General features: G+C 43.3%; 4 protein-coding genes, 2 long non-coding RNA genes and 1 pseudogene across 17 annotated transcripts; 4 read left to right on the forward strand and 3 right to left on the reverse strand.

Annotated features, from left to right (window-relative positions):
* The first annotated feature begins 52755 nt into the window (after window positions 1-52755).
* Shisa6 (shisa family member 6) lies at window positions 52756-332765 on the forward strand. Of its 3 annotated transcripts, none has more exons than XM_060363485.1 (7): window positions 52756-52939; window positions 53960-54963; window positions 76359-76519; window positions 184403-184498; window positions 320047-320103; window positions 324849-325001; window positions 326844-332765. In XM_060363485.1, the coding sequence occupies exons 2-7, from the start codon at window positions 54320-54322 to the stop codon at window positions 327392-327394; spliced, it is 1662 nt and encodes a 553-aa protein (XP_060219468.1). In that variant the 5' UTR covers window positions 52756-52939; window positions 53960-54319; the 3' UTR covers window positions 327395-332765. The 3 variants fall into 3 exon arrangements, with proteins under 3 accessions (XP_060219468.1, XP_021499988.1, XP_021499990.1); XM_021644313.2 differs by lacking the exon at window positions 52756-52939 and adding an exon at window positions 53622-53731; XM_021644315.2 differs by lacking the exons at window positions 52756-52939; window positions 184403-184498 and having other exon boundaries at window positions 53750-54963.
* LOC132646277 (uncharacterized) lies at window positions 178219-362811 on the reverse strand. Its single transcript, XR_009584395.1, has 3 exons — window positions 362676-362811; window positions 185777-185876; window positions 178219-179512 (listed from the first exon to the last, which is right to left on the reverse strand). It is a non-coding gene; the product is annotated as an uncharacterized LOC132646277 (long non-coding RNA).
* A 1277-nt stretch (window positions 362812-364088) lies between these two features.
* On the forward strand, window positions 364089-675480 carry Dnah9 (dynein axonemal heavy chain 9). The gene is made up of 69 exons (XM_060363494.1): window positions 364089-364561; window positions 372840-373036; window positions 376984-377142; window positions 378380-378510; window positions 386651-386862; window positions 388723-388956; window positions 399869-400036; window positions 402845-402961; window positions 405883-406033; window positions 407413-407527; window positions 410476-410544; window positions 412125-412251; window positions 412886-413141; window positions 414139-414380; window positions 418931-419066; window positions 422681-422877; window positions 422972-423396; window positions 432207-432429; window positions 433626-433792; window positions 443082-443952; window positions 447037-447167; window positions 447632-447758; window positions 451072-451224; window positions 452329-452454; window positions 454533-454772; window positions 455402-455562; window positions 464676-464832; window positions 473258-473362; window positions 482002-482159; window positions 486197-486335; window positions 488975-489262; window positions 492025-492235; window positions 496657-496784; window positions 498798-498906; window positions 500362-500509; window positions 505614-505788; window positions 510774-510947; window positions 511404-511611; window positions 523792-523957; window positions 526102-526204; window positions 526694-526933; window positions 535389-535550; window positions 539859-540055; window positions 545491-545653; window positions 549554-549677; window positions 558643-558785; window positions 559113-559274; window positions 559427-559660; window positions 565047-565307; window positions 594286-594711; window positions 600368-600487; window positions 603899-604087; window positions 607645-607880; window positions 611635-611757; window positions 613014-613218; window positions 616114-616278; window positions 622397-622537; window positions 626516-626686; window positions 627955-628077; window positions 637515-637708; window positions 640649-640797; window positions 649632-649759; window positions 653894-654121; window positions 657239-657430; window positions 658329-658520; window positions 660104-660274; window positions 667255-667437; window positions 673368-673757; window positions 675013-675480. Exons 1-69 carry the CDS (start codon window positions 364151-364153, stop codon window positions 675238-675240), a joined length of 13455 nt encoding a protein of 4484 aa, XP_060219477.1. The 5' UTR covers window positions 364089-364150; the 3' UTR covers window positions 675241-675480.
* Window positions 675481-678509: 3029 nt separating this feature from the next.
* On the reverse strand, window positions 678510-702574 carry Znf18 (zinc finger protein 18). Of its 7 annotated transcripts, XM_060363489.1 has the most exons (9): window positions 701836-701952; window positions 700817-700890; window positions 700041-700346; window positions 693537-694024; window positions 692214-692403; window positions 691767-691858; window positions 686327-686411; window positions 685470-685583; window positions 678510-679758 (listed from the first exon to the last, which is right to left on the reverse strand). In XM_060363489.1, the coding sequence occupies exons 4-9, from the start codon at window positions 693921-693923 to the stop codon at window positions 678875-678877; spliced, it is 1752 nt and encodes a 583-aa protein (XP_060219472.1). In that variant the 5' UTR covers window positions 693924-694024; window positions 700041-700346; window positions 700817-700890; window positions 701836-701952; the 3' UTR covers window positions 678510-678874. The 7 variants fall into 7 exon arrangements, with proteins under 7 accessions (XP_060219472.1, XP_060219471.1, XP_060219470.1 ...); XM_060363488.1 differs by having other exon boundaries at window positions 700041-700890; XM_060363487.1 differs by lacking the exons at window positions 700041-700346; window positions 700817-700890; window positions 701836-701952 and adding an exon at window positions 702475-702574.
* A 21088-nt stretch (window positions 702575-723662) lies between these two features.
* Map2k4 (mitogen-activated protein kinase kinase 4) lies at window positions 723663-810857 on the forward strand. Of its 4 annotated transcripts, XM_021643350.2 has the most exons (12): window positions 723663-723887; window positions 734915-734947; window positions 750898-751000; window positions 773096-773270; window positions 789010-789129; window positions 795201-795320; window positions 797561-797612; window positions 799725-799852; window positions 802374-802451; window positions 804939-805087; window positions 807311-807356; window positions 808400-810857. In XM_021643350.2, the coding sequence occupies exons 1-12, from the start codon at window positions 723779-723781 to the stop codon at window positions 808511-808513; spliced, it is 1227 nt and encodes a 408-aa protein (XP_021499025.1). In that variant the 5' UTR covers window positions 723663-723778; the 3' UTR covers window positions 808514-810857. The 4 variants fall into 4 exon arrangements, with proteins under 4 accessions (XP_021499025.1, XP_021499026.1, XP_021499027.1 ...); XM_021643351.2 differs by lacking the exon at window positions 734915-734947; XM_021643352.2 differs by lacking the exons at window positions 723663-723887; window positions 734915-734947; window positions 750898-751000 and adding exons at window positions 763620-763852; window positions 765453-765590.
* LOC110552222 (THAP domain-containing protein 5-like) lies at window positions 755666-756896 on the reverse strand (annotated as a pseudogene).
* Window positions 810858-823011: 12154 nt separating the features above from the next.
* Window positions 823012-920446, forward strand: LOC132646463 (uncharacterized). The gene is made up of 3 exons (XR_009584753.1): window positions 823012-823235; window positions 912130-912195; window positions 920357-920446. It is a non-coding gene; the product is annotated as an uncharacterized LOC132646463 (long non-coding RNA).
* Window positions 920447-1153433: the final 232987 nt, after the last annotated feature.

The following is a 1153433-nucleotide window of genomic DNA, read 5'->3' on the forward strand; positions in this document are numbered from 1 at the left end:
ATGTCAAAGAGTCAGATTTTTGTCTGGAGAAGGAAAATGTATTCAGGCTACACAACTGGCATCCACTGGGACACAGGGTTCTCAGGGCAGAGTGGGCCCCTATCGGGATGGATTCTTGTCCACTATCTTTCCTTGGTCTGTGAGTGAGTAAAATTATTTTCTGTATTGTTCTAAGATTATTAATTATTATCCCTGGACATAAACATCACTAAGTTTAAAGAAACCTGGCCCTGTTGTTTAGTTTTTTTCTTTAGAAGCATCCCTTGAGATATAGGATGTCCATGTATGATTGCCAGGTTACTAAGACTTTCCTAACATTTCCCTCCTGATTAGAGCCCACGGCCACACATTGTCAACCACAGGAACGGAGATTATCTCCTTGGGTGAAGTATAGAGGCACAGAGCATGTGTGTGCTGCTGGTCATAAGGATGGTTCTTGATGCAGAAGAGAGAAGAGGTTGAGCCAAGGAAGCTTTGTTTCTTCTCCCAAGCATGCCTGCTAGCCAGCCATTCCTATTCTTTCTCCACATGAAGGCTGGAGACATGGAGAGCTGCAGACTCTACACTCTTCATCTAATATGCTGGAGTGAGAATTCCCTCTGTTATGGTTTTCGTGTTTCCCCTTGAAACACGCTGAAATCTGGCTGGCCCTGTCTCGGTGTGGAAGGTGGAGTCTTGGCGAGGTGATTGAGTCATGAAGGGAACTGTGCCAGTCTTGGAACCCTGCATCCCTTCTCTCAGGACTGCATCAGTTGCTGCAAGCATGGGTTGTTATAAGGGAAGGCTGAGCTTGCATCTTGCCTCATCCTTGTATGTTACCTTACCCTTCTGAATTGCACCACATCAAGAGTAGCACAAGGTCCCCATCATTAGCATGGTAGAGGACGTCCCAGCCACTAGAACATGAGCTAAACAGGACTGTATTCTTTATAAATTACCTGGTCTGTCCTACTTTGTTACATCAGCAGCAACTGGAATAAGGAGATCCCTGAAGACACTCACTTCCTGGTACAAACTTAGCAGGTTATTACTTTTTCAATGTTATTAGAAAACAGAATAGATGCATTAAAATTGATTAATACCACTCTAGGTATTCTCTGGGAGACTTTGGATAGATACAAAAGGCACCACAAATTATTTTGGTTTTTGTTTGTTTATTTTTGTTTCATTCTAACAAGGTATTTACTTAAAATCATAACCATTAGCCAATGGTAAGATCAGCTTGGCAAAATACAGAGGCAGATGTTCTGTTAAAATTTACCTTCCTCTCAGTCTGTCAGGAGGTCCTAGGCAGAACACAAATTTGACCTGGAAAGAAAAGATGTAGAGACAATGAGAAGAAACAGAAAGAAGAGAAGAAGAAGGTAAAGGAAGAATTTATGGGTGAGCACTTACTGTATGTATTGATTCAGTGAACCACCCTGACCATCATGTGAATTAGGAACTATGGTTATTTTATTTTAAAAAAGAAAAGCAAGAAGGAAAGGAGGGAGGAATAAAAAGGGAAGGCAAATTTAGACAAGTAGCCTAAGATCACTTGGACTGTGTGGCACAGCTAGAATTTGAACCCAATCAGCATGGCCAGGAATGATGTAATTCCTAACTGTTAATTCTAAAGCTATGTCCTAATTCTTCTGAAACATTGTCATCATTCTCCAGGTATGAAAAACTGGTGCATGGCCCTGTGTTTATCTTAACACATGCTGCAATCATGAATTCAGTCAATATATGCTTCCAGTAAGTAATACTTGCACTTTCCTTATTGTCTTAACTGTCATCCAATGTTCTGGAGCCGTCACAGACCCTGGCAGTCACAGCTGGTGCTCCATAGTAACATGAATCATGACTATTCATGTGACAGAGAATAGACAGTTGAGTGACAGCCCTAAGATCTGGGCACACCTACCAAAAATAAAAGCCCAGAAGGGTATCTTAGTTTCTTTTCCTGGCTGCTGTGATAAAATATTCTGACAACAGCAACTTAATGGAGAAAGGATTTGTTTCAGCTCATAGTCCTTCACTGGGGGAATCAATGCACTAGAAAAATCAAAGCAGCTAGTCATGTTGTATCTGTAATAGGGGATCATAAGCAACGGATGATACAGCCCAGCTTACCTTCTCCACTGTAATAAAACCTAGGATCTCCTGCCTAGGGAATGGTCCCACCCACAGTGGGCAGGGCTTCACTCAGTTAAACTCCAATCAAGATAATACTCCCCAAGCAGGGTCAGAGGCCCATCTCCCTAGAAATAATAGGTTCCATCAAGTTGGCCACTAACACTAGCCATCTCAAAGAGTCATCTTCATTTGCTGTATTTCAATTTTCCATATGCAGAATGGATGTCTTCATCTTCTTCTCTGTGGTTCCATGGTGGTGAGATTCATTCAGAAAACAAATGTGAACCCTCACTGCTAAACTAATGAGTAGAAAAAGATCTGAACAAAACACAACTTTTACGCAAAAATATTTGAGCTGGTATTTTATAAAGATGATGGATGGGTAATGGCAAAACTCTGACCAAACTCCTGTTTATCTCTTCCTGCCAGCATTGCTCACATGAAAAAGATGAAAACAACCAGCTACAGTGCATCTGGGGCCCTCATAATGACTGATAGTCGAGTCACCGTGGAAAACAATATGGCTTTACTCTGGGTGAGTATGTGTGTATGTTATTCTACTTCTGAGCGTGTGTGTGTGTGTGTGTGTGTGTGTTTACAGATATATCAAAAAACATGTAGTAGAATGCTCATCCTAGGCCATAACTGAAAACTTCCCAAACATTCAGCAATCATGAATGGATAAATAAATACGGTACAGTCATATGTTGACATACTATACATCAAACAAGCTGTGTGTGACCACCACAGTCAAGACAACTCTCACAAGATTAATGTTGAGTTAAAGAAGTCATACAGTGTAAATACAATACTCAATATACAAGTCTACTTTTATAAGTATCCCAAACAGATAAATTTAATCATACTAGCTAATTTTATGTCAACTTAACATAAGCTATAGTCACCAGAGAGAGGGAACCTCATTTGAGAAAATGCCTCCAAAAGATCTGACTGTAAGCAAACCTGAAGGATATTTTCTTATGTAGTGATTGATGTGGGAGGGTGCAGCCCATTGTGGATAGTGTCACCCCTGGGTGGGGCTCTGGGCTCTACAAGAGGGCAGGTTGAATAAGTCATGAGGAGCAAAACCAGTAAGCAGCATTCTTCCGTGGCCTCTACATCAGATCTTGCCTCCAGTTCTAGCCCTGCTTGAGTTCCTATTCTGACTTCCTTCAGTGATAAACTATGATGTGGAAGTGTAAGCCAAATAAACCCTTTCCTCCCAAACTTGCTTGTCTTTATGCTTTATCACAGCAATTATAACCCTAACTAGGTCAGAAATTGGTATAGCAGAGTTGGATAAAGCTGTCACAAGCCTGACCATGTTTTCAGGAGGATTGTTGAAGGACATTGGAACTTTGGGCTAAAAAAGACACTGAATGTTGAGAGCGCAGGGCTATTTTAAGAGCATGGGAAGATAAGAATGTTGAAGTAGTGAAGATGATGGAGGCCTGGCTTGTGAAGTTTCAGAGGGAAGCAAAGGTTTTACCAGGACTTTTATGTGAAAATCTGGTGTCTGGTCAGCTGGAGCTAAAGGACTGGCTGAGATAGACAACATGCCAGAACCACTAAAGCAAAACCTTTGCTTTGCTGGGATAATCCATGCTAGTCAGCTGGAGCTGAGAAATTAGTGATAATTAAAAAGAGACCAGCAACACTTAGGTGAAATCTTCTGCCAAGGTTTTCTCAGAGTCAACATGTAGAAGCTATGTTCCAGAAGGAGCCAAGGTTGTATCTTGTTAGGAGCCAAACTAGGTAATGTGTAACAGTCACCCTGGTGGTACTGGTTTTGAAGACATGAAGGGGTCATGGAGAGGAGCTGAGGCTTGCCACTGTGAGAAGTCAGGAGAGGCCATTGGCAAAAGTGGAGCAAGAGTAGCAGTGGAAGCCCAAGATTGAAGGGGTCATGGAAAAAGTTGAGGCTTTGCCCCATAAGAGCCCAAGAGATACTATTGGTGAGAGTGTATCCCAGTTGCAGCAGAAGACCCCAGTGTTTGGGAGGTGGCAGCGTCATGAGACAGCTGCCAAGAACAGTATTCATGGAATGGATGGAATGGAACTGGCCTGGGACCAGAAAACAAAGTGCTTGTTTTGCAGGGTGTAGAGTCACAGATGTGAACTAAGTGAGCTATTTGGAAGAGCCCAGAACATCATGAGTGAATCACAGACATTAGACAACATTGAGCTATTCACATGGCTAAAGCTTGGTTTTGCTTTGATCTGATTGTGACTATGCCCTGGTTCTGCCCTCTTGAAGAGAAAGTGTTTAATTTATTTTTAATTTTACAGGAGCCCACAGCCAAGATGCCAAATTAAAAAATATATATATATATTAGGTTTTAATAGAGATTTCAGATTTTTACATAGCCTGCATTTTAAAAACTGTGATACTTTTAAAGTTTACAAAATGTCTTATATTGTGATATTTATATCACTATATATATAATATATATATTGATGCGATCTTGGGGATAAGCAAGAAAGAAAGAAAAGCCACTGTTAATTACTTAACAGTGATGCGTTTGTGTGTCAAACTGACAAGGGATCAATTGTGCTGGGTAGTTTTAGTCAACTTGGCGCAAGCTGTAGTCATCAAAGAGGAGGGAGCCTCAACTGAGAAAATGCCTACAAAGGATCTCGATTACAAAAGCCTGTAAGGTATTTTCTTAATTTATGATTGATGTGGGAGGGCCCAGCCCATTGTGGGTGGTATCACCCGTGGGCTGATGGTTCTGGGTTCTATAAGAAAGCAAGCTGAGCAAGCCATGCGGAGCAAGAAGCCAGTAGGCAGGACCCTCCATGGCCGCTGCATCAGCTCCTGCTTCCAGGTTCCTGCCCTGCTTGAGTTCCTGTCCTGACTTCCTTCAGTGATAAGCTATGATGTGGAAATGTAAGCCAAATAAACCCTTTTCTTTCCAATTTTTGGCCCTGTAGAAACCCAAACTAGGACAATTATTCTATGATGTTAGAAATGAAGAAAGTTGGTAAAATGTAGACCTCTTGGGTCAGGTAATACTCCGATTCTTAAGTTGAGGGCTGTTGATATTACTATATGCCATTTGTCAAAATTGTTAGGTTGGTGTTGTGCACCTTTCTGAATTCGTTTCGTGCAGTAATTAAGTCTGTGCACTTGCATGCACACACAGACACACATCCACGCATAAGACTCTGCTTCTCAGAGAAATAATTAGGCTCCCTTTAGCAGCTCCTGAGAAATCTAAGTTCCCCACAGGAATGCCTATTAAAATCGCAAGATTTTAAAAAGATGCAAACACACAGCACTCCAAGTTCAACAGTCAAATTCGTGTCTAGCACTGGAGGGGACTTGTTGTGCCTCTCAAGACTGCTGATCCAGGATGACAAATGATCTCAGCACAGTGCCTGTGAGGTGCTGCAGGCAAGTTTGCCTTTTAAAATATGTAAAAGTCCCAGAAGAATGGGGAAACACTGGAGATCAGACTCAGATCTGTGTGCGCACTGAGATCAGGCTTGACCACTGAGCTACCCCACAGCCCTCCCTCCCCCCCCGCCCCGCCCATGCCCTTTTCACATTTCTAAAACTAAAGTTATGCTACCTAGGATGACATCGCTTCCCTGAAAAAGAAGGTTAAAAAATAGGTAAGAACTTGGTGCTTAAGACATCACACACTTTGCACACAGGGCTTGTGGGAGTCTATGTGGGTCTAACCTGGAAGCTTCCTCCCTAACGACGGGCTCTTATAGTCTCAGAAGGAGCCATGCAAACTGCCAATGGAGAAAAGCAACCAAAAGTCTTATTTGTCTGCAATGCCACAAATCTCAGCAATGAACAGCACAGGGTATTCCTAAAGCTGCAATGATGACACTTATATTCTGGGGTAACCAATAGTCACCTAAAAGGACTTACGGCCCAAACAATAGGAGGGAATTCATGCTTGGCATTGTAAACTTAATCCAAATGCTTGTGGATATTAAGGCCACGGGCGCTAGAGGAGAACCTACTACACCAGGAGAATTTAGGAGTCTCTCCTAAACCAGTATAACCTGTAACTGAATTCTAAGCATTATCTTATATTCACATGTAAGTGTAGTTCAAAGCTCTCATCAAAGAAGCTTCTTTGCAGCAGACAGATCAATAGAGAAATCCAAAACCTGTCAAAATGCAGAGATCAACTAACCATGGGGTGCCCATCCCCAATTAATGCACTTACAGCACAACCTCTTAAGGTTCAGGGGATATCAAAAAGAAAAGGGTAAAAAAGATTGTAAGAGCCAGAGAATCAGGACGTCTTCTGTGATACAGTCTTCTAAAAATAACATCAAGTAAAGGGAGGGAGTGGTGGGCCTGGGAGGGGTGGGGTTATATATGACTAAGACGTGTTGTGTGAAATTCTCTGAGAATCAATAATATTGCATATATAAATAGCTACAGGCATCTCAAAGTGTGCCCTTACCTGGAAACTGAGTTCCTGTGGTTACACAGTGGCAGACAGGCCAGGGCCTCTCTCCTTCTCCCACCCTTGATCTCACTCCAACATTGAAAGCATCTCAGTCTGTGTGGCTGCTAAATTAAGAATCCAATTCATATCCAGGTTCAGGAAGATATTTTAGCCATGGCGACGGTATAGCTCTGCAGAACTTTCTTTGTGTCATTTTGTTCATTCTTAGAAACATATTTCCTGCAGCATGCCATGTTGTCCAAATCGCGATTCTTGTCTAGTTTGTTGATCATTCAAATGCTATATGGTATTGTTTTCTGTGCCATTTGTTAGGAACAGTTAAAGTATTTACATGTCTGGCACACCACCACAGGAGAAATCTATATTTTTGTTCTAATAGATATATGTATATATTTTCCCCAAATCAATATGCTAATACTTTCATTGTTAAATTGGGATGTGGGTAGAAATATTCTATTTACTTAAAACTTCTACTAAGTTTATATACATACAATATAAAATTCCCTACAAGAAAGAAAATAATACAACAAAGGCAAAAAAAGCAAGAAGCAGTCTTCCTACAAAAAAAGAGAAAATTGTAACAATAATTTATAGACTAACTGAAATATTGATAAATATAAAAAGGATTGACAGCTTTGTCATTCATGAAATAAATGCAAAATAAATTAATAAGATTCTTTGGTTGTTATTTTAACATAATATTTTATTAATTCCTTGAGAATTTTATAATTTATACACAATATATTTTGATCATATTTACTTCCCACCATTTTTTTTTGACCCAGCAATCTTGTAATTATTTACCCTAAGAAACCAAAAATCAGGATCTCAAAGTCATAGCTGTACTCTTCACTGTATTGTTTCCAATGTCTAAGATGTGAAAACAATCCAAATGCCTAACAAAAGATACATGGCAAAAAAAGAGAGAGAAATGCAAATAGATGGATATATTATTCAGCATTTTAAAGGAGGAAGGAAATAATTGAATTTGTGACAACATAGATGGCCCTTGAAGACATTCAGCTGAGTAAAATAAGTCACACAAAGAAAAGTATTGATATAATCTGCTATGAGGCGATTAAAGCAGCCTAACTGGGCTGGGGTGTAGCTCAATGGACTAGTGCTTGCCTAGCATGTGCAAAGCTCTGTGTTCACTCTCGTGTGTCTGTGTGTGTGTGTGTGTGTGTGTGTGTAGGTAAGTAAGTAGCTAGATTGACTGATTGATTGATTGACAGCTAGATATAGACAGAGAGACAATAGGTAGAAAGATATAGACAGGTAGACAGAGATAGATAGATAGATAGATAGATAGATAGATAGATAGATAGACAGAGATACAGAGATAGACAGATAAAGTTGTCACACTTATAGTATCTGATAATAAAAAAGTGGTTGCCAGTGGATAGAGGTAGGTGTTGTGATTTAATGAATTAGTATTATACAAGGTGAAAAGTTCCAGAGATCTGATGCACCTTATAGTTTTTGTCGTTACAATGCAAATATTGTGCACTTAAAAGTTTTGTTGATAATAAATCTCATAATAAATATTATTGATCTCCCAGAAGGAAAATCAAAGGGACACAGGAAACTTTTTGAAGTGATAAAATGCTTATTATGTTTATTGTGCTGATGGTATCTTATTTGTATACAGCTATCCACGATCATCAATTTCCAGGCCTTACATATATGTAATTGTTTACATGTAGATTATACACATCTAAATAAAGCTACAAAAACCTAAGAAATGAACAGATGGAAGAAAAGCATCCAGAATGATATCTCAAAAAATGTTATCTCAAAAGAGAAAATGTTCCCATGAATGATAGGAGTTAGTTCAAATGAATATTTTTAATATCCAAAATGCTAAAGACATGGAATATTACCCAAACAGGCAATTTCATACATTGTTGGTAAGAATAAGACCAGAACATCCAATTTACAAAATGACAAATTTTTCATCTTTAAGATGTCCATTTTTCTCCACACATTCATTTATAAGCTTTTGATGCTGTGGCTCCTACAGAGTGTGAAAAGTGTGAAAAGACACAGATAAAAGGATATTCCTTGCAGGTTTGCTCATACAGAAAAACGGAACAGAATGTAAACATGTATCAACCAGAAATTTAAGAATAAATAATAGTACTGCCGTATCAACTCATTCAACTCGAAAATAATGCAGGGAGAGAAAATGCATCATGTGATCTAATTCTGTAAGACAAACATTTGTCTGGACTTAAACAGTGGAACAACCTGCAGAAAACCCTTACTTGGGGACAGTGTAGTGACAGAGAATGCCACTTTCTGCTTTACATATTTTTGTTCAGTCGGAATTTTTACAATATGTTTTGAAAGCTGTTGGAATAGAGAGAGACAATAAAGTTTTAAATAATTTAGAATATGCTCCAAATGCTAGCAACGTTATGCCTCCTGATTGTTGAGAATTTCAATGATTTCAAATGTTTCCTTTTGTGCCTTTTGTACTTTAAAAATAATCTACCATGAATATCTTCTCCTTTTCAAGTCAAAAAGTAGGTGAATTTTTAAATAATTATATGCAATTTAAAATGTAGCATATGGTCAAAATCATGTGAAAAAAACATGCACAGCACAAAGCCTCAAAAGACTTACACCTGATAGCTGATGGTAATTAAATGGGTGGAAGGATTAGAGGAGAGTTTTCCTTCCTCTGCTCATTTGCAATCAACAGCTGAGTGATTTGAAGATCAATGGTTGGAATGACAGTAGATTCGTCATTATTATAATTGATGTGCTCATTAGTACCTAAGCTCTCTCCCCTGGTTTCTTTCATACTTGCTATTTTCATGCAACAATGTTAATTATGGTGATAAAGTACTTGGTTGAATGGCTAGAAGCAGAGCCAATGGTACCATGGAGACAGCCTGACAGAATAGAAAACTCTTAAGTCTATTGTGTCCTATCTCCAACCATAACCTAAGTTGATTTCTGAGCCACGTGGAGTTATTGGTGCCTTTGCTGAAAATGACCCAGGAAACCTACAGCGGCTCCCTACAAATAAGTCAGCCCACAATTCATGGCGTTTTTCTATTCTTTTATATATATTAAAATGGACCTATACTGTGAGCGAGTACTTTCTAAAACAAGACCTTAAACATCAAAGTTTATGTTCAGAAGGAAGTGGATAGAGCAAAGGTTGAGGACAGTTAGCAGACTGCAGTCCCAACACCATGAGGCTTCCTGGCTTTTGCAATCTCTCAAACCCAGAGCTCACGGCCACCGTCACTACGCTGGTGCCTACCGCCGACTTTCATCAGTGGTCCCAGCATAAACAGAAACATTTACTTCTGTCTCTCCTCACAGGACAGAGTTTTTAAAGTCTCCATGCCAAGCCATAGCATGGTGATATAAACAAGATCAAAGTCTGAAAAAAGGTACAGCAAAAACTCGACTACGCTTACTCCTAAAAGGCTGTATCGCATGTTTGTGGTTAAATTTATTTTTCTAGGTCCTTCAAATGAAGAGATACAAATTTGGGGCATGAAGTTGATATTTTGCTGTATATGTAAAAGTCCTTCTTGGTCGGAGGAGCGTTTTCTTGTAATGGATGGAGTGTTGCTTTTTATTTAAGATGTTCTCTCTTCTGCTGTAAGCATGATAATTGTATGCTGATTTCACATTCTCTGCTCACATCATCTGCTGTCTCTCTAACTGGAATTATCTCCTTTTTGTTCTTCAGTCTTTAAAAAAAAAAACCAAAACCAAAAAAAAAAAAAAAAAAAAAAAAACAAAAACAAAAACCTGCTCCGGTTTGTCCATCTGTCACTCATATGTTTTTCTTTTCCTTACAGGGTCAGTTCTCATCTTCAACTGTCTCATAGTCAACTAAAATGTTAGTTCCATTATCACATCCTCCCATCTCTACTTTCACCACGCCCCATCTATTCATTTAGAACTTCCTCGTCATAAGGATATATTTTATTAAATACCAGAAAGTAATGAGCTGCACACTTTATTGAGAAATCTGAAATAATTTTCTAATGATTTTTCTTTGATTTTGAAGTGCAGCATCCATATATAAGTTCTTATTTGTCTTTGGGGGAAGAGCAGAGTACAGAGAGTGAAGTCAGAACACATTTTAAGCACAGGTTACCTTCTTTGCAAATATTTTTTGGGCTGATTCCCATCCTTCCCATCTCAGTATTTCCCATAAATATGTGCCAGAGGAACAATCTGTGAATTGAGAATAAGAATAATGAGGAAAATAGGTATCTGTGGTCAAACCTATTTCAGAAACAGGGTCACATAACTTTGAAAAGGTGTGTTTATCGTGTCAGTACTCAGGTGCTGGGGGACTTGGAGCTTAGGGTTTCTAGGAGCTAGTTGGGCCTATCAGGCAGTAATCCCCACACTTCAGAGGCATTCTAACGGACTCACTGGTCAAACATTTCGTGGAAGACACTTTGGTGTTCCAATGTTTGTACAATCTTCATCCTCACTCATCTAAGCTTTTCTATGCCCACACAAATAAAGTGAGAGGCTTAACACAGCAAACTAGTTACAGCATATCAACTCCATAGGACTGTGAAGAAAAGCCTTACAGCATTACAGATATGAGCATAAGCCAGTACAGGTGTGTGTGCCAGACACCTAGCTGCTGCCTGTCATCCATGACAAAGAATAAGGCTCAAAGGGAAAGATAACATTCAATAACAGGTGTTCAGACATAAGAAAGGCCCCACGTCCTTCTTCATCCCATGCATATACACTCTAGAAAAAAAATACAATTGTTGAGTAGATTCTATCGCATCATGATTGCCTTGGTCGGACTTAGTTCCTAGCTTCCTGTAAAAATCAGAGAATGAGACAAGGTGGGGCTGAGGCTCACCGATTCCAACACATTTAGAAACAAGGAAAGGAAAGTCTGAGTGGTAAAGGAGATGCACATGGAATGCTCAGCAGGGCTAGATCCCCCATGCTCCCCGTGCTAAATGTTAATATCTAATAAATCCCCCTCCCAAAAGAAGTAGAATGTCTCAGTCCAGTCCTGGAGAGACGGCTCAGCAGTTAGGATAGTCGGCTGCTCTTCCAGAGGACCTGGCCTCCATTTCCAGCATTCACATGGGAGCTCACGTGTGTCTCCAATGCTAGTTCCGGGGGCTGCAGTGCCCACTTCTCGTTTCCGGAAGCAGAGACTTATGGGCAGGTACAACATCCACACACACATAAAAACAAACAACTCTTTTTAAAAAGGCTGTCTCAGTCCATCCCCTGTTGCTCGTAACACGATGCCATAGGCTAGGTAAATTGTAAAGAACAAAGGTTTGTTCCAGCACAAGTTGTATAAGCTAAAGCCTTCCTGGGGCACAGTCCTGAGGCAGGGCAGGGTTTGTAGACCAAAAAGCAGAGGCAGTACCTTTCTATAAAAGACACACTCTGGAGAAGACCTATGGACCCACTGACCTACTAATCTCTTTAAAGAGATTTATCCATTTTTGAGAGCTCAGTCCTAATTACCTGTTAAAGGGCCCTCCCCTTAAAATCTCAGGATGGGATAATCTTTGTCCAAAATGCTTTTTTTTTTTGTAGAGAACAAAGCATGTCCAAACAACAACAAAAAACCAAATACCTAAACTAGAGTACTGTATTATAAATGTTTTATCATTATAAAATAATTGCAAAATTGAAAGCTTTCTAGCCCACCCATGTGGTTGGGAAAAAAAATTAAGTATTAATTAATTCATTCACTTCCTGAGCATCTGCTGTATAACAGACACCCTATGGGGGCTCGGAGTTTAGTGGGGAATTTTGGTATTATCCCATCATCCTGACCAAGGAAACTTATATTATCAAAACATCACATAAACAAATATTACTGGGTCGATTCTAACAAACTGTGTAATTACTAGACACACGTAGACAAAGAAAGCTGACGTATAACAGCCAAACAGAACTGTGAACCCTGATCCAAACAATTAAAAAACCTGAAAAACATGATTATTTTTGTGACCATCCTTGTTTATTTTCTGTTGCTGCAATAAAATGCTGACTAAAAACAACTCAAGAAAAAGAAAGTATTTATTTGGCTTACAAGTTATAGTCCATTATCAACAGAAGCCAAAGCAGAAACTCGGGGTAAGGGCAGGAACTGAAGCAGAGGCCATGAGAAGATGTTTTACTGACTTGCTCCTCATCGCTTGCTCTACCTGCTTTTATATATAACCCAGCACTGCATGCGCAGGGATGGCACAGCCCTCAATGGATTGACCTCTCCCACATCAATTTACAATTAAGAAATACCCCACAGACATGCCAGTCTGATGGAGGCACTTCCTCAGTTGAGATTCCCTCTTCCCAGGTATGTCTAGGTTTGTGTCAAGTTGACAAAAACTATGACAGCCACCGATGAATGCCACTTGTCAGAGAAGTGGTAATAGATATAATATCAACACCTGTTATGCCTCAAAAGGGGCTCTAGGGTATTTGTAGCCCATAAGGTTGAGCCAATAAGTTTTGAACCAATTCAAAACCCCAAATGAATCTCTCACCAGCTTTAGTCATGCAGCTATTATTGTAGAAACAAACATGTTGAATTTTACCTCTGAGATAGTAGGCAGGATGTGAGGGACCTCTTTACCCCAGAGTTTGTTTAAGAGAAGCCATTGCTGAGCAGGGCACAGAGTAAAGTTCATAATGTTAATCCCAAGATCCAAGGAGAGGGACCACCGACCCCAACCTTTATGGCCAAATGAATTAAAGCAAACAAGTAAAGCGAGTTTTTTATTCATGTATATGGGCTGCCTCCCCTTAATGTGGGGTTTGAGAGGTCAGCTTCGGACATGAGGAAGACAAGGGTTTTTTTGTTTGTTGTTTTTGTTTTATAGCTCAGGGGTAGGGGGTTTCCAAATGGAGGATTTGGTGGGCAAAATAAACAGGATTACAGGAGAAGAACATGAGTATAACAAGTTAGTAATAAGGACTTCCTGAAACAAAGACATGACAGCAAGGTGGTCATAACAATATATAGTCATAGCAACCTTTTGGAACAAAGGTAGGGTTGTAAGCTAGTTATAACTTCTTCATAAAAAGACATGATTGCTATTTGCTAGGACAGGCAGCCTAGAACCATTTGTAGTTAAGGTTATAGGTGGGGCACAGCCCAATCCTTGAGGAGTTTAATCATGAATAGTAATGAACCTAGTTTGTTTTATTAGATGTTCTGTATAGTTTGTTCTATACATTTGAACTGTAAGATGGCTTTTAAGCCTAAGGTGGGGGCAGACTGGTTCATCGATGCCAAGCTGAGTGAAGGCCTTACCTTCTCTGCCATTTCTGTGCGCTTTCAGAAACACCAGGTTGTACTTCCTAGATTCTACCAGCTGTGAAACAAAGACTCAAGCACACGGTTCTGGCACCATCAGCCACCTGCTGGCAGGACCACAGCTGCACCATTAGCCCTGGTGTCCTTCACCCTGTTCGACCTGAGAACACTCCCAGGGACTTCTCTTGGACCCGGTGTGCAAGACCACAAAGCCACCCACCCTGCCATGTGGAGTCTCAGCTCTCTTTCTTTTAAAATCTCTAAGGAGAAGCTGGAGGATTGGCTCAGAGGTTAAGAACACTGGCCGTTCTTCCAAAGGTCCTGAGTTCAGTTCCCAGCACCCACATGGTGGCTCACAACCATCTGTAGTGAGATCTGAAAACTGAAGAGGATCACAAGTTTCAAGTCTGATTTACCTTAAGTAAGAGCACCACTTCCCTCCCTGTCTTCTGCTTTCTAAGCTTTTTGTTTTGTTTTGTTTTCTCAATAACTCAATTTTGAATCCTAATTCGCTTGGGTCTGAGATGCATCATGGGAAAGCTGAGGAGTAGGGAAGAGGTAATGACTTAAGGTTCCTTCCAGCTCAAGCCTCTCAGGAGTCCATCATCCTAATAGATGTACCACTGTGAAAGGACTCTCCAGAAGCTGGGACTTGAGTGGCTTTTGGTCTGTAGGGATGAATTCCAGGAGGTTCCCCAGCCTCACCCATGACCTATGCAAAACAAGGAGAGCAAATGATTAGAAAAGGGCTGGCATTGCAAGTGTACATGCCTGCCAACAATTCCCACACAGTTGGGGGGGGGGGGCTCTGCTGGAAACCGGCATTTCATTTGCAGCTTCATTTGCAGTAGAAAAGTTGCTCTGTGTAATAATGTCAGCCACTGGCAGTTGGGAATCACGGGCTCCTGAAGTGAGCCACTACCAAACAAGCAATTTTCACTTTGCAAGTCAGAATGACCCTGGGAGCTAGGTGCTGGGAGGGGGAGGGAGGTGTGGGTCTCTGCCGGGGCAGGTTTGGGCAGGGTGTCCCTAGGGCTTCTGAAGGATGATTCTGGCCTGCAGTTCTCGCCACTTGAACCTTCTTTACACCACAAACACATCGCCTTTGTGGTTTGAGGAGCTCTCGGGAGCCTACCCATCTTTCCTGGAGGCAGAAAGAGGAGGGGGGATGGCAGGCAATGAAAAATAGCAAGTGGAAGAGACAGCTGTGTAAAGCAACAAATAGAACCTCAGGTGGCCCCAGGAGTGCCGGTATCTGTCTCAGATCTGCCACAAGGCAGACAGCCATCACAGCTGTCACTGCTCTCTGGATACAGATGGTACAGGTGGGTGAGGGTAGACGAGGAAGTCTTGGTAGACTTCAATGCTTCCCTGACTTTCCATGCTTAGTTACTCTAATGTGGAGCGAGGAAGTGGGAAGGGAGAAGGTAGGCAGCGTATGAGTGAGCGTCCCATCAAGAGGAGGGGCAAGAAGGGTGGGGAAGGAAGGATGCAACAATAAGGAAAACGACCACACAGACCTGCGGAAGGTATTCCTCGCAGAGCGCTAAGTTCTCTAAAGTAATCATGATTGCCATCATTATCATAAACAACTGAAATCCTAATTAACTTCGTAAAGGGCAGCATCCTGCGGATGACTCAGAAATGCCCTTCCTCCCACCCACTTTCTGTTCCGGAACCCACGAGGATCCTTCTCCCGGGAGCACACAGCTTCTCCACAGAGACCCTTGCTTTGCTCAAGTACCGGGCTATGACTCTAGAAAGACGGTGCTGGGGTCGGGGGTGGCTCAGTGTGGAACAATTAAGATGCTATGAGGCTACCCTTCAGAGAACGTTCTGAGCATTACTCTGCCCTGAGGGCATGCGTGCTCTTAACCCTGCTCAGTCTAAGGGGCCACGCTGCTGCCTTCTTAAGACCTGAGGGCTATACATGGACTTAAACGTTTACCAGTTCGTGGGAGGCTTTCCTGTTTCTCTGCTCTCTAAGATCACTCTCCAAGGGCGCTGCTGAACTCGCCATTAGCTCACCTGACGCCTTAGGACCCCAAAGTTTTTGATGCTTTCTCTGAGCATCAAGCTGTCCTCCCTCTTTCACAGTTTCTCCGTATTGCTCACAGGAGGCCCAGAACACCCTGCGCATGCCTGGCCATCCTCAGATCCTTCTGCTTTATTTAGAATGTGCTACAAATTCTGGAATGTTGGTGCTGGGGCTATGAAACCCACTGAAGGAAAATCCTGCAAAAAAAAGTCAGTTTCCAGCCTTTGCAAGGAATTGACAAGCTTAAAACAGAAAAATTATCCAAGCCATGTAATTTCTCACTAAAGCCTGCAAGTCATTTGGGATTGCTTGTAAATAATAAATAATAATGTTGTAAGAAAATCCAAATTCAGAATAAGCTAATCCTAGTGCTTAGATGAATAAAATCGTATCAGCATGTGTCATCCTGATGCTGACTGAAAAGCAAGGTGAATGGGGATCGGAACGCAAGGAGAACAAACAAAAAAACAACAACAACAAACTAGCTGCAACTCAGAAGCCCAGATGAGAAACCTCTTTTAAGAACTGTCAACTGGGGAGTATTTCTAAAGTTGTTTCTCAGTTAGAGATGACATGTGAATGCCCCCAAGAAAGTTTATAAACCCAGAAGGGATGTACAGCATATTCACCAATTAGCACTCATTGAAAACTAGCCATTTCCTTAGCTAAACCCTGAGAACAGTTGTATTTGTAGAGGACCTAGATTTTGGCTTCTGGATTTTTGTTTTGTTTTCATTGTGTAAAACTGACCCGTCATACTTTTTAAATATAAATACAGTAATTTTTACTACCATAGTTTGTTTTTCACGCCGTAAAGAGCCCTAGCATTTGGCTTCTTGTGTTCTACATCTCTCTTCCTTCCAAAAAGATTTATTTAATGTGTGAGGGTCTTGCTTACTTGCATACTGATATGTGCATCATGTGTGTGCTTGGTGCCCACGGAAGTCAGAAGAGTACATGGGATGCCCTGGAAATGGAGTTACTGATGGTTCTGGGATAAGTGTGGGTGCTGGGAACTGAACCTGGGTCCTCTGCAAGAATAGCTATTGTGTTACTCACAGCAGGGAAAGCATTCCCTGACAGACTCTCTTTGACTACTTTGCATAGTTTGTAAACTTTGTACACTTTACAGGAAAGTGGGGAGGGGGGCTGCTGAGGAGCTCCAGCACCCATGCTGGGCAGGCTCAAGTTTTGCCTCTGGGCTCCCTCCACATCTTTCCCTAGGTACCTCCTCTTCAGCTCTTCAGCTCCTCTGGGTGCCACCCACTGTGTTCCCTGAAAGGGGTGCTGGGATCCCCAGGCTGTGCTGCTGAACTCTCTACTCCTCTGAACAGCACCTCAGGACTCCAGAGCCCTGGGACCTGAGATCATACACCTAAAGCTGAGAAGCTGAAGCCACTGAGAAAGCTGCCACACTGGAGGCCTCAGTTAGGTCTGCTGCTGAAAGGGAACTCAGGGGAAGGGAGGTGTGTCCAACTGGAGCTAGTCTGTGAGCTCCAAAGCCATCTGCCATCTTTGCCAACATTGTATAAATTAGCCATTCCTCCATGGTAGGGAATGGTCTGAGTCTGCTTAGCCAGGGACCAGAACTAGAAATCTGACCCCTTAGTTTAATAAGTTCATAGTTTAGTTAAGGAAAGTTGTTTCATTTGGTTTGGAATTTAAGTCTGTGTAAACCCCTTACAGCATGAAGTAATAGGCTCTTCCCCTACACCTCTCTAACTGTTAAACTGGAGTTCCAGCCTCTATCATCTCCAACCCCTCAGTGGGACCCCTTCCAGAGTTATGTTAATTTTAGGTGAAAAGGCTGAACAAAAACCCACCAATCCCTAAGCTTCCCCCAATCTTGAAATCCCACCAATCCTCACTCTGGAAATCTCTGCCCTAGAAAGAGCTGTCCCCTTAAAAATCCTATGGAAAGGCTATGTTTGCCCAGTTCTCTATTGTCTTCTCCTGGGAGCTGCCATGGCAGGAGAAGAAGCAGGGCTCAAGTTCCTAAGCATCTCGGCTCCTCAGAGGTTGTATTAACCCTCCCTGGGAGCTGCAACATCTCTTATATTCTAAGGGGAGCAGGGCAAGGCTTTTGAGAGGTGGGGGTTATACCAAATATTACATTACATTAATACTGTAACAGAAGGTGACATTAAACACTGTGAACTGAGGAGAACGCAGTGTTGTGACAGGGAGGCTCTGCCGCAGTTTGTGTGGTCAGTGAAAGCCCTTTGCAGGAAGTGCTTGAGTGGAGCTCAGTGTTTATCTCCTTAACAAGCACCAGGATGCCTTTCTGAACAGGCATGTGCTATCTCATACTCCTGGAGACTTGTTGGCTATCACAAGTCTAGGTTGGAGGAGACATCTCTCTGATCTCTGCCTTCCTTACTTGGCACCCTTCCTGTATGGGCATCTAGCTCCCAAATTCTCCTTTTTATATAGGGCTTCATCTTTCTTGAATACTTCAATCCAGTCCTGACCCTATATTAAAACAAACCTACATTCTGAGCTGTGGAGTTAAGACTCCTCCACATGTGAATTTCGATGAGAATGGACACAATTTAATTCTTAATTAGCTTTGGAAGATAAATGTCCAGTGATATAATAATGGCAGACTGTGAACATAGCAGCAGTAGAAATTAAACCAATTAGGCAGCCACGAAGGGAAGAGTGGTCCATGACTGGCAGGTTGGAGCATTAGGAGTATGAGGTTCGCAACCACCGTGAACATTGCATCAGCTCTACGCTGGGGCAGGGGTTGGAGGAGACCAGCTGTCACAGCCATCAGCAGTGAACTCTGCCAGTTCTGACTCCGTCTTGCTCCTAGCCTCATTTTCCTCCACACCCACCCTGGCGTGACTCCAGCCAGGTGTTTAGCTCCCTGTACAATAGTACAGTTGTTTTGCTGAGTTGTATGCTTTTAGGCTCTAGTCTCCCATACACACCCATCTTCTGAAATACCCACGAAATCATTTTCCAAACCTGAAATCTGATCCAGTTGGACCCATCCTAAAAGCTCGCAGTTATCTTGCCACTGCTGCAATGTATAGAACAGAACCTTTTCCGTATAGAACCTCCTTTTCCCGAAGGGGTATCAACCCGACTTTCAGCCATCATTCCCCAGATTAACCGAGTTCCCTCTTGGACCTGTTTTTGTTCATTACTTCACAGCTTTGACATTTTTTTTTTTCCTTCATAGACACTGTATCATTCAAAAAGTTAATTTGAATGGGAACACATCTCTTTAAACAAACAAAATTGTCATCCACCCCCACCGTCTGCTGGATACCTCCTCACTATCCCTGGCCTGGGCAGAATAAACTGTTCCCCTGTCACTCTTCCCTTAGCACTTTGCTTAGCATTTATCACTCTGGATAACATTTATTTGTTTGCATATTGGCCATTTGTCTCCGTTGGTCAACCGTGAATTCTCTAAGGCTCTAGTACAGCAGGCATTCAATAGATGTCTATCAGACCCAATTTATTAGAATACAAATAAAGGTCTGAATTATGGTCCTCACCCTCAAAGCAATCACCATCCTCAGGGCCACAGACTGGAAGAGCATGAGTGTCCATGTAGCAACCCTATGAATGTCTTTGTTACCATCAGTATGGCTTGGCATGTTTGGTACCTAGGCACAAGTCTCAACACTGTCACAGACAAGGAGGCTTATGTTCAGATTTTGTGCCTCCATTTTTTCAAGTGTAAAACAAGACATTTGATCCAGGTAAACTGTGGTTCTTTCGCTTGTTGAAAACTTGATGTTAGATTCATTTTTTGTGCTAAAGTCAGAATTCATATAACAGCACATGTCTCTCCTCTTGTTACACAGTCTTAGGTGCAGGGTTAGGGGTGCTCTTGATATCCTCATCTCTGTCTTCCCTGCTTCCCATATTAGGTCCTCAGATACTGATGTTACTTTCAGTGGATTTCATACCTGTGTGTCAGAAGGAAATGCTTAAGGGTGTAGATTCGAACAGCTTTGTATTTCACCCATGAGCTCCTGGCTTGTGGTAAATTGAAGCTGATTCTCTGAAGATCCCCCACGTAGGAAGCAGGGCTGAACTTTTCTCCCAGCCTCCTGGACTCCCTTCCATTAATTTCCTTCAGTCCTCATTAGCATGTTTCTCCTGCAGACTTGGAAGCCTGGAGAAGTTCTCGCAGCTAATTTAACACCTGCAGGTTTTGAGAGTTGGTAGAGAAAAATGCATCAATAAAATAATCACTTGCTTTCTCTCTCTCTCTCTGAGATTTTAAATGCAACCTCCTTAAAGGTTAGACTTTTGTCATGATTTCTATTTGTGTTTTCATATCAAGTTGTATGCTAATTAATGCTCTTGTCTTTTCTAATGTAAAGAAATGAAAAAAAAAACAAGTCAAAATGAACCTCCTCTCTTTATTTATTTATTTGACATATGAATGGCCATCTTTAAGAAGTAGCCTTGTGTATGAGACTTAGGCTTGGGCTTTTCTTTTACACTGATCTGCAGACTGCCTTAGAAATCACCCAGGAAGCCAAGGGCCAAAGGCAAGTAGGGCGCAGTCTATGAGCGGAACTAAGCCCTTTGATTTGGGCGCTGGGGGCCCAGGTGGAAGCTGGGAAGCTGTCCTCTTCAGTGAAGGGCATGAGTGTAGAGTGTCATCAAAAAGGGATGAACTGGAAAATCACAAGAGGCTTAAAGCGCAGGTGCTGCTCAGTGTGCAATGGGGTGTATCCCGATAAGCGGGTCCTACGCCGACCTACCTCACCTTCCAAGTACGCCAGCATGACTGTATTATCAAGTGGCGGCTTGGGAGCTGTGGCTGCTTCTGCTGCCCAGCATTGTAAGGGTTTATTCCCACACATCCATAACCTGGGAGCAGAGCAAGTTCAAATTCTGAAGCAGGCTCATAGTGTGCTTATTATGTATGCCCCATCACGAAGGTGGGGCCACCCAAACTTGAAGCCCTTCTAGACAGAGTATTTGAGGCATGGCTAAAAGGGCATGGAAGCACATTCTTCAACAAACCAAACCAGCGTTACAAAACCCAAGAGAGGCGCAGGAATGCTGGGTAAGAGTGTCTGAAGGAGGAATTTTGAGTTCCTGCTGGGAAGGGGAGATGAGTATGTACTTACTCTAAGACTGGTTACTAGGGAGACCCAAGGTTATTCTAAGTGGTACCATTAGAGCAGGGCACCATGGGATAATTCTCAGGAGGATCTGACCAAGTTGTTGTAGTGGGCTATGCATTTGACAGACAGCCCTTCCTCCGAGACTTCTAAAGCCCTTAGCACGTGACTAAAGATGCCAGACTGAGCCAGGAACTCCCCATCTGAGGAACACCCAAGAGTGAGAAGAATTTAGCTATACCCAGAGTATCATGTGGAGGGTTATGTGAGTTAGAAAAATAATGGAGGTATTAAAAATACCGTTAAAAATATTAAAAATAACGGAGATGAGCCCATGGCTTAGCCAGGTACAAACACTAATAACCAGGGACAGTTTGGAGCTACATGGACAGTAGGTCCCAAGGCAGACAAGAAGGGCATTAGTAATGGGAGCTACACTGAAGCTATTACAAGCACTTTTAGGGAGAAGGTCTAAACTAGCTAAGAGAGACCAGCCATCCTAGCTAACTAATTCAGAAGAAACTGTATGGTAAAAAGCTGAGATAGGAGATTGGATCAATGTGGCCATCCTGGGAAATACATATAAAAAGGCTCAGGAAATCCCAGGTCTATCTTCAGTGTTTAAACGCAGGTTTAAAGGAACAAGCCAGAGGCAGAGGTATGCATGATTAAGCAGTCTTGTCTAAGGTGTGGTCTGGCTGGTAATTACCCCAGTTCTGATTTTTCTGCAGGGTAGTTTTAAGAAATCTTTATTGCTTGAGGCAGGGCAGGGAGTAGAGAGAAGGGTAGTCAAGGAAGTGAACAAATGAGAACAAAGCATAAATGAGGTCATGATTTCATCCAACCCTGTAAGAAAGGAGTGAGAGAAAAAGCAGACCACCCCCAATACAAATCTATGAACCCCAAAAGCTGATTATCAGAGACAGAGAACTTAAAATGGGATATCCGATTGAACTCTTAATGCTAGCATAATTTCTGAACCACAAGTAAAGAAAAAGTTAAACAGTTTGCCCAGGTTTTAACTATAGGAATGGGAAGAAGATTCAACAGAACATGGCTGAAGACATTGATACAAAACCAAGTGGTAAGAGTTCTGAGCACTTCTTTTAGGAAGTTATGATGTCATCAGGATATAAGGAACACATGTGACCATTAGTAAGCACACACACAGGAGGCACAATCAAATTTAGTAACAATTCTCCATAGCCTAATGGTTCTTTCCCCAGCCCTACATATAAAGCCATGTTTAAACAGTATCCCCTGACTGCTTAATGTCAACCCTTTCTATCACACTGTCCTCCTATGAAAAGGCAGGGCTTCCCAGCATTCCTGGTCCTCCTGCCCACCACACTCACCCAGTACTCTGGAGGGTGGCATTAAAATTTCAGACTGAATTTCTAGGGGGAGGACACAGGGGATGACATTGTTTATATGATCCCCCCCCTTTTTTTTTTACTTTTGCAGCTTGCCCATTTGTGATATTCTTTGTGATACTTGCCCAGTTTTCTATTTCTAGTTTGAAAATTGTCTTACAAAAACACTTGCTGTGCACTGTGTGGATGGAGTTCGAGGCCAGCCTGGTCTACAGAGTGAGTTCAAGGCCACTGGTCTACATAGTGAGCTCAGGACAGCCAAGGCTACACCGAGAAACCCTGTCTAGAAAAAACAAAGAAAGAAAGAAAAAGAAAAAAAGAAAAGAAAGAAAGAAATGCTGCCTTGCAAAAACCAAACAACAATAAACAACAAAACAAACAAACAAAACCCCACTTCATATGATAGAGTCTTTGTCATACCTGATACAAGTAAATTTTGTTCTAGTTTGCTACTTTACTTCTCAGTCTTCTTTTTCTTTCTATAAACTTCTAAAAGTTTGGGTACTCATAATTCCCAAGCACATTACTTTTAAAAGCTTTCTTAGGTACCTCTACCTCTAATCTTCAACTGCCCTGACTGTGTGCTGCTCTTACTAGCCTTCTCCTGTACTTTTTCTTTGTTTCATGGGCGTACTTTGGTAAACAGATTTTTCACATACAAAAAATAAAAATACATACCTGTTGGATCCTTGTTTGTCCATGAGGGTCTTTGTTGGTCTTGTTCTTAACTTTTGTTGATAGATTGGTTGGGTATAGAATTCAGAATAATTTCTCCTTGGAAATTTGAGTATACATTTAATTTTCTGCCTAGAATCTAATACTCCTGGTCAGAGTTATTTCCTCTTTGTATCTAAAGAATAGTTGAGGACATTCATTTTATCCTGTAAGTTAAGAAATTTTTGTAGGATAGGTCTTTAGGTGTGGCATTTTCTTATTTGTTCTACTTTATTCTAGGTAGACCGTGCTAGGACTCTACTGCCATCTCCAGGGATTTATTGTTACATTTAATTTCTTCAGTCATTTATTTTATTTTATTTTTTTATTCCTCTGTTTCTTCCAGAAAGTCTCTTAGATTGTTCTTTGGTCTCTGAGATTTGGCACATGTCCCTCCCATTTCTCACTTGTACATTTTTCACTCTTCTTTTTGCTCCATGTTCTGAGATTCTTGACTTTATTTTTTATTCAACAACTTGGTTATCATCTTTATTCAGTTTGTCTCTCAGTCTGGTGAAATCTTAATTCCACAGTGACTTAAATTCAAAATTCTTTCTTACTAAACTTTTCATAGTTTAAATTTTTCTTTGATTGGTGTCTTTTCAAAAGGCATTAATCCTAATTTTTGTTATAATATTTTTTTCAAGCTAATCAGTAGAAATATGAATATTTTTAAGTGGTTCTCATCTTCTTTCTATAGATTATACTTTTAATTCTCTTCTGAAATTATTGAGTTTTCACTAATCCTTCCATTTCTTTTTCCTGGTATTTTATTTTTTATTTTTTTATGTCTTGCAATCTTTGTTAGCAAATGCAGCTTGTAATTTAATTTATAGGACACCTATAGATAGTTGATGTCCATTTTCTCAGCACTTGTCCATGTTTCTCTTAAAAAGAAAGACTAAATATCAGATTATAGTCATCAGTTATGACAGGCTGCCTCAGAAAATTTGGGGACCAGAGCCAGGAAAAGGTTGAGAATATCCATAATTGCCAGTGCCAAACTCTTTGGGGAGGGGAGCTCCTGTGACCATCACCTTCGTTATTTGTCTTGCTTTCTTCAACAGCCTTTTTAGAAGCTTCTAAGTATAGATCAGTCTATGATAACCCTTTGTTGATTTTTCTCACTGAAGGGTAGCATTTGGTGTCTCTTTCCTTGAGTCTGAAGGTTCTGTCAGCACTTGACTCAGAATATAACTGAAGCGATGCTGTCAGTTCTGGGCCTGAGTCAACGCTCTCTACCTGTCTCACAGTACACTGACTATGGAAGATCCATTTGGCATGTAAAATATCCAACTATCCATAGATCTCCATAGTGTGAGGAAGCCCAAGAAGCCACAGGGAGTTGTATAGAGAGGAAAGGTGACCAGACTACAGATTTCCTAGAATTGTGAACAACTTGCTCCCAGGCACATGAATGAGGACTCCACCAGCCTCATCTCATCTCTCTGCATCTCTCCTGTTAGAGAAAAGCATTAAGCTGAGACCAGCCAACCCACACGAAGGCAAGACTTGATAATAAATCTTGTCATATGCATTGACTTTTAAAGTGATTATTTTTCAAAGCAATAATTACTCTTTATATATTTTCCATTGCAACATAATGGCAACTTTTGTCATGAAGTCTTCTCAAACTACTTCCTCCCAGAATAAAATAGTAGCTGTCATCAACTCTATTTTTGAAGCAAGAAGCCCTTGGTAGGGTTAAAACTCAATCTTTCTATAAAAGACTTGAAGATGAATGCTAAGTCTGTTCTTTCATTCGGAAGCTTTCCTAGGCCTTCCTTTCATCTTTTCAAGGCCCTACGCTTGGCTCTGGTGCTCCGGCTATCATACATTCCATTGCCCTTCATCTTTGTCCATTCAGATATCCTCCACAAAGCCCTTAAAACATAGGAGTTATTAATGGTACCTATCCACCTCCAACGTGAGTGCATCTTTGCGTGTGTGGTGGTGGTGGTGGTGGTGTGTGTGTGTGTGTGTGTGTGTGTGAATGTGTGTGATATTTCCAGGTAAGCATGGGAAGAAATCAAAGTGGCAGTGATCAGCTCAGGCTGCCATCTTGAATCAGAATCCTATTAAATTCTAAAACAGAACACAATGATAAGAGAGATTATGTATTTTATTTATTTTTATTTTGTTTCCATCTTCATTTTAGATAGTGTTAGGAGCACTGAGCAAGGGAATACTGTCTCTAACCTACAAATATTTTATAGAAATTGTTATTTAAGAGGAATTCATCCAAAAAATGTAATGCAATGAAAATCTCTAGGAGAAAGTGCTACATTTTCTAAGAGTTCAATACTGATTCACATATACACGTGAGTAGTAGAAAAGACAGCTTCAGATAATGGGAGGAAACTATGGCATATGATTTTGCTCCAGAATAAAAGTTCTAGAGCTGAAGTCTTGATGTTCTGTGAACCTGAAGAGTTTATGTTACATATTGCAGGCACTTTGAGTGAAAGAAGAATATACCAGAATATTTGCTGTCTTTTTGCTTGAATATGTTGTGGTCAAGAGATACATGGTTGGGATGTGGAAGGAATTGGGCAATGGCTCCTGCCAGGCTCTAGACTGAGTTCAAAGGTCCCAGCTAAGAAAGGGAGGTGTCAGTAAATGACCTGATGTGACTTCTAAAAGCCATGAGACTTTCATTAGCTCTGGTTGCTTGTCACGCCTGTCAGAGTTCCCTCACAGATGGAAATAACTTTTATTTAGAGTGTAGGGGCTTAATTGGTTCTCTTTCTATTTTTAGTGCACTAATACTGTGGTCGCTAAAGTCTTGGCTAACATTTGAGGGAAGAGCATCTAGACCAAGTAGGAAAAACAATCCAGTCTAACATTGAAAAAGCAAGGGACTAGACAGCTGTGACAGGACCAGACTACGAAAGTTCCTGACAGGATCAAAGTGCTGTTCTCTCCTACAACTGATGTATTTGTGTATTTGTTGATCCCAGATGAACACTTGACCATATTAGTAATTAAGCACTTAAAAAAGACCATGGCATAGGGACTGGGAACTGTATCTTGACATTAGATCATTGACCTTTGTTTGCTTTGAGCCTGAAACATTCCATGCAGAAAGGCCAAAGGCTCTGAAACATTTAGTATTTTTAGATGGCCCTGGATCTTTATTGTTGCTTTGTTAATATTTGAATGAGCTTCTTACATGTTTTCTCTTCTAGCAGATCATCAAGTTATTCCTTCAAACTCACACATGTTCCTTCCTGGCTTTCTAGTTAGTAAGCACACCTGGCCTTGTATTGTTTTCAGGGACGTCTGAGTGGCCACGTTGGGTTGGTGCCTGACACAAACTTCCCCTGGTCCTGCCTCTCACCCTATCCATATTCTCTCCTGACTTTCTGAAGAAAAGAAAGATATGAGTCAGTGGTGGCTTAAGAAGGATCAGACACAGCCCCCTTCCCCCAGATCAATAGAGCTGAGGAGAATACCATTGTTAAAACCTTTTAAGACTCCTGTCTGGGTAGACTCACCACAATTTTCCTCCAAAATTTCTCTTAGAGCAGGCATTTTTAAACTTGAATAGATTCGTGAAATCACTTTGGGAAATCAATTAAAAAATCAGATGAGAAATTCTGATTCATGGTTCCAGAGAAAAGGCTGGAAATGGCATTTTTAATAAGGACACCCCCCCCCACACATATACACACTAGCAAATGTTGATGCAGGTGGGACACTGACTCCACACTGATAAATGATAGGCACACATTAAATAAAGTAAGCCTTGCACAGCATGGAAAGCTGGATGTGCTCACTGAGTATGACGGAGGTCTTCAGAAGGAAATGCCCTGTGTCCATTCTGTCCTAGAGGGCAGGGGCAAGGAACTTCACACCAAAAGGAAATGAATGGCAGATACGGAGAAGTTCAAATTAACTCATCATTGACAGTCGCAGGCAATCTCCACATAAGGAGAATCCAGAGAATAGGTGGGTATGCTTAAAAATAATCCTTGAGAGGCTGGTGGGATGGTACAGGTATCTGCTGCCAAGTTTAATCCCACGGACCCACGTGGTAGTACAAGAGAACTGAGTACTGCAAATTATCCTCTGACCTTCACCTCCATACCATGGCCCTGAACACATGCATGCATGTATACACACCACACACAACACATATACCACACACACACCACACACCCACACATACCATATACACACATACACATGAACATACAATAAATGTAATTAAAAATGTAAAGGAAACAACTTTTAACCCTTGGAGAAAGCCAGGCCATAGAAAGCCACCTAAGAGCCAGGAAGAGAGTTACCTCAAAAGAAAGAAGGCACTTAGTTCAGCCATCAAATGTATTGTGTTCTTAGGAGAAACATCCTAGGAAAGGAAAATGAGAGTGAATCACCTGAGATGTGTTACGCCAAGATGGTTTTAGCTTAACTTCCAAGTCTGACCAATGAGTACTGCTCCCAAAGGCAGTTTGTTAAGAAAGACTGAAAAGTCATTTCCAAGCTCAGCAGAACAGTAAACACTGATTGATTGGTTATGTCTGCCCTGGGCAAGCAGAAGGACAATCAGGTGAGTCCTTCCTTACAATCTCTGTTTATAATATTCCCTAGTTTTACCCTAGCAGGAAGAATCAATCCTTCCTCCCTCCCTCCCTCCCCTCCCCCCCCCTCTACAATTTCTAGATAAGGGAATTAGCAGGTGAACAATTGTAAGCACATTGAGATTGTGTTTACATTGCTAAAGATGGCAGCCATGCCATCAAACTCTCAAATACTTATCTGGTAGAAATCCAGGCCACCTGTCCTCATCCACTGTCCATCACCAGACTCTCCCGGACAGGCTTTCCATGCTCCTTCATTCTTTCAGGTCTATGAAGAAAGACGGGAACCGATCATTTAGCATGACCATTTGAGTCTTTAATTACTAGACATTGCCCTCTCTTACCCCAATGATCTCCTGATTTCAAAACACAAAAATGAGCTACATTTCATGAGTGGGTGGCTGGGTACACTTTCCCTCAAAGAGCAGTCTTCTTTAGAATAACTACTTGAAAAAAATAAAGTACATATAATTGAGAGGAAAACTGCTAATCAATCAAATCTCTTCATTCAAAGGAGTACCTGCCAGCACTTTGCAGGCCTAATTTGAGTTAAGACATATATGGAAATACTAAGGTATAAGTAGTTTTTAAAGAAGTATAGGTTGGATGTCTTCAATGATTAATTTTTTTTCTCTTCGGTTCTGATTCACTTTCTTCAACTGCAAAAAATATATTTTAGTTAGGGTTACTATTCCAGTGATGAAATACCATGGCCAAACAACTGGGGGGGAGGGGTTATTCAGCTTATGATTCCACATCACAGTTCATCATCAAAGGAATTCAGGACAGGAGCTCAGAGAGCTGGCCCAGAGACTAAGAAGGAGTGTTGATTGTTAGCTTGCTCCTCAAGGCTTGCTCATCGTCCTTTTTATAGAACCCAGGACCACCAGCCCAGGGATGGCCCCACCCACAATGGGCTAGGTTCTCCCACATCAATCACCAATTAAGAGAATGCCCTACAGGCTTGCCTACAGCCTGATCTTATGGGGGCATTTTCTCATCTGTGGCTCCTTCCTCTCTGATGACTCTAGCTTGTGACATAAAACTAGTCAGGGCAACATGTTTGATTGCATTCTTGTCCCTCTCTCTACATCCCTCCTCCAGATATTTTTCTTTTTCTAACAATCCTCAGTTTTTCAGGCTGTTTTGGAAATGATGATTCCACCCATTTTTAACATGCTATGCATTTTCTCTTCCTGGCTATGGTGATTGGCTCATTCAACCTTAACCAATCCAGTTATACCAACAATTTGAACTTTTGCTGGTGTCTGTCTCTTGCTGGAACTACCTAGCCCTTGAAACTTCTCCAAGGCACTTTGGAATGAAGAGTTGGACTTAGAGAAGTGACTTTTTTTTTTTATGAATTGCTAAAATTAAAAAAAAAAATTACACAAACCTACAGCCAAGACCACCTGTGGATTTTTCAGGCGAGTGAGTCAGTAATTTTCTCTATTGTTAAATCCAGTCTTAATTAGTTTCTTCCTCCTCTGTCCTTTGCAGTACAAGCTGAAGCACCTAGTTTAATATGAATTGGAAAAACCCATTTCATCAGCATTGTATTTATTTCCCATGACTCAACTTCTCCTTTCCCAGTTTTCTTTTGGCCCAGACTTTAGAAAGCAGAGGAGTGGACACCTGATAAAGACTGATGACAATCTCATTATGTTCCTGGAGACACTTGGGAGATTCATCTGTATCTTCTGAATCAGTACCATTTACATGATGCTAACAGGAAGGGAATGAGAGAGAGAGAGAGAGAGAGAGAGAGAGACTGGCAATTGTAGATGAAGATGCTTGTGTACTATGGGGAGGAATTAATTATGCAAAACAGTGAAATATGTGGAGTCAAGCATTAGTTTGTCATCCTGGAAGCTGAGCTTCCTAAATCTTAGTTTGCAATAAATTGAGTCATTTTCAAATTTATTCAGCAAATAAGCTGAACCTCTAGTAGGATCTGTGGGTTTAATCCTGCTGCCGAATCACACGCTTTCCGGGAACCTTCAGGGCCACAGTTTATCTCTCTTCTTTGAATACATCTGTTACTATTGCAACTGTCCACTTACGCCACAGCGGCCGCATAGCTGCCCAAATGATAAAAGAGGAGGATGAAATGGCACCACTGATTTTCACATGAATGAAGGGGATGCAGAGGGGAGTCCACCCAGATAACTTCATCTCTGACACTGAAAACGGATGCAGTAACCTTCCATGTAATGTAACCTTGGGAATTCCATTTGCAGTCAGAACAGAAAACATAGCTGGCCCTCTGATGACAGTTCCGGAAGGAGGCCCTTCAGAGGGCAAGTGACCTCAGAGCCTTAGATCCAATAAAGACATCTGAGAGAGGATGGATGGAGGACGCAGCAAAGCAGCTGGTTTGCCATCTGCCTTGCTCACCTCAGTGACATCATGGCCAAGGCTCAAAGACAGGCCAGGGGTTTGGCTGTGGCTTTGTAGCATCCATTGCAGCCAGAGGAACTACAGAGGCACCAACCAGGTGAGCTGGGATTGCCTCACAGAGAGAAATAAGCATTTTTTTTCTTGGACTTTTCTCAGGTTCTTTGGACATTCTTGTTTGGTAAGAAAAATAGCAGGAGATGTCCCATAAGTATATTTAGTGAAATCAGGTCATACAGGAATAACGTCAGCATTAAAAATGAAATATAAGTTAGGGGCACTTAAACACGTGCTTTGGGCTTTCTTATCAACATAGTTCTGAGGGCAGGTGTACCATAATCAAAAAGTCATCACCCAACACTGGGTGACTGCATCACTTTCTTTTTGTCCCCGTGCACTTTCCCTGGTTACCAACCAGTCCCCACACCCTGTTGCATGCAATGGCTCAAGTCGCTTTTATTCCCGAGGACACAGTGTGTTTTTTTTTTCTTAAATTTTAGTGTTTTGCTTTTTAAAAATGTCACTTTTTAATTTAATTTCTACTTGGTAGCATTGAAGATCAAAGCCAGGACCTCATGCATCCTGACATTGAGTTAGACCCTCAGGGTAGTCATTTGTTTTTCAATGTACCATTTAGGGGCAGAGCTTAACATCTAAATATCAGGATAGCATGTACGTAGAGAGAAATAATCTCTCTGACGTCTTGACTATAATCACAGAAGTTCTCTCCAAAATCACACCAAGCGTAACTACCTTTTCGACATTCCTTTAGAACTTACTATTACTGTGTAGGTGTATAGTGTGTGTGTGCACAGGAGTGCTCATTTGCGTGTTCTCTTCACCCACCTTGAGGTGGATTACAGGAAATGAACTCAAGGTAAAAGGTTGCATCTTAAGTCATCTTATCCTTTCGAATGAGCAGTCTTCTCTAAAACGAGAGCAGGAGTGCCCATGTCTTGGAAAAATTAACATATCCTCTGTGTGTGAACTGTAGTTATATTGTCAGGTTGCCATTTATCTTTGACCTTACTTTGTAGGCGAGCCCCTCATTCAGAACTTTTATTGCTAAAAATCCTCTAGCTAAATCCTCAACATTTTCTTTTAGGAAATCTGGTCCTTGTGATTCTGAATACTTTTCTCTCCATTTTCTCAAATGGCAACGACAGCATTACTAGCGGAAAGTTGGCAGCGATGCAGTCTGTGAGCACCCATCAAGGTTCATCAGCTTTCAGCAAGCCTTGCTGTGTGCCCTGAGCCCTGTGCACTGTCAGGTGTGGGTCTGTGTAGCTACTGCAGCACAAACAGCTGGTCCAATCACCACTATGTCCTCTACACTGCCTTCCAGTAACCACACCCACTTCCTTCCTGCTTTCAGCTCAGCTCAAAACCCTGGCAGCCAGGAAGTCTGTTCTCTATCGCTGTATTTTTGTTATCTAAGAACCATCCCATAGATAGAAAAGAATGTTCTGGTTTGGAAGAGTTTGGACCTCAAAGGTCCATTTGTAAATCTTGGTCCGTAGGGTAAAGGCATTAGGAGGTGCTATGGGCCTTTAAGAGTTGTGCCTAGTGGGAGGTCCTTTGGTTGTTAGAGGTGTGCCCTCAAAAAGGACCATGGGAACCTCATCCCTCTCTCTCTATTCCTCCTCTCCTTCATCTCTCTCTCTATCTCTTTCTTCTCTCACCTTCCCTCTCTTCCTTCTAGCTTGTAATGTCATCACTCACTTCACTGGGTGCTGTCCCGACAGGTTGCCCAAATTTGTATTCCAACCTCCAAACAGTGAGTTCAAGAAAGCTTTCTGTGTAGGTGAATCGCCTCGCACACTTTGCTGTAATAAGGTGAAGCTGACAAATGCACGAAAGCACGTAGGCTTTGGGGTTTGGCTTTCTTTCTCATGATGCAGATGTGCTGCTGCTAAGCTGTTTGCTATTGAAAGACTTTCTTTTTTTTCCTTCTCCTTTTGAATTTTGGGTTTTTACAAGCAAAGCATGCTCATGCTCTCATGAATAATCCTGTTCCCATTTCTCTGGGTCGCGTGTCTGAGAGTGCAGTTGCTGCATCGTATGCTCCCTGCCTGTTTACTTTTCTAATAAACTGCCAAAGTCTTTTCAAAATGCACATGTTATACCCTCACTACCAGTGCGGGAAAGATCCCGTGTCTGTACCTTCTCACAGGCATTTAGGGAGGCCACTGTTTCAGCAGTTCTGATAGGAGTGGCCCAATTTCTCATTGTGGATTGTTTTTACTTCCCGCATGACTGACACTGCTCAACACGTTTTTGTACGCTCGTGTCCACCTTTGCACTCCCGTTAGTGAGATAGTTTTGCTGTTGTTGTTGATATTGTCTCCTTCTTCTCCTGCTTCTCCTCTTTTTCCTCCTCTTCTTTTTGTTTTCTTAAAAATTATTCGGTCATAGACATATAATAATCATACAAAAATTTGTATACCTAAAGAAGCTAAACAAGCAGGAGGACCCTGGGTAAGATGCTCAATCCTCATTCAAAAAGGCAAATGTTGGTCAAAAGAGGTCAGCATGTGGACCCAGGATTCTCTTGCACTCTTCTTGCTGTCTAGAGACCCCAGTGGAGCTCTAGACCTGCCTGCTGTTCTCCTGAGCTGAGGATTGTGATCGAGGCCCAGCAGTGCTCCTTTTGTTTCTGATCTGAGATGGCTGTTGCCTTGCGTGAAAAATTCAGACTCTGCAGTCTTTTCTTCTCATGCCTGGGATCTGGGAAGACTGTGCAGCCTGTTGGAACACAGGTCTTCCCTCTCACTCCCCATGATTGTTAAGTTATTTGTTGCAGAAGCAGCCTGCCTACTTGGCAGATTCTGGAAGGTGGGCAGGCAGGCAGTGGCTTCTGCAAGCCATCTCAAGCTCCTCTCCTTGCCACCATCAGCAGTAGCTGTGTAGAAGACACATCATCAGGAGACATGGAGGCTTATTCTTCCCTGCACCCAGAGTGACAAAGAGAGATTTGATTTGAGGGCCTGGCTTCTGGTGGAGCTACCCTGCAAAGTCGGGATACCCAGTACAAAGGAAGACAGTTGTCAAAAAATGCCAGCCAGACGAAGGCCCAGGGAGTGTGGAACTCTTAGAGAAAGGGCCAAGAATGTCTATAGCTCCTTCTAGGAGGAGGGTGTGTGTAGGCTTAGTTTTTTCAAACACCTACTTTATTCAAGGTTCTTAAAGACCTCTTCTCCCCTTCTAACTCCACCTCCAACCCTAGTTAGGGGATTAGTAGGAAAAGGGGTATAGACATCTCTTAATTACTTCCTGTTGATCAGGGTCATTGGGGTTCTTTGGGAATATACCAGTCTCAGCAGTCAGGATACCCACAGTCCGGTCAAACAGCAACACAGCAAACCACAGCAGCAGCAAACAGCAAACAACATCCCAAGCAGTGGCACCACTCACCAAAAACAGTCAGGCTCTGCCCAAATGGCATGAGTCCTCTGAAGTGGCAAAGCAGCATTGAAAGTTCCCTAGAGCATTTCTCTCTGGGAAAACCAGCAAAGCAATCCAAACATAGAGAAGCCAAAATAAAAAACAAACAAATAAAAAACCAAAACCAACCAAACAAAAAAACATTGTCTCACTGCCTGGAAGCTTCTATTTATCCCTTCTCAGAGTCTTAACAAGGATCTTTTCCAACTGGCAAAAAGCATGCTCCTCAAAAGAGGTAGTTTCCAGCTGACAAACATCACGAGCCTTTTCACAGGGGTTGTTTTCCGGGGCTGTTTTCTGAGGTGTGTGTGTGTTACAGAAGACATTTTTACACCCCACACTTGGAACCAAAAACAAAACAAAACAACAACAACAACAACAACAACAACAAAAACAAATTAACATCACAGAGTGGAGTTTCCAAAGAAACCAGAAACTTCCACTTCAGGTGTGCAAGGACATATAACTCCAGGCGTATCTGTACACTGGCACCAGACTGAAACCCACCAGTCCTTTGGGCCTGCTTTGTGATAAAAGGGAAAAAGGGAAACTGCAAGAATTGGAGGCATGTAAGATTCTCTCTCTCTCTCTCTCTCTCCTTCTCTTTGCTTCCTTTCCTTTTTCTTCCCAAGAGAATAAGGCACACTCTTATTCTTAGGCCAAAACTAAGACATCCTCACTTCCAGTCTGATGACGTGACTATCCATAATCATGTGGCAACTGACAAGAATGACTCAGTCTTCACTGTCTAGAACCAGCCCATCCTTTCTTCAAAGCAAAAGTTGGGGTAGCTGAAGCAAATGCAGAATTATGGATTTGTCCAAGTAAGTTTAAAATCCAGTCCACCTTTCCGTGGTTTCTGTAACTTTTAGTCTCTCAGAGATGGGTTGCCTGTCTCCTATTAGATGGGGATTTATGAGAACCTCTGGGAAGGTCAATGGGTGCCTCAGGCTTGGGCTGCTTCTCCAGTATGTGTGATGGGTGAAAGGGTCAGTGTTGGCTCAGGACCCCCAGGACCAATTTCTCAGCACTAAGGGGATTTATTTGCCCCAGAGAGACAAAGGGCAGGGAATAAAGAGACAAATGGGACAAAGGAGAAGGGGAAGGGAACAATGGAGATGGGATGGGGAAAGGGCATTGTTCTGGAGGGGAGCAAAAGACTGCCTCTGGATTGAGAGGAGACAGGAGTGGCCCACAGGCAAATGGCAGTTTATAAAGTTAAGTGGGGAACCCCTTTTTTAGGATGAGGTGTTTAATTTTAACTGGCATGTTAATTAGGTGAGCAAAAAGCCAAAGTTTTGATTGCAGGACTTCAAAACTTTGATAGCTGGATGTTGGTAGTCACCATTAGGAAGAGGAAGTGGCCAAATAAGGCAATAGGCCCTGACGGCTAGCTTTAGGAATGTTTTTGTTTGTTTGCTTGTTTTGTTCTGTTCCGCAAGGGAGAGGGAATGAGGGAGAAGGGCAAAGCTTGTCAGAGTCCTGCTTGCCATGCTCAGGCTGGCTAGAGTCCCTTCAGTGGATATCTTTGTAGCTTGCTGTAAGGCCCTGTCACCAGGTTCATCCCTGGCATCTGATACTGATGCCTGTGGTCACACCTCTTTGGCCTCTCCTCCTCGTTCGGTCTATCTCTGCCAGCTCAGCCTCCTCTCTGTTCTGGCTGGTGTCATGCCTTTAGCATGTCTTCCTTCTGTCCCCATCACTCTCAAACCTTCCACCTCTCAGTGTCTGCTGTGTGATCACTGAATCTTTCTCCCAGCTGCTCTCAGGGGACATAGTAGTTCTCATACAACAGAGGATGCAAGAACAGCTCAGAAGAGCAAGCCTTAGAAAGGATCCAGCCAAAGCCACCACTGCTTAAATGATGATTTCTGCTGCACAATGTTGTGACTTACATTTTATAAAGGTCTATCTGTGTGTCGGTCTGTTTATCATTTATCTATCATCTATATATCATCTACCTATCACCATTGTGCTAATATACATGTAATTAAATCCTATAAAGGTAATTTAAAATGGACACCAGGCCCAAAGATTCTCCTAGCATATAAAACCAGTGAGGCCTCAGGACTGACTTGGTTTGCTAGATTTGTAAACAAGTAAAACTTAACTTGTCCTCTTAAATGTTAAAGGAGAAGAAAATACAACGCAAGTGCATCCGCTCAAAAGAAGCTAATAACCTGATTCACAACTAAGAAACTTCCACAAGCATAGGCCAAATATCGAAATCCTATAACTGCAGCCAGCTACAGGATGCCTTTTCTTTGTTTCCCTACCCAGAAAGCGCTTTTATGAAGCTTTGTCATGCATGTCCCCTAATTCACAGTTGCTTCTTACTCAGACATTCTGAAGTTTTATTGCACCTCTGTTAACCTTTTAAAGAATAGAGAGAAGGTGGACAGCACTGGCCACATGTCTAATCATCTCCCCTCTGTCCTCTCTCTCCACTTCTCTTTTCTCCACCTTCAACTGTGGTACATTCAGACGTTATAATAATGAGGCCAACCTTAACTTCTGCCTTTCTCTCCAGACTCCTGTACTTGGAGCTATCGGGGCTTGTCTATTGCCAGGCATGTGTGAACAGGGAACTGGAGAATTAGACAATAGCTCCTTTGCCATAATGCCTTTCTCTCTGTCTTTTTGTATACACAGTGCTGGATTTTGAAGGTCAAAAGTTCCTCTTCACTTCCTTTCCAAGACAGACTTTATGCATCTGCTCCCTACCGAAGTAGCCTCCTCTCTTCCCCAAGGATTAATGCTGTGGGTCTACTAGGGAGAAGGGCATGTACACAGGACAAGCAAGAAAAGCACATGAAAGCTTTTTAAAAAAAAATTCTTGCTTCTGTTTTCCAGATTAGGAAGGACTCCCTCCGGCAAACACAGATAAACATGCCCTTTCCCTAACCTGCTGAGTCCTCTGGAAATCTTTGGGACGAATACAGAAAACCTTGAAGTGGGTTACCCAGAAAAACAGCTTTTAGTCTTTTAGTGTAGAACAGGAGTTTCTGGGATGCATTGTCACAAAAGGTGCAGCAGGCTATCCACGGCAGCAAGCCCTGGTCAGAAGGAACTGCTCCTCCAAGAGAAAGGCATCTTTGGCCCCTGATCTGCTCAGCTGTGAGTCTGCCTGCTGCTTTGCTTTGGGGAGTCTCACCTGGACTAAAGACCAGACTCTTCGCTGTCCCCTGCCTGGATCTTTTCCCTCAGTTTCGCATCATCTCCCTATGGCATCCTTTGCTGGTATTTGCATCCTTGCTCATTTCTAGGTCTGGCTCCCTTGACTTGGTCCAGTCTGGATTAATTAGCGAGGACTTTTGTACACCTGGGCCAGCCCCAGGCTTTCTCTAGAGCTCTAATGATTCCATTTTAACGCAAGCCATCTTGGCTCATCCACATTCTGAGCACTGTCTGGTACGTTATCACCAACTCTAGCTGGGTGACAGGGAAATGAGGAAGGCAAAAGAACAAAGTGAGGCAGTGATTGTCAGCTGTAGTGTTTTGAATTAGACAGCCCTGAAATCAAGCATCTATTTTTTAATATACATTTTTTTTCTGGGAAGATATGCACAAAACTCTAAACTCTATTTGCTTGAGGATTTTGGAAGGAAAGTGGTCAAGATGTGTTTGAGAGAGAGTAGGGTCACACTGTACCAGTTAAAGGGAACTTCGGTTTCATCTATGATGTTTCTATTTTTAAAAGATAAGAATGCATTTGTATATTGTATATGAAATTAGGAGGTGATAAATGAGTACATATATCTAGAAACAAAAAGTAGATTTTGTTGGTGTTGTTTCTGTCTTGTTGTGACAAGGTCTTTCTTTAGTCCCTAGGCTGGTCTTGAACTCTTCATAAAGCCTATACAGACCTTGAAATCAGTAGATAGCTCAGGTTGGCCTCAAACTTGCTGAACTTGAACTTGTAATCCTTCTGCTTTTGTATTCCAGCTGTTAAAATGACAGGCACACACCACCTAGCTCTAAAAGATATTAATAAAAATAAAAGTTCATACAGCCAGGGTCTCAGGATATAAGATATCACACATCTGCCACTGTGTAGCCTGCCAACAATGCTTCTGTTTCTGGAGTGTTCTTTTCCTTCATGCATTTCCCGTGTTATCCATGGGTGCTGACAAATAACGACCGACTTGCTTAGAGATAGCAGATGATCAATCCTCCAAACAAAGAGAGGAGGTGGGGAAGGAAGTACTGAATTAAGGTACCGACAGAGGGAGATCCTGTCCTTCCGTGTCCTTTCAGGCTTGTCTGTCTGGAAATGAGCAGCAGGGGCTTGGGCATGGAACACTCATCTGCTCACCGTAATCTCCATGCTCCCTATAACCTGGCTCTGCTTGTAGTAGCAGGGAACCTTTCAGCAGAGAGTCTTCTTCAAAGGCGTCCGGAACGATGGAAAGTGGGAATCACCGTCAGTCACAGAGGAAGTGTGTTCGGTAGCAGCTGGAACTCCAGCTAGACTTCCATGCTGCAGTCCAATGTTCTGTGTAAGTGGAGTGAACCGCCCCAGAGTGTGTGCAGATTGGGGGGGCACGCCCCCTCTTTAAACTGCTGTTCTCTCCATTTGTTTCCTCAGAGGCCAACACGGTTCTTTGTTGCATTAATGTGTCTGGAAAAGTGAGAAAATGGGAGTAGCATTAATTAAAAAATAATAGGTCACTGGAAATAGCTTGAGCTCACTTCCCTTAATAGCCACTATCTGCTCTTCTTATTAATTTACTATCGGCACTTATTGGTGCAGAGAGGGGGAACTGTCAGTGTTCGTGGAAGTGGAGACATGAGAGCTGTGAAAGAAGGGGTCCTGGGTGCACCCAGCTTTGCAGCAGTATTTGAAGGTACTCCAGGGATTACTAAGAAACCTGGGAGGAAGAATTGTGAACCTAACATGACATGGAGGTTCTGGGAAGATCGTGCCAAAGACAATTAAGAGAAATAATGGTATTCTCCAACCAAAAGAATCAGGAGGGCTTTGAGAAGGGCCAGGTCCAGGGCTGGTATGAGAAACACACAAGTGGACACACGATTCTGAGGAGGAAGAAAGCACTCAAGAAGCAGTCAAGACAAGAATTTAAAAACTAAGTGGCTGTGGCCAATTGACACACAAAACATCTAATGGAGCACTCAGTGGACAAATGTGCAAGAATTTGAGGAAGAAAATTAATGATGTAATATTAAACAACTTAAAGCATAAATATCCATGGGCCTACGCTGCTGTAGATGAATGATCAAACATGTAAATAAGTAGAGAGGGAGAGACAAAGTGCGAAATCCTTCAGCTAATTTATGGAGATACATCTGCACTCATTATGTGTGAGACACGCACAAAGACTGCCAAAGAGTACAGCATGAAGGACAGAAAATGATTAACCACAGAGAGCTGTCAACAGTACTGTCTTGCTAGGACTGGTCAAGATCAGGACCATTGTTAATAGTGTGAACCCATTGTACAGATGGTATCACACTGGTAGTCTTCCTCCCCAGACCCTTTGGTCCAAGTCTATGACAAAAACTGTCAGACAAACCCAAATTGTATGATCTTTCACAAAACACCCTACTAGCACGCTTAAATCTGTTAAGATTTCTTGTCAATTTAGATGCCAGAGCAGTGGTTTTCAACCTGTAGGTCGTGACCCCAAAGGGGTCAAATGACCCTTTCACAGGGATAACATACCAGATCTCCTGCGTTATCAGATATTTATTTACCTTATAATTCATAACAGTAGCAAAATTATAATTATGAAGTAGCAACAGAATAATTTTATGGTTGGGGCCACTACAACATGAGGAACCGTAGTAAAAGGGTCACACTGTTAGGAAGGTTGACGACCAGTGCTTTGAAGGAACCTAAGCTACAGCAGCTAAATAAAGTGTGGAAGTCTGGGTGGGATTTTGAAGTGGAAAAGGGACAAAGGATGGAATCTAAGATATCAGAATAAGTCCAGACTGTAGTTGATGTGCCAGTTTTGGTTCTTCTCCCTATGAATGACAAGTATAGTGGAAAACTAGATCCAGGTTGCAAAAAAGACCCTTGACAATGGTCATCAGAGCCCAAGAATTCAGAGCCACCTCCACAGCCAACCTTTTCACTATAATGGTAGCAACAATACTTTTCAAATGCAATGCTGTCTAACACTTGTAATTTCAGGTGGTCTTTGTTAGAAGTTAAAGCAGTATTTTCAGCTATCTAATTCATTTATGCAGCCTTATTGACAAAGCAGAGTAACTGAGCAAAGCAAGCAAACTTAGGGATGGATCCATGAAGCTGATATATGCATTATTCAAACGTAAAGTCTCCAAAAATCTAAGTCTTTCATGTGCATCCTAAGAAACGGGGCTTTGTCTTTCCTTGACTTTCTGTAAGAATGACATTTTCCTTATAACTTAAATTGATGAAGTAATTTTCACTCAATTACGCATACCTTTAAGAGAATGTCCTAGTAAATTCAGTTCTTAGCAGCTGGAAGCTGTCCCTGGCGCTTTCCTCTGCGACCCCTTGTTTCCTAATCAAAATCACAGCTTCCAAATTAAGTAAGGAAGGGGTTTGTTTTCTCAAACTGACCTAATGGGTGAGCCGGTGGATCTGAAGCCTGCTTCCCAAGCCTGCCACCTCTCTGTTTGTTGTGTTAACCAATTAAAAGCTGTTACTCTCTCGGTAATAAAGCGTAGCCTGGCTCCCCTGGACTTATTGTTTAATTTGGTAGCTGGGATCGCTTGAGTCTTAGGTTCCAGCATCCTTTGGGGGACTCTCTGCTTGGGTCACAGCTGTTATCAATTGAAATAAAAATGTTGAACTATCCCTTCCTTTACTTGGAGCCTGCTGTCTGTCAGTGGGGCTGGCAACAAAGTCAACAGCACACACCAATACTTGCAGGAACCTCATACAACAGCTGTCCTCCATGGGCAGCTGTTCGCACAAGGATTGTGCTCTTGGTGATGTTGACATGCCAGAAGAGAGTGGTGTGTCCAGATAGGAACAGAGAAGCAAGGATTTATAATTGCATTTGTCCAAATATCTGGATAATTAATTTAATAAAGCACATAACTGCCACATTGCTTCCATCCCCTCTCTACTTGTACACAAAGCTAACGAGGGATCGGGTGAGATTTTAATGTCTCGAAGGACGTGTAATGCGTTTCTAAAATTGCATGTCCCTTGCTGCCAGAACTGGTTCGGTTTGACTTTTGACCCTGTCCTTGCTTTGATGGAATTGAGAGATCTGGGAGGCAAAAAAGAAGCTAACAATTTAATTGGACTTTTGAGTTTCCAAATTGATTTCACACTAAGGTTACCATTTGAATGCACAAGGCAGGGCTTGACACACAAGTCAGTATTGCTCTGTATTAGTTAAGATTTAGTTGACAGTTTTAGTCCGTATTAGTGAGGAGAACATGAGAGACTGATTGATAGCTGTGTATATCTGTAGGGGGTGGGGGAATGAAGCAGACAGGAAAGAGAGTTTAGGCTGAAAGAAGCAGTTATTAGCTTCAAGGCCCACCGGCAATGACATCCGTTTATTAGGCCACATCCTAATTCCTGCACCCGTAGACCCACCACCACCTGGGGATAGTCTTCACATACATGAGCCTGTGGGTAACAATCTATATCCAAATCATAGCAATCTCTCTGTTTACAGCAGAGAAAAGTGTCACAGAGTAGTCACCAAGCTAGTAAACAGTAGCTTTGAGAAATGCAGATCTGTTTCTATTTAAGAGTTTGCCCTGATAAGATTTCTCTTTTTTTTAATAAGAATTGTGTTTATTTCTCAGTTTCTCTCTTAACCTGGCTATTACACAAATAATTGAGACTCTATTATATTATTTTAACAAGCTTCACAGCACAAGATCTGAACAGTTATTAATTTATTCTAACCCCCTAAGCTATTTTGGCTTCCTCTCAAGGTACATCCCAGAGATACTTGAACATTGTAGTTTGCTTGCTCCAGCTCTTCTCCTGATTAAACTTCAACCTCTCCCATGGCTGAAGCCCCTATTTTCTCCTTTAACTCCTCCTCTCCTGGCTGGCAGGAAGTCCAGCTCTGTTCTCTCCCCTGCTCAGCAACTGGCTGTAAGCTGCCTTTTTGACATACCAGGGGACAACTAGGGAGCAGTGTTTACACAACATTCAGACAGCAGATTCTCAGAACAAGGATTGCAACCAGATATGTGGGATACATGAATCAGCATTTGAATTACACAATAACCTCATGCCTACATTGCTCCTCCTACGTGTGTGTGTGTGTGTGTGTGTGTGTGTTTATACATACCCTGCATAGAGCAACTTAAGGAAGAAATAATATATTTTGTGTTACAGTCTATCATGGAGGGAATGGTATGACAGCAGGAATCAGCTAGGCATGCTCAGGAAGAAGAGTCATGAATGGATGCTGCTTGTCACAATGAGTGGGTCTTTCCAATCAACACAACCCCCACAGATATATCCAAAGGCCTCTCTCCACCAGTGAGTATATACATATTATTCTTTGATGAGGGTTTGTTGACTAATGAAACAGCTCCTAAAGATGGACACTTGCATAATGCAGTCTTGCTTTTTTACCACCAGCCCTAGGTTAAGAAGTACTGTCTGAGATTCTGAGATGGGACATTGAAAACAAAGAGATGAGAATTAAGACCTTTATTGCTTCACCAAATTTTCTTTCTTAGAAATAGTACTTAGAAATAGTACTTCTTAGAAGAACTTGTATATCCTGAAATTAGCTGTCTTAGAATATCCAGGGGTGGGTGGTATGTGCAAAAAAAACAGAAACATGTGGATAAGAAAAAAAACTGAGAGGCTTTCAAGCCAAAAAAAATTGGAATAAAGAGTGTAATGACAATAATCAGTAACAGTCAACTAGGTGCTTGGGTTTATCCAGCACTGCAGCTGTACCTCCAGTATTTACAAGAAGCAAAGAATCCATGGCTTGCAAATACTATTTTCTGTGCTGAGAGTTTCCAAGGCATTTCATAGCTGGGGTCGCTGGGGTCACTGGGGTCGCTGTAACTCTACCCAGTGACAATGCCTTGCCCTGCCTGTCAGTTCTTTTGGATGTCCTTATTCCCAGCTGCTAGATGGACGTTGAATCATCTTTCCTGCTCTGAAGTCTTCCTGTCTGCTGAGTTTAATTCACTGCCCTGCCTTGACCTCCTTCTTCTGCGTAAACTGTCTGGGCTGACTGCCTGGTTCCAAATGAGTCTTCTGCTTCCTTTTCCACATGTGCGTTCACCGACTTTTGCCCACTTTAAATGGCCTGAGCACAGTGCCAGTGTTACATGTCTCAGGAGTACCATGGCCTCAGTCTCTCACTTTGATCTGTGACTTTCCTGACAGCCCTGTGGTTGTCTCTGTTGCCACACCAATATGGCCACAACCCTTGGTGTTCTTGCTAGCAGGTTGAGTCCTCCTGGTAGAGGACCTATAGGAAGTTCATCTACTGACCGCAAGACTTCTCTGTAGGTGACAGAGCTGTAGCAGGGGCTGGAGAATGAACAGGTGTGTGAAATGGGCTAGGACTTGTAAAAATAAGTTAGACAGATATATATGCAAAGTTTTTTTTAAGGTCCTCTGGTCATCTATCAATTTCCTCACTGAGCATCCTTGCACAAGATATTCCTCTTTTAATTAATATCTGGCTCTAACAAAACCTGTCTCAACACCGTGATGCTATTATGCAGTATCTTGATCAGGGCCTCCAATGTCAGACTAGACATCTGTCCACTGAAATAATTCCAGGATCCAATTAGCAATTTTGAAATCGGATGCTAGGTAACAATAACAAAATTGGTCCTTTTCAGCCGAGTGACCTCAGCTCTTTTAATGACAGTACTTGCCTATTGAGCAATTCACCCTTTCCTGGCACTGGACCAGCAGATGGTCCAGAGAACTGGTGTCTACTTCCTGACAGAGAACTGGGAATTGCTGTTGATTCATTTGGCTATATTAATGGCAAGTTTGTGCCTAGTCAATACGATTAGATCAGTGGGTGAGATGTAATTACAAGCTCATTTCCCCCCCTTTTTAAAGGACATTAAAGCACATTAAAAAAAATTATATGCACTTTTCCTACTAAAAATACTACTTTGTGTGGTATGTTTCACAGTTGTCAGAAATGGAGCTCAAGGTGAGCTGAATGACAATAGACAGAAAATGCACATTCTAGAGGTGGAACATGATTGATACGTATCGTGGGTCAAGAGAATATCTCATCTATGTAGAACGCAAGTATAACAGGGCTCTTATTTTTGTGAGGAGATATATCTTGGTATATTGATTCATTGTGGTCTTGAATAAAGTATACATAAAACCCAAAGAAAGGGCAAGTATGGCAGCGAGGCCCAGGATCCATGCAGGCACATTTGGGCTGGTGGCATGGAGTTTTTTCCAGCATTCATTTGGCACACTCTCTGTTACTGCCTTCTCAGAAAGAGCCAGTCTCAGTGTGTACCTAGGTGAACTCAATGGCATCCTTTAGTCCATGTTGTCGGTGTCCCTTGCAGGCTTACCCCTTCATCTCATAAATGTTTCAGTTTCGGACAATAAAGCTGCATAGTTACTACAGAATTCTGAAATCCATGCCTACATAAAATAATAAAGCCATGCTTGAACTATTCTGACTGTCATCTCTCACTGAGCTGTTAGGCAAATAGGATTAATTCTGTGTGCTAATTCCAGCTACAGTTAATGCCTGCTGGCTATTTGGAGCTCTGTATTGGCAGGTTTTCTGAGGCTGTAACTGGTCTCAGCAGGAAGGGGTTCTATAATTGATTGGTGATGTCTGCTGTGGGCACAGGAAGGGAGAGTTATAGTATGGTATAGAGGTGAACTGAAATATTATGTAGAAAAATCATATTCCACAGATAAATGTGTGTTAAAAACAGTTCATTGCAAACTCATGCAGGAGACAGGTAACTAAAATGGGCTGTCTTATGACCCAAAACATGTGCAGACACAAGACACCTTTACACACATCTAAATAACTTATATATAAATATATACACACATATGTGTGTCAATATGTGTGTGTATGTGTTAGAAGAAAACACATAACTTGTATTTGTTGGATGCTATAATCACACCTCACTCTTAAGATCTTTATCAATACTAACCATCAGGACTCTAAACTTTTTTTATACTGTTGAATTAAACATGAAGAAAATGACATTGGATGGTTCTAGATTGTACCAACAGCAAAGCAGCCCCTTTGGTGGGGCACTATCCCTCTACAAGCTGCTAAAACCTTGAGTGAATCAGTGACCTGTGTATTAGACTATCAGTTACGTTTCTAGGACATCTCATGAGGTGTCTGAATCTTCAAAGGTGTCATTCCTGTCCTGTAGTTGCTGACCTAATGGAGAGAGTCCATGTTCTATGGAGCTACTGCACATTCATCCAGGAGGAAAAGAAATTTCCAGAATGCTCTCAGGGAGGCGTGTTCTTCTTCCTTTGAGCCTCTGAAATGTAACAGGATGAAGGAGGGTGACTCCATGAAGGTGGTTATCAAACTGCACATCAGAAAGTAGAATTCACTTCTGTGTGTATTTCAGGGTCTACCTAGTGACTAGTACATAGCAGTGAGTGGCTAAATATTTACCTAATGACTGAATACACGATAAATAAACAATGATCCCAAAGATGAGTTAATCTTTTGTCAGACTAGCCATAATGGTAATTTGAAGCCATCCTTGCTTCCACATGTCTGATTAGACCAAAAATAATCTAGAGGATGTGAATGACTGTGTGTTTATCTGGCTCTGTGTTGACACAGCTTGAGTTATGAGCACGTACCATACAAACTTCTTGTCACTCCATTCACTGGGTGAACAAAACCAGGGCCAGACCCATTCCTGTTCCGATTCAGACTCTTCTGCATCTCGCCTGAGTGGGTGTGTGCGTCTTAGACAGGGCACGAAAAAGGACAACCATTCCCAGGTTGACCAAAGTTGCTATCTGGGTTCCAAAAAAAAGATGAGGATTTGGGAACAGACATGCATGTGGAAGGAGCACCATGTAAACAGAGCCGGCCAGCAACAGGCTTGGCCAAGGACGAAGGCCTGGAGAGAGCCTGCCATCTCTGTCCTCAGAAGCTGCCAAGCCTTGAACCATGAATAAACACGTTTCAGTTATTGAAACCTCTCGATTTGTGGAGCTCTGTTATTCAGCCTAGGTAAACAATGTAAAAGCTTGCAGAAAATGGTGTCAGATATCTGTGTGACAAGAAGTTATTCCTACACCATTTCTGTTTTGAACCTGAACCCTTGGACTTGGCTTAGCTGGTACTAACGGTGTGGTAACACACCACAACACCGAATGACTTAAAACACCTTCAATTCCTGTGATCCAAATTTTTTGGTTGGGGCTCAGCTGGTTGGTTTTCCTGGCTTTACCTTGGCTCCAGGACAGGGCTATATTCCTTTGGGAGCTTGATTGGAAAGAAAACGTTCAAGCTGTTTTCTTGAATTCTAGAATACATTTTTACGGGATCCCTTGTTAGATATTCCAGGTAAGCCAGGTTTCTTATAAGAGAGCTAGAGTTCAGACCTGCAGAAGTAGGTACTGCTGGGCCTCTTGGGTAAGGGATGGAGATGCAGAGCAGGCACAGTGCCTCTTCTACCATATTCTCTTAGGCAAAGCAAGTTATGACATCAGCTCCAGGTTCAGAAGAAAACAAATAGACTCCATTCTTTTTCATTCTTCCTTTCTCTTTTTTCTTTCTCTCTCTCTTTGATAAATGGGTTGAAATTTGTTTTCCTCTCACTCACCTTCTCAAAACCACTTTCTCCATCTATATCACCTCTAAGACAGAAAGCTTAACAGTGGCTTAGGCTACCCCATTCAAAGTCTGTAGCACACATAAGACTTAGGGTGGCTTCTGGCTCCTCCAGTCTCTACTGCTGTCAGCCACACAAAGGAATAAATGTTCATGTTGAGGTTCCCCGAATTGACCCAATGAGCTACATGTTTGGACACTGTTCCTGGAGGGCCCATGATTTCAGTTCTTCACAGACAAATGCCACCATCACACCTGGGCCTGTTCTCTGTCATGCTTGGTAGAAGAGGACATCTGCTCGCTCCTAAGCAACCTACCGTGCTGATAATTATCTGGATCCCTAAAGCTTGTCTCTCTGGAGCGTTCTTACAATGAATACCATGCTCCTGATAATTTTCAAAACTGTGGTTGGGACTGATGTGTTCCTTGGACACTGTTTCTGGTAAGCTCAACTTATTCTCTGGAACAGTTAGTCAACCACCCCTGACTTTGTTATATAAGTCTTAGTTAGGGTTTTATTGAGAAGCGACGCCATGACTACAGCAACTCTTGTAAAGAAAAACCATAGTGAGAATTTTTGGTTTCTTTAAAAACACAGAAATGTTGTGGGAATATGTTTTTGTTTTAATTCCAGGCATGGGATATGGGGTGGCTTTAAATTGTCCACAGTAGCTAACTATGATTTGTTTCGAGCTCTGGCAGGGGCATGATTTTGCCAGTGGAGGAGACTTTACATTTGGAATTCTGGGAACTCTTCAGAAGGTTTATAAATGCCAGTGCCCCAAGAGGCAGCAGCAGCAGCTGCTGTTGCTGGCTGCTGGTTGGCATATCCTGATGACGAAGATAAAATTTGCCCCAGAAAACTCAATGCCCCTAATGGACAGGAAGAAGTCTAATGATGTGAATGCCCCCTTTTCCCTCTATCCTTCTTTCTCTTCTACCTACTGTTGGGGAGTTGGAAGGGATAGGAGTGGTGTAGGGAGATAGGAAAAAGAGCCCAATAAAGTAGCCGAAAGTCCAGTTACAGAAAACATTTAATTGGGGCTGGCTTACAGTTTCAGAGGTTCAGTCCATTATCATCATGACAAGAAGCATGGAAATGTGCAGGGAGACACAGTGCTGGAGAAGGAGCTGAAAATTCTACTTCCAGATCAGCAGGCAGCACAAAGTGAACGTTACATTAGCCCTGGCTTGAGCATTTGAGACCTCAAAGCCCGCCCCCTTGTGATGTACTTCTTCCCACAAAGCCACACCTACTCCCAAAGGCCACACTTACTAACAGTGCAACTCTCTATGAACCTATGGGACCATTTTTATTCAAACCACAACAATATGCTCGCGTGGATTTTCCCAACAAGACTAAATTTACCTGTATCTGCTCCTTCTTCCAGTTGCTCCTAGTAAACTATAACGCCTCAGCCTAAATCTGCCTGAGAACCAGATCACGCTGGGCTTAGGGGCCAAGTTCACGCTTAGAGGCCACGATAAAGCTTACAGTGAGAAAATACAACAGGGACATCTTGTTGGACATAATTCCATATCCTGATGACATCAGCTGTGAAAGGGCCCTCACTATCCATGTCTCCCACACACTGACTTGGCTTGCTCCTTCTATCCTCAGCAGTAGCACTCAGAGCAGTAAACAGAATAGTGGTTATGTCTGATCACTCAAAGGAAGGCTATGTTACTTCTTCCAGCTTGAACTCAAGTTGCGAAGCTGTGAGGTTGATTGTATTAGGTAAGATCCTCTGGATTGCAAAAAGAAAGCCTAGTGAATAGACTCTAAGTAAAACAGGGGCATATTTTCTCAGGTAATAAAAGTACAGGGTGGTCAAGCTGGTTAGATGGGTAATGGTAATGGGACTTGCCACCAATCCTGATGACCTGAATTTGATTCTCAAGATCCACATGGAGATAGCTTAACTCCAGAAAGCTATCCTTTGACTTCTGCAGGCATGCCATGATGCTCTCGTTCGTACACATGCACACGCACACGCACACCCACACCCACACACACACACACCTACATAAATGCAAATTTAAAAGTACAGCTGAAGGCAGACTTCATTTGATGCTCTACCCAAGACTCAAATGGTGCTAGTGAGACCATGTTTCACTGCATCTCTTGGGTCAATCTAGTCTCAGGTCATATCCTTTCTTGGGCTTCCTGTGAGGACCCCAGTAGCCACAGGCCATTTTAGGGGAAAGTGTGAACCTCTTTCCTGCCATGTTCGTATAAATACTGTCACTCATCTCACTGGGTGAGTTTCTGTCGCAAACTCACTGTGATGGCTAGGTGACTAATGTGTTTTGCTGCAGGGCAGGACACACAGGACCCCATGCAGACCCCTTGGAAGGAGTGTGGAGGAAAGCAAGCCTCTACAGTAAAGATGGGGGACACTGTTCTTCTGAAACATCATACTGCACAAGAAGTTTCCCAAACGGACACAAGTCAGAAGTAATGGGCTTGAATGTTTTCGCATGTGCTAATGTGTGTATGCAGAATTTCACACGAATGCAAAAAAATGTCATCCCAATATGAGGACCACTCTCAACTACAAGCTTGGCGTGAGCCAACAAACTGATTTGCCCATCAGCAACATTAACAAAAGCTAACATACTCTAGTTTTCTGACTGTTATATTTAACATCAGAACTGGTGGCCTTAGGAGACAGTTACTAATTTGTCACTATGGAAGGAAGAACAAAAGCCATGCAAGTGCTAACAAGGATGACACTGAGGGAAATAAGGGACTCAGGCATATCCACTCAACAACGTGTAATTCCAAATGCCTGTGGTATGTGATCAGAACTCCTGAAGTTGATAATACAAAATTTGGTGTGCAGGCTTTTTAAAAAGTACAACACCAGTAAAAATGGGGGCAGAAACAGGATTGGGAAGATGTGAGATAGCCTCCATAAAACCTTGGGACTTTCGACAAAATAAGCTTACCAGAGTTTCTGTTTGGGGCTGCAATGGCCACACATTGGCACCTCCACTATAATCAGTCACTAGATGTGGGATTCTTGGGGAAGCTGCTATCCAGCCAGAGGAGATGACTTTTTGGAAACTGTGGGAGACCCCAGAGGACCTGACAGCTGGAGGGGAGTCTTTCAGTGTCTTTCATGGCTGTGGCACCTAGAACACAGGAACCAACAAAGTAGGTACTCTAGCTGAGAGGAGAGGACAGAATTGTTTAGAGTCTCTCCATGAGCAATGCTGTGATGAGAAATGTTTCAGGAGGAGATGCAACCCCAAGATAGTGGAAGAGGTCCTGGATGTGGGTACTGTGCCATCTCCATCTGCGTGCTTAGGCAGAGCCTACAGGGTGAGTCGAGGAACCCCACACTCGCCTGCAAGAAGGGGATGTGGGCAGAGAACACAGCTAATGCAAAGCAAACAGAGAGAAGAGTGCCCGTGTGGCTGGAGGGAGCAAGTCAAAACAGACCAAAGGGAAATGTATTTAGGACAACTGAGAACCAGATCACGCTGGGCTTAGGGGCCAAGTTCACGCTTAGAGGCCACGATAAAGCTTACAGTGAGAAAATACAACAGGGACATCTTGTTGGACATAATTCCTGTGCTATACTTGGATCCCTCCTTCCACAAAGGTGAAAGAAAACTGAAGCCCATAGGATGGATAGGTCAGTGCAAGGTTGCATAGCTAATTCAAAACCCTAGAGAAAATTATAATAAAGAATGACAAGATAGAATTCATATATTAGGAATGCTATTGACTGCACTTAAAAAAAAAACTCCACATTCAAATAGGTTTGGGGAAAAAAAGGAATTTACCTCACGTTGCTAGGAGAGCAGAGTTGAGAGGGCTCTGGGCATAAGTCCGTGGGTATCTCTATTGCTCCATCCATCATTTTCAGGGTGTCAGCCAAGATGAATTAGGATATACGAAGTTAACAGAGCTCAACCCTAGAGGCTTTTAAAAAGCAGAAGTAGCTGCGCACAGTGGCACACACCTTTCATGCTAGAGCTTGGCAGGCAGATGCAGGTGGATCTCTGTGAGTTCAAGACCAGCCTTGGTCTGCAGAGTGGGTTCCAGGACAACCACAGTTACACGGAGAAACCCTCTCTCCAGAGAAAAAAAAGAAAGAAAGAGAAGCAAAGAAAATAAGAAAAAATGAAGAAAGAAAGAAAAAAGAAAAAGTATGTAGTTTGTTTTTCATGCTGTCTCTGCTGAGGCCAGTCAAGGACCCTGGGTAAGAATACTGGTCTCATGCAGATGCTTGCTGATCACCGTGGCAGAAGAAAACAAGAACCGTAGAATGTGATGCTACCAGATGCAATTAGAGGCTGCACTTCAGATACACCACACACGGGCTGGAGAGGTTAAGAGCATTGACTGCTCTTCCCAAGGTTTTGAGTTCAATTCCCAGCAACCGCATGGTGGCTCACAACCATCTATAACAAGATCAGGGCCTTCTTCTGGCATGAATGCTGTTCCCTGGTTTGCTCCTCACATCTTGCTTAGTCTGCTTTCTCACACACACCAGAACTGTGTGCCCAAGGGTGGCACCACCCACAATGGGCTGGGCCTTCCACTTCAGTCACTAAATTAAGAAAATGCTCCTCGGGCTTGCCTTTAGGCCGACCTCATGGAAGCATTTGCTCAGTGGTGGTTCCCTCTAGATGACTGTAGCTTGAATAGAATTAACAACAACACACCAAGCAGGACACCTGCCTCTTACAGGAGGCCCACGGACTGCAATTCCACTGTGTGCCTGAAGGGCGGAGGAGAGCAGCACTGATGAGTATCACATCCAACTCCTCCCTGCCATCAGAGCAATTACTCTCAGAAGGAAGGAATTAGCACCACTTTCAATAGCAAGGAAATCCGCTAAAAACACCCCCTCCCCAAATACCTTTATATACACTGGCCAGAACTAGATCTCATAAGCGCTCTTAGCCAATCCTTGTTAGAAAGAATGAGGTTACTAAAGTTGGCTCAGACCAAACGGAGCACCCCTTTTAGAAATAAGGATTGGGGCACTCTCCCCTTAGCCTTAGGGCTTTAGAAAATTGGTGCAGGTCTGGGGCATGATAATTCTTCTCTGGAGCATTTGAATGGGGCAAAACCACAAATAAGGGATGTTTCAGTACTGTCAAGGATCTAATGTTGAAACAAAAAAGAGAAATGGGATGGAGTCAGGGGGAAGCCTGGTAGAGGGTAAGTCTCCTGGTCAACACCAAAGAGTGAACCACTGGGAGATGGAAAAACCAGAGGACAGGAAGAGACTGACTTAGAATCAGATTCAAAGGGACAGTGTTATTTTCTTCAAATATACTTTCCTCACTGCCGTGTGCGTGTGCGTGTGTGCCTGTGCATATGCATGCTCCTGTCTAGTTTCTTCCTTTGGGCTCTCTGTTCTTGCCCTGGGAAGCATCAGGAGTGCCTCTGGAAGGCACTTCTGCGTGACCACTGCTAACTGTCTTGGGCCCTGCTCCTCTGAGCCAGGGTGTCTATCACATCTACTGAAGGCATGCATCACTTCCCACGTGTCCCTTTCATAGCCCCATCACTTTGCACCTGCATTATAGCTTCCAAACTGATTCCCCTGTGTCCAGTTCAGTCACTTTCCCTTCCTCCAGCAGACCTGAGGATGCAACAAACCTATAAACCTGAAAGCATTTTCCCCTATTCAAACCCACCAATATTTCCCCAGTACTTGTCAAATACATGCAGGGCCTACAGTCCCCCCCCCCCTTATTCAAGGCCCCCCTAAGGGTTTTGTCACTCTGTGTGCCTCGTTCACCCACCCTCCCCAATTCCTTCCTTCCAGCTTTTCCGTCTCTCCTTGAAGCATCCTTACTTTCCTGTTGGTTCTTCTAACTCTTAACCATTCCTCACCATTCAGCACCCTGAGAACCGTTTTTGACCCTCGCTGCTTCCTTCCTGGGCTATGCTAGATGCCTGGACCCTACTCTCGGAATAGCTGTCCCCATCTTTGTCGTGGACATAAACATACCATGCAGAGATCATTTGACTGTCAGCTCTGTAAAGAGATTCCGTAGAGAAGGGGCTGTTGTCTGTTCCCTATCTGAGCACTGAGCAGTGTGTATGGCCGTGCTGGCACTAAAAGCGATTGTTACAACAGAACCAGTAAGACGTGAAGCCGAGGAAATAGAGGAAGGGGGAAAGGGTTGAGAAAGGGCAGCACGCGGAGAGTTGCTAGAAATCCCTCTCTTCCCATCTCTGGTAAAAATGTCCCTCTGTGTCTTGGAATCTGGGCTTCAGCCCCAATTCAACCCATTCGTTTAATGCCATTCCTTCCTGAATCACCCCCTGAGTAAGACGGAGAGGACGATTTCAGGGAAATTTCTCTGTTGCCGTCATTCTGACAGTCTGTTCCCCTATCTTCCACCGAAGTACTCAGGACACACGGCAGAAGCTCGGCGGCCTGCTGTCCATCTTCTCAGCTGCCCCGCCTCCTCCAAGGTCGCACGACAAACTAAGACTCTGACTCCCTCTTGGGGCGGCCACATAGCTTGGAAAGTCAGACTCGGGCCTCCTTTCAGCCAGCCCGGTCACAGGGAATGCCTGCCTCACTCTGGTCACAAGGGAAGGTCTCTCTCAGGATCTCCACCTAGCTCCCCCAGCACGGATGCATAGCGTTTTTCAAAAGGAATCTTGAAAGCCCAGGTAATTTTATTTTTTATTTTTAAACTCGGTCTCGATGCTGGGAAAAAAGTTGGAGAAAGAGGGAATTCGAGAAGTCACCCGGAGCTGGAGCCATCTCACTCCTGCATGAGCGACGAAGTGGAAGGGAGCCTAAGTTCAGCGCGCGCGGTGGTCCAACAGCCACTTGACCCCGGCCTCAGTGTAGGAACCTGTAGCAATGGGTTTGACCTCTTATCTTGGCTGTGAACATCACCACTAGGGAGAGGCAGAGGCTTGCACAAACCCCAACTCGCTTTCTGGCAGCGCAAACACCAGGCTGAGGTAGGGGGGAGGTGTGTGTGTTTGGGGGGGTGCTTGACCAGAGGGCTGGAAGGGCACTGTCAGAAGAAGGTTGACCCTGCCTCGGGCAGGCTCCGGGGGGCTCACTCTGGCCTCGCTCCGAGATGTGGGTGGTGTAGGGGCGAGCTTCCTCTTTGCCAGCTTAGAGCGCCGCGCCGCGCCGCTTAACCGGTGTCCGGGCTTCGGTGACGCGGAGCTTGGAGAGAGGGGGGAAGAAGCGAAGAGGAGTCCTGCCGTCCCCCAACCGGGCGCCCAGGCGTGGAAACGTGGGCGGCGGCGAGCGGCTGGCCTCCCTCCCCGCCCTCCCCGCGCGGCGCTCCCGCGTGTGCGGCTGTGTGAGTGCGTGTGTCTCCCTCTCGCCCAGCGCACACGCTCCGGCACTAGTGCAGGCGGCTCCCGGCTCCGCTCGCTCGCCCCGGCCGCTGCGCTCCCGCCTAGCCGCCGCCGGCGCCGCCGCAGTCGCAGCCGGGCATGGTGAGTGACTGAGGTGCAGCCGCCGCGCACCCCGGCCGCCCGCCCGCCGGACCCCAGCCTCGGCCGGCCGCACCGCCCCCGGGCCCGGCGGCACCCCGGGGGCTCCCCGCGCGCCCTCGGGCCCCGGTCCCAGCCGGGACGCGCTCCTCGAGGGCTGCGCACTCCCTCCCCGCCCGGCCGCCCGCCGCCCCCCTCACCCCGTGACCGCTGCCCCGTCTCGTCCCGCAGGACCTGCCCGGACGGGACCACGCCGCCGCCGCCGCCGCCGGGAGCCGCGCTTCGGGGCCGGCCTGAGCCGAGTCGCGCGGGGCCGCCGCCGCCGCGGGCGGGGGATGGGGCTGCCCGCCAGGCGCGAGGAGCCCGCAGGGGGAGCGCGGAGCCGGCGCGCAGCTTGAGAGCCCCGCGCAGCCCGCGCCCCGCCGCTCCGTGCGCTCCCGCCGCCCGCCCGGCCGCCCGCGCCTCGATGGCGCCATCTCCCCGCCGCTGAGCGACCCGCCTCGCCCGCCCGGCCCAGCGCGGCCGCCCTCGGAGCCCGGCCCGCTGCCGGGGCAGCGGCCTGCAGCCCGCGCCCTCCCGCCCAGCCCCGCCATGGCGCTGCGCCGCCTCCTGCTGCCGCCTCTGCTGCTGTCGCTGCTGCTGTCGTTCGCGTCCCTGCACCTGCCGCCCGGCGCGGACGCCGCCCGCGGCCGCGCGGCCAACCGGACCCTGAGCGCGGGAGCCGTCGGGGGTCGGCGTGCCGGGGGCGCCCTGGCCCGAGGCGGCCGCGAGCTCAACAGCACCGCCCGGGCGTCCGGCGGCCCGGAGGCGGGCAGCCGGAGGGCACAGTCCGCGGCGGCGGCGGCGGCGGCCAGCGCGGCCGTCACTTACGAGACGTGCTGGGGCTACTACGACGTGAGCGGCCAGTACGACAAGGAGTTCGAGTGCAACAACAGCGAGAGCGGCTACCTGTACTGCTGCGGCACCTGCTACTACCGCTTCTGCTGCAAGAAGCGCCACGAGAAGCTGGACCAGCGCCAGTGCACCAACTACCAAAGCCCAGTGTGGGTGCAGACGCCCAGCACCAAGGTGGTGTCGCCGGGGCCCGAGAACAAGTACGACCCGGAGAAGGACAAGACCAACTTCACCGTCTACATCACCTGCGGGGTGATCGCCTTCGTCATCGTGGCGGGTGTCTTCGCCAAGGTCTCCTATGACAAGGCCCACCGCCCCCCGCGAGAGATGAACATCCACAGGTGAGAGGCGCTGCTGGGTGCCTGCCTCGGGTCCCCAGGCCTCGCCCCCTCCTAACATAGCTCCCTGGTCCTGTCCTCTTCACCACAGCTCTTCTCTCCTCCTCCTCCGGAGGCACTTCCACTGTCGCTGCTTCCTTTACCAGCAATAAATCTGTGGCTGCTCTAGCATGCATTCCGTAGGAAGCAGCTTAGGCGAGCTTTTGGCGTTAGAGGGGATTTGCAACACAAAGTTCCAATCGGTGGAATTCACGAGGTTCAAGGATAAGACTTGCACCAATTTTCCTATCCCCAGGCTTTAGTTTTGATGGGATGTACCACGTTTAGTTTTTGTTTTTTTGGGGTGGGTTTATTTATTTATTTATTTTTAAACTGGAGTGCCACCTTAATATTAAGAGCTGAGCACTGTGGGCACCTCGCTGAGAGAATAGCAAATGGATTCGTGTGAACTGGGGTTTTCCCAGGTGTTAAGAGCTGGATGGTGTGGAAAGGTCGGCTGCCTCTGCCTGGGAGAAGGGTCCCCGGTTCAAGTTGACCAAGCACAGAGGGTAAGTCTTCCAGTGGAATGCTTATCTTCCCTGCTGAGACTGGAGGACTTCTCCCCAGGCAGACTTCTCCGAGTTAACACTTCTGATGGTGTTTAGCCCAGCTGGGCATCCCTTACTGCACACATGATAAAGAACTGTTCCCTTCCAGAATGTACAGCAGGAGCTTAGAACATGATAGTCCCAAGTTCCACCCTGATTGCCTCCCATCTCTGTCTCTGGCTCCCAGGGAAATGATTGGAAAGTCAGAGGTAAAGGGACAACGTGAGCCCAGCCTCTCCTTTAGGAGTTGCACAGGCAGAGGATGCGAAGTCAGCTGTGCTTTCAGTGTCCCCGTGAAGATGAATGGTTGGATGTGACTCCAATGAAAGCCCTGCCCCAGGAAATACTTCCATTTCTGGCACACAGAGTGGGCAGTGCCCTGGTTCCCAGGCCCAGCTCCCAGTCCACTACCTGTGAGTTGACCCACCAAGCCTCACCTCACCCATCCACCGTTTAGCTCATATGCCCACCTTTCTTATCCTCGTGAAAACCTCCTCCCTTTGCTGCTCTGAACATTAACCACCCCTGCCTTGCTGAAAAGAGGAGGGCAGGCAGAAATTTCTAGGCATGCTGAAAGAGCCGCTTCTCCCCCTCCCCCTGATGATGTGGGTGTGGAGAAAAGATGATACTCCCTGTCAGGTTTTATTGACCCAAACCCACTAAATGCAGGCATTTCACACTCAAGTACCAGGCTTGGGCTGACTCTAGAGGGAGCATCCCTTCTTAACCCTTCATTACCAGATCACGCTACCACCACCGTCCTTTAGCTACTCCCAGCATGGGCTTACTCAGCATCCCTTTGGATGTGAACTAGAATTGTGAGCAATGGTCTATGGTCTCCATGCCTGCTATGTAGAAGATGGGCGATGTGAACAAGATAAGAGCAAGACAGCACTTCCTAGGACTTTGTTTGGTCTGGCAGTGAATTCTTTCTTGGCTCAGCTTGGAAAAATAAAGAAGGGATTGCCGAGGAGCAGGTGCATTTTTGAGGCAGAGATACTATTGACCCAGGACTCAGAGGCTCCTCTCCTCTTTCCTCTTCTTGCATCATCAGACCCACCCTGGCCTCTTACCACTTTCTAGCTGAGTCTCACAAGCCTCTCCTGGGCTTTCTCCCTGCCCTGTACCCACTGCCCTGTGCAGTTTGTTCATCATCAGCTGTGTTGATGATGCCTCAGAATCTGAGAGTAAGCCCCAGTGAAAACAGACATTCCTGTGGCTCTGGAGAAGTCACTGTTCCCGATGTTCCTCTCTTCTTCCCCACAGACTCCCTCCATCCCACATGGTGGGGGGAGGGTAAATGTAGTGGCACTATCGGGACAGTTTCTAGGGTGAGAGAAGGCAAGAATGAACCACCACAGGGAAAGAGTTGAATTTCAGGCCTTAGACCATTATGCAAATATATGTGTTTCTCCCTCAAATTCACCTCCTGATTTCATGCAGTTCACAGCACCACTCCCGCAGCTGCAGCCTTGCCTGGTCGGTGCTTGGAAACCATCATTCTGGTGCTGGGTTTAAAGGGGACAGTGCCTAGCATTCATTGTATGTGCAGCAGGTTGGGGGTAGGGGATAGGAGGTCAGTGATCACTAAGGACACTCACGGTTGACCTTGAGCAGGTCAGGGAACTTCATTTCAGTTCTGGGTAACTGGCAAGATGGCATATCACCTGTACCTCTTTCTTCCAAGTGTGCCACAGTGAGTGCTCACATCAGTCTTACATGCACCTTTGAGTGAGAGTTGGAATGGGCTCATCGTCCTCTGCTCATACCTCAGAGGTCATTGCTTTCCACACCTGGGCGGGGAGTTGTGTCATCTGTGTTGTTAGAGAGGCAAGGGAAATGGGGCAGTGATGGGGGAGATTTGCATTCACCCAGTAATGAGTTTCTCCTAGGGTAAGGGGGGAGAAACAGAGAATGTTGTGGTCAGAGGTCAAGTAGGGAAACAGGATGTGCTTCGGTTCAGTGCTTTTTGGAGTTGTGCAGCTGAGATGCACTACTCCCTTCCTGAAAGGGAGAACAGAGCTGTTGCAATGCATGAGTCTCCCTGAAGACAGGTAGACCTGGTCCCTTCCTTCCTTGGGGCAAGTTGTCCTGAGTCTGAGAGCATTTCAGTGAGACAAGCCTCATTGCAAAGGAAGATTGTGGGAGTTTGAGAAGAGATGGAAGAAGGGGTTGGCCATCTGCTCTGCCTTGGTGCTCACAGGCTGGGCAGCCCTCTGCCTGCCATACACATGTGCATTCCTTACGGCCAGACGTTCTTGTGTCTCTTCCTCCCTCGAAGGGAAGAGCTGTATTTGATTTTTCTAGACGTGATTAGCCCTCCCTAGCATGATTCTGAGTGAGAAGTCAGTGTCTGGAGGGGCACTAGCCATCTCTCTGGGGATCCTGACAGACACTCCTGTAGGAATGATGTGAATGTAACCATAGCCAGCTAGCTGGGCTCTGGGGAGGAGAAAGCGAAGGTAGCTCTCGATGAGGGTGCACCTCGTTACCTGGGGCTGTTTGCCAAGAGAATGATAGACTGTGTCCTCCAGGAGTATGGGCTCTGCCCAGCATCGAGCCTCAGAGGCCAGCCCCTTTTGACATTCTATTCTGCCCTTAGCTGTCTCACATCCAAACCTATTCCTCTTCCTTACCATGAGTTGATTCATTAATGTCTCGGAGATGAGAATCGCCCTAAGGAGGAACTGTATGGCTTCTCCTTTAAAAGGCTAATTAACAGATGGGACAGGAAGGTATTAAGATGCTGTAGACACAGTTGGTGAAGTCAGAGGTGCCTGTACAGGGTTGGGAGTATGGAGGAAGGTGGGCAGGGAAGATGGGAGGATGCTCAAAGAAGCAGAGCCTGGGAACATGCATCGGAAGGGGAGGGTAACTTGGCAGAGTCCCTGCATTAACTCTCTTCTTTCTGGAGTAGGCCGGGGAAAACTTTGCATTGCCTTTTCTCCTTCTGGCAGTCAAGTATAAACCGGGAGAGCTCCCATCCAGGCCATCCCTGCCTTACCAGGGCCACTCCAGAGTTGAGGGAGGGAAGAACTCTTTCTAAGTACCAGGAGACAAGATGTCAAATCCTGTCAAAGGTTCCTTCCTTTTTTTTTTTTTTTTTTTTTTGACATGAGCTCCCCATAATGAATTGATACAGAAGTTTGGGAGGAAAGAGGAAAAACAAATCTTACCTTAGGCTGAAAAGTTCTTTACATTTTTCTTGTTTTCCTTTTCCTTTGAGTTTTTAGAAAGGGCACATAGGGAAAGCTGGGAAATTACAGAAGTATTATGAAGGATGGTTAGGGGCAGAATCCTAGGAAGGCAGAAAGAAGATAACAAAAACGGAGGAAGTGAATGATTGGACAAAATGTTGATGGCTACCACTGACCTAACAAAGCAGAACAAAGCTGCACTATAGCCCCTCCCACAGGCCTGTCTTTGTTATGGTTCTTGAGTGTATGTGGATGCACTGCATGTGAGGCCTGCTCACCTTGAGAGGGCAGGAAATGGTTCAAACTCCAAAGACCACTCCCCTTGACACACAGGCTAACAGGGTTCATGTTTGCTTTAGCAATACAACCATGCAAATGCTTTTCTAAGCAGAGCCTAGACAACCTTGACAATCCGGAGACCTTGACAACCGTCTGGGGTCATGCTGCTCTGTCTTCCTACTTCTTCCTGCACTACCGGGAAGCTCGGAAGAATGCATACCTGCCCCATCCCATCCTGCCTCAGAGTGCAGTCATTTCAAGGAGTCTGCTCCTAAGACACTAAGAGCTTTTCCATAGGTCTGCTCTCCCAAATAACTTGTAAAAGACAGAGTGTAATTCATTGTTTTCAACTGCTTTGAATGAGAGATTGCGTTGACTGGGGTGCTGATTCAGACCAATTGTGCAGAAAGCTATGGTTAAGACATTGGAAAGGTGTGCTGACTGAACGAGGTCAATTATCCCAGACAGACATGCCTACAAATGTGGAATAAAAAGATAGGGATACGCAAAAGAACTTCCTCTCTCTGGTTCCACTGGCTGGTTTCTCCGGAGCCTGGCAGGGTATTATTTAGGTCTTAATCTTCATAGTCAGGGAGAGCCTCCACCTCCTGCATGTTGGAGCTAGCTCTCTGTTCCTGGCTGTGACAGTTGGCAGCTTCTGTCTTCCCCGTAGCCAACCCTGTCCACTCAGAGTTCTAAACATCCCATGTCATAGACCCAAGTGCATCTTGCCTTACAGTTTTTGTCACGTTCTTTGGCAATATGTATTTTGTGAAGTTACAGAATTACAGTGTGACTTGATGAATGTGTAAGATGTGTCACAGTGGGGAGGGAGAGGGGGTTGTGATGGGGTAGGTGAGGGCCTAAGCTACCTTCATTGCGAATGCCCCTTCTGTGGTGATTTTGTTCCTCTTTTCTTTACTTTGAAAAACTCAAACTCATTATTTTTCCCTGAGTCACATTTATGACCTCATATTTGTGCTGCTTTTGTTGGCAGATATTATAGAGGGGAAGAAGGTGTGGGGAGCTTACCAGCAAACACTAACAGGGTCTGAGGCCCTTGGCCTTGAGCCTGTAGTAGGCTAATTGTAAAAGCAATCTGGGCAGATTGTTAACTTAATTATTTTTCTACAAGTAAAACCAAAGTCTCACGAAAAGGCAGACTAACATATTCCATTATTTTGTCATCCAGTTCAGAGTTGTGGGCTTATTCCCACAGGCAGTTTAACTCTGTAATTTTACAAACGAGGCACTTGAAATCAACAGAGCATGGGTCACAGTGACACATGTCCAGGCTGCTAGTTGAGTGAGCTTTTGCTGAAAGCCCCAGCCCCCCAGAGTCTAGTGTCAAGCTCAGCCTCATCGTCTTCATTGAAAGCAGTCTGCATTGTCTTCTGCTTGATTCTTAGTCATCAGCAAATAACTTCCAGATATTTGGAGATGTGAGTGACAGTCTTCTTTCCCTCCCTCCCTTCCCTGTGTCTAGCTCTTGAGTCTTGCCGGCCTCCGTGTTTCCATCCACCAACATGATTTCTCGAGATCGTCCCTGGTCTTTTTTGCAGTTTCTCTGCGTTCTTTTCTAAAGGGCAATAACCTGATCTAAGCATAATCCTTTAATAAGATGTGAGTAATGCAGACTGTTGAAAAAGGAAAATACAGCATATGCCAGAGGAGGGTGGACCAGGGCAAGGCAACACTGAATAACAGTGTGGGTGAAAATATGAAATTAAAAATATGGCTCTAGATGCTTCCGCTCTCACCTGGAGGTGGGGGGTGTTCCTGAGACTTAGCACATCAGTGAGGTTCTGCAGTGTGTGTGTGTGTGTGTGTGTGTGTGTGTGTGTGTCCAGAATCACCCTTAGGTGTACATAAGATCACCCTTTGAGACACAAGAACACAATTCCTGGTGAGTCTTGTTCCTTTTCTCAATCTTGGATCATCAAGAAACTATCAGCTACCAGGGCTGGAAGTTTGGGCTCATCATTATGAGATGAATCGGTAGGGCATGATGCTTGGGGGATTTGCATTTGATATGCCTGGTCCTCCCTTTGAAAGAACTGGGGTGCCTGTATTTATTGAATTCTTTTCCTCTTCTCCTTGAGAGACCGCATGCCGATTCTTCTTCCACAAATGGCTCCATAGCACTTCTCCTGGTCATACTTTGAGGCTCTATGGACAGTTGCTTTGGCTTTCGGTCACCACAGCGTATTTTCTCCTTCCCAGGGAGATCTGGTTCGTTTGAGCAGTAATAAGCCATGGATCAGGCTAATGAATGGACAAAGTGATGGGATGCCACCATCCCCTCACAAAAGGAGCTCCTAGTAGGAGCATCTCTACTGTCTCGGAAAGCAGGGCCAGGGGAGGAGAGAGCCTCTCACTAGCCTGACCGTGGGGACAGGGCTGCTCCTCACGGGGGAAGGTAAGAAACTCTTAGGCCAGTTTCATGCGACAACAGGGTGCTGGGCAAGCTGTGGGGTAGTTGGGAAAGAAGACAAAAGAAAGGAGTTGAATATGCATCAAACATTTCAGATAACTGTCCAAAAGGGTGGAAAAAAAGAATGTCCCACATTCCTGCATAAAATAGTAGACAGATCGCTCAATTTAGCTTCCTGCTTTGATACCGAGGGTAAAGGGACCCAGTTTCTTTGGGATGCATGCAGAGAGGAAGCTAGGGATCAGAGCCCCTGTTCACTGCCCTCCGCCCTCCATCACAGGGCCACCGCCTCTGCAATTCTGTATTCAGATGGGGTTACCAGTTGGGTCAGGCTGCCATAGATATTTGCAGATCCATGGAGATAAGGCTCCACAGCATTTCTGGAAGATTCTTGACAACCATTTATCATAACTACCTTCTTCCCATGCCCCCAAATTCATATTAATGGGATGGGATTGGTTGGGGCAAGAGTGGGCTGGTTGAGTCAAGGGCAAGAGGCAGAGAGCCAATATAGCCTGGGAAGTTGGGGGCAGTCATGGGTATGCTCTTGCAGAGGGGGAAATTAGGTGCCTTGGTATATGTATTAATCCTGCCCCCCCCCCCCAGTACATGTGTAGGCCACTTTCTAACACTCTTGAGGGAGTCTGTTCCACTATGAACTTGTGCAATGGGTAACAAAAGGTAGGAGTTCTTCCTGCCAGGAACTTACACTCTTCCATCATGTGTGAAACTCAGGAAAGCTGAGACCACAAGGTTTCAGCTAGTTGAGATCTCAAACAACAGTGTATGGCCTTGAAGACTTACCCTGCACCAGGAGCCCTGTTCTACATTTTCCAAGCCAATCCTTCTTGCATCTCTGTCCCTCAGCCCAGTAGAGCCTAAAGGCTTGTTTTACAGGTGAGGAAGTCTCCTCAGAGAGGCATAATGACTAGCCCATGGCCATGCCACCAGTACGTTGCCCATTTCCACCTTCCTATAGGGTCCGGAAAAGTAACTGTCTTCCACTTTCCTAACAGAGTCAGCGATACCCAAAATACTTAAGAAAGCAATCCCCCTGCCTGTGCCTGGGATGACTTGTCACCAGAAAGTATGAGAGGATCAATGATCTCTCATCTAGGGCTAGTAACATCTCCACTTAGACTTCATTTGGGGTACAGAGGTGCCCAGGACAATGAGAGGGTTTTATTTCAAGGGTGGGTGCTGTTGGCCGAGATAGTAAAAGCATACAGAGAAGTATAAGGAGCAAGACGAAACCTCAGAGTCCACTGAGGGGAAAACAAAAAGGACCCAAGCCCCTGTATGGTTTAGAAAGAAGCCCTGGGCAATTGTACATGAGTCATAGCCTCTGAGAGAGGTGAGGGTTGCTAGGGAGTGGAGGAAAGATGAGGTCCAGGGAGAGGACAGACCTCAGGGCATCCCTAGCTTTAATTACTGAGACCCACAGCTCTCTAATAGGTCCACTTATCACATTCCCGCCTGTCCCCCGCCCAGTGCTGCAAATGCAGAAGAGAGCTGCGGCCTGACTCTCTCACACCCATTACAGCTCTCCTCTCTCACGTCTGTCCTACTAGCTGTGTTAACTCAAAACTTTGCTCCTTCTCTGCCTCCTTCTTTCTCAAGTCCTCTGACATAAAGGACACAGAAAGGAAGGAATCCTAAAACACCTGAACAGCCACAGCTGGGCGTGGCCTCCAGCTGTTATGTCTGAGGCCCACCGTCTGCAGTACCACAGCAGGGGTACTGGAGCAGAGGCACTGGCTGTGGAAGATGTTTCATTCTCAGCTAGAAACCAAGCTCTGCAGAGCACTGTGGTTAGTGCTCTTGCCTCCTTGCATCTCTTTGCCCTCCTAGGATCTTCCGTGCCTAAAGACACCATTCCTGTCTCCAGGGCCCTGGGAGCTAAAGCTCCAGCCAGGCTCTGCGTGGCTAGAGCCTTGGCCCTGTGCCCTGACGTCAGCAGAAGAGTCTTTGCTTCCTGTAGCCGTCTCAAACACGCTCATTATTCCTTGCTTTTCTGGCATTTGGTCTCATGTCCTGTTCCCATTAGCTTCTGCATTAAAGTCTCATTATTCAGAACACCTGTCCTCTGGACATACTTGTTGTTCTCTTAGCCAAATGTCCTCTTCTGGGAAGCGTGGTTCCCACCCTTTTCCTTCTTTCTGCACTCCAGCTGCTCCCTGGGAAGGAAGTTGGACCCTGGGATGGGCTGTTAATTCAGTAGATCTCAGAGAGCCTTCTAGATCTCTTCCATACTCTCCTTCTCTAGGTCCTGGGGCTTTAGACCTTTGATGGGGTTTAGCAGATGGGTGGGAAGAGGGAGAGTGAGGAGCAGGGAGTTTTTGGGAAGTTTTTGTTTGTTTGTTTTTTCTAGTTCTGGAGTCGGGGTCATATTTCAGCGGGAGAGAGTGGTGACTTCAAACTGACAGCTCTTTTGGAGGATGAATGAGGCTCACATCAAGGCTCCCCCATGGAAAAGACTGTGGCATACTGCCTTCCTGCTGCGTTTCTAGTCGGCGGCTGTCTCTGACTTATTGCTGTGTGTCAAAAAACCTGCCTAAGCTTTCCTGGGAGTGACAGCTCATAGGTTTGGGTAGCCAGCACAGGCCATTTGTGCTTAGATGATCCACAGCCAGCTTCAGGCCCAGGACCCACGTCCAAGCAGGGACTGACTTTTCTCCAGATCCTGGAACATTTGCGAAGAGGAATATCAGATCTTTAAGCAAATCTGTTTCTCTTGCCACTGCCTTCCAATCTTTCCTTCTCACCATTCCTGTACACCTTTGTCTTGTCTTTCTAACCCTGCCCCACTCCATCTCTTCTTGAATTCATCCAGCTGTAACTTCATTAAACTGCATCGATTCAGATGCCACTAATTCAAAACTTATCCTAATGGGACCTGGATGAAGTTGTTTTTCTTTCTTTTCTCTGTCTGATAAAAAGCTATGATGAGCAGATTAATAGTTCAGACAAGACTCCAAAGACTGTGCAGGGTATGTACACTCTGGAGAAGGACAGGATGTCTGTGGGCAGGCCAGGTGGACAGTCAGACAATCGGTATGCTGATGATCACTCTTTCATATCTATTCAGTGAAGCAGCTTCCAAAGATCAATTTTATTTTATTATTTTTAAAGTTTATTTCCAACCCCACAATGGCTCAAGGAACAGTAAAAATGTTATCTCCTGCCTGAGTCTGGTGATGTAGGCCTATTTTCAGCTATTCTGGAAGCAGATGCAGGAAGACCACAAGTTCAGGGCCTACCTGGCACTACACTCTTCCTTACACTCATCATAGAGTAAGTTTGGACAATTTAGTGAGACCCTGTACTCAAAAATGAAAAGTCAAAGATGGCTGGGAATAGAGTATTTGCCCAGCGTGCATCAGGCCAAAGCGGAATCCTCAGTATTGTGCCCAGGCATGTGTGTGTGCACATAGTTATGTTCTGTTTGTGTTCTCTAATTCTGTTCCTGTTTCACCGATTGAGATCAGCCTCCCCCAGCTGCTATAGAGTGACTATTGCTCAACTCTTTTCAAAATGCTTTTTGACTTCCCTCTGGGATCTCTCCAATTCTCTCTCATTCCTTTTCTCATTTCATTCTCTTATGATTTTAGAGAATCCACAGATCTTTTGACTTTGAGAGGTAGTGTTATGATGTCATAGCTGCCAGATGGTCAGCTGACCCTGAGAGGAAAGGGGTCCAGAGGCCAACTTCAGACAACTGGCCTTCAGACAACTGATGGGAGACAGAGGACCTTTGTTCCCTTTGATGGACTCGCTCAGTGACCTAAGGTGCATAAATCGCCATTCCAACACCTGTTTGGAGGAGGCAGCATTGCACCTCCTATAGGAATGATCTGAAAACAATTATCAGGCAACCCTGCCTCTTGTAGAAAAAAAAGGACTTTGGCATCCTCTTCTTCATCTGCTTATATGCTATCAAGGGACAGATAACAAAGCTCTTTTCTCTTACTTTTGGAGGGTGTCATTCATCTTATCCTGCCTTGGAGCATTTTTTGAATGTCAAGATAGGAAGCTGCTTCTATCACTTTCTGTCTCCATGATTTGAGTGAGTCCTTTGGCTCCTCTGGTCTGTCAGCTGGATGTGAGATAAGGGTGAATATGCTGTAGTGATATAGGCTTCTACAGCCCCCATTCTGACCCCAGTGCACCTGGAAAGTCAGGACAACAGGTGACATCTTCAGTTAAAAGAGCAGCATCCCTGAGGGTGGAAGAACATGCACTTTTCCTTATACAGTCCTGTGTTCTTCTTGTCCATGTTGAAGGACGAAAATGTCCTCTGCAAATGGTCTCATAAGAATGCTTGGCTCTAGCATGTTTATCTTATAGATCCTCTTGGTAGGAAGGGACTCATAATGCATGTTTAGTCCCTTCCCTCTGGGAGTCATCTCTCCAACTCTTGGAGTATAAGTGCCCATTCATTGATCTGCTCTGTAGACATTCAGTCTATTCTTAGGATGCATTTTCAGTTGACATTCATGGGGAGCCCAAACTGACTCTTTACTTTCTTGAGACTGTAAGACATCTCCCCAAAGACTGCAGTCAAGGCCCCTCTATCATCTCTTTAGTGTCCATCATTTGAATCAATAGCCATGTTTGTGAGTCTTCCCGTGGGACATGGCTTCACGTTTCTCTGGTTAAACAGTCTGTCCACCTACCACACCAACTACACTTGGAGCCCAGCCATGCAAACTGAGCTTCAAGACCCAATAGGTTCTTTAGAGAAGCTAGTTGAAAAACGAAGCTCAAGGAAGCAATTTTTCTTAGTTGTAGGTCCCATTAATAGGGATGGACAGGAAGTGTCAGCCTTGTTTGGTTAAACAGGAATAGTGAAAACCATAATGAAAACTATTGAATGACTGACTAAAGAACATTTACATGAATATTATTTACTAGGGCATGAAAATGATAATAATGCTTATGCTCATCTTAAAGAAGAAAAAGATGGATAGTAGAAGCAAAAAGGGGGGAAGAAGAAAAAGACTGAATACGTCATAGAAAATGTTTGCTTAGTCAGGTTGATGCGTTTGCCCCCTGACAGAATTCATGGTTGAGTCCTCTGTCTCTCCATGGGCCTTTATCTTGACTCCTCCTTGTATGACAGGCAAAAGATGCTCTGCAATGGCTTAGTGAAAAAGAACACACACACTCTTCGCACCTGCCTCTCCAGGCCCAAGTAAAGGGTTCAAAAACACCTGGTGTGTGAGCATGTAGGCTGGGGTCATTAGACTGGGGTGGGAAATGTGATCTGTGAGTGGTTCTTTCCAAGATGATCATGGCCACAGCTAGACCACGTGATTGGAGAGTTTTGTTATATCTGCTTTGCTGAGTCAGTCCCCACAGCTTCTCTCTTCCACCTGGGCTATAGTTGTGTTTCTGTAGCCTGAGCCCATTTAAAGTTTATTTAGGCAAATATTTATTTAGTGCGTCCTAGGCACCAAACTCTGTTCTAAATGTTTCACAAATATTAGCAAATTTAATCTTCACGATGACCCTGAGAGGTAGACAATATTATTTTTGGCCTTATTACTTTGGCTTAGTGTTTTAATGATGAAACAGAGCCATGGGAATGTAAGTAGCTGGCTAATGACCATCAGCGTACGAAATGGCCAGGCTCCCAACTTAGGTTCCCTGGTTCAGAATCCCAGTATTTAGTCGTCAGGCTATGCTGTGTTTTGCTTACCTAGAGACTGAGGTCTTTTAGCAGAAGCAAAAGGCAAAACAAAACAAACAGAACATGGAAAACAACCAAAACTAGCCTAAATGCACAGTAAACGTATACCTTACATGCAGGTGCTTTCATAGACTCCTCTTTCACATGCTTGGTTGTATGGTTATACTAACATATCTTGGTAACAGCCTCCTGCCCCCCTCACTCCCCACTTTCAGTTAGCCAGTAGCAACACTTGACACACTCAAATCTGATTCATTATCAAATCACCCAAAGATTGCTGGAAAGTTTGGTCTTGATGCTTCTGCATTTCTTAGACATGGGTAAATTTGCATTATGATTCCCGAGGAGGAAGTGCATAGAGATGCTGCTGCGAGGAATGAGTGGAGCTACAGACTCCACTATCAACAGCCTCAGGACAGGCATACATCAGGCAGGAGCAGCCACTGGCCCTGCTTACTTGAAAACCAGAACAAGCAGGCCGCCCTTTTCCTTGCAGAGATGTTTACTAGCCGTGATGAATTCCAATTGTGCTGGGGACAACTCAGACCTGCAGAACAGCTCAATGCAGATGCATAGACATTGTTAACCAACAAATGAGATCCTGCATCCATTCTGCGCCTCTGTGTGAGGAGAACGGTCTTGTGCACACACAAAGCCAGCAGCTGTGTTTTTCAAGTGGACTGTGAGAGAACTGGGAATAGGGAGAAATAAATTAAGCCATTCTCCTTGGTCCGAGGTTATTAAAAATATGTTCATTTTAGTTGTCCGGACGGCAGATTTTGGAGGATAAAAACTCTCTGACTGTCCAGAAGAGAATGGCAAAGGAGAGGTCAGAGAGGATGCCAGCCTGTCCTGAAGTTCAATGCCAGTAAGATTTCAGTTATTTGGAACTCAAATAACTGGAATCTTTTACCTAGCTGGACTAGAGCATCTATACATTACTTCTAGGGAATTGTAAAAGAAGCAACTATCAGAGATATACACGGAAAAAAAACAAAACCAATTTCCATTAACTGCTTTGCACTTTTGGCAGTTCCCCTTCTTAAAATGTACACTTTATTTTCTCTGCGAGGAGGACCAAAAGTGAGGCTGCTGGCCCCTCTCATCAAGAACCCCAATTCCTAGTGGCAACAGAATAGAATTAATTATATTCAGTATACACAATGAGTCAGGGATGTCTTGAGAAAATTCTTCAAAAAACAGGAATGATCCAGTTGGTCCTCAGGACTAAGAATATTCACTGCAATAGTTTATTTGTGGACTTGTCCACTTTGGCCTTTTTCATACCTTCACAGCATCATCATCTCTTCCCTCCCCAAAGGATAATCAGCATGACTGGGGCCTGACTGTTGGACTAGCTTCGCTCTTGGCATGGAGCAACTTACTGGATTGTAGCTGATCACATTTTCTTCTTTTATGTGGCTTAAGCATTTCTGTGGCTCAGAAAACCAGGGATGTGGCTGCTACTAATGTCCAATAACCGGCTATTTCCGGGTTCCCCATAAACAGGATATTAATAGACCAAAGTCTTACAAGGTGAGATAAGGGGTCGAAGATTTGCACTTACTTCAAGGAGACCTGGATTTGACCATCTGCTTGACGAATGAAAAATGAGGCAGAAAACCCTAAAGTTTCCCTTTGTGTTCCTTTGCCACATCTGCTTTCAAATTTGGTAAATCACGAAGGCCAGGGGACCAGAACTTGGCAGAGCAGTGCTTAGTTTCCCACTCTGGCCTCATGTGGAGCAGGGATCCAATGAAGAATGGTGGCACCTGTTCAGGATTTCATCAGACTGAAAGGTTAGCTGCTGAAGTCTGTGATGTTTCAAAGCTGCTGGTGTTAATGACTCACAGTGAAAAATAGACCTGAGTGGCTGAGCTGCAGCTGAGGTCAGAGGTCCACTAAAGATTGAATAGTCTGTAAAGTTCTATTGTTCGGAGACCATGGTCGGGACACAGGAGGTAAAAACTGTGCTTGAGAGGCTAGAAGGAAGGATGGATACATTGATGGGTGAATGGGATTAATGAATGTGTGGGTGAGTGAATGGATGGATGGATGAGTGGGTGAGTGAATGCACGGGATGGTTAGGTAGATCGGAGGAACAAAGATGAATAGATAGGTGAATAGATGGGGGCATGAATGAATGCTTGGGTATGTGGATGGGAGGGTAGATGGATGGACCAGTGGATGGATGGGTAGGTGCAAAGAATGGATGCATTAGAAGATGAATGGATGGATGTAGATGAATGGATAAGTACAGTAGATATTTAAGCTAGTGAATAAGTGGTCTTGACCCAGTCATTTAGTTGCTTCTGCATGTCCACATATCACCTGACATTTGCTAAACTTGAAGGCCGTAGTGCTTAGTGTTATTAACTTAACAAGGCCTAGAGTCATCTGGGATGAGAGAATGTCAGTTGAAAAAAAAATATGCCTTCACCTGACTGGCTTGTAGGCAAGCCTGTGTGAGCATCCTCTTGACTTAGGATTATTGAGGAAGGACCTAGTCCACCCGGGATGGTGTTACCTCTGAGCAGGTGTATAAGAAAACAGGCTGAGCACACTATGGGGAGCAAGCCAATAAGTAAGCAATGTTCTTCCACGGCCTCTTGTTCAGTGCCTATCTCCACATTCTTGAACTGACTTCCCTCGTTGTTGGACTGTGATTGCAATATATAAGCTAAATAAACTGTTTCTTCCCCAAGTGGCTTTTAGGACATGGTGTTTATCACAGAAAGCAAAAAGAAAAAGAAAAAAGAAAAGGAAAGAAAAGAAAAGAAAAGACAAAAGCCCATTTGACAAAGGCCCATCTCGAGGAGAGCAGAAAAAAAAATCATTAAAGAGGAAAGTGAGATACAGATAAGCAGTTGTTTCTCTGTACCAAAAGATGCCCAGGCATGTCAGAAGCCCTGCTCTGAATTTCTGTTCCATCTTGTTTGAGTACTGATATAAGTCTGAATTTTAAATCCTTAGTAAAAATTAGGGTACTCTAGTGGTTGCAAAGGTCACAGTGCTAGAAGCAAAGGCAGGGGGCTGGGCAGGGACATACTTAGAGAGGAAGTGCTATTCAAAGGTAAGATGGCATTTCCACCATCCTGATGACTAAACTCAATGTCTGTGACTGAAGAGGCCCACGTTTCCTGGCCTGAATGATCAGAATTGGATTTGTTTCCCAATTAATTGATGCTCTCCCATGAAGCACGCACCACAGGAAACCATCAAAGAAGAGGGAACAGTGAAATCAGCAAGAAAATGGATTTTTCAGGCAAAAGAGTCCTTTGGCTTGATACATTACATAGTGCAGCCAGCATGACTGACAGGGAAGAGGGCTGGGGTGTAGGTGTTCTCCAGGTTCCTAAATTAGGTGTATTTTGTTGTCCTCACATATGGTGGGGTACCAGTGGAGCCTTGCCCTTGCTCCCTCACATGGTCAGCTCTGTGTGTCCCTCTGAGTTTCCTTTCCTCTGATCGTTTCCCGCTAGTTCCCTCTCCTGTCTCTGAATATGCTTTTTGGAATAGCTTTCTATCCACATTTCCTTGAGACCATTGACAACATTTCCCAAGGTTTTAAGCAAATAAATAAACTGGTCTTGACCCAAATCACTCATTTGCTAATTGTTTCTGCATGCCCAGAAATCACCTGGCATTTGCTAAATTAGCAGGCCCAGCTGGTGAGAGCAGGAAGCAACTCTGAATGGGTCTCTCCCTATTTCCCTTCCTCTCTCAACTGCCTTTTCTACTGGTTTCTCTCTCTCTGTGTGTCCTTTCTCCTGCTCTGGCATCTGGTCTGGGTCTCTACTTCTTCCCCTTCCTTTCCCTCCCCTCCCCCTTCCCTTCCCCTCTCCTCTGGTTTTAACTCCTATTTTCTCTCTTTCCTGACCTGTTTCTTCTTTCTTGTTTTGCCCTGACTTGGTCCCTGAGACCCTGGAACTTGCTTCCCACTCTTATAAAGCTTCAGTTATTTCTCAGTGACCAAGTTTCTTTGCTGTGGTTAGAAAGTAGCTCAGGCCTTAACCCATTTCCTCTGGCATATCCAAATTAATTAGGTGAGACCGCGATCACACATTTCAGAATTAGAATAATATTTATCAAACACCCTGGAGAGTGAAGGATGGAAGGCAAAGAGGAACCAGAGCAAAGAGGGAGGTCACTGAGCTGAGAGGATGGGCAGGACAGGGAGCTGGTAAGAGGTACCCTCAGACCCCCTCAGGTAGGGGGAGGAGAGAGATGGGAAAGGCTAGAGATTAGCAGCTTATGGCAGGCCACCATTCCCTCATGGAAATGGCATATGTTCAGGAGGCCATGTGTTGTGTACAGGGAAGTTGAGAAACACATCTTCCAGCTAACCCACCTTTCCCACTTGGCTGGGATCCCAGCTCAGCCCACTCCATTGGGCTGCAGGAGATCAGTCTGAACTAGTTTCTTGTAATCAGGTGGCCCGGACACTGGAGGCCACAGCTCAGCTGTAACCCAGAGTCATGGCTTAATTGTCAAGCTGTTAGCCAGACCTCACTTCCTCAGATCCACCGGGCCTGCAGCTTTTTAAGAAAGTGATCATTAAGCGAGTCTTCTTTAGAGATGGCCTCCAGGAGCTCCCAGCCCTGGGACATAGGCAATAAGGTTAAAAGTCTCAAGAATAGACAAAAGCATGGCTATCTTACTCTTCTCTGTCACATCCAGGCTAGCGCCAAGATGAGGGACCATGGAGGCTCCAACAGAAGGGACACTCACTTTAGGGTCCCTAGACCCTCTGTGTCCCCAGAACTTGCTGTCGTTCCGTCTTGATTGGATGTTTCTAGTTCATCAGGGCCAAGCAGATTTCCCTCAGGGCCCTCACCTCACCACTGCTGACCCTTGAGAACTCTGTCCACTGTAGGGTGTTGGATCCTGTCCCTGAGTTCCACCTACTGGGTGCCAGTAGCACCTCAGTCCTTGCTTTTCATGATAAGCAAAATGCCTCCAGATATGGCCAGTTGTCCCAAGATAGAAAGGAGGGAACAAAATCACTCCACTCGAGTCATGATAGAGGGTGAGTCCTGCCGACCAAAAGGTTTAGCCATGTGAAGCCATTCTTCCTCATGGACATCACAGAAGTGGTATGGACACTTTATATGCACCCGGAAAACAAATCAGGGAGATCTCTCCCCAATATTAGCTTTGATGAGATGAAACTTATCTAATGGAACAGGCATCCTTACATTTCCAAATGTATAAGATTGTGGTCTTTATACATTCTATCTTAATGCAGCTGCCACCGTTATTTAAACTTTGTGCATTATTACCCTCCCCAGAGGAAAGCCTGTACCTCTAGCAATCCTTTCTCCATGCTTTACTCAACTTGATGCTTTATACAAACCTAGCCTTTAGGGATGTGTCATTTTATGGGGGGTGATGTGTTTCAAGGTTCTTTCCATGCTAGGGTGTCTATCACTACTCCTTTCGTTTTTATGACCAATTAATACCCTATTGTGTGAGCACAGCACATTTGTTTATCCATTCATCAACCAACGAGCATTTGGCTTGCTCCTATTCTTTGGCTGTTATCCATAATGCCATTAACCTTCTTCATACACAAGTTCTATGCAGATCTGTTTTCGTTTCTCCCAGGAGCAGGCTGGGTCATGTATTTGCTGTGTTCTTAGCATTTTGAGGAACTGTTAGACTGTTTATCAGAGAAGCTGTGCTATGTAAATATGTTTTTGTTTTAATCGCACCTGTGGGATTTTAGTTGGGCTATAGTTTGTCTACACCTGTTAATTGTCATGTGCGTGGGGCGTGATCTTTGCCAGCTGGTAATAGCCTTCCACATGAGGCACAGAGAGGGGCGTGGTCTAGGACTCTGAGAGTATAAATGTGAGCCTGAGCAAGAGAAGGTGTGGTGCTCTGAGTGGCATTAGGTTTTGGCGTGTGGCACATAGCAGTTTGCAGAGACCAGAGACCAGAGACCAGAGACCAGAGACCAGAGACCAGAGACCAGAGACCAGAGACCAGAGACCAGAGACCAGAGACCAGAGACCAAAGAGGATGTGGTGGTTTGGAGCAGACAGATGGAAAGAAACACTTTGGGGCACAGCGCATGGAGGAGACAACTCCCTGCATCTGCGGTCCATCGAGATTGGTATAGAGCTCTATAAGGACCCCTGGACTGTAAACAGCAGGGAGAAGTAGGGGGTCTGGGCTGCCTCTCCCCAGTAACCTTTCTCTCTCCTACTTAAGGTTGGGGGGTTGGTGGAAGGGAGGTAGAGGCCTGAACACCCCAAGTAAAGTAGAGTTTTAAAAAAGACCACTTCAGGTGAATTTCCGCTACAGTGTGAAGAAGCCACATTTGTACCTTTTTGGCCCTTGGCATTAACTGCCTGGTCATGGCGGTCTACATATGTGCACATGGCTTCCACAAGGGGATTTTGATGGGCAGCTTCCCCAAGGAAACGGACACATGGAGAAATGCCTGTTTGAATCTTGCATCCATTTTAAAACTGAGGAGTGTTTTAGTGTTGAATTTTAAGATTCATTGTATATGCTGTTTGTTTGTTTTTAGATTTATTTTTATGTGCGTGAGTGTTTGGCACAAATGTGTGTGTGTGAACCTGTGTGTTCCTGGTGCCTGCAGAGGTCAGATGGGCATCGGTTGGGTCCCCTGACACTGGAGTTGTGGTTGGTCATGAGCCACCATGTGGGTGCTGGGAACCAAACTTGGGTCCTCTACAGGAGCAGCAGGTGCTCTGAACTGCGGAGCCACCTCTCCAGCCTCTTATCAGTCATGTTTTACAAGTATTTTCTCCCATTCTGTGGATTCCGTCAGCTTCTGAGAAGGCTTCCTCTGAGACAGTGATGTTTTAGTATCGCCGCTCATTCTCATGTTGTTGTTGCTTGTACTTTCAGTATCATGTGTAAGAAACCATCACCAGATTAAGAAACTGCAGTTCCTTACATTTGTGTTTTAAGAGTTTACAGTGCTTACATTAACGTTTAGGTATAGAATCCCCATTGAACTGATCTGTATGTATAGTGTGAGTTTAATATCCAACATGAAAAGCTAGTTGCTCTAGGAGAGTTGGGTTTTTAAAAATTTTTTTTCTCTACTAACGTTTGGCATTTAATTAATTATTTTTTAAAAGAAGTGTTTTTTAATTTGTGTGCATATGTGTGTGCCTGCATGAATTGATGTGATTCATGTGTGCCTGAGGAGGCCAGAAGAAGGTATTGGATCCCTTAGGAATTGGAGTTACAGGCAACTGTGATCCACCCATCCTGGGTTCTGGGAACTGAACCTGGGTCCTCTGAAAGAGCAGGGTGCCCTCCTAACTGCCAAGTGTTCGCTCCAGCCCTAATGCTTGTCTGCCTTTTTGAAAAAGAATTGACTATAAATGTAGGAGTTTGTGCTTGGGTTTTCAATTATATTCCTTTGGCCTACATATCTATCATAATTTGTAACTCGGTCTTTTTAATCACAGAAAGATAATAGGAAGGTGTCTTGAATAATTAAAAGGGTGAGGGAATGAAGATACCAAACATAGATGTGGGGGGTTGAAAAACATACATGAAAGAATTCAGTTGTAGAACCAGGAAGAATCTTACAGTTTGTTTTTCCGGTGTTTTGCTGATAGGAAAATTATTAAAAATTTAAATTATTTAATATGATTAATTTAATAGGATAATTAAATTTAAAATAATTTAAATTAATTAATTAAATTCTGTGTCAAAGACTAAAATCTGCTGAAGGTCGGTGGCTGGTCAGTGGCAGAACTGGGAGTTGGATTTTTCCTGTGACTTTCTGGGACAATGCCTTCCTTCCTGGCCCGGAAGGATGGCTCTCCAGCCCGGCCGAGGACCTGGGCTAGCCGAGTTCTTCCACAGAGCGCTTGGTTTCTGTCTTGGCTCCGCTGCCAGTTCAGCAGAGTGCACGGTGCGCGGCAAGTGTTTGCTCTTTCTCTGACAGGCAGAGAGAATAGAAAGGCAGCTAGGGAAAAGCACTTGAGAATGTGAAAATGCTATATATGTGCCACCGGATGATAAGATTGCCAACTGGATGCTCTTCAAGGGAGGTTCACTGTGTCACAGGCAGCACAGCCGAAGGGAGCAACTCACTTAGACTCATCCGTAAAGCGCGCCGTGATTGCCACTCTCCAGGAGGGTGGAGCTCTGGAGCTGGACGTGGGGATAAGGGAAGCCGTCGGCAGGGCTGCTGGAATAGGCTTTGAAGGCTGGTGCTTCAGGGACAGCCTGAGAAGACAGAAGGGTTTTTGTCCCTCTTACAGAACTGGAGGCATAAGGCTTTCCCAGGAACTGGCATGATACTGACCAGGCGTGGTCTGGTGTGGCTTGCCACATTCTTCTGCTCCCTTTGATCATCCCCAAATGTCCGTCTTTCCTAGAGCCAGTGGGTGTCTCATGACAAATGTAATGAATGGTTCCTGTTTAAAACCTGGTGGCAGAGGGACTCGCTTTAATCTGTGGGTCACCAGAGGACGGAAGTAGGCACTTTCCCACCTGTCTCTGCAGTCATTGATGCCTGCTGAGTCCCCACTTCATGTATGTTTGGAAGTTGAAGCTTGGTGTGAGTCAATCAAGCCAGCGCTCTGGTCCCCACGTCTCTGCTCTGGCAGTCCTTGTGTGTCTCTTCCTGTCCGCACCTGCCTCCTCCTCTAAACTGCGTCTACCCCCACTGTCTGCACCATCCCTGCATCCCACTGTTTATCTTTTGTTAAATCTGTGTTTCCTGTCTTGGCACCTAGGACATGCTCTTCTTTAGAACAGGCGCTTCAGGCTGTATTTCTGCTAGTCACTGGTTTCTAGTACATGCTACATGGCATGTGTTTTGGGATGGAGAGGTTGGACCCCTGATAGATAGTAAGCTCCTGTTATAGGGCCAGTGGTGTCAGCTTTTTCCTGTATAGTCATTGAGGCTCCCAGGATGCTGTAGTGGCATATATGGGTATCAGGAACACTAATATTTTGAAAGGGCTTATTGTTCATAGATGTGGAATGAATTACTATGCTCACAGCCTTTCAGGGTCGTGCCAATTTCTCTGCTATACCCCTCCCCCACCAAGACCAACACCAGATGAAACTGTCCTTTGAGTGCTCATAGCTGTGTCTCTGGCTCCTTCCATAGGTTTTCAAAACAGGGTGTCTATGGCTGTAAGCTGGCTTCTTCATGGTTGTGTGCACCTGCTCAGTGAGCTCACTGTGTACTCTCCTTTTTTTAGGGCTCTGGCTGACATCCTAAGACAACAGGGACCAATCCCCATAGCACACTGTGAAAGAGAAACCATCTCGGCCATCGATACCTCTCCCAAAGAGAACACACCGGTCCGATCAACCTCCAAAAACCACTACACCCCCGTGCGCACAGCCAAGCCGACTCCAGGTAAGTGGGCGTTACTCAGCTTGAAGTCACATTGATTCTGCTGAGAAGATCTAAAGGTGTTTCTGCTCTGGCAGGGCAGGTTGCGTAGTGCTGTGCAGTGGTGGACGTCCTGACAGGACAGGCTTGTGTAAGGGTTTGGGACTGTCTTCCTCGGAAAGTTCAGTATGAGAGAGACCAGGTCTGGGACAGACAAGGGCTGATGGCCCATCTGTGGTTTCTCTAGTGGCTGGTGTCATTTTCTAATGTGGAACAGAGCTTGCAGCAGCCATGGTGGAGTATGGTTGTCCATTTACCCATGTGGCTGGAAGGTTTGTCACTCTCCGGGATGCTAGATGTGTGAGAATAAAGACTACCCTCTGATGCAGAAAGTGCTCAGCTATTGGAACCCCTAAGAGTACTTTCTGAGGACAGGAGTGGTATCTGCGTTCTAGGGTGACCCTTTTATTTGTGAGATATAGGTTTCCCAGACATAGAATGAAGTATCCTTCTATGTAAGTGGGGAACTGGATCTGAGACACTGGATTGACACCAAATTCAAGCCCCTTATATACTTATATACAAATGGCCTGGTGTTGTCATGGCAGCTCCACAGATCCTCCCGTACACTCTAAATGATCTCCAGATTCCAGAGAATCTCTAATACAATACCAACACTATGAGACTTGCTATGCCATGGCTTTAGGGAATAATGATGAGAAAAAGTATGTACCTTTTCAGTAAGGCCCAATTTGGGGTAATAGCTTTGACTCGTGGGTGGCTAAAGCCCATTGTGTTGAATTGTGTGACTGGTTGGATCCTGCAGTCACACGTGTAAACTGCAAACGTGGAGGGCTGAATGTGCCTTTGACTTTTATATTTCATCATCATGATGACACTATGAAGAGACTGGGAAGGACTTACTTTCCTACTTTAATGGCTTAGTGAATGAAACTCAAGGAAACTCAGTAACTTGGACAAGATCATTAGAGCGTAAGAATAAGGAAACAAAACCTATAAATACCAGTAATATATTGAACTGTTGATTTAAATTATTGTTCAGAGTATTTTATAGGTATGTTATTATGTGTTTTTTGTAGCAATCTTGGAAATATTTATCTCCCACTTATGAGGAATATAAAGGTTGAGCAACATTTCTCAAGGTCACATGATTAGTAAGAGAACACCGGATTCAAAACTAAGACGAACTGGTTACAGAAGTCAGAATTAAAACAAACAAACAAACAAACGAACAGACAAACAAGCCATTCTATCCTTCCCCAGCTAGGCACAGCAGTGTAAACTATTTGAGTGGACAGCCTCCTACTGGTAAGTAAGTTGGGAATATTATAACCCTGTGAAAATTACCGATAGCTTAGTATTGACCCAACTCCCAGGCACAATTTCTGTTTGAATCTGGAATCTTCTTGAAGCCAGGTCTGAACTAAGCCTGCAATAAAGATGTACAGTCACAAGGCAGTAGTAGGTATGCCCAAACCCTAGTTGTAGCCAAGATAAAATTTATTCTGCGTATGCTTTAATTCTCTTGAATCTATCAAGTTGTTCTTGCCTTTAAGATAATAGTCTTAAATCTTTTGACCATCTGACAAAAGCTAAATGTATTCTCTGAATATATGTGTCTGTGAATACAAACACATAAACATTTAGCCAACAATTTGTGAAGGAATAAAGGATCTGTAGGACCCTCCAAATCTAGGAGTCCCTTCTTCACATGTAAAGATGAGTGAATTTGCTGGGCAAAACAAACAAACAAACAAACAAACAAACAGCAATGCCTACTCAGATGCATTTTCAGCTGGAATACCTAGATCCTTAACATGGAAGCAGTAGAGGGAATCTTGGTGGAATTGTGTGGAACAGGGTCCACCTGTCGGGCTTTGTATACATTAGAAACACCTATGAATACATTAAAAATGGTGTCCAAGAGCCACAGAGTAGGCAGAACTTCCAGAGATGAGGCTGACATTAGTGTTTAAAGCTCTCCACAAGGTGATTCTACCATGCAGCCAGAGGGAAGAGTCGCCGGTCTACGGGGATCCTGTCCTGTTTTGAGTAGAGACACTCAATGCCCAAATCCCTCAATTCGGAATCCTGTAGGAAGCCTTAAAAATTAAGGACACCTAAGCCCATTCTGAGATAGAACGACTTAATTGATGTGGACGGTGTGGTTTGAACACAGAGGAGGTGTTTAAAATTCCCCCTAATGCAAAGTTTAGAATCATTTGACTCTGGGGATCACCCACTGAACACCGTTCCTAACTCTAATGTTCTCCCCAGCTAAATAAATAAATAATAGTATTTATTTATCTGATGATTTATCATTTGAAGTCAGTATACCCCAGAACTGTGCTTGTGACTCGGGAATTCCTGGCCGCCCAGGCATCAGAAGGCCCCTGACTGTCGATTCTCACCCTTCTGTTTGGTTTTATATTTAAAGACGGATTCAATGGACTATCACCCTTGATTCACCCTTAAATATCCTTCACTGGGAAGGGAGCTTTCTCATTTCTTCTGTTTATTTTATTTTGTTATCATGTCTTATCTTATGTCTTATTTATTTAAATTCTCCTAGTGAGTTGAGAAGGAAAGGCATTTGCTTACCTGACTCAACTCTGGTTCAAGAAACTCCTCCTCCGGGTTCTCAAATTACAACTCTCTGCTTAGCGTTTTGAGAGGAGGACACCTGGGAAGCACTGGTGGAGCTGAAATGTATAAGCGGTTTCACAACAAGCTACATCTTCTGTAGCTTCTATCAAACGGAATGCTTTTCCAAATAGCTGCTGTCCTTTGCCATGCAATGTTGCAATTTGAGCAGCCGTTTAAACAGGACTTTGGGCAAATGTTCAAAGTGGAAATTTACTGCGATATTCTCACTGGTTAGATCAGCCACCCACCAATTGTAGTAAAGTGGCAGAGGTCCTGGATGGGCATTAAGCGGGCAGGCATCAGAGCGAGTGTGGAGTGTCTCTGCCATTCGATATGTTGTCCTGGGACCAGCTGCTTGGCATCCGCTGGGAGTTCATGAGCCTTGCAAGACCTGCAGTGTCCCAGGCTCTCACCTGCAGAACAAGACCCTGTATGTTGGTGGGAAAGCTTAGCAGCTTGAGTTTGAGAAACAAGGGTAAAGATGGGCTTGCTTCAAGCACTCCTGAGTACTGTGTGATTCTGCCCTGATTTCCTTGTCAGCAACCATGGTTACTAGCTCCTGCTTCCTAGGTTATTCTTGGGGTGCAAGTTAAACCAGGCTGAGCATGCAGAGAGACCCCCTGCATAGCAAATGCTCATTATCAGTCATCAGCCAACTACAGGATCGTGTGTATAGCTCCTGGCAAATGGATCGAATGCATGAGGGAACCGAGGGAGACATGATGTTCTTAGGCAGGGAGGAATCCGAGGGGCTGTGTCTGGCATGACCAGGGTTTGGGAAGTTGAAACCAAGCTCCTTTGGTTTGAGGACCCAAGTAGAGAGCCTTTGGTGACAATAAAATCCGATAATCCATGAAGCACAAGTACCACGCAGTGAGCACTTGCTATGTTCTGGCACTCTGCTCAGTACTCTGTGTAGAGCAGAATGGATCCTATGTCACAGAACCTTCTAATCGGAGTCTTTTACGGATACTGTTCTAAGAAAAAATCTTACCAGCCTCCCAGGGAGCTGCACAATAGGCATTTACTTGGGGCTTGAAAATTAGGGAGGCCTATTTGTCCCCCTCCTCTCCAATTCCTCAAATCTAACTGCCTATTAAGCCTCACTGTTCAGTTGGTGAGTCACGGACCAGCAGCCACTCTCTAATGTGAGCTGGCTTCAATTCCAAGTTGTGGTTATACCTTGGGATTGTAAGAGGTTTATGAGAATATAACGCCTGGTCCCAATTTGAAGATTCTCATTTATTTACTCTGAAGTGGAGCCTACGCATTAATATGATAGTTTTCAAGATTCTGTACACCATTCACATGATCAAAACTGAGAACCAAGTTTCTAGAGGGAGACCTACAGAACAACTTTTTTTTTTTTTTTTCCTATTTGGTGTAGAGTTCAAAGTCCAGACAAAGCCTCAGGATAGGGGTTGGCTGGTCAGAGTTAGTGGGCTGATTGGCTGGTGGGTATGGCTAGGGGTCATGGAGGATTCAGACACGGGGGAGAGAGGGCAGGTCAGTGTGCTTCTGAGAGGAGGATCATGGAGAGAAAGCGGCATAAGGAAAAACACCAGGATTAACAGGATGACCAGACAGGACAGTTCCAAGCTGTAACACACACGGTGTTGCCGGTCCCCAGATGTCATGGAGGCTTGACCCTCATACAGGGAAGCTGGGGAGACTGAGTATGTTTAGTTGGCCTGGCTTCTCAGAGATAGTTTGTCTTAAGCTTGTCTTAGGGGTATCATTCCTGGAAATAGACTGCTATCCATGGCTTTTTTTGTGTTGTTGGTTTGTTTATTTTGTTTGTTTTATTGAGATCATTTTTCATTAGCTTTGAGCTTACCCAGTTGGTGGCTAGGCTAGGAGGCCAGCAAGCCCCGCTGCCTATCCACCTCCATACTCAGGTTCTCTGTTTATTTTGTATTCCATGAGTGCTGAGATGAAACTCAGGTCCTTATATGTGCAAGGCAAGAACGTCACTGTTTTCCCCATTCTTCCAGCCCTTGTTTTATATATTCTGACCTCAAGGTATTGTCTTCCTCTGTTGCATGGCCCTGAACTTTCTAGCACCAGACATTTGGGAAGTGACATCAATGCTCAGAGAGGCCTATGATGAATTCTCCTCATCTGTTCACACCGCCTGCTCTACTGTCTCCAGAGAACCTGCCTCAGCTAAGATCACTCATGCGTGATCATTTGCTCCCAGCCCCTGTTTCTATCGGAATGTAAGTTACATTCTGTATAGGCAACGACTTTATTTCTTCATCACTTCTCTAGCCTCCTCAAACCAGGAATTGCCACCAGGAAGTCCCTAGCTGCTTGGTCCCTGATTGGTAGAAACTACATGCAAAATAATGGTGTCCTTAGCTAGCGAGCTGCAGGGAGTATGATCAGCTCCTCAAGTCTACACACTTACTGGGCGGTTCTGCGCTCTCTGTGAAGGGCTGTGAGCTCCTTGGTTTCTGTGGCTGATCTGAGGCTAGACATAGTGCTAGGCCCTGATTTCCAGAACCCATGCTTGTTTCATAGTCCTCTCCTCCTGTGTGGGCTGATAAGGCCACAGGCTGGGAGCTTTGCATCATTGGCTGGGCTCAGAAAGGCTGTTACCCAGGACCTCAAGGTATTGTCTTCCTCTGTTACATGCCCATTTTACTCACCTTCCACCAAGAAAGACTTCCTATAGAGGCGTTCCAGAGTTCCCTGTCTGGGACGGGCTTAGGGCTGACTTGTGGACTTAGAAAGATGTGCTATGCCCTTCAACTCCGAGGCAACATCTAGGTGCACTCTACCTCTTATCCAGGTGAGAGGATCTTTCTTTTTATCAGCTATCTGGAGGACCAGGGATGTTTTGCTCTGGAGTTGGCAGCCTCGGAGACATTGGGGTGGCTGAGATTGGTTACTCCCAACATGTTCCTATGCTGTAAACAAATGGAGGCCCACAGAGGTCACCTGGGTGGGAAGCAATGTCCATGTCAACATGAATCTCAATGCACAGTATATTATGATAGCTTTTGGTGTGAAGGGGATGCTACTCTAAGTGTGCTTTGGCTGCGGTGTTGGTCCCAACAGACATGGCTGGTTGGTGAGCACTAAGTGTTGAAGTTGAATTTTTTTTTTTTTTACCTCTTTTGATTTTGCAATTATTAAAGCATTCAAACACAAGTGTAACTTAAGTGATTGAGAGATGCTCACAGAACAGCTAGGGATGGTACCAGAGCATCCCTTGGAGGAGGGAGTAGCTTTCGGTAAGGAGGCCCTGAGGTGGCATTTGAGTTGACTGATAAGGTCCCAGCTGTGTCGACATCTGGATTAAGAACATTCCATGAAGAGGGAGTGGCCAGTATAAAGGACCCGAGACAGAGGCAGAGCTAGCATGAGCTGAGAACCAGCATGAGTGAGGGATGAATAAAGATGAGGGCAGTATGTGGGAACAGAGAGGTGGACTTGTGATCATGCAGGACCTTAGAGGTCAGCAAGGAGTGTGGCCTCTATTTGGTGTGAAAATTGGTCTCTGCCTGGCAGGTGCTGGGTAGCTAACCCATCTTTGTAATAAAAAGATGGCGCTGGGAAAGTGTCTTCTCTGCTCGGCTCCTTTGAGGAAGACAGTCCCGTGCAGAGGGGTAGAGTGAAACAGGAGAACCTCTGATGGAGGTTCAAGTCCCACCCAGTATGGATAGCCCAGATGGCATCAGCCTAGGCATTGGATCAGGGCCAGCAAGCCTCCTTTGCACAGTTTTGGGTGTGGGGGGTGTCCCTGGAGCTGGCTCCTATTGGATTTGCAGCTGTTCCAGGCCAAACGCTCTCAGGGACCAAAGCCCTGGAATCCTAGACACCCTCTACATCCCTCTTCTTCACTGTGTCATTTGGGTTCTAGGATCCTAAAGAGAAGTAATGGGCACCCCAATGATTTGTATTGGTTCAGTTTAGGTCTGAGCTCTTGGCTTTCTCTTACAGACTGCTCTGTGCCCCATTGTCCTGGTCTGTAAACTAAGAAAGTGGGGGAAAAAAAACCCAAAACACTATCAGTGTGTGTCCTGAGGCTTGAATGCATTACTGACTTCTAGGGTGTTCCTTGATCCTTGGCCTGGCTCAGGGTCCAGCATCCATGGGCTGTGCACAGACTCTTCAGGAAGTAAGTAGGAGACCAAAGTGCCTACCTTTGTGTCTGAAAATCCTTCAGGTCCCCAGGCACAGCAGAGGGTAGACTGTGAGACCCAGAGCTGTGCATGGTGCTGAGCAACAGGAACATCCATGCCTATGGGAGCAGCTCTGTCCTTAGACTGCAGTCAAGAAATCTCAGACCCAGATCCAGGGGTGGTGTGCTCCTCTCCTGGCCATGAGTTGTCATGGACTGTTGCAGACATTCATACTCCAACCTGGCTTGGAAGGCTGCAGGACTTTTTAAAGTACTCCCCTCCCTCACCATGGGCAGACTTATTTTAATCTTGAAAGGACCCTGGGAGCCAATTGCTACTGTGCCTAATTCATAGGAGAAGAAATGGAGGCTTGGAGATAGTAGAAGCTTTTACTTGTCTGTGATGACAAAGCCAGGAGGAGGCTGTGTTGCCCTACATAAACACAGAGCCTAGAATACAAGCTCAAAAGAGTTACAGACAGGGCTCTGGGGCCCACTCAGTGCTTATGGCCCAGGTTCTGTACTGATCCTGGTGGCCGTATGGCTTGGCCCTGGGGCTCCTAGGGGGACATATGAGAGGGGTACTATTTGCTTGCCATAGGGTAGTATTCTCAGTGAGCCCTAAAGCAGCTCCATGAAGGCCTTGAGCAGGCAGAGGATTGGCCTGAGAAGCTGTTGGTCACCGTGGAGCACTGTACAGGCGCAATGCAGAAGTGTTTCTTGTCGATACTGTCTTCCTGAGAAATGGGCTGAAGGAGCATAAAGGCACAGGGACTCCCATCCACAGGGCTCAGGATCTGTGGGTAGAAGGATCTAAGTTCAGTCTGCACAGTAATGTCTGGAACTTGCTGTCCCCAGCTGCACTTCCTTATGATCCAGGGGCTCAGGCAAAGCCCAAGTCCCCATCACCACCTTTACTGTGGTGAGCGGACAGTGGAGGGAACAGTGTTCTAGTCTGATTCTCTGTTGTGATAAACACCATGACCAAAAGCAACTTGGGAAGAAGTTTTCTTTGGCTTACAGATTATAGTCCATCATTAGGGGGAGTGACGGCAGGAACCCAAGGCAGGAGCTGAAGCAGAGGCCATGGAGAAGTGCTGCTTGCTGGCTTGCTTCCCTCTGCTTGCTTGCCCACCTTTCTTATAGAATGCAGGCCAAACCTGCCCAGAGGTGGCACCAACCACAGTAGGCTGGGCCTTCTCACATCAATCATTAGACAAAAAGCCTCACAGACATGCCCACAAGCCAAGCTGAAGGAGGCAATTCCTCTAGTTAGGTTCCATTTCCCTAAGTGTGTCAAGTAGACAAGACTAGCAGCCACCAATAGCCTCACCCAGCACAAAGTGACTTTGGAACCTTGGTGCCAGAAGCTGTGCCCTCCAGCGGCTGGCCACGCCAGCCATTGTGCCTTGCTCTCCAGGGATGTCTCCCTGCCTGGCTGCTGCATCAGCTTGACCACTTGGCCAGAAGCATCCAAGTACTAGTTCCCTGCTCTTTTCACTGAAGAGTAAGATGGTGGAGGCAGTCAGGCCTTGTCTCACTGTGTGGCTCCAGGAAGAAGGCTGTTCCCTGAGATGTCCAGCAATGACTCTGGTATCAGATGGATTCAAATATGCTCCAGTGAAGTGTGGGCAAAAGAGCATGCCTAAGCATCCCAGGAGAGGGTTAGAATTCTAGGGACCTCCATGAGTTGACTAAACCAATGGACCAACAGAATGCGGTGCAGTGGTAAGAGTTGAAAATCCAGGCAAGGAAGCAAGGTGGAGAGGGAACAGGGAGGAAACTGCTAGGGCTCTGTCGCTCCCAGTATGTATGTCTTGCTGTAACAAAATTCCAGAGACTAACTAATTTACTACGCTTCTTAAGCTTGCTCTTCTGGAGGTTGAGAGGTCCAAGAAAGCAGTGCAAATTCTTCATTGTCTTGTGGGCTCCCGTTGCTCCATCAACTCATGGCAGAAAGCTGAGAATGAGTGGCTGTGTGGGATAGAGGACAGAATCCCTGTGAAAGCTAGCCTGGCCCCACAAGTAAGTCATTCAGACATTTAGGCTCAGAAACTTCCCACTGGACACTATCTTCTGAAAAGCCATCCTGGGGAGGGAGATGCCTAAGACTTGAGCTTGGGAAACATGCTCACAGCATTCCAGGGGTCAGTGATCTTGAGAGCAGAGAGAGCTCAGCTCAGTGGCCTTTAAAGGCCTCTCACACACAGAGTAGAGGATGTTTGGCACCCAGAGGTGGCAGAGACAGCCATCTGAGTCCAGGCATGAGACACACAGTGTGTTGAGCACTTCTCAGTTCCCATAGGCACCGGAGGATGCACATCACATTTTGGTTCAGAAGCTTACATATACATTCATACCCAAACCAAAGATGTCATCAGCCATACTGGTACCCCTGCAGAGTCATAAGCAGTTAGCTCCAAGCATTCAGAAGGGGTGCTGCTGGGGTCAGGGTGGGCATCCTTACTGCCTCCATTAGGAGTAAGAGCAGCAGAGGGACTGAATGGGCAAGAGGATGCAGGAGGAATCCCTGGAGGATGTTGAACTGAGGACAAGATCCTAGAGGGGAGGGATGCTTTTGGCCCAAAGGCCCAGAAAAGGAAGCAGTGACTGATCCCTCTGGAGAGATTTTCGTTGTCATTTTCTGTCAACAGACTGCAGTGATTGAAGAATTAGGACAAAGGCCAGGAAGGAACTGGAACTCTGTGTACTTTTGCAGAAAGCTGCCTTGAGCCGGGAGTATTTTTTTCCTTCATTAAACTTGTGGGTTGTCCCATATGTAGGGGAGACACATGAGCATGTGGCTCAGGATGATGGGGGCAAGTGAGGTCGTCCTTCCAAGGACACTTAGAGGAAAAGCTTGTTATGACATGAGGGGACAGGCCTCTAGAGGAGGTGACCTAACAACTACATCCTTATCTATATATTGACAGCCAGAGCAAGAAGAGGGAGAGCCTTGAGGGACACTGATACCTTTGTTCATTCAGAAGTAATTTGGGTACCTTTCTTGGTGTTGGGTATTAGGATATGGAAAGGAACAAAAGCCCAATTCCCTGGCATTTTCTCTAGGACAAAAACTAAACTCAGAAACATATAGCCTAAAACAGTCATGACAAGTATTTTGAAGAGAAACTGGGTTGGAGGCAGTTACACGGTGATGGGAAAGGCAGGAAGGAGCCAAGTGATGGAAGCATGTGTGACTGTTGCAGAAAGTGCGCAGAGACCCATGAGGCCAGTAAAGATCAGGGAAGTCAGAGAGTTGGGGCATGGTGCATCATACCTAAGTCTTGGGGTTCTTTCTGGATTTGATGGGATTCCATTGGAAGGTTCCCAGGAGAAGAGTGTTAGTGTTTTGACAATGGACCCTAGATGGTTAGAGGTGGCAAAGAGGGGTAGGTTCCTGGAAGGTGTGTCATCTGGGTGATGGTAGAGAGATGGAGAGTTGGACTAGGCTGTCCATAGTGGGGCACTGAGAAGGACACAACTTCCTGGCTTATTTCCTTATTTTATTTTGAACAATTTTCAACCAATGGAGAATTTGTCAGAATGATACAGTGAACACCAGTATCATTTTAGCAGTTCTTAACATTCTGCTGTTTCTGTTTATCTTTTTTTTTGTAACTTTTTTATTAATTACACTTTATTCATTTTGTATCCCCCCATAAGCCCCTCCCTCCTCCCCTCCCGACCCCACCCTCCCTCCCCTTTCTGCATGCATGCCCCTCCCCAGGTCCACTGATAGGGGAGGTTCTCCTCTCCTTTCTGATCTTAGTCTATCAGTTCTCATCAAAAGTGGCTGCATTGTCCTCTTCTGTGGCCTGGTAAGGCTGCTCTGTTTATCTTCTTAGTCCTCTTCTTTATCAACATTTTTATTGCTAATATCATCATGACTTCATCATCTTCACCAGCATCATTAGCAGCAACAGCAACTGTATTTCTGTCATCATCATCATCATCATCATCATCATCATCATCACAGTCCCTATCAACATCATTGCTGCTACCACCACTGTTATCACCACAATCACCCAATCACCATCACGATCCTCGTCGCTGAACCATGTGAACGTCAGTGAACCATCCCACATCAGGACTCTTTCTTCCTGAACTGGCTTACCACGTATCCCCTCAGTTCAAGATGGTTCCATTATGTAATCGTAATACCATGACCAGATTTGTAAAACTTGCCATCCATTGCTCTCAATGGCCAATACTGAAAAAGAATTTGAGACCCATTTTATGCAAGAAATGACAGCATTTGCTGAAGGTTAGGTGAGGAACACCAGGGAAGATAGGAGATAAAGATGGCTGCAATCTTTGGACTAAATCAAGTAGTTGATGAGATTGGTCAGAACTGAGGAAGCACTGGAAGAGAAGAGCTGAGAGGTCTTACCCTAGAGACCTGCGGCCAGCTGAGGGAACAGCTGAGGAAAGATGGGCCTCTAAGTCTCCAAAAGCTACTGCCAGAGCAGCCACAGTCTCCCTCCACACACACGCACCCTGGCCTTCATGTGTAAACACAGAACTTCTTCTGTCGGGGATCTGGGTCTGACTGTATCCAAATGAATCTCTTCTGTTCATCCTGTAAAACAAACCCAGAATCATTCATTCGATTCTAAGTGCCTTCAGCGCAGGACCGTGACTAAGTTGTTCATTCTTTTCCCAAGGACTAATACAGTTTGCACAGGTCTTAGTCCTTGATATACCTTAGATAACCATTTATTGATTAAATAGAAGACAGAATAAGTTGCTCATATTTAACACATTAATTTGCTGCAGTGTGTTGATGTGTGCCTGGCAATGATGGGACACCTAAAATAATAATTGTTTATACAACAAAGAAGCCTACCGCTCTCTGCTTTAGAAGGAATCAGTCCTTCTAAAGGACTGATTAATTCACAACATAGAGGACCAGACTCCTCCTACCTGGTCACTCCAGTGTCCACACAGCTTTATATCATGGCTCAACATGGCTGCCCAAGCACATGTCATTATGTATTCCAGTCATCAAGAAGACATGAAAAACCATATGGTGCCTGTTTCCTTTCTCCTTTATCTTGGCAGTTTTAGATGAGCACTCTAGCCTTAAACAGTATTCCCATCTCTCTTCTTATTTGTTTTTAAAGTTTGAAACAGGCTTCCATAAAGTTAACCAAATTAGTCTTGAACTCACTGTGTAGCCCAGGTAGGTCAGGATTTGTAATGTTCCTGCCTCAGCCTCCTCTATAGCAGGGCTGATAGGTTTGCACCACCAGACCTTGCGGCTGCTGTGGCGGCTGCTTCTTCCTCCTCTTCTTTCTCTTCCTCTTCTTCTTCATCCTCTTCTTCCTCTTCCTTTTCTTCTTCAAGTGGGTGTGTCTTGTAGATGGAGAAACAGCTCCTGGGAGATAATTCGTGGTTTGTGTCACAAATAACCAAGAAGGGGACTCTGTGTGGTCTTTCATACAAGAAAATGTGGTTTAAAAACCCGCCAGGTATAATGAGCATTTGTGACTCTGTCTGTTTTCCATAGTCCTCACAGATGGCTGAATCCTTGAAAGGACTCTGATACTAGGACAGGCCAAGTCTCTGGCCATGGCTAGGTAAACATGACAGCCCCCAGCTATCTTGCTCCCTAACTGTAGATGGTAACATGGGTCCCACAGGTGCTCTACACGGCTGCCACAGTACCTGAGGAGACCTCTCAGGAGAATCCCTACCTCTGTATGCCTTCAGTCAGACTGCTTTTTTCATCTTTGAGTCCATCAGGAGTACCTGGCCCAGGAATCTCAGCCTCTCAGGTGCTGAATGGAGAGAAGGCAGCTTGATTAGACTCGGAAGCCTGCAGGGTGCAGTGACACCAGATATCCCAAATAAAACACATGTGGCTGTTTGAACAGATCTATCTAGAACATTGGTCCTCGACTTGTGGCTTTCAACCCCTTGGTGGGTGGGTCAAATGACCCTTTCACAGGAATCACCTACGACCATTGGAAAATACAGATGCTTACGATTCATAACAGTAGCAAAATTACAATTATGAAGTAGCAACAGAAATAAGTTTATGGCTGGGGTAGAGAGTTCACCACAACAGGAAGAATTGTATTAAAGGGTCACAGCATTAGAAAGATGGAGGAACACTGGTTTAGATGGTATATGGGTGTAGGTGTGGCTTCACCCTAGCCCATCCCTTACAGAGGGGAGAAGGAAGAGCTTCCTCCAGGGTAGAACCCACAACCTGCAGGGTGAGACCTCATTCCGGCCCTTTCCTCTTCCTTCTGATCAGGATTCAAGCTTCGGCTTTTTCTTTGAGTGTGTGTAGTTCAGGCACTTATCACAGCAGCTTAGATCCAGGATGAACTAGATAAGCCTGCACTTTTAATACACGTGCCAACCCTTTCCCTTAAGAATTAGATGAAAGGAAATGGGGCCTTAGAGGAGGCTGGTAGGGTGGTAAGGCCAAGCTCACAGCTGAGGCAGGGAGTGGATGGCACCTGCCAGTGGCTCGGGGTGGGGACCCTCTATCGAGGTATGCCAGGGCTCTGCCTTGGCATTGAAGCAGCCTCCTGTTCCTATGGGAAGAAACCAAAACAGCAGATCTCACTGCTTGGTGGCAACTGCCCCCCTAAGACAGCCATTTGAATTCTTGGCCTGAGCATTGTCCCTGTGCCTTGAGCCTTTGCCTATAGTCATGTGGGAAAGCCGCCAGTGAGAATGCCACGGCTGCTGTGTCACAGGGCAAGCGGCTATCAAAGGAGAGTCCTTGAACAGTGGGCAGAGAGGTTATTGATGCTTCAGCTGCACTGGTCCTCTCTGTGTGTGAGAACTTTTGTGCCAACTTGCTGGGAATGGGTGGTATTGGCCAATAACCCTGAAAACTGAAAACCACCTATACTTTTTGCCTCATCATTCCAGAGTCTAGATGAGCAAGGTACTGTACAGAGAGGGAGGCTCTTCTTCAATGGCTGTAGGTCAGGAAGCTGGGGAGCATCCTGGGGTGAGACTCCTGGGAAGGCAGTAATGGCATTACCTCTGTTCTCAGCCATGGGCAAAATGTAGAAAGCTTGGCTTCTTTTCAAGGTCAAGGTCAAACCATTAGTCTTCGCAGTGTCTTCAGCTTAATCAGACAGGTTCCCTCCACTCCCCTGGCTAGGCTCTGTTTCCATACTCCCTGTTTTATTTTATTTTATTTTTTCATTCACAAATCTAAGGTCACTGTGACCAAGAACTGCAAAGAGGATAGGAGGAGGGACTGTGGTGGGGGCGATGACCTGCATTCTCATTCGCTCTTTAGCCAACTCTGGCTCTCTGGGCAAGCACCTGCTTCCTTGCTCTTCCTGTGAGAGAAGTTCTCAGTGAGTTTGAGAGGGTGGAGGGGGTGGCTAGGGTTGGCCAGCCTCCTCTTACCTGCGGGCATGAGTGAGCCCGAGGGGCTTGCTGGGCCTCCTCTAAGCAGGGAAGAGAGTTTCTTTTGCATGCACACATTTACACAGGACCCTCAGCATATGTAAGGCTTCTTGGCATTTCTACTTCTGTTATTATCCCAAAAAGATTTGCTGAAGCACTTTTTAATTTACTCTCAGTTGCCTCTGAGTATTGGATTTGCAAAGAGTCAAATTTACTCCATGTAGATTAAGATTCATGGATCCAAGATCAGCTATTATATTTATTGGTTGTTCTGCAGATTCTGAAAAATATACACTGAAAGTGAACGGGACAGATGACTGGCTTCTTTACGGTCTCAGTGAAGCCACGTTTATACTTGATGCTGTAGGTGACTGTGCCTGTAGGCAAGTTCCCTGATTTCTAGCTTTAAAAACTTAGGTGTTTGTAAGTCCAGGTTGCAGAACATACCTGAACCAGTGTGCATGATGTAGGGGGTGGGCACAAATGAGAGTCACGCACCCCACAGACCAGAGTTCTAACATGTGAGTCCATTTGAGCAGCAAACATGCTGTGAGTTCATTTATTCTCCCAGGCTTTGTGGAGGGCCTTCCGCATAGCAGGCACCGGGCCAGAGTCTGAAATGGTCCAAATTGGCAGACTGAGAGGTATTGGATGTTGACAGTGACCTTGAAGGGTAGATAAGACTTAGATGTCACAGTGCTTTGGAGGGATTAGCCAAGATAGGAATGGAATGAATTAAGAAAAACCACCAGGATGGAAACCTTAGGCTTCCTATGGGCATGCATAGATCTGCCCTGTAGGAGCGTTGTGCTTAGCAGGGCGAGAGGAGAGAATGCTAGAGAAGATAATTGGAAGCTGCCAAAGCCTTTGAATGCCAGGACTCGGAGGGAATAACAGAATGGGAAGAGGTTTTACATTCCAATTTACACCTACCTTCTACAAACAGCTGACCACTCCCGTTTCTACCTGTTGATGCTAGCACATAGAACATGATAAATGACCTCATAACCTGCAAACTTGCAAACTCCTCTTACTCATTCTCTTAGCTGCTTCATAGAGTCCTTGGGATTTTGTTCACAGAAATCATGTCACCTGTGAGCAAAGCTAATTGACATCATCCTTTTGTACCCAGGGGCCTCTCATGCTTTTTCTTGCTTTATTGCACTGGCAAGGGCAGCCTATACAAGGCAGGACCAAAGCAGTGACAGCTGTGTTTCTAGTCTTAGCAGGAAACCATCTTTCATTTGTGATTGTTTCTTAGTTCCATGCTTTTCAGAGATATTTATTATCATGCTGAGGAAGTTTCCTTTTACTGCTCATTTGTGGAGGCTTTAGGACAGTAATTGATACTGGGTTAAGTCAAGGTTTTTTTTCCTTGTGTCCCCAAAAGTAATACATGGCTTTCACTTACAGTCACTTAATAGATGAATCATGTTGACTGGTTTTAAATATTAAACTGTTCTCAGATTCCTGGGTTAAGCTTTGCTTGGTCATAATGTTTTATTGGATTTATTACTAGGTTGGATTTGTTAAAATGTTAAGTGCTGTTTACAGCCGATTCTTAAGCATTGTGCCATTCTGTTTTGTTGTCATTTGTTTTCAGGGTAATTTTGACCTCATGCTGTGTGTGGAGTGTTCCTTCTTTCCTGTATTGCAGATTCCTTGTCAACTGGGCCAGTGAATCTAAGGCTGAAGATATTTAAATAGGAAGATTTTTACCTGCATATTCATTTCTTTGATAGGCATATAGCCATTGAGGTTTTCAAAACAAGTTTAAACAAGAAATCATAACTTAACAAGCATTTGAACCCTCTGGCCCTGAGCCATCCTCAGAGCTTCGCTCATACAGAGCCAGCGGCATTAGCTTGCTAAGCTGATGCAGTCAAAGTCAAACAACCAAATTACTCTTCAGAATTTTCATTTAGTAACTGAAGATAAATTTTCTGTTTCTCAGCGTTTTGAACTGCCAAGGGACCCCACAGAACGTTGACGTATGTTTGCTATCTTCTAAGACAATTTATGCTGTAGAATTCACTACATGTATGGTACTTACATACTTTTTTAAGCAATTAGCACAAGTGTAAAAGTATAAGTTCCGCATGTATCCATCCATGGAGAGAAGGCATTGTTTATGTGTAATTGCTGATCCTGATCTCAGAATCTCTTAAGTGATTTTCCCATGGTCATACAGCCAGTAGATAATAAATCCAAGACTTGAACTTGAGTCTTCAGACTCAGAATCCATTTTCTCTTTCTCCTTTTCTATCTCATCCCAGTTACACCTCAGCTACTGGGTCATCCGCTGCAGAACTTCAGGTAGTCTGAAGCCTCTTGCTGAATGAATGGCTGTCCATATTAATCCTCCTGTTCTGAATTGGGCAAATGGAGCTGGTCACATTGAAGTGGTGTCAGCTCCTACTGCAGGAAGCATGCAGCCCTGACCCTGGGCTCTGTGGGTTCAGGATGCATAGATGCTGGAAAAGTACAGCTGCTGAGCCGTGGGAGACCAGCAAAGGTGGGCATAATCAAAATGAGAGACATGCCACATTTCAGCAACACAGAGCCCCAGGGGCTGGTGAGCCTAATTTTGTCTGTGCTCTGGGGGATCTTTCTCCTTTGATTTCTATTGCTGTTATGGAGGCTTACTGGAAAACAGTCTATGGCAAAGCTGGAGTTCTGTATATTGCTGTTAGTGACATGTTCATTTCTTTGATAGCCATGCAGCTCTTGGAGTCATAAAACATTTTAAACAAGAATGCGTGACTAAAAACTGCTTGGACGTGCTGCTAAACCCTTTGACCCAGAGCACCCAGCATGTAGCTCACACAGCACCAAGGTGTCTGGATACTTATGTGGGATTGAGAGGGGAGGCGTTTCTCTCCAGTCCCTTTTAAATTCTATCACTAATACATTTTTGTGTTTTGCAGAAAACCTCTGTATTGAAGCCACAGCAACACTCATTTACATACCCTTCCCCCGTGCACAATCCCATTGCCCCATAAACACCAATTGAAATAATTTGTATTACTTGGAGTCATGTTCAACTTTAACTAACAGACAACTGACCAATTAGTGATTAGAAATAAAAGTTGATGTCCTTGCTAAGGAGTGCGTAAGGTCAGGTCATTTCTGGGGTACTTCAGCTGCTCTGCAGGGGCTTTTGAGAATTAGGCTGCTCTACTCTCTTCTTCCATCATCCTTACCGAGTTGGCCTCCTTCCTTAAGCTTGCTACTTCATGACCTCAAGATGCCTGCCCTGCCTCCAGGCTGCATTTCAGGCAACCAGAGTGAGCAAAAGGCAGTGCCTTTAACTCCTATTTAACAGGACATATTGCTATCCCAAATAATTGTTTAGTCAAAGAAAGGTGCAAGATAAATTGAATACTGCCTGGACAGTGCACACTGTTTGCCCCAACCTTGGGGTGTAATTTTGTCTCTGCCCTGAACTTGCATCAGCTCCTCTCTTTGAAAAGGGGCTTCTGGTTATATGATCACATTAACAAAACTCTACTAAAATAATCAGGATGCGCCTTGGACAATTCGCTGCTTTCTGTGACTGTCAGTGAGTTATGCTTCCTGAGCACCTTGTGTTCAACACCATCCTATTTACATTCAACCCAGATCAGGTGACCAGACTCCCATCCTGCAAGGGAGAAGTTTGGTGATGGCTTTAGCACAGGTCCTTCTTGTTGAGGCTCTGCCACATTCTCTACCTCTTCTCTCCATGGCTGATGGGTTCTTTAGAATACGTGGTCAAGAAGACCCCTCAGTATCTTGGTTTCTTAAGGGAGCATCTCCTACAGGCTGGCTGCTGTTCAGCTTGGCTCTCCATGCTGAACCGTTGATCTCGGTGGCTACTACTTTGTTAACACATGACTTTCACTCACTATTCATGAGATCCTGTGAATAGTCCGGTGCTGACTATTCATGGAATCTCTTCTTTAATTGTATCACTTGCTCAAATATACAAATGCACCTGCTAGTTGGACCTTCCTGCTAAGACTCTCAAACTAGGCCTGTCTGTCTGCTGGCTTTGATTTGCTCTGAAGAACTTCAGATGCGCTGTTAGAAGTCTGAGCTGGGATTAGACTCTCACATCCCATTTGCTGTGTCTGACAGTCGGGGACTGATTCCTCACCTTGAGACTTAGAAGTGTTGCTGTGTTGCATTCTCTTCCTTTCCTACTGCCTATTGCACACATCTTGGGGGTGGGGGGGAATCCCAACCCCTCCATTGGCTGAAGGGACTCATCCCTTCTGTGCTTGTTTCTTAAAGGGGGAGGTGAAGGGTGTCCTTTATTGGAATAAGGACAGCCTTGTAAAGTGTATATTCTAGTGATTCTCAGGATGGATTCTCAAAGACAAAATGATCAAGTTTAATACAGTAGATGCTAATGAGAGCTTAATTTGCACAGGGTGCTAATGGGACCCTGCTGAGTATGTGCAGCACCTATGCAGAATTCAGGGGTTTGTGTTCTTTGTTACTAAAAAAAAATGAAAAAGAAAAGAAAGAAAGAAAGAAAGAAAGAAAGAAAGAAAGAAAGAAAGAAAGAAAGAAAGAAAGAAAGAAAAACCCTGCCCAAGTGCTGAAGCAGGGGACTAGGAAGTGTTCTCATCACGCTTTGTAGAAGCTGCTGGCTGTTCAGTGAGTGGCATGGGAGGAAGGGCGGTCCTTATGTGTGCGTGTGTATTTCACAAGCAGGTGGAGGTGAGGCCCTTCTTGAACTGGGACACTTACCACTGAAGTAAGAATAAGGGTTGCCTGTGATAAAGGCCTCGAGTTTCTGTGGCCACCCATACCCATATGTCTCAGCTCCCATCGATCCTGTACTTCCCAGATCAGATCTTCCTGGGGGCCGGGCTTTGTGAATTCACAGATACTTCCAGAGAGGTCTGCTTGGAAAGGAGGGCATGCAGTCCTTCTCCAAGTTCCCTTAGCTCTCCACTCTGTGCCTTTGGTGTTGGCGTTCTCTGCTCTAGGCATTTCCTCATCCCAATGCCACCTGTGGAATCCCAGTCATACCCCAAGTCTTGTGAAAGCGCCCCTTTCTCAACACACATCACCCACCCCTGCCTTCTACAGCTTTGCCCAGGGCCCCAAGCTGGCTCCCACTCCTTCCGCCCTTTAGTGAAGTTGAGCATCTGGATGCTGTTGAAGCACAGCCAAGGAATATCATGTCTTGTCACTGGTAGGGAGCAGTGCTAGAAGGAAGGGGAGGAAATTTTCTTTTGGCTTAGGATTGAGTTTAACTTTCCTGCCATGGATCCACAACCAGGTCTTGAGGCAGGGTTTTGCATGGGCTGGACATTGTATTCTGACACCTACCCCTTGGGCCAGAGAGTTGACCAGAAAGTCAAAGTCTATGTACTTCCTTAGCTGAGGGACATGCCTAGGAAGCTGGCAGATGCAGCTCTCTGCATGCAGCCTGGGAAGCAGAGAGCAGGAAGAGGGACTCTTTACGGGAATGACAGAAGAGGGGAGAGAGTGTCCATGACACCTGTCCCAGGTGTTTTCAGGCTTAGGTCGCTGGTGTGAGGAAGGAAGGGTGTGTCATTAGGAAGACGATTGTGCTACGTGCTGTGGTTCTGTTGGAAATGACTGTATGGAAACTCCAACCCCAATGTGTTTTGCTACTTTAGTAATGTTTATTATTCAAGTAAGACATTTCTCCTTCAGAAAAAAAAGTGAAAATACAGTGAGAGTTTTGTTTGTTTTTCCTTTTCTACTGATAATCCCACTCAAAATTACTGGCTGATATTTGGTCCTTATTTGCACACATATCTGAATATTTAGAACGGAATTCAACCTTTGATGGTAGTTCTGAACTTGCTGTCTTTTGTTTAATGGGTTGGGGCTGTCTTTACACCTCAGGGAACGCCCAGAAAGTACTGTGATTGGCAACTGCCTTCTTTTACAGAAAATTTCAACCATCACTAAAAACACATGCAGTAAGTGTGCCGAATGAACAAACTCTTGGGTTCCATCACTCAGTGCCTCAGACTGTCAACCCAGAGCTCATCCTGGCACCCATTCATCACCCACCACAACCTGCAGCCACACACACAACACTGGGACTGGGAGTGTTTACAGCCAAGTGCTGTAGGGGCTTCACCGACCGCTCAGGATCCAAAAGAATCTGGAAAAGCCTAGTCATCATGTTGTGACCTCAGTGAGAAGCCATCAGCATACCCCTAATCTAGCTCAGCCCCCCAGTCATATGACTGGCCTGGAATTCAATATATAGCTACGGCTGACTTTGAACTCATGGCAGTCCTCCTGAATCATCCTCTTGTGTACTGGGATTAGAGTTGGGAGCTTCCACACCTATCTGAGATCTCTGTTACCCCTGGTCTTTCTCTCCCTGTTGGAGCATGATTTATTCACCTCATGCCTTGATATTGATGACAGAGAATTACACTCTGTCAGCCATGATTACCAACAATTCCACAGTAAATAACTTTCACAAAAATTTGCACATACCCCTCTAATTATGTTCTCCGAATAAGCTTAAGGTGTGTCAAGGCTGGCTCAGAGCTCTGGCAGTGTTGAGAGACTCCTAATCCAAACCCCCCAGTCTCCCTTCTACTTACACGCACCTCTGCACTTGGAAAACAATCTCAGTGCCCAGTTATTCTTGCCATTTTATTTTTATTCTTCCATGTAAACTTTAGAATCAGTTTGTCAAAATAAATTTGCAATAGGGCTGTATTTTGTTAGTGATTTTTTTTTTCCTGAGACAGGGTCTCTCTGTGTAGCCCTGGCTGTCCTGGACTCACTTTGTAGACCAGGCTGGCCTTGAACTCGAGCTGATCTGCCTGCCTCTGCCTCCCTGAGTGCTGGATTATAGCTGTGCACCAGTGTGCCCTGATTGTTAGTGCCTTTTTATGTTAGCTTGATCTTTAGAGCATTTTGTATTGTAATACCAAGAACCAATGTTTAGGTACAGACGTTTTAATGTATGTCAGTAAATACGATGTTTTAATCAAAGTTTCCTACTTTTTTGGTAAAACACTGGACCTTTTGTGTAATTTTCCATGATGGTGAAATGTGTTACTGCCTTCCCTTTCTTTAGTCTGTGCCACAAACAGCTGTTCATTGCTGAAATTAAAGCATTAGTTTGGGGTTGGTGAGATGGCTCTGTGGGTAAAGGTGCTTGTCTCTAAGCTAGACATTCTGAGTCCTACCACAGGACCCATGTGGTAGAGGGAAGAAACCAACTCATGCAGGTTGTCCTCTGACCTCCACCTGAGTGCTATGACACATGTGCTTTGTTAGTGCTTCTATTGATGCAATGAAACACCGTGGCCAAAAAGCACGTGGGGGAGGAAAGGGTTTATTTGGCTTACACTTTCATATCCTTTTCATCATTGGAGGAAGTCATGGCAGGAACTCAAGCAGGGCAGGAGCTGATGCAGAGGCCATGGAGGGGTGCTGCTTACTGGCTTGCTCCCCGTGGCTTGTTCAACCTGCTTTCTTTCCTTTTCTTTAAAACTTTTATCTCTCTCTCTCTCTTCCCTTCTCTCCCTGTCTTTATTTTTCAGCATGCTTTCATATAGAACCCAGGACTACTAGACCAGAGGTAGCACCACCCACAATGGGCTGTGCCCTTCCTCATCAATCATTAAGAAAATGCCCTACAGGCTTGCCTGCAGCTTGATCCTATGGAGGCATTTTTAAAATTGAGGATCCCTTTTCTCTGATGACCCTTGCTTGTGTCAAATTGACATAAAACTAACCAGCAGAACGCATGTATGTAAACACACACACAGGTACACAAACACACGAACAAATAAGTAAACTTTCTAAAGATTAGTTTTCAGGGTTGGGGCATAGCTCAGTTGTGGCGTGCTTGTCTCACGAGTGCAAAGCTCCAGATCTCAGCAGGAGCAGAAGCAAAAGACTTCATTTTTTTTTTTCTGTACAATTCTGTCATTATCAAACTTTCTGAAAAGACAAGACAAGTGGTGTTTTCTTGGATTTTTAAAGTCTGTAATCTATAATCCTGTTAGTTGGTACTAATGCCAGTGTAATGCTTTTTACTGTCCTTACCTGTTATTTATCTATTTATCTATTTATTTGTTTGTTTATTTATTTTGTTCAGTTGGACCAGCTAGCTTCCCAGAGAAGGCTAAGTGATGGTGAGGGCATTCGTCATCATTTGAGTGGAAATGGCTGTTTATGGCTTATTTTTTTTACCTCAAAGAGGTTGATTGTGTTTCATCTTGGCTAGCCTTTAGCAAATAGCATCAAGTAGCCAGTCCAGCATCTTCCACAAAGTAAACATGCAGACTATATCTTTATTATATTTTCATCATGATGAAAATTCATCATTTATATTTATAAATTAAAAATGAATGTTCAATTTGGTTATTGCCTTTTATGGGGGGCCCATTTAGTGACCTCTTAATATTATAAATTAATGATAAGATGCTTTATTCTTGGAATGTTTTTATTTATGTGTGTGTGTATGTATGTATGTATGTATGCATGTAAGTATGTACACATATATATATGTGTTTTTGCTTGTGTGCTACATATGTTCAAGTGCCCTCCAAGGCCGAAAGAAGAAGGTTCTGGATTCCCTGGAATTACAGGCAGTTGTAAGTCACCTAGCCTGGATACCAGGAAACCAACTTGGGTCTCTGGAAGGGCAACAAGCACTCTTAATTGCTGAGCCATCTCTCTAGCCCTCTCTTCTTGGAATGGAAAGCAAATTTGCAAAGTTTCTAATTCTTTTAAAATAATGTAGGCTGATATTTTCTAGTATTTACTCATAGTCTGTGCATCTGCCTTCATGAATTAAACTGGCATCTGTCATTATTTTCAGTGATATCTTTCTTTAGACTAGAGATCAGGTTATGCAAATTTTGCAGAGTGAATTAATGCCACCCCCATTAGCTTTCTCCTTATCTCTCTTCCTCGCCCCCTTTAATTCTGTCCTTACCTTCCCCCCTCCACTTACCTCATTTCCTTCTCTCAGCCCAATTCTTTTTTTATTAATTATACTTTATTCACTTTGTATCCCCCCCATAAGCTCCTCCCTCCTCCTTCTTCATGCATGCTCCTCCCCAAGTCCACTGATAGGAGAGGTCCTCCTCTCCTTCTTTCTGATCTTAGTCTATCAGATCACATCAGGAATGGCTGCATTGTTATCTTCTGTGGCCTGGTAAGTCTGCTCCTCCCTCAGGGGGAGGTGATCAAAGAGCAGGTCAATCAGTTCCTGTCAGAGGCAGTCCCTCTTCCCATTACTATGTAACCCACTTGGACACTAAACTGCCATGGGCTACATCTGTGCAGGGGTGGTTCTAGGTTATCTCCATGCATGGTACTTGGTTGGAGTATGAGTCTCTGGGGAGACCCCTGTGTTCAAATTTTCTGGTTCTGTTGTTCTCCTTGTGGAGTTCCTGTCCTCTCCAGATCTTACTATTTCCCGCTTCTTACATAAGATTCCATGTACACTGCCCAACAGTTGGCCATAAGTCTAAGCGTCTGCTTTGATAGTCTGCAGGGCAGAGCCTTTCAGATCAGCCCAATTCTTTTGCTCTGGGAAACATTAACTTTTAAAAGGTTTCTTTATTTTTCTTTTGTGTGTGAGTGTTTTGCCTGCATATATGTCTGTGAATCACACACATGCGTGGTGCCTGCAGATGTCAGAAGAAGGCATCTGATTGCCTGGGACTGGAGTTCCAGATGCTTGTCAGGGTGCTGGGAACTGAACCTGAGTCCTCCGAAAGAACAAGAAGTGATTTTTACTGCTGAGCCGTCTCTCCAGCTCAGGTCTGGAAGAGTTTAAAGGCTTATAGCTGTTATATTTTTTTTAGCAAGAATTTTATTCAATTTACACTCACAGATAAATGTATATTCACATGTATTTCTTGACAGTGTATTAGTTTCTTCTATGGCCATGCAACTTTTAGTTTTTTTTTTTTTTTCTTATTTTTGAATTAATTCCAGCAATTTGTGCTTTCAAAGAAAATCACCCTGATTTGCTGAGCATCTTGGCCTGGAATCCAGAGGGCATCCTACCATTTAAAACAGCTCTCTGGATCATTGGGGACACCTTCCTCTCTTGTGTCACCAAACACTCTGCCCTTCTGACTGCAGTTGCCAGAGATTTAATTAGTTGTTTCATAGGATGTATTAGAATTGAATTCTGTGTCTTTCATTTGTCTCATTGCTGCCTAATTATGAGAGAGGTTAATGCCATGAATTAGTTCAGAAACACAGCAATGATTGGATAGAAAGATTTTTGTATATGACATTTTTGTCACTCGACTGTCTTAAGTATCTGAGGTTGCTGTTTTGAGCTGTACTTCTATCCAAAAATGCCCAGGAGGAGTTTCCTTAAGATCGGTAGAGATGGCTCAATGAAGAGTGGTGACTGCCACCAACCAGAGGATCTGAGCTCAATGCCTTGGACCCGCACGGTAGAAGAAAACTGGCTCCCACAAATTGTCCTCTGACCCCCTCAGTCATGCATGGTACACGTGCGCGCGCGCACACACACACACACACACACACACGTGTACATGTATGCAAATAATTAAAATATCAGAAAGCCTTTATATTAAATGTTAAGGGGTTCATATTTTGATAGTAATGTGTGCTTTCATTTTATGTATAGCATATGAAGTATGTTATACCTAATTATGGACAATTTCACGTTTTATGTATATGCATGGAATAGTAAATGGTCCATTTTTGGTAGATATTTTATAGGAAATTGAAAGAATATTGTATATGATTAATATAAATTAAATTAAAAGGAAATAATGTTATCAGATATTTTCTCTCCTCATTTTTGGTTAATTTTATAAAAGTTGAAATAGGAACCAATGTTTTCTACTGCAATTATGTTTTTCTTTTCTGGTATGCACATAATCAATAATTATTGTGGCAAGCACCCTTAAGGATTGTGAATTTTGTGTATGCTAACATGTTTACGTGTGCTGAGATGAAGTTCCTTATGAATCTTGGGCTGGCTTCAGATTCTCTCTGTAGCCCAGGTTATCCTCTAACTTGTGATCCTTCTGTTTCGGCTTCCAGAGTCCTAGGGTTAGACAAGCCTGGCTCAATTTATAATCTTTAAAAAACATATTTGGCTTTTTATATGAGTCTGTGGGAGTTCAAATCATAATGGATATGCAAAACTTTCCCTCTCATTATCTCTTGTAGGTGTGTGTGTGTGTGTGTGTGTGCGTGCAGGTATTTTAAACATTTATGAACACACATGGGTATTATCAGTCCTGATCTTTTGCTTGTTATTATATTCCTCATGTGCTTTTGCTTATTTCTTTGTTCATGTTTCCACACTCTCCTGTTTTAGATGCAACTCTTGGCTGAAATATACAGGAACATTCACTTTTGTGTCCCTGAGGGAGATACACTTAAGGCTATAGAAGTATGACATATACGCATGTATATTTATTTGATGACTGTTGTACTTAGTTCACATATTTTATTTTTTACTTTTCATTTAAAAAAAAATCTCGCCCTACTGTTTTCCTTGAACTCTTTTGCTATTTTTGCTTCTTTTATTCTCCATTGGTTTGGAAGATGGCCAGCTTATTTTCATTCTGTTGGTAACTCCCCCTCTCCTTTCTCCCTGTCTTGTCTTTTCCAGCTTTATTTAGAATAACCTGGGGGAGGGGACAGTGCTCATTTCTTTATCTTGAAGCTGTTTGCCAAGGGACTCCTCTCAGTCCTGTACTGCAGGTGCTATGCAATGGACAGTCAGCAAACAGGGTAGCAGTCAGAGAAAGTCCTTTTGCCTGGGATGGCCTCCTTTGAGTCTATTTAAGGGGCTGCAACAAAATTCCCAGTCTAGGGGCTTAAAGAACAGAAATTTATTTCCTCTCACGTGAGAAAAGTGCCAGCAGGTGGCTTTCCCCTGCAGGTGGCTTTCCCCTGATGCTTCTCCTCAGCTCTCAGCTTAATAATGGTGTATCTGTCTATCTTTTTCACTCTTTGTCTGTCTGTCTTTCTCTCTCTTTCTTCCCCTTCACACACATGTTCTAGCAGTTCTGTTTCAGTAATACATATTAAAGTTCTTACTTAAAACAGCAATTAAAAAGATATTAAATGTAAGTTTTTCATTAAATATTTTTAAGGTCTTATTTTTATTTGGAGTTTACAGAATGATGCCATGGGTGTGTATGGATGGTGAACAGTTACTTACTGAAGCAAATGAGCAGATCTGTCATCTCATAGGTGCTCCTTGTGAAGAGTGGCTAAAAGATTCTTATCTAACAAAGTCTCAGATATCCGTTATAGTCCCCACACGGTCCTCTCCATCACTGGTGATGTGAGCCACCTTCTCTATGTGTCCCCACATGGTGCTCTCCATGACTGGCTGTGTGGTCCATTACGTTGTGTTTCCCTCCATGATCTCTCTATGGCTGTATATCTGTGTGCTAACTCTTTCTTTTTATAGGACATAAGTCAAATTGGTGTAGGGGTCATCCTAAATACATTATGTAAATAAAACAACAATTATAAATCCCAATAGCTAACAATATAATGTTTTGAGGAATATATATAACATTGTGGAATGGCTAAAGCAAGCTACTTGATATATGCATTACTTTACACACTTATTTTTGTAGCGAGGATGCTTAAAATCTACTCTTGGCAATATTCAAGTACACAGGGCATGATTAATAGCTACAGTGACCAAGTTGCACAATAGATCTCTTGACTTTATTCTTCCTGTCAAATTAAAAGTCAGTATCCTGGAACTAATGTCCCACAACCCTCCATCACTCTAGTGACCTCATTTGAACTTAGTCCCTTCTTTAAGACCTTATTTGCTGTTATGGTTATATTCTGGGGTGTTAGGGGTTGGGAATTTCACATACAACTTTTGGGGAGTCATACTGCAGCCTGTAGCAGCCTCAAGAAGTAATGTTAGGCTGAGATGTGAGTAATGTATCAATGAAGAAACCGAATAAAAAGATCAAGGGGAGGGATCAAGCAGAGAACCGTCCTTGACATGGGAGGGGACAGGATAAGCTTAAGGAGCTGTAGCTCATCCACTCGGGATCAGAGGGCACAGAGAGTGAGATCGAGGTTGGTTTTGTTTTGTTTTTAGTTATCCAGAAGCTGTGATCAATGACAATGTCCAAAAGGAAGGACTACTCCATTTACCAACTGAGCCTTTGAGTAAAGCTGTAGAGTGTGGGTCAGGGGTCACACAAGGGTTCTTTCTTTGTATGTGCTTCTAGTTGCCAACCTAACACATTAAAAATGAATAATCAGACATCTGAAAGATCACTGCTAGTTTCTTAAGCATCATTCCCAAGTAGGATGATATATCTATTTAACAGCTGGATTTTCCTACCATTAACAGCAAACCAAAGAAGATCACACATTTTTCTCTTCATGTATCAAAATCACAACCATGGGGTCTAAATGAATGGGTAGTCATTTATTCTACTAATGTTTATTGAGTGTCTACAAAGTTTTGGGCACACATGGGTTTTAGGGATACAGCTGAGGAAAAGATTCTAATATCAAACAGAGGAGAGTCAAGTAGTAAATGGTAGACATGCTTCCATTCCAGTGTGGAATTCAAGCATAAAAATTATTTTAAGCTGCTTTTTCCTTTTCCTTGTTTTTGACACACACATATATGTATAACTTGCCTGTGTGTGTATATATATATATATACATTTCATATATATATATATGTATATATATATATGATTTATTGAGATGACTAACAGGCTGTAGTCCAGCTAATCCAACAATGGCTGGCTGTGAACAGAAATTCCAAGAATCTAGTAATTGCTCAGCCCTACAAGGCTGGATGTCTCAGCTGGTCTTCTGCATAAGCTGGAATCCTGAATAAGTAGGCTCCAATGCCAGGGAAGGCATGGATGTGTTAGCAAGGCAAGGGCAAGCAGGCAAAAGCAAAAACTTCTTCTATGTTGTTATATAGATGTGCGGCAGAAGGCGAGGCCCATATTAAAGGTGTGTCTTCCTCCCCCAAGAGATCCAAGGTAAAGTCCTGTGTCTTCCATCTGTAGAATCTAGATCAAAGATGAATGTATTCCTGCCTCAGATGTAGATCAAAGGTGTGTGTCTTCCTACCTCAAAGGTCAGGACTAGAAGTGGATTTACATCACTTTAAACCAAGCAGAAAAACCTCCATTTCTGGATTGTAGTTCATTCCAGATACAGTCAAGTTGACAACCAAGGATAATTATCACAGGACATTAAATAATTCAGGCAGGAGAGAGAGAGTAGTGGCTTAGTATAGGCTATAGGTAGAGTTGTACAGAGAATGGGAGGTGCATACAATGAATTTTGAGGTGAAATAAAGTAATGGACACTGCATTCATCTCTGGACTTAATTAGTTTATGGGTTGCATGTGGGGATAGACAGAAAAAGTAATAATGGTAGATGCTAGGATGAGACTATCAATACCACTTAATGAATGCAAAGAGTAGTTAGCAGCCAATAGCCAGCAGCCAGGGACTGGAGGCTGGAAATGAACACTTCCATTTTGCCCGTGCTATATTGGAAGAATTTATAAGCACCTGGATTTATGTCTGAAGTGTTGGGGAACAGCCTGGGCTGGTGCATAAAGGGGTGTGCTCTCTGCCTCTAACGTCGTAAGGGTTGGGGTAAAGAAAGTGATGGGATAAAAGTCTCCTAGGAAGAGAATATTGAATCAGCAGAGAAGTGAACCAACTGACAACTTGAAGCTTTAGATCAGTTGAAAGCGGATTCTGGGAAAGATCCCAGGAAGCTGACCAGAACGGAGGAAGAAGGAAACCCAGGAGGCTGCAGGGCTCTAGAAGTCAAGAAGAAAGTATATATTTGGAGGAGGGGAATAACTTGTCCTATCCACAGCTGAGGAGAGGCTCAGTCAGGTTAGAACAGAAAGACACCCTCAAGAACTGTAGCATGAGAGTAATCAGAAGCCTTGGAAGAGAAGTCTCTGTGGTGCTTCGCCAGTTTGGGTGGGATAAAGAGGTGGAGCTGGGGAAGCAGAAATGTCACTGAACATACAGGTGACATTTTGGAAACTCTTCCTTTGAAAGGAAATGAAGGGTGCTGGAGGGGACATGGAATTAAGAATGCATCCTTTTGCAGTGAGATCGCAGATGTGTGTCTGCCATTGAGCTCCATCCAAAAGATAGTATGACACCAACTACAGAGAAAGAACACACTGAGGAGTGACAGCCAAGAAAAGTCAAGCCTATTAGTTTATATATGAGTTCGCTGTTGCATAAGGGAAACCTTTATTGGCCATAACTTGGATAACACAGAAAGTTAATCATTTCCTTTCCAGTAATGGGTAAATGGTTTCTAGGGTTGGGATGATGCTGCTGCTGCTACTTCTTCTGTACAAGGCTGGTCACAGACCTAGTCCCTTCATGCAGCTTGTTCCCATCCACTCCAGAATCCTTGTTCTGAGGCTCAGATCAGGCTGCCACTGAATCCACGTTCCAGGCTTCATGGTGAAAGCAAGGTACTAAAGGAGCCAGCTGTGCTCTTTAGGCTGTGACCTGGAGGTCTCAGGTGTCACTTCTTTCACACCTGGTGAGCCAGAATGTGTTCACACGGTCATGCCTAGCTGTAGGATAGAGCAGGATCTGTAGTACTTCACCCCTACTGATCCTGTGGTCTGCTGAGCATTAGGCTTCTCTCAGTATAGGAGAGCACTCATTAGTGTCAGCCCTGATCAAAGCTGAGCCTCTTCAGCAACTTCTGACACCCCGTATGGAATCCCCAGGTAGGGTAGATGGAGATTGGCCTTCAGCAAAAGAAGGGAACAGTGGAATCCTTTGTGCTGCCAGGAAGAGAGAAAATAGCTGTTGATGCTGGAGGGTTTTGATGAGAAGACAAGATAGTTCCCAGCCTGTGGCTGGCGTCTGTTTTCTGTTGCATCCTAACCTAGGCTGGCTTCTATTTTCTGTTGTCATCATATGTGTGTTGGTATTCCTGATAATTCTGAACTGAGCAGCCTAGTTGCTTACACTTAGGAGTGTTTATTCTGCACCAATATTGACTCTAAAATCTCTGTGCCCATTCATTTACAGTCATTCATAGAAGACGAGAGTGCCAAAGCTCAGAGACATCCGAGGTTTTGATGTTAACCACATGGCTGGTGAACCCCAGCTGGGGCTTGAGCTTGACTGGCTCCATCCCATGACCCTTTTCCATAACCCTTGTATCAACCACTACTTAACCTGAAGCCAGAAAAGTGAGGCTGTCCGAGAAGGATGTTTTCTACCCGACAAGGCTGGAGATTGTGGGCACAAGTTTGAGATGATACCAGTGAGTTCAGTTGCCGAGTTGTCCCGAAAAAAGTTGGAGGGTCAGCTGCTGAGTGTAGGAACAGAGAAAGCAGCAGGCAGGTTTAATCAGTGTGGCAAAAACATATATAGGTAAGGAGCTGGAGACTCTGGGAAATACTGGCCTTAGCATGATGGACTCTAGAACACAGAAGGATGTGGTGCTGGGTAGGAGGACAAGAAAGAGCCCAGGAATATCACAGTAGGTGAACTAAAGATGTGAATCCACTAGGCAGTGGTACAGTGGGGATGTTGGAATGGATGGGTTTGCAGAGTTGTACAGGTTCTAGTAATTCAAGGCACAAGATCGGAGTCTGGTGTCAGATGTCTGGGAGAAGGCCCAGGGAGAACCAAGCACTCTGGCTCCCATGAGTGAACCATGTGCCAGGTTTACTTACATCAGCTGATCAGCCAGACAGACTCATTGCTGGATTGAGGAGATGGGGAAGAAGCTTGATTCCTGACCTGTGTTCCTGGATTGTTGACTTGTATAGGAGCACTGGAAAATTAATGTCAACCAAAGGGTGTGCTTCAGTTCTGAATCACCCTTTCTGCGACTCAGAGCAGCTGAATCCTCTGGAGCTCCCAAGGCCCTTCCATAAATAAGATGGCTACTTCAGTGGCAGGAAATGAGGGATGACCAAATTTCCTCCTGGTGTCACTGTGACCTCTAACACATTATATTTTCTGTCTGGACTTTAATGTTCTCCCCTATAAAATAAAGTGATTGGATCAGTACAATCATAGCTAATATTTATTGAGAGTCATTTTGTGCCAGATGGTATTCTAGGTGATTTACATATATTATATTACATCTAATTGTCCTGATAGCTCCATTTGAGGTAGATATCATTATTTCTGTTCTTCTCGATGAAAGAACATAGACACAGAGAATAAGCAACATGCCATATTCATTTCCTATCTCTGCTGTGACAAATTACTACAGACTTAAACAGCACATATTTATTCCCAGTGATTAAAATGACACAAATTTATTCACTTATAGCTCTGAAGTCCAAAATAAGTTTCACAGGGCTAGCCTCAGAAGCTTGTCATAGCTGGTCCATTCTAGAAGTGATAGGTGAGAATTCATATTCTTTTTAAATAGTGTCTGGAGGTTGCCTGTTCTGTTTGTCTTATGGCCTCCTCCTCCATCTTCCGAGGACCTCAGTCCACTCTCTGTTGCTACCATCCACTTACCACCTTCTCAGTGACTTAGGAGTGGCTCACCAGGCTCCACTGACAGGAATTCCAAGATTCTACCACACTGCTTACAACACCTAGGATGATACCCCATCTCAACATCTTTTATTTGGTCTTGCAAGTTTTACTGCAAGATTCCTCTTTCTGTATAAGGTGACACAGTCCCAGGCTTAGACATTAGAAGACAAATATGTTTAGGATACATGATGCTGTCATTCACACATACCTGATGCTGTCATTCACACATACCTGATGCTGTCATTCACACATACCTGATGCATGAGCTTTTACATAGTCCTTGGAATTCCCATACTGTACTGACTCAGGAAGGGTACATATGTGACATGGAAACTACCACTCTTGTTCTTTCGACAGTGGAGCTGTCAAAAGAACAAGCTACCAACAAGCTACCAAGATTCCTTGTGTTCTCTCGAAGTCCAAATGAAGCTTCTGAGTGCTTCTTAGCAATATCTTTCATTGGTCCCATCAATTTATCTGAATGAGCATGCACAATCTTCCTTTTGCTCTGTTCTGACTCCTCAGATACTCATTCAGATATGGCACTCAAGACTTAGATGGGTCCAACGACCTCTTAGTGGCCTCAGTGAGTTCCATTTGGGAGAGTTGACAATGTTCTTCGTAATGTGGACACTAGGAGCTCATCAAGCATTTTATTCTGAGTCCCTGTGATGTTCATGGATCATTTCAGAGTTTAGACAGTAGGAAAAGAATGTGGGCCACCCACGGGCTGGGGGACATAGTTCTGCCTTCCTTCTCCCTCTGCTCTGGTTTCAAGAACATACTATGATTGCTGAACTCTGTATGTAGGGGAGAGGAAATTAGAGCATGCTCACATAGAACAAAAATAAGCAGCCTACAATATCAGTCAAGGGAAACACTTCAAGTGGGTTTATGTAAGACTCAAAGCCAAAGGAAGTCCTCAGTAGGGCCACCTGACATTGTATCCTCAGTTTCATCTTGACTTTTCCATTGAGTATCAGAGACCTGCTGTAAGCTTTCATCAGACCCTTTCACTCATCCAAGACCCCAGTCAATGCTCTTCTATGCAGTGGAGTATTGCTGGCTAAGGAGATGAGGGTTTTCAGCCTAGAGCTGGAGTGTTGATTTCTTGGGGTTCACAGCTCCCTCTAGGGCCATTAACCACACATTCTCCAGAGCATCAGGGTCCCCAGGTGGGTAAACATCCCATTGTAGCAATGAGGGCATGGAATTTTTACCTTTATTTGTGCTTGGTTTTCTACTTCTTTGCCCCTCCCCAAGGCTCAGCCGAGGTCTAATGAGCTGGTCTAAGTGACTGCAGCACTTTGGGTCAATATGTCCCTTAAATAATCCCTTTGCAAAGGTGCTGGACAGAGGGCTGCGTGGGGGTGGGAGACACAGGATCTACTACACCAAGCTCCTGTCCTTGAGCTGTTCTCATTACTGTTGCCTTCCCTGCCTCCTATAGCCAGAGGCAGTGTCAGGACACCATCTCACACTTGGTACATTTCCGTGGAGGTTCCTCCAAGCAGGATGAGTCCTTGAGGAAACCTAAGTGAATGTCACACAGGTAGAAAAAAAGGGGGGGAATACGTATGGCAGCTTCAAGGAAAGATTCCCTGTGTGGGAACACTACAAGCTATAAGGTTGTTATTAGCATAATCTTGGAGTTAGAGGCCCAGAGTGCAATTTTAGGCTTGTGGATGGAATTTTCTGAAAGAATTCAAATGTTTTACAGGTTCTGTTTCCTGACAGCAAAACTGTAGAGAGAGATAAAATACCACAGGATGCTATGCTAGAAGGAATCACCCAAATTCATCAAGTACAAAGACCTCATTGTGCAGATGAGAAATTTCCCCAGCATCTGACAGTCTGGAAGTGCAGGCAGACCAGTGGGAAGAATCTAGGTCCTGAGCATGCAGATATTTTCTCTATTCATTTTTTTTTTTTTTTTGTTCTACGGGACCACCTATGTATCTGGTTCTCAGTATTAAAGTGTCTAAAACAGGCAAGCAATTCCTAGCTAGGTATATTCAGGAGAGAGAGGGACAGAGAGATAGAGACAGAGAGACAAAGACAGAGACACAGAGAGAGACACACAGAGAGACAGAAAATGACCAATGAGTATGTATTGGGGGAAGTAGCTGGAGACCTTTAGCTAGCAGCCGCTAGAATATCTGGACTGGTCTAATGTTGCTGCTTCCAGCATGATTAGCTCCAATTCTGGAGAGAAGACAGAGCCTCACCCAGTAGTTTTACATGTAGGGTCATAACTCTTGACAACAGTAGTAGCAAAAGCAGCAGCAGCAGGAAGAGCAGCAGCACCAATACCCAAGGAGTATATATTTCTATAGAAACAAAATGGAAGTGGGGAAGAGTGCAGAGATTAATCCAGGTAGATTGGGGAGGTTCTGTCTGAAGTTTGAGGCTTCTTAATGGAGATAAAGTTCTGGTAGGACTTGTGACTGTCCCCTCTCACAAGCAGGTGTGGCTCTCTGTATGGCTGAGGGCCTCCTGAGAAAGAAGGTGAATGTGCCTGGGGCGGGTGATAATTCCACACTTCTGTGCATTACTGGGGTCTCCATGCCTGTGAGATTGTGTGTGGGGGTGGGTCAGTGTGTAGTTGTGTATGGGTGCCTGTGATTTGTGTGGTATGTGAACACATCTTACCACAACAAGAGGAAGTCAGAAACCTCCCCCGTCTTAAGAGTGCACAGAAGAAAGCCACCCTGAGCCTGAGCATCATCCAAGATGCAGAGGGCTGTCAGAGCTAGCCTTCTCCAGCAGAACTTCTTCTATGACCCCTCTTACCCAGGGAAGTTTTAATGCAACCCTGTTATATAGGTATACCAACTAGCTGCACAAATCAGACATTACCTGACAGTAAATCATCAATTTACTTTAAAACAATTCTTTGAAATACATATAATTTTATTTATGCAAGATGATAGCAAATGTGCATGCTAATAAGATGTGTGTGCTTGTTTGGTCTAGCACAATATAATCGGAAGATGCACTAATTTGATACACGCTGAGGAACGAGGGAGGAAAATATTAAAAGTCTTTGTTTTCTATAATTAAACTATTATGTTCCTCTAAGAGCAAAAGCTTTGTATCTACAATTAAAACACTGCAACTCACAACAGATAACGCCTGAATCTGAGCCGTCTCAGGTTGCGCTCACGGACAGTGTGTGGTGTGAGAGTGCGGGCAATGCGAAGTGTGCGCTTGAACCAAATGTGTGTCTTCAGAACCAAAGCTCCTGGCATGTCAGGTGGTATGTCAAGGGGAGGCATGGCCATAAAGAACTCCTTGGGATTCACTGTGCACTTGATTTTGAATTAATTCTGATCACTGCACATTCAGAAGCCTTTTGCTATTGCCAAATTGTTCATGACTCCCCGCATTTGCTTTTGGGACCACAACCAAAGTTTAAGACTCTCTGCACTGAGAGAAACTGGGAGGGAAGATGGGGAAGGAGGGCAATGATTAAATTATATTAAAATCTCTCTCTCTTCATATATATATGAAGTTCTGCTCAAGAGCCCCAGCCGGTCTCCTCAAATACCCGTAGCACTAATGAGAGTAGAGACAAAGCTATGTGAGCATCTCCCAGCATCTTGTACTGGAGTAGGAGTGTGGGGTGTCAGGCACTTACTAGCATAGGTGTGGGACCAGGGAAAGGCTGTCCTCCTGGGCCTGGTCCATGTAGTTGTACTCTAGGAGAGAGTGAAGTGGCTTGGGTGGTGTGGTGTTTTGAATGGGAATGCCCCCCCACCCCCATAGATTCATGTTGGAATACTTGGTCTCTAGTTGAAAAGGATTAGGCAGTGGAGCCTTGCTGTCACTGGGATGGCATTTGACTTTTCGAAAGACTTCAGCCATTTCTTTTCTGTGCTGCCTCAGCCCTCCATGAGCAGGTTGAGACGTGAGCTCTCAGCTGTCCTGCCACCACAGCTTTACTCCACTTCATGGACTCCAACACTCTGAAACCATAAGCCCAATTAAACGTTTTGTTTTTGTGAGTTGTCTTGGTCATGGTGTTTTACCACAGCACTAGAAAAGTAACTAAGACAAGGAACGCTGGGAAGGAGGCCCAAGGAAGGCCATCTTTTCAGCTACATCACATAAGGTTGGGGCCTGTTCAACACAAAGAAGCAAATAAATTAATCCCTCAGGCTCCCTACTTGTGGAGTGCAGAATGGAGATAGGAAGGTGGTATCAGAGAAGTCCCTGGATATAGGAGATAGGATCACCTACTTTTGCTAGGAGGCAGCTTCCGCAGTCCAGTCATCCCAAGCTCCGTCTTGCTGCCAGGGTCAAAACTGAGTTCATATTCCCAGGCTTCCCCGGAACCCAAGGCCTATCCTGTTTCTTCAAGTGTTTCATATTTGTCTGTTAACCAATAAAGGATGTAAAAAGGGAACTTGCCATTAACCATTAACTAAGCTAAGGCATGCAAGTCATAACTATGTTGCCTGGTGTGACTTAATTAACTAAATGCTGCTGACCCACTCCTTTGTTCGCTTATCACTCTGAGCTGGGACCAAATGTTTAGGAGGATGAGTTAACGGCCTTGAGACCAGGTGTCCAGGAGATGGTCAAGTAGGAATTCAGTCACTCTTTCCAATGGCAGGCCCATCCTTGAGTAAAGGGCCTGTTCCCAGGAAGGGTAGTTTATGATAGCAGGATGTTTACACACACTCAGGGTGAAGCAGCAGCGTTCTTTTTTTCTCTTGCCCAATGAAGGCCTTTTGGCTTTTCCTGCAATTAGGGCGAATCTGAAGACAAAGGTTGGCAGGAATCTAAGGCAAAGGGCACTCGGCAGATGTCCCACTCTATCCCATAGAGCCACTTAGCGCTCCTCAACCCCTTGTGTCAAAATATATTAGGTCAATGCAACAGTCCACCCCACTCCCCCTCGATTTGCATTCTCATCCTTTAAAACTGTTGTACAGTCTCCCTCCGAGAACTCAGTTCAGGTGCCAAACTGGCTACCTCTTTGTGCACACAGAAAATAAAGCTTGCGTTTTAAGCTCCCATCTCTGAAGTGTGTTTTCTCAGCTTCCACCCCAAACCCAACACTTTGGGGCCCCTGGGATGTTTGCATTTTTTTCTGGGTCCTGATAGTGTAACAAAACCCAACTGAGTGAGGGGGCACAGAACTGGTCAAGAGCTCCTGGAAGATGAGCAGCACCATGAAGTGATGGAGCAGGAAGACAGAAGCTTGATGAAGAGAAGGAGCCTGATCTGGTGACAAAAATCACATGACATCTGATGTCCTGAGTTGAAGTCCCACCTTTTCCTGGGAGCCTGGATCGTAGCACCTCCATTCAAGAGAAGGGCTGCTGTCCTTAGCTTGCGCTTAAGCTGGTAGATCCTGTGATGCAGCAAGGAATAATCTACTTGCCAAGATTTCATAGAGGATCAGCAGAAAGAAGCAGAGGGCACAAGGTGCCGAGGAATGGTAAGGGCAGTTTTTAACAGCGTTTTGAGCACACTGGAGAGGAAATGGTTGGTGGTAATCTAGTATCAGGAGAGGAGATGGTAAAATCTCAGAGCTGAGGCTTGGCACCAGCAGGGCTGCTACTCTGAGAAGAGTGAGGAGAGACAACCCAAAGTCATTCTAGGGACTTAGCCTTGGGTCCTGCTAAAACTGCCCATGGAGGGGTGGTTCTGAGGACACAGTGTAAGCAAGTCCCACAGCCGTGGCCGCAGGTGAGACTTCTCCCTACCCAATTGCCGGGTGACTTGTTCATGAAAGGAGACCAGAAGGAACTGGGGATTGTCTGCTAGTGGGCTTCCTCTGACCCCTATCTCTACAGACAGACTTGTTCAGATTTTTTTGTTTTAGAGTCATTTAGCAGTGATGGGCGTCAAGGTCACTTTGACCCGTAGTGTTGGGGATTTGGAGGCATATCTACATACAGCACATCTCACCCCTGGCTAAGCAAGGCATTGCCTGTAGCATATCCTCTTAGTAGTCAACATCCTTTGTGCCTCAGTGTCTTCATTTGGTAAGCAGGGCTTCCAAGATCAACCTCATTGGGAGCATATTGTTTGTATTGAATAAGCAAGAGCCTTTATAAAGCACTTAGTATAGTGCTTGTGTTTGGTAAAATTAGCTATTTCTGGATCTTTGTATAATTTTACTGGTTATGAATTCATAATCATATTTAACAGAAGCTGAGATTCAGTGTGTTTAAATAGATTTCCAAGAGCCACAAGAAACACACAGGAGGGAAAGGAGGAACAATGTTACTAGACACTAATCATAGGCTTCTGTTGAGAGCCCTGAGACGAGGAGAAAGGTCTAAAACCACGGGGCAGTGTCTAGGCCCCTTCCCAACTAACAGACACACAGGTGATTGAGTCCTTGAGGCCCCTTGTATGACTCAGTAAATGGCTCTAAGGTAGAGATCCAAGATGACATCCAGGAATGGAACCAACAAACCTTGCCTTTCCTCCCCTCCCTTAATCCTTCCCTCCCTCCTTCCCTCCTTCCCTCTGTCCTTCTCATCTCTGCCATTCTCCATACCTGTAGCATTTTGGGGGTACTCAGAGCTGCAACACCCACCTGTGCTCTAGTCCTCATGGAGTGAGAGCTTAGAGGAGGCTTTCGATCCCACAGCCTTTGGCCTGAGCACACACTGTTGCTCTTACTTCTCCCAGTTTGCTAGAGGACTGATTTCAAGGAAAGCTAGGAAATGAGAGCTTGTCTAGCCATGAGAAAGGAAAGAAGGCGCTGTTGGTGGGCACCTGCGCCTGTGGATACCAAACGATTGTGCATCACTCTCTGTGGCAGGAAACCCCACAGAAAATGACACCACACTTCCTCTATTATTCTATCAAGGCTAGAGGCCAGGATTCCTGAATCTCATGCAGTTCTTTATTTTTCATAAGGTCTGGATGGATCTCCTCATAATCCAGAGAGTCTAGTAACTAATACAAGTGTTCGTCACCCTGTCCTTCCAATCGCACCTTCTTTTTCTCATCCTATAACATGCAATGGTAAGGCAGAGACTGAAAAGCCACATGAATGGTTACAGAAAAGCAAGGGAGTAGCCTAGCACTCAGCCACTGCAAATATGGATTCTGCTGGATGAGCATCATGACTTGACAGCAAAGAAGACCCTGCTCCTGATTCCTAGGGACCATCGTCCATACCCACTATGCAACACGACCCTGCTTGTCTCCCATACCTTTCCTGTTATCCCCTTTGACCATGCTTGGGTAAGCATTAGTGGGCACACCATCATGGAAGGCAAACTTCTTTCCTCCCCTTGTTCACAATCAAACCATTGTTAAACATGACTGTTTGAAGCATTAAATAGTCCCGGACATTTTCAGACCTGGCTCAGTCTTTCTTAGGCATCAAATTCTAATGAACAGTGTAGGCTTCTGTTTCACTTCCTGGTAGCCATGCTCACAATTCCTTTTTTGATGTCATTCCCAAACTTTACTTTGTTTCTTGCTTCTATGGCTCTGCACCTGTCCCTTTTGTTTTAGTGGAGGCTATCTTTGAGGTTGTGTAAAACCTTAGTCCATAAAGCCTTCAGTCAATCTTAGGCAAAGAGATGCATGGTTTTGTTCAGCAGAAAAGACTGGCAAGCTTTTGAGGAAAGATTTGAAGAAAAACATTTCTACCCTTTGCTGTTCAAGAGACAGCAGCTGACAGCCTTTCCAACTCTGTGCTTCCCCGGAGGTGTAAAATTTTATTCTCTTTTTGTATCTGTTTGCAAAGTGCCATATGAGTAGCACTCCCTTTGGGTATCACGTAGGGGATAAGCTGCACTGAGGCAGTGATGGCAAAATGCAGGGACTCCAGGAAGATAACTGTTGCTAGCAGTTACTTAGTTTCAAATAGGCAAGTGACCTTATGCAGTGCTGTGAGTTGGACACACAGGCTCTCTCCCTATTGTATCTCTGCTTTTGTTAAGTAATTGTGTTTATCTGCAGGGCCCGGATCTAATTAGATAGAAAGCTTTTTACCTAACAGAGAAAGAAAGGTAAGAGAGAGGAGGCAATCAACTATCTCTCAGGTTCAACCTGGAAGTGGCACAGGGGACTCTTAGGTTCTGTAGGGGAGGTAATGGGCACATGTTCACACCTCAGAGAAAGCGAGGTGTGTGTGGAGAATGTCTGGCCCTTGGGCATCAGGCTGTGGCTCTGTTGCTTTGGGCATTGCTGAGCTGTTCATCATCCATGCCACGGGCAGGAAGTCTGTGTGGTCATGAAGTCTATCCTGTCTCAAGGACACAGACAAATATTCAGATTCATGATGTAACTTCACATAATGGTACATGCTGTGTAGGGAAATAGTGTTAGGGGCTTTTGAATAACCCAAACTATTGCTTAAATAAATTTAGAGAATTCTTAGAAAACCATTCATTTCACAGAATGTTTTTTATCTTAAAATGTTTAAGATAAAATAATCAAACTATTCAGCATCAGTAAGCAAATGAATTGAGAAAAGGCTGAGTCTTCTGGTGCCTTCAAATAATACAGTAGAATTTGATGTCTCAGCTGTCACTCTGACAGAGTTGGAGTAGGGCAAGGAGATGGGTACCAGGGACAACAAACCTGCATCCAAGTTAGTTGTGGACAAGCAGGAACTCCTCATCCAATCTCCACTTTTACACATGAGGAATCTGAGGCCCAGAGGGAAGAACCTTCTGTCCTAAACTTCCACCAGGCGTCTTTCCTCTTCACACTTTCCACTGGGATGATGGCTCTCCGCAGGAAGCAGATGCCTGGGTAAGTCTACAGTGAGAAATACCTATAAAAAAATCCCTCTGCATGACTGCTGATACCTGAACATACAATACCTTCCCACGATTGGTCATTCCTTCTACCCTCTGGAGTGTGAATGAATGCAGCAGGTCAGTCTGGAAATGGTACAAGAGCTGTCTTCTGCTTTCTGCATACAAAAGGACCAGGAGCATTTTCTTAGTTTCCTCTCCCGAGAGCCAGGCATCGGCGGTCTCCCCGTATAATGTACAGAGCCCTTTGTTCAAGAACGTGCCAAACACTGCAGATGCTGTACTCCACCATACTTGCTAAGCCTCTCATTGTCCCACCTGATCCAAAAGGCAATCAAGTTTGTCCAGTGTGATTTGTTCTTTAATAAAGAAACTCTGTGATCTCATAGCTGATCTTTGCCCAGGGCTCAGGCTGCAGCCAGTACTGGAGTTCTGTTTGGTTAGCATTCGCAAGGGACTCTCTCCTGGCCTGGTGGTGACGAAGCAGACAGCAGCTGTAAAGATAATACTTTGTTACATGAACTGTAGACCAGACAACCTCTCAGAGTGGACCTACAGGCATGGCAGCAAGAATATCTGTAAACATGTAGGGTATCAGTCTCATGCATCACCCAGTGCTTAATTTTCTAAGAGTCGGCATGGCTGCTGGAACTCAAGTACCTCTCCTGGACATATGGAAAATGTGTGTGTTTGTGATGGTGGAGGTGTGGCAGAACTTGCTTTCAACCTGTGGGAAGAATGAGATGCTCCCCAGGCCTAATCACAACTGCTTTCTGCATAACTTCGTTGATTGGACTTTTTCATGTGCTGGGCGTAAACCCTTCCTACCAGGACTTTTCTCCTACAGTGAGCTGCCTGCTGGGTTTTCCTTGGGGAACTCAAGAAGACCCTTGAGCAGTGATAGGGCTGACTTGGGCTCTGAGTCTCTGATACTTTGATTTTATTTCAAACATTTGATATTAGATTTCTTCCCTCTTGTGAGTGATAACTGAATTGTGTTAAGTGGCCATACTCTAAGGCATCATCAATAATTTACAGAGTGGTTTGTCAATAACTGGCTCTTCATTAAATCAAGCGTGTTGATATTCTCCACACAGGCATTTGTTCTGCCCTAGCTTCCTGTGATGACTTCCTCAGTGCATTGTACAAATGATACTTCTCTCATTGATTTCTTAATGTTCAGTGTCTCAGGAATAATCTTTTTGTTTGTTTGTTTGTATTCTTTTGATTTCTTTCCCCCATTTACAAATCTGGACTAGAAGTGTAGAGAAAAGGGATTCATTTAGAATCGGGTTGTCGTGCAGTGTGAGATGGGGAGGGCGCAATAGACAGTGTGCTTCCGTGTGCCAGGCACACCAAGTTTGTTCCAAGTGTACCTTCACTAAACCAAGGCAGATATTCAGACTCACAATGTAACTTCACATCACAACACTTCCAGGCATTGTTTTAGATATGAGACCCCAAGAGCTTACATCCAACCTGTGCTGCTGCGGTCATCTCAAAGAGAAGGATGGCAGATAACTGGGTGCAAACTCTGATGAAGGCAAAGGGATATGGGATGACCACACTTGCTCCTTAAATGCAGTGGTCCAGAACACTGAAGACAGAGAAGACAAGGCTCTAAGACTGGACTGAGGTTGGGTTGTTGGAGGAACATTAGGGAGTCTTAAGGGGCTAGGCTAGAAAGAGCATGGGTCAAGAGAAGAAAGGAGGTGATGGACCTCAGTGTGGAGTAGGGTGTTGAGTGCAGGCCAGCTCTGTGCATCATCTAGTGAGGTGGGAAGTATCAGGAGCAGAAGAAATATGTCCTGTTTATGCTGGGTAAGATCACGCCTGGCTGCTGTGTGGACAGAAAACCTCAAAGTATCTTTCTAAGAAAGTTTGCACTTATGCAAATGATGCATTTATTCATTAATTGCTCTTTTATCATTAGTCCTTGTCCCTTGATTTTCTTGAGTTTTATCTTCTATAATTCTGAGCTACAAGCTTTGTTAAAGTATTACCATGGCTTTTGTTTAATGATGAAATTATGTAAAGCTATGAATTTTCTCTTTATTACAGCTTTTGCCACTTGCCATTGTCTTTGCTTTATATTATGCTTGTGGTTGTGATTTTTAAATAGTCTGTAATTACAATTTGATTATCTCTTTAATCCCAAAGTTATTTCAGATCACACTTTTTTGGAAGCACCATCTGCTGTTGTTTTCAAAATGCACACCATTTATTTATAGATCAATTAAAAAGCAAAGCCTACTCACTTCCTTTGCATCTCCATGTCAGTCCTAGGGATAATGGGTCCAAAACAACCTCATGCAAACACATATGAAACAGTATAAGTGCAGTTATTTCTGCTAACATAATATTGTAGACATTTTCCTGATTCCTTTACTTACTCAGCAATAAGCTACTGTAGAATCATCACATACACCTCCTTTTTAAATGACTCTTTCCTTCTATGGGATACATTTACTAAATTATTTCCTTGGTAATGAGCATCTAGATTGCCTGTAGTTTTTTTTTTTATTTATATTTTTCTTCTGCAATACTTTTTGTGGACTCTCAGACCAAAATTACACATATTTTGCTTTTGTAGACATAGATATGATTTAAACTGGGTGTCAAACCAGCACCATCAGCCATCTATCCAACATTTGTCTGTTTCCATGGTGCAAATATTGGCTCCATGGGGGGGATTTCAGGCCACCAACTGCTCTAAAAAAGTCTTCAATAATTAACTACGGATCCCTGTAAACTGGTACCAATCAATTTAAACTGATTCCAGCACACCCCTGGGAAAAGCCAAATTGCCTCCAAATGATTGAACTGACATATGCCCTCAGAGTAAGTCAGGACACATCTTTCTGTTACTTTGGTAGTTCTGAATATGAAGATTTTGTCTTCCCGTATGGAGTATTAAAGTTGTCTTTCACTCTTACTTAGTTTCATTTCTTTTCATATGTTTGCTGCCACTGATACTTCTGTGAAGTGTCCTAGAATTATCCCCCGCTCCTTAATTCTTTAAACATTTTAATTTAGCACTTTATATACGCCAGACATTCCTTCAGCTGAGAAAGCTGCCAAAATGAACCATGCGAATCCTAGTCCCAGCCCTAGTAAAGCTTATATCCTAAGGAATAAAATGACCAGAAGCAAGTAATCAGACAGTTACAGTTATTTATAAGTTTGAAAGAAATTATCTGAGAACTGATCTAGAAAATATAAGGGACACTGTTTTGCATATTGTATGTGGGAGTTGGCATTTAGTCTAGAAAATATAAGGGGTGCTGTTTTGCATATTGTATCTAGGACTTTCAGGGTGTGAAGGAAAAAGAGAGAGCATGTACAGAGGCTGGAGGATTTATACAGTCTTGGTAGGCTGTCCAAACAGCGGTGTGACCTCTGCAAAGGTTCCGAAACTTCTCAGAGATCTAGAAAGACCAGTAAATCATCGTGCTCATGCAGGAGAGCTGAGCGAGATGAAGTGGGAGAGAGAATGAGGTCTGGCAGGACCTGTCAGCGTTGAGCTTTTAATCTAAGTGCCTGGTTGGCAACTGATGTTAAGTGGAGAATTGAAACGTATTAGAAATAAAAACATATGCATCTCTTCCTGTTGTGGGGCAGATAGATGATGGAGAGATGAGAGAGAAGGACCTGGGGTAATGTAGTCTGTATTGCCCTGATCCTGGCGAACAATTCCAGGGCACCCTCAGATTCTGGGATCTCCTGTAACTGACAGCGCTGAGGACCAAAATTAGCAACTATTTTTCTTTTTGGGTGTAGATGACTTCAGGGGAGAATTTATACACTTGCTGCTGAGTTACTGTGCTACTATGAATGTTACAAATATTTTCCTACCATTGGTTGTAGCAGATTTCATGATTCAAGTATGAAAATTTTAAGTCTCTTGGGCCAGTGAGGTGGCTCAAGTAGTAGTGGCATTTGCTGACAAGCCTGACAGCTTGAGTTCAATACTGGAGTTGACAGCCTGGAAGGAGAGACCCATCACCCTGGAGCTGCCCCTCTGCCCTTCACTTGTGCACTGTAGTGAGTGTACACACGTGTGTGTTCATGTGCACACACACACACACTAAATAAATAAATGTAAAAAATTAAGCAAAGTCAGATTTGTTCTTCTTTTTTCTTTATTGGTACCACGTTTCCATGTTGTAAATAGGAATCTACTCCTTTTTTGTAAATTTATACAAATGTGATTTTATTATTTTTCTTCCAATATATAGATGAGTAGATAATTAGATTTTAAAATGAATCTTAAAATTACTTTGGTCTATAAATGAAGGAGACTAAATTCATATACGTAATTTACTATGTACCTTTATATTTTTACATGGTATTTTTAAACTGGAGCTCTAAATACATTTTGGGTCTGGAAATGTAAATCTCTCATCCTCCTCTTTTATACGAATATGCATTTTCATGAATATTCATGAGCATTCATTTCTCTATATGACTTACAGAGTCAGCTTGTCAAAAAAAAAAAAAGACTCCCTTCCACTTTAAAAGTGGTTGAATGGAATCGTTGTCTTTGCTTGGGTAGTGATGACATGTCAGATGTCTTGGGTTTCCCTTTCCATTGCTGGTTTGTGCAGTTGCTCATGCTTTTATCCCCTTTAGCGAAGTTCCTGTAGTTTTTACCCAATACTTCTCATGAGTATGTCATCATTTTTCTTATTTAATAACTGGAGTTACTTTCCATTGGATTTTGCCAATACGTGAGAAAAGTATTGATTTCTGTTTGTTTTACTTATATCTGTTCACTTTATTGACTTTTCCTCATAGTTTTAATCATGTTGATAGCCTTGACTTTTATAAGTAACTGTTCCATCATCTGCAATAATGACAGATTTATGGCATCTATTTCAACATTGCTTAATATTACTTTTTAAAAAACAATATATTTATTGTGAGTTCCTTAAGAGATGGTTAGTAACAGGTACTTCTAGAAGGACCTTTTGGGAATTCATCAATATGTTAACAATTTCAGGTTATCAAAAGATGGAATTTTATGGAAAAATGGTTTTTGAAAGTTACTAAAATGGTTATCTTTTAAATATTTTTAAAATGAACTGTTTACACCTAATGTTACAATTCTGTTATCTTCTCTTTTAACAGTGAGTATTATGTAACCTGTTTCGATTTTCCAGTGTTGAACCTTGCTTTCTCCTAGAACAAATTCATCTTTGCCTTGGCGCTTTATTGTAATATTGCCCTGGGATTTGTTTGCTTGCATTTTATTTAAATTCTTGTATTGAGATTTATAAGTAAGATCACTTTGGGCCTTCCCTTTCTTCTGACAACCCTCCTAGGTTTGGCCATGAGAAACTAAACAGAGATTTCTGACACTTCCCTTTTATTTGTTAAAAAGGCATTTGATCCTTCAGACTCAAAGAATGTCACAACTCCATCCCCCTAACACTTCTTTTAATGCTGTGAAGAGGTTTAAATATCAAAGAAACCCCATATTTTCTTAAACTCTGACCAAATTCAGTCATGAAATGATCTGAGCTTTGCTGACTTTAAGGGAAATAGTTCTGTGTCTGTACTTGAACTTTGTTGCTACATTTTAATGAATTTTTATTATATGCTGTGCCAACTTAAACAGAAATTAATGTTTCAAACTTGGTGGCAAATGGTGAACCTGGTACTTTAGAAATGCCACTGGTAAGGTTTTTACTGCCCTTTCTGGTAATCCTCTGTTGCTGTTCTTTTGAGTTTCCTCATTTAACTAATTTCTTTGCCATTATTCCCTTCATTCATCCCTTCTTCTCCCTTCTTCCCACCTCAAATTTTCTCTTTAGTGTGTGTGGGGTGTGTGTCTGGTGGGGAGGGAGGAGAGAAACACATTTCTTGAATGTGACCACAAGATCATTTTTGCACTGAAAATATTTTTTCTCATCATTAAAATTAGATTCAGATTACATTCCCAATGCTGAACTTCAATATTTTGAAGTCATTGCTTTCTGACACCTATTTGTATATTTAAGTATAATACCAACCTTTCTTTATAAGCATATTTATTGTTTTGATCTGTGACAACTGAATGTGGTTTTGTTTGTTTGTTTGTTTGTTTTTTGAGGCAGAGTCTCTCTGTGCTTTCTCTGTAGCCCAGGCTGACTTTGAACTCCCACTTTTCTTATCTGGCCTCCCCAGGCAGCCAGTATTCCACTGGAACTGGCCTGTCTTCTTGACATTCTTTCTTTCTCTTGGTGTTTCTTATTTTAGTCATTTTTAAATTTAAATTAGTTTTTGAGAATTGTATACATGAGTATTGTATTTGCATCATTTCTAACCCCCTCCCTTTCAAATCCCTTCTAAGTTCCCTAACTCCTTCCCAAATTTAGGCTCTCCTTTTTATTATTATTGTTTTAAACACATATGCAGGCACACACACATACACACATGTGCACAGGCACACACAAATATGAGCACACACACACACCTATATGCATCCATATATAGGTATGTATGTACACACACAGACACACACATGTAAATACAATCTGCTGAACCAGTTAGTATTGTTCATGTATGTGGAGCTGACCAGTTGGAATTGGATAACCTATTGGGGTGCTTAAAAAACAGACTCCTTTGATGGAGAGTGAGAGCTACGCATATATGTAGGAATAGGGATGAGTGTTTAAAATGAAGCTAGAACTAACACAGGTTTAGGAAAGTGGCTGTAGTAGGCTCTCCTCCAGGATCCATGACCTCACCAGCCACAGGCAGCTGGCTAGATTTGCAGTGCCAGGCATGAATTCCTTCCTGTTGAGAGGACCTTAAATACAACTAGGTGGCTGTTGGCTAGTACCAAGATCTCAGTGCTTATGTTGCATGCATGGGGACATCTTATCACATTTGGTTGTTCTTGTGGTTCATAGGTTTTTACTGTTGGGTGGGACTTTTGCTTGCTTTTCTCCATTAGCAACTTGCATAGTGCCTTCTGGAACTACTTGAGACCTAGTTCTCAGGGAGGAGGCTTCTAGGATAGTTCCTTCAAGGCCTATGTGCAGTGTGTGTTGTCTTCAGCAGTAGGGGTTTACCCACTGCTGAAGTGGGAGGAACCGATGGAGAGGGCAATGGCCTCTGTTTATGAGATGTTTTTCTCTCGTGCTGTCTGCAATGGCTCTTTACTTGCCTGCCATGATTCTAACCTGCCATTTTTTTCCAGAGCCTGCTTACCTGTTCTCAGCCTTGTCTCCTGTGCACTTCAGCACTTCTCAGGGGTTTTCGTTTTTATGATGTGTTATTTCCTAAGAACTATATTTCTCTTTTAGTGAGAATATATCCTTATTTTCTAGGTATAACAGTCTCAGACATCTCTGAGGAACTAATTTTATTTTAAAGCTGTTTTCTGCTTCTTGAGTTAATTCTCTTCAGGGGTTCTTTAGTTGGTTCTGTCTGGTACTTCTTTTCCATACTGCTGGATTTCCTCGAAGAGCTGAAAAGTAGGAATTACCTCCTTCTGGAATGAATGCTCTCATCATCTGAATAAGGCATAATGGACCTTCCCCCTTTTACATGCTAAAGGAAAATGAATAGCATAATAGCTTTATGATTATTCAGATTATTCTGTTTCTCTATGCATGAGATGTAAGGATTATTCAAAATATATTCACTGATTCATCAAAGTGTTTAGCTGACAATAACTGAGATTATGCTACAATTGTTAGACACTGGAGACTGAACTGTGAGTGGTCTGGGGTTTTTCTGTCAATTAAGCGCGTTCTGGGGCAGAAGTAAACAGGTAGTTTATAAGGCGCAGGGCTGCAGCAATCATGGTAATTAAATTATCTAAAGTGCTAGAGAACAAACAAACAAGTGAGGTCCTGGAGGTAGTGCTCACCTGGACACGTAACCTGGCTTTGATCTCTGGCACCAAAATATTAAAGCGCGAAAGTATGAGAGAGAGGGAGAGACAGAGAGAGAGACAAAGAGAGAGAATGAATATACTTGTTTCCCCATTGCCTCTATCTATCGTACCGTGATAAAGTTAGCATTTGATCCATTCTACAGTCATGAACTTGCATTCAGACAGTGAAAGAATTAGCATGGCCTGGGTTTTTGTTACTGATCTAGACACAGTGAAGGCAGAGGTCCCAACTGGTAGCTTTGTCTCAACTTTCTTTGGGATGCCTTGTGGATTACACCCGATGCTTAACAACTGAGTGACAAGCATTCTGCTTTCAGCAGAACTGGGAGAGTAATGGACCTTAATCTCCTGGTCCTGGACTCTCTAGCGTTCTTGTGTGAGGCTGGGGCTGGTGTGGGACAGAGGAGCAATGGATCCCTCGTTGATACTGCATGAACAAATTGAGATGGATTTTCCCCACAAAATTGGAGCCCTGGAGTGATATGTTAGCTGACACTTTTGTCATCTTCTGTCATCTTTTCTCCCACGTCACAAGGTGGCTGCTATAGCACAGTGTGTCTCATTTATATGCGAAGCAGGACGGTGAAGATAAAGGCTGAGTTTGCATTTCTGTAAATGTCTTTATTTATCGAGAAAGCTAAGTTAGTCTAAGGCAATTTCTAGTCATGTTTTATATCCTGGGATTAGATAATATGGCTGCCTATATGAAGAAGGTTAGGGAAGAGAATAGCTGACATTTCCAGCTACTTTAGGGACCTCAGACAAACAAGAAAGAAAATGAGAATAACTTTTATATATGTAGCCAGTTTCAGTCAAGAATTTGAGATTTGGCATGGTGGCTCTATTTACCCCTTTCATTTTATCCTTTGACTTCGCATTTAAGGAAAAATATTTCAGTGCATCTTGTTTTCATAGATAGTAGGACAAGTTCTGGCTTGTAATTGCAGTGTTTACACAATATATTTAGTGTTGGGCCCTCCATATCTCTGAGTTTCACATCTGTGGGCTCAGGAAACCACAAATTAGAAATATTTTTAAATTATAACTTCCTTAAAAATGTACATATGTTTTTCTTGTCCCTAAGTAATGCAGAACCATGACTTTTTGAAAATATTTTAACTGTATCAGGTATTGTAAGTAATTATAAGGTGTATCTGGAGCGAGGCTATACATAGATCAGTTGCAAATACCACACTGCTTCATAGAAAAGATCTGAGCATCTGTAGACTTTAGTATCAGTGAGTCATCCAGACTGGCTCCCATAGGATACTAAAAGATGAGTGCACATATGTAGCTGATTTCAAATTCTCTGCCTTGGGGCTGGAGGTATGGCTCAGCTGTTAACAATGCTGTGAGTACTGTTCTTGCATAGGACACAGGGTGGGTTCCCAGCACCCATGACAAGTGGCTCAGAATTGCCCATAACTCCAGCTCCAGGGGATCTAATGCCCTCTTTTGGCCTTCATGGGAACTGCATTCAGATGCACACACACACATACACACACACACACACACACACATGCATGTGCCCATGTGTAGACAGTATTTTGTGTTTGGTCTGCTTCTTTCATGTTTTGTCCCTTGTTCATTCACTTTAGCCAATGACACTTTGATGGCTCTAGGAATTTCTATGTCTTTAACTTACCAATAACACTTATTACTACATATTCATATTATTTGCTTCATGTACAATGTAAGGTTCCCCATGTATATCACTCTAATTTTTGCTTATTGTTAATATAAATTTTATATTCGTGCATATTCCTCGTACCACCTATATGAGCCTTGACAAAAATTTATTTAGCCTTCCTTCCTGTTTATCCTGCTTGAGAGTTTTGATCTTTTTAAATATGTAACTACTGTTTAAAAATCATCAAATTTGTGGAATTTGGCCAATAATTTGTAAAGATACAATTATTTTTGGCATTATTCTCTCTTTTTGTTCTCCTTCATTCCAGTGATATACACCTTACAGGCTCCTGCACATTTAAAAATAGATGCTTTTCCTGTTTCTTAGATTAGATAATTGTTCCTAAGCTCACTGACCAATTCTGACATCTTTCAATTTCCTTTATCTTCAGTAATTGTTGTTTTTCACTTGCAGGATCCGCATTCAATTCTGGTTTTAGAACTTCTACTTTTTCTGTCTTTTGCTTATTAGTAACACTTTTTCCTTAGGACACTTGAAAGGGTTGTTCTTAGCTCCTCGCTTATGATCCTATCATCTACACGGTATTTCGCCCTGGTCGTGAGCTGCCTGCCCCTCCTACTGTGTCTGTTTCTTGATTGTTTGGTTTGTGTGAGCCGGGGCTTTACACTATAGAATCAAGCTGGCCTCAACCTTTTTATGTAGCCTGAGTAGGCCTCAGATTCTTTATCTTCCCACCTCAGCCTTCTGAGTTTCTGCTGCTTCTTAGTCCAGTTATTTATTATTATTATTATTATTATTATTATTATTATTATTATTATTATTATTTGTGTGCCAGACAATATTGGTGACGTTGTTGAAGGTTTGGGTGTGTAATTTTCTTTTGGATACCATCCGCTTTGTACCAGTTGTACCGTTATGTACCATTGCTACATAACGATTTGCTATGGGGTAGCTGATTCCTGGAGTCTTGTTTTTCACCTTTGTTAGTGTAGTTTCAGCTTCTGTGTGGTGCCTTGTCGATGGAGCACCTCACCCTCTCACTGAGGACACCCTAGCTCTGGCTGTCCAACCAGGGCTGCAGCCACCAGTCACTGAGAGAATTCTGGAGCCTCTGCCAAGCACAGCACCTCCAAGCAGCTGTGCTCCACCCTGCTTCATAGCCTCACTCTGATCACACACATCTTCATCTTTTTTTACCAAGTTGTATAGCGACCCTCTGTCACACATAAGAACCCTCTCTATGCTATACTTTCTCTATGTTACAAAACCAAACTCCTTTAACAATCACAGTGCTGACTGGTTTCCATTTGGGTGATAATGAGCCTTGTCTTGTGTTTTTCCTCAATAATTCAAACCCAAAATGTCATATATTCTGTCAAGTTCCACGTGTGATCGTAGCAGGAATGACACTCTACTGGTAACTCTTTCATCATGGCTGTCACCTTTGCATTCTGAGGCATTACATTGTATTATGCATTTCCCCCCTCCCTCCTTCCCTTCCTCCCTCCCTTCCTGCTTTCTTCCCTCCCTTCCTCCCTTCCTCCCTTCCTCCCTTCCTCCCTTCCTCCCTTCCTCCCTTCCTTCCTTTCCTCCTTCCTCTGGATGGGAGTTTTGACTGTATATATGAATGTGAACTATGTAAGGTCCTAGTACCCAGGGAGGCCAGACAAAGTCATTAGATCCCCTAGAGCTAGAATTATTGATGGTTCTGAAAAGTCAGGTAGATACTGGGACTTGAACCCAGGTAGTCTGGAAAACCAACCAGCATTCTTAACCACTGAGCTCTTTCTCCAGTCCTGTTTAAAAATTTCAATTGCTTGTATTTTTCTAAAATACTTTTTATGCCTTTTCATGACACTTCCATGGTTCTAGCTTAGACTTCTGGTTCTTTTCTGAAAGTTTCCATATTTCTTCTGATTTTTTTTCATTTCTTTGCCCATTTCATGCAACCTATCCTGAAGTTTCTCCAATATATTTTAAAGTTCTTTTATGTGATTTCAAAATCCAAGTAATTTCTGTATTTGCTTCTCTTGAATATATGTCACATTTTCCATTTCTTTACTTTTGTGCTCATTATTTGCCATGTTCAAAATATTGTAGAAGACATGTAGAGATTTTGGGTTGTATTTTTATGTTTGGAAGAAGGTTATGTCTTAGCAATTGCTTAGATTACTGGTGGGTTGTGTCCTTTTAGGTGCTTGAATTTGCTCTCTGATGGACAGGCCTCTTTAGGGTTTGACATTAAATATCAGGATAAATTCCTTGGTTCTGAGATGTGTTCTGTCTCTAATGCATGATCTTCTGGAGTTGTATTTAAAAGTTTAAGCTGTGTGTTGAGTTTGTCTAACCTAGGACTCAAGGTTATAACATCTCTTTTTGGTTCTTTAACTTTGCAGCTCTCGCTTTTCCCTCCTACTCTCTGGAGTCAGTAGAGCATTTGAAAGAGTCTAAGGACAGATCTTGAGGGATTCACCTTATGTGCTCCCCTCATTTCCAGACATTTCCTTTTATTTTTCAACCCTTCTAAAAGCAGCAGGCTCTGTCATGTGATTCAAGCGAATGATACGTTGGCACCTAGCTTCAATTCTAAGTGTTCCCGGCCATGCACACTGTGCAGCTCATAGAAGTTGTATGATTTGTCCTTTGAGACCTGTCATAGATATGCACATCTAATCACTGTCCTCTTCTTTCAAGAGTTTAACCCTCCCAGTTTAACCCTGCCTGCTTTTGATCATCCCTACATACTACTTTCAAGAAATTGAGCTCATATTTCTCTATGTTTGTCCAGTTGTTATAATTATCTCCATGTAGTTAGCCTGAAGGAAACTATTCTTAGGACTAAAGATACCAACATGTCATTCCTTTGTAGTAAGACTGGAATTGAAAACGTTTTATTAATTAAAGTTCAATAAGTTCTCTTTTGAAGGATACCAACCCAATATCTTAGTTCATTATGATTTTTTTTTTTAACTTATAAATGAACTGATTAAAGTGCAAAATGGCAGGTTTCTGTTTGAGTTTGTTCCTTGAGTACCTTACCTAAGGATGCACAGAGCCTGCTGGAGTCCCTGCCAGAGTCCTGGTGCTCTCCAAATGCATGTGTTGGAAAGCTAATTTCTAGTTTAAGAGTGTTGAGAGGTAGGAGGTGTTAGAATAGTGGGGGCTCCACCTTCGAAGGTGGTTTTAACTGAGTTGCTGTCATTGAGGCCTGTAGGAACAGGCTTGTTTTCCTCTGCTAAGAGCTGAGTTTCTCTCTTGGCCTCTGATTTCTACCATATGCAAACTATAGAGGCCACACCAGATGCCAGTTCTGTGGTCTTGAATTTCCCAGCCTCTATAACTGGGGCAGAATAAGTTTCTTTTCCATATGAATTTCACATTCTCAAGTCTTCTACACACAAAAAATTGCTAAGATAGGATCCTAGCAAAAATGTTGAGTTATGTCTGTTCTTTCAGAGTAAATCTGGCCTAGATGTCTATGGGATGCTTGTTTTAGAAGTTAATTTTTAGAAAATTTTCCTAGATTTTTGGGGAGACATTCCTTTTCTAATCATTTATTTGAAAAAAATTCTTGCAGTGTATTTTGATCATATTCTTCTTCTTTCCTCAACTCTTCCCAAATCCTACTATTTCCCTACTTTGTACACTTTCTCTATCTCACAAAATGAAAAAAAATAAAAAAATAAAAAAAAGGAAAATGAAGAAATTGAAAAAAGAAAACCAATAAGACAATAAATACCAAAAACAAAAATCATGCAACCACAAAAACTTGTGGAGCCTGCTTTGTGCTGGCCAACCACTCCTGGGCAGAGGGTCTGTCTTGATGAGTATTTAATGTACCCAGTGATAGTCCATTGAAGAAGAATGATTTTCTTTTTCCCATAAGTATAAATTACAAATAGCTTCTTTGTTAGGGATGGTACCTTGTGTTCACTTCTCCTTCTCCAAGCTGGGATTTAGTCTGGTTTGAACCTGTCCAGGCCATATACAATCTTTTTATCTCATTTTCTGTATAGATTCCTAAGCCTTGGGGGGAGAGTTTTGATAAAGGCATCCCACTGAGGACTGAGACTCCAAAGTCTCTCATACTCTGCACATTGTCTGGTTGTGAGTCTCTATTGTAATAACTAGGCACTGAAACAGAAAGATTCTCTGATGAGGGTTAGTATCGATCCATGGGTATAGCAATATAGCCTTGGGGTTTATTTTATTGCTATGTTCCTTTAGCAGAATCATAGCAAGTTTTCTCTTAGGGTCCATAACCTCTCTAGTTTCAAGTTTTTGCCTACTTTAGAAGTGTCCATCTAATGGAATGGGCCTTAAATCCATTTTTAAAAATGTGATTGGTTACTCTCATAACACCCATGCCACTATCACACCAGCATAGCAGGTAGATCCCTGTTGTAGGTTACAGGGCTGGTAGCAGGGTGATATGGATTATCTTTCTCCTCTGACAGTGTACAGTATTTTCTGGAACCGTGGACATTAACTAGTGAGGGTCAATCTTCAAGTTAGGCACCAGCTTGATTTATTCAAGTTTGATGACATTAATAAGTTGTATCTTCAGCAATATGGCCTTACATTTAGGTTAAAGAGTAACCCTAAAAGTCTTAGCAAAGGCCTGTGATGTTTTGGGTAGGGAGTCAGTGTTATCTCTTTGGCCAATGACTCAGCAAGGTGTAACTTCTTTCTGGTACTGAAGGTTTTATTTTGTGGCATAAGGTATTTAGATGTGACATTATCTCCGCTGTCAGTGTTGATTCCATTTAAATTTCTTTCATATATGCATATATTTTAGGAAGCTTCTACTGCAGTAGATTTCCATATGCTTTTTTTTTAAAAAAAAAAAGTGTTAGTTGTTCTCCATAGTCCCTCCTTTATCCTGACTTCCCATTCCTTTCCCCCATTCAATCCTTCTATTCTAGTTTCCCTCTTTATTTCTTTGTAACGCTATATACTCTTATTTCCAATCTTAAAAGATCACCTGCTCCCTACTGGTCCCTTACTAACTAACTAATCTATGTGATTATTTGTATTAATACACACATATCTAAAGCTTAAAAGTTAATATACACATATAAGAGAAAAGTAAAATATTTGTCTTACGGGGTCTGGGCTACCTCACTCAGGATGATCAGTTTAACTCCATCCATTTACCTGCAAATTTCATTTTTCTTGGCAGTTGAATAATATTCCATTGAAAAAAAAACTACAATTGTTTCATTAGCTAATCATTAGTTGATGGGTATCTAGGCTGTTTTTGGTTTCTTGTCATTATGAATAAAGTGGCAATGAACATGGCTGAGCAAACATTTCTGTAGGAGAATTGAGCCTTCTGAGGATAAGCATGAGAGTGGCGTAGCTGCATCTTGCATTAGGTCAATTTTTAACTTCCTTCGGGCCTGCCGCACTGATTTCCAAAGGGGCTGTACTAGTTCGCACTTCCACCAGCGGTGAAAAAGTATTTCCGGATCCCTACATTCTTGCTCGTAGTATGCACTGTCATTTGTTTTTTTTCATTCTGACTGGGGTAAGAGGAAATTTCAAAGTAGTTTTAATTTGCATTTTTCTGATGACTAAGGATATTGCACATTTTTTTTAAAAAAGAATTTCTCAGCCATTATGTTTCATCCTTTTGAAAACTTTCTGTTTAGCTCTCTACCCCATTTTTAAATTGGGTTGTTTCTGTGGCGTTCAGAGGATTTTTGTTTTTTGGGTTTGGTTTTTTTGTTTGTTTGTTTTACTTTTTAGTTCTTTATGTATTAAAGATACTAACCCTCTAACACATTATTGGTAGAAAAAAATTTTCCATTCTGTAGCTGCTACTCTACTCAAATGATTCTGTTCTTTGGTGCACAGAGAAGCTTTTCAGTTTCTTCAGGTCCTGTTTGTTAGTTGTTGGTCTTAATGCCTGAGCTGTTTGTGTCCTGTTCAGAAAGTCTTGTCCTGTGTCAATGAGTTCAAATCTCTCCCTCACTTTTTCTTCTACGTAATTCAGGGTGTCTGGTCTCATATTAAGCCACTTGATCTATTTGGAGTGGAGTTTTGTACAGGTGATGCATATTTGCATTCTTCAGCATGCAGCTAATCAGTGTGACCAGTGCACATTTGTTGATGATGCTGTTTTTACTTCAGTCTGTATTTTTGGCTTTTTTGAAAACACACCCACACCCACACACATACACACACACACACACACACACACACACACACACACATACTAGGTGTTCATAGGTGTGTGTATTTTGGTCTTCAACCTATCCTGTTGATCAATGTGTCTATTCTTATGCCAATACCATGAAGTTTTTATTACTATAGCTCTGCAGTACAACTTGAAATCTGGGCTGGTTATACCTTCAGAAATTCTTTTATTATTTATGATTGTTTTAGGTATCTTGGAATTTTTGTGTTTCTATATGAAATGCAAAATTGTATTTTTCAATTTCTTTGAAGAATTGTTGAGATTTTGATGGGGATTGTGTTGAATATGTAGATTGATTTTGGTAGAATGGCCATTTTGACAATATTTATCCTACTGACCCACATGTTTGGGAGATCTTTCCCTCTTCTGGTGTCTTCTTCAGTGTCTTAAAATTTTTATTATACAAATATTTCAAAATATTATCCCAAAATATTGTATTGTGCTTTGTGTGTGTGTGTGTGTGTGTGTAAACTCTTGTTTCTCTGATTTCTTTTTCAGTCTTTCTGTCATTTATATAGAAGAAAACTACTGATTTTTGTGTGTTAATTTTATATCTTGCTACTTTGCTGAAACAGTTTATCAGCTGTAGAACTTTTCTGGTATAGTCTTTAGGGTCCTTTTGTGAATAAAATCACATAATTTACAAATAAAAATACATTGATTGCTTTCTTCCTATTTGTATCACCTTGATGTCTTTCAGCTCTCTTATTGCTCTAGTTAAGACTTCAAGGGCTATATTGAGGAAACATGGAGAGAATAGACAAGTTGTCTGAATACTGATTTTAGTGGAAATAGTTTGAGTTTACCTTTATTTTGGATGGTGTTATTTGTGGGTTTCTGTGGACTGCCTTTATTATGTTGAGAGACATTCTTATGGTCAAGGGAGAAAGAGACAGAGGGTTAGACCAGGAGTTGGCAGCAGCAATTTGCCCATGTTACTGTTCTGTGGAAAATAGTTTCAGATCAGGTGAATCAGCTTTCTTTGCCTGATGCCCACAGGAACAAACATTGCCTAAGTCCTTATTCAAAGTCAGATAGGAACACAGAATTCCTTGATCTGTCACTGAGAACAGGGTGGATTCTTCAAAACTCACACTGTTCTAATTTTATCTGAACTTGATTAGCTTATCTTAAAATAACACCCAAACCATGGAGTAATAGAGAGATGGCTCTCATCAGACCCAGCCGCCTTTGTGTCAGAAAAGGGAGCCTGGGACAGAGACAGTGTCTTACTAAAGAGCAAGGTGCTGAGCCTGGAGGAGGTGGCACCCTGGGCATGAATGTTTTATGCTCTGATTCCAGGTCTCCTGAGCCTGAGCTTATCCCTTCCCATGTGTTCTTTTCTTTATCAATTTGCTGCCCTAATGAGAACCTAGTCCCTGACCCACTATCCCACCTTTCACTGAGCCTCATTAAAATAAAACAAGACAATTTAACTTGACTGTCATAATATAGTTTATATATCTGACAGGTAATCCATTTTCATTTGTTTTATAATTTTTCTTTTCTTTTTTTCTCTTGCCTTCTTTCTTTTTCTTCCTTTCTTTCTCTTTCCTTCCTTCTTTTTTCTTTCTTTCTTTCTTTCTTTCCTTTCTTTTTTGGACAGAGCCTTACTCTGTAGCCCACGGTGGTGGTGGCTGCACACTCACAGTATTTCTTTTGCTTAAGTTTTCTTACATAAGCGAGCAAGCACCACCGAATTGGAACTTTCCTATACCGTCACTGAACCCCTAAGTCTATATCCCAGTCCACAGACTGTCAAGTTTAGAAGGAGGGCTATTCCAAATAAGATGACAGAGGGAGTCCTGACACCTGCCTTCCCAGTGGTACAGGCACCTCTATTTCTAGGCAGTAACAACGCAAGAACACCCACAGTTCTCAATTTCTGGCCCAAACTCTCTTGGGAATCTTTCCCACCCATCTGCAGCTCTTCTCAGCTTTGCTGTGGGTTTCATCCTATCTGAGATTCATGTAAGTGTGTCAGACTGGCACCTGTAGGCTGTCAGAGATGATGCCCATACACAAGGGAAGACTTGTTCCCTGTCTGCAACACCGTTCTTTTCCCCTGTAACATAACACCTACAGGGAGAATTATCTGTGAATTTGGCATGAAAGGAAAAAGAAGCTCATATTTACTTGTCCACCTGGCAAGTCATTCTTGAGCTCCTCCTGGCAGTGGTAGGCTGTGCCAAGCAAAGCGAGTTGTTGGTCAGGGACTCTGGACTGGTAGTGATCACAGTGAATGAAATGTCCAGATTCCTGATGATGATAATATTTTTCTGTCCTGGACATCTGCCATGTCCTTGGTTGGTTGGTGGTATGTGCTAGAGGACACACCTGTGCCTCTGCTTAGGGGACAGAGCATAGTGTTTGTGCCAGCCTCTACTCTACCTTTCCATTACACATTCCCACATCTCACCTGGGATCTTTCTGTGAACATTTGATAGTTCAAGTTGGAGAACCCAGAACTAAATTCTACAGATCAGCACTCCATGACCCCTAGGCTGCCTTTGAAAGTTCAAATCACTATCTCAAGTTACTCCCAACCTCCATTATACTTGAACCACCCCTGGTTCAGAATCAAGAATAAAGAAAACCCAGAGAGGAGACAGAAGCTGCCCTAAGGGATATGACCAGTCTGTAGCACAGACAAGACAGGGTCTCCAGTCTCCTGCCTTTGCGGTCACTAGTGCCTTCTCTACCTTGGTGACTCTCCTTAGAATCTTCAGCTTACCAGCCTGTTCCTCCACCACCAAGCAAACTGACCAAACCCTGAATCCCTAGTATAATGTGTATCTCTAGCTTTTTATGCAAAGGCCAAATTCCCTGGAAATAGAAACATGCCCTCATTCTCACATGCCACCTTGGCATGCCAGCATACCCCTGATCCAGGCTAGGACCCCTCCCCACAAGGAAGATGAGAGACTTGGGGGCAAACGAAAGCCCAAATGTGGAGCAGCAAAGCTGGGCTCTGTGCTTTGGTTTCTCAGGCCGAAGGGGCAGCAGGGGACTGGCAGGTGGAACTGCAGGCTGAGCTGCAGAAACAGGACAGTGCCAATACTTTTCTAGGACTGTATCTGATAAACTGGGACATCCACAATATTTCCTAAGCAAACTAGGTTACCCTCCCCGCTGCTGCCGCTACCCGAGGGCATTGGGCAGCTGGGTGACCCAGAAATGGTCATCTTCTTGTCCATCTGGAATTCCAGCCCCCAGTTCCCTGGTACTGACAGCTCTAGGTGGAAGGAACTTGACAACATCAAATGGAATCAGGCCCATTCTTATTGCAGGAAGCTTATCCCAAACAATAAAGAGGGGGAGGCATAGTCTGGCTTAAAAAGGGGGGGGGCAGTATTAGAAAGCAAAACGGCAATAAATCTTCCCCATCTACTTTATGTTTTATAGTCCAGAGAAGGACAGTGATTGTAGAAAAGTGTGCCATGTTGAGAAAGAAAGGAGGAAAAAAAAAAAAAAAGCCTTGAAATCAAGAGACATGGATTTGGGTCACTAAACTTAGAGAAATTACTTCCTCTCTGGGCCTGACTTTCTTGGTGGGACAATGAATAGATTGTCTTCGATGGTCTCGAGGTCTCTTTTGTACTCTAGAGTTTATAAGAGTTGTCTAGTTAACTGTGCTACAAGCAGTAAGGACAGTCACAAGGAAGGACAGTCACTGTCTAAGATGCGCTGTCCCTATCTCATGCCCAAGTTCTTGCCAACCTTGTGTTTTCAATCCTACCAAGTAGTATTGAAAGTCCCAGACAAGGGCAGGAAACTCAGCTCTGCCCCACCCTCCCACCCCCTGCACCCTGCACCCCACAGAACCATGTCCTCTCCTCCCTCCAGTCCTCATGCTTGTAGTTTGTGCAAAGGGTACCGCTGCGATTTCTAAACCCCCAATGATCTAGACAAGAAAGCAGAGCCTAAGTCAGAGAATCTTATAGTTGATCACCAACAGAACTGTTTTGGGGTTGTTGTTGTTGTTGGTGGGACTAAGCACACTTATTTGAGACTAACCTTTTGATTTCCGCATCATCTGTCTGGGGCTGCAGTTTGTCTCCAGAGGGAAAAGGTGTCCAGAGTACATTTCCGCCAGTGCCCATCAGCGGTGAGGAATTTTAGGAGCTCAAATCTCTGTGGGAAATCATTGAGCAGCACCCCACCCAGCATGGAGGCTTACCCTGACCACCCATTCTTCTGCTAAGTATGCAACAGGAAGGCCTGTCTTCCAGGGGCGCCCTCTTAGTTTCCAGCATTCCTGAAGGAGCCTCCTTTTAGGTGTCTTACTCCCAGCCGCCATGTCTGCAGCAAGGAAAGACTCTGCGGAAATAATCTAGGGCAATGGTGTGTGTGTATGTGTATGTGTGAGTGTGTGTGTATGCATGTGTGTATTGTTTCAACACAAGTTCTAGATGTGTAGCTCAGGCTGGACCGGAAGTTTTGAGCTTCCAGTCTCTATCTCCTGAATGCGGGAGTTACAAAGATGCACTGCCATGCTTGGCTGGCAATAAGATTCTAAAATAGCAAATCAGATAGTATGAATGATATCTTGTCATAAAAGTTCCAACCTTCTTTCTTTTTTTTTATAATTTTTATTTCAGTTCATTTACTTTACATTCCAAGGGTGCCCCCTCTCTCCTCTCCTCACAGCTCCTCCTACACTCCTTCCTCCTTTCTCCTTCTCTTCTCCCTTTCCCCCGGAAAAGGAAAGCCCCTCTCACCCCTTATCAGTCCTCCCCAGCACATCAAGACTGAGTATATCCTTATCCCCTGAGGCCACTCAGGGCAGCCCTGCCAGGGATAAGAGATCCAATAGCAGTCAATAGAGTCCATGTTAGAAATAGCCCCCCCCCACACTTTCCAGGAGCCCCATGTGAAGACCAAGTTGCCCATTGGCTACCTATGTGTAGGGGCCTAGGTCCAGACCATGCATGCGTCTTAGTTGATGTATCAGTCTCTGTAAGCACCATGGGTCTGGGTTAGTTGTCTTTGTTGGTCTTTTTGCGAGGTTCCTGTCCCTTCAGGACCTCCCCTCCTTTCCCCAACACTTCCACAAGAAGCTCTGCCCCATGCTTAGCTTCAGGTCCCAGCACCTGTCTCAATCCTTGACCTGCTGTTGGCTGGAGCTTCCCAGAGGACAGTCTAGTTAGGCTCCTTGTCAGAGTATTAGTGTCAGAGGCTGGCGTTCAACCTTATTTCTTGTCCCCAAATGTTCACTTTATTAAAATCAATACCCACTTGTGTCTTGGCCCCAGAACTCTGTGGACATTTTAGCTCTGTGGATGGGAGTAAGAGGAGGTCTGCATCCAAAACCTCTAAGGAGGCCATGCAGCAGGGAGCTATGTCCACGTATGTGTTTTGGAGACAAATTTGTTAGCCTTGCCATTATTGTGATGGAATACTTTATATTAATAATTAAATTATTTAGGGTTACTTATTTTTATTTTATGTGTACGAGTATTTTGCGTGTATGTATGTCTGTATACCACGTGTGTGTCTACGGCCTACAGAGCTCAGAAGAGGACATTGGTTCTTCTGGAACTGGAGTTATAGATGTTATGAGCAGTCATGTGGACATGGGGGATTGAACCAGGATCTTCCACAAGGGCAGCCAGTGCTCTTAAGCATCTCAGACACAAACAGTTGAAAAGGAGGCAGAATGTTTCATCTGTGAGGAAGCAGAACATCATGACAGGTGGGGGAGGGCAAAAGCTATGCACTTCATTGTGGTCAGGGGGAGGGATAAGATGAAAGGAAGACCCTGGGTCACTTTCAAAGACACCTCCCCCCACCCCGTGACCTCCTTCCATGTAGGTGACACCTCCCAAACTTACTAGTATCTCCCCAAGTCCTACCACCACCAGCTGGTTGGTACCAAACATTCACCAAGTGAGGCTCTGGAGGACAGTCCACATGGAACTATAGACTAGAGGAAACTAAAAAACTGAATGCTTGAAACATGGCCTATAAGGCAAAGAGCAGAGTAGGAATTGCCTTCCTTTTACATCCTTTCAAGACAAGGGGACTTATCCCCACGGCATGTGCCAGGAACACACAGTGGCCAGGAACAGCCACTAACTCATGACTGTGTCATGGGTTAGTGCAATTGAAAAGAGTATGGCTCTTAGGGGTGGGTTTCTGCTCAACACTGGCCAGTCAGTGACAGACAGTCAATCAATGTTTCCATCAGGGAAATGAGTGTGGCCCAGAAATCTAGCTAGTGCTCTATCTGGATTGTTTCCTTTCTTTTATATCTACTGGAGGCAGGGCATCACTTGGAGCCCACACTAGCATCAGCCTCTGCCTCTTGCCTCTTGTATATCTACATGCAGCAGTATGTCTTGATAGGGCTCGCTCTTCAAAGAACAGAGAACATATCTCTCTCCTGTTTTGGTGAAATCTTTGTCAGTTTGGGGCACTGATCAATCTAATATTAGTCTAGTGACAGGGGAGAAAATGGTTTAACCTGCAACAAATGTTGGTTTAAAAGGATGAGGAAAGTCAAGGGAGGGATAAGAGAGGGAGAGAAGATGTTGTGTATGATCAAAGTACGTTAAACACATACGTGAAATTATCACAATGAAACCCATTATTTTGTATGATTAACATGTACATATATAAAAACGGAAAGTCTTCTGTTTCTTTTATTCATAAGCATCACATGTACATGGAATTTTAATAGGTTTGAAAATACATGTAAATCTTGCTAGGAATAAACACACTCTTTTGTTCATGTTATTCCTCTGTCAATGACTAATTATACAACCTCAGCCCGTTCTTTGAACCCTTCCTAGGTCTTGCTTTCTTCAGTTTTCAAGTAAAGATAATGAACTGTGTTAAGGATCTGATGTGGGCAACAAAGGATGGAGTTATGCATGTTGATGAGGAATGGTGTCCTGAACCTCAGCCCTGTTTCTACAGGCTTGCCCACATCTGTGAGCTTGTAGAAACATGTTTAGACAGCCTCTCTCATGTGAGGAGGTGGGAAGGACATAGCTCTCAGACCCAACTTGGAAGGATCCAGAACCCAGATACCAGCGTAGTCCCAGGCTTGACCAACATGCACATGCCTTGCTTCCTCATCTCAAGGACTGGAAACAGCACTATGGATATGTTCCAGACATTTCTTGAGAGTTTAGGAAGGAACTATATCTGAAGTGCCTACAAAGTATCTGGAATACATGAAGCATTAAGTAAATAAATTGAGTGTGTGTGTGTGTGTGTGTGTAAATGATGAAACAGGTGACAAGAATCCTTTAACAAAAAAAAAATCTCAACAAAAATCACAAATAGTAAAACAGCTGACTTTCTCTCATATTTATTTCTCTCAATTTATTTTTGGGGGAGAAACAACATACGAATGAAAAATTAGTATATAGAGAAGTGTATGGTGGACAAGGAGAAAATGCCCAGCAGTGGTCAGCAGGAATGGTAGACAGGGAGACCCTCCATGGAGCACTCTCTGAGAAGAGATGAGAGTCCTTGACCACCTTGGCCAGTGTTCCTGGCAGAGATCTCAGTGAATGTGAAGGCTTCCTTCCCCTTACTCAGTTGTGCTCCTGCTAATAATAGTGATTATAATGGTAATAATGAGAGTTTAAAACAATGCTTAATAGAGAGTGCTTGAGAGGTCTTTTTAGGACACATAACACAGGCATGCTTTCTCTCCTCCCTTAACTTACTGTACTCAGCATGTGTTTTAAAACAGAGTGGTTTGTAATCAAAGAGGGCATATAGAAAAGAGGACAGGGCTCTCCACTTTAAATGTTATCTGACTAGCAATTAGTTGCTGGTTGAGCCTCCTTCAGATATAAATCAACAGACCCGAGAAGCCCCAAAGCTGTCCGAGGACCATAGAAGACAGCCTGTGAGTCAGCCAGCTATCCAAAGCTTTGAGTATTCCACTCCTAGACTGACTCAACTGGATTTCAAAAATTACAAATTGGCATCAAATCTGTGGAGTTAATGTGTGTGATGGCATCTCTCTGCTATCTAAGTAATTATCCCTTGATAGACAACTCAGTTTCTATCTCTAGTCTCTTTAAGTGACATCTTTTTAGCCTTTTCCTGGTTCTTGTCCACTAAGTGCAGTCAGCAAGAAAGGGCAAGGGCAGAGAAATGAGTGACAGTACATGACATGCATATACATACAGTGTTTTAGCTCATAATAATGCTAGGAAGGGTCCTGGGAATAAATATGCTCATTATGACTTTTATGTGTTTTCACTGAGAGATTGAAGTGACCTGCTCAGTGGAATCAGGAGAAGAATCTTCCCATGCTCCAGCAGAGCCAGAAAGTCTGGTGTGTAGTGTTTGCCGTTGTAGGGTAGAGGAAGCCAATCCAAGTTATTTGGAAGATAATGTATCACTCATTGTACATAATGTGTTCAGGCACAGCTGTGTCAGAGCGCTCAGTGATTGAGGTGCAAAGCTGTGCAGCCATCTACACTGAGCACAGATGTATGCTCTCGGAGGCTTTAGGGGTGTAGCATCTCTACTGCCCTGCTCCTTTCCTTTCAGTTGTTTCTCTCTTGCACCATTATCTCACTACAGCCACTGGAGGGAGGTGGCCTCTGTCTGGTACCTCCCATCCTTTATCTTCCCTACTGCTCAGCAGGCCAGAGGAAAAGTAAACCATTCATTGTATTTCCAGCAAATGTTCTGGAGTTCTGACTGATCTGTCTAGGATTAGCCAAGAACTACACCAGCTTCAGGAGACTGAATAGTTCCTATTGATCAGACCACAGCTCTCCAGTTTTCACTCAGGAGCTCTGGAGAGGAGAAAACTCCCCTTTTGAACAAAATGCAATAAGCACTATCCCTGGGAAGCGGGTCTGACATAAGGCCTTAAAATTAAGCATCTGGCCAGGGGGAAAGCTTCACCCCTTTACCTGGTCTACACTAGATGCCAGTTGAGATGGGTAGGGCTGACATCTAATAATATCCAGGCAGCGGCTCACCGGCTATCCCTAGTAGCTCACTGGGAGTGTCTCCTGTGGTTCTGGCAGGAATGCTTTGGAGGTGAGGGGAACGAGTAGAGGTAGGAAGGAAGGGGAAAGATAGAAAATTAGAGAAAATCTTGAAGAAATCTCACAGCAGCCTTAGAGAAGTCAAGGTCAAAAGCAAAAAGCACGGATCACCTTCCTGCTTCTTTAAATGAGGAGATCTTCATTATAGGCAGAAATGCAGAGAGGAAAGTACCATGTCCTAAAGTAGGCATGGCAGTATAAACCTGTCATCTCAGAAGTGTGGAAAGAGGAATAGAGACTCAAGGATTGTTGTGAGTTCAAGGCCAGCCTGGACTATAGAGGAATAAGACCAGTCTCAAAAGAACTGGAAAAAGTTCCCAAGTCTGGTATAACTATTTGCATGATTAGTTATCAGCATAAATGCACAAAGATAAAACCCGAAAAACATCCCATCATTGACAATAACTGATAGCTGTTACATTTGAGGAGTGAGGTTAGGCTGCATGACAGGACAGGGATATGGTGTGTGGTCTTCATTCTGTGTCTGTGGATTTGAATACATACCCTACCTACAGAGGACAGGAAGCCAACCCTATGTAAGTCCAGTCTTGTAAGACAGCAGATTGGAATTTCTGCACAGTCCAGAGTTATGTGAAGTTAGAAGAGAGGAGATGGTTTGCTAACAGACCTACCTGGCAGTCTCTGAGATTGGGGTCAGAAGCCCTCCTGTCAAATCCCAAGTGATCCCAGCCCTTCATCTGGTCTGAACTAGCAACCCCTTGGGCGGTGGACTGGCTTTTCCACCCCAGGGCATCCGAAGGAAGCTGACCAGGTTGAGACTGTCTAGTTCCTTATTATCTGTCATTATCTGGCTGACTCTCTAATTGAACATAAGCCATTCCTTTGCAAAGCTTCTTCTCTGGAAAACTGCATGCCAAAAGACAACAGGACCAGCCTCAGCCCGCTCTTTGAGCCAGCTTGCTGTCGGCTGGGCCTTGCAAAAGAGCTTCATGTAAGTTATCTCAGGTGAATTTCACCAATGCATTTGCAAGACCAATTAAGTAGGATTTACAATGACATTTAAAGTAAGAAAGGCAGAGCCTGCTTTCTTTGTTCTTGAAAAAAGTGGGTCTATGGGCGATTTCCTCTTTGCAGCTTTCTATCTATTCCTACTTTTAATGACTATGCACTTTATTACTTTTTAAATGAAAAGAAACAATGCACGGTTAAAATAGAAAAGATGGCGTGCATTAAGCTGTGCACAGATCACAGTGCTCACGTTCACTCCATACTTGCCCCTTATCCTCTGCTCTGTGTTACACAATCCACAGGCACACACTTCTTTCACTCCAGGTTTCTGTCTCTGTCTCTCTCCGTCTCTCTGTCAGCTCACTTCCTTGTTGCCATCTCTCCCACTCAGCTGCTTGTCTCTTACAAACATCCAGTCTTTCTATCATCCCTCAACCTCTTCCTGACCCAGCTCCACACATAGGCACAAGCCTCTGTGACTTTTCCCCTTCTCTGTTTGTCTTTCATTCCCAGATACATGCACTGCCATTCCAACCTCAGTCACTTCCTCTCTCATCACAGCCCCTTGATTCTGATCCATCTTCCTAGCTTCCCTTCTACCTTCCCCTTCTGCCTCCTTCTGCTTTTCTCTTGCAAAGCACACACTCCTGCTGAGGAGTTGTGCACACTTACTACCACAGGAGTTATGGATTCAATTATCTAAACCCTGCCACCCTCCCCCATATCGCTTGAAAAGTGAGGACAAGTAAGCCTCCTAATTAAAACGTTACCCGTCTCATTGGAGCAAACAGATAGAAGCATGGGGCTGGGAAACAAAATGGAAAGGCAAGAGCCCATCTACCTTCCCTAGCTGGATGAGTCATCCTTAGGCTCTTTCTGCTTTTACACCAGCTCCCTGCCACTCTGGGCATAGCATAGACTGGGACAATTTGCTTTTTGTCTATCCCTCTGGGTAAAATGATAAATTCTTTGTCTGGACACTTAGGAATAAGCACGGACTGAATCAGGGCTTGGCTGCAATCCATGGACTCCCAAAACTTTTGAAAAACCTCCTTTGTTAGTTGTCAGCTGTAAAATAAACACATCCCTGGCACCTCCCACCTCCCATGATGCAGAGTGGACGTGGGCCATATTTGATAGAAGGACGTGGGCAGCCAGCCTACCACCCTCATTCTTGGTTGAGTTTGCATTCTTTGTTTGCTGGGACAGATGTGGCACCCTGGCTCCCCGGGAATTGGCTGGCAGTGAGCTTCTCCCAGTTTACAGGGTAGGCTAGACACACACAGGGCTGTAAATACCCCCATACTATCAGATCAGTTATCGGCTCGCTCCCAATGCCTTGGGAAAACCTTGAATAAGTTACAGGAGGGATTTGAGGGAGCTGCCCATCACATTTTGGGATGGATGCCTTTTCAATCTCTGGCTCCAAAACTCATAGGAAATTTCAGTGCCACTGTCCTTGGGTAGTAGAAGCTTCACACCAGTGGATCTGCCTGGATGAACTGATGGTAGCAAAGACCTACTCACTGTTTAGGAAAATCAGCCTGTAGATATGTTTGGGGCATGGTTTGCTTACTGGTGGATCACATTATTACCATGTAATGAATACATGGCAGAAAGTTTCCCTTGTAGGGTGTTCAAGGACAGGGACTGGCTTTGCAACATAAGGGATATTTATGCCTCAGTTTTTGCTCAGAATGTGAGCATGATTGGGTTCTTATAGACCCTACGGAGAGCAGATCTGCAAGAGCCAACAGACTGGAGAGTAAGGCACAATAAGAAAGGCATATTTGGTCTTTCTTCCTTGGCTCATGCCATAGAGATCCGAAAGCTTGTCATTTCTTGACTGACAGGAATGATGGATGTTCTACTATTTAGTCCTTATCCCTGCTCTCTGGCCCAGACTCAACTCTGTAAGAATTTCCTGGGTGGTAAGGACATTTTTTGTTCTGATGAAGTAAATGTTAGTGAGCTGCTGGAGAACTCGCGAGGTTAGTCCTCAGGAAGACTATGCCTGACTAGAAGCCTGGTGTTTTCAGCTGCTCCCTACTTCCCTCAAGGGATGTAATGGGAATCAAATTGACACTCTGTCTTTGCACTGGAGGATGCCTCTTTAAACCCTTGAACTGGGGGCTTGGAGAGCTTCAGGTTGGGAACACATGGAAGGGTTGTGGAAGGGACCCACACTCCAGCCCTCACCTCATCCAGTGCATCCCTCCATGTGGCTGTTCCTGAGTTCTGTCCTTTATAATAAACTGGCACAGTCAGTAAAAAGCATTCTTGAGTTCTGGAAGCCCTATAGAAAATCACTGAGCCTGCAGAGGGGCCCTTTGGGAACACCCATTTATAGTGAAGTCAAAATTAGAGGAGCCTGAAACTTGAAACTGGAGTCTCAAGAAGGGAGCTATCCTATGGGATTGCGCTTTTAAGCTGTGAGGTTTGCTCTAACTCCAGTCCATTAATATAAGAATTGAATTGGATTGTTAAAAATCTGGTCGGTCCCTGGAGAGTTGAAAAATGGTTAATATGAGATACACACACACACACACACACACACACACACAGATGAGAAGAGAGAGTAGATAGATAGATGACAGATGATAGATTAGGCAGATAGATGATAGATAAATAGTCAGATGATAGATAGATGATAGATAATAGATAGATAGGTAAATAGATAGAGAGATGGAATGAAGTATTTGTAAAGTGTGGATAAAAACACCAGCTTTTGGGTCTAGAAGCTCATTGTCTGTATTGGACTCACAGTGTGCTCACCCCTGATCTTGGCCCTATGGGGTCTTCTAGCGATATAAGTAACTGCAACACAGCTTATTCAACTGTGTCTGCATGCCCAGGAGAGCAATGGTTTAAGTTTAGGTTTCTTGACAAAGCCAAGGTTCTGTTCTGTCCAGAGACAGGCTGTCCCTGCTGATCTAGGAGAGGAGCATGCGTGCTGGTGCCACGGGGGCACAGGGATACCTTTCTGGAAGTTCAGCCCTCAGGTCTTCCAGCATCATTTCAGTCCCAGTGCTCTGAGCAGGTGCTGATGAAATGCTGGCCCCTCCACAGCTGTGCACGTTGTTTTGACAACGACAGTAAACAGTAAAGACAGGCGGCTCTTTACTGTCTCCTCTTAGGCTGCGGGGAAGAATGTGCCCCCAGCAATTCAGAAACAACGACAGTTTTATAACTCAGAGGCATAAATATAAATCTAGAGCTTTCTTCCCCATTGCCAAAACCTATCTACCTTTGACCTTGGAGAGTGGTTTTGGAACTGGGACCCAACAGTGTTGTCCAGCTAGAACAGATGCTATGCTGCCCATCTCCTGTTTAGATGCCCAATGCTTCCTTTCAGTACCTGCCGCATAATGTCTCTGGCCAGTGGATGCTGGTGAACAAGTGAGAGAGAGGGGAACAGAATGGACAGGCTCTTCCCTGTGCTTACATGGAGCACATGGCACTTAGAGCACTCAAGCCTGTGTGCTGTAGTGATCTCTGGGGCTGCAGGACCTTTGATATAGGAAGAGGGGGACAACACATAAAGCTCAAAGATCTTTTGACTCCCCTGTCATGGGATCTTTTGGCAAGGACTTCAATTTTCAATGAGCTTTCCTCAAAGGCAGTGGCTCTCAATGTGTGGGTCATGACCCCAAATGGGTCTCCTATCAGATATCCTGCATGATAGATATTTACATTAAGATTCATAACAGCAAAATTACAGTTATGAGGTAGAAAGGAGACAATTTAATGTTTGGGGTGGGGTCACCACCACAACATGAGCAACTGTATGAGGCTACAGCATCAGAAAGGTTGAGAACCATTGCTCTATGGAGCATGGAATCTTTCTTATATGTTACCAGGTGCCCAGGATTTTAATAAGCAGAAGAGGGAATGGGTGAGCTTGAAGTCTTTGTCTGAGGACTACATGCACTGACCAGGGGAGTGTGCATGTAACCTGCTGTCGCCCTTCCCAGTTTGTAGACTGGAGGGAGAGTTACAGTATGCTGGCTTGGAAGCTCAAATGACATAAGAAAGCGACACCTTATAAAACTGAAATGTGCTGTGAAGTATCAGGTAATCCCACAGATTATCTTTGTTTTATGGTTCTAACCATACAGACACACTTTTTCTCAAATAATCTTCCTGTGGGTATGGGGTGAAAAGGGGTGCTGGGGGCAAAATCAGGAACAGAAAGAGCCATTCTAGAAGAAGAGGAGGAAGAGAAGGCAGATGCTAACGAATTTAGTGCTTATGTCACCAGCACAGCCTGGGATGGACCCTTCCCCAGACACCTCTTTATTGGGTTTATATGTCCTTCTCTTCAGTATTTGACACCCGGGGCAACCCACATCCATTCTGAACCCACGATGCAGCTCCTCAACCTCATCTGCCTGGAGCGTGCAAAGGCCAACAAAGAAGGGTTGGGGTGAATGGAGGGAGAGCCACAATCCCCCCTCCTCCCCTCCAGCCACAAACACAGCCATCCCCTGACCATCTCTAAGGAACATCATGCAATTAAAGGGCTGACAGTTGCCATCTGTCCTGTCCTTCCCCAGTTGCCCAGGGCACAAGGATTCAGAGCTGGCACATTGTGATGCTCTACAGTGCTCATGTCACCTCCGATCTTTTTCCAGAAAGTCATTAAGCAGACCTGTGTGGGAGCTGCGTCAGTGTCTGGAAAGCCCTCCGGGGCAGGCAGCACAGAGGTGGTGGGAACACACAGCAGGAGGCCTCAAGTTCAAGGTAGCTGGAGGCAGCACTAACCGAGATGAGAGATCAGAAGTCACAGAAGGGTGAACAGAACGGGACTCAGGCCCCAATTGGGCTTGTTTTCTCTCCCTTTTGATCTAAGATGGATCCCCACACCCACCTTAGGATCCCACAACTAAAAGAGTCTAGGACATGTCTTAGTTTTCTCAAATACAGGGTCCGGGGCAAGAGCTTGGCTATAGGTAGTTTACTTCTGAATGTATCTGAGGAGCAGAAGTGAAGGAGCAAAATGTTTGACAGGATAACAGGAAAAGCCCATTAAAGGTTATGTGGTTGAAGTGTGTATTACATCAGGAATCCAGCCCCTCTTGGGACTCTCTGCTGCATACAATAAAGTACTAGCCTCAGGGTGGTGCCACTGGAGCTGCCATTAGCCACCTGTGCCCAACACCCTGGAGCATCAATTGCCTCTACGTCTGGATTGGACCTGCACTTGGGTGAGCAGTGGCAGCTGACACACTGGGTATGGGAGTCTTGCAGATTACTGAGGTTGGGCTTGGGGAAGATGGGATGGATCATTTCCATCTGTTAGCAGCCAAGGTTCCATCCAGGCACAAAGAGCATCTCTTTCCACTGAGCATCAGCTAATAGATGACCCGTCCCAGCAGAGATCTGTAGGCCCTCGGCACCAGTGTAAGAGGCAGATGCAGCAGGATGTAACTAGAATCTCAGCACTGAGGGGGCAGGGCTTGCTTGACCAGACAGTCTGACCAAATCTGCAAGGTCCAGGGTCAGTAGGTGACTTAGTCACTGTTCAGCTGCTGTGAAGAGGCACCATGACAACTCTTATAAAAGACAACTCTGGCAACTCTTACAAAAGAGCATTTAACTGGGGGCCTTGATAATATGCAAGGGGGGAGAGACAGAGACAGAGAGAGAGAGACTGGTAGAGTTTTTGAAACCTCTAAGCTCACCCCCAGCTCATACTTCCTCCAGCAAGACTACATCTCTGTGAGCCTATGGGGACACTCTTATTCAAACCATCGTATAAGATGGTTGAGACCATGTCTCAAAAAAAAAAAAAAAAAAAAAAACAAAAACAAAAAAAAACGTGGAGAGTGATACATGTAGGTACTGGATATAGACATCTGGCCTCTACACACATGTGCACAAAGGTGCACACATACCATCACACCCACATATACACACACACAGATCACTTTGGAACTCATGACTGTGTATGATTAGTATGGAATATTGCTTAAATTATTGAAAAAAGTAGTAATAACCTAAATGCGCAATGATAGAGGATTATTAAACTCCAAGGCCACTAAATTGCCCCTAGCTTATTAAAGATGGTGTTATTGATGTGTATCTGTTGGCATGAAGATATGTTTATGATATGCTAAGTGAAGAAAGCAAATTAAAAATTAGTGTGCATTTTATGGTGAAGATATTTTTACTGAAATTATTTTAATATGAGCAAAAAGTTCAGGAGCAATAAATCTTCAGAGAGTTAAGTGGGAAGGTTGAGTGTTTTACCTACCAGCACCATACGCCAGATGTCTGGTTTTAATACAAGGGCCGTGTTTCCTTTATGTGCACAGCAGTGATACGTTTTGAGAATTTCATGGAAATGGTTAGTCCCTTCCTTCCCCTTATCCCATCTTCACAACAGAGTACCATTGCAAGCAATGAGTGCTCAGGGAGAAGGGAGGTTCGGCCAAAGATTCAGCCAGTAGGACTTGAGGAAACATGAGGAAATAGCTCCATTTTGAATGTTTGATAACTGGAGAGACAGAGACAGATAGAGTTGAGATAGAGACAAAAATAGAGATAGACAGACAGGATAGATAGAGAGCAACCTAAGGATGTGGATATAGAATCCAGACTCAGAGTCTTTTGAGGGTTCAGAAAATGGAGAAAGGCATCTGCCTTGCAGCTGATATAGAAGGAAGGTAATCCAGGAAAGTCAGAGGCACTCAAAGGTTGATTCTAAAGAAGGGCTCTGGATAACCCAGGAGAAAAACAGAGGGACAAACAATTAAAAGCTAATTGCTGTTCTAATTGCAGCAACCTAATTAAGGTGTGATGACCTTGGGTACCTGAGCTTTGCCTTCCTATGAGCTTTCCCGCAACTGTTTTAAAAGTAGAGAGCTCATGCATTTTTCACATTAAGCAGCGCACAGTCTAGAAAGAACCTTGGAAGCCATGTGGTACTAAAGACATGGGGCTAGCATCACATGTCTGTCCACACAGCTACAGGCAGTTCAAGCCTCTTGCTCTAAAGTGATTGGCCAAGGAGCAACTACTAGTGGAAAAACCATCCTGGAACCTACAGGTAACAGCAATGTAAGCAAGGCGCTATCAACCTGGGCACAACGTGGGCATTGTTTGTAGACCCGAGAGTGTCTGCATAACAGACTATCCCTAAAATCAGTGAATTAAATAACACTTTATGATTTCCTGCAGGGCTGCGGGGTGGCTGGATTTCTTTTGGCATTTCAGAGCTTGCTCCTGTGGCTGATTTAGTTGGGGGCAACTGGGCCCTTAGGTCCTCTCTATCCCAGAGAGCTAGGCTTCTTTCTCTTGCAGTTTGTGACATTCAGTTGGCTAGGTTCTGATTCTTATGTGTTCCAAGAAGGACAACACTTGAGATAGAGTAGCTCCAGAAGTGGGCCCACTTTGCTTCTGAATTCTAACACTTGGCAAACAAGTTGCAGGGCCAGAATCAGGGGGACTGAAAGCAGGCTTAACTTTCTCAAGGAGTGGCTGTGTGCACACCGAGGAATGTAATGATCACAGGGAATCATCTGCAGACAAGCCTAGTCCTGGAGCTTACTATGCTGGCCTCCTCAGGATAAATTCCCTTTGAAAGAAATGATACCCTGTTATATAAGGAGCCCTCTACTGAGGCTTTGACTATGGGAGGTATTCTTAGGGCTATGAACTATTAATCATGGACACCATAGAGTGATTTCTGGAAGGAGAGACTGAGTGAACCTATGTCCAAGCCAGTCCTCCCAAGGATGGAAGAGAAACAGGGCAGGTTGGGTCTAAGAAGGAGAGGACTGTACTGGTCCCGTCTTTAGAGCTCTGCTGATCAGCTACAGTTGCAGAGGGGATGCTCAGAAGTGAGGAGCTGTCCCAAGACTTCTTTGAAGGCCCTTTGTGGATTAATAATTGGTGGGTCATGATGGCTGTCCTACTGTGCCCTCTAAAGAAGACTGCCTGAGGCAGCATTCTGGCTGAGACACAACTCCTCACAGTATTCACAAGAAGGGTGACTTCCAGAGAGCCCACAGCTCGTTGTGGCTCAGGCCAAGAATCCTACCACTAGTCCACAGTGGTAGGAATAACAAGGGCAGCCCGTACTTACTGATTTATTCTTTGAGGCAGTCCATCAAAGTAGCTGCTGCCACTGCAAAGGCATTATATGCATGAAAAAAAAAAATGGAGGCTGCTGGGGACATATAAAAATTCCCAAAGTATCTTCAGAAGGGCCCAAAGGAGAGTACTCATCCTTAAGCCCATGTCCTCTTTATGACAGGTGGCTAAAGCCTCTTGCTCCAGATTTCCCTGTGTTGTAGAATGGTAGAGGCAGTTCCAACAACACAACAGAAACCCCCGTGGGCAGAAGGCGTAGAGAAAAGTGCTTCTGAGGTCGGCTGCTATAGCCACAGCCAGTTGTCACTATAACAACCACTGTGGCAAAAAGGAAGGACAAAAGATGTAAAATAGACACCAAGGATGAACGACATACTGGTACACTGGAATGACATTCTTTTTTACTCCCTTTGCCTTCCTGTCTGGGGGCTCACAGCCAAGTATCTGGGAGATCCTTTTGCATTAGGCTAGAGCTCAAACTTGAACTTGCATCAGAACTCCCTTGAAGGCCTATTCCTACATATGTATGAAGTATCATCCCACAGTTTCACTTTTCTTAAGTCTTGGTAGATCTGGACCTATAAGATTTGGAGTTTGCCCTCATGCTGGGCTTTGATCTTGCTTTGGTCCAGTATTATCTTTCTATGCCCCATTCCTTCCTTTTGGAATGGTCATGTATATTCTGTGCTATTATACGTTGGAAATATGTAATGAATTTATTGATTTTGAGTTATAGTTAATAAATTGCAATGAATCTCAGAAGAAGATTTGTACTTTGAAACAATTAAAAGACTGAAAGACTATGGGGACATTTGAAGTTGGACTAACTGCATTTTGCATTATGATATGGCCAAGAAGTAGAATGTGATCATTTGAATGAGAATGGCCCCCGTAATGTCATATATGTGGATGATTGTTCCCCAGTTGGTGAAGCTATTTGGGAAGGATTGTAAAGTGTGGCCTTCCTTGGATGAGGTGTGCCACTACTGGTTGCTCTGAGGATTTAAAAGCCCATGCCATTTCCAGTTAGTGTCTTACCTCCCTCTCTCCCTCTCTTTCTCTCTATGCTTGTAGATTAAATATACACTCTTAGCTACTACTCCAGAGCCGTACCTGCCACCATGCTCCCCACCATGATGGCCATGGACTCTAACATCCTAAAATCATTACTCCAGAATCAACTCTTTCTTCTGTAAGTTGCCTTGATCATGGCGTCTTAGGTAGACAGGTATGGAGTCTGAAACAGAATACTAGCCACTAGTATTCTCTCAGGGTTTGACAGGATATTTGCTTGGTGACAAAATCTTCTTGTAAGATTCACTGGTCACTTGCAGACATTTGGGTTGTTTTGCCTTTTAGAGACTCATGAATAATACAGAATGCATGTTCATGGGCCCACTGAGTGAGATGGATATGGCTTGTTTTCCACATACCGGCAGTCACAGGGAAGGTGTGGGATCATCTGAAGACAGAGGTTGGAACTAGAGCTAGAGTCAGTGAGGGAAAAATGGGGCCCCACAAAGAAGAGATCTCAACATTGTCAGGAAAGGAGGATAAAAACCCAGCATGAGTGATAAAGCAGGAACAGACAGAGGAGAGGGCAGTGAGAAGGACAAGGGAAGCAGGGTATGGGGAGGCCAGTAAGTAGAGTAACTTTGAAGTCTCTCTGGCTGAAAGCAGTCCTTACTTCAGGTTTTCATGTTACATTATGCTTTACATATTTTATTAGAGAATCAGATGTATACCAGAACCCAGACTACATGTTTCACGCTTATGGCCTTACCTTAGGAGGCAGGTCTCTGTTTCCGTCTCACAGGGGAGAAATCACCAGCACAGCAACAATTAACTTGACCAAGATCAAGCCAAATGTCAGCTGCAAAGCTGGAATGCAAACCCAGTCTGACCCTAAAAAGAAAGAAGTAAGTGGGCAGCAGATGAAGACAAAGAAGCCTGAGACAGGCACATGAGGACTCAAGAACATTCCAGAACAAGGAAGTTGGTGTCAAAGGAAGGAAGCTAAGTCCAAGAGGAACCCTGACTGGGTGCCACTGGAGAGTGGTGCCTTTGCCCCAAAGCTCTTGGGATTTCCCCCACATTGTCTTCTCTACTCCACTGCCACAAAACAACATGACCTAGAAATAAAGATCCATGGGGACACAGCAGCCAAAGCTGAGAGCTGGGCTGAGAGTAAACAGGATGGGTTTTTTTCCCCACCCCGGACTGATGGAGCTAATTGGTGATCCATAACAGGATGTGAAAGTCTACTTTGTTTACAGAATATAGTGGCTCCGTGAGGCATAATGGCCCCATCAGAAATGTGTCCTCGTTGAATTAATGAGCCCCCTCTCCTCCACATGTTGATAGCGCATATGGAGACACAGCGTTTAATTGGGCCCTGTTGCTTTGAAATTTGTGATGGTCTGGTCAGGAGCTAGGCAGAAACTGATCATTGCTCTTATTTGTGGGACTGAAAAGGAATTTGTACAGTATTTGCTTATGTAAACAGATAAATGGTTCTGTCACCTCAAAAAAACAGCAGTTTGAGAGAACAGAATAACCCTGGTCACACACCTTTAAACACAGGCATCTCGATTAGAAACAACTATTTTAATTTGTTATTTGAAACAGGGTCTTATGTAGCTCCAGGTAGCCTTGAACTCCCGATCCTCCAGCTGCTGTGGCTGAGATTACATGCATGTACTGCCATGCTGGGTTCATGTTTTGACTCTTAATAAAACAGGCTTCAGTGACCTGGTGGGCAGTTATTGGTAGTTAGGGGAACTTGTTTCTCTCTGTGTTTTAAGGAATTACTTAACACAGAAATTTGGTATGTATTTTGATGAGTGTCCTCATTCTAGATCTGAGTTGGTGGGTTAAATTTTCTTCTCTTTATTCAGAGGGTCCTCAGTTGTATCTGACCAAGCTTTACTTTCTTTCTTCTTTTTTCCCCTTTTCTTTCTTTTTCAAAAGAAAAAAAAAAGCCAGTTTCTTTGGGGCCTATATTTAGCAGTCTAACTCTGTCTGTATAGTTTAACATGCAAGATCCTAAGTAGTAAAATAGATTATATATTCCATGTTTGTATCAAGAGTGTTCATTTCCAAGCCACATAATTATCTGATGAACAACTTATTCTTTACACTGATGCAAAAGAGTTGAACAAATAGAAACAAATATCAGCACTGGAATTGGGGAACTTGGCCTTCATTTTCCTTTCTGCACTCATACAGCTCTGATTTTACTAATGCAAAAGAGTATAGGTGTAACTCCTACAGACTGGAGAATCCATAAATAAGAGACCTCCAGCCAGGGTGTAACACATACTAAAGGCCCTGTGTGGCACAAAAGCCTTGGGTTTAGTTTTATGTCACATAGTCAGCTAGACACATCCATCTCTGTCTTACAAAGAAGTATAAAGCCTTGGCTAGCTGTAACATTTAAGGAGAGCTATCGGCCCATCAGTTTGCCACTCCGTCTCTCCATCATATATCATCAACGGAAGAGTGCCTGACCTGATCACCTGTTGCCATCATATTATTGTGTTACTATTGCAGCTCTCCCTCTGGGTCAGAAGGAAGCTGTCTCTCAGCCAATGACTCATGCCCATAGCCTGAACACCTCTAGACTCTGTGATTTCTGTTGGTTTTGAAGTAAATATACCAGCGTAGGATTCTTGGTGTTTTTTGTTTGTTTGGTTGGTTGGTTTGTGTGTGTGTCCCCCTGCATGCTTGGTTTACATGAAGTCCTTTGAGTAATATTTTTTTTTCTCTCCCAAACCTTACAATAGTAGTAGCCATAGCCATAGCAGTTATTTCTTGTATGGATTTTATGGCTCAACATTTGGAAGGAAAACTGTAAATGCCAGTGACTCAGCTTCTAGCCAGGCAGCCTAGGATGATGCTTATGTCTTGTGCTAAGGACAAGGGCTTTGTTTACAAAGACCTAGTGCTTTCCAAATGTCTGCAGTATCCTACCTGTCAGTCAACTTCAACTGTCTCCTCAGTCTGATAAACTGATGGAAAGGAAGGAATGGAAGTGAGTAAAATGGAAAGAGTGGGTTGGCATGTAGCTCAGTGGTAGAGTGCTCACCCAGAAAAGTAAGAGGTCCTAAGTTCAGATTAAAAATTTCAAGTCGATGGATTTGAGGCAGGCAGAAATGCAGCATGTAGAATCAATATGAGTGGCCCTGCATTAAAGCTGCCTGCACCAGGCCTACAGATATTAATGGAGAGTTGCACAACCCAGAGACCCCGAAAGCATGGTTTAAGGATTCCTCACTCATATCTAACTAACCATTGCCTTTATCATTTCTTCTGCTTTCCGATACGGTGGTGGGTGGTTTACCAGGAACCACGCAAATTAGTGTTTTATTTCCTTCCTTCTTTTTCATTGCTGGATGGAAATCTCTGTTTATCTCTGGTTACCATGTGTCCAGAAAGAAGTGCTAGGAATTGTGAGTGCTACTGAATGGCACAATGCTTGCATAGTATGCACAGGACACTGGGTTCAATCCCTAGCCCCTCTGTTTCTCTCTCTCTCTCTCTCTCTCTCTCTCTCTCTCTCTCTCTGTCTCTTGCTCTCTCTCTTTGTCTCTCTCTCAGAGAGTAAAAGGATATATAATAGAAAGAGCTCATAAAGGAACACAAAAAGATGGGTGAGACTGAAGGATGGCAACAAAAACATGGAGCTTGTGCCTTTTTTTTGACCTCAGTGGGAGTGACATGATCAGGACTTGAACCATGTGGTTCACCAATTTCTTGAAATGCCAATGTATATGGAAAACAGAAACAGAATTCCACCATCCTTCAGAAAGCTAGTAGTAGTTTGGAGAGGAGAGATGATGGCAATTGTTCTGTCAGTGGGCTGGAGATATAGCTCAGTGGTACAGTGTGCTTTTAGCATGTGTGTGATGCCTAATTCGACTCTTAGTGCCATAGAAAGGAAAAGAATTGCACTGAAGGAGAAAGTGGCTGCAGGCACCACAGTTCTGATGTCCTGACCCTCTGTACTAGGGGTGCTAACGCTTTCAGGAAGCTCAGCCCCCATGGACAGACTTTTTGCTGTTGGTGATCCGGATTTTGTGTCACTCATTCTTCCCAGCTGTAGGGACGCTCATCTAGCAGCCACATTCTTGACATCCACAACAACAAGGGATGTTAATGTTAAACTCTCAAGTTGTAAAATTCAACAAGGGACTAAAATTGTCCATCCCTCATTCCTCAGCTTGGAATACCGTTACCAAACTTAACTGGTGGTCTTCTAAGCTTTAATCTATTTGTCCTTTGAGGTTGTTGATCATGTTCCTGTTGTTGGCCTTCTCCTTCTTGATCCCCCAGCAAGAATGTCCTGAATATCCTGTCCATTTTCTCCTGATCTCCCAGCAGATCCCTCCTTCCTAAGGTTGCTTTTGTTTTGTCCAATATCTGAAATCCTATTTTCATGAAGTTTCTTTTCTTCAACATTTACCCCCTCCTTGTTCCTTTTCCCTTCTCTCTCTACCTCTCTCTTTCTCTCCTGACTCTAGGCCACCAACCTTTGACCTCTAAGATTTTTTTCCCAAATCTCCTTCTGGGGCTGGAGAGATGGCTCTGTGGATAAAAACATGGTCTGTACTTCCAGAGAACCAGGTTGGAGGATAGGGTAATTGGAAGTTGAGGGTTTTCAATTCTCAATAACCACATGGCAAGCATTTGTACATGGAATTCCAGAGGGATGTCACACCCTCTTCTGGCTTCCACAGGCACTGCACTGGTTCAAAGACATACACATAGGCAAACCAGCCATTATGTTAAATGAAAATAAATCATCTTAAAAAAAATCTGCTTCCTCACTTCTGATTTTCTACTCCCTGCAGTCTTTGGTGGACAGAATATACCTGGACCAAATGAGAATGCTGATGTAGCTGCCACCTCAAACATAGAACTCTTTCTTCCTTACTTCTTCTGTTTTCTCCTGCTTAACACCATAATTCTAGGTTCAAAATCCCACGGACCATCATGATCCCTTGTATTACATGGTCTGTCAAGAGAATGTGGTGGTGTGACCATAAGCCAAGCCTTCTTCCACTTGATAGCAATATTTTCATTCAGTGGTTTCCGGTTTCCATATGTTTGGATCTGTACTAGGGTACAGAGGCACAGAGCAGAAAAGTCACATTGTGAATCTCAGAATAAAAAAGAACTAGGGATGTGCAGGCAACTGTAATGAACTTTGATCAGAGTTGCAATGGAGATGCTTAAGAAATGACAGAAACAGCAGAATTCCATTTGTGGGAAGATTGAGTAAGACTGAATAGAGGAGGTTAGGGCTTGAGTTGGAGCTTGAATGATGAGGAGGGGGACTGGGCCTGCCAGGAAAAGTGTATAGCAATACACAGAGACATTTCAGATAACATCACATAATTTGATATTAGCAATCCAAAGTCAGGCATGTCAGGAGAAAAAGCAGGATATTTAATGTTATGTTAAGGAGCTCACCATCTACCCTTCAGTCAGCAGGAAACTATGAAGGGATTTTGAGTCAAAGAAAGACATGACCTCATTTATGTACCACAAAGATTGCTTTGATCATTCTACAGTGATTGAGTGAAGAGAATAATAGAACAAAAGCTGAAAAATAGCAGTCTAGGGAGTTGAATCGCCCTGTGAGATGGTTGACAATGGACTTACAGAAGGGACGGGGCTGAGATATAAAATAAAAGAATCAGCGAAAAATACTGAGATAAAGCTACAGTTTCTCAACAGATGAACAGACAAAGGAAACATAGTGTATATATACATTAGAATACTATTTATCTCTAAAAAACTGATGTGATCCTTTCCTCTGTGGCCACTTGGATGAGTGGATGGGTATTATTTGTGGTGAAAATGCCAATCCTGCAATGACAGATGCCATATGACCTATCTGGTTTGTGGACTCTAACAAGCTGATCTCTAAGGAACATAGAGTAGATTCATGCTTATCAAAGGCTGGAAAGGGTGGATGATGGAAAGGTTAGTCAACAGGTAGAGAATTACAGTTCAGAGGAACACTTTTGTATTCTGTTGCATATGAGTGTGACTGTAGTGTTACACTGAGCATTTCAATACAACCAGAAGAGAAGAAGGCAATGTCCTTTCAGCTCTGGGAAGACTAACAGGGATTCCCATGGTCCCAGGGAATGTTGCCACTCCTCAGTGGACGCAGAGGGCACTTTGTAAACGGGACAAAATGAGGGATGCTTTGAGGAATAGAAGAAACATAATTTTTCTGTTTCTAATTTAGATTTTAATGTTGTTCTGAAATGGGAGCCATCATCCCTGCCTTCTGGGATTTCATACAGGAAGAAGACATCTGTTTACAGAGCAGTCCTGAACGTGCTGTAGAAACTCATGTTTAAATAATGCCAGTTGAACTATGAGGAAGAGAGGCATGGGGATGGATCTCAGTAAACTCTTGCTTTTCTTTCTATTGCAGAGTCTGTGCCTCAGCCCTCCAGGCAGGGCATTGTGAACTGAATACTCTTTTGTTTTGTAGGGGCTGCTCATTTGTCAGATGTTGGCCAATCACTCTTCTATTCTAGGACATCATACACTTCCTCCCTCCTCAGCTGCAACGACCCAAAAGGCCTCCAGATGTTGACAGATGTCCTTTGTGACTGCAAAATCACTCCTAGTATAGAACCACTACCCTCTACTAATGTTTTGGAAATCCTAGTGCACAGGAAAATCACCGGGGACCCTTATCCAAGTACAGACTCTGGGACTAAGGTGCATTGCCAACAAACACCTGTGATCCTCAGGCCACTGCTCTGGAGAGCCCACTTGGAGGAGCACTGATGTCTACACCACCCAGTGTAGTGTGGGAGTGACAGGAGAGGTCAGCTGGGCCTCTTCTCTTGTTAACAAGGATGCCCACCAAGCAGGGACCCACCCACCTCCTGTCCCTTTCTCCACACTGTCAGTTGGGGGCCCGCGTAGAGCAGATGGGAGTAAGTTAATGAGGCACATTTCAGCTGTGCTGGCAATGCCTTTGCGGTCACACGGAAAGCCTCGGGCATCCAGAGACCAGAGCGGCCTGGAGGAGCTCACACATCAGCTCAGGCAGCTGTGTCTCTGTCCACTGGGTGTAGTTCAGAGGGTACAGCCGCTAATGGGACCAGATGGTTGGAGGCTTGTTTGTGAGCATGGGTTCGCACCCCCAACCATACTCACACAGTGATTTCCACATTTGTTCTCTCTCCGGAAACAGAAGGGCCATTTTTAAATGAAACAGGACTGGAAGCTTGCTTCTTCTCTGTTTGCATGCCATTGAGTTTTCAGATGTGAATATGTTCAGTCATCGAAATGGCTTCAAAAATCCTAGCGGCCAGCTTTATAAGAAGCAAGCAAGGTCATGATGGAGCATAATGGAAAAGAGAAGATGCCCTTCCGGTCCCACTTGCTGAAGTGGTACTGTCATTGTTCAGGATGCAGCAGTCCTTCCTGACGATTCATTCCATGACATCACACTTAGATCTGCAAACAGTAGGTGACACTTGTTCTGAAACCTCCCCAGAAAAGCCAGCTGAGTCCTGTATGCCAGACCTGTGCTCAGAAGCGGAGAGAAAATAGAGTTCATGGCTGGGCCCAGCTCTGCCTACCTTCAGCTCCTGGGTAACCAAAAGTTGTTTTAGCTCATCATTCTGAGTCATGTCTTCGCCAAACGGGAACTGTAAACTGTGAAACCAGGCCGGCTTCCCTTTCACGATGTGTATTTGGGCATGTTGAAAATGAAGCCTGTTTTCCCCCGACACCATGGACTTCCCAAAGTGGGGGCCGTGGGCAACTGGGCCTCATACACCAGTGGACCCTGTATATTTCTAATGATGGAAGGCTTCATGGAAGTTCTTTCACCAGCTCAGCCTTTCAGTTCCATAGGTCCCCAGGCACTGGAATTTACAGTGGCAACGGGCAGTTGTTCTTGAGCACCCTGAAGACTCTTCCTGCCTGTGTTGCTGACTGCTGTGTGGTCAGCATATGTGAAACCTTCTTTCTTGCTGCCGGCTTTACGACTTCCTTGAGGGTTCTCCCTGTAGTGTATGCATAGTTCTTGCTGTTCCACTACACATACTTTGCTCTTTATCTAGAAGAATCTCTTCATGGTTAAGGGTAAGAAAGGCAAACTAATAGAACGCACGCGTGAAGCTCGGGGTTCAGTTCCGAGTTCTGTGTGCACACACTGGTGCATATCACACTAACACATGCACAAATGACAGGTATTAGTCAAATAACTTGTAGTACTAGAGATTAGAGATTGTTAGAAACTGCTAGTACTCACCGGTGCCTTATGAAGCAGGGCATTTCATTACTAGAGTGCAATTAGAGCTTGCCCCATGGAGGGGACACAGTAACTACCCAAACATAAATAAAGCGAAAAGAAGAAAAAGAAAAAAAAGAACCTTTTTTTTTTCCTCCTACCATCCTACCATCTCCTGCTAGGAACGGCACCTGGCTGAAAATGAAGGCTGGGACCTACTATCCATAGAGACAGCTTTGTAGGGCCCAGAGCAGAGACAGGAAGCAGATAGCAGGTCTTTGGGGCTGGACAGTAAGGGACTTAGGGCCAAGAATAATAATAATGCCCCCTTTCATCTCCATCGTAATGTACATGATGACTGGCAATTGCTCCACTGCACTTAACATCAGCATTAAAATACGTATATCAAATATACCATGCTACCAGAGCCGCAACACGGCAGATACCAGAGTAGTAAACACCACACCAGCTGTTGTTAGTAGACAGGATGCACACATAGATGAATGTGTGTACATGGACTGGAGCAGAGTTTTTCTGTATGTGGAGAAATGGTCATGTAGACATAGATGAGTGACAGGACATGCTGTAGGCTTGGATGGGTGAGCAGACTAACAGCAATCTCCCGTCTTCCCTGTTAAACTTTGCTTCACACCCCAGTTGGGTCTTTGGAGCCTCAAGCCCCAGCCTAGACAATCTGAATCAGAGATAGCATGCAGCCTGGCCCTGTGACGGCAGCTGCCTGCAGCTAGTCTCCTTGCAGTTCTCCAGGCGGTGTCTCACTTGCATGAAGCCAGCTCCCAGAGCTGCCATTCAGCAGATGCAGACATCCTACACAATTACGCTCTTCCCAGTTGCAGCAAAGTAGCTTCCTCTACCCGTTTCGCTGGAACATCTTATTTAAAGTTCACACCAGAGTGATGAGAGTGTTAATGGCTTTGTCTCTCCTAAATGAACAAGAGAACTTAGAGGCCTCTTCTTGATGGCTCACTGCGGCAGACTTTGTGTCTGGCCTCTGCAGTTCCTGACACTGTGTCTAGGTGGATAGTCCTTAGTGAACTGTCAACTGTGCAACATTCCATGTTGATTCAGGACACCAGCCCCCATTCCTAGAACCCAGGTCCCATGGTGTCCCTTTCACATTGCTCAGTGAAGGCCCTGATAGGTAAGTGAAGTCTGATGTCAGTGGTTTTTCTGTCATCTAAATGCCATACGAGGACCTGCATGGTAGCCAAGGAAAGGCTCTCCTGGCTTTCCCAGGCAAAGGAAGTTGGAACAGAGAGCAAGGCCTTAAGCCTCATACCCTCGTCATTACACTTTATATGCCAAAAGATGACTACAAAAAGCCACCAGGTAGGCTACACACATTTCAGAGCCTGTGGTGGTAAGAGGGTGCCTTGGCCTGGGTGACTCTTGAATAAGCCCACACTTCATTTTGCTCAGTGATTAATTACCCTTTCCCCATCAATAATGTACCCTATTTCCAATATGGAATGATTCTCATTGTAGGAGAAATATTTATCTGCTGAGAAACATCTGTAAAACACAGAAGAGGGCAGAAAATTATTCCTATTCCATGTAGCTAGCATCTTGAAAGTAACTGCTCTACTCTCTGCCTGGTCTATCTATGTGTATCTCTTCTTGCACTCTCGAAGATGTAATCGCATTATATATTCATTGTAAACATTTTGTTTACTTTAGAGTACTTTGTAAGTCTGGAATGAAAACATTCTAGAAAAACTCCCAGCAAATGACTGTGTGGCATCCACCCTTCAAAATATAACTTAATTTATTCAGCCATTCTCTTGTTTACCAAATTGAGCTTGGTCTTGTTTTACATTATTATAAATAATGCTGTGATGACAATTACTGCACACAAATCTCTGCTAGGTCTGTAATTATTTCCCTGGGATAGAAGGGAATTCCCTTGCTATGAGTGGAATTACTGAGTCAAAGGGTGTGCATGTTTTAACACTCTAATTACTCATCAGCCTATTGCCCTAAAGAGATATACTGGATGACTTACCTTCCTTCCTGTCTACATATCAAATGGTCCCCAAGGAAGCTCATCTCTTAGATGTGTGTAGGGACTTTTTTATATATACTAAAAGATTTGCTTTTAAATGTACAATTTTGAGAAAGTACAGGTAACACAAAATTTACCATGTCAACTATCATTAGGTATACATTGTTCAACAATGTTGTCTATTCTTATTGTTTTATGACAGATCTCCAGCAATTTTTCATCTTGAAAAACTACAACTTCGTACCCATTAAACAGTGACTTCCCTTCTGCCTCCCCCAGCCCTTGGCCACTACCATTCTACTTTATGTCTTTGTACTTCAGCCTTCTCTGGCTAGCTAAGTAGAGTCAATATAGTGTGTGTCTCTTCTAGTTGTTTTTTTTTTTCAATGCAGTTTATTCAGGAACCTTGAACAATCATCGGACCCTGGGGAAAGCCAGCCCACAGCTTATATAGCCTCTGGGTAGCCAACCCCAGCGTGCCACGTGGGCAATGCAGATAGGTCCACATACATGGAAGCAAGCCAGATCCTCAGCCTTAGCCAAATGTGGAGTTGTTTGTGACAGAGAGCATTCACCATCGGGAAGGTGGAAGGCGGAAACCAGCTCCATCTTTAAGGCGCGGCATTATGCAGCTCTCTACAGTTCCCCCTTTTTGTTTTAGACGCGTCAGGCAAGAGTAGAGGTCTGATCTCTGATATTAGAAATAAATTGGGACTTTGTACTGATGTTCATTTAGGTGTCATCCACCCAAAGAGCATCAGAGCCGTCTGATACCTTTTTCTCAGAGGCGGGACCTGGGGCATCAACCCGCATGAGCTTATTTCATTTGCCACAATTTCTTCAACTTTCATCTGTGTTGTACGATGTGACAAGACTTCTGTTCTTTATAAGAAAGAATAATATTCCATTGCACATGCATATCACATTTTATTTACTCAACCATGAGTGGATACTTGGGCTATTTAGCCCTTTGGCCATGGCAACGGCCAAATGATAGGAACATGGGCTCATGATTGTGGTGACTTCTTATATAACCTCCTGAAACTATTTTTTGTAAAACTATTTTTTTGTGATCTATTATTATTTTTATTTATTCCTCCTTTGATCTCAGGTCTCTTACCAAAGATTAGGAAGATATTCATAAATATTTTCTACTGTTTCTTTTCTACCATTTTTTTTTCATGTTAACATCTCATGGCTTAACTACTGTTGTATATTATACTCTTGTATGTTGGCGAAAAAGACAGATCAGCTCAAATGTCTTCAGATAAAGGAAGCTTATCCAGTGACACAGAGGCATCATGGGGCTGAGGAACCAGCTGGAGTGATGACATGCTGGCTAAGCATTGGTCCCCTCTCTCTCTGGTCCAGATCTTTCCTCTCTGGTCCAAGGCTTTTGACTTTCATGCGATCTATATAATTTCACAGACTGTGGATTCCATATGACTTTGAAGTGTCTTAACAGGGACTCAGGAGTTATATATCATTTTACATACACAAATGCTCTAACAATCTTAGTTTCAAATCCTGAAGGAAAAATAAGATGAGGTTTAACATAACTCAAGGCTTATCTCCCTGTGTTTGATTTTTTTTGTGTCATGATCAATTAGCACTATAGTGACACCTTTGCCCTATCTTCATTTCTTAAGCTTACTAAAATCTCCTTTTCTGGCTTTTCTGTTTTGTTCCATTTATCTATTCTTGTAGCTATACTGCTCTGCTTTATAATACATGCACCCTGGTGCAAGACCTTATCATACTCTCTTCAGAATGACTTCTTTCTTTATTTTTTTCACACTAACTTAAAAACCTATTTTTTATGTGTGAGTGTTCTATGAGTGTGTCTGCTCACCATATGTATGTAGTGCCCACAGCACTCACAGAGAATGTCAGATCCCTTGGGACTGGAGTAAGAGGTGGTTGTGAGCCTCCACTCAGGTGCTAGGATTGAATTCCAGTTCTCTGGAAGCTCAGCCAGTGCTCATAACTACAGAGTCATCTCTCCAGCCTCATTCTACTGCAATTTTTGATAGAGTTCTTTTTTTTTCAACTTTTAGTTCACATATTCATTGTTTTTATAAGAATTGTTTTGAAACTAGTAAATCATTAGTTTGATGGGAAATTAAATCTTATAGGATTTCTTCCTACTTATTTTTTAATTAAAAGTCAACTTATTTTAAAGTTTTCTATTTTAAGATTATCTTACTTTATGTATGTATGCATGTATGTATGTATACTACTTGCATGCTTGGTACCCAAGGAGCAGAGAAAAGGGCTTCTGATTCCCTGGAACTGAAGTTAGGGATGGTTGTGAACCACCATGACGGTGGCAGGAATCCAACCTGGGCTCTCTGCAGGAGCAACAAGGGATCTAAACTGCTCAGCTGTCACTTCAAACACTAACATTTAGATAGATAGATAGATGGATGGATGGATGGATGGATAGATAGATAGATAGATAGATAGATAGATAGATAGATAGCATGGACTAGGAAAACTTGATCCTCTCCATCATTAAACAAAGTTGTCCAAAATCAATCTTCATTGAGCATTTTGCTCAGAAGTGAATAAAGGAATATTTGGATTAGTTTGTATCCCTGAATACAGTCTTTGCAGTGCTCAGACCTCCAACCCATAGCCTCATGCATGATAAGCACACCCTCTGCCACAGAGCTCCATCCCTAGCCTCATGGCTGTGAGATTCAAAGGGGCTTAGAGAACTGAGATAATTATGTGGGTGACTTAGGGGGAGGCATCTGGCTGCTGCAGATAAAGTGGCACTGCCATGACTCAGCCTCAGATAGACCGTGAACAAGCAAACCAAAGTTGCTAATTAATTAACTCAACACACAGCTCATGAACGTTGTGTGCAGGGTGTTGGGCTAGATGCAGGGCGGATGAAAGGGTGAGACTCCTTCTTGAACATCAGGAGTATCAGACCCAAGGAGCCAGGAAGCAGGATCCCACTGCTGCCACAAAGAAGACTACACGTGCTGCCCATATCCACAGAGGAGATCTCTCACAGCCTCTGGATTCAGGGACTTTTCTTTCTCCCTTCTGACAGGAACAGACTGTCTGCCATATGCAGCCATTCCCTGGGGGTGATCAGCAGGTGCTCCAGCCCAGGCTTTGCTGCTTTTCCACACGCTATAATCTTCCCACTTTGTACTATTGAGCTTAGGTCTTGATCTCACATCCTTCTTTCTGAGCCCACTTCTTTGGAACCTGACCTCCAATGGCCTCCTCCCTTGTGGCTTCACTAATCCTGCTTTCCTGCAACATAGAGCATCTTTATTTCTCATGACAGGCTGAAAAGCCACAGGCTTTGGAGTAAAACAAGCTTTGCTCAAATCCCCAAGACTTACCTTACTCACTGTGTGGTTTTAGACAAATGGTCTAAAGTGAGAAGGACTTTACGTTCTTATGTGCCATGTGGGGATAATTAAGACATGCAATTCGAGATGGGTTCAGAATTTCAATTAAATGAGATGTTTATATGATGCTCGCAGTCAAGTGGCACAGCCAGAGTGATTACCATTTCTTAATATGAGGTCCTTCCCTGTGGACCAGAGGTCTTCTAAACCCGGAGACTTATTACATGTTGTCTGGTTTCAGCCCGACTTTATCCTTCACTGGGAACACTCTGTAAGTATTTGAAGGAGTTCTGAGCCTTAAACTCCTTGTCACCCGTTGCACCGAGTTTCTTGGGAGAATAAATGTCTTCAAGCCAGCCTCTGAGATGAATTCTCTCTGCTTCCTAGCTTGTACTGTCCATATATTTTTGGAGTCTCTCCCTCGTTTCTCACCCACATATCATCACAGCTACTATGGCTTTATTAGAGGCAGAGGTGGTGGCTCTGCTCAGAGCCCCATCTACCTGATATTTCCCCTGCATGGAATCCCTCTGCCTCTCTCTGGCTGGCTTCACTGTGAGCTCTCCTCAAGAAGGAAGCTTGCTGAGCTGTTCATTGTCAGGGGATCCACTCTCAACAGTCACACTCTAGATCTCTGCAAAGGAAAATGGCCAGGACAGATCCTCTGAGCAGTGTTGAGGCAGTAGACTGCTTTATACTAGCCCAGTTTCCTTTGAACACTGTTTTATAATTCACTTCCTCTGTCCTGACTCTCTTCTCTCTCTCTCTCTCTCTCTCTCTCTCTCTCTCTCTCTCTCTCTCTCTCTCTTTCTTTCTCTCTCTTTCTTTCTCTCTCTCTCTCTCTGCTAATAAGGAAGTTAATACAGGCTGGTTCTAAACACCCTTGTAGCTTTCATGGCCTATGGTTTATAAGCCTAACTAAATATAGACATTTAGGGAGCTATACTAAGAATATTATAGTTTTCTTCATTTAAATTGAGCTTAAGAAAATACAGAAATATAGAAACATAATTTCTATGTAAAATATTAATCCTGAGTATTTAATAGATTGTTTACCTATCTGCCATCATTCTGACTTCTGTTACCACCAAATAGCTTTCTCTTTTTGGGCCTATTTTTCAAAAGAGCTTGACTTAGACATTGTATGAATGGGATCATACAATATGTACTCTTTTGTGTATGAATTTTCAGCTTATTGAGTCATTTATGTTGATATATCTGCTAATAGCTATGCTTTGTGAAGAACCACATTTTGCACACATGCTAAAATGTATTCAATATGTATTTGTTGAGGACTAATATTCCTGTTCTTTCATTGTTATAAATTAAGCTGTAATAAATATTCTTGCACATGACACCATTCTTGCTCTAGAACCCAATAATTTCACACCAAAAAATCTTTTATCTACAACACACAGAGCTTTGCAAAAGGTTTATCATTTATAGTCTCATGAGTAGTGTGCTTAGATTTCCATTTGCTTCATATCTACAACCTTTCATATTTATGTATGCGTAGTAGTATCTCATTGTGATTAAAAGCATTACAGAAAGGGGACAGAAAGAAGGTATAAGCCAGAGGCAGTGGCTGACTAGAAGGAAAAACCTCTGGGCATAGCTAAGCAGCTGCACCTATGAGCTTTATCCTTCACTGGGAATACTTTGTAAGTATTGTTTCGATAAGGAAATGGGGGTGGATCTAGGAAGGGCTGGAGGTGATGGACATAATTGAAACATGTTTGTTTGAAACTCTCAAAGAACTAATTTGGGAGAGAGGGTGTGCCTTAGCTTAGGTAGAGAGAACTGCAAATGCAAAAGACTTTGAAACAGATCTGAGCAGGGCATGCTGGGAGAGCAGATCTTTTGATATGCCAGCATTGTGGAAAGAGGAAGTTGGTCTAAGTGAGGGCAGCCAGCTGGACAGTGATTAGGATTTTACTGTTAGGAACATGAAGCCCTTGAGGATTTTGAGAGTCGTAACAGATCTGATGCCCCTATTAGGTGTCTTTGTGTGTTGTGTTCCATCGGGAACAGTTAGTTCAGCTGAAGTAGAAAGCTTGTTTCAACTGTTGGAGGTCAGATGAACCATCCTTGCAGCTTTGGCTGGTGAGCTTGAAGAGACTAGCTCTGAGATGAAGTTACAGGCAATCCTGAAATGGTGTTGGTGGGAGGGGGGCGTGGATAAGAGATAGACGTGATCGTGATCAAGGATTTTGGATGGATTATGAGGAAGGCTTTGGGAGAAACTGGGGACTGTCGAAATGATGCTTTTTTTTTTTTTTTTTTTTGGTCCTGCTATGAATTGTCTTGGTCCATTTTGTGTTTCTATATCAAAATGCCTACAATAGGATAATTTATAAAGAAGTTGTTTTCTCTTTGTGGTTATAGAAATTGGGAATCAAGATTGCAGGGCTGCATGTATTAAGAACCTTCAGACTGTGTCATCATGGCTGAGGGTTCCTCGTGGGGAGAGAAGGGACATCATCTTATCCTTGTTAACATCCCAAAGGTCCCACTCTATATATCAACACATGGTGTGGACTTAGAGATTAACATTTCCAATGCTGGAGTCTTTGTACTCAAAACAGAGCATCTTTCAGGAGAGTATGTTGACATCCCATTACAAGATCAGGTGAGTCTGATCTTGTAAACAGGACTTTTGTTGATGTAATTACAGTGGTTCTTAATCCATTCCCACAAAGGCTTATAAAGTGCAGAGGTGGGACAGATGGATTTACTGGCTCGACAGGGAACGGGAAGAAAGAAAGTTACTACCATGATGGCCTTTGAACAATTTCACTGTGAAAGGTGGCAGGCAAATGAGGCAGTAGTTGGGGAGGGGGCTGAGGGGTAAAGAGGAAGTTGTGTTTAAGGTTGTGAGCCTGTAGATGAGTTCTCCTGTGAATGAGCTCATTGAGGGGAAAAGTGAATGCTCCGAGGAACCCCAGGGGTGGGGGTGGGAGTCATCAGGAGGGAAGACAGATAACTCTGAGCTCAGGACTCCAGAAGATAAAAGGAGATGGATGTTAGGCTGTAACAGGAACAAGGCCAGTTCACTGACCAAAAAAAGCAGGAAAGTCAGAGAAGGGGATGAATGCAAATACTTGTAAGTCAAAAGCTCCTTCCTTCCCACTCAGACTTCTCCAGGGGCTGGGGAGCATAAGGCAAGGTCATAGGGCTGAAGGATGTAGAAAGTGCTGGAGGCCTCAAGAACCAGGTGTCCTAGTTAGCATTATTATTGATGTGATGAAGCACCATGACTAAAGGCATCTTGGTGAGGAAAGGGTTTATTTGGCTCATCTTTCCACATCGTAAAAGGAAGTCAGGACAGGAATTCAAACAGGGCTGAACCTGGAGGCAGGAGCTGATACAGTGGCCATGGTTTGGGGGAGGGGTGCTGCTTAGTAGCTTGTTCCACATGGCTTGCTCAGCCTTCTTTTTCTTATAGAACCCAGGACCTCCAGGGGTGACCCCCACCTCATCAACCACTAATTAAGGAGATGCTCTACAGGTTTACCTACATCCCAATCTTATGTAGATGTTTTTCTAAATTTTCTCAAATCAAAGAGGAGGCTTCTTCTTCTCCAGTGACTGTAGCTTGGGTCAAGTTGACATGAAACTAGTCAGCACACCAGGTCACACAGCAGAAGAAGCCTGGGAACTGTGTGTGTGTGTGGCGGGAAGCTTCAGCTCGTGTTTTTTACCCCTAGAAGATGTCAGGAAGACACAGAGTTGATGAAAAATGCAGGACTTCACAGCTCTAGGCACATCCTTCATGTAATGCATCCTTTTTGTGTATCTACTTATTAAATTCAGTCATCCAATGAGGAAGAGTCTACTGTTTTTCTCATTCTTTTGATTGTATGGCTGATAAATGAAATAGAAATTTAAGTATGAAATCACACAGCTAATAAGAAATAGAGCTGAGATTTTAATCTGGATGGTCACTGTAACACCTCCTCCAACCACCCTGGACACATAGGACCATCCCACGTGTCATATGACAGTCTTTAGCACTGGGTATCATTTTCCTTACCAGAATCACTATTAAGTTAGTATGTCTAGTTAGGGTCTTAAACACTTTATATGAGTTGATTAATTTAGTTACCACAAAGTGTGATTAAGTTGTATAACTCACCTCCTTTTACAGATGAGAACAATAGGTGGCCCGAAGCTCCATGGCTCCTTAGCCAAGCTGGTAGGGCTTGTCACTGGCATTTCTGCTGGGTGAGTGTGATGGAGTGGTGTGCAGGCCTGGGTGGTTATCAGCATAGACCATTGCCACTCAGATGGATAAGGGCAGAAAGGTGCTCTGAGTTTAATAGTCTGTAACTCAGATTAGTCTCTCTTGGGAGTTTAAGTCTAGAAAAGCTATAGTTCCTAAATCTTTATGATTTCTGCTCAGTTCTGTTTACATCAGGATAGTCTCTCATAAGTATTTCAGAACAAGTCAGGTGCCTCAAACAGAAGTGGACCAGATAAGGCCCTCTTGCATTGAACCCCAAGACTATTGTATGATCCAATTTTTCTCCAAGGAACTAGAACCTGTATGTGTCAAGATAGATGCTACACATGTAGATCATACAGTGTCAGACTGGTTGCTTCTGAGCAATGCCCTGTTCCCAGAATGGTGGTCCAGTCCACATAGTATCTCATGACCAAGGTGAAGGACTCAAGACCACATGGTACCAGGTTGTGAGACACAGCCTTGCCTTTTAGATGAGAGATGAATCAGAATTCAGCATTTTCCTAGTTCCTCTTTTCCATGCACATTTCAGTGAGTTCCTTAAACCAAAAAGGGACAGAGATATTACCAGTATGAACCATTACATTAAAACAAGAATTGTAAGGTAGAAGCAAGAGTTCCCTGGAATACTGCAGAAGCCTGAATCTAAAGGATTCAAGCTTGTGTTTCTCCCTTGAGCATTTTGAAATGCTCAGTATCCTTGAACATTCCTCCTGTGGTAGGAGGGACAATCATCTTTACTGAATAAGTGTTCTGTGCATTATACTCACTAACACATTAACCTCACTCTTCATCACAGCCTTATGAGGCAGGCGCATCCCCATTCACCAAGAGGATAACTGAGGATCAGGAGGCCGAAGTGCTTTGCCCAGAGATACTGAGCTGGTGTCACAGCCAGACTGATTTATTGGAAGCTCGTGTGTTCTTATTCTCTGTCTGGAGTTAGTTGGTACCTCAAGCTTAGCTTCCCCAAAACCATGGTAAATGACAAGAGCCCTCAGTGTGGAGAGCCAAGGCATGGATATGAGCCGCTGCCCTAAAACTCTGTGTTGCCATTCTGACTTTGATAATTATCTAACCTTCCCAAGGCTATGTTTTCATCTTCAAAACAGAGACAAACAATAAAACTTTCCTGTAGACAATCAGAGGTGCTTTCTGCCTTAGCACCATTGGCATGTGCTCTGAATTGTACAAAGTGGTGGCAGTTTCTCAGGATCCCTTCACTAAGCCCCATCAATTTGGATGTACTTGTAGGAAACACTGCAGTTTTGTAGAAGCAGGTGAAAACAGGTCTTCATCTCCCTGGGGCTAGGAAAGTGCACACCAGCAGGTGATGACGAGAGCGGCCTCTCAATTCAGTCTGTTTGTAGTAGAGCTCTGAGGTCTCTCCTAACCTCTTTGACCTTGTAAGATATTTGGAGCAGTTAAAGGAAGAGCTGTGCTCCCTGCAGCGGGCTCCTGCATCTTCCATCTCCTCTGTTGGTCCTCTTCAGGATTGCTCTTGGCCAGAGTCCTGCTTAAGACAATGAGACAGCTTTGAGAATCTGATTGGAGTCAAAGATGGGGATTTGGTTTAGCTGGGCTCCCTTCCAAGGGGATTGCAGCCAACATAACTGAAGAGAAAATAAATGGTGCACTGGGGTCCCCTGGAGTAGAAATGAGCTTTAGTGTCATTTCTTCCCCCACAGGGCAGGCTATAGACTACATAGGGACACTGGGAAAAGTGTTGGCTTGGGAAGGCAGAGGCCAGCAGTCAAATCTCCATGACTTTGGGCTGTCAACCCCCTCCCAGCATCAGTTTCCTAATCCATCAATACAGAGCCTAGAAAAGGTGACCTCAGACACACCTCTAGTTATAGTTCAGCCTCCTTCGAGTCCTCTCATTCTGCCTTCAAGGCAGGAACTAGATAATGTGTTTGGACCTTCGCACATTTCTGAAGATTGATAAGCCACCCTCCAAAGGGCCCTTTCTCTCTTTCCCTTGGCCAATAGTATGCACAAATGGTATGACTTTGAAAGTTTTAATTTCATAGCACAAATTTTTCTGTATTTTTTTCTTTTTTCTTCTCTCTATTCCTCAACACTAAAGATTGAACACAGGGCCTTGCATATGCTAGGGTGATCTATGCCTCCAATGACACAGTGCTACCATGTTGCCTGTGCTTGCTTTGAACTTGCTTTATAGCCCGAGTTGTTCTTGAACTTACAGTACTCTTGCTTCAATCTGTTGAATAATTGAGCTTGTGCTACCGCACTTAACTAGATTGTATAATACCAATGCCCAACAACACACAAAATGTATTCGTAAGAAAATATACTATCCAAGAGACACTGGTAAAATGTCCTGTTACAGAGGATGAAGTTGGCTTAGAATTTGCCCTTGACCATGCTCTTTCTTTGCCTTTTGCCACAGCTTGAGATGTCTTTGGAAAACATATTTCTGTTTTTATTTGGATTTTGTTTGAAAATATAAAAAATCTATACCAGCAAAACTGATGACTTGGAAGCATTTATCGGAACTAAAAGTATATGAGTTACTTTTTTAAAGGGTGTTCCCTTGTTGGGTGGTTACCAAGCTGGACTTTAGCACCTTGGCTCCCAGTCCCACCCTATCTGGGTTCTGTGTTCTTCTGTATTTGGTGAGATCTTCCCAGGACTGTACTGTAGGAAGAAGGGTTCCATCCTGATAAGGACGAGTCCAAGACTTTCTATGACCTTGAGGATGCCCTCCTCCTCATTGCTCTGAGCTTATAGACTTCCTCTTCTGTCTGTGAGTGTGCCCTGCCATCTATGTCCTGACATCTCTTCAGAGTCCTCACAGCCATGGATTTTCACCTTCATGGAGGTACAAGGACTGGTGTCCTGTCCTGGTTGTTCTTATCCCCCAAGGCCACATACAGCCTCGGCAGAAGGGAGACCTCAGATGGAGCTTTTTATGGTAGAGGTGCTTCTTCTTGGGTGCTGGGTTACAGAGTTAGCACAGGCTTGTGTGAGCAAGCACCGGAATTATCATAGGAAACAAATAGGGCATTTTCTGTGCTTGTTAGATTTTTAAAGCCAGCAACAGCCACAGGCAAATAGAGCAGTCCTCCTGCAGTTCACTTTGTAAGAAGTGGCTTGGAAATCACCTGGTTTGTTAGTCGGAAGGTGAGTACCTAGAAGAAGAGGTCCACCAGGGGAAAGAGTCCTCAGGATAGATGCCAAAGCTGGGGCTCTCAGTCTCTTTCTGACTGGGCCTCTTTCTCATCCAGGGTCAGCTTGGAGCTCATGCAGAGCGAGAGGCTCTCAGGAGCTCCCTGCTTAAAAAGGAGGGAAGAGTGGGCTTGATACAAGAACAGTGGCCATTTCCTGAGGGATTATTAGCATGGAGCATCCTCAGAAGCCCTTGATACACCTCCCTGTTTTAAATCCTCACCACCTTCCTGTGAGGTGAGCTTCAGTACCTGTCATTTATACAAGGAAAAGTGCTGGCCACCTGTTCATAAAATGTCTTGTGTTGGGGATTTTCATTTTTTATTGTTACAGAAAAGAGGAAAATACTGAACCTAACCCCTCTTCCTGGTTCTCAGATATTCTATAAATATTGTGAAAAGTAAGCAGAGTAGATCACATGTTTGAAAATTCAAACAATAAGTTAGTAAAAAAAAAATCGAAGTTACACATCTCTTTCCTTTCATCCCAAGCCCTCTCCCAAAGGAATGACTGTTGTAAGCAAGTTTATTACCAGAAAAACATGCTGCTTGCATAAAGCATCTCACTTGCAGTGGGCCTGCAGATATTCCCTTTGTATAGCTTTTAGTTATTGTTTATAGAAAAGGGACCATACAGAGACATTGCTTTGTGCCTCAATGTAGCGGCCTCCTCCACCTCTTCCTTCTCCTCCTCTTCCTCTTTTTTGGCATGCCATGGTAATCACTGCCAATAGCACATTCTGCTCTGCCTCCTTCTTTGCATAGTTGTTCTTCACTGGTGAAAATCCTGCAGTCGACCCTGTACTGTTCACTCTGGTTCATATCTTGGCGAAAAATTGGAAAGCAAATAAGTAGGAGAAATTCCCAGTCATAGGATGAAAAGCCAACTAGGATATTAGTCCCTTGTCATTGAGTATCATGGAATTCTTAGGTTTTATAAAACTGATTAGTTTTTTTCCAGTTGGATTGTTTTTTTATTAAATTGATTAGTTTTTTTATTAATTACACTTTATTCACTTTGTATCCCCCCATAAGCCCCTCCTTCCTCCCCCTGATCCCACCCTCCCTCCCCCTTCTTCACGCATGTCCCTCCCCAAGTCCACTGATAGGGGAGGTCCTCTTCTCCTTCCTTCTGATCTTAGTCTATCAGATCACATCAGGAGTGGTTGCATTGTCATCTTCTGTGGCCTGGTAAAGGCATATTATAAGGTATGTATCTTTAATTCCAGCACTTGGAAGGCAGAAGCTTGCAGATCTTTGCGAGTTTGAGGCCAGCCTGGTCTACATAGCAAGTTTCAAGATAACCAGGGCTATGTAGAAAGAACCGGTCTCAAAAAAACCAAAAGCAAAATCAAAACCAACTAACCAAACAAACATATTTTTATCTATATTTTCTTAATTACAAATTAAGTTTATATCCATGGCCTTTAAAATGTTTTAGCTTGCTTAGGTGGGATCAGCCAGGGGTGGGAGCAGTTGTCTGTTCCTAGTAGATGTACACTTTCTGTAGACGATGTGTCAGTGGTGATTCACCTGTGTGTAAGCCAGAGGCGGTCCTTTATTCTATGCAATGAGCCTCCACTGAGGTTTCATATGTGCTTCCTCTGTTGTCTGAGGCATATTTTTGCACAGAGGAGTTTCAACTTTTTGTGCATCTCTGACTCTGGCCTTCGGTGTCCTTCGAGCTGTCTCTCAGCTGCTCAGAGCCCTACTCTATGTGAGCTCTAAGCACATGCTCTGCATTGCAAGCAGGCTCCAGAGCTGGAGAGCTCTCACTCTGTCCCTGTGGCTGCTCTCTGGTTTATTTCATCCTCACAGTTCTCAGTCCGTTTGTCTCCCAGCTTCACCAGGGCAGCTCTAGGGTCCTTCAGCCCCATTCCTGTCCCTAAGGACAATTCTGCAAATTTAAAACCGTGAGGTGTGTTCTACCAACCTTTCCTTAGGGAATTTTAGCATTCCGAGGCTGGCTGAAAATTGGAAATACACGCCGCCATGGTTTCAGAGATCCTGTCGCTTGCCTCTGGTTGGCAGACAAGTCCCAGCAGGTGCTTATGGGCAGGTTTGAAACCTAGAGACTCTGTGTTGTCTTTGTTCTTTAAAAACCTGACGATGTATGAAATTCCTGAGGAAGAAAGAATAGTTTAACCAAAGTAAACTAATAATTCTGCCAATCACCGAACTATCTATTCATGCACTATCTGTCTCTCTGACCCTTTACTCTATTATCTATCTATCCATTTATATAGAAGATAAGAAATTGTTCAGAGGTTGTCAGGTCCAGAAGAAACACAGGACAAACGGCTGTCTGTGGTGCTTAGTAGCATACCACAGTGAGGTCTTCCAGGCGCTCTCAGCATAGCAAGCACCTGTGGCATGGTCCTTCTCATTCTTCCCAGCTCTCCTTTTTCCGGCCCCTACCCTAAGCTTCTCTACCTCATGGACTTCCATACCCCAGCTTCTCATTCCCAGATAACCCTCCTATTTTGGCCATGCACTGTCTTCTCTCTTTCTCTCTTGGTTCCCTCTCTCTTCTCCCTCTCTCGTGGTCTCTTCCTCTTACTCTCCTCTTTCTCCCTCATGACCCAATCTAGTCTGTGGCCGCATTCAGTGTACTACTTTTTCTCTCTGCTCTGGATTCTTCCTGATGTCTCTGGCTGAACCTCCCCTCATTGCTATAATAAAAGCGGTCTCCTCAACCATACCCTGGAGCAGTTATGTCCTCAGCTTATACATTGGTGTGATGTAACTTGGTAGTAGAGTACTTAGCTAGTATATGCAAGGCCCTACATTCCACTGCCAGCACTGAAAATAAAGAAACAAAACAAGCAGACAAATGAAAACACACATGAAGAACAGAACTGGCAAAAAGAGCCATTCTAGCTGGACATGCTAGTATAGCCTTCAATTCTAGCATTTGGTGGGTATGTGGGGGTGAGGCAAGATGATCATGAATTTAAGCCATCCTGGGATGTGTAGCAAGACCATATCTCAAACAACTGAACAAATAAATGGACAAAACAGAATTATTTAATGGTCAAACACATCTCCAGCTTGCCAGTATATGAAACACAGGATCAGTTCTCAGAGCCTTTCTCAACTATATTTGTGTTCTTACTGCAGAAGTAGCTGTTACCTTGAAATGTATATTTAAACATTTGCTGAATGTCTTTATATTTGTGTAACATTATGCATGCTCACGTCCTCAAACAATAGCAAACATCATATTGCATATTTCAAAGCTCCCTTCTCTATCCGGTCGCCCTGTTTTTCTCCAGGTTGCTTTGTGTGCTCAGCGTTATAGCTGAGATCATCCGTGTTGACATTTACTGTCAGTTCACATCCACTTATTCCATTTCATTTTGCACTGCTGCATGCTCACATTCGACGGCTACACCACGGTGCATGTACAGAACCCCTGTTTTAATTACAAACGACGTTGCGTTGAACTTGCTTATGTGTATGGTGTGGGGTGGTCAGCCTCCAAGTCACTGATTCTATGAGAGCCAACTGTCTGCCACTGCCACTAGTCTTTTCCAGGCAGTTTTACCAGTCATCCTTTCACCAGGATTCACGTCAGAGGTCTTGGGCATTTATATTTTTGCCAGTCTGCTGGGTGTGAAATGCTAGTTCATTATGGTTTTAATTTGCATTTTCATGATTACTTGTGAGACTGAGGACTAACTTTATGTGTTTGGGCCTGTTGGGTTTTTTCCTCTGTAAGCGGCATGTTTTTTCTCTTGTTTTCCCTATTTGGATTGTTTTCTCTTTTATTGCTTTGAGGATATTTATAGTCTCTTGGTATTAATATCAGTGTGTTTTCTAGCTTTGAGTATATAGTTTTATGATTGCTTTTGATATATCATGTTTTCAAAGTTTTTCAGTAGTTTCTTCTGTAGTTCAGAATCTGATCTGCATTTTCCTATATTCTCTTCTAACAGTTTTTAGGGTTGATGTTTTGGTTCTTGGTACTCTTTGAACTGATTTCTCTGTGTATCTTTATGTGTGCCTTTAACCATACTATTAGAGCTCTTAACTATTCTATCTATTTAACAAAAAATCTGCAGGTTTTTTGAGTAATTTTGCTATTCCTTTCCTTTCATTAGTTCCAATGAATTTTGAAGTAGTTAATGGGAACCGAAACATCTTTATTCAAAATATTAACAAATTCTTTAAAAAAAAAAGGCTCAACACTAATGTTCTGAAGACTGTGTAATATAGGTTGTGTGTATTAACATGTTTAACCTTCTCAAACCCCCAGGAAATGTGGAACATTGTTTTATGTCCCTTTGGCTTAGATGGGTTTGAAAGGAGGTGTCAGTGGAGTTCCAGGTTAGAATGTGCCTCTGTGAAGATGTTTGTTTGTCCAAAATGAGTCCTGAGACTTTTTAAAAACAAAAATTCTATGTATGTGTTTGTATGCACACCTATAGAGGCCAGAGGAGTGTGTTCGGTCCCCTCAAGCTGAAGGTGCTTGTGAGTACTGGGAGCCAAACACTGCTCTTCTGTAAATGCCGTAAACTACTGAGCCTTCTTTTCAGCCTCCCAACGTATTTAAGAGGGTAGCTTCACCTCCTATAGATTTCATATTTTATGAGGTTGGACTGAACTTTAAACAAATTTTAAGTGACATTTCATCAGGCTATATTTAGATATTGATACCTTTTAATAGATAGTTGAAGACTTGATTCTTTCTCTAGATTTAAAGACCGAAGCCTTCCATCTGCTCAGGAAAACAACAAACAATTAACTTTTAATTATTGCTTCTGAACTGTCCCTTCTGTCCCTCCTCAGGGAGTCTTATTTGAAATGGATTTCGAATCCTGGAGTGTCTGCTGTGTCCTACCAATGTTTATCTCCATGTCCTTCTCACTTAGTGTGCAGCATGCAATCCTCCTTGGACACTACGTCACCAGTTTCTCTCTCTCCAGTCCGTTGTCCAGGAATGCAGCAGGCAACCAGTTTTGATGTGGTTGTTTCTGCCTCATGTTTCACAGATGCAAAATTCTGTTGCATCTTGTAGAAATCACCACTTGGATACTTTTCCATCCCTCTCCCCTGACCCCCATTTCTTGTAGCAACTTTCCTTACGGGAAGATTTCCTTCTCTTCTAGCCTTTTCTTTTTCAGTGCCAGGAGCACAGCCCCACTCCAGGGGCACAGTCCAGGACCTCTCTGCTTTAATATCCTCATGCCTAATAACAGTTTCCCCATTGGACTACCTCTGACGTGTGGCTCCTGAAGAGATTTGAGAAGGGCACAGAATTCTGACAGGAGAAACAAATCTTAGTGTTTTGTATAGAGCTGTCAATAGTTCAGATGAAGGTACGGTGGTAGCACCTGGGGTAGAGATGCACCTCAGTGCTCTTGAACCCAGTTGCATTCAGCAGGTGGTGGCATGCCTGCTCTGAAGCCCAGAGCCACCTGGCTCCTGGCGAGGACTGTATGTTTCTCTGTCCTGTGACATGGAGACCCTTGAGCTTCTTTGCTAGCATACTTCACAGAGCTCTTGCTTGCTTCTACCTATAGCCATGATGTACATTCATGGTTGCTTCTCTGTAGTTCCAGTTTGCTTAGAGAGAGCCTGCTCTCCCTTGTCCTCTGATTCTGGTAGCTGACAGACATGGAAAGATTGATGGCAGTGTCTGTAGTATGGAGAAGAGGGTGGTTGTTTGAGTGACATCCTCTGAAATTGCTGGTATCTGCTCATATCCTTCATATCAGAGCATCAACTTCGTTCATCATTGTGAAACAGGAGAGACATCGGCTCCTCTCTTCTGATTGGCCACAGGCATGGGGCTTTTCTTTTTCATCAGCCCTCCTTTCCTTGCTTGTGCGGAGACTTCTGCATCATCCTGGACTTGTCTCTGGGTCCAGCTAAAGACTTACCTGTCACTAGTCCCAACATAGTGATCACAAGTTGTGGTCTTTGAGGCACAGTGTAGCATCATTCCCCTGGTATCTGGCTGTTGTTCCTGTTGCTGTGACCTGACAAAAACAACTTCAAAGAAGTGTTTGGTTTCACTTGGAGTCTAGAGAATTCAGTCTGTAGTAGGTAAGGCAGGACAGAGTGGCTGTGCCAGGAAGGAGGAGGGCAGTGCAGCTCTGCTGCTTTTCCCCTCTTACTGTGTCTAGTCTTTCCAGATGCTTGGCTTATGTCATGGAACCATTCACAGTGAGGGCAAGTCTTTCCTAGTTTATTCCCTCTGGACATTTCCTCACTCTCACACCAACAGGCATGCCTCACCAATCCTTAGGGTCATGCTCCATACAGTCTAGTTGATAGTGAGGATTAATCATTACACTCAAGAACTTGTTAGGAATACAATTACTAGGGCTCACCCCCCATGTAGGAGTTCTAGAGCTGGAGCACAGTGATCTTGGTGCTGTCCTGCAGAGTCAGACGTTTGCTCAAGTCTGAGGACCATAGAGCAATCCAAGGTTGAAGTGGTAAGTGCGCTTTTCGTGACAACCTCACAGGTTCATTTCCAGAAAAACTCTCTTTAGAGGTGCCTTTGAAGATCACAGAGGAGTTGGGGTGGCGATGAACACCTTTGTTTCCAGCACTTGGTAGGCTGATGTAGGAGTGTAGGGACTTTGAGGCCAAACTGGGCTCCATAATGAGGCCCTGTTTTAAGACAGACCAAAAAGGAATCAGTAGAATTGGTTTTCACAAAGCTTTTCAATTTGTTTAACTCAAAATTCGGCAAACTGAATTGACCCCAGAATCCCTTCAACCTGTGCAGTACTCCTAGTCCTGCCTCATTATTAATGCTATCAACACAGCATTTATTTTTTTCCCCCACTCAAAATTGATTTCCACGAACTTGGATGTTACGTCCTAGAATTTTCCTCCTTACATTTCCACTATTTGTCTTGGGTACAGTCTTAGAAAAGAGTCACTGCTCAGGCCACTGGCGTGAGGGCTGCAGAAAGACTGGACTTGGAAGGTACCAGACATGGGTGACATTAAAGATGCACTGCTGACCAGCTCTATGAACCTGGGTTTTTATGAGGTGTTGGCAAAGCTAGGTATCCATAGTGGAATGAGCATAGTATATATAGTCAGAAGACTAACACAAGTACAGACTTAGGTGTCTCCCAGCTTTTGCCTGTTGGCCTCAGTTTTTCCAGCAATAAAACTGGAGATAATATTAAAATAATAAAGAAAATAAATGACCTGCAACCAGTATTGATTAAAATGTTAAGAATCTAGTATATGCAAAATAATCTGTGTAAGCTATAAAATACTATAAAATGTCATCTGTTGTTATGTCAAAAGCCATGCTTGCAGAGTCTCCATCCCTCTGCCTGGCCTGCAGCGATCCAGAAACTTTAGTTCACTTTCAGACAAGCAGAGCCCTAGAGTACTAGAGTTATGCTTAGTCCCAAGAGACCTTGTTCGTCTGGCAGGTAAGAATGATTTGTAAACAGCACAAGCTCTGTTTTATGTTCCATCTTCCTTAGTATTGATTTGTTTATCAAAATTTTTATTTATAAGGAGCACAAAAATAAAGCAGCTCAAATTCTTCAGGATGCATCGTAGGTTCTGAATTAATGAGGTCCAGATTTACGAGGGCTCTGGATTATTTCTTCCTTTCTATGATGGGATAAGGGAACAACAACTGTGCTTGCTATGGAAGAGGGGATCCTGACGCGCCTTTGGTCGGTAACATGCACCTTTTCCATGCACCCCTTCTTCTCTTGGGAAAGATGGTTTCTCCAGCTGCTGGCAGCTGTCACATAGTTTGAGATTTGGGCAGAAGCCTTCAGTTCTGCACTGACAATGCCATGGAAGCTATGAATTGTTACCACAGTTTTCCAACAAGAATTCCCACTGTGGAAAGCTCAAGAGTGAATGATGTAATGTGCTTTAGAGTCAAGGGACTCAATGGCAGGATGCTCATGATTTTGTTATCTCTGACACAGGGATGATGATAGAACCGCAAACTCGCCGATTCCTGTCTCCTCTATGCTGAATCCATCTATTTAAAATGTTTCTTGCATTCTGATGCACACTAGTTTGGGAACTGGGATAAGAAGGAAAGAACTGGGGACTGACTTCACTTTGCAAAGGAAGAGTGCTGGTTCCCTAAATGTAAATAGCACCTAAGGGGACCCTAGCAAACGGTCAGTGACCTTTCCTGCTCACATAAAGCCTCTAGCTTGAGTTGTTTCCACTTGCACTGGGGCAGTAGTTCTCTGCACTGGCTGTCCACTAGAAGCCAAAGGAGCTTGTCTAAATACCCCTGCTTGACTGGTCTCTGACTGAGTCAGAATGTTTGAAGCTTGTCTGGACATCTGAACTTTACAAAGTTCCACACGATTCCCAAGTTACTCTGTGTTGCGGTCTCCAGAACATGCCCTGCAAAGAAAAACCAATTTTGTTTTCTTGGCATGGGATATATTTTTCTAGGTGTTTATTTTTATGTTTGTATTAGAGAATTGTGTGTTCACTATAGAAAAAGACCTTACAAAATTATAGTTAAAAAGAGAAATAATTGACTCTTGCCTGATAAGATACTTGCATTTTATTTCTTTATTTCTTTTTTTTTTTTTCTTTTTGACGAAAAGAAACCTTGGCTGTCTTGGACCCAATTTTGTAGACCTTGCTGGCCTCAAGATCTACCTGCCTCTGCCTCCAGAGTGCTGGGATTGTAGGTGTGCACCACCAACCCTGGCGTGTGTTTTATTTCAATCTTTTTTTTTTTTTTGCTGTTAATTTTTCTTTTTATTTATTTATTTATTATTTTATTTATTAAAATTTATTCAGTTTGTATCCCAGCTGTAGCCCCCTCCCTCCCTCTTCTCCTCCCATGCTGCTTCCATAGTCCACTGATAGGGGAGGTCCTTCTCTCCTTCCATCTGACCCTAGGCTATCAGGTTTCATCAGGACTGGCTGTATTGTCTTCCCCTGTGGCCAGCCACTGATTTCATGTCAGAGACAGTCCTTGTTCCCCTTATTAGGAAACCCACTTGGATACTGAGCTGCCATGGGCTACATCTGTGCAGGGGTTCTAGGTTATCTCCATGAATGGTCCTTGGTTGGAGTATCAGTCTCAGAAAAGACCCCTGGGCCCATATTTTTTCATCCTGTTGTTCTTCTTGTGGAGCTCCTATCCCTTCCATATCTTTCTATCTCCCACTTCTTTCATTAGATTCCCTGCACTCTGTTTAAAGTTTGGCTACGAGTCTCAGCATCGGCTTCAATACCCTTCTAGGTAGTCTTTCAGAGACCCTCTGTGGTAGGCTCCTGTCCTATTCCCTGTTTTCTCGGACTTCTAATGTCTATCCTGTTTGACTTTCTGAATGAAGATTGAGTATCTCACTCAAGATCATCCTTCTTACTTAGCTTCTTTAGGTGTACAGATTTTAGTATGTTTACCCTAAATTATATGTCTAATATTCACTTATAAGTGAGTATATACCATGTGTGTCTTTCTGCTTCTGGGATGATCTTTTGTAGTTCCCACCATTTGCCTGCAAATTTCATGATTTCCTTGTATTTAATTGCTTTGCAACATTTTATTGTGTAAATATAACACAATTTCTGTATCCATTCCTCAACTGAGGGACATCTGGGTTGTTTTTGTAGTCTGGCTATTACAAATAGAGTTGCTACAAACATGGTTGAGAAAATGCCCTTGTTGTATACTTGACCATGTTTTGGAAGTATGCCTAGGAGAGGTATAGCTGGATCTGGAGGTAGCACTATTCCTAATTGTCTAAGAAAGCACCAGATTGATTTCCAAAGCGGTTGTATAAGTTTATACTCCCAACAGCAATGGAGGAGGGTTCCTCTTTCTCCACATCTGTGTTATTTTTTTTTAAAGCACTGGCTTGAAATTTTATAATGTTACTGTATTTAAAAATCTAATTTTTTAGAAACACCTTATCTTTACTTATTATGAGTTCAATTTGTGTTGCACACTATGCCAGTATGAATGCATACTGACTTTCCTTTATGCTCGTGTATATATGGTGAGGGTGGTTCTGAGCAGAGTTAATTCTTCAGGATTTATGATGTCTGCATTTCAAGCACATCGCGGATTCCTATTTGAATGTCAGAAGTAGAATATTTACTTCTTTCTCTCTAAATTTTTTCTCTCACAGTCCTTAATCTGCCCTTGTCTTTTTCTTACCTCAGTGCATATGAAGATGTCTGTATCTTGCCAGTTAGGGGATATAGTTTTATTGCTGGAAGGCAAGAAAGGAAAACAGAAAGACGTTGCCAGTGTTTTATAGCCACCATTCCACCTGCCAGCTCCACTTTTGCTTGGTTTTCTTGACTTGGTAATCTGTGGTCCTGCAGGTTGTGCATAATTCATAGATAAACACAAGAGATAGGAACTTCCATCGGGCCCCTTCCTCTGTTTTTTGGAAGGGAGGAAAACAAAGATACAAGACAACAAAGGAAAATCACCTAGTAATTATGGATGGGAACTTGGGCATTTTGAAAGGAGGGATCCGTAGCCCTCATACTCCAATCTCTCCAAGGGAGCTACCAAAATCTATAGATCTTCTGTTTTTAAAATGTTTTTTGAAGGTTTTTTCCTTTTTATGTGTATGAGTGTTTTGCTTGTCTGTACACCACATGTGTGCACTGGCTACAGAGGCCCAGAGAGGATGTTGGACCCTCCGGAATTACAGATGTTTATGAGCTATGTCGGTGCAGATGGGTGCTTTTAACCACAGATCTTTCTTTCCAGCCTGTATCTATGCATTCTATTTGAATCTTTTACTATCTTTTTGTAATGCACTTGCTCAAAATTCTACAGCCCTGTCATTTTATTTAATCATTTTCTCTGTACTTGCTAACTTTAAGAAAGGATGGTGGGTCCTCACTTAGCTTGATTCACTGTCTGGCTTGTCGGACCTTGTGATTTACAAAAACAGTACTCAACCAGTAGCTATGATTTTACATTTGGGAGTTTGGATCTCTTCATGGGCTTCCAAGATGTGGTGTGGTCTTCTCTGGTGATACTGGGTAGTGTCCATGAACAATAGCAGGGACCCAGCAACACAGCGGAAACAGCTGACACTCCATTGTGCTGTGTTTCCAAGCTACAATGTTCAGCAAGCATTTTCATCTTCAGATGCTTCAACTTTCCATGGGTTGATGGTGCAACTCTACAGTAAGTTGAAGAACATCTATAAAGTAACATTCTGGTGTACTTAGCGATCACTCAGAAATGCCACAGTCAAACCATGTGTCTCCCTTTCTCAACTTTCAACGTAGCATTAATTTTTGTCACATAGCAACATATATATATATACACACACATACATACATATATAAGCTGTGTGTAAATAATGTGTATATATATATAGAATATATTCTGAGTAATATATGTGTGTATATATTATATTTATTATAATATATAATATTTTTTGACCTTGTGGCTTAGCTGCTGGTTTGAACATAAGCACACCATCATTGTTGGACAAGATGGAGCTGTGATTGTCTTCTGTGTTGCTGTCATGGATGCGTCAGGTAATTTTGCCCATCTTCTTGCAGGGCATTATGGGAAGGATGCTTACCGAAGTGGAGGACCAGATCTCCATAACTTCATCTCATCTGGATTTGTCACATTAGGAAGAGGACACACGAAGGGTACAGTGGAAACAATTTTTTACTAAAATACAGAGGTTGCCTAGGGAATCCCAATCTGAAATGTGAAGATGGTGTGGAGTCCTGAGGCTTCCCCAGGATCAGAAATAAGTAAGATGGTTCCATGGCAGCATGTCCTGGGCACAGAGATGACCCAGCCGGTCACATTTATGACTTTATAGGGTAACAGACCTCCAAGACACATCTGTTCCACTCTGTACATGATGGGGACACAAGTGCTAGTGGCTCCCCATGGGAAGGGACCACGGGCAGCATGGTGGGAAACCCTACCATGGATGCAGCACTTGTGTGTTTGCCTCGGGGCTGTTACTCCTTTCTCTTTCAAAAGTCCTATCTTATACCCAATGTCAATGTTCTGTACTGTGAGTGTCTAAGCCAGCGTGTATATGGACAGTTCCGGCATTCTCAGTGTGTCTCTGTAAAACTCTGTGATGTGGACACAAAGGTATAGGTCATTTAGAGCTTCAAGCTGCAAGATGAAAGCTAAGCTAGCGTTTCTGCCAAACTGCTTTACGACCTAGCCGGCAGCTTGCAGAGCGTCTGTGCAGGGGTACGGAATCCTCCACGATTCTGTCTTTTGTTTAAATAGTCCTACTAGTGTTGTAAGCATTCTGTCACTGGATTCCCAACTCCTTCGATTACCTTCCCAACACCTGTGTGCTGTTATAGACCAAATGTGAACCCTGTTGTTGGGATGTTCCATTTCTGTCTTCCTCTGAAATATGTGTCCATTTCAAGTGTGAGTGAATAAGGACTTCACATTATTTTGTTATGTTCTGTGCTCCTACTTTTTAAATTCCCTGTGATGTGTGTTTATCCTATAGATAAAAAGATAACTGTATCTGTGTATGTATTTTCTGTTGTCTATTTGTGTCTAAATAAAGTTTATTGAGGATACAGGTGGCATTTGTGGCTATTAAGAGTTGCAGAGTCAAAATGAAACCAGTTGCTACAAAATGGGGGATGGGCTACACAGTTAAACAAAAAAACAGAACTACCCTAGAGACACTTGTATCAGCTCAAACCTGGAGTTACCAGCCCCTAAATCTCCACTTAGTGGTAATTACCTATTGCCATGAAACAGAAGGCTTTAACTCGACATTTTAAAGCAAAATAAACATTTATTATCTTTCATGATTTCTGTGGGTTGGGGATTTGGGAGAGTCTCTTGTGAGTTTTCAGTCATCATGTTAGGCAGGACTGAATCATCTAAAGTATTGACTGGTGTTGCCAGATATAATTCTAAGATGTCATACTTACGTGATATCATATTGGTAGGAGGCTTCCGTCCCTCCCCATAACACTCTGTGTGTGTTCTATTTGAGTGATTTCATATGTTGGCTGGGTATACCTGGAGTGGCTGAATAAAAGAAGAAATAGACATAAGCTATATGTCTTTATGATCAGATATATTGGTTATCCACACCATGATTTTCATATCTTATAGAATATATCAGCTCTTTTTGGGACAGGATATAGCTATCCAGGACAAAAATTATCGGGGGGGGGGGGTGTCAGGACATTGAACACTATTTTGGAGGCTGGCTTTCTACTATATATACCTCATGAAGTATATGAACATACAAATATGTTTTTCAAACAGAATGCAACAACTTACTAAGACTTCTCAACCTACCCTTACTGCAATTCCTTGAAGGTGGTTCAGCTGTAACAGCAAATGGGTGAACTCTGTATTGAACAGGATTCAAATAGGAGGCAAAATGCAATGTATCCTAATGTTGTTTGGTTTGCACTGGGCAAGCAGACAAAGTCAGGTCTTGACAGTAAGCAAAAGAATGGTAGCAGAGGGAGTCCAGAGAGTACTGTGGGAGAGTATTACTCCTGCTGGGGATGGATGATGAGGTAAGAGCAAAGACCTGCACCCTAGGGTGGGAAAGCCTTGAAGTGGAAGCCTTCTTGTTCATTGGAAATGGAAAGAAAGTGTGTATGATTCTATAAAGCAGGCCACAAGAACTACGAGGCCGTAGGAGGTGTTGAGATTGCTCCAAGGTTACCTGGGAGATGGAGACATGGTGAGAAAATCAGAGCTTCTGCCCAGTAAAGATCTTTCTAGACCCCATGGGGGGGGTCACTGAGTGGAGCATTTTCTCTAAGTGACTCTTGCCAGAGAAGAGGCTGGATATGATCAGTCTTTATGTCCAACAAGATACAGCATGGTGTCTGAGGCAGGAAACAAAAGAAAAAAGCAAGCTAAGAAAGATGATGGGGTTTTCAAGCTGGAAAACCCACAGCCTTTATTCTAAGTTTGTAATCTCAGTAACAAAGGAAGCTGCAGTGTGTCTCTCTGGCAGTTTAAGTCCCATATCTGAGCAAGAGCTGTGGTAAGGCTTTGGATATTCTAGAGATCGCACAAATAACATCAATTTATCTCTGACTCGCTGGGAAGGGAATAAAGCCAGGATTTGGTTTTAAAATTAATGAAATGCATAGATTTTAGCCAACAATGATTCTGGGCAAATGGCCTAACTAGAATAAGAATGAAGAAGAATAGATGGTCAGTGAGATGAGAAGGGGATATTACAGTACAGGTGGGGCATTTGGGAAGGCATCATGGTGGGACACCCATGAATCTAGCATTTGCTGCATTTTTCAAGGGAGTAAGAAAACAGGTATAAAGTTTTCTATCTATTCATAGCTTTGGGTGATGCCCAGGACCAAGGAACTACTGTGCTTGCTATTTGGTGGCTGGAGGAAGAAGAGATGTTAAGGCTGCTTTCAGAGACCCACTTCCACACCCAGACACTAAATCAATGGAGAACACCCTATTAGGTACTCTTCTCTGTGTCTGAGCTCAATTTTGTCTCTCTGTAGCCCTTCACCAGGCCTGCCCCCTGGTTTGACCTGCATCACTCTGGGGCCGTGCTGACATCTCCCACCTGTGCATCCATCTAGTGCTGTCGTAGTTTTGTTTTCTGTAAGGACTAAAATCAGATATTCTCTTCTAGAAATAACACATATGCATACATGGGCCTCCATGGAACCATAGGCTGCCATTTACACATTAGCATTTGAGCATGAACTCTCAGATCACCAACAGATTGTAAAGGAGACTCCTGGGCCATTTGACTAAAAGAATCTAGCTTAGATACTTTCACAGTCTCAGGAGCCAGGAGAGTGAGTGGGTTGAACTGTACCAGGTATTTGAAGGCTGGACTCCAGATAAAGCACAGAGCTCAGAAGGCGTCTCAGTCTCCATGGCAACAGTGAGGCAGGATGAACAGCAAGAAGGAGAAGAGGCTCAACCAGCTTGCCTGAAAATGGCATGTGTGAAGTTAGTACCACATAGGACCATTCTCCAGTGTTGTATTCTATGAAAGAGGAGTGTACGGTCCCATGTGTATGCAAAGCGGGGGAACTCTTAGGTTCACAACCCAAAGCATGGTGACCCTACACCACTGCTTGCTGTCTGATCTGTATACACAGGGCAACTTTCTTGTATAGTACATGCTTATTCACTGCTGAGTTAACGACTGAATATGAAGAATAAGACATTGGCTTGGAGTGTCCAGATTTTTTCAAGGGTATTTCACATGACCTTAGACAATACACAGTGTTGTCCCTAAGTCCTATGGTTAGGAAAGAACATAATAACCTTATGATGATACTGTTTTATTGTAATTGATTCAAGTTCACATGATGTCTGATTGTTAAAATTGATGTATTATAATCAAGGATGGACCTGAGCTAATGGAGAATGCTGCCCTCACTCAGTGAATCCATCTCTTGACATATCTGCTTTCCAAATAAAACCAAAAGATATCAGACAAACAACACCCACCACAATACCTTTGAGAGTCTTTGCTGGATTCTTCTGTTTGCAATCTCATCCATTTTGCTTAATAGTGGCTACTCCTCAAAGCTCTACATGTGACATAAGCCTGTAGGAAACTGAAAGAATGCTGTCACTCACCTCCAACTGGCCTAGAACTCTGTCCTGAAACTAGAGTAGTGCCAACAACAGTTCAACCATGAAAATCAATATGAGGATAATATTTTCCTGCATACATTTCCTGAGCCTCCCAAAGCCCACCTGTGGGTTAATACAACCCTGTTTGTCTTCATGGCACCTACTTGGAAAAACAGGCTAACTAGCATTGAGGAAGTTAGGTTTCAAGATGGCAAATGAAATGGATGTTGTCCCTCTGGCTCAAGTCATTCCAAGAAAGGATTGGATTGAAGTAACATACTGCCTGAAATATTGTGTGACATCTAAGCTGAACTCCATCACTCACTGCCTTGATTAATGGTGCTGTTGAAACTTAATCTACATTCTGTGTCATAGGACACACATTTCCCTGGGTAATGCGTAGTTGTAGACCTGCCATCATTGGCCCATGTAGCTAACTAGGCCATGATTGTAGAATATTTTGTTGGAAATAGGAGGTTGTGCAGGGTAAAGATAAACATTAGGATGTATTGCAAAGGCTCCCTTTTCTGGGAAATGTCAATTCTGCCCTATAAATATAGGTGCCCTCCTTAAAAGCAGAAAAACATGGATACCAATAGATTCCCCCATGGTCTCTAGTAGTGGCATACTAGAGAAGGCTGGGACATCTTTGGAGTGATGAGTTCCATTCATTATTCTACAGTATCTACCATTCTAACTACTTCCTACAAGGCAGGAGGCAGGCTTACAATAGCTTGTTCTATGTTGCTGTCCTTAAAGTCTCTTTGGGGGAGATGAGAACATCAGGTTCTTATGATTTTCCTGAGGCTGATATCACAAGTCAGGCTGCCAGCCTCCTGTTCCTTGCTAGCACTATGTTAATGCTCTTTCTCCATGAAGCTTGGCTTCCAGAGTAGGTTTGTTGCCAGTATTCTGTCTGCCTAGCACTGATTTTAGTGCTGATTGGTCATCTAAGTTGGGAATCTCCTTTGTCCATAAGAAATCCAGTCTTGACATTTACCTCCATTGTGTCTGCCATGTTATAACAACCTAGCTATGGGATTATGTCAAGTCATTGGGGTCTGTGGCCAGGAGAGGATAGCCTTTCTGCAAACAGTTGTCTGGAATTCATAGGTGGCCTAAAAGTGGGACACAGAAATGATGTTCTCAGATCTCAACTATGAACCATCACCCTGTTATGCTGAAGCTTATCTTCTATGCAACAGCTTAGCATGGAGGAATAAGTAAGCTCCAGGGCTTTCTGCCTAGAATTATGGCCTCCCTCCAGGCTCAGATGTACTTCCTTCTAAATACCTCCCTTGTTAAATGATTGAAAAATTAAAAAAAAAAGACAGAAGAGTGTCAGTAGAGGAATAGATGTTTAACACTGTCTCCACTACCTCCTGTGTGGCCTGGATCTCTGGGACATCTGCCGGTAAGAGAACGTCATAAAGCCGCCCACCTCTCAGGGCTGATGTGAAGACTAAAAGAGAAACATGTGCACCAGAATATGAGGAACTCAAGTAAGGCCAGTGCTTCCTACAGTTCCCCACTCAGTGCTGTGTAGAACAGTCATGGGCATTCACCACAGCATTGCTGGAGCTGGTAAGGAATGTAGGCTCTCGGGCCACAGACACATTGCTGTAAGAAGATTGCAGATCATTCACATATACAGGAAGGTTCAAGGAACACTGATACAAAGCAAATTCCCTTTTAAGATCCCAAGTGAATTATCCTGAGGGATCTGAAGGTCACTTCCATTTCCGAAATCTGTCTGTTGTCTCAAGCACATAGGAAGCCAGTTTCCCTAGCTGGGAAGGAAGACAATTGAAAATTGAGGAATACTTGAGCAGGGAGGGATAATGTAAAGATATTCCATAGTATTATAACACCTTATCCTAGATAGGGAGTAAAATACAGCAACTGAGGCATGAGCATTTGCCTATTTCATTCACATCCATATGTAAGTTGAATAAGATAAGCAAAATTCTGTCAGCATTTGAGAAACTGGATGATGTAATTTCTAGCACTTAAACAGAAAATTCTGTGCCTTGGATCCCAAAAGAACAAGTGGGTTAAAGGAAAGAAACATTCAAGAAGTAGTGATGAGAAGCCCTCATCTAGGTAAGCACAGTGACAAATAAAGGTGGTGCTCCTGGGGTTAACAGCAGAAGGGCATACTTCAGCCCTGAAGGTCCTTCTGTGATCTGTTCTTAAACATGCAGTCTGGCCTCACAGGGCCCTGAGCTTATGAAGTATTCAGTCCTAGATCCGATGAATGTCGGTGCTTTTGCTTTTCACTGCTTCCCAGTGAATCATTTGTTCTCTTGCCCTGGGGGAGTAATTCTGGGGAAGCATAATGCTTTTCTGGTTTTTCACTAAGAGCAATTGAACGCAGATGCCTGGAATCCATTCAATGTTCACAGCCCAGAGAGCCAGCTATGCACTGACTAGGGTGGAGGGCAGATCCTTCAGAGGCCTACGTGCCTACTGATGAACACAAGGGCCCAGTGCAAGGAAAGAACAAGGAGCCAAACATGTGTGCCACTGAGCCAGGAACAGGTGAAGCTTTAGACAGGCAGGTTCCAAAGAGAAAGGCCCAAGTGGGTAGAGCTAAGGGACATGGTGTCATTGGCAACTAGAGGAGGACCGGATGATGGCAGCTGGTCAAAGGAGCAGCCTCCTCTGACCACTTTGTGAGTTGACTGGCTCTGGGGAGTCTCTGGTTTTTACTCCTCAGCCCAGGAGCTTCCTTCTCTAAAGAGGATGCATCATCCTCATCTTCAGGAGCCCTCAGTTAAGAGAGCCGTACATTTCTCAAGGGGTTGGGGAAGCCAAAGGCTGTACCTATCCAGTGCTTTTTTAGCTTCCTGGTATCCCTATGCCATTAGTAACTTGATCACTCAAGCAGAACCCTGGATCCTGCTCATGATCCTTGTCATCGTCGTCTCCTTAATGTCCAGCTCAAAGTCTGTCCCCATTCTGTCCCCTTCTCTTGCACTTGGGCACATTTGTCCCCTCTTAAGCAGCATTACAGTCTATATCTCACTTGATTCCCATCCAGGTAACTTTCAAAAGCCTCTTAAATAAGTAATAAAAAAAAAAACACACCCTCCCATATTCTACACTGTTCTATGCAACCAGAATGATCTTACTCTACCCTGATTTAATGTGACTTTACACACCTCAGCTACTTAGCCTGAAGCGCACATCTGTTGTGACTGTTTATTTTATAGACCCCTCAAAGGCTCTCTATTGGAAACTTGGAAGAGCATTCATCCATTATAAAAATACCGTGTTAAATTCTCTTAAATGTCAGTATGTGCATTCTCTCCCTCTCTTCACGTTTTCATTTGTTGGCTTGATCCAAGGGCAAAAACTCAAGGCTCTGCACCATCTAGCTTGCTGGTCAAGGTTCCTACCTGGAAAACACACTCAGGCACACATTGGGAGTCCTTTCCTGGGACCTTTATGCAAGCTGATCTGCATGTCTGTAACGGCCTTTCTGGACTGGCAGATCACTACTCAGAACTCTACTTGCTTTTTCGTTTCTTAATCTTTTTGTCCTTTGTCTTAATTCATTCTGCACTGCTAGATACAATACAGTAGTGTGAGTAACCTATGAATGATAAAGACTTATTTTACCCACATTCTGGAGGGTAGGAAGTCCAAAATTTAGAGAGGCCATTGGCAAGTACATTCTTGAACTAAAGATGCCACTATCACAATGACAATCCCCTCGTGAGGATAGAACCTCTATATGTGCACACTAGCTTTCTATCCCCAATGGCTGCCTAATAATCCATTATTTTTGGAGTCAGGGGAATGGTTCAGTGGTTTAAACCATTTGTTGCTCTTGTAGCAGACCTAGGTTTGATTCCCAGAACCCACATGGTGGCTGACAGCCATCCTTAACTCCAGTTCCAGAGTATCTAACTCTCTTCTGGCTTCTGTGAGCACCAGGCATACACACTGGGCACTTACAATACATGCATGCAGGCAAATACTCATGCATTCAAAAACCCACCCTTACCTTGTTTATATAGTTAGTAATAGGCTTTTTTATGTTGCTATTTAGAAATAATTTCCAGTTTACATGAAGCTTATAAAAATAGTTCAATGATTTCTGTATTCTTTTCCAAGTTTCCAAATTTTAACATTTGGTCACATCTGCTTTATCATTCTTTTTCTGTCTCTTTGTGTGCAAACATACATATAAACATGTACATAGATGCATTACATATGTTTTTCTAAGTGTGTATAAAATTGCTCTGCATTGTCAAAAACTGCAGTATTATGCCACTTAGCCCCAAATATTCAAGTGACGATCCCATAAAGTTAACTCTTCCCTCCATAAGTACACTGTAATTACGAAAATCAGAAAATTGACACTGATCGAAAGCCTGTACCTAACTACAGCTTTTGTTCAAAATTTTCACTAAGGGAAATTGCAACTGTTTTTCTTGACCTAAGCTCGCAAGTTATTAGGTTTATTTCTAAATATCTGGCTGTGTTTGTTGCTATTTGCAAATTGGGTTCGTGCTCTGTTCATTCTCTTAACCAATTACATTTGTGTGGATGAAAATTATTGATTCTGATCATTATATATATTCTGTCTCTTTAGTGATTTCTTTTGTTCTCGGAGATACTTTTATCACTAACATTCTAGGCAGTGGATCATAAGCACACAGAGGCAACTTCTTTACTTTGTATCTAATTAATATCACTTGTGTGCTGGAATAAGCTGTATACCACCAACAGAGTGCTGGAGAATAGCAGTGTAGAGACTAGACACCTTGCTTTGTGTCTAGTCAGTGGGAGTACCCCTGGACTGTTCCTAAGTCACTCTCCTTAGGACCGAGTTAGATAGGTAGAAAATAGTACGTAGGTAGAGAGACAGGCAAATAGGCAACCGAACATGGAGCTGCAGCTATAGAGAGAACTAACGTTAATTTTCTTTTTTATCAATTTATCAAAAATTCATCAATTTTTCATCAGTTTTCATTTGAGAGAGTGTTCCTTCACTTAAGTCCCTTTTATGGGACTTGTAAAAATATTGATCCAAAATGGGCATTGAATTCTTTTGAAAGTTTTGTCAACATCTTTGGAGATGACCATACTTTCTTCCTTAGTTTTATCAATACGGTACATACAGCAATAGGCTTTACTAACACTAATTCCATCCATGACTCTGTGTGTGTGTGTGTCACATATCATATACCATATATCGTATACCATATATCATATATGTGACTATCTATATGACTTTATACATGCACACAATATATTCAATATATTACTTTTCCTCTGAAGTTTGCTCAGTCATATGTTAGGTGAAATTCATCTTCCAACACATTATGAAGGGCTTATGGGTACATAATTTCCGATGGTCTTGTATCCTAAACTCTTGCTTGGTAGACTTGGTATGTGAAGGTGAGTTTGTCCAGTAATAAAATTTTAGGATCATACTTCTGAATTTCACAAACATTGATCCTTACTGTTGCATTGCTTTGTATCTATTTTTTTTAAGTTGGCTAACAGCTTAAGTCTTCTACTCTTTTAGGCTATTTGATCTTTTTTTTTTTTTTTCATCCTTGAAATTTTCTGTTTTGTTTTGGTTCTTGTGGTTTGGGTTGTTCTTTTCATCTTAAAGCCTGTTAGTTTTATGAAGACATTTGCATGTAATCCTTCCTAGGCCAGGCAAAGTCCCTTTTTCTGAGCACTGACCATTTTGTGAGATTCCCATTAATACAGCCTTTTAGCAGTGCACGCTCATTGGGCATAGAAAAAGAGAGACCTCTACCTACCTTTTCTGTCTCACCTCAAACAGGGGCTCATATTCCTTCCCTCAGGGAAAACTGCCTTAAATGAAAGCTCATTGACAGTCCCCCCTATATTCTCAGGCTGAAATCATTGTATCTCACTGCACAATTTTGTTGATTCACATTTGTTACCTCATCTTTGTTTCAAGTATTCCCCTTCAAAATATCCTTGGGATCTTCCATATTTGTATATTCCCTCAATATAAGCATGCAGCAACTCATTTCTAATTTAACTTAATAGCTGCTGGCCTGGAATTCCTACCTACCCTCCCTCTGTTCTCCCTTTCCCCTCAGTCCATTGCAAATACCATTTTCAGCAAGTCTGACCTCTCCTTGGAATCCTATCAGGGCATTCAGTCCATTACCTAGGCATGTCAGCAGCTCCAACTTCCAAGTCATCCTGATTATTTTCCATTGGTTCCATCCTTTCGTGGGTGCCATGCCATTTACTGCGTTCACATATTCATTCTGCATCCATAAGACCAGAAATGTTTTCTTTTCCTACATTTTAAATTACCTTTAATCCTCTAATTATTTTATTGCTCTAGACAAGCATTGGTTCTATTTTTTTCCCCTTTAAGAGGGTGTCCTACACCTGGGGCCTAGAGCAGTTTTTATACTGGTGTGCCAGTCTCTAAAGCATTTGTTGACTTATCACGTTACTTAATGGCTCGTGTGTACCCATACGCCATGTGTTTCTAGTGGGATTCTGATCACTTTGATTAAACTAGACTCAGGGCAATAGTGTAGATCAAAGAAACCAGGACTAACCTGGGGGCCTCTGTATCTAATACTTGTTTTCAAGGCCTGGCACTGGTCTTGTTTCAGTTGGGTAAATGTTTTAACTCTGTAAGTAGCTTTCAGCGTATTTAATGGAAAGTTCAGAATAAATCATCTTGGACCCAAGTTCATGTGGTGGATTTCTGTAGTCATCAAACAGCCTGTGGTGAGTTATAGCAATAGAAAGAATTGATGGGCAAACACTAGCAAAGGTCTGTTTTTTTTCCCACATACATTTTACTCTACAGTTGGATAATTCTTTGAAGCAATTTTATTCCATGTGGTGCCTCAGAAATTGAGACTAGTGGCGGCCGCAGCATCATGTACCTGCCTGGAGCAAGCAGACTTTTGTTGGCACAGTAGAGGAAGAAGAAACCTGAGCATTGCCTCTTGAACACATCCACCCTGAAATGTCATGTCACATCTACTCTCCTCAATGGCTGCAGGTCATACACCATGCAGAACACTCAGGAGGAGGTAGAATGCAGCCTTCCAAGGAACTGTAATGGTTTCAGTCTTCCAGGAGGAGAGGATCATAGTCTCTAATGGTGAGCTCAAATGCTAAGCCTGAATTTATATGTTCAGATTTATTCCTTCTTGTATACAAAATAGACTCCTTCCCTCACCCAAACACTAAATTCTCAATGTTGTGGGTAGATTTGAGAGTATCTGATCACTGAGTGATGTGTGATAGCCTCTAGATCTTGTCGACAGGGTCTCCTCTTCATACCCCTAAAAGTCTATAAATACAAAAAAATATCCACAAGGTATGCTTCCTGTGTGTGCACAAACACACATGCACACAAACTGCAGAAGAAAATAAACGGGTGCTTATTGACCAATTGTCCTTAGCAGTTTTGAAATGTTTATGATTAGACATTGTTAGTGTCTGGCAATCTTTATCAGGGGAGGGGCTTCCTTGCCAATTGGGTGCCATGGTGCCTGGCTCTACAAGTGTTCTTTGGAAAGGCTTTCTGTTTTCCATCATTTCCCCCAGTTATATGTGAAATGACTAAAATGCCATGGCTTCCTCAGCTTACCAGCTTCTCCTAGAGAGTTACAGGTCCTGGCTTGCTTGGTATCCTTAAGAGTCTGAGAGCGCCTGTTCCTTTGCTATACCAATTGTTCATGTATGAGGTTTCTTTCCTTTTTGATTCTAGTCTATTCCATGTGCTAGTAACTAAGCACAGAAGTAGCCCTCAGAACTCCTGCATCCCTTGCTCTCTAAAGCCACACCTTCTTTCCTACTTCATGGAAAATGTTCTAATCCTGTCATCTTTAGGCCCCTTTCACCAAGTCACTTTACCCAATTAAAGTGTCAGTCTTCCTAGTTGGTGTAGCTGTGGAAGAGCAGCATAGGAAAGGCTTTTTCCGTATTTCCATTTTTGTGTTGTATGTGATATCCATCTCAATGTCATTGACTAAAGCAAGCAAGCAATATATATATATATATATATATATATATATATATATGCCTACACATTGGGATAGAAAGAAGAGACAGAGACAGCTATGTCACTGAATACTATAGGGTGCTTCAAATCCAAGAGGACACTTGGGCTTCCAATCATGAGAGACAATATAGAAGGTTTCAGCAGAACAGCAAGCGATGGTGGATGGTGTTGACCAGAACGTTACAGGAGGTATGGTTTCTCCCTTCAGGCCAAGGACAAACAGACAGTTGTTATACATTCTAGAAAGATCCTGTTCCTCCATTGATTTTGATACCTGAAATAACTCTCAAAGAAGGAATATGGGGTGAGAACTAACTTCCATGAGTTTTGGATTCAATAAAGGAAAGTTCCCGAAAGAGCACTTCTTGTAATGGCTGTGTTGATACAATGAGAGGAGTCTCCAAGACCACAGGAGACAGCAGTGTTGAATGTCACACACCCACTAGTGAGGCCCACTCTTATGAGCCCAGCTCACTAGAATCCTTCAATGTTCTGTACAGCAACTGCTTCCATGGTTTCCTAAGGTTTGTTGGTTGGAAGTGCAAAAGCCAACAGATTGCATGCTGAAGTCTGAGCAGAACTTTGCAGACTCCATCACTTCACAAGGTTGGAAGCAATAAGAGCCAGTGCACCACAGAATGTGTTTGCAATCTCGCTGTTCATTGATTCCATTGTTTCTACGTTTTGAAATGGTCACATTGAGAGCACAGTAAAACTGTTGACCTTACTGTTGATAAGATGGTTTCGTGGGACAAAACTCAAAGGTTCGATGACCTATCTATGCAGGACCTGAAAACACTCCAGTTGAGTGGAACTGGCCTGATTGTCGAGCCTGGTGCATGGGTGAGGGTGGGTATGGGCATGGGTGGGAGTAGATATGGGTGGGGATCGGCATGGGTGGGAGTGGGCACTGGCTGGCTGAGACAGGTGCTCATGCTCAGCCAGTTTCTTCATTTTGATTAATTGGTTTCTCCTTTGTTTTATGGAACTTGACAGCACTGGTTGTGGTTTTTCGTGGTTGACTACCCCCAGAGTACCTAATTACAGAGGAGAATTTTAAAAGCAACAATGAAAACGTTTTCTAAATATGTTCTCAATCCACTCCCTCCCTCAGTAATTGGAGGCAGAGAAGAAGAAGAGTTGGATGGTATTCCCAGAGGCTTCCTGTCAATCAGCCCCAGAGTCCCAGGCAGGTCCCTCTGGGGCCACTCAGGAACACAGAGACTGGAAGCCACGGGGGATGGAAAGCAGGAGAGGGTGTGCCTCATACCTCCCAGGCCATATCCCTTGCACAGAGAGCATTTCCCACTGCTTTTCCACTTCTGAACACAGGGGCTAAGGTACTACCCAAGAAACACATAGGAAATTATATACTTTAATTAAAGAGGTAGCTTTTCTGCAAAAATGAAAAAGCATCTAACTTCTAGGGAGATGAAAACCAGACTCAGTAGTAATCTGGGAACCAGGTGAGGCGGAGACTGGCACTGTTGCCCTTCTGAATGAAAGGATTCATTGCAAGGGAGGTAAACTGCTTTTCTTTATTTGTTCATCTATTGCATACATTTGACTGTGCGGGAGGCCTGCATGGTCTATTAGTGAGACTCTTTGGGACAGAGAATTAAAATGTGGACAAGGGTAGGACAATGCTGGGATTCCCATCTGTGTATCCCAACACCAAACTGCCCCAGCAACCTCTTAAGGGAAGAATAGATGCTTTCTGGCTATGGCTAGTTGTCATGGCTATTTGTGTTTGGCTGTCTTCCTTATTTGTCCTCTCATCTCTCAGTAAGCCAGCCCTGGAACATTCCACCAACTGTGGGCCAGATGGGGAAGGTCAGTGAGATGGATGAATCATGGAGACTCCTGAGCTGGCTAGACATTTTTATAAGCATGGAGAGATGCCAAAAACACACCCTCTGCCTTCCTCTTCTCCGTACACGAAACACAAAGATGTTTCAACTCTTTGACTGATGGGTTTTTTTGCTAGAAGACCATATTGGAGTTGTGAGTCATTTTACAGTGCAAGGATGACTCATGTCTTAGTGCACTTTCTTTTGCTATATGATAATGCTTGAGACCAGTTAACTTATTAAGCAAAGAGGTTTATCCTAACTCACAGTTCTGAAGGCCAAGGAGTCTCTGTGGTACTAGCATCTGCTGGCATTTAGTAAGGGACTGTTTGCTAGAACCTGGCATCATAGTGGTTATCACACAGTGAAAGAGAAAGCAAGCCAGAAAGAGGAGATTGGGAGAGGGAGGTGGAGGATACCTTTAAAATAGAACCATTTTCTGGCATAACTCAATAATCCTGTGGCAATCTATGAAGGCAAAACCCACAAGGCACAGTTACCTCCCAAAAGTCCCACCTTTTAAATGTCAACCTATGATTTTGAGGTTATGATTACAATATGTGGCTATGCAGGAACACATTCAAACCCCTCACCTGCACATCAGCATCTTTCCTCTGTGACCAAGGCCTGTGCAGCCTTCCATGGGAAAAAAATTCTCTAAGTAGACCTTTCTTTAGATGAGGCAGACCCACTGCTCTCCCTCAGCCACACTTACTTTGCAATAGCAAGACAACAGCAGCGAAGTAGCCCAGAGGATCATGGGACTCCAAAGTGCCGTGATTACAAGCATGCACCACCATGCCAGTTAGGATAATGGGATATGATTACAACTGCATGTCGCTCCTCAGCACTTACAAAGCTGCGTGGTTTAAAGGCCCACCTAAGACCGCCAGGATATAGTCTGGAGTACAAAGTGGGAATCCATCCTTTTTGTGTGTTTTTGTTTTGTTTTGTTTTGGGGTGGGGGGCGGAATCTGTCTTTTAAAAGCTTCCCAGGTAATACACGGCTGTGGTCAGGACTTCTCAGTTGACCGTGCACATCTGTGTCAGCTGAAGATGTTAAAATACAGAGTCTGCGAGATGACGGCTCGGGGGTAAACTGTTTGCTAAGCAGGTGTGAGTACCCATGTTCAGGTCCCCAGCACTCAAATAAAAGTCGGGACCAGTGGCATGTGTTCCTTGTAAGCCCGGTACTGGAGTGTGGTGACAGTCCTGGAAGCTTGATGGCCACCCAGTCTACCTGAAGTGGTGAGCTCTAAGTTCTGTGAGAGACCCCACTTTCAAAAGAAGAACAGCAGAGAAGCAATTGAAGCAGACATCCTATGTTGACCTCTGACCTCTGTATGTGCCAGCTTGGGTAATGATTCCTGCACATCATATAGACAGATGCACACACACACACACACACCAGGCCAATTCTGAACCAAAGGAGACATAGCACTTCCACTCAGCTCATGGGTTTGATGCTGGCCCACAAACAAATATTACATAGAAAAGGTATCGAGTTTGAATTCTGAACTCCATCTAAAGGTTAGGTCATGTAGGGAGTCTTGAAAATTCTCTGTTGCTGGGTCACAACCCTGATCAACTCAACCAGAGTTCTGGAGTTGCCTCTCAGATGTGAGTCAGACAGAAAGCTCCCAGATGATAACACTGTGAGGCTCCCTATGGACCTGGGAGCTGTTTCCCACCAGGCTGGGTCTGGAACCCGTTGCTCAGCTCCCATCCCAACCACAGCCTGACTAGCTATTCTCCACAACATCTTTTCCAGGCAGCAGGGCACCATGTAAGTTTTCCAGGCAGCTAGGCAGTGCATCTTCTCGTCACAGAAGAGCTCGTGGAAACCTGCTTCCATAGATAACCAAAAGTGGCATCGGCGGTCTGTGCATTCACTCTCTTCCCTTTGCACAGAAAATTAATTCTCAGTCGTTGGTTATGGCATCTTGGCTTCTCTCCTCTCCCGGGGCAATCTACATAGGACGCTTATACCATTGCGTAGTCGGGAATACATAGCCACGCTCCACGCATGAGGTGAACCCCCGCTCACACTGCCTCTTCATCTTTTCTATCGTTTTACACTCTCGGTCCTTCAAGAACCCCGAGGAAGGAATGCTTTGCTTTACCGCCTCTTCCAATTTCTTCAGTGTTATCCAATATCTTTGAGCCCTTTATCCACAGCATAACTTTGTGGCCAGGCTGGCTCTAACTTGCCTTTCAGCTCATCCTCTCTCACCTTTAGACTTCTCTTCCCAGGCCAAGAGAGGAAATACAATTATAGCCACTCCTATGCATTCTGAGGGAATGTCTTCAACCATCCTTAATGCACTGTACGATGGCACTGATTGATTTTCTATTCTGCCTTTCCCACTCCTGTGAGCTCCTCTCCCTAGGAATGCCTCATCCACTCCTCAACCCGCATCATGATGCTTCCATCTGAGCTCAGCCTCTGAATACCCCAGAAGTTCAAACAATAATCACTGAAGCCACGAATGGTCCCACTGCTTTCATTCTCCTTCTCTGTGGCTTCTATTAGTATAAATTACATACAGAAAACAATCGGTTTTAGCACCAGTCCATACCTACAGAAAGATGACTGGGATTCCCAGTTCTTCTGAAAGCCTGCCAATCACACTGTGGGTAAACAGGCACTGGTGACAGATTCTAATCAAAGTCATTAGGGTAGTTCTGGAGTGATCCTGTGCCATATGTAGGTTATTATACCAGCATTCTCAGTGTTGGACATTAGCCAATTTAAATGCCATTAGCATGAGGGATTTGCATAGAACTAGAGGAAAAGTACGGCACAGTATTTGGTCATAAATAGTAATGCCTAGCACTTAACTAGCATGTTCTGCATTCAGTCTCCAAGTACTTTACATATATTGACGCATTTGCTCAACCCTGCAGCCCACAGAGGTAATCACTGTTAGTATCTGATTTTAACAGGTGAGGAATTCAAGGCTCAGAAGAGTAGCTTAGTTAAGATGACAGCTAGTGAACAGTGATGTCACTCCTGGGACCAGGGAGAACAGCCCGGGCAGAGCTGTGGTGTTTACCTCCCTGCTATCCGACAATGGAAGCTAGGCTTTTCCAAAGAAACATTGATGACATTTCTCAATAGGACTTTTAATATTCCCTGCAGCTAATGTATTAATAAAATAGTTCATGTGTTAACAAAGAACAGACCGAACTTGATCCTTGGATATGGGATGGCATTTCAGCGTTCTTCATCTTGTTATAATGGCAAACACCAAATGCTAAATATATCCACTTCCATTTCCTTTTAAATCACTCTGAAACACACACACACACACACACACACACACACACACACTCTTCCTCCTCAAGTCATAGATGGAGGGACTGTCAAGGGACAGCTTGCCTACAAAACCACAATAAAGTACTTCAGAGTGAGAATACCTTTGATTCCCTTCTGGCATTTTATTTGCCTTTGGAGACAAGACTGAAGGACTGAAATGGGCGTGTGGTTGATGGCTTCTGAATCCAAAACACATCTGCTGAGGACTTCACTCTCTGTGGCTGCTTGATGATTTTTATCCAAGTCCATCGGGAACCCGAGGCTGTCCTGTGCCCTACAGTGTGAGGTTCAAGTACTTTGCTGCCACACAGGTAGGGAGCAGGAACCTCTGCCCCACATTCGGAAATGCTTCCAAGAAATTACTCTGTCTTCAGTGAAGCGTTTACCTTGTGTATACAGTGACTTCACTGGGGACCACATATTTGAAACATTAAGACATGGAGTCAGTACTATGATGTGCCCAGTTCTTCCAAGATACAGACCACAAATCTGCAATGCGCTGTGCCTGGAACAGAAAGATACACTGTCCTTTTCCATCTCCATGGGAATAGCTGGACACAAGTGTGAACACCAAACTTCTCCACCACAGATGCTTTTATAGCAATATATTTCATATATGTGTTGAAAATTTTATATATGTATATAATGTAGAACTTTAAAAAAACTTTTTAAATGATTTCTATCCATCTTCAGTTACTACATATACCTCCAAGTCATTGTATAAAGGGTTTAGGGTAGGAAGGACAGCCTACTTGCCTATAAAATTCTATGCTGATATAAAACCTTCTTGGCAATTATCACTTGTAAGCTCTAAACTGTGGGCAGTTTTGGACTGAATTTTGCTGGCTACAGGTGCAGTATTCAATGTATTTTGGTCATATCTGCTCACCCACCATCACCCCTAGAATCTTTTTTGAAAGAAAAATTAGCAAGAAAAGGACGTATTATTTCTTACCTTTTCAGTCCACCAAAACTTATTTTAACAGACAGTGTTAGGGCTGGGGAGATGGCTCAGTGGGTAAGGACACCTACTCTGTGAGCATTAGGACATGAATCAAATCCTCAGCAGCCCCATGAAACACTGCCATGGCTGTGCAAACCTGTAACTCCAGCACTTAGATGTGGAGACAGTCCAAACGCGTGTTGTTTTGTTTTTTGTTGCTGTTGTTTTTGTTTTGTTGTTATTGGTTTCTTTTTGTTTTGTTTTTACAGCTAGCTTAGCTTCCAGTTCACTGGGGAATCCCTATCTTAGGGCAATAAGGCAAAGAGCAACACCCACCAATCCAGCACATCAATTCACAGCAGCACTGACAATATCTTCATCCCCTGAGGCCAGGCAAGGCAGTGCTACCAGTGGGAAGTGATCAAAAAGCAGGCAATAGAGTCCAGGTTAGAAAGAGCATCCCCTCTACTCGCCAGGTGCCCCATATGAAGACCAAGCCACTCATTGGCAACATATGTACAGGGGCCCTAGGTCCAGACTATGCATGCTCCTTAGTTGATGTCTCAGTCTCTCAAAGCCCCCATGGGACTGGGTTAGTTGTCTCTGTTGGTCTTCTTGTGAGGTTCCCGACCCCTCCAGATCCTTCCATCTTTCCCCGAACACTTCTACAGGGTGCCTGGAGCTCAGCCCCATGCTTGGATGCAAGTCCCAGCATCTATCTCTATCCACTGTAGACAGTAGTTAAGTTGGGCTGGAGAGATAACTCAGTGGTTAAGAGCACTGTCTGCTCTTCCAGAGGTAGGTCCTGAGTTCAATTCCCAGCAACTGCATGGTGCCTCATAACCATCTATAATGTGATCTGATGCCCTCTTCTGGAATGAAGGCACACGTGCAGATAGAGCATTCACATCCATAAAAATAAGTAAATAAATCTTTAAAAATTTAAAGAGAGATGGCTACATTTCTTTTCAAAATTTATTTTTGTATATGCATATATGTTTGCATGTATTCATGAGAGTATGTGTGCCAGCGGATTGTATATATACATGTGGTGGATGCATATATGTCTATGTGGGGAGTCACATCTTTGTGCATGGAGATCAGAGGAGGACATGGGGTGTTTTCCTTTATCATTCTCTGTCTCATTCCTATAAAACAAGATCTCTCCCTGAACCTGATACTCAGTTTTTTAAACTAGGCTAAATGCTAGCAAGCTGCAGCAGTCAGTCTCTCTGTCTCTCTGTCTCTCTGTCTCTCTCTCTCTCTCTGTCTCTCTGTCTCCCCTCAACAGCATTGGGTTACAGGAATATCTATATCAGTACCCTGTCTGTTACATGCATGCTGGGACCCAAACTCCATGTAATACATATATGGGTGTATCTATATGCACACACATGTGGAGACCAAAATAGTGCCTGGAACATCAGTGTTCTGTTCAGAATGTCTTCTCCCATTCCAATCAGTTCAAGGCTCTTCCCCCCTGTTTGTTCTGTCAGAATCAGTGTATCTGGTTTCATGTTGAGGTCTTTGATCTACTTGAACTTGAGTGTTGTGCAGGGTGATAAGGATGGAAATATTTGCATTCTTCTATATGCAGACATCCATTTTGCAAGCACTATTTGTTGAAGGTGCTGCCATTTTGCTAGTGTGTATTCTGGCTTTTTTTTTTTAAATAAAAAAATCAGATGTCCATATATATGTGGAACAATGTCTGGATCTTCAGTTCAGTTCCATGAATCAACATGTCTGTTTTTGTGTCAATAAAATGCTGTTATTTTTATTACTGTAGCTTCGTAGTACAAGTTGAAATAAGGAATGGTAAGACCTCTGGCATTTCTTTTATTGTTCAGGATTGTTTTAGCTATCCTGTTTTATTTTTTTCCATATGAAGTTGAGAATTTTCCTTTAAAAGTCTGTGAAAAAATTGTGTTGGAATTTTGGTGGAGATTGCATTGAATGTTAGATTGCTTTTATAAGATGGCCATTGTTATGATGTTAAGCCCATTGATCAATGAGCATGGGAGATATTTTCTACTGATATCATCTGCCACTTTTTTCTTCAAAGACTTGAAGTGTTTATCATAAACCTTCTTCACTTGTTTAGAGTTACACCAAGATAGTTTATGTTATTTTAGTCTATTGTTAAAGTTTTTGTTTTCCTGATTTCATTTTCACTCCATTTGTCATTTATATCTAAAAAGGCTACTGATTTTTGTGAGTTCATTTTGTATCCAGCTACTTTGCTGTGGGAGTTCCCCAGTAAAAATTTTCAGCATCATATATATATATATATATATATATGCTATCATATCATCTGCAAATAATGATACTTTGACTTTTTCCTTTCCAATTTGTATCACCTGATCTCCTTTAGTTGTCTTATTGCTTTAGCTAAGATTTCAAGTCTTATATTGCATAGCTATTGAAAGAGTGGACAACCCTGCCTTGCTCCTGATTTTAGTGGAATAGCTTTGAGTTTCTCTTTGTTTAACTTGACTGTGTAGTAAGTGCATGTATTTAAGGTGGCATTTCTCGAAGCACATCAGCAGCACATCATATCCTGGGAACTTTTGGGAAGTGCAAAGTCTCAGGCTGGATTTATGGATTCAGAGACTCTGGAGTGAGGGAGGTCATCCACCCAGTTTCTTCTTCACCCTCTAAGAATATGAAGCATGCTGAAACTTGAGATCCTGAGACTTAATTAAGATATTTGGTCAAAGCGTGTTAATCATGTTTACCACACATCTGGAGTCACATGCTAGTAGTTGGAAATGCAAGGATAAGGATGCAGAGGATTTGCCATAACAGTGTAGTGTCTTCAAATGGTGTGTTAGCTTTGTTCCCTAGAAATGTAACCTCGTACCAAGCATGAAGTTTCTGTTAAAAGGCAAGTAGCTAGATGGACACTGCTGGGAAACTGAAGCTATTGGCTCGTTACTACCCAAAGAAAACACTTCTGTGGTATACAAACTGTCATGTGCCCATCGATCAAGGTGGAGGTCTGGTGTGGCTGGAGGTGGATGATCACGCCAGGTGTTTCCTACTTGAAAGAGGTCATGTGTTCCTCTTGCTCACAGCTGCCTTATTGAAGTGCTGATATCTAAACTGTGAGAACCCTGAAAGCTAACTCAAGCAACTAACTTTAATCACCCAGGATGGGAAGACACACTGGGAGGCTGTGAAGACTGGGGCCTTGGTCAAACGTCAATGTTGCTTCTGACCGGGGCAACTGGAGAGACTTACAGAGCCTGTGGAACCCACACAGCGTGATCTTTAAAACTGGCTACAAAAATCAAAATGCAGAAAAGCTGGAGTGATCTTTTTTTTTCTAGGCATAAAAAGTTATCCTTTCAGAAATAATTAATTTGATAAAACTACTCATTAGGCCCATGCGCCGTTGTGTTATAACTTCAGTATCTGAAGACACTCAGCTCCTCTCTTTGAAGGAGGTCTATGCACATTTTAGAAGTTACATACTTAAATAGGTCAGACGGTAGCTCTCTTGCCTTTCTAATATTATTCTGGAGAGAACAGCGGTTGTAATTATCCTCTCAAAAGAGAAATTAGATGTGGGTTCACATGAATAAGAATAAAATAGAAGGTCACTGAATGTTGGAAGACCCTCAGTTCCAGGGTAATTAGGGGCTTCTATGTGGTTGTTTCTGTGAGATGATGGCTTGTGTCTGGTTGAGGAAGTGAGTGTTTGGGAGATACCTTTCCAGCCCATAAAGGTAAAGTTGCAGAATTCCAGAAATAACCCCTGGCTCATGTGCCACTATTACTTCACCCAAATGCACCATCAGTATTGTGTAACAAGTGGATACATGCATCGCGAGCTAGTTTCTTCTTCCTGATGCAAGCAAGGGTACTGAGATGAAAGGTTTCTAGAGAGCTAGAAGCGAAGTGATAAGTAACCAGACCAACTGTGACACTTGGCCCTTCTTATAAAAGTAGGGCACACCACTGAGCTGTCCTCTGATAACCATGCCAAGTCATGATACTGGGTTATGGCCAATGAACACTCACCCATCAATTCATTAGGTCAAGGATCTCCACCCATCCATTCCTCCAGGCTGAATCTGTGAATAGTTTACGAGTCCATAGTGGTCAAAGGATAGCCGCTGGGCCTTGCCGTAAAGTTTCAACCATGAATAGGTTAGAAATTCTCAGGTAAACTGAATGACAAAAATATAAGAATTGGGTCACCTAATCTGTGCTTTTACAAGTGATCTGGGCTGCTTTTAATACATGATCCTGATCTAAGAAATACCAGTCGAAGGAATGCCTTGGAAGATCTTAAAACACTGACAGTTGCCAAATTCACCCCAATGAGTCTCTCTTACTTGCTTTCTCTATAATCCCTTGCCTTCCATATCTTTTAAAACACTACTAGACTGACTATGTTGCTTTTGTTTCTGGAGTTTCCAAAATCACTTCTAATTTACTGATGGTAACATGGGCTCCCCAAGCTTGGCAGAAGAGCCTCTTCATCTTGCAAGAACATCACCTGCATCTTCTCAATGACCTTGCCAAGTATCAAAGATTGCCTCGGAGTTCTGTTCACTGTGGTACATATACCCCACAGGTGAGTTCAAATGGTCTCTAAGATTCTTAGGATGCAGTGACTTAATGAAAAGCAAGCTCCAAGACACTGCCTGGCCCTTGCATTTTGTCTAATTAATGAATTCCTACCAAGCTATGCTTCCCTTTTGGCAAGGGAACATTATTTTGCTTCAGCTTCCTTTTCCCTCAAGGATATTTGAAGAAGATAAGAAAAAGAGTATGTAGCTGCGGCTGCTGCTTATTAACAGCGAGTTGCCATGTAAGAAATGAGCTTTGAAGAACTTCAGAGCTGAGCTTAAGTATCATTTCCACTTCATCAGTTTTGAGGCCTTGGGAAAAATGATTTTAAATCTCCAAACTTTAATTTTTTTCCATCTTTAATAAGGAACAAATAAGACGACATGGGGCTGTAATGAAGGTCCCGTGACCTATGCGAGAGAGGTGTCTAGCACAATCATTACCATGATGTAGGTGTTAACATAATAGCTGGCTTCTTACTCTAGAGAATAGGCTAGTCTGGCTTCCTTGAGAATAGAGGCAGAGAAGCCACAAGATCAAGGTGGAATCTGTTCTTCAAAGACCACAGTAACTTCACAGGGTGAGATACAAAACATGATTTCCTCATTAGAATGAGCCAAGCCTTGGTTTAATCTCCCCCGTGATTTTTAACTTTTTAAAATGAAGCATGATTGATTTTAAGTAAAGTTGAGATGTCTACACACTTGCTTTTTGACATGATCTCTATTTCCTCCATAGTCATCATCCTGGGTCCTGGGTATTGTTTGTACTCCCTTAGGCACACTTCAGAAACAATCCTGAAATACCAGATAGCAGGACCGTGGCCAGTGTTCCAATATAGTGAGTAGGCAGATAATGGTTTAGTCACTTTCCAGCAAGTACAGAAAGGCTTACATCGTGGGGAGGAACCACCTGCTAGGGGCAGCATAAATGGCAGTACTGGGGAACAAGTAGAGGTTAGTCAATCCTCACATTCTTTCCAATGATGAGACAAACTGCAAGGTATGATTTACATGCACCTGGCTGTCCACATGCAAAAGCCTGAAGATAAGCATTTGGTGCATTTTTAAACAACTGAATAAAATAAGGGGGTGGGGGAAGGAATATTGAGGAGAAATGAGAAAAATGGGGAGGGATGCTGTAATTAAGAAGAGGGAGATAAATACAGAATTGAAAGTAGACAGAGTAAAATAACAATAAGGATGTCTGAAAAAGTCATAAGGAATCATTATTAAATACCTCCCTAAAATTCCTGTACTATGTATAAGCCTTTATATATGCACATACATATATAGTTTAAATGAAAATTTCTGATCTAGGTTGACAATGCTCCCCCAATAGCTATAGACTATCTAACAACGCCCCCCTCCCCATACCATGCATGGAAAGGTCTCTTTTGCATTCTTCGTCAAGGTTGTACAAGATACTCCCAAAACATTGTAGGTTATTACTATTGCCTTTGGATGCCCCACTCCCTAGAAGTGGAAAGTAAGGCCATATTGCTAAAGACAACATGCACTTCAAATACAGGGACCAGAAGTCCCTGAGCTGGAACTGACCTGAATGCCTCCTTCCTATGGACTAGCTTTCCTGGTGTCAGAAGGCTCCGTGAAAGATCCCAGAGGAGGGAAGCAGCAAACCATCCTCTCTGGCAATGATACTTATGATTCACAACAGCCACCCGCAAAGCACCATACCCCTAAGTGCAGTGGTGGCACACATACCTTGAGAGCAAGCGCCAACGCTCTAATCGGGATTAGGACTCACCTAGCATAAAGGAAATGACACCTGGCACTGGAGACTTAGCTAGCTACCCACAGATGTCACAGAGCTTAGAGGAGACCCTAACACCATCACTTTGCTAAAACAGCACAAACCTTAACAATCTGGATACATTTATCCTTATACCCACAGATAACTATAGTCCTCATTCCTCAGCAAGGAAACTGCTATTTGCAATAGATGGAGACCATTGGAGAAATCCACAACTGAACAGAATGTGCAATCCAACTGACTAATCTATAACACAACTCCTGCACCCAAGGCTGGGGAACCACTGTGGAAGTGACGACAGAAACAGTGTAGGAATCAGAAAAATGGAAATTTTATTGTCAGAATTTGTCTTTTTGAATGTCAGAGAAACTAAAACTATGAAATCTCATTAATATGACTGCCCAAGCAAGACCAGGGCAAAACAACACCAATAAAAAATACTAGCATGGAGTGAGTGAAGCTCTCCTGAGGCCTCAATCCTAGGCAAAGAGCTTCAGGCAACTAAGAAATGCTGAGAGCAGGAAAAAAGTCTTCCTCAGGGAAGAACACACCAAATGGCTATCCAAGAGCAAACACATACACAGATAAGTTAACATTACACAGTCTGAGCATATTGTATTGATATGTTTTATGTGTGTGTGTGTGTGTGTATATACAACTTACACGCATACAATCTGTGTAACAGTTAAAGAAAAAGAAGCCATGACTTTGAATGAGAGCAAGGGAGGTTTAGAGGGAGGAAGGGGAAATTAATGCCATTATAATCTAAAAAAATAAAGCATTTTATAAAGACAGAGAGCATTCTGATCACACCGCTCAGCTCATCAACCCCTTCACATGTTCCATTCTGTAACCATCCCTGCCAGCCACTCCGATCCAGAGACTTACTTCAGTAGGACCACTGAGTCACAGAACATCTCGACACGGCTACCCAGAATTTAACCCAAAAGATCCATGATGCCCTTGTAGAGTTGGTTAATGGCCAGAAAGCTCTGGCTGTGACATCATTCAGCCTCCGATGCCAAGCTTTAGGTCCCAGAAGGGAGGGCCAGAATGGAAGCAGGGCAGCGCAAGCAGATGCCTGCATTCAGTCTGTGCTTTGCCTCTCTGCTTCTGCTTAGCAGACCAACCCAAACTGGCCCTGTGGGACTGCTATTGACTTACCTGGCATGGCGGTAGGCAGGAAACACTGTCTGTACTTGGTGGACCAGGCTCAGCAGGATGAGACAGGCCCCGTGACTAGAACTTGGACCATGCTTCATGTCTTACATCCGCTACAGGCTTACCTGGACTCTTGCCCCAACAGGAGATAGCAGAGTCATGCGTGACTTCTTAGGCCCTGGCCTCAGCATCTGTGTGATGTCACTGAGCCTCATTTTGTAGATCTAGACAAGTCCCAAAGTTAGTTCAGATTCAAAAAACAAAACAAACCAAACATGGGAAAATAGACTACCCTGACACAGGAGGTGCTGAGAGTCACAGTGCATGGAGATGTGCTATCAGACCACCACGTGCTCATCAACGGCTCTGGAACTGGGAGATGGAACTTTTGGTTTTTTGCATATCCATCTTCCTGTCTTCTCTTTCTCCCTCCCTTCCTTCTTCCCCTCCTTCCATGGTGTCCTTTCCTCTTCTCCCCTCTTCTTCTATATCTCCCTACTCCCCCCTCCACCTTCTCCTTCCTTTCCTCATCCTCTTCCCTATTCTTCCTACAAGCCCCACAGGACCCTAAAATAAAGATAAACTGGAGAAGGCAGCCACGCAGGACATTGGGTGACACTCCACGCAGTAGCTACCATAATTCTCATCCCTCCCTGCTAACTTGGCTAAGGAAGTTCTTAGACCAGCCTTCTATTCTGTGAGCCCACTGCTTCTTAAGTGCAAATTAGAACTGCAGCCCTGACTTCTTTCCGTTGGCCAGTCACTGGAAGACTCTGTGTTTCCGGAAACGCTCAGAAAGGCATACCGGAGTTCCTGATGAGGCATTGAAGGCACTTAAGTGATACAGAAAATATTCTTCTTTTCTTCCTTTGCCCCTCCCTTTCATTGAAATGCCAGTCACCAGGAACACTTAAAAAGCACTCCTGGGTGGAATGGCCACTTGGCTTCCCTGGCTTTTGTGCTGCTTTCCTCAGAAGCACATCTATGACAAGGTATGACATCCACAAGTAATAATAACCCTAGTTGAGGATGTTTGCTTGAGAGCCAATGGCATGTGGGTAAATACCAGTCTGTGTGCACAAATGTGCTAGCTACCTTGGCATTTCAGTGGCTGTGTATATTCTGAGGATAAAAAGGGAACTTGTTCAGAAAATAACAGCATTTTTTAAGTGCTCTCATGCCCAGCATGATGAGCATTTTCATGTGACTTCATTTTCACATATCTAATAAAGTAAGAAACATTGACATTTTACATATAGGAAACTGACTTGCAGATAGGGAAGGTATGGACACTTGGAAAGTGTCAGGATTCACATTCACCTCTGTGATTTCAAACCCTCACTCCTGAGCATCAGAGTTCACCACATTTTGTTAAGTTGCAATCCATGTGTAAAACTAATTGTGAAAAAAACAGAAAATAATTAATGTGTCATAGACCTCAGCAAACAATCTTAACTGGGTTGCTATCCCATCTGAGAGCCAAGATAACTGAAACCCAGATTAATCTGTAGTTAATGGCCATGCTTCCCTTAATGAAGTAGATTGCATTACTCAAGCCAGATGATTATTGATAGTTTTTAAAAGTTGTAAACATGGTTTTTATTAATAAAGTTGTTCATTGCTCTGTCATTTATGTATTACTATAATAAATGGCATTAACTAGCCTGTATTTTAGGATCTTTGCTATTTCTGATCATTGTTTACATTTTTGGTTTTGGGCCACAGGACTTTGGTGTCATCTGGCAGATTAGAATTTCTCAAATTGTTCCTTAGAAGAGCTGATGATTAGTTTCTGTCATCAACCTGATTGGGTTTGAGGTGCTGAGATGATTGGTTCAGGCAGCCTCTTTGAGGTTGTTTCCAGGGAGAATTTGATCTTGAAGACTTGGACCTAATGAATGGTTTAATGCATGGACGGATGCAAATTTGAAATGGATGACTGGGGAAGATGTGTTGAAACTGTGGAAAGTGGGGCCTGGTGGGGGCAGGTGTTGGAGGGCTCCATCTTGCCCTGCCCCTGCCATCCGTTAATGTCCCACTGTGCTCCCTATTGTCCATGTTGAGAGCTGCTCCCCCATGCTCTCCCTATTGAACTGATCTGAAGAGAAGGGTAAATAAGCCATTTCTCCCCTAAGTTGTTTCTGTCAGGTCTTTGGCCAGTGAGCAGAAAACTGACTAACACAGAAGACTGGTAACCTCTGTCATATGCTGGCCTCGGTCATCTTGAACATCTGAAACAAAATGCTCTAGACTAGGAGGCTTGAACAGCAGACATTGTGTCCAGTTGTTCTGGAAGCTAGAAGTCCAACACATGGTGCCTGCAGATCCAGTGTCTGGTCAGGTTGGCTTTCAGGTTTACAGATGCTCTTTCTTGTTTGTGAGGAGATAGAGGGCATTTCTCTCAGATTCCTTGTAAATCACCAGTCACACCCTTGCTTGTGAGTTAGTTACCTCCTGAAAGCCCACCCCCAAATACCATCATGCTGGGAGTTTAGTCTTTAACTTGGGAATTTGAAGTATGAGGACATGAACTCTTTCACTCTATAACCTTATTCTTGGTTTCACACAGAAACAATCATTCTCATGGTCACAAAGTTCATAAAATACAAGCTCCAATCATGTTCAGTGTGTTTATTAAGAACAAGGCTTGCCAGAGCTTTGGAAGCATACAGTCTGTACAGTCTGTGTCCTGGATGTAGTAGTTTGCATTGTTAGCTACACTCAGTGGTGAGAGGTACGATGCTGTTCAATTGCTGTTCAGTTTGATGTCACTGTCACTGCTCAGTCTTCAGAAATGTATGGGCTTCTAATTTCCCTTCATGAATACAATCGTGTTTGATGTAAATTAAACATTACAAAATTAACTTCTTATCCTACCAAACCATGCTCCATTTTGAGTGAAAATTGCTTAAATTTTAGTGATTTTTTTTTACTTCCTGTGCTGACTTAGCTAAAAAAAATAAAAACATGACTGTGTGTTAGCTTTCCAACATCAAAGATCACTCACTATAGTCTTTGTGTAGATTATGAAAGCATAATGTATACCTAAATATACTTGAATATTACTCTATATTTATGGCACCAGGTTCAGCATGTAATAAAACTGAGATGGAGGGAATTACATTTTGGAGCATTTCCCATGTGTTAGTCATGTCTATGTCTGAATTAAGTCTTTCACAACCCTTTAAGGTAAATGTTTGTGCCTCTAATTTTCAAGTGTAAAACCTACATCCTAGAAAAAGCAAACTATTTATGTCTACACAAGTAATAAAACAGAGAAAATAGGATTTGAATCTGCAAATAATGTGACTCTAGAATTCATGCTCTACTTACTGTGAATAAATAAAGCAGAGGATGCTGAGAACGAACCAGTGGGTAACCCGCCATTTGAAAACAAATTTGATTGATAAACTAATGATAATAGCGGCATGGAGTCTAGGGCTGTAACTTGGAGCAGCGCACTTGCCAAGCATGTACAAGGCCCTGGCTTCCATTCTCAGATGATTAAACAGCAATAATGTTTATAATTATAATAACAATTTTATTGCTTTCTTGTGACAGAAAATTCTAAAATAAGGTAGAATCCATTTCTGCTAAGACAAAGAAACCAGTCAAGAGATCAGGATGTATCTGTTAGCTGGGTGCTTGCCTGGTATGTACAAAGCCTTGGGTTCAATCCCCAGCACTGCATAAAACAAACAAATGAAAGAAAACAAAAACAGTCCTGTCCCAGCATTCAGATGGTGGAGACAAGAGGATCATAAATTCAAGTTCCTCTTCAGTTATGTGGGAAGAGGGAGGGCCAGTAGGCTACAGGAAACTGAAGGAAGGAGCAGAAGTCCCTAGTACTTGAGGAGGCTGGGTTTCTCTGAGGAGGTGGAACCTCACCCTATGATTAGTCTAAGGAATGTCCTGCTCTCTCCCCAAATTCTAAGAATCCAATGTGATTTAAGAGGGAAAGGTTAAGATCAATGACTAATTTCTGCCTTGAGTATAGAAGGGAGACAGACACGAAATTCAGGCAAAGATGTCAGGCTTTCATACTGCTTCAATTACCACATGGGCCCAAGTGGGGAGACAGTGCTCCCTAGAAAAGCATCCTCGACATTTGTGCCAGTTCTGGGCTGGAGCCTAAGGCCTTGTGCATGGTAGGCATACTCTCTATAAGCATGGACTGAATTACAATCTGTTCTCTTAGGGTCATATAAGACAAACTTGCTTGCTCACAATGAATACATCCATTGGTGCTGCCTGGGTGAGCAGATAAACATTCAGATTTGTTTAATGATAATTGCTCAGCTACCCTGGGATTTTGACAAGTCACAGTTGAGATGCTGGTATAGATGTAGACTGAGTGACACTTTGGAGACACAGCCTTCTGATGACTTTGCAAGTCACTCTTCTGAATAAAGTCACTTGGACATGGTGATCAGTGTTGGAATGGAGTTACTGGGGTTAGAGAGGGCCTGGAGCTTAGGAAGTAAAGTGATCCTCATATAATTCAGGATGTAGATTCCCATTCAGATAAATCCAGCCTACTATACGGTGATAAAAGAGATCTGAGAATATCCTTTGTCTAGTTGAATGGAAAGGTGGACAGGAAGTGAGAAACATACTCAATGTCTTGTGAGCTGGCACATGTGGAGAGCAGGCCTTCATATTCTAAACCTCAAGCCCTATGACAGGCAGAAGGCCTCCACATGGACAAGCAAGAAAATCATGTCTAGGGCCAACTGCCCATAACTTTTCAACACTAGGATGACCTGAGAGCTTCTAAGTAGGCAGGCACCATCTCGCAGCTAGGGAAGACAGAATCCTATTGTCTCCTGTTTCACTGATGTGCTCGAAAGACACCATACCTAAAACAGACCATAATGATTTATTTCTTATGACGGTGATGAGATTTTTGGGCCCATACATGAAAAGATGTGACTGACTCTCCTAGCCACCTCAAATTGTAGAGTGCTATCTAAATATAAGTTTGTATCCTGTTCTAAACGTAAATCTCCACACCTGTGTTGGCATGAGCACGCCCCTGATTGAAGCTATTAATCATTTTGCTTAATGAAAGGGATGATGGGAAATGAAATACCCTCCAGTGACCCCATCCATCTACTCCTGCTGTCACACTCTGGGATACATAATACATTTATTCTTCTCACTCTTAGCTGCTTGTACAGTCCATGGAGATCAGCTCTTTCTTGCTGCATTTTACCTGCTCAGCCTTCACCACTAATTCCTCTCTGCCTCTCTCCCCACTCCCTTGCTTGCCTGGCTTTCTTCTGTATTGAGAATTGAGAGGCTGCCAAGAATGTTAAGGGATGTGATTACATCACAGAGCTCAACAAGGGCAGAGGGCAGGTGAGATGGGAACTGAGAAAAGAACATTGAGACATGTGGAGGTTGTTGAGATAATTAGAGAGTCTCCAATACCACCATTAATTCATATACTATGAGGTGTTTAAATCATGGTTGCTGTTTCAGTAGGTGCTATAACTTAAACACATCATTAGGGATTAAAGGCAGGACTGGAGACATTTCTTTTTTGCGTGGCTCTTGAAAACCCTGAGCAAAGATTTCTTGAATTCTTTTCATATGCCTCATAAATGGTTTATTTCTATACTTATACAGCATTAGAAATAAGCACCAAATCAAGCAGCATATAGGTTTAATTAAAGAAATCCTTCAGAAGAGAAGGCATAGATAATGGAATGGCACTGGTCTGGAGTTAAGATTGCTTCTACCTTCTTCCCAGTGAGCTGGAACCATAATTCCAGCATTTAGTGGTCTTCAATTGTGAGTGTGTGTTCAAGGTCATGATCTCAGTTTGAACCCAGACACCATGACATTGGTGATAGAGAATACACACGCTCTGGCTTCCATCCAGGCTGGCTGTGTCACTCTGAGACTGTCATCCATTCCTGGGTACTCATTTGTTCTCATCTGGGTAACATGGTTAATGAAGTATCCCTATCTTGGGGGTGGCTATTCAGAAGACAATGATACTATGTATGTAAAAAGCTGTCACATGCATCAATTTGTGGGGTGTTAATGGAGAAATTTTAGACCTTCTACTAGTGGGGTTTTGTGTTAAAAACTATAGAAACCCACTCTGGTGAAATATCAGAGACCCCCACAGAGGCTGAATAGTCAGATTTGGCTACAATAGAATCTACCTATCCTGTTCCTGGTTATATAGTCAAAGAAATGAAATCAGTATATCAAAGAGATAGCTGCACACTCATATTTATTGCTTCACTAATCACAGTGGTTAGGATATAAAGTCACAGATGCCTGAAACAGATGAATAAAGGAAATGTGATTCATATACACAATGAAATATTATTCAGCCTTAAAGAAGGATGGAAATAATCACTACTGCAGGTAGTGAAGGGTATGAGGGAGGTAAGGAATGGGAAGCCATATTTTATCAGTGATGGTTGAAATATTATACTGAATTCAATGAATACATTGTAAAAGCTGTGCAGGAACTCACGTGTCACATACTACTACAATTTGTGGCTGGGCATTGCTTTTGCCGCCACTATTGGCCACACTACTGACCCTCAACTCAGGATGACCAAACAACTTCTAAGTAGCCATGCTGTGTAGCATCATCCACTTTATGTTTGTGAGATCAGTCAGTTGGTTAAGATCAGGCCATCTGACTACATTCAGGTTGCCAGGACAACCAGGTTGTCGGGTATCTGACCCTCCTCTATTTAAATAGTAGGAGGCAAAAATTTTATCTTCAACCTTTCTTAGGATTCCTTCCCATATAGAGAGGGCATTTAGAGACCCCCCCCCCAGGACCAAGTGGGTTAAATGATTTTCTTGGGGGCTCCAATTTATTACTATCAAGGCTGAGTCCTGTGTCTACTCATCCCATGTCTCCAGGACCTTGTCTTCCTTTCATGTGTTCTCATGGGAGTATGGTCAGCCTTTTAAATGCAGTCTCTCCCCCATACATCAGTGTGAGTGCATTCTTCTGGCTCTCCTGCCCTGGGGCTTTACAAGGATGTATCCATGTAACTTTTCCTGGTGATAAAGCACCATGTGGAGAACATTGTTTTCACAATGAAATTTTAGAGAGCTTTAAATTTAAAATGAAGATTACTATCAGGCATATCCTGCAGATTCAGCAGAGAAGCATCGCTGGGAAAGGTAATTGGTTCAGCAAAAAGGAAAAAGGAAATAACAGCACAGAGGTGGGTTGGGGTGGGGGGGACCAGGCCCCCAGCAATGGCCACTGTTAAAGTTTATTATGCAGACTGAACAGTAGGACATATGGTTCAAGGACTTTAAGGCTATAACAGGAGTCTAGGTGCTGGCTCTCTTCAGCACTGCCTACCTCTTATGCTGTATATCATTTCTATTTACCACAGCTGCTTCACTTCTGCTTGGCACCAAGATACAATGTGACCATGAGGTAGAAGCAGAGAGGGTTGGGGGTCCTTTTCCTGGCTGTCAGCACTGGTTGAAAACTGGAAGGAACACTGGGGAGCCCTGGCCTCCTCCAACTGTTGCATGGTTAGACATAGAGGCCTGGGGAGATGCATTTGTGTTGAAAGCATGATGATATGAGTTCAGAGCCCCAGAACTCGTGGCCTGGGAGGCAAACAGGCCATAGTCTAGCCCAGATGCTGAACAACAGGTATTAGAGCTGAAGGAGGGAGTCTGCTGACAGTAACTTACTCAGTAGAAATTTTCTCTTTTTTTTTCTCCTCCTTCCCCCGTCCCTCCCCTCTTCCTCTCCTACTTCTTCCTCTTCCCCAGGCAACTATTCATCATTTACTTAAGAAAAAAAAGTTGACATTTATTTATTTTGCTACGTTAGCACCCCAGATTAATTTTTTTTTAATTGTAAAAATGTTAAATCCTCTTAACTTCAGATATAAATGCACCATATTAATGCAGAACACCTTGTCTGTCACACCCGAGTCTTCTTGTCTGTGTTTGATGCAACATCCCAGGCTGGCTTAGCATTTGCCCCTCTTAGAGGGTGTGCGAGCAATATATCTCCAGAACAGTTTCAAGTTTTCCTCAAACTTCTAAGCAAGAATATACCACTGATGATAAAAATGTCTGTCTCCCTCCTTGGAGTACCCATGCAAAACATGTCTTCCTTTCCCAAAGATGTCACTAGTGACTAAGCCACACACTAGCACCTGGAGTTACAAAGAGTAAAATGGAAGATTTCTTGGTAGTGAAATGAATTGTTAGGAACAGTATTATGATATAGTTCTATTCTGTGATACCCTCTCAGAGCCTGGTACAGCACTTGTTATTACAGGACCCACAGTTTAAGGAGCAAACATACCCCTGAGGGTTTATAGTCTAATTTTACATTTTTAGAGAGGTATAGGGAACCATGAAGTAAAAATATATCATAAAATCCATCATAAAAATTGATTCTCAGACAGCTACATTCCTAGGATGTGCAGTGGAGGCAAAATCAGAAATGTTCGAAAAAGGGAAGCCATGGGGTTTCTAAGGTAAGTGAGAGCACTGTGTCAAAGGTAGGGTAGACATATCATGTGGCAGGTAGATGTCTGTAACTTTAAGAGAAGAGTGTGAAGAATAAACAGCATATTAAGAATTCTTAAAAATATAAATAAAGGGATGTAAGGCAATAAAGATAGATTAAAACCTTATTAAACACAGAAAAGGCAACTGTGGAAAAGCACGAAATACAGCTTCTCAATATAGAAAAAAGCAGGAGGCAAAAACACGGTGAACAGATGAATTAGCAGGTTAAACATCTCTGAGAAGATAATTGCTGAGGTAGATATATATGAGGAAAGAAGATGGGAAAGCAGTAATGTCACATAAAGACTGCATTAAATTAAAAAGTATGGAATTTGTAGACTACAGGTCTCAACAGCACTCCCAGATATAAATGATTTAAAAACAAGGGAGAAACAATGCCACTTAGATAATGGTATCTCCAATGCTGATGAATCTACAGATTCAAGAAATGTGATGATTCCTGGGGGTGAGTGAAAAAAAAAATTACCTAGAATATTCAAATACTCCAAACAATCCAAAAACCTTCAATAAATATCCACACTTGCATTTTGAAGCCGAGAGAAAAGAATGAGAAGGGTGTTGCCTGGCATCTGGCTTCTCAACATGCACAGTAATGCAGGATGGTGCTGTGCTAAGGCAGTGAGGAGAGCCACCATACAGTCTTGTAGCTAGCTAAACTATCACCCAGTCTCAACAAATCCCAGGACACCACACTGTGTGAGAAAAGCAAGCTCCGAGGAGGACATGCTCAGTGCTAATGATGGAAAATCATGAAGCTCAACACCAAAGCACACACTGAATGTACAAACCAGTGGTAGGAAAGGCAGCAGTTACCACTGAGTAGAAAGGGAATCAGCTAGAAAGCACAGGAAAGGCAGTTAGTAAGGTTTCAGGTGTAACATCTATTACTATCTTTGTCTTTTTATTATAAAAGAAAAATCTGGGGAGAGGGGATGTCAAAAATATTAGCATTTGTTAAACTTGAAGGTATGTAATGCCCATAATTTTGTGTTTTAATGTTGTGTTTAATTTTGTGTCCTTGAAATACTTTAAAACAGCATAATTAAAGAAATAAATTTATACCAAATAGAAAGAATAAAAGAAAGGGTAGGGTAAGGAGGGAGGTTTCTTAGCATGGTTGGTAGTTGAGAGTGATCAAAAAGCCTAAGTATGGCTCTCCCTCTTCCTGGGCTTGTTGGCCATAGATCCTCAGGAAGAAGGGAGCAGAAACAGTGAATCAAGAATTTGGATGGCCTACAAGTAGGACAGAATGACCTCCTCTGGGAACGGGATAAACAAAGATTGTATAGTCCTCAGGAAGTGGGTAAGGGACTCCCAGGATAGGTGTATATCATTGAATAGTACTAGGAATTCCAAGAATTCTAAATGCTTTAATTTGCATTTATCATATGAATACTTAATTATCATGTGAATACCTAATTACCTTGTAGGTACTGGGAGAGAAGAGGCAGCCAGGTATGTGCCGTAGGTCATATACCAGGAATGATTAGAGGCTTCTCTGCCTAAAGACACTCTCACAAAATGAGGTCAAGCAGAGAGAAGGCCCTGCTGGGGAGAGGGAGTCCTCCATCTAGTGCTGAGCTTAGAAAGGCTATCCAGTCCTGGAGGACTGCAACCTCAAACAGCAGGCTTCTCCAACACCTAAGGGTTTTCAGCTTCATGAAAAAGCAGAGTCCATTCCAGCATGGGATGGGATGTGGTAACAAAAGATTGGATGTCCACTGTAGGCCATGTCCTTACCTTTAGTACCAGCAACTAGGTGAACATATGTAAGAACTGCCTATCGAGACTCTTAGCTTCCCAATCTTGTGATTAGTGGGACTAGGACTAATCAGAGAGACTCTCCTGTACAGCATTCTTCCATTCCCTTGAGTTTTCAGATGGCTACATATCTGGCATAGGTTTCCTTTACTTCAAGTGGCAGAAAAATCTTTCACAAAAGTCTCAATTAAGATGATGTAGTTCTCCTTTTGGCAAGATAAAATCCCCAGGGCTTGGTCCAGCTTTAAGCACCATGAGGTTTAGGTACCATTCTAAGCTCCAGGTACCTTGATCTCTGTGGTATGCATTCAGGCACGCAGGCTTTTTTCTCCATCAAGAGATAAGCCATGTGGTGGTGCTGCTCCAGCCCTTAAATCCTCTGGAGTTTTCTGCACACTAAGGAAAGCAGCTCTTTCAACCAAGTGTCAGCAAAACAGTCATTGTGTCTAATTAGCTTTGAGAGAGTCCTCAGGCCACCACCGAGCCACTCACCTTAGACAGGGCCAGGTTATACCCTGATCAGCATGAGCTTTGGCCACGCTCCCAGTGGGGAAATAAGCATGCATCAATCAGCATTCCATCACCACAACTTAAAAAGAGAAACAGTTTATTTTGGCTTACAATTTTGGAAGCTCCAATCCAAGACTGGTTAGTCCCAATCTTTTGTCATCATGTCAGGTTGAATGCCAGAGCTAAACTGTTAACATCACTGGCCACAAAGCAAATGACTGCTGGGCCCTCAGTCCTCTTCAGGGATCATATACATACTGACCTAAAGGGCTCCTTTCCGCAGACCACACTTCCCAGCAACACCATCCTGGGGTCCAGGCTTTTGATACATGAGCCTTTTGAGTACTAGACCAGAGCACAGCTTCTTAGCCATGTAGACAATGAATGTGGAAAAGCACTTTTCCCCCAGAGAAAAACCTCCTATTAGATGCCAGTGAGGAAATGAGTGGAAGGTAGAGGACAAGTGTTCATCCTACCACAAAACGACAGGAATTAAAACCCAGTAGGAGTAGCCTAAGAATTTCATCTTCATTTTGTACAGAGTGAAAGAAGTATTTGAGGCGATGGAAAGACCTTAGGATTGAGGGGCATTCTAAGCATAGAAAGGACTCAAGAAACAACACACATACATTAACTTCAATGCCAGCACAACAGAACTGGCAAAGGCCTGTTTATCTCAGAAAATGCTGTTGAAGCATCAGTCAAGTTCATTTCTAATGGGAATGAAAGGTACAGTCATGGGGAGTGTGCGCCATATTCTCTTTCCCAGTAGTGAAAATGAAGAGTATTGGGTTTAAGATGGGGTTACATAGATTTGTGGATTGTAGAGCACAAATCTTCCTGGCACCGAGGAGACCTACAGAGATGGTGCTGCGTAAAGCAAGCATCAACTGTGCCCAGGGCACCTCTGCCAGAAATAGAACATGAGGTTCTGTAAGTCATTTATCTTCACAGAACTGCAAGAGAAAATTACATTTATTTCTGAACCACTCTCAAAACACTATAAATCTAAATAAATGTTGTAATACATTTAAAATAACATAGATGTTTACATAATAGTGAGCAGTAAATATTTGCCAGATGTAGCCAGACTTTTGGCTACGTTATTGGGCTCCTTTTTCCTACCTCCCTATCCCTTCCAACCCATCAACACTAAGTAGAAGAGAAAGAAGGGATAGAGGGTAAAGAGGGCATCATTATCATTAGACTACTTCATGCTGATTAGGGGCACCAAGTTCCTTGGGGCAAATTTGATCCTCATCTTCAGGATATCTCCAACCAGCAACCAGTAATCCAGCAAGCCAGCAAACAGCAACAGCAGCAGGAGAAAACAGCACCCACCAGCAGCAGCAACAGGAGAAGTAGCAGCAGGGGAAACAACAGCCACGGAGGCTCTTGGGGCTCTGGCATTTTAATGTCCTCTCAACAGTCCCCAGAGGTACAAAAGTAAACTATGCTCAGCTGGCAAAACCATACCCCTGCTGGAGCAGGAGGCCAACAGTCACCTGATGAGGACAATCTGAAGCAGCCCCATATCCCATATGTGGGATTAAAACAAAAACATATTTCCATAACATTTCTGTGTTTTTAAAGAAACCAAAAATTCTCACTGCAGCCAGATGTGATTTCCATAGTGTTAGATAATTCTGGAAGTGTGGAGCAATGACAAAAAGGGAACAAGGGAGCATTAGGAAGCCATTCCCCTACCTTCTATCCTCTTACACTAATAAATTTGTTCTACATCTTCTACCTTACCTCATTTGCCCCAACTTCCTTTTGTCACCCCTTTCATCCCCCAAAGAGCAAAGGTCATGTGCTACTTCCTGTCAACCTTTACACAGGACGAAAAGACAAAACACAACCAACCCAGCATTACCCGTTAGTGTAGAGCGTGAATGTACACCAGGAGCCCTGATGATAACACACAGTTTTGTAAGGTTATTATCTGGCTGCCTTTTAATTGGAGACTCCCAGCAAACCCTCTTTCTCATCTCTTTCAGTTTGTTTCCTCCAACCCACAGCATTATTGCACTCTCATCCCAAGTCCACACCTTCAGCCCAGTGCTGATTTAATAAGCCATATTCTACCAGAGACCCTTGATATTCAGGGAAAAACATCCTCAAGTTAATAAACTCACCTATTTGCTTAAAAGACATTTGCTGTATGGCTTTGCCTCTTATGGGTTATATGCATGACATAAGGAACAGCACTGAGATGTATGTATGTTCCCTGTACACTGCCTGAGTCTAAGGTTAATGACGTTTAGCATCCACAAAGCCCCATTGTCAGCCAAAGGCTGTGCTGGTATTCTATGCTATGCACCAGTGTACTCATTTCACCTTCACCCACTCCCAAGTGTTATTTATTACACAACAACACACAAAAAGGTGTATGTCCAGATAACTTCCCTCAAAAGGGTGTGCCTTTATAAGTGGGACAACACCAACATCCAGAATATGTGATTTTTACCGATACACCAAACTGTCTTTCAATAAAATGAACTTCAATAAGGATGGGAAATGAGATGTGCCCAGACTCTGAAAATAGCTCAGGCAGAGGAAATTAGAGATCAAGAAAGGCACATGTGTGTTCTTGGATGACTCGCTCAGGCATGATCAGAGCAAGAATTGTCCTGACATAAAAGGACTAAGTGGATACTGTGTTATGACATTAAGATTTACTCATGAAGAAAAATAAGTTCCATCCATCTTGGTCTCTATAACTAGGACAATGCCTGGCATATAGCTGTATTTCTATCATCTATTTATTGCTGTAAATTAACCAAACAAATTAACCAAAAACTTGATGGCATAAACTGTTATTTCAGTTTCTGTGAGTTGGAAATCAGGCATAAAGTAACTGTATGCCTCTGGATCTGGGTTTCCCACAGGTCTGTGGTCACACTGTAACTGGTGCTAGCATCACTTGAAGGCTGTGAGGAAGGCTCCACTGTCCTGGTCACTACAATGGGATGCATTTCAATGTAGGCTTTAGGAAAGAGGCTTTCAGTTCCTCTATGGCTACTGTAGGCGTTGACCTCAGCCTCTTACACAGTGGGCCTCTCAAACATGGCAGCATGTTTACAGAATGGTCTAGAGGCAGGGTGAGGAAGGGACAGTAGCAGAAAAATTAAAATACCAGTGTTTTACAAATGAATTGGAAGTGATACCCCACCACTAGCTATGGCAAACAGCCAAGAGGATGAAATTTCACAATAGTGTTAATATCATGGAGTAGAAATTCTGGAAATTATTTGTGGCACTTCATTTCACAGGGTCCACAGTCTGTTCAATTGAACTTTGCCCATCAAGCTACAAATATCCCTGTGGGACTTGGAAAATAAAACCCAATGATCACATTATCTGCATTTAACCTTCAGCTTGAAAGTGACTATCATGGTAATTACTTGCAAACCAGGTGCTCACACATGTCTGTAATCTCAGTACTTGGGAAGCAGAAGCAGAAGGTTTGCTATGAGTTAGAAACAATCCCAGGATATAGTTCTAGGTCAACCTTAGCTACAGAGAAAGAACCTGACTCAATATATAAATCACCTGTTTAACTACAATAAGATGTTTAGCAGGAAAAAGGAGATCTAATGTTTATTGGGGCCCTGTTTTATTCACCCAGCCCTATTAGATGTTTCAGGAAAGCTGTGATGTCCTCATTTCCCATATGACAAAACTGAAGGTTACTTTGCTTCTCATAACATACATACCTGGGAAGCATGGCATCCAAATTGCAGCTTAGGGTTTTCTGTCTCTAAAACCACATTCTTTCTACTTATCTTGGTTATTGGTACTGTTCATCACATTTCCCCAGTCCTTCCTGCTGGCCTATGGGAAGATTCTCTCTCCTGGTCTTCTGGTGATGGGTGGGGCCTTCAAACTAACTGTGGCCCTTGTGTAGCGAACAGAAATACAGACTCTTACTCCTCAGCCTAATCATTACACTGCAAAACCTTTTTAAAGCTCTTGGCATGGCACCAACAGAACGTAAATCTCTGAGTGATGATGGAGAGCTGGCTCATCAACATACAGCAGGCATTTAGAATGAACAGGAAACTTTGTCATTGGGAATCACTAGGATTTGGGAGCTGGCAGATGTTTACTGCTCCAGGATCATCCAAACCATCCTCTTTGGGGTGCCGCTAAAGAGTAAATGAAGAAGCATTGAGCAAGGAGATATGGTGGTCACATCAATCAATATATTTCTTATGGCAAGCTGGAGTAAGTGTGTGCAGATTGGTAGACTCGTTTCTCTACACAACTTGGCAGAATAATAAGAAAAAGAGTGACAGCAGCACTCAAAGGTTACCTCCTTTACTCTGAATGCCTTTTGCCCTAGACAGCAAAGAACATGGATAGCAGAAGTTATATTCCTTCTCCTGCTTCTCGGGAACACACAGTGCAGCATGGCCTTCCAAACTGGGTTTAGTAGAGACGCATTCTCCTTCTGCCCTACTTAGCTATCACTAAGGAGCCTATATCCACTAGTAGGGCATTTGCTAAGCTGATCTTCCCTATGGGTCCAGCTCACACAAGACTTGGGTGTCAAGACTGAGCAATGTGGAGAGGATCTAGAAGATGGATTGTTGTGTCAGAGGCAGCTTCCCACATCTCCCACTGACAAGCTGGATTCTCCTAACCTTTCTCACCAGCTCTACAGTTGGTTCTTGTGGGCGTCTCCTCTGCTGTCCTCTACACCACTAAAGACATCCACTCTTTTGTCGCTCCTGGTGGATATAATTCCCTTGCTAGACATTGGCACCTTTCGCACAGGCAATAGTGGAGGGGATTATGAGGCAACATGCAATCTCCCCCATGGCTCTTTCCCTTTAGTCTAACCTTCATTTTATACTGCTATAGGGTTCCATCAAAATCACCCCAATAACTGGAATCCACTTACCAGGAATTCACATTTTACCCTGCATACTCAGGTCTTTCCATGTTCCAAAGACAGTGCCCTCCAGGAGGCGGTGGCATTATGGATACCATAACTCCTTATGTTGTTTCTTTGGTCTTAAATCCAAGATGATCTTCTGATCTATTCCTTCTTCAAACTACCGCCACCTACATTGGTACCCACTTTAAAGAAAATCCTAGACCAATGTGGTGGCACACACCTTTAATCTCAGCACTCAGATGCAGAGGCAGGCAGATCTCTGTGAGTTAAAGGACAGCCTGGTCTACATAGTGAGCTGAAGGATGGCCAGGACTGTCTCAACAAGACAAAACAAAAATCAAACAAAAAAGGAAGAAAGGAAGGAAACATAAGAGAAAATCCTACCAGAGGGGTTGATCTCACAGCAGAGCTATTTGGTCCTGTTTCCTCTCCATGTGATGGAACCTTCCTGTACCCCATGTTGCTCAGTCTAAAGATGCCCTAGAGAGTGGAGTGGAAGCTGTTGCACCACATCACAAGACAGACTAGAGGTTCCAAGTTTAAAATGAGGAGGGCTACTCTTCCTTACTCAGCCTCACCTGTGTTTCGGGCTTCCACCTACAAAAAACTTTGAAGAGCTGGTTGTGTTGCTAAATAAAGTTGAAAGCTCACTGGCTCATCCAGACACTCCCACACTCCCATTTTGCAGATGTAACAAATTGAGGTCACATGCCTTGACACTAATAGAATGGCTTTCAAGTACAATTGAAGCCTATTATAAATCATGTGCTTGCAAGAAGGAATGAACAGATCCAAACTTACACTGAAGGGTTGTAGCACCATGATACTGTAAGTTACAAGGTTGTTGGAGAGAGAATATAAAAGCTTTGTGGTATCAATGAACAAATGATTATTGAGAAGGAGCTAAAATAAAAATGTCATTCTAGCTCAGCATTTCTACTTAGGATGGATTCTTCTTCTGTTGGCCAGGAATATTGTCGTTGGGGTAGGTAGGCGTCCTCTGAGATAGTAAGAACAGAGCAGTAGACACTCAAGACATTTGACTAGTCCTAAATTCTGGTCTGCTGTACCAATGTTGGCGCTAAAGCTGAATTCCAGAACGTCATAAAAATAAAGGTTAAGGCTGAATGAGTCTCAGGGCTGGGCTCTGAATCATAAGAGTCAATGAACCTGACATACACATTACATATGGACAGCTGTGGAGAAAATTTGATCTGTTATAGAAGTTTTCCCCCTTTACACAATGGAAACCCAGCCTGCTTACCATGAATAAAGAGGAATTTACTGGGAAGGCATTCAGTAACTCACAAAACCAAGTAAGAGAGGAGCCCAAATGCTGTGTACCTGTGAGTGGTAAATAAAACACATTTGCCCCATAGAATGGAACACAATGGAACCAAAAAAAGGAAGGAAGCCTGGCCCCACCAGTTGGTGTAAAATCGGCCCTGAAACACAAGGCCGTTTCCTCCCAGTTTCCAGGAAAGGCACAGTGAGATTGCCAGTGAGGGCCAGCTGAGGGATGGAGAGCCACAGGAAGAGGAGAGCAACTGACACATGGTGTGCTGTCTTTGTGAGGGACTTGAAAATGTTCAGAAATTGATTATGGTGACAAGTGCATGGCTTTGTGAAACTCCCGAAAACCAGTTATACTTTAAATGGAAGGCTAGTATGGCATGTGAATAAGTTTCTCAACAAAGTTCTATTACATGTGGGTTATGTATACACACACACACACACACACACACATACACCATTAAATTCAGAAAGACTTTGAAAAAGAAAATAAAGCCCAGAAATAGCAGCACTGAGAACTCTGAGAGAGCCCTTCTCAAAGGGTTTTCTTCATGGATTAAGTGACCTTCCGTTTCATTTGTCTTTATTTGCTGACTCCAAGTTGCCAAGCCTGGGAAGGTCATCCTGTGGACCTTTCTTGGGCATGCTGCCCATGCTAGAGTATACCAAACAGGAAAGAAATTGTTGCCCAAAAGGAAATCAAAATGTTATTACAAAAAAGGGAGAGCCTGGGTGTTAGGGATCAAAGTCAGTGGTTAGCACCCAGCATCCATAAATTCTTCATACAAACAATTCTTTTTTTTGGGAGGGGGATTTTTTTGTCCAATCAGCTGAATCCAGGCATATATAGACTAAGCATTGTCTTCCCAGTCCTCTCACAAGTCAGCATGACTTTGATGTAACAGTGATGTGTAACACCAGTGCAAGTGGGCTAGCTTAAACTCATAGCCCTTTGGACCCTACCCCAAACAATTTTTACAAGTCCCTTCTGAGGTTAGCATTCCCTGGCCTCTGAGCATAAACAAGAGTTGTGGCTAGCTTTAAACTCATTTTCAGTGTCCTTCAGTTGTTCCTTATGTCACAACTAGTTTTTTTTCAATGTACCACAGAAACTAAAATAAAATTGATCGGTTTTTGCACTGGTGCCTCCATAACATTTTCTCTCATGTTTAAAATTTTTCAAATCCAAAAAGTAGCGCAGTCTCTACTTACCTAGTATCTTTAAATGACCTTTGAATCTGAAATGCAAATAAGTTACTCAAGGCAAAAAAAAAAAGATACTCTTTCTTCCCGGACATTTTCCACAGATCTTAGAGATAGATACACAATTAAAGGTTGTTGAAAGAGGCAACTTGTTATGGACAGTGTATTCCCAAGTTCATATGTTGAAGACCACACCTCCAGATTAAAAATACTTGGAAAAGAGCCATGAGGGTAAGACATGCATGATGACATTAGTGCCTGATAAAAAGAGATATTCAGTGTTCCCCATCTTCTCCCCTCCATCTTTCTACGCTGCCCTCCTTCTTTTCCTCCCTTCATATATATGGAGAAGAGGTCATACGTAGCAACATTGCAAGGACAACACAGTCTACGAGATGCCTCAGAATGAAACGTACCTTGTGATAACTTCATCTTGAGCTTCATGGCTCAAGTTAGAATGGTTAGAAATGGTTCTAATGGTTAGAAATAAACTGCTTGTGTTGAAACAATCCAGGCTATAGTGTTTTGTTATGATAACCTAAGCAGATTAATATAGTCACTAAACTGAAACTTTGTTCCTATGTCCACATGTTCTTCTATCAATTGCCTGAGTATCCCACTCCCTTGGAATGTCCATAGACAATTATTATAGTCACTGCACAGCAATCCTGATTATCAGGCATCATGTGCTTTTGCCTGGATTTTTCCTTGGTTGCATTTACATTGCTCTGCTTAAATACTTAATGTATGACTATACTGCCAGACTCTCAGCTCCATGATAACAGGGGCTCTGTCCTTCCTGAGTTCCTCTGACTCTTGGGAGTTTATCATAGCAGATGCTGAGAAATTGTTGTTGAAAGTATTGGTGTGTGAATGAATCCCGAAGCTAGAAATTAGTGATGAGTGACTTCTTTGATTGATTATTTAACAAAACTTCACTTTCATGCTTCTGAAGAGTGAAAATGAATGACTGTTCACATTACAGCCAACTCCTAGCAAAACCCAAAAGGCCAGGCAGGGCTGGAGGATCACTAACCTCTTGTGTGGGATACATGACTTTCTAAATAGCATCTCTCCTTGTTCCTCTGAGAGGAGAACATAAGAGAGGGACTTGGTGTAGTGACAGTATGTTGAAGAAAGTAATGATGGAGGACAGGGAGATGAGAGAGAGAGAGAGAGAGAGAGAGAGAGAGAGAGAGAAGTGATCAGAGAGAGTGTAACACTGTCAAGATCAGAGTTTACAGTTCCATTAAGCTTCAGTATCTATGAAGTTCACAGAACTGTGTACTGCAAGTGCGGAAAGTTGGGCACTGTCTACCTGTCCCAGCTCCTACTGGCTGAAGACTTCTGTTGAACTCTGAAAGAAGAAACACTGCTTGTTATTGGAAGGCATCACAAGGCAAAGAGCTATCCTCATGAGTGCATGCAAGCTGGTGGGGTGCCACCATGATGAACCTCACTGGGCATTTTTACCGTTTTATCAGTATTCTTTTGTTGTTGTTGTTGTTGTTGCAGGAATATATTTCATTTATCTTCACCTTGGCAGATAATGAAATGATGTGTCTATTCTGTGGACAACCCTACATATGGAAGGATGGGACTCTGAGTAAGATGTTCAGCAGTCCAGGATGAAGACTTCTCCACACATAGCTAGAGTATAATTTACATGTAGAGACACAGGGCATAGTTTATGTAGCAGGAGCATGGAAAGGTTACCTGAGGTGAGGGTGTATGTCCACCTGATATGCCTCACTTCTCTGGAAAGGGGAGCCAGGAAAAGAGAAGGGAAGGATTCAGAAAGCAAGCATGCAAAGTCCTGAGAGCTGATCTCACCTGGTAGGGGAGACACAGAGTTTTATACCTTTCTATCCAAGGAAATCACTCAAAGAGAAGCAAGTATGTCCACTGATGCAAAAGCATACCTGTCACTGTGTCAAAAGCATGCAGGGCACCTGGGGAATCCAGATGGAGCACCAGCAAGGCCTGACACACAGCTTCAGGGGAAGATATACCTAAGAGGGAAGGACAATTGTCTGTGAAGTACTCAGCCATGCCTGTCCCAGCCATGCTTACTAGATTGAAAGCAAGATGGTATTTGCTGGTCATCTCCTCCCAAAGAGATGAGTGAAAGTACTAGAATTTAACCAGTTGAGAATCACACCTGTCATTAATTAAAACAAATGGCTCCTTAAAAAGCTTGAGTAGACTGGCACATAGAATATCCAAGCTGATTTCTTGATCTACAACCTACAAAATTGTGTGACACTGTCACTCCAGTAGTCCAACTATCCTAAATGTCATCTCCTGCCTCATTACCTATGCCTTGTATTCCTAAATATGAGTTACATTCCAGCTCATTCCTGGGCACAGGATTAATTTATAACATACTTAAATTTTTATTTTACCATTTAATAGCTTTTTATTATGCAGGTAGGAAATTACCAGGCACTTAGTATAACGTAAGAAAGATTAGCTTTTCTTTCTACCTCCACCTTCTGCTCCACTTGAATAATCTCACACAGCCCCTGGAAACATCAGGATGCAAACCTATCACTTCCTGTCTCTTCTTGGTCTAAAGTTTGTACTTATTTTTGGGAGAGAAGCTTTAATGGTCTTCATGACAGCATTTTCTTTTAGGCCCTTTATTGAAAAGAAAAAGGAGTCATGCTCTATTACAATCTGTAACACACTGGAGTGGAGCTGGACCCCAGTTGGACTTTGGTCAAGGAAAGGGTGGGATATCCCAGTTGAGAACATCTCAGTTAAGCAGAAGACAGCTAAGGTGTTCAGTGTGCTAGCATGAAGGATTAATCCCATATTGATCTAAAACCTAATAACTGATGATCACTGATGCCTAGGTTCCCAGGAACAAAGACTGACCAAGACAGAAACCTTCCCCACAGAGGATTGCATCCTTCAGTGGCTATGAGAAAGGGCAAAAGAATGCATAAATCTAATTTGTGAGAACCAGACACAAATGTTTGTGATTTCATAGGTTACAGTAAACTCTATTCAATAACTATTGATCCATTGAGTTTTATTGGAGAGGAAAGAGAATGTAAGACTAGAAATTGCAATTTACAACAGGAAAATATTCTAGTTCTCTATTGATCCCCACTTTTAATCTTCACCCCACTTCTCTGTGCATTTCTTTAGATGTGGACTTACTCCCTGAGTGAATGAGGAAGACAGATTAGATGTCAGAGCATTTGGATCCTTTGTTAAGGTTAAATAGCTATAGCACTCGATCTAGTTATATCACCTCTCTAGATTTGGACAAGCTGTACTTTCTCTAAGCATCCTGTTGCTCATTTACATGGAGGGTAGAATTAGGGATATGGTAGGACAAGTTTCTGCAATATAACATCAGCCACCAAAATGATGGAGGGTGTTTTATTCCTCTGCCACTTTTGATCCCATTACTGGCCTGCTTCCGGTACCTAAGGTAGCTCATCACTATAGAATTTGACTTGGCCCCTGCCCCTCCAGACACTTCCAGTTTTGCTCATCCTATAGCTCTCTTGGGAGACATGAGAGGAAGTGGGGTGAGGTGGAGAAATGGGACATTAAGTGGAAGGAAGGAAGGGACAGAAAGCCCATTGAAGTGCAGTGGACAGCTGTGGAATAGGAAAAGAGGGGAATTGAAGAAGAAAAACAAAAGCTGAGTCCCTTGTTGCCATTGGTCCATAAAGTAACATCTTTGATGAACAACGGAGCCTCCCCTCTCCATAGACCAACCTCTAAGTCCATCTCAGTCTCTGTGTTGTGAGGAAGCTAGGCTGATGTTTAGGATAAAGCTACCTTCCCTGAAACAGCCAACATCACAAAACAAGTACACAAGAGCAAACAAGATTTCAAACTGTTTCAAAAGAGAAGGTTTCAAAAGGCAGTGGAGATAGAGAAATGAGAATGTTTCTATTGGAAAAAAGGACCACACATTGTAAGAACTGGGACCCTGGAGAATTATTAGGTATATGGCATAGTTGGAAGGTATGAAGCCACGTGTGTTGCCACAGGCCTGGCCAGCAGCATCCACTAGCAGTGATGCCCCACATCCTGGAGCAGGAACACAGGGAGGCTCTCAGGTTGGGTTGTCAGAGATGCAGCTTAAAAGTTTTCAGTCATTTCTGGTGTGAGCACCAATGATCAGCAGAAGAAAGACCCAAATTACCCAACGTTTTGCTGGTCCGCTGAGAAACCCCAAATGTTCTCTTCAGAGCGCATGGTGGGTAATGGGAAAGAGAGCCTACTCATAGATCTGAGATTCAAATCCAGAATGTACTCGGGCTCTCCATGCACTGCGTGGTGTTAGGTACGTTCAGCTACATTTATTTAATATAAATCTCAAATGCTGTAACTCTCACACTTTCAGTGGATGGACCATAAACTGTGAATGACTGTGTCTGATGCTGTGATGAACGACCCTGACCAGCCACTCAGGAACCACTTAGTGGAAACTTCCAAGGGAATCTTCTGTGAGCATTGAGCATCTCTGCCAACATCATGCCCTTAGATAATGAGAGAATGCTAGAGGCCTTTTAGGCCTAGCTAGTGAGTGCAGTGCCCTAAACAACTCCTTAAAGACTTGCCATGGACAAAGGCAGGAAGTAGGAAACTGAACACAGCTTCTTTCTCCTATCATCACCTTTTAGCATATAGAACCCTCTTTGTCACTGTCATTACCCTCACAGACCTGGAACCATGCTTTGAGGTGGCTCACCAACCTTTTGGCATTTAATAAATTGTATCTCATTAATGGAATACCTGTGTTATAGCTACTGAAACAGCCTCAGACTCAAGGTCACATGAATGCCAAGTGAAAACAAGGCTGCCAACAAATCATCTTAGGACCAGCATGAACATGATCCATTTGGCTCTACCCACTAATAGAGCCTCCCCAGTTTTTCTTTCTTGCATGTCCTTTTCTTCAAAATAAATAAATGCATTAAAAAACCCTACCTGTCCTTCTTGTCACTCCATCAGATCCTTGATTTTGAGAACAAGCAGAGGAGACATTGTGTTCTGAAAATTAGCCCTTTTGGTTCCAGTCCCAGGTTGGCCTTCACTAGCTTTGTGACATTAGGTATTCTTCCATAACTATACAAAAGCCACTTTACATCAGCAATGCAACCTAGATAGAAATTCCTCATGGCTGTATAAAACATGGAACCAACAATCTTTGGTTTTCTTGCCTGAAAATGATGCTAATGGTGGTCCCTGGCTTCGAGGGCAGTTATAAGGATTAAGTAAAGTAGCATGTGCATTTTGTGCGGTTCCAAAGGGTCAGTATGGTTGCCTTGCACAATCTATGAAAATAGATTCAGTGACCACAGTTTGTCTTGGGACAGCATCCTTCTACAGCAAAGCCCTAGCTACCTATGACAATGACGGGAAGGAAGCTGGGGCAGGAGGCTGCAGTGTGCACAGCGCAGCTGTGTGGTTCTTGGCTATTACTGGGCCTTCAGTCTAATGATGGCTCACCTGTCTTTCAACCTTTAGCGGAGCTACTGCTCATTAACACTTCCTAGAACCAAGAAGAAGCATGGTGCTAAATTCCTGTCCATCTTTGTACTTTTTTAGAACAAAAAGTAAGCCAAGAACTCTGTATCAGTTTAAATGGAAGGGCCAGTGACGCAGAGGTCAGCCCCTCCCTCTCTCCCACACAGTCTGGAATATTTGAATGGAAGATGCATTTGACAGTTTTGACACATGCATTTGACCCAGCCTAAGCAGCCTTGTCTCCAGGATTCTTGAAGGACACCCGTGGGATTCAAGGAGTTTCTTTTCTCTTGTTGCTGCCTGAGCCTTCAGAAAAAGGTTGCCCATCTTGGTATAAAGAAAATGGCTCAGAATCCACATATGTGGACTCTTTTTTGCTACCATTTCCTATGCCTGTGTCCTGGTTCCTACCTCAGAAACGAGCAGTTTGATTCTAAACACAGCAGCGATGCCGTAATTCCCAATATTCATGCTACGTAGTGGTGTCTACTGAATAACTTAAGGCTCTAAATATTTGTAGAATAAATGCCAAGTGCCTGAATATACACAAATATCCTATTCACTTCTCAGTCAGAACTGGGCATAGAGTCACTTTTCCTTTATGTAAAAGATTTGACACATCCTATCTTCAATGACAAGCGTGAAGTAAAGTCAAAGGAATACAAAAATCAAGATTAAGAAAGGAAGAAGAAAATTAAAGGTTTTGTCTGCATGTCACATGCTTTATGCAGATAGCCATAAGGTGGATTTGCCTGGATTATAGGGAAAAAACTTTATGAGAGGGGAGGTTTTCTGGAGAAACCCAGAGGAATGTCCACAACAGCTCAGGAAGCTCAGTGTTCTGTGAATTCTGATCCACAAAACACAAAAATAATAATTTAAAAAACATAAGCTTTCACTCCTACATCACCAAAGGAGATGCTTCTGTCTGAAAGCACAGATCTAGATAGACTTACTTTCTCTTCTCTATGCAGGCCCTCTGTCTCCTACCCCTATCCCTTCCCCACCCTCGCTCACCCCAGGTAGTATTAAATTCTAAAAGAAGTTTGTTTGACAATGTAGAACATTATATAGAAGGTAGTCATGATTTTTACAGAAAATGTAGGTATAGAAAGGTGGCTTTAATATGACTTTTTAAAGATGTCCTTGTGAACAAAGACAGACACTAAAGCACAACTCAGTGATATCCCTGTGCCTATCAGGAAAGGACACGCATGTGGCTAATTCTAACTACCATGGCTGTATTGCCAGGGTTCTTGAGGCTGAAAGCCCATGATTCCAGTGTCAACATGTGGTAGTCTAGAGAGAGCTCTATTCCATTTTGTAGACTGCCAACTTTTCCTTGTATCTTCACCTGACGAAACAAGGCATGAGTTTCAGTCCTATCCATGGCGTCTAGCACTCATGACCTAATTACCCCAAAAAAGTCCATTTTCCAGCATCATAACCTTGGGATGAGATTTCAACACATGAACCCTGATGAGGGGGAAACAAATGTTCTATCCACAGCCACATAGCACTGGAGCTCATAAAACAAAGTATTTGACCACAGTTTGCATTTTCCACACATATATCCTTGGAAACCAACTCACTGTAATTAAATATTAATGTGCTTCCACACCAAAACTGTGCTTGAGGTAATCAGATACATCAAATGCTGATTATACAATCGAGTTTTGTGTATGGTTTTTTTCCCCTAGGCAGTGAGACATCTATCCTTTATAAAATCAGATCACATTCATTGAACAATGACTGACCCCCTGCTTTGTTCCAGGCACTATGCTAAGTACTAGTGATACAAAGATGTTAGAGACTGTCCTTGGCCATAAAAAATTCACAAGCTAGGGGAAGAAAAGACATAATTAAAGAGGTCTCCAATGGTGAGCATTGCTCCTGAGGTGCTAGAGGAAGGGCTACGCAAGTAGATACACAATCTAAAGCATTTGTTTTGAAAGGGTAGCATGTGAAATGAATGAAATGTAAATAGTTGTCCAACGCCAGGAAGAGCAAGTGAGAAAGGATAATGTATGTGGAAAGAGCATGAGTCCAGTCCATACTTGCATAAGTGTGTCTCTTGATAGCAGTAGTGATCATCACATGAAGCTATATGTAAGCTCAACACACATTATACATATATGCACACGCACTGGACAAAAAAATAAAAAATAAAAAAAGAACAGCTCCAGGAACTATAGTCACAGGCCACATGATGGCCTATTGATGGACCACATACAAGAGTAGCTCCATCATGCCATAAGGAAGCCAAAGAATCTCTATGACCTAGTGGCACTGTAGTTTCCCTGATGTGTTAGCACACATTGCTGGCTTATTAGTGGCAATGCTGATTGAACAGACTGATTGTGCTACTGGTCCTATGGAAGTATAGCACACACAACTATGTGCAGTACATAGTGTGATAATAAATGGCAATGTTACTAATATATGTGCATTCCATACTAGCTACACATACTATAAAAATGGCTTACCGTAAGAGAGTAGGCAGCACCACCCAGCCACATGCATGTCTTGTTCACTGTGTCTCTTGACTGCAGTAAGAGGCCATTTTGAGTGACTGACGCACACCATCTATGTCTGTACAAATACACCCTATGGTGCACTCATACCTAGCCATTTCTTAGAACTCAAGTATCACATGACTGTACAAACAGTGGCGGCTGTTTGTCCTTGCTACCTGTGGCTAGCCTATGTCAATGTATTAGTGATAATTCCTGTGCCTTTGGCTTTTGGAGTGTAGCATCCCTAATCTACTTCCCCCAGTCTCCTGTCCAGAAAGGCTGATGGCTGCAGACAGCTCAGGAAGAACCTGCATGTCTGCCAAGGTGTGGAATGGAGGTGGTTCGCTGTTGTACCCACACAGGTATTCAGTCATTGTTCTCCTCCTCTTTGTCTCTGATCAGCCTCCAGCTTCTTCTCATCCCTTTACCACTGCATAGGTCCCAGGAACTGTTTTATCTTGCCTTTGGTTTTGTGAACTTGTACAAGTTAGGAGCCACAGATTATCTGTTCTCAAAAGGAAAGTTTTATGCTTGTGTTCATCTTCCACTAATGTGGGAGGAGCCAGTAAAATATAACTTAGAATCTTCTCTTTCTTTCAGTCTGTCTACCCTAAAGTCTGTGTATGCACATGCCTCAGGTTTGGCCCAATTGAACATCCTCACTCTATGGTCTGGCTCCTTTGTAAGTTTTCCCAGTCCCTTCTGGTCTTGTCTTCATGCCAGTCAAAAGCTATATTCATTTCTTCCAAATGAAATAGGCTTTGCCTCTCCTCAGTAACAACAAACTATCTGTGGCTATCAACAAACCCATAGGTATGTGTGGCACAACTAATATACATTTGGACACAGGAAATGCTACTGAAGTGGTATTCAGAACCATGGAAACCTGTGCCCATCTGCATTCTGAGGCTGTGAGCAAGAAGAGGTAGGGTCTGAATTACAGACAACATCCTAAGAAAGCTAGGGCTGGACTAATGTATCCAATGTGGGCCTATTGTCTGATTCCCAAAAATACTCTGGAGAAAGTGGTGCAATCTGTGGGGATAATGAGCAGTTGAATATTTTAACTTAACTGCCGCTGACCTCTGAGAAGATACCCCACAGTTTCCCGGAACGGGCTGAATCAAATCTGGGAATGCAGCCACCTCCCTCGGGTTAACACAAATCTCTTAATGCCAGATTCATTAACAGCTCACCCCACTCCAGCCTCTGTAGGTTTTCTTTCTTTCTTTCTCTCTCTCTCTTTTCTCCAGCTAAACCTTTTCATGGAAGAGGTAGGCATTTCATATTTCTCTATATATTATCTGCCTGCTGATTTAACGGATTCCCACTCTGCCCTTAATGATGGAGCTATGGGAGGGCCCGCTTAGTTAAAGTCACATAACAAGCTTTCCAGAGCTTCACCAGTTCCTCAATGAGTGTTTCCATTCTAAACCCAGAGCTCAGTGACAGACCTGTTCTGCTGCCAGCGGAAATACCTCCATGATGTGAAGATGAAGGGCTGGGAGGCCAGCACAAGGCCAACTAACCTGAACTGGACAGTGAGCAGGACAGGATGAAGGAACAGCTCCCACTGGGGAGCTCCTTCCTGGTAACATCCTTAGCTTTCTAATTCAGCCTTGAACTCTGAGGTGGGACTTGATGTTAGAGCATGAAATGGAACTACCATTGACTTATCTATGATAGGAGCAGAGGTGGAGAAGTAGAAAGAGCCTATGAGACATTTGTCAGGGAGGCCTGTGCCTAATTTACTTTTCTCACTTCTCACACTGCTGTGAGGGTGGCCTAATGGCCATGTGGACAAGATAAAGAAAGGATACCTATGACCTATGTTATTTCAAGCTAGCCCAGGAGATCTCAATCCTGAGTTTGGGTTCTAGATTATGTAAGGGTGGAAGACAGCATGTGCACATTCCTTTTTCTCTCTGATCTTGACCCCAGATGTATTTAGCTGCTTCAATTTCCTATTGCTTCTGATTCCCATATATGATGACTATAACCTGGAACCCTGAGTTAAAAAAGCCCTTTCTCCTGTAAGTTGCTTTTGTTGGGATATTTTACAGCAGCAACAGGAAACAAAACAAGGAAAATAAAGTTAACAAAGTTCCCCACAGCCTTTCCAGGGCAAGGTCTGTGATGATCAAGTAAGACAGAAAGTTGGGCTGACAATTCTTGGAGGGATCAGCTTGAAACCTCTCTAGAGATTAGGTGTGAGGTGGTGGGAGGGAGGTGGCGGGAGGGAGGTGGCAGACGGGACTTTGCATATCTCAAAGAAAAATGAGTAACCACACCAACCACCTTCAGTATCCCATTGTCAGTAAAGCTCACAAGACACAAAGAGCCATTAGGGGGACAGCTTTATTATAGAATGAGGACACCTTGAGGCAAGAGCAAGAGAAGGCTATGCACTGAAGGAGTCTGTGCACACAGGAGATAGAGGAGGTGGTGACCTTCTGTCTCTAAGGCTCATTCTTCTTTGGGGCCACCTGGACTAGCCACATTTTCTCCTACAAACTGGCCTCATGTCCTTCCACTGTGTGTGGTTCTCCAAGGCTCATTCTTCTTTGGAGCCATCAGCACTAGCCACATTCTCTCCTACAAACTGGCCTCACATCCTCCCACTGAGCATGCTTCTGCATGAGAAGCCATTGGCCATCTCTGCAGGTGGAATACTCTATTCCCCACTCTGTTGGCCCTGCCTCCCTAGACAAAAGCACTGATAATCCATTGTCAGGACAGCCTTGATGAGAAACCATAGACTCTTGAACTTCATGGTACAAGGTGGCACATGGTGTATGTACCATCTCTATGGATTGAGTTGCCCTCCAGCATATTTCTTCGATCCAGAAAGGCCTGGGTCTACCAGGGGAGGGAAGTCATAAAGATCTGGTACCTTCTAGCTACTTCAGCAGCGTAAGTGTTGCAACTCTGTCTGCATCCCTAGCCTCCACTGAAACCAGTTGCAAGCCAGCAGTCTAATCATCATTGTCCAACCATGTCAGGATCCTGCTTCACAAAGCAAACCATAGGTCCATGGTTAGAGAACCATCCCAAAGATGAGGCCTTGTCTGGTAAGATGTTTATGCTCATGGGTAGATAAGGAGCAGTGAGAAGACAGACCACTATGGAGCTGTAGTAGGACAATATGAAGCTAGCCCATGAGAGGTGCTTACTACCAGGGGGAACACATTCTTTTAAGGTGGATTGAGCACTGTGAAAACTAAGCTTCCTAGACCTTATCAAAGGCAAGGATGAGTTAATGGGTGATTGTTATAACTCAGGTCATGTGGTCTTGTTGATAGAAAAATATAAAGGTGGAGAAGTCCAGCTACTGGGAAGCTGAAGAGGATTGAAATTTCGAGGCCTCTGTAGCCTAGGACTAAGAAGGCAATTTAAGGGAGAGACTATATCTCAAAACAAAAGTAATAAGAGGCTGGAGTTAAAACTGAGTAGGAGAGTGGTTGCCTAGGATGTGAATGTTCTGTGTTCTGTTCTCAGTATGGCAAAATAAATTTTAAAAGGAAAAAAATCATTAGACCATCAGAACTATCACTGTGGAGGATGCTGCCTCTGATGCCATGACCTCTGTTTACAGAGATGGTCAAGATTCAGGAAAGACCATCAGTGTGAAGACTGTCAAAGTTTTCAGATCCTCAATGGAAGGGCCCTTGAATTCTCAAAGTGTAGTTTCTCATCGAGGGTGTTCTGTAAATTGAGTATCAGTGCTTTAGTCTAGGGAGTCAGGACCACGGGTGTGGAGAATATCCCACCTGCAGGGACAGCCAGTGGCTCCTCAGCCCAATGAATGGCCAAAAGACGTCAAGTCAGTTTGCAATAGAGAAGGTGGCTATCCAAGGTGGCTTCACAGGAAGGATGAGTCTGGAGACAGCAGCTTCATCCTGTGCATCTTCTGGGTGCACAGTTTTCTTTGTGAGGTTAGTGTGTGTGTGTGTGTGTGTGTGTGTGTGTGTGTGTGTGTGTGTGTCACTTGTATCTCCACAAGAGTATACTCATGGCTGTGTTCCTGGTATCTTAAGAAAGGCTCCCCGCTACACACACATGTGTGTACAAGTCCATCTCCTCCTCCAATCCTGTTGGTGGTGGTGGCTTGTACAGAGAATCCAGCTAGTTACTCAAAGCCAAGCTTTCTTGTCATCAATTAAAAGGAGTCTGAGCCACAGATACAAGTGGGGTTGAAAATCCCACCAACATCTCAGATCCCTGCTCATGAGCCAGAGAGTCTGGCATGGAACTATAGTTTAGTGGCATTTCATCCAGAAAATACTAGGAACGAGCCGTATGTCATGCTTTGAGATAGACAGATGCTGCCCAATAATGAAATCTTTTTTTTTTTAATGGGAGGGAAGAGTTCACAGTGTTGCGTGGCCTGACAAGGCCTAACTGGCCTTGAGCCTGTAATCTTCCAGCCTTGGCACTCTAAATGATGGAATTTCAGAGTTTGTAATCACTTCTGGCTCTCACATGCGACTTTTGAGCCCTTCAGATGTTGCTATTTTATACTGACTTGTGCTGTCAGAGTAAATATAAACAAGATTTTGAGGTGTTTGGTATAAACATTTAAAACAATTGGGGAAAATATCAATTGCACATCTCTGTATCAATCACACATTGAGATCTTAGCACTTTAGCAAAATGCAGTTAAGCATAATTAGTATTTTTAAATCAAACTTTACCTGGTTTGTAAATTCCTATAGTTTACATTTTAATGTTTATCATTGAACATGTGACTGCTGTATTTCTGTTGGGAACTGAGAGAGACACTTGACTTTCCCTTTTTACAGAAAAGATGCTTGTTGAATACCTACTAATATGCAGAGGACACACACCACCTCCTAGGGTTTACACAAGATCATTCCTGTAATCTCACAGATAACATCATCCTACAAATTATAGAATAACTGGGGAAAGAGGCAAGATGCCACAGTGCACGAGAAATTCTGAGAAGGAAGACCAGAGACAAGTGCCTCCAGTGGCCGAGTGACTGCTGATGCTTTGTCTCTGGAGAAACCCACGGAACAATGGTCCCAACCCTGGACTCATCCAGGATTAACCAGTTAAAAAGGAAATTACTACTTACAAATTAGAATCTTCCTTTTCTGCCTCTTGCTTCATAAATATGGAGTAGATGAATACATAGCCCTTCCTGTGTTGTGAGTCGGAGGAGGGCAAAGTCTGTGCCTGGTGTTTGTCTGTGGCTCTGCCCTTCAGGTAGCTCAGTAAGTACAACAGAGGTCTGAGACTGTCTCCAGAAAGAGGCAGTTCAAACCAAGCCGTGGAATCAGCATCCTTATCTTCCTCCCCTCTCCTCCCCTCATCGTCCTCTTACCTACTCCCCTTCCCTCTTTCTCACTCTGCTTCCCCTTTTCTTCCCCCCATTTTCTTCTCTTCCCCTCTCCTTGTTCCTTATCCATTCTCTTCCACACTTCCATCTGAATCCAGGTCCTTTGCATTACATGGCAGCTCTCCCCTGAATTAAGCACTTTGAAGCACCTCCATTTGCTGCCTGCAAGTCCTTCCTCTCCTTTTAGAATGACTCATCCACCACCCTCACAATTTTGGACAAAGCCCAGGGATACAAAGAGTATTCCCCAAACATGGTGATACTCTCCTAGAGACATCAGTGGTGACCAGCGACAGGTGACCAGACATCAGAGAGAGACGACAAAGGTCATTTTGCCAAGCTGACTCCTATTTTTATTAAATGTTTTACAGTTTTACTTTCAAATTTGCATATTCTGAATTTGACTGTTTTTTTTTTTTTTGAAATGTCACTGAAAAATTACCCAACAAATGAGAAGGAATGGGCTCTCAAAGCATGGCAGAGCATGAAAGCCACAAAGTCAATGTACCGAGTGAAGGAAGCCAGTCCCAATGGGCTACATTTTTATGATGCTCACGACATTTTCAAAAAAGGTCAGACTGCAGAAACCAGAGCAGATCAATGGTTACTAGTGATTAAGGGCTCGAGTTGTATAATGTGCATATTGATTTACCACTAGGGGACATTTGTGGTACAAGTTTTTCTTTGGACAAAAGTTTTAGTCTCTCCTGTATAAATACGCAGAATGGGATTTCTGGATCATAGGGTATGTTTGTGTTTAATTTTATAACCTAAATCAATAATTTCCATGAGATGATATAAACTTAATAAGCCAAACTGTTTTCCAGAATGATTGCTATTTCGTGTTTAAGGTCAAATTTAGATATCATTTTCCCAAATCTCCTACCTTCAATATATTTAAAAATCTTTTATGATTCAGTTTTCAAATGATAGCCCTAACAGCCAGTCCCCTCCTCTTATAAAACTACCATTTTCTTAAAGTAACTCATCATTATCTCTTTCTTTGGGTCCCACCAAACCTTCATCTCCCACATTTTCTCTGCTGCTTCCCCCTCTAACCATTCTCTACAAGGCAGCTACGCTGGTTCCTTCCAGAAACCCATCTGCTGAGATGACTCCTCCTTGCGGTTGACCTTCCGAACACTTGTCCATCTGGCCCATGCCACATCTTTATTTCCACATCCCTGTATACTCTCTCTTCTATAAGTTCTCAAAATGTTTGGAAGGCCTCAGGGTCCATGGACATCTGTAACTGTCTATTCTCCGGCTCCAGGCATGTCATTCCTTCATATTCTAGTTTAAAGAGTACTTTCTCAACAGTTATTCTTATCCAACATTGCAGTTTTCCAAATTGGTTATTGCTAGAAGCATTTGTCCATTCATTTACCACTTATCTCTTTCCAATGAAAAGAGGAGACCATTTGGAATAGGAGATTTATCTGCCAATCCCAAGTACCTGAAACGGTCCCTCAAGCATGGAAGTCTTAACTCTAAAATACTAATTGGATAAATGGATGGGTACAGAAAGAAAATTGTTACTAGCTGTTAAAAGCTAAAGAGAGTTCATGGACATTTTATTGGGAGAATGGTACCTACCTCACAGGTGAAGGTCAAATGAGTCAGAACATGTCAATCATCTATCCCAAGGTCTGGCACAGAGTAAATGACATAGGTGAGCTTTAAACAAATAATAATGTAAGCAGATATTATGACTACCACCTGTTGTCTCATTTATTTGGGAGACTGAGGCAGGAGGATCAACTGAGCCCATGGATTAAGGAACAGTCTAGGAAATAATAGCAAAAGCCTGTCCCAAAAATGACGACAATGATGATATCAGGTTCATGAGAAAAGAGTTTTCAATGTTCTTACGCAAAAGCACCCCTTTGGTCCTTTAAGGACATTTGCTGCATCTGTGTAGGCTAAGACACCAACACAACTGTAAGCATGGCACCCAAACAGCATTGCTCATGAGAACAGGCTCTTCTCAGTTTTCTACGAGCTAGCTGAGCAGTAATATCTCTCCCTGCACAAAAGCCTCTCTCTCCATGGTATTCTTGCAGTTTGCATTCTGCTTTAGAAGGGTACCCCGTACCACAGTGCACGGTGAGCCTGCAAGGAACGTACTGCTTACAGACTCTTCTAGGCATCAAACACCTCAAGGTAATAAACATCATTTGATCCTCTCATTCTCCCCAAATCACACCTCTGTTAAAACCTAGCCGTTGTCTTCCAGTGAGCATAAACGGTTGAGGTTTGACAACACAGTCAAATGCACAGAAAGCCCATATTGTCTAAAAACAACTACCCATCACTCATCTCCGCCTAAGTGCCTCTGCCTCTCCCAATCCCTTACTCTTGGAGATTTAAATTGACATGATCAGAAAAGCCCTTTAGTGAATCAAAACCTAGCTATTTCCTTTTATGCTGTTATTCTTTACCAAATATGTCACAAAAGTGCCACTATGTATTCAGGGAGCTTTTACTGAATGAAAGCGTTAAAACAAAAACAACAACAACAACAAAGTAACTGGCGGGGGGGGGGGGGGGTACGGCCTGAAGAAGGGAAAGAGATACATAATAGTACTGTGGACTCCTGCTGATCCACTCTAATTACTCTTCTAGATGGCCACTAACTAAACCTATAGGCTGATCCAGGTGACCAGATGAGAGGTCCCTTTTTGCACATCAGGGCTATGGCCACCCAAGACTCTCCCTTTTCCTAATTTTTTGAAGGCACCAAATGATCTTTTAGCACTGATTCCATGAACAGTGGAAAGAATCAGTAAGAGCTGTGCAGCTGGGCTGCTAAGCTGGGCAGAGTCATGAAATGCCAACCCGCATTCTGTCACTGACTTACACAGACCTTGCCCCATTTCCAGTTCCATGCACGCACATCAGTTAAGGACAAGACAGTTGTTTTCCTCACATTTTTATTCTGTAGTTGCAGGGCCTTCTCCTCCACAGAAACTGTTTTCTGAAGCTAGTGAGTACAGCAAATGGCCTTGAGGCTGTACTACACTACATGGGACCTTGAACACTTGGCCTTCTCATGTATCTTCACACACAGTGCCAAGCCAGACACAGTCCTTGACTGTCCTTAGCCTCCTTTTCAGCGTTTTATACCTATGATTTCATAAGAACTGGCTATACTGGGACAGATCCCCTAGAAACTGTGAAGTTGTACGTAAATACCAACCATAAGTGTGCATAGGATTACTGCCCTACTGTGTGCTTGCATGCTTCTCAAATTCTTGCAGTGGGCCGCTTTGCTCCTGCCAGTTGTCACTCACTCCCTTCTCTTCATCTAAACTTCTAGGTCTTTGCCTCCACCTAAGATCCCATCCACGTCTCCACAGTGGCATATGTTCCCTTGATACTGGGAGATTCTGAAAAGAAGTCAGACCCTTTTGTCAGTTCCAGCTCTCTCAAAAGCCTATCTGCAAATCTGTGCCTAATTGAATATTCATGTTGACCAGCTGAATATTCATGTTGTCCAAAAAGCTCCATAGGGCCCTGTCTGCTTTTCTCTCTACATGCAGTCTTTCTAATTCATACAGCTTTTGCTCCCTTGGAAGGGATGAGGCTCCTGTCCCTGCTCTTGCTGTACCCAACCCCACAAGTCTCTGCCACTCTCTCTGCTCTTCATTTTCTATTCCTTTGATGTTGATCCCAGCCCTCCAGTCCTCAGTCTTCCCCACTTCAGAATTATCTACACCCCCACAGACTATAGGACACAGGCAGGTGAAAATCTTCCTTTCAGAGTAGAAGCTTTCAGGAATTTCCTGGAGTTAGTGTCTACATAGGGCACTGGATTTCCTGACAGTAGATGAAATAGAAACACATGACAAGAATAACATTATCAATGAACTTTAAACATGGTCAGAACTGGAGTAAATTCTATATGTCTTATTCTTTTGCTAAGTGAGTCTCTGTCTCCTGAGTCACAGCGGCATTTCCTCAGCCTCTCTTTTATCATTGCATCTCTTTACCAGCTTGCTGTTTTAGTGTGCATTCAGGTAGATATGTCTTTAAAGATGGTTGGTAGGCAGATGGCAGTGGTTCATTTTTACCTTGACCCCACTCTCACATCCTCTGAATTTATGGTCAGGGGCTGGAAAGTTAAATATATCAAGGAGTGAGCACTGAGCATTGATCCCAATGCAGCCAAAGAAGAGCAGTTATTTCTGAGGTCACCCCATTGGGTACACTTGAGTGTGTACCTATAGTAAGGATGGGATATGTTCACGTCAGCAGCACAGTTAACGACAGGGCTAGGCAGCAGAAACTATCAGTTCTCTCAGAGGACACAGAGCCCTGGTGCAGGTAGCTCTTAAGGCCAGGATGTAGGACTTCTTTAAACTCCCAAGTTGGACCACCTCACCCCCTACCTCCTATTATAGCATATAAAACCACTTGTGTGTCCTGGTCCTTAGCTTAGAGAACTGGCCAAGGTTACAGTGTCTCCCAGGAACAAAATGGCACTGGTGCTGGGTGTTGACAGGATCTCTGTGGCTCTGCCACTGACCCTCAGTGAGTCTGGTATTCTGCTGGGCAAAGAAGCAAAACTCTGTCAGTCACTGTCATTATGTAGTTGTGAAACTATATAAGTAGTCATTGCTTTAAAAAGTGAGGTGAATACAAAACACAATTCATTTGTTTTACCCCTCTGTGATGCTTCTCCTTATGTTCCTCCTCCGAATTAATCTTGCATGCCTCTAGACCACATCCTGCATGTTATCATGTACCCCAGTTAGAATGTATCTGTGGATACCTTCACTGCATAGCAAAGAGTTATCCCATGCCTTGTTCATCAGCTGGACCAGTCCATCTCTGGGGCAGGTAGGCAGGCTGTGGTTTTTACTCATCTTACACCCATCACTCTTTGTTAACCATGCTTGGTACCCTGAAGGAGCCCAGTAGGTGGTTAACAAATGAAACAATCCCTCCTCCCCTCTGCCAAGCATCAGACTGCAGATCAATTTTATGTGCTGATCAGTATCTACAGAGAGATGTTGTTAAGTTCCACACACTCAGGGACAGCCCTCAGTCCCACAGGCTGGTGATATAAGTGGGAAACAACAAAAAAAGTATCGAGAGTTTGTATGTGGAACAAGGCCCAGCTCCTTCCCCCTATCATTTCCAAAGCTCAGGCACAGACCATATTCCAACAATGGGCTGGAGTCTTGGAAACAATTGCTTCTTGTCTCTGAAATTGCTTCTCTGTCTTCTGGGCAAGTTCCTGAAATGGCTGCAGAGTCCCAGCTGTTTAATAACCTGCCCACTGATAGGAGCGATTGCTCATCAAACTCTAGAACCGGAATGCGTTCAAGAGGGACCATCGGCAGCCGCGGCTGCAGAGGTCTCAGACAAACGGCTGCCGAGTGGATTGGCCAACATTAAGCAACAAACATGATTAAAGGCCAGACAATGGGACCTGGGAGGAAAAGATCTTCGAAGCCATCTGTTTGATTTATCATGGAGGCGAACAAATAGCAATGTGGAAGGCTGTGGAGATTTTCTACAAGAAAGAAAGCAGTGCCAAGCTCACTGAGGCCAGGATGGGAGGAGAGCGGCATGAACTGCCACACCAGGGACTTTGGACAGATGTAGGAGGGAAGAACTTTGCACTGTCTGGCAGCTTCTCAGCACCAGATCAGTCTCCCAGAATCAGCCGTGTGAAAATGACAGACTTGAGGCTGGAGAAACCCAACGGTCTTTGTACCTGGAAGCTGAGAAAGAAAGAAAAGCATGGATCTCAGAGAAGATCCAGAGCTCCTGAGAGTGCACCAGATGGTGAGGAAAGAGGACAGGCCAATGTGACCCTCAGAGGTTTGATTTGGCAAAGATAGTTTTTTTTTTTTTTTTAACAGAAAGCAATAACTACCTGTAACAATGATAACAAGTGTGCTTATAATATAATGGGATTGTTTTGTTTTGTTTTGTTTAGAATGAAGTTCTATTGTTTTTAAGTATTACCTAGTAGTTTAGATTATGAGCAGCTGCCTAATGGTTTCTGTCTTCATCCCACTAAGGGTATATTAATGAGTCTGCTCAAAACAATTGACTCAGTTAAAAATCACCCTAGTTATAATAAATATAAATGTCATTCAAACAGGAAACACTTTGTTTTGAAATATTCCTTGAGATTCATTGTAATCAGGAATGTTAAGAGAGATACATAAACAACTTGGGTGTCTTAGTTAGGGTTTCAATGCTGTGAAGAAATATTGTGATCATAGCAACTCTTACGAAGGAAAACATTTAACTAGGGTTGGCTTATAGTTTGCGAAGTTTAGTCTATTATTGTCATGGCAGGAAGCAGGGCAGCATGGCAGCATGCAGGCAGAAATGGTGCTGGAGAAGGAATTAAGAGCTCTACATTTTTATCTGCAAGAAAGAAAGAGACTGTGTACCACACTGCCCATTAGCTTTAGCACAGTGTACCTTAAAGCCTGCCCACTCAGAGACTTACCTCCTGTAACAAGGTCACACCTACTCCAAAAAGGCCACACCTTTTTATATGCCCTCCCTGTGAGGCAAGTATTCAAACCTATGAATCTGTGGAGGCCATCCCTATTCAAATCCCCACATGGAGTGAAGAAATAAGTTTATGTGCTCAGAGGTCCCTAGAAAGTGACCATGTCATGTAGGGCCACATGGAAAACAAAAGGACCAGGCAAGTAGCAATAGTGGAAAGTGAGGAAATGAAGTGCTGGGTTCTGAATTGTTTGACTTGCAAAGGGAAAACATTCCCAAACAAGTTTACTATATCTTAGAACTCCTCATCCATGGGAAGGGGCATTTCTTCCCTAGAGCAAGTCATCAAATGCCAGAGCATCAAGAAAACAAAATGGATGAGGGGTGTAGATAGCTCAGTGGCCCTGAGTTCAGTCATCAGTGCAAACAAGACAATAAATCGAGACAGTTAATGCAACTCTAAATCCCCATAAAAATATTGGTAGAGTATATTGGCCTGATGTTGGTAGAAAAGTTGATACTGGTGAACCCAGGAGAAATGCCTTAAAATAAAAAGATAAATCTATACACATGATCAGTGAAAGAGCAGCTGGCCAAGAAGGAGAAAAAACAAACAAACCAAACAACTTAGAGAAAGTTGTCCATCTAGAAGTGATAGGAATGACTGAAAGTCATCCCTACCTGGCCTCATTTTATCTTTTTTGCCCTCTGGGGCTGAAGAGCAATCTAGCCAAAGTTGATGTGTATTCCTGATCCATGGAATATGCTGTAGGCTGAATGTATGTGAGTGTTCAGTGTGCACTAAAGTAGCCATTTCTCCCCAGGCTGACCAGGAAGCGCACAGATCCTCATCTCTACTTCTTTGTCTTCCACACGTATAGTCACTGAGAACAGGACAGACACTTGTTGAGTCTACTCTCCACTGACACAAGGATACAATTTTATGTGGCTTGCCTGGGGTGATGCTATTAGCCGACTCTACCTCATGGCAATTGCTCACACCAGTGGCAGTGGTTAGACCATCCTTAATGATAACTTCTCTTTGCTTCTTGGGCTGACAGTGTCTGTCAACTGCAACACCATGTATAATTTTAAGAGGCAGCTCATTCATGTTTGTGGCACACCTGCTAGGCATCTTGATAGATGCCAGGGATATAGCAATGAGCATGAGAAACGTGGGTCATGCCCTTGTTTAGTAATGGGAGATGGAAAATACGTAAATAAAATAATTAGTTTAGAGATTGCACATTGTGCTAAGTGCAGTGACAGCAATAAACAAGGATGTGTGGAGGAGAGTAATAACGGGGCTTATTTAGGAAGATCAAGTCTGGCTTCACTTAGGGGCAGAAAACAAAGATCCAGAAGCTGAGAGGAAGCGAGCTTGTGACAAGGCACATGCAGAACAAGTACGGAGGCCCCAAGGAGGGAAGAAGATGACTTTTTCTAGGAACTGAACTCAGAGAAATGTCAAAGAATTTGGATCTATTCCAAGGGCAGTGGGAGGCTTTAATTTAGGGGCATGATATGATTCAATTAATGTTTTTAAGAGATCATTTTGGCAGCTCTGTAGAGACTGAATTTCAGGGAGGCAAGAAGAAGAGAATAGCAGGCTAGGATGTTGCTGCAGTGGAATACCCAGAGAGAATGGGGTATCCTGTACAGCACATCCATTCAAGCTATACTTTGGGAGTGAGGAAGCTGTGTGTTGAAAAAGACGGTGGAGCAAGATGGGGGATTTGAGGGAGGGGGAAGCTAACCTCCAGGCTTCTGAATTTGGATAATGGTGAGTTGGTGCCATTGTTGAAATGAAGAATAGGCAAGCACAAGAATAAATTCATATTTTTGCTATTGTCATTATAATCATCACCATTATTTGTTGTTGTTGTTGTTGTCTTTCTTGTTCTTGTGAAATAGCTGGCAGATAGAAGGGAGGAAATGTTTGGCCATGGTTTGAGGGCACAGCCCATTAAAGCAGGGAAGGGAGACTGAGCAGCTTCATGGTAGTGGGAGTCCAAGGTGGAATGTGTCACATATCAGGCAGACCAGGTGAAGGAAGTGATGAACACAAAGCAAAAGATGATATACATTTCAAGGTTGATCCTAGTGATGGACTTCCTCCATTTACATCCCATATCCTTCAGGCTGCATAGCATCCCCAAATAGCATGACCAGGGGTTTAAACATGAGACTGCAGGGGACATTTCACATAAACCATAACAGTTGCTGGTGGGGCTCACCCAACTCAGATCTCAGAAATGATGTCAGCAAGGTCACCCAACAGTCAGGCTTGCTGCATTGTGCTCGCTGCATCTGGCCATCAACATCCCCACACTTCACACTTCACTGGGGAACAGAGTTTGTTGAGTTTTTAAAATTGCATGTTATGTGCATGTGTGTGAATGCAAGCTTATGGGTGCCATGATTTGTGTGTGGTGGTCAGAAGACAACCGCAGGTATCAGTCCTTATGTTACCTTGTCCGAGACAGTCTCTTGTTGCAGGCCACTGTGTTTACAGTGCTACCTGGTCTGCAGACTTCTGGGGAGTCTCTTAGGTCCCCCTCTCATCTCATTGTAGGAATGCTGGGATTATAGACATTGGGTACTGAATTTGTGTGTGTTCTGTGGATCTGAATTCAGATCCTCGTGTTTGTATGATCTGTGCTTTACCCACTAAGCCATTAAAAGCTAGTGTCTGGTCAATTAAATGTGGTTCAGAGAACCTGAAAAATTCCCTTTACTAAATTCATGGCTGGATGGAAACATAACAGGAAGTTGAATGATTGGATCTATGGATGCATGGATAGAACAGACAGATGGAAGGATGGAAGGGTGGAAGGAGTAAACGAGAACTAACAGGTCATTTACTTACTCTAGCTTCCTTTTCTCATTTATAATGTCCACCCACACTACCATCTGCTGCTAGATCTCCTTTCCCTCTAGGTCTCTTCTTGTGCTCACTTCCTGTGCTCAGCTTCAAGGAGAATGGAGACAGGAAGAGGTCTCAGAGTCCACAGTTGGAGGTAAAACCTACTACCTCAGGCAAATACAAAAATAAAAATAAAAAAATAATTAAAAAGCCTTTGAGTAAAAAGTAATCCCCTTTTGTAAGCCTAGGTCTATTCTAATTATTGAAAAAATTAAAAAACTTACAACTTCGATTATTTTTCTATTTTTTTCCTATATTTTCAGTTGCTCTATATTGCTTGCCAAAAGATTAGATCTTAACATCTTCAACCTCCATGGATTGTCTTAGCTTGTATAATCTGCCCCAGAACCCCATTCTTTTTATTCTTAACATGTCACATTCCATCTGGCTTTCCAGTTTGCTCTGTCCTTCCTCTCTGCCTTCCTGTCCCCAGTCACACAATGCAGGTAGACCTTAGCAGAAAGGCTACCACTCCAGGAAGCTATAACAATAGTGTTTCTCTCTTAGATTATTATAATATTCATTATGTGTCTCATATTCAGCATGCATTGTTACTGTTCTCATTCACATAGCTTCTGTCCTTCATTAGATTATCACATCCTAGAGGAAAAAGGGCCAGACCACATAAGGCATTTTTAACACTCTAGTGTACTTTTCATGTAATAAGCACTTAATTAATATATATTTTAAAACACTACACTAACTTATGAGCATGACTTGTAGCCACATTTTTCATCTTGCAGTTTATCCATTAAGTGTCTGGTTGTTGAGATGTCTTCAGTGTGTAGAAGAACAGAAAGCAGGTTAAGCCTTAACACACCACTCAGTCCCTATAGTCTCCAGTAAGGCTGACACAGGCCTATGTTAAAGGGAAGTTATGGCTATGGCCCTCCATTAAAGAGACAGAGGTAGCCCTTGGGAGAGCCAGGAAGTTGGTATATTGGATGCACCTCTTAGCATCACATCAACTTTCGCTAGACTGCTCTTCATCATCTCTTAGCCTTCTGGAAGGCTCTTTCCTTGGCCAGCCGTGTGGAGATGACCTAGATGAATGACCCAGGAGATATGAAGTCTCCCTGGTCCTGGAATCATGCTCCACTCACATCCCGGCCAACTTCTACCTCATCTTACCTTTCTTGTCCTCTTCCAATGTCTGTTTCTGCTTCAGTTTTCACTGCCCCTCACAGCAGAACCTTTCCCCGCAGAGGTTTTGTGCTAGGGATGGATGTCCCTCTCTCTAGCTGAGTTTCATACTGCACCTCTTGATAATGCAGTCAGAAGAGCACAACGTTCTGCTCAGCTGACTCTGTCCCCACATGTTAACAATGTGTTCTCCCTGGCTGTCTGGCAGGTTCTAGAGGAGCTCTTGGAGTACAATGTTTGTACATGGACATATTCATTTTGTTGCTTTAAGTACAACTCTGCTGGTGGCAGAAACATTCCTTCCAACGCTTTTCCAAAGCCAGTTTGTAAGAACTTAAGCTGAGTGAGTAGACCTCATGCAGTGCAGTCATAGGCAAGGGACTACAGGGATGTATAGGGTAAATAGCCCATTCTCCTGCTTCCACAGAGCCTTTGTTCACAGGTCTTCTAGAAGTGACAGGAATGACTGAAGCTGGCGTCTAGTTTTCAACGCACATAGTTCCTGGTGTAGTGCTCAGAGTAGTACATTAGGATGAACATAAGCTCTGTGAAGGCACAGTAGAGCATTGTGAGGGTGAACTTGAGCATTGTGACATCATAGTGGAGCATTGTGACATAATGGAGCATGGTGACAGCATAGTGGAGCACTATGATGTCATAATATACATTGTGATGTCATGATCGAGCATTGTAATATCATGGTGGAGCATTGTGAAGCCATAGTGATGCACTGTGATGTCATAGTAGAGCATGTGATATTACAGTGCAATGTAATGCCATGACAAAGCATGTTGATGTCTGTGACATCATAATGCAGCATTGACAAGACAGAATTGGACATTTTGATGTCACAATAGAGTGGTGTGATGTTATACTAAAACACACTTTTTTCACAATGTAGCTGTGATGGCACATTATGATAACAAAATTGGTTGTTGTTGGGTAAAATGGAGCATTGGATGCTTAAATGGAGCATTATGGTAGCAAAATGGAGCACTGTGATTGTCACAATAGAGCATTTCATGTCACAATAGAGTTATGATGTCACAACCTGGGTGTGTTGGTGGATTGCACATTATTATGTAAATGGGACTGTGTGGTTGTGCATTCATCATACTGTGATGAAACCACTGTGATATCACAACGCCTCAGCCTTTTTATGAGTCTCCAGAATGCAGACTAAGGTAGAAGAAAAGAAGTCATATTGCACTACTTATTTGTGTTTGTCAAGTGTCTGTACCCACAACAAAACACTCAAGGGAAACAATCTGACAGGAAGAAAAGTTTGTTCTGATTCATGGCTTGTAGGTTTCAACCCACAGTCAGCTGGGTCCATAGCTGTGGGCATGAGGTAGGGGGAAATCACTGTGGCGATGGAGAATGTGTGGCAGAGGCTGCTTATACCACTACTGAAAAGGGAGAAGGGACAAAGGGAGAGGAGGATAGAGGGAGCAAGGGGGGAGTGAGAGAGAGACCCAGACAGACACAGACAGACAGAGACAGTAAGACAGAGAATGTCCTCCTTTGAAATTAAGCCCCTCCTCCAGAACCATCATGTTTCCAATCCAGTCTTTGATAAGGAAGGGCCAGCATGATCTGGTCAGCTCCTGACAACATGCACAGGGCAGCTAGTGAGAGCTGACTTCCTAGAAGGTTTTAGATCCAAATCATAGCACTATTGCTAGTCACTGAGCCCTGGTGTTCTGGGAGTGAGAACCAGAGGCTCTAAGGACATACCTCTGTGCTTTGCCAATATCCTCCCTTCTCTGACCAGCTGAGCTTTTCCAGGTTCTCTGGAAAAGATGCATTAATTTTCTAGTAAGCTGCTAACAAAAACTGTCCACTTAGGGGCTTAGAACACAAAGTAACCATGCTATAGTGCTAGAGGTCAGAAGCTCAAATTCAGGTGTCCCAGAGCTATGTACTATTTAAATAAATTTGTTCCTGTTTTCTGGAAGGAGGCTTCCTGCACTGTTTGGCTCATGACCACATTACCCTAATGTCTGCTTCTGTCTATTCAATAATGACCTTACTCTTCCCATGTCCTGAATGTCATTTCTCTGGATTCCTCTCAGAATCTGTAAATGATATAGGAAACCGTGAAAATAGAGCTTTAAGCTCACTATTTACAGTCAGTGGCTTAAGGGGAGGATTGGAAACATTTATTAATTCATACTCTGTACAGAGTTGGCTCTTGCAGGTTTGAGGATTTATTTATGTCCCAAATATTCATTAATTCAATTAATGTATAATTAGCATCTACTATGTCCAAGTACTGCTCTCAGCCTCAGGGTTTTATAATGAGTTATTTAGCTTTCAATTACTACCATAAACATAGCATGTGATCAACATACAAGGAGAAAAGTTTGTTTGGGTCCACAGTTTCAGAGGTTTGAACTCATGATCTGTGGTTCCCATTGCTTTGGGCCTGTGGTAGAGGATTTTGGCAGGAGATTATGTAGAGTAAAGCTACTTTCTTCATAACTAGGAAGCAGATGGCAAGAAGGAGAGAAGAGGGCCTCACATTCTTTTCTCTTCAAGGCATATCTCAAGAAATGCAAATACCTTCCACCAAGACAAACCTCTTAAAGATTCTGCCTTCTTCCAATGACACAAAGCTGGGCCAGTCTTTAATACATAAGCCTTTGGGAAACATTTCAGATTTCAATTATAATAAAGGCTGAACACACTCACACCAGTCCTTACATGGAAGGCAGTTCATGTTTAATATTAAGGATGAATCACCTTCAGTTTATACATCCTAAAACCACCTGTAATTTATGTTACCTTGTCTATGAAGAAGGCAGTATGTACGGACCTATCACATCAGTATGACATAGTCTATGCTGCAGACTTGCCAGTTTCTTCGGTTATTTCTTACATGGCGAAGAAAGTCATGTAGGTTAACTTGGTTCCTGCATACAAGAAGAATGGCTAGAAGCTGGTAAGACAAACAAGCCCCGCCCCCGCTCCTGCCCATTGTGATATCCAAATCTGGTGGCTTTGGGGACCTCTGAGCTTCCCGTTAGAACAGGTCTCATCAAGAGTTCAAAGGGAGACTTCCCACTCCCTCCAAACTGCCTCACCCCTCCTCGCGTGAGGATATGTGGTGGATTAAGGAGTCTCTTCATGTGGTATAAGGGGAAAGCAATCTCCCCGCCGCAGGGCTTAGTGCGGTCGAGCGGATCTAACCTAAGTGTCTGGATGCAGGTTTGCTCAGGCTAAGCCTCCACTCAGACTGTGGAGAATCAAGTGTTCACTTTTCCCTGTAGGCTTTCTGGGATGTGCAGCAAACATCCTTGTTCCTGTTAGATACAGCTCCTAAAACCTTTTAAAGCCCTCAAAATCTCCTCGATATTAGTGGTTGGTTTATTCTTTTTCCCTGGAAGCTTATAAAAGCATAAAAATGTTAATGCTGGAAGGGACCTCCGAGAACAGATGCGGTATTTAATTTATATTCTTAATTTTCCTAATTCAACAACTTCAGGGAGATGAGTTTATTCGCTCTGCTTCCCTCTCCTCCCTGATTCGTTCCATCCATTGCCCATTTGCATTGCCTTCTTCCTGTCCCCTGTTTTTTTCTGCCTCCTACTTCCCAGGTCACTGGAGTCTCCTAACTATCTTGAGCCTTTGCCCACATGGCTCCTAGAGACTCACTAGCCTGACCTAACACCAGGGCACAGCCAGAACTTCTGTCTGCCTGAGGTTTCTTAGCTGGGTCACAGATTTGGGCCATGCATAACAAGGCCAAGATTTTTAAGTGAGGACAAAAATCTGCTGAAGCCAACCTCCAAGCACAGAGCACGTGCTAGGGCTTGTGTGAAAGTGGGTTACTGTGCCTGATCCTGTTGGATGAGGGGCTTGGAGGAGGTATGGAGGCTGCTGTCCACCTGAGAACTGATCTTAGGAGAAAGAGGGCTTTGCTTCTGTGGGTTTTTTTTTTTCCTGGGTCTCAGGACAGAGCCTGGATATACTAGGCTGGTCTAAGCCTGGTTCTCATTAGAGAAATGCTAGAAGTCCATTGTTACATTTTGGAGAAAGGATGATGTGATTCTGCAAGCTGAGCAACAATTCTCACCATGAAGCTGCTACCCAAACACAGGCCATAGTCTTGCTGTGGGATACCCTGTGCCAGCCATGAAAGACCTAACTTCTCTGCATGCCCTCTCCAAAAGCAGAGCCATGTGGTTAGGCAGTCACGACATCCAGCTCCAAAACACCTTGGGTTTTCAAGTTGAGAGTGCATTTGATGTGGGGTGCCAGATAGCCTCCAGATCAGGTGCTGAGTCTGGGAATGGCTTATCTGCCCCTACTTATTCTTACTCACCTTAGCTTTTCAATCACGTTTAAGCAGGGCAGGCTGTTCCAAAAGAATCCTTCATTACTACTTTACCCTGATCTCCTGGGACCTGTGGTTTCCACTGTTTGTTTGGGACCCAGTGTCTTTCTAAGCATGCGAGGCAGTCTATGGTATAAGCTGAACTAGTTCATGGTAACAGAAAAGTAATGGCTTCATAAGATGCCTATATCCTAGTTTCCAGACTTTCTAATATGGTACCTCAAATGTCAAAGGAGATATACAACTGGAAGGTGATCATGGATTATCTGGGCAAGCCTACCTCAGTCATCCCCTGAGATGTGAGCATGAGTTAAGGAGAGAATACAGGAGATGCTATGCTGCTGCCTGTGAAAAAGGAAGAGGCCAAGAGCCAAGGATGCAGGAAAGCTCTAGACAAGCAAGGAATTAGCCCTGGAATCCCTAGGGAGAACCCAGCTTTGTGACACCTTGATTTCAGCTTGGTGAGAGTCCTGTGGGCTTCTGCCTTCCAGTATTGACAGGTAATAAGTTTGTGTTGTATTAAGATACTGGATTTATGCTAATTTGCTGTAGCTCTTGTAGAGAACAAGTTACTTCCCCCTTCACCAAGGGGAAGAAGGCAGAGTAGGAGTTGAGGTTGCTGCCATTACCCGGTCTATGTAGACCACGTAGGAAGCAGTCTCAGAGTTTCCTTATTGGACCCATCTGCCAAGCACAGGCTCTTCTTTCTTCCTCATCCTCCCCTTCTCTGTCATTCTTCAATCTTAGACTATGGTGACAGGAGGAAGCAAACTTCTTTATTCCATCTCCTGGCTGGCCTTAGCCACTATCTTTCAGCTCTGCATCCCTTCACTGTTAGTGATGGAGTTTGTTATCTCCCTCCAAGCTCCATATGCTGGACCATTCCCCTTCCAGTTAGGTTAACTGAGGTTAAGTAAGTGGCCATTAGGGTGGGGCCCACAGCCTAGGGAGTTGTGAACTTCTAAGAACAGAAAGAACCATGTGGACCTCAAGCATCCAGAATGGGAAGACACATGCTCCTCACCATTGCTTAGGGGACCCAGTCTGTGACAGTTTGCCATCTGAGCAGGCAAATGCACTCATCCTGGGACCATCAAGATTCTGACCAGACTGAAGCCTTCATTGCCCTTGGCTCTGTTCACACAGCCGGGCCAATTTGGGGCACCGCCGCCATTTTCCACTCTGAGCTTCCCTATTTCAGGAGACCGATTATGCACACTCAGTGAGAAGGAGGTCAGCAGCTTCTCGGGGGAACATTCCTTATAGTACCAGTCCCTGGAGACACATTTGGAAGAATGCTGATGCTCTTCAGCTTGTTCTGGCTGAGGATGAGCACTCCTCGGAAGGGGATCCCAAGGTCACAGAGGGCCTATCAGTCTTAATTCTCTCACTGTAGAGATGATGACACACTCCTGAGGAACAGCCAGGAGCCAGCCTTCCAGACAGTGGGCATCACACCCCCAAGCTCTACCAGCAGTCATTGCAATAAGAACAAAAGAACAAGGCCAGGAAGTTGTGCAGAAGACAGCAATTCCATGCATTAAATGCACTGGGGTCATGGTAACTCAGAGTGGCCATCTTACCTTTAAACAAAGTGTGAGGTCTTATCCCATCACTCCCTTCCAGGAGGAAGCAATGGCATTTGAGAAAACAGTAAGCTAATACCACAGCACCCTGATGTCTGCAGCTTCATGTGTAGTCTTGAAATGGGGGTAGTTACCAGTCCTTTATCTTTTTTTCCATTTCAGTAATGTGTTCACCATTCTGGGTTCCAGTTTCTCACTTATAAACTTCAGAATCACTTTATCAATATCCATTATGTAATGTGGAATTGAATTGCACCTGTAGATCAAGTTGGTAAGAGCTAGCATTTTTCATAATATTGGGCCTTCCTGCCAATGAATATAGAATATTATTCCACTTGGTTCTTGTATTTTTCCCCACCCTCTCTCCTTCTTCTCCTTATCCCTCTCCCTACTCCTCAGAAAAGGGGAGTCTCCTCCACAAACCCACCCCAGCACATCAAGGTGCATCAGGACTGAGTGAATCCTCCTCCCCTGTGGCCTGGCAAGGGAGCCCCAGCAGGGGGAAGTGATGAAAAAGCAGGTAACAGAGTCCATGTCAGAAATAGCCCCTTTTCCCCTTACCAGGGTTTCTATAGGAAGCCAGAGCTGCCCATCAGCTACATTTCTGTAAGGGTCCTAGGTCCAGTGAATGCATGGATGGTCCTTGGTTGGCTCTGTTGGTTTTCCTGTGGAGTCTGTCCTTCTGTCCCCTCTGGGTCCTTCTATCTGTCCATTCACTTTTTTCCAAGACTCCCTATGCCTCACCCAGTATTTGGCTATGAATCTTAGCACCTATTTCAATATACTGATGAGAGGAGCCTCTCAGAGGACAGCTATGCTAGGCTCATGTCTGCAAGCATAGCAGAGCATTGTTAATAGTGCCAGGGGTTGACTCTCCCACAGAGTGGGTTTCAGGTTGGACCAGGCATTGGTAGGACATTTCTCTGCTCTATCAAACTTGTACAACCACTTTGGAAATTAGTTTGGTGGTTTCTTAGAAAATTGGTAGTAGTTCTTCCTCAAGACCCAGCTGTGCCATTCCCAGGCAATCTACCATACAAAGACATTTGTTCAACTATGTTCACAGCAGCTTTATTTTTAATAGCCAGAATCTGGAAACAACCTAGACGTTCCTTAATCAAAGAGTAGATAAAGACAATGTGGCGCATTTATACAACTGAATACTACCCAGCTATTAAAAACAAGGAAATCATGAAATTTGCAGGCAAATGGATGGAACTAAAAAAGATCATCCTGAGTGAGATAACTCAGACCCCAAAAGACACACATCAGAGGATTTTAGCCATATAGTACAGGATAAACTAGACGCCAAGAAGAATTTATCTTGTTATTTAACAAGGAAGACCCAGAGGAGGATGCTTGAATCTCATTCCAAAGGTTTCTTTTATTTCACTCATCAGAGTCTGACAGAATTACTCATATAGATTTCTGTTTGAATTATTCTATTTCAGATTTGGAGTTCTGATGCAAGCATCTCATTTTTTTTTCTAATTTGAACTTCATGTGTTTAACACCATTGCATGGAAAAGGCATTATCTCATTTTGCATGTGCATGTATGTATGTGTATGTGGAGAGTCACGTGTGTATGCAAGTGGTTGTGCATAGTTACCCTGTATGTCTTCCTTAATTGTTTTCTAATTTCTTTATTGAAGCAGGGGCTTTCGATGGATCTGGTGCTCACCAATTCTGGCCAGCCTCGTGAGCTGGGGATTACCGTGGGGATTCCCCATCTTTGGCTCCCAAAGGCTGGCATTACAGGCAGGCTATCACTCCCACCCTGCATTTCCATGCACGCTGGAGATCTCAGTCCAGGCCCTCATGCTTGCATGGCACGCACCTTACCCACTAGGCCTCATGACAGACTTCCATAGATCAATCCTGTATTCTACCACCTTGTTTTGATTACTTTTTAGTTCCAGAAGTGTTTTTGTTGACTCTTTCTGCTTCTCTACAAAGATAATCATTCCGTTTGCAGACAAAGAGGTTTTTATTTCTTCCTTCCCAATCAGTATAGTCTCTGTCTAACTTCTTTGTGTTACTGTTGAGATTTCCAGTACAATGTTGGATGAAACATTCAACGTCGATGGGGGACATGTTAGTTTTGATTCTGACTTTACTGGGAAAGCAACAAGTTTTCTGGTACTGAATATTTTGGAAGCATGGGCTTTTATAAATATCATTTATTAAGTTGAAGAAGTTCCTCTTAATATGCTGAGAAGATACTTTAAAATCATGAATGGGAGTTAGAGTTTTCTCATATACTTTTTCTGAATCTATTGGTTCAGTGCATTGAAACAATGGCTATATAAATTGATTCTTGAAAAGCCCTGAGTACCTGGAATAAACCCCTTATGGTCATGGAATATAATAAGTTCTCTGTGTTATTGGATTTGAGTCAATATTTTGAGGAGTTTTGTGTATAAACAACCTTAGGCAAGATGTTTGTACTTTTTCTTTTTCTTAAAACCATTTTGATTAGCATACAATGGGTTAGGGTTTACAATGGAATTTTCAAACAAAATTTGCTTTGTTGTTTCTTTTCCCCAATGCGTCCCTTCAAACCCCTTCAGCCATGTAGCTTCCTGTCTGCTTTCCTATTACACATGTCTTTCTGTTATACGTGCAGATCTGAGCTTAGAGGGCACTCACTTAAGTTTCCAGGTTCTTGTGTCTGCAAACAATGAATTTACAGAGACCCATGGACAGTTGCATAAAGGATATAGTGCAGTAAGAAAGACAAGAATAGGAGTGGGCTAGTGAGCTGAAAAAGGCACCTGCTCTAAAGTGCTGGACCACAAGTCTCTTTATAGGTCTTTTATATAGTACCTGCATTCTCAATATAGCACAGGCCTCCTTACATGTTTGTACCTTGAAGGTTTTCTCATATATACTCTGTTACCTGTAAACCAGGGGAGAAAGGCATCTTTCATATGTTAGTCTTGATACTTGCCTCTCTGTAAGCCTACTCTCTTGCTGTATTTCCTAACTCTGCTTACTCCCCTGTTATAATTTTGTACCTACTTTCAAAGCCCATGCCCACTTTCACACTGCCTAATTTGCAGATATGAAAACATTAAAAGTCAGGATCCACGCACAAGTGTGAGAAGACATGCAATTTTTGTATTTCTAAATCTGGATCACTGTAATTTAATACTTACCAATCATTTTTCTATAAATGTCATATATTACAGCTGAGTAAAATTTCATTATGTATTTATGCCACATTTTCATTATCCAGTCTTCTGTAGATGGACAGCTAGGCTGCCTCCTGTCTGTTGTAAGTAGATTGGCAGTAAACATGAATGTTCATGTATCTCTGTGGTAGGATAGAGTCTTTTGTGTGGGTGTGCCCAGGAGTGACATCATTGGGTCATATGGTAGATCTTATTTTAAATACATGAGGAATTTCCATATTAATTTCTATAATGGCTGGACTAAATTACACTTCCACCAGCAGCGAAGCAAATAAATTATTCTTTATATACATGCTGAACATCATTTGCTGTCTATTTGGTATTTTTATTTTCCTTCATCATAGCCATTCTGATTAAGGTGGTATAGAATCACAGAGTAAGTTAGTTTAATTTGCATTTTCCTGATGGTTAAAAAATAATAAACATTAAAAAACTATTATTGGCCATTTGAGTTTCTTTTTAAATTGTGTGCATGTGTGTGTATATGTACATGTATGCAAAGGACATTGTAGGAGTTGGGATTCTTTTTCCTACCATGTGGCATGTGGGTCCCAGGGACCAAGCTCAGGTCATCAGGTGTGGTGACAAGTGCCTTCTCCTGTCGGAACATCTTACCAGCCCCATATTTCTTTTGAGAATTCTTTGTTCATTTCATTAGCTCGTTTATGTGTTAGAAGTTTGTGGGATTTTTGTTTGGTTGTTTGGTCTGGTGTTTAATCTTAGCAGTTTTATCTATGTTTTACAGATAGAAATCCCATCTCTCTCACTCTGTAGGCTGGCTGCTTATTCTTTTGATCATTTCCCTGATGCACAGAAGTTATTTTATTTCCTGTAGTTCTGCGTGTTGATTCCTGGGACTATATCCTGTGCTATTGAGAGATACTGGTAGTTTTCTTATAATATTTCCTTCAGAGTTTAATAGTATTAGTTTAATACTAAGATATGAAGTAGTCCTTCTGCCTCTATCCTCTGAAAGAGAATTGAGAGAATTGTTATAATTTCTTCCTTACATCATTGCTGTAATTCACCCCTACATTCATCTGGGCCTGGTGATCTGTCTTGGAAATTTATTCATTATTTTTTATTGATTGACAGTTTCAGACACATGTATAATGTGTTTGGATCAAATCCATGTCCCTATTACCTCCCTTTTAATTCCTCTCTCCCTCTACCCCCCTCACTCCAACTTCCTTTCTCTCCCCATGGAATTTATTAGTGCTACCAGTGTGTGAATGGGCATAGGAACACAGGTACCCCCTCAGTGTGGCATCCCCCCAAAACTTCCTCTCCCAGCAGTGAACAGATGCCAATAGCACCTCAGCTAGGGGTGGGATTTCCTAACCATTCTCCTGCTCCATACTGACATTTTGCCCAGCTTAATCTTGTGCAGGTCTTGTGTATGCAGTCACAATCACCGTGAGTTTATTTGCATAACTGCTCAGTTGTGTCTGGAAAACACCATTTTGCTATACTCATCCACTCTCCCAATCCTTCAGCTCCTTTTCTGCAATGAATTTCTGAGCCTCAAGAAGCGTGGACCATGATATAGATGTCATGTTTAGGACTAAGCACTCCTAAATCTCTTTTTCTCTGTTCTTTGACCATTTGTGAGTGTCTATGTTACCATCTACTTCAAAAGAAGCTTCCCTGATGAGGATTGAGCTTTGTACTTAGCTGTGAGTATAGCGATCAGGCTTTAGAAGTTGGTTTAGCTAGCAGAATAATAGAAATAGCTCTTCCTCTAGGGCCTGTGATTTGCCTATCCTCAGACTTTAGGCCTTGAGGTTAGTTAATGGTGCTAAATATGAGCTCTGTTTTGTGGGATCGGCCTTAAATCGAATCAAAAGGTGACTGGTTACTTTCATAATATTCATGCCACTATTTACCAGTGGGCACATCTTACCAGGCCAGTTATTACTGTAGTTCAGGATTCACATCTGCCTAAGATTAATGACTACTTCCAATTTATTTAACATAGACAAAATTATTCAGACTTGCCTATTTCTTTTTGTGAAAATCTTGGCAGATTTTGTTTTCCAAAGAGTTGATCCATTTCATCTAGAGTGTCACATATGAGGGCATAGAATTATGGATAGCGCTGCTTTTTTATGCTTCTGAGATTTTATATTAGTAGCTTGTGTTCTCTGTTTTCTTCTCATGTAGGCTGACTAGAGATAAACTCATTTTATTTATCTTCTCAAAGGATAATCTTTTGATTTTGTTGATTTCCTGTCCTCATCTGCAGTGACTTCCACCCTAATTTTAAAATCTTTTCTTCCACCTTTTTTTTTTTCTGCCTGGTTCTTGAGGTTAAAAACTGATGGTAACTTATTTTGGTCTGTCTTCATTCATAATCTGAAAGTTAAATGGTATAAAATTCTCCCTAAGAACTTCTTTTGTTGAATAACACAAATTTTAATAAGCTGTGTTTTCACTTTCAATTATTTCAAAACATCTTCTGGTTTCTTTTGAAATGTATTGTTTGGCTTTGTGTTATTTAGAAATGAGTTGTTTAGTGGATGTGTGTTTGTGGATAACCTAGTTGTCTTTTTGCTGTTGGTTTTGGATTTAATTCTACTGTTGTCTGAGTGCAGACACTGTTATTTTCATACTTAAAAATATTATTAAAGTGCATTTCATGTCCCAGAAGCTCTCTATCTTGGTGAGTGTTTCTCATGAGTTTTATGAGTGTGTGTATTTTGCTGCTGTTAGATGAAATGGTCTGTTGATACCCATTGCAACCAGTTAATTTTTAGTGTCATTTAATTCAACTGTGCCCTTGTTGATTTCTTTTGCCTTTTCTGATAGTAGATTATTAAGGTTTTCAACTATGAGAGATGATTCATTTATTTCTCCTCACAGCTCTGTCTTGATCTTTTATACTTTAGTGCTTTGTTATTGGGCACTTAACAATTTTGGGGACTGTCATGTCTTCTTTGAAAATTAGCCCCTTTGTAAGTGATCTTCCTGACCTAGGCCCTTCCTGTCTTTATGTAAACATGGGTTCCTGTTCCTGTCATATTACTTCTCCCTGAAGAACTTCCTTTAATATTCTATGTAAGGCAGTTCTGCTGGCAATGTAGTCATCTTAATTTTGTTTGTCTAAGGAAGTCTTAATTTCTCCATGACTTTTGAGGCAGAGCTTTGCAGGACACAGAATTTTTGGGATGACTTTATTATCTTAATCGCTTAAATATTTCACTCGACTTTTCTGTTAGCCATTTCTGAGAAGGTGAATATAATTTTTATCATTGTTCCTCTGAAGGTAAAGCCCTAATCAATCACTTTTCAGGAGATTTTTAAAAAATCTTTGATGTTGTGCAGAATGAAAATGTCTAGAGCTTTGGTTTCTCTATTTGTCCTATTTGGCGACCTTTGAACTTCCTGGCTATAGGATTTTATGTTTGGCATTAATTTGAAAAACTTGTTGAATGAATCAAAAATGGAATGAATGATGAAATAGAAATCTAAAGAATAGGAGTTAGCGAAGTGACATCCACCACACTTGACAGCCACCAAGAAATTGGTCCTCGGATAGAAGGCCCCTCCATCCACCTGGTTCTCAGCCCCCACTGTGGAAGGCTTTTTGCACCCAGCGTAAGACAGCACTCCACACTGTTGTCACATGACAGGAAACTCTTAGCCTTGGCAAAAAAAATATAACCTATTGATCATGGCCTCATCCTGGAACTGTGGGTATGTTTTTCTGGCTCCATGAACACCAATACAGCTGTGTTTAAAATGACATCAACTTATCATCCAAGTGGGGAACCCCACCTAGGATGGGGAAGGAGGGCCTTTGGGAAAATCTATTAATACTGCTTTGGGGGATGGTTCAGATGGAAAGAGGTGTTGGATTTCAAGGTAAGTCAGTTAAGGATATTACAAACCTGAATTATGTCAAATGATAATAGAGATTAAGGAATGTGAACAAGAGCTCTGGGAAGGAAGCTGTGTCTGTGGAGACTGATCAGATGCTGCAGGTCCAGAGGCTGCTTTTCCTACCTTGAGCTGGTTCTAGCCCTTTCAGAACAGACACTCTTTGCCTACCCCAGTATCAGAACTGACATCTTGTAACTAATAAGTGGAAGCCTTTTAGAGTCTATTAACCTAACATATGACTAGCTTCATCCAACCCAAATGCTCAGCTCGCATCTTAGGTCTATAGAAAAACTCCCCCATCTCTCCATACTCACCTCTCTGATGTATTTTAAACTTGCTTTGATCTGTGAATTTTGTTTTTCTGCATAGCTATAAAACTTCATGAAAATGCTTCCATGCTAGAACGTGGAATTTGTAATAACCTAAATCTGAGTTCATGGGCCATGATCCCTCAAAATGATTCGAGAGCAAACTATCTCTTATTCCCTTTAAGTTGAGAGATGTGGTTTTTATGTTAACAAGAATTAGAAAAAAAAAAAAGAAAATACTTAGAACTATGCATTAAACATATTAGATAGCATTTATTTAACTGAAATGGAGAAGACCATATTTTTAATAAAATGTTAGATGAAACAGGGTGGTGAGAGGACAAACTGAAGATTGCTTCAGCACATGGAGAGTTAAGGAAGGGATGAGAGGAGGCAGATAACACCACTGGAAATGACGACAAACAGCAAAGAGCCCAACCGTTCCATACCTAAAACCAACAGCGAGTGAAGTTCAGCCTGCAGATGCTCTAAATGCTTGAAGGAAGCCAGAAGAGAGACCTAGAACTTCCAGGGCAACTGCAAAATCTAGGCAAAGACTTTGAGTCCAAAAGAATTTGACCAGTATAAAGGGCAGCGTAGGATGGAGTGGAGGAAAACTTATCTGAAATGAGGAAGGCTTGAATAGGTAGGTGGAATGGGCTTCCCATGTACAAGCTATTAATCAGCTCATTATACTATTTATACTCTATGTATATTTTATAGTGTTAAAAATTAAGAATAAAAAAAATATTTCAACAAATGTCTAGGCAAAGAAATAACAAATAAAAACCTGCCAGCCAAGGAACACAAGTGGAATTTGCCACACTGATTCCCACAGCATAAAGCTATGCAAATTCCAGCTGGTGACAATACCCAATGGGAGTAGCCTTGGTCTGGGAACACACCCACCAAGCAAGAATCCATTTACTTTGCAAGATAAAACAAAGACTCTCATGGATGCACATAAATTCCAAAATGTAAATGGTCTCCCATACTAAGATATTTTATGTGGGGCAGGGGTATAGCTCAGAGGCTATTAGAAGGGGCTCTAGGTTCTACTCCCAACCCTGCAACAAATAAAATTATGTGAGAACTACACATACTCACTTTGGCCTTGAGGGTGAAACTAAAATCTACTTAAAGAAGCCTAATCACTGTCAATGCTAGTAGATAGAATGTAGGGGGGCCCTGGGTTTGATCTGAAGAAACTTTTCCTATAAAAGGAATGCAAATATGGTGATTCTTAGAACCTACAAACAAATTAATAACCACAATGTAGAGTAAGGTATCACTAAAGTGTTTGACAGGACTAAATGTGTCATTTGTGGGAAAAAAAGAAAAAAAAGATGTGAAGGTATGTAATCGCCCCTCCCCCAAGTATGTCATCAGTTACTGCTTCATGTTGACCTCAATAGTTATAAAAAGTGGGTACACTGATATTTGTATGATTTAAATATTTATTTGTAGGGCTACATACCATGTAGTAGGAGGAAAACCATATCAAACAAGTAAACCTTTATCAACCAAAGAATGATTTCATAATCGGTAATGCTCTGAAATAATACAAACAGAAAAAAAAAAAAAAAAAGCAAAAGTGAAACACAAAAGCGAAATACAGACAACAGTGACCTGCCTCCTGAATTTAATAACAGAATCTTAAATGGATCAGAAAATAAGGTTTGGCTTTACATCATCTGTGGGATTACAACTGTAGCACAGTTACTCCGGAAATGTAAAATGCCAGTTGTTAAACAGCAGTTAGCACCAGTGACACACAAGTTAAAAGAAATCAAGGGCTAGCAGGCGTCTGGTGATGGGTCACTAAGGGAGGAGCCATTGAGACACCTAGACCTCACAGACCAACCCCCTTCTCTGTGTAATGAGGTCACGAACAAATATGCAAGGCAAAAAACAGAATTGGAGGCAATGTTCACAAAAAATGGTAAAGGGAGAAATGTTTCTTGTGCAATACAGAATCCAAAAAAAAAAAAAAAATAAGATTAGACTTCCCTGAGTATTCACTGATTAAATATGTACGTCACTAACATAAAGAGAAGTGAAATCATTTTCTCTCTTAGGGGGCAGGAGACATTTACAAAGTTTGACCTTGAATTAGACTGTAAAGAAAATGTCATGAATTGAGGGGGAAAAAATCAAAGAAGCAAATGGAAACAAATAAATTACCCCATTGTGGAAGGATGTGGAAGCACAAACTGGGATAAATCCTGGGGAACTTTGAGTGCATAATTGATAAAGATAAAAGCAGAAATTAATAAATTACAGAGCAGAATTGATCAGTCCATTCCAGAATTGCGGATTAAACAAAGTGCAAATAAAACAGGCAGAAGTGTGCGTCTGCATTAATGAGCAAGAACTGGAAAAGAAGCCGAATGTACGAAAGAGGGTGAGAGACACAGACAGAAATGCAGGCGGGACTTTCCACCTCCAAAGGAAGAACAGCTGTCTGTGAAACCACCCAAGCTGGACCTCATCAAAGTGACTTTGTAAAGAAGTTTGAAAGCTTGAGTAGGGAACACTCAAGGGAGAGACTGAAAACATTTTCAGTGCTTTACCTCCAGAACAAACACTGAACAGAGATCAGCTTGCAGGCTCTTGGGAATGATGCAAACCTCACCAAAGTCAGGCATCTTAGAAGTCCGTGGGGGTGTCCAATAGAAACAAGAGGAGTTGACTTTAGATTGAGGAATCTGCCTAGCAGGCAGCATACATATGGTTGCTTCAGTGAGGCCTATTGATCACAGACACTCTTAAAAAATAATAATAATAAGGACAGGCCCTTCTCCCTTATAGCCTTCTGGAAGAACAACCAGTGGACCAAAGTCACCTGTCAGTCTCCCGTTGTTGAAAATGATGGGAGATAGTTGTAGCTGGAGAGGGGCTCAGTGGTTAACAGTGTGTGCTGTTCTGCTGAGGACCAGTGTTTGCCTTCTAGCACCATGGACCCAAAGCCCCTGACTACACTCACATGCTCACACCCACACACATACACAGGATTAAAAAAAATATATATTTTTAAGGGAAGTAGTATTTTTGTTACTGGGAGAGAAGGGAAATACTCTGCATTCCCAAGGAGGCAGAAGAAGTTAGAAGACAGCAAGCATACGGGGAAGCCAGCCCCACCACCCATTTGTAGGGTATTGAAAATGCCTTTGGCATACCTCTGGGAAGGAAGCAATGGCTGGGCCAAGAGACCAAGATGATGTGGGCTGAGCTGGGTGTGTGTTGCTGCTTGGGACATACTGGCATGCAGTTGTCCATTGTGCCAGAACCCTCCCACTGTTGTCCTGACCACAGCCAAGGTGCACAGTTCCTGAAGACACTCGGAGTCACACAGTTCCCGTAAACACTTGGCTTCCCAGTGATGCGAAGGAACAGTTGTTCAACGCTGCCCCCAGCTCTGGCCCAAGGCAGGCAGTCATGCATGGGTGAGTCTTTTCCCCTGCAAAATGAGTTCTGTATGATTATTACAATAACGACCTCTGGGAACAGGTGGATTCAAGTTGGCCCTGTTTCTAGGGGCAGACCTAGAAGGCAGGGAGTGGGGTGAGGGGGAGAAGACAGGGAAGAGAAATAGATGCTTGGCTAGCACTTCTCTTATTTTTCTGACACCCTTTTTGTAAACGAGTCTGGATTTGTGTTTTTCATTCAGGCTGGATGTGCTGAGGCATTTTCATTTTGCTGTTTTCCTCCCGCCCTACCTTCCAAGAAGACTCCATTGCTGTGTGGCACTGTTGATTTCTGTCTTGCGACCATTATGGAAATCTGGCTTCATTTCTCCTCCTAATTTATGATCTTGTTAACATGCCCGCATGCCAGATGGTCCTGTTCTTCAGGTTGGGAGATAATGAGATAAACAAAAACTGCTGTAAGAAGCAAAGAGGGAGGAGGCTTTTTCCTTGAATGGGCCTCTCTTCATTTATACAACCACACTTAGGAGGCTCAGCGCCAGGGCTCGCTGGGATTCTAAGCAGGGGAAAGGTAGCCAGAGGTACCCTGGTGACTGTCTTGAGATGAGTGATTCTTTCTCTTGATGCTCTGTGCTCTCCGTGTCATTTCTCCACCTTTGAAGACATGTTGGATCCACTTGTCAGTCTACAGCACTGTTTGCTTAGGGTGATTGTTATGCTTTCTGGTGACTACACTGTGAACTTCCTGGAGCCAAGAATAGGGCTTTTTGTTTCCCTCCCAGCCATAATGCCCAGCCCAAGGCCTAGCACAGAATGGGCAGATATTCAACCAGTAATCATGAAACTCCTTCACTGCAAGCATACTAAATACTGCATAAGAGAAGAGCAGGGACTTGGGTGAATAAATCACCATTGCTCCCCACCCATGGAGGATTCCAGGACTCTGGCACATACCAAGCCCTGAAGATGTTCAGGTGCCATGAATAAGATGGCGCGGGACTCTATGCACACCTTCCTGTAGAGCTTATCTCCATTGAGTGTCTCTGTGTATCGGAAACATCCCAACTTCTGCTGCTGGGTGTGCGGCATGCTACTTTAATCCCAGATACTTGGGAAGCTGAGGCAAGAGGATCAAGAAGCTTGGGAAACAGCAACAAATCTCAAAAAAATTCTCTCGACTAGCCATTTTGGTGATCTGTTAGACATTGTCTCTGCCAACTGTGCTACAGATCAGCAGGCATACCTCCCCTCTGCAACTGCAGTCTTGTCCTAGGGAAGCATCCTGTCTCCAGTCTCCTTCCCCCACGTCCTACCCAGGCTCTGGCAACCACCACTCCATTCTGCTTCTATGTGATCAACTTCAGCTCTTACATATGTGTGATCCCATTATCCATGTGATATTTCTTTTCTGTGTATGACTTCACATTTCCACTTCTATCCATATTCCTGCAAAGAACATTCTAAGACTTAATGGCAGTATGGATATAGAAAGACATAGATATATGTGTACATATTGTCTTCCTTGATCCACCAGTAGACCTTCTGTCCATCCTTACCTTGCCTTTGATTATTGTATTCCCATAATTTTGTCCAAATGTGGATGCTTCTTTGAAGTCCTGATTCACTCCGGTTTATTAAGTCATCCCTAGATTATGATGCAAATTCCACGTTAATGGTTGTTGAACTGTGTTGTTTCTTGAACACGCAGTAGAAACTCCTCCCAGGGTGTGATCACAGATGGGGATGCTGAGGTAGAGTGTCCTTCACCCTTTTTCCACTCAAAACCCTACTATAAGGGCTTCAGAGGAAATCCCAAGAGGTCGTGCCATCAGCTTCAGCTGCTGTCACACATCCAGGAAGGGAGAGATCCAACACTGACCAAAGAAGGGAGCATGGAAAATAAACTGTCATAGTTTGTCTGTACTGGTACACCACATCACTAATAAGGCTGGAGGTCAGGCAGCAGTGTGAACACCCTGTAGATATGCCTGCTCTGCATACAACTCTTTGCAAGATACAATCATGCCAAACATTGTGTATGGCTGCTGTGGAGCCACGATGGCAGAGGTAAAATAGCAGTAATGTAGAACCCACACAATCTAAAATATGGAATCTGTGGCCCTTTACAAAGGAGTTTGCTGACTGTACACACATATCAGGCTACTTCTGCCCAGGTGGGCCATCACCACCTCATCGGCAGCCCCAGAGAGACTGAACGAAGCCATGGGATATGGCAGTTTCTCCTCCTCCCCTGTCAGCCATGGTGGGGTTAGGGAGGCTCTCATAAAATATAAGAACCAAAGCTGGGAAGCCAAGGTGAAAGGCTGGTTTCCGTTGTTGATTTCCACCATGCACAAAAGAATCTTTCTGTGTTCATCAGCTTGCTATCACTAACAAAACACCTGAGATAATTACACCATAAATAGGAAAGACATGCTTTGGTTCAGTCTGTGGCTGAGTGAGTGTCATCTTGTAAGGTGGCTTTCAGTTTAACAGCACATTAAAGTGGGTGGCTTTGGGGAGATTAGAGTCCTACACCCCCTCTTGAGGACTCAGCCCGGTGGCCTAAGGACTTCTCAGAAGGCCTCGGCTATCTTCAGGAGTGTCACCTTCTAATAGGTGAGACCACTCTCTTCAACATGTACCCTGACACCAGCACTTCCTCATTCTTATCAAAAGGAGCCATAAGTAGCCTTCCCAGGGCATGGGTGAGGGGTGGAAGGAGGATAGGAAGGAATAACTGTGCCCTGTCTTTAGTTGAGCATCCAGAAAATCTTGCTAAAACACTGGGAGCAGGAATGGAAAGGGGCCCCCTGCCATAATCATCAGGCTCCAGCTGGAAAACACTGACAAAGCTCTGAACAGTAGGATTAGCCTCAGGCTAAGCACACCGTGCTTTGACTACCACTAGAAACAATTCAGTTTAGCAATTTGCTAACACCAGGACCCCTTGAAGATGCCCTCTCTGGTCTGCCATTCACTTTTCTTTTATAACCCAGAATAGAATTACCTTGCATTGACCCCTCCAGAAAACCTGGAGTCTGAGCCTTAGGGGTGGGACCTTTCTGGATAACCCCCTTTTTCTCAGATTGGCTTACGTGCAGGCTACAAAGAACCTGTAAGTAAGGAGTCTGACCTAGTGTTTGTTCATGTGTAAATATTATTCAGAAGAAGGGAAAAATCTGATGTTGCAAATTAGTTTGGATAGTCAGAGAAGGAGGTCTTTGGGATGACCCTGGAGTACTGTAACCATGGAACATTTCCCAGGGCCAGCACACATAGAGTAGCAGAGCACTGCTCCTTCTTGGATCTAAGGAAAGCTTGGTGCCTGAGAGTTATGAGCCTGGATGACTGGCTGTAAGAGTAACAATTCGTGTACTACCGGGAAAGGTCCTTACCGTTGACTTGTTCAGTGTGCTTTTACAGAGAGGAAAAGCTGAAGGCTAAAGAAGTGTCATGGCCCCTACTACCTACGTTGGCTCCTGATTTCTTTGCCAGTTTCTTGGCTGCTCTCCCTCCCAGACCCCTTACATCATTAGAGAAGACCAACTCAAGTGGGACTAAGTAAAATCTTACAACAGAATCTGTTATTTTTGTTTTAATCAAAAATAGCTGGGTATGTGTATTGAGGGGGTGGGTATCGGCCTTCGGGCATGGCCTGATCTTGGTAAACAGATGTCATTATCACTAATCCTTTTCTGTTCTCTGTTGGCCTCATTCTCAGAAAGGGTCCTGAACATGCTTCTGGGCTAGCGGTAGTGGCAGAAAACATGTGTGTCTTAATTTATTGTGATTTAGGGGAAGCATTAATGCTGGAGCATGTCAGCTGTGATTGGCCTCACTTGAGCTAGGTGTTCATCCCTAAACCCATTTCTACAACCTGGAGAAAGTGAAGAAACAGATGGTCCCCAAAGAAAAGCCAGAACACTATTCCCAGAATTCAGGGCAGAAAAACCTGAGCAGCCAAGAGAACAGGTGTCTGCAAGCACCTCCCTACAGCGGTGCCGGTTTTCATTTGGGAAGCTTCCACACCTGGAAGCTCCCCTTTCTGGAATTCTCTCTCCACCTGACCAAGACCTCTCCAAAATTCTGGTCTTCCCCAGCATCGCATCTCACCTGCCTTTTACCCTGAGGCACAGCCCTTCCTCCATCGCTCAAGGCAGTCCTTCTACTTAGGGAAACAGCCCCAGATCAGCTCCCAGTCTTCTGGACCAGTGCCGTTCCTGGACTCCAGTTCCTACAGAAGTCTCTTTCTGTTTGCTTGTTATTTTCACCCAGCCCAACTGACCAGTGCCTCTTTCCTTTACACACTTTTGCACAAACCTCCCAATCCAGTCCACTGGATTCCTGTCTTGCTTTTTTCATCATCACTTAAAATGAACTCTCCCTTGAGTATCTAGCCAGAGTCTTATTTGCATATAATAACAGCATAGTGATTAAACATATTTCATGTAATATTATGTGGTACTTTATAGTTTGTATCCCATTTGTTCTTCTCATTAATCCTGGGAAGTAGGCAATGACCCCATTTGCAAAATGGAAAAGGAAAAAAAAACACTCAGAAAGTTAAGTGCAGTAGACAGCCCAAGGGCAGGCACAGCAAGCATCCTAGTATACAGGACCTGAGCACACAGGCACAGAGCCTCTTAGATGCCCAACAGAGAAGCCAAGTATCCACAGTGGCTCTCGGCTAGGAGCAAATTTGCTGGCTGGAAAAAAAATATGTGAATGTTTGAAGGCATTTTTTTTTTTTACTAGTTCAACTTGAATTGGTACCAGTTTCCTGGCATGCGATGGGTTAAAGTTAGAGATACTGCTGAACAGCCTATAATGGGAAGAACATCATGCCTGTGAAGCCCCACCACACACACACGAAATTAGCAAGCCCCAAACATCAAACTCTCTACGGAGCACATAGGCTCCATGCAGTTCGCACAGCCTTTCCCACCAGCAAACCAGACAGGACAGTGAAATGGTTTCTTCATGGTCAGAGCAGTCACAGATTAATGGCACAGATGCCACCCTTTCTAGTTCACGAATACCAGGGATGCCTACTCTTTGGCCTGTGTTTCAAGTTCCTTAGCAGAGAGATGGAACCAAATTCTCCCACTGGCCTGTTGGTACTCAAAGGGTTGAGGCCAAAGTATGGTAGGTGAAGGAAGGATGTACTTGAAGTCCAAGTACACACAGTGAGTAGGGGTTGGGCAAGAGGAGGGACAAGGAGAGGGACAAGGAGAGGGGAAAGCGAGAGGGGGTAGTGGGAATGCATGGGCGCAGCAGTCTCCTGCGGTGACCCTGGATGGATGAGTATTCCAGGTCAACTGGGCAGCTGCATGAGGTCTCCCCACTACCTCTGTGAGTTTCAGGGAGTGTGATGTTAGTGTGAGTCTTATTAAACCAGGAACATCACTCACAGGTGGGCTTGGCTACATCTGCAGAGGTTCAGCACTGCCTCCACTCTCTCAACAAGAGCAGAGCAGCAGCCATGATGAATCCCAGTGGCATGGGACTGTATGGGCAATGAGGATAAATTCCTGGAGAGCCAAGAAGCCCAAGCAAAAGCATGCATACAAGCAGATTGTCTAGTCTGCAGGCCTACTACGTGCACTAAGGGTGCAAGGCGGAGAGGGGGAGTTTCCAGCCTCCTGGAACTATAGATAGGGGGAGGGAACCACTACCTAGATTCTTCTGGGGTCCCTCCCCAGTCAGCATCATTTCTGGGAATATTCTCTAAGAGGTCAGTACTTGAGCCGAGGAGCAAACCCAGCTCTGCAGCTCTATCAGAGGCTCAGAAGTAACATCTGCTGTCTACACAATGGGCCAGGCGGAGCTCATAGAAGGGATGAAGGGTGGATTTTGGCAGCAGGGGTTATAACTAGAAAGGAAAAGATTTGAGGTAAAAAGCACTACAAGGAAAATAGCCCAACAGGCATCTGTTTGATTAGGGTCAGGAACAAGGTTAAAAGGGAGGGCTCAAATGGCCCTGGGAACTTTACGTGCAGGCACTCAGTACCCACTTGAAATTACCATCAAGGTTTGTGAACTGGAGGGAACCTATGGAAGAGGCTGGACATGAAGTTTGATACCACTGGAATCTGGGGTGAGGAGTGTGATGCCCCTACCTGGCTCCTCCCCATTTTTCTTGGAGCAATGCAAGTATGCCCATTCAAAAACAGATGAGATGTATGCATGCCATATGCGCACTGGTGCCAAGGATGCAGTCTTCAAAGTCCTCAGCCCCCTGTAGCTCAGTCGAAGGTCCATGGTACCCTTAATTCTAACAGCATTTGTCCATTCAGGGAAGTCATGGTTCACACTCACTGCCCTCCGCCCACTCATTCATTCATTTATTTAGTATTGGAGGCAATTGCATACTACGGCACACACGTGGATGTTTCAGAACCATTCTCTGGAGCCTACCTGCCACTTTGTGGGGTCTTGGGATCAAAGCCAGACCTAAATGCAGTTACCTACAGCTGGTGCCTCTTCCAGGTGTCAGGTGAAGACCGAAGAAACTGAGGCAAGGGCAGCCTCCTCTGAAGCTGTGTACCTAGCAAGCATTCCCCCTGACGCCAGACCCTGGTACCCTCTCTTTGACTCAGTCTGTGTCGGGGCTCCCCGGCCCTTCCCCACCCTCTCTTCCTTTTGATCCCTTGTTGGCTCCCACTACAGTATCTTCATAAGCTTACACCTGCCTCCCCATCCTTCACCCTGCAGTTTCAGTTATTTAGCCTCCGTCAGAAAACCCCCATAGCAGCAGGGAGGAAATTCAGGAACTGATTCACTTGTAATTGGCCGCCTTCTGGCATCTCAGGACCCCTATCCCTGACTTTCTCAGCACTGAAACTCACTTAACTTTTCCATCCATGTTAAAAAAAAAAATTGCCCAGAAGCCTTGGCCAGTGACTATTGCACACTCAGTAGAGCATCCTCATTTATGTAGCAAGGCCATCTAATGACCGTTGAGGCCATATGGTTAGCCAGCCAAACATAAAATCCTACTGCCATTTTTAGGTACACACACACACACACACACACACACACACACACACACACAGACAGACACACACTCACACCACCTACCAAACCTCAAGGCTCAAAGGAGGTCCTTGTTTTTTTTTTTTTTCTTATGTGGATCCTGCAGCAGGATTTCCTGTGGGTCACCAAACAGAAGGCATCAAAAATGAAAGAAGGGGAACGAGCCTCACTGCCCTGACAGCCAGCTAAGGACTTCTCCCCCCATCTGGAGAGAGCTGACAGGCGTCTGCCTGGAGACTCTAGATCTTCGGGTACTTGTAAGATGGCTTCAATAGCAAAAGAAGGAAAGGCGGGATACACGGACTCACTTTAGTGCATGTCCCTCACTGAGTTCTGTTCTTTTTTTTCATACTTGCTCTTTTATAATACTAATTTCTCATTTGAGTTAAAAATTATCTCACTGGAGAGGTGGTGATTAAATCAGATAATTAGAAGAAATACCAATTAAGTCAGGCTCTCCGTGCAGAAGGCAGGCCTCAGTCACATGGTGTTTGAGGCGAGGGCTGAGCCGGGCGGGGTGCCTGCCTCTTCCCTGCTGTTCAGACTTGTGGTGCTAAGCCAGAAGGTCCTCTTCCCACCTGCAGCAGCCCCCGTGTCCCCACCCGTTCTTTAGTATGATGCCCTCTGTCCAGACCCTTTCTCTTGTGTGGCTGCCCCCTACAACCTAACCCGTAAGTCCCGGGTCTCTTTAGGGCATGGTAGCACACACTTGTAACCCCCACCATGGGGAAGGTGAGGCTGAAGAGGCTCTTGAGTTTGAGGTCAGCCTGGGCTAGGCTACAACAACTTGCCTTCAAAAACAAAAACAAACAAAATAAATGGTATCATCATGCCTGTAATCCCAGACTTGAGAGACAGAGATGGCTGGGGTTTAGAGGTCAGCCTGGACTACATAGTGAGTTCCAGGCTACCCGAAGCATATACCAAAACAAAACAAAACAGAACTCTCCTGTTCTGCAAAGCAAAGCTCTCCTCTTCCATGTCCTGTTTTGCCAGTAACCTACTAGCTGGGGTGCTGGTATATTAAATGAGTCTCTGTTACTTAACACCCCAACTTCCAACTCTTCCACACATGAACAGAACTTTCAGTGAACAGATAGATCATTAGGGGTCTCAGTGGGGACAAGAGCAGGTGCTGCATAAGCTAGAGACAAGCTCAGTCACCTCAGTTGAATGCGTGGTTCAGAATCACCTAGCCTGGCTGTGTCAGAATCATTTGGGAAGCGTGATCTCCAGGCTGAAGTTTGGAACCGATGGAGTCAAAGCACCTGGAGTCAAAAGCTGGCCATTACTCTCACCAAAATGTTCATTCCTCAATGAACTGAACTATTACTGTCTGAGGACCTCAAGCCTCTGGTGAAGGTGACCAGCTATTCTGAGCCTCTTAATCAGTGAGTCACTGAGAGATGAGGCTTCTAGGACAAAACAAGGCCAAAACCAACAAATAAATAGTTAAGGTAAGTGGGCAAGGTACTGACCTGCCTCTAGCTCTGAGAAGCCTACGCCCAAGAACAAATGCATTCTGGCCACAGTTGTCCCATGTGGGCATGGAGTGAAGAGCCTTGGAGTCAGGGAGGGCCCTGTGCAACTTGGGGCAGCTTGCCTTTCTACGCAGTATGTCTCATTGCTCTCTTCCTCCTTTCCTCTGCCTGAGGAGTCAGTAGACTGAGCTGTGTTAGTGGCTGCATTTTCTGGTATGGAAGCCAAATGGAAATGTGTTCTACAGAGGCCAGGCGAACTACAGACTTTCCCCATGTTGCAGAGCAGGGGAGAAGGAAAGGAGGAGATGCGGGTCCATGCCTCAGATGCTGGCTGGCTATAGTATGTACCACACTCTCTCGTGCCCACTTCCTATGGCAGTTGCCAGAATGTTGCAAAGAAATGCCCATGATATACTCTCAGAGTCCCTCTTGTGACAGCCGCACCCCATGTCCTAGGCATGCCCTTGCCTGTGTGTTTTGAAGACAGATGCTGAACATGTTTCTGATATGAGCCAGCCACCATGTCATCCCTGAGAACTAAGTGGGTGTGTCAGCCCCTATGTTCAGGGCTCACATTCTCTCCGTCCTCTTCATTTTGAGGCATCAAGGGACTGATTTATCTATGGAATGTGTAACAGTTGTGTTGTTTTGGCTGCAGGCCAGACTCTAAATCACACAGTTAGAAGCTGAGGAAAAGAGTGTCAATTATTAAGGCCATCTGTGTACGGAGGATCCCGAAGAGATTTTTCAGAGTTCCTCTTTTACCTCTGGTCCATACCCCCACTCATCCATTTGCCATCCACCCATCTGTAAGTTTATCCACTGGCTTAGCAGGAGCTACTTGCTCCCATGAAACCTGAATCCCAATCACCATAGAGATCCTGGATGATTTGGTGGGGTGGTGAGTCTTTGCTGTCTCATTTCATGCCAGCATAGTGTTCTTACTCCACAATGTCACTGTGATCAGTCACAGGGAGAGAATGAAGCAGGGAGGAGTGGGAGATGCTGCCATGTTGCTCAACGGTTAGCAGAGCAGCTAAGGAGGCTCCGGAGATGGTGTGGAGCTAGCATTAGCCGAGGCTACACCTTCCTTCAGCAGCAGCATAGAGTGGCTTCCTCAGGACATAGAGTTAACACCCAGCCAAGGAGCTACTCTTAAAAGAGAGGAGAGAATGCTGTGAGGCCAGGGCCTGCCCTGGAGCTGCATGTATCCAGCATCTAAAGTATCACTGAGTTGAGAAAGATTGCAGAGGGGCACTACTGGAAGGGTGATGGAGCTCCCTCTAACAGACTTTCCCAGCCCATCTACAGCACTTCTGTGTGTATTCCACCAACACCTGGACACAAACATTAGCTGTGCTTCACTCTCAACCATGTTCTCCCTAGATCTCTCTTCACAAGATAGTTGGTAGGCTCCAAGAATCTCTGCCTTAAGTGAAGAGCTCTTGGCCACTCAGCCACTTAGAATAGGCTACAGATATAAACACTAATGCTCATACCCACTCAGCATTGACAGCAACACCTAACTCTAAGCTGGTGGAATCTGTGGCCTCAGCAGACAGTTGGACATGCTACTCCAGGAAGAGCTGGCTAAGGGAACCTGATCAGATGCTATATGCATGCTCTCCTTCATTTCTTCAATCTGCCTCACACTATCAGAGGCTGCATTCTTTAGGCACATGGAAAACCTTTCCAACATATAGCAGGTATCCGCAGAGGCAGCTTGGAAAAGCAGCTTTGTAGAGCTCAAGAATGGTTAGAAGTTGAAGCCAGACTATGCAGCTATAACACTCCAGGGAGCTTCACATTTTAGTCTCTGTCAACAGAACCAGCTACGTGCAGTAATGCTATGTCCAGCCTGTGTGCTTCCATACAACAGCCTCCAGAAGAAAGAATCTTGAACACTGGCCAACAGTATTGGGGATGAGAACTACAAGGCACAGGAGTGAACTAACCTGCCTAATTTCTATGATAATGTCAACTGTCCATCCCCAGCCCAGGACACATTTTATAACACAAGTTTTTGTGTATGTGTGTGTATGTTCATAAGGACAGCCCTTGTGTGTATCAGAAATATAGTCATAGACAAAGTGTTCTTCACATTACAATGTAAGAGCCACTGGTCATAGACAACTGTTTAAATTTAAGTTGATTCAAATGAAATTAAGTTAAAACTTCATTTTCTGAGTCACACAACCATGTCTGGGGTAATCCATCACGTGGTTAGTGGCTGTACTGGAGCTTTCATTACCTCAGAAGGGTCTAGTGGAAGTAGCCATATTATGGAGTATGTTTAGGTTTACAGGGAAGCCAGGAGGCAAAGCGGGAAAAACTTTCAGGTGAGCTGTGTGCCAGGATTCATGGGTTCTTCCATGTACCCCAGACTTCATGAGGGCTGGCCTGCAGGTGTTTCTGTGAATCCTGCCTCAAAGAGGGAGCTGCTTTGTTAAGTGGCCAACTGATTTCACAGCTTGTAAGGGGACTTGAATTCAAGTCTGTTTGACTTCAGAGATCAGGACTTAAAGATTAAAGAACAAAGACTAAAACATTGCTATTGAGCCAAGCAAACAGATGCCATCCTCAAGATGGAAAAGACAATTAAAGGGCTCAGAGCTAATTACAAGAATTAACGAGGCTTGCTACATACTTGAAGAGAAAAGCCCAGGGGTGATGTAATCTCCTCTCTAGGAATGGAAGACTGTTAGGCTGGCAGCACCCTCCATAGGTGCTATAGGCCAAAGGGAGAGAAAGGGTGTGAAGAAGACAGCTCTGGAGTTCACAAGGTCATGTTCTGAAGTGTAGAGAAATGAGATAACCAGAGAAAAAGACACCCCCCCATCACACAAACTCTAAGGCTCCAATGCTCAGGGGCATGGAAGGGGGTGGTTTTTGTTATGATGGTAGAGTCACAGGGCACAAGGGAAGCAATGATGGATAGACATGGTGGAAACTAGGTCGTTATCTCCTTACCAGAGCTTCCTTAGGAGGTAGATAATTCCTTGGTACCATATCACGTTGTTTTTCCACTTTCTGAGGTCCTTCTCCTTGGGCCTAAGGAACCCAGAAAGAGGCTGCAGAGCTTACAGAGCATTTCTAGACTCGGTCCATCTACTCTGATGTGTGAAAATGCAGATGGTCCAACATAAAAGCATTCCCTGTCTGCCAGGCTCTTGGTTGGGGTCCTGGGGTCACATCTAACTGGGAGGCCATAACGGACCCTCAACTTCCTGGAGCCTTCTCTTAACAGGACAAAAGGAAGACTTTTTGAGGTTAGTTTGGGCACAGAGCTATGCCTTAAGGCCCTCACCCGGGATAAATGTGGTATGGGGAGGAGGGTTGGGAAGCTGGATTGCCTTCAGTCAACCATTTTAGGTTTTATTTTGTTTGTCCTTTGGAAAGTGGTGCTATTAAAACTCAGTTTCTCTGTATAGGATCTTGAAGGGTCGGTCTTACAGGCCATCTCCTAGCTAGGTATGTCATATTACAGTAAAAAAACATGATCAGAGCAACAAGGTGATTCTCCTCTGATAGTTCAGCTGGTTGGTAGCAAAGCTAGAGCTGGAACCCTGAGGCTGACAGCAGGGAGATTTTGATTGGAAGTTCTCAACCCACAGAGAGATGTCCTTTGCCTATTATCCAATGCTGGGATTCTAGTCAGACAACAAAGTAACAGCAGGTTCCTCTTTGGTCATTTCCAATGTCTGGATCTGTCAAGGATTACTGGAAGACAGAGAGAAGTATGAAATAGGGGCCTGGACAGAGCTCAGTTGAGCCACAGAGACAAAGTTTTGATCTTCCTGCTATCACTGAGATCTGGAGCACGCGGTGCCTTTGAATATCCAACTTCCCAGAGCTATCACCCAGCCTCTAGGGTTCACCCCTCTTTTCCTTATGCTCTTACCTGATTGTTCTCTTATTCTCCAAGCCTAGCCAGAGATGGTCCCCAACACCCTCTCTGAGGGTTCCTAAACCTTCTTATTCCCAGACATGTAATAATGCTTTGTGTGCTGTTGTTGAATGTTTACTGGAAATGGATATTGATAATGCTAAACTTTGATGTTTGCCAATTTTCATCTGTTCTCTGTACCCTAAGCTGTTTCATGTAGCATGTAGTAGGATGTAGCAACATCCTGTGCCTGTTGTCTGTGCTGTACATGTATCTGTATGCTCTGTCAGTGTCTCTGTACCCTTTGTATGTACAAATATGTTAATGTTGATGTGTATGCTTTCTGCCTTCTGATGTCTGTCTCTGTGTGTATTTAACCTTGTACCGATGTTCACAATGTAATAAAACAACCAAAATAACACAGCGCCTTCTGGCGATTTTTAAGCCCTTGGGAAATGATTCTCCCTTATCTGGGATGAATGCATACACTGTTACCAAAAGACAGTGGGTTGAATAAATGACTCTCCAATGACCTGGAAAGGGTGTGTAGGCTCCTTGACCCTCTACTGAATCTAGGCAGATGAGAAAGTGCTCATATATGTGAAAGAAGAGGGAAGGCTGCCTCCACAAGCTTGTCAGGTGAATCACTGCAATCTAGTGTTCTGCATGAAATCCTAGAGTGCAAGCAGAAATGAGGCAGCTAATTAGCAGTCTGTGCTTCCTGGTGTATGTAGAAGCTCCATAGAACCCACTCTTTAATAAAGTCTTAAACCACCATGCAAAATTTTGCCATGAAAACACTCTTTCATCACAGGGGGTGCCATCCTTTCTATTGTGCTTTCTCTGCTGTACATCAGAAGCCCATGTTGCCCATTTAGAGGATACCTACGATTTTGAGACAGTCCTATCCTTAAAATGAAAATATCTCAGCATTCCTGTATGTGGCCAGAGCTGTGAAGGTCAGAGGAAAAGGGGCATGTTTCTCAGGTCACGTGGTAAGTTGAGGGAGAGGAGGGGAGGTTTCAAACAGGAGAACATGTGGTTACAACCTAACCCAGGGGTATTCCAGCTTTTAGTGGTCTGGAACCCTGAGTAAGATCTTATACCTATCATGAATAACATGATGGAGAGTGGGAAGAACATATCTGCCCTCACATGCTTCATAGAGAAGAGACAGAGCCAAAGTCTTAGAAACAGTGGGGTTTAAGACTTAAAAGCTGAGTCTAGAGATGTTATGTTGCTGACCCTTCCCCAGGCCCAGACAATTGATGCGAAGTTACCGCAGCACTGTTTAAGTACCTGAGTGATCATGAAGATGTTCTGTAAATATGCCATGGACCTGGTAGGTGCCTCCTCTGGGATTCCTACAACTATACTGCCAGAAGCTTACTTCTCTGGCACCAGTGTGTTCTCAAAACAAAGCATTTTGTTCAGCACCTAGAGAGATCTAAACAGAATCTTATCTATTTGAATTGCTGGGAGAAATTTTCAGAGATTCCAGGCAACTGATTCACCCCTTTCTGCTCCAGAGTGCAATTATCTTTCCTCTAAAGAGTAAGAAGAAGAAGTATGGCTTATTTCCCACAATTCCAAATTCACACACAGATTTATTTAGAAAGGTTTTTGCCAGAAAAAAAAAAAATCTTTCTTGGACATTCTTGAATTCACGCATAGGTTGCAGCGCAGACATCTTGCTGTCTGCTAGCCTTGTAGAAGCAGAGGGTTGGAGATAGCTCCACAGATGTTAGCCCTTTGAGTTAGTATAAGAAGGCCTTAGAATGCCTGTCTAGAATCTTCCCTCCTGTAAGTCCTCCTAATCTGATCACCCTACATGTAGCCCCAAAAGAGAGGATAGACCCCTACCTTCCAAAAAGCATGCAAAACTGAAATGAAGAAGAAAGCCTCAGGCTTGTTCTTTGATATCACAAAATCACCCATGGTAAGTGCTGAAACAGCAATGTAATTTAAGAATAATGGAGAACCCAGAGGAGATGTGTCTTGCAGATAAGGTGATGGAGGAAAGCTTCCTGGAGGGAGTTGGATTGGAGAGAGACTTGGAGGGTAGCCATGTAAACTCTAGGATTTCATGACCGAGCAATGCTCAGGGGATGGTCTGAGCAAAGACTGTAGTGTGCTGAGAAGTAAGAAGATAGAAGATATTTATTAGCTTTGGATATGGTACAGCTAGAAAGGGATTTTTATTCTTAATCTGTGGTCTTGTAAATCTTAAGGTAGATTTCCATAGAAACAGAATACTGTGTGTGTGTGTGTGTGTGTGTGTGTGTGTGTGTGTGTGTGTAGAGGGAGAGAGAGCATGTCTATATAAGGCTGATATCTGTGAAGCTGATGAAAAGTTATTTTCTAAGTGATACTCAGAGGAAGCCAGTGCTTCTCAGTCCCTTTCCTGAACACGCTGACGCCTCATTTCCTTTTCTTGTCTGACCTTTCTGTGTCATCTTCCTTTGTCTGTTTCTAGCTCTCTTCATCTCCTACTCTTCTCTCTCCTTCTTCTCTTTCCTTGAATCTCATATGTAATAATTTTGGGAAGATGATATAAATTAACAGAACAGTCTCTAATACCAGGTCAGTGGCTCTAGGCACCACACAGTGGTAGGTTAGGGTTAGACAAATCCTTTGCACATGATCTCTTTTCTTCGTTGGAAGAAGAAATTGCCATTTTTGCTCATTCTAATATCGTAAGTGTTCTTATTTACAGTCAGTCATATGAGGACTTAGATGGGATTGTGTCCCACAACATCAAGGCAAGCATTAGCCAATGCTGCGAGGATGAGATCAGTGCTGAATTTAGTTGCTCTCTGCAATCACTGTCAACACTAAGAGGAACACTGACCTGGGAGAATCTGGAATGGCTAGTCAAACAGTGATCTCACACTACGCATGGTCATGATAGGATCTCTTTATAAATGAACTTTAAACTAAAACCAGTCAGGCAGAGAGCATTTTTCTTTTTTATGACCACTAGCACTCATGGTTTACAAACCAAGGTTCAGCACCTAGGATAGTGACAGCTCCCACTTGACTTGCTTGCTGTCTACTGCATAGAGGCTGGCCTACAGACTCAAGGCTGAGAATGAGGACAGCAGAGAGATGCTCAAAGCACCCAACCATGGCCAGGCCATCTAATCTAATGGTCCACAGTATGGAGCTGTAGTCTTCACTGTCAATCATCAGATGTGTGTCCCAACAGTGTATAATAAAGATTTAAGAAATGAACATGTATAAATTACCCCACAAGGTGTAGTCCTCAATTTATATTGTATTTTCTGCTCTTAATATTAACAGTTATGTAAGCTGGCTGGGCAGACAAGCTGGAGAACAGAATATTGGACTCTTCTTAAAATGTAGCACATGACTCTTGCCACCCACACCGAACCAAGGCTTTCTTGGCCTCAGTGATAATGTGAGGCAGGGATATTCCCTACAATCTGAGTCTTCTACACTGCTGTGTCTTCTCCCTGCAGCCCCTCTCATCTCTCTCCCTCTTTGAACCAGTAGGGTACCTCCCAGGCTGCTATGCTCTTACACTGAGAGCTGCCTCTTGTTTCCTTCCTAATGGGGAACACGGCCCATTCTTAGACCTTTCCACTTTCCCTTGAACAGCTACTGCTTCTCTTGCATCGCTTTTGGAGCCCCTTAGAGAAAACCCTCTCACAGGACATGACTGATGGCATTCTCTTACTTCTCCAACTTTATTACTAGAAAATAGCATTTGGAGAAAATGAGTATGGCACAGTTCTACTATCTGCTCTCTCACTGCCCCAACTTCAACAATACGATCATAATGTGTCTCTTGCCACTAGCTTCAAAATACATCTCTCCTTGAAAACAATAAGAGTCTTTCTTTCTGATCTTTAGCACCCTTCCAATTTCATAATGTCCTTGTCCTCTGGGTATTTTCTCTTAAAGCAGCTTTTCAGATTCCACTTGGTCTGTGAGTTGCAAACACCAATACACAAGCCACCCTCCTAACCCTACCCCTATACAGAATATAGACTTAACCAAGTAGGCCAACCCTACCCACTATCGTGTCACATACTTTTCTATTACTATAATCACCACTTTGGGATATATTGAGGACTGTCTCAAATTTAAGCCTTATATTAAAGGTGACTTATTCTTGTCCATCTGAAGTCTTTAATAACAACAAGAAAGCCCTACCTAGAAGCTGAGGTCTGGTTCTGATTCCTACTCTGAAATGTATTAGTTGTGTAACTCCCCCAATCCATATCTGCAGACGGATGCATAGAAGAGAGGAAGGAAAGAGGCAGATTGGAAGGTAACAGCAGAGGCCAGAGTGGAGTGGATTCTGTGAACCATGGCAAAGAAAAGAGGATTGGTACAAGGTGGGACATGGCTGCAGATTCAGTGGGGGAGACAGAGAGACTGAAGGTTTGAGAACAATCTGGGCTGCTTGGTAAGATCCCATCTCACAAACCAAACCAAAACAGAACAAAAATCACAAGATTATAGACATTGTATTTGGAGTCCAAAATGCTTTATGAGTCTGACCTTCCCCCAAATGGATCATGTTGCAACTAGCACTTGCCTGGAAATGGAAGATGAATTGTGAAGGAAAAGGAAGAATCAAGATGGGTGACTAAGTTTTTAGCCAGGACAACTAGAAGCTGACATCCCTGCTCTCTAACTCTAGGCATCTCCAATTCATGCCATACACTCCTCCTCTTCTTCCTGACCTTCCCACTGCCTTTCCCTTTCACTTAATACCTAAGAGATGGAGGGAAGATAGACAGACAGACAGCAAGGATTAGCAGGTATATCCAATTTGACGGCCAAGGTTGCATGCATCTAGAATAGCTATGAGTGTGGCCCAATTCATTTGTAAATGACAAATGTCATGTCAAAATGTTAAGAAGTTGGACCCCACTCCTTTCCTACCCCCAAGAGCCCTTCCTGCATGTTTTTTAGCAGGCTCTCCTCTAGCCAAATGTCTGGCTTCCCATGTCCTAGGCTGCTGCCTTTCTCAGCGGTCACAGCACATGCCTATAAACTACTCACTCTGAGGATTGCATACAAAGATCCCGAGTTAATCATTGTCATTTATAGAAATAACTGAAACTGGAGACAAGATTTTTTTTTACCTGAGTGGGGTAATAAAAGTGTCTTAAAATTTTGCCATTTGAGGAGCACCAGATATCTCTCAGAGGATGGAAGGAAGAGGGACCTCAAGCTCAAACACGGCTCAGCTCTCATGCCTTCACAGCCTGAGTCTCTTAGGAAATCCAAGGGAGAGTTTGACCCTCCAGTTCATGAGCTGAAGTCTTACACAAAGCTGGCTACTGCAGGTGGGAGAACTTGTTCTGCCACAGATAGGAGGCAATCCTCCACTCCATTAGGAATCTTAGCCGAGGAAATTCACTGAGTACCCAGGCTCTCATTCTTTCACACAATGGCCTTCCCCAACTAGGTGGCACTTTCCAACGTCCATGGAAGCTTTTGCAATTGTGGAAGCTAGACAAGAGACTGAGTCCAGGGTTGGAAGAAATGTTTGAGGTGGCCCTCCTTCTGGGTAGTGGTAAGCCAGCACAAGCCTGTCACATTAACCAAGGAGAGATTGTAACTTAGCTCCCACTTCTGCTGTTACTGTAACCCTCAGCTTCCTAACCTCTCTGAAACTGCCTCCTGGAGGCATTAGGATGAAAAGATTAACACACAAAACAGCAAAAACTGGAGGGAGGCTAGGCTTGGCCCAGAAAGCAGAGAGAGCTGGGTGATGTCCCACCAAGGGGGAAGAAGAAAGTTAATGAGGCCACAGCAAGAATGAGAAGGGATACTTCATTTCCTGATGGGACAGGATGTTGGTGGGCTTACTGACCACTTATGTCAAGGAGAAGAACAGCTTGAAGGTGGGATTTGTAAATGAGTGACAGGAACAGCAGATTTAGGGTGGACGACGAGAGAGGAGAAACAGAGACCAATGGCACATGGCGGAGGCGGAGCAGAAAGGCAATGCAACCAACTGCCCTGCACCCGGCTGACAACAGTGACTTCCCTTACATCCCTGTCTCCTGATGCTCTTTCAACCATGTCTCTCTGACCCCTCCCAAAAGTCTCACTGCCAGCTGTTTCTCAGTATCACAGATGGAATGCCACTGCTTCCAGGAGCCTTTTCTGATGCCCAAACCCTGTAAAGGGCCTGTAGTTCTACAAAGGTACCTAAGGGCAACCATGCCCTCATGTATATAAATGAACCTGAGATGCTGAGGAACCCAGAGTGGGTAAAGAGCTGGCCCCTCTGCTCTTCCTGCAGTGGTGAGGGGTTCCTCATGAGCTGAACAAGGATTTGGGTGGCTTATGGTATAGTAGCCTCAGCCAGAGATAAGGGTGGTCAGTGAGGAAAAACTTCCTATACACACTGCTGCCCAGGCAGGGCACACCACAAATCCTGGAATCCACCAAGGGATGAGTAAAGTTCCTTGTTCTGCCCAGTTTCTGTACCTCAGTGGGTACCTTCAGTTGGTGTGTCTTGTCTTCTGTATCTGACCTGCTAGAAAGAGCACCGACATCAGGGAGGTGAGGGTCTCTACCCAGGCTTTATAACTAAGGTTCTGGCTTAGACTTGAGTAAGTAACACCATTCTAAATGATATCCAAGTCATGGGGGGTCAGCACAGACTGATCTCAGTGCCTACCTCGACGCATCTCAACAAGCACAGCAACTCATACCATCATTGCAGAAGCACTGAGCAGTTAGGATCTGAAGGGCTAGATTCCAAATGGATGGCGTGTTCTGCAAGTGGGGACTGCCATCTCCTGCATGTGACAAGGCTTTTTTCAGCACTGTACCCCATTGTTCTCATCTGTTAATTGGGCCCAAGGAGAGCTCCTACCTGAGAAAATTGCGATTATGAAGCCAGATAGTATAAGAACAAGGCATAGATTCATATCTATGCTTGGCAAGCATCCAGTGTGTAGTCAGTACCATGTGGCTTGGTATTACTAACCCTTAACATGACTAAGTTTCAAAACTGTGTAAGCTAAGCAAAGTTACACTAATTATCATATCTGTTCTTAGTTACTTCATTAACGGCAGTCAGCCACCCCACCCCACCCCATACAACCCCTGGTTGTGGCACATTGGATCTGGTGAGGGAGATAAATGACATGCCTGTGATCTTGGGAACTGTAATCCAGAGTCACACAAGGTGGCCCAGCTTCACACGGCAGCACCAGGCATAAACACACAAGACGCAGGCTAGAGGATGGATCTGCAGGGAGTGGCAAAAAGAGCAGAAACCAAGACGTTCAGATTCTAATGCTCCTCTTCCAGTTTACTGAGTTGATTACATCACCCCTGTCACCCTTGTTTTTCTACCCTGAGTTTGATCTCAGGGTCTTTCCTGACAATTTTCAACACTTAGTGATTGCCAACGTCCCTTAGTGATTGCCAAGATCCCTTTGTTAATTTCCACACTTTTTTGATTTCTAAGAACTTTGGAAGACATTCTAAAATGGGTTCTTTAAATGAGCCTTTGATGATGGCCAGAAAAAATAGCTATAGGTGTCTTGAATCATAACAAAGCTTCCCCTTCCCGTCTTTGTCTGGAGGAATCCACACCATAGGAAACTCTATCAGCCTTCCCTTTCGGGCAAGTGAAGACAGCGTCACCTCTCATGGCTCTTTTGCTTTTGCTACCAGGACACTCTCCAAGTTTAGGTCAGAGTTATAGCATCAGGTTACACACACACATACACACACACAGGGTCAGATCTTCCTTTCATTTCCTAGAGCAAATCTTATTGTTGAGCTAATACATATAATTTTGTAGCTTTCTGTTTGGCCAAATAAAGCCTCTTTGGAAATTGTCCAAACTTAAAAACTTTAATTTTTTAATCATGACTTTTTTTTTTATTATTGCAGCTGTGTAAGTGGTAGAAAAAATCAGAACACACAAGTTAGCTGATAACTATGAAGTGTCAATAAAGGTGTCATTCAGAGATAACTATTCTTGTTTTCCTAGGAGAGCTGTCTGATTCCCTTCCTTCTGATCCTTGCCAGCCTTCACTGCTAATCAAACGGTCATGTGAAAGGGTCTGTATGTTTTCAGGATTTGAAATGAGTGCATGGGCACACGGCTTGTCCCTCAGGCTGCATGTAGCATTGCCATCCACTGGATGCCAATCGCAGATCTCCTAATAAGCTTTCCAGTCTGAGGAGGAGGTGGTGTCTGGCTGTTTGAGGCATTTCTTTGGCCACTCAGATGCATCTTTTGTTCATAAGCTTACCAAGCACATCTCATAATTTAACAAATATTTATCAGTTATCTATCACATGCCAGACTCTCCTCTGGTAGGTCTTCCTTCCTCAGTTTGCATCAACTAGACAAGGATGTGGCACTTACGAGAACACAGATGAAGATGCTTAAGCCCCCTCGTCATTAGCCTGTGTCTCATCTCTAGTTCACTGACATAAACTCCCTCCTCCAACACCATGGAGATTGCCAAACCAGGGGTTTATCAGCGGTCTGTCTGAGCCTTCTCTGCTCCAGCCTCTTTGCTAAAGGAGTACAGAAGTTTGGAGACCAGCCCCCTGAGAGAACTCAAGAGGGCTGACGACAGGAGCCCTCCGGGGTGAGATCTGAATGGCCCACCACACCTCAAAGCAAGCCTATGTCTGACATGTGCAGAAGTTCAACCTTGTCAGTGGCCCAGATTCTCTTTCACACAGGCTGACTCCCAGTAACTAAACTCACTGGATGCCTGAGTGTGCATAGCACAGAGGCAACTTCTCATTTTTGATGAGAGAGAAAAAAAAAAAAAAAACCTGACAGAAAAACAAACAAACAAACCTGACGGGCAGACTAGACAACCGCTGAGCTCTCCAGTACAATTTAACATCCAGGCAAGTTGCAAAGACAGCCAGGCGCCTTAAGAGAGCTTACAGGTAGGAGAGCAGAGCGAGGTCCTCAGATTCCCAGCTAGAAGAATTTCCTGTTAGGCTGGACTTCTTAGAGGCTGAGCTTGAGAGGGAAACTCTGGCAAGTGAGAGACTCGGTTCTGAGGAAGGGAAGGAGAGAATAAAGGGCAGAGTGTGGGGTGTAAAGCTGTCCAGGCATGGGCTTAGCTGCTGGCTTGCTTCTGCAAGGTCCTACAAAGACCCCGGGAGCACAGGTGAAGGAGCCATTCATGCTCTGTGCCAGCCACACAGATGTTGCCTTCTCCCCGCCCCTAGGGCTTCCCTAGCCGGGTGCCTCAGATTCTGACCAGGACACCTTCCTGAGGGCTGGACAAGAGGGGCACTGTGGCGTAGATCAGTGGCAGAACTCAGGCCTGCACACTATGAGTTCTTGCCTCTTGTATCCCCTGTATGGAAGGAGTAAGGGGGGAATCTGTGAGTTTAGTGAGGATGGAGAAAGGCAGAGCACTGAGGATACAGAGAAAGACAGACGGCAAAGGGGATGTGAGCAGAAGACCTGAGCTGGGGGCAAAGGGCTTGAGGAAGGAGGATACGAGAAAGCCACCATCACCGTCATATACACTTCCCTCAGTAAGAAGAGGGAATGAAAGGTAAGCCTCTTTCCCATTGATTTCCTCATGACGTAGAAACTTCTGCTCTGGCTGGAGCTAGAAACCCCCTTCCCTTCCTCATGAGCCCTGTTTAATCTTTAGGAACCTCTGTTTCAACTTCCTCCAAAACAAAGTTCCAACTCAGCAGGGGAAGCAGAGTGACAGGGATTCTCCCCAAACACAGACTGGAGGAAGAAGTTTTTTTTTTTTTTTTGCAAGTGTTATGACATCATCCTATCAATTAGCATGAAATGGCTCAGAAACCCTGTCGCCTCTGCAAGGTTGCACACTGAGCACAGGGAGTCTTTCTGGAAACCAAAGGCTGGTGTTTCCTCTGGCACTGGGCTGCCTCAGGGGTGCAGCCTCACTCTCCTGGAAGGAGCTAACAGAAGGCCAGGGTCGTGGGATGTCTGCCCTCCTGAAGCATTGTTGGCAGATGCCAAAGTGACTCCTTACAACAATACATCAGAGTCTAATTCCAGAGTGCAGACCTTCATTCGGAAAACACTAGATTTCAATTCCAGTTTTGCTGATCACCCATCAAGGGCCGCTTGACAACTCACCTCCTCCACTCACCCTCCTTCAGCCTTGCTGAGCTCATTGTCAGGGACAGAACAGAGATTAGATTTCAAATGAACATAGCAGGCCCTGATTGCAACAAGGCATGAAATAAGCAGCGGGCTAAATCCAGCAGGATGATGACTCCCTGTACCTTCAAAGACAGACAAATGAGTTAGAAAAGGGGCTGAGGAGGGCTGCTGTCCCTGGCTTCTGATGGGCTTAGCAATAATGTCCAACGGGATCATAGTGTCACATTCCTCCAAAGCCTCATACATATTGGTAACTTCCATGTGTTGACACTTGTTGCAGCCACAGCCCACCCAGCTTCAGTACCCTCTGGAATCACACCAAAACTTTGTCATGAGACTTGAAGCCTTTGGGATCGGGAAAGCAGTTGCCAGGGTCAGGAGTCGAGAAGCCAGGGAGAAGCCTGGCTGGGAGCTAGAAGAAGCAATTCTAGCTGCAGTGAGTCTGTCTGTCGCAAGATTGCTCATGTCAAGGGTGTGAAAGCAGAAGGCTGCTCCTGGTGCCACAGCCGGAAATAATGGCTTCTGTCTGTACTTTCCACTCTGTGGCACCGGCCTGGATCCCATTCTGGCCACCTTCCCTGCAGACAGCTCATTGCCTCAGTGGCTTTGGCACGGAGCTGTGTGGATGCTCAGGATTCCATGGGGAAGAGGCAGATTCCAAATCTGCCTCAGACATGCCTTTTTGCCAAAGTTCACCTGACCTTTCCTTTTCCTGGCTTGCCTTTGAAGCATTCTTCTGCAGTATGTGGGGAGATGCTCAGTTCTGCCGCAGGCCTGCATTTTCAGCCCCTGCACTGCCAGCTTTAACTAGGTCCACCCTTCATCTTTCCCTACACCTGTGTATCCCGGAAGGTCATGTACAGGTTTTTTTGTTTGTTTGTTTTTCCATTTGTTTGCTTTCTGTATTTATTTATTTAGCTAGTTATCTATTTATTTTGATATAGAATTTCACTTTGTCACCCAGGCTAATCTAAGTCTGTCACCTAGGCTAGCCTGGAACTCCTGGTCCTTCCTAGTGCTGGGATTACAGGTATGTGCCATCATGCTTGGCGCCAGTAGTCTGTTAAAGCTTTTTTTCCAGGCCTATAAAGGGTCCTTCCCGAGTAAATTTTTGCTAATTGTCCTGTCTTATTTGTGTATCAAGAAGGAAGGGCAGGGCTGGAGCTCCATGTTTGTTTTGGAGGGGTGAGCGTAGGAGCACAGACTTAAGGTCCAGGTTTCCTAGGCCCGGATGCCATGCCATGGTTCATTAACTATGTGTGTCGGCATGTGCCTGGTTTCCTCTTAAGCCTCACTTTCTTCTTTGCAGAGTGGGCATGAGGACCGTTAGGTACAGTCTAGGAGTATGCTGGGTATACAGTGATATTGACCATTACCAGTATAGATAGTGGCACTGGTGAGAAATAAATGGGCTGCCAGCCGAGTGACGTGGAAAAGAAAAACAAACCTAATGAAGAGTTTTGCTGGACTTTTCCCATGTGGGCCAAGAAACACACACACCCTGCAATTTGCACCAGCTCATTTCACTTGAAATTTATGATTACAAATCTCAAACTGGGGCTTTGACACCCTCAGGAATCCTGCCAGTGTTCTCTAACCAGTTGACTTCCCTGCTCATAAACAGCCAGTCTCAACCATGTGGCACATCCGGCTCACCTGGGAGCTTTCCTCTGTTTGTTTATTTTATATTGGCAAATGATAGTTGTGGGTGTTTTGTGCAGTACAAAGTGATGCTGAGATTTTTTTAATGTGATGTGAAATGATTAAATCAAGCTAATTAACATATCCATCACCCCGAATGCTTGATTGTTTTTGTGATGAAACTATCTGAGATTTCCTCTCCTGGTGATATCGGAATGCACGGTACTCACCCATCAACTATGTTCACTGTGCTGTGTAATCAATGTGAAAAAGAAGCAGCGTGATTGTTCCTAGCTAAGAATTTCTATGACTCCCCCTCCAGGCCTAGGCTACCCCCAGTCTACTCCTTACAGTGTGTGTCCCATGTTTTCAGAGGTCACATACAGTGAGCACAGTGTTCATCTTTCTGTCATCCTCAACCCATGAAACACATGGCTGTCAGATAGGGGAGTTTTAACAATACAATGTCTGGGCCTTACCAAGCACCAATTAAATCACAGTCAAAACAGCAGCGGCCAGGTTACTGTGTAAGTTCTGCTGTGAGAGCTAAAGAACAGCCAAATCAGAAATCACCCTGTAGCAGAACATCCCATCCCTTCTTTCCATAACCTCTCTCCTCTTCTCCCTTCTCCTCCTCTCTTCCATCACTGATGGACTTGCTTCACACCTCAGAGAAGACTGAAGCAGTTTGAAAGACTCTTCCTCTTATCCCCTGCCAAAGCTATCAAAGGACCTTGTCTCAGGCCACACCTCCCTTCTCCCTTCTGCATAGCAAGTATTTGTCTTCTGCCCAAGTGCTGCCTCTTCCATGCCTTTGTCTCTTCCTCCAGCTGTTTCGCTCTCTGCCCAGTGTCTGTCTCTTCCCCTTGCAGGCATTACTAACAGCATACAAACATGGTCTGGTTTCTCTCAACTTGGGGAACAAAAAAGAAGCCGAGACTATACATTACCCTCCAGCTCTTGCTATGAAGAGCTGCTGGGCTAAGCACCCAAAAATGACTGTGAAACTCTTCACAGTAGCCAGGGTGTGGAAGCAAATGGTGTCCATGGATGCATCAATTGGAAGAAGAAGAAGAAGAAGAAGAAGAAGAAGAAGAAGAAGAAGAAGAAGAAGAAGAAGAAGAAGAAGAAGAAGAAGAGGAAGAAAGTGTGATACAGTTTTGCAAGGGGATATGGGAGTGGGCACATCAAAATCTATAGATGCTCAAGCCCATTTTACAAAACAGCTCCATGTTTTCATAGCACCTGTGTTATCCTCTCACAGTCCTTAAATTGCCTCTAGGCCACAGATGATGCTTACAGTGTAAGCACTATGTCAGTAGTGCTGTGCCGCTCAGAGAACAATAAAAGAAGTGTGAACGTTCAGTATAGATGCAAAGATTTTTCCAAATACCTTCATCCATGGTTGGCTGAATTGTGGGTATAGGAACTATGGATACATAGGGTCATCTGTATTATTTAGTCTTCAAGATAAATGAAACTGTGACATAAACTTCAACAGGAATAAATCTTCAGGGCTTTTAGTAAGATAGGCCTGCTACAAAACAAATTTTGTGATCCTGTTTTATGTGATCTACAGTAAAAATAATAATAATAATAACAGTGAAAACTATAGGAGAGAAGAGGTCAGAGGCTTAGGACAAGGATGATCTGTGGAGTCAGGACAGACTTCCAGAGTGGGACACGCTGGAGCTGGATGGTGGGGATGTCTGGGAAGCTCCAGATGTGCAAATGCTGCTATGGAAGTGGCCACTCAGAAGCAGTGACGATGCTCACTTTATATTTAAAAATAATAGTATCCATTGTAAACAGTAGCTTCCCTACCTGAACCTCATGTTCATTTCTCTGCCCACAACTTATATGGCTTCCACTTTCCCCCATTCCACCAAACATCCAGCCAAGGTCACCTTGACACCCCTGCTTAAAACCCAGCAAACTGCTCTTTTCCCTTCCTCCCACAATCCCCTCACTGTAGCCCACAGCTGATGCTGCCAGTTTTCTTGCCCCCTCCTCCAGTTCCCATGGCTACTCGCGCGCACACACACACACACACACACACACACACATACACACACACCTACCTATCTTTAACCCTTCCTACCCTGTCTCTTCCTCTCCGTGGATTAGATACTGCTTCTTTGAGCATCTAGACCCTTTCAGGTTTCCCAGACCTCTCTGCATCTCTCACTGCGTGCTGCAAGGCCCCAACCCAGAGCAACCCATTAGCTCTCACAGTTTTAATACAATTCACACATTTATGACTCAGAAAGTTGCATCTCCAGCCCTGGCCTTTTTGTCTGAAGCTTTTCTGCCTACTTGACCACACCATTCAGGTGCTTCAAAAACATCTCACACTTAATGTGTTCCAAATACAACCCTTGACTTTACATTCCGGCCCCACACCATGCATCCAGTGTTCTCCCCTATCTCAGCAAAAGGGAAATTGTTTCTCTCACTTCCTCGGTCTCAAGTCCTCACTTTTCGTATATACCTTATGCATACAGATTACCTTCAACCTTTAATAATGCCTTGAATCCACCTCCCCGCCCTCCTTATACCTCGTCGGTCCACTAGCATCTTTCCGAAGCTGTTGCCTTGGTCTCCTTACTGGCCCAGCATCCTAAATGTTCCTTCTCCTCCTCCCAGCCTTCCGACACAGTGCTTTCCCTACACAGGCCGTTTCAGTGTTACTTCTGCCCCGAGGCTTTGCATGCGCGGGGACACACACAAGCATTTCAAGCATTTCTCCCTCAACCTATGTCCATTTTGTTCAGCTGGGTCATCATTCTCAAGACCTCTTCCTAACGTCACTTCTCCAGGAATTTATCCTTGATCGCTATGGTAGACACTACATTCTGTTATTATCCATTTCTCAAGTCTGACTGGCTGTCACTGACTTACTTTTTTGCCACTAAAGCAATTTTTCACCGGTTTGTTAACTTATTGCCTGTGTCTTCTTATAAACTCTGGACTTAGTACAAACTAGAGTCACATCTGCTTGGATCAGTAATGTATTTCTAGAAACCTTACAGTGGCTGCTTAGGACATGGTAGCCTCAATAAATCCTTGTTTGACAGATTGAGGTAATGTCACCAATGAAACACAATGCCTTTGACTTAAAGTTTGTGCTCCTATTGAGATTTTTTTTTAAATAGTCATGTTCTAGCAATTTACAATCCTGGATGTCCCACATTTTATTTAACTAATAAAAATTAATTAAAGTAAATAATATCAATATTCATTAACTCATAGATTATATTTGTCTTCTCAAAGGTTTTGAGGCTAATATTTAAGTGTTTATTTTGGACTTAAAACAAGAAGTTTTTGTGAGAATAAGAATTTGACATCATTTAAAATCATATTATCAATTTACCTTTATTTTTAGCATCTTTTGGACTTGTGATTTTAATCAACTTGACTTCAAAACTGCTTTTAGGATCACCTCCAGTTGGTAGTTAAATGTTTTTAGAGACCTTTTTATTTTTTTTTCCAGTTTCTGCCTTGAAACACCATGACCAAAAGCAGTTAGGGAGGAAAACATTTATTTAGCTTTCATTCTATATGATAGTCTATCACTGAAGGAATTAAGAACAGGAACTCAAAGGGGTAAAAATCCTGGAGTCAGGAGCTGATGTACAGGCCATGAAGAAGTGACGCTTGCTGGCTTTCCTCCCTGATTTGCTCAGCCTGCTTTCTTATAGACCCCGGGAGCAGCAGCCCAGAGATGACCCACCCACAATGGGCTCTGCCCTCCCACATCACTCACTAATTAAGAAAATGCCCTTCAAGCCTGCCTACAGCCTTTCATAATCACTGCCTACAGTATTTCATAATTGTGGTTCTGTCCTCTCAGATGACTTTAGCTTTTGTCAAGTTTACATAAAACTACCCAGCACACTGCCTTTAAATTAGCTATGAGGTGACTAACAGGTTCTCAGCTCTGCTCTTAGTTTATCGTTAGTGAGACAATCCATGTTACAGCTATATGGAAGATTTGTGTTGGGCATTTTAAAAGAAACCCTAAACTTCTGAGATCTCTCTTAATGAGATCATATATTTCAGATTATATTCTTTGCTCCCTATTCTGGTGATGAATTTTCAAGCAGGATTTCTTCATAGTGGATTGAGTGCCTTAATACTTACACGAAGACTTTCAGAAGCTCTTCTACCCTGTTGAGTTTCCCGATATGCCTTGAGATCACAGGCAGCCTCAGAGTTGCTGTCTTCAGGGCTTTTCTCCCAAAGCAACTTGTGTGCTTTGCTTGATCATAATTTTTTAAAGATTAAAAAAAAATTGCTCAAGCTCAATTTCCTGGCGAGCATCTCATCTGCAGACTTAGCTGAACACTCTGTGAGCCCTAAAAAGATCCATCGCTGTGTTTTCTAGGAACCACCAGCGAAGCCTGTTAGTGATCAAATAAGGAGAGTGTGACTGGCATATTCCTGGGCTGAGCAAGGAAGTTGCTCAAGTCTCCTACTCAAAAGAAACAAAAGAGAGAAAAGCCCACTCTGACTGCTCGATTCTCTGCCACTGCTCAAGGCTGTAGCTTCCCTTGTTTGTATTCTGAGCAATCCATTCTTCCTGGTGTCTGTGGGTGGAGTAGACTCTGAAAAGGAAATCTGACAAAACACTGAAAACTGCAGGTTGAATGAAAGTGCTGAAATATCACTGCAGAAGCAGGCAGGTGCCTTTCTCAAGAGCCAGAGAGCCGAGCATGCGTGATAGAGAAACTGATATTAGCCCAGACGTTGGGGGAGAGGTCAAGCTCACAGCTTGTGTAGTCAGGGGAATTTGGCAACAATTTTGGGTGAGTCTGGCTAACCATGGTAGCTTGTTTATGGGGGCATATGTGCCTACTTTGACAATAGCTTGTTTTGTGATCAATTTCAATGTCCTTGGGTTTACCTCCTTTGCAATCAGTTCTTTACTGGGTAGAGAAGTAAGGAGCTATAATCTTCAAGGTGTTGAAAATAATGTCTTTCCTTCCAGTTTGAGTCCCCAAACAAGGTCACACTAATGCCACCTAAAGGGAAACAAAACTGCTGAGAAAGGGACTGGGCCCTGCCTGTGATGAAGTAACAAGGCTAAACATTACAAGAGAGACTCTTGGGGCCATGTTGGGCAGAAAATAGGAATTGTGGGAAGACAAGTGGGTTCTTTTCTCCCATTGAGTGACACGGTCCAAAACTGTTCAAAAATAGTGTTCCTGAGAAGGCAGGTCAAACTCATGAATAACAAATGACCTGACATGTTTTAAGACGTGAGATGTTTCTCTGGACACTGGATGGACCCACAGATGGATTTCACTTTATTGAACTTTACCAATTTTTTATAATTTCTGAATGCCTTGAAACATCAGTTACTTCTATAATTTTGGACTTTAAAGTTAATAATAAAGGGCTGAGTGTTGTGGCTCAGTGGCAGAGCACTGGTCCAGCTCACAGAAGACCCTGGTTCAATTCCCTGCACCGTTTAATAAGGAAACAGATAAAAATAACCACCATTCAAAGAAAAGAAATTAGAGACTGTTTTTAGAATCTGACTTCCCTACCTTCGGAAACTCTAGGACAAATGGGTTCAGGATATTCTCAAGTCTAGCTAGTAGAAGACCAGCAGGGCTTAGAGGTTGGTATTTTGAATTTGATCTGGATGTTGTTCATATATCTTTCACCTTGTTTCAGAAAGGAATGAAATCAGCCTTGTGAAAGAATGACTTGCCTACAAGGGAAAGAAAGAAAGGTGGAGGTGGGGGGGGAAGCAAGAATTATGCTAAACTACACAGTCCCGGACCCACTCTCCTGTGGGCGTGAGCAGGCCATTCCAACATCCAGCCAAGAATGGCATCATGTTGGTGCAATGACAGATAACACCCTCGGAGGAAGGCAGCCGCTCATGTGGTAGTGTTAACTACTGGAGTAAGGGTCAGGTTCTTTTCTCCCAGGGCTGTCTTCCAGAGTATGCTGTGTTCTCATGAACAGGGCTATCAGACATGACTAGCGTCAAAGGCCTGTTTCACATCACAGTCTTCAACAGAGGAAGAGATAGTCCTGAAGTCAATGTCAGTAAATGTAAGTGGTATGACATGAGCCCAGGAGCTCCTTGTCCTCTACTAACTAGATTTGTACAGTGTGGATCTGAACATCAACACAAACAAACTATATTCACTTCCTCCACTTCTCCCTGGATATCATCTCTCAAGCACACTACTGACACATACACAGTGGTGATCTGGAGATCATCTTAACCCTGGCAGTGCAGACAGTCTGTGAGTAACCAGCTTCCTTCCCTCTGGAAGGAGTTCACGTCTGTTTGAGAAACGTAAGAGCCTGGCAAGTATGCTGCTCTAGCTCGATGGCAGACCTTGACCTAACAGACTGTCCACCGCTGATAACATTGTTTCCCTCCGGTTTCCCACATCCTGGAGGAAAAACCAAGAACTAACGCATCACACTCACACTCTACGAAGCAGAGGCAAAAAAAAAAAAAAAAAAAAATCTTAGCCTGCAAGGTTTAAGAGCATGTCTGGTCACATGCCCACACCTCACCAACTTTCTGGTTTGTGTTGATGCATCGCAGCTTCCTTAAGGATAAATGGTTCGTAGAATGAATAAGGAACTTGGGTGGCTATTATACAAGCTTGATGAAACTATCAAGGTAACTCCTATCAAATCCATCACAAGACAGAAGATATTTCAGGGGTGCTTATAAAACAGCAGGGATGTCTGCCGTTCATTCACCTGAGAACCTAACCTCTTGCAGATAAGCAAGATGCTGGCTTATTCATTAGAGAAAATGTCTAGGACAGGAACAGCTCTGTAATTGGAAATGGGTAAAGGGCTGTCTTTTTGGAAAGCAAGGCTCATTTTCCACCAGGTTCAGAAAGGCAGGAGTTAAGTTGAAGTGCTTGGTAAGGTCAGGTTCTCAGTGAAGCGGCCATGCAGAAAAGGCTCTCACACAGCTATAAGGCCAAGCCACTTCCATAAGGGCTGTGCTCTGCAATGCTCCCTCTGGTTTTTGGGAGACTCACCTGCATACATGTGTGTTCTGGGGATTGAACCCAGCTCCCTGGGTGTGCTAAATATACTCTCAGCTCTGAGCTACACCCTTAATCCGTGGTAGTTGCCTATACTTAGAGACAAATGAACGTCTTGGTATCACTGACCCAAGTACACCTTTTCACCAGCACATAGAAAAACCGTGCAGTGTAGTCTCCTGTCTCCATCTGCACCAGGCATCTTCCTGGAGCCACCAGCATCAGGGTGTGAGCTTCCATTAGTACCCTCTGCTCTGAACGGGACAGTTTTGTCAGGTACCATTGCCAAATCTACCAATCAGCCTGCATTATTTGTAACTACATATTTGTTATCTCACTGTAGCTTTTTTTCTTAAGACAAAGAACAGCACAATAAACTTTCAGTATTATACAAGCTCAGAGAATTACTTCCAAATTTAGGATAGATTGGTGATATGTGACTTCCCCAAATAATTTTTAGATATTTTATAGCATTTATCAAACTAGGCACTTATACCAATTGTAACAAGGGTATACATTTATGACAAACTTTATTATTGAAGTATATCCATGAGATCAGGTGAAGAACGGCTCCATGATACATCCTATAAAGCATGCTAGAGGCTTTGCACTCTATTCCCAGCACCACAAATGTAAGAGTTAATAGGAGACTAAAAGATTTAACTAAATGGAGGAAGATAGCATGTGCTTGAATGGGGGATTTTTAGTTATCTCTAAATTAATTAACAAGCATAATTCCAGAAAAAAATTCTGAATTGGTTAATATGACAACATGACATCTGAAATGAAACACATCCACAGAGTGAATGAACAAGGCGCACACCTAAAACTACAGGTGTGCATGTGTGCTCCCACACATTTAGATAGTTCAAGGCTGTGTACATTTTGACGAGTGGAGTGGTAAGTGGTGCTAGACACAGATGGAGTAGCATGGAATTGAAGGAGGACAATACAGACCCTGGATGGAAAGAATGTTTACCTAGTAACAGAGAACTGGCTTATCTTTCTGTGTGCAGTGTGAGCTCCCAGAGGACACCAGAGAGGGCCGTCAGAAGCATCTCCACTGGTGTCCCAAACTCGCAGAGATGCCTTTGGCCAGCAAGCCCTGATGATAGACAGCAGCCGCACATGCAGGCTTCAACAGACCTCACTCAGTGCTTTTTTGTGTTTAACTGTAGCTTACTTCATGCGCTGGTCCTAGCCACAATGCTCCCCTCCTCTTCTGCTACCCACATGGTCTCTCTCTGGTGCTGGTGAACAGAACTGTGATCCCAGCTCCCACCCCACCCCATAGATCTCAAGGTCAAAGTCAGCCTGGGCTACATGCTGAGACTGTATGGAAAATTGATGAATGGCCTCGGGTAAACCAAGAGTCCTCCTCATGCCTGAACAGCCTTCCCCCCTTCTCTCCTGAACAGCCTTCCCCCCCTTCTCTCCTGGACACCGAGCTGCCAGACTATGGCACCGTTCACAACCGCTCATGATTTGGTATGGAATTAAGACAGATTCATATAAAATGAAGAAAGGGCTGACTTCCAATCAGCATCAGGCTATTTCATCATAAATTCCTATCTCACAACACTGAACAAATAGATTCCATAATAAAAGCATAGAAAGGCAATGTGTGAGTTCCTGAGAACAGGGAAGGTTTCTCTGAGGAGAGCCTAACCTAGGTCCAGAGACAGTGCTCAGAAACTGCTTCCTGTGCCTAGGCATGGTTCACTGGTGCAGTGCTCACAGGCTCATGTGAGAGCCCAAGTTTCATTCCAGGACCACCAAAAAATAAAATCTTCAAAGGCAAATTATAAATTAAATGGCCAAAGAGAAAACGTTGACTATACTTACATGTATGGTATGTGTAAGGAAAAAAAAATAAAGATCATAAACCAGTGTCCTTTATATATCAAACTCTTTAAAACTCTTTGATATGGCAACAGTTATAAAAACTGCATGGTACTGGCATAGAAACAGAATGGTGGATCAATGGAACCGAACAGAGGACCCAGAAATAAACCCACACATTTATGGACACCTGATTTTTGACAAAGATGCTAAAACCATACAATGGAGAAAAGATAGCATCTTCAACAAATGGTGCTGGTCTAACTGGATGTCTACATGTAGAAAAATGAAAATAGATCCATACATATCACCCTGTACAAAACTAAAGTCCAAGTGAATCAAAGACCTCAACATAAAACCAGACACATTAAATCGGTTAGGAAAAAAAAGTGGAGACTACCCTTGAACTCATTGACACAGGAGACAACTTCCTGAACAGAACACCAACAGTGCAGGCTCTAAGAGCAACAATCAATAAATGGGACCTCATGAAACTGAAAAGCTTCTGTAAAGCAAAGGACACTGTCATCAAAACAAAACAACTGCCTACAGATTGGGAAAGAATCTTCACCAACCCTTTATCTGACAGAGGGCTGATATCCAGTATATATAAAGAACTAAAGAAGCTGAAAAGCAGCAAACCAAGTAATCCAATTAAAAAATGGGGAAAGAGCTAAACAGAGAACTCTCTGTAGAGGAATATCGAATGGCAGAGAAACACTAAAAGAAATGCTCAAACTCATTAGCCATTAGGGAAATGCAAATCAAAACGACCCTGAGATTTCACCTTACACCCATCAGAATGGCCAAGATGAAAAACTCAAGTGACAACACATGCTGGAGAGGTTGTGGAGAAAGGGGAACCCTCCTCTACTGCTGGTGGGAATGTAAACTTGTACAACCACTCTGGAAATCAATCTGGTGCTTTCTCAGACAACTAGGAATAACGCTTCCTCAAGATCCAGCCATACCACTCCTAGGCATGTATCCAAAAGAGGCTCAAGCACATAATAAGGACATTTGCTCAACCATGTTTGTAGCAGCTTTATTTGTAATAGCCAGAAGCTGGAAACAGCCCAGATGCCCCTCAACTGAAGAGTGGATGCAGAAATTGTGGTACATCTACACAATGGAATATTACCCAGCAATGAAAAATAAGGAAATCATGAAATTTGCAGGTAAATGGTGGGACCTAGAAAGGATCATCCTAAGTGAGCTTCCCAGAAGCAAAAAGACACACACAGTATATACTCACTCATATAGACATATAACATAGGATAAACCTACTAAAATCTGTGCATCTAAAGAAACTAATCAAGAGAGAGGACCCTGACTAAAACACTCAATCCCCATCCTGAAAGGCAAAGAGGATAGACATCAGAAGAAGAAGAAAACAGAAAACAACCTAGGAAACTGCCACAGAGGGCCTCTGAAAGGCTCTGCCCTGCAGACTATCAAAGCAGATGCTGAGACTTATGGCCAACTGTTGGGCAGAGTGCATGGAATCTTATGTAAGAAGTGGGAAATAGTAAGATCTGGAGAGGACAGGAACCCCACAAGGAGAGCAACAGAACCAGAAAATTTGAACACAGGAGTCTTCCCAGAGACTCATACTCCAACCAAGGACTATTCATGGAGATAACCTAGAACCCCTGCACAGATGTAGCACATGACAGTTCAGTGTCCAAGTGGATTACATAGTAATGGGAAGAGGGACTGCCTCTGACAGGAACTGATTGGCCTGCTCTTTGATCACCTCCCCCTGAGGGGGGAGCAGCCTTACCAGGCCACAGTAGATGACAATGCAGCCACTTCTGATGTGATCTGATAGATTCAGATCAGAAGGAAGGAGAAGAGGACCTCCCCTATCAGTGGACTTGGGGAAGGGCATGCGTGAAGAAGCGGGAGGGAGGGTGGGATCGGGAGGAGAGGAGGGAGGGGCCTATGGGGGGATACAAAGTGAATAAAGTGTAATTAATAAAAAAAACTCTTTGAAATGATAAAAATAAGGCAATTGTCCCAATGTGGACATGTGTGCTAGAGAAAACACTTGAGTATATTAAATATATTGAAACAGAGATCAAATATAGGTAACCCCTTTCCCTACCAAACACAGGCAACTTGGAAAGATAAATGTTCATGGTAGAGATTGGTGATGTGCAGAAAGAACTGGGTACCCACAAATATCCTTCAGGTTGGTGAGCACAACCCCTCAAAGAAAGACCCAATGCTGTTCAGAGTGTAGAGAAACTGTCATCAAATTTCCATCCAGAATAGAGAGATTTATCCATCCGAACAGCAATTCTGTTTGGAAAGTTATCTGAAACCTTTTTACCTTAGAAATGCAGAATCTGGAGATGTTTTTTCTCTAGGGAAAACAGCAATGGTCCTCCTGCAAAGTACTGTTTATAACCCATTGCAAAGGAAACACAGGAACTGCTTTAAAAAAAGCTGCTGTTGCAAGGACTATGTGTGTTCATGGAGCTAAAGGCTAAGCTGCCATTCCCAATCACAGAAGTGTACATGACCTAGCTGCAAAATAGTCTCGCTATCTTCTTATAAAGAAATAATTGGTTCAAGAGTATTCCTTTTTTATAGACAAAATGCACAATCACCATTTGTTTGCTGGCTTAACTTTATTTTCTAGATTTTCAGCAATGGCATGTGTTAATTATATAGCTTGTAAGATTAAAACTAGTAGCAAATGGAGTTGTTTTTCAGAGAGGAGAGATCCTCGGCTGTTGCCAGAAGCCACAGAGGAGCACAGATGCAGACGTGTCCACCCTGTTCCTCCTGCCTTGTTACCTTGGAAGGCATGCCTAGGGTCCATGCTCGAGAGTTCTACCAGTGTCATGGACATGTCTCTTATCAAGGCTGGCCATTTATTTAAAATGCTTTTCTTTGTGCACAGCTTTCTGTGTCCATGAAAACAAAACAAAACAAAAATCAGGAAGCAAGGTATGAATTTTTAACCAACTCGAGGATGTTTCACAGCAAAGGAGCAGAGCTCCATGATGCCGGCGGACAGTTCTCAGTCTGACAAGTGAAGGTGGAATTGGACAGCAAGTGGGGGACTGAGTAATTGCTCTTTCTTCTCACTGACAATATCAACTGATGTTTGGTATTTTATTATAGAATTCATATGGGCAAGGTTCCCAGGAGACCAATAAAGTCTTTCCAGTTGTCTTCAAAACTGATTTGACTATAATGTGGCCATGACAAGATCAAGTGCAGCACCGGCAAACAGAAATAATGCTTATGTGTTTGTGTGGGTGAAGTGGGTGTGTCTGCAGTGGGACTGTTGGGGTCCACCAGCCAAGCTGTGCGTAGCCATTTGACCTGAACAAGTGGCCATATTGAGTCCAGGTTTTTCCTCTGTGCTATGGGGAAGATATAAGTTTCTACCTTTCCGAGTTGCTTTAATGGTTCAAGCAATGTACATACACAACCTAAACCCCCATAATTTACTGTTATTGGGTCTTTTTAAATTCTTAACATTAATACTCATAAGTGATTTTATGTACAAAATCAGTGTCTTGACAATGTCAGTAAGATCTGAGAATCTGTTACCCAGAATGAGGACTATAATTAATAATGATACTAATATATTGCATGTTTCAAAATTAAAAGTATGTGCCACCACCTCCCTTTTTTTAAAAAAAGAGCACAGGCTACTCTTTTGTTTGTTTGTTTGTTTGTTTGTTTTTGTTCATTGGAGACAGGGATTCTATGTGTACTCCTGGCTGTCCTGGAACTTGATCTGTATATGTAGACTATTGCTGGCCTTCAATTCAGCAATGTACCTGTGTCTGCCTCCCAACTGCTGGGAATAAAGGCATGTTTCACCACTGCCTGGCGAGTTTCAAAATTAATGGTGAGATTCTAAATGCTCTAACTAGAGAAAATTCATAAGTATATAAAAAGAATAGCTGTCTAAAATAGCCTGATTTAATCACCTCACAATATAAACAACAAAACATCACATTGGAATGAAAAAAATTACATATAGTCATTACTTGTAATAATTGAAGTGCAACTTAAAATAAATGATGCTTGGTGAAATCCAAGCAGAAGAAATATAAAAGAGTTAAAAAGTAGGAGAAATAAGAAGTGATACCATAAGAGGACAGATAGCAAGGCAGTGGCATAGAAGAGGAAATTTGATCGGCTGCAGAGAACGTGGAAGTGAGAAGAGTTTGCAGTGATGTGTGTTAGGACTTGGCTAGCAGCACCCGGGAGGTGGGAACATCGTGTCAGAAGTAAGAGACAAGCCCTGCGCACACACAGTTAAAACATAGCGTGGAGAGTGGTAAGTGCCTCTGAGAATTCATGGAGTATAGGCAAGTTCACATTTCGGAGTGATCCTCTGCAGGTAAAGGGACTGGAGGAGACTGTGATGGAAGATGCGGTGTTTTGGCTAGCCTTGAAAAATGAAAAAAAAAAGTTACATCAGGACTGAGCAGGTCCTCTTCCCCTGTGGCCTGGCAAGGCAGTCCTGCCAAGGGGAAGTGATTTAAAAGCTAGCAAGTGAGTCTGTGTCAGATGCGGTCCCTACTTCCCTTACTAGAGGACCCACTTGAGGCCTAAGCTGCCCATCAGCTACATCTTTGTAGGAGGCCTTGGCCCAATTCATGCATGGTCCTTGGTTGCTGCTTCAGTCTCTGCAAATTCTTCTGGGCCCTGGCTAGTTGGCCTTGTTGGTCTTCTTGTGGAGCTCCTGTCACCTCCAGGTCCTTTTCTCTTTCCTTCCACTTTTCTACAAGATTCTCTACACTTCGCCCAATGTTTGGCTGTGAGTTTCATCATCTGTTTTGAGGTGCTGCTAGGTAGAGTCTCTCAGAGGACAACTCTGGTAAGCTCCTGTCTGCAAGCTTAGCAGAGTATTGTTAATAGTATCAGAGGTTGGGACTCTCTAACAGGATAGGTCTGGCTCAGGCCTGATGTAACTTGATGAGCTGGGGTAGATGGGAAAGGAAGCTCGCCTTTTCAGAGGAATAGGCAAAAGGGGAGGGGAAGGGGAAAGGAGACGGAGAGGAAAGGTGGAAATTGGAGGGGAGGGGAATTGGAGCTACAACCAGGATATAAAGTGAATAATAATAATAATAATAATAATAATAATAATAAAAAGATTGATGTGAGAGAATCCAGCTCTCTGTGGAAAATGCCATCCTGAAGAGGTGGTCCTGGGTGCCATAAGAAAACAGGTTGAGCCAGTCATGAGAGCAAGCCAATAAAGTTTCGCCAAAAAAAAAAAAAGAAGAAGAAAAAAAAGAAAAATGAAAAAAAAAAAAAAGAACTGAATGAATAATAAAAGGGGAAAAGACATCCCAGGGAGAAAAACAGTCATGGCTGAGATTTAAGGAAATTCTGAAAATGTCAGTAGAGGGATAGGTGCTAGAACTATTGTATAAAGGAAGGAAGGAAAGGGTGAGGGCAGAGGCCCTCCCAGTATGGTCACCCATTTCTCAACGGCCATGATTCATGGAAGCAGTGCTTTGTATATGGTCCCAGGAAAGGAGGAGGGAGGAGTCAGTGCTTAACTTCTGGTCTTATAGACCTAACCGCACTCCCTAGAAGCATGGCCAGATTCCGTCAGGCTGCACAGTCCAAATGCAGGAGCAGAAAGACTGCCCGAGAGCCACAGCTCCCATCCAAAGGAAGATGCAAGGATGAGGGATGGCTTCACTGCTCTTGCCGAGTCAGACAAGATGTGTACAGGTGTTTAGGGTGTACATAGTAATAATACAACTTTTTTTTTCAAGTAGCAACCTTTTTTTTTTCTTTTTGCTAATTGGAAAATCAAGACCTCTAAGAAATTCCATCCATCTCAGTAGGAGAGTCTGCATATACATATTCTGGAAGATTCTTGGTATGATTCAGAGTTTATACAACACTGGAGACTTGTATCCTTGCTTCAACCTCTTCCTTTCTGTCCTTGAGCAATTTAGTGTCATCTCTAAAATAGGAATGACCTCACAGTTTGTTACCAAGTTTCAATACCTTAACTTTTATAGATTATGAAGTATCTGAAACAACAAATAGTAACTGACATAGAAGATGAAGAGAGGAGGAGAGGTTGGGTAACTTAACTCTATGCTTAAGAGGACTGTATGCTCTTCTGGAGAGCCAGGATTTAATTACCAGCACCAAGATGGCAATGAACTATTGTCTGTAACTCCAATTTCAGCGGATTGAAGTCCTCTTCTGGCCTCTGCAGGCACTACACACATGTGGAACACAGATGTACACAGGCAGAGCACTCATACACAAGGTTCTTTAAAACACTTTTAAAAATATGATAGATGATGATGAAGATGATTGATTGATAGTTGGATGATAGATAGATGATAGATGGTTGATAGATGGATGATAGGTACATAGATGGTAGATGATTGATAGATAATAGATACATAGATGATAGATAGGTAGATGATTGATAGATGGATGATAGGCAAATAGATAATCTTTGTTAAATCACAACAAAAATTCTACTTAAGCAATGTGTGTAGTTTCTTAAGCCAGGCATGAGACTTAGAACTTCCTCCCATTGATATCATAATGTGTATAATAAGCGTGGAAATCAAGCATGGCTGTAAACACCAAGTTTTTCAATTCCTAGAGGGAAATAGCATAGTATGTCAGATATACTCCTAATATTACAGGGTGGATTTGAGTTCTGAGGTAATCCGCTTTGTGCCAGGATATTTCTGAGGCTTCCAGGGGGTTGCACATCCTTGAAATGTCAGGCAGCATTGTCCGTCCCCGTTATTGGGGGGGGGGTTATATTTTAAAGTACTGAATGATTTTGTGTTACCTAGTAAAAATGTTAGAGGCTTAAACTACAGATTTGGAGGGTGGAAAGTGAAAGGAATCTGAAATGTGCAAATGAATTCCACAGCAACTCCATTTCTGAGAGACTGCCATAGACCTTAAGCCTCCATATGGAGCCCATTGAATTGCTAGCTTGGCACAGTGACAGAGATCAAGTCTATGCCCCTCTCACAGACCCACCTCATGGCACATCTGATATTCACACCTGATCTTCTGAGACATCCCAAGGTTGTCTTTCATGAGCAAGATTTAAACAGCTCTAGTGGACAACTTGGGCCTGCCTCAGTGCCAGGAGGATTAGCTAGCTCCCTGGAGATGAACAAGGAATGCTAAATGCTCCTTTTGTGGTGATTACAATCACCATGAGCAGAACAAACAGCCTCAGCATTTCTGGAGACAGAGGAGCCCTAAGGAAGTGGATCACAGCAGGTGGGAGGCAACACTCCCAAGGAGACCTAAAGTTTGCCTTTTTAAATGAATCTGGTAGGAAAACACATTGCTTCCTCATGTGGGCATGGCAACCCATGGCAATATCATCTTCTCCAGGCAGAATCAAAACTGAAAACCCTTCCCCAATAGGGAAGCAAAGCATGCCTGTTGGGGAGGGGCTCCCAGGCTAGATCCTTAGGGTGAGAAGCCCTGCGTGAGAACCTGTCTTGTAAGGAGGGGTGGGGGTTGGACAAGGGCATCAGAATCAATGAGCTCATGATGTCACTGGCAGCCCACACGTCCTTGGAGGAATCCCACAATTTGATGCCAACCCTTACAGCAAGCCTCTCACAATATCTCAGAATACCAAGAAGAAAAATGGTTGCTGCATTAAAATAGCAATCAATCCTCAATAATCGCCAAGTGTGTGTTAGATTTAAGGAGGGAAGAGTATTGCCTGACTCCTTCATACACACCCACACCCTGACATACATAAAACATTAAAACCTATAAAAACTGGCCCAGACAAATTCCCACTTGGGTGCTTAAGGGAGAGAGTAGGTAAAAAGGAGAGGGGAACCACCTTGTTTTTCAGCCTTGAGAGTTAATTTGTTTGCTCATTATGTCATTCAAAAAAATCTGCACAGGGACCTTAAAGAGCCTGGGGCTGAGATGAGAACATAAAGTGGAAAAACAACCTCTGCTTAGGCTCTAAGGCTCTGAGAAGGGAGCAGACTGAGGAAGCTTCTACCCACTGACAGCAGATGGACCTCTGGCAGAGTGAACAGGCCACTAAGAAACAGAACTTCCATCCTCACTTCGGCAGCAAAGAAAGATGTGTAATTCATCTCATCCCTGTAAGTGTCCAATGTTTTAACAGTTGGAGAAAAGAGACTTGGATGCAGAAGTATTTAATCACCTTCAAAAGAGTGAACAAACAAGATGGTGAAATCACAGTGCAGTTCATGACCAAGCATCAAGCAGTACACAGCGGTGAGGAATCCCATTTGTTATACCTATGACTGGATTACCATTAAGAGTATCTGAGGTGCCTAACTCCAAATCATCCTCCCTCTTTCAAGCGCTGGAATTACATGCATGTTTCACCATGCTCAGCTTCAACCTCTCTCCTCTTCTACTCTTTCCTATTCCAAACATACGCGCAAACAAATACTTGGATACATATATGGATGTACTGTGTCCCATAGAGAAGCCCTCCACTTCTGTTAACAAGCAAACCTGTACCAATGCTAGGAAGTTCATGGTTAGCTCCCTTGGCTTTGGCTGCCGAAGTGAGGATGGAAGTTCTGTTTCTTAGTGGCCTGTTCACTCTGCCAGAGGTCCATCTGCTGTCAGTGGGTAGAAGCTTCCTCAGTCTGCTCCCTTCTCAGAGCCTTAGAGCCTAAGCAGAGGTTGTTTTTCCACTTTATGTTCTCATCAACGTGAAGCCCGGCCACGTTAATTTTCCTGCTATCCTGCTCTGTCCATCAGGAAGGCTGGTGGCCCAAGACTGTGCCCAGACTCAGGAGCTGACTGAAGCCAGAAGAAGAGGAAAAACTGGTGAATGATGGGGCGCAGATGGGATCAGTTGATAAGTCTAGGGAGGGACAGAATGCCAGATTTAACAGACTCATCTACACAAGAAGAGCTCCTGGCAAAATCCGGAATCTCCCAGCTTGCTTGTGCTATGCATACCAAGAATTCCGCTTTCCTACAGCCTGCACACGTGCCTACCTCAAACTGTCACCCTGGAGTTTTTTGGGGAGCACTAAAGCAGCATTTGTCAATGTTGAAAGGCCTAGGATGCTCAGTTTTTCCACCTGACTCTCCAAGTGGACACCTTGCCTACCCACTGGCTCCAGATGTGACCTTTCTGGATCATTGGAGGAGCTGCCTTATACCATGGCTTTGGGGTGACCATAATGAGTGGCCACCCTCTGAAAAGCACAGAAGAGTAACAAAGTTGGAACACTTCAACCCCACAGGACTTTCATGCACATTTATGTCCCTCAAAGATCAGAGGACACTAGCCAAACCCCTGCCACCCTAGGCACTCTATCCTCATGGACTTCACATTCACACCCTTGAATGCAGCCCATACATTGAAATTGCCCCAATATGCCCGAATGGATGTGTATGTGTTCTCTACATTTGCCATGCTCCATGGTCAAATATCAAAGACAGGGTATTTGTGAATGGGTTTCTCAAGTTTTCAACATACAGAATATTTACCCAAGAGAAGCATATAGATCCAAAGCTTATTTAATCAAGAACCACCTTCTTTAATCAAGAATCCTGGTTCTCCCAGGGTTCAGGGCATCTCATGGAACCGTAACATAAAAGGTAGGTAACAAAAGGGCCACAGCAACAGAAAACATTGCTGTTTAGAAATTCTGCTAGAGAACATGAGAACATGTAAATGGCATCCAAGCTCCCAGACTATAACAATAATGAAAATCATGACCTTGGGGAATGAGCTCCAAGACCTAACCCTGTCTCTGCATTGACTTTGTGTGTCACCTACAGTCAGCATGTGCCTCAGCTATAGTCAGGGCACAACTCTGGACCTCTTTTCTTACCTGAGAAATCAATAGCCTTTAAACCAACTTTTTGGCAGTTGAAATGTTTCTTCCAGTGAACTCAGATGCAAGTCAAAGCTCAGAAGATAAATGGCAACTAAACAGCACTGAGTGAGGAAGAGGGAGTCCGGGGACAATGAGGAAACATAATACCAGAGAAGTATCCTTTGAACAGTGGCCTGTGGGGGCCTTTTATGAAGCCTACATAGCTTGCCACCCAGAGGCTATTTTGATACCAGTGCAGAGCGGGTCTTGGTCACAGAGTCACCAGTGACTCCCCTTGGAACAGGTCCAGGGAGTCACTGACCTTGCACTTAGGGTAAGGCAGATAAGGGCCATGGAAACTATATCAGATTTAGTCAATAAGTAATGTCCTTGCTGTCAGGTAAAGGCCCTGAAACCTAATGTACCTCTGGCATATCTTCCATACTGATGGGCTCCTCAGTATTCCAACTATTCAAATGGGTCAGAAATGTAAACAGATCATATTCTACCTGCGCACATGGGCAGCGATTATACTACTATCAAAAGTTTTGAAAACATCTCAAAGTGACTCAGAGCAGAAGCACACAACCACAGCTTCTCTCTGACAGAACACCAAGGCCTGTGGTCTTCTGGAGAGCTGGAGGGGGACTGAAGTTTTCTAGAACATGGGAACAGCTACCTGTGCTTCAGTAAGAGGATTGGCAAATCTTTTCCCATAATGCAATTAAAAAAAAACAAGTGGACAAAACTGATGTAGCCATTTTATTGCTCCAGAAATTGACTGTGACAGGTAAGTCTAGCTGTGAACGAGACTGGGTGAAGATGTGCTGAAGAACTAGTAAAGCACCGATTGGAGTGGGGGGGTGATATTTCTGGAGGGACCAGCAAGTGAGAGGAAGTGAACTAAGTGAGACAGATCCCCCCTCCATGTTGGTGGTCCCTGTCCAAAAGCCTGGAGAGAACATGTAGTAAGAGAAACCTCTCCCTTATCCAAGGAGATCTCATTTCTCTGCTGCCTTGAGCATTAAAACTGCTGGGCTAGAAACAACACCTGTAACTCCCTCATGACCCTCTGCACCCCAGGCTCTCAGACTTTTGACCTTGAACTATACCGAGGACTACGGTGATTCTGAGCCAGTCATTCTGGAACAGAATCATGCTTCCAGCATTCCAGCGCCTCCAACCTGCAGACAGCTTATCTTGGGACCTCTCAGATACAATAGTTTCATGAGTCAATTCTCTCTTATATAACTTACATATAAGAATATATTGGTCTTGTCTCTCTGGAGATTTTTAAATAAAACATGCCAGCCCCCACCCCCACAAAATAAAACCCAATAATTTGAGAAACTTTTGCAAACAGCTGCAGTTGAGGCAGGAACAGCGAGTGCTTAGTGGCTCTAGTCAGTCTTGTCTTGGACTCATACTCCTCTCCTCAGTCACCACAGAAGTACTACAGTGTCAGGGAGAATGTGAGCAATGGCTTCTGTGCCACTGTAATCTAAAGGGGCTCAGTGCCTGCTGCTCTTTTTCCTCTCCTCACATAGAGAAGAACAGCTATGCAGTTACTGGCTGTCTGCTCTTCTAAAGTAATGGTGGCCACGGACCATTGAGAAGACCTGTTCTTCCTGATGCCAAAAGAACCGGGGATGCAGTGCAGTGGTAGAACATCAGCCTACTAATATGGGAGCTAAGGTTCAGTCCTCAGCATTGAACAAGACCAGCAAACAAAAAGCAAGTGCCAAAAACAGTTGGGAGCACAAGCCTGGCCAAAGCAGCTAAGGTCTCCTAGTTTGGGTGATAGAGATAAGTTTGGAATCATATTACAAAATTATAGCACTCAAAGGCAGGACACTTGCTCAAAGAGGAACCACTGTTAGTTATCAGGGGAAAACAGAAAAACAGAAAGGGGCAAGATGTGTGTGTGTGTGTGTGTGTTTGTGTGTGTACATGCTCAAGAGAAAAGCTTAAAAAAAACATGATACAGAAAGGTTACATATAACAGATTAGGCAAAGTTTGCTAGGCCAATGCAAACAAAAAGGAAGTGGGGCCAGCAATATAAATATCAAAACAAGTGAACTTACAGGGCACAGGAGGCATGAAAAGGACAGAGAGTGCTACGAAGGGGGGTTGAAGGGAATTCTTCATAAAGGAGACAGAAGCATCCTTAGTCTTTTGCTCTGCACACTGTAGCTCTGGGATGTAGAAAGCCAACCCTGTTAAGAATGCAGAGGGGAAATGGCAGGAATGCAAGAGCAGTGGGAGGCCTAACCACACCATCCTCAGCCTCTGACAGATGAAGTAGGTGAAGAATGAACTAGGGTGTAGAGGGACTGAACAATATGTTTCATGTGTCTGACTTAATAGACAGCTGTCAATGAAACAGAAATATATCTTGTCTCTAACTGCCTAGAAAGCATTCACAAGAACCAATTTTGCATTAGCCCACAAAGGAAACTCCAGTTAAGTTCAAAATGTAAAATTTGGACAGGCCCTGGTTCTCTGATCATAGTACAATAAAACTGAAAATTAATGGCAAAAGTTCAAACCAGCGACCCCAAAGCCTTTGAAATGTAACACCACTCTACTGAACAACTCTTGGGTCAGTGAGAAACCAAGGCTGCAATTATAGATCAGGTAGGGCCCAGCAACAGGAAGAACACCGCGTGCTCACACACAGGATGGTGCTAGAGGTAAGTTCACTGCCACTGCTGAAGACCTGACATCGTTAACAGGAAAGGCAGAAGACAGATTGAATGAAGACTCCTCGAAAAACAACAATAAACCAAAGACAGTAAAGAAACAGGAATAACCAAACCCCAAAGCATAAAATAATAATTTTGAAGGCTGAAAAGAAATTTACTGTCAGTGAGATGGCCCTTTCTAGATGAATGATTATATGAATAAATTGTTAATCCAAAAAAAAAAAAAAAAAAAAACTCATGCCAAACCTCTAAAAGTTAGAAAAGAGGTATGCCTTCATCAACAAAGGCTTTTGAGGAGGATTCTATAGCTTTAAGCAAACTGACTTTAAAATGTCCAACATACATTTTCTTTTCTCATTTTTGCTTTATGTGTATGAGTCTTTTGCCTGCATGTTATCTATGTGAGCCATGTATGCGCACTACCTCCAGAAGAGGACACTGCATCCTTTAGAATTGGATTAATTAGGCAGTTTGGAGCTGTCATGGGGTGCTGGGAATGGAGCTTGGCTCCTTGATACTTGGGTATCAAGTGTTCTTCAGTGCTGAACTGTCTCAGATTGATATTTTAAAAGAAATTAAAACTCTGAATTTAATGTACAGTAAGAAAACTAGAATGAATGAATGAATGAATGAAGGTATGAGGATCATATTCCCAAGTATGAGAAGACAGTGCATACAAAGGTTAGGATTTAGGGTCTAGTGCCAGCTGCCAGGCTCAGCTGCTGGCTACAGAACACCAAACAAACATCTTTCAACCTCAGTTGCCTTATCTCTAAATTTGTGATGACAGCAGTATTGACCTTCGGAAGCTGTCAATGAAATAATAAAAGCCAAACCTCTAGCACTTTGCTAACAGAAGGACTCAATACCCACAGAGACACATAAGACACACGCAGTGATATACACATAGAGACACACAAGATACACATTCACACTGTACACACACACACACACACACACACACACACACGCAAAATCAGGCATTTTTACTGTTATGCTCCTCTAGACCCTCTAAGTAGCCAATATTTCAAATGCTTGGTCAGTAACTTCAAAGTATGAAGATGCAGCCCTGTTCACCTCACTTTGTAAAATCATAACTTTAATACAAAACCATAACAGTGTGTTAGCACAGAAAATCCAAATTCTTTATGAGTGTATGTGTATACATATATAAGTTAAATATGAGCAAATGAAATCCAGAATTGTAACAAAATAAAGCAGCAGAATCAAATAGAGCATATGCCAGGAAAAGACAAATGTTTCAGCATTAGAGAAACTACCATCTACTTTGGCACATTGGGAGGCAATTGATGATGTGTTGACCCAGAAATATAGTTATTAGCCTTAGGAAATAAGACTCAGCCAAAGACTGTGCTCAAGGTTATCTGAGGTAACATTATTAAATTCTTAAGCAATCCAAATACCAAAACTGAAAGAATACTCAAATATGCTTAGCTTATACTGTGCATAAACAAATAAATTATGCCCAAGTGACATATAGAAATAAAAGACGGTTCTTCCTATCCTATAGGAAGAACGGACTTTGGTGAAATCATTAAAATGCATCAATGATTATTTCAAAATGTAAAAATATACTCATGATGTTCATGAAGCACAGAAAAATTAATACGTGCAGTGTGCAGAAGCTGTACATTTTAATATCTGTGTGTGTGTGTGTGTGTATATATACTACATACATAAGAATTACATAAGTGCACAAACAGGCAAGTATAATATTGGGCTTTTTTCCATGCTTTTGCTGATGTACAAATGTTGCAACGAGTAGTCGTCTGCCTTTATTATTTTGCACAAATGTGAAGAAGAAATCATCATCGTGTTTTGATTCTTTTAAACAGGTCAATCTGCATGAAAACTGACACAATCATTCATTGGAATGTTGTTTAAGTGTGTGTGAGAGTGAGCATGCATAGCCCTTTATGAAGCAGGGAAAAATAGGAGCAAATAGAACAAAATGTCACAGTTTTAATTTTCATTTCTACTTCATTTGAAATGCTCTTCCTTAATGCCAGCAGATTAAAAAAAATGTCAACTACTAGAAGAATTGCTTTCAGTGAGTCTTGAACAAGGAGCAAAGCTCTGCACATATCTCAAGTCAAGTCACTTAGCTGGTTGTGACTTTCTTTCAAAGATGCAGTAACGATTACAGTTAAGGTACCTGGGGAATTTCATATAGTGTGCGCCTGTGACAGGCCAATTGTATACATTCGTTCAGCTCTGCTCCCCAGTCAAGACCATTTTAAGAATTAGTCAAGAAAAGAGATGCATGTGAGAGTAAACAAACCTAGAGGACATTATGTTAAGTAAAATATGTCAACAGAGAAAGATAGATTACGACACATTCTCGCTGTGTGTGGATGCCAAAATAGTTGATCTGAATATTGAATAGTTGTTTCTAGAAGCTGGGAAGTCAGTGGGGGAGCGAGACAAGAGGGAAGCCGGTAAATTCTAGGGCTCCACATCACAGGTGGGGGTTGGTGAAAGCAGTTTGCCATGCCTATTCTGTGCTCTGTGACTAGCAAGACCAGATGACAACAAACTTTCAAACACAAAAGGATGAGACAAGCATGTTGATTTCCCCGTTTTGACCAGCGCACATTGTATATGTGTCTTTAAATAGTATACTGTGTTCCCAACTGAGTACAAAATTAAAATTACAAAAGGAACTTAGGAAAAAAACTGAGTTTAACATGGGAATGGACTGCCATTAGCTATCAGAAATGATTTCCTAAATCATTGGTGTCCAGAACCCTTTTCTCCTGTCACTGAGATTCTAAGATGGAAGATTCAAAATGTAACTAACCACCATTCTATCCACTCAATCTGGACTCTACTATTTTTCTTTTTCATCTTGCCATATTGTTTTAAAATGGGGGAGGGGGTCCTCACAGTCCTGTAATCCTAGTGCTTAGGGAGACAGAGGCAGAGGCAGGTGGATCTCTGTGAGTTCAAAGCCAGATTGGTCTACAAAGTAAGTCCGGTTAGCCAAGGTTACACAGAAAAATACTGTCTCAAAAGGGGGATTTGGTGGAGTGGGGAACAAACCACTGTTCTTTCCTTTCCCTCTCTGACAAGGGTTTTCATTGTGCTGGGCTAACCTTCCCCTCTTACCTGAGCCTCCCGAATTCTGAGATCACAGAATCCCTACACACACACACACACACACACACACACACAGTCTCTCTCTTCCCTACCCATCCCACCTCTGTCTCATCTCTCCTCCTGTCTCTCCTCACTCCTTCTCATTCTTACCTCTCCCCTCTTTATTCTCCCTTCCCTTTCTCTACCATACAAAGTGGAATTTTCTCCTATTGTTTAAATTCAGGTCTAACGCAGAATGGATTCAACTTTTGGCAGATAGTTTCTTTTTTATTTGTTTGACATCCTGTCATAGCCCCCTCCCTCCCTTCCTTTTGGTGTCACCCTCCCTCCCTGTTCTCTCCATCCCTGTTCCCTCCATCCCCCCTTCTCTACTCCTCAGAGAAGGGGAGCCCACCCCCTTACCCACCCACACCAGCATATCAAGTTGCAACAGCACTGAGTGCATCCTCTTCCCCTGTGGCCTGCTGATCTAGTCCTGCCAGGGAAAAAAAAGATCGAAAAGCAAGGAGCAGAGTCCATATCAGAGTCAGCCCTGATTCTCCTTACTAGGGCACCTATATGAGTACCTAGCTGCCCGTCGGCTACATCTGTGTAGGAGTCCTAGGTCTTGTCCATGCATGGTCCTTGGTTGGTGCTTCAATCTTCATAGCCCCCTCCTGGGGCTCTGGTTAGATGTTCTGTTGGTTTTCTTGTGGAGCTCCTGCCCCCTCTGGGTCTATCTGTCCTTCACCCAACTCTTCCACAAGGCTCCTTGTACTCTACCCAATGATTGGTTGTGGGTCTCTGCATTTGTTTCCATCAGCTGCTGTGTGGAGCCACTCAGAGGACAGCTATGCTAGGCTCCGGTCTGTAAGCATAGCAGACATTACTCCTTTCAGGGGTTGGCAGATAGTTTCTTCCTTGGCCATAACAGTCTTTCTCAGGAAGGATTAGTGTCATCCTATGAGGAATGCTAGCCTGCTGCTCAATATTCTTTGATTGGCTATTCTGCTTGCCTATGTAAAGGATCCAGTTTCAACACAGGAACCAAGCAGTCATTCAACCATTCTAGCATTGTTGTATGTTAGGATGAAAAGAATAATTGGTCTTAGAAATGACAAAAGAGAAATCTTAATTTTAAAAGTGATGACTTATGAGATTGGAGTCAGGATATTATATGGAAGAAGACTTTGTGTTTCGTTGGCTACGGGGGATGAAAGCAGAGAATTGCCAACATGACCAATGTTTGGATTCCAAGCTCACAGGTGTCAGTGTCATAGGCTGGAGCTTGAAGATTGGAGAATAAAAATGACAAAGTAATTTTGGGAAGGGGAAGGATTTCAAAGGGAATGGAAGAGTTCCCCATGAAGCTTAAGATCTAACACTCTGGCTACATATGCTAATTTGGAAGTGGTCCCTTTAGAAGAGAAGGTAAAAGTTATGAACCAGAGCCCAAGTCTTCATGAAGACACCTGGGCCCAACAAAGCCCCAGTACTTAGGAGGAAAGGGGACTAGAATGTGAGGCCAGAGGTAGGAAAGATGCTTTCAAGAAGATACACAGAGATGGAGATAATAACCCTGCAAAGATTGGAAGAGCTATGATTCATAATTCAGGGAACATAGAGAAAAGATCTCATGTCTTTTCTTCCCCTTGCCTTGGCTAAAACCAGATACAGGTACCAATGAAAAGTTGTGTTAAAGAATTAACACAGTGTTGGAGTATACTTTAGAGGCAAGCCAAATCTCCATTCAAACCATTTTAGAAACCCTTGGAATGCCCTGAACTCTGAGCATTGGCAGCCTAGATCTATTGATTTTATTGTTAATTCAACTCAAGTGGGCTTCTGCATTATGAACAGAGAGAATGCCTTTGAACTATCGAGCTTCGTCAGTAAGCCAAGAAGCTAGGGCTCCTGATCTCAGATACTGAACAGTGCCTGATTTGCATCTCAGGTGTTGTCAGACCTGTATATGTAGAAAAAGAAGAGTCTACTTCCCTTTTGTAGCTGGATGTATCATATATGTGCCCTTGCCAAACACTCTCCCATCTTCCTTCTTCCTTCCTGATCCACATGTACCCTAGGATAGCCTCTGTGGCTAGTCAGCCAGATCCAGGTGTGTGTGTGTAGGGGGTGTCACCACAGTGACCAAAGAAGCCCTGTGCACTTAGAGACAGGAACAGCAGGAAGAGAGGGTTGGGTTATTTTTTTTTTTTGAGTCTAGTATATTGTTGTATGCCTTTCATAGATAGACTTCTTTGAGTCTGTGAAAAACAGTAGAGTTGAGTAAAGAGAAGTGCTGTTATACTGAACAGCCAACAGAATGCCTGGATTCTTCTTTTAAAATGTCCTTTCTGTGACTTTCAGGTGATCGTCAGTATAACCATCCGATCTTAAGCAGCGCTACCCAGACCCCTACACACGGTGAGACCTGGTTGAGAACACTCTGCATCCCATCGGCGTGTCAAGTGGTTCCAACCCAAGGACAGGAGAAGGAGGCGGAGCCCTGTGCCTGTCCTCCTCCAGACCACACAGCTTCACTCTTCCTTTGATTCTGTTGTCCCCTGGATGTTTGTGTCTTTGACATCAGGATGATTTCTCTGTCATAAAAGAGAAGGGAGACCCTTTCTCAACTCATTTATATTTGTAAATATATATATGTATATATATGTATGTATGTATATATGTAAATATATATGTATATATATATATATATATCCATCACTTCTTGTAGCCACACATCCCATACATTCATAGCAAGGAGATTAATATACTCCTTTGCCCAAAGCCATTAGGACTCGTTGACAAATGAAACAAGAGTTAGTTGAACCATCTTGACCTTCCTCAAACTAATTAAAAATTGACAAAACTCAAAATTGATTTTAACTTTACCCTCTTGGCAGAGAAGAGGCTGACAGTTGCCCAGAAGAGGACTGTTATTAAAGGGACAATGGATGGTAAGGCCACCTTTCCCTGTTAGGTTCTAACGTCCTTTCAGAAGACAGCAACTTAGCATCTGGATCCCCAGATTAAACGATTTGGTGTCTCTCTCAGAACTTGGTAGAACATAGGATAGCCCTGTAAACTGTGACCTGAGGGATACAATCTAAACAAAAATGTTTTGAGGTCTGCTGTTACAGGCTTACAGTCTCAGATAATAACGAACGTAAGGCAGGAGGATTGCCAATTCAAGGCCTGTTTGGGCTAGAAAGTTAGTTTGAGGCCAACCTGGGAAACCTAGTATCTTAAACAAAAGCAAAAGCTAGGTCAGTGGTAGCACATTTGCCTGGATGCAGGAGGCCCAGTGTTTATCCCCCATACTTCAAGAGAAAACTAAGATAAAGTGGACAGCTCACCAGTTTATTACCATTCTCAAGCCATATTGCACAGCACCTTGGCACTGAGGCTAGGGCACATCTGGATTAGGAAGGGGGAATGGAGTAATTTGACATATCTTTTCAGTGCTATGGGCTAGTGGATACATGTTATGAGAACAGGAACATAATTGGAAGCTTCTGGTGGTAGGATCTAAGAGAAAAATATAACTGAGAAATGTAGGAAGCAGTTAAAAGGATTTGATGCCAGTTGAAATGCTGACGATGGGGATGACAAGGAAAACTGAGCAGGAACATCTTAAGGTAAGAATTGAGAAGCTAATAGTCACTTAAAAATTGTGTCTCAATGAGAATCAATGAAGACTAAACTGGAGAGCCAAAGGTATTTGGAAAAATGGTGGCTTGGCTATGGGTACCATCTCAGGAATAATTAAGAAAAAAAAAAAAAAGCCAGCATTCAGGAATGGAACCGGTGAGGGTAAATTTGAATCTGAACTTAGAGAATTTGCTTAGTCTATAGAAGATACAAGAAAAACGTTCTGTAGGTAGTTTGAGGTTGTAGCTGGGGATCTTCTCATTAATCTTTGCTGGGAGTAACAGAAGGCTTGAAATTGAGGACTGGCTTTGCAAGAATTCTGCAAGGGGAAAGTAAAAGGCAGAGGCAGAGAGTCTGGGAATGCTGTGGGGATCAGTGAGTGGGAAGAGGAGCCAGAAGAGGCAGGCAAGAAAGCTCCCACGTGTTCACTAACATTCTGGGATGAACAACAACTGAGCTGAGCCTCCTCGGGAAGAGCCAACACAAGCACAGACTCTTGAGTACAAACAGAAGGACTGTTCCCTACTCCACCTCTTCCTGTCTTCTCTCTTCCAGCTGGTACAAGGAGATGGGAATAGAGGGGCTCTGGTGCCAGTTCTTGAGCAGCTTGCAGCACAGTTGAAGTTGAGCTTGCCTACATTCCTCTCTTGGATGGTACCCTTTCCCCCAACACCGAGGAGTGAGCAGAACAGTTAGGAAGGCAGGAAAGTCCTGCCTCTACTTAATCATCCCAAAAGCATTAACTAGATCCTTAGTTTGGGCCATGCAATATGAGAGAAACAGGAAAGTTAGAAAGCAGGACTACTGATGCAAAGGGGATCTCTGAGGTCATTTACAGTCAAGTCATGTCAAATCATTAGAGATCAATGAGATCCTAAGTAGAAGGTAAAATGGAGATGGTAGAAGGAAGAAGAGATACCATTGAGGACCAATAAAATATACCAAGGTTATAGTCACAAGCCTTTAATTAAAGAAGAATGTGATTGAGGAAAAATAAAACAGGCTATCTCATTAGAAGACAAGCTTAATCAAGGCAACCATGGTCAGGACAAAAGGAGCAATGTTCTTGACTCGGTGGTAATTTCAGAATAAGTGGTAGATGACAGTATATAAGCCTACTGCCTTTGGAAGAGGGAGAACTGAGCAATGACCTCAGTGGGATTAAGATGCCAAGACCCAGAGGGAACCCCGTTCTTCTCCAGCATGGTGAGAAGCAAAGAAAGAAGTAGTGCATTGATGGCTATTAACCAAGTGTAGGGAGCAGCACGCTCATGCCCACTCCACTTCCTGGCATCTGTCCTAGTCCATGCCAGGGAGGCTTTCTCTGTACAGCATGTTCTGATCTCTTGGGATACAGAGCATCCCTCACCCCCTCACATATGTACAAAGCTGGCACAAACACCAGCTTGTTGGATGAAATCCCCTGGCTCGATACCCAGTTCTGGGGGTGACAATGCAAGCAGGGAAGAAGAGAGAAGCCAGGAGTTCCAATGCCTGGGGCAATCCTTGGATACAGCCTAGGAGGACTCCTCTCCCCTTCTCCTAGGGACAACAGGATTCTTGCAATCTACAGTGTAACGCTCTCTGCCAAGAGGTGTAGGAAACCACAATCCGCCAACACATCTACCCCAACTCATGACCTGCCCATTCTCAGAGCATCTTTGGCTTTGAGGAATCCCAAACAAGAGGATGGATGGATGATACAGCCAGACTGCTATTTCCCTACTTATTTCTGGAAATGGTATCACTCTTTCCCTGGAAACCACGTGTTGACTTTTGTTTGTTTGTTTATGGTTCCTCCTCTCAAATCAATCAAGCACCAAAGTGTTTTGTCTCCTTCCCCTGAACTTCCATTCCCTTCAGACCTCCCTGTTCACTGCTCCCTCATCCATCCATTTCTCCTCTCTGTTCATTCTAATCTTTCCTCCAGAGCCCACCCACCCACTCATCATCATTTATTCATTCTGTTGACTGTTCATCGTCTCTATTCCTTTGACTCTTTCCTATGTCTCTGCTGACTTTGGAATCTCAGGGTCTATCTTAGGGACCATAGAAAAGAGGAAGGTATGATAGTCAGGTTTCACTCAAGTTTTACCTTCTGGGAGCTTAGAAATTCCTAAGGCAGCCTCTAAGAAAGGGCTTAAAATAAGCAGTAGTGGCCGTGTGGCTCTCAGAGGCTGGACAAGTATGGAGCACAGAGAGGCCCTGGGGGAGCTTCCCCAAAGGAGCATGGAACCGTGGATTCATGTGGATTACAGCTGCAGTGGACATGGATCCTCTGCCCAGCTCTTCCATGGTTGCTACAGCTGCTCCAAAGTCGGATTAGCTGGATATCAGAATTAGATCAGTGTATAGCTATTAGGATGAGACAGTACATTCATGTAGACATGAATTACTTTCTTTGTTCTTATTGTTAGGTTGGTTGTTTTGGGGTTTGCTTGCTTGCTTGCTTGGGTTGTTTTCACTTAATTTGGTTTGGTTTTCAAGACAGGGTTTCTCTGGGTAGCCGTGGCTGTCCTGGAACTTGTTCTGTAAACCAGTCTGGCCTTTTTCAGAGATCCACTTTTAAAGATTTCTTTTTTCTTTTCTTTTCTCTTTTCTTTTCTTTTCTTTTTTCTTTTCTTTTCTTTTCTTTTCTTTTCTCTTCTCCTTCTTTCTTTCTTTCTTTCTTTCTTTCTTTCTTTCTTTCTTTCTTTCTTTCTCCCCTTTCCCATTTTTTGTTTTGTTTTGTTTGATATTGATGAGTTTATGATGTTTAGGGTTTTTGTTGCTAAAATGCCACAACCCCTCTCCCCTGCCCCCCTCCAAAACATTTGGGGAGGAACGGTTTGTTTAGATAATACTTCCACATCAAAGCCGGTAATTGAAAGAAGCCAGGACAAGAAACGTGGAGAACCTGGAGCAAGAATTGAAGCAGAAGCCATTGAGGAGTGCTGTTTACTGGCTTGCTCTTTCATGGCTTGCTCAGTCTGCTTTCCTATAGATCTAGGGTATGAGCCTAAGAGCAGAACTGCTCCCAGTGAGATACACCCTCCCACATCAATCATCCATCAAGAAAATGCCCCACAGACTTGCCTAGAGGGGATGTGACGGGGGCATATTCTCGGCTGCAGTACCTCTTCCCTTTGACTGTAGCTCGTGTCAAGTTTATAAAAGGCTAGCCGGGACAATGCTCTTGCATTGCACCTAGTTCGGTTTTTATCTGACAGACCAGGAATGTATTTGGAGGAAGAAACTGGTGCTGAGTGTCCCAAGTGAATTCTCAAGGACTGATCAATATCTGTGGGAGCCAGAGACAACAAAGACAATGCCTCCACTCCTCCACCCCCAGGACTATTGACAAAGGGAACTGAGCAGGGGGAAACTGAATCCCAGCACTTCTTACTAGGTCCAAGCATAGGAAAGCAAGATGGGGACTATGGTCAGGGATGGAGCAGAAAATAGAAAGGAAACTTGGCAAGTCAGGCTTTGGCTACCTCAGTCTTTATGTTCATTAATGCCGTGCCCTTACTTTGCAGAAAAGCCACGAATGAATAACATCCTGACATCGGCCACCGAACCCTATGACCTCTCCTTCTCACGCTCTTTCCAGAACTTAGCCCACTTGCCCCCATCATATGAATCTGCAGTGAAGACCAACCCAAGCAAGTACTCATCTCTGAAGAGGCTGAGTAAGTCAAGGCTGGCTGGAATTGAGGTCTGTCTCAAGGGTCTCTAAGCCATTCTCCTTTGTGGGACTAAGTGTAGAATCCATAGGTTAAAAAAGTGAGTTGTCCCTAGGATGGATACACAAAATCCTTTTGTTCTCATCATCCTAAATCTGCTCTTTTTTTATAGTTAAGAATGATACACTCGGACCCTGAGGCCACCATCCTCTGTAAGCTATACTCACCACTCACGTACCAGCTTGCCAGGGGCCTTCTTCAAACCGTGGGCCTTCTGTGTGTCATTTCTTATAACAGAGCCAGCAAGGGCCCAAGAACAATTCTAACCCAGCCAAGACCATCTCAAGGACCTGAGCATGCTTCTCATGTACATTCTTTCATTTTATCACTGAAGTCTGGCTTATCCAGGGATCCTGTTCTAATCTGACACTGCTGTTGGCATTGGTGGGTTTAACACATCAAATGTCAAGAGAGTACATTTAGGGACTTTTTTCCTGGCCTGATCCTTGTAACCTCCTCTAATTTCTCCATGAGTAATGCCCTCACCTGCACACGTGTATCTGTATCTGTGTGTGCACATCCATGTATGTACATCTGTGTGTAAGTGTGTGTGCACATCCATGTATGCATGTGTGTGTGTGCATGTTAGAGATGCTACACAGAGGCCTGTGCGTGCTACACAAGCATCTGAGCCCTGAGCTACATCCAGCCCCACAAGTCTCTTGATGGCTTCCCGGTTTCAGTTGGTACTCCATAGCTGAGCATGTGCTTGAAGTTCTGGGGTCACTCACTCTGACAGAAGTCCAACCCACATCTCTCTCAGCCATGTACAGAGAAATGTTGAGTGTTTCTGGCAACAAGTGAGCATCTCTGGCTACCTGAGATGTCTGATGGATTCCCCAATGTGAAAAAAAATGGGTTTAGTAGGCAGGGTAGAGCCCAACCCTGAGCCCACTGAGGAAGAAAGAGCATCCCCACACTACATCCAGATTCCCAAAAGCTTTCTGTAGGAGGCCTCCTTGCTGAACTCTTGGACAGTGCAGCCTCCTGTGTGCCCTGGGAAAGGTAGAGGTTCCATAGGGCAACTCTGGGAGAACCTACCAGGACAGGAGCCCAGAGATCTGAGAAGGATCCTCACACAGTATTGCTACAGCCTGCTGCCTGGCAGGCACAAGGAGTGTGTGGAGGCTGATGATACGGCTGTGTGGGGCTGGCTACCCACGTGTTGGTTCCCTGTACATTGGCTGTTACTCCAGAGAAGGTGTTACTAGGTTCCTAGGTTACCAGCGAAGCTTTTCACAAATGCTTGTCGACGAACATCCTACTTTATTTTAACGGAAGCTGGTTCTGTGCCCAGTTTCCATAAAGCAGTGCTCTAGCCACCATCGGAAGGCTGTCAGCTCTACCTGGGTGTTGTAGCAAGACCCGGAGCCACTCTACTTCAGAACTGCATGCAGTAGCCACAGAAGGCAAACCATAGCAATGCCCTGAGCTTGCCATCAGCTCCAGTGTGAGCTGGGTAGGGAAGTTGTGAACTGTTGCCCAAGGTGCTCCCTGAAGGAGAAGCAGCACTGGGGGCCCGCTTGGAGATTCAGTCAGCCAGTACCCCTGAACCAGAGCCCACCTTTCACAAGACTGGCTTGTGCATGCAGTACAGGAGGGAGTTATAGTCACCTGTCTGGGCCCCTTCACCTACTCCTAACTGAAGAGTCCTGATTACATTATCCTTGTAGATTTCCAGATCTGTGGCTGAAGCAAGAGGGTGTACCCACCCACATCCACTCCCCACTCACTCCCTGAATCGTGGCTGCTCCATCACCCCACTGCTTTCTCTCTGTCTCCTTGCAGCGGACAAGGAAGCTGATGAGTATTACATGAGGCGCCGGCACCTGCCAGACCTTGCAGCCCGTGGCACCCTCCCCCTCAACGTCATCCAGATGTCTCAACAGAAGCCGCTGCCTCGAGAACGGCCACGCAGGCCCATCAGGGCCATGTCTCAGGACAGGGTTCTGTCCCCACAGCGGGGCTTGCCAGATGAATTTGGCATGCCCTATGACCGCATCTTGTCTGATGAACAGCTGCTCTCCACGGAGCGCCTGCACTCCCAGGACCCGTTGCTGTCCCCAGAGAGGACGGCCTTCCCAGAGCAGTCGCTGTCGCGGGCCATCTCGCACACGGACGTCTTTGTGTCCACGCCGGTGCTGGACCGCTACCGCATGACCAAGATGCACTCCCATCCCAGTGCCTCCAATAACTCCTATGCCACCCTGGGCAAGAGCCAGACCGCAGCCAAGCGCCACGCCTTTGCCTCCCGCAGACACAACACGGTGGAGCAGCTGCACTATATCCCGGGCCATCACACCTGCTACACAGCCAGCAAGACGGAAGTGACCGTGTGACCGGCAGCATGGCCAGGCTGGTTGGCAGAGTGAGGGCAGGACAAAGCAGAACAGGGCAGGGATGGGGAACACAGCGTCTAGCCTTGCTCTCCTCCCCTTCCCGGTCCCCCCCCCCCCATTGGAGCTGGAGGTGGGCTGCCTTTGTCCAGAAAGCCATACCCCAGAGACATGGCGCCGATTGCCTGGTCGAGCAAGCACAGACCCAGGCTCTAAAGCTCTTTGTTTCTCAGTAGACTTCCCCTGCAACTGAGAAGAGTGGCAAAGCCCAGCCACTCACTCAGTTCTTGCCCCGCCCCTTCCTGGGGTTCTGCTTGCCAGTGGACCCTCTCCTGAAGGTAACCGGAAGCTGCCTGAGTTTGAACAGCCAGTTGGCCAGAGGGTGCAGTCAGTGGGCTGACCGAACAGGCTGCTCGGTCTTCTTCCTGTATCTAGAACCGCATCACAGAAATCTCTTAGTGCCTAAAAACTGCCTGCTCGCTCTCAGCCAGAGAGCTGCTGTGTCCATAAGCACAATAAGATTCTCTTCTGCCTGCTGGAACTCTGGTCTCTACAGAGTGGCCCTTCCCTTGCTGAGCCCTGCAGCCCCACCACAGGGAGGGTTCCCTTCCTTCAGCTGCTTGGATGCCCCTGCCTCTGTGCTGTGGGGGCTGTGCTCTCCCCAGCCTTCCCTGTTTTTCCTCAAAGCTCTCTGGAGCTTTAGCTCTTACCCTCCAGAGAAGAGTAGCGATGGGTTGCCAAGACTTTAGAGGTGCCTTGGCGGCCTCCTGATTGTCTCCCCATTTCCTCCAGGCCTCTGGGTCTGAAGTAGGACCGCCTCTCAGGCCTGCCTTCTTCACCCGAGCTCTGCTCCCAGGAGGCATCTGCAGTGGGCACAGAGCGAGGGTGTGGGGGGCCACTGTGATGCCCAGGATCTCAGGGGCTCGCCATTCCCATTTTCTAGGGTTCTGCCTGTCCCAACCCATGAGCCTCAGGCAGGACAGAGGCAGAAGTTTCCAGACACAGAGAGAAGAAGCTTAGCCCTCAAACAGGCAGGGGCTCTCTGAAGTGGTCATGCTGGAGCCTGCCCATTCCTTTCCACCGTCTTTGCTCACTCCACCAGCCCTTTTCTGTTTAGAACCCAATCTCTCTCCCGCTGTTACCTCCCAGACCTATCTCCCCAACGTGCCCCTGCAGCTCCATTACTTTCAGACCAGTGGATTCAAGTGACCAAAGCCCATTGGCAGATGCAAATAGATAACAGGTTCCCAGGATGTCGCTCTGAGGGCCATATCAACCCCTCTTCCTTGCAGGAGTGCTTGGGCATATGGCAGGGTCACCTTGAGCTCTGTGAAAGGCCCCACCACCAGCCCATCTCAGCCCCTTCTTTGCCTCAAATTTAAAGATAGACAAGGTGACAAGTTTTCCAAGCTACTGGAAAACTATCAATGAGAGCAATCCTGCTCCCCCTAAGATCAGGAGGAGAAAGACAATGAAGCCCCACCCCCACCACTTCTGAGGGCCAGGGTACCTCTTTGGGACTGGGGATAATTGGCCCCAGACTGTCTGGTGAAGTGACATAAGAAATCGAACCATCATTTACCAGACTCCAGCAGTGATGCCCTTAAGTCAGATTTTATATCCTCTCAGTTCTGCATGGATAGCCCTTAAAAGGTGAGGTGGTGAGAAGCTTGCATCTGTCCTGGTCGTTTTTAATCTAGTCAAGTCTACGAGCCAGAGAGAAGTCAGTGGACTGCTTCCCCTCACTGCTTTCAAGAGTCTCAAGCTCTCCTGAGCCCCTCTCCAGAATCCCCCTCTGTGAAAAGGAGTGTTCTGCATAACTAGGAAGGATGGAAGCTGGGCCTTCCAAAGGGCTGTCCCTGGCACCATAGAGCCAGAAGGCCCCAGACCATTCTGCTTTCCACACTGTAAACACATAAACCTTCTTAAGGGCTGGTCCCCATGGGTCTATGAGATTTTGCTGCAGAAGGTAAGGCTTACAGGAAGAGAGGAACTCAATCCAAATAGAGAATGGCTCACTTCCAGAAGCAAAGGCATGTCTCACAGCTGGCCCCCAGCCCAGCACCCTATACCTCTCTAACCCTTACCTGGTTTCTTTGAAGACCACGTGCTGGTGGGAAGGAGAAGGGACAAGATTGTGGTGGGCAAAGATCCACTCCCATGTGTTTGTACATCCCATGGATAATCTTCCAGATACCAAGTTTTCCAGCCCTTGGGGAGCAAGACCTTAACCCAGGCTCCTCCCTCAGCCTTGGCTCTGACAAGGTGTCTGTCTGTCTTTCTGTCTGTCTGTCTCAGGGGTTGTTGGACAAGTTGATTCCAAGCTATTTCTCAACCCTGCCTTACCACCATCTGGTATAAAATAACTGGCATCAGTTACGTCAGAAAATTCTAACGGAATGCTTGCTTCTCCTGAAGGCTTTTCTTTTGATCTATCTTGGAACAAAAGGAATAGTAGCAAAAATTGACGTCTACAAACTACTCTAATCCAGTACCCCCTCCACTCCAAACTCTGGAAAACTGTGTCTAAAATGGGACATGGAAATATAGTACCCCCCATCTTCAGTTTTGCATGACTACATTTCAATTACCTATAGACAACCATGATCCAGAAATATTTACATTTGTCTTAACTCTTTTGAGAGAGTCTACAATCACATAGCTTTTATTACAGTATATTCTTATAACTTGTCCTATTTTGTTATTGTCTATCTCTCCCTGTGCCTAATTTACAAATTAAATTTTATTGTATGTGTATGTATACAAAGAAAAACACTATATATATAGAAAGAGTTTGGTACCATGTATAGTTTCAGGCACCTGTTGGGACTGTTGGAGCTTATCCCTCAGTGATAAGGAAAAACCACTAGATCCCCTCAACTCATCCATCACTCGAGAACCAGCTGTCTCCATTGCTGTATGAAGTCATTTGTAAGTGTCTGGGGCTGGAACCCAGACCACTGCTTCTAGCCCAAGCAGGCTGGTTTCCTCTGTCACATAGTAGGGCAATTGCTCCCTCATGATAAACACTCATATCCCAAGCAAACCCAACATTCCCCTCTGCTTGTTTTGTACCTTTATGCATGTCTCCACTGCCCTAGATTTGACTGTGTACAGGTCTCACTTGCCCCAAATGTTCCTCCTGAATATCTCTTACCACCCCCATCCTTCATCATTCCTTTCTCACTTCCTCCAGTGAACTCTTGGCACCATATGTTCATGAGCCACACAGGCTTGCAATTAGTTCCTTAACCTCCTAACTGGACTTTGATCCTCAGAACTCTCCAGTGTCTTAGGTAATGTGTTTCTCTTGGGAAGTTCCCCCAGCTGAAATATTTCCCCATCTTCACATTCTGTTCCCTGTGTTAACCTTCTATGCCAGTATCCTCTTGCCTTCCTCTCATTTCCATCTTCAATTATCAACCTTCCTCCAACCCTAAGTTCTTTTACCTGGACCTTCTGAAGTCTCTAGTTTTAAGCATTAGAGCTCTTGATGTAAACTGTGGAAGACTCTGGCATTCTTTGAGTCCATTGTTCGCCTCATTAGTTTGTTATACTTTCTCACATGGGAGATGACACCCCAAGGTGTGAGGTCACTGGGCTCCTCCCATCCCTCTAATCTCTAAAGGGAGAGCTGCCTGATTAGAGGTGCCATGGCCAAAAGATCAGCTTTGGTTCCTGCAGCTACCAGACTCAAGAAACTCTTGGCTCAACCTGTTATTAGCCCAGAGTGTTCTGCTCTGGCCAAAGATTCCTCCCCTTTGATGCCTGTAGATCTTGTTTCTACCCCGATACCCTTCCTCTTGTGGATATCACAGCTTTTCATTCACCCCAAAGACACGAGGACCTCATAAGTCTCCAAGTATGGAGGAGTAATTATCCCAACATCTCTGCCACAAAACTCAACCCATTGCCTTTGGAGAGTTCTTGACTGACACCTACTTCATCCTTCATCCCTTCCACAGATGTCTGTGGACTGGACCCAAGGTCATAGTTTGAAAGGGCTGCCTATCACTTGGACCCTAGAAGGCACCTGCTATGTGAGGAGCAGGCACATTAGCTCCCTCACATTCCTCTGTGACCCTCTCTGAATTTGGGAAACTCTGGAATATCTCAAAAGGCTTGCTCTGCTTTATCAGAGAATTTTCAGGGCTTAAGTGTTATTTTTATAAACAAGTGGGTTAAACATGAAAGACAAGTCTTTCTGGTCCCTCTCTTTGATTTTGGAAGGTGGCATATCAAAGAGAAAGAAAAAAAAAGGGACTGAGGCTCTAGAGACATGACTTCTAGGTCTGGCTTTTGTCTTCATCTTGCCATGTGACTATAGACAAGTCACATTTCAGTTCAGTGCCTCAGTTTCCTTACCTATAAAATGGGCTTTGACTAGATGAGCCCTCAAAGTTTTATCCAGCTCTTACACTCTAGGGTTTTCCATCTTCACATTCCCTTCTCACTCATTCCCACTTGAACTGAGCTGCACCCATCACACTCTGCCTGCCCTGGGGTAAAATCCTCACAGGCCCTAGACAGCCACCAGACTCCTCACCAGATTGTGGGTGGAACCAATGGGATTGGCCACTCATGGATGCTCTTGTTATCTGAAAGTTGAGGCCTAACGACTCAACAGGTCACCAATCATGTGTCTCAAAAGCCTCTCATATAAACATACCTGTAACACCTGGGTATCTGTTGCTGTTAAATTCTGAGTTTGGAGTTTTCATTTTTGATGTTGTCCTCATAGCTGGAGGGAGGTGACTCTACTTTTAGAGAGGGGACAGGATGAAAGGGTCTAGATATCTGACCATGACATTGGGCACAGAGTTTGTATTTAAGGTCAGATGGAAAATTTGTCCCATGCCCCAAAGGAGCATGCTTGACAGAGGCTCTGTGTGGCAAGGGATGTCATCATATCCCACCCCACAGCATGTGTCCCGAAGAAGACCACATCTGGATGCTGAAGCTCCATCTCAGCTGGAGAGGATGAGGCACCGCCACCTGGGCTGCTGGGAGGCGGGTTCTCACCCCATCCTGTATCTTTGTGGCTTCTCTTCACGATACCATCATCCTCCCCATGAAGGCTTTGGAAGTATCAATGGAAATTCCAAGTCCCTGTCATCAAACCCATCTTGTAAATCGCAAACACATTAACATTCCATCATTCAGAGAAAAAAAAAATGATGCTGTGTGTTTGCTTAACAGCCTCCTATGGGAGAAGAAGACCCTGCTCAACTTTGCTGCCAACCCTTCAATGACCCTCAAATGCCACTCTACAGGAGGACTCATTCATTTGCTTAATAGTGGCAAATCTGTCTCTAGTCCTGTAAACTCAACTAGACATTTTGTAGTAAAGAATTCTTGAAATTCTCTAATAAAAGGCAATTCTTACTGTAACATTTTTAGTTTGGGAACACAATTTCCTAAGGGGTGGGGTTAAAGGAACATTTTTACTCATTAGCTGGATTTATGGATTCTATGTTTATTATATGATAGTATTATGGAAAGTACCTTTCTATCCATACCTTTGCAGTTTCTCCATCACTCACATTACTGCTTCTGTACAAATTCATCATCCGCCTTCCCTGTCAAAGCACACCCTATATGTACTGTGAACAGAGATTGATTTAGTAAGATTTAGTCTTAAGGATTTTTCCACTTTTGTCAGTAACAGATATTTATGGATCAAAAAGAAAATAAAGCTGTTTCAACATAACCTGTGTGTCTTAAAGTAGCCACATGCTTACAGAGTCAAAACAAAGGTCATGTGAAAACAAAAACAAGAAACAAAAAACAAGGAAGGATATGGGAAATAACTGTAGTCATGAGAGGAAGCAGGTATTGACCATAGAGGGTTGCTAGGGAACTTTGGGTGTGATGAGATGTTCTAAATCTGGTTGTGGGGAAAGGATTATGAGCTCAGTTTGAGGCTGACCTAGGCTACATACTAAAATGTTATTTCAAAAAAAAAAAAAAAAAAAAAAAGCAAAACAGAAAAAACAACCCAAACCAACAAATCAGGTCTATGTTGAGGTGGTGGCTGCAGAACTACGTAGATCACTGAAATCACCAAAGTGTAGATTTATAACTGCAGCATGTTATGGTGTATAATCGAGCTTTTACAAGTGAGGGCAGAGGAATCCAGAAAGGTAGCCTCAGGACATTGTGTCACCTGAGAGCAGAGCTGAACTTTCTGCTGCTCTCTATACATATCTACTCTAGCACCATTCTTCTTAAATATCAGGTGTCACTTTTATTTTAACATTAGTTACCATGGCTGAGCAGATTAAAGGTGCTAAAGATCCGTGACATTTAACCAAGAACATCAAAAACCATGAAAATTGATTCAGATTTGCAGTTTTGTTTAAGACTCTATTTCCCTGGATGTGGTTGTGATATTATTTTCTTTGGCCCGTGCTTGTTTTGCTACTAAGGTTATTTGTTGATCACCAGAGCCTAGAAACAGGCTGAGCAAACAAAATGCTGCCAGGGAGAGCATTTAGCCTACCCCACAAGGCGGTGTCTTTGTAGTTTCTAGAATCCAGGGTTCAACATAGTCTCTTCCCACTCCTCCAACTCTCCTGTAACCAAGTCCTTCTCATTGGAGGTACTGGGCTGATATTTTTAAATCCTAGGCCAGACCTGGTGGTATACGTCTGCAAATATCAGCTACTCAGGAGGCTGGAGCAAGAGAATCAGAAGTGAGTTCAAGGGGAGCCTGAGCTGGAGCTGTCTCAATAGTGAAGAATATTTTAATTAGTTAATTAATGGGCTAAGTGGTAGGGCACTGAGTTACCACCCATGATGTCCTAGGTTTAATTCTGCAGAGAAATCATTTTAATCTTTATTTCCAAAGGTTTTCGTTCTCCTGAAATGGGCACAGCTTTGGTTGCTCTTCCTGAACATGGTAACACATCTTCCAGAACACATTCATTCATCATGACATTCTCCACTGCAGCACCTTGTCTTCCTTCCTAAGTCAGGCTCTGACACAGGACAGCTCATAGCAAGCACTCACATGCATCGACACACATGTAGAAATGCCTGTAGTCTGTATTCATCCGTGAGAAGAAACCTTGGGAAAAACAAATGTTTTGATTGGAAGATTTTTAAACAAGTAAAAGTTAATCTTATGATTACCAATGCATATAATGACTAAATTAGGCTAATAGATTGTCCCCCAAAATAAACTCTCAGGGGAGACTTCCTTTATTGAACATATAAAAATAATAAAGCTTACAATTAAAAACACATTCAGGGATTGATACTTCCTTCCTTCCTTCTTCCTTCCTTCTTCCTTCCTTCCTTTCTTCCATTACAGTATCTTGCTGTGGCCGCAGAGCAAACTAGCTTAGAACTCTCCAGCAGCCCACTGATTGAACCTGGAATCTTCCTGCCTGGGCTTCCTGAGTGGTAGGATTACATCCCTGAGACTCTTCAAATTTCTGTTTTCTTATTTAAAACAAAACAAGGTAATCTATATACCAGGAAATCCTTCTGAAATGCCTCATTACCACATTAGCCTATGTTTCTATAGCTTCACTAAAACTTTTTAGAAAATAGTGATTAGTCATGGGGAGAATGGAAGGGTAGACTAGGGTAGAGAGCAAGAGAGAGAGAGAACTCAGAATGATACCACAGTATTTTTGCACTTGTCAGCCTAAGTCTACCCTTGTATCAAAAAGGTGGCTGCCAAGGAAGGTGAGTTTGAATGAGATTTTAAGGAAAATCTCTTTGGTTTCACTTAAGTTTTTTTTGTCATTGTCATTGGTGGTACTGGAAATGAACTAAGGTACATCCTAATGTTAAACAGTGTGCCACCATGTCATATCCCCTGTGACTTTTGCATTTTTTATTTTGTGAAAAGGTCTCACTAAATTGCCCAGCCTACCCTTGAACTCACTGTATCACCTGACCTGGAATCCAACTTAATCTCCTGCCTCAGTCTCCTGAAATAGCCAGAATTACAGGTGTATGCTACTATGACTTATTATAATTTCTCAAAACCTACAAATTGACTGTCAAAGAAATCCCAAAGACTGCATTTTCACAGAAAGGTCTAGACTATGAGTTCACTGCTCCTCTGATCTTAGAAAATAAGTTTACCTGTGTGTTAGAAACACAAAGAAGAGAGTTGCGGTTTTTTTGTCTTTAACCCTCGGGCTTAATTCCAAATCCAAGTTACAGTGATAGATAGCAATTTGGACATAGTAAGACTATTCTGCTGTTATTCCTTATTGAGTGTCTTTTTAAAGATTCTTCTTTGGACCATACAGAAAAATATTCCCATGGGCCCATCACAGCACTCAGGGAAAAGACATCCTTTTCCCGTAAAGGACATTGGCCCACACACTGGACTTCATTTTAGACTTAGAAAACAAAACCTCTAGGTAGGGTTCATCAGTGGCACTCACCCCCAGGCCCTCAGTAGACTGTGCATACCCAGAGCATATACCAGACATTTCAGCTGAAATTCTTGCTGCTGGGGCCCCTAAGATTTGCAGAAAACAAGATACTGAGCTCACTATTTTGACTTTTCCTTTTTTAGTTTTGAAAGGGTGTAGCGATATGACAAGAATGGCTTTTAGTTCTGGCAGTCAGAGAAGCCTTGGTTTACATATCATGATGCTTTTAGATAACCAGCTTTAGTGAACAGATTAAAACAAAAATGAGCTTGTAAGGGACTACTACTTAGGAAGGGAAGAGAAAGCTGAGGCTTGATATACAAATTACCAAAATATAGTTTAATATAAGAAAAACTATGCTGATTCTGTAAGATAGCTTTGTAAGGCTAAACAGGAACCTCCAGGTTCACTCACTTGACAAATGTGTCAGATGCAGAAAGAAAGGTGGCCAAGACAATAGATGTCAATGCAGGCTTAGGAGAAATTCTGGGCATGGTTAGATCCACTCCTCTTATGCTTGCTGGAAAGTAAGAGGGCAGCCATCTTGAAAAAAGGAAAAAGAATAGTCCAGGGAGGATTTCTGGAGAATCCCAGTCACAGTGCATGAGGAGGAGGCTCCCAAGAGAGTGAGAGGAGCTGACTGTGATGAGGTGGTACTGCCTAAACTTCCTTCAAACACCATGGGATTATTTTCCAGCCATTGTTCTTCCGGACTAATGTGGTGCTTTCTCATCCTTACTCAGAGCCCAGAAATAGATGGGACAGCCACGATCAACAGTGTTACTTGGCAAAGGAAGGACTAGAGGGTCTAGCAAAGACCATTAAATGGCGGTCTAGAGCGGCACGTGTCATTTCCATTCCTGTCTTCTCGGCTGGAATGGTCTATAAAGTCCTACCCCACCATAGCAGAGCCCAGAAGTCTGACTCTACCATGTTCCAGGAAGACAGAGAATGGAAAACATGGGACAAAGTACCACTGATGACCAACACAGCTGAACACCACGCTGTGTCTAAAGAGAAAGGCTAGGAATTTACAGAAGCAACAATGTCTTCTTTTGCCATAACAAAACCAGCTGAGTATTTTAAAGGCAAGCAAAGTTTTCTACATCTGATTCACTACATCTGGAGGTTTGTCCACTTTCATTCCATGCTGATTGCTGAATGTCTTACTCAGGAGCCATTTGACAATAAGAAATAAAAAAATTTACTCAAATTAGTTGAGGCAAATAAGGAGAGTTTTATAACTATTTATTATTAGCATTAATATTAAGTATATTAATATTAGGTATGTAAGAACTGCTCATAAGACATAAGGCTTCACAAAAGCTGAGAACTTTTCTCCATTCAACTCATGACAATATCCTTCCTCCCACTCCCAAGTCAGCCATTCTCTTTTCTCCAACTCTACAAAGGTCCATTTTTCCTTATATATGGCTTTCTCAAATGGTTAGGCTGAACCGGAATGATATCTTCAGTAATTATGCCTCAACAACCTTTCCTGCTCAGTTGCCTCAAGTTCTGTCTCTAAATTCCAAAGTTGCTGGAAGAAAACACAGGCGCCCCTATGACTCACTTTGTCTGCCCATTTCCTATTATTTCATAACAAACGCCCCTAACTTTTTTTTTCTCATATCGAGGATTAAACCTAGGCCTTGTGCTAGGCAAGGGCCTCACCTCTGTGATACATCCCTGGTATATTATTGTTTTTATCATCTGGAAGAGCAGCTAGGTTCCATGAGGTCATGCTGAGCTGGGTCCCTTACGGCTGCAGTCAGATGGAGACTCGCTGGAAGTGATGGAAAGTTTCCTTTACTCTCATGCCTGGCAGTTCAGTAAGGTGTCAGTTAAACCTCAACCAAGGCGTTCCCCCTAGTATACTGACAAGGACCCGCCCTCCACAAAGGCTTCCCGGAGCATGGCTGCTGGCTTCTGATAGCAAGTGTGCGGACAAAGCGAGAGAGCAGGCATAGTAAGAGAATAGTAAGAGAATAAACCTGGCAGTATGTCTGTCCCCTCTTATGATGTGATCTCAGAAGTCATATCCTATGCTCTCCGAGTCACATGCTGGTGAGTTTCTGCCTCTGTTCGAGGTCACAGAACACAGGCTCTGGTGTGAAGGAAGTATAGCAGGATTATTCTGAAAGGAAAGTATGTTGATGAAAGCTATAGATATGGCTGCCCTTGAAAAAAAAAATCTACTGCATTTTGTGTCAAGTGTCTATCCTTGGTACCATGGTTAGAAGGGGAAATATATCACTTACCCAAAAATAGCTGAGAAAGAAAAGGCTCAAACATTATAACCCTCAAGAGGATGAAGGGGGAAAAAATGAAATGTGGAGGGTAAGAACCACACTGAACAGATCTTTTGTTGAGGGGCATCCTCGAATTGTTGAGGAAATGGCCCATGAAAGGGCGCCTGCTCTTCAGTTCTAGCCTAAGAGCCTGGAGAGGACCGTGAACATGACGTGCCCACAGCAGGTTCTGTGGATCGTGTTAAAACATTCCTGACCACAGGGTGATGATTTTAGACTATCATAGTGCCTTTTTTTTCCTTTGTCCATCTCCTCCAAATCAGGCCAAAAACAACTCTGCCCTTGGGGGAAAAGGCAGACTGAGACCACAGGAAACACTCTTTGTGAATTTGGCTTTCAAAATAGACCATTTCAAGTGTAAAGTCTGCTGAGGGCTTTCAAGAGCCTCACAGCAGAAAGGAAAGAGAAAGGCTTGTTTTTAACATCTAAAAGCTTATTGCTGAGTATCAATGAGTCAAACTTGGGAAGACTGAGGTTTTACAATAAGTCATAGAGAGCACATAAGCTACGGAATAAACATATGCAGCTATACAAGGCAGAAAGTAAAACTTTTTAAGCCCTGGGAGGGGGAAATCCTAGAAAGAATCATGGAAAAGATAGATGAATCCTTCAGAGACTTCCCACCATGGTCCTCTATCACAGTGAACCCTAAATGATAGGAGTAGGAGGAGGTGGATAACAGAACTTTGCAGATAGATTAGAAGATCTGCAGACAGAATGGTCCCTTGGGAAGCAAATTCCTGATGATGCCCAATGTCCATATAGGGTAGCAATTAGAGCATGTAAATTGTTGTAAGCTATGGGATGGTCCTGGGCTCTGCCACTAAGCCCTCCCTTTTCTTGTCTGAGACTTTGAAACATGTCTCCAGAGGCATCTCAGAGACAACAGCAGCGCACTGCCACACGTAGAAATGAGGATGTGTACACCTGTGCAATTGCATTTGTCCAAAGCTTCTCCACGCATACCTTGAGGCCAAAAGACTTTTAATAACACTTGTCAAATCGTTTCAGGACCTTGTTACACTCTTTAAAAGCATTAAAGACCGCAGTGAGCTTTTGCTTCTTTAGCACACACTGTATACAATTATTAACATTCAAGATTAAAATGCAGATCATTTAAATTTTATTTATAAAAGTCACAGCCAGATGGGAGGAACAAGTCTGCTGTTCTATTACACAGAAGTGTGATTATGGTTAACAATATTGTGATGCATAATTCAAAATAGCTTCAAGAGACAGTTTTAAATGTCCTCATCACGAAGAAATGGATAATGCTTGTGATGATGGAGAACTGAAGCATCCTTTTGTCAACATGAAATATATAAATGTAAATGTACTGTGATATCATACATTACACTGTACTCCATAAAGATGTATGATTTTTATCTGTCAATAAAGATAAGTGAAAAGAATATGTATTTAATAGTTCATTTTACAATAACACTGCAACAATGATGTGTTAATATAAATAACATATTCTTGTGGAAATGATTACATTTTCAAGAAAGCAAATTAGCCAGAAGTTTGAAATTGTTTTACATTATTCTTGAAAATTGTTGACCGTCTGGCTTTCTAGAAAACTCCCAGATTTTGATGTTTGCTTCTGTGGCTAATCAGCTGCAACATGCATCACAGACAGTGCGTCCCCCAGGAGCAGCCTGCTGAGCATGGAGGTCTGACAGGGGAGAGAGAGAAGTGACTTTGCCTCCTTTCATGCGGAGGCTGTGCAGCCTCAGGCAAGCCCGAGTTAGGGGCTGGAAGAAATGTGGGTTTTATATGGTGATTTGGGAGCTAACAGTCATGGACTGCATTTCATCTTCAATAGAGAAATTACCATATGGCTTCTTATTCCATAGAAAGTCTGAAAAGCGAAAGGGGGAGGGAATAGAAACAAAGCTGCTCGTGGTGGTACACTATATCTTCCCTGTGGGCTGTGTCAGTGTGTATACAAACCCACCTAGCGTGGGACCTGCGTGGGAAGAGAAAGTATGTGCTGAAGACTTACTGGAGAGGCATGCTGCTACTGAGAGAAGAAACTGCTCGATATGGTCTGTGGAGGGTAAGAAGATAAGACTTTCCTACATTAAAGACCAATCTTCAAAACAGAACAGGATGGGATAGGGAGAAAAAAGACAAGAGGTATAGACATCTGGCTCTTTGTTGGAAATTGTCCTAGCCACCGCCCTGTGTCCCCAGCATCTCCTTGTCACAGACTCTGATCTTAACCCATCACTGTAGACTCAGATTAGGCCAAACTGAATGGAAAAGAAAATAGCTTCCGTTTGGGGGACTGAAGCTTAGTCAATTGCAGAAACCCAATGGTACCCAAAACCGCATCCCATGAAATATGAAGAAAGAATGCAGGCAATAGAGGGTGCAATGACAGCTCGTGTGCATTTGACGCTTGCTGTGAGTTGGCACTGCTCCAAAGCCTTTGCATGCATTAACCTAGGGAACCATGCACCACTTCATACATTCAGGGATTACCACATGCCTCACTGTTAAAGACCATCACCTCAGCCTAAGGACAAAGAAAAGGCACTGAGAGGCCACAGAGAGCACAGAGGCAAGAGCAATGCTGCTTCAGAGGGACAGCCAGAGCCCTAAGTGCTATATGAAAGCTGGGAAACCAATGCTGAAAGGTCAGGTGCACTGGAGAAAAGCATGATGGAGGTATGTGGAGAAACCCACCAAATCCTGGCCGCCCGAGTTAGGATTCTGCTGCTGGAATAAAACCACGACCAAAGGTAACTTGAGGAGGAAATGTTTAATTTTCATCTTACAGATTATAGTATAAGTCCATCTTCTAAATAAGCCAAGTCAAGCGCTCAAGGCAGGTAGGGACTGAAACAAAGACCATGGAGGAGCACTGCTTACTGGCTTGCTTCTGCTGCTTGTGCTTAGCCAACTCTCATACAACTAAGGACAGCACTGCCTAGAGATAGCACTGCCCACAGTGGACTGGATCAATCAGTCAATCAACTGAGACAATACAGCACAGGCCAGTCTGATGGGGGCCATCTTCAACTTAGGCCTCTCTTTCCAGCTGTGTCAATTTGACAAACAAGATTAACTCTTACGCAAGGCTTTTATTTTTCTTTAAATTTTCAATGCAATCCCAGAACAAAAAGGATGGCGGTGACAGAAGGATTGTGCCAAGATGCAGGCAAGCCTGGACTACAGACCGGTACCCTTTCTCAGATACATAAATAAATGCATTAGATACTTTGTGTATTGGGCAGGGGTCTCTAAATGGACAAAACTGATAGAATGAGTGAATATATATATATATATATATATATATAAGTATAATATATACATTCATACAATATATGCTATATATTATACATATATATTCATTCATATAATTATATTGTATTATATATGTGGGTATGGTGGAGGGTATTAGAATGGCCTACAGGCTATGGTCCAGCTAGCCCAACAGTGGTTGTCTACCAACAAAGAATCCAAGAATACAGTAGTTGTCAGACCACGAGACTGGATGTCTCATCTGGTCTTCAGCGTATGCCAGAATAATAAAGAAGTAGCCTCTAACACCAGTTAAGGAATGGCCTTGCCAGTGAGAATGAGAGCAAGTAGGCAGAGAGAGCAAGCGTCCTTCTTCCCCTTCTTCCATGTCCTTTATGTAGGCTGCCAGCAGAAGGTGTGACCCAGACTAAAGGCGGATCTTCCCACCTCAGAGAATCTCAATTAAAAAGGAGTCTTCCCACTTCAAATTATTTAATTAAGAAAAAAAAAATACAGCCTGACATTGTGGCTCTCACCTGTAATCTCAGCATTCAGGGAGGCAGAGGCAGGTGGATCTCTGTGAGTTTGGGGCCAGCCTGGTCTACAAAGTGAGTCCAGGACAGCCAAGGCCACACAGAGAAACTCTGCCTCAAAACACACACACACACACACACACATACACACAAATCCCTCACTGGTGTGTGTGTGCTCATCCACTTAGGTTTTGCTTAATTCTGGATGCAGTCAGGTTGACAACCAAAAACATCCATCACACTCAGTATTGCTGTTTTGTTTTATTTGTTTGTTTGTTTGTTTTGTCAAATGTAGACTAATAAAATGGCTAGCAGTAGATAATATATATCACAAATGCCCTTTCCATATCTGTATATGGTTATTATGGCATATACTATGCTTGAAAATCTAAACTGAGTGAGTGTATATAAAAAGTAAAATAAACAGACTAGCAAATCAATTACCTTATCCACCAGGTAAAATGAGAATCCATCCAATCTGTATGACTTCATTTAAGAAATTTCTATAGTTCCTAATTTTCTACAAACATGTGTTAGTCTCTTCATACAATAACCAGCACATGCAAAGTTGAAAATACCACACAATTGTTATATATGAATGTATATAAATGTGTGCATCGCAACACAACTGGGAAGAGAATTCCCCAAATTACTCACTGTGACAGTGAATGCAAGCAGTTTTTGAAATAGCTTTGCTTTTATGTGTTTTCCAATGTTTTACAATGAACATATATTACATCTTAATGGAAAAAAAGATATTTATTCTTTTCATTTTTGAATGGAGTGGGAGTAGAGGGCTTTCTCTTAGCAGTAACTTCATGCACTCCTGGAAAGAGAGCATCAAATATTTCTAGCCATCCTTGGCTGAGTTCCCTTCTACAAAAGAAGGGCTGTCTCGGGGACCTGGGGTTAATTACCATTGGCTCTTTGTTTTCAAGATGGGGCTGCTATGGCTGTCTAATAGGCTTCTTCTTTTCCTGTAGTAGTCTTTTTTGTGGGTGATGAACTGGTACGTTAGCCTTTTAGAAAAAGCCTGCCCCCCTTACACCACTCAGCCCCCTATACTCCCTGCTGTATCCTTCATAAACCAAGTACTATTGCCTTGAGAGAAACATGCTCCCTAGACTATTTTAAAATTTCACCCTAACATTATGTCTATGAGAACCATTAGAGGTGGCAGAGTCAGTGTCAAATGGGAGGGCATACGCTCCAGCAGAAGAAATGGGTACAGCCCAGCCCCAGCAAAAAGAGTGGCTCCACTACTATTGTGACTGCCTCATTGATTCTGTTGCAGAAATAAGATGAAGCGAGTGTATCAGAGAAAGTGAGAATCAGATTGCCTCCTGGCCTCGGCAAGCCAAGCACTCTTCTCTTGTTTGTTTGTCTCCACAGAAATTAAAGTCAGTTGTGCTCCAACCTAGATTACTAGATGAGGTTGTACAATGTGTACCAGAAGGGGATCTGGTCCAACCAGCGTGCCACCTTTGATTTAAACTGTCATTCCGTGAAGCATCATGGCATGGAGCCGGCTCATCCTAGAAAGACAAAACCTTTCTGTTTCCACATTTGTCCAGGGACTAATCAACACAGGAAAGCTTTTCCACTTCTGAACAGAATGCTAACGGAGGGGAGATGTCCCCACAAGGGACCAGAGCCAGCAAGGAGGGTGGGAAGGACTTTGGCTCTGAGGCCAGGCTACTTCCCAGCCTTAGAACTTAAATTTATACTCATTTTGCTTCAGTCAACCTATCTATAAAATGGGGTAACAACTGAACGTAATCATGTTTTTGTACTCATAAAATAATTCCACGCTTGTAAAGCACCGGAAGTCACACCCAGGGCATGGTGGTGAACACCCACAATCTCAGCACTCTGGGAGCGGAGACAGGAAGAATACAGAAGTTTCAAGGCTATCTTGGGCTTAGTGAGCGCAAGGCCAACCAGGGCTACATGGTAAGCTGCTGCCTCAAAACAACCAAAATAATAACGGTAAGACTGAACTTGATGCAGAGTAAGAATAAACAAAGGTGAGAAGCCTGTCACTGCCATCCCATGCGATGGCTGTGCAGGGGGAGTCGTCAGGCCAACCACATGGACCTATAAATGTGTCCCTGCCTTGAAGAGTGCCTGTGCTAAATAAATTTTCACTACTCTAAATACTGTATGTGTACAATGGTTATAGTTCCTGTCAGCCAAAGTATGTTTCCAAAGTCTCTCTTACATAATTGAAGAAGTCCAAGCATTGTTTTCAGAGGCTTCTATTTTAAGGCGGAGTAAGTGGCACTGTATTTACCATCCCATCTCAAAGAAATTGGAAAATGTGCATGTATACGCATATCTAAAAATATGTAAGCATAGGAAGAAATGGCTCTGAAGAAATCGAATATTAGGCAACAAAGGGTCTATGTAAAAAAATATAAGGTCTGCGTCAGCTCACTGCCTGGGAAGAGATTTCTGTTCCCTTAGGTGGGGAAGATAAATGTCAATTGTGTAATCATGGATCTGACATAGAACTTTTCCCAGAGCATATACACAATTCTAAAAAGTAAATTACCAAAGCAGCTTTACTAAAATGGAGATGGAGTTAAAATATTTTAATAGAACACTTTACAAAAGGAGATGTGTTGCACATCAATTAAGAGACAAAATTCTGCTCAAAACTGAACATTGTAGAAGTCAGGGTGGAAAGAATGTAAAGAGTGCCCAGACTCTTCCTTCTAACAGCACACAGCTGATGCACCCAGGAATTCACAGCTGCTCTGGGGCCATCAACACCCCATCAGGGCTCCTCAGATCCCACCCATCCTTGAGGAGTCATCTGTTACTGCACAAGGAGGGAGTCATTTGCTTCTACTTGATGTAGCCATTTTTCAAAACAAAACAAAAAGAAAAACAACACCATGCTTAGGCATGGGACCCAGATCATAAAAATAAAGGCATAGAAGTGGGGGTGGGGTGGGGAGGGGTTGTTGAAAAGGAGAAAGGATGTAGTAGGGATGGGAAAGGGTTTAGAGATGAAAATGACCCAAAACAAACAAACAAACAAACAAACAAACAAAAACCCCAACACATTGTATACATGTATGAAGATTTTTAAGTAATAGAAAAGTTTATGATCATTTCATCTCTGGGAAATATAAAGCAGCATCACAGTGAGATATGACTACACAGCATTAAAATGGCTAAAATAGGAAAGAACAACCATAGCAACAGTGGACCAGGATGCTGAGCTGATTAGAACTCTTGTTTGCTACTGGCTGGAATATAAAATGCCATTTGGGGATACAATTGGGAAGAATGTTTTGTCAATAAACACATATATACTATAATCCAGATATTCTACATCTCAGAATCTACCCAGAAGAGATAAAAGTGTGTGCTCACAAAAGCCTTGTACACAGAGCTACAGAGGAAGTTCAGTGCACAAAAGTGCATGCCGCCAAGTCTAAAGACCCAAGTTCAATCCTAGTGACCCACAAGATGGAAGGAAAGAACTGACACCCACAAGTTATCTGACTTCCACATACGTGCACACACACACACACACACACACACACAAATAGGTAAAGAAAGAAATGTAACTTTAAAAACTTGTATATAAAACGTGTATTAACTAAGAGCTAGAAACAACTCAAATATTCATTAATGATGACATGTTAAACAGGGTAGCCAACCCAAATGAGGGTGTACTGCCCAGAAATACTGCCCAGAGATGGACTTTGGGACACAAATAATTTGGACATGTCTCAAGGCCATTACCCTAAATGAGAGAGGCCAGCACTAAGCAAAGTCCTTAATCCCACTTTGCACTAAATTATAGAAGATGGCAACAGTCCAGAAAGACAGACAACAGGTACTTATTTCTGGGGGCAGGAGGCAGTCAGAAGGAGCAAAAGTGGAATGCTAGCACGAAAAACGCTGAAGTGCTGTGATGTTCACTGTTTTTATTATAGGATGGTTTTATGGGCATGTGAACATTCCAGACTCCATCACATGGTATACTTTAGATGTGGGTAATATGTTGTATTAAATAAGATCCCAAATACATCTGTTTTCTAATCTGCTTGGTCTCCAGCCCTCTTTGCTGGCTCTTCAGTCCTGTGCTGTATTTATAGCTAAGACAGTGCTTCCTACAGAGACCAGTGGATCCTGCCTCCTGGGTGAGAAGGCTTCCTTGCATTCATATTTTCTCCAAATGCAGACATACTTAACCCTTTAGACACCTAGACATGGGAATCCATTTCATCTACAGCAATGACTGACAGCTCAACTGTGTGAGTTAACTGTAGCTTCACCTCTGGGCTGTTTGTCGTCTATAAATTGGCTATATTTGAAATGCTCCTCTTGGCAGTTTGTTCCCAATGGAAAAGTTTTCCTAGTGCTGGGGACCACAAAAATACCTGCACTAACTCGGTAAGCTCTACCAAGCAACTCTGTATAAACTTTATGTCTAGCTCATTTTTCACAGGCTAGAGAAGTATTATTATTTTTGTAAAATTCATTTTTATTTTTACTCTTGCATTTTGTGTGTGAGAGCATGTATGCCATGTGTGAGAGACCGGAAGAGGGCATCAGGTACTTTTGAGCTGAAGTTATAGGTGGTTGTAAGCCACCAAATGTGAGTGCTGGGAACTGAACTCGGGTCCTCAGCAAGCGCCCTTAACCACTGAGCCATCACTCCAGCCCAGTACTTTTGTTCCTTATCAACTTACTTGACTAGAAAAGTCATCAAATGTTGTCTTAAGGGTTGTCCACAAAAGCACTAACAGTTAGCCTAGTCCTCAATCCTACTTACTTGCCAAGGAGAGGAATTCCACCATGGAGGAAATTCTCAAGACCGCACTGACTCTACCCCCACATCCCAAGGATGCCTTTGGCAACTTTCCCAACTCTCAGAGCTGACTCTATAGAACTCCCACTCACAACTTCTCAAACCCTATGGCTCAATAAATAATGCCCAGAGTTTTCTTTCCTGGTATTCCCAGCCCTCTTCTTAATTCCCTACAGATTTCTCCCTCTGCCTGCCTCATCACTACAGGCCACCGGAGGGAATGAGCAAGACAAAATTCCTCCCGGTACTTTATCTTCCCGTATCAGAGTTCTCCAGAGAAACAAAATCTCACCATCTGCCATCTGAAGACCTAAGAAAGTTGGTCTCATAGTTAGGGGGCCTGAGACCCGGTGGAGTAATGGGGGTAGATTCTGGCGGGATCTGAGGCCTGGATACCAGCTATGCTGAGGGTGGCTGACCAATGCCCTAGCTCATGCAGTTAGGCAGTGTTAATTCAACCTTCATCTACCTTTTGTTCTCTTCAGGCCCTCCACAGATCGGGTGGCACACACCCACATGGGGAGGGAGGGCCATCTGCTTCATAAAATCAGCCCACCAATTTAAATGCTAATTTCTTCTGGAAACTCCCAGAAATAATGTCTTACTAGCTATTATGCAACTATCCTTTAACCCAGTCAACTTGACTTGTACAAAATGAACCATCCACAATCAATAACTGAGTTCCTCCTAATGTTTCCCTCTGACTTCAAATTTTAAAACAATGTAGAAAAAGCCATTCCATCCAGTCGAAGGGTCGGCCCACTGCTAGGCAGCCCAACTCCAGCTTCTTCAACCCCACACCCTGTGATCAGGGCACACCCCAGTAAATGGTTCCCTCTTAGGTCCACCTTGGTGGGTCTGTGAGTTACAAACCATGGGGGTGGTTCCCTGAGTGGGGGGAAGCTCTGACTGAGTAATCTCAGCTAGTTTTAATGTAGGCTGTCTTTGATAAGTCAGAAGCAGGTCGCTGATTCTTGGTGGTGGTGGGGAATGGGGAGGTTGTCTTGCACAGGAGGGTTTATTTACATGGGTCATTATAGGTCTTAGCCAAGTGGTGAGCTCACAAGCTTAAAGAACTTGCTTTCAAGTAAGGAGGGATTCTGTGAGGAGGAAACCAGGGAGCTCTTCCCCATGGAGACTGGCTAACAAATATCATCATCATGCTTCAGAATCACCTGAAAAGCATGTGAAAAGAGACCCATTCTCAAAGCATCTTTCTTAGGGGAGCTGAGCTGGCAACCAAGAATTTGCATTTCTATTAAGCTTTTGGGTGCTGCTGCTGCTGCTGCCCAGGACTACCCTAGGAACGAGGGCCCTAGGCCTTGAGCAAAGCACAGATAATTATTCCATCCCAAGGCTCTTCAAGGCTGTGCTAAGCTCCCAGCTTCAAAGCTTTGGCCATTGAGAGTTTTTACTCCAGACATGACCTCTGGACAGAAGGGACCCTCCCTCCCGCTCTGGTGATTGAGAGGCTTTCACCCTTGCAGGATAGCACTCTACTGTTGAGCTATATGCCCCAGCCTTCTTCTTCTTTTTTCTCCTCCTCCTCCTCCTCCTCCTCCTCCTCCTCCTCCTCCTTTTCTTCTTCTTCTTCTTCTGCTGCTTCTGCTTCTCCTTATCCTGCTTCTGCTTCTGCTTCTGTTTCTCCTTCTTTTTAAATTTTGAGACAAGGTCTAGCTTAGTTACCCATGTAGGCCTTAAACACTGGACTTTCCTATCTCAGCCTCCAGCAAAGCTGAGAGTATAAACTGTACCAACATGCCCAGCAAAGATATTTTGTGGTTCGGGGATTGAACTTGTTACATAGGCTTTCGACTCCTGATCTCTAGGATCTGAAGGGATCCTAAAGTGGTAAGAATAATGGTTAGTGGCTTGGCTTTCTCTTAGGGTGTATGTCACCCTTCTAGGCTCATATCGATAAGAATATTTGAAGAAACAGAGAATGGGGTAGACAGCAACTCAGTGGTACAGTACTTGCCTACCTTACTATGCATGAGATCCTGTTTCAATTACAAGCAGTGTGTGTGTGTGTGTGTGTAGAGAGAGAGAGAGTGAGGGAGAGAGAAGAGAGAGAGAGTTCTTCCTGAGTTTTGGTATCCAGCCTCTGCCTTGTGAGGAGGCAAGCATCTACTATCATTAATGAATGGATGCATGGTGTTTGTTGGGAGCTCCCAAGAGTATTTGTGCTATCACTTGCCTCTTGCTTTAATCTTTTCTTTGAGGCTTCCCTATTTTATCCGAAAAGAGGGATTATATGTATGTGTTTAATTTTTTTATGTTATGTGTAAAGGTGTTTTGTCCATGTGTATGCCTGTGCCCCGTGTGCACTCAGTGTCTGTAGTGTTCAGAAGAGGACACTGTATCCTGGGGTACAGGAGAAACCGATGGGTATGAGCCCCCATGTGGGTACTGGGAATCAGACATGGGTTCTATGGAAGAACACCCAATGGTCTTAACAATGGAGCCTTCTCTCCAGCCCCTGGATATGTGGTCTTTAAAAAGGAAAAACAGAAAAAGGATTTAAGTGAGTCTACCTCCCTCTAGAGAAGAAAGACCTTTGCAATCTAATGGCTAGTCTCTGTGCTGCCATGCCCTGTAGTCATTGAGAGATCTTCCAACAGATACCCAAGCTTGGGCTCCTGATAGCTGCTCAGTAGCACTGGGACAGGACCTGGCAATCATTTTCCTTCTTATATGCTGGTGATGGGCCCAGAAATTGTGCAAAGGTATGTAGGCATGTGCTGTGTAATCTTAGCTAGCTCCACTCCTGAGCATATATGAAAATACCCCCAGGTGATTTAAGCTACAGCTATTGAGAAGTCAGGCAGAGAGAGAGAGCTATGCACCCCAGCAGAACTTCACTTGTAACTGTATGGAAACATCCTCTCCATGGGCACTGTCCCACTGGGCCCTGGAAATAATTTGATCCACTCCAACCAGCTCAAAGCTACACGTAATTTTTCAAATTGCACTCACAAATGAATACATGTCACACAAATTTATAAGCTCAGTTCCACCAGAAAGACTGGCTCCCTAGATCTGCAAGAAGCATAATTGCCTCTAAAACCATGGAGGCTATGTCTAAGAACTAAAGTTCACCCGAAGCCCAAGAATTCCTACAATTGCCAAAAGAAAGAGGAAGAAAGCGCGTTTGTGCTGCGGCATTCCTTCCTCTGCCCACCTGTGCCCTGTGGCGTAAACTGCAAGTTACACTCTGTGGATGATTGTAATTAAGCAGTGCAGGGAACTCGTTTTTAAAAATAGCTTCATCAACTCTTCACAGCATACTTCTGCAAGACGAGTGTATGCAAAAGCAACTAGGACTATTATTGTTTAACAGGTTTAATTAAGTAAGTATTTCTTTCACCCTTTTGGGAATTAAACATAGAGCAGGGAATAAACACAGGAAAACCTGCCCATATTAATTCCTGGTTTACTGCTTTCATTCAAAAGCAGGGTGAAAACTGAGGGTCATGTCTATGATCTGCAGCTTTTGTGTGTTAACTGAAAGGATTAAAGGCCTCCCCCTTGGCTCCACTATAGAAATAACCTAGGAAGTGGCCCCTTTATGCTCTTGCTCGACTGAAGCTTTGAAGGACTCTCGGCCTTACCAATGAACACCTGTAATTTTTTTTCTCCTTATGCACAAGTTGTTATTCTTATTTTACAAGGGATGGACAGATCTGAAATCTGTCTACTGGGAGGGACTGTACTCACACAAAGGAGAGAGAGAGAGAGAGAGAGAGAGAGAGAGAGAGAGTGTGTGTGTGTGTGTGTGTGTGTGTGTGTGTGATAGATCTAGGGCCCAAACGATGTATAAGGACCCACTTCCTCTTCTCTCTCTCTCTCTCTCTCTCTCTCTCTCTCTCTCTCTCTCAGCTCCCTTCCATTGTCTGAACTCAACTTTCAGATGGTTCTTACCCTCAAGGAGCACAGGTGGCTGCCAAGCTTTGCCCTCTGTCCTCCCAAGCTCAAAACCAGTTTGAAAATAGAAATCTCTCATTTACTTCAACAGCTAAACCAAACCTCCGTCTGGCTCTGCTGCCCTAATGGGATTGTTGATTGGGAACAAGACATAAAATAGGAGCCAAGACACCTGCCTCAGGCCGAGCTGGGGGCTGACTTTTCTGGAAATAATGGAGAAGAGCTAGTGTAAGAAAAGGCTGAGGGGATGAGAGTTTCTTAAACAAAACTGACCAATAGTTACGAGGAGAATGTAGGGTTTGTGGCTAGCTGTGGTGGGACACACCTAGAATCCCAGTTACTTCAGAGGCTGAGGCAGGAAAACCAAGGCCAGTATAGGATATATAGTAAAATTCTATCTTTAAAAAAAAAAGGCAAGCCAGACATAATGGCTCATTCCTGTAATCTCAGAACTTGACAGACTGAGACAGGATTGCCATGAGTTCCAGGCCAGCCTAGTATACCTAATTTCCAAGCCATCCAGGGCTTCATAGTGAGACCTTGTTACCAAAAGCCAACAAACCAACCTTAAAAAAAAATATTTTTGAATTAAGTGTGCCTCCATTTTGCTCTGTACTTTATGCAATAGTTGGGACATTAACTAAAACTTTTATTCATTGCTTACCTAAAATGCAGCTTCTGCCTTGTCTGGTCATGTTCTCTGGGGACAGAGTGGCCACTTCCAGGAGCTCCTCTTCATGTTTCTGGTAGACATGCTTTTGAATGGGGAGCTGGTGCTCTGACACGAGTGTCCTGGCTTCCTGCAGTCTTCCACAGATCTAGGCTATTCCACCCATGCCAGGGCAGTGCATCAGAACATGCTGTTCTGATCAGGCGCCATTCCTCCTATCATCTCGAAGCCTTCTGCACTCTTTAGGCTCTGCTTCCTATGTGGAACTCTGTGTCACAGGCGGTATCAGCCTGATCCTTTCCACCTGTATCCAGCGGCTGCCGGGAAGAGTTCATCAGGCCCAGGTAGCCAATCTCCTATCTTTGTTTCTACTCGGGTTCTCTCTCTCTCTCTCTCTCTCTCTCTCTCTCTCTCTCTCTCTGCATGCATGTGTGTGTTTGGGAGGGCAACTCTTACATGATCAAGCTCAGACAAAGCTGCACTTGGAGTACAACTGTCCTTCATTCTTGCTAAAAAGACATTTTATATAGACTTAATTATTTGCTTGTTTATTCATTTGACGCAGGATCTTGCTATATAGCCCAGGCTACCCTGTAACTTATAATCCTCCTGCCTTATCCTTTCATGCCCTGGGGTCACAGGCATGTGTAATTGTGTCTGACCTTATGTATAACCGTATGCTCTCAGCTCTGGCCGTGTCTAAGTAACTTCTGCTGTCTCCTTCTCAGTGTAGCCCAAAACTTATCCTCTATGTAATTCTAGCTCTCCTCCTCCTGTCTACAACGCTCGTAAAACCTCTCAGCTCCTGTCCTTGCTTCATGATTGCATATGGCTTCATCAGGATGCTTTCCAGTCCTTCTCCTTGGTCCTGCTCCTGTTGCCCTGATGAAGGCTTCGGTTGCGCAAGAGCCTGGAGCTTTTCCCGACTTTCCTGGGAAGCACAACCCAGGTCTCACATTTTCATGGACATCTGGGTATTTGCCATCACTGTGGACACGTGGGTGTTTTTGGCATCACTGTCACCCAGGCTTTCTCCTGGACCTACATGAAAAAGTACCACAGCTTTTCTCAAGGTGTTTTGTTGTTGTTTCTTCACTTGGGAATCAAACCCAGCGGTCTGGGCATGCCAGTCAATTGTCTCACTACTGAGCAATATTCCAAGTGCCTTTTTAATTATATGGGTTGGTTTTTGTCGTTGTTGTTGTTGTTTCTTGTTTGTTTGTTTGTTTGTTCTTGCTGGGTTGCTTGGGATGACATTAAATTGTCTGTATAGTCCACACAGACCTTGAACTTGACACCTTTTTGCCACAGCCTCCCTACCACTAGGATTACAGGCCCCCTACTCTGCTTCTCCAACCTCCTTCTGTATTTTAGGAAAGGCTCTTATATCTTCTTTGTGAGTAAATCTGCTTATTGTTGTCCAGGTCTATGGCTTAGATAGATAATCTTAGTCTGCCTACTGTGCCCTGCATATTCAAAGCCAAGTTTTAGAATTAAAAAATACATGCTCAACCATGCAAAGCTTTTCTTCCTCTATGCGCTTGGCTACTACAATATAAGGAAACAAATAGTGTGGCTCTCATCGCTATTGTCTCTGATTTGTGTTAAGAGTGATTCAGAGTCAAAGGGCTGCCTTAGGATGAAATCTGTGCTCCCCTGAGGCCTGAAGTGTTGTTAACTCATGGGGTGGTGAGCCATAGGACTGCATGGAGACACATGAAAACCCCCAGTTACTGCCCTCAGGATGTATTTCCTCATGACTCATGACTGCCAGCATAGTCCATCAGTTTATATTACCAGAAAACCGAAACATGGAATGCAAATGTGAAATGCAAAACAATCCCTACAATACTCTTCTCACTGTGAAGAAACGCTGCCAGATGAGAACTGAGTAGCTCTTAAATTTTAGGTCAAAACCCATCAAACAGGCTTTATTTCTGACCCAAAATATATGAAACCACACACACACACACACACACACTCTCTCTCTCTCTCTCTCTCTCTCTCTCTCTCTCTCTCTCTCCTAAATGTTCAGATAATTTTAGAGATCACCTACAAAGAGACAAACATCAAGCAGGCTATCATAGCAACTTCTTTCCCAAACTAAGTTCCGGAGAGCAATGGAAGCGTTTTTATAGAGTCTCCCCAGTGGTAGTTGGAGACATAAGCTGCTGGTCTAGGAGCAAGCTGAAATTGTCCTCAGGTGCAAGTAAGATCTTGAACTTACATCAAAGAAAAAGAACTCAGGGCCAGTTGTTACAATGCACACTTGGAGTTTATTAGGAAAAGGGATTCATTATATGTTTAAGTGTTGAGAGATGAGAGGGAACTCTACCTCCTGTCCCCAGGCATACCTCTGTATGAATAGTACTGGGGATTGTACTCAGAATCTCCTACATGCTAAGTGCACTGCCACTGAGCTGGACCCCTAACCTTCTTTTCATTTTTATTTAAAGAGTGAGTCTTACTAAGCTGCAAGCTGACCTTTAACTTATTCTGTAGACCAGGCTAGGCTTGAACTCATGATCATCTTCTTGAGCTTCCTGAATAGCTGGTAGAGTTGAAGCAGATAAGTTGAGAAGACAGTTTATTATCTTGGGGCTCTATCTCATTTTAATTGGGTGCAGGAGCAATGCTTTTGGAAGCCCCACCCTTTATCTGCATGTACTACACACATGTACTGCTCCAAAACAACGCACCTAGCTATCTCAGATCTCCCCAGGCCCATTTCTGCGTCAGGCTTCATAGACACCAGGCTATGCACAATACTATGTGTTTCTCTATCCCTATCAACAGCCAACTTAAATTCTATTTGAATCTATCCCTAATGAATCTGCATATGAAAACAAGAAAGGTTGACCCAGTCTCAACTGGTTTTGGGTGCATGTGCAGTAAAGAAAATTCTGCCTCAATCAAATTTTTAGAGAAAATCTATTTACCATCTTATGCCTATGCATAACTGGGCATGCATATGATTAAAGCCAAGTGCAGCATGGGGAGAAACCTAAACTATAGCTCAAAACAGAGAACCAGCCAAACCACACAGCTTAGTGGTCAACTCTCCTTTCCTTTAGACCCCAGGCTGTGACTCAGAGCCTTTGAGTGTCTTACTCATGTGGTCCCTCTCAGTGTATTTTGCCTCTTGCTTTTTTCTTAAACTTACTTTGTTATTTTTACAAATGTGTGGGCTTCTATTTAGATTCTTTGAATAAGAAGCCTAGAACTGGGAATTACCCTGCCCTGACCCAGACCACCCTAAAAACGACATACTTATAAACAAAACAGTTGTCCATAAAGCAGGATAAAAAAAAAAAAAAAAAAAAAAAAAAACTAAAGAGACATGAGACATGAGGACAGAGCCCTCACCATGGAGTCTGATTTATCTTTACTGCTGACTGAGATCGAATGCACTTCTACACAACTGATAAAACTCAACTGCCTACAGAGATAACGTGTGTTTTCTTAAAGACAAGGATTTAAAAACAGCACACCCTGCTTACTTAGGATCATAATGCTTCTACCCTTGAATGTCAATATCTTGGCATCCTTCTCTCATCCATAAATCAAAACAATGATTTCATAAAACTACCTGATTCATTTCTGAAAGAAAACTATTTTTTAACATTTTATTAAGTTATTTGAGAATTTCATACAATGCATTTTTTTTTACTGTATTCACTCCTTTTTCTCAACTCCTCCTAGATCTATCCTCTTCCCGACCCATCCAACCTTACCCCTGCCCACTACCTAATTCATCAAGTTTAGTTTTTGTTGCCCTTCTTACTTTTGGATGTATTCCTGTCACCAGAGGAAGGTCAACTCACTGGAGCTGCACTCTTAAAGAAAACTAACTGCCCCTCTTCCAAAAGCTATCAACTACCAATAGGTCCTTAGCTCGTGGGAGTAAGATGGGTTTTTTTTCCCATGACAGCCCCCTCAATACTGCAATTTGTCTGGCCTGAGCTTGCAGAAGTCTTGTGCATGTTGTCACAACTACCGTGAGTTCACATGTACCTAGTTATGTCCAGAAAACAGTTTCCTTGTAGTTGTCCACTATCTATGGCTCTTACATTCTTTCTGGTACTCTTCTTCCATTAACTATTAGAGAATGGGATATGATATAGATGCCACATTTACTTCTGAGTATTCTGCAGCTACTATTCTTACTGGTCAGTTGTGGGTCTCTGTGTTTAACCAAATGGGCACAGTATTAAACTGACTCCTAATAACTTATTGTTATGCTCATAGATTAGTACATAGTTTAACCAGCATCGGAGGAGATTTTTTTTTTTTTTTTTTGCAGCAAATAGTGATTGGTTAACATAGAAACCCCAAAGAAAATTCTTTAAGAAAAACAAATATGAGACTGTTTCTCCAACCAAGGACCATGCATGGATATAACCTAGAACCTCTGCTCAGATATAGCCCGTGGTAGCTCAGTAACCAAGTGGGTTTTCCTAGTAAGGGGAACAGGGACTATTTCTGATATGAACTCAATGGTGGGCTCTTTGACCTCCCCACCCCCCAAGGGAGGAGGAGCTCTGCTAGGTCACAGAGGAGAACTTTGCAGCCAGTCCTGAAGATACCTGATAAAATAGGGTCAGATGAAAGGGGAGGAGGTCCTCCCCTATCAGTGGAGGTGGAAAGGGGCAGGAAGGAGATGAGGGAAGGAGAGTGGGATTGGGAGGGAATGAGGGAGCAGGATACAGCTGGGATACAGAGTTAATAAAATGTAACTAATAATAAAAAATTTAAAAATAAAAAGAAATTAAAGAAAAACAATAAGTAGGGGAACTCAAGATGGCAGACAACACTGAAGGATAGCCAGTGAATGTCTCCAGAGAACAATTTAGGAAGGCTGAAAACCAATGATCAGCCAGCAATGAGTATACAATGCTGAAAACCAATGATCAGACAGCAATGGGCATTCTAAGGCTCTTCCCCTTGGCAATGGAAACCAACAGATCAGAAACAACACACAATTTCAAAAAGATGTCTACTGAAGTGGCACCGCACACACATACACACACACACACGAGAGAGAGAGAGAGAGAGAGAGAGAGAGAGAGAGAGAGAGAGAACGCTAAGGAGACTTAAACCTAAATGAAAAGAAATATACAAATAAAAAGAAGTTGGATCCATTGATTTGCTGCTTCCAAGAAACACACCTTACCATCAAAGACAAATATCAATTACCTTGCAGCAAAAGTATGGAAAAAGTGTTTCAGGCATAGAGAACTAAGCAGAAAACATTTGTTTCTATTCTAGTATCTGACAAACATAGGCTTCAAAACAAAACTCGTCAGGAGAGACAAAGAAGGGCACTCTGCACTGACTAAATACACAACCCTTCTAGAGGACATACCAGCTTTCCACAGTGAGCACAAGGGAAGAATCAGGGAGAATTATGCCATTCCTAATAGCTCAAAATTAAATTAAACACCTTGGAATGAGCTTCACCAAGGAAGTAAAAGGTCTCTAGAAAGCAAACTTTCAAATGTTAGAGAAGAAAACAGAGATAGCAAGGCCTCCATTGTTCATAGATTAGAAGTAATTTTGTGAAAACAGTTGTCCTACCAAAAGTAATCTACAGATTCAGCGCAATTCCCCTCCAAATTCCAACATCATTCTTTACAGAAATAAAAAAAAAAATTAAAAAAAAAAAGCTTTAAAATTCACACGGAAGCACAAAAAACCTTGGATAACCAAAGCACTTCTGAGGAGTAACAATCACCTCGTAGTTTTCAAGTTATATTATAGACCCATGATCATAAAAACAGCATGGTACTGGCACAAAGACAGACATGTAAGTCAATGGGATGGAACAAAGGCTTCATACATAAATTCACAAAGCTACACCCAGATGATTGTTTGCAAGGAATCAAAAAATACATGTTGGAGAACAGACAGCCACTTCAGCAGATGATACTGGGGAAATGGAGTTACCTGGATGTAGGAAAATGAAAGTAGATATTTATCTCCCACTCTGCACAAAAATCAATTCCAAGGAGATGGAAGACTTTAGTGTAATACCTATAACAAATTGATAGAGGGGAAAATACTTTCAAGATATAGGCACAGGTAAGGCTGTTCTGGATACAACTCTGTATGCTCAGGAATCAGACCAACAATTGATGGAACGAAACCTCAGGAAATTACAGTGTCTGTATAACAAATTACAGAGTGTCTTTAGAGCAAAAGAAACCATCAATCAACTGAAAAAGCAGCCTACAGAGCGGAAGAAAATCTTCACTAGTTATATATCTGACAGGGGATTAATATCTAGAATATGCAAAGACATCCAAAAATAATAAATGTCAATAAAATAACCTAAGCCAAAATAGGCTATAGAAATGGCCAGAGTTTGCAAAAGAATGTAAATAACTAACATTAACATATAAATAATAATAAACAATTTATAACAAATTAAAAATAAATAATAATAAGCATTTTAAAACTATTCAGCATCATTAGCTATGAGAGAAATGCAAGTTAAAATTATTTTTGGATTCTACCTCGCCCCAGGCATAATGGCCATCATCAGAAATATAAATGCTGGTGAAGATGTGGAAAAAGGACAGTGTGTGCTTGTTGCTGAACTGTGAAAGAGTGCAGCCACTGTGTTGTACATGTTTCTCAAATGGCAAAGAACGGCCCTGTGACTCAGCTACATCATTTCTGGACACATGCCCAATTCTTTCTGTATCCTTCTACGGAGATACTTGCATTTCTCTTTCTCTGTTCACTTCTGCTCCACAGTAAAGAAAGGGAAGCAGGACTATGAGGTGCATACCCGCGATGAAATTTAATTTTGCTACAGTAAAAGTGAAGTGAAGTTTTCAGGAAAATGAATGGAGCTGGAGAACAATATGCTAAGTTAGTTCACCCAGAAAGAAACATACTGCATGTTAGCTCATATGTGGACCCTAACTTTACACATTAGGTTTGCATGTTTATTTTGTTGTGCGGGTAGAAGCTATGAAGCTAGACATGGGTCACTAGAGGAAGGGATAAAAATAAACAGACCTTACTGGGGAAAGCATAGTAGAACATTAATGATGTGAAAGTAGAGTTGGGGTTGGAAAGGTTTAAGCAGGGACAAGGGTGGACAATGGGGGCATACTTGGGTTAAGAGAGAGGATTAACTGAAACTAAAGATATGTGGAAAAGATGTACAAAAATGGAGTATTATAAAGCTGATTTAAAAATATGATTTTTAAAAAGTTTGAATGGGGTATACTGTATGGTTGTATAATACTGTTCCCAGATGTCATATGTTTGTAAATAAAATTTCAGTTCCAGGTATGTAATACTTCCCTGAGGTACTGGTTAGGGGAGTCCCAGAGACCCCTAAAGCAAGACAGAGTACTGTCATTCTTCATCACTAGATGAATACAACACATGCTACGGTTGTTTGCCGTAGAGAAACGACATTGGGGCCAAGCTTCCTCCCTGCCAACTTGCTGTCATAATGCTCCAGGATGCTGGGGAGAAAAGCTGTCAATGGTCTTACTCATCAGTGAACCCTGTGCACTACAATATCAACCTACCAGGAATGATGTGCCCACTGGTACAGTAGTAGAATGATTGTTATGGGAATAACCAACCACTTTTAGATTGGATCTGAGGCCTGCTCCACTGGAGGGAATTTACTCCTGGTACTAAACATCTAGTCAAAAGTCCATGGCTGTGAAGTTAGAGGCCCTTGTGGAGAAACTAGTCCTTGTGTTTTCCAAAAGAGACATGATGTCAAGTTACCTTCCAAATGTCTGCTTATACTTAGCTTAGTGTTGATCTCAGCATTGGTCAGAGAAGCTTCTGTCTGCAGTAGCTTAAAGCACAGACTCCATATTGGTCAAAATGCTGAGAATAAGTGACTGTTGGCTTCTCAGCCCTAAACAGCACATCTACATTGCCTCTTTCCCAAGACACAAGAGGAGGAGGAAGAGAAGAAGGAGGAGGAAGAGGAGGAGGAGGAGGAGGAGGAGGAGGAGGAGGAGGAGGAGGAGGAGGAAGAGGAAGAAGAAGAAGAAGGAGGAGGAGAAGAAGAAGAAGAAGGAGAAGAAGGAGAAGAAGAAGAAGAAGAAGAAGAAGAAGAAGAAGAAGAAGAAGAAGAAGAAGAAGAAGAAGAAGAAGAAGAAGAAGAAGAAAGAATGAATATAAAAACCAGAAGTTGGAGAGGAGTGTTGACATTGGAGCATTATATGACCAATGAATTCAAGGGTTCATTGCAGTTGTGGTTACCTGCATGATGCATGCACAAGATAAGTAAGTCTGCCTACTAGTGACCATGTGGCACAGTAGTACTAAGTTGTCTTGAAACCTCCTCTTTGAATGACTTCAAACCCAGACTCTTCAATGTAGCTTCAGGCAGATTTTTAGGACCAGGGCATATTCTTTTTCAAATCCACATTCTTTGCCAAAATATTGTAAGAACGGTCTCTAGACCATTTGCTAATATTCTTCCCCTCTGAACTTCATGAGTTAGACCTCCACAATCCACATTGCTCTTTCAACACTGCTGTCTTCTATGCTCCTACAAGGATGGCCTATTGAGCCCTGTTTACAATATTCAATTGCTCCCTTACTCATAGTCCCAAAGTCTTCTGTATTCCTCCAAACAGCCTGGGCAGGACTCATCCCTAGTACCAACTTCTGTCTTAGTTACTGTTCTATTGCTGTGAAGAGACACCATGACTAAGGTAACTCTCCACAGGCAGGCAGGCAGGCAGGCAGGCAGAGAAAGAAACTGGGCCTGGCATGGGCTTTGAAACTTCAAAGCCTATCCCCAGTTTCACAAGTCCTCCAACAAGCCACACCTACTCCAACAGGGCCACCCCCACTCCAACAAGGCCACACCTCCTAATCCTTCCCAAACAGTCCCACCAACTGAGGACCAAGCACTCAAACTCAAGAGCCTGTGGGGGCCATTCTCACTCAAACCACCACACTCATTTTCATCTAAGCAACGTTAATAAATGAGGCAGCTTATGAAACTCATAGCACAGTTGTATAGGCTGATACAATAAAAATAGGTTAAAAATTAAAAGGATTGAAACATATTTTGACCATAAACATGGTTTAGTATGTTTTTGTGACATTTTCTCAGAAAAGAGTTCATAGTCCTTTGCTGATGGTTTGGATACTTTTTGTGAGAGACTTAAACCTATCTCTGATATAAACAGCTCCTTTTCTCTTCCTATGGTCAGTTAATTTTCCCTTTCTACCCTGCCTCAGTTTGAGAGGATAAGACATATTACTCCAAAAGACAATACCTTACCCAAACCTGGTCTGGACATAAGGGTATGTTCATCTCTCTCTCTCTCTCTCTCTCTCTCTCTCTCTCTCTCTGTGTGTGTGTGTGTGTGTGTGTGTGAGAGAGAGAGAGAGAGAGAGAGAGAGAGAGAGAGTGTGTGTGGTGTGTGCCATTTGCATAAAGGGAAGAACAGTTGCTTTGGATGAACAAGTTCATGCAAGGAGCGGGTGGAAGTTGAGAAGACAGAGGAAGTGAGACACATGACAGCAATACTAATGTTACAGGGACAGGGAGATGGAGAGGAAGTGGTTATACAGGAAGGAGAAAAAAGAAAAGTACTTGTCATAAAGCCAAAGGATAAAATGCTTCCCTACCCATAAATCATGCTGTCTCTTCACAGCAACTGGAGAGATGGCTCAGTGGTTAAGAGCACTGACTGCTCTTCCAGAGGACCTGGGTTCAATTCTTAGCACCCATGTGGCAGCTCACAACTGTCTGTAACTCCAAGATCTGACACCCTCACACAGACATGAATGCAGGCTAAACACCAAAATAAAATTGGAAAAAAAAAAAAAAGAAACAGCTGGGTTGAACAGTCAATTGAGTAGGACACTAAGAGGCAAGATGAGCAGAGCCTGCTGGATTGGATAACAAAGAGACCATCAGTAACACACTTGATTAAGAGGTTTAATTTCTAAGACATGTGATGATAGTTTTATGAATACCAACTATGAGCATTTCCATTAAGTGGAATGAAGTTTCCAGTCTTTTGAGATAGAGTCTCATGTAGCACGTTGTGGTTGAAACTCTCTATGTAGCCAAGGATAATACTGTGTTATTAATTCTCTGGCCTCTCTAAGTGTTGAGGTTATAAGCACACACCCCATACTTGGTGTACTTATTTATTTGTATTTATTTGAGACAGGCTCTTACTATGTAGCCCAGGTTAGTCCTGGCCTTGCCTGTGATTACTTTACCTTAGTCTCCCATGTGCTGGGATTACAGGCATGAACAACTGTGCTTGGGTTTTTTTTATTTATTTTTATTGTATTATGTAGCTATATGCAAGAAAGTAACGTTGTGTGAAGTTGAAAAAGAATGCTAAAGATGAAACCCATGCCTGAACAAGGACACCACCAATAGACATGCTCACATGGAACTCTCACAAGGCCTCAACCATACACAAAGGACGACAGGCAAATAAGAAGTGCTGAGAGCAGGAGAAACTTTCTTCCCCAGGGAAGAGCATACTGATAGGTTATCCAATACCAAGTGGTCAGCCCTAAAAATAGATACAGGCAGGTAATGCACAGACTGAGCAGGTGGAAATTGTGTACCTAGGAATAAACACATACACACACACACACATACACACACACGCACACAAAACAGTAATTAAAGACAAAGAGGCTATCAATTTGGAAAAGTGCCTCCTGCCAGCATTCAGCCCTGTCCTGGCAGTTTGGAGAGTGTGCCATCTTGCAGGTGACACGCCAAGCGTGCTCAAGCCTTCAGATGATCAATGGGGCCATCACCACTAAAGATCGTAATCCACAATCATTGAGACAAGCTGTTCCCAAATCCTCACCCACTGAAAAAATGATTGGATAAGTACTCATTGGTATTTTAAAACTGATAGATTTATGGGTAATTTCTTAATATAACTTTTCATTATATAAAAGTATCATTTGAAAATTAAAACCTACTGAGAATTTTTTTTTTTTTAATGACTCCCAGAATGAACAGAAGGTGTGTTACAGAGAAACAGGAGAACTGATGTCAGCATTTGGGAGACTTTACCTTCTGGCATACCTCTTTAGGGACTTATCATTCTCTGTGTGTGCATGTACATGTGTGCATACGCATGGTCATATGTGCAGGTGCGCCCCATAGCAGTCAGAGCATGGTGTGAGGCATCTTTCTCTATGGCTTTCTGTGCTATTTCTCTCAATGGACCAGAAGTTCAATGCTAGGCTCTCTAGCTAGTGAGCTCTTCAGATCCACCTGTCGGTGACCTCCAGTTTTGGGGTTACAGCTCTGCACAGCTTTTACCATAGGTCCTAGGGATATTGAACTTGGGTCCTCATCCTTGGAAAGCAAGCTCTCCTACCTGTTAACACATTTTCATGTCCCATCACGTCAGTTCATCCAGTTTTATGTTGGGGCATGAGGGCCAAGGACATAAAAGGGAGACAAAGCCAGACTGCGTGTGGCACACATTGTATTTGAAGGGCTTCTAGGGAGTGGATGGTCCTGAGTTCACTCTGTAGGCAAGACATAAGCAGATTGAGACGTTGGAGACACCTGCCATCCAAAACATCCATGAAGACTTCTTATGGGAAGAAGAGAAGACGAGAAGGAGAGAGAAAGCAACAGAGGGTAGCAGTGTGGAAGGAAGGAACTGTGACATATGTAAGAAGCCTCCGACATTACTATTTTCCCCAATGTCTTTTTGAAAATATCAGTTATCAAACTAATTTTGCCCCTTTCTTCATAATTGCTCCGCTTGTTGTTTAAGGCAACAATGATAAAACACACTCGCTATCGACACAAAGATCCATTTTCTAATGTAAACATTTTCATCACAGAACCCCTGGGTCCCAGTTATTGAGAAATCAATCATTTTAGCTTCCAGGCACTGGTGTTGTCCTGAGGGAGTCTTGTTAAGCCAAGCCGCGTTTGATGAGGGCCCCTCTGTTAATATTCCTGTGAAGCCTGTTGTAAGCATTCACTTTACCAAGAAACTCCGCAGTCCCTGGGAGGTAATACAATCAGAGCGGATGGGCAGAAAGCAGATTCTTGCGTGCCCGCAAGCCTCATGCTGAGGGCCCATTTCCTTGGCACCCACCCTTCCCCGGCATTCACAGGTGTATACAAAGACCCAAGCTGTTGATTCCGATCCTGGAGAAGGGTCCAGCCTGTGGTTACCGACAATTTCCCAGGTCAGAGGGGAGAGCATGCTGCATATTTACTAGCGCGAACAGTACATTTAAGAGTTGACCTGGGGCCACTGCCACAGAATCTCATCCTCCGGCACAGTCGCCCTTTCGGCAGATGAAGGTGGAGGCAGAGCGGGGTACTGGAGAACATTTTTACAATAATTCATCCTAAACGTTTGAAGTGGAGACATCCGAAGCGTTTACTAGCGACGTGCAGTGCACTGATTTAATTGTTATTTAAAACTGAGTGTCACCAACAGATTTCATGTCTCCGTAAGCCCATAATTTGAAAACAAACAAGCAAACAAACTATCGGGCAGCACTCTCCTAAAGCCTTTAAGTTGTCACCTTGGAAAAAGAAATTTATATTGCATTCAACTTCCTTGCATTATGGTGTTATGATTTGGCATTGGGATTAACTTTTTAAATATAAATATATATTTAGGGTAGGACCAGCCTGGAAGTGGGAGCCTCCACCAGTTTCCCAGCAACAGTGACGCGACCCCGCCCCTTCCCAGCCCCTGCCTACCTTATTAACTTAGAGAGGGCGGAGCTAGAGTCCGGTGCCCAATATAAGGAGAGCACAGACGGGAGGGCCTGGCATCCTCGTCGCTAGGGAAACAGACGCTGGAGCAAGCAACTCGCGATGCCGGGAGCAGAGGAACCATCCGCGCTGGAGGAGAATGAGAACGAGGAGTCCCAGGACCCGAGGCTGCGGCTCCTGGGGTCTTTCGTGGCTCGGAGCCTGCGTCCGGCCGCGGGCGCCTGGGAGCGCTGCGCGGGCACAGCCGAGGTGGGGCAGCTGCTGCAGGCCTTCCTGGATCACAGTGCTACCACGGAGCCACGGCCGCTGCTGGTGGTGCAGCCCGGGCCCGGGGGCCTGGCGGTGAGACCCTGTCTGGACGCAGGACCGGAGACTGGCCCAGCTCGCGCCAAGGGGCTTTTTTTCTTGCGGACCCGGCCCGAGCCTCCGGGAAGTCACAGCCTCCGCGGCGCGGTGCTCTGCGGGGACCTACCCGCTTTGCCTCTGGAGCACCTGGCCCCGCTGCTCTCCGAGGTGAGGATGGGTGAGCAGGGGTGGCCCCTGGCTAGCAGAGGCTGAAGCCTAAGGGGGAGAGGGGGCGTGTGCATGAGGGGCGGAGTCAGAGCCAAAAAGGTGGGGCGACGCTGCAGGGGGAGGGCGAGTGGGCGGGGTCTCAGGCTGAGGGAGGCCTAGGGTAGAGTCTGGAGGTCTGAGGTTGGAGCCCAGCCTGGGAGCGAGTGGAAGGGCGGAGCTGTACAGAAATCAAAACCCTAGTGAGCTGTAAGGTGCCAGGTGGGGGCAAGTCTGGGTGAAACCAGTCCACAGTAAGAACCTGCCTTGGGTCAGGGTCTTGGTTGGAGGGGAAGCCAGGTTGTGAAGAGTGCCTGAGTCCTGGAAGCTTTTTAAGTATCAGGGAAGGACTGAGGACAGGAAAGTGGTAAATTGGAAAGTATTTCCAGTGGGTCAGCTGGGTGGGAAGGAGCTGAGCTGCTTTAAACAGTATTTGCCTTGGGAGAGTTGTTTAGAGGGAGGCAGGTTTTGATTTTTACATCACTCATTTACCTACCGTGCAACCATTTACCGGAGGTCAGCCCTGTACGTGCAACAGTTGAGCATCTGTTTGGAAATGGCCAATCCTGGGGAAAGGGGCATGGTTGGAGCATCCAACACGAAGGTACTCAGGAGAGATTCTTGGGCTCCTTAGATCTTCCCAAGTGGAAGAAAACTTTCCTGCTAGTTAGGCACGTGCGCCTCTGAAGGTGGAGGCTGATCCTCTCCAGGGCCAGCCAATTGTGAAATTAGTGTGTACAGATACTGGACGTGTGATGTTTTGTGTGATTGGTGCCCTGGAAACTACGCAGGAACAGAAAATAAGTTCCCTTCCACAAAATGCTTCCCTTAAAAAGCCCACACCCACACCTCCATTTACACATTGAGAATATTTGAAACAGAAGACATCGAGGGTAAGTACTTACCTAAAATTTGACCCTAGTGGAAAAGCCACACCGTGGGTGTTCCTTGCTGCATCTCATGTTAGCTGCCTAGTTCCTGGAGAAGGGGGAATTCCACGGAGAAGCCTGATGGATGGACAAGCTCTGGAGTTCTAGGGAAACTAGCCTAGCAAAAAAGTTCTTCATACTTGTAAATTGAATGGTCTTATCACTGTATTATGTTTGAACACCGTCCGTACAGAAGCCCACTTGTGGGTCACATCCCCTCGTGAAGGCGATAGAAAGTGTCCTTGGCTTCAGAGGAAAGATGTTGCCTTGATCTTAGTGTTCCACTGACCTCTGCTCAGGGAGAGGCAGTTAAGAACACACGTCAGGCAGCTCCCAACCACCTGTGACTCCCGCTCTGGGAGACTTGACGCCCTCTTCTAACCTCTGTGGATATCTGAAGTCATGTGTGCACGTACACTCACAGAGACACACACAGACATGCAATCTTAAAAAATAAAGTAAAGCTAAGTTTTGAAGGCTTAGAGATGAGAAACAAATTGGCTCAGGAGTGTGCAGTTGCTAAAGAAATGCAATCCAGCAAGCAGAAGTAATTCTGGGGGCCTGCAGAGTTGACTTAGAACTACAAAAACACGCCTCCAGAGGACCAGAGTTTGGTTCACAACACCTAAGTCAGGAAGTTCACAGCAGCCAGGAGATCAGACACGTTCTGTGCTTCATGAGCAACTCCATACATGCGGTATACATGCACATATACCCCACATGTACACATAAAGGAAATAAAACCACATGTACTTTTTAAAGATTTTATTTATTTATTTATTTATTTATTTTTAATTTATTGTTGAGACAGAGTCTTGGGTAGCGCAAGCTGTCCTCTGACTTGCTATGTAGCTTTAATACTGCGCCTCCTGCCTCCACCTGTCAAGGACTGAGAGCACAGGTATGCAGCACCAAGTCCACCGGATTTGTTTTCATTTTTAGATTTGAGACAAAAATTATTCAGTCAAGGAATGAATGAATTATGGAGCATTTATGCAGTGAAATACTATAACGTTGTTCAAAGGAATTGCTAATGCAGAATACTCTTTAAACTATTATTTTATTTTCGAAAAATGAAATTCCAACAACATAAAATTCATCCCTTCCCTGAAAAAGTTTCAAACTCTACAGTACAATGTTGTCAGGCACAGACTCCTTATATGACACCTCTCCTGATCTCCTCCACCCAAAGCAACTGAAGCCACACTCACCAAACAACCCCCACGTCCCTGTGCTTACATCCGTCAAACAGCCTTCTCCTACTCGTCTTATGGATTCCATTGCTCTAGTTATCTACCCAAATGGAGTCATGTAGCATTTGTCTCTCTGTCATGTTCAGTGTTTCCCCTGACTTAACACATAATTATTTTAACAATTAAAAGGTCCTCCAACCACAGGGCCTCTGGGTCCCTCTCTTTCTGTTCCTGTCCATGCCACTTTGTGATCCAGAGTACCCTTCTCCCTCTCTGACCAGGATTTCTGCTTTTTCAGCTTGCTTCCCCCGTACCCTGACCATAGCAGTCTCTGCTCTTTGCTCGGGCCTCAGTCCACTGCTTTTCCAATGCCCCTCAGCCACAGCAGTGCAGCTAGCTGTTCCTTGCCCAGCTTGAGAGGCAGTACCACTGTTGGTGTTATCACTCCAGTGGATCATTTCACTTAGCCAGTGTCCTCATGGTTCTTCCTGTTGTCACATACAACAGATATATTTTTTTCTCTTTTGCTAAAGCCAAATAATATTATACTGCATAACACATTTTACCAGTTATCTCCATCATATTGGCCCATGGTCATGATGGTATGGAATTTTCTTCATTGCTGGTTGATGTGGGAGGGTCCAGTCACTGTGGGTTATACCACCTCTGGGCAGGTGGTCCTGGGTTATACCAAAAGAGCAGACTAAAAGCCATTAAGAACAAGTCAGTAAGCCTGGCAGTAATGGTACACACCTTTAATCCAAGCACTCAGAGGCTGGTGGATCTCTGTGAGTTCAAGGCTGACCTGGTCTACAGAGTGAGTTCCAGGACAGCCAAGGCTACACAGAGAAACCCTGTCTCAAAAACAAAACAACAACAAAACAAGCCAGTAAGCATCCCTTTTCCATGGCATCGGCTTGAATTCCTGCCCCCGGTTATTCCTTGGATTACTGAGTCTCTCAATAATGGACGGTGATAAGGAAGTGTAAGATGAAGTAAACCTTTTCCTTTCCCAAGTTTCTTTGGATCATGTTATTTGTGACAGGAATGGAAAGCAAACTAAGATAAAGGTTGATTCCAGCTCTTGGCTATTGTAAATAATGTGGTAATATGGATTATTTTCAAGTTCAGAATTTATATATAGTATGTAACCATTTGTGTTAAAAATAGAAAAGAGGAACTGGAAAGATGGTTCAGTGGTTAAGAGCACTGGCAGCTCTTCCTGAGGACCTGGGTTTGATTCTCAGCACCTACATGGCTGCTAACAACCAGGTATAACTCCAGTTCCAGGAGATCCCCATCTTCTGGCCTCTGTGGGCATTACATGCATGTGATGTCCAGACATTTACGGGCAAAGTAACCATACCCATAGAATAAAAATAACAACAAATATATTTTTAAAGAGAATAGAAAACTGGAAATTGCTGTTCAGACCTGTAATTCAAGTACTTGAAAGACTGAGGCAGGGGGATTGTTGTGAGTTTCCAAACAGACATAACTGTATAGTGACTACCAGGACATCCTGAGCTACATAAACGATTCTGGATAGAGAAAAGAGGAAGTAAGCAGGATGAAGGAACGGGGAGAAAACTAATCCACAGCTGGAAGCTGAATGGTTGAGGTACAGGGGTGAGTAGACAATTTGTCATACTTGTACTATGGAAATGTTTTATCTATTTACATTTTAAGTGAAATAATTTAAAAGCAGCTCAGAGTCTTTACTCACAAAGACTTTTCAAAAAGCCTGTACCAGGAATCCTTAGGACCGCCCATCTAATTTTTCTTATGAACCCTAGCATCCCTATAAATCTGGCTTCTCTGCCTTTGCTCTCCTTCCTTCTTAGTATCTGTAGGACTCAGCTTCTGACCCCTCTCCTATTCTCCCCCCACCACCACACACCATTTAAGTCAGAAAGCTGTCTTCTGCCCCACATATATGTGTGTGTGGCTCTTCATACCCTGCTGTAGCCCACACTGGTTCCTGCCTGGGACTTACCTGTATTTCACACGCAGCTTTCTACCTTTGAGTGTGTGCATGTACAAAGAGGGCATTGGTGAGAGGAAAGGCTATGGGTTTAGCATCTTCTCTGTCCCAGTATCCTAGTTCAAGGTGAAATATGGGAAAGACATTTGAAGGAGGCATTCCCAGGATTCAGTACGTGGGTTTTTCACTTCCTCCTCGCTCTTCCCCTCGATGCTACCAGCCCAGCTGGCTGCTTATTTGTACTCTGGATGGTGAGAGGGATTTGGAGTGACACTTGCCTTGTGTTCAGTCCCCGTTTCTGTCATATTCAGCAGGGCAAGGTGAGCATTTTGAACTCAATCTGTCAGGCTCATGTGCTCTGACCGGGTTGTTATGAAATTGAATCCATTTTTGTTTTTGTTTTAGAGACAGGGTTACATGATCACAGCCCAGCCTGACCTTAGACTTTCTGCAATCCAGCTACTTCTGCTTTACAAGTTCTGGGATTATAGGCATGCCTGCCTTATGAACTGCCTTCCTAAGCAACATACTAGGACTCCTAGCATCCCATATACACTGGCAGTCCTGGTCCCTAACAGACCATCGATACTTTTCCAACTGGTTCTTCTTACCTTTCTGTAGCCAACATGGGTTCCTGTCCAGCACTCACCTGTGTTTTCTCCATGGTCCCCCTACCTGAGCTGTGGGACAAGTGACGTCCTCACTCCTCCTTGAGGCTATTCCATGCATGGCAAGGAACCTGCATCTTGGGTGTTTCCCCATCCCCTGACATCACCCTTTATGTATGGTCTGCCCTGTGCTGATGACATTGCCTTCATTTGGCTTCTGGTTCATTGTGGCTCTCCCAATATTGCTTCCACTCTAACTAACATATGATTAGTTCAACAGAAAATTAAATGCCCCCTGCAATGGGGGCTGGCATTTCTCCAGTGTTGGCAGTCATATGTTTTGCTGTCTCGATCACTCCACCCTCATCAATTGCTCCATCATTATCAAAGTGAATATGAGCTGACTAAAATGATCACCAAAGACAAACAAAACAAAACAAAACAAAAAAAACAACAACAAAAATAACGTAGGTAAAGATGACCATGGGTGTATGAGTAGGCATTTTAAAAGAGTAGCCAAGTTGAGAATTTTTACTCCATCTTTAGGGTAAAAATGAGCTGAGGGGCCACTCAGCACAGTTTTTCTTTGTGGGGGGCTTTCCTGCACTGAGAGTTGGACAGAGCTCATTTGAGACAATGGGAATGAGGCTCAGCCCTTGTCCCAACTTCTCTTGGAAGAGAAAGCATCTCTTGCGCTTTGGAGAGGGAATCACCTCAAACTCAGAGGGAGCCTTAGAACAAGGTAATTTAGGGAAGAGAGAATTTACAAGGGAAGAAAGACCAAGTGGCCTCTTGAGCTCCTGAACCAGGCTGCTCTTGAAGTTTCGGGGCTGTTCTAAACTGAGTTTCTATCACTCGTCGCTTGAAAAGCACCGCGTACCAGGTGTTACTTCCTAGTACAATATGGCATCTAATGTAATATGACGGACATGGCACACAGACAATGGGTGTGGTGGTCAGGTCCAAGAAACCATAGAAAGAAAACCTGGATCCAGAGCTGATAACTAAGGCCTGGTGGCTACAAAATAGGGAGTTCCTGCCCCGTCTTTATGGAAACATGTACTGAGCAGAGATAATCATTTGAACAGAGTGATGGAAACAACAAAAAAAGATCACATCTAAGTTCAGTCACCTTTATGTTGGACAAGGGGCAGACAGCTGAACAGGAAAAGCACTTTCCTAGGATCTCAAAGGCAGAGAACGAATCTTAATTGATCCTCAAGTCTTCATGTTCTTCCCTAGGGTCTGGCCTGTTAGTGCATCCCTTAGAGGCAGGCAAGTGGATAGTACCAGAGGAAAAAGTGATGGGAGATTTGGATGGAATTCTGTAGGAATCTGAGGTATAGAAAAACAATGGCTAAAGTGTAAAGAAAAGAAAATCTTTTCTATTTGTCTTTTGTGACGGTTTCAGTCAGCTCACATTCACCCTGATGATGGCGGGGGGGGGGGGGAAGGGGGGAAGGGGGTGTTGATGATGGTAGAGTGATGGGGACAGTAAAACATGTGACATGTGACTCCCAGCACAGCAGATGACACGGGCAGTGTTTATTTGTCATGTCTACCAGTGAGAGGAGTGGGTCATTGCACCGCACAGGACCATGTGGAGCTGACTTTGGGGACAGAGTGAACCAGAGGCTGTGGGAGGCATACTGTACAGTATGAAGATGGAGGTGTGCCCCTGGTGCCTGTGGGAGGACGTGATTGACGAAGATGAATAATCCCTGGGGTTAGCAAGCAAGGGCTAAGCTGCCACTGTGCCTGGCCACTCTTGGTGAGGAGGACCGTTTGGCTGGGGAGCATACTCCAAGGAACAGATGAAAAAAAAAAATGGTAGGAAGGCTGTTAGAGGCTTCCCTGATTTCCCCAGGAGGTCAAGGCAACATGTAACATTGGACCCTAATCTTGGGCCTTGCAGTGCAGTGTCATGCAGAAGGATGTGGCTGGGGCTCTGAAAATGGTTTCTCATATCTCTTCCCTCCCTCCTTCCTTCCTTCCTTCTCTCCCTACAACTCCCTTTTTACTCTTTTTTCTTTTCTTTTCATTTTAATTCTTGATATTATATATAACATGTTATCAGCATAGACCCATTACTGTCTCTTGTTCTTCTTTCACTCCTGCTGACCCCTTCTTCCTAACCAGTCCTCCTCCTCCTTCTCTTCCTTTCTTCTTTGTCTTTGTCTGTCTGTCTGTGTGTGTGTATGAGTGTGTCTGTGTGCCTATCTTGTTCAAGTGATCACAGCTCCTGTGCATTCATTATTACCATTGCCATGCCATACCCAGAAGACATTTTATAGCTTTCTGCGTCATCCTATGGTACTCACAGTCCTGCTTCCCACAGTGTGTCTTCCCTACCCCACCCCACCCCCTGCCTTGGATTCGGTGATGCAGATGTTCTCAGCAGTCCCTTATTCTTGGTACCTTGATGGGTTATGACTCTCTGACTCAGGCTGACGGTGACAGCTACACTAGCCTGTGGGTGTTTAGAAGCTGTCCTAGTTACTTTTCTACTCCTGTGCAGAGACACCTTGACCGAGGAAACTTATAAAAGTGAGAGCTTTTTGGGGCTCACAGTTGCAGAGGGTTAGTTCAAGACCATCCTGATGGGGAGCATAGCAGCAGCCAAGAGCTTATATCCTTATCTGCAAGCAGGTGGCAGAAATAGCACACTGGGAAAGGCACAGGTCTTTCGAAACCTATGAGCCCGCCTCCAGTGACACACCTTCTCCAACAAGGCCACGCCTTCCAGTCCTCCCCAAACAGTTCTGCTAGTGGGGGACCAAGTATTCAAATGCGAACCTATGGGGTCCATTCTCCTTCAGACCCCACGACACAAGGCAACATGGCAACATGGACATTGGTCAGAGCACACCAGTACTAGGCTCTCCCATAGGGCGGACAAGCTCAGCAGCCACTGCTTCACACCAGGTTCACAGTTCCGCACACGCATCCCCACCTATGGAGTGGGCCCAAGCGCCAGTGAAGAAGCACTTGGTTGCACCACCACAGTCACATCACCGTTCCTCCTGTGGGGGGGAGGGGGGTGTTTCCTCTGGTAGATCAGTATTGTGCTCCACAGTGTCTACATCTGGGTTAAATGACCGGTGACTCTTCTTCCCCACACGCTTGCACAGGACCTCCCAGCACTCTGTAGCCCAGTTCTGGTTTGGTTTTATTTCTCTGTGTCCTATCCCCGAAGTGTGCGCTGTCTTCAGCAACATTATCTTACTGTCTAGTTCTGGTGAGCAGCCCAAATCATTGACGTAGACTGTATTATTTTAAGAGACTTAGGGGCTTCCTTGGCCAGTAACTTAGAGCAAGGTATCCTGTGCACTAGGATTTTTGGTTTAAATAACCCATAACTTCTAGAAGCAGCATTATCCACCCAGGCAGGGTAATTCCACCCAAGTTCTTTGTTTTTTGTTTTTTGTTTTTTTTTTTTTTTTCCCTTTTGAGACTCAGTCTCACCATGTAGCACAGGCTGACTTGAACTTGCAGTCCTCTTGCTTTCTTGGTGTGTCTCTGTTTCAGGTCATTATCCCTGTCCTAGCCAATGAAAAGAACCACCTAGACTGGCCCCACATGGTATGTCAAGACGTCCGGCGTCACGCCCACTCCCTGCAGTGTGACCTCCTGGTGATCCTTGAGCAGGTGAAGGGGAGGACCTTGCTGCCTCTTCCAGCCGGCTCAGAAAACATGGAGTTTGTGGGTGGCGACGGTGAGCTGGTGTAAGTACCGCCAGTCCACAGGCCTTGGCAATGGGAGAGAAGCTGGTTTATCTGAGTGTTTTCCCCAAGGCCTTTCCTGTTGCTGACTTTGATGTCCCAGTTCACACCAAGCCCACTGTTGACCCTGTCCGCCACTATTCTTGGACTGTGTATTCATACTGATTATGCCCACTGCCCGGTCTTACTGCTGGAGGTCTCCTGAGGTTCTCTCAGCAATGTGGCCTTTTTTTCTCCCCAAATGGTTTCAGGGCTCAGATCGAACATGGCATTTCCAGTGGTTTAGAGGTGTGGTTGGTGTCCGACTGGCAGTCAATCCATGGGGATACAGCTCTACCTGCACTCTCCAGTGTGCAGTGCCATGGAGCTAGCTTTCAGGATCTTGCTACTGGTCCACCCTCCATTCTGCAGCAGCTGTAGACTTTTCATACCCTGGAGACTTTTCTTTTTTGACCTCAAGTCCAGACAAATCTGGCTCTGCTGGGGACTTGATGCCTCTTGCCCGAGTCAGCATTGAAACTCCAGCCCCCTTTAATTATGTCGGTTTTGTTTACTCATTTGAGACAAGCTCTCATTCTGTGGCCTAAGCCATCCTAGAATTTTCTGTGTAACACAAGCTGGCCTTAGACTTAAGAGTCTCCTGCCTCAACTTCCCTACGGGTAGTGTAACAGTCGTGACAATACCCCAGATCCTCTGCTTTATAACGATATATCTTCCATCTATTTCCTCTCAACTATTCCAGCTTTGAGTTTTCTTTGTCTTTGTATCCAGGAATATGTTTTCCCTTCCAGCCCAAGCTATGTATGTAAATACATGTTTTCTTATGTTTTTATCTAGCATTTCTTTTTTTGTTTGTTTTCTCTTTATTTAATTATTTTTATTAATTACAGTTTATTCACTTTGTATCCCCCCTGGACCTCCCTCCCTCTTCCCCTCCCAATCCTATCCTCCCTCTTCCCCACCAGTGTCCCTCTCCCAGTCCACTGATAAGGTAGGTCCTCCTCCCCTTCCCTCTGATCCTAGTCTATCAGGTCTCATCAGGAGTGGCTGCATTGTCTTCTTTTGTGGCCTGGTAAGGCTGCTCCCTGCTCAGGGGGAGGTGATCAAAGAGCAGGCCAATCAGTTCCTGTCAGAGATAGTCCCAGTTCCCATTACAATGGAACCCACTTGAATACTGAACTGCCATAGGCTACCTCTGTGCAGGTGTTCCAGGCCATCTTCATGAGTGGTCCTTGGCTGGAGTATCAATTTCAGAAAAGACCCATGTGCCCAGACTTTTTGGTTCTATTGCTCTCCTTGTGGAGCTCCTGTCCTCTCCAGGTCTTATTTCCCACTTCTTTCATAAGATTCCCTGTGCTCTGCCCAAAGTTTGGCTATGAGTCTCAGCATCTGCCTCGATACCCTGCGGGGTAGAGCCTTTCAGAGGCCCTCTGTAGTAGGCTCCTGTCCTGTTCCCTGTTTTCTCCCTCCTCTGATGTCCATCCTCTTTGCCTTTCTGAATGGGGATTGAGCATCTTAGCCAGAGTCCTCTTTCCTGATTAGCTTCCTTAGGTGTACAGATTTTAGTATGTTTATCCTATATTATATGTCTAATATTCACATATGAGTGAGTATATACCCTGTGTGTCTTTCTGCTTCTGGGATAACCCAGAATTGCTAAAACAATGCTTTACCCAGCATTTCAGTACATTTGTGGCAACAGGTCATCTTCCTGCATGAGTGTGGGTCTGTTATATTGCCAGGATTCTCTCAATATATGTCTGTCATTATATTTATTATAGATGAAGAATAAGTAATGCATGCAACTGCAGCATACTTCTTAGTAGTTTTATGTGGGAAAAATTATACATATATAATCATTTATAATACAGCACATATAATGTGTATTATATATAATCATTCATGTATATAAACATGTATATATATTTGAAGTAGAATTACAGCTAACTGGAAAACTTACTGTACTTTAATAAAAATATCCAATTTTAAAAATAAATACAATTAATCTCTCCCTTTTTTCTGAGCTCCTTTATACCATACCTTAATAACACTCAGCTCATGTATATAAATCCTTGCTGAGTTTGTCTCCTTTTGTTCAAGCTTGATAATTTCCCCAAAGGCTGCATCATTTGAGGGAGGAGAGCATTTTCTTTTAATGTCTTTCATAATCACTTGTGCTGTATCATTTCTAAGTGAATATGAATTTCACATTAAGTGCAGGTGATTTCCTGATGTGGAAATGTCATCCATACGTTTCATCCCTCCATCACTGTGCCCCTGTTACCTGACATATACAGTTTTCAGTTAAGACTTAACAGCCAAAATATTATTTTTTTCTTTACTTTATTTAAAATGTATTTACTATCATTGTAGTGTCTGGGTATGTGTATGAAGGATGTGTGTGTGTGTGTGTGTGTGTGTGTGTGTGTGTATGTGTGTGTGTGTGTGTGATGCATACATGTGGAAGTCGGAGGACAACTTTCAGGAGTGTCCACCTGTGTCCTAGTGATGGAAAGCAAATCAACAGGTGTGTGTGACAGGCATTTTTAACACAAAGCTGTGTGACAGGCATTTTTAACACAAAGCTATCTCACTGTCCTATTTCAACTTTAATCTCTTGTCCTCGTACCTGTTATTTAAAACAAAACATGTTTGAAGGGGAATGCTTAGGAATTTTAATCTTTGTTAGCAGTCTGAACACAGAACGAAATTGTGCTGGTAAGTCCTGGTGAGGCGCACTGTCTCCTGGAAGAGCTGTTCGGCTGAGGAATAAGCTGCTTTGTTATACAGGGAGCTTGTCCTCTGGTGGGATTCAAGCAGAAAAGTTGGCTGGCATCTTAATGCTTTGCGCACTGACAAGATTTTATGGCATTTAAGGTTCTTAAATTAGTCTTCAGAATACTGATGGACCCCTGACTGTACAAATAATATTGAATGTACAGGAGAGTAATCATGTTTCCCCAGAAGAGGGTTTGGACAGTTTGTTGACGTGCTTAAAGGAGTTTATTACAGGGGGAGGAGGGAGTTTCGAACTGATAGGCTCTGTTGGTAAAATGCCTAAAATGCCTGGCACACAAGCACGGGGACCTGAGTCCAAATGCCTAGCATCCACAAAACATTGAGCATGACATCCTGTACGTGCAACCTCAGCACTGGGGACAGGTGAGACAAATGGATCCCTGGAGCTCCTTGACCAGCCAGCCCAGCCAAACCAATGACTCTAAGTTCAGTGAGAATCCCCGTATGAGAAAGCAAGATGGAAAGATACCACAGAGACATTACACATTGATCTCTGGCCTCCATATTCACGGGCACAGGCAAGGCCCCAATGTGCTCACATCCACCTGAACATGTACACACACACACACACACACACACACACACACACACGCACACGCACACAATTTAAAAACAAAAGGATTCATAGGTTAGGTGGAATTTTCCACCTGTTTTAAAAAACTTGACGTTCTGTTTTAGAGAACGCCCAAGGATATAGCTTGAATTGGCTTAAGTTTGTTCCCCAAGGGTTTGTTTTTGGGCTTTTTGTTCTTCAGTGTTGCTCTGTGGAGGGGTGGTGGGATCCTTAAGACTTGGAGTTTAATGCAGGTCAGTGAGGTCATTGCGAGCACTGCCCTCAGAGAGGACTAAAGTGAACCCTAGAGGACCTCAGCTTTCCCCAGATTAAACCTGCGATTAAAGGGTGAAGCTAGCCCCTGCCTGCTTTTTTATTTCTGTGTTGCCATGTGAATCTTCATGCTTACATTACCATCCAGGGCATGTCCTGACACTCAATCCTGGACTTCAGGCCTTAAGAATCATGAGCTAACTGATCTTCCCACACGTTTTCCACCCTAGGGAATTTTGTTACAGCAATGGAGGGTGGGTGAATGCACCGGGCTTAAATTCTTTTCATGCAGACTGGATGGAACATTTCTCTTGTCTTTTGCAGCTTGGATTCCATAGACAAGTCAACTGTCTATGCCATTGAGTCTGCAGTGATCAGATGGAGCCACCAAGTCCAGGTGGTACTCAAGAGAGAGTCCTCTCAGCCCCTCTTACAAGGGGGAAATCCCACCCCCAAGGTGGAGCTGGAGTTCTGGAAGAGCAGGTAGGCAGGGAGGCGCGTGCTCAGATGGTGGGATAGGATTGGTTACAGAAGAAAAAGCCAGGGCTGGCCTTGGGGAGCCACCAGTGAATCTGGTCCCATCTCCAGGTGTTTCCCATCTTCTCTAGGGCTGACAGCTGGCTGTCTTTGGGTCAGTAGAGTTTTTTTCTCCCTGTACACTGGGAGACATATTCTTTCTCTGAGGTTCAGTAGCCACCCTTTCTTTCTTGGGGCACCGTCAGTTCATTGGGGATCTTCCAACAGTGTGTATATAACTGAATCAAGACTTAAAACATCATTTTGTTCTCTTTTTAAAGATTTTTAAAAAAAATGTGTGTATGAATGTTTTATTTGCATGTATGTGTGTGTGCCATAGTTATCCAGTCCCCTGAAACTGGAGTTAAAGATGGTTGTGAATCACTGTGTGGATTCTGGAAACCAAGCCTGGACCCTCTGCCAAGACAGCCAGCTCTTATCCTCTGAGCAATCTCTCCAGCCCTGATTCTTACTATTTTTATTCTAACCTCTTCGCCTTTTCTTGGACCTCTGTAAGGATCTGAGAAAAGAAAAAAAAAGAAGAAGGAATTTTGGATATTGGCTGCAGAACTGCCTGCCCTAGGAGGGCTTAGCTTACCCTTAGCATCCGCTGTGTCTCCATCTCATGGGGTGACCAGAAATACCTAACTATTGCTCCCGACTGCCTCCCTTCCTACCCTCCTTGCCTTCCTTCCTATTTATCATTGCACTGGTGAATCTTTTTCTGGAGGAGACGGGAAGATGTTAGAGGCAGATGTCCCTGACCCTACATAAAACAGTGTCTGTGTCATAGGTCCAGCTGTCCTGTCGGGCTCCAGCTCTTCATGCACTGCCGTGCTGTGAAGCACCCGGCTTCTGACCATTTCCTGACCTACGATGAGGCCCTTCTCTAGAAGTCCCCCTTTGACAACGCTTCTGTTTCCTGGCCCCAAGCTTGCTGCAAGAAATCATGACCTCCAGCTGCCAAGCTTTTGGGCCACCAGCTGGTCGCAGCAGTGTTTCCTGGAGCTTCTTTGGGCTTTGGTTCCTGACTCAGGTGTTTGCCTGCACTGTTCTCTCACAGAGGTCTGGGCTCCTGGGGCTGGATCTCAGTCTGTGTGGAGGCACCTGAGGCAGGGCTGCTGTCTGCCTGCAGGACAGTGGGCATCACAGCGTGACAGCATTTCCAGGTGCTCACTTGCCCCCCCCCCCCATGGCATTGCAGGTGTGAGGACCTGGAACACATCTATAATCAACTGATGACAATTAAGGTGAGGGGTATGGCTGGACTCCTGGACAGACTTCAGAGCAGCTACTTGCCAGCTTTCAAAGCCATGTTCAGAGACGTTGAAGCAGGTGAGGACTGCCAAGTGTTTCCACAAATCTATCTGACTCAAAGTTTTCTTTAGCACTGCATCTACTCTCAGGGATGCTAACATCTTTACATCCTTATTACCTTCTTATCTGGCACAAGACAGTAGTGTAACAGGACTGGCAAATCCGGAAAGAGCTGTGTTTGTGGGTCAGCTCCCTTGTGGCCTTAGATAAACCTGTAACCTCTGTGGTTGGAACTCTGGCTCTGGTGTGCCTGCTTCCTTGCCCCCCTCAGCCCTTGTGAGATAATATAGATGGAAGAATGTTATTATCTGCACCACACTATGAGCACACACTGTGACAGAGGTGATGCCCCACCCCTGGAGTTCAGGCCCCTCTGAGCCCTTAGCATCTTGAGAAATCTTCATTCTGCTTCCAGCATCATTCTGCCTTTTCTGTTCAGATGGGACTGCAATTTCCTGTCCCTCTGAGTGGCAGACAAGATCAGCCTTTGTCAAAATTGCATAGCTGGCAAGGAGTATGATGAGACGTAGGTGTGTTTTTCCCAGGGTTCCCTTTTCCCTCATTGGTCCGGTTTGCCCTCCTCCACCACCATTTTATAACCATCCCCCTTTTCTTAGTACTGTAGGTCAAAATGTGCTCTTAAAGGTATTTTCAATTTTGTATGAATTAAACTTAATCTAAGTAGTGATTTTCAAGTGCTCTCTTCTCCTGAACTTTCTTTAAATACTCTGCCCTATGTATGTCCAAATATATAAATGTAATCAATGTCTATTTCTTCTGTCAACAAGGGGAGTGGCTTATAACCAGAGCCCACTAGCTGACCTGTCTGTCATCTTACTCCCTACTCTTGCCCTGAGGAATAAGAGTTAGTGATAGGGTGTTTTTCTCTTGTGTTCTTTCTTTCTGTGTGTCTTTCTTGTTTTCTGCTATGTAGCTCAGGCTGACCTTGAACTTAGTATGTAGCCCAAGCTGGTCTCAAATTCAAGATTCTCCTGCTGCAGACTCCGAAGTGTTGGAATTATAGGCATGAGTTAACACATCCAGCTTCAGTGCTGGGGTTTCTGAAGAGAGCAATGCAACAGAGAAGTAATGCAACTATCATAAAACTTTAAAGGTTTGCACAAGCCATTGCAGTGTCTCCTGAGCCCGCAAATACAGCTGCTTTGAACAAGATGTCTGTTGAAGCTTCAGTTCACTCTTTCTCCAGAGATATTGTGTCCCAGGGGTACTCTGTGTACTCTCAGTTTGAGCTTCAGTTGAAGCACACTGTTTCAGCAAATGATGCCAGTTTTCTTCTTGGGGTTGAAATACATTTCCGTTTGATATACAGTCAGCCCTTCACATCTGTGGGTTGGTCTTCATGGACTCAATGGACTGCTTTTACTTTTGTCTATACTGAAAATATACAGGTTTGTTTCTTGCCATTATTTCCTAAACAACACAGTACACAACTTTCTACATAGGATTTGTATTCTACTAGTTACTATAAGCAGAATTTCAAGAATGCAAGAAGACCAGGCATGGTGGTGCAGACCTGTAAATTCCAGGGCCTAGGAGGATGAGGCAGGAAGATCTCCAGGTTGAGGCCAATGAGGCTCTTGTTTCAAAAAAAAAAAAAAAACAGTGACAATCTACAAACATCACTGTGTGTTTAGGTTATACACAAAAACAACACCCTTGATACAAGGGGATTGAGCATTTAAGGCTCTGTGGATTGGCAAGAGGGCCCTGAAACAGATCCCCACATGGACACCAAGTTGCTATTATAATTTCATCTGTGTTAGTGTGGGAGCTTTTGGAGAACTACTGGGGCGGCATTGCTACAGTGTGCACAGACGCATACATGACACATACAACGTGTGCAAATGCCCAGTGTTTAGGACTCAGATAACATAGCATAACAGAAGAGTGTTCTGTGCATTGGTCATTCCATGACCTCGTGTCTCTTTCACACTAGTAGATTAGGAAACTCACTCTTCACACCTATCAGTGGTTGGAAAGGATTTGTTTCTTCAGGCCAGCTTTAAAAATGCTTTTTTTTTTCCAATTGAGTGAATGCTGGAAGTGAAATTTGAAAACACAGCAATATGATAGTATCAAGAATACAGCATGGCAACGGCAGAAGTTCTTTAAATATGTGATTCAATTCCCATGATAGGAGAAGAAGAAAATTAGATTAGAGGTGTTAGGAAGAGCCTTGGTCAGGAATTTGACAATGTCTATAAGACTAAAAAGATTTTAAAGGCTATTTACTGGTTTTTATCATTTCTAATCTAATTTCAGAACACCTGGCTTTCTTTATCCTGAGTAGATACAGTGGCTGCATTATTCTTAACAGTCATAGTTGGCCAGTTCGCTGGCTTTGTCCTCACAAAGAGAGATGGAGGAAAAGGAAATATCTGTGGGTGTGAGCACAGATCAGAGGACTCAGGATGAAAAGTGGCAACAAATATGATTGGAAATTGGATTGATTAGAAGTTGAAGGTTTGGAAGACAGGAAGTGGAATTGACTGTCCCCTTGTATGCAAGAATGTCTAGCTAGGGAGTTCTCTGCCTGGTCATTCCTGTCTGATTGACACAGAACAGCCTGGTTTCCAGTTGTCTCAGTGTATCTGTATTTCCCTAACAGCCACCACAGACTGGGTCATTTAGCTATCACCATTTTGGAGGCTAAGAAGATCAAGACTGTGGCCCAGGAGTTGAGTTGTATGATGAGGGTTGCTCTCCTCCTGCAAGATGGCACTTGGTTGCTGCATCCTGGGTTGGGGAGAAGTGATGAGTCTTCACACATGGAGGTGGAAGGCTACCAGAATTCTACAAGAAGCTTTAATCTTAGTCACAAGGGAAGAGCCCCCATTGCCTAACCACCTTTACCAGATCCTCTAATTAACTCCCCCTATTGACCATTGATTTTCAACACCTGGTGTTTTGGGGTGGGAGGGATACAATGAAGCCACAGAGATGTTTGAAGGTACCTGAGTAACTGGGAGAGAAGGCATAGCCCTGTGCTGCCCTGGAGCCACGGAGTACTGGAGAACTTGCCCACTCTTCTATGCATCTCTCTTAATTTTCCAGTCCTACCTACTCCCCAAGAAGCACTCAGATAAAGTAAGCCAGTAGCTTGAAACTGGACATTTATATTTATTTATACCAAAAATTGGAAAATGGACACATTTTCTTTAATAGTTTGTTATTAAAGGTTTACCTGCAAATGCCTGTCAATGTTTAAATAAATAAATACAGTATAACAACAAATACTAACATAGGCAGGTGGAAAGATGGCTCAGAGGTACAATCATTTTCTCTGCAAATGTGAGGACCTGGATTCAAGCTCTGGTACCCACCTAAATGCTGGCCATGAATGCAAATACCTATACACCCAATATTGTGGGGCAGAGAATGAAGGGCCCAAGAGCTTTCTGGACAGCCATCCTAGTTGAAAGGAAAACTTTCAGTCCAGTGATATATATACCCTGTTTCAAGGGAAAAGGTAGAGATTCATATAGGAATGCACATACAGGAATGATGTCTGCTCTGTCTTGCATGCACCTGTACCGGCACTATATACACACTCATATGCACGAAACACACACACACACACTCACGCTCACATACATACATACACACACTAGCACACGAAAAAAAACATTATGGCATAACAGATTTCGAACTGTGGTAATAAACACAGCATGGGGACTGGCATAAACACATACATGTAGAACAGCAAGACAAAACAGCAAATACAAACATGAGTGCACATAATTATGGCCATCGCACATCAACAAAGGTGCCCAAAATACACACTGAAGGAAAGAAAACATTGTTAACAAATGGTGCTGGGGAAACTGGATGTCCAGTGTAGGATGAAAGTAAACCCATGTCTGCTACTCTGCACAAATATAAACTGCAGGTGGATCAGAGCCTTCAGTGTGAAACTTGAAACACTGAGTCTGCCAAGAGAAGACACAAGCTGCACCATACAGGATGCAGGCGTGGGAAAGGGCTTTCTGGGTGCGTCTCCCTTCACGCAGGAATTAAAGTGACCAGTTAACAAAGTGGACCTCATTAACTGAAAAGCTTCTGTACATCGAAGAAATCGACCAAGTGGAAAGAAAGGCCACAGGGTGGGAGAGTCTTTTTCAACCATACATCCAAGAGGAATAACTTTCATAATATGCAGAGAACTCCAAAAGCAAAGCATCTAGAAAACAATCCTGTGACAATGGGCTCTATATCTGAACAGAGACCCCTGAAAAGAAAAAGAAAATGACTAAGAAATATCTTTGAAAGTGTTCAACATTTTTAACCATTAGGGAAATGTAAAATAAAACTGCTTAGAAAGTCTTTCCAGCCCCAGTCGGAGTGGTGAAGATTAACAAAACGGCAAATGCTGAAGAGGGTGTGGAGAAAGGAGGACCTTTATTGCCAACGGTTGCAGGCCACCTAGAAATCAGTGCCGGGAACTCTTTAAACAGCTAAAAATAAATAGACCATATGGCCCAGTTATACGGTCCTTGGCACATGCTCAAAATACTTGGCATCCTACTCCACAGATAAGTGCCATGTTCACTGTTGCTCTATTCACAGTAGTTAGGAAGCGGAAGCCTCGTAAATGTCCTTCAACTGGTGGAAATGTGGGGTATATACACTGTGGAATCCTATTCATCTATAAAGAAAATTAACTTGTAAAATTTGCAGGTAATGCTTGGGCCTGAAAAAGTATATTGAGTGAGGTGACCCAGATCCCCCAAAACAAACTCAGCATTTTCTCTCTTGCTGTGATTCCTAGTACTGAATCTTTAGATGTGAGTATATGACCTGATACAACTATAGAAACAAGGAAAGGGTAAAACTGAAGAGGAAAGATGAGATAAATATTAAAGTTGTTTGAAAAAGCCACAGATAACCATTATTTTTATATTTATATGATTATATCTACATATATATTAATTATACCACATAAGTTGATAATTCTCCACACAAAAACATACCTTTATAACAGGCATGAGTTGTTAGTTGGGTTCAGGACCCCCCACCCCCAAATATAGGCCATTACTATTACCTTTGGTTAACTCCTAGAACTTGAAGGCCCTGTTTTTGAAGGCAGCACACAGTTTGGACAGAGGACTTAAAAAAATCCAGCTAGAGCTGACCTGAAAGCCTTTTCCCTGAGGAGTAGCAGTATCTTAAGGCACTATGGAAGCTGCAAAGGAAGAAGGGCAATCAATACCAGTTCTATCCGCCTATAAAGCCTACTAACCACAGCAATGACTGTGGTGCAAAAACTGGTACCTTTGTTTTGGGGGTAGTGATAGCTGTGTAACTGAATGGAAGGCCTGTTCAGTGGGCAGGAATTCGTACCTGGCTCTGCAAATCTAGCCAGCTGTGCATGACTGGAGAAGTCGTAGATTCTAGAGGCGACCTATTACTGCCATTTCCCTAAACTAGTATTGTTTCTAACTCTATTCTAAATATGTATCCTTCTGTACACAGATCGGCATAGCTCTCCCAGCCTCATCAGAGAGTTCTCTCTTTGCAGCAAAGGGGGACTATTGCAGAGTCAGTCATAACTGGTCAAAAATCATTGTGTAAGTGACTGTGGGATGTTCAGCCCCGACTGGTACAGGTGACAGCCCCTAAAACTGGAAAGGGGCGGTAGTGGACAGAAAGCTTATAAGTGCCAACAGTTCATGATGCCTGCTGCTATCTGGTATTTTCTAGATAAGACAGGGGGCTTTTTACCCATGACATCTCAACAATATGTTTACCTAAAGCAAACCTGCATCGCAACACGAGATGACATGCCAACACAGATGGGTGAAATTTTACAAGGTCCCACCCCTAGAAGAACTACAGACAATATATATATATATACATATATACATATATATATGTATGTATGTATATATATATGTATGTACACACACATATATGAGTCAATATATGTATATTATGTATATATGTATGTGTATGCATATATGTATATACTATATGCGATGGATATGAATTATATATAAAAGCACAATACACATGAGTATATATGTACCGATAATGAAGAAGAAAAGGTCAGGAATTTGAGTGGAAGTGAAGGGGCATGGCAAAAGTTGGAGGAGGAAGAGGGAAGGGTAGAAGTAATATAAATATACAGTACTTACTTTTATATAAATTTCTCAAAAAAATTAAGTAAAAAGCATACTTAATGGGCGAAGTGAGGCTCAGTGATAGTGTGCATGCCTGACACACAGGAAGCTTTAGGATCTACCGCAGCACAAAATCTACATAAAATGCAGTTTAACTACTCAGCATTGTCCCTGTAGTCGCTGTTATAAGTGACAGAGCGAGGACTTAATATTCATAAGAGGATGTGTGCAGCTTATATGCCAACACTGGGCCTTTTTATATGAGACTTGAGAATCCTTGTCTTTGGGGATTCAAGTGAGGCTAGCAACCAGTGTGTCCCTCAGAAATTGAGGAATAGATATCTTAACAAAACAAACAAACAACAACAACAACAACAAAAACCACAAGCAAAATTCTAGCTCTATTTGTTATCATCTTCTTTCCGTTTTACATCAAGGTGATTGCTTTCTGATTGAACTAGGAAGCCACCTGTGCTTTCTCAAATGTCACAGTCTTAAGACAAGCAAGTTAATGCCCAGTTGTATGAAGAAAGATCTGAGTTTTAAAGGAGCTCCAGACAGGGTGACAGAGAAGGCTCCTGTGCATACTCCTCAGCCTCCTCTCCACTGTGTGCATGTCTCAACCTCGTCTCAGCAGCACGTGTGAAGCCAGGCTTTGTGTTCTTTAGAGAGGCTGTTAGATAATGAAGTCCTCTGTCCCCACTCAGTGGCTCTAATGCTCGCTGCCAGCCTCCCACGAAGAATTACTGCTCTTTTCTAAGCGCCATGCCATCTGACTGACTCACACCACTTGGGATATAAAGTACAAGTGCCCATACCCATATATCCTGTGTGCCTTGAGCCTCATGGTAATTGAACCAGAGGTTCAGAAGAATTAGCGGAGGCACCACTCCTCTTGCTCAGACAAATGAGGCTGCTTGGGTTACGTAGTAAGCCTAGTGAGTTACTTGGGCATTCTAGGGTGCTGTACATCTAGTGGTAGAATTCCTGATATATTGGAGGTTGCAGCTAAATTAGGGATAGTTTGAGTTTCCTGTAAGGCAGAGAAGCAGCCTCATCCATATAATATGTTCTAAGACCACCTGACCTCATAGCCACCACCAACTACCTGTCCAGGAGGAAAACAGCTACCAGTAGTTTCTTCAGTCTGGCTTCTGTTTCCTCCGGGTTCATGTGTCCAAAGGCATAAAATTGGGAGGTGCCCGATCAGCATTTGAAGGCACACTCTTCCGGCTTTTATGCTTGTCCCATCAGCTGTCTTTATGCCATCTTTGTGATATCAGCCTCAAAGCCATTAGCAAACATTTGTCGAGGAAAATCTGCTAAAGTAGAGCCACAGACTGGGGCTGTTTGTTCAGTGGTTTTATGTCACCTTGACACAAGCTTGAGTCATCAGAGAGGAGGGAGCCTCAATTGAGGAACTGCTTCCACGAGATCTGGCTTCAGACAAGAGTATATGGCATTTTCTTAATTCGCGATTGATGGGAGAGGGTCCAGTCCATGTGGGTGGAGCCATCCCTGGACTGGTGGTCCTGTGTTCTATAGGAAAGCAGGATAAGCAAGCCAGGAAGTGCAAGTCAGTAACATACCTCCAGGGGCTCTGCATCACCTCCTGCCTCCAGGTTCCTGCCATGCTCAAGTTCTTGTCCTGACTTCCTTTGCTGATAAACTATGATATGGAAACATAACCTGAACTATTTCCTCCCCAAGTTGCTTTGGTCATAGTGTTTCATCACAGCAATAGTAACTCTAACTAAGACAGAGAAAGCCAGGAAGAAGTCCTGAGAGAACTTCTAAGTTCATCACTCTAGATTTTTCAGAGTGCTCCACATTTCAGTCTATCTACAGGAGAGCCAGGAAGCTTTCTAAAATCATCTTCTGGTTGTCTTCTCAGGTCAGGAAGAAATTGAAGCCTTGGCTTTCCCAACTCTTACTTAGATCTCCAGACACCCACACCGGAGCTCTATGAAGTAGGTGGAGCCCAGCAGAGATAGCTGACCATCTGTAATTTCTTCCAGCCCTGACAGAGGCCCAGGACATCCATGTCCACCTGTTACCACTCCAGCGACACCTGGACATCCTGGAAAGCACGGAGTTTCCTGAGGTGAAGGGCAGGTTACGGCCTCTGCTCCATGTGGTCTGTCTGATTTGGGCCACCTGCGAATGGTACTGCTCCCCAGGGAGGCTTACAGTTCTGCTCCAGGAAATCTGCAACCTCCTCATCCAGCAGGTGAGCTGATCTGCACATCCCAGCATCCCAGCATCCCAAGCGACTTCTCTCCTCTCCTGGGGCTGGCTGGCACAAAGGCATGTGGAAGAGTAAAATGTGTGTGTATATGCATATCCCTAGGCACAGAAGTAATTGCAGCCCAAAGAATTCTCTCCCTTGAATTGTACGTTTTCACAAGGCAGCCATTCATAAAGAGGTTTTTGGTACTGCTAACCCTGGAATGGCCTAGTCTCTCCTTACTTTCTGCCTAAGCCCCGAGTGATGCCATGGGCAGGGCTGGTAAATTGCAAACTCCTTCATGTGAGGGATAGGTATTACATCACCAGAAGAGCCTAGTTATTAAGCCTCTGAAGTCAAGGGATTCTGTTCCTGGCTTACCATGTGTGAGCTGTGTGTTCTAGGACAACCTACTTACTGCTTTGTGCCTCACTGTCCTCTTCATAATGGTGCAGCAAAAGGGAGCTGTCTCACAGGGGTCATTGAGAGGCTTCAGGGTGAGGATGCCAAGGATGTCTCCATCCCCTGCATGCTCAAAGCTCCTTCCCCATGAGCTTTCAAGATGCTGCTTCTTGGATTACACAGATCATTCTCCCACTTTTCGTTGCCAGTGATGCTTTTTTTGATGGTTGAACCCATGGCCCTTCACATGTTCAATAAGCACTCTATCACTGAGCTACATATTTTTAATTTCATCTTGAGGCAAGACTTTGTTATATTTCCCAGCCTAGCCTTAAACTTAAACTTGCAATCCTCCTGCCTCCTCTTCCCACGAAGATGGGGTACAGCTATGTGCCATCATACAGGCTTGTCTACTTGTTCTCAGGGGTTCCTGTAGTACTAAGACAGTATAAATCTTAAAGAGAGTGTGTGTAGGTAGAACTAGAAGCCTTGGTTTGGTGAGCTTTCCTCCATATTGACTTCTTTTGGCACCTGAGGGCAGTTGACCCTAAGAAAGCAATGAGCAAGCTCACAGAATGGCTCCCAGGAACTGGCGTCCTCTGAGTGTCTTGAGGCTATAAAATGGTGCTACATTCATAATCCTGGTCAGTCACCAGATGAGGGGACAAGAGGAGTCTTAGAATTTATTACGTATTTAAAGATGTTGGTCAAGGTTCAGGATGTTGACTTCTCAAGCACGCCAAAGCACCACGCAGAGCGATAAGCACCCTATCACTCGGCTACGTATTTTTAAATTTTACTTTGAGCCAAAATGTCTCACAGATCTGCATGCTCCCATCGCTACTGAGGGGACTTTTAGGTGAAAGTATGAGGGGACAAAATGCGGCATCCATAGAGAGCACTTATTAGCTCCCATGCTTTGACACTCCGAGGCAAGGCTGAGTTATGTTGTGGTTTCAGGGGATGCCACCCAAACCCGGTACTCTCGGCTGCTCCCTGTGCTGGTACAGGGACTCTCCAATAGCTTAGCTCCTCAGTTCCCAGGTTCAAGTCTTTTGAAGAGAGAGAAATAGGCATGGCCCAAAAGAACTCTTGCATTCAAAGCGTTTTGCTGCCAAAGCCATCAAGTCACAGAACAACGTGTTGGGATTAACATCTGCCCCGTTGCAGCTGGCCCAGCCCAGTCCCATGGTGCTTTCTGGGATCTGACTGGACGCTTGTCTGATCACAGTGTGGTTAAGCCACACACTGTGCCTGAGGGAACATAGAGACTGTTGGACTTAAACACCAGCCCAACCCAAGCTCACCTGTGGAAATGAAAACGTGTCAGAAGTTTTCTGTGTTGTACTTGTGAAAAATATTACACAGGCAGTTCTTTGGTTCTAAAACAGTGTTGGCGGAATTATGGGATATCCTGTGCCTGGCACCATACTCATTGATACTAATTTATCTACCTCCCAGGCATCTAATTACCTCAGCCCGGAAGACCTCTTGAGAAGCGAAGTGGAAGAAAGCCAGAGAAAACTGCGCGTGGTCTCCGACACCTTAAGCTTCTTCAAACGGGCATTTCAGGACAGAAGGGAACATCTCCACACTTACTTCAAAGGGGACTCGCAAGTCAGGGGATGGGATTTCCAGGCGTCTCTGGTCTTTGCGCGACTAGATGGCTTTCTGGGCCAACTGTGCACGGTGGAGGTAAGTGTATCCGTTTACCCCGGGCTCTGACCCTTGAGTAAGAACGAGACCGCAAACGCTACCAGGTGGCCAGAAAGATTTACATGGCTCACGGTTACAGAGGGTTTTAGTCTGTCAAGGAGGCGAGGTCAGGGAGAAAGCATGCTCCAACTGCAGGAGCAGCAGCACTTGGCGATGGTTGTTCATGGAGTGATGAAACAGAAGGCAGAGAGCGAGGCTGGACACGGGGCTAAGCTGCCTGCTTCAAAGGCCTATCCACTCCTGTGAGCCAGGCTCTACCTCCTAAAGGTTTCCCTGCCTCTCAGCACAGCCCCACCCACTGGGATCAAGCATCCAAACACGAGAGCCTGTGGGCAGCATTTTAGATTCAGTCACCCTCGGTCGACTGGAAGGATCAGAGAAAGCTTCAGTAAATAGTTGTCACTGGGATTGACCACGAAGCGAGTGATGGTTCTATCAGAAGTCAGAGACTCTGATCATCGGCACTTAGGGAGAAAGCTCCTGAAATCAGTCTGCTAACTCGGCTTATTTTCAAATAAATGCGGGCTGGAAACCCAGTGTGCGAAACTGAAGTGGAACAGGGCTACCTACAGCTGTCCATGCTCACAGATCAGATGCTTGGAACATGCCTTTCACTCTTAGACTGACCAGTGGCTCTAAATCCCTAACACCAGTGGATCCCTGGGCATGAGAAACACACCTGATTCATAGTTGTCTTCCCCCGCAAATATTTAAAAACTAATGTGAATTTTTGTCTAAGTACTATGGGGAAACACACAAGAGACTGTCCCTTTTGCTTTTAAATCTCAGAATTTAGTGTCTTATAGCTATGGGCTTACTTATTGCAGTTTGGTATTTTTTAAAAGAATATTTTATCACTTTATTTCTCCTCTTTCCTCTACCCAGTCACCCCCAGATACTTAGCATATTTTTATTATTATTGTTACGTGTGTATGTGTGTACACAAAGATGTGTGTGTGTGTGTGTGTGTGTGTGTGTATTTAACCTGAGTCCATTTTATTTGCTGTTTGTGTGAATACGATATTAGGACTGACCCCTTTGAATCGGACAAACAATACGGAGGCTTATCCCTGGGAGAGGCTGATTCTCCTAGTCCCAGAAGTCATTAGGTGTCTAGAAGTCTTTTCCTAGTTGTGGGGCCCAGCTAAATTTCCATGGTTCCACATTTACATATCCATTTATATGGCCAGTGTTCTGGCCTTTTTACACAGTCATTTCTAGGAGAGACACTTCACAGCGTACGTCCTACTGTTCTGGCTCTTACACTCTTTCCAGCCCCTCTTCCCTCATCCACACTGAGCAGAATCTGTAATGTAAATGTATCCACTAGGGATGGGCTCCCCCCAATTCACTGGTCTCTGTATTGTGTCCAGTTGAGGTTTTCTGTGATGGTCTCCATTTGTTGTAAGGAAAGGCTTTTCTTTCTTTCTCTCTCTCTCTCTCTCTCTCTCTCTCTCTCTCTCTCTCTCTCCTTCCTTCCTTCCTTCCTTCCTTTCTCTCTCTCTCTCTCTCTCTCTCTCTCTCTCTCTCTCTCTTTCTTTCTTTCTTTCTTTCTTTCTTTCTTTCTTTCTTTCTCTCTTTCTTTCTTTCTTTTTTCCTTTCTCCTGAGGACTGGAAGCCACACTTATCCAGGAAAGGTGGCTCATGAATCCTGATTGAATTTTTGTGGAAAGGATAAGGGTCACAATATGAAATATATACTTAACAGTAACTTGAGGACATCGGGGTCACGTCCAATGTTAGACCAATAGCCAAGGGAACAGAGAAGGGAATTAGACTCATGCTCCTAGCTATTAGTAGCAGTGATTTGGGGGGAAAAGAGAGACATTTTGTGGAAATGCTATAATGAACCTAACAAACTATTAGATGACAAAGATTAAAGAATAATAGACTAAATCTGTTCATGTCAATTTTTTAATAAATGCATATTAAAAAAAAATCTCCCAGCACTGAGCTAAATCTCCAGGCACCAACGATGAATACAATATAGTTTTGCCTAAAGAGCTTTCCGAACATATAGTCCAGAAAGAGAAGAGAGATAAATTAGCAGAGAGTATCCAGGGTAGAAAAGATACAGAGTTGCTAAACTTTGCTAAGGTGAATTGAATGTCATAATAAAGCACATGGGGTTACTGGGAGCAAAAGAGAGGGGGGGACCCTAACCCAGGAGAGCTTTGAAAAATGGCAAAGAGCACAAGAGGAAATCAATTTTGAACTGGAAAAAGAATTCACTGGGGAAAGACATAAAGGCAGAAAACATATGAGAGAAAGCCAGAAGCTAGATTTTATGAAAGGCATACCTTAAAAACTCTCCATCAGAATCAGGGGAGTATTAATAATTGATACCTAGCATCGCCCTAAATGCCTCATTTTCTCTCAGCTGTTTCCACACATCTCTGGCTGCTCAGCCCCTACCCCCGACCCCTCATTATTCTTCTCATCTCCCACATCAATTCCTCGCTGCTGTTTAGTCAAGGTGATGGACACCCTGGCCTCTGGGCTGACCATGGAATAATTACCTCTGTAGCATTGCAGCAGTCATGTCTGCAGGCTCCCCAGACTGGAAACAAGCTTCCAGTGGCCGTTCAGGAGGGGTCTTCAGCTTTGTACACACATGCCAATGGTATGGCTTTGCATATAGACGGCTATGCTAGCATAAGGGCACCTACCCTTCCGGGGTATCAGTAAATATTAGCACAGCTGGCTACAGCCTCCCAAGACTCATCATCTCACAGTGGTCCCTTCTCAGGCTTCTTTTTCAGAATCAAAGGTCCAGATGCATAAAAAAGCAGCTGCCCTCGTTTGACTGGAGAGAGCTTGGATGCCCTCTGCTCTCTGTTCCTTTGCCTCTGCCTCTCTTGTATGTCTTGTGCTCTGGGCTACCTAGTTTTTTTTTGCTCCTGGGCAAAAGCTCCTCTGTTTCTTTTCTCTTCTTCTTTTCTTTTTAAATCTCTTCACTATTGGCTCAGAGTCAACACCCTTGCCCTTTGCTATGTTTTTCCTCCTGCATTTCTTCTCTCCTCAGCTCAGTGCAGCAGGACAGAGGACTATTGATTCTATTCTGGCATATTTCATGTAGCCCTTTCGTTAACATTCTGAGTATCACAGTGATCAATGCCTGTTTGAAATGGGATTAACCTGCTTCTCCACCAAAAATTAGCATGAACTTAACCATCTTCATCTTCTCTCCTAATGCAATGTCTGACCACCATGATCCTGGCACCTGCGATTAATAAATAGAAGCAAAGTGAACAGAATGTCATCGGTGCTTTTAGCTCCACTCTGCTCATGCTGAGCGCCAGACTGCAAGGTGCTGGTTTATGTTCTCCACAGTTCTCCCAGCCTTCTTTGCACTCATCTGTGGTGCTCTTTACCCTTTTGCTTATTTTGCACAAGAGAATTTTGTTGTACAGGTCCACACTCTCTTCTGGGTGCTTGCTAAAAGAAGGCGGGAGGCGGTGTGCAACAAGGTGCGTGGGTGCGTGCTGTGTGTGCTAAAGGAAGGCCATGTGCAATACGGTGGGTGTGTGCTGGTGAGTGCTGTACAGCATGTTAAGCAGCAGCTCCCCAGGACAAGATACCACCAACCTAATCCTTGTTGTGAAAACAGAAGACTACAAACGCAGAGAAATGGCGCATGCAAGAACTTTTCTCATGTCAGGGTATGTGTCATTAGAAAAGCTAATGACAATACCCATCTTTAATAAACATTTAATCCAATACATCAGTCAATTTACCTACAGTCACCCAGTGTAGAATGTCAGGTTGGGATTTGTTCCCAGGAGCATATAATTTTTTCAGTAAATGTTGATAACCTCCAGGGAGTTAGAAACATCTCCTTTCCCCACTCACTTTCTTTTTCTTTCTTTCCCTCCCTCTCTCCCTCTCTCCCTTCCTCCCTCCCTCTCTCCCTCCCTCCCTCCATCCTTTCTTCTATTCCTGCCTTTCTATTTCACAGGGCCCAGACTGGCTTTGTGGTTTTATTTCTGACCTTACACATTATTTTCTGTTTTTGCATCTCCTGGTTTTTGGTTTGGTTTTTCAAGACAGGGTTTATTTGTGTAGCCTTGGCTGTCCTGGACTCACTTTGTAGACCAGGCTGACCTTGAATTCACAGAGATCTGCATGCCTCTTCCTCCACGGGTGCTGGATTGCAGGTGTGTGCCACCATGCCCAGCTCATACCCTGTTTTTAATATGATAGTGTCTAGGTCTTTTTAACTAAGTTAATCACTCAGGTAAAGTTCTAGTTGCCATTCCATGAAAGGGCTTTATTTATCTTTATGGCTCCACCTAAGGCAGTGGTTCCCAACCTCCCTAAAGCTGTGATCCTTTAATATAGTCCCTCATGTTGTGGTGGCCCCCAACCATAAAGTTATTTTCATTGCTATTTCATAACTGTAATTTTGCTGCTGTTATGAATCATGTAAACACCTGTGTTATCCAATGGTCTTAGACAACCCCTGTGGAAGGGTGCTTGATGCTCCCAAAGAGGTCACAACTAACAGGTTGAGAGACACTGACCTCAGGGTATATTCAAAGTGTACAGAATCTTTGCAGTTTCAACAGTCAAGGAACTGAAGAAGGGGCGTCCCCTCGTGCCTCTGGAGGCCTTGATTTGTCCTGCTTCCCGGCACCGTACTCCAGCACGAGCACACAAGCATGCTCACAGTTCACTTTTTTCCTACAATATTGTAGAATATGAACATTCTTGTTTATGCTTCTGCCTGCAGCCTCTTCCCTGCAAATGATGTGGGGAGCCGCGTGGAGAGAGCCCTCATTTCTTTCATTATAAAATTGCTGTGATTCACTTGGAGACAAAATGATTTCCTGCTGGGGCTTTATGCAGAGTGATTAGCAGGGAGAGAGGTAATAAGCTGACCTGATACATACCACATTTCCTTGTGGTCCCTCTGCCATCTCCAGCCACTTTGCCCAGCCTCTTTTCATTCCTAGCCTAATTGGGCTGGCTTTCTTTTCAGCCCAGCTTGAACAAGTGGTCACGTGTGAAACCATTAGCTGCATAAGGTCGGTGGCCGTCGAAAGGTAAAGGAAACAGCCTTTTTTTCAAATGACCTTTCGAGGTTTTCATCTGTGAGCATCTGCTTTGTGCTCTTCCTTAATGAATTCTGAAGACATTTCTTTTAAGACTGGCGGCGTGACCTCTCCTTTGGGGATAGAGTAGCCATTGGTGAAACTTGCCATTACATCTGGTTTTGATTCTTCATCTCATGGGCCAGAGCACAAATTGAACCCCATCTCTCCACCTGCCACCACCATTAAATGTTGCATCATTTTTCATAACAATGGGTCCCAATCAGCCCAGTAAGTCTTCTGGGACCCTGGGGTGCTTTGTGATATCTGCCTACAAAGGAACAGCGGAGTGTCTCCTGGAGAAGCCATTCCTTATCCAATATCTAATGACATCAGGATGGCCATAATTAATTATAATGGTGTCACTTTACTGACGCCCTACATTGGCCCTTTCTGCAGAACCCCATGGTATGTTAAATATCTCTGTTCCTAATCCTGTGGTATGTTAAACAGCATCGTTGCCATCTACAGGTTAGGCAAATGAGCCTTAGGATTTCAGTATTTTGCTCCAAGCCACAAAGCCAGCAAAGAGCAGGACCAGGGTTGTGGGAACATGAGGGTCACAGCTCCTTTATGATATGCATCCTAGCTCCAAGGCTCATATGCATGTTCTGTACACAGCATAACACATTTCATGCTTTTACTACTGGGATTAATAGACAATGATATTTTTTTAAAAAATGTTTAATCTTCTTGGTTTAGATTTGCCTTTTATCTATCACTAAGGACTTTTAGATGAGCTGTGAAAACAGCCTACATGTAAATTAAAAAGTCATGATGGGTTGTGGTTGGTGTGCAAGGTCTGTGTCTGCAGCCTCAGAGGTCATTTCTACAGCACCGTCCACTGTGCCTTGTACTAGAGTCTCCCTGGGATACGGAGCTCACTGCCTGCCTGAGCAACCCGGTCTGATCGGACTGTCTGAAAAGTAGATGCTTCGCTTGATGGTTTCCCAGGAACTGCTCACTTTTTTGTAGATTATAATGATTACACATCAGCAAATTCTAACTTCAACCTACATGGCCTGCTCCTGGGCTCATTCGGTCGTTTGAATCTTTCCTTAACATAGGACTACAAAAGTACCCACCCTGTACTTGTCAAAGTCCCCTTTAACAGTGAGGTAAACTGCCTTTGCCTTCTCCACCTAACTTTCCTCCTTCTCACTAACTGCTCAGCAGTTATGGTTGCTAGATTTTCTGTTACTCTTTAACTTTCAGCTAAATGTACAGTAGCTAAGTTAAAGCAGAAAGAACATGCCTTCATTCAACAAATGTTGATTCAGCTTTAAGCATTCCTTTGGGCACAAGGGGATCTAGGATACTTTTGGAATATTTGTAACCTCCTGGGAAATGTGGCTAGAAATAACATAATACACTATCATGTGTGAGTACAGTGAGAGTCTAGAAGAAAGCTGAAAGAGAAAAAGAAGAGGGGTGGTTCTGGGAGAGGGAAGGGGAATTGAAGGAAAGAACCTCAAACCTTTAAACGGGCCCCAAATAGATGCTCATCCACTATATGTTTACGTTAGATACAATATTATAAATATCTATCATTTCCTAATAACAAGATGCCCCAGTCGGAGGTTACAGGTGGCTTTCGGGAACCAGTGGCCTTTTTGAAGTTTGATGTAGCAGTGGGGCAGCCGAGACCCACAGCCTGTTGTAATGTCTGTAGTTTGTGCAGTGAAAGTGTGGCCTGTTTTCTAGGATGCAGAAAGTCACCAGACTTTCTCTGAAAATACAGTGATTAAGTACCATTCTTACATCTGTGGTCTCCTGCTTATATTATCAATAAAATGCCTTCCACTAACAACCTAGGACTATGCTTCAAGCCTTCTTGAGAAATAAAACGTATAATGAAATTATCATCTCATTTTCTGCCATAACCAAATGTATCAAGACATGTCTGTCTTTTAAAAATGATTGGAGAGGATTTCATTACAAATTAAAATTGACATCCACATGATTGTGAAGAATGACTACTAAAGAAATATTCCAAGGCACAAATATTTTCCTCCCATAAAATGAAGCATCTGCTAAGAGATATGAATTACCATTAAAGTAAATTTCATTTCAATAGGATCCATTTGTTTTCTTTTAAACATGTAAAGTCGGACAATGCTGTTTCTTTGAGTCAGGGCCTCTCTGTGTAGCCCAGGCTGATCTAGAAATCATAATTCTCCTATTTCAGCCTCCCTAATAGTAGGATTGTACATGTGCCAGGATTTCTAGCCAGTATCCTATGATTATCTGAATTGTGCAAATTTATGGAATATTGTTGTGATAATGTGTCATGTGTACATAATATGATGATCAAACCAGTTTAATTGACATGGCCTTAAATACAGAAAAGCTTTTGTCCTGATTAGCATGTAATCACTGTAAGTGTTATAGAGTGCACTGTGGTATTTCAATGCATTGTGCAATACAGATTCTCAAGTCAGGGGGATCAGCATTTTTATGTTCCCAGTTCTCTGTGGAGCCCTTGAGTTCCTCCTGTCTATTATCTATCAAATGTGTATGATGAAATGCCACTCCCCACAGAGTACTAGACCTGACTTCTATCTGACTATTATCAAACTCCCATCCCTGCCCTTGCTGCCTTCTCTGGCTCCAGGAGTCACCACTGCCCTTTTTGGTTGAACTGTTTTTAGCATCCTCATGTGAGAGAATGGGACTTATTTGTCTTCCTGAATCTGACTTATTTCTCTTCACATATGTTCTTCAGTTCCATGGACTCAGGTAGATATGATAGAATGTCATTATTTATAGCAAATTTCACCCATTCACCAGCTGATGGACATGAAGGTCATTCCATATTTCATCAGTCGTGGGCGGCACAGCAACAAATATGGGCATGATGGTGTCTCTTTAATATGCTGAAATTATTTCCCTTGGACACTTACGTGGGAGGGACTGAGGGGTCGCATGGTAGGTTCATCTTCAGTTGATTGGCGACCCTCCATACTTTTCTCACTCGTGGGCTTATTAAATTCTTCACCAGCATTAGTTAGCTAGTGTCTTTTTGGATTCCAGCCACCCTAACTGGTGAGCTATCTCATTGTGATTTTAACTTGCATTTCCTTAACAGTTAGTGCAGCTGAATATTTTTTTTTTCACGAATCTGGAAGCTCCCTGAGTTTTTAAAACAAAATATAAATATGAACTTTTAATGAGTAATGGTCACACAAACTACCACAGCCCCACAATCACTGAGGGCCAAGAATAAAACACTGTCAGCACACAGATGCCTTTCTGTGTTCCTCTGATTCTCCTCCCTGTCAGTGAATGCATTAGGCTGGCTGTGTGGTGTTTGAATTGCATGTGCTACCCTGATTCCTTTAGTGGTTATTCAAGAACTAACAGTGTGAATGTTCACTTATCAAAAGCTGCACATAGTGTTACTGTCTTCCTGCCGTGTTCTGGGCTCATGGGTGGATTCTTTCAGCACACCAAAGACATCATTTTTTAAAATTCTACTGCATCATGCACAGCCTTTGTAGCTAATGCTGAGATGTCACTGGTCACTCTAATGCTTACTCCATTTTTTTTGTACAATTTGTCTTTACAGGAAGTGCCTAATCCATGTCCTTTATCCAATTTGTAACTGGATTATTTGGCTTTTGGTTACTACGTTTTTTTCAAAGTTCCTTATGTATTCTGGATATTCATTTTCCATTAGGTGAATCTTTTGTAAATAATCTGAGTTCACAGCTGTCTCCTTGCTCTATTGCTTGTTTCAGGTTCTGTACTGAAGCCAGGCAATCTCACCACTCCTACTGATGTGCTCTCACTCTGTCCTCTGCCTTGGAGGTTTTGTCCAAAAACCCATTGCTTATACTGATGTGTTGAAGTGTTTCCATGTTTTCTTCTAGTATCTTCTTTCCTCCCTTGCTTTTTTTCCCCTTTTCTAATACTGAAGATAAAGCTGGAGGCTTCACTCTGCTAGAGAGGTGTACTCCCTCTAATAAATCCTAATATTCTAGAGTAGTGATTCCCTCTCCCAGCCAGTGGATGCTGAGAGGGGAGGCATGAGCAGGAACAGCAGGGGCATGGCTGTGAGTAAGTGCACAGAGAAACAGACTTCTCAGAAGACAGCTTCAGTAAGACAGCTCATTTAATTGGGGGGAAACAAAGGCTACTTAAACCTGTGTAGTAGGGGCTTTGGGGGTGAGTGTACATTACTGGCAGGGGCCAGGGTTCTGGGGATGCCTCATTTGCATGAGGAGGAATGCCAGGTGCTGCTGGAATGACCTTATAAGGGGAGAGGGAGTTTAACCTGGTTACCAGGCTATATGACCTCCTCCAGGGGGCAAGGGTAGGGGCACAGGGCTATGTGTGCTGGGACATGCAGCAGGGAGGCATCCTACTCCTGCCTATCTTAGGATGATATGTCCAGGTTTGGACATGCCTGAACCACATCCTTGCTCTGGACTGCTTCCCCCATCCCATGGCTCCCTAGCCTCACAACCCCTAAGGAGGCAGGAGCTCTGATCCTGGTGATCCTGTCTCTTCCTTGCTGCTGTCTCTGCCCTGCCTTTCTTGCTGATTTCTGCTGACCATGCCAGAGGAGGCATGGGTGACTTCCTGGCAGTGTGGGAAATTGGTAACCCTTCTTCACTGCTATTCTTCTATCACTATTCCTGGACTTGGTGCTAGTAGGAGCAATGATCACTGCCCATGGAAAGTTGTGGAGCAGAGGTAGGACCTGCCTGGTGTCTTACAGCTCCAGTATGGTGCTATGACCTGTTCTTGCTCTTCTAACCTCTTCATGTTGGAGAGCTCTTCGCAGGGCTCCTCACAAACTGTTTGCAGAATTTACCTTCAGCTGTCTCTCTCTATCTCTCTCTCTCAGAGCTCTGACAGCAAACATGTCTTCCTTTAGATATTTTGTGATTTTTAGACATGTCCTTACAAGGGATAAATCTAATCTTTATTCAACATGCTCAGAAGGCATACCTACTAGTAGATGTGATGTGGCTTCCATAGTCATGGGAAGGACTCCTCCCCAAGGCTCTTGGGCTACGTCAACATCTGTCACTTAATTCTGAGCACATCTGGGCTGTTGTGTATCAAAGGTGACAGTGATATATATGGTGTCCTGGCAACCACGTCAATCCCAGGCCTGCAGTAACTCAAGTTAGTTCCCACCATATCGTCATGGAGAAACCCAGCAAAGAGATGGTAGGTAGCCACCTCTGTCGCTGAGATGGCAATGTGGTTTGGTGTGTCAAAAACACAAAAAAACTTGTGTGTGTGTGTGGGGGGCGCATGTTGCTTTTGGTAGAGGGATTTGCAAGAAGGTCAGTACTGCTCTCTGAATTGATTGTCTGTGCTGTTTGGAGGGTTACCTTCTATCAATATCTTTTCAAACATGGGGCTTTGAATCCACTATTAAATGAGGCTGGCTTTGATCCTCCTGCTTCTGTCGCCACAGTGCCTGGAGTACAGGAATGAGTTACCATGTCTCACTTGACATTGGCTTTTTAAATTAAAATCCACACAAACTACACCAGTTATGATTATCTCTTGTAATTTGTAGGAGAACACAGAGGTGCTGAAGCATACATTCCAGGATTTCCTTGTTTATTCTGGTTTCTGTGAATGCACTTTTTCTGTACTTCTCTCTTCAGTGTGTTATGGAGTCTCAGCAGCCTGACCTAACAAGGCTAAAAATCTAACCAGACATTGCATTGTCCTAAGCAACCATCATCCCTGTAACTTCTATCTCTCCTCCATCTGGTGGTGAGGATGAGGGTTGTGATGACTCCTTTAACTGTTTTTTTGAACTGTCCTGATAGGGTCTTCTGAAGACAGCTTTGGATTTCAACAAGCTGGAGAAGCTTGAATTCAGCGGCATCAGAGGAAACACCCTGAGTCAGCAAGTACAGCAAATGCACAAGGAATTCGAGGAGATGTATAAGGTCTTCTTGGAGTGCTCCTATGACTGTCTGGACCCCCAGGGCATGGTAGGATTTGGATGGGCTGAATCACCTGCCCTGACTCCTTCTCAGCTGCCCCTAGCAGCAGCACCTAAGTATTTATGTGCTTTTTTTTTTCCCTCAAGAGCCTCCTTTGGCTGTTTGGTCCTAGTGGTTTTGTTATTTATTATTGGTGACAAGGGAAATTGTCACTCCTGTGTCATTAGAAAGATGCTAATTATTCTGTGTACAGTGAGATAAATCAGAAAGGGCCTCTCCCAACCACTGACTGTTCCAGACTAACGCTATCCTAGGGTTATTAGCATGGGAAGACAGGGGCAGTAGTGGCTACTTTTTTACTTCAAAGGCTTAAGCTGAGCAAAATAGACCAGTTACAAAGAGACAAATACTTCGTGAGCTCACTTAAACCTGGAATTTAATATCGTCAAATTGTCAGCACTACAGAGCTGACTAGGATGGATCCTGCCTGCACTGGGCTGAGAGGGAAGGAAATGGGAAGATCTGGTCAGTGACTACAAAGTGTCCTTGATGCAGGGTGAGTGGTTTCTACAGGTGTAATGCACAATGTGGTGATCATAGTTACTAACACTATATTTTGCATTTAAAATCTGCTGAGAGGTTAGTTATAAGGGCAAACACATACAGATGTTAGTTATATGAGGTGATGAATTCTTATGGATTTTAAATAAAAATTCATGCTAAGCCTACCAATCATGAGAGACCCGTTCCCTCCACTGCTTTGATCATTTCACAGTGTGTGCAGGTATCATCACTGCAAACCTTAAACACACCATTTTGCCAATTATACACACTGTTATACCAATTAGAAGGCTGCAAATAAACTCTGAGCTTTAAGTACAAACTACCGGGCATGTTGGTAGAAGTTTATCTGTGCCTCAGTGCTGGGCAGAGGAAGCGCACTCAAGATAATCAAAAGAATTTTCTAAGACTGGGCACAGAATCCAGGCCTCACCCACAGTCTCTGCAAAGTCAGGCATTAGAGGAGAACAGAGAACTTGCTACTAGGGGGAAAGAGAACATGATTCTCCCCAAAGAAAGGCAGGATTACAGAAAAAGAAATTATAACCCGGGGAGGAAAAGCAGAAAGTAGGGCGGGAATCTGTTCTGAGCTCATTCCATTTCCAGAGATCCTTGTTTGCCAGATCCAGGGGACAGGACTTAAGAAAATTCCATGAGTTGGAAGAATAAAAGAGAAACAAAGATATATTACAAAAAATAATGTATATGCATATATAATACATTGTACATATATTACATACATAATGTGTTTAAAACTGTATAAAATCTCATATTCCCATTTATTTTATATACTTTACATGTTTATGTATTATATATGCTTATATGTTATACACACACATATACTTTGATATGTATACAAAGTACATAGATGAAAGCATACCACAATACCACTATGCAACGTACTTAGAAAGTAGAAACACACTGGTTTTCTACTTTTATTTTTTCCTCTCTTCTAAAGATATGAACGTGGGAGCTGAGGAGATGGCTCAGTACCCAGGAGTGCTGGCTCTTGCACAGACCTGAGTTCAGCTGCCTACACCTACACTGGACAGTTTACAGCCACGCGTGGCTTCAGCCGTAAGAACCCTGACACCTTCTGCTGGCCTCTGCAGGCACCTGTGTGTGCACCCACAGCACACAGACAGGCTCTCACACATAAGTGACAATAAATAAGTCTTTAAAATGTAAAGTCAGAGTGCACATTACTATTGAAAAACAATGGTAATAAATAGTAACTTCAGACTACAGAGCTGAGCCATCCCAGTTTCCTTGGAATTCGCTACAGACTAAGAAGCGAGGCACATGTAAGGCTGCCAGATGAATGAACAATGATTAAAAGAGACTTACATTAAAAATATAATTGTTTACCTGCAGCTCAGATTTAACTGTGTACCCTGCATTTTTATTTGCTAAATTAAGAGACCTAAGAACAATGGCTAATTGCCATCTTAGCCAATTACGGTGTATTTGGAAGAAAGAGCAGGCATTTGTTTAATTAGTCAAGTTTCTGAGGATTATATTAATTTGGTTACTCTGAAAAAAAATGCATTTTGACTTGAAGGGAGGAAGCCACAAAGGTGGTGATGCTGGGGCTGTTGCTGCTGCAATAATCTTTAGGGTAGCAGGAGCTGACACTGTGGGCAGAAGAGAAGGGCACTCAGGAAGTAGAGGGCAGAGGAAGGCGAGTGGTTGTCAACTTTATGTTTCATTCAACTCTGCCATTTTGGCCAAAGTGTCATGTCCCCATGGCATCACAGTTTTGTCAACTTGACACACACCTAGACAATCCTAGGAAGAAGAAAGCTCAGCTGGAGAATTATATTGGCTTCATTATATCGGCCCCTGGACATGTCTATGGGCATTTTCTTGATGGTTCCTTGGTGTGGGAGGGCCCAGCCCACAGTGGGTGCTACCATCCCTAAGAAAGTAGGTCTTTTTCTGTATAATAAAGCTAAGCAAGCCAGAAGACCAAGCCAGCGAGCAGCTCTCCTTCAAGGCTTCTGCCTCAGTCCCTGCCCCCGAGTGTCTGCTTGAAGCCCCTGCTCCAACTGCCTTTAATGATGGCCTGTGATGTAGAAGTGTCAGTCAAATAAAGCTTTTCCTCCCCCGTGTTGGTTTTGGTCAGTGTTTTATATCACATAACAAAGGTGCAAACTAGGACGTGTGGTAAGGGTTAAAGAATTAAAGTGAATGTTTGGTATGACTGATTTCAGAGCAGAGGTTAGGGGCCAACACGGGTTGAGACTGGCTCTCAGGAAAACACAGTTTTCTTACATGCATGTGATGTCCCGTCAGGAATTTGAAAATGATGTCTGTGAATTTAACAAGAGAGTGGAAGATCTTGACCGGAGATTGGGGACTGTCTTAATTCACGCTCTTGATGATGCACCTGATGTGGAGCACGCCTTTAAGGTTGGTGCAAGCGCAGATGTTTCCCCAGTGTGCCCCTCTCAGTGTCATCAGACGATAGGTCTGATCTCATTTCTTCCTGCAAATGTTGTCCCCCCAGGGGGTCGGAGCAGTGAGCATATATAATTGAGCTTCTCAGTGTAAAAAAGCTTTGAATATGACATTGTTCTTTTTAGATGTCATGCATCCCTCAGTAAGGTACCATTCGGAGTGAAATGGTTCAGTGTGGTGACTATCTTGAAATGGTGGCTCAGAAGTACTGAGTCTTAACCACCAAGGCAAGGTTGACTCAGCCTTGAGCAAAGTATTTACCAAGAAGTGGCTTACTGGATCCAGGCACCAGTAGCTGGCATGGATTTTGCCCTGGTCCTGTTTCCCCCGTATCAGGTGGTAAGAAAAATAGAGAGAAGGTTCAGGATGGTGAGGGCATAAACAGCTACACAATCAAAATGCTGACGTAAGGCATAGGCCTCAGTAGGGTATGATAGGTCTCCTGTAAACTGGGCAGAGGCCTGATGCCTCAAGGGCGTGGTTTAGAAAGTCACAGGGAGGGCATTTTGGTTCATAAGAGAAAACATATTTCCATCAGTATTGCTAAAGATGAACTCAACTTCTAGAGAAGTTACATTTCTAGTCATTGAAAATGTCCAAACAGACACTGAATGATTTGTGGACAGCTGTCAAAGAGGCATAAACTGAATGGGCCAATCTATGCTATTCTAGAATGTTAAATAACCCAAATGGTCAGTCCATTTGCTGGTGTGTGTGTGTGTGTGTGTGTGTGTGTGTGTGTGTGGGGTGTGTTGTTATATTTAACAAACACCTGTTATTTAGTAACTCACTTGCCAAGACTTCAGAAATCCCTCTTCAAACATCAGAATGACCCTATGTGCCATTAACTGTTGTGACTTATTGGGACTAAACATGCAGATGTATTGTGATACTGTAATGCTGCTCACGTGCAGAAATTGCTCTCTCCCACCCTAGGAGTCTGCACCTGCTATTCTGACACTGTTCATGTGACACCCCGTGCTCATCTCTGCCACTCTACCCATATGACATTGTTGCATGATACTGCTCTGTGTCTAGAGGTGTCTTTGGAAATTCCTCTACCCAGGAAGGTGTTTGGGGTCTTTCTATTGCTCTTTGGATGCTCCCATCATGAAAATATATTTATCCAAGGAGGATATTTCTTATCTAAAGGTTTTTGAATGTACAGTTCTTGAAAACACATGGGATAATGGTTCTAGACAAAAGAAAAAGGCACCCTTTAGAGACTTGGCCCCAGTCCCAAAACATCTCGGTTTGTAGCCAGACTCTCAAAGTGCTCTCATAAAAACAGATTCCTTATCTAGCCCTAACTCATCTTAACAGCTCTTGGAAACTGCTGGGGGAACCATAGCCAGCCAGTCCCTTCTGCCTGTTCTGTTTCTCTCTTTTCGGTCATCTCACAAATAAGAAATTAAAACCTTTTCTTCCTCCTCCTTCACCCAGTACAAATGCTCCAGTGTTTATAAATTAATACAAATAAGTAGTTTTTAGGATTTGGGGAGCTGGCCAGAGAGATCACCTAACTCCATTTGCTCACCCCTGTTACCACCACACAATCATCTAACATGTAGTTTAGAAGTCATGGCCAGGGTGCAGGTCAAAGCCCTCAAGTGATGGCTATGGCCGTGGTTTCTCAGCTTCCTTGTCTGTATATCTCAATGGGAGGCCTGAGAAAAGCATTTCTTTTACAAAGCGTAAGGACCTGCATCCTTCCCTCTCTTCCTTCTTTTCTTGCTTCTTTTCTTTTTCTTTCTTTCTCTCTCTCTTCCTCTTTCTCTTTCTGTCCTTCCTTCCTTCCTTCCTTCCTTCCTTCCTTCCTTCCTTCCTTCCTTCCTTCTTTCTTTCTTTCTTTGGAATAGCTCTTGGAAAGCGTGTCGTTTAACAAGGTCATAGGCCAAGTTTGTCTATGCACTGCTGTCTGTTTTGAACCTCTAACTTGAAGTGTGAAGTAGAGATGAGAGCTCGTAATTCAGTGGCTCTCAAACTGGGTCATGACCCCCTTGGCAAACCTCTATCTTTAAAAATATTCACATTATGACATAACAGTAGCAAAATTACAGCTATAAAGTAGCAATGAAAATAATTTTATGATTGTGGGGTAACCACAACATGAGGAACTATATTAAAGAGTTGCAGGATTGGAAAGGCTGAGAAGCACTGTTATAGCAGAATGCAGATTTAGAACAGTAGTATATTTTCCAATATAGCTGAATCCCTATGTGGCTCAGCCTTGGGCAGTATCACAGTTAAGGACTCCCAATCCAGGTGTCATTAAAGCATTTCTCTTTTCTGTTGATTTAGGTGGCATAAGGGCTGGGCTTAATGTAGAGGAAAATATCTCAGATTGTCTGCATCATGCCAGTGATTGACAGGGCAGCTGACTCCTGAAACTTTCCTCTTCTATCTTTTACCATCACCACCTCCTCCCCCGCCGTCCCCATGTCATATCTTCTGTGTGCAGTTCAGTTTACCTCGCTGGTGTCTTTGGTTTCCCTTTAATTTAGATCCCTACAACAGAAGAAAACTTGGCAGATACTCATCAGGACAAAGGAAAGACTAGGTGTGGTGGAACAGATGAGTAACCCCAGTACTGTAGATGCTGAGGCAGGAGGATCATGAGTCTCAGGCCAAGCCTGGGCCACACAGGGAGAACTTCTCTCATAAAACCAATAATCCTGTGCTTCCCTTCAAATGTCTAAGAAGCCAAGAAAGGAGAAGGGCAAAGTTCCAGATATCCACACTCTGGTGGCACAGTTTTAGTTCTGCCATAACATATGTGTATCCCTCCTGTGCTGAGTCATCGAACAGGAGGCAGAATTTTTGCAAGCCTGAAAAGGTCACATGCATGTCCTTATCCTCTGCCCTCTCTACAGCTGCTAGACATCGCAGGACTCCTCCTTGAAAGACCCCTGATAGCACAGGTTGTGTCACACAAATATCTTTCCCTCATCCGATTGTTCAGTGCAGAACTGGACGCCGTGAGGGCCATCTACAGTCAGCGCATCCAGGAGGAGGCAGAACACGGTAGGGTGGTTGCCAGGTAGGAGGGCCATGTTCTGTTACTGGGGGTGGTGGTGGAATGCACTCATCTACTGTGTAACTATCCACACATGGATCCTATGATGTCCTCCGAGATCCACAAGCAGAGTCCTTTGGATGGGAATTCCAGATCATCTTGGGTGACTGTAGAGTTCACTGAACCCTACATTTCTCAGTGTGGGAGGCTGAGATTACCAGGGTGACCTAGACCAGTGCTATCTTGACCTCTAATAGTCAGCTGTGGCTCTGGCATGATGAGTGAGTTGATGGATCCCTGTTGCCAAGCTGGGTAACGGTCATCATAACTCAGTGTACATTTTGCATACCTGAAAAGAAATTTCTTGTCCCCTGCAGTGCCATAGCCACTATGCCTCTAGAGGAAGGGGTTGGCAGGAGCCTGAGAACTATCAGTTATTTTGCAGATATATGACTCAGTACCATCTCCTCCATCAACTCACCCTTGGGCCTACTGGCCACAGTCCTCCTTTAGTGACCATTCTCCTCATCCTGGATGGCATGTGGCTCACATGCTATGACCAACAGCCTTTCAGTGTTAATTATGTTTACCTCTCACCACACATACATAACTTTTATATAGTGAGGACTCAAGAAACATGTCTGAACTGGAAGTGAACTCATGTTTTGCTTTCAAACATGTAAGATAGAGTAGGAAGCTAATAATGACTGGAGATGTCACACCTCTGCAAAGGAGTTCATGGTGAGGTTAAGGGACTGTTCCCTCTCAGCTCCTATTGAGAGTTAGAAATAGCAGCAGACAGTGGGCAGTTTTAATTTTACAAGAGAAGCTGAATGGTTTTACCTATGGTTGAAATCTCACCTTTGTTAAATTGTGATAACTTTTTATATAAAAGTAAGTTCAATGTATGGACTAAGATCATAATGCACAGGCTGCTACATACTTCATAATCCATATGGCTTGTCTATTCATAAGCTAAATTCTCCAAGAAAATTTGGACTGTTATTAAGCAAGACAGATGCCAGCCCCATTTTACAAATGAGAAAAGTGAGTCCCAGAGAGATGAAATTATGTGTTTAAGGCAGCTGCCTCAACCCTCAGTGTTCAAGTAAAACTTTCTTGAGATGTCCTAAAAATAATTATGACCAGCTGCTAGGCAAATTCATCCAGGTTGACTAGGCTGGGGACCCATGTTCTCTGAACTGTTGTGGTCTCCCAGAGGTCTCTTTGGCAAGGAGTTTGACTCAGTTGTGGGCATTAGAAGTCAGTGGGTAGCTTCAGACTTGAAATAGGTGCAGCAATGTAGGGATAACTGGAGAAGGCTCTTATGGGGTGGAGGGAGCTGTGGGCTGTACCCTATCTTCAAGATAGTTGTTTGCGTCTCCAGGATTCTCTCCAGTACACAAGAACATGCCCGCTATGGCCGGGGGCATCCGCTGGGCACAGGAGCTGAGGCAACGCATCAAGAGTCCCTTCAGCAACTTCACACACATCCCGTACCCGTGAGTATCTGATTCTCGAGAGTCATCGGACACACACACACACACACACACACACACACACACACACACGCCTTGATAGGCTGTCCCACCCCCACGGGTTAAGAGGAAAGCTAACCAGGAGCTTCACACTCTAGGGAACTCCCCTTCTCCTCCTCCCCTGCCGACATTACTTTTTTGGAAAAGAACTCTCTGTGCCTCTGGAGCAGCTAGGAAATAAGGAGTGCTGGGTCTCTCTGTGTCTCTGGCAACCTCCGTTGGTGACTGATGGTAGCCAGGTTAGGGGTGTGAGCATACTTCATGACTGGGTCAGAAAGCAGAGCCTTTTTGAAGGCTCTCGGCTGCCAGCAATGTGTGAGGAGACACATTGTGCTTAGGATGCTTCCTGTGCGAGGACAAGCAGTCTTCCTCTGATCCCTCTCTATAGAAGATTCAGTCCTGTTCAAAGCACTTGGCATTGGCAAGTGCAACAAAGGCCAAGGATCTGGAAGCTGGCCATTGGCGTAACAGCTTTTCTTGGAGTCAGGACTACCCACAGAGACCCTGGGCTCAGGTAGCAAGATCAAATGTCTTTTAAGATGTGAGGCAGAGGCGTCTGTAGGGATCAGTCAGCACCTCACCCCAGTGTCACCAGCCAGACACGCAGTGCCAACATGAGCAGTCCTCCTTTGGAAAGGAGATGCTCTGCTCTGCTCTGCTCTGCTCTGCTCTGCTCTGCTCTGCTCTGCGTAAGCTTTTCATGCTGCCGGTGGAAAAACCAGGGAGAAAGAAGGAGGTGAATCCCCTCTGGTCCCAGAGACAGCCAAGAAATAACTGAGACATGAGAGAGGCATCTGGGCTTTCAGTTTCCAGCCCAGAGTTCCTTTCAATGTTCTCCAGCCATGGAGAATCTGACCAGGAGTAGGGCTGAGGCCCCGGCCTCATAGACATGGCCCTTAAAGCAGTGGTCCTCAACCTGTTGGTTGTGACCCCCTCAGGGTGGGGGATGTCACATGACCCTTCACAAGGGTTGCATATCAGATATCCCTCCTATCAAATACTGACGTTCTGGTTCATAACAGTAGCAAAATTACAGTTATGAAGTAGCAGTGGAAATAATTTTGTGGTTGGGGGCATCACCATGACATGAGAAACTGTATTAAAGGGTTGCGGCACTAGCAAGGTTGAGAACTACTGCCTTAAAGAAAAAAAAAAACAAAAACCCATGCAAGAGGGAGTCAAAGCTGCTTCCAGGCGTGGGAACTGCATAGCTGTCATAGGAAGCAAACTCTGAAATATGTGCAGAGACTACAAAGGATGCTCTCAGCAACAGAAGCTAAAGGGCTTAGGGAACAGGGCCGGATGCTTAATGGAACTCCCGATTGGCTGTATCAGAGGCTTCCGTGGGTCCTGCAAGGAGCACAGCTCCCGAGAGGCACCCAGGCTGGGTGTCCCCCACCACAGCCAGTTCTTAGCCCAGTCCAAGAAATCCAGTGCCCTCTTCTGGCTCCACAGATACCAGTGCACAGACACACATTCGGAACACTCCTGTGCATGAATAAAACAAGAAGAGAGAATGCTGTGGTCTCCTGCCACAAAGTGAAAGGGAAGAGTCATTGTATTGCTCTCTCATGCCTCTGGGCAGCATGGCCCGACAGACACCTTGCAAAGTAAACCTCTTGCACCTCTGCCTTAGTCCCTCCAGATCTGAATCTGAGATTAGGATCTCACTGTGAGACCTGTAGACATCCTGCTGCATGTGAGGGAATTAGGAAATAGGAGGTGCAAGCCATGTGCCTGGTCTGGAGCTCTCTGCCATATGGCTGCTCATTCAGCACAAACAGGAACGACGCAATCCAGTGCTTTTTCTGCAGGAGTGAGGGTTTGTGGAAGGCTCCAGGGAGCCTGTGAAGAAACCTGTGCTGGCCTAAGGAAAAAGCAGATGTTAAAAATCTCGCAATAAGCTGCCTCGTTTTGTTAGCAGGACAAGCAGAAACAGACTCCATGCAGTTAGTGTGAAGATATTTGAAAATTAAAGAGAGTTCACCTGTTTTCCCAGGAGCCAGGTGGTTAGTTACTGTTACAGCCAGTGTCAAGAGCCGGGGCAAGAATTGTGGGTAACAGCACTGCAGGGTAGATGCTCCTTCGCTCTTCTGTGGTCCTCAGCATCCTGATAGAAGCCTCTGCACATGTGAGTGTGAGAGAGAGAAAACGGTGTTTGTGGATGCATCTCTGTGTGCATGTGGGTGGGGTCTCATATAAACGTGTTAAGGAGTTTCAATGTTTCCGACCAAGTGTCTTAGATGAATGTTAGAAACCTCTCTGAACCTTCTAGTGAAAGGGAGTCTGTCTTTCTGTCCATCTGTCTGCTATCTATCTACTATCTGTCTATTATCATCTATCTATTACCTACATATTATTATATAAAGCATTGTTTTATGCACATAAACATATACCTAATGTTATTAATGTTATGTGGATAATTTTTTTCTTCACACAGGGAAACAGTATCACCTAGATTTTTCCTTACTTCCTCAACTTTCTTTTTATGTATGTTTTGGGAAGCTGCACCTACCTGGTCTTATATGACCGTCTTAGCCAGGAAAGCAGTTGGTGGAAACACGGGCAACAGAGAGCACGCTGTCCCTGTCATCTGGGTACTGCCCAGAATTATAGGAAGTACAGATGCCCCCTAGTGGCCTGTGGAGGATGTTCAAGTGGGAGAATTCAATCTCTCAATGGCCTTTGAAAACTAGCCCAAGAAACTGTTCCATCCCTGGTTTGCTTGCGTTTTGTTATTGCTTTGTTATTTCTTGAGATGCATAGAATCCCTATATGGGAGTCATGATTCTCCTGCCTCGGTCTCCTGAGTATCAATACCTTCTCAGTAGCTCGCAGTGTATTCATTAGATGGTAATATTTTCTTCTTCTAATTGTATGTCTTTTTCTTCCCCTTTCTTGTGAACTGATAGGTGCTTGCAATCTGCTGAAGGAAAGCGAATGGTACAAAAATACGAAGATTTGCTCTCCCTGTTAGAAGAGTAAGGAGCTTCTGGGATTGCATCGTCCTGCAGACTGCCCCACCCCACACCCTTATGTCCACATTCCCAGCCCCCCTCCCCGCCACAACCCCACAACCCGATGCCTCCACATGCCCACATCCCCACACCCACACCCCACTCTCAGAGCCTTTTGCTGTCCATAGGGCAGATTCCATATCGTCTCTGGAATCTCACTGTGTGGTTTATGATATAGCCCAGCTATTTGGGAGTACAGTAGATCAGGACTCTGAGAACAAGTCTTTGGGGGAGTGTGGCTCTACTCTGGTACAAATTTGTTCCCTGTGTCACTTTTCTGGGTCTGTAAACCTTGCAGAGGGGAGTGTGATGCCAGACATACGTGGTACTCTGAGAGGTCTGAAATTGCAGTCGCTGCTCAGTGAACAGAAAGCAATAGTTTATACTGCAGGGGTGAGACTAAGTCTCAAAATATGTCCTCCACCCTTTTAGAGAGAATGCGTAAGAATAAGATTCACACACGGGCCCATAATGATTCCTGCTCTGGAGCCCAGCGAATCTTTTAGAGGATCGGGGTCTACAGGCACCTCCTCCAACAACGCCTGACTTCTGCCTCTGCCGCTGCTCTTTCTCCTGGTTCCAGAGAGTAGGGTATAGGCATAAAAGCTCAGATCCTAATACTGCTTGCCATTGGGTTAGACAAATGAACTGGTGGCCCCTCTATGTGCCAAGTGTATCTTCTCTTCCTTGTCTCCATCAGTGGACTCTTCTCAGAAAACTAGATCCAGCCTGAACTACTGCAGTAGCTTCCAAAAGCCCTCCCGCCTCCTTGCTGGTGTCTCTTGATGCACACACTAGCCAAATCCAATAACGTCACCATAGCCACAACAACTGAAAAACCTCCCAGAGTTACCACTGTTTCCCAAGGCTTGCTTCCCTCCAGCCTCAGAGGTGCCTTCCATGCTTCATTCCCAGTTGGTCAGGCTGTTCCTCACTTTCACATCTTCTGACGGGAATCATCACTCCACCTCTGCTTAGCCACGAGACTGAGTCAAGAATTGCTTCACCATCTCTCCCAAGGGGCTTTTCTGATCTCCTTATCCCCTTCTAGTTCTTTGCCTCTCTCATCACAGTCCTGACACCCATGACAAGTCTCCAAGATCAAATTTGCCTTACTGTGTTATTTATAATGATCCTCCTCTGGTCCCCACCCCCTTAGTTGTATTTAACATGAGTTATTAATTCATTGATTTATCCTCCAAGCTCAGCACATGGCATGCCCCTAAGTCAATGTGTGATGACTGAATAATGAATTCCATGAGCTACCCGAAGGTTAGTGTGAGAATGGTTGTGACCAATATTTTCTCTGTATGTCTCTGGAGCCACCATGACTTTGCATCTCACCCCAAAGATCACTGAAATCTTGCTACTCTCTTCTGATTACAGTGGTCCCACCTCTAAAGACTGGTGGGCACCTGGAGGCGCTGGCTCAGACTGGCTGGATCAGATGCTAGTTTCTTCTCCAGTTCATACTAGAGAGCAGGACCAGAAGCTGGGGCTTCATGGCATGTGTAGGAGGTGGCTGTTGTCTCTGCTTGTTACAGGTATGAGAGAAGGCTTTATGAGGAATGGTGTCAGACAGTGTCCGAGAAGTCACAGTACAATCTATCCCTACCGCTTCTGCATCGAGACCCCAACACAAAGCAGCTCTCTGTCAACTTTAACCCACAGGTCAGCTGGGTGATAGTCACATCCACTGGGGTTCCAGAAGTAGTCACTTAACTTCAGTGATTTCACGGATCAAGCAGCTTTTTAAAAGATTTTCCAAAAACTACTCGAATGAACTTAAATCCTGCACTCTTGTGAAGGGATAGAGTTTAGGTTAGAATATTTTCTTAAATTATTCGTGTTCATCATCTCTCTCTGGGGTTGATCAATGCATTTGGTCTTGCACAAAGGGGAATAAGGCATGAGTTGCATAAGGAACAGGGACACTCCCTCAGAAACACGTTGTTAAATGACTTTGCCATTGTACAAACATCATAAAGTGTGTGTATACAAGGAAAAAGAGCTCTGATGCCACTAGAGAATATGAGCTTATGGACCAGTGGCTTCTTGCTCTGTATCTCCTCCTCTTGCTCTTACACCTTATACTTCTGTTCATCCTTACGCCCTCTAAGTTATCCTATCTCTGTGGAACACTTACTCTTCCTTCCCCGATGCTATATGCAAGGAACTGATGGGGACAGAGGTCAATAGGACGCTCAAGACCTTTAGGTCCCCAAGACTCTTGGATCCTTCCTGGACACAACTGCATTCTTGCTGATCCTGAGCAAATGCCACTTACGTTTGCCTCTTTCCTCAGCTGACTTCAGTGTTGAAAGAAATGAGCTATCTGCAGCCCACTGAGGTGAAACCCGTCCCAGAGACAGCAGCAGCCATATTCTCCTCCAGGGAATTCTATCGGCAGCTTGTGGCCAACTTGGAGTTGATGGCAAGTTGGTACAACAAGGTTATAAAAACCCTGCTGGAAGTGGAATTTCCACTAGTGGAGGGAGAACTGCTGAATATCGATCTCCGCCTGAGAGCTGCTGAGGAGACTCTGAGCTGGAAAACAGAAGGTAAGGGCTAACAGCTTCAGCAAGAAAAGACCCAGTGATGCTGAAAGACCCCTCATTATCTACCCATGACCTGATCTGGGTTGGAAACACAAAGCCAGCTTCTTGTCACACACCTACCCAAGCTGGGAACCATGGGGAGCTGATTTTCCTCCTCCTCCTCTTGGCATTTGATTTGCCAGTTAAGAAACCTCTATAGCCTGTACCTTGAGAGGCTCAGAGGTTGCTATGGTGCTCCCATGTTCTCCTGCCTATACTGGGCACTTCATAAATGAGGACTCTGATTGCTATCATTGCTGTTTGGTTTGTTAAGCTAGGATAGGAGCACAGTAAAGAAGAAAACAGCACATTTACTGCTCTGCAGACAAAGAGGAATGTGCAGTATATAACACATGCTCTCTGTCATCACAGAGATCACTTTTGTGGGGGGCAGAAGACATATGTATAACTCAAATCATGTAAGACTGCCATGATCTTTTAAAATCCATTATACAGTTTAAAATAAAGTGTAAAGAATTATGGAGTATGGAAGACAATTAACAGTAATGTCCTTAAAAACTCTAGAGTTCTAAAATAAGATCTTAGTCAATCCATGAAAGTTCCAGAATATTCCATCAAACATGTTAGCGCTTTACCCAGTGTATGAAAGAGGATAACATTTTCAACATACAACACATTGCAACTTGTTCTAAACAAAACATAATTTATCCAAGTAAATTATCAAATTAATCTGCTATTCCCTAGCAACTATGATAATTCCTGTGTGCTTGGTAGCTAAGTATCTTCTTGTTTGCCTTCCTCTATAATTAGAATTCTGGGAAGGGCTGGCTTTTTAAATATAACCAGGAAGGACTGGACTGTATTGATAATGAAGCAACCTGTGCAGAAAAGTCTCCTAAAGCCTGTAGGCATAAATTCCCATCATTCATAGCACACAGCCATTCAAGCTTTGCCACCACCATGCATCATTTCAGTTAATTCTATTTCTTTTGGGGAATAGGCATTTGGGATTATGCCATGCAAATAACCAATAGCATTCATGACCTGGAACAAAGAATTCAGAAGACAAAAGACAATGTGGAAGAGATCCAAAGCATCATGAAAACATGGGTATCTCCCATATTTAAGAGAAAAGATGGGAAAAAAGAATGTCCTCTTTCTCTGGATGACCAGCAGGATCGCATGGAAAAATATTACACTCTCATCAGGGAATCTGGCCTTAAGATTCACACTCTTATTCAGGTAACAACCAGCCTCTTAGACACTATATTTGCATGCTAAAGAGGAATCTGTACATTAGAATAATCAATAGATGCTCAGTCTTCTTTAGACTAATAGTAAAGTAGCTAAAGCTAATAGATAATAGGGGCCCCAAATCAAGGTGTCGTATTAACACTGTCAAAATTAACTCTAGTCTCATGGCTAACTCTCCAAACTAGAATAACAAAGCAGAATCCTAAATCATCCACAGCACTAGCCCCACCCTCTCCCTGCCCACACAGCCTGGTGGGGCTCTAGAGCATTATCCTGATGACCTACCTCTGAAGGGCCCAGAGAGATGAGAGACTGCAATGGCATCCCTGGCTTTGATCAGAAGAAGAAAGAATTCACAGGCCACAGTTAACACAGCAAGGCTTTTTGCCCTGTACTATGGTCTGGGCAGCCTCGTGTCCCACCATCAACAACAAAGCTTCCCTGTGAACGTGGGGAAGGATATAAATGCCCACTGGCCCCAACAACACTGAAAAAGCCATAGACACTGTCTGACAGCTTGACCCATGCCGGAACTCAGGAATAAATCACTGTCCTATATGGGCTTCAGCATAATTAAGATGTCAAGTCATAAATGTTAATGATGACCAATTAAATGAAGGAGAATGTCCTAAATTTTTCCTTTGAAACTCTTTTACTTGATTGTTTAAACATGGTCTGGTCCTAGATTCAGTAATTTTAGGATGTACTGTTCATGTTTGTTTGTTTGTTTTTCTAGATTCACAGGATAGAAACTTGGTGTCTTGACATTAGGCCTTTCTTTCTTCCTTTGATGATACCTCTTTGTCAGTGTGTTGTCTTCATGCCACAGTCTTGACCTGCCTCATCTTACCATTGGCTTCAAATATTTCCCTTCCTTCACTTTGTTAAGTCAATGGACATTTAGGAATGTGTTTTCTAATTTCCTCACATTTGGGCCATCTCTGCATATCTTAATGGAATTAATATCTAATTTAACTTTACGGTTAGAGAGATACTTGGAATTAACTGAAACTTTCTTTACATCCTAGACAATAGCACATCTTGGAGAGTATTTCTTGGGCATTGACAACAATGTCTGTGCTTCTGTTTTAGGTGTGGTATTCTTTGAATCAATGTGATGGTGCTGTTAGGATCTTTAGGATGCTTTCTGCTCTTGTTTATCTAGTTTTTCTATCAATTGCTGTATGTAGAATATTAAAATCTCTGTGATTTTAGGTTTGTCTATCTAATCTTTGAGTTCTGTCAAAGTTTTTCATCATGGATGTGAGCTCTGTTGGCACATGCACACTTACAATTTACACTGATCATAACTCCCTGATGAACTGGCTATTCATGAACCAACATTGTGAAAGTCCTTCTTGATTTCCAATAACAATCCTTCATCTTGATGTCTGCCTTTTTATGATAATAATGTAACTTTTCCCTCCTGATTCATTATTCCTAGTATTTGCATTGTTCATCTCCCCATACTTTTACCTTCACCCTACTTATTTCTCTACAGTCAAAAGTTTTCCATTTGTAACCACTATATAGTAAAAACATTTATAACGTTTTTATATTTAAAAATGTGTGTATGCATATGTCTGTGTGTAGGTGTGTGCATCTGTCAGTGCAGGTGTCTAGAGAGTCTAGAGATGGTACTGGATTCCCAGATGCTGGAGATGGATCCCAAGATGCTGGAGTTACAGGTGGTTGTGAGCCACCTGGAGTGGATGCTGAGAACCCAACTCAGGTCTTCTGTGAGAAAAGTATGTGCTCTTAACTGTTGGGTTGTCTCTGTAGGCCCAAGAAAAGTATTTTTATCACCAACAATTACACATTTTAATTAAAGTGTTTTGTACAATATAGATATAATGGAGTTTAATTCTGCTATTTTCCCACTTTTTTTTTCTTCCCCTCTGCTTTTCAGTGCCATATCCCTGGGGGTTCACATGTAATTTTCAGCATCCTTTTGACAGCTCTGTTGCTGTATCAGGTTTTCATTTCTAGGGGCTGATCTAGGTTTCAGCTCAGTTTTATCCTGAGTTTTATCCTTGGACAGTGCAAGTCCACTTAACTGCCCCACCCCCTACCTGGTGAGCTTGGATGGTCCATTCAACACAATGTTCATTCACCGAGGGAGGGACTTTCAAAGAGAAATGATCTCATTAGTTTGGTCTGTGAGCAAGCCTGTGAGGAACTTTGTTAATGGGGTTATTGGAGGTAGGAAGGCCCACCCTGAATGTGGTTGGCTCAAGTTGCACAGTCTGGGTTCTGGATGGCATGCATCTTAGAGAGCAAGCAAGCACTGATTCATGGTTCTGTACTTGACTGTGAGTGTCTTCCTGATTCAGGTATCTGCTGCCTCGATTTCCACACAAAGATGGACCAGAATTATGAGATTAAAAACCACCTCTTTGTCCATTAAGTTTGTTTTGTGTTAGGGGGTTGGATGGCATGGGTGGTGTATGTGGGGGGTTGTCTTTTGTTGCTGGGATTTTGGGGGGATTGTTTGAGAGGTTTGGGGGGTAGGATATTCTATCGCAGCAATAAAAAACAAAACTAAGATTCTCTCATTATATGGCATCTATGTCACATCAATATCTGAAACAGTAAAATAGTAGCACGCTCAGTCATTAATATATTACATACTGCTAGACTAGACTTTTTATTAAAATTTTAAGAGAAAAAGAAATTAAAGTAGGAGGAAGACTTCTGGAGGAGAAGAAGGTGTCAAAGGAGTGGGAGAGAAATGAGAGAGATCAATGAGAAGTGGGTATATTAAAATACATTATGCACATTTTCAAAATTTTCAAAAGCAAATACAAATTTAAGAAACAATAGAGAAATGCATTAATGACTAAATTATAAGTGATTCATCTATCTTCTTTATAAAAATAGCTTGGAAATATTGATCGTGTTCTCTTTTTACCCACACATATGCCATAGTCATGTTTTTAATTCTTTTCTGTAGATCTGTGTTTTGTCTGCATTTGTTTCTCTTAGACCTAACGAATCTTCTTTGGTCACCTAGAGTTCAGGCCTAATGTTGACATTTTCTCAGCTTTGAGTGAAACATGTTCTGACTTCACCTGGTTTAGGAAGGGCAGTGTCACTGTTCACAGAATCCTATGCAGTCTTGTTTCATTTGCTGTGCTGTTGCTTGGTCTTCATCCCCACACTGTGTTCTTTGCTTCTCTGTGATATATTGCCTCTTCTCAAGTTGCTTTTGAGAGAAGCTTAATCTTTTCTCAGTTTTCATTGCATGTGCCTAAGTGGATTTTCATTACACTCAACCCACTTGGAGTCTGCAAGCTCTTTGGATCTTCTCTTCACCAGATTTGAGACTATATTTCAGGTTCCTTAGTGGTCTAGTCTGTTGTTGTTTTGGTTTTAGAGATGGAATCTCCCTCTTTAACCCAGACTGTCTTTGGAGTCATGATCCTCCTGTCTCAGTCTACAATTAGGATTATAGATATGTGCAGTAGAAGCTTGGCTTACGTGTTCATTGTACAGCTACAATGGTCTTGTCCAATAATTCCAAAACCTGCTCTATTTTCTAAGTCTGACTCTTTTCTTAGAGAAACAGAAGTTTGTCGCATAAAATAAGCCTAACAGTTACTTAGTGTAGAAACATACATCTTAACACCTGCGAGCCACAGCACATCATAGCGTATTACAATTTGCATAATGATGGGTTTAAAGTCATTAAGGAAACCTTAAATCTACTTAGGATGGAAAGGCGTTGGTAATACATCTTAAAAATTTTAGAATTGTGTCACTTAAAAACAGGATCGTGAAATCATTAAGCCCCGGCAGGATCTATAACATGGTAGTGTTTCCTCAAGGGGTAAATGTGAGTCATTTAAGAGTGTCACCTCTCCAGATTACCTACTGCCTTTGCTGAAAACATCGGTTCCCTAGAAAGAAGCTCTAAAGTCATCATGAAAATAATGAAAAGCTGATGGAAGTCTGTGCTGAGAATCATTGAGCACTTAGGTTCCCTCTCCTTGATATCCAAACCTTGTTACCATGGTGATACTTAGGGTACCCCAGGTTATTGTTGAGGAGAGAGGGGATTTCTTATATGGTTTTTTTTTCTAAATCACTCAGTGTAATGAGAGGCCTTTAATTAATATCACGTGCCAACCACAGAGCACAGCCCATTTCCAAGGATTAACTAGGAAATATTGTGCATCCTTGCATCCTGGTCATCCCGCCTGCTCTTCCCCCTGCTCTGATGTGTCCCCTCAGCAGTCTGAGAAGTGAGAGTTGGCAAAGCACGCATGTATGCTGCATTCCTCAGCATTCCCCCTGAGAAGCCAACCAGACCCTATCTTCCATCTTCAGGGACAGACGGGAGCCCACATTTCCTTCATGGGATTTATGCTCCTTTCGATTGATGGCTATCTCCATCTGACAGAGCAGGCTGCGAGAACATGCAACAGCAAAGTCTTTGCAGAGAGCTTTGTGTGTGTGTGTGCACTCCTATTGGTAATGGTTTTGCCAGTTTTCTGTTGTTAAACATGGCTTATACCGTATCTTTTTTTCTTCTGTAGGAAAACCAGGTTCTGTTTGCATCAGACCCAGAATCCAGCATCTGGAAGACTTATGTTAACTACATTGATTCTATGTTGTTGGACGGATTCTTTCATGCCATTGAGTGTTCTCTCAAATATCTCCTGGAAAATACTGGTAGCTACCAGCTGATGGCTATGGGCTATGACTGGGCAGATAGCAGCAGTATTCTCTGCTGTATTAGACTAAAGTATAGTTGTGTTGGGGTATTTTATGGGTGATGCAGAATAAACTAGCAAAGGATGGTTTAAATAGAAAGGACTCATGATTATGAACTCATGACACGGCAGGCTATAATATCATAAGGCCGGGTAGCAAAAGAGAAATGAGAATGGCACCAAAATCAAGGTCTAGGAGAGGAGTGGTTGCAGCTGGAGCAAAGGGAAGTGGTCGCTAAGGACAGCTTCCTTAACACTTGACTCAGGCAGATAGGAGGGGAATTCTGAGCCTTCAGATTCTACGTGGTCCATCTCTGTGGCCTTTGGGGAACACGGAAGGTTTGAAGTTGCCAAGTAAAGTGGGGGAAATGGGATTATGTGTAAAAATGAGACAAGAAGCAAGGGAGAAGAGAGCTCTCAGAAGGAAGAGAAATGTTAAGAAGGTCATGAGCTGCCTCTGAAGCTATTAGAAATAGGTAAGGACTTTGAATTAGGGTGGACAAACCGGGGTAAGGTGCACAGAGTAAAAAAATCTTATAACTGATGAAGTTTGCTAGAAAGGGCGGAAGAGTTCAAGACTAAAAGTTAAATTAGACCTTTACAGTCTGGTAGATTCTGGGTTGTCTAGCAAGGGTCATGTTGAAGAATGAGTCAAATTACACCAGCAAAGGAATATTTTAAATTCAGAAGACCAAAATGAGATGGGCATTACTTGTCAGGTCCAACCAGAAGCAGAAAGAGCACAGACATAATATCAGAAGGCCAACATGAATCCTGATACCCAGCCTGTGAAAGAGCGTACTTAAGTTGATGGGTACAGTATGTCTGGGAAAAAAACAAACAAACAAACAAAAAACACATCATAGTATTGGTAGCTGGAAAGACTGGGGTGTGAGGTGTGGTCTCTGCCTATAGGGAGTAGGGCTACTCCAAATGAAGGAAGTATGGCAAAGCACTCTGGGAGGTTAGTTTCTAGAGCCTGCGGAATGGAACACGGATGCTGAAACCCAAGAACTAGCTCTTAGCTACCAGCATGGAAGCCCTCTCCTTACTGAACTGAACAGACCTCTCTGGTGTTGGAAGTTTGGGCAAGCCTCCCATTCCGCCCACACCTCAACCTAGGTAAAGACAAAGCCTCTTTACAGACAGTGCCTACAGATGGCATCTCAAGTTAGTGACCCCCCTCTTAGCGGCTATCCGACTTTTCTGTGAAATGTTCTGATATGCCAGTTGCCCTCTGATGGAAGATGAGATTGGAGACAGAAGGCTGGAGAAGAGCTGGCAGTGTTTCTCCAAGATCACCAATGCCATATTCCCTCCAAGGAGACCAGAAAGCAGAGGAGCACCTTTTCTTCAAAATATAGCCCTTCCAAATTCTTTGAGTGGTAAATATTTTGTAGCAGCACATGGTCTTTACAGCTTCCTGAGCTGAAGCATTACAGGTTAAATCTAAGCCCAGGTGTGGTGGCACACACCTATATTCCTAGCTGCTAGGCAGCAAAGGCAGGAGAAATGCAACTTTGGGACCAGCAGGAGCAACATAAAAAGTTCTAGGACAGTTGGGCTACATAGAAGGACCCTGTATCAAAAAAAAAAAAAAAAAAAAAAAAAAAAAAAAAACAAGCAAACAAAATCCATATTTTATAGATACTGGCTGGCTAAGGGGTAATAAAGTGGCATACAAACACACTAGATTTTTCTTAAGTCCATTTTATCATTTTTACCTCCCCGTGTAGGATCAAGTCTATGTCCTTGGCTGACTTTTTGTCCTATCTGATCAAATCTTGCACAAATAGCAGGCTACATGTTACCTACCCTCCCTCCTCCCCCCCCCGGCACACTTTACCTCCTAAAGGACTGGCTTGTACCTCCATTGACAAAGCAGGGCAGTGTCCCCCTGTAATAATGATGTCTGCATTTTATCCACTGTAGGGATTCAGTTCTCAGGCCAGTATATGTGCCAAAAAGTCCCATAGTCTTCAAATATTTTTTCAAATCGTGTAAACTGTGCTGTTAGTCGCACGCAGCTTTATCTACTAACATGATAGTTTGCAACATGCCATGACTGCACACTGAGCACCCTGACTGAGGAAGACATGAAATCTGAAATGCTAACCAAGCTCTAAACGTTTTGGGTCCCACACCACTTGCCACTTTGGTTAAGGAGTATTCCATCGGTGGCCTGTGCTGCTAGTCTAACTCACCCAAAGCCCTCCTAGTCCCAAGCATTTCAGACAAGTGATGCCCAACCTACTTAACAATGGATACCACAAGATTTTATCTTTATTGCTCTTTGCATTGTTTGCATTGTTTTTTTGTTTTTTCCAGTTCTCCCTAGAGATCAAACTGTCCATGGAGGCTATTGGTAAACTCATCTCCCTTAGGCTAAAACATGCTTTTTGAGACTCTTCTGAGTCTCATTATTTGATCCCTGTGATTTTTAAAGTAAGATCTTAGTCTTATATAGGATCTTTGAGGACCTTACCATTTTTAAAATGAATGGCTCCATCAAAAATGAGGCTAATGGGATGAAGAAGCCCACCCCACCCCAAGTAATAGTCTATGAGAAGTGTCCTTTTGTGCCAGGTTGCTGTCATCTGTAGCTCTGCCATTCTCTAGGGCCTTGGCCTCATTCTATGGTTGAGAGAGTCATGTCACATCAAGCTGTGGTCTATGAGAGGGGAAGAGGGAATTTATCACAAAAGATCACCTGCCTTTCTGGGGTCCCTTCCCATCTTCCCCAAGTGAGAATCACATTACTACATGTAATCCCATGTAGAGCTGAGGAATTTGTTCACACACCAATTTTTAGATCTTGTTGTAGGAAATAAGAGAGCCATGGTTCAGTCAGGAGACTCCTTTGCCCACACTGTCCAACTCAGAACCTCTCCCACTTATTTCTACTCTCAAAAGATGCACGGTAATCAGTGGTTACAGATAAAATTTTACGTATTTCTCTTATACATGGAACATTGCTCCATGTTATATTTTGACTTGAATTTAGCAAGGCAACTCTGTGTAGCAAGCAATCAGGAATCTGTGAATTATTTATACTGTTTTTAAAATTTTCATCACTGCATGACTACAGAATTAAAGTAAGCTCTATGTGTATAGAAAAAGAACAGAAAAATTAGGATTGTGACGCTCTGGTGTTCATTCCTGTGTGAATGTGGGTGGGTAGACCCCACTCACGAAACAGATACTGGTGGGATTGTGTGGTTCACAGCTCTCTTCTTCAGGAGAAGCAGCCTCACCCCAGGGAGGCAGTTGAAAATATAGACGGGAGCTTTCTGCTCTCTGGCTTGTGTTGGTTGGTCACTGGAGCATGCTCTTCAAGGACAAGGAAAGTAAATGTCCTGTGATACCCAGGAGAGTCCCACACAAGAACGGGTTCATTCAGAATGTCAGCAGTTCCCTGAGGTGAAACACTACAGGGCTGTGCCCTCCCCTTTACAGGCAAAATTAACATTCGCATTTTTCTGAGCTCTAAAGAAACACTTGAGTCCAGGTTTTAGGAAATGCTGCCTTGACCACTTGCTGCACTCACCATCATTCTGTTGCTTTGTTTTCCAGAATGTAAGCCTGGACTCACCCCAATATTTGAAGCTCAGCTCAACCTTGTCACCCCGGAATTAGTTTTCCACCCATCTCTGGACTCTGGAGTGAAGGGAGGTTTATATGACATAGTCCAGAATCTCGTCAGCAGCATTTTTGCGGTAGCATCCCTGGTGCCCCGGCTTTCCCCTCACAGTGGCTCTCCTCACTATCAGGTACGGGAGCGGCAAACACCTGCCCTCCTCCACATCTGGGCGATCCCACTAAGCACCAGGTTAACCTCCCCGCGCTGTTCTCTCGCTCCCCCAGGGTGACCTAGAGGACATGGCTGATCTAGCCAGCCTGCGGAGCGTGCTCATGGAGAGGGTGCAGAGCATGATGAGCCTGTGCTGCGGCTATCGGAACACCCTCAGCCAGTACTCGTATCTGTACGTAGAGGATAGGAGGGAGGCTCTTGGTCAGTTTCTGCTCTACGGGCATGTCCTGACGCCCGAGGAAATTGAAGCCCATGCTGAAGATGGCATCCCAGAGAGCCCGCCCCTCCTCCATCACTTTAAAGTCCAGATAGACTCCTACGAGAAGCTCTATGAAGAGGTGGTCAGCCTAGAGCCCACGAAGGTGTTTGATGGCTGGATGCGGGTCGACTTGAGACCCTTCAAGGCATCTCTGCTGAACACAGTAAAGAAGTGGAGCCTCATGTTCAAGCAACATCTTGTTGACTTTGTCACTAACAGGTAACGCCATCATTCCGGCCGCCTTCTGTCCTCCCAGGCTGCAGGGATGCCATGCTCGCAAAGCTCTTTGTATCTTTCCCTATTGATTCATTGATTAAATGAAAACAGCAGGTTGACATTTCTAGTCTTTCAGATGCCATGATAATTTCAGCGCTGTGTCTTCCTTTGTTCACCAGATAATTGTCTGTGTTATTTTTCACTTGATGCTCAGTGGGTGAGAGGCACCTCGTAAGTGGTAAATAACATCAGAGACCATCATCTCAGATCTAACTCCCTCCACAATTCTGACCGTGAAATCTAAGCCTTGCAGGCAGAGGGGGTCTAATTTCATTTTAGAGTTTATTTCCTACCATTTCAACCTTGCTTTCGATGCTCCAGCTGTGCAATGTGGAAGTCATTAGAGCTGCAGGATCCTGTGTGCCTCTCTGTGCCATTTTAGCCATGTCACACATGGGATCTGAAAGTCTGTCTCTCCGGAGACCCAGAATACCCAGTAATGTATCCTCTAATCTAGAGCACTGTCCTCTGCATGGAAGATCCAGTTGATTGACAGTTTCCTGGTCACTCCATCCAAGTCATGGTCCCTAGAACCTCAGCAGCTGTCTCCACTCCAAACCTTGAGGAGTGTCCATATGCAGGGAAGGCACAGCCCCTCTGTCTAATGACTGCCCTTGGTGTGTCATGTGACTTTGCAAGGAAGCCAGCCTAGCCCTGCTCCTGCATCCTGAGCTGACCCTGCTCGGGGCTGAAGCTGCTCCAAGGCATGGTCTAGAATGTGAGCATGAAGGAGACAGCAAGACTGCGGCATCACCTACCAAAACAGAATCCTGGAGATTCCCACCTCCGTAAGGTGGTGTAGCAGCACCCTGCAGAGGCTCTGCAGGGCACAGTGGGATGCTCTGCACAGGACACCAGGGTTCCTTCGGAAGCAGCAGCTGGTTTCGGTACACTAGGTAAAGCTTTTGCTCACGGAAGAGCTGAAAGCAAGAGGAAGCAGCAGCACAAAGGGAAGGCTTTAGGCCTCTTTTGGTGAGCCTGATACCTGATGAACATGGCACGCACAAGTTTTAGAATTCGTATTTTTTTTTTTTTAATTAGGGCTAGAGCAGCTAACTACATCATATGTTTGTTGCAGTTTCCAAGCAGGAAGACAGCTGCCATGCTGCATGAGTCCATGCAGGGTACTTGTATGTTGGGCAAGGAGAGGGAGATTGCAGTAAGAGCCTCTATTGTAGTTTCCATAGGAAGGAAAGGTAAGACATGGAGTTCACCTAGGATTGGTGAGTATGAGTAATTTTTGGAGGCCAGGGCTGCCCCAGAGATGATAGAGATGGAGAAACGTGGTCAGAATATAGGAGCCTGGAATAGGCAGACTGTGAGGTTGATTTATGTATGAAAGGTGAGCTTGCCAGTCGAGAAGGCTTTTCCTGCAGCGTAAGACTGCAGGCTGTAAGACTATCTGAGTGACAGAATAAAGAACAATGGCTACGAAGCACAGCGATTGAGCCACCATGGCAGCTGTCACATAAATTTAGGGTTCCTCACAGGGTTCAACAGGATAAAACCATAGCAGAACGGTAAGGAGGCCTTGGCTCTTGCCTTTAACCCTAGTTCCTTATTTCTGGAAATAGACAATACAAGGTGGCTTCGGCTTAAATGCCAAGGTGGTGTTGTGCCTACTCTGTAAGCCTTAAGGAGAAGATGTTATTGTGTTGCTGGAGACCAGATGAAAATAGAAAAAATAAGAAAAATAAAAAGCCATTAGCACAGAGCATCTGTCCTCTTAGTGGATTAGGACTACAACCTGCTTTACGTGTTAACCTCGAGCCTCACTGTCCAAAGTCCAGCCCTCTGTTGTCACCTAAACTCTTACCCTGCCCAGCTGGGCTGACTCTAATCCGGCTCAGTCTTGGAGAGGTCCACCCTACCCTCCCTGTGTCTTTCACTAGACCTAGCTCTCCAGCAAACAAACAATAAAACCCTCCCGTTCCCTTGTCTCTCCATCTCTAGCTGGAATCTGGTTGTCCCACTAGGAAACTGATGTCACCACAGCCCTTCCAGACGGAAGCTGCTGCTTCTGCATCCTTCTGAGCCCTAGGCCAACTGTCCTAATCTTCACTGAAGCTGCCTACTGAGCTCTGACTTATTCGTCCTTCTCCTTAGGCTCACATCCTTTCCTATCACCCTAGTGACCTAGCATACCCCTTAAGTTTCCATAACACCTGATATGTTTTGCAGCCTCTTGCATACCCCATTGGTCTAGACCTGATTGTATGCTTTTCTCTCCATGGGGTAGGGAAGTAATTGTTCTCTATTCAAAAGCTCAGGTGTAAGCATTCCATTTTCTGACCACACCTGGCATCTTTCCGCCTCACTTACTTGGCAGCCCCACAGCGCAGAATTCTTCAGACCAGTCGGAATTTCCAACCCATTGATCCCACCACCTTCTCGGTATCTGTCAGTTCACCATAGCTTCTCACTCCCACCCTGAATAATCCTGACTCTATTTAAATCTCCACATCTGTACCTGAGCCATTTGTCCTGGCTGAAGCCCAAGTGAACTAGTCTTCTGGCCAGGCCCATATTTAGACATGTCAAGTACCTGCTTGAAGAAGTGCGTCCACCTTCATACGTTCTTGATGCTTCCATCTCTCCCAGACTCCCTTGCTTCTGTTCTCCACAAACACTATCAACAAGGCTGCTGTAAGCAGTGTCACATGTGTATCATTATACTCATGGGCAGGCAGGCTTTCTTTTGGGCTATCTACACATAGGCAGAGTTGCTGCGTTAAGAACAGGCCAGCTGTGGCAAACCTACCCCGAGGTAGAGAATAGCCTTGGGTGAGAGTCTCCACATCCCAGCAGCCTCAGCACCTCTCGGTCTGTTTCATCCTGGCCTCTTCTGCTGGAGGGTCATAGGATTTCACTGAGCTGAGCACTTTACTTTGGTCAGGGGTAAGGTGGCTCGTATTTTCACGCCTTCGGTGACGGTTTTCTTCCTGTGCTATTCTTAGCTCATCTTCCCATTTCTGTTGGACTTTATTTTGTATTTGTTGCTATTTAAGGATCGCTTACATATTTGAGCTGGAGAGATGGCTCAATGCTTAAGAGCATCTGGCTCTTGTAGAGCACCAGGGTTGATTTCCAGAACACAAATTGTGGCTTGGCTCGTAATCACCTGTAACTCCAGTTCCAGGAAGTGTGATGTCTTCTCTGGCCTTTACTGAGTACTGCATTTGTGTATATACATACACTCACAGCAAAAGTCATAATACAAGCAAAACATTCATACACATAAATTAAAAAGAAAATCTTTTTTTAAAGTTACTTATATATTCTATGTGTGATAGTTTGCTAGTTTTATATAGATCACCGATATACAACTACCCAATATAGTCTCTAGTCATATGGTCTATATTTCCCTTGCATTTACAGGCAGCCATCTGTATTTACGTGGTCTGCACTGTAGATCCAAACAACCACACATCAAGAACATTTTTTAAAAACTACATCTGAACATTTACGGACTTTGTCATTGTCCCCTAAACAATACAGCACAACAGGCGTGCACACAGCATTGGCACTGCGTGAGGTAATCATAAATAACCGGGTGGGGATGAACTGAAGTTCATGGGAAGGTTTGCACAGGAAGCGGCACATTCCGCCCTGTTTTACGGGTGGGATCTGGATATCTAGGGAATTCGGTTCACAGGTGGCCCTGAAACCAACATTGTGCGCAGGAGGGGGATCACCTTTGGTGAGCAGTTCCTAGATTCAGCCTACCCAAAAGCATCTGTCTTCTCCACTGGGCTTTTTTCTTGTTGGATAAATTCTCTTCCTGCCTGGGCATCCCAAGAATGTGCCCTTATCATCTAAAAGTCTTAGAACACCCGCTCCCACATTAACTAGTTCATAGCTTCAAGACTGTGACAAAACCTACGTCATCACTGTGGCTTTGTGGTAAGTCTTGATATCTGGTGGGGCAGGTCATCCACTTTCATTAAAAATGTCTCGACAGTTCTGGGCCATTCTTTTTTATAAATTGTATTCATCATTTTGTAAAAGAAAAGGAGCCACTGAAATTTCTCATTAAATTTGTACTGAGCATAGGAAAGTTTGGGGATCTTTATCTGTATAGCATTAAATGTCCATTTGTATGGGTGTGGCATCTTTTCCCACACTCATGTCACTCTTCTTCGCCAAGAAAAATTTCTGACTGTTACCTTTAAGTTAATTCACAGATTATTCTTCAGTACTTTTTTTGGGGGGGTTCCTAGTTCAAAATATTTTAAAATCATTTTCTAGGGAAAATATAATTGTTTTAAATATATTAATTTCTTCTAGGCACCCTGCTAAATTAACGTATTAACCCTAATAAATGACTTGTTGATGCTTTGGGGTATGATATGTACATAGCTACACACACAGATTTTCGCTTCTTTCTCTTCAGTCATTGCGTGTATCTCAGTTTGTTTGTTTGTTTGTTTGTTTGTTCCACACTGGCTAAGACTTTCTGTCTACTCTTTGAAACGTGTGTGTTAACAGGCCTTGACCTTGACCTTGAAAAAAATTTTGAGTTATATTTGCTATGTGAATGTGAGCTGTGTGTACGTATGGGTGTGGGGTAGACATTGTGTGTGTGTGTGTGTGTGTGTGTGTGTGTGTGTGTACGCGCATGTGAACCCTCCTGACTGGTTTAGAAATGCTCTCCCATTCCTAATCTATTGAGAATATTTAGTGTAAACACAAGTTTAATCTTTTCAAGTCCCTTTTCTAAATGTGCCATGATAATTCTATTTGTTGCCCCACACTGCTCCGTCTTGAACATCGTCGTTTGATTTCTCATATAGTGTAAACCCATCAGGAAGGTTCCAGTCTGCTCATGGCTTGAGCCTGTCTGCAAATCCTTCCTTTAACATTGCTGCTCCTATGCTTGCCACTACCATTGGCCTCTTGTCTGCCTTTTCATCCTGTCTTTGTCTGACTTTGGTTTTGAGATGTTGCCAGCTTCATGAAACAAGTTAGGATTAAATTCTCCTTGCTTATTCCCTGGGAGAGATGTGTGGTATTGGGATCCTTTGGTCCTTGGAAGTTTGATTTAAATCTTTTATAAAGGCATTGGGGCTTGTAATAGCTCTGTGTGAAGACCTTAAACTACAGTTTTAACCAGTTTCTTTAATGGTTATAAAAATAGAAAAAGATTTTTCCAGCCATTACTGCCATACTTTCCATAAAAGCACCCATTGCACATTAGTCATCAGATTACTGACATAAAATGTGTGACTTCATTTTATTTTATCCATTTTGGACCCTTTCATTTCTGTTGATTTCTGATTGCTTTCTTTTGACTCCTTTCCTGCTCTGTCTTACGAAGAACTACTTCATGTATTCATCGATTCTGTTCTTATAGTTTGACATTGATGTCAACCATTTATTATTTCATCTAAGTATTGTTCCCTTCGGGTTTATTTTCTATTTCCTTGCTGACTTAAGATGGATACTTCACTTATTTTGAGGCCTGCCTTTACAAGGCAATAATTTCATAATGATCTACTTCTAAGCATATTTAACATTCATCCTAGTGGTGCTGGTCCCAGTTGCGCTGTGATTTGCTTTTGAGTTGCACTGTGCTATGTATAATGACCAGCTCCTGGAGCATGCTGATGTCTGTCAGATGTGCTACGGTCAGTTTTCCTGTTGTGTACACAGGTGAAGGCCTATAACAAACATGATGTTCTATGCCCGGCTAGTTGATCAAGTTTGCTAACTGTTTTCGGTGAAATCTGCTGACTCCTCGCTCCTTTTCTTGTTTTGCTTATTATGTCACTTGCTGAGCTTCCTCTGCTCAAGTCTTCTACTTTGAGGTTATCTACACTGTGTGTGCTGTCCATGGAATTCCGTTCCTTTGTCCCATATTGTGTGGATCTACAGCACTTGACTTGTTTTATCTTCCTACAAACCAAACCTTTAACTGGACATCAGAGCCCTTCTTTACTCTGGCTCTGGCTCTGAAGTTAAAGTCCGCTATGTTGGACATTAACATAGCTAAAGCAACTTTCCTCTGATTGCTACTTGCCTGGTGCATCTCATTATCCTCTGGCTTTCAACCTCACCGTGCAGCTCCATTAGGAGAAGGTTTAATGATCGGCATCACTGAATGTTTAAACAGCTTTTAGCATGCTCACCTTTCACAGTGTTCGCTACACTCACTGGGCTGTGATTTAGTTTAATTTATTTTATTGGGTGCTATTTGTTTTATTTTTACAATCCTCTCTTCTCTGCTTTTTGGGTTGAACATTTTATTTTTAATTTCTATATTCCATTTCCCCCCTCTGCTAGCTTAAATGTTATAATATTGTACAGATCTGAAGGCTGCTGATAAGTGGATAAATTCATCAGCATTGTCACTTTCCTCCAAACCAGTGCAGGAGGTGGGAAGTGAACCTCAGGGATAGAGTGCTTGCTTAGCATGTGCAACTCCTCCCTCCCAGCATCACAAGGACACACACACACATACACACACACAAAAACACACACATTAAGAATTACTACTATTATTTATACACCAAAACATATACTTCTATTCCTGGTTGTGTAGATCACTTTCCAATATTTTTTAACCCCTTCGATTTGAATTTTAAGTATGACATAGGTTTTTCTGTAGTTCTGGGGAGCAGATCAGGCTTATACATTCCAGCAAGGGATAAGTTCTGAGCCAGATCCCTGGACCTCACTGTCCTGTTCTGTGTTGTCTACCTCCACCCACATCACAGACATCCATAGCATATCCACTGGCATCTCCTTTAGAAGGGTCAATTGATGGGTCTCTGCTCTTCATCTGAGCCTGTTTATTTTGCTCTTGCTATTTAATAAAATTGTAAAAGAAACTTCCAGAAGTCACTTTTTTTTTTAGCTGTTTGAGATATGACTCCACAGGGCCCTCAGATCTGTTGTGCTTTCGCTACTAATCAATTCTAACTATCACACTTGCTGACACCTCCCTTAGGTATCTAGGGTCTGCTAAGTGTTCAAGACACTCCTCTCCCATTTCTCACACTATAACTCACCCTTACACAGCTTTTCCTTACCTCTAAAAATGGTGTTATCATTTGACTCACTGCTAGAAAGTACTAGAAATCTCCCTCATCTCCTTTCACCTCTCATCTAACCCATTGACTGGTCCTATATTCTATGTGCAGAATTATCCAGAATCTGATCAATTCTTTTGTGTACCATCCAGGTCAAGGAAAGTGCCATCTGTCAGATAGACAGTGCTAGCCTCCACCAGATACTCCCCTGGCTTCCCTTGTCTCTCCACCACCAAGGCCACCATCCCTAGCAGCAGACCTCCAACCAAAATCTATTGTCCAGCTGCAGATTTGTCTTCAGGCATGGGAAACTAAAGTATTGTATTCAGAATTCTTTCACTTAGCATTTTGAGCTTACTAAGGTCAGCTAGGGCCCTGTTTACCACATTTTCCCTCTCCCATGCTTCTTTTTCTTCTTATGTCCCTGACACCTTGACTTTGTGCTCCACAACACACCAAATTTAGCCAACCCCTACTGCCTTTGCTCATGTCCTTCCTGCCAGTGGGGTTCCCATCTCTCATGCCTTTCTGTAGCTCACTTCCTTATCCATCCAATTTTCTGCTTCGAAATGCCCTTCATAGAAAAGGCTTTGCTCATCCCCATCACATCAAGTCTTGGCTTCACCCTTTCACCCTGATTGTCTCTGGTGCCATTCATCTCTGTGTGAAGCTGTACAGTGCATGCCATCCGTTTTCTTCCTCCTTCCTTGTCTTGCTTTTATGTAAGCTTCATAAGTGCAGGGACTTTGCTCATCTTTTCTTTCTACTCTCAGTCCCTGGAAACTTGGTAGGGTTCCTAATGGATACTCACCAAAACTTGCTGAATTACAGAAAATGGGCATCTCACTAACTCTCATAACAGCTAGTGAGATAAGTTGAGCCTTCCAGTCTTCCAGTCAAGGAAAACAAGGGTCTGAGATGTTAAATGGCTTGGTCATAGTGACATGTCTAATAACTGTCAAAATCAAATTCAAATATGTGTATGTGTATGTGAGAGAGAGAGAAACAGACAAGCAGACAGATAGAGACCGACAGACAGAGATAGAGAAGAGAGACTTTGGAGGCAAGAACATTTTTATCTGTATTTGTTTACTTGTTTTGTTTTGTTTTGAGACAGGGTCACTCTGTGTAGCCCTGGCTATCCTGGATCTTACTATATGGATCAGGCTGGCCTTGAACTCATAGAGGCTCATCTGCCTCAGGCTCTTGAGTACTAGCATTAAAGGTGTGCACCCCCATGCCCAGCCCTCATGTTTCCCTTTAAAATTTTGATTTAAAATCATTTCAGCCTTAGCAAAAGTTACAAAACAGCACTGAAAGTTTCTATTTATGCTTGCTTGGCTTTCCTAGACGATACCATTTTGTCTAGCCATGGTACATGATCAAACACCACGAGTTATAATTGATGTAGGAGTAGTTAAGTAATCCGCAGACCCATCATGACAACCTCAGTTGCCCCACTCACATACTTTTTCTGGTTCAGGATCATAGCTAGAAGCACACATTCCACTCATGTGTCCTATCTCCCAGAGGGCCAGGGCTGCCCTCATCTTTCACAACCTGTACATTGGTGAAGAAAGCCACATTAATCACAAGGCTAGTCCCTCCAAGTTCCAGGCCCACAGTGAGCTTCCTGCAACAATAGCTCCTGATAGGGATGTCAGAAGCCTTCCTCAAGAGGAGTGCAAGGAAATTGGCCCATGGTGTTTTGTGTTCATCCAGCCTGACTGACCTTGACGTATTCATAAAGAGCACTGAGAGTGGTTTGCTCAAGGAGGTGGAGAAAGGAGATTTCCAAGGACTGGTTGAGATCATGGGACACCTTGTCACCCTTAAAGAGCGACAGAGCAGCACCGATGACATGTTTGAGCCACTGAAGCAAACGATTGAGCTGCTGAAGTCATATGAACAAGAGCTGCCAGAAGCCGTGTTTAAGCTACTAGAGGTCAGTGTATTTGACTGTTCCTTACAAGACACAGAAGGAGAGCCTTAGGATTTCAGCGGAGGGTGGGAGGTTGCATTCAAGTAAATGAAGAGTGGCTCCATGGTGACTCCAGACCAAGGACCATGTCTTAGAGCATTAATGTGTAATGCGTGGGTAATGGCTAGCATTTGGGGAAAATCACTATATATCCTGAAAACTGTAGTGGCAGAACTCACAGGGATAGCAATTTTACCCCAGATTTAAAGATAAGACAACTCTTTTATGAAACTGGATTTTGCTATGTAGCTTAGACTAGAGTTTATTTCATCTTACATCTCTCAGGTCACAATCCATCATGGAGGGAATTCAGGGTAACAACTCAAGGCAGGAACCTGGAGGCAGAAACCAAAGTAGATGCCATGGGAGCGTGCTGCTCATTCCCTGGCTTGCTCAGACTGCCTTTTTTTTTTTAATATCATACAGTATCATTTGCACAACCCACAGAGGGTTACCCCATATCAATAATTAATCAAGAAAATGTCTCACAGACTTGCCTGCAAGCCATTCCAATGGGAGAATTTCTCAGCTGAGGTTTCCTCTTTCCATATGACTCTGGCATATATCAAGTCAACAAAAACCATCTAGTGAGGATATCATCCCTGCCTTGCCCCACTCTATGATAAAGGGTTGAGCCAAATGTTTGATTTGAGGAAAACAATCAGATCTTAGTGATTTTAATAAGGTCTAAGAAAAAAACTCAAAAGAATAACTGAACACCCTTGAGGACTATAGAAAAGGACAAAGATTACTAGGTGAGAGGTGAAAGGATAAGGGTAGTTCTGAGTCAAAAGCAGATGACCACGAAGAAAAAAGACTAGAGAGGCAAGTTGAGAAACAGCAGGGTGACAGCAGAGAGTTAAAAATGGCACCAGAGCCAGGCGTGGTGGCGCACACCTTTGATCCCAGCACCTGGGAGGTAGGTGGATCGCTGTGAGTTCAAGGCTAACCTGGTCTACAAAGTGCATCCAGTACAGCCAAGGCTACAGATAGATAAATAGATAGATAGATAGATAGATAGATAGATAGATAGGCAGATAGATGGACAGACAGACAATGTGCTCTACAGCAGGGATTGAGGCAGAGTGGAGGTGTGTGTTCTCAGGTCGGAGGGGAAGGGAGAGCAGTGTGGGTTGAGCACTCCCTCTTGTTCTTTCTAGGAACTTCCTGAGAAGTGGAAGAGCGTGAAGAAGATGGCCATCACCGTGAGGCAGCAGGTGGCCCCTCTGCAGGCAAATGAAGTGGCCCTGCTCCGCCAGCGGTGCTCAGCCTTCGAGGCCGAGCAGCAGCAATTCCAGGAGAGATTCCGCAGAGAAGCTCCTTTCAGGTGTGGACCGGGGTGACCATCTTCCTCTTGAGTTTACACTTTGGCTTTTGCAGCAAAGGCTTATTAACAGTCTTCCGGAGTAGGTCCTTTAGTTACGGTGTAGTCCGGAGGTGGGCGGAGTGTTAGTTCCACTTGTGTGAATGACCAAGGGCTAGAGAACCACCCTCCCTTTAAGAAAGAGTCAAAAGCTTCTTATGCCCCACCCCCCGGGTTAATGAGGGAATCTTAGGGGTTCTTAAGGGCATTATGGTAAACTGATTAAGATTTCCTCAGTTAGAATTCTAAATTCTCAGACTTTGGCTGGGCTTAAAAAGCTGTTGATAGATAAAACACAGGCACATATCACAAGCATGTGTCCTGTGGACCTCCTGTCCCCCCCCCCCCCCACACACACACAAGTTTAAAACTGGCTGCTGCTAGAATGTTTAAATCATGTTGGAAGGCATTTTAGTGGTTTAAGATTTTGGCACAAATGTCTGAGGACATTTCTCTGCAGTTGGTAGTTCTGTAGACCTTCCCTGCTGGCCCACAGGTCCTGCATAAACAGGTCAACCATGGGAGAGCGAACCCCACGGACGTGTCCTGTAGCTTACGCCTGGCCCATGGGTCCTCAGCTTCGCATGCACTGCTTAGCCTCCAGGCCTTCCCCCAAATGCCACGCCGTGTCTGAATAGCAGGGAACCTCTCTCCCCATTGGCTCCTTAATGGGGAGCTGTGGTCTGTTTCCCAGGGCTGAGGTGTTTTGTTTTGTTGTGGTGGTGGTGGTGGTTTGTTTGTTTGTTTGTTGCTGTGGCTTCAGATTTGGAAGTCTCCAAATAGAGGAAGCACACAGAAGGACTGAGAAATTTCCCCAGGTCTGCTCCTAGGGTCTGTACCACATCAGGTTGTTTAATACTGTTTGTTCTCTACATAATACCAGTAGTCACCTCACAGGCTGTTATAGGAATTAACAAGATTATTGCTAAATGTGTTTACTACCGTGCCCAGTGTGTTGGCGTCCAGCTGTCCTGGTGGGTCACTGTTTCAGTTTTAGCATAGCAAGTCTCATGTCTGGGCCTAATCTCTTAAAAATCTATTTCGGTTGACAGGTAATAATCACATGTCTTCTGGGACACAATAGAATGCTTTGTCCCATTTATGCTCTGTTTAAAGATCAATTTGGAATATTGAAGATATCCCTCATCTCAAACATTTTTCATTTCTTTCTTATGAAAAAAATTGACACCCTCTCTTCCAGTTGCTCTGAATCATATCTTACAATCATATACAATCGCACCTGTAACTAGCCTTCTGGGTAAAGAACGCCCGTATGCTCCCCTCCTCGTCAGTCTACCTCTGTGCCCCCTTTACCTTTCACCCCATTCCCACTGCTCAGTCATCTAATGTTATTAAGCAGCAGCCACATTCTAAACACCATCATTGGATGTACAAGACACCAAGCTTTTAGGAGGCAAACAAGAGAAAGAGTCTGAACCACATATAATATGAACATGTAGAGTTTGTGGCTCTACCGCGGGATGCTGTCCCATGGTCACCATGCGGAGCTTGGAAAGACTGCAATGTCCAGGCTCTTCTGAAGACCTACTACGTTAGACTTTCAGGGGCGAGCCCTGTGAATCAGTATCAAGTGAGGTTCCCCGGTGATTCCTGTGCAGTCAAGTTGGAGGACTGCTCCCTGAAGGGAATCGGTTTTCTTTGAAGCAAACACACAGGACTTCAAATGACTCTGCACCTTAACAGTTACTTTAAGGGGCCAAACCTTTGTGCCAAAACAATGTCTGTTGCTAAGAACATTTGTGGAACACACCAGTGGACCATTCTTTCGGAGTTCAAGGCTTATCTTTTGGGTCCTCAGTTAGGTGTACAATGAAAGTTGTAAACTGGACTCAGATTGTGAAGAGGAAGCATAAATGAGGGAGGCTGATTTTCAAGAGGTCAATGTTCATCACAACCCTGTCAGTGGCAGCGAAGGACAGCCTTTGTGTCAACTGTCTACTTAAACTTCTTCAAATGAATCCCACGAAGGCTTAGAAATATCTTCCCACAGTGACTGTTCAACAGGAACCAACCATGGCGTCTTAGTGTAGGTCCATCAAACTTGTAGCTGTCGCTCATGTGCAGCTTGTGTGTGTTGATCAGCTGGCGGGCTCTTTTACTTTCTTTGTCTGTGACTGTTTTTCCTTCCTAGCACTCCTTCCTGGTAGCTACTCCTAGCTGGCTTCCTAAATTCACATCTGTTAATTCCACATGCAGATGAATCTTTATGGGAGAATGCTTCCAAAAGGACTCTCACAACAGTCTGAGAAACCAAATGTTGCTGAAATTTTGATGTATTTCTCTTCCAGAATCATGGGGCTCTTGCTAAAGGGAACCTTAGCAGGCATCAACTCGTGTTGTTTTGTTCCATTTCTTACTTTGGTGTGTGTGGGTGTGTAAAATGTGTAACTGAGTGTGCTCTTGTTCCTTTATATTTTGATCTTTTATAGATCTCCAGAGTATGCTGCATCCTCTGACAATACAAGTTTCTGTCCCTGAAGCAGGCTATGCTCAGCTTCTAATATTCTTGTCTTTGAGAAGGAAGAAAATGAGTGTCTCATTAGGCTCTTGCCATCTGACAGGTGCGGTGCAAAGTTGGGCTTCTGAAATTTAGACTCTCTCTTCATGCCCAAGTCAAATGTTCCTCATTCCTTTAGTTCTTAACTTGAAGACAGCTCAGCAATTTCCTAGCTGAGTTCCCATGCTTCACAATAATTGACTGAACTGTCATATTCAAATTCAAGGACCATCTACTGCTTTTTCAGTCTGTGACAGATTTTACTGAAAGGAATGTTCCATGCTTCTGTCATTCTCTTGTTCAATCTTTGACCTTGAGCATAGGTTTCCTGACCTTAGAGAATGGTACCGTGATAAGTACTCTTCCTACCTGTACAAGGCCAAGGTAATCCAAGGATTTTCATACCCTAGATAGTCTATCCTATGAGCTCCAACTCACAGAGAAACTATTAGGATTTTCAACTGGCCGCTAGATTCTGTGAACAATGGGTAAAGCCTGAAGATGCCCTCCATCAGGCTCTGCATAAAAGCAACAGGAAGAAGCAGGTTTTCTTAATGGCCTGGCACAGGAGCATGAGGGAAAGGGGGCCCTGTGTTCTGCTTATGAAGTAAGTACCTGCTGTCATTTCCAAAGCTAGAGAAAAGAACCATAAATATTATATGAACTCTAAGACCAGGACATAGAAATAGCCTAACATAAAGATGTATTATTGGTTCAGCTTGCCTGACCTACCAGTTAACCTGACTCATTTGTTTGATTTAGGCTTCTATAGTGTTAATGAGACTTGGCTTCAACAGTAGAGTTAGCTAAGAATTATAAGAGTACTAGAATTTTTCAGAAATATACATGTCCTGATATCAATCAATTTTAGCCTTAGGGATAATTTAAAATATGAGTAGTAAGACATATTCTTGGTACCATCTTTAACTAGACCGGCTCACACATCCTGGAAGAGGTATAGACTGAGCCAATGCAAAGTAAGTTCCATTCGAGTTTAATAATCAAAGTGGAAAGCAAGTATCTTCCATAGAAAATAATCATGGACAAAAAGGCACAAAATATAAGGCACAGACTAAATACAGCCAAGATGTGGGAACTAGGACCGGAGGGTAGACAGAGCAGTCCAGATGACCCAGCTTGAAAAGTCAGCATATGGAACCACAGCCTTTTAGATGTACAATGGGCTTTGTTCTAACAATATTTGAGGTGCCCAACCTATCAAATCCCATAGCTAGCAACACAATAGGACACGGAAGGTCAGTTATGTCTCTTATGATCGCATGCCCGGTTTCTAGTACCTACTCTCTAGCATCATGAAGGAGGAATGAACTGAAAGCCTATTGCTAACCCAGAAGGAAAATAAAATTCAGATTCCAAATTATAGTGCTACTAAATTAGTATTGCTTTTTTAGCACTATGGAATAAAAGACATTCATTAAAGCATTGGATATTGGAAATTTGTCTGTAATATAACTCCCTCTTTCTCATCGAGCAGGAAAGACTGAAGACCAGGTCTCAAATGAGAGGTTAGAACAGCCATGACTCAACGTGATAAGGCCTGAATTGAAGCAGAGGCCAATACTGGGTTTGAGAAAGAGGGGAGAGAATCAACAGGAATGGAGGGAAGAGAGCATGGGATGCTTCTCTATCTTTTAGCTTGGAAAAATAGGTATTGGTACCGAGATGGACCAGCACAGAGTGCGCAGGGCTGGGGATCACAGTCAGGGTGGATACCTCGAGTTTTGTCTGCTGATAGGGTGTTGTGTGGGTACATGTCATTCTTCCTCCTCCGTACAGACGCCAGGCTGCAGTCAGCATTCCCCCGTGGCTCCTTCCGAAGACTCACAACAGGCTCTCCCTCCTCGCTCTCCCTCCTCGCTCTCCCTCCTTGCTCTCCCTCCTCGCTCTCCCTCCTCTCTCTCTAGGCTCTCATAATCGAACAACATATTTCCATTACTTAATTGTATTTTTATTTATGCAGGCATTTCTCCTTCAGTTCAAGATACTCATTGTATTTTTACTTCTGTTCCAAAGACCCACTGTACGCTTCTATTCTGTGACTTTATCCTTAAACTCTCTTCTTTCCCTGGTTTGGAAAAGTGCTTCATTGTTAGCATAAAGTTTATGAGTATCTTGACAAGTCGTTATAAAGGCATGTTTTTGAGACCAAGTCTCATTACATAGTAGAGGCTGGACCTCCTGCCTCAGCTTCTGAGTGGTGGGATTATAGGCATGTGCTACCATGCCTAATTTATTCTAAATGTTTGAAACTGCTACCTGCTCTCATGTGTAGAGATTCCCTTCAAAATGATTCAAAACTGGTGTCCATTCATGATTAGACATAGGAAAAGGTCTTCCACAAATTTAAACAACAAACAAACTTATGCCAAAAAGCACATTTAAGACACCATTATCAATTTCTGGGTGTTTATGTGATAAGGAAAAAAAATAGCACATATTACAACTTTCCATGCACTGCAAATACCACTTAACTCACATCTTATCTGGTAAATTCTTCCTGAACTGTACATGAAATGATTAAAATGGGATTTGGGGTTTTTAAAGTTTGTCTGAATCTTATACCTCTTGTTCTAACATGAAATAGTTGATTTCACATTCTACATTTACTATAGACTAGAGAGAAAGTAGAATTCACACGCAAACCAACAGTTCATCTCTTAAAGAAAAAAAAAAGGCAGAAGGATCCTTCATGCCTCGGTGATTTTTCTTGCTGAAATGCTTGTCACAAAGACAATTCTATTTCTTCCACTTAGTCCATTATCTAGTGCTCATTGTAGAAGCAGCAGGAAAAAAAAATCAGAGATGATGCTGGTTTCACCCTGAAAACCACCCCAGTATTCTTTGCTAACGGCTGTCCCTGACCTGTGCATGGCATTCAGCCACAGGTCTTGGTGACCACAACCCACAAGCCAAAACCAGTTCAGCAGGATCAGGTGGGCAGCAGGCAGAATGTGTATCCAGACCAATTTGACACTAATGAAATGGTGTGTGTGTGTGTGTGTGTGTGTGTGTGTGTGTGACTGTTCCTGTGCTGCACAGTGATGGGGAGTAAAACGGTAAACAGTTTGAGTGAATAACTTTACTTGGGATTTCTTTCTGTCTGTTATGGCAGATGTTTCTAGAAACAACTGAAAGAAGAGACAGCTCATAGAAGGGAGTCTACAGTCTCCTCCCTTCCTCCCTGCCATATCTTGTCAGTAAACACTCATACCCAGTGCATAGAAGGAAATAGCTGGTTCTCTAGACTCTTGTAGGTGTCCATCAGTCCCCTGAGGAACCTCTGAGGCCCTGTCCAAATGGGCAGAAGAATGTATTCATTCTACACTAAGTCATAGGACCACAAATATCTACCTTCTCAAGTACACAGAAACAAAGCCTTAGCTGGGGATTGAGAGGAAAGATAACAGGAGATGGGAGAAGGAAAAGCAGAGCCCCCCCCCGGAATTCTTGTCACCCATGCCCCTAACCACAGGACTGTGGACTGTCTTGTGAGCTCCTATACACATGAGGCCAGTTTGTTGAGGAGAGGCTTTGCCCTGAAGCATGCCTTGTGGGGTAGCAGTGCAAAGTGTTGGGTGTGTGCTTTCAGCATTTGACAAAAAGGAAAAAGAAAATGAGGTAAAGAGATAAAACTAGATATTAAGCTTAAGGAAGTCAAATGCAGAATTAGAGGCTGCCAGGAGGGAGCAGGCCAAAGAATGGAGAATGTTTACAGATGAGGGAAAGTGGGGATAGCCAAGAGGAAGGGCTTGAGAAGACAAGGAGCCTAAACTGAAACAGTGAAGGAAAAGGTAAAACATTTTTTTAGTTTTATTTATTCATTACATATACAGTGTTCTGCCTGCCTGTACACCTGCACAGCAGAAGAGGGCACCAGATCTCATTATAGATGGTTCTGAGTCATCATGTGGTTGCTGGGAACTGAACTCAGGACCTTTGGAAGGGCATCCCAATGCTCTTAACCTCTGAGCCATCTCTCCAGGCCCTGAAAAAGGTGAAATTATTTGGGGGTATTCACTAAGTTTTACAGTTAATAAGAGTGGTTCCTATTAAGTTGGGCCATCACTGCTGAAGCTAATGCTAATACAGGCTACAGGTAGGAGCTCCCCTGTACATATGGACACTACCTTAGCATGTCAGAATACTGGGGAAAGCTTGCATGCTGCTGCTTTCTGGGCCCCTTGAGACTCTGATCATACTAGATTTATGTCATCTTGACACAAGCTATAGTCATCTGTGAGGAGGAAAGCTCAGTTGAGAGAATGCCTTCATAAGATCTGGCTTTGGCAAACCTGTAGTGCATTTTCTTAATTAGGAATTGATGAGTGAGGGTCCACCCTATTGTGGGTGGTACCATCTCTGGGATATTGCTCCTGGGTTTTGTAAGAAAGCAAGCTGAGCAAGCTATAGTGAGCAAACCAGTAGGCAGCATCCCTCCATGGCTTCTACCTCAGCTCCTGCCGTGATTGCATTTTGTCTGGCTTACTTCAATGATGGATGACTACATGGAAGCATAAATCAAATAAACCCTTTCCTCTACAACTTGCTTTTGGTCATGGTTTTCATCAGAGCAAGAGTAACCCGAACTAGGACAGAAGTTAGTACCAGATAATGAAGGATTGCTGTTACAAGTCCGACCATGTTGTTTTTGAGGGGTTTGTGGAAGGACTTTAAAACTTTAGGCTAAAAAGTCATTGAGTATTGAAAGCTCAGTGAGCTGATCTGTAGGAGTGTGGAAGACAAGAATGTTGAGAGCAGTGCAGATGATGGAGGCCTGGCTTGTGAAGTTTCAGAGGGAAGCAGAGACTCTACTGAGACTTTAGTGTGAAGAATCTGTGGTGTCTGGTCAGCTGGGGCTGCAGAATCAGCTGTGATTGTCAAGAGACCAGAACCACTAAAGTAAATCCTTTGTTTTGCTGGAACAATGGATGTAGCACATAGGCAGCTCAGTCTCCATGTGGGTTCCCTAGTAAGGGGAGCAGAGGCTATCTCTGTTATGAACTCAGTTGCTTACACTTTGATCACTTTCCTCGGGCTGGGCAACCTTGCCAGGCCACAGAGGAAGAGGATGCAGGCAGTCCTAATGAGACTTAACAGGCTAGGGTCAGATAGTAGGGGAGGAGGACTTCCCTCTTTCAGTGAACTAGGGAAGAGGGATAGGGAGAAAAAGGGTGGGAGGATAGGACCAGGAGGAGATAAGGGAGAGGGCTACAATCAGGATATAAAGTGAATAAATTGTAAAAAAAATAAAAAAGTAATTTTTACTCACACACACACACACACACACACACACACAAATAGACTGGCATCACTGAGGTGAAATCTCCTGAAAGTGTTTCCTCAAGGTCAGGTCAGCACACAGAAACTGTTTTCCGGAAGTAGCCAAGGTTGGACCTCATGCTGGCAGCTGAACTTGTAATGTAAGAGTCACTCAGGTGGTGCTGGTTTCGAAGGCATGAAGGTTTGATTGTGACTGTGCTGTCGTTCTTCCCTCTCTCTTGAAGTAAGAAAGCATTTGATTTATTTTCAATTTTACTGGAGCCCACAGTTGACTTTGAACTTTCAAAAATATTTCAGAGTTTTGCAGAGACTTGGGATTTTGAAAGATAATAGATATTTTTAAAAGACAACTTTTAAAGTTCGAATTTGTAAGAATGTGGGACATGTTTTATGTTGTGATTATTCATGTGTGATCTTGGGGATAAACAATAAAGAAAAGGTTGTGGTTTAATGGTGATGTGTTTGTATGCCAAGTTGGCAAGGGTTCAGCTGTTCTGTGATTTATATCAACTTGACACAAGCTAACGTCATCAGAGAGGAAGGAGCCTCAATTGAGAAAGTGTCTCTTTAAGATTGGGCTGTAAACAAGGCTGTACAGCATTTTCTTAATTAGTGACTGATGGGGGAGGGGCCAGCCCACTGTGGGTGGTGTCACCCCTGAGTTGTTGTCCTTGGGTTTTGTAAGAAAGTAGGCTGAGCAAACCAGCAGGAGCAAGCCAGTAAGCAGCACTCTTCCATGGCCTCTGCATCAACCCCTGCCTCCAGGTTCCTGCCCTGTTTGAGTTCCTGTTCTGGCCTCCTCCAGTAATGGACCATGATGTGGAAGTGTAAGCCTAATTAACCCTTTCCTCCCCAATTTGCTTTTGGTCATGGTGTTTCATTATATCACTAGTAACTCTAGCTAGGACACTGATTTAAGTGACCTGGGAGATGTTTGTGCATAGGAAAATCACAGCTTTCTGAAAATCTTAACATTCAGCTAAAGCTGAGAGCACTGAACCCATAGAGGACAAAGGCAGAGTGGTCTAATGGGGTCCTGGATAAGGGCTCTGAGAGTAATTTTGAAGAAGCACAAGATGGCAGGTCTATTTTTATCACCTTGGGTTTCATAAAAGATCTAAGCATGACGTCGCTCTTTTATGATTGCTATATTTGGAGTTTGAGACAAAGCCTCACTGTAGAGCCCACACTGACCTTACGCTCAGGATCTTCATGCCTCAGTCTTCCAAATGTGAGGATTACAGACATGTGCCACCACACACTGCATCTTCTCCTAAATAGCTGCAGGTTCTTAAATAGTTCTTCCTTCTCATGGTTCCACACACCCCATTCATCCCAGGATGGGAATCTATGTTAGGAGCCTTTTATGCTGATTTAGTGGCTCTAGGAGTGGATCCCTATGTGCTTACCAAAGGAATATGTTGTGCTTTCTAGGTTTAATAGCACCGACCCACACCAAATGCTGGATGCCTGGCACTCGGAGATCCAGCGCATGGAATCCACCATGGCTACCATCTCCAAGTCAGCTGCTTTGTTTGAAGTCAGTGTTCCTGAATTCAAGCAGCTGAAGCAGTGCAGGAAGGAGGCCTGCCAGCTAAAGGAGCTCTGGGACACCATTGGAATGGTGACCTCCAGTATCCACGCCTGGGAGGCCACCAGCTGGAGGAGCATCAGTGTGGAAGCCATGGACTCAGAGTGCAAGCAGTTCTCCCGGCACATCCGGAACCTAGACAAGGAGCTCAGAGCCTGGGATGCATTCACAGGCCTGGAGAGCACAGTGTTGAACACTCTGACCTCCCTGAGAGCTGTGGCTGAGCTGCAAAATCCCGCCATCCGGGAGCGGCACTGGAGGCAGCTGATGCAGGCCACCGGTGTGAGTTTTACCATGGATCAGGACACCACCCTGGCTCACCTCTTGCAGCTCCAGCTCCACCACTTTGAGGACGAGGTCCGGGGCATAGTGGACAGAGCTGTCAAAGAGATGGGTATGGAGAAGACCTTGAAGGAACTGCAGACCACCTGGGCCAGCATGCAATTCCACTACGAGCCCCACGCACGAACCCACATCCCCTTGCTGCAGTCTGATGAGGACCTCATTGAGGTTCTGGAGGACAATCAGCTGCAACTTCAGAACCTGATGATGTCCAAGTACATTTCTTTCTTCCTGGAAGAAGTGTCAACCTGGCAGAGGAAGCTGTCCACAGCTGACTCGGTCATCTCTATCTGGTTCGAGGTGCAGCGTACCTGGTCTCACCTGGAGAGCATATTCATTGGTTCAGAAGACATCCGGGCTCAGCTACCCCAGGTACCTGCTCTTGAAATCCTATGCTACTTAAGTCTCTGGTCTGGGTAAAGGGAAGACGATCCCATCCCAAAAGTGTTGGGGTTCCTTTCTTTGCATCCTAGGGCACTTCCTCCAATCACTGGCCTGACCTACTACCAAGAAAAAAAAAAAAGAATGATAACAAAGTTGCAAACAATGGCCTTTACATGGGAAAGAGAGAAAAGAGATCGACCATACCAGGTGCTGTGGCTTGGGAATCATTCCTTAAGGGTCATCTCATAGATTTTATAGCTCAAGTACTCAAAGAAACCGAGTCTTGTTGCCAGGCAGGTTCAAAGTCATTTTCCCCAGGCAGTGAACCATCCTGCAAACTGTTAATTGGCACTACCATGCCCAGATACCAGTTCTCTGCTAAAGACTAATGGCAGATTTCCCTAAAATGTATCCACACATTATTACCTTCCCCATGTCTGTCCTCCTAATTAGCCCTAATTAATGTGTCATTAACCAACCCCCCATCTTGGTGGACTCTAATCCCTTCCTTTACGCCCTAGACTTCTGCATCCATTCAGGACAGCCAGTTCTTTGCTGACAGATTAGTTTGACTCTAAAATGTCACCAGTTGTCCAGGCCTTATTAGGAACTTAAAGCACATGCTGCCCAGCACCGCAGTTCTCCAGCACATCCTGCAGAAGCAGGCTGGTGCAATGAGGTAGCTTAAAGGCTGACATTCGCGACAGAAACTAAAAGGGAACAAGTCTGTAGGGTAGTTGTAATGAAGCCAACTCCTGACTTTATCCGAACACCAGCAATTGAAGAAGAATAGGCTTAATTAGAAGAGGCCAGGACACAGAGGCAGACTTTAAGGGGATTTTTGAGAACCTCTTATGGAAAAACAAAGAATTTGGTCTCTGGATAGTGTCACAGGTTTGTACACGCAGCATGCGAATGTCCACATTTCCTTCCTATTAAAAACATAACAGAAATGAATTCAGTCACATCACATCCTAATAGTAACTGTTTTCATCCGCTATGACTATTTCCCAACCTTTGTGCATGTATACATGTAGTTTTTACATAATTGCCTCCTGAGTAATTATAGTTTTCTGACTGGCTCTTTTCATTTGAACATTCATGCCAAGTATTTTTCTGTGCTTCTGTCAACTTGATACCATTTCATTTTTCAGTCAAAGCAAAATACCTCATTGAGAGGGGTAATAATGTACTTTACCTATGTCTCTTGCCTTTGGATCTTCTTGGGCGACAGATGTGGGTTGCAGAGGGCAGGACGGTAGGCCTAGGCTTCAGCTCTAATTCTCCCATGCTGTGTTAGTTACTTAACGTCTCCATGCCTTGGTTTCCTCATATGTAAACTGAGATAAGCACTGCCACCTACTTTGGAAAGTCCATTAAAACAATGCACCAGCATATAACATTACGATCACATCCGGGCTATAATAACATCATAGGTTCTTCCCAGGTGAAACAGTTTTAGGTGAAAATACTTTGTATATATTAGTTTCTTGATCATTTTAGCAGCACAGTGAGAGTAGGGACATTAAATGATTTTGCCAGCCTACATTTGAGAAAAAAACTTTGGTCATATAAATATTTCCATGGGGGAAAAAAAACCCATCCATTCTACTGCCTACTTGACTTAGGAATAATTTATTGGACAATTAAAGAGTGGGGAGTCCATGGGACTTTGTTAGTGGTCTACAAGGTCCACACTGCCTTAGAAATCACGTATGCTGTTTGGCTTTTTGACCTTTGTTCTTCCGTGAGCACACATGAGCTTCTGTGATGCTGTGAGAGCAGAGTAAGTCAGAAGGATGCTACTTGTGTTTTCATGTGGCAGTTTGGGGTTTATTTTTTTTTTAGATAAAAAATGATATTATGCTAAACTGATATATTTGTTATTCTATTTTAATTTTTTATTTCGAAACCTCACAGCAAACTCCCTGTTTCTCTGGTTCTTTCCACCCTCCTCTGTCACAATAATCCCAGAGCCTCAGGCACAAGGCAAAGCTGTGCTGAAGATGTACTCACTGGGCCTGGGCTCCACAACTTTGCATTTGACCAGTTGTGGTTTTCTATAATGGTCTCTGTCTATTGCAAAGAAAAGTTCCCTTTTCTTTGATGAGGGTGAAAACCACGCTTACCAGTGGAATAAGGATAATCATTTAGAATGGAGTGATGGATTTTGTTGTTTAGCGAAGCAGTGGCTGTAGCTTTTCCGCTCTGATCCTCGACTTTACCAGCCCTGAGTAGTTGGCTAAGTTTCTAGTACCAGGCATGATTTCCCTCTTGATGAATGGGTCTTAAGTCCAGTTAGGGAGCTGTTGCTTACTGCCAAGGTATTCTTGCCACTATTGCAGTCTTAGGGTTGTGGTGCCATCTGGTTGCTGTTGTGGCTCATAGGTGTCATAGCTGGGTAGGACTGTTGATTTTTTTTTCCCTTCCTGGGAACTTGTGTGGTACTTTCTGGTAGCGTGAAGGATAGTCCTCAGGTCAGATTCACTTTGTACCTGCTGTCTGAAGCTCATGGTTTCTTTAGTAACAGGGACTTCTCTTCTGCCTCTGGCAGGCGAAGGGGGAGTCTGGGGCATCAGCAATGGCTGTGATGTTTTGGAAGTCTCTTAGACAATGCTGAGCCCAACTCAAAAAGGACTTTTCACACCGGATATTTTTTGCTAGATAGACTTTGACTTGTGAGGGGAGCCCTGTCAGCCCATATGGGAAATTTTCATTTAAACGATATATGTGTATTTACATACAGACTATTAGGTATTTAGGTAACTTCTCCCTTCCTAATTAAAAAAAAAATTAAAATACAGACTATTAGGTATTTAGGTATCTTCTCCCTTCCTAATTAAAATAAAAAAATTAAAATTTTCTTTTAAAATACTTCACTTTCTATACAGAAAATATTGATTGACAGATCATCTGCATAAACAAAAGAAAAGGTTCCAAGACAAACATGTCCAATGCTGCTCATCCTTGCCTGAGTCTCTCCTTGGGATTGGACTGATTTCTGCCTCCAGATGACTGCAAAGGTCAATCTGACACAAGTCAATGATTATTTTCTGTGTGCTTCATCTGTAGGACTCTAAGAGGTTTGAAGGCATTGACTCTGACTTCCGAGAGTTGGCATACGATGCTGAGAAAACCCCAAATGTGGTGGAAGCCACGAATAAGTCCGGTCTCTATGAAAAGCTGGAGGATATTCAGAGCAGGTAGGTGGGCTCACTGCCCCTGCTGTGTGGAGGAAGCAAACTTTCCTTCGCTGTCTCCGACCTTTATCAACTGCCTGCCAATGAGATCGTGGTTGGCCCTCGCTTTGCCTATAGGTTTAGGTGACGTAGGGCATGGTTTGCAGTCTCTCGAGTTCCTTATGCAAAATATAGTTGCATGTAACGTAGGTAACCCTCCCATTGTTTGCATGATTCCTCCAGCTTATTTACAACACATAACCCAATGTAAATGCTTTGCAACTGGTTTTATTGGATTACCTGGGGACTGATGAGCAAAAATGTTTATATTCATTCCAAACACATGAAAAAAAAATTCCCAAGTATTTTCAGATTCTCAGATGAGGAATTCCCACACTGCGGTCTGACTGTGTCAGCAGTTAGGTAATGCGTGTATAGCTTGGGGCCAAGCACGCCCCCCTGTGAGAACCTGTGTTCTGTGCCCTCAGGTTGTGCCTGTGTGAGAAAGCCCTAGCAGAGTACCTAGACACCAAGAGGCTCGCCTTCCCTCGGTTTTACTTCCTGTCCTCCTCTGACCTGCTAGACATCCTCTCCAATGGCACAGCCCCACAGCAGGTAAGCGGGCAGCAGCTTCAAGATCAGCCAAGGAGCTGGGCACTTGCCGAAGGAGCCTCCTCTCAGCGGGGAGACCAGCAGCTCATACCCTCCGTGTTACCACCGGTGTTTGCATCACTAGACACTGGTTCTCCCACTTAAGGAAAGAGCAGGGCCCCGTGGAAGGTCTGTTCCAAACAGGCTCAGCACCCTTCCCCAGAAATGATTTCCTGGGTCTAGATGGGTCTGTAGGCTTTGCCCTTTGAAGGCTTTCCGGGCGAGCCCACACTATCAGAGCCAATACCAATGGCCATGCAGTCTTCATTTCCCCTAAATGGTGGGGTGCTCCCTCTACTCACACCTGAGATGAGTTCATAAATCTTCAATTTTGCTACGGACTGAGGTTATGTAGCCTAAACACTGGACTGGGAAGTTACTTGTCTGAATTCCTTTCCACCCTTCTGTGTGGCTTTGTCATTCATTTGAAGTATGAAGGGGTTTGTTTCTCTCTTTTTTTTTTTTTTTTCTGATTTAGGGTTTTTGTTTTTTAATCATCTGCATGGTTTATTTTATTCATTTTTTATTCCAGGAGCCAAACCATGTCAAAAGATGTGTATTGCAGGGAAATGTCTCTTCTTCCTCTGTTTACCTCCCACCATCACTGCCTGCCCTGCAGAGCTGGTCAGTTTTGTTGAGTCCTGATCTGTCTTCCCTGTATTCAACTCTGCACAAATGGGCAGGTTCACATCTGTGCCACTCAGATATGTTTCCCCATCACCCCTTATTTCTCACACAGAAGGAAGCATGGTGCACATACGGATGGCACTTTGTCTTTGAGGGGGCTGGGCAGAGTGTCACTCTGTAGACCAAGCTGACCTCAAACTTGTGGTCCTCCTGCCCCTGCCTACTGAGACTGCAGGCATGAGGTATTAGTTTTGTACCTTGTTGTTTTTCCTTTTTACTTGGTTACATGCCTTTGAAATTATTCCATATTAATCTTAGTGTTTTCTCTCTTTCTCTCTCTCTCTCTCTATATATATATATATAGAGAGAGAGAGATGAGAACTGATAGACTAAGATCAGAAAGAAGGAGAGGAGGACCTCCCCTATCAGTGGACATGGGGAGGGGCATCCATGTAGAAAGGGGGGGAGGGCGGGACCGGGAGGGGAGGAGGGAGGGGCTTATGGGGGGATACAAAATGAATAAAGTATAATTTATAAAAGTTAAAAAAAAAAAAGATGGTTTCACTCTTCAATCCCGGCAGCCATTTACCTCTTGACGGGTTTTAAATATTAGGTGCTGACAGTTGTTTAGTCATTTGGTTCTTTCTGTGACTCCAGAGATAGAGGAGGGCTCCAGAGATAGAGATACAAGTGGGTTCCTGTGGGTAAAATTGGCCAAGTGGGAAGCGATCAGTGGCAGTGCGCTGGCACTTTGTCCTTTCTCTCACAGTCTGAGGTGGTTCTGTCCGCTCTGTGGTTGAAGGAGCAAAGCCTACGGAAGGGAAGATCTGTTCCCTTAAGTGCCACATAGCTTTGATTTAAAGGAACACAAACGATCCAGGACCCCTCCATGCTTCTTCCATGACCTTTGGCTTTGGTGCCCACCTTGTGCTTAGAAGCCATCGTCTCTTCTTTCCAGAGTCCTAGAGACCTAAGCATCCTTGAGGGTTTGAATTCTCCTGTGGACACTTGTCTATATCTCTGTGTGTGTGTGTGCGTGTGTTGTGTGTGTGTGTACTTACCAGCATTCACAGGTGTGCATACCAGAGGCTAAGACAATTGTCTTCCTCAGTCACTTCCGACCCGCCCTTTATTGACACTGAGTCTCACCCTGAACCCAGAGTTCACCCATTGCCTACGCTGGCTAGCCAGAGAGCCCCAGGATCCTCCTGTCTCTGTCTATCTGTCTCTTTCTCCATTTCAGCATTTGCATAACATTCTGTGCTGGTATATCATAGTCATGCCATAAGATGACTATTATTTTCCAATTTCAAGTGAAGTAGCATTGGGAAACCTTGTGGTTTGGAGAACTGTCTTCTAGATTTAGGGATCTCTGGCTGAAACAGTAAACACACAGCATCCTTGTTAGCACCGCCGTGCTTTGCTGCACAGGAACTGTCCCTTTGGCATTACCACCAGCCATGGGCGAGAGCTTCCCCAGCAGAGCCCAAAAGCAGCTCCAGCAGCTCCAAGCCTACTTGTTAACAAGCAGCCAGTATTAAAAGGATGCCAGCATTCATCTGTGGTTCTTCTGTTTTTATCCTGCAGCTTGAATTATTTCTCCAGCAGCCCAGGCACAGTGGAGTTGAATGACACACCATATCAGCATTCTGTTTACAGTAGTACTAATCCCATGTGTAGAAGGTATAGATGGTACTCATTCTTAAGTGTTTACTTCTCACTTGGTTCTATTAAATCTCTAAATAACCCACCCTGCCCACACCCTAGGAGATGAAGCACAGTAAAGATACTTCCTAACCCCTCCTCTGTGTGAGTGACTGAATGGATTGATTTAGAAGTTGTAGTGACAGTAATTTCTTTTTATCTAGATGTCTGTAGAAATCAAAATTTGTATTTGTGTTACTTTGTTAATTTTCTGTGACACTGGATAGGGTTTCCCCCTATCTGGAAACCATGGCTTCTGTCGTTATTGTCTTGACAGTTTTCTTCCACTGCGGTACAGCATTTCTAGTCCACTGATCTGCCGCTGCCCACTTCCGGTTCATCACAGATCTGTAAACTGAGGACTGTTGCCTTGGGCTGCAGAAACCCTCTTTCCTTTGAGTGCAGACTTACCCTTGGTTCACTTCCTCACTGTTCTTCAGAACTTTGCTGCATCTAGTCATTAGTGTCAGTTGAACCCTTGAGTGCTTTAATACTGTTAAAAATTGTTTTTGAGTTTTCTCCCTTTGTTTCTCTACCAGCCCACCTTTTATCTTATAATTGACGGAGCTCATGGGTTTTGTTCTCTTTGTTGTTGTTTAAATGAAAGCAAAACCAAGTGAAAGTTATTTCTCTTGTTAAAACCTATTAACACATCAGTGTTTTCACCTGCCTCATTCCTCCTTTGCTCCTCTTTTGTGTCAAGAGAGGACACTGGCTGTCGTGATGGAACCACACCTGTTCCCAACTGTTTAATATTCCTTTGGTCATGTCTGTCCGGTTGACATGGTTCCTATCTTCACACCTCCACAATTGCTATAACCTTCCCTCCACATGCTTGCATTCACCCTTCTAGTGTATGCTAGAGTTGTCCCCGGCAGGCCCTAGAGAGCTATGATTAGCTTCCTGTGTGTCCTCTCAAATTCTTCGCCATGGCTTCCTTTTCCAGGTTCAACGTCATCTCTCCAAGCTCTTTGACAACATAGCCAAGATGCAACTCCAATTAGATGCCACCCAGAACCCAACCAAGACAAGTCTGGGCATGTATAGCAAAGAAGAGGAGTATGTGGCCTTCAGTGAGCCCTGTGACTGCAGTGGGCCGGTGAGTGACACCTCTCCCCTCCTCACACCCCACCCATCCCATCCCAGTCAAATAAAATTCAGTGTTCCTCAGGTCAGAGCTTATGACCTGGAAGAGGAGTTTTCTTTGCCTAGGGTCCACACTGGAGCTGCCTCCAGTGCCTTTCTCTGTCTGATAAAAATACATGTCAACATTTCTATTTCTTCACTCAGCAGAGACCAGTGCTGGGAGAAATAAGATGCACACGAACAGTCACTGCAGTCAGCTCCAAGGGGATTTTTAAGATGATTGACAGCACAGACGAGGTTACGGTGTTCCCCCCTGGAGTAGCTCATGGGGAAAGTTGGAGCTCAGACAGCTTCCTCAGGAAGAAATGCCCTTTTCTGAGGTGTCTCCTCTTTCCAAATATACCTCAGAGTTGTTTCCTCCCATAGTTATTTTCTTCAGAGAGCCAACTATACACCCCCTTCTTAGGAACTTCCACTACACCCCCAGGCCTCTCACCTCCAACTGCAGGCACATGAATCATAGGACAATTCTTTACTTACACTCCACCCTGTTCTTCAGCAGCATTAAAGCAAAGTCCTGCCCTGCTCATTATTCATAGTGATATAGCCAACCATGGTCCCCCAGGGCTCAATTCCCATGAAGAATAAGGACTGAACAAGAAGGTGTTTCAAAGTTTCTACTGAGAGAAATCTTCCTATCAGAAAAAAATTCCAAAGTTCTCAGTTAGATGGAGGTGGCTGGAAAATCTGAGTTTTAATTCTGAATATGTTCTTTTGATAAACCGAGACCAGGAAGCATTCAAGTGAGAAACTCAAACCCAGATAACATCTCTACACTGTGTGGACTCGTCCAACAAAATCAACTTGATTAAATCTGCCTCAATCCAAATTTGGGGTTCTTTGTGTGGTCTCTAATTAGCATTCTACCACCCCTTCACCTGTTGTGACTTTTTCCTGTGTTCCGCATTAGTGCCTTAGCCTAGCTCCCACTCAACAACCTCTAAGATTATAAATGCAAAATGTCTGCCTTTGAGCTTCACTCTCTCAGGGGAAAGGAAGCAGATAGCATCATCAAACCTTCTCAGGCTGTGAAGTCTAACACAGAGCTCTCTTCCAGGTCGAAATATGGCTGAACCACGTACTTCGTCACATGAAAGCCACTGTGAGGCATGAGATGACAGAGGCGGTAACTGCCTATGAGGAAAAGCCCAGGGAACAGTGGCTCTTTGATTACCCAGCTCAGGTATTCTCCCAGCTAGACCTTCCTGGGTTTCTGTCCTCATCTATCTTTCTCCTCCAACAGCCTCTGTGGGCCTCCTGAGGTTGAAGGGCCTCAAACTAACCACCTTGTGATTCACAATGGGAAAGGCTTGACTCCTAGACCATTTTGAGGGCCAGAAGACAGAGCAGAGGCTTTGGCAGCCATGACTGGATTCAATCATTGCATTGGAAAATATAAATCTGTATCATTGTTAACAGGAAGAAGATGTGAACAATTAACATCTTTGAATCCCTTACACGGTAACAGTCAGCTTTTTGCTGACTATGAGAGGGGGAGCCCAACAGGAGACAAGATGAGGCGACCAGCATTGTTAGAGTTCAGAGGCTCCTGTAGAACCCAGTCACTGGTAAATGTGGCTAGGATGACCACAGGGCAGGCGCAGGACTCCCTGGGCAGCTATAACTGGCTAGTGAAGTCTGAGGCTGTCTTCCTGAGGATATATTTAAGCCAGGATCCAAAGTAGGAGTTAGAGAGCTGGATAATGGAGGGAAATAGCACCCCACATAGGGAAGAGCATACACAGATGTTCAGAAGTGAAAGCGAGGACTGCATGTCTGAGGAATGCAGAAGAACTGGGTATGACTGAAGCCGGGCTAAGAGGGAAGGGAGCAGGAAGCAGCTCCTTCTACCCACTCCATGTGGCCTGTGTCATTGCACTCTGCTGAAATGGCCCCATTAAGTCATCCTGGACAGACAGACTTTGTCCTTGTTTTGCTTGGTCTTACAGAAGTAACTGGCTATTTGTTACTGTTCTGCTACCATCAGCTTGTTTTTCATTTCATGGATGTGGCCTGGACCTTCCTTCTAAGAAGACTCCTTGCTCCTTTTCTTTATTGGCTTCTCCTACCTTCTCAGGCTCTTGGTAATGCTCAGGAATCTGTGCTATGCCCTCTCCTCATTCCACCAACTCCCTACTGTCACTCTAATTTAATCTTACTTTAGATTACTGCTGGTGGTCTACAAACCCCAGCTATATCAGCACCAGCACTACTCTGTTACTAAGAAGGGGCTGTAGAGAGAAATGAGCCCCATAAGGCCATCTGATAAAGTACCGATGCAGAGGGGCTTTAACAAATTCCAGTAGGATGCAATCTCATAAAAAAACAAAACAAAAAAAAAAGCAAAAACAAAACACAACAGAGACAGTCTAATGGATGGGACTGCTTACAACAACTATTCCTGTTTCATGAAAGGAATAATTCCCATCAGGGTCCCTCATAGCATATGTCCTGTATTAGAATTTTGAGCTAAAATAATAATAATAATGATAATAATAATAATAATAATAATAATAATAATAATAATGCCTCCTGCTAACGAATGTGTAGCATCTAAAACAATGTTTCCAAAATCCAATGGAACTACAGATGAACAAGGCATCTAAATCTTTAATTATAAATACTCAAAAGGATATATTTGTCATGTACAAGTTCACACTCAGCTGAAGAAATATTGATTTACATCCCTTTTTCCACCTTTATTTGTAATCTCTGAAAAATACAAGCATAATGACCACACTGAATCTTGGTATTATTCTCCTGACCTTCAAAAGGAGTCACTTTCAGTTTGTATGATTTGAGAAATTTAAGATGCAGTCAAAATATTAAGAACAAGCAAGTGTATGCCACTGAATTAGAATACTTGGGCCGCTGAAGTGTCAAAGGCTGAGTGTCAACGAGATGTTCAGTCAGTGTGTTATCCTCCCATGTGGTGGAGGTGCCATCTCTGGGAAATGAGAGGGGAATGATGCCTGTAGCTATTCCTAGAAACCGCAGCATCAGCCAGAGCCAGCCTTTGGCTGTTCTCAACCATGATCCATCTTTCAAGAGCAGAATGTGCTCTTCTCATTTGTGTCGTAATTAGTTCACATCTCTGAGGACTTGGAGCATATGGTTGCCTTAGTCAATGATCAGAAAAGAGGGAGGGAAAGGGCCTGTCACCCACACAGTCACATCCTGAACTCTTGCTGTGGCATTGCAAGTGGGTTGCTTGGAAACAGCCCTGGCAACAGCCTTACTAAGCAGCTCTTGGTGCCACAGGTGGCTCTGACCTGCACTCAGATCTGGTGGACGACAGAGGTGGGCATTGCATTTGCCAGGCTGGAGGAAGGCTACGAGCATGCCATGAAGGACTATTACAAGAAGCAAGTGGCCCAACTCAAAACCCTCATCACCATGCTAATCGGACAGCTCTCCAAGGGGGACAGGCAGAAGATCATGACCATATGCACCATTGATGTGCATGCTCGGGATGTGGTAGCCAAGATGATTGCTCAAAAGGTAGGCACTGTATATTCAGGTATGTTTTTCTTGTAAGCAGAAGTTCCACTGGGATAGCTGCAGTATAGCCCTGGTCAGCATAGCAACTGAATGAGGAACATGGTAGTTCCTGCTGCCTTTCAAAACTTCCAGCACAACAGGATAGGGGCAGTCCTTGATTTATGATGGCTCAGCTTATGGTGCTTTGGCTTGATGGAGGTAGAAAAGCAATATGCATTTATCAGGAACTCTACCTTTATTATAGTATGCAATTAATAACATGAGCTACTCAACGCAATCATGTAATGGACATTAGGTAAAATGGTTTTATCCAACTGTAGAATAATGAAAATACTTTCACTGTGTGGGGTAGTTATTATGCTTAGTAGGATAAGTGGATTAAATTAATTTTTCACTTAAAACATTTCCAATCTATCATAGGTTTATTATTGGAGGTAGCCCCAGTGCAAGCTGGGAAGCATCTGTAATCAGACCTTTCTATGTTCTCTATACTATGGGCAGAGTACCCTGAACTCTCAAGTGTCAGACAGCACCCAAGCCACCCAGAGACTTCTATGCCCTGCAAACAGAGGGCTACCTATCCGTGAAGCAATATAATTCACCCACCTGATCTACCATTCCTCCTTTAGGTTGACAATGCCCAGGCTTTCCTCTGGCTGTCACAGCTGCGCCATCGTTGGGATGATGAGGCCAAACACTGCTTTGCCAACATCTGTGATGCCCAGTTTCTATACTCCTATGAGTACCTGGGGAATACACCTCGTCTAGTGATCACGCCTTTGACTGATAGGTAAGAGTGGTGCCAGTTACTAACAGGTCTCTTTATTTCTGGTAAGTTAACCAGTGGTCATCCAGAATCAAGGTCGCCATACTTTGCTATTTGTTCACATGGCTTCAGGGGGAGAAACTTGACTCAACACAGTAGTTGTGAAACTGAATCTGAAAGGATGTAGGATGGTCTTGTCTTCTCGGAACAAGCCCCAGAGTAATCAATGAGCTGTGACTTCCCTGAGGCAGCGGCACACACCTGAATCCCAACACCAGATCTAATTCATCTGATTGCTCGGCTATGACAGAAGTGGCCTCACATTCCGTCTTCTGAACTGTCACCTGGAGGTGGCCATTGCTACCTCACATGTTTTGGTTTTGTTTTTGTTTTCTGAGGGTAAGACAGTAATCCTCCTGAAAAGTTCTGAGGCAAGAAAGTGTCTCCTTTGGTGGAGTGCTTACCCTGCAAACAGAAGGACCTGAGTTCAGTCCCCAGTTTCATATTTAGAAAGCCATATGTATTCTCCACTGGCACATTGATCCGTTACCCCTCACCATCAGAATATAAAACCATAAGGAACATATTTACACCCGTTAAGGTGTTTTCAATATTCTCCATCCTTCATCCTATCTCATACATGAATAAACTCAGGCCACACACTGAGCTAGTCACTGGTATTTCCTGATAACTAAAATATTTCCTACCCTTAAATACCAATCACAATGGGGAAAGTAAATCACTTGCACATAAAAATTTAAATAGCATGAGATGGAAAAAGTGCCAGACCTTCAAGGAAAGTTCAAAGACATTTGCTGTGAATTTCCAAGGACAGGGCATAGAGTGTGCCTTCAGAACACGGAGAGTCCCGGCACAGCAGGAAGAGAATGAGGGCTAGCAGGGTTTGAACAGCAACAAAAGTGCCTGCTCTGGAGCTTATGGGCATGCTCATGTGTGCTCATGCATGTAGAAATCAGAAGACAACCCTGACAATATTATTCTTCAGGCCCTTCAACTTTTTTCTGTTATTTTAGATTTTGGGTTTTTCCTTTTTTTGTTTTGTGTTGTTTTGTTTTTGGACAGGGTCTCTCACTGGCCTGGGCACTTTCCAAGTAGGCTAATCTGGCTAATCCAGCTGCCTCAGCCTCCCCAGCGCTAGAATTATAAGTACATACTACCATACCCGGGTTTTTCATGTGGATTCTGGGGCTCAGGTCTTCATGCTTGCCAGGTAAGGACTTTACCAACTGAGCCATCCCACCAGCCCTCTAGCTACCATTTGTCTTGCAGCCTTACAATCAAATCCTCAAACGTGTTTCCTCAAACACATTTTCAAATATCTGGTGAACATTTTCAAGTGACTTAAACTTTAACCACCACTTATGAAGCTGAGAAAGTATGGACACCCAGCATCCTCTATGATGAAGACTCCTTGGCTTCTTTGTCTCCACATCCTTCATTTACTTTCCTGCCCACTTTGAAAGGTCTCTGACAGGTGGGCATGGTAATCCCACCACTTGGGGAGGCAGAGGTAGGCAGATCTCTGTGAGATCAAGGCCAGCCAGGTATACAAAGCAAGTCCAGGATAGCTAAGGCTACACAGAGAAACCCTGTCTCAGAAAAAATAATAATAAAGGCCTCTCTTACACCCCAAATCCCACTCAAGTCATTCCCATTTTATTCTCATGACTCCCACTGCACTTCAACTAAAATCTAAGGTTCTTGCAGGACATGGTCATCCCTGCCAACCCCCCTAATCCTCTCTCCCTGTGCTGTCCCCAAAGCCTCTTTTCTGCTCATCACCAGAGGTTCATTCCAACTCAGAGTCTTGTGCTCAGAGCTTCTTCCTCCAGGCTCTTTATTCTGCCGTGGCCCCTCATCCTACCCTGACCATCATGTCTAAGAAGGAGCCTCTTCCATCTGACATGCAACCATATCAGGCAGCCCTTTTGAACCCCTCACAGTCTCCTTCCTAGCCTTCCCCACCTTCTGAAATGATCTACTTGTCTGATTGCATTCTCCCTAAGACAGGGAGACTTGTATCTGCCTTGTATGCAAAATCACCAGTGCCTGGTAGCATTTGCTGAATGAATGAATGAATGAATGAATGAATGAATGAATGAATGGTTAAAAGTGGCAAGTTGCTAATCATAAGAAGAGGTAACATCAAGGAGAAGTTGGCTTGGATTCTTACTTAGACTCAGTTACCTGAAGGGGCCCCTCCAGTAAAAGATGAAGGAAGATTTTCCCAATTCAAGGCACATGAAGACTGGGTTCTTCCAAATGTCTTTGACAGTTGTGACTCTCAGTAAGCTATCCATCATTAGAAAGCTATCTGGCAGCACATTTCTTTTTACTGTGAGTTTTCTGGCTTGCCATAGAATATGAGCTAATAGTTAAGGAAATTTTATCACTTGAAACAGTATAATGAAGCCATTACATGTTTGAGCAATTTGATTAATGTCTGTCTCCAGCTCTAGACCGTCCTGTGGTAGTCTTGACTTTGGCTTGCCCTGCTCTGCTCTCAGGACTTGACACTGTATTCGCTGTAACCGGGGCTCAGGTTGGACACCGCACGCGCAGGGAAATGAGCTCTGAGGCCTGGGGTGTGGACGCCGCCTCCCCACAGCCTTCAGAGCACTGCTTTTCTTCCTTTCTGCTGGCCCATCAGACATTCTCATTCCCAGTCGCAGGAAGTAGGAGACTCTTCTCTCCTTGGACCCTGACACTTGCCTGAAGAAGTTGTACATTTGTGTTTAGAGGTAACTCTAATCTGGTGCCCTCAAGCCACATGCCTTTCAGAGAGTAGGGAGAGCAGTTTGACAGCAAACTGTTTCTAAAACAGGGATTTATCCCCCCTTCTGTGGGGTGCTGCAAATAACAACTTGAGGATTTGTTGCAAATATTGGTGAATGTGATACAAACCTTGACCTTGTTTTGCACCTTTGAAGTCTTTCGGACAGAGCGTATATAGTCGAACATCTACCTAAGTCCCCCTTTCTCATTGGCTTCCATTATTATCTCAAGAAATATTTTACTCAGAAAAAAAAAGAGAAGACGAAATAAAAATGATCTCTACCTACGCGGCTGCATTTTAGAAGGCATTCAGCCTTTCCTTGTGTGCAGCATCGGGGCACTTAATTCGCTCCTGTCAGAAGAATTAATCAAATGAACAATTGATCCATACAACCTCTGCACATTCATTAAAAGCATGCCGATGTACAGTACATCCGACCGATTGTGCCGTGTCTTTGGAATTTCCCAGGGCCTGGCTGGGACTTGAATATGTAAGTAGGCTCTGTCGCTGTCACGGGACTTAGGTACAGCACTAAATTGAAGAATCAAATGGAAATGTTTTCTCAGGCTGAACAAAAGCAATTCCTCTAGGTTGTCCCTTGGCCTTGGCTGAGCACTTTCCCTCCTCTCTCCTCCCCTCCCCTTCACACACAAATGCCCCTATCTGCCCTGTGCTATATTAAGTAGTTTTAATCAACTGCTTATCAATTTTGAGCACCTCTTAATTTCTCTGGAAAAAAACTGAAAGTAGGTGAGAGATAATTGATGCAAGAGTCTTTGAAGGTGGTGTGCTGGACAAGGACAGAGCCAGCACAGGCCTGGAAGTTTTTCTTTAGTGCTTCTGTTAGAGAAAAGCTGAAAACTTTAATCATTAAAGAAAAAAAAAAAAAAAGCCAAGTCACCCAAGGCCACCAGTCAGTGTTTACCTGCTTCCTTCTGTGCGGGGGTCCTGAAGACAGAAATTGAGATCGTAGTATGATCTATTATGAGAGATGGGAGATTTCTCATAAACTTAACACTTGTCTGAACATGGCAGCCACAGCCATCTTTATCAGAGCAGTTTAACCACCTGCAAGAGACCGTTGGGCTCTGCTCTGTTGCCTCCTTGTTCTGCCTCTGATCCAGCTATCTGCATCTATCCCCTGGAGGTGATGGAGCATACGGTTTATGAAACTTAATGGGGAGACTCCCTCTATGAAGCTCCCGGAAGTTGTCATTCATGCCGGGGTGATACTCTCAAGTAGGCTACTTTACTCCCGTAAGTAACACCTCACCCACGCTGAGTAGGCCCAGTAAATACATTGGTCTGGCAAGTGGCATGTCAGTGACACTGTACATGGTCGGTCATTGGAGCCTTATCTGGGGTCAGTAGACATTTCTTCACATTTCCCCATGTGAACGTCATGTAATAACCACATGTATATCCGCTGGGTGTTCTTCTAAAACAGTTCAGGAGAGGAATCCCAGCCTGCTTGCAAGTGCCCCATAGGTTATTTCCTGTAACCATGGGGGCATTTACGTTATGACTGAGCTGCACCGTTAGAAAAGCCTCACAAACTCCTCCAAATGTTCCCCTGAGGTTCTTATAGTTTCCCCTGAGATACTAACGATGAAAACAACCAAATGGTACAGAGTTGCACACTGTCGTCTTTGCATGTGTGTGCACACAAACATGTATGCGTGAGTGCCCATGGAGGCCCGGAGAGGGTGTCGGATGGCCTGGAGCTGGAGTTACACATGGCCATAAGTCATGCGGTGTGACACAGGGGCCAGGATCCTGACTCCTGTCCCCTGGAAGAGCAGCCAGTTATCCTAACCGCTGAGCCATTTCCATAGTCCCCTGTTGGCTTTATTTATTTGGAAATTAATGTTGTCCCCACTCTCACTGGTTTCTGAAAGTGTTCAGTGCAGGATACCTTAAATAGCTTTATGTACTGCTTTAAATGTCCCAATTCATTTTGTTGGGCACACTATATCTCTTTTGGGTTGGGCCTTAATTACTCACAGGCTTCAGAGAAATATGTTTATTGGTGATTGAATTTTCTTCTTCTGAGAGTTAATGCTATCACCATTCTGGCTCTATATAAATATTACTCTTAGGTTTAGAAAGTCTATGTCCAAAGAGCAATGCAACATTTTCCTATATCTTTTTAGCTTGTTTTATTTTGATGTATATTTAGCCTCTTTGAGTTCTTTGGGAAATGTTTTGACTGTTGAGGACAGTGGGTCAAAATATTTTTTTTCATCAAAACATTTTTAATGACAAGAGATAGCAATCCAAAATAAGCCAACTTTTAAACCAAAAAGGAAGCATTGCACAAACCTGGCAACTGTGTCCATTTGGCTGGAGCATAGATGGCCCTCAGCCCTAAACATAGGAGACCTCGTGGCTTGAACTCCATGGACACACCATATTTTGTCCGTTCGTTTGGTCATCGACAGACACTTGGGATGTTCCTAGCTGGGACCATCATCATAGTACTGATAGAAACATTTTCGTGGAGGTCCTTAGGTGGATATGCTTTTTGCTTGGATGGAGAATTTTCAGGTCTTATGCTCTTTTATGCTGGACTTTGAGAAACGTCTGAATTGTTTTCTAAAATGGCTGCACTGTTTTATACTCTCACAGGCAATGTGTGAGCATTCCTGTTTCTCTGTGTCTGTGATGGTGATGGTTGTTGACGACTTACTTCTGGCAGCCATTTTGGTCAGGGGGTAGTGCTAGCTCATCCAGGTTATAGTCTTCATTTTCTAATTGCTTGATAATGTCAAACAACTTTTACCAAGTGCTTTGTGCTGTTCAGGTTTCTTCTTTGGTATAATGACATCTGTTCGTATTCTTACGGAGTTGTAGAGATTCTTTGTATGTGCACCTATATTACATATATGCTTGCAGACATGGTATCCTAGTGTGTGGTGTATCTTTTCATTTACTTCATGGCATATTTTGAAGTTGAAATGTCTTCAATTTTAATGCAGTCTAATGTATCAGTTTTTCAACATTTACTACTTTGGGCATTACATTTTTTTTTGCTTGCTTGACAGTATATCTTAATTTTTTTTCTGAGTATAGAAATGTTTACATATTTATTTTTTTATTTTGCCCACTTAATTCCCTGAATTACAAATTCCAAACATTTTACTTGCAAGTATTCTGGGTTTCCTAAGGCACTTCTAACATTTCTTTTCATATGTGAGACACAGAAATCATGCGACTCACATTCCCCTGGGCATCTTGGTAGTCCTCCTGCAGCAGATGCTTTGCTTTGGGCTCTTCTTGTTGCCCATTCTCAAGTCCCCACTGATGCATTTTCAGTTATTAGATCCCATCATATGGTTTGTTTTTCTTCACTGAGCCCAAGTCTACCCTTCTGTAAAGTAGAGACATTGGGATTTGTTGACTTTGGAAATCTCTCTTGGTTCCGAGTTCAATTATTATGGATGGAAATGACAATATTTTGACATTACCCAAGTGCTCAGAAACTCAGGGTGTCCTCAAAACAAAAGCAGCATGTAGTTCCAAGGGTCTCATTCAAATGGAGTCTTGTGTTTTTCTTTTTTGTGCAACATTTCTCGACTTTGTGCAACATTGCCTTTATAGACTTCTACATCCTTTGTGAGTTCTACAGCTCCAGAGACGAAAGGCCCAGTCCTGCCCTTCAGCTATAGAAAGGGAGGTATGAGAGGGAAAGTAGTGGAGTGTTAGGCCTATGCTAGCTCAGGCAGGTGCCTTTCTTCCAGGGTTTGGAGGCTTGGGCTTCAGTGACTGGGAGAGATGGCAGGTACGGGTCAGTCTGGAATCACAAACCCAGAGGTGGGTAGGCTCATGTAGGGTTCTGTGAACCCTTTCCTGGCCACTATTTTCATTAGGCCTAGAGACGCCTAATGAAAATAGTGGCCACGAAAGATGATCAGAGGTCCATCTAGCTTTATACCTTAACCTTCACTACCTTCATTTATGCCTGATGCTTAGAGTCCCTCACCATGCCTGTTTCATAGTCAATGTCCCAGTTTCTGCAGGGAAAGTAAGGTAACCCAATGAAGCTTCATGGCCAGGGGCTGAAGCCGAATGCAGCCCAAATCCCTGTGCTCAGCTAAATCAGTGTCATGCATGTCACACACAAACAAGAGGTGAAATAGTTCCAACTCATTTCTTCCTTCTGCCCAGAGAAACTGCCTTCTTGGGTTCCACTCAGAGGTGGAAACAAGAATGGGAAATTGATTAGTGGAGATTACAGAAACTTAAACTTGAGCCCCTTCATCACCATGTTGGTTCTGGGCTCCATCAAACCAATAAAGGCCATCAGGGGTACTGACTCAGTTGCTGGTCAGCCTGAAGCATCAGATCCCAAACCAGGCAGACAATTCTGGATACTGCTTCTATCAGGCTGAGCTCATGAGTAGAGTCTGTATTGAATCACTGGGTATGAAACAATCAGACCATTGGTGCAACTTAACAGATCTGTTGAGGTATATTTCTAGTGTCTTAAAGTTCACCTATGACAAGGGTGCAATTCAAGTGAACGTGTCTTTTGTGGTGTTTGTGGTGAATTCCTGGTCACACCCTGGCAGCTACTGATCTGCCTGGGGTTGTCTTTCTCTGCCGGTCCTTTCTGGGTGTTACACACAACCTTTCTATTTTCTGTCTTTTATCACTCACAGGGCATGATGCTGACATGTCCCATCTGCCATGTTCATGTCTCCATTACTTCCTATTGCTAAGGCGCATTCTGTTGTGTTCTTGCTACGTTTTCTTTAATCTATTCACCATGTATGGGACATTTGTGTTTCATCCAGTTTTATTGCCACCAGGACTGAGTGCTGTAGATGAGTGAACTTATTTTTTTTGGGTAAACTCCAAGGAAGGGGATTTCTGAATTATATGAAAAGCCCTTCTCCTTCTTTTGAAGAAACTTTTAACCTGTCTTTCAAAGTGATTGTACCATGTCACATTTCCATCAGCAACATATGAAGCCCCCCCCCCCTTCTCTTGAATCTTTGCCATCATCTGTTACAGACATACTCAAGATTATAGCCATCCTGGCTAATGCATTTTACCTACAGTGAGTTTCTCTCGGTGCCGACCTTAAGCACATTTTCATGTGCTTATTATCCAATGAGCACAATTAAATGGAATTATGAATCCTTTTGAATACCTTAAATAATTGTGTGTTTGGTGGGGGTGTAGGGGGTGGTGGGATGGTGCTGTGTATTTGTGTGTATTATGTTTGCACATGTATAGTGTGTGAGTGTGTATATGTGTAGTATGTGTGTGCATATAGTGTGTAGTGAGTATGCCATTGGATGGACACTGCCCTGCTTATTTTTGTGACAGGGTGTCTCTTCCTAATTGAACCTGGAGCCCACCATTTCATCCACACTGGCTGGCTAGTGAGTTTGGAGGATCCTTTTCATTCACCTCTATACCCAACACACACACACACACACACACACACACACACACACACACCACAGTGCTGGTATCACAGGCACATATCACCAGTGCCCATATTTTACGTAGGAGCTGAGGAACTGAACTTGGGTCCTCATGCTTGAGCAACCCAGGCACTTTACAAACGCTGAGTCATCTCCTCGGCGCCACCAATAGAGGTGACTTTATTCTATCGTCACCAATGAAGATAGTAAAAGGAATACTAGATTGAATGGTTATTAGCTTGCTCATGGAGTAATCCATATGTTTCTTAAAGAGATAGTGGGGTGTTATATGCTCCTGGAGGTGTACTGGGTTCTGAAGGTAAAACAATGAACAAGAAAGTCGTGCATCCTCACTCTTAAAAAAGTATGTGGGAGAGATCTGTGTGATATGGTGGGAGTCAGGGTGGAACAAAGCTTCTTGTCACTCATTCCAATCCTTAGTGCATGGACTAATGCCAATTCCTGGCCAGGAATGAGTATCCATTACCTAGACAAATGGAAAAAGTGGGCTCAAGTGGGGTTGCTTGGATAGGGAGGAGGAAGAGTCACCACAGTCTCAGAGAACCTGGAAAACGAGTGTTGCTCTGTATATCTTGCTGATAATGTGCTTCAGGAGAGACATGGGGCATCATCAAAGCACTGGGAAATGGAGCAACAGGAGAAGGTGTGGTCAAGGTTAAGACAGACCATCAAGGAGGCACAGTGCCCTATGGGGAGATGGTCATGATCAGGGTGTCCTCTGGGAATTCAGGCTCTGTGGGGAACAGACAAGGGAGCTGTTACAGGTTTCCTTTCCTTTGTAGATGCTAAGAGAGGCCCTCCTGTCCTTGAGTGTCCCTCTCCCCAGCAGCCAGCAGGGCTATCTGAGGTGTGGGTAACGGCATTTGCCCTCCTGTGTTTGGTAGGTGCTACATCACTCTCACCCAATCTCTGCACCTGACCATGAGTGGGGCTCCAGCAGGACCCGCAGGCACAGGCAAGACTGAGACCACCAAGGACCTGGGCCGAGCACTGGGCATTATGGTCTATGTGTTCAACTGCTCCGAGCAGATGGATTACAAGGTAAGTGTCCACTCATCCTCAGGAGCCTTGGACTCGGGTGGCAGCTCAGGTACACGGTTTATCTGTATTTTGTTGGTCCCACTCCCCAGGATAGGAGACTCATCTTTGCTGGCCTCCTGGCCACCTCTTATGTACCAAGAGACACAGCCACATACGTTCTGACTCCATTAATGAACTGTGTGAACAAATGGATTATTTGACGTGGTGGCCTATCTCCTGTCACCTGTAAAATCATGATGCCAAACAAACCCCCCAAATCCTAAATTTACTGAGGGGTGAAGGGCAGAAAGGCTCGTGAGTAGCTATGATGAGAACATGTCTCCAGGTGACAGCTTTATTTTTCTCTGTAATGGGGGTGTCCCCCTAGGATGTTATATAAGGACAGGCGAGACTCCTGTAAATACAACCCACCACCTCAAGACCCCCACCCACAGGCAGGGCAGAGACCACAGCTTCGTTCCAGGCCCTAGCACCATTCAAACAACTAATGTGATCCAGGCTGTGTGCTGGAGAAAAGCCAGAGAAACAAAAGACCGGCGAGGTCACTCTCTGCCACAGACATTCTGCTCACAAATGAATAAAAGCTCATTTTAAAGATAAGGACTAACAGCTTGCCCTGCTGCCTCTACACTGGTGTTTTCTCACTGTGTATGTTTTTAATAAGATGCCTTCTTGTTTCTCTTGTAAACAGAATAAACAGACAATGTGAAAGTTTCACAGTTGAAAAAAATTGCAAGAAATAGATGAAATAAAATTTCATGTTTGAAGATACATTTAATGTAGAAATAACTTTAGAGGCTGCAGCTTCAGAAGCCATGATTCTTTAGAGGACACTCCTTTTCTTGAACTGGGGTGGTTAAGTTTAGCAGAAACCTGTCCTGGAAAGCCAAGTTTCCTTATGGCAAATGAACAGAAGGAGCACCCAGACCTTAACCCTGTCCTTCCTGAGGCCATCACCTCTAAATTTGAGGACAGCTGTTTTTATTGATGAATACATTAAGATAATGTTTCTTTTCAAAGCAGGAAGAAGTTTTTTTTTTTCTCCCCTCTTTAAAGAAATACACTCAGCCTTCAGGATTATTTTGAGCCTCTAGATTCTTCTAGAGCTAATTATTGGCAGCCTTGCTAAAATAAGGAAGCCTCCCAAGGGGAACATTCTGGAAGACACCCTCATTTGAAGTAGAAGGCATGTGTCTTCATGGCAGAAAATCGGCAGATTACCTCAAAGTCAAGTCAAGCACCACAAACAGGAAGAGAGAAGTTGACTCCAGGCCAGGGATCATAAAGGTCATTTATCACAATTCTTTCAAAGTCAATCAGTCATCCCTAACCCCACCAATTCCCCTGAAAGGACAGAGTAAAGAAGTGTTTATCTTTGGCTCACCTGGGCTATCAGTAAAGTTTCAATCTTTGAGTCCAGGCCAGACACAGACTAGAGCAATATCAAAAGGAGGAGTCTAATAACACCACAGAATGAAGGCTCTCACTTCCTAAGCACCAAAATCACTGTAACCAGGTGGCTTCACTAAAGTGCTTCTGCAAGCCTGTCTCCTTCACTGCCCAGCTGTTTGGAAACTGTACTTTATCATAGAACACCCCGAAGTGGGTTGGTTTATTGGTTACTGCCATTGCTCAGAATGTGTGGGGAAGATACCAAAATAACTGATGTTTCATCCTTCAGCTGCAGCTGGAGAGGCGCCACAAGTAGCCACAGGGGGGTTTCCACCATATGTGTCCTTGGCCACCCCAAGATAGGACTGGTTAAGACTCCAAAGAAACAGAAAAGGCTAACGTGCCACTCAGTGGGAGAATGCTTACTTAGGCAGAAATCTCCCATGGCTCTGGGTTTGATCTCTAGCACCAAAGGAGACCAGGAAGTGGAGAGAAGAAAGGGAGGAAGGGAGCGAGGAAGGGGAGGAGGGAGAAAAGAAGAAAAGGAAGGAAGGAAAGAAGGAAGGGACTAGGTGCTAGGGAGATCAGTGCAAAGCTCTTAGTAAAGGCATGTGTAGAGTAATGAGACTTATCTCTGAAGATGAACTATGACAGGCTGGAAGAGCCTGTCTAGGAATGTCCTCAGCCAGGAATCAGTATGTGTGACACCAATGATGCCACACATTTTCTTCAGGACTGAGGCCAGTTTCTTTAAGTTTGAGAAACAACCAAAATGTGTTTACCGGTGTCTAGAAATATTTAAGACCCCATCTTAGACTGAAGACTGCTGGAAAGACCTGCGTCCAGCTGAGTCAAGAGTGGTCAGGGTGCTGTATGGTTTTCAGTGAGGACACAGAAGGAAAGCGCGAGGGCTCTGGGGGCCCCTATGGATGACATAGCAGGTAGAGCAGGAAGATCAAAAATTGAAAGAGGATACATATATACAAAGATCAAATATAACCCAGGAAGGACAAGATGTTTATGGAAAAGCTTGGACCCAGTTCTAAACAGCTAGCATCCATACTCCAGCACTCATCAGCTTCACTCCCGAGCTTTTCTCCTGGAGCCTGGCTAGGGTGAGGAAAGAAAGGATGGAGAGCCAGGCACAGCTGTCATGTGTTTTGATGTGTCTGTTATGACTCTAACAACAATAGATTGTTTGCATTTCTCCAGAGTAGAGACTAGAACTGAGCCTAGTGCAGTGGCCAGGCAGCCTTAGGGAGCACTGGGGAAAGTAAAGAGGGTGATGGGAATAGATGCCGAGGACCACAGGCCCTTCAAGTGGTAGACCACAGAAAGACCTGCCAACTTTAGAACAGCAGCAAAGCATAAGCATGCCGGGAGGCTGTTGTGGGGAGCGTGTAAGCAGAAGCAGCTGGAGAGGAGACTGGAGAGAACTCTGCAGCCCTTCAGACAGGAAGAGAGAAAACCCCAGCACCAAGACAGTGAAAGGGGGAAAGAAATGACAAGAGGCTTAAGGGAAGCAAAACCAAATGTCAGTCTAGGAAGTAGTGGGTTGATGAAACAAACAGGCATTAGAGGGGAGGGCTAGGCTGTAGGTGGTATCCTGGCGCACGTCTGTTCCAGGGATTCCGTCAGGATACAGCCCACTCAACTCTGTGAACACAGGTGCAGGGCCGGGGTGTTTCTAGTACAGCACGGAAATGTGGAAGAAAGGGAAGGTGGAAAACTTACAAAGCTAGCCAGTGTCCCCAGACACAGCCAATTAACACTCAAGAGTCCTACTGCTCTTGCCAGGGATGGGGTTTGACAAGTTGTGACATATGGACCATAAATGAATCCACCAACATCGGAAAAAAGCCATAGAGCTTATTAGAATGCTGCCTAGATCTGAAATGGGTGAAACGGCAAAGAGAAACTTGTGCACAGAGTCATTTAAGGGTTGCTTTTATGTGAAAGGTTTGCACATGGACTGTCAGGAAGTGTTTCAATGACACGGTGTCCTGGAATAATTGTAGCTCGGATTTATCGTGGTTAGCAACAGCCTGGCCCTGAGCCAATGTTGGTCCTGCCCTGAGTCAGAAATGGCTCAGCACAGCTACCTGTCCCCCTCTGGCACCCCTAGTCTGCAGCTAGGACTTAAGATGAGTGTTCTCTGATGAGATAAAGTTCCCGTTTGGAGGCAGAAGTGACCTTGCAAGCCCAGCCTGCTCAGAGGCAAAAGCAGCTTTGTTGTGAGGCTGGCTCAGCACAGCCATTAATTGCAGAATGGCATCCACCTCACATCACAGCAGCGATACCTTCCCCTTGACCATAATTCTGAGGCTACTGTGGAAACATCCCATGGCTTTGAAGCTCGAGAGCGTTTGGAATAATTTCCAGACCTCAGGAGGCTCGGCCTCCTGCGACAATCATGAATACAACTCAAGTCTTCTGACTCCCTCAGCCTCCAAGTTTCTCTCTCCCACTTCTCTCACCTCTCTTCTTCTGGCCACCCTGCCCTATGTGCTGGTCCTTTTCCCGAGTTTTCATTTCAGCATGTATTCTGATGACTCCACATCTGTCCCCATCTTCACCCACAGTCCAGTCCTGGCTCTAATTACATACAAGGTATCTGGAATAGAGGCTTTTCTTCCACCTTGGGAGGATCCTGACATTCTCCCCCATCCTTTACCCCCTCTCTAAGGTGGGAATCTCGGTCATCCTGATTGTTTGCGCCCATAATTCGCCAGTGCAAATCAGCCATCAGCATGATTTCCCTTTAGCATCCACTTTCAGCCTTTTGCCATGACCTGTCTTTATTCCAGGACAGAGGCCCTGCCTCATGGCCAAGTGATACCACTGTTTACCAGTAACACCAAGAGATGTGTCTAGTGAGCAGGGTGACGTGGGGTCTGCTGCTGGACCTCAGGGAATAATGAGGTTGGGGCAAGTACTTCTGGAACTTTTTTTAAAATTATTTATTAATTACACTTTATTCCCTTAGTATCCCCCCTGTGGTTCTCTCCCTCCTCCCGTCCCAATCCCTCCCTCCTCTACCCTCTGCATGCATGCCCCTCCCCAAGTCCACTGATAGGGAGGTCTTCTTTTCCTTCCTACTGATCCTAGTCAATTAGGTCTCATCAGGAGTGGCTGCATTGTCTTCTTCTGTGGCCTGGAAATGCTGCTTCCCCCTCAGGGAGAGGTAATTAAAGAGCAGGCCAATCAGTTCATGTCAGAGACAGTCCCTGTTCCTATTACAATGGAACCCACTTGGATACTGAACTGCCATGGGCTATATCTGTGCAGGGGTCTTAGGTTATCTCCATTCATGACCCTTGTTTGGAGTATCAGTCTCAGGAAAGACCCCTGTGCTCAGATGTTTTGGTTCTGTTGCTCTCCTTGTGGGGTTCCTGTCCTCTCCAGATCTTACTATTTCCCACTTCTTTCCTAAGATTCCCTGTACTCTGCCCAAAGGTTGCCCATAAGTCTCAGCATCTGCATTGATAGTCTGCAGGGCAGAGCCTTTCAGAGGTCCTCTGTGTCAGGCTCCTGACTTGTTCCCTCTTTTCTCCTTCTGATGTCCATCCTCTTTGCCTTTCTGGATAGGGATTGAGCATTTTAGCAAGAGTCCTCCCTCTTGATTAGTTTCTTTAGGTGTACAGATTTTAGTAGGTTTATCCTATATTATATGTCTATATGAGTGAGTATATATTGTGTGCATCTTTCTGCTTCTGGGATAGCTCACTCAGGATGATCTTTTCCAGATCCCACCATTTACCTGCAAATTTCATGATTTCCTTGTTTTTTATTGCTGAGTAATATTCCATTGTGTAGATATACCACAATTTCTGTATCCATTCCTCCACTGAGCTGTTTCTAGCTACTGGCTATTACAAATAAGGCTTATGGAACTTTTAATAAAAAGTTGTATGTATCATCTACAGTTCATAAAAGGGATAACAACTTTCAAAGCTTTCAAACCACTGTTAGGCATGGGATTTGGTTCCTGAATTTCTAACTTAAGGCCTGTGATTCTTATCAAGTTGATATAGAGTCATACCCACCTACAAGCATACATAATACATACACATACATACATACATACATACATAAAGTATAGATGAGTGGCTATATAAATGATAGATAGAGAAATAGATGACAGTCTCAACCTATAGGGTATTTGAGAATAAAACCCAATGCCTAGAATCATGTCAACACCCTAAAGACATCTCTGACTACTAACTCTAAGGTTGCTGTGTCATCGTCATGTCCCAGAACATTCTCTAGCAGACAGTACCTGCTCAATTAATATTTGTTAGATGAGCAGATGAGAAGAATGGCATGTTTCCACTTTATTTTATTAGTAGTTTACTTTGTAGAACATTTTTTAATTTGGGGAACAATTGGTACACAGCACCCCCATGTACTCTCTCTTTCCTCACACACAACAGGGAGGTGGCTAGTTTTACGTTGCTTTGACATGGCTAGAGTAACCAGAGGGGAGGGAGCCTCAGTTGAGAAAATGCCTCCATAACATCAGGTTGTAGGCAGGCCCATAGAGCATTCTCTTAATTAGTGATGATTACGGAAGGGCCCAGCCCCTTATGGGTAGGACCACCCCCTGGGCTGGTAGCCCTGGGTTCTATAAGAACACAGGCTGAGCAAGCCAGTAAGCAATACATTCCCATGGCCTCTGCATTAGCTCCTGCCTCGAGGTTCCTGACCTGCTTGAGTTCCTCTCCTGGCTTCCTCCAATGATAAACAAGTGATGTGAAGGTATAAGCCAAATAAACTCTTTTTGCCTAAATTTGATTTTTTTTTGTTTTTTAAATTTTTTTTTAATTTTTATTCATTACAGCTTATTCACTTTGTATCCTAGCTGTAGCCCTCCCTCTGCTTCTCCTATGCCCAGTCCAATGATAGGGGAGGTCCTCCTCCCTTTCCATCTGAACCTAGTCCATCTAGTCTCATCAGGACTGGCTTTTTTGTCTTCCTCTGTGGATTGGTAAGGCTGCTTCCCCACTCAGGTAGAGGTGATCAAAGAGCCAGCCCATGAGTTCATGTCAGAAATGGTCCCTGGTTCTATTATTGGGGAAACCTCTTGGACACTGAGCTGCTCAATTTGCTTTTGGTCATGGTGTTTCCTCACAGTGACAGTAACCCTAACCAAAACAATAGTCTATTATAGTATATACAGTGTCAATATGCTGTTCTAAACTAAAATCCAAGACTGTGTTGGGATTCACACTTTGGTAGAGCAGTTGAATATATGATTCTGTAGGTTTAGGAAAGTGTGTAATGCCATCACCCAATGTCCCAGAAGCAGGTGCAGTGGTTTCTCCATCCTGGCATTGCCTCTGCTCTGCCCAGGGGTCAGTCTCTTCATCCCCCATCCTTCCCTCAAAACTCCTGCAAACTGCTGATCTCTTCGGTTCTCCTTTGTTCAGCGTTCTGGGGTTTAACAGGATGTGGGCTATATTTTCCCTCCCTTTTAAAACTCTGCCCTACAACCAACCTTGCCTAGGTAGATGTCTGACTGATTCTGACAAAATGTTGCCTTAATCATCGTCTCTCATGCAAACCTCTAAAGACTCCTTGTAATAATTCAAGGCTTTCTGTTACTAAGACTGTCTTTAGTAATCAATTTTCCATCCCAAATGGCACCTTTACTTTTTTCTGGGCACATCATTATTTTGCTCACTTTTTCTTCCATAATCTTTCATCCTCCTAGAAAGCCTTCCTCTCTCCTTGCCACACAGATGCAGAATGTATTCTGAAGCATCTTGCTCTGGGAACTAGGTACTCATGAGGGCTTCTGTCTCCTTTTTTTTATTATGCCTATTTTGTTAGAGTGTATTCTGAGAAAATTTACTGGAGGAAAAAGGAATACTAGCCATGTAACAAATTAATCTTGTTTCAGAAATTTAAAGTGATTTTATGCATGTGTGTGTATACAGACATGCACATATTTGTGTGGAGAGAGAAAGAAGGGAGAGAGAGAGAAACAGAGACAGAGAGATATTTTATTTTATATATTCAATTAATGCGTGCTATAGTACTGATCTACCTTCACAACCCACTAGTATATATTTAGAATTTGGCAAAGGTGGATTATGGACTGTAGTGTTTCCCCAACATTCTTGACAAAATCCTTTTCTCAAGGCACAGCTGGTGTTCACAAAATACACCTTTAAATGTGCTATCATTCTGCCATCCCATCTCCGCTGGAGAACTCTGATCCGTTCCTCTCTGGTCTCTATAGAACGTGGTTTTCAGTTTGCACTGGAACCGATACTTCTGTGGCAACTCTGTGTATGCCATATTGCCCACATTTTCCCAAAAGTTCCTACCTAAAAGGGGCCATACCTAGGGCTGGGTCCTGTGCACACTAGTGATCATTTAAAAAGTGACCTCTGGATAAATGTCAGGACCCCCACGACTGCATCTCCCCAGAATATTAGAGGCATCACTTACCCAATGACCGCCAGTGCCTGCTCCTTACCACGGACACATAGCTCACCAGCTGCCCTTTAATGCCAGAGTTCCTTTTCATTTTAGGTCAGAAATACCTTCTTCCCTTTGAAATTCCCTTCTTGCTCTCTTTTGGCGAGATTTGCCCATAGTTTGCTTCTGTGACTCTTATCAGTTGCCCAGCTCTACATCAGCTGGGAAACCAGTGTGGCTGGGCATGGATGGAAGATGCAGGCACTGGATTCCCATTAGGATATGCCAAAACCTGAACAGAAGGTTGTTTGTCTATATGGTTTAGGAAAGGCTATCTTATATTCATTTCCTGGGACTTTAAAAGCTACAGAATGCTCAAGAAGGAACCCTGATGACATCTTAAAAGGATTTTTCATTATAGCATCTTGGAAAACTTGCTGGATTCCATGCCTTATGTTGTCACCCATCAACTTGAAAAAACTTAATTGTTCTTGAAATTACAGTGCTAGTTTTAGGGGGCCAGATGTGTCTATCATAAAGAGGCTGGAAAAAGACAAGACTCTTCTAAGACGCTGCCATCATTTAATCTCTGTATGTTTCCTTGCAGTCCTGTGGCAACATCTACAAAGGCCTGGCTCAGACTGGCGCCTGGGGCTGTTTTGATGAGTTCAACCGGATCTCTGTGGAGGTGTTGTCGGTGGTGGCTGTACAGGTATGGGTTACCAGGGTGTGGGGGCCTTGCAGTCTTCATGGCTGGCCCTTTGGAGGTCTACTGCCTGTTGTCTTCATTCTTCTTCAGCACTGTTTCCTTCTCCTACTTGCCTATGCATTCCCCTTTCTCCATCCTTATGAGAAGCTACCATTTCTATCTAGGAGAATCTCCTTCTCTGTGTGTAAAATAGGGACATAAATGATCTATCCCACCTTCTTCGAAGCAGGGCACAAAGGATCAGCCAAGAAGGTGGATCCTAGCTGCTTGAACACATCATGCACGTTGGCTGTCAACCAGGCCTCCGGTTTCAGCTCCTCCATTTGCTCTAGAAGTCTGTAAGAAAGTCGCCCCACATCTCTCAGCCTAACCCACTCACTCATATATAGGAGTGTGAAGTCGCTGGGCTTGAGGGAGTGCAGGTGCCCAGCTGAGAAGACACAATTCCTAACTTAAAGTGCGTTTCGTGTTTTTGAGACAGATTGAGTACTTTCAGCATTCTAAAACTTACCTGAATATCTAGACTATAGAGTAAGACTCTGAAAAGTGTTTTTTTTTTTAAAGTTAACCCCTAAAAGCTGGCTGGAGAGGGTTTGGATTTGGGCCAAGGACCCAAGGACAGAGGCTAACAGAAGGGGAAAAAGCAGAGAGTTGATTCCCTCCTTTGTCAGACACCCTTCATATATCACCCCTATGCTCCAGTGGCTCTTTTAGTATAACTTCTACTTTAGATGGAGAAAACATAACAGGGAAGAACAGGGACTTGCACAAGGCACACTGTTGCAAAGTGACAAGGGGAAGATTTGAACCCACTTCTACCATCCACATCATCAATTTACACACAGGAATGGCCAGAGAAGCAAGTTCAAACCAAATAAAAGATGGATGTAAATGAGTGCTGGGGCAGGTGGAAGGGAATGAGGCAGGTAGCTGGGAATTCCAAAGGAGAGTTAGCCTGCGGTTGGCGGTAGCCTTAAAGAGCTGGGCAGAGGGACTATCAAGGTGAGGGACTTTCCCAGGCATCCTCACTGAGCTGCAGAGGCTCCAGCATCCCTGCATCTCCCCAGCTCCTTTGCCAGCTCCATACCATTCCCCATAAGCTAAGCACCCTCATTTTCCAGTAAGGGGTGATTGGTTGTAGGGTTCCTCTCCCGCCCTCCTTCACTAAGGCTCAGCCTCTGCAGAGAACTATATGCAACGACGTGTGTGGGACAATGGCATGCCTACCACTCCAAGTTTGTGCCCACATATCATACAGACAAACACAGCTGAGGTTCCCTCCCTTTTGGTTTATTTCCAAAGCACCATGCAGACAGCATTATTCAAAAGGAGAGAGAGGATAAGGAGGAGAAGAAGGGGAAGGGGAGAGAGGAGGAGTGGGGAAAGAAGAGGAAAGAAAGGAAACAGAAGGGAAGGGGAAAAAGAGAGGGTGGGAGAGGAGGAGAGTGAAATGGAGGGGAGGGAGTCTGCAGCTATGAGAGAGTTTCATATCTCATCCCTGTAGATCTGTATAGTTCTTTCAGGCTCAAAAGGGAATATGGAAAACTGAACTGAACTGAGGGGGGGGGGGGTGTTTTGTTAGTTTTGTTTTTGTTTTTGTTTTGGCAAGAGCATGGAGTGGAGGAAGGGGTAGCAGAATGAGGGTGGGGCCGAATATCAGGCAGATCAAGAGCGTGGGAGAAACTGGCTGATTCAGTGTTATCCCCTTCACTGCACTCTGCCCTGGCAGGAGCCAGCCTCTGTCTCTGTAACCTCCAGCTGCCACCCCTCCATCCGGCATGCTGTCCCTGTCTCTGGAGGCTAAATGTGGAGCTTTGAGCTGAGAGCTGAAGCAGCTGTGGGGCTGGAGAGTGGTAGACCCTATATCGGCTTCTGTTTCACAACATCTCACCCCTGGCCTTCAGCCGTGGGTCATCAGGGGCTCCCAGAGGCCCTCCACCTGCCTGCTCTGTAGCGGTCAGTCCTTTTGGCTCTCTTGTCTGACAAAGGCTACTCAACAGACACTGGCCCTTGTCCCAACTGTCCCTTGGCAGAGCCCCTCCTAGAGCAAGGTGCAGTTTACCCTTCCCTAGATTTGCTCCTCTCAGTCGGAGTTAGTGAAAGTGGGGGAGCAAGGCCCAGGTGGCCACCTAAAATCCCTCCTGCATCAGCATCGTTCTTCCTTGGCTGGGTGAATCTATCATGCAAATTTCTGTGGTCTCACTTTGGCTGAACTTGATGGGGCCTAGGGAGGAAGTATTTCCACCAAGAAACTGGAGCTGTGGATGTGGGTGAAAGAGGCTTGCCTAAGAGGCACGGACCCCAAGTTTAATCACTGTAACTGTCCCTTCCAAACCCCACAGCTCATGGCCCTGATTCACTGTATGCAGGAAGGCCTGTTTTCATGGAGAGCCACTGGTTAACCATTTGTCAACACACCTCTTCGTTATACAGATGGGAGCCTGGTGCTACCTAAACTGAAACTGAATGTTCATATTTTACAAGAAATTGTATTAGTCTTCTTCTGTGATTATAATGAAATGCCTGAAGTTGGGCAGCATATATGGCTTTATTTGGCTCACATTCCTGGACTTTCAAGGACACACATTGCAATGACTTCTTGCTGTCAAAGCCACAGGATTCGATCATGAACCCTAACGTAATGACCATAACTGCTTCCCAAAAGTTGAATCTCTAGACAACATAGCTGGTTTCCACCTTCTCAGGGTTTCATAATGAAGATTTCCAATATATGAAGCCCTGGTGACAAACCCAAACCAAAATTGTACTCTTAGCCTGGTTTCACTCTTGCGTGGTCATATCTCAACTTGGAACCAGGAACAGTGCCATAGAATGTCTCTCTGAACTGTAGGGGACTAATGCCTTCTTGAGTATCTGGTACAGAGTAAACAAACCTTTTCCAGGACACTGGCTATAGCTTACAAGTGGCTCTGAAAACCTGGGGAATCTGTCTTTTTCTTGTAGCAGCCGCTAGAAATGGCTTCATTTCCTTCTGTTGCACCACATACCTGTTCTTCCTATTTCTCCCATTGCAGGAGACTGTCTTCTTATTCCCCTGTCCACTTTCCTACCATTTCCCCTCACCTGCATGTCTTCCTCTCATCTCTGCATTCATCATTTCTGTGCCCTCTCCCCTGGATGCTTGCCACGGTGTTTTGAGGACATCTCTTGCTCTCACCAGTCAGGCATCGCTGTCCATGGTTCCATTTAAGGCCAGAACCACTTCTGGGTGTCTTAGGGTGAGGGTCAGTCTAGGGGTTCGCCACAGGCTGTCATCCTGTGTTTTCCAAGGCATTCTTCTCCGCATGCCCCATAGAGGGCTCACTGAGCTAATCACAGTTCTTTCACTGTAACAAATCTTCAGTGAGTTGATATCTAAAACATTTTAATCAAAGATCTATAGATCCTAAGTGTTCAAGTGCTAGGGTAATGATACTGTTAGTAGTTATGGTAGTGATGGTGATGATGGTATAGCTGATGATAATGGCAGTGGAAGTGGTTTGATCATGATGGTGGTGGTGTCTGTGGTAGTAGCGATGAAGGTAAAAATGGAACTGGTGATGACTTGGGAGATAATGGTAGTGGTGATGGTGGTGATGATGATGACGGTGGTGGTGGTGATGGTGGCATCCATGAGGAGATGAGCTTGACCCTGGTGATGATGATAACAATGGTGGTGGTGATGATGGTGATAATGTTTATGGTGGTAGTGTTTGCAGTGATGAAGAGGAGGTGAATGATGGTGGTGGTGGTAATGATAATGAAAGTGGTGGAGTTTATGGTGGTACTGATAATGATGATAATGAGGATAGAGGTGATGTTTGTTATTATAGCAGAGGTGGTAATGACATTAAATATAATGGTGGTGATGATGACACTGATAAAGTGGTAATGAAGAGGGCACGATGATCACAATGGTAGTGATAATGACAAGGGCAATGTAGTGATAGTGATGATGCCATGATATGGTGATAAAGGTGACAGTTATGAAGGCATGTGATTACAATGCTAGTGATGATAAGGATGGTGGTGATGGGGATGACTATGGTAATGGTGATGATGATGATGTGAGTATAATGATTACAATGATAGTGATGATGAGGGTGGGGTGGTAAGGAAGATTAGTATCCTAGTCATTTTACACAACAGGAAATGAGTTAGAAATAGATGGCTGTGACCCATGGGTAGGGGAAAGATCCCCACACCTGTCGTAAACAGGGCTGTACTACCTACCCCCTCACTTATCCTTAGCTGGACCATCTCCAGGTCACCTTACCAACCCTAGCCACTTACTAGCTATTGAGAGAGTACCCACCAGCTGTTGTCCACTGCTCTGCCCAGGAGCCAGAAAATGGAATGACCTACAGGGCTTCTCTTCTTTTGCTTCTAGAATTAAGTAAAATATGTTCATCTTAGAACTCTCCGATACTGCCACATTCCAGCCTAGGGACACACCCATACAGGACAGTCAGGAGGAAGTGGTCTGACAATAGCTCAAGCAGAACTGGAGATGGTAACATTTAAAATCATGTAACCGCCCAAGGAGAAAATTGTGCTTAATTATTCACACAGTAATCCTGGCTGGCATATTGGTTTGGGAGCTGTAGCAGCTGCCAAGAGTTCTCTGCAGCCTTCCTCCCCCCCTTCTCCACTCACCCTTCTGTGCCCCTCATCCCAGGCACTTCTGCAGAAGTGATTATGTTCCAGTGTTTACATTGCTGGATATTTTCATGTCTCTGTCAGGTTGGTCAAGCAGAATTGCACACCCGTTTGGGAAAATCCTCAGTGTGGCAATTGAGAGAGAAATTACTTGCTATTTTTAAAAAGTAGCATATTGTTTAATTCTTCTCAGAATCTCCTCATTGCTGGCTCAGTTGGTTCTCTACAACTTGCATTATCTGAGTCTTGGGAAACACTCCACCAAAGTACAACTCATCGCCTTGAACCTGTAACAACTGACCTGCCCCGTATCCCTGTATTGTCTGGTGTCCCTACTTCTTGTGGTACAGGCTCTGATAGGGGGCTGGACTGCAGGATGAAGCAGCTGAGCAGCCGATCCAAACCAGGCATGGGAGCAAACATCTAAAATCCCAGCTAAGACTGTGAGTCCAAGTCCAGCCTGTGAGACCCTACCTCCTCCCCTCCCCCCAAAAAAAATCAGAAAATCTATTAGCAAGGAACTTAGAACATGGATCCAAGGACTCTACGCATGGAACAAATGCTCCAGTCTCGGAGCCACTATAATGTCCCAAGTTGCACCTTTTCTGGAGGAGCATGCTATAAAAGAACACAGAACTGTGACAAAAGGTACAAGGTGGTGACTGGGTTGTTCTTCCTGAAGGCAGCAGACTCCATCCAATGATTATAAGAATCCAGGCAGGCTTTTAGTGATACATGGAATTTGGACAAAGGCTTCATAAGAGAACGACCAGACTAGACTAGAAGAAATATGGTGAAGGGGTGGGAAGAAAAAGCTGAGAACATTCACACAGATTAGGATAGCCTGGGACCTCCCTAAATTGTATCAATTGAACAATTTGCATACGCCACCCTCTATGACAGATTCAAGGCCTGAGTGAGAGGACACTGGACAGCACCCGAGAATGCCAGCTTCCAGGAGAGGTCTGTTGCAAAGGTCTGTTCTGTTCAGTGTAGGCTATCTACCCAGTGGATGCCTCCAGCATCCTTCCCTCCATGCTGAGAGAATTTCCCCAGAAGTCCAGTACACCCATGGGGACTGGGTGAACACAAACCCTTACTTCCATTTCTACATCTTTAATGGGTAATGTGAACTTCTTCCTTGATTACAGGAAATGTTTCTAGTTTATACCAAGCATTATTTTCAGAGTAAGACGAGCAACGTGTACATAAATACAAATAAACCTTGCAGGAGGAGCCTGCCGCCTACGTGATACCATAGGATCCTAGTAGGTACTGTCTGTGGTAGTCATGTAACCACCAAACTGCCTGCCGGGTTCTCAGAATATGTAGTGACATGTTTTCAGTTAGCCACGGTCAGCCTGAGGCTGATGAGGTCACGTTCAACCGGTGTCAAGGCGTCGTGTCCCTTCTGGGTGAAGGGGTCCAAACACACATGCTTTGTTTCTAGCTTGCTTGGTTTTAAGACTTGGCTTGCCCCACTTGGTAACTGTTTGTTATCAGGCACGCTTCTGTCTTCCTGTTAACTTTTTATTTTGAGCCCATTTTAAATTCATCAAAAAGTCTCAAGAATGACACAACTTCTATTCGTCCCCCTGGTGCTAACTCATAAGGAGAATGGTTCCTTAACCACTTTCTGCCTCACCTCCACCTCTATAAAATTAGGGTCTCAGAACACCCATCTTGGTCTCTAGAGAACTGAGTGGGACGCTTTCTGTAGGAGGTTCAGAATAGTGCTTGGTGCTGGTCAAGTGCTTCGAATACATCAAATTTATTATTATTATTATCATCATCATCATCATCATTACTATTCCTGATGGCTTTAAAACCCCCAGAAGTGATGCAGCTTTAGAGACATGTGTGCAGAGTTCGCTTGGCATCTTCCACCAAGCCAGGCTTGCCTTTAATACTCACCTTCCCTGTGACCCATATCTCAACCCTCCGAACTTTATCCATGCCCCTTGGGTCCTGCTTGCCATCACACCTCTGTGGTTTGTCCCAGGAACCTCCATTGCTGCAGAGGAAGAGCCACAGCCAGTGGCCTCCTGTCTGGCACAAGGCAGGCTAAAAGGAACACCTGTCAGCACAGAGGCCCCACACACCCACAGCCAGCAGCCTGTGCAGTCATCTCCCTGAAGAGGCCCCCTACAGAACTTTACACAAATGCACAGATGCCTCTAATCCAAAGTACAACATAAGTTTCTGCTGAGTGTGGGCTTCCTGGGCTTCAGTGTTTGGGTAGAGAGTGCTGAGTCAGAACAAACAGCAGGAAGGTCCTGGGCTCTAGCCTTGGCCTTGGCCCAAAGGTAGCACAACATCTTGTAAATGCTAATTAAACTTGCCTCCCTGTCCCTGGCCAAGAAAGTGTTCTGTCTATTTTATAGGTGGCAGGGTAGGAAGGAAGGAAGCAAACAGTCTTCCCCTACTACCTATCATCCAGTTGGAGGGTAGCAGTGTGCTCCAAGGCAGAGCAGGGCCAGCTGTGAGCCCGTGAAGAAGGAGCGTTCCGCCTGGGTGGCCGGCAGGCAGGGTGCTAGAGGCTGGCTCTGCCTGAACAGCATTGGTATTCTGCAGGGAGACCAGTCTCAGGTTCACACTAATTGCTGTGAGCTCAAATACATTCGGTCATTAGAACTTTACTGCAAAAGAAGAGCTGAATCCTAATTGCTGAACTGTCACATATCCTGGCAATGTTCTCTCCCACCTACACACACACACACACACACACACACACACACACACTTTTTAGCCCTCTGCAGAACTGGGCTACCCTTGGCCTTTCTAGCATCCATACTTTACAGACATGCTAGAGGTTCATCTGAAATCCTAACCCACCCTTAGCTTCAGGTTTTTTGCTTTCAAGACTTACTTGAGGCTAGAAATTTCCAGAGACACTGTGGGGCCTTGCTGAGCAAAGCCAACCTGCTGCTATGTGCCTTTTGTTTTCTCCTAGAATTGATAAGCAAAGTGTGAAAAACATACACAGTTGGGTTCCATTTGTCTCTCTTCTAACTGTAAGAGCAACCCAGAATGGAGCTCTGACCAGATCTCACGTGTTAGATCAGGACTGATGAAGGCAATCAAAGAAAGAAGACAGGAGTTCCACAGGATCAACAGAGCCAAAAATTCTGGGCCCAAAGGGGCCAGAGGAGACTAATGCACCAACCAAGAACCATGCATGGAGAGGACCTAAGGCCCCTGTTCAGATGTGGCCTACAGGCAGCTCAGTCTTCATGTGGGTTCCCTAGTAAGGGGAACAGGTGCTGTCTCTGACATGGACTCTGTTGCCCACTCTTTGATCATTTTCTTCTGGCTGGGCAGCCTTGTCAGGCCATAGTGGAAGATAACGCAGGTAGTCCTGATGAGACTTGATAGGTTGGGGTCAGTTGGTAGGGGAGGAGGACTTCCCCTTTCTGAGGACTAGGAGAGGAGATGTGGAAGGAGGGAAGAAGGATGGCCCTGGTGGAGACAAGGGAAGGGGCTACAACTATCTTGATAACGCTTGAATGGCTTTCTGCGCATAAAAAGTACACATGACTAGGAAGCACCAAGAATAGCGTATGCAAACCCTCGAGTTTGATTGGCCAGCACCCCTCTCCCTCCTGCCCCCACCCCTCTCTCTCTCATGCACTCAAAACTGCTCAGCACTATGGGCGCTTTAGGTGCTATTACAAGGAGCTCAGAGTCCAAGCAAAATAAACACCTGCTTCCTGACCACGCCCATTCAAGTAGCCACAATGTAATGAAACTTCCAGATTCATACTAAGTGCCCAACAGCAAAGGCTCAGCCACAATGTAACAAACCTTCCAGACTCACACTCATCAGCAAAGACTCCAGGATGTGGGCACCATGTTTGTTCTTCAAGGCAAGGGCAGGGGGAGGGAACAGAGGGGCACAACTTCCTGTGCTGTGTGTCTGGATTTCCACTTCAGTTACTGGCCATCGCGCACCATTGAGTCATTTTCCTCTGATCCCCAACCAGGTGAAGAGCATCCAGGATGCAATCAGAGACAGGAAGCAGAGATTTAGCTTCCTTGGGGAGGAGATTAGCCTGGACCCTTCTGTGGGCATCTTCATCACCATGAACCCTGGCTATGCCGGCCGCACAGAACTGCCAGAGAACCTCAAGGCCCTCTTCAGGTGGGTGACAGTGTGTCTCCATACATGGACAACGAAAAGAGGAGTTTTGTTTTTTTTTTTTTTTTTTTGTATCTTCCTACTAAAAATGTAGTTTAAGTATTAGAGAATATTTGAAACATTTAGATAGTACATTTTTTTAACCTATTGATGCTTCATTGGAGAAAACATTTTTCCTTTGCCATCAAGTATCAGTTGCAAATAGCTTCATGGGTAAGAGTTGGACCCTGTGTCCCCTTCCCTCTCTTTGTGCTGGGCCCCAGTCTGGGGCCTGTGCAGGTCTTGTGTGTTCTGCATTGTCTCAAGGAGTTCATGTGTGCATAAGACCTATTGTGTTGGGGGAGGAGAAATATGATCAAATATATTGTATGAAAAAAATTAATTAAAAAAACAAAAGTAGATTTTTAAAGATCTACTTTTATTATAATGGCACCATCGCTAAAATCAATTTTGCTTAATTGTAGCTCATTTGATTACATATATGTGTTAATTTTATCTTATATACTTGCAAGGTACATTTGTGACTTGGGTACAGTTTTATTATTTATTTTCATCCCCTAGCCTATCATAAATATCTTCTCCTATTGGGTATTTTTAATAAATCTCATTCCATGGCTACCTATTTTTCTATCAAGTACATGGACCATGGTGTAATTAACTAGCCCCTCATGGCTGAATATTAGGAGTGTTTCTAGCATTTAAAATAAATTTATACATAATTCTGTAATGTACATTTTCTGTATATAAATCTTTTTTTCTGTATGCATGATTATTTTGTTTGGCTAGCTTCCCAGAGTAGAATTATGGAGTTAACGAGCAGGAACATTTTTAAGGCTTTTGATACACATTGCCAAATTACTTTCTAAAAAGCTCAGTGTCGAATTACATCCTGGTAAAGATGCATAGAGACACCTCTTTTATTTCACCCTTGCCACCCGTGCATATGGCAATGTTTTTTAATTTTGATAAGAAAACACAAACGTCTTTCCTAGCACAAGCTAGAGTTTGCATTCTCTTTTTCAGACAAGTAAAGTTGGCCCAACAAAGAGAAGGCTGAAGGACGTTTCCTGCTTTCAGAGCTTCTGTTTATAAACTTTTTTTCCAGGAGAGAGAGAAGTGTAACAATACTGTTTGTCTCGCTTGCCAGCTGGGGGACAGTGCCCTCTCCAGGGGAGGTGGAGTCAACATTATGGTGGCCAGTGAGGCTGCCAAGTGTCTCCCAGATCTTGAGATTTTTATTTGTTTGTTTGCTTACTTTAAAACAGGTTCCCACTGTGTAGTCCAGGCTGGCCTGGGACCTGTGATCTGTTTGCTTCAGCCTCCTGAGTGCTGGGATTGTGGCTATGTGTCACCACACATCTGGCTCAGCCTCTCTCTTACTCCTGTTGTAGCAATTCTCTGTGTCACACCAATGTGGGGGTGTCCTCACCCAAGAAATCCCTACTTGAAACAAAAACCATTGAAACATTAGCAGGCCGTACTCACTGCCACAGAACATCACACTGCTGGCTGCTTGTGTACTCAGGCTGTTAAATAAGGCGAATGTGACAATGATACAGGCAAGTTCATCACCCATGTAGAACTTATTCCTCATGTTTTCCTCTTCAATTTAAAGTAATCTTAGTCTAGACCATCAGCAATAACAAACTGCTCTAGACTAGCCGACCTAAACAGCAGACGCTTCTCAGGGTGCTTGAAGCCAGAAGCGCAAGGTCTCAGAGGCTGAGATGGGCAAGTTCTGAGATGGCTCACTTTCAGGTTGTAAGGCATGGTCACAGTTACAGGTCCATTTAAAACCAGCATAACCCAAACACCAGGTCGATGCAGGTGACAAAAGTTTATTATAATCAAGATGCTCCTAACTGGTCAGGGCCACAGAACAGACTCGGGAGCTGAACTACATTAATGAGCCAGAACATCACAGAGCATTGATGCTTGCAAATCATAAACATCTGTCCAAGTTATTCTTACATCTTCTCACCAATCAGGATAGGAGTTGGTTCCTGGGCCTGGGAGCACAAACTTAGTTAGACCCTGCCAGCAAGATGGAGAGGTTGTCCCTGAGATGGCTGGACTCAGACAACTGTCTCCTTACAGTCACCTCATGACTGTGTCAGGGAACCGGCAAGCTTGCTCTCTGACCTCATCCTATTCCTGAGGCCTCGTTCTCATGACCTCTACATCCCAATCCAGTCACATCATGTGTTTCCATAACAATTCAGGGAGACACATACATTCAGTCTATAATATATTCACAGAGGAAAGATGGGAAGGAAAGACAATATTTTTGAGTTATTTCTTTTCATTTGAGGTGTGTGGATCTCTTGTGTGTGTGTATATATGGTTCCACGTGTATCCCGATACTCATGGAGGACAGAAAAGGACATTGTATCTTCTGGCACTAGAGTTACAGGTGGTTGTTAGTGGCCACGTGAGAGCTTGAAGCGAAACCCAGATCCTCTAGCAGACTACCAAACCATATTAAGCACAGACCCATCTCTCTAGCCCTGAGAGATTTTTAAGATATTCAGATGAACATCTATTTTACACTAAATTCTCACAAAGGCCCTGTAGCATAGGTACTATTAGCAGTGGGAGAAAACAGATGGATTCCCTGGTTAGTAACCAGCAGACCTGGGGTTTGAGCCTAGAACCTGGGCTCCTGCCAGCCCAGTCCTCCTACCTAGGGCCATTCCTGTAAACCTCTAGGCATTTTTCTTCCCATACTGTGTCAGCGTTTATTTTTCAAAGCTGGGAACCGACCATATTGTTTAATATATTGCTTTTCTTAATTAATATTTTCCCATGCCACTCGCTAATCTTCCTTCTGCGCATGATTTCACACAGCCACATTAAATTTCATTGATGTCCACATGTTCGGACTGCCAAATAATTTTGAGGATCTAAACATTTGGTGGCTCCTCCGGTTCTGACTGCAGGATAAAACATTTCAAAGGACAACATGTACTTGAGTTATTTGAAAAGTGATGGTCATCAACACAGGGAAAATGCAGTGAAGAAGGTGTAACTGGCTGGGGAGGCAGCTCAGCCAGTAAAGTGCTTGGTTTGCAGACACACGGTTGTGAGTCTGGTCTACTTCTTAAAAGCTGGGTGTGGCGTCCGTCATTCCAGTGCTGGGGAGAAGAACGCAGGTATCTCCCTGGGGTGTGCTGGCCAGCCAGCAATGCCGGAATCAGTGAGAGGCAAGATGCACTGTCTGAATGGGGGTGTGGTTTCTGAGGCGCCGTATGCAAGCTTGACTTCTGGTCTCCACATACGTGTTCAGAACATACACACACACACATACACACACACGCACACACATACACACGCACACGCGCGCAATTAAACAATGGTAACTTCCCATAACATACCAAATAGATTAATAGCTTTAACAAGTCATTTAAAAGTAAAATATATATTATATATATATGTATATATATATATATATCACTATTGCCAGAGAGAGGAAAACCACAGTAAACTCTTACCTAGAGATGAAAGTCTCTGATCTTCTGTGTTCCTTTATATGCTGCCTTGTGTCAAGATGGTGCTAATTGGTCCTACCTGGCCCTTAGCATTGGAAACTTAAATAAATCTTATACAAATAAGTACAAAATAAGCCATGGCTATCTGGAGGACATCCCGACCTTGAGGAGATGGAGCCAAGAAAGCTCTGATCCCAGCAGACACCCAGGGAGAGGCTCCATCCTCTGATCTGAGCTCCCAGCCTATTTCAGACAGCTTGCTGTGGTTAATCCTTGCTTTGTATGAGGAAACTGACCTCAAGATACAAGACCTGGGCTGTAGCCCGACTCTGCCCCCTCCTGCTAATCCTACCCACTACTCTGTGTAGGAGGGTCACTCCCTTCATCCTTCGCCAACTCAGCTCGGATTTCAAAGCGTGAGATGAAGAGATTACAAAGGTCCTTCTGTGAGATTTTGCCCTCGAAGAAAGCTCTCTGTGTGATCGCAGCAAGCATTTCTTGCCTGCAGTCTCCCCTTCAACTCAGTTTCTCTGCCTTTCTTCCTGCCTGCAGGCCCTGTGCCATGGTGGTTCCAGACTTTGAGCTGATCTGTGAGATTATGCTGGTGGCGGAAGGATTCATTGAAGCCCGTGTGTTGGCCAGGAAGTTCATCACCCTTTACCAGCTGTGTAAAGAACTTCTCTCCAAACAGGTGAGATCTCTACGGAGGCTGATGGCCCAGCACCGTGCTGTGGCTCAACTCTACACCGAGAGCTTTCTTACGGATGTCTGCACTGATATGCCATGATAAAGGCTCCAAGTACCTATAAGATAAAAGTTTGTGTTTAGTTCTCAACTCAGCACTCTTTCAAAGTCTTTGAGCACTGAGTTATTTTTAAATAGAACTCTTTTTTAAATTAAATTTAATTATTTATTCACTTTACATCCCAAACTCAGCCCTCTCCCTCCTCTCCTCCTGGTCCCACCCTCTTCTCTTCTCCCCTTCTCCTCAGAGAAGTACTAACCCACCCAGGAACATCAAGTTTCATCAGGACTAAGCACATCCTCTTCGGCTGAGGCCAGACAAGGCAGCCGAGCTAGGGGCAGATGCTGAGACCCACAGCCAAACATGAGGCAGAGCTTGAAGAGTCTTGGGCAAAGTGAGATAGAAAGATAGAAGGACCTTATGGGACAAGAATTCCACAAGAAGACCAACAAAGTCTTCTTGGTCCCATGGGCGCTCATAGGAATGGAAGCACCAACCAAAGAGCATGCATAGACTGGACCTAGGCTAGGCCCCTGACACATGTAACCAACAGTTCCCTAGCAGGTGGAGCAGGGGCTGTCTCTGACTTAGAGTCTGTTGCCTGCTTTTAAATAGAGTTCTTAACAGTCTTTCTCAGACACGAGAAACACGGCAGTGGCAAGTGAAAATCCCTGGAGGGGATGATCTCTTCCTGAAGGGACATGAGATGGGCTGGGTGCTAGGAGCGTCTTAGGATAACAGCTCTGTGCTTGTCCTGAGTGGTGTGATTTTAAAATTCCTTCCACCGAAGGCAGACCCAGGAACCAGACCGTAACCAAAACTTATCCAGTGCCTGCAAAGTCAGTCCTCCCCATGGAGAATTGCTGGGTGTCAAGAACAACCAAAACAAACAAACAAACAAACAAAACACCACCCTTCCCCGGGCTGTTTTACACCTGCTTTGGGGTCATCCCACTCTGACCACCTGCACTGCCACGGACTCTGTCAGCCCTGGTGTAGGAGAGAGAAATCCATGCTTTTTCACCGTGTCCTCTGTGTAGGTTCTATCACCACCGACTCTCAGGCCCCTCACTTCCGTGCTCATCATCCTGTCCCAAGTGCATATTGCCAAGTGTGTACCCCCCCATCCTCCCTGTGTCAAACCAGCACCTCCTCTCAGCACACTCAAAGCTGTTCTTCCTGCTCTATCTTGGTGGTTTCTGCCTCAGGACCCTCCCTTGAGTGCCCCTCTTGGCTTCTCTCGGGGATGAATTGTAATCTGTAAGCTAAAATAAACCTTTCTCCCAAGCTGCTTCTGCTCATCGTGTTTACTTACGTGTTTACGGCAGAATACTAACTGGCACCGGCTGGAACACCCATGCTTCCCCCCCATCCCCCCACCCCGCTCACCGCTGCTCTACCCACGTCTCTCTGCTAAACACCTGCATCTAGAATACTTTAGCTGTTGGCGATTCAGCTTCCTCAGCCCATCCCTGAGATACCAGCTAAACTAAAACAATTGCTTTCAAATGTTCCTCCCTGATCTTAGCATCAAGACAAACTTCTGGTCCCTCTGCTGAAGGCGGTAGGTACTCTGTGCTCTGCCTTCCTCAGTGGCTGATGCTCAGGGCTCTTGTGCTGCTTTCTATCTGCCCGAATCGCCATGGAGTTTCCTAAGATAGACTATCGTCTCACCCTGAGCCTATAGAAACCTGCTTTCCCAGACCTTGGCGGTGCTGCTCCCTGACTGGTCTCCAGTTCTTGCTGTATTCTTTAGTGCCTTTCCTTCAGGAGACTGTCTCTGGTCCACAACCCCCACCCCCGGGGGCAGCCGCTGTGTCTTGTGTCTTCACTGCACATGAGGATTTTTTTTCTTTGTAGAATTTATCACAGCTCTAATTATGTACCAATCTGGTATGAAGCCAAGCACAGGGACTTGAACCCAGACCTATATGAGTTCAAACTCTGTATTCTGAACCACTTTCTCCCCTTACCACTCTGTGGAGCCCTGGTGTCATTTTTTATGGTCCATTTGCCTCAGAATCTACTATTAGCACAGGTGATACTGTGGAGCGCTCACAGTTGATTTTTGTTTGGTTTTGTTTTGTTTTTTTCTAGTGTTGGGAATAAAACCTAGGAGCTTGCATATGGTAGACAAGATTTCTGCCGTTAACTAGGCCCCCAGCCTAAGGAACTATTCTTTTTCAAAACTATTTTCAATAAGTCCGGAGGGCCTCCAAGCAAACACTCAAGGGCAGCCGGCACCTCCTCTAACAGCTAAGTGAGCTCTCCTCGACAGCCCTCCCACCCTCTGAATAGGTTAGGAACAACCACATGGATTTGAAAATCGATGGTTCTCGTTCATCCCCCAGAGCCCTTTCCCCTTGAGTGTTCTGTCTGCTTTGTTATCATAGCTAGGAAAACACAAAGCAATGCCAGACTGGGAACAGAGCGAGCGTTCAGGGACCTCTTCGCCCACCCTCTGCCCCAGCTTCCGTAGTGACGTGTAGCGTGTTCCGTGGGTGGCCGTGTAGCCTGAGCATATTATGCCCATATGATGCTCCATGCCCAAGCAGCTCTGGCCTCTCTGCGCTGTCTTCCACCAGGATCACTATGACTGGGGATTGCGGGCCATCAAGTCCGTCCTCGTGGTAGCAGGATCCCTGAAACGAGGAGACCCTGACCGGCCAGAGGACCAAGTCCTGATGCGCTCCCTGAGAGACTTCAATATCCCCAAGATTGTGACAGATGACATGCCGGTGTTCATGGGACTGATCGGTGACCTCTTCCCTGCTCTGGATGTCCCCCGGAGAAGGGACCTGAACTTTGAAGCTGTGGTTCGGAAAGCAATCTTGGAGCTTAAGCTCCAGGCTGAGGACAACTTTGTGCTTAAGGTACATGAGGCTTTCCCTGACGAGCCTCCTCTGCCCCTGAATTCTCCTCTTAGACCACGAGTTATTCTTCACTCCAGTGGAATTTTAGCTGTACAGATACTTATCCAGTTGGGAACAACTCAGTTTACTTGGTAGTTCCTTACTGGGAGACCACAATGTGCAATGATAGTGGAGAAGACAAGAGGAAAAGGGAGACCCCTGCCTGCCGTTTGCATCAGCAGAAAGTGAACCATTTAGTGCTGAAGACCTTAAGAGGAAAAGCTGAAACTTTACTGCAGTACAGCTTTCTGGTGTCTTTAAGGTCAATTTAGGCCTGGGAAACTGTCTCCCTCACACTCAAACAGTGGCTTAGTGAGAGGAAAGTTCCATCTGGGTCTGATCTTTAACTGATGTTCAAATAGTTACCCACAGAACAGGTCCTGCAACTCCAATGAGGAAGCCCAATGCCCGGTTTAAACCTGCAAAGTGCAGACTGACAATGAGGCAAAGTTTGGGTTTTTGTTTTTCTTTTTTTTAAATGCATAGAAATGAACTGTGGGATTGCATTAGGGATGGGATTCACTGCTCAGTTTTTTAGGGCTTGGAGGACAAACTTTTCTCCATTCCTCACAGCACACACCAATCCTGGTTTTCTGTGAGTACATTATTTTCACGTGTGAGTGTTCGTAATGTAACAGTCCCGGGGTGTGTATGAAGCAGAAATGCTAGAAATGACTGCATTGCATGGGAACAGGCTCAGATGGTAGCAGACAAGAACTGCCACAAAGAACTGTGTAGGTGTCCAAATACGAAGACACAGATTATTCTTCCTGTCATAGGTGTGAGAGACACACGACCATCGCTTTAGAGTTCCCACATGGGTTTCACATTCTGTCTCACATTTGACCCCCAAACAACCTGAGGTGGGTAGTACAGAGGCACTTCCCTGGGGGAAGAGTGAGCCTTTACCAGACAGTACAGGCCATTTATAGGGGAGAACATGTATTCCAGAAAGGTAAGCACAGCAAAGATCTTCCAGGAGGAATTTCCAACACGCAGAATGCCCATTGGTAGAGGCTAAGCCCCAATTGTGTAAGGACCACTTCATGTAAGGGCACATGCCCTTCCCATTGCAATAAGGTGTGTGTTTTATTGCTAGAATTTCATTTTAGAGAAGAAAGGAAAGCATGACCTGCCCTTTGCAGCCAGTCGATCCATTCCCCTTCCTAACTCCTGCCTTCAAAGTTCAATGGATTGACTGACTTTTGAAGTGAAGGAAGGCAAAAAGGGGTCAACAAAGTGCTAAGTCCAGGAAATACGGAGGTGACACAGGCAACAGCAGGAACCCCAGCATGTGACAAGGGCTCCATGAGACAGTTTGGGGGAAATTGTTTTTTTTGAAGCTGAAGTGGAAACGCAAATGTGAAGTAGGGAGGGAATGTTGTCTCCTGCTCTAAGAACCTTTAGCAGAGTCTCCATCTTATCAGAAGTGATCATGGAAAAGGAGAGGGGGGAAAAAAGGAGAAAGTGGAGTGCCAAACATCTGACAAAAAGAAAGACAAGACACTAGAAGGAAAAAAGTTGAAGAACATGGTAGGCATTCAGATGCTAGATTCCCTGACCAGACCCCAGGGAGCCTGGAAAGACATGGCCTGCCCTGATTTTAAGACTTTAAAGTTCAAGGGTATAACACCTACATTGACTCAGCCCTGGTGAGGGCTGGTTTGGGGTGAGCAGCAGTGGCAGAAATGAATTTCCAAACAAGCAACCACATCTCTTTACAAAGCTGAAGAGGGCTGGGTATGGCAGAGTTCAGGAGTCTCTTACAACTGTCTTCTCATGAGAATGAGCCAGGGTCCCACAAGAAACCCTAGTCCTGTGTGATAGCATGTCCCCAAGTTGTCTTAGCACTGCTCACAGTCCTGGCTTCCTTTGGTGAGCTGACAAAGAGTGAGACTGAAAACTAGCTACTACAGCGTTGTCAAGTGCCAGGATACAGGACGGGCACCTGTAAGAAGATGCATGCATGCCATTGTTGGGTGGAAATGTGCATATTAGGGATGAGAAATGAGAATGGAGTCTGGTTTGGGCCAGACTGCCAAAGGGATTTTTAAGCCTGTCTAGGGATTGGGGACTTCATCTCCAATGCTGTATGTAGCCACTGAAGGGGCAAAAGAAGTCAAGTCTGTTTGTCCTTTTGAGCATTGATTTAGTGACTGTCTGCACAGATGCTACCACTGCCTCTAATGGTGCTCTCTGTCTCCATCATCCCCAAACCACCCAGCCAACCATGCCACACTCTACATCATACCACAAACCTTTGTTTATGCTGCCATCCTCCTGCCCCCATGTCTCCCAAATTATCTTTCCTGTGCATCCTCTGGACAAACGCCTATTCACCTGTAGGTCCTGGTTCCAGATGCTCTCTTCTCTGAAGAGCTTTCCCTGTTCTTGTCCTCAAGATCAGTGATTCCCACAACACTTTGTAGATGCATTACTTTTCACTTCGTGCTGTGGTTTTCCAACATGACGTTCTTCCCCTTCAGACCATAGTGGCAATCGGAATGCCCCTCATCTGGTACCGTCTTAGGACTTGGTTGACCACTGATCCCCACACGGGTGAGTGAGAACTGTGATGCTCCCGCATTTTAGACCCCACCATGCTCGTGATTAAACACTCTCCCATTGCTGACCTCCAGCCTCACTTCACACACCAGCCTTGCTCACAGAAAAGCACGCAGCTGTGCATGATGACCTGTCCCAGTGGCTTTCCTTCCTCCCAGGTGATCCAGCTGGAGGAGCTGCTAGCTGTGAGGCACTCTGTGTTCGTGGTGGGTGATGCCGGCACTGGCAAGTCACAGGTCCTGAGGTCTTTACACAAGACCTATCAGCTCATGAGACGTCGCCCTGTATGGACTGACCTCAACCCCAAAGCTGTCACAAACGATGAACTCTTCGGCATCATCAATCCAGCTACTCGAGAATGGAAGGATGGTAAGAATGAGATGCTCCAAGAAAAAGACCTTTCTATCCATAGAGTCAGTTCCCTGTCGGGCTCAAAGGGCAAGAGGTGAGCTGCAGAGAAGAGGATGCTGAGCTGGTTGTGGGGACCACACAAGAAGATTAGAGGAACATTAGAAAGGAGGAAGCCACTTTGGGCTGGGAGGAGGACCCTAGCTTTCCATATGTCCCTCCTCAAAGAACTCTTCTAGCCCCCTTTTGTAAGGGTCCTCAAAGGACCCCCAGAATGGCTGCATTGCCTCATATGGAGTGAAGGGTTATGTAAGGAAGAGAAGCTTATGGCTCATTCTCAAAAAGTGGTACCCGCCAGCCTCCCATAGAGGGGCTCTGTCCACTACAGGCACTGCTCTAGCAGTGATGGAAAGGATGCCTGTTATAAAACAGTCTGGACCTAGGGCCTGGGGTTGCATGAGATGACCTCTCTACCCCAGAAGGACTTGTAGGCTCCTGTTGCCTTCCATCATGATGCAGAGGACTCTGAACCCACAAACCCTGTGGTCTGGGAGAGGAGATGTCAGCCTCTCCTAATGGTTCAGCATCTGATTTCCTCAGAGACAAACTGTCTGAACTTCTTAAGTTTAGGAGTTTTAGCCAGAGGCCCAGAACAAGGGAAGTTAATGAGCTGCATCTCTGAGTTTTCTTTCCCTGTTCATGATGCTTTCCTTCTTATTGCTATTAGTGCTCTGCCTCCTGTGTTTTGCTTCCCTTTGTTACTTTGTATCCGTGTGTAAGCTTAAGTACATAAGCCCCAAAGATGACTGTCTCTGATGTTACTGTGTTGCTGATGCTGTCTCCTCTCTTGTGTCTATAGAACTTCATGCTGCATCTTACCGTGCATTTTTAAAAGGAAATTATGTGTCTCTTTTAGCAGCTGGGATTCCTGTTCATTTATAACTCTGTCTGATTTTCAGCTGCAGATATAAAATCATAAATTTGGTCAATAAGGATTCTTCTACATTAACATTTTTAACCCATCTGGAACTTATTTGGGAGCTTAGTATGAGGCAGTATAGAAAAAAAAATCAGCTTTATTTCCTTCCAGATGGGCAACTGATTATGCCAGTACTGTTTATTAAATAAACTATTCTTTCCATCTGAGCCTAAACTTCAGCTTGTCATGTCTTAAGCCCTATACATGCTGAGCACTGACTGCAGGGTCTCCAGTGTGTCCTACTCTCATATTTTCCTGTTCCTAAAATAGTTTCCATTTGTGTCAGCCCAATCATTTCGAAGCATATTTTACAATCTGATGGGGCGCGTTGCCCCTCACAACTCTTTTGTAATTTTCTTGGCTACCCTCAGGCACTTGTTTCTTCCACATTAAATTAGAGCTTGATATTATAATTCAACATTTTAAACTTTGCTGTAACTTTAATTAAAACTATATTTAATTTTTACATTATGTTTGGGAAAACTGGCAGAGACAATATAGTAATCAAGAATTGGTGCTCAGCAAATAGAACAATTTCAAAGCAAGTGGAAATTTCTAAAAGTGTGGCTTTTAGAAATTTTTAGCATTTGCTAAAAATGTAGTGTACTATTTTTTTTCTAAACCCCTTTTCAAGATCATATTGTTCCAATAGAGAGAACAGAAAGAGTACACACAGGAGAATCCTCATTTATATATATATGTGTGTGTGTGTGTGTGTGTGTGTGTGTGTGTGTGTTGTATATAATTGAACTCAAAATGGTATGTAGTTATTAAACTTTGCATTCCATAAATAGAAAATTTTTTATTGCTTGATTTGTGGAATAGTTTCAAAAGTTTAAAACTCAGTTGGCTTCAGAGAAAGATGTATTAAATTCCAGAGTCTCATGTTATGGGGCATATTCTCTGATAATGCAAGAGAATTTGAATTAACTAGCACGAAAATAACTCCAAACAGTTTCCTACCTGAAAATCAAGAAATGTTCTCTGTACCTAAATCAGAAGGAAAATCAAAGTGAAACCCATCAAAGAGGCAGTGAACAGGATGGTTCACACGGAATTCATAAAATCTTTTGAAATCGCAGATCCAAAGCCTATAATGACATTAAACTCTATCAAGAAAGTAAACTAGAAATAAAGGAAGTTGGTATCCATATTAAGCAATTAAACCAAACCTGAGGGAAATGAAACTAATGAAGATAAAGTCTGAAATCGGGCAGACGGAAACAAACCGACAAACTGAAACAAACATAGAGCACATAACACTGACTATTGGTTCCTTGTGAACATCAATGTTTATTGTGAGCATCCTTGGTGGGGAAACATATATATTGTATGTGCATGTGTGTATGTGTGTGTGCATGTACGCAAAGAGACAGAACAGGCCTGGAGAAACGGCTCAATTATTAAAGTTCTTGGCCTGTGAACACCACGACCTGAGCTACATCGTCAGCACCCACACTTTAAAAAGCCTGGCTGTGGTACATGCCTGTAACTGCAGAGTTGCACAGGGGGAGAGTGCCCTGGGCCTCACTAGTCACCTGACCTAGCCTACCTAATTAGCTCCAGGCCAGTGAGGGACCTTGTCTCAAGGAAAAGTAAGTGGAGAGCTCCTCAGGAGAGCATCTGAGGCTCTCCTGTGTTCTCCACACACATCTGCACATGTATGAACACACTCAAGTAATTTTTCATAAAATGACTATACAGCAGTAGATATTTAACATTTAAACAGAAAGTCTGAGCAGGTGGCATGGTATCTGAAATAAATGACCCCTAGCAAAATGTAAATTAGCAACAGTCATTCCAGAGCAAGGAACTTTATAAACTAATGACAATGTACAGGTAGTAGAGACAAAAACTATTTCAAACCATCAAAAGGGGGCTCAGAAATCATTTTGTAGATCCAGAATAATTTCAATACATGCTTTTATGTAGAGTCAAAGGAAAATCATGATCCTATTGCTGTAGATGCAAAAACAATAACAATAAATAACAATAAATAGAATCCAACAGTCTAAAAGAATAGTTGAGTATCGGGTATAATACACTCTTGGAGTACAGGCCAGACAATTGTTTTTATAAAACAGTTACAAAAAGCATTGACAAATTAAAAGAGAAAATGTGATTGATAAATAAATAATAAAAGTTCAATAACTACTTCTAGCAGAAAAATTTAAGTAAAGTAAAATGGGATCTGTTTGGGGGGGAGGACACAGTTTGATAAAGACCTTTGTACTTAAACATACCTAGAGCTTTAAGGAAAATCGACCCTCTCTGAATAGTTATGCATAAATCCTCTCCATTAAGAAGGGGAACAAGTCAGGGAAGCTTCTTGTCAACATTATTATTCAGCCCTGCTCTGGTGGCTTAGAGAACACAATAAGGCAGGGAAAATGGAGCATGTGGCATAAATTAGAGAAAAAGAAGGAAAAGTGTTTTTATTTTAAATTCTGCAACTTTACCATAAGAAAAATCCGGAAGACATTACTGAAATTAATGAGATAAATTATTAAGGCTAATTGAACATAAAATATATAAAAACTGGTAGCTTTTTCCCTCTGCTAGCAATAGCCAGCAAAAAAGTGAAAACACAAAAAGAGAAAATCCCATTCAAATCAACAGCAAAAACTGAAATACTCATGGCCATTTTGTCCAAAGAAATATGTTTTTAAAGCTATATAATTCTAGTATTGGCATAAAACAATATGTGAATAAATCTTTTTTAAAAGATGGACCCTCTTGTTTATTAGGAGGGTTTAGTACAGATGCAGCTGATAGGCAGCTCAGTCTACTTGTGGGTCTCTGAGTAAGAGGAGCAGGGGCTGCCTCTGTCATGAACTCGGTTGCCTGCTTTTTGATCACTTCCCCCTAGCATTACAACCTTGCCAGGCCACAGAGGAAGAGGATCCAGGCTGTCTTGATGAGACTTGATAAGCTAGGGTCAGATGACAGGGGAGAAGGACTCTCCCTTTCAGTGGATTAGGGGAAGGGAGTAGGAGGAAGAGGGAGGAAGCGTGGGACCAGGAGGAGATGAGAGAGGGGGCTACCATCGGGCTATAAAATGAATAAATGGTTAAGAAAAAAAAATCCTACCCAAATTTGTACAGAGATTCCCAGGTAATGACTGAGAAAAAAGGAATTTGCCTCCCAAAGCCAACTATGAACATTTGCTAAGACTGTGATCATGAAGTGCAGAAAACCCCAGTGTGATTCTCTTGTGAGGCAGTCACTTGCTGAAATGATTCTAAATCTGAACTGTCAAGAACTGATACTACCTCTTCTTACTGATGTTCCGACATTAGTCTCGTACACAGCCTTGGAGATGTGCATCAAGCTCCAGGTAGAGCAAGAACTGCAAAGCTGGCTCCAACCTGTCTGTACCCCCTGAGCTGTAGCCAGCGCAGAGAGGCTAGAGAAAGAGGGTCAGTTTTGGAATGGGAAAGAAGCTCTCCGTGATTCCTTACAGGGCTGTTCTCCTCCGTCATGAGGGACCTTGCCAACATCTCCCATGATGGGCCCAAATGGATCTTACTAGATGGCGATATAGACCCTATGTGGATTGAGTCTCTGAACACTGTCATGGATGATAACAAGGTATCATGGTGGGGTGCCCCGTGTCATCCATGTTCATGGGGAGAGGGGCCGGCTCCATGCAATGTTCATTTAGGAAGTCAGATTTCCAATGTGACAATATACCTGGATATCCTGATTCCACGTGACGCCCAGCCTAGCATAAGCAGCCCTTACTAGTGTCTTCACCGTAGGACTTACCTGTCCCCACTCATACCTGCTTAAGAGTCCTTACCAATGCCCACCCCTAGAATCTCCTGTCTGTGGATTGATTTACTATTTAGAGCTGAGAAGAACCTTGGTCATCTATTCAAATCGTTTTTTCATAATTCATTTCCCTTTAATAAATAAGGAAACTAAATATCAGAAACATCCCCGAGTCTGTCAAACACCCTCCGGGATGATAAATGCCTATCTCCGGAGAATAAATGCTATTTCTTACAGTGGAGACTGTGTCTCCATAAAATGGCGATTATGCTGGTGGCTGCTTCTGTGCCATTTAGAAAGCATGTCCAGATTGGAAATGTTCAGATGGCTCCAGCATTCACAGAAGCATTAGAATAAACGCACAGTTTCCCAGCGGAGCCACTTGAAAGAAAGAGCAGAAATATAACACAGAAGTCCTTCCTTTTTCTGGTCTGGTTCATTCAAGTCATCAACATCAATTTGAAGTGTTTAAAGAGCACTTTTCCAGATTCACTGGGATACAAGGATGAAAGGGGGGGTACAAAGCAATGAAGGGAAAGAATTGCTGGAGAAGATTCATGGGTGTAATGGTACACACTTGTAACCCCAGCACTCAAGAAGCAGAAGCTGGAGGTTCTTGAATTTAAGGCACCTTGGTCTATACAGTGAGCTGGAGGCCAGCCTGGGCTACATAGTAAGGCCTGCGCATTGTGGAGGAGTGTGAGGATCAGTCCTGTCCATGTTTTATGCTTCTGTGCCAGAATGCTAGAGACTGGATGGGACATTTATTTGGCTCACAGTTCTAGGGCCAGCAAGTCTAAGATCAAGGGGCCATATCCAATGGAGGCTCTCTGGCTGTGTAATCCCATGGCAGAGGGAGAAGGACAAGAGAAATCAAAGGGTGGAATTCAGATGCAAACCCTTTTGTGGTCAGCAATAATCCCTGTATAGGGGTGGAGGCCTCAGGGCCTCGTCATTCTACTCCTTATGCGTTTGGGGAACACCCTCAAAGCATAACGTAGCCATGTCTCCACCTGACAAGAACCCACCAAACCCCACTAGCTACCAATGCATCTTATTAGCTCCCCATTTTTTCCCTGTGAGTAAATTCTTTTCTGTTTGGGTAAAAGGTTCTGTAGATGTCCGTTGGGTCCGTTTGATTCACGACATCTGTTAGAGTTATTGTTTCTTTGTTAATTTCTGTTTTGTTGACCTGTCCCCTATTGTGTTGGGGTCTATGTGTGGCTTAAGTTTTATTAATGTTTCTTTTACAAATGTGGGTGCCATTGTATTTGGGGTATAGATGTTCAGAACTGTGATATCTTCTTGGTGGAATTTTCCTTTGATCAGTATAAAGTGACCTTCCCCATCCCTTTTTTTTTTAAATTTATTTATTACATATACAATGCTCTGTCTGCATGTATACATGCATGCCAGAAGAGGGCACTAGATTTCATTATAGATGGCTGTGAGCCACCATGTGGTTGCTGGGAATTCAACTCAGGACCTCTGGAAGAACAGTCGGTGCTGAAAGAAGACACTTAATGGAGAAAGAACCAACTTCCCTCAGTTTCATCATGGTGGGAAGATGCAAATACATGGAGACGGCTCTTCCTATCTTGGCTGATGGGATGCAGAGCAAAGGACTGGAAATAGCACCCCACTGTAAGCTTCACAGGCCTGCCACCAGTGACCCACCTCTACCAGTCAGACCCCAAGGGTTCCACAACCTCCAACAGCTCCGCCAGCTGAGGACAAAGTGTTTCCATGAGCCTATGGGCCGTTTCATGCCTCGAACCATGACAGCATCACAGCTCTGTCCTAAGTGATTCCTTGTCCTGTGGTTTCTAGGTACTGACCCTAGCAAGCAATGAGAGGATTCCCCTTAATCCCACAATGCGACTCCTTTTCGAGATCAGCCATCTGCGAACAGCCACGCCAGCAACCGTCTCCAGAGCAGGTATGACTGAGCCTTCGTGTCATGTTGCCCAGTTGAGGCAGGTGCTTATGTGTATATGTTTGCTTTCGCATGTGCTGAAGGAAGCTCCAGACAGGAACTACGAACCTGACCCTCCAAAACTCTGGCCAAGTTCTCAGCTCTTAAGCCATGCCTACAAAGGCAAACAGGCACCATGAGGGCCAGGCCATGTGACTTTGTACCTTCAGAAAAGATGCTGTGTCTGTGGATGGGGAAATAGCCTCTGATCTGGGCAACAGTCTGCTGCATGGGAATACCTTGAACTGGTTAACATTTAGGCCAGGTCTAGCCTTGTCAATGGAGACAAGTAAGCATCACCAGTTCTCATTAACTCCAGTGGCAAGTGACGGCTGCCACTTTCCTGTCTCTGCCCACTCAACTGATTAGCAGAGACTAGGGCACAAAAGGTGCCTCTCCGATGATATGATCAAGATGAGGGTAAGATGCCATGGTTGCTAGGTTTTCACTGAAAAACAGAACAGAGCATAAGAACCATGGAGATCCTTTGATGGGATGGGTGTATTGATGGCCGCCATCACAGATGGATTCATTAAATGTGTACATTAAATGAGTGTTTATTAAATGTGTGGTGCCTTACATATCATTGATATCTCACCAACACCACTCAAAGCACTCACAAAATAATATGAGCATGAATAACAAACATGAGAAACTTTATGATCTCAGACACAGCAGCACATGTTCCCTAAATGGCCTCAGTGAGACTGGGGGGCTGGCTGCCTCTCCTCTCTGCTCATCTCCCAGGGTAGCTCTGACAGGTGGAACATGTTAAATACACTTGGTAGGTTTTGAAACAGCAGAAGCACATTTGTCCGTGTCTCCATAAGTCAGACGTCCAAAATGAAGGCCAGCAAGGCTGTGCTACAGGCTCTTGGGAGCAATATCCCCTGTATCTCCAATCTTAGGCTGCCCTCAGCCTATGGACCTGTCTAGTCTCTTCTTCACGTGGATTTACTGTCTCTCTCTCTCTCGTAATGATACTGGCAAATGGCCCATCTAGATAATCCATGACAATCTCCTCTCAAGATCTTTAACTCAGTTAAAGGCCTCTGGAAAATAATGCCAAATTGAGAGTGTCCAGCAATTAAGACATGGACATACCCTTAGGGGACTTTCATTTCATTCACTATGCATTCCCACGTGCTGACAATCACTGCTGGCCAATCCCAGCTTTCTTTCCTCCTTTCTAGATGTGGCCCCGGGTTCTTTTCCTGCCCTACCCTCCCTTCGTCCGTTAGCTGGCACTGCCTTCAGCTGCGAATCCTTGTGCTTCTCTGACCTTGGCGAGGACCCAGCTCTATGTTCAGTCGTGTACACATTTTGAAATGGAGAAGCCTACTTCCTGAGGAGAAGACTCTACTGACATGTAGATACGGTTAAGTAATGCTCACTCACCCATATTCCCTGTGCACTTAGGGATCCTGTACATAAGCCCTGCAGACCTGGGATGGAACCCTCCAGTGAGCAGCTGGATTGATCAGAGGGAGGTCCAGACTGAGAGAGCCAACCTGACCATCTTGTTTGACAAATACCTTCCTACCTGCTTGGACACCCTCAGAACCAGGTAGGCCAAGAAACAGGAAGAAAGTCCATCAGTGGATCAACACAACCATAAAGAACCTGCTGACTCACAGCTGAAGCCCTGCTGATGTTCTGTCCTGTCCTCAGAACCAGAGCCCTGCAGACTCAGCAGCTGCCAGAGGGAGACACAGGATGTCTGTTGTCAACCAGACGGGACCACAGTGCGGGAAGGGGGCATGGTTTAAAGTGCCCTTTCTAAGAGCTATGTGGTTATGTCTAAAGGAGGCAACTGTCTTTAATAGCTGGCAGCAGTCCTGAGGCTCAGAGCCTTTCGTTCTCAGAGCAGACAGCTGATGTTCCAACTGGACCAGGGGTAAAGGATACACTTTTCAAGGGTATGAGACCTACTTACTGCTCCTGACTGTGTGAGATAATATGGGATCAAATGTGATATGTTACTTGACCAATCCTGCCAACACTAGATTCAGTGAGCATGCTTTTACCTGCCTTAGTCAGGTTTCTACCTCTGCAAAAGAGAAACAAACACTCTAGATAATTAATTCACAAAGAAGAAAGATTTGTCTTGGCTCAAGATCTGCAGCATTAGTCCATTATCAGTTGACCCTGTTTTGAGGGTGTGCATGTGTCAAAGCCAAAGCATTCATCTCACAAGGAAAGAAAGAAGGAAAAAATTATATTGCCGTATCTTTGCCAAATCATATCCGCATCAACCTAAAGACCCCACTACTCCCCTTCTCTTAAAGGCTTCACCCCCTCCCAATTGCATGAAAATGGAGACCAAGCTATTAACACGTTGGTGTTAGGAGGTCCTCAAGATTCAAACTATAGCACCACCTGTCACCTAAATAAAAGGCTAATTATTATGTTTGACTAAGCAGAGAGCTAGTGTAGCAAGAATAGTACTTGGGTCAACAGAGAAGCTCTCAGACTTAAACCTACTTCTCTCTCATTCACTCATAATTTGTTGGCCAGTATGTGTATTTTATGCTCCATTTGATGCGTTATTCTGAGACCCTGGGACGCATCACCATAATTTGGACAAGAACAGCCATCAGAGTTATTGCTAAGGCCCAACACTCAATGTCTAGTTTCTTAGTCGCTGGCCTGGCAAACCCTTTTGTAATTCTGATTGTTCACAAAGACAGAGGCCGTGGGGAGGGAGAATTCCAACAGGCAGCGAAGTCACTGGGGACCCAGACACTTACTCTATCTGCCCTACTCCAACCCCACTCTGAAAACCAGATCTACCCACATGAACACTGTATTCTGAACAACTAGCAATGGAGCTGTAGTCACCTCGTTGAGATAATGGAGCATTTTAGATATTTAACCAAATGCTGATTTTGATGTAGTTTCTACATGTGGGGGTGCATAATTGTTTTCCACCTCTGAAGCCTTTGAAAAGCTTTCGACTTCTGGAGGCTCTGGGCCACACATCCTTTGTATCTTTGGAAGTGGACTCTTGAAGTGGCAACACAGTCTCTCAAGTGAGCAAGCTCCATATGCAGCTAAAGTACCAAAGAGGGGAGAGGTGTTAGCAATCTGGGCTGGAGTTTTTCCTGGGGAGACAGACGGGGAGCCCATAAGAGACCAACGTACAGATACCACCAGTGTCCAACCTGTTAAAACTGAGTTTTATTGGGGTTACTTACAGGAATATGAGTGTGAGATTGCTCACAGGAGCAGGAATGGCTCAAAGAGAGCTGCATCACCAAAGCCCATCCCAGCATGGGTGACAGCTGGAAAAATCTGGGAACCTGGAGCATAGCCTTCAGGCAGTGTAACAGGTTGGTGAGTGTCCCTTCCAAGTGATTCAGTTGATCTAAACCTTTTCCAGGTAGTTAGACTCATTTCTGTTTCTTCCAAGCAGCTAGTCTGGTCTCAGAGCCTTCTTTGCAGCTTGGCTTGCTTGAGAGTAACTCTTGGCAGTCTTTTTTGTTTATATGCCATTGAAGAGGGAGGGACCTATTGAATCTGATCAATCTGATCAATCCCTTCCTGAAAGGATTTCGGTTGTTTATCTTCTATTTTGAAGAGCTTTCCTGCAGGATAGAGTGTTTCAATCTCCAAGGAAACTGCTATACAACAGCTGGCTCCTCTTCTTTTAGTTTCTGCTGGGACCCTGTGTAATAATAACACAAGTTAATAATGTTTTGTTTTATTGCATATACTCATTATGCATGCTGCTATGTCACATAAAGGCACTGTCATGCTCTGGATATCCATGGCATTCTGTGTTTTGATATGAACTTATTTTTTTGTTCTGTGGTAGATGTCGTTTGAAATTTTTATAGCTATTGCACTGAGTATGTAGATTGCTTTTGTAACATGTTCACAACTTTCCATCCCTAAGCACGGGCAATCTTTACAGCTTCTAAGTTCCTGTTCAGTCTGTTTTCTATTTATTTTAAGTTTTCATTATAGAGGTCTTTCACTTCCTTATGTTGTGTCAAAGTTTATTTGTGAAGCAATTGTGAATGCAATTGTTTTCCAATTCTTTCCACGTTGGTTATGGGTATTTAAGGAGGACACTGACTTTAGTGGTATTTTATTCTTATTTGAGAATTTCACATAATATATTTCAGTCTTATTTACTTCTCCCTCCCAAACGCCTCCCAGACTCACTTGTCTCCCCACCCAGACTCCCTTCCTACCCAACTTCTCGTTTTCTCTCTTTAGGAAAAAAAAAAGCATCAAGTCAATTTGTGTTGCCCAAATACTCTTGAGTGGGAGGCCCGCCCTGGAGAGTCTTCAGCCCACCATGAGTTACATGCTTTAACAAAGACTGACTTTCCCCTATCCCAACCATCAAATTCCAACTGCTCCTCATCTAGGCTTAGGACTCGTTTCCACCTCTCTTCCTCCATGCTGAGATTTTGGCTGACCCAAGCTCAGTCTTGTGCATGTGGTCAGTTATTTTCACTTCAGACATGTAACTGCCCCACATGTCTAGAAAACACTGTTTCCTTTTCTTATAGCCCTCTACTATCTGTGGCTCTCAAAATCTTTCTACCCACTCCTCCCCTATGGTCCCTTAGTCCTTTAGGGAGAAGTATAGACTTGCAGTCCGTTGCTCAACACTCCAGTCTCTTATTCTTTCATGTTAAACAGTCCTGAGTCTCTGTGTTAATCGAGATCTACTACAAGGAGTGTCTCTGGTGAGGACTGAGAGACACACTAATTTATGGGTACAGCCACAAGTCATGGGATTCGTTTGACCACTGTGTCCACCTAGCAGAATAGGTTTCCCCTTGGCACCTATGACCTATCTAGCCACAGGTTCTTGGCCCTAGTATGGATAATGATTTTGTATACTAATTTTTATGAAAGTATTAATCCTATCTAAGAGTCTTTTTATGAGGAATGGCAGTGTTCTTCCCCTCTTCTTTCTCTTCCTCAGAAGTATCTTGTCCCTCAGAGCTCAAAGAGAAGAGCACAAAGGGTAAGAAGGAGGGTGTCACTTGGCTGAAACTGTATCCAAGCTACTGTAACTATAGAAAAATCTCAAACTCCTTTCTTTGGGAGATGTGGGAGCTCCTTGTGGCCCTCTGCATTGCTAGGTTCTCCCATCTAGAATCCTTGACAGTGATATGTCCCACTCTTTTATCCACCGATCACACAAAATCCTGCAAGGCAACCCGTAGCCTGCAAACAATTCCACATGCACGTGGATCTCACTGGATTCCAGAAAGTCCTTTCCTCTCCTTTGCTTTGGCAAGCTGGAGCTCCTGATACCTCCGCAAGGAACCTCTCTGCACTCTGCTCTCAGACCCATGAGCCACTTGGGTTTCTCAGGCACCAGAATTCCCAGCTCAGAGTAATCCAACTGAAGTCTGTTCCCTGCTTTTCCCTTGAGACACACCCTTGCTTTCCTATGGGAGGTATGGTGTGTGCTGAAAACTAAGGTTCTTGCTACAATCTCTCTTTGATCCTCATACCACTAAGAAGTCCAGAAGTCAGAGTTTGCAGGTTGGTCCCACCTGGATTGTCTGGAACCTCTGTTTGGAGTGGGAAAGGCAGCTGGTATCTCTTATTCTGGTGCCTTATCCAGTATGGGGCCAGAGATAATACCATTTTATTATTCTGTCACAGCTGTGTATTGAACAAATGATGGATGGCTCATAAAGGATTGGCTTCCTCATTATTCATGGAAGTTATGTCTGCTATAGTCCACACAGTCATAAGGACTACAGACAGACTAGGAGCAGCTGCGCTCAACAACAGCAAAACTGTAGAAAGCAGATGCAGGGCAACTCAGAGCCCCAAGGGAGGTAAATGACTTTTAAGGTGGCCATTGATAGTGTTGGTCATCTGATAACACTGGACGGCAGTGACTCGGCCTCCCACAGCCTAGGAGGACAGCATCTCACGGCGGAATGCCATGTGGGCTGGGTACGTGTTTACATATGTAAACTGTCAGTCCAAGCTGAGGGACAGAGGTGTGTGCGTGTGTGTGAGAGAGAGAGAGAGAAAGTGACCCTCTGAGTATGTGTGCATGCATGTATATATGCACACATGTACATGTGGTGCTGGAGATTGACCCAGGACCTTGGACACCAGGCAAGTTCTCCATCACTAAGCTATATCCCTAGCATTTAGTTGTTCTTTGAGGCTTTGAGGGAATTGCAGGATGGGTCACAACATGAACACTGGCTCGTTTTTATCTGGCCTGCACTCTCCAAATACTGTGAATGAAATCTCAATGCAAACAACAGAGAATAAAGGAAAAGAGGGAATCAAAGGGCAGATAGGAAATCTTCTCTCATAAGACTCTGTGCTTACATTTTTCTAAAAGGAAACTGACCCAAGAGAATCTATGGATACTGAACATGGTCTTCAGTGCTCCCAAGGAACATGAAAGACCAGGAGCTCTCTGAAACCAATGGGCTTCCATGGCTTAGTTGCACCTCAAAAGTAGAATGCTCATGGAGTCTCTCTCTCCCTCCCTCTCTTTTTCTCTATCTTTCTCCATCTCTCTCCCTCTCTCCCTCTCCTCTTCCCTCTCTCCTTTCCTTCCCTCTTTCTTCCTCTCTCCCCTCTTTCCTCTCTTTCCTCCCTCCCTCTCTCTTTCTCTCTCCCCCTCCCTCTCCTTCTCCCTCTCTCTCCGGCTCCCTATCTCTCTGCAGATTTAAGAAGATTATCCCAGTCCCAGAGCAGAGCATGATCCAGCTGCTGTGCTACCTCCTTGAGAGCCTCCTGACCAAGGAGGACATCCCTGCAGACTGCCCCAAGGAAATGTACGAACTCTATTTTGTGTTTGCTGCCATCTGGGCTTTTGGCAGTGCCATGGTCCAAGATCAGGTAAGGTGACATGCTGAGAGCAACACCATGTTGGATTCTACAGCAGCAAACACTGACCCTCCCACCAATTTGGAAGGTGGAGTCCTAAACGTTGGAGTCATTTGAAAGCATCACAGTCCGTTCTTGCACACTGCTCCACTAAAGGCGTGGGTCCATTGGCAGAGGCCTCACGGGCTGAGACAAAGGAAGATGTGGTGTGTCTGGGGAGCTGTTGCTTCCTGAGCTGGGGAGCACATCTCTGCTTTCATGGACAGCTGTGTAGTTTTGGGGCTTAGCAACTGCTGGGGTATGAATAGGTAGTCTGCCAGGTGGCTTGTTTTATAGAGAGGAGCTGCAGGGTGTTATAGTGTAGAAACCTAAAGGAGAGGACTATCTTCAGCTTTCTAGAGCTCTGTAGAAGGATGTGCTACTATGTAAGCCAGAGCTGGCCAGGGTGTTTCCATATCCACTAAGCACAGAGGTTGGTTGGTCAAATGTTCACTGTGAGTGGGAAACCAAGTAGCATTTATCTCCTGGTGTTGACTTACTACTCCCAGGACTTACTACTTTCTGCTCCCCACAGTCTCTGGCTATTATTATTCCATCCTCTGCTTCTATGAGTTTGGCTGTTTTACATTCACTATCTATGTAGAATTATTCCTTCCATGCCTGGCTTATTTCTTTCAATACCTCCCTGTTAACATCATATTGTCATAAAGAGATTATACGTTCGGTATGCTTATCCCAAAATACAACAGTAATAATAGAGATTAGATGAGTGGAAGGCAATTGGGAGGCACTGGATAGGTTTATGCATTGATAATAGTGCTGACCTCACGAGTGTACACTTAGCTCCAAGCTCTTTAAACTGTATGCACTGAATATATGCAGCTTTATGGATTAATAAAAAAGGCTCAAAAATAAAACACCGAGGAAAGAAGATGAAAAGGAAAAGGAAGGAAGGAGAGCAGGATAGAAAAAGAGAAAACATTTACAGGATTTGAGCTGTGACTGTCAGATATTACCTGGGAGACTGTGAGTAAGAAATTCAGCCAGTTTTTTCTTACTCTCCTCACGTGTCCAGAAGATGATGACGGCTCCTGGGCTGCTGATGAGGATATTGTTCTAATCACTCAATGTGATTAGGATACTTGGAAGTACTAAGAACAGTGCCAGCTCACACACGTTTGCTAGCACTATTCTCCTAACCTAAATATTCAGCTATACAGAAGTAGTTGGTGCTGTCTCACAACAGGAGGCCAGACAGTCTGTGATTGCTAGAGAGTTATGATTTACTTCTTCTGATATGGGTTGATTTTGTGTGTGAGAAAGAGAGAGAGAGAGAGAGAAGGCATGCACATGTGTGCACATGCATGTAAAGGTTAGAAGTCCTTGTCACATACCTTCCTCAGTTGCTCTGTGACTGATTTTTTTCTGAGACAGGCTCTTACGGTGACCTGGGGCACAGTGACTACCTTAGACTGGCAGGCCAATGTGCCCGAGACCCCCAGCACTGAGATTAAAGACGTGCAATGCTGTTTTCAACTTTCACAGGGCCGTGGGAGCTTGGGCCTGGGTTCTCATGCTTGTTGGCAAGTACCTGGCCGATTAACCCCCCTTCCGGGCCCTCTAGAGCTCTTTTCCCAAGAAAACTAGAAAGTTTCAGCCTCGCAGGACAAAGCCGTATTTGAAGACTCTGAAAAGGCAAGCTGTGAGCCCAGGGGAGTAAACGCTTTGCTCTTTCAGGGCACAGCCCTTGTTTGGGCGCCCAGCCATTGGTTCCCAGGGCAGCTCTCACGGCCCCTCTCCCCCCCTGGAGTCCTTCCCCCATCCCAACCCAGGGTTACATGTCTTGAGGGTGGGGAGAGAAAGCTGTGCAGGCCAGGGAGTTTGACATCTGGAGAGTTCTGTGCTTGCTCTGTAGTCCTTGGGGACTGCTTCCAGCCCCCCTCTGTCTTAGTCAGGATTTTGATTACTGTGAGGAAACACCATGACCTAAAAGCAAGTTGGGGAGGAAAGGGTTTATTTGGCTTACACTTCATTGGAAGAAGTCAGTACAGGCACTCAAGTAGAGCAGGAACCCAGAGGCAGGAGCTGTGCAGAGGCCATGGAGGGGTGCTGCTCACTGGCTTGCTCCCCATGGCTTGGTCAGTCGGCTTTCTTATAAAACCCAGGACCACCAGCCAGGGATGGCACCACCCACCATGGGCTGGGCCCTCCCCATTGCTCACTAATTGAGAAAATGCCCTACAGCTGGATCTCATGGAGGCATTTCTTCAGCTGAGAATCCTTCCTCTCTGATTACTCTGACTTGTGTCAGATTGACACACAAAACCAGCCAAAACACCCTCAGAGGGCAGAGTGTGCAGGATGGATGAGACGTGGCTGGAAAGCGCAAAAATCCCCAAATGCAGAGGTTTATCCTTTCATCAAATACAGTTTCTGGCCTTGCAGCTGCTGAGATGCCATGAAGCAACTCCTGGGCTTCTCACTTATGTTAGCGGTAGGGTGTCAGGATGAAGACAACCTGATCAATTTTCCAATCTATGCAGAGGTATTGAAATCCACTCCATTCTTTCTAAAAGCCTGGAAGAAAACACCCTCCCAGGTGCCTTACACTCTTGGAACTATGGACAGCCATGCTGGCCTATGGGGAAAGACACGGGAGAAAGCTTTTAGCAGCGGGAAGTGACTGGAATCCCACACAACCTACATTAAATCTAAACCCCAAAGAGTGATGCAAATTGGCAAGTAGGAATTTGGCCAGATAGTGGCAACAGCACCACCAGCAGTGGCTCACTTAACTAGCTGTCAATAGACCACACACCAAACAAAAAGGGAGCCTAGGCCTGTGAGGAAGGCCCAATTAAAAAAAATAAAAATAAAACAATAGCAACGCAGTCCTGGTTGAATACTTTGTAACAATGACAAAGTGATCTCCCATAGAGACAGGGTAGAGAGAGAGCAAAACTGGGGGTGGGGGCTTATGTATACAAAACGGGGGTCACTCTAACCAGCCAGGATAATGGAGAGCATCGTGATGACTGGATATAGTGGACACGGACTCCGCACTCTGTCATCGGATGCCAGTCCTGCGTTAGTGCCATCTAGGTTAAAGGGCCTATAACAGAACGTGAAGCCAGGGAGACTGGATTTCACTAAAATACATTGCTGCAAACAGCCCCACAGAGCTGAATACGAAGCTCAGCCAGCTGACATCACCTTGTCTCCGGTTAGAGCCGAAGTTCAGAGAAAGTGCCAGATTATGGGGTGGCGGGAAGACAAATCTGAGTGACCCCAGCCTGGCCAAGAACTAAGCAGGTGGAGCAAGGCTTAACTGAGGTGAGGTGGACAACCGCATTCTCTAGAGGTAGCCTTGACTTGAGGTTTCCCTAGAAACCAAAAGGCTCTCCAGCAACTTCACCCATGGGTTAAAACAGAGGCTTTCTCTGGGATTGTGATTAGAGAAAAAAAGACAATACTACCTCCTTAATCTGAACTGAGGTCAGAATCAGAACCGTACGTAAGGCTGTTCATCTCTTTGGGCTCTTTCCATTCTCTTTTCCTGTTCTTTGTTTTGGTTTTTCTATTTTGCTTTGCTGTTGGTGTCCTTATTGTTAGTGTCCCAGTCTGGCCCTAAACTCTTGATCCACCTGCCTCCCCTTCTGGATTGATGGAATCACCCATGTGTGTGCCCCAGATCAGCTTCCATCCTCGTTTTGAAACAAAAGAATTCTATCCTACTTACTCAGAAGACAGTAAACTGAGAAGTGTCCTGCCTCCTTCAGGGTACAGATTCGTTCCTCCATACCAGCCCTGCCGTTCCTTAGTCTTGGAAGGCTGTCTATGCCCTGCCCTCCCTGGATGTCTCCTACAAGGCCAGTCTGTGTCTTTTCTGGGGTGTTTGCTATGTGTGAGTGTTTGCAGTGTGGTTTTAATGGGCTGGAGAGTCAATGGGTTTCAACTCAGACACAACGGAGTACCTGGCTGTTCAACTCTACCTGTGCTTTAAATGAAAGGCATGGAAATTGTATACACAACCAATTGTTTCTGTCAGAAGGGCCAGTAGGCTTTATCTCCTCTGCTGTCACATTAGGTGTCACATTAGGTCTTGAAGGAAGCTTAGAGGTCTGTTCTAGAGCATCATCTTCAGATGCCGAAAGAGAGACCCAGGAGGATGTGACTAGCCTCTGTGGCTCTTCTTGCCCAACTGCACTGTGTCCCTTGCGGTCAGCCTTTGTTTATGACATGAAATTGCTCGTTCTTAGGTGTTTGGGAGGGTAAGAGCCAGAGTCTCTCTTCAGCAAGCAGCTCTTGGTCCATGCTTGCTCTTCCAGTGGTCAGGGACCCCTGCTCCTTTCTGTGTCCTCATACCCTCTCTCCCCCCACCTCTCTACTCTTGGGCATCTGTGATGTATTCTAGTGACAATGTTGCAAGCACATTGTCAAGCCAGGCTGCTCGCACGTGGCTCTCTAACTGCATTGCCTTCTACTACACGCCAGGCTGTTTGTAAGGAATAGGCATTTGTTTAGCCCCTGGTTCTGGAAGCCAGATTTTTGTGCACTGCACCAGCTTTCCTTATGAATCACAACAGGGAGGAGGGCATTCTGTGGGTGACAAAGGAAATGGACAAGCTTAAGTCTCTCTTCTTCGAAAGCCACCATGGAAGTCCTGCCATGTAGCCTCATCCCAACTCCCCTCTCCATGAAGGCCCCACCTTCAGGTACCTTCGCATATGACTTTGGACATTAACTTTCCAGTGTTTGAATGCTAGGACACATCCAAACCCTAGCAACTGCCAGAGAGCAAATCTGTCCCAGGCATCCTCTGCCTTCCAGTCCTTGACAGGGCTGGTGTTCTGGGAGCTCTGTCGTTCCTGGGAGCTGCTCCTTCCTAGAGACATATGTAGGAGCTCTTTATATCCCTTCCCCAACCTTTGCCAGGGCCAGAGCTCCCTCCCTTGGGCTCTGGTGGACCTGTCTCCTGACCAGCCTTGTCTCTGCAGCTTGTAGACTACCGTGCAGAGTTCAGCAAATGGTGGCTGACCGAATTCAAAACAATCAAGTTTCCTTCCCAAGGAACAGTCTTTGACTACTACATAGACCCAGAAACCAAGAAATTTGAGCCCTGGGCCAAGCTCATCCCCCAGTTTGAATTTGACCCTGAGATGCCTTTGCAGGTAAGTAGGACTGAGCAGCCAGGGCTCGGTAGGACTCAGTACCCATGAGAGTGCTCAGCAGCGCCCCCTGTTGGTATTGTGTTTGAGTGTTTGATCTTGTATAAATTAATTGGTCCCCAGCCCACATTGTTTTTCAAATCATAGGCTGTAGGGAAGCCACAGGGTCCCCTACAGGAAAGGGAGCAGACTGAGAATCCAGTCAGCATCCATCGTTAGGGACAGAGGACAGGAGTTCCTGAAGTTCCTTTGGAGATGCCTCAGGGAGTTAGAGGGCTGTGTGGGTCTCTGTTGAACTTGAGAGGGCTGTGACAGTGGGTTTACAAGACAGACAAACAGTGGAAGTGAAGAAAGATGCTCAGATCTATCCTTATGAGGCAAGCTTCCCTCGGGCAGAGTCTCTTCTGGAATGTCCCAGAACACGGTGCTATACGCCATGCCTATCCCATTCGACTCCAGGCTTGTCTGGTACACACAAGTGAGACCATCCGTCTGTGCTACTTCATGGAGAGGCTGATGGAGAGGCGGCGGCCCGTTATGCTGGTCGGCCCTGCAGGCTCAGGCAAGTCCGTGCTGGTGGGAGCAAAACTGGCCAGCCTCGACTCTGAGCAGTACATGGTGAAAAATGTGCCCTTCAACTACTATACTACATCGGCAATGCTGCAAGGTGAGGAGCCCTGGGGTGGGAGCCGCTAGAAGGCTAAGAGAGCTTCCGGGCTTCCTGGGCTGGGCCTCCATTGCTCACAGCACTGCTTCCCCCCTCACCCCACACACCTCTATTCCCTGTCCCCAGATACTCTTAACACTGCCTCCTACTAGCTTTCTTCCTGTGCCCTATGACCTGTCAAATCCCATCGGAGCAGTCCCATAGCTTCACAGAGCCCAGCACCACTTGGGGATCTACATGGCCTTGTAGATGCTGGAAGCATCGTTGGATGTGACTTCATCCATCCCTCAAAGATGTTAGACAGCAACAGAGGCTCAGGTCAGGAGGATGGCTGCCTGAAGTCATGAAAGGAAAAGCCCCATTATGCAACCCATCTTCTTTCTCCTGGGGTCAGCTGTGAGCTCTCCATGACTGTTCCATTCAGTGGCTCTGAGTGGAAGTAGGCCCAGTGAAGATCTACCTCCTGTGCAGGTCACTTCTCATTGGTCCTCGCCTACGAGAGGATCTCAGTTTGTGAAGGAACACTCGACACATTAAAGAAAAGCATTCCTAAGTTTTGAATGCTTGTGATCGCCACACCTGGAGGCAGAGGCAGGAAGGTCAGCCCCAGTCCATCACCAGTGTGGACTGCATAATGATTTCCAGAGTATCCTGAGCTACAGAGGGAGTCCCTGTCTATGAAAACAAAGCAAAACAGACATGCTCTCTTTTGAAGATCCATCTATGACAGTGCAGCCTAATCTCTGCCCTGCCAGTTGTGGCTGTTAGAGCTGTGGAGAGCTTATACACACATGCACACATGCAAACACACACATACACACACACACACACACACACACACACACACTAAAACTTGTGTACATGTACATGCACAAACACACACGAAAAGCTACAATTTAGATAGAAGATGCTTATATATTTGGCAATGATAGTCTCACCTAAGTCATCATCATTTTGCTTGGGACTTGTTAACTTTTTTGTGTGATAAGTTCATGCCTGTGATGTGAATATTCCCAACACAGCTTATTGTAAGATACTAATACAGTGTCAGAGACCATGGAGTCACTGGGAGAGAGATGCCCTTACCATGCCCACTGCCTTGTACCCCTCAGATCTGAACAGAGGAAAAAACCTCCAGGGCACAGATGATGGTTAAATGCAGCAAATTCATTATGATATGGTGCACTTTATGTCTTTATCCCATTGTCCTTATTAGTGTTACTTAAAAAGTCATTCTTTTTAAATAATGGTCTTATTGAACAATCAAGCAAGTGCTGGAAGAAAGGATTTCTAGATACCTACTGTCAAAGGGGAACTGAGACTCGGAAAGATACTTATGAATGAGAGAGAGAGAGAGAGAGAGAGAGAGAGAGAGAGAACCACCTGGACTCAGTCAATGAGGCAAAGCGGTGCAGTTGTTATGCAGACACTTAGTGTCTAAGAGCACAGTGTTTCAGCTGCTGCTCGGATGTACAGAGCATTGGATGTACAGAGCATCGGATGTAAGGCTCTGTGGCTTAGCTACACAGACCAGGCAGCACACCAGCAGAAACGATGTTTCCAGGTCTGCAGTGGCAGGCGAGGAGGTGGGATGCAGCCTAACCACCGACGTGGTGAAGTACTTTGCAGAACTATAGACAGAAAGCTTCACAAGGGTGACGTCGGAATTACTGTCATAGCATTATTAAGGGACAGAAAAGGAGATACATGGCAGTGTGTGTAGCACTCTCTACATGGTGGTTTGAAATAAACATATATATTTCTTCTATATTATGTTTCCCATAAAATATATTTACATATATTCCCATGTAAGATATTGGGAATATTATATTTCCATATATATATATATATATATATATATATATATATATGTATGTATGTATATGCACTCCAGCTCCAGAAGAGCTGACACCCTTGTCTACGTACCTGCACTCATGTGCACTTCACACACACACACACACACACACACACACACAGAGGGGGGAGGGGGAGGGAAGAAGATAGATGGAGAGGGAGAAGTAAAGCCTAAATCTTTTAGAAAGGAACAGAAACATGTACTACAGGGTGCTCTTCAGCTACAAAAGCTTCTTACAAAAATGGCTACACACCATGGCACGTATATATTACCTCCAGAAGGGCAGGGAAGAAACCGGTAGCAGCAGCTGTCCCTGGCACGGGGGAACTAAACACCGAGAGTGGGATGGATAATTCAATGTTTCCTAGATTGTTGACTATTTCAAAAGTGTACAGAAGTACAGACTATGACATAGCAGATGCCCATTTACCACCACCCAGATTCAGCAGATGGCGGCACGTCTGCCCCCGCCCGTCCCCTTTCCCGCTCCTTGCTGATATGAGCACCAAACCCAGTACATGTCAGTTAGACTCCTAATAAAATACCCCCCTGGAGTCATAAAACACATAGTGCTCGTTGGTACATTTAAACGCTACGGCGTACTGTTCTCTTTGGCAACTTACTTTTCTTTTTATTAGTGTTCTGATACATGCAGACCTATTTCATTTCTTTTCACTCCTGCCTAGAATTCTATTGTGGGAATGAATCAAGGCTCTTTTATCCATTATCCTAATGGAAGGCAGCATAGCATTCCTTTAAAATTTTTATTAATTCTTTGGGAATCATGTGCAGAGTGTTCTTGTCATATTCACATCCTACCCAACTCCTCTCAGATCTGTCCCCTTCCCTACCTGCCCAACTTTGTGTCTTCTCTGTATTTCTTAAGCCCTCTGATGTGCGCTCCCCGTGTATTGGATGCGTGGCCCTCCATTGGAGCATGGTCATTTTATTGGGGACCACAACATTAGGGAAAACTGCTTTTGTCTCTCCCAGTCACTATCAATTGCCGACAGCTCCTCAGCTGTGGGTGGGGTTCTGCGCCTGCCTCCCCTTAGCCACCTTGTGATTTGGTCCAGCCCGAGCTTGCCCAAGACCTGTACAGGCTGTCTCAGCCATGTCAGAAAACCCCGTACCCTTGTGTCCATCCACCGTCTCGGGCTCTTACACTGTTCCCACACCACCTTCCCCCATGACTCCTAAGCCTTGGGAGAAGAGGGTGTGGTGAAGACATCCGTTTATAGCTCAGCACCCCACATTTTCTTGCTCTCTGCACCTTGACCAGCTGTGGATCTTTGCGTCGACTGCCATCTATTTCAAGTACAAGTTTCTCTGATGGGGAGTCAGAGATGTATTAACCTGTGAGTAGACCAGTAAGTCATTGGGAATAAGTGAACTACTGCATCCTTTTTGAAGAGTAACAGAAGTAAACTCTCCCCCTGGGATCTGTGGTCCTCACAGGCCAACAACTCCAAAGACAGCCCATTCCTGGCACCGAGCTTTTCGTTTGTTAACCGATGGTGTCAACTACACACACTGCGGCCCATCGGGGTTACTCCACTTTTACTATTCCTATCTTTTCTATATAAATATATATTCATTACTAGGAAGCTTTTACTGTGGTAGGTTTCCATACAATTTTGGAAAGGTCTTTAGTGTTTTTTTTTTTTTCATGCCACGTATTCCTTTTTCTACCCTGCCTTCTTTTCTTCCACCCCAATTTAATCTTTCCTGTTAAATTATTACCCTTTAACTCTTTATACAGATGACCCACACACACACAATGACTTCTTACTAACTTACTGACATTTATGAGTATTTCAAATGAAGCACACATATCTGAAGGTTCAAAGTTATCAGCCATAAATAAGAATATAAAAGTACGTTTGCTTTTCTGACTCGGGTTACCTCACTTAGAATGCCCATTTCCAGCTCCACACATTTACCTGCGAATTTCATAGTTTTGTTTTTCTTAACAGCTGCGTAATATTCTATTGTATAAATATATCACATTTTCACTACCCACTCATCAACTGATGGACATCCAGGCTATTCCCATAACCTACCTATTATGAAAACAGCAGCAATGAACACAAATGAGCTGCTATCTCTGTCTTAGGGTATAGGGTCCTCTGAGCATATCTCCAAGAATGGAATAGCAGGATCACGCAGATCTGTTTCCAGGTTTTTGAGGACCTTTCACCTTGATTTCCATGGTGTCTGTGCCACCTTTTACTCCCAGCCAGAAATGAGGAAACGTTTTCCTTACCCTTCATCCATGTCATCATTTGTCATCATTAGGGCTTGTCTTTTGTTTATTTGGTTTGGTTTCTGTTTTTACCTTATCCAATCTGACTGGGGTAAGATGAAATTTAAAAGTGACTTCAATTTGCAGCTCCTTGATAACTAAAGATACTGAACAATAAAAAAAAAAAAAAGTTCCTCAACCATTTGTGCTTCACATTTTGAAAACCCTGTTTAGTTTCATTCTGTTTTTAATTGCGTTGTTTGGTTTCTTGATGTTTCGTGTTTTCAGTTCTTTGTACATTTTAGACACTAACTCTCTGTCAGACGTATAGATGGTAAAGAATTTTTTTCCACTTTATAGGCCTTATTTTATGAAAAGTTTTATTGAGTTATAAAAAATGTAATAAACTCCATATTAAAAGTATAAACATTGATATATTGTGAAATATTTACACACCCATGAAACCATTGTCATTATTGAAATACTGAACACCCCCCTCCTGGTTTCTTCCTGCTCTTTGATAATCCCTCGCTGCCACCCTTCCCACCCTACCCTAGGCAAGAGTTCCACAATTCTTTCTTCACAGCCGCTGAGCTTTGTCTTCTATTCTTTTATATACTAAGATAGCGCGCACACTCTTTGTTTTGCTTACTTCTTCTCTCAGCTGAATTTTAGATTAACCTATGTTGTTTAGTGTCAACAGTTCATTCTTCTCACTCTTAAATAGTGAGATAAAACTTGTAAAACACTCCAGTTGATTCCTCATGCACAAGTGCTTAGTAGTGGGAATCTGTTATCATAATAATATTAACAAAAATGCTTCTCAAAGTTAAGACTGTGTATCATACCATCCTTCTTAAGCCACAGCTGCCAGAATAAAAAAAAAACATGAACAAATTTTTCTTACTTAGCAAAGAAGCCAAATAAAAAATATTCTGAAGAAAAATAAGCTAATATTTTTAGAGGAAATGCTCTTGCTTTGAAATAAAGAATATCCCTACCTTACAGGTCAACCCCAAGGGAGCTCAGGGACATTTTACAGCTCACACATTGTTCTAGCCCAGTGGATGTTTTTTTCTTCCACATTAGAAGCTTGTGTTTAGAGGAGACAGCTGCTGGCTGTACCTGCCTCTCTTCTCTCTCAAGGCATCCAGTTCTGGAGTCTCCATTGAGTCCTCTTGGAACTGACTGAAATGCAAATGAGGAATGTGCTTCAGGCATTCCCACAGCTCACATCGCTGTACAGACAACATAAATTCAATGTTAATGTAGTCAGCCTTGTGCTAAGAGCTCCATCCCCACCCCTTTAGTTCATTTAATTCCCCAGCCCATCCTGTAATACCTCGTTGGTAATGCTTTTGGCTATAAGCAGCAGAAAACCAAATGATGGTAACATAGAAACCACACACACACACACACACACACACACACACACACACACGATGCAGTCCAAAGGTAAATAGTTACAAACTCTAGATCAGTTGTTTAATGATACCAGTGTTAAAATACTTGTTATTCCTTTGACTGATCTTTTAAGATGACAAAATGGCTTCTGCATCATCCCTTGTATTTTCATTCTAAACAGGCAAAGAAGGGACGTGGTGGTACACACTTGTAACCCTAGTTTTGGGATGCTGCAGCTGGTGAATCAAAAGTTGGAAGGCAGCTGGGGATATAAGGGGAGACCAGAAATACCTTGTATAGATGGATGTGGATGAGTGCATAGATAAATGGATGGATGGATGAAACACTCAGGAACTTCATAGGTTTTGCTTGTGTCTCACTCTTCACAGTTATGGCCAGCCCAGCTGAAAAGGATCAAAAGAGAATAAAGTTAGGAGCCATGGTGATCACAGCTCTGATGATAATTTTCTTTCCCATAAGATGAGCACGCAAAACTTTTGCTTTTAAATGTGTTTTCTGTCAAAGTCAGACTTAATAGCAAAGTTGCTTGATTTTTATCGAACCATACTGCCTTTTATATGCTGTGAGGCATCCATCTTAAATTCCATAGCAGGATACCTAGACTGTGCTCATCTCTTTCTCTTTGACTGTGACTATAGAAGGACCTTCCTCTATACTTTAACAAAATGCTCTGTGTTCCATGCACGGCCAGTTGGCAGTGCTGCAGTTCAGGCTGAGGTCTCTATTCTCTGTCCAATAAGCTTCTCCACAGACCCAGAAGTATGCCTTTTCTTCCCGCTGCTGAACAACAATCTAACAGTTCATCCTTGGGTTCTGTGGAGGATCACTATGATGAAAGCTCATTTTAGCTTTATTTTAATATCTTCTTTGTTGAAGACCATTGTGTATCCTTGTATTTTTTCTGTGAGTCATTATGAACTATACCTTAAAGAATTTGTTTTCACTTAGGAAAAATTTTCATTTAGAAGAGGTGAAATTATACTCCTAACCTGAGATGTTGTGGTTACTGGAGTTAAACATAAAGAGTTAGTGCTGAGCTTTCAAACAAAGGTTCATAAAGGTAAATGTGAGATAAGTGCTATGGATTATTATAATTGTGTCAGATTCCTGTCACAAATAAGTTATGTCTCTTTCCAAATTGTTTCATGATCCCATTTTGGGTTTTGTTTTAATAGATCTGTTTCTGTCTCTTCTACTTTTGTTCTCTTCTCATTCTTTCTGAAGATGTAAGTTTTTTTTTTAATACAATTTGCAAAGGACCACAGTCTGATCAAGACGGAATGGGGGCAGTGAAGAACTTGGTGGAGTCCGTTGGCCTCAGAAGGCGCTGGCTACACTTCACCCTCATTCCTCAATCCTTCATGCTCATACTCAACCCTGCATTCTCTCGTTGTCCAACTGCGACTTGCATTATTAGTTCAACAAATGCTTGAGAGCCTTAATTACATGAATAGAGAGGAGCTCAGAGGTCTGGAAGCATAAGATGAGTCTGTGTAACCTGATCATTAAAACTTAAGGTTACAGCAGTGGAGGAGGAAGGAAGGGAAGGGTGGGGCTGGGAGGGGAGGAGGACATGGGGCTACAACCAGGATGCAAAGTGAATTAAAAAGTAAAAATAAAAACTCAAGGTTACTGGTTACCTTCAAAGATCTACTCAAGTCCCTATCTCAAAGGAGTGGAGTGCTTACATGGCTGCAGGTAGAGAGCTCTGTTTCACTCAGTGTCTTCTGCAAACGAGATAGCACAAGCTAATGCAAGGTCAGGCACAATCCATCCTTTAGTGAGCAAGAATTCTGCATGGGGTCGTAGGTGGTTCAAAGCACAATGAAACTATAAAGCCCACCTTCAGACAACAGGGAAGCTAGTCCATAGATTAGGAAACGTACCAGAGCCCTTGGAATTGTGTTTCAGAAGGAGAAATTTGCCTCAGAGCCAGGCGTGATGGCTCACATCTGCTATCCCAGCCCTCCTGAGGCTGAGGCAGGGGGATCATTAGCTTAAGGCAAGCCTGTGCTTCATAGTGAAACTCTGTTGCCAAAAAAGGCGAAAATAAGAATTACATAGCGTATTACATAAAAACTGAAATATATATAAGCAATATGTTCACAGCAATTACAGTTTTGTATAGATTCAAAAATCTAATAGAAGCAAGTATCTCAAATAAACTACAGAACCGAAGAATGTTGAAAGAACTGCTAACTGCTCGGTTGATAGAGTTCTGGCCAATTGTCTCTTTCATCACTGTGAATTTTCATGCATTCTAATCTTTCCAGAATGAATATGTATGATTTTTATAGTCATGCAAAGCAAGCTATTTCTTGAAAGAATACATCAAAAGGCCTTACAGATACAACCAAAAAGTCTTAACATATGAAAAACTTAAATAATCTGAAAGGAAAATAGTTCAAACGCAAGTACACAAATCATGAGATTGCAAGGGAAGTCATGCTTAATAATTAATGCTATCTATAAAAAATATGGAGCAGGCAATGTGCTGAGAATTTCTAAAGGCAGAAAGCAGATTGGGGGCCCTGCGCAGACATGCTTGGTAGCTGTGGTTTCCTGAGAGTCTACAACCTGGAAAACTTGGGATGAAGCACTTGTTTTGCCTCTTTGTAGTCATCTGATCTTGGAGAAAACTTCTTGATTTATCTAAAGCTCAGACTTCTCCCCTAACAAAACTTTGAGAGGTAAAGAGAATTTGTTGAGGGCTCTAAGAGGAGTTGATAGCACAGTGCCGGCCAACTGCCCACTGCAGCGGGTCCCTGGCATGCCATATGGGTGCATGAATGTACTACTCTAGAATCTAGATATTGGAGGACCAGAATGGTCAAGAACAGCCCAGAGAGGCTGAGACTGAAGGCACAAGGGGTCAGTCACCCAGTATGATAGTTAATATTTATTGTCAAATTGACATAATATAGGATTACCAGAGACACAAACATCTAGACATATCTGTAAAGGATTCTCTAGATTTAATTGGCTGAGGTAGGACAACCTACCCTCAATGAAAAAGGCACTATTCCAACAGCTTGGGTCTTGGCCTGAATAAAAAGGATGAAGCAGATTCATCTCTCCCTGCTTCCTGAAGATAACTGCAATGGACCAACTATTCCCTGACTCCTTTGCCATGATAGACTTAAGTTGCTTTCACCGGGTAGTTTGTTATAGTAAACAGAAAAGTCACTCCTATATCCAGTAAGGAAAAAAGCATTGGGATTGATACTGAAGATCTAGATTTTAGTTTCCACAAGGAGCTTAACTTGCCTTGCCTTTAATTTCTGGGCCTTTAATTCCAGTATAGAGAAAAGACTTGCTTTTGCTGCCTCTCAGGGCTTGTTATAACATATTCATCCATCCCTCAACTGAATAATCAATTCCTAAGTGCTCTTCTGTGTGCTAAGGAATGTGCTAGAAAACCAAAATAATCCCTGTCCTCAGGAGTTCAGATTCTCCTATGGAATGAGCAGGTGAGATAACAAACATGATAAATAATATATAACAAAACACAGTAAGTAATGATGAATATTACAAAAACAATTCAACAGAGGTATGGAAAAGATGTGAGGGACTCAAATTTAGAGTACCAGGAAAGTCTTATTGGACAGGAGGCATATTTGGGTAAACGAATGACATAACAGATGGTGCTGGCATTTGGAGGAAGAGGATGCAAGGCATAGGAAATAGCCAGAGCAAGACTCTGGGGCAATGAATGGTGAGTGTATCAGAAACCGGAGGCTGGTGCAGAGCGAAGACTTACGCGGCTTGACGTGAGATGCCATGGAGGACTTATGCAGGGCATTGACACGATCTTCTTCACACAAGGGTTCCCCTGTCTCTTTTGAGAGAATAGTGAAGAGAGTGGAGAAGGAAATCGAGATGACCAGTGGAGGTAGCATTGCAATTGCCACGTGAGAGCTGGAGAGCAAAGATTGCAGCCCCAGGAGTACCGAAATGGTCCTCACATAGAAGCCAGCACTGCTCCCTGAGGCCACAGACTGAACTGTGCCAGTCTACACAGGGCTCAAGGGTTTGACAATGCACACATGAGGTGGGCGGGACTCAGACCTGTGTGTGACAGGTCAGAACTCAACCAGAAATGGTCAGAGAAGGTTGCTTCCATTATTGCTGTTTGTCTTGCAACATCAGTATCCCACAGAGTCCCTCAAACTTAAGCCACACCCACTCCTCAGGCTGACCTGCACACAGAAGCACCACTCTGTAGATGAATTTTAATTTAGAATATGGCTGCTCTGGCAAGAGATCACATCCAAAGACCTTCTAGGTCTGTGTGAGCCCGCTGGAATACAAACACACGTTTAATCCAGAAGACAGAGGCAAACAGATTTGAGTTCAAAGCCAGCCTACCATAGAGCAAGTTTCAGGTAAAGAAAATCTTAGGTCCAGGCATGGTAGTACACACCTTTAACCCCAAACAATGGAGGTAAAGATAGTTTGTAGAAGGAAGCATCCTTGTTTGAAAGTGATGTCTAGTTGAGTGGCAGAAAAGGTGGTGAATTACAGAAAGATTTTACAGAATAGAATAAGCCCAGCTCTCACAAGGAGAGGAAAAGGAAGCTACTTAAGGGGCAACGCAGAGAGAGGAGGCAGTTTTATCAGGACAGTAATAGACAGGTTGCAGAGAAGCACATGTGAAGATGGAACAAGCCAGAGAATGAGAATCCAGGAGATTAGAGCAGATTGCTTGAGTTAGTTTGAGGCCAAGCAGAGCAATTCAGAGGCCGAGAGAAAAGCCAGATTGGAAAAGTCAGCTCGGAGAGAAGTTTGAGCCAGAACAGCTGAGTTAAACCAGCTGGCCCAGAGCTCAATAAGAGCAATGAAGGGTGATCTTATTAAGCAGTAAATCTTAGAGGCTGAAAATGTTCTAGACCTAGATTAGATTGTGTGGAAGCAAAAAGCTCCCAGAATTAGGCCTAGGTTCACAGACAGAGGCGGTAATCTTCTGAGATAACAATTGAAACAGGCAAATAAAAGTTCCTTTTACCCTATCGGTGTCATTCCCCCTTAGAGGTGAGCAGAAGCAGATTGAGGCCCACAAAGCATAGGACAATGCCTTTGTTTCTTTTTCTTTCTTTCTTTCTTTCTTTCTTTCTTTCTTTCTTTCTTTCTTTCTTTCTTTCTTTCTTTCTTTCTCAGGAGAACTTCACATAATCCATTTGAGACAATCCAGCACTCTCCAAGGCCACTTCTTGCTAACTGAGGTGCTTTTCTTCTCCACCATCCTGTAGATGTCTAAAGAGCTTAATCAACCCAAATAACAGGGTCTGCTTAATTCGAGGGATTGATTTGAATACCATTGCCTTGGGAGGTGGAGAAACAAGCATTCCTAAGGAGATGCTTCCCATTAGCAGGACTGTTTTCAAAGTGTGTCCTTGGCAGCCCATTAATTATATTTCATTTTGACAGATCTCATATATAGTTGTTATTTCTTTAGGGGGGGAAGAAGGTGTTGGGTGATTAATTGGTTGATAGTGTATGTTAATTGCATGCTAATTAAATTTAAATTTAATTCCTATTTGAAACACTTAATTTAACTTGGGCCCAGGAAATTAGAATATTCAAGCATCTTGAAGGAACTTGTCTTTCTATCTGTCACCTTCCTTGTCTGTTGACACATTCTCCTTGTTTACAAACTTGTTTTTCAGGAGAAGAAATCAGATGGTTCTTAGGGCTCCCAGATGTAATAAGAAAGTGTTGGTTCTTGCAATTCATAAATATTTAATTGCTTTGCTAGAAAAAAAAAAGTAACTCTTGACTCTCCACCCTATTACTTAAGTTTGTTCTAAACAAGCCTCATCAGGCCGGAAGCTGTGTGTCTGATTCCTTCCCTCTGGCTTGATAATGAAGAGATGAGTCTGGGAGAGTGTCACAGTGCCTCACCAATAGGGGGCTTGGGACTGAAGGCAGGCAGGGATGTTGATGGATGTTCTCAGACATGCTCTGAGGCTGTTTTTCCACCCTCACTCATGATGAACCCCAGGAGATGAGCGCTGCAAAGATTTTTGACAAAATATCCAGTGATTTCTCCTTCAGCTTTCAGAGTCAGAAGGGGCCCCCAGCCGAGTCCTGGATAGAAGCCACAGCCATTAGTCCCCTTTTTGTCTTGAGCGCAGAGGAAAGGTCTACCGAGTCCAGTTCTGTGTAGATTTCCTTGGGGACAAAGATACAGACTGGTGACTGTGAGTGCATCTTCAGTCTCTAACCTATAAACAACAAAACCTGGGAACCACAAGTATGGCGGGTGCATGGGCTTTGAGGCTTAACAACTCTGCGCCCTGGCCCTCCCTTAGTAATGCTGCTCAGCACTCCTGTGCCTTGACACCCTCAGCTCTGAAATGGAATATGATCTGTTTCAACAGCCTGTATTGTAAGAATTACATGAGGCAATAAACACTCCCAACAACCTAACAACACATAGAGTGAGATGCGTAGTGCCCAGTGGGTAGTGACAGCCATTGCTGCCTGGTCACTGCAGATCTCTTCTGGCCCTATAGAATGACTAACCTAACAGTGTGATAGTTGCTATGTGCGCATACGTGAGACATCACCTCACCTTGTCCGGAACACTTGTGCTGCCTCAGTATTCACCCCTGAGGTCCACCTTCCTTCCCTAACTAACTGGCTCTCTCCTCAGCTGTCCTGGAGAAACCTCTAGAAAAGAAAGCTGGCAGGAATTATGGTCCTCCAGGCAACAGGAGACTCATCTATTTCATTGATGACATGAACATGCCTGAGGTGGATGCCTATGGGACAGTACAGCCCCACACTGTCATCAGGCAGCACCTAGACTATGGCCACTGGTAAGTGTCCCTGTAAGAGGGTTTCAGGATGCTCAGTTCACTAGGTACTGCAATGAAGAACGTCATTCAGCTCCGACACCACAAGAGGAGCCCAGAGCAAAGCCCATCCCTTGGGGGCGTCTGTGCTTCTTGGGTACTCTCTCAGACAGCACTCCTGAGTCAAAGGGTTTTGAGTTCTCACCCAAGAGAGAAGGTAGAGTTTTCTGCAGGACTCATTTTCATGAGCTGTGGAGATTGGAAAGGATGGGTGTATTGGAAGAGTGGACAGAGAATGGAAAAGCAATTTTGGATTTTATTGACTATATGCTATACACATAAATGGCACCCTATGCACTGTTAGTATTTTTCAAACATAAAGCTATGATATGTGATTTTAGAAACAGAACATTATCTCAAAATTTTATCTTCTGAGACTCCATCTAGCCACGGAGTTGAAGTCCCCACTCAACTCTGCTGTGGCCTCCTACAGAGGTGCTCTGATAGTAACAGACATACTCCCAGACTTGTATGGGTTCAATGTCCTCGGAGCAAATGCAGAGTCTTAGTTTCTCTTAAATGGCCTAGTTTTTAATAGAAGACAGTCTACACAGTCTACAGGGAAAGGGCAATAATCTGAAATGTATCTGGCTCCCCTTCTTCCTTCCATAAGGATAGGGTGGGGGGTTCAAGAGAGAAATGAGAGAGAGAGAGAGAGAGATCATATTGAAGATGCCAACTTGAGTTGCTTCTCAGTCCTTTCAACTGCCATGAGCATCTTGCCCACAGTCTCCACATTAGGATTTGAGCCAACACACACTAAAGGAAGGTTAACTTTGCTTCATGGTTGTACTTCTTAAGTAGGAAGTAGAGACTTGATGAAAATCCTACCCTATTGCTCTCCCCCCCACACCTTTGTGTGTACTTTCTCTGAAATACCTGCTTCAGACCTTCTTCTCTCTCCTCAACTTCCCAATGCACCAAGGCTGATGACTTGGCTTACTTTGAGGAAACTAACACCAGTCAGCTCTTGCCTCTGTACAATGTGCTCACCACCCGTGAGCCCTGTGTCCCAGCCTCTCATGACCTCTTGCCTAAAGCATAACTCCCATGCACCATCTCCTTCTCCTTAACTCTGCACTTACTAGTCCCCATCTCCTTGTCAGCTCCTCCATGTCATTGAAACTTTAGTTTGTCAAAAATAATTTTTCCAGTGACTAGTCTCTCTTTCTTCTGTCTATAAGTGCATAACTAAATTTTTCTCTCTGTCCTTCCTTACTGCTTGGCTTCTAACCCACTCCTCAATGCATTCCTCTTTGATTCCTGCCCCCCACTTCTGAACAGCTCCTGCAAACCTACTAACTATTGTTACTGTGGGATCCAAGGGACCCTGTTGGGGAGAGGTCTTTCTTCTCTCTACAGTGCTAATATAGGAGTGCTGGCTTCCATGGCTTTCTGGGCAGCCACATCCCCCTGATTTTCTTCTGTCTGTCAGTCCTCCTTTGTATTCTGTCCTCCTGGGCTATTTCAATAGATATTGGGTTTCTCATAATTTTGTCTTGGACTATTGTTTCTTCTCAATCTATTAGTAAATCTAGGCCTCTACTTTTTAAAAATGTAATCACCTATGGTGACTTGAATAAGAATGTTTCCCGTAGGCTCATATGTTTAAATGCTTGGTCCCCAGAAGGTGGAACTGTTTAGGAAAGGATTAAGAGCTATGGCTCTGTTAGAGGAGGTGGGCCACTGGGCTTTAGAATTTCAAAAGACACATGTGATTCTCCATGCACTCTGACTGTCACAGGCTGTGGATCAAGATGTGAATTCTCAGCTATTCCTTCTCTTTGGACTTTGTTCCTTCTCATGAACTCTAACCCTCTGAACTTATAAGCCAAGTTAAATACTTTCTTTTATAAGTTTCCTTGATCATAACAGAAAAGTAAGCAAGACACAACCAAACATATGAATCATGGAAATTGTTCTGCTTCACCTTGAGGAAGTGCTACCTCCCTCAGCTCTCACTACACGTTCGCTTGTTTGTTTTATTTAGAGACAGAATGCCTCTTTGTGACCCAAGATGCCCTCATACTCATAGATTCCTGCCTCCTGAGTGCTTGGGTTATAGATGTATACCACCACAGGTGGCTCACTGGTGGCATCTATTTCAGGTATGATCGGAACAAGCTGTCCCTAAAGGAGATCATGAATGTACAGTACATTTCCTGTATGAACCCCACTGCAGGAAGCTTTACCATCAACCCAAGGCTTCAGGTACAGAAGGGGCCTCCACAGGGTCATACTTCTGAGTTGTAATGCTACCTATCAGTGTTGAGGTAACTGGACTTCCCCCTGCCCGGCCTAACAAGGTGGCAAACCAACGTGCATCTTTCGGATGAGAAAGAAACCCCCACACTCAGTGTCACAAGAATCCAGAGCTAGAGGGAATCCAGAGTTCACATAACTTGACTCCCTCATTCTTAATGTCAAAAGACTTCTGGTCAATGGGATACCTTCCAGGAGCATACAGACACACAGTGTCAACTTAGATTTGGACTAGGATTATTTTCCCACTACCGCATGTAATAGCTTTGACCAAAGCTTCAATGCCACGATTCTTCCAGTCACTTTGGGTTCAGTGTCCAAAACTAAGTTTTATACCAAATCTTTGATTACTATCCTTAGTCTAGAGCAGTGATCTTTACTGGGTGATAAATGATATCTGGCTTACTCCTGTCCCATGTGCCTTGTTTTCTCCTGCAGCGTCACTTCAGCGTGTTTGTCCTCTCCTTCCCAGGGGCTGATGCCCTCTCTTCCATCTATAGCACCATCCTGACCCATCACCTTAAGCTTGGAAACTTCCCAAACACCCTTCAGAAATCCGTCCCTCCTCTGATCAACATGGCTGTCACCTTCCACCAGAAAATTGCCACCACATTCCTGCCCACAGCAATCAAATTTCACTATATCTTCAATCTCAGAGATTTTGCCAATATTTTCCAGGTAAGTTCATGAGATACTGTGAAATCTTAAAGACAATTCATAGGTTCCTATTCTTAATAAAAATGGTAAATGGTAAATCTCAACACAGACATAAATTTTATGGAATTGTGATCATAAATAGGTAAAGAATATCATGGGCTCCATCTAGCCAAGGAGTTGAAGTCCCCACTCAATTCTGCTGTGGCCTCCTACAGAGGTGCTCTGATAGTAGAAGACATACTCCCAGATGACTTGCATGGGTTCTGTGTAGATTTCCTTGGGGACAAAGATCCAGGCTGGTGACTGTGAGTACATCTTCAGTCTCTAACCTATAAACAACAAAACCTGGGAACCACAAGTATGGCGGGTGCATGGGCTTTGAGGCTTAACAACTCTGCGCCCTGGCCCTCCCTTAGTAATGCTGCTCAGCACTCCTGTGCCTTGACACCCTCAGCTCTGAAATGGAATAAAATAAAATAAAGATTCATTTTAAAACTACACTTTTTCTCAGTAAAGGGAAGACATCTCTCAGTTGGTTCCTTTGTTCCAAGACTCAGCATTGGGGAGACAATGCTATATTACTATTTTAGTCTACTGGAAAGAAAATGGGAGAAGATTGGCAAGAAAGTAGAAAGAAGAGAGAATAAGAAAGAGTAATAAGAGAAGGGAAAATAATAAGGAAAGTAATAAGGAAAAGGGAAAGAAAAAAATGAAGAAGGAGGAGGGGGAGAAAGATGAAAAGTAATTATGTAAAATCCCCTTCATCGCTTGTAGTAATGATTGTTTTCATGATGAAAAGGAATGTCTCCCAAACAATACAAGTTAGAAGCCATGTGATAATGCCCCCAAAGTGTTATTTGCTATGTTCTAACACAGCCTCAGCCCTACAAATTCCAGGATGGTTTCCTTCTCAAATCTGTTTCAGAGACAGTCTAGGCCGGTCTCCAATGTGAGATCCACCTGTCACAGCCAGATGGAGGCCAGACTAGACTACATAGTACATACTACATAGTACATACTACTATCTCAAAAATAGCAACAGCAAAAACTCTGCTACCATCTAAAGCCTGTGGTGCTGAGCCTCCCAGACCATGGCAAAGTTGGTGCCTACTCACAATTAGCTCTCATGCTTTGAACATTTGTTGAGAGACAGTGCTTACATCACAAACTCATGGCTAAACTCACTGCAACGTGATTGAGTCTAGGTATTACTCTCTGCAGTTCCTGAATGAAAGGCAAGAGGTAAGCATGTTTGGTCAATTCACACTGCTCTTCATTGACAGCACTAAAGGAGAACTGGTCAACCACCCCTAACCAGAAGAACCTTGCTTAGGCTACTGCCTGGACATTTGTCTTGTCATCTAGACATCCTGAAACTCACGCCTCACCTCAATACTTTGGATAGATGTTTTTCTCATTGGTTTTATCAAGTTGACACAAACCTAGACGTATGTGGGAAGAGGAAATATTTAATTGACAAAATACCTTCATAAAATTGGCTTGTAGGCAATTCTGGGAGGCATTTTCTTGATTAATCATTGATGTTGGAGGCCCAGCCCACTGTAGGCCATGCCATCCATGGTCAGATGCCCCTTAGTTGAATAAGAAAGTAGGCTGAACAAGCCAAGGGAAGCAAGCCTACAAGAAGCACTCCTCCATGGCCTGATTACAGTCTTCTGCCTTGAGTTCCATACTGACTCCCTCCGGCAAGTTATAAGGTGAAATAGACCCTTTCCTCCCTGAGTTGCTTTTGATCATGAAATTTTGCCATAACAGTAGAAACCCTAAGACAGATATTATCACATCCTTTCGGTAGAGACTTGAAGAAGTTACTGGATAGCAAATAAGGATGTGAATACTGAGAGAGAGAGAGAGAGAGAAAGAGAGAGAGAGAGAGAGAGAGAGAGAGAGAAAGCACAAGGTGGTATTAACAGAATAACAAAATGATTAGATCAGCTCAGTGAGAACAGTGGTGGTGGGTAGCAAGGAGGTAAAAGATGAAACTACAAGATAATTTCAGACCTGAAGAGGCCCTTGTGAAAGGTTTGGCTTCCGTTTATAATATTTGCTGAGCACAGCACTAAGCCTTTAAACTCGTTAACTCATTTAATCCTTTCAACACCCATAGAAGGGAAAACACTGACTACAGTCAACCTTCTCTAATCATGAGTTCCACAGAGCTGAATTCAACCCACTGCATATTTAAGATACTTTGAAAACTCGGTTGTGCACAGAACAGTCACTTTTCTTTCTGATGAATGTTCCGCTAATAGTATATTATATAACAGCTGTTGGCCTTACCAACTTCATTGGATGTTGTCCATTATTTAAACATGGTTGAAGGTATGCAGAAGGACCTGCCCAGGCTATACGCTTATACTACTGCATTTTATATAACCACCTGAGAGTCCTTGAATTATGTTGGTCAAGGGGCTTCAGGAACCAGTGCCTATGGGTTCCTGAAGGCGCTGGTTCAGGATGTCTCAATATCCATTAAAAATGATACAGTTGTGAGTTTCCTTGAGCATGATCATAGAACTGGTAATCAATAACACATGAGGTCCCAGCTAGAATGCTCAGCTCTCCATGTAGGTGATTGAGAGCCACAAAATGCCTTCTAGAAAGGGGATACTCTACTTCAACCTTGTTTTGCATTATAGATGCAGTGTCAAAGAAGAACCAGAAAGGGGAGGGATGACAGAATGGAGGCTGACGCTCTTGTTCTCCTGCCCTGTCTTTGCCTAACTCAAGCAGCTGAGTGGCAACTCCTTGGGCTCTGTATCTCAGCCTGGCTTCTTGGCAGCCTATCTGCTGTCAGCCGGCTGCCATAGCATTGGAGAGTACATCCCCCCACTGGAGTGCTGCCTCCCTTCAACTCCAGCTGCACAGCGCTGCCCATGTCCTCCCAGAGGACAGCTTCAAGTTCAGAACTTGACCACTTCGTCCTGTTTTCTTCCTTCCTTGACAGCTTGTCTGAGGCCTGATGCAAGAGACTAGGGGGCTAATGGAGCAGCCAATAGGAACACATCCTCCTTACAGAATTCAGTTCATTTCAAGCTTTTGTATGTACTTTCCTCCATCCATCCAAAATCACCGTAGAATTTGGTGGGCCATGGTAGCAGAAACCATGAACCAAATTTCCCCTCTCAGGGCAGCACATACCAAATTCTTAAGACAGTGCACAATTCACACCTAGCATGTTCACAGTTGCTGAGCACCTCACTGCTCCTCGGTGTGACTATGACTATAACTACAAAGGTGAAGAGATTCTGCCCCTCACTGTCAAGTGCAAAACCCCAGAAGCCAGGACTCCTAGGTGGCACTTTGTCTCACCCACCACATTATATTTATGGCTGACACATTGGAGACTAGGGCCACTAAAACATACTCCCATTTATTTATTTTTTCTTTTAAAAGACTTCTTCTTTTTTGTTTTTGTTTTTGTTTTTTTAATACTCCATTGAAATATAGAACATAGACAGAAAAGCACACGGTCCCAAGGAGCTGGCTTGGTTAGTTATCACACGTGACCACACCTGGTAACCACACCTTGCTCAGAACTAGAACACAGCAGTGCCCCACACCTCCCTGTTTTTATTCTCTTTTTCCTTCTCCTTCTAGCCCTCAATATCACCCAGACTTCTAACCTTGCACATTGTTTTGGCCTAATTTTGAACTTCTGTAACTATGTAATTTGATTGAATGTTGCCAGTTCTTTCAGTGTTTCTTTCGCTGTTTATTTCTTTAGTCGTATTGTTGAATTTAAAAGTAACATTTAAGGCCACAGGCCTTCAATTCTAGCGTTACAGACATAGAGGCCAGGACCACCGCTATGAGCCTGAGGTGAGCATGGTCTACAGAGCAACTTGAATTATACAATGAGACCTTGTCTCAAAAACATAACATTTATATTTCTTTCCAATCCTTAATTTTTAAATTTTTTTCTTTGTGGTATTTTTTGGGGGGGTAGGGGCCTCCAACTCCCAGTACAGTTTTGAAGAGGAGTAGTGAGAACAGACTGTTTCCCACTCCTAATTTCTCAGAGAGAAAGGCTTTAGCCGCTCATCAATACAGTATGCTCCTTAGGTTTCTGAACGTGTTCTTTGCTATGGTAAGATGATTTTTGAATAATTTATTAAGAGTTTCATTGGTTACTGAGTACAGAAACTTTAAAAAAAAAGTTTCCTGATTGAAACAATTAAATCCTTTTTTTCTTCCTTAGTCTGATACTATGCTAAATTATGTTAATTACTTTTAAATCTTAAATCAACTTGGCATTTCTGGAGTCACTTGCTTACTACCTGTACCCTTTCACTGCTTCTCTGGATTTGACTTTCTAACTTACATAATTTCTACATCTGAATTGCTAAGTCTCCTTTCTTGCCAAACAAAGTTATAAAATCTAAATAAAATACTGTGAAGGTTTTTTTTTTTTTTTTTGGTGTTGTTGTTTTTGTTTTTGTTTTGTTTTGGGTTTTTTTCATGTTTTTCTACCTCTGGAAGATTTTGTAAACATTGTATCATGCTTTCCTCATGTGCTGACAGCCGCCTAGAGTTTTCTTTGCAAAAGGTTGAAATGATGAATTCAGTCTGTTTGGTGCACGTAACACTACTGCATTTTTGTGTTACATATTTGCCACAACACCATATAACAACTTAATAGGCAAAAACTTTTTCCTGTTGTACTTTATAATATCTTTGAAGGCTTTCTGCAGGTTGAATTTTGGCTCTCTGAAGAAACTGTCTTTTCCCAAAAGGTTCAGCTGGCTGGTGGAGGCCCACCTGCACAGCAGGCTTCATGGCCGCAGGCTCAGTTATAGGTGGCATTCCTTTTCCTCTTGTGTCACTTCTGCAAAGGAGTTACCTATTGTTCGTCTTTGTTTGTTTGTTTGTTTGTTTTTTAAGAAAATTGAAAGAAATACCAACATTTGACTTTATTGACTGTTTTGGTTTGATGCTTGTTTTAAAGGTATGTATTACTAGTATTTGTTCTTTCGTTTGTTACCTTCCTATGTAACATGGGAATTCCCTTTATTTATTTTTTCATGTCTTGATATCGCTTCTGAACTCAATAACTCTCCTTTTGACTCTGTAGTGCTCACTTTAGGGTTATAACTTTACCATTGACATCACTGTCAACCTGCAGGCTTTCCCAGACTGCATAGTTTATGATCTTCAGTGCAGCATTCAGTTTTCAAACATTTAGAAGTTTTGGGCTTTTATTTTACTGATAACTACCTAATTTCAGAAAATCCATGTGATCTTATTCCTTTGAAATGTGTTGAGATTTGTCATGTTTCCTACAATACAATTAACATGTACTTTTGAGAAATGTATTCCCAGATGTTGGGTATAGTTTTATCCATATATCAATTACTACAAGTTTTTAAACCATGTAATTTAAGTTTAATATAATCTTATTGATTCTGATTTTTTTAAATCCATATGTTCTGCAAGCCTTTGAGAAAAATTTGTGAGATCTCCCAAGTGGTGTGGACATGTCCATTTCTCTTTTTTTAATTTGTTGTCTTATTCATGTTTTTTACACATTAGAGTTACATTGACAGATACATAGAAATTTAGATAACTATTTTCCTCATGTACATAGGGATATACTTATACTTAGCTCATCTTCCTTAGTTCTTGCTTACATGTTAAATGTACTTCTTTACCTCCAAAAATAGCCCTTGGTTTAAAAGTTAACTTTATCTAACGGTAGCATGATGAATCCATATTCCTCGAGTCAGTAACTTCACTTGTCCATTGGTTTCCACAGGTCAGTGGACCCAGGGCTCCGCATAGATATGAGACTCTGTAGATGCTCAGGTCCTTTATATGAAATACCAGAGTTGTTTTGTTGTTATTTTTTATCTTTTCTTTCCAATTCTGGAAATGGAGCCAAAGCCTCAACCATAACATGCAAATCTTCCAACCTCCGCCCGCATGTCGTGGTACTCGGTGTAAACTGCCTACATCATCCCAGTGCTTCAGATAATCTTTAGGTTACACAAAAACCTAGCACAACAGCTGGGCGTGGTTGCACATGTCTGCCATCCCAGCACTAGGAGGCAGAGGCAGGAGGATTGCTGTGAGTTCAAGGTCAGCCTGGACTACAAAGCGAGTCCAGGACAGCCAAGGCTACCCAGTCTCAAAAAAAAATAAAAATAAAAAAAAACTAGCACAATTTAGATGTTATGTAAGTAGTTGTTATTTGTTGTTTATGCAATAATGAACATATTGCATAATTTTTACATATCTGGTTCAGACATAATCTTTTCTGAACATATGCTATCCAAGATTGGCTGAACCCATGAATAGAGAACTGGTGATTAGAAAAAGCTTCCTTTTTCCCTATGCTCAGATTTTCTATATTCTTATGCTTGAGAATAAATGTATTTTCAAATTTTATTTACTTTACATCCCAAGGGACGTGCCCCCTTTCTCTTCCCCTCTCAGTCCTCCCCCTTTCCTCCCTTCCTTGTTACCCCCTTCTTTCCTTCCCTGTGATTGGCTTTGCCCGTGGGCAGATCACTTGAGGCTTAGACAATGATGTTTACCTCTGGAGGTTCCATACTTCTGCTTGTCCGAGCATCTGCAAAGCCAGCAGTGACTGCAGCTGGGCTTCCATCCCTGTAAGACCTAAGCTCCACCCTTTGAGACTGTGCTGTGGGTTATAAGCACTGTGTTCCTTCTTAGTAATCCTTGTACCTGGTTTCCATCCTCCCCGCTCCATGAGACAAGATAGGAACATGCAACATCTTAACCTCCCCATTGTCTCTATCTTCTCCTTGTCTTGTACCCATTACTTGTACCCATTATTTGTGCGCTGATAAAAGTCTCAAGAGGAAAAGTGACATTAATTACTTGGTTCATCTCTCTAGTATCTTGTCCCCCCAAGTCTTAACTATCTTGGTTACTCTCTATGTAATAACTGAAAACGGGCGGCTGTAAAATAGCTTTTGTGTTCTTGCTAATCCTAGTGGACTGGTCCATGATCAGCTAGTCTACCATTACTAAAACAAATTTCAATGGAGGTTTTTGTTGTACCACATGACAATGTGTGGAAGGGTTACTACTAGCATGCTCTGTTTCAACAGAAATTCATTTCATGGACTAGAAAGATGTCTCAGTGGTTAGCAGCATGTATTGATCCTGAGTTCAGGTCCCAGTGCCCATGTTGGGGTGTTCACAACTTTTCATAACCTCAGATCCAGGGGATTTGGCACCTCTGGACTCTGGGCACCTGAGCTTATGTCCGTATACCCACACTCAGATACAAACACATGTAATTTTAAAATAAAGCTTACAAAAGGAGAATCTATTGCAAATCTATGTCAGGCAGTACATTAGGCACTGGTTATACAATGACAAAAATCAACTGTAATCACAATGAAATCTGCCTGCTTCCCTTTGAAAGAGTTATCATGAGCTGCAATAAACAAACTCAGAGAAAAATAATCTGAGGAGCTGATGTGTCTTCTATATTGGAGATTTATACAGAAAAGACCATGTAGGGGTTATCACATATGTGGGGGGAGGGCAGCTTTTAAACAAGAAAGAGAGTGCTTATGAGTCTTCCACAAAGGCATTAAGAGATGAAATCATGAAAGGTGAGCAGAGAAAGCGAACAAAGAAGAATGGAGACACAGACAGAGTGCAGAATCAGAGACACAAAACTGAAAGTGGAAAGTAGACGTTATGGGAAGTGGTGATGAGGATGTTCCTGAAGAAATAGACTGTGGCAATGTGCTGACCAGATGTTGGCGCTCTGTAGAGGGCTCTGGGTATCGTGTATGAATAGTAAGAAATCACTTAGTGACCCCATCTCCTCTCAGACAAGAAAGCAGTGAGAATGAATGAGCTCGAAGCTAGATAGAGGACCACAGAGGTTGTTAAGTCTGCCTCCATTTTCTTTTTTGCTGAAAGCAGATGTCAGTGTGTTGTCTGACAATAGCAAAGAGAGGTGACGGAGACTTGAAGAATTAACATCTCTATAATACATAAGAACTGAACTCAACTGAGATCAACACATTGGCTGCTGACCCGCAAAGGCCAGCTAGTCCCATCTTATCATCTGCCATTGTTTTGATTTTGTGTGTTCAATCATTGCCAAAATCAAATTGCAAAGCCACATAGGACTGAAATATGACATGCTTTCCCCACAAACTCCTTGTCATTTTTCCAAGTTTCCCCTCCCCTGTAACACACTCCTTAATCAGATAATCCAGTTACCATCCCAGGTTAGACAAAACGTTTTAGAACTGTGGTTCTCAACCTGTGTGCTGGGACCCCATTGGCAAACCTCTATGTCCAAGACCATTTACATTACAATTCATAACAGTAGCAAAATTAGTTATGAAGTAGCAAAGAAAATAATCTTATGGTTGGGGGTCACCACAGCGTTAGGAAGTGTGAGAACCGCTGCTCTAGACTTCTGAACTGTTGTTGACATATTTGTTGTCTGTCCCTCCCCAAGGGCATTCTTTTCTCCTCTGCGGAATGTGTGAAGTCCACACAGGACCTAGGAAAACTCTATGTGCATGAGTCAAATCGGGTTTATCGGGATAAGATGGTGGAGGAAAAGGATTTCAACCTTTTTGACAAAATCCAAACAGACTTCCTCAAGAAAAATTTTGGTGTAAGTATTTCCTGTGGGTGTTTCTATATTTGAAAAATAATGGTGACCGTGAAGACGGCCACCAAAATCACTCTAGTCTATTAAGTCGGGGAAAGCTGGAGACTTGTTACAAAAGAAAACTCTGTCATGATTTTGCCCAGCCAAAAGACACAGCTTATTCATAGATCTCACCCAAAAGGATCCTTAGAGAGCATCTGATCCAAAGGCTTGTATGATACCGAGGCCTCTTCTAGCTCCCCAGGTAAAATGCCTGATGTGTTCAGCATCCTGAGGCTGTGAGCCCCCATCTCTCTCATGACAGCCATTTTGAAAGTGTTAGCAGCTGTAAATGAGGAGCAAATCTGAAACTCACAGCTTCAGATGTGACACTAGATGTTTATATTAATGACTTAAAATGCATTTCCCTGTCCAGAAATCAGAGAGAAGAAATAGTGATGATGGCTCTCTCATCAGCTCCTCCTCTTCCTCCCTCCCTTCCGTTACTTCCACTCCTCTCTCCCCTCCTCCTTCCTCTACTATGAGACAGAATTTTGCTATACAATTAATTGTTCTTGAATTCACTATGTGTCAGAGTCACTATACAGTCTAAGCTAGACTTGAACTCTTAATTCTTCTGCCTCCACTTCCTGACATATAGGCTCACAAGCAAGTGCCATCATGTGACTGCCTTTCCTGATACACCTTAGTTCTGTGACTGTGATCCTCAGCCTGTGCTCTTCTCAATAGCTGGAAAGAAGTCTTGAAGGGAAGGATGGACAAGGGTTTCATATTTACCCTTGTCTTGGAAACTCATAGCGCATTTAACACATAAGCTCAGAAATCTGGAATCATCCTAATTCATGCACCATTTTGCAACTATGCTGCACCCTAAAACTCATGTGCCTTTGCCAAGAGCTCCTAACTCACAGGGTGGATGGCACACGGAATGTGCCTTGGGAAGCACTGACACCTGAATGTGCTCATTCCCAGCCTCACAATCACCCAGCAGCTAGCATAGAACTTTCTGCTGAGCGGAGCCCCACGTTTTCCATCTTCTCAGGGAATAACCAAACCTTGCCTGTAAACTGCACTGTGTTTCCTCTATACACAATGAATTAGCCGTTCTCTGATGTTTTAACAAAACACTTTAGGCTGGGCAATTTAGACTTAGGTGCATTTGGAACACAATGCTACGAGCTGAAAGCCTAAAATGGGGTAGCCCCATTGGTTCGGCCTCTGTGAGGGGACTCATGGTGATGGCAAGTGCAGAGGTAGAAGGGACAGCATGCTGAAAGGAGACAAGATGGAGGAATCAGGCTCGTGTTTCAGTAATAACCCACTCTTGGAAGTTGACGACTCATTGCTAAAGATTAGAACAATTACCTTCAGAGAGCAGTGTCCCCAGTGATCCAATCACCTTCTGTCTGGCCCCACCCTTTAAAGAGCCCCCTGTCTATCCAACTGGGGAACCCAGCTTGCCAACATTTAGGGAACAACCCACATCCACACTGCGGCACCCGCTCTGGGTCAGCTCCCTATCTTCTCCTCATAAGACCCTGTGTGCACCTCAGCGGATGTCACAACCCAGCCCAGCCCAAATAGTGAACTTTCAGGTGCCGAGCGGAACTCTGAAGTCTCTTATCTTCGGATGGCTGTTTTCGAGGCAAACCCCTCCCTTCTGCTTCCCTCAGCATTTCCATACAGCCTGATGTTCAGACCCCTCAGGTCTCTGGTCGCCCCGTGATCACTATGGAGTTAGCCAATTTGTGCACATACAGTTGACTCTGAAGCAAGCCTGGTCTTCAGCCCAGAGTTGGTATGAGCTAGAACTTTAAAGTCACAACACTCGGTTTTTGAAGTAGAGCTCCTTATGTGTGTTTGAACAGAAAGCACAAATCATTTAATCAGAGACTAAAATATAATTCACACGCCATTATTCTAACTAACAACACTTGTGAAGACAGCTGAGACCCCTTGCCCGCACGTCTCCTAGCACAGGTATCAAGACAAAATTACTGTACTCCTCCCAAAGTGATTCAGCTCCCCCGCTCGCCCTTTATTTATTTATTTATTTATTTACTTACTTACTTATTACAATTCATTTATTTTGAATGATGTAATTATTCTTTTTCTATTTTTTCTTCACAATTTATTCATTATATATCCCAATCGAAGCCCCCCCTTCAACTCCCCCAGTCCCACCCTTCCTCCCTCTTCCCATCATCCCCTTCCCCTAGTCCACTGAAAAGGAGAGTTTGCCACTATTGCCATCTGTTCCCTGACATGTAGCTGCATGTTACATAGCATCACTATTAAGGATGCTTTGATTCACTGTATCGGGTGGCTCCCTTTCTCCCTTCTACACAACATGGTTCTGATCATTAAACTGGAGACTTGTCTTATTCATCAAAGAATCTGTACATCAGGCTTTTCAAAACTGCACTTTCATTTCTCTCCCGATAGATTCTTAGTGTAAATTGACATCCATCAGGATCTACCCAGCATGCTAGCTTGTTCTCAAGGTGGGCAAACATATTTCTGCATTCCTTTCCTGTGCTCTCTTACTTTTTTTTATGTGTATGGGTGTTTGCCTGCATGTATGTCTGTATTCCATATGCATGCCTGGGTGCCCTTGGAGGCTGGAAAAGGGCATTGGAACCCCTGAAAATGGAGTTACTGTTGGTTGTGAGCCACCATGTAGGTGCTAGGAATCAAACCCAGGCCCTCTAGAAGAGCATCCAGTGCTCTTAACCACTGGGCCATCTCTCGAGACATATCTTGGTTAGGATAACTGTTACTGTAATGAAACACCATGATAAAAACAACTTGGGAAGGAAATCACTTATTTCACTCACAGGTTCATAAAACAGTTCATCATAAAAAGCAGTGAGAGCAGTAACTTAGAGGCAAGAAATGATGCAAAGGCCATGGAGGAGTGCTATTTTCTGGATTGCTTCATATGACTTGCTCAGCCTGCTTTCTTATAGAACCCAAAACTGCCAATCCAGGAATGGCCCCACCCACAATGGGGGAGGCCTTCTACATCAATCACTAATTAAGAAAATTCCCTACAGCCTTGGCTAAGGTCTGATCTTACAGAAGCATTTTCTCAACTAAGGTTTCTCCTCTCTGATGACTCTAGCTTATGTCAAATTGATATAAAACTAGTCAGGCAGGGCAGGACTCTTACTCTGTCTTCTTAAACTAGAAAAATCAGTTCTTTTGCATTGCAGTCTGGTCAGTTGTTGCAACCATCAACAAAGCTAGAATAGGCTAGGGTTTTCTATGGCCCTGAACAGACCCTCAAATGTCAGGACATCACTCAGTCTTCTAGCCCTCTATTCTTATTCTCAGACAGCAGGCCTGGTTTCTTTCCATTGTGTTTCCCCAAGGAGTTTGTAAGATTAACAATATCATGACTTATCCCTGGCAATGGCCCCTACTGGTTATCTGTGCCCCATATGGATTTTCTAGTCTGAAAAAAGCCCTCCTGGGGCACATGACTTCTAAAAGATATCTTCCTACATGAAATCTTAAGTGTCTAGATTTTGACAAGCAAATAATTTTCTATTTGCCCTCTAATGGAAACTAACAATAGCACCCTCCAAAATACTTAAAGAACAAGTTGTTAATGATGAGATGAAGAGTTCTCTCTGCTTAATTAATTAAATTGCACTAGTCATTATTCAGTGTGATAATGATTGTCCTGGGGTAAGATTTGACAAGCAGTAAGGCAGAAGAACCCCATGAAAGGTTTGTAAACAGTGCATTCCACTCTAAATGTTTTCATGTTGTGAACAACCTTATATAGAAACCAGCAAACTAAGGATGGGGAGCTACTAGCATATTCCTCTGAAACCAAGCCCCCTCTGTGGGTGGGCCCACCTCACAGGAGACAGGAAACATGCTTTATGGCCATTTTGCAGGTTAGGGAATAACAACCCTTGAAATAGATGCAGAGCAATTTATCTGGACAGTGATCTCCTGCATCCAGCATTGCTAGGGGAGGTCGTGCCTGAAGAGATCTACCCTTGTCCTCATCTGTTCTTCTGAACACAAAAACAAAAACATCCTTATGATACTCTAAAGTGGATGCCTCCCATTCTTCCACTCCCTGACATTAATCTATAAGGAATAATAATGTTTATGAGTTCCTGGGGCTGGTAAAGCCATGGTAAAGGCCTACCTCCTAGGGAAGTGTCGGAAGTAGCACGGATACTTAATTTTCATGGAGTATGTTAAGAGAGGAAGCAGGCAGGCTGGTGTCTCCGCTGTACATGGTGCCCGGCGAGAGTATAGACGGTCCCCATCTCCGTGTCTTCTCACCAGGATGTCGAAGAGATGCTGCAGCAGACACGAAGCCTGAACATGTATTGTCACTTTGCAAATGGCATCGGTGAGCCCAAGTACATGCCTGTGCGCTCATGGGAGCTTCTGAGCCAGACTCTGGTGGAAGCCCTGGAGAGCCACAACGAGGTCAACGCTGTGATGGACCTGGTTCTCTTTGAGGACGCCATGTGTCACGTGTGAGTGTGCATCTCTGCCTCGTCTCTCCCTGGTGGCTTCTCCTTCCCAGTGTCAGGGGTCTCATTTGCTTATTCCAGCTCACTCTCCTTTTCATTCTAGGGTTTTTTAATTGGTTCTTGTGAATTTAATACAATGTGTTTTGACCAGATTTTCCCCCTCACCCCAGTACGGTTCCATGAAGCCAGAAGTCAGCCACTGCCATCCTTCAGTGAGGGTCAAGAAGGAGGGTAGCAGTGCTACAGCTACAGTCCCACAAATGGCCGTAGGGGGCAGTAGAGCACAGGGCTCAGCTCCTGCAGACCTGGATTTATTTCCACATTCACATTTACTATACCTGTATGTAAACACAGCAACACTAAGAGATTTAAGATTATAAAAGAGGTACCAAGACCCTCATCTACAAACACACACACACCATCAGATCCCTTGGAACTAGGGTTACAGGTTGTTGTGAGCCATTGAGCAGTTACAAGGAACCAAATCCAGTTACTGCAAGAATAGTGACTGCTCTTAACCACTGAGCCATCTCTCCTGCTCCGTACCGCCACTATAACCCATTTTTCTTTCTAACCTTCAGAAGACCTGGTCATTCTGAAGCACAGGCCCTCCACTCTCACGTTCCTGCCCTCTCCTTGTCACCGTCATCCCATCATTTAGCACCTGGGCAGTCTTCCTGTCCTTGTTGTGACCTCACTCAGTCCCCCACCACAAGCAGCCCTGATCGCTCTGTCCCTTGGCTAGTTTGGCTCCTATGCCTGTGGCTACATATCCCAGCCCCTTGGACACGTATTTTCTCCATCATGTCGAGTGTCAGTGGTGAGCTCTCTTCCAGAGTCTGAATTACAGACATCTCTGTTACTCGCACATCCATCTTTCCCTTCTCCTAGCCACCCAGTTCCAGCTGTTCTTCAGCTCCACGAAGACGGCCATCTATGGGCCAGATGCTCCTATCTATACCCCTTTCCCTGCCATGTCTTATTGGCTAACAAAGGGTATCCCAATCTAGGCTTCCCTAACTGTATTGTCAGTGTATCTACGGGACCAAACACAACTCTAGTTAAACTGTACTGTCTCCTAGTCCATCCCTTTCCCAGATGTTCAAGAAAATCCCCCAAACATGATGGCTAGTGTTGCTTCACTTCTGTGGCCAGACACATTTAGGTGAGCCCTAACTGTGGCCTGAAGTCCTGTTCTGGGTACTTTATTTCCTTTAGCTTCCTGAGACCTGCAGATATATGGTCGTCCTCTCTCCTCAAACTCTGGCAGTCCTGCCCTGTCTTCAGTTACAGCTTGAGAATGAATGCATCTCTTACTTTATTGGAGTAATAAAAGAGGCTGGAAGAGAATGCTCACACTCACCTCCCACGCACATGTCGGCAACCTAAACCCCGCCTGCCTCGTGCATCCCCTATACAATAGCCCATCGGTTCTCTTGAGCCCATTCTTCCTCAAGAATCAGCTTGTTCCTTCTGAATGCCAACCACCCCACCTGTCATGGAGTCTCATCCATTTTCACCTTCTTGGTAACCTTATTTCCTCCTGTAATCATTCCCCTTCCCCTCTCTCCTTTCACTTTACCCCACCACTAATTTCTGGGTCATATGTATCAATATACACAAACATTGTCAGTTGTCAAAAATACAAATAAGCTATTCCTTCTCCTTTTCATCTAATACCACCATTTCTCCACTCTCGTTCACAACGAAACCCATCAAAAAAGCAGTCCATAGCTGTCACACTTCCTCACTTCTGATTCTCTCTTCAAAAAGCTCTTCTTGCCCACATGAACAAAGCAGCCCTTACTGTAATCCCAGATCTACCTCACCAAAGTCAGACGCTACAGACCAGTCCACACCTTGCGTTCCTTGATCAGGTGCTGTATTTCTAGTTTTTCCACGTTGATTAACATTATGTTTGTAGACTAGGTAACCTCTAGGCAGATATCCCTACACAGCTTCTGGGAAGCATCCCAGCCTCACTCTGTGCCTTCTTCCCTTTCTGGAAGTGGATTGCCTCTCTGATGACCCCCTTCGCCATGCTAACAGATTCTGCTCTGTCCTTGCTGAAGGCTTTACACTAGATTGTTTTTTTTTTTTTTTTTTTTTTTTTTATTTCCCTTTGACATAATCTTCATCCAGCTTCTTTCCTTGCCCCTTTGGGTTTTTTTTTTTTTTCCTCCTCATGTATATTTTCAGCACGCTTTTTTTTTTTCTCTCTCTCCTCTTAGAATCACAGTAGTTATTAATCACACAGACCTTTGGATGTACTGCTTTTGTGCTCTATGTCTTATTAGTCCTCCAGGGTGTGTGTGTATGTGTGGGTGTGTGTGGGTGTGTGTGGGTGTATGTGTGTGTCTTCAAAGAATCAGCTTCCTCCAGCTGTGCTATGGGACATCTTCAGCTTTTGTTTTTAATCTCCCAGAAACTCAGTAATGGGCTTAACATGGACAGGCTTGGTTTTCTAGCCCAGGAGTCCTCTAGAATATTGATCTTCTTTTTAAATTTTGTAATTTAAATTCAGAGTTCCTTACCCTTGTCAGGAGTTGTTAATGAAGCCCCAGCTGGAGTCTAATGCTGACGGCTGCAGACTTACCCATTCTACCTCATAAACACCATCACTAAGGATGCATTTCCCATCTAGATACTGAGTAACACAGCCCATGCTATGCTGAATTCAGTCTTCAAGAACAGAGCTGGGCATCAGACAGCCCAGTGATGCAGCTGTAGCCCAAATTCTTCCTCTGAGCCTGCCTCTCTCCTCCAGGAGGAATCCAGTCTGGTCTCCACCTTTGCTGAATGAGAAGATAAGGCCTGGATGATTGGTACCAGTGTCTCCTTCTATCAGGCACCAATTCAGACACAGAAAAAACAATCCCCTGCACAGAGCTTAGTGAAGAATTACAAGCAGCGCCTTAAATGTGATACTGAGTACAAGATACTGGGTTTTGTTTCAACTTAATAAAAGTGTATTGGACAGCGTCAATGCGCTCGCTCTGTAATGGATACAAAATGAACATGCACACTCTCTAGGCGTGTGGAAATGATAGTTTAATAAGAGGGCGAGAGAAGGGTAACTCTAGCTGATAATGACAGAGCATAAGTTTCACAATTACATAAGCGGAGTGAAAGGGAAACTAATAAAAGAAAAACATGTAGGCCAACAAATAACTCCTGAATACTTAGGCAGGCAAGTCTTAACCACACAGAATTCAATGACATTGGTTTTAAGCTGTAAATATTTCTTTATGTCTAAGGCACTGAAGGAAAACGAAAGCATGAAAGTGGAAAATTGAAGGGAACTTAGAATGCCTATGAAAGGGCCTTACAAACTTATAAGTGAGCCTTGTGTAAAAAAAAAAATAGTAACAGGAAATTCACAGATGAAAAGTATTCAATTCCTAGAAAATCAAGTTAAAATTAAAACTATAATATTTATCATTTAAAGTTGTCAAATACTTATCTGTATAAATAACAAATACATACATACATGAATGGGTGGTTGACGCACAAACACCTATGTAAGGGTTTCCATCCCATCAGCAAGTATGTCCCGCAGGAGAGCTGAGGCAAGGAGGACCCATGCTTTCTTATGCTGATTGTGATAGGTCACACATGTCACCCATCTTCTAAAACCTCTCCCAAGCAGCAGCTCCGTGCCGAGTCTAGCCAGACCTGGGTTGTTTGCCATTGTTTATTTTGAATATGGAGTGTCTGCTGTAGCATCATTAACATAGGGCAAGGATGCCGGGGTGTGGTGCTTACAGTCCAACTCAAACGGATTCTCTGCTTCTTGGCCAGAAGTGCAATACTCAAATTCTGATTCTCACACTCTTCTTGTCCAAAGATCACCAACATTAGAATTCACCGACTCATGCTGTAACTCAGCGAATGCTGCCCAGTGTGTCTTGCCTCCAGCATTATGGAACCACTGGATCAGTTTTACTTGAGAAGAGCACAGATGGGCACCAGGCTGAGGAGCTTTTTTTTTTTTCATTAAATTTCCAGAGCCATTTAAAAATTGCCTTGCTTGGCTCGGCAACTTTACATCTAGTAAACTCACCCCAAGGAAATGATTAGAGATAGAAAAAAAATGTTATAACACATTATTTGGAACTGGAGATATTGGAAACAGCCTAAGTATCCAATAGTAGGGTATTTCAGACAAGCAAGTTATTGTATTTTTATTATCAATGCAATATTGATATTCTATATGGTAGTGTTCCACCATCAAAGGCAGGGTCTAGCAGATTGCTTAATGGCTTAGAGAAGTCACCACAACCCACTGCTAAATGGAAAACTGGTCTCAGGACACTGTTCTCCGTGTTTAGGAGTTGGCTTGGTGGTAGAGGGTCATGTATCATAGTGAGGACATGGGTTTGCTCACCAGAACTGGAAACAAATAAACAAAGCATTGTGCTCAGTATATAAGCTGCTCTCAAAATTTAAAAACGATGGGACAGAAATGCATTGACATTTCAGATGTAATAACCAAATATCTATTCACAGAGATCCAGACACACTGGCCGGTAGGATTGTCTGGCAATAGCTAGACAATAGAATTGTGGGGTTTTTCCCTGCGTTTTATATATTTTGTGCAATGAGAAGCCATTAAGTGCCTTATATAAGATCCACTGCTGGTGGAGATAATGGAAGGTTGGCATGACAGCCTGGACGAGGCTGCAGGTTATCATTTGAGGAAAGCCTCTTGGATTAGGAGTCACTTCCATCAGAGGTGATAGTCTAAGCTCAGAGAAGACCTGAAAAACACTCCTATTGCTGGATTGGAGAAATGGATATTGGGAATGCTAAGATATTAGAAATGAAAATTTCAGAAGCCAAGGAAGTTAGTGCATTTGCAAATACACATTGCTTGAATATCAGCATTCAGGAAGGGTTAGAGGACAGAGGCTCAATTCTGGACTCCCTGCTTTTTTCCTGTTGCTTTAACTTAATGTGTTCTCCTTCTTCATAAGATAGACACTTCTATCCTTGCCTTAGAAACTTTCACCTTCTCTAATTATTTTGCTAATAGAGCGTTTTCTTTTCTTCTTTTTCATGGTTTCTCTTTTGCTCAAAGTCACAAATAGGTGAGGAGGAAACTGGGACAAAGGCAGGTTCAGTGAGGGAGAAGAAGAAAATCACACAGAGTCCCTCTCCAGCCCCACCAGTCACCCTCTCAGGTCTGCTGGCCTTCCCTGGACTTTCCCTCACTCTCACCAGTTCAATGGGGTCTCAGGCTGTACATAAAGCGATGACAATTTCAGTGCACTTGAGCAAGAAGTTGATACCATGATTGAGGACAAGCTCTGAAAGTTCCCCAGAGTTCAGTTGTGCCTCTAAGAGAAGCTGCCATTTCATCTCCAATCATTATGCCCTTTGTGTGTCTCACTGTGCACAGTGCCCTCCGTGATTTGTCTCTGCTTGCTCCTCATCAGGTGTCACATCAACCGAATCCTGGAGTCCCCTCGAGGAAACGCCCTGCTAGTTGGTGTAGGTGGGAGCGGTAAGCAGAGTCTGACAAGGCTGGCGGCTTTTATCAGCTCCATGGATGTGTTCCAGATCACCCTGCGCAAAGGTTACCAAACCCCTGACTTCAAGGTAAGGTTGGCCACTGTAGGAAGAGACCCTGTGTATTAATTAGGGTTCTTATTGCTGTGATGACACACCATAATCAAGGCAACTCTAATGAGGAAAAACAATTCACTGGGGCTGGCTTAAGAGTTCAGAGGTTTAGTCCATTACCATCATGGTGAGTAGCACAGTGGCACACGGGGAAACATGGTGCTGGAGAGATAGCTGAGAGTTCTACATCTGGATCAGTAGACAGCAGGAAGTGACAGTCACACTAGGCCTGGCTTGAGCATTTGAGACCTCAAAGCCCACCCCTAGTGACACAGCTCTTTCAACAAGGCCACACCTACTCCAACAAGGCCACACATCCTAAAAGTGCCACTTCCTATTACCAAGCATCCAAATACATGAGTCTATGTGGCCCATTTCTATTCAAACCACCACATTCCACTTACTGGATGCCATAGGCTTGCAGCCATAACATAATGCAGAAATGCATTCAGTCCAACTTCAAAAGTCCCCATCATCTATTGCAGTCACAAACGTGCTTAAAAGTCCAGTGTTCAAAGTGTCTCCTGAGATTAATACAATCTCTAACTATAATCCCCTATGAAAACAAAATTAAAAAGCAGATTATATACTTCCAACATATACTGATACAGAATATACTTTACCATTCCAAAAGGGATCATAGTGAGGAAATACTGAACCAAAGCAAGACCAAAACCCAGCGGAGAAAACTCCAAACTGCTTCTCCATGCCTGATGTCAAAGTGCTCTTCACATCTCCAACTCCTTTCAGCTTTGTTGACAGCAACACACTTCTCTCTCTGGGCCTGGTTCCACTCCCTGTTAACAACATTCCTCAGCAGTTACCCATGGCTCTGAGATCTCCAAGATTTTAAGTCGACAAGGCAATCCAGGCTTAACTTCCTTAGCTTCACACAATGACATCTCTCGGCCTCCATGAAGGAACATCCTGACATAAGCCTACTCTCAGCAGTTTTCCTTAGTCTCTGAGGGAGATTTTATAACTGCTTATTTTTACCCCAGACTCTAAAGCCAGAACCGTGCAGCTGAAGCTGCCAAGTTCTACTGCTTGCTGGGACCCCCTTGTTCGATAATATCTTCAATGGCTTTCTGTTTGTGATTGTTTCCTTCACTGCCTAAACCTGAACCTTGTTCTATAGAGCAAGCTGGCCTCAAACTAAGCAATCTGCCTGTCTCTGCCACTGGAGTGCTGGGATTAAAGGTGTGTACCACCACAACCAACCTAAACTGTTCTTTAGTTCCTTTCACAAATTGTTGGAAGCTTAACAGGGTAGGGTTTTACCCTGAGGGCAACACTCCCTTTATTCCATTTAACTTTAGGCATTTCTTTAATCTGTTTATCTCCTTGAACACAGGGTTTAGCTTCATTGCATTTCCTCATACCCTTTTTTCCCCTTGAACTGTACATTTTGTATTTTTCTTTACTCCACTTGCTTCTTTTCATTACAGATCTTCATAAGGGTGAACACTCATAGCCACATGACAGAGTCAATACTGTTTTGAAATTTCCTCTGCCTATGCAATTTATCCAAAACTCTTCAATTTAGGCTCAGGCAGGTTTTTCAGACAAGTAGCCACAATCTTCACTGAAATATCACAAGAACAGTCTCCAGTCCACATACTAATATTCTTCTCCTCTGAAACCTCTCGATCCATACTCCCACAGTTTAAATTACCCTCAGCAACACTGTCTTCCATGCTCCTACTTGTAGGGCCCATTAATCAGTGCGTACAACATTCCACTACTTTTCTAACCCCAAATCCCAAAAGTCCAATTTCTCCAAACAAAAGCATGGTCATGATCAGGCCTATCACAGTAATACCCTAGCCCCTGGTAACAACTTCTGTCTTAGGGTTTCTATTGCTGTGAAGAGATACCATAACCATGGCAACATGTTGTAAAGGAAAACACTTAATTGGGCTGGCTTGTAGTTTAGAGGTTTAATCCATTATCATCATGGCAGAAATCATGGTGGCCCACAGGCAGACATGGTGCTGGAGAGGCAGCTGAGAGTTCTACATATGGATCAGTAGGCAGCAGGAAGAGACAGTTACAGTAGGCCTGGCTTGAGCATTTGAGACCTCAAAGCCCACCCCCAGTGATACACTTCCTCCAACAAAGCCCCACCTACTCCAACAAGGCCACACCTCCTAAGACTGCCACTCCCTATAACTAAGCAGCCAAACACGTGAGTCTGTGGGGGGCATTCCTATTCAAACCATCAATACCCTGCCTCTCTCCAGCCATCTACAATCCTTGTCATCTTTCCTTGGTTCTCTACATCCCCTACCCAGAACCCCCCATTAATTGTCCAGTTTCCCTTTAGTTCCTAGGCTGGTAATCTGAGGGTTTCTTTTCTTACTATACTTAACCTAACTACAGTGTCTTTTCCAGGGTCAACCTCTGTGGGGCCTCATCTTTTACATCAGTGCCTTGGCTCTTGCTCAGTCTGTTTCAAATTTAGCACACAATTTGCTAGCAGCTCTTGTAGACTTGGGAAGGATTCAGACAGTCTGACCAACAGGGAATAACCACTGCCTCTAGGACCTTCTGTGATATTTTCTGGTTTCAGACATCAGGCACATAGAAGCCATGGTCGATGCTCTGGACAGTGAAGAAAAGTAGTATACACAGCTTTCAAAGGTTACTTGTCCAGCAGCCTCTTGTGATCCATAGGCACAACCACATCACTGTGGCATGTCATGGTATAAATTCCATCAGGAACTGCCTTAGTATTCCTGGGAGAACTTCAGCCAACACTGAGCAGACCCTGCCCACCTGCCCCCATCATCTCTCAGGCAGTGATAAGAGCAATGTATGTTCTCTTCTTCTCTGAAGACACAGCCTCAATTTGTCAACACTGGCTGCATCCAAGGTCATAATCCAAGGTCATAAGTCAGGTTCACATTTGATCTTCCTTCAGCGTTTCCAAAGACAAGCTAGGAGGATGGGAAGTGGACATTTACAGAATGATGTAATGCTAAATATTGGCTATACACCAAAATCTCTGGGGATCATCCAATAATGCCGAAGTCTCTGCCTCCCTTCCCAAGCTGCTCAGAGTTAACTTGTACAGGGAAACACCTGGGCATTGGCACTGCCCAGGTGATTCTAATGAAAACTGAGAAACGTCACCTTAGATCATTCTGTGAAAGCGTGGGCTAAGCACCATTAATCCGAAAAGAAGTTGTTTGCCTTTGAGGTGTTATTTGAACACTATAGAAATTCTACAATAAAAGAATGTGTGAGGCTGTTAGGAAATAAACTCTGAAGGGCACTAGAAAGAAAGAAGCATAGTAGGGTGCAATGTGCAATTTTGTAAGAGCTATACAGAAGAGAGTTCATCCATCTTCAGCCTTGACTGGGTTTCCCATGGGTGGTTTTGTGTTTGCACCTATGTCTGTGTTCTGCAATTTAAAAAAAAAAAAATCAAAGTCTTTCTCTGGAGCCACTCATAAGAGCACAAGGCATTGCTGGTGTGAGATGCATTCATTCTAATACTGTAGGCCCTAGCACGTGGCTTTTCTGATAGCTTACCTTCTGAAGCAACTCATTTCCTTACTCAATGACATTAGTAAAACATGATCAAGGAGCACACGTGTCCCTTGGAAAGGACTACCTCAATTACCTTTCTGTAGGAGCTTACAGCAGTGCGTGGCCAACTGTGTTTGCATGAATTCAGAGCCCCACTATGTGGTCTTGACCTCTCACCTCCACTGAACTGATTTCTAGAAACATGGCATACTTCCCTGCCTCTTGCTGAAAAGTAGTGTTCCTCCTGGCCTCTCATTTGCATCTTGCTTTATTCCCAACAGAGGTAGATAAGTAAATTGTTCTATCTCTTTTGAGGAATCTTTTACATTAATGACCTTGCAGGTAGACCTGGCCAGTCTGTGTCTGAAAGCTGGGGTGAAAAATCTCAGTACCGTGTTTCTCATGACTGATACGCACGTGGCTGACGAGAGGTTCCTGGTGCTCATCAATGATCTTCTGGCATCTGGTAAGAAAGTCTTTACCTGTGAATACCTCTACAAAGTCGGAGTCATCTAACGATGGAGGCATGGTCCGAAGTCAGGAAAGTCAGGTCATAGGCAAGAGGACATTAACACAGTGAGAGATTTGCCCAAGCCCTTTCCAGAGCTGTTGCCACTTACAGCCATGCTGGGTTTTAGAGCCTTTTTTCATTGTGGATCAAGCAGTAATTGTCAGATTCTTTGTTGCATAGGATCAGATCAAGGAAAGAAGAGTGGGTTAGTGTCTGAGAATTTGCTAAGTTTACAGAGTAGATGCTCTTTCCTCAGAATACCCATGAGAGAGAGAGAAGGGGGAGCATTTATAGGTCTTCAGACTGGTTAGATGCTGGGAGAAGACAGGGTCAAAGACGATGCTCTGATACTACAGGGTGAAATCAAATCACCAGTCAAGAGTTTAGCAAGGATTCAGAACCCTGATGAAGAAAAGCGAAAACATCAGCAGATGTAGAATTTCTCCACAGTCTCCATTGAAGTCCACACAAATGGCCAAGCCCTCCACAGCAGAGAAATAGAAAGCTCAGTGCCTGCTACTTTGTTGTTCTTACTTATATAGGAATCCATGATTCACATAAGTTTAAAGACATGTACATATTCACATAAAAAAACAGCACACAAATGACCTAATATACTTGATAAATTCTACATATGACAATAGATTAGCATTTGCATAAATGTTTGTTAATGTCAATCAAAAAGAACATGCTTTTCTGGATCTTATATATCACACATGCATGTAAGCCACCCTATCACCAGGATCAAGAGAACATTCAGTATACAGTTGTCCCTAAAGCAAAATTCCCACCAGTTCCTGTTTCTTCAAAAACACATTCCTCCAGAACCTACTCCTGCTCCATTTCCTACTCCTTAGTTTATGAAGTCTAAGGACTATGATCACAGGCTATTTCTCCACCATCTCTCATAAGTGTCACTGTTTCCGAGTCATTGTTTGCTTCATGTCATATAGGATAGCGATTGGCCTTCAGTCCATGAAGAGCCACTGGCTCCTGGCCTAGACCATGAGCTAACAGGTTCTGAAATAGCTTGTTTCTAGGGAGGATCTCTGTCCTGGGTTCCCTGCTCTGCTCTGGCCTATCACAACAATAAACCCACACTTGCTTCTCTCCCACTTCATCCTGCTTAGACTAACTTTATCTCCAAGAGTTTTCCTGCCAGCTCTTACACTTTGGCACCTCCAGTAACAAATGTCCCCCTTCTTAAATACCATCTTTAACATCTTTTCGTAGTAGTTAGCCTATGATATAATCACACCTTTTATGATTGTATCAAATGAGACAGAAATCGAATTCTCCCCCGACATCAAAGTTTCCTTACAGCCTAATTTCTAAAACAACTGAGAGAGTGAAACCAAGCTTCCAAAACGTACAGCTCTGGAAATGTTGGGCATGGTACCAGCCCTACCCTTTATTTCAATTGGCACCAATCCAGCCAGTTCACCTTCTCCGACATTGTTCGATTTTAGCCAACTGAAGGTTCGTTCCCCAATGAAGTGTCTTTAATTTCTTTCATTTAAAAGGCAACTTTGTTGAAGCGCAGATGAATTGCTTACCTAATAAAAAAAAAAAACAAAAAACACAAGCCTGCTCGGGAGCCATCTTAGGTGCGCCATTTCCCCTTCAGGGTGCAGTTTTCCTAAGATTGTGATTTGCAAATGCATGTTTAAGTGAGGAAGCAGGTTGGACTGATTGTTTGTTTGTTTGTTTGTTCTTATAATGTTCTCCCTTTTAAATTAGCAATATTAACAGAGAGGATTAGAGTGTATCTTCTACTTTTCACTTTTAAATGAATAAATAATTTTGGAATGGGAACCCACTGGATCCTGGTCCGGCCAAGGCTGTGTGGGTTTCAGTTCTGCAGGGCTGTCTGCTCACTCAGTTGTTGGAACTCACAGTAGCAGGAGGAAGCTATGCTTTGTGGCCTAAGGTCAGAAAAGGTGGGTTCTAGAAAACAGGCAGAAATGTGCCACAGTGGAAGGCTGGTGGTGAAAGCCCTTCCCAGGCCTGGTGCCTTGGGTGGCCCTGCCAATGATTCAGTTCAAAGCAGTTCTATGAGTCAGAGTGGCTGTAAAAACACAGTCATTGTCTGCTAGTGCTTCTACCCTCCCCACAAAATAACATCCACCCTGAGAGCCAATCACCTCCTGCCGTAGACAATGGTGTTTCCTCCCGCACACTTCCGGCTCTTGGTGTTATCACATCACTGTCAAAATCAAGCCCTGATGACAACACTCACCCCCAAAAGAAGAAGAGCCTCAATGACCAGCCTCTTGTTTTCCTCTTGTGTTCTAAACTCTAAGTTTGCGATTCCCTGTCAGCGTTAGCCTTTTCCTTATTATCTATATCCATGAGATAGCCAACTGATGCTGTTTTCACTCCACCCATTTCTATATGCTTCTCTTTTTTATCCAAACTGCCCCAATTTGTCAACTCTTGCTATGACAAATTATGACACGTCTTAACTTGTCCTCCCCTCCCACACGGACCTCCCACCTGGTATTATGGCGGAGGTGGGGCCTGTCTTATCTATCAGCCTTATCTGAAGACTCATCTCCAGTGCCTCCACTGTCTCGCAGTCGGAGGAGGAATGCCTCGTCCACTTGTCACATCAGTACCTACACACATTCCCACCATATTGAAACAAGACTGTAACCTTAAAGCCACTAAAACTATACAGTCAACTTTTTGCTGATTTTACAGTGTCAAATAATTCAGAGGCACAAAAACATACTGATTAAATACATACCATCCACTTTAGGAAAGAATGCTAACAAAACTACAGCCCTTTGCGGACTCTTGTTCCACTTTTCTTCTTAGTCCTTAATGTCTCTTGGAACCTAAAAGACATTCTGGGATTTGTCCTTCAAACTGAAGCACAAAATGGCTGTGTGGGTAATACCATGAGAGTGGAGTGTCGTGTTGCCTACTGGGGATTGCTATGGACAGTAGGGTTGGGTAAGTCTTCATATAGTAGAGGGGAACATGGGTACTGAAAGAGCCATCCCAGCCCCCTGATTTTCTTCTGGGGACAAATGAAGCAGTTTGTTTTGTTTTGTTTTAACCGGAGGATGTAGGTGGGGTCAAAGCTGACAGGCAGGTGAAAGACTGAACCACGCACTTCCTTTCATGCCAAGCTTTGCCTGACTGAGCCATACCAAGGTATCGGAGTCCCTTCCACCCAATCGCACTCATTGAATTAGTGCTGATCTGGTTCTCAAGACACTCTAGCATTTAGCCTGTAAACAGCTGTGGGAAGAGATAGGGATTCCCAACAAGGAAAGTTTGGAGATGTTTGAAGAGCTTCTGCCTTCATACACACCAGAAAATTCCCTTTGACTGCTTTCATCAAAGCATAGTTTTAGTATGTCACAGAGTAAGTAACAGGAGTGTTGTCAGGAGTAGAGGGACACATATGCAAACGGAAACTTTGCTTGCAGTCCCAGATGTCAAACATCTCATCCAATGCTCTGATAGGTTCTTGGGATTTTGAGAAAACCCAGGCCAGCTGATGAGCCTGGGTGAGTTTCTAGATGCTCCCAGAGCTTGAAGCATCTTACCACTTAACGATGCTCCATAAGCTCAGAGCAACAAACATCCTTTATAGGGCCAGAAAGTAAACACTGGGGGCTTTGTGGATCACCTGATCTCTGTCATAACCTCTCGAGCCTGTCACGAAAATATAAAAATGAGCACAAACAATACACAAACGTTAGAGCATGGCTGTACCTAGTAAAATGATTCACGGACAATAAAATTTGAACTTCACATAGTTTTTGTGTGCCACAAAATATTATTTTATTTCAAACATCAAGGATTGTCTTAAAGATATCTAATTCTTAGTTGGTAGAACATACCGAGACGCACTGCACAAAATTTAGCCTGCAGGTCATAGTTCTTATTCTCAATATGCAGCATACTTTGGAGAAACATCAAAAGTACATCAACTCTGCATCTTTCAAATGAAGAAAAGGTGAAAAGTATGTGAACCAGTCAATTACCGATGTCTAAGATCAAGGGGAATCCGTGCCGTACCTGGAGGGCTGTAACGTACACAAGGAAGTTCAGGGGAATGCAGAGGCCGTGATGCTGGAAACCCAGCCCACTGCACAAGCCAACTCCATCCAAGTGCTTCTTTTATTTTTAATTTATTTATTCACATTACATCCCAATATAGTCCCCTTTCTCCTTTCCCCCTGGTTCCACCCACCCTCCCTCTTCCCCCCATCCTTCCTCCCCTACTCCTCAGAAAAGAGACATACACACCAATCCATCCCCACACATCAAGTCTCATCAGGACTAAGTACATCCTCTTCCCCTGTGGCATGGCAAGGCAGCTCCCCCAGGCAAAAGTGGTGAAAAGGCAGATTGTCCCTAACTCCTCACATCACGACAGTGCTTTTAAGTCCTTAGCTAGTCCACTGCTTCCTTCTTTCTCTCATCTCTCAAGCTCAGTATTCTGAGGTTGATCTGTGCCATTGAGCTAGAGCTCACATTGTCCTTGGGCCTCAGAGGGTCTGGGTTTCTTTGGGGTCTCTTCCTGCCTCCATCATTTCCATCACACCTCCTAAAACCAGCCCTCCTGCCTGAGCAGGATCCAACCAAAGTCAAAATTAGTCCCTGTCCCAAATTTTCTTTCACTGCCTTCCATCCTTACTTCTTATTTTCAAACATGTCCTAACCTGTCCCTTGTAATTTAAAATATATATATATACATATATTTTCTCTGATGTGAAATCCAAGTAACAATCTTAGATCCTTCTTCCACAGTAAATTATCCAAAGAAATAAAATTCACAATATTCACATTATCACCCCCACGCCGACTGTTTGCTTTACACAATATTTTGGAACATTCAAAAAGTAATAAAAACAAACACCCTTGGAATTGGAAATGATACTGGGAGATTAAAACTTTCCCTGTGTTTAGGAGAGTTTCTTTAGGTAGATGTTCTACAGGTGCTGGGTGACTTAGTTGTGTGATTCTATGTTATTTCAACTTTACCAAGTAAGAATAGCTATGCCAATGTAAAGCCTGGCCATGGAACTCTATGTTGTTTCCCTATATTTTTTTTTTCTTCTACCTTTACTGACACTCCATTTATCTGATACTACTAGGTTATCGACGAACGAATAAACATAATCCCATTGTTTTCCTTTGCCATTTTGCAAGTGACTTTGAACTACACACAACTCAAAGTGTTTCCTTCAAAGATTAAATAAAGAGGGTAGAGGCACTGGCTGCCACACCCGATGACCCACACTTGACCCCCGGAGCCCACGCGCAGGACTGAGTTCACTGCTTTAAGCCACCCTCTGACTGCCACATGCACTGGCTCTTTGTTGGGCAGCCCCACTCCTCCAATATGTTTTACTTGCTTTCATAGTTCACCCTTTGGCCTTCGGACGGATGTCACTTACGGGTTTGTTCATGTTCTTCCTACATTCTGGGTACTCACTTCTCCTGGTCCCATGTGTGATAAATGCCATTTTCAAGTTTGTACCTGACTTTTGTCGTAACAACTTAGTTTCAGTGTTTCATAAAAGTAAACCGCATTTTTAATGTCTTGGGTTTTTCATACTCTTGTTTCAGAAATTCTGTCCTACACCAATGCCTGCGTCTGAATATTTAAAATGCTTTTGCCTTGCTTCACTTTTTGTATTTATGTTTTTAATCTGCCTGGAATTTATCTTTACACTGTAGTCTAACTGCCTGTGGTATTGATATTGACTTATCCTAGCATCTTTACTTGTTAGTCTCTCCCATTGCATGTCAGTCTTCCATGTTACAATTTGTTGTCATCATATTTTTAAATCTGAGTTGGCTCATAAATATTTTACTTTTGTTATGTTAATTTATCCCAGGACCAATTTCACATTGCTTCAACGGTCTTAGCTTTTCAGGGAGGCTTGGTTTCTGATAGGGTGGGTACCTCCTTCTCACTTTTCTCTCCTCTTTCAAGATTTCTTGAGATCTATTTGTTATGATCAAATTTTGCATTGGGTTTTTGTCTCTGTGACAGGTCACTGCATTACACCCCATGTACATGTCTCTCTTTCCGACTACGGCTTCATTTCTTTTTGTCAATAACGCTCTATTTCAGAATTAAGACCTTGTACGTGTTATGTATTCATTACTTAGCTGCCTATGGTTTTGTTATTTCAAATGATTACTTTTAAATTAACTCTTTTCTTTTACTGCATAACAAAAATGCAATTTATTTTACTATATTGCCTTTGTATCCAGTAAGGCTGGCATTAAACACTCTTGTGAGTTCTAGTTATTAGTGTGAACCTTTTTTTTTTTTTTTTAGATTTTTCTCCATGTAAAACTGGTTTTCAAATGATAATAGTTGTATTGTTTTACTTATCTTTATATCTCAATCTGGTTTTTAAATTTTTTTTCATAGTCTGAAACAACCTGTATGATGTTGAATAGGAAACATGAAAGCAGCTATGCCTGCCTGGTTCTTCATTTAAAAGCAAACATTTAGTGTTTTGTTGTTAGTATGTTTGGGGTTGATATCTGTCATTGGATTAAGACAAAATCTTAGTTATTTCTGTTTTCTAACAATACTTTAGAAACTGCTTCTATTTTAATGGGTTTGATGTTTTAATCCCTTTAAAATATTTTATTACATTTATTTACTTGTTGTGAGACAGGAGATGCCACTGTGCATTGTGGAGGTCAGAGGGTAACTTGAAGAAGTGTACTCTCTCCTTTTAAGACCCCTGATTTCGTAAATTCTACCGGAGTGGACGCAGGACTAGCCACAGGATTATCAACATGGATTGCTGCAGCCATGAATCATCTGAAGGAATGGGCGGGCATGGGAGTGTTAGCAGGCCTTCTGGTGTTGGTCTCCTTGGTTTGCCTGTGGTATATATGCAAGATTAGAGTCTCACAACAGTGTGATGCAGCCATGATCATTCAGGCCTTTACAGCCATTGAAGCAGGACATTCTCCCCAAGCATGGTTGGATACCATAAAAAGCTAAAATGATACGCTCAGGATGCGAGGCTAAGCACTGCACTCAGGGTCAGCCGCTTTCAACCCAGAGAAGAGCATGTCTGATTGCATGCGGGTTGATGCCCCAGGTCCCGCCTCTGAGAAAAAGGTATCGGACGGGTCTGATGCTCTTTGGGTGGATGACACCTAAATGAACATCTGTACAAAGTCCCAATTTATTTCTAATATCAGAGATCAGACCTCTACTCTTGCCTGATGCGTCTAAAACAAAAAGGGGGAACTGTAGAGAGCTGCGGAATGCTATGCCTTAAAGATGGAGCTGGTTTCCGCCTTCCACCTTCCCGATGGTGAGTGCTCTCTGTCATGAACAATTCCACATTTGGCTAAGGCTGAGGATCTGGCTTGCTTCCATGTATGTGGACCTATCTGCATTGCCCCCGTGGCACGCCTGGGTTGGCTACCCAGAGGCTATTTAAGCTGTGGGCTGGCTTTCCCCGGGGTCCGAGGATTGTTCAGTGTTCCTGAATAAACTGCATTGAAAAAAAAAAAAAGGCCCCTGATTTCCAGGGGTCAAACTAATCATCTGGTCTGGCACCAAGGGCCTTTACCTGCTGAGCTGTTTTGCTTCTTAAATCTTTTAACGTAGCAAAGCATTTTCATCAAAATTTTTAACATTGAAATAACTTGGCATTTCCAGGAAGAACCTTAGTTATCTACACCAATTTTATATGCTTGTTAGATTTTTAAATTTTATTCATTTCTGGGATTGAGTATACAATTTTATTCTTATATGTTGCCTCATTAAAGTGTTTTATGTTATCTTACGATCTTGCCAATGTTGTTAAAAGTGAACAATTAAACATACTTTCAATATATATCTATGTTACTTTGGTGAATGTATAGTTTTTTATATTTGCAAACCTGATATATGTAAACAAAAAAGTGACAAACATTTTTGTTATTATTACAATGAGGCTAGGCATCTATCCATGTGTCTAAAGACAGTTTTATTTCCTTTACTATGAGTCCCTTTTCCTATCCTTCACCCATCTTTCTGTTGATTATTAATCTTTTATTTGTGAATAATATCTTTATAGAGTAAGTAAATAATGTGTTAGTGGCTATCCTCTGCATTTCCTGGGCAATGCCAGTGTTTTGACATTTTATAAGTTATCAAATGCTTCCATTTGGGAACATCAAATTAATTTTAAAGTAGATTGAGTTCTATTCAGAAAATTCTTTCTCACTCAAAGCTCTTAAGAATTTTTTTCTTCACCCCTTTTTTTGGCATTTCTATTGGTTTTTAATAGTTAAATAATTGGGCTTTTTAAATTTACCCAAGGTCGCTAAACTAAGGTAAAAAGCCAATCCTGATTTTTGAGTCTTAGTTCTGCAAATACAGTCTGCTGAATTCTTAGGTAATTCATACACATAGAGTTGACTTAAAGCATTGTGTTTTCACACTAAATTCCAGGAATCCCTCCTGGGTTCTTGTGTCCTGTAGAAAGTGACTGCTATCTGATCTCCTTAGCCATATGCATATAATTGGATAGCTAGGGATTGCTGCAGATCCATTTTTTTTTTTTTTACCACAAATCTTATAGATAACTATGGTTTGCATTTCCTTCTAAATAGTAAACTCCTTAAGGGTACAGTTTCCATAAAGATCAATGATATCAATAATACAGTAGTTGATAAATAAATGCCTTGAACAAAAGAAAGAATGACCAGTGGAATATTACCGTAAGCTGAAGATACCCTGTACTGCTCCCTCTCGATAACCACTTGCTCCCTGTGTTGGCATAATATATGTCTGTTTTCACCAGTACATGAGGTTGAACATGATGGAAAACCAAGAGACCTGTATTTTCATGCCAAATAACTCTCTTTGTCTGATCACATCCATTAGCAAGGTGTCAGATCCACCCGTCAGTGTCCCGTTTATCCCCAGGTGAGGTTCCTGGTCTCTACTCGGATGACGAGGTGGAGAGCATCATAAGCAATGTGAGGAATGAGGTCAAAAGCCAAGGACTCGTCGACAGCAGAGAGAACTGCTGGAAGTTCTTCATAGACAGAGTCCGGAGACAGCTTAAGGTACAGGAAGGCAGACTGCTGTGTATGGTCATGGGCATGGCCGGAGGTGGCTCCGGGATGTGGAGGGGGTGACAATGCATTGCTCTCTTTTGACTGAGCAGCACTGCCCGTTGTCCTCTGCCTTATGAGCAGGGCCTCTCGTGCACAATGCAGCCCTCGCATTATTTATTGGTCTCTTAGCTAGAAGGATAGGCTCACAAAGAAAGATTCTTTTCCTGTTCAGCATGCTCTTCTGTTTTCTAAGAGACTGACAACCTGAACCTTTGTCTGCTTCTCTGTGGATTTCTCTGATACCTTCTTGGTACTTCCTCCCTTCTGATGTCTCAGGTGACTCTCTGTTTCTCTCCTGTGGGGAACAAACTGAGAGTTCGAAGCAGGAAATTCCCAGCCATTGTGAATTGTACTGCAATCAACTGGTTCCACAAGTGGCCTCAGGAGGCCCTGGAGTCTGTGAGCCTCCGTTTCTTGCAGAATACAAAGAACATTGAGGTAAGAGGGGAAAGGCTCTCCTTAGTGTCCGCCTCACCTCAGGCATCCAGAGGTCAAGGTTAAAGTTAGAGGTTAGATAGAGATGGTGAGCATAACTTCCTATGTGGTGAAGAGTTGGAGAGTCATCTTCAACCCGATATTTCTGATTTTAGCCTGCAGTGAAGCAGTCGATCAGCAAGTTCATGGCCTTTGTCCACACCAGTGTCAACAAGACGTCACAGTTGTACCTGCTCAACGAGCAGCGCTACAACTACACGACTCCCAAGTCCTTTCTAGAGTTCATCAGACTCTACCGGAGCTTGCTGGACAGAAATGGAAGAGAGCTCCAGTCCAAGGTGGAGAGGCTGGAGAGCGGGCTGTTGAAGCTTCACAGCACCTCGGCCCAGGTGAGCAGGTCTCTCTCTTGCTCCACCACTTGACCTAGGGCTAACTTTATTTAATCCTGTTTACAGAAAGTTCTTAAGATAAAGGTATGTGCTAGGGCTAAGCCACACCACAAGTACTTGTTTATCATAAAGGGAAAGCTCTAGGATCAAAGACTATATTAGATTCAGATTATGTTGGGGTTGTCAAGTAGTGTCAGGCATCAAAGGTACCAAAAGATGGTGGATTTAGTGACATTTATCCTTTTGTTTATAAAGTGAAAAAGGTAATTCAACTCATTCTGAAAGAATAAGAATACAAAAATGGAAAGAGAAAGAGAGAGAAGGAGGAAGGGAGGAAGGAGAAATAATGAGAAGTGAAGGGAACATAGGGAAAGAAAGGAAATACATGAAGTTTCTGGCTAGGGTAGATATGGAATTCAGTGGTAGAGCATTTACCTAGCTGGCACAATGCCCTGGGTTTGATGCCAAGCACCATAAATAAAATAGGGAGAGAGAGAATGCTTGTGACATGATGCCAACTGGTTGTCATGGTGCATGCCTTTAATCCCAAATTGTTATGGTGCATTCCTCTAATCCCAATCACTCAGGAAGTTGTGGGTGAAAGATCCTGAGTTTGAGACTGGCCTGGACTACACAGAGAGGTCCTTTCTCAAAACATCAAGAACAAAAATGTGGCTAAGCTAAATTGCAGTGTGCTGAAAGTACCATGTACATCCTGTAACTTGAACACTTACTTTTCCAAACGGGCTGTAAGATGTCTTAGTAATTTTCTATAATTATGTATTAAAATAACATGTTGCCTGTATTGGTTAAATACAGTGTACCGTTACAATTTTATAAATTACATGATATGGTTATCATGACTCTTTTGATAACCAACCAACCAAAATTTAAGTTAGTTTAAGCAAAACAAAACAAATTTTAAAAGATGACTTGGTTCATTCAACTGAATTATCACATGAAGCTTAATTTGAATTGGGCTGGTACTAGCTTCTCACACATAGGTGGCTTTCTCCATTCTTTGGCTGACTTTTCTGTCACTCATGGCCAGACAGGTGATCTCATGTCCTGTAGCAACCTCAGGCTTGTATGCTATCTGCTTGACAACCAACCCCAGTGTCTTTCCCCAGGATTTTCAGCCAAATTCCCAGGAGAAGAACCATCGGCTCTGAGGAGCTGTGATCTGGATCCTCACTGGTCAATCCAGAGTCAAATAGCAACTGGAACTGTATCACCCTAATTATAAGGACTTGGTGAGGGTGTTCTCAAATGGAAACACTCAATTCTGCTCCCTAAATAGAAAACCTGCACACTAGAAAGGCAAACATGCTGGTAGGAAGGGACATATCTGTGTCTGAGAGCAAAGACACTTTGTAGTCTGTGGTAGTTTGAATGAGACTTCCCTATAAGTATCAGGCATTTGAATACTTAGTTTCCAATTGATGGCTCTGTTTGGGGGATACTTAGGAGGTGTGGCTTTGTTGAAGGAAGTACATCATGGAAGGGGAGGGGAGTAAACAGGCTTTGGGGTTTAAAAGCCTCCTCCAACCCAGTTTGTTCTCTCTCTCTGCTTCCTGTTTGTAGTTCAAGATGAAAGCCCTCCGCTCTCAGCCTTTAGCTCCAGTTGCTATGTCTGCCTACTGCCATGCTTTGCTCCCATGATGGTGATGGACTTTTATCTCTCTGAGACCATGAACCCCAAATAATAGTCCCTTCCTTCTGTAAGTCACCTTGGTCATGGCGTTCTATCACAGCAACACAAAAGTAATCAACACAAAGTCCAAATTCACCCAAGCAGAGTTGGTAGATGGTACAGACATGGATGAGAGAGAGAGCTGCCCTGACCCCTCACCCCTTCCTGGAGTGTTTGTTCCTGCTGGGTACCCTAAGCTCCTTTTACCATCAGGTGATGTAGTCACAACCCTCCCCGCGCACTTTGCCCAACAGGACTATTATCCCACACACACATACCATGGGCAACTTTGGGAAGATGCATGCACTTCTGTCCAAGATATATGCTTCTCCTCAACTCCTTTAATTCTCAGCATCATTTCTGGGGTTCTGGGACTCTGAGGAGGAGGCCAAGCGAACTTTACCCTCTCTCTTTGGTAGCCATGTGCCCACAGCCCTGCCGCCTTAGCCCTTTCACTGGGCATTTCCCTGAGAATGGAGTATGATTCTGATTCATGGAGCCAGCAGTACTGTGGGAAAGTCTTTTCTGGATCCCTGAGCTCTTCTTAATGTTCTGTTTTTGTGGCACTAAGTAAGGAGAAATGCAAAGTATGGCTTGGATGTTTGAGTAAGAGAACAAGAACACTTTAAACTAGCCTTCTTGGATCTGTTGCTCTGTTGAAGAAAAATCCTAAAATGAACCTGAACTCCCTGTTGTCTGTTAGGGGGGAGTGGCCCCTTTCTGATTGGCAGGGCCCTGCTGTCACTGCACATCACAGCTTAAGAGCTATTAAACTCCTATTTATGGTGAAGAGGATTATTTACCTTGGGCTTGAGGTCACAGCCATATCTGCAATCAGCCAAACAAAACAACCACAAAGAAAAGAAGAAGAAAAGGGGGGGGGGGGGAGAGAAACACTTCAATTTTCTCAAATCTCCCAAGATTTAAAAAGAAACAAAAAGTTACTGGTGTGTTTGCTGACTGGGGTGATTATGCAGCTCAATCATTTTGATTTACAATTGCATCTTTGTCCTTGCAGAAGTAACTCAGCAGCTGAACAACGGGAGATGGAAGCAGATTAACCTTCCAACTCCTGAATATAAGACGTGTTCCAGGGAGCAGCCTCTATTTGAGGTTAAAACAGGCTCTGGCTTCCATGAATACACAAAATTAAAGAACATTCTTTTTTTTGCCCCCTTTCCTTTTCTTTCTTTTGATCTGCCATGAAAGGGGAATTATCAGCGGTGTCTAAGCCTCAGTTTTATTTTCGGTTTATGCATTTTGCATCATAAAGCACTCAAATCTGTTTGACGTTTTCCAGGAGCTCCAAAGTAATCTGTGGTTGTTGCATGCAATAGACTGCAAGAAAATGAGAGGCAAGAGGTCAGCCTGTGATGTTAAGGTTTATGAGCCATACTGCAAATACAAATGGCTTCTTTGCTTTTCAGAATAAATAGGTCTGTCTTCCCGTTGCACTTGAAAAGGCCATTATACTAGACCAGCTAATCTCAAAACCTAGGCTAGCAGAATCTACAGAGGCTGCAAGGCCTCACCTCAGAGTTTCTGACTCAGTGGAGCTGGAGTAGGACCAGGATGTTTGCATGGCCAACTTGTTCCTGGATGATGCTGATGATGCTGATGTTGGTGCTGTTGCCAATGCTGATGTTGGTGCTGGTGCTGGTGCTGGTGCTGTGGATGTTGGTGCTGGTGCTGATGGTAATGCTGAAGCTGGTGCTGATGTTGATGTTGGTGCTAACTTATGAGGCACACTCTCAAACCATCACTCTGCTGATCTGAAGAGGCACAGGAAACCAGATCCTCTCTAATCCATTCATGAGGCTTCATTACGCCCCCCCCCCCATGACATTTGACATCCGAGGCATTGTGGGGAAATCCAGCTGGCTAGGACCATTGGTACACTGGCTGTCTAATCTTTACATGGTCATCTGTTTGTAGTTAAGGATTGTGGAAATTAGCAAAGACTAACCAAGTGGAGGTTATCCAACGCCACCAAATCAGAGCTTATTAACAGCAAGGGAGCCTGGCACCACAGCTGCACCTGTTTTGAGCCAAGACCAGAGGGAGGAGTAGGGAAGCTTCATAGTATAGAAAGAGAAGACCCAGACTAGAGGCTGTTCACCTGGGGGAGTGGAGGTGGCGTTCCTTACAACAGAACATTCTATGGGATTGTGTTAGGGCTTGCTTTGGTCCTGCATTGAAAGTGACAAAAAAAAATATAGTAGCAATGTTAGATGTCTATTATTGATCAGGTTCTGGCCGTTGAAGGCAACAGCTGTAGGAGTTACTCTATCTTTCTGGACTGTGTGGCTTGAAGACATCAACCAGATGCTTACATGTCTGACTTGCAGCAGGCCGGCTTCCTGAGGTAGTCAATGGACAGTTTCATGCGGGCTCCCTTTAAATTTGTTCTAGGAGTGGCGGGAGGCCACATGGTTTGCTATGTCTCTTGTTTCCTCATTTTTCTTGAAGGTAAGGGGTTGGCTTCCTTGTGAGTCACTGGAGGTCATAGGTCAGGCTCCCTTGTATACTTACTTGTACACCAGGTGTGGGCACTGTTCATCCACACACTTGATCTCTCAGACTGGAGGGATTCCCTTTTTAGACTCTTTAGCACATTTGACAACATACAGTTTTAATTAAGTAACATCTGATCCTTGCCAAGGAGCTATCACAGGTGAAATATGGTTTTAGGCACATCAAGGTTTTTTATTATTATTGATAATATATTCATATTTACACGGAAAAGAATTGAGTTTCGTCATGGTCTCTTTGCGTGTGTTATTACACTTCTGCCTCATTCATTACCCTCCCCCTACTGCCATTGTGCTAGTTCCTTTTTGTCAACTTAACACACACTCGGGAGACACCTGGCAAGAAGAGGCCTCAACTGAGGCAATGTGCACACGTCTGTGGAGCATTTTCTTAATTGCTAACTGATGGAGGAGGGCCCAGCCCATTGTGGGTGATGCCAACCCCTGGGGCAGGTGTTTCTGAGTTGCATACAAAAAGTAGCTGAGCATGCGTCTTGAAGAGCCAGCCAGTAAGCAGTGTCCTCTGCCGTCTCTGTTTTGGTTCCTGCCTGAAGTTCCTGCCCTGGCTTCCATCTACAGGACAGTAACCTGTAAGACACACCCCCTGCTCCCCAAGTTGCTTTTAGTCAATATTTTCTCACAGAAGTAGAGACACAAAGTAGGGCACTGCGGCCTTACTCCCCCCAACCCCAGCTATGTTCCTTTCTTCCCCTAGTTTCTGCTCTCATGTTTATTGTATTAATCCTATTTTCCACTTCCCTTAAGACCTCTTCCTTTTCTCACACAATTCATCAGTTGATAGACGCCTAGGCTAGTTTCGTTTTTTGGTTATTGTGAAGAGCACAAGCAGCAAACATGGATGCAGGTCCATGGAGTTTTAACGGACAAAGGCACTAATTGAGAGGCATTCCACATCACTAGGGCATCGAAGAGAAGGATCTCGGCATGTGGATTTCGGGGTAGTCTGCCACAACGAAAGGGTGTTCTGCATGCTCCCTTCTCCGACCTCCCAGTGCAAGGAGTTTGGTTGCACTTGAGAATGCAGCTTTTCACCTCTATGTATGAGTGGGCCCTCAAGTCTGTTCTGCAGAACCAGGTCCATGGAACCATGAACACCATGGCCCTGGCCTGCTTTCAATGAGCCCTGTGGTCTCTGCTGCAGGTGGATGGGCTCAAAGCCAAGCTTGCCACCCAGGAAGTGGAGCTGAGGCAGAAGAACGAAGATGCAGACAAGCTGATCCAGGTGGTGGGTGTGGAGACCGCCAAGGTGAGCAGAGAGAAAGCCATCGCGGATGAGGAGGAGCAGAAGGTGGCTCTGATCATGCTGGAGGTGCAGCAGAAGCAGAAAGACTGTGAGGAGGACCTGGCGAAAGCAGAGCCAGCCCTTGCCGCAGCCCAGGCAGCCCTCAACACTCTCAACAAGGTAGGCCTGGCGGGCAGGCTTGCCTACCTTTCTCGCGCAACACCGGGTTCTCGTAAGTGGTGCAGGGCATCTCTGGGAAGGCTGAGAATGGGCCCCCAGCAGTTGAAGCTGCTGCTTATTTGTTACGTAAACATTGGTTTAAACTGACTTCACGGTAGGGCCCACGAACTACAAATGAACCCCACAAACTGAGAGTCTCAGAAACAACACAAAAGAACAAGAAAGATCAATTAGCCTGTCTTCCCCACTTCACAGATGAGGAAAGCAAGTCCTACGGAGGAGCTTTACATGGCCAGGGTGACAAATTCTGAGAGCTGGGACTCAAGAGTCTGTTACCTTCAGAACTCAGTCCCAGAGGCTGAAATGGAAGCCAGGTCATTGTCCCCAGCAGTTACTGCAGGCCGTGCTGATTGGTGGGCGCTTAGTTAACCTGAACATTTAAGCTCAGCGGCTAAAATAAGCTTCTAGTTCCAAACTTAAAAAAAAAATCACAAAACCGAAATTAATGAGCATTTAACTAAGTGAGAACAGCGTTTGCTGTGCACCAAGTTAAACTCACATGCATTTGGTAGGGAAAGTGTGACTTTGACATGCTCTCTTCAAATCTCTCTAAATGTACTCTGTGGGTGACAGGCAGACACAGCTTTCTGGTTCTCCTGTCTTATTTTTTTGACAATTACCTTTCCCATTTGATGACTATGGTTGAGGAAGGAAAGGAAGAGCCAAGCAGACCCATTTTGCTATAAGGTGGTGCAGCAGCCGGGCTGAGAACTGACATTTCTGCAGCTCTGGCAGTTCATATTACCCTACGAAGGAGCATCTTTGAGCAGATCTATGAAAACACTTGGCAGTTCTGCCCTGCAGGTGCTCCCCCTCCATTCTCAACTACTGGAGACACCAGGGTCGCCTCTGTGTTGTCTCCCAATAAGATGGACTTTTTCATGTTTTTTTTTCTTTTACTTGTTCTTTATTTTTTCTTTTTTATTCTTCATTAATTATACTTTATTCACTTTGTATCCCCCCTGTGGTTCCCTCACTCCTCCCGTCCCAATCCCTCCCTCCCTCCACCCTCTGCATGCATGCCCCTCCCCAAGCCCACTGATAGGGGAGGTCTTCTTTTCCTTCCTTCTGATCCTAGTCAATTAGGTCTCATCAGGAGTGGCTGCAGTGTTTTCTTCTGTGGCCTGGAAATGCTGCTTCCCCCTCAGGGGGAGGTAATTAAAGAGCAGGCCAATCAGTTCATGTCAGAGACAGTCCCTGTTCCTATTACAATGGAACCCACTTGGATATTGAACTGCCATGGGCTACATCTGTGCAGGGGTCTTAGGTTATCTCCATTCATGACCCTTGTTTGGAGTATCAGTCTCAGGAAAGACCCCTGTGCTCAGATTTTTTGGTTCTGTTGCTCTCCTTGTGGAGTTCCTGTCCTCTCTAGATCTTACTATTTCCCACTTCTTTCCTAAGATTCCCTGCACTCTGCCCAAAGGTTGCCCATAAGTCTCAGCATTGATAGTCTGCAGGGCAGAGCCTTTCAGAGGTCCTCTGTGTCAGGCTCCTGACTTGTTCCCTCTTTTCTCCTTCTTTTGATGTCCATCCTCTTTGCCTTTCTGGATAGGGATTGAGCATTTTAGCAAGAGTCCTCCCTCTTGATTAGTTTCTTTAGGCGTACAGATTTTAGTAGGTTTGTCCTATAGGTCTATATGAGTGAGTATATACCGTGTGCATCTTCCTGCTTCTGGGATAGCTCACTCAGGATGATCTTTTCCAGATCCCACCATTTACCTGCAAATCTCATGATTTCCTTGTTTTTTATTGCTAAGTAATATTCCATTGTGTAGATGTACCACGATTTGTGCATCCATTCCTCCACTGAGGGGCATCTGGGTTGTTTCCAGCTTCTGGCTATTACAAATAAGGCTGCTATAAACATGGTTGAGCAAATGTCCTTTTTGTGTACTTGAGGCTCTTTTGGGTATATGCCTAGAAGAGGTATAGCAGGATCTTGAGGAAGCGCTATTCCTAGTTGTCTGAGAAAGCACCAGATTGCTTTCCAGAGTGGTTGTACAAGTTTACATTCCCACCAGCAGTGGAGGAGGGTTCCCCTTTCTCCACAACCTCTCCAGCATGTGTTGTCTCTTGAGTTTTTTATCTCTTCAACATTGTTCTTGAAGTCCTTGCTAGAGCAATAAGACAATTGAAGGAGATCAAGGGGATACAAATTGGAAAGGAAAAAGTCAAAGTATCACTATTTGCAGATGACATGATAGTATACCTGAGTGACCCCAAAAATTCTACAAGGAAACTCCTACAGCTGATTAACACCTTCAGCAAAGTGGCCAGATACAAAATTAACTCAAAAAAATCAGTAGCCCTCCTGTATACAAAACACAAAAGGGCTGAGAGAGAAATTAGGGAAACAACACCCTTCACAATAGCCACAAAGGACACAAAGTACCGTGGTATGAACCTAACCAAGCAAGTCAAAGACTTGTATGAAAGAAATTTCCAGTCTCTGAAGAAAGAATTAGAAGATATCAGCAGATGGAAAGATTTCCCATGCTCATGGCTTGGCAGGATTAATACAGTAAAAATGGCCATCTTACCAAAAGCAATCTACAGATTCAATGCAATTCCCGTCAAATTACCACAACTTTTACTTGTTCTTTATTTAATTTTTATGCCATATATTTTGATCGTATTCCTTCTTCTCCCCCAACTCTTCTCTAATCCTCTATACATCCCTAAGCATCCAACTTCACGTTCTTTTTCCCTCTCTCAAAATCAACAAAAACCCAATAAGACAAAAAGAAAAATAAAAAGTACACACAGAGAGAGAAAACATAGAGTCCTTTTTTTGTTGGCCAGCTACTCCTGGGCAAGGGGCCTGCCCGGAAATGTGTTTGATACACCCAGCCTCACTCTATTGTTGAAAACTAATTTTCTTTCCCAGCAGGTATCAATTGCAAATAGCTTCTTGGTTAGGAGTGGGACATTGCGGCCACTTCCCCTTCTCAGTGCTGGCAGTTTGTGTGGTTTGGACCTGTACAAGTCTTGTGTACACAGACACAGTCTCTCAGTTCATATATTCTTCAGTCCTGTTGTACCGGGCTTCCCCAGATCACATTGCACATGCCAGCCTTCAGCCTGCACTCAGAAGGACTCCCCCCCACCACCACCACCACATGCCCCCACACCTCCTTTCACCCCAAGGAGCCCTACAGAGATTTCAAAACAAAGCTGAATTTCCCTCTCTCCCTCTCTGTATCTCTGCCTCTTTCTCCCTCACCCCCCTTTCCCTCCTTCCCTGATTTCTCGATTACCAAAATCAGGAATAGTTATTTGTATATCCATGGCTTGTTCGCTGATAATTCCTTACTAGGAAAATTAGCATCTTTCTTAAGATCTTTTGGCTCAAGGATTACATTTTCTAAGATGGGCTGAAGCAAATCTAGTAATGTTTACTGTGCTACTTTGGGAGCCATCTATCTTGGCTGAGTCTCTGCCTACTCATTTGCTGGGAGGAAACAACAATGATATAAACACTCCCCATTGTTATAATAACTAAATGAGATGATGTATGAAAACTAGATATTCAATATTAGTCACTAAGAAAAACTCTGTTGCTGTCAATATTGTTATAGCTAGGAAAATCACTTCAATTTTCATAAAACCAGAATGAACGCCCGCAAACCCTCTGGTTGGTTGTTTAGGTGATAGATGGGTAGATAGAAATAAAAACAGAGTATAAATCAATAACTCAAGAAGTCATAGAATCAAATACAGAAAGTCCTGCTGGATCCCTCTACCATTGAAAAAGGTGAAATGTGTGTTTAATCACTGCTCACTGCAGACAGCATGAAAGGTCATTTCCTCTACCAAGCTCTGTGGGATGCCGCATTTTCTTCTTCCTCCTTTTTCATTTTCTTATGACATAGAGAGGGGAAGATGGGGATTAATGGGCTATTTCTCACACATAAATAGATACGCCAATCTATCAGACAATTTGATCAATATTATTTTTAAAATATATCCAGGATTCACATGCTTGAATAATCTCTTCTGCATCTGCTTGATGAAAGCACATTCATCTTCCAGAGCAGTGTCCACCTCTGATCCCGTTTGTCCCACAGCAATCTGAGCTCTCTCTACCCTTCATTACACATTGACAGATTATAAAGATGTGTGTGTATCTGCATGTGTGTGATTATAGAGTTTATGTATATGTCTATGTGGAATGTTTGGATTAAGCTAGCTATCATAGCACTCACCCCAGTATTTGGCAACTTTGTGCTGAAAGGATTTGAAATTTATTCACTTGATGCTATGAAATCATGAAGCCCTTAACTATTAACTATATTTACTGCAGTGGTAGATCTACACTTTGACTTTAACCCTCCATTCCACCTACTGTCCCAACCCATCTGGTCTGTGGCAGCCACTGCTACCTTCTCTTCTTCTATATTTATGTGTAGTTTTAGATTCTACACACAAATGATGTCATGTGATGTTTGCCTTTCTTTCTTTGGTTGATTTCATGTAACATAATGTTTCCCAATTCCAACTGTCTTCTTACAAATGACAGACAGATTTTCATATTACCCATGCCATCTACTGATGGACCTTGAGTTTTTTCCTCTTGTGGCTACTGCAAATCGCAGTGAGCATGAAGATGCAGGCATTGCTTTGATGTACTGATTTTAGAGCATTTGGGTAAAAACCCAGGAATGGGATCATCAGATCATTCAGTGATTCTGTTGGGGTTTTCCTGAGACATCTCTGTGTTGCTTTTTATAATGTCTGCTTTAGTCTACATTCCTATCAGGAGTATACAAGGGTTCCCTTTATTGGTTGTAGGAGGACTCACCATCAAATCTATTGAAAATAGTCCCTCTTGGCCTGGGTAATGTGCATTTTTAACTTGTGTTTCCCTAATGAATGCTGAGTCTCACGTAGCTCTGAGGCATTCGTGTATTTTCACTTAAAACTATCTGTCTACATGCTTTTCTTGAACGAAATGCTTCCTGCCTATGGAGTTGTTTGATGACTTCATGGATTTTAGCTGTCAGCTCCAAATCAAGTGCATGGTTGCAAATGTTTTCTGTCAGTCTGTAAGACCTCTTCCCCTTACTCTACTCTTTCCTTTTTCATGAAGTTTTTTTTTTTTTTTTTTTTATCTTTTATAATCCATGCTTATTTTGTCTTTTTTTTTTTTTTTGGCCATATTTTAAGGATCGAATCTAAAGATCATTGTCCAAAAGAATGTTGTATACTTTTTCCCTAGTGTAATTTCTAATGGTTTTACAATTTCAGGTCTTAGACTAGAATCTGTAATGTATTGTGAGCTTATTTGTATCAAGTTTTTGCATTTGAAGACCCAGTTTTCCCACACTGTTTCTTGAGGGAGGTGTATACTCTTGACATATTTATCAAGAATCAACTGTCCATGGACTAACATTCAATTCTAGGTGTTTTGTTCCATTGATCAATTTGTCTATTTTATGCCAGTATCATGCAGTTGTTTTTTTACTTTACTGTTATTATTATTATTTACAATTTATTCACTTTGAATCCCTGTTGCAGTCTCCTCCCTCATCTCCTCTCAACTCCTTTCTTCCCATTCCACTTCACTAGCCCATTGGAAGGAGGAGTCCTCCTTCCCTCCTGTCTGACCCTAGCCTATCAGGTCCCATCAGGATGCCTGTATCCTCTTCTGTGGGCTGGCCTCCCGCCAGGGAGCCGTGATCAAGGAGCAGGCAACTGAGTTCATGTCAGACTGCCTCTTCTCCCATTACTAGGGAACCTACATGGAGACTTAGCTGTCTATGAACTACATCTGAGCAAGGGGTCTTGGTCCTCTCTACGTATGGCCTTTAATTAATATCAATATCACTCTGTAGTGTATTTTGAACTCAGGCAATATGATGCCTCCGCTTTTATTCTTTGGGGTTTTGTGATTTTACTATGGTTGTGAAGGCATATGTACTTTGGGTTCAGATTTTCTCTATTTTATCTATGGAGATGGCATTTGTACTTTCAAAGGGATCACATCAAATCTGTAGATCACTTTGAGTGTTACAGACATTTTAACAATAGCAAGTTTTTCCTAATCCGCGATCACATTATACCTTTTCACTTACCTGTGCCTCTCACTACCTGTGTTATTCTTATAGTTTCCATTGTTCTGCTCTCTTACCTCCTTGGTTAAATTTATTCCCAAGTGGTCTTGAGCATATTGTAAATGGGATTGGCTGCGGTTCGAATGAGAATGGTTCTCATAAGCTCATATGCTTGAATGTTTCATCCCCAGTTAGTGGAACTCTTTGGGAAAGAGGGGAAGGGATGGCCTTGTTGGAGGAGGTATGTCCTGGAGGTGGGCTTGGAGGCCTCAGAAGATCACGCCAGGCCTGTGTGTGCACATACACATGCACATGAGTGCCCAGTACCTGTAGATCAGGGTATAGCTCTCAGCTGTTTTCCCTGAGTCGTGCCTGCACGATAATGGACTCTCACCCTGAGACTGTCAGCAAGGCCCAATCAAATGCTCTCTTCTGTAAGTTCCCTTGGTTATGGGGTCTCTCCACAACCATACAACAATATCCTCTTGGTTTCCTTTTTGGAACATTCATTGTCAATGTGGAGAAATGCTGCTGGCTTTTATGCACTTGTTTTTTGTGTTGTTTTTGTTTTGTTTTGTTTGTTTGTTTGTTTGTTTTACTAATACACTGAACCCATGTATTAGTCTCAACAGCTGGTTAGTGGATTTTTTAAGTACTACGTATGATGTTGTGTTGTCAGCAAACAGCAACAGTTTGCTATGTCCTATGCTACTTGTGTGCCGTGTGTGTGTGTGTGTGTGTGTGTGTGTGTGTGTGTGTGTGTGCGCGCGTGCGCGTGTTTCTCCTACGTGGACTTGAACTCCTGTGCTGAATAAAGTGGCGATGGTGGGCATCATTTTCGTCTGGCAGACCTCAGAAGAGAGCTCAGTTTCCTGTTATTGCGCCTATTGTTAGCTATGTGTGTTTGCTTTACGTGAAGTGCATCGCTTCTTACTGTTGTGTTTTGCTGAAGCGCATCCCTTCTGCTCCTAATGTGTCAAGTGTTTCTGTCATAAAACATTTGAATATTGTTAAAATCTTAACACCTTTCTACATCTATGAGAATGACTTTTTGTCTTTTAATCTGTTAGTATTATTGAGCCATCCTTGCATCCCAGGGATAAATCCTGTTTGATACTGGTGAATGGTCCTTTTAATAGTGTCGTAGAATGAAATTTGCTGCCATATTGTTGAGGCCTTTTATCTTTGTTCATCAGAGATCTTGGGCTGTTGGGTTATGGTTTTCCCCTGAGGTCCTTTCTGTCTTTGGTGTCAGAGGAGTGCTGGCTTTATAACAGAACTTGAAAATATTTCTGCCTCTGTAGTTTTGAGGTTTTTGTGTCTGTTTTTGTTGTTGTTGTTTGTTTGTTTTCTAAGCAGAGTTTACAGTGCATTGTTGTTGGGTCATCTTTAAAGGTTTAGTGAAATTGAAATTCTTTACTGAACCCACCAGGTCTTCTTCTTGGGCATTTATTTGATAAAGGATTTTTAGAACAGATTCAATCTCTTCACTCATTATCAGTCTGTTCAGATACTGTTTCTTTATGAACCATTCTCTTATGTACAAAGGGGCCAATTTCTTCCTACGTTACCCAACTCAGGGATATGAATGCTCAGGGTGGTCTCTTACGGTCCTTCATATAAGTAGTCTTTTTAAACCAGGAGTTTATCCTCCATTGAGTTCCTTCATGTTCAGAATAGAGTCTAACGTGGCCATTATGACTGCAAGGCACCATAAAATTTCTCCTGTGATGCCTTTTCTATCATGTCAATTGTTACATTGTCCATTGCTGTTCTCCTCTGCCCATGCTGACCCCTCTATACCCACATTATTCCAGTCATAGCCAAGGGCTCTGAATGAACCTGTGTGCGGTGTTCATTCCCCTCTCCTCTGTTCTTTCAGGCGTTTCCTCAAGTTACATTAACAAATAAAAATACCAGTTTCAGGAAATGAAAGTATACATGAAAACATATAATCTGAAGCAACGTTAATAATTATATACACACAAATGTTAGCTAAAAACTTTATGTAATCATTTAGAGAGAAAGGTCATTAAAGGTATTTAAATAATCTTAGTCTGTGCTCAAAATCACTTAATTTTGGAAAAGAAAAAAAAAGCAGCTGCAAGAAAATGCTCCTTGTTGGTAAGACATGAAGTATGGAAGTGACAATGAAGAAAAGTGCACGTGGCCACGGGAGTGACAGCCAGTACACGTGGACTTGCTTTTGCCCTTAACCTTCTTGCATTGAGGTTTGTAAGCCATGTGCACTTAATACGCAACAGAAACAAAACCTTTCCGATGACTTGAGAGCAGGGAAGAGGGCAGGACTAACTACCTGGCCAGGTAGGAAGCCGAAAAGGAAGCCAGTTAGGCAAATATCATTAGGCGGGAGCAAGTAGGAAGGGTTACCACACTTAGAAGAGACACTTGCGGTACTATGGATGCTTGAGGGCCATGGTGTGAGCGAGCTGCTCTGCAGGTATGGAAGTAGGCGGGTCTGATGCTGACAAGACGGAAGGGGTTATAAAGGTGAGTCAAGCAACACTAAGGTTTACTTATAAGGAGTGTTGACCCTCCTCGGTGGGGCGATGGTCAAATGGCTCTTTGTTTCTTTAGATGGAGTAAGATGGACCAAGGTGGTCCATATGTAGTTAGAGCAAATGCTGCTTCATGAACTGGAGGCTCCTGGACATTATCCTCAATGAACCCTTTGGCATCTCCAGGGCTCTGGCACTTAAGAACTATTTCCCTCTTTGCTTATTATTCTCAAAGTTAAGGATAAATCTTAATCGATGCATAAACAATACCTGTAAATCAGAGCTCGGTAGTAACTCAGTATAGTCTGTCTCCATCATGGCAGTTTTATTTTGCTTTTATTACTAAGATGAAATAAATCCAGTGTAACTTTCCCAGCCTTAGTTTAGGAGTGTTTTATCTTTTAATATCATGGCCTTTTCCCCTCCACAGAGTTACCTGTGATTTTCTATTTTCCATGAACTTTTACAGTGAATTTATTTTTATTATACACAAAACATGCAGGAGCACTTTTATCACTAAATAATTCAAATGGCGTAGAATCCACAGAGTCCAATAAAAAGTCCTTCCTAGTTCCCCTCCAGCCACAGCTTTCCCCCGGGAGGCCTCCTGTGAGAGTTCAGGGGTCTCCGCCTCGGCAATTCTTTATGCATTGACATTTCTGGAAACACACTTATAGAATATAGTATATTTTGGCTAGGTGTGGTACATTCCTGTAATCCCAGTGCTTAAGGATTAGAAGCAGAAATATTAATAAAAACTTAAGGGCTGAGCTGCAGAGAAAGTTCCAGCCCACCCACACTTATATATTTTATAAAAAAAATTAAACAGTATGTAAATATAAATGCACTTTAATCCTACTAACTTAATTTTTTCTTTGATTGTATGTATTTGAAGCAACATGATGTTTTAATGTCCATAGTGAGATAATTACTCAAGAAAACTAACAAAGCCATCATTTCACGTACTTGGAGTATGGTCTGGGTCTTCATGTAGTCTCCTATTACTGTGATGTGAAACCCTGACAAAAGCAACTTAAAGGCAAAGGGTTTCTTTTAGCTCACAGTCCGTCATAGCAGAAATCGCAGCGGCAGGAGCTTGAGATGGCTGGCCACAAGGCGTTTACAGTCAAGATGGCAGCGAGCAAGGAACGAATGCTTCATAGTACTTAGCTTGTTTCCTAAAGAATCCCCTGCCTGGAGAACAGTCCCATCTGCAAGTGTGATAGGTCTTCCTATAGATATCTAAGATCAACCCTTCATAAATCCAGCATTGAGCACGTAGCATCTAGTGAAAATGTTCTTAGATATCATACCTTAAACTTCAAATCATTTGAGTCAAACAAGTACAGTTCTTTGGTAGAACAATGTGACAGACTGTATAGTGACCTTTCCAAAAATATCCAAACTGTAATCCCTGGGACATGTGAAATGTTACCACATATGGCAAGAATGGTTCCAGAGATAGGATTATGTGAAGAACGCTGGGGTGTGAGAGTTTCCTGTCTTGTTCTGGTGGTCTCTGTATGTGATCATGAAGATCTTCTGAAGTGAGGGACAGGAAAGCTGAAGAGAGAGTGACATGTGGTGGAGGAAGTGGGGAAAGGAGACGGGATGCAGGGCCATGTGCGTGCGAGTAAGGACAACTGTGAGAAGCTTGAAGAGTTGAGAATGTGTTCTTGTAGCTTCAGAAGGAGGCAACCTTTCAACATTTCATCCTCAAGTTGTACTTCCAGAACTGTAAGATGACAAACCTGGATGTTTTGAAATCACTGTGGCCTAGTAATTGTTACAGAGCAAAAGGAAACTCAACATGTTCTTTTTGAAAGATACTGACTGATTTCTGTCCAAGATGTCTGCTCTTGCTAATACCTACAAATACAGGTTTGAGCCCCACTTCTTTGCTGCCTTTTCAGCATATTTTCAGTCATTTTAGTTTTTCTCAAAGATATGAGTAAAACTTTACTTCCTTCAGCAGAGTGCAGGAAATCATATGAAAGAAGGGGAAGTTAATATGATCTGGAGAGGATAGGAGCTCCACAAGGACCAAATATATCTGGTCACAGGGGTCTTATATGAGACTGTTTCTCCAACCAAGGACCATGTAATGGATACAACCTGGAACTTCTGCTCGGATGTAGCCCGTGGTAGCTCAGTAACCAAGTGGGTTTTCCTAGTAAGGGGAGTTTTTGACATGACAGTAAGGGACTGTTTTTGACATGAACTCAATGGCAGGCTCTTTGAACTCCCCATTCCCCAAGGGAGGAGCAGCCCTGCTAGGCCACAGAGGATGACTTTGAAGATACCTGATAAAACAGGGTTAAATGAAAGGGGAGGAGGTCCTCCCTATCAGTGAACTTCGAAAGGGGCAGGGATGAGATGAGGGAGGGAGAGTGGAATTGGGAGGGAATGAGGCGAGCAGGATACAGCTGAGATACAGAGTTAATAAAATGTAACTAATAATAATGAAAAAAATTTACTTCCAATATGAAACAGTTTCACTTATGACACTGGCCATATATTTCACATATTTAGAGTTTACTTTTCTGTTTGATAGAGTTTTTGGCCTGTTTTGTTTTGGTTTTGAGATTATAATATAATTGTAATATTCCTTTCTTCATTTTCCTCCTTCCAGACTCTTCCCTATACCCCTTTCTGATCTCCCTCAAATTCATGTCCTCTTTTTTCAGTAATTATTGTTGTATGCATATATGTATTTTTCCATACATACATATTCCAAATTATAAGCTGTTGAGTCCATATGCTGTTGGTTGTATGGATGTTTGCATGGCTGACCATTTGGCATTGAACAAATTGGTGTGTTCTTCCCTACAGAAGACGATCTTTCCTGCTCCCAGATTTCCTCAGTTGCCTGTACTTGTTTGTGTAGGGTTTTAAGGCACCGTGGGCTTTCTCCTATTGACTTTGGCATGTCTATTGGTGTTGACTTTGTTCATCTCATGCTTGGGTAGTCATGCTGGTGAGACTTTATGGATGTACCATCCGATGTTACTAGAAGACACAAAGACACAGCCAATTTCCTGACCCTGTGGCTCTTACAGTCTTTCTGCCCCCTCTTTCATAATGTTCCCTGTGCCTTTGGTGCGGAAGTATTTTATTGACGTATCCATTGGGACTGTGATCCACAATTATGCATTTTGATGTGGTTTTGTGTAGTCATCTCCATCCGTTGCAAAGAAACACTTCTTTGATGAGGAGTGAAGATTACACTTCCCTGTGGGAGTAATGACACATGTTAATAGATTGTTGTTAGGGATTATTCAAGTTTAGTAAAGTAATGGTTGCAGATTTTCCTCCAATTACCTTTACTTCACTAGCTGCTAGGTTTCCAGTACAAGTCATGGTTTCCCTCCTGCTGAATGGATGTAAAGTCCAAATAGAGAGCTGTTGGTTAGCACCAGAGTAATGTATACCACTGCTGCGCCCTGGTGCTATCATGGCATGCTGGTTAGTGGTGTGGGTTGTGATAATCATCCCTGAGTAGGACGCTTGACTGCCTCCCTCCTTTGCAAGTTTGTATAACGCCTTCTGGTAAAAGCTAGTCATCAGAGGGACATTGAGGTCATTTCCCTTTCAGGAGCTTCTGGGCCCTTTTCCAGAAGTGTGTGGTGTCTTCAGCAATAGAGACTTACCTTACACCTCTGGGAGGGAGGATAAGCCAGGGGGACATCTATAGTCCCTGTGTTTCCGGGAATCTCTTTGCATGCCCTGACCAACAACTCAAAAGAAGGCTTCTCATGCCTGGTATGGAGTTTTGTTAAGGTGGTTTTGGCTCTTAGAGGGAGCATTGTCCCCACAGATGAGAAATGTTCATTAAAACTATATGTGTATCTTTATATAGAGAATTATGTTTTTTTGTTTGGAGGTTTTGTTGTTGCTTGATTGAGTTTTGTTTAGGTGTTTGTTTGTTTGTTTGTTTTAGTAAATAATTAACAGTATGGTTCCTCGTGGCTTTTCCAGATAGTCTTGTGATTTTACCTACCTACTTCCTTTTTCTTATTATATCCTTCCCCCTTCCTAAAGAACACGCCTTTCCTGTTTCCCTGATCAGATCACTTGTACTCTGCTCTTCTCTCTATTGCTTCCCAACCCCGTTATCATAGCAGTGGTCCTGCTTGACCACTGCTAGTTTCTGTAGCTACTACAGGGTATATACTCACATCTGAACATTTGGAGCTAGGAGACTCCAGTGAGAGAGAACATGTGATGTTTGTCATTCTACATCTAAATTTCCTCACTCAGTATGATTTTGCAGTTCTGTCCATTTACCTGTAAAGCTCATGATTTCCTTTTTCTGTACAACAGAAGAGTATTCCATGGTGTGTGCGCACATTTTCATTGTATATTTGTCAGTTGTAAAACACTTAGGCAGTTTCCATTTCCTAGCTGTTGTGAATAGAGCAGCAATAAACACAGCAGAACAAGGACCTGTGGAGAGGGGTGTCTAGTGCCTAGGGCATGTGCTGGCTCATATGGTAGAGTTGTTTTTAGCTTTTGAGAATTTTTCACCCTGATTTCCACGGTGGCTGCACCAGTTTGCATTCCCATCAACAATGAATGAATGAGCTATCCCCTTCCCCAGGACCCCTTCCAGCATTTGTAGTTGGTTCTTTTGTTGATCTTTGCCATTTTTGACTGGTAGAGTAACATGAAATCTCAAAGTTGTTTGGATTTTAATTTCCCTAATCACTAAGGACTATGAACAGAACATCTTTTGAGATATTTCCTAGAAATGTTTTCCCTTCTATTGAGAACTCTCTGTTTAGGTCCCAGGCACATTTTTTGAATTGGTCTTTTTGACACTTTCGTTCTTAAGTTCCTTGTATAGTCTGGATATCAACCCTGTGTCAGATGTATAGTTAGCAAAGATTCTCTTCCATTCTATGGGCTTCCCTTTCACCCAGGTGATTTGTTTCCATATCTGTGCAGAAGCGTTTTAGTTTCTTGAAGTCCCACTTGTCAGTTGTTGGCCTTAATTCTTGGGCAAATAAAGTCCTGTTCAGAAAATCTTTGCCCATACCTACCCCCTGAAGGATACTGCCTGCGTTTCCTTATGACAGTTTCTGTGTTTCAGGATTCAGATTTAGGTCTTTGGTCTATTTGGAGTTAGCTTTGAAGTAAGGTGATAGATATGGGTCTAATTTTATATGTCTGCACGTGGACATCCTTTTCCCCAGCACCTTTTATTAAAGATGCTTTCTTTTATCCAGCATGTTTTTGGCATCTTTGTGAAATATTAAAGGGCTGAAGTTACACGTGTTCATGTGTTCAATTTTGTTCCATTGATCTACATGTCTGTTGGCTGTGGATTTCTTATATGTGGCATTTCTTGGGTTGTGGTATGTTCCCTGTAAGCCCTATATTCTCTGGGACTTTTATCATGAGGGCATATTGGATTTTTGTCTTACGAATTTTTTTTCATCTATTGCTATGACCAGGTGATTTTTGTCTTTTAGTCCACTTACACAGTTTATTACATTTGCTGAATTGTGTACAATGAGTTATCCCTGCATTTCAGGGATAAAGCCAATGTGCTCATGGTATATAATCTTTCTGGTACATGTCTGTACTCTCTTTGCAAGTATTGTGTTCTTTGTGATTTTTTAAATATTTTTATTTTAATTTTTATTAATTACACTTTATTCACTTTGTATTCCCCCACAAACCCCTCCCTCCTCCCCTCCCAATCCGACCTTTCCTCCCCCTTCTCCAAGCATGCCCCTCGCCAAGTCCACTGGTAGGAAAGGTCTTTCTCTCCTTCCTTCTGATCCTAGTCTATCAGATCTCATCAGTAGTGACTGCATTGTCTTCCTCTGTGGCCTGGTAAGGCTGCTCCCCCCTCAGGGTGAGGTGAGCAAAGAGCAGGCCAATCAGAGGCAGTCCCTATTACAATGGAACTCATTTGGACATTGAACTGCCATGGGCTACATCTGTGCAGGGGTTCTAGTTATCACCATGCATGGTACTTGGGGAGTATGAGTCTCAGGAAAGACCCCTGTGCTCAGATTTTTTGGTTCTGTTGCTCTCCTTGTGGAGCTCCTGTCCTCTCCAGATCTTACTATTTTCCACTTCTTTCATAAGATTCCCTGCACTTTTTTTAATGTGGGCACTTACAGCTATAAATTTCTCTCACAGGACTGCTTTCAATGTGTCCCAGAGGTTTGTGTTGTATTTTAATTTTCATTTAGTTCCAGGAGTTTTCTTTTTTTAAAAAAAATGCACTCATCATTCAGTAATGAGTTGTTTAATCTCCACAAGTTTGAGTATTTACTGTAGGATTTTTGCTGTCAATTTTAAGTTTTATTGCACTGTGATTAGATAGGAAACAGGAAGAGATTAATCTTTCTAAATTTGTTAAGATTTTTGTGAGTGTACCAGGATGTGTGTGTGTGTGTGTGTGTGTGTGTGTGTGTGTGTGTGTGTGTTCAGAAAAGCTTCTATGTGCTGCTGAGTAGCATATGAATTTCCTGGTGTTTGGGTAGAATATTCTGTAGATGTCTGTTAAGTCCATTTGATGTATGATGTCAATTAGTTCTGATATTTGTTTTTATTTTGAAAGTAGGGTATTGAAGTCACCTAATATTAATGGATAGATGGGAATTTGTAACTTTAAATCAAGTAGTAGATTTTGGTTTTTTATGAAGTTAAACACCCCAGAATTTGGTGCATATATGTTTAGAATAGTAATGCCTTCTTGGTCACTTGATTAGAATTAAGTGTCCCTGTTTATCTCTTCTGATTAGTTTGAGTTTTAGGTCTGTTTTGTCAGATATTAGGATAGTAACACTTGCTCACTTCCTGGTCCCATTTAACAAGTACTTTTGTCCTCATTAAAGTGTCCTTTTTACTTTAAAGTGATGCCTATCTTTAAAACTATCATATGTTTCCCATAAGCAACAGATGAATTTTATTTTCTTGATTCATTTGGTCAGTCTGTATTTTTTTTTCAATGCAGTTTATTCAGGAACCTTGAACAATCTTCTGACCCTGGACCCTGGGGAAAGCCAGCCCACAGCTTAAATAGCCTCTGGGTAGCCAACCCCAGCGTGCCACGTGGGTAATGCAGATAGGTCCACATACACAGAAGCAAGCCAGATCCTCAGCCTTAGCCAAATATGGACAGTCTGTATCTTTTAATTGCAAACTTGGTGTCATTGATATTTAAAGTTTGTATTGAAGTATGTGTTACTTGTGCTCAGGTGTTGAATTTTAGTGGTGGTATGTGTCTTCGCAGTGGTATTTTGTGTTTTAATCATATGGATTCATATTTTTTTCATAGTCTCTCTGTGCTCATTCCACTTTTTACCCCAAAATGTGATTTTCTGTATTTTCTTTAGGTTTTGCTTGCTGGATATAGTTTTTTAGGCTGCTTATGCAATGGAAAACTTTTTGTTCTCTTTCAATCATGGCAAATTAAATTCTGTTTCCTGGAGTTCATCTAGGTAATTCCCATTGGTAAATGCTTCTATGAGACTGATAGGTTTTGGAGAGAAGATACTGACTTGACCGCTCATGTTGTTGATATTTTTTGTGATGAGCTGGGCATGTGGACTTTCTTTGTTCTGAATTTATTACGGACAGGGTAACTTGGGAAAGAAGAGAAGATGTTGGGGCAGTTTGGGTCTAGCGTCTAGAAATGGCTTGGGCAGAATGAAGTCAGGCAGACAGAGGGGACTGAGATGTTATACGGAATGTGCTTCCTATTCAAAACACGGAATAATGGGGTAAGCCTTTCTGGGCAGAAAAGTGAGGTAAAACGTTAGAAAATCCTGTGGTTTGAGGAATAGGTAGGAAGGATCTTGACCTAAGCAGAGAGTTCCTTTGCAATGAAGTCAGGGCAGACCAAGCTAGGCCAGTGCACTGGTTGTGGGACCCAGGCTAAATCTGGTGACTTGTAGAAAAAGCATGGATAGAAAGATCAGGGTTGTTCACAGATGGAATCCTGAGGAGGATATGGGAAGTCTGGGTGCCTAATGAGGTTGTAGAGGCCGGCCATAAGGGACTTATGGGTAGTTGCAGATAGAGAAGGTCCTGCTGGAAGCAGAGAGCTTAACTGTGGTGTAGGTGGCTCATTTTTCTTAATTTTTTTTTTGCTACTAATTTACACTAATTGTTTTAAAATTGTTTCTATTAATTCTTGGTATATACATTGTCATACTTTTCTCCAGTCCATCATTTTGCTTTTAGCTTATGAATAAACAATAATAAAAACATATTTTACATTCCAAATAACTTCTGAAATCCCCGCTTACCAGAATTAGGCAAACTTCTTTCCTATTGGACTTCATAGGGCCCTTATTATGGGATAAGATTAAGCCTAAAAACGGCAGACATCATGGAAGAAAAGTGAAAGCTCCAGTTATTTTATTAGCAGTCCTATGAAGCCTGTGTGAAATGCCAATCACATGAATCCAAACGCCGATATGCCAACAACAGGTATAATACAATAAGCTGTTTATATAACCATACCCAGTCATACAGCTAAGAAAAGCTTTGAGAAGTCACTTTGGGAAGTCATTTTGAGAAATGGCAAAATGACTGCATTTGCTACTTCACTGTGACTGTGATGATATACCTGACAGTGTAAGTGGGTGTGATCGACATTGACTAGTGTTTCAGAACCTTCAGTCTCTTGGACCCCTGGGAACACACAGATTACATCTGCAGAAGCATGTGGTAGAGGGGAGCTATTTGTTCTATGGCCAACCAGACACAGAAAATAAGACAGGGAAGGACGAGGGATAATATAGCCCCAAGGGCCCACCCCAGGGGCCTGTTATCTCTATCTTGACTTCACCTCCTAAGATTCTACAGCCTCAATAAATAACACCACTATTTAGGGTCCAAGCCTTCAAATCAGATGCTTGGGGGGGGCAATGACATTCTATAGTAAAACAGTAACAGTGATGTTTAATACAATTCAACAACCATTTCTTAGTAAAACAGAATGACAGGGAATGTGGACACATCGCTAACAGAAGGCAACTGACCCAACCCAAGGTCAAAGAACCCTACAATGGGGTCTGAGACACATTCTAGTTAACAGAGGAAAAGAACAAAAAACAGCCCCCTTTGCCACTATTGCTACAAAGAACTTGTCCTAGATTCTTATTTAATACAATAATAAAAAAATTAACAATACATATTATGGCGGTAGTAGATAAATGTGTTATTTTTCATAAAAAGTTATAGAAATGTAGTAAAAACATAAAGGGAAAAGGGAGGGGTCTTATTATAAGATAAATCACAAGATTAATAGCTTTTCTACTATCAGCAGTAGCCAGTCGGAAAACAATTTCAAAGTAACAGCCAAAACATAACATACAAATAAGTGTAAGGAAATTTGTTGAAACTGTGAAGAAAGCTGTACCTCATTTTTGAAGGATTCAGAAATGAGGCAGATCAATGCATAGATCAAGCTTGGAAATGCGGAGACTACTCTCTCTGTCATCATTCCTCTAATTTATTCAGAGGTTAAATATAAATCTAATTGAAGTCTAATTTGGCTTTTAGCTTGTCTATAATGTCATTAGAAGTTCATATTTTTTTATCAGTTTTACAGCCTGAATGTTCAACAACATGAAACTGACTAAATTATGATGTATCCAAGTGACAGAAACAATCCATTGCTCATTTTAAATCATGATTTTTAAAACAATGACATAAGAAGTTTGATATTTGCAGTTAAAAAGTTTAAAAATAGAATATTAACATGTATGTGTAAGTCTGTGTGGATGTATTATATATGTATAAATATACATATATATGTTATATGCATGCCTATGTGAAGTTACAGCAGGGGGTACCAAACTAACAAAAAGACAGATCCAAAAAGCACACTGTATAGAATACACCAGCGTGCACATAGGTTTTATTAGTGAAGCTATGAGTGCTATTTGCTTTTACTTTTTTTTTTTATCTTTGCTGAATTTTCCATTGTGTCCTCTTTTATTGAAAGAACAAGATAGTGTTGCCTTACAAAATATCGGCGCATAAGAAAGAGATGAAAGTTTAAACAAAAACCTTTGCATAAGTTTTCAGCTCAGTTTTTAGATTTGTGAAGGCCTTCTTTTAATATTAAAAAAAGAAAAAGTACTAAATCTGACAACACAAAAACTTTAAACTGCTGTAGAACTTTAAACTGTGTTATAAAGCACTGGTGTACAGCTATCCCCTCTGTAATTGCTCCCATCATTTTGCCCAGTCCGTTGATGACCCAGAGAACTGGTTTGTGTCAGTGGGTTGCCTTTGTTCTCCAGCTTCCTTTGGCCTTGGCCCACATGAGCCCAGGAAGTCAATGGAAGAAGAACAGACATGAAGACGCAGAAATGCATTGCTTCAACCCCAGCCTGCCCACAGCTCTCTCCAGATTCCTAACTCACACTCATCTTTTCAGGCAAAACCCTAAACCAATGCACCCCCTTTTCCATAGACAGCTTTGGTCGCCTAACTTCCATAGCCATTAACCCCTGCTAGAAGTTTTCTCACCCCACATCAAGCTTTCAAACCATGGATCTTACCACTTCATTCCCTTGCTTAACCTTCCAACTGCTTCCCATTGAAGGAAGAAAAAAAGAAAAAAATATATATATGCTTTTATTAGCACCTGGTGCCTATGGTTGGGTGAACCTCTGTTGCTGTGGTGGACTGAGACCCAGAAAAAGGTTTCTTAATTCAAGAATTTCATACATTGTACTGTGAGCATTTTCATCCCCTTTGCCATCTTTTCCCAGATCCACCCTGCATTCTATATCCACTCAACTTTGTATTCGTCTTTGTTTTAACCCACAAAAGCTCATTAATGAAGCTTATATACTCTTAGTGTGTAGCCATCAACTTGAGTGTGTTAGACCTACCAGGAACCACACCCTTAAAGAACAGTAACTCTCCCTCTCCTGGCAACTATCACTTTCCAATAGCTCTTAAGATAGGAATGGTGCTCCGTGACCACTCCCCGTTTTCTCTCCCCATACTGGGATTGGCCTGTTCTGAGCTTGTGCAGGCCTTGTGCGTGCCGTCACAACACTGAGTTCTTAGGTGCAACCTGGAAAAATGCATTCTTTGTAGTCATCACCATGGCTGGTTCTCATAATCCTTCTGCCCCTTCTCTCCAAATGATTCCTGAGCCTTGGGAAGCAGGTGTGATATAGAGGTTCCATTTAGGACTGAGCACTCCATAGTCTATTATTCTCTACACCTGGCACAGTTGTCAGGACTAGGTTATCTCTATTGGAGTTCTTGGACGGTGAGATCCCATAGACCCTGCCCCAAACATTACAGGCTGCCGCCATTGCTCTTGGTTACCCTCCAGAACTTAATGGGAAGGTCCTATGGCTGAAGATGTCACATGTGTGAGTCACAGGACACGGAAGACAAGCTGGTATTGACCTAGAAGCTTCATCTCTTCTGGCTAGCTTTCAGAATGCTAGAAGGTACTATGTCCTATTGGAGGTTGGGGGGAATAAGCATCAGTCTTACTCAGCTATGAATGCTATAAGTAAAGTAATGACCTGATGACAGGATATGCCCATTGATGCAACAGTGGGTACCAATGGCATGGGAGTCACCAACCACTTACTGGTTGTCTGTAAAAGCCCAGTCCACAAGATGGAACCCATATCTGACACAGTAATCAGGGCCAAGAGCATGTGAGTAGACAAGTCATAGGCCCTAGGGAAAAAGCTGCTACTATTACTCTGCTAATGAGACAAAGCATTAAACCAACTCCTAAGAATTTCTCCTTATGCACACAAATTAGTGCAACTCTCAAAGCTCATAGAAGAAGCCTTTTTGCCATAGATGGTATTTAACACAGAGACCTCATTGCTTCTTACAAGAGTAGACTGTGTTCTGTTTATACAGCTCTGGCTACAAATATAGATTGTCTGTGTGGTGAGCAAACCACTCTGAACCCTTTGGCTGCAGACATCTAGAGGAATCTAGGAACCACAAACAAAATCCAATTAATATCTAAAAACTAACAAGATCTTTACTTTACTGATCACTTCCTCATAAGAGCTCATCTTTTCCCCCCAGGGATCCTGAATTACATGGTAATAAGAAAAAGTAGTAGAACATTTTTTAGAAATATTAGTGTTTAGAAAAAAATAGGCAAATAACAAGAACCAAAAATAAATTGAAATGGCACAAGTCATTATAATATTTAGGTAAAGCAACTAGGAGCATGAACTGTTCTTGAAGAATAACTCAGTTTGCTTCCCATATTGGGTGGTAGATTGTAACCACCTGTAACCCTATAACCCAAGGGATTAATGCCTCTATCTTCAGGGCCACCTGCACTCATGTGCACATACCCATACACAGAGACACACAGTTAAAGATATAATACTTTTAAAAGGAAGAAAGTGTTTAGAATCATTGGTGAATATGCATATCCACATACTCACATATAAAGGAATTAAACCAATGTTGAATACCCTTTTTAACCTACCAAATAAAAATTAAAACATACCATTCAATGTTGGAAGTATGGAAATGTGCATACTCAATACTAAGTGCATACTCAAATACTAAGGCCTGAGACTGAAATTTCCGCTAATAATTTTATACTGTGGGGCAGGGAGGTAGCTCAGTCTATAAGGTGCTAGCCAGACCAGTGAGCTATATGTATCTGCCTATCCTGGCCGCTCCAGCCCTTAGGTAACAAGTGTGTGCTATCATGACCAGCTTCTCAAAACCTTGGGTTGTGGTGAGTGAATTCAGGTCTTTATGTTTACAAGTTCCAGACCAGTGAGAAACTCTGTCTCAAAAGACAGAAAGCATAGGATGCCTGAGGGATGGAAGCCAAGGCTGTGGTCTGATCTCCACAGATGCGTCCATCAAACCAGGAGAGCAGATGTGTCAAACAGACAATAAATACCTCTAAGAAGTCTTGTTGGAGAAAAGCAAAACTGGACTTGCCCCTCACTGAAAGCTATCAGTAAGCTCAGCACACACCACCTCCAAAGAAGGTTCACTTTCCACAATCCACATGGTAGAAAGAGGGAGCCAAGTTGTCACAGCCTCCCATTTAGCCGCTTAGCCAATGGAGGCTCCTTAACCTGCCGCACCAGTTCTGGTAGAATTCTCTGCTTATGTGGGGAAGGGACCTTAATTACTGCTTCTATTTCACTAGAATTAATAGGTCTGTGTTGGTCTAAATGAGGATCGTCCCCAGGGGCTCACATATTTGAATTTTGGTCCCCAGTGAGTGGAACTATTTGGGAATAGGAGGTGTGGCCTTGTTGGAGGAAGTTTGTCATTGGAGTGGACACTGAGATTTTTAAAAGCCCCTCTCTCCCTTTTACCTCTCCCACCCTCTTTCTCTCTCTCCCTCTCTCCTCTCTCTTTTTCTTTCTCTCTGCCTGCAGCTTCTTAACCCTATGTCCTCTCAAATACTGCTCCAAAGCCATGCCTGCCTGCTCCTTTGATGGTCATGGACTAATACTTTGAAACTAACACTCTGAAGCAAGCCCCCAATTAAATGCTTTCTATTAGAAATTGCCTTTGTCAAGGTGCTATGAACTTGCTTCTTAAATCTGTCTTCATTGTGTCCCATAGGTTTTGGCATGCTCTGTTTTCATTTCATTCAGTTCTAAAAAGTAAAATTCTAAAAAGAAATCAATTCTTGATTTCTGTCTGTTCATTTGGTAGTAAGTTCTTTTTCCATGAGTTTGTATACTTTCTGTTATTGATATACAGTGTTGGTCCATGGTAGTGAGATAGGATACAGGGGATTATTTCAGTTTTCTTCTATCTGTTGAGACTTACTTTGTGTCCAAGTATAGTCAGTTTTAGAGAAAATTCCATGAGCTACTAAGAAGATACATTCTTTTGTGTTTGGGTTATATGTTTTATAAATGACTGCTAGGTCAATTTGATTTATGACATTGTATAATGCCAGCATTTTCCTGTTTAGCTTTTGTCTGCATGGCCTCTCTATTGGCAAGAGTGGAGTATCAAGGTCACCCACTGTCACCACGTAAGGGTCAACACTGTGATTTTTAGCTATAGCAGTGTTTCTGGTACAAGCTTGGGTGCCCTACTGTTTGCTGTACAGATGTTTAAAATTGAAATATCCTCTTGGTAGGTATCTCCTTTGTGCATGTAGTGTCCTTTGCTATTTCTTCGGATTATTTTGGTTTGAGGTCTAGTTTGTCAGATATAAAATGGCTACACTGGCTTGCTTCTTAGGTCCATTTGCTTGGAATATCTTTTTCATCTTTTTACCCTGAGGAGTTGTGCATCCTTGATGGTAAAGTGTTTTTCTTGAATGCAGCAGAAAGATGGATTCTGTTTCCTAATCCAGTCTATTAGTCTATGTCTTTTTACTAGAAAATTGAGACCATTGACATTGATAGTTATCAATGAACAACTAATTGCTTCCTGTTATTTTGTTGTTATGGTATAGGTTTTTCCCTCTTCTATTGATTTACTCTTCTAGAATTATTTATTCCTTGTGTTTTCTTGGGTATTGTCAACTTCTTCAGACTGAAGTTTTTCTTTCTTATGTTTTCTGTAGATATATACTGCCTAAATTTGGTTTTATTGCTGAGTGTTTTTCTTTCTCCACTATTATAGTTTTTAGTTTTTCTAAAACTAAATAATTTTTCTGGGTGTAGTAGTCTGTGATGGCATCTGTGATCTTTCAGAGCTTTTAAAAGTATTTGTCTGGCTCTTCTGTCTTTCAGAGTCTCCATTGAAAAGCCAGGTTTTATTCTAAAAGGCCTCCCTTTATGTGTTACTTGGTTTTCCCCTTGCTGATTTTTACATTTTCTTCATGTTGTATCTTTAGTGTTCATATTATTATATATCATGAAGAATTTCTTTTCTGGCCCTATTTGGTGTTCTGTGTGTTTCTTGTACCTTGATAGGTACCTCCTTCTTTAAGTCAGGGAAATCTTCCTCTATGATTTCCTTGAAAATATCTTCTGTGCCTTTGACCAGGGCTGCTGCTTCTCTAGCCTTGTTATTCATAGAGTTGGTCTTTTCATAGTGTCCCAGATTTCCTGTTTTATGCAGGAAATTTTTTAAAGATTGTTTTTAGATATATTTTTTTTTAAGATTTGACGTTTTCTTTGACTGAATTATTTATTTCTTCTATCTTGTCTTCAATGCCTGAAAGTCTCTCTTCCATGTCCCATACTCTGTTGGTGAGATTTACTTCTGAGGTTTTTGTTTTGTTTTCTTTGGTTGGTTGGTTGGTTAGTTTTTTTTGTTTGTTTGTTTGTTTGTTTGTTTTTGGCTTCCTAAATGTTTTATTTCTGGTTTTATTTCAGTTTGAGTTTTCCTTACTTACTCTACTTTAATGTCTTGAACCATTTTCATTATTGTATTCTACTGCTTCTTTGTGTTTTCACAGACTTCAATTAAGTGATTTATTCAATTCCTTTTTAAAGTCCTTGATATTTATAATTGCTATTTTGAAATCCTTGTCTTATGCTTCACATACTGTATTCCTCAAGACCAACTGTAGTAGAGTTACTAGGTTGTGGTGGAGGAATATTGTCTCGTTCATGTATGTGACTTTGTATTGGTGTCTAAGCATCTGGAACTAGGATGATTGAAGTGATTCTGGTTGTTGATAACTGGTTTTGTTTTAGTCTTATGGGTGCTTCATTTTTTAAATTTCTGTTGCCCTCTCTGGATGTTAGAAAAGTGTGGTAGCTGTGGGTTCCCTGGTAGGAGTGCTTCTGAAGCTCCTCAAGTGGCAGAGAGGAATAGTGATGGACTAAGAGAAAAGGCTGAGAGGGGCTGTTGAAAAGAGATATGAGTATCCTTTTTACAGCAAGAGTTGCCATACCCAGAGAGTTGGGGGTATGGTGGGAGGAGGGGCTCTGCAAGTAGACTGTAGCAGGACAAGGAATATTGTCTTGAGACAGGTATCACAGGACAGGGGACCCTGAGTCCATACCAAGAGTTAGAGTCTCTTAGTGAATGAAGTTGAAGTGGGAGGAAAGGCACCTGAAAGCAGGCTGCTGCAGGGCAAAGAGCTGGAGTGCAGAGATCACAATGGAGGAGGACATGAAGGACAGTGAAAATCAACTAGTGAAAGTCCCTTCCAGGTGTGGCCAAAGGGGGTCTCTGGTAGAGGGTGTTTCTGTGTATCAAAGGCTAATACAAGGAATGAGGATGGTCTAGCAGGGAGGGCCAAGAGGGTCAGTACAATAGAGCTAATCTGGGTCCACACCAAGAACTGGTATTCTCCAGAGAACAGAGGTATGGTAGAAGGAGGGGCAGCTGCAAGCAGGCTGCTACAGTGCTGCGGTCGAGACAGTAGATTGTAATGGAGGCCAGGAAGGGCAGTGAAAATTGTTTGTCTGAGTCCCAACCCAGTGTGGCTCCTGGGTCCATTTGTGTTCTTGCTATGGCCTTCCAACCTGCTGATTCATCAGCCTACAGCCATCTCCTAAAGATCTCTGCAAACCTATTCCTCCCCACTCCTTACATCTTGTCTGGAATATTTGGTCCTCAAACAGACCTCTCCAGACCTTAGCTACAGTGGAATCTTCATTTCCCAATAGTTCCACGTCCCACTAGTACCAGCATGTGTAGCTTTTCTTTCGCTATGAAAGAGCTAACAAGAGAGTTCAGTGAGTAAAGGTGCTTGCTATACCAAGCCTGACTACCCAAGTTTGATCTCTGAGATACACATAGTGGAAGGACAGAACTCACCCCCACATGTCCAAAGGTGTATCATGACACGTGGACTCAAACACAAGTAAATATAAAAAAAAGTTTACAGTAAATAACAAATTGATCTCTTCATTGTTTAAGTCACTTGAATGAGTGATGGGATTTTGGTTTTATTGAACTCCCCCAACCCCTGCACATCTTTAACACTCAAAACCATGCCTGACACATCCAAAATAAGCATTTATTTAGCCCAAGGATAGGCATATACATTTATTTATTTATTTTTATTTACCTGTCATTCATTTAACAAAGACATTGACTTCTCTGTGTGCTAGGCAGGCATGAAGATCTCTACCTCTAGGAAGTTTAAATTCTAGCAGAAACAAGAGACAATGAACCAAATAATGCTACTTCATCCAAAGTAGTAAAACATAACAGATGCTATGAGGGAAAATGTAGAACAGAGAAGCAGAGTACTGGTGCAGGCAGCCGGGGAGTGAAGGTGAAGGGGCCAGATGGTTTCTGTGTTACAGAAGGTGGCATAGCTTCCTAAGCCAGAAAAGGGGACCTGGCAAGAAGGCTTACATCAATCATGGCAATCATTTCTGCAAATGAAGGGCCCTGCTTCTGGTGTCATAGTGGTGAGGATTGCAGGAATGTGTGGGGTTCCCCCCACACCACTGACTTAAAGATTGAAAAGACAAGAAAATCTGGGTCTAAGCACTCGGCCGAGTTTTATTGAGAGCACACACACACCTGCCAAAGAAAAAGGGAGTGATTACAATAAAGACCTGTCATTAACATTAACAGAAAACATAACGTTAGCATCATTAACATTAACAATGCCTTAGCAGTAGTTACAGTACTTTAATGATGTTTGACTCCTGCCCCAGTGCCCCAGAGAGAGATAGATTCCTTCATCTGTTGTATGAGACAGGAGTAGAGTGGAGCCAAGTGTTCCTAATGTGTGCTCACTGAAAATAGTGTCTACTTCCTCCTGAGAAATGTTTCTTCCAACCTTGTGTTTCTCCTAGTTACACTAGAATTGTCTGCCCTGTGGAGGCTGGCTTAAGGTCCGTGCCTAACTGAACAATATCTTTTCCTAAGCATTTATAAAATACTGGCTTCTGTTGGAGGAAAAGCCTTTTTCTCTTCTGCTTGCAAAGCTAAGGATGTGGGCTGAGCTGCCATCATTCCTTCACATCGTCAACCATTCTATTTCCAATTTGATGAGTATCTGTTTGTTCTGAGCAGAGGAAATCAGGTTCTTAAAAGACCAACAGGAGTTCCTGTCCTCATGAGGAAGAAAAATACAATAGGTCAACAAGGAAAAAGTGATAATTGTTTCAGATTGCAGTAACTTTTCTGAAGAAAATCACCATGGTATTAAGATAGGAAAAAATTAAGAAAAAGAGGTTGTTGCATAAAGTGTCTCTGAGCAGAGAATAGTTGAATTAAGATCTTGAAGGATGAGGTGTTTTACCCATGAAAATGTCTTGGGGAAAAAGTTCTTATAGAGATCCTGAGATGGAAATGAGCTTCTTAAGCCAATGTCTGCCAAAAAGAATTATGTTGCAACACTACAATAAATACCTCACAGTGATTGCTTATAGTAAATACAGGTTTATTTCCTGCTTATGGTTCTGGTGGCTCAAGACCAAGATCAGTTCTCTGTCAAGCCTGATGCACCAATGTAGGAGCTAGTGTTCACACCTCCAGCTGGGAAGACTGGAAAAACAAGCCTCTTGGAAGCCACTCCCCTCATTAAACCAGGAACTCCCAGTAGACTCCTTAAAAAGCTAAAGCACCTTAGAATAGATAATACTACTTTTGGAAGCAAGCTTTGTACTTTCAGAAACATCTTCCAAATCACAGCAGGAAGCAACTGTGATTTAAAAGTAGAGAAAGAGGGAAAGAGTCCCAGGGGCAGAGAGCTGGTCCAAGTGTCTTGCAACATGAGAAAAACCAGTATGAAAAAAAAAAGCCCCACAGGATGACCTAAAAGTAAAAGAAGGGCCAGAGTTCCCTATGGACACTCAACATGTGCTGCTGTTTCCCTCTGCCCCGTAGCCCACTCTTTCTAGGCAAATGATCCATAAAAGAAAGCCCATCTCAACTTCAGTGGGATTTCTGTCTCTTAGACCAGTATAACTTCCATTGGTTTGTAGAGATATACAGTTATGGAAAGGGTTGAAAAGAGTTCCATTGAAATCATAACAGTGCAAGGGCTGGGTTACACCCCTCCTGTATCTTTATACATGGTTTCTATCAATTCCATCCATTGGCTGTGCCTGATTTACTAGTTTAGGAGGTGGAGATTCTTGTTCCAGTTTGTGTTTCCTTACTGTGCCCTCTGTCATGTCCTCATCCCTACCTGTGCTAACACTCACTTGTTTGGGTGCTGCTCTTTACTCCTGCCCCTGACAATGATCAAATGTGACAAGCGTTCAAGAGTGAATGTAACCTGTTGAGGACATTTTTGGTGTTTGTCAGTCTCAGGGCTGGCCACTATGGACTAGACAACGAATAAGGGGCCTCTTGGGCATTTTCTGTTTATGTATCTTTATGTACATATGCTGACCAAGTATACACAAAGAAGAGGAGGCTATCAACTTAAGGGGAAGTTGTAGGTGGGCTCAAGGGAGGGAAACTGAAGAGGCTGGAGGAAGGAAGGGAAAAGCAGAAGTGAGATAATTCTATTTCAGTTTAAAATTTTGTTTAATCTAAAAAAAGGAGTAAATGGAGCGTGTGCTTCACCTTACCTCCATTTATTTCAGGTAATAGACTGATCCCACCACGGTGGGTTTCCAGGCTCAAACGCAGTTCACATTTGCAGAAGGTCTTAAACTCTGAAACAAGATCCTTCTTACCCCACTTTTAAAATCGCCCTTGTAAAAGCAGGCTTTCAGGTCTCTCTCAGTGACTGTCACAGCTTCCCTTGAATCTACTTCATATGATCATCCCTGCAGCCACAATCTCATGTCCAGATTAGTGATGTTCTGGTTTCAGTTTACAGATGGGGGCTGAGGCCTGAGAAGCCCAAGGTTCAGAGTCATCACTCCTGGGTTATGGGTGGGGACACTGAGGGCTGGAGAGTTTAAAGTCAAAGTCAACAACTTTCTGCAGCAAAGGGCATACCTGAGACCAGCCAGAGGCAGCTGATTCTCAAGCCACTCCTGGCTTTCTGTCCGAATTATTTCTTGGCAAAAATGCCACTGTAGTTTCAGGACAGTCAAGTGTATTTAGAATGAGCTCAGGGAAGAAAGCAGTTTAATTAAAAGGAAAAAAAAATTAGTTGAGTTTCAGTGCTATTCTCTTCAATCCAAGATGGAAATTAATTTATAATAACCTTATATTTTATTCATGTCATGCTGCATGTTTCAGAGTATATTGGCATCCTTTTATTTCCCAGCTAGATGTGAAATAATGGTGTGTTTTTAATGGGCTGTAAGTCACTTAGTGCTGAAAGGACATGGCTGAGACTCGGGTAACCATTCAGGGAAGTCTGCAGCCACTGGGGAGTCACTCTGCTTTCCTTTTGATGAGTCATGATATTTAAAATTCAGAGGACTGCTGCAGGCTTCAAAGCAGCCCTTTCAGATTGATCACTCCACAGCCTAACTCCATTAGCAGCCCAGGACAAAGAGAACTCATCCATTTTCTCCTAACAACCTCCTCCTCTCTTCTCAGACTAACCTGACAGAGCTGAAGTCATTTGGTTCTCCACCCTTGGCTGTCAGCAATGTCAGTGCTGCAGTGATGGTCCTCATGGCCCCAGGGGGCAAGGTGCCCAAGGACCGCAGCTGGAAGGCTGCCAAGATCACCATGGCGAAGGTAGACAGCTTCTTGGATTCTTTAATCCATTTCGACAAGGAGAACATTCATGAGAATTGCCTCAAAGCCATCAGGCCATATCTGCAAGATCCTACATTCAACCCGGAGTTTGTGGCCACCAAGTCCTATGCAGCTGCGGGTCTCTGCTCTTGGGTCATGAACATTGTGAAGTTCTACGAGGTCTTCTGTGATGTAGAACCAAAGCGCCAAGCTCTGAACAAAGCCACCTCAGACCTCACAGCTGCCCAGGAGAAGCTGGCAGCCATCAAAGCCAAGATCACTGTAAGTGAACCTAGAACCCTCCTGCCCAACACAGCTGTCCCATAAAACACACAGCACCCTCTGGCCACTGCCAGAGCCTAACAATAGAACACCTAAGGAGAAACCAAATGTTCATGCAACTTTGTCTCTTTTCAACAGGGACAACTTTTTATGTTTCTTTCTCCAAAACATAGGCCCAAGAAGAAAAAACCACCAAGCAATTGGTTCTTTGGTCTGGGCCAAAAAAAGGGGGAGAGGGATTGCTCTCCTATGAGGAAAGAAGAGCCCCAGAGATGCATAGCAGACATAGGAGACTAAGACTAAAAGTATTCTCAGTTGCTCTCTCATCAGCCAAATATGAACTAAATGTTGTTGCACTTTTGATAATGAGGAATGAAAGGTTAAGGTTTTGAGGTATTTTTCTCCCTTGAAATGTAGGTTGGAACTAATGTAACTTCACCTTTTCTACCCATTTCCAGTTCTGGCCAATTGTCAGGCTGCCTTACTTTCTCTCCAAAGTGAAGATGGTGGGCATGATATGTGAGATCTTCATTGTTTTAAGGAAGTTTTTTTAAAATAACTCATGATGACACAAGCCTGTAGTGCCAGCACTCAGGAGGCTGAAGCAAGAGGAGCATGAGTTTGAGGCCAGCCTGAGCCACACAGCAAGATTAAATGAAGTAAATAAGTGTGAATAAATAGTATGTTGTGGGATAGAATGGTCCTTGCTCCACCTGAAGCTTCTGAGCATTTGTAAACACCTTATGTCATTAAACCTGTTTTGTCACTCAGGTGTGGGGGGTTATTGTAATCTTGTTGTAATCTTACACCTCCTAGAGAGAGGATTGCCCTTGAATTTCACTTTTATTATTGTAATGAATGTGACCAGGCTGGGGAGAGCACAGGCAGCTTGGTAGAGCTCTTGCCTAGTACGTATAATGTCCTGGACTCGAACCTCAGCCAAAAAAGAAGATTAAAAATTAGCGAAGTGAGAGGTGGCAATCAGAAGGCTTGAGATCGCATAGTTTAAATATCTGTGTACCCCCACAGGGTCCCACCCCTCACCAAAAAGCTATTCTCAATGGTTACCTTCTGGGAAAAGGAAAATGAGTTTTCTGTACTGGAGTGTCTCTGGGTATAACAGCTGCGCTCCACAGCAGGCAGAAAGCCCAGGAATAGTTGGTCAGCAGAAAATGAACCCCATGTTTTGGGATTTTTATCCACTTTGTAATTTTTTCTGCTCTTCTTAATCCTACTGATTTCTGTTTTGTTTTGTTTCATCTTGTCTTGTTTGCTTTTGTTTTTTGTGCTTTCTTCTTTTTTTTTTTTTTTCAAGCGAATGAGAGAGAAAGAACTCAAACTTGACCTGGGTAGGGAGGTAAAGAGAACCCGGGAAAAGTTAGGGGAGGTAAAAGAATGTAATCAAAATATATTCCGTGAAAAAAAAATTAAATGAATAAATCATCTGCACATCTCAACAGACCTTGGCTCAGTCTCAGCGGTAATGTTCACTCACAGGCCTTCAGGGCGCCCAAACTTCAGCTCCCTGAAGGAAAGCAGACAGAATACTAGTACCTGCCTCATGGGATTGCCCTGAGGACAGAAGGCAGCCATGTGTGGAGCATGAGCCAGAGGCAGCCTGTGACAAAGAGAACAGCAAGGAGGGCCTTGGGGACCGCGATCATCGCTGTTGCTGCTGACCCCTCCCCCACCTCGCTTCCTGCGCTGTCAGTCACTGTGCACATCCGGTCACTGGCACACTCGAGTGCAGTTGAACGATGTTCTGGACCTCTGGTTCTTCCACATGCATTCCGAGCAAGTCAGATTCCTGCTGCAAAGGTGTGGTGATGATAAGGCAGCTTTTGCATACTGAGAATTAGGATTGCAGACGTGCTGCGTGCCTCCATTGATGGTCTGGTGAAAAGCTGCACATGAAAGCTCAAGGTGGAAGGCCACTGCAGCCAGTCTTTCTGTGTAATACGAAAACATGAGACTGGGATGTAGCTCAACAGTAATACTTTAGGCCCGATGCTCAATCCGTAGCATCTTAATCAATAACAATAATAACTTAGTGAAGAAATTAATCTCCTCTAAACTCCTGCTTTATAAACCCAGTGTTCATTGACCATTTCCTTAAAACGATTCCGAAGCAAGTACAAAACACCTTACCATCCCCATTGCAGCTTTTGGGGGATGGAAATCTTCCTGATAATTTTCCTATTGTTCAGTCTCTTCCAGAAAAGTGCAAAGAACTGAATTTTTAAAGACTTTTTACTCTCAAGTTATTTTAACTAAAAGAACATTTGGTACAGAGGGGATGTTTTTAAAATGTTTATACCTTTCCAGTAGCCAAGTTCACACGATGGGCCCATTCAACCTGGGAATGCAGAAAGAAGATGTACGGAGCCCTTGGCTACCATAGCAAGCATTCTTTTTCTGCCAAAATATATTCTGCTTTTAACCACCTCCTCTCCTTCCTGTGATTATACATGCACCCAATAACATCCCCAAAACACGACTGGTCAACTTTACTGAATCAAAGCAAAAGAGACAGTGCCCATTCTTTTCATGGTGGCCCACCTGGGCCAACAGGATGCCTCTCCAGGTACTGCTGAGGTCACTACAGCCTCTTTTCCCACACACTTTCACATATGTATACACACACACACACACGCGCGCACACCACTTATGCAGTGTTACCTGAACCCCAGAGGAAATGCTATCAGTGTCCCTTTTAGGGCTTAATACTTAACAGTCACTTAACGTTCAGTGCTTTGACCAGTGAGGAATCTCCTTGTTGACCACCACCTACCACACACACACACAAAACAAACTTCTCTGACCAAGGTTGACAGCAACATAATCCATGGGTACAAACATAAATATTTAGAAGATCATTTAACAACATATCCATTTAGCAAGACAACAGCAGTAGATTTCCTGACCCAGAGCCCATGACCTCCTCAGGTCATGGGCTTTTGGCCAGGTTTTTCTCCTGTGGAGTAGGCCTCAAATCCCATCAGAAGTTCACTGTTTGCCCCTGTAGCAGTCTTGTCACTGTTGTACCAGGGGACACATTTTGTTCGGCAGGTTGTCCTTTGAAGGATTCACAGCTGAGTAAGAGTAGTTAGGACTTTTCCCTCCCCTCCCGGCAGCCAGCGTGGCACCTTCCAGGACTGTGAAGGCTGGCCAGTGAGGAGGAAGCCTTCAGGTCAGTCCAGCATGATGGTCTTTATCCTACAACCAAGCTTTGTGGTAACAGGGTTGTACCATGTAGTTCTGTTTTAGAATCCAGTCAAGAGGAATGGCAAGAGCCTGCATTGCTTTGGATGGCCCCTGGGGCCTCCCTGACCTAGTGCCTCTTAGAAGGCCTCCTATGCCTTGGCACTTGGCTTTTTACTTAATAATCAGTGGTTCCTGAGAGGATCATTACCCACACAATGCAGGGTACCTCCTTTCAAGCTCTTTTAGTTACATATTTAATAAACTTACAGTATAGTCAGTTTCCATATTACCTTTTCACACCTCCTTAGTTTAAGATAAGCCCTACCCCACCCTCTTGTCTTTCCTGTCCAACTTCCATATCCACTTTAACCCTCCCACCTCAAATTCAACTCCCTCTTTTTGACGTCGCCTGTTTTCATATCACCTGTGTCTAATAGCCTGTTCTTCTCTATTATTCACGATGACACGGGGAGGCCTACTGTCCTCAGCTCTCACATGTTACTGTTTTCTTCTTTGGCAATCTCTCTTATATTTTCTTTGTAATCTTATCTTCTGTAATACACAGAGACTGGATGTTGAACTTGCTTTGTCCTCTGTTTTTCCTCACCTTTGTCACTGTTTGTTCTCTTGGGCTTTCAGGGAGATTTTCGAAGCTTTGCATAGTTTCTAAGTTCTTCTTTATTACCTGTACTGTGTGTTTACATTAACAATAAACTGATGGTGATTCCCAATATCAGTTTTGTTTCTCCTCCAGTTAGTAAAATCCTGTTCTCATTGTATAGCTGAACCATCTTGAACTTCTCTGAGACTGGTCATGAGGCCTTTTGTGCTGTTCTTGTTGCTACTGAGAGTCCTGTCTTTTCCTCAGGCCATGCTTTCCTCTTGTCTACCTTATTTAGGTTTTTGCTCACATCTCTGTTGTGTCTTAGAAGAAGCTAAGACAATGCGATTGCCACTGCAGTAATGAGCACACAGCAGCTGTGATCTCCTATGGAAACCTACAAAGACATGGAAGCTGGAGCAGGGTTAGGAGGGAACAAGGGGGTTAGCAGAAACAGGAGGAAAATATGAGAAGATTATAGGTAGGATAAATATGATCACAATATACTTTACATGAGTAAGAAAATGTCAACAACTTAAAAATCGGCTTTTTAAAGGCTGGTATTATCTCTGCAGATAAAGGCAGGTCTGACTGATAGGATTCATTTCTGAGATCAGATGAGCTATGCTCAATGCATCCTAGCTACTGGAGTCTCTCTTTCATGGTGATGCTGCATTCTGCATAAGGACAGAGATACTTGTTGGGGTATTACTAGCTTCCTGTTTGCCACCCACCCTGTCACACGCTTCCAAAATCACCAGTTTCGGGGAGGCTCTGCAGATAGAAATTCCCTGGTGACCTGTGGGAGCCACAGCCTCCTCTGCCCTCCTCCAGCCACCCCACACCTCCATTGGCACAGTCTTCCATCCTCCTACTGGACTCCTCACTCCTGAGTACTGCCCACTGATTCACAGAGTGCACGGAGCTTATGCCACTTGTAATTGCTTCCCAATGACTTTAGCGATAGCTGGGAAGATGAGGAGGCGATGGGTGCGCTCAGTCTGCTGTTATTAACCTATGCCTTGCCTGCTGCTTTCTATAGGGTTCTGCTGTGTAAGCTCAGAAACCATCTGTTTATCTTACACCTCAGTAAGGGCCCACGAAGCAGCCTTGACTTCAGTTACTGCACTGACACTACACACACACACACAGGATGTCTGCAGAAGTATCTGCTGTATGTCCCAGGTGTCTTCAGCTTTGGGAATGTACACTCTAAAGGTGACAAGTGTCATGTTTCCACTCTTCATTCTTGATAAATTCTTTTTTTTTTTTAATTGAAGCTATACCTTTCTTTAAAACACCCTACCCTTTTTGATGATGGGGTAAAATAGATGAGGCCTAAGTAAAAGTTTCCACAGAAGGTGGGTAGGCAGCCTCCTCCCAGTGCAGGACATCTAGTCGGTGACTCTCCCAAGTCTACCCTGGACCTGCTGCCATGTTCTACTCTTTCCAGCTTTGACGTGCTTTTGCCTCCAACAGCAACACCTGTGCTCTGCAGACTTGCTGAAACCCTTCCCCCCAACACAAAGGGGGGGGGGAACTTATATCCTTCTCCTCAGCTCTAACCCCATCTCACCTCATTGCCTTTACAAAAGCCAGAGCTGTGGTTAGACATCTCTGGGCTTCCATCTCATGCTCTTCCTGCAGGAAAAAGCTGAGATTGACTCTGGGACACTGCCTGCAATCAAGCCTCACTTGGCTTCCTTTCCTCCTCCTTCCTTGCTGCTCTTGGTCTCTTAGCCTTCTGCTGCCCAGCATTTCCTTCAGAGTCCTCCTCCCCTGAAGCGTTTCCTCAGAAGCTTTAAAGGTGGCTTGGAATCACCGACCAACTGTGTGTTCCTGCCTCAACAGCGCCTTAATGAAAACCTGGCGAAGCTCACTGCCAAGTTTGAGAAAGCAACAGCAGAGAAACTCAAGTGTCAGCAAGAGGCTGAAGAGACTACCGGCACCATCTCCCTTGCAAACCGCCTGGTGAGTCTGGTTACATCAGCAGCATTGTCAGGTGCCCCAGAGGTGGGAACAGATGAGCTCAGTGCCGTGCAACTTTGACTCCCCTTCGGGAGAGGCGAGGACATGACCGGAGAAATGTGGGTACTCAGTCTTCTCTGTTTAAAGCTGATTTCATAGGCAGAGGAGAAGCTGACTCTTCTGGGCAGCTGGTGCAGGTGTGGCCATGCTTCCTGGCATGGGCCAGCAGAGCTAGCATCTTATGGGCCGATTCTAAAGTTCTTATCCGTGTAGTATTTGATCCTAAGGTGCAATATTGGAGACAGAGAAGCAGAAAAGAATGACTGGCCCTGAGCATATGTGAATGTGACCTTTCTCATGACCCACTGTGCACACACATAGGGAAATAAGGGGGAGATATGGGCAGGCTCTGGCCCTCCTAAGAAATCAATGCTAAACATTGGGGCAAAGGTGTTTATTTTTAGGGTATCTGTTGCCATGTAACAAATTATCCCCCAAAATTACCCAAGGGACAAGTGTATCTATGTTATCCTTGATTGGGGCAAAAAAGAGTCAGTATTGGTGGGGGTGGGACCAGGGGACTATGCTAATGGGGTTAAGTGGTATTTCATGACTCCTGAATCTGTTTGCTCAGTGTTGGAGGCCTTCACAGTACCCACTATGTTTATAAGATTCAAGTTAACGATACTCCCTTCTTGTTTCATAGAAACTGTTTTTTGGGGAGGAAAGATACCACAGTAACCACTCTACAATATTTTACAATTTTGTGTCACGAGGGATTTGGGTAGAATTTAGCATGCTGTGTTGTCGCCATGCCTGAGGAATTCATTGTTATTCAGTCCTGGGGCGGGGCGGGGCGGGGCGGGGCGGTCCAGAATGGCTTCCCTCACCTGGTAGGCTAGTAGGGTGGACTCATAAGGGCCTCTCTCTGTCTACGTGAAATCTCTCTAGTAGAGTCATCATAGATAGGATGGAACATCTCGGAAGACTCTACTCAAGTGCATACTGTCCCAAGCACAAGCGAGTGACTCTACAAGTGAGTGATCCAAGAGATAAGGAGTAGAATATGTCACTCTCATAAAACCTGGGACCACAGCCTAGCACACTGTCAGTCACTTCTGCCTCAGCCTATCAAAATAGTTACAAATTCAAGGGCAGGTAGGTAGACAACTATTACTTCTGAAATAGACACCCTGCTGCCCTACTGTGCTCTCAGCCTATTTAACTCTAACCTGCCTTTATGAAAACACTATAAACAACCTTATTATGCTTTGTCCTTCCCATATAATCAGCTTTTACAACATAGGCTAATGCATAACTTTAATCTTAAATTAGGTACTCCCATGCCCATGACCCATAATAAAGTACATGGAGACGACAATTATGGCTTTTGTCTTGTGTCTGTTTTGTTCTGTTGAGATGGGCTCTGTAGTCTAGGCTGGTTGCAAACTCACAATCATCCTGCCTCAGCTTTCAGGGTCTTGGAATTACGTATGTGAGCCACCATGCTGGACTTTGATGAGAGGTCAGAGAATCTGTGGCCTTTTAAAATTCCTTGTGATGTGTTTCTATCACATCCAGTGTGGAAGACTAGAAAGCAGCTTCTACTGAGTGTGATTTCTCTTGAGCCTGGAGTCTTTGCAGCATCACCCACACCAAAGGAGAGAAATGTGTGCACTGGTTCCAGCTACAGCCACATTTCTTACAATTTAAGGAGCCGTATGTTGGTGTGTTGGCGCCGCCACTGAAAGCCACCGTTGAATGGAGCCGTGGCTTAATGACGATGTCAGTTCACATGTGTGTCAGTTGCTATGTGTGCTGATGTGTTAAGACTAGAAAACAGAACTAAGACATAGAAAGGTTTCCTCTTGGAAGCTTTAGACCAAGTTTAGACCAAGAATGAGCATGAGCATGATTTCTCACTTCCTTCCCTGTCTGTGGTTCTGAGGCTGGCTGTTGTATTTATCTAACCTGTTGTCTGTCCCTAACAAAGGACTTTGCTCTTTGTTTATTGAACAGAACAGAAATCAATGGTAGGGGAAATGGGTGGGGAATCTTTTTCAACAGAAATCTTTAACAGAATTTTATAGGGAAGAGGTTACTTTCCTGACCACAGAACAGCTCTTAAAACTTCACAGATATTACCAAGTAACATCCACATGTTGCTCCCAATATTTAGGGGATATTTAAGGTAGCTATCAATCTGTTGGCTGATTTCAGCAAAACATTACCACAACATACATACACACGTACTTTATTATGGGTCAGGGGCATGGGAGTACATAATTCAAGGTTAAGGCTATACATTATCTTTGGTTATAAAAGCTGATTACACGGGAAGGGTAGCCCGTGGTAAGGTTGGTTATATTGTTCTCCTAAAGGAGAGCGAGGGTTAAACAGGCTGAGCACATAGTAGGATAGCAGGTTGAATACATAGACCAAAACAATCTAGAAGCACATTATCAGCTTGGATGCAAGGTCTGGCAGAAAAACGTATTTCCACAGTAATGGGGGGTCAGGCTGCTGTGTAGCCTTGAGATGATCCGTTTCACCAAACAATTTGGTTTAGAGATGGCACCCCACAGCCGCGCCAGATCTAGCTGGCCCTCCTCCCATCTAGCTTCTTATTTGGCTTCCAAAAGTCAGCATAGCCTTCTACATCACCTGGGGACTTCTTCACACACATTCTCATGGGAGGCTGCGGGGCTGGATGTACAAACACTGAAGCCGCATCTGTCTCCGCCACCAACAGGGAGTCTGGAAGAGAAACTTCTAGTCTGAGAACAGGACAGCGCCGTGGTGGGTGGGCAAATCCCTCTGGCTCTGCCAGCTCTAACAGTGTATGATATTTTCCTCCCAAGAAGAGAGGTGTCTTCCAAACACGAGCCAGGCCATTTGAGGTGTGTCCCGCAGTCTCTGGCACTATGTACACACTCGTGTGCAAACACCTTCGTTCACCGCCTCGATTCAGCTCTATCTTCCCACCCACTGGGAAACTGTATAAGGCACAAGGACTTGGTTTTATCTTCACACCTCCAGCATTCAGGAAAGAGAAAGAAGGAAGGCCTACTTTCCTATCGTGTCTTGCAGACCAGGCACTATGCTGAGTGGTAACATGTATGAGCACATTGGGTCCTCACATCATCCCATGGAATTGGTATAGAAAGGGCAGAGCCCGGCAGCCTGCACTCAGGACCTGTTACCGTCCCACAGCCTACTGTGTCGTGTGCTGGTGTGTCACCTGAAGCCGGGACATGGCTGATGGGAAGGGCTGCCTGATGGGAAAGGGATGTGCAATGATTTCCTGAGACTTCCTGTTGTGGACATGCGGTGTGTGACCTCCTTGGCTAAATACTCAGCTCTGGGGGCTCTGTCTGATGCTTCCCTCCCATTTCTGCCCCTTTTTATTGATAGGTTGGAGGACTTGCTTCTGAAAACATAAGGTGGGCAGAGGCTGTGCAGAACTTCAAACAACAGGAAAGGACATTGTGTGGAGACATCCTGCTCACCACAGCTTTCATTTCCTACTTGGGCTTCTTCACCAAAAAGTACCGAAAGAGCCTCATGGATGGGACCTGGAAACCCTATCTGAGCCAACTGAAAGTACGTATGTAATAAATAGAATTGAGCTGAATTTATAGATTAAAAATAAAAAAGAAGACAGGTTTCTTGGGGTTTCTCAGGCTGCCCGCACAGGAGTGGGTCAGAGAAGTCACAAGGTTAGGCTGGGGTAGGGGCTTCTTAAAGAGGAGTAAAGGGAGTTGTGACATGATAGTGAGTTAGTAGCATTATGGTTTAGGGCCTTGTAGGTGGGGCTTAGGTCCAGTGGCCACTCTGGAATCTGGAACTAGGAGCTGGCTTTGTCCAGTGTTTTGCATCGGCTTTTGGAGGCAAGAGCCCCTCTTCAGAAGAGAAGGTCAGGGACCTCTTGGCCCAGGCCACCTTGCCTTTGTCCCAAAAGGTGCGGCCTAACAGTATGGCCTGAATTTCTCCTGACTGTCAGCCTGTGTGTACTACTGAGATCATATGGCCACACTAACCCGAATACGCTGCCACCCCAACCTGAGCATCGGGTACGGCCACACGAGCTCATATCCTCTCTACTACCAGGCACTGTGTCCACCACGTCTCTTAATCAAGTCGTCCTGCTCTGGTCCTTTGGTGGACTCTTGTCTCCTGGTGCTTGCCTCAAGATGGTAAAGCCTGGGGGTTGCCAAAAGACCTCTGAGCTTCAGGGCGTCAGGGGAGCAGTGGGGGAACCAGACAACTATGCGATGGGTTCCAAAGCCACACAGTTTGTGCCCATGGCTCAGAAGCACAGCTAGGGAAGCAAGTGTGCCCACCAATGCTCAGGTGCTCTAGCATGGGCCGTGCAGCCTGCTGTCTCCATGTAATCATTCCCAGACCCTCCCTCGGTGTCTCAAAGTAATAGAATGGGGGTGCTGGGTCTTGGGTGCTGAATGAAGGAGATTCTAAGCCTTGCCTAGACCCCAACCTTCCCTCGGCACATTCTTATTGCTCAGCCTTATCAATTCCCAAACACTAATGAAGAACTCAGAGCATCCCACATGCCATATCCATGGAATACAAAGACATCTCAGACCAGGACAGCTTCAGCACATTCATAGTCCAGTGGACTTCTGCAGCAGGAAGAGTGGGTACAATTTCACATTGCACCCCGAGGCATATTACAAACACCATTCATAACTACATCTCTAGAATGCAAAATGCATTTTGTGTATAATGATGGCTAAGTTTCCCCAGGCCAGCTCACAAAGTTCTGCCCACTTGATGAATTTGATGGACTAGTTTAAAATGTTTGTCCAGATCTGGCAATTGCACAGTTAACTAGTTTAGCAGTGGCTAGCGGCACTGGCTGTGTTAACTCTTTGAGCTAATGTTACTAGTTTAGCTATGATTTCATTCATCTTGAGCCCTTATGGAAGAAGGAAATTGGCAGGAGAACCATCAGCTGAGAGAAAGTGAGTGGCTCTTAGGAGCATGGGGGTTGGGGCTGGTTTGAGATTCATAAGCATATTGTGCCATGGGCTCCTTTGGTGAATGCTATAGCAACGTGATGGGGAGCAGGCAATCAGTCAGGAACTGGTGTTTACTTGGCTCATGATGCTGCATCCGGTGAGTCTGCTGCAGACCTCAGCACTTTGACATCCCGTGCCAGAAGGCAGAAGAGCAAGAGAGAAAGATGGAACCAAACTCACATCTGTGACCCACTGTCACAGGAACTAATTCACGAGATCAATGGAAGCCATTTACAGGGCCACAGAACCTACTCACTGGGGATTAAGGTTTCAACACCTACATTTGGAGGAACAAATTTGAACCACAGCAAGCAGTCTGGTAAAGTCTATGAATCCTGGGATAATGCTTTATTCACAGAATTACAAAGAGAACATGGCAAAAACACATTTCTTTTCCCTTTCCCCTTAGTCCTACTTCAATCTCACAATCCTCCTGCCTCCACCTGGCTACATCAAACTTCTCAGGAGAAATCAGCCCTGTGGTGGTATTATCCACAGGGTTTAAAACAGAAATGTGTTAAGCTAAGCATAGTGTCATGTATATGTAACATATATGTAATTACAGCAGTTAGGGGGCTGAGCTGAGAGGATCACGGGTTCAAGGTCAGCATGGACAGCATAGTAAAGATGTTGGACAGAGGGAGAGAGAGAGAGATTGCTTGATGCTGTAGCACGGGCCATCTGTTTCCTTCATTTAAACTTGTTTAACCTTTGACGTTGTGGCATGTTGTTCTCACTTAAAAACTTCATACTCTAGAACCGTGTAATTGGGGTGCCAAAAAAAAGCCTCCTGAAAATGTCATAATGTTTTAAGTAGGTTGATTTTTGTGAGACTGCATTACAGCTATCCTGGAGATCATGTGGCCAAAGGACTGCCATTTCAACATGCCTGACTAAAAAGGGGATGGTTCAAATAGTTTTCCTGGGGAACCTAGGCAAAGCAAACTGTAAAGACAGTTGGCTCAAAGAGTTGAAAGGGTGTAAGTCTAAACCTCAAATTCATTATACTAAATGGAAGTGGCCAGACACAAAAGGTCACATCTTGTAGGATTCCATTTTTATTAAATATCCAAAATAAGAAAATCTATAGAGACAGAAAGCATATTAGTAATTGTCAGGAGCTTGTAGTAGAGAGACACAGAAAGGGATTGTTTAATGAGCATGATTCTTCCTTTGGGGCTATGAAAATCCCCGGGGGTGACTAGATCGAGCTGAGAATGCATAACCCTGTGTGTGTGCTGCCCCCCCAACTGTACACCTTACAATAGTTCGTTTTACATCGTGTAAATTCTACCTCATTTTACAAGTTTGTAAGTCAATGAAAAAGACTGTTTATAGAAGAATTAGGTGAGCTGAGAGAGGGCAACATAGGAAAACAGAAAGGATTCTCCAGCCCTGAGAGTACACTCAGAGATGTGTGTGGGGTGCTCAGGGTTGGGGGGTGCTGCCCAGCAAACTCCAGCAGGTATACTTGCTTGGGGCGGGTATGGGGGAGCAGCCTTGAGGAGGGAAGATTGGCTTGGCATAGGGGAAAGGAAGCTTCCCAGCCCTTTTCAGGCTGGTAAAACTGATGAGAGAATAGCATGGTCTGTGTGGGCTAGTTCTGCCACCAGAACACTCATGTGTGAAACAGAGAAATATGACAGAGGAGTGAATGTCCACGTGGTTATGTATATTGTAGATTAAGATAGAAATAATCACACTGGCAAGACAGCTCAGTCTCCAAGCCCAGCTACCCATGTTAGGTTATGCAGACCCACGTGGTAGAGGGAGAGACCCAACTCTCCCAAATTATACTCTGGCACACATGCCATATCATGGGCACACCCACCCACATACATACACATGCAAGCGCATGTAATAAATAATTTTTAAAGACATAAGTAACCTATAGAAGGAATTTGATTTAGATGAAATACTGCGGAACAGAGCACCGGTCACAGGATATTTTTCTGCTGTTTCTCTAGCAATGTGCTTTCGGCAATACTCACACAGCCAGGGAAGCTCTCTTCAGGGGGATGCTGGTCTTCCTTTTAAAGGAGTTATGCTATATAATGAGGTACTGTAGGTTCTCCCCCATGGACACAGAGTTTTCCATTCAGAGTGTCACCTCTTCCTCAGGTTCCCATTCCAACCACCCCAACCTTAGACCCCTTGAGGATGCTGACCGATGATGCTGATGTGGCCACCTGGCAGAATCAGGGCCTCCCTGCAGACCGCATGTCCGTGGAGAATGCCACCATCCTCACCAGCTGTGAGCGCTGGCCACTCATGGTCGACCCCCAGCTGCAAGGCATCAAATGGATCAAGAACAAATACGGAGAAGAACTCCGGGTCACCCAGCTTGGCCAGAAAGGGTAAGTGGCTGGTCACATGGGTCGCCACTGTTGCCTTCTGTATAAGAAAACATTGCAAGGAGCAAGCTTAAGCCCTGGTGGTTCTGTCAGTAGGATGGCAATAGTTCATAATTTATATGTCTCATGGGAAGAGAAGAATTCAGTTTCCTAACACAAAGAAGTGGTAAGTGTTTAAGGAAGCAGAAATGTATTTGCCCTGACCATTGCATAAGGTGTACATGTATCAAATCATCGCTCCATACTCCACAAGGATGTACAACTATTATATGCCAGTTAAAAGGATGCTGTCCCTTCTCATCCCATCTGGGCATGCATTGTCACCATCTCTGGTCTCTTTGACAATTATTTTTGGTTATCAAACCAATATCAGAATCACCTAGGTTGTAAGCCTCTAGAGTGCCTGTTGGGAACTGTCTTGACTGTGTTAGCTTCTGGCCCTTGATTTGGGTTCATTGAAGTGGGAAGATCCACCTTAAAATGGATGGCACCATTGCCTAGGCTTGGGATGCAGGCTGCATATAAAGGCGAAAACTGTTGTGGTAGTTTGAAAATGGCCCTTACAGGATCTATGACCTTGTCGGAGTAGGTGTGACCTTGTTGGAGCATGTGTGTCACTGAGGGTAGACTTTGAAACTTGAGAAGCTCAAGCCAGGCCAAATGTCACTCGTTCTTCTTGCTGCCTATCTAGATATAGAACCTCTCCAGCACCATGTCTGTCTGTGTGCTGCCATGCTTCCCACCATAATGATAATGGACTAATCCTCTGAAACTGTAAATCAGCCCCAATTAAATGTTTCTCTTTGTGAGAGCGGCCATGCTCATGGTGTCTCTTCCCAGCAACAGAGGACGGACTCAGACACTAACTGAGCATGGGCATTCGGGCTTGGTCCTGTGAGTGCAAGTTAATCAGCTGCCTCAAGCTCCTCCCTCCAGACTTCCCCTGATGGACTGTACCTATGAGCCAAAATAGGTCCTTTCCCCCTTAAGCCAGCTCTAGCCTGGTGGCAAACTGGTGGCAGGAGGGGGACAACGTGGTCACTGGATTAGGTTTACACTGTCAAGCCTGGCTCGTGGGCTCTTGGGCTTTGCTGCCAGTTCCCGCAGGATTCTGCAGGGCTCAGACAGGAATGACACTAATCTTTGGCCTGGAGTGGTAGCTAAGTAAGCACCAGCTTCTCCCCATTCTACATCATGACTCTCATGATGCTCGAGGGCCATGGATGGATGAAATAGAGTCCCCATGGTCCTGCCTGGCAAAAACAAATGTGGCTAGACCGGATTATTAGGTGGCTTTCTGAAAAGATCACAGAAGGAGAGCCCTTGCCCACAAATGGGACTGACGATGATAAATGGGAAGTCACAGGGTGAGGTTGTGTCACTGGAGATGAAAAATGGCCTGAGAAAGATGGACCCCTAGCCCCAGGGTGGCTGCAAATGAACCGATGGGAAGGGATGAGTTGTGGAAGCTCCAAGCACCACCGTGAATCTGTTCCCTTCTCCTGGGGAAAAAGAACAATTTGCCGGATTGTCCCTTTGGGAAGGGATTAGCCTAAAAGAGTGCCTGTAGGGTAAGAGGGCCAGAAACTACTGACAGTGATGAAGGACAGTGCCCCTCAAAGGACAGCCAAGGAACCAATCTGAGAGTCAGACTATCCTAAACTGTGGCCTATGTGGTTTTGGAGTGCACCATGAGGAGCTTTTTCTTAGGGACCAGGTGTGAAGGCATATGTCTTGCCTATGTTCTACTTGGTTTTCAGATCTGTGTTCTAGTCCTGAAGTTGTCTGGAAAGATAGGACAAGTTGTATTATTTAACTATATAAATCCCTTGTCTTCAGTCCAAACAATGATAAACAAGCAGATGCTATCATGTGTAAAAAGTGTCTCAGATGGTCTGCAGATAATCCCTGCATAATTGGCCGTTCATACTAGCAAAGCCTCTATGCTGGAGGGACGGTACAAGAACAGTCAAAGCAGTGGGAGGACTTGCAGCACTGCCTGGCAGGCTCCTTTTGCCTTGAGTCTGCATGCACACGGTACAGCCGTGCAGCCTCAGCTGGGTTCTGCACAGTCACACAAACCAGAGTCCAGTTTGAGCTCCCTCAAAACTGGTCAGTGTGGAAAGAAGCTTTTGAACATGTGTTGAAATGTTCTGGAAAGGCACTCAGAATTGGGAACCTTCTGAGCAGTTATTGCTGTGTCTGGTATAACATCAGAGGAGGAGACTGTTGTGGTGATCATGATGTCCTTCTGTGCTTATTTTGTTTGGTTTGAGACAGGGTCTTAGACAGCCCAGGCTAGCCTTGAACTTCTGATCTCCCTCCTCTCCAAGGCTCTACTGTTAGGACTAGGGGTGAATCATCATGCCTAGTTTATATGGTTGTCCTTTTTCTGTGTTTGTTTGTATTTAGTTACTCGGGAGTAGGGATGACTATGCCATGGCACACACTGTAGATCAGAGTACAATTCACAGGAGTCCGTTCTCTGCTTCCACTCTGTGGGTTCCAGGAATCCAACTCAAATGGTCATCCTGCGTGGAAGGTACCTTTATCCACTGAGCCGTGTCACCAGCCCAAAGTTTCTTGTACATTAAGGTTTTTCTGAAATGATTCCCTCTTTTGTTTGTAAACAATTTAGTAAAAGTCACTTAAGAGTTTTTGGAAAGGAGGGGGAGGTAGCTTAGCGGTTAAGAGCCATTGCTGCTCTTCCAAAGGACCCAAGTTCAATTCCTAGCACCCCCCATCTCACAAACCACCTGGAACTCCAGTACCAAGGGACCCAATTCCTCCTCTTGTGGCCTTCACTTAAACAAAAGCATGCACAACCTACAGGTCATGAAACAAATCTTTAAAAAGAGATAAATAAAGTAATATGTTTCCTAGTCCCTCCCCCCAAAGTGAGATTTAAAAACAGCTATTTATGGGTTAACTGGTGACATATACCAACTTGTATTGTGTTCTAACGAGATACAGCATGTGCTATTTCACTGCTTTCATAAAATAGATAAAATCTGTTCTTCAGTATAATGAACGTCTTATTTTACATGTGTAAAAAATTACTTTGGAAGAATATTCAATGCCTTGAGGAAATGTTTATATTTTATGTAAAAAAATAAAAAAGAAACTAGGTTACGGAGCAAAAGTGCCCCATGAATTCAACGGTTCAAGAACTAAAATTGAAAATGAAGTGTGGTCATCTCTCCATGCCGACAGGTTTCACAGAGAGCCAATTCTGAATCCGGAATCCTTGGAAACAATTATATCTGTATGGAACATGTCAGAATTCTCACTTGCTGCTAATAGCCCTGTGCAACCACCATCACATGGCGTTTCCCTGAATCAAGTATTAAAACACATGGAAGGCTGGCTGCAGACTATATGCAGTCATTGCACCATTTCACAGAAGGTGTGATCAAGCTCTTGTTGGTTTTGTTTCCCATGGGGCCTCGAACCAGTTCCCTCAGTGCCAAAGGACCACCCAAATAACCAGATTCCACATTAAACACAGAACTATACATAACAGGCAGGGGGATTGTGGTTAATTTTCATGCTCCTTTTTATTTTGTCATTTCTATTTATAAAGATCTAAAAGCACACACACACACACATTTTAAGTAGATAAAAACGTAGCATCTGGAGATGTTTCTGGAAGCTGTGCCTCCCTGCTCAGCACTGCACTTGGAGGCATAGCGGTCTTGGTAAGTTGCTTCTGACCCACGTGTTGGTATGGACTCACACTGCCTAACTTGCTCCTCAGCTGCCTTCATACCATTGAACGCGCCCTGGAAGCTGGAGAGGTGGTGCTGATTGAGAACCTTGAGGAGACCATTGATCCGGTCCTGGGACCTCTGCTTGGGAGAGAAGTCATTAAGAAAGGCCGGTGAGCCTGGCTGTTGCGCAGAGCTGGAAGCCTGCACCTCTTTGCTCCGTTTTTAAGGGCCACAGTTCTCAATTTGAGAGGCGCCATTAGGGGAAATGGTCAAAAGCAGACAAACTTCCAAGACAAGCATTTCTTTCGAGCCAGCTGTATGAGGCTCAGAATTTAGCTCCCGGTCAACGTGATGACGCTTTATGATTTTGAAGGCTTACCCGGTACAGGGTGGAAAGACGAAGTTGATATGAATGAGAAAATGAGAGAAAGTAGAAACATTTCCATCTCTTATGATAGAAGTGCTAATTAGCATGAAGATTTAATCAACTCTGTGGCCATCCTTACCTGTTTTCTGTTACTGTAACAAAATACTCAAGGCTAGGTAGTTTATTAATGAAAATTTGCATGCATGGCTCACAGTTTTAGAAACGGGAAGCCCAAGACTGACCTACTATATCCAATCAGAGTCTTTTTTTGCAATATCTCGAGATGGCAGATACCACTGTGGTGTGAGTACGTGAGGGGTGAGGTGAGGACCACATGATGAGACAGAAAGCAAGAGACGGCGGAGGGTCCAGGCCTGTTCTCTCAGAAACTTAGCCACTCCTGCTAGACCCAACCTTCTCCCAAGGAATAGCATTAACTCCTTCCAGTTACCTTCCACCAGACCCCCAACTTCTCAGTCAGATAGGCAGATGCATACACACGCACTCACACATAGCCACTCTTTCATATGGAAGCTTGAGCTTCTGGTACATGGATCCCTGGGAACAAACCACATCCGAGTCTTAGCAGGAGCCTTACTGGTTGCACAGTCCCCAGGTTTCCCTTCTGTGTTTCAGGCTCTCCCTGCTTCCGTGTTTAATTATTTTCTCCCATCAGCGTCATTCCCTTTCTAACTGAGATACAAGAAGCCCTCTAGCATGGTGCCTGGGAAGATCTTGCTGCCAAGTGCAAGCAGATGCCCCTCCTGCCACACTCGGTACTGCCATCTGCTGGGACATCTTCATAGTGTATGAATCTATTCTCGCACAGGCTATTCTGCCTAGAGTCTCTGACCATGTAAGGTGAAGCATGAGTCAAAACTTAATCCATCCAACCTGCTCCCAACCTTAAGGCAAAGAAGGGTCCTAGGTAGTTGTTAGACACAATTAGGAAAAATTCATGAGAGTATGATAATGCTGTTGACTATGCTCTCATTTAAAAACAAAATCTAACACTGTACCTGAAGGCACCCTGCCTTCACCTGAGCCTCTGTGTTCCAGATTCATTAAGATTGGAGACAAGGAGTGTGAATTCAATCCCAAGTTCCGGCTCATCCTTCACACCAAGCTAGCCAACCCTCACTACCAGCCAGAGCTACAGGCTCAGGCCACCCTGATCAACTTCACGGTAACCAGGGATGGCCTGGAGGACCAGCTGCTGGCCGCTGTGGTCTGCATGGAGAGACCAGACCTGGAGCAACTAAAGGTACATCAGAGATTCTCTGAGGAAGGGAGGCCTGCCCTGCCTCTAGGTCCTGCAGTGCAGCCACTGTGGGAGCAAGGGTGGGCACTTCCCTCTTTCTTCAAGCCATGAGATGAGTCCCAAGCCCACCTAGTCACCTGATAACACCCGGTTGGAAAGGGAGCATGTGGTGAGCTGAAGAACAGAAGTGGAAAAGTGGGGATAGTGGACATTGCTGTCCCCAGGAGCAGGGCCTGGCTCAGGGCTCTGATACGAGGGCATCTGGTCTCACATATGAACATGGGGAGACCCAGAACTAAGGGGAACTAAATTATGCCTGGGTGACAGAAGCAAGTTCATCCTTTCTGGGGTTGTGTCCTAGCCAGCTTCAGGCACAGGTCAGGCAGCTTAAACAGCAGGCCTCTGGGTCCTATCAATTCAGAAGGCTGGGAACCCAAGACCATCATGGTGTTGGCAGAGCTGTTCCTTGGGAGGCTTCTCTTCTTGACTTGCTAGCATCTGCCTGCTCATATTACTTCTCATACATGTATGGAGCTAGGAGCCTCTCTCTTGTGTTTCTTCTAGGAACATTAATCCCATCTTGCAAGGGCTCTCCTCTATCACACCTCCGTACTTTCCTATATAGTCAAATGAAGGGTTAGAGTCTTAGCATCCACACTGGGGGGAGTATAGTTCAGTCTATGCCATGAGCATGCTTTTCTTCCTCTCTTTAAATGTGATTAGATTAGATAATACAGGCCAAGATGGGAAACCAACCTTCCACAGTGTCTTAGTTAGGGTTTCATTGCTGGGAAGAGACACCATAACCAAGCCAACTCTTATAAACAAAAACATTTAATGGGGGCTGGCTTACAGTTTCAAAGTTTGGTCCATTGTCATCATGGTGGGAAACAAGATGGTCTGCAGGCAGACATGATGCAGGAGGAGCTGAGAATTCTACATCTTGACCCTCAGGCAGCCAGGAAGAGACTGGATATGTTTCATACCAGGCATAGCTTGAGACCTCAAAGCCCTGCCTCCACAGTTGATGCACCTCCTCTAACAAGGCCACACCTCCTAATAGTGCCACTGACTATGGCCAAGCATGCCAATGCATGAGTCAACAGGGGCCATAGCCATTCAAACTATCACACACAGCACATGTGAGATTGAGTTCAAGGGTCCCCAGAACTCTCGCCACACCATCATTTATTATTCAAGAGACACCCTAGAGCCCAAGCTCACAACAAACAAGATTGTAGTGTGGAAGGCCCAACAGAGCCCCATGGAAGACCATGTAGCTGTCTACAGAGCTTATGGCCACACAGAGGAACACAGGAAGTAGAAATGCAAACTGAGAAATTGTGTTATTTTAGCTACTCATAAGAATTTTCAGGAAATGAAACAAGGTTAATATGGAAAGCTATAGGCGCAAGCTGTCCTCAGACTCATTATCACGATGTCTCTGTCTCCTACTTTCTAGAATCGTTTGTGTGTATGAGTGTGTGAGAGTATGTGTGCACGCAAGAGTGTGTGTGTGTGTGTATGTGTGTGTGTGTGTGTACGTGCCAGCAGGCAAGCTTAAGAGGACTAATTTAAATAGTCATCAGAAGGCTTCTATGAGGCGTTGGCATTTGAGCTAATTCTTAAGCAATTTGAAAGCCTCTAGGTACAGAGTGTTCCCAGAAAGGAACAGCCAGTCTAGCCTCAGGCTGGTCTGAGGTCTGTCTTTTTAAGAGACAGAACAGGGGCTGGAGCCGTGGCTCAGCGGTAAATAATGCCCGCTTCTCTTGTAGAAGATCCAAATCGGTCCCGCACCCACATGCAGCGTCTCCCAACCGTCCATCAGTCCAACCCTAGGAGATCTGGCACTGTCTGGCTTCTTTGGGCACCTGCACACATGTTCATATACAGACACACATACACATAATTAAAAACAAAATATCTTCAAGAAAAAAAAAGGAAGAAACAAGTCAGTGAGGGCAGGACTAAAAGTAAAAGCCCTAACATGTCAATTGTTCTTGACTGGTATCCAACGGTTTCACAGGTCCAAGATGCTAGAGACACCTGGAGTTACCTCGTCTTTGCCAGGTGCCCAGTGCTTCAGCACACCAAGCCTAAGGACTGCAAAGCAAAGAGGACCTGAGGCCACTCAGATTCCAATCCTACCCTGGCCACAAGTGAGGATCTTGTTAGAACTGCATGAGGCAGTGAACTTGACTTTTAAGTACTCCTTTACTGTTCATCTGATGGCAGTGAAGCGAGAGACAGGGCTCTCCATGGAACTAAAACGTTACCCTACTCTCGGCTCACAGGTTCCACTCAACGACCACAGTAGTGTACGAAGCATAACGTAGAAGTCTTAGGTGTAAGGACTGGGAGCCACAGATTGCTAACATGGAAAGAGGATAAGCCAGCCCGTGATCTCCGTTGGAACTGCTTGGGAGATTGTATCCGATACCAGACCACTGGTACTCCATCCCTGCATGTACATGGAGTGGTATTTGTATAGAACACGCCCGCATCCTCCTGTAGCCTTTGACTCACACCTAGGTTACTTCCAACTCCACTACAGTGTAAACCTCACACTGATCACTCAGGGACTTCTGTTCAGGGAACAACGATATAAAAAAGTCTGGGCATGTTCAATTCAGGTAAAACTTTAACCACAGTACCAGGCTAGGCCATTTTCATATTCACACCCAGAATCATGGAGACCAACTGCGCAGCTGCAGCCAGAACCCCACTCACCTGCTCGCCTCTTACCTTGGTCAAAAGCGTTCTGCTGTGATACCCTTGGCACCCTGTCGCCGCCAGAAAGGATGCCGGCCCTCCCGCCGTGCAGTTATTTAAGCCCATTCTAGAGTATGATGCTTTGGCATCTCTACCTGACTTCCCTCCCTTGCTTGATATTCACAGTCGGATCTCACAAAGCAGCAGAACGGTTTCAAAATCACCCTCAAAACCTTAGAGGACAACCTGCTGTCTCGCCTCTCCTCAGCCTCGGGGAACTTCCTGGGAGAAACGGCCTTGGTAGAGAACCTGGAGATCACCAAGAAGACGGCCGCAGAGGTGGACGACAAGGTACAGAGACTCTTGTGTGCGGTTCCCTCTCCCCCGCTCTCAGTACCTGAATCCAGCTTCTGTTTGTCTCTCTGAACAGTCACGGGGGCTTAAAAGCAGGGATTCGTTCTGAGAACTGGTATCTCTGGGAGGATATCACAATGTGCTTGTGTAGACACTAGCAGTCAGGCTGTTGCTGAACAGAATGACTATACAGGACTCCATATGCATTTCTGTCCTTGACCAAAAACATTATGTGATTGTAGTTTCGGGAACCCAAGGGTCAATCTTACCTGATACAAGTGAGGGAGCAGTGATGACATAGGAGGGTGGAAGAGAGGTGAAAATGTATTTATGGAAAATTCTAACAAACATTAACTAGAGGGATAGAGCAGTGATAAGCAGTTGGGGGCATTGAAAACTAACTCTGTAATGACACTGACTGAAAATTATGTTATTTTTTAATGTTCTTTTGAGGATTCAGCTACTGAACTTAACCAATTTATATTTATTAGCATCATTGACACATGGTAGTTGGATTTTTCTGAGAGTTTCTTATTGATTAGCATTATCACAAGCATTTTATTGTTTGTGTATTCTTCAAACTTTTATCTCCTAGTGAGCTTGAAATAGATCACAGATTCTTGTAGACTTTAGGCTATCAGATGCCAGAGCTATTTGTGTGTGGGTGTCTCTTAGCTAACCCCTCTCTTACACCCCTACTTTGCCATGCTTCTAGAGATCACCAATCTTCTCTCTGCTTCTGTGTCATCCATTTTCCAAACGAGTAAAAGCACAAAGTGCGTGGGCTTCTTGTGCCTTGCTTATTTTACTTAACACAGCCTCTTTCCGTTTTTTTCTGCTTTTATACCAATATCAGAACTACAGTCCTTCTTTTAGCTGAATAATAATACACTGTGGATGTCTACCATATAATTTCATCTATTCATGGGTCGGTGAGCATCTTGGTTGCTTCTATAACTTAGCTGTTTGTGATCTGAGAATGTTGTCTGCAGTAAACTACCTCTTGACACATGGATTTCATCCTTTAGATATGTATCCAGTAGAGATCATAGATGAATTGTGCTGTTCTGTTTTTTATGTTTTTTGTTGTTGTTTTGTGTTTTACTGTTTTCCGTGTTGGTTATAGTACTTTTAAAGGTATTTATTTATTATTTTATATATGAGTGTTTGTCTGTCTGTCTGTCTGTCTGTGCACCATGTAGATTTCTAGTGCCTGCAGAATCCAGAAAACAGTATCAGATCCTCTGGAACTGGAATTAGAAATAGTTGTCATCTACCACGTGGATGGTAGGGAGCAAACCCGGGACCCCTGCAATAACTCCAGGTGCTCCAGTACTGGATATGCTACTTTACATTCCCATCAGCCATACATATGAACTCTTTTTCTATATCCCTAAAATAAAATATTCTTTCTTTAAGGCTTATTAACATTAGAGAATAAACCATTTTCTTAAACATTTTATTTAAATTTTTCATTGTTTTTGAGAATTCCATGTATATATACAATAAAATATGATCATATGGTGGTAGCTTGAATAATGATGGCCCTCATAGGCTCATATATTTGAATGCTTAGTCATCAGAGAGTGGGAGTGGTACTATTTTAAAGGATTATAAGGATTAGGGGGTGTGGCGTTTTGGAGGAAATATGTCACTGGGGTGGGCTTTGAGGTTTCAGAGACCCACACCAGGCTCTCTCTTCTCTTCTCTCTCTCTCTCCTTCCCTCCCTCCCCTTCTCTCCATCTCCCTCTCTTTCCTTCTCGCTCTCCCTCTCTCTACTCCCTCTCCCTTTCTTCCCTCCCTAGGGGAGTACCTTTCATCTACTGTTCCAGTACCTGCCTATATATCACCATGCTCCCTACCATGATAATTGACTAAACCTCTGAAACTGTAAGGAAGCCCCCAGTTAAATGCTTTTTTTCATAAAAGAGTTGCCTTGGTCATGGTGTCTCTTCACAGAAGCATAACAATGACTAAGGCATATATCTACTCCCTAATTTCCCAAATCTTTCTATTACATCAAAACCCTTTCAACTTCATGTTTTTTATGTTTTGTGTTTTGATAACCAGTAAGTCCAGTTAGAGCTGCCCGTATGCTTGTGAGCATGGCTTTGTCCACTGGAACCTGGAAAACCTAGTAATGGCCATATCATCATTAAAGAATGATTCTCCCTCCCAAGCAACCGTCTGCTGCCAATAGTTCCTCAGTAAGAAGTATAGCTTGGATGTCATCTACTCCATCTGTGCCAACACCAGGCTGGTCTGATCTTCTGTAGCTCCTATGAAAGCAACCATAGCTACTGTGAGTTAATGATCTTGATAGCTGTCATGTCCAGAAGACAGAATTTTGCAATGCTCCTCCCCATCCCCTGGCTTTCTGCTTTCTCTTCTGTGATGTTCCCTGAGCTTTGAGTGGGGCAGGTAATACAGTGTCTTGTTTAGAAACTGAGCGCTCCATAGCTTCTCTACACAAAAGCTTTCCTAACCAAGGTTGAAAGCGGCCTAGGTCTATGGATGTAAACATAAAAACTTAGAAGGCATTTCGATATTCTGTCCCAAATCTTTCTTTTCTTTTTTAAGTTTTATTTTGAAATTAGTATACTGACTATTGTGTTTGCATAAGGCTCTTTCCTACATCCTTGGTTTAATAGCAATTCTTACTAGAGTGGGAATGTTCCTTCTTCACTAATATTTTTTATTCTTCTCTTAGCCTTTGATTTGAAAAATGCTCACTACGTTTTATTTTAACATTTTTTCTTTATATATAAATATATTTCATTTTAAATGTGACTTTAATATATGTGTTTCAATGAGGTATAAAATTAAGCAATATATCTCCCATCTTCCAAAACACTTTTAGAGTACTTTAATTTTAATCATGTCCTTGTGTCTTTCATTATTGTTTCATAATGTATCTTGTGGGTTGATATGACTGTTAAGAGTTTGCTTTCAATCTAATTACTATTCTTTTATAGGTACTTTATACTTTCTCATTGCTTTTAATATTCTATTGTCATTGTTGGTGTTCAAAAATTTCTTTGTATGGTGAAGTTATATCCATATTTATCATACTGAAGAGGGATATATTTCTTCCAAATAAAAGCTCTCATTTTTTGTTGATTTTGGAAAATTATTAGCTTCAGATGTTACCTCTCCTTTACTTTCTTTATTCTGTACTTGTTTAAAAAAATGGTTTAAATTTACTTATATTTTCTCATCCTACCTGCCTGCTTCTATAAATGTTCACAATTTTCCATCTTTGTGTTTTTCTGGGCTTATTTTAAAACCATTCTTCAGAACTTTCTTCCAGTGTCCTTATTCTATTTTCAATTCTACTAACTATCTCATTCACTATTTCATCTCAATAACTGCGTTATTCCAGGCATTCTCAACCATCCCTTTTCAGGGAAGCCTCTCTTTTGGAATGCCTTTGTCTTACGCTTTCTTGTGTATTTACTGCTCTAAGTGTACTCATTTCATAGTTGTTCTAGGTTGTTTAATTGTCTTCAGTTCTAGATATACTAACCATTGTGGAGTTTGTTTGGGTAGGTTTTTTTTGGGGGGGGTATCTTTGTTTTTGAAACAAGGTCTAATTCTAAGGCCCAGGCTCCCCTTGATCTTGTGATTTTCCTGCCTCAGCCTCTCAGGTACTAGATGGAAGAAATCTTCTAATTGTTTCCTTTGGTAACAATTCTGTCTTAGTTACTTTTTGTTGTGGGGATGAAACACCATGACCCAGGCAATATATAAAAGGGGGCTCATAGTTCCATAGTGTGAGAGCCCACAACAATCATGGCAGGTAGGATGATCATGGTAGCAGGCAGACATGATGCTAGAGCAGCAGCTGAGAGCTTAGACCTTAATCCACAATCACAGAGCGGAGAGAGTTTCCTGAGAATTGCATGGGCTTTTGAAACCCCAAACACCACCCCCAGTGTAACATCTCCTCCAACAAGACTGCACTTCCTGTTCCCACAAGATAAACTAAGTGGGAACTAAGAATTCCAACATACGAGCCTATAGTAAGCCATTCTCATTCAAGCCACCACATCTAGCCTCCCAGCCCCCAAAGCTTCTGGCCACATCATAACGCAACATGCATTTGGTCTAATTTCCAAAGTCCTCAGAGTCATTCACAGTTGAAAAGTCCAACGTGAGATTTTCCTTCTGAGACTCACGGCAATCTCTCAACTGTTATCCCCTGTAAAGTCAGAAAACAAGTTACATACTTCCAAGTTACAATGACACCGGATATATAGTAATACTCCAAAGGAGGAATGGGGGGCAAAGTGAGGAAATACTGGACCAAAGCAGGACTGAAACTCAGCAGGGGAAAAATCTGAATCCTGTAGTTCTGTGTCCAATGTCAAGGGTTTTGTGGCCCTTCCCTTCCAGCTTCGCTGACTGCAACATGTTTCATACTTCCGCTGCTTACACTTCAGTCTGCAGCTGTCCTTTGCATGTATCCCACAGATCTGTCATCTTAAACATCCTGAGATGCCCAGTACAACTCACTTTCAGCTTCACACTATGGCCATTTTAACTCTCCATGCAGGGACTTCCCTACCAAACACTTGGCCTCTGCAGCTTTCCTTAACCACAGGAAAAAGATGCCACAATGCCATTTACTCCTCTATCGTTCTTGACTCTAAAACTAGGACCACATGGATGATGCTGCCAAGTTTTGCTGCCTCTTTGGGATGGAACCTGGTCCCCTCCTTGATTTGCAATTGCATACTCTTTGATTTGTTGATGTATGCGCTTTCTTTTCTACAAATTGCAGGATTAGTTGGGTCTTCAGTTTAGCCTTAGGCAGATTCTCAGTACAAGGGTAAAAAGAAGCCACATTCTTTGCCAACACATCACAAGAATGGTCTCTAGCCCAGTTGCAAAAAAAAAAAAAAAAAAAAAATCTGAAATCTCTTGAGCTGGGCCTTCATAGTGGACTATGTTCCCAGCACTGCTGTCTTCCATGCTTCTATGTAAATGCCCCATTAAGCCTTGCTTACAGTTTAACCCCTTTCTTAGTCTAAAGTCTCAATGTTTTCCACATTCCTCCAAAAAGCAGCGTGGTCAGGCCTATCACAGCAATAACCCACTTCCCAGTACCAATTTGTGTCGTAGTTACTTTTCTTTTTCTACAATAAAATACCACAAGCAAGGCAAGTTATAGAATAAAGCACTTAGTTTGGTACCCACAGTTTCAGAAGGGTAGAGTCCATCATGATGGGGACCATGGTGGCAGGCAACCAATAATGGTGCAGAGCAGTAGACAAGGGCACAGATCTTGATCCACAAGCACAAGGAAGAGAGCTAACTGAGAATGGCATGGACTTTGGAAACCTCAAAGCCCACACCCAATGACATACCTTCTCCAGCAAGACCACACCTCCTGATCCTTCCCAAACAGTTCCACCAACTGGGGATCAAGTATTAGAGCATGAGACCATGGGGGCTATTCTCATTCAAACCACCACAATTTCCAACTGTAATTTGTAGTCATTTGATCTGAGAACATGAATTATGATCATTGCTTTTTCCTGCTGTTCTCCCCAGTTCCTAATAGTTTTATATTCTTTTCGAATCCAAGGATAAATAAGTTGAAGTCCATATTTAAGAGAAAATATTTTTTTACTTATATAAATGCAGGTTTGTTGGGAGCACCGAGAGAGGATGGGGAATGAAAGAGGAGCACACGAGGGTGAGGGGAAGGCAGAGAAGGTAGGAAGGGGAAAGGGGGAGAAAGGGCAGAAAAGTGGCATAGAGACACAATCTTACAGAAACGTACATCCTGGATACTTAAGTCTCTTAGTATCTGTGATAAGAACTTCTCGAAACAAAATATTCCACTGAAAGAGATTTTTCCTTGTGACTTGGTATATAACTATTCTTTTCAAATTAAGGAAAGGGCTAAGTTTGTAGCTCAGTGGTGAAATACCTTCTGGCACATACATGACTCTGGAATCAACCCCATCATCATCAACACACACAGGCACACACGTGTGTATACGTGCATTGTCACAGGAATGAAAGTCATGTTGTGCCTCCTTCCTTCCTAGATTCTACTAGTTCTTACTTCCAAGTGATATGTTGAACTGCTTTCCGTGTTTCCAGGTCCAGGAAGCCAAATTAACAGAAGTGAAAATCAACGAGGCCCGAGAGCACTATAGGCCAGCAGCTGCCCGGGCATCTCTGCTCTACTTCATCCTGAATGACCTCAGCAAGATCCATCCGATGTACCAGTTCTCCCTCAAGGTAACTTTCACCTGGAATTCTCATCATCATAATAAAACAAAATAGTACTGCTAACCTAGAGTACCATGAGAACTCACCCACCTTCTCCATTAGCAGACCTTCAAGACTGAAGCCAAGGAAGCTACATTGACTTTAGACTTATGTGACAGTCCCCACCTCTTTGATTTCCTCTTACATTACTTACTTACTGTAACAAAAGAGGATGCTCTGGTGACTCTCAGCCTCATTTGCTCAGCAAGCACATCAAATATCCATTAATACTGGATGATGCATAATAGAGCATACCAAGAAACAGAGGAAGTGTAAGAAGTTATTCTGTCCCCAAAGAGCTTAAAATGTAATGGAGAAGATCTAAAAATGTATATTGTTTTTATTGATGAAAGACCAACTCTAGCAATTAGGATAGGCCAGCATTAAATTACTTTTCTTATTAGCCTAATATTCCCAAAGCTACTACTAAGGGTTGCTGAAATACCCATAAAACTAAAGTTCTTAGCACATTTTAAGTGCTGACTAAACTTATCTTACTTATGAAAAAATAAAGACCTATAAATTTTGGGGACTCACTAAAAGTACATCTAATCCCCTAGTGCATTAATCAAAAGACCATAATTAAAGAGGCATTAAGATGTCATGGGTGGGCGAGTTCTGAACAGAGTCATTGGTTTGTGCCAACAAGCAGAAAGATTGTACACACACACACACACACTGTGAGGGAGGAAGGGAAAAAGAAAAAGACAGAGGAGAGAGCCATAGGCATTTCCCTCACACTGGACCATGAATGCACACAGACAGCACACTCAGTTCCATTAAATATTTCCAATGTGATCAATATGTGGAAGCCAGGGTCAGGGTGCAGGGTTGGTGATGAATGACTGAGAAATCCCCAGGCTTCCAATTCTCGGAGCGCATTTAATTGGAGATGGCATGTCACTATTTCCCAGCCTCTTTCTTATAGCCTCGAGTGCCTGCAGCTTAGATAAAATGAGTTTATGGTATTTCATGGTTTTAAAAATAAACATAGACTTAGATTTATATCATAGAAACATGTGAAAGAATTACAAGATGGTAAAAAGCGAGCATAAAAGTGAGCATAAGCTAACCACAGGAGGACATCTTTAGTTCAAGAGTAGTTAGAATTCACAATAGGTACCAGCAACCTGCCACAGTGGTGCCTTCTGAAAACAAGAAGTCGTGTGAAACCGGTGTATGTGTGTCCAAAGATATGGTGTAAGTTGTTTTGTAATGACAGCATTTTGATGCAGGAGGCTCTGAAGCATGACTTCCAAAAAAGGAAGAGGTCATCTGGCATGAGGGCACACCTGTAATGCCAACCTTAAGGGGTGGGACTAAGGTACAAGGATCATGAGTTAACTCAAGACCAGTTTAGTATACAGAACTTGTCTGAAAAAAAAAAAAAACAAGAAATAAAGAAAAAACATACTTTGTATCCCAATATTGTTGTTAAGAGTGCCAGAAACATGTGTCCAGTAACCAGCTTGATCTTTGAAAACAGATTTAAATGTGTAAATCAAGTAAACTATGGAAAAATCTTGAGAAATAGAAAATAATGGAGAGGGAAAAGAGAGAGGGGAAGAAAGAGGGAAGTCAGAGGACTCATCTGAGCTCCGTAGGCACTGGACACAAATATGGTATGAAGATAAACATGCAAGTAAAACATCCAAAACACACATAAAAGAATTTAAAGAAATAAACCTTTTAAAATAATTACAATTATAATAAAGAAACTTGAACCTCGTCCTTAATCCTAGCATGTACATGGCCCTAGAACTTATGTACAGGGCTCCTTAAAGCTCTTGACTTTTAGGCCATTATCTGAGCATCCCTTAAACTTTTTGTAACATCTTTTAGGCACGAGTGGGGCACAGTCCTTTCCTTTGTGTTTCCTGTTGCCTGGAGTAAAGACATGGTAGGATCCTGAGACACATGAGCATAAGAGCCAGCCCTATTCTGAGTGTTTGTATCGTTTCCACACTGTGGGAAGAATTTCCTAAAATACTAATATGTTAGAAAATTGATTTAGCCCCTAAGAGTTTCGGGACATCTGTTGAGGATCCATCTTCAAGGGTATTCAGAGGTGATGATAAAGCCCTCTGTGGGGAAGCTGTGAGTGTGTGATCAGGCCAGCCCCAGAGCCATTCACACCCCAGTAGGGGGAGGAACTAGTAGCCAAAGTACACTCAGTGTAAACTAATGCTAAACGGAGCCAGAATTATACCTTCTCTGGGTATTTTTCTGGATCATGATTCATCTTACTCAAATTCAGTAACTTGAGGTTCTTGACTGACCACTGTCCTGGGATAGAATTTTAGAGGCAATAGGCAGTGATGACATGGAGAAGCCATGCTATCCCAACCCATTCTGTGTACCTGCTCTGTGTACATTGCTCCTGTGGCCCTAGGGGACATTATCAGCCTCTAATGAGCTATTATTTCATTTAAAATCTTCCAAGGGAAGGTAAACCTCACAATGAGTTGGGTTAAGTCTGGGCAGAGGATTTGCTGAGATCATCAGCAAGTGAAGAAAGCTCCTAGGACTTCATTAACAAGAAACACCCTGGCACTGTGAGACAGAAATCTACATCATCTCCCATTCTTAAATAAAGAACGCGAAGACTCAAACCTTACATGGCTTCCACTAAGGTCCAAATGCTTGATGTTGTAAAGACTGAAGGGTTTTTATTTTACTACTTGGACCCACAAAAAGAAAACAGAGAAAGGAATAGAGATCTCCAGAGCTAAGAATTAAGTGAAATTATATTTTTATTTTCTTTCATTCCTTATTCAAGCCATATCACAATGAAAATGCAGTATCCCAAACTTACCTTTCAAAAGATATATATTTTGATAACATATATATTTATTTTAATAAAAAAATCACTAAGTTTAAAATGATAGTGTTGGGCATGTCATTTTTATTCATACCATGCCCTCACTGTAGTTCAGAGAAGGGACTTAAAGGAGGCTGTGTTCCTACCATGGCAGGAAAGAGCAGTGGTATTAAAAGATCCTTACAAGGACTTACACGAATAAAAACAAAGCTAATAGAAACAAACATACAGCACCTGAGATTCTTACTGAAAGGAAAAGTCATAAGCTAAAATAATTCTCACTATCTACTATGTGCCAGGGACAGTTCTAGAAAGTAAAGTTATTCAGACCATGGTCTGTATGCTGCAGGAATTTTGTCATCTATTAATAACGTCACTAACGCAAATAGCCATTATTGACTGTTTCATCTTTGTATTTAGGTCATTATCCAATAAAAACTTACTGGCTGAAGCCCTTTGGCTACAACACACTTATTTTTCTTTGATTTCACTAATCAGTACATAATATGCACATTCGTTAAACCATTTTGTGTTGCTAATAACATAGTACTACAGACTGGGTAAGTGATAAAGATGAGATGTATATTTTGGCTCATGGTTCTTGATCGAAGACCCAGGGGCTACATCTGGTGACAGTCTGTTTGTTGGCAGAGTCCAGAAGTTGCATAGGGAGGACATCACTTGGTAAGCGGCAGCAACCATACCTCTTTCTCCCTATAAAGCCACCAGGTTTCAGTCATGGAAGTCATACATGATGGTGACCTCACCACCCAAAGACCCTACCTCTAAATACTATAGTCAAAATAAGTTTCCACCTTCTTAAAGAGAACTCCAGGTAAATTCCAAAATGAGTTTTGGGAAGGACAAACTAAGAGCTAATGACAGGTCTGGTGCCCACCCTCAGAGGGGTGTCAGATGCCCTGGGACTGGAATTACAGCCAGTTGTGAACAACCATCAAATCTGGGTCCCCTGAAAGAGCAGCCGGTGCTCCTAACCTCTGAGCCTTCTCTCCAGTTCCTAATAGTGTGGCTTCTTCTCTCTCCTCTTAGCAGGAAGTGCTGGGGAAAGCTTTCAATGTGTAGACTAGAAGGAAGAGGACTATAAATCGTGTATCTTCTCTCCTCAGGCCTTCAACATTGTCTTCCAGAAGGCTGTGGAGAAGGCAGCTCCCAGTGAAAGTGTCAAAGAGCGAGTGGCCAATCTAATAGACAGTGTAACCTTCTCAGTGTACCAGTATACCACACGTGGACTCTTCGAGTGTGATAAGCTGACATACCTAGCTCAGCTCACCTTCCAGGTAAGAGCAAATCAGTGTTTCCGCAAGTCGTATTTACTGTCCAGTCAGCAAATGTTAAGAAACCTCTTTTGATACCACTTTTCAAACAAGCTCAACCTGGCCAACACGAGCACTGACCCATCATTGTCCGACTCGTGGAAACACCCCCCCCCCTTACTGGCCATTGCCCCACTTGGAGCAGAAGACATCCCTGATCATTGTCCTTTTTCCCTCCTGATACTGGATAATCTGAGATCCTCAAAATGTCCCTCCAGAAGCCACTACCAGTCAGTCAAATTGACATTGATCGTGCGGGACTTTCTGTTGCTGTCACCACAGCACACCAGGGGAGTTTTCAAGAGCTTTGATTCTTAGGAACTCAGGAACGTAGGACTTCCCATGTCATTGCAACGTCAGGAAGAAACCTTCACCTGTCACTTAATCCCAACATCAAAAAGCCTTAACATTTCATTTCTTTGTCTATACCTTCCTCACAGCTCAGAACTGGGATTTTTCAATGATTTTTTTCAATGTATGAGTCAGTGGCTATATGAGCCCAAGGGGTCCTCCCAAGTGCTAAAACCCAGAGGTCCTACCATCTGTGCTGTTGGGATGTTTCTGTGTCTGAGTTCATGGCTTCATGCTAGCATGCCTCTGCCATGCATCCTCTGTAAGCTTGACCTCCAAAGGCTTTCCATCCATACCCACACCTCTCTACATGCCCCTCCGAGCCCCTTACCTTCAACCACCCTGTGTCTGGAAAGTTCTCCCTTCCTGCTTCAACATCCTTGTCTCTTAGCTTCCCCAAGAGCCTAAAACAGAAAGCTTAGTTGAAGTTCTCCCTTCCTTCTTCTGCCTGCTAGTCACTCCTCTACTTCAGAACTCTGTTCACATTATTGATTTATATATGCATTTCTATTTTGCATATATTCATATATCGCTTTGACACTTTTCTCAAATCATGTCATTTGTATGTGTCATCTGCTCAATTAAATTGCAGGCACATACTCCATGGCACTTATGATTGATATATAATACTTGCTAACCAAGATATATACTCATCCTCTGTGTGCATTTAAGTCGCACTGGTGTTTTGGCTGAAAACAGATGCACATAGAAGAAATTTGCATGAATATACACTTCCAATCCATCCTCTTTAAACAGCTAAAATTGATGGGCAAGCTCTAGAGCTAAAGGCAGCAGTAATTACATCGAATGACAGTCCCTAAGATCTCCAGCCCACTGTGACCACAGCTGAAGAACCTCAGGGTTATTTTTCTACATTGCAGATTCTCTTTGAGAACCAGGAAGTCAGTGCAGCAGAGCTGGACTTCCTGCTTCGGACCCCAGTACAGACAGGAACCCCCAGCCCATTGGAGTTCCTCTCCCACCAGGCCTGGGGAGGCATCAAGGTGAGTACTTCCCCCTCTCCCCCCCAAAAAATAAAATCATGTTCTCTCAAAGGCTTGACATAAATACATGTCCTCATGACATCAATGTGGCTGTCTCAGAATTGAAACATAGAGCTGTGTTGAACACGGGTGCATTTTCCCTTTCTTTCCCCACCCCATCAACCTCATCTTTCCCCAGCCTGCAGAAAAGCAAAAGCAACCAGTACATTCTGGAGTGAAAGCTCTCCCTTTAGGGTGGGAGGGAACCAAAAGTCCTGATGGGGCTGTTTTTTGTTTTGATTTTTAGCCAGCTAAGCTGTGAAGACTTGGGGTTGGAATCTGGGCTCAGGTAAGCCCAGTGACTCTGTGAGGATTCTGTACTCTCTAGAATTCAGGCAAATGCAGGAGTTCGCTTAGTCAGAACTGAAACTCCAAGCAGAGGATCCTTCTCAACCTGCGAGTCTTGGCAAGTAAGATCTGCTCATGTCTGTTGAGTTCATTGGAATGCACTATTTCATCCTCTTGGCCATCTGGGAAACACATCTTGTTTGTTCCCAGGCAGCATGGGAACGTGAAACACAGGTCCTACCACTTAGAAACAGCAAATCCAGGACACAAATCCATGTTAGGCAGATTGGTCTAGTTAAGATTTTATGAACGTTGAAAAGATCACAAACTATAAAGTCCTTTCAGTAGGGACTGATTCCACATTCAGAGCCAGCTCTGATGTCTGCCAGGAAATGAGAGATGATTGACCTCAGATTCAGAGAGTTCACACCTGCGCTCTTTGTAGGCAGCTTTCCAGTGCATACCCAACGGGCAACATGAAATAGCATGTTTGTAAGCTGAATCCTGCTCATGATCTTTCATGTTTGTCCTCACGTTGTACAAATGTTCAATAGCACAAAAAAAGTGTGTATCTGAAGTAAAATAACTGACTTTCTCTATATTTCTCACTAGTCTTTGAAGGTAATTGTGTATTTGCAAGCAATTGTAAGAAATGATTCACAGATGTTCCACATATCCTGTTTCTTACAATGTTAAATTCTTGAAATTCCTACAATAACATACCCAGGAAACTGACCCCAAGATGGTCCACCAGTTTTCTGCTGGTTTCACTAACACTTACACACGCTTGTGCACGTGTGTGTGATACATATACCTCTTTTATCATAAGCATTCTTACACATGTTATAACTTGATTTGGGTTGCTTTTGTTCATGAGTATTTTTTCTCATACAGCAAGTTGGACATGTGTAGAACAAAATAATCACTACTATCAAAATTCAGAAAGTTACATCCTTACAGAGACTCCCAAATGGCTCTTCATAAACATAACAACTTCTTCCTTCCCCCCCCCCCACCATCCTTAGTACCAACCAACCACATGTTCTCCATTTAAAGAATGTTTATTAGCTCAGGGATGTATATGAACAGAAACACAGTACATACCCTTTACAGATTGGACTAGCCACTCAACCTAATTCCCCTAAGGTTAGTCCAAGCTGGTTTGTACCTAGATATAACCATTTATAAACATGCTGCCCACATCAAAGGAGTCATCTTAAGAAATTCAAGGCTAATTCTGCTAGTGCTCAAAATACTTTCCTAACTCTCTTTTTAGAGCATCGTAGGGGTTTGGTGCTTCTTTGTTTGTTTTTGTTTTTTCAGCCTTTCAGGACTTCAGCAGCTAGCTTTCTTGTTGCTGCTACAAAACCTAAGAAATGAACTTGAAGCAGTGTTTGTCTGTCTCACAGTTTGAGTGCACAGTCAGTAGTGGTGGCAAAGTCAAGAGGCAGCTGGTCGCATGGCACCCACCATTGGGAAAACAGAGAGATGAATGCCGGTATTCTGCTCACTGCCTCCTTTTTATTTAGCCCAGCGCTTAGCACATGGGATGGTGTTATATACCTTCAGAGTATACAAGTCTTCGCTTGGCCCAATGTAGAAACTCCTTACAGATATGCCCAGAGGCTTGTTTCCATGAAGACTTTAAATTCTATCAAGTCATCAATCAAAATTAACCGTCCCAACTCTCGTTCCTGTCAGATTAACACCCAGACACATCACCTCTAAACCATAATCTTCCCATTACTTCTCCCCAAAGCCCATCTCATGATACGAGACCTGTTCAATTCATTTCTAAAGGTCCCCATGGTCTTCAAGAACCCCAACACTGTTGAAAAGTGTGAGACATTTGTGAAACTCGTGTAACCTCTTAACTGTGAACTCCTATAAGATAAAAAAAAAATCACATAGTTTTAGCATGTAGTAACACAAAGTTATAACATTCATATCTGAAATGATCTCACCAAAATGCATCAGAGAACACACCAGACTCTGCAGGTCCATGTCCAGCTCCCGGTACCTGTACTATCTGGGCTCCAAAGGGTTTGGGTAGCACTATCCGTGCAAGTCTTCTGCCTGCAGTGTGTGTGTGTATGTGTGTGTGTGTGTGTGTGTCCTCTCTCTTGGGCCAGTTGCATCTCATGCCTACAGCTTGACTTGTGGACATTCCAGAGCCCTGGCATCAACTTTAGCTTCACAGCTTCACTCTGGCCACTTGGGACCTTCTCCAGTGGACCCCAACCTTGCCATATGTCACCCCAGTGGTTCTCTGAAACCATTGTGTTTGACCCCATGACCCCTTTGTTCTCATACCATTCCTGTTGCAAACCAGTACCATGTGGATGGCAGTAACAAGTTCTACCACCAGCCTGGGAGGGAGCCAGGTGCTCTTGGGCCACGGTTATATCAATCTTTAAGTGCTAGCCCTAGAGGAAGCCATCTCTTGGAAAGCAGAGACGCCCTTCAGCAGCATCTGACTTTTTGAAAGTTCTCCCTTTCAAATTAATTTGCATTTTCACAAGCTAGATCTTTTGGTAGGGGCTGAGCAGAGTGATTTTTCCCTAACGCACTTTTCTGTCTTCTCAGAATACAATGCCAGGTTTGCTTTAAAGAAGGGAACCTATTTAATAAGCACAGCTGCCTTGGAGCCTGCCCTACCTCTAAATCCATCATAGCCTTCCCCCACAAACTGCACTTTTCATATCTTCCTGCTCCACTTGTTGCTGTCTCACACTGTAGAGCTGGAGGAGAACAGTGAGAAATAAGCCTGGCACAGCCTTAAATGCTATCCTTCTGAGATCTCCTTCACTAAACAGGCCAGTCTATTCCTCCCGAATTCAACCTCCCTCAAGCTCTTTCTCAGGACACCGGTAGAACATAATCAGACTCTTGTGAAATAAAAAGTTGCAATAAAGCTAAAGATGGAGCTGGGTGGTGGAAGAGTGCTTTCCTCGCGTATAGGTCCTCCTAGATCCTCCAGGAAAAAAGGAAAGTAAGCTAGCGAGCAAGCAAGAACATTGAAAATTAGTTTTAATAATGTAAATATTAATGGTATAAATATTTTGCTTGAACCAATGTAGGCAAAACATTGCCATTTCAACATGTGGTTATTATAAGTCATTGTGTTAGCTTTCTGTCACAGTGACAAAATATATAAGAGAAATGTTAGGGGCTGGGCAGTGTATGTCAGGGGTAAAGCACTTGCCTACTTGGTGCAAAACCCTGGGTTCCATCCCCAGCATAGGAACAAAATAAGCTTAAAGTGAGGAAATATCTGCTTGGCTCATAGTTTTAGAGGTTTCTGTCCATAGCTTCTTGGCCCCCATTGCTTTCACTTTGGTCCCTGTTTTGTTTTTACTGATCATTAGTACACAAAGTAATCAGTTTCATTGTGGATTTTGCACACATACTTATAATTTTAAGACAGAGTCTCACTCTAGACTAAACTGGCCTTGAACTCACAATCCTTCTGCCTTTGTTTCCTGGTTGGGATTAAAGATAAACACATCCATTCTTACCAGCCCCAGTGCTCTGTAGCCTGTGGTAAAGCAGTGCATCATGGGATGGAGGAAGGCTAATGGCAGCCAAGAAATGAAGAGACTGAGAGGGAGAGGCCATTAACCAGGTGAAGGGTTACGCCCTCAGTGACCTAGCTTCCTGCCACTGAGTCTTACCTCTTAAAGTTTCTGTCATTTCTCAATGGTTCCATCAGTAACAACCAAACCTTAGAATATGGGTCTTCAGAGGATATTTAATACTCAAATCATACCATTATTAATGACATATTTTGCTTCCATACTGTCTTTGAAACCTGGTGAATATTTTGCGCATGTATACTCAACTCAGTTGTATTTAGATTTTATGTTATTGTGGAAGCAGTTGACTCATACACCCAAATTGTCTCAAACAACTCTCAATAAGTTTTCTAATTACTGATGTAAGTTCTAGTTTCCGCACATAAGTTTTAAAATCGTTCAAATTACAGTTGAAAATTCAGTCTCTGAGCCAGGCAAGTGGGGGCTGCCTCATAGTCCCAGCTGCCTAAACACAGAGGTGAGAGGTTAGCTTGAGTTCAGGAGGTCAAGGACAACCTGGGATAGAGAGAGAAGACTCTTCAAAAAAACCAGTCCCTCTATCACACCAATCGCTGCTCAAGTTCTCAATATTCCCCACAGCTAGTGGCTACCTTGTTGGATTTGGAAATCCTGACTCAGAGTCTGTCGCCTTAATGGAAAGTTTGTTCTCAAAGCAGTTCTGAATGAACCATGTGCAGAACAAGAGCAGCAATAAAGATGGACTAGTTAACACAGGCCCTGGATTCAGACATATCTGGGTCCATGTTTGTTTATATTGTCTGTGTGTGTGGGGGGGATGTGCCTTTGTTTCCTTATCGGCAAAAAGGCCATCATAGCATCTTTCCCAAAGTGACTGTGAGCAGCCAGACTCTGCTGACGGTGGTGGTGTTTTCTTCACGGGGTGCTGTTGTCAAGAACAGTATGCTGCGCTTCCTAAAATGACAGAAATGCACAGGTGTGGAGCCTGAAAAGCTGGAGTGATGAGATAGGCAGAACCAGGCTTCCTCCAACTCCTCGGGGCAGGAACTGTCTTTGAATATTTCAGTCTCTGGTAGCCTCTGGCATTCCTCAGGGACCCATAGACCCAGTCTCGGTCTCCATCTGCACAGTCAGCACAAAGCTGTCTTCCTTCTGAGTGTCTTTGTGTCTTTCTCCTTTAAGGGAACCAGTCATATATTATTGGACCCACCTTAGTAAAACCATTTTAAATTGCGTATACCTGCAAAGACCCTATTAAGTTTTTAATTCAACTTTATTGAAAGACAAACTATGCTAGAGGATAAGTCTTCAATGTACATTTTGATGAGCACAATTCATGATGATCCAGGTTACCAACTCTCCCGATATGAGACATGCATGCTGTGACTGGTGTGGGTGTGCCTAGTGGAATCTGTCCACAGAAAGGAAAACTTTCAGCCACTGTGACCTGCCCAGCTGGGCCAGAGGCAGTCGACTTTCTCTGTATTCTTCCCCATGATGCCCTCCGTGACAAAGGTGAAGAATAAGTGACTCACAGCTTCCATCTTACACAGCTCAGCTCCAGCTAGTTTGTAGATTCTTTCCTTCCCTCCTTTCACAGAACGCATTGTTGGCTTGGCTTGCCTTCGCTCTGCTTTTTTGTTTTGCCTTGTGGGCTGAGCTCATCTGGCTGTTTAGAGTCTTTTGCAAACGAGCAAGGCTTTCTGTCTGTCTCTGAGTGTGTTGTGTGGAGCAGCAGATCCAGAGCCATCAAACGCAAGAGCACAGCCCGGGATGTGCCCAGGTGAGGCACAAAGCAGTATGCGGTACACGTCGTGGGAGCCTTTGATGAACGCTTTTAAAGGGTACGCTTGGATTTCAGCCTAAAGAAACAAACTGACTATAATTGAATAGGAGATGATAAAAAAATTTTTTTAAAGGATTCTGTCTAATGAGGAAGGTTGATTGCCTTGCTCCCTAGCCCAGTAGGACTAATAAGTAGGTAATGAATGGCATTTCTGTGATAAAATCCTGCTTTTATTGTTATCCTTTGTAAGGATATTTCCCGTCCCCTCAAATGCTGAACTTTCAGGTAATGGCCATGTTCTGTTCTTCATTAGAAAATCTCATCTGTGCTGAATTACTTTGTTTGCCTTTGAAAAGGCCCCTCACTGCCACTCTGGTTGCCAATTTAGCACTGTTGTATTTTGCTGCACAGTCCAAAGTAATTAGGTTAATTAGTCATTTCCATTTAGCTTATTAGAAGGCTAGAAATCCCTTTCCCTCATTTGGGAGATTAAATGTTGCAATTGTGTTCACCAAAGAACTTCAAGGATGTGGTTTCAGACACAGTTCTGGCAGCAGGGAGCTCTGGTCATGGTGTAATTTGCTCAGTTTTGTAGAGATGCAATAAGGGAGACTGGACAGCAAAGGGTTAATGATGCTGCAAGCTATGATTGGGGGCAGCCTGGAAGTAGATGGGAGTCTACTATTCCTCAGCACAAAGAGGAATAATGACATCAGGTGCAGCTTTGCCCTGCTGTGCCCTGCCATGCCCTGCCATGCCATGCCCAGCATAGCACAGCCTTCCTGCCACTACTGTAGAGTGCAGACTCCCTTAAGTAAGCACTTCCCAAAAGCTGCCTGTGCCTGAGAAAGTTCTTGCCCACAGGGAGCTCACTATCTTACGGGAATTAGAGACAAGTACTATAGCAGTTGGAGTCCAATAGCTATTAATCCCCCATGGAAGGAATTTCATAGTCTTCAAAGCTTTGTGGCTAAGCTCGACTATAACATACGGCACGTGATCTCCTGGCCTCATTTTTTGCATGAACAAATCCAAGCCTGAGAGAATGTCAAGTCCAGTGGGCTGCACACGGTGGTTCTGGGACTGAACTGTCTCCCTGCACCTCCTCTACCATTCCTCACAGCACCCCACACCACTTGTCATGTAGTTGACGTGGAACTGGTGACCCCCAGAGCCCAGGTGAAAAGATGTGTGGCAATCCCCACAGAGGAACACAGGCTCACCCAGGCTGGTGTCTGTGTCCTTCTGCAGCCTTCCTCTGTCCTTGTTCCCGGTAAGGATTCTCTGCTGCCATCATGCTTCTCATGGTCACAGCTCACCCTCAAGGTTTTGGCTTATTTCTTTGGAAAGCATTTCCATAAAATGCTCTTTCATTCCCTCTGCCTTTGTGACTACCTAACAGAATCCTATATGCCTTCCAAGACATCCTCACCTCTCTTCTCTTTAAAACTGTAAGCTACCTGAAGGCACATATCTATTTTTTCTCCCTGTTATATTCTGATGTTATTGGAATGTATTAGGAACTTAATAAATGTTGAAAGAATATATGAATGAATGTATGGCTGAATGAATTCAAATAACAGTTTTTTAACTTCTTAATCATTGCATTATGTAGCTGCTATGGACTTTCAGTCTACTGTTGGAGAAACCAAATATACAGGCAGAGTGGAAGGAAGCTCTTCAGGTCACAAAATGTCATGAGGGAGTTGTCTGTCAAATCCCACTGAATTTGTTTGCTTTTTGTCACTATAATGAAATTCCTAACAGCGCCACTTAAGGTGATGATGTTGTTTGTGATGCTATAGAGCTCAGTTCATCAAGGTGGGGAAGGTATGAGGGACAGCTCACTTTACACCTCAGTAAACCAGGAAGCAGAGAGCAAGACAGAAGGTGGCCAGAGATAATTACCTACACATGTCCAAGGCCAGCAACCTACCTCCAGCTAGCCCTTACCTTAGGTTTCCAAAATATTGCCATGAGCTGGGGATTCAGTATTCAAAACAAAATCTATATTGAAAGCCGTAACACCCACCCAAAAAATTAATATCAAGACTAATATCACAGACATACTAAGAATGTATAATAAGGTTTACTACTGTTTGCTCACCCTAAAATGGAACATTTGTATCACATCCCTTACCTCAAGAGTCAGGAATCTTTGCAGGAGAAAGGACAAAATAATCATAAAAGCCTGAGGAGATTGCCACGTGTGGTGCACGCCTTTAATCCCAGCACTGGAAAGGCAGAGATAGGTGGATCACTGTGAGTTCGAGGCCAGCTTGGTCTACAAAGTCCAAGACAGCCAAGGCTACACAGAGAAACCCTCTCTTGAAGAAAACAGACACAAAAGCCAGAGAAGATGGTCGATAACTGCAAATGCAGAGTGTTTTCTGGACACAGCTGGGAATTTGTGCACATGAACTCACAGTGGCTATAGCAACATGAACAAGACCCATGTCAGCTCAACCAGGCAAAATCCTAACATGGAGGAAAAGAAATGGGAGTTGGTTCCGTAATGGAGGACTTACTGGTTTTTGATAGCTGCTGGGAGAGGAAGATTCAGTTTTCTTTAGGGATGTCATCTCTGGTATGTCAAACACATTCCAGGACAGTCACTGTACCCAAGAGTATATTGGAAATACAACATGGACTCAATTTGGGGTCATGAGAAGAGAAATGGATAAAACCAAGTTTGGAAGGTAGGAAGTAGGGGTAGATTTGAGAAAGGGAATAAATATGATCAAAATACTTTATATTCTAAGAATGGGGTTTTTCTGGAAAGAAAAGGGGAGATCCAGGAATGAAGACAGGCTTGGGTGTGATGGGAGCTATGAACAGGCCAGGGTAAGAGCTCCTGTGCATAGGCAGAGTTTACATGATACAGTTCCCTCCAGCCTCAGGAGAAGGAATGCCCTGGCTTGCTTCCTCACCTTCCCAAACATAAGGCAGAAAAAGGGATAAGACACATTCTATCAGGAATCAAACATCTATAAATTAAGCAATTCTTTATTGGAAATTATGCTCCGTGAACAGCTGTAAGTGTTCTAAAAAGGTATGAGGACATCTTGCTCTAGATTACAGAGAACGTGCTTTGCTGACCTTGAACTGGACTTTATAGAGCTTTAACACTAAGCCTGGCCAGCACAAGAAAAGGAAGGAGTCAGGTGTACCGGAGAAGAGAACCGAACCTTAACTGAATTGGTAGAGTCGGGCGCACACCCAAGGTTGAAGCAGGAAAGTTCGAATGGGATGGGATGGAGAGAGACACCTTGGAGAAAGGCATTGAATGGAGAGTGGTTCATTGTGTCTGAAGTTGATCCTTACAGACTAGGCAGCCCATGGAAATGCATCCCAGGGGCATTTGAAGGATAGTTGGACAGAGTGTGGTGGTACAGTGAATGTGACAATGCAAGGAAGGCCCTATGACTTATGTATTGGGGGTCTGTGACCAGAAAACTACAGCACCTACTTTGACCCCCTTTTCCATGTAACAGTGTAATGCTGGGAGTGACCCAATCACAAACATTTTATTTGCAACTTTATGGTGCTGGAGGGCCGTGGAGGACACAAGGATGAGCTTGTAGACACATCCTTACTCTTTCTTGACTTTTTTCCAGAGGAAGATCCAAGACTCTAGACCAGACTACAAATGAGACTGGTTTGTGTACAGAATCCCCCCTTGCCTTCCAGCCCTCTCCCTCCAAGGCAGTGCAAACTACAGCTTTCTAGAGAAAGCGCATTTTAGAACAAGATTCTCTGACATTCCCTAGGCACTTTCATCAATGGAAGAGTTCTGCAATCTGGATCGAGACATTGAAGGATCTGCCAAGAGCTGGAAAAAGTTTATGGAGTCAGAGTGCCCGGAGAAGGAGAAGTTCCCCCAGGAGTGGAAGAACAAGACAGCCCTGCAGCGCCTCTGCATGATGAGGGTTATGAGGCCTGACCGGATGACCTATGCCATGCGGTAGGGGGCAGGACACACACTCTGGGAAGGCCTGTATACAGGCCGATTTCAGAAAGACCAGCCTGGCAGAGCTGAGCTTCAAAGCTGTGTTCCTATAGTAATGGGCACCTTTGTTCCAAGACTAAAACTCAGGGGACCAATTGCCTTGGGGATGCCATCTGTTTTAATGTCTTAATAGGAAGTTTGGGGAGAAATACACATCAATACAGCTTTGAAATTGATGCCAGTCACCTATAACATGGAGAAAGATGGAGGGATCCAGAGAGCATATGGAAGTTCTATTTTTAGCATCACAGAAACTGAGAAAGTGAGGTGGTTATAATTCTAGGTTGATAAATGAATGACAGATAATTAATAAGGATATTTGACTTCTGTTTTGACTTCTAACTTCTCTGAGAAGCAGGATGATTGGTATTTGTATGTGAGAGGATGGCAAGACGGAATATCTGAAGAGAATGGAGAAGGTTTGGAAAGGGTCTGTGGCTGGAGAGATGGTAAAGCACACAGCATGCAGTGTGTAGACCAGACACAGGCCCTCAGAACCACACGGAAGTTGAATGAGTGTGGCAGCCCTCCTGTAAACCCAGTGAGTGGGAGCAGAGACAGAGCATTCCTAAAGCAGGAGTTCTCAACCAGTGGATCAACCTTGGAGGTTAGACAACCTCTTTTCACAGGGGTCACATATCAGATGTTTACATACAGTCCATAGCAGTAGCAAAATTACAGTTATGAAGTAGGGATGAAGCAGTTTTATGGTTGGAGGTCAGCACAACATTAGGAACTGTATGAAAGGGTTGCAGTGTTAGGAAGGGTGAGAACCTCTGCCCTTGAGCAAGTCAAAGTCAGCTAGTCAGAATTGGTGAGGTTTGGGTACCACTGAGAGACCCTATCTCAATATGTAAGGTAAGAAGCAATTGATGTTCAGTGTCAACTTTGGCCCTCCACAAGCACGTGCACACATTATGCTTGTGTTCACATACATATGTGTGCACCCACATGTATGTGAACCTGCACTCAGGTACACATGCCATCCATATACAAAAGGAAGAACAAGGATCTGTGAAAAAGTGAGAAAGGATGGCGAATAGAGATGTAGCTAAGACGGTAGAATGCTTGCCCGGCATGCATGCAACCCACAGTTAGCTTCCCAGCACCACATAAATTAGGCATGGTGGCACAGCCTATAACCCCAGCACTCAGGAGGCATGAGGATCATCCAAAGTTCAAGGCCATCTTCTGCTTCGTAGCAAGCTTGAGGCCGGCCAGGAATACATTGGCGCCTATCTCAGAAGAGAGGAAGGACAGGAGAGCAGATGACAGAGGGATGGAAGAAAGATGAGAAGTGAGAAAGAAATATGGCCAGTGAAACTCAACCCCAACCCTGCACTTGTAGTGGTGTCAGCCATCACCAATGGGTGATTTCCCCAGGTGTAGAATCAGAGGTACATGGTTCCCAGACTAAAGTCCTAGTGCCTTTAAAATGGAGAAATAAGACTTGGAAAAGGAGCCAGGCATGGTGGCACACGCCTTTAATCCCAGCACCAGGAGACAGAGGCAGGTGGATCTCTGTGAGTTTGAGACCAGCCTGGTCTACATAGTAAATGCCAGGACAGCCAGAAGTGTTGCACAGAGAGACCCTGTCTCTGGGGGGTGGGGGAAGAAAGGCAGATGGGGTATAATCCGAAGTCAAGGGCCATGGCATCTACAGGGGCAGAAAACGGCCAATTGGGAAATATCCGAATGTGAAAGGTGTAAACCACCAGCAGGTGATACCCTCACAGGAGTGAGTCATGTGGTGTTGATCATACCTCAAAACATTACATTTTAAGGACAGGAATTATAGGACATAAAATCCACACTTGATAGGTAAGAAGCAAGAACAACGGGCCAACGGGAAATCATCAGAGGGGGCCCCTGAAACTGAAATCCCTGTGCTTTTCATGACACTCATTCAGGCAAAGGCTTGTTGAGATAAAGACAAGGTACTGATAATTGGAAGAGTTTGAAGATTTTGGTCTGAAAATGAGATTTTCAGACATAAAAAACAAGTTCTCAAGTAATGACGTGGATTGAAAAATGGCCATGAATTGGGTAGAGAACAGGGTAAGGAATGAAAATCCTCAGCATGAGGTCTATCCACACAGATGGTTATGTCACTGGGCTGAAGGAAAGTCTGAGTCAAGTGTTGAGTGAATGGGAAAACTGAGCACAAGGAATGATAGAAGGCACTAGTGTGCCTGGTGAGTGGGGATACAGCCAGGGTAAATGAGTCCAGGTAAAGCCACAGAAGTGGAAAGGTGTTGCCTCGAAGATAACCATTAGACAGTGACTATGATGTGACCTCTGCCCACACTGAAGTCCATCCAGTACAGGAGAATAGGCCCATTCGAGAGGGATGTAGGAGAAGCTATGTCTTGAGGCACAGTGGAAGGGTCAGTGAAAGTCGGGAGTTTCTCCAGGCGTCTAGTAAGCTGGAAGGGTTTGTTTAACACAAAAATGGGACATGTTGGAAAAGACCACTGGAGGCAGGAGCGGAAGAAAACCGAGTGAAGACTAGAATATTAAAGAAGAGAGTCCCGTGGGCCCTTAAGTCTTCGGCGTGTTGGCACATCCCAAATAGAGGGAAATAGAGTAGGTCAGATTTGGCTGCCCATAACTATTCAAAGAAGTTGGTTCTTATCCTCCAGAAGGGTGAGGTAATGAGAAAGGACACCAGGTCACAGAGGGAGGCAGCAATGGTCTGCGTGAGAGTGGCCAAGAGCCCGGATCTAAGACGCATGTCTTGGAACTGGCAGCACAGACAGTGTCGGCCAGTTGTGAACTTGGAGCCAGTCATAACTCTGTCAATCCCATGGTCTTAAGCATGCCTTCCCCTTCCTAGAAGCCTCCGTTCTCAACTGTGATTTTTGGACTAATACCCATGCTTACCTTCTCCTGCAGAGATTTTGTTGAGGAGAAGTTAGGAAGCAAATACGTAATGGGACGAGCACTCGATTTTGTTGCCTCGTTTGAAGAGTCAGGACCAGCCACCCCCATGTTTTTCATCCTATCTCCAGGGGTGGACCCGCTGAAGGATGTGGAAAATCAAGGTGAGGAAAGTTTGGTTTGGAGCTAAGGTCCCTCTAGTCCTGTGCCCTTTCATTCTTTAGATCTATTGTTTTCTCTTTTCTACATTCAAGATTCACCATGCAAAGGTCTACCTTTGCAGGCAAGACAGAAGCCAGGATTATTGATAGAGCAAAGCCACAAAATCATGTATCAGAGAGACAACTGATTTTTTTTTTAGCCATTCTGTTTAGAGCTGTGGTTCATGCTGAATTGATATTTGTCTAAAGTATGAATAAGGCAGCCAATTTTATCCTTTGGTGTGCAGCTACATTATCTAAGGACTAGCTATTGAAAAGATTGAATTGTTGTGGAACCCTTGTCAAAGTTAAGTTCATCCAGGGCAGGAAAGATGGGTCAGCAGTCAGAGTGCTTGCTGCTTTTGAAGAAGATCTGAGTTCAAATCCCAGCACCCACATCAGGAGGCTCACAGACTGCTGGAATTCTAGCTCCAGGAAATGTGATTCCCTGTTCTGGCCTCCACAGGCACCACACTCCGCATACAGCCATACAGATACATACACATAAATAACAATAATTGTTTAAATTTTTAATCTAATTCATCATAAGTGTAAGGACTTGTTTGGGGACCATTAATTCCATTTGATCTATGTGTTTGTGTATACCAACAGCAATACTGACATTGGAACCTTATGGTAAAATTTTAATTCAGGAAATGAGTCCTCCAGAATTTTTATTTATTTTCAGATTATTTCAGCTCCTTAGAGTCTCTTATATTTCCATACAGCTTCTAAAATTAGCTTGTCAAGTTGTGCAGAATCTAAAGAAAAGTGCATTCAGATTTCAACAGGGATTGCTGTAATTACCATATGGGTAAACTAAGGACGTGTGGCCGCCTTAACAGTACAAAGTGCTTTAACACATGAACATGGGTTGCCTTTCCATGTAGTTTTTAAATTTAGTCTCTTTTGACAGTGTTGAATAGTTTGTAATGCACATATCTTACACTGGTACTAGTCCTATTGTATATAAAATTATTTTCTTAATTTTAGTTTTATTGGTAGAGAAGTTTTATATATGAACTTCTATTAGAAAAGTTTCTAAACTTCTCTGTTGGTTCTAGTGTTCTTATGACAGAAATGCTTAAGATTTTCTAGAAACTGGATTTCATACACATGCACACACACAACACACACATCAACACACATACATACACACAAACACATACACACATATACAAACATACATATTACATATATACATACATATATACACATATACATGCACAACACAATTTTTTAGCTATAAGATTATGTACTCTCTAAGTAGACATAGTGTCTTTTGTAATCAGAATAGTTTTTGTTTCTTTTTCTTTCCTAATTGTCCTGATGAGAATTTCAGTGTGGTGTTAAATAAAAGTATCAAAGTTTAATATCTTTACCTTGTTCCTAATTTTAGGAGAAGGAAGCTGTTGAGCTTCATCTTTCCTAAACAGGAAGTTCTGAAATCACAAGTTCAATCTCCTTGCCATTCCATGCCTATTTCAAGTTTCTATTTCTCGAAAAGTTTCAGTACTTTCTTTTCAGACCTTTGTTCCTTTCTTCAAAGTCATGTCTAATTTGTTGGTAAATAAGCATGTCCCAAATGATATGTTTAGTTCTTCTGAGGTATGTACCTTAACTAGTGTTAAACTTAAGTGTGTGTATGTGTGTGTGCAAGTATGTGTCCTTGTGAGTGCGTGTGTATGTGCAGGTCAAAGGTCAATCTCAGGTGTCATTTTTCAGGAGCCATTCATCTTGATATTTGGGACAGGGTCTCTGTGTTGCATGAGAATAGACCCTACAGACTCAAGTGCTTGAATACTTGGTTCCCAGTTGATAGGCCTGTTTGAGAAAGATTAGGAGGTGTGGCCTAGTTGGAGGAGGTGTGTCACTGCAGGTGGGCTTTGAAGCTTCAAAAGACTATGCCAATCCCAATGTGCTCTCTGCCATTTCCTAGTGTGTTCTTAACCTTGTGTTTGTGAACCAAGATGTGAGCTCTTGGCTGCTGTCATGCCTTTCCTCAGCTATCCCAGACTCTAACCCTCCGGAATGGTCAGCTCAGTTAAACTCATTCTTGTATAAGTTGCCATGGTCGTGGTGTCTTATCGCAGCAGGAGGAAAGAAACTAATATAGCCTGTCATTGGCCTGCAGCTCACTGGGTAGAGCAGGCCGACTGGCCAGTGAGCCCCAGGGACCCATCTTTGCCTTCCCAAGCAGTAGGATTTCAAGTGTGAACCAACTCACCTGACTCTCTTAGGTGGGTTCTAGGACTTGAACTCGGGTCTTCGTGCTTACGCGGGAAGCATTTACCTAAGCAAGCCATCTCTCAGCCCTGAAGCAGTACTTTACAAAACTTAAATGATTCTCCTTGACTTCCCTCTGTATACACTCGGGCTTTGGTTTTTCAACTATGAAGCTGTGATTTTATTTTTACATACTCAAGGCAGGCCAAGTGTATGGTCATCTTCCTGTTACTATCATTAATTCTGTACATCCCTGATCTGATGCGTTCACATTTACACTTGAAAATAATGACAATCCCCATCCTAGTTAATAGAAAACTCCCCCCGCCCCAGACAGACAAGGCATGCGCACATGTTGCTAGGGGGTGGACACATGGGCCACTGGTGCACATGGTGGAGTGGGTGGGGTCTTTACCCAACCACTAAGCCATCTCACTGGTCCACTGACTTAGTTAGGGTCTCTGTTCCCATGTTGGAACACCAGGACCAAAAGCAATTTTGGGAGGAAATGGCTTATTTTAGTCACTCTTCCATATCACATTGATGATTATCAATGGCAGTCCCACTTATTTCCTATTTTTTGTCTTAATTTTGCTGGCACACATCACCAGAAAAAAAAAGAAAATTATAAGAAATAAAATTTCTTTACCCTTGTTTGACCCCAGATTTGTTGGATAGTTTTTCTGGGCACTAAATGATTTCTATTTAGAACTTTGGCTGCATGGATCTGTTGTGCTCTGGAAGACAGTTTTGTTTGTGAGTGACTATTTATCGTGTTTCTTGGTTGGTGACCCATTTTTATCCGCTAGGAACTTTGAGATCACTTGCTTTGTGTTCTGCCCTTTCATGAGTGTGATAGTACAGCTAAACAGCCTTTCCCCCCCACCCTACTTCATTATCTGTCAAATTGTTTCTATTGTTGTTTGTATGGCTGCTGAACAGCCATAATATCTCTGGATTATCAAGATTACATCCTGACTCCTCTCTGCCCTCCTGCCCCTAAAATCCTTTGCTACTTTATGACCAGAGTTCCCTCGCTAAATCGAAAATCCTGTAGTACTGCTCTACTCCTTAAAACTTTCTCATGAATGCCAGTGGTAGAACTGTATGCCAGTGCTTGTGAGGCAGAGGCAGGTGGATCTCTTTGAGTTCGAAGCCAGCCTGGTCTACAAAGTGAGTCCAGGACAGCCAGGGTTGTTACACAGAGAAACTCTGTCTCTAAAAATAAAAGCAACAACAACAAACTTTCTCATGGACATCTATCAGCATCAAGGTTAAGTCAAGCATGCTTCCAGGGATCCATGCAGCCTGCAGGGCCTGGCCTTTCTGTCCAGCCTTGATCTTACCTGACTCCAGACTCACCCTTTTAGATCCTTGGCCATATTTGGGGGCATTTCAGAAATGACTCCTTTCATCTGAAATATTCCCAGCAGTGCAGTGCTTACTCATCCTGCAAAGATCAGCCTATCCTGACTTCATCACTGCATGACCATTTGCTTCTCCATTATGTACTCTCGTGGCACTTTGTATATTTGTGCCACAGCACTTAATACAATTCTAATTTAATCATTCTCTCAGTGCTGGAGTTTACATTTGCCTGCCTGCTTGTCACTAAGGTCCTTGATGTCAGAAACTATGTTATCTTGGTCCTCGTCCTACCAGAGTCTCACATGTGATTAGCACAGAGAACGTACTCAGAGGATATTTGTTAAATGAATTAATGAATGAATATCATCAGACACTCGTCGTAACTACAGCATTCCTAACTTGCACACATTTATGGAGCTATGCTCTCCTTCTATCCACCAGCGCTTTGTCGGTTTCATAGGAATAAATTTATTTTCCTCATTTTCATTCACTGTTCTCCCTTTGAAAGCTTTCATATACTCTGTTTATGAGCAATTTTGTTCTTAGCCAATTGACCTCCAACTATCCCATCATGTCATGTGAAGCTTCCCATCATCTTGGGCAGACTCACCCGCACCCCACCCCACCCCCATCTACACTGTTTATCTGTCTCTGCATTGTCAGCCTTGCCCTTGCTTTCATCTTAATACATATTTCTAGAGGCATTTTGCTGTTCATCAACAAGAGATCACTTAGGCACCTGGGCCCCTCTCTCTGACTTCTTGACGGTTTGATTTATTTTCTAATTTGCCCATTTAGACATAGATTCTGGGAGAATATGTATTTCCCATTTCTTGGATCTAACCAGTTTACCTGATGAGCCCCAGTTCTCATTTGGAATCCACAGAGCTGACCCATGCAGCTCCCCCAATCACCTTTAGTTCCAGCATATTAAGTACTATCTCTGCTTAGTTTGGCAGTCTGTATATCAGGCAGCTCACATCTTTCTGCTTAGACTCTTAAAACATTAGTTTCCCCTCATATCCTTAGGCAGGTGGCTTATACTCTTTTTTTTTTTTTTCCAGAGCTGAGGATCGAACCCAGGGCCTTGTGCTAGCTAGGCAAGCGCTCTACCACTGAGCTAAATCCCCAACCCTTGGCTTATACTCTTAACTCACTGTTTTTCTCTTTTGTTTCACTGTGACAGTTATCTGTTTTTTAATAAGCCCCGAAAGTCAGACTAAAGTTGTTGTTTTTTTTCTTGCCTTCATCCACTCCTCTGCCAAAATGCATGTGCCCTCACACTAACAGAGCTATGAAACGGCTCAGCAGCCAAACTTTGCCTCCGATCCTTCGCTAGGAGTCTATACTTTTCTGGTACTTTGCTCCATTCGGACTCCTCCAGGATGCCTCATCCTGAACATTGTGGAACAAGAGAGAGAAGGGAGGAGGAGAAGGGGAGGAATGAGGGAGAGGGAGAAGGAGAGGGAAGAGGAGAAGGAGGGGGAAGGAGGAGGACAAAGGAATGAAAAAACAAATAGCGGGATGGGGACAGGGACAAGGAGGAGGAAACTGGGTCCACACATTTGGCCTCTATTTGAACATGAGCTCTAGCACCCCCACCGCACCTCTCCCTGTGTACTCTGATTAATCCCTTAACAGCCCTTTAATTTCACACGTCCTCTCTCTTTTCTCGTCACTCTCTTTGCACGTTTATTTTTCTCTTTTCCCTCTTGTTTTCTATCACCCAACATGCCTCTCAAGCCCCTCGGGTAACTGTGGGGATAAAATGAAATCTTTGATGTGAAAAGACTTTGAAAAGTTAAAAGCAAAGCAGCATGTACAGCACGGTAATGACAGGGACGCAGCTTCTGTTCTCCAAGGACGCGCCGTGTGCCTTCCTTGCCATCCTGTCACATCTTTCAAAGCCAGCTTTAGCCTCATCTCACACAGGCCTCTTCTTGGCTCTTTCACGCGTCTGTAGCATGATCTTGCTTGGTCCCCTTTCTCCTTTGTCCAACTACTTGACTTTGGGAAAATGAGTTCAACGGCTTCTATGGTGTGATCAGAAAGCAGCTTCCCACCCTTGACTTCTTCGGTACCCTCTTGTGTGTTCAGAACAGCAAGCTCACATAGATTAGGGTAGGCTGCCACCAGATAGGCTCAGAGACGAAGGTCTCATCCAGCATCTTTGCTTAGGTCTCTCTGTCTCTCTTCCATGTTCCTAGCCCCATTCTCTCTCCTTTGAAAGGCTATGAAATGTGGGTTCGACTGGTGAAGCCTGGTCCCCAGAGGGCAGTATGAGCACTGATGGTTTTTTGATGGCAAGAGAACTCATGTGTTCATGTGCCAGGGAGCAGGAGGGTGAGAAGAGACAAGAGCTGAAGATACAAAAAGAGAGTATTTAGAGAACAGACCGAAGGGCAGAAGCGGGGCACCCCTTGTGTTAAGGGGAGAGATGTACAGAGAATAATACAGTGGCAAGCAACTGAAGGAGTTCCTGCCAGAGGGGACAGAGGAGAGAGAGTGAAGCAATTTGCTGACAACAGAAAGAAGGCTTAAAAACAGAAGAGGGCTGACGCTGCTAATGTCTGAATACATGAAAAGCTTTCCCAGGAACACTGAGGCTAAGGGCCTCGACGTGGTAGCTCCAATTCACCAGAAGCAGTATTTAATTTTCTCTTTTACCCAAGAAAATTATTTAATTTTCTCTTTTATGTTTGAGTTCTCATAGAGCTGAGGTGCCTAAAAGTTCCATTATGAAGATGCAAAAGGAAGCAGTGGTATTGAAAATTTTATGAGATCACAGTTCAATTGCAGCATTATCGGATCCATATTAAACTAAGTCAAAATGGTAAAGATGAAGATTAGAAAAAAAAATATGGAGGACCCAGTAACCTGAACATTTGATTGAAGTAGAGTGGAGAGGGAATGTGAGAATCCGAGTCTTGAGGCTGCATAAGAATAGTAGTACAAGCCTTTAATCCATCCCAAGGCAGAGGCTGTCAGATTTCTGTGAGTTCAAGTTCAGCCTAGTCTACAGAGTAAGTTCCAGGACAGCCAGGGCTACACAGAGAAAACCTGTCTGGGAAGGAGGGAATAAAGAAATAATATCTCAGCCATGCAACAGTTCTCGATGGTAGGCGTGTCCTGGGTGCAGCCCTTGGGAGCCATAGCAGCAATGGTGCCAAGGTAAGGTCTCTAAGTTTGAAGAAAACAAAGAGGCATGAAGGTAGATATTAGCCAACTTGTCCATTATCGCATCAGTGACAAGGATGAAACAGACAAAGTTAAGGCCTTCGTAAAAGTCAGTCTCACCAGGAAGCTGGTGGGAAGAGCAGAACACAAGAGTCGGTAGCCAAAAGGCACGTGTAGCAAGTAGCAAGAGAACTCTAGGTAAACGTTCCCCTCTGTCAGCATCACCGGTACATGGCACATGGCTGTAGCTGTGGCATCCTCACAGAGACTGGAGGGAGATAAGGCGCCCTAAGCTAAGTGGGGTCTGTAGTGCTTACAGGTGACATGGCCATCTAGAGAGGCAGACAGGCCAGAAATAGGAAAGTGGGTCACACAAAACAAGGGAGAGCATGAGAGCCATGTCACAGAGCAGCATGAATGTGAACCTCAGCGGAAGGTTGACATGATGGGGAACTTGCTAATGACCTACGTGGTATCTGTGAGCCTCACAGCTGTGAATGAAAGGACTCCACCAGTTCACCTCACACGCTGCAAGGCTCATGTTTGATACAGTCACAGTCAGCTGAGTGTGGAGTAAATAGAGCCCCGTCAATTGTCCCCTTGCTACCATTTATAAGATCCATTTCTTTCTTGTCAGCCTGGATTAATGCAGATTGATCCAAGCTGGCTCTATAATGCCAGGCTTTGCCTCACCACGACCCTTGCAGTCTGTAGTTTTCCAAGTAATCTTTATTAAGCACCTCTTTCCCTGTATCTTTCTCTGGTGAATAAAGGAAATAAACAGGCTCCTTTGTGAACAAAAAAACGTCACGGAAGCCATCTAATAACGCCCGCACCTTTTATCGCACTGTTCCTCGGGATTTAGTTGCTTATCTCCCCAGTTCTAAAGCTGACATCAAATGCTTGCCAGCTAGGATTTATCGAGTTTAATAAAGGTATTTCTTGGGTTCATCTCAGTAGAGTCTATAATAACTATTTCTCACTATAAAAAGTCATCATCCTACCTGTATCCAGTTGAAGAGGAGTGCACATACACTTTGGTATTTAAAAGAAATATTCAGGATTAACTGGGTTTTTTTTTTTTCAAAGCTTTTTTGCATGATTACCAAATTATATCTGTAATTTTGGTTGTTCTGGAAGTAAATTTTTTTTGTACAGATTTTTTTTTAACTTGTCTTCTCTCTCAATCTATTTTAACTTCCCAGAAAAAAATTGTTCAATGTTTCTTTCATGGTATTACACCGTTTTATGATATTTCATGTAAAAAATGACATATACCTTTCCCAAACTTTATTGGATTGTGCAAACAGCTAATGTGTAAATAGAATTGGTCCTCTATATTAAGGTCATTTTTTTTTAGGTTCAGTTTTTTGGTGGAGGGGGGCTTGAAGAGCAACTCCATGGAACTGGCCTTACTTTTGTGGTATGGCTATGATATTTTGTTATTACTATTATTATTGTATCCTGTTTCTTACACTAACAGCACAACATAACATTCACACCAAAGCCCATTCTTGTTTTATATCTTTCTTCTCTCCACTTTCTTATGTGCAAGAATGACACAAAGCTTCCCCTGTATTGTGAATAGTTAGGGAGGAGGCTGACAGAAGGGACACAGGATGACTGACTTTGGGACACACCTCCCTGGAAAGTCCCAAGGCAGACTGGATGTATTCGCAAGACAAAACCAGAAGAGATCACACCCACCTGACCACCCTTAACCTTTTTTATATCAGCACTTTGTAGGTGGTGGACCAGTAACCCAGTCTTCAAGTAGGGACTGTGTAAGAGAACACAATCCCAAACCAGTCTTAAGGGTTAGCTGAGGAAGCAGGCCGGGTAGGGTGATTCACAAAGGTTTTCTTTGATCTGGGATTGCACATCTGAAAGATTTAGGTTCCTGTGTAGGGGGAAAATATATGTCTTGGGGTGAGTCCAGGGATGGCAAATAGGGGGCAATTCTTCGGAACAGCAGCACAGATGATTAGGCTCCTGAAATGACAGTAACAGTTCCATGCTTCTTTCAGGAAAAAAACTGGGCTATACATTCAACAATCGAAACTTCCACAACGTGTCTCTGGGGCAAGGACAAGAGGTAGTTGCTGAGGCTGCGCTGGACCTGGCTGCCAAGAAAGGTCACTGGGTGATCCTGCAGGTACAGACCCCCTGCGCACATCAGGATCAGTCCCTCCTTCGTGCCTGTCCAGGCTGCATCCCCTAGACTCTTGGCTTCCTGAGCCCTCGAACCCTCTTACACCCGTTCCTCTGTGCCTCTTCCTCATCTGCCTTCAGCCTCCTCAGCCTCCTCTTCCCAAGGCCTCCTCCAATAGCTCTTCTCCCCAACACCCACTCTACCATTGTCTCCAAACAGTTCTGAGTTCCACCCAGAAGAGGAAATGGGTTCCAACACATGCTTGAGAAATTAGCATAACGCCATCCCACTTTCCTCTCTGCTGCTTCTCTGTTGTGTTAGATGTTCTGAGTTACCTACCTGTAAGACTAGAGCTTCTCCACTGGGAGCTCTTGAGATTATCTGGAGAAGAGCCCTACTGCTGTGATTCCACAGAACAAGGGTGAAGGGGACAAGTTCCCATTCATTCTTCTGCTAAAGCCTGTCCCTCATGCAGCTCATTTAGAAACTGGGGCTGAGTCAGAACAAAGGGTTTTTATTCTTTTCTCTTAAAGCATACTGCAGTCAGTCCTATCAAGGCATCCATTCCGTGTTGGCTGACATGTTCTTCGCCAAATTTCCTTAGAGAAAATGCTGTTTCTTATTTACTTTTACCATCAAGATCAGTGCCTTAAACTGCTCAACTAAAGCCTGTCGGGGAGGAGGTAAAGAGATAATTAAATGGTTAAGAGTGCTTGCTGTTCATTCGGTGGACCAGAGTTCCATTCCTAGCACCTATGTCAGGGGGCTCCACAGCTACCTCTTTTGGACTCTGTGGGTGATTTATACATATTCCCTCTCTCTCTCAAACACATGTGTGCATGTGTGCACACACACATACAAAAAAAGAGAGAGAGAGAGAGAGGGAGTAATTTTTCAAAGCCTAATGGGTGTGAGAGAGTAATTGGAATGGTACATATGATTAAAGTATATCATGTGCATTTTTAAAAGCTTGTTGGGTGACAGAATTAATGAGGAAACTAAAGAAAGAATAGCTGCACAAGCCAGTCACCCACCCATCCTGTCTTCATTACCAAGAACTTCATCCATCCCCTGATTACTCACTCCCCGACATCTTGCTGCCTACTTCTCCTTAATTCTCCTAATTTATGGGAAGCCCGGCAGTTGGGAGAACTGCCATTCCCTGGAACTCCTTTCTTTGGGAGCAGTAGGAATCCCATGAGAAACAGCGACAGCAGCGGGAGTCCCTGCTTCCCCCGAGTGCTGGGAGTTACGATCCCCACATGCCTTATCTGCAGACTCTCACTCAGGAGACCTGCTCCTGGCTGCTGGCGGCTAAAGGAACCTAGGCTTCTGGCATGGTGGTCAGAGTCTGTTTCTGAAACAGTAGTTCTGCCTCCAACAAGGGTCCTCAGACAAGGAGCCGAGTTCCCTTCCTTGGTGCCCACTGGCAACCCAGTACCCACACAAATCAGGTGTGGATGCAGTTTTTGAGCTCTCTGAGTCTAAGCTCAAAACTCCCTCTTTAATCCTTGGTGACAGCACATCTCCAAGGGAAACTGTTTCTTTGGATAAGACCAACCTATCTGCAGGCTCTCCTTTTTTTTCTTGAGTGAAACATTGGGAGTGGTGGCTGCACATGACATGTCCAAACTGCAATGTGAGGGTGGAAGAAAAGGACCTCTGGAAACTCTTACCTTCCTGGGGAGATTCTGGATATTCTGATTTTAATGCTTATCTGGTATTGCCTGGCATGGCAGCACTCACATGCAGCCCAACAGTCAGAAGGTAAAGTAGGGAGATTTTGAGTTTGAGGCCAACCTGGGGTATCTATCAGGTTCCAGGCCAGCATGAGCTATGTAGTGGGAACCTGTCTTAGCACAACCACCCCCAAAAAAAGTTCCCCAGGAAAAAGAAAATATAAAAATAAAAAAAAACAACAGTGAAGTCGTTTCTCTCTCAAAATTTGAAAACTGGACAACAGTAACCTTTTCAAAAGGAGTTGGGCATTATTAGTCAAGTGCTTCTGAGGACTTGTGGCACTGAACTCTTCTTCCCATCCCTGTGCCTCCACGGGATCTAACAACCATCGAATGCCTTATCACACTAGGGAAAGGTGTGTAAGGTCCCCGTCTGAGAACAGCTAGTAACCTTCCCCAGGAGAGCTGGTTTCCTACACCCTGGGGACCAGGCCAAGGCTCAGGAGGCTCTGCTCTTCCTGGCTAGCTGTGGGTTGAGCTTCCCTAGTTCTGGAAGTCCCAGAGGTCCTTCCACAGGAAACAGGTCTTCCTCCCTCCCAGCCCCGCCCTGCCCTGCTCCATGGGGACTTAGAGTTCTGAAGCACACAGAGTCACCAACTGCCAGCTTGCTGGTATTACCACCTAACAGGAACTCTCCAGAGGGCCCACTGGACCCCGCTTCAGTCATGTTCTAAATGAACCCCTTAACAAATTTTCATTTCACTGTCTGCTCTAACCCTCACATAGCAGTTTCCAGCATAAAGAGCCCTTTCAAATTCATTGCCTGTGGGTCTCTGCAGCAGCTCTAAAGTGTGGCCGGCATGACTGTTACTTCTCTTTCTATAGAAGAGAGAGCAGCAGAGGCCAGATTACTGTGGTCTTTGCACTGCGCTCAGGGCCAATCTGGGTACTTAAGGCTCTGCAAGGCTACTTGCTCAAATATTGATTGAGGAGACTTTCTCTGCTTATCATAGAGAAATATATTGCAATGAAGCCAAGGAACCTACTTATTAAAGGGAAAGGTTCCTTCTCCAAATGAGTGTGAAGAACTAAGTGCTGGTCTTGATTTAAAAATAGAAAGACAGGAATCAGATTTGGGAGTAAAAGACAGGCTCAAAAGCTAGACAGAGAAGCGTGTGAGGAGAGTAGGCACCTCCGTGGGCCACTGACAGCAATGTCTCCCATGTCTTAGGGGGATAATTTTGGTGGCAATTAAAAGAATGGTTTGAAGAGGTGGAAGCTTGCTAGAGAGAGTTTGAACGAGCCTTTCAAACTTGAGCACCCATATACCATATATAGCCTCCCCACCCCATTAAAAGGTACTGAGTCAGCAAGACTGAGTGGGGCCTGAGATTCTGCTGCCCAGCTCCCAGGTCCTGCAGACATGCTCATCCCTCTGGTTCCCAGGGGTTCAAATAATCCAGGCACCAGGCAATGCAGAATTGGACTTAAAATGTAATTTCATTTAGACCCCAAGTACCGTTCCTGTACCCTCAGAGTGGTACCATCTGGGAGCTCGTTGGAAATACAAATAGCCAGGTAGCTGCTGACTCAGAAGCCACAAGGAGGGCCCAGGAATCTGTGCCTTAAGCCATCCTCTAGGGCTTCTACACGTGGTCAGGTGTGAGAACACACTGCTAGAAGCTCTGTGATTATCAAAGGACAGGGTTGAACTGCATGATGTTGGGAGGCCACCATCACTGGGCATCCCCAACTCTTCCCGTGCTGTGGTTTTAGACTTTCTGCTACTGAAAGCTATGAGTTGTGCGGCAGTCTAGGTGTACATAATCCCACTGAATGCTTTAACATGTCTGTTACAGGTTTAGGGGCAGCTAATCAGTAAAGTACATGCCTGGCATGCCTGGGCCTGAGCTCAGTCTCTAGCACCGCCAAAACCGTAACTGTACACTCAAGAGGCGGCAAGTATTACACTGTGTCTACTTTATTACAATTTTTAAAATGCTGAAAGCTGAATTGAAACAACAACCCCAATAGTGAGGCTAAGACGCCTAGGCAAAAAAACTATAGGTTACTAACCACTGCTGAGAGACAAAAATCCAGGGACAAGCCCCCCATACCTTGTGGTCAGCCTGGCAATCGTGTGCATACAAGCAACATAAAGCAAACTCAGCAGGTTGTGTTTACGTATTTATGCATTTGTGTATGTGTATGTGTGAGTAGCAACTATAATCTTAGAAAAAGAGGGCCACGAATTTGAGAGGGAGTGAGGGGCCAGTGTGGGAGGGATTGGAAGGAAGAAAGAGAAGGGGGAATGATGTCATTATATCTTAACCAATACATTAGAATTATCAAAAAAGTTGAAGATCATGAAGGACAAGGTGTCCCCTCCTCTAGCTGTCCACCTGCTAACAGATAAACACATGTCTACTGGGGGGGGGGGGTCTTTCCTTTCCAACAGAACATCCACCTGGTGGCCAAGTGGCTCAGCACCCTGGAGAAGAAACTGGAGGAGCTCAGTGAGGAAAGTCACCCAGACTTCCGGGTCTTCATCAGCGCCGAGCCTGCACCCTCCCCTGAGGGCCACATCATTCCCCAGGGCATTCTGGAAAACTCCATTAAGATCACCAATGAGCCTCCCACAGGCATGCATGCCAACTTGCACAAAGCCCTGGACAACTTCACTCAGGTACTGACTGGGAGGGAAGGGTGAGGAGCACATCACCCCGCAGAGGGCCAATGCAAACCTGGGGGAAGAAAAGGGTGTGCCAGGAGCTGCCCGTGAGTATCGACTGATGTGGGCAAATGTGCATCCTCGGCATTGACCGCTACCCAGTGCCCACTCAGTATTGCCCAGCTCTCAGTTTCTAGATAGATCTCAAGGAGCTGAGAGCAGTGCCTTTCTTTAGCAAGCAAGGGAAATTCATGCAAGTCTGTTAATTGATATTTCAAAATGAAAAGGGGACAGTTGTCTTACTTCTAATTGATACAGAAACACACACTCACAGGCTAAGTACCCTGTGTCCGAGCAGGTCGACGGTGGGCTAGGTCAGCTGTTATCACTGGCTAACTGCTTCCATCCTCAATGTCAGGGATCAAGTAATCTAGATGTTACATATGAAAGTGTCATCATAAGACCCATTATTTTGTTTGCTGACCAAAAAGGTTAATTTTTTTTTTAAATCCAAAGCCAGGCCCATGGGTAGCTGTGCCCTTATGGGCAGTGCCCGTAGCTCCGGCCTCTTCTGTCTTCTCTGGAAGACAGACACACTTCTCATTCCATCTCCCTTGGGAAAAGAAATACATGAAGGTGTTTATTGCAGGAGGGTATCAGCAAGGGACAGTCTTGATGTCCCAGGGAGCTTTATTAGTATCCACAGAGAATGTTCTAGGAGCTGTCAGCAGGGTCTCTCTCTCTCTCTCTCTCTCTCTCTCTCTCTCTCTCTCTCTCTCTGTTTTCCAGTCACTCTAACACACTTGTCCCATCTAGGAAGCTTAAGTAGGCTACCGCACACTGCAAGCCCTGGCTAGCCCTTTTAGCCACCAGTGTTGCTCACCCTTTGGGCCTGGTTTGATTTACAATAGGGTGAAGACAGTTGCAGAGTCTCAAAAGATTTTACCGACCCCATGTTATACTCACAGCATGGAAGTCACGTGGTCTGAGAAGCAAAACCTGTCCACTCTTTTCCACGCCCTCCCCTGCCTAGCTCCTAATACCATCTGACATTGAGGAACACTACCAGGAGATGCTTTATTTTCGCTTGAAATTTTTGTTAAGAAATTCCCTGCCCACTGCAAACAGGATAGAAGCTAGGGTGTTCCCCTAGCCAAGAGTATTTTCTTCCCTTTCCCTCCAGGTAATTAAACTCAGTCAAATTCCTGGATATGCTGTGTCATGTACAGAGGACAAACCTCCAGATTCCTCTTTCATATTCCACATGTGGGGAACATACATCCTCAAGTCCACACCCAAACTGAGAACTGTTGGGTCAGACAGCAGCACCATTTGTCTATTTAACCGTGGTCTTTCTATTTTTTTAATTAGAAGTTGGAGGATAGGAATGTAAGCCAATGGTTGGCATTTACTTCACATGAGGAAGGCTCTGCGTTCACTCCCCAGCGCTAGGAAGGGCAGAGGGCAGGAGAGGCTGGGAGAGAAGGATAGAAATGCTGGTGGGGACTGGGAGAGGAAGGAAGCATTACAATGTACCTAGCTGGCTCTAATCCCAAGGTCCCATGGGCGAACCATAATCAGCGGTCCTGCCTCGAGGGTGCTGGACAGTCAGGAGGCAGGGGGTTCTCACCTGCTGTACCTCTGTATGATGAAATAATAAGCTAGAGCTATACAAGACTTCCTCTTCGTAGCCAGTCAGTGGGACATGGACCCCAGGCTTTTCCTCTGAACTCCTGATGTCCTGTCTTGGATGCTCAAGTGAGAGTAAATCCTGAGAGGTGTTCTCTCTTCCTGGTTCTGCCTCAAAGGTTCATTCACTGTTTATAGCCACCTCAAGTAACTCATTCTGAGAAGGGCAGACTCATGAGGCTGTTCACTGTCCACAGTAGATGGCTCTGTAGATTCACCCTGCTCCCCCAGCAGTTCATTGAACCATGTGAGAGATGAATACCTTAGCCTCCTCTCACTCCTGCTTCCCTGATGGTTACACTGTTTGGGGGTGATTGTCTTATTCCAGCCTTTATGTGAATGTATGTATCACTGTTAGACAATCTGAGTAATAAAGGCATTAGTGCTGAAAGGCATTTCCCCACAGAATCTATCCCCACCTACCAAAAAAAAATGTGTAAGAAGTAACAAAGCACTCTATAGTTTATGGAGAAACTGTTCTATCCATACAGCAGTTGTTAAAGTTTCAGAAGGCCATACCTTTCCCCTCCACACCATCTCTGACCCAGTGAGGGTACCACAAAGGCACCACATGCTCAGGAGGAGCGCTTCCACGAGAGCATCAGTAGTGCTGGAAGTTCTCACTGTCTGGCCCCAGCCCTTCGTGAACACAGCCTACAGTGAGCCCTTGAAACCATGAGGACGAGTAAATCTAGTGGGCGAGCCTTGAGGGCGCTTTCTTGAGCTCTAGCTGCCATACCCTGCTCCAAAATAAACAGAAAGAACCTCACTCAGAGAAACTGTTTTTGTTTCATTTGTTTCTGTTCGGGTTTTGTTTGCTTGCTTTCTTGTTTTGGGTTTTAGAGCTTGTTTTCTCCTGCTCAGGAGGTGGGAGCAGTGGGGAGCAGTGAGAAGCCTCAATGGCACAGCATCTCCAGTTGCTATGAGTCTGGTTCCCATCTTCTCCATCATTTCAGAAGCGAGTCAGTACAGAAGCCAGGGGCTCCTTATCATATAGGTGGAAGGACACATTCTTATTCCATGATGGGCAGGAAAGGACAGTTTATAAGTGAGATTGTAGGAGTCCCACCCAAAGTGGCATTGATAGGACGAATAAGACATTCATGTCCATAGGTCCTCTGCTGCTGTCATTAGCTATGCTTGGGTACCTAAATAGTTAATCCATGTGCACAAAGTTAAATCATAGACCAAACACCTGATTATAAACTGTAACTCAAATGATAGACTGAAACCCATCTCTTCTGCATGTCCTGCATGTCTGCCTCAAGTCTGGACCCCCACCTTGCCTCATTATGGTCACTAGTCCCTTTGCTGTACTTCAAACCCCAAACATGACTCACCCTCCTAAACCTTATCCAGTGTGAACCCAGATCTTCACCATGGCCTTGCATAATCCAGGTAAGGGAAACTGTATCAGTGTTGTTAATGCTTCTTCTCTTCCAGGACACCCTGGAGATGTGTTCCCGTGAGACGGAGTTCAAGAGCATCCTCTTTGCTCTGTGTTACTTTCATGCGGTGGTTGCTGAAAGACGGAAGTTTGGACCGCAGGGATGGAATCGGTCCTACCCTTTTAACACCGGGGACCTCACCATCTCTGTAAATGTGCTCTACAATTTTCTGGAGTCGAACGTAAAGGTAAAGCAAGGGGGTATGAGTGAAGATCATTATGATGTGGCCTTCCCATTGCATGGCATGAGGAGGGTCTAAGACCCCACACAAATGAGATAAGGAAGTCCCAAGGCCAGGGTCAGCCTAAGGCTGAGAAGTACTACTGTGTCCTCAGAGACAGGAAGCAAAGGAACCCAAGCTGTCAGTGAGAATTCATCCAAGGACCCATCGAACCACTTGTATGTGCTCACAGCGTAGCAGGGGTTTATGGATTGACATACTCACCTAATGTAAGTTCTCAACCCAACTTGATTAGGCAAAGGGGCAAAGCTTTCATTGGTACACACAGCTCCTTCTGCAGATATGGTTCTGCCTGAGTGGAGAAAAGGCCAAATTTATACTGCAGCCAGCCTCTTCTTTGTTGCTGATTCCATTTCAGAGAAATGTAATGCTGATGAAGTCTTCCATCTAAAGAACTGCTCATACCATCAAGGCTTCTCTTGTCTGAAGCAGCAGCAAGCTGCTCTGAGAAGTCCTGCCTGTAGCTCTGGGTCCAAGGGAGTCCAGCCCCATAGCTTTGCCCCGTTTTTTGTTGGCTTGTCTCCGATGGCTTCCCTCCCTAATTCTTGCTCCAGCAATCTTCTATCCTGCACTTTATTTACTCTTAAAGTTCATATAGGACAACTAATCCTGTTATTAATGGCCAAAAATTTAAAAGGGGTCATAGTCCTCAGTTTATCCATTTGATATGCATTGCCTATGTGAAGGGCTTCTAGGAAAAGCCTACTATAACCCAAACATCCTTAATACTGCCAGGTTCTGGGGACATGAAATTTAAAAGGGCATCACGTTTAGTCTCAAGGAGCATCCTGAACCATAGCCTGTGAGGAAGTCGCTCTTCCCTGCTTTCTTGCCTCTGATACAGGTGCCCTATGATGACTTGCGTTACCTGTTTGGTGAGATCATGTACGGAGGCCACATCACAGATGACTGGGACAGGAGGCTCTGCCGAACCTATTTGGAGGAATTCATTAGGCCAGAGATGCTGGAAGGAGAGCTGTCCCTGGCTCCAGGGTTCCCACTCCCAGGCAACATGGACTACAGTGGCTACCATCAGGTGAGGCGCTGGTGTGCTGTGGCAACATGACAGTCTCACAGGGGTGTTGAGAATTCCTCCTGTCTTCCCTGTACAGCTCAGCACATGCATGCTCACACTAAGCAAGCCTGGGGCCCACAAAAGGATGTCCCCAAGAGCTGAGCATATTTCAGACTTGCTCTCTGCACCAAGCTTGCTTTGTTCAACCCAAGAGACTTGGGATTTCCAGCCTCAGATTAATGATGAAATTGAGCCTGGAGATCGTACATCATTGATGTTTGATTCCATAATTCTATTTGTCAGTCTTCCCCACAAATAATATCCAGAGCAGCTATTTACTTGTTCTTATTCAGTGGTGGCAAAAACAATATTAATGGAGGAAATTCTCAGTAAGAATTTAGAGAACTTCACATAAACTTTATCAGTATCTTCATAGAAAGTGACCTTGTGGCCAGATCACCCACTCCTCACATTTCCTGCTAGTTGCTATGGACACAGGTTTGTATGCCCACATAAAAGAAAATCATTCTCACTGAGATTTTTCTTTACTACCATTTCAGTTTTTCATGTGCTATTATTGCATTTATTTTTAAAGCATTCGGTTCTCTTTTTAACCTGTCATAAGAAATCTGAGAGACCATTTTTTGGGGGGAGGGGGAGAAAGATTTTTAGACTTTTAAGCATTCTTGAAAGAACTAAAGCTTGCCAAAGTTTATAGCAAATTTAAGGAGAAGGAGTGGTCATAGAAATTTAAAAGAAAATTTTAATTCTTGGAAGTTAAGAGCCATAGTCATAGACGTCACTTGGTCTGGAAGAGTCACACCTGGAAGGAGAAATGCGAAACAAGGAGGCACCTGCTGGAGAACTAACCACCTTGACAGGCTCTGCCCAGGACCATGGTGCAAGAGCATGCCATGATGTCTGTGGACAGTCCACCAGCTGGAGGAGGAGCATTCTGGAGGGGGCTTGAGTCTTGGGTCCCACAGTAATAGGATGTGCACATTTCCAAAGGGCTCGGGTAGAATCCCTTCCTCATACTTCCCTGAACTCCACCAGATCAGAGATGGATCTAGTGCACCTGCCAAGGGTCCGGAATGAGCTGGAGGAGATGCAAGGATAAAAACATAAAGTGAAGGAATGAGCAATATTTAAACTAGTTGGTAACAACACCAAGAAATCATAAAAGCCCCTTTAGGAGCTTAACTTGGAAGATGGTTTCTCTCCATGATAAAATGAACCATGAAGGTACACACAAAGTGATGAGGGCAATGACTCTATGAGCTGAGTAAGATTCTTAGGCAGACTAACTGTGACTACTAGAATTAACCGGGAATGTGTTTAGGTGTTTTAAAACGGTTCAACTTCAGTGCCTTTTCTGGGGAGTAGCCAAGCTGATGGATTGCTTCCTCTGGCCCAGTCTCATGCTTGTTTTGCATGGGAGTTGTGCGGAAGTGGTCTGGTATGAAAAGGTGAGAATGCCAAGAACAGACCAGGAGAAACTTCCCAGTGGGTGAAGTACACAGTCATCTGCCAGGGGAGTGGTGCTGTGTCCCACAGAGGACCTTGCAGAGGGTGGAAAACAAGTTGCTTACTGTTGCTTTCAGTATATCGATGCTGAGCTTCCCCCCGAATCTCCCTACCTGTATGGCCTCCACCCGAATGCTGAGATCGGCTTCCTGACCCTGACATCGGAAAAGCTCTTCCGAACGGTGCTGGAGATGCAGCCTCGTGACAGCCATGCTGGAGATGGAGCCACCATTACAAGGGAAGAAAAGGTGTGTGGTGGGTATGGCCTGAGGAAGTTTGGGAAGCCCAAGGCTTGTAAGTAGATGTTGGTCCTTTGCCCCATCAGTCCCTCCCCATCTCCTTCAGCCTATCCTGACCCTTGGGTTAAATCAGAGGAAAGTTCTTGCTATTGTGATTGGCAGGTGGTTTTGCCAGTCCAAAGTCAGATTTTACTTGACTTGTCTACCGAAATGAGGGAAGGTCGAGGCTTGAGCAGAAAGGACTTGGGGGCTTTGATTCCAACTTCTAGATTCTTCGGCAGAGTTGGCTGCAAAACACCTCTCCACTCACCCACCAGCCAGGTCCCATCTAGATAGGTCATTCTCCCAGTGGGAATGACCTCCAGCCCCAATGTCAATGGATGCAAGACCCCAGAAAAGCTGGGAAGAAATTACAAAGTAGAGAGCAAACTAGGGTGAGGTGTGGGCTTGAGGATAACCAAAGGCAGTGTGGTAAGAGAGCCTTAAGATGATGGAGGAGAAACAGGGGACAGGAGAATGGGCCACCATAGTGAAACTTCTTGAAACAGTTTCCCCGAAACCAGTGCATTCTACTTACAAGAGATGCCAACCCACATCCACCCCAGAACCTAACTCAGCAGCTCTCAACCTCCCTAATACTGTGACCCATGAATATAGTTCTTCATGTTGTGGTGACCCCAAATTATAAAATCATTTCATTGCTACTTCATAACTGTAACTTTGCTACTGTTAAGAATCATAAGGTAAATATCTGATATAGAGATCTGATATGCCATATACGGTGCCTGTGTGGATGGCAACCACAGGTTGAGGACCGCTGCTCTAACTGCAGCCCCCATGGGGCTCAGAAGAAAGCATAAGGAAACAGCTTTAGAAAATCTGGGCAGTTATAAAACATTTATACTGCAGGGACTGACTCTGAGACAGGAAATTTGATTGACGCTGAAGGAGGGGGAACGACAGCCTTCAAACAGGAGTTATAAAAGCTCCATTGCCTAACAATGAGGTACAGGGTTGGAAAGCATAGTTCTGCAGGGTAAAAGGAAAGCACAGTGGTAGAGTAAGTACTTGCCTGGCATGTGCAAGCCCCTAGGTTCAGTCTTCAGAACCAGGAAGAAAGAAAAGGGAATTCTAGATCTTGGATGTGAGGTAATCAGTTACTATCGTATCTCTGTGACCAGAGTACCTAGGAAGAACAGGTTTTGTCTTGAGGTTTCAGAGGGATTTCCTTTCCCGCAGCAGGCATGGAAGGCAATGTGGAATGATTCCATCCACAGTGATGGGAGCATGAGATGGATTTGCTCCTCACACAGCAATAAACCAGACAGCAGAGTTTGTGCAGAGTCAGGGGTGAATAGAACAGACCCTAGTGACCACCTTCTACTACCTAAGCCCTACCTACCTCTCAAAGACCAGCAGCCTTCAAAATGAACCCACGGGGGGACATTTCAGACTCAAACCATAACACAGGATTAGGCCCAAGTACACTAATGATTTTAATGCAGTTTAACCGGCCCTTTCCACCATTCCATGTGTAAGATAAAATCAGAGGATAAGTAGAAGCCACAAAGCCACCCAGAAAGAAAAATGCCCATTTCTGACAACAGCCAGAATGGTGTAAGTACTAGACAGGAACCTACAAGCAAGGTTCAGCTCCTGCCATGCATAGCATACCTGCAGGTTATCACGTGCGTGTCCCGTCATGCCTTGTCCCGCTTGCTGCTCAGCCATAGAATTGTTTTACACACTCCCTGTGTTCTCACAGCTCTGCAGGCCAGGAGGCAGCGTGCCAAGGCCCAAGCTTGTCCTTTCAGCCATACTCTTGAAACCTTGAACCAAGCCTACCAGCATGTTCCCGCCTCCGTGAGGGGAAGCTGGGGTGTGCCTAGCTGCTGTGAGCCAACAAGAAAGAGAAAGGCAAGAGCTGGGAAGGCTGGGGAGGAAACAACCAGCATCTACCACACTTTAGCCCAAGTGCATTTCTTTGAAGACACTGTGGGCTCCCTGGACAACCTGCCCAAGAGCGGCTGCTTGGTCTCCGGTGACTATTTTGGGCAGACAGATCTGCCAATAGCCAGGAGGTGTGCGTGTTTTACATCCTCTGTTCAGACCGTAACACCACACCACAATCTGGATAACTTAAACAACAGAAAGTCAAGTCCTCATATACCTAGAAACTAGAATCCCAGTTAAGGTGCAGGTGGGTGTATCTGTTTCTGAGACTTTGCTTCTTTGCATGCAGTGGCCACCTGTGTCCATGTATGGCTTTGTTGTCTTTCTTGTATGTGCCCAAACTTCCTCCTCTTCACTAATTTCACTAATAAGACTGTATTAAGGACTACCCTAATGGCCCCATTTCTTACATATTCTCCTCTTTCAAGGTCTATGTCTAAATCCAGTCATATTCTGACATACTGAGGACTGGGGCTCAACGCTTGAATGGGAGGGGACTCTGATCAGCCAGAGTGCTGGTCCCCTCCACTAGTGCCCTGCATACTTTGCAGCTTTTTAGAAACCTCAAAATCCAAGTTGTTTGGGTAACTCTGGCTATCCTGGAACTTATTATGTAGACCAGGCTGGTCTCAAATTCACAGAAATCCACCTGCCTCTATCTCCCGCGTGCTGGGATTAAAGGAGTGTGTCATCACACCTGGACAAAACTAATTTTTTAAGGGCCAGAGATATGGCTTAGAAGTTGAATGCTTGCTTCTTGGATTCAGTTTCCAGTACCCATATCAGGCAGCTCACAATCACCTGTAATTCCGGTTCCAAGGGATCAAAAATAAACATCCAATAAGAAAAGTGACAGTATCTCAGTGACATCTAAGAGAAGCCAAATGTCACTTTCCATAATGCTGAGGGTTTTCAAATGTGATGATCCATAGTAGTGAGACCAAAAACGGTAGACCTGTTCATCTGTTGGTTGACAGAACAATTTGACAGTAGCTACCAAAGTTCATAATGTTCATATTTTCCAGTAATGATACTATTTCTTAGAAATCAGCCAGCAAAAGGAAAGTACACAGATTTCATGATTATTTACAGTTATTTATTGCAGAATTTCTATGGTATAGAAATGAACAATTATCAATAGGACAATAAATTGTATACAGCGAAATAATACACGTTAAACAGTTTCATATGTAGTGTCACAGTTGTGCACTCCACACTTTTAGGGAAGCCAGCCACAATGGTACACACCTTTAATCCTAGCACTGGAGGGGCAAGCAGATCTCAGTGAGTTCAAGGCCAACCTGGTCTACATAGCAAGTTCTAGGCCAGCCAGGGCTACAAAGTGAGACTGTGTCTCAATAAATAAATCAATAATAAAATATTTATAGGACCGGCCTGGTGGAGTGCTTGTCAGGCATTCATAATAAGCATGAGTTCAATCCTCAGTCCTGAAGAGGAGAAAAGATCATTAAGATGCACATGAACATGTGCATGCATGCGTGCGTGTGTGTGTGTGTGTGTGTGTGTGTGTGTGTAAGTACAGAGAAAGAGAGGGAGAGGCTGATGGGTGGTGGTTGGATGGGTGATAAATGCGTAAATGATAATTGTTAAGTGAGTGTGGCTGGCTGGCTGGTAACTGAAAACAGGAAGTATTCTGTACATTGAAGGAAATGTGCAAAACCCAACCAAACATTGGCAGCTTAACAGTATTTTTTCCTCTTATCTGAAGAAAAGATTCCAGAAGGCTTTTTCCTGATATTTCTGGTAAATATTAATTTCTCAAAAAGAAGGAAAAGCAGAGGTATTTCTTGTAGAAATGAGGTTGACCTCATCCTTGGAGCCCACCCCTCCCCTCTGAAGGACCCCTGGGGCTTCCTGAGCAAAGAAGAGTCCCTCTCTGCCTGTGTCCATCTCCTCCCCACCCACAGCTCCTCTAGCCTCCAAATCCCTCCTGACTTGACAAGAAGCAGGGAAGAACTGTGTCCCATCCTTGTGAATTCTGGAGCAATGCCTCTGGACCATCTTTTCATCTCTTTGTGAGTCACAGCCAAGTGTCTGCTCACTGATACAGGACTGTTTCTTCAATTCCACTCCAAAGACAGAAATATAATATAAATTTAGCCATTCGTCTTCGGCTCTGGCAGCAGCTTTCAAGTACCATTAAAATTCCATTCCACTTTTTGCTATGACAGCAACCAGAGACCCATTTGGAGTCGGGTGATGGGCTTTTGGTTTCTTACTTTTTTTTTTTTTCACCTACTATCAGCTTTTTTTCCTAGGGAATGGATTGTGTGTTAGCAATTCAAGGCAAGGTGAATATTAATCATCCTTTACATTTGTACAGTTCTTTAAAGCTTTCAGATGCCGAGACATCCATCAGCTCATTTGATTTGATCTTCAAGTCAACCCTGGGAGTTGGAGGCGGGGAGCCAACCAAGAAAGATTCTAGTGAATATAGTTTATGGATGAAAACCCAAGGTGTAACTGACTTGCTTGCATCAAGTGACAACTGGGTTAGCTCAGTCAGGGCTCCTTGGTTGTAAGCAACAGATAACAATCTAGCTAAACTAAGTAGAATGAACCTACCTGCAGGGTCCTTCATGATCCTTCCCTCCTCCCACTTCTTGGATCTCAGGTTTTAACTTTCATGCTCTTGAGAATATAAGCTGATTCATTTAACTTGAGTAAGGAGAAGCTTGTGCCAGGGACTCTCCAGAAAGATGGGCAAGAGATATCATTTCTCAAAGGAGACAGAGGCCTGCTCTTGGAGAAGCAGATGGAAATGTCAAAGTTGACAAAGCCTAAGCAGGTGCAGGCCTCGAGAGCTCAGCTCCTACATCTTGGGAAGGCTGGCACTCACTCACATGCTCCCACATTCCTGCTCCCTCTCTGCTGGCCATATGGCCATGAGGGGTGCACAGCTTCGTCTTTCTCTGCTAACAAACCTCCCAGGCAAATGACCATGCCTCTTTCAGAATTCACAAATAGAAAACCACAGTATCACTTCCTGGAAATAGTGTATAGAAGGAAGGGATGGGGGGTGGAGTTTGTCAGTATCCATGCCCCTCCCTATGGACGCCAAAGTCCCAAATGCCTTATGTCAATGCCTTGGTGTCTGCATGTAAGCTAAGTACATCCTCTGCTCTACCTTTACACAGTGCTGAACCTCATGCATGCTAGGCAAGTGTTTTCCTGAGGTATTCCTGATACTTTAAATCATTCCTAGATTAGTTATAATGCCTAAGGTTGTGCAAACAGTTTTAGTGTAGTGTTCAAGAAAATGACAACAAGGTATGTTTGTTTTTTGATCCATGGTTGGCTGGACCTAAAAATGTGGAAACCACAGACTTGAAGGGTTGTCAGTGTGTACAGGTGTGATTCAGCCCCACATGGTTCACACAGGGCATCTTAGGCCAAAGTAATTCTGGAAGAAATACTGTCCAATTCAGTTCCTATAGCTAACAGGGTCGGCCTGCAAGTTTTCAACCTCAGTATTTACAAAGGCGTATTTATCTTTTTAAGTGTGTCACATAAGTCACAGGAAATTGTCCAGTCCCTGGAGAGAAGTGTCCTGAGGTCACTCCTCAGTCCTGACCTAGCTGACCTAAGCAAGCCAGCCAGAGTGTGATGAGGGCAGCAGGTGTAGGTGACTGACATCTAGTGTTCATACGGCAGGGCAGAATCCCTTCATTTAAAAGAAGTCTCAATTGTAACCCACGCCCACGCCCTTGCTTTCTTAACTCCTTGAGAATTACAAACTATGCATTTTGATCATGTTTACCCCACTTCTAACTCCACCCAGATTCAGAACTCTCACCTCCATAGACCCTAACTCCATGGTTTTTATTTTTTTTTCTTCACAGTTTATTCATTATATATCCCAAATGAAGTCCCCTCCCTCAACTCCCCCCAGTCCCACCCTCCCTCCATCTTCCCCCATTCCCTTCCCCACTGAGAGGAGGCGTTCTTCACTATCGCTATCTGCCCATAGCTTGCTAAGTCTCACCAGGACTGCCTGGGTCCTCTGTGACCTGGCAAGGCTGCATCATCAGGGGGAGTGATCAGAGAGCAGTCAACCGAGTTCATGATAGAAACATACCCTATTCCCCTCAGTCAGTGATCCACATGGAGAATGAGCTGCCAATCTGCCGCATCTGAGCAGGAGGTCTAGGTCATCTCCATGCGTGGTCCTCCATTGGTGCATCAATCTCTGCAGGACCCCCTGGACTCAGATCTTTTAGTTTTGTTGGTCTCCTTGTGGGGCTCCTATCCCCTCTATGCCACTCTATTCCCACCCCTCTCTTTCTCCATAAGACTCCCTGTGCTCTGCCCAAAGTTTGACTCTGAGTCTCAACATCTGCTTCAATCCCCTGTTGGGTGAATCCTTTCAGAGGACCCTCTCTAGTAGGCTCCCATCCTGTTTCCTCGATTCCACTGCTTCTGGTGTCTATCCTGTTTGTCATTCTGAATGAGATTTAAGCACCCTCCCTAAAGTCCTCCTTAGTGTTTAGTTTCTTTAGGTCTTCTGTAAATATATATATATATATATATATATTTTAATCAACTCAGGTAGGGCTGGGAGCCAACCGGCTTGATCTTTTGCAAGCATCACAGATGCTACAAGTTTGAAAACTCAATAGCCTTGCCGTGTCCCAACACTTTTTCTCGGTCTTCACCAGCTTCTAGGTATTAAAATCTTTCTACCCCCTGGAATGGCATGATGAAGATGTCCCATGTGTGACTGAGCACTCCACAGTCACTCCTACTGAGCTTGAGTTTTCACATTAACCCTCACCCACTGCAAAAAGCAGCATACCTCTCTGAAGAGGTATGAGAGCTGCACTAATCTGTGGACAGACAGGAATTTAGAAGGCAGTTTGACGCTATGTCCATTAAGCAAATTAATACTAGTAGGAATCTTCTAGCCCTGGGGCTTGAAACTCCCCAACCATGGGGTTCTTGGCCAGATTTACCATACCAGGCAGGTATTTCCATGGAGTCCCTTCTTAATCCCATATATTTCTGCCATGGAGCAGGTCAAGGCCCTTCTGGAAGAAATACTGGATCGGGTGACAGATGAGTTTAACATCCCAGAGCTGATGGCCAAGGTGGAGGAGCGCACCCCCTACATTGTAGTTGCTTTTCAGGAGTGTGAACGCATGAACATCCTCATCAGGGAGATCCGGCGCTCACTGAGAGAGCTGCACCTTGGCTTACAGGTGAGTGGGAGGGACACTGCTGGAGGACAGGGCTGACCTCACAGGCACAGTGTGACAGGCATCAAAGGGCCTGGGCACTGAAGGGCCCCAAACTCATCTAAATTCCTGAAAGGTATCACCCCACAGGGCCAGAATGGCCATGGGGACACTTGAAAGAATCAGCATAATGCTTGGTCCCCATTCAGTGGGGTCGTCTGTCTTCGGATTATGACTTACATGCCTCTACACTGACATCTTCCATACAACAGTGATCATCTCTAGCTGCAGGAGCAGTTCAGTTGTAGAGCCTGCCCAGCATGCCCAGATACTGAGTTGATCCTTAGTATCTTAGGTATGTTTGCCTATAGTCCAGAAACTGGGTTTGAGCTTACTCGGAAAGCTCAGCCAGGGCCCCAAAGCCTAGGTCTCAAGTCTGCTGGTGGTGCTGTGTCTAGCTTTTAGAATTATACAACCATAGTTTTGTGTGTGTGAAAAATGAATTTTCCAAATGTAGACACTTATAGAAACCACCAAGCAGCACAAAATCTAGGATTATTTTAATTTTTCTTGTTTTAATCTCCACCCCACCACACACACACACAAACAATATGGGTGGAGGATGAGATGGGACTGCCCAGGCTGTTGAGGACAGGCAGTGTTCAATGGCTTCCAAAGTCCATGCCAGCATATAATCAGATAAATGCAAAATTGCACAGCAGTCTCAATTGTAACCCACGCCCTTGCCTGTCATATTTTGCATCTCTATTCCTGGGTAAGCAGGTATATAGTAGCCATTATCTTGAGTAGGTTTGCTGCAGTCATAGCTTATTGAAGCCATGCAATTTGGTGCAAGCTATTTGTCCATTCGACTTCCAATTTGTTCACTCATTTTTCTTCGAAGAACCTTCACTGTGGCTCTTTGCAGTCAATCATGAAGAATGCCTGGGCAGAGATAGGGAAGCAATGTGGAATTTCTCTCCCTTCAGTCTAGTTCCCACAAAGTTGATTGATAGGCTCTGAGGAAGGATGCAAAGAGGCTAAAGTGGAGCCCTCCCTCCAGGACAACTTGACAGAAGGTGGGGTTCATAATAGAAGCTATAGGACAGCACAACACAAAGAAAAAGAAAAAGCCTATAAGGGAAGGCCCCAGAGCAGAAAGCACAGAGGCCTTTGAGGAAAGGTAGATAGGGATAATTGAGGACAAAGGACAGAGCTCCTAGAGACCAGAGCAGAGGACCCCAGACCCTGTTCTGAGAGTTCACGAAGACAAGCAATAGTGTGTGCTGAACTTCTGGGCGATGGAACAATTACCTAGAAGTAGTGAGGAACCTGTGTGAACGGAAGGGTTTTTTCCAACCAGAATTTTCTTAGGAAACAAGTTTGTGAGGATGGTCCCCAAGAGTGTCCTGGTCATCAGACTCATAACACATTCTGCCATCTCCATGTCCTGTTGTTCTTCCTGATGACTCTGAGACCTTGTAAACAGCACCAGATGACCCTGGGAGTGAGTCAGCGTCCATGAAAGAGGAAAGGCAGAGGACGCCCTCCAGAAGGAGGGCAAAGGGAGACAATTCAGAGCAGGGATGGAATTTATGCTTAGTGAAGAGAGGAGCAGCAGAGGAAGGGAAGTGCAAGTGTGCAGCTGCAGCAGGAGGGCCTCCCCCATGAGCTGGCAAGGACACAGAGGCACACCAGCACCTGGTAGTGGGATGGTGGGGACGTTTGTTTGGTAGGGGCTTGGGTGACCTGCTGACCCGGCAGGGACAGAAAGAGGAAATGCTGCTGACCTTTTTCTGTCCTCTTCAGCAGTTGCTTCACAACTCAAGGCTTCTGCTGGTTCACTATAGGAAAAAATGGGTATCTCTAGTCCCCCAGCACACAGAACAAGCCAACTGCCATCCCAAACTAGGCACCACAGTGATAAAATACCTGGCCCTTTGAGTTGTTAACCCAATACTCTTAGCCTTTAAGGATAAAAATATTTCTGTTCACAGCAAATCAGAACTGACTGGCTATAAGACCATGTGTACCCAGAAAGTCTTAACTGAGCTGTGAAATACAACCCTATAAGCCTGGAGCAGCTCAGAGCACACAGAAGGTGGATGGGGGATGAAATCTGGGGGAAAGCCAGCTGGCCAGTCATGTCCCACAGAGAGATTTTCTTTTGGGAATTCACCACTGTCAGACATCTGGCTCTCAGCCTTCCTAGGTGTTCCAATTCCCATTAGCCAGATGCATAAAAGCCTGATCTACAAAATTCTTACATACTCATTTATTTTTTTCAGCATCACAACTACTTATAATTTTCAAAGGAGCATATACTGATAAGATTATTTAGAAAATTCTTTTCATACAGAGGTAAATGTGAGAATTCAAGTCTTCAGACTTGTCTAATACAGCAGACACTAATGTAAATGACACATCAGATTTCAAAGATAGAAGACCAAAAACTGTAAAATGTGTCACTAACAATTTGACTGTACATCCAAATATTTGATGTTTTAGGTATATTGCATTAAAAGAAACATTAGGAAAACTAAACTCACCTGTTTCATGCCTTCAACTGAAGCTGCCAGAAAAATATTGGAATTCCCATGGGTTCCATTTCACTTCGCTAGCCTGGCATCCTGGCAGGCCTGGAACTTCTCATTATTCAAATGATTGATGGCCTTGACTTTTTTCTCCTATTTTCTAAATTTGTGCACTTGCTCAAATGCAAAGGCCAGCTTGCTGACTTCGGGAGTTGACTCCTACACACCATTGTCTTCCAGCTCAAGTTCAGAGGTCCATCTTGCTCTGATCCTTTATCACATACCAGGCAGTTGCCCAGGCCTGATGCCTTGGGCTATCTTGTTCTCTACCAGACTCAATGAGTACGCCACTGTCAACCTCAGTCTGAGAGCCACAGTGGAAGATGTGGGACCCTTCCCATCTCCTCCTTCCTAGTGATTTTCCTGAGTGAAAGCTAGTGGCCAGGCAGTAATGATTTGTGTACATATGTCTGTAATCTTGCCTCTCAAGTGCTGGGATTTCAAATTCAAGGTCAGTTTGAATTATTTCTAAACACTGATGGTTAGAGACATAGTTCAGTGACGTGCTGCTTACCTAGAACATGTTAAGGCACCAGATTCAAGCCCCAGAATGGGTGGAGTGAGGGAGACATAGTCACAGAGAACATTTTTCCTGAGAAGAAAGGATAGGGAGGTGACCTTGACCCTCAGCACAGGGTGTGTCATGAAGCCCTGAAGGGAACTGTTACTCCTGGCCTATGCTCTATTACTGAATGCTGCTGAGGCCATAAGAACATAGTCTAGCGATTGATGGCCTTCCAAATGGAGCTTTCTGGACTCACCTGCCGCCTCCTGAGGTTGAATCCTTAGCTTTGGACTGACTGGAGCCTATGAATCTGGCTTCTAACACATTGTAACTCAAAGGAACAAGGGCCTATAGGAAAAAAAAAAAATAAGGTTTTCACCTATGGTACCAAAGGAAGATTATGAAAGCATTTATTAAGAGGGATGAGTAAAATAGATAAGGTCACAGACATGCAGCCGTCATCATACCTAGGAAAGGTGCCACATGGTTTTATTCTCCCAGTTTCTCATCAGTGTGGAAACCAAGGAATTGTGTCACAGGACCCTAGGACACAGAGTTGCTAAAGAGAGAACAGCTAGATTTTTAAGTTTCCTTTTTGGTGATCCACCCTGTGAGCATGTATGTTTAGACATTAATCAGTACTGCTCAGACCCAGGCAGGGGAAAGTTAGGAGACTATTTGTTATTGTATCACAATTTTAAGAAGAGCCCTAGAAGGGGCTGGTGATGGCCTACCCATTAAGAGCACACGTTGCTTTTGTAGAGGACCCAAGTTTGGGTCTCAGCACCCACAGCAGAAGGCTCACAACCTCCTGTAACTCCAGCTCCAGGGGAGCTAATACCCTCTTTTAGCCCCTGCAGAGACTGCATGCAGGTATACAAACTAACACAGACACATTTACACACACACACACAATTTAAAAAATAAAAATTTATTTTTAAAGGGCCCCGGTACCCAGAGTTTGGGAAAATGCCTTCTGTTTGTTCGTTCTGAATACTTTAAAGGACAACTGGTCTATATTCCTGTAGGCCTAAAAAGGAACACAGGTACACTTAAATTGGAGAAAGGCACTGTTGCCTCCCAGCCCCCTAAAGATCAATCCTTTCTACTTCTGCAAGATAATGAAAATACCTGGATTCATATACCAAACTACCAGGTGTCTGTGATTTCACAGTACTTCCTGCTCCTGTGGGAATGTGGAGAAACTTAGGAGGCAGTACATCCTTTTGGGTTCTTGCACCTTCAGTTAAGTCAGTTCAAAATCATTGTCAGAATAAATTATAGGCAGATCTGAGAAAAAATTTAAGGTATTAAGTTACATATTTTATGTTCTTTTGCTGTCAATGGGAGTTTAGATTTCTGAAGAGTGTTAAGCATTAAGGATTGCACTTAAAAAATTAGGTCTTGGGGGCTGGAGAAATAGCTCCAGTGTTAAGAGCACTGGTTGCTCTTCCAAAGGACTCAGGTTCAATTCCCAGTACCCAGTGTCATTTCACAACAGACTATAACACAGTTCCAGGGGATCTGACTCCCTCACACAGGCAAAACACCAACGCATGTAAAATAAAAATAAATTATAAAAAAAGGAAAAAAATAGGCTTTATTTTTCTAGTTAAATTCACAGCAATTACATTTTCACACCAGGCCCCTGTCCACCACACGAAATACTCTTAGCACCCCTAAAGTGTAGGTTTATTACAGCTGAGGAGTTCACAGTTCACTTGGTGTTGCCCTTCCTATGAGTTAGGACAAGTAAGTCTCAGCCCATAGCCACAATCATAGTTCCACGCAGCATGGTTTCACTGCTGGTCATGTGTGTATGACAGAGAAGTCTGTGCTTGTGTGAATGCGTGGGGCTGGGGGGGCGTGTATTGTGCAATACACATGGAGACCAGAGGACCTTAAATGCTGCTGTTCTTCAGGAGCCACCCATCTTGTTTGGGTGTCTCAGTGGCCTGGAACTCAACAATTAGACCAAGCTGGATGGCCAATGAGTCCTAGGCATCTGAGTCTCTACCCGACCGCCAGGACTGGGCCTGGCTTTTTTATCTGAGATCTGGGAATAGACCTTGGTTCCTCATTCTTGCCTGGCAAACATTTCTACCAACTAAGCTATGTCCCCAGGCCATTGTACTTACTTTAATAATAAGCACATTGTTTCTTCTTCTAACAAAGCTCAGACTTGGTTGCAGGCATCACAGAGGCCTGGTAACAGAGTGTTTATTGACTTAGCCCAGTGAGATAACCAGAAACAAAGGACAGCAATGGGTACCATCTGGAGTCCAGAATGCCTCACTCTGACACAGTCCTCTAAGCAGGCCACCTGAGGACCAGGCCATTTCATCACACTTCAGTAGCAACAGCAGTCTGTACCCTAGTGACTTACAAATCTGTGGGGTTAGAATATGGAACAAATCCAGCTCATGTGACAGAAGACATCCTCATGTATAATAAGTAACGCCCATAGGGGGGAAAAAACCCGTAACTTGATAAAGCCCAAAATGGTTTTGTGGAGAAGAAAACTTAATTGCGTTATTTCCTAGGCATGGTGGTACACACCTGCAATCCCAGCACTTGCAAGGCTGAAGCAGAAGAGATGTGAGGAGACTAGCCGTGGTTACAAAATCTTACACACACACGCACACTAATTTTTTTATCTTCTTTTCTGTAGCAGTGGATACTAGGCCTTTTCTAAGCACCAGACTCAATAACGCAGACTTTGCAAAGCAAAGAAAAGCCAGGAGCACACCAGTAGCCCCTACCAGTAGAATCAGCTCTCTACTCTGAGTCAAAGGTCACAGCGGCCAATGCATCCCCAGAATTCTGCCTTCTTACTCCTCCTGTTCTGTCTGTAGGGGGAGCTGACCATGACCAGTGAAATGGAAAACTTACAGAACGCCCTATACCTAGATGTGGTCCCAGAGCCCTGGGCCAGGCGAGCCTACCCTTCCACAGCAGGCCTGGCAGCCTGGTTCCTGGACCTGCTTAATAGAATCAAAGAACTGGAGGTCTGGACCGGCGACTTCGCGATGCCTTCAACTGTGTGGCTGACAGGCTTCTTCAACCCCCAGTCCTTCCTGACTGCCATCATGCAGTCCATGGCCCGCAAGAATGAATGGCCACTAGACCAGATGGCCCTGCAATGTGATGTGACCAAGAAGAGCAGGGAGGAGTTCCGAAGCCCTCCTCGGGAAGGGGCCTATATCCATGGCCTCTTCATGGAAGGTGCCTGCTGGGACACACAGGTATAGCCTGGGGACAAGCCAGACAAGCCAAATTGCACCTCTGGGTGGGCTGGATGACATGCCCACTAACTGCCCAGTGCAGTGCTCTGAAATCTTTTTACCTAGGTGCCCTTTCTCTCCTTGAGACTTTCTCCCATCTAAGAACAGTACAAGAGCAAAGGCTCTGCAGGGGGGAGAAGAGTGCAGCTGCACTAGCTGGGTCTGGCCCCGGCATCACCATGCAGCCGTGGTCTGCTGTTTTCTTTCAAGAACCCCATTGATAAAACTGTTACATGGGAGAACAGCCACCATGAAAATCATACAGGTTAGGCAGCTGGTGGAGCCACAGTACTGAAGGCAACTGGTAATGGGCACTGCATTTCTCTCCAGAGTGATGAACATAATCTGAAGCTGGCATATTCTTGATCTCTAAGAACACTCAATCATCCACCTGAAAGGGCTGGCTTTATTGTATGTTAAAAATGAATAGTGTGAGCTTGCCTGTCCTCCCATCAGCCTCAGAGAGAGCCAGAACGATACATCCTTTCCCTTTAATACGGTCCATGAAAATAAGCCAGATTATTCTGTCCATAACAGAAGCAGGTCAAGGTCACATGGGTAACAGGCTCTGCATGAAGCATTCAGAACTGCATGTTAAGTGTCCTGTGGTTGAGCAGGGCTGGGAAAACAGCAGGCTAAGTAGTAAAGAGTCTTCTGAACTCAAGCACATCTCATCTTCAGTGTGCTTGCTGCACGTCCAAATTAATCTAAGGACTCTTTTATTCCTGAGAACACCTTAGAATCAGTAGAAACTTTATAGCCAAACAGACAGTAGTCTAGATGAGTCTACTGAGCCATTCTATAAGACCGACGCATCTGAAAAGTTCCAAAATGGCCAAGGCCCTTCTTTGTCCCCAATTACAGGAAAAAAAAAAAAGTATCTCCTTGCAAAAGGTTGAAATGCTCTAAGGGGTGGCATAATCACATAACAAAACCTCAAAGAGGTAGCAGCTGGACACAATTAAGACCTCAAACCGTAAGCATCTGCTGGCAGACACTGTACAGCCTTGGCTACACAGCAAGACGGACCTCTCAAATGAACAAACAAAAATACCTGATTTATGCTGAGCAAGTAGAAACATATAGTTTCCATTGTGGGTTAATGGGAGAACCCTGAAGAGTGGGCGGGTTATCTCAGTCCCTCCTAGAGTTCCGGCAGAAGCGAGGCTGGCTGGCTGGGCTCAGGGACTAAAGTGTCTCTCTTCACATACCTCAGGCTGGGATCATTACAGAGGCAAAGCTGAAGGACCTGACTCCTCCCATGCCTGTGATGTTCCTCAAGGCCATTCCAGCAGATAAGCAAGACTGCCGAAGTGTTTATGCCTGTCCTGTGTACAAGACTTGTCAGCGAGGACCTACCTTTGTGTGGACTTTCAACCTGAAGACTAAAGAAAACCCATCCAAGTGGGTTCTCGCTGGTGTTGCCTTGCTTCTCCAGATTTAGCATCTTGAAGAAGCCTTGGGAGAACCAAGGAGGGCAGCTGGCAGCTCCCTGACAGGCAGGTGGGTGAGGGCTGATAGCAAATTCTTATGAAGAAATCATAGGCATCACACTTCTGCAGAATTTCTCTGGGGGAGCCGGGCTGCCTGAAGTGAGGCTGAGCTCTGGGAATGTCAGCCCAGGAATAAGGGGAGAACTCTGTAGGAGTGAAGTTTTGTTTTTTCCTAATAAAATGATTTATTCTCCAACTCTTCTAAGGACTGTTGAATTATGAACGGTAGTAAAAGGACAATAAGAATCAAGCTGGGGATGACCCCTAGACTTTGTTACACAGTGCAGCCCTGGACCTCTGTGCTCCAGCTCCTGGGTATCTCAAACACACAGGCAGTGTCCATCAACCAGCATCTCCATGTCATCACTACTTGGGAAACGTTTCTCTGTGAAGACCCAGAGTAAGTAATCAAGGCTTTGCAAGCCACAATCTTGGCTAGAATCCCTGTACATGGCCATGGCCGATGTGACCCAAAGAAGCCTAGACAACATGTAAATAGGTGGGTGTGGCTGTATTCCAGTAAGATTCAGAAAAGCATCAGCTGTGGTAGCAGCTGTCACAGGAAGCCTGCCATGGCGATCTGTGACTAAGACATACACCTACTACATAACGGTTTTCACTTACTGTTTGCTGCAGATACAACTATAATCATGCAATCAGATCTGCTATTTTGAACAGTACTAATGAGAGACCCAAGGAGAAGCTTATTCCAAAAAGCTACTCACCTGGAACTTTCCAGAATTCCCACGGTAGACATGTCCACTGGAAACCAAAGGGGTCTGCAGTTTTGATGGGTTTCACACAGCTCTGTGAAGTGACTTCAGTAGGGAATGTCAGAAGGAGCAGGGAACCCTCTCTCTCATCTTCATATCCTTGCAACAGTATTTAATTACTGTTTAGATAGTGGTTCACGAAATAGAGCAGGCACCACAAGCCCCTGGAGGGCTTGCTAAAACAAAGCTGGAGTCCTACCCTGCAAAATTTCTGACTCGACTCTTAAGGTTTAAGAGAAAAAATGTGAAAGGAGGGGTTCTTTACAGAAGGGAGAAGGAGGTAAATCCAGAAGATGGAGAGAAATGGATAAAACAATAAGGATGACTGAAAAAAAGCCACAAATAGTACTATATTATTTTTAAAACTACAATACACTTAATTCTGTATATAAATATGCATATTTAGTTTTAAGAAACTTTTCATCTGGACTGACAGTGCACCCTCCAAGAGGCAAAGACTACCTAACAAAAACCCCAACACCAGACATGAGAAGGTATCTTTTGAGTTTTTGGTCAGGGATACCCAAGACTCCCAAAACATATAGCCCATTCTTGTTCTTAGTTACCCACCACAGGTAGAAGGTAAATTCCTATTGTTGAAAATACTACGCATGTCAGAAATAGTGCCCAAAGATCCCTGAGCTGCAACTGACCTAAATGCCCCCTCCCTTAGAACCAATTTTCATGGTACCACAAGGCTCTGTCCAAGTTTCCAAAGGAGAGAGGCATCCAACAGCCCTACCCAGCTGTAACATCTGCTGACACAGTGCCTACGAACCACATCAACAACCATCATGGTACAATGACCCTAGGGGTGTAATAGTGGCATACATGCCCTGGCAGTAACCAACAGCTCTCTAACTGGGCGAAGGAGACCATGCTCATAGTGGGAACCTAGCTAAGTACTCAGTGCTAGAAGCCATGGTCATTGGAGGAGAATTTACAACCAGTAATTTACTAAGCCAGAAAAATCCCTAACAACAATCTATAATTAGTTGTCCCACCGACAAGAGTAATCTTCATCCTTCATCAAGGAAATGTCTTTGCAACAGATGGAGACCACTACAGAAATCCACAACTAATCAACATACAGAACTGTGGAACCCAGTCCCAATGGACACATCACACCCTAAGGCTCAGGGAACATTGGGAAGACAGAGTGAAAAAAATTGTAAAAGCAGATCAACGAGGTTTCTGTGAGACTGTGTCCCCTATGAATGTCAGAAGCTACACCCATATAAAGTCCACCAACATAATTGCCCAAATATGAGCTGACCAAAGATGCCAGCAAACATGCCAAACTGTTTGGAAAATGCCTACAAGGCATCAGCCTTAAAGAAAGAACTACAGGCAAGTGAGTAAAGCTGGGGGTGGCAGAGGTGTTCCTCCCAGGGAAGAGCACACCAATCAGTTGTTCAATGCCAAATGGTCAGCCCTGAAAACAAACAAGTAACATTATACAGATTTTGCATGTTACATTTAGGAACATGTATACATATATTTTGTGTGTGTGCACGTGTGCACATGCACACAGTAACATGGATTAAAAAAGAGGCCATGAATTTGAGAGTGGGGAGGGGTACAAAGGTTTGGAGGGAGAAAGGGGAAGGAGAAAATGTAATTACTTATCCTCTCAAAATAATTTTTTAAAGTCTACCAGACAGAGACAGAGAAAGGGAGAACAAACATTACCATTACTGCTTTGGGAGCCACTTTAAGAACCTCAATCTTATTATCCTGTATATCTCTGTGATGCAGAACTGACTCCAACACCAGCTCCTCCCAATTTCCTGCTGGCATCATCTGTACTCCTCATGCTCGCGTTATAAGAAGTTAACAGATATCTCTGGGAACCCAGGAAACCTACCTTAAGTTTTACCCCTGCCCCTCTCATTGTCCTGACTTCCTGACCCTTGCTCAGAATGAGTCAATGAGACCAAGGAAGGGCATCTTGAGTGATGATACAAGTCTCACTATACCAAGGTAGGAAACTGTGACACACAACTTGTGATTACAAGGACAATTGGGCAGGTTAGACATATGTGTTAATAAAGTCCTAGGCAGTATTAAAAGCTACATCAACACTATTGACTTCTTCCTAACACCCTACAGATAATAAGGTAATACAGAACATTTTAAAACATAAAACACTCTGGCAAAAATAACAGCCCCAAGAAGGATGCCAGGAGAAAGAGGGGATACTCGAGGCATGTGATCAGTGTGATCCAAGACAGACTCAGGAAAGGCTCATCACAAACTGACTTACCTGAAATAAAGGTGTGCCCAGCATGGACTTTGCTTATTTAACCAGTTTCTGCTACACTGCAAACCTGACAGGTGTCTATGGGCTGGTCCTGGAGCTCAATTCCCACATGGGCTCTTCTGTGACTGTGGTATGCTCAGAAGTGACAGTCAACACACAGTGAATACAGCAGATACAAGGAAGATAGAGACCAACTCAGTTCAGTTTATTTCAAATAAGAGACAGTTAAATAAAAACTTTTGTCACCTGTCTGACAAAGATGGCATGCACTCACAGGCCTCCCAACCTCCCTGTCTGCAACAGCCTACTCTAGAATTCAGTTCTAAAGCTTATCTCAAGTTCTCACTGGCAACAGCAACTGTGGCCATGCTGGTCAGGCTCTCATCAGAGAAAACTATTAAAGCCATTATCTACATGACATGTCTTTCCCCGAGAGGTCCAAAAGAGGGACCAGCTAAAACAACAAACACCCTTTTCGTGTTGCAAAAAGAAATATTAAACCAAGAATTTCAACTCAGAATACTCCAAGTCAAAATAGTGCCCAGCTCCTCACCTTCCAACCTGCAAAGAGGAAGAGGTTTTTTCTGGTTGCCTTCCTAAAGGCAGAGGGGAGCAGGGCTCCAGTGGCCTGGCAGGCAGCACTGGAGGTGTGGGTGCTTGGCAGGGCTTCTTCCCCAAGTGTGATCTCTGATGTTTGTCAAGGCTGGAGCTCCAGCTGAAGCGCTTGCCGCAGTGGGTACATTTATAAGGTTTCTCACCCGTGTGAACTCTCTGATGTCTATTGAAGTTTGACCTCTGAATAAAGCTTTTCTCACAGATGGGGCATTTATAGGGCTTCTCTCCTGTGTGGATTTTCTCGTGGTGTCGCAAGCCTGAGAAGTCACTAAAGCCTTTCCCACAGTAGTCACATTTACAGGGCTTTTCTCCTGTGTGAGTTCTCTGATGTTTCACAAAGTCTGAGCTCCGCAGAAAGACTTTTTTGCAAATGGGGCAATGAAAGTATGTCTCTCCAGTATGAGTCCTTTGGTGGAATACAAGCTGTGAATTCCTATAGAATGTTTTGCCACACTCTCTGCAGGTGGGCAGTTTCTGGGCCATGGGGGCTCTGGCCTGTCCCTTCTGAGAGGCCTCTCTCTTCTCCAGCCACAAGACAGACAGCTCTCCAGAAGCACTCTGTGTGTGCTGACCTAGCTGTCTGCCAGAGGCCCTTTCATGAGGAAAGATCTGCCCCACTGTCCCCTCACCCTGAAGACTTTCCAGAGCCTCAGGAACATTTTCTCCTCCAAAACGATGCAGCTCACTCTCACCAAAGAAATCAGTCAAGGCAGTCTGCGGTGGTGCCTCGCCTGATGCCTGACAGAAAACATCCAGCAATCCCTGGTCCCTGTGATTTTCCAAGTTTAGGTTCTCTTTGTCATTTTCTTGTCTGTCTTCTGAAAGGAAAAAGAAGGTTTAAATGGTGGTACCTGCTTTGTTTGCCCTGTCATCCAACTGATGCACTGTTATCTGACTGATGCAAAGGTGGCGCCAGGCAAGCATCAACTTTCTTTTTACTGAGCAGGTATCAGTGAATGTAGAATAACACTATCACCTGGGTGCCTGAGCAGTCCAGACTCACTCAGCCTGTGCTAGATTCAAGGCTAATTCAATTGGTTCTGGCTCTGAACAGCACAGGCTCCTAGGGGGCTTTTCTGACCCCTCCACAAGCAGACAGCATGCACTTCTAAAGGGCCAAAAAAACCCAAACACATTATACTGTGCTAAGATGGTTGATTTTCTTTTTGAGATTTGTGTTTATTATCTTTAACCATGTGTGTGGGGGTATGTTTATGTATATATACATGGAGTGCAGGTACCCGAGGAGGCAACACACATGCTCTCAACTGCTGAGCCAGCCCTCCAGCCCCAAGATAATCAGAGTAAGAATTTAGAAAGAGGAAACATACATGAGAAAACCAAATCATGCCCAACAGCACTACCACACATGACAACAGTTTCCTTCCAGTCTTTGCTTTGAGGCCGGGCCTCACTCTGTGGCCCTGGCTAGTTTTCATTGACGAGACTTGCCTCAGATTCAGACATCCGCCTGTTTCTGTCCCAAGAGCTGGGATTAAAGGTGTGTGCCACTACCAGGTGTGGACTTCCTAATTTAACTTGCATGTCCATATGTATAACCTATTTTCAGATATAACTGATGTCACATTAAACAACAGTTCCATATCTGGCTATATAGCATTTACACAGTAAATATTGATACTGGTCTATTTAATATTTAACATAATTTTTTTATAAGAACCAAAGGAAAAACTGGAGGCACGGGGGTCAAAACAGAGTTTCTCTGTGTAGCCCTGGCTGTCCTACACATAGTTCTATAGAACTATGTAGGCTGGCCTTCAATGCAGAGATCTGCCTGCCTCTGCCTCCTAAGTGCTGGGATTAAAGGCATGTGTCACCACCACCTGGCCAAGAAACTAGAATTTAATTAATAAACTTCATTAAGGAGTAATTTTAGTATAGGTTCAATGCAATAAAGCTATATTGTACCACACTACGTACATAGAAATGTTGTATGTGCCTTGCTATTTCTGTATGTTTCTCGTACTCTTTTGGTTTTCCTATGTTGGTCAGGATAGCCTCAAACTCCTAGGCTCAGGTGATACTCCTGCTCAGCCTCTTGAGTAACTAGGAATTTGGGTACTGGACTCCATACCCAGCTATCCATGTTTTATTAACTTGCGTAAGGAATTACATTTTTTCTCATAATGTAGGTTTCTGATTACTACTTACGATACATATGATAAAGATTTTATTTTGGTTGGAAGGTTTACTTAATTTTTTAATTACTTTATCCCTATAACTCTAAGCTTCTATTCAGTGCCGGGCATAGTTTCATATACCTATAATCCCAGAATGGAGAGGTGAGAGAGAAAGATCACAAATCCAAGGGCAGCCTATGCGACACAGCAAGATTCATCCTTTAAAAAAGTAATCACCCTGAGCTACCAAGCGGGTTCAAGGCCATTAGGTCTATTAAGATTGGACCCAGAGAAGAGCATGTCTGATTGCATGCGGGTTGATGCCCCAGGTCCCACCTCTGAGAAAAAGGTATCGGACGGGTCTGATGCTCTTTGGGTGGATGACACCTAAATGAACATCAGTACAAAGTCCCAATTTATTTCTAATATCAGAGATCAGACCTCTACTCTTGCCTGATGCGTCTAAAACAAAAAGGGGGAACTGTAGAGAGCTGCCTAATGCCGCGCCTTAAAGATGGAGCTGGTTTCCGCCTTCCACCTTCCCGATGGTGAGTGCTCTCTGTCATGAACAACTCCACATTTGGCTAAGGCTGAGGATCTGGCTTGCTTCCATGTATGTGGACCTATCTGCATTGCCCACGTGGCACGCCTGGGTTGGCTACCCAGAGGCTATTTAAGCTGTGGGCTGGCTTTCCCCAGGGTCAGATGATTGTTCAAGGTTCCTGAATAAACTGCATTGAAAAAAAAAAAAAAAGACTGCCTCAAAATTTTAAAAACCAAACAAAAATCTAAGCAAGAGACTGTTTTTTTTTTAATTTTTCATCAATTACCCTTTATTCATTCTGCATCCCCCCATAAGCCCCTCCCTCCTCCCCTCCCAATCCCACCCTCCCTCCTCCCTCTGCATGCATGCCACTCCCCAAGTCCACTGATAGGGGAGGTTCTCCTCTCCTTTCTGATCTTAGTCTGATCTTAGTCGACTGTTTTCTTTTCTACCCTCACTTTTACAACAGCCTTCCAGGTCCAGGTACCTGTCAGAGAACTAGAACTGAACACGTTCCTTCTTTGAGTGCCAGAACAAATCCTACTCAAAGGGTAAAGCACTGTCTTTTACCTTTAAAGATATCTTTATAAACAGCACCTTAAAAAGCTGAGTAACAGCCACCATGAAAGAGTTAAAATAAAAACATTGCGAATTTAAGAATTCCCCACTGTGGAAACCTATACTGTTAATCACGTATTTACTACAATAAATATTACTGTTACAAGCAATTTTTTTCACAAGTGCTTGTCCATTTTCTGATCAATACCTAAAAGGAATTCCTCAGAGCACAACTACTATACCTATGGCATGAACACGGTTCTTTCTTAAAAAAAATATTGTTTTTAGAGTTCTTTTATGTGTGTGCCTTAGTATGCACCTGTGCACACAGGAGCATATGTAACTGAGAAGAGAGTATCAGATTCCCTGGCACTAGAGTTACAGACATTTGTGAGCTGCTACGGAGATCCTGAGAACCAAACCCAGGTCCTCTACAGGAGCAGTGGGAGTCCTAAACCACTGCGCAACTCTCCAGCTACTGCTCTTGCTGCCTAACTTCAGGCACCTGAACTTCCAAGAAGGGTTCCCCCTCCTCTGCTTGTTGTTAAGCTGGGGAAATGGGGAGGGCCAATATGTGAGTACGGGATGCTTTTGATATGTAGACCAGTGAAAACTGGATTTTTGTTATTTTAAGTGTTAATTCTTCAGTGATGAAAGGATGAATCCTTCTCCCCCACATCTGGGAGCTATTTTTCCTACTCCAGGACTGCTGTCCAAATTTTACTGAGAAAGCAATTTGCTCTCATCAGCTTGCTTTAATGTTCTCTATTTTAAGAAAAATAAAATAGACTATCATTTATCTATCAAGTTCACCAAAATGTTTTATACCAATTTGGTTGCAAAAATTTTGTTCGGAAATATTTTTGTGTGTAGTTTTTATTAACTTTATAAGTATGTGTGTCTGTTAATCTTTTTCCTCAAAGATTTCTTTGATCGCCTCTGTACATAGAAACATGTTTCCAATCCAAACAGGATGCAAATACCCACTCATTTTCTTCTGTGTCTACTTTGCAAATTATCTTTTTAAAATTGAGTTCTAACTTTATTTTGTTAAGCAACACAGGCAAAACTCCCCAGTGGTTCCCTTACATCCCCCCACAGAGAAGCAGCTCTGTCCACAGATCCCTGCTTCTTCCTTCATCAGCAGCAAACCTGACAGGCCCACTCCATTTTCTGGGCTCCTTCTGTGACACCATGAAGCATCCTCCAACTTTGTTCATGATTCTTCTCTGCTGTTACAATATCTACTTGGGACTCACATAGCTGGTTTTGGTTGTTGTTTGTTTTGTTTTGTTTATCCCTTGGGACTCTGACTACAAATGCAAGTATACAACTTTCTGAGGTTGACCCTGCTGATCTGCTTTCACTCTGAACTGTCCTTCCACATGGTCAAAGAAAAGAGCATTTCTCTCTCGTGACTTCTGCACCTGGTCTTACTCCTTTATGACAGTGTGGCCCACTGTTGAGTTTTCCAGCTGGCCCTTTCCTGTCTGGTCACCGTAGCTTCTGCCCTAGTTCAAAGTCTCTTCCCTGTGCATCTGGACCCCCACTTCTGACCCTGCACAGGCTTCTCTTAAGTGTTCTCATCCCATCTGGCCTCATCACCACCAAATTAGTCTTCCCATACTTACTTCTAATACCCCTTTCTCTCAATTCAATCTCAGGCTACAAAGACAGGCTTATGAAAGGCAGAATCTAATGGCACCATGTCAGCAAGAAGGATGGATTAAAAAAAAAAAACCCAAATTAAAACAGAAACAGGATAAAGTAAGTTGAATATCACAAACAAAATCCTACTGCTCCTTTAATCATCTTTAAGGGAAAGGTAAAACCGTGCCACAAACAGCTATCTAACAACAGTAATTACAGAATAATGATAAGATAATAATAATGACAATGGGCTCAGCATGTAAGACCACTTACTGTTCTTGCAGAGGACCTGGGTTCTGTTCTCACCACCCATGTGGAAGCTCACAACTGTTTGCAACTCCAGTTCCAGGGAATCTGTTGGCCTTTTCTGGCCTCCTTAAATACCATGCATGAATGTAGTGCATAGACAAATGCAAGCAAAATACCCATACAAACAAAATTTAGAATTTTTTAACCCTGCAATGTTGATCCCACTAAGTGAAACAGACAGCCTGCTCTTCCGGGGTAACACTCATGAAGTATCTTCCAACTCTGCTCACCAGTCTTTCCTGCTGACATGACACAGTTTGAAATCAACTGCTCCAAAGGACCCGTTGTGAAATAGTGAATATATTGCTTCAAACTAAAATTAGAACTGAGTATAATATGTTCTTTGCATGTATAAAATCTGGCTTGACTCCCAGGCCCCCCAAAAGTTGATAATAAAGCCCTATCTATCTGTTCCTGTTCTCTGTAATACATTAGCAAAAGAAAATAATTACACTCCATTAGGAAAGGGGTAACTTATCACACAGTTTCTACCCTGAGTTCTTTTCCTTTCCCAAGGTTCTAGAATTCAAGGCATGCATGAGCGAACACATGAGTACGAGTAAACTGTTACATTTTCTATGACTGACATGTTTTAGAAAGCATCCAAAGCAGAGGGATGCTCAACACAATAAAATAAGATGTATTCCCAGTCTTCAAACATGTTAAGCATCAGTTAATGTTGCTATTTAATGAGGTCCAGGTACACAAAACCTAAACAGAACATTCTTCTGTTTTTTTGTTGAGGTTAGGTGATACTAATGACTATAATCAGGGTTAAGATTTCTGAGCCAGCAAGATGGTTCAGTGGATAATAGTAGTTGCCACACAAGTCTGATAACCTGAATTTAATCTCCAGAACCCACATAATAGTTGAAGAAGATTGCATAAAGCCGTCTTCTGGTCTCTACATACATGCAATGGCACAGCATGGCACCTAAACACAGATCATAAATACAGAATAGCAGTAAAATAATTTTTTAAAATTCCAAAACGGAATTTTCTCTGAATTTCTTTGCTAGTATAATGGTTATTGCATGGGGTCTTTATGAGGAAATTCTAACTACTTATATTGGCCTCATTTTGTTTGAATATTAATTCTCTCTGAGAAGAAAAACTATCAAAATAGACAAGACTGAAAGTAGATCCAACATGTGGTCTTTCTTTCATGGTTAAATAAATACATCAACATCCCTGAATCCACCAACTTTTAGTATTCGAGTGAGATCACAGTTAGCTCTAACTGATGTTTGAATAAACACTTTAGCTCCCACCTCCAACTTAATCTGAGGAGGTCTGAAATGGCTAGCAATCGGTGACATCCACTGACCTTTGCAGGTGGGTCTTGGCATCTTCTCTGTCACATGAAGGTGCAGCCCCGCCAGCTCTTCCCCATATTCTGCGAAGTTAGTAAGGTCAGGCTTGGAATTGGACGTGCCTGCTACTGAGAGGTAAATTTTGTGAGCTTAGATGAACAATGAAGTCTGAGAATTCAAACTGTGTCTTTTAAAAGAGAACCCTAGACATGGAGTCACTTTGAAGCACTCACCTGAGAACTAGATAAGGATATTTGGTGGATTCCATGATAATATGAATTTAGACAGGTGACAAGAGCCTGGGGATTACTAGCAGGCTGGTACACAGATCAGGACAGGGATTCCACCTTTTTAATGCAGTCCAGTTTAGTAGGAAAAGAGCATGGACTTGGCCAGTCACAGTTGATTCCATCTTAACTCAGCCCCGGGGAGCTGAGGAAGAGTAAGTCCTTGATCTGATGCTCACTTCCAGCATCTTTCAAAGCAGAATGCCATAGGTGGGCATGGTGATGCAGGCCTTTAATCCTAGCACTCAGGAGGCAGAGACAGGTGGATTCTGTGAGATCAAGGGCAGCCTGGTCTCTACAGCAAGTTCCAGGCTCTAGAGTGAGACCCTGCCTCAAAAAAAGGAAAAATAAGGAATGGAGGGTGGGGCGCAGCATCGCCACGCTCATTTATTTCATACATTAAAGGTGTTGCTATATGTAACAGAGTTGCACAGTTCTAACAGTATCAGGATGTTCTTACTTGTAAGAACACATAGCAGCGTCAATGACTCCCTTTACCCACAAACCTTGAACAGATGTCTCTAGAAATACCCAAATTTCCCAGTCTTTTCTTCAACTCCTATCAAATGGACCCATGCCCTCACCTCCTGAGACCATTTTCCCGTAAGTCTCCAGCATGAGATCCCAGTACTGCTCCCTCTGAGTAGAATCCAGCTGTCTCCACTGTTCCTGGAGAAAAAACACAGCAGTGTATCATTCCAATGAAGGTGCTGAAACCTGCTTCCCAACTGCAGAAGGCCCAGAGGGAGTAATGTGCGGTGGACCCTGGTCAACGGGATACCTAAGAACTCACAGGAACACAAGTCAAGAATAAAGAATAAAGGGACCAATGGGGGATGACAGGCTTCAGATCAGCATGTCTTGCCCATTTCAGAAAACATTAGGGGTGAACTTCTGCTTTTCTGTGCTACATATATGTAGGAGTGAAGGGCACCACACACTCTGATCCTTGTTCAAAATCTTTCAAAAGCTGTAACAAAGCTCTTTGGACACTGGTTTTCTGCTAGCACCACTGTCGGAAACCTAGAAATTCAAGAGAGCAAATAGTGAGAAAAGCAATTATAAATGAGTGAGAATGTAACAGTCAATAACTGCAAAGCCTGATTCTGAAGCAAAAGCTGGTGTCGTCAAAAGCTTCAGGTGCTGCAGCTGCATACATCTGGTGGCCCTTACAGGTGACCTAACATGAAGATGGTTTTACTCTCAGTGCTCCTGAGCAAGCCGCTTCTGCCCCGCCCCACCCCATTACCTAAAGCAGCCTTTCTTCTCCCCTTGAGATGCAGGCCAAAGACCGAAAGTGGGGAAGGCCACCCATCTACTTTCAAACTGAACTTTCGGCCTCCCCAGAAGAAGCTGGCATTAGCAACCCAGAGGGACTGGCAGCACTCTGAAGTCATACATACTGGACCCTGAGTCCCAGATTGGCCACTTCCTAGCTGTGTGATCTTGGGCAAGTCACTTACCATTCTGGAGTCTTGGGCCTCATGCTGTCACCACTGAGCTCAAGAACTAGTTGGAAGGTTGAAAGAAATAGTACAAGTTCTAATCACTGCTACTACAGGACACTGCACTTCACCTTCAGGTCTAAAGCAGGTCTGCCACCTGGTGTCAGGCGTGTCTCCAGGAGAGACACCAAAAGCCGTGAATTAGCAGATGCCAGTTAGGAAGAGAGGGAAAGGGGGAAAGAATTTTTTTGTATGAAAAAAACATCAGAATGCTCAAAAATTCTCTCAATATACTTAGCTATATTTAAATGCAAAACTAAATTTAAACTTATTTTGTTACTGTGCCACTGAGTGAAACTCCTGGAAACTGCCTGCCTGAATAAATATTGCTAAATCCAGGAGTCCTTGGTTTGAACCAAGACCCTGGTTGGGGAACTAGGAGAAAAAAAACAAGCACCTGACAGAATGCCAGCTTTGCTGGACACTGGGCATCTCCCATGGCCCAGAACAGCTGTTACTAAGTGCAGTGACAAACAATAGAGCACAGCACCTGAAGCAGCATCTCTAAATGCAGAATGCCACGGCTGGGCTTAGGACAGCCCAGAGCACGGGGTCAGGACCACTGAACAGTGCACTTCTGGCTGAAAGCCTCACCCTCCAGAGCTGCCAAGAAGCTGAGGCCTGAATGCAACCCCTGGTGGATGCAGGGAACCAGCAGCCACCACCTTTCCCTTTTAAAGCCCCAGTGTGGACTCTGTGGACAACCTGTGCTGATGGAAAATCTTGTTTCCCGTGTGGAAAGAGCACCATCTTGTGGGCTTATGAGCTATGCCACCTTCCACTCCAGTAGTGTAGGAGTCCTACCCAGACATGGTTTCTGATAATCACATACTATATAGGGTAATCACGCCCCTTCAGCATTCTGACATGATTTGCAAAATTCCCAGGGGGTATTTGCAAAATTCCCAGGGGGTAGGGGTTATTATATTTAAATTTCTCTGCATTTCCAAAGGATTAAAAACAAAGGTTTTTGCTAAGGCTGATGATAGGTTTTTCATTTCAGTGCTTGGTAGGTAGTTGTCAGCTGATACAGGAACTGTGTGTGTAGTCACCAATGAGCTAATAAAGACACTGTATGAGTGTGTGTGTGTATAGTCACCAATGAGCTAATGCAAGCACTGTGTGTGTGTGTGTATGTGTGTGTAGTCACCAATCAGCTAATACAGGCACTGAGTGTGAGTGTGTGTGTGTGCAGTCACCAGTTAACACAGGCACTGACTGTGTGTGTGTGTGTGTGTGTGTGTGTGTGTGTGTACAGCCACCAATCAGCTAACACAGGCACTGAGTGTGCATATAGTCACCAGTTGTCTAATACCAGTTGGCTATACTCTGTGTATAGTCACCAATCAACTAATACAGGACTGTGTGTGGGTGTGCGGGTGTTTAGCTACCAATAATGAATGATGCGGCTGAGCATTTGAATATTTGGGGTTTGTTTTATTTTATGACTGGCCTCGAATCCTAATCCTGTGGCCTCAGCCTTCTGAGTGCTGGAACGACAGGCAAGTGCCACCATGCCCAGCCTTGCTCTTTCAAGTTCTCCAGAACTGGTGATGGCTGGTGTCTCTCCTGCTTTAAATATTCAACGGTACCGTTTTAACCAATGCTCTGGGACTATCCCTACATTCTCCAGAAATAATAATCCTTTGATAAAGTGACAAAGATAGCTTGGTCCTACCATAAAAATAGACAGGTAGACCACTGGCATAGAATAAAGGATCTGAAAATAATGACAAAGCTAGGTACATTTAATTTTTTCCCACAGAGGTGAAAACTTACATAGGAAAAAAGATAGCTGTTCAACAAACGGTGCTGGCAAAACCAGTTATCTACCTGAAGGGTGAAATCAGATTCTTATCTTTCACCTTGTACAAAAATCAACCCAAAAATGAACCATAGACTTTAATCCAAAACCTTAAGTGCTGAAACTTCTAGGAAAAAAACAAACAAACAAACAAACAAAAAACACAGGAACTACTCTTCAAAACAATGGGGTAGGCAAGAACCTTCTGATTAGAACTCCAATTGCACAGGAACTGGCAGTACCAAACACAGGACCAAGTGTCAACAGATGGACCACATGAAACTCAAAACCTTCTGCACAGCAAGGGAAACAACAAGCAGCTGAAAATACAACACAGCCACAGGGTGGGAGAAAATCTTTATCAGCCGCACTGCAGGCAGGGACTCACACCCAGAACTTACAAAGAACTGCAGAAATCCAATACCACGGAGTGAACTACCAATAAAGAAAAAGGAATCATAGGAGGAGATGAGAGAGGAGGGGAGGGGTTGGGAGGGGAGGAGGGAGGGGGCTACAGCTGGGATACAAAGTAAATAAACTAATTAATATTAAAAAATGTAATTAAAAAAAAAGAAAAAGGAATCAACAGACAGTTTTCAAAGGAACCTTAGCCCTAGGAGGAGGTTTCTCTGGTGCTGTGCCACAATCCCCCCAGTCTATTTTCACGTCTCTGGGTTCAGTTACCCTTGTCAACTGCAGACTGAGAGCATTAAATGGAGCTTTTCAGAAATAGATCCTAGGTTTTAAATTGTACATTCTTTCATTTATAATTTGTGTGCTTATTTGTTGTTTTCTGAGACAGTGTCAGAGACTCACTATATAGCCTAAGTTGGCCTTGAACCTACAACCCCCTACTTCATTCTTTCAAGTGCTAGAATTACAGGTGTGCCACCACACCCAGCAACTGCATCGTCCTGAGTAGATGACACAATTGTGAACAGGATGTGAGTCATCAATTTAGTCAGCCTATCCACCCTGCACACACTACCCACCCACTTGTCTTTGGCAGCTCTGGCTGCTGTCAGACTCCCTCTTGCAGTACAGCAGTGCTTCTGTCCACCTGGCCCTTATTTTACTTAAGAGAGGCCCCAAAGCACAAGAGAGGGAGGACATGCCTGAGAGCCATCATGAAGTGCTTTCTGGGTGGAAAATGGAAACATTCTCTACTCACTAAGAAAAAAGCCATACACAGAAGCTGCTGAGATCTGCAGTCAGAACACATCTCCTATCCATAAAATGGTGAAAAGGAAAAAATGAATGAATACTAGTGTTCCTGTCACACCATGAATTGCACAAGTTACAGTGACAGTGGATGAGAGTGCTATCATCCACCCCATTCCATCTTGTCACACAGGTCTGTGCCACCTGACATCGGCACAAAAAGGGTGAGTAGTTACATGTTAAGACACACTGATACAGGAAACCACTCTCATGTAACTCTCATTGAGTGCTGCTATAATTACTCCATTACTAGATGTCAATGTTAATCTCTTACCTTTCATAACTTACAAATTAATCTTCCTCAGAGGACTGGCAGGATAGGAAAACCCCACTGTATGTACAAGGTGTGTGGTTAGCGTTATCCATAGTTTCAGACATCTCCTGGGGTCTTGAAATCACACACACACACACACACACACACACACACACACACCTAAAAAGCCTGGTCAAACGAAAACAAACTTTGTCCAAACACCTGTCTCCCTAAGCAGAGCCCAAGAATATTTATAGGAAAGCAAAGCTACCCAGAAGCTGCTTGAGATGTAGCTCAGCAGTAGATGTCACTGGGCGTGCATGAAGACCTAGGTGCTATCCCTGGAATGGACAACAGAAAACCAGAGAGAAGACATTTTAAAAACAGCGAAAATAAATGCATTATGTATCGGGAAAAGTAAAATGAGTTATTTGGTAAAATTCCATTTCACATAAAATTCTAGAAAATACAAACAGATGTGTGCTAATATAATGGTGTCTCAGAATGGTTGGATACTAAAAATGACAGGAGACAAGAACTGAAAAAGTAAGCAAGGAACTGGACAGACCCCTTGGCAGTTAACAGCACTGGATGCTCTTCCATAGGACCTGGGTTCAATTCCCAGCATCCACATGATAGTTCACAACCATCTGTAGCTCCAGTTCCTGGGGGTCTGTCTCTTCTGGCATTCATGGGCACCAGTACGCACCAAGGAAAATACCTATACACATACAAATACAATCTTTTTTAAAAAAATACTTTTAAAGAAAAAGTTCAAAGGTATTTTAGGCGATATTTATTCTTGATTGTGCTGTTTTAGGGCTGCATTCGAACATCAGAACTTACCAAACTAGATGTTTGAGTGTGTGTAGTTTACCAACATTATCCCTGTGATGTCAAAGAGGAAAAGATCACCTGTCACACAGGAGAAATAGCCATTCCAAGTTTCTAACAGAGCCCTGTGTGGGAAGCTCATACTAGGAAATGAAAAGGCCTTTCTTCAAAGCCCTTTTCTCAAAGTAATAATGTTTAAAAAGCAGGAACTACAACATTTGAACAAAGACTTTTCCCAGAGGCAGGCTTCCATTAGTCAAGAGGACTAACGAGAGGGGCAGGGACGCCACTTGGGGCTTAACCCACACACACTGCAACAGGTATGCCCCCCTCTCTGCTGCTCTCCTAAGTCCGTGTTCCCATCAAGCCTCCTGGGCCAGGGGGCCAAGGCAGAGGACCCGGCTCACCTGGTGTAGTGCTGGGAGAACTGCTGTTCCTAGGTCTTGGTCTCTGATAGGCCTCTCCTCAAGGCCGGCAGGAAGCTGGGAAGCAGCCAGAGCTATGGCAAAGAATAAGAGGCCTTCAAAATCCAGATGTCTCCCTTAGCTGCTCCCCAGGGGTCACCATGAAATTCTTCACAAATTAGAACAGTTTGCAGTGTCAAATTCAAAGGCTCTTGTTTACCTCCTAACAGCTACAAGCCCCTCCAAACTTTCAAACAGTCTTACCCACGTCTTTTCCAGCTCCCTCCAAAGAACCAAAACCCAAATGGTATGGCCCGACCACACAATGGTTTATAATACAGACTCTGGTCATGTCCACACCTTCTGGACACATTGTTTCTTTCAGCATACAGTAGCCCCCAAAGTTCCGCCAGAGACCACCACATAGCACAACAGATAACTGCCCCTCACCTAATTCTGGCTCCGTGTCTGATTCCTCTTTCACGCCATGGCTCAGCAGGTCTCCAGATGCTGGAGGTGAATTCTGAAGGGGCAGGTCCTGGGGCACCACATCCAGGAGGGGCTCTACCTTGTCCCCATGGCAGTGTGTGGTGTTCTCCTTCTCAGACGGGGTCTCTTGTCCTAGAACTTGGATGCTGATCTGGACACCAAACAGCAGTAATTACCAAAAGATGTAGAGTCAGGATTGCTGAGAGTTAATGAATTGGCCTTCTACAACAGACCCCATGAGATAAACAGTCTTATGGCCATGGGACAAAAGAGAAAACCCCTTTTGAACCCAGGAAAAAAGAAAATACCAGAAGCTGAGGCCTGAACCAAGTCATGCTGCTAATATTCTGGTCTCCTAGACAGCCTCCAACAGATAAAACTCAAGGCTGCTTTTTAGCAAATCAAAATTCCTAAGGTGGTATAGGCAGAGACTAAGCCATAAAACTAAGTAAGATATGAGAAGACGCAGATTTGATGTAAGCAGTATGTACTGTGGCCTTTGTTTTCGGTTCTGGGGAGAGCTCCTTGAGCCTCTTTAGCACAGGAATCTTTCATTATGTATAATGCAGACTTTTCACCCACCTCTGAGCCTATGCTGGGCAGCCAACTCTTGGTGGCCCTTAAATAGCTTCAGGATGGAATCTTGCTGCCAGAACTAGCAATCATGGAACTCCAGGCTTAAAACTTTCAGCTGACCCCACCTCCAAGTCCAGGGAAGGGAATGGGACCAGAGTCATTCAACCACTGATGGCAAATAAGTTAAGCAATTGTACCAGCATGGTGAGACCCCCAGAAAAAATATCTAAACAATGGCATTCTTGAGGGGCCGGTTGGTGAACTCACTGAGGTTCTGAGAGAGCTGCACACTGAGAGAGGATGGGGAGCACCCTGCATCTCTCTTCCATTTGTCTACTTGTGAGGTTTATTCTACATAATAAGCTGGTAAGAGTAATGAAGGTATGTTCCTGGGTCCTGTAAGTCACCAATCATCAAACGGACCACCAGTTTGTTAAGACACCTGATCTGTGGCATTTGTGAATGGCATCTGAAGTGCAAGAGCTGCTCTGTGTGGCTGGGCTCTGGTCCTGTGCAGATAGTTGTCTGACCATGACTGGCGTGCTGATACTTGGTTTATATCAGAGAATCAAAGGACTGGTTGTTGGTTTGGAAACTACATATTTGGGATCATAACAACTATCATGAAAAAAAAATTGGAAAAGAAAATAAATCAGAGCAGTCACAGAGGAACTTGAGCTTTACTCACAGACAAGCTACTCTGCTTACCCACTGCCACAGCCTCCAAGGATCTCCCTTCAAGCTTTCCACGAGGGTCACTGCCTCCTCTCCACTGCCCGGACACTGCTTCCTCACCCATGTCTGGATCTCGCCAGGGAGGATGGTCAGAAACTGCTCCAGCATGAGGATCTCCAGGATCTGCTCTTTGGTGTGAACCTCTGGCCGGAGCCACTGGAAACAGAGCCTCCGAAGCTGTCTCAGGGTCTCCTGGGGCCCAGACATCACCTGGTAACGAAACTGCCTGAAAAGCTGCCGAGCGGTCTCGGGGTTGGCGAGCTCTCTTGGCTGGGTAGCATCTGATCCAGAACATGTGGAATCCTCTGCCTTGGCTAGAGAAGGCAGCAGGCCCAGGGCCTGTCCCAAGTCAACAGGCATCGTCTGGCTTCACGGGGCCTTTTAGGTGAGTGGCTTCCAGGATGGAGCTGTCTCTGGAGAGGCCTGTGTCTTCCAGGGATGCTGAAGAATGACACCCACTGCTGTACAAGAACACACATGATCAGAACAATACGTGTGACTGCCCCTCCCCCCCCGAAAAGCCTGCAGGCTTAACTGTTCAATGTGTACACAGTTCTAGTTTAAGAGGCTATGACACAAAATACACCTTTCTCCTGTCCCTACTCATATTCTGCACTGATTGTCAAATGTCCAGAGACTCTATGGAAGAATGTACTAAATAGGTAGGCATGGTGTAAGCTTAGCACTTAGGCTGAGGGAAGAAGTTGTTGAGCTTGAGGCCAATCTTAGCTATATAACAAGTTCAAGGTACATCTCAGATATGTAGCAAGACCCTATTTCAAAAAAGAAAGAGGCTGGCACACTTAAGTTTGATCCCCAGAGCCCATGGAATGAGAGAATCATTTCCAAAGGTTCTTCTCTGACCTCCATACTTACACTGTCTTGTGCACATCAGTGTCCACACATACACAATAATAAATCTTAAAACTTAAACTTTTAAAAAGAAAATCATGAAAGAAATGCACACATGAAATCAATTCACTATGAATTCCCAAGTAAACACATACTTCTGTATCTATGTACCTGTAACCTAACACATAATGCTAGTTGGGGTTGGGGCTATAGCTCAGAGTAGAGTGCCTACCTAGCATGAACAAAGTCCTAGGTTCAATCCCTAGCATCTTTAAATTGGCACAGTGACTCATGACTGCAATACCAGCACTTAGGAGGTGGAAACAAGATCAGTGGTTCAAGGTCATCCTCAGTTACAGTGTGAGTTTAAGACCAACCTGGGATATGTGAGACCCTGTCTCAAAGTAAGACTAAATAGATTATATAGACACACAGATACACAGATAGACAGACGAGAACAAGAGCTATCAGTGCCCTAGGAATACAGGCTAATATTGAATATGCTTCCATAACAGATGCACAGGTCTCCTTTACTATGGACTCCTGTCTCAACATACCATGTTATCACAAGGCTAATGCAACAGGGCCAAGAGAGCATAGACCAAAGGCTATAGTTTCAACTCTAGGCCAAAATAAACCCCTCCTTCTTATGCCTTGTTTATCTCAGGTATTTTGTTACAATGGCACAAGCTAGCTAACACAGCAAATGATTTAGAAGACAGCAAATGAGGCAGTGAAAAGGGAAACAGTAAGTGCCAAAGTTATTATTAAAGTGTTTTCAAAGGATCATTTATTCTGCTAATAGCTGACTTTATTACAGGTGCTCATAATAGTGGGTCATTGGACTGACCCTTAAAATGTCATGAAGGAAGGACCGATCACCATTTCTTTATAACACTAATGGCACATGCATGAGCACATGTACACACATGTATGTACAAAGATATACCATATACACATATATGATAATACATTAAATTAAAAGGACAAGAGGGAGGAGGACAAAAAGGAGGGAGGGAAGAGAGAGGGAACAGTAGAAAGGAGGGAGAAAAGGGGAGAAAGAAAGATAACGGTAACATTAAAAACCTTTTTCGCAAGGATGCAAAAAGGAGAGGTAAAAACTTAATGGCGTATGTTTTTCAAGTGGCCTTCGGTACGTTTATGGGTTTTATTTTTTGACTTTTGTTCTTGCTTTAAAGAGCCTGTACACTTCGTTCATATACTCAGGTAGTACTCAGTACTAACACTGCGAAAGTGAAAAATATGTATTGGGGAGGGTACCATTATGGCCCTGGCAAAACAAGTGATTGATAATACAAACTGGTCGGCCAGCTACAACCAACGCCCAAACTGGAGAAAACATGTAAAACAGCCAGTTTCAGGCATTCCACGCAGCAGGTGAGAATGCAGTCCCGAGAGAGACTGCTGAGGTAAGCCATGAACATATTGGCTGGCTACGTGAGAACAACTTAGCCACAGCACAGGAAGCTCAGTTCAACTGGAGTAGTACTGAGGTGACAAGCGCAAAGCCAAAAGCTGTTGGAGTGACTCTACTCCGACGATCATGGCAAGGAGGAACTTTGGGCATTGGGACAGATGTCTGTATCGGGTATACCCTAAGCCCAGGAACAGGCTTGAGACTGCTTATTACCAGAATGAGACACCAAAGTTTAACACAGAGCAGAACACACACAAAAGGCCAGTCAGGAATGGGGCACTGGAATTTTTAATAACTCCAGCACGCCAGGCCTACACAATGAAACCCTGTCTCAAAAAACCAGAGAGTGACAAGCACACTCTCACCTGCCCTAGCAAAACCTAAACCAAGGTGCTACCAGATCCACAGTAGCAGTTTTGTTCCATCAACTGGGAAAGCTGTGGGGAAGCACCCTGCTCCTTACAACACTTGCTCCAGCTAAGTGTAAAATAAAGCCTAGAGTAAGCAAACTGCCTGCTCCAACAGACAGCAACGTTCCTCAACAAGATAACTGGCCTTCAGCATCACTAATGCCCCCACTGTAAGAGTGAGAATGTATCCCAAGATTACTAGGTATACAAGTACGTAGGAAAACGACGCAAAGGCAAGAAAAAGAAGCAGTCAACAAAAACCAACTCCAAGATGGTCAAGACCTTAGAGAAAAACTACTCTAAGTCCAGCATAAAAATCCTCCAAAAATTACAATTAAAATACAGTTTACATGGGACTAGATAGAATGCATACCTAGAGTGCATAAGGCTCTGGGCTCAATCCACAAACCTTAAATCATGCATACAAATATACATATACCACCCACATACACACCTCACACCACACACACCGCACATATGCCACAGACACACAGCCACACGAGCACACACACCACAGCATCCACACACATGCACACAGAGTCATGAACAGATTTTTCAAAAGAATCAGGAAAATTTGTCACCAGTGAGTATGTGCTACAAGAACAAAGGGCATTCGTTCCTCCAACTGCTAGAAAACTCAGATCTTCAGAAAAGAATAAAAAGAAGCAAAACAGGTTGATGTGTGGTGAATACAAATACTATACTATTTTCTTCTGATAACTTCCTTAAAAGGTGAATGGGTGCTGATGAGACGGCTCAGCGGGTCAATTGACTTGCTGCCAAGCCTGACAACCCGGGTTGGCTCCCTGGGACCCCACGGTGGAAGGAGAGAATGAATTCCGTAAATTGTGCTCTGACCACCACACATGTATACGTGTATATCCACATACATGTACAATAAATACAAATGTCATTTAAATTTTTAAAAATAGTTAAGAAATATTAAAATTGCATGGGGGAGCACACACTTAATGAATTGTTGTGTCAATATATTTGTGACTTGCCAAATCACAAAAAGAAAATGGAAGCTACGGATGGGGAGGAGGGTGCCAGACAAGAAATGAGAAGTGTTAACTGAGATGTAAGAAATGGCAGATCTGAACTGGGACGTGTAAATGGTGCAGTGACAAAGGAGACTCTACTTACAGTTTAAGGATGCATGGTGTTAGCATTGGCTGCTCTTCCAGAGGGCCCATGTTCAATACTCAGCACCCACAGTGATCCCTAGCCATCCTCTGCTAGCACCGGGCACACACACAAAGGGGCACAGATGCACATGCAAGCAAAAAACTCTTACACGCATAAAATATAAATAACTTATTTTAAAAAAATAAAGAAAACCCGGAAATGTCATAGGAAATGAAAACTAATTTTAAAAATGTATGGAAAACAAGATGACGCAGTAAAGCCCAACCACATCAAAAACTACATTAAATGTAAAAGGAATGAAAGCTCAAACTACAAGATAGCACCTTCAGATATTAAGAAGCAAGGCGCAGCTAGATGCCACCTGAAAAAGACGTTTTAGACCTAAAGCTACAATAGCCTGACATGTTGCTAAGTGGTTAAAACACTTGAATGCCTGTATACAATCCTGGCTTCCAACCCCAGCACCACAGATATTAACTCGTTAGATAGAAAAAAAATAGTTCAAAAATAAAATTAAATGTATTCTACATGAATATATTTTTATTTAAATTACACTGTAGTTGAAGAACGCATACTTGAAGTTTTCAGTTGTGTAAAACTTGTGCCTAGGATTTGTTTTGATTAGTGTTTTTTATGTGCTTGAATTGAACATACTGCAGCTGTCAGGTCTAATTTTTATTGCTTCTGCACTAAGGTGGCAGAGTATATGAAAATAGAATATAGCATAAGCTTATGAGACTCGACACGGCTACTTAGTATATTTGGTCAAGCTGACTGAAGACTTAGTTTCTATTGCTATGATGAAACACTGTGACCAAAAGCACCTCTGGAGAAATGGGTTTCACGAACACTTTCCACCTAACAGTCCACCATGGAAAGTAGTCAGGACAAGAACCCAAACAAGAGAAGAACCGGGAGGCGGAAGCTGATGCAGAGGCCATGCAGGACTGCCTACTGGCTTGCTCAGCCTGCTTCTTCCATTTAAAACCCAGAACCAATAGCCTAAGGATTGCACCACTCACAACAGGCTGGACCTCCCCTCATCACTAATTAAGAAAATGCCCTACAGGCTTGCCTACAGCCCTATCTTAGTGGAGGGAATTTCTCAATTGAGGTCTCCTCCCCTCAAGAGACTATAACTTATGCCAACTTGACATAAAACTAGACAACACAAAAAAAAAGGAGGGGGGTGGTCATTTTATTTTGAGAAACATGTTGAATCATCAATAATAAGTAGTATGGCTATAACAGTATTGACAAAAAGGGAAAATAGAGGGTATGTCATTAAAACAGATGGGTCAGATCATATAGAACATATAACCCAAGTGTACACACACCTAGTATCAATTTTTGTTGCTGTTTTAGTCAGGGGGGTTAGGGTGTGTGTACGTTTGAGGTGGTTGATGTTTTGATATAGGGTCTGTCTCTGTAGCCCAGGCTGGCCTGGAATGTAACTGGAATGTAACTGCATTGCATGTGTCAGCCTCCCAAACCCTAGTACTACAGCAGTGAGGTGCTCTGCCTGACTTCTATGAACCAATGCTAAATCCCCTCCCCCGGCAGTATGCTTAATTCAATTCCATAAGAAACACACAGAAAAACAAACCATGTAACAAACCATACAGCTGGGAACTTCATGAATGTATTCTGTAACCACAGTGTCCTGTGTCCTAGCTAGGGTTACCAGAGCCACTATTATGATGAAACACAGCCAGAAGCAAGCTGGAGAGGAAACTGTTTATTTGGCTTACACTGCCACATCATAGTCTGTCAATGAAGGAGGTCAGGACAAGAACTCAAGCAGGCCTAGAACCTGTTGGCTGGAGCTGATGCAGAGGCATGGAGGCGCATGGCTCACTGGCTTGCTACTCTTGGCCTACTCAGCCTGCTTTCTTGTAGAACACAAGACCACCAGCCCAGGGTGGCACAGCCCACAACGGGCTGGGCCCACCCCCATCTATCACTAAGAAAATGCCCTACAGCCGATCATAAGGAGGCACTTTCTCAGCTGAGGTTCCCTCCTTTCAGATGACTCCAGCCTGTGTCAACCTGACATAAACTACCCAGCACAGGTGACTCCTTGATAACCCAACAAACAGATCACTGTTACAGCACAACCTTCCTTTCTTGTTCATCCTCAGGATCAACATGAACACCAATACAAACACTCCGAATCTCAAACGTTGCAGTCTTTACGAATTCCAACACTTGGGACTGGAGAGATGGCTCAGCGGTTAGGAGCTCTTCCAAAGGACAGGGGTTCAATTCCCAGTACCCACACAGCAGCTCACATCTGGGTATAATGCTCATTCCAAGGAATCTGACACCTACACACTTTTTATTTTAATGCACATAAAGTTAAATAAATTATAAAAAAAAGAATTCCAACACTTAAAACACAATCTCTTTAAAATATTCAATCTCTTAAAATCCAACATCTTTCTAAAATTCCAAAATATCTTATAAAAGTTCAAAGTCTCTCAAGTATGGGCTCCTGTAAAGCCAAAAATAAGCTAAGTGCTTTCTTGCTTCAAGAGGGAAGAACCAGGGCAGTTACAATCAAATTAAAGTAAAAACAAACTCCAACTGTGTAAATAACTCAATGTCCAATGTCTGGGATCCACTCACCATCTTCTGGGCTTCTCTAACTCTGCAGCACGCACAGACTCGCATTGGCTCCACCCGGCTCCACTCCACAGCTGCTGCTAGTCTTGGTGATCGTCCCACAGAACAACGGGGCTGCACTTTCACCAGTAGCCTCCCCTCGATTCTCTTCATGGGACCAAGCCTCAACTTCTTTCCATGGCCCTTTCATGCCTTCAAAACTAGTGCCACCTAGGCGATTCTTTCACTACCAGTTTCAGCAGCCAGCACGAGGCACAACCTTGGGTCACCTCTGGAACAGAGCTTCTGTGTGCTGGCTCTAAGAAAACACTTTCCAGAAAATTTCACATCGGTGATACACATCTTTTTTTAATCACCACTAATTTCTTAGCTCCAGCTGACCAGAAAAGATTTTACTTTTTTGGTTCAAATCTCTTATTAATCACAGCTGATTCTTCAGCCCCTACCCAGAACGGCAGAGTCTTAACTGAAAATATGCAACAGCCTCCACAGTGTTTAAGGGACTCTCAAACTTTTTTCCGGATCTTCAGAAGCCCAGGCTTCTGTTCTCACCACACTCTATCTTTCCACAGAACACCTCACCAAAGCTCTGAACACTCAAGGGCTTTTCTAGCCCAAAGTTCCAAAGTCCTTCCACATACTCCCTGAAGTGTCAGGTCTGTCAAAGCCCATACCCTGCTATGCTGGTATCAACTTCTGCCCTAGTTAGGATTACTTCTGCTATGAAGAAACACCATGACCAAAAGCAAGGTGAGGAGGAAAAGATTTACTTGGCTTACATTTCTACATCATCATCCATCAGTGAAGGAAGTCCGAACAGGAACTCAAGCAGGGCTGGAACCTGGAGGCAGCACTGACATAGAGGCCAGGAGGAGCGTTACATATGGGCTTGCTCCCTGCTTTACTCAGCCTGCTCTCTTACAGAACTGAGGCCCACACTGGGCTGGGCCCTCTCCCATCCGTCACTAATGAATAAAATGGATCTTAAGAAGGCATTTTCTCGGTTGAGGTTCTCTCCTTTCAGGTGACTCTAGCTTGTGTCAACCTGACATAAAACTTGCCAGCAAACAGTGCAATCAAATTAGAAATCAACACCAATAAGGGATCTTGAAATACTAATTTGCAGAAATTAGTAATCAGTAGTCAAAAGACATCACAATGGAAATTAAGATATATTTTCAAACAAAATGATCATGAATCAGTTATCAAACTTTGCAGCTCACAACCTGTGGGTCGCAACCCCTGGAAATTCGAACAACCCGGGGTCGCCTAAGATCATAGGAAAATACAGGTACGCACATTTATGATTCATAACAGTAGCAAAATTACAGCTATGAAGTAGCAAGGAAAATAATTTTATGGTTGGGAGTCATCACGTTGAAACAAACTGTGTTAACGGGTCGCAGCACTAGGAAGGAGGGGGAAAACGTTCAAAGAATCCTGTTTTAGAAATGATACATGCAAAAATTCTTCACTATCTGAACCAACTTTTCCTGAGTTTTAGAAAAATAGGAGAGTTTCAAGCAGCAAAATTCCCACCTGTGGGCTGAGTGAGTTAATGCCTAAAACTAATCTGGAGAATTAATAAATATTCAAGAAACAGTATTCTGGGAACACTAAACCTTACATATTTAAATCTTATAATACTAACACTACTTGTTCTGTGCAGTAAAGGCCGAGCGCTAAGGTAGCCCGCAGGCATTTATTTCTGAGAAGACGCCCATCTACTCAAAATCAACTTTCTTTATAGGGACTTCTGGATTTTTACCCTGAAGGGGATTTCCTTCTCACTCCTCACCTCACAGAAGGAACTAACGATCATCGGTTCCGTTTGTACTACCGACGCTTCAACATATCGAAATGGAATGCGCATCTAGGTCAGCGTTCTCCTGTACACACGTAAAATACACACACACACACACACACACACACACACACACACACGGTTGCACCCGTAGGTAGCCCTTTTGTTTACCAGCTCACAGTAGGCTTTGCTCGAGCTACAGCTGACCTTCCCGGCTTCCCAATAGAAGTATTAAAAAGTATCTGATTGCTCCAGGGCTCCCAAACAGCAATCGTTCAAGGCCCGGAAGCCCCAGGGCAGGACTTTTGGGGGGCTGCGGGGCGCGTCTAGGGTTGTCACTGAGGACGGGGTAGCCAGCGGCTGGACCCCCGGCGAGGTGCCACCCCCGGGGGCCTGCCCGTCCGGACCCCTCTCCGGGGGCGGGCAACCCGGAAAAGCCCACAGCCCACCCTCCGTTCCGCCCCGAGTCCCCTCCCCCGCAGGCGCCTGGCGCGGGCGAGCGCTCCGGGCGCGGGCCGGGGCCGCCGTCCCCGCCGCAGCTCGCTCCCGACAGCTCGCGGGCTGGAGCGACCGCGGGCCTGACCCCAGGAATCGGCGACCCCGCCCGTCCGCCCGCCCAGCCCGCGCGCTTACCTCGGCCCCGGCCGCCCGCTCCGCCGCACTTCCGGAAGCCGGACAGCCGCGCGCCGCCGCGGCCCTGGCGACGCGCGGCCCCGCGCCGGGGAGAGGGGCGGGGCAAGCGAGGGGCTGTCCCGAGCCCGGCTTTCCCATTGGTTCCCGAGAAGCGCCACGCCTCCCGGCCCGGCCCCCCGGAGCAGGGGCTGGGAGCTCGCCCGTCCGACCGACCGCCGCTCCCGCCGCCCGCTCGTCTATCCCGGGCAGCGGCCACAGCTTTTCCGTCCGTTTTCAGGCCGTCGTGCGCTGGGCCACAGCTGCCACGAAGCCTGGTTTGACAGAAGCCTCGAGTCCAAATGCAGGTATTGAGTAAGTGATGTACGGGACAGCGTCAGTAAAGAGATGCGTTCTCCCTGCCCATTGGTTAAAAGCGTTGACATCTCCGAGGGAACATCACGGGGGCGATGGAAGCCTGGAAAACTGATCACCGGGAAAGGGATTCGGTGTGCCCTCAAAGTCCTAGGCGCTGGAAGGATCGCAGTTCGTGAGGAAGCATTTCGCAGTGCTGGCTAAAGCAACCGTTACCTCAGACCTGTCAAGACACAGACGAAGTCGATGAGTACTAACCTGGCAGAGGCGGAAGTGTCTATCACAGGTGAGCTTGGCTGACGGAGCAGACATTTAACTGGAGACCCGCCCTGCAGGTTATTTTCAATTCCGAGGAACTTCCAAGATCCAGTGGTTTGGTCGGGACCTTGATAAGGTCCTGTGCAACGCGTCAGGCTTTCGTTGAACAATACTCAGGGAAGATCCGAGTAACTCAGTCTTGAATTGTGCAATACACCTATGAGAATCTGATGGAAGCGGGGGCTTTTCCCACGAGAAATACGAAGACATGGCTACACACAACATTTTGTTCTGAAGTTCAGGGAGCAAACAGAGGCAACGAAGGAATCCACAAACCTCAAGCTGACAGTTCTAAAAGGATTTCCCTTTGGCTATTTATTATTATTATTCTGACAATTGAAAAGAGGCATGACACTTTTGAACAAACTAAACAAACAAACATTTTAAAGATAGGAAGACATCGAACTTAGCTGAAAAAATAATAAAAAAAATACCATCTATTTTTATTTACTTCATAAATATTTACCACCTGCCTTGTCTGTGCCCAATGCTATTCCATTAGCTAGGGATATAGCAGTGAACTACACTTACCACTCTCTGATAGAACACTATTTTGTGAAGAAAGCTGAACATTAGATAAATAAATGTACAGGTAATAAGTATGTTGGGTAACGATGAGCGGAGAAAATTAGGTGAGACGGGTAGTAGTGGAGTTAGGCTGCAGTTTATGTAGGATGTTTAAGGGAGGACTAAGACGGATAAGACAACCTTGGATTGAGACCAGAAGTCAAGGAGCAAACCCTGTGTACAGGGGAAGTTTTCCAGGCAGAGGAAATAGCAAATGTCTAAGCCCTGAGATAATAAGTGAAAATAAAGAAGTATGAGGTCTAAGGCCTCAACCACAGCAACAAATAGCTCCTATAAAGAGCATTTATCAAGGGAAGAAGGGGGAGTGTCCAACGAGGTGATAGAGTACGTTTCTAACACGCAAGAAAGCTAGCTTCCCCAGGACCGAGTATACTGGGCTGCGTTGGCTCCTGTGTTGAGCAGTCTTGGGAGACTGTTAGGAGGGAAGGGGAGATCCTTCTTGTGGAAACAGGTGAAGTCAAGGCCAGCTTGACTTGGGCTACATGGGACCCTGTCTCAAAAACCAAACCAAATGAACAAACAAAAAACCCAATATATATATATATATATATATATATATATATATATATATATATATTTGTTCTAAACCTATCAAGACAGACAAATTGACATGCACTGAGTTTATGAATGTAAGTTTGTGAATTATAGTACCTGGTTTTAACTAAACCCTAACAAAATGTGCATGTAGTATGAAAAATTCCCATTGTTGTGATGTCAGGTTAAAGATGAGAGATACATGTAAAGGTAAAGAAGAACATGGCAGAACTCCATTTCTATTTCTGTTATTGTAACCCACTTCTGACCTTCCTGCTTTTACCTCCAAGGGCTAAGATTACAGTCATGTATGACCATAGGCAGTTTTGTGCAGTATGAAGTTGGAAGGCAGACATTATACACACACACACATATATAATGTATTATATCATATATGCATAGATGTGGTATGCATGTGTGTGTGTGGTATGTCCCTGTGCCAAGGAGGTCCTCCATGCCTGTGTGTATGGAGGTCAGAAGTCAACTTTAGGGAGTCAGTTCTCCCCTCCCACCATGTAGGTTCCACGATTAAGCTCAGGCATTGTTACTCACTGAGTCATCTTGCCGGCTTGGAGCCTAGCATTTAGTACACGCTAGTCAAGCACTCTACCAATGGAGCCATACCCCCAGACCCCAAAGTACTTACATAATCAAATTCTTTACACAAATGGTAGAATCAATGGCATTGCTAACTCAATCGGATGTGACCAAGAGGCTAGAAAATACATATGTGATACATACATGTATGTGTGTATATATATATATATGTAACTTATACAGACAGATAATCTATGTAAAGATTATATGTGTGCACATTGTGGTGCTTGTGTGTGGCTCTCTAGGACATGAAAAAAAAACTTTTTAGCAGTTTGCAGTCATACAACACTCTTATCATGTACTTTATGAAATGTTATTAAACCTAATGGAAAAATGCTTGGCAGCCTCTGTTTTGGTCCTAATAGGCAAGAACAGCATTTAAAACGTTCCATATGAACTATTTTAGTGCTTTCCCTGTGAGACCATTGGTTAAAAATATTAAAAATGGAAACTACATGATGATTAGTTTTCAAGAGCCACTGACTCACATGAAGGGCTGTGGAAATTAATAGTCACAGATGATATTAAAAATAAATATGTGGCCAATAATGTAACTTATCCATTTGGAGTTTATGTGAGCTATATTTTGTTGTTTTACACTGACAATGGTTAAAACCATCAAAAATAAACGAAGCCTAGAAGGAGACCTTTAAAATCTCCATATTCCAGAATAGCAATCAGTATTTGCTCTAATTCAGTGTCCATTATATTTTAATACAATTTTATTTAAAAGGTAAGATGTGTATTTTAAAATATTTTTCATTGTTACCTCTTCCTTTCTTTTTTTGCATATTTCATAGCATTTATAAGCACAGGGGACAAGATAATGACTAGTTTAATTTTAAAACATTTTAACTGATTGAAAGTGCTTGAACAAAATGTACAGAGCCCCTGTTCTAATTCCATCCTGGCCATGCAGCATTCGGTGAAAACAGGTTAAAACCATGCTCTTTATGCCTCTTCCCAAACGGGAGACTTTCAGAGGCAGAGCCCACAACTGGATCTTTTATTTTAATTTTTTATTAATTACATTTTATTTAATTTGTATCCCCCCTGTAGTTCTGCCTCTCCTCCTCTCCCAACCCCTCCATTCCTCCCCTTTCTCCACACATGCCCTTCCCCAAGTCCACTGATAGGGGAGGTCTTCCTTTCCTTCCTTCTGATCCTAGTGAATTAGGTCTCATCAGGAGCAGCTGCATTGTCTTCCTCCGTGGCCTGATAAGACTGCTCCCCGCTCAGGGGGAGGTGATCAAAGAGCAGGCCAAACAGTTCATGTCAGAGGCAGTACCTCTTCCCATTACTATGGAACCCACTTGGAGACTGAACTGTCATGGGCTCCATCTGTGCAGGGGTTCTAGATTATATCCATGCATGGTACTTGGTTGGAATATCAGTCTCAGAGAAGACCCCTGTGCTCAGATTTTTTGGTTCTGTTGCTCTCTTTGTGGGGCTTCTGTCCTCTCCACATCTTACTATTTCCCACTTCTTTCATAAGATTCCCTGCACTCTGCCCAAAGGTTGGCCATACGTTTCAATGCAGTTCTGTGGTTGCTGATTTGGGGAGCAGTGCAACAACTACGATTTTAAAGCCCTGTCGCAGGGAGCTGGAGAGTTGGCTCGGTGGTCAAGAACACACCGTGACTGCTCCTGCAGAATACCAAAGTTCATGTCCTAACACCAACCTTGGATGGCTCACAAGGGCCTGTTAACTCCAGCTTCAGGGGATCTGAGGCTTCTTCACACTGAGGGCACCCTCAAAGTCATGCACAAACACATTCACAAACACCCTCACAGTCATGCAGGTACACATACATACACATTAAAAAGGAACTATTATCTCAGTCTTCCGAAGACAAATGGATGTGCTCATTTGCAGTGTTGGGTGATTTTCATCTATTGCAATAAATACCCAAGATAACATACAAAAGAGAGAAATGTTTCCTTTATAGTGTTGGTTTGTTTCAGTCCATCGTGGTTTGGCCTTTTAGCTTTAGAGCTTGTGGCAAGTTAGCACTTCCTGGCAGAAGTGTGTGGAGAAGGAAACTACTTCTTATGTCATGGAAATAAAAGGGAGATATGGGAGGGTCCACTATTCCATTCAAAGTCACAGCCCTTCAGGGGCTGGATAGATGGCTGACTCAGTGGTTAAGAGAACTCGCTGCTCTTCCTGAGGACCAGGGTTCAATTCCCAGCAGCCACATGCTGACTCACAAAGGAGCTCCAGAGGATCCACTACCCTCCTCTGATCCTCACTACCCTCCAGACATGCACAGGGATAGGCATACATGCAGGTAAAACACTCAAACACATACATGTAAAAAATTTTTAATCAAAATCATGCCCCCAATAATTCAAAGACTCTCCACCAGTAATACCGCCATTTCTTTTGTTTGTTGGTTGGTTTGTCTTTTTAAATAGAATTTTACCCACTTTGGTCCAGATCTCATAGCCATCCTCCTGCCTCAGCCTCCCAAGCAAGCCCTACCTCTATGTGTATGTATGTGTGTGTATGTGTGTGTGTGTGTGTGTGTGTGTGGATTGTGATGCTTGGTTTGGAGGGGTATCTTGGGCTAGAGCTCTAAGCTCCTTCTTAGAGAGGTGACAGGGACTTGAGAATGTGTAAGAACTCTAGCACTCTGAATGCTGAGTCAGGAGGACATGGTGAAGCTCAGGCCAGACAGACTCTTCAGCACAACCATGTTCTGACAAACAAAAATGATCCAAACTCCAAAGCCTGTCCACTCTGAAAGTCCCCTCAAACAGTAATAACAAAATAATAATCTTGGATGCATTAGGACTCTTAAAAACAACAGAAATAACATAGCATAAGGTTTTAAAAGATCTTATCATAGAAGCCCATTAACTGACAGATAGATACCTCAATGAAGCAATAGTCAGTTCCTCACGTTACTGATAAGCACACCAAACCACATCAAGATAGTCAAGTGCCCTTCGAGGCTTCATTCTCAAACTGTCTGGATACAATGATCACTTTTTGAGCTTCAGTTCTCATTAAGGAAAGAGCAGCCTTCACTCAGGCTGGCAAAACTGCTGCACTCTGTGGGGTGGTTCCTATCTGTATTCTCTTTTGGTTTTGTTGTTAGGTTTGCTGCCTATGGATGGAACCAGAGCCTCCAGCTCAGCCTGGGCAGGGCCTATACTCTTAGCTTCAAACCCTGTCTGTGTGTGATTATTTATCTCATTACCTAACCTGGGATCCTTTAACATTTAGTCTAAGTCTCTTTCAAGTGCCTTGCTGTAAGGTAGCTAATTCCTGGTACCTACGATCTGCTAACTTTGAGCAGCCAGACTTTACCCTGCTGTGACATCAGCCTCACCTTGATAACTAGGACTCTGAAAACTCTTAGCAGTAAGCAGTGGGAGGTCCCATCTGTTCCTGTTGCCTGTACCAGGGATGGTTGGATGCCTGCCCAGGCTGAAATTCTGTCTGCATTTGGTTTTTCAGACTGTACTTACCTCCTTTCAACGGAAGCCTCCAGGGGCATGTGGCGCCCCCGGCCCCACCCCAAGGTCCCCTGGGTCAGTGGAGAAGCTTTTTCTTCTCCTGCAGAAATGACAAGACTGAGTTATCTTGTCACAGCTAATGAGCACACAGGTCTGGATATTTGGGAAAACACTGAAGGAAAAAGATTGGGGTTAACTGGACTCCAGGATGCTTCTCTTTAAACTACTGTTTCTCAGAATGTAGTGTATCAGGAGAAGAGAAAGAAAATGAAAAGTTAATCAGCAATAGGAGTCTGTTTTTAGGAAGTCTTAAAACAGATGCCCATGGAGATATATGTGTGATCAAAGGCACAAAATAAAAGTCCAGTGTTGGAAAAGACTAGTTACCCAAAAGTGAGCAATGAATAAACACTTTAAAGCTTACACAGTTCTGGGCTGGGGAGATGGATCAGTGATTAAGAGCACCTGTCACTCTTGTAGAGGATACAGACAGGTTCGGTTTCCAACACCCACACTGAGCAGCTTACAACCTATTGTAACTCCAGGAAATCCAATGCCCTCTCTTGGCTTCCTTGGAACTACACACACATGGCACACATACAGAGAAGCAGACACATACATACAAATGAATCGTTTTTAAAGATGTATCCTTATATGATGTCTGTGAATGTTCATCTGCATGTATGTCTGTGCTCCAGATTTCGAAGTGCCTGCATAGGCAAGAAGAGGGCATCAGATTCCCTCGGACTAGAGTTACAGACTGCTGTGAGCCACCATGTGGGTTCTGAGAACAAAACCTGGATCCTCTGGAAGAGAAGCCAGTGCTCTTACCCATCTTAGCCATCTCTCCATATCCCCATCAGCTATATCGGAGGATGCCGCTTGCCCACACCCTCATCAACATGTTGTGTTAATAAAATTTGTCTATGAAACATCATATTTCATGGTGTTTTTCCCCTGCAATTCATTTTGGTATGACTAAGTTTTTCCCCAACACTCATCCATTGTTGGTGGGAATGCAAACTTGTTCAGCCACTATGGAAATCAGTGTCATCAGAAATATGGACCTACCTCAAGATCCAGGTACACAACTCTTGAGCATATGCCAAAAGAATGCTTCATCCTGCAACAGAGACCTTGCTCAACCATGTTCATTGTTTTCTATTCATAATAGCCAGAAATTGGAAACAATCTAGACTGTCTTATCAGTGAATGAATGAATAAAGACAATGTGGTACAGTTTACACAGTGGAATACTGCTCAGCCATTAGCAAATAAAATCATATAATTAGCAGATAAAGGGATGTGGCTTGAAAAAAAATCATCCTGAATGAGGTAACTCAGACCCAGAAATACAAATAGGGTATGTGTTCACTTACATGTGGATGTCAGCTGTTGAGTCATTGATCAGCAAGCTATAGTCTGCAGAACCACAGAGGCTAGGTAGAAAGTAAGGGACTTGGGGTGGGGGTGGATCTCCCTAGGAAGGGTAAGTAGAATACATAGTTATGGATGGACAAGCAAGACAGAAGACTGGAACTGGAGGATCAGACAGGAAAGGAGAGTAAAGAGGGGCCAAGGGAGGGAATACCAGGAGAGATAGCTAAAATTAAGGCCATTTGAAAGGTCTTATGGAAACTTAATACAGTAGAAGCATCCTATGATGTGCGTGTGTGTGTGTGTGTGTGTGTGTGTGTGTGTGTGTGTGTACACAACTGGAAATCTGTCATCACCAAATGGAAATGGGTTAAAGTTAAGCAAGTTCTTGGTCTAAGGGGTCCCAATTGAAACCCCAAAACTACTCAGGCTATTGCCAAGGCTATTGGTGGATCTCCACCAACTGACAGTAAGGCCCTATGGCTGAGGACAACATTATACAAATCACTGAACACAGAGAATTCAAGCTGGTGTCTATCTAGCGCCTTCATCCCTATGGTCTGGTGTTCATGATACTGGAAGGTATCCTGCATGCTACTGAAGAAGAAATGTAAACATCAACCCAGCTACAACTCTTTCGATCTACAAGTGAGTGACCTGCCTGCAAGATACGCTGGTGCAATAATGTCACAAAGCTTGGGGGAATAACCAACCAATACTTGCTTTGAGTTAAGGTCCACTCCTTGGGGTAGAACCCATACCCAATGCTGCTTCGTGACGCAGAACCTGAGACTAGATAGGCCAGAGGCCTAGGAGAAAACCAAATACTACTGTTCTTCTAAAGGAGCATAGCAGTAAAATGACTCCTAATGACATTCTGCTATACTCATAGACCCATGACTTACTCAGCCATATTAGAGACGCTTCCTTCTGAAACAGATGGGAACAAAAACAGAGCCAGAAAATATGCAGAAAGTAAGAGACCTTGAAACACTCAGCCATTAAAGGGTGGTCTTCACCAAATCCCTCCCAGGGCATAGGGAACTCTATAGAAGAGGAGGCAGAAAGACTGTAAGAGCCAGAGGGGAGGGAGGATACCAAGGAATTAAGGCCTTCTCATCACAACAGGGCTGGGATACATATGAACTCAGAGACTGTGACAGCATGCACAGGGCCCACATAGCTCTGTACCAGATAGGGTTCTAGAGCTGAAAGGACAAATGGACACACACTTTGTCCCTAACTGAGTGAGAAGCTATCTCCAACTGATAGCCACTTGGAAATGAAAAGTTAGTTTTCTCCAAGGGAGTCTCAGAGAGGAAACTACTGTTAAGGGTAGACCCCATGCCCAGCAGTAGACGGAGGTTCCTGTGCAGGTGAACACTTGTGAGTCTGCATCTCTAGGTATTTCTTGTTCTTTTCTTTGGCTCTTTTTCTTGATAGGTTGTTTTTACCATATTCTGATTTGTTTTTGCTTTATCATATTTTATTTCTCATTATTCCTGAGAAGAGAAAGGGTGGATGGGAAGGAAGGTGGGGACAATCCGGGAGGAGTAAGGGAAAAGGCAATTATAATCAGAATATATTGTATGATAAAAATCTATTTTTAATAAAAGAAAAGTGTTTTCTCCCAAATTTCTTTATTTCTTCCTTATATTTTCTTCCTTTATATTGTTTTGGTTTGTGTGTGGGGGGGGTGCTCACATGTCCTAACATCTGTGTGGACCTCAGAATACAGCCTTCAAGAGTCAAGTCTCTCCTTCTATCATGGATTCTGTGGAAAAAAGTCAGGCCATCAGGCTCTCACAGCAATCATTTTTACCCATGAACCATGTACATGACCTATAATTTCCCCTTTCTATAAATTAGCTATATTTTATAAGAAAGAAAAGACATTTTGTTTTTTTATTCATAGTCTGAAAAAACCTGGACGAATTTTAAATTTCATATGGAAAGATTAGTCAAAGCAGAAATCTGAAAGAGGAAAAATGAGAAATGTCTAGTTGTGCTAGGTATTAAAATAACACAGCCTGGCCTCACACTAACTGTGTAGGAGGGGAGTATGAGGATGACTTTGATCTTCTGATTCTGCTTCTACCTGCCTAGTGATGAGATTGCATTTGTGTTTGCCATTACATTGGTTTACATTACATTGGTTCAATTCATGGGAATTGAACCTAGGGCTTTGTGCATGCTAGGTAGGCACTATACAACTGAGCTACAAACTTAACTCCTTAGAGCAAACTTTACCTACTATATTTAGAAGGTTGTGCAGTTCTATGTTGACATTAAGATGTTCTTCTGTTGTGTGAATTGCAGAAAGGGATCTGTTTTTCTCTCCTCTTCTTTGTTCTCTTCCTCCTCCTCCTCCTCTTCTTTTTTTAATGCTGAGAATTTGCTAGGCAAGCAGGTCCTCTTTCTTTGAACATAGAACCAGATTAGTCTTTTCAGCTATTAGCTATCAATTGAGATAACGTGAGAAAGAGAAGAGTTTGAATAAGAGTTGCCTAAAAAAGGCAAGAAGTTGGATGTGATAATGAATACTGATGATCCAAGTATCTATTTTGATTAGCACAGGCTAAATAGAGGGACCCTGTTGTAAACAAAAACCACAAGAACAGCAGCAGCAAAAGGGCTTTGTGTGGTGTTGAACACCTTTAAGGACAGCTATTGGGAGGTGTTTTGTGACACTGCTCCTGAGGAGATGTAAACAAATGTCTATTCACCCCAGATAGGAAACAGACAACAGAACAAAATAAGGATAACCCCAATCAGCAAACCAATAAATTTGCTGGTATTAATTGCAGGAGTGTAGGTGACCGTTACTTACTGTAACAGAAATTACTCAAAGACAGTTCCATCACAAAAGCTCCATACAACATCAATGGCAGCCCACAAAACCTGGAAACCTGGAGTGCGCTGAAACCTGCAAGCCGCTCTGCAGGTTAGACAGTGTATTTTTCAGGTTGTTCTGATAGTCTTAGGATTGTCATCTTGGGCTATATATGCTTATGGAGAGGTAGGGGCCTAGTAATTTGGTCAGTTTCAAGGACTTCCTGGAGCTTTTGAGTTGTGTACTTCTTGGGCTTAAGGAGCTCCCCTGTAGGATGGAATGTTTCACCCACCTTTTCCAGCACCTTGAGGCTTAATGACCTTCCCTTCAAGATGGGATATTTTATTTTGGAGGAAATTACTACACAGCAGGTGGCAGAGGCAGGTGAATCTCTGAGAGTTCAAAGCCAGACTGGTCTATGCAGCAGCGAGTTCCAGGCCAGCCATTACTATATTGTGAGACCTTGTCTTAAAAAAGGTGGTGGCGAGAAGTCAATAAAAATAAATAAATAAATAAATAAATAAATAAATTCTCTATTTGTCACTTTTATGGGCAAAACATCATAATAAATCATTGATTTAAAGTACATTACTGTAATTACACATGAGAGTTGTAATCATAGGTTATAAATAATGAAATATAAATCAGTCATTCATGTTTTATTCATTCTTATTGTACTGTATTAGCATATTGGCTTGTGTGCTCTTTAAAGTTTTTCTATGAATTATGTATCCTAAACTCACAAGAATATAAAGCGTAGCTGGCTGTGGTGGTGCATGCCTGTAATCTCAGCACTCAGCTGCCTGAGGCAGAAAAACTAGAAGTCTGAGGTGTTCTAAGCTTTCAGTGAAACACTGAGACTACATTTGAAAAAAAATTTTTTTAATCAGTCAAACACAATAATTCTTTAAAACTAATTCAGTTTTTTTTCTTTGTGACATCTCTCTCACTTATTAACAGTATAGTGCTGTGTATAATTTTATTTTCTTGTTAATTACAAAGTTGAGGAATTCCACCCTTTTTCACAGTCCAAAATTAGTGCATGTCCAATAATAATCGTTAATCTATGCTGATGATAAACTGATTTTTTCAATTATGAGCAGATTTTAATTACTGCTATCTCACTAGTATGTTATTGAATGTTAACATTTACTATTGATTTATCTTTAATTAAGCAGCAGTTATTCCTAAACCATCTGTATTCCCAAATCACCACACAGAGACGAGGATGTATTTAGTTAACCTAGAGCACAATGCTGGGCAATGATTACTCCATCCTAAACCTCCAAGCCCACATAGTTTCCTACCATTCAGATTTTACCCGTTATACTTGCTTTTAGTCATATCTTAGGTCCAGTTCATCTCTCCTCATGGTTCCAAGATCTCTCCTGCTGATGATCTCCCTCTCCCAACTCCTCCCACTCGTTTTCTTCTCCTCCCCTCCAGACCAGGGTGTCCCACTCTATTCTCTCCATTACACGGCATTGTGGCTGGTTGTTTTATTGACAATACAGAGAACAAATGGTGGCATGCTAACACAAACTTGAGACAGATAATGCTTAAAATAAGCATCACAATGCAATGTCCAGATTCAAACCAGATAGTGGGGTAGAAAAATCAGCATTTGAATGAACACTTTAAGTCCAATAAAAGGCTACTTTTCTTTCAATACAATAATAATTATAAAAGTTAACAAAACTGTTAGGTAAGATTTACAAGTTCAATGCTCAGTTCATGTACATTTGGCAACTTAGGAGAAAATTTGATTATCTCTCCTATCTTGACAAGTTTAGAGTTCTATACCTAAATAAACTTTTATTCTTATCAGTATTACCTATATGAAAACATTTTCTTAAATTCTAAACAACTTAAGCTTAATTATGGAACTGTAACTATTTGGTCTTCAACCCCGTCAGAGACTTGAGAAGGAATAAAATTAATTACTGGAGTTAATAGGAATTCCATGCTAGCAGCTTCCCCAAAATAAAAAATTGACAGAGACAGTTTGTTGCTTGAACAGTCACCCTTAACTCTATAACATTGGAGCATCATCTTCAGCCTTCTGGTTCAGAATATTTGACAGACATATATGTGAAGCAGGAACTATTTAGGACTTGTTTACCCTGTCTTGGCAGAGTTTGGCAGTCAACTTTTCCTGCATTTAAGCTTGCCCATTTGGGGCAGAATTCTGTCTGTCGAGAAACAAGGGCATTTTCTTTTTGTCCAGTTGGCTCATTTGCCACATTTAAAGCCATTTCCATATGGAGGTTCTTCAATGCTCATTATCTTCTTTGAGGTAGGCAGGGTGCTGTCAGGAGATGACCCGGCTCATTGTCAAAGAATCTTTAAAATAATAAGAACATTTTTAAATGCCATATTCTGTAAGTGACTGAAGTTTTTGAAGACTTACCTATCTTTATGTAATTGACCTGTCTACAAAATCATATCTATCTGTTAAACCTAGCATGTATACTCCTGTGATAAATTAGACTAGTGTCTGACATGACTGAGTTGATTAACTAGCAATTATCTTGCATTACCTAATACCCTAAACAGTTGGTAACAGAAGTTTATAAGTATTGGAAGTAACATTGAATTTGTATCAATCTACTAAAGTTTACCAATGTATTAAAATTAGAATTATTTTTGCATCAATGCACAAAATCCTATACCAGAGTTAAAATTAACCTCATATGAGAATAACAAATAAAACCTTAAGTTGAGTAGATTCTGTGATCTACCTTTTGTCTTATTCCTATAAGATATCCCTGTATTCTCTTCTTTCTTTCTTTTCAACCCCTTTTCTCCTTATCTAAGAAAGAAATACAGAAAAAAGAAAAAGGGAAAGCAAGAAATTCCTGAGTAGAGCCTTGTTTTCTCTCTGAATAAGACCATTAATAATTTATAACAACGTCTCAATGTTAATAAACATTCATAGCCACAGAAAACAACCAAAAACCTATCCAACCCCCCTTAAGGAAAATTGAACATCATTCTTATGGATTTCTTCTAGCTGACTTTTTGGACATGCAGAAATCCTGTTAGGGGGCCCAAAGGAAATTGGAAAAAATGGTTAATTAAGCAAGCGTTAACATTTATGGTCCAGTCTTTGAATGTTGAGAAATTTCAGGCTTACTAGAAGTTCTATTTGGAACAGTCTAAAATGCTGGACCAGTTGAGATTAGTAGTTTTCTACAAAGCTCTGTTGGGAACAGGCTTTGATGAGAAACAGAAATTGAAGGAATTGAGGCAGGAACAAGCAGAATGCTAGAACATGCAAGATGCTGGAACGGATGTGTCAACATCTCAGCATGCTGGAAGGATAAATTCTGTCAAGTTTGATCCTGCATCCTGGTTTCCAGTCCTTTTGTTCTGCAAACACATAATTTCTCAGAAGCATTATACAGTCCTAAAATTATAAATGTATGAGATGTGCAGGATAAAACTCAACTGTAAACCAGTTTTATCTATGCCAATTAAAAGAACGGCACAATAAGTTTTGAGGATATTGTAGCCAAGGATTTGTTGGCCATGTATTGTTAGCATTCTGGCTAGAGACATATTTTATGTCTCAGTCACTTTCAAAGTTGTTCCCATGTAAAGGGATCAGCAATATTAGTTACCATTATTATTGAACATACAATCATTATCATGTTGAAATCTAAACAAGGTTATTTAGAACCAAATATCGTTTTGGGGCTCTTGGGCACCTGTTGTATTAGGTCAAGCTGCTACCTGTTTGGCCTCCCATTAGAAAGACAAGCTGGTTGCCTTGAGCAATAGAAAAGGTATGTTTTAAGTAAATTTTATAAAACTTTTAATTTAGAGTTTAAGCATACCCTAGGCATCTTATACCTGTTTAGAGGTTTAGGCCTAGGTTTTTTTTTTTTGTTTTTTTGTTTTTTTTTTTATGTTGTAGCTATTTTTGTCTATCCTCTTTTCTAAACAGAATGGACAGTTATGCCTTTATAGCCAAACTTTATATAAACTCCTTTTTACCGTTAGCATTTAAGCATACCCTAGGCATCTTGTGCCTGGATTTTTACATTGGTTGTGGCTATTCTTTGGTTTGCCCCTTTTTTAGATGGGATGGTTCAGCCTTTTAAACATATGAATTGTAATATGTGAGTTTCTAGGACTTAAACAGGCTGGCATTTACTTTGCTATTTGTAAGCTCCCTGTGTCCTTTTTGCATCAAGCATGAGTGACATTTGTTCTTCCCCCTGTGAAAATGTCTCAAATTTGAAAGGATAAGCCGACTTCCAGAGCAGTGTGACACCTTTATCTAGTTAGCACTTAAAAGTTTTTTGATGTGGGAAGCATGCAGTTTGTATGTTTGTCTCCCTAACCTAATTTTGAGTCCTTTCATTGACCAACAGAACATATTTCTTAAACTAAAATGCCGTTTTCTACCAGTTCTGTGGAAGGATCATGTTTTGAGATTGGCTGGCCTTTTTCGAGCAGTGTGACATCATCTCTTCTTACATAAACCTAAAATTGATGTGAATCCAACCTTTAGATCACTGAGGACATAACATCTATTATTAAGAAAAAAGAACTTACATAGTAACCTCAAGGAAAATGTCATTTTGAATGTTAGACTATCTCTGCAAGTGACTAAACAGCAGGAGTTGCCACCCTGGCTTTTATTATGTAAATTAGGCTTATTCTGAACTCAGAGATCTGCCTGTTTCTTTTTACTTTGTGTTGGGATTAAAGGCATGTGCCTTCACCAACTTGTTCAAATATTTTTTTCTCAAATCCATATCATTGTAACTCAAAGACTTTAAGTGAAAATTCAAGTAAAAAGAGAGGAAAAATTTTAAGTTTTGGGTCAGTTGTGCCAATTTAGGCTATAACAAGCAAAGCCCAGTTGGTTGTTTTTTGGAATTTCGTTGTTGTTACAGTGAATTGGGGGACCCTTGCTAGAAAGAGCTGACAAGTGTCTTGCAGACAGAGAGCTTTGAATTTTAGCCCCTATTAATCTATTAATCTAATTTTTTATTAGGAAGAGTGCCCTTTCTATTGTATGTAACTTATTATCCCATTTCTTAGCTTTTTCCCCATTTTCTCCTTGATCTTTCTAGGAGAAAACATGTAAAAGTGTCATCACTATTAAATATATTGCAACCAAATTCATGAGTATGACAACCAAAACAAAGCCAAAAGGGATTAGAATACCCTCTGCCATGGCATTTTTTTATTTTCGATGCAGTTTTAGGCCAAACTCTGTCCAGAGGTCTGTCTCCCTCCAGTTCCTTTCTTTCCAGCCATGGCTGCTGTTGTTGTCCTGAGCTGAGCTGAGCTGAGCTGAGCTGGCCATAGTACAAGGAAGCCATACTTGTGTACCCCTCCTGTTAGACTGTAGTGGCAGCCAGTTTTGTCACGTTAAGTGTCAGGTCTGCCCAAAGTAGGCTGTCTTTTGCTCCTGGGCCTATTCAAGCATCTCTCTTAAAGAGACAATAATTGACCTGGAAGTTTTTAGGTTTTAAGTTTGGGTTGGATCACTGGGAGCTTATTCCCCCCACCAAATTATGTTAAAGTGTGATTTAAAGAGTGTGGATACTTAGATTAGCTGGGCACCATTTATTGTTGAATGTTAATATTTGTTGTTGAATGTAATTTAAGCAACAGTTATTTCTAAATCCCCAAATCACCACACAGAGACAAGGATCTATTTAGTTAACCTAGAGCACAATGCTGGCCAATGATTGCTCCATCCTAAACTTCCAAGCCCACATAGTTTCCTACCATTCAGATTTTACCCATTATACTTGCTTTTAGTCATATCTTAGGTCCGGTTCATCTCTCCTCATGGTTCCAAGACCTCTCCTCATTCCTCCCACTCAATTCCTTCTCCTCCCTTCTGGACCAGGATGTCCCACTGTATTCTCTCCATTGCACAGCATTGTGGCAATACAGAGAGCAAGTGGGTGGCATATTTACACAAACTTGAGATAAGTGATGCTTAGAACAAGTATTATAATTCAGTGTCCAGATTCAAACCAGATAGTGGGGTAGAGAAATCAGCATTTGGATGAACAAGGGTGAATTGTATACATTCCAAAAGAACAGATAACAATGTATGTGTAGGTGGTGAAATCGAAACCCTTGGGTAGTCTGGGAATACCAATGACTCAGGCACTTTGGGAAGGAGTCTGACAATCCCTTAGGTGGGGACACACAGAGTTTCCCTAACAGCCACCAGTTTCCCTCCCAGGTACATTTTGCAGAGATCAGGAAATGAACACCCACAGGACAATTCATACACAAACATTCACTGCAACATAACTGAGGATAACCAAAAAGTAAAAACAACCTGAAATGCCCATCAGTGGACAAATGGATAAATAAAGTGTTACATTAATGAAATATAGTGTTATCAAGTCGACAAAAGGAACGAAGCACAGAAAATCCAGGCAAATCTGTGTAGAAAGGAAGTAGATCTGGGGAGAGTGTGTCAGTTAGGGTTTCTGTTGTAATAAACACAACTGAGAGCAAAGAGGGGGAGGTATTTCATCCTACAGCTTACCGTTCCCCATGAAGGAAAGTCTGTGCAAGAGCGCACTACAGGAACCTAGAAGCAGGAACTGCGCAGAGGCCATGGGAAAAAGCTGCTTTTCGGCTTGTTTTTGCCGGTTTGCTCAGTTTGCTTTCTCGAACCCCCCTGGGCCACCTGCCCAGGGATGACACAGCCCATACTGGGCCCTTCCTCATCAATCATAAATCAAAACAGAACGTCACGGACTTGCCTACAGGTCAGGCTGATGGAGGCGTTTTCTCAGCTGAGTTCCCTCTTCCCTTACAACTCTAGCTTGTGACAAGTGACAGCACAGAGGGTGCAGCTGGTGGTCATACGGGTGTGGGGTGGGGTGATGAAAGAAAACATTCTAAATTTGCTTTCTGTGATGGCTGCATACTTCAGTGAGTATACTGAAGCCACTGAATTGTATGGGCCAAGCGGGTAAACGAGGTGGTATATGGAATACAGTTTAACCCTCTTACAGAAAGACAGAATGAGCCAGGTCCATCTGCACTTTTCTTCTGGCTGTGACCAAAGATGCTGGAAAAGTCAGTGTAAGGAGAAAGGTTTATTTGGCTCACAGCGTGAGGGTCGGTCAGTCCATCGTGATAGAAAGGCACAGAGGCAGGAGCACAAGTCTGCTGGTCGCCTCATCACATCTGCAGTCAGGAGATGAGAGAGATGAAGGCCACTGTTCAGCTCAAGTCCCCTTTTTTTGAGGTCTTAACTCCAGCCTGTGAGATGGTGGCCCCCCACAGTTTAGAGAGAGATTTCTCACCTCCATTCATACAACCTGGAAATTCTCTTACAGATTCTTTCTGAGGTTTGTCTCCTTGGAGATTCTAGATTCTGTTCTATTGTCAATCAATACTGGCCTTCACAGCAGGCAAGAGGGCACAGGCCTATAATCCTCGCACGTGGGAGACTGAGATTGACAGAAAGGTCACTGGTTCTTTCTGGAAGACCAGCCTGTGCTCTATTGCAAGACTGCCTTAAAGCAAAAGATACAGTGAGATAAGGCAGTGATATTAAAGTCGAACCATATATTGTTATCTAAAAAACAAACAAACCACCCAGCCAGAAAGCAACAAGAAAACACACGCTCCCTTAAATGATGACTAAGCTCTATTGCCATGAGCTAGCCAGTAGGTTTTCAATTACATTGCTTCTTTTGTAATTTTATTGGCAGCATACTTCAGCAACATGTTTAACTTTAGAATGTTTTCTAGTGGTCTTACGCTTTTGATTTTCATGACACGAAAAACTTTAGAGATAACATTGAAAATACTACAGTGTGAATAAGTGTACTGATCCCCTAGACTTTATCATTTTAGAAATTTTAGAACAGTTTAGAATGCTGTCTCAAACAAAAGGAAATAGACTTGGAAATTCTTCACCGACTCCAGTGAAGGCCTGGTAAAAGCAGTCTTTCCAGTGGCTCCCAACAATCACCTGAGTAGGCATCTGACTCTGGCTGAAGCTCTGGCTTTTCTGGTGGTAGGATGGGTCAAAGCTCCTTTCATACACCAGGTTTCCAGTTGACAAGCTGCTCAAATGATACCCAGAGACCACACAGTTCATTGTGCCTGAAGAGGCCACAGCAGCCATGGGATGGCCTGGTCCTAAGCCCTTGGAGACTTTGGGTGGACAGGAGACAGGTTTTTTGGAAGCGATATTTGTGCAGCCCTTACAGGAAGTATCTGTTGACCGTTAGGATCAGACTGGGGGGTCTGATCCTTTTATTACTTTTCCAGTAGCCGAAGTTGGGGTCCCAAGGTGAAATCCATCTGCAAATTACTTTTGTTTTATTTGGAATAGAAAGTAAAAATGTATTTTTTAAAAAATTAATTCATTTTATTTTCTGTGTCTCAGTGTTTTGCCGCATGTATGTATTTGTAACCTGTGCATGCTTGGTGCAAGCAGAGGTTAGAAGAGGGTGTCAGATTCTGTTATAGATGGTTGTGAGCGATCATGCTGGTGCTAGGAATCAAACCCAGGCCTCCTTCTGTAAGAAAAAACAAATGCTTATAACTGCTAAGTTCCATCCCCAGCCCCTAGAGCTGTTCTCTTGATCTAACCATTGAGACATTAAAACAACCACAACAATGCGCTAGATTTTCCAACCTTGTTTCCCTAAACAGGGGCTAAGCAAATATGACTCTTTTTCTGCAGCTTCTCCCAGGGCACTTTATTCTCATCATGTTAATTACTCTAAGGAGTGGTATTAATGCTATTCCAACCCTCCCATTGCACAGCAGAGCCTGGACTTCCAGGCCCAGGCAGAAGTTCCACAAGATGGCTAATAAACAGGATTTTGCTGGGCGTTGATTCATGCTGCCTATTGCCTTTCCCTCTTCCTGCAAATTATGCCAGCTACTACTATTATTACTCCAAATTCTAAGCTTCCCTTGAGATAGTTATTTTAGAAAGCTACGTGTCGTGTTAGTTTGCTGTGGCTGCCATAACAAAGTACCATAGGCAGGTGGCTTAGGCAACAGGAAGTTGTTTGCTCAGAGCTGTGAGACCAAGGTGTGGGCCAAAGTGGTTTTTCTTATTCCCATCTTCTCGTCTCCTCATGTGGATCTTCACTGTGTGTGTCCACACGTCATCTCATGAAAAACAACAGGAAAATGGGATAGGGTTTACCCACGTGACCTCTTCTACCTTACCAATCTCCTTAAAGAGCCTCTCCTCTTCATATGAGGTCCCTGTCACAGGACCAGGGCTTAGGATTTCAACAAATGGATTTTGAGGAATCCAACTCAGTCTTTATAGAACACAATACAGAAACATACAAGAAAAACAGGGGCATGAGAAGAAGCAAAAAGCATACAAGTAGCTTCATCAGCTTTAACAGATCAAAGCCCTTTCTTGTTTTTGCCCATGTGCAGACTTAATCAGAAGTTCTTGTTCTCAGTCCTTATCTATTAGTTTACAATACCAACAGCGATGCAAATCCAGGTCAGCTTTATCGCAAGCCAAACGTAGACAAAAAGCTTGGCTGGGTTCACGCCCCTTAGTTCCCTTACCCTCACAAACTTGCTAGGCTGAATGTTTTTCTCAAGTTTGTTACTTGTTTTTCTCATTCATGTTAATTTAACTATATTGGGCCAGTGTTTACTTAAGTTGATTAAAATCCTTTCGTACAACCTATACATCCTCTGATGCAATATTGGAAACAATGATTTATACATCTTCTAGCTTTAGCTCATCCAAACTCTGGCAATGTCTTTAAGAGGTTGGTACTAGCTGTATCTATATATATGCTAGTTATAAATATATATTAATTTATCATGAAACTAAATATTATATAATACATGTTACATAATATGATAATATATACTATATTATGCACATTATACGTATACTAGCTATATGTAATATATATTAAATTCTTAGTAAAGAACTATGTACTTCTTGGAAAGGAAGGGCTTTACCAAAGCACTTTTCATCAGACTGTGAACATATTGATTATTCACAGCGAAGACTGGGAGCGGGAAGCTCATGGTGCTTATGGAAACAGGGAAATTAAAATTCCTCTAAACTATTTCTTGGCATTGCTCCAGGCCCCAAGGAACTGGAACTGAGAACGGAGATGGTACTCCCACCCACAGCACACAGCACAGCCATGTTAGCGCTGCCTGGGAAACGTTCCTGGCAAGGCAAATGTCATGACACACTGCGGCTAGAGTCTGGTAACGATAGGACATGATTGTTAGGACATTGCCATCAAATTATGGGGCCTTTGATGCCCTTTTCCTGTGTGTTAAAGTGTCCAAGCCAAAAGAAATACACAGCTATGTTACACTTTTTTTTTGCATCCATCCATTTTTTCTAATACAGCAAGTTGTTTCAAAATAATATTTTATTTGATTTTTTTTTTCATCCTTAAAAAGTGTAGAGGAGGAAACGATCCGTAAACCAGGTTGACTTCAAACTCACAGATACATGTTTCCTAAGAGCCAGGATTAAAGGCTTGCGTCACCATGGTCAGCCTTATGATTTTTGATGCTTCTCTTAGATCTAAAACATAACCTCCCTCAAAGAAAGTCACCTTCTAACCCGCGCTTGAAAAGGAGATACGTTTGAGAGTCCCCTCAGCCTCTCCTTTTTGTTGTTTGCTATCGTCTTCCCACGCAGAATAAACTGACAATATCTGTAGCATGCGTTCTGGACTGACAAGCCTAGACTGGAACGTTTTTCCTTTTGGGTTCTGATAAATTTCTTCCTTGAAGGATCCCTGACAGCTTCCAGCAGTGCAGAGAGCATTGGGATAAGACCGCAAGCTACCGTTGACTCTCCTCGAAATGATGGATTAGAGACAGACCAGGATGCATGACCTCTGAGATTTCTTCTAGCGCTACTGTTGTGATTTTGGGTTCCGATGTTCCAAGGAGGTAGTTCTAAGGGTTTGGGGTCATAGGCCTTTTCCTCCCGCCAAAACCGTATATTTCTGATTCTGCAAGCTTCTTTGGGTCCCTGGGTGGGAGAGAGCCAGCAGTATCCAGGACCACAGGCCTGGCCCTTAGTGCCTGGCGCTGCAGCTTAGCCAGTTTTGCAGGCTGCGCGTCAGTTCAGGCGGGGGCGGGCACGGGGGCGTGCCGGGGGCGTGTCCGGGGCGGGGCCAAGGCGGCGCACGCCGCGCCCTCAGCGGAGCGAGAGGCCGAGCTTGCTGCATTGCAGCCGCCGCGGCGCCGCTCGGCTCCTCACTTCCAACAATGGCGGCTCCGAGCCCGAGCGGCGGCGGCGGCTCCGGGGGCGGTGGCGGCACCCCGAGCCCCATCGGGCCTCCAGCCTCCGGCCACGCGACCGTCAGCAGCATGCAGGGTAAGGACGGCGGGCGCGCCGAGACCCCGGGGGCCCTCCGCGAGGCGCTCGTCCGAGCCGCGGCCTGTGAGCCGCCGCGTCCCCGGGGCTGTCTGAGGAAGCCGCCCGAGCTCCGCGTCCCGGGCCCCGGCCTCGCCCCGGCTCCCCGGGCCCGGCTCAGGCGCGCGCGGTGGCGGCCCCGGCCCCGCCGGCTCGGGCCCACCTGGCCGCCCCCGCCCGCCCGCCGCTCACCTGGCGCCCGCGGGCTGCGGGGACGCGCGCGGCCGGGCCCCTCGCTCACAGGTCGGCCGCGCTCCGGCCCTCGGCCCCGCCGCCCCCGCGCGCCGCAGTGGGGCCGGCTCAGGGCCATCTTGCGCCTCACCGGGCGCCGCTGGAGCGGGGCCACCGCGCTGCCCCCCGTCCCCAAAACTTTGCAGGGTGTCTGTGTGGGAGGGCCGGGGGTTCGCGAGGCCCTGGGCCACCTGTAAGGAGGATAGGCAGCCGCTGGCCCAGGAGAGGCGTTTCGAGCCAGGCCGGGGATGGGTGCTATGCTCACATGCAGAAAAGAAAATCCGATAAAAATAGAAGACCGAGTTCGGCTGAAAGGGAGAGAGATTCAGGAAACCGAATGGCAGAGGTCAAAGAGATCGTGTCTGGGCATCTGAGGCAGCTCTCCTGTAATGGCCATTCCCCACTGGGAGGCCTTAGTAGCTCTGTGTGGGTTTTGACAGGGGATGTTGTGAAAATAACAGGCCCGAGCCCATTACGGACCCTTTCTTAAGTTTACTGTATGTGTGTGTGTGTGGATTTAGAATAGTTATGCTATTTTTCGAAACAGTCAAGCCCGGAAATCTCTTGACAACTTTAGCAAACGACTTACGTTGAATTATTGGAGTCTTTTGGATATCCTTGGTATCAGTATGACCATGGTTTCTTTTTGGTTAAACTCTCCATAAAGGGATTCTTGTGTGTAGTTAAGTTCAGCAGATTATATGTTGAATATTTCGTGTTTATGACAGCATAGCATGATTCTGGCAGCAAAAATACGATCTGTTTTTACATCCCTTCCCATAAGAAAAATTTATGGCAGATACACACACACACACACACACACACACACATGCATGCATACATATAGAACGAGCTCTTCATTCAGAAGATATATTCATTCTAGTTAATTGGATGTCTGCTCTGCTGCATAGCCCATTATAAAGAATACAAGATGAATTTCTTGATCTCATACATTTTCTATCTGCTAAGATAATTTAGGATTATCTTATCTTGTGCGTTGTCCATAATGGGTGACTTAAAGTTTTAAAAAATATTTTAAGGGTAGAGACATAGCCTGATTTGAGTTCAATCTCTGGGACTTACAGGGCAGGAGAGAACTGATTCCCTCAAGTTGTTCTCTGACCTCTGACCTCTGCACTTGAACACACAATAAATAACTCAGTAAAACAATGTATCTATTTCAATGTATCTGTTTGTTTGTGAGTGTGTGTGTGAGGGAAGAGTCTGACAGTTTGAAAAACCTGTGTACATTGTTTCTTCTTGTTGCTCAGAAAATACTGAGCAACTGCTTAGAGGCAGCACTGAGCTCTGTTTTGAGTGTATAGAGACCAGTGAACCCAGCTGTCTCACCTCTGATGGAGCATGTTCGTCTGAGGATGGAGGAGGGAAGACATGGAGGGGAGAAGTTGCTTAAGAAAAATGTAGGCAACAAGCTGGGTTTTGTGATAGAAGATAGCAGGGCAGTCTTGATAAGATGGACAGAGCAAGCCTGTCTGGAAAGAACAGAGATGGGGCCTGGGCGGTGAGGGCAGTGAAAAGGGAAGAGCTTCTAGGAACGGAGAGTCACATGTGCAGGAATTACTCTGTTCTCCATCTCTGCATTTGGATATCTGGAACCCTTTTTAAAAGGGTCCTGAAGTGTCTTTGAATCATTGCTGAACTTTACAAATATTGTGTGTGTGTGTGTGTGTGAATGTTTTGCATGCGTGTATATATAAGCAGCACATGCAAACCTGGTGCTGGAAAGGTCAGAAGAGGTCATCAGATTCCCTGGGGCTGGCTTTACAGATGGCTGTGAGCTGCCATGTGGGTGCTGGGACTCAAACCTGGCTCCCTTGCAAAAATGACAAGTGTTCTTAACCACTGAGCCATTCACCAGTGCAGTCTTTTGTTTGTTTGTTTGAGTCTTTACCAGTACATCTCTGCTTGATGCAGGAACATGCTTGTTATAGCTTGTGTTTTGAACCTGCTTTGATTACTCAGAATAAAGAGAAGTGATTGAAATGTTCAAGGTGCTGTGTAGCATTTTACGAGTTAGAAAGCTTGAGCAGCAAATTAGTAATTTTTTCCCTAGGTTTGAGCCAGAATCCCCATTTTTTACCACTTGTTTCCTTTGGACCGATCTATATCTGTCTGTCTGTCTATCTATCTATCTATCTATCTATCTATCTATCTATCTATCTGAGAGAAAGTCTTCTGTGTTTCCCAGGCTGCCTCCCATTTAATATGCTTGCTACCCAAAAGACTGCCTTTCTCGGAACTGTTCATGATTAGGTCCTACTGACCAGCAGACATAGAAGGACATTCGGTTATACCTGGGTCATCAAACAGTCTCCAGGAGGGTTAGCCCCTAGCTTGACATCTGTGACCCAACTGTGGTCTAAAGTTGGAAACATTAGTTCCTGTATATTGTAATGCTTATATATTGTAATGCTTAATGGCCAGAGCTCTGGAGTCCTGGATTTGAATCCTTTCTCACCCCACCCCACTTTTCATGAGTGCTTAGCCTTGCTAAGCCTCTGATTCTGGGTTGGAAAGTCACGATGATTATCATGCAGGCACAAGGAGAGTGCACACAAGGCATTGGGTCTGGCATACTGTAAGGATGCTGTGCATGCTGGTCGTTCTATTTGCAGTGGTCCCGTGAGTCCCTAGCCCCTTACACATTTACTTTTCAAGGTTTTATTATCTGCAGGTTGGACAGTTCTAGCCTGCTAATGTCCTGTTTTTCAGTGTTGAGGGACCCTGTTTTTTTAGAATTCCAGAGATTTTGTTGTTTTCTGCATCTGAGATTCTCAAATGATGATAAAGCTGCTGTTATGAGGTAGCTGTAAATGGGCAGTGGGTGGCTGGAACGGGAATTGTAGTGGCTTTGGCTTCTTAACAGTCATGGTTTGTTCATTTTTACATTTTCACAGAGAAGTTGTACTTCTGATCTGGCCATTTTTAAAGCATCTTCCCACAGAGTCTCAGACAATAGAGAATAGTAGTTGGTTTTGTTAATGCTCATATGTTTGAGTTTTCATTCATTCTGACTCACTTTTTTTTATTTCCTCTTGTCCATATACGGATGTACAAACACTTACAAGCTGAATATGCTCTCCCCACCCCTTACCCCCTTCCTCCTTTGATTATTTGATGACTAAAACTATCAAAGTATAGATCTGCTTGCCAAGTTGGGTAAACAGTTTTATATTAAGATAAGCTTTCTTTTGAGAAAGAAAAATATTCAAATGAGCTATTACTAAATGAGCTTTTATTCTCAATAATAAGTTGAGAATTGAAAAAAAAATTCCCCCAATAATTTGGGAAGTTGAAAAATCATTTCCTTGAAAATTTGTCATTGTAGGTAAATTTACCTGAGAGGTTTCTTGCACAGTACTGTGTAATAGTGTAATTTTTAGCTCAAGAAATTTTAATGAACTTAAAAATGTGCAGTTCCCATCTTAATATTCAAGAGCCTTTTTAGTGGCTTGTAAAAGCCCAGGAATTTAGCCAGTTTAGTGGAAGCACATCAGGTGAGCAATCTCAGGTGTGCTGGGCATAAGTCTGTAACCTAATGTTCCATAAAGTCACTGTGGACATGCTATAGGATAGCAACTGTTCTGGTGAATAAAGCCTGCAGCTGAGAGGTGAGCAGCTTCAGCAGTGGAAACATAGCAGGATGATTTCTTTTGTGCTAGTGGCTTTACCTTTGCATCTAGCAGTGTCTTAGAAACAAGACATCAAAGTTGGGAGGATCCTGGGTTTGGACTAGGAAAAACCAAGGCTAAGAGTCTGCTGTATGTACAGTCTGCACCCTTGGGAAATTACCAGATTTTTCTAATTCTCCATAATTTCTCATTTCTTAAAACAGGTGACACATAGCTTAGACTTTTAAGAATCATGATTAAGTTAATACATGTGAAAATGCCTTACATCATAAAAAACTATAAATATGTAAAGAATATAAGAAATGATATTTATCCACTATTCACTTAATATGTAGTGGATTTAAAAGATCTTAAAAATGTGAGCAGTTGAATTTATAAAGACTTAAGGGGCCTGGGAGACGGCTTGGTCTGTAGAGTGCTTGCTGCACAAGCATGGGCCTCTGAGTTTGGATCCGTAGTGCCCATGTAACAAGCTGGGCATGTGCCTCTACAATTCTAAACCTGGGGAGTCACATACAGAAGGAGTTCTGGAGCATGCTGGCCAGCAGCTTCAGTAAGGAATGCCATCTCAATAAGTAAGTTGGAGAACAATTAAAGAAGATGGTATATACTGACCTGTGGCTTCTCTATGCACACACATCTGAATGCACAGATGCACATATACAATACATGAGAAAAGAAGAGGTCTGTGAAAAAAATAGACCCTTAGACTTGAGTAGTTGAGAAATGTCGCTTTAAATTTTTTTTTAAAATTATCTAGTATAGTTAGAATTTCTTGTGTTTTTATTTATTTATTTTCCCTGTCTGCTGAACTTAAACTTATAATTCTCCTAAGGGTTGGGGCTACAGATGTGTGCAGCATGTCAACTTTAGAACCCCATCGATTCTGAAGAACACGGAAACATTTGTAAAGCATTTGCTTTACAGATAGCTATCGCATGAATGTATGTTTGATTTTCCTAATGTGTTGAACTAGGCAGTTTTTCTTTCTTTCTTTTTTTTGTTTGTTTGTTTTGTTTTTCTCCTTAAGTCTTAAGTGTAGGTGTATAGTATGTGATCAGTGCCCACTCTTGGGTGAGCATTTTATATATATTTATTTTTTTATGTATGAGTGCAGTGTCTGCACGGACAGCTGCACGCCAGGAGAGGGCGCCAGATCTTATTATAGATGTGAGCCACCACATGGGTCCCGGGAATTGAACTGAGGACCTCTGGAAGAACAGGCAGTGCTCTTAACCTCTGAGCCATCTCTCCAGCCCCCAAGGGTGAGCATTTTATATACGCCAGTTAAAGTAAAAGCATGATAACTTGATGTAGGAACATAAACTTATGTCATCAAGTGTGTCTTTTAAAAGAAAGTGGAGATTTAAGATCAGTATGCTTTTCTCTTCCCAGAAATATTTGAATGTATAAAACAAATAGAAACCTTGCCTTTGATTTAGTGTGTGGCTTAAAGAACTGAATGCGGGGTTGGCATGTAGCTGACTTGGTAGAGTTGCCTAATGTGCAAGAAGCCATAGGTTCTAGCCCAAGCACCATATAAACTGGGTGTGGTGCATGCTGTGACCCAGCCCTGGGGAGGTGGAGGCAGAAGGAACAGAAGCTCAGTATCATCCTCTACTGTATAGCTCAAGGCTGGCCTGGGACATATAAGCCTATTCCACACACACTAGATAAATAAATAAAATGAAAACGACAGCAACAATAGATCCTAACTGCAGACAGGGAAGAGTTCCAAATCCTATAGTTGCCTGTTGTAGAATATTGTTTTTTGTCTGTAAATGTGGTGTGCACAGGTGTGTGACTACGTGTCTGTGTGTGTGTGTGTGTGTGTGTGTGTGTGTGTAAGGATGTATGCAGGTGGAGGTCAGAATCAACCTTGAGATCAACACTTTTTAAAAGATGGTCTTACTGGGGCATGGGAACCTTCAAGTAATGTAGACTGGCTAGTGAGTGAGCCCCAGGGCCCTTCTGTCTCTCAGCCCTGCTCTGGGGTTGCAGCCCTAGCTGCTTAAACCTGGTCTTTCATACGGCTAGTAGATATTAAACTTGAGCGCTTGTGTTTGCGCCGTCTTAGTTACTTTTTGTGTTGTTGTGATAAAATGCCTTGGCAAAGCTGTACCAGGGTACAATCTACCGTGGCAGGGAGTTAAGGTTTTGAAGGTGCTGGCCACATTGTGTTTATAGTCATGAAGAAGAGAGTGATGAGGGATACTTGTGTTCAGCTCATTTTCTCCTCTCTCTCTCTTTCTCTCTCTCTAGGTTTTTTGAGAAAGGGTTTGTCTGTGTAACCCTGGCTGTCCTGCACTTGCTTTGTAGACCAGGCTGGCCTTGAACTCACAGAGATCCACCTGTCTCTGCCTCCTGGAGTGCTGGGATTAAAGGTGTGTGCTACCACTCCTGGCTACTTACTTTCTCCTTTTATACATACTGTCCAGAATCCTAGCCCAGGGATCCCCCACCCCAACAGCAGGGAATGCCATCTCCTTTAACCCAATAAGGCTCATCTTCCCCAGGTAGAACTAGGTCTCATCAGGTCTTCCGCTGTGATGAACCGCCAGACATGGCAGCACTTTACCATGCACTTCGCTACCAGCCCCAAACACCATTTTTATAGTATATAACATGACCTGGTACGGATGCAGCGTGGTAAATTAGCTCCCCTAAAGCACATGTTGAAATTCTCTTAAAAATGAGAGCCTATTTAATAAGATTAAGAGGTAATCTTTTAGAATACATATTTTCTCACTTTTTGTCTAGTGTACCCTAGATGAAATGGTGAAAAGAGTCCTAAGATCAGCCTAACTGTGGTGACACTGCAAAAGAAGCATCAGCCATATTAACACTGCCCAAGGTGGGCCTTTCAAAGGAGAAAACAAACTGCGTGCAGCTCAGTGCCTTCAGGAACAGCACACATTCCTGGCACTAGGGAAGAGGACAGAAGTGGATATTGCACTACCTTTTTACAGCTCTGTTGTATTTCATCTTACACAAAATTGCTGCAACAGCAATTATAAAAAGGATAAGAAAAGTGTTGCTACCTGAATTTGTGTGTGTGTGTGCTCTGTGCACACATGTGCATGCATTAGGGGTGGGGTGGGAGTTACACTAATAAATGCCATGTTTAAAAGTATTGAGTGTATGGCTTTGCCAAGAAATGACATTTATTAGGTGTCTCTTCTCATTGTATTGTATTTTATGTGTATGGGTGTGTTGCCTGCATGCGTATATGCATACCATGAACATGCCTGGAGCCTGAAAGGCCAGAAGAGGGCATTGGATCTCCTGGGACTGAAGGTACAGGTGATTGTGAGCCACCATGTGAGTGTTAGGAATTAAACCCAGGTCCCCTGGAAGAACAACTAGTGCTCTTAACCATGGGGCCATCTCTCCAGCCCCTTTCTGGTTCTTTTGGCAGTTTCCTCAGGATCCTGCTGAGGCGTTTGTAAGGAAGAGATAATCACTTTAGGGGATGTCAGAAGCCTCAGGACATCAGACTGTGCCTAGCAAGAGCTGCAACTGAGACATTCTGTTTTTGCCTCTGTTGAGGTGGAAGTGGAAAGGTGGCCAGCAACAATAATCTTGATGATTGTGCTAGAAGGAAGGATTTGTGCCCAGGCATGAGCCAGTAAGAATTCTCTGATTTCTTTTATAGTAGTGTGGCTTCATGATGCATTTCTACAGCTGAATGTACACATTCAGTAGCTCAAAACCCCTAAATGTTCAGATGAGAAAGATGTGTACTGTGTTATACTACCCACTCATAGGGAGGAGAGCAGAGATAACTGTGGAACTCCAGAAGGACCAACGTATATCCAGAGTTAGGTTTAACCACACCTTTCAACCCCAGGGGTCATTGGACAGTGTCTTAACTGTATGTATAAACAAGAAAGCTAGAATTTAAGTGAAATGACCAAAGTTCCAAGAAGGGCCCACAGTGCTGGTGTGAGATCTTCGTTTTGTTTACTACTTGTCAAATGCTGCTTACTTTCTGCTTTTCTATTTACTTGTAAGTATAACCAGGCTTTTAAGCTACTACAGACCATCTTCCTATAGTAAATTGTAGATTTCCAGTCATGACTAGTTAAGATGTCTCAGAATTGAGGGCAGAAAAATGAGAGGAAAGCCTGGGATGAGCTTGGGAGGAGAAATCCTCACATAGCTTTATTTCCTATGTGGCCTTATTGGCATTTGGTGCTGTAGAATTTGCCTCTATGGTTAGGGGGAAGCAGAGGTTTACTTTTCTGGGGCCAGGAAAATAGAAGGATTTCTAGATGCAGTAGGGAGATTGAAGTGGATGGTCATAAAATTGAGTCCTATGGAGTAGATAAGGATGTAAAGAATAGAGAAAGGGCTTGCAATGATTAGTTACTATCAAAAGATTTACCTGACAGCACTGATGAGCTGGGAGGCAGTGTGAATGAACGGCAGGGTGGAGTTTAGGAGCTAGGAGAGGCTGCAAATTGAGTAAATGTGTGTATTCATGGGGACGCACATGCCACAAAAGTAAAAGTATAGAGGGTAGATCACATCATTTTACTGTCACCATTTACACAAGCTCTTTGAGTATAATGAGCCCAGTGAGCCACTGGGCACTAACTTTCTGACTTGTATAAGTCTTCCACATGGACACACATGGAACATAAAATTATTTAGCTAGAATAGTTCTTTTGAAAACATATTTAATTAATGTTTTTGAAAGGTAATAGAATTACCAAGGAGATGGTGAAATGCTGTGTTGTGGTTGTCAGTACAGCTTATCTTTGCAGAGTGAGAATTCGTGAAAGTAAACAGATGAAGGTTCAGAATTCCGACACTTAGTTGTCTCTTCCACGATTAAGTAAAACAAGCAAGTGTATAGTTTTGCTAGACCTTCAAACCTTCATTTGTGTGGTGCTGGATTGATGGCAGAACTTTAGGAATTTTGTTTAGCACACAGACTAGGTTAGCTCTAATGTGGTATACAAATAATTGGTGATGCTTCACCAGTCTCAGGCCCAGCTCCTTTACATGCTAGGTAAACATTCTTCCACTGAGCCACTCCGTAGTCCTCTTTTAAAAACATTTATCAGACTTTACTGACTATTTGTTTGTGTGTGAAACCTCATACTCATTTTGAGTCCTGTTTTTACATACACCTTTCAAGTTTATTTATTTTTTATCTTTTTGAGACAAGGTCTTACTATGTAGCTGTGGCTAGCCTGGAACTTGCTTTACAGGTCAGGCTGGCGTCTAGCTCTGAGATTCTGCCTGCTCTTGCCTCTGCCTCCTCAGTGCTAGGATTAAAGGCTTGTACAGCTATTTTTCTCGCTCTACCATTCAAATTGCTATTTTGTTCCCTGGCTCTGTCAGTACCACATCTTCCCCACAAACCCTGGCCCCATAGCAGCCGTTTGCTTTGAAGAGAAAGTTTGCTCCTGTTTTAAGGTTGTTTCTTTGTTTCAGGCTTCTCAATTCCAGGGTTATTTCCAAGGATCCCTTTCCTCCTGAGCTAGACTCTGCTCATTTTGTCTCCTAGGAGGCTGGCTGGCATTTAGACACTGCAGCCTAAAGAGCATGGGTTTCTAATTTTCTTCCTGTTTTCTGTTCCTGCTGCATGGTTAGTGATACAGCATGTTACCCTTCATGTGGAGTTTGGCTCTTAAGAGTCGTGTTGCCCAGGCTTCCCAGGACTGGAAATTCCCAGGATTGTTTCCATTTATGTATCCTTGAGGATTGTCATTTGGTAGATTAAATGGTCAGCAATGCCATTTGGTAGATTAAATATTTAACTAAATAACCATATAAAGGGTTTCCAGCTTTTGTATATTTTAAATGTAAAAATATAACTATCTAGAGTTTTAAGGATTTTGGCAGCTGGATATGAAGGACTAGTTAAACAGCTCTTCCCTTAGATTTGGCTTGCTCTTTTCCTTTTTTAAAAACATGTTTTGATTGAATTTGTACAAACAATTCAGCCCCCTCCTGTTTTGTTTCCTAAAGCAGTAATACATACAAGTATAGGCAGATTTCTAAGAAAAACACATGACTGACTCAGTAAACTAGGGGGCAAAGAATGTTTTGCAAAGACAGTAGACTTCATTTTGATTTTCTTTTTCTTTTTCAAGACATGGTTTTTCCTTGTAGCCTTGGCTGTCCTAGACTTACTTTGTAAACCAGGCTGGCCTTAAACTCACAGAGATCTCCCTGCCTTTGCCTTCCTGAATGGTGAGATTACAGGCTTGGGCCACTGCGTCTGGCCATTTTGATTTTTGAGACAGGTTCTTGCTATGTGACTTCAGCTGGCTTCAAACTTGTAATCCCTTGCTTTCTTAAGTGACTTACTTTATTGGGACATTTGACAAATAATGACTTATGTGTGGTGCTTACATAGGGTATAACCAGATCCCATGAGACCTGGAGATAGATTCATAGGAGCGTTCACAGATTTTCTTCCTATAATTTCTAAAGCTGCACTCTGCCATAGCATTTTCAAGGACACCTCTTTGGAGGAGAGGGAGAAAAAGGTCTCACTTGCTGTATAGGCCAAGTTGGCCTCAAACTAGAAGCAATCGTTCCATCAGTGCTGCAGTCACAAAGTATATCATTACACCTAACAAACACCCCCCAATCCCCAACACCTACTATAGAATTTTTCCTTTTCTTTAGTGATTTTACTCTTGTCACTGAAGTTAGCAGATTGTCTAGAAAATTTTGTTGTATGTGTTTTAAGTTTTATAGCTTGTGAATTGCTAAAGTTTCTTACTCATGGGTATAATTAGCTTGGGCACTTCTAAATCAATAATTTTGGCTAGTAAAATATACTGTAATATATTCAGAATTTATAGGTTGAGAACATTCAAAAACTTGAAACAGTTTTAAAAATTTTTATTGAATATATGGGAAAATAATGATTAAGATGACATATAAGATTATTTAAACTTTGAGTGTAATGCAGTGTGTCTGATAGAGCTGAGTTTTTACAGCAAGCCCTCTGATGACCTTGTCTGAATGGTGGGGTAAAGTGATTTGAACTGTTCTTTATAGTGTACTGTAAAGCAATGTCATGTTCTGATTTGGTTTGATTTACAGCAAATGAACTGCAACTTGTCTCTTTTACTTTAGGCTTTCAGATAAACTTCTGTGAAAAGGCACAAAGTAAGCTAAAATTTTGATATTCTGTTACTTTTTTTTTTTTTTAATTCCATCTTGGTATTGGGAATGTGTCCACTGTTGTTTCAACTAACAGACCATGTTGATTCTTCACTGAAAGAGCTTCCATTTTTCATTCTGTCCCTTCCCATCCGTTGTTACATTCTTGCCTATAAATTGTTCTTGATTTTTACTTGAAACTCTATAGGAAAAAAATGTGTATAGACATTTAGACGTATATGGACATAGAAAAAGAAGTATTTAGATTTAACTATAATTTAAATCACAAGTTGAAAGTTCACCCTTGAGATTGTGGTATAAAAAGCCATAACTATATGCAAAGACTAGGTTTTATTTGAAAGTATTTAATGTATGTACTTACTTTTTTTTTCCCTTTAAAACAATTGTTGCAGTCATGTCTCACCCTCACCTCTGTTTTCTGTTGGGACATTAGTCTCCACAGACTCACGGGCAGGGCTTAGCTCAGCTATAGATCTTTGGCCCTGGAAGTGCTAGTCTCTTGGTCTGAGCACTGCAAATAAGTAAATAAGTAAATAAATAATAAATAAATAAATAAATAAATAATTAAATAAAATGTTTGGATTCATAGAATGTAGAATACATTTTGTTAAAAAATAAAAAGACAGTATTTATAAATCTAGAGCAAAGTACATTTTTTGAATTTTAAACATAAATGCAGGGTTTATTTATTTTTAAAATTTCATCTGAAGATAACTACTCTAGTTTACAGGAAGACATTCCAAAATGAAATTATTTTTATTGTCTGCTTCTGCTTCTTTGTGTCTGAGGAAGAATGATAACTAATTGATGTGTATCATTCTTAATACAGTTTTTTGTAGGCAGAGTTTAAGAGTTTAACCTGCAGAGAAAGTATTTCTGTTTTTTTGTTTTTTGTTTTTTTGAGACAGGGTTTCTTTGTGCAACAGTCCTGGCTGTCCTAGACTCACTTTATAGACAAACTCGGAGAGATCTGCCTGCCTCTGCCTCCCTGGGTGCAGATATCAAAGGTGTGTGCCACTACATCTGTCTTAGTTTTTATTGGCTGGACATTGTGGTTTTCTTTGTAATGCATTGAGCAAAAATTTATTTATTGAAGGGTTATCTAATGTGAATACGTGGTACATAATAGAGATGAGGCAACAATACGCTAGGGATAGAAGTTTTTTAGTAGGCACACTATTATTTTCCTTTTAGCGCAAATACTAAATCCAAAGTGTAAATAAGTTCCTGCCCATAATGAACCTATAATTTAATACATATGAAGCTGTAGTTTCTGTTTTACACTATCCTAATTTTTAATACATCCGTGGTAACTTTTAGTTTTCATTTACATTTTAACATAACACTTGCTTAATACTTAGCAATCAAAAGCTTTTATTACACATCCTTTTTTTTAACTTTTATTAATTACACTTTATTCCTTTTGTATCCCCCCATAAGCCTCTCCCTCCTCCCCTCCCTGTCCCACCCTCCCCCCTTTCTGCATGCATGCCTCTCCCCTGCTGTATTTAGAACTTACTGTGTTCACTGCATTCTCTTTGCCTTTAGTTCTGCTGTGTGTATAAAACAAGAGGCACATGGTTGTGTTTTCTCTAGTGTGTGCTGTGCTGCGAAGAGCTCTGCGGATAGGTTGGCAGTATTTGGGCTGGGTGCCCCGCCTTCGAGGCAGCTCTGCCTGCTTTGCTGTTCATGCCAAACTCTAACAAGAGAGGCCGGGGCCTAAAACCTTGAGTGGGGGCGTAATCAAGTGTGTGGGATGCGGATGTGCAGGCACACTTTTGCACTTACTTTTTCATGCTGCTTCTTACTGCCCCTGCTTTCTCCTGGCGTTCTCCAACTCCCCTTCTTTTTCCTGCTTCTCTTTATTTTCTGCCTTTTGAGATTCAACATCATATTCAAGTCTTTATGAGATACACATTGACACTAAGTGAGATTCTTGTATAGAAATGAATAAAAAGAGATACCTGCCCTTAGTAGGCCCACAGCATAGTGGACAGAGTTGAGTCCCCACTGATTATCAGTATTTAACTACTGATGCTACGTACAAACTGCTTAGAAACTAAAGCCAGGGTGAGAATGGTTACAGAAGCTGATGTGTCCAGGAAACCTTATTTCTTCTGATTTCAGGAATGAACAAGCCTAAGGATGCTGTGTGTTTCATATTCACTGCTTGCTTGCTTGAGGGTGGAGTCTCACTTTCTTTCTGAGATTGGCCTTGAACTCTATGTTCAAGTGGTCTTCCTGCCTCATCCTTCTGAGCAGTTGGGACTGTCAGCACATTCCACTACGCCCCTTGTAGTTGCTGCTTTCTTCTTGAGAGTTGGAAGCTCAGGGGTCCTGCTGTGGGCCTAACCTATTTCAGCCTTAAGCAGAGCTGTCTGTGTTGACTGATTCTGGAGGACTCAGGACAAAAAGTGCATTTATCAGGGAGAAGAGAGGGAGTTGGAGAGTCAGTAGGGATGGCCAGCCTTCACTTAGCAGCATTTGTTTTTATATAAATCATTGCTTATATTTTAGGATAAGGATAAGCTTACATAGTAACACTTTTTCCTGTGATTTTATAAATTAAAACATTTAAAGTGCAATTTTTAATGTTTGCAGCACTCTTCTAGTTTGCTTTAGAATGCAAGCATTAAGTTTGTTAAATCACTGCTTCTTTAAAAATTAAAAATTGTCAGTTGAAAAGTTGTTATGTTGGCTCATAGTTTTTCAGAAATGCCAAAGGATGTTTCAGAATTAGGGAAACATATTTATTCATTAACACTAAGTATCTATCATACAGCAACTGTTGGAGAAGATGTAGCAAAGTGTAGCAAAGAACAGGAAATTAGTCGAAGCAGCAATACCCAATTCTCCATCATGATCAGGACTGTTCTAAGATGACCATGACTAATGGAAGCTCTGAGAGATTAATGTTTCCATTGTTTGACATGCACAATTTTTGTTCTTTCTGTTTCTACATCACGATTCCAATCAATTATTGTTGTTACTTGTTTTATGTTAGTGAAAGCTTATTGGAGATAGGTATATGTGTATTTATATGCACAGGTAGTGTGAGATTCCACTTTTAATTTGGGGTCCAGATTTGGTAGAAATTGAATATTCACTTTGTACCTCATTTTTTTAAATACAGTCTATGCATGTCTGATTTTTTTATTTTATAAATATTTAAGATAATTATTTTAGATAATAAAAATAAGTTATTTGTGATAACTGTGTTATATTTCTTTTAATACTGTTGGATCATTGAGTTTTTCAGAATGTGAAATTACTTCAGGGAGAAATATTTTTTCATTTGTGAATTATAGATGTATAGTTCCTGCATTTCTAGTACTGGACTTGAGTTATTACCTACTGGTTAATTGTGCTGCGGCTACCTTTGTTGCTGTGAATATGCCTCTATAATGTTTTAGTGCACTATGTCGTTAATAGACGAGCCTCACAGTATGATTTGCTTGCTTTGTAAACCAGTCTCTGGGAGCGAAGGCAAAATTTTACCTAGAAACATGTTTTTTGAGAAATTTTTTTTAATAGACATCAAGTTTGCCTGAGGTCTGCCAGCCAGCTGACTTGGTGTGGATAGGGTACAAGAGCAGTGTCTATCACAGGACCCTGGACATGGGATTTTCTTTGGAAAATATCTGAAATCCTGTGTTAATCACATCGAGAGTATTTAGGAGGCTATCCCAATAATTTAGTTTTTATTTCAGTGTGTTTATGAGCCCATCGTAGAAGACTTCTTGGTCTCGAAGGAAAATTTGGCAATATCGTTTCTGAGCTTTGCCTTTATCACTTTTTTTGGCTTTAAACATTTCTGTGTCTTTTAAGTGTTTTTCTTGGGAATGTTTGCATAGCAATAGAATATTACTCCCACTCCTTTTGTCTCCACCATAATCCAGATTGATTTAACTCATTTTGTGGCTCAGGCTGCCTTGAGGTTTTGCAGCTCCCCTTTTCAGTCTCCTCATGGTGGAATTACAAACACGTTCTCTGACTCTTAGTTTACAACTAAATTGTTAGGTAGAAAGCTATGTACTGCAGAGGTGGCTGTTGTTCTTTGGTAGTAAGTGAAATTAGATTATGTTGGTAGTCATTTTTGGTGATGCAGCACACTGAAATATTGGGGAAAGGTTTATGTGTGGAAGAAAGGCTTTCTAGTGTCTGATTCTTCTGACTTTTTCTTTATTTTTTGAGCCAGAATCTTACTATGTAGTTTAGGCTCATTTGAATTCAAAGATCTTCCTGCCTCAGCTTCTGAGTGCTGGGTTTGCAAGCATGCACCTTCACAGCCTTAATTGTGGAACCTTTACAGTAATTATTTCTTATTGTTTTTAATTGATAGTAATAAAAAGACAATAGTAAAACTGGAGGGAACATGTTTCCTGAATCTTTTCAGAAGTTTTCATGGTTTTCTGACCTGAGAAGAGTGTTTGTAAAGGTGTTGTTATGGCTTTATTGATGGGATATAGAGAACCAGGGAAAAGAAGTAGTGGAGAGAGGGCCAGTCCTTCATGTTTTAAATAAACTAAAGGCTTTAAAACTCATGTATTTGAGAAAAGAGTTATTTATTTTTATTTTATGTATATGTATATATATATATATATATATCTACTTGTCTGTCTGTGCACCATATGCATGCAGGAGCCTTTAGGCCAGAAAAGGGTGAGGGAGCCTCTAGAACTGAAGTTACAGGTGTCAGTGAGCTGCCTGATATGGGTAGGGACTGGGTGCTGGGAACTGAGCTTGATCATACACAAGAACAGTAAGTGCTTATTACTGTTGAGCCCTGGCTGATTACATTTCTAAATCTGGTATTTTTGTAGTAAAAGTCTTAAAATTAATGACTAAAATTTTATCATTTAGAAATTACTGACTTCAGCTGAGCTTTTCTTAGGAAACAAAATGAACACATTTACTGCTTCTGGGTCTTAGTATAGTTTATTTAGATTGATATAGATGATGAAATTAATTGATCAGGGAGTTTTGTAGAGCTGGCCCATAAGCTCTAGAGGCTGATGCCCAGTCTATTCCTCACGTTGTCTGGGAACCATGATAAAATGTCAGTGTACAGTCCTCCTGGGAATAAAGACACTTCTGTGCTAAAGCACCAGAAATGTATTTGTGGTATATGGTCAGAGCCAAGTCCATCTGTTCCCTCTGTAGCATGCCATCACAAGAGATGTCTTCTAATTATTTGAAGGTTGTTAGAACACAAAGTCTCCCTAAAAATTATTTTTGTGGCTAGAAGGAAGGTTTCTAGTGGTCATTACCCTTGAGGCTTTGCGAACTTTGAAGGAAAGCTTTTGACTGGGATTCTCTCAGAGTACAGTTTCCTTTCATGTGCCAGTTGACGTCACCCACAGCAAAGAGATGTCTGCTGGAACTTGTGGGGCTGAACGGATGAAAATAGAAGTAATGTGGACAGGTTCTAGAGACCATCTCAGTTTGCTTCCTGTCCAAAGCTTTTCATGTTTGCTTACACATTTAGGGTGATATTTTCAAATAATGTGTGACAAATGCCAGAATTCTCACTGTAGAATTTTCTGAGTGTTTTCCTAAATCAGACAAAAACTTCCAAAAAGGTAGATTGTGCCTCCAGAAACTTGTGGCGTTCGTTGTGGTATTGATCTTCTTATCAGGTGGGACTACCAAGCAAGCAGTATCCAGAAGTGAGGACTGACACAGACAAGCATATCTCCCCTTTACAGAAGCCCGTATCAGTTCTCTTTGTATGATTGAGGCCCATCAGTAACTGTGTCTTGAGTGCTGAAGACTTTAGAAGTTGAAATAAATCTAGAGGTTTCTTTGAAGAACTATGTTTTTAGAAAGTGAACATGTATACACAGGGTATGTGGTAGAAAGAATAGATGATGGTGATGATGATGATTTGAGACAGGGACTCACCACCCTGGCCTGCTCATTAATCAAGTGTTCTGTCTCATATATAAATTTCTTTTTCAGTTGCTAAATCTAATCAAAAGTCACATTAAGTAAAAAGACATTATTGGAACAAGTTGAACAGTGCATGTACAAGACTGACTCCCTGAATCAAGAGACTAACTTTTTAATTTTTCTTATTTTATCACTTGCCCAATGCTCATCAGGTGTCACTCACTGTTCATCAGTAACACTGTTAGCCACTTCTTTCTTAATATTGATTGGCATGCTGACTTTGAAGTATAAAGTGTCCAGTGTTCCCCCACCCCCCACCAAGGTTCTAAAACTTGGGTCCAGAGGGTGTGTGTGACAAAAAAAGAAACACGAGTCAGTCGGGATTTGCTTATGTACTACATGTACACGAAGCAGGTAGGGTGTATGTCCTCTTAGAGTGTCATTTACTCCTGCTATTCTCAAAGGTTAGGACCTTTTCAAAAACATCAATTTATGGGCAACAAGTAGTACTTAATTATGTCCACTAGTAAATGACTTATTTACATAAATAAGTAAACTTATGTACAAGTTTATAAGTAAAGATGTAAACTTGTTTACATCTTGATATTTTTTCTTGGATGATGTAGTGATGTGAAGGAGAATGGCCCCATAGTCCCTATATTTGAATGCTTAGTCACCAGGGAGCAGCACTAGTTGAGAAGGGTTAAGAGGTATGGCCTTGTTTTAGCACATGTGGTTTTTGGAGGAAGTGTGTCACTGGGGATGGGTTTTGAGGTTTCACAAGTCTATGCCAGACCCAGTGTCTGTCTGTCTGTCTGTCCATCCCTGTCTCTGTCTCTCTGATCAGGATGTAACTCTCAGTTACTGCCCCAGTGCCATGTGTGCTGCCATGCACTCCGCCATAACAATAGTGTCCCAAACCTCTGAAACTGTAAGCAAGCCCCCAATGCTTGCTTTCTTTTATAAGCATTACCATGGCCATGGTGTCTCTTCACAGCAATAGAGCAGTGACTAAGACAGGTTCTAGAGACCATCTCAGCTTGCTTCCTGTCCGAAACTTTTCATGTTTGCTTACACATTTAGGGTGATATTTTCAAATAATGTGTGACAAATGCCAGAATTCTCACTGTAGAATTTTCTGAGTGTTTTCCTAAATCAGACAAAAACTTCCAGGGAGCTAGACTGTACCTCCTTGTACAGAAACTTGTGGCATTTACTAAGGGTCAAAAGAAGCTGTATGTATATGTGTTTTGGGGAATGAGGTAGAACAGTGCTGTGGTAACTGTTTTATCCGTACACAATAGTGAGTTTGTGTAGATGAGCCCACTCCTTTCCCGCCTCTCTGCAGTAATAACTCAGTTGGATTTTATTGTAAATTGGACTGTCCGTGAGTGCTTTCACTGTGAAATTGTTTGCATTTTAAAGCTTGCTTTACCCCAGTCTAATTGCTAAGGAAGTTCTTACAGAATTGGGAAGTCCAGAAGAGTTAATTACTTTAATAGGTGGAAATCCCTATGGTAATTGGGCAGAAAGTAGATCACATTTGCTTTTGACAAGAATCTGACTTTCTTATATGGTTAATAATATTGTTCTAAGCAAACTTCCTAAGGAGGAGAAGGCCGAGCTGCTGGTTTTGGTGGCTTCTCAGTTTACGTGCATCCGCACACCAGTGGGCCTCATAGTGGGTGTGTGGAGGATAGAAGAGTCTCTCCTCCCACCATGTTGTTCGTGGAAGATGAATTATTAGGCTTGATAGCAAGTGCCTTTCTTGTTGGCTCCAGTCGTTTTTTAATGCTGTTTCTTTCTTGACAGTAATGTAATATTGCAGTTATGGATATGCCACAGCTTTTATAAGTAATGCAGTGTAACTATCACTGCGTTGAACAACTTGTTTCCATAATTTTTAATGTCTTTAGCATAAATTTATAGAAATGGAGTTAATAGTCAAGGATATTTTGAGATATTTGCTATATGCTGCCTTTTGAAACTTGGACAAGTTTACTGTCATAGTGACAATGTGCTGGAGGTTAATATGTCTGGTATAATAACAAGTGCTGGGACAGGTAAGAAGAAAATGAATTCTGTACTCCGAGTAGATGACATGGTTTTGGCGGGAAAGGTACTCATTCCTCAGAGAGTGGCAGATTGGACAAGTTTAAGGAGGATGCCTACTGCTCTATTTCTTTGCTGATAGTGACACCAGGATCTGTTTATTCATGGTAGGATTAAAGATTTTAATATGCTTTACTTTTCTTATTGCTGTGACCACAGAGAAACAAAAGGAACAGGAGGAAAGATTGATTTTTTTTTTTTTTTTTGGCTCATGGTTTCATGTTTTTCAGTCTGTGGTGGCTTGGCCCCTTGCTTTTGGGCAGGTAGGTCATCATGACAGTGGGAACATGTGACAAGGAAAATTCTTCACATCTTTTTAGGCATGAATCAGAGAGAAGGCCTTTAGCATGTGTTCATTTGGAAAGTCTCTGAGGTGGACAATATGCCTGGATCTCAGTCCCTGTGGGCTGAGGTATTTCACTTAGATTCAGGTCAGTTCAAAGACTTTGGGGGTTGGAAGTAATGACAACACTTCTGCTGTGTTCTGGTTAAAGTCACAAATGCCCATAAAGGCAGTGAAGGCCTTGACTTTAAGGGTAATGTGTTAACCATCATTTTCCCACTTTTTGAAATCAGTGGTGTTGAAGATACATGGCTTTGCTAACATCTTTGTAGATTGTAAATGGTCTTTAGTCCTACAAGAAGGAATTTATGCTGTCCAGTTCTGACCATATAGATAATAATAATAGTTTTGATGCAGTGAGAAAAAAAAAAAAGCCTGTTAGGTTAAGTTGGAGGACAATGAGATACTAGCAAGTAAAATAATATAACTTGAATCCAATAAATGCTATTAACACTCCTTTGTCTTAGGAATTTATCATGTATAGTGTATTTGCAGATTTCAGAGGTAATTTAAGATAGTTAAAAATTGAGAAAGTTTATAGTTTATAGTTGAATCACAGGAACAAACTCTTGATGGTCAGAAGGAGGCAAGGTGGACCAGTGTGAGCACAGTCTCTCTAAGGAAAAACTTGATGTCTGTGTGCATCTGAGCAGGTGCACGCCAATGTGAGTGCATTTGCAGAGGCTGGAGTTGATGTCAAATGTGCCCCTCATTTGCCTTCTACTACAATTTTCATTGAATCTGGAATTTGCTGGCTGGCTAAACCAGTGAGCCCAGGAATCCTGGGGTTATAGGATGGCACCTCTGTCTTCACTCCAGTCCTCATGCTTGTACAGCAAGCACTTTCCCATTGAGCCAGTTTTAATGATTTTAAAACTGTACGAAATGCTGGTTCTTAATGAATCATTAGGAAAGGGGTGTTTTCCTCACCCGTAGAAAGTGAGTGACAGCTGTTTTCAGTTGCTTGGATTACCGTGACTGTAGATTCAGTACAGGAGTAGATTATCAGCTCCTGCATTGGGGTCTTTGAGGAGAGCCAAATTGTAAGGTAAGTGAAGTTGGTTGTGATTGTGGTGTGAAAGGTTTGTGTTGTTTGCACAGTTAAGTTAGGGAAAATATTCAGGGCTCTTTGTCCTCTTGCTTAGAGCTAAATAACTCTGGGTGTGTGTCCCTTTACCTCAGCGTTCTCCTACTTGCTCAGAATTCCAGGGAAGGACATTTCTATGCCTCTGTGGATCCACTTGGGTAAACCTTGAGCTTCAGAATCAATGGATCTTTTAAACTATGTTTTTCATTCTTTGAGAATTTCATATATGCATATAATACACCTAATGTATTGTAACCATACTCATCCCCTCTCTTCCTGATTCCTTCTGGATCTCTAGTTTTCAGATTCATGATTCTTTGTGACCTTGATGGCTCTACACTCCTCAATGGTTCTCTAATGGGAACTTTGAGAACATGATGTACAGATGAAGTGAAAGCTCATTTTGGATAGTGTGGGTGTTCTGTTCAGACAGATTAGACAGCAAAACTCTGGCTGATAGTGGTACCAGGATGGTGCTCCCCTTAGTCCTTGGTCTGGGTCTGCCAAACTGCCTAGGCCAGCTGGTGGGCCAGGCATGAGTTTAGTTTTTCTAGTATTAACAAATACCCTCACATGCTACAAGTCATGAGAAGAAAAAGAAGTTAGGCAGGGGTGGAGTCTAGAGTACCTCTTGGGAAGGACAGACACTAGCCTCTGTGTACATCATCAAGTGCACTGTGTGCTCACATTTCTACTCCAGTCACTTGAGTAGTTGAAGCAGAGTTATCTGGGCTGTGTCTGTTCCCAGATTAGAAAACCGGGAATCTTTGGGAAACATTTTTCTCTCCAGGCACTGATCTTTTCATAGAAAACCCCTGCCATGTAAGAATACTATGGTTCCTGGTTTCTGCTGTCATATTTAAGGGGAAGTTCTTTTTGTCTCTATTGGCTTGTTACTAACTTTGCCACCAAAAGGTCACAAACATATAGTTTTTATCCATTGTGTTCAAATCTGTTGTGTAGCTCTTGATCTGTTTCAAACTAGAATCTCCAAAGGCTTTTTAATGATAAAATTTATTTTTATTTTATGTGCATTTATGTTTTGCCTGTATATGAGGGTGTTGGATCCTGTGAAACTAGAGTTACAGTTCTGATATGATGTGGGTGCTGGGAATTGAACCCAGGTCCTCTGTAAGAACATCCAGTGTGGAGAGATACCATCTCTCCAGCCCTGCATAGAATTTTTATAGTACCAGTTGTTTTCTGCTAGTGAAACATCATTTCACATTTGTTTTGTTTGCTTGTTCTCTTTTAATTAAAAAATATCCATAGTTGTGTCCTGTGCATTTTAATTTATTGTGATTAAAAACATCTGAGGGTGTAGCTCAGTGTCAGTGGTGCTCAGTGTGCAGGAAGCCTCAGGTTCCATCTCCAACATCAACCTGTCAACAGGAAATCCCTGAATACATACATGGCAGCAGTACATGATCCCCTGCATCATTTGGGGACACTTGAGGAAAAAAGGATTCAGCTCGGATCAGGAGGGGAGGAGATGCTTTGAAGGAAAGACTAGTCTGCCTCAGGATTGGAAGGAGCTCCGATCTGAAAGGACACTTCAGAGTCTCAGTCTCACCTGTGTTTGGGGGTTTTTCTTTTCCTCCTCAAGACTAATTAGTTTTAAGTTCATCCTCAGCTGATCATTTGCAGGGTTAAGGTGTCTGCATGAGATCCGGCAGGATAACTGAGTCTTACCTTATCTCCTTGTAGTTGAGACGTTTGTGTCTGAAAACTTAGAATTGTTTCATATATTTGTTAGTGAATGTTTACAATATATACTTGTTTGCAGACTGAGTATAGAACATGTTTAAATCTAACTTATATAAATCACATTGTGTTAAACTATGTACATTTGTTTATGAAGTAACTTGCCTTTAAAGCCCCTCTTCTTCAATTGGACTTTTGTTTAACTGTATATCAAAAAGAATTTCTCTTTTCTGTGTGCTTTAAATATTTTTATTGTCAAGAAAATAGCTCAAGTGAGCTTTCATTGTAGCAGCATGAGTCCCTGCAGTTTCTCTGTTACGGGCCCCTCACCCACAAATTGAGAAAGTTGTTTAGTGTTTTGCGTCTGGATAGTTATCATAACAAATGGTGTTCAGCTTTTGACATGGTGACAGTGTTGGGTTTGAGCTTACTAAGATAACATGCTTGCTAGTCTTTAATTTCTGCTATCCTTGCTGTATAAGGAAATATTCATAGGTTCCAGGGTTTATGACTTGGTTATCTTTTTTGGGGGGAGGCAGGTGTCACCATTCAGCCCACTACACTCTGGTCCTGAATTAGTCATATACATCTTATGTGCAAAATACATTAATATTACCTCAGCATTCCCAGACTTTTATCATATTACAGCATCAACTCAGACAATCATCAGAATCATTTCAGTCAGTTAGTGGTGAGACTCAGTGTATTGTCCATCCCTGGATCAGTAATCTGTATTTGTGGACCTAGAAACTGGAAGACAAATGACCTGACTCCCCACTTCGGTGGTGAGAGGGTGGTATGAGCAACATTCCCATTAACAAAAGAAAAAGTGGAAGGAGCTCTGTCCAGCTCAGTGACTCCCATGGGGCTTTTGAGAATCAAAAGGACAGATTTTCAAGAAGAAAGGATCATTACATTAAAAAATATCTTTATGTTGTTGAATTCTGTCAAGTTTGCTTTTGAAAAGCAATTTGCTTTGCCTCACTCACCCTGATCAGTGTGTTCACTAGCCAAGCTGGTACTTAATACAAACCCTCTAAACTTCAACAAATAAAACATCTTGAATGTTTTTGGTGTTAGCATTTTATGTAGTTCTTCTTGTTTGTTTTAATGGTCTTTGTCAAATTTGTTTTGCTTTGCTTGAGAAAGAGATAGAGACTCACAATGGCAGCTGGGTTGACCAGGTTGGCCTCAAACCAGTGGTAATTCCTTGCCTTTGCTTCCTGTGTGCTGGCCGAAGCCACTGTGCCAAACAGATTTGTCTTTTGCTTTATTTCTTAGTGTTAAAGATCACCACATGTGGTGGTCACACTTGTAACCTCAGCACATGAGGCCGAAGGAGAGGATCATTGTCAGTTTCTATATCAGCAAGCTCCAGTTTAGGTTTGTTTGCCCTGTCCAAAACAGCATTCTAACTGATTTTATTTAGGATTTTACTTTATTGAAAATCTATTTGTTTCATGCATTTGGTGATGACAGATGTCCAGTTGGGCCTCTGTCACATACGTGTATATTATAGGTCACTTCTACTGTATTAGGTTTCCACATGACCTCTCAGATGGCCCTTAGCTCTAGCTGTCCCTCCCTGTACTTCGTTCCTCGGCCCCACCTTTTATGTCCTTTTCTGTCTGATCCTCCCCATTCCAGTCCTTCCTCTTCATTGTCCATAAATAGCTGTCTATTCTATTTACCCTCTCTGGGAAGATTCCTCCCTCCCCACAATCCCTTACTTTCTTCCTAGCTCTGTGGCTCAAAACTTACTTATAAGTCATTTAACAGCTAATATACACAGATAAATGAATACAGACTATATATGTCTTTCTGGATCTGAGTTACCTCATACAGGATGATTTTTGTTTCAAGTTCCATCCATTTACTTGCATGATTTCATGATTTTATTTTTTAATGGCTTAATAGTATTCTATGTGTAAATGTACCACATTTTCCTCATTCATTCATTCATTCATTCATTCATTCATTGACAGACTTCTAGGTTGTTTCCAGTTTCTGGCTATTACAAATAGAGCAACAGTGAACATGAATGAGCAAGTGTCTTTGTATAGGATGAAGAATTCTTTGGTTACATGCCCAAGAGTGGTATGGCTAGAAACTGAAGTAGATCAAGTCCCATCTTTCTGAAAAGCTGCCACATAGTGGCTGTACAAGCTTGCACTCCCACCAGCATTGGATGAGTGCACCCCTTACCCCTATCTTTGCCAGCACGAACTGTTTTTTGTTTCATTGAGCTTGTTCATTCTCACTGGTATAAAATGAAATCTCAAAGTAGTTTTGATTTGCAATTCCCTGACAGCTAAGGATGTTGAACATTTTTTTAAGTGTTTCTCAGACATTTGTATTTTCTCTTTTCAGAATTCTTTGTAGTGCTGTACCCTATTGTTAATGAGGTTATTTTTTTTTCTGATGTCCAGATGTTTTGTTCTTTATATATTTTGGATATTAGTCCATATCAGATGTATAGTTGATAAAAAAAATCTTTTCATATTCTGTACCCTGCTGCTTTTGTCCAGATGATTTTTTTTCAAGTTTTGGTTTTAATTTAAAAGTTTTAAACTGGGGATGGTAATGCATGTTTGTTGTAAGAAATAAAAATTGCTAGTGGAATTTACTATTAATTATCTAGAGTTATTACAGCAGTTATTATTAACCTACTACCATAACAATAAAAGATACAGATACCTGTTTATTTTAAATAATTCTTATTTTACCTGGGGCTGGGCAGATATTATCCCCTTAGCTAGCCTGTTTTTTTTTTTTTTTTGGTTTGGTTTGGACTTTTGAGACAGGTTTTCTCTGTATAGTCTTGGCTGTGCTGGGCTTGCTTTGTAGATGAGGCTGTCTTTGAACTCACAGAGATCCACCTGCTTCTGCCTCCCTTAGTGCTGGGATTACAGGCGCTGGCCCTGCCTAAGGGACCTTGTTAGCTCCCAGCCCCACATCCCATGTCTTTTGCTTCCCATCCAATATCTGCATAAATACTTGCACAAGCTTTCTCTCTGGGCTGCATCTGTCTGGACTGATCCTCAGAGTATTCTTCCTCGCCATGTGCTTTTCTCCAGGCTAACTCTTGAAACTTGGCCACATCTATTTCATTTCTGCCCTGCCCAGGTGTGTAGACATTTTATTGGTCAAATAGATTTTTTGGAGGCAATATTGTTACACAGCAATATTTGGGGTACATGATCGTCGGCTCATAAGAGACAGCAAGCAGACCTCAGGAAGCAGACCATGCTGTTATACATGTGTGTAATCCTAGCAGTCACATTCAGGAGGTAGATACAGGAGAATTAACAGATCAAGGTTATTACTCAGCTATGTGGTGAATTTGAGGTCAGGTGGGCTATGTGAGACTATATCAAAAACAAACAAAAAATGTTTTATTCCTCCATCCCTTGGAAATACATTCTTTTAAAATTAAATCTGATGGTTTTTTACACAAAGCACCTTTTACATGTAGTTTGAATATCCTACTTGAATCGGATGAAAGTGGTTTGTAAGTAAAATTTTAATACCTGCAACAGCAAATCATGTAGAAAACTCCTGTACCAGCCTTAGTTCTAAAAGTGGCTATTTCCAGCTATCTCCCTAATCTTGTAGAAAAGCCCATCTCTCAGAGCTGCTTTCATGACTGCCCAGCAGGTGTGTGCTCTCAGCCAGACATTCCCTTACTTCAGTCCCCAGCCTCTTATCTGTAGTTGGTGTGTTCTTGTATATCTTTAGAATTTACTGAGGTAGGAAGTGTTGATTGTACAGATAGGCTGAGTAGCTAAACATGTGCATAAAACACTCTAGAGATAGCGCTGGAGAAGGTGTCCCTGATGAGAGCACTATAGATGCCAGAATGTGTGAAAACCTGTTCTCTAACAGATTATCTGTAGAACCCCTGAAGAAGTGACTTCAGGTGATTTATTGATGGGGAAAGAAATATGGGTAGCAGGGAAAACATGTTGAAGCCATGGCCTGACTGACATTTTGAGATAAAGCATATGTCTATGTCTAGGAAAACAGTTTTCAACAGAAAGTAAGGAATTGTTATGTTGGTATTTAGAGTGATAAATGGATACACATTTTTTTAAATCTTATATATTACATATATGTTTTATCATTTCAAAAACTTTGATTTTCTCTGAATTTTCTGTTTTTTCTATGATGGACACAGGTTACTTGTGCACTAAAAAATGCTATGCTTCTCTTCCTTTTAAGCCCAAAGACATTTCTTCAAGGAAATAATTACTGGGATATCTGTATTGCTAACTTGAAGTACCCTATACTTGTAATGGTTTTACTCTTACCACTGCAGAATGCTTCAGGTCTGTCAGCAATTACACTGCATTGAAGGACGGGGATTTCTGTTAAACAGAAGACATTTTGCCTCTGCGTTTTGAGTGAGCAGCATTTGCGCTCACCTTGGGATAAGCGATTCTTCAGTGACTGGTACTTTTTCTGCAGTGTTAGACTGCTGGACACTATGAACTGGGCGCACTGAGCATCCTCCGATGCCCTGCAGCACAGAGAGTGATTTGTGGAGCGTGGACATCAGATAATTTTTGCTTGCTTTTTAAATTTTAAGATATTTACTGCCTTTTCAGTTATAATTTGATATGAACTAAGATTTAGTAAAGCAAAATTTTTTGCCTTTCACTGACTTTCTCAGGCCTTCAAAGTAATACCTGTTTTAAAATACTTGAATGTTAAAAATTAATTAAATTTAATCAACAGAAATTACATGTATTTATAGTTAGTATTTGAAACTTTTATTTTTTGTTTGTCATTTCTCAGGTAAACGTAAAGCACTGAAGTTGAATTTTGCAAATCCACCTGTCAAATCGACAGCACGCTTTACTCTGAATCCCAATACTACAGGAGTCCAGAACCCTCACATGTGAGTACTCTCAGTGACTAAATGCAGAGCCTTCCACCTGCTTCACTTTATGCAAAGCAAGGGACTGCTATTTCTGTCTTCTTAAGAGAATTTGGAATGGTATACTTTGAACTTAAAAAGAAAGTTACTGATTCTATAGTCTTAAGTTGACAAACACAATTTTTTAAAAATGTTTACTTGGGTAAAAACTGCCAAAGATCCAGGCTCACTTATACCTTTCTTAATAAACTTTGGCCTTTCGATTAAAGTGCAGGTTGTATTTGAGAATGCAGCTATCTCCTTACTGTCGGTCCTCACTGCTTACTTAGTGGGAACATAGATTCTTGTTCCTACAAGATTCATGTGCTAAGTCAAAGTTGTGTTCAAGTTACCTTTATTAGTTAATATTTTAAGTAAAAAGATAAAAATAATAGTGTATTTTACTGAAAATAGTGGGAACATGTTAGTTGATTTTAACTAATAACTTGAGAATAATAATTTACCGAAACCTTTAGTCTAAGTGATGTGGTATATTAAATAGTAATCTTTTCACCCAAACCTTCCTGAGCATGACAGCCAGTGCCTCTACATTTATTTGTATGTATTTTCATTAGTCCTAGTACTGAGATGTAGAGAGCAAGTGGCTAAAGTTATAGTTAAAAAGCTGGCAACAGAGTACCATATGCTTTAAAATTAATTTCTCAACATCTGGATTTGGGCCTTATTAGTATTCTCAAAGAAGCACAGTCTTTGGTTCGTCTCTTTTGAGGTTCAGCACACCTTGTATTTGCAAACATTGTCAAGTAGGTGCAGCATCCTGTGACAGGGTGACTGAAATACTTTACTCTTGCAGTAGTACTGTCTGTAAGTGAGGGGTGTGTGTGTATGTGTATATTAAGGGTCTCACCAGTGACCTTAGAGTGAAGGACACCTTATTTGTCTGGGAAACTCAGGGTTTCTTTTAAGAACTCAGCTAGAGTCTCAGTATTTTTCCTTTTGAAACATCAAGGAGGGCTTATATTGGGCATAAAAACCCCAGTACTAACCAGTCAAAGCTCCAGAGCCAAGCACTGTTCCTTCCTCACTTTCTAGCATTTTGGTGAGAACTGGTCCAAAATGAATTCACAAACAATCTATTTTATTACCATAGTTAACCAGATAGTCACATGCTTGAAGTGTGAGGCAGGAGAGTGTAAGACCTGCCCCCCCTTCCTTTTCCCTTCTCATTTGAGTCCTTGGAGAATAAAGAGATCATCTCATTAGGAAATAATGGGATTTAATTATCATTGATTAAATATTTCTAGCATGTGAAAAATTAGTCATATTCTGGAGACCCTTCTACATTTTAACAGCTGTTAATGTTTTGCCTTTTGGGTCCTAAAATGAAAAGTTAAGTTGTATAAAGCGGAGAGTAGAAAGGAAAATAGAATACAAGGAAAAAACATAGGACCCCTTTCTATATTTCTGTCAGATTTTCATTATATCGGATGTTCCACGTCTTTCTCACACCGAGGGGCCATTCTTGTGTGGCCTGTGCTTAAATGCTATTCAGTATGCAAACTTGGGGAGTAGACAACACTGTGTTGTTACGTTCTGTGCCTTTGTCGTGGTGATGTTGATGCTCTTGAGTGGAACTGTTTAGAGTGTGCACAGCATAGCCATTGCTGCTGCACACCACAACTATTCAGCAAGGAAAAGCAAGTTTAAAGCAACTTGGAAATGGGGCTAGAGAGATGGTGCAGCCGTTAAGAGTACGGTTCTTTTAGAGGGATCTGGCTTAATTCCCACCATCCACAAGGTGTTTCACAGTCATCTGTAACTCCAGTTCCATGTAATGTGACACCCTCTTCTGGCCTGTGTGGTTACTGGATATACATATATTCATGCGGGTGAAACACCCATACTCTCTCTCTGTCTCTCACACACTCACACACGTGCATAATATATATTTTTAAATTAACTTGAAAATTGTTGATATGTTTGAGGCTTAAGCATTGGGAACCACTTTTTAAATTCAGGGCCTTTGTTGAGACCAAGGCCTCATTTACCTCTGTTTGATATATTAGAACAAAGACTCCATTTCAGAGTCCCCTACTAATCACTAGTCCTCTGTATCCTGTAATGCACTTCCTCAATAAAGCTTCTCTGAAAAGGGCACTTACTGTTGAGTAAATTGTAGAAACTTTCTCTTTTTGAGACAGGGTCTCACTCTGAAGTTCAGACTGGCCTCCATCTGACATCATTCCACCTGCTTAAACCACCTGAGTATTGGGATTACAGGCATGGGCCAATGAGCAGTAGGTGGAAAGTAAGTGTTGTTTCTACCCAGCCTGGTCACTAACTCCAGCCTGTGTATCACTTGACTGGGTATGCTGTCAAAGCCTGACTTAGAATACTGATGTTCATTATTTCATTCTGGTAAATTATGGGAGAGTGAGAAAGGTGAAGAGTTTGGTGGGAGTGGGGAAGAGAATGAATTTCTTTGGAAATACTTTCTTTCTGTTCAAAGTTGACAGGGCTGAAAGGCATACAGTTTCTCAGCTGGAGGTGGAGGCTCTGTCTGAATTCCCCAAGCAGCCCCAGGACACCTGAAATCTGGTCTCTCTGTGTCCTTCTCCCCATCAGCAGGCAGAGAGTAGACTGATGTGGCAGGGTTATACATGAGGCTGCTGCACTTTGGGAATCAAACTAGGCAACAGGTAAGGTTTATTTCCTTTACACACTTTGCTGTGTTTCCCGTGGCTGTGCCTTTGGTAGTTTCTCCAGAGAAAACAGCCTTAGGTCACTGCTGAAGCAAAGAAGGGGAGGGTTTGTTTGCCATCATCTAAGACTCCGTGACTTCTTACATCTTATGGGTTTAAATAGGTTCTGAGATCGATCCCATCCTGCAACCTCACTGATGCTTCCTGTATTTGATATTCTGTAGTGAAAATCTTCCCTCCTTCCCTTCCTTTCTTCTTTCCTTCCTTCTTTTTCCTGTCTGTCTACTCTCTTGGATCCTTTGTTGTAGGCAACTTTTTTCCAGTTTCCTCTGCCTTGCTAATTCAGTTACTGCTTACTCTTTGACTTTGATCTTCCTAGTATTGTTGCTGTTTCTTCTTGTTCTTCTTGTTCTTATTGTTCTTGCTCTTCTTCTTGAGGTAACAAGTTTGGCTTTTATTTTAGGAGCTATTAGAAAGTATTTGAAATTTTTGAGTGACGAAACTAAGTTGTAAGTGGATGATAGCTCCACAGCTTAGATACATAGGGTAGTTAAGGATACGTACATGATTAAGAGACTCCTGTAATAATAGTTCAAATAAAAAAAAATGAAGTAGGTCAGAATCTATAGATAAAACTTTAGAGATCAATTGAGTTAGATTGAGAAGGTCTTCAGTTGATTAGGCCCAGATCAAGAAAATCTCTTACTTATTTTAGTCTGTTAAATTTAAAGAAACACAGCTAGATACATATATTATTCATGAACAATTATAACTTTAAACATATGGGAAATTAGAGTGGTCTTCTAAGAAAGTTTTTTTCTTCTATTTGTATGACCTATTGTAAATTGTTTATTAGCAAAATATAACACAGAAATACTTAATTTCAGGTGTTTTCATTCATAGTCACCTTATAAAAATGCCTAATAAAACAAGAATGTAATTTTATATTATCTAACAGATAACAGAACTACCAATTAGTTTTAATATCCTGAAGAAACAAAGTGTCAAATGGTTAAAAGTAATTGCTCTCTACTTAAAAAACAGTTATTATTTATGATTCAGGTCAACTAATATTTATTGAACACCTTGTATTTTTGAGGTCCCCAGATATTTTTTTCATTACAGAATTCTCAGAACCATCCTTTGGGAGTAATTTTCATTTAACAGAAAAACTAAAAATGAGATCAGTAAGACTGTGCTCAGTACCACAGGCTGTAACTACCCAGCTGCTCTGATGCCAGTTCTCAGAGAACATGCCACTCCTTCTCCACGGATGTTCTGCAGCCATTGTCTTTAATTTTAAATTTATTTCTCTTAAATTCAATATGGATACAAACAGTGTTTTTATTTATATCAGCATTAATTCCCTTTAGGTAAAGTCTCAACTACATAATTACAATTTCTTCCCTGTAAGCTTTACTAAAATACATATAGGAGGGAATGTATAATGTTAAATGTTACACTGTTATTTTAGATGTAAAAATGGTAGAAACACACTTCAAAAAATCATACCTATTGAATAAATACAAAACTATGGTTTCTAAAATATATTTAAAATTAAACCTTTGTTTTATAATAAAGTTTTATAAATACAGGATATCCAGGCACTTAAATGACTAATTACAAGCTTTGTGTAAGCCAGCAAGGTCCCTATCACCAACATACATTCCCAGCCCTCTGAGGGCCAAGATACTACTAGCTTGTTTTCACTATTTTGATTGTATTTTTGTTGTCATGTTTATAAACCTTACTGTTTTAACTATCATTAGGAAAACTATCAAGTAGTATCAAGTAATAAAACTGTTTCTTCAGCTAACCACCTCTTCTAGTTTCCCCTATTATAATGAACATTATAAGAACAGGATATTGTTTGTACCATTAGGACATTTTTATAGTTTCATTAAGACCTTTATCTATAGGACAAAGTTCAGTTCATATATGGTTTTGATTTAACTGCAAAGAGCTTATATAAAAACCATAACTTTCAAAACTTATAAGTCATAATGACTACAAATATTGTGAAATGGTTATCTATTATCTTGACATTTTCTTCACATAGCCATTTCTCCTGTTGTAGCTAGCTTATAAAAGCTTCCAAAGTCCTCAAACTGTTGTTCTTATAGCTTAAAAGTGACCTTTAAATGTAGGTTAGAAAGTTGCTAAGATGTTCCTCATTTATGGCTTGTCTGCAGTATGAATGTTCAGTTTGTATAACTTTGACACTGTGGTCTATATCCTTATTTAATGAGTCTTCAGAGACTGTATCTTCCATTTTCATGGCTTCCTATGGGGCTGGTATGAAGAATTAACTGCAGGATTTGAATATTCTGTGGGCAAAAGAATAACAGATGTGTTATTTGTGTTTAATTTTTCAACTGTGCTGATGAGGAATGACTTTTCCTGACCTGTCACAGTTTCCACAGAATTATTTGTAAAGTTTGGATTAGCAAGGTTATGGGTAATGATATCTTCTGAATTTAATGTTCTCAAAGTGACAGTTGCAGAATTTAGATTCTCAGAATATGCACAAAACCCAGCCACAGTTAAATCTTGATTTACTGATGTTTCCAAAGTATCTTGTTTAAGAGTTAATATGCTACTTTGTAAACTTTGCTCTCAGAGATGGTGGCTTCACCAGGGCAGGTGAATCAAGTAATTGTGCATGTTCGTGTAGTACATCCATGTTATCCATGTTACTTGTATTTTCTTTTCTGTGCTTCATTTGGTGCAAATGATTCCTTAGACTTTTAAGTCCCCCTTTTGCTCTCTGTCTGTTTTTGTTCGTTTGCTTTTGTTTTTAAAGACAGGGTTTCTCTGTGTAGCCTTGGCTCTTCTGGACTTGCTTTGTAGATCAGGTTGGCCTCGCTGCCTCTGATTCCCTGAATGCTGGGATTAAAGGTGTGGGCTGTCAGCCTGGTGGCAGCGGCGGCTTTCTTTCTCCTCTTTCTCCTCCTCCTCCTCCTCCTCTTCTTCCTCTGCCTTCATCTTTTTCATCTTTTCCTTCACAATCTTCAGGCAAAGAAATTATTGTTGGAATTGCAGTTTGCTTTAAACAAGGGATAACCCATCTGATGTCAACAGAGTCAAGATTAAAATAATATCTACATGGGAACTGATATTTATTGGGAGTCCAGGAGTCTTATTTCATACTCTAACCACTTTTTAAGTCTTTCTTTGTCATGTAGAGGAAACAAAAAGCTCAGCTCCCAGTCTTTATTGTTACAGTGGTTCTTGCAGTGAATTGTTGAGCAGTAGGCATCCCACATACCTGATGACCCAGCCTGCCAAGGGCACAGGCAGCTGTTAGTTTTTCTCTAGTGTCAACTTCTTTCCTAGTTTCTTTTATATTGTGAGCTTGATTCTTGAAAATGTCCGCTTCTGTTGTTCACTGGTATTAGAAGTGCAAAGAGAAGAAAGATACTGCATGTATATTTAGAAGTCATCATTAAAGAAGGCTTTGAAACCCTTTTGACTAAAGGAATTATGTGCTCTGGTTGAAGGTTGAGCTCTGAGTGCTTTTCTTTTTGTGATTATAGAGAGTTTAAGAATGATCTTGAATTCAGAATGTAGCTCAGGCTGGCTTGAAACTCCTGTCTTAGTTAACTAAGTGCATGGATTCAGGATGTATATCATGAAGCCTAATCCTACATGGTTCTTAAGTCAGACCCCCCCCTCCAATGGACATGAATTATACTCAATCTGAGAAGTTATGTAAATTCTAAAGAGTGAGAAAAAGAAGCATAAGAATATTATTGCTAAGTATCTCAAAGCCTAGGCAAAGGCCAAAAGTTTCTTTAGAAGATTCATGAGTAACATTGAAGAGCTAGGAAAGAGTGAATTCAAGTGTTAAATAAGTAGAAGAAAGGAGATAATAAAATAGCAGATCTGTGCGTCATATGAAATGGATGGATAGAGAATACTCAACCATAAGTGAGGTAGTGCATACTCATTTGCTATGTGGCAGGTAGGAGTCTGGTGAATCAAGAGCCCAGCATGGGTTTTAGCCAGACCCTATCTCAAAATAAGGAAACTAATAGCTGTGGTATGCCAGAGAGTGGGGGTGGGAATGAGAGAGAGAGGGAGGGGTGAGGAAAGGAGGAAGGGATTGAGAGAGGGGGGAGGGGTGACACGGAAAGGAGGGAGGGAAGGAGGAAGGGATAGAGAGAGAGAGAGAGAGAGAGAGAGAGAGAGAGAGAGAATCCAGCTGTGCATAGAGTCAACTTGTAGATCTTCTGCTTGGGAGCACAAGACAAGAAGATTTAGAGTTCCAGGCTAGCCTGAGCTAAATGGAAAGATGCTTACTCAACAAAGAAGGAAATGAAAAAGAACTCCAAGTTACCATTGTAAAAAATGAAAGAGGGTCTGTCACTATAGATTCCACAGATAGAGACAAAAGCACAGAAATTCAGTGAGTAATTTAGCTCAAGAAATAAGGGAAGATGAGTTAGTTTGTGACATAAATAACCAAAGCTTATTTAAGAAGTTCCTTATCTGGTAAAAAGTTGAATTTATGCTTTAAACACCTGCATAAAGGAAATGTGGGACTTTGATGTTTTTTTTCTCTGTACCTGATAGCAAATAAAAAAAGAAATAGCTCTGGGGAACAACTCAGTATGGTATCTGGTAGTGCCCTGCCTAATGTGTGAGTTCCCGGGGGAGAAACAAACAACAGCAATAAAAATAAAGGAAAGAAGAAATAATATATACAAGAAAAAGTAAGAAACATTTCTCAGCTCATACCTTGGAGTCAGCATAACATTGATAGAAACCATACAGAGACATTACAAAGCAAAGGAGACCATGAAACTTAATTGTTAATAAATATACACTGCAAAATTCTCATAATCACCAATTTGGATAAATCTTGGTTAGATATTTATTTGGTCCTTATAATTCACTTATTGAAATGCCCACATATTTTTCTCCATGGAAAAAATATGTGGGCATTTCAATAAGTGCAGAAAAATATTTGACAACATTAATTATCAAAAACATTCCACTATACTAAGAGAGGTAGTTCCTCACTCATTGGTGGCACCTTTGGAAATGCACTTACTGTGGTACACTAGGTGAGCAAAGATTCAGCACTGTGTCTGTGATTGCTAACAAGGCTCTGAGTAGAAAGACTTAGAATTGGATTGCAAACCAGTGTTTTTTTCAGACAGATTTTGCAATTGCTTATGTAGAAAGTCTTAATCTACCAGAATTACTTAAGTGACTTCAGCAAGACATCCTAACTACAGCTTTCTGGAAGGATTGTAGTAATAATGTGGAATAGGAAGCATGTTGTGGGTATTAATATTTACTTTGATTTATCTGTTAGGCAGCGGTTATTCCTGAACAAGCTGTATACCCAAATCACCACACAGAGACTAGCATTTATTTAATTAACCTAGAACACAATGCTTGGGTAATAATTACTCCATCCTAAACCACTAAGCCCACATAGTTTTCTACCATTCAGATCTCACCCTTTATACTTGCTTTTAGTTATATCTTAGTTATATCTTAGTTATATCTTTGCACTTAGTTCCAAGACTCTCCTGTGGATCTCCTCCTCTCCTCTTTTCCTGCTTCCTTTCTCTCCTCCAACTTTGGACCAGGATGTCCCACCCTATTCTCTCCACTGCTCAGCGTTGGGGATGGTTGTTTAATTGACAACATAGGGAACAAATGATGGCATGTTTACATAAACTTGAGACAGGTGATGCTTTCAATGCAATGTCTGGATTAAAACCAGATAGTTGGGGAGAAATCAGCATTTGAATGAACAAGGGTAAATTGTATACATTCCAAAAGAACATTATACCAACAGAAGCACATGAGCACATATGTACAGCTCATTAATTTTTGTCTAAGATGCTGTACTCTTCTGGGTAAAGGGTAGACTTTTATGTTGATGGAGCACTGGGATGAGATCTGTAACAGAATGAACCCCAGTTTCTAATTAACACCATGTGCTTGAGGTACAACATTGCCCTAAAAGGAAAAGTAGAAATTCCATTCAAGTTGTAAAGGAAAACATCCTAATATATTTTTCTGGCACAGAAAAAGGGTTAGTTATTTGATAGTAAAGAGAAACTTAGTAGTGTAAGTTGCCACCAAAGATAAATTGAACTTCACTGAATACAATGTTTCTGCTTACCAGAGTTTCTTAGGAAAATATATAGAAAATACTCTGTGTTGACCTGACAAAGGACTTTCAGCTGTATAATGAACTATTACAACTCAGAACAAATGACCTTGTTAAAAAATGGGTTTTAGACTAATGTGGACATCTCACAGAAACTTAGGAATAGGTAATAGTGCTTGGAAGGCATGTTTAACATTAGCAATCAGAAGAGACAGATAAAAGTGAGAGTGATACTGTTCACCTGCCAGAAGGGCCCAGGCTTGAAAGAATGTACAGTAAACAAGCTCACAAACTGTTGAGGGGCAGGAAAGAGCCCAGCTACTTTAGAAAGCTCCTCATGAGTTAGAACATGACCTAGTGGTGCATTCATTGCCCAAGGTGAACATATTTTACGGAAACTTCCATTGGAGCATTCACAGAAATGGTTCATTGTGCTTTTCCAAACTAGGAACAATACAAATGTCTAGTAATGGGACTAGTACATTGTGTCTTACTAGAATGTAGTAAAAATTACTGATTCACATAACCACACGTGAGTCCAGAAATGCTGAAAAAGAATCAGGCACAAAGGAGAGCACCCAGTGTTTTGGTCATCTGTCTGAAATTCCAGAGTGTTCAAGGCTGAAATCAGTGGGAGTGGTTGAGATCAGAACAATTCTTATCTTGGAGATATTGACTAGGAACCACCTGGAGTTGTAGAGAATATTATAATTAACATTCATTCATTTATTAGTAAAGCCTCGTTACTCCTCAACCAATAATTTCCCCCCAAAAACCACACATTGAGACTATGATTTATTATTAAGCTGTAAGTACTATGCTGGGCAGATTCTGAGCTATTCTAATCCTACTATCCTTAAAACCCACATAAAAGCCAATCACTACCCAATCTAATCTGTTGACTCCCGGGTAGCTTTTGCTTCATCAGTTTGTTCTCATGGGCATGTGCTCATCCTCCATCTTGCCTCATGGCTACTCCTTTCTCTCTGGCTTCCTCTCCTCCTGCTACCTCTTCTGCCTCTTCCTCCATTCTTCTGGTCTCTCAACCCCAAGTGCAGGAACCTAAACTCTATCTACCTCTCTTCTGCCCAATCATAGGCTTCAGCATCTTTATTAGCCAATCAGGAAGAACTGGGGAACATTCCTTTTCACATGGTTAAAGGAGATAGTTCAATATTCATAACAGTGCCTGTGGCATGGTGGTATCCAGATCTCAAGGCACTGAAATCTGCATCTGAAAACACAGTGTATGAGATGACCCTCCTCCAACATGGAGTGACAGGTTTTCTGTCTTGTTAAATCTTGCAAGACCTAACTGTATATAAATTTGACAAAATTTAATGGTTATGATGTATATATTTCACTATATGTAAATGATATTGTAATGAAAAGAAATAAAACAATAAAATTCTAGATAGATTGCTTATTCTTACTCAACAGTAATAGTAATTTTCTGTCCTTTTTCTCAAATCACACGTGCCTTTCACACTTGTGGTACTTGGTGATAAATATGTGAGCACAGGTGTTGGTTGAAGTCACTTCTTATGTTAGTAGAGAAGCATGTGACAAATGTTACTTATGCTCATTCGTTTTCCTTGAAGGATGTGTGAAAGAAACCTAGGATGGTTTATTTATTTAATTTATTTAGCAGTGCTACTGATTTTTATCTAGGGTCTTAAAACTGCATAGTAAGGTTTCTACCATTGAGCAGACCCTAACTATAGAGGGATTTCTTTATAAAAAATTCATTTTGTAGTTTATATGCATAAATGTCAGAGTGCACGTATGAGTTTATATGCAGGATGTGTGTACTGGTGCTTCTGGAGGCCAGAAGAGAGCATTGGATCCCCTAGAACTGGAGTTAGAGACGATTGCTACCTAATAGAGGTGTAGGGAACCAAACACAGGTTTTCTGCAAGAGCATTAAGCACTCAGCCACTGAAGCATCTCTTTAGCCTGAGCAAAGCTTTTTAAGAAATTGTTGTCAAATGTTATTTGATGCTCAGTCTATTCTAGAGCATTTGCTGTGTCATGGCAAGTATAGTGTACGCCTGAGTGGTTTGCTCCTTTAGACAACATTGGGGACTTGGGTTTATTGTGCTTTCAAAAAGAACATTTTTGATTCAGATGTAGTATCATGAGCCTATAGTCCCAGCTAAGAAAGCCAAAGTGAAAGTTCTCTTGCCAGAGAAAGAGAAAGAGAAAGAGGCCAGCCTGGATACCATAGTGAGGCTCTGTCTCAGTAAACAAGCAAACAAGCAAACAAACAAAAAACTCACTTTCTTTTAAGATAGATAAGTTAAAATCTTACCATTTAGATTGAACATATCATTTTTAAAAATTGGTACATGCTTCAGGTATGAGTATTCTTTTGTCCAGGCATAGTGGTGCATGCCTTTACTGCCAACACTTAGGAAGCAGAGTCATGGATCTCTGTAAGTTCAAGCCAGCCTGGACCAAATCATTAGTTCTAAGACAGCCAGGACTACATGGTGAAACCTGCCTCAAAGAAAGAAAACAAAACAGAATAAAAAGTTTTCCATTGATACAGAAAATTATAGAATAGTGAGCTTTGTGCTATTACTACTTCTTTTCCAGGACAACCATACTAAAACAAGCCGATATATATGTTCCTGTAGAAAAACTTAGTAGTTATCAGACTTACCCGACTTTTCACTGTGACAAAATAATGTGACAGAGCAACTTAAGAGGGAGAATTGGTTTTGGCTTGTACTTTCAGAGGATTTCACTCCATTGTGGCAAGAAAGTGGTGAGAGTAACTCTGTGTGGGTAGGAATGTGATGTAACTAGTCTCATCCGTGGACCTGACAAGAAGTTGGTGCTAAATTGAAGATTAAAAAAAAAGGAGAGTTGTCAGGATGTAGATGATAAAGTTGCCTGGTAAGAAGGCAGGGCTTTATTTTGATGAGAAAATTGTACATAGGACCATACCCCAAAGAAATGTTGTAGAGTCATAAGGAGCAGGTAGAGAATAAGAAAAGGTGCTTGAGAGGTGGAAGGCAAAATGGTTGTGTGTGATGTCGTAGAAGCCCAGCACTTTATGAGGAAGCAGTTGGAAAGGGAAGGGTTAGCAGTGTGTAATGCCAAGAGTCTTCGGTGGGATTTCCTAGGTAGTCTTTTAAGTGTTGTGGTGGTTGGAAGCACACAGCCTGTCAGCTTAGGGCAGCTCCTTTACCCTCCTCTATGTAAAGCACAGCCAGGCAAGCACTGCATTTGTAGGCTTTGGACATAGCTGGTAGAGGCCAGCACTTAGAAGATACAGTGGCTGTAGCAGCCGTATATAAACGTGAGGGGGTGCCTCATCCTCTTTAACGGCACTCTTCCTTGTAAGGAGACATTTATCTTTCCATCTTAAGTTAGTTTTGGCCCAACTACTTCATATTTCTCTAATTTGTCTCTCTTTCTTCCTTCCCACCTCTCCAAGAGATAGGGTCTTACTGCTTAGCCCAGACTGGTGGAGGGCTTCCAGCCTCCTATTGCAGCTTTCTGAATGCTGCTGGGGTTATAGGTGCCTACACTGCACCCAGCTTCTTACAAGTCTCTGATTAAGAACATTAGAATGTTGAGTGCTTCTGATTAGATTGTTTGAGCAAATTTTTTTGATGACTTCTTTTTTTCTTTTGCTGCTTCTTAGATCTAGGCAAAGACACTCATTTTTTTTTTTTTTAGTAGTGCCAGGAAGCAGTCAGTTTCCATGGTAACCGACAGGCTGAGTTTACTGTGGAAATTTCCGGAATTAACAGAGCTGCATTGCAGGAGGATTCATAGAGCAGTATTCATCTAGAGCTCTTCACAGTGTATGCAGAGAGGAGCAGTGGCTGTGTTACTGGGATATGTGCATGTTTATTGTCTAAGGAAAATTGGCAGGTGTGTGTTTGTGTGTATGTGCTGAGAGAGTAAAACAGCATTGAGGCATTTCATACATCCTGGCTGGGTAACCTGGAGCTTGCTTAAAGACAAAAAGGAAAATGTGGCTTAGAAAGGAGGATCTGCTTGGTGCCATTGGGAGAGAATTAGGTAAGTTTATCTCTTACAGGGGTGGTAAGGAAACGGGAAGCACACTTCTGCCTCAGTTGACAGTGAACAGTTCTTAGGAAAGATGGGCCTAGGCAGAAAATGGTTTTTGCTTGATAAAGGAAAAGTCGTAGGCAGCATGTTTGAGAACTCAGCTTTCTATTTTGAGCAAGAACTCCATCAAGGTAATTACTATCACCTGCTGAAAGAGAGCAGCTAAGAGAGGTGCTGCGTGCTAATAAGGAGGTTGGAAGCACTAGGCACTTAATCTAAGTGATATGAAAGCCTGGAGAAGTTGTTAATCCTGTTGATCTGGCAGGGCGGGATTTTTAAGGAGAGAAAAAAAAAAAAAGAATCCCCAAATACATTTTGTGATTAAGTTCTGGAAATGAATCTGTAGGATTTGAATAGGTAATTAGGGTTTCTTACGGTATAAACTTATAAATTTAAAAAAGAAAAGGGATCTAGAAAAAATAAAGAGTGATTTAGATGCTTACGTGATAACCAGGCAGCATTCCTGTCATGTGGTCAGTGTGCTGGAGCTTCTGGCCAGGTTCTTGCAAATGAAGTTTGACTGGAACAGGGCCACAGGGATCGGGCTGCATGTTTACAGCAGAAGTTGTTTTGTAATGGCTGTATTGTGAAGCCTGAAGTAATTACTATATGATGCTGTACAGAAAAGTTTGAGACTTATAATGTATTCTTATGTCTTTTGTAAAGAAACTGTTGTGACAGACTTAGTACCTTAAAGCAATAGCAATGTATTCTATCAGTACTAGAGGCCAGAAATCGAAAATTAAGGTCTTGGCTGGGCCGTGCATCTCTTGCAGGCTCCAGAGAAGGCGCCCTCCTTCTCTCCTCCTCCTTTTGGTAGCTCTGAGCTTTTCTGGCCTTTTCTCAGGAGAGTTATAATCTCTATTTTGATGTTCACTTTATCACCTTCCCAATTTTTCCATTAAGGAAAGTCATCATGTTTGAAATATTTAAAAGACATACATAAGCATCAATAGTAAGATTTCAATTTTTGTTTTGTTTTCTTTTTGTTTGTTTGTTTGCATTTTTACTTTAAGATAGGGTCTTACCACATAACTCAGGCTGGCTTGGAACTTGTTATGTAGACCAGACTGGCCTCAAACCCATCCTGCCTGCCCAGTGCTCAGATTAAAGACATATGTTACTATGTCCAGTGATTCTGCTGTTTTGGACCTATCTGAATAAAGATGAACTCTTTCTGAGATCTGAATTAAGATTTGTAAAGATAAAGTTACATTCTGAGGTTCTGCATATATATGTATGTATTTTGGGGGAAAAAGTGGATTTTGTTCTCTTAAACCACATTCTGTGTTAAAGCTAATCAGTTCCTGGCCAGTTCCTTGTGAAGAATACATTCTGCAGGAGACTTTGACTATTGGGAAAGGTACTAGACTCATTCTCCAAGTTTGGACCATATAAACCATAGAGCAGGGCCATGTGGTGGCAATAGGCAATGGAGATGAGCACTAGGATGCTGGAGAGGGAGAGTACCACAGTTCATAAGGACTTAGGAAGACAGTGCCAAAATCTTCATATTGTCCTCGTCTCATCTCTTCATATCTTTCCTCAGCTCTCAAACTCCAAACAGTAACAAACACATTTGGAGTCTTAATGAAAAATGATTGGAACCAAAGCAAGAATCTGAGTCATGAGGGATGAGACTCATGGCTATGCCACTGGAAACAAACTGATTCAGAAGAAGCACCAAGTAAGCAAACGGTAGATGGTGGCGCAGAAGGAGATACATCAGTGCAAGAGCTGAAGGCTTGGTTTTCTCTGGGATGTCTGTATTGTGAGAGTGTCTGAATAGCCAGCTGAAGCTGGGAGGACTGCACTGCTTCTTTTTCATGGCACATTCGTGAGCCATAGTCATGATAGTGGTTTCTGCCCTTGTAGTCCCTGGAAATCTCAATCACTATATTTGGGTCTGTGTTTGGAAAGGTGTGTGTGTGTGTGTGTGTGTGTGTGTGTGTGTGTTGAAGAACCAAACAGTAAACAAGGGGTTCCAATGTGGATGTTGCCCTAAAGAGAAAACCCTCTTGCATTTTAATTTAATGGGCTAATGCCTATAACCTTATCTGAACACTTAGGAATGAAATCGGTGATAGAGGTGTAGAGATGGTCCTCTGTGGAGATAATCATAAGAATTAAGCAAAAATGATAAAGCAGTAGACCCAAATGAATATTTATTACAGGTAAGGAAATACTAACTGACCTCACCATGCTTTTTGATAAATGTTTCTGGAATTATAGACCAGCGTCTGGTAAGGACTAGTGTGTTCCGATTCTGCTCATAGGTGCAGTAAAGAAACATGAAGCCCAGTTCAGGATTTCCAGGGAGAGTTTCCCAGAGAGAAAAGACTAAATAAGGTCTTGCTTCTTTACCAGTTGAATTCTTTAGTTTATAAATATGTTCATATTAGATGCCAAGCTGAGATGGTAGGAGACCATAAAATAGAGGGGGGAAGTATTATATATATATAATACTATATGTACAAACATATATATATAATATTACATATTATATATATAATATTTTTCACTTTACCAAAACATTTGTGTATATGGCTGAATTGTATGCTTAAGCCTAAATAGTTTTCTAGAAATACAGTAATCCTCTTGAATTGCAGTAACAGTTGTATTTATGGGAATCATAAATATGCCAGCATTATCATAGAGTTTGGGATTAGATTAAGCTGCTTATTCACAGATCACAGTTATGCTGCACTGTTTACCCCTCCTGTGACAAGCCTTGCTGTATGTTCTTTGTTGGCCTGGAATCTGTTATCCTTCTGCCTCAGCCCCCTGGGTGCTGACTTACTGGTGTGTGTCAGCACACCTGCCTCTCATGCTGAACTCTCATTGTCAGCTGTGCAAGTTATGATGCTACCAGAATAAAAATTCTACCCAGGTTTTCTCCTCAAGTGGAGACTGCCTGTGGAAGGATGGCCTCCTCTGCCCTGTCTCAAGTCCCCTTTTTTCTACGCACAGAAAATAACAGTTCTTTCCTTCAGGCTGGGGGAGAAGGGGATGGAGGCACACTTTCTCTGGGGATTGTGGTCATCATGAGTAAAGCGTGGGTGGAAGTAGATGAAGGCAGTGGCAGTAAGACCAGGACTTGTGTCTTAGAATCCTCTGCTGTCAGTTCAGCGTTTAAAAGTAAAGAGCAAGGGGACTAGGGATGGATTTTGTACTGGAGCTGTAAATATTCGCATTAATGCACTAGGCCCTGGTTGTCTGTCTCACCAGCTTGTGTCATTTCTCACATGCACTGATATAGAATGGGGGTGGGGTGTGTGTCTATGGATGCTTTTTCTGGACACCTTGCTTTGATAATTCTAGTTGTCTTGGTCTCCCCACACAAGGATGTTGACAAACTTCCCTGGATTCCCTTTCTATGCAATAGTCTGAGCCCTCCAGGCAGGCGTGAGGGATAATTGCAGCTTTTTTGTCTCTCGGCCTCCTACTATCTATGCCTGATGCCCGGTGTCTTCGAGATTGTTTCTTGTGTCTGTCTTATCTGCAGTGAGTCATTCTTCTCTCAGTACTCTAGAATGGGAAACTTGGTGATACACTGACACAGATAAAGGTTTCTAGGAGTAGAAACCATCTTGGCTGATTTTAGGAAGACTATCTCAGCAACATTTCTCAGGATTCAAAATAGTTTCCTTCCTCACCCCTAGCCAAGACTATTTTTCTTCATAATGTAAAGGAATTAATTTGTAGGGGTTGGAGAGATGGCTTAGTGGTTAACAGCACTTATTGCTCTTGGTCATAACTGCACATAACTCCAGTTTTAGGGGATCTGACACCCTCTTCAGCCTCTCTCGGTACTGGGCATGCCCATGATGCACATACATACATGCAGGCAAAGCACTCAGATAAAAATGATATAAGTATAAACGATTTTTAAAGAAATATAACTTAAAAGATGAGGCTGAAAAGCCAAAATGTGAGACAAAATAAATGAGCAGCAACATTACTGAGCAGGATGTGAAGGGAGGAAGAGTAATTCCTAGGAATCTGGAAACAAAGTGGAAGAGAGACCATGTTAAATGCAGCATGCACACAGAGACACAGCAGATGCCAACGGCTGAGGGAAAGAACTGATTTTAAAACATAAATAACTGAATTTTCTACATTCTTGAGTCCATTGAGAAGGTAAACAAGCCTGTGAAACATTCTAACAGATGGGATTCATGGTTCTAGATCAGTGGGTTTCAACCTTCCTACTGCTGCGACCCTTTAATACTTAATGCTACAATCCTCATGTTGTGATGCCCAACCATAAAATTATTTCATTGTTACTTCATAACAGTAATTTTGTTACTATTATAAATCCTAATGTAAAGATCTGTGTTTTCTGATGGTCTTAGGCCACGTCTGTGAAAAGATTGTTTGACCCAAAGGGGCTGCAAGCCACAGGTTTAGAGTTCTAGACAAAGAACTCATTGGGCAAAGCGGCAGTGACAGAGCAGATAGCTGGACCTGCAGGCCTCAGTGGTGCTCTTTCAGGCAGAAGAACAAGAAATGTTTATTGATCAGTAGGCACAGAATTGTTAAAGTACAGTGGTGACACCGGAAAGTGCAGCTAGAGAGTGTCTTGAGCTAGCACTGGCAGTGTATGCCTGTAACCCCAACTCCTGTGAGTCTGTGGCCAGAGTTGAGACCAACTCAGTCTATATAGAACCTTCTCAAAAAAGAGGGGGAAAAGTTACTTAATCTTAGTATCATTTCAAACTGGAATGTAATGCAGAAGTGGGCTCTTGACTGTTGAGTCTTGCTGCTCTTGCCAAGTCCTTGCTTGCATGCTGTACAGCCATGACCACAATGATTCTGCTATTAATGACTGCTGCAGTACAATATTTTGGTGGAATGGGGTAAACTCGTTTTTCTAATTTATGCATATGCAATAGAAAAGTACAAACAGAAGGTGTGTTTTGTTTCTAAATTGTGCATGAGGCTTTCCTTCTCTACCTCTGTAGCTTTGTTGATGGTGTTGCCTTGGGGTATCCAGTTAGACAGGAGTGGCTCAGGAACCTATCTTGCTGCTGCGTTTGCAAAGTAGATATCACTGTATTAACAGAGGGCAGAGCGAAGGTTCGAAGGTTCAAGTATAGCTGGAGCCATTTGTCACCTCTTTGGTTGTGTCCCAATATTTAAAGCAAAACAAACAATGTAAAGTTTACCTAACTACAAAGGGAACAACATGAAATCTACACATCTACATAGAAAGCCCCAGGCAGCTTTCTCAAACTGGCATAGAAATACAAGTTTTCTCAGGGTTTGGTCTAATTAATGGTCTGGAACATAATGTCACACACAGTTCTTTGTTTTTTAATCTGTAGGCTTTGGGAAATTATAGATTTGTGTGTGTCAGTGAAATGATGACAGCTAACATAGATGCATTGTTATATAGTGAATGGACAGGTTGATTATATCTGTCTAAAAGCTAAATAATCAGAAAAGATGTCAGTACAAATTTGTAGTATCAAAAGGGACAGTTTGTAGATTTTTGATTTGACAAGGTAAGTTTATGTTTCAGATTTTAATCTTTATGCATTGATGCTACATTAATAATGTTCTCCATTAAATGGATTCAAGCCATATATCAGATGTCTTACTTAAAATATTATATGCTTTATAGACTTTTTGTTACTTTTATGAACATACATTACTTTAGCATGCACATAATGTGTCAGTTTTTCACTGTGAGTGTGTATGTGTTTTCTTTAGGAACTAATAATTATTTATTAGATTTAGGACTTAGGTCTCTAGGTATCAGATATACTTGAGAATTCCTTTTAAGGCAGAGCTTTTGCCTGGAATTGCTGTGGGTTTGAAGGTGTTTAGGATTGTTGTCTGCCAGCCACTATATGCTGAGTGAACTTTCCTGTTAACCTGTCTACTTTCCTGCTAGGTGCTGGAGATACGGGACTCTATCTCCCTGGAGAATCACTGGGGAATAAAATAACATTAGGGCCTTCATTAGTTGTGGGTAAATTTGTGTGCATACAAACATCAACTCTATAGACAGTGGCATTAGCCTTATAGTTTCTTTCCTCTTTTCATTGAATCATTAGAGATAGGCCAGGACTCATGTAGTGTTGTCACAGGTGAAGTCTAGAGTGCTTCTGTGGTCACCCTGTCTTTGTCAGGACACTTTTTCCTTTCTCCAGGGCAGTGAAGGAGCCTGGAGCAGCAAGGAGGAGGGGAAGGTGTTACATCAACTCCTATGTTCCTATTTGCCACTTTTAATGGCAAAGATTATTGGTGTTTTAGATTAGCCAGCCTCTTTAAAAGCTAAATCCAAACCATTGACTGTGTGGCTTAAACAACAGAAACTAATTTCTCATAATTATTGAGGCTAGAGAATCCAATATCGAGTTACTAACAAGATGGGTTGCAGTGAGGTCTTTTCCCAATGGCTTCCATCACTCATTGGCTGCTCTTAGTACCCTTCTCCTTCATGTGTATGGGAATGCAGCAAGCTCTCTAGTGTCTTCTCTTACAAGAACACTACTGTGGTTGGAATAGGCCTCACCCTTACTGACCTTCCTTTAACCTCAGTCATCTCTAAGGCCCCGTCTTCAATATAGTCACACCAGCTCTTCTTTGGTATGTGAATTTTAAGAGGGAACACAATTTCGTTCATAAGCATTGCTACCTTTTGGAGAGGAGAATGGGTGTTGGACAGCATGGTGGTTACATCCACGACATACTGTGCCTGAGTTTCCCAGCTTGATAATAAGGAACTAGAAGTTGGGACATTATGGGTTATTCACTGAAGGTGGCTAAGGTTGATTTGTAGAAGAATATGAAGAGAAATGAAGGCTGTTAGAGAGCCTTTTTTTTTTTTTTGCTAGAACAGGTTTTTTTTTGTTGTTGTTGTTTTTTTTAATAGAAGGGCATTATCTTAGAGAATCAGGGAACTTATTTCCTCTTCAAGAGTACAGTCATAGAATATAAACTTAACACATTTTTTGTGTTCTTATTTTTTGTTTTGTCTTTTTACCAATTTTTTAAACACACACATACACATACCCCCACAGAGAGAGAGAGAGAGGAGAGAGAGAGGGAACACATGCACACCTGCTGCAACATGCTTTTTGAGGTCAGAGCACACAGCCTGTGGGAGTCAGTTTTCTCCTTATGTATGATCCAGGAATTGAACCCAGGTAGTTGTACTTGGCTGCAAGTGTCTTAACCCACTGAGCCTTAATGCCAGCCCCTTGCTAAACCCTCTAATAGATGTATTTTCTATTGTTTGTAGGCTTTTTCCCTAGGCCCCTGTCTTAGTACTATTCTGTTTTGATGAAACACCATGGCCAAGGCAACTTATGAAGTAAGGCATTTAATAGAGGGCTTGCTTACAGTTTCAGAGGATTAGTTCATGACCATCCTGGGGGGGAGAATGGAGGCAGGCAGGCAGATATGGTACTAGAGCAGTAGTTAAGAGCTTACTTACATCCTTGATCCACAGGTAGGACACAGAGAAAGACGACCTGTTTTGGGCTACCCTTATTCTAAGAAGGCCATACCTTCTAATCCTTTTCAAAAACTGGGAGTCAAACATGCAAATGCATGAGCCATTTTCATGCAAACTACCAGAACCCCTAAAGTAGTTTAGACCAGAAATTGACTGACAGCTAGAGGTCATGGTTGGGTTCAGGCAGGCTTCTAGCTGGTGCTATACTTATCATTCTATGGAAGCCATTAAGATTGGTCGTTGAAGTAGAAACTGCGAAAACTGGTTCAGTTTTTCAGGAAAGGTTGGTGGTCCAGTATGGGTGAAGGCTTTGTGAACATGCTGTGGTGATGTAACCGTTGCACGCTCTCTGTGATTTTGTAGTATGTTGCCTTACTCAGTTTTTTTATTATTAGTTCAATAAGATATTTTGTCTCTCTTAGCTATTTAACTGCTCACTTTCAAAAAGAAAATAGGGGTTAATCTCAAAACAACACAGATAACTAAAGTAAGCTAAACTATTAGCAGAGAGATGCATAAGGCTAAAATTTGCCCGTACCATTGTAGACCATTGTGCCTATGAGAACTTCTTATTTGGAGCACAGCTTCATTTAGATAAAACATACTAAGTCGTTTAGATAAAATATACCTTATTTAGATAAAATATACTAAGCTTCTAACTATACCCTTGAATCATTTTTATTACCAACATTAGTAAATATGGGTTTTGGGGAAGAGATATTTTAGCATTCTAAAGTTTTTGAAGTCCTTAAAATGGTTCTACAAATTTCAGGAGACATTCCAGAATGTCATTCAAGAACAAAGTAGATTAAGTAGACCTTCTTTGCTTTTATCACAAGGCTGGATTTTGAAACAGATTTTGGAAACGTAGTATGAAATTGAAAACTAGTTGACACTCAGTGGTCTCTTCATACGTATTGTACTTTCTATTTTGACATAGCTTGTTATCATATGTGGGAAGAGGGAGAGAAGAAAGAAAAGTCTGGTTTCTGTGATGTGGCTGTGATATTTAATGCAAAATGATCTGCTTTTTTTTTTTTTTTTTTTTAATGAATAACCAACTCCCTTATTAGCCCGTCTCCTTCTGTTGAACAGAGGAAGGTCTGAATAAGACAGCGCGGAATTCCTTTTAGTTAGCTGCCTCTCTGTTTAACTGTTCCCCACTCCTTCACAGTCTAAACAGTAATAGGATGGTATATTAAAGTACTCATTCCCATATACTGTTAAAGCCTCTGGGGAAGCTAGAAATGATGTCTTCCCCATATGCTTGGTTCAGTCGCTGTAGGCTGCTCCAGGGCTTGTAGTTTAGAACAGTGGGTCAGGCTGTCTTGGGTACACTGTGTTGGAAACAGCTTTACTGGCTACAGGGTGTGATAGGATGGGTGAGCATTTGTAGAAATGATGTCTCAGCTCTGGGGCTCTTGTTTGGCAGTACAGTTTTGTAGCCTTGGAAAGGGTCTACTATTGAGTACTCAAACTGGTAGACAGTGCTAGTTTCATCCGCAAAAGGAAATTGGGTTGTATGAATGTCTTTGAAGCTGTGCCTTTTGGGTACTTAAGTGTATTCTATTAAAATTAAAGCAAGCAAGATGGTGCAAATAGCTCTAAACTGGGGGTCAGGCCGCTTGTGTCCTTATGAGCATTCCCACACCACACTCAGTGCTAAAAGAAAAAGTCAAAACCTATTTACAATGTGGAAAAATTGCTTCCCAATATTTTAACAGAGAGAGACTGAGAACGCACAGCATTGAGTCATCAGGAAAACTGAAGATCTCCCCTGAGCAACACTGGGATTTCACTGCAGAGGACTTGAAAGACCTTGGAGAAATTGGACGAGGAGCTTATGGTTCTGTCAACAAAATGGTCCACAAACCAAGTGGGCAGATAATGGCAGTTAAAGTAGGTGATGCCATGATTACTTTTGGTACTGTAATCGTTAGCTGAAGTTTTGTGGTGCAGCATCACTGCTGCTCTGTCCTTCCTTCGTGGTAATACTGGGTGTTAACAATCCTGTCTCTGCTTTCCCTGAGGATGTTTTGTGTAGAGGTTGTCTTACTGGTTGTGTGTTTTCTTGCTCTGGAATGTGAGTGTGTGAAATATGCATGTTCATTGCACTTTTGCCATGATGCATTAACAGGTTTTAAACTTCTGGCCCCTTCACTGCCAAGGTGAGTTCAGGCTGGGCCACTGCACCCCTGGGAGCAGGGCAGTGCTGCTCTGAGCCAGGCGGGAGCTGGAGGAAGAAGCAGCACACTGGGCTGGGCAAGGTGCGGGGCTAGGGCTAACAGCAGTCTTACTGAAGGTTTCCTGGAAACCATACACATGCTGTTGCCACTAACCTCAACCTTACTCGGTCCTGACCGGCTCGGCTTCTGTTGGTTTATTCCATCTCTACTCAGTACTGCCCTGTTCCCTGGTTTAAAAGTTGTACCTAAATGTGTGCCTTGGGGTAACTGACACATTCTGTCCCTATTGTGTTGTACTATTTAATTTGTTCATTAACCTCCTTCCCCTAAAAAAGGCCAGAAGTGGAGTTTTGGTCTATAAAGCATACCCAGCAAGCCTCTGTGTACCTGTGATGAACTGGTGGTATTTGTCTTGCTTTTAATGGATTTGCATTACTGTACTTTGTTCAAATGTTTGAAAAAGCATTATGTTCTGTTTAAGATACACAAATTGCACAACAGCAATTTCGGGGCAATTTTCAGAATAAAAAACCAAGATGTGGCCATACTCTCACTAAACTTAAACAAATAACATCTCAGTTTATAACAGTTGAGAGTGGCTTTGCGATAGTCTAATTTAATCTTGTTACTCTCTATTTTGAATCTGTCAGAATGGCTTGAAGAGATGACACTGAGGAGTAGGTCTGTCTCACAGGACTTTAATGCTGTCCGAGGCCTATTGAAACATTGCCATATTTGATGGTGTTTGTACCCAAAGCTCTATGGTTCCTCACTGCTGGGTCATGCCAGGAAATGTTAAATTAGTCTTGAGGAAACATTTTATGTTTCTCTCCAGTTTTTTTGCTTTTGACTGTATGTTTACAGTGTGGAGAGAAAGGTATTTTTGGCAGAAAGAAGTGTATACATTCATAAAAATGTTGCATATAGCCCACAGATATCTAAAAAATACACAGGCTAGGACCTGTGCTCGAGATATCCATTACAACAAAATCTGCTTCTTAGAATTGGAAATGGTTTCTGTATTTTTGTACCCTGAGTGTAAGGAGGTAGAAAACCATTTGATTTAGATGCTTTTGGTAAGTGTTCGGCTGTCCTTATAGTCTTGTACTGTCTGTCTGTGGCATCCGGCTTCAGTTGATGGGGTCTTGAGGGAAAGCTTCATGGATTACACCAGTTCTAAACTTCTGCTGAGTATGAGGGAAAATAATTTTAAAAATTATTACTGATTTTTTTTTCCTAGTGCTGTGTGAACTTCATCTGTGGTGATCAGCACCATATGTTATTTAGTCATGTGGATAAACTTTAACATGAGTAAGAGACTTTAATGAAAAAGAAAATGCTTCATTTTGACATTTCTTGGTGATTAATTTGATCATATTTTGGATTGTATAATGGTTATTCAAGTTTTGAGAGTAAAAATATTGAATTATTGCTCAACACTCATATATAGTAGATACTGTTATAACTCCACTGACTTTTTTGAGGGTTCTGTGTGGAGTTCTAATATGAACCCCAACTCTTAATGTGCTCAGAGACAGTTATGGAACCTATACCTGTCACTGTCAAATGTACACTTCCTAGCTAAACCCTCTGTTTACCCCTTTAAGAAACTGAGCATACATAATAGTTTAGGTCATGAGAAAATAGCAGCAAGACATAACTTGACATAGGTGGGTCAGTGTCATTGGATTACATGATACTCCATGACAAATTATCTTCAAAATTTACTTGGAGTAGCTGTACAAAAGTGAACTGTGGAATTTCTTTTCATGTATGATTCCTCATTTTTACTTTCGAGAAAGCCTTTTTCCAGATTCTTCATTAATACTGGAAGAAAAAGCCATTTTGGATCATTACATTACATTGATAATAGTTGATGAATGATAGATGTCACCTACTTTAAATTTTAAACATTTAGTGCTATTGTTGTTTCTTTAGAGAGATATAGTCTTGTCACAAGTCATTATGTAGGCACACAGACCACCCTGACAAGTATAATCATACAGAAGTGATATGTCAGTAAGGAGGAGTTAGATTTGGTGTGTTAAAGAGAGACAGCCACACAGTAAATAAGCTTTTATTGTTGTTAACTGAGAAACATTTCCTGAAATAGCTTCATGCTAGCTAGCATTTGAGTGTGTATATACTATGGAGAAGGATTGGACATTAGGTATACCTTACAAATTTTCTTCAAAATGTACTTGGAGTAGCTGTACAAAAGTAAATTGTGGAATTTCTTCTCATGTATGATTCTTCATTTTTACTTTTGAGAAAGCCTTTCTCCAGATCGATTTAGCTACATACAAGAAATGTTGAAAGGTCTCTTCTTAGCTACATGAAGTAATTGTCTCCAATAGTGACTCTGGAAATTGATGAGGATAATACATTAGAGTCAACAGGAACATGTAAGGTGTGTCTTTGGACAGTCCCTGATATGTGGACATTTTAATCTCTAAGAGAGATGTGGACATTTTAATCTCTAAGTTTTAATTGCACAAGGTTGGCAAAGAGCTGTTGATTGTTAGTGAGTTTGAGTAATACAGTTTTCCTGTCAACCCATGCCAGGATGATGGGGCCATAGCTGTGTAGGGAGAAGTCATCGTTGGTATGAGGTCTTCTAAAGTGTTGTAAAGGAGGGCAGCTGTCAGCTCTGACTGTGCATTCCTTTACTCCTGACTTGGACCAATATTCTCTACAAATGATATTTGTTTAATGTCACATTAAACTTTTAAATTAAGAAATTCTAGAACAGATTGATAAAAACAAAATAATCATGAGGAAATTTATCTGTCATATACATAGTGCAGTGCTTAATTTCAGTTAAAAATATAAATTACCCTAAATTTATAATTTTTTATGAATACAAATGTGTTTCTTGACATATACAGCACATTCTCTATTAAAATATTAATTCTTGTGCAATAAAATAACATCCACTACTATGGTCTCAGCTTCTGAGAGAAATTTTTTGGGCTCCATAAAAGAAACTGTACAGTTTCCTTGCACAGCTGGCTGCCTTGCAGCTCCCAACAATGCCTTTGTGACCAGGGCTCCGTTCTTATGAATGGATCATAGTATTCCACAGTGTGAATGCACTACATTTTTTTTTTTTAATTTATGGTCTTAGCTGGTGGATGTGCAAGTTGTTCTTGTTTCTGGCTATTGTAAACAGGACTGCCATGGATTTTGAGGTTAGTGGCCCATTTTTCTCAGTGTCAGAGGAATCATAGATGGCAACAGAAATGAAATCACTGTCCTTTAGGGAAATTAGGCTTCTTTGCACAGCTGTCATAGCTGCATAGCTCTCTGCATAGCCACAAGGGTTGGCTGTAGTAGGTAAATCTCAAGGTTTGGACTCAGTCTATAAAGAAGTGGTTATGATTAGGTTTCTTAGGTAGGCTTAGAGAAATTCAGGCCCAGGAGAAACACCTAGCAGCATCAGGGTGTGGTTAATCAGAGTCAGAAGACAAGGCAGATTCTGGTGTGCAGGAGGAGATGAAAAGAATAAATGAGGTATCACACAGTGACTTAGACTAATGGCTGACGCTTGTGTATGGTCACTTGTGTATGGTGACAGAACTACTTGCTGACTTTGGGAAGGAAGAGAAGGAACACAGACATGGTTAATCCTCCTAGGTCTTTCCCCAGGAAATCCTGTACCCAGAGAGTGTGTTATTACAATAGTGTCTCATTTCTTAACTTGGAGAGTTACCTGGGCTACTCAGGAAAACAGGCCCATTGTTTAGGTTGGATGCTTGTACCAGACTGCATATGTGTGTGTGTTGTTAAGGCTTCAGGAATTTTTGTTGTTGTTGATCTGCCTGATTTGTTGCTTTTTTTTTTTTTTTTTTTTTCCCTATCTTCAACTCTGCTCAGTTGCTTTTTCTGCTTTTATTCAGTTATTTTCTTAATTCAGGACTGGCCACTTGATCGTTAATATTTGGATTTTGACATCAGTGTTCTTGAACTAGAACCTAGATACCTACTGGGAACGATAAGGTTCCTCTGGTGACAAAATCAGCAGCCCACAGCTCAGCCTTCTGCTGGTTAGGTAGGTCTGCCCTTGGTGCAGATGGTACAGATGTGGTATTGAGGAACTTTTCCTGGGAGATAAAATAAACATTTACCTCAAGTAGAACACTTATGACAGACCAAAGAAAGGATCCTACTCAAGCCTAGTTTAGTGAACTAGTATGTTTATTGGAATAATTTACAGGAGCAAGGTGAGGGATTACTTAGCGGAGTAGGAGAACTTGGGTGGTGGTGGTAGTGAAAAGCTCCACCCCTGTGTTTAGGAAGGCTGCATTCCTGGAGTTCCCAGCGAACCTTTCAGGCAGCTCAGCCTGCTGGAGAGAGCAGTTGTTACTGTTTATAGATCCACCCGGGCTATGTGAGTCTTCTAAGTATCAGGGATTTCCTGGGTCTTTTGCATTTCATTTGGTTTCTTGTGTGTTTGTGTATTTTTTTTTTTTCCCCAGAGAGGGTTGCTCTTTAAGTAGTTTTGGCTGTCCTGGAACTCACTCTTAAGACCAGGCTGGCCTTGAACTAATAGAGGGTATGCCTCTCAAGTGCTGGGATTAAAGGCATGCACCACTACCACCCTCCTGTTTTCAGTGTCTTATCCTCCTTTCTCTTTCTGGGTTGGAAATACATCATTGAAGGCTATAGATACATAGTGTTCTACCTTTTCTTCTGTCTCAGTGTTTTCTGGTCTTTCCCACTGGTGCTATGTTCACTGAGATATAGAAGGAGTAATAGATACATCTGATTATTTTCTTCCATTTTTACCACTGAATATTAGGCTGCTGTGCTGAAGCAATAGTCATCTACTCTTAGGAGCTGGACTGGCTGTGAATCTGCAATGAATACTGCTCATTACAAGAAAGAAGTTTCTCTTCATGAGTCACCTAGGCTGATGATAACAGTTACCTGTGGTTATAAATACAAAGGTTATGAAGGCAGTTTGATAGGCACATCATATCTATTTAACAAAACAATTTTTCTGAACATGGGATGTATTACCTCCTCAGCTATGGGCCTTTGCCCTATGATATAGTAGCAGATACAAGTTCCCTCTGGTGTAGAGGGCCTTAAGTCTAATCAAAAGGCACTTGGTTGTCCCCATGTGCATGGTGTATGGTGTGGAATGCAGCATTATACAGTCAGCACATCCTACCTGGCATGCTGGTGGTATAGCTCGCAGGCTCTATAGCTGAGTAACACTGTCAGTGGCAGGTAGACCCTCGCAACCTACACAGTGCTTTTCTATACCACAGAAGTCAGCCAATAGGGAAGGGACTTCCATCACACTCTGATTCCTTTATGTCTGAATCAAAGCCAGGATCATCAGCATAGGGTTTTACTTCTGGTTTTGGCATGCAGCCAATAACAATGGCGATAGCTTATGATTTGTAGTTCTCAAGGCCTCCCTGGCCAATAAATGACAAAAAGGAAGCCCAACTCCTAGTACTGGCCTTTCAACCAACACTCTTATGGCACCTGAGAGTTCCACTTTCCACTCAACAAAGTGCTTTCATTTAAACTTCGTAACTGTTTTCTTTACTGTTCTTCTAGATGCTTTTAAGGCACTCAAGGCTTAGTGTTATATAAAGGAATCTTTTTACAGGATCCCTGAAAGCCTACTGTCTGTTTTAAGCATTTAAAAAGAAAGATGATCCAAGGTCCAATACATCATAAGAAGTTCTCATCACTTGTATCAGTCCTTTCTTTAGGAGAGTATGTTGAGAAGGTGAGATGGCTCAGCAGTAACGGTTCTTGCTGCCACCTTGATGGCCTTAGTTCAATCCCTGGGACAAACATGGGGTAAGGGGCCAGCCAACTCCCAGTTGTCCTCTGACTTGTGTATACATACATGCACACACACTCACACAAAGGAGAAGATATAATCAGGAAACAGAAAAAGAATGTTAGGTACAACAATGTAGAAGAGGAACATCGCCCCATTTGGCACTCTAATCCAATCATTTTTCATGACCATCCTGAGGTACTATGTACTCCATCCCTGATGGATTCTGTGAGACTGGCTTGCTCCAGTTGGTCTGGCTGACTCTCAAGGGGGAGCAAGGCTACATTTCTGTCTGTCACTGTAGCTGATGCCGCAGTTCTGACAGGCTCTGGGTGGCCCTTGTTTTTCCATTTGCCGCATTTGGCTGTTGAAAGGGTGCCAAGCCAGGCAAACACTGCCAGAGTTGCATGACTTTTCCTGGGGATAAGAGAACAGTTTATTCACCCCAGATAGGATACCAGTGGCAAATCAGAGAAACAGCTCCACCCAAGTGTCGCTTGGCAAATCAGAGTTCATTAGTGCTGCTCACAGAGTATAGGTGAGGGATTACTTACTGCAGTGTTGGTGACTCAGAGGCACCCACATTACTGAAAGCCCTTCCCCAGAGTGGGTGACTTGGGAAAGCTGCATTCCTTGCGCTCCCTGTACAACTTGTAGGTGACAGATCCAGCAGGAGCCTCCTCCCTGGCAGTTGTTACTATTTGTATAAGCCTAACGTGAGACTGTAGGAGGGACAGCTTATGCATTTTATGAGCTTCAGGAGCTTCCTGAATCTTTCAGTTCATGTCAAGTTCTTGAGTCTTGTGAACCTACCTCCTCCCTTCCAGGGGAGATGCTCCAATATGGGAAGTCAGGGATGGTAAAAGTACGCTTTGGTTCGTTTCTCTGGAGACTGCCAACACTGTGTTAGAAGTTCGGTCACTGAATGGTTTGGGTGGATGTTGACAGTCAGTAATCATTGGGGGAGAGTGTTCATCGTAGTCTACATATGTAAGACTAATATGTCTTATATATTGTTTGAAAGCCCTAATGTGATAGTTACTATGGTGGCTTTAGTGGGGAAGTTCCCTTTTGATGTCATATAGTGCTTTATTAGATAATTAAAAGGCCAAAATGATGGCATTTGATTATTTACATCTGCACGGGTGCAGAAATCATGGCTGTGTTACTTGATTCGAGAATTATCTCTATTATCTTGTGATCTCATTTTATTGGTTAGATCATGTGACTAAATTAAAAAAAGTATATGATTGACTGAGCTATTACCTTCAGAGGAATGCTTAGAGGAATGGTGTTTCCTATGTACAGTGCAAATTGAGAGTGCCCAAGAGTGGGGAATTCCACAGATATGACAGCTGCCTCCAGTCAGGCTGGGTTTTGAATTACATCTGTGCTTTCTTTGTTGTAGCTCCAAGTCAGTGGTTTCTTCTTAAAAAAGCATGGGTTTCTTATTCTAAAAGTTTTTCATGAAACTCAGTAAATATAATAGATAAATCAGTAGAGGTTGGAAGAAACTGAGAGTATGGTAAAGTAGTAGAATGTGTTTAAGCATACTTGCAGTTCTGGCTTCAGTCTTCAGAATGAAACAAACAAATAAACAAACAAAACAAAACAGGAATGAAGGGATTGGGACAATGGGGGAAGAAGTGATGGCTCTTATCTACCAGTTTTGGAAGCTCAACGAGAACAGAGTTGGAGTAAGGTGGTTTGGAAATCCTTGTTACAGGTGAATTTCAACCAGCCCATTGTATGTTTCAGTTCATACTTGCATCTAGTCTTTGAAACCAACCATTAGACATATCTGAATTGTTATACTGAATTATATCCCAGCATACATAGCTATTTGGAGAAATACTAGGCTTATAATATCTCAGTGTCCCCAGGTACATCTGAACTAACATTGGTAATTCCTGACAGTGCTTGCTCTGTTAAGACCTTGCCCCCGGTTATCCTTTAGATTTGAATCATTGTCTCTTTTAATGTCATAGGTACAGGAGTGGTAATATGATCTTTAGACCTTAGAAACGTTAGTGCTGGTCCACATTGTACTGTTTGAATGTACATGATGTGCTTAGTAAAGAGGAGGAAGCTCCATTATCAAGGCTTATTGAGCTTGATCCACTAACTCTGCCCTCTTCCTATGATGGGATATGACATATTCTCCCAAGTTCTGCAGGCCCTAGTGTCCTCAGTGAGAAAAATGGGAAGTACCAATATTAGTTTGTTAATTTGGTGAAGATAAAACTAGAAGTTTATGAATTGATTTCATTTATAAAAAGACTTCAGTGAGTTTTCAGCTAAAATTCACATTCTTCTGGACTTAGTAACTGCAAATACCCTCAATTTCATAGTCATTAAATATCATTTATTACTCAATAATTTATTACTTTTGGACACGAAAACAAATGTTGCATCTTTGATCTTCGCTTCCTTTTCCCCTCCATACCTCACCTTCTCTGTTGGATGATGTTGCCATTTGTTTGTCCTTGTTGGTCATGGCACTATGAGGTGTCTTGGGAATTTAAATAGGAGGTTTGTGTAGAGACTTGAATAGCTAAGGGTAAACTTGTTCAGCAGAAATACGAGTCAGTGGAAAACAAAGTAAAAATTCTTAAGATTTGTGTGGCCCAGAGGAAGGCTGTGTGGAGTGATGGGGCCATAGCAGGGTGCAGGTCATCTCCTTTTCAATTTGCTTCTCAGACCTTGTCTCTCGCAGCAGATACTCAGTGAACAGTGCTGTGTATGTACAGCAGCTTTGGTGCATGTTGGTTACAGGAATGGGCACCCTTCTCTCTTTCCCTCCCTCCTTCCCAGAAAGAGTTTCCCTGTGAAGTGTTTGCTTGTGTACCAACTGCTTCTAAAACTTTTGCATGGGTAGTATTTGTCAGTGTCCACTTAGCATAAAAGGTAAATAGCTGTCATCACTGGAGGGTTTAAAAAATGATTTATTTATTTTATGTTTATTTTTGTTCTGCCTGCTTGTATGTGTGTGTGAGGGTGTCAGATTCCTTGGAACTGGAGTTACAGAGAGTTGTGAGCTGCCATATGGTTGTTGGGAATTGAACCCAGGTCTTCTGGAAGAGTAGACAGTGCTCTTAACCACGAGCTATCTTGACAGCCCCATCACTGGAGCTTTTTATTTCTGTCACGGGAGTAGTTTTGTGTGTGTGTGTGTGTGTGTGTGTTGTTTTGTTTTTGTCATCAGATAAATTTGAATTTGGCAATTGCACGAACTATGGAATGCATATATTTCATTAACATTATAACAATAGGTGCTTTTGTAGAGGAATAAGCCAAATAAAGAAGAAATGGCTTCTAGTGTTCTACATTTGGTTGGCAACACATTGAAAATGACACTTTGCTCGTGAATGGGCGAGTTTCTAGTAGTACACGTCATTTGAATCGTTTCTCAGGTTGCTTTAATTGGGCCTTGGAATAATTTGAAAAGTTTATGCATAGATTTCTTAAGCAGTTCATGAGCCTCTTTCCTTGCTGAGCTTTTCTTGGCCATACCTTCATTTCTGATCAGGAAGCATGCTGCTTTTATGTTGGAGTACCTCTGGAAGATGAACCTGTGCCTCAGGAATATGGTGTCTAATTTACCTTAATATCTTTCTGTACTACGCGGTGCACCCTCCGCGGGGCCATACAGAATCTTGCCAAGTATTGGTCACATGAGGGCATAAAGACATGTCATGAGGACTGGGGTTGTGACCTTCTCCATCCCCGAGCCTCTCATTTTAGCCCTTTACTCGTTTTCACCGTGTGTGTTGCATGTTTGTTCTTTTTGATGTTTTGAAGACTGTCTATGGAATGGCTGCTTCCTGAAGTCCATCTCCTTGGCTCTTGATTCTAGTATGTTTGCTGATTCATAGCCTTCTTGCCTTTAGTGTGTCATGAATACTGTGGAGCTACTATTTTTAATCAATAGCGAACATAGCTTGCCATTTTTTGTTTGTTTTTGTTTTTGTTGTAGTTTGTTTGTCTGTTTAACTTTGGCTTATCTTTGGAATATATGATGAAACAACTTCCCTTTCTCCAGACAGGAATGAAATCAGGAACCTAGAGGCACACACATCATCTAAGAGATAGAACCATCATTCTGCCTCACATTTGCACCTAGCTTGACTTTGTAGGAAGAAAAACTGGGTTGATCTGGTGAGACCAAGTAGTGGTCCACCAGACAGAGAGCATCATAGGATGTCATTTAGGCAGGCTCTGATGTTTCGTTAGATAGTTCTGGCCTGACCTCTTGAAATCCAGAGATTTGGGGAATCCTGATTTAATGGTAAGGGACAGCCAGAGTCAGAGTTTATGGCAAGGACCATCTAGTGTTATTTAGCACCTAGCAAAATGCTCCCTGCTGACCCTGCTGAAGAACAGCCTTTGTCTTAGTTACTGTTCTGTTGCAGTAAAGTTGCCATGACCATGGCAACTTTCATCATAGAAAACATTTAATTGGGGACTTGCTTACAGTTTCAGAGGGTTGTTCCATTATCCTCGTGGTGGGGAGCATAGCAGAATACATGACAGCCATGGTGCTGGAGAAGTTGAGAGCAACATCCTGATCCACAGGCAGCGGCACTGGTCCTGATGTGGGCTTTTAAAACTCGGAGGCCACCTGTATGGCACATGTCCTGTAACAACACCACAGCTCCGAGTCCTTTTCAGATATTGCTACTCCCAGGTGACTAAGCATTCAAATATATAAACCTGTGGGGGCCATTCCTATTGGAAACACCCCAGGCTTATAAGAGAAAAGGAAGTTCTGTGAGCCTTGCTTAACTTAATATTTTCTACACTAACAACCTTAGCCATAGTCAGACTTGCTTCCTACCTTTCCACATTTAAGTCTTCCTAACCTGACCCCTTAATATAAATTGGTTTGTTTTCCTTCTCCTCCGTTTTGCACTCTGGCCCTTTATCCTGAGCCCTGGGAATAAATGTAAACAAGAGAGGTGGGCGCGAGTGGGCGCATATATGACCCCATCAGGTCCTATTTTGTCAATAAGAAGGGGTCACCCAAGTTTCCTCTGCAGTGTGTGCTGCTGATCTCCGTCCTGCTGCCTTCCGTCCCCAGGTCCTCCTGAGAATGTATTGAGTGCCTCCTCCAGCTCTTTTCCATTATAACATGCTAACATACATCTAATCAGTTTGAGAATGTTCACACTATTTGTTTTGTCATTAGTCTCTTCTCCCCTCCCCATTTCTTCCCCTGTCAGTCCTTTATCTCAGGCACAGGAAGGCAAAGTGGAAAAATGAAGCTACACTCAGAAGTTGAGCCAAGGAACTCCTGCAGTGGTTTCTAAGTAATGTTCATTTCTTTATATCTCAAATTTAAGCTGAGTACGAGTGGCCACAGAAGGCCTAGGCTCTCCATTGTTGCCACCACCAGACAAACTCAGGACATTATGCATGAGGCCAGTGTGTCAGCATTAAATTTGTTAGTGACTTCTGGCTGCTGTTCTGTATAGAAAGGATAGTAAGCTTCCAACAGCATCTTAGGAATTGGGCCAATTTCTTGTCCTGTTCTGGTAGCCACTCCTGTGTATATAATGAAGTAGAGAAGGCAAGAGGACACTTTCTTTTTCTTAATCATTGAACACAGATTCTTCTTTCATACAATACATCCCAACCAGTTTCCCCTCCCTCCTCCCAGCTTTCCCCACCTTCCCTCTCCCCAGGATCTACTCTCCCTCTGTCTCCCATCAAAAAAGAACAGGTCTCCAAGAGACAACAAACAAACAACAAAATACAGCAGTACAAGGTAAAAGCCCTCACACTGAAGCTGGACAAGGTAACCCGACAAGAGGAAAAGAGTCCAAGGAGCAGGCGAAAGGTTGGAAACAAACCTTCTGCCACAGTTAGCAGTCCCACAAACACACTAAGCTAACAGCCACAGCATGCACATAGGAGATCTGGTGATTCAGTGGCCCATATTCTCCTGCTGTAAGAGGACACGTTCTAATGAAAGATGGCCAACTTAACCTCTGGGGCTTGTAACTTCTGCTTACTGCTGCTGAGTATAAATAGAATTCTCCATACCTGAATTTGCATCTCCAGCCAATGGCGCATGCTGTTTTAGTAGTTTTAGGAGAATGAAGATCTTTGTTTTGATTTTATTTTTTATAGAACTATAAAAGATAGCACTGTTTCAAAAGTCAGAGACCTACACATTTAATTTATACCTTTTCTCTGTGATGATAGTGGAGCCATTTGGCATTTCTGATCATACCTATATGCTATTTTATTGACATTTACCTCACCAACCATTGAAATGACCTTAAATACAAATTTGGACAATTAAGATATTTTTACAACTTCAAATATATAATTCCTTCACTGAAAAAAAAAACTTATAGCTTGTTTCTTTAAGCTATATTACATTCAAATAAGGTAAAAATAGAAATAATCCAAAGGTACATTTCTATTGGAAAGAGATGTGAATTGCTTTTCAAGAAAGACAGATGTGTTTACCCAGGGGCATATGGTCGCTAAAGCTGCTTAGTACAGTAGTGACCAATGAAAAGCTCAACATGACCCTAGTGAAGAAAATTAGGACTTTGCAGAATTCTTTCTGATATTTGATTGTAAATAAAACTTCTTTAATCATGAGATGACTTTCCAAAGTCTTTCATGGCATTCTGTGGACATTTCATCCTACTCTTTTGCTTAAGAAAAGAGAAAGAAGAAAAAGATGGAGGCTTGTATTGCCCAAACTAGTATCACTGACTCAGCTTAAATTTAAGATGTAAAGAAAGCCAGATGTGGTAGCACATGTCTGTAATCCCAGCACTCAGGGAGGCAGAGACAGACGGATCTTTATGAGTTCGAGGCCAGCCTGATCTACTAAGTGAGTCCAGGACAGCCAAGGCTACCCAGAGAAACCCTGTCTCAAAATATAAAATATAAAAACAAACAAACAAACAAAAAAGATATAAAGAAATGAATATTTCTTAGAAACCAGTGCATGAGTTCCTGATTCAAGTTCTGAGCATGGTGAGTGTTGCTTTATCTCTGCACTTCTGTTTTCTACGCCTGGGATGAAGGACTGTGAAGGGAAGGGAAAGTTCTTACTGATGTGTTTACCGGGTTCTGCTCCCTAGTATTAGCCCACGCTGGCCTCACTGGTTGCAAATGGTAGAAACCTTTTCCAAGCTACTGTCCTGGTTCCCTATAGGTGTCCTGGCAGTGGCTGTGTTACTGCTAGCCCTATTCTACTCATTATACTAGTCTCTAACTTGAGTTAGATATTCTGGAACTTGAGTTATTTGTCAAGTCCTGAATTAGAGTCTTTAACTTGAATGTACTGTTAATGCAGGTTTATACTTGTAGTTTACTCTTCTTTGGGAGACAGGTAGGTTTCTTGAGTTGGGTTAGTTTGTTAGGTGTTCATTGAGGTAAATGTTACAACTCAACCCCAGAACTTTACAGTAGTTATTGATTGAATTTTGCTTTCTCAGTCCACAATCATTTTCATGGAACCCCAGCAGCTGGCTGCTCACCTCTACCCACAGTGCCTGAGCAGAGGCGAACGGAAGGAGACATTTGTGTAGTGCAGAGTGTCCCGGGCTTCGATGTCATGCTCATGCCATCAGGCCATCCAGCGGCTGTTTTCAGCTGGGCCTCTATGCCATGGAGTAGGTGGGATGTTTCCTTTCTTTAGCTAAGGCCGAATTTTAGAAATCTGCTTCTAGAAGTCAGACCTAGATGTGAATGAACTGTTGTGGTTTTTATTGTAATGTTCTTTTCTAGACTTAGATAAACTTTGTAAAAATGTAAACTTAGAAAACCTAGGAAAACAAAATTTTAAATCATGTTTTCTAATCATGAGTGTTAGTATTTACCAATACAGATATGTAGATTAAAAAGATAGAAAATTAATAATTAAGGAAAAACCTGAATTAACAACTACATAGAAATTTTCCTCAACCAAAGGGTAGTTTGACATTTCTCCTTTTATTTATCAAGTCTTCATTCTAAATTCAGATATATGGAAATAAATAAAATTATTTTAAAAATCACATTATTTTTAAAACCACACACTCAAATGGTATTATTAAAATAGGGATAAATGTTAATTCTAATATTACTGATTATTAATTGTAAATTAAAGTAATCTTTGCCATGTTTTGAACAAAGGAAAATCGCATGTCTGCTTACTTAGACTTTTAACAAATATCCTTTTGGAACAAGATATTGATGTTCATTTAGTAGCAAAGTTATTTACAGTCTATGAAAATAAGGGCATAAGAGTGAAAGAAAAAAAAGGTTCTCACCTCTAAGGAGACTAGTTGTCGTCTCTGTCTTCTCATTCTTCAATTTATCTTTATTTCTGTGACAGTGGTGTCCAATGTAACATTTTAAATCAAAGTCAAGACATTTCATTTGGTATGAAACATTGTAGATAGCAAGGTATGCATTTTAAATAAAAACATTTTAAAAATATATTTGGAGTATATGGAATGGATACCTGGTGTAGTGTCAAAACATAAAACTGAGAGAACCCGCCTCTGTTCTTTAACTGCTTGTTCTCCTGTCACATGGAACACTCTTTTGTATCTCTGCCTCTGGCTTCTCTTCTGTAAAATGGGCTCCAGAATTTAATTGACTGCCTTCACCCCTTGCAAGACCATTGAGGAAAGATACCTTGAAGTCTTGGAGGACAAAATGCTCCTTGTGTAATTTTTGATACTAACTTACCTTGTAAGTATGTGCCTTGTGTTGTGTACAGTGACACCGTGTGACATCGTGAACTTTTTTTTATGAGAATAAAAGTTCTTTGCATGCTTTAATGTTAAGCTGTACTTCTGTTATTAATGTCATACATTTTCTGAACCTGAATCTGTTCTATTTTCTAGTGCAATGGGGAATGTTCATCTGAAACCTATGTATTTTATAGTGTTCTGGTTGGGAGGTGGAGTATAGATGTTTTCTGACAGTGAGAAATGTGCAGAGTGGTACAGTTTGGTTAGGACTCTGCCCCGGGTCTGCAGTGTACAGGGGACTGTCTCTTCAGCTTAGGAATAGATAGAAAGCGCCCACTATTTCTCTGCGTTGGGATTTTCCCCAGGTTATGCTGACCTGCCTAAGGAACCATGAAAAGAAAGGCAAGGAGAGCTTCCTGTTTTCAGGGTAGAGGAAGTTGAGTGAAGAGCCAGTCAGGATTTGAAAGGCTTGCAAATTCCCACCTGTGTGCTCCCCATATCAGACCTCAATTCTCCTGTCCCAGACTGTTTCCCAGTTAATGGAGATGCTAGGTAGTCAAGAAGGCTGTTGCTGAATTGGATGCTAGAGCTGCTGTAGTTCTGAGATGATGGTTAAACTGTGTGTACAGCTGCCCACAGTTATTCATGTGAGAACGTCTATACTCTATGATTTTCTTTGTGTTCGCATGTGGGCGTAATTCTCCGAACCCTCACCAGTGAATGTGTGATCCAGAATCCTGTGCCCTTAAAAGAATGCCTGAGTGCTTTTTTGTTAAATGTTCTGTGATTAAACTTAAAATTATAAAGTATAAGGAAACATGATAATTTTCTTGTCTGGTTTATACTGTGGAGTTTGGTAATTTCCATGCTGTGGTAAAGTACTCAAGTTTCTAAAAGTGTTCTATGATTGTATGACATCTATTATCATTCTTTTCCAGAGAATACGTTCCACTGTGGATGAAAAAGAACAAAAACAACTTCTCATGGATTTGGATGTAGTAATGCGGAGTAGTGACTGCCCATACATTGTTCAGTTCTATGGTGCACTCTTCAGAGAGGTACGGGTAAACTATTTGGGTTTTAGCGGATAAATGCATATGTAATTTGGATAAGTAAGAAGATGACAGGATTAAATTCTACTCTTCAGCAAAGGATCATACAGCAACAGTGAAATTGTCTCTCATTTTTATACTACAGAGCCATCCACATTAAGCTGTAGGCTATTTTTTCTGCTTGGGATTGCTTTGGCTACTCATTTGTTTGGGTTATGCTTTTTTTACTAGTTCTATGAGGAATTCCACCGAAGTTTAGACTCACAGCTTTTTACATGAAAGGATGATTATCTATATATATGTAAATATTTCTGTGCCTTTGTGGTTGTTACTTGTGAATATCAGTTTCTTCCTTTATCTTTTTTATTACAACTGTGACACATCTGTGTTAGTACTTAAATGTAGATCTTTAGAATTATTATGTTTAGGCTGGAGGCTCAGAGTTAAGAGCACTGGCTGCTCTTGCAAAGGTCCTGAGTTCAGTTCCCAGCACCCACATGGTGGCTCACAGCCATCTGTAATGGGATCTGGAGCCCTCTGCTGGCATGTAGGCACACATGCAGTATAGAATAGTATATAAATAATAAATAAGTAAATCTTTAAAAAAAGAATTATGATGTTTAAACTTTTTTTGGTTAATAATGAAATGGGTGTCATTGTGATCTCTATTTTTTTAAAAAGTAAATTTTTAATTAAAATAGACTTACATCATTTTCTCCCTTCCCTTTCCTCCCTTCCGTTTTTTCCTTCTAGCCCCCTTCATGCATATATTTCATTATACTTTGTTCTTATTTGCCCACTCACCTGCCCTTCCCTGACTTCCTCCTTCCTCTTGCTCGTCATCTTCCTTGTTCTCCCCCTTTTCTGTTCCCAAGTCAGTGTTTTATTATACCTTCCTGTTCACCCCTCCCTTCAGACCTCTTCCTGCCCTCTCAGTTCCTTTTCTATTTTTATGTTTTGTGTGTATGCATGTTTGTGCATGTGTATGTGTGTGCCTGTGTGTACACACTTGCCTGCCTGCCTGTCTTCTGCATCTTCTGCATTTGGCAGAAAATATGCATTTTTTTTTAAATCTGGCTCATTTGGATTCATATGATTATCTCTAGTTTCATCTACTTTCCTGCAAACGATATCATTTCATTCTTTACAAAAGAATAAAATGTCATTGTGTATATGTACCATATTTTAAAAATCCATTCATCTATTGGGAGATACTAAGGCTAGTTCTGTACCTTGACTGTTGTGAATAATGCAATAGTAGTCAGGAATGTGCTGGCATCTCTGAAGGCTGATGTACCTAAGAATGGATGTGACTGATCATATGATATTCTACTATTAGTGTTTTTGAGGGGCCGCCATACTGATTTCCGTAATGGCTGTACAAGTTTACACTTCTATCAGCAGTTTATAAGGATTACTTGCTTTCTACATTGCCAGCAGCATTTGTTTTGTGGATGACAGCCATTTTGGTAAGGTGAGATGTAACCTCTAAGCCATTTTAATTTGTATTTCTTTGGTAGATAAGCATTTCAAAAACCCTTTTCAGATGTTTCTTGGCCATTTATATTTTTTCATTTGAGAACTGCCTCTTCATTAGCTTACTTATTGATTAGCTGATTGGGTTTTATTTTGTTATTTATTTTGTTTGTTTTTGAAGTTCTTATAGATTCTATATATGAATTCCTTGTCAGTTATATCACTAACAAAGACTTTCCCCATTCTAGAGGTAGTTTCTTTGTTCTGTTCATGGTTTTCTTTGGTATGTAGAACATACACACACACACACACACACACACACACATATATATCTTATATGGGGTGGGGATAGGAGGGCGTGCTTTCTGTGGCTTGCTTAGCCTGCTTTCTTATAGAACCCAGGACCACCACCCACAATGGGCTGGGCCCTCCTTCATCAATCATTATAGAAACATTTTCTCAATTGAAGCTCCTTCCTCTGTGATGACTCTCTAGCTTGTGTCAAGGTGATATAAAAAATGGGGCCTGTGCTGATCCTGCAGGTTGCTTTGTGTCAGGCATGTCTAATTATCACAGTGTATATTCTGCCAGTCCATGGGCTTGAGAGGTCTTTCTATATTCTAGTATATTCTTCAGTTTCTTCCTTCCAGACTTTAAATTTTTGTTCTTTTGGTTAGGGTTATTCTTAGGAGTTTTATTACTTACTTTTTGAAACTGTGATGAATGAGGTTTTTTGATTTGTTTTGTTTTTACCCATTTTTTTTCTGGGCAAGTTTGTTGCTGGTATATAGAAAGACTACTGACTTTTATATTTGTAGTAGAATATAAAATATAGTTTATGAGGCTGAGCAGTTGGTGGTACATGCCTTTATTTCAGCACTTAGGAGGCAGAGGCAGGTGGATCTCTGTGAATTCAAGGCCAGCAGAGTGAGTTCCAGGACGGCCAAGGCCTCATAGAAAAACCCTGGCACAACTTCCCCCACCCCCAACAAAACACAGTTTATGTCTTAGTTTCTTTCTGATAATGTGAAAAGATACCACAACCAAGGCAGCTTGTAGAAGACAGTTTTGGGTGCCTTAGAGTTTCAGAGGATTAGATTTCATAAGCACCATGATGGGGAGCATGACAGTCTGTACAAAGGTATAGGCATGGTGCTAGAGCAGTGGGTGAAAACTTACATCCTGGTCAGCATACAACAGGTAGAGAGCGATAACTGGGAGTAGCATGGGCTCTTGAAACCTCAAAGGCCACCCCTGGTGACACACCTCCTCCAACAAGGTCATGCCTCCTAATCCTTCCCATATAGGAACCAAGTAGTCAAATATATGAGACCATGGGGACTACTCTCATTTAAGCCACCATAGCTGCCTTATTGTGTTTATCACATCTAGAGTTTTCTGCTAGAGTCTTTTCTATAGGGTCTTTTAAAAATGGGATCATGTCAGCCAGGCGTTATAGTGCACACCTTTAATCCCAGCACTTGAAGGCAGGCTGGTCTACAAATTGAGTCGAGGACAATCAGTGGTACACAGAGAAACCTTTCTGGCCCATGGCTGAGGGGGAATCCTGTCATCTGTAAGTAAGGATTATTTGGCTTCTTCCTTTCTTTCTCTTGTCTCTTTGCTCTAGCTGAGACTTTAAACATCACATCAAATGAGAGTAGACACCCTTATTTCCTTTCTGATGTTAGACGAAATACAATCATTTTCCCTTAATTCTGAATAACTTGGGCTATAAGTTTGTCATATGTGCCGTATGTTGTGCTGAGCTATGTTGCTTTCAACCTTAGTTTCTTCAGGGCTTTCCTCCTGAAGGAATGTTGCATTTTGTCAAAAACTTTGTCACAAACAATTGAGATGATCACAGGAGTCTTTTTCCTTGAGTCTTACTTATGTGCTTCATTATTGTATGAGGCGGATTGAATGAGAAATGGGAAAACATAATCACTGGGGACAACCTGTGAAAGTGTCTAGTCACACCCTGCTTCCAGTTCACTCTCTGCCTCATGCTTGTGCTTGATGATGTGAGCGCCCTGTTTCCTGCTCCTGCTGCTACTTGCCACAATGCCTTCCCACCATGATGGGCTCTTATCTCTCTAGAATCCTAAATCCAAGTAGACTATTGCTTCAAGGAGTTGCTTTGGTTATGGTGTTTTGTAATAGCAGCAGAAAAGTGACTAGTGTATATAAGTGTATGTGTGAAGCAATCCTTACATTACTGGACTGAAACAGCTTGGTATTTATGTTTTTTTTAAATTCAGTTTGAAAGTATTTTATTGAAAATGACCTGTGTACATGTGGGTCTGCTGTCATTGTAATGGCAGCTTTGAGTGTGAGTTTGGTGTTTTTTCTCCCTTTCTATTTCATGGAACAGGCTGAGGGCACTGGCGGTGGCTCGCCTGACCTTATTTCAGTGCATCAAGGGTGGTGGGGCAGTCTCATTTCTCAGCCAAGAAGGGAGGAGGCCTAGGCCTCTACAAACAGAAGGTGGTCCACTTCCCAGGCTCTCAGCACGTGAAATCTCTCCACCCTTAAGATCACTTCCTTTCTGGTGGTGACCTGAGTACACTGAAGTTTTCTCTAACAGAAAGCTGTAGTGAGTCTACCGAGAAGGTGTCATTAGATTAAAATAGTATTGAGTGTGTGTTTTTGGTGGAGAGTGTTGATTTTTCTGTGAGAGCTACTCTCTGAGAACACTGAAGAAAGGTAAGGTTGAGAAGAAAGGAATGTAATGTCACGAAATGGAATTTAAGATGCTCTTCAATGTTGTGCACCATTCTCTTTTCTGAGTTGTTCAGAGCGTTCTAGTTTTTTTTTTTTTTTTTTTTTTTTTTGTTAGTGGGATATTAAAGATGTATTCCTAGTCATGGGATGTGCTTTAGTTAGGTCTTATTGTAAAGAGACACCATGACCATGGCGACTTATAAAGAAAAACATTTAATTGGGGCTGGCTTATAGTTTCAGGGCTTTAGTCTATTATTCTCATGGTGAGAAGCATTGCAGTATACAGGCAGACATGGTGCTGAGAATCTGAGAGTTCTGCATCTTGATTTGCAGGAAGCAAGGAGGAGACTGTGTCACTGGACGTAGTTTGGGTAGATATAAGACCTCAAAGCCCTCCTCCACAGTGACAACGCTTCCTCTAACAAGGCCAAGCATTCAAACTCATGAGGCTGTGGGGGCCATACCTATTCAAACCACTGCGGGGGGGGTGGTCTATTAAATGTCAGTATGACTGCAGTACCTGCAGGAGGTACATCCCAAGACATCCAGTGGATGCTCAAGATGTCTGATATTACCAAACTCTATATATTGTTTTTTCTTGCACATATACCTGTGAAAAAATTCAACAGAATATTGGCACAGTGATAATCATAATTCTACCAATCATAAGCTATAACAACTATAATACTTTAGAGATACTTGAATTGCAGCACAGCTAAACTGTAGCAGTTAATCTATAGCTTGTGTGGATACTGTTGAAACACGGCTGCGTGAGGGTGCGTATACTAGATACTATAGGAAGCATACGACACAGGATGAAATGATGACTCGCATCAGTGGTGGGGTGGGGTAGGACATTCCAGGGTGCCATCACCTATGCAGATAAACAACAGTTGGAAGCATACAAATTGTTTCTCACTAGAACACTATTTGCGCTGTTATCAGATCATAGTGACTGCAGGAGAGCAGGGCTTTCTTTCTGTGTCTCGGATAAAATTGCTTTCATATACAGCCTTAGCTGTTGCCAGTATTGATTTACTGGAGTCAAACATAACAAATAAGTGGTTGTCCTGTGTTAGACAGTGGTAAGCACTGCATAGGACAGACAGAATAAAGGAATTCTGAATCATATGGCTCATCTCACCAAGAAGGCTTCTGGTATATCTGAACAAGGTAGAATTTACTTTTTTTTAAGCTTTCTAATTTTATTTATTCTAGTTTTATTAGTTGCTCAAGATAAGTTCTTTTGTTAATGAGAAAGGATGGTTTTCCATATATTTCCTGATTTTATGATTTGCTATGGCAAATACTGAAATTTTTATCAAGGCACAAAAGTTTTCTGTGTAAGCTAAGAATGGGTAAAATAGGGGCTGCAGAGATGGCTCAGTGGTTAAATGCACTGGCTGCTCTTGCAGAGGACCCAGGTTCAATTTCCCAGGCGATTTGACACCCTCTCCTGGCATCTGTGGGTACTGCACTCACTCTCACACAGGCATATATCTATTTAAATGAATTTTTAAAAAAAGTAGGTAAAATAGCCTTTGGCCACATAGTTCTGTTTAAACCTAGGTAAGGACATTCTTTTCAGGTTCTTAATGATGAAAAATTCGTCATGAGATGGGCACAGTGGCACATGCCTGTAATCCCAGCACTTGTTAGGCAGAGGCAGGGATTGCTGGGAGTTCTAGGTCAGCTTGGTCTAGAAAGTGAGTCCAGGACAGCTAAGGTTGCACAGAGAAATGCTGTTTTGAAAAAAAATTATCACCAGTTAGAGGTTCAGTCTTCCTCCTTAATTCTGTTTCTGTCCTAAGTGAGGAGATGACATCTGTGCTTAATATTAGGATTTTAGTGGTGACAAATATCTGTTGTTTTCACAGGGCGACTGTTGGATTTGTATGGAGCTCATGTCTACCTCGTTCGATAAGTTTTACAAATATGTATATAGTGTGTTAGATGACGTTATTCCGGAAGAGATCTTAGGCAAAATCACTTTAGCAGTAAGTATTTGGCTCTCACACTGGTGACATGGAACTCTGTGGAGACGCTGCTGGTGTTTGTGAATGCACGAGATTTTGGATTGTTGTTACCTTCCTGAGAAAAGCAGCTGTAGTAGCATACAAGAACAAGTCCCTTCCGGCCATAACTAACATGATGGGTCTGAGGAACACTTTTCAGATATGGTCTGTGAATACTACAGTGGTGTTCTCATTCAAATCTCAAAGAACTGTAACACACTGACTCAAGTAAAGCTAGAAATGCTGTTTTATATTTGTTTCTCCTGTTGTTTTAACTATCTTTAATCTAAGTGGAAGAAGTCTCTTTAAAGCCTCTTAATTGAAGCTTTTTGACAAGGTATGTTTTACTGTGGATTGAGAGTGAGGATTATTCAGTCTAAAGCATTTAAAGGTTGACTTGTAATTTTAATTGCTAGAATTATGATTAATTTGATCTATTCACTTTTGCCAGAATACCAAAAAGGGAAAGAGTTCTCTTCTGAATGTGTTATGGTTTGAAACTAAATTTATGATCACTTACTTTTCTGCTCTCTTCTTTTAGTTGAAAAGTGTGTACAGCTTTTTTATTTTTACAAAGGAAAAGGCAACTTATTTTTTATAAATCAAAACTAATAAGATATTTAGAACCCCTGAGACTCCGAGCCAGGTACTTGTCTAGTTAGTTGTATATGAGCTAAGCCATATTGTGGCTGCATGTGACTCTGATATCTTTAAGCCACCTCCCCCAATTTAAATTTAGTTTCTTTGTCACTTGCCAACTTAGTGATTTAAAGAGCAAATAAAAATGATTTAAAAATATAAATAATTTCTGAACTCTTTCCTTTGTAAGAGATGTGTCTAGTAGTAGACTTAAAATTTTGATAAAACTGTAGTTAGTAAGTTATTTTAAGGTTGATAATTTGCTAAAATTTTATCACTGCCAAATTAATGCTGGAATTTAAATCTTTTATGAGCTAGCTAACTTTTGAGATATGAATTCTTTTATATAATACTACATAAAATACAGATACTTACTCATAGTTCAGATGAATATGTAAATTTTACATTGATAGTTTAGCTCCCTGTCCAGTGTACCAAGCCATTATTGTCTTGGAACTTGCCACTGTTCACAGTGTTGGAGTATAGTAGGCCGATATACTAGACTAGTACTGCAGTACTTTACAGAGTAGAGTAGTGACAGTAGTTAATGGTGACTGAATTGTATTTGTGCTGAGCCAAGATTCTATGACATAATCTTTTTGTTTATGGTAAGTAATATTCCATTTTTATGGATGGTAAATCTGAAAGCATGGAAATATTAATTTGCTTTGGTATTTACACAGTTTAAAGTTGTTGATGGTTAAGACCTTCACAGCCTGATTTCATAACCCCACTCCTAACTACAGCATACAAATATAAAATTATTTTATATTTATACAATACATGATAATAATTGTATATTTTATCATGATAATAATTGTATATTTTATCATGTATTGTAATATATAGTATATGCATGATTAACAGTATTTGTGTATTTGTGTTTTCAGACTCAGTGATCACCTTATATACTAAGCACAACATTTAAAATTACTTTCTGTAAAATCTCATGCTAATTAGTAAATCAGTGAATAAACAAGAAGAGTTACTGAGATAATACAAGGTGATATTTTCTACATTCCTCGTATAATTCCTTTGATGACAACAACGACTCAACTTTCTTTTTTTCTTTTAAATAACAAATTTGTTGGCCTATGTGTCAAGTCTCTGTTCCTTCCCTTTCTAAAAAAGCACATGATTTCTAATCATGAGTAGAGCCAGGGCAAGACAAATTGCTACTGGTTAAGCAGATATACCAGCTGTGCAGAACTTGAGGGGTTTAGTGAATGAGTGTGAGGAACTGGGGACTTAGGAGAATAATCGTCACCATGGTGATAGAACCAGGGCCGTGAGCTGTCTTGTACTGTTTTTATGATTGTGTAGGTTTGAGGTACAAAAACAGTACAACAGTTACCTAACATAAAAGTCATGTTACTATTTTCTTAGCATTAGAGAGGAATATATAAAAGCAACTAGTCAGATGTGAAATAACCATCATCATTCAGAATACATAAGAATAACATTTGAAATGTTACACGGAGAAAGCATGAAGAGGGCTGAGGAAGCTATTGCTTGTTGTAGGTTGTTGGACTATTTTATTAAAAACACAAGATCTTTATCCCACCTTTTCTTTTTCTCCCTAGACTGTGAAAGCACTAAACCACTTAAAAGAAAACTTGAAAATTATTCACAGAGGTGGGTATGCATTACTTTCTTTAATTGGTTAAAATATTTTTAAGTGAAAACTACTATAACACTATATAAACTTTCATGAAATATTAGTGTTTGTGGCCAAAAAACCAAAAAACTCACCTAACCAAACAAACACACAAAACCTACAAGTACTATATACCCTGAAGCTTCAGCTTTCCCTTCTCTGGGAGTCTATAAATTTCCATCTAATTTAGTACATTTTGCTACAATTGGATATAAAAAGTACATTTTGCTACAATTATTGATCTTAGTTACAAATAGTTACTATTAGTAATAAAGTCTTTTTGTACAGTTAAAACCTGCCAATAAGTTAATCAAAAGGAAACCATAAATGACTAAAAATGAGTCATTCATTGTCCAGTTGGTAACTGCACACAGTCAAAGTATCACAGTGACCCTGTGAACATTCAGAGAAGCTGAGGACAGAGTATCTTAAGACATTGGCTTTTTCTGTTGCTGGGAATTGAACCCAGGTCCTTGTGCATGCTGGACAAGTCTTCTACCACTTAGCCACACTCCCAGCCCATACGCTCAAGCATTTAAAAGACATGGTATTTCTCTTAATGAAGTATTTCTTCTTTACCTTACAGCATGCAAAAGATTTAAAGTTCATATTACAGACTGGAACTCCTCTAAAACATGACCTGCTTTTGAAAGTATTGTCACAGCATTAATGACCACTTCAACTCTCAGTATTGCTTCTAGATCCAATTATGTCTTAAAGAAAAGACTCTCACTTCCTGTGTGGCCTTTTGAACAGCAGGGACATGCTTTCTTACATGGTTGTTTTCTATGTCACATTCACTAGAATTGTCCTGTGCTTTATGAGTAGCTGCTGCGAAGAAGCTATGAGACTTACCCATCAGGAGCCATGTTTTGGAGATGTGGGTAGAGGCTTTTAACAAGATGCAGGCCCCACTAGAAAGGATGGAGGGATTAGGAATGGGTGGTTTTGAGAGATTATTTTTCTGGGTCTATTATGGTTGGTATTTTTTTTTAGACTTTTTGAGTTATATATAGATGTTTTCTGTATCTCAGTTATTATTTTCCATGATGCTGACAGTGAAATAGATGGAAGGATTGTGATAGAAATAGATAATTGGAGAGTATATGGGGAAAAATTGATAGTCAGCTTATTGGCACATTAGTAGTGATTATCAGCGAGGAAGAGCTTTGGCTCTCTGCATGCTGAGCAAAGGTACAAATATTCTGAAAGTTGTAGAAATGAATCCAAGGGAAAGTTAGTTGGGAGAAGCTAGAGAAAGCATTTCAAGTCAAAAGACTCTGTCAGGCTGAGCATTGACTCATTAGTTAAAAGTGCTTGCTGCTCTCCAGAGGACATGAGTTCAGTTCCCGCACTGGGTTGCTTACAAGTTCCTGTAAGTCCAGCTCATGGAATCTTGATGTTTTCTTCTCACCAAATGTCTCCTTACCTACTTGGCCTACACTTAGACACACACACAAACATACGCAAATAAAAATAAATCTTTAAAAGAAATCTCTTAAATAATTGCTTACATTTTTTGAGAATAATTTTTTCCTTTAAAATAATGTTTTCATAAGTTAAAGCTGTAATTAACAAAATTACAGTTGTAGGTTTATAACTGGTGTACTTTATAGTTAGTTGTGTAATTGTTGACTTCTTTTGAAAACTAGCTTAGTGCATTATCTGATAAAGTCCATTCCACATCCTGACTGCTGAAAACCACGATTTTGTTTGTGTTCTATTGGTGTAAACATGTAAGAGAATTCTTTTGGCTTGTTAAATTGTATGATGGAATTTGACCGTTATATTACAGTTCTAGTCTCTTTTTAGTTTTTATAGACAGGGTCTTACTCTGTAGCCAAGGTTATCCTCAAACTCTTGAGCCTGCATAGTGTCACAACTGCTGGGATTATAGGTTTGAAGCACCCTCTTTGGCTTTAGGTATTGATGTGTGTTTAAAACATGAATAATGATCGCATGTGCTAAGTGAAAGTTTATTTCTTATATATCTGAATTTAAGGATTCAAAAATTTTAGTATTTTTGATTATCATACTTTAGAGTCACTTGATTGATCAGTTGTATACTGAATGGCATGTGTCTCTTGCAGATATCAAACCTTCCAATATTCTTCTAGACAGAAGTGGAAATATTAAGCTCTGTGATTTTGGCATCAGTGGACAGCTTGTGGATTCCATTGCCAAGACAAGAGATGCTGGATGTAGGCCGTATATGGCAGTAAGTGTACAGCCAAGTCTCACATTTGGCAGTCGTTGCGTAGAGCGCCTGTGCCCTTTGCTGCTGGGTACAAGGGATCTGCTTCAGCCATGCAGCTTCACTGTCCTAGAATCTGTCACTTTCTTCCAGCATTTCCAAGCTCAAGTTTTAACTTGTAGAATGTTGCTAAAGTATTTCAGTGCACTCCTGTGTACATGTTCATCTTCTCATTTGGCGCTGAGCATTTATGTTTTCTCCTGATTGCATTATATTCACTTCAGCTGATCAGCCAGGTGTAATTTGTCAGGGTCTTTTTGTTCCTTATATCTCTTGTACTTTCTTGGCCATAATAATCAGTAATCAGCTGAGAGATGTATGTCCTAGGCTGTTGAAGGATGCTATTACAAGCCACAGAAGAGTAACTTGGTACAGGAAGAATACAGGAAGAATCCTGGCAGAATGCAGTGTGTCTTATAGAGTCTGAAAGTGTGATCTAATTGTGGTTTCTCAGTTCAGGAATGATAAATGCAAAGCTAGAGACCATAGGCACTTAGCAGGAAGCATTTTTCCCCCCCAGGAAGACAGGTGGACACTGTCCTTTCAGAGCTTCCCTATTTGCCTTACCCCAGTGTATTTGCATGGCCTAGCCCACAACCCAGATTTGAACTGCATTTGATTGGTGTTTGATGCCTATATTTTAGATTTTTTTCCTCTGGATTCCAGCTTCTTCCTTTAATTGTCCTTGAACCTTTAGAGACCAGCATGCTCCTTTAAGTGATATAAGTTCTGTCATTGTTTATTGAACCTTTTCTGTCAGTCTGTAGACTGTTTAAATCATCATCATTATTGGGGTCATGGCTTCATTCTTCTCCTCTTGTACCTGTCCCTCTCCTTCCTGTGATCATTTTGTCCTTCCCTCCCAGGACCTTGGCCATGCCTACCTCATTTCTGCCCTGAGCAGAAATGCTCAGGTGTGCTCATGAATTTTATTGGTTAAACAGGGATTATTTGGAGGCAAGGTTACATAGCAACATTTGGGGTATGTGATAGCCTGTTCGTAAAGGACAGCAAGCAGACCTTGGAGAGCAAATTAACAATCAAATACAAAGCACTAGGCCATGCTATTATAGAACACCAGGCCTGTACTAGTGAAGATTAGTGATGTTGTTTTTTTCTCCTGTGGTTGAATAGTCAGTGTTTTTACATACTATGTATTGTTTTCAGTAATATAATTGTATTTATATCAAAATGTAAATAGCTTTCAGTGAATATTAGTGCAGTTCAGTACTTATTTTCAATTTAAAATGCATACATCTCCATATTAGTAGTATAGTAAACTGTTACACTTTTCGATGTTTCTTTTAGTGGCAGATGCAATCACCCTCCAAGAACAACCCCATTGTTAACTCTGTGCCATTGACAAAATCTCTTGCTCTTCTTCTGCATCTATGACACACTTTTTAAAAATAGTACCTACTTTCAAGGAAATTGAAAATATTCTCTTCATTGAAATCACTAAAATTGTTTGTTTCCTTGCTTTGCAATTTGTAAGACAAGATATATATTAAACTATTGGGCTTTAATTTGGCTAAAATGAATGTAGGCATGTATCTTTAAAGGTAAACAAGTAATGAGATATTCAAAGCATTGAGAAGAATTATTGAAAAGAATTAAAGGGTGGGATAGTACAGTGATGACAGTTCCCGCTTTAGTTTTTTGTCTCAAGTACCTTGTGATTATTGTTCCCATTAGGCAAAAGCTGGGAAAATCAAAAAGTTGCTGTTGTCTTCCTCCTGTTCCTTCCCGTTTACCACCATTTGCTGTAATAAGACCTTATAATAATTTTTTTTGGCCATATTTACTTTTCCTCCTCTGGCCATTCTCAACTTTAGCTTTGCCAGTGCTGTGAGTATTTAGGGGAGAAATTCAGAATAATGTACTCCTTGTGTTAGATGGGGTTGCTATTCTTATGGCGAAACACCATGACCAAAAGCAGGGTGGGGAGGAAAGGGTTTATTCACTTCCACATAACGAAGGAAGTCAGGACAGGAACTCCAGCACGTCAGGAACCAGGAGGCAGGAGCTGCTGCAAAGCCATGGCGGTACAATGCTTAACTGACGTGCTCCTCATGACTTTCTCAGTCTGCTTTCTTAGAGAACCCAGGACCAACAGCCCAGGGATGGAGCCATCCTCAGTGGGCTGGGTCCTTCCCCATCAATCACTAATTAAGAAAATACCCTACAGCTGGATCTTATGGAGGCATTTTTTTTCTACTGAGGCTCCCTTTTCTCTAATGACTCTAGCTTGTGTCAAGTTGATATAAGACTAGGTAGCGCAGTCCCTCTGACTTAGCCATTGATGTCAGAGTTTTTATTGGGTGTTTCTAATATATGATATCTCCCTGTTACCCCCCATTTGGCTGTGGGCATGAATTCTTCCAGAACAATGCTGAGATTTTTGTCTCCTCCCCAGCTACTGCTTCCATTGCCTGTTTCTTTATGGTCCACATAATTAATGAATTGACATCTCTTTGTATTCCAGCCTGAAAGAATAGACCCAAGTGCGTCAAGACAAGGGTATGATGTCCGCTCTGATGTCTGGAGTTTGGGGATCACATTGGTATGTTTTTGTTGGCTCAACATTGTCATAGTAATGTAACAGTAAGAGATTAAGAGATTTTTGTGCTTTGTAACAAGCAAACAGAAATACTTCATGCTTACCTAGAGTCCATATTGAAGTTTTGGTTTCGTTCTAAATGAATCTGCCTTTGTTTGGAGTGCTTTAGCAAAATCCTGTAAGTTATCTTATTAGACTGGGAAGGTATTTCTTGTGCTTCTGGAGTCTAAGAAGTCCAAGATCAAGTGTTTGACTTCCTTGTACATAGTGAGATGTTGTCTTTTTGTTTTCAAATGGCCAAGGGGGTGAGGGACCTGGCTGTCGAAGGCCTGTCTCCTGAGTGCACAATCCTATGTGTGAGGCGCTCTGATGACCTAGTAACTTCCCCAGCTCTGCTTCCCAAAGTCATCACGTTGGGGCGTGGCTTCCCAGAATCTTGAGGGGACATAGTATAAGCAATACGTACTTACATACCCATTTCCTTTTCTCCAAAGTGTGTTTTCTTATGTTTACTGTTGTTACAGACCGTGCTAAGATTGTTGTTTGGTTTTGGTTTTGAATAGCTTCTGCAGCTTCTTCTACATTATCTGTGAAGTTTCTATCCCACAGGGCTTCTGTAAGGTAGACAGTGTGAAACTCCTTTTCTTACATTTTTGTCCCATTTTCAGTATGAACCAAGATTCCTTACTTCATATTTTAGAGCAATGAGCGTTTTGTAGCTTACCAAGCTTGAATTTTTTCATCAGAATCAGATGTCCCTCTTAGTTTTGGTGAGAATTGTTGACAGACTAATGGATTGATTCTCTTATTGGGAGGCTAACAGTTTGCTTCTTCAGGTCTGCAGCTACCTTCTGTTTTTCTCATTGTAAAACCAGTTCACAGACTATATATTGATCGATCCACTTAGATGCTTGTTTGCATGTAAAGCATACAGAAATACCTCCCTGTTATTATGCTTAAAAAGCAAAAATAAAAAGTAAAAAATAAGAAAGCCAGGTATAATGACCTGCATTTGTAATGCCACTGTTGGGAAGGCAGAGACCGGCGCATCCTTGTGGTTTGCTAGTGGCCAGCCTGTAACCTCCTTGGTGAATTCTTGCTCAGAGAGAGACCCTGTCTCAAAACTAATACAAAATGAAACACATGGATGATGCCTGAGGAGCAATATTCAGAGTTTTCCTGTAGCCTCTACATACCTATATGCTCATGTACATACACAAATGTGTCCATGTGTACCTGCATGTACAAAGCATGCAAACAAACCCGTGTGCATCTCTGTACACACAGCTAGAACAAGTATGTGCTTCTGTACTAAAGAGAAATTTTGTTTAATAAAAGTTGTTTTGTTTTGTTTTGTTTTGTAGGGGAGGAAGGGTGGCTATTCTACCAAGGCTTTTTAGGCATAGTAGGTGAGAGTTCTATCACCAGATCACACCCCCAAACCTGTGCACTGTTTTAACATAGAAACACTGCATTTACACAAGTCCCTTTAAGCTGCTTTAGCAAAGTATTTCAGTACTTAGGATTGTTTCCTTGCTGATTTTCATAGGATAGTCTTAAAGTAAGTACTTCTTTACTGTATAATGCAGACTTTTCCTTCTTATTCCAACCTGTCCTCTAGAGTGAGCCTAGTGAGAGTATTCCTAATGGGTAAGGTTTACCCTTTCAAAGCATTTTCAGTTTTACTGAAAAGAAACTTCAGCCAAAGCTATGTTCCTCTCCTCCCCCTGTACCAGTTTGGAGCCTCATTCTCATTGGTCAGCGTTCTGTCAAAGCATGCACAGTGGGCTTATGACACCATGGGGTAAACTAGTTTCATGTCTTGGGAAAAGTATAGTTCCTTGGTTTTCATTGAGTTTCAGATTAGAGCCAGGCCAGTGTTAGAGACACTGGCTTTTTTCCAATATTTTGGGCTATGATACTGTTGAGATTTGTTCATGATACTGTATGCTTTCCTGATACTGTTGTGAGCCCTTTATTGGATCTGTAAGCCTGACTTGATTTCTTCAGTAATTGTAAAGCCTGGGTGTGGTTGAAGTAGCTACAGGATTTGTATACCCTTTCCTCTGGAATCAGTTTAATGAATGGGTTTTAATGAATGAATTTTCATTCATTCAATATTCTTTTTACTTTATAAAGGAATCTGGCCACTGTATTGGACTGAGAACTCCTATGCAGGCAACTACAGAGTATGAAAATGTTTTCTGTGGAAGTTCTGGGCTGAACCTTCCAGACCCTTTCATACAAAGGGCTGGTCCTGCTTTATGGAGGTGTAGGTGACCCTAGATCCAAGATTTGACATTCACCCATAGTCCAAGGCACACTCCTATGTTATGTCTCCACTAAGCCTCATGGTCTAAAGATTCCTCCCTAGCGTGACAGAGTTTGAGGGAGGGCTTTAAAAGAATTCTGCTGGATGTTTGGATTGACATCACTCTTCCAGCAGGGAGTAGTAAATCATGCCTGGTGTCTTTTTCCGTTTCTCTGTAGTATGAGTTGGCCACAGGCCGATTTCCTTATCCAAAGTGGAATAGTGTATTTGATCAGCTAACACAAGTGGTGAAAGGAGACCCTCCACAGCTGAGTAACTCTGAAGAAAGGGAATTCTCCCCCAGTTTCATCAACTTTGTCAACTTGTGGTAAGTAACTGTATTTACACAAGTGGGGAGAACAGTCTGGCAACTTAATCACAATTACACACATACTTTACATAGAGAAAGAGGCCCTTTGTTATATTACCCCTAGCTAGGACTATGAGTCACTGCTGTATAGAAGTTCCAGCCAGCCTGAAGAGGCGTCACCCTCTTATTTTACTATAGGTATTGGTGAAAAGCAGCTGTGAGTGATGGAGAAACAGCTGTCTCCAGATCACCCATCCTTGGTACAAGTTACCAGGTTAAATGTCTTCGTTACACTGGTGATCTTACGATGATGAGGTTGTACCAGCATCACCTGGATGCTTTTACTGTTTAGTAACTGAACAGAAAAATCTCCGCCCCAGTAAAACCTAGAGCATAGCTGGGTGTAGGGTATGGGCATGTGAGGTAGTCAGGCCCAAAGCGTACATTCTTATGCTGAAATGAATATATTGGTTTTCTGTAATCCCATTCCAAAGAGGGCAGGAACTCCATGCCTGTTCTTGTCTGCTTTAACAGTTCTTCTTACATGTACATGGCATCTAAGAATAGTGTATGTGGGACTGGGGAGATGCCTCAGTGAATGAAGCAGTTGCTGTGCAGATATGAAGACTACATCTAATCCCCAGAACCCATTAAGAACCAGGTGGGCGAGGTGACCTGCTTTGTAATGCCAGTACTTTAACGTGGAGACAGGGCAAACTGACTGACTAGACTACGGAAGCAGTGAGCTCTGGGTTCAGAGGGAGGCCTCTCCTTACCAAACGAGATGGAGAAGGACTGAGGGAAACTGTCAGCCTCTGCCCTCCGCAGATAGGTAGACATGCACATGTACCCACATGCGTGTGCGCATGCGTACATACATACATGCAGATCACAAGCAAAGAATAAATATCTACAGCTGCTGGTACTGTTACACTCTGTTTTAAGAAGCCTTTTTAGGTTAGCGTGGAAACAGTCTCGATAATTGCTCATTTTAGTCAACATGATTTAAAGATACTTTATTTATTCTTGAGCGTGCTTTTGTTCCTATAGGAATGCCATCTCTCTGTACTCTGTCTGGGTTTTTATTTATTTCTCTATTTATTTATTTTGGTTTTGCAAGGCAGGGTTTCTCTGTATAGCCTTGGCTATCTTGAACTCACTTTGTAGACCAGGCTGACCTTGAACTCACAGAGAACCGCCTACTTTCTGCCTCCCTGAGTGCTGGGATTAGAGGTGTGCACTACCTCTCCTGGCTCTCTCTGGGTTTTATAAGATTATTATTGAAGGGTCTAACATTGTCCTCTTTTTGCATATGAGAAAGTGTTTGTTGACAGATGTTTTCAAGTCTCTTTTATCTTTTCTGACCAAATTTTTCCGGTTGTGATTTTTCAGAAAGGGAATAAATGACTTGAGAACCAAGTAGAAAAAAAGCTTGTGGGTAACAATTGGCTGGTTCCCTCTCCTCACTGAAAACAGTGTGTTGTTTACTGATTTTCACTTATCATATGCAGTTGAATAGTTCCATAAACTTGGCCATTCTGTATATTCCAATTTAATGAAATAATTGCTTAAAAGAATCTAACATATATCTCAGACTCTTTTTTAAAATGTTTATTTGTAGGTGTTGTGTACAGCCACATGGGTGACACAGCATGCATGTGAAGGTCACAGAACAACTTTTGGGACTTCATTCTCACCTTTTACCTTGTTTTGTGAGGCAGGGTCTCTTGTTTCTGCCACTGTGCTGTGTACTCCAGGCTAACTGGTACACAAGCTTTTGGTGATTCTCCTGCCTTCGTCTTCCGTATCTTTGGACTGTAGGTCGTACATGTGTGAGCTACTGCATGCAGCTTTTCCCTTGGGTTCTAGGACCTGAATTTAAGGCAGCATTCTCCTAGGGCAGTGCTTTTAATCACTGAGCCATTTCATCCCCTCTGCAGTCTTGATCCCTGGATCTCCTCCATGGTTTTATTTTATATATGTATGTATAGTACTGTTACATTTTATCCTTGTTTCTTTCTGTGCTAAAATAGGTAGCAGTGGTGACTATAAGTGTCTTGTGGTTTTTGTTTTTTAGTATGCCAAAGATCTTTGTTTAAAGCCTTATGTAACCCATGCTAGCCTTGAACTTTCTATATAGCCAAAGATGACCTTGACTAGGTCCTGCTTTCATTTGTAAAAAGCAAAACAATTAGATCATTGTGACCTCGTGTTAATGCTGTTACTTTTATGTTATTTTAGCCTTACGAAGGACGAATCCAAAAGGCCAAAGTATAAAGAACTTCTGGTGAGTATGGACCCTGCAGCCAGTTCACCTCCATAGAGAGGCTTGGCCTCGGAAAGTGTTTAATCAGAGGAAACTGATGATTACACTTTTCTGTCTAATTTCCTAGCTCATTTCCCATAAAAAAGAATTTGGTCTTAAAATGTTAGAAAATTCTCCTAAAGCATTCCACTACATAGAAGTATCGGTAATTCCCCTGTAGGACAAAGTTAGTGGAAATTTTATTCATTAATGCTTACTCTCCCTCTGCTAATCCACGTCACTCTGCCAATTCACATTTCTTTGAGAAGTTGTCATTCATCTCATGATAAGCAGTCTCCTTTGTGTGGCTTTCCTCCGAGCAGGGAAGAAGGTAATATCTGTGGTCCAGTGATGTGGGAATGTTTTAAGAAAACATTAGATTGCTTATCACATTTAGGGCTTTCCAAGGCTGTTAAGCGAAACTTGTGATCAACCCAATAATGACTATAAAGATACCCAGGTGATATAACCAGAAAAATTGTAGGAAAACTTGTTTATAGTGACAGAGAACAAAAAGAGGGCCTACTGAAGCAGATCCCAGGCTATGGATCTCTAGAGAACACAGGGAATGTCTCTCTTGGCCCTTTTTTGAGTAGAAATCAGAAGGTTTGAAACTGAAAACTTCTTTGAAAGATTCTTGACCTACCAATGGGGGAAGTGGAGGCTTGGGATTTCCTCTGGTGTCATAAGAGGCTGGACTAAGACTCCTGTAGTTCTTGCCTCTCAGGTGGTATAACTTTATGCTGAGAAACAAATAGCTCTGCTTTCTTCCTCAGCAAATACTTCTGTACACAGATAAGTTTTGAGACCTCACTGCCAGGGTGGAACCTCTAGATGGTAACCTAGTTTCTCATACTTGGGGCGTCCACATCCACCAAAATGTACAGGTGATAAATGCCTTTCCTGTGGCATACTTGAAGCTGTGTGCAGTTGGAAGCTTGTAGTGCTGTGTTGTATAGAAATTGAGAAAGATTGAGTTAGGGCTGTGATCCAACTGTTTTTGTCTCTGTTCAATTTTCTTGCAGAAACATCCCTTTATTCTGATGTATGAAGAACGTACCGTCGAGGTCGCATGCTATGTTTGTAAAATCCTGGATCAGATGCCAGCTACTCCCAGCTCTCCCATGTATGTCGACTGATACCGCTGCTACATCAGACTCTAGAAAAAAGGGCTGAGAGGAAGCAAGACATAGAGTTTTCATCCTGTACCACAGTGTTTTTATTGCTCGCCCAAACACCATGTGCAATAAGATTGGTGTTCGTTTCCATCATGTCTGTATACTTCTGTCACCTAGAATGTGCATCCCTGTAATACCTGACTGATCACAGTGTTAGTGCTGGTCAGAGAGACCTCATCCTGCTCTTTTGTGATGAACATATTCATGACGTGTGGAAGTCAGTACGATCAAGTTGTTGACTGTGATTAGATCACACTTTAAATTCATTTCTAGACTCAAACCTGGAGACGCAGCTACTGGAATGGTGTTTTGTGAGACTTCCAAAGCCTGGAAGAACACAGTGATGGATGTACTATGTCAGAACATAGAGACCTGGGCTTGAGTGAGAAGAGCTTGCACAGCCAGTGAAACATATTGCCTTCTGGAGCTGGGAGACAAAGGAGGGATTTCCTTTTTTCACTAAGTGCAATAGATTTACTGATCTGATATTCTGTTGCTTTACAGTCACAGTCGATGTTTGGGGATCGATGTGCTCAGCCAACTTTCCTGTTCAAAATATCATGTTAAATTAGAATGAATCTATCTTTACCAAAAACCATGTTGCGCTCAGAAAGGTGAACATTAAAACACTGAGACGGGACAGAATGTGTTCTTTGTCCTTTTCCAGCCCTGCTCATCACTAGGAAGACACAGGAGTCTGCCACTTGTCATAGAAGGGTGCTGCCAACTTGATGCTCTACCTGCCACCAACCGCCAGGACTGAACGAAGGAAACAGTACTGAGGGCAAAGTTTACAGATGTTTTTGATTCTGGTGTCTTCTCCAGAACAGCTTATAGCAGCTATAGATTTCCCCATGGCCCCAAGCCTGGTACTTGAGCCATCATAACTCACTAACAGGGAGAAGTAGCTAGTAGCAATGTGCCTTGATGATTAGATGAAGATTTCCTGTAGGCAGCAAAACACCAAATCACAATTCTTTGCTTCTTGCCATCATGGGCCAGGTCTTCAGTTTCTAACTTGTTCCTCTCCCCTCAATTTGTTGAAATCACTTGACTTTTGCTCAATTCAGTATTCTGCCTTGTTTTCACATTGGAAACCCTAAGATTATCAGGGATGCTACTTACCATGGATTTGTAGCCCTGAATCTCTCCAGTGCTCTGATGTTCAAAAAGCTGAGACGACCGGGCCCAGTTGAAGTTGTAGGTGAGCACGAGGCAGTCTGTTGGAGAGGTACATTTGAGCAGAATGAAGATCTGAAACAGTAGCCTTTCAGATAGGCGTGGCACTTACTGGGCCCTCCCCCAATTCATTATCTCCCTTGGAAGTGGAGTTTCACCCACCTCTGTGACCGTCCCCCCCCCCCATGACAAAATGAAAAGAAGCCACTTCACCTCCTGTGCTGCACATCATCACTTACCCGTTAGCCAGGCACTGAGCATCAGGCTCTGCACAGCAGTCAAGCAGCACTGGTAGATAGTCTGCCGTGCAGGTGATGCCCTTACGGAGCTAACCTGGTGGGCACTGCTGTGTCTCCCAGCGTGGCACTCATACACTGTCAAACAACAACGGGAGAATGGTGCTGTTCAAAGTTACATCCCTATTCATTGCAGAATTTAAAAATGATTTATCTCTTGGTCCACTTGCCTAATTCCCCCATTCTACCCCGGGCCCCCTGATCCTTAGATTCTCTGTGTTCCACAAGGAGGCATTACTGTATGTCTTCCTTAAGCTGCACCAAGCCATCGTCCTCCATTGCTCCCAGGACTGAAGAGAAATTTGTTTCTCTGCTGTCACCTTCCTGTCTGGCTCAGTATAGCCTCACTCCGCCATTATGCAAATGGAGATCAAAGCAATTCTGACTGTCCAGGAGCTATCTCACTTTCTGCGTGGGTGACCACATAAAAAGGCAATTTTAGTGTATTAATCATAGATTATTATAAACTATAAACTTAAGGGCAAGGAATTTATTACAATGTATCTTTATTAAAACAAAAGGGTGTATAGTGTTCACAAACTGTGAAAATAGTGTAAGAACTGTACATTGTGAGCTCTGGTTATTTTTCTCTTGTACCATATGAAAGTATATAAAAATTATCAAAAAGCTGATGTGCAGGGATATTGCCTTATTTGTCTGTAAAAATGTAGCTCAGTAACATAAGTGCTTCTTGGAGCTTTGGAATATTTTACCCTGTATTCTTGTTTGAGTCCCTCCTCTATTTAAGACATAGCCATGGAGCACACACGTTTATGGAATCGTCTACCCTTTGCCTGCAGGTCAGTTGTAATAAATCTAGGTTGTGACGATGGCCTTGTAATTTGATTTTCTGCAGTCATACCCTGAGAAAGAAAGTCCAGAAAAACGACATTAAATTATCTGTGCATTTCATTTACAGAAGCGTTACCTTCTTTCAGAAGTTTCTAGATCTTTCTTTTTCCTCCTCTTTCTCTGCTTGTTCCCTGACCACAGTGTGGCACAGCTTGCTTTTGCTCTCAGCTGCTGTGGTGCAGTCTTTTTGAGCTTGTACTTGGTTGGGTGTCCCGAACGACCTTGCTATGGATGCTGCAGGAAGCAGGTGAGGATCTACCTGTATCAGGGTTGATAGGTGTGACCTTAGAACCCCTGAGTTGCCAGCCAGGCTCCTGATGCTGAGACACCCAGGTGAGAGGTTAGTTGTGCTCTCTTACTGCTACCTGAGAAAAGAGCTATAGGGGTCATGCCTAGGGAGCCTATTGGAGTGAGGCAATGGAAGTGACCAAAAAGCCACAGGTGCCTGGAAATGGCAGGAAGTAGCCAGCGCTGAATTTTTCTGCTCTGTTTTCACAGCAGTCAATGCCTACCTGATCATATAGTTCAGCACCATGTCCGGTGTCCTGTGTCTGCCCCTCAGCTAAGTGTCGACTACTGAGGGAAACAGTATCTCAGAGTTTTACATCCCTGCCCAGGGTGGCAGGAGGGACAGACTGCATTCCCAAGTTTCAGAGGACTTTACCTTGTTGTTTTTCTGATTCTGAGTACAACTCACTGAAATCAATCAAGGATGCACTTTTCTAGATAGAAGAGTAAGGGCTCAGAAGAAATACAGAATTCAGTTCTGTATCTCAGGTAATAGCAAGAAACAGCTGAGAGACTCAAACCCAAGACTATAACAATGTTAGTTTAAAACTACTACCTGTAGTTCCTCTGTGTAGACGGAGGCACTCGCCACCATGCCTGAAGCCTTGAGTTGAGTCCCCAGGACCCATAGAGTTGAAAGAGAGAACCAACTCTGCAAGCGTCCTCTGACCTCCCCAGGCATGCACTGGCACACACTGGCACACACACCCCTCCCCCACTCTACTGATAAAGACCTGGTCCCCTTTAAAGTGTGATTGAGAAGCTGTTGGAGGTCCTGTCCTTGTAAACGGCATCAGGACCTGCTCTGTTGTCGTGGGAGTTGAAGGTGGGGCTTTGGCGAACTTAGTGGGTTTGGTCATGCATTACAGGCAGGGGTGAGGTTACCTGAGAACCCTGGGTCCTTATGTTAATTACAGCACTTGGGGCTTCATTTTAAGATACTGCCTTCACGAGCAGAAGAGGAGCTTCAAGCTGCCTTTGAGTTTGGATTGATAACAGCCCAGTTGTGTAGCTGCATGGCTGTGAGGGCGTGTTTGGAATCCTGGCTGGCCAGCCTGTCTGGAAGGCCTTAGCAGTGGTTTATATCTAGTTCTTGGCCAATTACCTTTTTTATGTTTTACATGAATGAGCCAGCCAATTGTTTAGTACACTTAAGCTGTATGTAGGTCTGAGGCATCAGTACTGTCCTTTCCTGTCTACCTCAGAGTTGTGTTCACATCACATCTGTTTGTAAGGACTTAAAAACCATAGGTCCTGCCCCACAGTTGTTACATATGCATGTAGACATTTTACAGGCAGCCAGCAGTTTCCATTATGATTGCTGTGACCATCTCATTGACAATTTAAAATATCCGTGTTAGTGCTGGGGAGATGGCTCAGTCATGGAAGCCCTTGCTTGCCAAGCATGAGGACCTGAGTTTGACTCTTTAGGTCCCAGGTTAAAAAAGGAAGATTCAAGTGCAGCAGCACATAGCTGTTCTTGGATGCTGGAGACAGGATTCTTGGGGCTTGCTGGTCTACCCGAATCAGTGAGCTGTACATGTAGTATAAAACAAACAAAATCAGTGATGGATGAATAAATGCATAGATGAATCAATGAATATAAAGAGTGATCGAGGAAGACACCCCATATCAGCCTTGGCAGCCTCCACATGTGTGTGCACACCTGCGTACATGAAATAGCATAAATATATTAACATCTGAAAAAAATACAGAGCACCAGCGATCCTCAGGAGCTCAAAATCTGAGAGGAGCTGACCATGGTGGTACCAGCACAGGGGATGCGGAAGCAGGAGGCTCTCGAGTTCAAGGCCAGCCTAGGCTATTGAGTCCAGGGGAGGAAATTTAAGGTGAGCCTTCCTAGGTACCTGATAACAGCCATTATATAAACATGCCACATCTTGTTCTTCTGTTAATTTTCTGAACATTTGTATTCCACCTTTTGTAACTGTTCACTTGCATATTTCTTTGTGAATGTTTTAATCTCGAACCTTCTGAAGGCTCTGGGTCCCATGCGTTCCACTTCAAGAGTTTGATCATTATAGCTCATATCTTTACATCTCGGCGGCCCACTTGCTACCTTTTTTTTTTTTTTTTTTTTTTTTTAGATTGCATGAATGAAGAGACCACTTCATACTTTCATTTGTGACATCCTACTGTCCTGGCACCTCTGCTGAGGTCATTCTTTGTCAAGAACTCTTCGCACTGCTGATGACTTCCTAGTCACAAGCATTTGGACTGACTTCAGGGTCCTCTGCCCAGTCTCTGTTTTGACTGCCATTGTTTTGCAGTAACTTTTGACTTTGTTTTGCTGTTTTCCTTTCCAGGGTCCTTTGTACCTCAACTTCACAGCTTTGCTGCTTCTACAGAGAAGTCTGAGGGCACTAGGGGATGGGTTATGTGGGGGTCCACCTACCTCTTAAGGCTTCGTTTTCCACCAATTAGAATGGTTTCCAGTTTCTTTAAATCTTTTCATTCTAAGCGGTGTTTTGTACTTTTCAATTTGATAAATTTACTGCTGCATATTTTTTGATGCTCTTATGAGCAGGATTGTTTTCTTGGCCTACTTTCAAATTTTGATTTTAAGTCCATGGGTTATATCTCATTTTCCATATAGTTCTTGTATCCTGTCATCCTACTGAATTCATTTATTCTAATAGTTTTAAAGTAGATTCTTTCAGGCTGTCAATGTAACAAGTAATGTTATCTACAAATGCAGTTTTTTCTCATCTTCCTGATTTACTATATGCAAATTTATTCTAAGATAGCATTTAAAGTTTTGAACTGATTTCTCACCATATATATTTAGATTTTATTTTCACATGGCTACTTTGGGGCTTAGTATATATGCATGAAATATAATCAACATTTGCACTAGGTTTATATTAAATTCCAGTGGTCCCTAGAGATGTTACTTTGATATGTCTGTTTCCCTTCTTGCTGGGTGGTACACACAGAATCAAACACCATCATACAGGCAACATCATCCTCCCACACAAACATACCTTCCTAATATAGGAAACACTGGTTATTTCCCTGTTTCTTTTTAGTAATAGGCTAGATTACTTTAATGAAATTTATTTATTTCCATCTGCATGCTCTAGTGTTAAATCTCTCTTTTCTGAAGTCTTTACTATCTTAATGCATTTACAATTTTTATGGAGATGTAGCATAAAATAAGACATATATATTATACTTAATACTTACAATACCCACTTATATTGCTGGGCATTATTATAAATGTGATTTTGTGCGGAGAAGCTGAATTTTGATGTTTATTTTGCCTGTCCTCTTCCTCATATTGCTCATTTTGCTTCTAAAATACTCATAGTTTTCAATTTTGTCATCAAATCACCTACAAATAATATTTTATTTTCTTCTTTAACCATCAATTTAACTTACACTGCCTTATTACTCTGGCCATGATTGCCAGTACCATGTTGATTAGAAGGGTGATAATGGAGCCAAGTGAGCAAAAAGGGCCCTCCAGGAGCTGTGCTGTCAGCTGTTGGTTGCTTCTGGCATGGAGCTAAAAGCAGGAAGCAGTTTCTTCACTGTTGTGATACTGGAGGAGTCTCAGGGTTGACCTGTGATGTGATGTCCTGGTTCTTTGTGTCTTGGAGAAGTATTAAGACACAGTGAAAATACAGCTTTATTAAAGGTAAGAGTAAAGCATGGAATGTTCTAGAATGTGCTGCACAGGATTGGAGCATGGAGATAGAAAGCACGGAGCTCAAGAAGCCCAGGTTCTTTTTTAATGAGTCCAAGTGGAGGAAGGAGCCAATCCTGGGAGCAGGAATGAGTGAATCTTGACCCTGATCGTAAATTCTATTTTAGATGCCCCCATCATGCACATATGAATTGATATTTTCCAGACAGGCCACTTTAAGGAACATTGGCCTTCCCTGTGCTTGCCTCCTAGGCTGGTCCAAGCTGGCCTTTTCTGTCTCTCCTACCAAGAAATACCTGACCCCCTCCTGGCGGTCAATGTCTTAGGTCACTGAGATATCCCTACACTTAACTGTCTCAGTTGCAAGCCAGTTCACTCCACTGAAGTGATTTTTCAAGAGATGTAATGGAGCAGCAGACTACCTTCCAACTTCTCTTTTTAGAAGAGAACATTCAACATAACAAAAACCACATAGAAAAGCCCACAGTGAAAGGCCAATGCTGTCATCCGTGCCTATGACCCCAGCACTCCAGCTAGACACAGGAGGGCCAGGGGTTCCAGATCATTCTCAGCAACATAAGGAGATGGAGAGCAGCCTAGGTCACATGTGAGCTTGTCTCAGGTCTTGGTTTGTTTTTTCGAGACACTGTTTCTCTATGTAACAGCCCTGGCTGTCCTGGAACTCACTTTATAGATACCAGGCTGGCCTTGAACTTAAAGAGATCTACCTGTCTGCCTCCCAAGTGCTGGGAGGCACTTGCCATGACCCTGTCTTAAATAAAAACAGGATTAATCTCCAAGAAAAAGAACTAAAAATGTTTCCTCTTAGTATCAGTATGATACTGGAAATCACAGACAATAATTAGTGGAAGAAAAGGCAACTAAGTTGAAAATAAGTAATATGTTAAGAATAAGTAATGTTCTTGTTGGTAATAGAATCATATACACAAACCTCCAAAAGATTTCACACAAAAGCTGTTACAGGTGATAAATGAGTTTATAAAACTAGTAGGCTACATTAATAAAGTATGAGACTGAGATGGCTTGGCAAATGAAGACACTTGGCCTGCAGCCTGATGATCTGAGTTCATTCTCGAAGACCAATATGGTGGACGAATGAACAGAGTGTAGACCAGCCTGGCAAAGTCACAGAGATCTCCCTGCCTCTGCTCCCCAAGACCTGGGAATAAAGGTATGAGCCATTGTGCCTAGCCCATCTTCGTGCATTTTAAAGGGACTGTTTAGTTTTACAAAAGCTAGACATTTCCATAACAGTTTCTCAGTTTAATTTGAAGGGTGCTCTCCCCCTAAATATTACACGCAATTTTCTTTTTATACATGTGATTTCATCCATAAAGTTAACACTTTCCCAAACAGTATAGATTCAATGCTATTAAAATCTTTTTAATTTTTTTTAGTGATTTATTTATTTTGTGCCTGTATGTCTGTGTAAGGGTGTCAGATCCCCTGGAATTGGAGTTATAGACAGTTGTGAGCTGCCATGTGGGTACTGGGAATTAAACCTGGGTGCTCTGGAAAAGCAGGTAGTGCTCCTAACCACTGAGCCATCTCTCCAACCCTTAAAATTTCGATGGTGCTTGTTTTTACAAAGAGGAAAGAGCAATCTATACATAGAGAGGGCTCAGTAGTTGAAAGTTCTTGTTCTTCCAGAGGACCTGAGTTCAGTTCCCACTACTCATCAGGCTGCTAGCAAGCCCCACAGTAGCTCCAGTTCTGGGCATCTGCTGTCTCCTGTCCTCCACAGGCATGCATACACATAGGGTATACTCATACAGACATGTAAATACAACCTAAAGGAAAAGTGCAGCTGGAACTCAAAGAACTGTTGCTTAAAAAGGGAGGTGAGGATCTAAGAAAAACAATATAGAAAGTGCTGATGTAAAAAATATATATACATATACGTTGATGGGGCAGTATAGAAAGCACAGAAGCATACAAACAAATGATTTTTTTTTAAATGAGTTCTAGGACCAGTAAGAAAAGGCAGCCTTTTCTATGATTCTGGGAAAGCCATACGTATTGTGAACCTTACACAAAAACTCAGAATGGATCTATGATCCAAAACTACGAAGAGCTTAGAAGAAAACATGGGGTGAAGGATTACAATACTGACTAGATTTGGCCATAATTTTTTTACTAATACCAAAGACACAGGCAACAGCATGCCAGGTGGACAAAGTAGATAAAATCTGTACATCAAGACAATGTGATGGGCATGCTACAGAATGGGAGAAATGTTTTCAAATTATGGATATAATAAAATATGTAGATGCAGTTAGAGGGGTGGCTCAGAGGTTTAAAGAAATTGCCATTCTTTCAGAAGACCTGACTATTCCCAGTGCCCATATTAGGAAGTGCACAACTGACTAACTCCAGCTCCAGGGACTCTGATGCCCTCTTCTGGCCTCCACAGGTACCCACTCACATAGCATAAGCAAGTGCGCATGCACGTGTACACACACACACACACAATATTTAAATATTTTAAAGCCTAAAGAAATAGCATGTAGAATATTTTTTTTTAATTTAAAACTCAACAGCAATAAGATAGCCAACTTGATTAAAAGGGAAAAGACTTTAGAAAAACATTTCTTAGAAGATGTAAATCAATTAGGGTATCACTTATCACAGCAAAAGAACACCAGGCAGGAAATGAACCTATGAGCATGGGTAAGGCATCTGGGGGAGTGCAGCATGGTGTGGCCTTGCAAGTTGAGAAATCTCTGACCCGGTAATTCTGCTTCTGGTTATGAATTCAAAGGAGCCAGGTGCGGTAACTCGCACCTGCTATCCCCGAACTCAGGAGCCTGGAGCAGGAGGATCGCTCTTAGTTTGAGGTCAGTCTGGGCTATTGCTAATTATTGGCCCAGTACCTTTTATTAACCACAGCTCCCTAGCCAGGATGGCAAGCTCACCTTCTTATACCCAGGAGGCACAGCTAATATAGAAATCAGCAGCTCTTTTCAAATCACGAGAGCTCTGGTTTGGCAGGATGTGTGAAGCAGACTGCAGCGACACTTCCATGAAGAGCAACTGACAACTCCGGACAACCTAGGAAGCAACTGCTGAGGAGGCTAGAAGGTCAACCCGGGGGACGGGCTGGAGAAGGAGGTAAGACTGCAGGGCTGTCTTCTCCCCACAGAAAGGCAGAGCACAAAGAGCACCTTTCACTGAAATAGAAACCTGGAAAAAAGAGCCGCGGGAGAGGGAAGGGTGTGGAATGTGCCAGAAGTGGATTCTGTCAGGTTCAGTGACTGCTTAGTTCCTCATTCTGGTTCTCTTAACTCAGTTGAACCAAAAACAACATCCTCAGCTCAGTGTGGTATACATTCCTATAATCCCAACACTCAGGAAGCTGATGCAGGAGGATCACCAGTTTGAGGTATGTTGTCTCACATTTGTTGTCTCACACAGTTGTCTCCTGCTCTGTAAACAAAAGACAAAAGGAAACTGCTTACTCTCAGCCAGACCACCCACCGGCAAAGCAAACCAGTGTCTTTTTGGTGTGCCATTTAAAAAATAGATGTTTTTAACTTTCTAATGTATTTATTTTATTCTGTGTATGGGTGCTTTGTCTGTGTGTATATTTGTGCCGCAAATGCGTGCCTGACACCTGTGCACATCAGAAGGGGGTGTTGGATCCCCTGAAATGAGTTACTGATAGCTGTGAGCCACCCTCTCTTCACCTTGGCTGATTCCTTGCCTTGGCTGTTTTGTGTAGTGCTACAGTGAACATGGTTGGCTGTGGAGATATCTCTGAGATGGCAGATCCCGGGAAACCTTCTGAGGTGAAATGTTTCTTTCCGGAGGGCTGAGAAGCCTGTCGGCTCCCTCACAGCGGACAGTGACAGGCGAGCATGGGTAGAAGGGCTGGCCTCTGAAATGCTTTCTGGCTAGAGGTAGGGAGCAGGGAGGTCCTTTCACACTTGGCTGCACCCATGGCTTTCCACATCAGTTTCTGATACCAACTGGCTGCCCTCTGTGCAGAGACTGAAGAGCTTAGGATGTGCTCAGCCTGCCTGAGCTGTGTGTCTGTTTCCTTACCTGTAGGATGCAAAGAAAAGCAATAACCATCTCATGGTGTTTGGGTGAGAACTCAAACAAATGTTTACTGATATCTGTAAACACGTAGGAGGGTTGGTAAGTATTAATAAATACAGTGCATAAGACATGGCCATTCTGTCCAGTTCCATTCATCCTCTTGGGCACTTGGGGGAGCCATATGACTGTGAAACAGGCACAGGCCAGGAAAGATGCTTGGGAGTAGTAATATTAAGGGCTGGAAGTTGAGAAGGGCTAAGGGCCATCTGGTTCCATGCCTGCCCTTTGCACAAGGGAGAACTGGCCAGGAAATCAGAGGTTTGTTTGTAGTTACGCGAAGAACAGGTAGTGTGCAGGCTAGAGCCTTTATTTACCATTTATTAGCACCCAGAAGCCTTTTAGGCACCTCTTCTGGGGTCTGTGTAGAGTTTAAACCAATCTGTCCTTATCTCTGCCGGTGAATGTGTGTTTTCTTTTGCTTCGGTTTGAGCTCAGCAAGTCAACAGGTGGTGATCATTACATTTATTGCTGTGATGCACACATACATGCATCCACACGAGCAAACACATGAATGCATCCACACACACATTCATTCTAATGCACACATACACACACATGCAATCCTCTCACACACGTACACTCATGTACCCTCACACACAGGATGGGTTAGAGTGAGGTGACTCAGGCCAGGGGCTACAGAGAAGGTGCTCAAATGTTCAGGTCACCAGCTCACAAAGGCTGGAATTACTAAGGGTGGCAGTAGGACCTGAAGTGAAAACACAGATCTGACATAGCTTAAGGGGGAAAAAAATGAATCAGCAAGTAGCAGGAAAAAGTTGGGCAGAGGGCTGGGCATTTTGCTCAGTGGCAGAGAACTTGACTGACAGGCAAGAGGACCTGGTCTCAAGCATCACAAGAAAAGGAAGGAAGAAATGTGTCTGTGTGTGTGTGTGTGTGGGGGGGGGAAACAAGGATCAATCATTACCACGAAACTGGGAAGCCACCAAGCAGCAGAGGGTGGCAGAAAGGGTAGGTGAGGGCAGGATGGTGTCAGGACGGGTCACATTCCTAGACTGTGGATATTTTCACAGGGGAAGAGACTGGTTTGGAGACCCTTCTTTTGGATGTTTCCAAGAAAAGCATCAAAATTCCAGGAGGAATTTTGTAGAAGATGTAAATCAATTAGGATATCACTTATCACAGCAAAAGAACACCAGGCAGGAAATGAACCTATGAGCATGGGTAAGGCATCTGGGGGAGTGCAGCATGGTGTGGCCTTGCAAGTTGAGAAATCTCTGACCCGGTAATTCTGCTTCTGGTTATGAATTCAAAGGAGCCAGGTGCGGTAACTCGCACCTGCTATCCCCGAACTCAGGAGCCTGGAGCAGGAGGATCGCTCTTAGTTTGAGGTCAGTCTGGGCTATTGCTAATTATTGGCCCAGTACCTTTTATTAACCACAGCTCCCTAGCCAGGTTCAGCAGAGTGAAGGCAAGGGGAGGAGGCATCCCGGCAGGAAAGAGCTCAGGGTAATCTGTAAGGGGAGGCTGTCCATCTTCAGGAGAGGCTCCTCCCACCGCATCTCAGATGCCGGAGAGATCCAGGAAGCAAGGCTGAGGGCATGTTGTGAGCTGACCACTGAGTGAAGCTTCTTGGGGTAAGGAGGCTCAGTTATCTACCTAAGTGAGGCAAGAGCCAGGCATCACCCAGGCTTGTCAGGGAACAGGAGTAACTTGGCACAGCATGACGGCCTCCTACAACCAAGACTTAAATATGCCTGCCTCCCCCGTCACCGTCATTCTGTACCTCCATGATGAGCCTGCAGTTCTTCTCATATCTTAGAATGGAAATGAGGGCAGTTTGGTGTGCGAGTGAGTACGTCATTGAGATGACTGGCTATGCGCCAGTGTGTGGGTACCAAGATCCCCTCGACTTCATGATGGTCATACCATCCTTCATCGACCCTGTCTTCTGCTTAGGCCTTCCTCAGCGCTTCCTTACAATCCGTGCAGGCTCAACCTTTGCAATGTTTTCTTGACCTTCATTGTTTTATTGTTATTGCAAAACCACAACCCTGAAGTAGTTAAACTCACTGCCCAGTCTGTGTACCCACTAACTGAAAATGGTTGGATAAACACACACACATCCCACACACCCTGCACACACACCCCACACACACCTCTGTTGACCAGTTCCCTTTTACATTCACGGCCATTTACTCCAAATGGCCATTCAGGGAAAGGCGAGCAGGGCCCTCCTTCCTACGCTCCTCCAGCTGGTCTCTTCTAATGCTAGGCATCTTCTCTCATCTACCCGTCCAGCTGAGGGCCGTGTTTGCTCCTTTGCTGACAAGACGGCAGCAGCTGGGAGAGACCCCCTTCCCTCGCTACACTACCTGCCTTCTCCTGTGCCCTGCCCTGTGCTGTCTGCTTTCCCTGCTGAGATAGGCAAAAGTCTGTCTGGCGCGTGCGCCGGGACAGCAGACACCCCTCCCGCCTGCGCAGAAACGCTGCTTCTGCACCTGTCCCCAAGCCTCTGAATCTCTGTGACAGTCACCTCACCCCTATCAGAGTTCCCCGACAACGGATGCTCCACCGTTCCGCTCATTTCGAAAGTCACGTGTTCCTCTCCACTTGCCATTTTCTTTTTGTGCACTACAGAAAGACTTCTCAAGAGTCACTGTGGTGATTAATAGTGTCACCCTGATGCAATTCAGAACCACCTTGGAAACTAGCCTCTGGGCACATCTGTGAGGAGTTATTTAGAACGGGTTCACTGGCATGAGGCCTCCTCCCACCCTCACCCCCGAGTGTGGTCAGTACTAGAATGTGCTAGAATCCTGGACTGGATGCCAAGGAGGAAGTGTGCCGAGCAGAGGTATTCCTCACTCTCTGTGGTCTGACGGTGGGGCAGTGTGGCTGGTGGTCTCAGCCCCTGGTGCCATGATGAAATGTGCCCTCACACTCTGAGCTAAAATAAAGCTTGCCTTATCTTGCTCCTCTCAGATATTTTGTTACAGCAACGAGACAGGAAACTAATACAGCCATTTACATGCTACCTCTGAAGTCTCAGCTTTCTCCCCTCTTGATTCTGCTTCTGTCACTACCATAAGAAATGCTTTTTGTTCACCTTTTAAAAGACCTTTCTGTAGTTCTGAATCCCCCATGCTGCCCTCCCTTTATTGATTTCTTTTTTTTTGTTCCAGTGAAGAAAGTTTTATTTGTAGCGTGCACAGAAGAGTTGGATCACAATCCTAAATATACATCACTTTATTGAATTTTCTATGGCATTGCCAAAGCTTCCCCACCTTGCTATGCTCAGGACATTGGCAGAGCCTTGCCTGTGGCACATGCTGAGGTTCTTCCCGCTCTGCCCTGATATTAGCTAGTTGCTTGACTTTAAATATTACATATGTCCATGGCTCAAACACTTCTGTTTTGGAACTTCCATCTCTGACCACGAGGAAGGAACAGTGTCCAGGGTTGTACCTCCCCACAATTATTAGCGCTACAAAACAGGATGAACTGTATGAGACAAGTGTATCCCACAAGGGACAACAAGACTGCCATCCTCAAAGAAAGAGGAAAAGGTGACCTGAAGCACACAACCATAGGGGATAGCCTAGCAGCCTAAGACTCCGCTTGGCTTGGCCTGTTCATACCCTCCTCCTGAATAATGCTTCCAGCGAGCTGTTAGCAAACTAAGCCTCTCCCTTGCATGCCCAGAGCTGTGCATACACCTGCTCTAAACAATGGAAATAAATTACCCCCTGAGCAGCTGCCTGTTAAAATTCTGTTTCTAGTCAAATCCCGGAACACAATCTAGAAACTATGGGGAATGGGCTGGTTCCGCCTAGACTGATTTTGGATGTATGTGCTATAAGAAAAATTATGTTCTAGAGACGAGTTTTTAGAGAGAATTTTGTCTTCACTATCTCATGCCTATGCATAATTCAGTGTGCATGTTATTCAAATTAGGTGTGGGCATTGCTGATGGGATGCCAGCAGTGAGCACCGCCTTCCGTAATCCAAGCCTCTCAGTCAAAATAGGGAATTGCCCAATTGCATCCTCCTCCCCCACACCCAAGCCCTTCTTCTCTTGAATCCTGCAGAAGGACGCTCCAAACAATCTCCGGGGCCTTGAGTGTCCTCATTCCCACGCTGCCCGTCTTCACGGCGTACTTCCAGTTCTATCTATTGCTTTGCCTTAAATAAGGTTTGCTGCTGAGTTTGCAATATGTGTGGGCTTTTAGTTCATTCTTGAATAAGAGGCTGAAAACCTGAGACTATGGTTCCCAGTTCTCTCGGAACACGGTCTAAGAACTGGCTACAACAACCAGTAAGTAATGGGCTGCTCAGGCTCGTTTTTCAGTTGAAAGCAATTTCCAGAACACAGAACTAGAGGAGGGGTGAGAGTGTTTGCACCCCCCTGGGGGGGCACATCTGCCCGCAGACCAAGATCTGAATGGAGAAAGAGTTTGGTGGCTGGGGGTGTCTTCCTGGAATTGAGCTGCTTTCCCTGAGCTGGGGTTATATGCCAGGTAAGGAGCGGGAGGGCTCAAATGCACAGATTCTCAGGGTTTTGCAGATATTTCAAATTTCTTTTTAAGGTTTTCTTTTAAAAAAAATTAAAGTTTGTGTGTGTGTGTGTGTGTGTGTGTGTGTGTGCGTGTGTGTGTGTGTGTGTGTGTGTGTGTGTGCGTGTGTGTGCGTGTGTGTGCACGCACATGCGCGGAGTGAGTGCTGATACCTGTGGAAGACAGAAGAATGTAGCACTCTTGGGGTAACAAGGCCTGCAACTTTGACAAGGGTTCTGGGAACTGAACTCAGGCCCTCTGGAAGAACAGAGCAAACTGTTAACCTCTGCGGCATGTCTCTAGCTGGGGCCTATATTCCTATTTTATGAGACTTTGTTTCTTTGTTTAATAGGACTGAACTTATGCTTACAGAAATCTATCAGCTTTTCTATGAACAGACTCTGTTTTAGTGATCATCTAAAATTATTATTATTTTTTTTTTACTTTGTACTTTGTTGACTCTTGTCTTCAGGATTTCTGTGTTTCCTTTGTTTGCCTGCTTTAGGTGTTCATCCAGGATACATCATTAGCAATGAGTTCATTTGCCATCCATGAATGTCTTTTGAGATGTGGTCCCCATTAAACAGATACCCCAGAAATTTTGAAACATTCAGGTGTAAGAAAGACCAGGGTCATGAGTTTCTCTGAAGGTAAAGGTTTGACCACTTGTTTTGAAAGGATTTTTCTTGTCTACTCTGGCTCCACCGAGGTTGTAAATATTGCTCATGCGGGCCAATGTGAAGCTCCAACATAGCAAAGGGAATCCCACACATGAAGCTTTTCTGCCATCCATGATTCTTTCTCCTGTGTAAAGTGGAATTCACAGTGAAATTAACTGAAGGCTTGTTATAAATGCAGGCTCTGAACCCCGCCTGGGCTTACTAACTCAGAATCCAGGTAACAGTTTGAGGAGAATTTGGTCTGACATCTTCATTTTGAAAGCAAAAATCAAGATCCTAAAAGGTAAACTATACGATTATGCACAGAGGGAGATTCTTGTGGAAAAACTTGGGAAGGAGGAAAGTAGAGAGAAGGAGAGAAAAGAAGGAAGGAGGGAAAGTGTGGGGAAGCGTTCTTTCCTGGAGTACAGTCTTCTGGGGCCAAGCCCTGGGCATGCAGAGCATCCAGGAGAATTTTGTTCTCAACAATAGAAGTGTGTCTTGATGCCCTTGGTATCAGACTTGAATGGTTGTTGGAAAATACCATTCCAATAAACCTCAAGCTCCGCGTCCAGCAGAGAGAGCAGAGGCTACAAAGCCTGGAAAGTAGGAACATTTGGTGCATGGTCTGGGAGGTACTTGGGAGTCACAGCCCGGGGACCAGCTGTCACTTTGCAGCAAGGTTTCCTTAGACCTCCCACTTCTCAGCCGGCCCCTGGACTGTGGCTCGCCCGCTGCCTGGAAGACACAGACATAAATCTGCAATGGCCCTCCTGCCCTGCAGAGCTCCCTTCCAGAAACCGTGGGGATTATTTATTTCGACCCCTGGAATCTTCTGTAAGGTTTCATCCCCAGATGCAGGAGGTGCATGTTCTATTTCTGTTTGACATCCTTTGTCACACACGAGCCCTGGATGAGGTGTAAGTCATTCAGCATTATATACAGAGGGTGAAGTTATGTGGCCATATATCAACACCGAGCCTTGGAAGTCCTTGGAAATCAGGAGAGTATAATTTTAGAATGAACGTAATGAAAATCTTAGAGGTGATCCATTTTTCTCATCTACCTCTGAGATGTGCTAAAAATAATAATTGTTTTTCAAGTGCGGGTAGACACAGTCTGGAGGAGACGCCCTCCCCTGAGGAAGACCCTGACAAGGGACTGTACCCCTCCAAGTCATCAGCCCTGATCTCTCTCCACTCTCAAGATCCTTAGTTACAGCAGCTTCTCAGGCAATTTCCCAGGAATTCCACGCCTGTAGCTTCTCCAACTCACTCTGCCCAGAGGATGCCCTCACTAGGTGCCTTCCAAATCCCATCTCCTTCTTTACTTCATGTCTAGGTTAATAGCCCTGCCCAATCCCCTGTTATGTAAGCTGCCCTCCCGACTCTTCCCATTCTACTTCTTTGATCACCGATTGCTGGTTCCTGTCTAATCTGGTTCCAGAAGGTCCTCAGATTTTTTTCTGTTCCTAATTCATACCGTCGCCTTCCATCTGGATTGTATTAATCCCTGAAGATCTGCTGGAGAAGCAGCTCCAAGCCATTAGTGGCTGTCCGGGGCCTCCAACGGTATCAAAGCCCTATGTAGTTTGTTGTTTTCTCCTTCTTTAAAAAGAAAGTGTGTGTGTGTGTGTGTGTGTGTGTGTGTGTGTGTGTGTTGGTGCCTATGGAAGTCCAGAAGAGGCAGTGGATCCTCAGGAGCTGTGTTACAAGAGCCTGAGAAAGTGCTTGGATCTGAACTCTGATCCGCTGGGAGAGTAGCAAATGCTCTCAACTGCTGAGCCGTATGTTCTTTTCTGTACAATCTGCAGGACCACCATGCATCAAGATTGTTATATATGCTGGTGGCTCCTTTGAATAGTTTCTCTTGAACTTTGGGGTCATTATTAAGAAAAGTAAGAATTGCTTAAACACATGCACTGTGGTGTTTCAGCAACGGCTCTGACCACCTGGGTGATTGTCTGGTGACTATCCTATTGGGTGGGTGGTGTATACGGGGTGGATACTCTACAGACTGAGATGGTGCAGGTTAGACAGGCTAGACTACTGAGAATGGCATGAAATTGGAAAATGTGTAAGCTCAGTATTTCTGGAATTTTCTATTTAACATTTTCTAATCATAGTTAACTATCCCAGTGGTTACCAGTTGGTGCTGGTGCCTCCCCCTCCCTCCCTCTCCTTTCCCCCTTCCCAGCCTCCTCCCTACCAAGCATCTTCTGAAAGCCCCTAAATAGAGATTAGAGATTCTCTCACTAAAGATTTTCTCAGGAAGAATCAAGAACTTTTTCTGGAGTATCTTCCTGGGAGCTGGCCCTGTCTGTCCTACACCTGCCATCATGCCCCTCTGCCCTTCTGTGCCACATCAGCCTGCCTGGCTTCTTTGTAACACAACTCTTATGCTTCAGAGCATCCTGCTTCCCAGGCTCCTGATGTCCATCTCTCTACATGTCAAATCTCCATGGCTCTGACTAGGGAAGGAGAAGGGGAAAAGAGATGAGGCATGGCCTGATGGGGAGCCATGGCGTTAGGAAACATCAGTTCTAACCCAAGCCCATCAGAAGTAGCAGACCTTTATCTGCGTAAAACCCATTGTTTCCCATAGACTTGAAATCCTCTCTAGCTGTCTCATAACACCCAGAATTACATGATGCTATGTACAGACGGATCTCTGTGAGTTCAAGGCCAGCCTGGTATACAAAGCAAGTCCAGGACAGCCAAGGCTACACAGAGAAACCCTGTCTCAAAAACAAAACAAAACAAACAAAAAACCCATTTAAAAATTTTATTAGAGACAGTGTCTGGGAAAACTTGTGTAATCCTACCTCGTCAACATCTGGGATTGCAGGTGCATGCTACCATGCCCAGACCTTAATATTTTTAACCCTCAGCCAGCCAGATTCACTCGCTGGGGCCTACAGATGCAGAAAGCTGTCAGTCTAGGGGAACCACAGAGGCAGAGTTGCTTTCATAAAAGGAAGAGGGGCTAGCCTGGAGCTGCATAACTTTCTTGTAGCCAAGGGAATCTGGGCTTCAGGCAGGAGCTTGGGTTTCTGCAGGGCATGGTGCTGGGACCCTTGCTCCAGTCCCTGGGAGGCTGAACTTGCCCTTGCAGCCCCTTGTTAAATCTGGCTCTCAAATCACCAACTGTAGGGAGAAGTGCCCCAGTCTTCAGCTCATTCTCTTCACCATTTTCCTCACTCTCTTTCCTGTGTTGACTGGGTAAGAGCCCTGTGTGCCTGGGTCTGTGTGGTCTCAAGGCTGACAGGGACCATGAAGGCTTTACAGGCAGCCCTGCTTCCCAAGGCTCCATGGTCACTAGCTGGTCCCCCAGCATTTGTGGAAATGTGACCAGTCCACTGCTGACAAAGTTAAACAAATGATGTGAGTATGAATCAAGTATTCACATAAAACGGAAATGCTTGGGGTGGCGGGAAGGCTTGGTCCAAGTACAGAATGGTCTCTAGTGTTTCTTTCCTTTCCTAAATATTTGCCACTCTCTATCAGAGGCTGAGAGCGTGAGCGAGGAATGTGGACTTGCAAGGGAAGAAAATAATCATCTCCTGCCTGGAAGATGTTTTGAAATGATGCCAAGGAGCTAGGGCTCTGGCCATGGGCATTCGATTTACTCTGCGCCAGCTCTCCCTCTCAGTAACAAGCCGAGGAGTGTTGCTTGTTTGTTTGTTTGTTATGAAAACATATGTTTCCTCAGATTTTGTGTATTGAATGCCTAGAACTAGACAGCTCAAGCTCCCCTTGTAATCTCAGTTCTTTCCTTTTGGAAAACAGCAGGTCAGGTCCTTAGGAAGTTAAGCACTTGCCTTTCTTCCTGAACAGGTGTTTTTACCCAGCTGAGGAGGTGTAAGTACACTCAGGGCCTGGGGTCAGACGCTCACAGCAGCCTTTCTCATGGGAGCCCAAACTTACGGTTCAAGTTCAAGCTTGTGAACAGCTCAACATTCCACTCACAGCAGGGAGTACAACTGGGCAGTAAAAAGGAGCACATTTCATGAGTCCTGAGAACACAGATAGATCTCAAAGGCCTGGTGCTAACAGAAAGAAGCCAGACATAAAAGAATAAATGTGTGATTCTCTTCTACATGGCATTCTAAAACAAGTCGAAATGAAAACAAGCAAAACTATTGTGACAGGTTCTTGGTTGTCTGGCTCTGAGGGTGGGGTTGATTGAAAGAGGGGTATACCAAAAGTTTTGGAATGAAGTTTTCTAATTTTACCTTTTACCTTTAGGTCTGTGTATGGAGATTTAGTTTTTATAGTAACAATGGTTCAAAAAGATTCTCATCTTCCCATCAAATTCCTTTGCAACTCTATCAAACACCTATTGGTTTTATATATATATATCTACATATATTGATATATATATATATGTCTGATGATTGTAATTTATTATTATTATTTTGGTTTTATCGAGGCAGGGTTTCTCTGTGTACCCTTGACTGACCTGGACTCGCTCTGTAGATCAGGCTGGCCTCAAACTCACAGAGATCTGCCTGCCTCTGCTTCCTGGAGTGGTGGAATTACAGGTGTGTGCCACTGTGACTGGCTAATTATTTTCAAAGTTATATGTTTTATTTAAATTTGTAATTAAAATTTTTATTTCTTGTCTAGGTATAGCTCTCTGCCACATAACACAATACTGTTCTTTTTACCCCCTTTCTTTCTCTTTAATTTTGAGAGCAGATTTTGCTATTCATTCAAGGCTCATGATGTTCTTGCCTCTTTCCTCCCTCTAGTTTACATAGTAAGGCACCGTTCCTGGTCATCACAGCTTCTTTAACTTTACTTTTGGGTATGTGGGTGGATATGTATACAGGAGTGCAGGCTCCTCCTGAGGCCGGAAGAGGGCATTGGATCCATGGAAAAGGAATTACTAGCAGTAACAGGTGATGGGCACAGAACTTAGGTCCGGAAGAGCAGTGTGTACTCATAACTGCCGAGCAGCCCCTGTCCCTGTAAGAGTCCAAGAATTGCTGAAGGAAGACCCCTGACAACTCTTTTAAAGGGAAGACTTTAAATGGGGCTTGCTTACAATTTCAGAGGTTTAGTCCATTGTCATCATGGCAGCGAGCACAGCAGTGTGCAAAAGGACATGATGCTGGAGAGGTAACTAAAAGTTCCACATCCGGATCCATAAGCAGCTGGAAGAGAAAGACATGGGACTTGGGCTTTTGAAACCCCAAAGCCCACCCCCGGTGACACAGGTTCTCTAACAAGGCCACGCCCACTCCAACAAAGCCACACCTCCTAATCCCTTGGAAGTAGTGCTGCTTTCTGATAACCAAGGGTTCAAATACCAGGGCGTTTCCACGGCAACAGGTTTCTACATGCCCCGTACCAACTGCCATTCAGTTCCAGCCATCTCTTCACATATGGTCCCCCTCCATTTCTCCCCAACAACCTGATCCAAAAAAAATCTGGCCTGTTTCTCTTACTCTGGCTGCAGGCGTTTGTGGCCTCTGTAAAGTTAAAATGTTTTCATGACTTTTATATTTTTATTACTTATATATTACTTTTAGTGTGTGAGTGCATGTGTGTGTGTGCTGTAGCATGTGCGTGGAGGTCAGAGGACCATTTGGGAGTCTTGGGTCTTGCCTGGCATCATGTGAGTCCCAGGCATCCAATTCTAATATTGTCAAATTTGGCAACAAGTGCCTGCTGAGCTGTCTGTCTTGCTAGTCCCTACATAAAATTAATAAAGGACAAAACTTCTAAACTATTTTAGATAGAACTTAAAAAAAGATTTATTTATTTATTATGTATACAGTGTTCTGTCTGCATGTGTGCCTGCTCGCCCGAAGAGGGCACCAGATCTCACTATAGATGGTTATGAGCCACCACATGGTTGCTGAGAATTGGACTCAGGACCTTTGGAAGAATGGCCAGTGCTCTTAACCTCTGAGCCATCACTCCAGCCTGAGAGAACTTTTAAAAGCCATAAAATGCATAATTTTCAGACATTATGTTTCAGTCACTGAAAATATCACACTGTCATTGGTCAGCTCACAGCAGTAGCTATCTCACAGGGTAATATAATCATTGGCCTCAGAACAAGTAGTCTCCAGATAGGATCAGAGTCAAACTGGGGCTACTAATTATAGATTTAGAAATTTGGGTTTGTTTAGAACAATGGTTGTCATCCTTCCCAAAGCTGCAGCCCTTTAACACATGTTTAATACCTTTTGTAGTGACCCACAGCCACGTACTTATTTCCATTGCTACTTCACAACTGTAATCTGCTACTGTTGTGAATCATAATGTAGGTGTCTGTGTTTTCCAATGTCTTAGGCAAGCCCTATGAAAGGACTGTTTGATTCTCAAAGGGGTTGAGACCCACAAGTTGAGAACCACTGGTTTAGAAGGATTTGTAAACTGAAAGGACACATGAGCCTGGGTACCAGCATGGTGACAGAGGCTAAGAGCTCAACTCTCATGGCCTCCTTCATCACCTCACACATGGGTCTGCCCAGTTTCCAGCCTGCTGGAGAGCGCTTTTCACTGGAATGAGAGATTCTCTCCATGCTTGACAGACAGGGTGGGACAGACTGGGCCAGTGAACAGTTCCTCCTCCAGGGCTAACCCTTTTACAGGTTCTTTGTGCCACCTGGGACAGATCAGTTTTGATGTCTGCCCATCCCTCTTGTCCACACTGTCCTCATATGCTGCATCTTTTCCAAGTATCTCATCAGGATCTGAGGTCACATATTCGTGAGAGACTCGCTGAAGTTTCATGCAGGCCTGGGGAAGAGTGACTAGGCCATGACTAAAGAGATTTTAGATGTTTCTTTGTATAACCACCTCTCCCTGTGCACCCCTCTTGTTCAGTATGGGTTGTGAGAAAGTATTTTAAAACTCAAATGCCCATGTCCAGAGCTTTGGGTAGGCAGGGATTTGAGTGAATGGTGGCCAGGTGCGGGAAGTGGGTTGCGTATCTTATCTATTCACTAACTCAGTGTAACGCCTAAAATCACTGAAGAGGACAGCATGATGAAGACAGAAGTCTCTGGAGTGTACAATGGAATCGGCTTAACAGTCCAGAAGGTCCCAGTGGCTTTCCAGGCTATATCCATGGGCACCCTGACATCTGGTGCGACAACCCTTCTTGTTCACAGAGTTTCTGTCACATTAACCCTTCCACAGCCCCTCAGCTACATTGGATTCGCCGTTGCCCAGGTCTGCCCCTACCTGGACAGCTTTCCCATCAGCTACCTCTTGGCCTTCCTCTGCACACTTAACTTTTAGTTCGGGTGACACTTGCTCAGGAAAGTCTGCCTGGCAGCCATGTCTGCAGGAGTTTCTTTATAACTCTTGCCTGCTTTATCTTCCTGGTTTTAATACAACACTCCATGGTAAGCATACGAAATCACATTGCATGCATTTACTTGTGCATGCCTCCCACCCAAATGTACACTCTTAATGGTTCACAGCAGGCATCTGCTGAATGAATGAATGAATAAGTGACCCAGTGAGGATCATGTCTGTTCTCCAAGCCAGAGCAGAATGTCCCTGCAGTACGGTTGTGTTTGCATGAAAATTCTATCAGAAATTCATGCATGTGTTCTTTCCATGCGTCATCTGTTCCTCCTGAGGCAGTGTAACCACACCTCTGTGTGCATAATTACATACTGAGCCAGTCTGTGATTTCAGTGTTAGAGAGGCTGCGGCAGGAGGACCAGGAACTCAAGGCCAGCCTGGGACCCTATCTATGAGACTCTACCTCAGAACCTTTAAATAAATAGTAATAAAAAAATTAACTAAGATCTGAGATTCCATAGACCTAAGAGCCTGATAGGGACAAACCCCTGAGCTGAGAACTGAGGAGGAAGAAGCCTGAACTGGGTGAAGACTATGTCAAGAAGGTTACAGAGATCTCAGGGCTTAGATCACATGCCACCATGTCACAGGACACCTTTTCCCATTTTTCCATTTGCAGGAGTCTTGGAATCAATAGTGAAGCACAGTCAGCCTGGGCCAGGTGGTCCTCAAGACCTATTGCCCTGGCCTGTACTCAGGAGAACCCCATGCACACAGGGACAAAACAAGACACTTGTCAAAAACATATACATTTTTAACAATACTTGGGAGCCTTCCTTTGGTATTTTCTGACTAGGCCAAGAGATAACCAACAACATTTCAGAAGAGATGCCTGTGGTTTGGGAGAAAGCCTGGAGATGAGGGATGGGATGCTGCAAGATGCTTGCTTGGTTGTGCTCACAGGAAGACCTAGAGTAAGAGAGCATGTGAGAGTGTGGACAGCAGTGCCTGTGAGTGGAGAAGCCGGACAGACTGCCAGACTCGCTGTGTAGATGATTGAGAGACACCAGCGATGGCTAGTACAGTATGTGTGCTGGCTTTCCTGAGGGTGTAAAGGCCACCCACAAGCCATTCCATCCACTGTCTAAGGAAACGTGATAGAACCTGTTCTCTAATAAATGTAGGGCAGCCGTTGTGAATGTGTGGGAATGTCACTGGCTGGGATGTCTCAGTTCATATGTTATATGAAACAACTGCATCGCAGAATCTATAAAGCCTCAGATATGACACGATGCTGTAAAATGCACCTCAAGTTCTGAGAGACTGGAACGGGTCTGGCACCCCTAACCTGAAAACCCCAATCTGAAGCTCTCTGAAGGCAGGTGGGATTCCACGGCAGCAAAGTCCCACTGGATGTCCTTGATGGCTCATGGTTCAAACACAGACAGGCACACTGTATATATGACAGAAACCCCTACCAGGCTGTGCTTATAAAGCATTCATAAGACATCCATTTTATATTTAGATTGAGGTCCCACACCAACTTACTTTACTATGCATATTTAATTGAGCCACACTATGAATAAAGAATCCAAAATGTTTTCGACCCAAGCATTTTGGATAAGAGATGTTAATCTCCTCACAGATAAAACGGGAGGTGGGGATGATGCAGAGCAGTGGTGCACCCTGGGAAGAATTAGAATAGTCTTAGGTCGACCTAACAGCTGGTTGATTTTCTGAGCCTCAGTGAACCTTTCTCTTAACAGCCCTCCGTGCAGCTCAGGCATAGCAGTTGCCTTGTTCTGACACTGAGCAAAGCCACATGGCATCAAGGCACAACACTTGTTCTCCAAGTTACTCCGAATAAATAAATGAACAGAAGAATGTTTTAAGCACCTTTGGGATACAGAGATGAGAGAGGAAGGCGGTGGCCAGTCCAGTTCTGTGGGCTGAGGAGAGGAGAGGTCTGTTTGCCTCTCTAGGTCATTGAAGATCTGCAAGCAGTAAATGATGTGTTTTCTCATGAAAATGTCAGCTGAGAGTTTGAAGTGAGCAATGCTTTTCTTACAACCTAAGAGGTGGAGGCTTTTTAATGTTGAGCCCTTGGGACAAAAGAGGCTTTTTGTTCTTGCTCCATATCTGCGGTTTGCTGGCACCTTTCACATTGGCTTTCACAGACCAATATCCAGGTGGAAAGCAGCAAGTGCTGTCAAGTAGTGCTGTCCCCAGCAACCTGTGGGACCCCAGAGACTGGCTTCTGTCCTGTTTGTCTGTTGCTCAGGTGAGGTCTGCACAAATGGTTTGCATTGTAAGATACTTTAACAGGATGGGACATAAAAGGGATATGGCTGAATAATTCTTGTAATAAATGTCTAGGTTAGTTAACTCATGTTAACTAATCTCTCAGTAAAGAGAGTTGTCAGAGTTTGGGCAGAAGGAGAAAAATTAAAACGAACTTGTAGCTCTTGTTTAAATTCTTTGTTCTCCCCCTCCTTTCCCACATTCCTCCTCCTATTCCTTTCCTTCTTTCTCTTTTTCTCCTTTTCCTCTCCCTCTTCCTGTCCTGTCCTCCCCCTCCTTCCCTTTTTTCTCCTTTTTCCTCCTCCTCCACCTCCCCCCTCTGTTTCTTCCACCCCTTCACTTCACTACCCTTTCTCTTCCCCTTTCTCCTTTCTCTTCTTTATCCTCTTTATTCTCCTCCTTTGCCTCCCTTACCTCCTCTTCCTTCACCTATCATTCTTTCTTTCTCCCCTTTTCCTGTTCCCCCTTACCCTCTTTGCTTCTCTTTCTCCACTTTCTCTCTTCCTCCCCTAAACCCTTCTTATCCAAGAGCAGGACATAGGATTACTTACTTTTCTGGCAAAGAAAAGCCCTATCAGCTTCATAGCTGCAAAGGATGTCAGAAGTTCCAGAACATGTTTTTCAGTCTACTCTAAGGACAACGGAGAGTTTTAGTGCTCACTCCATGTCGCAACCAAGAAGGCAGGCTGGGCAGGGCCTCTACCCTCCTCCCCTCAGACTCATTTACAGAGACTTACTCTTAGTTTTCATTCTCTTATAAATGTTTTCTGCCTCAGGCTCTGAGTAGTCTTTACAAAATTTGAAAACTTCAAGATTCTCATTTGCAGTAGAGGAGACTAGACTGCAGCTACAAGAAGGAAGGTGACTGGCTCTAGGTTGAAGGAATTTAGACAGGGATTCCTGTCCTCTCCCACTGCACACTATTAGGTCAGGAGCCCACAAATACTCAGGAAGGGCTGAAGTGAATAAACAACTCACAAGTCTCAGAGAGTCCCTGAAACTTACCAGATACAAAAGACTATTTCTGCAGGGTTATATAAGCAATAAGAACTTCTGAGGGGACCTAGACAATCCTAACTGCCGAGGAAATTCACTGATCTGGAGAACTGCCTGCAAGTCACACAGAGACCTTCAGACCTTTACAGTTCTCATGAGTTGCCACTCATATTGGGGTGAGATTTGGGTGATATAGCTGCTTTTTAGTCATTCACGCTTCTGTATGTAACCCTTCTCCCATATTCTTGTAAGAAACCCTTATACATTCATTGGTTCACTAAGCTAGACTTTATGGTATCATTACTTGGACTCGTCATTGGGGTACACAGGTAATTTCTCATATCTTTCCAGGAAAATTGTTGCATGACAGATGCATTATCATGTGCTGGGTATGTTAAATCAGGGCAAATTTGTTGATTTAATGTACCAGAGGCCAGAAGTCTGAGTTGAAGGTGTTGGCTGATCCATGCTTCCTCAGGAGCCTCTGGGGAATGAATTTTCTTGTCACTCCAGCTTCTGCTATCCTGAGAAAATTTTTGGCTTGTGCCTTTGTATTTGCAAAGTTATCTTTTCTCTATGTCTGCCCTGTGTGAATGCTTACAGTGCCCGGTCCTCCTTGCTCTTTTTTTTGGGTAGCACTCATATGAGTCTAATAGCTCTCTCTGCTCCCGGATGACCATACTTTAACTACTTACATCTGAAGTTGCCTCATTTCTACACAGACTCACTTTCTGAGGTAGTTGGATAGCTCTTTTGGAGGGTGAAACAAAGGTCGAAAGATATTTCTCTAGAACTCCATTGGTCGACCTCCATATTTCCTCCCTGGTGGGCAGACCCTTCCTCTGCTCTAGACAGGATGTGGGATGAGTGCCTATGCTTTTTGGTTTAGTACACAATGTGTCTCCCACATCTGGAAGGTTTGCCTTAGGGTCTCTTGCCTTGACCTTTTGGATCCAGCTGTGGGTGTCCAGCTGTGGGCTATGCTGTGGTCGCCTACTAGAGGGCTTTGCGACTTAGAACTCGACAGAGTCCTGCATGAGAAAGTTCCCAGGATAGATGTTGAGTTTCCCAATGCCTTTCCTTCAGATTTAGTGTGACAACCGTTCATGTTTGGCGAGGAACAGAGGTCGGTGTACGTAAGGTGGAGACAGCTGTTGAAGAAACACTGAGTGTCCACAAACGGTCATGCACATAGATGTTTGTGCAGCTAAACTGAGGCCCAGAGTTCAAAGATCTTCTCTCAATTAGTCTTTTTGGTGTCTCTAAGCTTGTTGGAAAAACTCAAGGAAACACTATTTTAAGGCTTGAATGGAGAAGTACTGATGAGATTCCTGAAGATTCCCCTTAGAATCTCCCTCTGTGAAAATGAGGGGCACGTAGATCCTAGTGGGACTTTTGGACTGAGCCTCAGTAGACTGGAGCAAGCCATATCACCTTTGTGCATCTCAGCTTCCTTGTCTACAGCATAAAGGAGCGGGCGGCCTGCAAACTCCGTTTAATGTTAACATCCCGTTGATTAAGTATGTTAAAGGTGACTGTAGAGATGCTCAGCAGTTAAGAACACTGTCTGCTCTTCAAGGGGACACCAGGTTCCATTCTTAGCATCTAAATGGCAGCTTACAAGGAAAAAAAAAAGCTTCTATGAATCCGGAAAATTTAAAGCCTTCGGTTAAACTATATGAAATTCACATTTTTGTTTTTTCAGCACATAGGTCAGTCTAAACATTATTTTTCATTGGAACATATTGTCGGGAAATATCTTAAGCTACCCTTCATGAAGGAATGGGGCCAAAATGCCTTTTTTTCCCCGTAAAGCAATTCTCTAAATCAAGGCCGACTCTTTAATGACTCAGAGTCAAGATGGTATCCCCATGTGAGAAAATGCTTCTCACTTACAGTAAAGAGGCCGGGATAAAAAGCTTGGGAAACTCAGTAGACACCTCCCAACTCTGGGTCTCTATGAGTCGAACCATTCCAGTCAGAGTTTACCGTGATGTTTTAACTCTAATCCATACACCTCTCACAAAAGCACTGTTTTCCTCTGAACATTATATTGTTTTAAGTGTAAGTGCTTATGGGAACTAGTGATTTGGTCAGAATGTGTGCAGCCAGCTAGGCACTCAGGTGCAGGCTGGTTCGGAGGCAGAAGGCAGGAGGCAGGAGGCAGCATGGCTTGTGCATTTGGAATTCATCTCTCTTTTCCCCATCCAAAAAGGTAGCCAGAAGTTCTGTGGGGGAAAGTGCCTGCCTGTGTTCTGTGGCTACCCTAGGACTTTTTAAAAATTAAAAATTTTAATTAATTTAAAATTAATTAAAAATTAATTACTTTACATCCCAATGGATTGTAGCTTACCCTCCCTCCTTTCCTTCTAGTCCCCTCCCCATCCATGCCTCCTTCCTTTCTTCTCAGAAAGAGGAGGCATCCTGTGGATCTCAATCAGCCTTGGCACATCAAGTTGCCATAAGACTAGGCGCATCTTCCCCTATTGAGGCCAGATACAGCAGTCCAGTTAGGGGGAAAGGATCCAAAGGCAGGCAAAGGACTCAGAGACAGCCCCTGCTCCCACTGTTGGAAGTCCCACAAGAAGACCCGACTGCACAATTGTTACTTATGTGCAGTGGGCCTATGATAGTCCTAAGCACGAGTCCTCGTTGGCCATTCACTCTCTATAAGCCCCTATGCGCCCAGGTTAGTTGATTATATAGGTTTTTCTCGTGGTGCCTGCCCTAAATTTTGTTTTCAGCTCCAGGGTGAGCTCTGCTTAGAATAAACAAATCTAGAAAATTCCGTCTCACTTACCTGGGCCAAGCAGTCTGCTTGAATGTTTGTGTCCCTCACCTCCCCACATTTGTGTGTTGAATAGCCTGACCCCCATGGCAGCTGTAGTATGAGGTAAGGCTTTTGGAGTATGATTGATCTTAGGCTAACGAGGTCCTGAGGGTAGAATCCCCTGTGAACAGAATTCATGTTCATATGAAGGAACTTAGAACACTCCTGCTTTCTAAGTTGTGAGGGCACAGGACAGAAGTTACCATCTCTGGGTCCTAATCAGACATGTGATTCTCTCGTGCCTTGATCTTGCACTTCCTGTCCTCCATTGTTTAGGGATGACTCAGTCTACAGTAGTTTGTGATAGCAGCCTGAATGGGCTGAGGCATAGATGTAGCCCAGCCTCAGCAAGCAGAGCAGATGTTCAGGCAGCGTGAGAGTCAGTGCTATTGTGGGAAACTGGCTTTTTGTTCATGGGCAGGAATGAGGAACATTCACTAGGATAAAGAGCTCGTTTCTGCATGAGGTGCCATGTCTCCATTCCACGGGAAGCAACACAGAGATGAACAACTGTGCCAATTACAGGGAAATCCTGTGGTAACAATCACGGCGCAGAGTGGAAGCAGGGAGGGGATCCAAAGTCAACACAGACGTAAACACATGAGGCTAGCCGTAAAGGAATGAAATGTGTGGTGCCGCTGGCAGGGAAGAGAAAATGGGAGCCTGCCTCCGCCACGGAAGCTTTGCAGATTCACCTCCAGCTCTTGGTTTCTGAGGAAGAGGAATTTGCCAATCTTTCTTGTGTCTTTGTGGCACTGAACACACATACCTTTCCTGGCTTCTGGTCCTGAAGAACCAGCGCAGTGTCTGGCTCACCTCAGTGGATCACAGTTTCAAACCGTTTTCCAGTTTGTTGCAAAGGGACACAGGAATAGAAGACATCCCTCCTGGACGCCTTCTTTCATCGCATCTGCTGCGGGAGAGGGGAAGCGCTTTCACCTTGAAGCTTCCTCTCCACGCAGGCCTGCCAAGGAATGCTCTGGGGAAGAGAATGTGCACAGCTGTGAGGAGGGTGGTATGGCAACAGCCAGGCCCCAGATGATGCTGTTGGCCCACGGAGAGGCCTGGCCTTTGCAGGAAGGTCAAGGAAAACTAGGCAAAAATGATGAAAGGAAAGGAGGCAAGAATGGAGGAGAAGTATGAGAAGAATGGGGACAGTGTCTCCTTGAGGAGAGCTGTCTGCAAGCAGCAGACAGCTTCCATGCAAACCTCATCTTGAGGACTCCCTCTCTTGGTCTCTTCATCATCCAAAAAAAATGACCCATGCCATTCAGCCCTTAATTCTACCATTCTGGGAATACCTTTCAGATATACAGAGGAGTCTTCTACATGCAAGAGCCACACAAACAGTGGAGTCTATTTTTGAAATAATTGTGTCTGAGCAAAAGAAGGAAAAGTGAAAATTGAGGCTTTTTTTTTTCCTCTTTTTGGCTTTGAGAGTTGTTTCAATGCTAGGAGAAGATAGTAGGGCTCAGAACACCCCGGTCTAAGAAAATAATATATTGCTATTTTCCTGGGATAGAAGAATTCAAGGAATTCACTCCCTAACATGTAAATTACATGAGCTGTATGGGTAATATATTGAAATGTAAACAGTAGATCTTAAATGCTCCCAAGAGGCCTTCCACCAGCAGGGAGGTGTGGGGACTTGCGTTCGTGTGCTGTGTCAGAACCATTCTCAGTCCTGTTAATTGCTCAAGAAAAGGAGATACCTTCACAACTAAGCAAGTGACCATGACCACAAGGTAAAGAAAAGAGAGAGAAAGTTGAGAGTATCAGGTAGGTAATTACTATTAAAATAGTTCTTCAAGATTCTTGTTTGTTTCTTTGTTTGTTTGTTTTATGAGGCAGGGTCTCCCTAGGTAGGCTTTAGCTGTCCTTGTGCTCAATGTGTAGATCATGCTGGTTTTGAACTCACAGAGATCTGCCTGCCTCTGCCTTCCAAGTGTTGGGATTAAAGGAATCCACCATTACACCTTGTTTAATGCTTCAAGTCTTAAAAAATGTGGTAAGCAGAAGAAATAGACCAGACCCTATTTTCCCCAAGAAGTCTGAATCCCAATTCCAGGGATCTGGGGATGTTTTGATGGCTCACAAGCATTTTCAGTGGGATAAACATGGGGAGAGGATCCTGGGATACCCGTGTGATCTTTAAAGGATAGAAGAGAAAGGTGGAAGGTCAAGAAAGGTACATGGTGGTGGAAACAGGCTGAGTAACATGGTCACTGAGAGGAGCACTATCATGGAACACAGAAGTCCTCTAGAACCCAGAGAAGGCAACAGAATAGATTGCCCCTCAGCACCTGGAAGCCATGTTGCCTGGCTGGCTGGCACTTTTGATGACCCTGTGCACACACTTTAGATTCTTGACCTCCACCACCATGAAGCAATGCTTGCTTGCTGTTTGAGGCCACTGATGAGGTTTGTTACAGCAGCAACAGAAAACTGAATCACAGAACACTTGAAAATTTGAAGGCCTGTGTGTGTGTGTTTGTGTACGTGTGTGTGTGTGTGTGTGTGTGTACGTGTGTGTGTGTGTGTGTGTGTGTGTGAAGAGAAACAGGAACAAGACCAGAGATTTACACAGGAGATGGGTCTTGGTAGATTGGTAGATCTTGAGTACATGGATCTTCTAGAACATTTGGTTGCTCTCCTCCATTTCATCCCAGCAGCAGATGCTATCTATCTGCAGGAGAGGGGCAGAGGGGCAGGAGGGGAGAAGGACTGGCCAAGGCTGCAACATCCCCTTCATGACATCTCAGCCTGCAGAACCTGGAGTGATCCTGAGAGTGACAGCAGATGGAACTGGAAAGGATGGAGAGCTAGCCTCAGGATATATCAGCCACTGCTGCACATGCTGGCCCCTGACCAGCATGTAGCAGGGACTGGGGTGGAGGTGAGGCTCTTCTCGTGGCCTCTACACAGCTTCCACACACTCTTGACATTCATTTGGATCAAATGGTTTCTTCCAGGTGTTACTCACATTCAGTAACAACCATGTTCATCTAATCGTCACCTGAATGGAGCCACTCTGAGCACCAAATGAACAGGAGTCTGACCTGCATGGGTTATATTGTGCTGGGAGGAGGGAACCTTGTTTGGCAAATTGCCTCTATCAGGTTGGCCCATGGGCATGTCTGGGAGGGTATTTTCATGATTGTTGATCGATGTGAGAGGGTCCTGTCCACGGTGGGTGGTGCTACCCTGGGCAGGGGATTCTGGGTTGCATAAGAGAGCAGACTGAGCAAACCATGGGGAACAAGCCAATAAGCAGCACCCCTCCTTGTCTTCCTCCAGGTTCCAGCTCCTGCCTTGGCTTTCCTAGATGATGCACTGTAAGCTGTAAGCCAAATAAACCTTTTCCTGTCCTAGTTGGTTTTGAGCAGTGTTTCATCACAAGTCTTTCTGTAAGAAAACTAGGGCAAGCTACGATGCACACATTGACTGAAAGGTGGGATGAGAGACTCCAGAGGGAGAAGACAGATTCACACAGGAGGGAAGCAATCTTCTAATGACCACTTTCCCTGGGGACCTTAGTGGCTGATGCTTAGCTCTGGACATTGTATCTCTTCAGTCACCTCGACTGGAGCTCTGCCTTTCTCGTGCCTTCTTTTAGAAGAGCCCTTCCTGGATGGCTTATGAAGAATGGAGCCACCTCAGACGTGGACAGAGTGTATTGGCTGCAGGAAGCCCACTGGTGTTATGGGGAACAGCCATGATCATCATTCAGATTCAGTCGTCAGGGGCGTCATCGTTCCTTGGCCCCTGCTGATCGCTGTGGCGTGCTCACATTTTTAAACCAGTGTATTTGGTTGCTCTCTCCAGCTTCACCTTTAGGGCCAGCAGGGGAAAAATTCACTCTTCCAATGTCTCTTGCAGTTGAGTTTAGATCACATGACAAACGTTGGAGTCAAAGAGAGAGGAGGCAGGGACAAGGTGCATGGCAAGGAGGACTCCATGCTTTCTTGCTGTGGTGACCTTGAAGACTATTTGCCCTGAGACTACAGAGCACAAGTTGGCAGAGCCTCTGTGAACCCACATCTCTGCAGATGTGGCACAAAGTCCCCCACTGACATGTTTCAGGGGTGAGCCTGGGAAGAAATGGGTCTTCATTGGATGAAATCACGAGGAGCTGGAAATTCATCTGCTATCGTAGCATAACCTCACTTATGCAGGGTGTGCAAAGGAGAGCTCACGTCTTTTTACATTTAAATTTTGATTTTTCCTTTGATGGCTTCATAAATATGTAGAGAAATTTTTAACTATTTTCACCCCATTCCTCTCCCTCATCTTTCTTCTCTCCCACTGAACCTCCTCCTCCCAACAAGTCCCCACCTTGATTTCATGTCTGTTTCTTATTTGTGTCTGAACCCCTGAGCCTGTCTAATCACAGTTTCTCCTTGAGCATGAGTGGAGCTTAAGCAATTCCCTCAGTGACTGTACCCTGAGAAAGTGTCCCCTCCCCCAGAAAGTAGGAACTGCCAGTGGACCCTCAGGCCCAGGCGGGCCTCAGGAGTTCCTCCTAAGTTTTAGTTTCTACCACTACTCCATGTTGGTTCTGCCAACATCCTCTTTCCCATCTCTTTGAGATCCATTATTCCTTATTTCTAGTTTTATTTACCCAGATGTGCCCTGGAACACCAAATCCATCCCTCCTACCTAACTGTAGTGTTGTTCCTCTGGACTAACCTAGCCCCGTCTCCCCTTACCCTCAACTCTCCCAGACTCTGGTGACCACCCTTCTACTCTGAGATCCACCATTTTAGATCCCATAGATGAATTCAGTCAAAGAGCTGTTCTCTTTCTGTGTCCCGCTTATTTCATTCAGCAGTCTCCAGGCACACCTCGATTATCACACATGACAGAATCCAGTGGGTTTTAATGGTTTGAATAATATTGTGTTGAGTATCCATACTATATTTTCTTCATCCTCTGGTTTGTTGGTGGATGTTCAGGCTGATGTCACATGTAGAATCCTGCAGTAGTCTTGAGGTTCTGGTTTTCCCCTCTCTTCTGTTCTTTGCTTTCAACACATGTGCCAAAGGATAGTAGTTGGAGTGGAGAGATAATCCTTGAAAGGAAAACAGACACCAAGAGAGGTAACGTTTTTGCTGGACTGTTTCCGGGTTTGACAGCCTGTGGGTGTAAATGGCATAAATAGGGAATGACACAGACTTCGGTCAGATAATGAAAGTGGGAGGGCTGTCTCTGGGGCGGGATGCATTTAGGCTGCAAAGATGGCATTTCTGGTCAGAGTGGCCCTCTTTCCTTTTAATAGCTTTTCTGTTGCCGTGCAGAACAAAACAACTCTCACTCACACCTGCCCTGTGTCAGGGCAGAACAGCAGGGCGTGGGCAAGGGTTGTTTGGTAAATGTGTAGAGAGCTACAGGCTTGGGTTTTGGCATTTGTTTTCAGCAGGCTGAGTGAGGGAATCCATTTTCCTGACTGTATTTTTTTTCTTCCTTTCCCCCCAATTCTCTTCCTTCTCCCCTCTCTGTCCCTCCTTTCCCCTTCCCTTCTTTAATAGGGTCGGGTCTCACTATGTAGTTCAGGGTGGTCTTCAAACTTACTATATACCCAAGGCTGACCTTGAACTCCTGACCCTCCAGGCTCAGTCTCCCGAGTGCTGCCACCTCAGCTTCACTCTTCTACTTTTTTTTGCTTTCCAGTCAGAGTGTCACTGTGCCTTCTGTCCCTCTTCATGCCTGTGGCTCTTAGGATTTGCTGTGGGTTTGTACTCTATCTGCCCTTTTCCCACTTGCACTTCAAAGGCCTGCCCATGGTAACGTACGCCTTTCATCCAAGGGCTTCCCAGAATTCAAAACATGGGTTCTCAGGAGACAGTCAGCACCCAGGAGGCTGCTCTCCTGTGCCCAGACTGTGGGACACAAAGAATGTGTGCAGTGACAATCCCATTCCTCTCGTGACGCAGTGGGAGAAGAGCACAGAGAATCCTTTGCCATCACTGCTGATTTGAATGAAAGGCCCAGAGTTCTACACTCTGTGTCTAAAAGCCATTCTGTTGAGGTGCGAATGAAACACAGCCCTGTGTGCATTTGGTGTGTACAGCCTGTTTCGTCTGGGGACATGTGTTTATGTGGAACCATCCTCCTCATCAAGGTCATAGCTACCGTATGCTAAGGTTTCCTCCTTCTCCACTACTAGATCATTGACTACTCTGGTAAGACTATTTAACATGAAGTATAGGCCCTCAGCAAATAATACACATGGGATACTTATGTGAACTACGGTCACTAAGAGGCTGTCTGGGGCCCCAGAGCTCATTGTTCTGCCTAAAGCTTTGTACTCCTTGATTTCTCTCCTTCTCCGTGTGCCAAACACCATTCTCCACTCTGAGTGTGACTGTGCTGGCTTCCACATGTCAGTGACTCTACACAGCATTCCTTCCTGTGCCTGGCTTATGGCATCCAGCGGCTTACGTTCCATGCTCAACCATGTTGTCAGAGATAGCGAGATGTCCATCTGTTTTTAGGCGTATGTCCTTTTGAGGTGGAGACTGCTTTCCTACCTGTGTAAGGACGGTTAGGTCATTCCAGTATCTGGGCTATTGCAAATAATGCTACAATGAATCTTGACAAAATCTAATGAAGAAGCAACCAATGTATAACTTAATTACTTTAAAGGCCCAGGAGCGGTTGCTGCCTGGACTGAAAGAAAATTGAAAATTCTCTTGTTATCTGACTCCCAGAATAGCCGGCTCCTCTTCACTTGAACCCTCACAGCTAATCTCTGGGCCCAGAGTTGGGCCTCTGGCTTGAGAGCTCTCACATGGCCTTATCAGGGCACAGAGCCCTTCCCAGACTCCCAGAGGCACTCTGCCTGCAGAAGGGACTGCAGATCCGGCTGGAAGACCTCAAGTGGATTGTGCTCCTGCTCGCTCTCTGCCTTCTTGAGTTAAACTCTCATCACAGTCTGCTTTTCCAGCGAAAATTCTCTCTTAAATTAAAGTCAATTCTTAGCTCCAGTTGGATGTCGAGAAGTTGACATTATTTTTAGAAATAAGTTGCTCAGCGCAAGTGTAAAGTGTAATTCGATTAGTGTTGCCTTCGTTGGTAGGTTGGTTTAAACTGCTGGTTTTCCCTGTGTGGCTCTCTTGCATTTACCACTCAGTTTGGATGGGTTTGAGAATGGAGTCATTTGTTTGTATAGATGTCAGTCACTGTAGCAGGGCAAATACTGCCAGAAGAACAAAATGTATATCCCTGTCTATCTCAAGTCTATATCCATATCAAAAGCTATCTAACCATCTATCATTTGTGTGTTTATCATGACTCCATCATGTATCTGTGTATTATATGTATTATTTATATTATTGTATTATCCACCTACTTTGTCTATCTAACCACATAGCATACATCTATGTATATATCACCCATTATCACTCTATCATTATTTACCCAATGTCTTTTCATCACCTCTCTATGTATGTATTGTGTATTTAGACATCCACCAAATTCACCAATATATTGTGTATTTATGCACGTACCCACCTATCCATCCATGACTGTGTTGACTAGTTTTCTGACAACTTTACACAAACTAGAGTCATTTTGGAAGAGGGAAACTGTTCACCAGGCATTTTCTTGTGAAAAACAAACAAACAAGCAAACAAACCCATAATGCATTTTCTTGATTTATTATTGATGTGATAGGGCCCAGCTCACTGAGTGGTGCCACCTCTGGGCTGGTGGTCCTGGATACTATAATGAAAGCAGGTTGAGCATCCCTGTAAGTAACACTCCTCCATAGCCTGGGTTCCTGCCCAGTTTGAGCTCCTTTCCTGACTTCCCACAGTGATGGAGTGTGATGTGGAGCTGAAAGCTGAGATAAACACTTTCATCCCCAAGTTTCTTGTTATGGTGCTTTTTTTTTTTTTTTTTAATCACAGTGATAGAAACTTTAAGACAATCATAGAATCTATCTATCTATCTATCGATCTATCTATCTATCTACCATCAATTTATCTATTCCCCCTACCTTGAGGCATTTATCTATCAGAGATGAGATTTATCTGGGGAACTGCATCACATGGTCATGCCACTGAGCACTCTTGTCCACCTTCTCATCACCAACTTCAGGCTAGAGAATCAGAATTGCATTCCAGTCTGGATTTGAAGGTCTGAGAACCAAGAGTTGGGCAAGGTTCAGTCAAGGTCCAAAGACTGAGAACCTGAAGTCAGAGGAATGTAGGTATTCTAGCTTAGACAAAGAGACATTGTCCTTTCTCCTCTCTTGCTTCTATCTGGACCATCAGTGCCCTGGGCCGTGCCTTCCTGTGGTGAATCTATCCTTTCACAGCTGATCTCTTCCAGATACACCTTCATCCTGCCAGGCACACCCGGAAGCTTCGGTTCATCTTTTAGCACAGTTGATCATGACATTAACCACACCACTAAATGTCTGCTGTGCTCAGGCTATGTCTTATCATCAGGGAGTCTGGTTAGCAGCAACAAGATGTGATGGGCAGAGCCTGGGTGTAGGGTCTGACCCCCTGGCAAAGACCTTGTTCTCCCCACTTCCTGTCCATGTTCATCTTCACATCTTCAAATGGAAAGAGACCTCACCTTGCTTCTGAGGGAGTCGACCTCATGTAACTTCCGAGAAGACTGAAGTCCTGGCAGTCTGCTCAATACCAGGTACTACAGGGTACCTTCCTAAAGCACAGAGCATGCTCACCTGTAGCAGGTGCAGAGAGAATGCTGTCATTACCTTCCTGCATTTCCAGATAGAAGAGTGTGGGGGAATGAGAGGCTTCAGCATCTCGGCTGTTTCAAGATGGTAGGAGGAAGCTTGCTTGCCATGACAGCCAGTAGATGTGGGAATGTTCTTCTGATATATACTAAGTGAGAACAACCTGTTATGTGTCCTGGTCCCATTACCCGGTTGTCCCTCACTGTTCATGTTTCTTTCCACTTGGGAAGTTGTTGCTTATCCTTACTCATTGGAAGGTGGTCTCTTTTGTCCAAAGGCTCTATTGGGGCTCAGGTTAGTGTGTCCTGAAAGACCATGTGTTATGGCATTGGCCCTCTGTGTGACCTGGGGACCATGAAATCTTGAGAGATGATTCTGAGAGATCCTTAGACTTGGGAGAATTCCCTTTAAGAGGGCTGTGGGACCTTGGACTCTTCAGCAATTTTTGCTCCCTGGCCATGAGGTTGGCAGTTTGAAGTGACACATCTCCCTGCTGTGTTGTGGGTTGGTTGTGACTGTCCCTCAGTGGTTTGTCTCCTTGGATACCTGGTCTCCAGGTGGTGGTGCGGTTCTGGAGTCTTGTCAAACCTTTGGGCCATAAGAACTTGCTGGAAGAAGCGGTGAACTGACGGCTGGCTCTTGGGGCTGTATCTGGCTCTGCTTCCAGCTGGGCTCTCTGCTCCCTGCTCTGCTGAGATGTGGGGAGTCCCGGTAACGCACTCTGAAGCTATGGACTCCGTTGTGCCGTCCCTGTCATGACACCCTGCCTCCTCTGGCACCGCAAGTCAGGCAGCTCCTTCCTCCCTTGTTGCTTCTTGTCAAACATTTGGTTACAGCAAGAAGAAAACTGATAACACACATCACAGTGTCCTACCTCTCCCAGACCCAAAGCCACGGTCCAACGAACTGATGATGAATGGGAACCTCAAAACGGTGAGCCCCCAACCTCTTCTGTCTAAGTGATCATCTCACTTACTTTGTTCAAGTTGACCAGCTCCTGCTGGTCAACTCAGAGAGGAGCTGATGTCCTCCTCTCGTTAACTTTAGCCTTTCAGTTGTTAGTAGCAAAGCATTCACACAGGTGGGGCATTTGCCCATTTTAACTATGTGGGTCTGGGATTCTAAGGCTGTAGAAAACAGGCAAATGGTAGCCTTGCCATTCATAGCATCTGGGTGCTGGTGACTTTGTTGACCTTTAAGGCTGATCACTGGCAGGTGTGGAGGATTTAGGGCAGCATCTGGTGCTGGCTGGCTCTGTAACTGGTTTGGGATAGGTGGACCACATGTTATAGAACTGTCAGTGACCACAATATGCTTAATCCATCACTACACACGAGGTGAGTGATAGGGCTGTGATGGAGTGCCTGGTTCTGCACTGCGGCTCACACTACTTCCTTCCTACCATGCAGCTAGCACACTTGTAGAAAGGAGAACCCAGTCTGTCTTTATTTTGGGGAGGGAGCACAGTGACATTCACCTAACTGGGTTAATGTGTCCTAAAAGATTAGGGCTGTCAGGTACAAGACAGGATGTTCAGTTCAATCAAGTCAGAGGCACACTTACGCTGAAAATTTATGTGTGTCTTATCTGGAATTTGGGCTGACCTGAGCATCCTGTGTTTATTGGCTCTAGCTGGTAGTCCTGTGGGAGATAAAATTCTCCTGGAGATACGGAGCAAACTGAGTCACAGCGGTATGGATTTGTCCTGGCTCTCCACTGCTAAGTTGATTCTCCGTACTCTCTGGGAGTTCTCAGGAGGACCAGGGTTCATCCACAGCACTGCCAGATCTTGACACAAAGCCAGAGCAGTTCAACCACCTTTTCATGGCCTGGACGCTTGCGCTGAGTAGACAAAATATCAGGCTGCTGGGCAGAATGGCTCGCCTGCCCTTTGGAAGTCTGGCATCTTGCAGCTGTGGCCCTGGAGGGCCACACGTGCTGAGGCAGCTTCTTGAACTTGCTCTCTGATCTGTGATGACCCTGTGGACTCTCTTTTTTCCTTTTCCAACAAGGCCCAGGCCTTGCTACTAGAAATTTCAAGGATCTATCTGAAATCTGGATTTGCATTGTATTCATTTTTGGCCTGAGACTCACATGTATATACAGTTGTTTTACTTCAGTCTGCTGATAAAGTTCAGACTTCTGCAAACTTCTTTTTCTTAGATTATGCTCTGCAGGAAATCCAGCAAGAAAATCAGACTGACCTGCAAAAGCACAATGAACTGAAATAAATCCTGTGCATGCTATAACATTGTGACCCCATTACAAAGAGGGACGGGGGTGGGGATGGGAGTGGGGCTGATATCAAACAGCGTGAGGAGCCCCTAGAAGCTCTGAGCTTCTCCAAGGGGGGCTTGCATTCATTGATTCAGCTGTTTATCCATTCATCCCAGCTCTGCTGCTTTCTTTGTGGCCTTGGAGAGAAAAGAGCAGCCTCAGAGGCAGGCAATGATGTAGACAGACTACTCAGTCTGTCCCTGGCTGGCTCTGGCTTCTGTTACCTGTTGTTGTATAATCTTGGCCAGTTTCTTCATGTCTCCATACCTCAGTTTGTTTGTTCATCTGCTCATCTGTTAAGAAGGGTTCATAACAGTTCCTACTTCATAGGGGTGTTGGGAGCCTTAAATGAGATTTCAAGTAACTGGTTAGGAACAATGTCTGACATTTAGTGGGTACTTAGAAATGTTAGCTTTTGTGCTGAACTCAGAGCTGTGGGGAAGCTTTGATCTCAGAGAATGTAGGATCCCTCCCTTAAGGTAAATGCAGACTCTTTATTTGGCACAGCTTGTTCTGATCCCAGCAGAAAAGCTTAACCTGGGTCTTTAAGCTAATTGTCTCATTCCTCTTGATTAGCAATTGGTCTAGGAATGGCCCTGATCCCCAGGATAATGACACTATAAATAGAAACTTTTGGCTGGGACTTTTGAAAAATCTTTTGCTTTCCTGATAAAGAACAGGGAGGAAGAAAAGAAGAAAGAAAAAGAAAGCAACAGGGAAACGGAGGAGGAGAGAAGAGAAAGGAGAAGAAAGAGGGACAAAGAAGGAAAGAGAGGGAAAAGTGAGAGAGAAGAGAAAGGGGAAGAGGATGAAGAGAGAGAACATGATACCTGGCTATATAGCAGTTATTTTGTAATCCCAGAGCCACAACATATGAACAAAAGCTGAAAAAATAAAATAATAATAATAAAAAAAAGTCATTTAGGTGGCTAAGGACATGCTCAAATGCTCTCATTGAATGACCTGTCTTTAGAGTTAGTAAATGATGGAAATTGACATCTATTTTCTCAGGACATTATTGTTATATTTTCTATCACCAATAGCTAAAATAGATTTTTAAAATTAATTTAACCAAGTGAAAAAAAAGGTACTTTGTGCGTGTAGGGAACAATACTCCCCAGAGCAGCAAAATGAACTAGGAAATCATGTGAAATGCTTTGTCTTCAGGGAAAAGAGTGATTCGGAGGCTATGAAGTGTTCCGTCTGTTTGTAGAGCCACAGCTCCATCTCTTTAAATTGTGTCTCTTGTCTTCAATATCTGTCCCCTTCACCCCTGTCTTGTCCTCAGCTAGACCATTTTTCACAGGCTGGAGGTGTCTGGACCTCAGTCAGGTGCCGGGCCTGGTTCCCCTGGGCCCCCACAGTACCAGCTCTCTCCTGTCTGGCACAGAAGCTTCTGCTGTGGCTGAATCGTGTTCCCTCAGATCCTTCTCTTTGCTGCTGCAATCTCTGGCTTGCTGTGGTCTGGGTAGTGGGGTCAGAGACAACAGCTATTCAAGCAGAAGTTGGGGAAGGCCATTGGGGGGGCCCATCCATAGGGGAAGGGCGCTGTGCAGAGGGATCTAAGTGTCTTTGAGGTGTGGCTGCTCAGAGGAGGTGAGAGAGGATCTAGTGTGGCGGAGGAGGGGTGAGAGTGGAGCGGGGATGAGCTGGAGGGACAATGCAGTAGGTTCTCTCTCACAGGCATATTTCTGCCACGGTCTGACCAGCAGCTGGGATCCTGCTGGGTTCCAGAATTAACTCAGATGGCCCTGGATGTGGGAGAGTCCTTGTACTGCTGGGGCAGGCTAGCTGGAAACATTATTGGCTGAAGAATCAAGAGAATTAGTCAAAAGATTTACAGTAACGAAGAAAGGAAAATCCTCCAAGAAGTTTCACAGGCATAATTAAAAAACAAACACACAATGTTTGAAAAGGCACAAACGTTTCATTTATGTTTCTGACATCGTGTGCTCATGACAATTATATGCTTAACCTCATTTTGGGGATGAGAAAGGAGAGGTTTGAGAGATGGTTCAGCATCTACAGCTATAAAGTGGTAAGGGCACCTTTTGGAGCCAGGGTATGGGAAGACTAATGTGTACTACTCATCCATGTTTTGTGGGGTGGAACCCAGGACCTCACATATGCCAGGCAAGCGTGCTCTCATTAAGTTTCATTCTGGCCCATAGACCTAGTTTTTAAATGAAACACCCAAGAATATATTCAGTTCCTAGGGCTTCTGATAGCTATGGCTGAGTCTAGACTCTAACAGGAGAATCAATGGAACAATTATGGGAGAGCTGCCTGGCCACTTCCATCTTATATCTCTGGTCGAGTGCTACACTGGGCTCAAGAGTTTAAGCACAGCCTGAATCCTACTGCTGAGACAGATGCTGTCATTAATTGTTAGACAGTGAGTGACTTTGGGACCTTGCAGGGCATTGAGAGGGACTTCCTTCCTGGGAAGCTGTGGAAGTCTGTGTGGAGAAACTTCATTGCTTAAACAGGAAGTGCTTATCATTTGTTCCTAATGCAACAAAAAGGCACTCTAAAATAGGATTGTGCTTAAATGTCTTGGAACTGAATGTAAATCACCTTTAAGAAAGATGCAAAAAATATCTACCTTGGCATTCAGGTGATTGTTGAAGTCTCCAGAGACTGTAGGTGTGTTCTGTGAAGTCTGTGGGATCGCATGGAAGGAAGGCGCTGTGTGACTGTGTCTCAGTGTCGATCTCCCTTAGGTCTCTGAGTGCAAGCTGTGGGGGAGCATGGACTATAACAGTGAAGGACCAGATGGCCTGCTGAACAGAAAGCCACACATTAAAGGCCTCTGCGGCCATTGACCCCCTCTGTCTGAGTTCCTTTGTCACTGTGACAACAGTCAAGAGAGATTGTTATTTTCTTTATAAATTACCCAGTCCCGGGTACTCCATCACAGTAACAGGAAAGTGTTGTGTGATTTCTAAAATTCTCTAGGATGGCTTAGACAATTCTCTTTCTTTTTTTTTTTCCTTCTCTGAAAGTTGCAGATACTTAACTAATAAAACTATCTAAAAGCCATCTATTTAAGGTCTCTCTGAAGTCTGTATAAAGTCTATTTGAAGTCTATTGAAAGTCTTTTGCTGACAAAGTTTCAAAAACTTTTCCAAAACTTTCTGAGTTGACTTGCCTATTAAGGTTTTCCACAACTTCTAACATTAGACAGTTCAGTCTTTAAAACAAAAGCATAAAATCATTGATTTCATTGGGACTTCAGAACTGAACAGGATTGTACCTGACATTGTCCGTTCTTGTATACTTGATTTTTTTTTCTTTTTTTGATCTTTAAGGCGGCTGAATATTTTTTCTTTTTCTTTTTCTTTTCTTTTCTTTTTGTGAGTAGGCCTGCTATTTCTGTGGTTTACTTCATGGAGGAAATGACCAGCCACTCCAGGTTTGTGAAGAATAATGTCTAAAAGCTCAGAGGTGATCTGGAAGGATCTTCTCCAGGCAGACCAGCTTGCCATCTGAACAGGTTTAGATGAAGGTGGCAGTTGACACTTAAGGCTGTATTTCTGTTCCTGACTCTTCTAGGCTCAGGCTGGAAAACGTACTGGCTTGAGAGTTCAGAGGCAGCACAGGATTCTGGGAGAGTCAGAATCCTGTCTCTTTTTGCCCACATCTATCTGCCAATTTGGTCTCTGTTGACTGCCAGTTTATGGTCACATCTATTTTATCCTAGCTGAGTTAGGATCTCGTAGCTGAAAAAAAACTATCCTAGGACGTCAGGTTTGTGTGGAGCCTCAGGATCAAGCTCTGCCTCTCTCCATATTTGAGGAACATGAAACTGAGGTTAGATACTCTGAAGGGAAACTTCCGAGGCCATGGGGAGAGCCAATGTTGAAAGTTAGACTTGACTCCGATTTCTTCCCTCCTGGTACAGCTCTTCTTTCAGCTGCTGTGCTGCCCTTGTGTTTGACCTAGCAGATCCAGAGAGCCACAGAGATGGCTGGAGAAAAGGTGCCCCATGCACAACCCTCTCTAGTGAGTGCCCATGCCTTCGGCTGTTGGCCACAGAAGCACTCAGATCAAGTCTCAGAAAGGAACTGGAGGTTAAGGCCTCCATCAGCCACACTTTCCGAATCCCCACAGACAGCAGAGGACCGCGGAGGGCTTGCTTTATCTCCTCCATCTACTTCTGAAGTAATCCCGAACTTTCAGAGTGCAGCCAAGGGCTGGGATCCCTGCCAGTCCATATACACACTGTCCATCTGAAAGGGATAGACCAGGATTCAGGCTAAATGGAGATTCCCTCTTTTGGCTGCTGTGCGCTGTCTCAGACTGTGTATATTGAAGTGGGATCCGCATTCTTGGCAGGTCAGCTGTGAAACGTGTTTGACGTTGGTGGAAAGGGCAGTTCTTGGATGCAGGAGGTTTGCTGCTGTGTTCACCCTCACTCCTGAGGAACCCAGCGGCAGAAGCCAAGTTTTTGAGAGTCTGTTTGGCTCTGTCTTTGACACTGACAGAGCAGGGTAGGTTGCCTACAGGCTGTGAGAGGGCCTGTCTCTTAATATTGTGTAGACCACTTAACAACCTGCCTACATGGAAAGAGGATGCTCAAGTGTCCATTAAGGTTCTTTGTTATAGCAAAAAGTGGCACAGGGAATGAGGAGCCAAGCTAGCTTACCCTGTGGTTGCACCAGAGGATGACAGCGGTTTAATGAAGGAATGACTGTTTACTTTCTTCTCGACTCTAGGGCCCAGGCTTGTTGGTTTGTTTCCCACCCCCTGGTTTTATGTGGGGAATCATAATAGATGTTAGACCTACATTCTGTGTTCCTGGCATTGAGCCCAAGCTACATCTAGTTATTCCTTTGCCTCGGTTGCTTTTATGGCTACTTGCTACTTTAAAACACACACACACACACACACACACACACACACACACACACACACACACACACCCATACACACACATACCCATACACACACACACACATACAAGGATTTGTTTTTATTTATGTATATGTGAATAAGTCTGTGTGTGAGTTTCTGGAGGCTAGAGGCTTCATATTTCCAGACATCAGCATTTATTTATAGGGGGTAGTGAGCCACCTGACATGGGTGCTGGGAACCAAACTTGAACCTCTGCTAGATGCATCTCTCCAGTCCTGTAATTTTATGATTTCTGATGATCATTTTGAAGTGGTCTTAAAGGTCATGAAGTAAGTAGCCACCTTGGAGTAGAAGTCTCCAGGAAGTGTAAATGCAAACCCTGAACAATCAAGAGGAAGTGGGAAAAGTCATCTCCAGATAGTGTCTGTGCTGTGTAAGGTCTGTTTTTAGTCATCTCTGGAGACCTTCTTAAATCACATCGCCATGTCCGACTCCAGCCCAGGACAGACACGTTAACTGATAGGGACTACTAACGTGGCATGAAACAGAAGACAGGCAGAGGCTGTGCCATTTCAAGAAAAGCCCACTTGTCAGGTGTGGATGAACACGCCTGTAACCCCAGGAACTGGAGAGGCAGATGGAGGGGGATTGTGAGGGGGAGATAAGCCTGAGATATACTAACGATCTAGCCTACTCCCATTAAACCCAGGCCAAGCAAAGAAACCAAAGAAAGGGCAATTCATTTAAGCAAAGTTTCTGTAAAGTCAAGCGAGTGAAGAGAGAGGCAGTGACTACGATGCTTCTCTCGACAGACATTTGGTGTTGTCTCAACTTGTGATACTCACAAGGGAGAGCTTCAACTCCATCCTTCTCCCAGGTCTAGTAGTGATGTGTGTGGTGTGTGTGTGTGTGTGTGTGTGTGTGTGTGTAAGAGAGAGAGAGACAGCAAGAGAGAGAGGACCCTGATGCTGGTAGCTTCCAGAAATGATACGGTAAGGGAGCGACACAGTTGGTGGAGGACACTGGAAAAGCCATTCTCCCGGAGTGCAGCTTCAGCTCTGTGAACACCTTCGTCTGCTGGAAGAAAACAAAGGTCCCCATGCTGGCGGCGAGTGGTGTTTTAAAATCCGTAAGGTGTGTGTGCTAGGCAAGGTGTCAAGGGAGAAGACATCACGTAAGAAGAGGTGGAGTGGTTTTAAGAGCCAGAGGGCAGGGAAGCTGCACACATGCAATCCTCACAGGATGGTCCTGTTAACATGAGCTGAACAACAGTAACACCAGCTGGCCTGCCAACACGGGCGGGGGAACCTTACAACGCCCCACCCCTGCATGAAGAGCTGCAGGCAACTGATGACTGCAGAGAGGGGTGGGCCCGGTGATTGGTTATCCGATATCAGCGGTCAGCCCTAAGCTGACATATGCACAACAACAACACACATGAAAAAGACAAAAGAGAAGAAGAAGAAGAAGAAGAAGAAGAAGAAGAAGAAGAAGAAGAATAATCAAATGAAAAACCTAATCAGGTTCTTTTTTAAAGTTAATAGTCTCTTATATCTACCCATACTTTCACACTTTCTATAATTATTCATTCAAATCAAATGACTGATGATTGATAGATTTTTTATGCCTTAAAGTAAAAAGATTTAAGGCGCGTGTCTCATCTTTTAAAGCAGTTTTCTTATCACTGATTTCTTGACCTGTCAAATCAGGCAGCTCGGCTTTTCTTCCCACATCTCAGAAGAAAGCCACTGCTCAGTACAAGCTTTGTAAACCATTTCCCCCTCATTTGTGCAATGAGAACCTGTCTCTGTCGTGCTGAGAGGATTCAGCTGAGTGGTCTTGGTACCCAGCATGTACCTGGTATATCGCAGATGCTAGGTAAGCTCTCTTTAGCTCCGTGGACAGGGATGGCTACAGAGGCATGAGGTATGACTGTAATCTGCATGAGCTGTATCCTGTGACTGGCCTCCACCGTCGCTAATGTTCTCCTGCAGTGTCTGTAGCATCAGAATGGTTGGCTTTAGGAAAGACCTTATTAATAATTTCAATAGATAAATTTATTAGTAAAGATGCTGGCTCATAAATTTTACACTTACAAACTCATCAAATACTCACTAGGAAAAACAATGTATTGCTCTATTTATTTCTGTGGTTCCCTGGCATGTCAGTTCCTATGGTTAGTGGCAAGAGGCTTGTTACAATTTAGCAAACAATCCTACATTTCCACATGTAGCGTCAGCCTTGGACAGAACCACCTGCCTGGGTGAAACTCTAAAAAGAGCAACATTATTACAGCTGTCAATCATGAATTAGTATAAATAAATATATCAACAAAATGCACATGCGTATTTGTTGGCCTGAGCTCACTGGATCTCAGATGAAAATATTTTGGGTACATTGTTACCTCTAATATGTCTTCCATCTTTCTTTCACCCTATATTTTTATTTCATGATTTTAAGGCAGATGCAAGAATTTGGCCGTGCACTACTGTTAAAATTAAATGGTAGGGACTTCTGTTTTGTCCAGAATGGACTAATAAGAACCAGAGTGACCTTTCCAATTGAAACTGCAAGACACGATGAAATATATGAAACAATGGATTTTTAGGTAGCAGAGAGCGCATGAGGACTAAGGAGAGTAATGCTGTGGGCACCAGGGGAGGAGGAAGCACGGGGCGAGAACCAGGGAGTTGACAGCCCCTGAGTCCGAGCAGACAAACGCACGCCATCTTGAGAACATCTGCTGTCAGCCCATAGAGCATGCTGACAAGAATGGAAAGCGCTCAGAGAAAGATCCAGACAGTTGCAGTGAGGGTCTCCTTTGTATCTAAGATGGGGGTTGGAAAGGTCGCATATGTGAAAAGAAAAAATGTCCTCGAAGCTGGAGAAAGAGATGCCCAGGAAGATGAGAGCCCATCAGTTCCTATGCTTTGAAACTGAGAGAAGCGTTAGGGACAAACAGAAAGAACTGACGGCACAGGAGGAGTTGTGGAGGGCTAGACCCAGGCACAGCGGGCATTCCAAGTGTTCTTCACAGAAATGTGCTCGATCCTGATGTGCTCTTCAACATTGGTTGACGTTCTCTGTAAAGCTTGGAAAGAGTCTGCATTTGGGTTCCTCCTGCCTGTTCCCACCTACTGGTCCCTAGAGCCCACTGTGGCCACCACCACTCCCTGCACCGTGACCATCTCTTCTCCCTCTATCACCACCTCCATCACCCCCCACACACTCTACCACTCCACACCACCATCTCCGTGACTTCAACCCACACAGCACCATCTCTATCTCCTTCATCACCACCACTTCTGCCCCCACCACAACGTCTCCCACCTCTTCACCACCACCACCATTCTCTACAGCTGCTGCTGCTTCTCTGGCCCTGGATGCCAAACCATGTCATGTGGCAGGTGTGAAGACACTGGCTGCCTCAGGGGAGCTGCCTAATTCTTTGTGAAACCCTGTGTGGTCCCCCTGTTGCCCAGTTCCCTGGCTCTTGTTGAGTATGTATCCTCCATTCATTCTGTAAGGAAGGTCTGGCTGCTAATAGACAGCCCTCTTTATTGGGTACTGGAAAAATGGCTCAAGCCCAGCTGCATTCCACAATGTCTGCTTGACCCTGTGGGAAACTCTTTATCCTGTCCATGCCAAACAGTGGGCTATGGCTATTCCATGGGCCCCTGTGGGCTTCTGCCTCCTTCTGGCTCTTCTTCCTCTTGTCAGCAAGCTTGTGGGGACAAAGACCTGCCACTCAAGAACACAATGCTGACTCCTCACTGCAGACTCCCAAGTCTTTATTCCAGGGATTATCTTGGTTACCTGAATTAGTTACTTTTTTTTTTTTTAATTTTTTTTTTTTTTTTTTTTTGTGACAAAATACTATGACCCAAAGCAACTTGGAGAAGAAGGAAAAAGTTAGAGAAGTCATGGCAGGAACTCAAGACAGAAACTTGATGTAAAAGCCACACATCAGAGCTGCTTAGTTGCTTCCTGGCCTACAGCTGTGGGCATCAAGCTGCCCTCATCTGGTGCCTGGCTCAGGGGTATTAGAGTGGCAAGCTAGTGGCCAAGGGTATGACAGCCAGAGTGAAGAGGTGGTTACTGATCTGGGCTCTGGCTTGGATGTGTGAATTAGAAAGAACTGGCCAAGGCAAGTCCTTTGCCCTGTCTATGAGATAGCTGACCCTGGAAGGGGCAATTCAGGGTCAGTACAGCCCCCATATACCAAAGCATCTGAAGCCGGAAATGCAAAAGAATGGCTAAGAAAGCCACTTCTTATCTCACAGTAAGTGCCAAGGGAGGTTTCTGGTTGATTTTATTGAGAATACAGGCTATTTCTTGCCTCTATTTCACAACTTTGCGCGCTGGCTGTCAGTTCTGCATAGACCTCAGCCAACAGCTAATGGAAAAAGGATCTGGCTGTCACCTCTGAAACAACAGGAACCATCTCATTCAACAGCTTGCTAGTGGTTAGAAATCAAAGGGACCGATTTGGAAATGGACAGCACTGTGTGTGTGTGTGTCTATGTGTGCACACACATATATGTTAGTGTGTATGTGTGTGAACTCACATGTGTGAATGTGCTTGTGAAGGTCCATTTTGGTTGTCTTCCTCTATCACTCCTTCTTCTTCTTCTTCTTCTTCTTCTTTTTTTTTTTTTTTTTTTTTGATAGAATCTCTCTGTGTAGCCCCAGCCATCCTGGAACTGATCAGGCTGGCCTTGAACTCCCAGAGATCCCCCTGATTCTGCCTCCGGAGTGCCGGGATTAAAGGTGTGTGCCACCACTGCCCAGAACTCTACCACTCTATCTTTTGAGAGTCTTTTCATTGAGCTTGTTCACTGAGCTGAACTGGCTGGCCAGCTTGCTGTAGGATCTCCTGTGTCTGACTCTCCATTGCTGGGTTGAGGTCTGCACCCTCACGTCTGGGTTTTTCCTGGGTTCAGGGGCTCTGAAGTTAGATCCTTCTGCATATGCAACAGTAAACACTTTACCCACTGGACCATTGCCCTGGCCCTGGATGTGTACCTTTGACTGGGGCTTCTGGGCAGGTCCTTTGGTGTAAGAATAGAATCTGGCTGGATGATATGAACAAAACCAGAATCTGCTGAGTAGAGTCAGAGAGGATGGCCGCTGCTTCCATCCACCTGTCCCAGCATCCTTATTATTATTTTTTTCTCCTTGGAGATAGGGTCTCATTATATAACCCAGGCTGGTCTTGAACTTGTGGTCTTGCTCTCCCAGACTCCTGAGTACTTGTAGGATCACAAGTCTGTGCCATCACCTCTGGCTTTCCCCACAAACCTGAGAGTCAGAGTCTAAGAAAGAAAACCTTTCAATGGAGTAAGGGGTTTTTGACTGGCATCTCATCAAGGGCCTTTCAAAAGAGGGGCCAGTGAGATGCCTCAGTCCCTAAAGGCGCTTGCTGCCAAGTCTGATGGTCTGAGTCTGATCTCCTGACCCACTTGGTAGAAGGAGAGAAGCAGCTTCCCCAAGTTGCCCTCTAATCAATCACGTGTCATGGCCTGTGCTCTCCCCCACAAAACCAACCAACCAACCAACCAACCAATGCAATAAAAATAACAAGAGTTTTTCAAAAGAATAGGCACAGTTTCTTATGTTTCCTGAAGTACAGCAAGAGCTGGCGCCAAAGGAAGGAGCGCGAAGCGTGTGCAGGTAGAAAGACCGTATGTTCACTACAGAGCAATGGCTGACCAGGAAAGGTCAGACCCAGCTTCACCCGAGCCTTATTTGAGTTCCATCTCTGATGTTTACTGTTTTGGTCATGTCCCTGTCATCTCACCTAAAACATACAGGGAAATGACACCCACCATATTGTGTTGTGGAGACCGCTAACAGCAAGGGCTGTAAGACTGGTATCTCACTATTACTCGATCACATCAGTGCAAAGCACAGTGTTCCTTCTGTTTCTGAGCCTCCACAGTCTTTTAGATGGCATTTGGGGTTACTGCGTCCTATTGAACACACGTGCTGACTCCTTAGAAACACATGGGAACGCAAAGAACCCTGTAGACATGCAGCACACTCTGGTTTAAAACATGTCAGCTTCCACAGCCCTAAATGGAATGGATCAGACACAGTCGTCAGTATCTGTATCATTAACTGTGAAGTACTGCAAAAGAAAAAAATCCCCCTTATTTACCTAGATCCTCTATTTATCTTGAAACAGACTGTCACCGAGTCAAGAGGACTTCATGCTTCTCAGCATACTAAATGCCAAACAGATCTTATCTGACCCATTGTTGCCCCTGTGCACAGGCCGGAGCTGCTCCAGAATCTGTGTTGACAATATCGCGACGTGTTTGGTTGATGTGCCAAAACCTTTTGAAAATCCCAGGCCTGGACTGTGCTAACAGCACCTTTTCAAGTCCTTGGAATCCAGGCACATCCTGAGAGGAAAGAGGCAGGTCTCCACCGTGTCTTCCCTCCCTTGCAAGAAAGATGGGTTAGCGGGGCCCCGACCCTGGCTGTTGTTAGGTATGCCCTTCACTAAGCGGTGGGAAACTGTGGCTTATTCTTGAGCTTCAGCCTTTTAGCGGGGTCTCTGCTTGAGAGTCTGGGACCCCGCAATAAGCAAATAGATTGTATCAGGGTTCAGCACATTCCTTGTTGCTTTTAAAAGACTTCCAAGGACAGGGTACTTCCAAAGACAGTGTGGGTGTTTGCATTTATTTTGTAGCCTCCTTTCTCCATGGGCGAGTCAATGAAGGCTGTTGTACATCCCTAATGGACTATGTACATAACATGCACATGAGTACCCAAAGTCTTAACCAAGTCAGGAAGCAGGTTGACAGATCACTGGTGTGAGGGCCAAACAGCAGAACTGTGGGGAAGAGGGAAGAGGTTTTGTTTTAATTGCCATTTTATTCACAGGAGATATTCTCTGAGACTCCCTCCTCCAGCGCCTGTGGGTTTCTGAAACTTCACACAGTAGCATCCATTCTACGTATGCAAATAACTTTTTCCTGTTCATGTACACAGTTGTGGTGCAATTTAGTTTATAAACTGCACATAAGAGACTGAAAATAAAAACATTTATAAACTAGAACCATGGTATAACAGCATACTAATGTCACTTTCTATTTTCTTTTAGATCTATTTCTTTCTAGAATTTAGTATTTTTAGACTGCAGTTGACTGTGGATTACCTGATTCTGCTGGGTTAGGAGTATGGTTCATGTTGCTGGGTGACACCATTTTATCAGTTCTCAAGGGTTTGTAGGTTGAGAAGTTAGGTGGGATTTGGTTGGGAGATTCTTTGACCTCAGATGATATCTGTTGGATCATTCAGTAGTATTCAGTTGGTGCTTTCTGCCCAGGATGGCTTCAGATCCTGGTCCATCGAGAGACAGCTGGAAGCTTTGGCTCTCATGGCTTCTCCATGTGCTATCTCCAGTAGGAAGTCAGGCTTCAGCATGCCGTGTCAGTGCTCCTAAAGTTCAAGACAAGAGCTATGAGATGGTGTACAGGGAGTCCACCTCTTGGTGAAATGAGGTTCTAGCCCCTCTGATGCAGGAGTAGAGGAAAGATGCCTACCTTGGTTGGGACCTGGAGCTTCCTGCAATCTGCCAGAGGTGTCTCCTTCACCTGGGGGGCAGCTCTTGCTCCCTGGTGCTTGGGAAAGCACTGGGCTTGGGAGCCACAGGGCCTGGCTGTGCCATGAAGGCAGTGTTCTAATCCAGCAGCAGCTTGCTTATGAGACATAGGATCGAGGGGAAACCCTCACTCACACCGTCCCTTCAAGGAGCAGAAGGCAACAAATGGCTGAAGCAGTGTCTGCTGGCGGGAGTTGGGAAGATCATGCAAAAGATACATGAACTCCGTGGGTGGCCAGACTGGCCTGCAAAAGCTCTCCACACCACTTGCATTGATTCTTTCTCTTCCAATTTTCATATCAGCATACATTCATTGTACAAAGTTACAGATTTCAGAGACGAAGTTTCATTCAAGTATCCCACATCTGCATAGATATTGAGAAAAGGGAGATGTGGGCAGCAGAACTTGAGATATTACTTATTATTATTTCATTGGTACACATAAACCCAGAGCCAGCTAATTTTGTGAAGAGTTGATTATGTGTGTCAAGATTTCAGCCTTCAGCCTGATCTTCTCTTTGAAGATCACCCCTCAAAGTCAGCAGCTTAGGGTCACTGGACCCTAGTTCCACCTCCATGTACTGTCACTTGGGGTTCAGTGATATCTTGTGGACACCAGGCCCCTCTGCAGGGAGCTCACTAAAGCCCACTCTGTCCCCCCCCCCCCTGTCCTCATAGCTCTGTTAACCTGCCGTATTGAGCCTCTTGAAAAGGAAGGAAAAAAGAGGAAACTGAGCCTGGGAGATGATTAAATCATGTACCAAATTGAATCCACTCTGGTAGACCTGGAATAGATAGCCAGTTCTTGTTTTTATAACAGGTCCAGAAGGAGACCAGAGCTTATGAGTCTTTTAAGAAGAGTAGGACTGTATTCCCTCATTTGTTAAGGAGCTCTCAGCTCTGCCTACAAACCTTGCGTGTCATTCTTTCTTTTCTTTTTCTCTTCTCTTCTCTTCTCTTCTCTTCTCTTCTCTTCTCTTCTCTTCTCTTCTCTTCTCTTCTCTTCTTTCTTTCTTTCTTTCTTTCTTTCTTTCTTTCTTTCTTTCTTTCTTTCTTTCTTTCTTTTCTTTCTTTCGACAGGGTTTCTCTGTGTAGCCCTGGTTGCCCTGGAACTCACTCTGTAGACCAGGCTGGCCTTGAACTCACAGATTCTCCTCCCTCTGCCTCCCAGGTTAAGGGAATGTGCCACCACAGCCCACCTGCTTCTTTCTCATTCTTTCTCCTTTCATCTTTCCCCCTCTTTCCCCTCCTCCTATCCTTTCTTCTCTCACTCCCCTTCTTCCTCACCCTCTTTCCTCCTTCTCCTTCTGTACTTCTTCCCTGACTCCTCCTACCTTCCCTCCTCATCTTTCTCCTGTTGACCCCCTCCCTTCCTTTCCCTTCTCTCCCTTTTGATTCTTTTCACAGCACCGTGGACCCAACCCACAGTCTTGGGCATGCTCAGGAAATGCTCTGCCACTCTGGGCCACACCCAGGCCTTTCTTTCTTCTTAACAAAGAATTCAGGGGTAGGGGGTTCATGCAGCAAGAAGGGCAGGATGATGCCCAGCAGGCAGCACAGTTCCCATATTGGCATAGTCCGACAGTGAGGTAAAGTTAGAGATTACATGAGAGTCCCTGGGTCCCGAGAGCTTCCCGTGATCTTGTGCTTGCTTGGGTCCCCTACTATGGACTCTCAGGAAAGAGAGGCACTGTCTGCCTTTTGATGTCACTTCCGACTTTACTCACAGGGCAGGGGAGGTGGGCTGTGGAAGGAAAGAGTCTTCTCCAGCTATCTGGTATCTCTGTAACAAGAGCCTCATCCTCTTCTAGGGGCCTCTGTCCTCGAATCTCTGCCTGTATAAGCCTCATCTTTCTGCCATCTCCTGGCAAAGATTCTCTGGGTAACTTTCTGACAGGCCTTCTTTTGCTCTATGGGGTGCTGCAGGGCTGGCTTTGGAAATGTGCATTGAATAGGAACTTCCTCTTCTGTGCAGGAATAGTTAATTGATCACCGAGGCTCACAGAGTGATCTTTCTTATCATCCTTAAGAACTTCCCAAAGTCAATGCCAGGCAATTATGTAGAATTAGAAGACAGGATTTCACATACCTCTCCCCTCCCCATTACTAAATTACACAATTAATAAACACAATTGTAAATTATTGTATGTATGTAAAGACATCTTTCAACTATTGTTCAAAGGCAGTGTTTTGCTATCCGGAAGCAGCAGCCCCTGGTTTATGTGTATGTTGACTAGTTGGCCTGCCCATCTGAGGACGACCTGGTTTGTTTACTATGACCAGAACATTTACCACTTGGTGGCAGTGTCCCCCAATGACAAGACTCTCCAGTGAGTACTACTCTCTGATAAATGCTCCAACTATAAGCCAAAAGCTGTTAAGTGACAGTGCCACCCTACACCTGGATTGCTTTTTTGTTGTAGGGAGGGGATGCTTGTATGTACACCCATGTACCCTAATATATGCACCCAATGTTCCCTAATAAATATAGCATATACCCTAATACCAAAGTTAACCTCTTAGTGTGAGCCACTGCTGAGGTGACATGCCTTGGTTACCTTTTTCTTGTGAGCCAGAGACTAGAAATGTGAGATCTTGTAAAGAAAAGCCAGAAAGTGTTAGGAGTGAGAACAGGTGCTCACATATGACGAGGTGGGGTTCATTTCTCAGTATGACCCATGCATGACATTTGTGCAGGAGGAAGAGTTCTGAGGAGACCAGGCACATTTGTGGTGGCATGCCCGCAGACAGAAGAAAGAGTTAGTTCCTTGTCCAATGTTCCGTTCCTCCCAGAATGTAATGCAAACATAATTCAATTCTGGAAAATCCTAAGCCCGCGAAACTAGAAGCTTTGTGTATACCCACCACATTTCCCTTACCCACCCCTGTCTAGGATGCCTTGGTTGGCCCATATGTAGCTATGGTAACAGTGCTTCAGTTAGCACTGGCATGTCGGTGTCTCTACAGTGTGGTCATTTGAAGTCCTTTAGGCAAATGCCAGGGAGTGACAATGCTGGGTCCTAGACACAGATTTTCAGGGTTGGTTTTTGTTTTACTGGGAAACATCCGTACTGGCTGGCTGAGTTTCCACCCCCACCAGCACTGGTTCCCTTGCCCACACCCAGCGTGGCTCACTGTTACTCGTTTTAATGAGCACCGTTCTGCCTGTATCAGGTGGAATCTTATGCAGTTTTAGCGTGCATTTCTCAGTTGACTAGTGAGGCCAATTACTTTTTTCCTTGTCTACGGACCATCCCTATTTTCTCTTTTGAGAACTTTCCATTCACTTCATTAGCCCATTAACTGACTGGGATGTTTGATTTCGTGTTGCTTAGTGTTTTTAGTTCTTTGTATAGCCTAGATTAATTCTGTGGTGGAGGTGTGGCTAGTAAGAATTTTCTCCCATTCTAGGGCCTGTCTCTTCAGGTCATTCACTGTTTCCTCTGCTGTACAGAAGCTTTCTAATTGTATGTGGTCTCATTTGTCTTGCATTCAACTCTCTTATTCCTTTGGAGTAGATTTGGGTGCAGATTGAGATGTGGGGTTTAGTTTTTCCTCAACATGTGAATGTCCTGTTTTCCCAGACCACTTCTTGAGGAAGGTAGCATTTTCTCCGATGCATATTTTTTATCCTAGGAAAACTCACAACCACAGTCAACTATAAAAATCCATTCCCCCTTGGGCATGGTGGCAAATGCCTACATACACTCTCGCGCTCTGCAGACTGTGGATCACTAATTCAGCCTGGGCTACATATGGCAACTTCCTTATATAGCTTGGGTCCTGGAACCTTGACTAGGGGGCAACAAGGGAATGAAGAAAGGATGGACATGCAGACACAAGTAGAGAGAAGTTGGGGTCAGGTGGTCTGGACCTTAGGTAGAGAAGCCTTGCCACCCTAGAATATCACCATGTGTATTACATAAAGCTCAACAAGGAGGCCCAGTTCATGGTATACAGCTGAACTAGCAGGAGGCAGGGTTAACTAACACTGGTGGGAGCAATCTCCAGGCCTCAACATCCGGGTGAAGAAGGCTGCAGCGGACATTTTCTGCACACATTGTCAATATCCATATACAGGCTGGAGGAAGGCTTTGCCATCCCTCTGAGCCTTGTCCCTGGGGAAAGGCTTTGCATTCCCATGGAGCTCAGGCATTGGATCTTTTACATGATCATGCCCACATCAGCAATGGAGACTACTCAGGGTTTTATCCGCTCTACACATGCACTCATGGCTTCCTCCACTCCCACGTTGAACTATATATACAGTAAGACCCTGTGTTAAAATACCCAACAATCAACCATCCAACCACCACCAACGAACCAACCAACCAACTAACCAACCAACAACAACAAAAAGCCAAACAAACCTTAAAAAAACTAACTAGCTCATTATTTAATTTGCCTTTGAATGTTTCCTCAACTGTAAAATAACAATAACAACAGTAGCAACTTCTTAATGTTATATGAGGAACAAATGAAATACATATGTAAAAAGACAGAATGCCCGACATACAGCAAGTGTTTAATACATGTTCACAGTCCCCTTCCTCTGTGGCATGATTGTCATAATGGTTATTTTTACATAGAGTTATGTTTCAGTCACTGCACTCAACAAGAGGCAAGAAGGAAAACTGAAAAGTAAAAGCAATGTATAGTAACTGCATGGTTCTGCTGTGAACAGGAAGGCTCTTCAGGAAACAGTAGTGGGAGGCCCTAAAGTGTTCCAGAGTGTCCCCAGCACCATCCTTCAGTCCTAAGTCCAGGTGCAGAATTTCCTGTCTTTTTGAAGTCAACTGTGCTTCATCACTGCATGGGACCGGAAACTGAGAGGTTCTTATACCAGCCTCCCCGTTAGGGAGTGGATAAGAACTCCCACCTGAAAGTCAGCTTGACAGGGAGAAAAGCTCTGCCAGAGAAGATGACCCCATCCAGAAGCGGCTGTCCTCCGCTGCCTGGGGCTCATCTAAGCACTTGCTTTGTTGCCATTTTCTTAGCCATGACATCCAGGAAGGAAAAAGCAACAGATCTGTCCTCCAGAAAGTTAGAGGTGAAGAAAGGAGAAAGACACTCTTAGGTGATGAGGAAACAGCTCCTGTCAGCCATTGTATAAGGAAGATGAGCACAGCAGGAGGCAACGGGCTTTACTCAGATGGAAAAGTGGCTTGCCCTATGGCTCCGTCTGTCCTCTTCTCGAAGAGCATAAGCTGCCCTTCCCGCCTCAGATGGGGTGTGACCAGCTTGCTGCCACTTATGGTCCTCTATTGATGTCCAAAGGGGCTGCCATGAGCCATAACCTTGCTAGATCTTGGAGTTTATAGAAGAGCCTTCCTGGACCTGGGTATTAAGTCCCAAACCTCAACCTAGCACAAATGATAGTGCCACTGACAATGTTTTAAATAATAGTCTGCGCTCGGCTTAGGCTGGACAGTGACAGGGTAAAACAGGAAAGGTACTGAAATGTGAGCTGGTATGGTCTATCTTTTCAGCTTCACTGATCTGCATTACTGTTTTTTGAACTTGAAAAAATTTAAATTGTATGAGAGTGCACATAACATAAACTGTATATTCTTGAACCATTTTAAGGGTCCAAATATTTATATGTATATACATATACATGCACACAAACATACATAAACATACCTATTATGCAACCATAGACCTCCTTTCGGTGCTATTTGTTTTTATTTTATTTTTAATTAGTGCACATTGATTAAGCATAGTGATTTTCATTATGATATTTTAAAATATGCACATAATGCATTTTCATCATGTTTACCCCTGTCACCCTGTGTTAGTTAGGGTTACTGTTTCTGTGATGCAACATCATGATCAAAGCAACTTGGGGAGGATATTACCAGTCCATATCACTATTCATCACTGAAGGAAGTCAGGACAGGAACTCAAATGGGGTAGGAACCTAAAGGCAGGAGCTGATGCAGAGGCCATGGAGGGGTGCTGCTTACTGGCCTGCTCATCATGGCTTGCTCAGCCTGATTTCTTATAGAACCCAGGACCACCAGCCCAGGGGGACACCATCCACAATGGACTGGGCCCTCCCCTACTGATCATTAAGCTGGATCTATTTTGTTTGAGACAGGGTTTCCTCTGTGTAGCCCTGGCTGTCCTGGAATTGCTTTGTAGACCAGGCTGGCCTTGAACTCACAAAGACCTGCCTGTCTCTGCCTCCTCGAGTGCTGGGATTAACCTTGAGTGCTGGAATTTGCCAGTGCAGGTATTTGCCACCACACCCAGCCACAGCTGGATCTCATGGAGACATTTTCTCAACCAAGGTTCCTTTCTTTCAGATGACTCTAGTCCCTACCACCATGCCTCTCCTGCTGTAATAACCTCCTGGAACTTCAAGCCAAAAGAACCTTTTCCACATTAAGTTGCTTCATAGGGTGTTAGGATGGCCAAATGGTCTACGGTGACTCATCCAAGCTCTGCTTGTTCATGGGAACAAGAAAAGTAATTAGGTCACAGAGTTAGGAAGCTCTTGAGTTCAAGGCAAGCACAACCTTTGTCTCAAAAATAAAATGATTAAATAAAATGAAACTATAAAAATCTTCAATCTCTTGGAGCATATTTATCTTTCTCGAAACTACGAAAGTCCTCCATGAAAGCATTCAGAAGAACAGGAAGCAATGAGACAGGCTGCCTATGGAGGATCCTTAGTTAAGGGTTTAGGGCAATCCCTGGGCTTGAGTTGATTGTAAAGGGAAGGTGGAATGAGTCTCCACCATAACGCCACAATGCTCAACTCTGTCCATCCATCATTTCATCCATCCACCCACTCACCCACCCCTCAGTGGCAGGCAGCCAGACTGGTGGTAGACAGGGAGGCAGGCAGTCTTTTAGGCTCTGGGGATGTAGGCAGCAGATCCCCTGCAGCAGCACAGCTGACAGTAGGTAACCTCTGCTCCTATGGGTGTGGTTGGTAATGCACTTGTGGTTAAGTGCAGCAGTATAGGTATGCACTGTTGTGTCAGACAGAGGAATTTATTGCCCCAAGGCCTTGCCTCATTTTTTTTTCTCTCTTCACTTCCTGTCCTGGAAAAAGAGAGTCCTTCTTATGTTGAGAGCATGGTCTTTCTTATCTTCTACAAGGAAAAATTCTTGGTGAGGGATGTTGGCAAAAAGATATAACAACAACAACTACTAGTAGTAGTAGCATCAGTAGTAGCAGTGTCAGATGGTATAGAGGGAGGGAAAGAAGTAAATTCCTTTCCTCATTTCCTGGGGGAACTGAGAACTACATGCCCTGGCTTAAACAATAGGCATGTATAATCTTTCAGTGTGGAGGTGGTAAGTTCAAGGTCAAGCAGGGCCTTGATCCTCTGAAAGTGCCAGCTAGAGACCTATAGCAAGTATCTGTCTCAGCTCCTTCTAGCTCCTTGGCTTGTGGTAGTATAACCCTTGAGTCCCCATGGCAACTTCCCCACAGCTCCCAGTCCAAATATCCTCTTTTTATAAGGATACTAGGTGTTTTGGATGAGATTCCACTCAAAGGGACACAGCTTTTGATCATCTGTAAAGACTCCATTTCCAGATAAGGTGGTCTTCACAGATGTTGAGAGTTAGACTTTCAACGGCTTTTCAGAGGCCACAACTCAACCTGTGACCAAAGTAAAGTGGTGGTGGCTGCTGTTTCATAGGGGCTGCCAAATGACAAAGGAGGTCTGATGAAGTGCCAGTGAACCACAGATCTGAAAAAAAAAATCAGGCACTGGTCACAGCAGGATGAGGGAGGAGAGTCTTCCAGACAGAATGGTGGCGGTGCCTTGTGCATTTTTCAGCAGCAACAGTGATGCCATGGTTTGCGACTAGATTCCCACAGAATGAGCAGAGATGGAGGTGAGAATAGTTCTGTGGTTCATGCCCCAGTGCCCCAGCAGTTAGATCATAGGAAAATGGAGCAGAACCAACAGGAATCCAGAACTCTGTGTCCTGTGGGGGAAGAGGAGAGTCAAGAGACTGGGTTTCATGAAGGTCAGAACAGAGAGAGGAGTTTGGAGATTGGCAGGGGAATCTGTGTCACAGAGGACATGCAAGTGGCCACCTCATGGGGCGATGTGAACGTCTCTGGTGACTTTGATGGGAGTGCTTTGAAGGAATAAACTTGGAGGAGAAACAGTCTGTGGAGTAGGTAGAAAAGGCCCACCCAGAGAGGGATTGCACGATATCTCGATACACCTCCTTCAGGAACTGTCCCTTAAAGAGAAACACAATGATCATATCTAAATGTGAAGGGAAGGATTTGGGTTATTGTTTTTCAAATGGATGAGAACGAGAGTTTCATAGATGATAGAGACGGGGGGGGGAGGTTAATAATGGGAGAGAGAGTGGAACTGTTAAGGCAACAGCTGTGAAGTTACGGGGCAAATATCCAATGGGAGATTAGCTGAAAGGCACAGGTGGGTCCATGAAAGCGTGAAGTACTCAGGTGAGAAGTCTTGTTGATGAACAAGACTAACAGGACCTATAAAGTTGTTTGTTGCTTCTACTTCTTCAGAGAACGTCTGAAGCAAAGCTTCTAGTAAGTGTCGGAAAGGGTGTTTGATTAAGAGGGGTGATGCAGTGTCTGTTAGGTGCATGGGAAAAAAAGAGAAAAAGTGGAGGAGGGTCCTGGTATAAGATGGCAAAGAAGCCAGGTGCCAGCTTCTAATTGGTGTTCACGAGTTCCAAGTGACTGGTCATAATCATCGGTGGTTTTTTGCAGCCATATTGGGTTGAACAGGTTCAAGGGAAGAGATGGCAAAGAGTGCAATCAGTGATACTGGGGAAGGAAGGGAGTTGAGAAATATATGGTTAACTGACTGAAAGTTGGGTTATGGGATGCAAGCTGTGTGAAGGCCAGATAAGGGCCAGATGAGAGCTGACTGGGTGAGCACCCCGAGGCCCTGGTGGAAACAAAGGGTTTCCATCAGAGAATATGCTGAGAAAGTAAGACACAGGCATAGTAGCCATTGGACACAGGTATCTGAGATAGTAGACTATGGATGAAGGTAGGTTTGGGCCATGAAGCGGCTGGCAGAAAGAAGTGCAAGACACTATAAAGACCATGTAATTAGAGGCAAAGGGGTTAGGACCTGGGGGGCTTGGCTTTTGGGTGATCACTGACTGGATATTCGGTAAGCAGAAAACTTGACAGAAGTATTTTCAGGGAGAATTCAGAACCAGCCCTTCAAGGACTAAGCGGGAAGTTGTTGAGGTCTGTGGGTGACTGTGGAGAGGTGCTTGGTGAAGGCAAAAGCCTGAGCCTGGTCATTAAAGATGCTGTGCCGGTGAGAGCAGTGATTAGACTTGTCCAGTGCAGGGGTCTAAAGAATAGGGCGAGGGGAGAAAACTGTCAACATGGCAGAAAGGGCAACTGAGTCCTCAGCCGTGATCTGGGTTCCAGTGAGGCAGCCCGCTTTGGTTTGGAGAGTTCAGATGCTTGAGCAGCAGGGTAGAGCTATGCAGTGCAAGTTGGCAGGGTGCTGGGAGGGAGTGGAGAGTCTGACATCCTCAGGGACGCAGGCCTCATGCTACAATTGTGAGGCTGCTGGCAGGCTCTGGACCATGGACTATGGGCTTTGGGGGAACAGATGGGTTTGATGCCCAGGGAGGAACGCCTCTCTGTGTCTGGCATCCTGGAGGAGCTGCACATCTGGGTCTCTTAGAGTCTCTGTCACATCTTCTGCTGAGTTATTTATGGCTAACTTTCTGCAGATACAACATTGAAGATCCTTGAGAAGGACAGAAGCCCTCCTCCTTGGTTTAAAATACTAAGGGAAGGAACAAATGGCTAGGTCAGGAGGTGAACTCACAGGCACCTCATCTCAGCCTGCTGTTTATTTAGGAGCAATTCTAACCCGGCTTAAGCATTAAGTTCAGCTATCTTAATATATTCTAATTATCCAAACAAATTCACGATTTTGCTTCCCCGTGGAAAGATAAAAGGCCATTTTTTTCTCTCAATGATAAACAAAAAGATTGTTTTCTTAGCTGACCAAAAAGTTAAACTGCTGTTCACAATGTTTTGTCTGAAGCCGATGATAGAAGCGGCTCTGATTCTTACCATTTATAGCTGTGGAAGAAAGGTAGGGTTTGGAGAAAGCGTCGTTTAGGAAAGGCCTTTTGGACAGTTGTGACTTGAGAAGAAACAAGAGAACGAGGAGTCTGATCCGTAGAAGGGCCGAATGCCTTTCCAGGGTTTTTGTTGCTGCTGTTGTCTGGCTTTTAATGACCTCAGAGAGAAGAGGTGCCACTTAACTCCGGAGTAACAAGGGAAGGGGGAGATCAGGAGGTGAAATTTGAACTGTGCCTTACAGGGTGGGAGACACATCAGGCATTTGGAGAGCTAGAAAGAGAAAATGGTTCACAAACTCTGGAAATAAGACGTAGGAGCTGGAGAGATGGCTCAGTGGTTAAGAGCCCTCTTAAGCTGACTGTTCTTCCAGAAGACCCAGGTTGGATTCTCAGCACTCACATGGTGGTTTACAACTGTTCTAAACATCAGTTAACGGAGCCCTACAGTTCTGCTGGCCTCTGTGAGCACTGCATACATGTGACGTACAAACATGCAGGCAACGCATCCATACACATATAAATAAAGGTGAAAAAAGCCTGGGCATATATGTGAAATACATAAGTGCATATTAAGCTCTTAGTGGAAAAGCATCACGGGGGTGGCTTCCAGCACAACTGCAGAACGGTTTGACTTGAGCAAGAAGCGCTTTTCCATGCGAGTGTGGACCACAGTGGTGTGTGGGACCTAAAAGGTGTGGGGAATGGAAGCGAAAGAGATTAACGGAGAGGAAAAATGGATAAATAGTTCATTTTTCACTCACAGGAGACAGCTAGACTTGGCAATATGTCTGCATTATCTCTATCTACTTCTATTTATATCTAGATGCGACATGAGGGCAGCAGGGGGACTATTTGAGAGAGAGAAAGAGGCCAAGGGAGATCACTGAGGGCAAACTTGAGCAAAGTGCAATGATATTTCTACACAAAAATGTCAAGAAAGACTATTACCCAACAGGGAAAATTATCTACTGGTACCCATGTCCCTCCACCCTATGGCATCTATTTCCTTACACAAACATGAAAACATGTTGGACAAATGATTGAAAATGGTATTTTATAATCTTTGCTCAAGTTAAGATAAAAAAAAAAAAGAGTCATAGAGTGACAGAAGAGAAGATGATTCCAAGTCAGAATGGGAGACGGGTCCTTCGAGGCTCCAGGGTTGGGTGCTGCAGACTGGCTCTCTTCAGTGGACAGGGGGTGGGGCTTGCACCACCTCAGCATGAAGTCTGGGCCTCCAGAGTCCACTCTGGGGAATGTCATAGGATCAGACTTTAGGGCAGAAAATGTAAAGTCACCTAGAGACACTCAACCCCTGGCTGCTGTTACTCATTTATGTCATCTTCTCAGTGTGAGAAAAGTAAGTAGGTAATGAATACAAGCAGGCAAGCTCTGGATCTGCAGTGTAGACCAGCCTGCTCCTGCCCTTTGAAGCTAGTTTCCTAACACAGAGCACACAGAGTGTGAGTGAAAACCTACCTGGGAGAGGAGCAATACAGTCACCAAGCAAATGTTTTCAGTGGCCACTTGAAAAAAATTTGGTTTTTAATTGTTATTATTATTGCATATGTTTGCACATGTTCTCAGACACACATATGTTAAGGCACATGCACCCACGTGTGTGTGTGTGTGTGTGTGTGTGTGTGTGTGTGTGTGTGTGCAGGGAAGAGGACAGCTCTCAGAAGCTGGTTCTCTCCCACCGTGGGTTTAAGAGATCACACTGAGATGACCAGTGAGGAAAGTGGTTTACTCACAGGTCACCTTGCCGGCCTGACATACAACACTTTTAAAGGCTTCACTCACCCCTACATGACACCCTCTGGTGTTATTCAAACATTCCCTTCATGCCGCTGAGTTACACTCAGGTCTGGGCCTTTTCTCTGCATTCCAGAGACTTCTCCAGACTACCTTCAAACTATCTCCATCAAGGGGGTCAGTGCTCCCACAAGCATGCTGACTGTAACCAGCCCCTAGGATGGCACCAAGGGACCTCAGACTCCCACTATTCATTCCCTGTTCAGTCTCCCTCACACCGAGTGAGGGTGCTCCGTATAGCTGAGGAGCATGGAAGAGGCATTTGAAGGGATGATAGATATTCTAGTTTGATGACAAAGACTTAACCACAAAATAGCAAATGGATAGAATTTTCAAGTAAACTAACACACACAGAGGCAACCTGCCTTTACCAGAGATTAAGAAATCAAGAGGACATTTTTGTAGCATAGCCAGTAAACACGTGTAGCCTTTGACCACAGGCATTAAAACTAAAAATCATTTTTAGGAAGTAAAAAGAAAAATCACTTCTGTGGTTTGAATAGGAAATGTTCCCCATGTGTTCAGGCGTGAGACACTCGGCCCTTAGCTGGTGGCACTGTCTTTGGTGGAGTCTAGTTGTATGAGATGGTCCATTAAGGACATGGTTCAGAAGGACAGAGCTGATGTCCAGTCCCTCCCTCTGTTACCTGCATGCTACGAGGTGGGTGGCCTTTTCCTTCATATGCTCCTGTTGCCCTGATGTTCTGCCCAAGCGCATGAGGCAAAGCGACCAGCATGGAACTGTCAGAAACCAGGAGCCAACCTTTAGCTTATCTGTGCAGGGCACTCTGTCACAGGGACCAGAAAGCCCATCTATACAATCCACATTCTTGTAAATGACACACAGGATGGAAGAAGGCAACCCATCAGAACTCATGGACCCTTGAGGATCATACAAGGATCATAGCAGTACAAGCCAGGTGAAAACTGACATGAAATCAGAAGAGCACAGAGCATTGGACGTAACGGGATAGGTCATGTGACTAATAGAGGCCCTTGGCACCTGGTATCATAGTTTGTGTGATTCCCCCACATCAGGTGAGGATGGTCTGTGTGGTGGATGAGTTCAGAAAAAGTGTTCAAAAAGCAGTAGAAAAATGGAGAAGACATTGTATAAGAGACGCTGAATGATAGTAAGGAAAATGAATGAAAGTAAACCCAACAAGAAATAGAAGGTAACAGTCACCGAGTGCCACTGCACTCAGTGCTCTTCCCTCTGACCGAGCGTCCTCCTGCTCTGTAGAGCTGCTAACGGAGAGATGGAGGGGAAGGAAGACTGTGTCTTCTCATGCAGAGTCTGGGTTACTGAGGCAGGGAACGTGGTTTGTGAGAAGCAACAGGGCAACAGGGAGAGAGCACCGGCTTGTGAGACATGCAGATCTAGGGTGTCAGGAGCCGGGTAGCCTGTAGGTAAGGCCATGGAGAGCAGGCAAAGGCTGTCAGAGAAGAGACTGGGCACTGAGGAAGCCCATGGAGTACAAGGCAGGAGCACCAGGAAGAGCACTGGCAGTGGGCAGAGAACAAGGCTGGAGGACTCACGATGAAATAGGCTTGAGGGAGAGTGAACACCCAGGCAGAGTGGCCCAGTAGTAATGGATCTCTGTAGCACATCTGACATCTATAAGAGACTTTCCCTCACAGGGAGGTGGGCAGTGGCATGGCTTCACCCAGTGGTCTTTCAGAGAAGTATAAAGTGATCTGTTAAAACTATGTGTTTGAAGCTTGAACAAGATGGAGGAAGAGTGTTCTCTCCTGAAGCTCAATGGTCTTGGTGCGGATGGAGTTGGTAGGGTGGAAGGCTCTACTATGCTTTCTGGCCTCTGGACACCTGCTGTCTTCTGTCTTCTCACTCTGGTCTATTGAGAGCATCGCTTTCTGTTAGTTAGTATAATTAGGAGCTCCTGTCACCCCCCTCCACCTCCCTTATCTGCAGGGAAGCACATTTCAAAACTCTCAGAGGATGCCTGAAGCAGTATAATGCTGAACCTTGAATGCCAGCACTCTGATACTGAAACCCTGGATCTGATAATCAAGGAGGTAGCTAAGTGACTAGAAGGTGGGTAACATATACAGGAATGACAGTTTAGACCAAGGGGGTGTCTCATGTTCTTTGAGGGATGGCCTCATCAGAGAAAGATGGTGTGAGATTTTTACACGCTGCTTCTTTGGAAGCTTATGGAGTTCTGTTTGTGGACTCTTTCATTGGTATTTTGTACCACATTTGACTGCAAGTGACTGAAATTGTTGGTAAGTCAGGACCACCACACTTAAATTTTCTTCTGTGAGTTTTTCTGGTGGAGTGGGAGGAAAAGGCTTCAGCCAGAGGCCAATATAACATCTAGAGTTGGCAACAAAATGTCTGCTTTGTTCTCATTTTCCCTAGACTGCTGGCCCCGGGTTCTTCCCTCTGCTTCCCTACTTGAAGAAACAGTCCTTACAGCTCTGATAGCTCTGATGAAAGCTGCCCACAATGCAAACCAGAGCAGGGCAAACCTAGGAAACATGTTAAACAGACAGACTAGAATTTAACTACATTTGTCCTTCCATCATTTGGGCCTCCCATGTTTCCCCATCCCTTAAGCGGACTCTGACACCAGCGGGAGAAACATTTCTCTCCAGACCTCAATGTACTCTCTGTGGGCCCAGGAGGAGTTCTGGTCCTTACTTCAGACACCACCTTTGATCAAAAGTTCATTTCTATAACTCGGATGACATGCCTGTGCACTTTTACAGGTAACATTTTCCCTGAAGGCTTCCAAAGCCTTTGTGTTACAAGTGCGTTTGTTCCTCGCAGACTTTTGGCTGCCCTTATGCCTTGGGCCAAGAATGAACAGTTGATTCTGGTTATCAAAGCTTTGTCTAAATAAACTGGGACCTCACTAGATCCCTCTTGGCTATGGAGCTAGGTATATGGACAGTGCGTGTTGGAGGCATTCCAGAGTGGGGATGGCTATTGAAACATACAGAAAACAGACCTCCTTATTAGGAAGCTTCACGTAGGAGGAGGCCCCCAGCATGGGCTTTGCAAAGAGCATGACAGAGCAGCTCGAGAGTATTGGAGCCAAAGAGAAGTCTCTCTGCCCTCAACCAAAGGCCCAGCCTGATTTTTATAGGCTAGACATAAATCTGAGAACGTGTTTATAAAATAGACCGGGTCTATCTGGAAGACTTAAGAAACAACTTTTATAGGTTAATTCTTAGGAAATCAATTTGAGACTATTTAGAGACGTTGCTTTTGTGGAGAATGGGATTCTTCTCACTGTGTCCAGCTGGGTCACGTGGTTCATTCAACAAAACAGCATCCTTACATATGGGTTCTCCATACTCACTTGGAGGGTGGCTTTTTCCTGAGCCCATTATGAAAGGGTTGGATGATACCTTAACTCTAAGCATTTATTAGTGGATCATAGACCTCTATGCTTGCTCTTACACCCTATGAAAACATTTTGAGTTTGTCCTCTGACGGGGCATTCCAGCCTCTAATGGAAACACATGAGGTATGGGTGAACCTGACCCACAGAAGCTTTTCCTGAGAGAGACCCTGAATCAGATTCTTCCCAGCCTGTCAGTCTTACAGAGGAGGTGGTCCCCCAAGTAGTGAGCAAATGCCTCTTCAGCAAATGCCAACACATGGAAAGCACAATGCTTGACGCCTTGTGAGACATAAAAAATATATAGGCCAAATTTTTATCCCCATTGAAGTAAAAAGTATTCTAAGAGCATTCACATAGGATTCAAGGAGGCCTTAGGTGAGAAAAATAATGAAATGCCTTGTGCCGGGGTCTGGGTATTTGGAAAGAAGTTAGTGTATTTGGGAGGAAGTAGAGGGGACAAGAGAGAGGAGGCAATACAGTAGTTACCACAACACTCTTGGTATTTAAAAGTAATTTTGGTGACTTGTAAAATTTTTGTTAATGGGACTAAAGAGTCACCCTACTGTAATGGGAATTGCCCTGGCAAGAAAGGACACATTGACCCAGAGTTACAGTAAGGGGGAAAATCAGTACCATTGGAGAGATGCATTGAGGCAAATTATTAGGTCTTAAAAGTTTCTTAAAATGAGCCATGTGACTGTTTGGTAGGCAGTGCTAGACATAAGTGCTGGATGTAAGCAGGAGGTGACATAACTGAGGTAAGGTGGTTAGTTAGGGCAATAATAACAAAGAAACAGGGCAGGAGTAGTCACAGAAAATGGAGCAGAGGTTTGTAAAAATGAAAAAGAATGGTGGATTAATGTGTCAAATGCTTCTAAGAGAAAGTGAGAATGTTGTTGAACCCATGGAGACTGATATGTGTGATTTGATGGATAGTTTGAAGGTAAAGAATTAAAGATAACAAAGATGTTTCTGGGTGAAACAGGTCTGTAGGATTAATTAGAACTGGAGAAAAAAAAATCCATAAATAGCAACAGAAGCCACAAATTTTTTTTTGAAACAATGTGGTGATTTGAATGAGAATGGCTTCCATAACTTCATCTATTTGGATACTTGGTCCCCAGTTAGTGGAACTGTTTGGGAGGAACAGGAGGCCTTATTGAAGGAGGTGTGCCAGTGCTCAGCCTTGAGGTGTCAACAGCCACACCGCACCCAGAATCTCTCTTCCTGCTTTGATGGATCAGTGAGTCTCTCTTAGATGGATCAGCTCTCGGCTACTGCTCCAGCACTATGCCTTTTTGCTTCCTGCCATGATGGTCATGAACTAACTCTCTGAAACTGTAAGCAAGCCCCTAATTAAACGCTTTCTTTTTCTGAGAATTGCCTTGGCCGTGGTGTGTCTTCACAGCAATAGAACAGTAATAGAGATGGAAACCTAGCTTGGAATCTAGCTTGGAGATGGGGTCTTTTGGATACTGGCAGATCGCTAAAACATCCAGTGGGTATTCTGTCAGCTCTGAACTCTAGTAGCCTCTGGAGACTTCCAAGCTGGCACTGGTGACATCAGACATTTATAAGCACCCGTAGATAGGGCAGAGAGACCCGTGAGTTATCCGGGATATGCATGTCAGAGCCAAGAATAAAAAATAAAAGTGTTGCCTCTCTTTTCCCAAATGTTTGATAAACAGACCACGTCTACCTGGAAGGCTTAAAAATTCTTCTCAACATCATTTTCAGTTTTGTAGGATTTAAACTACCCCACCTAATTGTTTTTGTCTAAATTTTCAAAAAGCCGAGTACTTGTGGGAAATTTAAACCATATGTTTACAATCCACTTGGACTCTACTCCCCTCAAATTTGTCTTTGAAACACGTGTTGCTGCCTGAGAAGCCTTTTAAGGTTCAAGACTTTGAGAACCAGATAGTTATCTTGCTAGATATGTCAAAAAAAAAAAAAAAAACATATAGCAAAAATTTTCAAGAAATCCAAGCTTACAAATCTGGTTGGCCACTCAATGTAGCAAACTCCGAGTCCTTGGCAGATGTATTCAGCAGTGGCTGTGTAGGCTTGGCAGCTAAGTGCAGAGAGGGAGGCTTCCCTGGGGATGACGAGGAATCCATGTCTACAGAACTGTCACTCTAGATCTCTAGGTGTCCAGAGACAGATGGTCTTTACAGCCACGCTTGCACCCATGCTCACACTTCCTTCTAGGTCCTAATGCTTTTTAGAGCTTTTGATGACCAGTCATTGACACCATACAGATACACACTGGATCATCCTCAGCTAGTTCAGTCTATTTAGTTTATAGATAAATACTGAAGCTCAAAACCATCAAATGTCTTGCTCATATGCTTTGTCTCTGGAAAAGTCTTCATGTTGCTACTCTATCTTACTATCTTTTTTATTACTTACTTTGTTTATTTATTTATTTATTTATTCACTTTACCTCCAGATCATAGCCCTCTCCCGGTCTCACCCTCCCTCCCTGTTCCTCCTAACCCCCCTCTTATACTTCTCAGAAAAGGGAAGGCTCCCTCCACCCCACTCCAGCACATCAAGTCTCATCAGGACTGAGTGCATCCTCTTCCACAGTGGCCTGGTGAGGCATCCTTGCCAGGGGGAAGTGATTGAAAAGTAGGCAACAGAGTCTGTGTCAGAGACAGCCCCTGCTCCCTTTTCTAAGGAACCCACATGAAGACAGAGCTGCCCACCAGCTACATCTGTGTAGGAGGCCTAGGTCTGATCTATACATGATTTTTGGTTGGTGCTTTGGTCTCTGCAAGACCCCCTGGGCCCTGGTTAGTTGGCTCTCTTGGTCTTCTTGTGGAGTACCTGTCACCTCCAGGTCCTTCTCTTCTTTCCTCCACTCTTCCACAAGACTCCCTGCACTCCACCCAAAGTCTGGCTGTAAGTTTCAGCATCTGTTTCAAACCTCTGCTGGGTGGAGCCACTCAGAGGACAAGCTGGAGATTTATAACAGGGAAGGCTCTTGGGAGGATATGGGGGTGACTCCAGCTGAGACTCCTAGTAGCAGAGGTCATGAAGACTGCAGAGACCACTCTCTAACTAGACAGGACTCCTAGTGGAGGGAGGGGAACACCAACCCACCTACAAAAACTTCGACCCCAAATTCACCTTGCCTACAAAATGTACAGGGATAAAAACAGAGCAGAGATTGAGGGAATATTTAACCAATGCCTGGCCCAGCCTGAGACCCACCCCATGGGAAAGAGTCAGCTCCTGACACTATTAACAATGCTGTGCTTTGTTTGCAGCAGGAACCATCCATAGCTTCATCTTATTCTCTTAAAGTATTTTAAATAATTCTTTGAGGATTTCATGGAATGTATTTTGATCATGTTCACCCCTGCTTCTCCTAAATCTGCCCAGCGTCACTACTTCTCTCCTAACCTCCAGAAACCAACAACTGTCCACATCTCCTCAGTTGGGGGTGGGCGCCTGTGAACCCTATTTCCTTCATGCTGGAATGTTGACTGGCTTGATTTTGTGCAGGTTGTATGTAGGCAACCTCAGCTGCTATGAATTCATGAGTGCAGTAATCCTGGGTCCTGTCATGCCTGAAGAAGCTGTTTCAGTCCAGTTTTCCTTGACCTCTGGCTCTTACTGTCCTTTCCCTTGAAATTTCTTGTTCTTTCTCTCTCTGTGTCTGTCTGTCTCTCTCTTTCTCTCTGTCTTTCTGTCTGTCTGTCTCTCTCTCTTTGTGCCTAGTATAGATTTCCCACTTGTGCGTGAACACTCCACTGACACTCTTCGTACTATGACCAGTTGTGAGTTTCTGCATTTCCCAACACCCACTGAACAAAGAAACTTCTTTGATGTGGTCTGGGAGGTTTAGAACTGTGATACTACGTTTGTGTAGCAGAATAATGGTGGTAGTTTTACCCCTGAGGTATGTGAGCTCCCCAGCCAAGGGTTCTTGGTTGTATTTTTAGTACCAGGTATGTGTTTGATCCTGTGGATCGGGACTTAAGTCTTACCATACCACACCTTTATGACAATGAGAAGAATCAATGATGGGGGCCAGGGTCACTACATGGGGACCAGAGGCCAGGTGAAAGGGCAGTGTAGTGATGCTAGCCTCTGGTGAGTGCCGAGAGGAGGAGTGCGTTTTCTCCACTTGAAGTGGCCCCTTTGAGGTTCCCTATGGATTAGCTGTCTCTTTTGTCTTTTTAGAGACAAGGTTTTCTGAAGAAGTGGATTCTGAAGGTCTGATCCCCAAAGCGCTGTTCCCACGGAAGGGTGGGACTCTGATGCGAAGGCCCCTTTCTACAATAGGATTCAATGCAGACCCTGGGGCCCAGCTGGTGGCTGTGTGAGCAGATGCCTCCCTTGCTCATGGGGACCCACATTTTCCTTTGCACAGCACTAACTGCTGCTCCTTGAGTCAATGAGGGATCATTCTAAGTATGTTGGGTTGGCTCCCTCACTGCAGGGGGAAATCTATTGACCTTGGATACAAACTTTGGCCCAGAACAGCTACACTTGGTTATTTAGTTTAGTTGTTAGGAAAAAAAAAATGTGGGAAAGAGATATGTATCAGCAAAGGTCTTGATCTTAGCGCTGCAGGGAAACCAGTGGTGAAATTATGAAGGTTTATTTTTTTATTTTATTGTTTTTATCAAACTAAGGTCAGGAGAACATATTCACACACATGCCATTTAAAACTGGATATGTTTGTTTTTAAAGTGTTTATGAAACTACTATATGTTCATTATGGATAACTTGAAAAATGGCAAAATCATAAAGGATAAAAATAAATCATTTACAACCCCACTATTTTAGGGAACACATTTTTAATATTAACATTTGAGAATTTACAGTATCTTTTAGGTGCATTTAAAAGAAATAAAACATACGCTTTTCATAGATTACAAATGTCCTTGTTCTTTTATTTGTATACCTTGAAAAAGAAAAGGATGTTTCTTTGTTTATCTAGGGCCAGTGCTGTGTGTCTTGCTCTACTTTTGGTTATGGTGATGAGAGGCATGAGACAGGCTAACTTAAATATATTTGTATAGGTCACAGTTCTCAAGATTAAAGAGAATCCTCGGGATGAGGTCTGACTGGAGGTGTGGTTGAGATCCTCGTGAGAAAACAGATTTTTCCTTTGCCGGGAGGTATCAACGGCAGATAGCTCCTTGGGTAGGGGTGGGAGCCTAGCTGCCCCCTTCTCTCAGCACTGGGGCACATTCTGTCTGTTCATGTCTGTCCATCTGATTGGTCAGTGTCGGGTGTGTGATACCCAAGGATGTGTGGAAACAAAAGCAGCTGAATTTGATGGGTCTATGCTACCTTCTCCTACCTTCCCCAGTCCTCCTGCCTGTCTGCGGCCCTGCTGCTGTGACCCTGTGTTGCTTTACCTCCTGCTTCTCACAGGCACTTGCTCATTTCTTATGTCTTCAGTCTGCTGTGACTTCCAAGCTTTGTCACTCTCCCTGGTGACCTCCTTCTACATACCACCATGTAACATTTTCCCAGTTCAAACTATTTAGGGAGAGAATCTGATTTATCCCATCCATAAATCTTATTTTTTATTTGAACACATCTTTGTACAACGGCTTTGCCTTAAAATGCTAGCCAGTTGGCTCATTTCCTTCTCCAGCCAATTTAGGTGGGATCAGATGAGAAACGTCAGGAAGCATTTAGAGAACAATGCAGAAAACATTGTTGAACATCACCCCAAACTCTTCCACTCTAATACGGATCTATCAATAGCTTCCTGAATTGTTAGATCATTTAAGTAAGGAACTGTGCAGCACATACATGAAAGGTGCATGTGTGACCATGAGACTCACAACCGTTGCTCATCCCCCCTTTTCACTGAGTGTTGTGGTTTGGACATTTCGTTTACCTGTTTTTCTTAAACCCAATTGGTGCTGGTGCACAGCAGTCCATTTTTCTGGGCATGCCGATGCTTTGTCTCAGAACGCAGGCATTATTGGGAATGTTTTGGTGTCCGCAGTGCGAAGACTGTATCCAGTAAGAGTCTTATAATGGCAATGTTTCCCAATGATGGAGGGTGTGCATTTGCTAATAGATCAAAATATGGCAAAGTCTATTATAGCGTTATTTACTCTTCTCATAAAGGACACATTTTATTCTTTTGTATTTTTAAAAGAATCTATTTCCTTAGACCATATGAAATTTGTTTGTTTATTTATTTATCTTTGAAATGAGGTCACATTCTTAGCCCTAGTTGGCGTGGAGTTCCCTATGTAGTTCGGGCTTGGTTCAAACTTGGAACATTCTTTCTACTTCAGCCTCCAGGGTGCTGGCAGTACAGTCATGCGCCATCATGCCTGGCTGAAATTTATTTGCTGTAGAGTATGAGGAAGGAATTTACCCTCTAATTTTTTTTTTCTTAAAAATGTAACCTGTTGTTTGAGAAGCATTTATTTGTTAATCCATTCCCCCTCCATGGACTTGAACTGTGGGATCTCTTCTCCATTCTCAGATGCAACTGACTGTGGGCATCAACACTGATTCTGAAACCATAGCAACATGACATTTTTGTGTCATATCAAGATATCAGAAGTGTCACAATTAAGGAAATGTGATACTAAGTTATTACACATACTTGGCTATATATGGGATTTTCCCCTCTCTCACACTGCATCTTTTAGAGCATATTATTTTAGTAATTGTGAGTTAAAATTTATGTTGTTAACTGGTACTTTTTTCATTAAAATATTTTGCTTTAATCTTGATGATGCTATGTGATTTTCAAAATAACCCTGTCCTCATCACATTATAGTCTTCAAAGGATTGCATTAAATTCACCCTGTTACTTTATTGTGTTATTTTATTTTGAGATGGAGTTTCACGTAGGCCAGGATGGCCCAGCTCATGGCTGAGGATGGTGTTAACTTTTGATCTTGCTGTTGCCTCAAGGCATACACTCTCCAGCCTTTTTATGTGCGGCTGGGCTCTCAATCAGCATTTTGGGCACGATAAACAAGCCCAAACTTCCTTTTGAATAGCTAAATTTTGAAGACTCAATGTAATTGCAATATCAAGTAATTTTTTGCTTTAGGTTGAGACAGGGTTTCACTAGGAAGCCCTGGCTGGCCTGAAACTCACTATGTAGACTGGACTCGGAGAGATCCTCCTGCCTCTGCTTTCCCAATGCTGGGATTAAAGGAGTGTGTCACCCTTCCCATTGCAGTATCACAGTATCAAATACTTTTATGTATAGCATAACTACTAATTCTTCATATTTTAAAATAGGTATATAAAGTGATAGAATTCATTATAGTGTTTCCTTCATAAAAGCATTTATGTGCCGTGTGTGTGTGTGTGTGTGTGTGTGTGTGCGCGCACTCAAACGTGTAGAGGTCAGACTTTGGAAGTCAGAGGTCAGAGGACAATCATCAGGAGCTAGTCTCCTTTTCATGTGAGTTCTGGGGATTGAACTCAGGCTGTGAGACTTGGCAGACAGTACCTTTACCTGCTGAGCCACCTTACTGACCCCACTGTAGCATTCCTAGACATGGTTATTTTTGTTGATCCTCCTCCCACATATATGTGCATTAAAGGCTAAGGTCCATATATGAGACCCTATGAGACATATGAAAACATTCATTCAGTATTTGCCTTTCTGAGTCTGGATTCTTACTTAATGTAATATTTTTCAGTTCCACTCTATTGTTATCCTAGGGATGGAGATGTAGCTCAGTGTTCCTCATATTGTTTAACTCCTTAGTCATGAACTTCTTTTTGGACTTTTTGGCCATTTACTGTGATATTCTATGCTGTTATAATTTTTAGGAAAGATGCTAGTTCCCCTAAAAGTTTTAATCAAGGTTGAATTTTGAAAAAAAGTTTAAAAGTAGTTTGCACCTGTGAAAGACACACTGTTCTCCTTTTTTGAATTTGATGGGTGGATTACGAAGAACAAGTAACCATGCTTTCATTTCGGTGTTGTACCACTCTGCTTTTGTGGGTTATATGTGTCTGTGATTAAAATTCACTAGAGTGATTTTCTCAATTTTTTGTCTGTTTTCTGTTTATCTTTTAAACAGTCAAGTGTAGTGAGCCACCAGCAATCTCAGTTTATGACATATTTTACTTATTTTGTTTGTTTCCTTCCGCTTATCCCATTTCGTCTCTTCCACCAGCAATGAAGACTACGCTAGTATTCTCAGAATTTATTGAGCTTTTTTCGCAGCACCAGGAATTGAATTTAGGACTTCCCTCGTGCTGGGCCGGCGTTCTGCCACTGCACCCTATGAAGCCTTACCTCAGTGTTCTACCCACGACTGTATCCCTTTAAGTATGTGTGATTGTGCACTGGAGCCTGTCTTCTGAAGGTCTCCCCTGTTCCTGCTGTACAAACCAAGCCCTGTGTGCTCTAAGCCGGGCCACGCTATGTCTGTGCTTACTGTACAGAATTTGAGTGACTGCTGCAGATTGATTGTTTTCTTCAGGTATCCCGTCCAGCTCCTTCTGTACCACTTCCATTACTAGAGTCACCGAGGCCCTCCTCTGCGTGTCTTTGCTGCATCGTTTAAGGTGTGGGGAGGAGATACATTCAGAGCAGAACAGCTTTATTACATTGCCTAGTTTGCCCATGTCTTCAGTGTTCCGCCATTCCTCTAGAAGCTTCAGGCCTGGGGGCTTCTGGGACTTAGGAGCCATCTTTTTTCCTCACGGTATGTAAGCGCTCATGAGGGGGATATGGAACACATGCATATTTCTGCATTCATGCACGTCATCTGGACAGTTTAATAAGCTCCCACATTCTTATCACTGTTGAGTCATCCATTAGATTTCCTAGGTGTATAATCATAGGTCTATAAACATTATTTCTTTGCATCTATATATGTATGTATTTGTGATTTTATACATATATATAAATAATATATATTATATCTCATTTGATTGGCCAGGTTTTTATTTTTTATTTTAAAATTTATTAATCTTTTTAGTAATTACAGTTTATTCATTTTGTATCCAGCTGTAGCTCCTTCCCTCATCCCTTCCCAACCACACTCTCCCTCTTCTCCTCCCACGCCCCTCCCACAGTCCACTGATAGGGGAGGTCCTCCTCCCCTTCCATCTGACCCTAGTCTATTAGGTCTCATCAGGACTGGCTTCATTTTCCTCCTCTGTGGCTTGGTAAGGCTGTTGTTCCCTCAGTGGGAGCTAATCAAAGAGCTAGCCACTGAATTCATGTCAGAGACAGTCCCTGTTCCTCTTACAAAGGAACCCACTTGAGTTCCTTAGCTTATCCTTGAGCTGCCATAGCTTACATTTGTGCAGGGGTTATAGGTTATCTTCATGAATGGTCCTTGGTTGGAGTATCAGTCTCAGAAAAGACCCCTGTGCCCAGATTTTTGCGTTTGATAAAATCCTTTATGTTTAAAGTCCTGGAGAGATCAGGGATACAAGGTACTTACCTAAACATCGTAAAGGCAATATGCAGCAAGCCTATACCCAACATCAAACTAAACTTAAATCAATCTCACTGGAATCAGGGACAAGACAAGGCTGCCCACTCTCTCCATATTTCTTCAACATAGTTCTTGAAGTCCTTGCTAGAGCAATAAGACAATTAAAGGAAATTAAGGGGATTCAATTCGGAAAGGAAGAAGTCAAAGTATCACTATTTGCAGATGATATGATAATATACATGAGTGACCTCAAAAATTCTACCAGGCAACTCCTACAGCTGATAAACACCTTCATCCAAGTGGCTGGATACAAAATTAACAACAACAAAAAAAACTCAGTAGCTCTCCTGTATATGAAAGACAAATGGGCTGAGAAAGAAATTAGGGAAATAACACACTTCACAATAGCCACAAAAGACATAAAGTACCTTGATGTGACCCTAACCAAGCAAGTCAAAAACTTGCATGAAAGAATACTTTCAGTCTCTGAAGAAAGAAATAGACGAAGATATCAGAAGATGGAAAGATTGCCCATGCTTATGGCTTGGCAGGATTAATATAGTAAAAATGGCCATCTTACCAAAAGCAATCTACAGATTCAATGCATTTCCCACCAAAATACCAACACAATTCTTTACAGGCCAGATTTTTTATAACAAACAACAAAAATGCCTTTTCCCGGTTTAAGTAGGAAGTCAGTCAGTGTTTGACTCTTAGAATATGACTCATTTGTTTAGCACAAAAGTCTTTGCCTTTTTAAGAAGAATGTTCTCTGTGCCTTTTTAGTTTTCATTTGGAATATCTATAGCATTTTAACAAGTGTCTTAGTGACTACTAAGGTTACCACATGCTTAGTTATGATGTAGTTTGTTAATGGATTTCTTAATATGAAAGGTTTTGTGCATTTATGGGGTCGTTTTGGCTGATTATAACGGATGGTCTTTTAGTACACAATTTCATTCAGTTGTCTTATATTGGTACTTTGGAATTTGTGTTCATAATTCATTGGTTCAACCACAGTGTTTGTGTAGCTGCTATCTTTGTGAGGTCTGGTATCAGGATTACTCACATAGTAAATACTTTAAATGTTCTTTCTTTTCTTTTTTTTTTTTTTCTGTTCATAGACAGTTTATATTGCATGGAGATTATCTGTTCTTTAAAAGTTTGAAATGATAATAAAATTCTGGGCAAGCCTTTCCTCAGAAGGTGATATTTCAGCAACATCCCAGTTTCTATATATATTTCTTGAGTCATCTTGGGAGCCTAGTCCAGCTTTAGGCCAGGAGGCAGCTTAGATGAGTCCATCAGTGACACTCCACTTACCTGACAAACGTCACTGAATTCACTTCTAGAGTGAGGTGTTTGCCTTGAGTTACAGTTCTGCATTTGGTGTTTATTAAATCCTCAGGGCAGAAAGCTGGTTAGTTACCAGTTGCATATCTAGTTTTGCTTCTGGTCATTAATGCCAACTTGATGTGTTCTAGAATCCAAACTGAGTTCAGCTCTCATGTGATAAACAACAAAAAATGAGGTTGGTTGTGGGTAGGACAGACCTTGATCCCTCTTCATTGCAACTGGCTGGGATTCACCAAAAAGAATTCATGAACCGTAAACAGCCAAACACGCTTAAGCTGGTATTTTCTCAGTAATCCTCTTGCTGTTCGTGGAGCTGGCACAGGAGAGCTCTGGCTGCCATCATTCCTAACCTGAAGTGGCTGGGTTGCAGCATTATCTTGATGCTGTTATAGCGAAGTAGCACAGGCTGGGTGCTTTAAAGCAACTGTTATTTATTGCTTAGAGTCCAGGAAGCTGGAAGTGGAGACCAAAGAACTGGAAAGTTGTGGGCAGAAGGCTGTGATGGGGACTGTCCTGGTTATTTTCTATTGTCAGCTTGACACAACCAAGAGTCATGTGTGAGGAAGGCTCTCACTTGAGGAGTTTCCCGGGTCATGGCCCTTGGCCCATGTCTATTGAGACTCGTCTTGCTAGTTTATTGATAAGGAAGAGCCCAGCCCACTGTGAGTGGTGTCATCCCCTGGCAGGGACTTCTGTGCTGTGTAAGAAAGGTGGCCAAGCAGGAGCCACAGAGACTGAGCAAATAAACAGCCTTCCTCCATGGTTTCTCTTTCAGACTCCTGCCCTGAGTTCATACCATGGCTTCTTTCGGTTATGAAGTATCTAGTAGAAATGTAAGCTGAAATAAACCCTTTCCTCCCCTAAGCTGCTTTTTGGTCATGGTGGTTTTTCATAGCAACATGAAAGCAAACTAGAAACCCTAGTTCATATCTCTCTCCGAACTTTTGGTTGTTTGCTGGCTGTCTAGGGTGTCTCTTGTCTTGCAAAGACATTTCTTGGTAAATTATCCCATCATCTTCTTGTTTAACCCACACACTTTTGCATTTTAATGTGAATTTATTATTACTATTGTTGTTGGTGGTGGTGTATGTGTGTGTATGTGTGCAGTTACATATGTGCACAGCATGCACATGAAGGTCAGAGGATAACTGTGGGGGATCATTCTCTCCTTCCACTGTGAGTTCTGGGGAGTCAGCTTGGGTCTTTATTGAACATAAAGCACTTTTTCCTGCTGAGCTGTCCCACCACACCAGCTCTTTGGGATAAGAATATACACCATATCAGGTTAGGACTAAACCTAATGACCTAATTTTAACTTGGCTACCTCTGGAAGGCCCTGTTTACAAATAAGATTCTCTCTGCACTGCCCTGTTAAGGCTTCAACATATCTTTCAGAGGGAACAAAATTCCCCTACAGCGCTAGCAATACTGCCCATGGAGGAAAGTCAGGTGGCCTCTCCCCTGGTTGCCAGGACTGGTGACACTCATTGTTTTGTGCAGCCAACATGAGGGGGTAGCCCACCTGCTGCCTTTCTTAATCTACTGCTTCAACCATCTTAAGTGTGAGATAGTTTGTTGGGATTCTGTTACCAGATTGTTCCAATATTAAGTTTCCCCATAGTAGGATTCTATTAACGATATTGTGCTGGGTTGAGGATACAGGGTAGGTACATGAGGCCCTTCAGACTAAGCATTGGAACAACCCCAAAGCTGTGTCTTTTCCTTTTCCTTCTTCCATGCTTGAGGACCGGCAGGATGCTACCTATACATCACATCTCTACAGATGCATGCTTCTGGGGTGCTGGTTGTGGCAGGATACAATTCTAGGGGAGTATGGTTCACATGGACCACAAAGACAGTCTTTCTTTGTCGGGGGCTGACAGTGGGTGAGAGTTCTTACTCCAATCATCTCTGTGTGAGTTCTTTAGGGACCCTTGCTGCCTCTATCTCTCCCAACCTTATCTCCTGGAGGCTGGAGGCTTATAAAATAGCTATTTTGGCCCAAGTTGCACAATAAAGAATCATATTTGACTCTCACATTTCACCTTCTCTTATTGCTAGCTAAATAATGTGACATTTCGAATTTGGAATCTTCAAGCTGAGCTTACATTTGGGGCTTTTACTAACTTTATCAAGGTCTGACTGGGACGCTTGTCAGTTTCCAAAGCGCTTTGATATGATCTCATCTTATTCTCAGCATAAGTTGCCTCTTCTGCTCATTTCTCATGGCGATAACTCACAGAAGTTACTGTGAGGCATGGGGGTGGCTTGGCCAGAGCCATACAGATAGCAGGGGAGCCAGGCCTCCAGCTCAGGTTTGCTGGCTCTCTGCTCAGCTCCTCCTATGAGGTCATTCTGCTCTGGACCTCTCCTGGTACAGCCAAGTTTCATGGCTCACTCAAGAAAACAGACCACAGCTATGTCCTCCCTCAGAGCCTTCACAAACTCAACAGAAGATACAACTGACAAACTGACAATCTTCCATCACGTTGCTCCATCTGTCTAGATCAGGGGCTGGAAACCTGCTGGCTCCTTGGCCTGTTTTTGCTAGGTTATGAATGCCCCATCACTCTCTCTCTTTTTTGTGTGTGACACATTTAAAGAGTTATAGAAGAAAAAAAATGAGAGTATTTTGACAGTGAGGTATATAGCCCTAAAAAAGCTCAACAATTTACTATCTTGCCTTTTCCAGAAAATGCGTTCCAGCCCCTGCTAGATAAGTGAACCTCCCATTGTCTTCTTTTAAACCGAGCACACTTGCTGCCATGGTCTGGAATAGTCCACAAAATCAGGTTCAAAAACTCAGTCCCCACTGTGGGGGAATTGAGAGGGGCCCTTTCAGGAAGTGAATAAGTCATGAGGGCCAGCTCCTAGGAATCGATTGGTACCTTATCCAGCAGTTCTCAACCTGTGGGTCATGGCCCCAATGACAAACCTCTATAACAGTGGTGAAATGCTAGCCATGAAGTAGAAGCAAAATAATTTGATGGTGGGGGAGTTACTACAACAGGAGGAACTGTGTTAGAGGGTTGCAGCATTAGCAAGGCTGAAACCGATGCCTTCTCAGCTGGCTGACTGTCTTGCTTAGTGCTTCTCCTTCTCCCTGCCAGTGTGAGGCACAGAAAACAGCCCTTGCCAACCCTGGAGCTTGCTGGCACCCTGATATTGTGCTTCCCAGATTCCAGAACTGTAAGATGTGAAATGCCTCTCTTTTACAGGCTCAGGTATTTTGTTAATGCACTGAATATCTCTAATTACATGATTTCTGTGGTCAACTGATTATGTAAACTGGACCACTGGTGGTTACTTTGGAATATCCAAGGCTCCGTCCTGTCATCACTGGTACACCTCCCCCAGCTTTGAGCCCTTGAGTAGGGATAACATGGAATCAACTACCGGTTACAATTTGTCTGGAAAGAAAGGGAAGACCTGGCACCAGCCAAATGTTCATTGGTTCCAGATGGCCAGTGAGTACTGTCCACACCGAGTACTCGGCACACTCAAGTAAGAGAAAGACCCGAGAACTAGGAGATAAGCCCACAAGGGCAGGAAGTGTGCCTTTCTTGTCTCCTGCTGACCATTTAGCACAGGTGCCGGAGATAGAGTTATTGGCTAATGAATGATCCCTAAATTACCCGAGGGGGATTTAAGGAAGGAACTGGGATTTCTGTGGAGGTCTGGAGAAAGATAAACTCAACTAAGTGAAATGAAGTAGAAATCTGGTTCTGGGCAGGGACAGGACTCAGCTGGGGCAGCTCAGGGTACACCCAGGCTCCTTGTTTCCTACCACGATGAACAGCAGCGCATGTTAGGCTCTGCTGTGGCGGTCTTTCCCGGCAGAGCTGTGGGGAGATTCCAACATCTCACACATCCTAGGGAAGCCCTCTAAGACCGAGCCATAGCCCCACTCTGCTGCACTCATGTTCTGGCCAAGCAAGAAGTAAATCTAGCTGAACGAGTTCAGCTCCTCTACCTCATGTCTCCATCAAGCGGCAAACCAAGATAGGTCTATTCAACACACAGGCACATACATACACACACACACACACACACACACACGTGTGTGTGTGTGTGTGTGTGTGTGTGTGAGAGAGAGAGAGTTAGAATGCAGACAGAGAAACGTTCACCTTACTTTTGCTCACGTGGAAATCTCTGTCCAAGGTCAGTTGGCTGTATTGCTTTTGACCAGTGACCAGTGTTGAGACAATGGACCAGGAGAATGTTGTAGAGGAAGCTGCTTACCTCATGGCAACCAGGAGGTAAAACAGAGAAGAAACGGAGGGGGTGTCTCATTATCTTTTTAGGGTATTCTCAGTGAACTGAAATCTTCTCCCAGGCCCTACCTCTGAAAGGATCCACGGCCATTTTCAGTGCAGAAAGCTGAGGACCAAACCTTTCACACCTGGGACTTCGGGCAGTACTCCAGATCCCGTGGTAGCCGCAGCTGCGAAACAACAGCGATTTTGAAATCTTATTTCTTGTGGCTCATTCTCGCTTTTCCAACTTGGCCAGTACTTTGACACCTAGGCAGTGTCATAGGTCATTTTCTGGTTATCCACTAAATATCTTCTAAACAGTCACAGCGCACGGTTAGAAAGATGTTGTGACGACTTGACAGAATCCACAGAGAAGGACAGACGGACACACTGATTACTTCCAGGTATTTGTGATTGCTCCCTGTGCAGTGACAGCTGAGGCCGAGCAGTTCATTTATACTCTTCTTACTTACTTACTTTATTTATTTATTGCTGTAAAACATATTTCTTGTTCATGCCAACTCAAACTGCAAGGGAAAGCCTTCCCAGCAGTGGACTCCCTTTGTGAACTTTGTAAACCTGCAAGGCGGGAAACTGGCCAGGCCCTTTCCCCGACTTCCATAACACCTCTGTCATTTTTGAACTGCTCTAATGGTCAGGTGACCAGGCCCTACCCTACAAGAAAAAAAAAAAATCCCGCCAATCTCTGGACAGGAAAACATATCAATCCCTGTACTCCTCTAAGCCAAGGGCTTGAAATCCCACCAATCCTCATCCTAGAAAGCTCTACCCTGCAATCCTCCACCCCACAAAAAACTCTATAGCCTCCCCTCCTTTTTTTCAGCTTTCTGCTGTTTCTCACCCAAGCAGAGGAAGGCACCCTCCTGGTTTTTCCCTCCCAATAAATCTCTTGTGTGAGGTTTGATGTGTGGTATGACTTCATGGTATTATTTGGTTCCCAATTGCCAGGATAACTTTCCCTTCAGAGATACAAAACTTATAAAACATCCTTTAGGCATATTAATGATTTGGAGGATGCTGCATATCACGCAGTTAGATTTATTTCATTTTTAATATTTCAGCATAAGCTAAGGTTGCTTTGTGGGGTGGTGCACAAAGGGATTTTGAGTTAAGTGAATACAAAGGTAATGTCCTATAGAAGTTGGTTCTTTCTGTCTATACTATCTGCAAATTTTACGTTTTGAGTCCCAGCTTTCTTTTATCCTTCTTCCCTGCCTTTTCTTGAAATGGAACTTCTTGCTCCATTCAAGTAGTTGAATATCTACTTCCATGAAACTCCTTCAAGTTTGAGGGTGCTGATTTGGTGGACGTATGTAACAGAGCATTTTAGCTCATGGGAGACAGAATCTGACTGGAACTCCAAGTGAGGTTAATCCCACTTGCCATCACTCACAGCTGCCTTTACACATCTGCATAGCCACTGAAGATTTCACTTGGGGACTAGGGCTCTGCAGACTGCTCCTACTGAGATTTAGGGACATGTGGATATTAGCCAACTGATGGGAACCCCAAATGAGACTAGTTTGCACAAAACAATGCCACATCCATGTGAGCAAAAAACAACCACCCTGAATACACCAGAGTCTACGCCAGTCAGCCTCAGTGAGGAAAGCCGTATGTGGATGCTGTCTGTTCTGAGCATAATCAATAACTGGTTCCAGAAACCACCCACTGTTCTTGTTTGGGTTTGGTTCAATCAAATAGTATAGTTGATATTTCCCATGGTTCCATGGCTTCCCATGGACTATCAATGGCTGGAAAATGTGATACAAACCTAAAAGGAGACCCTTTTAGTGTGGTCCAATGTTTTTTGGGATCCATCTACTGTTGCCTTAGCCAAGTAAGGCAGTTCATCACAGGGAATCACAAAGCTGAGCTGGGTGAAGTGTGCAGGGCTCTGTTTAGATGTGCCGCCCCGACAGCTGACTTTCTGCACTTGTAATGAACTCATTCTGCTCACAAGCCTGTCTTCATTCCTCCTCTCAGCCTGCAGAGTGGCCATGCTTCAGCATTTCTTTTCTGCATGGCTGTCTCCCCCCCCCCCCCCATCTCTTGTCTCTTTCCCTGTCAGTAGTCTCCTGCATCCAGGTCCTCGGGGATATTATATTAAGGTGGTGTTTGTATTCATCCTTTTCCTGGGGTACACATGAAGGTGCGTGCACAGCAGAGGGCTGAGTGCTAAGTCTCCTACAACTGCTCTTTGCACAGAATTACAGAACTCCTGGATTAATGGAATTAGCCCAAGTGTTGTTTTCAGAGATTCCATCGTATCCCCAGCTGTAAAGGCCTACGCTGTTTACGACCTCTTTTCTATTTAGCTTCATGCATGTTCCTCTAGTTTTTAGTAAGTATTTACTACCATAAACACTCATATGCATATCATCTTTCTAAAGAATACATTTATTTACCTTATATCCTGAGTGAAGCCCCCCTCTTTTCTCCCAGTCACCCCTTCACACCCCTCCCCACATTCTCCTCTCTCTTTTTCCTCAGAGAAGGGGGTGTCACCCAGGGGTACCAACCTGCTCTGGCACATAAAAGTCAATGCAGAACTAGGCATAACCCTCCCATTGAGGCCAAATGAGGCACGTCAGTTAGGGAAACGGGATCCAAAGGGAGGCATCAGAGCCAGAGAGGGCCACTGCTCCAGTTGTTGGAGGATCCACGCAAAGGCCAAGCTGTGCATCTGCTATATGGCATATCATCTTATAAGCTACTGTTAAGAAGACTTTTGTTCTTAGGGTTGCACGGTGGGAACAGATGTGAGTGCTGGTAAAACTTCACGAACTGTATTACTTTAGCTTATATTAGGAGAAGTCTGAAATAAGCCAGAAATTGAGTTTTCCCATTCTTATCAACTTTTCCTCCTCTCCCTACCCCCAACAGATCGAAAATTTGCAGTTAAGAGCTGAGGGGCCACTCTTTTGTTTATTAATCCATCCATCCATCAATCCAAATCATTTAACCATTTATGCATCATCTATCCATCTGCCATCCAAGCTTTTGTTGAACATCTTCTTTGTACCTAACACAATTATCAAAGATAATAGAAGATACTAGTAGAATTGTGCTGGTTGGTAGTAATTGTCAAACTTGGCATGGCCAAAGTCATCAGAGCAAAGAGACTTAACGAGAAATTATGCAGATCAGATTGCCATATGGACCAATCGTCTTGCTTGTTAATTGTTATACGAAGACCCAACCCATTGCAGGAGGCACCATTCCCTAGGCTGAGTTCTGGATTGTGTTGAGTGAAGAAACCTAGCAAGCAAGTAGGTAGTGTGTGCCCATTCATTCCTCTCTGATCTTGGTTGAGGATGTGATATGGTCAGTTGTCTTAAGCTCCCACTTCAGTGACTCCTCCAAATGAGGAATGACTCTGATATAGAAGACTGTTTAAAATCCTCCCTCCCCAATGGTTCTGTTTGTCACAGCAGCAGAGATGAATGCAGAGCAAGCATCAAGCCATATGCAAAACTAGATGTCAGTGGCAGTGACTGACAAAAAGTTGAATGAGAAGCAGGAACTAGGGTCCTTGTTCCACCTGTGCTGGCTTTTGGCCACCCCAGAACTGTGAGGATGTTGGCTCGATACTCCAGTCCTCAGTTTCCTCACTGGCAGAAAATCAGAACCAATTTGGTTTATAACTGAAACATCACAGACCTACTCAACTCACCCCATCATCTTCTATCTCCCTTTGCTCTACACAGTTTAAAAACAACCCACATGTCAAAGTTGGTATATTTTATATACAAGTACTTAATTCAGGGTAACTGCGGAAAGATCTTTTAACATGTTGTCTAAGTGTCAGTTCTGCAGGATTGCTTACATTGGCTGAGGCTGAGTAATGATTGCCTGCTTCAGACAAGAAGCCCATTCTGGTTATCCCAGCTGTCATCATTTCCTAAAGCTTTCCTCAGTAGGATGCCAGTGGTCAATCATCACTGGGCAGGGCAATTCACTTTTCCTTGGTTAACCGACATATCACTTGTAAATGTGTCAAAAAATGGGACCATAAAAAAATAAAACTAGTTAGAGGGACACATACCACAAGAAAAAAGGCAGCAATTGTCCTATCAATGGAGAGGCTAACTAAGGAAGGAATATTCTAGATGCTTTCTGCTCCAACAGTTGCTCTCTGCCTCAAGCTACACCTGAAATCCAAGGAATGAGATCCAGCTGTGGCTATTGCTGAGTCTGAGTAGCAACTCGTCCCTTCCCTACTATGTGGGCCCTGTCACTGAATGTTAGACACAGTGCATCAAGTGCACCAGAGGAGAGCATGTTTGGAGCCAGATCTGCTCAGGAAAAAACAAAACAAAACAATAACAGAAGGATAGCAGACCCTGCTATTCAGGGAAACATCTTTGCTCCTGCAAAGACTGCTAGCAAACTCATGGCCTCTGATTTCTATATGGCTTTTGGCACATCGTTTTAATCAAGAGAAGAAAAGGAAACACCGAAAAGGCTTCAAACCCTAAACACAATGAGCTGGCAACACAAGGCAAAGTTAAGTCATTGCAGTGCTATGCCAGGCTTGGAACATCTGCTCCGGTGGGCAGCTTGCAGAGGCGGAGACACAAGAAAGAACCTTAGGTTTTAAGGCAAGAATATTTACCGACTTGAGACTTCAAACGCCACCAGACAGCTCAGAGGCGTTGCCGGGAGCATGTGGGTTCATGACCCCTTGTTGCATGGGTCTAGACAGAGAGGAGAATCAGAAGTTATCTGACGACCATGGTTGAAGATTTGTGTACAGAAAAACTTTTGTGCTTTTAGGACGCGGTGCATACTCTGGTATAGGCAAATTCTTTTTTTATTTCATTTTTAAATTAATTACAGTCTATTTCTTTTGTATCCCAGCTATAGCACTCTCCCTCATCCCCTTCCTCTTCTCCTCCCATGCCCCTCTCTAAGTCCACTGAAAGGAGAGGTCCTCCTTCCCTTTCATCTGACCCTCACCTATCAGGTCTCATTAGAACTGTCTGCATTGTTTTCCTCTGTGGCCTGGTGAGGCTGCCCGCCCCTCAGGGGGAGCCCCTCAAAGAGCCAGCCATTGAGTTCATGTCAGAAACAGTCCCTGTTCTCATTACTAGGGAACCCTCTTGGAGACTAAGATGCCATGGGCTACATATGTGCAGAGGCAAATTCTAAAATACTCCTTTTACCTCTTATGGGAGGGGGTCTCATCCTCTTGGTAAGTCAATCCTGGAATGTTTGCCCTGAGTTTGAACACTGGGCATGACTTCCCTTTCTATATTTTTTTTTTAACTTCACCAGGGAGAATTCTCATCATGAGCACCTAATTTTTCTCTATAGAGCAAGTCATAAAATCAAATCTGCAGAAGTGGAAAGTCTGTAGGCATAAGATTTGGTCACTTTCTCAGCCCCTACTCCTTACCAACAGCTTAATGGAAAAAAAAAAACCCTCAAAGATGGCAGCATCTGGGCCAGTCTGTGTTTTACCTGAATGGGTGTTTTGCCAGTACGTAAGTCTGAGTACTTCTCGAGAGCTTGCAGCCCGCAGAGGGCACTGGACTCTCTGGAATGGGAGTGACAGATGGTTGTAAGTCAACATGTAGGTGCTTGGAGACAGTTAGGAGCCCACATGCAGATGTTAGTAGCCAAACCCCGGCCTCTGGAAGAGCAACTGGTGCTATTAACCATTGTTCCATTTCTATAGACCCCAAGTCTGTGTTTTGATAAGTCTTCTAGGGAGCTTTAACCGTTAACCTGGCACAGCCTAGAGTCACATAAGAAGGGAATACTAGCTGAGGGGTTACCATGGCCCATGGCTTGGCTGTGGGGAATTGTCCTGATTGTTGATTGATGCGGGGGCTGGGGCAGTCCACTGTGGGCAACACAATTTTCTGGACAGGCTGTTCTAGGCTGTGTTAGAAAGCGGTCGTCCTTCTTCATCCCCACATGCTGTACCTGCTTTCTGCTGTACCCACTTGCCTGTCTCTTTCCTATGAGCGTGGCTGCTATGTGGAACAGCAAAGAGGCCTTTGCCTTTGGCTTTCTGCCTCAACTTCCCTCAATGGTAGACTGTGACCTGGAAGGGGAAGTCAAATAAAATCCTCCCTTCCTCCCAGTTGCTTGTGGTCAGGGGTCTTGTCACGGGAATAGAGAGGAAACTAGAACAACTGTTGTCTCTTATGAAAGCATTTATCCTTGCTCTACTGTATCCACGGGTGCGTCTGAGAATCCGATCTGCCATGGGTTGAACATAATTTAAAATTTTTTTTATGTGCACTGAATACATGAGCACATAAGCATGGTTGTCATTGCTGCCTGAACAATGAAGGCTGATTTACATAGCATTTACATTGCTGTAGATACTGTAATCAGTCTGGAGAAGGTTCAACACACACAGGAGGGTGTGTGGAGATTACCGGCAGGCACTACTGACATTTTATATAAAGGACCTGAGCAGGTGTGTGTGTGTGTGTGTGTGTGTGTGTATGTGTGTGTGTGTGTGTATTCTGACATCAATCCTCCTTGGTATGAGTGATCAAATACGTCTCACCGACAAGTGGTATTCCTTCTATCTGGACTGATCTTCGCTTGTGTACCCCTGCCTGAGGTTCCCCCTCCCGGGTCTCTGCGTGGTGCCTGCTTCACCTATCAGAACACCTGATGCACTGATGCACGTGCAGCAGTTTCATGGTGGGTTATTCCACCAGCTTCTCTGAGAATTGCTGCTCATAGGCTGGTGGAATAATTAGCATTTAATTATTATAACAGCTCAGCCATTATTATAATAGCTTAGTGTTTAGTAGGCGGTTTGCTTCCTGCCATTTGTCCTCCGGTGTCTGTAGTAAAGAATTGACTTTCTCTTTCCCCTTTATGGGTGAGTGAGAAAAAGCCCATCCTACGTCATTAAGCAGCATAGGCATTCTGTTGTCAGGCAGAGCAGGAACCACAGTCTATTAGGGATAGACTCGTTTACCTGGAGTTTCAGGAGGCCTCTCTAATCCCGCCTGTAACATTAACGCTCCCCTTCCTTTTTCTTCCTCCCTCGGTTACCTATAAAACGAGAGAGCCCTTATCCTGCATAACCAACCCACAAGGTCTGAATTTTGATCACTCTTCTGATTGTCCCCCATTTCTCATAATTGGAGCAGATTTTTAGAAATCATTTTACTTATGGTGGGAAAATTTTTTGTTTCTGCTGTGCACAAGTTGGGTTGAAGCTTAAATTCACACTACTCGGTTTCGTACTCAAATGTGCTGTTTCATTTCCCAAATAGCATGTGCTGTGGTGTTCAGAGAGCCTAGGTTTGAACTGTGATGCCATAGTAGTTAATGATGTGACCTTGAGTGAGTGTTCTCAGGCATAGTGCCTCATTTGTTCAATGGGCACAGTCCCAGCCCACTGCCCTTCATAGGGTTGCTCCAGTATTCAAATAAATGCAATTTTTGACATAATATTTAGCACAAGAGGAGCACTTAATAAGTGCTAGTTTTTCAATTATCATTGGGCCCTCCTTCACCAATAACTAACAGAGGCTTCACTGGTGGTATTTACGTGCTAATATATTTTATCACAAGTATTTTTGTATATGAGGCCACACCATGTGTCATCATCAGCCAGTGAAGTATCTTAATCTGAATCAACAGTAGGCTTATAGCACTTAGAGTTATAGTCAGAAGTGGTCTTGGGGTGTCTGAGTTAGGTCGTTATGCTGTATGATCAGTTATAGACTAGTAGGGTCCACCAACCTGGGTCAAATAACATGTAAGTCTAGGCCAGTCACACGTTTCTGTGTCACTTAATGTTTTGGGTCCAGAGGCCATGCAATTAGCCTCACCTGGAGGTCCCACTACCTCCCCACTTTCCCAGGTATGTGGATGCCCTTCTAGAGTTTTCTAAGAGACAGTTCCGCATGCATTCGGCAGGAGGCACTTAAGTCTACAGCTTAAGCTATAGAAAGTTGTGGATCTTCCCTACTGGTCAATCGACTCACAGATTTTCATCCATGACAGCGCTTCTCAACTTGTGGGGCACAACCCCTTTGAGGGTCAAAGGCCCTTACACAGGGGTCGCCTAAGACCATCAGAAAACACAGATATTTACATTATTATAAATAACAGTAAAAAGACCACAGTTAGGAAGTAGCAATGAAAATAATTTTATGGTTGGGGCTCCCCACAACACGAGGAACTGTATTAAAGGGTCACAGCATTAGGAAAGTTGGGAACCACTGCTCTATGCTGTGATCATAGCTGATTGCTAAGCTGCAGTGAGTAGGAGGACTATACAATCCTTTACAACCACCAGATGCTTGACATTGCCTGGGTGGTTTGGGATCATGGCTGCACTCAAGTCTTCCTCTGTCACTTGCTAACGCATTCCTTGACTTAAAAAATTGTTCATTGTAATCACTGTGCATGTGTGTGTGGAATGAGCTTTGCAGAGGAGCTGCTTCTCTCTTCCTACCCTTCGGTGGCATCTGGAGCTCAAACGGAGGATGCCACGCGTGCGCAGCAAGTGCCAGCCCCTGCAGAGTCAGCTCATCACTCCCACAACTCTTCTTAACCAGTGAGGTGGCTTTCATCTTAAGCCACAGGTTACAACTTGAACCTGTGGGGCTGCAGAGATGACTCGGGGATGAAGAGCACTTGTTGCTCTTGCAGAGGACCTGGTTTCACCTCCCAGTTCCCATGGGGCAGCTCACAACCATCTGCAACTCTAGCTTTAGGGGATCCCCTCTTTTGGCCTCTGTGGGGCATCAGGTATAGTACACACACAAACACACAGGGACACACACATGGACACACACAAACACACAGGGACACGCACATGGACACACACACACGGGCAAAAGACTCCTACACATAAATAGATCTGCAAGTGAAATTAAATAAAATAACTTTATGAGTTTACCTTTCCTCTTCCCAGCCCTTGCAACCTCCTTCCCATCTTTTCTTGGAGCTGAGGCTTGAACTCAGTGAATGAATGCCACAGTGGATGCCAGAAAGTGTACAACCATGGAGCTACATCCCAGCCCATGACATATCCTTTATGTATTCCATTGACATTAGAACATTATACTGACAGAAAGTACTCTATATTATTATATTTATTTTATTATTTATTTGTGTGTGGTAGGTGTGCATGCTACAGCATATATGTGGAGGTCAGAAGAAGTGTTGGTCTTCTTCTTCGGCATGAGGGTTCTAGAACTTGAACTCAGTCGGCAGTCCTGGCAGCAAGCTCCTTTTCTCACTGAGCCGCCTCATTGGCCCTCTATGTTATCACTGAAAAATAAGAACTTACATATTTGTGAATATTGTACTAACAGTGTCAAAGATGACTTAAAAACTTTAAAATAACTAATAACAATGCAAACATATTTTCCGAGAAAATATCAGGATTCTTCACGCACTTAAAGTAATTTCTAGTAATGTAAAACAGGAAAGAAAATTCTCTTCCACCCTCACCCCCCCCATCCCTACCAGGATGTGAATAATATTCTATGTCAAACAGGTAGACAAAAACAGGCTCTGAGGTAATACAAACATCAGGAAGAGCTGGTGTAATTACTTAGAATTTTACAGGATGGCTTCTTGTAAACAAGCTACTGAACTTTACGATGACACGACACAGAATGATCTATAAACACAGCAATAAAGAACCTTCACAGCAACCGACTTCATGTTAAATTCTTCATTAGAATTCGGGGCCAGTGTCCTGCCAATGTGCTCTAGCGTCTGTGGTCCTTTGTACAATAGGGTAGAATGGCTTGTGCACTAGGTTTTAAACATCATGGGAATGCTTGGTGGCCGTTGGCGGTGGTTTGTACTATGTAATTTTGCATGCTTTATTTTTTTAATTAAGTTTTTATTTTTTACATTAATTACAGTTTATTTATTTTGTATCCCATCTGCAGCCCCTTCCATCATTCCCTCTCAATCTTTCCCTTCCTCCCTCATCTCCTCCCTGCCCCTCTCTCTAAGTCCACAGATAGGGGAGGTCCTCCTCCACTTCCATCTGACCCTAGCTTATCAGATCTCATCAGGACTGGCTGTAATGTCCTCTCTGAGGCCTAGAAAGGCTGCTCCTCCCTCGTGGGTGGGGGGCAGGTGAAAGAGCCAGCCACTGAGTTCATGTCAGAAACAGTCCCTGTTCCCCTAACTAGGGAAAACACTTGGATACTGAGCTACCCTGGGCTATGTCTGAGCAGAGGTTCTAGGTTATATCCATGCATGGTTCTTGGTTGGAGAATCAGTCTCAGAAAAGACCCCTGTGCCCAGATATATTTGTTCCTTGTGGAGCTCCTGTCCTCTCCAGGTCTTACTAACTTCTCCTTCTTTCATATGATTTTCTGCACTCTGCCCAAGGTTTGGTTATAAGTCTCAGCATCTGCTTTGATACACTGCTGGGTAGTCTTTCAGAGGCCTTCTGTGGTGGGCTCCTGTCTCATTTCTTGTTTTCTCTTACTTGCAATGTCCATCCCATTTGTCTAAGTGAGGATTGATCATTTTACCCCACGTCCTCCTTTTTGTTTCGCTTCTTTAGGTGTACAGATTTTAGTATGTTTATCCTATCTTACAGGTCTAGTATCCACTTATAAGTGAGTATTTACCATGTGTGTCTTTCTGTTTCTGGGATACCTCACTCAGGATGATCTTTTCTAGATCCTACCATTTGCCTGCAAACTTGCATGCTTTATTCTTTAGTCATAAAAAGTTTTTGATGAAGCCATTTCCAATTGTCACATCCTCCCCTAATTCTCCTGCTCCTGTCCAGGGTCGGCTTCCCTGAAGCTCTCTAGATCAGTGGTTCTCAACCTTCTTGCAACCCTTTAATACAGTTCCTCATGTTGTGGTGAGCCCCAACCATAAAATTATTTTGTTACTATGTCATAACTGTAGTTTTGCTACTCATACTGTAAACATCTGATATGCAGGTTAGCCTGTGAAAGGCTTGTTCAGCCCCCAAAAGGGTCACCACCCTCAGGCTGAGAAACACTTCTTCAGAAGCAGAACCTGGGAGCTAAGTGGTTTTCTTTGCGTTTGTAAGTTTCGCTTTCTCCCCCTTTTCTAGAAGTCAAATTCCTCAGGGTGGCCTGCCTGTGGCTCTTATGCTTTTTGTAACAGGGCCGGTCCCCAGGAGGAGAAAATGTGAGTGAGAAGGGGATGCCGAGGCTCACCGATGCCAGCTCTGCGCACTGTCCAATGTTAACTTATAACTGAATTTTTGTCCAGTCCGCACGGTGCGCTGGCCCGGTGGGCAGCCTCAGAGACCACCAGACAATTGTGAGCCTCTACCTCCTACCTCTGAGCTCCATTATTTTCCCTTCTGGAATACTGAGGACACTAAACAAAGAAGGGCACACGGCCTCAGGGGAATTTTTACAACTGCTTTGATCTGCAGATTCCCCATCTTAGGAGAACACACTATCGTGTTAATACTAACTGAAATAGTATCACCTGAACCATAGAGGCAGCTAGCCACAGGCTGGACACTGACTCAGCAGGACTCCAAGGTCTTAACTTGGTGACACTGCAAGCCTCCAGAGGATGCCTCCTCTGAGATTCTTAGCTTCGTGGCCCAAACACTGTCTGTTTTATTTCTTCCCAGACTATTCAGGTTTTGAATTTCCCTGAGCATCACATCTCAGCTTTCAGTATCCGGCTATTGTAGCCTGGTTGCCTTCGCTAGCCAGCAAGCTGGGGAGTTTGTTTTCTTAAGTATCCATCACGGATGCCTCCAGGGTTCTGAGTTCAATGTTTTAAAATAGCCTCTAGGATTCCTGGGGGTTATTAACTTACAGTGTGATGGTTCAGGCACCCTGAAAACCCCATGCCAACATATTTTATTTTTCAAATTTTTATTTTCAAGCACTAAATAACTATGTGATGAGCATCTTCTAGTAGGATCCTATTCCACAATGAGGCTGTAGAGAAATCTATCTTTTGGGCAGGCTGGAAAGGGAGTGTCTGGGGTAGTTGAGTTTAAGATGAGCAACTGTATTTTTAAATAAATATATGTACATATATGATATATACATATACACACATGTAATCATTTGTATACATATCTACATACACATGTATATAATGTATACACAAACACACAGACATATATACAGAATATATATGCATATATAGATAGAGGGAGAGATAGACACACACATATGCTCTTAGGTGTGTGGCTGTTTGCTGGAGCATGTTGGAGCCCCTTAAAGAGACTGAAGTCTCCCTCTTCCAGTAGCTACTATTGTGTACAGAAAAGACTCTTTCTTTGTAGTTACGTACTGCCTCTGGTTACAGTCTTTCCACCTTCTCTTCCGCAATGGTCCCTGAGCCTTGGGAGGGGAGGAGTATGATACAAATTCCTCACTTAGGGCCACAGTCACTTATTCTCTGCACCTTAACCTTTCGGTTGCCTCTGTGTTAACCACCACCTACAGCAAAAAGGAGCTCCTCTGATGAGGCTTGAGGGAGAAGCTGAGCCATAGAAACAAGGAGGAGCCAGCAGGAACTGATGAAACACCGTGTCCCACAGCAGAGTAGCAGTGATTGGTTTGCCCTGTGGTCCCTGACCTTGCCTGGCTACAGATTCTTGCCGCCATAATTATGGCAGCTATGGGATCCATCTTCGGAACAAGCATTAAAGCAAAGCACAAAGTGGTTGGTTACTGCTCTGACACGTGTGCAACTCTAGGGTCAGTGGACACCTATCTCCTGACAGGCCTTTCTTATTGCTGGCCAGGTTTCATAGCTGAATAATGCAGATGACACCTTTTCTCTGTTGGCATGCGTAACACCTTGTAGCACTGCTACAAAAGCTAGCCAATAGGGTTGAAGCTTGCAGGTTAATACAAGCTTGATTTCTCCATGTTCTATGTTCCAAACACATTACAGCTACTGCAATAGGGTCTTAGTGTCAAGTTCTGGAGGGGCATCACGAACGACGGAAATAGCCTGTAATGTTTAGGGATTCATGAGGCATCACTGGTCAACAATTCTAATAGAGGTAACCCTTTATTTCCCCTCTCTGTCTAGAAAACAGACAATAAAAATAAACAAACAAATAAATAAGCAAAGCAAGCCAAACAGACCAGAATAATAAGCAAAGAAAAAGCACAAGAAACACACACATTCCCTAAGAACACAAAACTGGAGACCATGTGCTCTTTTTAATTGCTGCTTGTTACTGCTTTTCCCAGGCATGCATGTGCATCGTTAAATTATTAACATGAGAGCTCCCAGTTTTTGATGTGGGTGCATACTGCTATAAACTTTTTCCCTAGGACCACCTTCACTGTATCCCAGAGCTTTTGGTATGTTGTTTTCACTTTCATCCAATTATAGGAACTTTTCAAAATCCTTTCTTGATGCCCAATGTCAGCTTACAGTGGTCAGAGAGGCTATGGGGTGTGACTTCAGTTTTCTTGTACTAGTTAATACTTTGTGTCCTAATATATCGCCTATTTTGGAGAAATTCCCATGAGCTGCCGAGGAAAATATGTATCTTTTAGTGTTTGGGTGCAATGCTCTGTAGATAACGGCTAAGTCTCTCTGGTTTATGATGTTATTTAACTTGAGATTATCTGTTAAGTTTTTTTTTTTTTGGTTGTTTTGTATTTATTTGTTTTTCTGTATGACTTGTCTATTGATGAGAGCAAGGTATTGAAATTACCTTGAGTGTTTAGAATTTTGATGGAGAGTTCATTGAATCTGTATATTGCTTTTGGTAATACAGCAAGCTTTGTAATTAATTTTCTCAGTTTTTTTGTTTGTAATTAATTTTTGTGCTTTCTTAATTTTTGCTCTAGCTGAGACTTTGATTACTAGAAAAGTAGACATAGCAAGCACCCTGGACCCATGCAGAATTTAAGCAGAAATGGTCTCAGATTTTTTTTTCCTGTTTAGTATGGTTTAATATACATTTGTCAAATACAGGCTTTATTATGTTGAGCTACATTGTATGTATTCTGTAGGCTTTGGCTTTTCACCAAACCTACTTAATTTAGGATTCTTAAGTGCCTTTACCTCCCTTCCAACCTCCTGAAACCTTAGGTAGAAGATTAGTAGGGAAAAGAGCTGTAGCCCTCTTTTATCTACTTGCTCTGATTAGGGTCTGTGAGTCTTTAGGGGATTACTAGATTCAGTTGTCAGGATACCAGCAGTCCCAAGTCCAACACCAAGCAGCAACCGGAAGTCAGGGAGAGTGGCAGGACTCAGTTGGGTTGCCCTGAAAAGCTCTCTGGAACGTTTCTCTCTATGAAGTCAAGTGAAGAAGCCCAAAGATCAGTGCAGCGACGTCGATCCAAAAAGCGATGTCTCACTGTGCATGAGCCTCTGTATATGTTCTCTCCTCAGGGTCCACCCACAGACATTCTCAGCTGGCCAAAGTCATGCCCCTTACATGTTAGAGCACACAGCAAAACATCACGTGCCCTCTCACAGGCCAACCTGGGCAAAACATCACATGACCAAACTCAGTCTTCAAAGAAACCAGAGACTTCCACTCCATTATTCCTGTTTTCTTTAGGATCTTTAGTCATGAAGGCCTATTGAATTTCAACAAATTACTTTTCTGGATTTGTCAAGATGATCATGTGATATCTGTCTCCAAATTTATTAGTGTGGTGTACTCCATTTATTAACTTGTGTATGTTGAACCCATCTTGCAACATAAAGCCACCTTCATCATTATATATGATTGTTGAATGCATTTTGAATTTATTGAATATTTTTGTATGCATTTTAATCATGGAGATTGGTCTGTAGTATTCTTTTTCTTTTGTGAATTTATTTTTTGGTAGAATGAGTTTGGTTGTGTTTCTTCCCTTTCTGTTTTGTGAAACAAAGTGTTTGATGAAAGTGTTGACATTGACTTTTTCTGAAAAGTTTGAAGGTAGAATTTAGCTGTAGCTCTATTTAAACCTGCAGTTTTCTTTGTGGAAAAAAAATTATAGCTTCTATCTCATTGTTTGTTATGGGTCTGGTTGGTTATGCTGCTTTCAGGCTTTAATTTCAGTAGGTAACATGCATTAAGAAATGGATTCATTACATCTAGATTTTTCAACTTGTTGGAATGTAAGTTTTTAAAGTATTCTCTGATGATCTGGATATCATTAGAATATGATATCTAACTACTCTCTTTTCATCTCAAATTTTATGATCTTAGATTTTTCTTTTTCCCCTCTTTCCTTTGGCTAGTTTGTGTAGCTGGCATTTGCTAGTTTGTGGGTTCCTTTTTCTCTCTTCCAACCTTTTCCATCCCTATATTTCTTCCCTTGCAACTGCTAATGCTAGAAAGGAGAGAAAAAAGGATAGTGAAGAAAGGGGTGCATTATGGTTCCTGCTGATTAGGGGCATTGAGTTTCTTGGGGCAAGTCTGATTTTCTCTGTCAAGATATCTAATTTCTTCTTGTTTCTTTGTGCACAACTACTTGACAAACTGCAAAAAACTGCAACCAACAACGTCAAACCAGCCACCAGCCACCAGCCAACAACAGCAACCTCACCTCTTGGGGTGCTAGCATTTCTATAGCCTCTGAGAAGTCCCCAGAATTCTAAATGTCACACAGTCACAAAAACTACCTGCAGCTGGCAAAACCACACCCCTGCTAGAACATGAGGCAGATCATAGCTGCCTGCTGTGAAGCAGCCTCTTATCCCCACACCTGGGATTAAAACAAAAACATATTCCCATAATATTTCTGTGTTTTTAGACAAAACAAAAAGTTACAGATTTCTCACTGCAAGTTGGCTAAGAGTTCATCATTCTTTTTAGTCTTTTCAAAGGACCAACACTTTGATTAATTTTATGCATTTTGGTCCCAGTTATTAACTTCTGCCCTAAGCTTTATTGTCTACAGCATTTGGGTTTGGCTTTTTGCTCTTTGAGAGCTTTGAGGTGCATCCTTGGGTCATTAGAAATTACTCTTAGTAATTTAGTGAGAGAACATACAGGCTTCTTACGATCACAGTGGATTTGTTGCAGAAGTAGTTCTTGTAGGTTGTGTGTTCACTTTCAACTGAGTCTACAAGTCCCTCCCGATTTCTTTAAAGAACCACTGTCTGTTCAGTGTGTACTGTTTAGTTTTCAAGTATTTGTGTGTTTCCTGAGATTAGTCTTGGTATTAATTACTCATTTTATTCCACAATGATCTGATAGAATGGAGGGAATTATTCTGATCTTAAAAATCTGTCAGGGCTTGCTTTTGTGGCGTAGAAAGTGGGCAGTTTTGAAGAAAAGCCCGTGCACTGCTGAGAAGAATGAACAATGGAATGTTCTGTAGATAGCTGTTAAATCCACTTGATCTTTGGTGCAATTTAGCCCTGAGGCTCCTTTGCTGTTTTGTTTTTTTTTTTTAACAGATGTGAGATGTGAGATGTGAGAGTGTGGTGTCAAAGTCTCTCATTATTATTGTGCCTAGATCTATGTGATCTTTTATGTCCCTTCATATTTGTTTTATGAAATTGGGAGTCCAAGATTTGTGTTGAAATATTTTCAATAGTTGTATCTTCTTGGTGAATTCTTCCTTTTATAAATACACTGTGGCCCTCTTTATTACTTCTGAGTTTGGGTTTGAAGTCTACTTTATCAGCTAAAAGATGTTCTATGCCAGCTTTCTGTCTGTGACTTTCATTTGCTTGGCAGATTGATTTCCAACCTTTGACTTTCAGTTGATGGATGGCTTTCCTAGCTTTGCCAGCTTCTTAGAGACAGCAGTGGTTTGGGTCACGTCCTTTAATCCTATCCCTAAGTCTTTTCATTGGTGAGTTAAGGCCTTGTGCATCCAAGAATATAATTGGGAAGTATTTACTAATTATGTTTGTTTGTTTTCATTGGTTGGTTAATTGAGGGATCTTTTCTCTCTCTCAGTAGGGCTGGATGTTTGGTGGTTTGCAGTATTTGACCTGGCTGATTCTGCCCTAGTTATTTATTTTTGTGATGTGTGAAAATATCTTTTTTTCTTTCTCTGTGTATAATATTCTTTAACATTTTTCTGCAGAGCTGACTTAGCTGCCATTAGTGACCTTAACCTGTGTTTGTCTCAGAATAGTCTTATTTGTCCATCTGTTTTTATAAATAATTTTGCTAGGCAAAACAATCTTGGTTGACAGTTATTTACTTTCAAGGCTTAAAAAGTATCATCTCATGCTTGCTTCCTAGCTTTTGGGATTGCTGACAACAGATCTGATGTTATTCTGATGTCCCTTCCTACTCTGTATGTTAATTGGCACTTTTCCCTTACAGCTTTTAGTATTCTTTTTTTGCTTTAATTTTTGACATCTTGAGTATGGTATGCCATGGATAAGTTCTTCTCTGGTCATGCTCATTTGAGGTATTAAATGCTTTACATGTTTAGATATCTGCTTCTTTCTCTAGGTTTGGATAATTCTTGGTAATTCTATTTTATTGAATAGTTTGTGTAAGCCATTTGACAAATCCATTTAAATCTCTGTAAGTCTCTCTCTCTCTCTCTCTCTCTCTCTCTCTGTGTGTGTGTGTGTGTGTGTGTGTGTGTGTGCACGTGCGTGTGTGTGCATGTAAATCAGAGGACAAACCCGTGTTGATCTTTCATCATTTGAGACAGGGTCTGTTATATACTCCATGCTAGCTGGTCTGGGAGCTTGTGGCCATTCTCCGGTCTTCTTTCTATCTTACTGTAAGAGTTCTAGAATTAAAGATGCACATGTTATATAAGACTTTCTAGGGACATGTGAAAAAAAAGTATGCACATCCCAGATAGGGCACTGATGACAGAGCAAGGAAATGATTCCACCAAAGCCCAACTTTTGGAGTCAATGAGCCTATAAAGGACTACTTACAATAATAGGGGTGGGAGGATACCTACAAACATGGGGACAATTGCATCATCAGAGAGCCCACTCCTGTGTGGGTGACGACTCACCAAAGCTAAAATCCCAGAGTTCTCTGCAATTCTAGTTCTCTACAGACCACTGGAAATTGGCAGAAACTTTCTGCAAGGCTCTTGGTAGGTGAGAGCCTCTTCTCCCCAGCAACTGCTTGCTGTTTCTAGAACCTTAGGGAGGGGCCTTTTGAATCCTGTTCAGTTTCTACTTTTTTTGGTTTTGTGGGGTTTATTTGATTTTCTGAACCTCACAAGTTTCCCTCATCCCTCCAGGGAGGGATGCATCAATCTGGAGGAGTTGCTACACAACAAGGAGCCCCTGTTTCACTTCGGTTCCGGGATCTGACTCAGGTCTTCAGGCTTGCCTGCAGAGCACTTTACCCACTGAACCATCTCCCCAGTTGCTCCCCAGATTTGATCTCACGTTCAGCTCCTTCTTCATTCTCATGGATTCTTAGGTTTTGTCTCTCGAGCGCATAACAGACTCCTTGGGAGTTTTGGTCATGTTTATTGCTGTTCTTTTCTGTATTATGTCTGTGTATTGCCATCTGAATCTTGTCCTCCATTCCTGAGGTTCATGCTTGGGTTTGCCCTTGTCTGTCGCTGATGCTTTCTGGTATTTATTTGATTGATTCTTTTATTTTCAGAAATTCTGTTTACATCTTTTTTTAGTATCTCTATTTTCTTTCTGAACTTTCCCTCATATTTGAAAACATTTCTTTTAAGTTCCTGAATCTTTTCACCCATTTTGGTCTCACTCTTGCCTACATCTTGAATTGAGCTCGTGAGTTTCTTTTCCAGGTCTTAAATTAAATTCCCTATCTGTTTATTTGAGTTGTCTATCTGGTCCTTGAAACTTGTTAAAAATAGGACTCTGAAACTCTGCAATATTTTCCTGGCATTTCTGCTCTCTTATTTGTGTAGTGTTGTGAAGCTGTCTGACGGAGTGTTGCCATCTTCTTGTGTGTTTCTCTGCTGTGTTTTGCTCATCTTCTGGGATGTATTTCCTCACTTCATAGCTTTTCTTTCTTTCCCACTGGCTTTGTTTTTCTTTATTTTATGTGAATCCTCCTGGTGCCTTGTCTTCACTAGGATTTATGTTCACTGGGTAAGCCAACCTCAGTGACGACTATAACGGTTTGACAAAAGTCCCAGTGTTAGCTGCAGAAGATACTGTACTCTCAGCTCATGTCCCTTATAAGGTTTGGAGACAAGAGTGTTAGGACCCCTAATTCTGTAATCCTGTCAGTCAAGACTCTCACCACAATCTTTCTGTAGTCTGTATAGTTTCTCCCTGCTATAGCTGGTGTGTGTGTTTGGGGGGGGTTGTTGGGAGGGGAGTGTTGAACATTTCTCACCTTCAGGCTTCCTTGTCATTCTTCTGCTGTCTCCAGTCCACAGTCTCTGTGTCTTGGGGGCTGTTGTTCTTACCGTGATGCAACAAGTCCTGTGTTCTGCCCAGCTGCTTCCAGTGCTTCTCAAGGGCTGCTGTGTGGCAATGCTGCCTGACTTCAGTGTCCCTACCGTTTCTTTGGAGCTGTGTCAGGGCTGTTGAGCCGTTCTCCATTGGTGGGTGACTCCTGTGGAGAGAGGTCAGCTTCTGCAGAGCCCAGGTCTCCTCTTGCAGTCCGGTTCAATCATGTGGTACTCCCCTTGTTTTCCTGGGCTCTTGTGGAGGAGACAGGATAGAAAACCCCAAAGTCTGTTGGGGACAAGACAGCCTCTAATTTGGGATCCCAGCAGTGCTCTGCTCAGCGCTAGAGCCCAGGGTGGTACGGGCACTGTGCCAGGCTTGAAGCAGCCTGGCAGGGCAGACTGTAACCATGTTTTCTCATGCCACCAATGTCACAGACAGACAGACAGACAGATTCTCTGCAATCATGTGCCTCCCCCCCCCCCCCCAGTCCCTTTCAATTCTTTCATTTCTTTGTGGATTTATGACACTTTCTCTCTTTTGTGTGTAAAATTTATTAAAATGCAGAAAAATGGACTCTTTCACCTCTTGGCCACCTCACCCGTTTATTTTTAACTCGGTTGGGCTTATCTTATGTTTTCATGCTATAGCTCTAGCAGGCCTTCTTCATAGTTATTCCCAGGTGGGGGTAACTTTCTTTTCATATTGTGGGGGCTGAGTGAATCTTCTCATTGTATTTTCTTTCTTTTTTCTTTATTGTTTAAAAGATTTATTTATTATGTGTACAGTGTTCTGCCTGTGTATGCACCTGCACGCCAAAAGAGGGCGCCAGATCTCACTATAGATGGTTGTGAGCCACCATGTGGGTGCTGGGAATTGAACTCAGGACCTCTGGAAGAGCAGACAGTATTCTCAACCTCCGAGCCGTCTCTCCAGCCCCATCAATCACCCTCTATTGTATTTTCTAACTACTTGCAGCCTCTAGAGTAGCAGACACAATACTTACATGTTTTTTTTAAACTATCATTGAATTTTCCTATTGTTATAATAGATTTCAAGTAAATCCCTTTATTGTTTAGACTCACCCTGATGCTATTGTCAATAGTAATGTTCCTTCCTTCTTTCCAAGCTGCCTATGCTTTTCTTGCTCCTGGCTAGGCAATTGGTTAGTGCCTCCATGTCAGAATTAAACTTGATGGCAATAGGCCTTACTCCCCTTCTCCAATGAAGTCCTAGTGTTTCTCCATCTGGTGTTAATGACAGGTGCATGGAGACAGACTGTATTTATCACTTTTCCTATTACTGTGCTAAAAGAGCCAGAAGGAGGCAACTTAAGGAAGGAAGGCTGGCTGTGTCTGTGTTTGTACTTTTAGGGGGCTCACACTTGAGGGTGCAGTCTATCATGGGAGAGAAGTCATCACAGCAGGAATGAGGCAGCTGGTCAAGCTGCATCTGCAGTCAGGAAGTGCAGGGCGATTGGTGCTCAGCTCACTTTCCCCCTTCGCTTCAGGCTCTAGCCTACACAAGGTGGATCCCATGTCTATGAAACTAATCTAGATCATCCCTCACAGGTGTGCACAGAGGCTAACCTCCTCGAAGAATCTGTGAAGGCCTGATCCTGTATACAGCACAGTATGGTAGGTTCTTTTTGGTCCCCTTGGAGTATTTTCAGTTCATTTGGCTGCAGGCTATCTTGTGTATTTTTATTTCTTCTTTCTCTTTTGAAAGCGATGGGAAGTGGAGGACTTAACTCAGAAGTGCAGGCAATGCTTTGCAGCAAAGCCCTTCAAGGGCCTGCCTCACACACAGACTCACGGCTATCACCTCATGGCCTTCTAATTGTGGAGAAGTCTATGTATAGCTAGCTTAATGCTTTCCTCTTCTTAGATGTCTTCTATTTTTTTTTTTTTTTTTTTTTGCTGTCCCGTTGCGATATGTCCCCTTTGAAGTGTGGCATAATTATTTAATGTGTAAAGGAAGTCATCTTCTCTGGAATGTTTCCTTGAGTTATGTATTCCATGTTTTTTTTTTCTTTTTATTGTTCTGCAGTTATCTCCAGGGGCGCCACCTTTGATATGTCTGTCTCCTGTTAACTTTGCTTCCTTTTCTTAGTCTTGTCCTTCATGTTTGCTGTAGCCCTGTAGTCTCTACTATGGTGCATTTGGGGTGGCCTGTGCCCTTTTACTGACTCTTGCTTCATATTCTGTTTTTAATTGTGTTTCTGATATCTCATCATATCTCTCCTCAATCTGTATAGTGTGTTTGTATTAATAGTTTCATGATGAAAATGGGTTCACACATGTAATACAAAATGGGCTCACGCATGTGATACACATATGTGGTTAATAATTTCATGATGTGACTGGGTTTATGTAGCAGATATTGCTGCTAAGGTTCATGCATGGAGTAGATTTCAATGGAATCTCTGTCTGTCTAGTAATAATATGTAATTATACATATCACTACATTATTTTGCATATTAAATATATGACATTTTGTACATGTACATATTAAATATATTACTCTATTATAACAATAATAATTTTGTGAGTCATTTTTTGCTGTTTCAGTTTTTCATGTGTTTCTCTTTCCCCAGATCTCAACAACATTGATCCTAGACTAGTCTCTTCCCTCCCTCCCTCTCTCCCTCCCTTCCTCCCTCCCTCCCTCCTTTCTTTTCTTTCTTTCTTTCTTTCTTTCTTTCTTTCTTTCTTTCTTTCTTTCTTTCTTTCTTTCTGTGTAATCTTGGGATCCTGGCTGTCCTGGACTCACTTTGTAGACTCACAGAGATCCACCTTTCACTGCATCCCAAGGGCTGGGATTAAAGACATGCACCACCACTGCCAGGCTGAGTAGTCTCCTTCTTATTGTCTTCTTTTGATTATATTGTCAGCAGGTGTTCTCATGTCTTGTAGAGATTATAAATTTAATGCAAACCAGGGAAGGAGGCCAGAAGGAATTCTTCCCGATGAAGCTGATCATGCAACATACCTTTAAAAGCTGTAATTTTTGTTTTATACAATTATAGGCATTTGCTTCCTCATATTTCTCTAAACTCTGGTATGCGTTTTAGTGCATATGGCAGCCATTACTTAACCTCACAGATCATACAGGCACTCAGTACGAACTGTGGAACATCTTAGGCTTCATCCTATTTAGAACTTAACATTTGCACTGTCTCCTGAATGTTGGCGGAAGACACGTATGATTTCTGGGCACAGTAAACAGCATAATATCTTGTTTGCACCAATTCTTTGCTGCCCAGAGCTCCATTAACGTGCCATGGGAAGGCCCAGGTGGATGCTTTGTGTGCTCTGGGTTTGTAGCACGATGGAACCACCAAGAACTTAGAGGACCCAGGTTCTGTAATGGATGTGTGTGCCCTTTGCCTCAGACGGACACTATTCTAATTTCCCAGGCTGTTTTCTGTGAAAACATACTGTAAAGGATTGTCCACACCCATGGCAGCCAGTACCTCTGCTTACAAAATATGTACAAATGTGAGAGCCACCGACCCTGGTCTCAACTACAAGTTTTATTGAACTTAAAATTTATTTATTAAAATGATCTTCACTGATCCTAGCTGTTCTGAGATTGCAGAAATACCTTTGTTTTTCCATACAAAGATGTAGGTGGCTCTGGAGAGATTTAGGCTCAGCAGGCTGGAGAGCATGCGGAAGACCTGGGTTCTGTTCTCAGCATCCGTATCTGGTAACTCATGTCTGCCTGCAACACTAGTTCCAGGGGGCCCAGTTCTCTCTTCTGACCTCCATGGTAACATGCTTTTCCATGGTGTGCACACACAGCTCAGGAATGCCACATACCAGGAAGAATCAGAAGTTCTGGAGTTCGCCCTGACATGTGCTAGCCATGTCTCTAGTTTATAAGTGTTTTGAAGAAGCTTCTTATCAGATGGCTAATGTATAAAAACAAAACAAAACAAGCAAGCAAGCAAACAAACAAACAAAAAACCAAAACTAAGCCGGCCACAGTGGTGTATGCTTTTTATTCTTGTACCGAGGAGAAAGAGGCAGGTGGATCTCTGAGTTTGAAGCCAGCCTGCTCCAGAGAGCAAGTTCTAGGACACTCAGGACTATGTAGAAAAACCCTGTCTTGAAAACCCAAAAATTAAAAACCTTGTAAGCAGATACTACAGGTATGGTAGTGGAGTCCCCTCCCCCGTTTTCTTTGGCTGTGGGTTTAATATGCAAGCCTGAAATAAAATAAACAGATACCCTCCAGTTAGAAAGGCACACAGATTTATTTGGAACCCCTCCCACAATTATATTACTTTATAGCACGGTTTGTAACTCATTAAATCATGCCTCTTTTATATCTTTATTTTTTTAAATCAAGTTTTAAAAAATTAGATTCATGAATACTTCAATTTACTTAATTCATTTGACATTTGGCGGATGCTTGGATTGTTTCTAGTTTTATGTTTGTTGTTTATAAGCTAGTATGAAGCAATATGTGAGTATATTAATTGCATATGTCTCCTTGACTATATTTTATTGTTTTCCTTTAGAATCAGTTCTTAAATGTAGATTTTCCATATCAAAGAACATAGAGCATCTTAAGGCTTTAAAATTTTATTTTTCGTTATTTTAGTTATGCATCTGTATGTCTGTATGTGGCTATGTTTGTATGTGTGCAGGTGTCCACAGAGGCCAGAAACAGAAGCTACAGTTACAGGCAGCTGGGAGCCGCCCTAAGTGGGTGTTGGGAAATGAACTTGGGTCCTCTGGAGGATCAGTATGTACTTATAACTCCTGAGTCATCTCTCCAGCCCTATTTTAAGGATTCTGACAGACTGCTAAGTTGTCTTTCTGAACGCTTTACACCCTCTCAGAAAGCACGGTGGCTACTATGTACCCATTTCACTTCCTTCCTGTTGACACCTCCGAGGTTAACTACAGTCACAACAGAAAGGTGATGGCTTTGTGTCATCGTTATTAATTTCTTTTATTGTTTAGCATTTTTCCACATCCTAATAACCACTGTGCGTGCCATAGGCCCTGTGTTTACTGCTATGGCTCATGTTAAGCAAATGTTTATTGGTAACGTGCCTTTCTTCTTGGCCACACTTTGTGCTTCTATTCCATTAGAAATAAGCACCTTTTGTGTGTTGGATACCTGCTCTGCCTGTTTCCAAGCAGTCTCCGTGTTACACCTGTCCTTCACCCACTGTTCCTCTTCACTTTTTGGTACGTGTGACACATACAAGTTCCAACAGTTTCTTCCAGACAGTCTTAATTGTTATTTTCTTTTAAAACCTTCTCTTTGGTTTTGTGTTTGGTGTTGCTCCACACTGAAATTGCATGCACACTCAGCAGTGTTTCTCTAGTCATTTTAGGATTAACACGAGGGTTTCCATGTTCTGAAATTGGCTTGAAGGGCATTGATTTTTCACTAGAATTCTGTTTTCTGTATGTTTTGCTATCTGAAAGCTTATTCTGTGACAGTGGTGATGTGACTGTGAATTCATCTCTACTTGGCTTTCTTCATTTTTATAATTTTCAAAATACACATTACAAAACATTTCCATTTTGTCACTGACAAAAATACAGAACTGAAAGGTTTGGTGAAACTGCTGGGAAAATTTAGTAAACCATTGAAGTGTCCTTATTTTTAAATCTCTAATGAAAGACCTAGAGCATGATGAATCTTGGTGACACAGGGTGAAAGCCAAAGGGTCCACTTCTACCCAGCCACGTTAGACGGTCTAGGCAGACTAAACATTGCCTTTTGTCAACTGAATAAAAACGAGGATGCTAAGTAAAGAATGCACTCACAAATCTTTCTCTACTATGGCTTTATGGCTTTGATCATCATTTAATTTGGTTGTAGTACATATGAGACACGATGCCAAATACATGACTCTTTTTGAACCAAAGGTTATAACTCCGAGTGTCTTCTGTGAGGCCGCTCATTTGAAAAAAAAAAAAAAAAAAGTCCATAGTTGGAAACATCTCTCAAAGTGGCCTTGCGAAATTGACATCAGGGTTGACAATGTATTCCTTCTGGTGTCTTCATTATACTTTGCAAAAGAGTATATGTTTTGGCAACAATTTAAAGAAATTTGAAGTTTTGGGACAATGTTTGAGCGCACAGATGATTAGTACAAAATGAGAGCATTCTGTCTTCAAACGCTGAGTTCAGCTACGAGTCATATAATAATGGCTAAAACAACTGGGTTAGTTCTTCTATACTCAAAAGACTCACACTGCTGGCATTTGTGAAGTTGCCAGCTGATGTCCGAGTTGGCTGGGCTGTAATTCGTCGAGTCTTTTGGCATGATGACTGCCCAGGCACCCCTCGTACCTGTGCAGTGTGAGGGACACTGCTGTACTTTTCTCTGCTAATCGAGACTCACAGTGATGGCTCCAGAGTCATAGCTAAGAACAGCCTCACGATGACATCCCGTCAGGTGTGATGTTGGGAAAATAGCAAATGGTCTTGCCATGACTGGTTTGGACCCAGAGATCAGATGGGGGCTTTTGGTTTTCTCTGCTGAGTTTGGGGAGTCTGGCAACAAAGAGGGAAGAGGAGTGAGGTGGGCAGCCAGCGTTCATTACCAGCATGGCAGATGGCGGGCTGTGCGGATGGTCCCTGCAGGAGCTGGAAAGTGAATGGTGGTGTCCTCGTTAGGGCAAAGTGCATCAATCTGGACAGCTCTAGGACCATATTTTAAAAAATGCTATTAGTGTTACCATATTTTTGTTAGTGTTTGGTCTTTTTTATTTCTTATTAGATTGGCTTTCCCTTAAGATAAGAATTGTGTTTATATTTCTGTGTGGTTAGGAGGTGATACATTTCCTGAGAACTAAGGCTGTATCTATTTATGGATTAAACTGGAATCAATTTAATTCCTCATGTTTTGTGTCTGTACAAATTTCAGTATGCTATGCCTGACGTCTCACACATTCATGGACAACTAATCATATGAGACGATTGTTGAATATTCATCTTAATGCCAGAATGTGCCAGGATGTTCTTAGGAATAACGTTTTTCTTTTTTTAGACTAGCCTCTGGGTCAACTACGAAGACCCTAAAGTTAGTGGATTCTAAGAACTACCAAAAAGATAACTTTATTATTGTTTTTTCGACTGAGGAGACTGAATTAACTACGAGATTGAGAGTCATCGGAGCCTCAGGGCTTTACTTAGTAAGAAAATGCTACATGCTACTGATTTCAGATATACTTTTTAAAAAAAGATTAATTTATTAATTATGTATACAATGTTCTGTTTGTGTATAAACCTACATGCTAGAGGAGGGCACCCGATCTCATTATAGATGGTTGTGAGCCACCGTGTAGTTGCTGGGAATTGAACTGAGGACCTATGGAAGAACAACCAGTGCCCTTAACCTCTGAGCCATCTCTCCAGCCTCCAGATGTATATTTTTATCATTGTGGGTGTGTGCATGCATGAGTGTGTGCATATAACACATGCATGCAGTACCCCTCGAGTACACTAGAGAGCAGCAGATCCCGTAGCCCGGAGTTAGAGATGGTTGAAAGCGGGTTGATGCAGTACTGGGAACTGCATTCAGATCCTCTGCAAGAGCAGCATGTACTTTTAACCCTCCTGAGCCATCTTCTCAGCCTCTGATTTTGACATGTAGGTGCACAGTATTAATCCTGGAAGGTCTGCAAGTAAGTTACAAATGCAGATATGTTTTCTCTAGCGTCTAGATGGAGCAATGAAGTTAGGGTTTGGTAGTTTGTGATTTGGATAGCAGAATTTTCTGACTTAGGTTAATTACTGAGGGAAGAGCAAGGTGAAGAGATTGCATACTTGGGAGCTTGAGTTATTAAATATGAATGTAAGACAATTATGTTAACATACTCCCTTGACAACACTAAATAATAAGAACACTAATGAGCATTAAGATTTCTGAATCTTAAAATTTAAAAATCTTAAACTTAAAAGTTCACTAAACATCTGAGCCAGGGTTTTAGGTCCTCTCCATGCATTGTCCTTGGTTGGGGTATCATTCCCTTCAGGGCCCCCAGGGCTCAGGTTTTTCTCTCTCTCTCTGTTGGCCTCCTTTTGGAGCTCCTGCCCCCTTCAAGTCTATTTATCTCCCCCTTCTTTCATAAAATTCCATGCATTCTTCCCAAAGTTTGGCTACAAGTCTCAGACTCTGCCTCGATGCCCTGCTGGGTAGAGTCTTTCAGAGGCCCTCTGTGGTAAGCTCCTGTCCTGTTCCCTGTCTTTTCCTCCTTCTGATGTCTATTATATTTGCCCTTCTGAATGAGGATTAAGCATCTTCCTGTCGGGAGCCGCATTCGCCATTACAAGATGGCGCTGGCTTCCTGTTTCCTGGTTCTTCTTGTCAGTGCTGTATCTTGCAGCGGCGCATGCGCCACAGGATGCTAATATGGATTTGAGTGCTCTCCCTATCAGAGAACACATGCTAATTGGGTATTGTGCGGAGCACCAATTACAGACGAGCACGTAGCCCTGCGGGCTATTTAAGCAGAGCACTCACAAGGCTTGAGGTCCTTCTCCATCTACTTTCAAGAGCTTCATAATAAAGATTCTGCTGGACAAATCTTTGGTTGCCGCGTCATCCTTATTGGCGAAGGCTGCGCGCGACATCTTCCCTTGGGTCTTCCTTGTTGTTTAGCTTCTTTAGGAGTATAGATTTTAGTATGTTTATCCTATATTATATGCTTAATAATCACTTATGAGTGAGTATATACCATGTGTGTCTTTCTGTTTCTGGGTTACCTCACTCAAGATGATCTTTTCTAGTTCCCACCATTTGCCTGCAAATTTCATGATTCCCTTGTTTTTAATAGCTGAGTACTATCCCATTGTGTAAACATACCACAACTCCTGTATCCATTCCTCCATTGAGGAACATCTAGTTTGTTTCCAGATTTTGGCTGTTATGAATAGAGCTGCTACAAACATGGTTGAGCAAATGTCTTTGTTGTGTAGTTGAGCATATTTTGGATATATGCCCAGGAGCAGTATAGCAGGATCTTCAGGTAGCACTATTCTTAATTGTCTGAGAGAGCACCAGATTGATTTCCACAGTGGTTGTACAAGTTTATATTCCCACCAACAATGAAGGAGGGACATCCTCTCCAGCATGTGTTGTCACTTGAGTTTTTTATTTTAGCCATCCTGAAAACCCTGTCTCAGATGTAGCCTACAGTCTCAGTCTCCAAGTGGGTGCCCTAGTAAGGGAAGCAGGGGCTATCTCTGGCATGAACTCAGTGGAAGGCTCTCTGATCACCTCCCCCTGGGAGGTGCAGCCTTGTCAGACCATAGAGGAAGAAAATGCAGCCAGTTCTGATGAGACCTGATAGGCTAGGGTCAGATAGAAGGGGAGGAGGACCTCCCCTATCAGTGGACTAGGGGAGGGGCATGAGGAAGAAGAGGGAAGGAGGGTGGGATTGGGAGGAAATGAGGGAGGGGGCCACAGCCAGGATACAAAGTGAATCAATTGTAATAAAAGATAACAATAATAAAAACTTCATTAAATAGGTGTGTTATCCAATATTCTTTTCCTGAAAATGGAACGAAACCCATCTATGGTGGCTTGAATGTTACAAGTATATCATAGTGTCAGGCATTTGAAAACTTGGTCCCCAGCTGATGATAACATTTCAGGAAGTTTAGAAAGTGTAGCATTGCAGGAGTGAGGATGTCAATGGGGGTGGGCTTTAAGAGTTTCCAGATTCACCTTATTTACAGTTCTCTCTCTCTCTCTCTCTCTCTCTCTCTCTCTCTCTCTCTCTCTCTCTCTCTCTCTCTGTTTCATATTTGTGGTTCAAGATGTGAGTCCTCTGCTTCTGTGCCAGCTTCTGTGCCTGCCTCCTGCTGCCCTGCTCCACCAGACTCTAACCCAGATGGGCTCCCTTTTCTGTAAGTTGCCTTGGTCGTAATGTTTTATTACAGCAGTAGAAAAGCAACTGACACAAACCCACATCCTTTAACAGAAAAGATAATTAACTGCTTTCCATCAGCAGTAAGATCGGGGTCTGGTTGATGCTACGATGCAAACAAAGGAATTGGATTCTCCTGGTCTCTATGTGGATGTCCACATTGCTACATACATTTCCTGTCGCCCAGGCAGTTCTCACAGGGGCAGGGTATGACTGACTCAGATCTTGAATTCCTATCTGGGAGCAAATGGAATGTTTTTCTCTTGAGAGTGGAGTCAAAGCCCAGAGCTTGGATCATTGATCTGACTAGGGCTCCAATGGCATTTCTATACCAATTCCGAGCTCAGGAGGTAGGATGGGGTCAAGGGTCACATTGGCTGGATTTATGTCTCAGTGTGCACCCAAACCCCTCTGAGTCACACTGGCGTATCTAGGACTGTACTGTACTTTTGCTCTGTGAGTGAACAGTGATGGTAAAGTGTGATCCTTAAACCAGGGGCATCTGCGTCACCTTCCTAGCCAACAGGAGGTCCTTCAATTCAGAAAACCAAGGGATGAGAGCAGGTGCTCACTTCATGAGCTGCCTAGGTGTTTCCACCACACATTAACATCGGGGAGACCTTGGTGTAGAGACACTGATGCTTCATGATAACTGAAGAGAGGGTAATTTTTTCTCACAGCAATATTGACAGCTTAGCCAAAGGTTGGATTCAATGACCTTCTAGAATCTATCAAATGCCAGAAAAAAAAAAAAGACAGAAGAAAAATAACTGCAAGAGATTGTCGTGTGCTGTCTGAACATGGCTATTTTGACCCTAAAAGAATGCAAATGCATTTTTGTTCCGTTAGCACATGCTCTGCAGTCCAGCAATAATGCATTGTAAACAGACCATATTAAAACAAACAGTTCCCTCTCAATCTTTTTTCAATATTTTCTCTAAATAGTTGTTTGGTAATGCACATTTTTTTTCTGTTTTGTGGAGTCCCTAAATAGCAGAGGTCTCAGTTTGGAGGAGCCAGCTCGTGCCTTGGAGTGCCAGAATGCTCATGGAGTTTTCGTTTTACTAAATAAAGAATTGGAGCTAATGTCGACCCTTCGGTGGCACTGGGCCTCAACCCAGTAGGAAAAATAGGGAACGCATAGTTCTCTTCCCTTCCTCTCACCAGGGCGAGTCTTAGACTAAATGGCGCCAAAGGGGAATCACATTTCTGGTTTTCTGTTTCCTCCTTTCTAGTTATTTATCTTCAGGATGTCCATTTTGATGGACTTTGTCACAACGTTGGCTGCTAGGTCAGGTGGCATTGCCTTTGTCTGTGTCACAAAGCCAGCACATTCTCCACGGCTTGAGTTTTCTGACATAATATTTACCTGGAAAGATTAATTTGGAAGAAGGTGACTTTTCAGACCTTAACAATAAATATGAAGCCAGGAAGGGCAGAGTTGGTGATTGGCTTCTTAAGTTCGTAGACACAGTTGCTGTTGCCAGGTCAGAATCCACAGTGTTCCCAGGCCTCACTTGTCTGTGTTCTAAGCGGCCCACCAGGCTCCCTTAGATCCAGTGGCTTTTGCACTTTGAGCCTCATCCAGTCATAGACTGGGAAGCAGAAGGGACTTTGGCATTTGGTCAGTTAGTCCAGTCCCAGGTAGATGCCATATTCTAGGACCATGTGGGTACTTCACGTTCCTGCCCTCTCTGAGCATGGTTTAGATCCCTCCTCCTGCTTGCTTTTGTTTCCTGCACCTCCCAAAGGTTGCTCTTCTCCATCGAAACTAACCTTAGATCCACCTAACCTCATGTTCGGGTGCCTTTCTGTCCCACAATCAAAAGCAATGTGGGGAGAAAAGGGTTGTTTTCATCTTACAGATAATGGTTCCTCATGAAGGGAAGTCAAGGCAAGAATTCAAGGAAGGGTCTGAAAAAGAGTTCACGGAGGAACACTGCTTGCTGGCTTGTTCTCCAGGGCTCACTCAGCCTGCCATTTCATGCAACCCAGGACCCCCTTCCCAGGTCGGGCACCATCCAAAGAAGGCTGCACTCTCCAGTGTCAATCATTAATTAAGAAAATGCTCCATAAAGACTTGCTTACAAGCCAGTCTGATGGAGGCATTTTCTTAATTGGGTTTCCCCTTTTCCAGATGACTTTAGCTTGTGTCCAATTAATAAAAACAACAGCAACAACAACAACAACAACAGAAAACTGAGTGTTGCAGCCTACCACCAGCCAGAGTCATGTTCTGTAAGAACCAGCACAGTGGTTAAGTGTGGGCCCTGGTGACAACAGGTCTTTGTGCCTGTGACTGGCTGTCTGCCTGCTTCGCCACCTGAGCAGGTAACTTAAGCTATGGTCTTAATTGTAAAACAAACGTCAAAACAGTAAAGATGGCTGAAAGAACAGAATGGACACCAGCTGCCTGTGCTCATGGCCCACACATGGAACATGCTCAACCCAAGCCCGGGTTGCTGCTTGCAGCTTGGTCTAGTAGAGCACCCTTCTCTCCTCATATTCTGAGTTAAAGTCATGGTTTTTTCCCTCTTCAAGTGGGGAGGGTCTTCTCAAGGACAGGTCTCTGTTTGTTCATCACTTCGCAGTGTCACGGACTCAAGCTCAAGAAACAGGCTTCGAGTTGAACTGAGGTCATCTTCCCCCAGCTCTTGCATCACTGGTGAATTTTAAAGCAACAGAATTTCTCCCAACTGAAGTGCCATACATCCATACTCTTTAGTAGGATCGCTGGCAGTGTTTAACTCTCTAAATTCTGTTTGTAAAATCATCCTTTCCACTCCCGGGCCCCTGCTCTCTTTCTTCCCCCGGCTCTGCCGATGAAAAACTTAAAACACCATGGGCTACATCTGTGCCCATGAATATCTCCATGAATACTCCTTGGTTGGAGTATGAGTCTCTGGGAAGTTCCCTGTGTTCAAATTTTCTTGTTCTGTTGCTCTCCTTGTGGAGTTCCTGTCCTCTCCAGCTCCTGCTATTTCCCACTTCTTACATAAAATTCCGTTCACTCTGCCCGACAGTTGGCCATCAGGCTCAGCATCTGCTTTGATAGTCTGCAGGGCAGAGGCTTTCAGAGGCCCTCTGTGGTAGGTTCCTAGTTTGTTTCCTGTTTTCTTCTTCTGGCTTTCAGAGGCCCTCTGTAGCAGGTTCCTAGGTTGTTTCTTCTTCTTCTTCTGATGTCCATCCTCTTTGCCTTTCAGGATGGGGATTGAGTGTTTTAGTTAGGGTCCTCTCTCTTGCTTAGTTTCTTTAGATGCACAGATTTTAGTGGGTTTGTCCTATGTTGTATGTCTATATGAGTGAGTATATACCGTGTGTGTCTTTTTGCTTCTGGGACAACTCACTCAGGATGATCCTTTCCAGGTCCCACCATTTACCTGCAAATTTCATGATTTCCTTATTTTTCATTGCTGAGTAATATTCCATTGTATAGATGTACCAGAATTTCTGCATCCATTCTTCAGTTGAGGGGCATCTGTAGCCCATGGCAGTTTAGTGTCCAAGTGGGTTACATAGTAATGGGAAGAGGGACTGCCTCTGACATAATCTGATTGGCCTGCTCTTTGATTACCTCCCCCTGATGGGGGAGCAGCCTTACCAGGCCACAGAAGAGGACAATGCAGCCACTTTTGATGAGAACTGATAAACTAAGATCAGAAAGGAGAGGAGAACCTCCCCTATCAGTGGACTTGGGGAGGGGCATTCATGCAGAAAGGGGAAGGAGGGTGGGATCGGGAGGGGAGGAGGCAGGGGCTTATTGGGGGATACAAAATGAATAAAGTGTAATTAATAAAAAATTTAAAAAAGTTTTAAAAACTTAAAACACCAACAATCCTTCATTTGGTCTTCTGAGAAGTTTTCCCAGGACACTGAGGGATGTCAAGCTTTTAACTTGGGCACACAGCTAACACACGCCAGGACAGGCGGCAGGGCTTCTGAGCTCTCTTTGAATGCCACTCGGGCATTAACAATAGCGTGTCCTCTGTTTGCATGCTCATTTCTCTCTATCTGTACTTTACACCTGGCCTTCTCCCAGTTCACAGCATCTAAGGAACAGTATGGAAGATGGTACTTCATCACTCTCCCTGCTGCCCCCTGACTTCACGCCACCTTTTCATAGTCTTCCCTCTTGTTGTGTCAGAACCCACCTTACTCCAGTGTGACTCCACCCCAGCATGCCATGGAATTTCCAGATAATGGTGCAGTCAGAGGTACTGAGAGTTAGGATTTCAATGTCTCTGTTTAGGGGCCAGGACTGAACTCATCATCAAAGGTAAGAGATGGCCTCACACCGCTCATGACATAGCTTTTATATCCAGACGAAACAAGAGTCTTGATATTAACACATACAAATATTCTGTACAAACTGAAAGCACCTGGAAGAAATTAGTATTTGAGATATCCTGTGATATGCTTGAAGGTCCCCACACAGGACAAAATAACTTGTTGCAAAAACACAGAATCCAGGCTGCTCACAAACTCAGATTCCCACTTTTTTTTTTTTTTTTGGATAAGGGAACTACAGCCAGCCAAGTATAAACTCTGACATAGCTAGATTTAAAAATATGTATTTAAAAAGCCTGCTGCTTGTGTTTCCTCCATTATAAGTGGAGGAAATGATGTTTCAGGGTTAAGATTTTACAGGAGTTAGTTTCCAGAACTTGTGCAAATGACAGATGCTCAACAGAGAAGAAAGGTTTCTTTAAATGAACAGTTCAGGGCTGGAGCTAAAATCACTTAGATATGCTCAGATACCAGGTCTCAGCACCATCCCTGGAACCTGGTTGGTTTCCCACACGGCTCAGCTCTGCTCTCCCTATTGACTGTCTTTTCTGCCATCAGACCTCAAATGATACTGACACGTAATCTCACCTTCAGTCATCATTGATTCATTTGGCCTGGGCATTTGAGTGTCTGGTGTTTGAGGGAAATGGTGTGTTTGGAGGATAAGGGTCCCCCACAGGCTCCTCTGTTAAATACTTGGTCCTCAGCCTGTTGTGCCCCTTCAGAAGGCTGTGGAAACTTTAGCTGATGGAGCCTGGCTCGGAGAAGTAGGTCACTAGGTCACTAGGGTATGCATTACAGCCCTCTCTGACACATGCTCTGGCCACCACAATCTTCTACCCAAGCCCATGGGACCTAGCAACAAGGAGCTCAGCCATCTGGAAAATGAGCCTGAGTAAATCTTCCCTCCTTAAAGTTTTTCTCTCAGGAATTTTGATCACAGTTATGCACAACTAATGTGCTGTATTACATCTGTGAGTGTCGCCCTGTCATTAGATGTGGTAACAGTCATTCAGTTCCAGTGGTATTTCAACAGCACGAGAACAGACCCAGACCATACTCAATAGATGAATGTACCACAGTTCACAATCTGATTCCATTGTTAGGGCAGGTGTGCTTTTGAATGGTTCTACAAATGTATATCCCAGAGGCTGGAGAACAACCAGCTCAGTAGTTAGAGCATTGGCTGCTCTTCTGGGTTCGGTTCTCAGCACCTACCTTGTGGTTCACAACCACCTATAACTATAGTTCCAGTTGTTCTAATGCCCTCTTCTTATCTTCATAGGCACACAAGGACCTACCTGTAGGCAAAACACTCATAAAAATAAAAAATGCAAATGTATATCCTGAAATCAATTATTTTATATACAAACATATCTATAATTTTTTTAAACTTAATGTTTAACTGTTTGCATAAGGGGCTGTTATCTTTCTGGAACATGTGTTATATGTGATGAGATTTGTGATTTATTTTGTACTGGTATATGACATGGTACATGTTCTTAAGGCTACTGGGTATGGTCTGGGTCTGTTCTTATGCTAATACCACACTGATTAGTTATGGAAGCTTTATAGTGTCTCACACACCTAGAAACATGAGTATATTTTTCAAGATTATCTTGAACTTTAACATTAGAATCACCTCAGCACACACACACGTGCATGCACACATACACATACACACATGAATGCGTGCACACATGCGCTTGCACAAACAAACAAGTACTGGACTCTGTGGGCTGCATAACAATCTACATATATGTATTGGAAGAGTACATACACACCACGTAAGGGCTGGCGATGTAACTCTCTGATTAGAACACTTGCCTAGGGGCCAGAGAGATGGCTCAAGAACACTGGCTGCTCTTCCAAAGGTCCTGAGTTCAACTCCCAGCAACCACATGGAGGCTCACAACCCTCTATAATGAGATCTAGTGCCCTCTTCTGGTGCACAGGCATAAATGAAGGCAAAACACTGTATAAATAAATAATAAAAAATCTATCTTAAAAATTAAGCAAAACAAAACAACAAAACCCCAAAGAACACTTGCTAGCATACACAAAGCTTGGGTTTGATCTGAGCATGGCCAGAAATAGATTTGCAATATGTATTATCCAATATTTTACTGCACAGACATGGCATATGTCTCTATCGTTTAGATCATTTTCTGTTTCTCTCAGTAATATTTTCTAATTTCATGGGAATAATGGCATTTCCTATCATCCATTTGGTTTATTACTAGGCATTTAAAAATAGACTTTTTCGTGCTGTTTTGTTAGCATTTTAGTACTTGTTTTTCTCATTTGTGTTGCTTTTGAAGAGTAAAACAATGTGGTTTAACATACTGAGCTTATATTTAAATTCTGCCAGTTTCCTTGGGATTTCTTAGGCACACAATCCTTCTATCCATGAATAAGCAAAATTTCCTACCCTTTAAATCTCTTCACTTTATGTGGCTAGGACACTTGCTGCCGGGAGCCTGCTCTGCCATCATTTTTTTTTTTTTTTTTTTTTTTTTTTTTTGTATTTTGTTTTTGACTCACTACCTCTGGTTAAGAACTTTTCCAACTGTGTTCATGACAGACCCTGCCCTATAATTTCACCTCTGTTATCTCTTAGATCCTTGCCAAGTTCTGGCAGTGAAATTGTGTTGGCAACAGCATTACATTGTTGGGAAGTGCTCCACCATGTCAGTCGCCTTGATCATTAGGATTTTGAGTAAAATTGTTATTTTTTTTCTTAAATATTTACTAGGTCTTAGCAATCAAGCTTTCTGTGACTAAATATTTATTCATGAGGATGTTCTAAATTGTGTATTTGATTTCTTTATTACATTTAGGATTGCTTAAATTTTCTGTTTCTTCTTATGTCAGTTTTATAAATTGTATTTTTCTCTATGTGATAAGATTTAAGAATTTTTAAATGCATCTACACAGATTTGGTAAAAACATTTCTTAGCCATTGACTATTTAAAGGGTCTGTGGTGATGTTTCTTTTTTTCAGGTTCAATATCAGAAATGTCCCTCTCCTCCTGCCTCACAGGTGTATTTTTAATAAACTCTTTTAGTTTTTTTCAAAATAATGATTTCTGACTTTATGTATATTTTTTCTAGGTCGTAGACCCAGACTCTCTAATTATAATTTCCTTCTTTTCTCATCTGCATGATCTTAAGACAGATACCTAGAGTTTCTGACCTCTTTCTCTTTCACATGTATTCAAAGCTTCAGCTTTCTTTTCTTGCAAACCCTGTGTGCATGATGGCCAAAGGTTTTAATATGCTCTGATTCATCTTTTCTCTCTCCAAATTGTTTTCTGATATCCAGTTTCATTTCTCCTTTCACATTGGTCATTTAGAAAAATCTTGATAAATTATTAATCATTTGTAGAAACTATCATCTATGTACTGATGATGTGATGCAAAAATCACAGCCCTCATTTTAAAGGGAATAAGGGACAGTTTTATTTTATAACCATTTTTGAGTGACCATAGCCCAGGAATACAGATTTTGGTTACCCAAATACCATTTTCCCCTGTGGAAGGAATATAATGAAGCTTTATAGTTTTAGAGAACATTGAAAGTCCTAAGTCAAGGCAAATTTTAAATATAATTGTGGGTACGTTGGAGAGGTGGTTATGGCAAGATGGGGGAAGCTTTGCTCTAGTCTCAAGGTGTTATCTGATGGCATTATTAGGTTTTGGGTTGGTAGAAGCTAGGGATCTGCAAAGTTAACAGGCCCTAAAAGGTTTGTATTTGTTAGTCACAGGGCAGTAATTCTGCCACAAAGGTGGACGAGAACAGCATCAACTAGTGAAAAAATAAAATGATTTGCCTCAAGACCCAGAGCATTGCATTGTCTTCAAAGAACTGCAGTGCTAGTCAGTCCCTCAGTCTCTGCGGACACCGCTTCTTCCTGAGGGTTCCCGTTCACAGTTTCTAATGTAATTCTTGCAGTCTCAGAGAACGTGCTCTGCATAGCTTCCTGTGTGTGTGTGGGCGCATGCAGTGTGCATGCGTGTGTGTGTATAAGTTTGCACGTATGTGAGCACACATGCATTTTCAAGGCTGTGTGGAGGCCCAAAGTTGACGTTGGGAGTCTTTCTTGGTTGCTTTCCCCCTCCTTCATTGAGACATGACTCTCAGTTGAATTGAACCTAGAGGTCACAGGTAGACACCATCTGGCTAGCTAGCCTGCGCTGGGGACTCCCTTGTCCCTACCTTCAGAATGCTGGAATTAGGTCTGGCCCTCCCTATCTGCCTACCTGGCTTTATGCTGGTTCTGGGAATTCAAATTTTGGCCCTTGTGTTTTTGTGGTAGGCATTTTAACAACTGTGTCATCTCTTCATCCACCAGATTCTTTAAATTAACTCATTGAAATCTGTCTTTGGGGCTAGGGTATAGCATCCGGATTAGCTCTGTGGTGCTCCATATGAATCTGAGAATGTGTGTCATCTGTAGTTGCCGAGTTCAGTGCTTCATGTAAGTTTACTGTGACTTCTGTACAAATTTCCCACATTTTAACTAATATTTTATAGTCTCATCTCGGCAGCTACTGAAAGAAATTAATTTAAATCTATTGCTTTTCTTTATTTTTGAGCTTTGCAATGAACCAGCACTTTTATTAGTTTGCATTTTCATGATTAATTGTTAGCTACTCTGACATTCCTTCAGTGGCTACTCTGAGGGACAATGACATGATCGCATTGTGTGAAGGAGTGTAAGTCGGTCCTTGAATAGTTTTCACTGGGAGCATAACACTTGGGTGTTATTCTCATGGGCTTTAACATTTACATAGCTAATCTGTATGGTATTGTTACTGTGCTAAAAAGCATTTAAATTCACTGCACATTCTCTTTCTAGAGACCACTCCCTCCTTGAAGCTTGTGTTCTATCACCTTCCAGTGTGCCATTTTGATGACCGACTTTAGGGCGTGGGTCTTTGAGCGGCCTCACGGATCAGAATTATCTCAGTCTATCTCTTCCATTCAGAAATCACCAGTGAGTTCTATTACTGATCCTTTGAAGGAGAGAGTATATTCTCTGTCTCTGTCTCTGTCTCTGTCTCTCTCTCTCTCTCTCTCTCTCTCTCTCTCTCTCGGTTTTAGCCATTCTATGAAGGTATAACTTGCTTCCATTCTAATTGGATGCCATTACATTTCTTGAATCTGTGTGGCTTGATGGTCTGGCAGCGCAGTTTTGTCTGTTGTCCTTTCTCACCGCGCTCTTGGCCTGCCGACTGAGCTGCTCAGCATCATATACCAAGTCTTCAGTCTTGTGTTTTATAAGGAGTGTTCCTCGCAGGTGTCACTTCTCCACTGTTCTTCCTGCCCTTCTCCTACTCCGCTGACCATTTTTGTGTCAGCTGTTTTGGAGGCCATAGAAGATAACTTGTACCATCAGTGTCAGCGTGGGTTTGTCCCTGAGAACTACCTCTTCCTTTTGGCTGCCTGGTCCTATATCCTTACATCTCTGACGTTTTCTGACTGATTGTTGGACACTGTGTATGAAAAATTACAAACAATCTCAGCCCCATCCTCTGGCCAATTTGCCTCTGAATACATCAGCCCACACATGCTGACGAGGTAGCCAGGGCCCTGATTCACTTCTGTCGGCAACCTTGAGTCATCTCCTGGCTGCTTCTTATCTCTCTGACTCCTTTAAACTGATTGCTTTTTTTTTTTTTTTATTTTCCTTATAAGATTGGTTGACCGTGTGGGAGATACAAGCTAGTGTATCACAGCTAAAAGCAGAAAATTTCTAAGTCTTCAGTCATGAGTTATAAAACCACTTTGGGTCATGATAGGTTCCTGATAACATAGACCCAGTGCCTTTAATCTTATTTTCTTGTGCTTAAACAAGGCTGCAGATTACTTCTGACAGGAAAAAAACCTGCAGATTCCTCTTTCTTACATTGCAATGTTTATCTCTGAGAAAGTATGAGAAATAATAAATAAATGAATAAATAAATAGATATTATATATTTACACACATACACACACACCCCAAAGTTATTCTACCTTAGGTCTTTTTTAATTCTTCGCACTAGTGGAATTGTTTACATTTGCTGAATTTCACTGTAGTTTTTGACATTTTCTCTAGAAAGAACTCCTGTGGCTTTCATTAATAAAGAAAGCAGTGGCCTTCTTTTTAATTATTTTTTTCATACAATGTATTTTGATTCTTTTTTCCTCCCCAATTCCTCCCAGGTCCTTTCTCAACTTTGTGCTCTCCCAGACTCATCACAAAACAAAGATATAACACCCATCAGGTCGGAACAGGGAGAAATTTTTGTATGCTGGTTTTTGTAGCATGGTGAGGAGTTAAACTCTGTTTCTGTAACTTGTCTTCTATTTGGATGTAGTCTTGAATTGGATGTCCAAGTGGGAATTTGTTAGACTCCACATTCTTCATGTTTCTATTCATAAAAATGGGCCATTTCTTTGTAGGGGTTTATAGCCGCTTGTTGACTAGTTTAGAAATTAAAGGCATTTCAGGGCTATAGGTAGGAATTCCCTGCTATTCAGCTGGCTGAGGGGATGCTATGTGTGGATGCAGAATGAAGAGAATCGCTGCTTCCTAAAGGCCGATTAACCAGTCAATTCATTGAAAACCTGTAGAACACGTTTGTCTGGGTTAGATCCCCAGAGATTATCTGCAATCTCTGACAAGCTGCCTCTCCTAGTATGGTTGACAGGTCAGCTGGCAGGGATGCATAGACAAGGAAAGAAGCTGGTTTAACAAACAACAGTGGCAAGACCCCCAAACAAAAGACAAAAACAAAACCCCTTGAAACAAAGTATCACTCCCAAGCTTGTATCCTGGGTCGCATCTCCTGTGCACATGCTTTGAAATGCCTTGCCATTCCCCAAGTTGAGGAAGAAACAGTGTCCCCAAAGGGATCTGAACTTGTTCAATCCTAACATTGTTGCTAGTTAAGAAAAAAAAAAAAGGTCATGTTTGTTACACACACTGGTATAGAGGGAAGAGGGACACTGAGAGAAGACTGTGTAAAGGTTTCTTACTTGTGTGAGTTTATATCTTTATCATATATGCTAACATAGAGCTTTTGACGGGAAACCTCCATAGAAACTAAGCAACCAGCCAACCAGAGTGCTCCAAAGTACCTCCCTTCCCTTGAGAGCCAAGCATTGGGATGTTGGGGGGAAGACAACAGCAGAAGCAGCCTCCTTAGGAATTTCCCTTGCTGAACGCTGATCCTTCTTCTACCCAGAATCTCCCTCACTTGTCTCCCCAGCAGTGGAGACTGGAAACAGTTATATGACCCCTATGAAAGAGAGCCTCAACAGACTATGTTTTCAGAAAAGATTTCTAGTGGTCAATCACACCAACTACCTTCCTACACGCTCCTGTTCAAGGAGAGTGGTTAGAGAGATCCAGCCTGAATTGAAGAGTGGCTAGTTAGAGATAAATCTCCAAGTTTTTATTTTGGTGTGTGTGTGTGTGTGCACACACGTGTGTGCATTCAAACGCATGTATATGTGGGTACGCATGAACATGTGTGCATGTGTGTGGAGTCTTGAGGTCACTGTTGACTATATTGCTTTGTTGATCTCTATCTCAGTTTTTGAAGCAGGATCTCTCAGTGATTCAGCTAAACTGCCTAGCTGTCGATCCCTTAGGATCCTCTGGTCTGGACCCCCCCAGTGCTGGGATCACAGGTGCACACTATCGTGAACTCCCTTTTCACACAGCTGCTGGGGATCTCACCCAGGTGCGCATCCTCATAGCATGTATTTCAGTGGTCAAGCTACCCTCCCAGCTCCCAACAAACCTCTGTGTGTGTGTGTGTGTGTGTGTGTGTGTGTGTGTGTATGTGTACACGCATGCGAGCACTCTTGACGTTGTAAGAGTAGGTAGATGTAGCCTAGATTTAGTCCCCTTAGGTTCTGCACAGAATAACAGTTTCTTGTTCCCAAAGTGGGAGTCAGGGGAACTTTACAGCCTTGTGTCCTGCGATGGCATTGCTGCCTCTCTAAGGAGTTTCCACACCTGCGTGGCTATTGGAATAAAGGGAAAACTTGGAGACTTAGCAAAAGGCATTGCAGATAAGAACAAGTCCCCTCCTAGCATCCATGTCACGGCGCCCGGATCTGCTCTCCGGTTGCTCTGAACGGAGTTTCTTCGGTTAACTCCGGTGATGGCGGCAGGGTGCTGGGCGGCTGCTACAGTTAACTCCGGTGATGGCGGCAGGGGGCTGGGGGGCTGCTATTTTCTTGACTCTTCCAGAGAAATGTCATACATAGTTTGCTCACTGTGTCAGCGTGTGCATCTGGGAAGTATAACGCGTTCTTGGCACCACGGCCCCCCTGTGACGTCTGTGGACTGGCTCTTGCAGAAGGAGCAAGGGTTGAGTTCGTCTATTTAGAGTATTGGATATTTTGGTGTCTATTATTTAGAAAGTTGTGATTGGGATCTCTCTTCAAGCTGAGATTATTTTTGTCTCCAAGTAATCAAAGCCAGACTCCCCACAGGAGGCTGCAGGCTAGTGGCTGGTGCACTTGGATAGAACCATGATGCAAACCTCATCCCCACATTAGGCAGGAGAAGGAGATGAGGGGGTGGGATAATTGCTCCAGAGAGGTTTGCCCTTATGGTTTTGATGAGGCATATGGCAAAGCTAGGAAGGCAAATAAACTTTCTCTGGGACAAACAACATGAATCTATAGCTTCTTTGACAGTGCTTTGCCTTCATTCTGGAAAGGGAGATGACAAATTAGACAAATCAAGGGTTACAACCACAGAAACCTAGTTTCTAACCCTTTCAACCCTACCACTGAGCATGTGTGTAATCATGTAAACAGAAAAAACAAAACAACCCAACCTATTACATGGTCATTTATTTTCATCTAAGTCACAGACCTGAGCGTACCTAATCCAAACAATATAAGGACACATTTTGAAAGGTAAACACACCTAATGGTGAAGTTATCATCTGTTGTCTTCCTTCTCCTGCTTACCAAGATGATGTCGGCATTTCTAGTCAGCTCCGTCATCACCCAAGCAGATATGATGGTGATACTGAGGCTTCACACCACCATCCAGAGTATGTACTATGTCTGCACTCACCTTGTTGGGACAAGGCCCTCTCCTGACTTCGTCTACTGAGATGCCCTCACTTGTATGGACAGAGCCAATGCGATGCTCACAGTCTGTGCCCTCTAGGTCCAGCCACTCAGTAGTCTGAGCACCTTGCGTATCAAACCCTCTCGTGCTGCTTGCCACACATGCTCCTATGTGGCTCTTCCAATCTGGGAGCTCAAAATGCACAGATCCAACCTGAAACAGAATGAAAGCATTTGAGAAACAATACTGTCTGTACCGAACATATACAGGCTCATTCCTTCTTGTCGTTATTCCTTAAATGATGCAAAATCACAACCATCCACCTAGCATGTGTACTCTTCATAGAGGTGTTTGGTCAGTGATGTGCAGATTATGCACAAAGGTTATGGGGCCTTCTATCAGAGAACCTCTGGATATGGGTACTCATAGTGGGATGTGTTCCTGTAGCCCACCTTCTGTGGGTACAGGGGGTATGCATTTGTCTGTCCTCGGGGTTTTTCTGCAGCTCTCTCTATCTCTTTATAGACACAGGTCACACAACTTTCATGCTGGAGCTGAGGTAAGACTGTCTCCACTATGGGGCCATGCCTATCTCTTCAAGTTTCTGTGAAGAGTTCAAGTTTCTCTTCAGGCTCCTTCATTGGTTCAAGGCATGTTTATCTTTTAGTGTAGTTTATAGTACCTGGCTTTCTTCAGTATAGTTAGAATTTCTCTGGGAACACATCTCCAGCTTCCATTCTTCTATGTCGTCCACTTGCCCAGCAAACTTTCGGACTATATTAACATAACCCTAGTTTCTCACCAGTCAAAAGGGCTAGGGATATTGTTAGACAGAATCCAAGGCCTATAGCTGAGATTCTCCCCATCTTGTAAGCCGCCTCTTATGTTTCCTCTAGTGTATTTTATGAATGCCTTGATCTACAACTTTCTTTGTTCTTTCATCATAGAAATTCCATGAAACTGCTTCCACATTGGAATGATGGAGCTTGTGGCAACCTGAATCTGTTTTCCCTGGCCTTCATGCAAAACAAAACAACACAGGGGGAAATGCTAATTCATCAGTATTATTTGCCCAAAGTACAGGGTCACCTTCACATTGGCACCATGGTTATAAAACCTACCATTAAATCCTGAGGCATGAAATGGAAAAGGCTCGTGAGAAGCCACAGGTCAGAGAAGTGGAGAGCGAGTCAAAAGCCATGGAAAGTGGAAACCAAATGATTGAGAGTGCACTGGGAGGTACCTGGCTTATGTTCCCAGGAGAGCTACAGACAGAGTTTGCAGGAACCAAGTCACTTCATCTAGGGTTCATGACAAGGCAAAACTATTGACCCTGTGACTAAGAACCACCTCAAGATCCTGGCCACAGTAGCCCATGCTCCAGAGAAACTCTCCCCAGTAAGCCTGTATACATGACTTTAGAGTTTGACTTTAAGCAAGAGAAGATTTCTGAGCAAATAACCAAGAACATGAAGAAAGAGACCCACACAAAGCCACCCTTTACTGGGTTTCTAGGAGAGCAATAAGTATGTGTGCATGAGTACCCGAACAGACATACTGGCAAGACCACAGTGGAGAATCTGGTCTATTTCATATTTTCAGAGGGAGATGTCAGGACAGTTATGTGTCTCTTCTTTAAAGAAATTAATTAAACAACATCAGATCATAAAGCAAAAGAACTCCAGATTGATGCAAGAGCTTAATGTAAAGTGAAATCACAAAAGACACATTGCTATATGACAGAATCTGCAAGGACATGTTCCAGGCATGTTGGGTGGCCTTGCTGTCTCTTACGAGGAGCCGGCTCAGTTAGTCTGTAACCCAGGACATCCCAATGACCTACATTTGCCTTCATGTGGCTTCCTGCAATGGCCGCCTTGAACATCTCAGCCATTGTTTAGTGAGAATGATGGTTTGAATATATCCTTGCAAAGTTCTTGTTTTGGAAACTTAATCTTTCGAGTCAGGACTAGAAGTCTTTGGAGAAAGGTAGGCTAAGATACAATGATGATGAAGGTCTGTGGGTGTTGAACACAGCGTCAGTGGCTTTCTCTCCATGTAAGACCTTTCTCTGTGTTGGAGGGCTCTCACCAGATGCCAAGGAAACACGGGCACCATGAGCCAAATAAATTTTCATTCTTTTTTTCCCAAATGATTTTTAATCTAATCAAAATTTTTTCATCTGTATGCAATGTATTTTGATTGCACCCACCTTCTATTCGCCTTTCTTATCCCCTCATACTCACTATGGGACCGTAAACTTTATTCTTTTTGAACTCCTCCGGCTTGGTAGTTTGGAATAGCAACATTGAATAGACTAAGACAGCCCCACACTTTTATTTTGCAACATGATGCTGAAACTGTATTGCTGGCCCTGCCTACTTACAGAGATGGAGATCACAAGCCTCCAAATTGCCATTCAAATGAAGTACTTCTGGGCTGGGGAGATGGCTCAGCAGGTAAAGGTTCTAGCCAAGTGAAGCTGGCAACCAGAGTTCAAATCCTCGAACTCACATTTATAAAAAGGCCTTGAGGACCTTTTTATAAGGACGTGAGGAGGAACTTCACTACTGCACACAGCTGACCCTTGCCTTCTGTGGCTATCATTATTTCATTCCCCACCCGACCCCCACTGACACCACTGCTTCATTGCCCAAGTCTGTTACCCCTCCTACCAATTTGCATCTGACCTTTGAAGGTCAGCATCAATTTCCCAGGGATGCTTTATGAAGCAGACAGGTGGAACTTTTTATGTTGGCATTTGGGAGGGAGACATTAGAGATCAGGGGGTCCTCAAGGCCAGCCACTGGAAGGAAGGCTCTGTTCCATAGAGCTGCTAGCTTCTCATGGTTCTTCATTCCTTGCTTGGTGGATGCCCATCTCCACCCCCCTCTTCTGTTCCTCATCATCCCTGCATCTTTTCTCTTCAGCTTCCCTCTGTCTAATGTGTCCAAATTCCCCCTGCCCATTTTTTATAAGGTCACCAGTCAACTGGATTACAGCTGACCCTGACCACTCCATTTCTAACTTCATTACCTTGTTAAAGACCTTATCTCCAAACAGGATCGTATTCTTTGGTACTAGGGGTTAAGGTTGCAATATATCTTTGGTGGGGAGGGCACCATTCATCCCAAACAAGGTCCAGCTTGGGTGGTTTTTCCTCTCTAGGGTTGATTCACCCCTGCAGTGAAGTTTCCTGACATGGGGAGTTGTTTCCCACAAGGCAAGAGTCGGGAGCAAAGGCCACACATTTTATAGAGAGGGGCTCTTTAGTTGTTTTTGGAAGCTGCTCAGATGCCCCTTCCAGCTCACCATGCCCTCAAGGGCTCCTCCTTGACCGTTTGGAACTCACTTGCTCTTCCAGGAGCTTCCAGGCGGCTTCCCATCGTTCAGATCACGCTAGCTTGGAATCTCTGAAAGTTATTATGAGAAACAGCAAATTTGCCGAACCATTCAACCCAGAGACATGGGCTGGGAGGCAGTGTGTGATAGAAAACCTGCAGTGCCTAGAGGCTGAAAGTGCAGGTGCTATGCCAGGTTGGAATCAGGGCTCCCACCATCTTCCCAGCCCAGAGCCTCCTGTTCTGCTAGCCCTCTTTCCCATGTCCTGGAGCTGTGGCCTTGACCTTAGCATGCCCGAAGGAACTATGAAAAAATGTTTTAAAAAATGGGGTAAACGCAGGCTATGCAAGGCACCAAAAATAAAAAAAAAAAAAAGATCCTCTAGGCTCATGTGAATTCTGATTGCAGAAGAGCAGCAGGAATCAGCCAGGGGCGTGGTCAGGTGGAAGTGGGTTGGATGGGGAATATATCATGGCTGCAGTTAGGGGAGTTCCCATTTGATGTGAATCAAAGTAGAGGGGATTCTAGTGATGCCTGGACCAAAGCAAAAGCAGATGGCTCTGCAGTTCTACAAGTTGATCCTTTTGCATGTACTGGGGCTTGAGAAAGAGAAATGACGCCGAGATTATCCAAATCATGAGCTGGTCTTGGGAGGTGTGGTTCAGAGGCAGAGCACTTGCCTAGCAGGTGCAAAGTCCTGGGCACACCCCTAACACCCTCCTCCCCCACACGTGTACACACGCACTCATGCACGCGTGGTTGTGGGGCAACAGTGTTCTTCTGTGGGCAAGATGTCCTTCCTCACACTCATTCACTCATGCTCTTTTGGTGGCCGGTGACTGGAGAGCAGTCACCTAAATGTCTCTCAAGTGTCAGCGACGACATTATAGTCTAAGAAATACGCAGCTAGATGGTTATCATTGTGATAACACCACAGAACACACACACGAGAACGAGCATGCACACACGCACGCACACACACACACACACACACACTCACTCACACATGAATGAGACAGCCCTGGGTGTTACAATCTCATGGGACAGCCTTCAATAACTGTACATCATTAGTCAAAACCTTGCTGTTTGGTGCCAGGCTTTGTTCTAGAATGGCCCTTTTGGGGATATCGGAGGCTAAAGTGGTGAACTACCAAAAGAAGCAAGGTGGAGATTCTTCAGGGACTAGAAAGGAATGGGAAGATTTATCTCCCAACAGCTGCAGAGTCACAGTCAAGACATCTCTGTGATTCATAGGAAATTTGTGGTCCCAAGACAGACATGGCCAGCGTACACATGTTGCCTGATGCCCAGCCAAATGGAAAGGCTGGAAAAACAATTATTTGAATTTATTTTCATTATACATAACTGTAGGCGCAACCAAGACTGTCAGTCTATTCTTAGGTCCTTTTTTTTGTTCTTGGGCATAGGGACCATCTTGCTCTCTGTGTTCTTTGGGCTCCCAAGTCAGCTAGCTTCAGCCCCGAGTCCATGTTGAGAGCTTTCAATGAGAAAATAAGGGTTCAGAAAGGAGAGAGAGACAGAGACACAAAGACAGAGAAAGAGAGACAGAGAGAGAAAGAGAGAGGGAGAGAGAGAGGCGGTAGTTATCTGGTGCACTTGTCATCATTACCATAAAATACTTGGGGTAGGGCACTTTATAAAGGAGAGAGGTTCCAGTCCCAGGTTAAATGACTACATATGGTAATGAGCTGTTCACTGCCAGAAGGTTACTCTGGGTTTCGTATGTTGAGCATTAAGGAGCACATGTCTGTCTGGTTTCTTTCCTCTTCTTATAGAGCCTCCAGATCCAGTTATAATGAGCACCTTGATGACTAATTCTAATTACTTCCCAAAGGTCTTATCCATAAACATCATATTTGTGTTAAGTTTCCATCCTCTGAGCACCTTATTGAAGATTTTTATTTCTGCTCATGAGATCTTGGGGAATATACTCAAACGTTATGCAAACCACAATCCCTGCTTGGGCCTTTCTCTCCTGCTTCGGGATGCTTCCTCACAGCTCCTGTGAGGAATGGGAGCTTTCCTGGCTCCCACTGCCATCAGGCAAACCATCATGCTTTTGGCTACTGTGGGTGGTCTGGACCTGTGGCACTGTGACTCTCTCTCTTCTTTGTTCTTCTCCTGGGGTGGTAGGAATGTCTCCTTTGCTAATCTTGGGGTTGCTTCACTGTTCCCTTTGGCCTGTCGCTTTTCTGTCTCCTGAGGAGACACCATCTCACTGGTGCAATAGCCCCTTTAATGGGTCGGGTTCTTATGCTTCCTGGTCAGATGCTGACAGATAAATGCTCCCCAAGAACAAAGAGCCAAACTGCCAGTGCACAGCTTCCAGAAAACTCTGTGGTCTGAATGTCCACTCAAGTACTGCCCCTGCCAGGGGGATGAGGGCCCCCAGCTCAAGTAAGCCTTTTCTTGGAAGGAAGGGTTGGAAAATTGGGCTCTGTGATTTGTTGGACACATGTTTATATGGAGGGCCTTGCAGCCCTACAGATTGCATGACTCTAAGACATTCACCGACTTCCAAGTTTTATATATTTGAATTAAAAAAAATAAATTTGGCTGAGAGATGAAAAGGCTGGAGACGATTTCCACGTTGTCATTTGTGTTGTCTCAGATACTGCCACTGACATTTTATAAATAATTCTAACCCCTCTTCACCTTCTATATGTCATGTTCTATTTTTTTAAAGACATTGTAGATAAGAATGAGGTTGTGGTTGGAGTCTTTTCTTGATGGGGGACTGGTGGTCCTTGAGGACACATGCAGGAAACCTTAATAAGGCAATACTTTCCAAAGCTCACAGGGCAGAGTGGCGTGCATGTTAGTTAATGGTCACAGAATGTAGCAGTGCAAGAACTCTTTGAGCCCCGAACCCTCTCTGTGTTGCATCTTCCCTTTCTAGGTTTGTTTAGTCCTGTGGTTTATACCCGCATCCAATACCGGCTCCTACGTTCCCACCCAATGGCATCTCTTCATCCACTTTGGTCTACCTTCTTCCTCCAGCTCTAGGCTCCTCCCTCTGTGTTCTTTTGTGACCTGTGGAAGCGCATTTAGGGGCTTTTAAATTCATTTTTCAAATAATATATAAAACATATAAAAGTATGTATATAATTTTATATATATTTATGTGTGCCTGAGTGCATATACGAACACCAGGTGCATATAGGTACCTGCAGAGGCCAGAAGAGGGCAACATATCCTTTGAAGCTAGAGTGATAAATGCTTGTAAGGTTGCTCCTACTGTTTTCAAAAGGTTGTTCCTGATATTTTCAAAACTCCTGGCTCTTTAGAAATCTCTTGCCCACTCTGAGGCCATCTCACTGTCTTTGGTGTTATCTCTCCAAAATCAGGATTAGTTTCTTCATTAAGTTCATTCCTGGCTTAGTCTTCTTTGGGGCCATAACCTTGGATAACAGTTCAAGCCACTATCCTAGCTCTCTGGAATAACAGTTTCATTTTCTGTTCACTTTTTTTTTTCTCATTCTCCCAAATACACACACTCTATCTATCTGTCATCTATCTATCTATCTATCTATCTATCTATCTATCTATCTATCTATCTATCTATCTATCTATCTATCCATCCATCCATCTATCTGTCTGTCTATCCATCTATCTATCTGGGATTACTCAAAGCAATGCCCTGGTGAAAACACAGACTCCCAGAAGAACTTCTTTGGTGACCACAGTCTCCTTTGACCCATTTTGGGAACGCACTGAACCTGTTATTTCTGCTCATGGCAGCTTTATTCCCTAACCCTGTCTGGTTGTCTAGAAAATCCTTCATGGACACTCCGGCTTCTTTTCATGGCTAGCTAGTGTAGAATGCTTTTTCTACTGGTACACCAAAACTTTCCTTCTTACCATTTTGTCCCCACACATCTGTAAATCTTAGCTTTTATTGATCATGTACAGTATTATCTATAAAGTGTATTGGTCGATTTTTGATGATTCAGTATCTATTTACTCTGTTATTGTTTTTTTTTTTTAATTTTTAATTTTTTTATTTTTTGGAGGGTCAGTAGTGATTCTGGCCAAAACATGTGCTGCAGGACAGTTGAATTAACGGCATCTTGAAGGGGTAGACAGATACTTAAACACAACTGCGAGGACTCCAGGCACTCAGAAAACAAGTCAGCCAACAGATGGGTCCTCATGGAATAAAGAAGACTCTACACAGCCAAGGGGACTGTTCCATAAAGAGGCCGCCTACAGAGTGGGAGGGTATTTTTGCTAGCTATACCTCTGATAAGTAATAAATATCTGGATTAGTCAAAGAACTGAAAAAAAAACACTGAACTTTCCTCTCGGCCCTGCTTTGATTGTGTCCCTTAAGTTTGGGTAAGTTGTGCTTTCATTTTCATTGAATTTTAGGAAGTCTCTAATTTCTTTCCTTTTTTTTTTTATTTCTTCTCCATCCAGCTGTCATTGACTAGAGAGTTGTTTCGTTTCCAACCATGTGTAGGGTTTTTGTTATTTCTGTTGTGGTTGAGGTTTAGTTTGAGGCTGTGGTGGTCTGCTAGGATACAAGGGATTATTTCAATCTTCTTGTATTTGTTGAGGCTTGCTTTGTGTCTGACTCTACAGTCAATTTTGCAGAAGGTTTCATGGGGTGCTGAGAAGAAGCTATACTCTTTTGAGTTTGGGTAAAAAGTTCTGTAGACATCTATTAGGTCCACTTGATTTCAGACCTTTGTAAGTGTCATTATTTCCCTATTTAGCTTTGTCTTGATAATCTGTCCCTTTGTGAGAGTGGAGTGTTGAAGTCTCCCACAGTTAAGGTGTTGGGATCAATGTGTGGTTTGAGCTTTAATAATGTTTCATTTATGGATGCAGATGCTCTTTTATTTGGGGCATAGATGTTCGGATTGTGATGTCTTCATGGTGGATTTTTCCTTTGATGAGAATGAGCAAGAAAATCAAACAATGTAAACTGGCTAGTTAAATGAACAGAGGGTTCTCAAATGATGAAATACAAGTAACTAACAAATACACACAAAATGCTCAACCCTATTAGCTGTTAGATAAATGGAAATCAAAGCTACACCAAGACTCCAACTCACCACAGTCACACTGACGGCCATGAAGAAAACAACAGCTGAATCAGATGGAAATGCAGACACAGTGAATGAACCCTTTCACACTGCTTGTAACTGTATTTAGAAACTAGTGCAAATTTCCACTGTGGAAATTAGTACAGAGGTATGGTGGTTTGAAGGAGATGTGTCCATCATAGGCTCAGGGGTATGAGTACTTGATCCCCAGTTTGTGACAGTGTTTGGGGGTTTGGACAGCCTTGCTGGAAGTATGTCACTGGGGCAGGCTTTGAGAAGACATAGCCTTTCCCTAGCTCCAGCTCACTCTCTATCTTCATGCTTGCAGGGAAAGCTGTGTTCTCTCAGCTCACTCTGCCATGGCGTCTGCCCCTTATTGCCTCCCCAACAGGATCCTCTCCTATCTCCCTGGAACTATGAGCTAAAATAAACTCTTTTTTTTAAGTTGCTTTTGGTGGTGGTGTTTTATTACAGCAGCAGGAAAACAATGAATACAGAAGGTTTCTTAGACCAATTAACAACAGAGCTACCATATGCCCCAGCTGTATTGTTCCTAGACTCCAGTCAACACGTCACAGGTGCTTATTGTGGCCTTGTTCACACTGGGATGATGGAACCGTCAGAGGTGTCCATCAACAGGGCAACGAGAAACGAAAATGCAGTATTTACACACAATGGATTTTTTTTCTTTTGCAGCCATAAAGAATAAAGCTAAATCATTTACAGGAAAATGATACAACTGGAGATAATTATATGAAGTGAATCAAAGCCGGTCTCAGAAAGAAAATATCATGTTTTCTCTTTTATATGCCAACATAAATCATATATATATATATATATACATACATATATATCTACCTACCTACATTCACACATATATTACATGAAAGCAGAAATAAAACATTCTTGGAGAACAAAGGCAGGGCAGGGAGTGTAGGCAGGTATGAAAAGAGCTTGGGTCTATCAATCAAAGAGAATGTACTCAACATATAGTTAAGACTTATACAAAAAAATTAAAAATAGACAAAATGAAAGAAATGAATGTAAATCCATAACTTCTATGTTGGAAAAAGATTCTCCTAAAGATTCACCTGTTGAAAACTTGCTCCTTAATGTGGTGCTGTTGGGAGATGGTGGGAGAATCTTGCTATTAAGGATGGCCTTGAAGGAGGTTGTGGGATTCTGCTTGTTTCTGCTTTAGCTCCCTGGCTCATGATGAAGTGAGTTATTCTGAGCTGCTGCATGTCCTCTCCGTGATGGAGTGACTTGCCTTGGGCACAGTTGATCATGGATTGATACTTCCCAAACAGTGAGCCAAAATAAACCTTCTGGTAAGTTAGCTATCTCAATATTTAGTTATAGTGATGGGAAGATAACATAACCACCAAACATAATATCATCATTATGTGTCTACAGTGCTTGGATCAGTGAGGGTACAACCAAATCAGAGATAATAAGCTACAGTAGATTTACTGTTTGAGGAAAAGACACCAGACTTTAGAGTGAAGGTTGGCAAGAGCCCTCAAGTGAGATATTCAGAAAACAGAGTCAAGAGGGGAGAGAAATATTGAGTGCTATTATGTAAGACTCTTGAGCAAGTTATACCTGAAAATATAGGAGATAGATAGATAGATAGATAGATAGATAGATAGACCTACCATAAGAACAATAAACTCACTTTTCATCCTCTTTGCCTTGGATAGTTGGCTAGTTGATCTGGATATCCAAGTTTTGTTGTTAAAAGAATTTCAGTGTGTTTATCAGCTGGACATTTTAAAAAATACAACAACGTATCTGGATGAATTAAAAATCTTTTAATTCTCATACTAAAGAGGAACATTAAAAACTTCATTCCTTTAGACAGATGGAGCTGGAGGTCTGAAGACAGACGCAAAGGATGATGTTAAGTAGTTTGCAAAATTAGTAATACAGTTGCTAGAACACAAAAGAAAAGTTTAACTTCAAAGGAAATAAAAACACAGATTAACTCAAGATATCTTCATTTGCTTATTAAGCTGAAAAATAATTGATCAAAAAATAATTCTTGGCATTGTTACCAGAACACACACGTTTGTTTTTAATGACGCTACTGTCTATTGCCACAGCCTTCCTGGAGGCTTAATTAAGAAAATGCTCTACAGACTTGCCTACAGCTTGATCTTATGGAGACATTTTCTTAATTGGGGCTCCCTCTTGTCAGATGGCTCTTGCTTGGGTCAAGTCTACATAAAACTAAACAACACACAGGGCGTTGGGCTAAGCCTTCAATTTGAGTAGTTCTCAGATATGAGTAATTAAGGGTGGTCACCTCAACAAAATCACATGGCTGCTCTTTACAACAATGACTACAAAATAATCTTTTTTTGTTTTGATTTTGGAGACAGAGTCTCACCATGTAACTTTTGCTGGCCTGGGAACTTGCTATGTAGATCAGGGTGGCCTTGAACTTTATAGAGCAAAAATGTCTAACTTAGAGGTTTTGCTTAGTAAGTAAAAAGATGTTTTTGTTATTTAATTTGGTCAAGAAAGAGCTTCATTGAATGGACTAAAAAGTTGCCAAGGATATAAAATAAATAAATATAAAATATAAAATAAATATATTTAATATATATTTAAAATATATATATATATATATTATTATTTTATTTTTTTTCTCAAACTGTTTGAATGCCCATGTCTGGGTGGAGGGTGGGGAATGGCTCTCTGTCAGATACAATGGTTACATAATAAACTCCCCGGTCTTAAACTCCCAATCCAGTGGAGGAAAAGACCTTCCATTGATAGGCACAAAAACGTTCGATGCTGTTTATGGTTGACAGCGGGCAGAAAACCCACGGGCGAGGATGAGACTCGCTGGATCCCGGAAAAGCTGCGCGGAGAAAGAATCATCCGGAGCAAGTTCTGTAGGTGGGTTGGGGAAGGCTGCAAGAGATTTGGGGCTGATGGTCTGTATATGCCTGCTTGGATGTCGTAGTAAACAGCTCAAAAGAGGACATGGGGTGGAAAGTGCCTAACCCTCACTGAGGCCACTCTTTGGGCCTGGCCGTCTGCCACCACGCTGGGAGCTCCTTTCTCTCTAGAGAAGGCTGGCCTGGAAACCCTGCCTGAGGTCCTGAGGGTGGTTGGCTCTGTGCTGTCATTCCTGGGAGTTCAGCTTGTTTTCCATGAGATTTATCTCCGCATAGAGTCAGGGATTGGGGACTTGGGGGGTGGAACAGAAAACTAAGAAATTCTCTTTGAGTTCCCTCAGAAGAGAGCTTGCTGAGATGCCCAGGGAGATTATGTGGCAGCGTGAGTTTGTCCACAGGCCCCATGCGTGAACTCTCCTGCTCCGTGGGAAAAGCTATAGCAGCATTAGCCAGCTATTCCTCCCACAGTGCCTTACGCTTTCGGATCAAGACCACACTCAGATTACAGCACGGTGTTAACACAGAAGACCCATCTGTGTCTTGCAATGGCGTGCGTGAAAGCACAGTGACTTAGCTCTGCAAGGCAAAACAAGAGACGTGACTCAGAAATTCCCCTCCTAAGAGGAATCACAGGATAGGCAGAGTGTGCACGCTTGATTGCAAGCGAGGCTTGGAGATCCCCATAACTTAAGTAGAAAATATCTGGTGCGTTGGTATACTTTTGCCAGGAGCGGCCTTCTGTGTGGACTAGGTGTTCAGGATTAATGATCCATCTGAAAGTTTCCTACACAGGGAGGCTTCATGAAATGTCACATGGACATTTCACACTCCATTTCTCTTCCCTACTTAGCTCTGGTGTCAAGTGGTGCAGAGAAACTATGTTTTGCGACACAAGCTCTGTGCGCACAGCCTTCTGTTACAGTGCTGAGTTGGGAGGATGGCAGGCAGCGGGGATAGCCAAAAGATCATTCCCACGCCATTATGGTGGCAATGACATCCCTATACAAGGTGGTGACTGGGGACCAGGTGAATAGACTCCTCTAAATAAAAACCAATCATATCTCCAATAGGTTCCTTTTAACCCAGGTCTCAAGATGCCACCCAAGGCTGGGGTGTGACAGTAGGGAATCCAGAGTGTATCTGACTGTGTAGGTTCGTAATGTACACAGCTGCACATACACAGTCCTAAGCCTCCTGCGAGGCTGTGCACAGCGCCGGTCAATGACGTTCCCAGGGAGTGAGCTTGCTGAGCCTCCTCCTGAATGGACTCTGGATTGGTTCATACATTACCAGGAATTAATGGAAGGAGCAGAGCTGACTTCCGACTTAACTGCTCTGAGCAGAATGGGCTGAGTTGATTTAGTGTCTAGCAGATTCCTTTACTTAAGAATTGAAAGCCACAAACACAAACAGTCCTTCGTTGCTAAGGTCTGGTGCCAGTACTAGGCCTGTCTGCCCTTGGACCAAGTCCTATTTCCCACTCTTTAGCCTCCTCCACTGCCCATCAGTGGCTGGCTGCTCAGGCCATCCCTGCTTGGGCTCTCCCTTGCACTGGACAGGACTCCTGTGGTTTGGCTTGCACAGGTCCCAACTTGTAGCTCCCACATTGCTACCTTCTCCAGTGTGTCTCCCATGTAAGGTCAGTCCTAGCCCCCTCCGGCCAGCTCTGGGTTAGCCTGCACAGCCACCTTGCAGCTGATTCATTATGCCAAATGCCTTCTGCTGATCCCCTTGACTGAAGAGGTCCTGTTTCTCAAGATGGTTGGAAACTATCGGTCTCAGAATGCAAGCAGCTTAGCTTAATGGTGAGGGCAAGAACAATTATTAAATTATTGAAACTATGAAAGGAGCCTGGGTACCCAGTCTCGGACACTCCCCTTCAAAGGCTAAGAAATTCTTTATAGACAGACAAGACACCCAAGGTAATCAGGTCTCCATCATTGTGACAATATTTCCAATCTGTAAGGAGAAAAGTTTGTTTTAGCTCATGGTTTCGGAGCTGTCATTTCATGGCTGCTTGGTCCAATTGCCTTTAAGCCTATGCTGAGGAGGTCATGGCAACGGTGTATGGTGGAGGAAAGGGCTTCAGGAGGCCAAGTCTAAGGCAGCATCTCTTCTAATAGTTCCCCAATGGCAAGCTCCCTGAGACTTAATTTCCTTCTACTAGGTCCATTTCCCAAAGATTCTGCCATCTCCAACAGCCTCACAGGATGGGAACCAGGCCTTTAACACAAGGACCTTGGAGACATGCCACATTCAGTGCAAGATCTTTTATATTGTTTGGAGAGACAGCCCTCCAGGAAACTCAGTGCAGGGTGATAAAAGAATTACACAATATCATTTAGTTTGTCTTATAAAAATATATGACTATATGTTATTGTGGTTGCTTTTAATGTCAGCTTGCCATGAATTAGAATCACCCAAGAAGAGAGCCTTATCTGAAGCCCTCTACTAGCAGTTTCTTTCCCCCAATTTGATTCTAGTTAGAGCCATCTGGGAAGAAGGAATCCTAACTGAGATGCCATCAGATAGAACCATAGGCAGGTCTGTTGGGCATTTTCTTGGTTACTGATTGATCACAATGGAGGGAACTGCCCACTGCAGCTGATGCCAACCCTGGACTGGTGAGTCCTCATGGCTGAACAAGCCAGTAAGCAGCACTTCTTCATGGCCTCTGCATCAGCTCCTGCCTCCAGGTTCCCGGCCTGCTTGAGCTCTTCCCCAGACACTCTAAGTAATGGAATGCAATATGAAACTCTAGGTTGAAGCAAACCGTTCTCTTTCCGAGTTGCTTTTGGTCGTGGTGTTTTATCTCAGCAGTAGAAACTCTGACTAAAACAAAGAATCGGTACCAGTTCCTGGAGCACTGCAGTGACAGACCTGATGGTGTTGTTTTAGGGAGGATTATGGAAGGACTTTGAAACTTTGAGGTAGATAAACCATCAAGTGCTCAGAGCTCAAGCAAGCTGCTCTGTGGGAACGTGGGAGATAAATTTTCAGAGCAAAGCAGATGATGGAGGGCTAGCTTATGAACTTCCAGAGGGAGGTTTGAAAGGCCCTTCAATAATCTACTAGGGACATTCAACATTTTCAGTTAATAAGCGGTGGTGTCTGGTCAGCTGGGGCTGAGGAACCATCAGTGATTAACAAGAGACCGGAGGCACTGAAATAAAACCTTTGCTCTCCGAGGACAACTGTTGCTGGTCTGCTGGAGCTGGAAAACTGGTGATGATTAAGAAGAGACTAGAATTGTTGAGGCAAATTTTCTGGGAAGTTGTTTCTTCAGGGTCAGCACACAAAAGCTGTGTCTCAGAGGTGGACAAGGCTGCATCTTGTTCTAGCAGCCAAACTTGGTAGTATGAAGTTCATTCCTTCAACTTGTGTTGAAGAGCACATGGAGAGCAGCTGAGGCTTGGCATTGTGAGAAGCGAGGAGACACCATGACAAAAGTATCACCTCAGTAGCAGTGAAAGAAAACCCCAGGGTTGAAGGGGTCATGAAGAGAGGCTGAGGCTTGGCAACACGTGACAGGGTGAGAGTTCCTGAAGAGAGCCCAGGAGAGGCTATTGGTGAAGGTGCAGGCCAGTTGCAAAGGGGACTTTATCAGTTTGGAGATGCCAGTACTATGGGATGAGACGAAGCACAGCAGCAGCTGTGACATGGAGCCCCCAGAGCCTATGAAATGGGTTGTGTGTGCTTTAGATGGCAGAGCCAGAGAGGTGGAGCGGCTTAAGCCTTTTGGAGCTGAAATGGTTGAGAGGCCAAGAGGTCAGATGCTAAGCTTTACGCTGTAGGACTTTGGTTTTGTTTTGATTTGGATGTAGTTGTGTCCTGGTTCTTCTTTTTTAGAAAAAAGAAAATATTTAACTTTTGCTGTTGTTGTTTTTTAGCTTTAGTGGAACCCAGATATGAGACCCTGGATATTTTACTGAAACATTGAAGAACACATTAGATGTTTTAAAGAGACTGGAATTTTGAAGTGTTTGAGTTTTTATAGACTGTGGGACTCTTTAAAAGTTGGAATGTGTTTTATATTGGCATATAGACATTAAAACAAAATCTTGGTACTAAAAAGGAAAGGAAGGGTTATGGCTTAATAGTAATTATTTTTACCTCAAATTGACTGTCAGTAGTTTGGGCTGACTTTTTGTCAACTTGATACCAGTTAGAGTCAGTGGGAAGTGTGAACCCCAACTGAGCAAAATGCTTCCACCTGATTTGCCTGTACAAAAATCTGCTGGGCATTTCCCTGGTTAGTGACAAGGAAAAGGACCCATCCCGCTGTGGTGGTGGTGGCATTCCCGGCAAGTTGTCCTGAGTTGTTTCAAAAAAGCGGGATGAGCAAGTCACGAGGAGCAAGCCTCTCAGGGACACTCTACCACTGTCTCTGCCGCATGTCCTGCCTCCAGGTTTCTGCCTTGAGTTCCTGCCTTGACTTCCCTTCCTGCTGGACTACAACCGAAATCTGAAATGAACCCTTTCCCCCCCAATTTGTGTTTTTGTTACGATGGTTTATCATAGCCATATAAAAGTAACTAAGACACGTGTCTTATAAGAATATATTTAAAAACATATGCTATTAATCAGCATACTAACAGGTGCACACACAACACTGCAGGGAGGGAAAGAATAAATAGTTATTCTCTTAGAAATTTGGACAGGAAACACAGTCTTCTAAAAAAATATAACTAATGATGTGTTTGCTCCATCACAGGCACAAGGAAATGTGGATCTAGAGACAACAGAGGAGGAAGGAGGAGCAGGGCGGTGGGAGACAGAGAGAGGAGGAGAGGCCAGGACATGGGATAATGACAGCAGAATGAACCTTTGTCTCGGAAATGAAAACACGTAGTGCTTACAAGGCAAGAGGGCCTGGAGATCTCTATTGCCAGAAAGGAGTGCACCTGTGTGAACGCTGCTGTAAGCTGCTCACTCAGTAGGCTCAGGCAGGGGGACTTCCAGGCCAGCTTGACTACCTAGTGACTATGGAGTGTGGGGGAGATAAAGAGAGAAGGGGAGGGCATATCAATTCTGTCTAAAAGAAAGCATATAAAAAATACTAGAAAGACATACACACAATGTTTATACATGTCCCCAACCCCTACTCCAAGCTTAGTGGCCGATCCCATGGTCCCCAAGGAAAAAGTAGATCTATCTGACTAAAGCCACCAGTGCAAGTTTGGAACACAGGCAAAGGGCCTGGCACTCCTGTATCCCATGAGCAAAACTTCTCATCACGACTCTGACGCTTATCAAACTGGAACTGCTTCCAACAAAACCAAACCCCACCAACAAAGCTGGAAACAAGTGCAGCACCCAGCCTCAGCCCCAAGCTCAGCACCCAGCATCCTCCCCAAGCTCAGCACCCAGCACACTCCCTAAATACAGCACTCAGAACCTTCCCCACTTGTAGCTTGTTTGAAGCCAAAACAACATAAGGACATGGAAAATGTGAAAGACAAAATAAAAGAGAAAAAAAGAAGAGATGAGAGGAACATATTAAACATTAGAAAGGAATTAAATTAAATTGTTGTGGCTTTGCAGTTTGACTCAATTTACAGAAAATTCAGAAAATCAATGAAAGAAAGTTGCATTTGTGAGAAGAATCCAATAGAGCGGTCAGTTAGAAAAAAACTGTATGAAAACCATTGTCTGTCCTACTCTTCAATAGCATATATGAGGTGGTAATTCCAGTCCAGTAGTGAAACAACAACAACAACAAGAAGTCTGGGGCTGAGTTTAAGGAGCATGTCTTCAGGATACACAATGAATTCTGGACCACACATTGTTAAACAGCAAATGAGATCTAGCTGGTGTGAGGGCCGTGTTGGTGTGTTCAGTTCAGTGGAACTCCACAAGGCTCCTCATAATGTGTATGTGTGTGTGTGTGTGTTTAGAGTTTGAAACAGGAACTAAAAATAATTTGAAGATAAAATATGTGCATTCACAAACGTAAATTAAAAAGGTTGTAGAATCCCAGTTAAAGTACAACAGGAAGGAAGAACCATGAGATTAGCTTGGAGAGAATATGAACTCGGGATACACCCGGCATTCAGCTCCATGCATTGTCTAAAAATGGCAAGAGGAGGAATCTGATTAAAACTTCACACATCAAAGCACAGTGAATTTCATGAACATTAAGATTTTAGCATAAATCTATTTATGTTAAAAATAATTCTATGAAGGTTAAACTCAAAGAAGAAATCAAATGTAGAGTTAAATTTATCCTTAAGAATGATCCAAATTTTTGTGACTTTTATATTTTGTAATTTTGAAAAATTGGACCCGAATGCCATTAAGGCATAGAGTCAGAGAGCATCAGCAATTAGTAGGATGAACTACATATGATACAGCCACTAAAATACTTACTTTCATGGGGGATTTAATTTTATGTTTCAAAAGGAGAGCAAAACCAGACAAAAAACAAAACTCTGTGGTGTGCCCAGCGTGTGCCCTCCAAGAATGCACCTGAAGCCGGAGGTGGAGGCACAGATCTGTACTCCCAGTAACTGGGAGCCTCAGGGGAACTCAGCCTGGGCGATGCAATGACTTTGAAGGCAGCCTAGGAACACAGAGGACCCTTCCTACAAAACAGAAGTGCTGTAGCACAATGCTTACACATGCCATCCTTCCTCCCTAGTCCTCCCCGAGCTCAGCCCCCTCACCCCCTGTCTCTGTTACCCAGAATTCCAGGTAGTCCACATACATCGCAGAGCCATGACTGCTGTGGCATCGAACTAGCCACTTTTAAGTTGAAGTAACCTCGAGACACAGAGGTGGGCCCCAAGCTATCTAAAGGAAGGTTTCTTGGGCTGTGAACATCCAGAAGAGACTTCATTTTCAGCAGGCTCCATCATATGCTGGGAAAGTTGGCCCCATCTTTCTGTTATCGTTTGTGTTAAAGATGTCTTACAGGAAGTGACTTGGACAGTGGTCCACCTGCTGTCTATTGAGCACACACAGAAACACGGATGGCTGTAAGGTCTGGATCCTGCCCCGAGTGGTATCTGTCAGTGTGGGGCCCTGAGGGTGAAGCTAGTTTTAATTTCTCTTTTCTGTTTGATTCTAAATGATTTTCACTTTCCATCCCCCATGATCCTCTGGTGGTGGTGGGGACTAAAAAAGAAAGAAAGAAAGAAAGAAAAAAAAAAACAACCCAAACATCTCTCTGCTTATTTTTTTTCTTCTGAGGTCTGTCTTGTTTCTGTCACATTCCTGAGAGTGAGTGAGTGTTTCTACCTGGGGTTTGAGTCAAAGGTGGAATTAATGCTTCATGGACTGGACACCAAGAGCAAAGAGAGAATAAAAAATGCATGGAAAAAAAAAAGAAGATTTTTTTTTATCCTCAGCAAATACTTCAGTCAGATAAAACAGAAAATATCTTTATGAAACTATTAATAAACCCCTAAGACATCTCAAATTAAACAATGGCAAGAAATGTTATGTTTGTAGAAATACATAAAATTCATCTGAGGTCAGGGCGTTTCATGGTGTCAGCCAATAAAGTAGACGGGAGATTCCACTCACTTGAATGGTTCTGGGATGAAGCTGTCCGGACTTGAACCAGGACACTGGGATTTCTACTCTGGCTCAGGTGACAAAGGGGCAGTTGCTGAAGGCGCCACGGCGGCTGTTCTGAGCAGTGGGCTCTTGGGTCTGGGGGTCTGGGAGAGGCCTTCTGTGATATACTGCAGATGTGACAGTTCTGGAGAACCGTGACCTGAGTGTCTGAGAACTGGACTTCACAGACCCACGGCTGCTAAGAGTTTCGTTAACTGAGGCAAATGCTTGTGGCTGTAACAAATGCACACACATCGTTCAGTGACTCAGAGACCGTAGAGAAACTCAGGTTTAATCTCCTGGAAGTTCACAGTGCTAGTTGCTAGCTGGGGGGTATCTTTCCTCCCTGGGGTGGAGGTATCCAGGCTCATTGCTATGTTACTCTCTCCCTGGCCTCCACAAAGGGCGAACAGAAAGAAAGAAGGCACACCTATGTCTTAAATGTTCTTTTTTTTTTCATCATGGCCAAAAGCATCTTGGGAATAAGGGGTCATTTTGTTTGCAGTTCCACATCACAGCCCGTCATGGGTGGAAGTCAGTGCCGGAATTCTAGTAGGGCAGGAACCTGGAGAGAGGAGCTGATGCAGAAGCCCTGGAGGATGCTGCTTATGGACGTGCTCAGCCTGTTTTTACTGTAGTACCTAGGACGGCTGCCTGGGGGTGGCACTGTTCCCAGTGAGCTGTTCCCCCCCCCCCCCAGCCATCATCAAGAAAATGCACCACAGGCTTATCCACAGGCTGATCTGGCGAGGACGTTTCCTCGCTCGAGGTTCCTTCTTCCCGAATGACTCTAGTTGTGTCAAGTCACCTGGTCAACACCAGGGCCCTCTGGGCAGTGAGCACTAGGCTCGTGCTACATAGAGAAGGATGGTTTGTAAGCGTGTTTCGTAGTGTTGACGCTTAGCAGACAGACAGGGATGGTCTCGGTCCTCAACCAAGAACTCAGATGAGGCAGGAAAGATGGCTTAGAGAAAAGGTCACAAGTTCAAACAGTCTGACCTTCCTCGGGTTTGTTTTGGTGACACTGTTCTATTCGGCAACTAGGGAAGTATGCTTTTAGATTGGCTAGTGGCTAATTCATTTTCTTTCAGATACTTGGCCTACAAGTAAGAGAATCTCTTCTGAGGTGGGAATGGGGCTTCTAAATCAAGATACTGTAATCATTCTTTTTTTTTTTTTTTAGAAACTGGGTTTCTCTGTGTAGCCTTGGCTGTCCTGAACTCACTTTGTAGACCAGGCTGGCCTCAAACTCACAGAGATCCACCTGCCTCTGTCTCCCCAAGTGCTGGGATTACAGGCTTCCACCACTACACCTGGTTCTGTAATCATTTTTTAAATAACAACAACAACAACAACAACAACAACAAGATGACTGTAGAAATTAAAACTTCGGTGAGCCTCCATGTTGTACACCTCTCAAGCAAGAGTGCTGTAGGTCAATGCTGTCATAGAGCAGAGCCAGCCATCCACAAAGAAACAGATTGTTAATCTTAGAGGACTGGCGGGGCTCAAAGTGTCTGCAGTTCCTAGGATGGTCGCCCATGTCTCTGTATGATTCCTCTTCTCTAGCCTAGACTGTTATTATAACACCCTCCATGCATGTCTTGACATAGAAACAGCACTTCCATATGCACGGAATCCCGAGGAGCCACGCAAAGTTCTTATTATGATTGTCTTAGTATGACATCATTCAGCCTAGCCTCAAGCTTTAATTTCTCTCCCTCAGATGACATTTAGCGTGCAGTTGCTCTATGCTGCAGGTGGTCCTAGGCACTGACTCCCAATTCTGACCATCAGTGTCCTGTTGGCATGCCTCTTTGGGCACTGACTGGGTTTTCTTAGCTGTGGGTTCATTTCTCTGTTACACTGGCAAGCCAAAATGGATGTTGACTGGCATTTAATTAAACTGTGCGGTTCCTGAAATCAGTGATTCTTTTCCCTTGAGGCCTACGAATAGGATACAGGACAGTTAGGGAGATGGCCCACTACACTGGAAAAAAAAGAAGACGAAGAAGATGGACCTTGGTGACAATCAAAAGAGAGGAATTTTCCAACCAAAACAAAGTGAGGACTTCCATCTCATGACAGGTAGTCCTAAGGAAAGCAAAGCCATAGCTGCCAGGATTTTACATTAAACACTTAGTTTCTGCTTAATGTTTTCTTTATCAAGATTCTAATACTTCATCCGACACACTGGGCTCCGGTAAGCAGTCCCTCGGAACTGTTTTCTTAGGGCTGGCCTCCCTTCCAGAACCAGAGATGTTTAAACAACATTTATACACAACAAAAGAAAGCAAAAAAAAAAAAAAAAAAAAAAAAAAAAAAACCTTAAGGATTTTTAACCAGAGATTTATAGTAGTTTCATCCCAGCCTGGTCCCTCCAGCTCTCTGCTCCGGTGGCCAGCAAGGCTGCCAAAGTCCATGTGGTTTGCCGTCCTGCTTGGCTGCTCTTCGCTCTACAGCCAGTCCATCGGAGGAGCCCCAGCGCCGGTGATGCAGAACAGCCCAGAGTCCTCTCCACTTCTAAAGCCAGAACCGCAGAGGCCGGAATGATATTTAGAGCATGCATTCCGTCCTAGACACACAGCTGCTGCTGCTGCTGTTTACCCATCCCCTCGGCCTCACCCCTAGACACTTGGGAGAAACTGGCTTCAGGGAAACCCCCCTCTGTAGCGTACATTGTTCCAGCACACCAGGATGCAGGAGTTTCTTTTGCAAAGATGGTGAAGTTTGCTAATTAGGCCCCCCAAAGCATTGCATTTTAAATAAGGGGAAGCTGTGCAGGCACAAACTGCATCATGTTACTACTTGTTTTATTTAGCTTAGACTAACATGCGGCTATAATGTGCTCCATCTTTAAGTCGGCCTCAGACCAACCAACTCGCTTCCTTTCGTGCTGGCCCCGGAGTGGCTGAGGCCTGTCTTCCTGGACCAGAAATCTACCATCTCTTCCAGGTCTCAACTGTCTCTTGTTGGTAGTCTAAATATTGACATAATGTTTCTCTTCCCTCTTGCCTAGCCCTTCTTTATCAAGTCCTTCTCTTTCCAGCTCTTGCTGAGGAGCTGGGCACATTTTCCTCATGTCTGCTTTATTTCCCAAGGGTTTTTTGCTGTTGACCTTTGAATGCTATTCTGTTTGGTGTCTGGGCGCCCTGCTGTGCTCTGCATCTGGCATCACAGGACCCTTTAAGGGTTTACTGTCAAGTTGGCTTGAATTCCTTCTCTGTGTTTTGCCCTCTGCTGGGTAAGGCAGTCTGCCTCTTTATCAAGTAACAATAATGCTATTATATATATTTTTTATGGCTCACACACCAGAACTAACTACAATTGAGAAAATTATAGACCACATAAAAAAATTGAAAAAGGAAATCAGTACCATGCAAAGTAGACATTTAGGAAAAGGATTTCAACATAGCCTTTGGCAATATCAGCTTCTGTTCATTTGGTGGCTGGTTCTCTCTCAAAATGTAACTCAGTAGATTGTAAGCAGGTTTAATAGAGGGTCCAGTTCCATTGTTTCTTTTGAAGTAAGCAGTGTACAAGACTAGAAAAACTCAACAAACTCAGGCTGTTCGGGATTTACTCCTTTAGAATTGACTTCATACATGATGTTTCCAGGGGATTTAGGATGAATCAAACCTTGACACTGGGCTCCACAGCACTGACACCTGCACCATCAGCCTTGGAGAGCGCTGTCCTACCAGAGCATGGGGTCCGAGTCTTCCCCTGAGGGCATCCAGTCACAGATAATGGACTGGAAGAAATAAAGCTTAGCTGGTCAGGTAGGTTAGCAGGATCTCGATTCAGCAGTGAGTGCTGGGGCAGGGGACTAGCCTTCTCTGATACGGCTCTCCCACTGATACAGTGACATAGCTTTTTCAGTGACAAAGCTCTTCTAGTGATACAGTGACCCAGCTCTTTCAGCAACACAGAACTTTTTGGGGGTGAGGGAAATAAGGGTTATATAAACCTTGGGGAAGAAAAGTTTTCAGGTGACTTTTGGCTGGGGCTCAGGTGCTGGGCATGCTTCATTTGCATGGAGAGGAATTCCAGGTGCTGGAATTCCAGGACAGGTCCTGGTCACCAGACATGGTGACTTCTTTGAGGCTAGCGGAGGTGGGGGTGGGAGTGTCTCAAGACTACGTGTGTCTTGGCATGCAGGCATAGAATAGGGAGGGAGTGATCCTTACCCCTGCCAGTCTCAAGACTGAGATTTTTCAAGGTCTGGACATGCTTCGACCTCACTCTTGCTCTGGGCTGGTTCTCCTGTGGCCCACAAGTTCAGAAGCTGAGCAGGAGAGAAGGGAATGGAAAGCACTCTACAAGGGACACCAAGGGATAGCAGATCCACAGGATACCCTTAGCTAATTCAACTGATGTGAACAGGTGCCAGTGTTAACTTCCTGAGGAGGGGGTGTTAGAGCTGGACCACAGAGGCAGTGTGGAGACAGTAGACATTTTAGCAGAGAGTATCAGGTCTTAGAGTCCTAAGGAGAGTCTACAGCAGAGGTGGTGCAAGCCTGGCTTAGACAGAAGACGCAGCAGCCAGGGACTTGAGGAGAGATGGCCATACAGGTCACTATAGTCACATAAAGACCTCTGCTACCAGGTACAGTCTGTTGTTTGGGTTTCAGGCTTCCAGCAGATCCCAACGTTCTTGCTTCAGAAGATAAGAAGGAGATGATCTCACCAGTTCGCACTTGGCCTCATGAGGCATTGCAGCACTTTTGTCTTAATTTATCAAGGCAGTGGAGTTGGGTGGTGGGGCCTAGTCGGAGGTGTTTGAGTGATGGGGGCAAAGCCTTCTTGCTGCAGGACTAGGTTTTCCAAGAGCAGGCCACTCCTGTGCTCTGTGTGTGCCCACTGACCTGCTCTGGACTTGGCAGTACCTCACCAGATGCAGCCCACTGATGCTGGCCCTCTAACCTCCGGGACCTTGGGCCAAATCATTCTTTTTTTTTTTCTTCCTTTGTCTTTTCTTTTCTCTTCTTTTCTTTGGGAGTGTGTGTGTGTGTTTGCACCTGTGTGTGCAATTGTATGCATATGCAGCTCTGTGTGTGAGTGTGCATACATGTGCATGTGTGCTTGTTTGTATGTGTGCATGTAGACAGACCAAAGATTAACTTTGAGTGTTTTCCCTGGTCCCTCTCCATCTTTTTTTTTTTTTTTTTTTTTTTTTTTTTTTTTTTTTTTTTTTTTTTGAGCCAGAATTTGGCACTGCCCTCGAGCTCACCAATTCAATGAGACTGCTAGTCAGCAAGCCCCGGGCTTGTTCCTGTCTCTGGGTCCTCAGTGCTGGGACTACAGGTGTATGGCTTTTATGTGAGTGCTGGGGACCCAAACTTGGCCCTGAACACTGTATAGTGGGCATTTTTGTGAATGAACCCTCTTCCAAGCCCCCAACCCTTTTGACTTTACAAATCACTCAGTCTCAGGAAGCCAATGACAACAGTAATCTGGACCAGGAATTGATCATTTCTGAACCCTCCGTGTTCTCTCACTTGCAGTCTATCATTTCCTTTGGTCCTATCTCCTGTATGGCTTATACTTCCTATGTTCTTTCCCCAACCTCTGTTCTTCCTGTCTAGAAGTACTCTCAGGTATAGTCTTATAAATAACTATCTTAATTTAAATCGGCATTGTACACACACACACACACACACACACACACACACACACACACTGTGGCATGCCACTAAAACATCTGTTGTCCTTTGCTGGAGACGGCTTGAGAAAGTTTTCACTTACGAGCATTCACGAAGAATGCATAAGGAATCTTCTTGGTAAATCTTCCCCTTTTCTGAGCCCAAGGTTCTTTCAACTTTTCATTTTGTTCAGAGAGAATTAATAGTGCTGAGTACTGGGTTCCTAGGCCTTGAGATTCGGGGCACTTTTTTTTTTTTTAATGTCCCGTGTGTATATCTAGAAAACAAGATGAAAGAGCCAGTTGGTCATTTTATCTTCCTTTATGCTCCATCACAGTGGTGCAATGCTGTTATGTAATAACCGGAACCCAGCACCTGAAGTCTTAGTTACAAGCACTAGGCAGCATTTCTATGCCTCTTGAAGCAGAGAGGGAGAATCCAGATTGGTGGGTGATGGTGAGCAGCCATTGGAAATACTTAGTAAAGGGCTATAAAAAATATCATTATTCAGTTTCCACTTTGCTGTGTTTTGTGTGGAAAGTTATCCCAGAGATGTGTTTGTAAATATGTTTTAGCTTTGTTATTTTCATTTTCTCTGTAGGGGTGTTTTGCCTGCCTGTATGCTTGTGCACCACGTGCATTTCTGGGGCCTGCAGAGGCCAGAGAGGGCACTGGATCCCTTGAAACTGGAGTTACAGAAGGCTGTGAGTCACCATATGGGTACTAGGACTTGAACCTAGATCCTATGAAAGATCAGCAAGTGCAATTATCCACTGGTCCATCTCTGCAGCCCTCCAGGCATCTTTCTAATACCTCCCTTTCAGCATGTGCTTGGAGAGTAATGCTTTTCTTCTTGTCCATCAGGATCAAATGGCTTTCAAGTTTATCTCGAAATCTTTCCTCTTTGGACCCCGTTTTCCTAATCTGCTTCTCTCACAACACTCTGGTCTACATGGGTGGAAGATCAGCCTGACTATATCTTACTAAACATTGAGTTTGTCATGCTGGCCAGGGGGTGTGCCTTCATTCATACATATGTTGCTAATTTTTATTTCCTATTCATTCACTCTTGAGCTTCACCCACAACTTCCCCTTTCCAAAGTAACTTCACCTCCAGTTCAGGGACGGCATATCTTTAGTGCTGTTTATAGACAAGCAAAGCCCTAGGCATAGCTTAGCCTCTCTCTAAGAATGCAAGATTAACTCATGGAGAAGGTTATCATAATGGTAGAGGCAGAAAATTAAATGCGTAAGCGAAGAGCCAAAGAGACAATGTGAGTTCTGGAATGACCCGTCTGCTGGGTCATGACATCCACACAAATGGGTGATTCAGGAACTGGCCTTTGGGATAGCCCATAGTGGGACCAGGAAATGTTCTAGAGTCCACTGGATGACAGGCCTCACTCTGAGGACCACCCATAAAGGTTTCTGCATGAAGAGGAGACCCTGGAGAGGGATGAAAGAGTCTAAGGAGGAAGAGACTGGACAGATGGATGGAGGACCACAAGGTGACCCAACTAGGGGAAGAAGGCAGCGGCTGCTGTAGGTCTCAGCAGCAACAAGTTTACATGGGTCGGTTTATATTGTTGGATTAATGCTGTTTGGCTAGGGAAAATAGTGTAAATAAGACGAATATAAGCCATCTGGCTGGTATATGGATGCACAACAGAGAACTATATAGCTAATTGGGAGAAAGTTGAAATGAGTAAGAAGTGCATTTCAGCCTCTTAAGAGCGGGTGTGTCCCCTAAAACCCTGGGAAGAGGGCTGACACAGCACGGTGGTGACCTCACACACAGCAAAGCATCCTGAGGCATCTCAACTCCTTCCCTTCATTGCCAATGTTCTCCAAAGCTTCTACAAGTTGGGAGACTTTGACAACACTTTGGGGACAGCCAACTGTGATGACTGAGGAGGTGCCAAGTTTTGTGTTGCCATTAATTAAAATTTACAACAGAGTTAATCTGGCTGCATTTACATATTTAACAATATGGATAATTGTTATTGTCTTGGGAAGCTTTCACCAATGAATGGTGACCAGATCCCACAAAGGCCTGTAATTTTTGTTTCTTTGCACAGTTCAGCTGAGCTTTTACAGCTTTTCCTCCTCTTTGTGAAGGCTCCAACACCACAGAAGCAAAGCCAATGTTAACAATTTTCTGTGACACCAAATTAATCCTCTAAACACACACACACACACACACACACACACACACACCTTCAAAGACAAGTGCCCTAGTTTGGTTTATCAGCAATGAGTTCTCAACATCTTACTGTTCATCATTCCACCTTCTCTCCTACTTCATCCCTTCTCACTTTCATTCCTCACCCATAAGAAAGGTTCTCAGGCAACTGTACCTCAGCTTTTAATCTCATGGAGAAGCCAGGGGGCAGGGGGGCTTTCTGTAGCTGTCAGGAATGTTTTACCCCCTAAGATGTCTTAGTCTTTTTTGGAAGGGTAACAGGGATGTGTGCCTTGGGTGGGGGAGTGCTGTGCAACAGAATTGCATGTGTCCTTGAGCCACTTATGCTCTGGGGGAAACACAAGCTTCTTCCTTCCATTTTCTTGTTTCTAGAATAGTTCTTTGAGAGGAAGACATTCTATCGCTAATAAATGACTTTGAAGTTATCATGAGTCAAAAATACGCCTGTTCTTTCATTTCACAAAGTGAGAAACCACAGTTTCCATTTTTTCCTTCTGCACAGTGGATTTTGAGCTGATGACAAAGCTGTCCTACCAAAGGACATACCTAGCATCCGTGAAGAATAGAGTGCTGAGGATAGAGAAAACACAAGCTGATCTTAGAAAGGAAAGACACACGGTGTATATGGGTTAGCTACTGTTGTGTAACATACCACTCCAATAGTCAGGGTCTTGAAACAATCACTATTCATGTTTGTTCACACGTTAGTAGGTCTGTTGGGAATTGACTGACCTAAGCAATATCTAGATTGTTCTATGTGAAGTTGGCTTCTTATTGCAGGTTTTACTTAGGTCTTTTTCACATGTATTTCAGGCCCTACACTAAATAACAGCAGCTACTCAGCGGAAGGAGACTCTTTTACAGAGAAATGGCAGAGATACAAGGGCTCCAACATAAGCATAAAAACATGCTTCCAACTCTACTTGTATCATTTCTGCTAAAATCTCAGCAACGAAAGCCAGTTACATGGCTGACCCCAATGATCAAGCCAGAAGAGGGCTTTACACTGACAAAGCCACTTAAGCTTTCTAGGTGTATACTCGGTCTTAGCCATGTCCCAGGACATCTGTCAGCTTCAAGCAACTTTGATGGTTGGTACCCCAGGAAAAGCATATCCTGACTTTAGCAGGAGAATAGCAAGGTGATACGATTCATTAAGGCAAAGATTAGGATCAATTATTCAGTTAAGCACAGGATAGCACATATTACACCAGCATCTACATTTATCTGGTGGAGATAGTTTCACATCCTACCTAGATATGGGGCAGACCTATGTAACATATATTTGTACAGCACTTCCTATGACCAAAATGTGTTCTTACATCCATGTGATTCCTTGGAGGAGTTGGTGGATTGGAGAGGTATTTTAGGCATTCTCAATTCCTATATATGGAAATTATGGGTCTCGGTCCTGCTGTCTTGCCTGTGTTGGAGAAATCCTGCCCAGAACTAAGTGAGTAAATATTGGAGATTGATATCGACTCGGGGGTTTCTGTCTCTGAAGCCCAAACACTAATTCCTTAATTTTTTTTTATTTAATTACGTTTTGAGGCTTACTGGATGATAATAGTAACCTCCAAAGCCAGATCATGGCTTTCTTACCCTCCGGCAACAGTATGCTTGCCAATATGCTCACCTCTTCACACTTGAGCAGTGACGAAGTGACATGTGGGTTACCTGGCCAGTGTCAGGAGCAATGCTCTGGTCCCAGCATGGCTGATGACAGCAAAGTCTTCCTTTTATGTCTGGGACTCTTTGGAGCATCCTAAGAGTGACAATGAAAGGCCCTACCAGTAGAAAAGGATTCCTAACTGTGGGGGGAAACAATCTATGTTGTCTGAGTGAACTCAGGAACGCAGTCCACCCTGCTTCTGGCTTTCCTCCGCAGGGTGTCATGATAGTACCTAAAGAGTCTGCATTTGTGAGGTGTGGTGACCCATACCTTGGCATGCTCTGTGGTCTTCCTCTACGTTAGCTGACAATAAAGGCTGAGAGATTGCAGCCTTGCTACCATGTGCTATCCAACGTCTGAGCCAACGTTTCAAGGAAGTCAAAAGCAGCCGTTGGTGGTTATTTATACAGACTGATGTAACGTGCTCCTTACAAATTATTTACTGCTCTTTAACTGAAAGTGATGAGCTCATGCCTGAAAAAAAAAAAAGAAGGTTTTAATGAAATGATGGGGTTTGGGAGTGCTTCTTCTGGAGCCAGTTTGTTCTGGATGGAGGAGGAGGGAGTAGGCTTCAGAATACCCTTCCAGCAAATTCACCACAGTTTCTGAGACAGGGGACCCACTACATATTCCAGGAAATCGGGTGGCTTTACATACATGGCAAAGATTCCTGAAACAAGTCACCGCTCAGTGACTATGACACTGAGTCCCTTTGACCTTACAAGTATTCCCTCTGGTTTAAATTATTTTCCAAGCTTGTACTCTGGATTCTTTAAAGAATGGTCCTGTTTAAGGATGGATTGTGTCTACGAGGCTTGACACTAATGAGAAGTGATTTGCATGCAGTCAAAGCTTAAATATTCATGATTCTTCACAAGTCTCTGAGACACAGAAACATTTTTTGGCATCTTTTAAATCAAGAAAATGACCTGTCCTTTTCAGTTGCCTTGTGGATGGCCTCTGCTGACAACTGGTGTATGGATTACTGACAATCAAAGTCTAAGGTATTTAATAGAAACTCTTACACACCTCTACACAAACACACACACCATACACACACTAGAGAGAGAGAGAGAGAGAGAGAGAGAGAGAGTTTTCCTAGAACAAATAAGAACAAATATTTTCACTCAAAAGCTTTTATCTAGGAAATCAAGAACTTGAAGGCATGTGACAGCACTGGGCACTGGTGGCACATGACTTTGATCTTAGTGCTTGGGAGGCAGAGGCAGACAGATCTCTGAGTTAGAGGCCAGCCTGGTCTACAAAACAAGTTCTAGGATAACCAGGGCCACATGGAGAGAAACCCTGTCTCAAACAAACAAACAACCAAACAACACCCAATCCCTCAAAATACCAAAACAAAAATCCAAAATAAAAAAATAAAAAATACTAAACAATCACCCCCACACACACAAAAACTTACATAACAAATAACACAAGCATAATCCAATATTATGAACAGCTAAGATAAGAAGTGAGAGGGGCAAAAACTCTTACAGAGGAGAAGCCTGTGGAAGGGGGCAGCACACAGTGAGGGATCGATATCCCTCAGTCAGGGCAAAGCCGAGTTGCTAGATCCCACACAACTCACAACTGTCTGCTTCAACCAAGGGATACTGGAAATCATTCCCTGGAAATTTCTAGAAATGCTTCCTTTCTAATCCTCACAGACCAGTCTTTGCTTCTGGGTACACAGAACAAGGATGGGGGTGATCAAAGACTATGGACTTTCAGCTCCAAGATGAGTTCCTGGGGCTGATGTAGGCACAAGAGCTGCACTCAATGTTACTGTGCTGTCCGCTCAGCTCTCAGTAAGAGAAAGATTTTTGTTTTTGTTTTTCACATATTTTATTTTTGTGGGGTGTGCATAGGAGAGGGAGCCTGGGGGTGTCAATGACATTTTAGGAATAAGGCTGCAAAGAGGTTAGATGACTTGCACAATGTATTAAGAAACTGTTTTGTTTGTTTTCTAACTTGTATTTTCTTTACAGAGAGAACGTCCCTAAACATTACCCCCGCTTATCTCTGCTCTTTAATTCACTTTTCCTGGAGAGGAACAATGACACTGCTGTACCAGCCAGCCCCGCGTTCCGCCCACACCTCCTCACCCACTAGTATCCAGACTCAAGAGAAAGGTTTTTGTGTCCTCCATCCCCCATCATACAAAAAACAGTAATGGCGGTTATGATGTCTTTCTCACCCTTTAAGTACACGATGTACATATATCAGATCTCACATGCTATGTTTCAACCATGTATGATTTTATTTATAAGTTAAATGTTTGAAAAGACAACAGCATTTGGAATGGCTATAGTTACGTGTGCGTTTGTCTGGGGACATCGCATGCCATATACCACTAACATAAAACATTTAACTCAGCGGATTCAGCATGTTTCCAGAGTTCTGCAACCGTCGCCACTATCACGTTTAGGACATTTTCAGTGCCTCCAACACACAGGCATATCTGATGTGTTTTTAGGAAGTTGCATTTTTCTCATTGGCTCCGTAGCCCTCCGCTAAGCTGTGCTTCTCAAATTATTTTTGGAACATTTTTTTTTCTACTGATTCTATATTAATAGCAAAAAAAATTCTAAATTTAGGTCTAGAAAATATCCTGCTTGTGAAATGGAAAAATGCGATCACTCGTCTCCCCACATCACAGCCACATTTTACGAAGGTGAAATTTGTTCTGTGGCAGGCTGCGTATCAAGATGGCTTCCAGAGTCTTATCTGTCAACCACATTTGCATATTGTATTCCTCCTTAAAATGCCTCTTTGTTTAGTTTCTTTTTAATGCCTGGGAGTGGATTATTCAAGTCACTGGCTATTTCAGTGTGTGTATCTCACCCTCCAAAGGGATTATAACAGCCTGACCCCAGATTGCCTCATGGCAACATCGATCCCTTTCTCTTTCTGTCAACCAAAACTCGTGCTTTATTGTGGTTCTTCTCTTTGAACGTGAATAATTTTTACAAAGGCTATTTTTCTGCGTGCAAAACCTCATAAAATAGGACATTGAATTTTATTGTGAAAGTTATCTGCATATCAGAGTGTCAACTTTCTGAGAAAAATCTTTGTACCTATTTTTGGTTTCCAAGACATTTACAAATACAACATTCATGTTTCTGCTTTATTCCTACGCTTCCAGTATATTCCTTCTGCTTGGTTTTCGGCTTTATTAGGAAGCCGCAGCCCCCACATGTTAATTTTAAAATTTGGAATGCTGTGTGTTTTGAGGGCTGATTCTGATGCCAGCCTAAAGGCTGAGGTCCCTTTATTTATATTTCCAATTTCAATCGCCATGAGAATTGTTTACAAAAGTGTCTCAACATGGACAAACCCGCAATAGCAAGGGAATGGGCAGAATGAAAGCCATATTTTATTTTTCTAAGCCAGTTATATTTATTTCCAAAGGGTTCAGTACTAGAAAAAAAAAAATCCAAGGAAACTATGTGTAATACATCCATGGAGAGCCAAGTGACTTATTTACCTAAAAAAGCGTCTACTGCAGAATAACTGCAATACAGTTCCTATTCCCATAATCCGACATTTTTCCATTAAGATGAGGCAGACAAACCAGGTGGCTTGATCCCTGAAAGAATTTGTCATTTTCAGCCTTCAGTGCACAGTTGAAGGTAGCAGAGGCTTAGAGGCTTACAAGCAGAGGCTTGGAAAGCCATGAATTCGCTGTCAGAATGTGAAGGTCGGTGCTCTTTGCATCTTCCCATCTCCTCCTTGTTTCCCCCAATGCCTGCTCCACACTCAACATTTAATGGATACCTGCTTGTGTGGTGCCTCACCTCCTAGAAGTAATCCTGATTCCAAGTCTACAAGGACCACATCTCACTCTTGCTTGGTTGCTCATCCCTGCAACCATCCATCACAGACTCACGTTTCCTGCTTTTATTTTCCACATTCACGAGGCAAGAAAAACTGTAGTGTTCGCTGTCTGTAGCCTGTCCTCCCTTCCCCAGAAGTCCATGTACTAAGGTCATGGGTCCCCTCTAGTGGCACTCCTGAAGGATGTGGGAACTAATTAAAGAAAGTTAGGTCATTGGGGCTATCCCCTGGGAGCAGTTTATTGACATCCAGCTCTTCTCTCCCTCCCTTCCTCCCTCCCACTCTCTTTTTTCCTCCCTCCTTTCCTCCCTCCCTCCCTCCATTCCTTCCCTTCCTTCTTCTTCTATGTCTTCTCTCTCTCTCTCCCTCCCTCCCTTTCTTTCTCTCCTCACCACCACGAGGCCAAAAGCTTTACCTTACTACATGCTCCCTGCCTCAATGTGCTGCCCACCATAGGCCAAATCAAGAGGGCAAAATCAAGTATTTGAAACCTCCAAACTTGTGAACCGAAATAAACCCCTCTGCTCTTTAATCTGATTTATCTTAGGTATCAGTTATAACAGAAAGATGACTAACACACCAATAGCCCAGAAATTCATTAGTAACTATAACATAGGGGAAAAACGGGAGAGAGCAGAGACAGACAGACAAATAGACAGAGACAGAGAGACAGACACAAAGAGAAACACACATAGAAATAAAAAAAAACAAAAACAGAGACATGGAAAAACAGACACACAGAGACACATAATATACTTTCTGTTAAAAATCATCTCCAATCTTATGTTTGATCTGAGAGCAGTTGACTGTTTTATGTGCATGTGTGCATGTGTGTGTGTGTTGAGAGGATGCACTCATGACATGATTAATGTGTGGAAGTCAGAAGTCAACCTTCAGTGGCAGGTCTTCCTTCCATTGTGTCTGAGGCAGGGTGTCTTGTTAAGAAATTTGTTTTAAGGGACTAGGTAAAAAGCAGTTGAGAATGTCAGCTAGCCCAGATGGAAGGGAATATGAGCAGAGTCAGTGAGAAGTGGAAGATACTCTGAGAGAGATTCAAATTGCAAAGCAGGTGAGGCAGGGCTGTGGAATACAGAGGAAAACTTGGGAAGCTCATCTTCCAAATCATGTAGAAAAATGGTGTCCTGGTATGGTGAAGAAGACACACTCCCCAGAGCAGAACTAATGCAATTCTTCAAGTTCCCCTCTTTTCTCCCAGCCTTTCATTCCCTCTTCCTTCTGTTAGCCTATTTTCTGTTGCTAAAACAAACTACCTGAGACTAGGTGACTTCTCAAAACCAGAAGTCTATATTTCTCATGACTGGAAATTGGATGCCCAGGAGTGGCTTTCACATCTGTTCAGTATCTAGTGGTATCCTCCTTACTGTGTCATGCCATGGTGATGGGCACTGCATGGTGAGACAGGGCATGTGTGCTAGCTCAGGTCTCTCCTCCTTCTTCTCCTTCCTACAATCAAATCTTTCATGAAAGCCCAGTATTCATGACTTCATCTAATCTTATTTGCTTTGAAAAGGGCCCACCTTCAAACGCCATAAACATATGATTTTGAGTTACTGTTCTGGCTATTTTTTTTCCAACTTGACATAAGCTAGAATTATCTGAGAAGAGGGAAACACAACTGAAAAAATGTGTCTATAACATTGGCCTTTAGGCAAGCCTGTGGGACATCTTCTTATTTAATAATTGATGTAGGAGGGCCCAGCTCACTGTGCGTGGGACCGTACCTGGACAGGTGGTCCTGGGGTGTGTATGAAATCAGACTGGTCAAGGGGAGCAAGCCAATCAACAGCATTCCTCCATAGTTCCTGAATATGCCTCCAGCTTCCTGCCCTGACTTGCCTCAGTGATAGAGTGTGAGTTGAGAACTGTAAGATGACACAAACCCTTTCCTACCCAAGTTGATTTTGGTCATGGTGTTTATCACATGAGTAGGAACCCCAACTAAGACAGTCACCAAACATGGACTCCGGAGAACACATTGGAACCCTTGCACTCTTAAGACCACTGTCTTTGATGGGAACAGTCACTGTAATGGCTGGTAACACACACGCATGGGTGTGCCTCTGAGTTCTCCTTTCAAATGACCATCTACACAGCAGGCCATCCAGGTCAAAGCTCTATCCTGAAGCTTCTTCTGCTGCTGTTCATTTCGTACTCCTGACCCTCTTCCTTGGGGAATGCTCTTATCTATCTATCTATCTATCTATCTATCTATCTATCTATCTATCTATCTATCTACCATCTATCCATTCATTTTATTATAGTTAATCTAGAAATCTTCTGGCTTGACTGGAGAATGGTGTTGACTCTCACTCAGTTCTGGAGTCTAACCCTGAGTTCTGACGTCTTGTCTTTATCCAAATTAGATTTACCCAAAGCTTGCTTGTCTTAGTTTCTATTTATTCCAGAAAAAAATTATTGATTTCTTTGTTGATGTCTGATATCTAGTCCCACAGTCCCTGCCAATACAGCCCGTGGAGACTCTGTCTGATCTGAAATTCGTCTGTTTCTTCATGGACTAAATCCAACCTACACATGTGGTTCAATGAGAGAGCATTTTACTGGGTGCCTGCCATGAACGTGCCGAAGTTTTTACTGAGCCATAGGAAGAGCCTGGCACTGCTCAGCCTGATGTCAGGGAAGTTCTTAGTGCTAGTTTTAACATTTATTAATTGTGGTGAATTTTATGGCTCCTCTCCTCCTCTCCTCCCCTTCCCTCCCCTCCCCTCCCCTCCTCTCTCCTCTCTTCTGTTCCCCTCTCTTCTCCTCTGCTCCCCTCCCCCTTCTCTTCTCTCTTACCTAGAACTTGCCCAGTAGGCCCCAGAGAGATCCACATGTCTCTGCCTCTCCAAATTACACATTTATTCCATCACACTTAGCTATGTGTAATATATATATATAATATGTATAATATATGTATATGTAATATATAATATTATATATATATATTTATATTTCAACAATGTATGTTGGTGTTTTACCTGTATTTATGTCTGTGAGCCGTGTGTGTGTATAGTATCCATGGATGACAGCAGAGGGTATCAAATCCCACTGAGCTTTGTTACAAAGGACCATGAGCTGCCATGTGTGTTCTGGGAACTGAACGCAAGTCCTCAGGAAAGGCAGCCAGAGATCTTCACTGCTGAGCTATCTCCTTCTTTCCTACCATCATGGTCAGTTTATTCTTACAGTGTCCTGTAAATGATTTAGCTTCTACTCTCTAGAGCTTTGCAGGGTTTCTGAGGGGGAGTGATGTAGTGATTTTATCTATCTATCTATCTATCTATCTATCTATCTATCTATCATCTATCGGTCTACCATCTATCCATTTATTTTATTATAGTTAATCTAGAAATCTTCTGGCTTGACTGGAGGATGGTGTTGACTCTCACTCAGTTCTGGAGTCTAACCCTGAGTTCTGTCGTCTTGTCTTTATCCAAATTAGATTTACCCAAAGCTTGCTTGTCTTAGTTTCTATTTATTCCAGAAAAAAATTATTGATTTATTCATTTTTCTCCTATTTATATTTTTAAATAAATCAATTCTAACGTTTTCCCCAGGACAAGAATAACGTGCTGTGTTGCTAGTTGTCAATCGACTGCTCCGGATTTGCTTCTATGTATCTTTCATCCAGATGACCTGCCACACAGTTGTGACTTCCTGTCTCCCTTTGATTTTCTTCCATGTATCAGTCAGTTTGGTGACTGTCTCTTACTTTCAAAGAATCAATGCTCTTTCTATCGTGTTTTTTTCCCCACTTCTAATTTAATTGGGTTAAGATCACAGATGTAGCCTAAAATGCCTCTTTGAGGTTGTGCCGCTTGCTTTGTAGCAACTGTTACTGCTAAGGCTCATGAATGAAGAGGGACCTATATGCCTTTGTGTATTTTTCAACAGAAATGTTCTTTTTTAAAATATCCAGAGCCATTGCCCTATGAAAGAAACCTGTCAGTCTTTCAAGAAGGCTGTTCATCTTAGAATGGAAGCGTCTTTGAATGTCTGACAGTTACTATCACACACGTAGGTGCCATGTTTCTGCAGTACATGCAGGTTTACGGCCTCTGCCATAAACAGTCTTTTATTATTACGCGGTGTTCCTCTTTATTCCATCTGGTGCCTCTAACCTTGAGTCCCAGCCCATGTGGCATTAATATTGTTATTTCCTTTTGTTTGGGCTCTCCTGCCATCTCTTTGCGATGTCCCTGTTTGCCATGTTTCTTTTCCAGTTTTAAGAGTGTTCCTTATAAACAAGGTATATCTGGTCTTTGTTTTTTATTTTTTTTAACTTAAAAATGATAATCTCGGTCATTTAACGGGATAATCCATCCTGTTCACATTTAATGGAAGACATGATCCTCATTTCTCTGTTTACTATGTGTTTGCTTTGTGTGTCCCCTTTGTTTATTTTCATTTCTTAGGTGATTTTTTTTCATGATTCATTCTGTCTAGTCTTATTTGTCTAAAAGCTCTACTGATTATTTGATTCCTTTGGCTCATGGTTGCCTTCCATTTTTGGACTCATAATCAGACTTTTTTTTTTTCCACAGGTGTGGGGGGTGAAATTCCCACTTTGCTCCAGCAAGACGCTCTATTACTGACCTATAGTCCCATTGCTAATCAGAATATTTTATCTTCTCCATCCTTATGGTCCCCAAGTCTCCTATTCTAAGACAGTTTAGAACTTTGCATTTCAGATCCTCATAAGATGCTCTCTTACTGCTTCTCTTGTCCTGCCTCCTCCCTAGGAATCCACATTAGCCATTGCGGTACAATGGCACAGCTTCTTGTTGGAGAACTGGTTTTCCTTCAGGAACTTAAAGATTCTGAGCAACACATTCGGTAAAGAGATACTCAATTGCATCAAACGAGTGACAAAATGGTCAGAGGCCAGGGCTCCTTCACCTGGAGAGTTCACGGGTATGCAGAGCCAGAGCAACTTTAGGCATTTAAGGAATTAACAGGCAAACCTGCCAGGGTGGAATGACTGGGTGATAGAAACAGAGAAAGCAGCATGACTTTCCCAATGGAGAGAGCCAAGAAGATGTTTCTTCCATAGAGCAGGGTCTCTAAACATCAACCCCTTTGTTGGGGGGAGGGGAGGGACTCAGTCAACTTTCTTCTTTGTGCTATCCCGGGGACTACAAGATCTGTTTTGTTTTGTCTTTTGGGGTTTGTCTTTATTGGTTTTTGATTGTTGGATGCTGAGCAGAGCAGGATGAGGACATCCCGGCCAGTGGCGACTACAAGCTCTGCCCTACCTACTTAGGCTGCAGACTGCAAAATGACCAATAGCGCTTGATCTGATAGATCCATTGACAGCTGAAGAGCTGGGAGCCCTCTGGAAACCTCCCAGAGGAAAAGCACACACTCTCTGCATCACAGCAGCTCAGAAGTTTCAGAGACTATTCTAGAGGAAGAAGTCGTTGATTGTAATGCTAACTGAGAACAAGAGAACACTTCTCACCGCCAGTCAGAAGCAGCAAGAACAACAGCACTAGTCGACATACAGAATGCAATAACAGTACTCCACAGAGGTTAAAGAAAGAAAGAGACAAGATTACAAGTGTCCTCTTAAAACCAAACAAAAAACCAGACATGATCTTTTTTTTTTAAGCTGACCAGGTAGTACAGCTGAAACAAAAACTAAATAATTGAAATAAGAAATAAACACATGTTTATTAGCGAGGCATGGCTGTAGCGTTTGTGAGCTGTATTATAAGTCTGAAAAGGGCACGAGACAGTAATGACAACAAAACTAGTCAAAATAGAAAATAAAAAGAAGAAACGGAATAAGGTGGGTGGGAAGAGCAAAGGAGGAAGCAACAGAAGGAGGACAAAGGAGAAGGAGGAAGTGGGAGACAGAGGAAAGAGGAACAGAAGAGAAATCCCTATTTCCCTAAAGAATTGGGAAAGTAATTTTGGATAAAGCAAGCCACAGGGAATCAACAGAATACACAGCCAGTGGCTTACACATGGCCAGTTGTTTGTTTAAACACGACTGCAGCACACTTGATGTGTGGACAGCTCCACTCAAAGCCGTGATTCTGGCCACCTCTCTTGGGACTTTGTCTCTCCCAGTTCTGACCACAGCACCAGCTACTGCAAAGGAGTGTGAACAGTGTTCTGGTTTTGCTTCTTGGTTCAGAATTGACACTTGTCCCTCAGCCTTAGCCAGGAATGCCACAAGGGAATCTGGCAAGTGTACGTAGTTCCCAGATGGCCTCCGTGGCTGGACATAGTCTGTGTGGCAACAGAAGACGGGATGTGATGTGGCTAAGAACAAGCTGTCTCTGTTTCACCAGCAAGCAAACAGGGAGAGACTTGAGAAGCAGAGTTTCCTTGTAAGTAAGCCTTTAAATCAGTGTGCACCAGACACTCAGAAAAGCAAATCTTCGAAGTAATGAAAATACCCATGGGTGGGGGGGCACTAGCACTCAGAACAAGAAGGAGAATATTGCCAGGGCCTGTGTAACCATCTTGTCTTTCCAAGATGGACTGTTCCGGAAATGGAAATTCTGCTCAATGATAACCCCTATCCTCCCGTAGTATTAGTTACTTTTCTGTCATCGTGATAAACACCATGATGAAGAGCAATGTACAGAAAGACAAGTTTAGTTTGGCTTGCGGTTCCAACGCTATCAGAGTTCATCATGGTACAGAGGAGTGCTTAGCGACTGGCCAGCATGGAGGCAGGAGAAGGAAGCGAGAGCATCACACTTCGCCACGCAGAAAGCGGAAAAACAAATGGCAAGTGGAGGGGGCCTGTAAACCACTCCTAACGGCATGCTTCCTCCACCAAGGCTGCACCTCCTTAAGGTTCCAGAACCTCCGGAAACAGCGCCCATCAACCACAGACTGAGTGCCCAGGTTCATGAGCTGTGGGGGCAGGGTTCTCATCCAAACCACCACACCTCACTCAAAGCATCACAGACTGGTTTTGTCTGTGTTGGAATTACGTAGAAATAGCATACCAATCGGATTCTTCTCTCTCTCTGGCTTCTTTTACTCAAAGTTTTTCAAAAATAAAAATACCTTAATGGTGCATAGAGCAGGGGAAAACAAATGTTCTGGATCTTAAGAAATCATCCACCAATTCAAATAGTTTCTTCCCAATACTCTCTCAGGCATGCCCAGACATAACATTCAACCAGAAAGCCAGGGATCCTGTGGCTCAGTCAAGTTGATACACAGAAGCAGCCATCCTGAGCAAGTGCATCAGGGCCACACGGAGCCGAACAATCCTCTCTCCAGTGAAGTCATAGCGTTGTAATGCAATGTATTTCTGAGGTGTTCATGGTGGTGTTGTTAGGAACAAGCATGCTTAGAGAGCATGTAATTATGTAGACTATGTGATAGCTGGTGATTTAGTGGCGTTTGCTGCCTGAGTTCGCACTCCGGATATCCATTCGTGTATTTTAGGGGACATACATAGTGGTGGACAATGCGAAAGTTTAGTTAACTAGACGTAGGCAAGAAATGCTCCGGAGCCATTGGATGTTTATGGATGCTTGCTGAGGACCCATTCAGCAGAGTTCCCTATGTGCCAAAGTCAGGGTGAGAATGCACCTCAGGATCCCAGCATGCATTGTGCCTATGACTTCATGCATCTGCTCTGAGCTGATTCCTCGCCCCCCCCATACCTCCCTCATCACCTGGCAACCTCCTACTCATCTTTCAGGTGAGGCCCAGTGTCACCTGTGGCTATCTTAAACTGTTTGCCATGCAGCAGCATGCATTTTCCCATCCTAACGTGAGAAACACGTTCTGGGTCTTTTCGTGGTGTATGAGTGGTCAGCCTTAATGTCCATAGTCTTTTGCATGAAGCAGGTGTTCAATAATGTTCATTGTGTGAAGGTAACAACATCTCAAGGCAAAGGTTTAGGCAAGGACTTTTTTTTAAAAAATGAAGACCATACATGGAACAGTTACTATCAGAAAAATAAAACAAAGCATTCTGTAAAAAAAAAATAAAAAATAAAAAAAAATTAATTAAAAAAAAAAAAAGGAGACCAAGAGCTCAGAAAAGGCTGTCTTAGGGTTTCTATTGCTGTGAAGAGGGACCTTGATCACAGCAACTCTCATCAAGAAAAACACTTAATTGGGGATATTTAAGTTTTGGAGGATTAGTCCTTATCATCATAGCAAGAATCGTGGCAGCCTGCAGGCAGACGTGGTGCTAGATAAAAGGCTGAGAATTCTACATCTTGATCCACAGGCAGCAGGGGAAAACTGTGTGCCGCACTAGACCTATCTTGAGCAAATGAGACCTCAAAGGCCGCCTCCTCAGCGACACATGAGGCCACACATCCTAAAAGTGCCACTCCCTATGGGCCAAGCATTCAAACACTTGAGTCTGTAGGGGTTATTTTTATTCAAACCACCACAAATGATTACCAAAAATTGACATTCCATGAAAGTTAAAAAGCTTTTATGGGACTAAAGAGCTGGCTCAGTGGTTAAAAGCACTGGATACTCTTCCAGAGGATTTAAGATTCAAATCTCAGTTCTCACATGGTGCTCACAAGTGCCAGAGGATTGAATGCCTTCTTCTGTTCTCCAAAGTCAATGAACACTTATAATGTACAGACATACGTGCAGGCAACACACACACACACACACACACACACACACACACACACACACACCCAAAGCTAAAGAAACAATCATCAAGCAAAGAAACAGCCTACAGAATGAAAATTATCCTTTTGTCCTCTCTCTCTCTCTTGCTCTCTCTCTCTCTTTCTCATCTCTCTCTATCCCTATCCATATCTCTATCATTTATCGATATCTATAATTATCTCTATCATCTCTCGATCTTTATCTCTATCTATCATCCAGATCTAGATCTAATCTAGATATTTGATCTCTATCTATATCATTTATCTAATCTATATTTAATCTCTCTCTTTCTATATATAAACGAAGGATTGAAAACTACAGTCTATTTTTTTAAAGCTAAAACAATTAAACACCAAAACAACAACAACAAAGCAATCAATAAATGGCCAAATACGTTGGACAATTCTAAAAAAATAAAAAAATAAAAACAAATACCAAGTAAACACATGAATAAAAGCTCGCCCTCCTCAGCCATCAGTGATAGGCCCATTAAATGGTTTTGAGAATCCACCTCACTGCAGTCATCATGGCCATCGCTAAGAAAACAAAAGACAACTGAGGCTACCAAAGAATACTGTGGGGAAAGAGGAACCTACACACACTGATGGGAGAGCAACTGCTGCAGACACTATAGAAATCGGTATGGAGGTTTCTGCAGAGAGCTAAATGTAAAACGTAGACCCACTTCTGGTTGCAGACCAAAAGGAATTGAAGTCAGAGATGTCCAAACACCCAATTTATTGCTCTGTTATTCACAATAAACAAGACGTGGAGCCAGCATAGTTGCCCATAATCAGATCAGTGGGTAAAGAAAATGCCTGCTGGAGTTTACTCAGCAATAAAGAAGAATGAAATTATGTCATTTGTGGGAAAATGAATGGAAGCGGAAATCACATTATGTGAGCTGAAATAAGACAAGTGTTGCTTGTTTCCTTGTATGGAGAGAATTTATACTTAATTAAAGTATGAGCATTTTGTTAAGTGGGTAGAAAAGAATAAAAAAGGCAAGATACCACTTTTTTCACACACAGGGTCTCTATTTTACACACACATGTTCATGCATGCTTGTGTGTGAGAGAGAGAGCGGGGAGGGAGGAGAAAGTGGAGGAAGAAGAGAAGGAGAAGGAGGGAGAGTAGGAGAAGGAGGAAGAGTAGGAGAAGGAGGAGACTAGGTAGAGAGAGATGATATAGAAGGGCAGATGATGGGAGAGTAAGACCCAGAGCAAGAGGCCATGCTATATTTGTATAAAATGTTCTAATGAAACCCATTATTTCATATGGTAACTAAAAAAAAAAAAAAGTAAGAAAAAGAAAGTCCAAAAGGTTTGTTTAAGAATGAATGACAAGATTAATATGATAGAGAGTAAAATCAGAATGTGATCTGGGCAGACTGTGCACATCTGAGCTTTATCTTATAAAGTTTTAGTAAGCTATAAAGCAGACAGAGGGGGGTGACAGTGTTCTTAACCAATTTTCTCATGCTTTCCCTTGACAATTAATTTGTTATCTGTCCTCCACATTTATTTTTTTAAACAAAAATAATATAAAATAAGCCTTTGTGGTCAGTGCTGCACTCTGGGCATGTCTCTTGGGCACACACCTCATATTAATTATCAACTGTTACACGATCATATCAGCACAATGTGTGTTTATTGCCTCTCACTAGATCATGATCACCTCCAAGCGCTATGTGGGTTTTGTAAGGCTAACCTCAGTTCATTGTCACGTGAGATTTCTAAACACAATTTCACTACCTTCTTAAAGCTTCAAGGGAGGGAGGAAGACACACACATACAGACAGAGATGGAGACAGAGAGAGAGAGAGAGAGAGAGAGAGAGAGAGAGAGAGAGAGAGAGAGAGAAAGGGAGAAGAAGAGGAAGAGGGAGAGGGAGAGCAAGAGAGAGAGAGTGTTCAGAAAGATGGGTGGCCAGGCAGGCATCGGGGCTTACATCTGTAATCCCTATACATGCCAGGCTGATGAAGAAGGCTTATCATAATTTCCAGGCATGAAAAATCAAAATCAAAAATAAAAGTCTGCTGAAAGAGCAGGTGGAGGCACCTGTAGCCAAGTCTGACACCTGATTTCAGGCCCTGGAACCCACATGTTGAAAGGAGAATACTGACTCCCATGAACTCCACATATATCAGGCAGGAATACATATAAGCATACATGCACAAATAAATACATATAATAATTTTTTTCAGAGAATTATATTCTTTTCACTGAAGGCAAACCACAGATTATACTATGTTTCTTTGCTTGTTTGTGTGTTTTGCTCAGCTAGGGAATATACATGCAATTACAGTCCCATGAGAGTATAAACAAACTGAAAAAAAAATCACCATAGCTTGTGACATTGTAGCCATTACAATGCCATAAGGGTAATGTTGGTGTAAATAGCCCTATTGAGCTGTGGATTTTGTAAAAGCACAGAACACGCAATTATGTACAGTATACAATATTTGCTACAGAAAGTAAGTGGCCATATTACCACACTATGTATCTAACTATATTATGTTTTAATGATACTTTGGAGTCAAGATCAAAATATAACAGGATGTATGGTTTGGTTTTGGTGTAAACAAAAGAACTCAGGGACAAATATTTTTTCATGAAACGTGCAGCATGTTACACTGACAGAAGTTCGTCCATGTGGCACTGAGTCTCTTGATCCTGCCCAGTGGCCACCTAGAGTGATGGACCTCCAGCATACAGTGCTGCGAGTGCACCCGTGATGCTCGCCAGATGAGATCCGTGATCTCAGAATGTGTCCCTGGCTTAGCTTGGCTTCCGTGCGGTGCCCAGTCGCATCAGCATCGCCGGCAGAACAGCCTTTTCTTTCCTCACTTCTCTCCAAGGTCGCCTCCATCACACAGCAGGTGTCTCTGAGGCACACGTCTCTCTATGAGTCCTCCCTTTGACCATCGTAGTGACAGCCTCCATCTTCATTCTTCTTGGCTGTGTTGGCTGTATGTGGCCTCTTTTCTATTTCTATGAATTTTAGAATATGACTAATAGTTTTCACGAAACCTTGCTGAGTCTCCTAATTTGCTAGTATGAGATGTCCTTTTGATGTTTTATAGTCTTTCAAGGGCTTTGATTACTGGGATTACCTTATGCTACTGTAAACACTGTTATTTGAATATTATTTTCTAATTGTTTGATGCCAGTGTAAGTAAATACATTCAATTTTTATATATTAGCCTTTTGTCTATCAACGTTGAAGCATTCAAGTTTTTTTTTTATTTTTTATTTTATGTACATTGGTGCTTTGTCTACATGGGTGGGGGGGCGGATCCCCTGGAACAGGAGTTATAGACAGTTGTGAGCTGCTATGTGGGTGCTGGGAATTGAACCCAGGTCCTTTGAAAGAGCAGCTATCTCCCCAGCCCAAAGGATTCAGTTTTTAATTCTGGTTACTACCTGTACAAATGTGTTGACTCTTCTATATTTTCTAGTACAGCATCATGGACACTTTCTTCTTTCTAATGCTTATGTCTTTTTTCTCCATGGTGGTATCAAAGGGATGAACTTTGTCTTATTTGGGTTCTGGATGTCAGTTTTCGGTGTTTTACTGCAGAGGATGACACCAGCTCTAGGGTTTGATGGACAGCCTCTGTTAGATTAAGAAAGCTCCTCTATGTCAGGTTTGCCAAATGTTCTCTTTTTAAACCATAAAGGAATGTCGAATTTTATTCCAAAAAAAAAAAGCCCCATCAGTTGAGATTATCATGTAATCTTTATTATGCTAATGATGTGGTTTACATGGACTATTTTCTAATGTTAAGCCAACTTTGCATTTCTGAGATGTACTCAACTTGGTTGTGTATTATTCATTCTTTTATCTCTGTTTACTTATTTTCCCCTAATGTTTTATCTAAGCTACTGTGTCTGTTAAGGGGAATTTTAGGGTAGAAAAGCTCCAGCTTGAAGCGTCTCTATAAACTAGGCTGAGCCATTATCTCACTGCAACAATTAAAGAGACAGTAATGAACAAACAGAGAAAGGAGACTGAGCCAATGTGACAAGAGGGGTCCAGGGATCCTCAAGTCTGCCTGTCTGTCTTTGGGGAACTGACATGGGCTACAGGTCTACACAGAGGAAGAGCTGGAGTCTCCTGGTCACCTTGTGTCTGTCTGGCCATTGTCTCCATTCTGGCTCTGGAAGGTGCTTCATGGATGTTGTCACTGATGTCACCTTTCCGGGGGGAGGGGCTTCCATGAGGTGACTGGCTACTGAGATTGCCTTCATCAAGTCAGAGGTCTGTCCTGGGTGGCTTGCCACTGTTTCAGGGTAGATTCAGTCTCTTGCCACAGAGACATGTATTGAGCAGGGCTGGTCCCTCCTGTAACCCACCATAACTTCGGGGGAATAGAGCAGGAGTAGGAAAAGCTTAAGAGGCAGAAAAACACAGTTAAATGAGGCCAGGGACTGGTGCCACTTCTGTGTCTGTGTTCATAAAACGTACCTTTCTAACATTGTTTTCATTTACAGTATTATGGTGGCTTATAGGATAAGTAACGAAGTCTCCACTTTCCGGAGGGGCTTGTGAAGTTGGTTCAACTTCATTTCCTTACATTTGAAAATATTAGGTGCTGAGCCTATCTAGGCTGGGAGGTTCCTGTGCTGGAAGATGAGAGACTCGATGCATGCGAAAGACCTGTAACGCTTAGACCAGCGGTTCTCAACCTGTGGGTCACAACCTCTTTGGGGTTCAACGGGCCCTTTCACAGGGGTCGCCTAAGACCATGTGCATATCAAATATTTACATTACAATTCATAACAGTGGGGAAATTACAGTTATGAAGCAGCAATAAAAAGTTTAATGGTGAGGACCTGTATGAAAGGGTTGCAGCTTTAGGAAGGTTGAGAACACTGCTCTAGATGCTGAGCACATCTTAAGGCTGCTTAGTAGGGGGTTTTCAATAGAAACTCTCCCTTTTGTCTTGATTTTCACATGTATTGGCTTATAGATTTTATGCCTGCTCTGTGTGTACTTTGATATCCTCCTCATACACTGCCTTCATCTTAACTGCCTCCAGCCCTCATCTTTGAGGTTAATTTGTTTTTCTGTCTTTAGCACTGTGATGTGGATAGAGGATTAGGTCTTCACCTTCATTCTTTTTCTAACGTGTGTTTAGAGCTGGAGATAGCACGGTTTGTGTAGGCTCTGCATATTTGACACTCTCTTTAGCTGCTTGAATTTCTCTGGGGTTTGTTCTTAATCAAGTCTGGTTGGTCCTTCTTAGCCATGATTAAATCAAGCAAGAAATGATGATTACAGAGTCAAGAATTTTATCATTTCCAGATAACAGTCAGGGGCATTAATGCTTTTTTTCCACTCGAAGCAGCCAGATTTTGTATGTTTAAAATTTTTTATTAGCTTGTGATAATTCTACACAATAATGGATTTCATTATGACGTCATACACTTAGGGATGTTGTGATCAAAGATGGATGGCATGAATCCTGGTGGTGCCCAGTGATGTATATTGCCATCTTACCCCATGGAAGTACCCTACAGTGGCTACACAATGATTAAATTACTTGATGACACCAACCCTTAGAATGCGTTCCTGTTGTAAGGGGCACAGGAGTGTGGTCGTCTCTGCAGGCTAACAGTTACGCTGGGCTCTGGAGACGTTACCGTTTGAAGCGTGCTGTTTGTAACTTGTCTTGCTTCTCTCTGAGACAACAATGGCTGCAGGAAAAGTAACCAGGATTGAGGGGTGTCAAAGAAAGGCAGAATTAGCTCAAGGACAACAGAGAGAGATTTAAAATCCAGTGTGATGGTGTACCTTTGTCATCCCAGCACACAGAAGTTGTGCAGAGTAATCTCAAGTTCAAGCCTCGGGGAGTTGTGCAGTGACATTCTGAATTAAAAAAAAAAAAAAATCCAGATCTCAAAACCCACCAACAAAACAAGAAACTCAGCTAAAAACCTCACTGCCCCCAAAGAGGCTAGCAAATAGTCGCATTTTATTTAATCCCTAGGCATTTATGCTAAATGATGATAACACACAGCTACCATGGTTGGTGGTGTGCGTGAGAGAGAGAAAGGACGTAGCCTGGTCCCAGCTCGCAGTGGACCAGTTTTCTTTCTCAACACCTGGTGGTCTTAGATATGAGAAGGTATTATCTGAGATATTTTAAAGCATATGAGCATTTCTGAAGAGACTGATTGAGGTCTTTATCTCTGTCACTTCATGTCTCAGCTGTGTAAATCAAGGCACATTTTCTATTTTTTAATTCTTTAATGATTTCACAAATGTATACAATGTATTTTGGTCATTTTCAGTACCCATTACCCCTTCCTGTCCTCCTCCTAGTCCTACTGGATCACATGTTTCTGCTCCTACTTTCATGTCTTGTTCTGTGTATGATCCACTGAACTTAACTGGGGTTGCTTACACAAACACACTTTTCTCCTTCCTTCCCTCCCTCCCTCCTTCCCTCTCTCCCTCCCTCCCTCCCTAGCTACTTCCTTTCTTTCTTTCTTTCTTTTTTTTATCAGTGAGGCATGGGCAATTTACCAGAAGTTACACCACTGAAGAAAATGACTCTCCCTCCCCCAACTACCAACTGTTCTTCTGCTTGTGTCTGGGCCTCATGAGTTCTTCTCCCATCCATGATAGAATCTTAAATAGGTCTCCTTCAGGTAACAATGCTCTAAGTTTGTGGGGGTGATGGCTATGTCATGCCCAGAAGTCAGCATTTCACAGCACTCCCTCTGGTTTTACACTTTTTACATTCTTTTTGCCCCACCCCCAGTTCTGCAGTGTTTCCTGAACCCTGAGTGAGGGGTGTGATAAAGGTGTCTTGTTTTTGGCTGATCACTCAGGAGTCATTTATACTTAACATTTTAATAGGTTATGAGTCTGCTTTTATAAACGGTTGCCTACTATAAAGAGAAGCTTCTCCGACCAAGGCTGAGAGCAGCATTAATATGTGGCTATAAACATAAATATTTGGAAGGCTATTTTATACCATAAACAATTAGCAAACCAGCAGGAATAGGTTCCCTCCTAGGGGCTATGACCTCCCTAGCCTTGAGCTTTTGGCCAGGTTTGCAGTAGCAAGCATGAATTCCTCCTGTGGAGTAGGCCTCCAGTCCAGTCAGAACGAACGGACTTTGCTATCTCTGTAACAACCATGCCACTATTTTACCGCAGACACACTCTTCTCAGCAGGCTGGTCCTATGGCTCCCAGGGTTGACAGCTGGGGAAGACTGTTAACGACTTTTCTAGCAACCAGATTAACACCTTTACGAACTAAGTGAACTAGTTGGAGGAGAGGAGGCATTCAGTTCAGTTCTAGCTCGTGTTCTCTGTCCTGCAACCAGAGCTGATGTGTTTTTAGAAAGATTTAGTTTTTAGTCATGTGTATTGATGCATCTGTGCGGTACACGGCACATGTGCGCAGAGGCCTACAGCTGTCAGAGGAGGCCTCCAGTGTTGGTGGTGGGTGTGGGCTCCTAACATGGATGATGAGGGGTCCTCTTGAAGCACGGCGTCTGTTCTTCACCGCTGAGCCATCTCTTCAGCCCCTCCAGGAGGGTTTTCCTGTGTCATTTTTGTGGGCAACAGAGAGCAATGGCAACAGCTGTGGTGCTTGGGGGCCCTTTCGGGCCTCCGTAAACGACAGCACTTACAGAGGTCTCTCTTGGAGGGCACTGGAATTTTTATTTAATAACTTACGGTATCTGGAAGCAGCATTATACAGCCGTGCAGAGTTATATAACTTTAATCAGCTTACAGAATAATACTTTTCCACATGGCTTTTCCATACATCTCTTGTTTTGGTTAGTCCCTGCAAACTTCTTCTCTTCCATCCCCATCTTCTCATCCTCACCAAAACCTTCTGCCCCTTTGGCATTCTCCCTGTACTTCCTCTCAGCTCTGTTCTACTCCCCACCCGCCCCGTAAGACTCCTTTTCACCCAGGGGCCCCTTTCTAGCTTCCCGGCAAACTGAGGCAAAGTAATAAAAGCCTTTATTGTCTAATGTTCCATATTTTCTTTGTTAAATACTTGCCTAACATTTTAAATCACAATTTTGAAGAAAACAAATTTAACTACATTTACCAGCATGATTGGTAAACCTGCATCAGACCTAACATTATTTTTATGAGACAATCTTTTGTTTTCTCTCCATTTTCCCCAATTTTTCTAATTAACCTATTAAAGTACACAACTAGAGATTTCTGCCACCCCTAGAGTTTCAAAAATTTTGCTGAGAAGATGTGTTTTCTATTCTCACTGTTTTGAGTTAAAAAAGAAAATAATCAGGAGCTGGGGAGATGGCTCGGATGGGAAATAACCACTCTAGCAGAGGACTTGAGTTCAGTTCCCAGCACCCACACGACAGCCGTTCCAGATCCAATATCCTTGTCTGGTCTCTGCAGGTACTCTACATGTGTGATACACATAAACTCATACAAGTATACACACACACACACACAGGGATAAATAAATTAAAACTAAAACATAAAGTGGTAAAACAATAATAAAATTTTATGGTAGAGACAAGGTTTATGTTCCCAAACCATGCATGCATTTTTTTTAAAAGAAATATAAAAACCCTTGCAAATAAATAAAAGCATCACATGCCTATCCAAACTAACCAAACTCAAAGTTTATACAACTTAGTGAACATATATATATACATATATATATATACAGTTTGAGTTGGCATTCAAAATGGAAACTGAAGGCTCACATTAAATTTCACACTTTCAGTATTGAATATTCCTTATGCACTTACTTACCACCAACCCCAAAACTCCATGACAGTATTACAGCTCAATAAATGATTAGCTTTGTGTACTTTTTCATAACTGCCTCCATAGTCTTTGTTCAGTCCTTTCTCATCCCCTAGTATCTAGCCCTTCTTGCTCTCTTTTCTACATGTTATACTGAATCCACATATGCATTTGTATACATACATGTTTTATTATCTAGAGTCTGCATACAAATAATAGTATGCAGTTTATCCTTTCATAGGATGGCATGGCCTTGCTTAATAATACATATTCTGAGTCTGTACTCTTATAAATACAACTTATTAGTGATAAATGGGTTTATGAACATGTTATCTTGCTTCAGAACTGATGAATCAGAACGAAATTAAGATACATTTCAAATACATGGCACCAAAATACGCAGTGGTTCTGGTCATACGTGTTCATATCAAAAAATATTTGTCTCCACAAAGAAAGGGTCTGAGATAAATTTGAGATTTCTGAGAATGAATTGAGCAAAATAACAAAAAAATTTCAAAAATAACACAGTAGACTTAAAAAATTTAAAATAATACAAAATAATAATGCAGGTTTGCCAATCCTGTTGGCGAACATAGCACTGAGATATTTTAAATTTGTTTTCCTTAAAATTGTGATTTAAAACATAAGGCACGTAGAATCTTCTCACATTCATTGAGAAGATCCAAAACACAGCTTTAAACTTACATGAAAATGATAACAAACCCTTCACTTTATTGCCATCTGCTCTTTTGTAAGAGAGACTTCAGTTTGTGATGAGACCTGGGGGTATGTCCTGTCTTCCTACACATCTCTCTTGTGCTCTGATATTATTTACTGAGGGTGGATGAAACCTTGTAGATTTGGATATCTCTTTAAGATACTAACATAGTATTAACTATCCGATAAACCTTTTTAATTTCAACGTAAGAAAAATGTGGTGGTTTGAAAGAGAATGGCTCTCATGGCTTGTGTAAGCAAATGCTTGGCTCTCAGTGGCCATGTTGGAGGAGGTGTGTGGAGGAGGAAGAGACCAACATGGTCTCTTTTTCCCTTCCCTCCTCCTCCCTCTTCCTCCCCTTCCTCTCTCCTTCTCCCTTTTCCTCCTCCTCCCTTTTCCCCTCTTTTTTTCCCTTCCGTCTCTCCTTCTCCTTCTCTCCCTCCTATCCTCCTCCTTCCCTCTCCCTCCCCCTCTCTTCTTTGTGGTTGTTGCCTGAAATTGTAAGCCCTCAGCCATTGCCCCAGCAGCACGCCTGGCTTCCCTCTGCCATGCTCCCTGCCATAATGGCTATGGACGAACCCTCTGCAACCATAAGCTCCCAATAAACTCTTTTTAATAGTTGCCTTGGTAATGATATCTCTTCACAGCCACAGAAAGAATAGTAACTTACAGAATAAATGCAGTGTTTTAAGAGCATTCGTTTTCCCAGGGTAAAGAGAATGTGCTGTAATTAACAGAAGGGAAATACTGAGGAAATATGCCGCCCTCTGAGGTAGCATGTCTGTCAGGTTGAGTTCTCGCTCACCCGTGCATACGGCAGATAAAGTCTCCATCGTATTTGTGTGTAGGCATGTATGTACAGAGGTGCATGTGTATGAGCACATGCATGCTTGATGAGCTGGAGATAACGGAATGTCTGATATTGCGGATGGCAGAGGACGGCTTGCTGTGACATGGAGTCGTGGGCCACAGGGCTGAGCCCCTGCTGGAGCCTGTTCAGTGCAGCCGAATGTGTGTTCAGTTAGGTGACTGCTTCGCACAGCTCAGCGCTTCCACCAAGGGACACTGACAGAGAGAGGAGCTTTCCATCAGTCACTGTGTTGCTGCCTAGCTGTCAAAGACTGCAGCCATCAATTCAGAGGGATCCAGCAAGAACGGCTGTGAACGTGTGGGGCCCACATCGCGTACATCCAGCTTTTTCCTCTGTGCACGGTCCAGTCGAATCTCAAAACCAAAAAGCAAACGAGGGATCTGGGACTATCCCAGTAGAACGCCAGTGTTCGGAGAAGAAAAACAGATTTTTAAAAAATGTAATGTGGCCAGTTTGTGGTCTCCTTTTATTACCCAAAGATTTATCACATTCACTGTATAATTAAATCTCTACATCTGTGGGGCACAAATGTTTTCTGTTTCCAACGTTTATGGTTTGACATCGGAAACATCTGTGCAGGCCCAGTATACAACATCTGGAAGGCATTTCTGAGCTTTTATGACATGCAGAGTGGTCTTTGTTTTGGAACAAGTGTGTGGTTTTCTCCAGTAGCGCTTCCTGCCTGTTATGTCCTTCTAATTGGCATCTCGCTGGAGGATTGTAAGAAGCCTGGCTTCCTGACCTCCCCCTGGGCGTAAGGACATGCTTTGTAGGACTCTCCCCTGAATTGAGAATCAAAGGGCTAAGATGATGTCAGAGGTTTAGCTGGTTTACACCAGGATTTGTTTATCCCAGGGAGCAGGTTGAGAGAAAAAGAAGGGCCTGGAACTATCTAGACAAAACTTTCCTAGATGCTTTCTTTAGATGAAATCATTGGTGGCAGAGTGAACATCATTGTCCCCATTTAATAGGGAGGAGAGAGGGTCTTGGGGAAGTGAAATTCCTCCCGGTCACCAGGGTAATCAATGGAAACTTTGAAATTTTGAAATGTAAACTGAATCACCGAACATTACATTGAATCTTACCGCCTTGGTCCTAAAGTGTAGGCGGTGTTTCAGCATTCAGTGAATATTTGCTGGCACCTGTTCGGTGTTGGGATGTAGTCTAAGTACTGAGATGAACACGATAAATAAGATCTCTGTCCACGTGAGCTTGCATTAATGTAACGGCTTATGCCATACAACAGTTTGACAAACGCACGCAGTAGGACCCCACACGTGGCTTCTCTTGTACAATGGAATAATAACAGATACATGTTGTGTGATAGGCAGGAAGTTGGCGAAAGAACTAGCGTGGGCACCGGAATGCCCAGGAAGGGTTTATTTTAGTTTGGGGTTCCCTCAACGGAGCCTGAAAGCAGGAACTTGGAAGGTCTCCTGTATTTAGCAAGCGATCCCAGGACGCAGAACCCCAGGGTGGAGAGAGTGACCCAAGGCAAGGAAAAGGCCGTGGATGAGCTGCTTAGGGCTGGGTGTCTGGCGCAGCTGACAGACTCCCGGTAGAGCACTTGGCAGTTGCTTTTCTCATTGCTATGACGAAGTGACTCATAAAGGCAACTTTAAGGAGGGAGGGGTTGACTTCCGTCCATGGTTTGAAGAGAGATGCCGCTTATGGTGCAGAAGACAGTGGGGGGGGACATTAGTGAGAGGAACTTTGTGTGTGTGTGTGTGTGCTCAGATCACCTTTCCTTTTTGATTAAGCCCACTGTCTCCACCCCCAGGATACTGCCATCTATATTTAAGGTTGGGTCTTCCCTCCTCACTTAAACTTCCCAGACATCAGAGCTATGTGGCCTAGGTGGCTCTAAATCCAGTCATGTTAACAGTGAAGATCAAGCATTGCACTTACCGAGCACAAGGCCCTGGGTTCCGGCCCCGGGTTCCAACCCGGGCACCGGATCCAAGCAGACGGACAGAAGAATCCCCTGGGACGGTGAGAACCTGAGACTTCAGCCCACGTCCATGTGCCTCTGGAGGCATTGCCGCTCTTCCCAGCACTCTGGAATGAACGGTAGGCCTTCCATGGCTTCACATCAGAAAATGAGAGAGGGGTACCAAAGGAGCACACATTCGGGAGATGCTACGAATTTTGCTGAAACACGATGAGCTCCATCCTCCATCGGGCCGCAGTCACCCTGTGATACACCACATGCCACCGGTGGCCGGCTCCAGGCGCCGGGCGGCACACACAGCCAGCTGATAGGCCTTTCATCGGGCCCTGACAACCTCCCCATGCTCACCTCACTTTTGTCTTCTGTTTCCCACTGAACCCATCTACCCAACTTTAATTCAGAGGACGTTCTTACTGGCCAAAAATCAACCAAGAAGAAATGAAAAAAAGACGTCCTGATTTTTACATCTGACAATAGCGCAAAAGTTGAAATAACTGGGTTAAAAACTGTGTACATCCATACTCCTGAGCTGTAGATATTTTATATGAACACACTTAAAGACGTGGATTTTACTTGTGTGAAAAATGCCGATTACGATGTACAAAGTTTCCGGAGGCCCCATTAGAACACTCAGCATGACTATACCTGCTTGAAATATACGCATACTAAGAGACCCTAAGAAGGAATCACCCATGGTTTTTAATGTGGTTAACTGGTGTTGGAATCACGGTGGCCTAACAATTCTTTTCGTCCATATTGGTCGTCTTATTTTTACATGGTGATCATAAATTACTCCTGGAACATGACAATGGAAAATTATATTTTAGTTTGAAGGAAAAGTTGTGTTATCGTCTAGGAGGAAGCGATGGAGAAAACTTCCAGCTGAGACCCTGGGATTCTAGACCTCAGGAGGAAACAGTTTGCGGGTTTCACATTGATGTATCTGTACTTCCAAAACTCAGGACACGTGGTCTCCCGAAAGGTGTGTGTGCTGGTTGGTACATCTGTCTCAGAATGGTCTCATACCAGTTTGGCTGCTGAAACGTCTAATTTTATAAAGCAGTTCACCATGTCTGGAAATAGTTGGCAGAGTATTTGAACAGAAGACATTAGGAAATCTGCCCTCAACAACCACCACAAATATACATATTCCCATTCTTTGACTCTTTTTTTTTTTTTCAAGTCAAGGTTTCGCTGTGTAGCCCTGGCTTTCCTGGAACTCACTCTGTAGGCCAGGCTGACTTTAAACTCAGAGATCAGCCTGCCTCTGCCTCCCAAGTGCTCAGATTAAAGGCATGTACCGCCACCACCCAGCTAAAAATGTTTGATTCTTTTGGTTAGGTATTTCCACTTTATCATAGCAGACATTTGATCTTGAGCTGATTGCATTGTGCTGTTTTTTCCCCCCCTGACGGCATCACTCCTAAGCTTCACTTATAGGTGTCTACAGGAGTCTTTCATGACTGTATGTACGCACCTTCAATAATGTTACTTACACATTGCTTTTCCTTAAATAGACTCTTTGTAGACATGGAAGAACCTCCTTAACCTATCCAAGTGATAATACTCATGATAAAACTGACTTAAATTACAAGTCATAATTTTTAGGTACACATTAAAATAAGTACATATCTATCAAAATAGAAAATGTTTGTCCACATGCCTCTGAAAAGTCATCTCTCATATTTGTACTGAGCTTTGGGAACACACTGCTCCGCTTGTCAGCATCCGAAGGGGCAGGCATTTCTGGGCGCTTCTGCCCTCTTGCTGAGCTGGACAGAGAGAGAGGAAGGCGCTTGAAAACATTTGGCCTGGCCCGTTCTCAGTACAGGCAAACTCTGACCTCTGCCAAAGATTTATTTGTAAGTCAGTCTTCTGGAGCAAGAACATATTATATGTTAAATGGGTTTTTTATGAGCTGGTGGGAGAAGGTGATCACCACATAGAGAGTAAACTTTTATGGGTCCTTTCTGAGGATGCTTGATGCCACCGCGGACATGATTTGTGTATTTATTTTGGCCAAGGATGATCCACCCGTGCCTGACACCTGGTAGTTAGGGGTGGATATTTCTTGAATTTAGTTGAGTGAAACCTGTTTAAAATGTTCTCTTTAATTGTCTTGGAAAATTCAGGAAGAGAATGGTTCTCATTTGCACCGAAAAGGAATTCAGAAGCCGTGTTGGCACATGGGCCGGGAAGTGAGAGAAAATACGGAGGAAGCTGTTGAGAGAATGTTAGATCTCTGTTAGGAGGACACCCCCCCCGCGCCCCGCCATAGGTTATAGCACTGTAGCATACAGTCAGAGGGTCTATCAACTGTATATAGCACGAGTCGGTGTGCGTCAGTGTTTTCGTGTGGATTCACACCCTGGTGTGCAAAATCTATCATTAAGAGTGACTTCAATTTTTATTTGGGAGAATCTTCATTTGGGAGACTCATTTTCTGAGCTGTTTTTGATTGCTTTTTTTTTCTTGCTGGAACCTAAAGCGTACAGATGAAAAAGTTTACTTACTACTATTGTCGAAGAATTTTCACTCTGATCCAGCGTGCCACCCCCAACACGCTTTGCTGTTTATTCTGGGAAAGTACTATACAAGAGCTCACATCAGTGTATCGTATACAAATGGTCTTAGGGACATGCAAGGATGAGTCAAGTCAGTTAAAAATATTTACAAATAGTTTATCTATGTGCGGGGTGTTTGCGTGTGGGCATAGGACTCCTCGGGGCTGGCTCTGCTAGCACAGCCCTTGTGCCTTACCACACTTTCATGCAGATATGAGGAGTCATTATTACTGTTCAGCTGTTCAGCTGCCCACTCCTCCTGTCAGTCAGTTACTTCTTAGCTAATTTTCTGTGTCTACTGCTCATCTGTTTAAAGTCTTGAACTCTGACAGATTCCTGGTACCAGTGTTCTGGGGCACCCCTGCCCACTGAATCAGTGCTGTTCTGTGATCTGCTTTGGTCACTGGGATGTGGAAGAAATGAGGCAGATCTGGTCCTCATCTGTGTCTACAGAAAGCCTGGCATCTTTCATCGTGTGTCTGAGAAGGGCATTACCATCTAAGAAGTCCTGTTACCTCATTAAGATGTGAGGAGCCCATACCAGTCACACGGAGTTTTTGTGGACAGAGACAGAGGCCCCCAGACAGCAGGTCTGGGCATTCCAGCTGTCAGCCAGCACTGACTCCAGCCACAGGAGTGCGGTTGTCTTAGAAGTGGCTCCCATTGCCTCACTCAAGCCTCCTCCAGGGGTGCCACATGGAATCTGCCGATAAAATGTGTGCTGGATTGCTAATGTGCCAAAACAAAGAGACACAAAGTAGGAGACTCACATTTATTCTCTCATATAGAGGCTAGATGTCTGAAATAAAGGTCTTGTGTGTCGGTGCCAGGATCCCTTCGAAGACTCTATCAGAGAACCCGCCTTGTCTCTTCTAATTCCTCATAGCTCCAGCTACTCCCTTGGCTTGCGGTAGCAAGCTCCAATCTTTGTCTCCATCTTTCCATGGCTCTTTTCCCTCTAGCTGTGGCCTAAGCTTCTTCCTATGAGAATGCTGGTCATTGGACTAGGGCCCACCATCATGACTTCATCAGAACGTTATGACATCTACAAAGACCTTATTTCCAAATAAAGTCACACTTACCAATCCTGAGAGTTAGGATTTCAACATTTTCCTTTTGGGGATGGCAGGAGGGTGGAGACACAATTCTATCCGTAACAAACTGTCCACATTGTGTCCTGCTGCAATTGAAGAATCGTGCAGTGATAAATAGCCTGATTATTTTTCGGCACCAAGTTTTGGGTTACAGTGCTGTACAGCAGTAAGAGACAGGAAACTAACCTACAGCATTTGATGTTTTCCTCTGCAGAAGCATCTCATCCCCAAACTGCACATCCTTCTGTCACTCTCTCCTTTCCTCCTGTTGTATAGATCACTGTCATTTCTAATTGTGTCTACTTTTCCCAAACCCAAGCAAGATTGCATAGGGGCTCAGTTCATTTCTTCCATTCCCCATATGATTATTTCACTAGAATTTTCAAGTCCTGCTTTCTGTGTCCTCAGGTGAGAGTGTTTTCTCTACTTTTTTGTCTCTCTTTTTAAGATCTCTGCTGGATGTCTGACCCTCTAACACAGTAGTTCTCACTGTGTGGCGTACCCCTTTGATGGCTGAACAACTCTTCCACAGGGTTCATCTAAAATCATCAGAAAACGCAGATATTTGTATTACAATTCATAACAGTAGCAAAATTACAGATATGAAGGAGCAACAAAAATAATTTTATGGTGGGGGGGATGGTCACCACAGCATGAGGACCTGTGTTAAAGGGTGGCAGCATTAGGAAGGTTGAGAACCACTACAGACTTCTGGGAAGCTCTCCTTTTCCTCCTGTTCTATACAGCCTCTCTCTGAACAGAGGTTTGACATTCTCCTGTTCCACAGAGCTAACTCTCCAGCTTGTGAAGGAAAATGTTGAAATCCTAACTGGCATGCGCTGTGGACTGTGACCTGGGCCATTTTTATAAAGAAAGAGGATTTGGGTCTTAACAATTGTGTACCCAGCATCATTATTAATTATTAATAGGTGAGATTGAAAAGAAATACTAGGGTAAGAAAAAAAACCATGAGGATCCTACTAAAATCTATTTTCTATTCTTTGTTAGTTCTGCTTTTGTGTTGTGTGATCAAAACACCTTTAAGAACATCTTCAAGAGAGGAAGATTCATCTTGATGCATGGCCTCGGAGGTATTGGTCCATCATGGCACAGAGGATGTGGTATAGTGGAGCAGTTTATGCTGGACAGAAAGCAGAGAGAGCAATGAGAACGGGGCAGGAATAATGTGTTCCCAAGAGCCTGCACCTCAGTAGCATGGCCTCACCCCCAAAAGTGCGGACAACCTTGCAAAGCAGCATCGCCAGCTAGGGAGGCTCCCGCTGGCACCATGAGCCTATGAAAGCATTTCACATTTGTATGAGCATCTTCTCTCTGGGGTGGGGTTCGGGGTAGGTGACTAGGCAATATCTGCTTCCCAGCCGTCTAATGTGCCAAGTGACAAATGTTGTCCCTGGGAATCAATGAGTTTGTTAGACTTGAAAACAGTATGGCTGGGTGGCTCTAAAATACCTGCCATCATGCATGGCAGCATCCCTATGGCTGTAGATGCAGCCCCTTCCCCACTCTTCCTTCTCTTCTATATTCTAGCTCTTCCCTGAGGCCCTAAGGCTGTGTTAAATTGGGGTAGAATTGCATTGTGTGAAGCACTAGACACTCAGATGAAGGCCCAATGACCTTCCCTGTCCTTCTTTCGATGACGGAGCATCAACAACCAACAAGCACAGCTGTGGAGGTCACTTACAAGCAGAGAGAACTGATCTTCTGAAGATGGCAGCTATTTTGTTCAGGGGCGACTGCTGTACAACATTCAAACCCTAAAAAGCCCAACTTCCTTGCACTCTGGTACAGCCAAATCGTTGCACAGATCTTCTCTAGTTCTGAACATTATGACTCTCTCACATCTCTATCTTCTCACATGATCTTTTCCTTCAAGATCTTCGCCAATAAATGCCATCTTTTTTTTTAATCCCTACTTTTTAGCCCTTGCATGAGTCCTTCCCCTTTCTTGCTCTGCTGATATCCTTGCATGAACTACAACACACACACACACACACACACACACACACACACATGTGCACATGGAAGTAGGCTCTGGGGCCCCCATAACTTTATCTGACTCAGAATAACAGCTCTTTTGCCTTAAGACATTAAGAGTTGATGGTAGAAAAGAGCTATTGAGTGATCAGGTGCCTTGAGTGTACATTATAGAAGGGTCCGTGTTTCAAGAGTTAGGAGTGGATAAGTCCCTCATACAAATAAACTATTTATACTGCAACTCTCTTTAATTGTGTGCATATTATCATATACCCTAAAATTTTAGGTCAAGGGGTACTTCTACCACATGGCACTGAGACTGGGGTGCTTGAGGTATTTAGTTTTTAAACCAAATCTCTAGCCCAGGCTGGCCTTAAACTCCTCATATAGACAAGAATGACCTTGAACTTCCTAGTCTCCTGTCTCTGTGCCCAGAATGTTGGGGTTACAGGCATTTGCTCCCAGACAAGACTTCTGCGGTGCTGAGGATCTAACCCAGGCCTCCTGAACTTCAGGGGAGCTCTGTGTAGACCACACTGCATTCCTGGCCCCTGAGACTGAGTTATAAGGAAAAACAATCCCTCTTTGATTCGTTCCTTCCTCTAGAAGAAATATGCTTCTTTTGAACTCGGAAGGCTCACATTGCTACAAGGTGTTGATAACCTCTTTATTTCCTAGAAATCCAAGTCAAGCTTTTGTGCAGACCATTAATTCAGAAAGTTCTCATAAGGTACCATGTAAAATGGAGTGCAGTCTGGGATTTCTGGAAGGGCTCCCTGGACAGTCTGCCATTCCCCACATCCAGAAGTTTCTTCCATGTTTTGAACGGATAAGGGGCAAAACTGGCAGTCAGGAAGCTTCAGTCAAAACTCTCAATTAGTTCTTGAGCTTCCTTAAACGGTGTTGAGACAACTAAGAAACAGAACACATGACTTATACAAATGTCCAGGGAGGACCTCCTAAGGCTAAGATGGGAAGATTAAGTTGTAGCATTGGCATTCCTGCTACTGGCCTGCTTCCAGATGTGACAGTCAATGCAACAGCCACCTCTATTCAATGGGATGCCAACCAGCACTGTCAGAGGTGTCAATATGGCTGGCAGTTAATTTAGCACTCTACCCATAACTACATAACTATTTTCATAAGAGAAATTTGTCTGGAGGAAGAAAAAGTATCATTTGTCCCTGAGCCAACCCATGCTCCTCCCAAACTAAGGATTGATGGAACAACTCAAGACCCCATTTAAGAGCAGGACATCTTATTGTGCAACATGGGTAGCAACTGCCTGGCTGCTCTAAAGCACCCATATGTCTGCACATGACCCTCGTATGACAACGTTTCTGCTTAGAGACACTAGCTGTAGTCTCAGTGCACAGTGGTGAGATGGTTCAGAGTGCAACAGTTGAGTTGCTAGGGAAAAAAAAAATCTGCATCTCACCCATCGGTCATAAAGCCACTGGGCTTCTTAGAGCTTCTGGGAGCTCCAGCATGAGAAGAGAAGTAATTTCCCTCCTTGGAATATATATTGGGGGGATGGATACAGAAAATATGTGAACACAATAATGTATCAAGTGACAATGATATAAGAGCAAGATAAGTCAGTAGGAAGTGAGGCTGTATCTTTGTCTAGAGTCAAATGTGTCAAATATATGATGGCCTTTGAGGAGAACACTAAAGACTTACTAATTTTAATTAAGTGTGTCTCTCTCTGTGTGTATGTGGTATGTGTGCATGCCATGTGTGAGTAGATACTTGTGGAGGCCAAGGATACCAGATCTCTTGGAACTGAGTTACAGGTAGTTATGAGCCATCCAGCGTGAGTGCTAGGAACCAAACTCTAGAAGAGCAGGATGTTACCTATCTCGCTGTGTATTTCAAGTGGAACACTGTGTGTGTGTGTGTGTGTGTGTGTGTGTGTATGCTTGAGTAGTAGCTCATGGTGGCTGTAGGGAATCCAATAAAGATGAGTGGGAAGGTAGCATGGTGGGAGCTGAAGATTTACAGAGCAATCATTTTTAGCCTTTGTTGAACATTAAAAACAACAGTGAGGCTTTAAACATATTCTGCAGTCTCAACTAGATCATTTCAGATCCGACACTCTGTGGACCCAAGGATCTGTGGCTATCAGGCCCAGCTAAGTTATTCAGTGTGGGCCTGGGTCGAGAACCAGCAAGCAGGAGTCTGTAGGTTAGTGGTGGTAAGGGGTACAAAGGATTTAATGATATGTGCCAACGTGTGCCAATGTAGTAGGGCCACTGTGCCTAGCTACATAGGTAAACCCTATTCTGGATATTTTAATGAAGTGAACATTGCCATCTCTGCACTCTGAGTAAATCAGACTGCCATTCATACTCTATCTAAGTTTACTTTGTTAGTTATAGACCTGAAAGAAATGAGACTAGTTGTCCCCAAAGAAAGAGAATTCTGCTATTAGGTAAATTCCTTGAACTCTTGAACTGCAACATTTGTCTCTCCCTGAGTCTTCTGGCTCCACAGTTCATCTTATCCAATTTAGTCTTTTCAGCTTCCTAGATTACATGGAACATTTTTTTTTTCAAAGAAATTTTATATAAGGACACACGCTAGCTCTGTGTTGGAGCAGATTGACGGAGTTTAGGCCTTTAAGTCAATCTCCTGCTTCTGTCCTGAACTTTGATCACAGAGAGGTGAAGGGTCAAAGCGGAAAACCGTTTGAGGAGACAGCTCAGTAATTCAGGCAAGTGTTAACAGAGTCGATCCCCAGCCAGCAGCAGAGAGGCGATGAGAAATTGCAGGGTTTCGCTCGTATTTGCAGGTACAGCCACCTGCATTTGCTGCTGGAGATGTGGCAATTTTGTTGCAGTTTGTTACAGAGATTCAGGACTTCCACAAATCAAATGTGAAGTTAGTGATTTATTGGCTTGAGGGCAGGAGCAGAAGAGCCATGGCAAGCGTTAACAGACACAGGCACGAAATGAAAGGCTTCATCCCTGGAGAATCCTGGCCCCGACTGTACAATTCAGACACTTGCAAACATGCTGGAATAAGCAAGAAACAAAACACACTTTGATAGAAATTTTACTTCCAAACTATATGTATCTTAGGCGTAACTGAATCCAGCTGTTTCTCCTTTGCTCTCCCTTCCCTCCCGAGCTTTGATGATGCACTGACAGAGGCAGAGCATGTCAAGTGCAGAGCTCCCCCAGAGGGACAAAATGTTTTGTTATTCGTGAGGGCTCTGACCTCAGGAGGGCTGCCTTTTTCATCCGTAAATCATCACCCAGACATCCAAGGGCTGCTGTGTTTGGCAGGGACCCACTGCCCAGCCGCATCAAGGCCAAAGTCAGGGGTGCATAGGAAACACTCAGGCTCAAGGTGAAAGGCACAGCCCCAGAGCTCCATCTTATACCCTGACACACGACTTTAGGAAAGGTCTCCTGCGGGTCACCTCACACTCCTCTACCTGGTGCTCATTTCTCCCACGACCCGATCCACCTGGCTCAAGTCCTCAGTATTCCCTGTGAGCTTTGCAAATAGTGAAACAGTTTGTGTTTTCTTAAAACATATTTGAAAGCTATCTCTGTCTTCCCTTTGCATTGGTTCCTTAGAAAGTGCTATGGTCAGAATGTTTGCAACCCCACAAATTCCCCTGATTAGATCTTCACCACCCCAAGGTGACGGTGTTGGTAGGCAGGGCCTCCGGGTGCCGTGAAGTCATAGGGACGGATCAGGAAAGGGATGGGATTAGTATCCTTATAAAAGAATTCTCAGGCTTTATTAGAAGATTACCAAGACAACTCCCACGCTTCCTCTGTGTGAGGTCAGAGAAGGAAGCTGTCTATCAGAGCAGGTCCTCACCAGGCATCTGCCTGTTGTCCCCTAGCTCTAGCTTTTCCTAGCACCCAGAGCTACGCGAGACGCTTTCGCATGGTCACTCTATAAAGCACCCAACCTACAGTGTTTTCTACAGCAGCCAAGACTAGTGCAGCTACTGTGAAGGCCCATTTTATCCAACAGCTAGTATATTTGCAAGCATCTTACAATTCCAATTCCACCTTCTAGGCTCCGTACACTGTAATGTAAGAACACGCCCACAGCTACCTGAATTCCTCTTGTCTGTCTAAATGTCAGCATAGGACCTTGTTCTGCTAATACCTATTTTTAAACAGCCATGTATCAGGCTGTTGTATACGATGCTCAATAAAGACTGTTGGGTGAGGAGTGAAATTCGAAGGTACACAAATACCTTTGTCATCACGTTTCCAAAGCCAGATTGCATCCCCAAACCTTTAACAAAAGACATCATTGTGTCCCTAGATCTCCAAATTAGCAGCACTGACATCTCCACTCCTTAAACACAGCACGTCAAGTCCCACAGGGCAGGCCTTTCAAGTAGTTCTTAGATTCATCTCTTCATTACTTCGGGTACTAACCTCAAGTATTTTTCATGTGTGCATTACTAAAGCAGCAGTTTCATTCTTCCTTCCTGTCCAGAGGTATCATTGGAAACCAATGCATAGCCAGTCTGTGGTTGTACACTTTTATACTGTAATCATAGAGCCTTTTTACTTTCCATATGTACAGGCATATGATACACACACACATCCACATATATGGAGGCCTGTGTGCTCAAAGGTTTTGTGTCAACTTAGCACAAGGTAAAGTCACCTGAGAGGAGGGAGTTTCAATTAAACTGCCTCACGGAGGCCCTGCCTACCAACACCATCACCTTGGGGTGGTGAAGATCTAATCAGGGGAATTTGTGGGGTTGCAAACATTCTGACCATAGTGCTTTCTAAGGAACCAATGTGAAGGGAAGACAGAGATAACTTTCAAATATGTTTCAAGAAAACACAAACTGTTTCACTATTTGCAAAGCTCATAGGAAATGCTGAGGACTTGAGCCAGGTGGATCAGGTACTGGCATAGAAATAGGCTGGTTGATCAATAGAATCGAGTAGAAGACCCTGAAATAGACCCACACACTTATGGACACCTGATTTTTGACAAAGATACCAAAACCATACAATGGAAAAAAGACAGCATCTTCAACAAATGGTGCTGGTTTAACTGGTTGTCTACATGTAGAAAAATGCAAATAGATCCATACTTATTACCCTGCACAAAACTAAAGTCCAAGTGGACCCAACCTCAACATAAAATCAGACACACTAAACCTGTTAGAAGGAAAAATAGGGAAGAGCCTTGAACACATTGGCACAGGAGACAACTTCCTTAGCAGAACACCAACAACACAGGCTCTAAGATCAACAATCAATAAATGGGACCTCATGAAACTTAAAAGCTTCTGTAAAGCAAAGGACACTGTCATCAGAGCAAAATAATAGCCTACAGATTGGGAAAGGATCTTCACCAATCCTGTATCTGACAGAGGACTAATATCCAGAATATATAAAGAACTCAAGAAGTTAAACTGCAACAAATCAAGTAAACTGATTAAAAAATGGAGTACAGAGCTAAACAGAAAATTCTCAATAAAGGAATATCGAATAGCAGAGAAACACTTAAAGAAATGCTCAACGTCCTTGGTCATCAGGGAAATGCAAATCAAAACAACCCTGATATTTCACCTTACACCTATCAGAATAACTAAGATCAAAATCTCAAGTGACAACACATGCTGGAGAGGTTGTGGAGAAAGGGGAACCCTCCTCCACTGCTGGTGGGAATATAAACAAGTACAACCACTTTGGAAATCAAATCTGGCACTTTTTCAGACAATTAGGAATAGTGCTACCTCAAGATGCAGCTATACCACTCCTAGGCTCCAGTATACAACAAGGACATTTGCTCAACCATGTTCATAGCAGATTTATTTGTAATAGCCAGAATCTGGAAACAACCCAGATATCCCTCAAAGGGATGGATATAGAAATTGTGGTACATTTACACAATGGAACACTACTCAGAAATTAGAAACAAAGCAATCATGAAATTTGCAGGCAAATGGTGGGAACTAGAAAAGATCATCAGTGGATATTAGACATGTAATACAGGATAATCATACTAAAATCTATATACCTAAAGAAGCTAAGCTAGAAGGAGTACCCTGGGTAAGTTGCTCAATCTTCATTCAGAAAGGCAAATGGGATGGACATCTGAAGAGGGAGAAAACAGGGAACAGACAGGAACCTACCACAGAGGGCCTTTAAAAGACTCTACGAAGCAGTATATCAAAGCAGATGCTGAGACACATAGCCAAACTTTGGGCATAATTCAGGGAATCTCATGAAAGAAGGGTAATATAGAAAGACCTGGAGGGGACTGAAGCTCTGCAAGGAGAACAACAGAACCAAAAAATCTGGACACAGGATCTTTTCTGAGACTGATACTCCAACCAAGGACCATGCATGGAGATAACTTAGAACCCCTGCACAGTTGTAGCCCATGGCAGCTCAGTCTCCAAATGGGCTCCCTAGTAAGGGGAATAGGGACTATATCTGACATGAACTCAGTGACTGGCTCTTAGATCACCACCGCCTGAGGGTGGGAGCAGCCTTACCAGGCCACAGAGCAAGACAATGACAGTATGACAGGCCTGATGAGACCTGATAGGCTAGGGTCATTTGGAAGGGGAGGAGAACCTTCCCTAACAGTGGACTAGGGGAGGGGCATGGGAGAAGATGGAAGGAGGGCAGGATTGGAAGAGAGGGGGCTATAGCTGGGATACAACGTGATAATAAATAAACTGTAATAAATAAAAAAATAAAAAAATAAAAAAGAAAATGCTTCCATGAGACAGGGTTGTAAGAAAGCCTGTAAGTCATCTTCGTAAATAATGATTGATGGGAGGGGGTAGTCCCAGCTCACTGGGGCCCTCCTAGGGTTTTATAAGAAAGCAGCCCGAGCAAGCCAAGGGGAGAAAGCCAGTAAGCAGCACTCCTCCTTGGCTTTTGTTTCAGTTCCAGCCCTGGTTAAGTTCCTGTCCTCACTGCCTTTGATGATGAACTGTTATATGGAACTGTGAGTGAAAATAAACCCTTTCCTCCCCAAGTTGCTTTGGGTCATGGTATTTCATCACAGAAATAGTGTCACTTTAAACACATGAATCACATAATATACAATAGAATCTCTTTAGTTTTTGTTTGTTTGTCTTTGACAAGGCATTCCTATTATCCTCCAGGCAGGCCTTGAACCTTTTTGCCTCAAGCTTGCAAATAGGGAGGTTATAGGCACATGCCACCATGTCTTGCTAACTTTTGTTTTTTTCTTCCTCTTCCCAGGTTGTAAAAAAAAGAGCAAGAAAGGTGGAAACCACACATTTGTAGGGTAGAGAAGGACAGGCTGGGTTGGCAGAACTCAAGCTCAGGACTCATTGTGAGATGAGAAAACTTTTCACTCTAGAGCCTCGGTATTATAGAAAAAAAAAGTACCAGAAGTAGAGTTATGGCCAGCCGGTATTCCCAGGAACTGCAAAGAAAGTCAGCGTGGCTGTGAGCAGAAGCCGGGCAACACAAGCCAGAGGCCCAGGGATTTACTGTTGAGATCCGTGTCATCTGGTGGTGAATTTTGTTTATAATGTTTCTGGCCTGGAGGTTCTCTGCATGCTTGGTAGTAATGAAAAAATTAAAAGCAATTATGATCTACAGAATAATCAAAGTTGCATAAAATATATTCAGTGGAGGACAGTACTTACCATTTAACATAACAAAGGCATTGAATGTGGAGTTCACAAAAAAAAAATGAGATTATCTTGGGACAGTAGACAGAAGGTAAAAGGGGGTAGAGGCTGTTGAATAATAATGAGCCAATAAGCAATAAGCTAAATAGTTAAACAAAAAGAAAATTTCTGTAATTCAGAAACCTAGGCTAAGTTAACAAAAATAGTTAAAGTTGAAACCCTTTGAAGAAATTGCGTTTTGGAATTTGAAAGGGCAACAGTAAATTTGAGAAAGTTTTTTTTTCTTTCTTTTCCTATAAGGCTTTAACACTATTGGACATTTTAAGTTACTAAAACAACATATAATCTCTTGATTAAAACAAACTCCAAGCATAAAAGATCATAAATAAATCATAAATAACCCAAATCCAAATGAAGCAGAGACATGGGATAGAGTTCAAGGTGAAACACACAAAGATGTCTCCACATACGCCTTACATTCCACAAGCAAAAAGCCATGAACATTTGTGTCGCCAAATACCATTCAATAGATAAATCAAAAACTATTGTAAAGTTGGGGGAATAGCTGCCAGATTAAACAAAGCTTGAAACAGAACACATCCTTCTCCGTCACTGCTAAACAGGAGTGAGATATAGAGAAAATATAAATAATGCAATTACTTAGAATAGATTTACCAGATCAGCTGTCTGCTATGCAGAAATTATAGGATCCAGGTATTTGTACTGTAAGTCTAAAAACTAAAGAACTGTTATATCACAATGAAATAACCCTGGTTATTCATGAAAAATTTAGGAAATTATCCTAAACATCTGTTGAAAGACAGAGAACCAGCACCTGACCTTCAACACAGTTGTGTTTCGGAAGTCACAGTAATGTAAACACTGAAGCTTATGAGAAAGCCACCAAGGTCGTCCTTACAGTAAACTACATGACAATAATTACCTTAGTTCACAAAACGAGGTGGTAACAAAGCAGCAGGTCAAGAACCAAAACAACAGATAAACAAACAAATTCATATAGAAAAACCAAAATGGGGGTATTGGAAAATGGAGCTACAACAAAGAATATAACAACAACAATTAATAGATTAGAATTTGCAAGCAACAGAATAATAAAATACCAAAGAACTTAGCTTGTATGGTAAAAATAAATAAAAATAAGGACTACTTAAAAACAACCTTACAGAATGCAAAATATAGAAAGGACCAAAAAATATACATTAAAACATTTAGTAAAGTAGGAGATCTAAAATAAATATTTAATCAAGGAGGAGGCTAAAGAAGTCAAGATACAGACAGCTACACACAAAACCCATTCTAGACCTGCTTCTGGGAGAATCCAGATGTTTTCAATGGACAGACAACTTCTGCAGTGTGAAACTTCCTTTCTATGTGTTTGAAGAGTACTCAGTCTCTCTGTAACTCACGTCTTCAATTGTTAAAATCACAGAAACAACAAAATACTTGACTATAAAAAATAAGGGATCCATTTAAAGTACTAGAGTTGATAGTCACCTACCCAGCACTGTTACAACAAGACAATTATGGTTTGAAAGTGCAACAGGAGAGAGATCCCATCACACAAGTAGCCTCACAAAAGCACAATAAAAATGGTACGAGATGCACCATTTCCCAACAAACACAAAAGAACACTTACATAAATAGAGACAGGCTTGGGACCAGGGGAAGGCTGACATAATTATGATTGTGGAAAATATGATGCTGTGGTCAGTGTGGTACTTAATTTATAACTTTTCTGTGGAGTTTACTTTTCTTTCTTTCTTTTTTTTTTCATCTTGAGTAAATTCTGCTCAAATGTTGATAAAGATATTTTCAAGACTTGGGGGTGATTAATTCTCAAGCAATTCTCTAGCTTTGATGAAATTTCCTATGGAACATGTGAGCAGAGCCAGAGCCATCTTCTATGTTCAGTTTGTATTGTTAGTGGTTCTGCTTCCATATTCTGCAGAGATTGCTTGTCTTGCCTAGTGGTGAGTCACATAAATTAAATACATGAGGACTTGGGGGCTAATGATTAGGTCACCAAGGAGGCATGAAGGACCTCCCAAGAGGCCAGAACAAATAAGCATCCCCACAATGAGTCTAGTCCTTGGGCAGGGAGGAGAGGACATGCAATCAGACATAACATGTCTCTGAGAAAGCCTAGGGTGAATCTCCCTTCCCAGAGAGCTGGGTTTCTAGAATCACCCAGGACATCAGCCATTGCCAGACTGCAGCTGCCTCCCAGAGGTCTCTCCCAGCTGCTGTCTATCAGCCAGCAGTGATGGGGAAGACTCCTCCAATTTTGAATATGTTCCTGACTGGCCAGAGCAAGACATACCAGGAGTCAACGGCTAAAGTGAATTTTACACACACACACAAACACACACACACACACACACACACACACACACACACACACACCATTTGTGTGTCTCCTCCCTGAGCTCTTCTCTGGATCCCTTTCCATTTTGCTTTAGCAATGGCTGTTAAATGATACCTATACTGCTGAGTGAAGGCCTATGTACTAATATCTAGACACTTCAACAGTTCAACAGTCCATTCCCACTCTTCACAAAAAGGACCCATATTGAGAATCTTTCCTGGTCATGGCTGGCAACTTGAGCTCAGAAAACCCTAAGAAAATTTCTTCTAAGGAGTGGTTGACAATTTTAATTTTATGATCCTGATTTGGAGACAATACCAAAGTAGAATTTTGAAGGCAAGGAAGGACAGGATGTGAGGGCCACGATAAAGGAGCAGAGGGGCTAGTCCATAATCCAGGGAGAGACAAACAGATGAGAGGGATTTAGTGGCTGGATTGAGGACCTGTATCACAAGTCATGGTTTGCTTCATCAGTGGCTAGAAAAACAAAACAAAACAAAAGCAAGAGCAAAAAAAAAAAAGCTTCAAGTGTCTCTGCATCCCACTCACCTACCTGCTACAAATGAATACACAGCCCACATCTGCCCACAAGTGAGTTTTTTTTTTCTTCAATTTAAGATGCTCTGATCAGACACTTGTGACAGATTCTGGAAGGAGAAACTGGAAGAGAAAATGAGGGTAAACTTGCCACAGGGGTCAGAGAGTCCTGAACTGTCTTTAAATCTCAGTGAACCACCCAACCAGCAACCTATGGCCCAAGAAGTTGGAGCTCTGATCAGTTCACACTCTTTCCTACAAAGAAAGTTATAGACAGAGAAATGCGTAGGAGGTCCCCTTCTCCTCCTCTCCCCTGTGCTGCATAACTCAGGCGTGATAGTAGAGTCATCCTTTCCTGCAACTGGTTCAAGGACAGCCCCTCATACAGTGACCCTGAAATTCTCAGAGGCTTAAGTCTTTTATGCAAAATAGCACAGCATGTGCATATATCCTGTGCTCATGCTCATCTCTAGAGCACTTGAAATACCCAATAATATTCAAATGCTATGCACATGCATGCGGTTGCTGCACCTCATGGATTAGGGAATAACAGGAGCAAAGGCTGAACATGATCCGTGTAAACACAATTTCTAGTTACTAAATGTTTACAGTCCTTAATCAGCATAACCTGGGGATTGGGACCTGTAATAACGTGTAGCATGGTCCGTCCCTGCGTGTCCAGCTGCCTTAAATTTAAGAGGCCTATTACCCAGCAGATATTCTGCTCTGGATTTGTGTCAGCTGGAGCATGAGAGAGCAGTGTTACCTGGTGTGAGTGGGGGCAATCTTCTCAGCTGTTAGTAAACCAACATCCTCTGCCAAGTATTCCCTAGCGTGAGTGGTTTTGAACTTTCCCCCTGTCCATCATACCTTCATTCACCCTTAGTGACCACCTAGGCATCCCTGAAGGTGCTTTTAGCCTCTGTGGACTTCATTGCACCCTTAGCCCTTGTGTCACATTGGTTTTACATGACTTGAGAAGTATAGTGGCCTAATAAAGAGACTGGGGATGGCTTGCTTCTGCCACCATATGGTTTCCTCATCCAATACTGATGGTAGGATGATTCAGAGGTATGTGAGACCCTAACTTCACCGAGAATAGGATCGAATTAACTCAGGGTGGTTACATTTTTTTGAGGTAGATCTTTATAGTTTAGGTTAAAGTTCTATAGTCAGAATTAGCCAGAAAGAAAGTTCTAGAAAGGGAGAATAGTATCAACAATTATTTGGAATAAAGAAATCATGTCATTTGCTGTGATACTAGTGAAGTCCAACTTGGGATCCAATGAGCTTACTGGAGGTACCAATACAGGAGCATGGATGACTCAAAGGCAGTTGCATTGCTGAAAGCCCATCCCAGCATGGGTGAAGACTTATGAAAGCTGGAACCCTGGAACTATCTGCAGGACTCCCAGGTAGCTAGGCAGGTAGGAGGGTCTCCTTGTAACAATCCTTACTGCTTATATAACCGTAAGGAGTGAGGATTCTTGCCGCATCTGGTCTGTTTTAGGGACTTCCTGAGACTTTCAGGTTGTTTACTTCTAGACTCTTAAGGACCTAAACCTTTCTGAATCTTAAGGATAGATTGTTTTGATTTGGAGGAAATTGTTACATAACCCTAGTTCAGAAAGCTTTCAGAGAAAAGAGATCATGATGCTGAAGATTATAGGAAAATAAACCTCCATCTAAAAACTGAGGAAGCTCCTGAATTGTATCTTGAGTTCCCTCCTGAGTTTTGTTACAGAAAGCATGATTTAGACCTGAGAAAATACTGTAGTAGTGTTACTGTAGAATCTTAGGGTCCATCCCCAAATTTTCAAAACAGAATCTATTTTAATAAGAGTCCCAGGTGAACTGTATACACATCACAGCTTGACAAGCTGTGCTAATCATGCAAGTTGTTAAGACATTAAACGTGCCTGTGAGGCTCAAGCAGGAAGAAATGTCTTTGAATTGCAGCTAGCAACTGGGTTCTGGGTCATCGCCTTGAATTTCACCTTACCAGCACTGTTCCTTAAGACGGCAGATAAAAAGGATGGCGATCCTTACAGAACAGTGTCTGGTCTCAAGCTTCAGTGAGCTCAAGAGCAGCCTTGCAGGTCTGGGCTGCAGGCTCCAGTTCATGGAGGGATTCTGAGGAGAGGGTGCTGGACAAAATCACAGGCTTGACATATGAATATTTCCCACATCAAAAAGTTTTGGATTTGTTGTATTGGTCTCCAAAGTGCCCCAGTCCTGCTTCAACTGGACATTTATCATAGTTAAAGCAAAAATAATACCATTAGCTTTCCAGGCAGTGATAGAATTAGCAGTGTAAACAAAGCAAGCAAAAGACCTTCATCAGGTCCCTGGTTTTTGCTGACCCAACACCTACTAAGATGATTAGTCAGGGCACACGGGAGCAGGGCAAAGGGAACTCCTGGGACCAGAGTCTCCTTGTTTATTTTCTGAGAGTCTTCAGGCACAGGCTGGTTCCTAAAATGCCTGCAGACAATTAGGCTCTGAATATTCGGTTCTGTGCCAAACTCTGTCATGGTTATTTTTTCTCCAGGAGGGAAAGTTCCTTCCAACTTACAGTGTTTTTATTTTTATTTTTTTATTTATTTCTTTTCTGCTGTTGATACTCTGGCTCCTGAGAAGGGAGCACTCTCCCCGGAGCTTCAGGGAGGTGCCTGTGGCGTGGGAGACCGGCCACCTCGGCAGCTTCTGGCCTTTCTTGGGACAAGCCTTATGTTGGATGGACTGCATTGTGTGCTTGTTGGCATGAGGCAGGCCGTGGTATAAGCTCCACCTCTCTCACATAGCTCTGGATTGGCCGTGTCCTAGGTGAGTGGCCCTTCTATTTGCCCGTGGTATGGACTTGAGGCCTTGTGCTTTGCTTTCTACTACACTCTTTCCTATCTGGGGTGTTAATTTCTTGAGACAGAAGCACTAAATTACATCTCTTATTTTCTTTGTAGAAAAAGAAATTGAGGATGTGGGGCAGACAAGGTGGTGTGCATTTTCCTGGTTTCACTGTGGCAGGAGAGGTAATACTCCAGCATCGGCTGTGTGGAATACGCTCTTAGTCAATGGCAGACACTGGGTGATACCAGACACCAGTGACAAACTAGACACCATGGTGACAGATGAGAACATGCTAAGCTGTAAGTTTACACATGGAAATGTGCACTGGGTATATGTGCACACATGAATGTGTGTGCATATATGTGTGCCCATGTGCACATAGGTATATGCACACTTATGGGTAAGATGCATGTATGTATGCTCCTGTGCATGGACACATTTATGCATGTACAGATGTATTGTTTTCATATATTTATTTATGGCATGTAAGCGTGTGTATATATGTATACATGTGTGATCATTCGAGTATGTGCACATGTGTGTGTTTTTCTATTACTTCCTCCTCCTGTGTACCTGTGCATTTCCTTTTCTCTCCTCTTCTCATTGGCTTTTTGACCAATGTCTCTTCATTCTACCGTTTATAATCTGTAACTCTGAACAGTCATCTGTCAGTGTCTATGGGGTTTCACTCCAGAACCTCAGTGGGTACCCAAATCTGACTCCCAAGGTTTAAGTACTGAGCATAGAGCCTGAAGGCACAAAGAATCATACCCCTGCCTTTTCATCACTCTCCTGTCAGACTGGAGATTAGCCCAAGCTAGCTCTCCTTACCAACAGCAGATAAAGCAAATGGACATCCTGCCCTGGCTCTCCACAGTCTCCCTCTCTGGCTCCTCTCCACCTCCTTGGAGGCTCTCATGAGGACCTGGTCTAGCCCAGTGTTCTTAAGAACTCATACCAGGAAATAAGCTCCAGGTCTACCTGCCTTTGCTTTTTCACATCCAGCTTGGCATGGCCTCCTGGTCTCATACCATCCATCAGCCTTGGAATCTCAGCTGAGCCTTGTGACATCTGCTCTTCCCTAGTGCCCATGTCCTATCAAATCACAAAAGCGCTCCGAAGCATCACTCTTTCGCACTATATAAATGGGCATGATGGTAGGCGTGTCTGCGGCGATGGAGATTTAAGGGAAGTGACACTGACAAATACTTGGTAAACTTAGAAATCACATTCCAAAGAGAAATTCTCCTGTCTTGCACCTCAGGCTTGTTGGATCTTGTTCACGAAACAGATAAGAAATCCTTACAGAACAGTGGCTGGTCAAACTGCCAAGATGTCTTACCAATAGGCAAGTCGATGTACCTGCTGAGAAGCGGTGTTGCTTCTCTGTTTTGATAAAGGGCCTCGCTATGTCACCTGGGCTGGGCTTCAACATGGGCAATCCCCCTGCCTCTGCTGCCCAAGTGCTGAGACTGAAAGCTACCATCCCTGATGGTTATGTAGTGTTTAGAAGAGGTGCAATAGGGCAGATCTCTTCTGGTAGGGTATCTGCAGAACTCCCCCGTTGGCCCTGAGGATGTGTCCCCATCATCTAAGAAATTAATCTGCCAGCCTGCGAGTCCTGGGACAGGGCTCTGTAATTAAATCAGGGTGGCTTGGCTGACTCCTCACAATGCTCCAAACACATATCCATTGACTTTTATGTTGTATTTGTTTATGGAGCACTTGACCTCAAGAACATATTCTCAACATGGGACAAATGGGTAAGTACACGGTAAGCCTTCTCACGTTAGAGGGAAAGCCAGCTTCTGTGTCTTCTCTGTTGAGTCTTCTGTGTGCATTTGTAGAAAACCAGACACTTAACAATGAGGACAATCTCCTGATAAAAAGCCTCCAGACAGCCTACCTCACTCTCTTTGCTATCACTGCCCTGTGGAGCAACAGCGGATTTCAATCTCAAAGCACATTGGGGGTTGCCAAATGAGGTTGGATCAACACGTATCTGGAGGCAAATGCCTGGCACCCTGATTCCACATCGTAAGTTATCAAAACTCGTGGAGCCCCGTAGGAACCCAAGTACGTGTGACTCTCTTTCTGTCCTGCTTTCTCTTTTATGCCTACCGCTTGTCCACTAAAACAAAAGCAAATCTGACAAAACAAAATCACCCTTCTCCTATTCTCCGTTTTCGGAGTCACACTACCCGTTTGTCTTTTGTTTAGTGTTCAGTATCAGCAGTTGACACTATCAGACGTGATTTCCTTTCATATAGTAAACTATGTTGGATGTATCTGAGGTTTACAATGTGATTTTGTTGGCTGTGTATAGTATTAAGGTCGCGTAGTGAAGCAAATTCACATGTGTAACATCTTACACGATTAACTTTTTTTTTGTGACGAGCACCTGTGGCCTTCTTGTGTTGTCAAAATCTTCGACCCAGCAGCAGTTCTCAGACTGCACACTCGTCCCTGGATGTGTGTGTCTTCTACTTCGCTCCTCTCCGAACTCTCCCCTTGTTTCCTCCCCCATTTTTGCCTCTGGCAGCCTTCGGTTTATTGTGTATCTCTGCAGAGTCAACCTTCACCATTGGCTTTCATTCCAGGGCCCCTGTAGATACCCAAATCTGGAGATGCTCAAGGCCTTATAGAGAACAGTGTTGACGTATAACCTATGAACACCCTTCTGTATTGAGTTTGGCTGTTTGTTTTGAAACAAGGTCTAACCCAGGCAGTCCTTGATTCCTAATCCTCCTGCCTTCACCTCCACCCCTCCACCCTACCCCAAGGGCAAGGATTACATGTACCACCACACCCAGCCACTTCTGTGCACTTTAAATCATTCCTATATGACTTATGTCTAACATAATGAAAACATCATATATATAGTTGTACTCTATTGTTTAGGGACTATATAACAGTATCCAATTGTGCTCACAACACTCCAATAAAGGTTTATGATAATATTTTCAATCTGTGCTTTAGCTGAGTCTACATTCACAAACCTGTGGAGATGGCTCCCTTCATCACGGAAAGCCAGTTGTGCATTTGGTCCCCATTTCTGTCTTTAAATTCCACATGTAAGCAAGACCATGTGTAGTCCTTCTGTGACTAGTTTGTTTCGCTTCACAGGATAACTGCTGTGTCCATGTGGCAAACGGCAGAGTTTCCTTTTGAAAGGCTGAATGATATTCAAGTGTGTGTATTTACCTTTTACCTCTTCATTCATCCATCAGTGTTCTGTTCATGTGTTTTCAAGTCTGTGATTGGGAATGAAGCCTCAGGATGTGTGAGAATGCAGTTAATCCTAAGATTCTATCGCTGACCTCATCCTGGACACTGCTTCTTAACCAAAGGCTTGTCCTCCTTCTTAATGCTTTCTGCTGTCAGCGCATGGCGCAGGTTCCTTTCTGAAAGTGCTCACAACTGTCTGTCTCCCGAGGAATCTTGTCTCTTGGCTGCGAGGGCTTCTTTTCTGTGTGCGACCCTACTGTACAGTTCTAACCATTCTAGTAATCGCATCCTTCCCTTTCTTCTGTCTGACCCTGAACAACAATCAATCCTTCCTTAGTCTGGCCAAGACCTGGAGGCAGCACGGGACCTACCTGTCCTTTCCCTAGGTAAACCCCAACCACTTCCTCCGCAATGATCCCACAGTCAGGAACAACATCCTCTACTTTTGTCAGCCTGAGACTTGGGAAGCAGCCAACCAGGGACAGTGCTCCAAAGCCCACCACCCTGAGTGAAACTCTGTTCACCTTACCTTGCCCCTCTCTCCATGGAAATCACAATACCGGCTACCCGCCATATTGCCTTCTCCTGATGCCTCCCCTTGCACCCTGTGGCTTTCCTATCTGGCCCTGCCCAGCATGCCCGGTCTTTTGTTTCTAGGGAAATATATGTGTATAAAATATTTCTTTATACCGGTATTCATTTCTGCCTCAGCAGCAAGAAACAAAGGCCACCAAGCACACAGCAGTGCGATGCTTTTTCTGGGGCTTCTTTATATGGGGGTCACTCCTGGGAGGTAACCCCTACTCTAGGAAAGGGTCTTCCCCCCCCACGCCCCAGTGCTCTTACAGACCTGCTCAAAAAAAAAAAAAAGCATGTCTCTTAATTGAATCCAGATCCAATCAAGTTGACAGTCAAGATTAACCATCATGCATCTGGTCACCATTGCAATAACTTTAGTGCATGTCCTTCTTGGGCTGGAACTTGGGAAGGGAAGGAAGGGTATTATTGTCTGGAAAGGTGGAACCATGGTCAAGACTGCTTACTTCTCTTCCAGAGGACCCCCGTGACCTTCTGAAGACTGACATGTTGGGTGGCTCCCAGCCACCTGCCACCCCTACTGCAGGGAATCCGATCCCTCTTCTGGCCTTTGAGGGTGCCGATACATACATATACATGCCCAAACACACATGATTAAAAGTAAAATAATCTGTTAGAAAAGAAAGGCTTACTGAAACGTCTTCCTTTCCTGATAGAGCCGCAGGTTGGCTCTGTTCCTTCTGAGGATGAGGATCAAAGCTGCCTGCTGCTCAATCCCTGGGGACTGAGGGGATTGGGCTCTCTTGTCCTGTTTTGTGGGTGCTACAGTAATACTGGCTGTCCACTCTGTAAAAAATTTTCTCTGTGAGAATCCTTTGTTCTTTTAGACAGGATTTCACATAGCTCTAGGCTATGCTATCCCTTCCACGGAGAGACAATACAGCAAAAACGTGCTGTCTCAGGATCAGCAGGCAGGGCCTCCCCGGAGAGGGTAGTCACCAGCACCTTCATCTGGAACTTCTCAGCCTTCAGAATCAAGAGAGAACAATTTCAAGAGAAAAAAAAATATTAGCCATGCCACAATATTCCCCATCAGGGTATCACACGGCCACTTCCATGTGGGAAGGAAGACCTGCCTACCCTTGCCTGCTTGAAGAGCCACTAATGCCAACATGACATCTCTTTCCCAGGAATCCACCCCCTTGTCTCCGAAGCTCAGCCCTGGACATGGTGTCTCGTGCTTCCCTCCACGCCCTTCCTAGCCTCTCCAAGTCTCACAATCAAAGCTTTCTCTCGAAGATCGTCTTACCCAGTCTGAAGAATTAGAGGAAATCGAGAAGAATTCTTCAGTGACTTTCATATAGCTGTTTGTCATGATCTTTCACTTAGATAAGGGCACTACATGTTTTTAAAATTATGCAGGCAAGATAGGCATTAAGGATCATGTTTCTTCTCACAGATCTATTGTGACGAAAAAAACAGACGATATTTTCAAACACTTAGTTTTCTGTGCCTGTGCAAAATCTCTCTGTTTGGACAAGGCGGTGATCTGTATTAGCGATTCTCAAGCTTGGCAGCACATCAATAAAACCTGAAGAACTTATTTAAAATTCACGTGTCGGACTCTCTTCCAGATCCACTAAATCAGCCCCAGCCTGCAACGTTTTTTATCGGGCTTCACCTGTGAGTTTTCTTGCACAGTTAGGTGCATAGCTCTTCCTGGTGGTGGTCTGTCAGAAATAGCAATGGCGGCTCTGAAGCGTGAAGGATGGGGAAAACGCCTGATGGGAAAGTGGCGCACATGGAGACTCACAGAGCTTTGCTTCCGCAGCGGGCCCACTGGGAGTCAATGGCAGCAACCACGTGTTTATTTATTTGTCACTAGGGCTCTGTCCCTTCTTTAGTTTTCTCTGCCTCTCCGTGTCCAGTTAGCTCCACTCCCAGGTTGGCCGGCTCCCTGTCCAATCTGTCACCATGGAACAGCTCTGTTTAACGGAGTTGCTACGCAAGCCGGACTCAACCTTCAACCCCACAGTGACTGAGCTCCAGTGCTAAGTCCTCGTAACCAGTTTATCCACATGCTCTTCGCTGGTCTCGACTACTCCGGCCCCGCTGCCAATTCTCTTGTTTTGTGTCTTGGTAGCCTTGGGGATTTTAAACATTTCACCCCTTCCTCCTCCTCCTTAATCAGGGGACTGAAGTTCTCCATGGTTCTCATCAGTAACCTCTGGGTATGAAAAATTATATGAAAAGTTCATGACCCTTCAAATGTTTTCCTGATCTGCTGTTTTGATTTGTCCTCTTCCCCTTGGTAAAGATCTTCTCTCTTGGTGCTCATTTGCACCCTCAGCCCTGGCAGTGGGTGGGGTGAGGAGGGTCTTGGGTGCTAGTAAGAATTTAAACCTTCCCGTTTCATGGCCCATGGAGTCTAAGACAACTGGAAAGATCCTAATTCTTTCCTCAGGGCCCAACTTTCCTCATACTCATGCCCTTTTACAGTTACTAGGTTTATTCTTGTAAATCATAGGGTACTCCACCTGGTTCCCCAGAATATCCTTCCCTCTGGTTCCCTTTGGCGTCCTGTGGTGTACAGATCCAAAGCTTCAGAACAGGCTGATGCTAACCAGCATTTTCAGTTTGGACTTTCATTTCTTCCTACTATACTCCTAAATTATTCAAATTTCTCAAGATCTACCACACATGTCATCTTAATTCATTTGGGTTTCCATAACAAAAATGTCACAGAGTGGGTGGTTATACAAACATTCTCACAGTTTGAAAGCTGGGAGTCCAAGCTCAAGGCAGAGACCCTTGGTCTGTATGGCAGGGACCCACTTTTGGTCCACAGGTGGCTGTGTTTTTGCTGTATCCTGATGTGATGGAAGAGACCAGGCTCCCTGGGGCCACCTCCCCCAAGAACATTAGTCCCAGCTGTGAGAGAGGAGCCAATTAACTCTCAAAGTCTCAACTTCCAAATGACATCAGTCTCACGGGAGCCTCCCAAATAGTTGTTGTAGTCCTAATTCTATAAATAATGAAGTAGGATTTAAAAGTAATCTTAGGTAAAAATGACACAATTCTTAGAAACCATCCGGAATGAACCTGACCTTCAGAGGCCCATCAACATCAGAGACCCCTATTAACCTGGGTCATTCTCCAGTTCTCCGCACTGGAACATCTGCACCCCACTCCTTGTGAAACCCCCTTCTGTTTTCTCACAGCCATTGTTCTCTTGCTCCAGTTCAGAGAGAAACCTTTCTGAGAATTTCCTTCTTGGCAGACATGGCGAACAGCTCAGAGTATAGCCCTGTCCTTGCCCACTCAGGGAAGAGAGAGGCAAACACGCCCAGGTGTGGAAGTGCCATGAATGAGGTAAACAGTTGTAACAGACAACAAATCTACTTAAGACATGGAGAACTTTTCACTCCTCTTCTTTCCTCTCACCCTCCTCCTCTTCCTCCTCCTCTTCCTTTTTGAGACAGGGTGCTAGTATACAATTCAGGCTGACCTTGAACTCAAGATTTTCCTCTTTTACCTTTCTGGGAATGGAGATTACAACTGAGAGCCACAACACCAAGCTGGGAGATGAAGAAATTGGGAGTCTTACATGTGAAGATAGGGTGATCCTTAAGTTGAGACTTGGAAAATGAGAAGGAATCAAATAGATGAAGATAACCAAACAGGTGAAGAATTTTGTTTAGAAAATTTGCATCTGTATGATTTTCTAGTAACATCTTTGTCTAGGATTGGTGTCTAAGAAATGCTTGGGTTCATAGAATGTGTTCAGTTTTCCTCAGGAATTTGTCCAAACTTGGGCTCCAGTGATGGCTTGGTGCTTGCCCGGAAACCACGAAGACTTGACTGAGTTCGATTCTCAGAACCCATGTCAAAATGCCTGATGTGGAAGTCCCATTTGTAATCCCACTGCTGGGGAAGGGAAACGCAAGAGGCAATCGGGTCCTGGGAATCCCTGCAACCAGTATAGCTGAGATAGCCAGCTCAGGTTTATGAGAGACCCTGTGTCAAACAAGGTGAATGGGTAGCACCCTTGAGGATGACGCCTAAGTACAGACATACATGTTCGCCTGTGTGCTGCATGCGCGCACACACACACATACATGCATACATGCACACACACACACACACACACACACACACACAAAATATATTGTCCAAACTGATTTAATTTCTTATTAACATTTGGGAGATTTCACTAGGCTCGTGGCTTATGTTTCCTTCTACTTTTAGCAGAAGGTTTTACATACAGAGTCAGTTTTCAGTTTTCTAAGGTCAACAAGGATTATTGTTCAGGTCATCTGCTTTTCTCTTGAATGCCTGCTGGTCACATGTCTTCTGGAATCTGCCCTTTTCTTCTAAGATGTCTAAACGATCATAAATTCATGTGTAACCACCCTTTGACATCCCTTTTGTGTCTGTGTTTTCTAGTGACGTCTCATTGTGTGGTGTCTCACGTGTGTCGTCTCTTATTCCTGATGTCATTAGTTTGTGAATCTCTGACCATCTCTGAGTCTGCCTAGAGCCACAATAAGTTCATTGATCTTTTCAACTTACCAGCTTTTAATCTCAGTCATCTTCTCTATTAAAGCTTTTAAACATTTTCTATATAACTGGGATTTGCTCCACTTGTCATGTTTCCTTTTTCTGTTACTCTGAGTTTAGTTTGCACTTTTCAAGGGCCCCATATTCTTCTAGGAGGAGCCTGAGGCCACTGATGGGGGTTTAATCTTTGGGGTTTTCTCCCCAGATGGTGAGAAGAGGAGCTGTTCCCAGTTCAGTGTGATCTCTGATCTTTTCAAGTCAGGGTTAGAGACAGTAGAATGGAGTCATCAACTAAAAGTGCTCAGAGAGCCAAGACTGGAGGGCATCACCCAGGGGAAGAAGACCAAGGAAAATGAAGATTCTGGCTGAGTCTGGACAGTCTTGAGGATCTGGAGGTCAGGAAGCAGGAAGAACTGAAGGGCAGTGGCAGAAGAGCCCTCTCGTTCCACAGGCACAGTTCCTTCTTGAGCCACACGCAGTGTCAAAGCTACCAATCACCATGCCTTCTTATTTGTACTGCCCAACTCAGGGCAGCGCCTGGAACCTACCTTTAATGAATGAATACCAAGGAGGTGATTAGTGAGAGAGGTCAAAAAGACAGAACCACAGAAGCCAGTTATAGGAAATGAATGGAACAGACCTAGTCTTCTCTTGGGTACCAGTTGTGCTCTGTGAAGTCCTGGAGAAGAGGTCTTTCCCATCACTTCCCCGAACACAGTGAATGCAGACTGGAAACCTCTGGCCTTCTGCAACAGAGTCCACGAGGAGACAAAACAATGTATTCATGTTCTTCTTCCCGGATTGACTTTCTATTCCTTTGGTCTCTTGTCTGTTTTCACACAGATCAAAGACCGCTTGTGAAATGTTTTGGCCCCAGAATAGAATTTAAGATTCACCAAGGGCAAGAGCAGACATTAATAAAAAAAAACCATTTGGATCCTTTGGAACCAGGGACCACTCTATGGGTCAAAGAGTCCGGGCTTATCCCTGCCAGCCCCCGAGACATAAAGATGCTGTTCCAAAGAACTGGGCTCCGGGTTAGTGGCAGGCTCCATGGCTACCCCCTGCTGCGCTGGAGCGCCAAGCCTCCCCTCTTGACTCACAGGACTGGCAGAAACAGTGACAGGCGCCTGGCCCAGGAGCCTGGCTGACATCCGGGCTGACCGAAAGCCGAGCAGGAGAGCTCCAGAGAGCTGCAGAAAAAGACACCCTTCCGAGGTTAACCGCGATATTTACAGTTTCATAATTTCTGTGGAGAGCTTGCGGTCTTGTGTTTTATACATTCAGCAAGTCGAGCAGGACCCTGGAAGGTTTAACTGTCCAGTTGAACCTATAATAAAGTTTATTTTGATTAAAACCTGCAATGAGCCCGAGCTTGGAGTTTGCAGCCTGGTGGCTTTACATAAACAGTTTACTTAATATCGTTTTTGGCTCTTGCTCAATAAACCACCACGATAATCCCATTCACAGACAAAACAGATCGCAGATTAGCAGACACGCTGCTGTAAAACAACCGGGTACCTGCGCTCTGCAGGAAGGGGAGCGTCTGTTTGGAAGGGGGCACTTGTCGGCTTTTGGAGCAGAAAGCACACTTTCTTTGGATTGCTAAAGAAGTGAAGGACTGTTACATTGCTCTGCTTCTTTTTATACCACAAAAATAGATTTTAATTAAGCACATAAAGTGAGCCCGGCTTGGAGCTGTTATTTTCCAGAGAAGGCAAGCTGGCTTTATTCAGATTGGAAGAGACCCCAGGCGAACGCCAAAATCACCTATGCTTACATTTCATTTTAATGTGCTCAAGTTCAATAAAAGTTTATCATCTCCATTAAACCAGTACCTATTGGAACTGATTTAATCTTCTTAGCGCTCGGAACCACATGAAAGAAATCAAGACCCCAGAACGAGATTGTGTCCATGGGGGGGCAGGATTACATAAGAGGAACGAGGCCGCCATGGATCACTGTCTCTCTCACCTGGTCTGTGTATAGCACTTGCGTGTGCACGTGGACGAAGCTCCAGCCCTGCAGTACTCTGGCCGCCTGCCACAGCGCAGCACGCCGGGGAGTCTGCCAAGCTTGGGAGTCCCCGGCTGCACAGTGTCACAGCACCGCCACGATCCCACACAGAACATGAATTGTGTGACATTTGAACAAACAGATGTCACGCGCAGGGGTGAGAGTCAAGCGTCTACTGGCAGCAATGCAATGAGGACACAGATCTTGATTCCAATGCTGGAGAACTGAGGTGTGAGCACGTATGCATGTGCACGCACACACACACACACACACACACACACACACACACACACGTGAATACACACATGCATACACATGCATTTTTCTGCAAAGGACATAGTCACCTTTCTCTCATCTTTCTTGAGGCTTTTCCCATAAGCACTAAATTAATTAATTAATGGCCACAGAAGACATGAGTGATGGTACGGAGGAGTGAGTGGCCACAGGTGCCTGCTCACTTTTAACAAGTCTTGGGCTGTGCATAAGTTCAGTAGAGCTAAAACTGCAAAGGGAAGCTCTAGGGTCCATTTCCCAAGAAGATACAGTGAGCACCAAGGCGGGAGGAACACTTCTTAGGAGTCCAGGCAGAAGGTCCCTGAGCGGAGGAAATGTTTCCCCCCTGCTCTGTGCATGTGGCTTGGGGGAAGGTGGAGAGGCCATAGATCTGTGTGGGCATCTTAAATATTTTTAGCTTTGGGACTGGAGAGGGACTATTGCTCTCAGACTGCCCTTGATGCCAAAAGCCACCAGAGACTAGGGTGGAGCACAAAATAGAATCTTTTGGACTGCTGTACGATTATCAAGATTTCTGAAAATTCCTGGTTAAACTTTGAGGGAGGAACCTGAGATCCTGCTTGCAGAGGCTTAGATGGGCCACCAAAGGTTGAGGGACATCCCCTGCCTCTCTTACTACTTCATTGAAAGGCTGTCTGCAGCTCCTCTAGTGAGGGCACATTTAGTGGACTGTCGGCCAGTTTGGGTTACTGTAGCACAATGCCACAGGGTGGGGCTGATGCGTGGGGAGCCGGGCTCCACGCAGACATGTATTTCCCAGCATTATAGAAGCTGCAGAGTGAATGACCAAGGTATTGGGCAAGCAGGCTTTGGTCTGAGGCTTCTCATGACACATGCACACTGCTTGCTCTCTGCGTCTTTACATGGTGGAATGCGAATGAACGGGAAGTCTGTGGTATCTCTTAGGGCACCAATTCCATGAGGCCAGGTATGTTGCCATGACACATCAAACACTAATCACCACACCAAGGTCCTCATTTCCGTGGGGTCAGGGGTTCAATATATAAATTTGGATGGAGGAAACACATAAAATGTACACCAGGACATCATCGAGGAGCCAGGGAGATTAAAAATGCTTATGTGGCAGCTAGAGAGAAAGAACCAGAGAGGATCCTGCAGCCACCTGCTTCCTTCATCCTGTACTCAGAAGATGCGGCCTCCATTATCCTGTGCATGTCCCTCAACTGTGCCAAGCTCATCTGCTCTTCTCCTGACCTGGGAAGCCTTGTCTGAAGTCTCAGCACAGCTGGATTTCTTAGTCTGTGGCTTACTGAGTGCACTCTTTCGATCCCACGCACAGCTTCTTTCTGTTCCGTTCATTCATCACCACCTATAATATTTTGAACAAATTGAAACATTTTTAATGTTTATTTTGCTTATCACCTGGCATTTCTCCAGTTCTTAGTAATGCGGCTTCTGTGACATCATGACTTTCTATGTCCACCCAAAATGGAAAAGTGTGTGCCATGGCAGGCGTGGGACAGTGGGCTCTGATAAACCTGAACTACCATTGAGAGGGTGAAAACAACATGCTGTGAGCATCAAAGATGGGCCTTGGAAGATGGGTGCGGTGGGCTTTGACAGGTGAACACGCCTGGCAAGGAGGGAAGGCAATCTACCCCCCCCCCCCCTTTTCTTCATCGAATGCAACTCATCTGTATCTACATCACTGGAAGAGTTGCGAAGTCTATAATCCTTGCAATTCTTTTCGTTTGGAAACGTGGGTTATGAAAGTTTAAAAATAAGCGATTTACACACTTTCAATGTTATCTTTTCACGGAAAGATATTGAACGATTCTGGAAAACATGCTTTAAAATTATACTTTAAGTCTATGGTGGCTAAATTATACTTTAGGTCTATGGTGGATCTGTCTTGTAGATGCCCATCACATGGATGAGTGAAAATGAGAGGTAATACAGAAACAGTGAAACACTGCCGAAGTTACGGATCAGTTTAGATGCCCATCAACACATAAACAGATGAAGAGAATGTGATGTATGAATATGTACACACACACGTATACACACAATGCACACAGATACACATATAATGAAGCTTTATTAGTCATAGAGAAGAATGAAATTAAGCCATTTATTGGAAAATGAATGAAACTAGAGATCATGTTAAACAAAATTAGCCAGATTCAGAAAGACAAGTATGGCATGTTTTCTTTTATATTCACAATCTAAGTTTGTGTGTGTGTGTGTGTGTGTGTGTGTGTGTAACTAGGAAGGAGACTATTTGAGAAAGAAAGATGGTCCTTCAGGCAAGAAAAAGTAACAATGGTTGAAAGTGATCAAAGTGTAATGTGGTGTGTGTGTGTGTGTGTGTGTGTGTGTGTAAATGTCATTTGAAGCTCCATCATTTTGTACAGTGCATACAGTGCACATACAATAAAAAGGAAAGGACAGCATTGTTTCCTTAGGGACTGTGTTCATGAACCCCGAAGCCTGGGTCCTCAGGGCATGAGATCCACGTGTGAGAGAGCCGTGCTGTAGAGTTTATTCAGCAAGCATGTAATGACAAAGTCTAAGAACAGGGCTTGTGCTTGATGCTGCTCCACCCACTCAAGTCCATAGGACCTGCTTCCGTACACAGGCAATGGCCCCGATAGCCAAAGAGGGTGTCCGAGGCAGGCTAAAGGGGACCCGCACAAAAGCCATGTCAAACGCTGTTCTTGAGCACCAGGCTCAGTATAAGCCTGGAGTGCGTTACAGCCTGGGCTGGGCTGTCCACAACCCACAGGACGGTACTCTGTCCAGGAGTAGTGGCTGGGCACGAGGAATGGCTTCTCTCTGAGACTTAGCCTCCTGTACTCCAGGGCTCGGAGTGACTCCCTATCCAGGCCCAGGCTCCCAAGGTCTTGCTGCTTAAGCTTGGTCTACCTCTCTTTCTGTACAGACAACATAAATTCAAGTTCAGAAAGCAGACAGCAGCTAAGAGGGAGCTGACTTTGAAGTGTAGGGCCTTAGGTTGAAGGGAATTCTCTTGGCCGAGTTACAAAGGGAACGAAACGCCATCATAAGGAGAGTAGCTTTAGGTTTTTCACTTTATCTTCAAAATAGAAGATTAGGGACACAATTCTGGTTGAGGTGGCTAAGCGGGAGTTTGTATAATTGAATTTCATGCTCATTATTTTCCTCTGAAGTGGTGTACACAAGCGGTCAATGGAAAGCAAGGTTAACAAGCACACCGGCTTTGCTGAACTTTACAGCTTCCCTAAATTTCCAGGTTCTAGCGGTCTTTGTGATGACTGGCATGCGGTACGAAGAAGGCAACTCTGATAGAGCTGGGAGGGGTCAGGGGAGGCGAGCGCTTAGCCTGTCTGCTTCTCTGCCATCAGCCGACTTGGTTAAGCAGTCTGGGCGTGTGCACAAGATCAAACATACCCCAGGGGATAGACTTAGCTGCACCGGAGAGGCTGGGTCTCGACATCTTAGCATCTCTCAACTGAACCGTGTCAGAACCCAAGTGGGTCTGTACCACTGTCCTCCATGATTCTGTGATGAGGAGCATATGTCCGAAGCCACCTGTCCATGCTCACAGAACCTATAGCACAAAGAGCGAGTCCTAAAAGTCAACTGCACTTCGGTGTTACAGTGATGATCCAAGTCCTACAAAGGTTTCATGCCTCCCTCAGTGTGAGCCTGTGATGCCCACATCTGTCTGGGCTGCAGAAAGATGCACAACGCACACAGAGAAGGTGGCCCAAGTTCACGCCATAGGTGAGAGCTGGGCATCTGCTCCAGGTTACAGAGCTCAGGCACCTGTGCATCATGGGAAGGAACTGTATACACAAGGACTGTTTCTACAGCTTTCCCTCATCTAGTGGGTTTCAAATGGAGGGGAAGAGCATCCCTCACTTTCCTAAATCCACTCTGTTGATTTTACCCCCCAAGAAATCTGGTCTCTTTCCCTAACCCAGGGGGCCAGAATCTTGTTGACATTGCCTTCCCTTTCTTTCCATGCTCCCAGTGCCCCTTCTTTGTCCCTCTTCAACAGCCTCCTCAGCCCAGATCAAGGGTTTCAGGGTCAGGGGGGGCATTAGAACAATGAAACAAATTACAGTGTCTAAAGGACTCTCAGGAATCCAGACAGAGCAAAATTATTATGTTTAATGTAAAAGCTGAACTTAAAATAATTCTGCTCCGTGTTTAATAACACCAGGTATGGCTGAGCTAAGCCAAGATCTCTTGGTCCTCCCAGCCAGGCAGCCTGGCTTCTTTTAGCAAAAAAAAAAGATAAAGCAAATGAGAGCTCTTGAAAGCTGATAGAATCTATCACCTCCGAAAGAATGCAAACTGTACAAAGACTCAGGTTTTAAAACAAAATCCCTCAAAGCCAGCATTGTGCAATGAGGACGGCACGGTCTGGCAGGGTCCGTTGGCTCGTTTCTTAGCTGTGCGGGGCTGTGTCTTGTGACCAGAAGATCCTTGACATATAGACACAGCCTCTGCACTGTATATTGAACCCAGGAAGGCAGAACCCCCATAGCTCAAGTTTACAGAACTACATGACAGTGTTTGAAGTAGCTTAGCTGAGACTCAAACAGTCTGACATCACAGCCTTTGGGGGGATGATGGAAATTTCTTAATTTCTTTGGAAAATTGGAAAAACAAATTCTTTTCAGGTACTGTGCTGGCCACCCAAGTGCAGCCGTTGTGCTGCTGTACTTGTTTCAGGAAAAGCACCCAGAATGCAGTCTGTGGAAGGTGCAGTAGAATCTGGATGGCCCGTGCTTTGGCATATGGCTTGTGTTTTGGCAGCAGCATGTATAATGGTATGTGCCCTGCTGTATCCAGTGCTAGCCATTGGACCGCTGGATTCATTCTCTTTTCTACCTTCTGACCCCCACTGAACCAGCATACTCACACTGAGACCCCTCTGAATTCCAGTTAGGGTTGGCATTCCAGCTAGGGTTGGCCAGTGAGAGGCATCACTAGGAGGCAGAGGAGCAGTGGGCAAAGTCGGGTATTTTCTGCCTCTTCCCTTTTCTAATCTCTATCTCTCCCCAAGGCTTCTAGACACAGTTGCCTTGGTTGTCTGTTTTCGCCATGGCATGGTATCAGTTGGACCTTGGGATGTTCACTCTTTCTTCCTTTCATCCTTTCAGCGGTCCTGCCTACTTGGCACTGGAGCCAAGGACACTCAGCAGACTCACCCCTGATTCTCAGCAACTGGTCAAGAGCATCTGTGTTGGTGCGCACTGTGTGCGGTGTGTCTCTGCATACTCAGTTGTTAATTCTGTACCTGCAGAGAGCCGTGGTCCATCACTAGGCTCATAGTTAGTAAACATACACCTTCCCTCTCTTCCACAAGTCAATCTATAAATGTGTTTGTTTGGCTTTAATTAGAAGCTGATGGTGAGTGGCTGGGCAGACAGATACAGAAACTTACCAACTGAGAGAGGGTCTCTGGGAGAAGAGCAGATGTTGGGGAATTTGCCAGTCAGGAGTGAACAGACCTATCCGAGCTGAGGGAGATAAAGAAGTAGCTGCGTGGTGGGTTTGTAGACTAGTCAGGGTTAGGTCAGATGGGCTAGCTGAGAGCCTGCCTGGCTAAGACTTAACCTTTTAAACATTAATAACTTTCTGTATGCTATTTAATTGCTGGCAGGTCCAAAGAAAGTCCCAGTATACATCTGTTTTTGTTTTAATTTGAATGTGCAATATTGTGTTGATAATGCTCAGGACAAATTGGATAAGCTGATGTGAAGAACAAAATAAATACTTTTTTGCTGTCTTTTAATATATTTTTTCCCTTTTTTAGTTTGCTATGGTTTAGACATGTGTTTCACGACAGGTATGTGTGATGGGAGCTTGGTACCCAGTCAAGTATGGTGGCCTAGAGGCAGGCCCACTCTGGGCAGGGATTGATGCTGGCCTTGCAGAGTGAGGTAGTAGTTCCCACGGAGCAGGCTTGGTCCTTGAATCCTTGCTTCTTCCTATTACTCTAGTCATGCTACCATCTGCTATATTGTGATGTGGTCAGATATAGTTGTTCATTCTGGACTTTCAGAGATGTTTGTGAGTTAAATCATTTTTTTTTCTTAATGCATTGTCCAGATTTTCATGTTTTGCTTCAAACACTTGATCCTCCTGTGTTGACCTCTGAGTGCCGGCATTACAAGAGTGTGCTATCAGGCTTACTTATTCTCTTGGCTGTTGCTCTGACATCCATATCCTCACTCCCTCGAATGTCAAAGTTTCTGGCTCTTGGGTCTCTGAACTCAGACTTGATGACATCCTATTCTAATTTCCTAGCTTGAAGATGTTGTGGCATCATTCAGCCTCCATGACCATGTAAAACCATCCCTACAGCAAATCTCTTCCTATGCACACTTCTCTATATCCCATCAGCTCTATTTCTCTGGAAAACCACAACTATTGCATGAATAAATATATTAAGCACTTGTAAGATTCTATGATGTGGGAAGTGTTATTCTTTTTAATACACAGGCAAGAACACCAAGACACATAGAGATTACATTCCCAAAGCCACACAGCAACAAATGACTTGAACTAAGAGAATGTTGGAGATAGGGAAGGAGGGGTCGGTAGAGATCAGAATAGAGATTCAGTGTGAGGTTTTGGTGGGAGTGGGAAGGAGAACAGGATCTAGAAGGTGCTCAGGAGTTAAGTTCTGTGGAATGGGGTAGGTCAGAGATAGACCATGAGGGTCAGGTATTAACAAAGTTGTGTGCCAGTCATCAGGTGGTAGAAACATTTCTCTAAGTCAAATGACTGAAGAATCCAGGGTCACACAGCTAGGAAAAGAAAGCAGAAGAATGCAATCTGGGTGTCTATCTTCGGGGTCCTCTCACCTTAACCAGATTGAGGATCCATGTCTCTGTCTACATTTCATGAGAACATGGGACAGCACAAGAAAACAGAAAACAGAACGTCATTGTAAAATTTTCTTTTCTCCCAAGATTTTCTTGGAGCATCTGTCTCCAGATTCTTCCCCACCACAGTCTCCCTACTCTCAGCACAAGGCACACAGCTGTCCACTGCTCTCCCTCAGGATGTCTTTGGATCTGTCCTCTATACTTTGGGGGGGGGGTTGATTTAGTTCTGGCCCGGTCCATCTGTTGCCTCTGTAACCTCACATCCTGTCCTTGGTTCCACATGAGAGGAGGCGAGGCAAGAATGAAGATGAGGGTGGTGTTGGGGACCAGAGTAAAGGTGGGCATGAAAGAAGAAGATGATAGAAATGGGGTGATGGTGAGGATGGTGTGGAGATTAGGACGGGAATGGGAGCTGCAAGTTGAGGTGGGCATAGGGATGATGGGGACGGAAATGTAGATAGTGATGATATATGGAGATAGATGGCCATATGTCTTAGAATGAGACCTGGTAAGGTTAGACAAGATCTTAGTGTTATTATTTCTGTTGTGGCAATGTCAACATTTGCTTTCACTCTGGTTGTGTTGATTTCTTTACTATCCAAGCCCTTCCTTGTTCTATTTTCTAAGAATTATGTTCACATCTGTTCCCAGTATTCTTACACTCCCACCCCCAAATTGTTTTAGGACTTCTCATTTTATGAGGCTTGTTTATAAACTTACTCATGTTGGTTGTCAACAGACGAAATTCCCGAGGGAGGTCTGACATTGTGGCTACGTTAAATCTAAATTCTTAAGCTATTCTAAGTGCCTTGAATCTCTCTTGACTACAGTGATCTAGAGGAGTGGTCAGGCATTTCTCCTCTGCTCTGTCCATTTAGTCCTGGGGTGATGCCTCCTCTGTGACTTTAAATTCGTGTATTTATTGATCCAATAAATGAAACCAAGGAAGCTTCCTTATAGTATGTGTAGCCTATGTCATGGAGACACTGCACAAAATTTCCAAGGTAAGATAGAGAAGGTTACAATTAGTGCTGCTTATTTTATTGCTTTTGGTTTTTCAAGAGTCCTGTTTAGAGGAGAATAATTAGCTAACAACTACTGATCTCCACCCTTCCCAAGCACAGGGCAGTTACTGTAATTAAGATAATCCCCCACAGGCATTCTTAGAGGCCCATCTCCCAGGAGATTCTAGATTTTGTCAAACTGACAATACTAACTGCACCTCACAGGATATATTAGTAAATTTTAATCTGAGGGTGACTAAAATCTATGAAAGCTTGCAAGGTGTCATCTTGAAGCAGAACAATGGGCCACTGAAGGCATTAAGATAGGACATTTACACTTAACCATATTTTATCATTTGTGTTTTAACTACATCAGAAACTACACAGAGGGTAGAAGACATATGGGAAAGTTTGAGAAAGATGATATCCAGGCCACTGAGTTAAGGAAGGAGAAGAGACAACATGGATGAAAAATAAACCAAAACAAACCTAGATGACCTGCTAAGCCTGACACGAGAACACAGGCTTTCCAGATGTGGCTCTTCTTGACCGTCACGTTGTAATTGTGAATTGACAGGACCTGAAAACCAGAATTTACTTGTCATCTTTACTAGACAGAAGGTGGACAGGTAAGTCTGCCAGAGGTAAATATCTTTAAGGCTAAAGTGAAATTTGTTAGATTGGAGAGACCAAAAAAAAAAAATCACAAAATTGTAAAGAAGCATATCTGTTATCACTGTGAGTCATTGCCGGGCTCTTTCTGCCCTCATTCCTGTCCTCTGGAAGAAGATGAAAGGAAGTGGGAAGGAGCAAGCTTAGAGCTCCATCAAAGCTGACCTTCCCCTGTGACGTTTTCTATAATGAGGGAAAGGGAGGGGGCAACATTCAGACAGCAATACACCGCTTAGTCACAGATATTTCCTCAGCTGGCTCAGGGAAATCCAAGCATGGAGTGTCTAAATAAAACACAGTGAGGGATCGATGGCTCAGCACGTAAGAAGGCCTACTGCTCTTGCAGAGGACTTTGACGCAGTTTCCAGCACCTACATGGTGGCTCATAACTGTCTATAACTCAAGTTCCAGAGTATCCTATGCCCTCTTCTGGCCTCTTTGGGAATGACATTCATTCATACTGACATACTGACAAAGCACTTAGACACATAAAATAAAAACAAACATATCTTAAAACAATTTATTTCTAATATTAGAGATCAGACCTCTACTCTTGCCTGATGCGTCTAAAACAAAAAGGGGGAACTGTAGAGAGCTACGGAATGCTATGCCTTAAAGATGGAGCTGGTTTCTGCCTTCCACCTTCCCGATGGTGAGTGCTCTCTGTCACGAACAACTCCACATTTGGCTAAGGCCGAGGATCTGGCTTGCTTCCATGTATGTGGACCTATCTGCATTGCCCCTGTGGCACGCCTGGGTTGGCTACCCAGAGGCTATTTAAGCTGTGGGCTGGCTTTCCCCGGGGTCCGAGGATTGTTCAATGTTCCTGAATAAACTGCATTGGAAAAAAAAAAAAAAAACAAGTAAATGAATAAATAACATAAAGTTGCCCATTGTTACTGTTGATGTCACAGGTGAATCCCTCCCTTCTCTGCCCAACTACCAAACCCTGCCATAAAACAAATTTAAAAAATATACTTCCACACCAGAGATTCCACACGAAGCTTCTGCTGCAGGAGAGTGACTGGGAATCACAGTGGCATACAGACATGTTGTGTACTTACAACCTTTTACACAGAATAAGAAGCATAGGGACAGAAGGCTGAGAGGGCATCCAATGTGTGCACCAAGAAATAGGAGCAAGTATTCTGCAATTAAGCCTTTCCTAAAGGGATTTAAATCTGCAAGAGACCGTGAAGCAGCAGATGCATGATGTGATCAGTCTGAGTGAGATGGAAAAGGCAAGGTGAAAGCAAAGGCAATCCCAGGAGCAAATACAGGGACATCATCAGAAAGCAATAGACTCAGTTTACACAAACAGAAACCAGATACAGATACAGAAGTGTAATCAGTATGCTAGGAAAGCTTGAGACAGCAACATAAAATAAGAGGCAAAATACTGCATGTGTCCACATAGAATTTAAGAGATCCGTTCTCAGAGAATAACATGACTCCTAGAACCATAGAGAAGAGGAGAGAGTTGCAGAACACAGGTAGACAGAAACATGCTGCTTTTCTACAGCAACCCTAACAGGTGACTGTGGCCTAAAACAATTTGTTGCATGTTTTAGAAGGAACTGGAAGAGATGAGTTTGTAAATTTGAGGGAGGGAGAGGAGGAGGGCGGGGGGGGGAAGGGAGACACACACACACAGAGACAGAGAGACAGAGAGAGACTACTTGCCCTTCTGTGAACATTACACACTGTAGACTCACACACTGATTAAACATTCTTTTAAAAGCGAAGAGTTGCAAAGCAAGTAGACAAGAGATAGTAAATACATAGGACAGACCACGGTGGCAACCCAGAGAATAGAAAGCGCAGTAAGAATGCATCCGTTGAAAGAGTGGGAAAAATAGTTGAGTCTGCAGAGAGGGCATACTGTGTTCTAGGAAAACACTTAGAACAAACAATTTGTGGTGAAACAGAGCCTAAGAATTCTGAGCTTCAAGGATAGAGAAGGAATTCTGCAGGCATCCAGCCAAAAAAAGCAATCTGCTTCTGGTGGGGGCGGCTAGGGATTTGTGCAGCTTCTGAGCCTCATGAAAATACTCGCTGTCGAGAGAGAGGGCAACCACATCTATAGGATTCTAAATCTGTTCAAAAAGTGACTCAGGACTTTTCTTTTTTAGAAAATGTATGTATTTGTGTGTATAGCTCCGTGTGTGTGAGTGTGGAGTTACCCACGGAGGCCAGAAGAGGGCACTTGTTCCCCTGGAGCTGGACACAGGGGAGGCTGATTACTGCCAGATAATGGCTGCCTGAAACTTGAACTCACATCCTATAGAAGAGCAAGTGCTCTCCACCACAGAGCCCTCTCTCTAATCTCTAGACTTTACAGTACTCGCTAAACTGTCACTCTGCTATAGAACACAGAAGTCTGAGTGTCCACAAAATCAAGGCCTTAGTATGATCCACAGAGGGTAAAATTCCAGACAAAACGTGAAACAGCCTTTAGGCTTGAACTTCGATAAATTCAACAGTTTACCACACTAATTTTGGTAATGGAATCCCAGACAGTGTATGGTATGTTTTTTTAAACTAAGCTTCAAATTTTATCAGGAGATTTGTATTTCATTTGCTAAAGTTGGTAACCAGAATACAAGACGTTTTGGGGGATCAATTAATTTGAGGAAATGTATCTATGTAAGAGCTAATTTGTGAGAAAAGAGGAAATTTTAAAGCGAAGCTGGATGTTGGAAGCAATAGTGTGTGAGCGTGCTCTTTAACATAGATCTACGGAGGAGAGATGAGAAGGGTAGTTGCAAAAAAATATAATCATAAATACACATCACTAACCTAAAATCAGACATTCTCAACCTTTGGGTCATGACCCCTCTGACATGGTCAAATAACCCTTTCACAGGGGTCATCTAAGATTTCTGGAAATCACAGATGTTTACCTTGTGGTTCATAACAGTAGCAGATTACAGTTATGAAAATAATTTCTTGGAGGTCACTACAACATGAGGAACTATATCACAGGGTGGCATCATTAGGAAGGTTGAGATCCAGTGAAAACCAATGAAAAATCACACAACATTTATGTGCAGATGTAGATCTAAAAGTCACATATATTTAAATTCTCAGCAACACCAGCAAAAAAATAAAAATATCGGCAGGAAGAAGAACAAAGCTGTAAGTGAGCTGATATCCGTATTATTTCTACGCAGGATCTGAAAACCACCGTGGCTGGGATGGGCTCTCAGGCCAGCTCCCCTCAGCACTGCTGTCCAACCGGTCAGGCAAATTTAAATCAACAGTAAGTGAGAGCCACAGAGTCACTAGAAGATGAAGCATATGCAGTGAGCCCTCGTGGTGGATTTGAAGCAGGGCACAGCCTTGTTCTCAGGGACTGCATTTCCTTCTGCTCTGTCGTTCCTGGTTTGGACACCAGCTTTCGTTCTGGAGATCAAGAGACCTGGCTGTAAGATGCCTTCCTGTCTGCTCCCTTATCCAAGGATCTAGACAGACCATCTCCCTTTGGCTGTTTCAAAAACCTTCATTTTTGGCATGGACTGGGTTATCTGCAGAATTTCTCTTGTGATGGAGGTGAACACCGCTGCAGAGCAACTCCAGTGTGAGTCAGCCTCACTCACTCCTAGAACTGGGAGGAGAGACAACTGTGAACATTCCGGAACCATGCTGGTGCAGAACTGAGTTGCACAAGAAAATGAAGCTCATTATGGAGAGAATGGAAAAGGTGAACCTGGACACAGCCGCAATGCCCGCTGCAGCCTCTCTGATCTAGGTTGCTTAAAACATCTAGTAAGTGCCTTGCTGGAAACCAAACTCTTGTTTCTCTGTACATTCATCTTAGCAATTGTTTTCTAACCATCCTGAAACATGGGTCTTTCACTAGAGGGTACAGAGGGCTGGGGGTGGTTGGCTAATGGGTGCTAAGTCATAGCTTCATAGTAGAGAAGATACTCTGCTGAGCTATTGCACAGCAGGGGACTATAGGTAACGATGACATGCTGTTTTTTTTTTTTTAAGCTATAAGAAAGGGTTTCCAATGTTTTTATTGCAAAGAAATGATGGATAGGTTTTCTCTGGTTTCAACATTATACAAAGAATATATACATCAAAACATCACGTTGCACCTCATAATATTTATAATTTTTATATGTCAGTTAAGATTAAAAGTATATACATTGGGCTTTTTCTTTCTTAGGCACCAGATAGTGTTGTTGGCTTTCCCTCACAGGCCTTGTAACATAAAAAGTGTGTATTTAGGCTAGCTGTGATGGCACTGATCACTAATACTAGCACTTGAGAGGCCAAAGCAGGCAGGCAGGCAGAGCACGGTTTCAAGGCCAGAACAGGCTACACAGTGAGATTCTGAAGAATAAAATGGAGGTAGAATCCAAAAATAGTGGTCCCAAATCCAGGACAATGGGAACACAGACTGCCATTCCACCATCTCTCACTCTCCTTCTACAGCTGAGGGCAGGAGTAAAAGTTCCCCTCCTCAGCAGGGTGTGGTGGCTCACACCTTTAATCCCAGTACTTGAGAGGCAGAGGCAAGTGGATATCTGTGTTCGGGGCCAGCCTGGTCTACAATTCAACTGCCAGGACAGCCAAGGCTATGCAGAGAAACCCTCTCTCAAACAACAAATAAACAGACAAACAAAAGCATCACCTTTCCATTTAAATGACAATCCATCTGTTCTTCTCTCGGGTAGCACCCTGAAGACTGGCAAAGGAACTAAAATAATCCCAGCACTCGGGGTTAGGTGATGGCTTGAGATAGGAGTGTCCCAAGCTTGCTGCCAGTGCAGCCAAAGAGAGAGCTCTAAAAACACGAGGAGAGTGATACACCAGCTGAGTCCTATAGGCACACCCACCCACCTACCCCCCCCCACATAGTTGGGGGAGAAAACCCAGAAAGCAAAAGATCCTAATGAGGAGATGGGAGCCGGGGAGAAGTATTAAAATCAGCAGAATTAAGAGTGAGAAAAAGAGGCAGCGGAAAGAGTGCTCACTGCCCCAGATCTGGCAGAATGTGTGTGGACATAAACTGAAGACCGGAGGAAGGGGCACAGCAGTGGGGTGGGGTGCCTGGATGCCAAGCCCTTCCCCCAGTTAGAGTCAGTACCCAGGAACTCGGATAAAAACAAAAGCAAAAATGCCGCTAATGAACGAATGTAGAGGGAACCCCAAACGCCAAAGAGACCAACGCAGACAGTTTACTGGGTGTCATCATATTAGACCATTAAAACTCAATGAGTTATGATGAGTTAGCATTCACACAAATCCACTTTTTCAAACTGTGTAGTAATAAAGCACGGAACAGTAAAAACAGAATCAAACAAACAAGAATTGCAAGTAATTGGTAACTTATAAAAAAAACAGTCTTTTTTTTTTTTTGGTTCAGGGCAACATTCAAAGTAGAATGTTTCATGCTTCACTTTCTTAACTGAAATACCTCTAAACATTATGAGGAGAGAACATTATTGCTAAAGAAAAGAACTTCAGAATCTCAATCATGTCATAAAATGTAATAATAAATAAGGCGTTCAAGCCAGAGAGCCAAGAACAACCTTAGCTTAACGAGAGGAGCCCTTCGTGGATGCAGCTAAACACGAAGCAGATTAATCTAAAGGAAGGCGGAGCCGAGGAGAAAGACAGATGCCTTCCACCGAGGAGCGAGTAAGACCTGGTAGCAAATGCCAAACGTTGCGTTGTTAAACTCCGGCAAGAGTTTGGAAACTTGCTATAAATAAAATCTCTTTTTTGGGGGAAACTTAAATAAACAAAATCGACACTCCTTACCCCCAAGAAAACATGATTTAGTAATCATGTACTAAATGGAAACTTATCTTAATTCTTAAAGAAGAGAAGGAAGTGATGGTAGCTGGGAACCAAGGCACATACCTGTAATCTTGGCAGATGGGGCAGGGAGAGGAGACGATTAGGAAGTGAGGGTCATCCTTGGATTTACTGTGAGTCTGAGCCATCCTGGGCTACCTGACACCCTGTATCAAAGGAAGGAGGTGAGGGACAACAAGGAGGCTGATGCTATTATTACTTCAGAAAAGAAAGAAGACAGGAAAATTACTTTTCAAATTCACTACAATATGCTAAACATTGCACCCTCAACACACCCCTTGATCTAGAGACTAATTCTGCTGTCACGGAGGCAAAAATCCTATTGCCACACTAATAAACAGAAGTCACCAAGTGAATTCAGAAGTGAACACAGAATAATACATCACAAACAGCTGTTTAATCTAAGCAAGGAAGGATGGTTCCATTTAAGCTAATTTATTCTATGAGCCAACATTGTAATTAATAAAAAGCAGAAAAACATATTCAGAGGAACTAATGCCTAAGCTATGTTTGATAAAAATACAGTTTCTGTGTGTGTGTGTAGCCCACAGGAGAATCTCAGGTGTTGTTTCTCCAGTATATCTTTTAAATAATGATACATAATAATATTATTATATAAATATTATAAGTAATAATAATTATTATTATTTTGAGATACAGCCTCTCTTTGACCTAGAACTCCCCAAGCAGTCCAGGCTAGTTGGCCAGCAGACCCTAGGAATATTTCTATTTCCACCTTTCTAGTGCGGGGTTAAAATCATGTGCCACCATACTTGGCAATGTTTCTTTTTAAAGCCTTATATATCATCTGCATGAGTGTTGCGTCTGTATCTCTGTGTGCTATGTGTGTTCAGGGCTCACAGAGGCATCAGGTCCCCTGGAGTTAACAGAAGGTTGTGAGCCACAGTGTGGGTGCTGGGGATTGAACCCAGGTCCTCTCCAAGAGCAGCCAGCGCTCTTAACCTCCGAGCCATCTCTCCGGTTTCCCATGCTTGACATTTTTTGACATGTGCTCTGGTGATGAAATTATCTCCTCGTATTTTCTAGGCAAGTGCTTACTGACTGAGCTAGCTCCCAACCCCTCAACACTAATAGTGGTAAAAGGATACTTTCTTGACAATCTCTTACTCATCGACTCTCTGAAATGTGGCCAAATGATCAATGTGGGGAAGGGGGATGTTAGGGCACCCCTGAATGAGACAGCTGCCTTGGTTGCACAACTCTGTTCTGCTCCAGAGATGTCAGAAGACACGTTTGGTTAGGAAAACGAAGTGATGAGGAAACAGGGTTGACTGAAAAGGAGCTCTCCAGAGAATGTAAGAGAACCAATAGGAGACGTCTGAAAGGCAGTAAGATACACGCATATATCAAAACCAGTCTCTCTCTCTCTTTTCTCTCTCTCTCTCTCTCTCTCTCTCTCTCTCTCTCTCTCTCTCTCTCTCTCTTATTGACACAACGTCTCCTGTAGGCTGGCCTTACCATGTAGCAGAGGAAGGATCTGAGCTTCTGATCCTCCTGCCTCTTCTTCCTGAGTGCTGGAATTGTAGGTATGTACCAACCACCACATCTGTTTTTGTTTTGTTTTACTTTCATTTCATTTTATTATTATTTACCGTGCTGAGGGTGGGCAAGCCAAGGCTATCAAGTGAGCTCCATGACCAGCTCCAAATCAAAGTCTCTTCCAGCTCATGCGTGGCAAGGTAGCTCTTTAAAGGCTCTGCATGCTGATCATAATATTAGTTACTAACATTTGTAAATTGGCTTCTAGGTGGCAACACTCTGCAAAATAGTTGAACTAAGGACTCAGTCTAACCATCCTCACCAGGAATGAAAGCCTGGGTCACTCAGACATAACTCACATAAGGTACTTAAGTGAGCTGTTTTTCAGTTGCCACACCTGCAGCCTGGGTAGGTCTGCAGGGCTCGTTTCTAAGCTCTATTTATTTGGGGTTCCTTAAAGCTGTTCCCTTCCAACACCCCAACCATAGGTAGGACAGAGAAGGTTACTGTGGTTACTTCTTCTGGATGTTTAGGGTCGACAGATTCTTAGGGGCGACACCAATCTGTGTCAACAGCAAACACAGCAAGCTGTTTCCTCCAAGCCTCTGTGTTGACATGTTTCTCTCCGTCTGTCCAGGCCATCCATCGCTGGTTTCTCCACATGCCAACATCACACACCACACTTTCTCTTCCCAGGCTCCCCTGTTTATCTTCCTCAGAGACCTAGGCCATGCCCTGCGCGAGACAATTATCAGCCATGGACAAACTAAAGCCCAAACTAAAATTCTATGCTTGGGATTAAAACAAAGACATATTTGCATAACATAACTGAGTTTTTAAAGAAGCCCAAACTTCTGTTGTCTGTGTCTGTAGTGTTTATTTAATGATCTTGCTGTAAAGTGTGAGTTAATACCTGTAAAGTACTTAGAAAATATGAGCGTTGCTGTCATTGTTAGTAGGAAGATACTTACACTGGCATGGGGGCGCACACCTTGTCCCAGCCACTAGGGTGGCTGAGGAATAAGGGTCAAGGTTACTTGAGCCCAGGAATTTGAGACCAGAAAAGGGAGGTTGTACAGGGAGAATAGTGGGGAGAGGAAGGATTGGAAACAAAGCAGAATGACGCATATGTGTGGAGATGGATGCCATAATGAAACCTATAACTCTATATGTTAACTTAATATATTAATAATGCATGAAGAGATTTCAAAAAATTAAAATCAAGAATAACAGTTTCCACCCCTCAAAAAAAAAAAAAAAAAAAGCCAAAATGGATATGGTTCAGAAGAAGGAAACTTCAGTAGTTTACCAAGGGGTATGCAATGTTCTCTACTCCTCAATACACCTGCTGAATCTTGATCCCCAGCTCCTGTTATTGGGAGGGGGTGCAGCCTTTAAGAAGCGCAGCAAGGGGGAGATTTCCAGTTGCGGGAAGTGTGCTCTTGTAGGCCCCCGGGGGACCACAGGCTCTTCCTCTCCCTCACTTTTGCTTCAGCACTGATGGGGAGAGGTTCCTCTCTGCCACATGCTCCTCACTGTGCCTCTCTCGGGGCAATAGACTGAAACCTCCAAAACAGTGAGTCAAAGTAAACCTTTCTCTCTTCACATTGATGGACTGAGGTATTTGTTACAGCCATGGAAAGGTGACTAATACACATTATTAATAGAATTTAACCACCGCAGGTTCTTTCTCTTTTCACATTGATGGACTAAGGTATTTGTTACAGCCATGGAATGCTGACTAATACACATTATTAATAGAATTTAATCTCCAAGGTTCTTGTGACACTCAGCACTGAGTGTGATTCACAGTGACTCAGCGCCTGTAGAAGTGGTAGTTGAGGTGACTTCCTTTAAGCTCAGGGCTTTCTCCACAGCACCTAATCAGGGAGATGCAATTCCTGGAAGAGCAGAGGTTCTCTAGGGAGCTGAATGTTAACTACCCTCTTCACAGTATGAAGCCACAAAACCCTAGTGAAAGTCCCTCTTTTCTATGGTTTTTATGCCCTCAACAGCTACAGTCTTATTTTGTCATTATTTCCATTACCCTAAGGGGTCCATAGTCAGGGTTTCTGTTGCTGTGATCAGACACCATGACCCGAAAGTATGCTGGGGGAGGAAAGGGTTTATTGGTGTACATTTCCAAATTATGTAGTCCATCCATCATTGCAGGAAGCCAAGACAGGAACTCAGACAGGGCAGGTCCTTGGAGGCAGGAGCTGAAGCAGAGGCCATGAACAGATGCTGTTGATTATCTTGCTCCCCATGGCTCACTCAGCCTGCTTTCTTCTAGAACTCAGGGCTACCAGCCCAGGGATGGCCCCATCCACAATGGGCTGGACCCTCTTCCACCAGTCACAAAGAAAATGCCTTCCAGCTGGATGCAACGAAGGCATTTTTTTTTTTCAGTTGAGGTTCTCACTTTTCAGATGATTCTAGCCTGTGTCAAGCTGGCACAAAATTATCCAGTACAAGCAAGGCCAGTCTAACTTTCACCATAGGAGCTTTTTAATACTTTTTTGTTTTTGATGGGGGGAGCAAAATTGTTTCTTTGTGTAGCCCTGACTGTCCTGGAATTTACTCTGTAGATAAGGCTCACCTCATACTCAAAGTTCAGCCTGCCTCTGCCTTCCAAGTGCTGGTATTAAAGGCATGCACCACCACTGCCCATAATACATACGTTTAAAAAAAAAACTTAATTTTTAGAGCGGTTTTAGGCTCTGAGAAAACTTAAGCACAGAAACCTGCCACAGAAATTCTGATAGGAACCACATCAAATCTATAAATGCCTTTGGGGCCTGTGGGCTTGCTAACATTGCATGAACCAGCCCATGGCCAAGGAGTGTCTATTTGCCTCCCACTTCTTTAATCGCCTTTGTTTTTTGTGTATGACATTGAAAATATTAGGAAATATGCATTTCCTCTTAGGCCTCTAGTAGAACATTTAAATCTTTTGGATTCCTGAGTGACAGGGCATAGAGAAGATCTCTTATAATTCACAGTGAGCTTCATATCACCCTGCTGGGGTTCTGCCAATGAAGTGGATCTCGAGGGATAAGTACTAGTCTCCAGAAAAGTCAACCAGGTAATTAGAGCAAATTCTACTGTCTGTAGGAGTTGGGAGAGCCAATTACCTCTATCCAGGGATTTAGTCAACCTCAATTACACAACAGAGTGTCATGAATCCCTACATGACTGGCACTTAATTTCTTCCACGTTATTCAAACACACATGGAAGATTTCTGCATCTGTCTTCAGCCAGGTCTAGAACCAGATAGTCTCCTTGTAAAGGCTTTGATGTCAGGATGACTTATCTCATCAAATGAGCTTGGACATAATCTTACCTCCTTAATTTCTTTAATCAGTTTAAACATTAATTTTTTTGTAAATAATTTTTTTCTGAAGCTTTAAATTTTCCCCTTGTCTTTGATTCTGACAATTTACATTAACATGTCTCTGTGGATTTCACTGGGTTCATCTTATTTGGGGTACTTTTAGTTTTCTAGATCTGTTAAGTCTACTTCCTTCTTCATACTTGAGAAACTTACAGCTATTACTTCTAATAATAAACTTTCTCTAGTTTTCCCTCTTCTTTTCAGACTCCATAAAAAAAAAAAATGCTGGTTGGCTTGATGGTCCCATAAGTTCCTGTTAGTCTGTTTCCCTCAACCATACTAAATACCTGAGATAGTCAGCCCCTTACACGAAATGGGCCGCTTTCAAGAAATGGGATGCATGACCAGCTGTTTTATGTTGAGACCACACATCACACAGCCAGGAACTGTGGAAGAGAAAAATAAATGCTCGCTTCAATGCTGGAAAACGAAAGAGAGAAAGGAATAAGGGTCTTATAATCCCCTCCAATGCCAATCCACAATAGCTGGCAACCTCCAACCCAGTCCAACCAGTCAAATGTCCACTATTTCCCAAGAGCAAGCTTTTAACTCCTGGGCCATTGGGATTACCTCAGATCCAATCTTTAAGAGTCCTTCAGTCTTTCTTCTCTCTTTTTCCTTCCTCTTCCCTGCTCTTCCTTTTAACCTCCTTTTCCCTCTCCTTCCTTTCTCCTTCCTCTCCTCACTTCTCCCCTGACTCCTCCTCCTTGTTGTTGTCCTATGCTTCCACTTCTTTTCTTCTTATTTCCCCTTCTCTTTTTATCCACTCTTCATTGTCTCCCTTCTCCTCCCACTCCTCTTCTTTCTCTCTCTTCCTTCTCCTTCCCTCTTTTTTCTCATCATTGTTTTCCTCCTCCCATCCTTCTCATTCCTGCTCCTTCCCCTCCTTCTCCTTCCTGCTCTTCTAAGGAGAAGCCTCAATGACTTATCTGGATTTGCTGGTTCCTTCTGCTTGATCCTGATAAATTTCTCCAGTGAGTTTTCCAATTCAGTTACAGTCTCCTGTGCCATACTTTGTTTTTTGTTTGTTTTGTTTTTGTTTTTGTATTTTAAAGAGCTTTGTATTTTTTTGTTGGGATTGTCATTTGTATATTGTTTGCCTGACTTTAGTGAACATCTTTAGGATGGTTCTTTTGAGTTCTTTATCAGATCAGTCATACATATCCATTTCACTAGGGTCAGTTTATGGAAACTTGTTCTTTCATTTAGACAATGAGCCACGGTTCCTCATTCTCCTTGACTCTCTGTTTTGGGGTCTGTGTGGTAGACAAGACAGCTTCTTCTCCCAGTCTTGTCTCATGAATCAACCTGGCCAGAGTTTCTGGAAGTTTCCTGGACCTTTGTGTTTGACCAGTTTTCTCCCTTCGTTCTTCCTGATATCCAGATGTGCCGAGTATTCTTCCTTTATTCAGTGCTCTAGAACATGTGGAACTAAAATCGGTGTTTCAGGAAGGGACCAGAGAAGCCGGGCACCTGGCTGAAGTTGAGCCTCTGGTGCTCCTCTTCCCTCCTCATGCAGAAGCTGGGAGCTGAGATTTAATCTAATTGCTTTGTGCCGATCTGGAGGAAATCGCCAGGACAAATGCCACAGAGAACCTGTGCTCTCATTAGTCCCAGGCAGCTAGAGCAGGCCACATCCTAGCAGCACACCAAGACAAGCCAGCAAAGTCACCCTATTACTGAAGAAATCATGCACTTCAGACACAGAACTCAGAGACCCCTGAGCTTGAGCTGATTTGAGGGACCCCTCCCTAGCTTTCATGGTACCAGAAGGTACCAGGAAAGCTTCCAAAGGAGGGAGGCAATGGTCCTACTCAGCTGTGATACCTATGAATCACATCAACAACCAACATGACATGATGACCCTCTGGGTGCAGTACCGGCACACATATGTTGGCGGTAACCAATGCTTTCCAACTAGATTTTAGACTAGTACCAGGGCTAGTGAGATCATGGCTTTTGGAGGAGAATCTACAATCACTAATTTACTAACCCACCATAATTCCTAACAACAATTTATAAACATTTTTCCTTTGACCCACACAGATAAGTGTAGTCTTGAACTCTCATCAAGGAAACTACTTTTTGCAACAGATGGAGACTGCTATAGGAAACCAAACCAATCAAAATGCAGGGTTGTGGAGTCCAGTTCAGGTCAACACAGCTACAGAACAGTTCAACACTTATAACTCGGGGAACATTGCAGAATAGTAAGTGGTAAGAGCCAGAGGATCAGAGACTCTGCTGTGAAGCTATGTCTCCTAGTGACAGAAACTACACCCATAAAGTCTCATTTACATAACCTCCCAAACATGAGCTGAACAAGGATGACCCAAGATGCCGCACTACAACGAAAGAACTACAGGCAACCGAATAAATCTGAGGTTGAGAGGGGTGATCCTCCTCAGGGAAGAGGGCATGAATTGGTTGTTCAGGGCCAAATGATCACCCACGAAAACAAGTAAAAGTTTACATACAAGTAAAATTATATGGACTGAACAGTTTACATTTAGGAAATTGTAAGTATACACAAATACAAATATGTATACAATAATAAGTGAAAAAAGAGGCCATGAAATTGAAGGAAAGCTGGGAGGGGCATATGGGAGGGTTTTGAGGGAGGAAAGGGAAGGGAGAAAAGTTGTAATTAAATTACAACCTAAAAGCCAAGCAAGCAAACAAACAAACAAACAAACAAACAAAAAAAAACCACTCTAAGGCTAGCAGTGGACTCTCAGCTTCCCTGAGAATCACATTAAGTGTCTCTCTCTGCTTCATTAACATTCAAAACTACACTGAGTCGCCCTCAAGGTGGTGGCAGTCGGATGTGTGGTGCACACTGCCTGTTTTTATTTCCTTTGCTCATTGCGTTTTTTTAGAAAATTTTCCTCATGTTGTTTTATTGTATGTAAAAGCATTACATGATTTTACAGCAGAATTTGTACTTGTAATTCATGACAAATTCACCCTTAGTTTTCAATAACTCATTTTGTTACAGTTCCCTATGTGAGATTTACATTTTTACAACAACCAGCTCTCAATAATCTTTGATGTTCTCTTGTTTTGAGACAGGGTTTCTCTGTGTAGCCTTGGCTGTTCTGGACTTGCTTTGTAGACCAGGCTGGCCTGGAACTCATAGAGATGCGCCTGCCTCTACCTCTGCCTCTTTCCCTAGTGCTGCGATTAAGCGTGAGCTCCACCATGTCTTGCTCTTTGCTGTTCTTTTACACTTTGCTTTCCGTAAAATGCCTTTATGTAGCTATCAACTTTATATTCTTATTTGATTACTGTTAATTTCCCTAATGGATTATTACTTTTTAAATTTTTTTCATTCAAATAATTTTATGATGAATTATATCACCTTTTAAAAAACTTTATATTGTATCTTTAAATAATAATGAAAAGTCATTTTCTCTATTTGCACAAAAGATTATTGATATCCATTTTCCACTTCATAATGCTTGTTAAAAATTATTTGCATGTACTCTAGGACCTTAAATTTAGACTAGCTCTTAGAATTTTCTAGCCTTAGGCCCTTATATAGAGCCATGTCTGAGAATTATCATCAAGCATCTTCTTAAATTCCTCACATTCTTTGGCATACAAAAACGTCACAGGAAGCTTTTTTTTTTTTTTCATTCTTAAGGAATCTGTACCTTTCAGAATGTCCTTCAAATCTGGTATGGCAGCTTGTGCCTGTATTCCCAGCACTAGGGAGGGCTAAGGCAGGAGAACTGTGAGTTCAAAGCTGGGTGGGGACAAAGAATGAGGTCATAACATAAAATAAGGCTCCCCTGACTACAGGGGAATGGAGCCTTGCTGCTCTGATCTCCCTGATGGTAGCTTTGAGAGGCTCACAGCGAGGATCAGGTAAAGCTGAGAAAGCCTTCTAGACTTGTTAGTCTTCGGCAATTGCATCCGGCGCCCTGAGTCAGTGACACGGGCTCATGAAATAATACTGTACAGTGCTCTTGGCATGAGGGTTATAGCGCAGTGCTACGTGGACCACGGAAAGGGGGAACTGCTGGACTTCATGACACCCACATCCCTAAGGGAACAAAGGAAGCCAAGGGAACAAAGATAGACCATTTGGGAACTTGATTTAAGAATTTTTATTTTTCTCATGGAGCGTGTGTGTAAAATCCTGGCATACTGTGTTAGTGTGTCTGTTGATAGTTTATTGTGACTACTTTTCTATATGCAGTGATTAGAGTTCAAAGCATGGCTAAGAACATGGCCTATATTTTTATGTGATGAAGTGGGAATGTTGAAATATAAAGTGACTTGGCCAAAGGTCCCCTAATTGTCTACCCTCAAGGGACCCTAGCTATAGCGAATTCTGAATTTGCCATGCCCTTTAAAGTGCCTCGATGTGGGGCAAAGGAGAAACAGAAAATAGAGACTAGCAGGGAGGCAGTGAGCAGAAGCACAGAGGAGGCACGGAACTGGAGAATCCCGGCTCCATAAACTTTACATTCCTCCCTGCTCCATTATAATCCTGTCTCGAGAGTCTGTTCCGAGGAAGTCATTTTGGTGACTTGGATGAGGTCCATGGGAGATGTGCCTCACCATCTAATTTGTGGGTGTGTTAGAAAAAGGGATGCTATTAAGATTCTCACAGTGCCTTTGGAATGTGGGGAGGGAGGCTGTGTTTATTTTATAGTTCCACACTTACCGCTGCCGGTGTCCAGAGGTTTTTGTTCATTCATTCGTTCCTTCATTCATTCATCATTCACTTATTCCAGCACATTGGATGAATGCCCACATCCACTTTATGCAACACACTCTTACAGGTTTTGCATTTAAAGTTAAATAGCTCAGGAACTGAGTTAAACCATTAGCGAAATCAGCTCTTCACCGGGAAGCAGGCTTCCCTTTTAAAACTAATCTATAAGTTTGATGCAGGGTACTGGCAAATTGGGAAAAAAAAAATGGTGCCTAGAAATTTATGGCCTATTTAGTCATCAAAAAAGAAATTTAATAATTCACTTTGTAGGAATTTATCAGAGAGGTACACTTGAATACATTAAAAGGTATGTATATGCGATTATGTTTTATCATTGGTTATCATAAAAAGAGTAAATGTAATTTAAACACATTTGGCCCCTGTCTTAGTTGAGGTTTCTATTGCTAAGATGAAATACCATAACCAAAAGCAACTTAGGGAGAAAAGGGCTTAGTTCAGCTTATAGTTCTCTTCTACATCACAATCTGTCCTGAGGGAGCAGGAACCTGGAGGCAGGAGATGATGCAGAAGATGTGGAGGGTGCTGCTTTCTGGCCTTTTTCCTAGGGCTTGTTCAGCCTGCTTTCTTACAGAACCCGGGAACCACCAGCCCAGGGATGGCCCTGCCCACAGTGAGCTAGGCCCTCCCATACCAATCACTAATTAAGAAAATGTCCCACAGGCTTTTTCCACAGGCCAACCTGATGGGGACATTTTCTCAATGGAGGTTTCCTCTTCCAAAATGATTGTAGCGTCTGTCAGGCTGACATAAAATTAGCCAGTGCAGACGCCTATATTCATGGATTCCACACTAACTGGCTTTTCATCTGAGACTTTAAACAACCGAAATTGCAACATATTTGGAAAAGCTTGAGGGCTATAGGCCATTTTTTTTTGGCGTTATCCCCTCAACAGGATATTCTATCCATAAAATGTTTATATTGTATTTGGTATTGTGTGAAATGAGTAGATGAGAAAGTTAGAAAATGATGTCAGTGGTTTATATGCAAATGCAATACTGTTTAATATAAGCTTCTTGAGCGCCCACTGATCGTGGCATCTGTGGGAGGCCCAGAATGAACCCTTTACGGTTATTAAAGGATGGCTGTATTAAGAAGGCTTGATTAAATGATGGCACAGTCACACAGAGGAAAACCATAGATGGGTGTTGACTTGAATTGTAAAATCCCTAGATGGTTCCTAGATTCTGTCTCTCTTCAGTGACACCTGAATTAGTTACTAACATAAGCAGTGGTAAGATGGTCATTTCCAATTTAGAATCCTGCTAACTTCATTATTTGGTATTACACATTTCTCCCCTCTGACTATATAATTCATAAAAGCCCAAGGTCCTTTATTTTGACTGCTTTCATCTAAAATTTGATCACTGGATGTCCTTTCCAACTGGATCCTTTATGTTCTATGTGCCTGTCATGGTCTTTCTGACGTGGTAGAATGTTCTGGCACCATTTTGTACTTTCTTTGCTTTTGACCTATAAACAGCTACTTCTCCAAGACTTCTTGAATCTTCTCAGTGGGTGGGACATTTAGAATAAAGATTGGATTCAGAAGGAATGCAAGGCTTTCTATTTCTGGGGTATCTGATTCTGGGGTGCACTTAAATTCTGGTATGCCTTTTTACACTGCAAAAATCTGGTTGTTCCTAATATTCTTCATTTTAATCTCCCTGCAAGATCTCTCTCCCTTTCCTCAGTTTCTACTCTCTCTTCTCACGTATCAACCCCTGTCTCTTGACTGCATGTGGTTTTTAATTTTTCTCTTTTCTAAACATATCTAAAATACTTTCTTAATAAATACTATCTATCATTCCCACCAACAGATACAAAAGGAAATTTAGCTTTCTTTCCAATTCTTTTACTCTTAAAGCACATCCTGCTGAGAGTATAGGGTCAGAAAACGTTGCTTTCAAAAGTTGGTTGTATTATGTTTTGCCTTTTCCATACTTACATAATACTGACAGAGAAGATTCATCTAATTGTTTCTAATTTGAAAGTGTTTCACTTTCAAATTCAATCTTGAGCTGTACTTTAGGTTTAAAAAGCAAGATGTAGACTAGTTAAGTTATAAGTTACTACTTGAGCTAGGAAGGGAGAAAATTGAAAAAAAATTATGTTTGCATTTGCAAAAAAAAAAAATGTAGGTAGAAGAATATACCAGCAGTTTATCATCTGCTCTAGAATGATCTGGATGACTGGAGAGCTGGTGAGAGGATTTTCATCTTGGAATGCTTTTGATGGCATGTTGCTTTATACTTTTAAAATTGTAATTTGACTGTTTAAAATTTTAAAGGAAACAACACTCTTCCATTCCATTTGTATATCTTGTCCAACTTTACCCAAGTGCCTCAGCGCAGGCACCACTTACAGAGACTCCCCAGAGACTCCCAATGGTCACTTGCCTTCCTGCTGTCTCCCCATTGGTGAGTCATGCAGATGAGAAGGCTGCTTTTCCAGACACTTGAATCTGCCTGGGATATTTCCCTGAGCCATGGGTGCACATGAACACATAGTTGAGCAGTGCCTAGATGTACTTGTGAAGTTTCTTAGGAATCCTTTAAATGATTCCGTGCATTCTCTCTGTGCTCCGTGTTGTCACTTTGAACATTCAGCAGATGTGTTTGGCTCATGTGCAGCTTTTGATTCTCATAGAAGAGGAATTTCTCATTCTTGCTGTTCTGCCTGCCTAGTGCTAGAAGTATTTTGAGTCAAATCCCTCTCTTTCTCCTGCTTCTTGCTGTCTCGTGTTTGATTTCTCCAGTCTTCTGAGATCTCAGGTGAATTACAGAGGCTACACCTATTCCCTTAGCACACTCACATCTCTGCCAACATTGTGTCACAGCAAAGGTGGAGTAGAACCACATTAAGAGCACTCTATGGCCTCCGCATCCCTGTTTGACCACCATCAACTTGACACATCCTTGAACACCTAGAAAGAGAGACCCAGCAGGGGTGTTCTTAGACCAGGTTGGCCTGTGGGTATGCCTGTGTGGGTATTTCCTAACTGAGCGGCGGGGAGACCTATCCAGAATGTAGGTGGCATCGCTTTAATGGCTGGGCCCTGAACTGTCAAGGAGCAAAGCACACAGACACAAACGGAGCAGGGGGCAAGCAGGCCTTTCTTCTCTCTGCTCTTGAAAGTGATCTGATGAGTATCTGAATGTCTGCCTTGACTTTCCTGCAGTGGTGGACTATCACCTGGAGTTGAATGTCAACCAAACCCTTTCTCCAGTGAGATGCTTTTTTGCCAGGGCATTTCATCACAGCAACAGATATGACACCAGGGCACTAGGGCACTGTTTTTGGTAGCGCATGTTTGTCTGAATTTTGTAAGTCATCATGTCTTCCTCCTACCCTGCAGATGAAATTGTGGATCGGTTGAATCTGGTCTGTCCCTCCTCCAAGTTGTATGTGTACGTGTTTGTTTGTTTATTTTATTGTATAAAACAGACAAATGCCTGCTAGCCATTGCTCTAGAACCCAGGAATCCAGATTATTTTATAATCACAGCAGTAAAACACAGAAAATTTCTTGGTTACATAAAACAGTGCTGTGCACACGGTGGGAACAAATGAGTGAAGACATTGCAAAGCTATAAATAAGGGCGGGGGGGACTGAGGAAGCCAGGGTGCAAACACAGGTGACTGACTCCTGATGCAAGACGCTTTCTGTTATGGGGAGGTGCGAATTCTGTGTCTACTTTTTGTAGAATTCCTTCATCAGTTGTGTACTTTGCAAATAATTTCCCTAACCCCATGCTTTGTCTTTCTAGTCTCTTATATGTTCCAAGAGCAGAAATTTCTTTTTACCTATGTGCGTTTGTGTTCACGCGCACAGTATATGTGGGAGATAGAGGCCGCAGGTGTCCTCCTCCATTGTTCTTCATCTTATGTTTTAATCTATAAAAGATGTGTGTGTGCCTATGTGCATATTTCTCTCTCTGTGTGTGTGTGTGGGTATGTGTGTGTGGGGGGTGTTTGTGTGTGTTGGCATGCGTGTGGAGGTTAGCTGGCTCTTGGCCTTTTCCTTTCTTTTGGTTTGAGACAAAGGCTTTTTGCTTGCTACTGTGTAGGCAGGTCAGCTAGCCTGCAAGCTTCTGGGGTTCTCCTGCCTCTATCTTCTCTCTCATTGCAGGAATGCTGGGGTCATAAACACATGCTACAGTGTTCATCTTTGCACGGATCCAGGGATCTGAGCTTAGGTCCCATGCTTTCTAGATACATGCTTTACTTGCTGGGCTGTCTCCTCAGCCTTCTACCTTACGTTTTGAAACAGGCTTTTCTGACTAAACCTGGAGCTAGCCAATTTGGATAGACTGGCTGTCGAGGAAGCCCTGGGGATCCTCCTGCTTCTAACCTTCCCAGCTGGTGTTACAGGTGTGGGCTGCCTCACCTGGCTTTCTTATATAGGCACTAGAGGCCCAGACTGGGGTCACCATACATTTGTGCAGCCACTTCACCATCTGTGCCACCTTCCCTGTCCCCCAGAAAAGAAGTTGTTCAAGCTATTGTTGCTTTAGATCATTGAGGATTTGGAATTGTTTGTTCTTCAGCATCAACTATACTAGACTGTTTGTTACAAAGGTAGTCAATACTTTTCACTCTAAAGCACACTGACTACTATTAAGGTATGGCATTGAACTGACAAGCTGAGTGAGCTTGGGGGCCATATTGTAGGGACAAAGGTTAACACACTTTGTGGTGTCTTGCAACAGAAGAAGGAGAAGGGAAACTAGTGGGTCAGGAGTCACTCAGGCTATTGGGTAGTGTGCTAATGTATGCACTTAGCTGGCCTGGTCTCCGTGAATCTTTTCAAGCCAATTCTTCGGTGCAGTATGAAAGATGGGAGCTGGAGGAAAGCTGAATAATTCTTGCTTCCACAATCAGAGACAGAATGTTTTCATCTCCAAGAAGCTCTCTCAGTTCTGGGGAAGGGAAAGAGGGCGTCCAGAGGCTGTCGTTCATTTGTGCTGCATCCCATGGAGTTCCCCGGAAGGCAGGTATATTTCTGAGAGTGATGGGAGGGGGACGAGAGAGCATGTTTATTATGTGCAAGGCACCACAGCAGGCTTTTGTATGTTATCTTTCAAGCGTTGATGCCAGAGCATCCTTCCTAGGAAAATAAGACTCACTGCAGTTTCATCTGCTGATAGGACAGAATTCAAACTCAAGTGTGGGCATGAATTCCTGAGCTTTTTATAGACCCATTTTTCTTTCCCTATGAGTTGTTTTCTTGGGTCTAAAGTAAAAGGGACACCAAAGGAAAAAAATTGCTGAAAGTTTTACATAATGAATATGTTATATTGCAGAGCATTAAAAATCCTTTAGATCAAGGACTTAGATGTTGCTTCTCTGCATCTAAGTACATGACATAAGATCATACCTTCGGCATGGTCCAGAGGAGGGCTTGCCAAACTTATGTGTGTTGGTGAGCATGACAGATGTGTGGTGGGGCACGCTGGCTTTGACACAGTGTGTGAGGTTATATACTGTGACTCCTTTAGATCACATGGTTGATGAACACCCAAGCAAGGTAATACCAGTGCTCCTATTTGTTGCGGGTTGGGGGGACTACGGACGATGGTGTTATTCAACAAAGAAGAGACTAGACTAAACTGTGCTCTCACATCGAGATAGTCAGACTTCTGCTAGAGGCCTCGGGTACTGTGCCAGCAAGCATTCTTCAGGGGCAGGTTTGTTCAACAAAGTGTTGCCTGATTTTTTTTTTTTTTTAAAGAATGACAATAAAAGTAAGAGGGGAGAAAGGTTCTGTGGGTAGTAAATCCGTTTGTTAGGCTAATAACAAACTCATTAAAAGGAAATAACACAAACAGCAAGGCAGACTCATTAAGCTAGATTCCCTGAGCGGCTCCTAAGTGCTCAGTAATTGTATAAATCCTCCTCCGCTAAGCAGAGGTCTGAAAGAGAGAAACTAGCGACTGCAACCAGGAACCTTTTGGAAGAGCCGAATTGCTTAGCAATGGCGCGACTCCAACTTTCCATCTTTTATTTAACTTCTTTGAACTCCTACTAATTTCCAGCCAACACTTTGGAATTCCATTTTTAGCTTTGCCTTTTGAATTATTATTTTTCCCCCTTGGTGTACAAATCTGTGGATGGAGATGGCCTCTCTTTTCATTAAATTTTTTTGATTGTTGAATAACGCTCATTGCCAGGACAATTTAAAAATAGAGACTAATTTGAGGAAGAAAATAAACACTATCTGGAACCCCACCATTCAACGAGAATCTCTGTTAAGGTTTTGGTGCGTGTGCAGCTGGGATGTTTGTTAAACATGCATAGACTTCTCAGAAAGGGGAAGTGTGGCCGACAGAACATGGCTTAGAGAGCGCCCGGTAGAGAAAGCTGTCAAAACCATCGCTTTTACATGATGTGGCCCTCATTCATGGCCTGGCTCAGTCATCTAGTGATTTGTTGGTGTATAGGGTACACCATAAAATCTGCTTCCTTATAGTAGTTACTGATTAATGATGCATGTTCGTAAGGGCAAATGATAACTAGATTAAAACCTGAGAAAAGGAGGCTGATACTGAGCAAGTGTTAGCTATAGGGCTGCCATGTACACTACAATAATAGTTTTAATTAAAGTATTAGCTGTTATCATTGATTCATTTGTTTGCCCTTAATATTCTGGCATAAATATTTCCCACAAAATCTCTTCCAGAGTCATAGCTTTTAATAGACATTTTATCGTGTGTTACTTAGTTTCCCGTCACTGTGACAAAATATCTGAGAAAAACAAGAGAGATAAGAGGCATTTGGGATTATAGTGTCAGTGGATGGTCCCCTGGCTCCATAGCTTTTGACTTGTGGTCAGGCTCAACATTGCAGCAGAAGGATGTGGTAGATGCAAGTTGCTCATATCATGGCCAGGAAGAAGCAGAGGGGCTGATTGGTGGTTTGCCTGATGCTTGTATTTTGTTGCTAATCACTAGCCTTCAAGATCTGGTTATTGCTCAGATATACCTATCCTTGTTGCATAAACCTGCCTAAGACATTATTCCTGATTGGTTAATAAAAAAGCCTATACCTGGGCAGGGCAGAAGGAGATAGGTATGATTAAGGTTTCAGGGCTTTTGAGGACAGGGAATGAAAGAGACACACAGACAGGAAGACAGGAGAAAGGAGGACACCGCGATAGGTTAACATGGAGAAGGAACCATGTGGGCTGGAAGAAAGGACTCCAAGAATGGCATGGAAAGGACCAGAAGAAAAATACTAGGAAGTGTTTATAGAATTATGGATGGGAGATGGGCTATATAGGAATGGTTAAGACAGATGGGATTAGGTTCAGGCTGGGAGGCAGATGAAGAGGTTACTGAGACAGCATAGGTGGGCATAGCTCAGCCCAAGGTGTTATAAGGCAAATGTAAAATCTAAAAAGTGGCAGCGTCTTATTGATTGTGATGGAGGGTTAGGTAATACTGCCATAGTAACCATAGGACAAATGATAAATAACAGTATTTAGCTCAATATCTTTTACTTACAACAAGGATGGGACAGAAGTGGCCTGGAACAAGACATACCTTCCAAAGAGGGACCTCATCTCCAACTATGTTTCTGATTGCTAAGATTTGGAGGGACATGTTTAGGTAGTGGCAAACATTCATTGAGCTCTTTAGTTTTTTGTTTCTCAGACTAGGTCTTAAATCACTGCTTCAAAGGAGGTTTCATCCCATAATCAATCCTTACATACTTTTTCACAAATGAAAGACAACTTGACTTAGTATGTAATTCTTGGGTTAAAAAAAAATCATCAAAAATGGTTTGTATCCAGGATGCCAGGTCACCTTATAAAAACAGAAAACTGTATAAACAGACCGTTTCTTCTTCTCCAGCAACAGCTATCAGGTTCCATTGAATTCTAGAACAGTGCTCACTGGGAAAGGGTTTTGCAAAGACCAGGATATTCCAGAGTCTGCAGTCAGTGTAGCCTCTGCCTCTTGTAGCTTTGGTGCATGTAATATGGCTACTGCAGCAGAAGAACTGAGTTCTAACTGTTTTTAAAGTTCAATTAATTTAATTGTGGCCAGTGACTTCCGTGCTGGACAGCACAATTGCAGAGATGAAGAATGGAAAGGAATCAACTATATTGCCATGAACCAAATTTCTGGATCTTGTGTTCCTTATGTGTGAGATTCGGCAACCTTCTCTGAGCTTAATAGTTAGCATTAAGGTGTAAGCTAGTGTCGTGAGTAGCTCTCAGCTCTGTATTGATTGCTTTATGTCATGGTGCAATTATCCATTTAACCTTTGAGTTATGAAGTAAAAGATAGCAAGTTAGATGAAAACAGTTTTCTTGATTTCCAAACCTTCTAGGCTGAGAGCTGTAGATTATCCGACTAACCTGTGTAACATGATAGTTAAAGATTCTATATTCTTGAGCCAGTCAGGTGGCTTAAAAGGAGTCTGCCACCAAGCCTGATGTCTTGAGTTCAGTCCCTGTGACCTACATGAAGGGGAAAGCTGACTCCCACAAGTTGTCTTTTGACTTTCACATACCTATCATGGCCCACATGTGCTTCATCTCTAAAATAAACAAATAAACATAATAAAAATCTAAAAAATTCTCTACTTTTTGTTATTAATTTCAGGAGAACCTTCTGCTCATTTTATATAATTTCACAACGTAAACAATGTGTGTGCTGATCATATCCATCCATACCTCCCCCTTCCTACTCCTCTCAGACACCCACTTGTCTTCCATTCTTCCTTTATCTCCTGACCCCTGCCCGATAACTCTAATTGCTGGAATGTTGACTGATCTTGCTGGCTTGGTCTGTTCAGATCTTGTGCATGTAACCATAGCTGGAATTCATGTGTGCGATGCAATGGCCAAGTCATATCCAGAAGGCAGCATTTCACAGCATTCCTTCCCATTATCATCTGGCTCTTACCTTCTTCCATCCCCTCCATCCCCCACCTCCTGTGATCTTTCCTGAGCCCTGGCGAATGGAGTTGGTAAGATGTCCCATGTAGATATGAATACAGTGTCTAATTCTTAGCACTTTGATTCATTCCAAGTCCCTGAACTAGGTGCTACCCAATTCACAAAGAAGATTCTCTAACTAGTATTGACAGCAGCAATACAAGTGAAAGTATTTAGAAGGCAACTTGACGATGTGTTCATTTAGCAAGGTAGCAATAGTAGGTTTTAGCCTAGAGTCTATTAGCTCTGGAGCTATGACTTTTGGCCAAGTTTGTAATACCAGGCCCAAATTCCCTCCTGTGAGGCAGACAACAAATGCAATGCAAAAGCTGTTCTTTACCCTAAACCCTTGCAGAACTATGGTACCAGGGAGCACTTCTTACCTGGCAGGCTAGTTTTAAAACATTCAGGGTTCAACCCGGGTAATACCATTGATAGCTTTTCTTCCAATGTGGCCCACTCAGCACATTCCAGCACTATAACAACCACCTTTGCTTATGCCTCGCTTTATTATTATTTCTTTCCTCTCTTTTGAAATCACATTGAGCATTTACCTAACTAAACATCTCCTTCTGACCCAGGTGGATGTTCAGTTCCATGGAGGTAGTAACCACCTTCATTGATGAATTCTTGTCTAGAAAGACTTTGAAGCAAGGCAGAGGCTCCTAACATCCTTATCAGATTCAGATGGGGGAGGCTTACAATTGTGTGTTAGGGAGCCGCTCTGTCCCATCACAGTGTTCTCAGTTTTCTGCTGAGTTTCCACGAGTGGGCTTCTTCTGAGCTCTCTTCTTGCAGAGCTGGGTATACAGCTTGCCATGCTGATGTATTTTCTGTGAACAGTTGGTCCTAGAAGTCAGCTGAACTTTTATTTGTACTGTTTTCTCTCTTCAGGGCTAACCTTGAGAGGTAGCTCTGTGTTCATTTGATGAGGGGAGAAACTTTCGTTTCTCCTGTGTGACTGTGTGACTCTGCAGAATGGAGAAGGGTGCCTGCATCCTTGCATGGATGGACAGGAAGAACTGTGAGGCCACACATGAAAACATCCATGACAGTGTCACAGTAGACAGTGCCCTCTCCCTAGTGCTCATTCTAATCATGAAGGTAATGCTCAGAGAGCAGAGGACCAGCCAAATCCAGACTTCTGGTCTCAAAGTACTGTGTTCTTTGGATCAAACCAGGCTTGTTCTCCAGCCTGTCTGAGGATCTCTATTCAACAAAACTTGTTCGAAGGTTTGGAACAAGGAGCCAGGACACTTTTGATGTTAATGTGTATGGACTATTCCAAGCCCTGTATCCCTGGCCCTTTCTGATTTGTATGGATACATGTGGGGTTTCAGCAGGCGTTGGTCAGTCTGACCCAGAATCTTGCCTTGTCTAGCTCCATATCTACACCAAGAGTCTGTAAACGCTGAGGAGCCCTCACAATGAAGCCTTTCACAATGGAGTGCCTGGATTTTATTGAGAAAAGCCAATCCCCTCCCATCTGTCATTTGGCACTTAGCACTGTAGTTATTCTAGATGAGTGAACACTTGTGTTATATTTTCCAATAGCAAAACTGGGGTCACCAGGGTGCCTGCTGTTTTAGCCGAATCCAGATGGGGTTTTCCTATAAACAAGTGCACATGGAATATTTATGCCGCCCGTGGCACCTGACGCCTTAATACTTAGGACCTCTATGTAGTAGCCACTCTTCCTATAAGTCACTTTAGCACACTAAGTAAATATTTTAATATAGCCATGTCACTGTTTATTATAGAATGGCTTGGGCCCAGATCTTGCCTAATGCTTGGTTAAAAAGTCAGTTTATACCATCCTTTAAAGTGAATCAAAGAATGCATAAACGCCACTCTTTGTTACTCAGAACTCTGTTTACTTTACTTTTCTGTAAACCTTGTGAAATGCTTGCTTACAAAAAGCTGACAGATGCCAGATTTGCTCATTAGCTGAAGGTGTTTTCTACATCAGGAAGGTGAGGTGAGACTCTGTGTGTGTGTTGGGGGGGAGTGGCTCCTCCGTCGCCACCTCCCGATGTCCAGTGCCCGAGGGACCCATGAAATTGCCCAGAAAGCATGACCATAGGTACCATATAATACTGAATAATGGTTTTTCTATGTCCATTTTGTCCTGTGTCCTGGGACGCTGGAGGCCACTTGGGCAGTCTGAGACTTTGAATGATTTTGAAATATTAAAAGTGCCTCCAGCAGGCAAGTGAGCAATGTTTGCCTTAGTTATTTCTTCGCCGCAGTGAGCAAACACCTGACATAAACGACCTGAAGTAGGAAAGAGCTTTCTATGTTTGGCTCACGGTCTCAGTCCTTCTGGTGGGGTCCAGAGCACGTTCGATGTGGTGTCTGCGGCACATTCTCTCTACATTACACCGGAAAAGAGAGCGATCTGAAACCGGGCTCTTCTAAGGCCCGCCTCTAACCAGCTACTTCCTCCCGCTAGGCTCCGCCTCTTAACGGCTGTGCAGACTCCCCAAACAGCGCCACCAGCTGGAGGGTAAGCACTTGAAGCATGAGCCTATCGGATTCAACCGACAATGTTCCCGGTTTAATGACCTTGTGATGTTTGCCAGCTCTTATTAGCGTTTAATTGCTAAGCCTCACCCTGAGGACTACGGCAGCTTTTACTGGCTGGCAATTAAAATCTTGGTGTGGACTTCCTGGTGCCCGAGTGATGCAGTTTCTATTCTCAGAATAGAAAAGAAGATGTGCCTCACCCCTGCACTCAAAGGTCTACAGGCTGAATGAAGCTCCAGATCGGAATGTGTTTCATCACGTGACTAAAGGCAATCAAAGTTTTAGACCGAGTCAAGATTATTAGTCAGCTGATCTTCAAATAAGGAGATTGTCTAATAGGTCTGGCCCAAAGGCAAGCTCCTGCAGGAGAGTGAGTGAGGCTAAAGCAGAGGTGATGATGGCCTGGAAAGAACAGGACTCACTCAGGATGATCCTTTCCAGGTCCCACCATTTACTTGCAAATTTCATGATTTCCTTATTTTTCATTGCAGAGTAATACTCCATTGTGTAAATGTACCACAATTTCTGCATCCATTCTTCAGTTGAGGGGCATCTGGGCTGTTTCCAGCTTCTGGCTATTACAAATAAAGCTGCTACAAACATGGTTGAGCAAATGTCCTTATTGTATACTTGAGCCTCTTTTGGATATATGCCTAGGGGTGGTATGGCTGGATCTTGGGGAAGCGCTATTCCTAGTTGTCTGAGAAAGTGCCAGATTGATTTCCAGAGTGGTTGTACAAATTTACATTCCCACCAGCAGTGGAGCAGGGTTCCCCTTTCTCCACAACCTCTCCAGCATGTGTTGTCACTTGAGTTTTTCATCTTGGCCATTCTGATGGGTGTAAGGTGAAATCTCAGGGTCGTTTTGATTTGCATTTCCCTAATGGCTAACCTAGAAGCAGAAAGACACACACGGTATATACTCACTCATATAGACATATAACATAAGATAAACCTACTAAAATCTGTACATCTAAAGAAACTAATCAAGAGAGAGGACCCTGACTAAAATGCTCAATCCCCATTGAGAAAGGCAAAGAGGATGAACATCAGAAGAAGAAAACAGGAAAGAACCTAGAAACCCACCATAGAGGGCCTCTGAAAGGCTCTGCCCTGCAGACTATCAAAGCAGACGCTGAGACTTATGGCCAACTGTTGGGCAGTGTGCATGGAATCTTATGTAAGAAGTAAGAAATAGTAAGATCTGGAGAGGACAGGAACCCCACAAGGAGAGCAACAGAACCAGAAAATTTGAACACAGGAGTCTTCCCAGAGACTCATACTCCAACCAAGGACTATTTGTGGAGATAACCTAGAACCCCTGCACAGACGTAGCCCATGGCAGTTTAGTGTCCAAGTGGGTTCCATAGTAATGGGAAGAGGGACTGCCTCTGACATAATCTGTTTGGCCTGCTCTTTGATCACCTCCCCCTGAGGAAGGAGCAGCCTTACCAGGCCACAGAAGATGACAATGCAGCCACTCCTGATATGATCTGATGGACTAAGATCAAAAGGAAGGAGAGGGGGACCTCCCCTATCAGTGGACTTGGGGAGGAGCATGCGTGAGGAAGGGGGATGGAGGGTGGGAGTGGGAAGGGAGGAGGGAGGGGCTTATGGGGGAATACAAAGTGAATAAAGTGTAATTAAAAAAAAAGATCAGGACTCATCCCACTGTGGCTGTCTTTGCAGGTGGAGGAGGGGCTGTGATCCAAGGAGTGGGAGTGGTCTGGAAGCTGGAAAGTGAAGGAAAGGGATTCTCTGCAGCCTCCAAGAAGGAACCTGGCCTTGCAGAACACCGGGATTTTAGCTCATTGAGATCCATGACTTCTTCATTACCGTGTATGTATACATGTGCATGGTCTGTGCGGATGTTCATGCCATAGTGTGTGTGTGAAGGTCAGAGGTCGACTTTGTGGAGCTGATTCTTTCCTCCCACTTTTCCATCGGTTCCAGAGATAGAACTCAAGTGGCCACATATCTGCTGAACCATCTTGCCTACTCCTGCCCAGCCCTTATCTCTTGTAGGGCTTCTGTCTTCGAGAATCTTAAGATGATAAATCTGTGTAAAGTGCTATGTCTGTGATAATGTTAGAGTAACAATAGAAATAGAATAATTTATGACAGAATGATAATAATTTATACAAGAAAGGAACACAGAAAATAGCGAAATGTAGAGTAAAATAAAAATTGCAGCACCTGACTATCAGAAGGAGGTGTGATGAATGTCATCGTGTTTTCCTCTACCTTGCCCATGTTGTCCTGTATCAACAATTAAGTTGTTGCTCTGTCTTCCCTTACCACGAAGCATTATTTTGTATTTTTCTCCATTTTCAGAAAACACATGCCTAAATTTAGATCAATCGTCTAAATTTGGTTTCTGTTTCGAACATATTTATACATGGCTGGTGATTTCGTTACTAAAAGTTCTTAAAAAAAAAAGAATGAGCAATTCTTGGCCTTTAACAAGCTACTTCACCACGTGGTCCTTGGGTAGGAGTGGGGTGATCCGCACTGAGGCAGCCTCAGACTCGTCCTCACCTCATCACTGACAAGCACCAGACCTCGTCATTTTTAAAATCGCCACCCTGAGAGGTGAAAGGAGCGTGTAATCGCTTGTAATTTGCACTTCTTTGAGACAGATGCAGCTATTCTTCACGGTAGAGCTGACCTCCCGTGTCTCTGCGACATGCCAACTCAGCTCATTCTGCTTTATAGCAGCGGTTCTCAACCTTCCTTATGCTTCGACCCTTCAATACACTTCCTCGTGTTGTGGTGACCCCCCCACCACAAAATCATTTCGTTGCTACTTCATAGCTGTAATTTTGCTACTGTTAGGAATCATAATGTAAACGTTTGTGGAGATAGAGGTTCCCAAAGGGGTTTGCGACCCACGGGTTGAGAAATACTGCTTCATAGGTTGTATCTTCACAGTGTCTCAGATGTTGAGGACCGGAACCAATTGCCTGCACGATAGGTCACAAATAATTTTGAATAATTGTTTCCTATTAACTTATATTACTTGACCACATATTATTTAATGTCTGTATGTCTATACTTAAATAAATATATTTATTACTTATATAAAATTTCATAACAATACTACTAGAAATCTAATATTGTAATGCTAAAAAAACCCTGCTGCTATCATTTTGCTTCTATTCGAACTGATTGTTTTCCCATAGAGTTGTATGCACATACGTATAAAATTGAACCATATATATCACTCAGAGTTGTGTTTTTAACATAATATTTTAAATAAATCCTAATCACTATTTATGATCATTATATTGTATTCTGGATTCTGAGCCTACTTTATTCAACATGTGATAACTCATTTGTTAATAAATACTTTTTCTATTTGGATTTTTTTTTTGTTTTGAGATAGGGTCTCATAACACCCCAGACTGGCCCAGCCTCAAACTCACTGTGTAGCTAAGGGTGACTATGCTGCCTCCATCTCCTGAGAGCTGAGGTGATATGTATGAGCTGCCACACCTGGCTTTTGATGCTAGTGTTACCAATAACACTACAGTGATGTACATGGAAATTTGCTACGAGGCAGGGGAAAGCTGGTATCTATAAAGAGAACAGCAGAATTTTAGATTTTATCTGGTGGTGAAGTCATGTGATACTTATCTCTCTCTGCTGACTTTTTTCACTTAGCCTAATACCCTCCAGATTCATCCTCATTGCTGCAAATGGCTGTTGTTAATGGTTTAAGTCAGAAATCTCTCCTCAAAAACCAAGTGTTGGCTGCTTAGTCAGCAGCCTATGGTTCTCCTGGGAGGTGGTGTAAAATTTAAGAAGTGAAGCCTAGTGGAAGGAAGTTAGTTCACTGGGGCTATGCCCTCGAAGGACATACATTGACTGGGCCCCTCCTCTCCCTGTCCACTTCCCAGCCACAGTTGAGTAGCTCTGCCTTATCACAGGTCCACCAGCAGAGTCCTGCTTTGTTACAATGCCCAAACAACCATGATTGAAGCCTTTGAAAGCATGAGCCAAAACAAACCTTATTTTCTTCTAAGTTGACATTTTCAGGTATTTTCTTACAGTGATGAAGAGCTGACTAATATAAAGTGGGTTTCTTTTTTGTTAATATCCCACTGTACATCACAATGCCTTTACCAATGTACCCTACTGGATACTTAGTTGCCATACACTGGCTATTGCAAATCCTGCTGTTTAGATAGCTCTATACAGTTTCCATTTCCTTTTTCTTAAGTGTTTACCCCAAAGAGGAATTGCTGAGCTCCATGCTACTTTCTGTTTTTAAAATTTTTGAACCATAGAAACTAAACTAGAATGTCAATTTATCCAGGTTGGGAGAGGGTAGAAACAGAGGAGACACTGGTTAAAAGGTATAATGTCTAATCACCAGATGAGGAAGCTTAGGGACTCTGATACATAGCAGAACAAATATAGTTAATGATACTGAAATGTACACTCTGTCTTCCGTATGTGTAGGTTCCATTTGAACATGTTTGGAAAAGATTACTCAGTTGGTAGGCCCAGTGGCCTACACCTGCATTTCCAACACCCAGGAAGTGGAAGCAGAAGGATAGTAAGTTTGAGGCAAGCCTGGGCTACATAAACAAGATCCCCTCTGTAGGCACAAGGTTATCTTGTAATACAAATGATGATTTCTGTACCTCCCAAATCTGGTTGCAGCCTTGTTCTGAGAATCTCCTGTCTCATTGCTGTGTAGACATGGTTCCTCAATTGTGCACTGATATGTCAACAAAGCAGCTTGCAGTCAATTGCTGAGCGGCGGACAGAAGAGGGCTGGACTTCCTGCCAGCCAGTGAAGGCGGAGTCAGAGGAAGAAGTAAGGGATTCAGTCATGGAAGAGGTCCAGGTGACATCAGGAGAGTAGCCAGAACAGGAACAAGAAAGCTACAAAGTACAACTAACTCTGGGATGTGCACTGGGAGGAAACCAGATCAGCTTAGAGGGTTAGGAATAGAGTAATAACTGTTCAGTTATTGTGTTGTGAAGCTTGTTATTAAACAAATATAATAGAGTCTCAGTTATGTGGGTTATAGCCAGGTTAAGAGAGAAACCTGGAAATAAACACAATTTTATAAAAAGAACTCTAACACCCCTCTCTGTGAAGCAGGAAATTGTTTTGAATCTGTACTGAGCACATTTAACTTTCCTCTTGACATTCTACAATCAGTAATGGTATGACAGCCATACACTGATATTATACTAGGTACTCTGTGAAATATGCCAGCGTGTGTCCATAAGCTACCTTTAAGTCCTACACTGCTTTACACAAAGGACTTGAGCAGCCTTTGATGTGTCAATCTATAGAGAGTTTCGGGGGCAATCACAGATCCTGAGGTATGACTAGGCTCCAGATTTTTCAACCACAAACCCAAACATAATAAACAGATACCAACTGGGTGGGTGAGGTTTGACTGACTTGATTCTGATGATCACTTATGTATGTAAAATCATGCTATATACCTGTAAGCCATACAGTTTTGCATGTTAACAAAAGCTCAATAAAGCTGGAAAACTAAACAAAATTATTTGAGAAAAAGTCTTGAGTAAAACAAAGCAGTCAAAGCACACACACACACACACACACACACACACACACACACCACATGTACACACACACACACACCACATGTACACACATACACACATGCACGTACACAAATGTACACACGTACACACCATATGCACACACACACTCACGAATGCATGCTCACACATGCATCTTCCTACCCTCATGTATGCACAGCAGCAAACAAGCAAATAAACAAAAGACACTTAAGACTGGCCCTGCCCTACGTTACATTGTTTCCTGCTCTGTTTTTTAATTACCATCAAGGAGCCTCACCTATTCATGAAGATGAATTCATCTGATGGTCGTGTGGATGGCATGGTCATCATTCAGCCCCTTTGCACAGTCTCCTCTAGACCCTTCTGAGAATTCCTACAAATGGCTTTCAGGGTTCTCAGCTAAGACCAGGAAGAAGTGAGCAGGGATAGTAAACTTCAGTTCTGTCCCTGCCCTCCTCTTTGATCTCAGACCCACTGATTCTTACTCAACATCTGCCTTCTCTTGGGTTTATGGTTTTTGCCTCGCCGATGGTGATATATCCTTAAGGCTGCTAGTCTTGTTGCCTAGAAATGTGTTCTCTTGGTCTTTTGAAGAAAATAGATGGAGTGTACGTGAGCAGAGAAATCAAGATTTTTTTCTGCTTCAGCAGCACATTGTCTTGAGGCTACAACACTGACTGCCTAGCTCTCTAGCTGCAAGAAAAAAAAGGTCAGCTCCCCATATGCTTTTGAGAAAAAAATTTGCGAGGGATGAGAGCCACATAAGGATAATATTTTGATTAGTTAAGGTTCCTGTTTCTTTCCACTCCCACCTATGAACTGTTTCCCATCTCTAATGGCACGGCACCAGGATTTGGAGGCTTAAGCAGTGGAGTATCGTGTCTGTAAGTGTGGGCCTTCCCTTCTGTGAGTGAGGCTCACTGTCCTGTATGGGAAACACTTGCTGGTAAGCTCCTGGGACCTGCACTGTCAACATCATCCACACTGAGAGTTCAAGCTTGAAGGCCACCTCATGCCATGACAGGACTGTGTGTATACCACCCAGCACCTGCAGACAGACCTACATGGAGCCAAAACTCGGTCATTGGACAGTCCCCCAACATCACAAAATATGGAGGAACCCCTGGGTAGATTTCCCATGATGATCTTAATTTACCTAACCCAAACTGTCCCCAGTTTAGGATGATTTTTCTATTTTAAAATGCTACAAAAATATTGCCCATCCAGTAGATACTTCATTTCAGAACTTGAATCTCTTTTCCTCTGAACAAACAGCCTACAGTTGAGCTATATATTCCCAGCCTAAGTCTTGAACTTTGATCTCCTAAGCAAGTGAAACCTGGTACCATATTTGATGTATTCTCAACGTAAAGTTTGTTTATAGGGATATACTTCACGGTAAGTCAAGGAATAGCTATATCACCAATGATTCTAGGAAGCCAAAAGAAGCTTGCAATAGTTATTACCCAAGAAGGTGATCAAAGAGTGTAACAGTCCAGAAATGCAGGGAAATATTACAGAATCACTTAAGTGGTTTATTACTTCAGAATAGTATACAAACTTTGAGGGCTTTATTGTGTTGATTATAGTTGCTAATTTTTAAGTCTTTAACATGTTGTGAGTTATTCTCATCACAAGCAAAATTACGTTTGTATCCAGCTTTGTCGTCTTCCCCCGACACCCAATGAATCCTCCAAGCTGTATAAATTCTGAAGAGAGGTCACCCAGTTCTGTGTATCCAGTTGGTTGACTCTCCTGCTTCTGTATCAGAGTCACGTATTGCAATTCTGTAGCTTGTAGCTCTGATATTATTATTATTATCATTATTATTATTTTGGCAGATCCAACTTTACAAAGCATCGCGAAGCTACATCTTAAAAAGAGAGGACATGTTCATTTCCTCACCCTAACTCTTTGCTTTAATCTTGCTGCGGTTTCAATGAGGAGCTGAGGGATGCTCTGTGGGGAGAGGACACCCCGTTGCCTTCTGAAACAATGATGATGATGTGTTTTCAAATCTAGCTCATCTCAGGCCTCTTTTGTAACTGTGCCTTGGTTCTAACGGGAGTGCTGGGCCATAAGAAGGCAATCGGAGGTTTTCATTCCGGATATTTTTCTGTTTCTTGGGTCATTGCTGTCATTCCAAACCACACAGTGCTCCTGCATTTGGTAGCTTCATCTCCCATGAGCCTGATTCGGGATTGGGGCTGGGAGGAAACTGACACCCCACACTGGGTATTTAACACTTCCAGTGCACACCTTGGAGACGGAAGTGAGATCTAGTTAGATCGCTCTGGATGGAGAAAAACCGAAATGTTCAGGGGTTTTGATAGTTTTAAGTTCATGAGAGTTTCTATTTGGCAAATCCCAAGTCCTAAAATCCTAGGAAAGAGGACATGACCCAGGCTGTATGAAGCATCCTGGTTAACATTGCCCTCTCCTACCGGCTTCCAAGCGAATTGTCCTGTGGCCTTTACTGTAGTGGTCAGTAGCTACCTGGGGCAGAGGCCCTGCCCTTCAGTGAGCAGAGACTCCTTCACTGAGAGCCTGACATTGTGGTGATCTTACTTTTTCCTACTATGTCAGCCAGGGTCAAGAACAAGTAGCATGATGAGTTCTCCACCCAAATCACCTCAGGGCCAAGCAGCTGATGTGTCCCAGATGTGTCTTTGGCTACCCCACAGGCACCCGTCACCTTCAGCACACTCCTTCTAAGTCATGATGCATTCATGGTCTCTTCCCTTCTCTTTCATAAATGCGACAGGAGTTTATATGTCATACTGACTTTTGTTTCCATACAGACAGTGGGCCTTCCAACAACAATTCCTCAATGTTTTTGGCATGTACTGAAATGTTCCTGGTTCCCAGAGCTTGCTAACTGAGCCATTCATTCACTCATTTGTTTGGCAAGATTTTATTGAGCAACTACTCTGTGCCAGACTCCCTTCTAAAAGTGATGTGCAGAAATGCATCTTCATGATAAAGTAAGAGCCTGCATGCTCAGTGCTCTCATGCTAGTGAAAGTGAAACACAATAAAGAAACAACAATGCAAGATGTTCCTCTATTGTGGATATAAACATGTTTCTGTTTTGGTTCCAGGTGTGGGTTGTGGGACTGATTCAAATGGTCCACAGCAGCAGACTATTTGCCTCATGTGGGCGCTGAGAGGAGCTCTTTGCCAGCTGCAGATAGTTTAAATCTAAGGACTCCGGAGAAAGAATAAATGCCAGGGCCCAAAGAGTGTGAGCTGGGAGAAAGAGCAAGGCTGCTCCTGCTCCCCTCTCACTGTTCCTGGTTGTTGTTGTGAGATGGAAGCTGGAGATCTCCTGAAATGAGGATTGGACTTGCTCCAAGGAACGCAATGATCCTAACCAGCAGGAAGCAGCTAAGAGAACTGCATCTCCCTCTCCTACTAACCCTTTCTCTTTCCTACCTGGTGTTGGGGTGTTGGAAGGGATTGAAGAGTAGGAGAAAAAGATTTTAAAAAATGTAAATAAAAGATTTTTTTAAGAACAGCACGATTCTCCTGTATAAGAAGGTTCTAAACCCTGGAGCAGGTACAGAAATGGAGTAACCCCAAGCTCTCTACATGCTATAAGATTCTCCTCCCAGCAGTCCATGCCTGTGATGAAGTTAACTCTAAAATTTAGGTACTGTGAACACTGGCATTTGTATCTAGAATAGCCCTCAAGGCCCCAAGTATGAAAGGCTTGGCTCTTGGAGGAGGCGGTAGAGTCTGAGGAACTAGGAGCTTCTGGGAGGTCTTTGGTCCTTGGGGCTGTGTCTCTAAAGGGGATTGTGGGGTCCCAACTCCTTCCTTCCATTCTCTGTGGGTTCTGACCATGAATGGAACATCTTTTTTCTACCACATGGTCATCCAACTCTACACTGTCTCTCCTCCAGCTCCAAAGCAATGGGACCAAGTGATTGTAGACTGGAGCCCCTAAAACTGTGAGCTAAAATATTTTAAACTTAACTAGCTCACGGGTCTTGTTTTGTTATCATAACAAAGCTAACAGTAAAAGATTAGCAAAAGTAATATAAAAATCGGTTAGTGATGACAATGTGCTGTAATACAAGTAAGGTGAGTCTCTCTCTCTCTCTCTTTCTCTCTCTCTCTCTCTCTCTCTCTCACACACACATTTTATGTAATGTTTTCAGGCCACTGTTGACCCCAGGTAACTGAAACTGGGGGAAGTGAAACCAAAGAGAAGCAGGGATTATTGTCCCTATATTCAGCATTGTCTTGCCTCTGAAATGGATATGTATTTTATAGCAACTGCTGGCAGACAAGAAAGCCTTTTTGTCTGTATGTTTGCAAACTTGAGCAAAGCTATTGTTTTGCCGTCAATTTAGCCAAATTACCAGTCTACAATTGCTGGTGCTAAACATGTGGAGTTTAATTACTTTCTAAAATTACATTATGACTTGGCTTTGAAACAACGGGTTACTGTGAACTCCTCAAAGCATGGCCATGGGGCCCAGACATGGTCTTAAGAAGCAAATACTCACTGTTGGAGGAATGATGGGATTCCATCTTTCTTTGAAATCAATGACCCAGCTGAATGAGCGCTGACGAAAGCTGATAAGCAGATGAATGCTGTCATAAGCTAGACCACACAAGTAAGTGATGGGGACCTTGGCCGAGATCATACAGCAGAGGGGCTTTGGGCACTGAACTCTTCCCTTCCTTCCTGCTCTCAGCAAGACATCAAATGAGCATCTAAGAAACAGTAGGGTTTTAAATGTGTTTATTTGTATGTTATTTGTAAATTAACAGCGTGGCTCTTTGTTATCTGAGTTTCTTTTTCATAGAAATGAACTGCCTCTTGCTAAGATTAAAGAGTTGACCCTTTTGTCCACACATCTTTACTTGTGTGGCACACTACAGATTCCACAATGAGGCTTCTGTTTGTCCGTTTGTTTGGTTCTGGCCTGGCTGACACACTCTGCCCTTTGGTCATCTTCCCAGAGACAAGGTGCACCTTCGCTTCCTCTCTTGCTGTTTGATAGTTCTCTGAAAGAAGAGCCTGTTCCTACTCTGACTGCCCACCATCAGTTTTCAGGTATCCAGACTCTGGGCATAGATCTAACTATGTCATCCTCCTGCTCAGAATTCTAAAAACTTCCGAATAAAACCCACAGTCTTTGTTTCGACTCCATCACTCCCTTCCTTTGCCCACTGGCTTCCTCTCTTTGACTGCCCTTTCCCTTTCAGCAGCTCGTTGATGTTCATCGGGTCTCAGATGCCATCTGATGGGACACTGCTCACTCACAAACCTCCAACAAATGCTCTTTGGACTTGTTTACTTTTTACGTCGGTGAGTGCTTTGTCTGTAGTATTTGGGTGCACCACACGTATAGCTGCTGCCCTGAAGGCCAGAAAGAGTTGGATCCCCTAGAGCTGGAGTTTCAGATGGTTGTAAGCTGCCATGTGGGTGCTGGGAAATGGAACATAGTTCTTCTGCAGGAGCAGCCAGTGCTCTTAGCCGGTGCAAGCTGAGGCAGGTCCTCATGTTAGCGTGACAAGTAATTTACTACCTGGGCCGTCTCCATCCTTGGACAGCCTTTCTTTTAGATAGTTCATTATTATCAAAGCATCCAGAGCAATTGGATAATAATCCAACAACCACCTGTGAGGTGGTCTTCTCACAGGTCTCTATGAAACTCTGTCATGTGACTATTGTCTTCCTGAAATGAATGTTGGATTTTTAGCAACTTGCTTCTGACTAGCTTGGGCCCAGTCCAGAGAGGGCATTAAGGTCTTCCCCAGGCATTCCCCTCCCCTCATTTTACATGGCTCTTAAATCTACATTAAGCCCCTTAGATAATAAACTCCAATTTGAAAAGCAAGAGAAGAAAGTTGTGTTTTAAAAGGTACTGGGAGAGCTTGGTCTCAAGAACCATGCCTGTTAGACCATCACGTGGGAGGCAGAGACAGGAGGATTGTCGTAAGTTCCAAGCTTGTCTGGATTACATAGCTAGACCCAGGCTCTGAGGACCAATGGTTGAGAACATAGTTTCATGATCAAGTGTGCAAGAGGCCCGGGTTTCGTTTGCTCGACTGTTAAGTAAATGAAAGTTTACTTAATGAAAGTTTCATTAATGAATAATGAAAGATGTTGCGCTACAGACTGTTGCCCCGCTTTCATCAACCATATTGGTTTTTATCCAGTTTTCCCTATTCTTCTCTGTTCTGTATTCCTCGTCATCCTGACATTTTCTGGAAAGAGAAACTGGAGTGGGTTCACGTGTGAAATGTACACCCAGAGAGAAGCATGGCCATTCAACTCTTGGTGCATATCTACAAGCACATAACACTGGTCGTTGTGGTACATTTGTGTATGTATGTGTGTGTGTTATGTACACTCCTATTTGAGTCAGCAGTTTAAGAGGAGCTCACAGCAATTACCTTACACATGGTCATGCTACATGCACTTTACTTGCTTTTTTTTCTCTCACTTCCCTTCAAATGTCTTGATCCATAGCTGAGAGGTTCCAGTGAGTCTAACCATGACCCTTCCTGCTCCCTACTTACCACACCATTGTACAGACGACCCCCTTTAAGCTGAGAGAATGTGTTACTTGGCATAAGACAGATGCCTGCTTCCAGCTGACCCAGCCTCTGAACATCCTGCCAGGCAGCATCGGCAGGATCTTTCATCACTCTTCAAGGCCAGGAGAGACACGCTGGATCTCAGAGGGCTGGGGACAGGAGGGATTTGTTACAACTGAATGAGCAGTGGAGGGCTCTGGGTTCTGGGTCAGAATTCCCCTGCTCTTTCTTCCACCCCACTTCCTCACTCCTTTCTTTGGTCTTCTCTGCCCTTCAAAGGCCTTTGTCCTCTTTGTCCGTGCCCCTCCACTCTTCAGCCAGTCCTCAGCAGATTATTCTCTTGTGCTGAACAACCTGTCACTCATTTATGGAAACACTCCCTAACCTGTGCACCTCCCCCTCTTCCCATTGCCGCACCCGTGCTCTGGGTTTCATCTCCTCCTGCCAAGCATCTTTGGTGAGAGATAAGTAGCTGATATGAGGTTGTCTGTTGACGTTCCCAGATATTCGTCTCGTGGGTGAGATATTTGCTTGCTAATTGAGCTTCCGGTAGAAAACCGGCAAAACCAAACTTGCACCTTGGTTTCTCTGAGAAATTCAACGTGGTTGGAGACATGGCTCAGGAACGAAGAATTGTGGGTACACCGACTACCCCATCACTTGCTGGTTATGTGTGCCTGGCAACTTCAGGTACTCACTTGCTCATGCCTCCAGGAATTTTTAATCTTGCGATCTCTCCTAGCCACTGGAGATGCAGACACTCAAAGCAAGGACTCTCTGGATAGGTCATAATTCTCCAAGGGAGGTGAACACTTTTTAAGAATCTCACAAAAATCTGAAGCTCTAGGCTGGGGTGTGGTATGATGATCCACATTTGGCCAGTATGGGCTTCAGGCCCCAGGTTCCATGCCTAGAACCATAAAACATTAGAAAGAAATATCAAGCTCCCCTGCACCTTCATTTCCACATGGCTTTTTATGAATAATATCAGTTACTTCCTAGTGGGTACTATAGAAATAAAATGAAGCCATAGGTTATCTTAGGTAAGAATTCAGTTGAGTCCGTTAAACAGCAGGCAGTTTGTAAGAATCGTCACTATTCCTGGGCGACCATCTCTAAAGGTATCTTTAGAGGCTTGTGGCGACTCTTGCTGTATGTGTCCAGCAAGCTTTCCTGTAGGCTGGGTCTCTCTCCTCTGTACACACTTTACCCCCAGCTTTGCTCTATAAACTGGTCCCACACTCCATCCGTAAACCATGTTTGGTTTGAGATGGGAATGCCACAGCGAGCTACCTTAGACCTGTTCTTGGACCTCTGTGTGAACTGTGAGTGAAAAGGACCTCGTTTTGGCAATTCTAAGGTGTGGCTCCTTGGGAGCATGCCAGGGGAAGGCCTCTCCACGTCCTACGCCCCCTCTAAATGTCCACCTGTGCTACTCTGGCAATTCCTACTTGAGAATCACCACATCCATATTATTTTACTCACTTAGCTGCTTGTCTTTTTGTAACAAAGCCGGTACCTAATTTAATTAATCCAAGTTAATTAATAAAACTAATATTATTGATTTAGTTTAAAGTATAATTTATCCATAATTACCCCCTGAATCAAATTTCATTCCAATGCTTACCAGACATGACCATGGACTCGACAGAGAACACCCAAGCGTGGAAAATCATTGAAGGCTTTCTTTGCACTGAGACCATTTCTGTAACCTTGTTTCAAACCTCGTAGAACATTTTACGAAGGATGCTTTACCTGAATGGTTCTGTTGTCAACCGATTACAGAGAGGTGTATGTGAGGATGATTTCTGAGAAGCCCCTCAGGTGGCTTGGTGGACTTAGTGGATATGGCACACCTGAGTGGCAGCTGAGAAACCCAGAGGCAGAGGGGGGAACCTTTCAGCAGTTGGGAGCAGAGGGTCCTCCTTCTGTCATTGCACATCACAACTCTAGGTCCCTTGATCCTGTGCTTTGGGACTTGTACCGGCAGCCCCCTTGGGTGGAGATGACAGGCCCTTGGGCCTTTTCCCTGGAGTAGTGCTGTGTGTTTGAGGCTCCCAAGCATGAACTGAGCTACATTGCCAGTCCCTGGGGTCCTGCCTGCAGGTGTCTGCCTGATGCTGAGAGGCAAGTTCCTCTACCATGCCTCCATCAAGAATCCTGTCAAACATTTTTCTGTTGGGGAATCTGGCCTGAAGGACAAAAAGGACAGTCCTGCACTGCTGGAGGCTGGGGCATGTCTCCTAGTCCTGATGGCAGTTGCTGGAAATCAGCTGCACACAGTCTGAAACGTCTTTGTCCTCTTTGGAATGACAACTGTCTGGTTTATGTAACTACGCCAGCTGAAATGTAGTGTTTTTTTTTCCATGTGTAAGTGCCCAGGGTTATGATTTTTAAAATTTATTGTGTATAATTCAGTCTCTGCTCCTATGTACTGATGTCATTGGCAAGGCAGCTGGCTCTAAGAAGGCCTAGCTGACACCAGTTAAACCAGGCATCCTCTCACATCTACTAAACCCTTGGTGTTGTTCACTGGAAAGAACTCAGCACAGGAAGCCCACCTACACGAAGATTCATAGACAGGCTTCACCTGTTCTCTGACATTCCAGAAGCTGTGAAGAGCCCATGGCATTGTGTGCTTCCACCAAAGGAAGGACAGTTATGATGGATTGGGGACTGTCACAAGAGAGTTGTGCCTCAACTCTAAGAGGGACGCGAAGAGATCTGCATTGCTTTGTCAGCAACACTGCCATTACCTGCAAGGTTACCACCCCTTTCCTGGCTGCAGCGTTCAGTTTTCAGACATGAGTGGAGAAATCCATGTCTAAGAGGAACCTGAGGGCTGTTTCTCACCATGATGAGTCTATGAGGAGGAAAACAGAAGTTTCCACGCGGAGAGGAAGAATTGCTACGGACTGGGAATGACTAAATGAGCTGAAGTTTAGGAAAGACGTCAAGCAGAGGCCACACATGAGTGACTCCCAAGGCGCATAAGAGGGACACTAGATACAAAGCCAGTGTCTAAGGATGGAGCTGGAGGGAAGCTCACCAGCAGACTCTTTGTCTAGCATCTATGATGTCCAGGGTTTGACCCTAGCATCAAATCTACAGAACAACAAACAAACAGAGTTCTTAAAATGACCTGTGTGTGAAGGCTGTATCCACACCTACACGTGAACAGGATTTGGAAATCTATTAAACATATCTGTGGGACCACACTAGCTATGTATATAAGGCAATACCAACAACAGGGCGGGGGCAAGTAGAACATTCCAGGAGATGGAGAACTAGATCTCTAGCATGTACTTAGCAGTTTGACGCCATTTTCAATGCTTGTCAGGATTTATTCTTCTTAAGAGATGATGTCATTTGTAAGAATCACCTCAAGGCAAGACAAAGCATATTCCAACGTTTTAAGTCACAGTCAGTGACCAGTAAACGTCACTCGATTCACACGCAAACAAGCAGCCTTTCATCCAAACAGCTCAAAATCAAATGTGAGAGAATCACATAAGATGGTCTCTATAGCGGGAACTCAAGATGGCAAAAGAATAAATAAAGAAAACCCTTGTAGAAGCGCACTGCTCCTTGCAATGCCAGAAAGAGACGTCCAAAACAGGTTGTTGAAGGGTGTCTCTCTTATCAGATCTGCTTAAAGAGCTGAGTCCCTACCTCTTCCTCAATCTGTGCGGCTCACAATAAGGTTGCTCACTTGCAAGACATAGTCCAGTTAGGTAATGTTTATTAAACAGCATCCTGCTTAAGATTGTGGCTTGGGGTGAGTTGGAGGGTAGCTCATTGGTAGAGTATTTGTCTAGAGTAGAAAGAGGAGGAAGGGGAGGAGGAGGAGGAGGAGGAGGAAGGGGAAAAGAAGGAGGGACTACTCTGTTTTTAAACACTGCCCATCACATTATTTATTTTTTTAAATAAAAGTTAGTGTTAAGGTGAATTTGTCAGCCAATTTAGGAGAAATACAATTGAAACTCAAAATTTTTAATATTGCACAAAATGATAAATGTCTTTAATCGTAACACCAACCAGAGAACAGTAATCTTAACAAAGGAGTGAAAAAATAAACAAGGAAGCGTTTCTGGTATGCAGAGCAAAGATCTCACTTTACTATCTAATCGCTTACTTTCATCCATAACTAACCTCATTGTAAGAAGGTTTTGAGAAAATGTAATAAATTTATTATAGTAAGAACAAGCAACAAAAGCCAATAAATGAAAATCCAGAGTGGCAAAAAGAAAAAAGTCAGATGAGTCAAACCATGTCTATTAGTTATGTCTCGAATTTATGTCTTATTTTTCCTGGTGAAGCACAGAAAAAAAATTATCAGATTATTTGAAGAACATTGAATTCTGAATTTTAGTTTCTTGAAGCCTGGCCCTTGGACCATCAGCCTTAGAATCAGCTGGAAACATTGCTAGGACTGAAAAGTGTCTAGCAACTTCAGAGTTACAGTCCAAGCTGCAACAAGCCCCAGGGAGATTTAGAGATTTGTGCGCATGCTGCATTTTGAGAAACACCTGTTTTAGATGCCGACATTCACCTGTGCTGTTACACAGGTCCTGTTTGATTTATCAGGTGATGGAGCAAATGGAGTAAATAATAATGCCTTGTTTCTTACAGAAATTCTTCAACCAGTACAGAATGTAGCAGTTAACCACGGGAAAAGACTTCTCAGACATGGCATACCAAAAGTATAAATCATAGAAACAAATTAACAAATTGGATCTCATCAGGATTTAAGACTTTTACTCAGAGAAAAATGCCGTCAAAAGGGTGAGAAAATGAGTTACATATGAAAAGAAAACATTTGCACGCTGTGTTTCTAGCAAAGGACACGTATCTCAAATACATAAAGAACACACAAAAATCAGCGTAAGTTAAGCAAGAATTACAACAGCTTTATTCATAGTAGTCCCAAGGTGGAAATGACACAAATGCCTTCTCCTGACTGTGTAGTTGAACAAAACCCCCAGATTCACATGGTGTCACACTGCAATAAAAGAGAGAGGCATGGAGCTAAGAGGTGGTTCCTTGCTTGAGAACATACAGTGCTCTTGCAGAGAACCTGAATTTGGTTCTTAGTATCTCAATCGAGTGACCCCTAAATCTCTAACTCCAGTTCAAGGGGATATAATGCTTTCTCAGGTACTTGTGTTCATGTGCAAAAACCCGCATGCACATTCACACACACACACACCACACACACAATCAAATAACAATTTTACAGGGTTTTTTTCTTTTTTAAAAGTTTACTTTTATTCACTTCACATCCTGGTTGTAGCCCCATCCCTCCTCGTCTCCCAGTTCCACCCACCTTTCTCCCTCCCTCCCTCCCTCCCTCTTTCTTGGACTATTCCTCAGAAAAGGAGAGCTCCCTTTTCCATCCCTCTGAGCTCATCAAGTTGCATCAGGACTAAGCATGTTCTTTTCCCCCTGTGGCCTGGCAAGGCAATCCTGCCAGGGGAAAGTGATCAAAATGCTGGCAAGTGAGTCCATGTCCGATGTAGTCCCCACTTCCTTACTAGAGGATCCACATAAGGCCTAAGCTGCCCATCTGCTACATCTTTGTAGGGGGCCTAGGTCCAGTTCCTGCATGGTCCTTGGTCTCAGCAAACCCCTCTGGGCCCTGGTTAATCAGCTCTGTTGTTTTCCTTGTGGTGCTCCTGTCACCTCCAGGTTCTTTTCTCTTTCCTCTCACTTTTCCACGAGACTCTATACACACCACCCAATGTTTGGCTGTTAGTCTCAGCATCTGGTTTGAGGTGCTGCTGGGTCGAGCCTCTCAGAGGACAGCTCTGACAGGCTCCTGTCTGCAAGCGTAGCAGAGTATCGTTCATAGTGTCAGGGGTTGGCAGTCTCCGATAGGCTGGGTTTAAGTTCTTTTTTAAGGAAAGAAATGATTGCTATATAAAACAACTTGGATGAGACTTAAGGGCATCAGTTGGGTAAAAAGACCTAGCCTCAAAGCTTTCACCCAATGTGACTGCTTTGTATCTCAGAACGAAAAAAGGTAAAGATAAGTGGATTTGTAGATTCCATGGGACAGAAACAAAGGCAGAAGTGACTGTGACATAAAGGGCAAGGAGGAGTCTTCTTTGGTGATTGGGCAGCCCTGCATCTTGATTAGGGTGGGGATGCACAACCTTATACATGGGAGCAAACAGAGGTAGAGGCAGAGGGATCTCTGTGAGTTCAAGGCCAGCTATATCTACAGAGTTAAGCCAGCCAGGGTTGTAGAGTAAGACTCTATCTCCAACCAAGCAACCAATCAACCCCAAAGGCCATGAGAGGCAGTTCAGTTTTCCTCATTCTTTCAAAGTGATGTTTTATGTGAATGTAATGCATGCGTGCAATCTACACACGTAACACACACACACACACACACACACACACACACACACACACATACTGAGCTTACATGAAAAGATAGTAAGCCCTGAATAAACTCTGCAGTAAAGGTAAAAGCGTGTAGCAGCAGCAGCAGCCGTTCCCTAGCTTTGCTGCTATGCTGCAGTCACCATCTAATCAGTTGCCATGAGAGAGGCTGGTCAAGATCTCATGTGCTACTCTTGACACCCACCCACCCACCCACATCACCACCCTATGATTTACAGCACTGGTGACTGAATCTGTGCTCCTGGACAAGCTAGGCAAGCATTCTATCCCTGAGCTGTAGTCCCAACCTTCTAGTAACTTCCTTGCGGCTCCAATAATTTCAGAATAATAAGACATAAAGGTATGGCAGGATGAAAAGGGAAGTTTGTAACCATATCCTCCTGGCACTTCTGCAATTCAGTTGTCCAAGTTTTTTTTTTTTTTTTTTGTTTTTTTGTTTTTTGTTGTTGTTGTTGTTTTTCTCTCTCTCTAGAAGTACTGTCAGCAGCAAAGGCTGGCCCTGGGAACCCTGCCTGAATAGCTTGTAAGCTTTAGATTAGTGCCAGGCATTGGTAAAAGAAAGCCACAAAGAAGGACAGAGCCAAGTTTTAGAAAATGCCCAGTACTCAGAAGTAAGTGACGCATCTGAGAAAAGGGTGAAACCAGCTGCTGACCTACCCTGGTTGCTCTGGCTGGTGCTGGGGGAACATGATCTGGAAGAGGCAGCTCTTGCTCTGGGTATTGTGTGGCATGAGACATGGGACATTAAAGAAGTGCGAAAGGAAGGATTCTTTTGTGTATCTCCCAGTTCACTTATTAGAAAAACGTGTGCTAGATAAGTGTACTATCCAGTGCAAAAAGGAAAGTAGCAGAGGGCTAAGCAGACAAGCCACGCCACACCGTTCTGAGTGACCTGGTCTGGTAGAAGGACACACTTTAATGTTTATAACTGTCGAACAAAATCCTTCGTGGTGCTGGTCAGCATGCCACGTGGCACAACCACTTCAGAAAGCAGTTTGGCCTGTCTAAAATGTTACCGTGACTGTACAGTAGATCCCATGAAAACAGTGAAGAAAAAGGCATAAGGGCAAAAAGGAAGCTAAGCAGCTCTGAGCAGCGGTTTCCCTTATCCGTGATTCAGACTGTCCGCTGGCAACCACAGCTAGAACGTCCAAGAACGTTAAATGGAAAAGACTATCTCGAAAGAGCATGTTCGTGAAACTTTTATTGCATGGCAATGTTATGTTTTAGCACCAGTTCCTGCTGGTGATGTCTTGCTGCGCCTAATTTATGAATTAAGTTTCACCATAGGGAGGTAGGAAGGAACACAGCATGCATAAGGTTAAATACTATCCCAAGATTTATATGCCCAGCGGAGTTCTTAGCATGTACGCCGTGCAGATGAGGGGGACCTCTGCACTTCGGAAACTTTAAAATCCATCATATTGCAGGTAAAACTGTCCCTGGTTATAGCAAGCAGGTTAAGCAATCAAATCCCCCCTCCCCCATCAAACCCCATTGAGAGTTGTTTAAGACACAGCATGACATGAACCCTCTGGAAAAAGGGCTTATTTCTAGAGAAATCATTTTTGTTGCATTTGTCACTGTAGATTAGTCACCGCTTAAGTGAGTCCTACAGACCAGCCACGGTGACAAAGGGTCCTGGGATGCTGTCTTGTGGGTAACCATGTCTCTATTTGGGAGGATTCGAAAGTGCTGCAGTAAACACTGGTGACCCTGGGCTTTGTCATGAGTACTCCAATACATCATCTTCATGGCTCAGCATCTTCCGATGAGATCCACAAGGCTGGCTGGGTGGAGACCGTGTCTACACTTTAAAACCCAAGTCCTGTCCTTTGGCATCTTCAGATGCCACACTTCCCTCGGGGACAGCAAGGACCTGCTCGACTCACACAGCTTCTTTTTAATGCTTTCGTGGTCTAATATATTGCATATTCTAATGGTGTGGAAATTGATTTTAAATCCTCAGTTGTGGGTTCCTGGCTTCGGTCTTCCTCCCAACGGTCTTTGCAGATGGCTGCTGCTTGCTTTGTGTTCTGTTGTTCAGAGCTCCTGTTTATTGGAAACTGGTCTCTGGACCTGCTCACTTGGATGCCACCACCGGCCTGGCATATCTCACCAGGTGGAAGTGAGTGGATTTTCCATAGTGCAAAACCTTGTCACCACATGCCAGCTCAGGAATCCCATTGTTTAACCAATACCTAATGTCAGAACCTTTTGCAAGGTAAATATTTAATCTTTTGGCTCTGTATTCCAAACTATGAAGGGCCCCCAGCAACTCCCCCAGTGTTCTTAAAAATAGATGCGTCGTATATTGGTAGAACTGGGCAGATAGCAGGTAGTGAGCGAGCTCCTCACCGCTGCAGTTTAAACATCTGAAAAAGTCCAGGTCATGAAACTGGGAACTTCAATGGAGAATTTGGACTCTTTCCTCTGGCTGGGTTTCAGAAAGAGCACAGGGCAGAGCAAGTACCCAGCAGAATCATGGACTCCAGAGCAAGCTCTATGTGTTGGCATCACCCTTGCTCTGTGGGTACTACTTCCTGATTCTGGGTCATCTATACAGGAAGGTCTGGTGACTTTCTTTGCTTGCTTAATTGTGTTCATCCATAGAATGAGTGTCCATGCTAGCCTTCCTCCCCATCCTTCCTCTCCTTTTATCCCTAGTTTAAAAAGACAATTCCACATAGGATTTTGCTTTGTTTTTTTTTTTTTTGCTCCCAGGACCTCTTCCCTCCCCCCCCCCAAAAAAAATGAAGTGCTTGCTATGGTTTCAGCCATGTTTTCTATGCTGCAGTGTTGGCAAACCTTTGAAAGAAAATATGGGAATGGAGTCCCCATAGCATAAAAGTTCCTCATGGACCGTTGAAGCATTTACAGCTTTGTGTGACCTCCACCTCTATCAGGTTTTGGACATTTCCACCTTTCCAAAATGAAATCAGTTCCTCTTAAGGTTCCTTCTCTACAGCCCACAGCAACCACTCATAGACTTTCACTTCATGCACTTAGCTGCTCTGACGTGTTCATACCCACCAGTGGCTCTCAGTGTTCCTAATGCCACAACCTTTTAATATACTTCCTTACGTCATACTGAACCCCAACCATAAAATTATTTCATTACTACTTCATAACTCGAATTATGCCACTGTTATGAGGCATAATGTAAATATCTGTGTTTCCTGATGGTCTTAGGTGACCCCTGGAAAAGGGTCATGTTTGACCCCAAAGGGGTTACAACTCACAGGTTGCCTTTCTATCTGGCTTCTTTTGTTAGCAAAGTGTTACCAAGCTTCCTTTATAGTGTAAGTTAAGTCCCTAAGTACCATGCTCTTTAATGGCTTGCCAACCCTTTTGTAGTTTCTTATCACATTTTATACACACATTTAACAATTAATATACTTTGATTATTTTCCTTTGGGTAAAATAAATAATGTTTATACAGATACATACAAACATATTTTAAAATCATTTTGAACCTATTTCATTTTATCTTATATGCATGAATGTTTTACTTACATGTATGTGTGTATTTGCCTGGTACCCAGGGAGGCCAAAAAAAGCCATCAGATCCCCTGGAACTGGAGGTACAGAAAATTGGTGGTAGCCATGTGTGTGCTGGAAGTTGACCCTGGGTCTCCTGCAGGAGCAGCACGTGTCTCCTAATCCACTGAGCTGTCTCCAGCCCCATACACAGATGTACTTTTGAATATTGTTTCCAGTTCTTTTGGATGTAACCTGAAGAGTGGCATTGCCGAATCACTGGTAATAATTCTGTGTTTAACTCTTGGGAAGCCTTGCTGGCTTTCCCCACTGTGGCTGCATAAATATCAGAGGAACAGATGGAAGAAAATCACTTACAAACAAGTTCTGGCCCATAGTGAGGGGATTAGAGTTAGGAAGAAGAAAGAGGAGGGGTGTGGTAAATAATTGAAACAGCAACAGAAAAGAAAATTCTCTGACTGGGAGTGATCAAGTGACAAACGAGGAACAGAGAAGCAAACTTCAGGGGCTGGAGAGATGGCTCACCAGGTAAGAGTACCTGGTGACCCTGCAGAGGACCCAAGTTCAGCTCCCCAGCACCCACATCAGACAGTTCACAACTGCCTGCAACTCCAGCTCCATCACTCTTTTCTGGACTCCACAGGTACTGCGTTCGTGATCATACGTACAAACACATAAGGAACGCATAAAACTTACACAAAACTTCCTATAGTCTAATTAGAGAAGGTTTTTATTGTAGTCAGTTATGCATTGTGGGGTCTGTTCTTTGTTACTGGACTGTAAAATTTTAAAATGTGTTTGGATATTATGCCCCTTTCCAATAGGTGATATGCAGATACCTTCAAGTAGTTTATACTGTTCTATAAGTTTATTTTTTTACTTTATTAATATCTTTTTTGGAAAAAATTAATTCAGGTAAACTTTAATATACAAGTTTATTTTCTTTTTGTTGCTGGTGGCTTTTTTTTTTTAAAGTTAAATGTGAGAATTCACTGCCAACTCTAAGATACATCAACTTAACTTTATATTTTCTTCTGATTTTTTGAGATCTTTAGCTATTAAAATTATCTTGTTTCATTTATGGATTTTTGTACATTCTAAACGGTGGCTTCAACTTCACGCTTTTGCATGAGTATCCACTTGAACCTCCTTCAGTGTGGAAACTATCTCACAGAAGTCCCATCACACCCCACTCAGTGTTCTTGGCATCCTAATTGTACACTGATTATCAATAGTCATGTGGCACCACACATTTGTAAGGGAGTCAGCAGCCACTCTTTGGGAGATATTCATGATTTTTGGAGCATTTACTTGTTATGGGTTGATTGATAAGTTTCTAGTTCTCCTTAAGACAACCTTGTTAACTTTTATAGTTTGCACATCTCAGCTAGATTATCTGGTGTGTCGGCATCTTATTTTTATAGTGTCTTTCATAATGTTTTCGATTTCTGTAAGGTCTGTAGTAGTGTCCCATTTTTGCATATGATTTTCATTCTCCATCTGTCCCTCTCCTTCTCTCCCTCCATCTCCCCATCTTCTCTCCCTCTCCACTCTTTCACTCCACCTCCCCAGTTAACCAAAGGTTTATAATTGCTATCTTTTCAAAGAATTGAAGCTAAGATGATTTGCTTTGTTTTGTCTTCCTATTTTCCATTTAATTTCTCTGTATGCTAATCCATATTTTTCTCATTTTTCTAGTTCCTCGAGGGTTGAATGTAGGTTATTGAGATATTTGGTGTTTCAAAATGTGGGTGTTTACATAAATTTCTTTTTCTAAGAATTTCTTTCACTACATGACATGAATTTGATACATTTTGTGTTTGTTTGACAGCATTTTCTCTGTTTCCTTGTGATTTCTTCTTAGACATGTTCAATACATTATCCAATTTCCATGCACTTGTGAATTTTCCAGCCTTGCTTCTGCTATTAATTTTAGCTTCCTTTGATTGTGGTGGGAATGTCCTAATTTCTTCTTTTGAAAGAACATTATTCTAGATCAGGAGTTTTGATTGACAGTGAGTTTTTTTTTTTCTTTTCTTTAAGTGTCTTAAATGATTCTCTTTTAAGAGAATATGGTCTTTAAAGATTTCTGAATGTCACTGTTTTCATATTTGTTTCTCAAATATGAACTTTAAAACATTTTATTATACTAGAAATCAACTTCTGTGTTCTCTACTTGTTACTTGGAGAACATTCCCAGCTGAAGCCCATGTTTTATTTTAATTACTCAAAATTTTATTTCTCCTTTTGCTTTAATTATTTACCACCTTACCTTTGTTCTACTTAACAAACACTTAGCAGAACCTGTTTTAAGTGACTTACTTGTTGCGTTAGAGTTTCTATTTCTATGATAAACACCATGGCCAAAATTAACTCGGAAGGGAAAGAGTTTATTTTTCTTAGATTCTTTTACACATCTACATTTCAGTCCATCAATGAAGGAAGTCAGGGCAGAATCTCAATGAAGAAACCTGGAGGCAGGAGCTGACACAGAGGCTGTGGAGGAAGCGAGTATTGGCTTGCTCCCTCTGCCTTGCTCAGCCTACTTTCTTAGGGCACCCAGGAACGACCGCTGGAGATGGCACTGCCCGCACTGTGCTGAGCCCTTCTACATCCATCATCAATCAAGAACATGCACCACAGGTTTGCCCGCAGGCCAGTCTGGTAGAAGCATTTCCTCAATTGAGGTTTCCTCTTGAAAAAAGGATTCTAGCTTTTGTCAAGTTGACATAAAACTAGCCAGCAAAGCTGAACTGATTCATCTTAAGTTTTCAGTAACCCAGTAGGGCAGGCATTTTTGCCATCTCCTTATGAAGCTAGAGAGATCCTGGGGAGAAGGGCATGTCACCTAAGGTTACACAGAGCTAGAAGCCCGTTTAGGCATTCAGACCTTGCGTTCTGTGTATTGTTCCATGATTTGGTCGTGATGAGACTATCAGTGAACTCACACGAATGGTGACTATGCTGTCACTGGACAGCATGATCTGATGGGCCCATTGTACACACAGTCTGCCACTGGCCAGAGCACCATTATATGTCACATGACTGTCCTCTTGCCTGCCTCTGAAGTTAGAACCCTCTGTAAAGTCTTCTTGTTCATCTACTCTTCTCTCTCATTTGCTGCATTTGCGGACACTCTGTTATGAAGCTAAAGACACTTGTATTTGTGATGTCTGTAGTTTATGGTCTCCTGATAGTGTGTGGATGTACTAGCTGTAGGCCACAGTTTCCTGGAGAGTTTACTCAAAATAAAGATGGGAGTGTATATGGTCGTATTTCAATGTACATGTGTGTGAAGTTTGGAAAAATAATGAGAAACTTATTTTTCTGTAAGGAAGCATGTTTTATAGATATAAATCACCATTGCTGCTGAATATATGTGGTTGTTGAATCAGCATGTGGGAATAGCACATTAACAACATTCACATACATGTAACACATTCACTCATAGTGAAACCTACTACTCTGACAAAGTAAATGTTGTTAAAAGAAACAAAAGACAAGCCCAATACATAATCCAGATGTATTTCGAATGCCCATCTTGAATGCAGAGTCCAAATCTGGAGTATATGTTAAATTTTAATTACAATTTATCTGTTTCTTGTACTGGTATATAGGCCATTGTGTACGGGTGCCATGGTCTGAGTGTGGAGGACAAAAGACAACTTTCAGGAGCTGGTTGTTCATGTGGGTCCTGGGGATTGAACTCAGGACATTGGGCTTATTAGGAAGTGACTTTACATGCTGTACCATCTCACCCGCTCTGAAATATATATATATATATATATACATATATATATGTATATATGTATATATATATATCAAAAGCTAAAAAAAAAGCACACACTAAAAGTACTTTATTTTCTCACAAAATTTTATAATTTTGATCTTTAATTACCTTTGAGTTAATTTTCATATGTTGAAAGTGAGATTAGAAAATTTTCCATTTTTAATGGGTTATTGTTTATGTGATGTGCGTAAAGATGTGATAGGTGGCACTCAGATGTTGGTGGCAGCTGGCAGCTGTCCACATGAGCGTAAGGCCCCTCCACAGGGGTGAACTCATGCCTGGCATTGGGACCCTTGCCAAGTTCCCATGGCTGGTGAGAAAAGAATCCATTTCAGCCACTTTGCTGGATTAGCATAAATCCTCACTGCATTCTAAATCTTATCCTTGGACTCCTAGATGAGCACAGCTCTCCACTCTCATCAAAGAAGCCTGTCACTTCAGCAAATGCAGACCATCACAGAAAGCTGCAACTGGACACAGTGCAGAGATCAACAGATTGTGGGAGCCCAGCCCCAACAGAGACAGCCATATCAGAACTCCTGCATCTATGGCTCAGGGAACATCACAGAAGTGAGGCTGAAAGGTCTGTGAGACCCAGGATACCCAGAAGTCTGCTGTGAACTGGTCTCTCCTGGACATAGTCACACACTCAAGCCTGGGAAGATGGCAGTAACCATGGACATGTTGATATGTAAAGAAGAAAATTTCAGAGTCCCACATCTAGAGAAAGAATTATAGGCAACTAATAAATGTTGGGAGAGGGAGAATCAGCCTCTTTCAGGAATGAGCCTCTTACTGGCTGTCCAATGCTTATGCCGGTGGTTATCCCTGAAGCCATATAGAAACAACAACAACAAAAACAGACTTCACAGATTGCATATATATTTGTATATATTTGTGTATACATTTGCATTCATATATAATGTATGTAGCATAATCATATATATACAAACATATATAAGTATATGTATATTTGTGTATGTATGCATATATATATACATTTGTGCACACATGTTCAAGCATATATAATGTATATAACATATAATCAGAGAAAAGAGGCTATCAACTTGAGAGTGGGAGCCCTGGGGGAGGGTAGGTGTGTCCTGTTGACAGCTGAGCACTCAAAGTCACTCCTTCTCCATGGTTTGACCAGTTGTGAGTCTCTGCGTTGAGGTCTGCAGAGAGAGCTTCTCTGGCCAAGGCTGAGAAAGGCTCTGATCTATGTCATCAATAAGCGCAGCAGGCTTGTGGAAGGCAGTTTGACAGCATGTTCAGTTAGTAAGATAACAGTATCAGGGTCCCCTCTGGGGCCTATGACCAGGACTACGGTACCAGGCATGAGTTCCCTCCTGTACAGCAGGCCTCAGATATAAATAAATAAATAAAATAAAATAAAAACACAAAACGGAAAAGGAAAGCTGACCAGATGCCTAAGCCTTAGCAACACCAATAATGGGCTGCGTGAGAGGCCAGCCAGTGGAAAAATATCCAGGACTTTAAGTGCCCCGAACCCCCACAGAGGAGAGATCACAGGAGTCCCCGGGATGAACTATTTCCCAGCCCAAGCACCCGCATTTTCTGCTCCTGTCTGGTGAGGGGATAGCTGTCCCAGGGTCACCCATCTATGTCATTGCTCTGACAGCAGAGTCTAACCCAGCGTCCATGGTCACTCCAAGAGCCCCCTGCTCAGAGTTCTCGTGGCTGGAGAGCTGCAGCCACACCCGGATCTCAGCAGTCCTGATCCTCGGCACAGGCTCTCTTCTCCTTGTATCTCTCCAGTGTCTTCCAGGCAATGTTTCCTCACTATTTTCAACATCCCTTTTTGTTTGTCTCTTTCCATTCCTTCTCTCTGACCAGGATTACAAATGTAGCATAGGTAAGTGGCATTTGCCAGTGTGCTCTCAGAGAGAAAGAGAGCAGGCTATCCCGCAACATGGAGCTTCACCAAAGACCCTATTTCCTCATGTGCTTTGGATCCTTACCACAGTTTTACACCGGCAAGCCTTCCCTGGCTGCAGCAGTGTTGGCATCTCTACGGGTTCTTAAGACATTTCATTCAAACTCCCGGTCCTTCTGTGTATCCCACCTGAGTGAGCCTTACTGTTTCCTGGCTAGCTTCAATCTACTTCGCCCATTCGCATCCTTGTTCGTTCTTGCTTTTCCCTAAGTGTTTAAAAGAGATCCGCAGGCATAGAATCCACACTGGGCTCTTTTAAGTAGAAACAGGTGCAGAGAACAAGCAGCCTGGAGGGGCTGTGTATGCTCCACGAGCACTAACGTCTGACCAGCACTACCATTTGAATTTTCAGAGTGGACTCGTATTTCTTGTGGCTCCTTTCCGTGCATACATGAAGTGGTTCTGTGAGTTTTCTTAATTTTCCTCTGGCCCATTCTTACCCGTCTGAGATTTTGAGACTTAAGACTTCCAGATTAAAAAAAAAAAAAAAAAAAGCGAGGCTTGCTGGTGTAAATAATCCCTATCACTCTTAACTGTTGTTGTTTTCCAGAGCCATAAAAGTGAAGAATAAGTGATCAGATAAGTGAGACAGTAACTTTGCCTCAGATCTTAGCTGGTTCTTATACTCAGGACATGTTTCTTTCTTTTTTTCTCCACTTTTCCCCCCTAAAGGTTTCCAAGCTCCTGGCCTTTTGTTGAATCTTTGATCCATTTAGAGTTGATCTTGGTGCAAAGTAAGAGGCACGGTTTATTCTTGCTCTTCTGCATGTGAGAATGTTCCTTCCCCCAGGCTCATTATGTTAAAGAGGCTACCTCTGCCCCAGTAGGTACTTGTGGCATTTTGCTCAAAAGTCAGGTGGCTGTAGCTGCTGGCGTTTGTGTCTGAGTCTTCAGTCATCTTCATCTCCGTGTTTCTACCATCACCACGCTGATTTTATTCCTATGGCTCTGTGATATAACTTCAAATCAGGTATGCTGATACTTACAGCAACGTTCTTTTATAAAAAAGAAAACGTTTTCTTTTATTATTTTATGTGTACAAGTATTTTGCTCACATAGAGGTCTGTGCCCTGCATGTGTGCCTGGGGCCTGCTGAAGCCAGAAAAGAGCATCAAATCCCCAGGAACTGGAGTTACAGATAGTTGTGGGCTGCCATGTAGGTGCTGGGAATGGAAAATCCAGGTTCTTAGGAAAAGCCACCAGTGTTCTGAATGGTTCACACATCTCTCCATCTCCCATCCCTGTAGAATATTTTATGTTCAGTGTAATTATTGGAGGTGTTTCATGCTTCCAAATATAACTGAGAGGAATGTGATTGGTATTTTGATGGAGATTGCGTTGAGTTTGTAGAGTGCTTTTGGCAGTTTGTACAATATTGATTCTTGCAGTGTATGAGCCTGGAATTTTGTTTGTTTGTTTGTTGTTGTTTTGTTTATTTTCCCTATATTCTAGCATTTTCCTCAATTTCACTTGAGTGTTTTGAAGTTTTCCCCACAGAGGTCATTCACATCCCTGGTTAGATTTATTCCAAGGTACGCCACTTTTCAGAGGCAATTTTGAAGTTGGGATTGTTTCTGTGATAAGCTTCCTCAGCGTGTTGTTATTGGTGCCTGGGGAGGCAGGGGATCCTTGTATGTTAGTTTTATACCTTGATACTTCGCTAAAATTGTTGATTAGTTCAGAGAATTTTCTGATGGAGTTTTTGAGGACTCATGTATAGAGAATCATATCATGTGAAAGTAAGGATCCTTAGACATACTTTCCAAATCGTGCCCCCTTTATTTGTGTCTTTTGTCTTACTGTTCTAGCACATCCAGTACTGTGTTAAATAAGAATGGGAAAGGTGGAGACCCTGTTTTCTTCCTGATTTTGATGGGAATGCTTTGAATCTTCCCCATTTAATATAAAATTGACTATAGAGGTGTAACCTTTTACTATGTTAAGGTGTGCTACTTCTATTCTGAGTTTCTTCAGGACTTTGTTGGACTTTGTGAAAGACCTTCTCATCTATTGAAATGATGGTGGGATTTCTCTCCCTAGGTCCATCTGTGTGAGGTGTTGCGGCGACTTATTAGCCTTTTGTCTTGGTTGCTGTTTCATTGTGAAGAGATACCGTGACCAAGGCAAGTTTTGAAAAGGAAGCATTTAATTGGGGGCTTGTTTACAGTTTCAACCAGTTAGTCCATGGCCGTCATGATGAGGAGCACTGAGGCAGGCAGGCAGAACGGATGTTGGAGCTGTAGCTGAAAGCTCACATCCTCATAAAAACAGGCCCATCACCACGCAGCTCTGGGCGGAGGAGGGGTCTGGGGAGCACTACCACTCGCCTCTGAACTATCTCCCACTCAGGGAAACGGGAGTCAGTGCTGTCAGTTGTGACAGCAGTGACCTCTTTTACTAGGGATCCCAACAGGCTCCTGTGGATGGCCCTAAAAGGTCACACAGATGGCCTTGGTTAGATTCAACGGGGCTCAAACAAAACCAAAAAAAAAGAATCTGGGAGAGAGACAGGCACCGAGATGAGGTTCTGTACAGCATCTGTATTTATTCTAGTTTGGGAAAATGTTTTGCTCGTAAAGAGAAAAACGAAAATCAACTTCACTCATTTGAACACTGACACATTAACACAAAAAGCAGAGAGTAGAATAATGCATGCGCACCAGTCAACTGGTGTTCACTCAGTAATAAAATGGCTCACTATGAGAAACTCAGAAATATTGGTATTAGAATAATTGATATCGTAAAGGAAAGAGGAAAATTATTGCTGCGAGAAATGAGAAACCATGCTGGTAAAAGCACGCTCACAATATTTATTAAGTACAAACCAATGGGTTCAGCTTTACTAGCTAGATATTAATGGGAGACACCATTTGATAAACAGGCTTGAGGCACCGAAATGAGCTAATGCAAGACAAGTTAAAGAATATAAATGCAGGCTGATTGGGAGCAGCTCTTGGCCATCATGCAGGGGAGGTGCAGAGAGCAGAGGGTGGGGGTGAAGAAGAAGGGAAGGAAGAGAGATAAGCGAGAAAGAGAAGAAAAAGAAAAGGAGAGGACTAAAATGTCTGGATTATATAGTGAAGAGTCTCTGAGAGGAGTCAGAGGGAGAGGGCAGGGCTTGCCAGGCACGCCCTGCAGCAGGCAGAGATCCAGGGCTGCTGGGTAAATGTGGAGGTCAGGACCACCTTGGTTTAAAAGGCACTTTAGCTGCCTGACCAGGTCGAGAGCCCAACACCACGTCCAAACAGAGTGCTTTGTTTTCTCCTTACTCGACAGCTCCTGCTGACAGGGCTGGAAGGGAGGCAACAGTGTATCCTGTGGAGCTCTGCACGCTACAAGCGACATGAGGCCTGGCTATCCTGTTCCTAGGCATTTTACCCAGAGATGAGACACGCCGCAAACGTTGCACATACTGCTGCTCCTAGCAGCTTCACCCACAGCAGTTCCAAACCGCAAGGAATATAAACCTCCATTCATAGTTGGAAAGGTGAGCACGCTCTGCTCTGCCAGAATTACACAATACTACATAGCCATCAAAGGGGGCTACAGATGAGTGCAAAAACAGGGATCTCTCCCCAAAATACTATCTTCAATGGACAGAGCCAGGCACAGACAATATCCACAAAATGATTCCATTTACAGGATCCTCTAGAAAAGAGAAACTCATTCTAAAATGAGTCAAGGAAGAGACCAGCAGTTGCCTACAGAGAGGGACCTATGGGGTTGATGAGAATGGAGAGTCTACATGCTGACCATGGTTTTCGTTTACAGGCACATGTATTTTGTGTTTGTCAAATGTTACTCAACTGTACTCGGCTGCCAAGGGTTGTGCTTTTGTTTGCAAGCTGAATCTTCGCTGAGTTGATTCACAATGAAAACCACAAAGCAAGTAGAACACAGCCGCCTTCTAGGGGCCTCCATTTTCGTACAATAGAGCAATCCGAAGTCCAGGCATATCTACGGAGAGAGAAGTATGTTTGACTCCCAGAACAGGTGAATGCACATTTTAAATAGCAAGAGTAGAAATGCTGAGAAAACAGGCTGTGCCGTGAGCTTAATGCTCTGAACGAGTCAAGGGACGGAAGGGAAGACCCACTGTGTCTACTACAAATTCCCTCTGTCAACCACAAGTGACTCTAATTCCAGCCCTATGTGGAGACTCCTGGTCTCTCAGAGGCTCAGGGCACACATGGGAGACAGCAGCCATCTGCTAAAACACAGGGACCGGAGACCCACAGTCTTCTATGTGACCATCTGCAGAGGGAAGCAGACGGGGCCTGATTTACGTCTCCATCTGTCTGGGCTGGCAAGAGCCTCTGAGAAACGTGCTGGGTGACCCAAATGTGCTCATGATTTGTAAATAAAACAACGTCAAACAACTGCAAGCAAACTGTGTGGTGTGTCTTGGGTCCAAATTCCATCCTCCAATCAGCAGAGGCTGGGTATGCTGGAATGGGTGTATGTCTGCTGGGGGGAAGATAGGGGTGAGGGGTGGGTCAGTGTGGACTGGGGTTTAGAAGTTGAGGACCTTGGTCTTCTCTTTGAAAATGAAACTGCTAAATGTGCAAAATGGACTTAACATAAATAATAGGGCAGCCCGTGTAGAGAGGCCTCTCCAATGCTGGTGGTCTCCGAATACTCACAGTCTGGCGTTGTCACGTTACAGTTCAAAACCACAGATCATTACAAGCCACATAAATCTGTCACACCAGTTGAATTTGTACATCACCAAATCCCTGTCTAATTTTTCAACGATTATATTCTGCTCAAGTGAAGTCTGGGCTCTCTGACCCAGGAGGGCTGCTGTAACCACATCAGCCCGGCTGCAGTTTGTGCTTTTCTTATGTGAATGAACATTTCTCCAGAATGCTGGGGACAGTCCTATATTACAAGGAGGTCACAGAACCTGTGGGTCCCCAAATTATCTTAAAGGTTACCCTAGAAACTGTTCCTGTCAAGTCTACCTAGTGGGCCATTGGCTGTCACTCTTTTCTTCATGAAAAGTGAGGCTCGGTGTAGGTCGGCCTCTCTCTCACTTCTTCCTGGAAATTCAGATTCTCTTCGCTTCCCTTGGGATATGCAGAAATCTACTGGGGTAGATTCTTTCAGTTTTGTTTACTCTTTACCAGCCTCTCGTAGGGTTTCTATGAGGAACCACCATGGCCAAAAGGAACTTGGAGAGGGAAGGCTTTCTTTCAGCTTATATCTTGTGTGACAACCTGGGTGACTGACTATTTCAGGAAGTCATGGCAGGAACTCAAGGCAGAAACCATGGAGGGATGCTGCTTACCGGCTTGCATCTAATGGCTTGCTAAGCTTCCTTTCTTATATACTTCAAATACACCTGCTCACGGATGGTACCACTGACAGCGGGTGGAATCCTTCCATATCAATCATTAATCAAGAGAAATGCCCTACAGTCTTGCCTACAGGCCAGTCTTAAAGAGGCATTTTATCAATTAAGATTCCCTCTTCCTAGACATGTCTAGGTTGATGCCGAGTTGAGAAAGCCCAACCACCAGCATACATCCCATTCTGATTGTATATCTAATGTCCTAGATTGTGTTATTAGCCATTTTACTGAAATACTGTATTATTACAGTTATATTATGAAAAAAATATTGTGCATTTTGGATGCTCCAAAGGAATGAAAGAGAGATGCCAAACCTCCTGTTCACCTTTCCTTTTATTTCCTGCTTCTTTGCCCTCTCTTGTTAGTAGGCATTTGTGTCTTTGATAGGATGCCATTATCTGCTTTCTTTCATGGTATTTTCAGACAACAACCAAGGTCATGGGACCCTTTCCTGGGCAAGGATCTCCCCCAAACACCACTTCCTTCCTCCCTTTTCATGAGGGCATGTCCAAGGCATGAGCAGACATGGGAGGTGGATATCCCTCCTTTCTTTTAGATCACTTTCTATTGATAAAGACATTGGATATCATTATGTCCAGTTTTCTGAAAAGATTTCACTGGACTGCTCCCCTCCCCATTGAAAAAAGGCCTCAGACACCGGACCCAATGGTTTGTTTTGCTGAGTGTCGAGTCTGTTGGTCTGGTTCCTGTAGACCCTAACTTTGCCTATCAAAAAGAATTAATAAAAAAGTTCATTTTGCTGTTAGTTCCTTTAATTACTCTCTTACCCAATGTGTTCCTCTTTTGGGCAAATCGATATATAGTTGACCTCAGAAGCAAGCTCTGCCCTAGATAACCCCAAGCTCAAAGGTTAGTAAAGTGGAGACAGACCTCAGGCCTCTTGCATCAATGGATGTGAGATTTTTACATAAGTTTCCAACTCACACCTTTTAAAAAGTTCTATCTGAGTGATGTTTTGTTTTCTAAATATATTTATTTTTAAGAATTTTCCTACATAGTACAGGTTGGCCTCAAGTTCAAGATCCTAGTATTCCAGTTCCTGAATGCTAGGACAACAGGCATGTGCCATCATAGCTATCTATTTATTTCTTAGGTAGATGTTTGTATTATCCCTTAATTGTGGTCCACATGTCTGGTAATTCCAGGAGAGATCTTGAGTTGCTTTGGTTATGTTTGAGAATGATAGAAAATTTTTGTAGAATCTTAGGGCTGCTGTTGACACTGTTAGATATATGTGTATCCATAGTCTATGAGGGTCTCTCATGTTGTGAACTAGCCAGAGAGGAAATGGAACTTTTCCACATAAGATGGAAGGTTCTGTTAGGGCGGTGAGCTTGGAAGAGGGAACTTCCTCCTTCCTAAGGAGGAAAAAGTGTTTTGAAGGTTTGTCTTGTATCTGGCTCATCTTGAGCTTCTGTGGTTAAGTTGTCATAAACTGGGTGATTTCAAAACAGAAATCTGTTTTCTCAGAGTTTTGGAGGTCAGAAGTTCAAGATTATAATGCTATCCTGCTCAGGTTCTTATTCTGGCATTTAAACTCTGTCCTCATATAAGAGACAAAGAAAGAATGGAGGGAAGAAAGGTAAGAGAGGAGGTAAGAAAGAAGGGAAGAAAAAAGAAGGGGAGAAGGGGAAAACAAGGAGGAGGAGAGGGAGGAGCTCTAGCTTTGTGGGAATCTCTTCTTGTGCCAGCATTAACTTTGCCCTCAGGGCCCCATGCAGGTGACGCCATCTCAGCTAACTACTTCCCAAAGGCTTGACCTCCAGCTACACTGTGCATCTTGTTCAAGACTCAGACGTGCTGTGGCACACATGGCTTTCCTCACACTGGGGGTGAAATTGGCCCAGATGGTCGCAGATTCTTCACTCTTGAAAATTAAAGAGCTGTGTTTCCTAGGTAGGAACCACAGAAGGTGTTAATTCATCCACAACAAGCAGGTCAACCTGCTCATCTGATGCCTACAGAATCTGAATTTTCTCATCATCAGTGAGACTACTATTATGTACTCTGCTGGGGTTGAGAACATTCTCAAAACTTGTTTGGGAACCTAATATCTTTCAGATATGAATGGTTTTCAAACTAAAAAGATAATTTCCTGCATGTTTTCTGGAAAACAGTCAGAGAATAGGAATTTATTAGTGTTTATCCAGCGTTCCCTTCAAGCCAATTAGTCACAAGTCACCAGAAATGTACTCTGCATTTAAACATGAGTACTTTCCATAACTTCATCTTTAAAAGTGGCCCAAAGGATTTATTTAGTCTGAAGCTGTACACCAGGGCCAGCTCCATGCCAGACACCTAGGCTTACTGGAGGCCTAGTAGTGAGCAAAAAAGAGCCCTGATCTCAAGTCTTATTGATAAAAGACTCCTGTGAGACTGTAGGTACAGGGAAGATGGGGACCATGTACTTCAGGAGCTAAGCTGGTCCCGGGGGGGGGGGCTGACTGGTTAAGTCATCTTCAGTGAGACAACCATCAGGCTGAGAATATTGTAGGTACAAAGTGGAATGAGGAACAGATCAGGAAAAGAGAATGGTGTAAATGTATGTTTGGAAATGCAAAAGAATACAGTAAAACAGTGTGGAGAGAATGTAGACCAGAGGCCAGAAGAGTCTGCAAGTGGTCTGAGGGGGTAGACAGGAGATAGAGCATGGGTGGGTGTCTTACAAACTGCACAAAGGATGTTGCTGTGTCCTGAAGGCAGCACATAGGTAGAAGATGAAGATCTGACAGCTTCAGGGGTCCGTGTGTAGCTTTCCTCATCCCTAAACAAAATAAAGTGTTCAAGAACTATAATTGAGTTGTAAGGTATTTGAGGCATAGCACACCACACACATACACACACACACACACACACACACACACGGCTTTGGGTTTGAGAGCTTTGATCTGTTTCTTTGAGAAAATCATTTAGAGATACTAGTAAAATTAAATAAAAAGTTTTGATAAAAACATTTCTAGTATGTAGGCAAACAGAATGAACACAAAGTTCTGTTGCACTTTTGTAAAGTAAAGGGAGTGGGGATGCATTTCTGTTTGTTGGAACTCTTATAGTTCACATATCAAAAAGCCACAATTACTATTAATAATAATGAAGTTAAGGACTATTAACAATAACTAAATTAATTGGTTTAAGTCAGAGATTCAGTCTTCAAGGTCAACAGAGTCTAGATCCCAGCTCTGGGTCTGCTCTGAGGTGGCCATACTTCCTCCTTACTGTAAGATGGCCACAGCACTACACGCATGTCACCAGAAGAAGACAGAGTCATCTTCTCATTGGCCTCTGTTAAAAGCAAAGCAAAGAAACATTTCCCAAAAGCCCATGAGCAATCTTTCCCTCATATGACTTAAATTAGCTCTTGTTTCCGTGGCACAGCAGTCACTGTGGTTAGGCGTTTTCTCTGTGCTAACTGGCTTAAGACCTGTCCTTCCTGCTTCAGTCAATGTGACCAAGTTCATTCCAGTTCATCACCTCCTACTGCCAGCATCCAGTGCTGAGCGACTCCACAGCACCCAGAACACCTGGCCTTCAGGTGGAGGGGTGGGGACACAGACAGAGAAATGGAGGAATGGGTTCTGACTGAAAGTCGATGATCTCAGACATGGGAGGCTATCAAATCCTCTCTGCAGAAGGACCAATGGTAAATATTTTTGGCTGTTGGAACCCTGCCACCATGATGAAGAAGAATCTTAAGCAATATGTAAATAAATAGGTCCAATCACCCTCCAACAAAACCATAAACAGTAAGTCAATAAATAGGGGCTCATACCTTCCAACAAAAATGGATCAAGTTTGGCCCTTGGGATATCATTTGTGAGCTCCCCTCCCCCTCCCACATACTCACTGGTATTAACCGTTTGGCCCTGTTCTCTGGGTCAGAAGTTAAAGAGATAACACAAACCTATGGTACTAGTTACCTGTTCAAGAGGCTGAGCCAGGAAGATCACAAATCCAAGGCTTGGTTGGGCTGCGGAGTGAGTTGACGGCCAGTCTGGGCAACTTACTGAGAGCCTGCCTCAAAATCAAAAATAAAGAGAGGGTGCAAGTATAGCTTCAAGGTGGACTCTTGTCTGGCATGTGTGAGGGCCTGGGGTCAGTCCCTCTTGCTGGAGAGATGGTACAATGGTGGTAATGGTGTTTTCCCCCTGGGTTTTGATCCCTGGGTTAGGGCCTCTCCCGAGGGGAGGGCTGCTTTGTCATGCTATAACATTTTCAGATGGTGTTCTTTAAGCTTAATACTTTTAAATTTAACCTAAATAAAGAATGTAGACGTCATCTCGTATCCATTTCACTCTATAATGCCATGCTTTAGAAATCTTGCTAACTGTGGAATTGGATGTGAGTCATATAATTTTTACAAGTGGAATCATGGCTAAATTAGAAAGGCAAGAAGCAAAGACATTAAAAGTGATAAATATGATATGTTACCGAGACAGAGTGTCCAGTATTTGCATGTTCTTTCTAGTCTTTTCTATTTTGGAGTGGACATCAGGGAATCAAATTTCAAAGAAGAGAAGGAAGGGAGGATTTAAGCTAAAACCAATGAAGAAAGGGCAGGTGCCGTCTCACAGAGAGCTCTGCTGATCACTTTCTGGCAGGATGCTTGACACGAAGTGACTTCTCACTTGCTAACTTCCTTCTGCTTTTAACTGGTCAGGAGCTGCCAAAAGGGCAGCCAGGGTCAGAAGCACAGCTACATGCAGGAGAGCAGGGGAGATGGGCAGAAAAGGGAAGTGGAGGCCGGCAACTGCGGGTACTAGCAACTGGAAACTGTAAAAACAAAGCATTGCGTAGGAAATGAAGCAGGGTACCATACATCCCTGAAGTTAGCTTTTGAATCTGCAAAGTGGCAATGAAAAACTGGTGAACAAAACCAGAGTTACAAAAACTGAAGCAAATGTAACTTTATACTTTGTCAATCTACTGATAAATCTAAGCTGGGAAAAATATTGTGGAGAGGTGGACTCTGACCACAACTTTTTGCACTATCGATTCAAGTTACAGTTGTGAGAGTCTTTGCCGCTGGATGGCGATGGAAAGGTCTTATTCTTTATCTGATGTACCTTTAACAACACAAAGAATTCTGCATTAGGTATGAGTCTCACAAAAGTTCTCTTTGTGCTCTTGTCCAATTCAAATGCTTTCCAAAATAGATGGTGAGTCAAGATAGGATATCTCGCAGGTCCCTGGACGTACCTACATAAACCTTTAATTAAAAGAGGTAGTTGTAAATCAAATCAACAAGAGGTAGGGCTTGCCAGATGGCTCAGAGGTGAAGAGCACTTGCTGGCCTTTGCTCAGGAGCTGAGTTCAGTTCTCAGCACCCAAAACATGGCTTGCAACTGTCTGTTCCTCCAGTTTAGAGGATCTGATGCCCTTTCTGGCCTCTCTGGGCACTCCACGCACATGGTGCACACATACGTATGCCAGCAAAACTTTCCTACACACACACACACACACACACACACACACACACACACACACACACAAATTAAATAAATAAACACCACAACGAATGCCAGAATTTGACGTTGACTTTCTTATTAAAAAGTGCATAGCGGACCTGGGACTAGATCAGTTAGAGGAGTGCTTGACTAGCACGCAGGAAGCCTTGAGATGGATTCCCAGCACTGCAAAATTTGGGCATATTGCCACATGTCTATAATCCCAGAATTCTAGAAATAGAGGTAGAAGGCTCAGAAAGTCAAGATAATCCTTGGATATGTAGACACTTTGGAGACCTTGTCTCAACACACACACACACACACACACACACAGAGAGAGAGAGAGAGAGAGAGAGAGAGAAAGAGAGAGAGAGAGAGAGAGCTAGATGGACAAAATCTTTGTTCAGACTTTGCTTTGCTCAGGCTTCATCTCAAAACAAACTCAAATTTATGCAGCACAAAGTTATCTTCATAAAACCTGTTTTAAAGGATACTTCAGTGAGGAGACAGATGACTACCCTTCACACACAGACCTTTGCCTGTTCTTGTATGAGTCAAGAAAATTGTTTTACCTAATCTCATGTCCATTCCTCTTAGTCTCTCCAAGCTCAAAAATACTCAGGCAGATAGCTGGCGAAGGCTAGAAGTGGCTTTGGAAAACCCAGCAGGTGGCAGCTCTCACAGTAAATGAAACCAGGAGCACTCTCAAGGGTGCTGCATCTCCTCAAAACCCCAGAATTAGGCAGTGAGGAGGTGGAAATGGCATCCCCACAAAACAACTGAAAAACAGGGCGAGCTCCTGCCGGGAGCTAGCAAGGAGACTTGACAGCCAGAGTCCACACTGAGGTTTGGAAGTGGGTTTATCATCACCCAATATACACACAGCAGGATCCAAACCCATGATTTCACTGACTCGCCATGTGAGATCTGAGCAGGGGCAGGTTCCATGTTGTGTAGGGATACGCACAGAGCACACCCTTCTCCAAACATTTATAAACGGGTGCATTAAGAGACGTGCTCCAGAACAGTGCACCAGAACAGCGCTGCATGACCAAGAAGAGCCCATCTGAAGATTATCAAACGCAGAGTCCGTGTGGTGATGAGGACAACTGTTTAGCTTTCTCCACTTGGATAAGGACTCCTTAATCCCAGGCAGCAGCCCGACAGAGGCTGAGATAAAAGCGGGCTTGAGTTTGAACAATGAAATCAGAGAAAGAGAAGGCAGACTTGCTTTCAAGATATGGAAGCTGTGATATGGAGGTCTGCAAGAAATTAAAGATATGGTAGTAGAATTGAAATTAACCCCAAGGACAGCAAAGAGCAAAATAAAGTGACGTCATGGAAGCCAAATTTGCAAATTTCCCAGAAACAGCATGATCTGGCTTCCATCTAGGCTGTTAGCCTTTAGCCCCTTTCACCTTCGCTCCCTATTCTTCGGTCCCTGGCTTTCTTTTCTTTCTGCACATTCACCAAGCTGCTGTGACTTCTGGCTAGGACACATTCTTCCCTGCTCTTCTCTTGGCTGGGTTGGAAACCTAGCTCAGCTAATTTACAAGACCTCTTGAAGACTAGGTCCCCTTATCTGCGTATCTGATTGGTAACAGATCCTTCCTCTGTCATGAAGAATTAAATGAGATAATGGATGCAGATAGCTTACTCCAGACGTGGGAAGTATCCAAAGCATGTTAGGTGGTAGTTAGAGTACTTGGAGACTAAGAGAGATGTGTGCCTTCAGGGACTGTCTAGTTCACTTAGAGTACCAGTAAGGTAATATGCTACAAGGGTAAATTGCCTGTATGCATGTCTTATATATTCTGCACCTAAATTAAAAAGCAAATGTAAAGTTAAACTGAGTCAAAAATAGAACGTGTGTATGTACCTTTTGAGCACAGTTAAGATCTACCCTCTTCACAAATTTAATTCTTTATTACTGTCAACTGTGAAAGGACTTTTTTTTTTCCTAAAAGAAGACTTGACTATATAGAAAAGACTCGCTACTAAATTTGATTTCACTGATGGAACGATCTAGAAAACTCCTTAGTGACAAGGATGGAAGCAATTAAAATTTTATGTAAGGAAGTAGTAAAGAAAATGACTGATGTCAGGCTTCTCTGGTTTAGTCCCGAAATACCAGAAGACTGTGACTTTCAAAGTACTTCTGGGAGGCAAAGGTTCTGCCAGGGATTTTATTGTATCAGGCCTTCTTTTGAATGTTCAGGCAGCAGAAATACATCCTTAGTAAAAGGCTCAGATAATATTAGACTTTTGCTCTCCGTGGAGAACATTTCTCACGATAGTCAGCTAAGAAATCAAAATTGTTTGCATCAGGGAAAATAACCCTAGTTTTGCCAATGGTCATTAAAACATATTAAAAGTAAGAGATATGCAACTTGCTGTAATAGTGTAGGTCCACAGTCTCAGCACTCCAGAGGCGGAGGCAGGAGGATCAAAAGTTTGATGTCGGCAGGGGCTATTGAGTGAGTTCAAATTCAGGCTAGTGCTACCCTCTGTTCAAAACAAAGCAATAGGCAATCAAACAACTGCTTGATTCTAAAACTGAACACAAATGACTAATGTCTTCAGCACACCAGACAAAGTATGTGGCACTCCAGCTATGGAGGCAGACTGTACAAAAACCACATTCCATCATGAAGGATGAAGATGGGAAGATGGACAAAAACAAAACAAAACAAAACAAAACAAAAACAAAAATGGTGTTAAATGTTGTAGTGAGGGAGAGATGCAGATTTCTTTTTCTAATGATATGTGATGTGAAAGCACATTTGAAAATCAGAGAAAGGCAAAGTGCAAAAGAAAAATAAAGTTTTTAAAGTGAGAATGAAGAGGGCTGGGAATGGTAGCACATGCTTTTAAATCTAGCACTCAGAAGGCAGAGGCAGATAGATCTCTGTTCAAGACCAGCCTGGCCTACATAATGAATTCCAGGACAGCCAGAGCTACATACAGAGATTGTCTCAAATAAAGAGAGAGAGAGAATGAGAGAGAGAATAAAGGGAAATGTAGAGGAGCAAAAGCAGATAAAAGAGAAAAAGAAGTAAATTAACGCAATGTTCAGGCATAACTGTAAAGAAAATAAACTAGTTTGTTAAAGAAGAGATCCTCAAACTGAAACATTAAAAATAAATGCCAATTATTGTATTTTAACTAAATTCTTGCCTGAAGTATTAGATTGTGTATTACATAAATACAAGCACAGAGGGAAAAGGAGCTACAGAATTACCAGAAGACTATGTAAAATTGAAGATTGAATCTTTAAAGACAGCTAAGACTATTATCACATATTATAAAATATCAAATCTTACATGATAACAGAGAATCAACTAAATCCAAGATGCCAAATTCAATGTATAAGAAATGCCTACTTTGTTTAGTCAGCTCTCCGTTGCTGTGGCAAATATGTGAGAGGATCAATGTATCTGGAAGAAAGGTTTCCTTTCCTCTTCCAGAGATTTCAACACAGGCCATTTGGCCCGGCTGCTCTGGGCCCATGGTAAGCAGAAGACTTTACGGTAGGACTGTATGGAAGAAGCCTGCTCAGCATATGATGGCTTTAAAGTGGTGTGTGTGTCTGGGGGAGGGGGAGTAAGGTCTCAACAGCCCTTTCTATGGCACCTCCAATGACCAGCCATCCTGTCACTAGGCCACATCTTCTAACGTTTCCTCCCAGCCTTACAGGTTGGTGACAAACCTTTAGTGTACTGGCCTTTGAAGGCTATTTAAGATAGGAACCATAAGAGAGAGCAAATGGCCTTAAATCACAAGGAGAGATTCAGAGACAAGCCTACCTTTTCCAAAGTAAAGGGTAAATAGTCATTTGGAAAAAAAATATTATTAATAAAATTAATGAGATGCATTTAAAAGGGAACAGTTTGAACAATGTACCTTTCCCAGAGAAAGTTGAACTTAAAAAAAAAAGTATTATATATTAAGCCACAAATAAAATCTCAAGTTTCAAAACACAGAAAATAAATACAGAAAAAGGCAATGGCTTTCTCAATTTACAACCAAGAAGCATTTTAGAAAACACAGTGGAAAAAGATCTTAATCACTAAACAATCGCAGATATAAACTGCCTGGAAATAAGTTTCAAAATAAAAGTACAAATTAGGAAAAACTAGAAAAGTTTTCTGAAGAGCTTGGGATGAGATCTGGTTACGCAAGGAAGGTACCCACCACCCAAGGTGGAAAGAGCTCACGATGAGACAAACAACAGCTCCTCGCCCAAAGTAATAATTCAGTGCAGCTTCAAATAAGGTCAGAAAGGAGTCTAGGAAAGAACAAAATTATCTCTTTGTGGAGAAAATCTGGAAACAGCCAGGAAGGTGAGGAATGGACTCGAAAAACATAAGACTGAAGAACATCTGCAGGAGATGGTGTTTGGGATAGTTTAGAAGCCATAGCTGAATGATGGAGGTCACTGCAGAGTTATCTGGGGGACGTAAGCGAAGTCCTCCATCAGTAGGACCATGGATCTGCAGGGGCTATCCCAGATCCAGGTGCAAGGACCTCAAGGTAGAGTTTGCTTGATATGAAAGTTCTCAGGTTCTCCCCTAGACCCACTGAATCCTAAACTCAAGAGGGAGCCCGAATGTTTGTGTCTAATGCCGTTTGTAGACCACTGGGTCTGCACTGAGGTTTGAAAATCATTCTTTGTTAGATAGAATTCTCTTTCCTGTGGATATATATGGTGTGTGTGTGTGTGTGTGTGTGTGTGTGTGTGTGTGTGTGTGTGTGTCAGAACCAGAGGTTTTAGAGGGGGCCATCACGATGAAAAGAAAATTAAAAGGTTGAAGATCACTCTTGGTGGCAGAATCATGAGGTCCTACGAGTAAGTGGTTCGAGCAGACTGTTAAGTTTGAGCTGAAAGTTTTCTTAGTGGAAGGTTCAAGTGTGGGTTTCAACCCTGTTAGAATGTCACCATGGGGCCTGGAGCCAGCTGTTCTATCCCAGCTGGGGCTCCCATCCTCTACATCCCAACTTTGTGACACTGAATGGAAGGACATGGAAATATCCCTCCTATACTAACCTGCTTCTGACTCTTGATGGGAACCCATAGAATCCAGCTAGAAGTGCGCCAGATAGGTTTGTTTCATCTAAAATGTAATTTCCACCTGAATATTCTATTTTTCTTTTTGTCAATAAAAACAGTAGAGTCAGTTCTCAGAAAACTCATTTCATCTGGGGAATAATACTTGATGAAATGGGTTTTGCTGGTCAACAAATGCAACAGTCTTGTTAATGTCCCAACTCTGCCTAAATGGGCACCCTGTATTTAGTAGGGTCAATGTTCTGAGAGCATGTGCAGTCAGGATTGCTAGGTGTGGCCTTGCCAACTCATCACCTTTTTGCCCTAAAACGGTGAAACAGGTGTTTATGCCTCCTGTAAAACTGCAGACTTGCTGTTTCTCTTGGTATTCTTGCCTTTTGACTATCTAGTTAGCTCTCTTATTCAATGTATGGTACTCAGAATCCATCCTTATTTTGGTGAACTGCAACATTTCCTCTGTGGATATGCCTCTGCATCTCTCAGAATGTTTTTGATTTTTTTTTTCTGAAAAAGCCTGATATTAATGTAACTGCTGTCATTTCTTTTGTTTGGCATGGGGCATCATCTTCCATTCACTTACTTTAACCTTTTCTCTAGCTTCCTTCTTGAATGCCACTCATTCCGATATCTTTCATCTGCCATTCACTCAGATAGACTTTTACCTAGCATAATTTTTTGCTTATCAGTCAAAACACTGGGTTGCCTTTAATGATTATTGATCCACTTGAGTTTATTTTTATTATGTGTGAATCTATTTTATGCACGCAGATATTTATTTTATGCATGCAATTATTTAGTTAGAGATGCATGCACCCAGGCTGGTCTTGACCTTGATATGCAGCTACATGTGACATGAACTCAATCCTCCTGCTTCTACCTGATGTGTGCTGGAATCACAGGTCTGTGACACTACCCCCCACTTACACAGTGCTGGGAATGGAACTCGGGGCTCTGTGCATGCAGAGCAAGCACTCTTCCAACTGAGCGACATCCCAGCCACTTGAATCTAGAATACGCCATCTTTCCCTGTTGCTGTTTGTTGTCCTGTTTACTGCATTTTAATCATTGTCTTATCTTAGAAATACACCAGTAGCTACTCCATGGATTTATCATGCAATCCTAAAGAATTAACGCTTAGTGTTCATTGATGCTTTGAGTCTCTTCTTGCTGAAGGAAGAAACTTTTGATTCTTTCTGTATTTTAAACTCACCAATGCTTGTTAATATCTATGCAGTCAGTATTCCTGTGCATGTATTCAGTTTTATGTCCTTTATCCTCAAGAAGTTTCCACATTACAGTCAAGTATCTACAGACCCAAGTTACAAGTTCACTTAGGGCGAATAGATGAAGAAATCTGGCTTTAAAATCGTTAGCAAAGTTTTGCAATCTCTTTCATCTCCATCCTCATTGGTGAAGCCTGCAGTCGGGCACATGATGTGACGACAGTGGGCCACCAGAGTAGTTACCAGAATGACTCAGAAAACCAAGAACGTAGGATGACCATGTCCGAGATCGCTCGCTTTTGTTTTAACAGGATTCTGCTTAGTCACTTCATGTATCTTAATTAAATTTCTAAATTGGATTTAATTTTCCCTTAGAGTCCCTTGACAGTCCTTTGAAGAGACTAGGTATCTAGGCTAAGGAGAATGCAAGGGTGAATCTCAAATAAATGAAATAAGATGCTCAGTGTAACTATATGCAAAGCCAGCATTCCGCAGGGGCCGTGGATGTGTTCACCTGTGCTCAATTTCAGCAGCCAGGGGTAGTCACAAGCAGGATGTTGGGGTGAGGAAAGTTGGGTTAGGAGATCTCTAAGGACAAGGGAGGGCTAGCAAATTCTGTGAGCTGATACCTTTCTAGCAACAAACTTTTTGGTGCTGGGAGCAAGACCTTCCATACACATCAATTCTGATCAACGGATTCTTCTGGAAGTATAATATATAGTAAGGTCTGTGACTGGGTGTTGAACACTTGAAAACTTTTGTCTTTGTTATTGTTTCCTAGAAAATACTGTGTAACGATTTCTATAGTGTACATTGGGCCAAGCATTACACATGATGCAGAGATGAATGTATCTGAGAAAAGCATCTCAGTGGAATGCAGACGCTGCCAAATTACATACAGTTCTGAGCTGCTGCAGATTTGGGCATTGTGGGGTGTGGCAATCAGTTCCCCACTGATAGGGAGTGCTGGAAAGGGAAGGAAATGCCTTTTCCCCGGGCACTTGTCCAAAGCTACAACTGCATTTACTGCCCTGTTTCTGCCTTGACCACACAACTACCCTCCCTCCTTTCCTTGGGGAGGGGACCTGAAGAATTTAGGTGAGCTCTAAATGTCAGTGTCCTGCAGATAATCCCTTGGCTGTTGCCATACCTGCTGGCCACCACGAAAGAGGGTGGCACCTTGTTGAATTTGTAAACCCTTTGTCTCTTAAGGCAAGAAAGGTTCTCTGACAGTTTATCTGGAAGTTTGATCAACTTAGCCACAGAGGCTGGCTATTAGAAGTGGATTCCTACAGGAACGCAATAGCTCTCACCCAGGACAACCCAGAAAAGGGGTGAAGCAACAGTATCGGCTGAACGATTCTGTTGGCTCTCTTTGATCTCTAAACCATATTAGCATTGGACAGAACTCAGATCTTGTCCACAGGTGGAGACTCCCATCCAAGAAAGATGGCTCTAGCAATTGTGACATCTTTGTGAGTATCACCAACTGCAGTCGGGCTTTGTGGCTGTGGTGGGTTCTCCCAAGAGAAGGGCTTTCTTTGTTATGGTTTAGTCCTTTCCTCTCAGGACACCAGAGCTGGCAAGTAAAACTAAAGGCTGTGTTTGTGTTACACAGAGCATGATTATAATAAACAGTATTTGTTGTTCCCTTGAAATTCAAATTTACCTTGTCTCCTGTGTTTTGTCCCCATCAGTCAGTGAGTTCATACTCTGCTTTCTGTTGCTCACTGGCCATTCTGTGGCACTTGTTTGGTTTATAGAGTCATTGATCCCTTGAAAATAACTGCTCACTCTCCTACATCCTTATGATGCTGAACCTGCAGAATGGAGGAATTCGTGTAATTTTAATTGCAGCTGACATAGCCCACTTCCTAGCAAGGTGCACAGAAACTTGCACTTGTTAAGAGGGGTTGAAGCCTGCCCTACTGCTTAGGCCTCTGACATCTGGAAGGAAGCTCTACATTGCATCTCTTTGTCCCAGGTCCTCAAAGGGACCAGCAAGGCTTAAGCAGGACAGAACAGCAGAAGAGTATGTGACCTTCACGTGTCATCCAAAATTTTACGATGGTGACCTTTAAAACATAAAAAAGAAATAATAACCCTTCATGAAGTTAATTTATACAAAACATTTTTATTTCAATGTGAAATCATAATGAAGAAATTACTAATGAAATGCTTTAAGTTGTTTTAATGTGACGTCTTAAAAGTGCTAGATTTAACAATAACATTTAATTTTCATGGATTTCATAAAAATTCTCCTTAGAAAAAATATATCCACTCACCCAAATTAAAGGTTTCCAAACACTGACTGATCAACCTTTCTAAGTTTAAAAGAGCAGTAAATTCACCTTTCAAGTACTCAAGAGCCACAATATATAACCCCCCCCCAAAGAGTCATTGGCATCCCCAAACCCTCCCCACCCAACTAACAAGCCACACAGAATATGCCAACATCCAGACCTATCTGCCCAGTCTGGAGCCCTCATACACCCACTCTGCTTCATGAATATTTTACTCCCCCTTGGAGAAAACTAAACGTTTCATGAAGTGTTTCTATTTGGAAGCCTGGCATCACCCATGTGTGTGACCTGACATCATCCATGTATGTGAGCCTCTCTGGTTTTTCAGGTCCTAGCTTTAGAGATGTTATTTCGATGAATCAGAGAAGCCCGTTCCAGAAGCATCTGAGAGACAGTACTACCCCCCCCCCCCGGCCCACTGAAGTGCTCTGAGCCAGTCTGAAAACATGAAGGTCCAAACCTCCCCCGCAGTCCAAACAGTTTGTGGACTCTGTCTAAATAGTCTGATGTCCTAACCACAACTGAGGAATTTAAGAGAGCATTAAAGTACTCTGATGAAAATGTTGTCATTCAGAGGCTGGGGGGGAGGAGTGGAATATTCCCGCAGCCAGACTCTGAGGCCCTGGCAAGCCTCCAGGCAAAGTGTCAGGATCCCCAGGATCAAAAGGTGATGGAGAAGGCTACAAGGAGCCTCTCCCATAGCTGTGGTTTCCATCCTGTGGGGAAATGTGCTGCAGCCTTTGAACAGCTCCCCAGCCAGCTCCGGCCCGTGCAGGAAGAGGCCAAGGATTCCTGGAAGTTGAAAACGACGTGGTTGGGCCCTGCTCTCTACATTTCTCTAGCTTTAGACTCATTATTTTTAATTGCTTCGGCCTCAAACAGGGCATTCTGTGGCAGTAGCTGTGGCCTCCTCCTGTATGTCTGTGTACACCTTAGGCTTAAGTGAAAAATAAGAAGCACAAACAAAAGATAGAATTTTTATTTTTAGAGGGTTGGTTTGCTGTTGTTGTAAAGCTAGGCAGGCCTCAGACTCATAGAGATCCACCTGCCTCTGCCTCTGCCTCCCAAGTGCTGTGATTTTAAATATGTGTGTGCCAGCCTGCATGTACATATGTACACCAAGAGCGTGCCTCAAGCCCAAGATCAGAAGAGGGTGTTGGATTCCTCGGAATGGAAATTATGAACTGTTGTGAGCTGTCACTGGTACTGGGAACCAAGACTTTGTCCTTTCAAAGAGCAGTAGGTGCTCTTAACTACCGTGCCATTACTCTAACGACCCAAAAGATGCTTTTTAAAAGGGCTATATGAAAAAAGTATTTTCAAGTTAGTGCTTGCATACCAACATGTATCTTCAAATCATTGTGTACATTACCGATGTCTTCTTCATTATTCTTGATGTAACTATGACTCTTGGAGGATTTCTTTGGTTAACTTCCTAGAGTGATCTGATGTTTCTTTGTTGGCTCTCTTGGTCTTCTTGTGGAGTTCCTATCCTCTCTGGGTCCTTCTATTCCCCCAACTCTTCTTTATGACTTCCTGACCTCTGCCAAAAGTTTGGCTGTGAGTCTCAGCATCTCCTTCAATCCTCTGCTGGGTGGAGTTTTTCAGAAGACAACTATGGTAGGCTCCTGTCCTGTTCCCTCTCTTTAACCACTTCTGGTGTCTATTCTATTTGCCCTTCTGAATAGGAATTAAGCATCCTTCCTAGGGTCTTACTTGTTACTTAGCTTCTTTAGGTCTGTGGATTGTATCGTTATCCTATATTATATGGCTAATATCCACTTATAAGTGAGTATATTCCATGAGTGTCTTTCTGAGTCTGGGTTACTTCACTCAGGATGATATTTTCCAGATACATCCATTTGAAGGCCTTGTTTTTAATATCCAAATAGTGTTCCATTGTGTAGATGTACCACAGTTTCTTTATCCATTCTTCAGTTGAGGGACATCTGGGTTGTTTCCAGTTTCTGGCTATTATGATTAAAACTACTATGAACATAGTTGAGCACATAGGGCCTGCAAAGACTGATGTACCAACCAATGGCTGTGATGAAGAGGGCCCAGGTCCCCTGCTCAGTTCAGTTCAAGAGCCAATAGGCAGCTCAGTCTTCATGTGGGTTCCCTAGTAAGGGGAGCAGGGGTGATCTCTGACATGAACTCTGTTGCCTGCTCTTCAATCACTTCCCCTGGGTGAGACTGCCTTGGCAGGCCACAGAGGAAGAGGATGCAGTCAGTATTGAAAAGACTTGATAGTCTGGGGTCAGTTGGTAAGGGAGGAAGTCTCCACCTTTCTGAGGACTAGGGGACAGGGACAGGGGGAAGAAGGATGAAAGGTGGCATAGGGAGGAGACAAAGGAAGAGGCTATATTTGGGATGTAAAATAAATAAATTAATATTAAAAAAAGAAAATAGTTTCTTTTTGGAGGTTCTCCTTTAAGCATAGAGGAGGCAGGGGAATTAAACCAAAGAAAAAAGGCAGTGTTTCTTTACTAAAATATATATATATATATATATATATATATACATATATATATTATTTTTAACTACGTACATCTCTGTGTGTGGCTATGTGTGTGTGAGTGTAGTTGTACATGAAGACAGCTATAGAGCTGGACTTCCAGCCAGCTGTGAGCTACCCAATATGAGAACTAAACTCTGGTTCTCTGCAAGAGCAGTTACTGTCCTAAGTTGCCTGCAGAGCAATCTCCAGCCCAAAGAAAAGTTTCGCAGTTATCCCCTTTCATACTTGGAAAATATTGTGGTCTTTATGAAAGAAATATATCTGTTTGCACATTTACTGCGTAGTTATGAGACACTGTGTGGACTACCAGACACACACAGGAAGATGGTGGTGGTGGCTTGTGCCATTCACTCATCAGGTGACCGCAAGCCAACTATTTTCATTTTCATGTATTTTTAAAATTTTATTTTAGGTGTATGAGTGTTTGACTCCACCACATGAGTGCCTGTAAGGCCTGAAGAGGGTGTCTAACCCTCTGTAACTGGAGTTACAGCACCTGGAGGGTGTTTGGGGTCCAACCTGGGTTCTCATTCCTGAGCATTCAGGAAGTGCTCTCCACCGCTGAGCCATCTCCCCACTCCCGCATCATTTTGATTTTTCAAAGTCCAAGTGCCTCAATTTGAAACGAAGATAAGAAAAATTTAAAAAAGAAAAAAAAAAACCCAAAAATATGTGTCACTAATTAATGTCCCCGGGTTAGTCATTCTCGTTGTCCCTTTTTAAGGTTCAATGACCTGAATCTCTTGGCCTAAATCAAAACTATTCTCTTGTGAAGAAAATTGTCTTTCTACACACAAGGGATGAAGATAATGTGACCCCGGGCAAACTTCTCTGTTATTACCATTTTTATATGAACTATGCAGACATCCAGGCAGAGAGATGAGATTGAAGATGAATTTGATGGAAACAGACAGGACTTGGGAAGAAGCTGCTGCCCTGAGCTGCTTGGGGAGTTGAGACAAGGGCGGGTTGGGTCACTTCAGGGCTTTTTTTTCAATCTGATTTCCTGGTTCTCAGTGAAATTCAAATACGCCTCTTTTATTTGAAGTGTTTTTGCTGCACCGAGACATAGTATCTTGCTCTCAAACTGCTCTCCACTCTAGCTTGGACTTGGGAAGGCAGCATGGCTTACACTCCAGGCAGTCTGTCCAGCAATCACTCCTCATGGAGTCGATGGCCAGACACTGTGCAGAGTCTACTTATGACTTCTGAAATCTCCTACGCCACATACCCGATGCTCTACCACCTAACAGAAACCTTCACATGCAGACTCTACTCCCATTTATTCTGTTATCCTGGGACAGGCTCACACTGTATAGCTCAGATCATCCTCAAACTCAGCAATCCCCCTGCCTCAGCCCCTCAAGTGTGAGGATCATAGGTGGACACCACACACTCGGCTGCCCCCTGGCCTTTGCATTTCAGAAGATTCCCTTTCTCATGGCTTCTGTGTCACAATCCACAGCATATAGGACCTCAAGTCTCCATTTATCAATTGCTTTCTGTGGTTTTATAAAAAAAATCAGCTAATAATACATATATAATGATTTTATATATCTGGTTGGCTTTGATGAATAGTTCTTATAAGCTTGAAGAATTTTCATTACACATTTTGTCTGCATTTTTTACTAGTGATGCTTGTCCAACGTCAGCAACCTTACTGAACCTTAGTTCTCAAGCTACTCTTATTGCATTGATAAATTATAATTATATACTACATATAATTATATTATACACATAATCATATATTATATATATAACATTTATTGTGTATGTCATATCCTTAATTGTATTGTACAGCTCTTAGTCAGGTTCTCTCATTCTCCTTAGGGTTACTTTAATTTTCTTTTTTTTAAAAAGATAAAGATGCATGCACCTTCTAGGTTGCCAAGGTAAACAGACATCAGTGACCATACAGTATGTGTAACAGAGGAGCTTTTAGAATGTCTTCTTGTGCCAGTGAACTAAGCCCACTACCCCTAAAGAAACATCAGTCTAACGTTTGTCTCTATACATTTGCTTCATTTAGGATATTTTATATACATGGATTCACCTCTCTTTTGTGGCTGGCTTTTTTTCACTTTGAATAATAGTTTCAAAGTTCATTCATCATTCAGCATGCACCACTACTTTTCATGGACATGTAACATTCCCTTGTATGACTATGTAACGCTTACTCTTCCATCCATCAGTTAAACATTTACATTGTCACCTCCCTTATGACTATTATAAATGTTTACGTGGTGACTTTTATATGGACATGTGTTGTCAGTTGCCTTGGACAAATAAATGGAATATTTATCTGGATCTTAAGTTTAATCTTTTGAGAAATTGCTAGAATACTTTTTCCCAAATAGCCATGTGTTTTTCATTCCAAGGGCAGCATAAGTGGTTCTGATCTGTCTTTCACCACCACCAGCTGCTCTTATGTGACTTTTATTTATTTAGTATTTTTTATGTGTGTAAATGTCTTGATTGCATGTATGTGTTGTGCCATGTGTTTGTTTTGTACCTCTGGAGATCAGAAGAGGGCATCAGAACTCCTGAAACTGGAGTTACAGATGGTTGTGAGCTGGGACTTGGGCGGGTGCTGGGAACTGAATCCAGTTCCTCTGTAGGAGGAGCAAGTACTCTTAACCAATGAGCCATCTATCTCTGCACACACACCCCACACTTTCTGATTCTAGACATGTTAATGTGGCTGAACTGTTGTAATTCTAATTTTCATTTTCCTAATGATTCTGGGAGCTCTTTCTAGTGTTTTTGACCACTTGCTTATGTTTGGAGGAAAGTGTTTTATTGTCTGCAAATTGTAAAATATAAATTCCTTTTCTCTTCATGATAATTGTCTGAGTTTGCTGTCTGTCGCAGGTACATGGCGTGTATCAGATGTGAGATTTCCATGTCCTGCCTTTCCGTAGATTGCCTGTTGCTTGCTTAGGAATGTCTTTTGATAAACAAAGATTTTTTTTAAATTAAATTTTTGATGGGCTTTGATTTCTGTCTTTTGCTTTTCATGTTTTTGGTCTATCTGGGAATTCAGTGCCGAAATTATTTAGATATACCCAAGCATTTTCTTTTAAGAGCTTTATAATCCTAGCTACTACATTCAGGTCATTGATCCACACTGAGTTATAATCCTTTTGGGTTTTTGTTTGTTTGTTTGTTTTTGCATGTGGTCATTCTCATGTCCCAGGTGCATTTGGTGAGGTGACTATTCTTTCTGTCTTGAGAGATCTCAGTTGCCATGTTGAATACTCCCTGGCATTAGATGCTGGGTTTGCTTGTAGTCTCTGGTTCTAGTCTAAGAGCTGCTGTTACTGTCCATTATTATGTTCAGTACATGAGTCTTGAGCTACTTCTGTACAACCAGCCACGTGGTCGGTTGTTTAGCCAGCATCGCTGCTTTCCCTGGAGTGATGCACTGGGTTGTAATGTTATGGTGATTCGGTTTCCATGCAATGGGAACGTGACAGTTCTGTGCCATCTCCTGGGATGCCCATTCCACATGTAGTCTGTCCTCAGCTATGGTAATGTTCTGCAGGGCAGAACCATCTAATAGCCATGGCCTTAGAATATCTACAGTTTGAAACACACTAAGAATCTCACTGAATGAAAATTAAGCATCCTCTCTAGGGTCCTCATTACTATTTACCTTCTTTAGATCTGTGGATTGTATATGGTTATCCTGTATTACACGGCTAATATCCACTTATAAATGAATATGTATCATGCATGTCTCTCCACTTCTGGGATACCTCACTCAGGATGATTTTTTCTAGTTCTATCCATTTACCTGCAAATTTTATGATTTTCTTGTTTTTAATAGCTGTTGTGCAAATGTACCACAATTTCTGTATCCATTCTTCAGTAGAGGGACATCTAGGTTGTTTCCAGTCTCTGGCTATTTTGAATAAAGCTGCTATGAACATGGTTGAACAAATGTCCTTGTTGTATAGTGGAGCATCTTTCGGGTATATACCCAGGAGTGGCATAGCTGGGTCTTAAGGTAGCACTATTCCCAATTGTCTGAGAAAGCACCAGATTGATTTCCAAGTTGTACAAGTTTGCACTCCCACCAGCAATGGAGGAGGGTTTCCCTTTCTCCACATCCTCTCCAACATGTACCGTCACTTGAGTTTTTGGTCTTAGCCATTCTGATGAGTGTAAGATGGAATCTCAGAGTCATTTTGATTTGCATTTTGTGATGACTAAGGATGTTGAGAATTTCTTTAAATGTTCCTCTGCCATTCGGTACTCCTCTTTTAAGAATTCTCTGTTTAGTTTTGTACCCTATTTTTAAATTATATTATTTGATTTGTTGGAGTTTGATTTCTTGAGTTCTTTATATAATTTAGATATTAGCCCTCAAATAGCATAGCTACCAGAAGCAGTTAAGGAGAGAGAACAGGACAGGAGCTTACCATAGATGTCCTCTGAAAGACTCCACCCAGCAGGGTATTGAAGCAGATGCTAAGACTCATAGTCATACTTTAGGCAGAGTGCAGGGAGTCCTGGGAAAGAGTCAGAGGATAGAAGGATCCAGAGGGAACAGGAGTTCCACTAGAAGACCAATAGAGGCAACAAATCTGGGCCCAGGAAGACTATAGAGACTGATGCACCAACCAAGGACCATGCACGGAGAGGACATATATCCCCTGCTCAGATGTAGCCGATAGGCAGCTCAGGCTCCATGTGGGTTCTCTAGTAAGGAGAGCAGGGGCTGTTTCTGACATGGACTCTGCTGCCTGCTCATTGATCACTTCCCCCTGGTAGTGAAGGGGGGTTGGCTGGGTTGGGGGCTTGCCAGGCCACAGAGGAAGACGATGCAGGCAGTCCCAATGAGACTTGATAGGCTGGGATCTGATGGTAGGAGCAGAGGGCTCCTCCTTTCTGAGGACTAGGGAAGAGGGGTGGGGGGAAGATGGAGGGAGGATAGGGCTAGGAAGAGACAAGGGAGGAGGCTATGATCAAAATATAAAATGAATAAATTATAAAAAATAAATTTAAATAAAAAAAGAGCCTCTCTGAAATCAATGACATGGCCCTAACTTAACAGGTGTTCATGGACACAAGAAAACCATGTGTCATTCTCCATTTGCACACAGCAAAGCTCCATATGTTATCGAGCCACGGGGCTATATTCTTCAAACTGATGTTTATTTCCCACCCACCACCCAGTTTCAAAAAAGTGATATGTGAATATCTAACTATGTATCATCTCAGGATCTTGCATTTCCTCACATAACACATTTACAAAAAAGTTAAGATCTAGTTATGTTGTGTTATGCTCTGCTTTATGAACTTCCGTTACTACTTCATGTATCTCAGTGTCTGTGTGTGCATGCACACATGTAGGCCAGAGGCATGGGTGTCCTTCTTCAATAGTTGGCTCATAATTGTCTTGAGCAGAGAGCTTATGGATTGGCTGGATCTGAAGGGCAGCAAGCTCCAGGAATCCTCCTGCCTCTGCCTCCTTAGGAGTGGATTATGTGTACATGCTGCTGTGCCTGGTTTTCTTTTTCACAAACCTGAGTGCTAGGGATGTGAACCCAGATCCTCTTGCTTATATGACAGCTGCTGTACCAAACTGAGCTATATCCCAGTCTCCACATTTTGGGATTTGTCGGGGGTTGGTGTGTTTGTTTTGTTTTGTTGGTTGGGTTTTATTTTGGACAGATTTTTTTTTTAGCCCAGGTTGGCCTGTAAGTCATTATATGGCTAAGGATGATCCTCCTGCCAGCTCCCAAGTGCTATAATTGCAGGCTTGGGTGTAGCCCTGCCCTTGGCTTCATATATCTTCATAATAATAATGTTTTTTAACTGCTTGCCTGTTGGTAGACATTTGGGTCATTCCCATTTCGCTTATGTATTCTAACACATTCTTGCTCATGTCTCTTGAGGCCCATGCACAAGAATCTCTATAAATAGATATGAGTGGAAATATTAAGTTAATTGCATTTGTGGTCAGAGAATGTGGATTTTATTACCCCAATTCTTTGAAAGTTTTTCAGAATTGCTTTATGCCCTAGTACATGATCAATTTCTGAAAATAAACCATGTGAGCTTGGAGGAATGTACATTCTCTCGTGGTTAGATGCTAAGGGCTATTTATGTGCATTCGTTCAAGCTCATAATTTCATGTTCTTTGAATCTAAGTAGTACTCTTAATTCCTCTCTGGTTTATCAGTGGTTGAGAGACTCATAGTTTTTTTTTTTTTCTCAGTTGTCTTATTCGGAATGTCCCTGTGTCTTGGCTGTGTTTCTCCCAAGCAGGACAGGGCTTGATCATGCTCCAGTTTAGCATCTTAAGGCTTGTGCTGTGGAAGGTGTGTTTAATCCCTTCAGTTGTGTGCGGCTTTGCACCTTTGGTCCAGTTTCTATGTTCTTGCTCCCTTATTTCCTCTTATCCCAGATTTCTGTATTTCAGTCTTCTTTCTTCTAATTTGTCTTATTATATTAAACTTATTCCTTGTTCCAGATTTGATTAGTTCTGTGAAATGCTCACACATAACTAATGCACAGCACAAAACAAAAATGTATAAGTCAATGCCTTAATCTCAATGTAAAATATCATACAAAGATGAGAAAGGAAATCCCAGAAACCTGTCACTGTTCCTATTAGCTGAGTTTCTTCCTGCCCCTCAAAGTAATCTCTACTCTCCCTTCTTGCATATTGCCTATACTTGCAGAATTACACAGTGCAAAATCTTTCATATCTGTTTCTTTTATTCAAAATTAAGCTTATAAAACCCATGCTGTTGTTTGTTCCTTTTTTTTCCACCTGTATAACATTTCTTTGAAGAGTGGCTCACCCATCCACTCTGCGCTGGATGGCCAATTAGTGGGGTTCCAATTTGGCTAATTTGAGCTATTGCAAGCAGTGAACATTCCCAAAGACAGTGTTTGCATTCTGGCTTGCCCATGCGTGAGAGAAGAGTGGCTAAGTTGCTGAAATAAAAATATATTTTGATTGGTAGCAGATATGACCAAATTATTTCGGGGATCACGTTAATCCAAGAGGATTTTTGTTTTTGATAGCTAGCCATCTTTGTGGGGGATCACATTATTTAAGGCCTTCTGGTTTTTGTGGGGGTTTTTGTTTGTTTGTTTGTTTTGCATTTCTTTGATGATTGATAGAATATCCTACCTGTGTTTGGCCGAATAGATACATGGTTTAAGAGAAATCTGCTCAAGTCTTTTTGTTCCCTTTTTTTCTATTGACTTATCTGTTTATTTATTATTGAACAGGATTATGTTATGTTGGTTGCATGTCTTTAAAAAATATAAACAAGAAGATATATTGTTGTTTACCATAAAGATGATAGCAGTAGAATATTGATTTTGTCACTGTATTAAGTTTCTGATATCTATTTTTATACAGTACTGTTGCTTATTCAAATGCCATGATACAACACTCTCTTATTATATCCTAATTCTGTGGGTCATTATCTCTGAGAGGCTCATTAGGCTGAAATGAAGGATTCAGGAAATATCTGGAAGAACCTGTCTGATAAGATTCAGATAAACACCTCTCAGAGTCCCATGGACTTGGTCCCCATGGTGGCACTTTGAGGAGAAGTTGAACCTCTGGTGGTGGAAGCTCTCGACTTGGAAAGAGGTGTTAGGGCCTTAGGCTTCTCCCCATCCCCTTTTGCTCCCCAGTCTAGAGAGGAGCCCTTTATTCCACCATGTACCCCCTGATGTTGCTTCCTGACAGTCCCTCCAAAGCCACAAAAGGAACGCATCTGCCTGGACGTGGACCAGATCCTCTGAAACCATGAGCTGGAATAAAACCTCTGTAACTGAATTGTCTCGGGTGTTTTGTTACAGCCACGAGAAGGTTACAAGCACACTGCCCCCACTGTTTAGCTTGTTGTCCTGGTTAAGCTCTTTGCTGTGGTTTAGCTGGTGCTGGTTCCCTTGCCTTGTTCCATACCATTCTCTGGGTATCTCACTTGAAACTCTAACGAGGTTAAGGGCAATGAGGGTGAATTAACCTTTCTTAGCTCCTCAACTTTTCTGACTTCTGCTACTAGCTGGGCATATTTCTGTACTGATAAGCACTTGTGATTAGGTGGCATTTATCTGGTACTCTCTAAACATGTCCTACACTGTAGTGCATGGCAGAACTGATAGTCACATGTTCTAGGAATCAGGGCCTCAAACCACCAAGACATTGTTTGAGGATGTGGACTCTTATTTTTAAACAACTGAGCCTATCATGGATTTTGACCCTTCTCATAGGACTCTTCCACCTTTTGTATGAAGATCTTTGTGTGACATGGTCATATATATATCTCCTACCTAATTGTCTAGAAGCTCAGTTAAATTTGGGGGTTGAGTTGTTTACATGTATATCTAAAACTCACGTAAAATTGTGTGATTTTCTTTTTCTAATCTCTCTGCGGTTGAGTGCATGTTCTATTAGTCATATTTCTTAGCTTTTTTTATACATTTTTATCTCCATATTCCTCCATGTTGAGTCCTTCCTTGTTTTAATATAACTTATTTCCCAGCTGATCCAGCTTTGGATTTAAAACAACTCAACAATGATACTTTTAATTTTTAGAAATCTTTTTCCCCTTCAAACCTGAAAGTTCCTTTTTATTTGCCTATAAACAGGAAGTGCTTTCCCACTGGCCTCTGGCTGTACCCCTCTCTTTGGAATGGCTTCCTCGCATATCTGAGAGTTTGATCCTCTGTGTTTTTCAGCTTTGACATTTGAAATTCTTGGCGCCCTAGGTTTGCCCTGTGTGATTTCCATTGCATGTCACTCAGTGTGCCTTGGCTTGAACTGAGTTTGATGACTTTGATCTCCTCTTGAAAATGTCTTGCTTAGTCTTAATGTCTGGTAATAGTTTGGGACTTTATCAAAAGGCTTTCATCCAAAGGATTGACTTTTGCTTCCACTTGTGGCCATAGTTAACTAACCTAATATTTATCCTAAATTGGGGACTGTGTAGCTCTCAACTGGGGATGGACAGCAGTGTTCCATTGTGTGGCTGTGGTCAAGCCATCTCATTTTCCTGGGTGTCCACTGCTCAGATTGCTGCTTTCTACCAATTGGTGACTCTTAGGTCATAGCCAGTACCTCAGAGATGGTTTTGAACTGTGATATTGTTGGAATGGAGTGTGCATCTGTGTGTGAGCGAGTGCCTCAAAGCAGATGTTCAAATTGACCATGTGTTCAGAGTTGTCTGTTATTTTCTTAATTATTGCTTTTATATATATGGTTTTTTTTCTAAATTAGTCATGGTTTACATATTATATATATAGTATCTGTCTTCTAAATGACTTCTCTTTTCCTGATCTTAGATTTAATTTTTAAAATAATAAGCTCCTAATGCAATTTCTCATCAATGACAACCATGGTTTTCATTTGTATTGAATTTTAAATTCATAAATGTTTTTAGACTTAGATGTTGAACTTTTCCTTTTCTCTTTTCTGAACACACTCACTGCATTGCTATTTTACTGTGGAGCCCACAGTGATGGCTTCCTACCTACCTGACAATGACTTCCTGAGCTGTGACAAAGGTTTTCCTTTCTGCAGTTAATACATGTGAATAAATGTTGACGGTAGACGTCAGGCTGCTCATCTCATCCAATGAGTCAGCTAGTGTGGCCAGGGCGTATTGGAACCTAGTAGCAAGTGCTGCAAAGGCTGCTGAGGGCCCTCTGATTTGCAGTGGCCGATGATGAAGAAGTAAGATACATAAGAGTCTACCTGTCTCAAGAGATGAAGCAACATTGATGAGAGAAATTGAAGAAATGGGGTTGTGAGTCAGAACTAAGAACACTGGTAAGCCCAAGCTAGAAGGAAAATAAAGAGAAAGTGAGAAGCAAGATCTACACCAACAATCCAAGTATACCTTGCCTCTACCTCCTTCTCCTTCCAGTTACTATGAGGGACTTTTATTACTTGGACCTCCCCCCCCCAAAAAAAAAAACTTTGGGAAAACAAAAATTCTTTGTTCTATGACTAGATATTCAAAGTTTGAGGTGGCAAGATTTCTAGAAACTTCTTGCTGTGTCAAACTGGAGAGGGGCAGATCGCTTTCATTTCTTCCAGTGACCATGTGTCTTTCCCTCCAACTCATCTCAAACCCCAACTTCTCCGGATAAAACCATACGCAGGGTTGTAACAGCTAGACATCAGAATGGCTGCATAAGCCCTGCTTCCTGGTGTCCACGACCTTTTTCAGTCCTATCTCTTTGGACCAGAGAGGATCTATAACTTGCTTGTAACCATCTTGCCTAGGATAATGATGTCACTCCCATAGTTAGGCCGCATTTCATGGCAAAATGACAGGACACCCTCTCTACATTTCGTGACTTTATAAACAACTTTCTTCTTAGCATGATGAAACCAAAACAACTCCTTTAGATTCATGAAGTAGTCTCCCAATTGGAGAAGCAGAGCTAAGGAAACTGCAAGTCAGCTTCTAAGACCTTAGGCCCCCTTCAGCCAACAGCTAGGAAGATGCTGTGTCCATCAGTCACACAGCCACGGTGATTGAATTCCTACCACAGCCACAATAAGCTTTGGAAGCATTTTTTTCTCACCAAGTGCTACCGAATGAAAAGTCTGTCCTCCCTCTCCTTTTACATTCAAAATTTTTTTGTCTTTCGCTATTGTTTCATATGACTTGGGGACAGTTTTGGTAAATACTTGTAGGTTATTTTAAAGAACGATGCCCGCTTTCCTTACACTTGGGCATGAGTGTGTGCTTTGTGTAGGTACGGCAGAGGAGAGGTGTCCTCGTCATCACAACAGCCTTGAAGCCTTAGATTATAACCGGTGACCCAAAACAAGGTCCCCAGTTAGGCTGGTTTCCTGAAGCGTGCACTATCACGAACCACTACATGTGTAGTAATTTGGTAGCAGCAATAGGAAGCCAACACATTGCTAAGGCTGGGCTTGTGATGAGCAAAGCCAGGCTGTGAGCTCTGCCCACCTTCTCCCTTTCAGTGTCATATGGTGCAAGCAGAGTGATGTCACAGGCATGTCTCTCCTTGATATGTGGGGCATATCAAGTTCTTTATGATCTCTCCCTGTCTAGGCATCTGTAGCCCTCTAGTGTGCCACCAGGAAATTTTATCATGCTCTGATTAAGAGTGTTTATCCAGCAAGGTAAACCGTCCTCGGAATTTGTTGAATTACACTGCAGCACAACTTTCACCATCTGAGGGTGTGTTTATCTCATTATCTTCCTTGATATTCAGAGTAGTCCTGCGAGATGAGAAAGCAGGTTTTCTCAGCTGAAGCTGAGAGCTTAAATCCTTGCCAAGGTTCTCAGCTAGTAGCCAGAAGACCTAGCATCACATTCAGCCCTGTAAAGTCAAGGCTGGTTTTGTCCTCCACACGAAAATCACGCTTTTAGAGACCTGGGGGCCCGAAATAACATGCAGCTGCGTCTATATGTTTTGAGTGTTTGTTTGTTTGTTTGTTTGTTTTTTAAATAAAGTAGAATAAAATCAGGAAATGGAATCTGCATCCCTCCGAGGTTAGGGGCGTCATCTGGAGTGTTGTCAAGCTTATGGAAAGAGGGGTGAAGCTGGAGTCATGGTCACAACTAAGGGATGATACACATATCACAACTGAAAGCAACGTGGATTCATTCCCACGAGCTGAACTTCAGGTTGTATGCAGGTTTTTACTTTGTTCGTTCATTCCGTTTTGTTGTAGGTTTTATTTTTAATTTTCCACACTGATGGCCTTTTTGGCATGCCCATATACTGTATGAAATCTGATTGTTAACTGTCCTCCCTCTCCTTTTACATTCAAAATTTTTTTGTCTTTCGCTATTGTTTCATATGACTTGGGGACAGTTTTGGTAAATACTTGTAGGTTATTTTAAAGAACGATGCCCGCTTTCCTTACACTTGGGCATGAGTGTGTGCTTTGTGTAGGTACGGCAGAGGAGAGGTGTCCTCGTCATCACAACACCTGAGCATGACGTGGTGGAGGGTGAACATTGATTGCCTGGACAGCTGTGCTCTATTCCAGCATCCATTTTGGTCTTTCTATCTGCTGCTCCTGAACCAGGCCACCCGCAGGAGCCAGGAACTTTGTGAGTTATTTACAGTTCTTCTTGCCTGTTCTCATTTGTGGGCTGATTTGTGGCTTTATCTATTTCCTACCTTCGGGTCAGCATGGGTCAGTGGGCTTTATATTATAATTGGAGTTACGAAAATGCTGCCTTATTTATATTAGTTGCTGAAATCTGATCAGCTTGGTCCAGTGGGAGCCCGTTCCCACGTTCCTCCAATAGGCCCTTGCTGTTTTGTTTTCTGAACATTTCCTTGATTTCTGGTTCTATGAGATGTTTCCAGCTCATTTTTGTTTATTTCTTGAGGCAGCACTAGACCCAGCCATCTTCCCAAGAAAGTCAGTGAGATGGGGTGCTGGGTGAATTTATGGGAGCTTTGAGATTCAGTGGACAGAGCTAGCAAAAGCATCCATTGTACTAACCTAGTTCCACACACACACCAGTAAAAATTTCTACAATTGACATTTTCATGTGTGTTAAGCTGATCTGAGTCCACGTTGACAGCCCCGATTCTCATACATCGCTGTGACTCCTTTAGCCTTTTCCCTTGCCTTCCTGTAGTATGTATTTCCAGTAGCAGGAACATGGCCCTTACCATCCGCCATCCACTCAGGTTTTTGTCCAACTGGACAAATATATAAAGCAGACTCAGAGCGGTGAACCTGCCCCCGTGGGAAACTATGTTAGCAGCAAGCGTACATGGTGTCTGCAGAATTCCTCTTGTCCTTAGTTGGCCGGTTTCATCAAAACACTGTTTTCATGCAGCTCCGCTTCTCTTTTCTCCCCATTCCTTCGATGCTGTGGCATAATATATTTGCAGTCCAGCTAGATTCCTCTGCCCTGTGCCAGCACTCTTCCCTCAGATCCGCTGGCTCCCTGTTGTTTCACCTCATTTCACTTTGCACGCATCGGCTCTCCCTTTGGGGCCATGATGTTTGTGTGTTTTAACAAAGGCAGCCGGTGTCATGCCTTCACCACCTCATTGCCCTGAAAAATGGCCTAACACACTGAAAACTCCTCCCTGGCACCTCTGAGTTCTCATCTTCTCCCCTTTCTCAGTTCCCAACCAGTTATTCATGCCAGGTCTTCCTAACTTAGTTTTCTCCAGAATGTCACAAGGACAGAACCATTGCAGTACAATGGTTTTTGTTGGTGGTGGTGGTGGTGGGTTTTTGTATGTTTTAGTTAGGATGGTTTCTCAGCACACAGCACTGAGGTATACAGTTTGTTTGTTTTTTTTAAAGTCGACCTGGCTTTTGCTTGTTTTGTTTTGCTCGTTCTTGCTTTGTTCTGTTTCTGTGCTGTTTTGGGAGTGCAACATGTGAAAATCCTAAAGGTGTGGTCATGTAGGAAAAGAAACATAAAATTGCAGCCAAGATGCATTCACGCTGTGAATTCAAAGTTGGTTTACTGTTAGGAAACCAACCGTGACCATAGTATAGGAGGAAGATGTGAATGTAGAACAGTGACTCTACAAACACTTGCGAAGGAGGCGAAAACACTTAAAACCTAGTTTATATTTCTAGAGTCTTTACTGCTTTCAAGTGCTTATTTATGTTGCTATATGTTGGTATTCTCTTATTATTTGAGTTTTCCAATGATGACTTTGGGTAGTTTTTCCAAGGAACACCAATTTAGATTTTTAATGTTTAGGCCCATATTCTTTGCACACAACTCTTCCTCTTAGGTATGGTGAATCTTTTTCAGTGGGCCACCATTGAGAAAGGTCTGTGTTGATGTCCATGGCTATATAATTCATCTATAGGAATCCCACCTGGGAATCTCAAAGAACCGAGGCTGTAGCAGGAATGCTGCAAGAAGGTGGGGAGACACGAGGACTCAGTCTGCTCAAAAGACACCTTTGAGGACTGCACAAATTTCTGCTGGATCCCCACAGCTGTCTGGGCCACACAGACAGAGCTCTGCCTTCTAAGCCCAGAACAGGCTTGAGACTGACCCAAGTCTAAATGTTCTATCTGCTGTGTGCTAGGAAGAGAAAATGCCGCCATCAAATTCACCAATAGACAAGGCTGTGGGACATTTTCTTGATTCATAGCTCATGTGCGAGGACCCAGCTCACCTTGAGCCGTGTGACCCCTGATTAAGTAGCTCTGGGTTGTATTAGGAAAGCAAGTCATGGGAAACATGCCAGTAGGCAGCGCTCCTCCAGGGCCTCTGCTTCAGTGCCTGCCTCCCGGTTCCTGGCCTGACTTCCCTCGGTGGTAGACTATTACCTGGGCGTGTAAGATGAAATAAATCCTTTCCTTCTCGGCTTGGTTTTAGTGAGCGTTTTATCACAACAACAGAGTATCTAAGTAGGTTAGAGAGCCCACGAAGGTGGCAGAAGCCCTTTGGGACCCTGGGGGAACCAGTAGCGCTTGTCCCTTACAGGAGGTGCTGTCAGGACTGCAGAGAGCTCTACAAGTGCTTGCAAGGCTGATCGTGTCAGATGGGATTTTTCTCCACTTGCTGATTTTATGCTCTGTACCTCACTGAAGATGCAACTCCACCACATGCCTTGTAGAAAGAAGTGCTCCATGTGTGGCAATGGGCTCTGCAAGCAAAGAGGCAGAGCCGTGCACGAACACCTGCCCAGGGACGTCTGGAACCTCGGATCGTACCAAACCACATGACTATGTATATGTTATGCTTTTTATTCCCCCCAGGCACTGCTCTCTGTGAGAAAGATTAATGTATGAATTATGCAAAACGATGGGTCAGCAATGAGAAAACATAGAGTCATACCAATCTGCCCTGATAGAATGTCTATGAATATGGTCGGCCTCCCTCTCCGTCTCACAAAGGGTGACCTAAGCATTGACGCTGGGGCATTGCAACTGTTCATCTGACTCGGCCTCTCTTCAGTGTGTCCACGGTGTATATGCTACCCACCTGGTAGTCACTCGTCACCAGCTTTGTTTTCAGATGAACCAGTCTACCCAGCAGGATCTCCAGCTAACACTGGACCGTGTGTCAATTCTCCCCTTTTGCCCATCTCCAAAGCCCTCCTCCTGTGGCTTATCTCAGCTGCTGCTGAGGCTTGCCTTTTGATGTTGCTGTAGAGAATAAGGTCTGGGTTTCCCAAGTCAATGTTTCTCTAGGTGGAGCTTCCACACTCTCCCAGCATTTCCAGAACCTTCTATTACTTCCTCAGAGACCATCCATATGAGCTACATTCCTTCTACTAAACACCAGTCCTTAGGCACCTCGCATGCCCCTTTGCCACAGGGGCTCAGTAGTGCCACTGTCTTCCCAGTGTTCCTTTCGTGGTCTTCCAACATCTGAACAATGAAGCCCAAGCTTGGATCTTGCCTGTTTGGATTCCAGTGTGCTGTATATCTTCCAGACTGTATGCTGACTGATGAAAATGTTACAAGTCTTTTGCCCTCGATCGTGGGGTACAGTCTTCCTACCAATGATACCTCTTCGTCCCTCACAAGACTTCAATGGTGGAAAAAGAGACCTTCTGTGGGTATCTTTATTTCATATAAAACAACTGATTTTTGTGGCATGAGCACATGTGCCACTTTCAAAGGCCAGCAGGATATGGAAGAAGATGTTCAGCTCCAATTAATAGCAAGTGTCGGCCATTTCCACAGATAAAACCATACAAGTGATAAATGCACATTTTAACAGAATACTCAAAGTTCCCCCCAAATATAAAAACCAAACATAGATGAACACATACATGTGTGAAGCACACATACATCACTAAATCCTGGTTCCATTTGTTCTTCCATCTCACAGTTATATACATTTGCCTTTTCTCAAATGTAAAGCTGACAGATAAATAAAAGCAAACAGAAAACAGGAGCAAGAGCCAAGCAAGAGTGTTTGACTTTCTAGTCAGTCTGTTTTTTTGTAGGGCTTGGGCAGAGGAATCCCCTGAGCATCACTACTTGTGAAGTTTACAAAGTAGGCTCAGGGGACACTCTGGGAGGCTCACCCTTTTACCTGGCTGCCTCGGTAGGTACATGAGTGCATTTCCCATTTCCCAGAAGCCTACCTGCTCCAAGCCACCTGATAGGCTTCCCCAGGTATGGCGCTGCCTTTCAGCCTGGGGCGGAGTTCAGCCTCCGGTTAGGACTCTTGAGCTTTTCTTCCCTTCTTTGACTTTCCCCTCCCCTGGAGAAGAAAGTTATTTTCAAACCTCCATCTGTTTTGTGTTTAACGTGCAGAAAGGTTGCACATTTTCAGGGACCTTGTTCATGAGCAGTAGATTGTACAACAGTTTATTACACAAGTGGAGGTTTTTTATGGCTGGCCTTTGTTGAGCTGCCAACTGGGAGAGAGAACATAACGTGCTCAGCCGTCCCTATCAGGACAAATGAGAGAGCATTACATACCAGTCAAGTCGTTGCACATCGGAAAGCTGGTAACCAAGCCCAGAACCCCTGGAGCACAGCTGGTGAGGAGCGCTTTGCTCATTAATAGTATTTTCATGTCCATAATTTTTCTTCAAGTCACTTATGTCACAGGAGGGGTTCTGAAGTGCCGCATAAGATGTGTGTTAATGGCAGAGCGAAGGTTCCATCGAGAAAACTGTTTATTTAAATCTGATCCTTATCAATACAAGTCCTCAACTAAAGCAGGGGGGAAGGGGGTGTGCTTATGTATGCACGTGAGTGGTGTGTGTGTGTGTGTGTGTGTGTGTGTGTGATATGTATGCATATATGTATGTGGTGAGTGTGTCTGTAGGTACCCAGTTTTAATCACATCAAAATGTTGAGGCATCAGTCATGTCAACAGGCTACAGATTTACTAGGCCTCTGCCCTCGCCCAAAGCTATATTTGCGTGGTCCTACGAGGGAATGCTTCTTAGCACCACTTTGCTCTCAGGTAGAAAGTGAGCTGCCCCCGCTGGGCCACTTTGTTTAAGAACAATTGCACTGTGACAGACCGGTGCCCATGCTAATGGGGCCTCTTGCACACCACTTTCTTCCTCGGAGCTCAGACTATGCCATAGTGGCCTCTGGTGTGGACTCAGGAAGTGCTCCTGTCTAACGGCGCTCAGCAATGACCACACCCAGTGCTATCTGGGGTCCCCACCCTGGACTCACCGAAGAGCATCTCTTAGAGTGGGCGGAGGTGCCAGAAAGTCTTCAGGCAATCTGGGTTCAGTCCGGCAGGCTTGCAGACACAAGTGCCCCATTTCAGTGATGGAGAACGGTGGACTTAGAACACTGACAATCCACAAGAAGCGGCTCACTGGGTCAGTTCTCCTTTCCGGTGGGGCTTCTCTCACCCATCTCCTGAAGCTATAACTTCGCATCCCAACTTCTAGCCCTTCAACTAGGAAAGCAACATTACAGAAACCCACCCAGTTCTGTCTTGGCATGCACCCAGACAGACATACAGCAGCTACTATCAGCAGCAGCAACTCTAGTATCCCCAGGAATACTAAGGTAACTGAGTGGACCACGGGAGAAAGTTAAAAGCAGCTAAGCGACCCACATCTCGCTCCAGCTGGCTCACAGAGAAGAGCATCAGGAAGTGAGCTGTACCTGGAAGAATTCTGGCTGGTTCTCACTAGGCAGCTTCCTGAGATGCCGTGCTGGTTTAGAGCAGTGGTTCTCAACCTTCCTAAGGCTGTGACCCTGAAATATAGCTCCTCATTGTTGTGTTGACCCCTCAACTATAAAATCATTTTTGTTGCTACTTCATAACTGTAATTTCACTACCGTTATGAATCGTAATGTAAATATCTGTGTTTTCTGATGGTCTTTGGCGATCCCTGTTACAGGGTCAGTGGACCTTCCAAGGGCTCATGACCACAGGTTGAGGATGACTGGTTTAGACCAACCAGTGTGCCTGTCTCCTGACACAGGAGTGGCTTCTACAGCTCTTCACAGAGTGTTCCAAAATGGACATTGAATCATATGACTCTCTTCCTTTGGATCAGCTCTACAGAGTGTTCTACACACTGTCATTGAAAGTCCCTCTCCCAGGCTGACCATCTCAGTCTTCTAACCACAGCAAGGCTGGGGCTGATAAAAGACTTACTCCATCTGATAGACAGCTAGTACCCCACCCTCCCTGGGGACATCGGTCAGTAGCCATCGGCGTCTCAGCCTAATCACCCCAGCTTTAATGCCACTTAAATCAGAGTGTAAGCGCCGAAGGAATTTGAGGAATTCCATGATATAAATTGTATTTTTAGAGCTGTGAATGACGCGAGCCAGTTAAGACGGTGTGGGTGCTAAATATAGCTCTCCCCAGTTTTCCCATGATTTATCACAGGCGAGTTCATAGCAGGTTGAGATGGTGGCATGCCCCGGGGACATACGTGCGGGCGCGGTTTTATAAGCAACCATTCATAACGTGTTTGCCACAAAGCATAATTTCCATGATACCAACCTGATTCACACGCAGCTTCCTGCACAAAACTGCAGCTGACTGACTCCCTGGTGGAGTCTGGCTGCATTTCATAAGGTCTGATCCCAAGTTAAAGTTCGGAGGGAAGGGAACAGGACGTGACTAGTCCACCAAACAAAACGTAAGTATAGCCTCCCCCAAACACTCTCTATTGTAGGAGAATAAAGGTTTGCCTGCTTTTTTATTTAACAGTGTGGGTTGGGCCTCAGGGACTGGGCCTTACAGGTAATGCTTCTTACTGTTTCTTCTCTGTATTTACTTCCCACTTTGTCTGCTAAGGCTCCTTTGTTCTCAATCACCAGCTAGGAAAGCATTTTTTTTTTTCCTACTCTGTACTCAAAATTATGGTAAAATTTTGTAAAATAAAAAGCAATCCCATAGCATTATTGAAAGACTAGAAACAGTCACATGGGTACTCAGGGGCCCCACAGTCAGCTGTGAAAAAAAAAATCAACTTGTCGTATTTCTCTGTAACTCTCAATTTCTAAGTTGAATTCCAATTTGGCTTAGTTACAGAGATGTAATCTCAGCCAGATGGGGAGGGGGTGTCCTCATCTAAACCCCAGGGACAGGAATGACATAGGATTCTGTCACCTGCCACCTTGCTGCCCCATCCGGGGTGACTGTGGAGCAAGTGGTTAGACATGGGCTCCTTCCGAGGGACTCTACCATCGGGGAAGTTTCCCTGCTTCCCCGGCTCTTCTCCTTCTTGGATTTGAAAAGTCTGTCCTGGAGGAAAAGGCTCCCAGCTTCTCCTCTAATCTTTCACATCTTTGGTTTATGACCACACAACCTGGGATTTGGGACTCAAAAGCTAAAAATATGCCTCCTTCTGGTAGCTGTGTTTTGCTGGTTTCCCTTTCCCTCAGGTTTACCAGAGGCCTAGCTGCCTAATGGAGAAAAACAAAGGAAATACCAGGGAAAATATACGGGTATATGTCTCACAAAAGAAGCCTCACCTTACGCATAGGTGAAGCACTGTGGAGCCGGCTGGAAGGTGGCCCCTACACTACAGGATGGGCACTGTCTTCACACAAAAATCCAAAGCCAAACCCCACATTTCCTGGCTCTGTGTCCTCAAGTTGCTTAACTTTTCTGAGTCTCAGGTTCTTCATCTGGAAAATGGGGGTGGTAATAGTGTGTGTGTCACAATGTCATATGTGTATAGGGCCCTTGATGAATTAGATATATGTCTATTATCAGCACTGTGAAACACTTCTGACCCTCAAAGCCATCAGCTACAAGCCACTGGTGTTCATGATTTTGTTAGCATGACACAGAGAGGATCACAGGCAAAGAAGGCAAACATGTCACATCTAGCATTCCCAAGCAGAGAAAGCTACAGATCTGAAATGTGAGAAAACGCTGAATTTCTTAGAGATGATGGCTTCTGGTCCCACCTGAATCAGATTACATACACAGCACTGGGAGTCTTAAGAAGGACTCAGCCAGCCCCAATAAAGGCAGGTGTGAGGTGGTAGCATAGAGAAGCAGACTCTTGAGGAGCCATAGCCAGAAGGGCAGGCAACAGGTGAAAGTTTCCAGCCCACACGTACTACAGGGAAAGGATGGAGGGCAAAGGTGAGCAGGGAGGTTGAGAAAGGCTGGCAACCAGAGCAGGAACAAGTCATTGGAGCAGACAAGACACACCAAACCTCTCCTGAGATGGGAAGCCAGATTGAGCATTTTCTAGGGGAGGAGCCTCCTCTATGAGCCAGGACAGAAAGGGGGCGCAGAGGGAGGGAGGGAGGTTAGCTCACTAGGCCCCATGCTACACAGGTCTCATTCTGCATCATGCAGGTGGGTGGAGGCGAGGACGTAGGGCACTGAATCTGCCATTCCTTCTGTCCTAGAGCCAGTCGGGTCAACATCGTCCTCCAGCCACAGTCAGATGGGATGAATGAGTCCACTGAGGCGGGGGAAGGGATATAACATCTGAAGACAGGAAACCAGGACTCCAGAGAAGTCAGTGACCATGCAGACCCTCAACCCTGCAAGAGGCGGTGGGATGAGATAGGAACGATTTCAAGTAAGTGAAGTCACACTGAGGGTGTGGGAGCCAGAGACACATTGCTGTGAACTGCCTTTGCCTTTGCTGTTTTCCAAACATAGATGGGCTTGCCCACTCTTCCTGAGCTCCAATTCCCTTGTGAAAGATGGACGTCAAGAGAGCGTATTCCTCATTTGATTATTCGGAAAATTAAATTCAGTTGTGCGTTCACTAGTCATGGTCTGCTCACTGCTGTGCAGTGCTCCAAGATCTCCATTGTTGCTGGTTCCGCCGTAGCAGTAGCACTTACCTGGTAGGAACCTGGAGTGTTATTAGACTGGAGCTACTGAGTGAGGGGTGAGCTGCTAGACTGTGGCCCCGCCTGCACTCAGAAGAGGGGCTGGGGTTTTTTCTTTCTGATGTATGCTTTTTTTGTTATAAACGACATGAGACGTTCGTGCTCCCAGATACTGGTGATGGTGATGATGTCCTCCGCCATTGGACCAGAGCTGAGCTGGAGCTCAGCAGTGGAGTGTGCGCCATGGTCTTTTGGCCTTGAGCAAGCTGGGCCCAGCAACACACCAGTCGGTGTAGCTGAGCTAGATCAAGGGTTGGCACACTCCCTTTGTAAAGGGCTGGATGGTGGATGCAAGGCTCTGGGGTGGGTGGGATGGGGCAGTGCACAGCTGGCCTTGCTCACATATTCTTTTGGATTCATTAGAATTTGAGTCAGTACAAGGTTCAGAGCTTATCTGTTAGGGTGGAATAGTGACAGGGACAGAATGGCACAGCCTTCTCGTCTGTGTGTCCTGAATATGTCAACGAAAGAACAGACTTAACAAAAAGTAAGAAGTTTTAGCATTCTTTTCCTCCACTGAGCAGTGCCCAGTACTTCAGACTGCAGGTGTGCGACAGTGCTGTGTCTACTAGCAACACACAGCTGAGCTGGGATGAAAAAGTCACACAGCAGCCCATCCATTGCCTTTTATTGTGTTAGTGTTAGTTTCATGAAATTCACTGAAATGGGACAGAGCTGGGCTGTCTGGTTTTATGTCAACTTTACACAAGCTAGATTCACTGGAGAGGAGGTAGCCTCAATTGAGGCTACAGAGGATTAGGCTATAACCAAGCTTGTGGGGTATTTTCTTAGTTAGTGACTGATACTGGAGGCGCGGTTCCATTGTGTTGGGGCCATCCCTGAACTAGTGATCCTGGGTTCTATAGGAAGAAGGCTGAGAAAGTTGTGAGAAGTAAGACAGTAAGCAACACTCTTCCATGGCCTCTGCTGATGAAAGACAAAGAGAAGCTGTCCAAGAGTAGATGTGACAAGGCTGGTGTAGGGCTGGAGCCAGTGCTTCAGGAGAGGTAAATTGTGGCTTCTGGGCACCTGGCTCTTACTCTTTGGTTGTGTTTATCAGTCCTTAGGCAGCTGTATTTGAATTATCTTGTGTTCTCTTTGCCAACATTGTATGATTTAGTTCCCTGTTGACCTAGGCCAGCTCCTACCCCTGTAAATAGTATATATAATGCTATTCTTCTTAATAAACTTGCTTGGCATAAGAAAAAAAATTTTATCTGACACATAACAGTGACATGTAAGTTAGGATTTTGGGGCTTTAGCTCATAGTCTTAGGGGCCCTGGGGTTCTATCTACCCAGGGGCTTCCTCTTTTAATGATCTGGGGACCCTCATTAGACAGAAAGAAAAGGGATGGGCTTGCGTTCAAGAACCCAGTAAAGATGTGGGAACTACTCTCCATGCAGGGGCTGCTCAGCACCAGCCCAGCATCTGGTTTGGTTTGCTGGCTACAGTGTGCCCGCTACTGGATCTCTTGGGTCTGTTCTGAAGAGGACCCCAACTTTTCTGTGATAAATCTTTTACTTTCTCCATCAAAGAAGTCTAGCTCCCCCTCCATAACATCGCCTATCTTCCATGTGATAATATTTTTCATATTTATAATAGTTGTCAGGTTAAGTGTTTTTGTTAAATTTTATGTATGACATTACACAGAGTTGCTTTGTGGACAGTTTTCTTGAAGGTGGTAGATTCATTTCTTAGGCTATGATAATGGAGTCTCACAGACTGGGTGGCTTAAAACAATCAGCAAATTTATTTGCCCACAGTCTGGGGGTCAAAAGTCTGGAGTCAACACTGACAATGCTGATTCTTTCCGGAGGGCAGGTCTGATCGCTACTCTCATGCTCCTGGAGATGACCAGCTGTCTTTGGGGTTCCTTGGCATGGGACGCATAAGTTAAATCTCATCACCCCTTGTCATATGTGTCCATGTGGCTGTCTTCTCGCTGAATTAAGCTTCATTCCGATAACTTTGCCTTGATTTGATGAAACCTCCAAAGAGCCACGTAATGTCACATTTACAGACTCTCAGTTGGAGTATCAACATTTCTCTTTGAGGAATGCATCTTGGCTTGCACCAGGTGAGCAGCAATGCACCTCAGCTGCAAGCGACAAAGCTGTGCTCCCTCCCATTTTTGGAATGTCGACAACTTAGATAGGGCCCAATGGCTTAAGCTTTATCCTTCATTATAAGTTGCAAAGACTGCCATTACGGCTGCTACCTTAAAGAATGTAATATTTTCCTTTGTATGGTGCTTTTGTCAATGGACATGGAACAATGAACTGGAAACACTGCACATTCTGTACCCTCTTCTATGTCCAATTTATAAATGCTGTATTCAAAATACCGGAACAGTGTGGCTTGTGGTTACTAACAAAATGAAAAATAAAAGCAAAATGTCTCATAATATCCATGTTACCCTGAGAGGGAAGCGCAGCCTAGTGCCCTGGACAAGGAATGGACACTGTGCTGCATTCTCACCCCTTTCTGCAAGGGTCGGGATTGAAAATCAGTACCAGCTGGTTATAATTCTGTTCTATTTTGAAACATGACTAAGTCCTGGAAGCCACCTCAGGGCCTCCGTTCCATTTCCCCTACTTGGGCTAAGTTGTAGAAATCCAATTTGCTCAAAATTGCTGGGGGGGCGGTTATCACCTCGACTCCAACACTAGAAAATCTGCTAATGCCCTGGAGTCTGAGCAAGTGGGTTCCCCATGCTCCAGGTCTTTTGGGGGGGGAGCTTCTCAGCGCTTTGCATCTTGCAGCTCTCCAAGGTTATTCAGCATAGTCTGCCACGCTGGAGTCTCCCCTGCCCTGCTAAAAAATGTCCCCTCAATATTACTTCCTTTGAAATTTCGACCTTGGATTCAATCTAAAGCACAGAAGCCAGTGGAGATGCTGGAAGGGGTGGGGAAGTCCACCAACATGGATCCTCCAGAACCAGGAAGGACACAGCCAGCCAGTCTGACAGAGTGTTCCCCAAACTCCCCGGGTGGGACTTGTGACAGGATAAGTCACAGCTCAGCACTCTGTATTAGTCACTAAAAAGCTGAGAGCTTCCTAATTTCTAGGAGATTTGGGGAACAATCCTACAGTAATGCTAACAGCTCAGTGAAGAGAAGTGGCTTCGCTTTATCAGCAGAACTGTCACTATAAACTGCAGACAATGTCCAAATATATATATATATATAAGTAATATTCATGGCCTCCTCCATGGTGTAGGTGAACCTGGCTGATTGGGCAGTGGTCTGCTCTGAAGTCTGTTTCACTGGCTAAAGAGTTGGCAGCCATTTGAGCTTGGCATCCAATCCTAACTTGGAGATCCAGGCAGCTATTTCACTGTTAGTCTTAGGTGAGGAGGGAAATCTCAACTTTGAACAGGAACAGGAGTCTGGTTAAATCTAGCTTATGGACATCATAGCTACAGGGACTTGCAGAAGAAAGGCTTTATTTGGACTTACAGTTCCAGAGGGATAAGAACCCATCACAGCGCAAGAAGTATGGCAGCAGGTGGGAATGGTGGCTTGAGCAGGGAGCCCAGAGCTCACATGGTCAGCTCCAAGCACAAAGCAGAGAGAAGTGGGTGAGCCCCCTTAACTCTAAAGGCTGGTTCCCCAGTGACGTACTCCAGCAAGGCCTACCATCTCATAGACCAAGCATTCGAATGTCAGACAATGAACATACATTTTGATTGAAGGAAACAAAGATTTTCATGGCCGTTGCCTTAAAAGGATAACAGAAATCTCGTTGTCTAATATTTCCAAAAAGGGGGTTAGCCCACCAAGCTGCTCAGACTGGTTATGGTCCAGTCTGTGAGGACTGTGAGCATGTTTATAATCTCTCTGCATTCAGATGTCTCTGTGGTTCTCAGACTCCACATGACCAAGCTTTCATCCTCAGGGATGCCAGCTGTCCGTGCCCTGTGGTCAGCATCCTGCCACAGAAAGGCGATCATCATTTGTGGAGGTGGAAGGTGTGGGTGGGAGGGCTACAGACATTCTCTTACAGCTTACACTTGCTGTCTCTGTATTCTTTCTTCTGTTGACATAGTCCTATGAGCAAGAAATGTCACCCATTCCATATGGACTGGCCCAACTTGAATATGGATCTTCATTTGTATGTTGGCATTAATTAAAAAAAAAAACTCTTTTATTTACATTTCTTATATTTTTTCTCCATACTCCACACCAATCCCTTCCCAACACCAGGTAGGAGAGAGAAAGGGTTTTGGGGGGCCCAGTACTCTTTCTTAGCTGCTTCCTGCTGGTTAGGGTCGTTGGGTTCCTTGGAGTCAGTCCAATCCTCATTTCAGGAAATCTCCATCTTCTGTGTCACAACAGCCACCAGGAGCAGCAAGGGGGAAGCAGGAGCAGCCTTGTTCTTTCTCTGGGCTCCTCACTCTCTGGGATCCTCAGATTTAAACTATCTTCAGCTGGCAAAGAGTTCCTCTCAGAGCCCGCTCAAAGCAAATAGTCTGCTGCTGTGGACAATCTGAGTCAGTCCCACATCCCACACCTGGGACCAAAACAAAAACATGTTTACACATTTGTATATTTGTTTGTTTATTGACTTACCATTGTGTGTTGTGCACAGTGTATGTAGCTTTGTGTATCACTGTGAGGTCGGAAGTCAACTCTATGGAGTCTGATCTCACTTTCCATCTTTAAGTGAATCAAAGAATCAAGAATCAAAGTCAGGCCACCATGGTTGTGTCATGAGCACCTTTATCCACTGAGCCATCTCACTGGCCCAACTATAGATTTTCAAAAGACAATTTCTGATTCTGTTCCCCAGCCTCTCTCTGGGGTTCATCTCTCTGGTTTGGACAGTATCTCAGCAGGTTACCATAGTGACTGATAACATCTACCCCACCTACATCTCCTCCCCCCACCCCCGCCCATCACCTCAGCTCCCTTTTCTGATGCTCTGACAATCTGCGCAGTAGGTCTGACTGGTATTTTCTGCTTTGGAAACTGCAAGGCAGAGAGGTCAGGAAACTGGTCCAAGGTCACACAATCATCAAAGGGGCCAGAATTCCATCCAGAAAAAGAACAGGATCTCAGCCTGCACATTGGCCAGCTTCCGTGCCAACGCTGAGCATCCTCTGAGAGCACACTTAAACGAGAGCCACAGATAAGTGTGGCTTTGCACTCCATCCGTCATTGTTTTCCCATCAAAAATAGAGCTTTTAAGTTTATTTAAACAGCAAGAGGCACAACACTGCTGTTGCCATAGTGTTGAACTTTAAAAGATTTAGGCAAAGCATAAAAATATAAGCTCTGAGACATCCTAAGCACCTGGTCCATCAATCCTAACCAAGAAATCTTAACCCCTTTCTTCTTTCCTTGTGCTGACTGAAAATAAGAGTGTTTATTGCTTTCTCTGTTTATGTTTGTTTTGTTTGTTTGTTTGTTTTTGAGGGATGGGTGAGTTTAGACAGGGTGTAGCCCTGGCTGTTCTGGAACTCACTCTGCAGACCAGGCTGGCCTTGAACTCAGAGATTTACCTGCCTCTGCCTCCCAAATTCTGGGATTAAAGGTGTGCACCTTTCACAACATGGCGTGTGTGTGTGTGTGTGTGTGTGTGTGTGTGTGTGTTGCCTGTTTTCAGTGTATTACTCAGGAGTATTGAAATATGACCGTGGTGTTTTAAGTGTTCTGCCATCAAGTGTGGGGTTTTGTGATGTACCTCTCAAAGCCCTGTTAGGTGCTTACATGGTAACACTCACTACATACATCCTCCTGGTGAGCTGACTCATACATACATCCTGGTGAGCTGACTTTTATCAGCATGCACTGTCTCAACTGTTGTGGACATGTTGGTTTATGATATGTAACATGTTTTTGTTATAACTCCAAGTTGGGGGTTTTAGTTTATCCACACCTGTTAAGTATCTCTTGCGGAGGGTAGTCTTTGCCAGCTGGAATTAAGTTGAAGTCTGAGGGCGTTGAAGGGTATAAATTCGACAGCCCAGAGGAAGAAGGTGTGGCTGCTTGGAAGAGTGTTGCTTGCTGCTCGTTTTTCTTGCTGCTGCAATTGCTGTTTGCTGATTTGCTGGTTACCTGGACTTCTGGATGGCTGATATTGGGATTGCCCCCAAAAGAATTCTACGACCCTACCTGGCAGGAAGTAGCAAAGAGAACTCGGTCCCCTGTCCCCACTAGCCTTCTTACTCTGCTACCCAGTGTTGGGGCATTGGATAAGAGATAGAAGCATTAAAAAACCCTAAATGAAGTAGGTTTGTCAAATCTTTGCTCATTTGTTTGTTTCCTGGGCCAGAGTCTCCATGTACATTGCAGGGTGACCTAGAACTCAACGCTCTTTCCTCTTCAGCCTTTGCATATAACCTACTGGCATCATTACTGTGTGGTAAAGTTTCTTGTAAACAGCACATCACATAAAAGTATACTCTTCCAGGCAGAGCACACCAGTATTCCCAGCACTCAGGCTGAGACAGTGAGAGCCTGCCTTGGGGGAGAGGGGAGCACTAAGATGCTCTGTGTGTGTGTGTGTGCACCTGTGAGCACTTTTACACACACACACACACACACTGTTAACTTCCATCTTTTCTGTTACTGTGATTAGATAATCTATAAGTTATGTATGTTAATAGACTATAAGCCTTTCTGTATTTGTGTTTAATTCTATTATTTTACTAATTTCCCATTTAGTGCCCATTTCCCTTCATTTTTTTGTCCTGTCATCTTCACAAAAAAATTCTTTATTTTAACTTATCTATGAAGTTTGCGTGTGCGTGTGTGGTTTTGACACACTCAGCTTTTGTCACTGTGTGGTTTATGGTAACATATATAAATGTTACTGCCCCACGGGTACCTCCATATTAGATCTTTTTCTGGCTCTTGCTTAGGCAGGGTGATTCATATGAATCTATCTTTTATTTTCTTTTCCTGTTCAGGTATCTGTAGATTTCATATAACCAGTAATACATTCAAGTGATTAAACAACTCTCAAAGCTCAGCAGTCAGTGCACAAGAGTGCCTGCAGTGCAAGCACAAGGCCCTGAGCTTGGATCCTTGATGCCTACATTAAAGAACTGGGCATCGCCACCCGTGCCTGTAGCCTTAGTGCCTGAGTATGTATGCTTGGGCAGGAGCAGACAGGAGGCTAACTAGAGCTTGCTAGCCAACTGGTTTAGCTGAAAACAAAAACAAAACAGCAAGCTCCAGGCTCAGTGAGAGCCCACTGCTTTGGTGGACATCATGACCATGTAGAGAGGAAAGGGTTTACTTTAGCTTACAGGTTATACAGAGTCCATGACCTGGGGAAGCCAGTGCAGGAGCTCAACGCAGGAATCAGGATGCATGCAAGAACTGAAGCAGAGAGCATCGAGGAACTGTCTACTGGCTTGTTCTCAGCCTGCTTTCTTAAACATCCCAGGATTGCTTGACCAGATGTGACACCAGCCACAGTGGGTTGGAGCATCCCACATCAATTACTAATCAGGAAAATGCCCTGCAGCTTTGCCCACAGGCCAACCTGATGGAAACACTTCCTCAACTGAGGTTTCCTCCTCTTGGGTGACTCTAGTTTGCATCAGGTTGACAAAAAACTAACCCACAGTTTTAAAGGAGGCATACATAATGTTTGTATATACACTTTACCAAAGGGAATCTGAAAGAAGAGGGAAATACACAGTGTGGATAGCAGCCGGCCCCATCAGCCCGTGGGGACACTGCAGCTAGCAACCACAGTGCTCGGGGCTTTGTGGTCTCAAGTTGCTTCTCTGTTGCTCTGATAAAAAACAAACAAACAAAACAAACAACACAACAAAACACTGACAAAAAACAAACCTGGAGAGGAAAAGGGCTTATTTTATCTTATAAATCATATTCTATTGATGAAGCTGGAGGCAGGAACTGGTACAGAGGTGAAGGATGAACGCTGCTTACTGGCTTGGTACCCACAGCTTGCTCAGCCAGCTTTCCTATAACACCGAGGACCACCTGCCCACAGGCAGTACTGCCAACACTGGAGACATTGTGTCAACCACTAACCAGATTACGCTACCCTGTTGAGTTGGCACAAAACAGAAGAAACAACTAACCATCATACTTGCACAAGAACCATCGGCAGCAGGTACTGACGTGTGAGCATGGACCTTCAGAAGCATCGGCCACTTCGAGGAGTGGGACCCTGATGCTGTCAGCATCATTCACTCCAGAATAAAGCCCAGCTGTTTGGTTTGGGACTCAGAACCTAAGCTGTGTCTCTGAGTACCAATCAATGGCCCTTTGAACAAAAATCCATGTCCTTACACAACACTGATCTCTCCTGAAGCCAGTTTTCTAGAGATGTCTCTCCCACCCCGGCAAATAACCCAAGCTACACAGAGGAAAGATCAAAGACATGAAGTCACGAAGAGGCAGGTGATGGACAGGTGGACACTTTGCAGAATGCTACCACATTGACTGTGGGAAGAACAGCAAGAGTTAGCAAGGGTTAGCAAAAGAGTTCGTGGTGTCTGAAGACATTGTTGGCTAGATTCCATTTTCCACCTATCTACATCAAGAAGCTTAGACATTTTGTACATGGCTGAGAATGTTGCTTAGCAACAGAACACTTGCTCTAAAAAAAGTTTCCTCCCAGGCTACCCAGCTTCGGAGAATTCAGTCCTTATTCCTGTGCTGTTGAAGGATCGCATAAAGCATCGTGCAGATCATGATAGGTCACTGTATCACAGGGGTAAGTTACTAATGCAGCGATCTAATGAAGAAGCTAACTCAGAAGCTGGGTGTGCTGGAATGGAATCCTCACGCCTACATCGTTCCTGGACTATGAGACCTTGAAGAGTTGCCCCATTTCTCTTTTGTTTCCTTAGCTGCAGGGTGGCAATAGGTTGCTGCCAACGGGTCTGATAATTAGGAAGCACTTGAAATGCCTCGCTGCTCCTGGGTACTCGATACAGGCATTCTCCTTTCTCCTCCCCATGGCAGCCTCGAGAGGAGGCAAGCTAACAACACACAGGAGCAAGTTTGCCGAGTGGGAAGCCAGAATCACCTGCCGACACAAGCACCTGGATTATACTCCTCAAGAACAGAGAAAACTGCCTCGCTTCCTTACATAGCGAAAGCCTTCCTACCGGGAAAAGTTCAATTCTTTCCTCTTCTGGTTTTTAAAGTCGGCGTGAAATTGATTCCATGTGCTTGTTAAATCATAAGCCTGGTATGGTGCAACTACTTCCTGAGGTTGCTCTTGCCTTTGCTAAATCACGTCGACTGAACTCACCTTGAGCCCCCAGCAAGTTGGGCAGGAGACTGTGCCTGCCCACAGCTGCTGAAGGAGCTTCGCCGCCAGCATCTATTTCTTTTTGATGCAATTAAATATTTTGGTACATAGGGAATGACAGCTTAGCAAATAGAATACGCAAAATTCAATTGTTACATTATTTTACTGTTTCTGTATAAGTAAGAAAATCTCTGTACGTTTGTCCCCCTCTAACTCTGGGGCCAGTCTTGTGACGTAAGGTAAGATAGCTAGTTTGTGTGGGGCTTCATTTTTATCTCACAATATTCACAGAGAGGTCAACAGGCTGAATAATGTCTTCTTCCCCACATCCACCTCCTCACCTCCGCACCCCAAGAACGGTATCTCATCTTCCAAGAAAGAGCTCTGAGGGAATAAATATGTAAGAACTTTGAAATGAATTGATCCTGGACTTTCTGGCTGGAGTCTAAATCGATTCTCGGGTCTGATTGTAAGAGACAGACAGGGAGAGCCCACAGCATTGGGAGGGGATGTTCATACAAAGGTGGAGGGAGAATGGCCAGAAGCCAAGCAAAGCTGGCAGCCACTAAGTACCCACAGAGGTGTGTGTTCCTGCAACATGGCCACTGACACCTCCATTTCAGGCCTTTTTTTTTTTTTTTTTTTCATTTTCCTAAATGGAAAGTGAAACGATGGCATTATAGTATTCCAAGAGGGACACAGCTATGTTGATATGTTTTGATTAAGTTGTATATTCCTTTAATAGGGATAGATGTGGCTCTCAAAATTTGTCAGTTTTATAATGCTTATTGATAGCAAAATGTTTTCACTGACCAAGAACTTGTTCCTTTCTAACATATTGCAACCCGCTGTATTATGTTTATGTCAACAAGATAATATAATAGTGTTACCTAGAGTAAGTGTGCATACCCACACACATATTTACACATACCAGAAAGAGAGAGAAACAAGAGAGAGAGAGACAGACAGGGACACAGAGAGATAGAGACACTGAGAGAGAGTGTCCGGGGTTCTGGAAGAGTTGCTTTGCAGGAGACAAAGCCAGCAGACCCTGAGTGAAAATTCAGTGTTAAGAAGGGGAAGCTTGAGTTCATGACTACAGAGTTGTGTAGTGTGGTCACCCGGGTGTGGCCTTAGTCACCTGAGCCTGAGGAGGCCTGAGATCATGGCTTAGAGGAGGAAGTCTGGAGAGATAAGAGAGAGGGGTGGGAGCTGTGAAGGAATTGCTCTTGCAAGACCAGCTGGCATCCACAGCGATGGCGTGCGGTGGAGGTGTGGCCAGAAGCAGCCAGGGAGCAGTGAAGATAATGCCCCTCACCTTTGGATGCTGAGCTCCACAGAGAACAAAAAAAGGAGCAGCCACTGTTTGAAAGAGCATCATGGGACCTTGAAGGGAGAGCCGGTTCTCGCAGCAAAGATGGGTGTTCAGGTTTAATGAAGAGGTCAGGGGGAGGGATCTTGTTACAGGCAAAGTGTTATGAGCAACTGGAGGAGAGAGAGGGGGAAGTGGAGGGAGATGGGTTCTGGAGAGAGAAAGAAGCAGTGGACGGTAGAGGGGACCAGCAGGCATGGTTGAATTCTGGGGCCCATGGGTCCTCTGGTGTGGTGAGGTACCACTTCAGTGCACCAGAATGGCACAAGCAGGGCTTTCAAGTCTTGTCTTCTCCCTTGTATCCAAGGAAAGAGACCAGAGTAGGTGCAAGGATATGTGATGTTCTGATTAGGACGAAGCAAGAAGCAATGGAGCCCAGAGCAGGGCCATGCTGCTTCGGTAGCACGCACACAGTTGTGGCTTGCACCCGTCTGGAGCTCTGAACTGTGTTTTCACTGCCCTTCCCACTTCCAGGTGCCATCCTCCCTGTGCCCATGAGGCGAGGGGGTCTTCCTAAGTTCAGGTGACGAGCACCCTTTGCTCACCCATCATCACTCAGCTCCTGCTCACATCCCACCCTGCAGAGTTCTACTGCTTTAGCTTGTGTAAACTTTGACCTCTCATGTATAAAGATGTAATGGACAGGGCTTCTGTCTTCCAGCTGATTCCCCCCAAGCAGGCATCAACTTGAGGATGAGCTTTCTCTTTGCCTGGCTGGATGTGAGCCCAGCCTCTACCTGCCAGGGCCCTGCCAGAACTCTGCTTTGCTCAAAGGCCCTGGCTTGGCCTCTCTTGCCTCTGCAGACTACAGACTACAGTGTCTTCTCTTTTCACTTGGGCATTTGACCCCAGCCCCTGAGGTTGGCACTGACAACCTGGCTTTCTGGTCACTCTTCCCTTTGAATGTGACATTATTTTCCTCTTGTTTCCTGACATCTAAATCTTGTTTTCTTCCCCTTTTGGGTTCTTCTATGCACTAATTTTTAAATATAATTTCTGCAGCAACTCTGTTAAAGGAAGGACAGTCATATCGGCTTGTGTGTCTAAGTTGCCTCACATACCATAGTTCCCAGATATCTTTTCAGAGTGGCCTCCCTAACTCTGCCTTCTATGCTTCTGCCTCCCTTCACAAGCCTCCCTGGGTTGATGTCTGACTTATCACACTCCAATTAACACAGAGGCCTGGTAAGGCCCCCTAGTTGATGAGAAGGGGGAAGCGAAGCTGTGCTGTTCTCTTGTGAGATCTGAGGCCAAAGGAATGGCAGGTTCGCTGTGGGGGACTGTGACCCCCTCCCAGCCCCACTACTCCTCAAGCCACAGCGTAAAGAACCACAAAACGCCAACCATAAACCCCCAGAGAACGCTGTCCTTTTAAATCTGCTTGCAACTGAAGTCAGCCACACCTCCTTCAGATGATCTTAAAATAATTCTTCACTATAAGAATCACAGCGTCCCAGCCTTGAATAATAACACTGGGGAGTCGTGGCCTGGAGTGATTGCTTATTTTTACAGGACCAGAATCAACTCTTTTTAATGAACACAAAGCTCTGGGTAGGCTTGGGGGTTTTATTCAGATGTTTCTCAAATCTCTCAAATAGTCTTGTAAAATCTGATCAAGAGAGGCCTAACCCCGATCCTTCCCAGTTGGGACCTTTCTTTCGAATTGCTATTCACCAGCTCTGACTACAGACAGACAAACCGAGGGACAGGCCTTGCTGACTAGAGAGTATCATCTTTCATTTCTTTGTAACAAGGCAGACTGAGGTTTGCTGGGGCAAAGCCTTCTGGTGCTATTGCTGGAAGCCACACACAACTCTCACAGGCAGAGGTCTGGCTGCTATGAATTCTAAGGGCTATAGTCTGAGCAAATCCAATCTGAAAATCTAGAACACTCCAACATCCAATCCTTTTTGCAAGCTGACAACAAGAAGAGAGAGAGAAAAGAAGAGAGAGGAAAAGAGAGAGAGAAGAAGGAAGGAAGGAAGGAAGGAAGGAAGGAAGGAAGGAAGGAAGGAAGGAAAGAAGGAAGAGGAAGGAAGGAAGGAAGGAAGGAAGGAAGGAAGGAAGGAAGGAAGGAAGGAAGGAAATAAATTACCTCCAGGCTATGTACAAAAGATGAACAGGAAATACAAGTGCCTCTTGTGTTTAGACTTGGGTGGCAGTCTTAAGCAATCTGAATCTAAGTTGTGTTTGTGTCTGTGTGTGTGCATGTGTGTGTATGCATGTGTTCAAATATTCCAAACTCTAAAACAAACAAACAAACAAACAAACAAACAAACAAACAAAATAGTCTGGAACCTAAAAACACTTATTGTCCTTGCATGTTGGATAAGCTACTTTGGGCCTGTAAAATCACCTTCAGCAGAGGAAGGCCTGTACATCCATGCTCGGTCTGCTAAAGTGTGGCAGATATTCAACCCTCCCCCACCACAGCAGCCAGAAACCCGGGGATGCAGGGATGCAGAAGGGCAGACATCTGCAAACCCAGAGCACCTCAGGATTGGAACAGTCTTCAACCCCAAGTGCCATTCTCCACAGCTGCCTCTGACCCTACTTTCCCTGTAGAAGCCTGGTATGCCAGCAGAGCAGTCAGCAACATCTGCCCAACATCTGGCCGTGGGCAGAGGAGTTGGACCAGGACAACAAAACCCTTCTAATGTCCAGGTGGGCCATACACAGCTGAAGAGATCCTGCTGAGTTCAGCTTCTCCCTTGGTAAGCCACATATGATAGAGCGAAGGAGAGTTGGTTCTACCTGGGTGACTGACCAAGATGAATGAAGCAGGAGAGAAAAACTTATCTTGCCTGTTGAAGTGTGGAACGTTCTAAGCATAACATTGAAGTTTCGAGAGAATTTTTCTCCATAATTTCCAGACATTTCTTGAATACACCCATCCCAGCAACCTACAAGGAGGGGCAGCTGCCTGCCAATATGAAAGTTCTGTTTGCTGAGACAGTTAAGCCCAGTGGTTCATCCATGTGTTTCCATCAGATAAGGGCTGACCAAGGCAAGCAGATACATTCTGGTCACTTTTCCATCTCTGGAACATGGTGGAGTATTGCTATGGTTTAGATGGCCGCACCAAGACTCACGCCAAGTTCAATCCACACTGTGAGGAATTGAGAGTGTAAACTTACCCCACTATGGTATTTTCAGGTAGAGCCTCTGGCAGCGTTAGATGTGATCATGAAGGTGGGGTCCCTGTGATGGATAGCATTTGTGGCTTTACCAAACAGAGAGTGATCTGAGCCTGGGAGCCCACTCTCTCCCTCTCTCCACATGATGTCTTGCTTTTCCTGGAGGTGACAGAGAGTCCTAATCAATAAAAGACTAGATGCAGTCCTTCAACCATGGGCTTCCCATCCTAGAGAAGCATAATCTATACACTTTTCTTCCTCAGTACCCAGCCTAACTATTCAGTTACAGCAACAGGAAACAATGAAACAAGTTTCTACCAAGTAGCATGTGCTTAACAACTGTCTCAAAGTCAGTGCTTCTGGGTGAGCCTGGGACTCAGACAGGTCCCCCAGAAGGTGGAGTCCTGCCACCGGACACATCAGCCCCACCCACTTGCCCAGGGCTTTACTGTAGAGCAGTAAGACTGTTGCTACTCTCACCACAGGGTCTGTGAGAAAGCCCTCTTGGCGTAGGGGATGAATTGCTCAGCCAAGTGAAGTCTACCCCTAGCCAGAGCTGGTGGGTAGCTCAGACTGTCCCAAACAGCTCTTGTTTGTGTGCATCAGGATTGGACTCTGACAGAAAGGCTGGTTTGTGCGAAAAACCACTTTCTTTCCATGGGATGCACAACACAGCCACCCACGGTGAACACTTTGCTCAACAGAACCAGAGAAGGCACAGGCCACATACAGCTAGGGAGTCAGCCACAGGCTTCCTCTGCGCTAGTCTCACTTCCCCCTGCTCTGCTGGCCTCTGATGGTTGACTGGAGATGGCAACATCCAGAAACGAAGCAGAATTCATCTGTCCTGAGCCCATGGAATATTCAGACGCAGACACAAAAGCTACCTCGGGGCAGACTCTGCCTACCTGAAGGTCAGAAGAGAGACTGGGCTCAAACCCAGGTCCTGCTGACGGGTGGGAGAATATAACAAACACTGATGCCTCCTTGCCCCCAGTTCCCTCCCCTCTAACATGGGCTTAGGGAAAAGGCACGGAGAGTGGGAATTATCTGCCAAATGAAAACAGGCTTCCCAGTTGGATTTGAATTTCAGTTCAATTTGAGGAACTTTTACATGTGTTTCGTGCAACATGCACCCCATGTCGTCCTTCTCCCTGCCCAGTCTGGCAACCTGATGCTTTCAGTCTGTGGTTGTGACCGAGAGGACCAGGCCTCCCCTACTTGTGCACCAGCTTGGAAGGAGGGACTCTGCCTCACCAACCTCTAACTCCGCAGTTCCCTCAGTTCCCTTATATGGTAAGTGAGCAGGATGTTGCATTAGGCATAGTGATTAAATGCTATTTTGTGTGATTTTTAGTAGATCAGTTAAGCAGGAAGGTGGCCGAGGAGGAGAAGGGAGCCCCGAGGAGCTGCTCCGGGCTGCTCTCTGCTGACAGCAGGAGTGAATGGCCAGCCTGCAGCACCAGACAGACTCCAACGCAAAGACAGAGCTGGCCCCAGGAGCAGTGGCACAAAAGCCACGGGGTGAACTGGCCCCAAGTGCTGGCAGCGCGGTGGAGATGACAAACGCGTGTCAGGTACTAATGACTAAGTGAAAATGTCACAACATTGCTCTGAGACACTTCCTCCAGACTAAGAAAGTCATTTATCCACCCTGAAAACAGGGGAAACATACAGAACAACATGTAGAAAATTAAACTTATAACTTCACATACCAGAAATAGCCACAATTTATTGCTATGTTCATATATCTCTGAACAATATACACGTATATCCTTCAATATCTGTCTACATGGACAACCAAATACATGGCAAGTTTATGTACATTTTGTATCTTGGGTTTTTTCTCTTTTTTTTTTTTTATCTTGGGTTTTTAAAAACATTTTATGGTGCGCTTTAGCCCAACGTCCTTAAATATTTTGGGGGGATATGATTCTAGTATCTTATCATTACCAACTTTTGATTGTACTCTTAGTCTATTAAACGGAGTCTCAAATACTGGGGGTTTGGTGTCTTTCACTTTTCTGCTATTTTAGATAGAGCTGCTATAATCACTAAGTCACAAAAACATACATATGTATATGTATACATATATGTGCCCATACAGAGCATACATATATACACACATGCGTGTGTCTCTGATTACTTCCTTGGGGTTCTGCGGGGCACTGGGAGATTACAGATGACAGACAGGGAAAGGGAGTTTGACAGGATGTTTATGGAGCACTTCCTACATGCCATGCCCTGTTCATTGTCTCTGCTCACTCACTCCATCTCCCTGGTCCTAGGGGCCATCAATATTGTTTTCCTAAGCGCAGTAGTAACGTGATAACGTCTCATAGCTAGGAAAAGAAAGACTGACTTTGTCACAGCCCAGCTGGTTTCCAGCCACTCCAGCTATGAGCCCTTCCCTGTAGCATGACAGGGTTTCCTTCTTGTTCACTGCGATGAGCAGAAGTTTTTCTGTTTCCACAGTGTTGAGATTGCTCTGTGTTTACTTAGTTAACTTTGGAAGTTAAATATCCCACATTGATTACATGTTTGTATTTTTCTTTCCTGTGAACTAGCAATTATTCTGTCCCAGCATCTACTTTCACTCTTTGATATTGTGTGTATCTATGTACACAAACACACTTTCTATTCTGAGGATATTAGCCTCCGACTATCATAAATATTCTATCACGCCAGACTGGATTGATATGAAATTCTATAGTTGTTTAATTGTTTAATTTAACCAAACTTTCATTGTTTCTTAAAGATTTCTACTTAAAAAATCAATTCTGTCTCCAGCACTCATTTTCTTTTAGCTCTGTCCTAATTTTGTTTACTCCTTCACTCAGATTTTTTTCAAATATTTAATCAATTTGGAGTTGATTGGTTATATTAGTTATCTGTGTTATCTCCACTGTGACAGGAACATCTCAATAGATCAGTGTTTCAGTCCATAGTGACAGGGACAGCGATAGCTGGTTGCTGTGGCAACAGGAGCTTGGGCTCAGTTTGCGCACATGGTAGAGCATCAGGAAGCAGAGAGCTGAAGTGACCCTCAAAGCTGGCCCCTAGCTGAGTCCCATGTCTCAGAAGCTCCAGTCTCCCAAACAGTCCTGGGTACCAGGTTCAAACATGTGAACCTGCGGGGAATGGGGAGGTGGGCAGTCCACATCCAAACCACAGAAGTATAGTTTTGTCATTAGTGACAGAGTCGACTTTTAAAATGCAAGAAGCATTTGGGGACCCTGAATCCTGGTCTGATTTCTACAGAAGTTTAATGCTCGTTCTTCAGAGGAGGGGATGTTAGAGTAGCCTTGATCAGGGCTCTGTGAAAGCCTATTTCTCTGGCCTGGTGTAGAACAACATTTCAAGTCACCCAGAATGTAAACAGTTAATCCAGTTGGGCCTGTCAATCACCTGGCTAAGCATCCACTCCCCAGTAAGGTGAATCTATCTTAACCCATGCCAGAACAAGAAAGCATGAATAATCATGCCTTTAATAAGGTATGATGTACTTCCCAGAATCCTCCCTGTCATTTGTGCAGTAGCTATGAGCTATCATGAATCTCTTTAGCTCTGGGTGCCTGAGTCCTGACTCAGAAGGGCGTAACTTTCCTTTTTTGTTCTCTTGTGTCTGTACTAGCCACTAGCACACTTTTTCTGGTATCCAGGACTTCCTCACACTTTCTCTGAAGCCCCCACCTTTTGCTACATATAGCCCAAATGGCATTGGCTCTCTTTCCTGCCTGTGGATCTGTACTAAACTTTCTAAAACTCAAAAAAAAAAAAAAATTCTCATACCCAAGACTCTGAGCAGTAATTGCTAGGAATGTCTCATTTCTCTGATTCTTTTAGTTCTCACATTTTCTTTTATCAGCTATTTGACTTTTGAGAGATGTCTTTAGCCTCCTTCCTTCCCTGTCTTTTTCATGAACCTCCGTGACCCCTTTGGTTCTGGGGGATCCGAATCGCGTTTTCGCCTTATAAAAATATCACCAGGAAAGCAACTGAAGTCATTGAAATGTATCTGCAATTGAGAGAAAAAAAATCAATTCAAAGGATAAGGAACAAGTCCCCATGGATAGCCTAGAAAACAGGCCTTCAGAGTGAGCTGGGATACAAAGTGAATAAACTGTGATTAATAAAAAAATAAATTTTAAAAAAAGCAAAAAAAAAAAATCAATGCATTTGTAACACAATGTCTTTCTCTTTGGAAAGAGCGTCTTTCACTTGTGGTTTGGTGGTAGAGCTTGGTGATATTATGAAGTGTGTTTTACATGGCCACTAACTGCCACTGTGTTTCCCGGTAGTTAATCAAACCAAATGTTTTTGAAAAGTTGCTTAAAGTTGCTATGGTGCTTACCAAGGCCGCTGCTGTACTGGTGCCGGCCTCATTCATTTTGCTTTTTGCTGACATTCCATGTTTCTTGTCAGTTCAAAGTGAAGTTTGCTACATTATTTTGAGTTTTGAGGGAAGAACTCATACATTTCCTGAAAACTTCTGATGATGGCTCTGCCTCTGCCACTGACCCGAGTGTCCAAAGTGTTGCAGAGGTGTGGAGAGAGGCAGGTGTGCCCTGACTGGGAGCAATCATCCCCAGCACGCCACTGCTGCTTATTCCTGGTTCAAAATCCACCTTTTCCTCTCACGTCAAACTGCCCTTGTTTGTTTTAGTGTGCTTGGGTTCACATTTGATTAATCTAGATTTTTATACTGTTTTTTGCCATCCTTCTTCTAACCTGTGTGTGCAGGGTGCGGCATTTTGTTAACACTGATGCATACTTTAATGCGTTAGGGAAAGAGGAGACTGGGCCGGAGCGCATGGCTTCTGACACAGTACCAGCCTCAGCTCTTAGTATCCTCCTGGCTGAGCAGTGGGAGATGGTTGTACTCTCCTCCCTGTGCTATTGCTGTCAACTCTGAAATCGGGGTCAGGATCATTTCATAAAACCAACTAGGAAGTTCGGGATCTTCCTCCATCCTCTCAGTTTATAGAGCAAAAGAATTATCTGTTCTTCAGACTTGGAGAAAACAACGCTGTTCATAAACCCAGCGCTGTTCCTGGAGCGAGCCTTTGACAGCACTCTCGGGTTTTCACTAATTCTTCTTATTTTTATTTTTTCCTGTTCAGCTTTCCTCTTTTGCTCCATGCTCAGTCCACTTCGATCATTTACGTCTTCCTGGAAAAGCACCCACTTCACTGAGCTTTTCAGATGGGTTAGCAGAGGGCAGGGCAGCGGCCAGGTACGGTGCCTTCAGACACTCCCCAAGGCATCCCCCGCCACAGATTTCCCCGCCTTCCCTTTGTGATTAGATTTGTAGACCTTGCTTAGGTTGTTGGTCTAGATGTGAGAGTGATAAACTCTGGAGATCAGAATTTAAGAATAAATTGTAAGGCCCCTTTCCCTCCTAACGGGCAGCCATGTCTATTTTTCTTTAGTCGTCTTCCCTAAGACTGGTTGGTTTTCCCTTCCACAGGTTACTGATGCTTATTATGTGTCCATTTTTTTTTCAATAATGAAATGTTTAAAACCTGTGCATTTTTCCTGCATGTAACCATGGTAGCATGCCATAGTTTTCCATGTCAGCTTTCTCACTGTTTTGAGAGTAATTTTGACTTACATTTCCCTCCTCATAGGTACAAAAGGTACTTATATGGGATTTTGTTTTAATTTTATGAGATTAGTTTTGTTTTATTTGACTTGGCATTAGTAATTTATATATTTTTTAATGAAAGTATGTTTAAGTGTTGCTATTATAAAACTTCCATTTTTGAGAATATACTAAGATTTATTTTGCAAATAAATATGTGATTAGTTTATATTAATGTATTATGGGCATTTTAAAATAAAATGCTTTCCATTTTTTGAGAGCTCAAGTGTGGTATGCGTCTGCTCTTTTATTGTTATTGCCTTTCTTAAACTTATTATTAAGTATATATAAATGTCTGCATTTCTGAAAAGCCGAAAGTGACACAGGAGAGTGCAGTAACAGTTTCTGTTCACTTTTCTTCCGTGTGTTTGATTTATTTTGTATTTTGATGTGCTTTTCCTCTGTTACGCCTCTGGGCTGTATTTCCATGGGGCAGCAGGCATGCCTTTTCAAACACAATGTAACTTGTTTCTCCATGTAACAGTTTGTGCCTACTTTTGTCTTCAGCGAAAGCCTTTTGCTCTCTCCTTTCTGGGAATGCTGATGAGTAAGACTGTAACAACTTTACTGCTAAGTTCTCTCCCGATTTTAGTTGTATTTTTTCTCTAAAGGAAGAGAATAGTGTGCCCTGCTTCTTACACAGATGCTCCCGGACCTCTGATGGGGTCATGTCCTGATAAGCTGATTACAAAATGAAAATATCCTCCGTAAAACAGGCAACCCAGGCAGTCCAGTGAACACTACAGCTTAGAGCACAGCAAGGAGGGGGGTGTCAAAGAGCTTCCTTCTACACAGGGCCAAGGACGGGCTACATGGTTTCTATTGAAAGTGTATAACTTACACATCACCATGTAGCCAAAAAAAAAACTTCTTTTGCTCCTTGTGCTCAACCTTTTGCAAGACCAGCACTGCCCACAGTTATTGCAAAGATTAACTCAGACAGTACAATTAGAATAATTAGTGTAGTATCTAACCAACAGGCAGAATAAATACTAACACTGATAAATAGCAATAAAATAGAATAAAGAGCAACACTGATAAACAGCACACATTCGATTCTTAAACATTTTAAAGCTTATGGACAATTTCCACTGATTGTTGCATGTTTAGGTATTATTAACATCTTGTTCGTACTCTCAGCTGTCTACATTTATTTGTTCATTTGCTTACTCGTGCATCTATACGTGAGCTCCTCCCCCACCCCCCGTGCCACAGGCACACGTGCAGGAGTCAGTGTTCTCTCTCAACTGTGCGGGTCCCAAGGATTGAACTCAGGTCATTGGTGTTAGCAGCCAGTTCTTTTAACCCCTAAGCCAGCTTGAAGGCCCCATTACAGGTTCCATTTTCCATAAGCTCTTCCTCTATATTTTTCTTGTTTGTTCACAGCCATTTCTCATGTTTCGGGTAAATGCTAATACTATGGTAATAATGCTAATAAATGCTAATACAGTGGTAAATGCTAATACTATGGATGCTTCAGAGAAAGGATTTGTTCTAACCTGGAGAGCTTGTAGCCTAGAACAAAAGGGTAGCACACGTGACCATCCCTCCAACGTATGAATTACTAGCATGGTAAGACTTTTGATGTGTCATAAGAATGAAACTGCAACTCTCATCTTGGATTCACAGAAACATTTGTAAGCCACCTTCTAGGGCTTTCAGTTTATAAGATGGCTTACAGCTGCCTAGGTGGTGTCCGCGGCGGACAGCACACAGTCAAAGGAGGCCTGTGAGTTCCTTTCTGTAAATATCCCTTGTGTAAAACGTCACGGAGAACTCACAGAGGAATCCGCAGGTAAAGACAAGTTGCTCTCCAGCAGTAGCCAACAGGTTCATGGAGAAAAGCAACAAGGCATTCCACTTCTTGGTCAAAATACCTGAGACTCCACTGTTAGGACGGAGGCAACCCGCCTCGTCGTTACATGTTCAATAAGTTAGTGTTGCCTGTCTTGTCTCATATGTAGCACCCTCTGATCTGTGAGGTGTCACAGACCCTGGGGGCCTGGACCCACAGGCAGCACTGAGTCTATACGCACTGGGTTCTCTGACCATACATGGCACTGGATCTTATCTGTGCATCTGGGCAGACAGAGCTACTACGTGACTAACGGACGGCCAAAGGGAAGCTCCTCTCCTTCCCCAACATGTTATTTCTTAAAGCTGTGGCCAAGTGTCTTCGTGCGCAAAGTTTCCCCAGACAGAGAGTGGGTGGGTTATCCTGAAGCCTGGAATTCACGTTTTCAGAAAATTATTTAGGTGAAATCAGTAATCTGGAGGACTCTAGCCACAGCTTTTCGGTAGGAAGTTGGAGCGGGCCACAGCCTCCCTCACTTCGGCCTGTTAGGCAGGGTTCTCTCTTCTGCCTGATCCTGCCTGCGTCTGGGAGCACACTAGTCCTTTGCACCCTCAACCCTTTGTTCTTGATGTAGAGGAAAGCTCTGTGTGTTTGTGTGTGTGTGTGTGTGTGTGTGTGTGTGTGTGTCTGTCTGTGAATGTGCATGGGGGTCTGTGTGTACATGTGTGTGAGAGTCTGTATCCATATGTGTGCATGTGTGTGATTGTGTGCGTCAATGTGTGTGTCTATGGTTTAATAATTAGTGTTTGCTTACTGAAAACAATGAGCTCAGCACTCCTTAATCAGGGCATCAGGAACCGTGAAAATGCTATTCATGTCCAGTGCTTTTCAACTCTTCTACCGGTATGAGGCAGTCCATACACATTTATGATCTTGTAACAGAGGTCAAAGGTCACTGTGTAGTTTAATTTTATCTGTTGCTATGGTGATTTGACTTCTGTCTCTCTCCCAGACTAGACTGCATATTTCACAAGGCCAAAGACCACATCTATTTTTGTTCCTTTCCACATTACGTTGTCTGGCAATAACATTCGAGGAACAAATGAACTAATTCATTCATTCATTAACATATCTATTAATGACCATTTTATCTTGTCTTTTCAACTGTGGGCTTCTGCAGACAGCTTCCTTTCCAAGCTCCTTTCCAGACATATGAATGTGGAGATGTTTAAACTCCCCGTGTCTTAATACTGAGCAAGAATGACGGTGTGTCCACCCCATGGCCATTATCAGCTGTCCTTTGCAGAAGACGGCTCCTTAGAAGAGCCAGGCACTCATTTGTTTTAAAAAATAATCAGACTCCCTCTTGAACAGAAAAAAAGAAATCACATTTCAAAAGAAATAAGATGTCCTTTGTGGCTATGATGTCATTGCTTACTCAGAAAGGAAAAGTGAGCATCAGTGTCCTAAACCAAAGCCCATCCTCCCCCTTGACAAATGCTGCCATGGTCAGGGAGATTCCGAGAATTGAACGGATCAGCAGAAAGTGTGTCTTTAAACTGCCTTCTGAACTGCTGCAGTTTAAAGCTTGGTTTCCTAGATAGAGGTGTCCCACAGCCCAAAGAAAGGAAAGCAAGTGTCTCCCCGAAGCAGTGTCTTTCGCCCTGTGGCATCTTCAGTTCATTTTGCTTGCTTTCATTAAGATCTTCAGTTTGTATCATTGCGCCCAGCTGCATGTCTTGTGTTTGCTTAGAAAACTCTGGTGGACACCCATATTCCTGAAAGCCGGTCCGCCCTCAGCCTGAGAAGCCTGCGCACTCACCGTCCTGGAGGTTCTGAGGTCCCAAAGCCCCGTTCTGTTGTCTTCTGCTTCCAGTATCATAACACAGTAAGGACTTCATCATTTCCCAGACAGCAGATTTTGATCTGTCCTAAAGAATGTGGGCTCTCTGAAATAAACCCAAATTCCACAGAAGTAGTGAGAGGCACTCCAAGAGGGTGAGGCCAAAGTCCCAGCACTGGGGCACACGGGCAGTGGCAAAACGGCTTCCACATGCTTGATGCTTCTGTTTCCCCTTGTGCACTTCTTTGCCCAAGTGTGTGGGTCAGAGCATCCCTCGGGGGTCTGCTTGCACACTGACAGTCGCTACAAGTCCTGTTCTATAATGTGGATGGGAAGAAAAAGTGCACGAATGTGTTGTTTTTTAAAGAAAGTTAGTGGCCTGTGCTGCAAGGTAGATGCATGGTAGTTGCCACCTGTTGGAGTGCAATACACAGTAAGCTCTCCTTGAAAGTAACAAAGTACATACACATACAAACATACATACACGCACACACATGTATACACACAGCACACCATAGTCATTCTTATTGGAGGAGGCAAATGGCACTTTTAACAAAACTCCACTACAGAAGAAATGTATGTTATAGAATATCCTCTGTACATTTTTAAGTGAATTTGTGATCCAAAAGAAAATTAAAAAAAAAAAAAAACTCAGTTAAAGATATGGAGCGATCCAAATAAAGCCAGGCTAAAATTATGTTCTGATGAGGCAGGGGAAGAAAGAGCTGCGAATAAACAGAGGGAGACCCTGCCTCCAAAGGCTCCCTCTGCAGAGCAGTAAACGCTGCAAACAAATACTATCCCGAGTCCGAGAATTTATGAGTAACGTCTGCGAAACTCAAACCTTAAAGAAGAGATAAGGGGATCAGAGAACACATGGGGAGACAATCAAAGGAAATATGCATAAGCTGAGCAAGCACCAGGACACTGTGGAGGTGGGGAAATCTTTTAAAATCTAAGCCTATGCTGAGATTAATATATCTTCACATACAGTATATATTAATAATATATAATATTATAATGAAAATAGTATCTATTTCTGAGAAAAAAAAACATGGTGGTCAAACTTAGAAAACCAAAACGAGAAAAAAAAAGAAGAAAAATCAAAGAATTACATGGAAAATGTGACAGTAGTTAAACATAAATTCCCAGTGTGAACCCCACAAAAGGATCCCAATGAGTGAAATAGAAAAAAAACACACACACACAGCCATATAACTTCATAGGGAAGTTATACATCTTTAGTTAAAACAGCAACAGTGTCCCAAAGAAACACAGATACAGCCTGACTGTGCTGGCTAGTTTTGAATGTCTACACGCCACAACATACCATCACATGGGAAGAATGGGAAGACAGCCTGAGTTATGGAATTCCCTAGAGCAAGTTGGCTTATGGGCCTTGTCCTTGGGGGATTGTCTTGATGGTTGACTGATGCAGAAAGACCCCTCCTGGCAGGGATGACATCACTTCCTGTGGTCCCTGGATGTACAAGCGAGTGAGGAGAGAGTGTGAAGAGCAGAGCCAAGCAACAACCAGGATGTGTTTATTCCCCTTAGCTCTTGACCAAACTGTCATGTGAGTAGCTACTTTGGGTTCCTGTTTTGATTGCCCCCCAATGACGGAATATAACTCAGAACTGGGAGCCAAATGTGCTCTTCCCTCCCCATGTAGATTGTGGTCAGGGGTGTTTAGCATAGTAAGGAAGAGAGAAGTAGGATGGGGATCAGCCCACCACCTGGAGGGTGGTACCCTACAGCCTCCAGGGCTTTGGGCCTCTCCCCATAAACAGATAGGAGCATGAAGGAAAGATCTACTCTATGAAGCTGTCTTTGAAAAATAAAATCAAGCTGGTTTAAAGGTTCTAGGAAGTAAGATCTTAGACTCCTCAGACCCAGAAATGAAACCAAATGATTTACCTCCAAGACAGACACCCTGCAAACATACAGAAGGAAAATAAATATAACATCCACCAAACATTCTGGGTCAGAAAAAAAAAAAAAGTAATTTGGTCACTGAACTGAGGTTTCCAGGAGAGAAATGGAGAGGGCTCAATAAAAACATTGAAAGTGTTGGTTAAATTAGCTTAAACAACTTTGAAAATTATGACCGAAGGGAATATAACTATTTTATTGATGTTGGGGGAAAGAGGAAAACATCATAAAATGTACTGTTGTGGTGAAAACCTTGACCTGAAACTTCCTTGTAAAGCAAACTATCAAAACAAAAACAGAACTGTAGCCCATCCAGCTACAGATGAAACATTTAAGTGACGAAGGAGGAGGAGGAGGAGGAGGAGGAGGAGGGGGAGGAGGAGGAGGAGGAGGAGGAGGAGGAGGAGGAGGAAAAGGTTGGTGCCCCACACCTGTAAACTTTCAGCTGGGAAGACCACGACTGAGGGGAAAGGTCAGCCTGGTTACACAGCAAGACCCTGACTCAGAAATTAGTTAAATAAAATAGTAAATACTAAAAAACAGCAACCAAGTATTTAAATACTGTTGACCAGCAAACCCAGGACAAGCTGGCAAGATGAGGCGTGGCACAGCCTGCTGTACCTAGAGGGGCGGAGGCGCTCGGTGCAACCTGGACGCCGGTTATGGGGGAGGCTGAGGTGGGTCACGGCAGTCTCAGTAAAGCAGAATCCAGGCCATTGCTATGGGCTGTCCTACAGTGCACCTCGCCCAACAAAGCTGGATGGCTAGAGAGACACTAAGGACACTGTTACTCTCTGGTTCCCTCACTCGCCCGACATCCGGACTTGCTCTCTGAGCCACGATAAACAAAGAAAGTTTTGTCAGGTTCCTCCTTCCTGAAATCCCAGCACACGGGAGGCTGAGACAGAGCGGCTGCCATGAGTTTGAGCCAGCCTGAGCTACAGAGTGACACCCTGTCTCAAAGAATAAAAGCAGGGTTGGTGGGATGGCTCAGTAGGTAAAGGTACTGCCAAGCCTGGTGACCCACACTTGATAGCCCCTGGGAGCCGCAGGACGGAAGGAGAACACTGATGCCTGCAAATTGCCCTCTGACCTCCACCTGCTCGCATCACTTACACAACTTATACACATACTCACATGCACACACACAGACACTCACTCACACAAGCACATACACACACTGCTGGAGCACACATTCACACACAGAGACACTGGTAGATATACACAGTCACACACACGCTCATCTCTATCACATACACACACACACAGACACACACACACACGCACCCCCATGCACACACAAGCATACACTCACACAAACACATACACACACCACTCAAACACACATGCATACATTCACACACAGAGTCACTCACAAATACACACACACACACACACACACACACACACACGATATTCAAAAGAGAAAGCAGCTGAAGAAGCATGCCTGAGAAAGAGCATCTTCTCAGCCTCCTTCCCCAGTGGCCTCCCTCCTTCATGGTGTTCCTCCTAGTGCATGGCAACACCTCACCCGTCGTTTCTCTATAGCACCTGTCACCACAGATCACACACGCAGGTGTCATTCTCGACTGCTCCTAACCGGAAGTTAACTTTTCTGTGGTGTTGCATGTGCTTGATTTCGAAGAAAACCTCACGCGTCGTGGAAAACAATGCGTATTTCCAGATCGCAAGCAGGATGTTCTTCCTGTGCAGGCTGGGTCTGCTCATCTGACTGTCCCCACAGGGCTGGTTTCCTGGCTGCCCTCTGTCTCACGCAGCCATACTCAGGGTGAGGTATTGAACCCACCTGTTCTTCGTAGCTGTCTTCCCCTTCAGGTCTGTCAGTGCTCGCCTTGTCCGTGAGGTGCTTTGAGGTTGGGCACATGTTTAGAGGGGCTGCATTCCCCTGGGTGGTCACTTTCCTCATCAGGTAATGACCTCTGTTTCTTGTGACAGTTTTCCTACTGAAAGTCTCTTTTGCGTCCGGTGAGTCTCCCCCAGTTTGCTTAACCCCTCTGCTTTCTTACTTTCAGCCTATACGTGTCCTGACAGCCTAACTTTACCCAGCTTATAAGAGGCTTTTGACTTTTCAAGTTGTTCGCTCAGTGTCTTTTGGCTGCTGTTTAATCCACTTGCCTTTTATTTAAATCATTGCTATGAGGTACTGTCTTAGTAGCAGTGTTTGTCAGTTTTCTTTCAGGAGAGAAGCGAGCACTTTCTATGCTTTCGTGCCATTGGCTAGCAAGTTGAAAACTCATTATATCAACTGTATCACCCTATGACACTTCTTTTAATGCAGATCTAGAGGTAGTGGCATCAGGCCTTTTATCTCAGTTTGTTTACTTTATACCCAAGGGGTGCCCCCTCCCTCTTCTTCTCCCAGTCCCCCCCATTTCACTTCTTCCTCCTTACCTCTTCCTTTCCCCCCAGAAAAGGGGAGTCTCATCCCCCCCCCTCATCAACCCTCCCCAGCACATCAAGTCACATCAGGACTGAGCATATCCTCATCCCCTGAGGCCAGGCAAGGCAGGGCTGCCAGGGGAAGTGATTCAAAAACAGGCAATAGAGTCCATGTTAGAAACAGTGCCCCCCCCCCTCACTAGCCAGGCATCCCATATGAAGACCAAGCCATCCATCAGCCACATATGTGCAGGGGGCCTAGTTTCAGACTGAGTTAATGTCTCAGTCTCTGAAAGTCCCCATGGGACTGGGTTAGTTGTCCCTGTTGGTCTTCTGACATCTATAATCAGCCCATGAGATGATGGGGATTGGGAACCATAGACAGTATGGTTTCTGCTTGAACTTCAGAGTGTGGCAGGAAGACACACACTCTGAACTAAAATCTAGGGAGAAACATGGCTGGTGGTCAATGTAATGAGCTTCCTACCTCCAGCTGCTTTCCCCGAGCGAAGCTGTACAGAGCAGCCTCAACCCAGTGCTGAGGGTTCCAGCAAAGCACTTCTGTCCACGAATAGAACCAGAACATTTCCTGTACATGGACACAGGCTGGTGAGCTGTTGTTCTGCCAGCTTGCTGACATCATCACCCATTTCAATAAAACCAAATGGTGGTTATACATTTTTAACCATCAGCATTCTTTATACATTTAAGGGTGTTCCCTTCTGTTCAGATTCTGAGAATAAGTTAGGATCTGTCCAATGTTTGTGATGGCCTTGCTTCGTATGTCGTGTTCTCTTTAGCTTGTTCTCATGGTTGGTCCTGGTGATTTTAAAGGATTGAATCATCTTGAGGTTTGGGGGATAAATGTCATGATTATGATGCTAGTCCTTTTGATGCTCTGTTAAATCACCTTCGTGGTATTTTGGTAAGAACATCAGCATTTACATTCTCGAGGAAAACTGGTCCATAGTTCTTTGTTTTGGACTCGGGGTCACATTGACTTCATACAGTGAGGAAGACAGTCTTTGCTTTTATATTTTCAGGACAAGAATGTGTAGAATTGATGTTGTGTCTTTAAATGTTGATGGGATTCATCCATGAAACCATCTACTTCTGGACACTTCGCAGAGGGTATTTTTATTATTAAAAATTCTGTTTCACAATAGAGTTTAGAATTATTTCATATGGAGTAACTTGTTGGTGGCTTGTGTTTTTGAAGGAAATGCTACTTGTCACCTAGGGCGCTGATGTTTGTGTAGTCACTCTCGTGCCCTCCTGTCTGCAGTTCTTTGAGTGCCAGTTCCTGTCTCACTTCCACCATTGTCACTGTGTGCTCTCTCCTTCTCCCTCTCCCTCTCCCTCCCCCCCACTCACTCTCTCTCTCTCCCTCTGTACGTCTTGTGAGGTTTGTCAATTTTGTTGATGTTTTTCAAAGAAGCTGTTTCTCCATTTTAAAGAGACAATCTCGTGGACATATGCTCTTTTTAAAAATTCTTTCTGTTGAGCTTGGGTTTAATTTGCTCCTCATTTTCTAGGTTCCAATTTGTTGGGTTATTTTTCTGAGATTAAAAAAATTAAATTACATGTTTATGTGTCTATCTGTGCCTATGGGTGCAAGTGTCCACAGAGGCCAAAAGAAGATGTTAGATCCTCTGTAGCTGGAATAACAGGCAATTGAGATCAGCTCACTGTCAATATTTCCTGCAAGAGTAGGACATACTTTTAATTACTCCAGCCCCTAGTTTGTTTTTGTAAACCTTGACATTTATTACCTAAACTACTTAAACAATGCCTTGCTATTTATTTAGATTCCTGACTCTGTGCTCGGTACATTTTTAATGGTGTGTGTGTGTATGTGTGAGTGTGTGTGAGTGTGTGTATGTATGTGTGAACCCACATGTGTTCTTTTTAAGGGGAAGGGGCCACATGAGTACAGGTCAGAGGAACCTTTGGGTGTCAGTATTTTATCCCTGGAGCCATCTCCCCTGCCTGTGTTGGAGGTGATTGCTGGGTGAAGCCTTGTCTTCATCAAGAGCAGTAAGTCTTCCTCTGCGGTGCTTCACCTCCTCCTGCCCACACCTCCTCCTGCCCACACTCACCCAAGGCATCTTCGCTCCCAGTCAGTCCACTGCAGGCTTGTTATGTCCCTGAGGCTTCATCTTAAACCCCATCAGTTATTTACTAGTGGGATGGTTAGACTCCACACGCTCAGACAAGTTTCGGGAGCTTTTTCACTACTGATTTCATTGGGATCCACTGTGAGTGCACTACAGACTCAAGCTTACCTTACTTCCTTTAAATGTCTTGAGACCTGTATAACCTCCACAGTGTATTCCCGCTTGGTCTGCACTTGGAAGAGCACAGGGTTCTGTGAGCTCAGGGAGATCTGGTGAGGATGGCGCAGTCACATCCCCCTCTGTATGCCCACTGTTTATTCAGATGATCTAGCAGGATGATCTAAATCGGGGTGAAGAGATTTACGCCACAGCTGTACTTGTGGGTTTGTTCCAGCTCCTTTCAGATACCGGTCTTGCTTCCCACGCAGTGGATTTCTCCTGGTCGGAGTCCACAAGTGTAGGTCACCTTTAGCTATCCTGTATTTTCCTTCCCTGTCCCTCGTAATTTTCTCTGCTCTGGGTTGCTTTGTCTGATATTGATGTGTCATGCCTGCTTTCTCTGGAATGTGGTAAGGCACAGCTTTCTGCTACCCTTTCCCATGTTAACTTGAAGTCATTAAATTTAAAATGGCCTCCCTGTAGCTAGCTTAGGGGTTTTTCCCTTTGCTTCTTCACTCGATCTACCTATTGTATTCTTTTTTCAATGTGTATGTGGTAAGCATGTTGAATGCGTGAACCCTTGTGTGGGGTGTGTATATATTTGTAGGAATGCCAAAGTTAACATTTTCCTCACCGCTGTGCTGTCGACTTTGTCTTTTGAGTCAAGGTCCCTTGATGAACCCAGAGCTTGGTGATTCTGAGTCATCTAGCTATCTAGCGCTCCCTGAGAATTCCATCTCTGACTTGAGAGTGCTACAGGATTCCAGCTGGCATACCTGGCTTAAATGCGGGTTCTGGGATCTGAACTCTAGTCCCCGTGGTTGCACAACCAGTACTCTATCTCCTGAGCTGTCTATCCAGCCCATCTACTTCGTTCTTGGTTATGTTTATATCATTAGGTTTAATTCCATATGTGTTAATTTAGGCCAGCCATTTCCCATGTGCTTTGTGCCCTGCTTATCTGGTTTAGTTTGTTGTTGTACTTCAGCTTTCTTTCTTCTTCCTTCCAACAGGATATTTGAACTTATTTTTTTTTCTTCTTTTCATGTTCATGTGTGTGTGTGTTTGTGTGTGTGTGTGTGTGTGTGTGTGTGTGACACACACACAGAGATAAGGAGAAAGA

Source organism: Meriones unguiculatus, chromosome 11 (assembly GCF_030254825.1).
Source record: "Meriones unguiculatus strain TT.TT164.6M chromosome 11, Bangor_MerUng_6.1, whole genome shotgun sequence".
NCBI classification, from domain to species: domain Eukaryota; kingdom Metazoa; phylum Chordata; class Mammalia; order Rodentia; family Muridae; genus Meriones; species Meriones unguiculatus.

Excerpts from the sequence above, each read along its gene's own strand:
- Map2k4 (XM_021643350.2), top strand. The coding sequence starts at position 723,779 with ATGGCGGCTCCGAGCCCGAGCGGCGGCGGCGGCTCCGGGGGCGGTGGC. Across the intron at positions 734,948-750,897 it reads CTTCTGTGAAAAGGCACAAA|GTAAACGTAAAGCACTGAAG; the intron begins GTAAGCTAAAAT and ends GTCATTTCTCAG. Across the intron at positions 795,321-797,560 it reads TAGGCAAAATCACTTTAGCA|ACTGTGAAAGCACTAAACCA; the intron begins GTAAGTATTTGG and ends TTTTCTCCCTAG.
- Znf18 (XM_060363487.1), bottom strand. The coding sequence starts at position 693,923 with ATGCCTGTTGACTTGGGACAGGCCCTGGGCCTGCTGCCTTCTCTAGCC. Across the intron at positions 691,859-692,213 it reads AGACACGGAGCCAGAATTAG|CTCTGGCTGCTTCCCAGCTT; the intron begins GTGAGGGGCAGT and ends TCTTTGCCATAG. Across the intron at positions 679,759-685,469 it reads GCCAAGACCCACCTGCAAAG|AAGACAGACAAGAAAATGAC; the intron begins GTCAGTGGATGT and ends TTTTCCTTTCAG.
- Dnah9 (XM_060363494.1), top strand. The coding sequence starts at position 364,151 with ATGCCGGGAGCAGAGGAACCATCCGCGCTGGAGGAGAATGAGAACGAG. Across the intron at positions 402,962-405,882 it reads ATGTGGAGCACGCCTTTAAG|CTGCTAGACATCGCAGGACT; the intron begins GTTGGTGCAAGC and ends CCCTCTCTACAG. Across the intron at positions 607,881-611,634 it reads ACCCAGCTTGGCCAGAAAGG|CTGCCTTCATACCATTGAAC; the intron begins GTAAGTGGCTGG and ends CTTGCTCCTCAG.
- Shisa6 (XM_060363485.1), top strand. The coding sequence starts at position 54,320 with ATGGCGCTGCGCCGCCTCCTGCTGCCGCCTCTGCTGCTGTCGCTGCTG. Across the intron at positions 76,520-184,402 it reads CACAGCCAAGCCGACTCCAG|GGCATTATGGGAAGGATGCT; the intron begins GTAAGTGGGCGT and ends ATCTTCTTGCAG. Across the intron at positions 320,104-324,848 it reads TACCCAGACCCCTACACACG|AAAAGCCACGAATGAATAAC; the intron begins GTGAGACCTGGT and ends CTTACTTTGCAG.